Genomic DNA, 1,153,433 nt, shown 5'->3' on the forward strand with positions numbered 1-1,153,433 from the left:
ACTTTATTTTTTTCTTTTTCTTTTTTTTTTTTTTTAAGATTTTATTTATTTATTTGACAGAGAGAGACACAGCGAGAGAGGGAACACAAGCAGGGGGAGTGGGAGAGGGAGAAGCAGGCTCCCCGCAGAGCAGGGAACCCGATGCGGGGCCTCGATCCCAGGACCCTGGGATCATGACCTGAGCCGAAGGCAGACGCTTAATGACTGAGCCACCCAGGCGCCCCAGTTTGTTTCATACTTTAAATGTAACCAAACCTCAATTTCAACCCAACTAGGATGGCCACTCTGCTCCTGTTATTAATTACCCTTACAATTTGGTATCGTAACTCCTTTACTTGTTTATCTTCACATCTAGACTGTGAGCTACCATAAGGGAGGAGACAAAGCCAAGTCTCTTGGGTCATAAATACGTTTTTATATTCCCTTTACTTAGTGTGATCCTGGACATATGGCAGGATCATAAAATATTTGTTGAATAAGGGACAAAGGAGAATTCAAAATTATGCCCATAGGTCTACAAAATTACAAGAATTTCAGTCATTTAAGTAACTGTCAACAATCTATCTTCAATAATAACCATTTAAGAATTTCTTCATAAAATGACAATGTATCTTATTTAGTAAGCATGTAAAAAAAATGACAACAATATCAGCTGGAACTCCAAGCACAACCTCACCAAAGTATGGGGTTTAATAGTGTATTCATCATCATCCGCGAAATGTCATTGTTTCATACATATAATTAGAGCTCTTCCTACAAATGATTTTTTTTTTTCCTTTGAAGTGATGAAGACACAGAGCCTGAGTAGGATTAAGTTTAAAAACAATGGTGCTTAAGGTCTCTAGATGGGAAGGAGCATTAAGATGTAAAGAGGTATCTATGATTTTTGACTATATAGATGACATATAAATTTAATGCAAGTTGTATGCAAACCAGAGTCTATTATTTCCAGTAAACATCCTAAAAAGGTACTTTCTATAATAGAACTATTATAGCAAAATAACATTATTAATAATCTCTGTCAAAATTATAATCAATATGATACTTTTTCAGTGGGACTTGGGAAATGAGACATTCCCTAAAATGAAGTCCATCCAACAAATAACAGACAAAATGCATTGATTCTCCTGAGTGATGTGTGGGCTTGAGTGTGTGAACAGGGCAGGCAGTTCATGCCAGAGCTGAGGTGCCCTGGTACCGTTCACTTGGGGGCTATATGTGCAGGACAACAAGCCTCCTTACAATGGTGTATCAGTGTTTCCTTACCCGGGTACAGAGATGGAGCCCAGCGATGACTATCCTGTCCTTGGCCTCCTGCTGGGCCTGCCAACAATGGTGCCACTTGGTACCAGCTCTGAGGCCCTGTGGCGCTGAGAGAGGACCACCTCATTTCCCGTGGTTGAGAAAATAGTCTGCAGATGTCCACAGTCAAGTCATCATCAACCTAGGCTGGATTTTAACATAATCTAGAGATCCCCCAAATTAGCCTTTCAAATAGTACTTGCTCCTTAGATAAACAACCATCCTTCGAAGGACATGTTTGTTAGACAAGTCTGATATAAAGATCACCCGTTCGGTAATTTGACCTCATTGGACCATAAGGAAAAGCCAGGAGACACACAAAAAATTATTTTTGGCCCCCAGAAGAAAATATAATGCTCAGCACAAAGGATAATGTATCACACTAAAAATTTTTTTAAAAATTGGATTGTGCATTCTTTTAAACATCTCCATACAAAACTGGAAATGCAGACAAAACTTTATTATGTTGTGATTTGACAGAGAAAAAGAGGCTGTCTGTATACACAGGGCCACTGGATTAACAATCCTGAAAGAACTGATGTCAATTCTTTTAAGCAGCTAGGCAATTCAGCTAAACAATAAGTCATTTAAATAAATGCTTCGTCTGATTATCTTTTTTTCAATGAATTAAGTGGTTGCTTGATGAAAATGCTTAAAGGGGTCTGATATTTTAGCATTGGTAGACATAAGTGAGAATCTTTGTTAACAATTTTTTTTTTAAGATTTTATTTTTAAGTAATCTCTACACCCAACGTGGGCCTCGATCTCACAACCCGGAGATCAGGAGTCGCATACTCCACCAACTGAGGCGCTCTTTTGTTCATAGTTTTTTAAAAAGGATAAAGAGAAATCAAAACTGCCTAGCATATATTTTTAGGTGCCTCTGTAGGTGAAATACACCACCATAACGATCACTTCCCACAAAAAGATTTGAAAACTTCCCTACCTTTTCACCTCAGTTGTTCAATTCAACAGCATTACAGAGCAAAATGTCTGCTGTATGATCAACATCTAATTTTACTAAGTGATAAGAAAGGGGATTAAAATAAAATATATTGTAGGGCAAACCATTCTCTTCCACAACTCAAGTTCCTACCTTGGATCATACAGTAGGAGCTTCCATCCCTCTCATTGTCCCGCCCAAAGGAAGAGAAGTGACCCACACGAGTGTGAATGGGACACTTGGGAAGCGGGACCTGAGTGTCCAGGCACAGCCTCTGTCTTTCTGTCTCTTTCTCTCAGTCCCTGTGTCATGCTGAATCCCCTGACCTTGGGACAAACACAGTCTCAGCTCAAACATGCAGGAAGTGGAGGGGGCCTCATAGTCTGTGATGGAACAGGAACAGGATGGGTGAACTCAGTTTAGGGGCAAGGAATTAGGAAACCCACTTGGGCACAGAGCTATGCTGTGACCTCTAATTAGGTTTATTCTTGAGTCAATTGAGATACTGATCTTTATCTTTCCGTCAGTTCCAAACTCAGGAAGGGAATAAATGGATGTTATTTATTGCCCCTCCCAGAAAATCCAATACATTTAAACTCCAATTGCCTGTTATAGTTAATATTTTGATTCTCCACTCAACTTTCTGACACCAGATTAATGCTGAATACAAGAATGGGAAAGTGTATGAATACCTATCTATGAATATTGATGTGCTGGGAAACATTCAACAACAAGCTTTCCGGGGGAAAAAAGTCCTGGTTTGTAGGACTTGATCATTTCTGTGGTGTGAATATTGCTTCTGTGGCCCATGTCAGGCCACCAGTGTGAATGACATCACCGCTCACAATGGGCTCTCACAAACTGGTACTAACAAGCTATAACCTACCACCATCTACAAAGCATGCTAAGTTTCTGTTATATCCTGAAAATTAAATGCCAAAGATTATTATCTTACTTATATAAACAAACAGCCACTTTATCATCTATTGAAACTAATAAGGTGACTACAAATACTTATTATCCAGCTGTTTGTTAAAGAAGAATCACCCACTTCAACACCTGGTTCAAATAAAATGTTATTAGTTGAATCATCTTTCTCTTGTTCTCTGCTTGTTTGCTTGCTTGCTTGCTTTATTTATTTATTTATTTATTTATTTATTTATTGCCTTCTCTCTTCTTTCTTTTACAAATCAGACTGTTTGGCTGTCAGTATTAGCAGCAGAAACAACCCTATCAAAGACTATTCAGGGCAGTTTGAGAGATGTTAATGGCAACGTTCATGAATATTAAAAGCTAAGACACATTGAGAAGTATTAATACTTGTGAAGTCTCCCAGTAGGTCCTCCTGAAGTCTGAAGAGAGTATGGTGTATTGGGAAGAATGGACTTGCAAGTGACAGAGCTGGATTTGAAAGCTAGCTAGCTCTGATGTTCACGGATGTTGCCACCTGGCAAGGTGATTAGCAACAGGCCTGTGACGCACGCTCTCCCTTTACTGAGGAAATGACCCTGGCAAAGAAAGAAGGAAGATAACCTGGTCCAATTTTCTTGTAAGCATGTAGCCACAGACATCCAGGCAAACACACTAATACTGTTTATCTATGGAATGCTTCGGTCAGGATGAACCTGATCTGTCTAGGATTGGTTACTACGGTAATCAGATCTGAAATCTATGGATTTATATAATGTCCCTCCCTAAAAAATGTCATGTAATTTATTTAACTATTAGAGTATAAAATGGAGAGGTTTCATGAAAGAAACAGCTCTCTTGTGTAAGTGATGTGACTGTGCACATCATGTAGAGATCCTGTTTGGTAATTAGGACCGAAACTAGTCTCAGTGCAGCAAGAAGTGACCTGGGAACTATGTTCGTGGGTCTCAGACTTCTCCCTGCTTCATCGGTGACTTGAGGTTATTTGTATCCTTGAAACCATTAGTAAAGCTTGCTACTGTGTGAGATATGTGATCCTGTGAGTCTGATTTGATTATCTGATCCTTTGTGCTGTCTCACACCCTTAGCAAGTTACCTAACTTGCTTTTGATCCTCAGTTTTCTGAAAATCTGTAAAATGGGGATAATGATGTTTATCTTCCATAAATGTTGAAAAGAATAAACCAAATATGACGTGGAAAGCACCTAATGCATAGCAAAGTACAATAAATGTCCCTTAAATCCTCTAACTCTGACTCTACACTAATGAAATGATGTTCTTGGGTGTGGGTTTTAAATCTCCAGAACTCATTCTGTGATATTGTGATTTATCATAAAAAGTAAATATGGTTGGGATGCCTGGGTGGCTCAGTTGGTTAAGTGTCTGCCTTCAGCTCAGGTCATGATCCCAGGGTGCTGGGATTGAGTCCCATGTCAGGCTCCCTGCTCAGCGGGCAGTTTGCTTCTCCCTCTCCCTCTGCCACTCTCCCTGCTTGGGCACTCTCTCTCTCTCTGACAAATAAATAAATAAAATCTTTAAAAATAAATAAATAAATATGGATCTTCCTTGACTTATGATGGGGTTACATCCCAATAAAACCATTGTTAAGTTGAAAGTACCATTAAGTAAAAAAAAAGAAAGAAAGAAAGAAAAAAGAAAGTACCATTAAGTCTAAAATGCATTTAATATACCTAACCTGCCAAACATCCTAGCTTAGCTTAGCTCAGCCTATCCTAAATGTGCTCAGAACACTTACACTAGCCTACAGTTGGGCAACATCACCTAACATCACGTCTGTTTTATAATAAAGTGTTGAATATCTCATGTAATTTATTGTCGACTATACTGAAGTGAAAAACAGAATGGTTGTACGGGTACAGAGTGGTTGTTAGAGTATCGGGTGTTTACTTGTGATTATATGCTTGTGACTGGGAGCTCTGGCTTGCTGTCACTGCCCAGCATCATGAAAGGGAATCGTGCTGCATATTGCTAGCCCAGAGAAAGATCAGAGTTCAAAATTTTAAATAAGTTGGGGACTTGTATATTTTCGTATTCATCCATGATTCCTGGCTTACAGCTCCCAAAACCCTGGAATTTCCTAAGCAATAAGAGTGACGGGAACATCTTTTGTTATAACAGTTAGTCTTTCCGTCCTAAGTTCCCGGAATAGCTTCACAGGGATAAAGGTGAAATGGGTGTTTTTGTTATCCTTTTACAAGCCCCTTTCAACCACAACTTTTGGAAAGCCCCTAGGAGGGGGGCTGGTTGCTAGTGGAATCAACCATGTGATTAGAGGGCTGGAACTTTCAGCCCCACTTCCCTGACTTCTGACCTCCAGGGAGTGACGGGGACTTGAAATTGAGTTCAATCACCAATGGCCAATTATTTAATAAATCATGCTTGTGTATTGAAGCCTCCAGGAAAAAAAAAAAAGAATGGAGTTTGAAGAGCTTCTGGGTTGGTGAAGTAGAACACATCCCTGTGCTGGGAGGGTGGTGTACCTCAAACTCCATGGAGACAGAAGCTCCTGGTTGCAGGATCCGTACAGACCTTGTCTCTTCATCTGAGTGTTCATTGGTGTCCTTTAATATCCTTTGTAGTAAACCAGTAATCTAATAAGAAAACTGTTTTTCTGAGTTCTGTGAGCTGTGCTAGCAAAGTAATTGGACCTGAGGAAGGTATCAATTTATATTTGGTTGATCAGAACCACGGGTAATAACCTGGACTTCTAAAGTGGGAATGGGCAGTGGGGGTGAGGGGTGGAGGAAGCAATCTTGTGAGACAGTCCTTAACCTGTGGGATCTGATGATATTTCCAGACGGGAAGTGTCAGAACTGAGTTAATTTGCAGGACACCCAGCAACTTAAGAAAACCCCAGACACGTTTGGTGTCAGAAGTATTCAGAGTACTGTGTGCAATGTAAATGAAAACAATAGGGTTTTTCTTTACAATTAACTTTATTAATAAAGTATCCGATCAAAGAGAAAAAGTGTGTCAATTATGTGAACAGTGGAATATGTCAACTCTTTTCTTTATATTCCTTATTCTCCCAAATTACTCACAAACTCAGTGGAGTGTCAACTGTAAACATACTCTTTTTCTTCTCTAAGGAAGACACCCTGCTCTTTCCAGAGCCCGCTGCCTCGGCAAGAGGAGCCGCCTCCATGCGCAGGTATCAGCAACAGCTGTTCATGGGGAACTGCTCTCATTTTCCAGTCAAGAGGCACAAGCAGATGTATAGCACCAAACACAGCAATCTGAAGTCCCTCAACTCTTGCTATTAGCCGGTGGGATTCCCTGCAAGACTGTGGGCGAGGAGCCAGCAGCCCAGGGCAAAGGTGCCCCTGGTGGTCATGAAGGGAAGACCCAGCCAGGGAAAGCTGGCCACCTCCTACTTGGGGATCACTATCAACAAGAGCACCCAGGCCACCCTCAGCAGCATCTGCCACATGATCCACAAGAACAAGTACTACTCCCCATCTATGAATCACAGCCATCTGCAGAATGCGCATCATCTGTGCAACCAGTGATGTTGAAGTGGAAGCAGACCCCGTCTCCCCACCAAGAGCCCCTGAGACCACCCCTCCAACCTCCAAAGGAATAAAGATGTCAGCTGGCTTGTCAAGGAAGGAAAGGCAGGAAGGAAGGCAGGAAGGCAGGGAGGAAAGGAAAGGAAAGGAAAGGAAAGGAAAGGAAAGGAAAGGAAAGGAAAGGAAAGGAAAGGAAAGGAAAGGAAAGGAAAGGAAAAGGGAAAGGGAAAGGAAGGGAAGGAAGACCCTGAAACACCAATCAGTTTAAAAACTTCTAAAGTATGAAAGTTGAAGATTTCTGGATTAAAATTCTGTCTAGCATCATTAAAATTTTATAATAACATAGATGGTCCAGTAAAAGTAAAAAAAAAAAAAAAACATGTTTCCCTAAGCATTTACTCAATAAGAATTTATTAAGCACCTCCTACATGCCAGATACATGCAAAGACCTAGTAATAGAGAGGTGAGCAAAATAAACAAAAAAACAGTACCTGCTCTTTCATACAGAGTTTATAATCTGGTAGAGAAACCATCTTTAAACAAATACCACACAAGTAAATTTGTTATTACAAATCCTATTTAGTGCTGAGAAAAGAAAGTACAGACAGTATGAGAGAATAGACAGGAGGACTGTTTTTATATTGGGGCTCAGCAGGAACTTTAAGCCAAGACTCTAAGGACTAAATTAAGCCAAGATTCTAAGGACTAAAAGCATTAATCAGGAGGTAGCTGAGGTATAGGGAGGCAAGAGGAAGAGCCTCCCTGGTTAATTCTAATGTTCAGGCAGGATGAGAACAACTGCATGGATAATTTCCTCCTCCCTGATTTCCTCTTCTCTTGGACTCTAGGCGGCCATGCTCTCAGTTTTCCTTGTACTTCACTCTCCACTTCTTTTCATGATTTCTTTTGCAAGTTATACCTTCTCTACTGATCTCTACATGACAGAGCTCTACAGGATTTGCCCCTGTTCTCTCTATTCTCTCCATTTGTGGTTTCATCCACCATCGCCTTATATGCAATCTATTCAAATAAATGCAAATAAATTTTAAAGACCTTATTGGCTTTATTCAATGATTCATAAGTTTAGCACCATCCAATCTAGACGACAGAAAGGAACTCTGAGGGGGTGTACAAAATGAAAGACTTTTCATGGGCAGAAGAGAGAAGAAGCAAGGAAGTTATACTAGACAAAAAGCAGATTGTTGCAAGGTTACTTTCCTTTTGGGGATGGCAGGGGTCTATCAGGCAGCTTACCTAACTAGTGTCGTTCAGGCCATTCCTGATGGACTGGCTTAAGATTCCATTTCTGGGAGAGCTGAAACTATGATTAAGTTAAATCTCGGTTTGGTGATGTGGGGCTTAGCATAAGCATTTCCATTTTGAGCCTATTGTCTTGTTTTAAACAATGCTGACAACTCTGACTCCTTTCTGACCTCCAGATCCAAATATTCAACTACATGCTTCAATCTCTACTTGAGTATTGGCAAAAACATGCCTGACTTAACATGACAACACTGAACTCTCGATCCCCATCAGCCACTCTCTCCTATCTGCTCCCTCTCCAGAGTTCTGTATCCCAGTAAATGGTCCCACCAACCACCAATCACATATGCCAGAAACCTATGAATCATTTTTGATACCTGACTCTCCCCCCATCCAATCAATTACTGAATCCTGTTGAACCCATTCTCAAATGCTTCTACTTCTCTCCATCTCCAAGGCTGCAATCCTAGTTCAAGTCATCATAATCAAATTATGTTACTATCCTACCTAAAGCCCCTGAGTACTACCCATTGTGTTAATAACAAAGTTCTGCCCTAGACCAACTAAACCACAATCTCGGGATATTTTTCTCAGGGAAAATATCTGAGGCTTAGGTATTTTTTTAAAAAAATGCTCTCTGGGTGATTCTAAAATGCAGCATTGTTAAAAAGCAATGGTCTACGTTGTTGAAAGTTCCAGTAAAACTCCTCTCATTGGTGTAAGGCCCTTGGTGGCCCAAGCACCAGCACCTTCAGTGGCTGGTGGGGATAAAGCACAATGGAAGGGAATGAGGAGTGAATGAAAGTGAGGAAGGGTGACCAAGTATGGAGGTCATTCTTTCCAGAAACTTGGCTAAGAAGGAGATCAGAGATACTGAATGAGAACTAGAGGTGGGTTTGGTTTTTCAACTTTAGCATTTTTAAAATGTGTAGGATCCACAGTGATTCATACAGGAGATGAATTTTTAGTTAAATATAAAATACAGGCAAAGTCAAATTCCCAGCACAAGGTGGTGTGGGAAAGTGGGAGAGCCCTGGACTGGTGTTCAGAAGCTCTCTGATGACATCCTGGCTTTACCACTTTCTAATGATGTGCTCTTGGACAAATTAAGTTATCTGAACCTCAGGTTTTTTTTCTCTTTAAAATAGTGATCACAACATTAGCTCACAGAAGATTGTTGTGAGATTTAATGAAATAATATATGCAAAGAATATGTAGGACTTGGGATATTAGTTCCCAAGTTCTCCATAGTCCTCTAGTGCCCTCGAGTGGCTTCCTAGACAGTTTAGAACACAACTAGTGCATCCCACCATATGACCCTCATACAGCATCAGCATATGCAACTCAATATATTTTGGCACATCCTGAGCCTCTTCGCTACCACCAAACTTCATAATCTCTTAAATCCCTTTAGTCCACAATCTTAATCTAGCTGGACAGACATAAAGTACGTAAAGTGATGCCCCAAATGAGATACATCAGCATCCCAGATAACATAAGTGCACTGCAAATGGGATATTCCAAACCTTAATATAAGGGTTGCCTAACAAGCAAATTTCAAACACTGAGGCCAGAAAGAGCTGGTTATTAAACAGAGTGAACTATTTAGCATCCCCAAAATTGCACCATGAAGTAGTATCCTAAGCTCTTACTTTATCTCACATCACAGTTCCACCAGGGTTATTCTTTCTGTGACACATGGGATCACCCTTTAGCTCAAAATCATTTAAAGGTTCTTTTCCTTCTCCCATGCCAGTGCCCCCATCCATACCACTGTGGAGGGGAGTTGTTAGCACCAAAGAATATAATATATTCTCACACTTCTTCCCTTCCTATTTAGACATTACAGAAGGATTTTCTGCCTGAAAATCTATTGAGGCTCCAAAAGTAGAAAAAGATTTCTTCTTTTTCTCTTCCTCCTCTTCCTCCCCCTCCTCTCTTCTCTCCCTCTCCCTCCTCCTCCTCTTCCCCTTCTTTTTCTGCAGAGGGGGGAGGTTGAGGCAATTTTCCCCCTTCATGTTTTAATTGAAATTTTTACTGAGAAAATTGTAGATTCACATGCAGTTGTAAGTAATGGTTGAGAGAGAAATCCCTTGAACAGTTTCCACCAATAGTAAACATGTTATAAAACTATAGAATAATGTATATCCAACTGGTATACTGACATTGATACTATCCCCCTATCTTATTCAGATTAGATTTCCCCAGTTGTACTTGTACTTGTGTGTGTGTGTGTGTGTGTGTATTAAGTTCCACAGAATTTTGTCACCTATGTGGGTTGAAATATCCACCATCACAGTCAAGATAATGAAGAGTTCCAACACCACAAGGATCCCTCTTATTGTCCTTTACGATCATACCCACCTCCTTTTCCCCCAACCTCTACCCCTAAAACCCAGCAATTACTAATCTGTCCTCCATTTGTAAAATTTTGCCTCTCATAAATGTTACATAAATGAGTCATACAGCATATAGTAACCTTTGGGGATGGGCTTTTTTTTTTTTTTTTGACTCAGAATAATTCTCTGGAGATTCCTCCAAGTTATTGCAGAAATCAATAGCTCATTCCTTTTTATTTTTAGTAATATTCCATGGTATGTATTCACCATGGTTTAACTATCACCTGCTGAAAAACATCTGGGTTGATTCCAGTTTTTAGCTATTACAAATAAAACTGCTATGAATGTTTGTGTATAGGTTTTTGTATGAACATACGTTTTCATTTTTCTGGGGCAAATGCCCAAGAGTACAATTGCTGGGTTGAAAGGTAATTGCGTGTTTAGTTTCTTAAGAAACTGTTAAACTGCTTTCCAGAGTGATTGTATCATTTACATTTCACCAGCAATCTGTGAGTGATCCATGTTTTTACTTTCAGATTTTCAGTCCTTGTTTAGCCAAGATGAACTATCAGAAGGTGGGTGGCTCATTAATGGCCCTCACTCATGAAGTTTCTGGATCAAATTCTGAAAGCAGGAGGAAAAATAAAAGGAAACTGCTACTCTTTTGGATAATAACAGCTGGCATTTATTACATCCTTAACTATATGCCAGGCACTGTGCTAAAGGCTTCCTATATACAAATCCACTTCTGACTCACAACAACTCTGTAGAGAGGGTCGATCATCAGCCCCAATTTGGAGGCCGAGGCTTAGAAACAGAAACATCTTGTTCATGGCTACAGAGCTAGTAGATGGCAAAGCTAGGATTTGAACCTAGGGGGTTGTGCTCTCAACCATTACATTATACCGTCCCCTGAATAATAATGAAAGAAACATCATTATGTTTCCAGAAGCAGCTGTACAGGTCATGCTGCAGTTAGGACAATGTTTTCCTTTTTAAATATAAATGTAGATTTTACCCTTTCTGGGAATTAAAGTATATCCTTGTAGTGTGTGTGTGTGTGTGTGTGTGTGTGTGTGTGTGTGTGATTCACTAGGTTTGCATTGATTTTCCCTCAAAGGCTGCACACAGCCCCAGCTGATGTCTATTGCAATCCCCTGCGCACCTGGGCACACCTCGGGCAGCAGGAGAATGGTCCTCACCTGCAACTTGGAGGGGACAACAACATGCCCTAGATAGTATGGGAAGGAAATCAAGAAGAATTTACCCATAATATCTCGACCTAAGTAGGAGATCTTGGCAAATGCTTTTCCTGTTGAGCATGAGAGAGAGGAAAATAAATGATGTGATGATGATGCAAATATACTACAGCAAAATAATACCAATAAATATAACAATTAAAAAGGAGAACAGACAAGAACATGTAAGAGTAAAAGGTGAGGGACCCCGTCTGAAAGAAAATGTGACTCAAAAATTTAAATTTAAAAAATTTCACTGCCAGCGTTTTTGTACTATATAAAAACATAATAAAACTTCAAAGACAAAAATGGTAAAAACGCAGGGGCGCCTTGGTGGCTCAGTTGGTTAAGCGTCTGTCTTCCACTTGGGTCGTGATCCCAGCATCCTGGGATAGAGCCGCATTGGGCTCCCTGCTGGGCTGGGAGCCTGCTTCTCTTGCTCCCTCTGCCATTCCCCCTGCTTGTGCTCTCCGGCTCTCTCTCTCTCTGTCAAATAAATAAATAAAATCTTTAAAATAAAATGGTAAAACAGCAGAGGTAAAAAGGGATACAGCTAAGACTGCAACTTGAGGACCAAAACAACACCATAAGAGAACTAATACATGTGAAAGATAAAGATCAAATAGACTGAAAACAGAATTGCAGTGCTGACCGAGAGGAAGGCTTGGTGACATCACTGCACATTCAGAAAGAAAGAATAAAGGATTTTTTGACAATTAAAGAGGAAGTCACAGATGTGAAACCGAGCTAGTGATGATCCTTCTAGGCTCTGAAGTAGAGAACCAGACAAATGAAACAGAAAGCAGGTATTTTTAAAAGAAAATTTCACCCAAATTAATGAAGAAGTAATTTTGCATGTGAAATAGGCAGTCCATGTTCCAGGAAGAACTGCTACAGAATTATTAAAACAGATACATAGCCTGGTTGGGCTAAGTACCTTGGGGGATTAAAAGGAAGAGTTAGAGGAATCCAGGTAGGAAAAAAACAAGTCACCTACAAGAGAACAGAGTTAGGCTGGCTAGACTTCTCCAAGGTAATCAGTGAAGATAATAGAGCTCTGTCTACAAAATTCTGAAGGAAAGAAACTGTGACTTAGGAATAACGAGGTGGTTTTGTTGTTTGAGAATAAAGGTAATACGTACACATTCTCAAACATGAGAGGCCGTAGCAGATCCAGTCTTTCTTGGGAAAGACTAACAGAGATGAAATCAAACTACACAAGAAATGAGTGGATATGCCAGGGGAAAGACACTGGTATTCTATTCAGTATTAAAAGAAGGCAGTGTATGTAGTGGGTATGTCAGGAATTAGACCACCTGAGTTTAAATGTGGGCTCTGTCAATTCTTACTTTTGGCCTCTGACAAAGTATTTAACGATCTCGGTTTCCTTGCCAGTAAAATGAAGATGATAATGTTGTTGTGGGTGGCAAATGAAATAACCCATGTGAATTTCTTAGTATGGTGCCCAGCATTAGATACTATTACAAAAAAAATTAAAACACAATTATTAAAACATAACAGCTCCAAAATTGTATGGCTTCTAATAATCTTTTATAAATCTCTTACAATCATTTTGTCCTTAATTTTAGGAACTATAATATCTTTGTGGTAAAGGAATTTTTAAAATGCTGAACGCTGAAAAGGTGGACAACAAATTGGTAACATGGATACCTCTGGGGAAGAACACTGGTTAGATGGGAGATAGGAGGAGAGGGAGAATTTTCATGGCTTTTCACTAACGTGTAGCCTTTGAAATGTGTACCACATGAATATATTATCTATTTTTTTTAAAGCAACTAAAATCAATGAAACATTTAACCTAAGTTTCCATAATTCCTTCATTTTATCAGTTTCTTTTCTTTTTAAATTCAAGTAGAATTACATTTAATAATTTCTGTAAAATTAGCATGTACTATGGTTCCATTCTTGCAAAACTATTCCTTGCCAGACAGCTCTCCATCTATATATATGCAGAGGAAAGGATCTGAAGTGATATCTAATGTTGACAATGATTGTATCCTGGGAGATGAAATTTGGGGTATTTGTTTCTTACTCATATTTTTTAGAATTGCTTGTATTTTAAATTATGTATATATCATTTTTTAAAATTCCATTGTTCTAAATAAAGAAAGAAAAATTGTCACCAATTGTTACCTTGGTTGACAAGGAAGAACAAAGGGTTTGTCCCCACCTCATAAGAGACTGGGCTCTGAATGCCAAAGGCCAGCCTGGAGGGCCCTTAGTCCAGGCCTTAACTCTTGATTTAGTAAATGCGTTGGCAAGGAGTTATTATGTCCCACTGTGTGCCTTGCTGATTCTTCAAGTGGGAGACTGATGCCTTGAGCTACCTTCTTGCCAAACTGGACTGTGTATTGTTTCCCAATATGATTTTGCTCCTGGTGTTCCAGGCACCTGGAAGAGCCTCTGCCACCCTGCCCTTCGATTGCATTTGTCTTCCAAAGCCATGGCAGAAACTGCATCTTTCATATACCTTTTCCTAACCTGTCCACTCGATTTTCCTCTTTGAAGTCCCATAGCAAATTTTAACAACTATTTATTGCAATCCGTTCATTCAAAAAATGTTTACTAAACACAGCCATGTGCCTTATATTGGTTGGTATTCTATGTCTTACCCTTTGTCTTAGAATAATTACCAGAGGGCGGGAAGTATGTCACACTTATTTGGTACTTCTACAGCAGTCAGCATAATACCCTTTAAAGAATAAAAGTCAAAACATGTTTGTTGAATAATTAAATAAAGGAGCACTGTGAGATAATAGAAAATATATATGTTGATTTCTGCCCCCAGTTCCTAGCCCAGGGCTCCTAAAACCCTTATAAATTCCTAAGTGAAAGAGCACTAGGAACATCTTTTGTTCCAATCAGGTGACTCTGGGTAGGTCTTGGATGGCTCCTGGATGGGGGCTGGTCAGCAGAAAGACCCAGCCATGATTAGAAGCTTAGGATTTTCAGCCCTGCCCCATGTTCCAGAGAGAGGAGAGGAGCTGGAAATTGAGTTAATAATTGATCATGCCTACATGAGGAAACTTCCATAAACTCAAATAGGAGGTTTGGATAGCTTCCAGACTGGCAAACATATCCACACTAGGAGGGTGAAGCACCCTACTCCATGAGGACAGAGCTCCTGCACTTGGGACCCTTCCAGACTTTGACATTTGTTATCTCTTCATCTGGAAATAGTAAACAATTAGGTGTTTCCCTGAGTTCTGTGTGCCATGCTAGCAAATTAACTGAACCCGAGAGGAGGTTGTAGGAACCCCTGATTTGTGGCCATGTCAGACAGAAGTTATGAGTAACCTATGATTTGTGACTGGCATTGCAAGAGAATGGGAGTAGTCTTGTGGGACTGAGCCCTTACCCTGTGGAATCTGACACGCTCCGCAGGTAGACAGTGTTAGAATTGAGTTACACTGTAGAACACCCAGCTGGTGTCCCAGAGAACTGCTTGGTATGGGGAGAAGAACCAGTACATTTGGTGACCAGAAGAGTCAGAAAGAGGAGTTCTCTGTGAGTAGTAGAGAAAACTGAGTCTTTCCTAGCACAAGCACTCAGTATTTGTTGAATTGAACTGATTGCTTTGTCCTTATACTTTTTTTGAAGTTTGGAAGTATTTTAGCTTTAAAAACCAAGTGGTTTACGTTCCTTCAAAATTATTTTGAGCTTTTCTAAAGAGCAAATATGCTCTCTTTCTCTAAAAACACTGGCATGGATCAAAATCCTTGGAAAGAGATAAGGTCCAGATAGCTAAATAATAGATCAGTGATTTTTATTTCCATCTGTCTTGCCCTGAGATGGCCCAACAACAATCTGAGAACTGACCTACGGAAGACAACTTCTCCCTAGCCCGCCCCCCACCCCGGTCCCTAATGTCCAACATCTCCTCAGAGATAGCTTTCCAAAACAAGTTCACATTACTCAGGGTTTTCATTCCTTAACTGGCTCTTTATTACAAAAAGCTAATTACTCAAAACCTAAATAAAACTAATTTGGTACATATAATTGTGTGTCAATAATGAGGTAACGTGGATAGAATTTGAAATAAAGGCACAACAAATACATAATAATGCATAGAATTAAAGGAATACTTTTATGAGATAATAAAGATTATATATAGAAACTATCTGCCTTTGTTCTAGTCAGGACGGTCTTTCCAAAATAGGCTTTGTTGAAAAATGTATTTCCCCTTCCTCCCTCAGCGAACAAAAAATAATGTGCTGCCACCTACTGACACCTGAATGAAAGTGTAGCTCAGGACCAAAACTTTCAGAATAGGTGTTTGTATTATCTTATTTTAAACACAGTAATTAACACCTGCAAGACTCTTAACTCTAGGGGGGATAATCATCATGCAGATTGGTGAAACTGAAAAAGAAAATCAATGGATGTGTGTGAATGACCACACAAAGTTAAAGGTTGGAAAGCTTAGCTGCATACTTGAAGTAACAGTTGAATCATTCTGTTAACAAGAAAAAGGGACAAGGGAACATAAACATTTCTATACTAATATAAACTAGTGGTCCAGTCAGTCTAACATTATGTCATTGAGGAATTTTGTGCAGGAGGGATATGGTCATTTGTGAGGACAGGGTAGGCTATTACTCACAGGAAGAGTGATCTGTTCCTAAACAACTCTATTTCCCTCTTAATGACCCTTTACATATCTATGGAATGAACCTAAATCCTTTTTGGAAGCATGTTTCCAGTTGGCCCACTCTTCGGGTGAGCAAAGTTTCCCAAACAATACCCAGTGAATAATGGAAACAGAAGAGAGCAAGGACCTGAAATTTTATATTCACCAACATATTTCTGGCTCATGGTAGGTACTTTATCAATATTAGTTGAATGAATAAATAAGTAGAACCTCTTTCTATTTCTCTGAAATTTTCTGTGTTTGAGCTCCAAGGAGTGCATCAGAATCCAAATGATCCTGTTTAAATTTTGCTTTGGTTATTTGGATATTTCTGGTGACAAATTAGCTTGGGCCTGAATCACTAAGATAACTCCTCAATTTTCCACTTCAGTCAACATCATTTATCAATTAAGTGTTTAGTACATTGTAAACTGAAGTGTAAAACTTGGCTCAGTGCTGAAGGGTAACTTTCAATGTGTCACCCAGGAATGACAAAATCTAGGAAGAAAGTTGAAGAGAAGCCTATATCTAATTAGGAGGACTAGAAAGGGCTTTCAGAACAGTTTGCTTAGCCTTCATGATTAAAAGAAAATTATTGGGGCGCCTGGGTGGCTCAGTCGTTAAGCGTCTGCCTTCGGCTCAGGTCACGATCCCATGGGATCGAGCCCTGCGTCAGGGTCCCTGCTTGGTGGGAAGCCTGCTTCTCCCTCTCCCACTCCTCCTGCTTGTGTTCCTGCTCTCACTATCTCTCTCTCTCTCTGTCAAATAAATAAATAAAATCTTGAAAAAAAATAAAAGAAAATTATTTAGTTTAGGGAGGCACTATCTTTTTTTTTTTTATTTTATAGATTTTATTTATTTATTTGCCAGAGAGAGAGACAGAGTGAGTGAGCACACAAGCAGGGGGTAAGGTAGGCAGAGGGAGAAGCAGGGTCCCGGCCGAGCAGGAGCCCGATGTGGGACTCTATTCCAGGACCCTGGGATCATGACCCGAGCTGAAGGCAGTCACTTAACCGTCTGAGCCACCCAGGCATCCCTCTTTTTTTTTTAGTCCACTAAAACTGGACTCACGTAGCCAAAGCCCGGAAGGGGCCAAGCAATTTTACATTAAATTCATGCCCCTACAATCACGTTTTCACATTGGCCAGAAGCCCAACAGATTATGGTCTGGATGCGTACTCTAGGGGTCCTCAGTTCTAAAGTGTGCATTGGCTAAGAAGATACATAAAGACATGAGGCACGGAGGGTAACACCTGGAGCCATCGCGATTTTTCTGGGATCTCTGTATCCAACTGAGTGCATTTCACAATGTATAAGTTAGAAAAGAGCTCCTGCCTTAGAAGACGATGGGATTTAACCAGCAACAATAAAGTGAACAAATGATTTGGGTAGGGAAAAAAAATTCACAAACAACATTTAGGAGACACCAAATATGTCTGTGAACTGGATGTGTTCAGTTTGGCTACTATCAGCCTAGTCTTCACTGCCAAAAAGTGGCAACTAAGTTGGGACAGCAACACAATGTACAGGCTCTGGAATCAGATACCTGTATCAAGTCTTGGCCCCATCACTTGTTTGCTGTGTGACTTTAAGCAAGTTACTTAGCATACTTGGTCCTCAACTGCCTTTTCTGTAAAATGATGGAATAGAAGGCCCTACCTTGTAGAACTGTTTTCAATTTTAAATAAAGAATCTATGGGCCGCAATCAATGCCTAGAATATAGTGAATGTTCGATAAATATTACTTATTGTATTTGGCTAGTTTGTACTTGATTTACTGAGCACTGGATATCAAAGGTTTCTGAACAGAAGAGCTGTATGTCTGAAGCTGAAACTTTAGGATGATTAACTTATCAATGAGACTTAATATGTGGAATTTAAGAAAAAAACAGGATCATAGGGGGAGGGAGGGAAAAATAAAATAAGACAAAAGCAGAGGAGACAAACCATAAGAGACTCTTAACTATTGGAAACAAACTGAAGGTTGCTTGAGGGGAGGGAGGTGGGGAGATGGGGTAACTGGGTGATGGGCGTTAAGGAGGGCACGTGACGTGATGAGCACTGGGTGTTATATGCAACTGAAGAATCACTGAACTCTACCTCTGAAATTACTAATACACTACATGTTAATTGAATTTAAATTAAAAAGAATTTATCAATGAGACAAGATGAATTAAAGGAAGTTGAAGAAGCTACAATTAAGGATACCAGATGAAGAATTTTACAATTGTCCAGAGAAGGAGTGAGAATCAGAATTATAGGTAAGGTGGTAGAAGATAGAAGGAGGAGGAACAGAAAAGAAAGGACAATTTTGAAAAACTTTGAGAGAAATAATTCATTGGACTGAATGTGAAGTAGAAGGGACAGGGAGGAGGTGAGGCAACTCTAAGTCTTTGAATTTGGGTGCTAAAAAAGCATTAGTGAGGAAAAACAGATATGAGGAAAAAGAGGTTCAGAGGAAAGCCACCCAGGTGGAGATCCCAATAGATAGTCACCATTTCATTTATTTATTTGTTTGTTTTTAAAAGATTTATTTATTTATTTTAGAGAGAAAGAGTGTGGTGAGGGGGCAGAGGGAGAGGAAGAGAGAGAAAATCTTAAGCAGACTCCCCGCTGAGTGGAGAGGCTGACTCAGGGCTCAGATCTCACAACCCTGAGACCACAACCTGAGTGGAAACCAAGAGTGGACGCTTAACCGACTGAGCCACCCAGGTGCCCTGGGGCTTGTGTATATTTAAAAGTGAGGTTCAACTCCTGAATTTTCCATCTGTTAGCAACATGTCACTCTGGGAATCAGCTTCCTCATCTGGAAAATAAAACTTTCCTCACAGAGTCATTCTGAGCATGACGAGGTCCTAGTTTCCTTCTGCCAAGTTCGACATGATCATTCTCCAGTATGGGATGAAATTTCTCTTCCTAAAGGTTCCTAATGCCCTGGGCTTGTTCCTAAATACCTCTACACCCACAGTCTCTTTCTTTTCTTCACCAGTAAACACTTGAACTCATCTCTCCCAAATCTTCCAAACCCTGGTCAAATTCTGCGGGCTGCCATGCCAACCTCTCCTGACTAACTCCAAAGCCCCTGTCTGTGGACCTCCTCTGCCTCACTGCTTCTACTCCCACACAAATGCAGGTGCTTCCACCAAATACCAAACGACAAAAGATTATTCTTTTAACTTCTCATTCTCTCCTTTTCATCTTATTTTTTCTCTCCTTTTCCATTTCCTTTTTCCATTTCCCTTTCATTATAAAAATTCTCACCCATAGTCATATCTAATCTTAGCTTATGAGTCCTGCAAATAGAGTTGCCTGTCAGTTAACCTTCACCCCAGGACAAAGTGAGCATTCTCCACACACTTAAATGCACCACACACACACAGGTACACGTGACAAAGTTATCTTGTCCATAGAAAAAAGAGCTATTGACCTCAGAACAAATTTTCTCTACTCTTCAGCCATGGGAAGAAGATATCCAAAGATGCCAATATGAGTCAATTGGTCCGTGGTCCATTCTACCCTTCTCTCATCTTATACAACAAATTCTAAGCAAGTAGTTTTTTAATCTGCTTAATTTTATCTTGAGTGGGTCCCAGGATCTCCACAAATGATATTATTTCTACTTATAAGACAGCTTAAGAAGGTACCTTCAAATTTACTGTAAATTGCTGCAGACTTGGGGTGTCTTTCAGTTTCCAGGAAAGCCAGAATGCTCCTTTCTGTATTCTCTCAGTATGGTGACCTATAATTTCAGAATACTCTGCAGCCTGTATTTTGGTTTCCCTGCCCATTCATTAGTCTGACAAATGTCTGTTATCACCTGAAGCATTTACATTCCAAGCCTAAAATCAGTCTTCTGCTCAGTATCTCTTTGTTCTCTTGAAAGCATCTGGGTCCTTCCAATGGATTTATAAGAAAAAGCAGACATTATAGTATCTCTAGTACAGTGCAGCCCTCGACTCTCACTCCAGACGTCAACACCAGCATCAAGTGTAGCTTTGACATGTATCTTTTTTTTTAAAGATTTTATTTATTTATTTATTTATTTATTTATTAGACAGCAAGAGAGAGAGAAACAGCATGAGAGGGGAGGAGGTCAGAAGGAGAAGCAGGCTCCCCACTGAGCTGGGAGCCCAATGCGGGACTCGATCCCAGGACTCCGGGATCACGACCTGAGCCGAAGGCAGTCATTTAACCAACTGAGCCACCCAGGCGCCCCTAGCTTTGACATGTATCTTGTATCATATGATAATCAACAGCATGTGTAATATTAGGTGCCTGTCATGGGCTCTGCACTACTTTATGTGATGTGGGAGATTCAGAAGTAGAAATAATGCCTGCTTCTGTTTTGAATATGACTTTATATCCAGCCCCTTGTATAGGCCCTTGGCACATAAGAGATAATAAAAATATTAATTGAATGAGTAATAAGAGCTCTGAGAAAACTACCCATGAGAAGCTATAGAGAATGCAAGTTAATTCACAGCTAATGACTCCCTTACATGGTGGTGCAGTTATCAAGGATATAGAATTCAAAGAAGGGAGAGATTAATACAGACTGGAGTCTGGATGATGAAGCATGCACACATTTCAGGTTAAGTGCTATTGGCAGAAGCATTAGAAAGAGAGCCTGTATTTCGAGTGAAAAAGGATCATAAGTAAAGGCCAAAACATAAGGTATTGAGTCCGTGAAAAAACTGGCTAAATAGACCATGGAGATATGGAGTGACATCAAAGACAAGTTTGATCATAAATGGGACCAGGCTGTCAAAAGACAGGGGTTTTTTTGTTTGTTGGTTTTGTTTTTATAATCTCTATACCCAATGTGGGGTTTGAACTCACAGCCCTGAGATCAAGAGTCATGTACTCTACCAACTGAGGCAGCCAGGTGCCCCTACAAGGGCTCTTCAAGGTAGAAAAGGGGAGTTGCAGGGAGATGGGTAGGGAAGAGTGGTCAGAGACTTGCAGTGTTACTGGCTTTCAGGATGAAAGGAAGGGGAGTCAGACATGAGCCAAGGACTGTGGGTAGCCTGTACAAAATGGAAAAGGCAAGGAAATGGATTCTCTTAGAGCCTACAAAAAGGAATATAGCCCTGCTGACATCTTGATTTTAGCGTAGTAAGTCCCATGTCAGATTTCTAACCAACAGAACTGTAAAAATAATAAATTCATGTTGTTTTAAGCCATTAAGTCTATGGTAATATGTTACAGTAGCAATAGAGAATTAATACATCGTTTCTACCCTAAATCTCTGCCTCCATGTATTTTGTTTGTTTTGGAAAGAAGCACTTTGTCTGGTCATATTAATTTTTTTTCTCTCAGAAGATTTTAGAATGTCTATAAGTTCATAGGATATCAAAATAAACTATCTTTACATTGTTAAAATTTCAAGATAAGAATATGAACATACAATTCTTAAATTTAAAGGGGAGGGGCACAGACACTTGGCAATATTTCTTCAGAACATTCAAGGTCTAACACTTTCACATATTTTCTTTCTCTAATAAAATTTTATGCAAGCCTATTTGTTTTTCCTTAATTTAACAGTTATGAGAATGATAGCACTCTCTATATTAGCTAATAGATTTGTAACACAGAGTATAAACATTGTTTTTCCCTGTGTTTTGAGGTAGGCTGGATGAAATTGAGTTAATAATATGTTGCCTAAACTGCTGCTTACCCTAAATTCTATTTCTTAACTGATTCCTTATCATTTTTCAGGGTACCCTTCACTTTAAATTAACTATCTTCCTTAGAAAATAGTTTGTTTCCTTGCGTAAAAGGCATCTTCTTTGTTTTGGTGGTTACAACGTTGAGTGGCTACTCATTCTCTTCATCTCTACATTTGCATTTTTTACTTCTACCTACTAGTATTTTTGAGGAAAACAAAGAAATAGGATTGTGGTAAGATGGTAGACCAAGAAGATGTGGAGAATTTTTTCTACAGACATTTAGAAAACAAAAATAAATAAAAGTAAGTGTGTATCTGAGCTTCCAAAAAAAAAAAAAAAAAAGGAATAAATTCCAGGTGCAAAAATGAAGCAGGAACTGAAAACTAGAGCAGTAGTTACATAAGCAGATGCTGCAATACTCTGGGGAGTGTTTACTAGTCTCCATAATCCTCTTTGTTTTAATATCTCAAGGAGCAATAGAAGATGAATTTCTCAGGCCCACGTGAAGGGGGGTTGGAACTGAAATCTCTGCATTAAAAAAAAAACCAAGAATCTCAAAGGGCTACCCCTCAGTGAAACTGCATTCTAGAAGAACAGGGGGCAGGCAAGGAAGCCATTCTCTCTGGGTGAAAAAACATGTCCCTGAGAAATCAAACGCCTGGTTCTGTGCCTTGTGCAAGCCCAGGACTGAAATCACTCAACACTCATGGTCAAGGAACTCCCATGCCAAGGAACAGCATTAAAACTCCCATGCAAGCACTTCCCTGTTTGTGTAGCTCACATAGCTACTGTAGAGGGGCACTCCCTCAACACACATCACATGTGATTATCAAAAAACAAACAATAAAAAAATAACCAAGCATAAGAAACAACCTGCCACTAGTGAGTGCCAAAAGACACAAAAAATAAGACACACTCAAAGACTTGAGATGAAAAAAACAGCCAGAAAAAGAGTCTAAGACTATAAAACCAATAAGTTTAGAATTACTAGAATCATATATTATTAAAATATTAAGAAAATAAGATCCTAATATAAAATTTGAGATTTTTATAAAGCACTAAATAGAACTTTTAGAAAGAAAAAAATATATATAGTCCTTGAGAACTGGTAAAACATGGCACATTTAACACAGGCCTTTATTTCTACTCCTGAAACCCCACCAAAATGAAAATGAAGAAATTAAAAAGGCTTAGACATGTAAGGACAAGACAATAGGAGAAAAGATAACAAGTGCCAGCAAAAATTTCATAAACTGGAACTCAGATCTACAAATGGCAGCTGGGTTGGTTACTGGGTTGGAGACAACTTGTATCCAAGTCTCTGGTGTTGGTGGTAAGAGGAAGATTGGTGGGGAGGAGAAGCTACAAAGAAGCAAGGCAATTCATGCCACTGAACCCCAAAAAGTCTCAGAATTGAGGCACCAGGGGTACTAAAAGGCCTGAGGGAACAAGGACTGGTTGGAAGCCTTTAAAAGGTAGGATTCAATCCCCCAAATAATTCAATCCCCCAGATACTCTTCTAACACCCAAGTAGTCAAGCAACTACTTTTAAGTCATCAGGCAGAAGAGGGAAAATTAAACCAGATAAGCTCTGGACTAGGGGACACCAGGCCTATTTCATACTGAAAATAAAAGAATTACAAGAAAATTTACACAGGGGCCAGTGACATGACCCTTCCCTCTAGTATCTGCCCCCCCACCCCAGTTCTCAGAATGTTGGCAACCGAGTTTATACACACACCAAAAACAAAGAGAAAACCCTAAAAGTAAGAATAACCAAAAAATACAGAACAAGGAACAAAAATTAGGCACATATCAGATTTCCCAATAGCAACATTCAAGGTGGGATTATCAAACATTCCAGTTTGCCCAGGACTGAGGGGACTGCCAGGACTTAGGACTTTTTAGTTCTGAAACTGGAAAGTCCTAATAACTAGGACAACTAAGTCACTGTAATTCAAAGCCAGAAGACAACAAGAGTATCGTAAAAGTGCCAGAGGAAAATAGCTGAATTCTATATGGCTGAAGTATGTTTCATGAGTGATTGGGAAACTAAGACATCTTCAGACTACTACAACTAAAGGAGTTTACTGCTTGTGGAGTTTACTGCTTGTAGAGTCTTCCTAAAGATCTACTAAAGGATATATTTTTTAGAGGGCAGCAAGTTGAACCCAAAAGAATGGAGTGAAATGCAGAAGCAATTCTGAGCAAGTAAATTGTTAAACATTTAGTTAATCTAAATAACCGTAGACTGTATAGAATAGTAATAATAAGAATGACTAATTTAAGGGATATTAAAACATGATGATAATAAAGTATTAAAAGCCACAGGGGAGTATTGGGAGTCCTTGTATCTTTCCAGGAGTGGAGTAGAGATGTTGATTAAATCAGACAGTAAATCAACAATGCATGCTAAAATTTTAAGAGTGATGAGTAAAGACTAGACACAGAATATATAATTTCTAAATCAAGGGGAAAAAAGGTAAAAGGGGGTGGATATTTAAAAAAAAACCACCTCATTTCAGTAGAATGAAGAAAAGATGGGGGAAGGCAAAGAAAAAAGCATCATAAATAGTGAGTGAAATTGAAATGGCAGAAATTAAATCCTTGCATTTCACTAGTCAACATAAATACAAATGGACTAAACTTTTGAGTTAAAATATAGATTATAAGATTGGGTTATAAAAATATATAGCTATACAGTGCTTATAAGATACTCAAAACATAAGATATGGAAAGGCATACAGTAAATCTGGCTAACAGTAATCCAAAAAAGGTACTGCTATATTAAAACTAGAGAAAATGATTTTCAAAACAGTATGGTATTGGCATAAAAACAGAAATACAAATCAATGGAACAGACTAGAAAACCCAGAAATAAACCCACGCATATATATGGCCAATTAATTTATGATAAAGGAGTCAAGAATGTACATGAATACAAGAATGAATATATAAGAATATATGGTGAAAGGAGGCACCTGGGTGGCTCAGTTGGTTAGGTATCCAACTCCTGGTTTTGGCTCAGGTCATGATCTCATGGATTGTGAGATTAAGCCCTGTGTCTGGCTCTGCACTCAGTGGGGAGTATGCATGAAGATTCTCTCCCTCTGTCCCTCCCCCAACTTGCACATGCACACTCACTCTCTCTCTCTCTCTCAAATAAATAAATAAGTATTTAAAAAAAGAAGAATATATAGTGAAAGGACAATCTCAATAAATGGTGCTGGGAAAACTGGACAGCCACATGTATAAGAATTAAAGGGATTATACCATCCACACATACACAAAAAACTCAAAATGGATCAAAGTCTTGAATATAAGACTTGAAACCATAAAACACAGGCAGTAAGCTCCTTGACACTGGTCTTGGCAATGGTTTTTTGGATTTTACACAAAAAAACAAAGGCAACAAAAGCAAAAATAAACAAGTGGGCCTACATCAAACTAAAAAGTTTGTGCACAGCAAAGGAAACAATCAACAAAATGAAAAGGCAACCTATTAAATGGAAAAAATATTTGCAAATCATACAACTGATAATGGGTTAATATCCAAAATATATAGAGAACTCATACAACTCAATACCAAAACATCAAACAATCCAATTGAAGAATGGGCAGAGGATCTGAACAGACATTTTTCCAAAGAAGGAATCCAGATGGCCAACAGGCACAAGAGAAGGTGCTCAGCATTATCAGTCATCAAGGAAATGCAAATAAAAACCACAATGAGATATCACCTCACACCTGTTAAAGTGACTATTATAAAAAAGATAGGAAATAACAAGTGTTAGCAAGGATGAAGAGAAAAGGGAACCCTTTTGCACTGTTGGTGGGAATGCAAACTGGTGCAGCCACTATGGAAAACAGTACAGAGCCTCCTCAAAAAATTAAAAATAGAACTACCATATGATCCAGCAATTCTACTTCTAGGTATTTATCTGAAGAAAACAAAAACACTAAATTAAAAAGATATGTGCACCCCCATGTTCATTAAAGCATTATTTACAATAGCCAAGACATGAAAACAACTTAAATGTCCGTCAGTGGGTGAGTAGATAAAGAAAATGTGAGATATATATGTAAAGTGGAATGAGGGAATATTATTCAGTCAGTAAAAAGAGTGAAATCCTGTCCTTTGCGACAACATGGGTGGACCTTGCAGGCATTATGTTAAGTGGAATAAGTCAGACAAAAAAGATAAATACCATATGATCTCACTTATATATAAAATCTAACCCCTGTCCCCCACCCCCCCAAAAAAATGAGCTCATGGATATAAACAACCAGATTGGTGGTTGCCAGAGGCAGGGAGTCAGAGGTGGGCAAAATGGGTGAAGGAAGTTAAAAAGTACCAAGTTAAAAATTCCAATTATAAAATGCATAAATTGTCGGACTGTGATGTACAGCATGCTGATTATAGTTAATAATACTGTATTGCATATTTGAAAGCATCTGGGAAAGTGGATCTTGAAAGTTCTCATCACAAGAATATTGTAACTATGTATAGTGACAGATATTAACTAGACTTACTGTGGTGATCACTTTGCAATATATACAAGTATCAAATCATTATGTTGTACATCATGTTAAAAAAAGAATTCAACTGAGTAAATTTGAAGATCTAACTGGCTTTATCAACAATTCATGAATTGACCTAGCAAGTAGAAAGGAACTCCAAGGAGTTGTATAAAATGAAGGTACTTAGAGGAAGAGGAAGGATGGGACAAGGAAATTAAAAGAGTGGATTATTTCTGGTAACGTTACCTTCTTTTAGAATTAGGCAGGGTTCTCATCATGCAGATTACCTCACCAGTGCTAATCAGGAAATTTTAGATTGATTGGTTCAAAAATTCTGCTCCTGGGGGAGGGTGAAACTGCATTTAGGTTAGGTATTAAGTCTTGGTGGGTCTTAGCAAAAGTGACTCCATTTTGGCACTATTGTTTCTTTTTAATAATCTGAAACTAATCTAATGTTATGTCAATTATACCTTAAAAAATTTTTTTAAAAACCATAAAATGAAAAAAAATGAATTTTTTAAAAAACCGTAAAATGGTAACATCTATTATATCTCAGCAGTGGGTACACATGGTGCATTAAAAAAGGCCAAACCATCATTAGGGAAATCATCAATAAACATATAAGAAGTTCTTAACTTCATTAGTAATCAGGGAGATGCTAATTAAAACAATGATTAGATTCCATTTCACATCTTATAAGACTGGCAGAAATTGATGTCTGATAACAAGAGTTGGAGGGGATATAAAAAGTGGAAGCTCTTAGAACATACTGTTTGGCAGAAGTACACTGGGGCAACCATGTGGGAGGCAATTTGGCAATATCTAGTAAAGCTGAAGATATAAACTCTTCTAATCATATATGCTAGAGCAATTCTGTCCATTAGAAATAGAATGTGAACCACAATTATAATTTTAACTTCTCTAGTAACCACATTAAAAGAGTAAAAAGAGGGGCACCTGGGTGGCTCAGTCGTTAAGCGTCTGCCTTCGGCTCAGGTCATGATCCCAGGGTCCTGGGATCTAGCCCCACATCGGGCTCCCTGCCCAGCGGGAAGCCTGCTTCTCCCTCTCCCACTCCCCCTGCTTAGGTTCCCTCTCTCGCTGTGTCTCTCTCTTTCAAATAAATTAATAAAATCTTAAAAAAAAAAAAGAGTAAAAAGAAACAAGTGAAAGTAATTTTAATATTTTTATTTAACTTAGCATATTCAAAACATTATCATTTCAATATGTAATCAATATTAAAAAGTATTGAAGTATTTATGCCTTTTTGTACTAAATCTTCAAAATCTTGTATGTACTTTATAATTAGATCACGTTCAATTTGAATTTCCAGTGCCCAAGCCACATGCAGCTAATGGCTTCCATACTAGACAGAGTAGTCCTAGAGAAATTCTTGCACTTGTAGCCAAGGGGAAATACGTATAAGGAGTTTGCAGCAACATTTTTTAAATTAAAAAAAGTGTGTGTGTTTGTGTGTGTGTGAAATTGATAAATAAATGATAGTTTATCCATACAAAATAATTCTATTCAATAGTTAAAATAAATGAACCACAGCTACATGTACAAATATGTATACACCTCAAAAGCATAACAATTAGTAAAAAGAGAAAATTGCAAATAGACTTGAGCTGTAAGTCATCTTATACGTGCCAATTCAAACACATAAAACTCCAGTATATATTGTTTGTGGCTGGATAAAGTTATGTCATATCAATGCATGGGACTGAGACACAACAACTTCAGGAAAATGATTACCTTTGGGAAAGGAGTGATGTGATGGAGCCATAGGACTCTACAGATAGAGTTATCTGTAATGTTTTATTTCTTTAGGAGAAAGATACAAAGAAAATAAGGGGAAAATGGTAACATCTATTAAATCTCAGCAGTGGGTACACACGGTGGATTAAGAATGGCCATGAATTCTTTGACACTCTTCCCTTCAATAGATTGGGGTCTTTGTCCCTTCCTCTTGATTCTGGGTGGACTCAGTGATTGCCATAACAATAGAATACAGTGAACATAACTATGGATCTGTTTTTCAGCCAAAGCTGTAAAAAAAATGAGTTTCCACTTTTGTCTCTTGGAATGTTCCCTTTGGGGAAAAACCAGAAGTTTGACTACTCTAAGATCACCATACTGTGAGGAAGCCCCAGCTAGCCATGTGGAGATGATGTGCATAGAGTGAGAGAAAGAGATGCCCAGGTGTTCCCAACCATCCCAGCCCAGGTACCACCAAGCAAGTTTGTGAAGAAGCCGTCTTGGACCTAATAGGCCCAGCAGATGCAATGTAAGCGGAAGTGAGGAATCCAGATGAAAGATAAAATTGAGGCCCCATCTAACCTGTTCCTGCTTTCAAAAGCTAGTGGAGCCACCATCATAAAAGGGGCTTGAAGACCTTTCAAACAAGCCATCCTCTCTGTGCTTAGCCAGAATTCCTTCTGAGCCATCATATCATGAGCACAGTTATTATTTTAAGTCTCTCTCTTTGGGGATGGTTTGCTGTGTAGCAATAGATAACCAAACATCATATGAATTATGGTATTATTTTCTGTACTTCATATTTAAAATAACTCATACTTAAATTTCTTTAAAAAGTGTTTTAAAAGTAGAGAAATACACCAGATTTTCTAAAGACGAGTAAAAAGAAAATCAGAGGGCTAGATCTGATTTAGCCAAAACCACGGCAATTGGCTGTCTTGCCAAAATTAAATGAATTATTGAAGTCCCTAAACACTGGATTGCCTTTTTCTTTTTCTTTGCAAACAGAGCTTCATTTTTTTCCTCTTCTGTAGCTTCGGTTGTGTCATTAAATTACAAAAGTATTGGTTCTTTTTCAAGTTTTAGTAAGTCCACTAGGGAAGCAGCCAGAGCTCCAATCAACATTAATTTCTTTCACAAGTTTCTTTCAAAACTGCATTGCTACTCTTCCACCATCTATCCAGCCCAGACACTTAAAAACGATCTTAGATTCTTCTCTTTCCTTTATCCTTTAAATATAGTTGATTCTAATTATTTGCAGATTCTGTATTGCAAATGTGCCTACTTGCTAAAATTTATTTGTAACCCCCAATTTATCTGTGGTGCTTTTGTGGTCATTTGTGAACATGTGTTGAGCAGCAAAAAAATCTGAGTCACACCATGAGCACGTTCCCAGCTGAGGTCAAATAAGGTGACACTCTGCCTTCTTGCTTCAGCTTTCATACTATAAACGAGTGTCCTTTTTGCAATCTATTCAGTGCCATATTTTTCTCATACTTTTGCTTTTTGTTGGTGATATCACTGTTTAAAATGGTTCACAAGCCCAGTGCTGAAGTGCTGTCTCATGCTCCTAGCACAAGGCTAGGATGTGCCTTACAGAGAAAATATATGTGTTAGATAAGCTTTATTTAGGCATGAGCTATAGTGCTGTTGGCCATGAGTTCAATGTTGATGAATCAAGAATATATATTAAATAAGTTATCTTTAAAGAGAAACACACATAAAACAAGGTTAAGTATTTTTTAATTTAAATTTATTTTTTTTTAAGATTTTATTTATTTATTTGACAGAGAGAGACAGCAAGAGAGGGAACACAAGCAGGAGGAGGGGGAGAGGGAGAGGGAGAAGCAGGCTTCCCACCGAGCAGGGAGTCCGATGCGGGGCTTGATCCCAGAACGCTGGGATCATGACATGAGCCAAAGGCAGACGCTCAATGACTGAGCCACCCAGGTGCCCAACAAGGTTAAGTATTGATCAGTTGATGGAAATGTTGTGACCCGAGTCCTACAGAAACTTAACCCTGTATTTCCCCGAGGGGCAATGGTTCAGGATTTACTCATTGACTGTTCATGATGACTTTATAGAATATAATTTCTGTAAATAACAAGAATTGACTGTAATAACTATTATCAAGGTTCAGAGGACTATGGCAGGGTGATTGTAAAAGACTGAGCTTTCTGGGGATTTGGAGCAATTAATATTTACATATTGGAGTTAACAGGAATGCACTCATGAGAAAGGGGAGCTGGCATCACATTCTTGCCCACTGGACTATAAACATCATGAAGACAGGGAACAAGTCTGTCGCATTCACAGTCATGTCCCAGAATCTATCCTGGTATCTGACACACAGGAAATGCTCAATCAATGTCTGATTCAATCACTCATTTATTCATTTCAAATATTAATTGAGCCCCTACTATGTGCCAGACTTTATGCTAGACAATGTATACACAGAACAGTAATATAACAGGCAACTTTCTTGTCCTCAAGGAGCTTACATTCTGGTGGTTGAAAACAGACAATAAACAACACTGAGAAACATAATATGTCAGGAAATTAAGTGAAGAAACTTAGAAAAGCATCAACAGAAAGAAAGTATGGGGTTTGGGGAAGGTTGCTATTTTCTATAACTTGGTCAAAAGGCCTCTCTAGTAAGGAAATTTTTGAAAAGGAAACCTAAAGGAAGTGAGGGCGAGGTCCATGTAGATATCTGGGAGAAGTGCAAAGAGCTGGAGCCAGGACAGAAGCTGGCATGCTTGTGGAGCAGCAGGGAGGATGGAGTTCCAGAGTGCTGCTCGAAAGAAAGAAGGAAAAAAAGAAAGAAAGAAAGAAAAGAAGGAAAGAAAGAAGTGCCTCTCAAAAGAAGAGGGAAAAGTGTATGGCTGGTTCTGTAAAGATGCTGAATATTCCTACTTATGCTCCTTTGGTAAGAAAGTCAAACAGTAATATTAAATAAAAATAGTATTTATCATCAAGTAGAATTACTTGCCATTGCCATTTGAGATAGGGCATCCATTAAGGGACTGCAGAGAGAGAGAAACAGGATTTCACTGATATGGAAGGAAAATAGAAATAGTCTCCCCTTTCTCATATTGAAGCCTGCATAATACACAAAATACAATCCCTGGAGGATATTAACTGTTTGTAAAAGCCAAATATATGCTTTTAACCTATGACACTTGAGTTCTGAGCAAGAGGCTGCAACAGCTGTTTTTCCATTATTTTGTTTCCCAGGATAGTAAAAATAAAAAAGAAAGGATACAACGAAAAACAGAAAGCAATTATAAGCTAACCTTCTACAATGTTTGTTTTGTTAGATATACACATCTTTAAGAAAGAAGATAGAGGTATACTTCTAGAGTTTCCTATAGCTAATACAATGCATTGTCTTACTTACCATTTCTTATGTTAAGTGATCAACAAATATGCAACTGGAAAGCGGTCCACACTTGTTTCCCTGGGCCTTTATACATCTCAAAAGAGTAATCCACTAGAGACCTTCACTTCTGATACATAAGGGAAGGAAAACAGCAGTAAAGGGACACTGCATTTTTGGAGAGACTGCACCCAGCCGGTGGTGCATCCTGCAGAATACTCCATTAAAGCGCATTACTTCTCCGCATATAAATTGAGGGGTAGAATCACAAACACTGAATTACAGCTTCACAGAAATTGTGCATTCATATTAGTAAATGGAATTGAATTTCAAGCCTAGAGCTAGTAAGTAGTTAAAAGAATTCAGGTCCAGACACCATAAAAATCTACCTAGCAATTCCACCCAAAGTTTTAGGGTAGAACTACACACACCAGACTGATTACCCATCAGCCAATGGCCAAAGGAAATCCATTTTCACTCCAAAATATTGCCACTCTCACAACACTGTGTACTTGAAAGAGGTTCAAGAGACCTAAGTGGCTGAGACATGTGCCATTTTGTGAAAATAATAAGGAGCTAAGACAGACACAGATTCTGACCCTAAATGCCAATTTTACAGAAAAGGGAGTAAGGCCATTTGTATTTTGTTTTGGCTTCTTCCCCTCCAGCTCTGCCAGAATTTTCTCTCACTATGTTTGCCTTCAGGCTTCGTGGCAGCAACATCTCTGTGGTCTGCCCTGTGCACATGAGTAAAAGTCAGTTTGCCATTTGCTAAATTATTTATGAGCTCAGCTGCTGTTTGGATTTTTTATTGCATAATTTTTTAAGTAAATATTTTATAAGCAGCCAGAGGCTATTGGTAGTTGACACATTTCAGAAAATTAAAGAATAAAATTATATAAATTATATATAATTATATAAAATTATTATACAATTTTACATAAATAATTAAAAATTGTTTATTAAATATTAAAAATATTATATAAAATTATATAAACCAATCTAAAGAATATTGGTATTTGACACATTTCAGAAAATTAAAGAATAAAATTTAAATTGTGTAAAAAGACAAAAGGATCCCCATGTCTTTGTTGATGGAAGACTCATACTGCACCCACAGTGGATGGATTTAAGCACTGTTTAAATAGACTGATTATCAAACCATGCTTTTGAATGTAGATAAATTCTTTAACAGAGAAATAAAAAAACTGTAGCACTTCAGTTTCTTCTTTGATATTTAGTACAAAGTTAGATTTTGATGTTCTTTGGTGCTTTCAGAATTAGATGTAGGTTGGTGTTATTCTGCACCTCAAATTTGTTAGTTTTCATTGCTTTAAAACCATTGCTCTAGTAGCAAATGTTATCATTAATAAATTGCCTACTATTTTCCAAATCTCCTATATTTTGCCTAAAACTGGAAGTTTGGATTATCTTTAAAATATGAACCTAGTGCTTGCCAGCTATAGGGTGAACTAAAAAAGATGAAGACCCAGAAGTTAAGTGCCTTTAGAAGCTGACTGAATAAGGACAAGAGAGAAGTCAAATACAACACTGAGATCTCAAGTCAGTCTGTCTGGGAGAATGGTGCTGCAGAAGGAGAAACAGAAATATCAGGAGAGGATTTCACCTGTGGGAGAGATGATGAATTTACTATCAGGCATGTTGAAGACCGTACGAGGTGCTGACAGAATGCTCAGGTTGTGTCCAACAAGTACCTGATGATGTGGGGTCACAGCTTTGAATTGTGGACAAAACGAATGAATGAAACAGTCAGATCAAGCAAATATTCATATTATCAACAAATCATGCAGCAGTTAATACTGCTTTCTTTTGCTTCTGCTGCCCTGGATTGCTAGCATAGCATCTTTCACAATGTGACATATGTTTAGTTTGTGTGAAACTTTAAGCCAAATAGCTAGTATTTAACCTTTAAGCTGTTTGTCTACCAAAAGGCTATTTCTTCATGTAGACTGTAGTCATTGTTTTCATCAAAAGTGTTATGGCGTTTGTGTTTATACAAAATAGAGATACATAATGCTTTGCATTGACATGATCTTTTCTTTCTTTTCTTTTTTTTTTTAAGATTTTATTTATTGATTTGACACAGAGAGAGAGAGATCATAAGCGGTGGGGAGGAGGGCAGAGGGAGAGGGGAAGCAGGCTCCCAGCCAAGCAGGGAGCCCTATGTGGGGCTCGATCCCAGGATCCTGAGATCATGACCTGAGCTGAAGGTAGCCCCTTAATGACTGAGCCACCCAGGCACCCCAACATGATCTTTTCAATCAAGGGATGAAAATACGCTCTGTTTATTATTTCCCTGGCTACATTACATATTGAGAACTGAGCTCCAGGACTGCAGACCTATATAGAAATTTATCTTGTGCAGTTTTCCCTTGCAATTGCCTTGCTTCTCCAGGATCTGCCTGCCTTCCCCCTAAGACTCTCTTATCTTCCACAGCCCTAGCCTTAGCCTGTTCTTAGGCCCCAGCTCCACACAGGCCAGAGACAAATGTCAGGGTTCTTAGTTACAAACAACAGAGTCCCTTCTGACTTCTTTAGACAGAAAATTATTTTATTAGAGGATGAGTAGAAGGGTTGCAGAAATAGATTTGCGACTGTACCTCTAGGAACAATGCCCATAACCATCCCAAAGAATGGGTCCAGTGAAAAACCATCACTACTTATCACTGCTGCCACCGGGAGCTAAAAGCCAGGGACTCACCTTCACTTAAATCACTGCTGTAAGCCAGGGACTCACCTTCACTTAAATCACTGCTGTTGCTACTTTGGCAGCAAAACCTCACCCCTGCAATGGCTACTGCTACCACACCTGCAAAACAGAAGTGCCACATGACACTCACTCCTCGTTATTGCTCATTTCTTTTTTTTTGTTATTGCTCATTTCTAAGCTGAAGTCTCCTTGGGGTCATCTCTTTGGTGAAGAGTAAATCATACACCTGCATCGCGGGTGCATGGACAACTGTAATTTACATTCTGAATTCTGGTTCCTGTTTCCTGAGTCTCCTTTGTTGCTCATGAGGTCCAGAATTCAGGGTCCTAGTGGTGACCACTGAGCTTCCATGATAATCCCCTGCTGAGTCACAGCTTCCCCTGCTTCCAGGGCCCAAGTGCCCAGGACTGGGCTTCTGCTTTGGGACAGCTGTACTGACTGTTCCTGCTCATTTATTTCCCTAGAGATTGGAATCCTGGCCTTTCGATTAGCCCAGTGCTTGGAGTTCTGCTAACCCACCTTGCTCTGGCCAGTCTCTTTCATGTAGATCTCCAAACCCCAAGGCACATAGTAAGTATACAATAAATGTTGAATAAAGGAAACATTCTACCAATAAAGACTATCTTTCCAAATCCTTTCTACTGGGAATCCTGATACCTCTCATCTAGAACCACCAATCTTCTGTGTCGCTTGGACAAGGCACCTCCCCACCTGCTACCTTCCAGCAGTCATGTTTCTCGTCCCCTTAACCAATAGAGATCTGACTGTACCAATACCATGTGACATGACTTTAGACAAATCATTTAATCATCACAGACCTTGTGTTGTCTAAACTATATGCACAGTTCTTTGAACTAATTTTTTTTTTCTTTTAAAATAGGCCCCACGCCTAGCATGGAGCCCAACACAGGACTTGAACTCACACCTGAGTAAGACACCAAAAGTCAGACACTTAACCTGAGCCACCCAGGGGCCCCTGAACTAATTTTTTAATTGTATACAATATCTATATGGGATATTACTACAAAATAGGACATGTCTCTTTTCTTTTCCCCTCTGATATAGTGAAGATCTACAGTATTTAAATAATATCATATTTTTTAAAACAGGTATACAGATGTTCCTTAACTTACAATGGGGAAATGTCCTGATCAACCCATTATAAGTTGGAAATATAATTATAAGTTGAAAATGCATTTAATACACCTAACCTACCAAACATCATAGCTAGCCTAGCCTCCCTTAAAAATGCTCAGAACACTTAGATTACAGTTAGACAAAATCATTTAACACAAAGCCTATTTTATAATAAAGTGTTGAATATCTCATGTAACTTATTGAATACTGTGTTGAAAATGAAAACCAGAATGGTTGTAAGTATATCAGTTGTTTACCCTTGTGATTGTGTGGTTGACTGGGAGCTGTGGCTCTCTGCTGCTATCCAGCAATGAGAGAGAGAGAGAGAGAGAGAGAGAGAGAGAGAGAGATTATCGTTCTGCATATTGCTAACCTGTGAAAAGATCAAAATCCAAAAATCAAAGTATGGTTTCTACTGAATGCATATCATTTTTGCACCATCATAAAGTTGAAAAATTGTAAGTTGAACCATCGTAAATTGTGGACCATCTGTCCTGAATTTTCTCGGAAAAAGGGGTGAGGCCAACTACAAAGAACCCTGTAGTTGTAGCTAGAGCATCTTAGTACAAGTCCTAACTTCTCTACTTACTAGCCATGTGTCATGAGCAAGTTATTTAAAATTTCTGAGTTATCTTTTAATTCCTGTGAATAAGGATATTAAGACTGTGATGTTGTGATTTTTAATAAATACATTTTTGGGGGGGTTTTGTTCTCAGTTCCTGGTTCACAGCTTCCAAAACCCTTGGAGTTTCCTGAGCAGTAAGAGCAATGGAAACCTCTTTCGTCATAATATTTGGTCTTTTGTCCTCAGTTCCTGAAATTGCTTCAGAGCCATAAAGGTGAAATGGGTGTCTTGCTGTCCTAACAAGCCCCTTTCAACTACAATGGAGTTTATGTTAATGAGGTGACTTCCGGAAGACCCCTAAAGATGGGGGGGAGGGGGCTGGCTGCCAGAGGAACAAACCATGAGTTGAGGGTTAGAACTTTCTAACCTGATTTCTGGGGAGAGGAGAGGGACTGGAGTTTGAATCAGTTGCCAATGGCAAATGATTTGATCAATCATTACAATCATGTAATGAAGCCTCCATAAAAACCCCAAAGGAAGGGATTCAGAGAGCTTCCAGGTGGGTGAGCCAGAATACTACCACAAACCCCTGTGCTGGGCCCCAGAGTCCACAGGGATAGAAGCTCCTTTGTTTGGGATTCCTCCTCATGTATCTCTTTATCTGGCTGTTGATTTACAACCTTTAATGTCCTTTGTAATAAACCAGTAATCTGGTGAGTAAACTGGTTTCCTGAGTTCTGTGAGCTGCTCTAGCAAATTAATTGAACCCAAGGAGGGGGTTGTGGGAACCTCTGATTTACAGCCAGTCAGAAGCATTAGTAACAACCTGGACTTGCAATTGGCATCTGAGGTGGAGGGCAGTCTTGTGGGACCGAGCCCTTAACCTGTGGAGTTCGATGCTATCTCTGGATAATGTCAGAACTGAGTTGAGCTGTAGGACACCCAGCTTTTGGTGATGTGGAGGGGGGAAACCCACCACATTGGGATTTGGAGCAGAATTGTCCCCCGATCTCATACAGTTATTGTGAAGCTCAAATAAGACCATTTATGTGAAAATGCTCTACAAATATAAAAAGCATAAAACAAATGTAAGATGATATTATTAATGTTGATGTCAAGAGTTTATAAACATCCATATCTAAAACTGCCTCCAAAATAGGAAATGAAATAAGAATTGACTTCCAGAACAAAGTCTCTCCTTCTTTTCAGTTCATATGCACAATCTCTATAAAAGGAACCTGAAACATCTACCTTGTGAACCTCCTCATGGAAGCTGGGTTAGGAAATAGTCACAAAAGAGCATGCAGTGATTGCTATGTACCTATAGATATTCGTCAGGAGATGGAAGCAGAATAGTTAAGCTGGTAACAGAATTTTCATTGAATTCTCTTAATTAGCTCACACCAGGGGAGTGAAGATAATCCACTCTCCCCATTTCCAGAGACTTCCAATGTGTCAGGAATCTATCTATTTTTATTACATGGATTGCTTTACAAATAAGCACAGTGTGACGCATCAGTGCTTTATAAAAACTGCATTAATGCACCAACTTGTTCAGAAGCCAAGAAGAGAATAACAGCACAGCCTAGAGAGAATTTAATGGGCCCAGCTTGAACTTTTTTCCAGCCAACACCATTGAACACCTGTTAACAATCATGAAGAAGTTACAGGGAATATTGAGCGTCTAAGCACACTGTTCTAAATTCCATACCCCGGCAGTGTTGATTTATTTTCTCTTGAGGTTCCTATGGCTAAACTTCCTTGCCAAAGGTTTATCCTTGAAAAAAAAAAAAATCTCTCCTTACAAGACTTTCAGAGACATGTAGGATGGACTAAGACAGAAAACTAACCAGCTCAATAAATTGAGCTTTGTTATGAGTTGAGGAATTACATACTAACAAAAATCTCTTGCTTGGAAAGAGACACTACAAGCAAAGTTTAAAAAAAAATGACAAATGGAGAAAATCATTGCAACACATATCACACAGAAAAAGATTAATGGTCTTAACTATGTAAAGAACTTGTAAAAATAGGGAACAAAAGCTCCATTAACCCTAGAGAAAAACAGGCTAGACCTAAAAAAAAAAAAAAAAAAAAATACAAACCATTCTCAACCATAAGAAAAATGCAAATAAAAACTTTACTGAGATATAGTTTCTTAAATATCCAAAAGTATATCCAAAGTATACTTGTTATCCAAAGTATAACAAAGTAGCCTGTTGGAAAGGTCTAAGGAAATAATACTCATATATGGCAATATCTAGCAAAATTATATATGAACTTATCCTTTATTCAAAAATCCCACATCTAGAAATCTATCCCAAAGATAACACTAGCAACATTATGAACAGATATGTGTACAAGGGATTCATTACAAAGTTATTTGAAAAGAAAAATACTTAAAGCAAACCTATTGTGCATCAAGAAAGGAATGACTGAATAAACTATGGTCCAATGATTCTCAAACTTTAGGTGCATCAGAATCACCTGATGGTCTTTTTAACACACAAATTGCTGGGCCCCAACCCCAGAGTTTCTGATTCAGTAGGTCTGGAGTGGAGCCTAAAGATTTGCATTTTTACCAAGTTTCCAAGTGATGGTTGGTGATGCTGCTGGTCTAGGAGCCACAGTTTGAGAACCACTACTTAGTATGTCCACACAATGGGATATTTGCAGCTGTAAAAAGGAAGAGTATTTTTATATATATAAATATGGAGTCATCTTTGGGTTATAGTTTTTAGTGAAAATAGGCAAAATTTTAAAAAAGCTTGCTGCTATTAAAAAGATAGACCATAAAAGATTTTAAAGTGGTTATATCTATGGGAGAGAAAATGAAATGGTGTTAGACTTCTCAGTATAGATTTGCTTTATAAATTTAACTTTGGAAGAATGTAAATATTTTAGTTAATTATAAAGCAAAATAAGTTTTTGATAAAATCTCTAAAAATAAAAAAAATGATATGATATTAATGGACCTAAATGTGTTTCCAGTTGGTGGCAGAACTACACAACGAAATAATTCCAAATGAATTTAAAACATAGTTATTTGAATGTACAGCCCTAGTAGAATATGCCTGAAAAAAGATGTGTCAAAAATGAAATAAAATTTCAGGGGCATCTGGGTTGCTCAGTTGGTTGAGCATCGGACTCTTGGTTTTGGCTCAGGGCATGGTCTCAGGTTGTGAGATTGAGCCCCCTGTCAGGTTCCCCCGCTCACTGCAAAATGTGCTTGAGATTCTCTTTCTCTCTCTCTCTCCCTCTGTCTCTCTCCCCCACCCCCCACTCATGCACACACTCTCTGGGGCACCTGGGTGGCTCAGTTGGTTAAGTGACTGCCTTCAGCTCAGGTCATGATCCCAGAGTCCAAGGATCGAGTCCCACATCAGGCTCCCTGTTCAGTGGGGCATCTCCTTCTCCTTCTGACCCTCTCCCCTCTCATGCTCTCTCTCACACTCTCTCTCAAATAAATAAATAAAATCTTTTAAAAAAATGACATAAAATTTCAAACTCTTTTCAGTAATCATATTGTTGGCAATAATGTAGGTATTGTTATTCAGAGACTGTTATATGTAACAAAGAAAATTAGTAATTATGGGATTTTTTTAAAATTTTATTTTATTATGTTGTTAGTCACCATATAATACATCATTAGTTTTTGACGTAGTGATCCATGATTCATTGTTTTTGTATAACACCCAGTGCTCCATGCAGTACGCGCCCCCCTTAATACCCATCACTGGGCCAACCCATACCCCCACCCCCTCCCCCCTATAACCCTCAGTCTGTTTCTCAGAGTCCATAGTCTCCCATGGTTCATCTCTCCCTCCAATTCCCCCCCACCTTTATTTTTCCCTTCCTTCTCCTAATGTCCTCCATGCTATTCCTTATGTTCCACAAATAAGTGAAACCATATGATAATTGACTTTCTCTGCTTGACTTATTTCACTTAGCGTAATCTCCTCCAGTCCCATCCACGTTGATGTAAAAGTTGGGTATTCATCCTTTCTGATGGCAATTATGGGATATTTTAAGGTATTTTTAATTCTACCATTCTTGGTGTCCTTGAAAAGTAGGATCCTTGGCATGAGAGAAAGGAGACACAATATATCATAGAAGAGTTTAAATACAAACCTTATAATCTTGCATTTTAACTTGAAGTATCAGTATCAACTCATAGTTCACTTTATCTTTTAAGAAACAACACAAAATAAAACATCTTTTTAAAATAAAACATTTCTTAGCTCTCTTCTCTAAAAAGGCTGCCCAAATTGTGATCTTTAAATTTCCTACTAAAAGGAAACAGGGCTCCTTGGAAAAATGGTTGATTCCAGGTCAGAGTTAAGAAATGTAATAGATCTCAAGGAGACCATCAAACACATCTGGGATCATGTCAAGAGGACTCAAGCCAACTAGAGACTCCCACTAGCCAAAGACAAGATACCCTACCCTGAGTCTCAAAGAGAATAACTATAAGGGATTGAAGGGCATCAGCTATATTTAAATCCATAAGTTCACAGTAATACTCAAAAAGAAATTTAAAAACAGGAAAGAAAGAAAAAGAGGGCTGAATTGATCACCATTGGGACATACCAGTGAACCAACTTATTACTGGCTTCCACTGGTATCTCAAAGTAGAGCATTTCCTATGAAACTTTTGGTAACCTGAAATGGCATAAAGAGAACAATTACCGTTAATTTACATGGAAAATTTTCGAGCATTCCCAGACTCAAAAAAATAACCTCTCTCAGGCTTTCTGATACCTTAGGTCACATCTTGCTAGCTGATGCACAAAATAAATCGAGATAAAGCACAGATGTCCAGACACAGTTGAAAGCTACTGCCCCCTGATGCGGAGATGCTAAGTGTAGTTCCCGGGGAAGGCGCTTGGGGGCGCCACTCTCGCCGCTGTGGAGCGTGTTGCTGCTGTAACGGCTTGCTGCAAAACAAATGCCTTTCTTCGTAAAAGCAAAAATCCTCATCGGATTTCTTTGAGTTAGCAGAAACAGGTACTAATATAAGTCTTTCACAAAAGCAAAGTGGTATAACGTGAATGTTCAAAAGACAGTTTAAAAACTGTTCAATAAAGAAGAAGGATTCAAACACTTGTCCTGCCTTTTTAATACAAACTGTACTCCCGGCTTACCGAGAAAAAAACGAAGGGAAAAATCTCTTTATAGAAGTATTCTGCAATGAACTAGAATTAGAACAGCAGCATTTGAACTCACAATGAAATAACAGGTTTGGTAGTAATCATCAACAGCTGATAATGTCACCAAAGTAGAGATCACCACATATTATGTACTCCTAATGAAATAACATAGCACCATATGAAGCAGTCTGGCTAAAAAGCTGGACCGGAGTCTGATTAAAACTCTGGATCCAACAACCAATTTACAGGACATTCAAAGGACAAACAAACATGTACAACAACACTCTAGGAATACAACAGCAAAATCCACACTGCAGGGAATTACCTGAGAAACAAATTGGGTTCGTCAACAAACTGCAAAGCAAGAAAGAAAGAAGATGCAGATGGAATCTATATATCTTAAGATATATCTCTTAAGACATATCTACCGATTACAATCAGGGGACCTTATTTGACTCCTAATTCAAGCAAACAAACATTAAAAAAAGAGATAACCAAAAATTTGATCACTGATGGGCAATTTGATATTCAAGAATTACTATTAATTTTATATAGTATGGTTATGTTTATGGTTTATGGGTATGTTCAAAGAAGAAGAATCCTCTTCTTTGGGGACTGAAATATTCATAAATGAAGGAATATCATGTCTGGAATTTCTTTCAAAATAATATGGGAGGGAAAAGTGAGAAGGGTAGTGGTGTGCTGCTAAATTCTAACTTGGGGTGGGTTTTGAGGGGGCCGCATTTGTACCATTTGTATCATCTGATTGCCCTGATGTAAATGCTCACACCATGACGGATTTCAAGCTGTCAGGCTGTGAGACAGAACTTGGCGTTGCAAAAAGATGCTCACAATCCACCCTTGAAGAGGTATGAGCTGATTCCAGCACCACTGGAGAAGGTATACAGGTTAAAGAAGGCTGGCCAAGAGTTGGTAAGTTGTTCACCTCAGTCCTCAGTGGTGGGTACAAGCCACTTCATTACCTTATCCTATATGTTTGAAATTCTCCATCACAAAACATTTTAAAATGAAATGATTCACTTTCCTTCTCTCAGAAAATGTGCAAAATAGACCACGTTAGATACCAAAGGGAATAAGAAAACTCAGTAAGAGTTCTTTTGTTGTTAAGTGCTATGTTGGACTTAAGTTGGCTCTTGGTCATCATCTGAATTAAGTAAAAGATTCTTGCTTTTTCTTAAATCACAGGGATGAGAGTGAAATAATATTTTGAAAATATAAATGTATATATATGTACTTATGTATGTGTGTGTGTGTGTGTATCTTCAATCCTCCATGAAGTTTTGAAGTCCTTCCCTTAGAACATATACCTGATTTAGGCAATGATGATTAGAGATCACCTTCACAGGCATTTCGATGTAAACGATGAAGAAAATAAATACAAAGTTTCCCAGCTAAAAATAACTTGGAATATCTTTATGATATTTTCCCAAGTAAAATAATGCAGTAGAACTTATAAAAGTAGAGGTCCCTATTATATTTGGGACATACTAAATGACACTTTATTGGAAAGTAAATTGTTCCTTTGTTCATAAATTCCAAGAACACTTCTCAAAAAACTCTATGATGTTTTATATTTAATTTAGCAGCATGAAATCTAGACTTTAAATCACAAATATAATAATAATGACATTTATTTAACATTTACCATGTGCCAGAAAACTGTTGTGGGCATTTTACACAATCTAATTTAATCTTTTCAACAACAGTATGAAGCAGGTACTATTATGATCCCCATTTTACAGATTAGGAAACAGAGAAAGAGAGATTAAGGTTACACTACTAGGAAAGGGTAGAGCCAAGATTTGAACCTAAGTAGCGAAGCAGCTGGGCTCCCAAAATTAACCTGGAGACCCAGTCCTCCTCAAGGAGAGGGATTAGTCACAGCATTATGTCACCATCTACTCAGTGACCAGTTGTGGCAGAGTGGAAAACACTGAAGCAGAGGATGCACTCCATCTTAAAATGGCTATGTCACTCTGAGCAAGTTACTAAATCTCTTTGAGTTTCAATTTCCCATTTATAAAATGCAGATCTCTAAGGTTTTTTTTCCAGGTCAAAATTTATAATGTAATCAAATAGCAATTTTGATGAGTGATATTGATTACTGGGATACATTTAGTCTATTTTCAAGATTCAAGCATATTTCCCCAACTTTGTCTATAAGGAAATATGTCTAAAGTTATAGGACCAGATATCTCAGAGGGCTCTTCTGCAATCTAGACCCTGCATTTATTGGACTTTATTTTGCCACTATTTCCCCCCGAAATGTCCCAATGCTCAATTCCAATCCAGTATCTCTGATACTTAATTTTTTAAAATTGTGACCCAGACAAATAAATAAGAAAGCACAGTTGTAAACTGGGGCAGAATAACAAAAGGAATTCTAGACTGATGATGAGAGGTGGCCTGGAGAAAAGGTGCGTGTGTTGGTTACCCTGCCTGATGGACAGAAATGATCCTTGCCACCTGGTATTCATGCTCTGGGAAGTCTCTTCCAACATTGGATCAGACATGACCTAGGTGATCAATAAAATGATGCAGAAATAACAGGAAGAAAGAAAGGAAAGAAAGAAAGAAAGAAAGAAAGAAAGAAAGAAAGAAAGAAAGAAAGAAAGAAGAAAAGAAAGAAAGAAAGAAAGAAAGAAAGAAAGAAAGAAAGAAAGAAAGAAAGAAAGAAAGAAAGAAAGAAAGAAAGAAGGAAGGAAGGAAGGAAGGAAGGAAGGAAGGAAGGAAGGAAGGAAGGAAGGAAGGAAGGAAGGAAGGAAGGAAGGAAAGAATTGTCCTTTGGAAAGTTAAATCCAGTTTTATCAATTAACTTACGTAAAGCCTTTATTTACAAGTTATAATGCTATTGTCATTCACTTAATATTTTAACCTCTAGTTCCTAATTTCCCCCATTTTACAAAGTATATGGGCATCTACATATACATTGGACGCTTTTGGTTGAGAGGGTTAGGATGCAGAGAAACTGTCATCACGAATTTATTTCAAATTTCCTGCCTGCCATTATCCAATTGCTTCTTACGCAGATATTCTTAATAAACTCTGTGTATCAGAATACTTTATACCACATTATTTACATCGAATTTTTACAACCGAAAGGGCAGCTTTTCATTTTCTGCTGCAATTTTTAATTTCTATGTGTCTCTATTTCCATTGTTCTTTTTTTTTTATATTCAACCATTCTCCTGAAAAGGACCTAATGCAACATTTTATATGCTATTCCATCACCCACTCTATTAATCAAGATATTAAACATAGAAAGAGCAATCCCACTCAAACCCCACTTGGAGCTTCACATATTATTACCATGACCTCGTTATCTACAGACCCTCAGCCAGTTTTCATTGACTCATTCCATTTGTGATTGCTCATGTTTAAGTCTAATCTGAGTTATTTAAAATTGCATGAGGAATTGGCAAATGATTTGATAATGTTCAAATATAATTGCTGTCCCATAAGGGAATGATTTCATAATTTTATCAAAACTGCAATTGGTTTTGTCAGAAGCAATTTGTTTTAGAGAACCCATTGCTTACTCCAAATTACAGTTCCCTCAGCCTTTAGATATTTGCATTTTCTTTTAATGTTTCTGACATTATGTGATGGTGCTGGGCTTAGATTTAAAAGATTTATTTCTGTCCTTCGTATTTAAATATGATAGGACACCATGTATAAAAACAGCTAAAAAAAACCAAGGTGATCTGCAAGGCCTATCTGAGTGTTACACACAGAGGATATTTATCAAATATTCTCTTTGTGTGTTTGGTTTTGCTCTGAAGATTGCATGGAATTTGTGCTGGACTTGAGCCACCCAAATCTCCAATTATAGTATCTCAACCTAATCTGCCTGCTATTATCAATTCCTTATAATAATCTACCGGGCTCCATTACCCACAGTGGTCTTTTTCCTGGACCACCTGCTTTTAGGTGTTACATTTCTGGGGTATCTTGTGAATCACTACTGCTGTTCTTACCATTTCATTGTCATTACAATCACAGTCATCAGGCAACGTATCTTGAACTTCTATATTTGCTAGATTGGCACATATCACAGAGAAGTCTCATTCTCTGCTCTTGAAAGAAGATGAAATGGCAATATAGATTTTTCTTATCACTAACCTTGTTTCACTGATAATTACCATTTATTATTATGCGCCAGATACCATGTTAAGCAATTTATAAGCATTATTTTATTTAAACCTCGAGATAGGAACTTTTAGCAACATTTTACAGATGACAAATTGATATTTAGTGAGGGTAGGTAATTTGCTCAAAATAACAGAAATGCATTGATGGAGCCACCCTTTAATTCTTGGAGGATATATAGAGATGGAGAGACTTCTGACCACAAGAAGACAGAAGAAGGAAGCTGAAACCCACATCACATTTATAGAATGTGAAGTATGAGGCAGGTTGGAGGCTCAGGGAAAAGAGGGAAAGGAAAGTCTCCTAAGTGGATGGATGGAAAAAGAATAGGAGGGATACAGGAAAGAGTAACCTTGTTATAGAAGTCTTCATTTCATTACTATGAAATACCCTCCTTGGTTTTATTTAATACTTTTTGCCTTGAATTCAAATTCATCTTATTTTAGTGCAATGGCTATATTGAATGAGCTGAGCTTAATAGGATAATTATAAAGCAAATTTATTCTTTCCCACCACTCCTCCTCACTAAACTCGCTCCATCAAACAACCCATTCCTTGCCCTTGGATGAAATCTTGGACAGGTCCCACAGTTCTTTGGATTACTCTTAGATAATATATTAATTATCTTTTTGTTTTGACATCTAGGGGACCAATCCAGTGTGGTAATGAGAACTCCAAACTCCATTTTACGCAGTCTCTCCCTTACACAGGTTTGGATTTGCTCCAGTGTGGAAGTCTGCAACAGGGCAGAGGGATGTGGTCAACTCCTCTCTCCTTTGTTTCCCTCTTTCCACCAGGGCTGGGCCTGGAGGGAAGGGACAAGGTATTATCTGCTACTCTTGTGATCTGGATGTTTCAAGTTGACTCCTTCTCTTGGAAGCAGTTTTGTGGGTTTCTTAGAGATTCCCCCAGTGAAACATGCCACTGTTGATCCCTTGACACCAGCTGGCTGTTTTCCACTTCTTTCTCAGCCCCAGGGTTCCAATGGATTACCATTCAACTAGGTGCCATCATCCCTCCCAGGAGTCCCTTTGGGGAAAGAGTACTCTTCTAGACTTCAGGTCAGCTCCCTCATTCCCTCCCCAATCCATGGGTTCGTTTTTGGTCCACAGGAAATATGCACCTTGCCTCAGCTGTCATGCTGCCATTAACAACTGTGGCTTGCTCTCTAAGCAGCCTTGCTTTCTCTCCTCTGCTGCTTCAAGCCAATCTAGCCACAGCTTCTTACACATCCCGTATGCCCTCCTAACTCCAGGGACTCCAACCAAACTCTCCAAATGAAGCCCCTAACCCTTGGCATGAGGTGAGGGGGAATCACACCCCCACTATGCCCATGACAGTGGAAGAAGCACAGAGCATCCAACAACTCTCTCCAATATACACCTTTCACTCCTTTATTCTTTTGGAGGCTGAGCAAGCAGTCTTACCGTTTCTTTCTTTTTTTAAATTTTGTTTTATTTATTTATTTGAGAGAGAAAGAGGAGAGCAAGCAAAGGAGCAGGGAGGAGGGGCAGAGGGCAGAGGGAGAAGCAGACTCCATGCTGAGCAGGGAGCCCAACTCGGGGCTCGATCCCAGGACCCCAGGATCATGACCTGAGCTGAAGGCAGATGCTTAATGAACTGAGCCACTCAGGCGCCCCAGTCCTACCATTTCTTAGCACATCCTATTTGGATAGTTTTGATACCTCACTTTAGACTGTGGGGTCCCTGGTACCCACTGCATTGTTTTTAGCATTTGGGCCCTCAACCAAAACTGAGACATAGAAGTCACTTCAACATTCTCTTATATCTGTACTGCTACTCCTATCTTCTTTTTTGTTAGTATTTGCTCATACAGCTTTTTCCATCCTTTATTTTCAACTTCCCCATGTCATTTTGTTTTAGACACTTCTTATAAACACTTGATTTTTTTTTTTAAAGATTTTGTTCACCCATTTGACAGAGAGAGAAAGAGGGAGCACAAAGAGGGGGAGTGGCAGGCAGAGGGAGAGGGAGAAGCAGACTCCCTGCTGAGCAGGCAGCCCAACTTGGGGCTCAATCCCAGGACCCTGGGATCATGACCTGAGCTGAAGGCAGACGTTTAACCAACTAAGCCACCCAGGCACCCCTAAACAGTTGATTTTTTTAACCCAATATGTAAGTCTCTGAATTTTAATTAGGTACATTGAACTCATTCAAGGTGATATTAAATTTATTTCTGTCATCTTATCTTCTCTGTTTTCCATGCTTTCTGGTTGTTTCTTCTCGCTATTTCCTTTTCTTGGCTTTGGATGAACTGATTGAATTTTCTTTGGGTTTTTTTTCCCTCAAATGATTTGAAAATTGTACAGTTTATTTCTCTTTTAATGGTTTCTCTTATTTACATATTAATTTTTTTCTAACATCTAGCACTAATCAGAATCTATATCCCCTAAACAATATAAGAATCATATTGAGATTTTATTGCCCTCTACACCTGACCAACCCTCCCTCCCATCACCCATGTTGATTTAAATCTTGGATTTTAATTACAGGTTGTTATTTTTACAACCTATGCCAGTTTCTAGGCTTTCAGGCCAATTTTATAATGTCATTTTCCTAAATAGACTCTTGAGCAAATGATCATCATCTTCGTCTGGACTCCTCACACTTTCTCTTTGTTTTGAAGAATTTCTAAAGCAAACTGGGACAGTTATCATTGGGAGAGGCAGAGAGCAGAGTGGGAAAGCTTCTGTGGCTAAGTCTTAGCTCCTGCTTTGCTCTCCACTGCTCACTTGGAAGGAGCATTTTTAACCTTCCCTTGTTTCCTGACCTGCTCTCATCTGAACAAGATCCTGACCACCCTCTATCCATGTCCCTATACCTCTACCCAATCCTTATTCTTTATTTTACTTCCTAGCACTTGAAAGAAAATATCAAAAATGTATTCAATGATTTCAACTTAGGATCTGTGAAGGCAAGGAGTACGCTGGTCTCATTGCAGCCATGAGCAATTCTCACCCAAGCTCAATTTCATGAGACGCTAGCTTTGGTCACTGTCTCCAAAGTAGGAAGTCACTTGCTCTGTTGTACTTTAAGGGTCTGGATTCTTTGAAATCCTGCTTGTCTTGCTCCCCATGGTCATGCAGAGTGGTATCCTGATGGTCAGTTGTCTTTGCTTCTTAGCTGGCTTAATAATTCTCCAGGCTAGGAGGAGAATGCTTTGGGCTCACCAGTTTCAGGCTCTGGCGCCCTCTAGTGGCCATTGATAGGCTTGCAATGTCAGCGCCGAGTTCTAGACTTGCCTCTGAGCTGTTCTCCTCAAAGGCATCACCTTCCAGCTGTAGCCATCCAAGGCAGGAGCAACGATATGATGAAAAGGACAACTCAGCACACTCTCTTACCATCACCTCCAATAGTGTCCTTTTCCCCACTATAACTCCTGAATAAATTCCACAGACAGCTTGGAGACTCCAATCTTCCTCTTTTAGAAGTGGATTTTATCTCTTTTATCTATAATTTTCAGGCAAGGCATAGAGGGCTGTCCTCTGGGTCTCAAAAATTGAGTATCTGAAGTCAGCAGTGTCTCTCTTTGGTAGTGGACAGCGAAAAATTCTTCCTGGCTTCTCAGCAGCATTAACCTGGAGGGTTAGTGTCCATACCTAGTGATATGACCCCTGCCATTACCTGTGGCTTTGCCAGGAATCTGTCAGCAAACTTTACCCACAAGAGAGACACCTCATCTAAAAGCTGAAAGGGAAGAATGCAGTCATGAGATTTTAGATACTAGAAGGACTCCAATAGTCCTGAGTGAGAGAAAGGAATACATATAGCCAGTAGCTTGGGCCTGTCTTCCCTCCAGAGGCCCTCACCCTGAACCTTGCCCCATGCTCTAGCCACATGCAGTGGTATTCCACCTTTGTGTGGCAGTGTGGCTTCTGAGGGGCCTTCTTCTTAGCAGGAAGAGACTCAGAGACGTGACAGGAGGCTACACCACTACAGATGAACACTAACAGTGGGTAACATGGCGGGGAGAGCAAGTGCTGTTTTTGCTATCTTGTGGTCCTTGGCCTTGCTTGACTAAAAGCCCATGATCACTGAGCTTCTAGGACAGGGGTTGGGAAAGTATGGCTCATGGGTCAAATCCAGCCTGCTACCTATTTTTGTGTGGCCCACAAGCAAAGAATGCTTTTTACATTTTTAAATGGTTGAGAAAAAAAATCAAAAGAATAACATTTCATGACACATGAAAATTATGTGAAATTAAAATTTTCAGGGGCGCCTGGGGGGGCTCAGTTGGTTAAGCATCTGACTCGATTTTGGCTCAGGTCATGATCTCGGGGTCATGAGAGGGAGCCCTGTGTTCACTTCTGTGCTCAACAGAGAGTCTACTTGAGATTCTCTCCCTCTGCCCCTCCCCCCGCTCGTGTGCTCTCTCCCTCTCTCTCAAATAAATAAATAAATAAATCTTTAAAAACATCTTGCATTCCATAAATAATGTTTTATCGGGACATGGATATATTCATTTATACATTGCCTACAGCTGCTTTCATGTCACAACAGCAGATTGAATAGTTGTGACAGAGACCCTATGGCCCACAAAATGAAAAATATTTACTATTAGCCCTTTACAGAAAAGTTTGCTAACTTCTCTCCTAGAAGATCCATGTGTTCTAGTTCATCACAGACTGCAGGGACCTGATTGAATAGGGTAAGAATGTCTGTGGAGCCTTGCAGGGAATGAAGGTGAATATACATGGTGAAGGTCCTAACTGAAGATTTTAGATTTAATCCACTAGGCTATGAGGAGCCTTTAAAGTTGGTGCCAAGGGGCACCTCGGTGGCTCAGTCGGTTAAGCGTCTGCCTTCAGCTCAGGTCATGATTTCAGGTTCCTGGGATCCAGCCCTGCATCGGGCACCCTGCTCAGGGGGGAGTCAGCTTCTCCCTCTGCCACTTTCCCTGCTTGTGCTCTCTCTCTCTCGAATAAATAAATAAAATATTTTTTAAAAAATTTAAAGTTGGTGCCAGGATCAAAGCAAGTACATTCTGGAGACTCAACATGACATGAGTGGGTAAGAAGGACCGAATGAGGGGAGGTTGTGAGGTAGGGAGGCCAGTGGTAAGGAATTATAGTTGAGGGCCTACAATAAGGAATGTCCAGGAAGAGGAAGAAATGGTTACTGGTGGTGCGTTGGGGACAATTTCAGAGGGCAGCAGACAGGGTGTCACCAAAGAGGTGGAGACAAAGAGGCCAAGGCCATCAGTTGAATAGAGTCATGAAACACCAACAGCATGTATCCACAGGACATAGGAACATTTCTGAGGGTGATCTTGTTTTGCCAACTGGTATCATTCTTACCCAAATGATGATGCAGGTAGATTTACTTTTGCTTTCCACTAGCATTTTAAAATACAACTTAGCACCTGACAGATTATGGACATGGAAGAGAGAAATGGACACATGAGGTGAGCAGTTTGAGACTGATGGGTATCATTGTATAAATTCATGGGTCAAAATGGCTGGGGAATTCTCCAAGCTAATGTCTTTTCCTAATCCCCATAAAGTAATAACACTTCTGCCCAGATCCCTCTGGGCTCCTTGCTGTGTGTTTCCATTAGATTGAAATTAATTGGTATGATCAGAGTTATTAAGGAGAAGAAATCATCATAGTTTCCAAAGCAAAGAAGGCTATGTAATTATTCCTATAAAATTATATCAGAAAATAGGGCTGCCTGAGTGGCTCAGTCATTAAGTATCTGCCTTCAGCTCAGGTCATGATCCCAGCGTCGGGCTCCCTGCTCAGCGGGAAGCCTGCTTCTCCCTCTCCCACTCCCCCTGCTTGTGTTCCCTCTCTCACTGTGTCTCTCTCTGTCAAATAAATAAATAAAATCTTTCAAAAAAAATTAAAAAATAAAATTTTATCAGAAAATAAACTATTATTTCAGCCTTGAAAATCTCTATAAGCAAATCTGTTTACTCTAAGGGGAAAGCCACGAAGTTAGTATGTTTTAAAAGGAAGTGCATTGCAAAATGAAAAGAACTTTTTCACATTACATGAACTTGACATATAGTACTATCTACACCACTCAGAACTTATCTTTAGTTTGTGAATGTATTAGCAATTATAAGGTCAAAATTAAACTTTGAGTTTAAGACTTTGGTGAAGTGAAATGTAGTGGAAAGACGAGTTAATTTTCATCTTTTACATTTCCATTTCAGGGCAGAGAAATTTTTCTACAAGAACAGTTTAATGGCAGCTTAGGGTTTTGAAATATAGACAGGATTTTTTTTTAGATGGAAATTCATTGTTGTAAAATTGTTACATAGCACAAATTTGAGAGTAAGTCCCTAAAATTTTGTACGTTTCATTTTTCTCTTATCATCCTCGAATTTCTATGTTACTCTTAGTTCATCACTTCCTACTACACAACTTAACTCTTTCAAAATACTTTTAAAAATGATGATATATTTAAGAGTCTATTAGGTGGGAAGGCTGTCAGATTTTTAGCCACGAAAAGCCAGTGATGCCCATAGCATGCCCAATGCTATAATAGAAGCAGTGATTAGGATCAAATTAAGACTTCCAGAACACCTAATCTACACAAATGTGAAAGAGCCCAAATGACTTAAAGATCATTATTTCAGAAGCAAATCCTTTTTTTTTTTTTTTTAGGATTTTATTTATTTATTTGACAGAGAGAGAGAGACATCGAGAGAGAGGGAACACAAGCAGGGGGAGTGGGAGAGGGAGAAGCAGGCTTCCTGCTGAGCAAGGAGCCTGATGTGGGGCTGATCCCAGGACCCTGAGATCATGACCTGAGTGGAAGGCAGATGCTTAACGACTGAGCCACCCAGGTGCCCCTCAGAAGCAATTCTTAACAAAACATACACGCTTTAGATATGTATACAGAAATGACACACTAAAAGAGGGAAAGAAAGAGAGAAATTTCAAAAGAATAAAAAACAAAAACAGAGCGGTGACCTATTCTTGGTGTTCTTTCTCCCCTGGCTTCTCCCAGCACTGAATGATTCACATCCATTCTCCTTCTTCACAAAAGGCTGTCAAAACTTCTGTTTTCTGGCTCCTGTTGGCTATTGGTCTAGTATTGCTATTGCTTAAAACACAATATTTTATTTGGAGAAAAGCAGATAAGTAAATAATAAGTGCCAAGATAATCTATGGGGAACTTGAGAGTACTCAGAAGAGCATTTTACCCAGACTACTATTTTAGAATATAATCCACCTAAATAGAATTAAGTGTTCATACTTCGGGGTCAGAAGGTTTTATTCTGAATTCTGTCACTTCCTAGTTCATCTGAATGAGTTAATTTCTCTGAGTCCCAGACTCATAATCTACATAGGAAAATACTATGATGTATTATATATTTGTTTGGCACATGTAGATATATAACATACATTAATGCCCGCCTTTGTAAGATTATTTAGAGGAATAACTGAAGTAAAGCAATAATGCTTAGCATGGTGTTTTGCATATAATAAATACACAATAAATGAAATTTATTATTAACTTCACTTTTCTGACAACTTCATTTAGAGGGTAATGGTGACACAACTTGTTACTTTTACATGATAACAGGGTTTTGTCTCTAATTTTAATAATAGGCACTACAGGGGCACCTGGGTTGCTCAGATGGTTAAGCGTCTGCCTTCGGCTCAGTCATGATCTCCAGGTCCAGGATCTAGCCCCATGTCGGGCTCCCAGCTCTGTGGGGAGTCTGTTCTGCCTCTCCCCCTGCTTGTGCTCTCTCTGTCTCTGTCTCTCTCTCAAATGAATAAATAAAATCTTAAAAAAAAATAATAGGCACTACAATTTACAAAGTGTCTGCTATATGGCAGGTGCCTTATATACTGCATCTCATTTAATCGTCAAAGGATCTTGCTGAATACGTATTATCATTCTCAATTTATAAGTTGGGAGCACGAACTAGAGAAGTTAAGTAACTTTCCCAGAGTTTCACAGATATTATAACTGTCAAACCTGGAATTAAATTCAGATATATCTGATTTCATACCCCATATTCTCAGGCACAGATGGCAAGTAAGTTTTAATTCAAATTTTAAAATTAAGAATACAAAAAAGCTATCAAAGACTACTGGGTCATATCAAAAGAACTTAAGATCTCTTTTGGGAGCGCTCTTACTGGCCGAATATAAGACAACTTCAGCATCAGAAACAATAATGACTGCCTTAAGTTGAAACACACAAGATGTATTAAAAATTATGAGTTCATTTTAATCCTTTAATTTTAAAAAAAGTTCATTTGACATTTTTGGAGGCTGCTAGAGTACTAGCTCATTATTCTGGGGAAAAAAATGAACAAAGGGAAAGTATTAAGCATTTATCTTGCTTTCCCACCATAAACTATCTGGGTAAGATGTGACTATCTGATGAAAGCATTCCAGGTGAATGTAAAGGCCCTGAAAAAAGCACACGCCTGACATATTCAAGAAATATCAGAGAGGCCATGTGGATGGACACTAGTATGAGAGGACAAGAGTATTGTGAGATGAGGTCAGAAGGGAAATCAGGGTTGGAGTTGGTGTGTAAAGTTTTCTAGGTCATTGTAAAGGCTTTAGCTTTTACTTTGAGAAAAACAGGGAGCCACCTCAGGGTTTTGAACAAAGTGACATAATCTGACTTTTGGCTTAAGAGTCACTCTGCTGTGTTGAGAATACACTGAAGGGGGAATAAGAGTAAAATCAGGGAGACCAGGTAGGAGGTTATTATAATAATCTGATGTGAGGGGTGCCTGGGTGGCTCAGTTGGCTGGGTGTCTGTATCATGATCCCAGGGTCCTGGGATGGAGCCTCGCATTGGGCTCCCTGCTCAGCGGGAAGCTGCTTCTCCCTCTCCCTCTGCCACTCCCCCTGCTTGTGCTCTCTCTCTGTCAAATAAATAAAATCTTTAAAAAAATAATAATTCAATGTGAGACAATGGTGGCTTGAACCAAGATGGTAGCAGGGAAGAAGGTGAGGATAGTTGAACTCTAGATCTATATGTCAGATGCCTAGATCTGTCAGAAGTTGATGATAGATTGGATGTGGGAAATATGAGAAAGAGGAAAGACAAGGATGATTCCTGGGCTTTAGTTCTGAGTAAATGGAAGTATGGCGTGCCTTTACTGAGATGGAAAAAAACAAGGAGTGGGTTTGGGAAGAAGGTGGGGTGGGGAATAATAGGAGCTCAATTTGGATACATGAAGCTTATTATACATCCAAGCGAAATGACGATAGATATCTGGATTTATGTTCAGGAGAGATGTTTGGGCTAGAGATACAGTCAAGAAATTGTTTAAAAAAGAGAGCTGCTGATGGGTAAGAAAGATGAGGACTAAAAACTGACCACTGGATTAAGCAATATGAAAGCCACTGATGACCCTGGTAAGAGTAGCTTCATGGGCACGGCGAGGCAAAAGTCTGATTGGAAAGAGGTCAAAAGGAAATGAGAGGAAAGAAACTGGCAAGAGTCAAGGCATTCCTTTTGCAGAGTTTGCTGAAAAGAGAAGGAAAAAAATGGGACTGGAGGGGAAGTTGGGATCCAGAGGGGGTATGTTTGGTTGGTTGGTTTGGTTTAGTTTGGTTGTTTTTTTTAAGATTGGAGAAATAATAGCATGTATTATTGTACCCCCATGAAAAAGATATAGTAGAGAGGGGAAAATGATCAGTGCAGCAGAGGAAAAGAGGAAAATTGCTAAAGTGATGTCATGGGGCAGGTGCTCATGGGTAGGAAAGTTTGGCTTTGCCAGAAGCAGATAGTTTGACCATGATACTGGAGAGAAGGTAAGAAGGTAAGAGACTAGATGTGGTGATACCAATTTTAAAGGGGTCTGGATGCATGAAAGGATGAGGCTAAAGCTTATAGATGCCTTCTAGAATTTCAAGTAACTGGGGGAAGGGAAGATGGCGGAGGAGTAGGGGGCCCTATGTCAACTGGTCCCCGGAATTGAGCTGGATATCTACCAGACCACTCTGAGCACCCAAGAAACCAGCCTGAGGTGTAAGAAGATCTGGATCTCTACAAACAGAATATCGCAGGCAGTTGGTTTCGATGTACAAAGCGGGGAGCCGTGATTCCATGGGCAGATATCAGAGGATAAATGGCAGAGGGAGGGTGCCTGGCTGTGGGGATCCTACACCGCCAGTGACCGACAGCCTTGCGCGCTGTGGACGGGGCACAGACTTGCAGACCGGTAGGGGCAGGGAAAGGACTTTAGGGCAGCCCCCGGGGCGGAAACCCAGAGCGGCAGGGTCGCGCAGGTGAACTGGGAGTGGCTGGTGGTTTTAGAAGCACAAAGGACAGAGACGTGCCCCAACCTAGAGGTAGGACTGGGGGTACTGTGGAGGGGCGCACAATCCAGGACACTGCAGTTTATAGCAGCCCCAACAGAAACGGAGACAGTGTGGCCTGGAGAGCTCACTGAAGAACAGACTGTGGTCTCTCTGCTCTGAGGCAGAGGGTTGGAAACAGTCTCTTCTGCTCTGACTCGCGGAAGAGATGCGGAAAGCTGCCAGGGAAAGCTGCCAGAGAACAAAAGCCCCCAAAACTGATTCCCGCTGAGCCCATCCCCTGCCACAGGGGGGCAGGGCAACTCTGCCCAAACAGGGCTGCCTGAGCAACAGTGCGGCAGGCCCCTCCTGCAGAAGACAGGCTGGGAAAACAAGAGGCCAGCAACCCTAAGTTCCCAAGAAAACAGGTGCATCTTGCTTGGGTTCTGGTCAATAATTTGGACTCTATACATTCCCTCAAACACCCATCAACAGAATGACTAGGAGGAGGAACCCCCAAAATAGAAAAGACTCAGAGATTATGACTTATGCCACAGATTTACAAATGGATGCAGATATAACCAAGATGTCAGAGATGGAATTCAGGCTAGCAATTGTGAAGACAATGGCTAGAATGGAGAAATCAATTAATGGCAACATAGAGTCTCTAAGGGCAGAAATGAAAGCTGAATTGGCAGAACTTAAAAATGCTATCAGTGAGATCCAATCCAATCTAGATAATCTAACAGCTAGGGTAAATGAGGCAGAAGAACGAATAAGCAACCTGGAAGACAATATAATAGATAAAAAGGGAAAAGAGGAGGCCAGGGAAAAACAACTCAGAATCCATGAAAACAAAATCAGAGAAATAAGTGACACCATGAAGTGTTCCAATGTCAGAATAATTGGAATCCCGGAGGGAGTGGAGAGAGAGAGAGGACTAGAAGATGTATTTGAGCAAATCGTAGCTGAGAACTTCCCTAATCTGGGGAATGAAACAAACATTCGCATCCTAGAGGCAGAGAGGACCCCTCCCAAGATCAAGGAAAACAGGCCAACACCCCGACATGTAATAATAAAACTCGCAAATCTTAGAACCAAGGAAACCATCTTAAGGGCAGTTAGGGGGAAGAGATTCCTTACATACAGAGGGAGGAACATCAGAATAACGTCAAACCTATCCACAGAGACCTGGCAAGCCAGAAAGGCCTGGCAAGACATATTCAGGTACTAAATGAGAAGAACATGCAGCCAAGAATACTTTATCTGGCAAGGCTGTCACTTAGAATGGATGGAGAGATGCAGAGCTTCCACGACCGGCAGAAACTGAAAGAATATGTGACCACTAAGCCGGCCCTGCAAGAAATATTAAGGGGGGTTCTATAAAAGGAGAAAGACCCCAAGAGTGATCTACAACAGAAATTTACAGGGACAATCTATAAAAACAACATCTTCACAGGCAACATGATGACAATTAATTCATATCTTTCAATAATCACTCTCAACGTGAGTGAGAATAGCCTAAACGCTCCCATAAAATGGCACAGGGTTGCAGATTGGATAAAAAGACAGGACCCATCCATATGCTGCCTACAAGAGACTCATTTTGAACCTACAGATACATCCAGACTAAAAGTGAAGGGATGGAGATCCATCTTCCATGCCAACAGACCTCAAAAGAAAGCTGGGGTAGCAATTCTTATATCAGACAAATTAGATTTTAAACTAAAGTCTGTAACTAGAGACACAGAAGGACACTATATCATTCTTAAAGAGTCTATCCAACCAGAAGATCTAACAATTGTAAATATCTATGCCCCCAACATGGGAGCAGCCATTACATAAGCCAACTGTTAACCAAAATGAAGAGTCATATTGATAACAATACATTAATTGTAGGAGACCTCAATACTCCACTCTCAGCAATGGACAGATCATCTAAGCAGAAAATCAACAAGGAAACAAGAGCTTTGAATGATACATTGGACCAGATGGACCTCTTAGATATTTACAGAACATTCCACCCTAAAACAACAGAATACTCATTCTTCTCGAGCGCGCATGGAACTTTCTCCAGAATAGACCACATACTGGGTCACAAATCAGGTCTCAACCGATACCAAAAGATTGAGATTATTCCCTGCATATTCTCAGACGACAATGCTCTAAACCTGGAACTCAATCACAAGAAAAAATTTGGCAGAAATTCAAACACTTGGAAGCTAAAGACCACTCTGCTCAAGAATGTTTCGGTCAACCAGGAAATCAAAGAAGAACTTAAACAATTCATGGAAATCAATGAGAATGAAAACACATCAGTCCAAAACCTATGGGATACTGCAAAGGTGGTCCTAAGGGGGAAATACATAGCCATCCAAGCCTCACTCAAAAAAATAGAAAAATCCTGAATTCACCAACTAACTCTACACCTTAAAGAACTCGAGGAAAAGCAACAAACGATGCCTAAGCCACACATTAGAAGAGAAATAATTAAAATTAGAGCAGAAATCAATGAATTAGAAACCAGAAACACAGTAGATCAGATCAACGAAACTAGAAGTTGATTCTTTGTAAGAATTAAAAAGATCGATAAACCACTGGCCAGACTTATCCAAAAGAAAAGAGAAAGGACCCAAATTAATAAAATTATGAATGAAAGGGGAGAGATCATGACTAACACCAAGGAAATAGAAACAATTATTAGAAATTATTATCAACAACTATATGCCAATAAACTGAGCAATCTGGATGAAATGGAGGCCTTCCTGGAAACCTACAAGCTGCCAAGACTGAAACAGGAAGAAATTGACAACCTGAATAGGCCAATAACCAGTAACGAGATTGAAGCAGTGATCACAAACCTCCCAAAAAACAAGAGTCCAGGGACTGATGGATTCCCTGGGGAATTCTACCCAACATTCAAAGAAGAAATAATACCTATTCTACTGAAGCTGTTTCAAAAAATAGAAACAGAAGAAAAACTTCCAAACTCATTCTATGAGGCCAGCATTACCTTAATCCCCAAACCAGGCAAAGACCCCATCAAAAAGGAGAATTTCAGACTGATATCCCTGATGAATATGGATTCCAAAAGCCTCAACAAAATCCTAGCTAATAGGATCCAACAATACATTAAAAGGATCATCCACCACGACCAAGTGGGATTTATCCCCGGGATGCAAGGGTGGTTCAACATTCGCAGATCAATCAATGTGATAGAACACATTAATAAGAGGAGGGAGAAGAACCATATGGTCCTCTCAATTGATGCAGAAAAAGCGTTTGACAAAATACAACATCCTTTCCTGATTAAAACTCTTCAGAGTATAGGGATAGAGGGAACATTCCTCAAGTTCATAAAATCCATCTATGAAAAACCCACAGCGAATATCATCCTCAATGGGGAAAAGCTGAGAGCCTTTCCTTTAAGATCAGGAACACGTCAAGGATGCCCACTCTCGCCACTATTGTTCAATATAGTACTAGAAGTCCTAGCAACAGCAATCAGACAACAAAAAGAAATAAAACGTATTCAAACTGGCAAAGAAGAAGTCAAACTCTCTCTTTCTGCAGACGACATGATAACTTTATGTGGAAAACCCAAAAGACTCCACCCCCAAATTACTAGAACTCATACAGCAATTCAGTAATGTGGCAGGATACAAAATCAATGCACAGAAATCAGTTGCTTTCTTATACACTAACAATGCAACTGTAGAAAGAGAAATTAGAGAAACGATTCCATTTACAATAGCACCAAAAACCATAAGATACCTTGGAATAAACCTAACCAAAGAGGTAAAGGATCTATACTCTAGGAACTACAGAACACTCGTGAAAGAAATTGAAGAAGACACAAAAGATGGAAAAACATTCCATGCTCATGGAATGGAAGAATAAACATTGTTAAAATGTCTATGCTACCCAGAGCAATCTATACCTTCAATGCCATCCCGATCAAAATTCCAATGACATTGTTCAACGTGCTGGAACAAACAATCCTAAAATTTGTATGGAATCAGAAAAGACCCCGAATCGCCAAGGAAATGTTGAAAAAGAAAAACAAGGCTGGGGGCATCATGTTGCCCGATTTCAAGCTCTATTACAAAGCTGTGATCCCCAAGACAGCATGGTACTGGCACAAAAACAGACATATAGACCAATGGAACAGAATAGAGAGTCCAGATATGGATCCTCAACTCTATGGTCAAATAATCTTTGACAAAGTAGGAAAAAACATGCAATGGAAAAAAGACAGTCTCTTCAATAAATGGTGCTGGGAAAATTGGACAGCCACATGCAGAAGAATGAAACTCGACCATTCTCTAACACCATTCACAAAGATAAACTCAAAGTGGATGAAAGACCTCAATGTGAGACAGGAATCCAGCCAAACCCTAGAGAAGAACATAGGCAGTAACCTCTTTGACATCGGCCACAGCAACTTCTTTCAAGATACATCTCCAAAAGCTAGTCAAACAAAAGCAAAAATGAACTTTTGGGACTTCATCAAGATAAAAACTTCTGCACAGCAAAGGAAACAGTCAACAAAACAAAGAGGCAACCCTCAGAATGGGAGAAGATATTTGCAAATGACACTACAGATAAAGGGCTGGTATCCAAGATCTATAAAGAACTTCTCAAACTCAACACCCAAAAAACAAAGAATCAAGTCAAAAAGTGGACAGAAGATATGAAAAGACACTTCTCTGAAGAAGACATACAAATGACTAACAGACACATGAAAAAATGTTCATCATCATTAGCCATCAGGGAAATTTAAATCAAAACCACACTGAGATACCACCTTACACCAGTTAGAATGGCAAAAATGGACAGGGAAAGAAACAACAAATGTTGGAGAGGTTGTGGAAAGAGGGGAACCCTCTTACACTACTGGTGGGAATGCAAGTTGGTACAGCCACTTTGGAAAACAGTGTGGAGGTTCCTCAAAAATTTAAAAATAGAGCTACCGTATGACCCAGCAATTGCACTACTGGGTATTTACCCCAAAGACACAGATATAGTGAAAAGAAGGGCCATATGCACCCCAATGTTCATAGCAGCAATGTCCACAATAGCCAAACTGTGGAAATAGCCGAGGTGCCCTTCAACAGATGAATGGATAAAGAAGATGTGGTCCATATATACAGTGGAATATTACTCAGCCATCAGAAAGAATGAATACCCAACTTTTACATCAACATGGATGGGACTGGAGGAGATTGTGCTAAATGAAATAAGTCAAGCAGAGAAAGTCAATTATCATATGGTTCCACTATGGTGGAACATAAGGAACAGCATGGACATTAGGAGAAGGAAGGGAAAAATTAGGGGGGGTGGAATTGGAGGGAGAGATGAACCATGAGAGACTATGGACTCTGAGAAACAAACAGGGTTTTAGAGGGGAGGGAGGGGGGATTGGTTAGCCCAGTGATGGGTATTAAGGAGGGCATGTACTGCATGGAGAACTGGGTATTATATGAAAACAATGGATCATGGATCACCACATCAAAAACTAATGATGTATTGTATGCTGACTAACATAACATAATAAAATTAAAAAAAAAAAAGAATTTCAAGTAACTATAAATTTTGCAAAAGCAGTATCACTGTTCTAAAAGGCAGCACTGTCCTAGAACTAGAACGCTGCTGTCAGCTTTAGGCTCCTGCTGGACCTGGAGTCCACAAGTCAAGGATACATGGCTACCTGAAGTCTGTGTCCACTCACCCTCCCACCCCAGAACACCCTCCAAGTACATGAGACTAGAATTCTCCTCATCTAAACAAACATCTTCCAGAGTCTGTATATGCCTCTTCCTCTTGTCTGTCCTGCTGAGAGCAGAGGTGACTTTTTGAACCAATCCCCTCTTCCTCAGGGTGTGGACACTTAGGCATAAGAGATGGCCATTGGGTAAGTTCTGCGAAGTGGGGAGGAAAAGAGCTTAGACAAGTGAGCTAGAGGGTCCATACACACCCTTTAGTTACAGAGCAGGGCCACAGAGTCTCCACTGGTACACTTTGCACAGGGATGGGTCTGCTGAAAGGAATAGCTGCTTATTCTTAATCAGGAAGACAATAAAATCTAGTGGTCTCAGTCATCCATGAGAACAGAGGGTGCTATCCTGTAGAGACCCAATTTTACAACAAAGAATGACAGCGAAGCAGGAGAGACCATGTTATTTCTCATACCTAAGTCCAAGCCAGTTGACTTAAATTCCTCACTAAAATGAGGTACAATAAAGGAAGAAGATCCTAGGAGCCTTTGCTATAAGGCCCATCAATCTCTGGAAAGCCAGAAACTGAGGTTAAATGGACCCCCCAGGGATTTAGAGAGAAGGTACTGGTAAAAACAACCCTAGGAATAGGCTTGCCAGATAAAATATAGTATGAAATTATTCATTGTTTATCTAAAATTTAAATTTAAGCGGGCATCCTGTGACTTTAATTCACTACATCTAGCAATCTTATCTAGGAGAGGCAGCAGGTCTGCTCTGGCTCATGCCTTGGCATTTTGCCCTACTCTGCTCCCATCATCTCTCCTATATTATTCACAAACATGACTAACAGTCACAAAGGTGAAGAAAGGAGTGAAGGAGGGAGAGACAGAGAGAAGAGATGAAGAGAAGGAGGAAAGAAAGGAAGGAAAGCCAAGGGAAGAAAAAAGAGACAGAAGGAAAAAATACAGGGGGCACCTGGGTGACTCAGTCAGTAAAGCCTCTGACTCTTGATTTCAGCTCAGGTCATTGTCTCAGGGTTGTGGGATTGAGCCCTACCTCAGGCTCCCTGCTCTGCAGGAATTCTGCTTGGGATTCTTTCCCTCTCCCTCTGCCCCTCCCCCCACTCGTATGCACATGCTCTCTCTTTCTCCCCCTCCCCACCCAAAATAAATAAATAAATCTTAAAAAAAAAAAAGAAGAAGAAATAGAAGGAAAGACAGAAGGCATGTATCTAAAATACAAAAACAAAAGCAATTCCAGGGAAATATATTTTTTTTAAAGTTAAAGAAATAGCTTCAAAGAAACTACAAACATAACTTCACATTAAAAAGAGCTGAAAAAAGAGGTAAAATAATGCAAATAAGAGCTTCTGTGGCAATAGAAGGAGATAAAAATTAGTCAGCAAAGTTTAGGAAAGAAATGAGAGAAAAACTAAAATGTCACAGAAGTAAAAAGTCACATTAGAAAGAGAATAATTAACATTTATGTATGTATGAGAAAATTAAGCAGAACAAACTACAGGGATAGTTCTTGTGAACATGTTATGAATGGAAGATACAGCAGATACAAAATAGTTATCATTTGTATTTCTGAAGCTGAAAGACAAAGTGGAAAAAATTAAAAAATCTAATAACATTAATGATAATGATGATAATTATAATAGCTATTAATTATTTGAGCCCTTATGTGCCAGGCACTGTTCCAAAACTTCTGACAATTATCTCATTTAATCTTCATAACAAGCATACTAGCTACTATTATTCTCCCCATTTTATAGATGAAGTAATTGAAACAGAGAGAAGTTAAGTAACTTGTTTAAAACCACACAGTTAGTGGTAGAGCCAGGATTTAAAACTGCCTTATTTAATAATCTGTACTCTTAAACACTCAAAGTATTTCTAGAATAAGGAAGTCTTAAAACTGCAGATCTATAAACCAAGAAAAATTTAATTCTTGGTATAGTGACTAAAATTTCAGGATAAAGAATGATGGGAGCATTCAAGCAGAAAAAGCAGGTCCTAGAAAAGGGAAAAAATTGTATTTGCCTCAGACTTCACCATAATAAAAGTCAATGCTATATGATAGTGTTGCAATGCCTATAAGGATCGAATGACAGGAAGTGGAAGATGAAAGACATATAAGAAGCTGGGTTGTCTTGTAACTATAAAGGTAATGAGAAATGTTTTCACTATGTAAAATTTCAGGAAATTCAGTACCAGTTAGTTTGTATCATTCTTCAGCCTTAGACTATTCAAGACTGTGGGTTGAAGACCAAACTCTACGGTTAGCTTTTACAAATTCCTTTACAATCTCTCTTCTACCTGCCTTTTCAATCTCTTCTACAGCCACTCATTCCAGAGTTCTTGCTCTACTGAACATCATGTTCAGTACTAAACCTTCCTTCATTATTTTCAGTTTAAGAAATACCTACCAAACACCTCTGACGTTGCAGACCCTATGCTAGGCACTGGGATATGGCAGTGCTGTCCTTAGGCCACTTACAATCTAGTAGGGAAGTCTGACTCAGCAAGCAATTACAGGAAAGTGTAGTTCAACGTAGTGGCACAGGAAAACCCTGAACTCACCTCTGCCTATGGACACACCAAATCCACAGCTACACATAGCACAAGGATTTTTTGAAAAAGACCTGAAAACTAGCTTAACAGCTACTCCATAACAAAGGATGAAAAGACCACATTGGGACAGATAGGAGAGGCAGAGATGTGGTCTTGCCAAAGCCCCACCTCATCACAGTGACCCACAAGTGGGAGAAATCTCCCAAACACAGAGTGTATCCCTGAAGAGAGAAGGTTTTGAGTCCCACATCAGGCACCCTAATCCTTGGGACCTGCACCAGAGAAGTGAGCCCCCAGAACATGTGGCTTTGAAAATCACCATGGCTTATATCCAAGAGATCCACAGGGATGGAGCAAACTAAGACTCCACTCCTAAAGGGCCTGTGCACAGACTCACTCCCCCTGGACCCAGTGCAAAAGTAGCAACTTGAAAAAAACTTAGACCATATGTAAAGAAGATTCATTGGCTGATTGTAAAGTATCTGCTGGAGGGACAGAGGTCTTTCGAAACTCTGTCCAGGGACAGAGGCACTGATGAACACCATTTTTGCACTCTATCTCTACCTTGCTACTGCTGCTTGCTCTAGCCCAACACCACCACCCCTGATAGCCCTGCCCCACTAAACCTGGCAGCTGGGTCTGCCCTAGCCAGGTGCCTCAAGCAACCATGCCCTGCAGGTATAACCTGGTCTGGTACCCATGCCCCCAACTGTGGCCCTGCCACACCAAAGTCAGCAGGTAGGTTTGTCCCAACCCAGCACTCCTCCATAGCCCCTCCAAAGCCAGCAGGGGCATGCAGCCCAAACAGGGGTCACACCTTGAATGCCTGGCTCTGGTGCCAGGGGGCTTCCATTTCTGGGTCCCACAGGACTGAAACAATTAGAGTTATTGGCAGGCTACAACTCCCAGGGCATTGCACAGACAACAGACAGAAATGCATCCCCAGTCTTCCTATGACCACCCTTTAAAGACTGAGAGAGATAGCTGTTTTTCCTAAGATACAGAAACAAACACAGAGAATCAAGCAAAATGAGGGAACGGAGGAATATGTTCTAAATGAAAAAACAAGATAAAACCTCAGAAAAAAAAATTAATGAAACAGAGATAATTTACCTGATCAAAAATTCAAAGTAATGGTCATAATGATGTTCATCAATCTCAGGAGAAGAATGGATAAACACTTATATAAAATATAAGAAAGTACCAAACAGAAGTCACAGAGCTGAGGAACACAATAACCAAACTAAAAAAATATTCTAAAGGGGTTCAACAGTCGCTGGACAAAGCAGGAGAAAGGATCAGTGACATTGAAGGCAGGGTAATGGAACCCACACAAACAGAGCAGCAAAAAGAAAAATTAATTTTAAAAAGTAAAGATAGCTTAAGAGAGCTATGGGAAACCATCAATAGGAAAAATATCCACATTACAGGAGACCTAGAAAAACTTATTTGAAGAAATAATGGATGAAAACTTCCCCAACCTGGGAAAGGAAACAGACATCTAGATCCAGGAAGCCCAGAGAGTTCCAAATAGGATGAACCCAAAGATATCCACTTCAGGACACATAATAAGTAAAATGTTAAAAGTTAAAAATAAAGAGAATCTTAAAAGCCACAAGAGAAAAATAACTCTTTATATACAAGGGAAAACCCCATAAGACTACCAGCAGATTTTCAGCAGAAACTTTGTAGGCCAGAAGGGACACAATATATTGTGTGCCAGAAGTGGCACAATATATTCGTAGTGCTGAAGGCAAAAACTTCCAACCGAGAACACTCTACCCCTCAAGGTTACCTTACAGAATAGAAGGATCAATAAAGAGTTTTCTGGACAAGCAAAAACTAAAGGAGTTCACCACCACTAAACTGGCCTTACAAGAAATGTTAAAGGAATATCTTTAAGCTGAAAAGAAGGGACACTAATTAGTAACAAGAAAACATATGAAAGGAAAAATCTCACTAGTAAAGGTAAATATATAATAATGATAATGGATTAATTACTTATAAAGCTAGCATGAAGGTTAAAAGACAAAAATAGTAACAATAACTATAATGACAACAATTAGTAAGGATACACAAAATAAAAAGATGTAAAATTTGACATCAAAAACATAAAATGTGGTAGGGGTGAGAGTAAAAATATAGTCTTGGAATGTATTCAAATTTAACTTGCTATTGACTTAAAATAAACAGGTTTATATATAGCTGATAAATGTAAGCCATATAGTAGCCACAAATCAAAATCCTATAGTAGAAATACAAAAGATAATAAAAATGGAATCTCAATATAACACTAAAGAAAGGCATCAAATCAGAAGGTAGAGAGCAAGAGAAGAAAAAAGGTATACAGATGTACTATACAACAGCTAGAAAACAAGTAACAAAATGGCAATAAGTGCATACCTATCCATAATTACTTTATATGTAAATGGCTAAACACTCCAATCAAAAGACAGGGTAGCTGAGTAGATAAAAACCACAAAACCCATCTATATACTGCCTACAAGAAACTCACCTCAGATGGAAGGACAAACACACAGGCTGAAAGTGAAGGGATGGAAAAAGTATTTCATGCAAATGGAAACAGACAAACAAACAAAGCTGGAGTACCTATACAGACAAAACAGACTTCAAAATAAACCCTGTAATAAAAGACAAAGATAGGCATTATGTAATGATAAACAATTAATCCAGCAAGAAGATATAACATTTATAAATATTTATGCACCCGACATAGAAGCAGCAAAATATAAAAAGGGAAGAGTTTTGTGAGGTGGGAAAAATTGGAGAAGGAGGTCAAAATGTACAAACTTCCAGTCATAAAAAAAAAAAAAAGTCGGGCGCCTGGGTGGCTCAGTTGGTTAAGCGACTGCCTTCAGCTCAGGTCATGATCCTGGAGTCCCGGGATTGAGTCCCGCATCAGGCTCCCTGCTCAGCAGGGAGTCTGCTTCTCCCTCTGACCCTCCCCCCTCTCATACTCTCTCTCTCTCATTCTCTCTCTCAATTAAATAAATAAAATCTTAAAAAAAAAAAAAGTCATGAGGATGTAATGTATAGCATGGTGACTATAGTCCATAAGACTGTATTGCATATTATGTAAATGTAGTGGTAAGGGGTGGATCTAGACTTATTGTGGTGATCATTTCATAGTGTATACAAATATTGAATCATTACTCTCAACAAAGTAGGTATAAAGGAAATGTACCTCAATATAATAAAGGCCAGGGCGCCTGGGTGGCTCAGTTGGTTAAGTGACTGCCTTCGGCTCAGGTCATGATCCTGGAGTCCCGGGATCGAGTCCCGCATCGGGCTCCCTGCTCGGCAGGAAGTCTGCTTCTCCCTCTGACCCTCCCCCTTCTCATGTGTTCTCTCTCATTCTCTCTCTCTCAAATAAATAAATAAAATCTTTAAAATATATATATAATAAAGGCCATATATAACAAGACCACAGCTAAACATTACATTCAATGGTGACATGCTAAAAGCTTACCCTCTAGGATCAGGAACAAGAGAAGGATGACCATTCTCACAACTTTTACTCAACACAGAATTGGAAGTCCCAGCCAAAGCAATTAGGCAAGAAGAAGAAATAAAAGTTATCAACATTGGAAAGAAAAGTAAAATTGTCACTATTTGTGGACAACACATTTTTTTTTTATATCTAGAAAACCCCAAAGACTCCACCAAAAACTGTTAGAATGAATAAATGAATTCAACAAAGTTGCAGAAGATGAAATCAATATACAAAAACCTGTTGCATTTGTATGCACTAACAATGAATTATCAGAAAGAGAAATTAAGAAAACAATGCCACTTGCAATTGCAACAAAAAGAGTAAAATGCCTGTGAATAAATTTAACCAAGAAAGTGAAGAGTTGTACACTGAAAACAACAGGACATTGATGAAATAAACTAAAGAAGATACAAATAAATGAAAGATATTCCATGCTCATGGATTGAAAGAATTAATATTGTTTAAAATTCCATATTACAAAAAGCTATATATAGATTTGGTGCAATCCCTATAAAATATCAATGTCATTTTTCACAGAAATACAACAAACAATCCTAGGATTTGTATGAAACCACAGAAGATCCTTAATAGCTAAAGCAATCATGAGAAATAAAAACAAAGCTGGAAGCATCATGTTCCCTGATTCAAACTATATTACCAAGCTATAATAATCAAAACATTATGGAATTGGCATAAAAACAGACACATACATGAATGAAAGAGAATAGAAAGCCCAGAAAAAAACCCATACATATATGGTCAATTAATTTATGACAAAGCCAAAAATATACAATGGGGAGAGCACACTCTCTTCAATAAGTGGTGTTGGAAAAACTGGACAGTCACATGCAAAAGAATAAAACTGAGCCCCTTTTATTTCTTTTTGTTGTCTGATTGCTGTGGCTAGGACTTCTAGTACTATGTTGAACGGCAGTGGTGATAGTGGACATCCCTGCCATGTTCCTGACCTTAGGGGAAAAGCTCTCAGTTTTTTCCCACTGAGAATGATATAAGCTCTGGGCTTTTCATATAGACTTTTATGATATTGAGGTATGGTCCCTCTATCCCTATACTGTGAAGAGTTTTAATCAAGAAAGGATGCTGTACTTTATCAAATGCTTTTTCTGCATCTACGGAGAGGATCATATGGTTCTTGTCTTTTATTTATGTAGTGTATTACATTGATTGATTTGCAGATGTTGAACCACCCTTGCAGCCCAGGAATAAATCCCACTTGCACATGGTGAGTAATCCTTTTAATGTACTGTTGGATCCTATTGGCTAGTATTTTGGTGAGAATTTTTGCATCCATATTCACCAGGGATGTTGGTCCGTAATTCTCCTTTTTGGTGGGGTCTTTGTCTGGTTTTGGGATCAAGGTAATGCTGGCCTCATAAAATGAGTTTGGAAGTTTTCCTTCCATTTCTTTTTTTTAAAAAACAACTTCCAAAGAATAGGTATTAACTCTTCTTTAAATGTTTTCTAGAATTCCCCTAGGAAGCCAGCCAGCCCTAGATTCTTGTTTATTGGGAGATTTTTGATTACTGATTCAATTTCCCTGCTGGTTATAGGTCTGTTCAGGTTTTCTATTACTTCCTGGTTCAGTTTTGGTAGTTTATATGTTTCTAGGAATGCATCCATTTCTTCCAGGTTGCTTAATTTGTTGGCATATAGTTGCTCATAATATGTTTTTATAATTGTTTGTATTTCTTTGGTGTTGGTTGTGATCTCTCCTCTTTCATTCATGATTTTATTTGGGTCCTTTCTCTCTTCTTTTTGATAAGTCTGGAGAGGGGTTTATCAATCTCATTAATTCTTTCAAAGAACTAACTCCTAGTTTTGTTGTTCTGTTCTACTATTCTTTCAGTTTCTATTTCATTTATTTCTGCTCTAATATTTACCATTTCTCTTCTCCTGCTGGGTTTAGGCTTTATTTGCTGTTCTTTCTCCAGCTACTTTAGGTGTAAGTTAGGTTGTGTATTTGGGATCTTTCTTGTTTCTTGAGAAAGACTTGTATTGTTATACAGTTCCCTCTTAGGACTGCCTTTGCTGCATCCCAAAGGTTTTAAACAGTTGTATTTTCATTTTCATTTGGTTCCATGAATTTTTTAATTCTTCTTTAATTTCCTGGTTGACCCATTCATTCTTTAGTAGGATACTCTTTAGCCTCCATGTATTTGAATTCTTTCCAAATTTCCTCTTGTGATTGAGTTCCAGTTTTAAAGTATTGTGGCCCAAAAATATGCAGGGAATTAGCCCAATCTTTTGGTACTGGTTGAGACCTGATTTGTGACCCAGTCTGTGATCTATTCTGGAGAGGGTTCCATGTGCACTCGAGAAGAATGTGTATTCTGTTGCTTTAGGATGGAATAGTCTGAATATATCTGTGAAGTCTATCTGATCCAGTGTGTCATTCAAAGCCCTTGTTTCCTTATTGATCTTCTGCTTAGATAATCTGTCCATTGCAGTGAGTGGAGTGTTAAAGTCCCCTATTATTATTGTATTATTATTGATGTGTTTCTTTAATTTTGTTATTAATTGGCTTATATAAGTGGCTGCTCCCATGTTAGGAGCATAAATATTTACAATGGTTAGATCTTCTTGTTGAATAGACCCTTTAATTATGATATAGTGTCATTCCTCATCTCTTATTACAGCCTTTGGTTTAAAATCTAATTTGTCTGTTATAAGGTTGGGAGAAGATATTTGCAAATGACAGATAAAGGGCTAGTATTCAAAACCTCTAAAGAACTTATTAAACTCAACACCCAAAGAACAAATGATCCAATCAAGAAATGGGCAGAAGACATGAACAGACATTTCTCCAAAGAAGACATACAAATGGCCAACAGACACATGAAAAATTGCTCAACATCATTCGGCATCAGGGAAATACAAATCAAAGCTACAGTGAGATACCACCTCACACCAGTCAGAATGGCTAAAATTAATAAGTCAAGAAATGACAGATGTTGGCGGGGATGCGGAGAAAGGGGAACCCTCCTACACTGTTGGTGGGAATGCAAGCTGGTGCAGCCACTCTGGAAAACAGTATGGAGGTTCCTCAAAAAGTTGAAAATAGAGCTACCATATAATCCAGCAATTGCACTACTGGGTATTTACCCCAAAGATACAAAAGTAGGGATCCGAAAGGGTACGTGCACCCCGATGTTTATAGCAGCAACGTCCACAATAGCCAAACTGTGGAAAGAGCCAAGATGTCCATCAACAGATGAATGGATAAAGAAGATGTGGTATATATATATATACACACACACATACACACATACACACACACTCAATGGAATACTACTCAGCCATCCAAAAAGTGAAATCTTGCCATTTGCAATGATGTGGATGGAACTAGAGGGTATTAAGTGAAGGGAAATAAGTCAATCAGAGTAAGACAATTATCCTATGATCTCACTGATATGTGGAATTTAAGAAACAAAACAGATGATCATAGGGGAAGAGAGGAAAAGATGAAACAAGACAAAATCAGAGAGGGAGACAAACCATAAGAGACTCTTAATCACAGGAAACAAATTGATAGTTGCTGGAGGGGAGGGAGGTGGGGAGATGGTGTAACTGGGTGATAGACATTAAGGAGGGCACGTGATGTAGTGAGCACTGGGTATTATATAAGACTGATGAATCACTGACCTCTACCTCAGAAACCAATAATACATTATATGTTAATTAATTTAAATTTGTTTAAATTATATGTTAATAAATTAAAATTTTTTAAAAATGAAAAAAAAGAAATTAAAAAAAACTGAGCCACTATATTATGCCACACACAAGAATTAACTCAAAATGGATTAAAGATACGAATGTAAGACCAGAAACCATAGAACTCCTAGAAGAAAATATAGTTAATAAGCTCCTTGACATCATTTTTTTTTTTGGATATGACCCCAAAAGCAATGTCATCAAAAGCAAAAAATAAACAAATGAGACTATATCAAACTAAGAAGCTTCTGAAAAGTGATGGAAACCATCAACAAAATTAAAAGGCAGCCTACTAAATGGGAGAAAATACTTGCAAATCATATATCTAATAAGGGGTTAATAATATATACACACACACACACACACACACACACATATATTCAGATCCTCTGCACATTTTTAAATTAGATTGTCATTTTCTTGTTATTGAGTTGTATGAGTCCTTTATACAGATAGATACACAGATTATCTTTTCATGGGCACATGAAAAGATAAAGGACTCATACAACTGAATAACAAGAAAATGACAATCTAATTTAAAAATGTGCAGAGGATCTGAATAGACATTTTTCCAAACAAGATATACAGATAGCCCACGGGCACATGAAAAGATGCTCAACATCAGGGGAATGTAAATCAAAATCACAGTAAGATGTCACCTCACACCCTCAGAATGGCTATTATCAAAAAGACAGGAAACAACTAGTGCTGGCATGGATGTGGAAAAAAGGGAACTCTTGTGCAATACTGAAGAGAAGGTAAATTGATGCAGCCACTATGGAAAAACAGTTTGGAGGTTCCTCAAAAAAACTAAAAATAGAACTACCATATGATCTAGCAATTTCACTTCTAGGTATTTATCTGAAGAAAATGAAAACACTAATTCAAAAAGATATATGCACCCCCATGTTCATTACAGCACAATAGAAAAGATAAGGAAATAGAGTGTCCATCAATGGATGAATGACCATACACTTGGACCTTGAGGGCATTATGCTAAGTGAAATAAGTCAGAAAAAGACAACCACTGTATGATTTCATTAGTATGTGTAAGCTAAAAAAAAAAAAAAAAGAAATGAATAAATGAAACAAAATTCACAGATGCAGAGAACAGATTGGTGGTTGCCAGAGGGAAGAGTTTTATGAGGTGAGAAAAATGGGAGAAGGGGGTCAAGAGGTACAAACTTCTGGTCATTAAAAAAAGAGTAAGTCATGAGGATGTAATGTACACCATGGTGACTATAGTCAATAATATTGTATTGTGGTTTTGATTTATATTTCACAAGTCAGGAAACAACAGATGTTGGCGAGGATGTGGAGAAAAGGGAACCCTCCTACACTGTTGGTGGGGATGCAAGCTAGGGCAGCCACTCTGGAAAACAGTATGAAGGTTCCTCAAAAAGTTGAAAATAGAGCTACCCTATGACCCAGCAATTGCACTCCTGGGTATTTACCCCAAAGACACAGATGTAGTGAAAAGAAGGGCCATATGCACCCCAATGTTCATAGCAGCAATGTCCACAATAGCCAAACTATGGAAACAGCTCAGATGTCCATTGACAGATGAATGGATAAAGGAGATGTGGTATATATATACAATGGAATACTACTCAGCCATCAAAAGAATGAAATCTTGCCATTGGCAACAATGTGGATGGAACTAGAGAGTGTTATGATAAGTGAAATAAGTCAATCAGAGAAAGACAAGTATGTCTTGTCTTACGTGTTGTATTACTGAAACTATGTTACGTATCAATTATACTTCAGTTAAAAAACAAGCCATTATAAGTGGGATGCATGCCACAAATGGAGAAGTATAGTGTATTGTCTAGGATGCCAGGAGGACCTTCCTGAACATATGGCATTTCAAATGAAGGATGAAGTAGAATTAACTGGGCAAACAGGGTAAAAGTGGGTTTGGGACCTGGAAAGAACTGCGAGTAGAAGGAAAAGACACAAAGGTGAGCAAGGGTATTGTATCTATGAGGAACTAAAAAAAAAACAGTGTAGCTAGAGTGTAGCAATCAAGAAAAGAGTGGTATGAGATGTGGCTGCAGAGGAAGCAAAGGAAAGCAGACCAGCTGTATCTACAAGTCATATGAACATCTTTGTGTGGGTGTCTATGGTCACAACTTTTCCTGTTTGTGTTCAGTAGGCGTTATTAATGACGAAGTCTACTACAACTGTTGAAGGCAAGGTTCTAAGCCCAGAGCACCCTATCACTGCAGAGTCTCTTCTAACTCAGTGGGCATAGTCTCACTAGTACTACTAATGCCTAGGTCCACAAAGGAACAGCAGGAAGACCTCATCTACCTCCATCACCCATGAACGCATTCTTATATGATAAGTTCTATATATTCTTGAAAAATAAAGTTTTCATTTTAGAAGAGTTTTAGATTACAGAACAGTAGCAAAAATAGAACACGATTTTCCATATGCCTCCTATATCCTTTCCTCTTTTGTTTACATCTTACATTAGTATGGTACATTTGACACAACCAATAAACCACTATTGACATATCATTATTAACTAAAGTCCATATTTTATCCTGATTTTCTTCATATTTGCCTAATATCCTTTCCATGATCCCATCCAGGATATCATACTACATTTATTCATCAGGCTTCCTCAGGCTCCTCTACAGAGCGACAGTCTCTCAGACTTTCCTCATTTTAAATGACCTTCAGTTTTGAAATCTACTGGTCATTATTCTGTAGAGTGTCTCTCAATATTGGGGTTTGTCTGATGTTTTTCTCATGATTGGACTGGGGTTTAATGCATTTTGGAAAGATCACAGATGTAAAGTATCATTCTCATCACATCATATCAAGGGTACATACTATCAACATGACTTATCACTGTTGGTGTTGATCTTGACCATCTGACTAAGGTAGTATTTGCCAGGTGTCTCTACTGTGAAGTTGCTCTTTTTTTTCCTCCTTTTCATACTGTATTCTTTGGAAAGAAGTTACTAGATATACCTACCTTCATAACAGCAAAATATCTATATAAATAATTTAGAATGCTTCTGCATAGAAAATTTGTATATTCTCTCATATTTATTTATTTATTTAATCATTCCCTAATATGGACTCGTGGATGTTTATTTTATACTTTGGGTTGTAATCCAATACTACATTATTTATTTTGTTGCTAAAATTGTTCCAGCTTTGGCCATTGGGAACTCTTTCAATTGGCTTCTGTGTCCCTTTGACACACTCACATTATTGTAGTATTTATTTCTTTGAGAACTCCCTTACCTTTTGGAACTACAAAACACTACAGGAGCATCTTGTATATATGCCTTGCCCCAGCTCTACTATCAGCCATTTCTCCAAGGAGCCCTGGTTCCTATTGTTGAAGAATAGTATTAGAAACCAAGATCTGGGTGTTGGGTGTGCTCATTGTTACTAGGGTGTCATTGCTTCTTAGCCCTCTTAGAGGACAGAGAAAGGACAATGTGTGTGTACTGGCCCACATTACATACATACTTACAAATATCTCTTTATGTACCCATCTGTATTTATATGAAGCTAAACATGAGTTCATACTGATGTCATATGTCCATGAGAAACATCTTTACCAACTAGAGTACTGTGCTTATGTACAGTTTGTTTGTTTGTTTTGCCTTCACTCTTAGTTCCCACTGTTTACAAAGTTAGTGATGTGAGCACTTCCCCCTACCCCAATTTTCTTTTCTCAGAGTATGCATTCCATCCTGGGACTGCCCAACCTCCTAAATGATATTTTAAAATTTACTACATTGAGGTTTACTCTGTGCTGTAATTCTATGGGTTTTAACAAATATATAATGTCATATAATCACCATTACAGTTGCATACAGAATATTTTCCACCATAAAAAAATCCCTTGTACTTCACCTGTTCAACCCTCCCTCTTCCAAAAACCTTTGACAACAACTGATCTGTTTATCATCTCTATAGGTTTGCCTTTTCCAAAATGCCATATAAGTGGAATCATACAACATATAGCCTTTTCAGATACGTCTTTTTCTTAACAATATGCATTTATGATTCACCCATGTTTTGCATGGTGGATAGCACACTCCTTTTTATGTCTGAATAGTATTCCATTGTGTGGATGTACCATAGTTTGTTTATGCATTCACTTATTGAAGAATATATTGAATGTTCCTAGTTTTTGGCAATTACGAATAAACCTGCTTTAAACATTTGCATGCAGGCTTTTGTGTGGACATAATTTTTCAAATCAGTTTGGTAAATACTTAGGAGCATGATTTCTGAATCATACGATAAAACTATGTTTAGCTTTATAAACTCTAATCTTTATTATTTTCTTCTGCTTGTTTTGGGTTTAATTTACTCTTCTTATTCTAGTTCTTTAAGGTTAAAGGCTAGGTTGTTGATTTGAGATCTTCCATCTTTTTTAATATATTGTTTAGAATTACTGAACTCTACATCTGAAGCTAATGATGTTCTATATGTTGGCTAATTGAATTTAAATTAAAAAAATAATAATATAATTGTTTAAAACTAAAAATTTCTCTCTTAGCACTGCTTTTACTGAATTCCACAAATTTGGGTATGTTGATTTTTCTTCCCTCTCCCAGTTTTATTGAGATATAATTGATGTATAACATTGTGTAAGTTTAAGGTGCACAATGTGTTGATTTGAAACATTTATATACTGCAAAATTATTGTCACCATAGAGTTAGCTAACAGCTCCCTCATGTCACATAATTACCATTTCTTTTTTGTAATGAGAAAATTAAGGCTCTAACTCTTACCAACCTTCTAGCTTATAATACAATATTATTAAGTATAATCACCAAGCTGTACATTAGATCCCCAGAACTTATTCATCTTATAACTGGAAGTTTTACCTTTTGACCAACATTTCCCCACTTCCCCCACCCCCCAACCACTGGTAACTGCTGTGTTTTCATTTTAATTTGTTTCAGGATATTTTCTAATTTCCCTTTGTGATTTCTTCTTCTTTGGTTGTGTGTTGTTTAATTTCCACCTATTTGTGAATTATCCAGACTTCCTTCTGTTATTGATATCTATTTTCATTCCACTGTGATTGGAGAAGATACTTTGAATGATTTTTATAACTTTACATTTATTGAGACTTGTTTGGTGGCATAACATATATTCTATCCTGAAGAATGTCCTATGTGCACTTGATAAGACTGTGCATTCTTCCATTGTTTGGTATTCTGTACGTCTGTTAGGTCTAGCTATTTTATAGTGTTCAAGCACTCTATTTACTTCTTAATCTTCTAATTGTTTTATCCATTATTGAAAATGAGGCACTGAAGTCTCCAACTATTATTATTGAACTGTCTATTTCTCTCTTCAATTCTGTCTTACTTCATATACTTTGGTTGGGGCTCTGTTGTTAGGTACATATATAATTGTTACATGTCCTTGATGTATTCACCCTTTTATCAATGTATCACATCCTTCTTTGTATTTTGAAATAAATTTTTGGTTTAAAGTCTATTTGGTCTGATATTAACATAGCTACCCCAGCTCTCTTTCAGTTAGAATTTGTATAGCATAAACTTTTCCATCCTTTCAGTTTCAATGTATTTGTTTTTAGATCTAAAGTGGGTCTCCTACAGACAGCCTATAGTTGGATCATTCTTTAAATTAATTCTACTATCTCTATGTCTTAATTGAAGAGTTTAATCCACTAACATTTAATGCTATTATTGATAGCTATTCTTAATGGTTACCTGGTGATTACAATTAACAATTTCATTTATAAGAACTTAAAATCCAACTGACTTTCAGTAGTATACAAAAACTTAGCTTCTACATAGCCCCATCACCTTTATGATGTTATTTTCACAAATTACATCTTTATGCATTCTGTGCCTACTAATATATATTTACAATTATTGTTTCATACATGTCTTTTCAATCATGTAAAAAAAGAGGAGTTACAAGCCAAAAATATACTAATACTTACTTTACATTTATCTATATAATTACTTTACTCATGCTCTTTATTTCTTCATGTGGACTTGAAGTACTATTCAATGTCATTTCATTTCAGCAAGAAGGACTCCATTTAGAATTTCTTGTAGGGCAGGTCTATTAGCTCTCTCAGAGTTTATCTGTGAATGTCCTAATTTCTCCATCTTTGAAGGATAGTTTGATTGGATATAGAATTCTTGGTCATCTTAGACTGCTAGGGCTACCATAACAAGATACTACAGCCTGAATGGCTTAAGCAACAGAAATTTATTTTTCCCATAGTTCTGGAGGCTGGAAGCCCAAGATCAAAGTGTCAGGCAGGGTTGGTTTTTGTGAGGCCTCTGTCCTTGGCTTTGTTGATAAAACCTTCTCTCTGTGTCTTCACATGGCCTTTTCTCTGTGCATGCATGCCCTGAAAGAGATCTCTGGCATCTCTATCAGATTAGCCCCTCCCCATATGACCTTAATTATCCTCTCACTAAAAGTAAGCTTTTCTTTTTTATTAATGGTTGCTCTGCTTTGTTGCAAGCTTTTGTTTAGATTCCAGAATCCCCCCGAAAAGGTTTATTGTGACAGGTTTTTTGGGGTTTTTTTGCCACTTACTCATTGCTTTTATGGAGAGAGATGGACTTTTAGAGTTCCCTACTATGCCATTTCACTGATCTATCTCTCTTTCGCCTATTTTTAAATTGTTTCCTTATTATTGAGTTTTAAGAGTTCTTTGTATATTTTGGATACCAGTCCTCTATGTGATTTGCAAATCTTTTACCTGACAATGATTTGTGTATTCATTCTTCTAACAGGGTCTTCTGCATAGCAAAATTTTTGAATTTTAATAGAGTCCAATATCCATGTGTTCTTTCATGGATCACGTTTTTGGTGTTGTACATAAAACCACATCACTGGGACACCTGGATGTCTCAGTCAGTCCAACTCTTGATTTCAGCTCAGGTCATGATCCCAGGGTCGTGAGAGCAAACTCCATGTCAGACTCTGTGCTTGGCATGGGGCCTGCTTGAGATTCTCTCTCTCCCTCTGCCCCTCCCCCACCACTCACATTCTCTCTCTCCCTAAAAAAATAACAAATAAATAAATAAATAAATAAATAAATAAATAATAAAACAGTATCACCAAACTTAAAGTTGTGATTTTCTCATATGTTTTCTTCTATAACTTTACAGTTTTGCATTTCACATTTAGATCTATAATCTGCTTTGAATTAATTTTTGTGAAGGGTGTAAAGTCTGTGTCTACATTAATTCTTTTGCATATGGATATCCAGTTGTACAAGCAATATTTATTGAAAAGACTATTATTTCTCCATTGAATTGTTTTTGTACCTTTGTCAATAATCAGTTGACTATATTTGTGATATTCTGTTTCTGGGTTCTCTATTCTGTTTCAGTGAGTTATGTGTCTATTATTTTGCCAGTGCCATCCTGCTTGACTACTGTAGCTTTATAGTAAGTATTGAAATATGGTGGTGTGAGTTCTCCAATTTTATTCTTCTTTTTCAGTTTTGTGTTGGTTATTATATGTTCAGATCTGTATCTTTGGCCTTAATTATCTTTTTTAAACACACCATAACAGAACAGCTGCCAGGCATGGTGAACTTTAAAGTATGTAATATTAGGTAAATGTGTTTGAGAAAAAGGAATAGACATGTTCCAAGGATCCCTTGCTATACAATCATAAAAAAAAAAAAAAGAACAGTGTGTTGAAAAGACATAAGGAAGGGCGGAAAATTTATGAGGATTACTACTCTACACCACTGGAATATGTATAGTTATTAACACTATGATCCTAGATCCTCAAGTTGCATACACAATTATTGGTCAAAAGATTTATTAGTTTAATGTCTGAATTTGTGAATCTACTCACTATCATCAAAACCATTTATAACACCTTGATCTAATTTTACTAGAATTAACATATAAAATCTTCCAAATAAGCCTATCCTTTAAAAATAGAATAACTAAGAGTGTTAGGATTTTTATCTAAAAGTAATGTCTGCGACAAAAAGCACATAAGAGACAGTCTGTCATAGTCCATACTAATTTTTCCAGTGAAGAAATTCTAAAGTGAATTTGTTGCTAAGATGAACAAATGCCCTATACTTGTTCCTGATGTCTCTGGAAAACTTGAGTAAATCTGAGAAAAAGAGCCAACATGACAGAAGATTCTTCTAAAGGACTGTAAAAGGTTCTTAAGCTTAAGAGGCAATTCAAGGCTGCCATAGAATTAATGCTCCTAATTCCAAATTAGTCCAAGCACTCAGAAGGGTGGATTTTCAAACAAGCAAGAAAGCTCAGGAAATTTTATTTTTATCACCATTTAAAAAGAATCATAATGCTCATTTCTTTCCCTGAGTAATATAAATTTCTTTAGTACTGTTTCAGAATCTTCAGGAAATGTTAAATGTTAGAACTAAAACAATATGATATTAAAATAATCAGTGGGGATTCCACTTGAAATAGCTTGGTCTCTACTTAAGGAAAACCATCTATCCAATATCTTCCTCAGGAGACAATATGGCAAAATAGCATTATATGGTCAATTACCTAACATCTCATTTCATTTTTCCTCCAAAACACAGGAACACTTTGTTAGAGGTTCTATAATGAGATAACTATTTTCTGTTGGATGCTATTAAAATTTCCTTTGTGTTTTTTAATTTCAAAGGACCAGTGTTAATGTTAGTGGTCTCTAAATTAAGATTGCATTTATTTTAAAATGTATTTGCAAGTGGAAGGAGTAATTCTTCAATTTTGCTTTAAAAAGTTAGAATATATCTTTTCTTTAACACGTATTCATATAAAACTCATTTTGAAAATGGCATATTGTGACTTATAAATAATAAATATTGGCTTGCCTTACCCCTCTTGACACTATGTGTAAGCCAACATGAGTTTTACTTTATCCTCTTAGCAGTTGAGTGATGACATTTTAGCAGAAGTTCTTTTCTTTATTCACTTTATACATTCACTGATAATAACTTTAAGGCTATGAAAAAAACCTGCTGCTTCTCACTAATGGTAACAAGGGTAGAAAGGGCTTATGTGTCAAGATGTTGAATGGATATTAACATAATACAGCCAAATTTCACTTGGCACCACAAATTATGTCACAGTCTTATTAAGGCTCAAATTTTACTTCCTAGTTGCTTCCTACTGATGATAATAGCATCTCTGATTCCTTCCAAAGTACCCCTTAAATATTCCTATGATGTCTTGCTTGCCCTAAACTTCCACCATATTTGTTCTACTGGGCTACAACAACAACAACAAAACTCTCTTACAGTTCCATCTAGCAAAGCAATTCTTTACTGATGACTACTGCTGCTCTATTGAGAACTGGTGGGAACTTAACACCATCACATGCTATTCCTCTGCATATCATAGTCCTTCCTCCAGCCTTGCCAGGCACAGCAGTTCTCCAAAGGCAACCACACTTAGCTCTCAAGGTGCCCAAACTGCATTGTTGTCCATAGCAGGGGTGGGCAGATGGCTCCCTCAGATTTCTAACTTTGAGTGCAGTACCAAAGACATTTGGGACCCAGTGGGCTAAACATTTTAATGAAACAACCCTTTTGGTTTCTACTTAGAGCTATTCAGTTGTGTTTTTTTTTTTTTTGCCTGGGACTCAGAAACATGTTCAGGGGCCTAGACCCAAAACAGATTGAGTAATAATCACTGAACTGTACTCAGAATCCTTCTTCCACCAGCAGAAAATATGGCCAAAACTAAACCTGAGAATCTACTATGCTTAATTAGAGAGAGGTATTAACAAATTATTTTTTCTTACTAAATATACAGGGGAATAATATTTGAACCAAATATTGATGATATTTGAATTGAAATGTACAGAGAGATAATATTTGAATTTTAAATTACTTTATTTTTCATTCAACAATTCTTTGTTATTCCTTCAGCTTTTTCATCATTAAAATGACATCATGGTACTTCTAGTTTCTAGTCCAACATATAAGCAGCATAGAAGTCACCACTCAATCCTGACAAGTAAAAGTGGAACAAATTGAAAAACCAAAAACTCTTATGACTGTCAGAGAAGTGAGGTCATGAGGCAAATCACTGCTCCCCCAAACTGGAGAGACACACAGATGAATACAAAGAATTATAACTTACCAGAGCAGAAACCCACAAGCAGAAACCTCAGGGGGAGCCAGGGCCAAGGTAGGAAAGCCTAAACTGTCACTGATGAATTTCTGGAAGCTCAGTGTGGACAAGTCTGATACTTAAAAACTCCAGGAAGACCCACTCATAGAAGAGCTCCCATACTTTGGTGTTTAAACTCCTGGAGCTCTACCCAGTTCTCATAGTGAATATCAGAGAAAAATACATTCATGATTCCAGGAGGGAGAGAGGAAAATGAATCATTTTTAAATATGCCAGAGCATTCTGTTTTAGCAGAGCATCATCAGAGACTAATTGATCTGGAGGAAAGGAAATACCCAACTCCAGCCCACTGGTCCCACCTAAAGAGGAAGTGGGAGGACTGAGAAGCATTTGTGAAGCCCACAGTCCAGAGGTGCAATCTTCACTAAAAGATCAAGATGTAATTAGGGTGCCTGGCTGGCTCAGTCAGTAGAGCATATGGCTCTTGAGCTCAGAGTTGTAAGTTCCAGTCCCATGTTGGGTGTAGAGATTACTTAAAATAAATTAAAAAATACTAATAAAATCTAAAAAAAAAAAAAAGGATTGAGACCTAATCATAGGACTATAGAATATTTCCTACAACCCCCATAACTTACTATCATATTCCTAAAGACCTACTTAAAGCAGTTAATTTCACCTAGTATGTCTCAGTCCATTGAGTCTACAATATATTTTTTTTGTAGTAGCTTATAAACTGGATGGATTATGAACCACAAAAAAAGTATTTCTCAGAGTTCTGGAGGCTGGATAGTTCAAGATCAAGGCACCTTGTAGGTGCCTACTTCCTGGTTCATAGACAGCCATCTTCTAGATGTGTCTTCAAATGGCAGAAGAGGCAAGGGAGCTCTCTGAGGTCTCTTTTATAAGTGTTCTAGTCTCCTTTGTAAGGGTTCCACCCTCATGAACTAATCACCTTCCAAAAGCCCTACTGCTAAATATCATCCCATTGGGGATTAGGTTTCAACATTTTGGGGGGAATTTTGAATTTGGGGAGGATACAGATATTCAGTCTATAGCAGAGTACATCATGAATGGCTAACAGGGAAAAAATCACAAGGCATACTAAAAGGCAAAAAACACAGTTCAAAAAGAAAAAGAAAGCATCAGAACCAGACTCTGATGTGGCAAGGATAATGGAATAATCTGACAAGGAATTTAAAATAACTACAATTAGTATGCTAAGGGTTCTATGCATAAAGTAGACACATGAAAGAACAAATTGGCGATGTAAGCAAAGAGATGAAAGTTCTAAGAAAGAATCAAAAAAAATGCTAGCGGTAAAAAAACATTGTAATAGAAATAAAGACACAGCTGAGAAATGGATAGCCAAGCTTGAAGATATCACAATAGAAACTTCCAAAAATGAAAGGAAAAGAGAAAAACAATATCAAAAAAACCCAGAACAGTCTATCCAAGACCTGTGGGACAATTATTGTGACATAATAGAAAAGATATGTGTATTGGTCTCTGCCTTTAATTCCTGGTACAGAGATCCTAAAAAACCTTGTAATTTCCTAAGTGATAAGAATATTAGGAGCATCTTTTCTTCTAATATTTGGTCTTTGACCCCAGTCAATAACACAAAGCTCCTAAATTCCCTGGAATTCCTGGGTGACAGGAGTGTCTTTTGTTCTAATGAGGTGGCTCTTGGTGGGCTCTTGGATAGCTTTAGGATGAGAGCTGTTCAGCAGAAAGGAACAAGGAAATTCCAACCTGCCCCCCTTTCCTCCAGGAAGGAGTGAGGTACTGGAGACTGAGTTACTGACTGAGCATACCTATATGATGAAGGTTCCATAAAACCCTCCAAAGTACGGTCAGAGAGCTTCCAGGTTGGTGAATACATCCATGTGCCAGGAAGGTGGTGCACCCAACTCCACAGGGACAGAAGTTCCTGCACTCAGGATTCTTCAGGACCTCATTCAATGTATCTCTTCATGTGGCTATTCATCTGTACCCTTTTTTATATCCTTTATTATATAACAGACATATAAGTAACTGTTTCTGCGAGTTCAGTGAGCTGTCCTACCAAAGATTGAACCCAAGGCATGGGGCATAGAAACCTCCAATTTATAGCTGGTTGGTCAGAGGAAAAGATGACAAAGCTAGGACTTGCAAATGACACCTAAGGTGGGAAGGGCAGTCTTCTGAAACCAAGCCTTTAACCTGTGGGGTCTACACTAACTCCAGATGGTGTCAAAATTGAATTGAACTGTAGGAGAACCAGCTGGAGTTGTGTGTGTGTGTGTGTGTGTGTGTGTGTGTGTAGGCATGGGGGGATAGGGAGGAAGCCCACATATCTGTTTTTAGAAGTGAAGTGCGGTAGTAGTGTAAGAATAAAGAAAAACCAGGGATTGTTTTGTCCTAGACAACTACCAAAGGTGTAACATACATATAATGGGAATGTTGGAAGGAAGGAAGGAAGGAAGGAAGGAAGGGAGGGAGGGAGGGAGGGAGGGAGGGAGGGAGGGAGGAAGGAAGGAAGGAAGGAAGGAAGGAAGGAAGGAAGGAAGGAAGGAGAAAGAAAGAAAGAAAGAAAGAAAGAAAGAAAGAAAGAAAGAAAGAAAGAAAGAAAGAAAGGGAGAGAAAGAAAAAGAAAGAAAGAAGAGAGAGCAGGAGAAGAAAAAAAGGAAAAGGAAGGAAAAGAAAAAATATGTGAAGTAATAATGACAGAATTTTCCCCACATTAATACCAGACACCAAACTACAGATCCAGAAAGCTCAGAGAACATTAAGCAGGAAAAGTGCAAAAAAAACCCCACAAAAACAAACTATACCTAGGCATAGAAAAAAACTGTAGAAAATCAAAGATAAAGACAAAATCTTGAAAGAAATCAGAGTTAAAAAACACCTTACCTATAAAGGAGCAAAGATAAGAATAACACCCAAATTCTCAGAAACCATGCAAACAAGAATGCAGTGTGGAATGACATTAGCAAAATGGCCAAATAAGATATGGCTCACTTGTAAGCCCCCAACAACAATTTGGTCTCCATCAAATAGGAAAAAAAGTTCCTTTGTGGGAGCTGCAGGATCCATCACCATACACCAAAGGACCTGGGAGGAGTATCACCCACCCCATTTCTTCAGTAGCAGACATACTGACCTTAGTCTTGGCTATGGCCCCTCCGGTGGTCCATAAACCAGCTCCAGTCCCTCTTGGCTGTGGTCTGGAAGCCCGTCAAGAACACTGTCTTAGACAATCACCTGCAGAGCCTTTATGAAAGCCCAGGAATCTAGCACAGAAGTTCTAGCACACTGCTGGAACAAAAAATACAAGTTAGACACATGGGAGAGAGTAAGAAAAAGTGACTTTACTCATATCACTTCATCTGAGGTGGCACAGCTCAGTGTCAAGAGAGAACTAATTGGCATATGATTTCTCCTGCAGGGAAAGTGAATGTGTGTAACTGTGTGGGATGCGACCAGAGAGGTTCATATCTCTCTCACTCCACCCAAAGTAGTACTGAGTCATGAGCTGCACAACTGGCAGGTGGAAGGAGGATGGAAGGGCAGCAGATAGAACTCTCTGATGGCATTAAAGGGACATGTATCCTACTAACAGCATCATGAACTCCATCAAGAAGCCTGCCCACAAGCTACTGGGGACACTTTGCCTGCAAATCACTCCAACTGCACACAGGTATCCCCAGCACTCAACCTGCCTCACCCACATACCCCACTCTGTGGCTGGCTCCCTATGTGCACTCTCAGTGGCAGTGAGAGTAATCTAGTGAATATACACAGAAAGCCAGACTGAATCCATGAGTCAAAGAGAGACCACAAATTTGAGCTTTAGCATTGTCCTTAGAAAAGCAAAAGGTAGGCTATTGGCATAAAGGTATGTTGCAGAATTGAAAGAAAGCAAAGAAGCTTAAGAATTCTGCCACAAGATGAAGCAAGAAATGTTCAGCAGGCATATCCATAAAAGGTCTGAGAAAGCTTCAGAATCTATAGCAAGGCTGATGGTAGATATTTCTCTCCCAAAGTCACCCAGCAAAGACAGAAAGAAGTGTGTGAAGACAACCATGCAAGACATCAAAGAATATGAAAAATCAAGGAAACATGACACAATCAAATGATCACAAAAATCATTGTCACCAACCCCAAAGACATGGAAATCTGTGTTTACCCAACAAAGAATTCAAAATGGCTGTTTTAAGAAATCTCAATTAGCTACGAGAAAACAAAGAAAGAGAATGCAATGAAATTGGGAAAAGAATACATGAATAAAATGAGAAGGTTAGCAAAGAGATATAAATAAAAAGAACAAAACAGAAATTCTGGATCTGATTAATACAATGAATGAAATGAAAAATGCAATAGATTACATCAACAACATCAGAATGAATGAAACAGAAGAAAAAATCTGAATCAGAAGACAGGATCTTTATATTATCCAGTCAGAGGGGAATAAAGAAAAATATGAGAAAGAATAAAGAAATCCTATGTGATCGATGGGATAACATTGAAAGACACAATCTGTGAATTATTGGAGTCCGAGAAAGAGAGGAGGGCAGAAAACTTATTCAAAGAAATAATGGCTGAGAACTTTACAAATCAGGGGAGAGATTTGGGCATCCAAGTTCGTGAAGCTCGTGAACATGAGGAAGTTTATCACCACTAGAACTGCCTTACAAGAAATGCTGAAAGGAGTTTTTCAAGCTGAAATGAAAGAACACTAATTAGTACCATGAAAACATGTGAAAATATACAACACATGGGTAAAGGTAAAGATATAATCAAATTCAGAATACTTTAATACTCTATTATGGTGGTATGTTAACCATTTAACTCTAATGAGGCTTAAGCAACAAAAATATTAAAAATACATATAGTGGGGCACCTGGGTGGCTCAGTTGGTTAAGCGTCTGCCTTCGGCTGGGGTCATGGTCCTGGGGTCCTGGGATCAAGCCCCGCATTGGGCTCCCTGCTCAGCAGGGAGTCTGCTTCTCCCTCTGCCTCTGCTGCTCCCCCCTGCTTGTACTCTCTCACTCTCTCTCTGTCAAATAAATAAAATCTTTAAAAAAAAAAAAAAGAGGCAAAGTGAAGAACATTAAAAAAAATAAAAATAAAAATACATATAGCTACCATACATTGTTAATGAATACAGAATACAAAAGAGATATATTGTGATATCAGAAACATAAAGAGAGAAGGAGTGAAAGGGTTGAGTTTTTATGCAATCAAAATTAAGTTTCAGCCACTATGGAGAACAGTATGGAAGTTCCTCAAAAAATTAAAAATAGAACTATGATATGATTCATCAATTCCTCTCCTGGGTATATATCTGAAGGAAATGAATTCACCATTTTGGAGAGATATTTGCATCTCTATATTCATTGCAGCATTATTTACAATAGTCAAAACATATATTCATATTTGGAATATAATACCCAGAATGAATGCTCTGGCATTGTGTTTAAACAAACTGATACACATAGATCTCTCAGGAAAAAGGCTCATATCTCTGGAAAAGAGCTAAAACTTTATATGATCAAAAGAAAAAATAAACTAAATGTGTTATAAAGATCTCAACTGATGTTAGATTTAGTAAAATTTATTCCTTGAGCTCTTCAAGTGACAACATGATTAGATAGGCATCAGATAAGATAAACTTATAATTTGCAGCTAAGGATTCCACAAATGGCCATAAAATCATCTGACTTAAAAAAATCCAGTCCTATTATTCTTAGTTTCCTATTTTATCATGGAAATACTCTCAGTTGACTCTAATGACCCCACCACCCAAGGGAAAGAGATCAGTTACATAAAGCTTTAGAGTATTGTCATAAAAAGTGCTTCACCCGTTGTTTTAATGTAAAATTCTCTTCTGTGTTTTGCTCTGATTATTTATAATACTCTCAGGAAATTCTCTTTGCATGAGGAAGAGACTATACAATTTCCATCTGTAGTGATTCTAATCCTCTATAGAAAGAAACCCCATTCTTTTTTTTAAACTCAATTTATTTATTTATTTATTTATTTACTTACTTACTTACTTGTCAGAGAGAGAGAGAGCGCAGGAGCAGGAAGAGGGGCAGGGGGAGAAGCAGGTTCCACGCTGAGCAAAGAGCCCAATGTGGGATTCAATTCCAGGACCCTGGGATCATGACCTGAGCTGAAGGCAGATGCTTAACCAACTGAGCCACCCAGGTGTCCCGAAACCCCAGTCTTCTTTAACCTAGAAGGATTCTAGAATCAGTACTGAGATTGTTGTTTCTTCCTCTCTGCTAATCCAGACTAGGGCTGCGGTCTGAGCTCTCAAGAACTGGTGGGAAATGTTACTTCTATCTTCAAGACATTGTTAATGTTCTATATGGATAGTCAAAAATCTAGACTTCTGAAGTTATTGAAAATGTGTTAGATGTGTATATGTTAACCTAAAAATCTGTTCACAACACACTAAGAAAAGAAAGCTACATAGTAATAAGTACAGTTTGATTCCTTTTTCAAAAGGAAAAATCCTTTATATTTTAATATAACTGTGTGTGTGAGTCTAGAGATTGGTAAGAAGGGAGATAGACTATATTGTTAATAATAGATATTTCCAAGTGGGTGGGAGTTGACTAGTAAAGAAAGAAGGGAATAACTTTTCCTTTGCATATGTCCATATTCTTTTGCAGTTTGCAGAGGTCACTTGTGAGAATTTTTAAACATCTTTTCAAAAGAAAAAAATTGAATAGAGAATTAGATGGCTGAGTTAGCTCCTAAAACACTAACTCTTCTATAGATAACAGATAAACTTTGGACAAAATACAAAAATTACTTGAAGATTCTGGAAAGAAAGTAAAAAAACAACAGGCAGTTTTGGGAGGAAAATTGAAAAACTGGGAGAAGACAGTGATACAAGCCATTTCACATTTTTGGGTGGAAGATGGTTTAATCTGAGGTCAGGCCAAAGTTGTGGCACTATGCAGGGCTCCAATAATCTGTAGTCTTTCTGGCTTGAAGACCCAAAATACAGAGTTCAGGACAACCTGCATCATTATAAGGTGAGAGTGGAACCTTAGAAAAGAAAGAACCAAAGAGAGATCCCTAAATTCTGTTTCCAAAATATAATCAAGTTTCTACCTGACCCTTGAGCTATGAACACATTGCACATAGCTCAGATATAAAAGAACTAAACTGAAATTTGAGCTGTCACCAAAAAGAGTTTGCTGTAAATTGCATGCTCACACAAAAAGATCAGCACTTTTTGGAGGACTAAAACAGAAAATAAAATCTCCACAACATTAAATTCAAAATATTCAAGATACAATCCAAAATTATGTGACATATAAAGGATCAGGAAACTGTGATGTATCTTTCAAAGAAAAGATAATGAATGGAGACTAATCTAAAGATGACTCAGATATTGGTATTAGCAGAGTGATGCCAGCAGACAAGCACTTAATCAAGCTATTTTAACTATGCTTAATGAGGTAAAGAAAAATACACTGTAATAAATTAAAAATAGAAAGGCTCAGAAGAGAAAAATTATGAAAAGAACCAAATGAAAACTTCCACACACACAAAAAAATAACTGAAACAAAAAATTTACTGGATGGTCTTAACAGCAGAATGGTGATAACAAGGGAAAGAATCAGTAAACTTGAAAATAAATCAATAGAAATGCTCCAATCTGAAAAATAGAGAAAGAATGACAGAAGGAAAATAAACAGATATTCATGAACCTGTGTAACAATACCAAAGGTCCAAAATTTAAGAAACTGAAATTATAGAAGGAAAATGAGGATGAAGTAGAAAAAAAAAGTTTGAAAAAAAGTCTGAAAATGTACTCCATTTGTCAATATAGTAAAAAATACAGATACAAGAAACTCAGCAAATCCCAAGAATAATAAATATGAGGAAAATAATGACTAGGCATATCATAGTCGAACTGATGAAAACAAAAGATAAAGAGAAATCTTGAAAGCAATAAGAGCAAAATGATATGTAACATATAGATGATATGGTTAATGGCTGACTTTTTAAAAATTTGTTTTAGAGAGAGGGAGAGTGAGGGGATGAGCAGAATAAGAGGAAAAGAATCCCAAGCAGACTTCCTGCCAAGCATGGAGCCTGATGCAGGGCTCAATCTTATGACCCTGAGATCATAACCTGAGCCAAAATCAAGAGTTGGAAGCTTAATTGACTTCCCAGGTGCCTCAAATGGCTGACTTCTCATCAGAAACAATGGAAGCCAAAAGGTGTTGGAACAACACAATCAAAGTGCTAACAATAAAAAACTCACCAAACCTGAATTCTTTATCCACTGAAAATACCCTTCAAGAATGAAGGCAAGGGACACCTGGGTGGCTCAGTTGGTTAAGCGACTGCCTTCAGCTCAGGTCATGACTGCCTTCAGCTCAGGTCATGATCCTGGAGTCCTGGAATCGAGTCCCACATCGGGCTCTCTGCTCAGCAGGGAGGCTGCTTCTCCCACTGACCCTCCTCCCTCTCATGCTGTCTCATTCTCTCTCTCAAATAAATAAAATCTTTAAAAAAAAAAAAAAAAGAATGAAGGCAAAATGGGCCGCCTGGGTGGCTCAGTCATTAAGCGTCTGCCTTCCCCTCGGGTCATGTATCCCAGGGTCCTGGGATCGAGCCCCACATCGGGCTCTCTGCTCAGCAGGAAGCCTGCTTCTCCCTCTCCCACTCCCCCTGCTTGTGTTCCTGCTCTTGCTGTCTCTCTCTCTGTCAAATAAATAAATAAAATCTTAAAAAAAAAAAAAGAATGAAGGCAAAATAAAAACACAGATAAAAAATAACTTGGAAAATGTATCTCCATCAGATTTTCAATGTAAGAAATGCTGAAGGAAGTTTTTTACACTGAAGAAAAATGGCACCAGATAATCTTGGATCTTCAGGAAAGAATGAAGATCCTTAGAAATGCTAAAAATCTGGATGAACATAAAGGGCTATTTTTCTCTTAATTTCTTTAAAATACATAGGATAATTCAAAGCAAAAATTATAACATTTTATGAAATTTTTAAAAATATTTTTAAAACATTTTATTTATTCATTGAGACACAGAGATACAGAGAGAGAGAGAGAGAGCATGAGCAGGGGGAGAGGCAGAGGGAGAGGGAGAAGCAGGCTCCCCACTGAGCCAGGAGCCCAATGTGGGGTTCAAACCCAGGACCCTGGGATCATGACCTGAGCCGAAGGCAGATGCTTAACCATCTGAGCCACCTAGGTGCCCCTGAAATTTTTAATATAAGTAAATATAACACATGACAATTATGGCCAAAAGGACAGTAGGGAGCAGGAAAATGGACCATAAAATTGCAAGGTTTTTACATTTTATGTGAAGTGATACACTATTAGTTGAAGGTAGACTGTGAAAAACTAAAGGTATATATTGTAATCCCTAAAGCAACTACTAAAAAAAATGCAAAAAGGTAACTAAAAAAAGTAGATAAAATAAAGTCTAGATAAAATTTTTTAAAACACTAGATAAAATAAAATGAAATTTTAAAAAATAACTAAATAATCCAAAATAAGTCAAGATAAGGAGAAAGAGAGGAACCAAAAATGGGGAGGACAAATAGTAAACAAAATAATAAAATAGTAGACCTAACTCCAATCACAGCAATAATTGTATATGTTAATTGACTACACAATCCAATTAAAGACAAAGATTATCAGCATAGGTTTTTATAAAGGAAAACCCAACCATTCGGTCTCTATAAGACACTTTAAATATAAATATACAGATGAGTTGAAAGTAAATGAAAACAGGGCGCCTGGGTGGCTCAGTTGGTTAGGCGACTGCCTTTGGCTCAGGTCATGATCCTGGAGTCCCGGGATCGAGTCCGGCATCGGGCTCCCTGCTCGGCGGGGGGTCTGCTTCTCCCTCTGCCCTCTTCCCTCTCGTGCTCTCTGTCTCTCATTCTCTCTCTCTCAAATAAATAAATAAAATCTTTAAAAAAAAATTTTAAAAAAAGTAAATGAAAACAAAAAACCATGAAAATTGTAAGTATAAGAAAGATGAAAGGGCCAAATTAGTATGTTAAATAGCTTCAAACAGAGTATTTCCAGAGACACAGAGGGCATTTCATACTGATGAAAAAGGGCCAATTCACAGGAAGCCATAACAATCACATTTGCATACCCATTCAATAACCAAGCTTCAAATTCATGAAGCAAAATTGACAGAATTAAAGAAAGAGAAAGATAATATATAAATATATTTGGAGGTATTAATATCTCTCTTTTACCAATTTATGAATAAATAGGTAAAATATCAGTAAGAACATGGATGACCTGAACAACATGATCAACTATCTGACCTAATACAGAACACTACACCCAACAACTGCAGAATAGATATCTTTTCAAGTACACATGGTACTTCTTATCAAGACAAACAAATATACTTGGCTATAAAAAATGTCTCAATAAATGTATGATTGACATCACACAAATTATGCTCTTGGAAAATAGTGAAATTAAACTGGGAATCAATAATAGTAAGATATGTATGTTATTGAAGAAACTTTCAAGTATTTGGAAATTAAATAACACCCTTGTAAATACATGGGTCAAAGGGAAATGACAAAGGAAATCAGAAAATATTTAGAACTGAGTAAAAATCAAAACAATATATCAAAATTTGTGGGATGCAGCTAAAGCTGTGCTCAGAGTAAAGTTTTTGGCTTTAAAATGTTTATATTAGAAGAGAAGTTCAGGGGTGCCTCGGTAGCTCAGTCAGTTGAGCACCCAACTCTTGATTTCAGCTCAGGTCATGATCTCAGGGTTGTGAGATAGAGGCCTGAATCAGGCTCTGCACTTAGTGGGGAGTCTGCTTGAGATTTTCTCCCTCCCTCTCTCTCGGCCCCTCCCCCTGCTTGTGCACTTGCTCTCTCTCTCTCAATAAAGAAATAAAATCTTTAAAGAGAGAGATGTTAAAATCAATGACCTAAGGATTGCCCTTTAAAAGTTTTTTTTTTTTTTTAAAGATTTTATTTATTTGTCAGAGACAGAGAGAACACAAGCAGGGGGAGCAGCAGGGCAGAGGGAGGAGTAGGCTCCCCGCTGAGCAAGGAGCCCGATGTGGGACTCAATCCCAGTACCCTGGGATCATGACCTGAGCTGAAGGCGGACACTTAACTGAATGAGCCACCTAGGCGTCCCTCAAAGTTGTTGTTGTTGTTGTTGTTGTTTTTAATAGCAAATGAAACCTAAAGTAGAAAGAAGGAAGTAATAATTAAGCAGAAATCAGTGAAATAGAAAACAGAAAATTCATAGAGGCAAAAGCTGGTTCTTTGAAAAGATCAACTAAATCACTAAAGTCCCAGCTACCCTGATCAAGATAGAAAGGCAGCACAAATTATTAATATCAGGCATGAAAGAGGGGTCTTTACTACAAACTTTACAGATAACAGAAGGAAAATAAGAGAATATTTTTAATAATATTATGCTAACAGTTTCAACAACTTAGCCAAAATGGACAGATTCCTTAAGAAATCCAACTTACCAAATCTGACACCAGACAAAAGGAAATATCTATTATCTATTATCTTCATTCAAAGAAAATGCCAGGCTCATATGGATTCACTAGTGAATTTTATGAAATGCTTAAGGAAGAAACAGTACTAATATTATACAAACTTTCAAAAATTAGAGAATAAAGGAACACTTCTCAACTCATTTTATGATAGCATTACCAAAATAAAAAATCTGACTGAGACAGTATTAAACAAAATGAAGAAGCTTCATTTTTTGAAACAGCTGGAAGTGAATATTTCTATTAAAAAAAAATTCACTCCCAAATATTTGTAGACTCACACTTATGTACCTGTAGGCTCATACTCTTCTACCTAGGTTGACTTACTATAACAGCTGTTTGAAAGTATACTCTGGAATGAAACTTAAAGCTACTTAGTTAAGTAACATGGATTTTTAGCATATTTACTTATTAAACCCTTTATAAAGTTTTCTCCTTTTTTAAGATTTTATTTATTTTAGAGAGAGAGAGAGATCATGCAAGTTGGGGGAGGGGTAGAGGGAGAAGGAGAGAAAATCTCAAGCAGACTCCATGCTGAGTGCAGAGCCTGATGCGGGGCTCGATCTCATAACCCTGAGACCAAGACCTGAGCAGCAATCAAGAGCTGGACGCCCAACCCGACTGAGCCACCCAGGTGCCCCTACAAAGGTTTCTTTATTTCTATTTCAATTATCTATGTTTTGCTTTTATAAAGCCTCAAATCCTTTTTAAAGTATGTGTAATATAAACAACAAAGACATAATTGAAATCTTCTAGTAGCTGGAAAGAAAAGCAATAATTAAATTGGGAAACATCCTCATAGGAATATTGTCATAATTTAATTCCTGTCAATCAAATGGCAATAACACAAGTTTCAGGACATAATGATAACAGGAAAATAAAATTATGAACACTTGAATTGTAACTATGTGCTGTGTGTACTATATGAAGAAATATTGAAAGAAAACATGCATAAATGAAAAAAATATTGCATAGTGAGATGGTGATTGTTGATCATTCCTGTTCTGTATTCCACAGTTGCTTCACTGTTGTTGAATGTTCATCATAATTGTTAGAAGGAACATTCCAGTGAAGCAGGTTTTGAAGATGTTTCTTGGATGTTAAAGCTTAATCGAAGTGAAGACTGTATTTAAAAGTTTTTATTGTTGGGTACCTGGGTGGCTCAGTTGGTTAAGTGTCTGCCTTTGGCTCAGGTCATGATCTTAGGGTCCTGGAATTGAGCCCTTGCGTAGGGCTCCCTGCTCAGTGGGGAGTCTGCCCTTCCCCCAGCTTGTGCACTCTCTCTCAAATAAATAAATCTTTTAAAAAATAAAAGTTTTTATTTTTATAGGAAACATAAAGATTAAATTACTTTGAAACCAAATTCACCTAAGAAAAGGTTTATTTTGGAAAATAGCCAATTATTGCTTGTCTCCATATTAATAGATCCTTCTGAGAATAGCTTTATCTCGTGGATTTGTTATGTTATTTTAAAAATAAATCTATAAGAGAAAGCAAAAATCAGTGGAACTCATATAGTAAATTCAGAAGACATGCAGATTGTATCTATTGCATGTTAACGTTCTGTTGGCTTGAGAGGTGTGCAAATACCCTTGTTAAAAATAAGAATATAAGATATAAGATTCTGGTAAATAGTAAAATAATAATTTATGAAGCTGACAAAAGTATTGCTGTCAGCTGAAAATTAGTGTGTAAATAATTTTTATATGCCAAACAACATTTTAAGAAAGAATACAGTCATTTTTTAAAAATAATCTGTCTTCTATTGGCTCTAACTATTATAGGATAGCTCTACAGAAATGAGACTTAAGAGAAGTGGCTGGTTTATTAAACTGATAAAATTTTCTCATATGTTTTTCCCCCATGTTTTAATAAAGGAATTTCTCAAGGATGAGTATACATTTGTCTAATAAATCCCACTGTGTCTTTTGGATTATCAGTGTTTGAAAGAGTATTTTCTTTTTATTTCCTGAAAGAGCTTCTGGAAAATTGCCAGAATTTTTAAAGGGTGAAAATCTCACTTAACATTAAAAAAAATTTTTAAATTAAACAAAGTACCACTCTTTAGGATTGCTTTGAGAAGGACTGCCATCTTTTCTGTAGACTATTCCTAACTTTAATTAGTTGTATGACCATGGACAAGTCATTTTATAAATCTGACCATTGGTTTCTTAATTTTTAATGAATTATGGGTAGAGAAAAAAAGGTAAATGTTTGTATGATCTTGAAGCCAGAGGCAATGAATAGGAGAAGCTTTTCTAAGCATGACAAAATCTAGAAGCCATAAAAGAAAAGCCTGAAAGGTTTTATTTCCTAAAAAATAAAACCAAAATTTTCACTTAGTGAAACAAACAGGACTTCATCATAAACAATGATGATGACAAATAACAACCAGGGGAAAGTATTTGCAACAAATATGATCATGTACTAACATTCCCTGTATATAAAGAGCTTAAAAGAATTTACAAAATAATAAGAAAAAGACAAATATTCCATTAGGAAAAAAGAATAAAATCACAGGCAATTTCCAAAAGAAATCTTAGTCTCCAATTATTTTTTTTTAAATGGAATAATCCAGGGGCACCTAGGTGGCTCAGTTGGTTAAGCTTCAGGCTCTTGATTTCAGCATAGGTCATGATCTCAGCCTACGTCATGATCTCAGTTTTGTGAGATTGAGCCCCAGGTCAGGCTCCCCACTGGGCGTGGAGCCTGCTTAAGATTCTCTCTCTCCCTCTCCTTCTACCCCTCCACCACCACTGGACCACTAGCATGCACCCATGAGCACTCTCTCTTTAAAAAAAAAAAAAAAAGAAGAATCCGATGAATGCAAATTTTTACAAGTGTGTTATCCTTTGTTAATTGTCAGATTGGTTATGACAAAACAACATGGAATATCCAATGTGGTGGAATGAAAAAAATTATGTGACTGGTTTATTTTAGGAAAAGAGCTGTCTTTACTTACAAAAAGATCTTGATAACTTATTTTGGATTGGCAGGAGAAAGCAGAATTGGATAAGCCCCTTTACTTAAAAAATGAACAGGAATTTTGGACAAGGTGGAGAGAAGAAAAAAGAAAGAATGAAATAAAGCACCTGTGGAAAGCTAGAGCTTGTGTTAGGAGAAATGGTCACTGTTCCTTTCTATTTATTTTTATTTTATTATTTTTTAAAAAATATTTATTTAGTATTTTAGAGAGAGAGAGCATGCATGAGCAGCAAGAGGAAGAGGGAGAGGAAAGAATCTCAAGCAGACTCCCTGCTGAGTGTGGAGCCCAACGTGGGACTCTATCTACCGATCCTGAGATCATGATCTGAGCCACAACCAAGAGTAGGACACTCAACCTACTAAGCCACCCAGCCACCTCAGTCAAGTTTCTTTTTTTAAAAAGGAGAAGTCAAATATTTGATTTTAAATTATTTCCTGTATGGTTCTTTGATGCAATATCTAACATAACCTCCTAAATTAGTAGTTCAAGTCAAGTAACAGTAATGCCTTGCCTATATCAGGCAAGGCTACTAGTTGCTGTTTATAAAAGTGGACACTGGTTGAATTAATCATAAAGGTATCTAATAGAAGATATTGGGCAGCTCACACAAGGGACTAGGAGAGCTAGAGAACTAGGCTTGGGACTAAGCAGCTGGTAAAAACAACCAAATCATGTCCAAACCTGGTTCTGGCAGGGAAATACTTCACAGTGTGCAGAAAAAGAGAGAGAGCAAGAGTGAGAGAATTTAACCATACTATTAGTGTCATTAGATCCCAAATTAAAGTGTTTCTGACTGATCATATGCCTCTGCTGTGCACCAAGGGAGGTTGCAAAAGTGAATTGTTGTAATTCCTATAGTGAGAAATGGACTTTAACTCTTACCAAGACTCATAGAGTTCAGATTCTAGGTACCAGAATAAACAAGAAATGGTCACTACAATGATATTTGGAGAAAAATCAAGGAGAAGCAGCCATGCCCCATATTTGGGCTAATACCTGGACATTAATAAAGAATAAACTGCAGGGGCGCCTGGGTGGCTCAGATGGTTAAGCGTCTGCCTTCGGCTCAGGTCATGATCCCAGGGTCCTGGGATCGAGTCCCGCATCAGGCTCCCTGCTTCTTGGGAGCCTGCTTCTCTCTCTCTCTGTCTCTCATGAATAAATAAATAAAATCTTAAAAAAAAAAAAAAGAATAAACTGCAAAATACAGAGATGAATTAGTAAACTGAATCCAGCAACATATAAAAAGGATTGTACACCATGACCACATGGAAATTATCCCAGAAATGCAAGGTGGTTAACATCCAAAAAATCAATTCATATACCATATCACTAGAATAAAGGGAAAAATGGCATGATTGTCTCAAACAGATTCAGAAAGAGTATTTGACAAAATCCAACACATGATAAAACATTCAACAGACTAACTTCATAGACAGAAGGGAACTTCATCAATGTAAAGGACTTCTATGAAAACCCATAGTTAACAACATACTTAATGATGAAATACTGAATGCTTTCCCCCCTAAGATCAAGGACAAGACAAGGATGTCAGTTCTTACTGCTTTTATTCAACATTGTCCTGGAGATTCTAGCAAGGGCAATTAGGCAAGAAAAGGAAATAAAAGCTCATATTTGAAAGGAAGAAGTGAAACTATTTCTATTCACAGATGACATGATCTTGTATGCAGAAAATCCTAAGGAATCCACCAAAAATCTATTAGAACTAAAATGTTTTCAGCAAAATGTCAGGAAACATGATCAATACACAAAAATCAATTTTATTTCTATGCACCTGTAATGAACAAACTGAAAAATTAAAGAAAACAATTTCATCTGCAATAGCATCAAAAAGAATAAAATAGGTATAAATTTAACCAAAAAAAAAAAAAGAAAGAAAAGAAAGCAAAACCTATACTCTGTAAACTACAAAAACATTGTTGAAAAAAATTAAAGACCTAAATAAATGGAAAGGCATCTCATGTGCTGGACTGGAAAACTTAATACTGTTAAGATGGCAATAATCCCCAAACTGATCTATAGATTCAACCTGATCACTATCAAAATCCCAGCTGCCTTTTTTGCAGAAATTGACAAGCTGATCCTAAAATTCATAAGAAAATTCAAGAGACCCAGAATAACCAAAACAATCTTGAAAAAGAACAAAGTAGAAGGACCCATATTTTCCAATTTCAAAACTTACTACAAAGCTATTTATAATCAAGAAAAAAAAAAAAACTGGCATAGGGACGGACATAAAGATCAATGGAATAGAATTGGGGATTCCAGAAATAAACCTTCACATTTGTGGTCAGTTGGTTTTCAACAAGGATGCCATGACATTTTAATAAAGAAAGGAAGTCTTTTCAGCAAATGATGTTGGGACACCTGGATATCCACATGCAAAACACTGAAGTTGCATATCCACAAAATTTATGCATATACACATACAAAAATTAATGGATCAAAGGCCTAAATGTATGAGTTAAAACTACTAAATTCTTACAGGAAAATATAGGCATATATCTTGGTGATGTTGGAAGGGGCAACAGTTTATTAGATACAACACCAAATCACAAACAATAACAACAAAAATAGATAAATTGGACATAACCAAAATTTAAAAATTTGTTCTTCAAAGAACACCATCAAGAAAGTGAAGATAATTCATAGAGTGGGAAAAAAATTTACAAAGCAAATATATGATAAAGGACTTGTATCTACAATATATAAAAAATTTACAGCTCAAAAATAAAAAGAAAAATAGCCCAATTAAAAATGGGCAAATGAGGGGCGCCTGGGCAGCTCCGTCATTAAGCATCTGCCTTTGGCTCAGGTCATGATCCCAGGGTCCTGGGATTGAGCCCCGCATCGGGCTCCCTGCTCGGCAGGAAGCCTGCTTCTCCCTCTCCCACTCCCCCTGCTTGTGTTCCCTCTCTCGTTGTGTCTCTCTCTGTCAAATAAATAAATAAATCTTTTTAAAAAAATGGGCAAATGAGGAGTGCCTGGGTGGCTCAGTCAGTTAAGTGTCTCTTTTTTTTTATTATGTTATGTTAATCACCATACATTACATCATTAGTTTTTGATGTAGTGTTCCATGATTCGTTCTTTGCATATAACACCCAGTGCTCCATTCAGTATGTGCCCTCTTTAATACCCACCACCAGGCTAACCCATCCCCCCACCCCCTCCCCTCTAGAACCCTCAGTTTGTTTCTCAGAGTCCATAGTCTCTCATGGTTCGTCTCCCCCTCCGTTTCCCCTCCCTTCATCTTTTCCTTCCTGTTATCTTCTTCTTTTTTTTTTTTTTTAACATATAATGTATTATTTGTTTCAGAGGTACAGGTCTGTGATTCAACAGTCTTACACAATTCACAATGCTCACCATAGCACATACCCTCCCCAATGTCTATCACCCAGCCACCCCATCCCTCCCACCCCCCACCACTCCAGCAACCCTCAGTTTGTTTCCTGAGATTAAGAATTCCTCATATCAGTGAGGTCATATGACACATGTCTTTCTCTGATTGACTTATTTCGCTCAGCATAACACTCTCCAGTTCTACCCACGTCATTGCAAATGGCAAGATCTCATTCCTTTTGATGGCTTCATAATATTCCATTGTATATATATATATATACACATCTTCTTTATCCATTCATCTGTTGATGGACATCTTGGCTCTTTCCATAGTTTGGCTATTGTGGACATTGCTGCTATAAACATCGGGGTGCACATACCCCTTTGGATCCCTACATTTGTATCTTTGGGGTAAATACCTAGTAGTGCAATTGCTGGATTGTATGGTAGCTCTATTTTCAACTTTTTGAGGAACCTCCATACTGTTTTCCAGAGTGGTTGCACCAGCTTGCATTCCCACCAACAGTGTAGGAGGTTCCCCTTTCTCTGCATCCCTGCCAACATCTGTCATTTCCTGACTTGTTAATTTTAGCCATTCTGACTGGTGTGAGGTGGTATCTCACTCAGGTTTTGGTTTGTATTTCCCTGATGCCAAGCGATGTTGAGCACTTTTTCATGTGTCTGTTGCCCATTTGGATGTCTTCTTTGGAAAAATGTCTGTTCATGTCTTCTGCCCATTTCTTGATTGGATCATTTGTTCTTTGGGTGTTGAGTTTGATGAGTTCTTTACAGATTTTGGATACCAGCCCTTTATCTGATATGTCATTTGCAAATATCTTCTCCCATTCTGTCGGTTGTCTTTTGGTTTTATTGACTGTTTCTTTTGCTGTGCAAAACCTTTTTTATCTTGGTGAAGTCCCAATAGTTCATTTTTGCCCTTGCTTCCCTTGCCTTTGGTGATGTTTCTAGGAAGAAGTTGCTGTGGCTGAGGTCGAAGAGGTTGCTGCCTGTGTTCTCCTTTAGGATTTTGATGGACTCCTGTCTCACATTGAGGTCTTTCAACCATTTGGAGTCTATTTTTGTGTGTGGTGTAAGGAAATGGTCCAGTTTCATTCTTCTGCATGTGGCTATCCAATTTTCCCAACACCATTTGTTGAAGAGACTCTTTTTTCCATTGGACATTCTTTCCTGCTTTGTCGAAGATTAGTTGACCATAGAGTTGAGGGTCCGTTTCTGGGCTCTCTATTCTGTTCCATTGATCTATGTGTCTGTTTTTGTGCCAGTACCATACTGTCTTAATGATGACAGTTTTGTAATAGAGCTCGAAGTCTGGAATTGTGATGCCACGAGCTTTGCTTTTCTTTTTCAACATTCCTCTGGCTATTAGGGGTCTTTTCTGGTTCCATACAAATTTTAGGATTATTTGCTCCATTTCTTTGAAAAAAGTGGATGGTATTTTGATGGGGATTGCACTGAATGTGTAGATTGCTCTAGGTAGCATTGACATCTTCACAATATTTGTTCTTCAAATCCATGAGCATGGAATGTTTTTCCATTTCTTTGTGTCTTCCTCAACTTCTTTCATGAGTATTTTATAGTTTTCTGAGTACAGATTCTTTGCCTCTTTGGTTAGATTTATTCCTAGGTATCGTATGGTTTTGGGTGCAATTGTAAATGGGATTGACTCCTTAATTTCTCTTTCTTCTGTCTTGTTGTTGGTGTATAGGAATGCCACTGATTTCTGTGTATTGATTTTATATCCTGCCACTTTACTGAATTCCTGTATGAGGTCTAGCAGTTTTGGGGTGGAGTCTTTTGGGTTTTCCACATAAAGTATCATATCATCTGCAAAGAGTGAGAGTTTGACTTCTTCTTTGCTGATTTGGATGCCTTTTATTTCTTTTTGTTGTCTGATTGCTGTGGCTAGGACTTCTAGTATTATGTTGAATAGCCGTGGTGATAGTGGACATCACTGCTGTGTTCCTGACCTTAGGGGGAAAGCTCTCAGTTTTTCCCCATTGAGAATGATATTTGCTGTGAGTTTTTCATAGATGGCTTTTATGATATTGAGGTATGTACCCTCTATCCCTATACTCTGAAGAGTTTTAATCAAGAAAGGATGCTGTACTTTGCCAAATGCTTTTTCTGTATCTATTGAGAGGATCATATGGTTCTTGTTCTTTCTTTTATCAATGTATTGTATCACATAGATTGATTTGCAGATGTTAACCAACCTTGCAGCCCATGGATAAATCCCACTTGGTCGTGGTGAATAATCCTTTTAATGTACTGTTGGATCCTATTGGCTAGTATTCTGGTGAGAATTTTTGCATCCATGTTCATCAAGGATATTGGTCTGTAATTCTCCTTTTTGATGGGGTCTTTGTCTGGTTTTGGGATCAAGGTAATGGTGGCCTCATAAAATGAGTTTGGAAGTTTTCCTTCCATTCTATTTTTGGAACAGTTTCAGAAGAATAGGTAATAACAAAAGCAAAGAAACACATCGACAACAATACAATAATAGTGGGGGACTTTAACACCCTCCCTCACTGAAATGGACAGATCATCTAAGCAAAAGATCAACAAAGAAATAAAGACTTTAAATGACACCCTGGACCAAATGGACTTCACAGATATATTCAGAACATTCCATCCCAAAGCAACAGAATATACATTCTTCTCTAGTGCCCATGGAACATTGTCCAGAATAGATCACATCCTAGGCCACAAATCAAGTCTCAACTGGTACCAAAAGATTGGGATCATTCCCTGCATATTTTCAGACCATAATGCTTTGAAACTAGAACTCAATCACAGAAGGAAAGTCGAAAAGAACTCAAATACATGGAGGCTAAAGAGCATCCTACTAAAGAATGAATGGGTCAACCAGGAAATTAAAGAACAATTTAAAAAATTCATGGAAACAAATGAAAATGAAAACACAACTGTTCAAAATCTTTGGGATGCAGCAAAGGCAGTCCTAAGAGGAAAGTATATAGCAATACAAGTCTTTCTAAAGAAACAAGAAAGGTATCAAATACACAACCTAACCCTACACCTAAAGGAGCTGGAGAAAGAACAGCAAATAAAGCCTAAACCCAGCAGGAGAAGAGAAATAATAAAAAGATCAGAGCAGAAATCAATGAAATAGAAACCAAAAGAACAGTAGAACAGATCAACAAAACTAGGAGCTGGTTCTTTGAAAGAATTAATAAGATCCATAAACCCCTGGCCAGACTTATCAAAAAGAAAATAGAAATGACCCAAATAAATAAAATCATGAATGAAAGAGGAGAGATCACAACCAACACCAAAGAAATATAAACAATTATAAGAACATATTATGAGCAACTCTATGCCAGCAAATTAGATAATCTGGAAGAAATGGATGCATGCCTAGAGATGTATAAACTACCAAAACTGAACCAGGAAGAAATAGAAAACCTGGACAGACCTATAACCACTAAGGAAATTGAAGCAGTAATAAAAAATCTCCCAACAAACAAAAGCCCAGGGCCAGATGGCTTCCCAGGGGAATTCTACCAAACATCTAAAGTGTTTAACTCTTGATCTCAGCTGAGGTCTTGATCTCAGGATCCTGAGTCCAAGCCCTGCATTGGGCTCCATGCTGGGTATGGAACCTACTTAAAAAAAATGGGTAAGTGATTTTTTTATTTTTTTTATTTTTTTATTTTTTTATAATTTTTTTTTTAAAGATTTTATTTATTTATTTGACAGAGAGAGACACGGTGAGAGAGGGAACACAAGCAAGGGGGAGTGGGAGAGGGAGAAGCAGGCTTCCCGCAGAGGAGAGAGCCCGATATGGGACTCGATCCCAGGACCCTGGGACCATGACCTGAGCCGAAGGCAGTTGCTTAACAACTGAGCCACCCAGGCGCCCAATGGGTAAGTGATTTGAATGGACACTTCTCCAAAGGTATACAGACAAATTAACACACGAAAAGATGTCCAACATCACTAGCTATCAGGGAAAGGCAAATTAAAATCACAACAAGATACGAATTCATACTCAATAGAATGGCTGTAATCAAAAACACAGAAAGTTACACGTGTTATTGAGTGTGTGGAGAAATTGGAATCCTCATACATTACTGATGGGAATATAAAATGGTGCAGCTTCTTTGGAAAAGAGTTTGGCAGTTCTTCAAATGGTTGAACACAGTTACCATACGGACCTAGCAATTCCACGTATAAGTATATACCCAAGAGAAATAAAACCATATGTTCACACAAAAACTTATACATGAATATTCATAACAGCATCATTCATAATAGCCAAAAAGTGGATACAACCAAAATGCCTATCAGTTGATGAATAGATAAATAAAATGTGGTATATCCATATGACAGAATATTATTCAACAAATTAAACATGAATAAAAAAAGAAGTACTGTTACATGCTAGAACATGAATGAACCTTGAAAACATTATGCTAAGGGAAAGCCAGTCAGAAAAGCTCACATATTTTATGATTCCATTTATATAAACTATCCAGAATAGGCAATCCATAAAGACATAAAGTAGATTAGTAGTTGCCTAGCATTAGAGGATTGGGGCTGGGGGATAAGGAGTGACTGCTAGTGGGCATAGGATTTGGGGAAGGGGTGATGCAAACAATGCTCTTAAAACATTGATTCTGAGGGGAGGACCTGGGTGGCTCAATCGGTTGAGCGATCAACTCTTGATTTTGGCTTGGGTCATGATCTCAGGGTCCTGGGATTGAGCCCCATGTCGGGCTCCATGCTCAGCTTGGAGTCTGCTTGGGTTTCTCTCTCCCTCTCCCTCTACTCCTCCCCGCCCCCCCCCCACATCCCCCCACCTCCCTCCCTTGAGCACATGCTCTCTCTCTAAAATAAATAAAATCTTCAAAAGAAAAAAACATTGATTGCAAGGATGTTTGCACAACTCTGAATATACCAAGAACCATTCTAGTGTGCACTTTAAAAGGGTGAAGTGTATGGTGTGGGAAGTGTATCTCAAAATAGCTATTACTAAAAACAAAACAAAACAAAGCACAGAAGAGAAAGAGAAATTAGTTAAGTCAGAAATTAAAACCAGAAGTGACAAGGAATAAAGTAAATTCCTGGAACTTTCAGAATCATGAGGAAGACTCTAGATTTATCCTAGACATAAAATGAATTTTAAGAAAATTTTATCTAGCCTTTATGTGAAGAGCAATAGGATAGACATAAGGATTACATTCCTGTTGGTGAGTAGTGTATGAGGGAACTGGCACTCTCGTGCCCTGTTGGTGTATGGGTAAATTGGTGCAATGTGTCAAAATTTTAAACATCCATACCCTTTAATGTAACAAACCTACTCCAAAGGATGAATGCATATAGATGTTCATTAAATCATGCTTTGTAATATTGAAAATTGGAAATACTCTATGTCCATCTATAAGCAATTTTTCTCAATCCTAGCCAATTCAGTCCTTTTATAATAAATATTTTGTTAACACTTCCTTTACAGTCCTGAAATGGAAGTCACAGATGCCTAAAACAAAATATACCTAATTGTAATATTAAAGAGAAATAAAAGGAAAGCAATTTGTAACAAAATATTATGTATTTCAAAATGTAAATACTCTAGACACAAAACATACTCTAGAGGGCAGTACCATCCAGTTAAGAACTCATTATCTACAGCAAGCTGGTTAAATTATGATATATCCAAACAAAGGAATGATGCATATCTAGATTCACTATCGTATTATTGAACAAAAAAGCAGGTTGTAAAACAGCAATCATATAGGTAGTTTTACATGGGAAAAGGTCTAAAGAGATGCTCACTAGGATGTTGATGACAAGAACTGTCTCTAATGATGAGATTCATAAAGATTTTTGCTTTCTGCTTGTATATTTGAACTTTCTTGCCTCTATATAAATTTAAAAGCTTATGGCAAGTCCCAGTGGGACAATCACAACACAGATCCCTTGGGTTCTGGAGTGAAGTCATGTCATCTGCAGTGGAGTCTTAAATATCTTTTGTTGAATGGTTCCTGGCCTTTTCCATGCAGATACCAAAGATGGTGTTGGGGCTAGTCACAGTACATGGATAGCCAAGGCCATCTCCTGTGTTGTCAGGTGAGCATCATGGCTAAGTAGTACTGCCAGGCAGGAAGTTGGTGGTCATGCACTGTGAGGGCATCCACATTTCTGGCAATTTCTACTGAAACAAGTTGCAGTACCTGGTCTTCTTCCACAAATGCATGAACACCAACTCATCCTGTGGGCTCTACCACTTCCAGTCTCCTATTACTTCTGGGCCCCTAGCTACATCTTTTGGCAGAATGGTACAAGGCATTTTGCTGCTCAAGACCAAGTAAGACCCAGCCACCTTGACTGCCTCATGGTATTTGATGGGATCTCACTCCTGCTCCTGTCACCCCCACCTCATAAGAAGAAAAAGTAAATGGTGGTTTTTACTGCCCTCAAGGTTGTGCATCTGAAGCCCACTCAGAAGTTTGCATACCTGGGGCACCTGGCTGGCAAGGTTTCCTGGAAGTACAGGCCATGATGGCCACCCTAGAGGAAAAGAGAAAGGAGAAGCCCAGTTCCATTATAGGAAGAAGTAGTAGCTCATGAGGTAGCAGAAACAGGCCAAGAAGGATGTGGAGAAGACAACTGATAAATACAAAGAGGTCCTCAAGACCCATGGGCTCCTTGTTTGGGTCCAATAAAGACTTTATTTCTCATGGTTGGTCTTGCTTTCCCATCTTCCATTGGTACCCTAGGATGTGGGGGACCTAAATGTGGCAGTCCCACTGTCCAAGTGCCACAGGCAGCCACTTAAGAGTGGCCCTGAAAGTAAGGGGAATACCTCTAAGTGAGCAGAGATTTGACTTGTGCATCTGGTAGTATACTCTGAGTGGAAAGTTATGGGCACTGGCAAAAGGCTTGTTTGCTTGGTCAGAGTCTGGAGGGAGAGAGGAGATAAAGAAGTCTGGGAAAGAGGCATGTGGTTGAATCTATAAAAGTGGATATGAAGTTTGATCTTTGTTTCACATGTTAATGCCCAACAGAGAGCATCCATCACAGAAGAGGCACTAAACAACTACAAGAAACAGTAACTTGTCACCCAGATAACATCACCCAGTCTCTGCCATTGGTTACACCGGTGTTGCGCCAACAAGGACGTGATAAGAATCGGGGCAGGAATGGAGATTATACATAGGCCCAATAGCATGGACGCCCACTTACAAGGCTTATCTATCTACTGCCACTATAAATTTCCAACTTGCCGGCAACAGAGACCAATGCTTGGCCCACAATATGGCACCATCCTTTTAGAAGACCTACCAGTTACTTGGTGGCAAGTTGTCTACATTGGATTCATTCCACCCTGGAAGTAGTATCAGTCTACCTTGACTGGAATATCAACATATTCCAAGTTAGACCTCCTGCCTGAAGGTTCTTAACCAGTACCATTGAGGATTTAAAGTGTTTGGTCCAATGACCAGGTATTTAATACAGCAGTGAGCACATGACCATGGGATCCATTGATCTTTTCATAAACTACACCACCTAGACAAACTGCTAGACTGATAGAGCACTGGAATGACTTGTTGAAGATTCATTTGAGGTGCTAGCTTGCAAAGGATACCTTGTGAGGAGGGACATCATCTTCCAGGACTCAAGGTAAACTCATTACATGGTACAGGGCCCCCAATTCATTACATGGTACAGGGTCCCCAGTAGGGAGAATACATGGGGGTCCAGTAGCTGAAGGGTGGAAGTAGGAGTATTTCTGTATACCGATTATTAGGGATCCACTCTGGGAATTTTTAACCTTTTTTCCCCAGAGGTTAGAAGTTTTGGCTACCTCAGGAAGAGTCCCATTAAACCCCAGCTACTGCTGGCTAAAGTGCCAGGTCACTTCAAGGTCTTCGTTCCAAGAAACCAGCAGGAAAGTATAACTGACCCTAATCTTCAGTAGAACTGCAGTTATACAATACAGACAGGAAAGAATATGTTTAATACTCAAGTAATCCATTTGGGTGTCTTGGTTTCCACTTGACCAATTTAGATGGTACATGGACAAGTGCAACAGCCACAAATTGAGAAGGACCTAGTGATGAAGGGCTAAGTCCCCTCAGAGAAGAAGATCTAGGTCACTGCACTAAATAAACTACCTTGACAAGCAGAGGGTGAGGGGAATCTAGAATGGGTAGAAGAGGAAGGAGATGATCAGCTTCAATTATGGCCCCAAAAGTAGCTTCAAGGGCTGTAGTTAATCCTACGAACACTTTTCTTATAAATTTCTCCAGGAAGAGACCCAATGGAACTTTGGAAGAGCTGCTTCTAGAACTTATTATATGTAAAGGGGTGAATGGTCATAGAAAATGTGGTACACTGCAGAGATCTCCCCATCTAGGACCAAAGTCATTCCACCAGCTGCTAGAAATATTAGAGGCTGATAGCTTTCAACTGAATCCTACTCCAGAACTTACCTTTGGCTCAAGAGGGCCTCCTTACTTTTCTGGGTTTGGCCAAAATGATCGGTCATTGAGGTAGCATAAAGTCTTCAGAACTCTCTGTAGGAAAGACTGATGCCTTTGCTGGACTGCATCACAGTTTAACTTCTTCCTCTGTCCAATCTTACTTCCCTTACTCATTCCAGAGGTGGGTCCCAAGAGCAATCTCCAGTGAAATTTCTGCACCTGAATCTCTGTGTCAAAGTATATTTCCTGGGGAATTCAATGTGTGATAGATTCCCTTCCCTGTGTATCTTATCTGTTAAGACCTTTTGTAAGTTTTTTAAAAACTAAAAGTTGCTTAAATAAAAAAGGGGATTTCTTGGCTCACATAACTGAGCAGGTATCAGGATTGATTTGATTCAGTGGCTGAATAATGTTAAGGACTTGGTTTTGCTCCTTCTCTGCTCTGCCTTAGAATCAGCATTATCCTAAAGCTAGCTTTGTTCACAATGACAGTAGCTGCAGTAATTCCAGGGTTTATATTCTCAACCCTCACCATCCAAATGGAAAGATGGAAAGAGAGCAGGCTTTAGCAGCTTTATTTAAAGAATAAGGAAAAATCTTTCTCAGAGTCAAGAGCAATTCAAGGTTCACAGACACAAACTGGTCAAAGTCTGGGTTTCCTAAACCACTCACTGTGGCAAGAAGTATGGGATTACCTTGAGTGCTTTAAAATAATCAGAGTTCATTCCTGGAATTGTTGGTATGTTTTAATCTTTGCCTTCTACAACCACATGGATGCTTCACCAGGGGGAGCGATGGAAGGGATGTTGTGGAGACAAACTATATTCTTTTGCTAGGGCTGCCATAACAAGGGACCACAGACTGGGTGCTTAAACAAAAGAAATCTATTTCCTTACAGTTCTGGAGGCTAGAAGTCTGAGATTAAGAGGTTGGCAGGGTTATTTCTTCTGAAGCCTTTCTCCTAGGCTTGTAGATGGCCATCTTTTCCTGCCTCTGTGTGCACACATGTCTATGTTCTAATCTCCCCTTGTTATAAGGATACCAGTCATATTGGATTAGGGCCTATGCTAAAGACCTTATTTTAACTTAATCACCTCTTTAAAGACCTTGTCTTCAAATACAATTACATTCTGAGGTGCTGGGGATTAGGACTTAAACACGTGAACTTTTGGGGGGACACAATTCAGCCCATAACACAAACTCAACATCAGCATCAATTACATATTAAAATATGTTCATCTGGTTGACTGTTGCAATAAATTGTCAACTCTTTAAGGGCAAGAACAATATCTTATTTATACTACCAGTGCCCAGCACAAAGCCTGGTACACAGCAGGCAGTCAATACAAGACAATAACTGCTTGCTGAGGACTATAGAGTTCATTACACTTGGTCAGTATGAGGTCACTGGTGATTTTCTCCAGGAGCAGTTTCAGTGGAGTGGTGATGACATAAGCCTAATTGTTGTGGGTTTAAAGAGTGAATGGACAGGTTCGACAATATAAAAATTAAAACCTTCTTATGACAAAAGCCACCATGAGCAAAGTCAAAAGATGATTATGAAAAAAAATAGTATCTACATATATGGAACACCAAGAGTTAAGAGCTCTAACATAAAAAAGATCCTATAGGGGCACCTGGGTGGCTCAGTCGTTGAGCGTCTGCCTTCGGCACAGGTCATGGTCCCAGGGTCCTGGGATCGAGCCCTGCATCGGGCTCCCTGCTCGGCGGGAAGCCTGCTTCTCCCTCTGCCACTCCCCTTGCTTGTGTTCCCTCTCTCGCTGTGTCTCTCTCTGTCAAATAAATAAATAAAATCTTAAAAAAAAAAAAGATCCTATAAAAAGATCAGAAAAAGATGAAGACAAGCAACAATATAAAAACATAAAAAGATTATGCACAGCCTCAAAATATATGAAAACAATTTCAGCCCTATTAGTAGTCAGGGAAACACTAATTAAAATATTAGTGAGATAGTATTTAATGCACATTACACCAACAAAGATGTAAGATTCATGCTTCAGTCCTGGTAAGAGATAGAGAAATAGACATTCTTCTACCTTTTGATTGGAATGTGAACTGCAATAATTCTAGAGGTAATCTGGCAGTGTCTCACTCAAAACATCTTTGGTCACAAGTAACAGAAAACCCAACTCATCCCCCTACCCCTGCCAAGAGTTATTTATATAGTCACGTAACTGAAAATCTAGACATAGCTAGATGGAATCTACTAAAATGTTATCATTAGAATCTAGTTTCTTTCCAAGTCTTAGTTCTGTCTTCCTCTGAGTGGAAGTCATTTTCTGTAATGGTCTCTCTTTATGAAGAGAGCTTACATCCTTAGAGCAACAAGTCTAGCAGAGAAGAAAAGTCCTTGATCTAATTCTTACTGCCCTGAGTTGAGTCATGTGTCCATCCCTGAACTATAGAATATTATAACTCTGTGATATTGTACTCTCATTGATCAATTGTAGAAGCCAATGGAGGAGTCAATACCATTTGTAACTCCAAAGGTTAATAGAGGAGGACTAATTCTTCTAAAGAAAATGAGGTGCTGTTACCAGAAAAAGAGATGGATGCTGGATGTCAAAACAAACAAGAAAAAAAAAAAAAAATCCATATATATTCTCTCCAGGCAGTATCTATCAAAATGTGCACATATCTTTTGTCCCAATAATCTCACTTTAAGGATTTGCATCTATAGAAAGACACTGCACAATTTTAAAAAGATACATGTATAAGGACATTCATTCTAGCAATGTTTATAATGGCACAAAATCTGGACAAATCTTTATTATCTATCAATAAAGGAATGGCTTAAAAATTATGGTACATTAATAGTATATTGTGCAGCTAGTTAAAAGAATGAGCTAGATAAGAGTATCCATTATAAACCTCAATAAGAAAAAGTTCAGAAAAATATACATGGTGTAATTCATTATTTGTAAAAATCAAAATTTCTATTAATATGTGTTTCTATAACCATTGGAAAAAGTATGGAGGGAAACATTAACCTTTCAGCCTTGATTTTTTCTAGGATTGGGATAGGGAGAGGAAAACTATCTTTTTCTTTATTTGCTTCTGAAATATACTTTGTTATACTTCTGTGTTGTCTGAATTGTTAAAATGAATGTTTATTACCTTTTAAACAAGTGAGAAGAAAGTGAAATGAGGAAGTAGTCTTAGATATAAACTATTTTTAGATTTGGAGAGAAGAAAGATAAATTAATCCCCAGTAAAGCAGAGATTGAAAATATTGGAGACAGAGTAACCCATAGGTGGGCCCTGAGGGAATAGAGAGGATCCATTTCAGAGCAGAGTCCCGAAAGTACCAGGGCTGCGATGGCTTCACTGTTCCAGAGGGAAATGCAAATAAACAGCATAGTTCATAAAAATTTAGTTCTTTAATGTTGTAAGTGCATTTTTTTAAAAGGAATTGAGGGTTATAAGAGATGGGAAGACTTTAAAAATGTATACCATTATTTGTCAAGATTAAAAAGTTAGCAGCCCAGGCGCCTAGATGGCTCAGTCGTTAAGCGTCTGCCTTTGGCTCAGGTCATGATCCCAGGGTCTTGGGATCAAGTCCCACATCGGCCTCCCTGCTTAGCGGGGAGCCTGCTTCTCCCTCTCCCAATCCTCCTACTTGTGTTCCCTCTCTCGCTGTCTATCTCTCTCTCTCTCTCAAATAAATAAATAAAATCTTAAAAAAAAGAAAAAGTTAGCAGCCCTACCTATGTCAGTTCCTAAACTGTTAGAAATGCTAATGGTTTGTAAATCCCGAAGTCCGGAAAAAACAGATCTACAGCACAAGTAGAAAGAGCTAAGTAAGCATTAAGCAAGAGGTGTTTCCTCTGTGGTAGAGGACAACAAGTGTGTGTGGATATAGACAGTTATAGATAGACTGCAGGTATAGGGAAAGAAGGTAAGAAAGTTAAAGACTGTGGCGAGATCTTTTGCTGGGTCAGGGTTGAGGGGCTCTGCAGGAGTAATTGTGAGGTTGAGACTTGAGGGGAGTGGTAAAAAAAAAATGGTAAGAGGTGCTGTGGGGGATGGGAAACCAACCTTAGAGAAACTGGACTTTTAATATGGAATAATATCTGAATATATTTTGTTCAGATTTGTCCTTTTATGAAATTGTCCTTGGTCCTTTTTGTATTCTCTCCCTCATTTGACACCCCCTTTCCCAACCAGCACTTTTGCTTTTATTCCTTTTATGACACTTATATTCTTCCTTAGTTTGTTTTTGTACTTATCTGTACCCACTAAACTGTCTCTGAGACTCTGTTCATTCATCTATAACCATCTCACAGCACCTCCCAAATAGTAGACACCCAACTGATTGGTGCTGAAGTAAATTTAATTCCACATAGAAAATGATTGGGTAATAATCAGTATCATCTTGATTAAAATTCTGCACAGTTGTGAAAACAGAGAGAAACCAGCATTTTTTTTTTAAATTCCTGTAAACTAACTTTTCCCTATAGCATGTATTTTTCATTCCTTACCAAGATACTATATATTTGGTCATATTTTGCTTGTAAGAGTCTTAAACTGTACACCCGTGGAATTCATACACTCCTGTTATAAAAATGTCACAGAGATCATTAAAATACAATTTTCCACTGTAATGGATATGAAAACTGAGGACCAGAAAAATTAGGCAATTTGTTCAAAACTGCAAGGGTATCATCCATATGAGAGTCATATTTCCAACTCAATTGAGTGCCTTTACACAGTGATTCCACCTCTTAATTTCAATGTTATTTTGTATTCAACTTATAGTAGTTAAATTAATAATAGCAGTTATCTCTGGTAAAGCTTTCTCAAAATCAACATACTGTTTACCCTTCTTTTTTTTTTTTTTTTTAAAGATGCCAGTATGGGTTTCTGTTGCTGTGTGACATGTCTGATAGTTTAAGTGCTGGGTAAAGTACAATAAGCCAATTGGGCATTCAGTTGAAGGTTGCTTTATGATGCGTATCATTTGTGTTATTTATGGTTATAATCAAATCTTAAATGTTGACAGTGATGGTTGATATATCAATCTTTACTCCTGCATTTTATAGTTCATCATTTAAACCTCTGTATCTCTTTATTACATTGTAAATAAAAAATACTGAAACCACAGAAAGAGTAACAAATCCTCACATGCAAGCATTAACTAGGAGGATGCTGCAGGTACAGAAATACACAGTCTTTTCCCTGGGGAGGCAAGAGATGGCCTATTACAAACCACATGAAAGTAGAAACTACAAGTACATTAGCATCAAAAGCATTTTTCTCCTAAAATATTCTCACATAATACCTAGTGGAAAATTAATTATCTGCCAGAGAATAAATATATCCAAAAATTCTTATTGTTCAGTATAGGGGTTCCTCAAAAAATTAAAAATAGAATTACCCTATGATCCAGTAATCACACTACTGGGTATTCACCCAAAAAATATAAAAACACTAATTCAAAGGAATACATGCACCCTTATGTTTACTGCAGCATTATTTACAATAGCCAGACTATGGAAGCAACCCAAGTGTCCATCGACAGATGAATGGATAAAGAAAACGTGGTCCATATATACAATGGAATATTATCTAGCCATAAAAAGAATGAAATTTTGCCATTTGCAACATGAATAGAGCTAGAGAGTATAAAACTAAGTGAAATAAGTCAGAGAAAGACAAATAACATATGATCTCACTCATATGTGGCATTTAACAAAAGAGCAGAGAGAAAATAAAAGAGAGACAAACCAAGAAACAGACTCTTAATTATAGAGAACTGATTGTTACCAAAGGGGAGGTGGGTAGGGATTAAAGACTACATTTATCATGATGAAAACAAAATAAAATAAAATGATAAAGGGGAAATGGCCCCAGGGGAAAAAAAGGATTTATATCGTTTAGTTTTGCTGAAATGGTATACTGTTATTGCCTTTTTTTAAATTATAGTTTTCTATTGGCAGATATTGTCATTTGACCTTTAATTAAAATTTAAGAAGTCATACTTTCTTAAGAAATAAATAAAGATTATCATGTAAAATATCCACAGAAGAATGTTGCCCCATTAGTCTCCACCTGAAATTACATTCCCAGAGGTCGCGTTCTCTAGGGTGAAGATGTGCATGTATACATGAAAAAGCTACACCCTTATTCTGTTGGATGGCTCATCATCGTGCTTGTTGACCTGGTTATTTTACGGAATTCTGTTTGCTCTGATAGTGACAGGGAAAGGCCGTCCATAAAAATTTTTGTTCTTCCACTAGAAAAAAACCATTTTAACTCCTCTAGATCATCATTCCTTCAAACTTTCCAAACACAGAAAAGCCCATCTAAATCCCCAAACCTCGTATCAAAAACTATACGTTGTAAAACTCCAAAGACTTTGAGATCGGGACAAGGCTGCCATTCATATATTCCTCCAGCAATTATTGACCAAGTTCTCACTGAGTGACAGGCACTGTGCCAGGAGCTGTTGGGAGACACTGTCCCAGAGCTCACAGTGTGAGGCGGACACGGAGCGGACCAGACTGCACGCACAGGATGAGGGTGCCATAGAAGCGACCTCACAGTCCGGGGAGCAGGGGGCATGGCAACCAGCCCAGTCTGGGCGCGGGCGGCACAGAGGTGGCCTGCCGGCGGGGTCTCGAGGACGTGGGGAGGAGAGTCATTCTGGGCAAGTCGTGGTTAGGGGGGCGCAGCGTGCACAGAAGGGGGATGGGGCAGGCGGCAGGGAAAGGTGCGAGCCGCACGGCTGGCTGAGCCTGAGACCTGGGGTAAGCCGCGTCGGCGGGGCGGCCCGGGGCGGCCCGGGGCCTGAGCTTCCTCCCGCGGGGCTGTCAGCAGGACCCCGGGGTGCGCGGGGGGCTGAAAGGACCACCTGGAAGAAGAGGGGGAGGAGCAGTCAGGAGCGTGCCGAAATTGTCCGGAAGAGAAACTGTGAGGTCGAAGAGGCGGTGACTTTGAAAAAGCAGCCTGTGAAGGTGTTTCTCAAGTAAAACAAAAGATCTAACGACCCGACGGGGAATAAACAAGGCACAGAGGCTCCACGTCGCAGGTCCCGACAAATTATCGAAAAATCACGCCGCTGCCTGACCACAGAGTGGAAGTCCTCTAAGTTAATCATAATCAAGTTTAATTTTTTTGCTGTGGGAATTAAGACATGGGGAAATGCGTAGACTCGATGTACCACAGGGGAAACCTCTCCCCTAAGCATGTTTTAAATGCCGCCAGGACAAAAGAAAGCGGTGGGCTTTCAAGTTAAGGACACTTCAACCTGCCGGTAAGGTGTATTTCAGCTGGGCAACGGTGGGTGCCGGGTGAAAACTCAACCCACCGCCAAACAGCCTAAGAACGCTCTTCAATATCGGATTACCATAAAGATAGTGTAGCAAAGGCCACGCAGACCACCTCACGTCCAGGTCCCCAAAGGCCTCCTCCATTGTCCGCGGCAGCTAAGCGGCTCCTCGGCCAGCGTAGCGCCAACTCGAGCGCCTCACGCACGGCGCCTGCGCACAGTCCGCAGGGTGGGAGGGTGACAGCCCGCGGAAGACGTTTCCCAGAAGCCCGCTGCCGTTCTCCCTCCCGCTCACAGGCCGCGTGACGTCACTCCGCCCGCCACGTTCCTAGGTCGCTAAGGGTGGTTTGCCAGCGCCCCCCCGTGGTCCGGTTGAGCGTTGCAGCGGTGCGCGCAGGGCCCAGCAAGCGAGTAGGGAGAGTGCGGCGGATTCCGCCGCCCGCGCCGCCGTCGTCACCGTAGCGCGCCGACATGTGGCGGCGCGGCTGAGCGGAGCGGAGGGGGAGAGAGGGGAGGGCACGCGAGGGGAGGGAGGAGGCCAGACAAGGCGGGGGGAGGGGGAGGAGCGGTGGCGCAAGTCGCGCGGAGCAGCGCAGCCCGGGTCCGCTCTCTGCTGCGCCGCCACCTCCCGACTCGGCGGGTAGAGCCGGCGCCCTAGCGACCTCCGGAACAACTCAAAGCGGACTAAGGAGTCCATGTTGGGGAACTTGGCGTCGTGACGGGGACCTAGGGACCGGCAGTGGTGCCGCCGCCGCTGGAGCAAGCGCCTCGACCTCGGCCTGAGGTAAACACGGGCCGACCCCGGGGCGGATGGACTCCGGCAGCTGTCGGGGCGAAGTGGGGGCTGTTACGGGCTGGCGCGGAGCGGAGGAGCCGGCCGGGGGCGACGGGAGGGCGGACAAAGTTTCGGAATCGCGCGCGGCCCAGACGGCGTCCTGCGCTGGGAGGAAAGTTGGAGCTGCCTCTCCAGGCGGGGGACGCTGCGGCGGGGCGGGCCCCTCTTCCTTCTCGCCACCCCGCGAGGGAGGCCCCGCTCCGGCCGCCGCCGCCTCTCTGCCGACACCCCGTCCCATTTCCTCCTTGTGGCCTACCCGGCTCCCGCCGCTTCTGCCGGCGGAGCCTGTCGCCGCCTGGGCTCGGGGTCCGGGTGGGGGGGGCGGGTTGAGGCAAGAGGCTCCGCGACCGAGTCGGCACACATACACCCCCTCCCTGCGGTGGAAACGTGTCTTGCTGGGCTTCCGGGCGCTCGCCGACCCCCGAGTTCGCTTTACTTAGTAGACTTTGCTTTTGTCAATAGTGTCCAAGCCCGCTCGTGAAACCAAACTTTACTACGCCGTGACCTCTCGGTGCGCGAATAGGGAAGAGCCGGCGCTGCTAGGCATCAGCGTTTACCTCGTCCTGATTTCAAACTCTCTCCCACCCCCCGTTTTTAAACCCGTTTCCTGGGCTGACAACAAAAGGGCCGGATCTAAACTTAGCTTAATGAGTCGCGCCTCCTCACACCTAGGAATTTTGAACCATTACAGACATTTCTTAGAGATCGCTGGCCGTCTTGCTGTCCACACATGTTCTGGAAGAATTGTTTTAAAAGTAAATGCCCGGTTTAAGTAGTTGACTAAAATACTCACAGATTCAGATGTGGAATTGTAAAATACCCCCGACATGTTTCTGTAGGGGACTTCTTACAGCGTCTACGAGTTGAGCGATTATCATTAATTTTGGATTGCTTCTAACATCTTTATCATACTGCCAGTGACCTAAGATTTTTAAGCAGAACTGATCCCAAAGTTTTTAATGTTTGGCTATTGGACGCTGATCTTAAATTTTCCAGTTTCGGAATTTTGACCGAATTTCGGAAAAAGCATATTAATAGATGCATTTTTCATTTTAAAAATTAATTCGAGCATATGACTGCTTACTTCAGCAGAATATTGAAGGCAAAACGTTATTAAATAACTGGTAGTTTTTGTGTTTTATTGGTAACTGTATTAAAAATTTTGATAAGAATCAAATCTCTTTCTAGACCATTGCTTTCTCTTTCCTGTTTCTTTGGCTGTTGGCTTAATCGTCCCACTTTTTTTGCTGTTGGTTAAGAGCTACAGTAAAAAGTTTGTGGGATTTTTATTTTTGTTGCTTTAATTTATTGGGCAGATGAAAATTTGAAATTGTCTTTGGATTTATTTTGTTTTATACTCTTAAAGATAATCTAAATTTACTTTATGCAGTATGAGTTTTTAAAATTACTCTTACTGTAGCTGCACTTTTTCATTACATTTTTTGGTGCTTGCAAGTATATTAATAGTAATTCAGTTTTACATTCAGATGATGACCTTTTTGCCCGAGAATTTGAGTACATTAAAATAAAGATTTTGAGTACATTTTAAGATTTTGGTAGGGTAAGATTTGGATGTTTGCTTACTCCTGGTGTACTCACACTCTGAAAGCATTCTTCAGTAAGTCAAGGGGGAATAAAACTGGATAGGAAAATAGAAAATTGTTCATAAATATGCTGCCCTCCTGAAATGTGTAATGGAGAAAATTTTAAGAGTGATTTTTTTGGGTATGTCTTTAGGTGGTGGTAGTGGGGTCCATGAGTTAAGATTGAAACTCGTCAGGGATCACCCAGCTTCCTCATTATTTTTTGGGCACTAGCCTGGCTTAGGCAATTTTCCTGAAAAGCTGTGCTGTTAATTAGGGATAGGAGGAAACAGTGCAGTTGACTGATGTTGACTCGCCATCAGTAGCGTGTTCTAATAGTAGGAGAGTACAGTATTTACTACTCATCGACTTTATACTGAACTTTTTAGGTACGGCAGTGAGAAATGGTTGTAAAATCTAACCAAAGAGAGTGGCAGATGTAGAGGTAATAAAAAGAGTCAGCCTTAGAATAATTTTCATTGTAACTTCCCTTTAGCAAGCTCTGCCATCATCCACCTTTGCCTTTTAGTCACGTACATTGGATCTTGACTTACCTTACCCAGTGAAATAAAGAAGCTTAAAACCTAAATTCTTAGTTATACCTTTTGTCCAAAAGAATAAATTAGTAGCTTTGCACCTTATCTTGCATCTGAATTGTACTAACTGGTAGTAGCACTCAGTAGAGCTCAGAGTTAAAATACCTGGTATTCTCTTAGTATTCCCAGGACTCATCTTTGCATTGTCATTGTTGTCTTTTTTTTAAAGTTGTGGCTTTGTTAATTCTAGTACTTAGGCACATAAAGTTTTACTATAAAATGTAAAAACAGTACCATCATCTCTCACTTGCAAAATAGTTTCCTAAAAAGTCTCACTATGGCCTTTGCTTACCTATATGGTTTTTAACACTCAACTGCCAGAGTGATCCTGATGAAATTTGTCAAACCATGTCACTTCTCTTCTCAAATGGCTTCCGTTCTCAGTCAGTAAAATCCAAGTCTATCGTTTACCAGGCTCTGAGTGTTTTAAGTCTCTTCTTCCTCTCTGACTTGATTATCTTACTCTGTTCAACCAACTTCTACTCTGCTACTGAAGTTTTCTCTGACTACTCTGTATAAAATAGCAGACCTTCCTCCCACATTTCCTACCACTTTTTAAGCCACATTTTCTCCATAGCGTTTTATCTTTTTTTTTTTTTTTAAGATTTTTATTTATTTATTCACGAGAGAGAGAGAGGCAGAGAGAGAAGCCGGCTCCCAAGGAGCAGGGAGCCCGATGCGGGACTCGATCCCAGGACCCTGAGATCATGACCTGAGCCGAAGGCAGACGCTCAACCATCGGAGCCACCCAGGCGCCTGCGTTTTATCATTTTCTAACATATTGTATAAATTACTATCTTAAGTTAATAGTCTTTCTTCTTTAATGAATCTCTGTGAGAACAGGGTTTGTCAGTTTGCGTCATTTTTTTGTCCCCAAATACCTGAATAATGCCTGATACATGGTAGGTGCTTATATTTAATACTTAATAGATTAACCTGCTTTCAGCTAGAAACATTAAAACATTTAAAATATTAATTGTGGTTTGAAACTTTAAACTGTGCTAGTCTCAGTCTTTTGCATGAACTGCTAAGTTACTTATTATCCATGCTTTATATTCAGTTCAGGGGACATTTTCAAAGGAGAGTATGATAGAATGTGATCTTGAAACTGATGTATCAGGATATAGACAGAACTAAGAATACTTAGCTAAGGGTAAAGTGGTATAACTGTCTTACTGTTTAAAAGTAAGACAGTTGTCATTTAGAAGCCAAATTATACTTATTTTTGGTAGTTCCAGAAAGCAGAATTATGATTGTGGTAGTGGGTATTGAAAGGGAGAAGCAGCAAGAGTGGGTATAGGGAAATTAGTTAAGACTCTTGCAGTAGTAGTCCAGAAGAGATGAGGATAGCTTGAATTAGGATGAGCATTGTGGAGGTGGGCAAAAGTAAATGGGATTTGAGATCACCAGGCCTTTGTTGATGGATGGAAAGTGAGGGACATAGAAATTTCAACCATCAACTCAGGGAAACAGCTAGGTTGATGGTGATACCACAGAAGGACCAAGGTTCTTTTGATTCTGGCATATTGCATTTAAGATACCTTTGGAACTTTCAGATGGAAATTAGATAATAGGGTTCTAAATTTCAGAGGAGAGGTATGGGCTGGAAATAGAAAATTGGAGTCACTTACATAGATAGTCGAAACTAAGGTGGAATTGCCTAAGGGAGGGAATATAACTTGAAGGGAATCACAGTGGCCTCTAACATAAAAAAAAAAAGTTTGCTGGAGGAATGTAAGCTCCCAAAGAATACTGTGAAGGTCAGAGAAGTAGGAGTTGAGTGTGGTATTAGAGAAACCAAAGGAAGAGAGTATTTCAAGGGGAGAGTAATAAGTAGGGTCAAGTATTGATGAGAGTTGAGTAATGTAAAAGCTGTAAGATTTTTTTTTAAGTTTTATTTATTTGAGAGAGAGAGCAACAGCACAAGTGGGGAGGAGAGGGAGACGCAGGCTCCCCGCTGAGCAGGGAGCCCGACTTGGGACTCAGTGCCAGGACCTTAGGATCATGACCTGAGCCAAAGGCAGACGCTTAACTGACTGAGCCACCCAGGCATCCCAAGATTTTTCTTTTTTTTTTAGAGCTGGGGGGAGGAAGAGGGGGAGAGGGAGAGAGAGAATCTTAAGCAGGCTCCATGCCCAGCACAGAGCCCAACAAGGGGCTCAGTCTCACCGCCCTGAGATCACCACCTTAGCCGAAATCAAGAGTCGGGATGCTTAACCGATTGAGCCACCCAGATGCCCCAAGAGCTAAAAGATTTTTTCATTGAATTTAACAACAAGGAGCTCATTGGCCTTTTGAATAAGTAAGATAGTAAGCTTCTTATTTTCAAATTGATGCTCCTGTAATAGCTTAACTAGTTGTAAAAAAAACTGAGATCAAAGATTAAGAGGGGCGCCTGGGTGGCTCAGTTCTTAAGCGTCTGCCTTCAGCTCAGGTCATGATCCCAGGGTCCTGGGATTGAGCCCCGCATCGGGCTCCCTGCTCCTCAGGAAGCCTGCTTCTCCCTGTCCCACTCCCCCTGCTTGTGTTCCCTCTCTCACTGTCTCTCTGTCAAATAAATAAATAAAATCTTAAAAAAAAAAAAGATTAAGAAATTATCTGTCCACATTACAGAAGAGACCTAATGTTTGTCAAATATTTGCTATGTGCCAACCATTCTGTTTTAGACATTTTACATAAATTTTCATTTGACCTTTTCAGCAGCCTTGCAATATTGGGTATATTAATTCATTTTACAGAAAGGAGTCTGAGGCTCTAGAGAAGTTAAATTACTTGCTAAGTGTCAGAGCACTTTTTAAGAATATATACTCAAGTCCATCTGACTCTTGGGTCTTTATTCATTGTATCAGTTGGCCTTTCAAACTCTAAGTCAGTGCTATCAAGTAGTAGACTTTTCTGTGATGATTAAAATGTGTATCTGTGCTACCAATACAGTAGCTGATGTGGCTGTTGAGCATTTGAGATATGGCCAGTGCAACCGGGGAACAGAATAGTCGTTACAGTGCAGATGTAGATCAAAAGTCATTAAGAATCCCATAAATAATAAAGCAGAGTCTTTTCTTATAATAAAAAGAGATGGAAACACATACTCACTTGGAAGGAGTACTGCTTTACTCATATGCTAGTTTTAGGTGCTGTAAATGAATATTGTAGATAATCTTTTTCTTTTTTTAAAACAATTTTAAACTTTCAGAAAAGTTTCAAATACAATACAAAGGACTTTTTTCCCTGAAATATTTGAGAGTAAGTTGCAGGCACAGTCCTGCTTAAGTCCCAAGTACAAGTACAGGGAAGGTTTTACAAGCCCTGAGCCATTTGGGAGTAAGTTACAGATGCCTTCTCATCACCCCAAACAAAGATAAGGACTTTCTTTTACATAAATATATCAAAATCAGGAAATTAACATTGCTGTATTACTACAATTTAACTCTCAGACCTCTTTCAGGTTTTGCCAGTTTCCACAGTAATTTCGTTTGTTAACAAGAGTTCACATTTCTGTGTTGCATTTAATTATAATGTCTTTTTACACTCCTTCAACCTAGAATAATCAATCCCTCAGTCTTTTCTTGATTTGCATAACCTTGACATTTTAAAAGATTGCAGGTTAGTTTTGTTGTTAAATGTCTCTCAGTTTAGATTTGCCTGGTATTTCCTCATGGTTAGATTCAAATTGTGCATTTTTTTCACAGGAGTGTCTCAGTAATGATGCTGTGATCTCATTGCATCCTATTGGATGGCATACAATTTCTGTTTGTGCCCTAACTGATGATATACACTTTGATTAAGGTGAAGTCTCCCAAGCTTCTTCACTAAAGTTTTTTTTTTTTCCCTCTCTTGATAACTAATAGTATTTTGTGGGAAAGTATTTTGATAGTTTATAAATAGCCCATTCTTTATCAGATTTGCTATTTATTCTCAAATTGTCCCAGCTTTGACCAATGAAAGCCCCTTCAAGCTGGTTTCTGTGTTCTTTTGACTTGCTCTGAGCAAGTGTGACACAAGAAAATGTTCTAGGGTCACCTTGTACATACTTTCCCTGCTATGACCCTGGAATCAGCCGTTTCTCCAAGGAGGGATTTCTTTCAGTGAAGAAAGGTATTTAGAAAACCAAGATTGGGGTGCTATTTTTATTTCTGTATATACAAAAATCCATGAGCTGGTACTAATTTTTCCAGTTGTAATTTTTGTGTTCCAGCGTTTGTTTTCATTTTCTCCCTCTCCAGATTTATAACATCCTTCTCTTACAAGGGGAAGCCTGACTCCCAGTATCCTTAGTGTATTTACTTAATGATCAATCACCAGGATGTAGCCAAATTCCTTTTGTCACTATTGCTTCCTCCCCTGTGTTGCATAACATTTTCACTCTTCTTAAGGCTCTGATGATTTGTGCCAAGATGCATTCCTCACTCTAGGCCCCTCAGATACCTCATATTGAGGATCTCACCATTCTGCTTGAGCTCCAGTACCTCACTCTGGGCTCCCTCACCATCCTTCATATGGACACTGGCGTTAACTTGGGCTCCAGCACCTCCAGGCAGAATACCAACATATAGACATGTTTTCTTAAAGATTATACTCACTTGTTTTTATAAAAGATTATCACACCAAAACTTGTAGTGAAAATTATGATCAAATATGTTCTCAACTTTTAAAATTTAAATCCTCTTGAGATGCTGACATCTCTGTTAGTGATAACACTAATCTCCCTCCTTATTTTCCTTTTTACCCAGGAGTTCTCAGATGTACTTACAGGAGAGTCTTTTTAATATAATTTTGACAGTAAGGTAAAAATTGGTTCTTTGGAGTCCGTCAGACCTAGCTTTGCATTCTAGTTGTCCCAGATAGTGATTGTCACCTTTTATTGGTGACTTAATCAGTGTCCTCACCTATTTTAATTTTTAAGGAACACTTACCGAAGTCCAGTGGTAATAGCAGCTAATTCCAGTCTCTTTTGTTTCATACCTTAAGTTAACTCTGTTTAGTGATTTTCAAACCTTTTTAATGTAGTATTACTAGTGTTGAATATTGGTGGTGTTTTAATTTTTAAAATGTTATATAGTATGGGGTCTTGAGGATTAAATGTGCAAAGGCATGTCAGAGTTTATTGCCTGATATGAAGTAGGCATTTCCCCTACCCATAATCTTCTGCTATAGGTTTGTTGATATCTGTGTCTAGTAGGTCTGGGGATGAAATATGGTCTTTGCCCTTGAGGGGCTTAGTCCTAATCAGGCCTTCTTTATTGCTCCCCAGTGTTCTTCCATTTTTTCCTAATTAGTTTTCCATACTTTCCTCTCTTTCTCCACTTTCTGTTGCTGCATTATTTTCAAAACCCCCAGTTTAAACATGTCAAAATAGATAAATGGGATTGAGGTGGACTTTTTCTTAGCGATTTCCTACTTTTTACAAAACACAATTTAAGTCCTACCTTGGACTTAAACTTTTAAGTCCTTTTACATTCTGGCCCATAATTATGTCTTTACCCTTATTTCCTATTGCTGTTCTAAATGAATTCTTTCTGACTAAATTAGTCCTGAAAAATGCCTGTAGTTCACATTTGGCACTTAGCATATGCTGTCTTGTTCATCTTTTGTGTGCTACTTCTCCAACTCTAGTTTTTGCAGCAGGAAGGGTTATAGTATCTTAATCTAAGTCTTTGTATTCCAAGCCAGCCTCAATACCCTGGCCAAAGTAGTAGTTCAGCAGCTTAAAGTAAACGAAAACAGAAATATAAATATTAAAGAGAGCAGCCACAGCAACACTGCTTTGAAAATACTCTGGGCTCAGTGAAACAGCTTACAAATGATAAATGAGCTGTTAAGGTAAATATACTTGTAACACTATTTTGTATGCCCAGATGGCCTGTCAAGAAAATTGTTTCTTTAAATTATTGTTCTTATGGGGAATAAATATTAAAAACTTAAAAAATTTGTAAGGTATCATTCACCTGAAAACCTTACTGTAGACGAGCCTTCAGATAGGACAGCTTTAATGCATTAAGGCCATATTTCTTTAGGAACTGTTGTACGTGTTCAGTTACTTAGACATCAGCATGAGTAATATGAGGGAGATGCATGAAACGGAAAATAGCTTTATTCTTTCAAAACTGCTACAGAAGTAGATAAAACTAATAAAATGAAATGAAGGAGAAATCTAGTCAAGCCCTTAAGAGAAGTTAAAAATATATTTTATATTCATATAGCCACTCCAACTTTCTTTGACTACTATTTGCATGGCATATCTTTTTCTATACTTTCATTTTAACCTATGTTTTAATATTTAAAGTGAGTTTCTTAAAAAGCAGAACGAGACCTGTAAATACAGAGAACAAACTGATAGTTGCCAGAGGGAAGGGGAGGGTGGGAGGCTGAGCAAAATGGATAAAGGGGAGTGGGAAATACAGGCTTCCAGCTATGTAATGAATAAATCACAGGAATAAAAGGCACAACATAGAGATTATAATCTTAATATTTTAATAGCATTGTATGGTGACAGATGGTAGCTACACTTGTGGGGAGCATAGCATAACATGTAGAGAAGTTGAATCACTATGTTACACACCTGAAACTAATGTAACATTGTGTGTCAACTATACTCAAAAATTTTTTTTAAAAAAAGTTGAGTTTCTTGTAGACAGTATGTAACCCAGTGTTTTTGTAAACTCTAATCTGACAATCTCTCAATTAGTATGTTTAGGTTATTTATATGTAATTATTGATATGATATACTAATTTGTTTCCCATTTCCTGTCCTTTTTTTGATTATGTGCATATATTGAATATTTTACTTTAAATTTATCTGTTGACTTTTTGACTATATCTCTTTGGATTATGTCTTAGTGGTTGCTTTAGGTCAACTCTTAACAACTAGAAATGTGTCTAGTTTGATTTGAGATACACTATAAATGTAAGATACACAGCAGATTTCAAAGACTTACTACCACAAAAAGAATATAAAATGTCTCATTTAATAAGTTTTTTACTGGTTAATATTTGGACATATTGGGTTAATAAAATATACTAGATTGATTTTATTTTAACTTTTAAAATATGGCTACTAAAAATTCAAAATTGTATATGTGGCTCACATTATTTTTATTGGACAGTGCTGCTCTAGGAATTATATATATGTATATATATACTGAAACATTAACAATCTATTTAGAATTAATATTTAGTACTTGAAGTGACTGTAGAAGCCAAACAACTCCTCCAGTGACCTTTATGTTAAAGTTGTTGCATGTATTACATGTATATGGAATGAAAACCCCACTAGACAATAATGTAATTTTTGCTTACAGTAATCATATATTTTTTAAAGAATTTAAGAGGAGAAAAATAGTCTCTTATCTATATGTAGCTATTGACTATTTGTCTTCTTTGTTAATGGAATTTCAAGTTTCTCTCATATCATTTCTCCTCAGCTTGGAGAACTTCCTTTAGGGTATCTTTTATGCTTTATACCTTGCTGGTGATAAATTCTCTTTGTTTTTCTTAATTGAAAATGTGTTTTCCACTTTCATTTTTGATGGATTTCTTTACCAGTTACAAAATTCTGGGTTAACAGTTTTTTTCTTTAGCACTGAAGATGTCCTGCCTTCTTGGATCCCATTGTTTCTGATGAGAAGTTTTCAGTAATTTGAGTCATTAATTTGAATCATTAATTTAATCTGTATGTTGTGTTTATCTATTTTAGAGATTTTTTTCCTTCACCTTTGCTTTTTTGTGGTTAATTACGATTTGTCTGGGCATGTTTATCGTTCTTTTGAGTTAATCCTATTTGGTATCTCCCCAACCATTTGTGAATTTTTAAATTTGGGGAGGTTTTGGAAATTATTTCTTCACTTTTTTTTTTTTTTTTTTAATGTACCAGTCTTTTCCTCTTATTTTTCTGGAACTCAGATGACATAAATAGAACTTTGGATGTTGTCCACAGGACCCAGAGACTCTTCATTTTCTTTCAGTCTTTCACTTTTCTGTTGTTCAGATTAGATCATTTCTTTTGATGTATCCTCACATTTACTGACTCATTCCTTTTATTTCCAATCTGTTGTTGGGATCTTATTTCAGATACTGTATTTTTCCGTTTTAAAATTTCCATTTATTTCTCTGTTTTTTATAGCCACTATTTCTCTCCTGAGAACCCCTGCCTTTCCATTGATTTCCTTTAATATATAGTGACCCAGATTAATATTTGTTTTCTTTTCTGCCAGAGGGCTAGTTGAGTTCTGATCCTGATACTTAGAACTGGCTTTGTGACCTTAGACAATTTACTTAATTTCATTGTATACAGGATGGAGACGTTTTCACAAAATACTGTAAAAGTTAAATGAGATAATTTAGGAAATGTCAGAAAGTAGTATCTTGAAATAGTATGGAATGCGTACCCAAAAGTCCAGCTCTTGGGGCATTTGGAGCATTTATAATAAGATTACATTTAGGAAAGATTCCCAGTATCTGCCCATGCCTGATGTTAATGTAGAAGAGTGTTCTTTCTTTTTTACTTTTTAAGTAATTCATAGTAAGTGATAATATTTCCAGATTAGAATACTAATGTTTTACAGAAGTAGGATTGTGAAATGTCTCTTTAAGTTATGGTGAAATATTCATTTGAGAATACATTGATTATATACTTAGGTAACATAAAATTATATTTATCTAAGATAACTACCTAGGTGAGTTTAAGAAATTCAGATAATAGGCAGAACTGGAGTAGAGAGAGAGTAAATGTCCTGCTCACTGCACAAAACAATTGCTTTTTTCTTCTCAGTACTAGTTTCACTGTAGCAATTTGTACCAATTTACAAGGATTAGAGAATGACATTTCTTGAGGAACCAAAGAGTGACCTTTTGCATCTGTGCAGAAAAGAGACTAATTTCTGAAGTTGAAACTCTATAATAAAGGTTTTTAAAATCTTGTTTAAACAGAACAAAGCAGTATTTCAGAAGTAGTGTTTGGAACATTGTCCCTTTTTTCCCTGTTATAGGTGAAATCCATTTCCATTCCATTGTAACAAGCATTTGTATGTGGTCATTTACTGTCATTAATTCCTCTTCAATTCTTAGGATTTGTTTGTTTATTTGCAAGTGTTTCCTGTGCTATATGTGTTTTTGGGAGGTGGGTAGACAGGGATTGCCAATTCAGGTTGGGCGTCTTTCTAGGTTAAATTAAAGATATAATTGACAGTTTTTCTGTTTTGGATTAGAAAAAAAGATGAAAAGATAATCAGTTCCCCTACTTCTCATACTTCCAACCAGGATGACTTTTTTCTCTTGGCTGTTCTGCTTGCCAGATAAGAGGGTATGGTGCTTTTGACCCCAAGGGCTTCTATAGCTAGTCCTCCTGGAAAGTTTGGTTGTGAAATGAGTCTCTGCCACCTCACTGTTCTTTTGTTTTTTGTCTTTAATAGGCATAATGCTTAATCTTCTGAATGTAAATTCTGCTTTTCCACATTTATAACTCTTCCCTTCAAGGGACCTGTAATAGGCATTGAGGAATTGCTGATGGAAAGAAACCAAAAAAGTAAGAGCTTTAGCTTTGCCTTTACCATTTGAATTAGTTATGTCATCTTGTTTTAGTAAATAGGGATGAGAAAATGGAGATGAGAATCTTGAAGAGAAGTGCAGATGGCACAATCAGCTCCTCCTTTCTGTTCCCTCCACCATACCTTAAGCAGGGGTGGTGTGGTTATTAGAGAAGAATTGCATAAATATATGTTGAAATTATTGGAGGACATGTAACATGATACTGCTTTATAGTGTTTTTCATTTGGAGAAATAGTGGAAGCCTTTCATATGATTTCCTTATCAAACTGTTCATGATGAAGTAGCCAGGCATATAGAAGGCATTCGTGTTTCTTTTTTAAAAGAAAATATTGCATCATAGATATATTCTTCTCATAGAATGGACACCTGTCACATAAGAGTGTAACCCAGGGGCGCCTCGGTGGCTCAGTTGGTTGAGCGTCTGACTCTTGGTTTCGGCTTAAGTCATGATCTCAGAGTTGTGGAATGGAGCCCTGGTCAGGCTCCGTGCTCAGTGTGAAGTCTGCTTGAGATTGTTTTCCCTTTTCTCTCCCTCCCTCCCTGCTCCTCCCTCTGCTTGCTCCCATGCACACACTCTCTCAAATAAATAAATAAATAAATAATCTTTAAAAAAAGGGGGGGGGTTGTCACCCAGTTGGGAGTCAGCTGTAGTGCGTGTCTTCCCCCAAACAGTGAAAAATGGTTAGCTCCATACCATTACTAGGGTCTCAGAACTGATCTATTTCTACAGCATTGCCTTAGAATTTAGTGGGGTTGTGAAGTTGTGCCTGTTGCTTTTAATCTCTGTTTCTCCATGGGCTCTAGAATACATGACCTTTCAGTGTTATAGAAATACAAGAACCAGAAATAGAAAATTCAGATACCTCCTCTCAAGCTCATCAGTAGCGATGTAATATGGGTGACCTCTATGTGTTGGCGATAGTATAGAGCCATTGGAAAGATTGAGACCATGAAGTTGTCAGTGAAAAAGTACTTTTGTTGCAGGGCACCTAGGTGGCTCCGTTGTTAGGCATCTGCTTTCGGCTCAGGTCATGGTCCCAGGATTCTGGGATTGAGCCCCACCTCGGGCTCCCTGCTCAGCGAGGAGCCTGCTTCTCACTCTCCCTCTGCCTGCTGTTCCCCCTGCTTGTGCTCTCTCTCTCTCTGTCAAATAAATAAAATCTTAAAAAAAAAAAGTACCTTTGTTGAAAACATTAACAATTTATGTTCTAGCCCCAAATTACTTTCACATGTTAGTCTTTACTTATAAAACATTTTAAATTTGGGCGCCTGGGTGGCTCAGTTGGTTAAGCGACTGCCTTCGGCTCAGGTCATGATCCTGGAGTCCCTGGATCGAGTCCCGCATCGGGCTCCCTGCTCGGCAGTGAGTCTGTAAAAAAAAAAAAAAAAAAAAAAAACCACAAACATTTAAAATTTTACTAACATATGGTAAAATTGATCTTTTTTGGTTGTGTACTTCTGTGAATTATAATACATGTGTAGATTTGTATTACCATCACCAGAGTCAGGATTCAGAATGGTTTCCATTACCTCCAAAAAGCTCCCTCATGGTATCTTTGTAGTTCAACCCTACCCAAACCCAAGTGACAACTGATCAAAGAATTCTTTGTCATTACAGTTTTGACCTTTTGAAAATGTCATATAAATGCAGTTGTGTAGTATGTAACCTTTTGACACTGGCTTCTTTGAATATATATTGCCTTTAAGATTCATTCAAGTTGTTAAGTGACGCACTAGTCCATTCCTTTCTTTTTGGCTGAATAGTATTCCATTGTATGGCTGAATGTACCATAGTCTATTTTTTTAAAAGATTTTATTTATTCATGAGAGACAGAGAGAGAGAGAGAGGCAGAGGGAGAATCAGGCTTCCTGCTGAGCAGGGAGCCCGACGCGGGACTCGATCTCAGGACTCCGGTATCATGACCTGAGCTGAAGGCAGACGCTTAACCATATGAGCCATCCAGGCGCCCCCATAGTTTATTTTTATTAAATGTAGTATATCAGTTTGTTCTTTTCTTGTACTATCTTTGTCTGGTTTTGCTATCAGGATAATACTGAACTCATAAAATGAATTGGGAAGTATTTATCTTCCATTTTCTGGAGGAGAGTGTGTTGAACTGGTGTTATTTCTTTAAATGTTTAGTAAAATTCACCAGGGAGATTATCTGGGCCTGGAGATTTCTTTTTTTGGAAGACTACAGATTTAATATCTTTAAACAGTGCTAGGGCTATTCAGTGCTATTTGCTAGAAGTTTAAATTTTATTGATTTTTCTTTTCAAAGAACAGGCTTTTGTTTCATTGATTTTTCTGTTTCGATTTCATTAATTTCTGCTCTCTTTCTTTCCTTCTGCCTGCTTTGTATATCTTTTTCTTTTTTAGTTTTTTAACATAGAAGTTTAGATCATTGATTTGAGACCTTTTCTGATGGAGTCATGCTTTCCCTGCCTCTCACATATTATAACTATTGATATATTTGGATTTAGTTCTACTTTTTTTATTTTTTTATTTTTTAAAGAGAGAGTGCGTGCGCACGTGTGAGGGGGGTGGGGAGCAGAGGGAGAGGGAGAGAATCCTTAGCAGTCGCCATGCCCTTGGTGAGGGCCTCAGTCTCACGACCTGAGATCACGACCTGAGGTGAAGTCAGGATTTGGATGCTCAACCGACTGAGCCACCCAGGCACCCCTGTTTTATTTTTTTGGTTTCCTCTCTGTTCTTATGTAACCTCTTTCTTTGGGTTATTTGAACATTTTTTAGTATTCCATTTTAATTTATTGTGTTTTTGCCTATGTATCATTTTTTTAGTTATCAAAGAATTATAATACATATATTTTCACAGTTTCCTTAGAATCAATATTTTATCACTTTAAGTGAAATATAGAAACCTTATCACCATGTAGGTCCCTTTACCCTTTATGTTGTAGTTGTCTTATGTTACATCTACGTGTATTGGAAATCTTATTGGAAAGTGTTGTTATATTTGCTTTTCATTGCCAAACATATTTTAAAGAATTCAAGAGGAGGGTAGTTAATTATATTAATCCAGATATTTATCATTTCTGTTGTTCTTCCATCTTCACAAATCCAACTGTGATGTTTCTAGGCATGGATTTCATTATCCTGTTTGGGGTTTTTGAGCCTCTTGAATTTAGAGGTTTATATCTTCCACCAAATTTGGGAGTTTCTGGCCATTATTTCTCTTCATCTTTTTTCTCTGTATCGAACTCATTTTCTTCTACTTGGGCTCTTGACATGAATGTTAGGGATTTGGTGTTGTCCCACAGGTCCCTGAGGCACTAATATTTTTTTCAATATTTTTTCTATTGCTCTGAGATTGGGTAATTTCTGTTGATCTGTCTTTAAATTCACTGACTTTCCATTCTGCTGTTGAGTCTGTCCAGTGTATTTTTCTATTTCAGTTATTGCATTTTTCAGTTCTAAAATTTCCATTTGATGGTTCTTTATATCTTGTGGGTTTTTTGTTTTTGCTATGACTTTCTAGTTTTTTCTTTGTTTCAGGAGTATTTGCTCTTACTTGTAGAGCATGTTTTTACCTGCTTTAAAGTCTTTGTCAGATAATTCACCCATTGCTCTAATATCTGTGTTATCTTGGAGTTTTCTGTTGGTTCTCTTCCCACAGGAGTTTGAGATTTTTTTGTTCTCTGTGCCAAGTAATTTTGGGTTGTGTTTTGGAGATTTTGAACATTATGATATGAATCTTAGTGTCTTGCTTAAATGCAATGGAGAATGTTAATGTTTTTGTTTGGGCAGGTAGTTGATTCAGTTAGGTTTTAGGCCACAATTACAACCTCCTTTCTTCAGGTTGTAGTTTTAATCTCAGTTCTGTTTTCAAAACCTTTGTTTGTAGTACATTTGGATTTTTCCCATAATATGTATTACCCAGTAGCCAATCTGTGACTTGCATGGCGGTTTATCCTATATTTTAGTCTTCAGAGTCTATGGTATGCTGCTTAAGGTTAAACCTGTAGATTTACAGCTCAGGGGTGAGCTAGGAGTTCATAAACAACTTATAATTATTTAAATGCTTTCCCCTCTATTATGCGCATGGTGTTTTCTAGATCTCTGGGACAGACGCCCCCCCCCCCCCCCCCCAGTCCTCTGGCTTCATTTCATTCATTCCACTGTGGTGTGTATTTACTACAGTTTCATCTGGAGGCAAGTGACAGAAAGACAGGAGAAAAATTGAGATTAGTCCAGTTTCTTGAGTCAGTGAGGATGGTACCTTTCCCTCAGAGTTTTAGGCTCCTGCTAGTTCTGTTGCTGCCACTGTTGCAGCTGTCAGGATTGCTTGGGAATTGGGTCATGGGGAATGAGGAACAGAAAAAAGAAGAGATTTCCCTTACTCTTGCTAAGCAATTAGGAGGCCCCTTTCCACTCCTTGGACAGAGATAGAGGGCTTTTCCTAGAGCTTTCTTTCTCTCTGCTGTTCCCAACAGCCACTTTTTGGGTTTCAGGTGCCATTAAGTCCAGGCTGGGGGCAAAACTGGATGGAAAAATTAGAAGCTCACTACCAGCCTGATAATAATATCAGATTCTGGGCTCTTCCCCAATCCACCTGCTATTATTTACTTTCAAAATTTCAATTAGCTGCTCCATTTATTCTGTCTGGGTTTTATAGTTTCAGTCAGTGAGATTAACAAGGTGGAATGTGCTTACTCCATTTTACCCAGAACTAGAACTGCCCTGTTTACTTATTACCAATTTTAGAACGTAATGGCAACTTGAATCTCCTTATTTCATTTAAATTTGGTTTGTCAATTACATTTTTTTTTAACATATCGTGATCCTGTGTGTAACAGTGCAAGCCCTATTGAGGAGATGATGCTACATTAAATGTAAAAGGAAATAGGAAAATTAATTTCTCTTTTAGAGCATAGTCTTCATGAAATCTAATTTTCCATAATTATATTACATTTGAAAAACTTGTTTTCCTATTTTCAGTTTAATCTATGTGTTCTGCCTAAGGATTTCCAGTTCCCTTCACTTTGGAACTATTTTATTCTTTATTCATTCTAACCTTTTAAAAATGATTTGCTTCGGGGGTGCCTGGGTGTTCATTCGGTTCAGTATCTGCCTTTGGCACAGATCATGATCTCACGGTCCTGGGATTGAGCCCTGTGTTGGGCTCCCTGCTCATTGAGGAGTTTGCTTCTGTCTCCTCCTCTGCCCCCCCCCCCATGTTTGCACGCACTCTGTCAAATAAATGAAATCTTTAAAAAAAATAATTTGTTTCAGTAATTAGGTTATTGGTCATTGTAGAGTTTAGTATGAGGTGATATGCTTCATATTAGTGGACTCTTGGCTCTCACATGATGTTGCAGACACTGCACGAGAATTTTAGAGACGTTCTGAAGCATGTCTTCACTTCCTAGACTGATACGGGAAGCTGATTTTATTATAAGACTGATAAGTGTAGATGACTTCATCTTTTTTATTTTCAGTTTCCTTGGTAAACAACAAGATATAAGATTATTTGGTCATCAATGAATGGTGCTTGGGAAACAAGCTTTTTTTTGGTATAGGCCCACAATGAAGGAATTGAATAAGAAAGATTCCCAGAAAATCCTGTTGTTGATCAGTTGCTAAGAAGCAACCAGATCACTGAAGATCTTATCAAAAACTAAATTAGAAAGTATTTCCAGGGACTGATGTGCAATAGTAACTGAAAGAAGAGCATGTGTCTTATCTGTTCAGGCTGCTATAACAAAATATCACAAACCAGGTAGCTTAATAAGCAATGAAATTTATTTCTCAGAGTTCTGGTGGCAGGGTGGTTGGGTGAGGGCCCTCTTCCAGGTCACAGACTTTCCCTTGCATCCTCTTGTGGTGGAAGGGGCTTGGGATCTCTCTGTAGCCTCTTTTATAAGGCACTAATCCCATTCATGACGGTTCTACTTTTATGATTTAAGCACTTTCCAAAGGCCCCACTTACACTATCACATATTCAGCATTTTAGCATGTGAATTTTGGGGGATGCAAACATTCAGACCATAACAGCATGTGAATGAGTTCACTAAAGCTGAAATTGATTGAAAGTCTTATCCATTTCAGTTTTACTCTTGGTTGTAGTTATAAAGTTGGGGTGAAATTGAAACTCTTGGTAGAAATGAAAATTCTGTTGCTGTTTTTGTAAATACATACCATAATTTGCTGGCTCTTCGTTGTACTTTTTTTTTTTTTAAAGATTTTATTTATTTGATAGAGCACAGGTAGGTAGAGCGGCAGACAGAGGGGCAGGCAGAGGGAGAGGAGAAGCAGGCTCCTTGTTGAGCAGAGAGCCCCATGTGGGCTCGATCCCTGGACCGTGGATCATGACTTGAGCCGAAGGCAGACACTTAACAGACTGAGCCACCTAGGCACCCCTTCATTGTACTTTCTGATTAAGAATTTTATTTTTAACTGAAAAAATGTGATGTTGAAAAAATATATAATTGTGATCATGAATAAAGAGAAATTGATGTGTTAAAGGGACAAACATTTTGTTTACTATAAAAAGACCTATTAGTTATTTAAAAAAAATTTTTTTTAAGTAGGCTTCACCCAATGGGGCTTGAGCTCACCACCCTGAGATTAAGACCTGAGCTGAGATCAAGAGTTGGACACTTAACTGACTGAGCCACCCAGGTGCCCTGATTATTATTATTTTTTTTTCTAAAGATTTTATTTATTTGACAGAGAGAGTGCACAAGCAGGGGGAGTGGCAGAGGGAGAGGGTGAAGCAGGCTCCCCGCTGAGCAGGGAGCCCAATGCGGGGCTTGATCCCTGGACCCTGGGATCATGACCTGAGCAGAAGGCAGGTGCTTAACCGACTGAGCCCCCCAGGCACCCTGCCCCGATTATTTTTTTAAATGTATGGTGTTCAGTTGGACAATCAGTATACTCAGATAATTATGTGGAATGTACTATTTTATAAAACTTGTTGAAAGAGAAAAGATACTTCTCTTTTACCAGTGTGTATGTCCAGCCATTATCTGAAAACCTTTTTTGGAGGTTAAGCCTTTATGGTGTGGGGTCAGGCACAGTGTTATCTTTTATGTTTTTCCAGTGGTCATTTCCATATAGGAAGTCTAACATAGCAAGCACATGAACTTACCTATGTGCTCTGATTTGCATGTATCCTTCCTTTGTTTTGAAAATTAAAATTCTCACTATCATGTTTGAATTGGTAATTCCAGTTCTGTGTCCTTTAAAGATGGAAATGCTGCAGTGGTACAGAATGGTCAGGGGTTAGAAAAATACGTTTTTAATCCCTTTGGTCTCAGTTGGGAAGCCTTTTTTACAAATGTACATATGTTGCAAGGATTTGGTGCTTATTATATGCTCCTGTTACATCTTGTGCTTACCCCCATCATAGCACTTGCTATACTGTACTATATTGTAATTGTTGATTTTTGTTTTTGTTTTGTGTATCAGTGCATAAGGCCTAATGGTACCTAGAAAATAGGGGCACTGGCTAAATATTTATTAAATGAATAAATACAGGCTGTAGCAAGGTAGGGAATCTGGTATAGGGCCTATTTGAATAAAGAGAGAGAAAGAGAAAAGTGCCTATTGGTTAAGCATACTAAAGGTCTGGAGTTCAGGAAGTAATTTAAATTCTAGTAGTTGTTGAATTCCTGTATCTTTTTCTAAATTGTCTTCTTAGGTGATATGACCAGTCTATTTGTTGGGGTAGATTTTTTTCTAATTCTCTGTTACTTTGTTTTCAATTGGTTTTTTCCTATATGCTGAAATGTGACTTCTTGTGCTTCTCTCACTAAACAAAATGTTTTCGTTATTCTTTGCCTCCATTACCTGTGTGTATTTTCATAGTTGAAGGCATATATTTAACTGTGTCAAAATGTCTTACATTCTAAATAAATTGTATTCACTGTTTAAGGCCTTCTGGAATAAATCATTCTTTATATTTAACTGTTCTCTTTTATTCTGAACCCAAGATAAATAGGGTAGCAGCTGGGTGAAAGTGAAGTAAAATGGGACTAATTTTCATAATTCCCTCCCCAGAATAGTTTGATGGAAAACTGATTACGTGACTGTTCCACCTGAAGAATCTTAAAGGTAAGAGGGCTTGTGAATATTTGTATAGTTAGGAAAAACTTAAAAATGACACTCGTAGGTACTACCTTGGAAATTGTGGTTATAGCTTCACTTAACTATGACCTCTTCTTTTTTGCTGGAGTTGCCATATTAAAACCATTTAGTGTTTTATCTCTTACACATATATAAAGTAGGAAATAGGATGCAAAAATCCTAGGACTATTTTCTTTTGAGACCTAGATTTTGTCTTGCTTCAACATTTTTGTTTCCAGATAAATAGGAATCTTGATAAATACTGTCAGTGTAGAATAAAGAACATATTTATCCTTACATAAGATCTGTTTGAAAAGCTATTTGACAATTTAAATTCTGTGAACTCTTTCCTTCTCACATTCTTTATGTGGATATTCTTTGAAATACAGGAGTTTTTAAAATAATGAAAATCCCTTCTTAGTGAGAGTCATACAGATTTACAGTCTTGCATCCTATGATATACCGAAGATCCTTTTGGGGTGGGGTGGTGTTCATGTGTTTGTGCCTGTGTGTTAGCTGTTGGGTACTTCTTTTGTGCTAGTCTTGTGCTAAGCACTTAAAAAGGATTATGTGATTATGTAATTTAGTCTTCATAATGACTGAAGTGGTTGCTACATTTATCTCCATTTGATAGATGAGGAAACAGGCTTAAAGAGGTTAAGGTCACACAGTTAGTAAGTGGCAGATTAGTTGTGGTTTGAACCTGGACAGTTTTTTCTAAAACCTGTGCTTAAAGGGACATTCCTGTCTCTATACTGGTATTAAAGCTCCAGCAACAAACATGCAGGTGAGGGATATTTTAAACAAAAACATGTTAGAATAGCCCAGTTGAAGCAAAGAAGTCTACTTACAAACTCTAATAAAATTGTTGTACAGGTAGAAAAAAAAATTTGGGAGCATTTTGTAAGGGATTTAAAAATCAACAATGGTAGAGCGGGACTGAGTTGATTATGTAGCAGAGAGGCTGGAAAGGAAATAATTATTAAGGTGAAGGAGTTAATTGCCTTAACCTTACTCTGAAGTGAATTAATTGAAGGCACTAGAGCAAATACCCGTGATAGTTTAAGCCAGATTGATAAAATAAATGTAGATAAATCAACAAAATCACATAGCCTTCAGGGGTGTTTTAAAAGGAACTCAAGGACAACATTGTAGAACCATTGACTCAGATGTGTAATAAGTTAACTGTTGGGCCAGAGTACAGGTTGAATATAGATGTAGAGATGCCTATACTTTAGAAAGCTTGAAGAGCCCTCTGCAGTGAGAGACTAAGCCACATCTGCAAACTTTTTCTGGAAGGGGCCAGGTCGTAGATACTTTAGGCTTTGCAGAATATATGGTTTCTGTCACAGTTATTTTTTATTCGCCGTTGTTGTGCAAAAGAAGCCATAGGCAAAATCTAAAGGAATGAGCATGGCTGTGCTTCAGCAAAACTTTATTTACAGAAAAACTTGGCCAGTTTTTTGACCACTGGCCTATAATAGTGCATGCTATCCCTCCCTGGACATCAATAAAAAATAGCCTCACTATGGTTTCTTCAAGTGAAAATAACATTCTTAATGGGAGGATCAAATTTTTAATAGATAATTGGGAGGCAGTTAATGGCTTTATTTAAGACTGGGATTGAGATGAAAGATCCTGCATTTAATAGTAATGGTTATTGGGGCGCCTGGGTGGCTCAGTTGGTTAAGCGACTGCCTTCGGCTCAGGTCATGATCCTGGAGTCCCGGGATCGAGTCCCGCATCAGGCTCCCTGCTCGGCAGGGAGTCTGCTTCACCCTCTGACCCTCCTCCCTCTCATGCTGTCTGTCTCTCATTCTCTCTCTCTCAAATAAATAAATAAAATCTTAAAAAAAAATAGTAATGGTTATTAACATTTGAGTGTTTATTACTGCAAGACAATGTCATAAGCACAGGTTTGCCTGAAACCAGTGCCCAAGTCATTAATCACTGAAATATACCACTCAGAGTACCTTACTGAATGCCCCCCTTTTTTTAATTGAATTTTTTGGACAGGGGATTGAATTTGGGGACCTGTTTATCTTGGATAGAGGATTGGAAATAAAGGAGAAAGAAGAATAGATTATTTGAGAGTGGTTCTGGGAGTCACTGGCTTCTCTGAAGACCTTAGCCATGTGAATCAAAATAGTATTTAGCATCTTCAAGAAATATGCTTTGTCCTGGCATAAGTATGCCCAACATAGGGACAGCTCTTACTTTTTCCCAGTATCCCTTTTATTCAGCCTTGGCTCCCATTTATCATATCTGTGCCCTTCTATGATAGATTCTATAATGGCAGGATTGGGTTTGAGAGTGGGGTGGGAAATAGAGCTAAACTTCCTCATGGCCTTTCGTATGTCTTCTATTTTTGTACCCAAAGGATCTAACTACTCTTTTGACAGAATATTAGTAGACTTGATCAATTTACTTGTTACTCAGAAGTGTTGATTTGTGTTTTTTCAGTCCTATGTTTGCCTTTGTCTCACTTCTGTCTAGGGAAAACAAAGAAATTGGGCAGTCAACACTTTCATTACCCTTCCCTATTTTTCTGTTCTTACTAGCACGAGTAATAATAATAGGGGCACCTGGATGGCTCAGTTGCTTGAGCTATCGGCTCTTAATTTCGGCTCAGGTCATGATCTCAGGATCCCGGGACCAAGGCCCATGTCAGGTTCTGTGCTCAGCAGAGTCTGCTTGAGGATTTTCTCTCCCTCTCCAGCTGCACACCCCCCCTACCCCCCTCCTGTGCGTGCTTGGGCACTAGCTCTCTCAAAAAATAAATCTTTAGGAAAAAATAATAATGATAATAACAGCTACTTACTGCATGGCAGTGCAGCTGCGATTTGACTGTAGGTCTGAGTCTTAACTAGGATGTTTGTATCTTTAGATACCGTGGACTTGCTTGAAGGACAGTAGGAGGAAGCAAGGAGAGCGAGGTTTGAAGTGAACTGGATGTAGATGGAAGGAAACAGGCTTTGGAAGAGAAAAGGATGGAGAGAAGGGAAGGATAGGAATTTTAAATGGAGCTGGCCAAGGCTAAAATGTTTGGTTTCTGTTAGTGGGAACCTCTGGTCCCTTCTCTGATTCCTTGAAGCTTAAGGTGCTTCAGCAACTACTACAATAGGAAATACATTGCTAGTGTCTTAGGTGTAACTTGAAACAATTTTCTTTATATCCTGGAACTGTGCTGTCCAGCATAGTAACCAGTAACCACATTGGATTACTTAAATTTAAATTAATTAAAACCTAAATCGAAAAATTTTGTTCCTCAGTTGTACTAGCCACATTTCAGGTGCTTGATAGAACAGCTCCCTGTCGGGCAGTCCTGATTTAGAGAACTGAACTATTTTCTACACTATTGTTACTTGAATGCACTATAATGGCTGGCCTGGGATTCTCAATTCCATGTATTCCAGGGTTTGTGTGGGAGAATGAGTTCTGAATTCTGAAAACTGATTGATACTAGTGCTCTTTTTTTTTTTTATTCCACATCTAAAAGTTGATGCTTTTATGATAAATAAAATTTTTAAATTAGGTCATTCTTCCCAAACTTTTTTTTTTTTTTTTAAGATTTTATTTTTGACAGAGAGAGGAGACAGAGAGATCCCAGGACCCTGGGATCATGACCTGAGCTGAAAGCAGACGCTTAACCATCTGAGCTACCCAGGTGCCCCTGAAACTGTTTTTATGGACATATTTGGAATAGTATTTCTTTTTTTTTTTTTTTAAAGATTTTATTTATTTATTTGAGAGAGAGAGAATGAGAGACAGAGAGCATGAGAAGGAGGAGGGTCAGAGGGAGAAGCAGACTCTCCGCCGAGCAGGGAGCCCGATGCGGGACTCGATCCAGGGACTCCAGGATCATGACCTGAGCCGAAGGCAGTCGCTTAACCAACTGAGCCACCCAGGCGCCCCTGGAATAGTATTTCTAATATATAACGGAAGCAATATATAATGAAATAAAAAGGGCAGCTTGGAAGATATAAGTGCTTTAAGATCATTATGTTAGGGATAAAAGACTTAAAAGATGCTTTAGCTTGGAAAGGTGGAGTCTGGGAAGAGATATTAAAGACTGAAATTGGGAAATTAAAGTCCTTTGAAAAGTAAACAGAATTAACTTAAAATCAAGAGTGAACAACCATTCTTTGAGATTCATTTGAGGTAAACCAAAATTAAAAGAAAATTCTGTTTGATTTATAGATAATTAATATACAGAACTTGGTCAAACTATTAAGGAGTCTAGGTAGAATATGATATGATTAAGAGTCATTAATAGTTAATATAATGAAATCAAGTTATATCTAACTTCTTGGGTAACCACAAGGAGGGATAGTCCTGCCCTCCCACAGCTTCTCTCTTAAGTTTTTTTTATTGACCACAAATTATTGGCTTAGGACCATGCATCTGTATTGTATTCCTTTGCTTCTGTTACTGGAAATTTAAAGCAAAACTGGTATTAAAAACCATGAGTCCTTAGGTTAAAAATTGGCATCTAGGCAGATACAACAAATAAATATGAGCAAGTTCTGACTATAAGTTGTTGAACTGAAAGTTGTGACTTTTATCTAGTGAAATGCTAAAACCCTATCATTTTGAATGAATAAACTGGTAATGTAGCATAATTGGTTTAATTAGATGGCCGCAGTTAATACATGATGCATTCAAGAAGAAGCGCACAACTTCTAAGGATTTGGAGCACTTAGTTTTTTAAGCAGATTTCTCTAAATTGATTGAGGCTTCTTAGTTTCTCAGTGATAAACTATTGCTTATGTACTTCATTGCATGAGTTAAAATAGGGCAGTATTTACTGTAAATGTTAATTATAGATTATAGTTTATATGTTAATATAAAATATGAAAACAGCCTAGAATATCCAATAGGACATAAGTTATTTAGCTACATAAAGGAATAGGATATTGCATGTTTTGAGGACTTCCTAGATTTTTAAAATATTGTATTTTCAAATTGACATTTTATCACATTTAATTAACTCAAATATTTTTTACTCTTAGATACTTAGGATACTGGGGGAGTTGGTATGGTATGAATTTCACCACATAAAGATTACACTCAATTATAGATCATACCAGGAGCACAGTATGCCTTCAAAATCAACTTGGGAAGTTGCCTAGAGCAGTGTTTCTCAGGCTTTAACATAGGTATTAATCATGTCCAGATCTTGATAAAATGCAGATTATTCACTAGGTCTGGAGTGGTGGCTGAGGTATCCTGCATTTGTAACAAGTTCCCAAGTGATACTGATACTGTCCTTCTGAGTGAGTATCAAGTAATCTGTGATTGTCTGAATATTTTTAAAGTAATCTTCTGTATCAGTAATTCCATTATTGTAGTTGCTCAGATCAGAATACTTTGGAATTATTCTGGAGTCTTGCTCTCTAACACATACCTCACATTCAGTCTTTCTGCAAATCCTGATGGCTGTATTTTGAAAATAGCTGGAATTTGATTCCTTTTCATCACCATTGCTACTACTCAGGTACAAGCCGCTGTCATCTCCTTCCCTAGATGATCAGTCGACTTTCTTTTTCCTTTGCCTCCTCCTCTGCTTAAAATCTGCTACTGGCCCATGTCACTCAGAGAAGCAGCCAGTGTGTCTGTTTACCTTAGCCCTTAAGGTGTTGCAGGATCTCATTACCTCTCTGTCCTCATTTACTACTTTTCATCTCTTTCATTCTATTCTAACCACACTTGTCTCCTTGTTTTTCCTTGCACATATCAGACACACTCTCTTTTCTGCCTTTGGACTTTATATTTGCTGTTCTTTTCTGCCTCAAATGCAGGTCCTCTAGGTATTCACATAATTCTCTCCCTTGATTGTTTCTGATTGCCATTTCAAATTTCACTTTATCAGAAAGGCTTTCCCTAAATATTCTGTGTGAAATAACACCTTCTCCATAATTGTATGTTTATTTTATAATTGCATTGTTTTATTTTTCTCAACTTCTCAACATACTAGATGTTTTAGTGTGTTTATTGTATCTCCCCTGCTAGAATGTAGTCAGGAATTTCTGTCTTGTTCAATGCTATACTTAAAGCATTGCCTAATAGTATACCTATGGCACTCAGTGAATCTTTGAATTAAAAAAAAAAAGCAAGCCCAGGAGGAAGTCATTGGGCCTCTGCTTGAATACCTTCATCGATAGGTTTTTCTACACCTCCCTTCAGAACAGCCCATTCCATTTGAAGGTAACTGCTAACCTTCTCCTTAAGTTTTCTGTTCTTCCAGGCTAAACATTCTTACTACTTTACCTTTTTGCATATGAGATGGTTTCCAAGGCTGTCACCAGTTTAGTCATCTTCCCTGGACAGTCATCATTTTGTTGTTTGTCCCTGAATAAAATAGCACCAGAACTAAAACAAATGTTGCAAATGTAGGCTGAAGGGGAAGTTTTCCTTTGTTTTTGACAGTCTGCTTTTATTAAGGCAGACTGTGATTAAATTAACTTTTTAATTTTTTTTTTTTTAAGATTTTATTTATTTATTTGACAGAGACGCAGCGAGAGAGGGAACCCAAGCAGGGGGAGGGGAGAGGGAGAAGCAGGCTCTCCGCTGAGCAGGGAGCCCGATGTGGGGCTCAATCCCAGAACCCTGGGATCATGACCTGAGCCGAAGGCAGACGCTTAACACCTGGCCACCCAGGCGCCCCTAAATTAACTTTTTAAAGTAACTCTAATCCTTACCGATTTTGACTTTTTAAACCACTAAAACCTTTAAGTCTATGTGCTACTAAGTTTCTTCTGCTTTACAGTTGGTTTTTGAACCAAAGTGTGAGTCTTTGCATTGCTCCTTGTTTAGCCTAAAAGAATTTTCCTGGGCAATACATACCTTTAATGTAGAAACTAGTATGTTTAAATTATTGAAGAAACTAATAGAAAAATTACTTCATATAAATACGGGAGAATTATAACTGATGAAATTGGGGATTTCTTGTGCTGAGATACTCCAAAATGTTTTTGAACAGCTCATTGCAATCGTATGTCTTGCATCAGTTCAAGAAAGAATTAACTTAAAAAATAATTTTACCTCATAAACTTATTCCCCTTGACTAACAAATTCATTTCCTTTCCTACATTTCTTGTTTTGCCTCTTGTAATCATTTTCTTAGTCCTCAAGGCCAGAGTAATCTTTGACTCCTTCCCTGTATTTAGTCATCATATCTCAGAAATTCTTAATTTCTTGCTTTTTTATTCACTTCATAGCCAATTACTCTAGCTATGCAAATCTCTCTGCTTCTAATCTCTCCCTGCTATAATCCATTTCTGTGCTTTGCTGACAGATCATTCTTTTAAAAGATTCATTTATATTACTTTTATCATTTCAGTCTTCTTCAGAGGAATCTCTAAGATTGGGTCTAAACTTCTCAATCATTGGAGATCCATTTGTAATCTTTCCCTACTTGATTTACATTATTTTGCGTATTGCTTTCCTTACCCATTACTATAGTCTTCCAGATGAACTTCTTAGCATATATCCCTCCTCAGTACACATTCTCTCTCTCTCTCTCATACTTTTACTCTTCTTGTTGTTGTCAGATTGGCCTAGTTAAATGCTATTTTATTACTTTAGACTATGTTGCCCCTTAAATGCCTTAAGCTCAACACACATAACCTATCACCTTCAATGAAAACTTCAGTTCAAATTGATCTCTTTTCCCTAAGCTCCAATTATATTTATGCCTGTACCACAAAAGCTATCATTTAGTCTTTGTTGCTTAATACTTACACAAGGTTTTTCCTTTCAGTAAGACTGCTTGATGACAAGGAGTATAAAAGAGTACTGGATTATCCATAAAATTTACTGGCTTGGCTTGTACTATGTTCTTTTATGTGTAAAATAATTTCTTACAGTTCTGGGTTTTTGTTTTTCATTGATACTGGGAGAACGCAAACATAAAATTTCTCTATTGTAATTCATCCTATAGGAAACCCTTTTCAAGGAGAAATGAAGAAGAAAACTATATATACCCTAAATGTGGGAGATCAGGAGTATGAAGATATGGAAGGTAACTTTTTTATAAAGCTTGTGTGTTCTTAGTGTTTCTAAACTGTTCATTTGTGTACATTTCAAAATTCACAAAGAGTTTTTTGTTTTCACTTATTTTCATTGGTCTTAAATTCTGAAATAAGCTGCCTGAATATATGCTATATTTACACTGAAGAAGTGTATACATTTTTTCCCCTCCTCCCATGTCTTATTTTTGATTGATTGAGGTTTTTGGTTTGCTTGAATTCTTTCTTTTTAAATTTTTATTCCCTACTGGTTTATGAATATACTAATCTGTTTTTGTTGTTGTAATTTTCCGTTTTGGGTTTTTAAAATAGTTGGCATTGATCTTTTCTCTGCTTCTAAAGTTAATATTTTAATATTCACTGCTAACAGTAAAGAACCTTAGAACACTCTAACTCTGATCATCCTGCTCTTCATAGGTTATAGTCATCCATTATTATTATTTTTTTTTGAAACACCACAGATTAGTCGATATTTTAACATAGATAGTATTTGGGGGGATTTCTTCTCCATTTCTTTTTTTCTTAAAGATTTTATTATTTGAGAAAGGGAGAATGAGCATGGGATGGAGAGGGTCAGAGGGAGAAGCAGACTCCCTGCTGAGCAGAGAGCCTGATGCGGGACTCGATCCCAGGACTCCAGGATCATGACCTGAGCCGAAGGCAGTCGCTTTACCAACTGAGCCACCCAGGTGCCCCCCATTTCTTTTTTTCTTCCTGAAAAAAGCTTTAAGTTCTTTAGTGAAAGTCTATTAGGGGTAAATTCTTAAGTTTTTGTTTTTATTTTATCCTCTTCAAAACTATTCAAAGATAGATTTACAATTCTGGGTTGATAGGTTTTTGTTTTGTTTTGTTTTGTTTCTCTCTTAGCACTGTGGAGATATTATTTAACTATTTTTCTGGTTTTCTTTTTGCTGTCAAGAAATCTCTTTTCAGCCTAATTGTCAATCCCTTAGAGATGATCTGTCTTTTCCCTCATTTTTCTTTTTAGATCTTATTTTTATCTTTGATGTCTTTGACATTGTACAGATCTGCTGCATTGTTTCTGGCATGGATTATTTTCATTTCTCTTGGTTACCATACCTTGTATGTCCTTTATCTTTTGGATCTTTTTTGTTTGTTTTGTTTTCTCATTTCTCAGCCATTACTGCTTTAACTGTTGCATATTCTTTATTCTCTTCTTCTGGGCTTCAATTAGTATGTTAGACTTTGTTCTGATCTCATTTCCCACTCTGCTTTCTCAGGTTACATCTCCTTGTATGTCTCTTAAAGTCTAGATAGTTTTCTCAGATCTCTCTTCCAGTTCACAAATACTCTTTTCTTCTGGGTCTAATATGCTGTTTAATCATTCTATGTTGTATTTGCAAATTCTGATATTTGAAGCTGGTGGGCATCTAAATAAATTGAGAGTAAGTATAATATATAAAATGCAAAAAAATAAATCTAAATAAATTCTTGTTTCTGCTGATTCTTACTCAAGGTAACTTATTTTCTTAGGTTTGGCAATGTTTGATTATGAACTCATATTTGATCAATTTAATCTGTAGAATTCTGAGGGCCTACCTAAGGGATGTTTTCCTTCAGAGGATTTGTATTTGCTTTTTCCTGAACCCATGCTTTACTTTAGCCGTGTTGGGGGTCTTGACCTAATATGGAAGTCTCTTAGGATCAGTTATCCTACCTGGGTTGGTTGTAAGTCTCTAGATGTGAACCCTAATAAGAACGTTTGCTCCCAGGACAATCCCCACTTTTTCATTTGCTTGGTGTATATTGTTCGCGTTTCAGCTGACAATTTCTTTATTTTTGTTTCATTTTACGTTGAATTTTGGAGTTTCTTTTATTTACTTTTGAGCCCACAGTACATATTCTTGTATGGTGGTTATATTGCTGGTGGGCATTTAAATTAGTACAAACCCTAAGGGATAAAATTTGACAGTATCTATTCAAACTACAGCTGTACATACATGTTGATCTAGCAATTCCTGTTTTAGGAATTTATCCTATAGATAGCTATTAAAAATATGAAATGACAGTTTTTCATTGTAGCCTTGTTTGAAAGAGCCAAAGATTGAAAACAAGTGAATGTCCATCAATAAGTTAAAACAAAAAAATGCTGACTAGTGTGTATAGTGTTTTAGTATTTGTGTAAAGAAGGAGCTTTAAAAGGATGTGTTTTAAGAGTTGCTTCTGCACCAAAAATCTTTGGAAGAACACAGAAGAAACTTAATAGTTGTTACTTGTTGCATTCAGTGGGACTGGATGGATGGCAGTAGATTTGAGTGGGAGATTTGTCACTATAACCTTTTTTTTACTTTAAAATTTTTGAACCATCTGATTATTACTTAAAATTAATTCCATAAAAAAATTCTTTTTACTTCCCCATTAAAAATGTAAATTAGAAAAAAAATTAAAAAATGTAAATAAGTAAATGTTGGGATATTGTGCTCAAGATGTTTGTTACATTGTAAGATTTAATTACTTTGTAATAGGGGAGCCCTTTAGAATATCTAGTTCATGATACTGCCACAAACATGTCATTTGGTCTGGAAAACGTGAAAGCATATATGGCTGCTTTACTTTATAGGTGAAGAAAACAAAGATAATACTGCTACCACTGGTCTGTTGTACAGTGAAGCTGACAGATGTCCAATATGTCTTAATTGCCTGTTAGAGAAAGAAGTTGGTTTTCCAGAAAGCTGTAATCATGTCTTCTGCATGACCTGTATTCTTAAATGGGCAGAGGTGAGTCTGACAATAAATTAAATATTATTGTATTTTAATTGCCTAGCATGGTATCATGCCACCTATAGAGTTGATAATGCCTTTTATAAATAACATGTTTTCCCCTTACTGTGGACAAATCTCCCTGTATTATTCAAATTCTGTCAGTACACTTTCTTCTAGTTTTTTTTACACATCTTTTTTGTTCTTCTATAGTTAAAAAATTTTAAGTGCATATCTTAAAAAACAAAACAAAACCTGGGGCACCTGGGTGGCTCAGTCGGTTAAGCGTCTACCTTTGGCTCAGGTCATGATCTCAGGGTCCTGGGATCGAGCCCCATGTCAGGCTCCCTGCTCAGCGGGGAGTCTACTTCTCCCTCTTCCTCTGCCTGCGTTTACTCTCTCTCTCTCTGTGTGTGTCAAATAAATAAATAAAATCTTAAAAAAACCAAAACAAAACCTTACAGGAATAACAGATTTTGGGGGGGGTGGTAAAAATGCAGTAATTCATCTTTGGTATACTTAACCCTCTTGGGATAATATCTGCTTACTACTAATAACACCTTCTGTCTGTTTTGTGTTTTATATTTTTCAGAGAATTTTTACATAGATTATTTGATTTCTTCTTGTATCAGCCTTGTGGAATAACAAGAGCAGATGTAGTAGTGTTCTTCAATTTTACAGATGAGGAGCTTGGACTTTGTGTTCTAGAACTTGACAAGATTTCATAGCTTAAAGAGGCAGAAGTAAATTTAGAACTGCCATTTTCTAATTCTTATTTTTAATGTAGTATGATAATTTCACAGTCCAAGTTAATGATATTACTGAGTTTCTTTATAGGTTGTAAGTGATTAAGAAAAGGATATTTTGGACTTTTAATGTATTATGTTGACTTAGTTCAGGCCAAATAGATCATGGTACTGGTACATTGAATCACTGAATACGCATTATAAGCCCTATTGTTATGAATTGTGAAATAAAAAAATTCATTGTCATATGAATCATGCTGTATTTTTCTGAGTTAGTAGTCTTTGAGTGTGTAAAAATGAATAAAGGAGATAAATCACAAAAATATTTTTTCAACAGTAGCTGCATTCAAATTGATGTCTTTAAGCACATTGGAATTAATTGCTTCTTACAAAATTGGGGCTTTCAAAGTTCTGTGTTTTACTTATATTTTCATTAATAGTGTAGAAAGGAGAATATAACTGTATACTGATGATGCTGTGGCTGAGTTCTGGAAGGAGGAAAAAAGATTTGTTATACCAATCGAATTCATAGCAGTATACTTGGAAACAGTTCTAATTAGATTAAGGCCTAAACTGGTCTTGGCAAGAAGGGACTAAGGAGAGGTAAAAATGTATTTTGGGAAAAAATATGTTGAGTTTAATTTAATTATTTAATATAATTATAAATCTCCATGTGTTTGCAGGAGCATTGACTAATGAATGCATATTTTTCTCTGCCACCCATTTAAAGATTTCATCTGTGTTGAATTTAATGCACCTTGGTTTGCTTCATGATTAAATATTTTAAAAATAGAGATTTTGCTTCCAGTAGAGAAGCAACATTAGATGGGTAGAAGGTTCAATTCAGTGCTTTTATAAGATTGTATTTAGTGATCACATAATTGTAAGGTTCAGCAGCATAGTCTGAGTATGTGCTTTTCTCTGAAATTAGAATATATAAAATAGACATGATTCTCCATTGTTATGCTCTACATGCACCTTCAGCATAATCATACACTTTATCATGGTGTACATCCTCCAAGTTTCTCTAGGGTATATATCTAGAAGTAGAACTACTAGTAGGTTGTGGACTATGCACATTTTCTACTCAGTTCTAAACTTACCTGTTTTTAACTCGTTGAATATATTTTTTTTAAGATTTTATTTATTTGAGAGAGAGAGTGTGGGAGTGTGGGGGGAAAGGGCAGAGGGAGAGGGAGAATCCCAAGCAGACTCCCCACTGAGCGCAGAGCCTAATGGGGGGCTCAATCTCAGGAGCCTGAGATCATGACCTGAGCCAAAATCAAGAGTCTGACGCTTTACCGATGGAGCCACCCAGGTGCCCCTGAATATTTTTTTTTAAGTTGAAATACTTGATAACATATATAGTATTGCAGTCAACACCTTTCTTGCATGTAATATTTTCTCTTTTGTGTTACTCCTTTGGATATAAATCTTTATTGAAGCCAAACTGCTTTTAAAAGAAAGTAGGGGGACAAGGGGTATTGTGGTATTGTTTAAACAAAAGTGATTAACCTTGAAAGCAGAGAATAACCAGAGAGTATTCTGAATTATTTCATTGTCCCTAATCAGGATAGCAGCCATCATTAAATTGAGCAGTAACAAGAGCACAATCCAATAAATTGTTCATATAAATAATAAATGAATATTGGTTAACAAAATCACTTCGGCTTTGAATTAAATTTTCCGCTTGAATCTTTTATTGGTATGATAAAAATTGGATGTGTTTTGAAGCATATATGTGCTTTGACAAATAGAATCAGATTTCAGATTCACTGGTGGTTTTTCTTCATGGCCATTAGTTGTTAAACTCGGTCCTCTCATTTTCCTTAGCCGCCTTCTGTTTTCTAAAGAGGGGCATGCAGTTTACTTTGGATTTCATGGTTAGGATATACCTGTCTGTATTTAGAGGCTCCTAACCAGCCAGGCCTTATTCTAAGGCTTTTAAAAATATTCTTTCATTTAAATCACTGTTAGTGTTTATTTAATATTCAAGACAAGGATTCTGAACTCTAATTTGTTGCTAAATACTTAAAGGAAATAGCCTGAAATTAAAATAATTTTAAAAAATTGATCCATAGTTTAAAATTTTACCAGTGTTCACTTTTAGTAGGAAGGTAGAAATCAAAGTGAGATTTATAGTGGTTAGAAATCTACATAATAAGAAAACAGTATAAAATGTGTTGCGAATCATCTTCCTAGCTTATGTGTCTTTCAGAAATGCAGCTGAGCTATCTGAGATTTGTCCTCCAGGTTCATTGAAATAGGATTCAGAATGGATATCAAGAACCAAAAAGAAGTACTTATTTATTTACTTTCACCTTAATATTTTAGGCATTGAAGAAATTCTCCTCTGTAAGAAACAAGTAAACTTACAGTATAGAGTAGCATAGTGTATTTATATCAGACACCCTCCTGAAGTTTTTCATGCTCCTAAAATATCTATATCCAAAGTCAAAGTTAGTTTTAATCTTTTCAAGCTCTAAAATTTTGGTTCTCTGGTTATTTAAAACAAAAGCCATGTAAGGCCTTTCAAGTGATCAAGTAACTGAGCTTTAGTCTGTTGGTATTTTATACAATTTGCCTTCCCCAGGGCAGAAAGATTCAGGATAATGGAACCTATGGTGGCCTTCATGGCCCATAACCTAATTACCTTGGGGACACTAGAACAGATTAAGCATGTCTACTATGACTATGTTTATTTTTTTATTTTTTTATTTTTTAAAGATTTTATTTATTTATTTGAGAGAGAGAGAATGAGAGACAGAAAGCAGGAGAGGGAGGAGGGTCAGAGGGAGAAGCAGATTCCCCGCCGAGCAGGGAGCCCGATGCGGGACTCGATCCCGGGACTCCAGGATCATGACCTGAGCCGAAGGCAGTCGCTTAACCGACTGAGCCACCCAGGCGCCCCGACTATGACTATGTTTAATTTCAAGAAACTCTTGCATGGTAGGCCTGTTGGTTTGTGAAATAATAATGATGATGATGTAGAAATAGAATATTAAATTAAGCAGTAATTAACACTTAAGGAAAGTTGAAATTTTTATTAATTTAAAGCATTAATATTAGAGCTGAGAATCTAAAACTAAACAAAGAAGACCTTTGAATGGCTGAAATATGCACAGAGCAATACACTATAAAGTTTATCAGCCACTCAAAAAGTTATTTTACCAAATTTATCCACCTATATTTTTACCTATATTACCTATATATATTTTACCTATATTATACCTATACAGTCTAAACATATTGACAGTTTTTACTTTGCCTATAAGTTTAACCTTGATCCTCTGAGTTTGCACATTTTATTATTTTTAAATTTTATTTATTTATTTGAGACAGAGAGAGAGCACGAGCAGGGAGGAGGGGCAGAGGGAGAGGGAGAAGCAGGCTCCCTACCGAGCAGGGAGCTCGACAACTTGGGGCTGGATCCCAGGACCCTGAGATCATGACCTGAGCCGAAGGCAGCTGCTTAACCAGTTCAGCCAACCAGGTGCCCCCTGAGTTTGCACATTTTAAAGTAGATATTTAGAAAGGTGAAGGCTAGAGAAGCGTGACACACAGCTGTAGTAGTGACAGCTGATCCATAAATGTGATTCCCTATAGACAATAAGATACTACTTCCACACACAAACATGCAGGTTGAGAAAATAGGATTTATGATTTGGCAGATTGCCAAGAAGTGGTTAAAATTTTGGCCCTAAAAGGGTTAAAGTTTAAAGCCTTGGAAGCATTTTATGTTTGAAGTATTTAAGAGATTATTTTATTTAAAGGGACACACATGTGATCAGGAGGTTCTGATATCCCCTAGGATTTTCTGTCTTTAAGGTAATATAAAATATTTCCCATATCTTTTACATAACTTTTTAAATGTGATTAACTTTCCTGCTGTAAGCAAATTATTCTCCTTCAATTTATTTACCTCAGTCCTCCATTTCATATCAAATGCTGATAGCTTCAGTTTGAGAAAGTAAGGTTAAATCAGATTTGGACAGCTGGCGAAGGTATGTTTTCTCTTCTGAGACTAGAAATGAAGAGGGTCTTACTTACTATGATGAGTACAGTTCTTGAAGAAGTCAAACGACAGTGTTCAATGCAGACAGGTGAGGAATATATTTTTAATTGATACATACCAAAAAATCAGAATATGACTAGTTGACTTATATGTTGACTACTGATGTGTTTTATGTACAGATGTTCTTTTATGCAATGAATAGAAATTTACACATTCTGGTGATTAGAATACCTTTCAAAGCTGTATATTGTCTGGATTTCTTCAGTTTTTCCTGGAATTTTAATTTTTATTCCTGAACTAAACTAAACCTCTCTGTTATGTAGTTCTCTGTGAACAAGAATTTAAACATCTGTGGAGCAATACTGTTAGTTCTTATCTTTAAAACTTTGTAAAGCATTGTCAAATACATTATTTCATTTAATTATTACAACTTGTGCAAGAGGTGATTCAGGACTCTATCATCATCCTTAAAATAAGAGAGGTTGCTAGTTCTGGGTCCTTCAGAACTTGAATTTGTGACTATAATTATTCCAAATCCCCTGTTGTTTTCACCTCATGGATTAATCCTTTGGTAAAACCTTTGGTAGAACAAAGAGTATTTTTACATTTTTACATTGTGAACCACTCATTATTTAAAGTGAACACTCATTATCTAAAGCATAAATGTCATAGATTTTTATTTAATACTGTTTTTACCAGTTAGGTAAAGTAAGGCGTATTCCCATATAGCCTAGTTTTAAATGTCAGAATTTTTAAATGATTTGTGTAGGTAGTTAAGGAATTTACTGTTTTTATTTAATTAACTATTAAATGTAAAAAGAAACTAGAATTAAAAGTAATTCTTACCCAACTGTTGTTATCTTCAATAACAAGAAAGGGTTCCCTTTGAGTAGTTAGATAAAATGCTTTCTTAGTGTTAATTTTATCACTGACAGTCATTTGTTCTTTAGGAATATATTCTTGAAAGCTGTTAGAAAGAACCACAGTTTTACTAATGTGGATTGACAAGGACTGTCTTGAACTGGTTAAGTGTGATAGGGAACATGTAGTCTGTCTGACTACAGGTGAACACTTTCTTTGGAGGTGTCTAGGCTAGGTATCTTAGAACCATCAACAAGGAAAATAGGTTCTTGTGAATAGATTTTTAAAATAAGCCTCTAATGGTATGCATTCCTAAATCCTTTTTATTTACTTTTGAACTGTAGTTTTATATAATGTGCTCTATTTGTTAGCAGGAAAGATAAATGTTCTAGAGATTCCCATGAGCAGACAAACCTACTTGTAAATATAGGTACTGAGATTTAGTCTTTAAGCACTTACCTTTAACACTTGCTTCTCTCTCTCTAGGAGGGGCTATCAGTAGGCAGCCTTTGTGATTGAGGATAGAGCAGCAACAGGAAGCAAGAAATATTAGAAATCAAGAATCCTGAATTCCAAATAAGGAAGGTTTCCTGTTCTTACATTTAAATATGGGTTTGTCTGAGCTGGGAATTTACAACGCTTCAGAATACTAGGGTATGTTTTACTGAAATCATTAGGAAGATTTTTTTATTTCTATCAAAATTGCCTCCTTCGCTGATACAAACTTAGTACAGAGCTTTCACAATAAAATTATGCTCTGTTTTTTAATACACATTACATTGTAAAGCAGTGATCAGATTCTATTAATTTTGTAGCTCGATCAAGTTGAATGGTGATATTTAACTACCTTGATTATGAAACTAAATTAGATACTTCACAGATTATTGAAATGAAAGTCATTGGGTTAAATTGGTGATTAATTGAAGAGTATTTTTGATGTATATAAGGAATCAAAATGGTGAAATATCAAGGGGTATTTATTTTTGTTATATAAAAGGAAAACAAAATTTGTGATAATTTTCTTCAAAACTAAAATTCCATTTTTAAGCACAATAAGTATGTTAGTTCAAAATTTTCTACATTAGTTTTAAATGTGCATTTTTAAAACCACACAACTGAAAACTAAATCAGCTATATTAGTAACACAAACCATGAAAACTAAGATTAAAATATCTGACATTTTCTGAATGGATATCTGTTGGATATAAGGGTGAAGTTACCCTTGGGAATGCTTTAAAATTAGGCCAATGTAAACCATTTTTAAAACCCTATTTGTAAAACTTTCTAGTAAAGGCATTTGATCATCACGTTATGTGTAATTTTATGCATTAATACCTGTTAATGATGGTGTCTTTGAACTTTGCCATGTGTACTTTTCTTATAGTATACATTAACAAAAAATTAGTGATCTACTTAATTTTTTAAAAATCTGTTTTGATTTCTTTTGTATTCTTCTTTAGTCAATCTTAATTTATTGAAGTATGTTATGAAGACTTAACTCGGATAACCGAATTTCTTTTCTGTTTCCCCTTTGAAATGTTTTGTTAAACCGTTCTGAGGTCAGAATTGGATATCATCATTTCTAAGTAGCCATAGCAAAGATACTTTGTCTACTATAGGTAGCTTGTTTTCTGACCTATGCTTTCCTTAACTGGGGAGGATAACTTGGTTTCAGCATTTTTCTGATGGCTGAGCCTGAGCTAAAGAAAATCTATTAACTTATTTTCTAGTACTAACTAGATTTAGAAAATGTAAGTATATACAAATTGTTGATAACAGATAACAGTGGTTTTCCGACTATTTTTGTTGTTGTTGTTTTGTTTTTGTAAGAGCAGTGGAGCCTTTTCTTCAAATGAAACCTTAAATCTGTGGCAGTTTTGCTTAAGGAGAAGAGAACAAAACCAAAATCTTACTCAGAACCCTATTATTTGAAACCAATCAAAATGGAATGGCTCAGGTTCAGACTGTCAGTTTTCAAGACAGGAGTGCCATTTAGCTGGTGTTAAACGAGGAAATTTCATAAGGAAGAAAATACAGTTATGTAATTTCAGCGTTTTTGAAAGATTCGATGCACCTAATATAGAGTAAATTTCTTGAACACAGTGGCTTTCTTTCTTTGTTCCATCTTAGTGTTACAAATTGAAATAGATAAAATGAAATATTTTAGTTTCCATATATGTCATGAACTTTGCAAATTCCAACAAAAAATCATTAAGAACTCCTGTCTCTCATGTGCATGTATACATCATATGGTAGGTTGTCTTTTTGTTAATGAACTAAGCTTTTTTTGTTTTTGTTTGTGCAGTGAAGTTAGTTGATATTTAGAAGATTTTACACAATGCTTAGTATATGCCATACACTCTTCTAAGATTAATTCCATTAATTCCCATAAGAACCTTAGAGAGAGGTTCTATTATCTGCATATTCACAGATGAGGTAACTGAGACACACAAAGTCTATAACTTGCTCAGGGTTACTTATCAGGGCAAGATAGGAAAGTAGACAGTAAATTCAGAGCTTCCGTACATCTTTGTTAATCGTTTTTTAAAAAACATGGATAGAAACAAAGCTTTCATCTGCCCTTGTTTTACCTTTTTTTGAATGTTTATCTGAATTTACCTTTAAAATAGAAATAAGTATATTCTGAAACTTTAGTTATTTATAGGAACTTGAAAGTTTTTATTTTTTTTAAATAAAAAAATTTTTTTTTCTTAACTAGAGAGAGAGTCAGAGAGAGAGAGGGGCAGGAGGGAGAGAAAATCTTAAGCAGGCTCAACACCCAGCGTGAAGCCTGACACGGGGCTTGACCCCACAACCCTGAGGTCCTGACCTGAGTTGGGCGCTTAACCAACTGAGCCACCCGGGCGCCCTGAAAATTTTTACTTTTAAATATTATTTTGAATTATAAATATATTAATACAACTTCTAGTTTAAGAAATTTCATACAGTAAATGCTAATATGGTAAACAACAATCACATAGTTGAATTCCTTGAACTAGAATTACTATTTGCAGTGCATTACTAAAAAAGACGTGGACAGCTTTGTCACTACTTGTTGCAAAGCTTCTTAAGGTCAAGTTTTCTGTAAGGGAAGTAATAGCATCCTAAATCCATAGTACTTGGAAGTAAGCTGAGCTGGCTTCTACCAGTCTGAACTGATTGAATGCAGTAAGGTCACATTTCCTAATTCAGATGTGGGTAAAGCATTTTATCAAGACCTACTTAACAGGAAAAGAAAAACTACTTTTTAGAGTAGTAAAAAGTAACTCAATTTATATTTTGGCTGCTCCCAAAGTGATTCACAGGCTTTGTGAAAATGTATTCTATGATCAAAGGCTCATATAGTCTGATCTACTGTGCTTGTATAAGCATATCTTGATACGTTCCAAAGTCCAGAGAGGCAAAAATGACAACATTTTTCACTAGAGAATATTCATTTATCAAATTCCATTACTATCTTGTGGGACTGTTGCTATTCATTGTTAAAATCCTGTTTTACTTTTATAACCGTAAGTACTAATAATATCACCTTTTGGTATTTTTATATGGTACAGAATCTTCCCTCCTACTCTAATGGGCAACATACTCCATATTAAATTATTTAAATAATATAAACCTATTCCTATACAAATATTTAAATACTCTAATCACAGAAACTCCTATAGTTGATATGTATTTATTTTGAAAGTATAGGAAATAATTTTATCAAAGTAAAGTTCATTTAGAATCAGAGTGATCAAAGGACAGTTTTCCTTAATCTATAAAAACGCATACAATTCAATTTTAAAAAGGCCAGAAACCTAATAAAAAAGTTAGGCTAAGGGCATGAATAAAGAATTTTAAAAAAAGGAACTTTGAAAAGCTTTTAAAAATATGAAAATATGCCCAGTCTTACTTATATAAAAGGAAGTGTAAATTAAAACCCTTAAGCATACCATGCTATTAATTGAGAATGGGACCATTCAGAAATAATAATATAAACCAGTTTAAGATAGATAATTAAGAGAAAAAATTCAGTTCAGCATATGAATTAATATTACTTATATATTAAAAGATACACCATATATACGTATATGTGTTGGCTATCCCCTAAAGGATATATAGGAAACTACTTCTGGAGAAGTTATTGCTGGTATAACTGTTTATTCAAAAGAATTGATTTGGGGAGAAATATTAAGTCATAGAATATCAAAATCTGTATGGGACCTGTCCAAACCATTCTTTTGCAGCTGATCTACAGTTGCCCAAGTGCTTTAGGTCATAAGAGCTGTTGATTTCAGTGTAGTTCTCCTTTCAGGATACCAGTAGTTCTCAGCTGGGCAAGCAGGTCTAAATGGTATTATCTTGATATCTTGATAATGGAGATTATATCTCTCGTTGATTGTTGTAGTGCACTTATCTAGCATACAGTAGGTGCTTAATAAATGTCTGAATGAATTGAACAAATTTAAGACATTTATTACTCTGACATGGTACAGGTGGAAATTATTTTATCTTTGAAAGAAGAGAAATTATTTTTCTGTTTCCTTTTCCAGTGGAAAACTTATTATAAATGCATTTGTTATAGTTTAATTTTGATCTATTCTAAAGAAACATTTGTGAAGTTATAATTTGCTAATCATTTTTCAGATACTGGCTTCATGTCCTGTTGACCGAAAACCATTTCAGGCAGTGTTTAAATTGAGTGCATTGGAAGGTTGTGTTAAGGTAAGGCTTATGTTTTGCTTTGCATCATGAACTGTATAAACTGTATAAACTTGATTTTCCCTTAATAGATTGCCAGTTTGAGTATATTTATGAATTGTTCAACTTTAGGTTTAATATGTGATTATTATTCCTCTTCAGCATGGCAAGCCCAGACTCTTCTACAAGGCTACAAAAAGTCTGAACCTTTTTTTTTCTTTGCCCTCTTAAAGAAGACATATCCATGGTAGTCACCTTATGATTTTCCACAAAATTACTTCTGATGCTCTAAAAGAAGTTTCACATTTAGTCTTAAATTGCAGGAGGTGTACATTTTTAGAATGTTCTTAGTGTGAGGACTTTTATATGTCAGAAACATTTACTAATTAATTGGATAGTGCTTTGAATACATTTTTCCATTGAAAAGGGGTTTGAAATGGAATATTAGATTAAAAGACCAACCCCACAAAAGCTTAAGTTTGAAATACCCAAAAATTGTTTTTCATGAAAAGCATTATTATGTTTGGAAGATTAAGCCAATAAAACTAAATATAGGGCGCCTGGGTGGCTCAGTTGGTTAAGCGACTGCCTTCGGCTCAGGTCATGATCCCAGGATCCTGGGATCGAGTCCCACATCGGGCTCCCGGCTCGGCGGGGAGCCTGCTTCTCCCTCTGACCCTCTCCTCTCTCATGCTGTTTCTCTCTCGCTCGCTCTCTAATAAATAAATAAATAAAATCTTTAAAAAAAAAAAAAAAACTAAATATAAAATGGTATCTTTGTTTTGGGTCTCCTGGGTGGCTCACTTGTTAAGTGTCTGCCTTCGGCTCAGGTCATGATCCCATGGGCCTGGGATTGAGCCTCGCATCGGGCTCCCTGCTCAGCAGGAAGCCTGCTTCTCCCTCTCCCACTCCCCCTGCTTGTGTTCCCTCTCTTGCTCTCTCTGTCAAATAAATAAAATCTTAAAAAAAATTGGTATTGGGGCGCCTGGGTGGCTCAGTCGGTAAGCGTCTGCCTTCGGCTCAGGTCATGATCCCAGGGTCCTGGGATCGAGCTCCACATCGGGCTCCCTGCTCAGCGGGGAGACTTCTCCCTCCCCCACTCCCCCTGCTTGTGTCTCTTCTCTCGCTGTGTCTCTCTCTGTCAAATAAATAAATAAAATCTTAAAAAAAAAAAAAATTGGTATCTTTGTTTTTAAATGCTGGTATTTGAAGGAAAATGAGCAATTGGGGAAGGATACAGGGATTTGTAGAGATCTTGAGAGAGACTTCTCACAGTTTCAGGGTTGTCATGGGCAGATAACTTTATTTTTTTATTGATAGAGAATAGAGAGCCCAGTTATGGACCCTCAACTCCATGGTCAAATAATCTTCGACAAAGCAGGAAAAATATGCAATGGAAAAAAGACAGTCTCTTCAATAAATGGTCCTGGGAAAATTGGACAGCTATATACAGAAGAATGAAACTTGACCATTCTCTAGCACCATACACAAAGATAAACTCAAAATGGATGAAAGACCTCAACGTGAGACAGGAATCCATCCAAATCCTAGAGGAGAACATAGGCGGTAACCTCTTTGACATCGGCCACAGCAACTTCTTTCAAGATACATCTCCAAAGGCTAGTGAAACAAAAGCAAAAATGAACTTTTGGGACTTCATCAAGATAAAAAGCTTCTGTACAGCAAAGGAAGTAGTCAACAAAACAAAGAGGCAACCCACAGAATGGAAGAAGATATTTGCAAATGACACTACAGATAAAGGGCTGGTATCCAAGATCTATAAAGAACTTCTCAAACTCAACACCCAAAAAACAAATAAGTCAGAAAATGGGCAGAATACATGATGAGACACTTCTCAAAAGAAGACATGCAAATGGCTAACAGACACATGAAAAAATGTTCATCATCATTAGCCATTAGGGAAATTCACATCAGAACCACATTGAGACACCACCTTACACCAATTAGAATGGCAGAAATTGACAAGGCAAGAAACAACAAATGTTGGAGAGGTTGTGGAGAAAGGGGAACCCTCTTACACTGTTGGTGGGAATGCAAGTTGGTACAGCCACTTTGGAAAACAGTGTGGAGGTGCCTCAAAAATAAAAATAGAGATACCCTCTGACCCAGCAATTGCACTACTGGGTATTTACCCCAAAGACACAGATGTAGTGAAAAGAAGGGCCATATGCACCCCACTGTTCATAGCAGCAAGGTCCGCAATAGCCACACTGTGGAAAGAGCTGAGATGCCCTTCAACAGATGAATGGATAAAGAAGATGTGGTCCATCTATACAATGGAGTATTACTCAGCCATCAGAAAGGATGAATGCCCAACTTTTACATCAACATGGAGGAGATTATGCTAAGTGAAATAAGTCAAGCAGAGAAAGTCAATTATATGGTATCACTTCTTTGTGGAACATAAGGAGTAGCATGGAGGACATTAGGAGAAGGAAGGGAAAAATGAAGGAGGGAAATCGGAGGGAGAGACAAACCATGAGAGACTGTGGATTCTGAGAAACAAACTGAGGATTTTAGAGGGGAGGGGGGTGGGGGGATGGGTTAGCCCGGTGATGGGTATTAAAGAGGGCATGTACTACACGGAGCACTGGGTGTTACACGAAAATAATGAATCGTGGATCACTATATCAAAAACTAATGATGCCAAGATGTCCATCAAGAGATGAATGGATAAAAAAGATGTGGTATATATATACAATGTAATATTACGCAGCCATCAGAAGGAATGAAATCTTGCCATTTGCAGCGACGTGGATGGAACTGGAGGGTATTATGCTGAGTGAAATAAGTCAATCAGAGAAAGACTTGTATCATATGATCTTGCTGATACAAGGAATTCTTAATCTCAGGAAACAAACTGAGGGTTGCTGGAGGGGTGGGGGGTGGGAGGGATGGGGTGGCTGGGTGATAGACATTGGGGAGGGTATGTGCTATGGTGAGCGCTGTGAATTGTATAAGACTGTTGAATCATAGACCTGTACCTCTGAAACAATACATTATATGTTAAAAAAAAAATAGGAAGGGAAAAATGAAGGGGGGGAATCGGAGGGGGAGACGAACCATGAGAGTCTATGGACTCTGAGAAACAGACTGAGGGTTCTAGAGGGGAAGGGGGTAAGGGGATGGGTTAGCCTGGTGATGGGTATTAAAGAGGGCATGTACTGAATGGAGCACTGGGTGTTATATGCAAACAATCATGGAACACTACATCAGAAACTAAATGATGTAATGTATGGTGATTAACATAACATAATTTAAAAAAAGCGTTTGCCTTCCGCTCAGGTCATGATCCGAGGGTCTTGGGATCGAGCCCTGCATCGGGCTCCCTGTTCCGTGGGAAGCCTGCCTCTCCCTCTGCCACTCCTCCTGCTTGTGTTCCCTCTCTCGCTGTCTCTCTCTGTCAAATAAATAAATACAATCTTAAAAAAAAAATTCTTACTATATACATACCTGATGCCATTGATGGGGGGCAGAGGCGGGGGACTGTTCCCAAGTAGCATGATAAGTCCATTAACAGCTTGGTTACTGTCTTTGTGAGTAGGAAGGGGTATGGAAGCGACATACGACTATTTAAGCATAAGATGTCCTCAGTGTAGGTATCTAATTTGTTTTGATATATTTTTACCAAATGAGTCTCATTGACAAGGAACAAATGAGACTAAAATTCAAATAACATGACATATGTAAAAAATGATTTTGCCTGTTGTCATTGTGTACTTATACATCTATATAAATTAGTATGTCTTGGAGAAAAGATTTAATATAAATGTGTAATATTATGATAAAAATTAAAGCATGGCTTCTCTGAAAGACAGATTCTCTGTTTTTCCAGACTATATATATTATGTTGAAGATGTATTGGCATGAACTAGCTTCCAAAGATATTTTCCTCTAAAACTTTGTTTTGTTGCTTGGACTAACAATTTACGTTTTCTTTAATATGGTTTGTATTTTACTTAAAAGTCTGGTGCCAGGGGCACCTGGGTGGTGCAGTTAGTTGAGCATCCCACTCTTGGTTTCCTCTTGGGTTGTGATCTCGAGGTTGTGAGATTGGGCCCCAGGTCGGGTACCATGCTGAGCACAGAGTCTGTTCGGGGCCTTCTCTCTCTTCTCTCTCTCCTGCTGCCCCTCCCTCCTCCCTCAAATAAATAAATCTTTTTTAAAAAGTTTGGTGCAGTGTTAATCTAATTTAGTCAGACTTAACAATTATTTCTTACTATGTGATATTAACTACATGCTCTTAATATTTTCCTTTGACCTTTACTTCTGAATCTTCCCTTTATTATCTTTATCCCTTTCCAGCTAACCTTGAATGAGACATCTATACTTGGTTACTCCTTTTTCATAATTGCTTTTCAACTCACATTGAACATTTACCTCTGTAAACGTGTCCTCACTAAGGTTTAGAATAATTTTTTGTTTTCTGCATGTGGTGCTCTTAACTACCCTTTATTTTCTTTGGCTTATAGGATGTCCTTTTATGAATGTTTGTATCAATGTTCATTTGTTTTACTTTTCTGACCTTTCACAGTCTTTACTACCATGTCTCCGCCTTCCTTACCTTTTTAAAAATCATTTCTTAAATTTTAAATTCCTTTCAGTTTTCTGGGGATACTTTCTCTCTAAATCTTCTCAAGAACTCCAGTGGCTTTCAGCTCTTACCTATATTAGTATGGCTTCTAAAACTATCACTAGCCCGGATCTCTTTCCTCAGAACCAGATTTATGTTTTCATCTGCTTGTTGGACATCTCCATCCATGTAGCATACCGAGAAATGTAAACATTAACATGTCCAGAACTCATGTGGGAGTTTTCAATTTTTTCTTTCTCCCTCATCTTTGCCTAGTCCTTCTGAGCAATGTCATAAATTTGTTTTCGCTTCATTCCTCTTTTGTCACTTCTTTGTAGGCCTTCGTGCTGTCATCTAGACTGGTTCTGCCAATAGAAATACACTACAAGCCACTATAATTTAAATTTTTTACTTTTAGTAGTCACATTGAAAGAGTAAAAAGAAACCGTTAAAATAAATTTTTATAATATATTTAATTCAACATAATTAACGTATTATGTCAACATACAGTATTTTTAAAGAAATATTGAAACGTTTTACCTTGTTGTATATCTTTGAAATCCAGTGTATATTTTACACTTAGAGTACATCTCAATTGAGACAAGCCACATTTCAGTGCTCAGTAGCCACATATGGCTAGTGATTGTCTCCTGCAGTGTAGATCTACACAACTATAAGAGTTTTCTTCTGGTTTCCCAGCCTTTATAGTCTCTCCTTAACTGGTTCATTCTCCAAATCACTGACAAAGTTTATCCTGAAAAACAGATTTGGTCATTTCATTCACTTGCTTTAATACCTCCATTTATTCACTGGTTCCCATGGAATTATTTTCTTATTTGAAGCCCTTTACAATCTGGTCCTAATATATTACATCAACTTCATATCCTGCTAATATTTTCTTCCCTATCTGCATTGGCTTCTAATTGTCCTTTTAACTGTGTTCTTTCTTCCATTCAGAATATTTTTTTTCTTAGACAAATTCCTACTTTTTTTTTTTTTTTTAAGATTTTACTTATTTATTTGACAGAGACACAGTGAGAGAGGGAACACAAGCAGAGGGAGAGGGAGACGCAGGCTTCCCGTTGAGCAGGGAGCCCGATGCGGGGCTTGATCCCAGGACCCTGGGACTGAACCACCCAGGTGCCCCCAAATTCCTACTCTTTAAGACCAACTCATTAAAGTCTTCTCTGTTATCATCAAATAGAGTTAATTTCTCAGTCCTATATACATATGTATGTGTGTGTATACACACACACACACACAGATCTGTGCTCATGAGCACTTTCTGTTTACATGCCTCTCACTATTTTGTTTCCCTGGAGCTTAGCACACTTACCAGTCTTACGGTTTAGCATGCTTGAATGAATAAGCATATGTGTTTGGGCTACCCTTTCATTCAGAAAATTTTGTATCTTTAATTTTTTATCCTTTCAAAGGGGAATTGATAGGTTATCACTTGTGATGCTGGATTATCACTCTAAATAAGGGATTTTGCTTTTCTTCTAGGTTCAAGTAAAAAGACAGTTGAGAGAAACAAAAGACAAGAAAACTGAAAGCTCTTTAAAGAAGCAGCTCTCCTGTTGTGAAAATTCTAAAAGCTGTATGAGGTTAGTGATGAATTTTAGAAGTACAGTCCGAATGCTTAAAACCAGAAGATAGCTAATAAAAAAGAGTACTCTCTTTTTTTATTTAACGATGTGGGATTTAAATGTATTTAATTAACTTCTTTTAAGGCACATACTTGATAATTTAAGAAAGGATCAGATGAAATCTGAGAATAGAATTTGAACTCTCTTTGAGGAGTTTTTTTTGTTTTTTTCTGTAATCTGTTTAGATATTTTTGTAAAATGAAAATGTTATAGCAGTGTAAATTAAAGCTTACTCATTTCTGTATATGGCAAACCAATAATGAATAAGCACTGGTTCACTGACCACATTTTGAGTAGCATTGCTCTAGTATTTATGTACAAAAAGTAGAAAGTAAATAATGATATAGCACAACATTCTTCATGAGACAGTTCTAATTGAAACTGCTTATTATTATCTTTATAATTTTCTCTTTTTGTATTGTAGCAGGCACTTGGTACCTACCATAACAACCATCTATGTTTTAACATGTTTGGATTTGTTTCTTTAATTACTGTTGTTAAAATGTAATTGCCTAGAAATACAGTGCTTAGTACTTGAGTTTAATAGGTATTTAACATATTTTTTGAACTAAATTGAGTTAATAATGTACTGGAAATTAATTTATAACTAATACTTAAATTGTTCTAATACATTTAAAAGTTAAGCCCATTTTGATCTGACATATATTGAGAGCTGTCCAAAAATTGTATTCTTAAGACAATACATACTGTCAAATTCGTAATTAAACCTATGATTCATTAGTACATTTAATCAGAATACTAACTCCTTTTTTTTTTTTTTCTTTTAAAGATTCATTCATTTAGTAGGGGGAGCGGCAGAGGGAGAGAGAGAGAGTCTAAGCAGACTCTGTGCTGAGCATGTAGCCTCGCTTGGGGTTTGATCTCATGACCCTGAGATCACAACCCTAGCTGAAACCAAGAGTCGGACACTTAACAGACTATACCACCCAGGCACCCCAAGAATACTAATTTCTTAACAGAGTCGATTTATTTAGGTACTAAACCGTTGGCAGTAGTTCTTAAGGTTTATTAAATCATGCCACAGTTTATAACACTGCAGCTCTTTAGATCTTTTTGGAAGTTATGGACTTCTTTGAGGATCTGAAGAAGGCTATAGACACCTTCTACCGGAAAACAGGTCATAAAATATACTTACAGACAAAACTTTGTATGTGATTTTAAGGGATTCATGGAACACCCATTCAAAGAGCCCAGCCATAAACCCAGTTTGCATTAGAGCAACTTTTATTAACATCTTCTTTTAACTATGAGTCAGTTTTGATTCTTGCATTTATGTTTACATAGAAAATAGTAGCACGCTTTCCTAGCACACTGAAGAATTTCTGCTAGCTTCATTCTTGATCCATCTCCTATCACTAGCTATGACTGTGTCACGGATATACATTTTTATGCTTCCTCTGAATTACCACAATTCTCTGGCCCTTACTGAGAGTGCAGTGGTCATCACTGTATGTCCTATAACAGGGCCATATAGTGGGTCTAACAGCTGAGATAGTCCATATGCTTAACTGCTTTTTCTCAGGGATGTGTGGTAGCAGGATGGTACAGAGAAGTAGCAGATGCAAAATAATAATTTGCTTTTGCCTACCAAGTCAGCCCCTTCATGATTTCTCCCAAGGTGGAAAATCTGTCAGCTATTGAATATTTATAGTATATCTGTCAGCTGTTGAATATTTATAGTATATTCTTTTTTGGAGTCTTTGGATGTTTTTAGCATTCCTTTCATTCAATCTTAAATTCACTGCATATAACCTAGTCTCTACAGCACTTAGATATCCATTCATTGTTGCCTCTCCCTTCTAAAGTAGTACAAAAATCCTGACACCCCTTCCTTTCTGATGCTTTCTACCAGTTCCAGGGAAAGGGATTGTGGTATTTTTTTTTTCTTGGTAGTGAAACTCCCTTGTAAGTCATTGGAGTGGAGAGTAGCAACTGAGTGGGGAGTGGCAACTGGTCATGCTTTCTTTGCTAGAATTTAAAACTCAGTGCATAATCCATTTCATTTTGCTTGGCAGTGAATTGAAAAATAAATGAGCAGAACAACAATTTTATTTTAGTTATTTCACCTCTTTATTAATGTTTACAGGAAAAAAGTCCTAAAAGAAGATCTGTTAAATGCAAAACTTAATGACTTGAAGATGACACATAGTAAGTGACCTTTTTTACTTGTGTTTTCTACCTTTTTTTGTTTCTTTAGTGCTGTGTTAAAGTTCTTCTTGGTTACATTTTGGTTTGGAAAATAGTCATACACAGAACTCTACTGAGCTCTGTACATTGTGTTCAGTCTTCTATAAACCTTTCATAGAATCATTTATGTTGTCCCCCCCCCCCCCTTTTATGCTCAGCTTTGAGGGAGGGAAGAGATTTGAGTTTGAGTGCATGTGCCCACACATGGGTGTTTGTGTGTGTGTTAGAAAAGGAAAAGGAGAGAAGAGTGTTTTCTAATTACTTGGTGATTAGCAGCCTGCATATGGTCTTATTCCACTCATTAGTGCAAAAGTCCTTAGGGGAGATGAGGTAACATACTTTGTGGGCCAGAAACTGTAAGCAGTAGCCTTACAGTTACTGAGAGAGGTCTGTGGCAGTAGGAAGTTAATTCACAGTTCCCAGAAGAAGTTGTGGTTTGGCCTCTAGCCACACTTCTAACTTGAAACTTTTGTTTGGAAACGAAGATGAGCAGTTAAATATTCCTTTTGTTCTTGTCTAGTGCATGGTCCTCTAATGTAGGAAAGCTTTGCAAGGGCCTGAGAAAAATGGCACCACAGTGCTTTGTGACTCTTCCTCAGGGTTTAGGCTGTTTTTTCTGTTGCAAAGAAAAACTTACTATAAGTTGTTTGTAAGCAAGGGGGTGAACATTTATTTTCCAGGTTAGGTTACAATGAATTTCTATTTATAGATCCAAAGAATTAATGAATTCATTGTTCTTAAGAGTAAATGATAATCAACATTTTTTTTATAGATTATGAGATTTGGATGTTGTTACTTTTTCTGATTGGAATTAACATGATCTCTCAGGTTCATTGATCCCCAGATTTACTACCTTTGAATTTACTATTTATATAAAATTGCAGTATAAGGACTTCTGTGGTCACACAGCATTTTCTTTGCTAAAAACTTTAGATATCAAAACTTTTTCTGTCATTGCTATAGATTAGCATCCTTTTTTATGGATAGCCTTTGCTCAGTAACTCTAGGATCTGATATAAAATTTACTGCTGAGGAAGATTAAATGATGTTATTGACTTTCTTTAAATAATTTGGCATGCTCTCACTGTATTAATCTTAATTTTAAGACTACTGTAATTTCCTTTAGCATATATCTTCTGCATGGCCTTATTTTTAGGGAGAGAAAACTATTCCTGCCAGAAGGTTAATATGGTCCAAGCCCTGTAACCTAGTGCTGTGTCTACTTAAGATGCCTGAGTTATTTGTTTGGTTTAGGGTAGTCAGAGATACTCATTATGCTTTATGAGTGGATACTACAGAAGTACTAATAATACCTAGGTAATTATGAGCAAATGTATTTATACATCTGGATTAATTTGAGGGTACTTGGTGATTTTCCTTTTAGTTTTTTCTATGATACTGCTTTGTACTTGGGGAGTTTAATACATCCAAAATTGCCAGTTTTACTTCTTGCATTGAAGTAGATTCAATCATCATACCTGATGACATAGTTAGCTTGTATTTAGGTATTGTATTTAATGAAAATTACTCATATTTAAGTTCTAAATCCATACACAGCATGTACTCAGTATGAGATGTTCATACTAATAGAGCCAAAGAGAATTGAGATCAGCTCACCCCATTCAACAAACCATACTAAGCACAGTTCTAGACTCTTAGGAGTATAGTAGTGTATAAAAGAGACAAAAAGTGCTTGCTCACGGAGTACCTTCTGTGGACAATAAAAAGATAAATGTATAATATGACAGGTAGTGATAAGTGCTTTAAAGAATAGAACAGGGTAAAGTGATAAAGGGTGATGACATCATGGAGGTGATACCTCATTAAGGGGTCAAGGAAATCCTCTTGGATAAGTTTATATTTGAATAGCAACCTAAAAGAATTAAGGGATGAAGCCATAAAGATATCTCAGGGAGGAGTGTTCTAGGTGAGACAACAGCAAGTGCAAAAGCCCTGAGACAAGAACAACTTTGGTATGGTCAAGGAATAGCACGGAGGTCAATATGACTGGAATGATTGAGTTAGATAGGTAGAGGAGGAAGAATTAAGACATTGGTGGGCAGGGCCTTTAGGGCCTGTGTGAGATGAGAAGCATTTTCTGGGGTGACATGATCTGACATATGGTTAAAGGATAACTCTGCCTGTTAAGAAAGGAATAGATCATAAGAGGACTGAGAGACCAGTTAGGTGGCTATTTCCATGCCACAGATCATGGTAGATTGGGTCAAGAAGGTATTAGTGGAAGTAGTGAGAAGTGGTTCAATTCTGAATATATTGTAATATATTGTAAAGGTGAAATTAACAGGATTTGCTGATGGATTGGATGTTGGGTATAAGGTTGATTCTGAGATCTTGGCCTGATGAATTGTTAAAATGGAGTTGCTGATTACTGAAATGGTGAAGGCTGGTTGAATGATTAGAAGGGTATAATCAGGAATTCTCTGTTGAACTTATGTAAGATGCCTACTCTACAACCAAGTAGAGGTGCTCTGAAGAAATATGGATGTTTGCATGTCATATGCAAATAAGATCTATTTATCTTCGGGCCATCTTACAGATGGTCTGCAATTTACAATGCTTAGACTTAGGATTTCTGACTTTTAGTGGTGTGAAAGTGATACACATTCAGTAGAAAGTGCACTTTGAATTTTGATTTTTTTTCAAGGCTAGCAATATATAGCACAGTACTCTCTTGTGATACTAGGCAACTCCCAGTCAGCCATGCAATCACAAGGGTAAAAAAACTAATATATTTAAAACCACTCTGTACCTGTACAACCATTCCGTTTTTCACTTTCAGTACAGTATTCAGTAAATTACATGAGATAGTCAACACTTTATTATAAAATAGGTTTTGTGTTAGATGATTTTGCCCAACTATAGGCTAATGGAAATGTTCTGAGTGTGTTAAAGGTAGGCCTAGGCTAAGCTGTGATGTTCAGTAGGTTCGGTGTATTAAATGTGCCTTAAGGTATTTTCATTCAACTTATAGTGTGTTTATTGGGATATAACCCCATTGTAAGTCAAGGAAGGTGTGTAATTAGAAAAAGTTTGATTCTACATTTAAGGAAGTTTTACAAATACCTCAGCTATTTATTATACCTGTATATTAATTTTTATTTATGATTTTATTTAAAAACAGGAAAAAAAACAATGTCTAGATCTATATTAGTTTCCTAGGGCTGCTATAACAAATTAATCACAAACTTGCTGGCTTAAACAAACAGAAATTTGTTTTCTTACCATTCTGGAGGTTAAAATTCTGAAGTCAAGGTGTTGGCAGACCCATACTCCTTCTGAAGGTTCTAGGGAAGAATCCTTCCTTGCCTCTTCCTAACTTCTGGTGTCTCTTGGCAATCCTTGGCATTCTTGGGCTTGTAGCTGCATCACTGGAATCTCTGTCTCTGTCTTTATATGTTCTTCCTCTGTGTCTCCCTCTATATAATTTTCTGTCTCTGATAAGGACACTCTCATTGAATTTAGTTAGTGTCCACCTTAATCCAGTATGGTCTCATATCAGTCTTACCTTATTGCATCTGCCAAGATCCTATTTCTTTTTTTTTTTAAGATTTTATTTATTCATCTGAGACTAGAGAGTGCAAGCGGGGAGGAGTATCAGAGGGAGAAACAGAAGCAGACTTCCCGCTGAGCAGGGAGCCGCATGTGGGGCTTGGTCCTAGGATCCTGAGATGGTGACCTGAGTCGAAGACAGAGGCTTAACCAACTGAGCCACCCAGGTGCCCCAAGATCATATTTCTAAATGTCATAATATTCTGAGGTTCCAGGTGGACATGAATTTTGGGGGGATTCTTTCCAGTACAAGTTCACTAAAGAGCTGTTTTAGTATTTATAAAATAAAATTTCTAAGTGATATGAAAACAGTGTACCCCAACCCTGGTGCCTAGATTGTGTTCTCCAAATACCATTTTCCAATGAAAGTACCAGGGCACCTTGAAATAAATGACTGATTCCAGGTTTGAGGTAATAAATAAGATGTGCCTAGAACATTTTTCTAAAAGCAAGGAGTTTTTAAACACTACTTGCATCATAACAAATAGTCTTTGGAATCAACTTGATTGGGCTCCCTCTAGCCAAAAATGGGGCAATTTGAGCATCAAGAAGAGTAATAACTATAGTTATTGAGACCTTACAGATATGTTGAAGTCCAAGAGTTCATCTTGCTACCTTATAAGCAAACAGACTAACTAATTGGTTTGTTTAGGAGGATGCTAGGAGGTTAACTTACTTTGAAAACCGGTATATGAAGAAAAATATCAAAGCATCTCTCATGCCTTTCCTAGGTAAACTGTACATCAGGATAATTGAACAGTAATAAAGGAAAGTTAATTTTTTTTAGAAATATTTCAGCAAATAATTTTAGATGGAATTACAGATTTTGAATATCAGCATTTTGTAAACTCTGATGAATTAATGGATCCTAGGCAGTGATCAGCAATGGCTGTTAGCATCACAAAGGAGAGAGCAGCAAACATTAAACACCTCCTTACGGAAGTAAATAACAGATATACAGTAGTAAAAACAAAAAACCCTGTATCTGATTAAAAATCTGACTACTGATTTACAGGATGTATAGAAACACAGAAGCATATTAAGCAACTACAAGGGGATGCAATCAGCAAAATTTTAGACACAAATGACCTGGTTTCTGCAGTCCGAAAATTTCAAGGAGTTTAAAAGGGATGGAGAACCCATCAATTAAAGAGACAAACATTAAGCAATCACAATTTATGGATCTTATTTGGATCCTTATTCTAACATGTCATAAAAAGAAAGTAAGCAAATATAACTTGGGGCACCTGGGTGGCTCAGTTGGTTAAGTGTCCCCCTTCAGCTCAGGTCATGATCCCGGGGTCCTGGGATCAAGCCCCACATCAGACTCTGCTTAGCGGGAAGTCTGCTTCTCCCTCTCCCTCCTGTTCTGCCTGCTTGTGCGTGCATTATCTCTCTCTCTCTCTGTTAAATAAATAAAATTTTTAGAAAACAGAAACAAATACAACTATGGACAATTGGGGAAAATTGAACATTGGGTATTTGATATTAAGGAATTACTGGGGTTTTGTTTATTTGTGAGAATGGTATTAAGGATATTTTTTTCCCAAAGAGCACTTGTCTTTTTGGAATTATATACTGAAATATTTATGTATTAAATGATACAGTGTCCGGAATTGTTTCCAAATGATCCTGAGAAGGTTGTAGATAAATTAACACTGGATATGAATTAATAATTTTGGAGATTGGGATGTGGGTATATGGGGATTTCATTATGCTATTCTGTCTACTTTTGTATTGTTCGAAGTTTTCTGTAATTAAAGAAAAATGTACTGTGAGAATTTAATTGGCCGTTTCCCCCCTCCCCCCATATTGTTACATAAAGTTATTCAAGACCTTATAGTTAACTTCATCAAAATACGGTGTATTGTCTTGGGTGTATGAGTTTTTTCCTATATGATTCTAAGTTTCTTGTGGGTATTTTCTAAATGGCATTTTCCAGGGTATCATGCAAAGTGGTAGTGACTATAAACTACTTACTATTTGATCGTCCTTGGCTGCAACTACCCGATAACAAAAGATAATTGATCTATAGGTGTAACAGATAGAAAACTGAGATTCAGGAAGCTTAAGTAATAAAAATATGCATGAGAACAATACCAAATTCAGGGAAATAGTTTCCTTTAATGAAGGAAGGAGACAGATTAATGTTAAATAAAAATGGCTAAATGTTAACATTAGTCAGATCTGCTTTGTAGGTGTCATTTTTTGTACTTTACGGAATGTTCAGAATCATTCATAATTGTAAACTTTCAGACAGTTTTAAAAGGCTCGGTATCTTGGCCAAGATCACACAGCTAACAGTTGGAGCAGCCAGAATTTGATCAGTCTTCTGACGCCATATCCAGTGCCTCTTCCCACCACACAGTAATACTAAAGCATGATATTAGTAATGTTACCCATCTTAAGCCTTTCACTTTATGGTTGTCTGCAGCCTTTATAACTCAAATTATTATCTTATTTATTTTGATGGCTCTTGTTTGGATGTACTTTTGAGCTAAAAAATAATTAATATAAAATTAACTATCATTTTGATAGCATCATGTCTGTTCCCTACTTAATAGATCAGTTAACCTTATTTTGCCTTACCTTTCAGAAATGTGTTATCAGTCTTTTTTTTTTTTTTCCCAGACTAAAGTTCATAAACCACAGCTATAGGAATAGGACCTTTAAGAGTTTTTACCTTTACTTTTCCCTTTCCTCCCTCTTACACTGCTGGTGGGAATGCAAGCTGGTACAGCCACTCTGGAAAACAGTAAGGAGGTTCCTCAAAAAGTTAAAAATAGAGCTACCCTACTGATACAGGAAAGACATTATTAGGGTTCGAAGCCAATGGCCAAGAAAGAATTCTTGAGTCGTCTTTGGTGCAAAAAAGTGGTTTTATTAAAGCATGGGGACAGGACACGTGAGCAGAAAGAGCTGTACCAGGGTCATGAGGAGTGGCCCATTATATACTTCCAAGTTGGGAGGGGGTTAGGGATAGCGCAAGTCTCTAAGGAATTTTGGAAGCAAGATTTCCAGGACCTTGAGCGGGCTAGCTATTGTTGGGAAAAGGTCATTTATTACCATCTAATAAAACCTTAGTCATGAGACCCTTCAGATGTATATCGGTGGGCCATCTGCTTGGGGGGTGATTACCATCACATATCTTGGACGGTTTAGAGATAAAGGAAGTTTCCAAAGGAATTCTTATACATTAAAGTAGACTTACAGCTCAGGCTAGGATTGCCAGTTGAGTCCCTAGAGGAATGTCACTCTGCCTGTTTTCAAGGACTTGGCAGTGGGCTCTAGATAGTAAATTTAATTTTTCTTCTGCCTTTGTTTCCCACATCACCTACGACCCAGGGTATTTACCCCAGAGATACAAATGTAGTGATCCGAAGGGGCACCTGCACCCCAATGCATATAGCAGCAATGTCCACAGTAGCCAAACTTGTGGAAAGAACCCAGATGTCCATCGATGGATGAATGGATAAAGACGATATGGTATATATATACACACACACACACACATACATACATAAAATGGAATATTACTCAGCCATCAAAAAAATTAAATCTTGCCATTTGCAGCGATGTGGATGGAACTAGAGGGTATTATGCTTAGCGAAGTAAGTCATTCAGAGAAAGGTAGTTATATGATTTCACTCATATGTGGAATTTAAGAAATGGAACAGAGGAGCATAGGGGAAGGGAGGGAAAAATAAAACAAGATGAAATCAGAGAGGGGGACAAACCATAAGAGACTCTTAATCATAGGAAACAAACTGAGGGGTTACTGGAAGGGAGAGGGAAGCGGGGATGGGGGGTTGGGGTAACTGGGTGATGGGCATTAAGGTGGGCACGTGATGTAATGAGCACTGGGTGTTATATTACAACTGATGAATCACTGAACTTTACAGTAATACACTATATGTTAATTAATTGAATTTAAATTTAAAAAAAATGAGTCAGCAGCCCCTTCATTCAATGTAAGACAGTGACAGAGAGAGCTACTGCATCTAGTGGTGCTCCTGTCTGATCACTGCCCTTTGCTGGAAACATTTCTTTTGAAGTGTGTGTTCATTGGTTCTACTACATTAAAATTTTCTCCTTTTTAAAAAAATTTTTTTTCATGTTCCGCATGAGATTTCTTAGACACTTTTTATTAACAAACTGCCTCATTAGAAGACCCTAAGAGAACCTATAAATGTCACTTGTAATTGTCTCAAAGTTTAGGGCAGTAATGAACCTTTATACAAGAGAAAAGCAACCTTGGACCCTTAAATGTAGGCATTTGATGGCTGAGCACAGAACAAAGAGATTAAGGTGAAGGTAGAGTTAGTGGCAAGTTAAGCATATTAAATACATCTTTATTTACTTACCCAGTTACATTGAACAGGAGCCATTGTGTCCTAAAGATAATTTAAATTTCTTTTTATAATAAAACTTCTTGAGAAAACCTTGTTTCTTTACCTAGGACTGCTTAAGTAGATTTTAGAAGCAACTCGGTGTAGCTTCTTCCATTTCTTAAAGGTTTTTGAAGCAGGAGGGGACTGTTCTGTGAACATTTATGTGTGACTTTATGCCTGAAGTTATTTATCTTTATGTTATACACTACTGAAACTAATGAATAGAGCATATGAAACGTGAAATTCTTTTATCTGAATTAGAAATTATACATTAAAATTGTAGCAGGCCTAATAGATTTTATTGGGAGTTGGGCCGCTTGGGTTTTGTACTCGTTTTCCATTAAATCATCTATGACTGTAGTAAAATTATGTAAACTGTTCTGGTTTCTTCATTTGATAAAGATACTGGTGCCTCACTTGAAGATACTGGGAAAGGTTAGATAGCATACCTTTGGCAAATGTGTTAAGGAAATGTTACTTTCTTTACTCATGCTAGATAACTGAGTTGTCATACTTTTTTTTTTTTTTAAATTTTGAAGTCCTTTATGTACTTAGTTCTTAGAATGAACATTAATCTTTGGTTTGGGCTAATAGTTTATAATTGATGTAGTTTGTAAAAAGTATCCCCTTTTCAGACATTTCTTAATGGAGTGCTTCTTTAAGTACAGCTAGATCCATTTAATTATGGCTTTATTAACTTTGGAATCAATTAATCAAGCTGTAATTGGGTACCTGCCAAGTAATGGGCTCTAAGCTTAAGAGCCTTTTTCATACTTGTTTGTACTGTAGAAAAGATGTTTTCATGAAACATCTTTTGGGATTAGTATTTCATGAAACATGTTTAGGATGTGCTGAATTCAAACAAATAAGACAAGCTTCCAGCTAAGCGTAACAGATTGATAAGCATAGCACCTGTTTAATTCCCTAATCCTTCCCAGAACCCTGCTAAAATGACAACAAAAGAATGAAAAGAAAAATTTTAAGCTACAAGACCAGAGAACGAGGGAGAAGAGACAGCAGATAAGAGATGTCCACAAAACTTGCAAGTGATTGTGTGAGGTGAATGATAAATTGTCTTAGCAGATGGAGCGGCTGGCTGGCTCAGTTAGTAGAGTTTGTGACTCTTGATCTTGGGGTCATGAGTTCAAGCCCTATGTTGCAGGTGGAGTTTACTTAAAAAAAAAATTGTCTCAGCAGTAAGCTGAACTTTTCATGGGGAGCAGGGAGTTAAGAAATCGGTTTACATACCATAGAACCTTAGGCAGTCTTGGGTCTGAGGACCTCCATTATCTTTGAAAGCAGGGATATGGGTGGTGCCAAAAAACAGAATTGGTTAAAGTGTTTTAAAGGACTTTATCCTGCAGTCTTGGCTGAACAGGGTAGGGGAGGATTCCACCCAGGCAAAGACTGGAGCCTTACTCTGTAGAGTGAGTGGTTAAATCAGATTAAACTCTGGCACAAATGAGGGTAGGGGAGACAAAAGAGTAAAGAGAGGGAAATTAAGTCAAATTTTAAGGCCTCTAATTCTCTACCCATGGCACTTGCAGTGTTGCTTATTCCCAGATTGGGAAATAGGAGGCATCTTCTGAGATACTCCCTTACCTAAGAGAAAAGACTTGAGATTTTGATATTTGGGAATTTCCAAATGAAATAGATCTCTGCTTGATCACCCTACAGTGAAACCCATTAGTCGAAACGCTCTGACCACCCATCCTCACCATTTTCAATCAGTATTTTAGTGTCTCACAAATCAAGGATCACCAGATATTTGGGGGAAACCTCCAGTATAAGAGAGATCAAAACAGAGACAGAAGGAACTGGATAGAATAAACCAAGTGCTGGGAAACAGGAAACAATTTAAAAATTAATATTCTCAGAGATAAGGGATAGTTCATCATTGAAACAAGAAAGACTAAAAAAAGAAAACTCTTGGAAATCAAAAATGTTATAGTAGAATTCAACAGGGATAGAGGATAAACTGAGAAATCTGAGAACGTGAGACAAAAAGTTGACGAGACAATAGGGTATTAGTCTATGAGGTTCAGTACCAAATAATAACATTTCAGAAAGAAAAAAAGCTAAAAGGCAGAAAGTTATCAAGAAAAGGTACTACAAAGGAAAATTTCCCAGAGTAGCTGGGTGGGAGTATCTGGATGAAGAAATAACCTAATACCTGGTAAATGAGGAAAAAACTAATGTGCTTCATACAATTCTAGAACTCTGCAGATAATAAGATCCTAAGAGGTTCTAGAGAGAGAAAACAGGCTATGTATAAAAGAATGTTATCAACAACGGATGGAGCACTGGAGCGATGTCTTGAAAATTCTGGGGAAAATAATTACCCAGGACATTCTAAACCCTGTTAAACTGTTAATCAAAGTGTTAGGGTAGAATAGACATTGTCAAACATGTAAGAGCTCAAAAATTGATTCTTACACACCCTTCCTCAGAATTTTGCTGGAGGATGTGCATGCTTCACTAAATAAGTAAATGAACAATGTGAGATTCAAAAAATGAGTTCTGACTTAGGGAAAAGGTAAATGGGATTATCAGGTTGATGATAGAGGATAGTTCAGGATGACCATTAAACAACTTTTAGAGAGTTACCAGTTCAGACTGGAGCAGGACAAAGGAATAGCATTTCCATGAGAGTGGGAAACAGACGTTGTGGATGAGTTGATGGGCTTGAGTGTATTAAGAGGAGATTTATACTTTTGTTGTAGAGTTAGCTAAATTACTCATAGGTAATAAAGAGAAAAAAGGAAAAGAGAAAACAAAATACTTAATTAACCCTAGGAAAAGCAAGCAGTTGTACAAGAAAAATAATCTTAATTTAGTATATGGTTCAGCCGTGAATAATGTTTATACAGTTATATTAATGTAATATTGCTTATATCAAATGTTGATATGTAAAAAAGAACATTCGGTGGAAGCAGCTAAGGAAGTGGGTGGGGCAGTGGTCTAAGAGAAAAGTCTTTATCTTCTATAGTAAAAAAATTAGAAAATATCTGAAACCAAAAATATCAAGGTAGAGTAGTACAAGCATGTTATTTAGAAATAAAGAGGCCAATATTAGAAGAAACAGTTAAGGGGTTTGATGAGTGCTTTCAGGGAGTGGGAATTTCTGTAGTTTTTCTCTATAAGCCTAGAAGTGCTGTTTGACTTCTTAAAGTTTGTACATGCATTACTTTGATAAAAAATGAAATGTAAAGGCCTATCATTGCTGTCCCAAGGCAGATAGATTAGTAGGGGGTGGATATGTGAAATGGTCTGTCTCTAGGAGATCACAATTTAGATAGATCTACCAGTGTTGAATATTGTTATTGGAGCTGCTCAGTAATTACCTGAGAATTACCCAGAAATAGGTGAAATACCTTTTGAACTAAATTTTCACATTTAGCATTGGCCAGAAAACAAACAGTTCTTCCCATAGAGAGCGTTCTATCTAATGGTGGCTTCCTGAGATAGGTTTTCAAGTGAAGGAGTGTTATGTAAACTTTACAAACTCATAAGTATTAAGTGAATGAAACCTGAGTGAAAACAACTCAATACCCTTAGGGTATAAAAGACACTATTGCAACAACACAGCAATTCAAGCGGAGTTGAAGGAAATAGTTACTTTTTTTTTTTTTTTAAGATTTTATTTATTTATTTGACAGAGAGACACAGAGAGAGAGGGAACACAAGCAGGGGGAGTGGGAGAGGGAGAAGCAGGCTTCCCACAGAGCAGGGAGCCCAATGCGGGACTTGATCCCGGGATTCCGGGATCATGACCTGAGGCGAAGGCAGATGCTTAACAACTGAGCCACCCAGGTGCCCCAAAATAGTTACTTCTAGGAATGTGGCTGGATACCTATCACACATTTTTATTCCTGGTTTGATGCGCAATTTAAAAAATCAGTTTGGGGCACCTGGGTGGCTCAGTCGGTTAAGTGTCTGCCTTCAGCTCAGGTCATGATCTCGGGGTCCTGGGATTGAGCCTCATGTCAGGCTACGGGCTCAGTGGGGAGTCTCCTTTCCGTCTCCCTCTGCCCCTCCCCCTGCTCATCTCTCTCTCTCTCTCTCTCTCTCTCTCCAATAAATAAATAAAATCTTTTTTATAAATAAAATTAGTATCTTTTAAATGTACATTGAAGAGTAAGAAGTTCCTGGAACTCAGCTAGTACCCGTTTGCCCAGTGTTGAAATTACATTCGTTAGAACAGTTCTGTATGGGATGCGTGAAGGATGGATAATAGCAGGAAACCAAACAGCTGTCTAAATAAAAAGAAATTAGTATGCTCTTAAGTAGAAAGTAACCTATTATCAACTGGACTGACAGAAGAAACCCCAAATGCATATGGTCTTACAAATAGCGGGAAACAGGCCTCCTCGTTAGAGTGATTTATTTTGAACAAAGTCACTAGGCCCTTTGGGAGGCAAGCAAGGCAGAAGATTGAAAGGTCTGTTGTCGTTTGCATGGTGCACCTTTTATAGAGTTCTGAGGGGAGAGCAGTTAGCAGCAGCGGTTTATCGCAGACAACAAATGCATTGAGAGTAGAGAAGACTAAGAACATAGGCTCCGTGGTAAAGAAAGACTAAAAGCAGTAATCTGTAGAGATGTTAACACAATTTTTGTGGTTAGCAGAAACTGTCTTTTATCTTCCTTAATCTGGAAGTATGTATCCATAGAAATAAATTTCCTGATATGACAGGTAAGACCAAAAAACCCAAATCATAAGCAGTGCAGCCAAAAACATTGCTATAACAGAAAGCTATTTTAATCAACACTTCTGCTCTTCCTACTTTTAACGTTTGAGGAGGAACCAGGGTACTTGACATTGGTGCCAGTAGCTAAATGATAATTTATGGTTGACAAGGGCTGATGGCCCCAGTTGCTCGGGTCAGCTCCATTTGAGGTGGGTTAACAGTTACTGTTTTTTAAGTTATAGCAGGAAGGGACATAGTCATTGCATTACTGATACTAATTTCACATCTTGTATATACTTCTTGTAACAAGGTAGTTTAAGTTTATATTGGCTGCCAGAAAATGTTGACTAGAATTTTAATACTCATGCTCTGAGCACAGCACTTGTACATGTTTCACACCAATTTTCTGTGTTGTGGCTTTTTAAATTTTCTTTGTATCTGCAGCTTAACAAGATAAAATTAGCTTTAGGAAAAATTATACAATGCAGGTACTATTATTTTAATTGGAACTTTTCTACGTATTTTAACTTTCTGGTTTACAACCTTTTATTTTTTTATTTTATTTTATTTTTTACTATTTATTTAGAGAGAGAGAGAGGGGGTGGGAGGGCAGAGGGAAAGAGAATCTGAAGCAGGCTCCATATCTAGCACAGAGCCCAGCATGGGGCTCCATCTCATCACCCTTAGATCATGACCTTAGATCACCCCTTTCTGTTTTGTTTTTGGTTTCGTTTTGTTTTTACTGTTTTTGTTTGTTTTTTAAGAGAGAGCAGGGCGGGGGAGGGAGTAGTAGGGTACAACCTTTTAAAATAAAAATTAAGGGGCACCTGGGTGGCTCAGTCGGTAAGCGTCCGACTCTTGGTTTTGGTTCAGGTCATGATCTCAGGGTTGTGAGATGGAGCCCTGTGTAGGGCTCTGTGCTGGGCCTGGAGCCTGCTTGAGATTCTCTCCCTCTGCCTTTGCTCCTCCCCGCCCTCCCCCCTCCCCACCTCCCCACCTCCCCCACCCCCCACCCCCGCTTGAGTGCACTTTCTTGCTTTTGCTCTAAAATAAATAAATGAATATTAAAAAAATAAAAATTAAGACAAAGTAACTGAGTCTTTTTGTGTCTTTGTACAGGAAATTCTGCACACAGTGAAATGGAAGGAAAGAAAAATGCAACAATTAAAATAAATAAGGTTTGTTCATGTAAAATCTTTTAGATAAAAACACTCTGGTTGTTTAGTACATAACTCTATAACTCAGCTATATCAAAATATTTAAATATAGCTATTAGTTATGAGGATTTTTTGTTTGCTGTTTTACTAACTTGTTTTTACTTTTCTAGCCTCGAAGATCAAATCAGTGTACCAGTCAGTGCTTCAGAAATATTTTCTCCAATATGTTTTCTTCTGGTAGTCACACTGGAGAATCTTCTTTTACCTGTAGAACTTACTGGTTAGTATTTTCTACTTTATGTGTTTGTTCTTGATGTTTCATTATTATAATTAACTTTTGGTAAAAATTTAAGTTCTGGCTCAAACATGAAAGCCCACCTTGTTTTTTGTTTTTGTTTCTTTTGGAAAATAAACTAGTTCTGGCAAAGAGAAAACCTGCTATTTTGTGACCCTCTCTAGTATGCAGTGACTGCCTATGATCTAGTGGGTTTTGTTTTCATTAATAATAAATTGTTCTACACAGGCTTTTTATGTGATGGAGAAGTAAGCTACTTATTAAATTGTAATCAAGCAGAACCCTTTTAGGGTAGATCCAGTAATCTTTGAATCTGTAGTGACTGACTGGCATGTAGATTACTAAGTAAATATTTGTGGAATTTGAAGATTAAGTTGGGGTTTTAAAATCACCTAGCTTTAGTTGAATGAACAAGACAGATTAAGATTGTGTGATTTAATTTTAGTGCTTGGCTTAGGGTACCAAAGACAAAAATTACATCAGAGTAGCCTTTTGAAAAGCTGAACTATACCCAATTTTGGTTATAGGAACTATACCTTCCTTTATTTTTTCCTTTTGGCTTACACTTAGTTTCATATGGGAAACTATTGCAGATACAGTTTCTGCTGGGACTGCTTGCTGTAGCTTTGATCCATGGGGTAGAAAATAGTGTTGCTTTTTTCTCTCAGTAATAAGGATATTATTCTGAATTGACTTTTTAAAAATTCTGTCACTTCAAGATATCAATTCAAGCATTATTTCTGTGAATCAGATAAATAGAATTTTGATTTGTAATAAATTTTACATTAGAAATGAGTTCATATTGAAATGTTTAGAAAAAGGTTCTTATTCTTTTAAATGTGGTTTATAATGCTAGGTACAAAAATTTTTGCTATCATGATATAACCTAGGTGTTGCTGAACTTAAATATTTGGAATTCTGATGAAGGTCTGAAATTTATCTTTTAGTACAGAATTTATAGAGATCGATGAAATGAGTGCATTGATTAGACAGAAGAGACAGGAATTGGAATTGTCATGGTTTCCTCATACATCACCTGGAATTGGAAGGTAAAAAAAAATTTTTTTTATCAAAGTGTTATGTAGCTAACAATGAGCAGAAGATGTCATTAATACTTATACTTAAGTAACAGAGGTATCTTAATCAATAGTTGTGTTTCTAAGAAAGTTTTGTGCAAATTAAACTTGGTGTCTCAACTGCCTAAAGAAGATGGCTATTTAAAGACCCCCTTGAAAAGTATCTTTTTTATCTGTTTAATAAATGTAGATATTTGAGTCATTTAAAGGGAGACTCTTGAATCCTGGAAACAAACTGAGGGTTGAGGAAAGGGAGGTGGGTGGGGGGATGGGGTAACTGGGTGATGGGCATTAAGGAGGGCACGTGATGTGATGAGTACTGGGTATTAATATGCAACTAATGAATTGTTGAACATTATGTCAAAAACTAATGATGTACTATACATTGGATAATTGAATTTAAATTAAAAAGATAAAAATTAAAAAGAAATAAAAGGGAGAGCACCAAAATGATAAGATTCATTATTAATAATAGCATTCAGATCTGTCATCCTTCTGTTGTTTTGCCCATTCGAATTTTAACCTGTGTGCTGTTAGCTGACACACTACTTTGGTCATGACATTTCCCTTCCAAAAGATTCTTCTTAGTATTTATTTGACCGAGTCTTTATACTCTGCCCTGGCATTCATGATTTTCTATAATGTAGTTCTTTCTTTTCTTAGTTTAAGTCCTAAAGCTACTGTCACATTGCTAGGTGTATTCTATATATACTTAAATTAAGTTCCTACATAAAGATTGAAGTCCTTGCCACTCTCATTCCTCTAACATTATAACTTTATCTCATATAACACTGTAATATAGTTCTGCATAGGGCCTTCCCTCTAGGAATGACAGTGGAATATAAATAGAAGTGAAATTAGGAAGTCCGGATATGTATGAGATCTTACAGAGTTAAATATTTTTGTGTATGTGTAGTAAGTTGCACATTGTTTTTGAAGCTTTTCTCCTCCTCCTCCAGAATCTAACCTTATACTGGGATAAAGTAGTTGCTTTTTTTTTTTTTAATTAGGGGATCTGAACTGAACAAATATGAATCAGAAAAAAAGCTGAGAGTGGATTGGTTTTGGATGCAGAAACTTAATAGGGACACTGGGAGCTTTGAAGAGCCATCGTCCTTAGATTGAGGAACTTTACAATACTAAAGAACAACAGAAATCAGTTTTTTTTTTCCTTTTTAAAAAATGTATTTATTTTGATATTTTTGCTTTTGATACGTGCTATAAAACAAATGTAGCAAAAAATATAACCCATGTATGTATGATATGCTTCAAATTCAAGTGATAACAGTTCTGTTTCCAAGTTTTGTTATTTATTCATGGACTGATTTCTTTTTAATCTTGCTGATGTCTTTTAAACCTTGATTTGGTTAACTTGGCTAAATTTTCTCTTCGCCCAGAAAGGGAGACGGGTAGGTGCAAGGGGCATGAAGGCACTTTCTGGTTGGGGATGGTGGTGGCTACACAGATATATATATCAGTCAGAAGTCATCAAACTGTACACTTAAAATCTGTGTATTTTGTTTATCTATACATTTTATTATCCAAGTTGATTTTTTTTAGAATGGGGAAAAGCAGAAGCTAAAAAGAAAGTCTTCACAAAATATTACATTATTTAAAAGAGAATCATGTATTATATATGAAGTTGTCTTTGATCTCCTTTTGCTATTAATGCTTTTAAGGGTTTTGTCTGTGCAGCCAGTTGTTAGCCATCTTTGAACAGTGAGTAACCTTGAGTTTACATTTTTAGTTATTTTGGCAAAAACTGATTTAAGTACACTGTATTTTAAAGTTGCTAACCTGGGGCACCTGAGTGGCTCAGTCGTTAAGCGTCTGCCTTCGGCTCAGGTCATGATCCCAGGGTCCTGGGATCGAGCCCCGCATCGGGCTCCCTGCTCCGCGGGAAGCCTTCTTCTCCCTCTCCCACTCCCTCTGCTTGTGTTCCCTCTTTCGCTGTGTCTCTCTCTGTCAAATAAATAAAATCTTAAAAAAAAAAAATAAATAAAGTTGCTAACCTGATTTGGGAAATTAATAATTTTAAATTGTTGGTGTAATTTTTTAAATGTCTTTTTTTTGTTTTGAATTTTCAGAATTGGTTTTATACCCTGGAATATTGAAACACAAGTGCTTCCTCTCATCTCTTCTGTGTTGCCAAGAACTATTTTTCCAACAAGTACCATATCTTTAGAAAATTTTGGTAAAGTTTGTGTAATTTTTCTAGTTTTTAAAAAATTATTATTAGTTTCTTTCCGTATCCAGAAAGTGAGTGTTAATGACTTAGAAAAGCTATAAAATAAGGTAAAGATAGTAAGTCCTAGATATTTCTGTAAATATTTGGTCAGTGACTGGACTTTTAAATTGTTCCAAGTAGAAAATCTTTTTTACTTTTAAGAAATTACATCTTCAAATCTTTGAGGAACTGGTTAGAAGTCTTCCTTCTGTTTAGGGCTTCAGTGTCCAAAATGTAGATCTTTAGAAGTTACATCTCCTATTAATTATGAACAAATAGTTTCAGTCTTTATATGTTTGTGGGTAACTTGTTTTCTCTTGTTTTTTGCCTAGGTAATGCCTATTCATAAAGCAGTGGTAGTTATCAAACCAAACATATTTTCTTCTGGTTTTCTCCCCTATAGATTGCCCACAAGAATTCAAATCTTGTGATAATTCATTTCTGTAGCATTAAAAGAACCTGATAAATACCTGGTATTACTTAGATGTTAGTAGCTATGCATTTATTCATAACTTGATTCGTAAGTGTATTTTGTTTCACTCTGTTATAGACATTTATTTTATGCTAACATAACCTGAAGCCAAACAATTCTCATTTATTGAAACATATATTTACTTTTTACTTTTTAAAATATATATATTATTAGGTACCTCTTGCAAGGGATATGCATTAGCACATACTCAAGAAGGAGAAGAGAAGAAGCAAACTTCTGGTACATCAAACACCAGAGGAACAAGACGAAAACCTGCAGCAACAACTCCTACAAGGAGATCGACACGTAACACAAGAGCTGAAACAGTCAGTCAGTCTCAGAGATCCCCAGTATCAAATAATTCTGGGTGTGATGCCCCAGATAACAATCCATCTGTAAGTGTTTCCTCTTCAGCTGCGTCAGAAAAGCAGACAAGACAGGCTCCAAAACGGAAGTCTGTAAGAAGAGGAAGAAAACCACCTTTATTGAAAAAGAAACTTAGGAGCTCTATACCTCCCCCTGAAAAATCATCTTCCAGTGAGTCAGTAGATGAAGAAACAGCAGAATCTGACACACCACCTGTGTTAGAGAAAGAGCTCCAATCAGATGTAGAAAGTAGTAACAGTTGTACTGTGCAGGCAAGTGTAGAAAATGAGTCTGCTAATGACTTGAGAAGTTGCAATGAGCAGGTAGAAGAAAGTGAGGAACATACTGAGAACCATGATACAGAGGAAGCAGGGGAATCTTCATATTCTGAGTCTCATACCCAAGATCCTCCTGTACTAGTTGGAGAGGAAGAGGACATTCAAAAAGTTGAGAATACAAGTATAGAGGCTAATGTTTTACGTTTAGAAAGTGAGACTCCTGAAAAGATTTCTGGAAAAGGAGATGATCCATTAGAAGATCAAGACCAAACATCCGGACCTTCAGAATCAGAGGTAAAGGTGGATAAATGTACAAATCATCGTTCAAATGATTTTCTTACATGTTCAGGATCTGAAATTAAAGTAGACGAACCTGTACCAAGCTTAGGTGAGTTACCAGAGAATGCAGAGTCAGTGGTTAATGAAGCAAAAGTTATGCAGAGTCCTGTAGTAGAAATTATTGATCATAAAGATTCAACAGTAAAAACAGAACAGCTTGTAGACAGCCCTAAATTAGAATCTTCAGAGGGTAAAATTATGCAAACAGTGGACAAAAAATCCATAGAGTGCTCAGAGGTTCAATTGCCTGGGCATGTTGAAACTGAAGATGTAGAAGTAATTGCAGCATGTGATACTTCAGAGAATGAAAATTCCAATAGTATTCAAGACTCTGAAAATAATTTATTAAAAAATAATCTTAATACCAAATTAGACAAATGTTTAGGAGCAAAGACTGAATCTCCTGTTGAACATCCCACATCTACAGAATTGCCTAACACACACATTGAACAAATTCAGAAGCATTTTAGTGAGGACAATAATGAAATGATACCTATGGAATGTGATTCATTTTGCAGTGACCAGAATGAATCTGAAGTTGAACCTTCTGTAAATGCTGATACTAAACAATTGAATGAAAATTCTGTGGAGCACAGTTCTCAAAGTAATACGCCATCTTCTGATCCTGCCAGTGGAAAAGCTGAAACTGTATCTCAACCATCTGAAAGCCCAGTAGACGTGATAGAGAAAGCCAAAAAGCCTCGTACCCGAAGATCTAGATTTCACTCCCCCTCTACAACTTGGTCTCCCAACAAAGATACTGCACGAGAAAAGAAGCGGTCTCAGTCTCCATCTCCCAAAAGAGAAACTGGAAAAGAAAGCAGGAAGTCTCAATCACAGTCTCCCAAGAAAGAATCTGCAAGAGGACGTAGGAAATCTCGTTCTCAGTCCCCAAAACAGGATATCGCAAGAGAAAGGAGACGGTCTCAGTCTCGATCTCCAAAAAGAGATAGTACAAGGGAAGGCAAAAGATCTGTATCACTCTCCCCCAAAAGAGACACTTCTAGAGAAAACAGAAGATCTCAGTCAAGAGTGAAAGATTCCTCCCCAAGGGAAAAATCCAGGTCCCGGAGCAGAGAAAGAGAAAGTGATAGAGATGGGCCAAGGAGAGATCGAGATCGAGAAAGGAGAACCAGAAGATGGTCTAGATCCAGATCTCGTTCTAGGTCACCATCAAGATCTAGAACAAAAATTAAGAGTTCATCATTTGGTAGAAATGACAGAGACACTTACTCTCCTCGGTGGAAGGAAAGATGGGCAAATGATGGTTGGAGATGTCCACGAGGAAATGATCGGTACAGAAAGAATGACCCAGAGAAACAGAATGAAAATACAAGAAAGGAAAAAAATGACAGTTCCGATGCTGATGATCCAAATTCTGCTGACAAACACAGAAATGACTGTCCCAGTTGGGTAACAGAAAAAATAAATTCTGGGCCTGATCCAAGGACCAGGAATCCAGAAAAGTTAAAAGATTCTCACTGGGAAGAAAACAGAAATGAAAATTCAGGGAATTCTTGGAATAAAAACTTTGGTTCAGGTTGGATGTCTAACCGTGGTAGAGGTAACCGTGGCAGAGGCACTTACAGAGGTGGTTTTGCCTCTACAGATCAAAGTGAAAATCGGTGGCAAAACCGAAAACCCCTCTCAGGGAATTCGAATAGTTCAGGGAATGAGTCTTTCAAGTTTGTGGAACAACAACCCTATAAACGGAAAAATGAGCAAGAGTTTTCATTTGATACACCGGCAGATAGATCTGGGTGGACATCTGCATCTAGTTGGGCTGTGAGAAAGACTCTACCGGCAGATGTGCAAAACTATTATTCCCGACGAGGGAGGAATTCTTCAGGTCCACAGTCTGGATGGATGAGACAAGAAGAGGAAACAACTGAACAAGGTAATATATTCTGTTTATTAACACTGTTTTATGTGAAGAAAGAGATTATAAATTTAATCTCTTATTTATATGAATTGTAATGATCCGTGTTTATAGTTTTATAATGTTAAATTGAATCCCTAAGTCACTTTGCATTATATAGATATATATACACATCAGTATTTACTGCCTTTTTCACTGCCCCCCCCCGCCTGACCTTGCCAAAGACTTAAGTTCTGTAAGTACAGTTTGCTAGTTTGCTACAATAGAAGAATTTGGGACGTTCTTGTGCAGGATTTAACTTCTATTTCTTTTATCTCAGACCTGCGCACTTAGATTTTATTGATCATTGTTCTCATATAAATAAGTTATTTTTCTAATAACGATTTATTTCTCCTTGGCTTTTCTTGTTAAGAACATGGCAAGAAAAAAGCTGTTAAAGATTAAAAAAATGGTTAACCTTCTAATTCAGTAATCTAATTAAATTTTATAGGATTATTTCTTTAGCAGATTTCGTGAGGTACTGATTCTTTGCTAATGTCAGCAGATGTTGTTATGTGAACTTATTCTTAAAAATAATTTTGATTTTTTTTTTTTTTTAGTTAGAAAATCAGCCCACATTATTTAGAAATGACAAGATTAAACTAAATGATTGGAGATTCGTTTAGGTGTTCTGAGTCTGTTCATTGCTATTTAATCTTACTATAATCACTGGTTCTTTGCTTCTCTGGCTAAAGAAGTTTGCACATGATTTTTCTTCACAAGCCTTTTTTCTTTTGATAGATTCTAACCTAAAAGACCAAACAAACCAACATGGAGATGGTTCTCAGCTACCTATAAATATGATGCAGCCACAAATGAATGTAATGCAGCAACAGATGAATGCACAACAGCCTATGAATATCTTCCCATATCCAGTGGGTGTTCATGCTCCTTTGATGAACATCCAGCGCAATCCATTTAACATTCATCCTCAGCTACCCTTGCATCTGCACACAGGCGTGCCTCTCATGCAGGTAGCTGCTCCTACTAGTGTATCTCAGGGACTCCCACCGCCACCACCCCCTCCCCCACCATGCCAACAAGTCAGCTACATTGCTTCACAGCCAGATGGAAAGCAATTGCAGGTATGTTTTTAGCATCTAAAGTTTAATCAACATAGCCATTATAAGCATTTAACTGTTAGGGACAGATGTGCAAGAAAGGGCTTCCTGGTATCCACAAACATTTATTTATTTATTTGATTAGGTTTATGGTAAACCTTTATAGCCTCCCTTCACTGTCCTTCCTCAAACCTCCCACCCCTCAAATAAGAAAATGAATTGAATGCATATTATCAAATCTAAGCTACATATATACTGTTGTTGATGTGCAAACAGATTTGCTTTTTCAAGTTAAGATCAAATTATGAGCCAAATTAGAATCAACTGGTGGGTGCTTTAAAATAATTCTCTACTTTATTGGACTTTTAAGGGGGTAGGAACTTGTGATGAAGCTTATATTGTCTTGTTGGGACAAATGCCAGATAAAGCTGTTCATTATCCATTACCATCTGTGTTTCATTTTCACTGAGTTTACTATGCTAAAAAGAAAGAAGTGACTGAAGCATATAGAAAATTTGAATAATAGTTTGTAAACACTGTGTTCCTTATAGTTCTGTGCCTACATTTCACAAATCCTAGAAAGCAGTGTATAGTTGGAAGATAAGGGGAGTAGGATTCCAGAATTTGGGACCTCCTTTTTTTTTTTTTTTCCCCCTGTCAGCTCTCTGCAAGCCATTTGACTTCACTGTCTCCTTTTCTCCCATCTTTAAAGTGAGGGCTCATACTTTAGTTAATTTTCATAAAGAGCCTTTCAGGAAAGTTACTATTCTTTAAATGCTGTTCTTTTCCTTCTTGTTGTTTTTAGTGTTGTCAGAACATTACAATTCGCAAGTGTAATTTAAAAGTCACTTAACATATTTACATAGGTCTCTGTTTAAGAATGTTACTCATTTTTCTTCGGAGTCCCTTAGATATACATGACCTGAAATAAGAATTAAGTACTGAGGTTGACTCACTTTGAATTTTTTTGTTATTTCTAATGACTAAAAGACTTCTATTGAATACAAGTAATTAATTAACTGATGATAACTCTTTAAAACAGGGTATTCCTAGTGCTTCTCATGTAAGTAACAACATGAGTACACCAGTCTTGCCTGCTCCAACAGCAGCCCCAGGAAATTCGGGAATAGTTCAGGGACCAAGTTCTGGTAATACTTCGTCATCAAGTCACAGCAAATCCTCTAATGCTGCTGTAAAATTGACAGAAAGCAAAGTAAGTGTTACAGTGGAAGCCAGCGCAGATAGCTCGAAGACAGACAAGGCAAGTTCAAGGTTGAGAGCAACCTACATATTCTGTATATGATAAAGATGAAAAAATACCAGTTTTGTTTTGTATAATTGGGAAAGGGAATTTACTGTTGATAGTCTTAAATTCCAATGCTATTTGAAGGGTTCTATCTAGATATGTTGATGTCCAATGAGTTACTGGTAGTATTTCATGATTATTTTTAGAAATGTTTGATATGTGTGTTAATAAATAACTTTTGTATTTATGATACTAATATTTGAAGAATTTTTGCAATAATGTAAAAGTGTGTTTTCAATTTCATATTTTTAAAGAACTTTTTTGAAAGTATGTGATTGGGCAAATAATAATTATACTTTTTCCTCTTACCAGAAGTTACAAATCCAAGAAAAAGCAGCACAGGAGGTAAAATTGGCCATTAAGCCATTTTACCAAAATAAAGATATCACCAAGGAAGAATATAAAGAGATTGTACGGAAAGCAGTGGATAAAGTAAGTTCTATAGCTTTAGCATTGTTATGTATGTATTGTTTTGAATCATCTCTCTTTTAATAAAGGAATGCTTAAGTCTAATTAAAATAATAAGCACTAACTTCTAATTCTTGTCTGCTTTTTTACCTTTCAAATAAGTTCATATGAGATATGAAACATACAAAAATGTCTGATTATCTTTTAGGGGTTGTTTTTCAAAAAGCTTTCCATTTTGCTATAATCCTTTTAAGTATGAGAAAAATATTCCCCCTCCTTTTTTCATAGGTTTGTCATAGTAAGAGTGGAGAAGTAAATTCTACTAAAGTGGCAAATCTGGTTAAAGCCTATGTAGACAAATACAAATATTCACGGAAGGGAAGCCAAAAGAAAACTCTGGAAGAACCTGTGTCTACCGAAAAAAACATAGGTTGAAATGGGGAGCACTATAAAGGACACTGTCAAGATATCTGCAAAGTGCAATTTCAACATGTACCTTTAACTGAAAATCATACATAACTGTGATTGAAATTTGGTTTTGATAAAATTATTTTTTTTAATGTAGAATATAAAGTTTTGTTCTAAATAAATATAGTTCTGCACTGCAACTTCTTTATCCTTTCCTCCTCCCGAAAATAAAAGCAAATTCAAGGGAAAGTAAAGGGGTTAAAGGAGTGTGCATTTTTACTAGGACTGTGTTATAGTGTGGATACTGGAAGATGTACAGCTTTTTGATTTGAACAATGGAGTGCATAAATTAGAGTCTTCTAAGTGCACTGGTTTTGGAAAAGATATATATGATACATTTATTCTGTCAGGCTAAAAATAAAGTATGATCTTTATGATTTTTCCCTCTAATTATAGAAAGTTAAATAATGTATTACCATGAAAAATATTTCTAATAACAGAATATACCAATTGCAGGGTTCCTAATGTGTATTTTTAAAGCACACATCTGAATAAATTGCCTAGATAGAAACCAGATTATCACATGAGTAAAATTCAGTGTTCAAAACTTTGGAACACTGTTACTGTATCACCAAATAAAGGTTATGCTGCTTGTTTTTCTTTTGTGCCTTTTTTTCCCCCCAGTTGAGATGAAGCAGTTTGATTTGCTAGATTTACAACTATGGAAGTCTAAAACTCTGTTGAATTTAACAGATCAGTTTGGAAAAAGTGTTCGTATGTAAAAATTTGTAAAAATTATGTTCTTTCATGATACCTCCTACCTATCAGAGAAATGATAAATTATTTGTGCCAACTGGAGAGTTGCTGTTGAGTAGTGACCCTCCCTTCCTTGGGACGAAGGTAGAATTATGAAACTCACTTCAGTGGCTTTCAGTTGCTCATCTATCTAATCACTAATGAAATTCTTTTCACACTTGAGAAGTCTCCAAATGCTTTACAGTGAATAAAGTGTTAATTAGGTGACCATGTGGTAGCCATTAACCATGTTGCAAAATTCTCGACATTAAAACCTGTGTTTTGGAAAGAGAGAGGAATTAAATAATGGACTTGGTTAGGCTTTCAGGGACTAGGGATTTGACTGTCTTTTTTTAAATACTAGAATATGTTAATTTTTACAAAAGGTAAGTTCAGAGTGTTAGAGAGCCACTGTTTTAATTGGCATCTTAGAAGAAAAAATGAGTTATATCCATAATAAACTGTCTTTCATTCCATTAACAATTTTCAATAGATACCAAATAACTGGAAAGCTGTTCGGATAAGATGTTAATGCCTCTGATAGACGTATGCCTCAGTGAGACAGATTGACCCTTTTACTAGCTACACTAGAGAGCAGTACTCTGTAGGACTGTGCTTTTCTGAAGTAAAGATGATCTGGTTCTCAAGTTTATGTGCATAATACTTTCTTGGTGCTAGCTTTGATAAGGCAAATATTTTGAATTGTTGGCCCCAATAATGATTGTGCTAGTTCATAATCTTTATTAGATTATGAATGTAATCCCAAAAAGTGTTAGAAATATTTCCAAGCAGTTCTTGATCTTTATTCTGCATTTCTGGGCATTTGTAATATGGTATTCTACTGATTTATATATATATTTTTAATTAAAGTTTGTGTTTAGATACGAAGGGGAAAGAAGTTTGGAAGTATATTCTAATAAAATATTAGGACTTTTAAATATCAGCACACACCTCATTTGTTTGTTTTGAACTCTAGAAACAATTGTGTGAACTTTCAAACTATTTTCAGTTAAAGCAGGTTCACACTTTGAAAATTTTGTAGCAAATTGCCTAAGATAATCACACAGGGCATACTTTTCCTGCATTTTCTTTCAGTGATGTTTGGGAGTAGGGTTACATTTTAAAATTTGCTTTTACCATTTAGCTTTGCAAACATGCTTAAAAGTTTTGAAGAAAAAACTAGGTGGAGGTCCAGAGTTAAAGTCTCACATCTTTGGTAGCAGTGCCATGAATTATTTCTACCTTTCTTGAAAATAACAAGTGTGTATTCCATATCTGCTTTGGGGTACTTGGTTAGACTGCATTTAAAATGCTAATGAAGAATGTTACTGGATTAGAATTCAGACTTTTAAAACTTAGAAATATCTAAGAATGTATTAGAAAGTGCATGCTTTATGTTCAAAAAACAATGCTTTAACATTCCCCATTCTTGCTTTTTCCAGAAATTTAATTTTGCATGTGCACAAAAACATCTTGTGGGGTTACAGATTTCTCGTTATTTATTAAGATTCAGTATTAACTTGACCTTTGAATCCTTGGTCCCATTAACTTACTAGTCACACTGACCAATGTTTTAGGCTAGTGCCTAGAAATTGAGACTAAAAGTAATTATTACTTTAACATTCCAAAAGTTTTGTGATTTTTTTTTTTTCTGGTAATTACCACATTTTCTCCATTATCTTCCTTTAAATGGCCACAGTGTGTACTGTTTGAATGTTCCATCCAAAAGATGTAGCTTCAGAAGCACAGTGGTTGCCCCACGGTCCACGAGACGTTGTTTGTAGTACGAGGATGGAGTGCTGTCTACTGAAACAATACTCTTAAACAGATATGTAGTATGTAATATTTTCTAATAAATTCTTTTGATAAACAAAGAAGTGTCTTTAACATTTTATTATTAAGATTCTTGGGAAATGGTGACTTTTTTACCTCATTATAAGTCTTTCCAAACCCATGTTGAAGTATTTCTTGGATTTGTACCAAAGTAACTAGCACCATAGTTACATTAATTCCAAGTTGTAAAGCAAGCTTAGAGTCAGCTATAAGCATTTTTTCCTAATTACAAAATCATTGTAGGAAATTAGGAAAGCTTTATTTTAAAAAATTTGTAGAAGAGGGAAGAAACTGAAAAACAAAAGGAGAAAAATCACCTGTAATCCTGCCATTTAAAGGTAACAGTACTGCTCAGACTGCCCATAACTGTTGTAACTTATCCTTTTCACTTAATGATGTATTTAGAAGTTTTCATTTTAATAAAAACTCTACAGCATGATTTTTAATGACTATATAGTATTCTGTTATATATTGTACCATTACTTAAACCAACCCTCTGCTGTTGGATATTAAGTTGTTTTTACTAATATAAATAAATTAGTAAAATAAAAATTGTACTAACATTCATAAGACTGATGTGAACATCTTTGTATATAAATTGATATATCCCATTTCAAATTATTCTCTGGGGATTCCTAGAAGTAGACGGTCTTGGCCGATCAGTTTTTATTTCCCCACAAAAGAATTTTTAATGTGATTATATATATACACTCGATGTATAATTTTAAAAATTCAATCATATTTAATGTAAAACTCCATTATTTTCCTAAGCTGATTTTTCTATCCAGAGAAAACTGTCAGAAAGTTCTGCGTGTCTTTCCTAGATCTTCATGCATTTACAAAAATGCTTATTAAGTTTCCAGGAAAATAGGTTTCACAGATTGTTCCCCTAGCACATGAAGTATATTCTGTAAACTGTTCTGCATCTCTAGTCTCCTTAATAAATTGAAAATATATCTTAATGTCCATGTTCTGTTTTATAATGGCTATATCACGTTCCCATGGTGATGGACATTGAAGTTATGTTCAGGTTTTGGCTATTAGAAACAATGTTTTACTGAGCACCCTTTGTGATTTAGCTCTAGGAACCTCTATTTTGTGTATGTGCTTACACTGAATTTCAGATATGCACATTTTTAATTTGGATAGTGTTGCCAAATTGCTCTCAGAAAGGGGTGTACTAATTTATAGTCCCACCACAGTGCTGAACTTAGAGTGTAGTTCCACCTTTGATATTATGACTGAACAGGTAAAATTAAGATTGCCTTTGGTCATAAGGTCTTAATGAACACCTATTTCATCAAACAGTGCACACCTACTATGTGTCAGGGATTCTTGGATTCTTCACATATTATCAGAATTAATTATACCACAATCTTTCAAAAGAACAGTATAGTAATAGCGTATTTATTAAGCTTGTAATATGTGCCGGGTGCGCTCTCAGACATTATAAGTGTCGCCTCTTTTGGTTTATAAAACCAATTCTAATAGTCATCTTTGTTCTGATGAGGAAATTGAGATACATAAAACACCGAGTTACCTAGTTACACAGTTACTTAGTGATAGAGACAGGACTGAGATACGGGATTGATAGACGCTGAAGTCAGCACTTGACTTGGGGTGTGGGGTGTTACACTGAGCTCCCAGATGGAACGTTTATAACACGTGGGAGTTACAGCTGAACTTTAAAGTGTACTGGGAACACGGAAGACACAGCTGACTGGGGAAGAAGTGAGGCAGGGAGATTTATACTGTGTCTAACTACGTTGTTTCATTGCCTTTTTAACACTTCTGTATTTCCTGTCCTGGAGATACTAAGCTTTTAATGTTGAAGCCATCCTTCGTGCATTTTCCCTTTTCCTCCCATCTCCATTCTCTCAGTTGCTATTTCCTCTCTATCAAACTGGAATTCCTTTGCAGTAAAATCTAGCTCCCTTAGTTCCTAGCAGTGTTACCATCTGACCTCTTTTAATAGTCTAGACTATGATTTAGATTCTGTATGCATCAGTTCGTCTTAGACCCTGAAGACACAGCTTTGGTCATATTCTACATTTCAGCCTCATGTGTGTACACACTAGGGAAGAGTGAGCAAAACAATACTGTTTTCACTCTCGTAGAACTACATAATATTGTGGGGAAAGCAGCTATATATTGAATAACTGATGCAGGAATGACAGAGGACTCTGCATTACCCAAGAATCCGTGGTAGGGTAACAGGCCCTCATAGTGATTGGTGAGAGTCCCTGGAAGAAGTGGCACTCGAGCTAAAAGATGAATAGGTCCTAGGCAAGGAGAAAAGACAAGCTGGCAGAGGAAATCGGTGCAAAAGTTCTGGAGCCCGAAAGCATGGCAACCCCAAGCCTAAATTGGCTGGAGTGAAGACTGGTGGAGAGTTCTTAAAGGCAATCAGTTTTGCAAAGAAAAGCTTTTGAAATCTTTCAAGCAGGAGGTATTTGATATGAGCAGATTTGCATTTTGAAAGATTACTCTGCTAATCTTTCAATGGCTTAATAAAAGTGGTTTGTAAATATGAAAAGGTGTTCACAGTTAATGTTACACATTTTCTTTTATCAAACTGATCAATTTAATTCTGGCAAGAGGCCCATGAAGAACTAGTACTGGTGGCCATTTGTACAAGTTTTCTGAAAGGCAACTGAAAATAAGTATAAAGAACCTTAAAAGGGCCATATACTCTTTCCATAATAATAAAACATGCTGGTTCACATAGTCCTCCTTTCTAGTATTTAACAGTGGAAAATTGGAGGGGATGGTTAAACTGTGGTTCATTCATGTGAAGGCATTTGGCAGCTGTTGCAACTGTTTTCAGGGATAAAAAAATGAAATGGAGGAAAACAGGACACAAACTATAGTTGGCCCTTGGACAACGAGGGGCTAGGGGCACCAAACCCCTGTACAGTCAGAAATCCCCATAGAGGGGCGCCTGGGTGGCTCAGTCGTTAAGCATCTGCCTTCGGCTCAGGTCATGATCTCAGGGTCCTGGGATCGAGCCCCGCATCGGGCTCCCTGCTCCGCGGGAAGCCTGCTTCTCCCTCTCCCACTCCCGCTGCTTGTGTTCTCTCTCTCACTGTCTCTCTCGCTGTCAAATAAATAAAAAATCTAAAAAAAAAAAAAATCCCCGTAGAATCTGTGACTCCCAAATACTTAACTACTAATAGCCCTCTTTTGACTGGGAGTCTTAACTGACAACATAGTCAACATGTATTTTGTATGTTACATGTATTATCACACTGTATTCTTTAATATAAGCTGGAGAAAAGAAAATGTTAAAATTCTAAGGAAAATACATTTATTAGTACTATAGCATATTTATCAAAAAATCCATGTATAAGTGGACCCCTGCAGTCCAAACCTATGTTACTTAAGGAGTAACTGTATATGTAATATTCCAACTTAACTTTTTTTAAGGCAAAAAAAATACAAATTCTTAATAGGGGTTATTTCTGGGTAGCAGAGGATCTTCTTTTAATGCTCTTCTTTAGCTTTCAACTTCACTACAGTGAGTAAGAGTTGTATGATCAGAAAAACTTTTTAAGAAAACTGCAGTCCTCATTGCTTGGGACATGACAGTGGGGGAATGGGTAGGAGGCTTTGCTTTAGGCTAGGGAGTTACCAACTTCCCACTCTAGAACTGGCCTAAGGTCTCAGCTTGAGCACCTGTGATAGGTGTCTCATAGATGGCTCTCCATACACAGCTCCCCAGGGAGGAGCACAGCGCCTCCTATAGTAGCTGATGGGTGCTGGTCTGTAAGTAGTCAATACCCACTGGGTTTCTGGGCTGAGACATCCCTTAGTCATAAAGAAGTAGACTTCCCAAACCATAACTAGTTTGGGCATATTTCTCCCAATCCTGTGAGCACTAGAGAAGATAATCCACTTAAGGTAAGTAGGGGTCTTGGCTTTAAAGCTCACAAAAAACTGAGGCACACTTTGTGCCCCTGAGTATGTTACTTCTCTGAGCCAGAGTGGCCTATAAAAGGGACTGCTGCCTACCTACCTAGAGAATTAAGTGAGATAATAGATGTGAAAGTAATTTCCTGTATTTTTACTTGGAGAATCTGCCCTATAATCCAGACTGGTTTTCCCACCATGTTGATAATGATGGAAATACAACTTACTTGTCCAGTGGCTTGAAATCTAGCTGCACGTTTAGGGTCGCAGAGCTTTAAAACAAAAAACCAATATACAGAGACTTCCAGGAAGATTATAGGAGTAGGAAGATCCTGACATCCAATGGATACAATGAGGTAACACCCACATCAGTGTAAATAACCCAGAAGATGATCTGCGGACTGGCAGAACACATTGTGCACAACTAAATGCACAGAAGAGGCCACATCAAAGAGGGTAGGAAGGGCAGAGAAATAGTGGGGAGTTAAACTAAGGGCGGGTACCTTTGGGAGACTTTCCAAGAACAAAAGAGCTGGCTGGCGCCATCTCCCTCCCCCATGCCCTGCCCCCCCAGACACCTGTGGGAACCAGTGCAGCAGCAACACTCTCTACCTAACTTGCTAACAGTGCACCTGCCCCTGCATTCTCCTGTGGACACATCCCCTCCAGCCAGGCCTGTAGGGCTCCTCCCACAACAGATCTGTGCATACCTTACTGACACTGCATGGCCCACCCCCAGCTCTTCTATGGATCCACCCACCCCATCCAACACCACCAGCCCTGGTCCCTGGCAGCTCCAGGTCTTTCCTGCAGCAGACCTGCCAGACCTTTTACCACCACGTGTCCCACCCCTGTGTTCTGTGGACCTAACCCCTCCAATATGCCCTTGGCCAGAGCCCCTCCAGAGTGGTGCCACGAGCCTGGCAGTGTGCAAGCAGGCCCCACAGGGCCCAGCATCACTCCAAAGTGACTCCTCGGGGGAATGAGGAAGATAACCATACACACCAGTTCAACTGTGGCCCCAATAGTGGGCTAGGGGCAAAGCTTCTCAGTGGACAACACAGAAAGCATCCTGCAGTTTGGTGCTGCTGCATCTGGCAAACACCTGGTCTGACTCACTCAAGCCCAAGGCGGCCCCAGACTGGCTTACTAACAACACGGGGACCAAACCCTGCACACAACAGGCAAAGAGAGACATTGCAGATGGACTGGAGGGAAAAGTGGCTCAGCCACAACAGTAGGGAGCATGCAATACATGTAAGAGACACCCCTGAAGTGCCAGGTTCTGGGGAACAGAGGGCATTATACTGCAGGGCACTATAGGATCTCTTCTTCATAGGCCCACTACTTTCAAGAGCAGGAGATGTAGCTAAGTTTCCTAACAGAGAGATAGACAAAATGGGGAGACAGAGGACTATGTCCCAATTGAAAGAATAGGACAAAATTACAGCAACAGAGCTAAATGAGATAAATAATAGGTCTGTGAATTTAATGGTCATAAAGAGACTCACTGGACTTCAGAAAAGAGTGGAGGATCTCAGTGAGACCCTTAATAAAGAGATGGAAAACAAAAAAAGAACCAATCAGAGATAACTCAAAAAAAATTAAAACTACACTAGTGGGAATAAATAGTAGACTAGAGGAAGCAGCAGAATGGATCAGTGACCTGAAGGACAGAGTAATGGAAAGCAATCAAGCCAAACAGGAGAGAGAAAAAATAATAAAAAACAAAAATAGACTTAGGCAACTCAGCAACTCATCATGTATAATAACATTCCCATTATAGGGATCCCAGAGGGAGGAGAGAGAGAAAGGGGGCAGAAAAGGTAGTTCAAGAAATACTTGAAAGTTTCCCCTAAGCTGGGGAAAGAAATAGAAATCCAGATCCAGGAGGCACAGGAGATCCTCCCAACAAAATCAACCCAAGGAGGTCCCCGCCAAGACACATAGTAATTAAAATGGCAAAAAGTAGTGATAGAGAATTTTAAAAGCGGTGAGAGAAGAAAAACAGTTACATAAGAGGCAAATCCCATAAGGCTATCAGCTGGTTTTTTAACAGAAACTTTGCAGGCCAGGAGAGAGTGAAATGATATATTCAAAGTGCTGAAAGGAAAAAAACCTACAACCAAGAATACTCTACCCAGCAAGGCTATCACCCAGAATAGAGGGAGAGAGAGAGTTTCCTAGACAAACAAAAGTTAAAGGAACTTATCACCACTAAACTAGCCCTACAAGAAATGTTAAAGGGGACTTTTTGAGTAGAAAGGAAAGACCGTAAGTAGGAGTAAGGAAAGTAGGAAGCACAACAGCAGTAAAATGAAGCATATCTATAAAAATCGTCAAGGGATTCACAAAATAAAAGGATATAAAGTATGACACCATATACCTCAAACATGGCGGGGCGGGGGGAGGAGTAAAGAATAGGTTCGGACTTAAGCCACCACTGATTTAATATAAATTGCTATATGCATAAGATGTAATGGGGATTAAAAGTTAACTAATACTAATGAGGACTGAGTAATGTACAGAATTGTTGAATCACTGTATTGTACACCTGAAATGAGTATAACACTGTATGGTAACTATACTGGAATTAATTAGTTTAAAAGGCAATACATAGGGTCACCCCAGACCAATTTAATCAGTCTCTGTTTGGGATAGTTTAAATCTCCAGGTGGAGGCTAATGTGTAGCCAAGAAGCAAACCACTATGTAGCTTTTTTAGATCCCCTATAGATCACAGCTGTTCTGTTAGAACAACATAATTAATTAGATCACAGCTTGTCTTTAAAACCATTTAGATTCTATCCTCCCTCTCAAAGGCAGCAAAGGCACGTGACAGTTTATTCTCACTCTTTTTTAAACCTTGTTTTCAAATACCAGTTTATCTGGGGTTTAGATCCCACTAAGCAGAGAGATAAATCTTGAACATTTCCTGGGTGCTCACAGTTCCAGGGTGGAATAAGATTCTTGTAGGAATTCTTGTAGGAATCCAGCTGTTGCTAAGGTCAGCCTGTGTATGCTCAATTCAACAGGCTTTTATTTACACACTTGCCTAAAGGAATTCTAGACATTTCTAAAATGATCGCTGTAACATGGGTTTTTCTAAATCATTTCTGGAAGTCTTTCTTTTACACTTTAATAGCTGATAGCATGTCCCCCTTAGCTCTAGCAAGTGCAATTATGATTACCAGTCACAGCAGCAGGGACTAACACCAAGTGCTTCTTACTGGCTCTTCATAACAACCTTTAAAGTAGGTCCTATTATTAACCTCATTTGTCAAATGAGAATGAGGTTCAGTTACTTAGCCAGGATCACTCAGACCTCACAGAGGTGGCTGAGTCCAAAGTCTATGCCTGTAACTATGTTCCAGTGCTGCCTCTTGGCTCATCACAAGATCTACCCAACCATATGTGCTCCACACTTAACTCCTACTCACTCAACATACCCAGTCTGGGCACCAAAAATGGCTTGTTCATACTCACTACTTCTATTGTCCCTCTCCAGGGCACATGAAGTTCTTATAATCACTCACCTACTCAACTGTCTAACCAGCTGGTCCCTCTATCTAGTTAGTCTTCTCTTCCAGTTCATCCTTCAGACTTCTTTTAACCATTTAATTCCATTAATATTAAATACTTGGTCTGAGCAGTGTAATTCCCATATGCTGTATTGCCAACAAACTTTTTACAGAACACCTTCTAAACAAAATCTTGAACCATTATGAATGGGTCTGCCCAGGTTCAGGTGAAGGCAGCAAATCTGCTAAGCCATCCTCTTACCCATCCCCCAACCCAACTGACTTTGTGGCATCTTTGGATAGTTCCAGGATCTCTTACCACTGAACACAGACTATATCCATGATTTGCTAACTCTTGTAGGCTGCTCTGTGGTAGTATCTTAATAGATAATTAGATACAATTCCACAGCTAAGAAAATGGTCAACAGAAATGCATTCCCAAGTACACCAAGAGACAAGGATAAGGATGCTCATAGTATCGTTTGTAATAGCCCCAAGGTGGAAACAACTCAATGCCATCAATGTTGGAATACTATTTAGCAATGAAAATAAAGGAACTGTTGTTACTTGCAACCGTACAGATGAATCTTACAGCCAAGTTGAGTGAAAGATGATGGGAACAAAAGAATACAATTCAACACTGCATTTCTATATTAAGTTCAAAAATAGACAACTATATTATAGCATTTACAGATCTATACTTAGGTGATTAAAAAAAAAAAACTTTAAAGGAAGTGATTGTCCTTAAAATCAGGAGAGTGGTGTGGGGAAGGGAGGGATGGTGATTGGAACAAAAGCCCTTTGGGGAGGAGGGGAACTGCCAAGGTCTACTGCTTGGTCTGGGCAGTGGTTACAGAGCGATTTGCTTTACAGTAAAAAAAGCTCTACTCATTATTTTATGCACTTTGTTATATGCATTTGAGGTGGGGATTTCACAATAAAACTTTGTGTTAAAAAAAAAAAGGTCAACAATTAGCTCAGAGCCCTTGTTTAGATTTGTGGTATTCAATCTACCATTCTTTATCTTTTCCTTTCTTTCAAGCCAGTCCCGATGGGGAAAGAAAATCATATGGGGGGAAAATTGCCACTGAAAGAATTCTGCATCACATAAAATATCCTTCTGTTTGGAACCAGAAAAATAGAGCACCAAATGTGCCAGAGCCTACTCCGTGCAAGAGTGAAGTCATTGTGTGTATACACTTAAAATTGTGCTTTCTGTATTCGATTGTGGCAGCTTTTGTTCCTTTCAGTTATTATTTTAACAAACTATTGTCAATTTTCAAAGGTTGCACAACTCAGAAAGTTGCCTGTTCCCAGTCCAACAAGAGTGAATTTGTTTAAAGGGTCAACCCCAAAATTAGCCGTTATCTTTCACACAGTTTACCTGTAAACAGGGCATATCCCATCGTTAAAATCAGTAAATCCTCCCTAAAGCCAAGGCTAAACATTTCCCCATTAGTTTAGGGAAACCATAGAGTACAGTCCAGAGATTCTGGAAACCCTCCCCCACCCCCCACCGAATGTGTTTCAGTCTATTTGTTATGATTGATTTCCACACTACACTTCATGAAGCCCTTTAGGTTCTCTGCTTGGTGGCCAAAGCATTCCTCTGCTTTAGCAACATCTAACACTGCACCATTTAATCTATAACCTCTCTTCTTGAACAAGACCTCTCCAAACTCACTCTCTCATCACTGTTAGGTCTGTCAAATTTCTATCAGCCCTGAAAGTCTCCAAAAGACATTTTTCTTTCTCCACGCAGCCCATCCCACTTTGCCTTCCCTACTCGTCAATTAAATGAAGGCTACCGCATGACTGAACTCATGAAACACTTTATAATTCTCATAACAGCCCGTGTTTTACCTTTGTTACTGGGCAGCCTTGGGAAGCTTGTCTCAGCTTCAGAGCAGGACTGTCTCCTTCATCTTCCGAACGAAGAGCAGAGGTACTCCATCAATGCTTAAGCTAAATGAGATGTAAGGGAAGTATAAACAGAGGAAAAAATCCTATTAACATCCTAAAAAAGTTTAGAATAACTTTATCCAGAAGAATGAGCTAACAGTTGTTCAAATTATACACCAGAGTGGATAGTTGTTGGTTGGAAACTGTGGTTTCAGTTTACTATAAACTGTTGTCTTAGTAATGTTCCTTTGTTAAGGGAATTCCCAGAAAGTTTTTCTGGCTCTAAGAAGTTAAGTGATGCCAAATTAATAAATGGAATACTTGGGGAAAAAATCTGAGGAATTATAGAAAATCTTAAACAGTCAACATACTGCATAGGAAGAAAATATTTAATAGAAACAATGCAGCAAATAAAAAGATTTGTACCAAAACCAAGTGTCTCATGTCTGACTCCTCCTGGAAAGAATTCTAATTACTCTATAATTAGCTTCATGTGTGCTCATTAAATAGCTCCATTTACTTGCCATTTGACTTTGGTCAAGGTAGTCAGTCATCCCAACCCTCTCTACCCACCTTGTAACATTAGCTAACATTGGGTTTTTATAAAGACTGAGACAATACATGTAAAATGCTTAGTGTAGTGAATGACAGGAATTGTGTTAAGCAAATGTTAATGACCAGCATAATTAAAGTTTGGAAACAATTTAAATATCTGTCAATAAGGGGTCCAAATAATAAATCATGGTGTACCCATACAAAGGAGTACCATACAGCTGTAAAAAAGGACATGAGCGATCTTTATATGAATATGGAAAGGTCTTAAGATACTAAGCATTTTTTAAGTGCAGCAGTGTTTGTGGTATAAAATATTTTGCATAAAAATTACACACTCATATTTGCTCTTTTGTAAAATCAATACCAGAGGTGTACTTAAGAAACATGACCAGCGGTTATCTGGAAGTGGGGGTGGGAGCCAGGAGATGGGAAAGATGTGGGAGACTTTTCAGTGAATATCTTTTAACAACTGTTTGATTCTCGAATTGTACAGTAGAATTACCTTTCACAAAAGTTACTTTTTAAAAGCAGTTGATCTTTTGAATACATGTATCCAGTGGTGTCTCAGACTGAAATCCACAAGAACCAGGACTTGACTTACCATGATAGCTTTTTCTCTTAATACTCAAGTGTACTCAGTATCAGAAGAAATGGGTCTGCTTACCTAGGAATATGACAGTGTGCCTTAGCCTTTCTTAACTTGCACACAATGCAGTCCTGGACTTAATTGTTACCAAGAAGCATCTGTTCCTTTCCTTCATGAAAGGAGAATCTAGGAATCCGAGTAAAGAGTCACAAATACCAAGGGAGTGGAGAAAGTGAACATTGGTTGTAATGTAACTAGAAAGTAACACTGTCTTCGTTTTGCTGCCTCAGAAAAGGTAGTGAAAATTTTGAGTATTTCAGTGACTAAGTACTCTGAAGACAGTTAAAGTAAGATGAGCATGACAGCTCAAATTTCCCTAGGATAGACAGTGGATTTTTTTTCTCTTTCACCTTATTACTGTTTGGCCAAGATGATCCAACAGTCAAGTGTCAGGTGCCCCACGTGGTGAACCCGGTGACCATGCTCCTGCTTCTTTTCAGCTTCTGTTTCAGAGATGAAGAACGTCGTGTTTTTTGTTGGGTGTTTGATGTTTGAATCACTGTGATTAAGATCGGGACAGAACACTTACCCAAAACATTCTCATTTTAAAAATCATTTTTATTGTCATTTTCTGGTTAAAAAAAACATACATGGTATGACTATAAAGTAATGAGACGAGTTTTCATGTGTGGCTTATGCTACGGAGTCTCATTAGTATATAGTCACATCCTGTCTAGAGCTTGGAAGAAAAATATGCCTTGGCTATATGATTATCGATTTTGTTACTTAAAATTTATTGAGTGCCAACAGAGCACTAGGCACATATATAACACAGAATTGTACAGTCTCTATGTTGTAGACTATATTATTTACATAGATTTCTCAAAGTAACATTAAAGCATGTATTTACAGAACTTTAGACAAAATAACAATACTGGAAATCAGCAAGTTTCTGTCTAGCGAGGAGCACCTTTTCATGAATGAGAGGGTTATGCAGAACTTACTGTGCAAGAGCACTTTGATTCCATTACCCAGAAAGTCGTTATTTCATTATATAATAGTTCTATAAAGCTATACGAGAAAAACCTAAGTGGGAAGCCATAATTGATTTCATTAGGTCAAATACATTTAGAAAATTCTCTGCTGAGACCAATGCTCAAAGGGACTACAGACATATTTACATATCATAGCACAGAAGCTAGAACTACGGCATGCAATTCCAATGAGGTGGATGAATGGTGAGTGTGAAAACCATGTTTCTGAGCCCGGAGTTTCTTCTCTTTTCTAATTACCTTGCAGTTTCTTATTTTGCAAAGAAACATGTACCTTTAAAACATACATTGATGTTACACAAAATTACTTTAGAAAAATTTGAGATTTTTTAGAGAAGTACAATGAATACTCTCCAACTGGTATCAACAACTGGGAGCCTTTTAAGTTTGCGGGAGTTTAGGACCATTTTAGTGTTATCCACATGATCTCTGTGGCATCTACTGGGTAGCCCCAATCTTGGGAGGTGGGCCAAAAATAAACCCCACAACCCTTGGAAATGATGGTGGCTAACGCTGGCTGACAAAGTCTCTTTAGCGTTCATTACTACTCAGCAGAGTGTAGCTCCAGGGATCCCCCTACAGGGAGAAATTAGATTTTCTTTCAATACCAGTTGAATCAAACTATTAAAACATTTTTTTTATATCCAAACTGAGATCATCCTTTTACTCTAAGAATTTGCCCCTAAATTCAAGTCGAAGATTTGGTTGCGTTGTGGTTCTGAATGAACAATCAAAGAAACACAGTATCAAACAATAACCTGGCTCTGCTTTACATCATAACAAATGGAAAATACTCTCCATCTTCTGCTATCTCATGCAAATCTGTCATGTAAAGGACCTCTTTTATCTGTTCTCTATTTAACGTATCATAAATGGACATATAATTAAATAGGTGACTGCACCTTGTCTTCAGCTAAATTTGGGATTCTCTCTATATTTTTAAAGAATGTCTTCAGCATACTCAGAAATGAAGGACTCAAGAAAATGTTCAGTCTTTTATTTAAAAACTATAAACAGTCACCAAAGTAAATAAAGCCATTCTATAACATAAACTGTTAGGTCTATATTTTTTACTGCACATCCTAAGGACACAGCAGAAATGGTGGTTGGGAGGCCTTCCACATTTTTGGATGCTAATAGAACAGGCAATAGGCAGTTATAAATGGATACATTTCACGCTGGGGGGGGAAGAAGACAATTTAAGGAAGTGAGCAGTTTCTGAGCAGGAATGTGGTACAGTATTAAGAATGGAAGAATAATACGATAAAATTCCACACTATATTAAGATAGAAAAAGTAGTGAAGAAAATATCATACCTGCACATAATGCATATATAACACAGGAGAAAACCTGTATAAAATTCCATGTATTTAAACCAATTTACAAATACAAAAAATTCTGTCCAAGCTCTGAGCTTGCACATGACAAACGTTTACAGTGGATACATGTTAGGGAAAACCAAAAAATACCTTCAAATAGTTTTTCTTCTACAAAAATGACATGAGATATATTATTCCATACTCTTTCAGCCAGCAAAATGAGTTCTACAAGGTGTATAATACAAAACAAAACAAAACAAAAGAAACAAAAGAAAAAAAGGAAAAAAAAAAAAATCACAGTTCCACAAAACTGTTTTGACTTTACAGCATCAGTACCTTTGCAGAAGTATTTACACAAATTTAAAGAACATTCATCCACTGCATAGAATATATCACAATTACTTACAATTGACAGGAAAGTCTAGAAAACTTTAGAACCTACCAATAATGCTTCTAGGACACCACAGAATGTACTTCCAGTGGCTGCAGTGGCATGAAAGGTGTTCGTTCTATTCACAAATATTTACAGGATCTATTCAGACTGGTAAATTTTTATGATAATAAATAAGTGAAAATATATTGGCTCAAGTAAGAAAACCAAGCTACTGATTTCTAAACAAAACACACAATCCATAGTTAGATATTGGTGGCCCCCTCTGAGATCAGGGGTATAGGTGTGCTGAAATTTTTTTTTTTTTAATTATTCAAACCAGCTTAAACGGTTTTGTAAATATAAAAATGTGCTCCTTTTTGGATATAGATAAAAATATTTAATGCTTCTATTTCATCTGCTCATGTAGGTTTTACAATATTCCATGTATATTCCAATGTGGATGGTACTGAATTCTGATCATACCAGTCTCCATCAGGATTTATCAGATCTGAGAGACATCCTGCAGATAAGCTGGTTGACAATCCCACAGCAGTTTTTTTTTTTTTCTTTTTCTTTTTAGATTTTTTTAAACAGAGAACAAAGGGATTCGCTCAGAGATCAGAATACGAAGCTTCCTCTCAGCATCATGGGAGGAGATAAAATAATTCATTCTATGGTCTCTGTTCCATTAAGACTTGGTGCTTTCTTCAGTAACAGTATGTGAAATGTATGTGACTTTGAGTCCCCACTACAGAAGTGGAATTATTTTTCACTGCAGCATTTCTGAGTCTTTTTCTTGTTCTTTACTCTGAACTGTAAAATTAAGTTCATAAAGGCATTTGGCAAGGGTGGAGGAAGCTTCCATGTTACTAATGGCTAGCACTGATAAGTTGTTTTCATGTCTCTTTAACAATCTGGAAAAAAAAAAACAAAACAGAGGTTCCAAGGTCAGTGATGATTCTTATGGACTTTGCACATTTAAAAACTAACATTTTTTATTTCATTGAGATATTTATTTCATGTGTTCAGCACACTTTGGTGAATGGAATACACTATAAACTTACTTGGATAAAAGATGTTTCCAAGCGTGACAGAATTTCCTTGTATCCATGTAGCGATTTTTCAGTGAACAAATGTTTTTACCACATACCACATACTGCTGCTGTTAATACACTCGGAGAAGTTGCATGTATAAAAGATGGTTCAAAGAATGCTAGTAGCAATGTGGTCAGTTTTCAGACCAAAATGGAATTAAACCAGGAATTAATAATAGAAAGTTGACTGGAAAATCCCCAAGTCCATGACGTAAACAACACATGGGCAACACAAAGTTATACATGGGTCAAGAAGAAATCTCAAAAGAACTTTAAAAATATTTTGGATTAAATAAAATAAAAATACAACTTATTGAAATCTGTGGAATTCCGTGAAAGCAGTGCTTTGAGGGAAATCTATAGCATTAATTGGATGCATATTATCAGAAAAGAAGATCTAAAATCAATAATCAAAATTTCCACCTTAGGAAACTAGTAACAGAAAAGCAAATTAAATCCAAAGTAAGTAGAAGAAATAATTCAAGCCAAAATCAATGAAACTGAAAAGAGGAAATCAATGAAACCAAAAGTTGATTCTTTGAAAACATCAATAAAATCACGAAGTCTTTAAGACATGCTATCTAAGGAAAAAGAGTGTGTATATAAATTACTAATACCGGAAATGAAAGAGGGAAAGGTACCAAAGATCCCTACAGATCCCATGGGCATTAAAGGCAATTAAGAATTAGTATGAATAACACTATGCCCACAAATTTGAAACTCCAGATGAAACATACCACTTCCTTGAAAGAAACAGGCTTCCAAAAGTTACACAAAGTGAAACAGACTATCTGAAAAGGCCTATATCTATTAAAGAAATTGATAAAAAAAAAATAACCTCCTCCCCCCGCCCAAAAAATAAATAAATAACCTCCCAAAACAGAAAACACCAGGTTCAGGGGTTCTCTGGTAAATTCTGCCAAATATTTAAGGTTCCTCAAAAATTAAAAACAAAACAAAACACCATATAATCCAGTAATCCCACTACTATTTACCCAAAAGAAATAAAAAAGCTAATTTGAAAAAGATATGTGCACTTCTATGTCCACCGAAACATTATTTACAGTAGCCAAGGTATGGGAGCAACCCAAGTGTCCAGCCACAGACCAACAGGTAAAGATGTGGCATATAAACAGAGTATCACTCAACCGTGAAACAAAAGAATGAGCTCTTGCCATCTGCAACAACATGGATGGACCTAGAGGGTGTTAGGCTAACTGCAAAGTGTCAAAGAGAAAAAGACAAATACATGATTTCACTAATATATGGAATCTAAAAAACTGAGAACACAAAACTCTATTATATAAAGTTTTTAAAGACACAATACATACTTCCCCGCCCAGTAATGCAGGAAGAGGAGGAATCTGGGAAATGACTAATTTAACCTATTCAATTCACAGATGAGGAATTTGAGGCTATCTTGAGGCACACCACACGGAACTACTTTCTAGCTCAACAGCAGTAGCAGAATTAGGGAAGATCACCTATTGGACTTTTCTCCGTTGTACATTTCTAAATATGGGAAGACTGCCAGGCATAATTCTGTGACAAGCTTCATGCATGCTTCCAGAAAATTCAGATCATGTTTCTACAGAAGTCAAATTCATAGAATCAAAGAGTGAAATGGTATTTACCAGGGGCTGGGGGAGAAAGAAATGAGGATCAATGGTCATAAAGTTTCAGTTCAGCAAGATGAATAAGCTTGAGAGATGTACAGATGCACCGTACCTACACTCCACCCTAACGTATTATACACTTAACAATTTAAGAGGGTAGATCTCATGTTAAGTGTCCTTGCCACAATAAGGCAAAATTAAATAAAAATTCAGATCATGTTAGAAAACAGCTGGAGAGAAATAAGATGGTTGCTTTTTTTTTTTTTAATTAGAGAGAGAGAGACGGTGAGCACGTGTGTGTGGGGGGAGGGGCAGAGAGGGAATCTTCAAGCAGACCCCCTGCTGAGCATGGAGCCTGATGCAGGGCCCAATCCCACAACCCATGAGATCATGACTTGAGCTGAAACCAAGAGTCAGATGCTTAATCAACTGAGCCGCCCAGGTGCCCCTAAGATGGCTGCTTTTATATGAAAATAAAAATTATATTCTAGAGATGATTCAAGTTTCTTTCCCTTCATTAAGTGAAGCTTATCACCTGAATGAGACATTACTCATAAAAGCAGCTATTTCTTTTTAATTTGTAAACTTAAAAAAGAAATTTTCTACCCCTAAAATTACAATACTGATGTGGCTATGTATATAAAGAAGAGAAATTATAAAAGTGAGAACTGTCCAGCAAAAAACCAGAGTGATGCTGAGGGGTGAGGAGAAAAGGTAAAAATAAGCCCAAAATGGAAAGATGAAATAGTTATAAGAAAAGTATAGTAAAATGTCAATAAAAAAAGCTAGGTGATTGGTATATATAGGTGTTCACTGCAGAATTATGTCAAGTTTACCTTATGCATGAAAACTTTTACATTAAATATCAGAAAAATGTCAGGAAAAAAAAAAATCAACCAGCATGAGATTATCTAAGAACTGCAGTGCCTTAATTAAAATAACCCTGGGTAAAAGAAACTGAAGAAGAGGGAGGAGCTTGACTTCTACATTTTGAACGAACATTGTAGGGAAACAATTTATGGGAACAGACACAGAAATTCAAAGCCAAAATGAACGCGTGGGGATTGTACCATTTTTGCCATTCGAAAGCAAAGGAAGAAGTAAAACAACTGTAAAAAAAAAAAAAAAAAAAAAGGAAATTGGGGCCCTTGGGTGGCGTAGTTGACTAAGCATCCAACTCTTGGTTTTAGCTCGGGTCGTGATCTCAGGGTCATAAGATCGAGCCCTGCGTCTGGCCCCCCTGCTCAGTGTGAAGTCTCCTTCAGAGGCTCTCTCCCCCTCCTTTTGCCCCTCCTGCTCATGCTCTTTCTCTCAAATAATAAATCAATCTTTAAAAAAAAAAAAAAGATTAAAGACAAAGGAGTTGAGCATCTTTCATGTTTTCTGGTTATTCTGATATTTGCTTTTATATAGTTTCCATACTGTACATATACCCCCCCAATGGCTAAAACTAAAAATTAAAATTATACCAAATGTTGGCAAGTATGTGGAGCAACTGTGACTCTCATACATCGCTGGAGGGATTATAAATTGATAAAATCTCTTTGGAATTGTTTGGCATTATGTACTCAAGTTATAATATCCTATGAATCACCAATCCTTCTTAAAAGTCAATAGAAATATATATATATATATGACCAAAAACATGTATAGAATGTTCATAGAACACTATTTTTAATAGCTCCAAACTGAAAACCACCAATATGCCTACCAAAAGTAGAATGGAAAAAACAAAATTGAGTATATTCTTAGAACAGAATTCTATACTGCAACAATATGAACAACATACTGCTACATATAACATGAATGAATCTCACAAATAATGCTGAATAAAAAAGCTAGTACAAAAGAATGTACACCATACGATTCTACTTACATAGAGTTCAAAATCAGGCAAAATTCTATGGTGTATCATCAGGATCGTGGTCCCATTGAGGAAAATGGGATAAAGACAGGTGGAGAATCAAAGGGGCTCTGTGGTATTGGTGTTCCTCTATTTCTGAACTTGCATGGTTGGTTATGTGGGTGGTTCACTCTGTGATAATTCATTGAGCTTTATACTTCTGTTTTTTAATACTTTAGGTATGATCTACTTCAAAAATTTGTTAAACAAATTTTTAAATGAACTATGAAATTTCTACAATTTTTTCTGGAAAAGAAAAAATAGTCCTATAAAACTTGATTTAAAAATAACTTACATAATTTGAAAGATACATGCACCCCTATGTTTGTTGCAGCTTTATTTCCAATAGCCAAGACACAGAAGCAACTCAACTGCCTATCCACAGATGAATGGATTACAAAGATGTAATGTGAGTGCATGAGTGTGCACGCACACACACACATATACACAGTGGAATATTACTCAGCCATCAAAAGGACTGAAATCTTGCCATCTTCAAGAATATGGGTAGACCCAGAGGATATAATGCTAAGTAAAATAAGTCAGAGACAAATACTGTATGATTTCACTCATGTAGAATTTAAGAAACAAAACAAATGAACAAACAAAGAAAAAAAGAGACAAACAACCAGACTCTTAAAAACAGAGAACAAACTGGTGGTTGCCAGCAGGGAGGTGGGTGAGGAAATGGGTAAAATAGTTAAAGGGATTAAAAGTACACTTATATTAACGAGCACTGAGTAATGTATAAAATTGTTCAATCATTATATTGTACACCTGAAACCAACACTGTATGTGAACTAACATCAATAATAAAAACAATCACAAAGTGGGATCAAATTATTTTCCCTCTATAATTAATGAACATTTTGAAAAAGAAAAATCTTTCAGTATGAAAAATTTCACAAATTACAGTAATTTTTCCACATGTTAAAAAGTATTCTTTTGGGGACCTGGGTGGCTCAGATGGTTAAGCATCTGCCTTCGGCTCAGGTCATGATCCCAGGGTCCTGGGACTGAGTCCCGCATTGAGTTCCCTGCTTAGCAGGGAACCTGCTTCTTCCTCTGCCTCGCTCTCTCTCTCATGAAAAAATAAATAAAATCTTTAAAAAAAAAGTATTCTTTTATTTTTATGTCACATGGATAAAACTAGAAGACTAAATTTAAATCACCAGGATGATTTTAAAGTAACAATTTCTTTTTCTTTCTTTAAAAAAAAAAAGATTTTACTTTTTCTTTAGTAATCTCTATGCCCAACATGGGGCTCGAACCCACAACTCTGAGATCAAGAGTTGCATGTTCCACCAACTGGGCCATCCAGGCACCCCATAACAATTCCATTTTTGATATAAATTAGTATCTTCTACTTTTGGGCGTTTTAAAAAATAAGCACTCACTAGATAAAATATGCCTCTTTTGTTGTATAAAATGGTATTCTTTCAATTTCAAATTTCAAGGTTTTTTTGATATGTTTAACAAAGGATAAATATTGTGTCACTTTAATACACTTAATAGATAATGAAAAATAATTTGTAAGCATTAGTGAAAACAATTTAAGACACAAATTAGCAGTTTGAATGCAGGTTTTTCTCCTTTCCCTCCCAAAATAGTACCAAAATGAGTTAAAGAAAATTTTCTGAAGAAACTAAACCAGAAAGGCAAGGTGTAGGACAATCAGACAAAAAACAGGATTGGGTGAAAGTAACATACTTAACATGGTAAGGTCCTCCTGGTCCCCTCTCCCATTCTGTTTCCATAACACAGGATTTTACACTGACCCTCCTCCAAACTGCCTATGTCCAAAGGCAAGAAAATCAGAGATTTTTCTCTGGAGAAACAATCTCTCTCTAGAGACTGACATTTGAAGGACTTCTAATAAACAAATTGGTTCATTAGGGGTCACCCAAAATGGCAATCACCAGTGACAAGTGGAGATCATGCACTCAAAGCTTCTAATTGGCTTGCTGATATTTGATTCTTAATATAGAAAATGAAGCCCAAATGCTCATTTGAGGAATTTAGAGGAAACAGCAACTATACTTAAAGGGAGCAGAAGAGCAGGGTGTAATAAAATAGCAACAATTGGCACTCAGAAAGATCTTAGAAATGAAAGTAGGATAGCCTAAGTAAAAATTCAATAGATTTGATGATAAAGTCAAGGAAATTTCCAGGAAATACATTAAACAGACAAAAATGAAAACTAAGAGAGAAAGGAAAATTAGAGGATCAATCTAGGAGGATCTAGCATCCCAACAACAGAAATTCAAGAAATGGGGAATAGAGACCATGGTTGGCAGAGAATTATAAAAAGAAAAACATTCAAGAAAAATTCCCATTATGGAAGGACTTGAATCTCCTGATTGAAAGGATCCACTGAAATGAAATGCCCACTTGAGCGATCACAACAAAACACCTACACCAAGACACATCATCATAAAACGTCAGGGGGCGCCTGGGTGGCTCAGTCGTTAAGCGTCTGCCTTCGGCTCAGGTCATGATCCCAGGGTCCTGGGATCGAGTCCCACATCGGGCTCCCTGCTCGGCAGGAAGCCTGCTTCTCCCTCTCCCACTCCCCCTGCTTGTGTTCCTGCTCTTGCTGTGTTTCTCTCTGTCAAATAAATAAATAAAATCTTAAAAAATAAATAAATAAATAAATAAAACATCAGGATATCAGAAAGTAAGGTTAAAAAAAAAAAAAAAAAGATCCTAAATGTTTCTAGGGGAGAAAATAGATCACAAACACAGGAAAGGGAACCAGGACGTTATAGACTTCTTAAGAGCAAAGCTGCATGCTGGAACACATTAAGAGCAATGCCCTCACAGACTTAAAACAACAACAACAACAACAACTTTTCAGTCTAGAATTCTATATCTAGCCAAACTATCATGAGTAAAAATAAAGACATTTTCAGATATGTGGGGTTTTAAAATTTTTGGAGGATATGCTTTAGTATGATGAGGGAATTAATCAAGTAAAGGAAATAGTTCAGATTTAAGAAAAAGGGATTCGGGTGCCTGGGTGGCTCAGTTGGTTAAGCGACTGCCTTCGGCTCAGGCCATGATCCTGGAGTCCCTGGATCGAGTCCCGCATTGGGCTCCCTGCTCGGCAGGGAGCCTGCTTCTGCCTCTGACCCTCCCCCCTCTCATGTGCTCTCTCTCTCTCATTCTCTCTGTCTCAAATAAATAAATAAAATCTTGAAAAAAAAAAAAAGAAAGAAAAAGGGATTCAATATTGAAGGAATTCCCAAGACTGATATACTGTAAATGGAATTATTCTCTTTATCTCTTTATGTTCATTATCAGTGTATAGAAAAGTACCATTTGATTTTAAATAAGATCCATGTATTATTTTGATAAAAGGTATATAAATCAAAAGGAGGAGAAATATATTGCAATTCTCCAGAGCTCAAACTTAATCAGAATGGAGATAAACTGGATTTAAACATTTTACTTATTCAAACAATCAGATTCTAAATTCCAAATTTTAAATACGCTCACATTTCATATTGTTCAGTATACTATACTACAAGAATGAAGGTAAATTTCCATATATCTTCCTATCATCGTGCAATTTTCTTATTGCTAACAGAGTTGGCTTTAGTCTTAAAAAAAAAAAAAAAATACCCTGTTACTTATTCCATTCTCATCTCTGTTGAGAAAGAAATCTCAATGGGGAATTATCTTTTGCAGCTATGTGATTTCCTACACTCTCTTCTTCACACATATGTTTTGCCAGATTCTGTCAGTATTCTTGCTAAGCAAAACTCCACATCACTGGAGATGTCTGAATGAAGTTCTACAGTTCAGCCTTCACTGGGAGGATGAATGGTAAGAATTTAATGGATTGTTTTCATTCTTTTGATTCTGCTATTCTAAGATCATAGTAACTAAAGATACCAGAAGACATCTGGAAGGTTTAGAGTTAAATATAAAATAACAAAATCAACAACAAAACAAAAACAGTAAAATGAAAACTTCTGGCTCAATAATTACATTACATCTAGACAAAGTGGCTCTGCTATAAGCCTAAGAATGTGCAATTTGAATGTGAGGAAAAAGTGCTAAGAAAAAGTTATAAAATTACTTTTAGAATTCCAATTATCTATACAAATTCCAGATCAGAACTCTGGAAAAGAGTGAATTTGTGAGGCTTCTTTCCTTCCATCTATCAATCAAATACTTACTGAATTGCTAGTACATTCCAAACAAAATGCCAGGCACTGAGGACACAAAAATGAAAATCAATATTCAATCCCTGCTTTCAACTATCTCACCATCTAGGGTGGTAATATGGAATATGTGAGGTGGTAGGGAGTACCTATGGCACCCTAGGTCATAGGCAGGCTAGTGAGGAAGATGTCAGGAAAGGAAGAGGTAACCCCTGAGTTGAATCTTAAGGATGAATAGAAAGTAGAGATTATCTACTACATATTAAGTGCTGTGCTAGGTGTTCAGACTACAAAGATTACTCAGACAAAGTCTACACATAGGTCAGCAGGAGAAAACAGCCATATAAAAACTACTTTAAAGATTATTTATTTATTTGAGAGAGAGAGAGCAAGCAAGCAAGCCTGTGCATAGGTGGGAGGAGGGGCAGACGGAGAGAATCCCAAGCAGACTCACTGCTGAGTGCAGAGCCTGACGTGGGGCTTGATCCCACAATCCATGAGGTCATGACCTGAGCCAAAACCAAGAGTTGGACACCTAACTGACTGAGCCACCCAGGCACCCCTAAAAACTATTTACAAAATGGTAATTAATGTTATATCTCTTCAACAAATGGTGTTGGGAAAACTGGACAGCCACATGCAGAAGAATGAAACTGGACCACTTTCTTACACCATATACAAAAATAAATCCCCAAGTGGGTGAAAGACCTAAATATAAGACAGGGAACCATCAAAATCCTAGGGGAGAAAACAGGCAGCAAACCCTTTGACCTTGGCTGCAGCAAATTCTTACTAGATACGTCTCTGAAGGCAAGGGAAACAAAAGCAAAAATGAAATATTGGTGGGACCTTATCAAGATAAAAAGCTTCTGCAGAGTGAAGGAAACAAACAAAACTAAAAGGCAACCAACAGAATGGAGGAAGGTAGTTGCAAATGACATACTGGATAAAGGGCTAGTATCCAGAATCCATAAGGAACTCATCAAAATCAACCCCAAAAATAAATAATCCAGTTAAGAAATGGGCAGAGGACATGAACAGACACTTCTCCAACGAAGACATAAACATGGCTAACAGATACATGAAAACATGCTCAACATCACTCAGCATCAGAGAAATACAAATCAAAACCACAGTGAGACACTATCTCACACCTGTCCGAATGGCTAAAATTAGTAACTCAGAAAACAACAGATGTTGGTGAGGATGTGGAGAAAGGGGAACACTTTTGCACTTTTGGTGGGAATGCAAACTGGTGCAGCCACTTTGGAAAACAGTGTGGAGGTTCCTCAAAAAGTTAAAAATAGAGCTACCCTATGACCCAGCAATTGCACTATTACGTATTTATCCAAAGGATACAAAATGCTGATTCGAAGGGGCACATGCACCCCAATGTTTATAGCAGCGCTACCAACAGCAGCCAAATTATGGAAAGAGCCCAAATGTCCATTGACAGATGAATGGATAAAGAAGATGTGGTACATATATACTATGGAATACTACTCAGCCATCAAAGAATGAAATCTTGCCATTTGCCATGACGTGGATAGTACTAGACTGTACCACGCTAAGTGAAGTAAGTTAGAGAAAGACAAATACCACACGATTTCGCTCATATGTGGAATTCAAGAAACAAAACAGATGAACATAGGGGAAGGGAAGGGAAAAATAAGATAAAAACAGAGACGGAGGCAAGCCATAAAAGACTCCTAACTGTAGAGAACAAACTGAGGGTTGCTGGAAGGGAGGTGGGGGATGGGCTAAATGGGTGATGGGTCTTAAGGAGGGTAGTGCTTGTTGGGATGAGCACTGGGTGTTATAAATATAAGTGATGAATCACTAAATTCTACTCCTGAAACCAATACTACACTGTATGTTAACTAACTTGAATTTAAATTTAGAAAAATAATAAAATACTGAGAACTTCCAAAAAAAAATGTTACAAGACAGGTTACAAAAATACAGAAGAATGAACTCGATGGGGAAGAGGAACACAGCATAGGGGGCAGCACACAAAAGCTACGATGTGAGCTGAGTCACAAAGGGTTTCCAGATAGTCAGCAGGCCAGCACCCCAGGGCAAAGGGCATGCTAGGCAGGGAGAATAGTAGGAACATTGGAACCAAAGGTACAAAAGTGTGACCTGAAAGAGTCTAACTTGATTAGGAATCTGTATGTGGCTTATTTGGGCTGAAACTACAATGTAAACTATGAAGCACAAGGAAGGTGGAGAGGAAAATACAGTGAGAAAGGTAGTAAGAAACCATGTTATGAATGAAAAAGGAAGATGCTGGTGTTCTTGTATAGTGACTAAACCTTCACACTTCTTTCTTTCTGAAAAACGTTGCTTATTTTTCTATTTGAATGTTAAGAATTTTTCTTATTCACCTGTGAGAACACTGGATACACTAAATACAGTAACTTTTGCATTGCAAATACTGTTTTTTAAACTTCAGTTTTAAGTTTTATTCATCTTTAATCTACAGAAGTTTGGTATACTCAAAATCATTGCTTTTTTTTCTTTCTTTTGTTGGTCCACCGTTTTCATGGTGGGAAAATTCAGCTGGAAAGTTACTGCAAGAAACGTAAAAGAACTAATAAGGCAAGGTACAACTGGGAGTGGGGGAGGAGAAGTAAGGTAGATGGAGGATACATCTAGGAGACGGGACTATTAATATGTCCGAGGAGCGAAACACAGAGAGAAAGTCACTAGCCAGAAGGCAGGATGTCTCCAAGGACAACTTCTCGACAAAAGAGCCTAAAATGAGTCAGTTGAAGATGTAGAAGGAATACTAGAAAATTAGAGACAAGCTCCAAGGGAGACAAAGTTCAAAAGGCATCAACAGGACTTTCCACATTTGCTCTCTCAGGATTAGAGTTATAGTTTCTACTTTCTACAGATGTATAAAATCCTGAGTTTCTCTTGCTTGATTAAATCCATTAAAAAGTATGTTTGGTTGTTTTGGAGCCCAACGTGGGGCCTGAACTCCTGACTCTGAGATCAAGACCTGAGCTGAGATCAAGAGTTGGACACTTAACCAACTGAGCCACCCTGGAGCCCAGAAAGTCAGTTTTAAACTTGAGAGCATTATAGAGAATCTTAGCAATATCTATGACTTCGATGGCTTCATGAAAATGCCAATCACCAAACTAAATTCCATCCTAATTCCACACGATTCAAATGATACCCATTCATTTTCCAATTCATTCCTCCTCCCGTCCCCCAGAAACTTCTAAGGTTTCTCTTTAGTAGATCTACTTTTTGCTCTAAATTCTATGGTCAGCAAGAAAATTAACCTAATAAAACAAATTAAAAGATCACCTTTTGGTTGTTTTAACTTCTACTTTTTTGGCTTTTAAGAGATTATGATGGCCTGACCTTGGCATAAGCTTTTGGACATATTCACAAAATTGATGAGAAAAAACAGTGAATAAAAACACAGATATCTAATCTTATTGATTTACATGTAAAAGTAAGATAATCTAAATTCACTCTGGCTATGGAAAATAGATTACTCACCTGCGACCACATTCTGAATATTTACCAATATTTTTTAATATTAAGGCAGCTGTTAGTCGGATGTGTTTAGTTATTGGTCCCTCTTTTTCATCCTTAAAAAGAAAGGAAAAGAAAAGAATAAAGATCTAAATCATACAGTGCTCACACCTTTACAGATAAGGCTTTCAAGGCTTGCTTACTGTAAAATCTCGAAAGACAAGGTTTCTTGATCCTCTCCTAAGAGCCATCAGGGCAGCACTGGGATGATTCACAATGGCCTTCTGTGCTCTAGGAGTTGAGCTTGTGCCCCCTACAGCAGGCTGCCTAAATTGAGGAGAGAGTGAGAGAGATTGTTAACATGATGCTACAGAAAGACTGACAAGGATGACCAACCTGCCAGCCCCTAGGGTGGTTACTTTGCAATAAATAAAAGCTCCTATGACCCAGCATTAATGTTTACTTTGTGTCAGCCCAGCCAAAGGGGCTCTTAGTATCAGGGTGAAGTTTCAAGTCTTTTATTTTCCAATCTAACAATTTTAAAGCAAACAACAGCTGTTCTAGTGTACTCCATCTTTTAAAGTTACTGTGCCAGTAAACATACAATCAAAATCAATACAACATGGTATCAAAGCTGTGGAATTCACATCTTTGAATGTAATGTGAAGATTTTACCAAAGAAGAAAATAGTCTACAATTTCAGTTGCAAGTTAGTTTTGCTAAACAATATCTGAGAGTAAAATAGTATTACCTAAGAATGTGTTGATACAGGGATAGGTCATCCAGGAAAAGATAACCTAACATGATAGTAACAAGAAATTATGCTAACCGCTGTATTTCAAACTATTACTTTGTTACATCATCTTATTTTTCATCATTATTTGACAATATCAATCAATCCTTTCAGTATATTTCTACTGTCCTTTATGAAAGATACAGAATGGAGGGAGTGCAGAGACAGATTTTGTATAAAAGATTCAAATTATGCTAGATTTCCTTGGTCAAGGAGAAAAACTGCATCAATATCCATTGCATTCTCATGAGGCAATGGTGGGAAGAGCAATGACTCGCACATGAGGAAATGCAGTCTATTTCTGACACTCTAACTACCTGTGTGACTTCGAAAATTTCCACTTGCCCCTCTGTGCTCCAGGTTTCGCGTCTGTAACATGGGGCAATTTCTGGCACTTTTAAATATAAGTAAACTAATTCTGAATGTAAAGCAATCTTAAAATTGTAAACCACTTCACATCCATATCTAGATATACGTCTACAGATACGATTATCTATATATAGATACCGCTGTTACTGGATGTTAGGTATAAGTGACAAAGATTTTTTATTTGATTGCAATTGAGATCCCAAATATCTTTTCCTCCAAATTTAAGCAAAACCAAATACACTCCAACATATTCTTATACACTGCATAATATATACAAATTAAGTACAGTGAAAATTATAGAAAAATACATTTGGCAGGAAAATGACTTTCCCTGCCTTTAGGGTACAATCCAAACTCATGACTATGGCTAATGAGACTCTCGGCTAATCACTCCTCATTCTTGGAGTCTCAGTTTGGATGCACTTTCTATCAGAAAGCCTTCCCTGGTCTCCTACATTGGTTGGCATGGGCCCTCACAGTGTCTTGAGCATGTCCTCATTTTAGTAGTGATTATACTAGATGGTAAGAATTACTTACATCTCTCATTTGATCTCTAGACACTGAACAGCAAAACGTACCTTGGTCACAAATACCTCATACCATACTTTAGTGTCTAGCACATAGTAGATGCTCATTAAATAGTAATGGTATGAATGAAGTGTGTAAGCAGCTTGTGTTCCCATACTTCTAGTTCTTCTTCTAGAATTTCAGTTCTGTGAAGTTATAGACTAAATCTTGTTCTTAGACTTCTGTATCTCTGGCACAATGCCAAGTACACAATTCTATCTCAATAATGGTGACAAATTAATACCTCTTCACATTTTTTTTTTAATATCTCTTCACATTTTGAGAGTTAAGCATATTATTTAGGTTACAGAATCTACAACTAAAGGTCTCAGTTAGAAACAGAATAGGAGATAAAAACTGTGCAAATCTAATAAGGCTCTTACAGGAATCTACACCCAACTAGAACTTGACTATGCCTTACAAGTATGTGGCTCATGAAATAACAGGTAAATGAATAACCATACAGTAAATGTAATATGTATACAATTCTCACATGACACCCTGGCCTGTCCTCAGAGGAGTAGCTGTAGGAAGAAATCTCTTTGCCATTATCAAATACATACTCAATTACTCTCTCAAAGGACAAAGAACCATATACACATTTCCAGTTTACAAAGCATTTCTCAAATATCATCTGTCATTACTTCTAATGACTTGTCTACAAATTAGAATCAAAACATTACAGCTACAAAGTTCTAACAGACTATGTGTTCTAGCAAGAATGAAAAGTTATGCTTGGAGAATTTAAGCAGTTTGAACAGGGTCACATAGCTGGTTAATGGTAGAGCTCAACTGGAATCTAGGTCTTGGTCTCCCAATATGTTACACTGTCTTTCACTGGTACTATGTTTTGCCTAGTTTCCTGACTTTTCTTTTTGTATGTGCAACAGGAAGTAAACTCATGGTCCTTACTTGGTAGAAGATTTTTGACTTCCTGCTTGTCCTGGTTCATCTTGTTTTAATCCTGCAAGCAGGGCATCTTTTGAACAGTGCTTATCCTTTTTGAGAAAGAGGAAGTAAAAGAATATGCATCAAGATCTTTAATGCAACCAGGTGAGTTACTGACCAAATAGTATGAAGGAAGTGTATACCTGTAAGTGGGTAATAAAAGAAAACCTCTGTCGCTGAAAAGGCTCACAACCTTCCCAAAGACACTGCCCTGGATATACATCTTTGCCTCCGTGTTCAGTTGCTGCATGGTAGAAAACCTGTGAGGGTGTCTGAAACCATCTACAAAAAATAAAAGTAGTAGAAATTTTCTGGCAGATTTGCATATATTCTTTAAATCAGAACACTTGCTCTCCTAATACAAAAGCCCCAGATCAATATACAAAAATACTACGCATAACAGTGTAAGCAAATCTCACATTCATTTTATTTCCAGGAATATTTTGAAATTATTTTAAAAATTTGTTTGTATTTCTAAATCAAATCATTCAACTATACTGAAGACTTTTGGTAATTTCTTTTAAGTTTATTATGTTTCATTCTCAATTCCCTTCCTTCAGTGAAAGTCAGCTAAGAATCTCTTGAAAGTAAGTAATATGTCATTTTAAAACACAATAGAAAACTATTTTACAAACAAATACCATATTCTTATACTTTTAGAAGCTGCTTAAACATTTACTAGACCTCATATTACATATAATAAATTCTAGCATATTAGATCCAACAATCTAAATGTTACAAATTTTGGTTAAGTCTGGCTTTTTAGTTGAATTCACATTATTTGTCCATGTTTAAGAAGCCACAGCCCTTTCTCTAACCTCATACCCTACTCATTCACACACCTGGGGGCTTAACAATGTACAAATGTCTGAGTGGGTACGTGGCCAAGGACACAACCTAAAGAAAGTCAGATACTATTTTCCCTTCTTAATTAGAATATATGGCAATGAAAGAGAATACTGGATTCCAGACAGCAAAAAGTTTCAATTATTAATTAGCAACTCAAATATTTGCATAATCAATATCCTTAAAGTTTATGGCAGAGCTCTCTTAGGACTTGAGTTTTTATGGATGTCATAAAAGTATGTCTATATTTAAGCCAGTTGTTGATGTGCAGTATATATGATAGAAATTTTAAAATAAATTTTAATCAAGAGTAATTGAATATTGAATTATAAAAGACAATGTCAGAAATCATTATACCATTCATATTCACTTATACAAATACATACAAAAGATTTATTGTGAAGCTGTCATGGCTTAGAAAAATTCATATTGTTACAATGTCCAAACTTCCCAAAGCAATCTACAGATTCAATACACACCCTATCAAAATTCTAATGGCATTTTTTGCAGAGAAAGAACAATCTTAAAGTTTATATGGAAACGCAGAAGATTCAGAATAGCCAAAGAATCTTAAGAACAACAAACCTGGAGGCATCATTCTGCCTGATTTCAAATTATATTATAAAGCTCCAGTAATTAAAACTGTACGGTATTGGCATAAAGACAGATACATACAGATCAGTGGAACAGTATAGAGCCCAGACATAAACCCACACACATATGATTGATTAATTTATAACAGAGGAGCCAGGAATATATGATGGGGAAAAGGGAAAGGACAGTCTCTTCAATAAATAGTTTTGGGGAAACTGGACAGACACATGCAAAAGAATGAAACTGAACAACTATCTTACACCATACACAAAAATTAACTCAAAATAGAGGAAGGACTTGAATGTAGGACCTGAAACTGTAAAACTCCTAGGAGAAAACAGGTGGTAAGCTCTTCGCTTTCAATCTTAGCAATGATTTTTTTTAATTTGATTTGAAAGCAAAGGCAACAAAAAGCAAAAATAAACAAGTGAGACTATATCAAACTAAAAGCTTCCGCACAACAAAAGGAAAAAGCAACCTCTTGAATGGGAGAAAGTATTTGCAAATCATGTATCTAATATGGGATCAATATCTGAAATATATGAAGAACTCATGCAACTCAATAGCAAAAAATAAGCAACCCAATTAAAAAAGGGCAGAGAATCTGAATGTTTTTTCCAAAGAAGACATACAGATGGGCAACAGATTCATGAAAAGATGCTCAACACCACTCATCATCAGGGAAATGCAAATCAAAACCACAATAAGATATCATCTCACACCTGTCAGAATGGCTAGTATATTAAAAAAAAAAAAAAAAGACAAGAAACTGACAAGTGTTGGTGAAGATGCAGAGAAAAGGGAACATTCATGCACTGTTGGTGGGAATGCAAACTGGTATAGCCACTGTGGAGAAGAACAGTATGGAAGTTCCTCAGGAAATTAAAAATAGAACTACCATATGATCCAGTAATTATACCCAGTTTGGGTATTTATCTGAAGAAAATGAAAGCACTAATTAGAAAAGATAATATACCCCCTATATTAACTGCAGCCTTATTTACAAAAGCCAAGACATGGAAGCAACCTAATGTCCACTGATAGATGAATGGATAAAAAAGTTGTGTTCAATGGAATATTACTCAGCCATAAAAAAGAATAAAATCTTGCCATTTGCAACATCATGGATGGACCTAGAGGGTATTATGCCAAGTGAAATAAGTCAGAGAAAGACAAATACCATATAATCTCACTTATACATGAAATCTACAAAAAAACAAACTAAGCTCATAGATAGAAGAGACTGGTGGTTGTCAGGTGGGGGATGGTGGGTTGACAAAGGAGTAAAGGGGACAAAAGATATAAACTTCTAGTTATAAAATAAGTCATGGGGATGTAAGAAAAAGAAGAGCTTATTGTGTAATTAAAATTAGTTAAGTACATTTTTAGTTTTGGAATCTCTTAATTTTCAGTACAAATAATGCTATTTCATTAGTATGACATAAATATGACTGGAGCTCTAATAACTGTCACAAGGGGGCATTTCTTATTGTGTTTTTAATATCTTACCTAAATATTATAAATTATTAATTGAAAGGTAAAGCTGTTTGCACACGCACACACCAAAATCCAAATGTACTACTACTAGTCACTTGTCAAAATGATACCTGAATTCTAAAATATTCCACAGTATGTTAAATGAATCAAGTTTATTTACAACACACAAAATTGATGAATTTACCAGTCACAAGAAAAAGGGATGAAATTAGTGCTTCTTTAAATCAAATTACTAAAGGGCGCCTGGGTGGCTCAGTTGGTTAAGCCACTGCCTTCAGCTCAGGTCATGATCCTGGAGTCCCGGGATCAAGTCCCACATCGGGCTCCCTGCTCAGCGGGGAGCCTGCTTTGCCCTCTGACCCTCCCCCCTCTCATGCTCTCTCTCTCTCTATCTCATTCTCTCTCTCAAATAAATAAATAAATAAAATCTTTAAAAAAAAAATAAAAAAAATAAAAATAAATCAAATTACTAAATACATGAAACTGTATATATGCACAGTTTTAAGATCACAGGGATTTTTTTTTAGAATATATATATATTTTTAAAGATTTTATTTATTTATACGAGAGAGAGAGAAATGAGAGAAGAAACACAAGCAGGGGGAGTGGGAGAGGGAGAAGCAGGCTTTCTGCTGAGCAGGGAGCCTGCTATGGGGCTCAATCCCAGGACTCCAGGGACTCTGGGATCATGACCCCAGCCGAAGGCAGACGCTTAACGACTGAGCCAACCCAGCGCCCCGATCACAGGGATTTTTAAGTGTTCATCACTTTACCAGCCCAGCACAGAGTCTATTATTTCCCTCTTATCTACTACCTTTCCCCTCTGAGTCTGTTTACTATTTGTCTAACTACTCAAGTCATACAAACCATTCATTGACTGGTGATAGTACAAGGTCTAGTATAACTATGAATGGAGCTGGTTGTAATGATCAAATAAGAGTAGAAAATAGTTTCCAAATACCTTAAATGGAGTATCTGGATTTTTAAAGATTAAATGAATTCCAATGCAAAACAGATACTGAGTTTGCAGAATGTTATTGATTTTTCTGGAATGGGATAGGGGAAGAGAAGAGGTGGGATGCCACTACTGTATACTAGTATGTCTAGAACTATTTTCCTTATTACTACTACCTTTCCATCAATAACCTACCCCTGCCACCCAAAATAACAAACATGTTCATTTAAAGAAACCAGAAAAATTCAAGAGTATCTAAATGAAAATGAAAATTCCCTGTGACCCAGACTGTTAACATTTTCGTGTATTTCCTTTAAGCTGCGCGACCCCCCCCGCCTGTGTGTGTGTGTGTGTGTGTGTGTGTTTACACAAAACTGGGACTGTTACTCATAAAATTTGATATACTGCTGCCACAGTAAGGCTATATGGTGCAATTAAAAGAATGCCCTTCACTAAGATACTTTACTGTTATCTGCTGAAAAAACATTGTAATAAATATACAATCTCTGACATGTCCAATGTGAATGGCACACGCCTCCCCTCCAGCTGCTGATGTGCACAACCACAGGTGGAAGCACCGGACAAGTAACATTTCTGAAACTCATTTTACTTACTGGTAATCTACCTTTCAGGGTGATTGTGAGGCTTAAATTTAATGATACGTGTAAAGCCATTTGGCGAATATCAAGCCAACGATAACTGAGAGCTACTACCATGATCAGTAGTAGTAGTAGTAACAGCAGTCATAGCGGTGGCACTAGTAATCTCTGTCTTTTCACCTGGTCTGTCCTACTCATCACCTACCCGGAGACTTTTCCCACAACTATTCCAAACTTACCAAGCCTTGCTCAGCAGTCTACCTCCAAGTTAATGCTCCCGATTATCAAGGGAGTCTCATCATTACAACTTATTTTATTAATTTCTGCTCCTGAAAACATTCCCCACAAAACTGCTCCAAACTTTACAACCTTTTGTTAAACATTAAACTTCAATCTGATTGTTTCAGAGTTTGTCTTCCCCTATAGAGTGTGAGTTTGTAAATTTAGGGATACTGCCCTATTGTTATGCGTCTGAAAAAAAAAAAAAAGGCTTATTCCTGAAAAAATTTAAGTTTATTCTATTAGAGCTGCCCTAACTTCCTTTTTCTCTGTATTAAATTTTCTGTCATTATTCATAGTTCCCCCTTCTCTTGGATCTTGGCCAGAAGTAGTCACTATTTCCAGGGTGAATTCTTTCACTTATATTCTGGAATCTGTTACATACCTTCGTAAATTACCTCCTCCTTTGCATCTTCTATCTTTTCCTTTCTACTGAAGCCTATACTTAAGTATAGCAACATACATGCTACTCCAACTAAAAACAACAGAAACAACACTTTTCCTTTGATCTCATTACTGTCACAAAAGATAGGAACTAGATTTACAATATCTGGCAAAACAATGATAAATTTAACCAATATTTAATACATTTATTACAGTAACTGTATCTGACAATTTTTTCTCCATCATTGGCCATCTTTCAAAGGAACATATTATTTTCAATTATATCATCAATACAATTTATAATGGCTAGTCCCTGCTCTTTACATAAGTAGTTGCAGCTAAAGCTCAGGATTAGCTTTTATTCCTTTATTTAAATCCCCTTCACCAAATTCTTTTTTCTTTCAGCTGTTTGTTTCAACTGAACAAATTATGTGCATAAGGTTACTAGGTGCAAGTTTGTGGATTCTAGTTACCCTAACCATCTGCTTAAGGCTACAACACTTTCCCCTTGAAAATAAAGCCAATAAGCATTACTTTATTGGTGTTAATTATACAATGATTATTACTATCACTTTTCCTATGGTCAATCAATTTCTTTGGCATCATAAACACATAAATAAATGAAGTAAATAAAGCATTTTCCTACTACCTTAAAGATTTTATTATGTAAAAGCCTGCAATCTATGCAGGTTATATATATATTAATAATACATATTATGATATTTTAATAATTCACCATATTTAAAAGAACAATTTAGAAACAAACATCTGCGGCTATAAAGCTATGATTGTTTCCTTTGTTTTTAAAACATAAATAAAAGGGTTGAAGAAAATGGCACTTTAAGTTCAGATAGTTTCATTTAAAGTTTTCTTAGTTGTTTAAGTTCTTGGCAGGCTGTTTTTCTTTAATGACCAAAAAGGATTCCATGTCCCTCTTAATAGCCCTCCTGCTGCAAAAACATTTAATTTGACTTAAAACACATGGGATATGTATTTTTTAACAGGAAAATGCTAGTTTAAAAATAAGATGTGCATTTAAATGTTAATAAATGCACCTAAATGATAGTACTATATATCAAAAACCTGCAAAAACAGCTTTTAAAACAGTTATATTGTTAATTTAGAACAATTAACTTTTACTTCAACCCTTGACATTTAATTGCTTTACACAGATAACATTCTCTGGCCGAAGAAATCCCAGAGGTATGCATTATTTTATATTCAAATGAGATTTAGTAACAAGCTGATAAAATCTGGGGGGAAAAGCCCAAGCCAACACTGATGCTGGCAGACTTACCCAATTTTATTACATATCTAATTGTACAAGTCCAAAATGGAAAAACAAAACAAAAAGACAGTAACTTCATTATTAAAAGAAATTAATTTATTGCCTTTACACAGGACTAAAAATTACAAGTGCAAACTGGACAGCCCCAACCAGTACTGGTGCCCTTCCAAAACGACATACTGTGGCTGCTACAGCCCTGCCTGCCATCGTCAGTCCAGATTCAAAGCCACAAGCAAGAGCAACTGATTGACTGGCTCAGCTGCCGAAGGTAATTGGGGAGTAAGCAAGTATTTGGCCTTTTTCTTTTGTTTTGGCTTTTGTAGCGAGAGATATGTCCTGCCTTCTAGTAAGACTCAAATTATGGGAAATATCTCAAACATAGGAAGGGAGTTCGGAGGGAAGATAGACAAAACCAAATGTCTTTGGCTCTATTTCCTTTCCTTCTAATAATAATATTGATAATATTATAATATAAATAATATTAGTAGTAGTAATAATAGTTACTAGAGGAAAGGACTTCTGTTTTTGCTTTTGATCCTCTAGCCCCAGCTCCTACTAACCTACTGGTTGGTGAAGCAGTCACATATTTTACACAGCAAGGTAGGAAATATATTCTCGGGGACCTTGCTTAAATAAATATGTTTTCAAAATCTGTACCCTCCACCAAAATTTTAGTTGCATCTGAAAGCAGTAGAGAAGTACATATGCACAATTTAGGCATTTCAATAAATATGTTATACTTAATTAACTAAAATAAGCTTTGAGATAAAATAAAAATGAATGATGATGTGTGTATTTGTCTGTTTTTAGTGAGACAAATATAGCATACAAATGAATTTGAGACTGGATACTCACCCAGACTCCTTGAAAGATATGGCAGTATATCACTTCACACTGTTCCTGACAAAGCTACTCACAGCATAAAGTTTACCTCCCTACCTGAACTTCTGTTTGCTCATTACTTACTCTGTATTTGGTATATTTACAAACATCATCTTATTTGATTTCTATGATGGCTCTTTGTTAAAGGTAAAACTATCCCCACTTTACTGCTAAGGAAGACAAGCTTTCAAACAAGTAACTTTCCAGAGCATACAACTATGTGGTGGCAAGAGCTGGGGTTTGAAACCAGGTATGTCTAAAGACCTTTTTTCCTACTCTACTACAATAAATGATTGTTTACTTAGATAATATGCGTAAGTTTATGCCTAGGTAAAAACTGAAGTATACTTTTATACACAGTATCTATGATGCTATAAATTTTTCCTTATTTTTAATGCTGGCAAATTCTGAAAGCATAGTAGGTTTAAGAAGTTAGCATTGGTACATAATTTTCTTATTCTGTGCACAATTTCTAAGGAATAAATAAAGTTTATTAGTAAACTGCAGGCTAGATTTTCACCTTAGTAAATTCTATTCCCAAATATTTTAAATAACTCTAAAAAGGACTTCAACGTGATTTGGCAAATTTGTCTCATGGTATATAACCTTTTGGTTTTGGGTACCATCTTTAAAAACTCTTTGGTATCTGGTGTTTGGAAGAATGAAGTAAAAAGTTCTCCCATCAGCTGTGGAAGGAATTAGGGCTTTTCCTAATAATATATTTTTATGCATTATTAGTTAAAGCCCAAGGAATATACCTTAAGCTGATGCTACCAAAAAGTATTACATAATGTTAATCTCAGATTTATAAAGGCTTATTAGTTCAAACTTCAAGTATAATAATATTAACAAAATACCCACTGATTCTATAGCTTTTACATAAAATCTTTTATAAATGTAGAAACAGCAAGGTGATGGGCTGTTCACAATTGAAAAGATAAGATGCCAACAGGCTAGGTCAGCAAAGAACTGCTGACTATAGAATCAAGCCAATCTTCATTAATTTAACTCACTCAACAAATATTAATTAAAAGCCCTTTACGTGCCAGACATTGTACTAATATGAAAAAAACTCCAGGGTGCAAAGCATCAACCCTCTGAAGATATCTTCTGGTCTTATGACCCCAAAATTTAGACAAAAGATGCTATAAAATGAATTCCAGGTTGTCAAATAATCTAACTACTGAATTAATTTCAACCTAAACTGGCAATTTAACTAGAATTAAGCAGTCACTGATATATCATGAATTTTAGTTTCTACTCTGAATATCTTACCCTATAATATTTGATATAGGGTAATATTTGATATCAAGAAGGCAGTTTTATATATCACACTCAACTAATCTTTAGAAACTTCTTTACCTTAAAATAAATGTATAAAACTGCCATCAGTTTTTGTTAAATATTTTAATTTTTTTCTTAAATGAAAATTTAAGAAAAATTCCTTTAAAAATCCTTAACCTGACTACATTATTTCTGAAATTTCCACTACTAGAAGAAATTAAAGATTTACCATGGATTCTGGATGATACTTCTGGAAGAAGTAAAAGCACCTTTACAGAGAATACAAATTCTAGTTTTCATTCATTGGTCACCTATAGTGAGGTTGACGTTTCTTGTTGTTCTCTGTTATTTCCCATGAGACCAGTGATTATTCAAATCTCATCTTGATGCAAAAGTATCTTCAAGGATTATAGAGTAGGAATAACGAAACCTTGTGTTAGAATCTTTAGGAGGAACTACAACTCTACACCTGCAAAGGAACTGCAGTAGGAACCCAGGAGTTTGAGCCTCAACATCACTTGAGGAGATTCCTAGGTGGTCAGGGAATATATCAATTTTATTAGTGCAAATAAAAGTCCCTAAGTTTCTAGAGAGAACAGCTTCCACACTGGAAATGTTTACTGAGATCCTCTAAATTCTGTTTGACTCTTTAATGATACAACTCTAAATATAAACACAATATAGATTATATTCTCCCAAAGGAAAATAATTTTCATCTTTTCTATAATAGCTGTTGGCTAGATATCGATGAGAAACAATGTATTCTAAAAGTGGCTTTCAAATGTCTTTTATAGCTGCAGAAGCATCTTTTCAAACAAAATGTGACTTAGAGTCCTTATACATAAAGTAAAAAGCAGAGATCCTATGGTTAGAGGTAAGTTGGAGTCCTCTCTCAAACGTCCCCTTTATCCCAACACTGCTTATTCAAAGAACATGGTGGCCAAGAAACAGTACTAAAAACAATGAATGTAAATTCTTGGTTTACCAGAGGCATTGAGTCCTTTCCTCTAATTACACAGAATTAAAAGAGCAGTTCATGGATTTTTTTTAATTATAGAGAATTTGGGGGGTCCCATTTCTTTTTTTTTTTTAAAGATTTTATTTATTTATTTGACAGAGAGAGACACAGCGAGAGAGGAAATACAAGCAGGGGGAGTGGGAGAGGGAGAAGCAGACTCCCCGCTGAGCAGGGAGCCCGATGTGGGGCTTGATCCCAGGACCCTGGGATCATGACCTGAGCCGAAGGCAGACGCTTAATGACTGAGCCACCCAGGCGCCCCATGGGGGGTCCCATTTCTTTAGGATCAAACACAAAATATAATCACACATTACTTATATATTTCCGTTATAAACTAACAGTCCACATCATGCTGATGATATAAAAACAAGAATAAAGGACAAGGACCTTCCAAGTTTTTGTTCAGACATATAAAGAGTTTATAAGTTGTCACTCCCATCCTCAGAACAAGAAAAAAGCTGAACTGAAAATTAACAATTCTTAAATCCATCAGAGAACTGAGGTCACAAGGCAAACTGCCTCCCTGAAAATTGGAGACAGTGGAATATAGAGAATCACAAATAACTTCCAGAATCAATAACTGTTAGGAATACTTAAGCACAAACTGATGCATTGATGGAGGTCTAGTATGGATTACCCTGAAAGATAAAAACTCTGGCAGGGACTGGGGGTAGGGAGGTGGGGGGTACGGCTGCAGTCTCTGTAGAGAGCCCACACTTTTCTGAGTTTTACCTCCAGGAATTTTACCAGGGTTCTACAGTAAAGACTGGAGGAAAAATTCCCTAGGGCTTTCCAGCAGAGGGAGAGAGAAAGCAATCAATTTTAAATATGCCCAGTGTTCTTTTCTCCTTACCAAGGGCCTGCCCTCAAGGAAAATTACTTTTAACAAAGCCTTATCTGGCCTAAGGGAAGGAGCAATTAGGTAACTCCGAGCCCTCAGATTCCCTGGCTCACATCAGGGGAGAAAAATAAAGAAAATAAAAGAAACTCGTCTTAAAGTCACAGCCCTTAGACTCAAGCCCACTAAAAAAAGTTAGATTTAATCATGAGATTACAGAATGCTTCCCATCTGCAATACCTTATCACCACATCAACAAGGCTCCAGTATAGTAAGAGTGGATTACGACTGAGAGAGCTGTAAGATACAGACTCTATTTAAAAATGAGCTTTGGCTCCGGAGCATGCGTGGTTCAGTTGGTTGAACATCCAACTCTTGGTTTTGGCTGGGGTCATGATCTCATGGGTCTTGAGATCAAGCCCTGAATGGGGCTCTGCGCTCATCAGGGAGCCTGCTTGAGATTCTCTTCCTCTTCCCCTCACCCCATAGGCACTAAAATAAATAAACAAATCTTAAAAAAAATGAGCTTCTAGCAAATCCAAAGACAACAGGGGAGTGGGAAAAAAGGACACTAGAAGAAACTGAAGCCTCTGACACCTATAGCTACAGCAAACATTAAATACAGCACAATTCCTAAGTAGGTAAACATAAAACTTAACACTAAAGGTCTCTTTACCTCAGTTCCTATTAACCAATACAACATATCCCGCTTTCAACAAAAACTCACAAGGCATGGCAAATGTAAAGAAAAAAAAAAAAAACAAAACCCCAAAACCAACCAGAAACCAAACACCAAAACCCAACAATAAACCCAAAACGCAGTTTAAAGAAACAAAGCACGCATGAGAACCAGACTCAGATATGGCAGAGATTTTGGAATTATCATAATGCAGACTTAATATAGTTATGATTAATACGCTAAGACTCTAATGGAAAAAGTGGTAACACGGAAGAAGATATGGGTAAAGTAAGAGAAATGGAGATGCTAAGAATCAAAAAGAAATGCTAGAAATCAAAAATACTGTAACAGAAATAAAAAATGCCCTTGAGAAGTGGCTGGCTCAGTGAGTGGAGCATGCCACTTGATATCATGGTTGTGGGTTTGAGCCCCGTGTTGGGTGTAGATTACTTAAAAATTAAAATCTGGGGCGCCTGGGTGGCTCAGTCGTTAGGCGTCTGCCTTCGGCTCAGGTCATGATCCCAGGGTCCTGGGATCGAGCCCCGCATCGGGCTCCCTGCTCGGCGGGAAGCCTGCTTCTCCCTCTCCCACTCCCCCTGCCTGTGTTCCCTCTCTCGCTGTGTCTCTCTCTGTCAAATAAATAAATTAAAAAAAAAAAAAGAAAAAAAAATTAAAATCTTAAAAAAAAAAAAAAGAATGCCTTTGGATGGGATCATCAATAGACTGGATACAGCCAAGAAAAGAATCAGTGAGTTTAAACACGTATGAATAGAAACTTCTCAAACTGAAGAACAAAGAGAAAAAAAAAGTAAACAGTTAAGAACTGTGGGACAGTTACAAAAGGTGCAACATATGAGTAATGGGAATACCAGAAAGAGGAAAGAGATAAAATGAAGAAATATCTGAACTGAGCATTTTCCAAAATCAATGACACACACCAAACCACAGACCTAGGAAACTCAGAGAATACCAAATAGGATAAATGTAAAAAACAAAACAAAACAGAAAAACAAAAAAAAATCCACCTAGGCATATTATATTCAAATTGTTAAAAACCAAAGACAAAAGATCTTGAAAGTAGCTAGCAGGAAAAGAGCAAAAATAAAACACCTTACTGATAGCACAACAAAGGTAAACTTACACTGGATGTCTCTTGAGTAGAATGAAATATTTTGAAGTTAAAAGAAAAAATTTTACGTCCACAAAATTATTTTTCAAAAGCAAAGGAGAAATACTTTTTCAGACAAAAACTGAGGGCGTATCTGCACTAGAGCTGCTTCCTTATTAGCGAGCAAGGAGCCCGCTTCTCCCTTTGCCTGCCTCTCCCCCCACTTGTGCTCTCTCTCTCTCTCTGACAAGTAAAAAAAATAAAATCTTAAAAAAAAAAATATATATATATATATTTCAAACTCTAGAACAACCATAGAAAGTTTTTTAAAGAAGTATAATTGATATGCTAAGAAGAACAAATGGAATCATAAATTACTCAGCTAAAACCAAAGAAAGTAAAACATGTGAAGACAAAAGATACAAAACACAAGTGAAATGAATAGAAAACATTTATAAATATGATAAATATTAATACAACTGTATCAATAATCATTTTAAATGTGAAAGATCTAAACATATTAATTAATAAAGAGACTGGCAGAGCAGATAAACAAAACGAAACCCAACTATATGTGGTTAGATATAAAAACACAGATTAAAAGTAAAGTGATGGAGGTGGTTGGGGGATGAGCAAAATAGGTGAAGGGGATTAAAAGGTACAAACTTCCAGTTCTAAAATAAACAAGTCACGGGGATGAAAAGTACAGCACAGGGAGTATAGTCAATAATATTGTAATAACTTTGTATGATAACACATGGTAACTAAACTTAGCATAGTGAATGTTATATAATGTATATAACTGTCAAGTGGCTATGTTGTATGCCTGAAACAGTGTAATATTGTATGCCAACTACACTCCAATTAAAAAATTTTTTTAAAGGCAGTTAGCAAAAGGACTGACTTTTATGAGGAAAACCTAGGGAGAAGAAGAGAAAATCATATTCAAAGTTGAAAGCTGGGGACTAATAATATTAATTTGAACATTAAAATCCATTTTATACTCCCTCCACCCCAAAAATAAAAGGATGGTGAAAGATATACCACACTAACAGTAATGAAAAGAAAGCTGGAGTAACTATACTAATGTCAGACAAAGCAGACTTTAGAGTACGGTTACTATCAGAAATGAAGAGGGACATTACATAATGGTAAGGAGGTCAACTCTTCACAAAGACATACAATTCTTAAGGTCTGCACTCCTAACACAAAGCATCAAAATATGAGCAAAATCTGATAGAACTGCAAGAAGAAATAGAAAAATCCACTAATTATACTTGGAAACTTAGCACAACTCTATCAGTGATTGACAGATCTAGCAGGCAGAAAATCAGTAAGATGTATTTGAACTAAGCAGCACCATCAATCAATTGGATCTAACTGACATTTATATAACACTTCAACAACAGAAAAAAACATTCTTCTCACGCTCTTGCAGAACATTCACCGAGGTAGACTGCATTTTGGGACATAAAACACACCTTAACAAATTTAAAAGAACAGAAGTCACATAAAGTATGTTCTCAGACTACAATGTAATTAAACTAAAAATAACTAACAAAAAGATAGGTGGACTATCCCCAAATACTTGGAAATTAAACAACGCACTTCTAAAATATTTTGAACTAAGTGATAATGAAATTACAACTTACCAAATTTGAGGGATACAGCTAAGGCAGTACATATAGGGAAAGTTATAGCATGAAATGTATCGATTAGAAAAGATCTAAAAATCAATAATCTAAGCTTCCACCTTAGAAATCTAGAAAAGGAACAATATGAATTTAAAGCAAGCAGAAGAAAAAAAATAAAAATTAAAGTAGAAATCAATGAAATAACAACAGGAAATCAACAGAGAAAAATCAACGAAACCAAAACTAGTTGTTTGAGAAGATCAATAAAATAGATAAACCTCTAGCTAGCTTAACCAAGAAAAAGAATGAGAAATGACACAAATTACTAATATCAGAAATAAAAGCTTCTTTCATTGCTAATGAGCCCATGAACATTAAAAGGATAATAAATGTTATAAGTAACTCTATGCCACAAATTTGGTAATTTATCAAATGAATGGATTTCTCTAAAAGACACAATCTGCTAAAACTCACGCAAGAAGAATAATCTGAACAAGCTCATAACTATTGAAAAAAACTGAACCGGATTTATGGTTTCCCTGGTGAATTCCCCCAAACATTTAAGGAAGAAATGATACCAATTCTCTATAGTCCCTACCAGAAAATAGGAGAGTACATTTCCTGATTCATTACATAAGACCAGCATTACCCTAATACCAAAACCATACAAAGACAGAACAACTATAGACCAGTAGCTCTCGTGAACACAGATGTAAAAATCCTCAAAAGGGACGCCTGGGTGGCTTAGTTGGTTAAGTGTCTGCCTTCAGCTCAGGTCATGATCCCAGGGTCCTGGGATCGAGTCCCTTATCGGGCTCCTTGCTTCTCCCTCTGCCTGCTGCTTCTCCTGCTTGTGCTCTCTCTCTCTGACAAATAAATTAAAAAAAAGAATCTTAAAAAAAAAAAAAAAAGCAATTACAACGAAAATGCCAACATGCTTTTTTGGGATCTCTAGAAACATTCTAAAGTTCATTTGAAAGGATAAGTACCTGTACATGTACCAAGTCCAATTTATAAATCACTCTAATTTCAAAATCTAGTATAGTGCCTGTTATAAATGCTTGAAAAAAATTGAGAAACACCCTGAAAAAGAAAAATTAGGAGGGGGATCTTGCCATATCCAACATTAAAATTTAAAGTGATGGTATAGGGGCACCTGGGTGGCTCAGTCAGTTAAGCGGCTGCCTTTGACTCAGATCATGATCCTGGGGTCCTGGGATCGAGTCCTGCATCAGGCTCCCTGCTCAGCCAGGAGTCTGCTTCTTCCTCTCCCTTTTCCCCTCCCTGTCGCTTGTGCTCTCTCTCAAATAAATAAATAAAATATTTGAAAAAAAAAAAAAGTGATGGTATAATAAGGACAGAGACCAGTGGAGTAACAAGTAATTCAGAAATAGACAAAGCATACAGGAATTTAATATATAACAAGTGTGGAAATTCAAACACCCAAGGAAAGATAAACACCAATATGTTAGCCATTTGGAAAACAATAAAGCTAGATTCATACTTCACTTTATACATGAAACTAAATTACAGATGGATAAAAAAGTTAAAAAATTAAAGTAGTGGAGGGCAACAAAATGTGTATTATGTGATCTAACAGCGGAGAAGATCTTTCTAAGCATGAAATAAAAACCATTAGTTTTTCTAGTCTGTCCACTAAAACATCTAGAATAATAGCCAACTCAAAAGCAATGGATACTCCCTGGAACCTAGACTAAATACCATTTCCCATTAAAAGACCTCCTTGGACAAATTTGATTCCATGTATGTGGCAGGAACATTTTGTCTAACAGAGAACAAGGAAACTGTCAAAAACCTATTAAGATCACTTATATTAAGATCAACCAAAGGAGCTGGGAACCAGCATGAATAGGCCTTTACTGGCTAAAGACAGGACAATTTGAACATCAAGAAATAATAATTGCAATGGACTAAAATACCTCAAATATTTTTAAATTCGTAAGTTCATTTATAATGATACTAAAAACAAAAACAAACAATCCAAACTTCATGGGACACCTTTGAAGAATACAAGTAAATATTGCAATATTTTGAAAATTGGTAAATGAGAGCTATCATAAATAACCTATCTAGCCTTTTCTTTAGGAACTTACTATTTCTCAGAGAAATCAAAGAGTTGGTAAGAGGGGGGCGCCTGGGTGGCTCAGTTGGTTAAGCGACTGCCTTCAGCTCAGGTCATGATCCTGGAGTCCCGGGATCGAGTCCCGCATCGGGCTCCCTGCTCGGCGGGGAGTCTGCTTCTTCCTCTGACCCTCCCCGCTCTCATGCTCTCTCTCTCTATCTCATTCTCTCTCTCAAGTAAATAAATGAAATCTTAAAAAAAAAAAAAAGAGTTGGTAAGAGGGGAACATTTACATTTTACAACTCTTAATTGAATGATGGATTTAGGTGATGACCCTCAATGGTTGTTGACATCACAAAAAAAGAGACAAGATATTACATATCTCCTGATGGAAGTACACAATGCCACTTTTAAAATGCTCTTCATAAAACTGAAATAATTGCGAGAAGAGCAAAGGGAGAGAGAATCTGAAGCAGACTCTGCGCTGAGTGCGAGCCTGATGCACAACTCTGATCGAACGACCACGAGATCACAACCGAGTCCGCCGCTTAACAGACTGAGCCACCCAGGTGCTCCTGTACTGAAACTTTTCTAACCATCCCAGCACTGCATTAACTGTCCGCTATGCTGCCAACTCTCTTTTTATAGCACTTATTTATACCATAAATTTGTTTTTGGATGTGCTTCTTTAAAAGCTGAGAATGATCTTTTTTATTTTTTTTTAAATATATCTTTTTTAAGATTTTATTTATTTATTTGAGAGAGAGAATGAGATAGAGCGAGCATGAGAGGGGGGAGGGCCAGAGGGAGAAGCAGACTCCCTGCTGAGCAGGGAGCCCGATGCGGGACTCGATCCCAGGACTCCAGGATCATGACCTGAGCCGAAGGCAGTCGCTTAACCAACTGAGCCACCCAGGCACCCCTCTTTTTTATTTCTAACTCCAAGCACATACACCCTCCAGGAGGGTACTTGGTAAATATTTGCAGAATCAAACTGAATTAAAATTGTAGCATCTAAAAATGGCTTTAAAAAATGACAAGCTCTGGGAAGCCCTGCTGAGTCTTATTCAAAAAAGACTTCCAAAGAGGAGGCACAGATCAAATTTTGTAGCAAGACGGGAAATCGTGTTGTGCATTTAGGCTCATTAACTCTTCCAGCAACTTTTTTTCTTGAAATACTATAAGCGCTTCATCTAAAGCAGCTATTCTCAAACTTTCTAGTCAACAAACAGTATTAGCTGACTACCTACTCCATCAGCTTCCATTTACATGGAAAGACAAAAACAAAATCTGAAAAAAGTAAAGAATACAGTTGACGATGGTGAAAATAGTTTCAAATTAACTTACAACATAAACAAAACAAGATGGTCAAAATAAACAAATCAAAGAAATAATCGGAGACCACCGAAAGCACGGACTTGTAAACTACCTTTTGATAAACAGATTTTACACTATAATCTAGTACACACCTGCCTATATTATATACATATGAAACTGGAAACAATAGTTACCTTTACTACCATGATGGAATCTGATATATTTTGTTCATTTTTTTTTTTATTGGGAACAAAACAAAACCAGCAAAAACCCACAAGTAGAGATCTGACAAAATGATTTCATGACACCACTACTGGGTTGAGATTTAAAGTTTGATGAACACTGTCCAAAGAAATTGTGCATACTATTAATAATCCCTAAGCTACAGTGATAGCCACAATCCCACAACAAACCTGTATATGAAGTTTACCATAAAGTATGTAGTATATCATAAAAATTATGAATAGCAAATACAATTTTTAAAAGAATATGGTAATTTCTTCTATCAGTTAAAGTGAAATGGAAATTTGATATCCATAAAGTGAAGGGTATTATGTCTATTAAGACAAGTGCCTTAGTCCTATACCTCTAAAAAAGTGACAAAGCAAAGGGTCTTGGCTGAGCTCTGTTAAAAGAACTATTTTACTTAACCAACATTATTCGCAAGTATTTTGCAAGTGTAAGAAAGCCCTATTTTAGGAAGTTCAATTCTACTCATTGTTCATCTTAGTTATTAAATTGTAAGATGATATGGCTTTAAAAATAATTTTCATGGGGTGTCCAACCCAAACTCAAATTTAAGACTAATCAGTCTTCCTAAAAGATTATTATCTTTAAGTTGCTACAATACAGAAATTCAATAGCTGCCACCAACATCAAGTCACTTTAAAAAACCTATCTCTTTTCATAGTCAAATATGAAATCAAATGCTTAGCTGATTTTCTTTTGTTAAAAGCTAATACTGAAACACATTCCCCAATAACCTACCATTAGGCAATGAAGCTCTTTCTACCATTTATATAAATTTCTTAGCTTAGGTGCCACTGGACCTACATAAACATCCCTCTTAACAGGAAGTATTTTTGCTAAAAGACTTCAGTGGTTTCAAAAGAAAATTTTCACGAAAGTATAGATGACAGAAATGTAAATATAAAAGCATTCCAGAACAAAGAGCATTTATGTGTATCAAATAAAATTGCCATTTACTTTTTACAAGACTGCCACAGACACATGAAGTTGTGTCCAGGTTTTCTCACTGGATCCCCTTGCTGACTAGATGCACTGAATGGAGAAGGCTGGGAAGTGTTAGGCTGGCTCTGCACTTGCACAGCTGGTGAAGGCGTCAGAGGAGTGTTCTGTGAAAAAACACAACCACGTAGTTTGTGAGGTGACACTGAAAGACATTCGTATTTTATAGTATAGGCATAAAATGATTATAATGACGATTATATGATTACATTGATAGTTATGCACTTCCAACAGAAAATTTACATTTGTAGTTAATGATCATTTTTTAAAAATTCTTTAAAAAAGATAATTATTTTTATAAAGATAATTAGGAAGTCAGGTTCTTTTATTTCATCTGAACCACAAAGGTAAGATCACATTGTTACTGTTACAGGATATACATTATTTAGAATTAAGAATTTTTAGATTAATAAAATTAGGCAGAAACACAATTATAGATTAAAATGAGGAATAAATCTACTATAAATGCACCCATTTGATTTACTTACGTACATTCTGCACAAGAACAAATCAATTGCAAATTATTATTTCTTAGCATATTTTTCCTTTTAGATTTTTTAATGACTACAACATAAAACAATCATAGCAAAAAGCAAAGAAAATTTCTGATGTTAAAAATGAATTAACCGTAAGCAGAATGTTGTAAAAATTATTTCAGAGTAAGCCATTTTAACTTTAGTCTTTAAAGTTGTTCAGTTACAGCTTTTGATGGACAATACAAGTAAAAATCCTAATTGTACACATAAGTCTTTTAAATATAAGCTATGTTTTCTTCTTCTGTATTCCATCCCTTTCTCTCTGAAAAATACATAATTATAATAAAGCTTAAAAGAATTTGAGGCAAAATATTTTCTTTGAACCTTAACTCAGATTTTATTCATTAAAAAATGTATCACAAAGGGAAAAATAATATTGAATTTTTCATATAGAAATGGTAGCACACCATTTTCAAAGCACTGTTTAATGGCAATAAATTTAAACTCTGGAAAATATTAAATATACTTGTTCACTTATAAAGTAATATTGGTTGCTGCAAACATCAGATTAAAAGCCATAAAAAGTAGGAAAAAGACAAAACACAGTAAGGCTAGAGCATAAAAATGAAAAAAAGGAGAATAAAATGCTGAAAAAAAGTTTAGAAATGTGAAGTCATAAGAACTTTGGAGTTCCAAGCTCTAAGAAAAAAAAAAATCTACTTTTGGGATGTGATTGAAGTTGTTTCCATAACAGGGTCCCGCTCTTAAGATTTTTCAATATGGTCAGTGAGAAAACATATACATGCATATACATGCATGAAAAACAGGTGTCATGGATACGATGTGGACTTTCTAGCTTGACACATCAGTACTCAAACTTTCAATTTGCTCTTTAAACTAGTTATGTGACCCTGGGCAACCTGTTTAACCTCTGTGATCTTCAGTTTCCTCATCTATAAACTGTTAAGTAATGAAATCTAGGGTAAGGAATGGTGGGAAGAGACTAGAGAAACTATAGACGAAGAGCCTAGGTCTAGATTCTCAACAAATGGCAACAGTCACTATTATTATTATTATGCTAGAAGTCCAAACAGAGAAGGGAAACCATACTTTGGAGGAAAGATAATGAGTTTGCTTTGGGGACACTGACAGATCACCAACTACAAATGTCTATTAATAGAAGTTAATGCTGGAAACACGTATCTGACAATCGTTCACCTGGGAATTCTTAAAGCCATAAAAACTGATGCTGAGAAAGCACACAGAAAAAAAAAAAAGAGGATCAGAGACAAAGGAATGGAAGGTAACATTAGAATTAAGTCTATCAAAAGAATTACTTAAATTGCTTCCCTGAAATGAAAATATTCAATAAAAATCCAGGAAATGCTAATAAGAGGGAGTAACCAAGAGGATCCATTTCAGCCAAATACAAATATTAAGAGAGTAACAAGTTACAAATATCCCAGAATTTTAATTAAAGGGTAAATCTGCCAGAAGCATCAAATTCCCTCAGATTGAACCTTTTGGTTCCCTATACTATTACTGTTTAAATTAGGTATTTTATTGAATATCTTGTCATGTATTTGTACATTAAGCTTATTTTTATTTTCATAAGTGCTAACAAATCTTTATCCTATCTTTTTTTTCCATTGTGGAACTCTTATTTGGTGTCACACAGAAAATGTAACAAGGAATCACAAGGTATTTTGACCCCAAATGTGAATGAGGGATGTGGCAAGGATGACTGAAATTAACCTAAGCTATTAAATTAAGAATGAATAAAGACACATTAACCAAATGCAACATATAAAAAACTTGTGGATCTTAATTGAAACGAGTTGTTTAAAAAAAAACAAAACAAAAACCATGTTGTTTTTAAAAGACAACTAGAGGGGCGCCTGGGTGGCTCAGATGGTTGAATGTCTGCCTTCAGCTCAGGTCATGATCCCAGGGTCTTGGCATCGAGTCCCACATGGGGCTCCCTGCTGAGCGGGGAGCCTTCTTCTCCCTCTCCCTTTGCCTGCTGCTTCCCCTGTTTGTGCTCTCTCTGTGTCAAAAATAAATAAAATCTTAACAAAAAAAATAAACGACAACTAGAGAATAATGAACTGGGTGTCAGATAATATTAAACACATTACTATTTCTGTTGGATGTGATTTGGTATTGGAGAGAGAGATCTAAATAGTTAAAAGTACTCAACTATTAGAGAAACGGATTCTGAATTATTATTGGCAAAATGCAATAATGTTTGATATTTGTTTTAAAGTACTCCAAGAAAAAAAAAATGATAGTGGTGAAGAACAGATGAAACTAAAAAGGCAAAATGGTAATAATATTTTAAGCTAGGTGATAGATACATGAAGACTTATTAGCTCTACTTTTGTATATGTTGGGGAAATTTTTACAATAAAAAGTAAACAAATGACAAAAAGAATTAAATAGGTCTAAATATATCACTGAAACAAAAAGAATTAAAGTACTTTTTTTAAAAAAAGATTTTAAAGCAGGGAGCCCGCAATGGGGCTCGATCCCAGGACCCTGGGATCATGACCTGAGCCAAAAGCAGACACTTAACCAACTCAGCCACCCAGGTGCCCCAAGAATTAAAGTACTTAATAGAACATACCAAATGAGAAATTCCAAGAGTCATATATCCTTTGACCGCAGGGGTTAATATTTTTAGGTTTCCTCTTGTTATTAAAAAATTACATATTCCTGGGGCGCCTGTGTGGCTCAGTCAGTTAAGCATCCTATTCTTGATTTTGGCTCAAGTCATGATCTCAGGGTCGTGAGTTCCAGCTTCGCAATGGGCTCTGCACTCAGTTCGGAGTCTGCTCAAAAACCTCACTCTCCCTTTTCCCCTCTGCCCCTCCCCCCTCCCCTCTGCCCCTCCCCCCAATAAATAAATACATACATAAATAAAAATTAATTAATTAGTAAAAAGAATTAGGTCTTTACATGATAGTGCAAAATATATTTCTTTTAGGATGTGTAGGTTTACTTTTTCTTAACCTTATTATTGACTATGAATTGCTAGATCATTAGCCATAACCCTAACTCAAATGTAAATGTAAAAGGTTTCAAAGTCAAAGTTTTTGGAATGATCCCTCTTGAGGAATATTCTCATCCACTCTATTGAGGAAGAGCTATTTTTTTTATATTACAGGTTTGTTTTTTTTTTTCCAAATCAAAGCCACAAATCCAGCAGTGAGTGACCAGAAAAGTAAAATTACACAAAAGATGCAAAACAACTATGTGATCTATTCTGCAATTTAAATTAACTAAAAAAGTTAATGCAGCAGGGCGCCTGGGTGGCTCAGTTGGTTAAGCGACTGCCTTCGGCTCAGGTCATGATCCTGGAGTCCTGGGATCGAGTCCCGCATCAGGCTCCCTGTTCGGCAGGGAGCCTGCTTCTCCCTCTGACCCTCCCCCCCTCTCGTGTGCTCTCTGTCTCTCTCATTCTCTCTGTCTCAAATAAATAAATAAATAAAAAATCTTAAAAAAAAAAGTTAACGCAGTTTTATTAATGCTCTTTTTGTTAAAAAAAGAAATTTTAACTTTGCTTTCTTCTATCACCTTTTCAAGAGTATGCTTTCCTCTGTCATCTTTTCAAGAGTAAATTATGGCTAAAAATTCTAGATTACAGTGATAATATTTTTTTAAGATTTATTTATTTGAGAGAGAGAGAAACCACACAAGCAGAGGGAGGGGCAGAAGGGAAAGAATCCTCAAGCAGACTCCTCGCTGAGCACAGAGCCCCAAGATCATGACCTGAGCTGAAATCGAAGAGTCGGATGCTTAACCGAATGAGCCACCCAAGCGCCCCTAGAGTGATAATATTTTCTGATCTAAGACTTGGGATTTGAGGCTCTTAAACCCTTACGTTCTTAATACTAAACTTTAAAAACCTTAGAAAGATGAAAATTTAAACACTTCAATCTGCGTTAGAAGATACAAATTCATAGTCTAGTCTCAAAATTCTTTACTAGGTAGTAATGAAACACTGTGTTCAATTCTAGCTACATTTTGAAAGCCACTTATAAAATGGAACTCACTGAGATAAATAGGATGATGAATAAACCAGACACCCTGACATCTAAGATCTAACTGAAGAAACTGAGAAAGTATATTCTACAACATAGGCAACTAAGGAGAGATACTCTGAAGACGTCGTAGGGAACAAAAATTTGATTTACTCTAAAGGTGACGTAAAAGTGATCACACTTAGTCTAAATGTACAGATCTTTTAAGAACAGAATTAAGGCAATTACAGAAATCACTGGAAAAGAGATCTTTGTGAGTGTGGGAAAGTAACTTCAATTCTTAAAAATGAGGGTTTGGGACAAGATAATATCTAAGATTCTTTCTGCTCTAACATTCCCTCATGTTCTTAAACTAGCAAGTTTTTTACTCTTATGAAGTATAAACCTCGATAATCAATACATACCAAGACTGGCTTATAAGGACACATTGAAATGCAAACAAAAAATTATGTTTAGTGGTAATGCCTTTCTTAGTTTTTACAATGTGCTACTACTCTACAAATCTAAGCAGTAGTACTCTTAAGAAAATATTGAAATAATTCCTGTGGCTCTTGCTAAAATGATCTTGGCTATGACTAAATGCTGCCCCCTTGAGGCTACAGATCTGCTTTCTGATGGGTTGATTAACTTCAAGCTCTTTATCAAAGAAGGGACCAGGAAGGTACCAAAATTGAGTGTCACATAGAACCATATCAGCAATGATTCCTATGTGAAGGACACGGAACTGAGGAAAGGCACATATAAAACACCTTAAACAAATACATCCTTAAGAAAACTATTTTTATATACAAGAATTTAGCATGTCTTCAGATCATGGGATTAACAGCTATTGTTCTGTTCTGTTCAACATGTGTTTTACATGCTCCTGAAAAAGGCAAATCTTTAGGTAAATATTTATAATTATTTTTCTTTCTTTATTCATTTTTATTTTTTATGTGCCAATCTAGTTTTATGCCTCCAGAAGATACCAATTCATGAACAGATATCCTATAGCTTGCAAATACAACAGATTGAAAATAAGCAGCTACAAATAAAGAAGTTTGCCTTGAAATAGGTACAATTTATTTTGTATGTACTTATACGTACCACCCAGCTAAATACTACTTGAACACAAAAACTGTGGTTATATCATTTGCTTTCATAGATCTGTCTCCTTTTCTGTTAATTTTTTTTTTTCTGTAATGAAATTAATATAGCTGATTAATGGGAGTGAAAGGAAACAAAATTGAGAAAAGAAACATGAAATAACATGTTCAATGGTAGTAGGAAGGATTACCTGTTGGCCATTCTCAGCAGGGACATTTCCCTGCAGTCTTTCCAGCCCTGAACATTCTGCAAGTCTGAAAGTCCCTCCTTGGGGTCCAGGTGCCTCCTTAACATCCCTAGACCCCTTGAAATGGTAGAAATAATAAGGCTTGGCTGAAAAATCACATTTAAAATCCTCTATTTCATCTACCCCTTTAAAGCACCAATTCAAATAGTGAATAAAATGATGTTAAACCAAGGTCTATATAAAAGAAACCCGAAGAATCTGGGCAACAATGGAAATGGTTTTCTATTAGTAGGCTCTTAAGAAGGCCAACAGCTGACCCTTCAAAAGGAAATTTATGATCCCATCTTGAACAGTTGATCTTTTTTAGCCTTTATAAGTACTTTATTCCCATATATGAAGGTAAAATACTGCTGTACTATTACTGAGTGCCTAACTATGTAGCAGTCACCCTGCTAAGTGTTACACGTAAGAATCCCAGTTTTTAATTCTCTCTCTCATAGACACATGCATGCTATCTCTTTTTTCCTTGCAAAGTTTTAAATTTCTACATGCCAACCAAACACTAATTTTAAAAATAAAGAATGTAGCCATTTTTAATGGACTATATTCTTCGGGACAATATATATTAAAAAACACATTTTTCATATTAGGAATAAAATGTAGTAATTTTATGGCTTGAATGAGATACATATATGTCCAATGTGTAAAGAAAAAAGTTTTAGCATTCATGTCCTAAAATTATAATTTAATGCTACTCACATTTTGTAATATAATAGTTCAAATAATCAGTATGTTATATATAAAAGGGCTTTCTAGAACTTTTCAATGAAATCTTGTAAAATAGTGGAGAAATGGGTTAAGAGAATGAATCTTTGTTTCAGACACACACCCAAGTGGTTCAGTCCTGGAACCACTTCACATTAGTTGGTGACCTTGGGCGAGTTATTCTGTAGCTTGGAGCCTCATCTCTAAAACAGTAATAACAATTTTTACTTCACAGAGTTATTTTAAGGATTAAATGAGAAAATGCTTTAGTACCAAGTTCCTAACACATGTCCTAGTCTTAACAAGTATTCTTGGTTCTTAAGTATCATTATTGAATATAATCACACTGGAAAATTAAGGACGCACAAAAAAATGAGGGTTGATAATTCCACAGTAACGGAGTTTTTCTCTCATTTGGCTTAGTCTGTAACTATTTAGGATTATAAGAGAATCTGAGAGGAAAAAACAGTCAGGAACATAATCAAGATGAACTGAGAAATTATAAATATAGGAAAAAAAATACATAAAAATCAGCTTTACTGAACGCTTAACTATATGCCAGACACTGCACTACTTTAAAAAATTTTTACTGTGTTTAATAAATGAAAAATTCAACTTGTAGCAGTTTGTCTGAGTAAAATTGCCTTAAGTGTTCTTCGCTAAAACTCAGTCCTAATTATTGCCATGTACACATCAACTAAAGAATACTCAATGTATTTAGGTACCTTGCAATAAAAATAAATCCAAGCAATACAGTAATAATGTATGAATTAAAATCTCCTTATGCCCCCCGACAGCACTGTCCAGTTTTATCCACTCACATGAAAAAAGATGCACATCAGTGGATGAACTGCTCTGAAGCAAGGGATTCTTTGTTCTTTCATCTTTCATTTTGCTCCTCCCTCCACCCCCAGATTTGGTACTATTGCCAACAATGGCCATAGATCTGCTGTAAACCCCAAAAGCGCAGAGAAGAAGCCCAAGTCAGAAGAGTGCCAGCAGAGTTGGCAATAGTCACAGAAGGCTCTGGCTATGTAGTACTTAGGAAAGAGAATGAAGGAAAAGTCATCCAGGAAATTAGGTTAAAGACAACTGCTAAGCAAACCCCTAGTTTCAGTGGAAACAGCACACAAGATTGACCTGAAAATCTTTACAGGCAGAATGAACCCTCAATTCAGTAGCACTAGTCCTAGAAAACACTTTTATTTACTACAGGGTACAACAGAGATTGGAGAGACTATTAAAGAGGGGATAACAGAAACATGACAGTAGGGTAAAGGAGTAAGAAACACAAAAGCAAGAATATCAGAACAGCTGAAAGAAATTGAAATTATAATACTTTTTAAAGAATAAAGGCAACTAAGTCAATATAAAAATATAACAAGAAGACACCTGATAAAGTACTTATGGGAGTCATCTTTTTTACAAAAGAATGGTGAAAAGAGCCACAAAAACACAGTCGTGTCAAAATCAAATACAGAACCTCCGTTTTGAAGTGCTCTTAGTATATCCTGCACCACCCCCAGCCCCCCAAAGGAGGCCAAAGGAGACTAACTTACAATTAAAAAATTCCCCAAAAGATGTCAGATTAGCAAGTGCTCCTCTATCTTGGGTCTAAAAATTACTAATTTGGGTCTATAACAAAATTGAAAAGATTCTTTAAACCATGTGCTAAAGTTAACAATTGAGACGGTTGTTTAATATGACAAAAAACACCGAAAAATAGGAGCGTGGGAGTCCGAGTACACTGGTGAGCTGACACAATTAACTCTTCAAGATGAGGCAAAGACCCGACAGTGCACATTCCCCTAAATTCCTATTTCCAACGTTGACAGCAGAACGACTTACCTGGGGGACCACACTCTGTCCATATGGCGGCGGATGTTGCTGCTTTTGCTGAGCAGCACTTTCTATTGCTACTTTAGCTACCGTGCTGGGGTCGGCTCCTGCCGGCACGGCAACCATTGTTGCGCTGCAGCCAGCATTGTTGGGGTCACTGATTGTAACAATCCTAACTCCTACTTTATTTGGAATTCCTGTGACTGTTTCCCTATCGTTATCCTCTGCCGGCCTCTTGACAGTTTTGCATTCTGCTGTGCCATTTGTAGACCGAACGTCAGATGACAGGGCCTGAGAATGGGACACTCTTGATCCTGAGTGGGGAACTGCTATGATCTGATGCCCCTGTATAACAGAGGTTGTAGAATGTGGAGAGACAACTACACTTGGGCGTTGCTGAGGCACATCTGAATTCAGACTTGAAGCTAGAGGTCCGTTAGGCAAGTCAGCACCACTAAACTGCGGTGCTGCCGCATTTGGAGCCTCCTGCAAACTGCTCACAGATGGCGAACCACCCAAAGTTAATACAGGTCCATTCGAAATTCTTTCCAGTTGATCACCTTTGGCAGTATCTTGCTGAGTGGCATCTAAAGTCCCTTGCGGTTCCACTGGAGATATCTCACCATTTCCTACATGATTGGAAGTTTTGTGATTTGGAATGTTTTTGCTTAAATGAGAACCATCTCCCTTATCAAAATCACAGATTCCATTAACTAGAGGTTTTTTCAAATCACTTTTGATATCCGGCATATCCATTTGTTCTGAGTTCTGTTTTCCAGATGTTCCATTCTCACCTAATTCTAACGATGGCCCATTACTGATTAGTGAGCACTGATTAGCCTCACTTTGAATTTTCCCTGAGTTTGAAGGAGGTAGACTTGAGTCACTGTACTTTCTCCCATTTAAAAGACTTCCCACCTGCATTTCATTTTCCTTTGTATCCCCATTGCTGGTGCTCGTGGTTCCTCGTCGGCAGGACGGGTTCTCCATGACTTCAATTTTACGTTCATGCACATGTAAACCTGTTGCTTCTTTTGCTTCTTCCTCCTTTTGGCAAATGATCTTATCACCTTTGAATGGGGGAGTAGCAGTAGTACAGGATGGTTGTCCAGCTGGAGATGTCTGAGTGGCTGGAAGCGTTTGCACCTGAAGTCCAACTCCTGCCTGTGTTCCACTCATGGTAATTCCTGCTGGAGCAATGAGCTGAGTTGCATTTCCCTGACTCACAGTTGCAGTTGCAAAACTTGTATTTGGCACAACTGTTATGGTTACCTGGTTGCCAGAAGTCCCTTGGAAAATGGTGGCTGGGCTGTTCGAAATCAGCGGGCCTGGCAGTATTTGTAAGTTTGAGATGGGCACAGTTTGCACTCCCCCTGTGGGTGGCATTGCACTTTGGACCAACTGAACGTTTTGCTGCCCAACCAACAGCTGCTGAGCTGAAGATTGCCCCTGCACGCCAAAACCTGCTGCTTGGTTATTGGCCACCTGGTATACCACCTGAGGGCTAGGAGCTCGTGCATTATTAGGAGGAGGAATCTGTGGAGCCGGGAGAATTAGCTTACCACCCGGTGTCGAAGGACCACGCTTTGGAAGCAGCAGCTGTTTTATGAGACTTGACTCCCCAGAAGCAGGCTGACCAACGCCTGCGTTCGCCTGCTGTGGCGGGACCTGCATCTGTACTTGTTGGGGCTGCTGAACCTGTACTTGTACCTGCTGTGGCGAGGGTGCTGGTGAAAGCTGCTGCTGCTGCTGCCTTTTCACGGACAGCATCTGACTGACAGTAGGAGGTGGTCCCTGTGACTGAGCGGTGGAGGAAGATGACATGGCGGTAGGGACTTGGTTATTAGTAGCTGGGACAGGTGATGGCGAGGAACATGGAGTTAGGTTTGGCTGCCCCGTTAGCTGAACTGTCTGACCAGCTGGAAGAGCTGCTGGATTAGCAAGAACAATTTGGTGAATGGCTGGTGTGTAAGTCTGACCTTGTTGAGCTGGCTGGCTTACAATCACTACACTTTGTTGGGCTGGCTGCTGTGGTGGTTGAATGGGCTGCTGCTGTACCACCGTCGATGAAACCTGCTGCGAAGGGAGAGGTTTTGGTGCAATGTTCTGAAACCCTACCCTTGAGGGCTGTGGGCTTGGGACACCAGCAATGGTAACCATCTGTCCTGCAGCTACCTGAAAATTCTGTACTGAAGTTGCTGAGACAATATTGGATGCAGAAGTTGTCACATACTGTGAAGGTGCTATGATAACAGTGTCTTGCGGCTGGCTACCAGCTGATGTCTGTTGAGATGAAGTTTGCACAGGCTGGGGCGATGTGGTGATTAACTGCTGACCCTGTGAAACTGTAGAAGTACATGCTGGGATGTTCTGTACTCTGCCAAATATATGACTCTGTGGGACAGCTTGCTGAATTACCGTAACAGGAGCGCCCGAAGGTATCTGCCCTGGTACCACTGTGTGCAAGGGAGACTGCTGTGGAATTACAGACGGATGATGAAGCAGTGTCTGGGAATTTACCACTGTAACAGGCTGTGGCCCTGTGCTGTGGTTCTGAGCCACAGAACTCGGAGCAGCTCCTCCTCCCACAGCAATGCTAACAGGAACTGCTGTCTGGGAGAGAGAATTCTGGATTACTGTAGCCTTAACGACTTCACAAGGAATTGGAGCTTTGTTTTGAATGACAGTCACTGGAGCATTTTGCTGCTGGTGGGTATGAACTGCAGGATTTGGTGGAATTCTTGAAACAGTCTGTGCCACAGTATGAACACCTTGTACTGGAAAAGACATTTGTGTTGCAGTCAAATTTGAAGATTGGTTGGTAACAGAAGTCCTCTGAAAATGGTTTCCTACAGTTTGTGGTCCATGAGGGATTCCTGAAAATAGGAGGGAAAAGTCAAAATTCATAATGAAATGACTGAAAAGCTGCATGTAGGCATTGTATTAGTTAATACAAGAAAGAATCGTTTTAAGAAATTAACATCTAACAACTTTGCATCATACAAATATGATAAAAGTAACAGAATAAGCAAATAAGCTACTGGAAACACGAGGAAAAATTATACATTTTAAATTTATACAATATACAGTTTCATTTTGCTTTTTTGTTAAATTAGTAATACTTAAAACTCAAAAATTAATACCTGCAGGTGAAGGACTTGGGGATACATCAGGAACAGAATCAACACGAACAACAGGAGTAGAAACTGGTTGCTGCTGATAGTACATCTGAATGGGAAGTGGTAGAGCCCTCCGTTTTACTCCTACTACATGAATATGTGCCTGCCCGTTGCTACTAGAATCCTCCACTCTCTTCACTGTATGATTTGGAAAGACCGTTCTGTAAAGTACACACATACTTAGTTTTCTTAACTAGCACACGAGCAAAAAACAGACTTCTAACAATGTTTACATGAACAGCAGCAGTATATGTTATTACTACCAATGTACGAACCAGTATGATTCATACTGTTGTATTCTGCAAAGGTGGGAAGCAAAGAAAAAATATAAAAGATCAGTTCTCCAATTTTTAAAATCATTATTTATTAACACTGTGGGGTTTTAAATAATTCTATACTCTCTATAATTAACAAAAAAGCTGCATCCAGGTAGTGTCTATTTTATGAACTTTGCAAAATATCAAAAGCCTCGATATTTGAAGAATATTAGTTATAGACTGTTATTCAAGATTAAAAAGGGCAAAAGTCATGTCTTTAACATATTAAAGTAGTGTAGAAAAAAGTTTCTCCCTTCTCTTTCTTCGATAAGCCTCATAATGTTCAAACACAAACACCAGGTTTGATTTCCAAAATCCCCTTGTATTTAAATTTCTATCTTACTATAACCTAGCCAATATGAAATTTCAAGTAGTAGAAATATTTAAAACTAGATAGATGGTTCGTATTTTCTCTAAAGAGCAAGAGATGCTCTAGGTGATATAAATCAACTTTGTTTAAAGTCAACAACTATGCATCCTACCTAAGACATTTATAAAATCCAGTTGAAGTTAGGATTCCACCACGAGCTAATTTACTGCACGTTGAGAGGTACTCAGAATACATTTCTGCTCGAGAGACAGAACAATCTGGATTTACTTCAAAATGAGCATTTAGCCTAAAAAGGAGAGAAATAAATGGCATTATGCAATATATTATAGGAGAGTTTATATTTAAGTATAGTAAAACCACTTGAAGGCAATGTCTTATAAAATAATATTTATGCCTGTTAATCAAATTTCACTTTCTCATATTAGCAAAAAATGCATGCTAGGTTTTAGACTGATGAAACCAAATAAAAGGAGATTAACTATTTAATCATATTTATTTTAGTATTAAAAAAATCATTAACAACAAATATAAAAACTGTGTTCACACCCCAGTGAGAACAGGATTGGTCTGTTGGCAACAAATATTCTACAACAAATCAATATCTACTCAATTTCCTGTCTTGCAATAAATAAAATATAACAGAAACTCCCAATAATGAGCTATTTCCATTGGAGATGTGGAAAATGGAAGAAACACTGAACTAAAATTAAACTTCTGTTGTCTCTTGGAACAAATTCCTTAAGAAAAAACACTCACCTAACTTCTCCCATGCCTCACACGTCCATTCCCCCATTTCAGAAACTTCTATTCCTAATGCATTACAAATTAACTCAAACTTCAGTTTGTCTTTTTCATATCGTGACTTCCATTCATATATGTTAGGACTGGAGGCCGAATTACCTTCATAGGATTCTTTTCTAGGACTTACTATACATATAACAGGCCAATTTACAGCTGTTTATATAAACTGAATCAAATAATACTTATGATTAAATAATTTTAAAATGATTCTCTCCTCCTTCCTCACTAGAACTGGCAGAAATGTGCAAATGGGATTTAGAAGACCAAATCTATACCTAACACACAACATTTTACTGTGCATGTGGTACAAACTTTTTCAAACTTTCATAATTCTTTGAGTACTGACTTTTCAAAAGACTAGGTACAAAAAACCTCTTTTGGTTTTAGTGTAGAAGATAAACATTTCCAAGTATTACTGGAAGAGATTCATCAAGTATAAGGTGTAAAAATATAGAAGGGGAGGAAAAAGCAAATAATTAGAGATATTTAAAAATATAAACCCGATTTTAGGCAAAGTGGAAAAGTCTAGAGAAAACTGCCACAGGAACAAAGATATGAAAGCACCAAAAATATGGAACACAGAATGACAGGAACATGGAATGGGAGACAAATAATGTTAGAGAATGGGAGAAAAGGGATCAAAGAAAGAAAATTTTTAAAGTAATACATCATCAGAAAGTGATCTTTTCTATTCAAGCTGTTAATCTTCTAAAGAATTTAAGCTGGAATTCATAACTCTGTGGAAGCTACTATCCATGAGAAAATGAAATCTAAACAAGTCTACAATTTATTTTTTCAGGAAGTGGCTGATATATGACTAGTCAGTCTTCTCAATAAAATATTATTTTCAAGTTGCTTATTTCCATGTAAACCCACTAGCTATTGTATCATTTGACTCATTTTCCCTTACTACGCCGAAAAAGGAAAAATTAACTATCAATGAACAAGAAGTACTGCTTGTGATGAAAAAGAAGGGACATTTAACAACAAAATCTGGTTTTATTTTCTTAAAGACAGTCCAGTTCAGTTTTAATAAAACATTAATTTAAGAAATAAAAATCCTATAATCTGACAAATCTTATTTTCTACAAAGTCAAAGATAATGTTTTAACACAAATTTTACTCCACAAAGAAGTTAAGTGGTGTAATTTTAATTCTGAAGATTCTGATGAACGCTTCTCTTTCAAATTATTCTAAAATGCAGGTGAAATGGTTTTACATTGTCCATTCTTTGTATAAATGATATTCTACTCTGACTAAAAAGAAATACAGAATAAAACATTCCGGATGACTGTTGAAATACATTTCCTTTTCTCTTTTGCTTTATTCTTCCCAAGGATAAAGCCTTAATAGAAATAAACCACTTACCACTGACAAGCAAACTTCTCACTATCTATTTCCACTATTCCTGGAGGTGGAGCAACATGCTGTGCTACAACTGCTCTGGAAGCTAAAGAAAAAAATACATTAGCTACATCATTTGTACAAACTTAGTCACTATATGCCATGTTTAGCTCATGGATACTGAAACAGTTAATATTCACAATGAGTATCTTTTAAAAAGGGTATAAGCATAATGAAAATATACAAATTTGAGAAAGGAGCACATATTATACCAGGCACTGTCTTCGATGCTTTATATAAACTCTTTACAATCATTCAAATAATAACAATAATATGGATTATATAGCTAATATAAACTTTTTTTCCCATGGGTCAGACACTGAGTTAAATACTTTATATATGAATTCTTCTGTGAGATGGGTACACATAAGGAAACTGAGACTCAAAGGGATTAAAATAACTAGCCCAAGGTCACACAGCTCAACACATCAGTAAATAAGAATCAGTTTAGTTATAGAAACAGATAGTATCAGAAAGAATCACTTCACTTCTGAATTTAAAAGATTAATACTGGGGCACCCAGGTGGCTCAGTCGTTAACCGTCTGCCTTCGGCTCAGGTCATGATCCCAGGGTCTTGGGATCGAGCTCCGCATCGGGCTCCCTGCTCAGTGGGAAGCCTGCTTCTCCCTTTCCCACTCCCCCTGCTTGTGTTCCCTCTCTCGCTGTCTCTCTGTCAAATAAATAAAATCATAAAATAAAAATAAAAATAAAATAAAAGATTAATATTAAACTCTGAAAGTGGCATATATATAACATTTCTGGGAAAGGGTGAACAAAAAGTCTGAACTAATTTAAAGTCCTACATTCAAGAAAGGATTTTCATAAGATTATTCTTCTGGGGAAAAAAAAAATCTGTTGTAATAATAGTTTTCAAGTATACCTTTTGTCCTAAGAGAGGCAAGATGGTTGGGTAAAAATGTACTAGCTATTAATCTTAAAACACATACCAACTTCTGAGATTTTGCTTATGACATATTTTAAAACAATTCAAGTCCAATGTACAAATCATCTATTATTTTCTAACAAGTTGAACAGATCTGTAGGAAAATAAATGTTTTCTTTTCTGCTGTATATAAAGGAACTAATGAAAATATAAAAATATGATAATATAAACTGTCATATTATGATAATTTAAATATGAATCTTAGATATTTATAAAATTAAAAATTATACTGCTTCATCAGCATTATTTTATAGTTTTTAAACTTATAAAATGGACCATTTTTCAAATAACATTTTAGTGAAACTCAGAATCCTCAAACAGAACAAATGTATTTCTAAACTATTGTTCGTTTTAATCTTATTTATAGGTCTAAATTTAATTATTCCCATTTTGCTAATGAAGAAAATAAAGCTCAGAGATTAAGTTTATAAACGGAACACATGATGGAAATGGCAGAGCTGTGTATAGCTGGAAAGCCTTCTTTTAGGGGTATTGGATTTGAATCCAGGTCTGTCATATTTTAGACCCCATACTATGACATGCTATTTTTTTACAGAACAAAATAATTATAATCAAAACTATTTTCCTGGTGCAACCCCAGCTTATCTTTTCTTCTCCTAACTTGATGACACCATTAGAGAAAATATCTAAACAGGGCCTGAACCCACTTGGAAATCTTCCTCCTTTTCCTTCATCAATTGTACTATGAGAGAATATACCCTATTCAGACTGAAATCTCCTGAATCAATTGATGACCAATTGAGTGAAATATTAGAAATTATGTTGAAATTATAAAAATTTTATGAATAATGCATAAAGAAGAATAAAGCAGCCACAATTAAATTAAGAATATAAACTGGAAACATAGAATTACTATAAAAGTGGCTACAAACTGAGAAGCACTGCCTTCAGGAAAGATACCTAAAGACTCATTCTAAATGATTCAAAGGTACTTCTGCTTTAAAAGGAATCAACTTCCAGGGGCACCTGGGTGGCTCAGTCGGTTGAATGCCTGACTCTTGATTTCGGATCAGGTCATGATCTCAGGGTCGTGGGATCATGGGATTGAGCCTTGAGACGGGCTCAGAACTCAGCGGGGAGTTTGCTTGAGATTCTCTCTCTCCCTCTGCCTCTGTCCCTCCCTTACTTTCTCTCTCTCAAAATAAATAAATAAAAATCTTTAAAAGGAATCATATCCTAGATGCTCAACCTTTTATATATTCCTTCCTTTCTAAAACTGCTCTTCTCCCATTTTGGAACAGAAAGTTTTAACTCTCATCCATCCTTTATAGCAATGCAGGTATGATTAAATGCATGGCTCTCAAGCCAGAGTGGCTGGCACCAGAGTTCCAGCACTTACTAGCTTTGTAACCACGGGCAAGTTAATTAACCTCTCTGTCTATAAAGTGGGGAAAAGTAACAGTACACTAACCTCATAGGTCATTATGAGGATTAAAGGAGTTTATATATAAGCCACTTAAAACAAAGCCTGGCACACAGTTAGCACTATATAATTGTCAGCTATGATGATGATGATGATGATGATGATGATGATGATGAATGATGTACAAACCTCTAGGACACCAAAGGGAGAATTAGAATCATTAGAATCCACAAAGCTTCTTTTAACCAAGGTATTATGGTAGGGCTTCCTGTCTATATTTTGTGATGTTTTATGTATTATAGTTAAGGGCAACACTGGGCTTGAGGTATTGAGTATTCTGGCCCTTTGGTGTGTTCTGAATTCAGACACAGAGTGATGACAATTTTTGCTTAATGTTCTTTCCTCCTCTACCCTTTAACTACTGTTAAAAAGGGCATTACTTTTGAGGCAGAATCTTGTATAAGTAAAGCACAGAGAATTTTCTTAAAGAAATAATGAAGGTGGTGGCATCTTATTTCATTCAGATGACAATCTCATGGCTAGTTTAACTATCTCAGAATTTTGAAGTAAGGAAGGTGTCATGGGAACACCTATTAACCATACTTTCTTGGAATGAAAAATAAAGTTGAACTTTTTCTAAGTAATGGAAAGTGAGGCTGATTAAGAAAAATACTTTTGATAATAAAGACTAACTTTATCAGGTTATATGGGAGACATTTTCTATTGCTAAAGGGGAGAAATCTGCAGTTCTAAGGTTTTGACAAAAAAGTACTCAAAGCACATGATAAAAGCACCTTATCAAAAAACTGTACTGGTCTTGAACAATATTTCAATTTTCCTAACCCAGTGGTCCTCAAAGTATAGTCCCCTGACTTGAAGCATCAGCATCTCATGGGAACTTGTTTAGAAATTAAAATTCTTCGGTCCACCTGAATCAGAAATTCAGGGTATGGAGCCTAGAAATCAGTGTGTAAGCCCACCAGCCAATTCTGATGCACCCTGAAGTTTGAGAACTGCTATGCTAATATTTCTTGACTATATCAGCTTAAACAAGGTGCATCTAAGCAAGAGTCAGCTAGTACATTTTATAGTCATATCTTGTTAATATCTTTTTGACATATTGCCAATAAAACTTAAAAGTAAATGTAATGACTGGGCAACAAATTCTTTTATGAGTCACATGTTAATTCTCTGATTTCAACAAAATCAAAGAACTCAGTTGACAGATCGTTAAATATAATTTTAATAATTTTGGATAATTCTGAAGCTCAAAGAATTGTAAATTCTATCCTTAGCTATTCACTGATGTGAGCTAGATTTTCAAATTAAATCTATAAAAAGGAAAAATGGAGATACGATTGATGTTGAACCCAGTTTCACTCTAGCAGTTAAAAAATATTCATTTTGGGACACACTGGAGTAACACTTTCCAGAGAACCACCTCATTAAGAGATGAACTTCCAATAGCTACTTTGTCATGTACTGTTTCATGTAATTTATTTCAAAAACTTATAATGATAAAATTTTAAGCACTTAAAACTTTATAGAGTAACAGGAAATTGAAAAAGTTAAATTAGAATGTCTACATTTGGGCGCCTGGGTGGCTCAGTCGGTTGAGCGACTGCCTTCGGCTCAGGTCATGATCCCAGGGTCCCGGGATCAAGTCCCACATCGGGCTCCCTGCTCTGCGGGGAGCCTGCTTCTCCCTCTCCCACTCCCCCTGCTTGTGTTCCCTCTCTTGCTGTGTCTCTGTCAAATAAATAAATAAAATCTTTAAAAAAAAAATAAAATAAAATGTCTACATTTATAGCTGAGAAGTACTGATAGGGTGGAGGATATGAGTTAAAGGAGAAAGAGGGTACCATGAAATTTCTGATATTAAGAGTCTGTGTATTTTTTTAAAATGGATGATGGAAAATATCAAGATTCCACTCGATACAAAAAGTATTTTTTACTTTAAAATGTCAATTTAATATACACAAAAATTTTATTTACAACTTTAAATTATAATGAAGAAATTTAGATGTCAAACTGAAAGTGGGTGAAAGGTTACATAAGTTTTTATCGTGATGAGAAGTGAGCAAAACTTTTGAAGACGACCATTCCATAAGAAAATGGTATTAAACAAATGATGGGGGGTGGAGGGACAAACTATAAATGATAACTAATCAAACAAAAGTTGTCATTCATGATGAGCAAGTAATAAAATGCCCACCAGTTCAAAAGTTTTAGGTCCTTAGAGGTTTATTCCCACCTCTATCAATAAATTACTATTTATATGAACAAGTCACAAACTCTAAACATTTAATTTTGTCCATTTGCCAAATGAGGGTGAAATCTTAGTTGGGGGGGATGGGTTCATTTGTTGAGGTCACTGGTCAATGAGGAGGCAAAATCAGTATCTTTCATTAAAATTACCCTTAAATATCCATCAAATGGCCTATTTTATTTCACTGTATTACTGACAATTTATTAATTCCTCTCTTTGTTGAGCAGAGTTTCTCTCTGGCCCTCAGTTAATTTAATCCTCAATTTCTTCTTTGAGGATAGGAATATACCCCTACCACCCACTGAACTGGCAAAAAGAACTCTTTCATTTCTTTGTCAAGGCTGAGAAAACATTACTATTTGACCATTGATTCCCCAGTATGCTATTACCTGTGGATGAAAGCTACTGAGTAGTTTAGTAGTCAAAATTACCTATTTTTTTCATGCTTTGTTTGTCCAATTCTGTTAGTTGATACCAAGGAAGTTAAACGCGCACATGATACAACTCTACCATATACTTCAGAAGGACATAGTGGAAATCAACAAAATATGTGCTACATATTACATACTTCTCATGGGAATAGAGTATATAATTGTGATCCTATGAGTTAGAATAGAGGAGAGACTGGGGCCATGATTAAATGAGAGGAGAACAAGTAGCTGAGAGATATGATGGAAGTCTAAACTGAGGCATTGCACTGGCAACTGAAGAAGCCAGGGTATTTAGGAAGACTCAACAAGATTTGGTGATTAGATGGATGTGGTAGTTAAAGGTAAAAAATAATGAGATTTTTGAATTAAGGGTAGTGAGGGAGGTTGATGATCTAAATGTATTTCTAGGCTGAAAGGAAGAAGCAAGTAAAGAAAAAGAGGTTTGAGATATAGGAACGAGGAGACTGATACTCAGAGCACAGATTCAGAAGCTGACATCTCTAAAGACAAGTGGAAGTTGAAGGAAAATGAGTTCAGATGCTAATAAGTTTGTAAGTGAAGGGTTAAGAAGTTAAAGAAAATCATGCCACATAGCTTCCACATTAATTGCGAGTGAGAAGTAATAAGATCAACTGAGAAAAAGAGTATCCTCTATTAAAAAATACAAGGAAAGAGAAATGTCTTGGGAATGGTGGGAGGTGGAAAGAGCAGGTGAGGGGAAAGATGGATTGTTTTGTTAAGACAAATGAAGGTAGAGAAAGCACTCCCAGAAAGGCTGAGAGTGCTAAAGTATAAAAATGACTCATAACGAGCCAGGAGAAAGAAGTCCAAGGACTGAAGAGAATACTCATGATTAGACAGCTATGAATTCTAATTAAAGACATTTGAGTTAAACAGAATTGACCCAAGGGACCCTAAGAAGGGTGCACAGGTGCAGGTACACATGTCATGTGTGTACGTATGCATGTGTGTCTGATCCAAGACTCTGATTCTATGGTTTTTGGTTCAAGTATTAGGAGGTATTATACTTATGTACTTGGATGACCAGCTGGAATTATAAGGTCATGTATGATTAACTTATTCTTGGCATATCAATTTCCAATGACCAAAATCACAAATAAGTTCATCGGAACACTTCATATTGCTCTCACAATTGTAAATATCTAATCCCTCATATGCCTCTAAATGTTTTTTAAAAAATCTATTATACTATTCTTCCTCTGGGCTCACTTTGGTCCTACTGCTCCTGTTATGTATAATATCTAAGAAATTAAAGCTCATACTCAAGTTCTGCTTTAGCCTATTCCACCAAGGTATCAGTTCCCTGTACTGCACATTTACATTTATCTTTAGTATTAAATCTTACACACCAGTAACCATACTGAAAAACATTATGTAAAAACACTAACCTGGGGCAGATGCTACATGGGTCTGGGTTTGGACTTGTTCTACAGCTTGTGGCCTAATTTCAGATAAAACTTGATGACTGGAACTTGGATGTTCGACGAGTTTTACTGCAGCTAGTGCATCAGGGCCAAACATCTGAATATCCATAGAAACCAGACACACTAACATGTCTAAAATAAATTAAAAACCAATAGTTATTAGTAATATTATTAAACAGTGACATTGCTGAAAAACACATGCTATACAGAATAAGTACTTCTCAGATGGCAGTCCATGAATCATTGTACATCAGAATTATCTGTGGATCTTTAAAAAAGATTTTTAGGCTCAATCTCTGAAGTCTGACTTAGTAGCTCTGGGATGGGGATTAGGATCTTTATTTTTGAAAAGTTTCCCAACTGATTCTGATGTGTAGCCAGATTTAGGAACCACTGATATGGAAAGTGACATCTTAATTTCTCACTAATAATTTCAAGCCAAATCTCTATTAACTCTGGTTTTAGTATTTATACCAAAGATAGAAATCATTCTAGTCAATGAGTAAATGTTAACGTGACATACTTTCATAATTGTGCTTAAAACTGACAACCCACTAAAGAGGTGGTAAGTTGATTAATTTTAAGACTAATACCATTACCAGCAACTTCTAGGAACACAAGGAAACTTTTTCACTCAGCTTCAGTTGCTTAATAGTAGCAGCTGACCATTTGAAACAGAAAGACCTGCTCCTCAGAGTTATAGCAATTTTGTTGGTTGTTTGGTTGGATTTGATAAGTAGTAACAGAAATAAAGAAAGGAACAGGAGTTATTGATAACCACATACACCCTGGTCTCTATATGACAGAAGTTTCAGCAACAGGCAGAAAGAATAACACAAACATGTATGTCTGAAAGGGTAATGACTCCTCAAAATAAATAGTACACCCCAAATATCAATTGTGATTTAGTATAGCACCCCATCAAATATTTTTTCCTCAATAAAGAAAATAAATATTTCTTTCATTTAGTCTTACCTATGCTCTTTTCTACTTTTGCAATTTTTGTGCAAGCAACATCTCCCATTTCTGTGAGCATATATAGCACCTCGAGTGTTGAGATCACGAGCAGCACATCAGGTAAAGTGAGATGACAAATGATCTCTCTGTATGAGTCCTGATCGACATATTCACAAATCAAAACACCATTATCTTCTGCTTTGCAAAGATTTCCCAAAATTTCCATGCCTGAAAAGCATACACACACAAACATGTATTTATTTTTTAACAGATGATAAAAAGTCTGTGCATGTTATACAATGGGAAAATTAAGTAAGCACTTACCCCTCATCTTTAAAAATCTATCCCTTGACATTAGGCATTTTGTAACAGTATGAAACATCAGATGAGTAGTTTTGAAATCGACAGGGTCCAATAGAAGCTGGAAAAAAGAAAGGACACTATTGTTGATGTAGCCCTCTTCAGTGTTGTGTATTTCAAATTTAATAAAAATTAATAGAACAGTTTGCCCAAGTTTTAAAAAATGCTATTATTGTGGGAACAGCCATCACTAAATCTGGAGCATCATTTCAAATATTTTTTCCAAAAAAGTGTGTGATACCATACCATGTTAGGCAAAACTATATATAAGCCTTTCATATTCTGTAAGTATAGTAAATACAATAATGCTACATGCTAAAAATTTAAAGTAAATATCACTGCTATCAAAACTGTTTTAAGTTACTATCACATGCTTACCTCAGCTGCAATATTTCCTAATGTGTCAAGGCCTAATTGCCTTAGAGAAATAAAATGACTATGTGCAGAAAGTAATAGGAAACGAAGACAGGTACGATTAGCTGCCAAGAGCTTAACATTGCCCTCTTCAAAGGAAAGATTTCGCAAAATCACTGCAATCTGAAGTACCCGTTGTCCTTCAATATCATTAATGCCCAGCTTTCGAGGTGGATGAAATAAAGATTCCCAAATCCATTCTCCTGATGTACCTTCTATAATAGAAAATATACATTTTACTTAAATTGATATTTCATTTATTATTGATATTTCGAAGTTATTTAAAATGTTTCTTATTGCCTTACCATGAGACTTGTTTCTGTCAGAAATGAGGTCACGTACTTCATTATCATCAACAATGTCTTTCCAAAACTGTAATTAAGAAATTATTATACTTAATTCTGACATTTGAAAGAACTATTCTATTACTTTAAAAAGTCACACATACTATAAAACTATAAAATTTCTACTGTTTATTTATTTATAGAGCGGGAAAGAGAGAGGGTAGGGAGGGGAAGAGGGAGACAGAATCTTTTTTTTTAAAAGAGAGGTGGAGAGTGGAAGGGGGAGGGGCAGACAGAGAGGGAGAGAGAGAATCTTAAGCATGCTCCATGCCCAGCAAGAGCCTGATGCAGAGCTTGATCTCACAACCTTAAGATCATGACTTGAGCTGAAATCAAGGGTGGGACGCTTAACCAACTGAGCCACCCAGGTGCCCCTAAAACTTGTACTTTTAAAAACCCATGTAGACATCAGTATGTGCTATATGTTTAATTAGTTGACATAAATACTTAACTTTCTATAAGTTTAAGGTACTTATACAATAAGGTATTATTTCAGACTAGGGATTCTTAACCTGGGGTCCACAGACTCCTAAATGGTCTGTGAAAGAAATTAGGGCATCTGTGAAATTAAATGGAGGGAAAAGGTGATATCTTTATGTTCATTAACCTCTAACTAAAATTTAGTATTTCCTTAGCAATTTCTTCAACGCTGAATGTTAGACAAAAACCATAGTAATATTAGCAGTACCTGTGACAATGTCACCAATATGAATTACAGATATTTTCTGATTATTTTACAGCTATGGAAAATATCTAGAAATAGTGTTTATGATCATTAGTATTTGAAAATTATGATAATCATTAATCCTGTCATTAAACAGCACACAATCACAGTATTTCTGTTTACAGACATGCCTGAGACATTGCCGGCTAGCTACTGAGTAAACCTACATCTAGAATAAAGTCAAATAGTAAGTGGTGAAGTTGTGTTCCCAAGTTTTTAACCCAGATATTTAACTTGCTTTCCAGTATTCCATTATCTACAAACTGTTTTTGATTCAAATGTGAGAAGAGATGAGTCAAAATCCACGGGCAATGTTCTTTTTCACGCTAAGAATCAAGTGACTCTATACTATATAACTATACAAAATGAACTATAACTTCAACTTGTCTATGATATTTAATTGTATTATCTTGTTACTTTTGTACTAATAAAGAAACACATGGACTATTAGTTCACTTTTTTCCCCCTGAACATTCTGGTGTGGATATTTCAAAGTAACTGTATTTTATTTTTTGGAATTAAGATTCTTTTACATTTAAAGCCACTAGTCTGAGAAAAGGTCCATCAGCAAAAGGATCAATTGCTCAAAAAACTCATGAAAAAGAATGGTAACAATAAGCAAGAACTAGGCATACAAAGAAAAAAAGACAATGTTCAATAAATAAGAAAAAAGGGCCAAAGGAAATTCAAATAACAAAGATATCAGGAATGGAATTTTAGATGATCATGGATAATAAATTCAAAGAAATAAGAGATTGAAAAATTTGGCAAATAAATGAAAACTATAAGAATGAAATAGAAATTCTAGAACTGAAAAGAAAAACTCAATTTAATGACTGATTATATACAACTCAAGAAAGAATTAGTGAACTGTAAGTGCAGAAGAAAATACAATTTGGAAGCACAAAGAGACAAAAAGATGGGAAAAAAAAACACAAGACACAGAACATACAGTGAAAGGTAGTAACATAATAACTAACGACTTCCTGAGAAAGAAGAGAGAGAATGGGCACAAACAGTATTTGAAGAGACCGGGCAAAGAATTTTCTAAAACAATTCAAAGACATTAACCTACAATTTAAGAAGCACTCCAAACAATGAAAAAAGATAAATAAAGGTGTGTAGGAACATCAAAATAAAAGAATAAAATTCATGAAAAGCAAAGGCAAAAAAGAACCCCAACTCAAATGCAAAGACAGAAAAAAGAACAGATACTCTTAAAAAGGACAACAAACTAAACTGCAGAAGACTTTGTAAAAAAATAAAATAAAATAATGGAAGCCAGAAGACAATGGGACATTTTCTAAGTGATGGAAGAAAACGTCTGCCAAACTGAAATCTTTAAACAGTGAAACTGCCCTTCACTGGAAATGACAACTGGCAAATGAAAACTGAGAAAACTCATCATCTACAAACCAGCACTGAAGAAAAATACATGAAAAGAGAGATGTGGTTTAAATCAAAATAAATAATAAATGAATAAAATATTTAAAAAATGTTTTCTGAGGTAAAAATATGCATAAAATTAAAATCTAAGCCTGGAAAAAGCTTTTGCTCAGGCCACAATGGATTAACTAGTACTTTGGTAGTCATCTTCCTATCATAAACCAATATGTATAAAACAACTGTTTTCAGAGACTGGAAAACATAATCACTGAAATATGGAAAACAACGGAAGTGAGTCAATCACTGCCCCATCGTTTTACAGGACACTCTAGACTATAAATCCAGGGACAATAAATCCAAGAGATCATAGTGATTTCTAAGCTGAGGAAACTGATCAGAGTTCAGCAAGGCCATCAGAACTAGAATTTGAGAGCAAATTTGGAAGAAAGAGGAGCAATGAAGAGAAAGAACTCAATGAATCTGTACAGGAATGCCTTGAGCTGATTGCTGAGTACTAAAACTATGCATATGCAAGGCTGAACTCCAAAACCCCAAGCAAAAAAACAGAGAGAACTAATGAGGAGCTATAACTGAACAATTCGCAAAATAGAGAAAACTCATTAAATACCCTAATTCAGTAGAAATCCAAATAAAGCCATGCTTTAGGAGTAGCAATAAACTGGTGCTAAAGGCTAATCTATCTCAATCATAACAAAGCTTTAAAACAACATTCTAAAGGATTGATATGTCACAATCCATATGCCAATTAAAAGCATGCCAGTACAAAGTCCTACATTCTTGAAAGTCACCAAAATCCAAACACTCAATAATGCAACATTCTCAATATTCATATTTAATAAAAAATTACTGCATGTACAAAGAAAGTAGGAAACATGACCCCTAACTAAGACAAAAATAGTTTCAACAAAAACAGACCTAGAAGTAATAAAGATAATGGAATTAGCAAAGATTTTAAAATATTTTTGAATAAAATTTTCATTTTTTATTAAATATGGGTGAAGATTAAAAGGAAAGTATGAGAATTAGGAGAAAAATGGGATATGTAAAAGAGAATTAAATAGAATTTCCTGAGCTGAAAACAGTATCTGAAATTAAAAAGTATGATTAGATGGGCTTAACAGGATAAGAGAAAATGAAAACATTACAATAGAAACTATCCATGAAGTACACAGGAAAAAAAAAAAAGGTCTAAAAACAATGAAGAGAACTTCCGTAGGCTGTAAGACAGTAAATGGTCTAACATCTTTATAAACATAGTCTCAGAAAAATAACGGGAAAGAAAAAAATTTGAAGAAATAATTGCCAAAACTTTCCAATTTCATGAAAAATACCAAAACAGCCAAATAAATCCTAAGCAAGAAAAGTGAAGAAAACCTCAACAAAGCATATCCTAACCAAAATAAAAGTCAATGATTAAGAGAACACCTTAAAAGCAGTCAGAGAAAACACATCACACACAAGGCAATAAAATTAAAACTGATTTCTTTTCAGTAACAATGCAAATCAGATGGCAATGAAACATTACCTTAGAACTGCTCAGATAATACCCTGAAAACACAATTTTATATCCAGCAAAAATATCTTTCAAACACAAAGGCAAAATAAAATTTTCAGGAAAATAAAAGCTAAGAACCAAAATTCAACCACACCAGTAATTTCATAAAGTATAAATGGCTTGAATACATTGATGAAAAGGAAGAAACTGCACAAAAAGCAAGTTAAAGGAAATAAGATCCAAGTATAAGCTGTCTTTAAGAAACTGTATATAAAACCACAGATGAAAAGGGGCGCCTGGGTGGCACAGTGGGTTAGGTGTCTGACTCTTGGTTTCAGCTTAGATCGTGATCTCAGGGTTGTGAGATTGAGCCCTGCGTCAGGCTCCATGCTCAGCGTGGAGTCTGCTTGGGATTCTCTCTCCCTCTCCCTCTGTCCCTCCTGCTCATTCTCTCTCTCTCTCTCAAATAAATAAATCTTAAAAAAAAAAAAAAAAACCAGAGATGAAAAGCATAAGGATAGAAAAAGATATATCATGAAAACATTAATCATAAGAAAGCTGCTGTAGATAAATTACACCAATGAAGAGACTTCAGGAGATGGGATATTACTAGAGGTCAGAGGAATATTTTGTTATAATAAATAAAAGCTAAGTTATCAAGAAAATGTAATAATCCTAAATGCATATGCAACTAATAGCAGAGGTTCAAAATACACAAAGCAAAAACTGACTACTAAAAGGAGATACAAACATTCATACTGTTGATGATTTTAACACTCATGTCTCAGGAAATCATAGAATAATTATATAGAAAAGCATAATAATACAATAATCTTGAACACTGTCAAATACCTTGCCTTGTTATTAATAAACACTGCACCCAACAATAGAGCATACATTGTTTTCAAGTGTGCATGAAACATTCACTAAGACCATACACTAAAACAAGTCTTGGTAAGTTTAAAAGACCTTATATAGGGGTGCCTGGGTGGTTCAGGTGGTTAAGCAACCAATTCTTGATTTTAGTTCAGGTCATGATCTCAAGGTCGTGAGATAGAGCCCCACATCAGGCTCTGCAGTGGTGATGGAGCCTGCTTAAGATTCTCTTTCTCCCTCTGTCCCTCCCCTGCCCCCCTCAACCTGCTCGTGTGCATGCTCTCTCTCAAAAAATAAAAACTAAATAAAAGAACTTATATAAACTTACGTTCTCTGACAACAATGGAATGTGATTAAAATGAGTAATAATAATTATAACAATACTAATACTATTAATACTAAAAGCTACTTCAAAAAACCCCCCACAAATTAAACAGCATACTTCTATATAAGTCATAAATCAAAGAAGAAATCACAAGACATGAGAAAATACTTTGAACTAAATGATAATGAAAACTCAACATAAGAAAATTTGTAGGCTACAACTCAAGCAGTTTATAGAAGTCATTTATAGCTTTATATACTGGCATTAAACAAGAAGGAAAGTTTAAAACCAATGATCTAAGATTCTATTTTAAGAAGTCCGAAAAAGAGCAAAGTAACGAATAATGAGAGCAGTATATGTAAGTCAAATGTGAGTAAATGGAGATGAGAGTTGTTCTAGTGTCCCTGCATTATCTAAAAAGTGGTAAAAGTACTAATCTACTAAATTAGTAAAAATTAAAATTATAATCCCTGCTGTAATCACTAAGAGAATAGAAAAAGTATATAAATACCAAACTAATAGTAGGCAGACTACTGAATAATAAACAATACTCAGTTAAATCAATTTTTAAAAACAGGTAAGAAAGGAAGAAGGGAAAAAAACAAAACCAAATAGGAAGGACATATAGAAACCAATTCAAAACACTGCAAATTTAAACACAATTATATCAAAATTACATTTAATGTAAATTGAATAAATGCACTAATTTAAAGACAATTTTTCACACTGGGAGAAAAAAAGCCCAAGTATATGTTGTTTATAAAAAAAAAACAAACACAAAATCATCTAAAATACAAGGATAAGTAAGAAAGGTTCAAGGCAAAAATATGAGCCATATAAACCACAAACAAACGGAAGATGATATTATATTGATAGAAGACCAAAAAAAAATAGTAGACTTAAAAGTAAAAAGGATACTTTATATGTTCAACTGACCAGAGAGATATAACATCTGTAATGTGCACTATATATCAGTCTTGAAATATAAAAACACAGTATTACAGAACTATAAGGAAAGTCACACCCCCAATCATACTGGGTGTTCTTAACACACCTCTTTCCATAAATGAAGAAATGGACAAAACAGCTAGTACTGATAGTAAATACAAATATCATGATTAACCATGTTGGCCTAACATACATAGAAATTTATACCCAACAACTTCAAAATATATATCATCTTCAAAAACAAATAGTGTTTATAAAATCTCATCAGTGCTAGGCTATGAAATAAATAAAAGTGAAAATATTTCAGAAGTTTAAGGTTATACAAAGTATATTGTTTCTGCATAGTGAAATTCAGTTCGCTTTTTTTACATTGTTCTTTCTTTTTTTTTTTTTTTAAGTAATATATATAATGTATTGTTTGTTTCAAGGGTACAGGTCTGCGATTCATCAATCTTACACAACACCCAGAGCTCATCACAACACACACCCTCCCCAATGTCCATCACCCAACCCTCCCACCCCCCACTTCCCTCCCCTCCAGCAACCCTCAGTTTGTTTCCTAAGAAAAAGAGTCTCTTATGGTGTGTCTCCCTCTCTGGTTTCATCTTGTTTCATTTTTTCCTCTCTTCCCCTATGATCCTCTGCCTTGTTTCTTAAAGAAAAAGAAAACTGGAAAAACTGCATGTTTTTTGAATATTAAGCAACTTCCCTTCAAGAGAAGATATTTGCAAATGACATATCTGATAAAGGGTTAGTATCCAAAATATATAAAAATATTTATACAACTCAACACCCAAAAGCAAATAATCCAATTAAAAAATGGGCAGAAAACATGAATAAACATTTTTCCAAAGAAGACATACAGATGGCCAAAAGAGACATGAAAAAGATGCTCAACATCACTCATCATCAGGGAAATACAAATCAAAACTACAATGAGACATCACCTCACACTTGTCTGAATGGCTAAAATCAACAACACAAGAAACAACAGGTGTTGGTGAGGATGTGGAAAAAGGGGAACCCTCTTGCACTGTTCGTGGGTATTCAAACTGGTGCAGCCAGTCTGGAAAACAGTATGGAGGTTCCTCAAAACGCTAAAAATAGAACTACCCTAGGAGCCAGCAACTGCATCTAGTAGGTACTTACCCAAGGCATACAAAAATACTCATTTGAAGAAATACACGCACTCCGATATTTATTTATAGCAGCATTATCTACAATAGCCAAATTATGGAAATAGCCCAAGTGTCTATCAACTGATGAATGGATAAAGAAGAGTGGTGTATACATCCTTCTGTATCTATATCTATGTCTATATCTCTAAATATGTAGATTATATACATACAAAGGAATATTATTCAGCCAACAAATGAATGAAATCTTGCTGTTTGCAATGACATGGATAGAGCTAGAGGGTATAATGCTTAGCGAAGTAAGTCAGAGAAAGATGAATACCGTATGATTTCACTCATATGTGAATTTAAGAAACAACACAAACAAACAAAGAGGAAAAAAAAAAGAGAGGCAAACCAAGAAACAGACTCTTAACTACAGGGAACAAACGGATGGTTATCAGAGGGAAGGTGGGTGGGGGTATGAGTGAAATAGGTGATGGGGATTAAGGAGCACACTTGCTGTGATTAGCAAAGGTTGTTGTATGGAAGTGCTGAATCACCATACTGTATACCTGAAACTAACATTGCACTGTATGTTAACTAACTGGAATTTTCAAAAAACTTAAAAAAAAAAAAAGAGAGAGAGACTTCCCTTCAAAATAATCCATGTATCAAGAGGATGTCATAGTGGAAATTATAAGATACTGTAAGTTGAGTTATAATGAAAACATGAAATATCAGAACGGGGAGAATAAAGTTAAATATGTGCTTAGAAAGAATTTTATGGCTTTAAATATATGTATTAAAATGTATGTATTCGAAAAAACAAAAACAAAACTCAATGATCTAAGCACCAGCCCAAAAGATTATAAAAAGTGCAGTAAATTAAACCCAAAGAATATACTATATAAAAAGAAATATAAAGAGCAGAAATTAATGAAAACATGTAAGAGAGGTGATCATCTAATCATCTTCAACATATTTGTGTCTTCTAGATTTCAAGTGATTAGCAATTATACTGACATCCCCCACTTCCCATTGTGATTGCATAAGTAAATACACAATTTGTGCATCTTACACTTTAATCACCACTTTTCTGCAGTTAAGGAAATTATCTGCCTAACTACAACCAAGAGGCTTGGCTTTTAATGGATGGGGTGAGGACAGAATATAGGACTTTGGGTGAACCTGTGAAGTGGGGAATTAATATGCAACTCTGTATCATGGTGAGAAACCGGAAGGTCTAATACCCTCACATAAAGAGAGCTCAAATAAAAGGAGTTGACTGTCTCTACTTGAGTTTGAGTTAAAAACAATTTCCTAAATATTTCACAACTAGCCTGCTCCACAGCCCCCATGAGTTTGGTTTTATTACCAGAATCATCAGAAAATCTCCAATAACAAAATTAATATAAAGTCATTCTGACCAGTTATTTCTTTTCAGGTGACTGGCAAATGCCAACAAGAAGTGAAGAAATGAACTCTCCATCCAATCTATACAAAAATCCCACAGAAAAGTCTGCTAAAATTTCAAAACCAAGGTTATAAAACACAAAGGAATAACCCACCATGAGTCAGAGTGACTAGAATTAGAGTTGCAAGAGGCTTACATATCAGAATTGTCAGGTGTGTGTGTTTTTGTACACATAATTTTTGATTTATGTTTTATATATTTACATTTGTATATATTTAATATATACATAATTTGAATATTAAAGTAAATTATAAATATATATTATTTGAATTATTAAAAGTATAAAAGATCAAAAGGGCACAAATTTGAAAAAAATACAAAGAGAAGTTCTAGAAATTAAAACACACATTTTTAACACAGTTAACAAATGAGTCAAGTGAAATATTAGACACAACTAAAGACTGATTAAGTGAACTGGAAAAGAACCCTAAGGAAATTAGCAAAACTACTGCTCAGTATCTACGTATTCTCAGATTTATTGCTTTTGTTATAGATTTGTCATTTTCAGAAATCAATGTATAATAAAAACAGAATTTTATTTATTAGCCATTCTATTTTTTTACTAAATCACAACTTTTACATAGGTATCTTTATATATCACATTAAGATTAAAGTATAGGTGGTATGTATATAAAATAAGCAACCATGGATCCTTGGCCCTTGGTGACACGTAATTCAATGATTCAATATTTTATGTGAGTTACCTTAACAAAATCTCTATCAGTCTTCTCCTTCCATTCTTCACCAAATACAGTAGAAAAGGATCCTAAAGCTAAAAGAATAAATAGTATATTCAGTAAAATGGAATTATTCTTTCACTTAATTCCTTAATAGACAGATGTGGAAAAAAACAGTAAAAATACATTTAAGTATCTTCTTTACTAAAAACTATTTCATAGTAAATGATACAAAGTCATGATAATCTCTTTTGAAATACAAATTAATTACAGAATTTAAAGAAACTTGTCTTTCTATAAAATAAAAATACACAACTCATTTTTATAATATTTATACAAACAACAGAGAAAAGAAGAGTACTTTAACAGTTACTCTGCATTAAGTTTCATTTGTAGAGGAGAAAAATATCAAAAAGTCAAACTAATGCTATTGCTATCAGGTTGCCAGATTTTTAAAATTTTAAATCTTTATATTAATTTCAAAAATAACTGTGTAATTCATATTTCAAATAATATAGGGCAAGGCATTCTTTGGAAATAATTCCCACAAATGAAATCTCCCTTAAGAAACATACTCAGGCCTATAGGTTCTTTACATTTGATAAAGTCGTTTAGAAGAAAAATCAAATCATTCAATTCAAAACCTTAGTAACACCCTACCCCCCAGGCCCCCACAACAAAGTCATAAGTACATGTTGTATCATTTTTTTTCTCCTTTATGTTGCCAGCTCATATTGTCAGTTTATGGGACCAGACAGTTAAGCAGTATGATACAAATGTCTTAAGCTGTGACACAATAAGCATCTGCCTTTAAAAAATTAGGGAAGTGCTTTCATCAACCATGGTATTAATTCTGTAATGAAAGCTACTTCTTTTGGAATACAGAAAGAAAAGTATATCGTGGCAATTGTTAATAGAAAAACTAGTTTTAAACAAAATTCTTTAAAAAACAAAAACACATCCTTAATGGATATGTTGTGACCCATAACAAATGAATATATTTTCTGTTGTAAAAAGATGCACTGAATCTTTATAATCTTATTATGCCTTTAAGTACAGACCTAATATTTCCTTAATATTGAGTAAAATAAATACTTTATGAAGTATTTAGATTAGAACAAGAATTTTCATTGAAAAAATATTAAAAAGGATGAGGAGTAAATTTTAACATAAGTTTGTCAGTGATATTAATATTGATAATAGGGTCATGAGGAAATGATAAAAGAACAGATGTGAAAGTTTTTAATAAATAAAGTGACCTAAAGAATTTCATAAATATCAAACTTACATATAAGTAGCAGCTTAATTAGAAAAATGAAGCCCACATACCACTAAAGAGAAACAAGGTTTTGTTTGTCCTGAAAAAACCTTATAAAGAAAAACTTCACTGGGAAAAGAATACTGGATGGAAAATAAGATGAAAAAATTAAATTTTTTGTCAAATAGAATTTTTATTATACTTCTTCAAACACACAATATAAACATTCACACCTTATAAAGGAAGTATCATCTGCATTTATCTCATTAAAATTCCATGCCCTAAAAAATAAATCATAACCTCTAAAAAGCCTAACCACATCAAATATACTGACAATCCTCAAAGTCAAAGGATTTATTTTCCTAATGTAAATCACTGCTTTAAGTATAGATTCTTCATAAAGTCCCTATGTACTCTGGAACTCTGACTGTTGAAATGATCGTAATATTCCTTAAATAGCATTTGCTAGATTAATAGTTTTAGATTGCTACACTGCATAATGATTTAGGCTTTTAGATAAATAAAAGTGACTAAAAAATGCACAAAGATAAACTAGGTCTGAAGGATATCATGCCTCAGTATACCAAACTGGTAAGATAACTTTTATCATATATATATTTTATATATAAACACACACACATGTAATCCTTATCCAATGATTAAATGGTCAAGACTTAAATTATTCTGGTTTGAGAATATTTAATTTTTCTAAAAACTTCATTTTAAGGTTTCTAAATGTGAAAATTTTAAACTTTATTCTATATTAAATGCTGAAAAATGTCCTTAAAAGATCAAAACAAAATATTAGGAACCACAGAACATGAAAGTGAGACAGAAATCTACCAAATTTAGATCTCCAAAGTTACAGTACAAACTGAGAAGTACTTTGTTCCTCCCTCATGTAACCAATGAGACTTTCAGGCAGGGTAAGAAACTAATTTTCACTTTTGTTTAAACATTTCAAAACTGTCTTCATAAAACCTAAGTACCTGTCAAATTCTAAGGAATCCTACTTAGACAATCCCAAATAAAATTATGTTTAAAGAGTATACTACTTGACCCAAATCAAATTGCAGAAAAATGAACTCATTTGCAAACACGTTGCTATTTAAAGATAAAAACAATAACTGTCATGAATCTATAAAATATTAAAGAAATTCTCAAACTATCTCAACTGTGCTATACACATAATTTCTATATGATAAAATAATTTCAATATGTCAATACCTTACCCTTTTTTTTTTTTCCCCATATATCTGAATTGTTGAGAAGACATTATGGGCAGTTTAGTCTTGAACTGCTCTTTTCCCCAGGCAGTTTAGTCTTGAACTGCTCAATCTTAAATCCCTCTCTCCCTGTGACTATGTGCACCCAGAACCTCCTTTGGATTCATGCTATCTACCCTTTACTTTAACCTTTAATAGTATATACTTCTGGAAAAAAAGAAGTTACAATGGCATTGGAATAGAAGGAGGGTTGATTAGCAAGAAAAAATTTTATATCAATAGCATTCAGCCAACATATTTTAAAAAGAAAAACCATGAGCGGGAAAAAATTTCAAAACATATTTTCTAAATCCCTTTTAACTACAATTAGAGAAATGAGCAATTTAGTCTTAAGAGTAACCTAGACTTAATAAGAGATAGTCATAGAAAATAAAGAATTTGACTTATAAAAATCTACTAGCAAATCCTGTAAGTAAAAAGGATGTGAAATATTTGATAACTCTTATTTTATTTAGTCAGCAAATTTTTAAATACATTGACAAACTGTTTAACTAAAAATTGTAACGACACACTAGGAAAAAAACAATTTCTTCCAGGTCCTAGGTTTTTCTATCAAGATTTTGTATCAAACAATCTTCTAACATCAAGAAACCCTTATCACTACTCTAAGAAAAAACCCAAGATTTTTATTTCAAAAGTTTTACTGAGATCATTACTATTCAAATGTTTAAGGTTAAAAAAACCCCACACATTATCTTAAATAACACATTTAATATAATAAAAGCAAATAAAGAATGCTATTATACCAATAAAAAGTATTTTTCTCCTTAAAAACCTTTTTTAACAATTCTTAACACCTTTATAGAATGATCGTACAATAGGTTCAGCTTAAAACTTACTGTCATCAAACACCCCGGCATTAGCAAGTAATAAAGTGATGATTTTAGGGTCTTTTTCAAGTTGCATGACGTGCTTGCTTTCATTTGATAGAAGAGTGCATACATTAATTGCAAAGTCCACTTCATTTGGGAGTCCAGATAACAGTGAAAGCACCAATTTATTATAATCATTTGGCGAATTGAAGTCCATAGATAGCCCATAACTTTGACGCAGATAATCTAAGATAAAAACAAAAACACCTTAAGTATATCAAGGATTAAAAACCATTATCATTAATATTTTACAAATCCAGGACAGAGGCTTGTTTTCCTTTATAAAATTTAAATTGAGTAGAAGTTTAAAGAGTTCAACTCTAAACTTAAGTTAAAATTAGTCTTCAGAAAGTATTAAAATACAAAAAAATGTACTACTATTCCCTCTTGGATATCATTACCAAATTATTAATGTATCATTATTTAAATTTACATACTCTACACTTCCTACTTTTTTTTTTTAAGATTTTATTTATTCATTTGAGACACAGAGATACAGAGAGACAGAGAGAGAGAGAGAGAGAGAGAGCATGAGCGGGGGAGGGGCAGGAGAGGGCAGAGGGAGAGGGAGAAGCAGGCTCCCTGCTGAGCCAGGAGCCCGATGTGGGGCTTGATCCCAGGACCCTGGGATCATGACCTGAGCCGAAGGTAGATGCTGAACCATCTGAGCCACCCAGGCACCCCTACTCTTATACTTCAAGGGACTGTATCTGGTTTTTATATATTATAAGCCAGGGACACTGGTTCCTTTAAAATTTTTTAACAATATCATGATTTTAGAGACTTTGCCTACCTTCTTTACCAAACTGTATGAGAATTATTACTTTTTCGGTCAGATTTATCACAATATAATTAACGCAGTAAAATTCATGCTTTTTAGTCCTGAGTTTTGACAAATGAAATCTTTTATTTATTTATTTTTAAGATTTTATTTATTTATTTGATAGAGAGAGACACAGCGAGAGAGGGAACACAAGCAGGGGAAGTGGGAGAGGGAGAAGCAGGCTTCCCGCTGAGCAGGGAGCCTGATGTGGGGCTCGATCCCAGGACCCTGGGATCATAACCTGAGCCGAAGGCAGACGCTTAATGACTGAGCCACCCAGGTGCCCCGCAAATGAAATCTTTTAAAAAACCACAACCACAATGAAGATAAAGAATATTTCCATCACCCCAAAAAGTTTCTTTATGCTCTTCTGCAGTTAAACCCCTGTTCTATCCACATTGATCTACTTTCTGTTTCTACAACTTTATTTCAAAATGATAAATGGAATCATACAGTATGTAGCCTTTTATATCTGATTTCTTTCATTTAGCAAAATGCTTGAGATTAATATCTATGTTGATGCATGTATCAGTAGTTTGTTTACTTTTAATGCTATAGTAAGGGTATAATACAATTTGTTTATCCATTCGCTAGTTGAGGGACATTTGGACTGTTTTCATTTTGGGGGACTTATGAACACAGCTGCTATAAACATTCACATACAGAACTTCATGCAGAAATATTTTTTTATTTCTCTTGGACTGCTGGACCATATTTCTGGGTAAGAAATTCTCCAAAGTGGCTTACAGCATCTTCCATTTCCACTGACAATATACAGAGTTCCTGTTGCTCTTCATCCCTGCCAGCATTTTAATACTATCCATTTTATATATTCTGAATGTGAGTTATTTATCTAGTGTTTAATAAATATTTTCTCCCAAACAGTGGCTTATCTTTTTACTTTCTTAAAATTGTCTTTGAAGAGCACAAGTTTTAATTTTGATAGAAGTCTGACTTACAAATTTTTACCTTTATGGTTCATGCTTTCGTGTCCTAAGAAACCTTTGCATAAGCCAAGGTAACTAAGATTTTCTGTAGGACAATTAATTTAAAACATCTTCAAAACTTTAAAGGTAAGGACGATGGGCTTGCAGAACACTAATATATTAGAGTATTATAATATATAAGAAAAACGTCATATTTCTAGAAATACTGACTCTTAATTGGGGTAGTGTAGGCCTTGGTAGCTATGCCCTCAGACATAAACCCCAACTACACTTTTCCTTCTTTCTTTTTTTTTAAAGATTTTATTTATTTGACAGAGAGACAGCGAGAGAGGGAACACAAGCAGGAGGAGTGGGAGAGGGAGAAGCAGGCTTCCCGCCGAGCAGGGAACCCGATGCGGGGCTCGATCCCAGGACCCTGAGAGAATGACCCGAGCCGAAGGCAGATGCTTAACGACTGAGCCACCCAGGTGCCCCCAAGTACACTTTTCACATAAAGATATAACTAGTTTAATGCGAAGAGGCAAGAAAACAAGAGACAGAAAACTTCTAGAGGACACATTTCAGAAATATATGAATTTTTTAAAAGACTTTTTTTTTTTAAACCTTGCTAAATGGATTGCCAGTAGAAATCTATTGTCACAACATGCCACAAAAGAAAATCATATAGGTAAGAAATTTATTTCCCACTGGAGACAAACAACTGAGATGACCAACCTCTTCAATTCTAAAATATTCTAGGAATTTCTCCCTAATATAATGATAAATAAGTTCCACAACAGAGTAATAAATTACTATGACACAGATTCTTTACATCATTTAAAACTGAATAATATGTGTTCATTTTCTATAATCTTGATAAATAAAATTTCTAATAACAGAAGATAAACATAAAATCTGGAGAAACGGTAACAAAACTTCTGTGAATATAGGAACAGATTTTGATATTTCTATACTGTACACTGGAATTGATGATGAGACACCAAGTCTCAGCAATAGTTAAGTTTATAGCTTCCTTGAAAATTTCAGACAAATCTCTTTAATAGAAAAAAACTGGAACCCACATTCAACATCTGTCACAGTCTTGTTTATGTGGGTTCAACATGACCTTAGAATTGCTGTTGTTTGCTACTGAAGAATGCAAGATGCCATCAGATACTCAATTTAGTGCATCCTTATCTGAGTGACTTTGCCAAAGACATCTCTAATTAAAATAAAATAAATAAATATGATAATTATGAAAAGTCCTTTAATTATATCAGGCTTGGTAAAGATTTCTAACATAATGTAGGAGAAATTGCTTATAAGATTTTAAGATCTTCCCTTCCCTTCCCCAAGGAAATATGACTGAACAGCTACAATTTTATAATTGGTATGGGATTAGAAATTTATTTTCAACATTCTTGACTCAAAGTTTATACAAACAGATCACTACTGACAAACTTAATCTGAGGCAATCACTTCTCTTTGTTTTCAGTTTAGAGGAAAGGGAGAATTATTCCTGAAGTGCTGTTCACACTGTAGAGATTATACAATACACTCTTTCTATTATTGGCAGTGATTATTATAGTCTGTCTGTTAGAATATGGAGGATCTAAAGGAAAACCTTTGCCTAAATAAAACCGATAAAATTTTTTAAAAAACTTCCTGTATAAAACTTTTCCAAATTTAAGCACCAAAACTGAAAATGGACAGAGTGCTTTACCAAACAGATTAGACTGGTTTAATGATCACTAATACCCTCACTAGCTTGGAAATTCTACAATTTCAATGAGTTGTCATTTGTCAACTTTGCCTTTCACAATTTTTCTACCAAATATATTGCATATAAGTTTCTAATTTTTATTTTAACTTAAAAATTAATTTTTTATTTTAATTTTAAAATGTAAGAGAAGATGAACAAAAAATTCCTTAATAATCTCCCTATAATTCTGCAGAACTGACTGCATCCAAATCAATACCAACAACAACAACAAAACAGAGAAAGAAGGAAAGCAAAGAAAGGATTAGGTATTTATGGTAAGGAAAAATATGAAAAACTATGCAAATAAATGACAATACAGTCATATATTGATGCTAATAATAATATTAGTGTTTAATAATCCTAAAACTCCAGGCAAAATCTGCTCAATATTTTTTGCCACTTAAAGCCAGAGTAAGGGGCGCCTGGGTGGCTCAGTCGTTAAGCGGCTGCCTTCAGCTCAGGTCATGATCTCAGGGTCCTGGGATCGAGTCCCGCATCAGGATCCCCGCTCCGTGGAAGCCTGCTTCTCCCTCTCCCACTCCCCCTGCTCTCTCTCTCTCTGACAAATAAATAAATAAAATCTTTAAAAAATAAAAATAAATAAATAAATAAATAAATAAATAAATAAATAAATAAATAAATAAAGCCAGAGTAAGTATCTTTAAGGAAAATCTGGTCCCACAATATTATAACAAGTAAAATTGCACTCCATGCCAAATGTCCTAGAGCTACTGTCAATCGAAATATATTATTTCAAAATATTGTTTTAGAATAGTTTTTCTTAATATCAACTATATAAATGTCTCTAGATAAATACACTGATCCAAATACCTTTGTCCAAACCTACAAAGAAAGTAAGGCTGTATGATCAAAGATGAATCACAAATCTATAGGTTCTAATTAAAATTTCCTAAAGGCTCTTAATCTACCACTATGTAATTCTAATTTGGTGATTATTTGAAATGCACACACAAATTGACAGCTATGAAGCAAGCTTACTCTATTTACCTTAATGACAACTGAAAAGCATCTTAATAAAGGATTGGTTTTGTATACTGATAATCATATTATTTTTCAGAACACTGTCATAATGTTGCTATGCTTCCATCTAAAAAAAAGCACCTTCAAATTCATAAATGTTGCCCTACAATACTACCTCTTTTCAGTTTGAATCAGATGTATTATAGTCTGATGATCCCTAGCAATTCCTTCTTTCCTTCCTTTCATTAGCCCCCAATCCTGATTTTGTTAAACATGCTACATACTGCTTAACTGCTCAGATTCTCCTTTTAAAAAGACACATACATGACAGTATATCAAAAAGGAGTTATTCTAACACCAAGTTAAGCAATTCTGTCATTCCCTTAACTTGTATAATAACTCTATCAATGACTTTTATTAGGCTTCTGAAAGACCAGAATTATTTCACATCTTTTTTCTTGAGGTAATCAGTTTAATTAGGGGAGGAAAGGAAAGAAAAAAATATCCAGGAAAAATTTCATTTTAAACAAGATCAAAAGTAGAAGTGGGTCAACTTGGGGAGCTGTAATAGCAGACACCGAACTATATTAAGCTACAAGAATGAACAGTTCTGTTATTACTGTAATATAGGAAAAACACAGAGTCATAAAGTTGAAAATGGTCTTACAGGTCATTAGTATAATGTCTCATTCAATGCAGGAATACCCTGTATAATATCCTTGAATTCAATAATGGTCATTAGCCCTTTTTAGGAACAGAGAGTATATCACCTAACAAGTCATCCCATTTTATTTTATCAGCTTAAATTATTAGCAAGATTTTCTACTTGGTGACTTAAAATGTTCTCCTTTAATCTTGGTTCTTAAGGTAATAACTTCTCATTAAAAATAAAGTGAGGTTTGGTTTGTACTCATCACCACCAACTCCCACCCCCAGTATACAAAAATATCAGATGATGAAGCCTCTTCTAGTAATGATCAGATTCTAGGAGTTACTACAGATTGGGGAAGAAATATGGAGTCAAATTCAACATGAAAGAAACTTTGAAAATAGATAATGGAAAATAAAATTAGTGAAACTGACACAATGAGAAAGCTTAAATCTAATGACTGATTATCTATAAGAGACTGGGACTAGCACCAATGAAGAATAATAAATATCTAGAAAATTGTAAATTTTATCAAGAAAATACCTTTAAAAAAGAAGTACCTCCTCTTTTTTAGGCCAAATGTTGGTGAATGAAGAAAAGAGATGCTTGTCTTTTCAGAGCCCTCTTCCTAGTCATCACAGTCCCAACACTCAAAGCTACTAACTAAACAGAGGAACCCCTATTGACTCTGCCTCAACAACCTTCTTATTAATCTCTCAACCTAATTATTTTCAATTTGAGTCCTGCTCTTTTTAGCTGCAGACTCCTCTATAACTGTTATAGGAATGACTTAAATGAAAAAGAAAAATCTTATCCTTGGTACCATAGAAAAAAATACTCAAAATAGTCAAATATTTCTGAGGAATTCTGATGCTGGAAATTCCAGTAATTGTAGAAAATCCAGTAGATGCTGAGTATTCTTTGCCTCCCTAATCCTACACGACCTCCTCCTTCTCATTTTAGTGACTATTCAAATTAAACTGACCACTAGTTAAAAAATTAAGGAAAAAACTTCACTTGAAAGTATTGGTATTTGTAACTCTGAAAATTCCTGCAACTAAAAATCTTATACAGCCTATTACAGAAAGGGCCCTGACCAATTAGATGTTGATATTTGAAAGCTGCATGTGCAAAATAAAGGATTAATTCATTGGACGAGGTCTATCTTCCTAATTCAAAGCTGGACAATCTGCAATGATATTTACCTGACACACTGTGTTGCTGGTAATTGTAGGAAGATGGAATTGCACCAATAGGAAGCTGTGGCTTTGGATTGCCTGGTGGTACCTCATCATCATCCTCCCCAAAATGATGAACTTTCTCGTACTTTTCTAGGTAACTGAAATAGAAAAACAACATGAGAGTTTTACAAACAGATTTACATCTTATTTTTTAACTCCTACCACATGTATGTTTTCTTTCTCCAGAGGCCCTAAATAAAAAATAATAAAATACCACAAGCCTCTTATATTAGTGAAGTCACTTCAACAGTGATACTGCAGACAGACTCAATGCAACGCTTCTAAGTGTTTTATATTTTCAGAAAAGACCACATCACTACTCAAATAAACATACAAAAGTAGGTAATATCAAAGGACAAACACATGTACATGAATGGAGGATCATTTGATTGATTAAAAATTATACACAGTCCTTTTTTTTTTTTTAAAGATTTTACTTATTTATTTGACAGAAAGAGTCACAGCAAGAGAGGGAACACAAGCAGGGGGAGTGGGAGAGGGAGAAGCAGGCCCTCTGCCGAGCAGAGAGCCCGATGCAGGGCTCGATCCCAGGACCCTGGGATCATGACCTGAGCCTAAGGCAGACGCTTAACGACTGAGCCACCCAGGTGTCCCTATACACAGTCATTTAAAAGCCAAGCGAAAATGAGAAGATTCTCTAACCCTTGGTCCACCTTTAACCCCCAGTCTCACTCACCAGAGATAACCACTCACCAAGTTCACATGCATACTGGAATACATATATTTTCTGTGCCTAATTTAACAATATATTTTAGAGATCTAAGTATGTCAATTGGTTAGCACTGCCTGTTTTTTTTAACAGCTTTATAATATTTGATCCTATTCATGCATCATAAATTAACTAGATCTCTAGTATACATTTAACTACTTTAAGTTTTGCTTTCTGCTATTACAAATCATGCAGCAGCAATAAACTTAATCTGTGCACTTGTCTGAATATTTTCTCTGGACACTGGAAATGGTATGCTAATTCTAAATAAATTCCCATCCAAAAGTGATGGCCTAATACATTTTTTTTTTTTAAGATTTTATTCATTTATTTGACAGAGAGAGACACAGTGAGAGAGGGAACACAAGCAGGGGGAGTGGGAGAGGGAGAAGCAAAGCAGGGAGCCTGATGTGGGACTCGATCCCAGGACCCTGGGATCATGACCTGAGCCGAAGGCAGTCGCTTAACCGACTGAGCCACCCAGGCGCCCTTGGCCTAATACATTTTAACTAATTTACAAGATAGTTCCTGTATCCCCTACTGTATTAGCATTACTGGATATGATTAGTCCTCCTTTTTTAGTTTTTATTATTTTTAAAAAATTTTATTTCAGAGAGAGAGAGAGAAAGAGAGAGATGGCAAGAGAGTGTGCGCATGAATGGGGAGGGGAAGGAACAGAGGGAGAAGCAGACTCCCTGCTGAGCAGGAAGCCTGAGGTGGGCTTGATCCCATGACCTGAGCAGAAGGCAGAAGCTTAACTGACTGAGCCACCCAGGCACCCCTAATCTTCTTTTTTTTTTAAAGATTTATTTATTTATTTATTTGAGAGAGAGAGAGAGCGCGCGCAAGCAGGAGTACAGGGAGGGGCAGAGGGAGGGACAGAATCTACAAGCAGACTCTTCGCTGAGCGCAGAGCCCCTGGCTGGCTGGATCCCACCACCCATGAGGACATGACCTGAGCCCAAACCAAGAGTTAGACGCTCAAAATGACTGAGCCACCCAGATGTCCTTGATTAATCCTCTTGACATCAATTACAATTAAATTTCCAAATTCTCAATCTATCATCACCTACCAGTTTATAACAAGATTCCCAGGTAAACTTTTAAAATAGTGAAACAACGGGTCAAACCCCTGTCAAATACAACACTGTAGCTAACAAATTTGTTACTGTATGTCACAAATCAGAAGTTGAGCTGATTAATACAATGACTTATATTTACCATAGAAAAGTTCTAGATGTGATTATTTTACAGATCACCCCTTTTACCATTCCTGATTCAAGCAGGAACTAAGTCCATTAGTAGCTATTTTCAAAGTCCTACAGCTACCCACCCCTTTGGTTTTTACAGACAGCTGAGATGAGAAAGGGGGGTTATCAATGAAGAATTACGATGATTACAGAAGTATTATTTTGAGTACCAAACCTTAACTTTCAAGGTGGGATAAGTGGAAACTATAATTTTACAAATAAAAAACTAATGACATGGAAAGTCGTTACCATTCCTTATTTTCCCCTTTCAGTTTTACAAGGCACAATAATTCACATCTTTGAGGCTGGAAAGAAATTGAACCGTCCCTTTCCATTCCTTCTAAGTTCTCCATATAAACTCAATTTGAGCAAGGAACTCTTTCCTAGCTGGCAGTTTGATAGCTAATGAATCCAACACTTTTCTTTACTGTTGGAGATACAGCATACTAAAGCAGAGACATATGTGCAGATATAACCCTTGAGCACTGAGGAGAGTACACAGCTGCACACATTTCACCCTGATCCTGGGGATGTCCCCCAGCAGACAGATTTATAGTCTAAAAACAAAAAACAAAAGGATGACTAAAAAAAAGCCATCTCTCTCCAGGACAGACCCACAATGGACTTAAAAAAGGTAAAGAAATCAAGCCTGTTCTTTTTGGATTTCTAATGCAGATATCATAAAAAGAAGAGCATATATAACTTTAGACACAAACAGCTGCTCAAAAATTACGTGATATATTTTCTGCAATTGAAGGATTATCTACATCACTTAGGCAACAGTACTGACAGGTATTTAGAGAGTAGTCTTTCGGAATTGACTGAACTCACTGTGGAATGGTTAAAAAAAACTGAAGATAAATAATCTTTATTAAATAATTTTTATTGAAATATAGTCAAAACAACAATGAAGATAAGAATTTTATAATAAAAATCTTCATTTAGTAATATGTTTAAGATACTTTCTATAAATTTGTTAGTCATAATAAAGCACAGCAGATTTGAAATTTGTTTTTTATTACAGCTGGGAGAGAAAACAATATTACTAAAAGAAGGACCATAAATAACGATTTTTCCCTCCCAAATACCCAAAATGGAGTGCAAGCAATATGGAGTGCTTGACAACAACACAAGCACTATATACTCATAATAAACAGTGTATTATATACATGAAACCCTTTACAATTCAAATTTTCTTAAAATATTAAAAATGACCTCTGGTTCCTTGACACATTCTACCCTTATTCCTCTAAACACATTCTTTACTTAATTTCACTCCTCCAAAATCTGTGGTTTAGGCAAATTATTATGATTTTTGAAATTTTTATGTTCCTGGTTTGAGGACCAGTACTTGTTCTGTCATGATTAAATATTTCTAACCAAGACTCAACATTTCTTAGTTCAGCTAAGGTTTTGATATCGTATCTCTCTCAATAAACAAGCACAAAGTATTTGGCTTTTCAAGGAGTTATATACTTCTAAAAACTAAAAAGTAATAATAGATAAGAGAAAGCAGCTAAAATACAGAGTTACATTTCAGAGTCTAAGTTTTCTGATATAATTCTCTATCATGACCTTGAGCTTATACACTGAGAGAGAGCTGTGTTCACTCATTAAATTATAAATGCTAGACTGTACATTTCACTCTCTTGTCAAAGTCAATGACATCACTTTGAATAGTTAATGTATTAATCAAGCAAGCATTTACTGAGCTCTTACAGTAATCTGCCTAGTACATTACATATTTAACTCCAGACTGGCAAAATACCGGAATCCAGATAGGAACAGATTCAGGTGGGATGAATTTTATCTTCTTTTTCTTCAACTTGGCTTTAACTTGCTTTATGGTAGATTCTATGTCACAGGTTACAGACTTAGAGGAAGGCAAATATGAAAAGTTGGCATATAATACAGAAATTATTTTAAATGGTACGGTTTAATTAAATACCTTAATAAATGTGACCGATAAAAATATAATGCAGAAGGGTGGGTTGAGTCCATTTAAAATAGCATCAAGTAATATGGGTAGTATTATTATGAATATGGGAAAATTTAACGTCTTACAATATCTGGCAGATTAAGTACACAAAATAATTAGGTTGTAGAAAATTTGAGTATAATCACCAAGAAGATTGATTTATTAGACATACAATGATTTTCTTTTCAAAACTCCATGGAAATTATAAAACTGACCATATATCAGTTCACACAGAACACCATAATAAATTTAAGATTAAATATTATATAGGGCACATTCTCTAACCACAATGCAATTCAAAGAAAGTTTTTTCTAAGAAAGAAATTAAACTCTTGGAAAATTAAAAATAACTTTCATGATGCAAAATTCCAAACCCATATACAATTATCTTCATAATCCTCTCTTAGATTATTTTAAAGTAATTCCCAGATAGCATGCAATTTCAACTGTAAATATTCTGGTAGAATTCTTGGAAATTAAAAATGACATTAACAATAACATTTAAGAAAACTCTTGATTATTCTTGGATCAAGGAAAAAATCAAATGTGTATGATTGGAACACTTCTATATAACAACTTTTTGAAATGTTTTTAGTTAAAGATGATAGTTCAAGGACCCATCCATATTCCTCTCTTCCCTTAAATTTAATTGCAATGACATTTAAAGAATAAAAATAGAGAAATACAGCATTATTTGTAAGTTAAAAACTTTTAGAATTTCTGGTCCATTAAAAGAAACTTCAAGGATCCACAAGACTAAATTGCAAAACACTTCTTGAGAGAGTAATGTGATCTAGTGAAAAGTGGAGGAGATCCTAGGCCAGAAAACATATATAGGAAAGTCCAATTTGGATTTCCTTCAGCCACTAAGGGATGAATAGAAAGTGAGGGCGTGTCTGATAATGGGATCCAGAGAGTGTTATTTAAAAAAGAACTTACAGAAAGTTGAGTTGAGCTCAGTGGTTATGCAGGGAGGTAAAGTCCTTTATAAATTTCACCTTATAGGGCACATGCACCCCAATATTTAGAGCAGCAATGTCCACAATAGCCAAAATATGGAAAGAGCCCAGATGTCCATCGACAGATGAATGGATAAAGAAGATGTGGTGTATGTACATGCAATGGAATATTACTCAGCCATCAAAAAGAATGAAATCGTGCCATTTGCGACGACGTGGAGAGAACTAGAGGGTATTACGCTAAGCAAAATAAGTCAGTCAGAGAAAGACAAATACCATATGATTTCACTCATATGTGGAATTTAAGAAACACAACAGAGGACCATAGGGGAAGGGAGGGAAAAATAAGATTAAATCAGAGAGGGAGACAAACCATAAGAGACTCTTAATCATAGGAAACAAACAGAGGGTTGCTGGAGGGGAGGTGGGTGGAGGGATGGGGTAGCTGCGTGATGGGCATTAAGGAGGGCACTTGATATAATGAGTCCTGGGTGTTATATGCAACTGATAAATCACCAAATTTTATCTCCGAAACTAATAATACACTATATGTTAAATTGAATTTAAATAAAAAATTAAAAAAAAATAAATTTCACCTTACAGCTTCTTTGTCAAAATGAACTCAAAGACACTAGGGGTGTGGGGTACCTATGAAAAGCACCAGCATGGAAAGACTGTCATCAAGTGTTGTCAGGTAACTGGATCTCTACTGATACACTCTATGAACATAGCAGGTACAAAATCAAATGTGGTGGCTTGGAAACTATAAAGGTAATGAAATTTTTTTTTGCCCAGGATTATGCCCCCAAAAGGAGGACATGAAAAAATAGATAGGACAATGTAGAAAATAAACTGGGTAAGGAAGAAGGCAAGCTTGAGAAACTGTTCCACATGGAAAAGAAAAAAAAAGAACTAATGAAACTGATGGATAAAAATGAGATATATATTATAAACAGGAGATCAAACAGAAATCAAAAAACAAAAAACAAACAAACAAAAAACCACACCTGGTGGTCCTGAAGGAAAGACCAGAAAAAATGGAACGGAAGTGATAATCACTGACATAATAAAAGAATTATTTTAGCCAGAATGTGTAATGTGCACATCAAAGAGCTCTCTGGAGTTGGGGTGTCAGGGCACATGAGTCACCAGGGAAAAATTAATGAAAAGGGAAAAAACGATCAGATATATTCTGATAAAAGATTTAAGCTTCAAAGATAAAGATTCCTAAAAGTTTTCAGAACCACTGCCACTCCCCAAAAGTTACTAGAACAGTTGGACTAGACTTTGACTTCTCTTCAAAATTAATTGCTAGAAGATAATGAGCAAATATTAGAATTTTGAGGAGGAAAGTTATTTCACAAGAAATCCCTACCTAATCATGTTGCTCAACTAAGACAACAGAAATTCATTTTCAGATATGTAAAGACTCAGAATAAAGCAAGAAAGCCCTCTGGGGAAAAAATACCACTCAAGTAAGTACAACTGACCCGTGAACAACAAACACAGGGGTTAGGGGCACTGATTTCCACACAGTCAAAAATCTGCATATAACTTCTGAATTCCCCAAAACTTAATTACTAATGGCCTGTTGACTGGAAGCCTCACCAATAACAGTAGATTGACACATTTTGTATATATGTTATATACTGTATTCTCACAATAACATAAACTAGAGAAAATACTATTAAGAAAATCATAAGAGAAAACATATATACATATATGTGTACACATATGTGTACAAAAGATACACATATAAGTGGACCTGTGCAGCTCAAATCATGCTGTCCAAGGGTCAACTAGACTCTAATGGATAGATGAATCAAAATTAAGAAATGGTTAAACAGCAATACAGGTGACTGATAACATGTACAGAAACTATTTAAAACATTAGTCTCAATCATAACTATTACATTACCAAAGAGAATACAAATGCCACTGGTTATAAAAGGAGAACATAAAAAGTGTACAACTATTAAAATAATTTGAAAAACAGTACCCCTGATATGAAGTTCAAGAAATTTAAAAGAGAAAGAAGGAAAGAAAGAAGAGAAAGAACTTTAAGAGAGAAAGAAGTAGAAGGTAGGAAGAATTAAAACTTTGCTTATACTGAAAGACTGAACAAAATGGGTTAATTTTCACTGTTAAAATTAAGGAAAATATGTTCTTAGCTGTGTTTCTAATTTTTTCCAAGTGTTTAACAGCATAATTAAAATCAGATTAATTACTTTCCAAACCACTATAGGGAAATAAAAGTTTTAATGTATATAATATGCAGAGAAAAGGAGAAAAGAAAGATCACCCTGTAATGCAGCCAATTATATTCTTAGGCATATAGCCCAGTAAAAACTGGAAACAACCCAACTATCCATTAATGATAGTATAAATAAAAACACTGTGGCACATTCATGCAATGAAATATTATATAGCAGTGAAAATTAGTAAACTAACATGGATTGATTCAAATGGCCATCAACAACAAATTGTTAAAAAAAAAAAAATCATTTCCAAAGATTACATTATGATTCCACTTATATAAAAGTCATAAACAAGGAAAAAACTTCAAATATATTATTTAGCAATAAACAAGTGCTAAAACCACAAAGAAAAACCATATAACAATTATCACTTAGAAAATAAGTTAGGGTTTATCCTTTAAAAGAGAAATGCAATAAAGAAAGAAACACAAGCAGTTTCAAAGTTATTAGTAGTTTTGTTGTTGTTGTTTTAGTGTAGATAAACCTGCATATATTAAGCTTTTTTGTGTATTTCACAATTAAAAAAACTTTTTTTAAACATCAGAAAAAAAGTGTTATGACTTTCAAATAAAAGAAGTATTTCCATTGCTATATAAAGTGTTTCCAATTATAGAAAAAGATTAGAAGCTCCCTGAAAACCGTAATCTAGCAAAATCTGACAAACTTTATAAAAACTACAGGTAAAAAAAGACTACATATATAATGGAAAAAGCCATCTATTAATATACATTAAACACACACTCAAAACAAGATTTTGTTACAGAAATCCAGTAATAGTTTAGTATTAAAAATTTTATAACACTAAACTCACAGATAAAGAAAAAATGTATCTAAACAAAGGATGCCAAAGGTTATTTAATAAAATGAAGCATCCATACTTCATTGAAAAAAAATTAATTAATGAAGAATTCTAGAATACTGCTGCTTTTGGATTCTCATATGGCCCCTTTGGTTGTACCATACACAACAAAGAATTTCCAATCTACCTCCTTTATCAATACAGGCTTTCTCAGAATATTATACCTCATCTTGACCTAGGGTACTTGCTTCTGTAGAAGAATACCCTTCAGAATGGGGCACATAAATAAAATATTCCAACAGGGAAAGATATTTATTTAATTTATGGATCCACACTACCTCCTCCCTCCCTCACTCCATTAACAGTCCTTATGTTACTCATCTGATGTTAGCCAATGTGGAGGAGCTAAGAGTGGAATCCTCATTCATTCATTAGCCTTTGACATTAGGTGCTAATAATGTTTATGTATATCCAGGTTTAGGGAATTTAAATATTATCTAATTTTAATTAAACTATCTCTCACAAAAAAGATAAGATTAAATAGATTTCTTCAAAGAAGCCACAGTTTGAATAATGCAGCAAAATAAAACAAGAAAAAAGCAAAGCTGATACTTCCAATATGAACTCACTGTATTGTTAACAATACTATCAAGTAAAAACAATGGCAATTCAATCAGATATAAAAGAAGTAGGCCAAAAAATTTCTAAATTATCAAAACAATAAATACCTTAATGTGGATTAACATTGATGATGAACCTTGTCCTAGGTTAATGTTACACTTTTTATGTTACTGACGATTTCAAAGATGTTTAAAACTCCAGAATTTGAAGACAAGCCTCTACATTTTTCTCAGTAATATTTTTCAAGTCACTGAAACTTAAAACTTTTTAAAATTTAAAAATAAATATTATTTCAAGCAAGTGTACTGATAAATATTTACAAGCGTCTTTCAATGGCCAAAATCCGTATCACTGGGGAAACATATCTTCATTTTCTCATGATAAAAATGGCTAAATTAATACATGGAAAGTATGTCAACAAAAGAAATACTGTTGGGAAATGGTAAGAAAACACTACTGAGGAGTTGAAAAAACAAGGATTAGAGCAAATTATATTGCGGGGGAGGTTTTCTATATAGCTGAATTCAAGTACAGATGTTTCTAACATATCTGAGCTTATAAGTATTTCCTAGATTCTCTTTCAAAAAGGAAATTCACAAAGAACTACTTTTTGGTGAGTCATTAAAGGAAAGCTGTACCAGAGAGGATATATTCTCAAAAGCAAATGATTTTAGAAAAAAAGAATTTCAGGAAAACATGTTAATTCTACTTAAAGCCAAAATGAAGAAGCAGCTGCTTTAACTGGGAAAGGGAAGTAGAAGTAGGGGGGAGGGAACTGAGGAAGATGAAAGAGAAAGCAGGCAAAGGGAAGGGAAAAAGGGAAGATTATAAGACCTGTAAAAAGCATTTATTGCATCATTTACAGGCAGGATAATGCAGCAAAGAAGCTGAAGTCAGAAGTGTCAAAAAAGCTTCAGGATGATTTCAATGGGGTCAATTATATAAAAACAAGGTCTTTGAAATACAGAAAAATCTTCAAACATATTTCATGAGATGTGAAGTGATTAGGAAAAATATTTTGTACCAGAGAGGTTAAATGGATATCTCAGTGAAAAGTACTTAAGAGTGCTGCCAATCTTGAGAGTTATACACTTTACTTTTTAAAAAGTCCCAAATTTGCTGACTTTTCTCATGATAGCATTAGGTGATGAGCAGTTATCTTACCTAACAGATAATTTAGAAACAAAACAAAACAAAGACACCTAATCAACCCTTTAAAGTAAAAGAAAAATTTTAACAATGAATAGAAAGTAATTACTTTAAAAAAGAAACTGATGCTATGGAGAGAGCATTTTCTTAAAAAGGATACTTTTTATTTTATTTTATTTTTTTAAAAGATTTTACTTATTTGAGAGGGAGAGAGAGAGAGCATGCACTCGCATGTAGGGAGAAAGGCAGAGGGGGAGAATCTCAGACTCCTGGCTGAGCAAAGAGCCTGCCGTAGGGCTTGATCCCACAACCTCCAGATCATGACCTGAGCCGACACCAAGAGTTGGATGCTTAACTGACTGAGCCACCCAGGTGCTCCAAAGGGATGTTTTTTTAAAAACGATTTTCCTTCCATGATATGATCTTGTTGAAAATATTGTGCATGTGTCATACATTAAGACTTCCATATCTACACTGCAGTAGGAAAAAGAATTTTCCACAACTATTAAAAAAATCTCCACCAAACTCTGTGGGCTTTGAACCCTTAAAGACAACTTTTATATTGATATAATTCCATACTTAACAGTCATAAAAATACTACAGAACTCTTATGTCCTCAATCCAGATATACCAATTGTTTATATGCTGTTTATTTGCTTTATCATATTCTCATTTCTCAATCTCTCCTCCTCCCTCTGTCCACACATGCACACACCCACAGCACTGCAACCCTCCCACCAAGAGTTTTTTAAAATTAAGTTATTGCTCCTTATTTTTAACAAGCTTGACTTTTTTCAAGAGTACAGGGCAGTTACTTTGTAGAAAGTCCATCAATTTAGGTTTGTTTGAGGTTTCTTTATAATCAAATTAGATACAGAGAATGCATCTTTGGCAGGAATACCACAGAAATAAATACGTATCCTGGTGCATATTATAAGGAGGTATATCATGTCCCATTGATGGTGTTGTTAACTTCAATTACTTTGTAAACTTGGAATTACTAAGTTAAATCACTAGGAAGTTACTCTTTTCCTTTCGGAAATTAATAAGTAACTTAAGGGAGAACACTTTGAAGCTATGTAAATAACCTGTTCCTTATCAAACTTTCACCCACTAGTTTTAGCATCCATTGAGGATTCTTGCCTGAATCAGATTATTACTGTAATGGTGATTTTTAACTCCATTATTCCTTCCACATTTATTAGTTGGCATTCATTCTACTATAAGTGAACTCTTTCCATCCTCTCCCATTTATTCATTTATTTATAACATCATGGATTATTTCATAAACATTATATTCCTATCATTATTTATTCTAATGCTCAAAGTGTCCCAGCTTTGGCCAGTGGGAGCCCTTTCAGGTCAGCTCCTCTATCTTTTGATGTGTCCCTATCATTTTTTAAGCAGTTTCTTGCTTTATAGCTTAAGACATAACAGGCTTATCTTGTATTTTCCCTGCGTCTATACTAGCACCACCCTTTTCTCCAAGGAACACTGCTTCTTTTTAATGAGGAATGGTATTTAGAAACCAATATCTGGACACTAGGTATGCTCACTGTTTATAGAGGTATCTTTCTTCCAGGGCCTTTCAGTATATTTATTAGTATGTATATAAATCCATTTTTGTACCTCTATGAAAGGATGAGATCATACTTATACCTCTACTGCCAATTCAACACCACAGTTCTCCCCTTTCATATTTTTAACTTTCTTCTCTGATAGTGAGAAATCTAATGTTTTTCCCAATAAAATTGCACATTTCCTCAATCCTATAGCAAACAAAAGCTAGAATTCAAAATAATTTTTACAGTTCCTTTTGACTTTAGATCAATATCATTTGAAACACAGGTTCATTTGCTTCTGTTTGTATTCCATTTTAGGTTTATTCTTCCACATTCTTGATTTTATTAATTTTAAACAATTATTATTTACCCATTTTTATTAACTATCTATGAATGTATTTTCAGTATGAAAACTAAATTTATAAAAAAAAGAAAACTAAATTTGTGGGTTGTAGCTGAAGCAGTGAATAAAGGTAATTTATGTATGTGTTTTCTTTGTTCTTTTGTTTTTAAATTGCTTTTGGCATTTAGGAAGGTCTATGTTTTTGTTCCATTGGTTACCTTTGTACTTACACATTTACATGTCTTAATGTCATTTTCTTATTATCACCAATTTATCAACTTTCAATGGTATCTTCTCATTCCCAACTACTGCTTTTACAACAATCAATAAGCTTTTCCTACTTTCCTCTTTACCTCCTCCTTTAGAGTTGCATTATTTCTCCTTTGTAAGAATACATAGGATTTACATATTATTCTTTCACCTTTGTTGTCACCTATGTTTCAGTCTTAGATCTCTAATTATAATATACTTAATAATAACCATGGATTCTTCTGCAAATGTTTTCCTACTTAACTCTTAGTTGGATAAAGCCCATCCTATAGTGGATTCCTCAAGAAAGATTCATGTGTGTAGTATCCTGTTGAGTCATACATGTTTAAAGTATTTTTCTATTCTTGGTGTTTAAAAAACAGCTTGGCTTTTTTTGTTGTTGTTGTTTCCACAAAAATACATTTAATAAACTTGTCATATAAAATCAAACATTTAACATTTTCAACATTTTATCTATTCAAACTCACTGATAAGTAACTGGGACTTCTTATATTTTGGGAGATTATCTAAACTAAAAATACATTACATATTCACAACACTTCTAAATATAATTGAAGAGCTACCTCAATTAATGTTAAATTTCACAGAATTCTAAAGATTTATAGGCTAAAATTCCCATAAATTTGTCTGCAATCAAATGTACTGTGCTAATTATGAACGTCTTAATAACTATTAAAAAGAAAAAATATTTGGAAGGAAATGGTTGGTTTTAAAGTTCTGCGACAAACTCCTAGAAGATAAAAAATATGTAAAATCAATTCAATGACCATTATTTATTTATTTTTTTCTTCCGTTCCTTCTTTTTTTTTCTTTCATCAAGATTTCTTAATGAAGCCCTGATTGTCATTTTTGGCAGCTCAACCCGGTCTGTTGGGATGGCAGTGTGCTACATGCTGTTGGGAGCCCTCCATGGTTCATCAAAGCCATGCTACTAAATGTTCTAAGAGCCCCAGTCAAAAGTAAGGAAATGATAACAACTCTGAGTGCTGTACACACCTTTCCCATGTAAGAACAGCTTGGCTTTACATAAAATTTTTGGTTAACCCGTTTCCCTGTAGTTTCTTGAAAACACTGCTCCATTGGTACTCTGCTTTGTATGTTTCTATTAATAAGTGTGTGCCAGTTTAATTCTCTTGCCCTATCGGTTGTTTTGTTTACCTGGAGGTTCTCAAAGTTTATCTTTCAAGTCTACCACTTTTATAAAATATGACTCAAAATTGACTATGTACTATCAAGTTTCCCAGGTACTCTATGGTCCTTTCAATGTGTAGATGTAAGTCTTTTATTTCTGGAAAATTTTTTTTACATTACAGTTTTAAATATTATTTGTTCCCATTGTATATATATATATATATATATATATATATATATATATATATATATATATATATATATATGTATATGTCGAATCTCTTTTTGTCTCATTTCCATTACAACCACTTTCTCTTTTACCTGTTTTACTTCTTTAATTCATTTTCCTTTTCATGATTGTGTTTCTGACTTTCAATACCCTTTATTAAATTCCCAGTTGAGTTCATTCTCTTTTGGGCATCTTAGAATTTAGAATTCGTTTCTAAGATGATTTTTTTTTTTCTTTTTCTTCCATATCTTTCTTGGGTTCAACCAACTCTCCTCCCATTTCTTCCTAGGTTTCTTTGTGATTTTACAGGTTTGGGGCAGGGGATAATTTCTTTTCTGTCCCTTTGTTTTTAAATTTATGGTTCTAGTTGGTTTTTCATATCTGTAAATGTTTGTTCGAGGGTATTTCAGCCAGTCTGGAGAGCTGTGTTACAGTTTTCTTCCACTGTGTGGTTGTTTTCTTTCTTGGACACAAGGGTGTTCATCTACAGAGATATTTTGATTCTTATGTTTTCTTACAGTGGTGACTTTCCATAGATTTATGAGACTTTCACCTGTTGTGACTTTGAAGTGATTCACAAGATTCCTATTTCAAGAGCCTCTCTTTTGTTAGTGTACCAAAGTATGGTTTCTTTAATGGATGATTTTTTTTTTCCTAGTGGTGATGTTGAAGGGAAGGTATTTGTGCATCCTCTATTTTGGAGAAAGGGGTTTCTATTTTATCTTGCAGGACCTTATATTCCTCCTTTTTGCTTCTTTTTTCCTTCACTATCCAATATCCAAAGGGTGCTTTCCTCTTTAACTTTCTTTTCCCCCAGAAAAAATACTTTTCAAAGACTGCCACCTCAAATCACACACATTATATTAAGCCCAAAGACCTATAGTCAGTGCTCTGATACCAGGACTCTAGTACTTAAGATGTGGTTTCTCTTTCTGATGGTGATTTTAGAGCAATACTAGTTTCCTCCACAGTTTTTCAGAACTGCCTTTTTTCTCCACAAATGCTTGTGTCAGGGGAGAAAAATATCTCTGCTGAGATTTGGTATTTATTTTTCCACTTACAGGAAACTTGAAGTTTGTAGCATTCAGTCTTCTAGTTATGTTGAGAGTATGGATTTTGTACAGTTTTAGTTGTTCTTCTTGTTGATCTTTACTGATTTTGGAAGATTTATGGACAGAGTTGGATTTATCCTTACGTATCATTATCCTTACTTGCCCAGAAATTGATTTGAATCCTTATATAAAATGTGTAAAAATGTGACAGTATCCCAGAATTTGAAGAAAAGCTGATTTCAGGCAAGATGGAAAAATGTTAAATAAGTTTCAACAGAAAAATAATGCATAACTGACAGATGGAATTTTTTAAAAAGGAGGATCATAACTTATTGCTTTATTAAATGTACACAATGATGCATTTGTTCTATTTTCATCCATGTATACTTCTTCCACTATGGAAAAGTATCAAAATAAACTGAATATAAAAACAGACTTTTGAATCAATATATGACAAACTATTAAACTGACATTAAAAAAATTGGGGTTTACTGCTCTCATTAAAATAGTATTCAGTCATTCATTAAGCAAATATTTATTAAACATTTACTACATGCTAGGCACTGCTCTAGATGCCTGGAATACTAAGTAAACAAAGCAGACAAATATCCTCATCCAAATGAGACTAACATTCTCATGGGGGGAGACAAATAAACAATAAAATAAATACGCTTTTAAAACACCAAAGCTTTTTATATGTTAATAAATAAAAATTTAAATATATTTTTTCACTATTACCATCACATTAAAAATTTACTTTTTGAACATTTCTATTTAACTATACTCAGGTTATATATTGGGCAGTATGCCCCCAACTTACTATTTTTAGAAATATAATCATAGTCTGAAGAACAGATGTCTAGAGAACATCACCAAGAGATCCTGAACTTACGGCTAGAAGGAATAACTTGTGAAACATTGGGTTGTCTCTCCTTGGAGAGTGGATAATAAATACATTTACAGACACAAGAGAAATCATTCCAATTTATTAGGTGTTTATTGTTTGAATCAATTGTATGTGTGAGAAAAGGGACTGTATTTAGATATTAAGTAGCCAAAAATGAGGACTACAGGAAATGTTCGCTTGCTGATACCCAGCATTTAAGAACCCTACTAATGGGGAACTCCCCAAAGTGATAAGCAGAATATGACCTCACTAAACTTGCTAAAAAGGTGAAAAAAAGGTTCTTCTCTACTTCGTGTCACCTACGACATGGACATACAAATCAGTTTTGTCCAAACTGAACTTTGAATTTTTAGGGGATAACAAAAAATGGGTTATTTAAAGTAGTAGCAGTAGGAGTTGAGAGATTTGCTCTTCCTGACTTCCTACAAATTCCTTTTCTTCAGAAATTAGGCAGGGCTAATTTATATTGTTTGCAAATAATTACAGTTTACAACCCAATAATTCCACTTCCAGAAATTTATCCTACTCTCGATTCTAGAAATTGCATGCTGGCAGAGAATAGAATAAGGATGTACAATATTACTATAGTTTGTGACAACAAAAGACATTTTGAAACAACAGGAAACTATTGTTTTAAATTCTTAAAATGGGCTACTATGTAGCTGTGAAAATAAGTTATACACTGTAATAAAAAGGATTATCAGCTATATACTTGCATATGAATAAAGTATTCTGGAATAAAATAAAAGGACTATAATAGTGGTTACCTTCATAGTGGAAACTTTCTCAGCTTTTATGTTATTTGAATTTTCTTTTTTTAAAACAGTGCTCTTGATTACTTCTTCAATGAAAAGGATAATTACAAATAACAAATCTATTAAAAGGTATAATATTAAAAATGGAATGAAGAGATAAATTAATGTAATAGGAGATAACCATTGTCCGATATAAAGAGGTAGCATTTCAAATAACTGTGGGAAACAAATAGCATATTCAATAATTAATTCTGAGACAACCAATTCATTACTGGAAAACAATTAAAAATTTTGCCTCGGGGCGCCTGGGTGGCTCAGTCATTAGGCGTCTGCCTTCCGCTCAGGTCATGATCCCAGAGTCCTGGGATCCGGCCCCGCATTGGGCTCCCTGCTTGGCAGGAAGCCTGCTTCTCCCTCTCCCACTCCCCCTGCTTGTGTTCCCTCTCTCGCTGTGTCTCTCTCTGTCAAATAAATAAATAAAATCTTTAAAAAAAAAAATTTGCCTCATATTACACAGACCAAATTAATTTCCAGATGAGTTAGAGATTTAAATGTAAATTTAAAAATTAAAGAAAACACAGAAGAAAATATAAGTTAATATATTTATAATATTAGAGTGGGGAAGGCACTGCCCAGCATGAGAGGAAGCACCCACAAATTCAGAGTAATGTTTATCTCATAAAAATTTTAAAACTTCTAATAAGGCAAAAGGTAACACAACAATAAATGACAGACAATAATCTGGAAAAATATTTCTCACACATGCATATATGTACACACACACACGTTTGGATCTTAAAATATTTCAAGTCATTATGAATAGTACTGATATTATAATTTTTAAAAATGAGCAAATGACTTTTTAAAAAAGAAATATTTGACATGAGAATTGCAAATTGAAATGTAAAAGGAGTTTAAAAATTATAACACCCAATTTTGGCAAAGTTTTGGGTAAGCAGAAACTCATACACACAGTAGAAATACATAATGGTCCATCTTCAGCAATATTCATTAAAAGCATTAAACATATGAGTACCATTTGATCTCAGAAATCTTTCCTCTAGCAAATTACCTTAACTAAACATATTATTCAAAAATGTATTCAAAGATATATTCAAAGCTATCCATCACCATTTATAAGGATGAAAGACAATCTATCCAACTGGGCACTGGCACACTAAGTTTTAGGCATGAGAATTCCATGTAGTCCATAAAAATTGTGTTGCAAAAGAATACTTAACATAAGAATATTTGAGATGCTATAATAAAAAATTAGAAAATGCAGTGGACAATTTTATTTGTTTAAAATATATAGCTCATAAATATATGTAAAGTCTTAAAGCATATACAACAAAATGTTGAGAGTAATTAGTGTTAGAAGTAAAAATTTTTATTTAAAAACTGTGATTTATTTGTACTTACTATATTATCTATAGTAAATATGTTTTGCTTTTATTTTATGATGGAAAAAATAGAGTACAGGTATAGAAGCTATTCCTTCTAGGTCTAGAGTGAGGAGAAAACAAGTTAAGATATAGATCATTTTGAAGTGGAAGGAAAAGTAGTTTAAAAACAAATCATATATGCCAGTTTTCATTTTCTTAATATATTAGAAGGATATCTAAAAAGAGTATAGGGGCGCCTGGGTGGCTCAGTCGTTAAGCGTCTGCCTTCGGCTCAGGTCATGATCCCAGGGTCCTGGGATCAAGCCCCACATCGGGCTCCCTGCTTCTCCCTCTCCCACTCCCCCTGCTTGTGTTCCCTCTCTCTCTCTCTCTCTGTCAAATGAATAAATAAAATCTTTAAAAAAAATAAAAAAAATAAAAAGAGTATAGAAGGCAGCAGTGCAAATTGCAGAATTTAAGCTAAGTAATAAATTACTAAAATAGCTTTTTTAGAAAAAGAAAATGTGGCCATTTCTTTAGTTGGTACCCAAGGAGTAGCAGTGTTATATGAGAAAGAGAGGTTTTAGTTTAAACTGGAAGGAAGAAGATTTGGGAAGATAGGAAGTGGATTGGACAGAAAGAGGAACAGAAAGGATATGAATGGAAGAAGGAAAAAAAAGTCGAGGAAAACAAAGAGGAAATGGATGAGGAGAAGGGAAAAGGGAGGAGAAGAGAGAAAATGACTTAGGAAGTATGAAAGATGGGAGGGGGGTAAAGGAGTAGAAGGGAAGAAAAGGAAGACCAAGGAAGAAGAAAGCAGAACAGAGTGCTCTAAGAAAAAGCTGAGGATATCAGAGAGTTTATTACAAACGAAATGGGTCATCTAGAGACTGCAATGCAGTGTTGTAGTTAGCTAGAAAGCAGTGATTGCATGAGAATAGACTTGAGGTAGCTATACAGTGGGTAGAAATTATCCTTTACAGGATAAGGTTCTAGATGGAACTTTGATCCTGGTACATGAATGACACACAAGATGTAATATATCCCTAAACTAAAATACACGTACTTTATAAATATCTGGACTTATTCCTACATCATTACAGAAGATAATATTTACTTATGTTCTTAAAATAATCTAAGAACTCTTCCAGGTTTTAAAACCCAGTAGAATATAAATATTCCAAGGAAAAAAGGATAGAAGTAGAATATTCTAAGAAAGTAAGTTTTAGACTGAAATGGGAAAAAGACTGGGACTTGTGGTGAAAAGTCCCCTGGAAACTAAGAGAAGAGGGGGTAAATATTATCATGTTAAATTATTCAAGACCAAAATACTATCTAAGTAGGCAGAGTATTATGGAATTCGTTTTCAGAATCAGCTCTACCATATAATATTTAAATTAATCTCATTACTGAATAACTGCACTTTGTTTACTGACCTAAGACAGTGAAAACTGACCAAATGAAGAAGAAAAGTCTATTATCCTTAGGGGAACCTTGCATGTTTAACCAATTAAAGTACACAGGAAAAATGTACCCAACCATTAGGATAGAACCATCAGAACAAAGAGCATACCTGGAGCTCTCCCTGGTGCTGCATCTGGTCCTGGCGATCTGAGACTTGACTTAAAAACTAGGTTTTTTAATTACTGAATCCAAGTTTACTATTTGTATGCTGAGCTATCTGTATTCTCATTAGTCTTATTTCAGCAACTTATACACTCAACTGTGCCTCTGTAAGTCTATTATTCCAAACTTTATTAGGAAATGCATAAAACATAGACATAGAGCAAAGAGTTGTATTCTAGGTCATTTATGTAAGATGTTTTCTTCATATTTCCCAATAATTTTTTAAAAGTAATTAATAACCCAAAAAATAAAAGCATACTAGTACTAGTGGACCCATAAAAGTATCCTCGTGTGTGTGTGTGTGCACGTGTGTGTATGTGTCTGTGAGAGACAAAGTAAGTCACTAGATTAATCATAGGCTATATTTCTAGAGCTATAAGAGCTCTAGAAATTAATCTTTCTAGAAAAAAATTACTTTTGAGACCTTACTTCATTTTATTGGTCTACACACTCTCACAAAATCTGTAAATCTTTAGATGCTTTTCCCCCTTTCTGATCTATAATTAACTGACAGCGATTATTCCACTGTCTAAATAGTATACATTTTATTACACTTATTTCTTTTTTTTAAGATTTTGTTTATTTATTTGAGAGAGAGCATAAGCAGAGGGGAGGGAGAGGGAGAGGAAGAAGAAGACTCCCCGCTGAGCAGGGAGCCCGACTCGGGGCTTAATACCAGGACCGTGGGATCATGACCAAAACCAAAGGCAGACACTTAACAGACTGAGTCACCCAGGCGCCCCTATTACATTTATTTCTTAACAAAAAAAAACAAAAAGCCTCACATATTAGGAATCCCTCCAGAATTTAAGCACCTAACATGAATTCCTTTAATCACAATGTAGAAATCACCAAGATTAACTGTTTTGAATTTAGGAAATAGTTACCATTTCTTTTTTAGGGGAAAAAATAGATGGTAATTTTTTGTTGCACTTTGTGCAACAAAAGTACAACCCACAAAGAAGATACTATAATGTAAAACTTAGTCTACATGACTTGGGTATTCCAATAGACACCATGGTTTTAATAAAGTTTACAATGGAAACCTTACTGAATTAATAAACTAATAAAATTGTTAAGTTTACAATGGAAACAAATGTGAATAAATAGGTTTAGGAAGGACTGACTGACCTATGTATGATTCTCTTCAAAGAATTCTTTGAAGAAACAATTCTCCTCAAATTCATTGTTTTAGTTCATATGACCTATTAGATAATTTAACTTTCCTCTGAACAATTAATACTCTACATACTACCTACTAGTCTAGAAATTATATGGCAAAAAACGTTTGGACATTTTTGTCATAAGCCATGTTTCATTTTTTAAATCATCTATTCCTGTTAAGAGTGAAGAAAAAATGATATAACTTCTGACAGAAAGAGTTCTTGTCTGAAAGCACAGCTTGTAAACAAGTAAAAGGAAAATTACACCTGCTAGAGAATTCTGCCCACTTCTCCTATCCCAATACCATCTCCTTTGTGGCTTAAGGTACTTTTGCAGAACAGTCAGCAGCTCTCTTAAGCAATCTGAAAATTACTGGCTTAACAATAGAACATTTTAAGTTGATTATTGAAATATATTATTATATAATGAATCAGAACAAACAGCAACAAAGGTGAATAGGCATGTAGTGCTGAAAAGCAATAAACATATCCATATTCTTAACCTTTCTATATCTAAGAATTAAAATTCTGTGAGGCAGTAAAAAGCTACTGTAAGAAAGTGGCTGATCTAATTCAGTAATTCTCAATTCAGGGTGATACCATGCCAGAGAGAGTCTGGAAAAGTGTGGGACCATTTTTGTTTGTCATAATGACTATGTAAGCATTATTGGTAATTATGAGGCAGGAGCCAGGGATGCTATACGTACTACAAGGCACAAAGATTTGTAACATCCCAAATACTAATAGTGTTTCCACTGAGAAACACCTATCCAATTACACTATAAAAATAAACATTAAGAATTTCCAATAAATTGGGAAATTCCCAATGAACATTTGACTCATAAATATCCTTTCTTAACAAAAGAAATGGGGACTCAAGAGTCCAGAGGCCCTGCCTCCAATGGAAATAAAAACCTTAGCATAACCGAATCATACCATCTAGAAAATGACCATACATTCTTTTATGCAAAGTTTAACAAGATGCTGCTTCCTAGAAGTATCTCTTCCCCAATCCATCCAAAAAAAAGCAAAGCAAAGCAAGGCAAAGCAAAGCATGGTAGGAAGGGAGGGAGGGAGGGAAAGAAGGAAGGAGGGGAGGGGGAGGGGAGGGAAGAGGAGGGGAAGGAGGATAGGGGAGGGGAGGGGAGGGGGGGAGTGAGGAGGAAGGAAGGGAGGAAATAAAACACCCCATAAAGAATGAAGGGAGGAAGAGATGTGTATGCTAGCAACTGCAGGAAGAACTTAAAATACTTTTTCCATTAGGAAGAATGTTATTTGAAGCTGAAATTCTGCCACAAGTAATTAATAAGTAAGCATTGGAGGCCAGCCTAGGAATTATTATGACATTTCTATCAGAAGCTTCACACTTATTTCCAAGCAATTGATTACAAGTAAAGTTACCAAATAAAACTCATTTATAAACCGACTGCTTTTTTACAGTGAAAAAGAATAATTGTCTTTGACTTCAAAATGATGATTAGATTTTTATATGTATAATTCTTCAGTTTGAAGGACAAACGTATTTACCATATGCTATTCTAAACCTGTTTGTTATTCAAGTGAGTGTGTAATCTTTTAAAAACATTTTGAATATATAGAAAAATAGTATCAATTACTGATTATTTTGCCTCAAAGTAGGAAAAAAATAACTAAATCCAAATATATCCTTGTAAGTAGTTATGAACTATGAAAAAAACTTATTGGAGAACTGTTAAATCATTAGAAGACTGTACTCTGCTGAAAAACTGAGTACACATTGTCATACAGTCATATTAGTAAATCAATTCACAATTTCTCAAAATTATAGTGTTTGATAAAAGAAACCACTAAAATGAACATATGCAAAATTTTTTAAAAATTTATTTGAGAGAGGGAGATCAGAGCAAGTGAGAGAGAACATGAGTGGAGCGGGAAAGGGCTGAGGGAAAGGGAGAAGCAGACTCCCCCACTGATTGGGAGCCTGATGTGGGGCTCAATCCCAGGACCCTGGGATCATGACTTGAGCTGAAGGCAGGCGCTTAACCGATTGAGCCACCCAGGTGCCCCCATATGCAACTTTTTACTATTACTATTTTATACATTAGACTTCTTTCAAACAAGATAATGAAAGGATATATTAAACTGGAAATTACAGATTATTATTTAATCAGAAAATGTTACTTAACTGAAGTGTCAAAACACTTGAGGGTGGGATTTTTTTGTTTTTTTAAGAAATGCAAGATCTGAAATGGGTATTTTTACTTCCAGAAATGGTTAACACAGGCCATTTAAGACCCATGCTTCTACAGAGAACCAGAAAAGCTGAAAAATATGAATATTCATTTTTTATGTTGCCCAATGGCATCAGTGAATGAGAAAGCAGTAAAGACTTATTGGACCAAGATCCTAGATTTCTAACTCCTGTCATAAGCAACTACCAAAAATTTCTGGAGAAAAACAATATAATTTCAGGTCTCAAATTATGCCTATAATTGGTTTTCAAGTACAATCCAGTATACAATCAAGAGACAACAAGAAAAATCAGGAGGCAATAGACAAAAGAACCAATCAAAACAAAAGTCAGTAAAAACACAGTCAACTGAGCTTCATATATTGGGACTATTCAAACACAGACAGTATTTTAAAAAACCCATACTTGCTTATCACATGTAACAGTACTGAAAACCAAAGACAAAAGGAATTATTAAAGGCAGTCAGAAGAAAAATAAGACAGATTATACTCGAAGGAGCAAGATAAGAATTACATCCAAGTACCCACTAGAAGCAACGGAAAACAAAGGTAATGGAATTATATTTTCACTGTGCTCTAAGAAAATAAATACAAATTTAAAATTCACCATCCAGAGAATAAATCACTCAAAAATCAAAACATTAACTGATAACCTCTTTTCCAACGTCTGTCTTATTCATTGCTTCAAAACAAGTATGGTGGTTGGCACACGGTAGTGTATAAAGTTAACTCAGCTAAATTTAATTCTTCCAGTCAGTAACTTCTCCTCTCTGTATTATTTCCACCAAAGTTTATATCCTATTGATACTCTGTAGTAACAATGGGGAAGAGCAGTAACATTCTGAACACACAGTAGGTATTCAATAAATGTCTGCTGAGTACAGAAATCAGGTTTTATATTTATTTTCTAGATTTAAAAAAAATCTCAATTTCTCTAGTTTTTCCTCATATGGTCTATTATACAAACTTGGATTCTTTTAGACTCATTCCAAACTCCCCTTATAGCATTTTAGTTCTCCCCAAATGAGATACTATACCAACCCTGGGGTATCTAAATTTAACCTATCCACAAACAAGAGATAAAACTACCGAGAAATTCTGGTATTTTTATACTCCATTGAATATAAGTCCTATATAGAAAGCCATAATACTTCTATAGACAGAATATCTTCAGACAGTATAATCCGCTGCCTGAGAATAAATACACAATTAGAAACAAAGTATTGTATTTCTTTTGTTTTATACTTTATTTAAGGCTGACTAGGTAATAATGATCCATTTCTAATTAAATCAAACAGTGATTATTTGATATTATTACAATAGTTCACATTTTCTAGTATATTTTGAGCTTTGACTATTATTGTTATATTTATGCTTTTAAAATCAAGATACAAAATGATAAAGCAACAAAATATTAGCTATAGAAACATGATAACAATGTTCTTCTACAACCCAGTTACAGGCATAATTCTTTTTTCCTTCTTAAGATCACCCAGCTAGTGATTTACTGGCTAGTAAATGTGGCTAGTACAAATGACCAGCAGGAAAATAAAATATTCTCAATTTGATGTTAGCATTTCTTTGCCACCTCTCCAGCTCTAATCTCCCTTTCAACAAAGAGTAAATACCTAGGGAATGGGCTCACTGTTGCCTTTTCACTCTACTGATTTTTAAAGTGCTCTTGTTTTCCTGGTAGGTGTTACTATTTAATATGACAATGTATTATTTACATGTTAAATACAATTACTTAAGTAATAAGGGATCTAACTTAAAGAAAAATATTAAGGAAATAAGAGTAGAGGTGACAGAATAAAGCAGACACTAAATCTTCCACAATAACAAAATCCTCCAATTTTCACTGGTCACATGCCATCAGAATAAAGAATATACTTTCACAGTCTCCTCATTCTAGGTGTGGCCATGTGCCTAAATTCTGGACAATTTAAGATCTAAATAAAGTTACCTATGGCAGCTTCCAGGAACCTTCCTTAAACATAGCTGGCATTCACCCTCTCAGCCGTCCTTTTTTTCATTCCTTTCTCCTTCCTGCTGGCTAGAACACAGATGATAACTGAAACTAAAGAAGCTATCTAGGTTTGTAAGGTGACCTTGGCAATGTCGGCTATGCATGGAAGAGTAATGAGATAAAAGCAACTTGGATCCCTGAGTACTTCGTTTAACAGAGCTACCATACAGCCCTTTTGAACCTACTTTCAGACTTGTAGGTGATGGCAAAATAGACTTCTATATTGGTTAAGTCACTGTTGTTTGGCGGGGGGAGAGTGAGTCTCTGTTGTTTGAATCCAATTCTAACCCTAACTGTAAAATATGGAATATGAGAGATATTGTCAAAATGGTATGTAAATGATTCAAGTAGGAACAATGAACTAAGGCACTGGAATGGATCACTGTCAGTCCCTGGAATTTATCAAGTGATCCACTAGCTATTAGCAGTTTGTTAGGGATGGCAATTTTGTACATATATATCACAAATTTGAAATGTAAAATTATTATTTCCACAGAAATCCTATTACACTCTATGTTCTTAAATGTTGAACACATGTTACAGTGACAACATTTGGTTCATCTTGACTATATTCAGAGTTTAAATTTATTACTTTTGGTTAAATTTGTACCTTTTTCATTATACCTGTTGCATTTCATTATCCCCATATTATAAAATTAAATGGTCATCTGAAAAATCCTTCACTGAAGTATAAAAATATTGATGAAAACAGTACCAAACCCCACCACCGAGATTAAGAGAATGAATGTCATTAGGGAATGACTCTAATGATAGAGAATATGAATACTGTTGAGATAAACAAATCTTTAAGTATGATGATTTCACACACATCAGAAAAGAAAAACGTAAAACATAAGGTACAATAATTTTTAAACATTAGATCATATTTAACTGACTATCCATATGCCCCTAGAGCCCACTGTGTGGTCAGTAGTGACACTTTAACAAATAGTGAAATAAAGCCGCTGAAGCCTTAGTCATTTTCAAATCAAACAGTGACCTCTTTGTAAACTAAATTTCACCAGCACAACTCTCCACCCCCCAATCCTTTCCAGATGGAAACTGGCAGACTTTGTCTAAAAAACTGAGGAGAAACCAAGATTAAAGAGGCAGCCTTTGAAGTTATACTCCTCACCAGAGAAACAAGCATAATTTACTCAACTGCCAAGAAGTTTTTAAAACAAGCACATAATATTTGCCTCTTAACAAATACTGTGATTTAGAGAAAAACCAGAAGAAACTACTGGCAAAAATCTCCTTATCAAATGACACTATATAGTGGCATATAATATCAGTGACATAGGATTTGGAAGAGCAACTACTAACCCATATGCATATCTGTAGTTATATTAGAGTTTAACAAAACTATTGATACACAAAGTATGAATCAACTCAGCATACACAGAGAACTGTATATGAAAGAGAAATGCACAAATTTTAATTCTATTTGTTACTGAAAACCCAAGCTACAGAATAAAATTTCTTTATTTAGTAAGCTGAAAACAGTTTTAACGTAATACTATGTTCAAGTGTATCAAAGAGGTGTCACATGAATTCAATTCCAAAATCTGCTTTCTTTCATAGGATCAATTAGAAACTAACGATATGTCTTTAAAAATTATTAATAAGGTAAAATTCACATAACATAGATGTGAACACTTTTATGTATACAATTCAAGGGTATTTAGAACATTCTTAATGCTGTGCATTCACCTCTATCTAGTTCCAAAATATTTTCATTACCCCAAAAAGAAACCCCGTACCAGTTAAACAAGTCACTCGTATTTCTGTCTTACCCCTGCCCCAGGCAACCACTAATAGGCTTTCTATACCTATGGATGTGCCCATTCTCCATATTTCATATAAACAGAATCACATAATGGGTAACCTTTTGTGTCTAGCTTCTTTTACTTAGCATAATGTTTTCAAGGTTCATCCATGTTATCAATACATTCCTTTTTTATGCTCAAATAATATTCCATTATATGGTTATATTACATTTTGTTTATCTATTAGTCAGTTGATAGACATTGGGTTTTTCCCATCTTCTGCCTGTTCCAAATAGTGCTGCTATGAACATTCATGAGCAAATTGTTTGAATACTTGTTTTCAATTCTTTTCCCAACCTAGGAGAGGGATTGCTGGGTCCTAGGATAATTCTATGCTTAACCGTCAAAGGAACTGCCAAACGTTTTCTACAGTGATTGAACAATATGCTTCTTGAGCTCAAATCACTGTTGAAGAAAACAGTGAAAAGAGTCAATCTGATCAATTGTGACCACTCAGCATACATCATGTCAGTGCTGTTTTAATAAATGGCAATGAATAAAGACTTGGCTTTTCTACACTTAAATGTAATCTAGCTGTCAAGGGAAAATACATAATATTTTGAGATGGTTACAAATCATTTAAATTTCATAATATTCCTAACTGTAAAATCATTTCTATGGTTTTATACATTGTTCAAGTATCATACCTTGGGTGACAGATTTAATATTTTGAAATGTCTAGGGCTGATATACCATGATTTTTAATGCTAAGGTTAAGTTAAAGATGTCTTAAGAAGTCCCAATATTATGCAAGGAACTTTAAAAGATAGCTAAAGTTAGCGCCAGGTCTGTAGTAACCCAGCACAAATCTTTTTCCAAGAAAATGATTCAGTTTAGGCACCTGGGTTTTCTGAATAGTAAAATAATGATGATGAGGTCATAATCAAAGATAACCAAACACACATGAAAATAAACCACCATGAGTGCTACACAGCATAAACAATAACCAATTCATCAGACATAAAATATAAACATGTAGAGAAAATTTAAAGAAATAAAATGTGGTGTCAAAAAATTGAGCAAGCAACAAGAAACTATAATAATAGTGTCTAAAACATGCCACCAGAATCCTCAAAGGATAAAATAAATAATACAGCAAAAAGAGATTTGAAAAGATAATGGCTACAAATTTTCTAGAGCTGATGAAAGACCCAAATGATACAAGAAGAAAACACACACCCAGCAAAATAAATAAAAACAAATGCACACCAAGTACATTGTAATAAAACTCCACAAACCCAAAGAAAAAGAGAAAATGCGGATCACTGACAAGGGAATGGCATTAGATTGAAATAGACTCATCACCAATAACTTCAGGCAGAAGAAAGTGAAATGGTATCATCAAAGTTGTATTAGAAAATTATCAGTCATAGAAACACATGTCCTCAGCAAAACTACTTTTCAACATGGATTAAAAAAAGGATTTTCAGACAGACAAAAAGTTTATCACCAAAAGACCTACACTAAAGGAAATGCTAATGGATGTACCTCAAGAAGGAAAACAATGCTAGAAGAAACGTCTTAGAAGGCCAAATCATGGTGAATAAACTGGTAAACCAGCAAGCAAATAGAAAAACATTCAAATGCTCAAATATAAAATAAACAAGGACCTCTAGGTGAGGGTTATACTTGAAATATTATATAGACTTTAAATATTATATATTGAGCTGTATACTCATGCTTTGTGTACTGTTTGTGAAATGTTTATTGACAAACGTTTGCTCAAATAATTAAATATTTCCCCCAAATCCCCATTGTTCATATAAAATAATGAAAATATCTTTTTTTAAGAGTAGACCTGTGCAAGAATAACAGCATTAAGATCCAAAAAAAAAGGGAAGCCAGAATCAAAGATCTGAACAGAGATAATCAGAGTGAAAGCATGTTAAGATCCTTTTATTGTTCAAGAGCAGAGGAAGTTATAACTTAAGACTCTGCTAATACATATGGTAACATTTCCAGAGAAGCCTCTAAAAATAACAGAACTACTGTACAATTTCTACGCCAGCTATGTTTATAAATGGAATAAAAAACAAATGAAACATATATTATTTTTTAAGTCATATAGAAAAAGCAGGAAAAATAAACAATTTAAAGGTAGTTAAAAAATTCCAAATATACCAGTAATCACAAATAATAAAAATGATCATTAATGAATTCAAGAGTTTACAGCCAGATAATAAAACTGAATTAAAAATCAAAATAGAAAGATATTATTTATAAGATACCAAATTCTTAGGTATAGACAAAGGTTCAAAGGTTATACCAGTTATATTCTAATTATATAAACTGGGAGTTGCTATATCAGAAGAGACTAATAGGTTTAAAGCAAACAATATTACTTGGTTTATGGAGGGTCACTATATAATGATAAAAAGTTCAATTTACTAGAAAGATACGATAATCCTAAAACTAATACACACTAATAAAATAACCTCAAAATATATAAAGCAAAAGTTGTCAGAATTTACAAATTTACAAACACAGGAAAATTACAAATCTACCACTGCAGCTAGTGAGATTTCAACACATTTATTTATTGATAGCTCAGACAGACAAAAAAAAATAAAGATCTAGGGGGTAAAACCATTAGCAAGCTTAATCTAATATTAGAGAATATACATTCTTTCTCAAGCACGTGGGGAATATTTATAAAAACTGACCACATACTAAGCCCTAAAGTCTTAACACATATAAAAAACTAGGATCACACAGACCACCATCTTTGACAACAGTGCAATTATATTAGAACAACAAAAAATAATTACTGGCCCAGTGCCAGGGCTATAGTAGAGGAACCTGCCTGAAATCCCATGTCCTAACTTAAATATAATCTAAAATGCACCAGTCTTCCACTGGGCAAACAAAAAATTAACCTTACACCACCACTCCCAGGGGGTCAATCTGAGGAGGGAGGATGGTGTTCAATTTGGATTATAAAACAGTCATGTTGTCAACTAATATTTTACAGATGAGGAAAGTGAAACTTAAAATAGTGAGTTGTAGAGCCAGGGTTTGAATCCAGGTTATCTACTGAACCCATAAACTTATCCACTATTTTGAACTTTGTGGTAGGCATTTAATAAGTGTTTGTTGAATAAATGAATAACAAGGTTATCAGGCTTGTTTGAAAATCAGACCAGTAGAATTGATTGAGAGCAAATGAACATAGTAGTTAAATTTTTGATGGGTGTTACTTTGATTGAGTTTGTAAAATGGAAAATTCCTTTTGATATCATACATAGTCCGTTGTTGTTTATTTTTAACTTTTTAAATTTTTTTAAGATTTTATTTATTTATTTGTCAGAGAAAGAGAAAGCACAAGCAGGCAAGTGTCAGGCAGACAGAGAAATGATGCTGGACTCAATCCCAGGACCCTGGGATCATGACCTGAGCCGAAGGCAGACGCCCAACCGACTGAGCCACCCAGGCATCCCACATAGGCCTTTTTAAAAATGGAACTATTTCAGGGTGCCTGGGTGGCTCAGTCGTTAAGTGTCCGCCTTCGGCTCAGGTCATGATCCCAGGGTCCTGGGATCGAGCCCCGCATCGTGCTTCCCTGCTCAGTGGGAGGCCTGCTTCTCCCTCTCCCACTCCCCCTGTTTGTGTTCCTCCTGTCGCTCTCTCTCTGTCAAATAAATAAATAAAATCTTTTAAAAAAAAAAAAGGGAACTACTTCAAGATAGATGACTCTCCCATCCAAACTCTATCATGACTTAATCATCAGATGCTGGGAAACCTTCAGTTTAGAGAATACAAAAGAAAAGAAATTTCCTTGAAACCTTTCAGTATGTGAGTATTGTAAGCACTCATACTCTAAAGAAAAAGAATAAATGAAGAGAAGTTTCTAATAAAAAAATTAACGAGTTTCCTCTACATGTATTTTCTTGAAACTTTTTAGAGAAGTACTAAAGTTAGTTGATTGTTCCTGATAACACAGAAGAAGCCCTCTTTAAAAGAGAGGAGAAAAGAACTACATAAAGGCATGAATTCTGGTATTTGGCCAACAGCAGTATTGTGACAGGGAAATTTCAATAAGATGCGATGCATGGCATGAATCAGTACAATTGTCTTCTTTCCAGGTATTACTGGAAAGAAACTTCCAGGCATTAAGACCTCCATTAGAGATTTATCTGTAGTCAATGCTTGATTCTCAGGAGTGCTATTAATGATGCCATTCTAAACAATAAATATAGGTTTTGTACAATAACTCCAAAGTTATTCTTTCCTCTTTTTTACAAATATCAAGTAACTATTATGGAAACTATTTTTGATTTTCTAAGGAATATAAAATGTCTCTGAAGCTTGTCTCTCTCTCTCTCTCTCTCAAATAAATAAATTAATTAAATAAATGGGGTGCCTGGGTGGCTCAGTCAGTTAAGCACCAATTCTTGATTTTGCCTCAGGTCATGATCTCAGGGTCCTGAGATTGAGCCCTACATCAGGCTCTGCACTCAGCATGGAGTCTGAGTCTATTTGTCCCTCTCTCTCTGCTCCTCCCCCCCACTCACTCTCCCGTAAATAAATAAATAAATAAACAAATAAATAAATAAATAAAATCTTTAAAAAACAAATGTCTCTGAAGCTGATGAGACTCTTCTTCCAAAAGGAACCACAATGATACACTGTTCACATTCTTATGCATTAATAATCAAGCAAGCAAATGTTAGCTTTAAGAAAAGTTTAAACAAAGCCAAACATATTTAACCTCAAATGGCTGATCATAAAATAGCTTTATTAACTTATAAAACTGAATAAACTCAAGCATTAAAATACAGTATAAGGGGACTTGGTGCTCCATTTTATAGCTCTTAAAAGAAAAATTTTTACATGAAAAGATATATATAAGAATGTTCTAACTATTGTTCAACTCCTAAGGACAATAATCCTTTTTCTTAATCAATGATAGTTAATTTCCTAATCAAACTCTAGTTCATTTCCCTGGCACATATTTGTGTATGTGTGTGTCTATAGAAGTAATCATTACCAATTATTTGGAAGACTTATATTACCCAGAAAGATAATGCAGAGAGAAAAAACTTAGAAATTTTTATATAGCTTATCTCCTGAAAGATTCCATAAATTTCTCTATTAAATACAGACATATGGGGGCCATAAGAATACAATGCTTAACTATTAGCATGGGTTATGAAATCAAACCTAGATTTCAATACCAATGTGCCACTTAGTAGATATATGAAATGACATATATAATTTAACTTGTCTCATCCTCAGTTTCTTTATATGTAAAACAGATAGTATCTACCTAACAGTATTGTTGTAAAGGAGACTGCATACTGAGCTAAACACATGGTGCTATGCATATAATAGGTAGTAGCTGGTAATATTATGTTAATGTTCTCAATGGTATCTAATAAAGTAATGTCTTAGAACAGTAAAAAGATTATTCACCACAATAAGGTGATATTTATTCCCAGGATACAACAGTGGTTCAATATTCACAATTCAATCAATGTCATATACCACATCAACAAAACAAAGGATAAAAATCATTATAATCAGCTCAACAGATGCAGAAAAAGCATTTGACAAAATTTAACATTCATTCATGATAAAAACTAGCAACAAAATGGAATTTAGGGAACATACCTCAACATAATAAAGGCCATATACAAAAAACCCAGAGCTAACATCACCCTCAATGGTAAAAAATTGAGAGCTTTTCCTCTAAGGTCAAGAATAAGACAAAGATGTCCACTTTTGCCACTTTTATTCAACACAGTACTGGCAGTCCTAGCCATAGCAATCAGGTAAGAAAAAGAAATAAGGGGCATCCATATTAGCAAGAGTTAAACTGTCACTATTTGCAGATGACATGATACCATAGATAAAAAACCTTAAAGATTCTACCAGAAACTACTAGAACTGATAAATGAATTCAGTAAAATGGCAGGATACAAAATTAATACCCAGAAATCGGTAGTGTTTCTATAAACTAACAACAAAGTTGTAGAAAGAGAAATTACAAAAACACCACCATTTACAACTGCACCAAAAAGAATAAAATACCTAGGAATAAATTTAACCAAAGAGGTGAAAGACCTGTACTCTGAAAACTATAAAATATTGAAGTAAATTAAAGATGACACAAATGGAAAGATATTCCATGCTCATGGATTTGAAGAATTACTACTGTCAAAATGTCCATATTACCCAAAGCAATCTACAGAGTCAATGCGATCCCTATAAAAATACCCACAGCATTTTTTACAAAACTAGAACAAATAATACTAAAATCTGTATGGAACTACAGAAGACCCCGAATAGCCAAAGCAGTCCTAAGAAAGAACTAAAATTGGAGGAATCATAATTCTGAATTTCAAGATATACTACAAAGCTACAGTAAACAAGAGTATGGTACTAGCATAAAAATAGACACACAGATCAATGGGACACAACAGAAGCCCCAGAAGTAAACCTTCATTTATATGTCAATCTATGACAAAGGAAGCAAGAATACACAGTGGGGAAAAGACAATCTTTTCAAAAAATGATGCTGGGAAAACTGGACAGCTACATGTAAAAGAATGAAACTGGACTACTTTCTAATACCATACACAAAAATAAACTCAAACTGGGCTTGAGAACTAAAACCATAAAAATCCTAGAAGAGAACACAGGCAGTAATTTCTCTGACATCAACCATAACAACATTTTTCTAGGTATGTCTCCTAGGGCAAAAGCAAAAATAAAATATTGGGACTACATCAAAATAGAAGCTTTGCACAGCAAAGGAAACCATCAAGAAAACAAAAAGACAACTTACTCAATGGGAGAAGATATTTGCAAATGATATATCTGACAAAGGGTTAATATCCAAAATATATAAAGAACTTATACAACTCAACACCAAAAAAACAACAATCTGATCCAAAAAATGGGCAGAGGACCTGAACAGACATTTTTCCAAAGAAGTCGTATAGATGGCAATAGACCATGAAAAGGTGCCTAACATCAGTAACCATCAGAGAAATGCAAAATAAAACCACAATGAGATACACCTTACACCTGTCAGACTGGCTAAAATCAAGAAGACAAGAAACAAGTGTTAGCAAGGATGAAGAGAAAAGGGAACCTGTTGATAGAAATGTAATGAAATATCCAGAAATGTTAGTGTTGATAGAAATGTAATGAAATATCCAGAAATGTTAGTGTAGCCTCTATGGAAAAAACAGTCTGGAGGTTCCTCAAAAACTTAAAAAAAAGAAATACTAATAGGATCCAATAATTCCACTATTGGGTATTTACCCAGGGAAAAAGAAAACAGTAATTTGAAAAGATATATAGCAGCCCTATGTTTACTGCAGCATTACTTACAATAGCCAAGACATGGAAGCAACCCAAGTGTTCATCAATAGATGAATAAAGAAGACATGGTATGGAATACTATTCAGCCATAAAAAGGGATGAGACCATGCCATTTGAGAAAGCATGGGTGGACCTAGAGGGTATTAAGTGAAATAAGTCAGAAAGACAAATACAGTATGACTCCACTCATAAATGGAATCTTTAAAAAAAAGAATAAACAAACAAAAAGCAGAATCAGAACTATACATACAGAGAACAAACTGATAGTTGCCAGAGGGGAAGGGGGTGACAGGTTGGGCAAAATGGGTATAGAGGAGAGATACAGGCCTCCAGTTATGGGAAGTTTAAGTCATAGGAATTATAAGCACAGCATAAGGAACACAGTCGATGATATAACAGAGGTGTAATGGGACAGATGGTAGCCACACTTGTGGTGAACATAGCATAATGCATAAAAACTTGCATAATGGGGGCGCCTGGGTGGCTCAGTCGTTAAGCGTCTGCCTTCGGCTCAGGTCATGATCCCAGGGTCCTGGGATCGAGCCCCACATCGGGCTCCCCTGCTCCGCGGGAAGCCTGCTTCTCCCTCTCCCACTCCCCCTGCTTGTGTTCCCTCTCTCGCTGTATCTCTCTCTGTCAAATAAATAAAATCTTAAAAAAAAACAAAAAAACAACTTGCATAATGTAAATCACTAAGTTGTACAATTGAAACGAAAGTAACACTGTCAACTATATTCCAATCAATCAATCAATCACTTAGGGCAGAAAAAAATGTCATAGAAATCAAGCCACATATTCTCTCTAAAGTTTCAAGATTTTGTTTTTGTTTTTTAAAGATTTTATTTATTTATTTGACAGGGAGAGACAGTGAGAGAGGGAACACAAGCAGGGGGAGAGGGAGAAGCAGGCTTCCTACCGAGCAGGGAGCCCGATGTGGGGCTCGATCCCAGGACCCTGGGATCATGACCTGAGCCGAAGGCAGGCGCTTAACGACTGAGCTACCCAGGTGCCCCTAAAGTTTCAAGTTTACAAATGCTTGCTCAGATCAGAAAAGCAAGGTGCATAGAAATAAATTCTAATAGGCAGGGTAGAGAAACAAGAATAGAAAACTTTGGAGTAAGTTAAACCTTATTTCAAATTCTAGCTTTTTAATCCCTTAAAGTGATGTGACTTTGGGTACACAGGTTAAAGGGGGATAATAATCTATACCTATTCTATTCTATTCTATTCTATTCTATTCTATTCTATTCTATTCTATGATTATTCTGAAGCCTAATCAGGGTAATACATACTAAAAGCCAAGCTTTATATTACATCTATTCATTTAAAAATTTTCCAATCTAAAGAGGAAAAAAGTGAACTTCAGGCACCTTGAAAATTTTTAAAACTAATATTGGTAGAAGTATAATAGCAATGATATTATAATTACATTAATGTGAATACTATGTGGATCAGGAATCAAAGGTATACAAAGTTGACTCTTTTCTACAATTATAAGTTCTTAAACTTTGTACATCTTTAAAAAAATTAAGTTTAAACTGCTCAACAAGAAACAGTGCTAGGAGTACTCTGAGTATTTCAGAGCACTGTAAGGATTAAATGAGACAATATATTTTAAAAAACCATGTGTTAGGGGCGCCTGGGTGGCTCAGATGGTTAAGCGTCTGCCTTCAGCTCAGGTCATGATCCCAGGGTCCTGGGATCGAGCCCCGCATCGGGCTCCTGGCTCAGCGAGGAGCCTGCTTCTCCCTCTGCCTCTGCCTCTCTCCCTGCTCATGCTTTCTCTCTCTCTCTCTGTATCTCTGTGTCTCAAATGAATAAAAAAACAAAACAAAACAAAACAAAACAAAAAAAACAAAAAACCATGTGTTAAACTCTTAAGCACTATACAAATTAAAAGCATTACTATCTTCTTTTGGAAAGACTGAGAAGTACTATCACTTATACTCGACAGTAATTATATCTTCCATATTTTATAGGGCAATATTGATTTCAAACATTAAATCATGCTGTCATACTACATCAGACTATGTATTCCAAGATTTGGTTTAAAGAGTATGGTCACACTTACACAGATTAATCAACACCCTTTCCATTCTATGCAGCTTTCTGAAGGATTCTTTACTTCAGGCTAGATTCTTCTTATTTTAAGTAATCAAAAGGACAAATGAACTTGTGTATTATCTTTATTTTTCATTGGTGATGAACTAGAAATAGAAAAGGTATATTTTACAGAGCAAAAAATATGTATAGTACATATTTATAAATATGAATTATATAATAATATACAGTTATAAAGGGTTATAATTGTACATCCTTTATGGTGACTCAGAATTTGACAGTATTCCTCTACAGAGCTATGTGATATCAGGCATTCAATGTTTTTTGAAATAGTTTTTATTTTCACAGCCCTCTCTATATTATAATCATGTATGTTATATATTAACAACCATTATCTCAATGGATCTTCATATTAAGATGATATTTCTATTTTAATGATAATAAAATAGAAGCCCTAACTACTAGTAATCTGCCTAAGTAAGGTTTTTCCCACTAATCCAAGGCCCTTGAACTCAGGTCCTCTTGAATCACAGATTATCGCTGTTTGCTATCACATAAATTAGCAGGTATGATCATGTTCCCTATGAAACATGGAAAAGAGGCAAAGTTTCCTATGCCTCTGACAAAGAACTCAATTCTAACTGAGTCCTCTCACTTAGTACGAGTAATGATGATGATGATGACACTAGTTACCAATTATGAAACACTTGCTATGAGGTAGGTATTACTAAAACCATTTAGTAAGTTAGAAAACTAAGACAAAAGTTAAATAATTTGCCTGAGGTCAAAACTAGTTAAGTGATAGAATCAGGGCTTAAACTTGTTTTAGCTTTAGAGCAGTCTACTGCTCTTATTTCTAAAATTGACTGCCTTCATATCATCTTCCATTACCTCCATTCTGGGAGAAGAAATAAAGAACACCAGAAGGCAGGCCTAAAAGCCTGAGAGACTTACAGGAATTCTCTGGTTAGAACGTTTTCCCTTCTTATGTCCATTACAAATTTCAGCTGTTTACTCTTAATTAGGTAATCTACTGTAATGGAAAGATCTAGGCTTCAAGTACCAGCTTCTTAAATAACTAGTTGAATGGTACGAGGCAAGTCACAACCTTTTCAAGCCACAGTTTCCCCAGCTAAAAAAGGAATGAAATTATGGATAATGCTGACTTATGGGGATTAAGTAACATTTGTGTGTAAACTAGCTGTCTAAAGAACATTGAGTTTAAATAACTTTTCCTTCCTATGTAGTTCACTTTTGAAAGAATCAAGAATGTTACAATCACAAACAAAACCATTAAACACAAATATATACAAAAATAATATAAATACAGAATGGATAACATTTCATTTTCTTGCAAAATAGCAAAAAAGGTTAGTATTAGTAACTTTATCAATTCAGTATTTAAACTCATCAATATAATTTCTAATGCTAAGTTCTTTCTATATCACATAACAACTTATGTTCTTTATTAAAAAATTAATGTAGCATACACCAAACTCCTTTAATTTCATAATTTCAATTTATAGCTAGTCATCTTTTTAAAGCTACTCCTTTTTTTTTTTGGAAACTTACTAGCATCCTCCCTTCATCCTCATTTTTTTTCCGTTAATTCCCTACCTATGTTAATACTTTTTACATCTCTCCTCCACTGGTCATTTAGTAATAATGAGGAAGCAGGGTTTCATCTTATTATTAGAGTAGTACTTCCAAAACTGGTCCACAAAATATTTGGTCCTCAAGATCTTAATAGAAATTCTACCAAAAAGGATTCCATGGTAAACTAACTTTCAGATATCGGGTTAAATAGTTTTCTTCAGCTTAGAGCATTTAATATGCTAATAAGCATAGTGAATCTCTCAGTAGGGTACAATATGCAGCTTTTCTCAGATTCACAAATCCTTCTGGAAATCCCCACCCTCGAAAACCAAGCATATCTTGCAGGGCAATTTGTGAAATGCTGTGCTGGGAAATTCAAGGCCAGAAGGAGGTGAATCATTAAATCTGCAGAGATCACCTCCATTTTTAAATCCTGAAAACCAGAATTACGAATCCGAAGTATAAAGCACTTCTAAGAAAAATGAGCTTGTAACAGCTGAAGCAGAGGTATCTTATCTTGTCTGAAAATATACCCATTAATCTTCTGTACTTGCTACTTAAATGGAAGGCTAGCAAATACTGATTGCTGATAATGTAAACTTTTTCAAATTTTAATGAACATTTTATACTTTAAAGGTTTAGTTTTATTGGGCAAAATATTCAATTTTGATAAAATTTAAGACCTGAGAGCTATCCTTACTTAAAAAAAAAATTCCAGAGAAAATTCAAGGTAAAGCAAATTTCAACTATATGAATTTTATTATCTCATGTGTGTTCACCATGAAATCAAAGCCACCTCAAATAAAACATTCTCACCTAGGAGTGGAAGAATTTGTGTACTCAAGTTTAAAAGCTCCAAGAAAAGTCATGCAGACATTTAGGGGCTAAACATACTCACCCCTAAATTTTGCATCCCTTTATTTCAGTGTTATGCCAAGAAATATACCTTTTCTATATGCCTTCAGACAAGCACGAATTTATAAATACATGTCTTTCTTACATGCTTACAAGTATATCTGCCTTAAAAAAGTGCCTTTCCCATATACCAACAAGTTAAGTCCCTGCATAGTGGTACAAGTTACAATCAAGAAGACATTTCTTTTTAAGTTTTAATACGTTGAAAACATATAGAAAGTTAAAATGTAAAATACTGAAAATAATTTGGTAAATTTAAAGTTAAGGATTAAACATGAAAGCATGGGACAAAAATGTATGCCTAAATTGAAATTCTATTAATCACATTTTTGTTATATGCTATACTGACACTTTGTCTTCTCTGAAACTAGCATATTACATCTAACTTAACTTCAGAATTAATCCAGTAAGTGCATAATTACTTATAGATTGTGTGTGTATATATATACATTTGAAATGGGAGATTATATATATATATATTTAAATCTCCCATTTCAAAAGTAAAATTTATGAAATATGTAATCCAATATATAATGGCATTATCCTGGCAGATTAGTATCTTTTATTAGGTCTTCTTTCTATTACAATTTTGAAGGTGGTTTTTCATGTTTGATCAAGTGCAGTGGTATACTAATTAGTTCTTTGTAAGAATTTCAACACTTCTCTATAATATTGACTCTCCACTAGGACCGATTTTGCCCTATAAGGTACATCTGGCAATGTAGAGACATTTTTGGTTATCATAACAGAGTTGGGATGTTACTGGCATCTAGTAGATAGAGACCAGGGATGTTACTACACATCCAACAATGCACAGGACAGCCCCGCAAACAAACAATTATCCAGCCCAAAATGTTAACAGTGCCAAGATTGAGAAACCCTGCTCTGTATAGCAAAGTAGTGTGTCCATTCTTAAAAGGAACCATGGTTACATCATTATACAAAAAGTACTCTATTAAAGACCTATTACTCTTCTATTTAAGGCTGCTGTACTAAAGAATGTAACCAAATTATGAACATTTATAGCACAATACTTGAAATAACTTGAGCTAATGAAGGTGTCTTTGCATTAGGAATCTTCACAAGTTAGCCACCAATCCTCCTGTCCATACCGTGCTAGTGATTTTGCATGAAGCTTATGCTCTAGTAAAATTCTTCAGGTAGTGGATGGGAGCAACAATCCCTGAGTTTTCTACATATCAATAAAGATTTTTCACAGCTTTCACACTTCAAAGTAATTTTGCTAAAAATAAATCCACATATCACCCCTTGACTCACATTTTCTTTCCTTGAGTATCTTAAATATGTTACTCTATTTTCTTCTGGAATAAAGCATTACTGCTAAAAAGTCTGATGATAATACGCACTTTGATTTAGAGCAGCATTATCTACAATAGCCAAACTATGGAAACAGCCCAAATGTCCATCAATTGATGAATGGATAAAGATGTTGTATATATAAAGAATGGAATATTACTGAACCATAAGAATGAAGTCTTGCCATTTCCAACGACAGGGATGGAGCTAGGGAGAAATATGCTAAGCAAAATCAGTCTTAGAAAAACAAAGACCGTATGATTTCACTCATATGTGGAATTTAAGAAACCAAACAAGCATGGGGGAAAAAAGAGTGAAAGAGGCAAACCAAGAAAGAGATTCTTAATTGTAGAGCACAAACTGATGGTTACCAGAGGGGAGAGGGGTAGGAGGATGGGGGAAACAGGTAATGATTAAGGATTGCACGAGTTGTGATGAATACTGGGTGATGTATGAAAGTACTGAATCACTCAATTAAACACCTAAAACTAGGATTACACTGTATGTTAACTGGAATTTAAATAAAAACTTAAGATAAATTAGAAAAATAAGTAAGTTATGCTAACAGACAAAAAAGTCTGATGACAATCTTATTTTAAGTTATTTAGTCTTTATGCCTGGTGCCCATAGGTTTTTTTTTTCTTTAAAGTTCATTGATTTTACCAGCATTTATATCAGTTGTCATTGTTCTGGGTCAATATTCTTAGGTATACAGTGTATCCTTTCAATATGCAGTTTCAAAGAAAAACTTTTTTTTAATTCAGGACTTTTTTTGCATTATAGCTTTTAGTATTTCTTCAGTTTCCCTACTATTACAGGGACGTATGTTATTCATATATTGGATTGTCTTTGTTTTCAATATCTGTCCCTTTCTCTTAAATCTTTTATCAATGTTTTTTTTTCCTTTTCATCTTGTATCTCTTTACACATTACCAGTGATGTTTATTTACTCTTAAATTTCTTCTGGATTAGGGTTCATTTTTGAAATTTTATACTTTTATTCTGATTTTTCCTGAGTTCTATCACCTAATTTCTGAGTTTTTCTAATTCCAATTTATGCTTTCCTTTAATATATAATTTTTAAAATTTTATTCAGCTTGTTTTGAAATAGATTATAGTACTTATCTGTTGTGTGGATACATCTTCCTGATTGGCATTTATTGTCTTTTAAGAGGTCATTTTGCTCCTTATTCTTTCTCCTTTATAATAACTTTGTTCAGTATTTTTCTTCTTTAACTTGTTATTCATGTTTAAATGAAATTACTTTTCTTCAGCTTTTAAGGAGGCATCGTTCAACAGGGCTTTTCTAACATCTCCAAGCTCATTATGTTGTTTTTGTGTGGTGTTTTAAGTTAGCAGCAGCTTGCTCAGGGTGCCTGGGTGGCTCAATCAGTTAAGCTACTGACTCTTGGTTTTGGCTCAGGTCATGATCTCCAGATCAGGTCCAGAGAAGGACTCCGTACTCAGCACAGAGTCTGCTTGTCTCTCCCCCTCTACTCCTCCCTCTGTGCACTCCCTCTCTCTCTTAAAAAGACAGAAAGCAAGAAAGAAAGAAAGAAAGAAGAGCAGCAGCTTGCTCTCTCAGATCTCCCAAGAACCCTCCCTTGCTTTTATCTGAATCTTCTCCTTTAATCTCTATGGTCTCTGCACTGCAGTTTGGATTTTTTTCCAGCAATTTCCTCTCAGTGTGGGTTTGTCCTGGAAGCGAGCTTTGGCTGCCATTCTGCAAGTTCATAATGCCTAGATGATCCAACCACTTAAACCTTACCATGTATCATTTGCACCTTTTTTTTTTTTAAGATTTATTTATTTGAGTGAGAGAGAAAGAAAGAGAGAGAATCTCAAGCAGACTCTCTGCTGAGCAAGAAGCTGACACTGGGCTTGATCTCACAACCCATAGATCATGACCTGAACCGAAATCAAGAGCTGTCTGACACTCAACCAAGCCATCCAGGCACCATTCATTTGCACCTATTCTAGTTGCACTTAATTGTCTCAAATTGGTCTGTTGTGTTTTCTTGTAAATACTTAGAGAATATTTTGATTTGTAGTGTATTTTAGGGTTTTCCTATTTTTTAGTCTGTCAGATGATCCATTGTTTCTCTATAGACTCACAGACTGCTCAGTTCTTATAGTTGTGATTTGACCACAGCCTCTGGTATTTAGGGCTCATGAGAATATCTTATCACTTAGTTTTTCATAGATGCTGTCCATGGATGTTTTACTTTGCTCTCTGTGGTAGGCAGCTTCTAAAAAGGCTCCCAATGATTCCTGACTTGTGGCAGTTATTCATGTCCCTGTGTAATTCTCTCTAGTATGGACTAAACTTACTACTTTGCTACTAAGATCAGAATACAACAGAAGTGAGGGGATATCACTTTTGAGGTTAGGTTACATAAAGACTCTGGCTTCCATCTTGTTTACCTTGTTCTGTTCTCCCACTTGCTTGCTCTGATGGAAGCCAGTTACCCAACTTTAAGCTGCCCTATAGAAAAGCAAGAACTGAGGGAGGCATCCAGCCAACAAACAGTAAGGAACTGAGGCCCTCAGTTCAATGGCCCATGAGGAACTGAATATTGCCAACAACTAACCACTTAATTTGGAAGCAGACTGTCCTTGAGTCAAACCCTGAGATGACTGGAGCCCAGGCCAACACCTTGCCTGATGTCTTGATCGAAACAGACTGACTGTGAGACTCTTAGCCAGAGTATACATCCTAATTGCATCCAGATTCAGAACCCACAGAAACTTTAAGATAATAAATGTTTGTTGTTTTAAGTACTAGGTTTTGGGATAATTTGTTATGCAGCCATAGATAACTAGTACATTCTCTTGCAGCTCTCTATGGGATTTAAATATTCAAAACTATCTCGTAAGTCATTTTAAAGACAAATACTACTCTTAAAAATAAATATTACATTTCTCTCTCATTTTCAAGACCAATTTTATAACACTGTGCTATTAGCTAAGCAAAGAAAACTAATACTTTCTGTTTATATATTTCAAAATATACATGTACTCAGCTGTTCAGTTTTCAACAACGCAATTCCTTCTTCCTTTCTCAAAGAAATACTTACAGCAGCATTAATTCCAACATGCATTACCATAAAAATTAGATGCTTTAATTTCCAGCAACTTGAGTTTGCCAAGTAAAGGAAAGCACAGATACTAATCACATTATGTTGCAAATGAATAAAAATTAAACAGAAAACAAAACAAAATAGTACAAAGGTATTCCACCCTCAACAGACAGAAGTCATTCTTTGCCTATTTTAGTTATAGGGAGATTTATTCATATGAAGTCATTCATTCCAAGTTTCTAAAACTCTCATTTGTAGTTATTCTATGTTATAAGGTATTATCATCCCTCTTGCCCCTAATTACAATATAATTTTCATTTGGGATTTGTTCATTTGTTTCATGACTGTATCCTCAATGTCTGGAAAGTGTGAGGCATGCTGTAAGTGCTCAATAGATATCTGTTGAATAAATAAATCTATCAAAATCTGTCAAATAATAACTAGCATTTATTTGGCATTAACCAACTGCCAGGCACTCTGCTTTGTACTTTACACATACTATCTTTTATAATCCTTAAAAGAAATTCTTTTTAATCTTCATTTAATAAAGAAACTGAGACCTAGAGATTAGATAATCTATCCAATATAAACATAGTAAGCAAGAGCCATAATCTTTTTATTTTATTAAAGATTTTATTTATTTATTTGACAGAGAGAGAGATAGCGAGAGCAGGAACACACGCAGGGGGAGTGGGAGAGGGAAAAGCAGGCTTCCCACCGAGCATGGAGCCTGATGCAGGGCTTGATCCCAGGACCCTGGCATCATGACCTCAGCCAAAGGCAGACGCTTAATGACTGAGCTACCCAGGTGCCCCAAGAGCCATAATCTTAATAAGATACTAAAGAATCTAATTTCAAGGCAGTGCCCTTAAAGTCCTATGTTATTATTGCTATTCCTGAAAGTTGATAAACAGCAAGCACTTATTTTTTCAATGGTAGAAAAATATCTCCTCAGTATACATTTTCTCTTGCTTTTAGCTGCACTGTTTCAATAATAATAATAATAATAATAATAATAATAATAATAATAATAATAATAATATGGTTCCCAATGACCCTCAGACCATTACGATGACCTAATATTTCCAAATTTCCTACTGTTGACAGTTTTCTACTACATTACATTCTCGTTCAAATTGAGAAAGTCCAGGTATGGTTTTTCTAAAGTCCAATTAATCTACTGTAAACAATAACATAACAGTAACTTTAGTATTTGACGGTATTTAATAGAATAAGATATGATTTTTCATGAAGAAAATGGACTGATTTTTTTTTTTTTTAATTCTTTTCTGGCTACAAATTTTGACAGCGAGAGAAGGAACACAAGCAGCGAGAGTGGGAGAGGGAGAAGCAGGCTTCCCGTGGAGCAGGGAGCCCGATGCGGGGCTCGATCCCAGGACCCTGGGATCACGACCCGAGCTGAAGGCAGACGCTTAACGACTGAGCCACCCAGGCGCCCCTGGACTGATTTTTTAAACGCAGTAATACCTTGTGCTGACAAGGGTATTCTTTATTAGGTATCTTATATACTGTTGGTGAAAGTTAAATTGGATCAATGGTTTTGGATGGCAATTTGGCAATACACATTAAGAATCTTGAAAACATTTATATTCTCTCAGTAATTCCCAATGTAGGAATGTGGAAGGAAATAATCAGATACAGATAAAGACTGACAGATTTATACAGATAAAGATTTATGAACAGGAAAGTTCACTGCATGATTTTTATAATACTAAAGAAAAATGTTAAATGTTTGACAACACAGAAAACTTAAATTTTGATATAAAAATACTGTTATTAAAGTTAAAGACTTAAGGACATAAAAAATTTCTTGTAACTACATTAGATTAAAAATATAATAAAGGTTATTAATGATCTCAATTTTAAAAATTTATTTTTTAAAAGACTGGGAAGAAATATACCAAAACATTATATGTGATTACTTCTGAGTGGGAGAATCATCTTCTAAATAATTTTTCAAAATTTTCCATCTTTTCTATAATTAACCAGTGTTAACTTCAGGATGAAAAAAGAGTCCATTATTCTTTAAAGCATTAAATTTGGATGATTAAATAAGACTCTGAATTTTAATTTTGAACCACAACAAATTATTATGTACTAAATGAAGTCATTTCATTTAATAAAAAACTATTAAGTTCAAATACTTAATAAAGTACAAATCCTGAATGTTAGTCATTCTTACTGAGCTAAATACATTGAGCAATAAACTACATTTACTATATATAACTATATATAACAGAGCAAATACGGATCAATTCAGACCCTGTTGTCTTTTTATGATATCTCTCTCCCTCCCCTTTCCATCCTCCCCATCTCTACAGCTCTCTCTGCCTTCTCTATGTACATAACTAGTATCAAAACCAACTCGAAGTACTAACAGACATCCAACTTATGAACATTCTTTTTTATACTGATTGTAAATATCCTTGGCCTCTATCCAGATATGGAGGTTAGATGTCCCAAAGTAAAATGAAAACAGCAAATTAACAACATACAAGGTTACCCCACCCTGCCATCTATATCCTGAATCTATAATAACGTGTTCCCTAAAAAAAAAAAAAAAAAGAAAAAACAGGCTGTGTCTGGGATTTTTTTTTTTTTTTTTTGGTGCCCCTTTGTGTGGGATTTTAATCACTTATTAGCAAAATGACTGAAGAGTCCAATTTGTTAAAACCTTATCTGTGAATATAATATAAACTTTAGAGATAAGAGTCTCTAGATATAGGACCTAACAATTTAAGACCTCATGAAAAAGGCTGAAGTATGAGCTAAACTAACAGTTAAGATACGTATTAGTTCATCAACAAAGATAAATAAAACACAATACACATGGCACCTCTACTGAAAGAGAACTAGGGGATAAACTCAAGTTGGAGTTTAGTAGTACAATCTGCATATGAAAAAATATTAACTTACTGAGAGAAAATTAGGGTGGCTAGTTAAAATACCTCAATATTCATGCACTGCTTGTGCAATTAGAAGCCCGAAGATATGGAAGCTACAGATAGCACAGCTTTGTAAATTCAATGTTGTTATATCTCCTATATTTTATAGGTAACAGACTCTCATTTCAATGGTGATTCAGTCATTATGAATACATTAATTAGAGCATTAATACTAATTAAACTACAATTAAAATATAACTATCCTCAGATAGGCTAGCAGTGTTAGGTAGCCAAATCAGAATTTTTACCTCTTTTAAAATAACATCTCTACACTATATATATTTATTACACCATGACTTTTTACAATATAGTTTAAGACATTTTTTTCCTTATACAGTTACAGATTTCAGCATACCCCCTCTTTGATATCTATTATCATCACCCTAATTTCCATTTTAAAAGTTACTATGGGAGCATGTGTGGGTTTTTTAAAAATATATATTCCTTGATTTTATGTCTCAGAAGTCTGTTTAACTCAGCAGTCCCTGAGTACCAAACAATTATATTCCTACAATGCAGGATTTTGAATTAAATCTCTTGAGGGCTTTACTTTATGGTGATTTATACAAATATCTATCTTGATCGCTTGAAATAATATTTCTCAAATCTGCCCAAGAAGTCCTTCTTTAAATACTTTATATGTGCTCCTTGAGTTCGGTCAATAATTTGGACACCTTATCTTTCCACAAATAATACAGGTTTAAAATGTAATAAGAACAAAAAGAGAACAAGTGCATTGCATTTAAAATCAAGTGAACTAATTCAATAAGACACTCTGTAGAGCAGTTCCCAAACTTTACCAAGTATAAGAATCACCTGGAAGACTTGTTAAACAGATTCTGCAACCCCAACGTGAGTTTCTGATTCTTGTGGGTCTGAGATGGTCTGAGTGGGTCTGAAACTTGGCATTCTGACAAGCTCCTAGTTAATGGTGATGCTGCTGGTCTAGGGGTCTCATATACAGAACCATTGCCATTGAGTCTCATGAACTGTACTGTCTGAAATAAAAACTTTAACTTATGTGACAAGTTCTCTAATTAGAACTAAAATACAAATCTAATATTTGTAAGCAAATACTGTTGCCTAACTGTATTAATTAGTTACTGGAAGTAAATTCTTTCAGAGAAGGATGGTATCATTTGAATTTTCACCAATCACTACTATAATAACAGAGGTTAATAACATTCTTCAAAAAGTTAACAGTTTACCTGTTAGATATTACTGAGATAAACATCAGCAACGAAGTACTTGTTCAAGCAGAAGATACAAAAAGAGTCCTGAATAACTTACAAAATGAAATGATTAGTTCTTTAATATATTTAAACTATAGTTGCATCTATCTGATAGAATACAGTATGCTTTTTTACTTTTATTTTAAAGATTTTATTTATTTATTTGACAGAGAGAGAGGGAGAAAGAGAGGAGAGCGAGCGAGCGCATGCATAAGCAGGGGGAGGGGGAGAGAGAGAAGCAGGCTCCCCGCTGAGGAGGGAGCCAGATGTGTGGCTCAATCCCAGGGCCCTGAGATCATGACCTGAGCCAAAGGCAGATGCTTAACCGACTGAACCACCCAGGCGCCCCACAGTATGCTTTTACATCAGATATAGCTAAGGCTGAATCATGCCTTCACCAAACCATTTAGTTCATCAGACATTGACTAAGCTAATATGACTTAACATCACTCTCCTGCTTCACATGCAGACAGTTCCAATATGGCAGAGCTTTGTAACACTTCATAATGCCTTCCTTCCATGAAACTACTGATGTTTAAAGAATCAAATTATAAAAATAGGAATGAGAAAAATTTCCTAAGCAGTCAGAAGCCTCTGAGAGAGAAGAAACTGAAAACCTAAAATTATTTTGTCCCTTGGATTCAATGATTAAATTCCATTAAGTGGGGAAAAAATTCCATCAGGTGGAAGGAGGGTGCCCTGACCAAAACCAAAGACAAAAGACAGCAATGAGGTCCTGGATTGAATCAAGTCACTCTGAGGGCAGAAACAGATATTCTGGTAGACTGGGTCAGGTATGGAGAGTAGTGATCTAAAAACAGCTGTTCTAGGTTTTCCCTGAGATAGCACACACCTAAACCTTTCCAGAGCTAAACATTCTGGTGGCCAGCCTATACCCTGAGGAATACTGACCTGAAAATATCATAGTTGAACCAAATACTAGAAGAAAGTATTGTTTTTCCTCAGACCTTCAAGAGTCACTGCTCACAAGGATGAAGGCAAAAATCACCTTAGCCCAGGGATTCTCAGCCTCAACACTATTAACAATTTGGGCTAGATAATTTGTGGGAAGCTGTCATGTACACTGTAAGATGTTTAGCAGCATCCCCAGCCTCTACCCACTCGAGGCCAGTAGCACCCACTATGGCAATCAAAACTTCCAGACACTGTCAAATGTTCCCTGGGGGCCAAACTTGCCCCTTCTTGAGAACCACTGCCCTAGCTTAAGATCAAGAACAGCAGTAAATTCAGAATCTTTTCAAATAATCTAGGTTTTAGCTAGACAATTCTCTGACCATATGACACTTATATACTCACTCAGTAAATGTTAGCTGTTACTATTATTACTTTGCATAAATTGGTTGAATGTGCACTGGCAACAATTACAATCTGAACAACCAGCTTCCTATAAGAGTTAACAAAAAGGTTTATTGGCATGTGGAAGAGAAGGGGCTTCATACTAATCTAAAGAGTTTCAGCACTGCCATATACTGAAACACTAATAGAAAGCCATTGTTTATATTCCAACTGGTAAAAAAGTATGCCACAGTTCATATGTTTAAACACATACACTCCAAACATATGCACACATATGCATACATACACACGAAGAGAAAAAAGAGAATAGCTGACCTACTAACCTCAAAATTTTGTGAGACTCAGATGAGATAGATACAAATGATTTTTGGCAAATATGCTACATAAACTTAAATAAGGTCCCTTGGAAAAAAGTGTTAAGCTAGGATGTAAAGAAGAAAACACAAATGGAAATAAAAAAATCAGCAAAGTCAATCCTAGCTTATACTGTGCAACCTTACCCAAAATGATGCAAGGAACACATAAAGGAACTTTATTCTTTTTTTTTTTTTAAGATTTTATTTATGTACTTGACAGACAGAGACACAGCGAGAGAGGGAACACAAGCAGGCGGAGTGGGAGAGGGAGAAGCAGGCTTCTTGAGGAGCAAGGAGCCCGATGCGGGGCTCGATCCCAGGACCCTGGGATCATGACCTGAGCCCGAAGGCAGACGCTTAACGACTGAGCCACCCAGGCGCCCCAGGAACTTTATTCTTATAATAGATCCTAACATCAAAAGCTAGATCATTAAAAACCTGAAAACAGAAAATTTACTAATGCCGTCAGACTGATATTATAAAATCAGAACCAGTAAGTACAACTAATATTTGTTATTCTCTTGTAACGCAAAACCTCACTATTTGGAAATAAATTCAGATTCATTCATCAATGATTCTGCCTTCAAAGGGTTTGCCTCATTCAGGCCATACAATATTCTTTAAAAACCTGTATAAATTGAAGTCTTATAAACCAGATACAGCATAATGAATCCACGAGAAGTGGATATAAAAAGAAGTTTCTAATCAAAGTAGGGATGCATAATGCTCCCTCTAGTCACAAGAGAAACTAAGTATCTTACTATACTGCCCCTTGATGCTCTTGTCACCCTCTCCACTTCAAGTGTACAGGGTACACATACCCCCAACTAACTCTATTTTCCACAAGAACTTGTAAAGAACTAGTATTGATTTTTCTTTTAATGTTTAGTAGAACTCACTAGTGAAACCATCTGGGCCTGGGGTTTTCTTTGTAGGTAGTTTTTTGACTACTAATTTGATCTTTTTACTTGTCATAGATCTATTCAGATTATTTTTCTTGAGTCAATTTTGGTAGTTGGCATCTTCTTAGGAATTTGTCCATGTCATATAAATTATCTCATTTATTGGCATATAATTGTTATTCCTTTACAATCTTTTTTATTTCCTTAAGGACAGTAGTGATGTCCCATCTTTTCTCTCTCATTCTGGTAATGTGTCTTCTTTTTTTCTTAGTCAATGAGAAAAACCTTTCTAGCTAAAGGGTTTGCCAATTTTCTTGATAATTTCAAAGAACCAGCTTTTTGGTTTTACTGACTTTTTCTATGGTTTTACTATTCTTTATTTCATTTAATTTCTGCTAATTTTTATAATTTCCTTCCTCTTCCTGGTTTAATTTTCTCTTTTCCAGGGTCTTAAAGTAGATTAGGTTACTGACATCTTTCTTCTTTTTAAGTATACATTTAAAGTTATAAATATTCTCCTAAACACTGCATTAGCTGTAGTTATGTTTTTGTATGTTGTGTCATTTTCATTTCTTTTTTGACCCATTGGTTATTTAAGAGTATCTTGCTTAAGTTCTACACATTTGTCAGTTTCCCAGGTTTGTTTGATATCTAATGTCATTCCATTGTGGTTTGAAACTATGCTTTGTATTAATTCTATCTTTTTAAATGTATTGCAGTGTTTCCTGGAAAATGTTCCATGGGCACATTAGAAGAACACATACTCTCCTATTACTGGGTAGAGAGCCCTATAGATGTGTTAGGTATAGTTGGTTTATAATGCTGCTTAAGACAAATTTTTTCATAATCTTCTGCCTCATTGTTCTATCCAATAGTAAAAATGGAGGTGCTGCAATTATTGTCTGTTTCATTTCTGTCAGGTTCTGCTTCATCTATCAGGGCTTTGTTGTTAGATGCCTATATGTGTAATTATTATATGTTCCTAATGAAGTGACACTTTTATTGTTATCTCCAATGACATTTTTTTTAGATCATTTTAAAGTCTATTTTGTCTGATATTAGTATTAACCACTCCAGCTTTCTTATGGTTGCTGTTTGCATCATATTTTTTTTGCCTTCCTTTTACTTCTGATGTATTTGTATCTTGCATCTAAAGCATGTCTCCTACAGAGAGCATATGATTAGATTCTGTATCTATTTTTTATCCATACTGACAACCAATGCCTTTTGATTAGTTATTTAACCCATTTACATTTAATGTCATTATTAATATAGATATATGTCTGCCATCTTACTTTTTGTTTTCCATGTGTCTCATGTCTTTTTGTTGCCCTTTTCCTCTTTTACTGCTTTCTTTGGCATTAAGTGCATATTTTCTAATACAGTATTTTAATCTTTTTAGTGATTTTTTTTAAAGTTATTCCCTTCATGCTTGTTCTAGGGCTTTCCATACGTATTTTATCAGATTCAGCTTCCAATTTATACTAACTCCAGTAAGATATAAAAACATTATTCCTATATAGCTCTATTCCCCTTTTGTGCTATTGTTCTATTACATCTATAAATGTTACAAACTCAATAATAAAATGTTATCACTCAAACTGTGTTATAATTGTTGTAACTGTTATAATTATTACCTCATATAATTATGACCTTTAAAGAAAAGAAGAAGAGAGAGCAAGCATATGTTTATAGCTTTTATTAACCTCATATTTATCATTTCTGGTTCTCTTGATTTATTCCTATGGATTCAAGTTCCACGTGGAGTCCTTTCTTTAGCTTAACACAGCTTTGCTCCCATAAATCTCCTTTATGCTGTAATGGGCATATATACTACATTTCTATGTGTTACAGGTTTAAAATACATTATATACCTATTGTTTTACACAACTGCTTTTAAAATAAGAGAAGAAATATATCTTTTATTATTACATAATAGCCTTTACTGATGCTCTTTTGCATGTGTGTGTATTAGAATTACTGCATGGGGTCAACTGCTTTCAGCCTAAAGAACTTCCTTTAGTGTTTCTTGTAAAGCGGGTCTGAGCAACAAATCCTCTCAGTTTTGTTTGTCTAAAAATTTTTTTATTTAGTCTTCCTTTTTTGAAAGATAAGATTCTTGGTTGGCAATTTTTTTCTTTAAGCACTTCTGATTGTGTTATCCCACTGCATCATATCCTCTGTCTGATGAGAAAGTAACTATTAATTTTCTGGGGTTTCCTTGTAAGTGATGAATTGTTTTTCTCTTCCTGCTTTCAAGATTTTCTCCTTATCCTTGACTATCATCATTTTAATTTTGGTATGTCTGTGAATCTCTTAAAATTCATCCTACTTGGAGTTCATTGAGGTTCCACAATATGTAGATTAATGTTTTTCAACAAATTTGGGAAGTCTCACCCATTGTTTCTTAAAGTACTTTTCCTGCTCCTTTCTCTCTTTTCTTGGTACTTCCATTATGTGTATGCTGGGACATTTAATGGTGTCCTACATTTCTCTGAGACTGTTCATTATTCTTCGTTCTTTTTTTCTGTTCTTCAGAATTCATAATCTGTATCAATCTAACTACAAGTAGACTAATTCTTCTGCCAATTCAAGTCTATCACTGAGCCCCTCTAGTGAATTTTTCATTTCATACTTTTCAAACTCAGAATTTCCAGTTTTTTATAATTTCTCTTTATTAATATTCTCTGTTTGAAAGAAGTTGTCATTATACTTTCCCTTACTTCTTTAATCATGGTTCTTTAGTTCTCCAAACATATTTCTAACAGCTAATTTGAAATCTTTGTTAAATCTTATATCCAGTCAATTTCACTGGCAGTCTCGGTTGCTTTCCCTTTTTCTCTGGTGTATGGGTCATACTTTCCTGTTCCTTTCCAAGTCTTCTAATATTGTTGGAAATTTGATATTCTAGATATTATACTGTAGCAACTCTGGATACTGGCTGCCTCCCTCTGGGGTTTGTTATTGTTATTTGTTTACTGTATTTATTCACTGGCTAGATCATTTCACTGAAGTCTATTTCCTCATCCTCCCTCAGTGTGAAGCCCCTGACGTCCTTCATCAAGAGACACAGCCTTGGGTATTCCCAAAGTTACCATAAGATGACAGCAGTTTTGGCAGGGCTCCCTGTCTCTTTCCCTGACAAAACCCAGCTTTAAAGCATCACTACTTGTCAGCTCACTGCTCTATTGTTTTCAATGATGCTCTGAAGCATAAATTGCTCCACAGACTGATCCAAACAAATCTCTGCTCCTTTGAAGAGAGGTCAGTGTTTGAGATTTAGTCTGACCCCAGGAGGTCTCCTTCCAGCTCATTATTTCCCTGGTTCCCTCCAGCAAGCTAGCCAAACTGTAGTTTATTTATCTCTAATGCATCTACCACTCTCTTCCTCATTACCTTTCACAATCTCCACTGTTTTTGAGTACTCTTAAGCTTGGACTTTTCCACAAATTGTTGCAAATAAAGTTAGTTATTTTGGAAGGAGATGCAGAATTCTGTTTTATAATGCTCTGAGCGATGGGTCTGGGGGCGGGGACAGTGGTGCACTATAGAATGACAACCCAACTTTGAGACCAAAATGCCTGGTGGAGTGGAGGGAAAGGGAACTGTAGCCTCAGGTCTTCTCAACTTGTTTCTTACTCCCAGTGTGGAACTGCTACCTTAAGAGCTGAGGCACGATAATTCTCAAAGGCACTGCATACAAGTAGAGTCTCTGTGCCATGAGTGGGATAGCAGAAGTAAGCCCCTGCCTCTCAGCCCCACCTGCCCAGAACTTAGCCTCAGCAACAAGTAGCTGGGGGCAGAATGAGAAATCCTGACATCTTGCTCCTCTCAGGAAGATACCCTTCCAACTAGGCGGTGGGGAGAGAGGGAATCCTGTGTTCTTGGCTGCACCAGTCTGGAATGGAGTTTCCATCTTGCTGAGCTAGAAAAGGGGAGAGAGGAAGCAAGTCTTGGTTCAAATACCACAGACTTTGGCTGTTCTTACCAAGTTTTAGCAGACTTTCTTTCTTCATCTGTGATATACCCTTAGGACCATTTCCAGAGACTTTAAAGGACTGCTATAAAAAGAAATAATTTTAACCAGTTTCACTGGGAAGTGGGTCCACAAGGATTCTTATGCTGTCCTTCCAGAAGTGGGCTGTCCCAGCAAAATCCATTCCTCAACTGTCTCTTAATGATTTCTTAATGCATCTTCCTCACCATCCCCTTCCCCTAAAACAGGAGAGGACTACCAGCAACAGGGGTAAAGAAGTTTTTTCCACACACTGCCAATGAGAAAGATATATGAACTATATTTCCACAGATACATCCTATAGCACGTATCACCACCCTCCCCAGAACCCAGTTTGTTGGTGTTTTTAGTCATTTGTCATTCCTGCCCAATCATTAGAGATTTCCTCATTTACTGGATTATTCAAAAGCATGGAAAAATCTTATCTTACAGTAACTCTAGAAGAAACCATTTAAACAAAAATTAAAGTTATACTCCCCTAAACAGACCTCTTTTGTAAATAGAGGTTTTCATCCACCTCATTTCCCCAAAGAAGAAAATATCCATTTATTGAAGCCAGGCTTATAGGTTGTCTTTAAGTCATTTAAGATACAATCATTTGAATTTAATTACTAAGGGAGATCTTAAATATATAAAACTGCACTTTGTATAATAAACTAGTATCCAGAAAAAAAATAAACTAGTATTCATTTCCACTAGAAATTCCAATTTACCAAAAGGACCTAAATGATCAGCAAAAATATATTCAACAGGATTACTTTTCTGTATATAACAAAGGGAGAGGGGAGGGAAAATAGCAAGCATGTTATTTTGAAGCTGAAGTGACACATTAGTCTTATGTTAGAATATTAGAGTTAGCTGAACTTAGAGTTACTTACAAGATACTAAATAATTTCAGTATTGAAATATTAAAAGCAGCAGGTAAGTATATACATCAAGGAATAAATCTCATTCATTTACACTATCTTTAAAGGATGAAAACTATCTTTAGATGTGTGATGTAAAAATTCTTGGGGAAAAAAACCCTAAAAAGTATGCAGTTAGGGCATCTAAAAATATATTAATTGAAGCCCATCCATTAAATTGTACATCATAAATCCTCAAAGCAAAGAGTGGAAAAGCTGGGACTTCTAATTTCAACCAAGATAGAATATAGTGGTCAGAGTTTATGGAAATCTGGATCTACAACAAAAAATAAGAGAACTGTAAATGGTAACAATGTGAAAAAATACATGAGAGTTCTAAAAAAAAAAAAAAAAAATTAAGTCTCTTTAAATATTTAAATCTCTTTAAAAGATAACTTTTTAAAAATAACTATTATGAGTGCTTAGTTTACAACATAATAAAAGTAGAATATAAGAAAATAAAAGTACAAAGGCCAAAAGAAGAGAAATGGAAGTATACTACATGTGTAATACTATTAGATGGTAGATTACGGAAAGTTAAAGCAACCTCTAAAACAAAGCGTTATAGCCAGTACACAAACCCAGGAAATAAAACTGAACCATAAAAATACTCAATTCAAAAGATGGCAGAAGGGGGAAAAGAAAACAAAGAGTAGGTGAGACAAATAAATTCACAGCAAGATGGCAGATTTAAACCTAACTAGATCATTAGTCACATTAAATGTAAATGGTCTAACTCTCCCAAACTAAAAGGCAGAGATTATCAGAATAGGAAAAAAAAGGACAACCCAACTATACTGTGCCTTTGAGAAATGTACTTTAAACAAACAAACAGTTTAAAAGTAAAAGAATGGAAAAAATATAAATACCATGCTGACATTAGTCAAAAGAATGAGGAATGACTATGTTAATATCAAAGTAGATTTCAAATCAAAAACATTACCAAGGATAAAGATCATTTCTTGGTCATAAATGGGTCATTTTACCAAGAGGACATAAAATTAGAAACACCTATGTGCCTATTAAGAGAGCTTCAAATATACATCAAACCTACTAGGATAGCTAAAATTAAAGACTGATCATCAAATGTTGGCGATAATGTGGATCACCTAGAACTCTTCTTTTACACTGCTGATTTATGTAAAATGTTATAAAAACAGTTTGACATAAAAAGTTAAACATACTTATTACCTAGCCATTTACCTAGTCATATTACCTAGCCATTACCATATTATCTAGCCATTTCACTCCTAGAGAAAAGAAAGTATAAATCCATTAAAAAAAGATCTGTATACAAAAGTTAATAGTGGCTATACTTATAATAGCCCCAAAGCAGAAATAATCCAATCATGGCATATGGCATAGCCGTATAATAGAATGCTACTCAGCAATAAAACAAGAATGGACTTTGATACACACAACACAGATAGATCTCAAAATAATTTTGCTGAAAGAAAATAGACAAAAGAAAAGAAAAGAAAAAAGTACATAGTATATGATTTCATTTATATAAAATTCTAGAAAATGCAAACTAATTTGTAATTTTTAAAAACTTAGTGGTTGCCTGGGATGCGGGTGAGTTGGGGTGGGGAGGGAAGGATTACAAAAGGGCACAAAGAGACTTTTAAGAGTGATGGATATGTTCATTATCTTGATTGTGGTGATGATTTCACAGGTGTATACATATGCCAAGGCTTACCAAAATGGATACTTTATACATGTTCAGTTTACTGTATATCAGTTATTTCTCAATAACTTTTAAAGAACATACCGAAGACAAAATTAAAAAAACAAGCAACAATTTGTGAGAAAAAAATATGTGCAAATCATGTATCTAATAAAGAATTTATATCCAGAATATTTAAAGAACTCAAAAAATGCAGTAAGAAAACAACCCAATAAAGAAATGGGCAAAAGACTTAAACAGATACTTCACCAAAAAGGATATACAGATAGCAAAGAAACATGAAAAATGCTTAACATCACTAGTCATTTAAGGAAATGCAACTTAAAAGAACACTGAGAGACTATTACACATCTTTTAGGATGGCTAAAATTAAGAAACTAACTAACAATAGCAATCCCTAGCAAGGATGGGGGGCAACTGTAACTCTCATACATTGTTGATGAGAATATAAAAATGGTTCAGCCATTTTCAACAACAGTTTAGCAGCTTCTTGGTATTTACCCAAATGATGTGAAACTTCTATTCACACACAAGCTTATATAAAAATGTTTATAGTATTTCTAATCACCAAAAACTGGAAGAAAAAAAAAAATCTCCCTCAACTAGGAAATGATCAAAGATCTGCAGTATATCCATACAATGGAATATTACTTAGAAATAAAAAGGAATGAACTCTGGATACAGGCAATATATGTGAATCTCAGAAGCACTGTGTTAAGTAAAAGAAGGTGGCCTGAAAGGCTACATATGGTATAATTTTGTTAATACAATATTCTTAAAAAGAAAAAATTATAAGGTATAAACCAGATCGGTGCTTAGGACAGAAGATGGAATGCTAGGCTACCTACAAAGGACACAGAACAATTTTGAGGGTGATAGAAATGCTCTCTGTATCTTCATTCTGGTAGTGCTTATACAACTATTCTCATGTGTCAAAATTTACAGAGCATAAGAGTAACTTTTACTGTAAATTATATTTAATAAAAAAAAACAAAAAATGGTTGCACTGCTTTAAATAATGTCAAGCAAAAAAAACTCTAACTACATAATTCCAGTAATTTTCTAATCTGTATGTCTTTTCTTCTTCATTTAATACAATCATTGCTTTGGGTTCCACCATCAATTATAATCAGAAAGTACAGACTCTGAGGCAAAGGCTAGGATCTAAAGATTTATTACTAAAAATAAATTTAAATAGTTAAGCAGACTAGTCTTTCAGATAAAACTAGATGAGAAATAATGATCACTTAACCTGGTTTAGGAAGCTGGAATGATTTATTTTCTATTATCACATCTGAGTGCAAAACACACAAGCATGCAGTAAATAGCTGTTCAGTGATAATTTCTATTTGTAATATTCCACAAATATTAAATATTCTAAAAACAAAAACGTTCTGTGTAGTCATCCCAAATATACCCCCCCCCAAAAAACCTGAGAAAACTCATGAACTATATAAAAGTGACAAATTCTGACTCAGTTCTCTCATTAATAACAATCTCTAAGTTTCCTTCTTCAATTATTTCCCTACTATTCTGCAGGCAAAACATTTTATGACTTAAATGGAATTTATTGTTGTTAAACTACGTGAGTATAATTTTTGTCTTACAGGGTCAATAGTAATCCACAATTCTCAAAAACCTATTAAGTTAAAACTTCCCATTGGAGAAATTATCCTGGTCCTTCCCCCACAGTACATATATAAAACACTTAAGTGTACTACCCAGGACACAGTAAACACTCAATAAATGGTAGCTATTATAGACCACAGTATGTTAGAAATCAATTATTCTATTATAAATGGTATTCAAAGTGCGAAAGACCTATGCGATCTGAAAATGCACTGTAACCAGAACAGCACAAGTTTATGCTTGAGGAAAGAGACATAAATTGTTAAAGATACATTTATTTTCTTCTTATCTATTCATAAAAATACTCAAATACTCTAAGATGTTCTGAGAACTTGAAAGAAATTTAATAATTACGTACATGAAAAAGTAAGATAGGGCTTTTGGTTCCTGAAAAGGCAAAAGGCCAGCACCGTCTGCTGGTTGTTGGTGCCTTCCTATGAACTCGACTCGAGCTGACAGTAGATGCTAGCTTGCTGAATTTCAGAATATAGTTCAAAAACACTTGAGCACACAGATAATGGTAGGGCATGGTTAGGGAGTCACAGAGCATATGAAAGCCAGCATCCACTGATGGGGAGAATAAACTGGGGTTAAGAATTCTAGCTATGTGCCTTTTTATTAGGCTGGATTTTCTTAGGTAGATTATTGCCCATGCTACCATTACCTTAGTGTAGGAAAACAGCTGAAACAGCCAGACACCAAGGACTAAAACAAATGGAAGAGAGGGAGGCACCTACTGATATAAGTAGTGCCTGCAGAGAAGTATCCCTAAGAAACAGAAGCCATGTGTGGGTAAAATGCCAAGAATGGTGGAGCTCAGTGTATGTCCATCTCTCGCTCTAAATTCACCAGCATCTCAGGATTATAAAAAGAGTATCAAATAAGAGAAAAAATAAGGAATATTTGAGAATCATTAATAGAGGGAGGGAAGACACCCAAACCCACATCCACACCTAAATGCACAGAAAATAACCTTTGAAGCAGAACTAACCTAAAGAAGAATTTTAAACATTCGTAATATATAGACTTGGAGAGACATGAAAAAATATTAGAAGCATAAAGCAGGAATAAGCAGTTAAGAACAAAGAAAATACTGTCTATTAAAACATATGTAATCATCAAAATAAAGAATTTTAAAATGGTTTGGATAACAGAATGGAAAGAACTGAAGAACAATGTAGTAATCTTTAAAACTAAGTCCAGGAAACGTCCCCTAGAGCAGTAGAATGAGATAAAAAGATGAATACTAAAAGTTAAAGTCAATGTGATACAGAGAAAGTAGTATAAGTATCAATATCTACCTAACAAAATTCTATAAACAAAAGAATAAATGAAGAGGAAGAATTTGAAAAAATAACGGCCAAGAATTTCACAGAATTCAACATGAGATCTCAGACTGAAATGGCTTAGAGCGCTAAAAATATAAGAAAAAGAGGCACCTGGGTGGTTCAGATGGTTAAACATCTGCCTTCAGCTCAGGTCATGATCTCAGGATCCTGGGATCAAGCCCCACGGCGGCCTCCCTGCTCAGCCGGGAGTTTGCTTCTCTCTCCCCATTCCTGCTCGCTCACTCTCTCTCTCACTCTCAAATAAATATCTTTTATATATATATATATACACACAAGAAAAAGCCTATACCTAAACATGTTAGAGTGAAAGTTAAGCCTTTCTAAAACCAATCTATATATATATGACATATATCTCAATATATATATATTGAGAGAGAGAGAGAGAAAGAGAAAGAGAGAGGAGGGCCCTTCCAACAAGGGGGAGGGAAGAGGTCACATACAAAAGAACAAGATTAAATATCAGAATTTTTTTTTAAAGATTTTATTTATTTATTTGACAGAGAGAGACACAGCGAGAGAGGGAACACAAGCAGGGGGAGTGGGAGAGGGAGAAGCAGGCTTCCCGCGGATCAGGGAGCCCAATGCGGGGCTCGATCCCAGGACCCTGGGACCATGACCTGAGCCGAAGGCAGACGCTTAACAACTGAGCCACCCAGGCGCCCTTAAATATCAGATTTTTCAAGAGCAACAAACACCAGGCCAACAAGAGGACAATGAAATCTTACTCTCAAAATATTGAGAGGAAAAAACCCTATACTTAGAATTTTCTATCAAACTAAATTATCACTTAAATGTGAGTGATAAAGATATTCTAGGCATACAATCTCTCAAAGTTTACCACAAAAAGACCTTCTTTCAAAGCTTCTGAAGAATGTAATCTGGCAAGAAGAGAAATGAACCCAGACAAAAGCAACAAAATATGGGAAGTAAGGGAAAGTTTTAGAAGGTTTATCTTCTTAAAAAAAAGTATAATTCAGGGGTGCCTGGGTGGCTCAGTCAGTTAAGTGTCCGACTCTTGGTTTTGGCTCAGGTCAAGATCTCAGGGTTGTGAGATCAAGCCCCACGTGGAGCCCACTCCATGCTTAGTGTAGAGTCTGCCTGAGATTCTCTCTCTCTCTCAAATAAAATAAAATCTTTTTTAAAAGTGCAATTCATAAAAATAAGTAAAATTACCACATCACCCTATTCCAAACTAGGGGTGACAAGGGGAGAGTATGCTAAGGTTCTTGGTATTTATTGGGCAAGAGAGGAGAGGATACAGAGATTAAACTCAGATACGGAAAGGATACAATATAAAATGGCAGAGATAAACTTTAATATATCAATAATCACATTAAATATAAATGGGTTAAACTCAAAAGACACATTCTTAGATTAAATGTAAACCCAAGATTCAACAAAAATAAAAAATAAAGGGACAAAGAAAAGTATCTGAAAAATATGGACCAAAAGAAAGCGACGATTAATATCCAAAGAATTAAACTTCAGTGGGGGGGGGGGGAAGCCATGAGAGACAAGTAGATATATAGTGGTAAAAAGTAAAAATGAATATGAATATGAAGCCTCAATGTACATGAAGCAACAACTGAAAATTTTGGTGCATAAGTAACAGACCAACAATTTTAACTGGAGGCTTTTACATGCTTTGAAAAAGTATGAAGCAATAAAAAAAGATCAAAGATTTGAAAGATTTGAAAAATACCACCTTGAAAGACTGATGACATGACATAAATGATATTACAACATAGAATATATTATTTTTGAGCTTACACAGAACATTTATAAAAATCAATCACAGAATAAGCCACAAAAGATATCTTGATACATACCCCCCCATCAAAATACAGACTATGTTTGCAAAGTTTAAGGCATTAAAATTAAAATCAAAATAAAGATAACCAAAAGAGAACTTTAAACACCTTTTACCTAGAAATTAATCTGTGGATTAACTAAAGAAGAAATTCTAAATATAATACTTAGTAGAGGATGATAAACATATGTCAAAAAATGTAAAATTTGGCTAAGACTTAAACAGAAATGTAAAGATTTGAAAACATTTATCAGAAAATAGGAATTATTAAAAACAAGCTCCAGAATACTATCAAATAATATCATATACATGAAAAAAATGCTTATTTGGCTATAAACTTCCTAAACATGAAGTATTACTTTAAAATTACAGTTAAAATTGTTTCCTAATTTAATTGCTTTACTTGGAACTCAAAATAAAAAGTATTACACTAAAAGAAGTGTCATTCATGTTCATGTTTCTAAAAGGAACTGTCATCTATGCTCATGTTTTTATATACCAAATATTAGGGGGTCTATAAAAATTAATGTATTTATCTGAATAGATACATTTTCCTTTATTTAAATAAGATGTATATACCAATTATCTTCACAATTTCAAAACTATAGTAATTTAATTTTGAAATAAGACTTAAAATCTCCCAGATCATACTGCAACTGAAGTGACCTATTACACCAAATCATTTTTTCCTTTCATAGAAAAACAACTAAAATCAAAAGTACTCATTTTAATAAACCCCTACTTGACTTTACTTTTTTGATAGTCTATAAATCAAATATTTGCATATCAAATCATATTATATTCCCATACATGAATATGTAAATCACTGATTAAGTAATTCAATACATACTCAGACATCTTTGGGAACTGAATGTCTTCATTTAAATTAATACACCATAAATTCTTAAACCCATAGGTTACTTATTTACAGAGAATCAGAATACAATGTACTTCACTTGAAGTTCTGTGAAGTACAATCTATTCTTTTGGTGATAACTCAGAAGGCACTTCAGCATCTGGAAAACTACCTCAGAATAATGAATGACAGAGGCTGCTAACTGTCTATGCATACACTCACACATTCTATGTATACCACATACAATGTATATATGTATGTATAATCTATGTGTGTGTGTATCTGTGTGTGTTCTTTTCTTTTATCTCTATGCAACAGAAATTTCAGCAAGACATTAATCTGTCTGTGACTTTTGGGGAAATGTATGAAAGTGTCCCCAATGACTTGTTATATAATCAGTTTTATGAATGTTCTGTGAAAGCTCAAAGACTACATACATATTCCAGCCTTCCTTGTGTGACATAGTTCTGACCAATGGAATGTAAATGGAACAGGCATGTGCTCTTAAGACAAAGAGTTCCTCTTCTCTCTTTTTACTCTGTCCTGCTGGCTAGAATGAGGAGGATCTATCCACCTATATCTGGTACCATCTATATATGGAGCAGCCATCTATATATGGTACCATGAGACAGAAGCCATATGTACAGGATAGTAAAGAATGGGCTGAAGGCTTTGTTTAGAGCTACCTTATCCGTCCTGGAGTATTTATGTTTGTACTGTTTCATTTGAGAGAAATTTATGCCATGTGTAAGCCACTGTTATTTTAATGTGTATAAAGGAAATGAAACCAGTCTGGAACATCAGTTGTTTATATTGCAGTGTATTAGAAAGTCTAAGAAAATGGATGAATCTACCCCAACTTAATGAAATGTCCTCAAAGTTTGTTTTCCTTACTAATAATTCCTAATATATGCCCAATTATTTATCTTTTACATTTTCCTCAAGAAAGGAATATGTGCTATGTCAAGAGACAACGTAAGCGGTCTGCTTATACAGATTCCAGAAAAACCAAAAGTTGTGTTGTCTTCAGGGATCACACTTTGTCAATGAAAATACAGTTCTTCATAAGGAACTGATAAATGGAAATTCATTATTGTGATCTTTGCATATTCACTTAAAGGGCTATATTAGAAAAATATTGCACAGCAAACATCTTTTTCATTGGATGTCCTTGCTAATATTAACTGAAAGAACCACCAAGAATATAAGACAATTTAACAACTTAGAAGGTCTAATTGAAATGCTTTCTCACATTGTGTTTCAGAGGACAACAGGAAGAATCTGTAATGAAGTGTTAAAGTCTAATCCTAAACAACTCTCCATACTAAATATTTGCTAAATCACTTATCAAGCTTCATAACCTTCAGACTTTAAAAGACTCTTCTCTCAAGACACCCTATTCTGCCTTAGTCTAGTAACTGCATCTTAAATCAAAGCCATTAAAACTTAGCTTCTCTCTTTTTTCAACCAAGCTATCTATGATTAATCATGTTTCCCATGCATCCCAGAACTGGGAAGGCAATGGGCTTTCACATCTATCTTAGTAAGTTAAGCATTTTTCAAGACTATCCCAGCTGGGTCTATTTTATCTAGCAAGTTTTTTGCTGACAGCAGCATTTTCTAAACTTCACAGTAACCCTGTAAGCAGATATGCAAGCTGGGGGCTGGTAAGACCAGGAGTAGAAGGAATGGGACAATATGTGCTCAATGTGTTTGGAAAATTCCATAGACTGTCATAAGACACATTATAAGCACATTAGTTTTGAGAAGTGTTGCAGAAAAAAAACCATGTTTAACTCTTCTAACAAAGTTTCCAAACTGTATTTAAGTCAGAACACTTTTTCCCATAGCCCACCTAATTAAGAGTTTGAGAATACTGGCCTAAAGACCTTTGTGAAGACAACCAGTCCTCAGCCAATCATCCCAAATTGTGCAATGAAAGAGGACTTGATATTTATTTCTTCAGGAGTGTAAACTCCTTCTCATAATAATCATGCAGAGAAAGGACTGGACTGAGCTATTCTCCTTAACTCAGGCTGCGGTTTGGAAGGCTGACTCCTCCCTGCTGAGCAGACAGGGGAATATTCCTGAATTTTCTCTGAATATTACAGAGAAAGCTCCATATTTTGTCCATGTCACGACTTCCTCTGCTCTTACAAGCAAAAGTAAACCCATTCCTTGGATGTTACAGGTAAAGAAGCACGGAAAAAATCACCTTCATTCTAAATACTGGATTATCATCATTCGGGAATACCAGTCCTCTCTTTATTTGTAGTCAGAATGTTGTTCAGTTACATATTTCTTCACATATTAAAATGAGTTAGAGTGAAGGCAATTTTTACTAGTCCTAACCTCTGTAATCACTATTTGAAAATCACTTATAAATGAATACAGAAATGGCCAAATCAAATCAAATCAAATCAGTTTATCGTCAAAATAAGACTCCAAATAATGACAAAGCACTATCAGGAGAATTTTGATAAAGATATGATCCTATGCACATCCCACCAGACCATTCTCCTCACTCCTAAGCACCCTTTCCAAAATAATTTCTTTTTCTTAACCTCACATAATAGTCACACCCTAAATTAGGAAACACATTCTAAAGAACTCTAAATCTAACAAATATGTTCATCTATCTTCAGTTCAGCCTGTTTCTGTCATGAGTATATCTATTTATCCCCACTAGATCCTATCTCACATGGTTTTAGAAAAATAGAAAGGAAAATGTTCCAATTATTTGAGCAAATAAACAGAAGTGCTAAGTTCCAGAGCTTAGGGGAAAAAGTGAACTCAGAGAGGAAGTTGTAAAAAGTTCCTTCCAATATAGAGATAGAAGATAAACTGAATTTACATATAAAGTGAATCTACATATAATCTAAAATCTTACATGACTGTGAACTAATGATGGATCTACACTCAAATAAATAAAATGAAGTGCAGCAATAGTTTATCAAATGTGCCAGGAACTGGAATTCTCTATTAACCTGCTCTTCAGTAAGTTGACAGTTCAATGAAAAGTGGTATTTATAACAACTGTAAAGATACAAGATTCTGAAGTACTTTCTGAATATGACTTCCTTGTCTTATATTTTAAGAAGTATAAAGTTTCCCCCCCCAAAAAACAAACACACTAGTTTGAGAAGATAAATGAACCCCATGTTCAGTGCAGCATTATTTACAATAGCCAACACATGGAAACCACTTAAATGTCCATCAACGGATGAATGGGTAAAGCAAATGTGGTATATATGTACAACAGAATATTATCCAGCCATAAAAAAAATATGAAATCTTGCCATTTTGTGACAGCATGGATGGACCTTGAGGGCATTATGCTAAATGAAATGTCAGACAGAAAAAGATAAATACCATATGATCTCACTTACATGTGTAATCTAAAAAATCAAAAAACAAAAAACACCCTGAGCTCATGGATATACAGAACAGACTGGTGCCTGACTGAGGCAGCAGGGTGGGGCGGGAGACAAAATGAGTGAAGGAAGTCAAAGGTACAAATTTCCAGTTACAAAATGAGTAAGTCAAGGGGATGTAATATATGTGACTATAGTTAATTCCATACTGTATATGTGAGAGTAGCTAGGAGAGGAGATCTTGAAAGTTCTAATCAGAAGAAAAAAATAGCTATGTATGGTAGCAGATGACAACTGGACTTTATTGTGGTGATCATTTTACAATACAAATACTGAATCATTACATTAAAACTAATATAATGTTATGTCAGTTATATCTCAAATTTTAAAAAGGTGAAAATAAGAATAATTCACATTTATCTGAAAACACGATAAAAATAATATCCCATTCTCTGATCAAACCAGACAAGTGTGTTTGCCATTTCTGTCACTATTTGCCCCTATCTCACATCTATCCCAGACACCAATGTAAGATTAATGTTCCCCAAATATCATTTTCATCAAGAAACTGTTCTGTTAAAAAACAAGTAAACAATACAAATCTCATATCCTCACTATATACAGAACGATAAAGGTCAAACATCTTGATCTGATTTTCAAAATCCTCCATGATATACTATCAAACATTGGTCTCCATCTTACCTTACCCCAAACACATGCACAAACCCTCTGAGGAAGCAGGGTTCATGAATATAATTAACATACATTGTGCATATTCTCATTTCCTCTTTTCCTCATACCTAAAAATCCTCCATCTTCCTTTTTTTTCCCCCATCTGAATCCAACTGGTCTTTAGGTGCCAAGCTCGAGACCTCTTCCATAAACTCCTCCCTACCCTCAAATCAAAGTGATTTCCTTTTTTCCTTATTTCCAATGACCCTTTCTCCTCAGTGTTCATTAATTCCAGTAGCCACACATTAACTCCTATGCACTAATAATCACTGTGTTATGATGATGTGGCTACAAAGCTACATAAAACTAAGTCCCTATTTCCTTGAGCTCAAAGTGCAATATGGGAGACAGACCTGAAAGAAATATATTACAGTGGTGTCTATAACAGAGGTATTAATGGTAAGAAAAGTGGGATCATAAGGATCACTTCAAGCAGTTTGGGAAGATAAGAAAAGGCTTTTCAGAGAAGGTGAAATTTATGTTAAGTTTCAAAGATGGGTAGGAGTATGTCAGGCAAAAAAGAAGGGAAAGGAATTCCAGGCAGAGAAAACAGCACATGCAAAGGGAGAGAGGCGAGAAAAACTTGGCATGTTTAGACCACTATAAATAGATGAGCATGGCTGGAGTTCAGAGCACATTAACTCAGTCTACCAACACTTACTGGCTTCCCATTCACCAAGTTAAAACAAATGAAAAAGCGTGGTATCTCTTTAAAGAAAGTACAAGAATATGGCACCCAACTGGTTGGCACAATTAATCCAAACAAAACAAGCAGTATTGAACACTTATTATGAACTATGTACCTAAGACAGAGAATAAAGAGCATAGCTCTTGCTCTGAATGAGCTAACATTTTAGCAGGAGAGAGTCAGCTTTTGGTAGACAGATTTTAAGGTTTAATCCTTATGACAAAAGACTAGGAGAAAACGCACTACAATATTAATTGTGCTCACTATTTTCCCCTTCTTTGTATTTCCTAGATTGTGTACAACAAGCAAGTGTTACTCTACTTTGATAATTATGGAAAATAGTTTATAACTGAAATAGTACAAAAGTTGACACCTGATGGGTTCTCAGTAAGTTTCTGAGTAGGTATCTACTGATTAAAGTCTCAAAAATTTTAGATGTGCAACTTTAGATATCCAAAATATGGCTACTTATCACCACCTTAAGAGCTATGATCCTTGTTGGTACAAACGACCATCATTTCTCACCCAGATTATTTAATTAGCTCCCCAACATGTCTCCTTGCTTCTGGCCCTGACCGCCTCCCCTTCATCTATATATAACAAAGCACCTTGAGAGATCCAAACAATGGCACATCATCCTCAAAATCCTCCAATGGCTTCAGTATAAGGCAAAGACCTTACAAAGGCCCTACAAGATCAGCTACCAGCTCTCTATCTCTGGTTTAATCATCTCCAACTTCTCTTTACTAACTTTAGCCACAATGGCCTCTTCACTGTTTCCAGGCATGCTCCGTTGCTGTCTGTTCACTCTTATCCCAGATATCCACCTGGTCTTCTCCATCTCCTTTGAGTCTTTATTCAAATGTCACCCTCTATTATAAAGACTTTTCCTGCCCACTCTATCTAAAGATGTTACACTCTCTCCATCCAAAAACTACCTCCTTTATTTGCTTTATTTTTCTCCTTGAACTTTTCTGATACACTGTTTTTACTTATTTGTGTACTATCAGTCTCCTTTCCTGAGCTCCAAAGAGGAAGATTTTGCTGTTTTCATCACTGACTTATGTCCAGTGCATAGAACAGTGTCTGGCAAATGAAAGATGATCAATTGTTATTCACTGAACTGAATAAAAGACAGTATTTTGCCTAGTGGTTATAAATTTGGTCTCTAGGCGCAGAAGACCGCGATCAAATTCTAGCTCCACCACTTTGCAGTTGTGTGACCTTGTGAAAGTTACTTAACCTCTCTAAATCTTAGTCTCCTCATCTATAAAATGAAGATGATGGTTATCAATCTTATAGGATGGTTTTGAGGATCAGAATAATGCAGGTGAGCACAGTACCTTGCAAATAGTAAATGTTCCATAAACGTTAGCTATTACTATGATAATAATGAACATTCCTGACTCTCAAAATGTTTCCACTGAGTTATTACATCATTTCCAGTATCTATTTTTTTCAGAAATAGTAGTTACTTTGCAAAATCCTTGGATTTTCACCTGCTAGTCTGAAAAAAATCAATATTACTTTGGGTCAACTCTTACCTTACACAAGATTCTATTCTGTTGTAGTTTATAAAGAGAGATAGGGAAACATTAGAGTCTATTTTACCTAAAAAAAAATAATAAGTGCTATATAAAACAGCACAAAATGCCACATTTATCACAATGTTAATATATACTCTACAACTAGAACTGACTCTTGGTACCTGTTTCATAAAACCACACAAGAAAAGGTAAAGCTTAGGGGATCAATGGAATGCTATACTTCTAATTCTGTATTTTAAAATTGTTCAATTCTTTCAGAATTTCCAAATTAGATTTTCATTTGGCTGAGAGGCCCACCATACCCACCTGGGTTCACAAGGATCTCCCCAGTGGCAGACGATCTGATTTGGTTCAACTATAATGTATCAAATATCGAATTAGGGGCTTTAAGAGATATATAAAAGTAAAAAAAAAAAAAAAAAAAAAGTCCTTGACCCCAAGACTTTGGCAGTAAAATAAGAGCACGAATTATAATTCATAAAGCTAAACTCTAATCCTGATACCACTACTTATTATCAATAGTAAAGGCAATTTTCCTCATCTAAAAGACAGGATAATACCTAACTTGTAGAGTTGTAGAAATCTAGAAATCCAGTAAGATGAATATTTGTAGACATAAACTATACTATAAATTGTACTGCAGCACACAAGTTCTGTTGAAAAGAGACACATTAAAGGATTTTTTAAAAATAAAAGCCACAATCCCACACCTACCTCAACCATTTTCATACTTTGCTTATTCCCTTTAAGTCCTTGTCTTCATATACTTTTCTATAAAGTTGTAATCATGTGTACTTGGGGGAAGACAACATAGCACACCTTTTCTAGAGCCAAACGGCCCAGGTTCAAAGACTAGCTCCGGAACTTATTGTGCGACCTTGGGTAAGATTCTTAAACCTCTTTATCTTACACTCTTTTCTATAACATTGATAGAGTAACAGTGCCTATGACATAGGGAAGTGTGAAGAAAAAATGAGTTATAGTAAACCATTTAGCACAGTGCCTGGCATGTGACAAATTCAATAAACAGCTAAAAAGCAAAAGTCAAATATAAACTTAGTATTCTGCTTTATAAAAAACTTAAGATGATGTCATAAAACCAAAAGTACACTATTATCTAAAGTGCCATAAGAAAGATTCTTTTAAAAGGACTCTAGGATATTTTACATTGACTCTGTCTTAAGTAAATCTCCTTGCCATCCCTTTGTCTAGATATTTAATAATGTATAATGGAATCCATCTATTGCTTCATACTTCCAGTAGAGGTCTCCATCTAAAAAATAATGTACCAGACTGAAAACTTTAAATTAGTATTCCTGGTTATTAAAAAAAAAAAAAAATTATCAAATATGTAAGTTTAATTTTTTCCAAGCAAAACATTTAAAAATAAGGAATATCTCTCAAGTAAAAAGTGATTTTCCCAGTGATTGCTATATGTTTTGCTATGGGCTTTCCAATAATATTCACCTGTCTTGTAAACATAATCCTTTGAACAGGAAGGGGAAAGAGATGACTGCTGATACAAATGACAAATCAAGTACATAATTATCACTGCTACTGGCCAACAATTTAAAACCTATGCCTCATAGATGGTGTAAGTCAGTAGAATCATCTTAATGTAAAAATAAAGGTCACATTTTATAGTAGCAAAGAAATGTCTGAAAATCTTCTACATACATTCCTTTAAAGTCAGAAAAGAGTAGCTAGAGTAATAAAGGCAGCTCTGGCTTCTACTTTCCCCTTCCATCATTCAGTAACAGTGATCTTAGGCAAGTTAATTATCCTTATGCAGGCCTAACAGAAAAAAATATCTTTATTTTTAGCTTAACAAAAAACATAGGGTTAGACCACTTTCTTAAAATCTCTTCTAGTCCTAAGAATAGTGATGCTATGAATTGATAGATTAGGTAGCCATCTCCAATTCAAACTACATACTTCTTGTTCCTATCTTTAGGTCTCTAAAGCTATATTACTAGGCCTCTAAATGTTACATCTGCATATAGTATCTAATGTCTATCTCAGCTTAGCACCTTAAATGTGTAAGACTTGGTAATATCTATAAGATTTGGTATGTTCAAGAACTGACCAAGAAATTATCAAGCTGTTTGCTTAAAGCTAATACATAGTATTGCATGTATGTGTGTATGTGCGTATTTGTGCACATGCACACATACATCCATTTAAGTTAATCCCCCCAGTTTATAAAGAAGGGGATAAAGAAGGATGTTCTAAGCAACTCTCAAAACTAACAAGACTTTAATATCCAAATTATATCTAAACCTGAGGATCAGATATGCAATGTAAAAACATAACATTTAATTTAGTGGTAATGGATTTGAATGGATTCACTAAAATGGGCATATAAGATTTCTGATTATAACTAAAATATGAATTTGCTTTTCATCTCCACAGGGTGGATAACCTATAAAGAAGACTTCTGACAAAAACAATTACTTCTCATCTTGAGAATATAAAAATTAAGCAATGATCAAATCATGGTTTATACTAGTTTTAATAATATAAAATCAAGCAATGAATTAAATTATTGTCTTGTTTTTATACCGCAGGTGATGCAAGAGCTAGCAAAGAATGAAATAGTAAAAACTTTTTAATGGATACTTAGAAACAGGAAAGGTAACCTTCCTCTGAAGTTGTCATTTAGCATTGTAGCTGATGTTTATTTATATGTTAAATTCCTAGAACATGAGAAATATTCACATTCCAATATAAGCTGCGAAATGGGACTTAAAAATTGTAATATTCAGTATTAGCTCCCCTCCTGAATGCAGATAATAAAGAAATAATTTCAGATTTTAAAAAAATGAATTCTAGGAGATAAAACATATGAAGAATATCTCTAAATCTGACTTCTAAGTCTAACAATATTGTTCATTCAATAAATAGATACAGAAATACTATCTTAGTAGAACATATAGAGTTAAGACTGCATCAAGAACACATAGCAGGGGGCACCTGGGTGGCTCAGTCGGTTGAGCAACTGACTCTTGGTTTCAGCTCAGGTCATGATCTCAGGGTCGTGAGACTGAGCCCAAAGATGGGCTCTGTGAGCTCGGCAAGAGTCTGCTTGAGATTTTCTCCCTTTCCCTCTCCCTTCTCCTCTGCCCCTCTCCCTGATGAGGTGCGGGCTCTCTCTCTAAAACAAATAAATAAAATCTTAAAAAAAAAAGAACACATAGCAGGCAGTACCTTAGTCAATGAGGAAATGCTAGAAACATCAAATTAAGGTCATCACCAAGGCAAAGACATCTTCATCTTTCCAACTATTTAATAGTGGCCAATACAATTAGACAAAAGAAAATAATTAAAGGCATTAAATAATGAAAGGCATAAAATTTAGGAAAGAAGTAAAACCATCTCTATTTGCAGATGACATGCTAGTAGATCTAAAAATTCTTAAAAATCAATGATAAAATTAATACAAACAGTAAAACAACTGGGGCACCTGGGTCGGTTAAGGAGCAGACTCTTGATTTTAGCTCAGGTCATGATCTCAGGGTTGTGAGATCAAGCCCTGAGTGGGCATGGAGCCTGCTTAGAATTCTCTCTGTCCCCCTCCTTCTGCCCATTCCCAACCCCCCCAAAAACAAAACAAAAAAAGCCCCCCAAAATCAGTAAAACCATTGAGTAAGGCAGATTATAATATAAAAAAACCTTTCGTGTAAATAAATGATAACCAATTAAAAGATTAAAATGGAAGAAAAACCACATTTGCAGTAGGAACAGAAATGATAACACATCTAAGAATAAACTTTAAAAATGTCCAAAACCTATAAAAGGAAAATTTTAGACTCTTGCATAACACAAAAAGATTTGAATAGAAAGACTTCCGTTGTTCTTGGATAGTTCAACTCAATACCATCATCTCAGTTCTTCTGCAATAATTGATAAACTTAATGCAATCTACATTCAAAGAAAAAAAAAAAACCAAAAAGCTTTTTTCTAGAACTAGAACAAATTGACACTGAAGTTCATATGGAAAAACAAACATAAAATAGCCAAGAAAACTTCCTAAAAAAAACAAAAAACAAAAAACCCACAACACTCTGAGATGGGAATATAGGGCTCCTGGGTGGCTCACTAGGTTAAGTGACCGACTCTTGGCTTTAGCTCAGGTCATGATCTCATGATCATGAGACTGAGTCCCCAGAGTGGCTAGTGGGGAGTCTGCTTGTCCCTCTCCCCCCACTCCCCTATGCCCCCTTTCCTGCTCACACGTGCATGCACATGTGCGCTCATTTTCTCAAACAGATAAAATTTTAAAACATGCTATATATGCCCCAATAATTAAAATATAGTGAGATACCATTTTTTAACCCCTCACATTGGTAAAACTTAAAAAACTTGACGGCACATGGCAAGGCTGTGGGAAATAGGCACCTTCATATACTGTGGTGGGAATATTAAATATCTCTTCCCCACAAAGGGAATTTGGCAATATTTAACAAAACTACATATGCATTTATTCTTCGATTACTACATCAATACCCACTTTAGTAATTTACTCTGAAGATAAATCTCCAAAACTTTAAAAATAGGTTTGCATAAGGTTACTAGATTTGCAGATTACTCATATAGCATTATTTGTAATTCTAAATATTGGAACCAACCTAAGTGCCATTATGTGGGGGATAAACTAGGATATAGCCACACAATGGAATACTATGCAGCTGTTAAAAAAAAAAAAAGAATGGGAATTTATGAATTTATTAGAGTGATAGTCAAGATACATTAAGTGAAAAAAAGCAAAATGCATTCTTCATTTTAACAGAAATTAAGAATGCATATATATATAGAATGCATACATACATAAATATAGAATGCATATATATATATATATATATGTATACTTTTTGCAAAAAGGAACACAGGAAGGATAACCAGACACTAAGGAAATTGGTGACCAACAAAGCATGGCGGGGAAGGGAGTAGAAGAGAAAGGGAAGGGAAGAGGATAACCTCCAAGTATCTTTTTTTTTTTTTTTTAAAGATTTTATTTATTTATTTGACAGCGAGAGACACAGCGAGAGAGGGAACACAAGCAGGGGGAGTGGGAGAGGGAGAAGCAGGCTTCCTGCAGAGCAAGGAGCCCGATGTGGGGCTCGATCCCAGGACCCTGGGATCATGACCTGAGCCGAAGGCAGATGCTTAACAACTGAGCCACCCAGGCGCCCACCTCCAAGTATCTTAAATTTTGATTTTAGAATTTTATTAAGTGTTTTACATATTCACAAATAAATTAAAGAAACAAAGGTGGAGAAAATCACAAAATTGAATACAAACAGGGAAAATATGAATTTTACTATATTTTAAGTGAATAACAATAACGAGAAAAAAAGAATCCAACCACTGTGAATTTTTTAACAAAATACCAATACAGCTTCAGTCTGAACACAAAAACAACTGCAAAGAATTTGTAACTCTATTTAGCAGGTTTGTTGTTTGTACTGGTACAGGTATAACAATTCTGAAATTATACTGTATGTACTACAAACCTGACAACATGAGTAAATATACTGGTGTTGGGAAATAGGGTTCTCAATGCAGGAGAAGGAAGATACATGCATGGTATGGAAGAAGGGAAGAAACTTGTATGGATTTGTAGCCAGAGATATCAGTATATACAGCACTGTGATTTTTAACACATGTATATTTATATTTAAAATAAATAAACTTCCTAGCTCTACTCTGAAAGAGCCTGGAAGAAAGACAACCCAATAACAATTAGTACACCTACTAACCAGATCTTGGTTTCTGTATACCATTTCATGCTAAAAAAAACCCAGGACACTACTTGGAGAAATAGCTGATGCTAGAGATGGGTAAGCAAAACACAAGCTGACCCTGGAAAATCTTATTTTATCAGAAAGCACAGACGAGCTTAAAAATGGGAACATGTTAAAGACTCAGGAGCCAGCTTGAAAAGGCTCTTACTGGCCAAATTTAAGCAGCAAAATGCATAATAATAGATATTAATCCATTGTCTAAAATAAAAATAAATAATAAGAATGAAAAATTTTCCTTACAATAGATTGCTAACTAAGAAATGCAGAAGTAATGATAAAGTTAGAAAATAAGCACTGTACATCCATTATAATTAACTGATTCAGGGAAGAATCATCAGTGGATGTTAAAATTATTGGGTAAAAGTTTAATGGTGAGCCAGGTATTAATATGTCTCAAAGTATCCCCACAGGTTAATTATTAATTACAAAAGAGAAAATGGAAACTTTATAGTAGAGAAACCGGGAAGACATCACCTTAAACCAAAGTTAACATCAACAATAGGACAAAGTGACATTTGGCCTCCAGGCAAAAATGCGTAACCTAAATCTAATCCTGGAAAACCATCATACAAATCCAAATTTTATAATACAGTTGGCCTGTACTGCTCAAAAATGGTAATATCCTGAAAGGCTGAAGAACTGGATATATAAGTAAACCTAATACAAGATTATGGACTTGTGGGGGTGGTTACAATATGCTATAAAAGACATCTTTGGGACAAGTGGCAAAATCTGAATCAAGTCTATATATAATACAGATAATATGATTGTATCCATGTTAAGTTTTCTGAATTTAGTAACTGTACTGTTGCTATATTAAGAGAATGTTTTATTCTTTTTTTTTTTTTTAAAGATTTTATTTATTTATTCATGAGAGACAGAGAGAAACAGAGGGAGAAGCAGGCTCCCAAGGAGCAGGAAGCCCGACGCGGGACTCGATCCCAGGACCCTGGGAGCATGACCTGAGCCGAAGGCAGACGCTTAACCATCTGAGCCACCCAGGCGCCCGAGAATGTTTTATTCTTAATAGACACTCATATTTAGGACATTTTTATCTATAATTTCTATCAAATGATTACATAACAGTAATAGTACGTGTATATATACATACCATCACATATAAAGAGAAAAATATAAAGCAAATGTGGCAAAATAAAAACAATTAGTCAATAGCTAATGAAGTGTAAACAAGAGTTCACATTATAATCAAAAAAATTTGAACAGTTTTTAAAAAAGAAAACATAGCAAGGAAGGAAAATGATTCGGTTTACCATTTCTCAATCAGATTTTTTACTACTAGATTGAATTAATGAATTGCAATGTGGGTCTACCTGGAAAAACTACTCACAAATTCAGAGGTTTGACTTTTCAATGGTATAAACTAAAAAGATTATACCAAACCACTTAAGAACACGTCACCTATTACTTGGGAGTGCACTCAGAGGTACACAGCCTACTAAGGTAGGAGCTTGCTTCTGTTTATGAAGTATGAAGTGGTCTTATCTGAGTTCAGGTAGAGTGAATATTCACTTAATCTATGAACCATTATGAAAAGTATAATCAACCTGGGCATTATTACTGATGATTTTTATTTTATTTTTAAAGATTTTATTTATTTATTTGACAGAACACGGCTAGAGAGGGAACAAAAGGAGGGGGAGGGGGAGAGGGAGAGGGAGAAACAAGCTTCCTGCCAAGCAGGCGGCCAGATGCAGGGCTTGATCCCAGGACTCTGGGATCATGACCTGAGCCAAAAGCAGACACTTAACAACTAAGCCACCCAGGCGCCCCTTATTACTGATGATTTTAAATTTAGTCCCATCTCTAAAGTACTACAAGTTAGGTATTTTCTACATAGAGCCCCAACTTACGGTCTCTTCTTTGTCCTATTTTAACAGGTGAATGTTCCTACTCACCTCATGTATGTTTCTACTAACATTTTACTTACTTAAAATTAACCAATGGTCTAGGAGAGGAACAAAAAAAAAAGTTTCATCTGAAAACTTCACCATGAATGATATGTTATAATTACATAATAAAAATCATCTTTGTGCACAGAGCAACTGACCACTGAATGATATAAGTAAGAAATAACCAAGGACAGGGGCACCTGGGTGGCTCAGTTGGTTAAGCAACTGCCTTCAGCTCAGGTCATGATCCTGGAGTCCCTGGATCGATCTGGCATCGGGCTCCCTGCTCAGCAGGGAGTCTACTTCTCCCTCTGACCCTCCCCCCTCTCATGTGCTCTCTCTCTCTCTCAAATAAATAAATAAAATCTTAAAAAAAAAAAAAAAAACAAGGACAAAGGTAAGAACTCAGAAAGGCTAGAATCAGATACTTGCCATATTTCACAATAAGATGTATATGCAAACAATAGATTCTTATACAAATTTATTTAAATCTTGCTTCATAAAAAGCAACATTTTATTTTGGCCCCACCAAATGGTAATGAAAAAAATCATTTACTGATAGAAACAAAAGGTAAACATACCAAGAACATGGAATATACCTGAAGATATTTCACAACTGTGCATAATGATAGGTGATAAATAAGACAATGCTTTGTTAAAGCAAGTCTATCACTAGGGAAGGAAACAGAAAGGCAAAGGGGGGAAAGTGTGGTCTGAAAATATATTTTAAAAAAGCCACTTTTCTAACTGGCCATTATGGCTGACACTTTAGTTTGAGAGTTGGATATAACCTACAGCATTTTTTTTTTTTTTTTTAAGAAGTAGCCCATATGCTCCAAAAGAAAAGAGTTTGAGTGGTGTAAAGAATTTTTTTTCTAAGTGTTATTTTTTTCTAAGATTAAATAACAGCAATTACTTCTAAAATTTGAAATAAAAATCTCACATATAAAAATGGTTTGAAAAATGAAGACAGTGCATTAAAAAACAAGTTCTTGTTAATGTTGTTATTTGCATAGGAATTTATAAAATATAAGTTAACTCCCCTCAGCAGTACTGGGACAGACCAACAAAATCCTCACAAAGTAGAAAAGCATTCAATAAATTCAATAAAACAAATGGCATCTCATTTGGGATGAATATCATAAAGTCCTATATAGAAAAAAAAAAACCCAACTAGATATTAAGGAAAACTTATTTTTAATGACTTTTTAAAATCCAAATTACACAAATACAGTTAGGGTAAGTTTGAATTGGTAATTCATGTGCCCTTTTATTCCCCTCAACTGAAGTGGAGCCCTTGTTAGCTTCTCTGGAGCCCAGAGACAAAGTGTAGGGTGTGTCCAGGCTCTGCTGAGACATGACAGGTGCAGCTTTGAGCAGGTGACCCAGACCAGATGTTACCTAAAGGTTTTGTTCTGGATGTAGCCCTGGCCAATACATTGATGCCAAGTTAAACTAGTTATCTCAGGAAGCTGTTCTCAAACTTCAGCACACTTTAAGAATCACCTTTGGCACACTTTTTAAAACTCCAGACTATTATTACTTAAAATCACTCATCAATCTCAACACCACTAAAATGGGACAACATAAACATGATTATGTCTCATGATTGGATGAAAAGCACATCACTACACATCAAGTATGCCTAAAATACTGAACTTGAATGGTATCTAGCTTTAAACCATCAGTTTTCAGGGAATAAATACAGGGGATAGAGGAACAAGTTAACTGACACTTGAAGGAAGCAATCAACCAAATCCAGAATTTGGTACAGTCTAAAGAACAAATGACCTCACTCCTCCAACAAATCAATGGCATGATAGGAAAAGAAAAAGGAAACTGTTAAGAAACTAATGAGATAGAACAGCCAAAACAAAAGATTCAGCCCAACCACAAAATCTCCCGCAGTAAGGTGGGATGGACCCTGCAAACACTAACTTAGATACTAATGGAATTATGGCTCTATCATTCTGGGGCAACAATTCAGAATGTTGATAGCTACTCCTGGATATCACAAAGAGATTATAGTTCCAGCAACTATAATCATAAAGTCCTACATAGAAAAAAAACCCCAACTAGATATTAAGGAAAACTTATTTTTAATGACTTTTTAAAATCCAAATTACACAAATACAGTTAGGGTAAGTTTGAATTGGTAATTCATGTGCCCTTTTATTCCCCTCAACTGAAGTGGAGCCCTTGTTAGCTATGTTATTGCAACGTACTTAGTCAACAAGGTATATATCTTACAGAAATGAATTAACTTCCACTTACAATATAATGAATATGCAAAAAGTATCCAGGCACAAATGACACTTCTTTATATTTTGGAACAGAAAAGTATATATTAGACTCTGATATTAGTTAACACAATTCTTGGAAAGCTTAATGAAATTCATTGATAATCTGAACATTACTGAGAGTGACGTTTGCTCTAAACCATCTCTTTATTCTAGGTCCCCCAAAAGTTTTAATTCCAAGTGAAAGCATCAATAAATTTTATGGTAAGTAACCAATACCAGTATCAATCAGCATATATGCATCTTTGTGCACTTCTGAATAAACAGAATCAATCTGCCTATTTTCCTTGGTTCTACTATGAATAAACCGTACTAACCATGTCATTTAAATTTATTTCAAATTCACATTTGCTTTTCATAAAAATTATGCTTTTAACTTCAAGCCATAAAATATTTGAAGATAATCTTTAATGCTAACATCCCCATTTTTAACTCCAGTAAGCGTGGTCCTTAAACCAATATTTACTTCTAAACAGCTTTTCCTAACATCAAAATTCATGATAGGACTTCTCAGTTTTTAAAGTTACAGAACTAAAGTAAATACAAATTTTGAACAGAACTACCACCATATTTCAATAAAAGTATTACTATTCCATAAAACAATGTGACCAATAATTCTGCTATAATTCTTTATAGAGAGGCTTGTACAAATTTAAAAAACAAATTTAAATATAAATATCCTTTAAAAAAAAAAAAAAAAGCCTCTAGTTAGAATGACAGACAGCAAGGGAAATAAAGGGCAGTTACTTGCTTTTGGGGGGCTGCTGATTCAAACAAGAATTTTAAGTTAAAAGACGACTAAGTGGTCAAATAAAATCATAAATTCCTTTGTCATAAAGAATATCAAGTTAAGGGCCCCTGGGTGGCTCAGTCGTTAAGTGTCTGCCTTCGGCTCAGGTCATGATCCCAGAATCCTGGGATAGAGCCCCACATCGGGCTCCCTGCTTGGCGGGAAGCCTGCTTCTCCCTCTCCCACTTCCCCTGCTTGTGTTCCCTCTCTCGCTATGTCTCTATCTGTCAAATAAATAAATAAAATCTTAAAAAAAAAAAAAAATCAAGTTAATATATGAACCACTGCGTAAGACTTAAAAATCTTTATCATGGTCATTTTTTTTTTTTTTTGGTCTTTTGTCCTTCATCACATTATAGTTTAAATAGTAGAAAAAATATTGTTATGTATCTACAAGGACAGCTTTCTCCATTCCAGACCAACTAAGGTCACTGCTTATCTTGAAGGTTCAACTTTTCTTCTTCTATTTGGACTGCAGTATTTCTTTACCTTTCTTTTATTGGCAATGAACATGAGATAACTTTAACATCCCCCTATTTCAAACAAATATTTAACAAGTACTACCAATGTAATTTTGCACAGCCATTAACAAAGACATGCCAACAATAGCTCCTAAAAATTTACATTCATATTTATATATCTCTATATAAATATACATAATTACCTCTCATTTCTCATTTCCTCATTATTTTCCATATTTAAAATTTCTCTTCCTTAACCCTCATTTCTTCTAGATCAGAGTTTCCCCGAACTGTGCTCTAAAGAACTTAACAAATGTTCCTGAAAAATGGGGTTTCGCACCACACTCCTGAGATGTGTGGTAGTGTTTGGGAAACACCATTTACTATGGCTAGAGGGAAGGAAGTAATAAATCGTGTTTCTCCAATCTAGAGATCCACATGCACATTAACAAAATAAAGTCTCTAAGAAGTCCTGCAATAAAGTAACCCAAGTTTAGCTTTACTGCTCAAATTCATCTGGCCTTTTTTCAAGGAAACATACTGACATTTCAAGAGAACAGGTATTTCATAAAGCACAAATTGGGAATTTCTACTTTAATTGATCCTAAATACCAAGAGTATGGTGATGATGGTGGTGAAAGATCAAAGAAGGAGAGACAGAGAAAATCCCCCTCACTCTGCCCCATATGTCTTCTAATTCCCAATTTGGACAAGACGCATTTTTGTCAGTAAACTTCAGTAAGGTCTATACCATTCTGGAAAATGCTCATTAAGTAGACTTCTTCACCAAATATTAATAAAAGCTCTAAACACTTCACCTAAATATATGTATTAAATACTTGCTTGCAGACTAGTGCACCTAAATTGCAATGAATTAAAATGTTTGATCCTTCATTCCTTTTCCAACTTCCAATATCATTCAGTTTGGCAATAAAAAAGATTCACAGCAGTGATACGCTTTTCTATCAAAGTTACAGTGGATTTCACACACACCCAACTATGAAAATATTGAATCCACAACAGAGTACAGGTAAGATTATAAAAGAGTGCTCCTATTTAGAAATAGACGTTTTTAGTTAACTGCTAAGGCAGAAAATGTAAATGTAAAAAAGCACAAACATTTTTGGGAGTTATGATGAAGTTGCTAGTTAGTAGCCTCAGTAAAATACATATCTTCAGTGAACGAACTATCTTGGAGTGAGTTAGATTTATTTTTACTTTGGGGCAAATTTAAGCTATTTGAACATGACTTCTAAGACACAACATTAACCTAGCTGAGCCCTGATCAGTCTTTCAACCTTCTCTACTTTCTTTCAACATGTCTGCATGCCCTTTAAAATGTAACAGAATATCAGAAGATATCAAAATCAGGTTTGTTCAAAATGAAAGGACACAGTTTATAATACTAAATTTAAAATCCATATATGAATAATTTATTTAAATACAGTTGTCCTTCCAATCTCCACATTACTTTTATTTTTCTTCCTTGAATAAAGCGAACAATGTCCGCTTTAACAATTCTGTTTAGCCAGTTACAAAGTCAGTGTATTACTTTTTTATTACAATTGTGAAGCATTCATTCACTGAACATCAAGTGATTCATAAAACACTTCTCTTAAAAGAGGTAATCTACATGGTGTACACTAACTAGAGAACATGAGTGTATTCATTCTATTTAAATGATAAATGTAAACTCTTTAGACTGGTATAATTTAAGGGAGGATTTTATTCACCAAGGGGGGAAAAATAGAATAAATTCACAAAGCAACTGAAAATTCACTCTGGTGGATACAATGCTACAATAAAGTTGCTGGCTATTCTAAAGGTAGATACATGTAAAAAAAAAAAAAAAGAATCACTTAATATTATAAGAAAATCAGTAATACATAGTTTTGCACAATAAATTTTTAATGTCCAAGATATTTCACCTCCTTTCCAAAAAATCAAGTTTTATAACAGGAACATCAAGTTAACCTTGACTACTGTTGGCGTAAGCTACAACAAAATTCTTCAACTAAGTATTTGAAATATTTACCTAAATCTTCATACCAAGGTTTCAAATTTTTAATGGAAATAAGAGTAGTAAATTGTGCCCCAACCTTTGCACCAAAACAGAACAAAAAATAAAATTCAATGAGTAAATATGAGAACACACTGTGTATAGCTATACATTCATACTGGGCATACACTTAACTGTATGTAACTTCCAACCACATTTTAATTTCTTAAAATCACTTGTGACTAACTGAATTCATAATAGACTGATTAAATATTACAGAACATGTGTCAGGAATACAACTTTTTTGTCCAATTAACAAATGCCTCTAAAGCCATTTGGATATTTTTTGCACTTTAATTTCTCCAACTACAAAAATGTAGAAAACATTACCTTATCTTTTTATACTGATAGGGATATTCTAGAAATAAGCATCTGTGGAAGAAATGGAGATGTGCAGGCCAAGAAAGGAACTAAGTGAAAACAAAATATATGGACATGATAGAGGATTAATACCCAATTTTTAAATAGAGTACTTTTACACATTACTAGTAGGCACTAACATTTAAAACATTAAATGCCAGTGTTTTAAACAAATCATCAATCACATCAATTGTAGACTTTGAGAAATTTTTATATGCAATCTACAACTGAATAAATGTATGTTTGATACAATCAAGCAAACTTTTTGGCAGACCACTAAACTCAAGTCTCTACATTCAATGACTGTCTATGTTTGTATCAAAACAAACACAGAAATGTTAGAATATATACATGGCCAGCATACTAGTTTGCTCCTCTTTATTTAAATGTCTGTAATACCATAAGATGTATCATATCTTCATCCTGGCCATACTAGGCTAATAGCCATCCAATTAATACTGAAATTACAGAGGAATGTCAGCAAATATTAAACTTATAGAGTAAATGAAAACTGGTATGTGTAATAGCAGTCTTACAATAGGTCAAATGAAAAAGCAGTTATTTTAAAAAATTCTACCTGTGATTTATAAAACACAATGCATTATCTGCTCCAGAAACCATGATATTCAATTTGATATATCAAAGAGGAAACTCACAAAGTCACTCGATTACTACTTCTTACTGTAAAGACGCAGTCTTAGGGTTAAGTAACAGAATTACTGTGAAAGCTTGGCATCCTGTCTGCCAGTTAAGATTTTTCAGAGGAAGGTGTAAAACTCAGCGTAATACATGTCCTCTAATTGTGCAATATTTCACCACTATGGAAAAAAAAAAATCTTTCAAGGTAGTACCCAATTTTTGACCAGGATATTTCTCCTGTATTTCTTTACAAGCCATGCAAATCTTCACATGGCTTTATTTTCCAAAACAAATGCTTCAACTTTTTTCCTAGTAGCCTAGCTACAACCCTACAAAAACAAACCTGGAGAGTGACATATGGAGGAAAAACAAGTTTAGCTAAGGACATAGTTCAAAAAGCAGCTTCTAATAGGAGCATAAAGCTCAAATTGACCTGAGAACAATGTAAAGAGTTGCAAACAACCCTGAAGCTATATACTTAAAAATAGTACTTTTAAGTACAATCAGTGAATGATATGATCTCAGGATAGAAATTACAAGTGGAAAAACAGTATTTATGTTAACTTGCAAAAAAACTGGAATTCTAGACATTCAATTGATTATGCTAAAATCCTGTTTGTATGCGTGTTAAGTTCTTCAGAATAACATCCGTCTCATGAACCATAGATACCATTCAGTACCTTTTGATATTAAATTTCAATCAATCAACCCAATAAATATGAGGCATAACTTTAAAATGTGTCTTAAACAGCTTAAAATCCAAATAGTTCACACTGATTACCAGAAAACCAGGACCTATATTAATAACATTCCTCTCAATGTTATAAATGGAAATGAGCAAATGAATATCATCATAAATATAAAATACTTCTCACCACATTACTAAATCAACAGTTTGGGGGGTTAATTTCACTTTGTTTATTGCTTTAGACCTTTATTTAAAAATGTACCCTGACACACACTGCCATCACACACACACTAGAAAAAATAACAACTAGCCATACTTAATATTTTCTAGACTTCTGTATAACTCAATAACTACCCACAAAGTTCTGTGAACTCTTCAGCTTCAAGCCTGAAGTCAATCTAAGGTAGCCAATAGAAAGCACACCTGGGCAATTACTGCATTTCCTACTTCAGAAAGCTGAACTCAACACAGAATATCTACATTTGGATATTGCATTTGGAGCAATGATAAATGCCAAACTCAAACTACACAGAAACTACGTTAACTAAAAAAAAAAGGTATCCCTTTTTTATATCCCTTTAATTATATCATTATTAAAAAGCAATAAATATGAAGAGCATTATTTTAGTTTTAAATAAACCACCACCAACTAAAGACCCTCTATGAGAAAGTAAGCATTAAAAATAAAAAACCTCATAATACATTACAATTATCAGAAAAAGAAAAAATAAAGCTTAATCAGAAAATATATTATCTAAACTGCATCACATATCAACTGAATAAGAAATTTACTTTGTCATATACAGTCAAAAGAGGAGGGAGAGAAATGAAAGAAAATCCAAATCATAATATTCCATTTCATAGTATCCTTAATCTTCCTACATATATAATAATCCTTTTGAACGTTTTTAAGTCACTCAAAAATTCCAAAGAACTTATTCTAAAAACAATCCTGGTCACCTAAGGCACCAACATACTATGCTGTGTGGAAATATTCTACTGAAAAACCACTCCGTTACACGGTTCCACACAAGAGGTTTCATTTTTTTTTTAATCTTAAAGAATTTTAAAAAGGCAAAGGAGTTTCCAAAGCAAAGTAAAAATTTTCCCAAGGGATACAAAGTTTCATTAACTATCTTAACTCTTTTACTAAGCATCACCTCTCTGCCCCTCCGTGGATATCAAACAATCAATAACAATGTCACAAAAGAATGTTTACCAAGATGGGGGGTGGGGTGTCACCTGTAATGATCCTGTATGAAAAATGTAAACAATCCTAAAATAGGTGAGGAACACTTTCACCTTCCTATAACCTCACTCGATGGGTATTTGATGTTCCTCAGACTGAAAAAATGAATAGAAGTTTAGAAACTGGTGTGCAAGGTTTGTTTGGGGGTTCTTTTTTTTCCCTAAAAACAAATCTCCCCTTAAGTCCCTCAATTCCAAATACTGTGGAAGAGTCACTACTACTCACCGCAAGTAATACTGTTTTAAAGCAAAGGCAGCGTTAGAACAACTTCTGGGAAAGTTGAACTCTTCAACAATTTCTCCCCACTGATTCTTCTCAGAAACCTGTTAAAAACACAGCCACACTTGTCTGAGAGTGCACCATCCAAGAAAACTCTAACCTAACTATGAAATAAATACCCATTCTACAGAGCTCTGTAGATACCTCAGGCATCAGTGGGTGTTTCAGATCGATCCGTAAGAGTAACTAAGCAAGGGCTGCTTGAATCACTGTGTTTTCACCCGAGAGCCCAGTATTTAATAGCACTTGTTTTGTTTGGGGGGCGGGAGGGGGGGTGGTGGTGGGTTTGTTTTGTTTTTGAAGCCCGGACAATAACCAATCGCAAGTCCCTCTGTCGCCCCCTTTTAAATCTCAACGCGGTCCGTTTACACTAAAAAAAAAAAGTTCAAAAGGATCAATACTGTTCCGGACAGCGACGTCCGCAGGTTCTGGGGGGGCCGGGGCCGGGGCCGATTCCGATCCCTCTCCCAGATCTATCCATCTCCATAGGCCCTTCTTTGAGGCCTACAGCTTCTGCCTAGCCTTGAAGCCTAAGATGGCTATTTGGAGACAGGTCCTGGTTTCTTTTGTTAGCTGTATAAACCGAGGGCGACGGGGCCGAGGCTGTGCCCCCGGCTGCCGGGATCATTTCGCAGCCGATTATCGATGTTAAACCTGCCCGCGCTAATTTTGAGTTGCACGAAAACTGCTCTCAGAGTCTGTGTGTCTCTGTGTCTCCGCCTGTGCTAGAGCGGCAGCGGCGGCAGAGCTGACTCGCGAGCGAGCGGGCGGGCGGGCGCGGGCGCGGGGCTCGGGCGGGCGCCCCGCACGCCCGCACTCCCCGCCGCGGCGCTCAGACCCCGCCGGGCCGGCCGGGCACCGGGCAGGGCGCGAGCCGGCGCCGGGCCGCCCGCCCGCCCGAGCCCCGCGCCCGCCGCGCGCACGCGAGCCACCAGGCCAAAAACAGCCCCGCCGCCGTCCGCCTCCGTGCCACCGGCTGGGAGCGAAAAGAACGCCTTTTGCCCCCGCGGGCCACCCCCCCGGCCCCGAGCGCCCACTCCGGGGTCAAAGGAGACTTTTTGGAAGAGGCCAGCGAGAGGGAAATACAAATTAAAACTTCCACTCACCTTCGCGAATCCGCCTAAAGTAGTGACTCTGGTGTAGAGACCGTGAAGATCCAGCTCCTTCCCACCCACCGCAGGGATTTTTTTAAAAGGCGACCTGCGGGAAAGAGAAAGCCCCGCACTTGTCAGCCGGGACCCCGCGCCCGGCCCGGGCGGGAGAGCCCCGTTCGCCCCGGCTCGCCCCGGCGCTGCCCCCCCGGTTCTGCTCTCACCCTCTGCTGTGGTGGAACTGCCGCAGCTCGTCCAGGAAAGCGAGTCCCTTTCTCCGCTCGTCCGGAGGCGCCTTCCCCGTCGAGTTTGCCATTATTTTTTCAAAGGAGGTTTTTAAAAAACCCAGATCGGTGTTTTAAAAGCGCCCCCCGCTCCCTGCGCTTCCTACCAGAGCCCGGAGCCCATTCCTCGGCCGGCGGCGGCGGGGCTCAGTCATGGGCCGGCGGTGGCGGCGGCGGCGGCGGCGGCGGCGGCGGCGCAGGGAGGGAGGGAGGGAGGGGGAGGAGGAGGAGGAGGAGGGGAAGGAGGGAGCAGGAGGCCAGGGGGAGAGGAGGGAAGGAGGGAGGGGAATTTCTAAAAAAGTTTAAAGAAATCCGAGCGAAACTAGAGGGGCAGGCGACTGCCGGATCCGCGCGAAGCCGCGGGGCGAGCGCGGCCCCCACCCCTTCCTTCCCTCCCTCCCCGCGGCCCGGCTCTCGCCCGCCTCTCAGCGCCGCCGGCCCAGGCGGCTCGGCCTGGGGACGCGATTCAACATGGTGCTGCTGCCGGGGGCGCGCGAGCGGGCGAGGGGAAAGGCGAGCCGACGGTGAGGGGCCGGGGCGGCCGGAGGCCCGGGAGTTTCGGCGGCCGCGGCGGCTGGGCTGGGGCAGGCGGGGCTGGGGGTGGGGAGGGGGAGGTCTGTGTGGTGGTTTGTGGAAAGAGGGGTGACAGCGTGTATTCCGGCCGCAGCTCCGCGGGGCCCTCGCACACATTCACGCGCGGCCTCGGCCGCGGCGGCTGGGGCGTCCCCGGGCAGAAAGCACCGGCGGCAGCCGAGCCGCTGCGCGCCGCCCGCTTCCTTCCCCGCCAGCCTCCCTCTCTGCCGCCGCCAGCGCCGCCGCCACGGCCGCGCAGCCAGCGCCGCACAGCGACCCCCGAGGGCCGGCCGCGGCACTGCGCCTGGCTCCACACCGCCCCGGCAGCTCCTCGCGGGGAACAATAGACTCGGCTCGCCGGGCTTAGGGTTCATCTGCAATGTGCCGCACATTTCACACGCACACAAAGCCGGCGGAAAGGGGGGCGGCGCGGGGAAACGGCCACTACCGGTTGTTCCAGGGTTAGGGGTGGAGGCGATGTTCGCGTCCCCGGCCCGGCTGTTGGAAGGGCCGCCTCGGAGTCCCTGCCAGCCCGACAGAACCAGTCTGGCGCTCGGTAGGGAAGGGAAGCTCCGAGGGGCAGCTCCTCACGCTACGCATCATTCACAGATCGGAATAAAGTCAATTTGTTACCTTTTTTTTTTAAGGTCTAAAGGAATCGGCTTTTCTGAGCCTTGTGCTAGTATTTTGGAGCCTGATTAGCACATTTTCCATGAATTATCCACAAACTAACTTTAGCAAACTGTAAATTAAATACAATGTGAACTGTCCTATTTCTGGGGAAATACAGTAGTAATGCTCTTAATTCGTTTTGCCTTTGGTTGGTTTCACATATCAAACTAGATTATTTTATGCTGAGTTATACAAACAGTAATTAAATTGGTTGGGAACCAATCTTTTGAACTTTGACAATAATTAACGTTTATATTTTTACATTAAGATATCTTAAAGATAGACGCGCTTAAATATTGAGTAAAACCTTGTTTTTCCTTGCTTTCAAATGTCTCAAATGCCATCCCCGCTTAAAACAATTCGAAGGTTAATAAAAAAAGGCTGCTTAAACAGAGACTAATCATCTCAACAAATACTCCCACCTAAGTTTGCATTTACAAGGGGCGTTGGAGTCGACCCTTTACTACAAATGTTAATTAAGCTTCACAGTGTGTGAGGCGTATCATTATTCCCATTTTAGTGATGGCCACTATGGGCAAAGTCACCAAGTAACCCAAGGTCACAGGCTTATAAAGGTCTGGATGATTATCATTTCAGGTAGTGGTTCCAATGGGAACATTTATTTGGTGGTGAAAAAAATTATGTAATATAGCCCAGCATGCTTCCGGTGCTCACTCTAGGAAACGGATTTATTTCCCAAGTAAAGTTTGTCTCTTAAATAGGGTTGGAATAAGGCTGTGGCTAGGAAGTTCCTGACACCCAAGGGCCAGTGAGTGTCTCGGAAGCAAGTGAAAGGCGGAGACCCGGCTGGGGGAGTGGAGAAGCTGGGTCGGGGCCGACGGCAAGGGGGGGCGGGGTAGGAGGGAGACCAGGTCATCCGTTCCTTCCCCCACCGGTCCTCTTAGGGGTGGTGGAGATGTGGGCCGCAGAGCTGCGTGGCCGGGGCTGTGCGGATTCCCTAAACGCCGCACTTGCGCACAGCCCCTTACGTAACTGTCAGCGCCGGGGATTCCCTAGAGGGGGTCATTCTATTCAACCATTACACACACCCGGGGCTGCTGCCGCCGCGCCGCCGCCGCCTCACAAAATGGCGGCGCCCATAGAGGAGCTAGCGGCCGCCTCCTCGGCCCCATTTTGTGGGAGGCGAGAGATCTGTCAACATGGAATACCTCGGCTGAGGATGCGTCCGAGTTTGGAGATTCTGCTTAAGGGATGGAGCCGAGGGGACCTCATTCAACGGAAAACGGCAGTGACTTCTATTACCTCCACGCCTTTTTTTTTTTTTTTTTTTTTTTTTACTATTTTCGTTTTCTCGAAGGAAGCGCCAGAAGCTGCCGGGGTAATTTTAACTAAGGGGAGAAGGGAAAGCTTCGGCTGACTGCTCGGGGGACTTGCCGCGGCGTCTTGGTAGCTTTGGTTGCCCTTTCTCCTCCCGGCAGCTGACCGCGGTCTCGCAGAGAGTCGCCTGAGCAGCCCGGCCCGCTCCGAGGGGACGAGGACAGGGCGACGCGGAACGAAAGCGGCGGCCTCAGCCGCGCCACTTGCGCAAGCGAGACTTTTCGATAGTTTTTAAGTGTCAGAGTCCACAGCACCGTCGGTACCCTCATCAGGGTCGTGGGCTTGGGAATCTCGGACGCCCAGCTCCGGGAACTCGCGGTCGGCCGGGAGCCGGAGAGCGGGGAAGCCGGGTTGCGGGGAACCGGCGATACTAGGGGAGTCCGGCAGTCCTGGCCCGCCGGGTGGTCGCGATCCGGACCCGGGTCCGGGATGGTGCTGAGGGGGCAGGAGTGGCAACGAAGGCACGTACACTGGAATTTAGGTCGTCCGAGTCGGGATTTAGGGTTGTGTGTTGCCAGTGTCTCAGGTCAGACGTTAGAACATCTTTTCTAGTATGCTACTCTGCAGTGGGCAAATCTGTTTGTCTTACTTCATATGGAAGGGCGGAGTGGAGGGATGACATTTTTTATTTTTCAGGGGGAGGTTGCCACTTTTAAGCCACTGTTTGCTGTTAATGTGTATTTGTGTGTATACACACGTGCATATACAGGAGTGTGTTTTGCTTTTAAGTACAAATTTCGAAAGGTAAAGACCTGGAGTGTGATACGTTTTAATGATCTTAAAAAAAAATTAAGACGTGATATGTAACTGGAGAGTTGACTCTGAAAAAACAAAACAAAACCCTTTTCTGAAAAGAAGCTGTCATCTTCAAAATGGAGTCCTAAAGTATATCTGATGAATAGAATTTAAATTCATAACATTTTGTATATGCTCTAGGCAAAGAAAAAAAAACCATAAAATTTAATGTATAACAGATTACTACACGGTCCAACTTCTCCAAAACTAGAAAAATGTAAACCAAAAGCTATTAAGGGTATTTGCTTTTAAGAGGAATGCATAGGTTTAAGAGAAGAGGAGATACATCTGATGAAACTTAAATATGCATTTTGGGAATAATTTATTTCAAATGTTTTTTTACAATGGCAGCAATCATTTGTATTTCCACGAGGGATTTTTTTTTAAGTGTTTTATTTAGGTTGATTTTGACCCTCGTATTTCCTCTCTAGTGCAAAACTGCATTTTTCTGCAGGCTACGCCTCAATCACTAAGTTCCCTGCCTGGGTCCTCTGCCGCACCCGATTGCTACTCCTGATGGGTGGATTATCAAAATATAGCTTCTGGTACTGTCTGTTCCTACTGATGTTCTTTATATTTAATAAATTTAGTTACCACTAATCAGTCTGTACCTCTTGCAAGAATACCCTATCTTAGACCCCAAGTACCCAGGGAATTTTTTTTTATGGGATTGCACTAACAGTAACCTTAGCGTATAGTATTATATTTCTTTGTACCATATTGCATTTCCTATAGTGGGCAGCATAGAGCAGGTGGATCCTGGGAAAAAAATACTAGGAAAGTGCAACAGTTTTACAATATTCTGTAATTTGATGATATAAATAAAATGTAGTTCATAGTTTTTGAGCATTAATAGAAATTATTCCTATAAAAATTACCAATGACAATGGAAATTGTTGAAACTAAATTTGTATAGTTTACTGTTCTGATGAGAAATATTCACAAAACCTTTTCGATGTGAAAAAATGCAGAAGTGTGGTTTTTAATAGTAACTGCAAACCCGGAACATCATAATTAGAGGTTTCTGTTATTTTATATGCATCTCTGATTCTTATCATCAGTTTTAATATTATTTAATCAAGAAATAGTAATGTTTAAAATGCCCTCATTCAAGTAAACAAAAAAATAAATAAACCAAATTTCAAATCAAGCATGTCAGTTTATAAAATTACAGCAGCTGAACTAAATTGAGGAATTGGTACATTGATTAATTGGAGAAATTTTTAGATTTTAAGTTATGGTTTAAAAGAATTGGTTGAACAAGATATTGAACTTACATTTTTATTTCTTTAAAGATGATCTTAAGAAGAAAGCAACTGGTAAGATAAGAAAATGCTTTCACCACTTGTTGCTCTTGCCTGTGTCTACTGCTGTACTTTTTTATGTGGGCTAACTTACTTGAATCTTTGATTACAATATCAAATTATAGATAAAGTCTTTCTTCAGATGGTGACTCTTAAGGAGTACTGGTAACTAAACTTTTAAAAAGTGAGGAGATAGTTTGTTGTACTGCAGATTTAAATAATTGAAAAGTAGAAGTTCTGAATCTGCAATTGACTGAGATTTGAATGATTTGTCCCTAAAGGGTCTGATAAATCTTGGGGGATTTTTTTGTTGTAGTTTCTTTTCAATAGATATTAAAGGCTATGCTTTGTACATAAATCTAGTGCAGTTTGTTAAAAACAAAAGATAATTTCCAACTATTAAAGACCTTTTAATAAGACTTAATAATTAAAAAATCATATTTTAACCAATTACAGTTTTCTTTCGAGAGCCATCCGTAAGTGTGCTTTTGACAGGGAGTTCTCATTAATTGTTTAGGTCAGTTAACTAATCTTGAATTTTTAAAATTGTTATGGGTTTAGTGTGCTACATTTGTGCATTATTATTTATTTCATCTAATTTGATCACTGAAAAGAACAGTAGGCCCCAAACTGTTCTTTATAAAGTATCACAGTTTATAGTAGCTTAACACTTTGTTTATAGTATTTAATAACTTAACGAAAACTAGGAGAGCATAAATACTAAACCAAGGATATATTTATTTTTATCAATGCAGATTACTAAATCACTGAATAAATATTTATTGAATGCCTACCTTGGGTAAAAGATAGGAGGGCAAGAGAAAGTGACTTGGCTCTCAAGGAAATTATACTCCAGTACTAGATTTTTTCTTAACTGCTAGCTTTAAAAGATTATAATGAACTATTCAGACCATAGGGTTCTTAATTTTTAATACTTAAGTAGGATATGTAGCACAGAGTTAAATTCAAAATTCTATTTAAAATAGAGACATTTAAATATAATTATGTACAAAATAGCATTACATTACTGTTAGGATCAATGTAAGATTAATGTTATTCAAAGTGCTGTAAAAATATTAATAACAGCATTTAAATCACATCCTTTGAAAACTCAGATCCACAAAAAATATGATTCCAGTAATTAACTTTTTAATTATGGGAGAAGCAAGGGGGTGTAAAAAATATACTCCTGAGCAAACGAACAGGAATTGTTTTAATGAAATTTGATTTTCTGTTTCAATTTTTTGGTACATTGACTCTTCTGACATTGCACTTTGCTATTAATTTAAAAAAATTAAACTCCAAAGACACATTAATTCTGTATTTAATGCAGATTTAATTCTTGACTAGATGTAAAGCTTAAAGAATTGGCAGTCTTGTTGGTGAAACAATAAAATAGGAATTAAGCCAAGATGCAAAACTATGTAATAATTAGGTTTTATAAATATATATATACAGGTTTTCCTTTGTAGCTATATGAATCAGAGTAGTATTGACTTAATAATAATTTAGTTTTTGTTTTTCTCTGAAAACATACCACAAACTACATATCAAAATAGAAAGTCAACCAGGGCCGGTGTAAATTATTGAGGCTTATTGTTAAGGGAAATTCTAACCAACAGCTCAATGGCAACAATTTTTTAAAGGTGCCACGGTACTTTGATGTAATTCATAGGATATAGAACTCAAAAATATTCTAGAATCATCTTCATGTGATAATGTACATGAGAAATCCTTCTAATATGTTCTTTGGGGGTATAAAATAACTGATTTATTATTTTATAGGTAGCTACAATGCTTGCAGGTATTTTAAACATAGATGAAAATTTTAGGAGTGTTGTACTATATCTTATAACCTAATTTCCCTCTTATTAATAATACTGATATTAAACAGCCATTAGTCATTATTGATAGCCTAAATAAATATAAGTGTAGGTCCTGTTCTAATGTCTAGTAATTTTAACTGCATTGAAAGATAGACTGCCTCAAGGTTAATGGAGGGTTAAACAATGGTTCTCTTCTTTGGGAGACTGAAAAGAAGCTTCCCACTCTTTAGGAAATGCTGGAATTTGCTCTCTTCCCACTGAACTAGATCCATCCTTGACATCGCCATTTGCTAACCTCAGTTGTTTTTTCTGCTCCATTAAAGTTGGGGCCACCAAAAATAGTAATGGTATCAGACTACACCACCCTGGGTGGGTTTGTGCCCACCGCCGATACTCTCCTTCCTACCTTATCCTTGTTCTCAGTGTCAGTTTCTAAAGAGACTTTTGTAATATTACTTTTAGTATATTACTAAACTGGATAAGAGAAATAACTTGTCTATATATGGTGTTCAAAGAGTCCACTAACCTTGTGAAACAATGTGTTTATTCATTCTTCTAGGGAAAGGGTCTCAGCAGGCATGGTCATCTTAAAGGGCCCTGTAATACCCAAAAAGCTAAAGTTCTGTTTGCTAAAGGCTCAGGCACTGCTTTTTATTTTGTGTGGGAGCCTCAAGGGAAAGACATTTTGAAACTTTAGTTAAGGAATACCATTGTAGTTCATCAAATTACAAGAATTGCAGCAAACAAGGGGTGCCTGGGTGGCTCAGTCAGTTGAGTGTCTGACTCTTGATCTTGGCTCAGGTCTTGATCTCAGGGTCATGAGTTCCGGCCCCACATTGGGCTCCACGGTGGGCTTGGTGCCTACTTAAAAAAAAAAAAAAAAAGAATTACAGCAAACAAATATTTCTAAAGAAGAATTATAGATTTTTAAAGAAAGTGTAATTAAATGCATTTAACCATCTTTCAATTTGTCCTCTACTGAAAATTAAGTGGATAAGAAATTAAATTAATTCAAAATGGGTCCCAAATATAATTCTTCAACTAACTAAGTGGGAATGTCTGGGGATATATATGCATTTATTATAATTGCATACATAGTAGTGTGTGCTTTGTGTTCCTGGGTGACATTGATCAGAATGTTTCCAGTGATGTGACCAAGTCACACTGCAGTCTTCTTGTTCTCCTTTGTGCTTGTTGTTCTGCTCCTCTTTGCTGCAGTTTCTGAGGAATGTGCCTAGGAGTAGGCCCAGGCCTTGCTTTTGTAGAGATCTGTCAACAGGGCTACTTTATCTCATAGCAGGTTCTCGTAGCTTATCTGTGGGCCCAGTGTATGATAATTGGAACTTCAAGGATACTAGTCTGACTGCAGTTCATCACAACCTTTTTTAAAAATGCTAAACTATTTGAGTCCTAAACTCTGCATATTCTAAATTGTTCCGTGGATATTAGAAATACGTTATTTCTGTGCCCTTTTTTGTCTATAGATCCTTATATGCATAATTATTATTTAAAATCTATAATTCCATGCATTGTCTGTGAGGGTGGGGGAAGGGTAGCATCCCATCATGTTTTACATTAACAATAAGATTTTGGCCCACTCCCTACTGAACCAGCGAAAAAGGGCATGTTTGAGAGAAAATATGTGCTTTACTCAGACTCCAATAATTAGGCTGATGCACTTGATTTATGTTACACATTGAGCTCATTCTTAAAAGGTAAACATTTTACAGTATGCCTCCTGGCTCACAAATCAGTGCTTTTTCTACTAAACATTCCTTCTGTCTTGCTAATAAAATCCAGTTTCCAGAATCATAGTTAGTTGCTAAGCAAATATGCATAAAACCATAAATTTATCCAAATCATTTATTATTTAAAGAGTAGTATATAAATGTTTAAACAGAAGTCATTGATCAGTGAAAGCGACAGAAAATAAGCAAAATAAAAATAGAATTACGGTAGAATAAGCTAAAAGACCTTACTTTAGGGAATTGTTGGGAAAACTGACCTCAAATATGAGGTCTGGGGCTTCTTAGGCAATATTTTATCTTAAATTAGAATCTGTAGGAATCCCCTTATCACTTATTCTTTCTTTGCTAATGTGTACTACTTATTAACCAGGTAAGAACATTTGAAATGAATCTTTAAGGCTACAACTTATATAACATAAATATTACTGCTACATATGGACTAACAGTTTTAGCCTCATTGCAATACCTTGAACGGTTTTTGTAACTGCTAAATGCCCTATAAAAGGCTACCAACCCATGTAAATAGGTCTTAGCTCTTAGTCTGGTACAGCTTGGCAAATTCTTTTTGACATAGCTTGAATTGCCAGGAATGTAGGGTAATCATTCCTTGCCAATGAACATACATCCTTTGCTGTTGAAGGTGAAATCTGAGCCAAGTAATTCTGCAGGACCTAGTGCAATGGCCATCCGCTCAGCAGATTCAGAGAAGCAGTCTTATTGATCTCTTATTTTACTAATTTTTTATCTTTCTGAGATTGTGTATGACCTCACTTGGAATGTTATTTCCCTAAACCATTGTGCTTCACAGATGTAAATATTTCCCATTGGGAAATACTGGAAGATACAAAGCCAGGCCAAATGTATATGACCATGAGTGTGCATGAGCTTGACAAGTGAAATAGTTATCTTTGAAATCATCATACTCTTTTCCTTAAAGTCAATTTAAAGAGGTTTCGGGGCACCTGGATGGATTAGTTGGTTAAATGTCTGACTCGATTTTGGCTCGGGTCATGATCTCAGGGTCATGGGATCCAGCCCTGACCTATTGACAGGCAAGTTAGGTGCTGTCTTCTGGAGATTTTAGTTATTTCATGATGGATTCTCTTGGAACAAGTCTGGAAGGTTTTTCAGACATGTATGACATATGAGGTTGAATTCTCCTGACCAGAAGACCAGGGTTAGGATAGAAGGCCCACCAGCTATCTAGATAGACCCAGCACTACCAAGAGTTATCTGTAAGCTGCTTCTACTAGTCTGGTGCTTTAAGTGGGAAGTGTTCAAGAGTTCAAGAAACTCTCTTCTATACGTTGTGTCTATAAGAAACTAAAAATAATAGGAAATCTTTTGATGGGTGAGATAATCATTTTAAAACATCCAAGACAGGAGACTTTGAACCTGACAAATAGGAATATTTTAAAAGGTCCCCTTAGGTGAGGTTCAGGTTACATCTTCCACTAAGGAACTTAGATGGAGATAAGGTGGTAAATACTTGGAAATCTTATAGGCTGTTAATATTTTTTGAGTTTAAAAAACATCCAGTCTGGTTGCTGAAGATTTCTTAAAAATGGCCAATATGCTTGGGCACTTTGATTGTTTCTTTAGAATCCCATCTAGATGTTATACTGTCCCTATTGTTTCTAGGTGGGGGGACAACAGTTTTGAATTGTCAGTAGGACTTTATAAACTTCTTTATATCTTTATATCTTCTTTAAATCGATCAGAAAAAGGGTATTTCCTGATTATTACTAGACAAAATGATACTGTGAAGCTTTAGCAATAAAGACTTGCCAACAGTCATGTCACTCTTGCATATAAGTATGTTTCTACGTATCCTGCAAAGGTACACATAATCACTGAAACATACTCTTGTGAACAACACATACAATATTAACCTGAATATTTGCAGGGGACTTCTTAGGGGGATGATTTTATTTAGTTAGTTTGCAGCCTCATCTTGAAAAACAGTAACATCTGAATGAGTTAACAGAGGAAACCAGTTGGTTGATAAATGTAAGAGTAACGATGCCTGTGAACAAGAGGTCACGACAGCCTTAGTTTAGTAATAGCCACAGCTCAAGACCATAAGGACTCCTAGATATTTTAGTTCCTCCAGAAGTAAGGAACCTTTATTGTTATTACAGTTATCTAAAAGAACTACCCAAAAGCTTCAGGAGAATCAATCAGTTGTGATGTTTGAGAAGTAAAAGTATAATCTCAGGTAAGAACAGCACCTTCTGCCAACTAGGAAGAATATGGAGAAAGGAAAAGTTTTTACAACTTTGTGTTGAAAGCAGACTGCATATGCAGAGACCAATTTATGTTTTTCTCTGAGCCATCAGTTCCCTCTTCTACACTTAAGTGTCTGTTTTGGTCATAGCACCTATGTAAACAAGATAAGTTGGTGAAAACTCTTTAAATAAGATACACATAAACGGAGATGTGTGTGTGACCCTATATTTGCAAGGGATGTGCCAATGATTTTGTTCTCGAAATAAGTTTGCAAAAAAACTTTCAGAAATCAAAATGTTACTTTAAGTATTATTAACAAGGCCACAAATTACTAAGACAAACAGAATTATAATCAGAATTACAGCCTATATAAGTTATGCTATTTTCACAGGGTATAGCAACACTGAAGCCCAAGTGTCTAACAGGACTACTTTTTAAAAAATCATATTTGCAAAGGCAGTTTTATCATATAGAGTAGAATTTTATCTGCTTTTCTGCAGCTACGGGGAAGAGAGCACATGATTTCTTCATTTAAGCTTCCTAACTTTTTTTCAAGCCAGCAAATAGAAGTGCCTAAGTACTAAAATTCCATTAGTTATTATTAAGAGAGAAGAACAGGTACAAACTTAAAATTCAAAAAAGAGCAGAAAGATAGTGAATGTTAACAAATGGAATATGGAGCATGTAACATCTTGTCTCTACATGTAATAACATAAGTAAAGTTTATCGCAGGTTAAGATGTTTATTTGAGAGAGTCTAAACAGTGTATTTACATAAGGTAGACTTTAGTAAAAGGCTTATATATTTAAATCACCTGTTATTAAAACTTTATGAATATTTTTAGTCTTTATAAAACAGTTTACAGTTACAGATAGTTTTCCATGGTTTGGGAACGCTATTTGTTATTTTCTTCCTATCCCTTGACCCATCCATCAAATTATTTTTGTAATTACCAAGAATTTGCAAACAGAGGCTCTATTTTTCGGGTATTTTCTGAAACTGTGAAAAGTGTTAAAAAGTTTGTGTTTTCAGTGCTTTAGGAAATATTTAGGAATACATTTTTTAAATTGTATGCAAATCAGCATTTTTCAGAGTGTGCCATGATCTGCTTATAGGTTATTAGGAGAAAAAAAAAAGCAGTTACATAATTTTGGAAAGTACCAAGTTAAGCAAAGTTATAATTCTTTTTCCATAAGACTTCTCAGGGCCTTTCAGATCCTCCTATTTTATCCTGTGGGTGTTTCCTATTTTCCAAATAAACCTGGCCTTCTGATACAGTTGATAGTCTATCAAAAATACTGAAAAGTGGTCTAAACTTTGTTAAAAATTGAACACAAATGTCAAAAACAAGAGGTGCTGATTCTGTGTTTGAGTGTGAGCTTATTGAGGGCAAGGATCACTATTCTTTGTAACCCATATTGCATAAAACTAATGTAATATGCTAAGTATATATTATTAAATAAGTTAATACAGATCTAATAACTCTTGAAAGTCCCACTTTTAAAGTCTATCCTAATTAAGCTTCTGATTTGCTAAAGTTAATTATATAAAATAACATATATTTTCTTATGTGTTATTTTTTCTTCATACCTGAAAGAACTAGAATATTTTTAAATGGTCTATTTTATAGTTTTATATTTAGGATGGTGACCAGTTATTTTATCTCTGTTGAAGAGATGTAGACCTAACCACATAATAGATCTGTTCATAAACCATGAAGCACTTCAAAATTGCTAGGTACAGAAATCAGAAAATTTACTCACACCTACATTTCATTTCACCCTAACATTTATTCCTCTGGGAATCTGAAACTTTTCTCATATCCTTCTTTAGTCTTGCTCCTACCTCCCAAGAAAACAATTTGTCTATGTTTCCGTTCCTTTCTTGAGTCCAAATAATTTACCAGAATTCATGGAATCCCCTGCCATTTCCTATTGCCTCATTAAAGATCTTCTCCCAGTGTTTTCCCATTAGATTTACTTCCTCACTTACCAGAGGCTCCTTGGAGGTCTTGAGGATTTTTTGGATGTGCTAAAGAGTACTGAGTACACCTAATCCAAAATGAAGAGACTTCATTGCTATGCTAGTTGTAATAGGTCCTCACTCTAGAGGGAGGACATTTTGGAGCATCTCAGTTACAAAACATGGTGCATATTTATAGGGAATCTAGTGAACATTGTCACCTTTTTTATTAGAGAAAAGGGAAATTTGAGTGTTTCTTGGAGATTTAGGGGCCTTTAAGGTACTCAAAGAATTTTGTAGATTTCAGCTGGAGATGTAGTTGATACTAAAGACCATAGCCATAATATAGTGTCAGGAGCAAATAGGAAAAAGAAAAATATATGAACAAGTTCTTTGAATTAAAAAAAAAAAAAAATGGGAGGGGCACCTGGGTGGCTCAGTCGTTAAGCGTCTGCCTTTGGCTCAGGTCATGATCCCAGAGTCCTGAGATCGAGCCCCGCATCGGGCTCCCTGCTCAGTGGGGAGCCTGCTTCTCTCTCTCCCACTCCCCCTGCTTGTGTTTCCTCTCTTGCTATGTCTCTCTCTGTCAAATAAATAAATAAAATCTTAAAAAAAAAATGGGAAAGAATATTACTATCTGTCATTAAATTAGTTTCAAAATAGACACATTTGAATGTCAGGCAAAACATAGGTTTTCTTAATTGGATTATTCTTTTTAGAGGACACTTACTAGGTAGTGTGAAAGTTATATTTTAATGATTTAGGCATCCATTTTGCAGAATCTTGTAAGAATTTCCTGTGTAAGAAAGAACCTTTTAACAAGGGCTATTTGATAAAAAATGTTTCTAATGAAAATTACAAGATTTCCTGCCTTGATTGCCTTTTAAAATAAGAGCTTTTCCTGGAGTAGCTTAAATGAATCTGTCTTATCTTGTAAATAACAGGAGAGTTCCCTAATGCCCCTTAGAACCAGATGTTTCATTGCTGTTTTCTTCTATCTCCATTCAAACTACAGTTTATGGAAGGCTATCAGCCAGACAACATGCTAAGATGGGAAACTTTAAAGAAGGTACAGGGCCTGCCTTAAAGTTTTAGAGTTCATGAGTGATGGAAAGAGTGGACATAGAAATAGATTATAGTAGATCAAGGAGTACGATGGAGGTGTTGACTTTGCCTGGAGAAATCGGAGAGCTATATAGAATAAGGGATATTTGAGTGTATCTTATAAGAGTGTTCATAGTTGGTGGTGGAGAAGGGAAGGCTTGGGTATTGAAAGACTTAAAGGCATGAAAATATATGGCACATTTTGGGAATGGTGACTAGTCCACTGTGGGTGAGCCCATTTCTGGCTTACTTAGGCCAGTCTGGGAGAAGCATATATGATGTTATGGAATTTGGGCTTTTTTCCCTCAAGACTATCATTCTCAGCCATTTTCTTTTGCCACATAAATGATAGATGTACGTATATGCAAAGAGATGTGAATTCCTAGGCTCTCGCTTTTCCTGCAATCATTTCCATCCCATTCAAGCTATAGGAATACAAGAAAGGAAATTTTATTATTATAGAGAATTATAGAGATATACAGACTTGACTTTTTAAAATGTGTTTGACTTACAATTATTTGTGCACAACTGGTAAAAATGGTTATCTTGACTTAGGTTTAGAACAGAACAATATAATAGGAGACTGGAAATGAAGCTTGAGGATGGATTTGAGAAATCATGGGGAAGTACAGTTGTGAGGACAAGGGTAATTTCCAGGACTCATCCATACTCTGCATGGGTCAATTCTAGTAATACTGCTTTCATATTCCCCTTCTTCACACACTCTTTGTCTTGCTGTCTCACATACACACACTAACTACACATCTATTGCCTCCACATTTTTGTGGCCACTACCTCATCACTACCGTTCTCCCATAAATCAGGACATTTTTCAGTAGCTGTTTTGACATGGGGTCATGTCTCTTTGAAATGGCTGCTTAAAAATAACACATTTTAAAAAAAATTAATAGGTATGCAGCAGATATCCTTGGCCCTCATATTCCTTATCCTTGACCATCTCATCCTTATCCATCATTTAGATGATGAAGTACAATTTAGAGATGTGAGGCTAAGTAAGATTATCTGTTGTACATATTACTTGGTATACTTGGTTAAAAACAAAACAAAAACACCTTTTAGGCATCTTCACAATGTCCCTTGCATCAAAAGAAATACTTCAGAATGTTATGTACTACTTCAGTAACATCTTTTCCAAAAAGATGAGTACTGATACTTATTTTTCTCTTCCTCATTCAGAGGCCCATTTTTCCTCCAAATTCTCCGCTAATATCCCTTTTATGCACTCACTCCAGCTCTCTGTTATCTTTCAAGAGAACAACACCTGAAATTGCCTGTTGATCCTTTGTGTAGATACACCAGGCTTCGGTACAAAAGTAGAACGAAGCTTTCTGGTTCTTATATTCTTAATGCTAAACAGCTTGGCTGGTATTTAGATTTTAATATCTCAATGATTTGGTGGTTTCAGACAATGATTTATAATGACTGATAGTTCACAGTTCATCATAAAATATAGAGCTTAGAGATCAGCTAATCATACCTACACATTTTATAAATGAGAAAATGGAGATCAAGAGCACTTAAATATTTATTCCTGATAATACACAAGTTAGGCCTAGAATGTCTCTTGATTCTGTGCCAGTGTCTTATGTTTTCTTCCCTTTCCTTTTTCTTCCCTTTCCTTTTTCTCTAATTTTGAATTGCATAATATATCTATATTTTTCTTGTAAAAAGTTAAAATATTGGTAGCTTAAGGGTTTGCCCCCAGAATCACAGCCTTCTCCCTAGCAGTAACCACTGTTAACCACTTTGATGTAGGTTCTATTAGCACTTTTTTTTTACATTTGCTTATGTAAGTGTGTGTGTGTGTGTCTGTGTGTGCATATATGTTACCTAAGTGGTATTTTTTCTATTAGTGAATTTTTCAGTGTACCCAGTCATCATGTAAGCATAGTTGGATTACTTTTTACAAATGTGTACTTTGCACTGCACACAGGGACACAAATCTGCTGCTTATCTGTCCTTTTCCTTTAGCCTCATTCAATGTTTGTCCATTTATTCATTCAATTAATATTAAGTGCTCATTACATACTACCTTCCAGGATTTTATATTACACTTACAAAAGTAAAACATGTACAAAGATAACTAATATTAAATATCAAGTTCCATTAAAGATGTATAAGAGATCATTCTGTATATCTCATTACCTGGAAGATCTGAATAGCATAGGAAAAGAATTTTAAATATATTATAGAAATTCTTTGATGTCATTTGTTAAATTCAATGTTTGTTTAGCTTAAAAGTATTTTGACAAGACTCCACTTCAGCTGACCATAACTGGAGTATTAGAGCATCATAACTGAGACCTCAACTATTTTTGAATTTATGTAAGCCTAAGGCATAGCTTTAAATTGTCTGTCTTAACAGCTTTTTTTTTTTTTTAAACTTCAGAGCCAGGTAGAATTGCAGAAGCTAACTGCAACCAACAGTCATCCACAATAAAAACATTGTCAGTAAAAACATATACTTGTTTTAGAATTGGGTCAGACATGAGCAAGTGAGAAACAAAAACTTCTGGGTGTTGATTGATTTGAAAGTTTGCTCTCACTACTCCCTGATTCAGTTATGGCATCTGGATATCTGAGCAGAGGAAATCCTGGATCTTGTGACTTAAAGAACAGAATCTAAATTCAGATCTAACCATGTACACAGAGCGCCTACTTGTGCCAGGCACATTCACATATGAGGTTTCATTCAGTCACTCCTAGATGATTGAATCAGCTCTAAAAAGTTAAAATGATTTTACTTGAAATGAGATTAATGTTCCCTGAGACCCAGCACTATAAAATAATTATTTTTCCAGCATGGTCATTTATTACAGCTAAAAGGAAATGTTAATAAAACATTTGGATATTCCTCATATGCTCCTCATTTAAAGTGAACAAATTTATAGCTCTTTCAATATGATCAAACCCTACAGTTTAAATCCTTTCTTTTGTAATTATTATAATTTACAATAATTTTAAGAATAGTAAATATTTAAATATAGAAGAATTGTCCAAAACTAAAATAGGAATTCTGGATCTTACCAGCTCCAGAACTAGTTTATTTTGAAATATTGAGTGAACAATTGCAGATTTCTAACCTTATTTCTCTTTTAAATAGGGAAAAAACTTTCTACTGAATATGGTAGATTGAATTGCCTAAGAACCCTAGGTACAAGATACTGTATAAGTTTGAAGTGGGAACTGCTTAAAGTATACCCTGCAGGGAAGTGGTTTAGGTTGAAAGATGTAAAGTGGGCATAAAGAACATTCAACCTCATTGGACTTTAAAAAGGTATTCTCTTGCTGGGAGTGACAAGCCTTTAAGAACCATGTTCTTAAAAACAAATATTGCTCTTCATAATTCTTTTAGAGAAAAAAACATGGATGTTTGTATGTGATTCCCATGTATTGACTCTACAGTGGCAGACAAATCATCTCTTTATCATTTGGATCTGAAGTGTGTCAAGACATCAAATGTTAATTAGGGTCTTTGTGTTTCTATGTTTAAAAGCATGGAACATAGGGGTGCCCAGGTGGCTCAGTCGATTAAGTGTCCGACTCGATGTCAGCTTAGGTCATGATCTCAGGGTCATGAGCTCAAGCCCTGTGTTGGGCTCCGCACTCAACATGGAGTCTGCTTGAGATTCTCTACCTCTCCCTCCGCCCCCTCCCCCATTCATGCACATAAACACTCTCTCTAAAATAAATAAAATCTTAAAAAAAAAAAAAGCATGGAACATAGCTCAAAAAAAAATAGTCTGATTCTCAAGGTCTTGCACCAAAGCTAAAAAAAAAAAATAATAAACATTGGTAAATCAATTTGAATATAAAACATGTAAAATTCAGTTATAACCCTTTCTTACATATTTTGCTATTCTGTGACCTAAATTTAAAATCTTGTCTGTAACTGTAAAAATGTTAATATGCAGTGTTTAATATTATTTATACTAGGTTAGGAAAAGTACCATGGAAGAAAAAGTCAATATTTTAAATGAGATGAAGACTGCTTGGTATACATGGAAAGAGATTATTTTGTTTTTTTGAAGGAATGGAGAGGGAAAGACTGAGAAAAAGAAGAGTTTGCCAATAGACTTGAGAGAGGTAAAGGCAGGAGAGAAAATAGGTGATATTGAAGTTTTTAAGAAGAAAAAATAATTGATATGATACCTAAGAGAAACTTGTAGTTAGTAGTTTTTATATGCACAGAGGAGAAAGGAAAGCTGGAAGCCAGTGAGGAAATGGTACCAGTTGATAACAATATAACAGGTATGGGGAATTTAGGTAATAGGACATTGAGAAAGGAATAGATCTTTAAAGTGCTATGGAATTACTGTCAAAAATTACTCCAAGGTCCACTGTCTAGTACCAATGACCAAAGAGCCCAGCACTTCAAGATACAGTGACTGTAATGCTATCTCATGAATTTTGCCATTTCCTGACTTCTTCCTATCTTTTTCGGATAACTCTATCTAAAATATCTTATTATTTATCTCCTACTCCCATACTGCATTAGAATATAAACTCCATGAGGTTAAGAATTTCTCTGTCTCGGGGCACCTGTGTGGTTCAGTCATTAAGCGTCTGCCTTCAGCTCAGGTCATAATCCCAGGGTCCTGGGATGGAGCGCCCCGAGTCGGGTTCCCTGCTCAGCGGGGAGCCTGCTTCTCCCTCTCCCACTCCCTCTGCCTGTGTTCCTCTCTCGCTGTGTCTCTGTCAAATAAATAAATAAATAAAATCTTCAAAGAATTTCTCTGTCTCTTTTTACAACTGTATCCTCAGTGCCTAGGATAGTATATAAAAAAAAATGAATTCCAGATTGAACCATCAGTGTGTTGAAATGTAGCCTCTCATTTCAATATTTAGGATCAATAAATGAAAATCAAATAACTTAAATTTGGTAGGGACCTCAGAGGTCATACAGCCACTGTTTCTTCCACTATCTGTGGGGTCTTTTTTTTTTTTTTTAAGATTTTACTGACTTGACAGAAACAGCGAGAGAGGGAACACAAGCAGGGAGAGTGGGAGAGGGAGAAGCAGGCTTCCCGCCAAGCAGGGAGCCCGACGTGGGGCTCAATCCCAGAACCCCGGGATCATGACCCAAACCCAAGGCAGACACTTAACGACTGAGCCACCCAGGCTCCCCATCTGTGGGATCTTTGAGGGAGATTTTTACTAGTCTGAGTCGTGCCTTAGGTTTGAGAATGACAGTTGTGATTTAGTGCTTTTCTCCTCTTTTCCTTTCTCCATTTCTCTTTTTTGGGGCTCCAAAGTAGATAATTTAACTAGTTTTTCCATGTAACAACACTGATCTGGTTCAGATCCCCGAATTAATGCAGGAATTCCTTATATGGCATATAGTTCCATGGGGCCCTTCTAGGAGTAAAGATTACACTGTCAGGGTGTGTGCGTGTGTGTGTGTGCATGCACATATATGCACGTGTGTTTCATCCAAGAAATACTTACTGAACAGCTTTTATGTGCAAGACTAAGGATATAATGTGATGAAAGATACGTATTCCCTGCTCCCACAGAGCTTACAGTGTGGTGGAATTTTACAAACAACAAATGAAGTCTCTAAACTCTTTCCCTACCTTGTCTTTATTCTCAAAGTTGTTTAGAAAGAAAAGGCAGATTAATGAGAATAAATCAAGAACCATGGGAGTTAAACTTCCAATGAATGGTAGTAAGGGCAAATACCCATTTTTTAGTTTGCAGGGCCTTTAAATTCAATCCAGTTCATTCAATAAACACCTGCTGAGCATCTCTAGCCCTTGGCTAGATTCTGAAAAATGAAAGCAAAGTATGACACAGCCCCTATTCACAAGGGAGAAAAAAGGCAAATGTATACTCTTCAGTGTTTTAAGTGCCACATGTAACTGTCTTTTGAGTGATCCATTTCATTGGACAGTTTTACCTAATACAAAATCATTCAGACTAAATTAAAATCTGCCTCTATTTAATTTCTGTTTTCTGGTTCCAGTTTTGTTCTCTGCTCTTCATTCATTTATTCAACCCATAAACATTTTGGGGGGAACCACCATGTGCCATATGTCAACAGGTTTTCTTCATAAACAAATAGGACAGGTCCTTGTTTTCAAAAAGGTTAGGATATAATTTTGTGACTGAGGAAGTTGCTTAACCTATAAGCTCAGTTTCCTCCCCTGGGAATCAAAGATAGTAACAACTTCTTAGGATTGTTGTGAGGATTAAATGAATAATGCATGCAATGCACTTAATACAGAGCCTGGTACACAGCTTTCAGCAAATGTTAGCTATTATTATTGGTGCGTTTAAAGAAGGATCCCAATAGTAAATTTAGTGGTTGCATGGTTGATATGAATGCCCTAACAGAAGTAAACCCAAAATGCTACAGGAATAAACCAGAGAACACCTAACCTTGTCTGGAGAAGCTGGGGAAACACCCTGCAGGAGGAGACATCTGAACTGAGTATTGCAGGACTAAATAGTGGGGGTAGGAAGGGCACAGAGAAAAGTGAAAGAGCATAGTGCATTCTGGGTACTTCAGTTTAGACGCTACTTTGGGAAAGCTACAATATGAATGGCTTTGGATGCCATGCTAAATAAAAATGTGTCATGAAGATAATGGGGAACTATTGAAAGCATGCTGCACAATTAAACTTTCTAAATTAGGGCAATGATGTAGGAGAGTAGAAGACTGAAGAGAAAATTAGGACTTGATGACCAACTAAATGCAAACGTAGGGGGAAAGGAAGAGAAGGTGTCAAAGATAATTTCTAAATGACTGTGTTGAGTGAGTGAAAGGCAATGACATAGGGAGAATGGGGGCGCTGTAGATAAGTTCAATTGCAGACATGTTGAGTTTGAGGACCGCTAGGCACTTGAATATTCAGATCAGGAGTTTAGAACTGGTCTAGGGCTACAGATTTGGGATTTGTCAACAGGTGTCAGTTGAAGCCAACATGTATATACTAGGTAGAGGAAAGCCAACATTAAGGGGTGATCAAACAACTCAAAAATTGATTGAAAATTTCCAGGCGTGTTAGAGGAAAATCAAGAAATAGCACTATCCCAGAAACTGAGGAGAGAGTTGTAAAGAAGTTAACAGTCACCAGTACTGTGAGGATAAGAAAAAATTGTTCTTTGGATTAAGCAACTAGGAAGTCATTGGGCAAGAGCTATTTCAGTAGTGAAGGGACCAGAATGTAGATTGCCAGAGATTGTGGTGTGGATAGGAAGTGAGTGCAGAAGACATTGCCTGCAGGCCCCCTTTTCAAAAGCTGTGAAGAGCAGAGGAGAGATAGTGTAGAAACTAGAGGACAAAGAGCAAGTCTGGTTTATTTAAAGATCACGGAGACTTGACCTCCTTTCTGTGTCCACAGGAAAGAGCCAGGAGAAAGGGAGAGTTGAAGATACAGAATAGAGTATAAATAAATAATAAGGAATTCCTAAGAAGGCAGAAGAAGTGACATCCTGTGGATTAATGTGTCTTGAACAAGAGAAAGGATACCTCTTCCACTAACCAGAGCCATGTGAACACAGGTACATCTAAAGGGGGGAGCAGACTTGAATTGTTCTATGATGTCCTTGAGTCCAGGTCATCTTCTGAGAGTTGATAAGGGGAGTGGGGATGGGACTGAGCTACAAGAACTTGAAAATATCCCTTGAAAGGAGAAGAAACCTAGAAATAGTGGACAATGGTAGCATTGCCGTTTGGGGCCCCATGCTTTGTCAATGTCTCCCTTTAGTAACGGAGACACCCACAGTGAGCTGCACTAGATGGGATCTGACCAGCACAGTGTAAGGTAAGACTACTATCCCCCTTTAACTGTTAGTTCCCTGGTTTGGAATCTTGTACTTTTACTAATGTAGCTTCTGATTGGATGGGCTGTTTTTTAACAGGTCCTTCAAACTGAAAGGCCAAGAAAACCCATTTCTTCAGAAGCCAGGGTCAGAGAAAATTTTGAGTCAGTAAGAATTACTGTTCAAAGAACGAGCTACTTATGAAAGCCAAGAATTAACTCAAATTTCTGTTCAAATTTAATTAGAAACTCTCCTAAATATATTTTCAACATAGTGATAGATACAAGCAAGAATTAGTTGAAAAGTGAAGGCCTGGTTAATGTTTAAAATGTCCGTTGAATACTGAATGCAGACGGCATAGGCATCAAGTAATTGTGCTCTCCCGATATGTCATTATTCCCAACTGTCAGTCACTGAGTTGGAAGCTAGATTCAACTACAGATTGGTTTTGTTTCTCAAAATACTGTTTTAAAATGTTCTATTCACTAACCATTTCCTCCTTTCTGCCTGGCTACTTGACAGTCTTACGTTCATTCCCTTGCCACTGAGCCCATTTGAGTTTGTTACTCCTGCTCCATTGTGCTCTAAAATCTACCATCTCCCTAGATCAGCTCAAAGTTAAAACCAGTCATGTTACGTTAACCTCAAATATAGCTGCTTTTACTGAATTGCTAATTTGTGTGCAATCATCGGCTTGTACTGAGGGATGCAATAATAAAATATCTTCATAAAATACGTAGTTGTGATACTGTAAGTAGGGTACATTTTGATTTTGGGGGGACAGTCTCCATTTATAACCCGTTGTCCCAGCATAATGTCTAATAGTTCCCCTTCCACTGTCAAAAAATGCCACCGTTACATGATCAGGATATTGTTCTTTTCATTATACAATGTTCTATTTATGAGGTGCTTTGTGAGAAACTTTTGATCCTGTTCATAGAGATCAGTCATATCTGTGCTTCTGAACAATTGGGTTGTTTTGATTATATACACATGGTGACTCATAGCTACTCAGGTAGCCCTTCTTAAGTTGCCCTTAGAAAGCCAGATTTATCAGCTGTCTCATAACAAGCTCAATGGTAGACATTTTTATTTTAATCTTAGTTCTCTGTTTTTCCTTCTTGTTTCATTTCTCCTCACCTATTTCTAATTTGTATCTTGAATTTTATGCATTCTTGTCAGCTATCTTAAGTTCTTTCTGAGATAAGGCAGTGAATAAAGCATAAAACAAATATATTGCTTCTAGAACTTATCTGATATTCTTGAATGACTGAAAACAGCTTTTTTCAACTTGCCTGTTTAATGTTTCCCATTTTTGTCTCTTTCTTTGATCTGTGATAAGTTTTGAAGAGATTGTCAGATTTTGACTAAATTTTTGATACATTGTTAAGAGATGAAAGTTCCTTACTACAAAGTTGATCTCTGATCAATTTGCACCTTAAAACAAAATACAGCTGGTAACATTTTTCAAATGGTTTTATCTTCTGTGATTGCAGAGCTTGAATAGAGAGGCAGTCCAACTCAGTGGGGGGAAAAAGCACACAAAAGTTTGTTACCAGATAAACCTATCCCTGCCACTTACTGTGTGACTCTGGGAAAGTCTCTAAGTTATCTAAGTCTCTCATCTTTCACCTGTAGCTTATACATAATATTACCTAATTCTTAGAGAAATAAGACAACATGCATTCAGTACCTGGCAAATAGGTATACAGTAAATTTTACCTACCATTATTGTTGTTATCTTTCCAATTTACAAATCACTGACAGTAAGGGTTTTGCACTTGGTAAGAATTCTGACTTCTTCTTCTTCTTTTTTTTTTTTTAAGAAAAAAGGGTTTGAAACTTAAACTGTTTATGACTTACCCACTGGCAGCATAGCAATCCAGAATATTTTTGAAAAGACTCTCCCATAGCTAAACACTTAGGCACTGGATAAAGTACAATAAACAAACATTTTTAATTTATTGTGTAGCTTGCAAGAAGGTAAGTAAAATCCTCAAGATTCCCACCCTTCCCCAACAAAAATAAAGCACCAAGCTGAAATCAGAGGTGATTAAATGAGGAATCGTGGATACTTTGGGGTGACATGCCAAGATCGGGAACCTAGCATTTTGCGTATTATAAAGCATTTGGGTTCCAAAAAAGTAGGTCTCAATGCCCATACAAATAGAGGGAACTAATTCTGAGACACACCCCAACACTGAATGAAACTGAGACATGTGAAGAGGCTATAGCCTCAGTGAATGGATAACCTGAAGAAAATCCCCTGCAGTAACATAGGCAGATAAAAAACCGGTTTATCATTGTCATGACTTCAAGAGGAAAACAATAAAAATAATAGAATGTATAATCTATTATCATATGTGTCTGGGTTGAAATTTATACATTCCCCATGGCCAGAGCCAAGAAATTAAAATGATCCCAGGTTGGTAGCCCCTTTTGACACCCAGCAAAAATAATCAAATCTTTTCCACAGGAAAGCATTCTTTAATATAAACCCCTCAGAATTTCCTGAGAATAAATTCAGCCAAATATAAGTTCACTGTAAAAAAAATTAAACAGAGGCACAAGGAATAAAAAACAACAAATTTAGACTTATAAGGACTTCAGATATTAGCATTATGAGATGCAGAACAAAAATATAAATGTGAAATGTTTAAGTAAAAGAATTAAAAATATAACAAAAAAGGGACTATCAGTATGTGACCAGGCAGATTTTAAATGGAACCACATACAACTTCTAGGAAGAAAAATATAATCATTGCAATTTACAAAGCAATAGATAGGTTAAATGGTGGATTAGGCATAGTAGAAGAGAGAATTAATGAATTCAAAGATAAATCTGAAGATATTACCCAGAATGCGTCAGAATTTTAACATGGAAAATATGAAAGGGACATGAAGATAGAAGAATAGAGAAAATAGGGAAATCAAAAATATCTTTTTTATTGACGTAAAGTTGACATACAATGTTACATTAATTTCAGGTGTACAACAGAGTGATTTCACAACTCAACACATTATGCTATGCGTACCATAAGTGTAGCTACATCTGTCACCATACAACGTAAACAGTACCACTGAGTAAATTCCCTATGCTGTGCCTTTCATCCCTGTGACTTAATTCGTTCCATAACTGGAAGCCTATACCCTCCACTCCACTGTACCCATTTCCCTACCCCCTTCTCTCTGGCAACCATCAGTTTGTTCTCCGTATTTATGGGTCTGTTTCTGCTTTGTCTGTTTGTCCATTTGTTTTTTAGATTCCATATGTAAGTGCAATCATATTAGTCTGACTTAATTCACATAGCGTAATATCTTCTAGGTCCATCCATGTTGTTATAAATGACTAAATCTCATTCTTTTCTATGGCTGAGTAATATGGGAGAAGAAATACTACAATATTATACATATATATATATAAATCCAGACTTCAGGAAAACATTGTTTTTCAGGTTCAGGAGGCCCAGTCAATTACAAGCAGGATAAATATAAAAAATCACATTAAAAAAAAAGAAAGAAATTGCATTTAGACATATTGCAAGGAAATTGTATTTATTACCTCCCAAATAAATAGATACATTGATAGAAAGCCAGAGAAAAGAAGATCACCTTCAAGGGAGCAACAAGTAGATTAACAGCCCATTTCTCAACAGCAACAATAGGAATAGGAAGACAGTGAAAGCATATCTTCAAAGTACCAACAGAAGATGACTTTCAACTTCTAACAACCTACCCAGCAAAATTATGTCAAAATGAAAGTGGAATAAATATGGTTTCAGATAAAGAAGAACATTTTATGACCAAAAAACCTTACTAAAAAAGGATGCATTTCAGAAAGAAGCAAAGTCTGAGATGCAAGCAGGAAAGATTTCTAGAGAAGTTGGTGTGCATGTGCACAAATTTAAACATTGAATGTAAAAATAGCAAAATGAACCAGCTAAAAATAAGGGCCACAAATTACTTTGCTGTTTCCTTCTCTAAATTTTCTAATTTTGATGCTATAAAAGTTCTGTGGATAAACTATACAAAAAAATAAAAACAGGTATGCCGCTGCATGTCTCCTGGTGTATATGGTCAAGAAAATTAAAATTTATAAAATTAAACTGTCCTTTTGAAATAGCTGAGGTTTCAACATTAAGACTCTTTGTTTTAGGAAAGTTGTAACAATACCAGCTAGAAAGTTAGGAACTATTCTAGCTTCTAAAAACCATGGTGAGGGTGCCTGGGTGGCTCAGATGGTTGGGCGTCTGCCTTCGGCTCAGGTCATGATCCAGGGTCCTGGGATCGAGTCCCGCATCGGGCTCCCTGCTCGTGGGAAGCCTGCTTCTCCCTCTGCCTCTCCCTCTCTCTCTCTCTCTCATGAATAAATAAATAAATAAAATCTTTAAAAAAAAATAAATAAAAACCATGGTGAAATGGAAAAGAGGAAACTTTGTTTTGTGCAGCATACATGTTCCCTACAATTTTTCTAGCACATACCCCTTTTTTGAGCCTGTGGTGCTCTCTTTTAAATACCTCTGCATGTATATTAGATCAATAAAAATGTAGAACATTAATTTTGTAGAGCACTAAGCAAAATTATAACCCAGTTCCATAAGCGATCAGGAATGATGCACACCACAATAACTCAGGAAAATTATTTCAAATTTGTCCTAATAGATTTAAAGGATAGTTACAGTCAAGATTTCATTTGAAAAATGTGATAGATATGCCATTTGAGATAAGTAATGATTTTGGTATTAGCAAAACACTTAGCTACTTATTCATCTTTTCTTAATATATAATTCTTTGTGATAGCAGAAACTTCCTTATTCAGATGGAACTTAAGTTGGGCACTCGCTAGAATTTTCTAGTGAATACCATTTCTCTGCAAAATGTAAGGAACAATCCAAAAATGTGCCTTTGTTTTTATTATAGAAGTTATGTGCGTATCTCAGTGGGAAGGGGAAAAGACACAAAGATAACTTTGTATCTTTTATATAAAATTACACTTTCATTTGGATGTGATACCTGGAGATATCTTATGGTGACAGTGTGCTTACATAGTGCATCTGTTACATGAGGTAAACTTTCTGGCATTATCAATGAAGACTCTTAGGTTAAGCTTTCAATGATCTAGGAGCAACAGTAAGAGACTTGGGCATTTAATAAGCAGGATGTTGACAATAGAAGAAATAAAAGAAGAATATAGGGAAGCAATGTTCAAAAAATGAAATGGATACTCTTTCAAATTCCAGACCCTGACCCTTGCTTCAGCTATTATTTGAAACCCTAAAGAAGGTGACAGCAAAGTCAACTTCTTTGAGACTTTTGAATTTAAGATCTGTGATACTAAATTGTGAACAGCTTGAGGTGAAAGATGAGGTGGTTTTCAACCATGTTTGTACTCTCAATTTATATTTAAAATGTTTGCATCCATATTTATAAATTATATTTTTTCTAAAGTATTCTTATCCAAAACAAATACAAATAAAAAAATAAAGTATTATCCAGTTTTTCAATAAAACATGTATTAGTCCTATATGTAATCCTTTCTATATCTTAAGGATATATCATGATTCACTGTGAGATTTTCTACATTTTGTTGGTAAATTTTGCTAATAAATTTATTTATATAATAGTTATTGGTCATTTGAATAAATATGTTATAATAATTTTTCTGGGAATTATAATTAAATCTAAAGTTTTAAAATATTTTTACTGCAAATAATATTTATTCCTGTGTTATTTTACTTATTTTCTTTTTTGATCAATCTTTCCAGTGTTTTGTGTTTTTACCTAATCATATAAAAGCTTTAAGATTATGGACACTGTTGATAAACCTCATTCTTCTTAAATCACTGTCATACTGATTTCTGTGCTTATATTAATTAAATTTCTTTTTCCCCCAAAAAATAAATAAGTTTTGTGATACTATATATTGTTTTTACAATGAACAGTTGGGGGGGCGGATTTGGATGAAACTGGTCAAAAGGTATAAACTTCCAATTATAAGATAAATAGATTCTGGAGTTATAATCTACAACATGATGACTGAAGTTAACATTTCTGTATGATCTATTTGAAATTTGCTAAGAGAGTAGATTCTAAAGGTTCTTATCACAAGGAAAAAACTTTTTGAGGGGTAACTATGAGATGATGAATGTTAACTAAACTCATTGTGGTGATCATTTCATGCTGTATGTGGGTCACATCATTATGCTGTATACCTGAAATTTGTACAGTGCTGTATGTCAGTTACATCCCTTTAAACCTGGAAAAAATATTCCACTATGGAATATTATACAGCTTTTTTTAAAAAAAGGAAATCCTGCAACAACATAGATGAACCTGGAGGACCTTATGCTAACTGAAATAAGCCAGACACAGATATACAAATACTGCATTATCTCACTTATATATGGAATCCAAAATAGTCAAACTCATAGAAGTAGAGAGTAGAATGGTCAATACTTTGGGGATCAGGGAAGGGGCAAATGGGGAGATGTTGGTCAAGGAGTTCAAAATTTTAGTTATGCAAGATAATTAAGTTCTGGAGATAGAATGTACAACAATGTGACCATATATTATATTGCATACTTGAAATTTACTACATGGGTAGATCTTAAGTGTTCTCACCACAAACATTTTTAAAAAAATTTTTTAAGATTTTATTTATTTGTCAGAGAGAGAACCCAAGCAGGGGGAGCTGCAGGCAGAGAGAGAAGCAGGCTCCCTGCTGAGCAAGGAGCCTGATGTGGGACTTGATCCCAGGACCTTGGGATCATGGCCTGAGCCAAAGGCAGACGCTTAACAACTAAGCCACCCAGGCATCCCTCCACAAACATTTTTTTAAAAAGAAAATGTAGTGACACCACCAAGATGACACCAAGAATGACAACATATTTTTGACTTTACTCTCCCACACAAGAACAACTAATAATTATTCAAGAACAAGACAGCACTAGAAGATGGGGGTGAGGCTGAAGCATCCCTCTGTAGCTGAGAGACCAAGACAGACTACATTACAAGGGTAAGAGCAGCACTACATGTTGACTGCATTGCCCCTTCCCTAGACCAGCACAGGACCATGCAGAGAGGTCTGTCCTGAACCTCTGATTCCCCCAGAGGGAAAAGAGAACTCAGGGGGACAACCAGCCTCCCCAGCAAAGTGGGTCATTTTGTGGGAGCCTCTAATCTGATCTCATACCATAGGGAGTGCAGAAGAATGTGTAAGGCTCAGCCACTGGGAATCTGAATGTGACAGGAGAGGAATGGGCTTGCAACATCCAGTACGTGGATCTTGGCAGACTGAGTTCATACTGGCAGTGCCCAGGTAGTAATCCCAACCAGCAACTTTGCTTACCCACAGAACCAAGTTGGGGATGGACTCTCACCCAGGAACTTGGAAGGCTGCAGATGTGCCCGAATTGGATCCTCAAGCAAAGAGTTTTGCTGGCCCTAGAGCCCAGTTTGTATATGCCTAAGCAAGGTGCTGAGTCAGAGCCCTACATGCTGTGGAGAGTGGCTCCATCTGACAAGAGGTCTGGTGACCACTCCTGGAAGTTGTGCAGTCCAGTGGTGCTCTAGCTGAGAGGTAAGCAGGCAGAGCTGCTTGTCCCCAGAGCAAAGCCAGTACAGAGCATGGAGTGTTCCCTTATTGTGCACAGGCAGGGGGAGTAATTCACAGACAATGCTGAGAGTAGCTCCATCCCCTCCCAACCAGAGTGCCTGTTTGGGAAACTGAGGATAGCTTAGAGCATCTCCTCCCTCTCCTACCCAGGCAAAGGGACTGAGTCATAGCCTCACCTACTGTGGAGTGTCTTCTAGCCCCATCTGACCATAAGTGCGGGCAAAAACATCTGAAAGTTATGTGGCCCAGCAGTACTCAAGTTGAGAGACAGGCAGACAGAACTGATAGTTTGAAGAGCAAAACCAGTGGCTTTGTTTGGCCAGGGAACTTGGCATGTGGGTCAGCTTGAGTTAAGATAACAAAGAGCTTTACCAGCTTTAGAGCAGCCTCTCCCCACTGCCCAGGCGAGAAATCTAATTCATAGCCTCATTATTGAATACAGCCTTTAACCTATCCAACCAGGAACCTTAACCAGAGCACATGGGAAGCTGTGTAGCCCATTCAACTGTCCTCAGTACAATGAATCTTGAACAGAGAGCACAGTCTGTGGTTTCTCCATCTGCAGAGCAACACAGATGGCTTCACCTGACCAGGGAATTAAGTGCACACTGAAGCCTGATTTGGGCCCCCAAACAATGAGCTGTATAGCCCCTGGGCCCTGGCCTGCTGGCCTGCCAGGGCAGGGAAGCTAATTCCCAACCACATCTATGACTGAATGTAGTAGCCTCACTTGGGTAGGGAACAAAGCCAGCAGTCCTACCTAACTGTTCTCTAGTCAGTAACCCACCACCCCCAACCCATCCCCAACCTTAGAGCTCAAACCATTTACCTTGTCCCAAAGTAGACCATAATAGTAGACCCCACCTGCTGAAAAACATTACCAACAGACATATCCAGAAACTCAAACTGACCTGACAGGTAAAGAATTGTCTCTGTCAAGTAAATCTGTAAAGTCTGGAAAAGGAGCCTGATTACTCATGCACAGATACCAACATAAGGAATCAAAGATCACAAAAAATCAGATAAATATGACACCACCCAAAGAAACTAATAGAGCACCAGTAATTGACCCTAAAGAAATGGAGATCTATGAACTGTCAGATAAAGAGTCCAGAATAATCCTCTTAAGGAAGTTTAGTGAATTATAAGAAAACGCAGACAACTAAATGAAGTTAGAAAAAAGTGCAGGAACAAATGAGAAGTTTGATAAGGAAATAGCAACCATCAAAAAAAAAAAAAAAAGAAAAAAAATCCTAGACCTGAAAAATACAATAACTGAACTGAAGAATTCAACAGTTTAAAAGTAGACTCAACCATGCAGAAGAAAGGATCAGCACCCTGGAAGATAGGACATTGGAAATTACTTAGAGGAGTAAAATAATAATAATGAAGAAAGCCTATGGGATTTATAGGACACAATGAAAAGAAACAATATTCACATTGTGGTAATTCCAGAAGGAGAAGAGAAAGAGAAAGGGACAGAAGGTACGTTTAAAGCAATAATAGCTGAGAGCTTCCCAAACCTGGGAAGAGAAATGGGTAACCAAATCCTGAGGCCTAAGGGACCCTAAGTAATTGAACCTAAATAGGGTGAATAGTATTACACCAATACACAATATAATTAAATTGTTGAAAGTCAAAAGCTAAAGAAAGAATTTTAGGAACAGGAAGAGAAAAGAGAGAAGTTACATACTAGGGCACTCCCATAAGACTAGAAGCAGATTTCTCAATGGAAAATTTTCAAGCCAAGAGAGACAGGAATGACATATTCAAAATATCCAAAGAAAATAACTGTAAACCAAGACTTCTATACCTGGCAAAGCTGTGCTTCAGAAATGAAGGTTGGATAAAGACTTTTCCAAACAAAAGCTAAGGGAGTTCATTACCACCACATCTACCTTACAAGAAATAGTAAAAGGACTTCTTTGAGTGGAAGTAAAAGAACACTAATTAATATCATAAAGACACAAAAAGGTAGTGTAAATCTCAGTGGTAATGGTAAATATACAGTCATAGTGAGATTCTGCAATATGATGCACAAGCAACTCTAGTTTAAAAGTTAAAGAAAAAGTAGCAAAGGTAACCATAATTCAATAATTGATTACTAGTTACACAATATAAAAACCATGTAAAATGTAACAGCAACAATCTAAAATGTGAGAGGGAAAAGAAGTAAAAGTGTAAAGTATGAATTCTATTAAAGTTAAGTTATTATCAGTTTAAAATAGGGTGTTATGAGTTTAGGATATTTTGTGTAAGCCTCGTGGTAACCACAAGGGAAAAGCTTTAGTAATTACACTAAAAAACACAATAAAGGATTTAAAACATACTGATACCTAAAGACATCAAAACACAAAAAACGTAGCAGGATAAGAAACAAGGAACACTGGATCTATGAAACAACCAGGAAACAATGAAGAGAATGGCAATAGTAAGTACTTACCTATCAATAATTATTTTATTTAAAGATTTTATTTATTTGAGAGAGAGAGCACAAAAGGGGGAAGGGTCAGAGGGAGAGGCAGACTCCCTGCTGAACAGCAAACCTGATGTGGGGCTCGATTCCGGGACTCTGGAATCATGACCTGAGCCAAAGACAGAGCTTAACCAACTGAGCCACCCAGGTGCCCCTCAATAATTATTTTTAAAATAAACAAATTAATTCTCCAATCAAAAGACACAGAATGGCAGAATGGATAAAAAACAAGACCCAACAACATGCTGTCTACAAGAGATTCACTTTAGCCTTAAAGACACACTTACACTGAGAATAAAGGTAGCAAATGGTAGCAATAACAACAAAAAAAAGGATTAGCTATATTATATCAGATAAAATAGACTTTAAACTAGAAATGGTAAAAACTAGACAAAGAAGGTCATTGTATAATGAGAAAGGGGTCAATCAAGAAGTATAACAACTGTAGGGGCTCAGTAGGTCAAGCATCCGCCTTTTGGTTTCAGCTCAGGTCATGATTTCAGGGTCATGAGATCAAGCCCCAAGTTAGGGTCCATGCCCAGCACGGAGTCTGCTTGAGATTCTTTCCCTCTCCCTTTCCCTCCCCCTCTGCTCCTCCCCCATCTCTCTCTCTCTCTCTCTCTCTCTCTCTCTCTCTCTCTCATAAATAAATAAAATCTTAATGTGTAACAACTGTAAGTATTTATGCACCCAACATCAGAGCACCTAAATATATAAAGCAAAAATTAATAGAGCTAAAAGGAGAAATAAACAGTAATACAATAATAGTTGGGGACTTTAATACCTCACACTCAACAATGGATAGATCATCCAGGCAGAGAATCAATAAGGAAACAGTGGATTTGAACAACACTATAGACCAAATGGACCTAATAAAATATACAGAGCATTCTATCCAACAAGACACACATTTTTCTCAAGCACAGATAAAACATTTTCTAGGATAGAACAACATACATTAGGCCACAAAAAAATCTTAGATAATTCAAGAAGATTGAAATCATATCAAGTATCTTCTCTGACCACATCAGCATGAAACTATACTTTGTTGAACAACCAATGGATCAAAGAAGAAATTAAAGGGATATAAAGTTTCTTGAGACAAATGAAAATGGAAACACAACATGCCAGAACTTATTGGATGCAGCAAAAGCAGTTTTAAGATGGAAGTTTATAGCAGTAAATGTCTACATTTAGAAGCAAAAAATATCCCAGATAAACAACATAATTTTATGCCTAAGGACCTAGAAAAAGAAGAACAAACTGAGCCCAAAGTTAGCAGCAGAAGAGAAATAACTAAGATTAGAGCAGAAACAAATGAAATAAAGAAATGAAAAACAATAGAAAAGATAAACCAAACTAAGTTTTTTGAAAAGATAATAAAATTGAGAAACCCTTAGCTAGACCAGCCAAGGAAAAAATAGAAAGGACCCAAAACAACAAAATTATAAATGGAAAAGGAGCACTGGGTGTTATACGAAAACAATGAATCATGGATCACTACATCAAAAACTAATGATGTATTGTATGGTGACTAACATAACATAATAAAATTAAATTAAATTAAAAAAATAAATAAAATGGAAAAGGAGACATTACAATGGATACCACAGAAATTCAAAGGATCGTAAGAGGCTGCTATGAACAACTATATGCCAACAAACTGGGCAATCTAGAAGAGATGAAGAAATTCTTAGAAACCTATAACTTAACCAAGACTAACTCAAGAAGAAATAGAAAACCTGAACATACCAATTACTAGTAAGAAGATTAAATCATTAATAAAAAATCTCCCAATGAAATAAAACCCAGGACCAGAAGACTTCATTGGTGAATTTTACTAATTTATTTAAATTTACTTTTAAAGAAGAATTAACACCAATCTTCCTCAAATTCTTCCCAAAGACTGAAGAGGAGTAAACCCTCCCAAACTCCTTTTTTGAAGCCAGCATTGTCCTGATACCAAAACCAAAAAAGAACACTACTTGAAAAGAAAACTACAGACCACTATCCCTAATGAATATGGTTTCAAGAATTCCCAATAATATACTAGCAAACTAAATTCAGCAGCATATTAAAAGAATCATTCAGCATGATCAAGTGGGATTTATCCCTGGGACACTGGGATATATCACATTAATAGAATCATATGCTCATCTCAATAGATGCAGAAAAAGCATCTGACAAAATTCAACATCCATTCACAAAAAAAACTCTTAACAAATTAGACGTAGAAGGAATATATCTCAACATAATAAAGGTCAAATATGACAAGCCCATAGCTAACATCATACTCAATGGTGAAAGGATGAAAATTTCTCCTTGAAGATGAAGGATAAGACAAGGGTGCCCTCTCACCATTCCTATTCAACATAGTCCTGGAAGTCCTAGCTAGAGCAATCAGGCAAGAAAAGGAAATAAAAGTTATCAGAATTAAAAAGGAAGAAGTAAAATTTTCTTTATTTGCAGACAACATGATTTTATATAGGGAAAACCCTAAAGAATTAAAAAAAACCTGTTAGATCTAATCAATGAATTCAGTAAGGTTGCAGGATAAAGGATATACAGAAATCACCTGTGTTTCTATACACTAGCGATCAAATTTCTGAAAAAGAAATAAATTGTTCCCATTTGCAATAGCATCAAAAATAATAAAATACTTCGGAATAAATTTAACTGAAGAAGCAAAAAAAAAAAAGTCTCTTCACTGAAAACTCCAAGACGCTGATGAAAAATATTGAAGAAGACACGAATAAATGAAAGGGAATGCTGTGTTCTTGGATTGGAAGAATTAACATTGCTAAAATGTTGATACTACCAAAAGCCATCTACAGATTCAATGAAATCCCTATTAAGAATCCAATGGCAGGGTGCCTGGGTGGCTCTGTCTTCAGCTTGGGTCCTGGGATCGAGCCCACATGGCAGGGGGCGGTTCTCTGCTCAGCAGAGAGCCTGCTTTCTCCCTCTCCCTCTGCCTGCTGCTCCCCCTGCCTGTGCTCTCTGTCTGTGTCTTGTCAAAAATAAAATTAAATAAATAAATAAATAAATAAATAAATAAATAAATAAATAAATAAATAAAAGATTCCAATGACATTTTTTATAAAAGGAGAGAAAACACTTCTAAAATTTGTATGGAACCACAAAAGACCCCAAATAGCCAAAAAAAAAGAAGAAGAAGAAGAAAGAACAAAGCAGGAGTTATCACATTTCCTGATTTCAAGCTATGTAATAAAGCTATAGTCATCAAAACAATATGATAATGGCATAAAAACAGACACATAGAGCAAATGGAAAAGAATTGAAAGCCCAGAAATAAATCCAAGCATAATGGTGACTAGTATATGACAAAGTAGCCAAGACTACTCAATGGAGAAAAAGTTTCTTCCATAAATGGGGTAATTGGATATTCACATGTAAAAGAATGAAACTGGAACCCCATCTTAGACCATTCACAAAAATTAACTTGGAATGGATTAAGGATTTATTTTTTTTTTTAAGATTTTATTTATTTATTTGACAGAGACACAGTGAGAGAAGGAACACAAGCAGGGGGAATGGGAGAGGGAGAAGCAGGCTTCCCACGGAGCAGAGAGCCCGATGCGGGAATGATGCCAGGACTCTGGGAAGGCAGACGCCTAACGATGGAGCCACCCAGGCGCCCTGGATTAAGGATTTAAATGTAAGACCTGAAACATTGAATTCCTGGAAAAAAACATAGGAACAAAGCTCCTTGACATGATCTTGGTAATGATTTTTTGGATATGACACCTGAAGCACAAGGAACAAAGGCAAAAGTAAACAAGTTAGGACTACATCAAACCAAAAAGCTTCTGCACAGCAAATGAAACCATCAACAAAGTGAAAAAACAACCTGTAGAATGGGAAAAAATATTTGTGAACCATATATCTGATACCAAAATGTATAAAGAACACATACAACTCGGAGCGCCTGGGTGGCTCAGTTGGTTAAGCATCTGCCTTCGGCTCGGGTAATGATGTCAGGGTGCTGGCTCTGGTCATGATGTCAGGGTGCTGGGATCCAGCCCCATGTTGGGCTCCCTGCTCAGCGGGATCCTGCTTCTCCCTCTCCTCCCCACTTATGATCTCTCCTGCTATCTCTGTCACTATCTCTCTCAAATAAATAAAATAAATAAAATCTTAAAAAAAAAAGAACATATACAACTCAATGGCAAAAAACCCAAATAATCCAATTTAAAAATGGGCAAAGGACCTGAAGAGACATTTCTCCAAAAAGATATATGAAAGGCTGACAGTTACATTGAAAAGATGCTCAAAATCACTAGTGATTAAGGAAATGCAAATAAAAACCACAGTGAGATATCACCTCATACCTATTGGAATGGCCATCAAAAAGACAAGAGATAACAAATGCTGGCATGGATGTGGCAAAAAGGGAAGCTTTATGCACTGTTGGTAGGAACGTAAACTCGTACAGCCATTAAGGAAAACAGTATGGAGGATCCTTAAAAAATTAAAAATAGAACTATATGGTCTAGCAATTCTACTTCTGGGAATATACCCAAAGAAAATGAAAATGGTAACTTGAAAAGATATGTGTACCCCCATGTTCATAGCAGCATTATTTACAATATCCAAGACATGGAAACAACCTAAGTGTCCACTAATGGATGAATGGATAAATAAGTTGTATAAGAGAGATATATATAGTGGAACCTCATTCAGCCATAAAAAATGAGGAAATCCTGCCTTTTGTAACAACATGTATGGACCTTGAAGGCATTGCACTAAGTGAAATAAGTCAGACAGAGAAAGATAAATACTGTGTGCTCTCACTTATATGTGGAATATAAAAAGAAAAAATTTAAAACCCCAAACTCACAGAAAAATAGATTAAACTTATGACTGTCAGAGGTGGGAGTGGGAGAAGGAGAATTGGAGGAGGGTGGTCAAAAGGTACAAGTGATAAAGAAGTACTGAGATAAAGAAGTACTAGGGATGTAATACACAACATAATGAATACAGATTTCACTACTGTGTGATATGTAGGAAAGTTAAGGGACTAAATCCTAGAAGTTCTCGTCACAGATAGAAAAAATATTTTCCCTTATTCTTTTTTCTTTCTTTTCTTCTTATTGTATCTGTATTGAGAAAGTGGATGTTAACTCAACCTGTTATAATTATTTCATGATATATGTAAATCAAACCATCATGCTATACATCTTATAGAGTGATGTATGTCAATTATTTCTCAATAAAACTGGGGGGGGGAGAAAAGGGTAACTTTGCGAAGCTATGCTTGATTAATATGTTAATTAGCTAGATTACTTCACAATGTATATCAAAACATCAAGTTGTATATCTTATATATAATTATTTGTCAATTACATCTCAAAGCTGCAAATTTTTAAAAAATATATTGGCACTCAGTAAGTAGAAACTAACATATCACCTCATTTCATAGACATATTCTTTTCTTTTTTTTAAGATTTTATTCATTTATTTGACAGAGAGAGACACAGTGAGAGAGGGAACACAAGCAGGGGGAGTGGGAGAGGGAGAAGCAGGCTTCCCACTGAGCAGGGAGCCCGATGCGGGGCTCTATCCCAGGATTCTGGGATCATGACCTGAGCTGAAGGCAGACGCTTAATGACTGAGCCACCCAGGCGCCCCTCATAAACATATTCTTAATTTGAAACATAGACAGTCTAGTCTCTAAAGGCCTGGCTAACAAAGCGGGAAATATAAGTATAGTAACAAACACAATACTAAGAACAGAAGTGCTTGATAAATATTTGCCATTAATTATTACTCTGGACAAGTCATCACTAACTTTTTATGCCTCTGCTTTCCTCTCTAAATCATATAATAACTTCTATAATGTTCTAATTAGCTAAGCATCAAGAGCTAATGTGTTAGTAGTGTTTGAAAGTGCTTTTGTCCTAGCCTCCACAGAACAGAACTAAATGAAGAATTATGCTTGGATTTTTTTAAGAGAGAAACTAAAAGACCTGAGAAAAGACATACTTTATCAAGTTTGTGTTGTACCCTGAACAAAACAGGCTTTCTCTGAAGGATCAACAAAGATCAAATCAAAAGAAGCCACAGGATTGCAGAAACCTTAGAAGTCACACGCCTTGGAAGTAATAAAGTTAGTGATTTGAGGCAGAGGAAGAAAATCTAGTATCTCTGTTGGATGATGTCATCCACTCCCAAATTACTAATGTTTTTCCTACTATGTTGAAGCAGGTCCTGCAGGAATTTTTCAGCGACTGCAGTTTCCTTGAGCATGCCACCGAGTGCGACTATTGCCTGGTCTGAGGGCAGCTGGTTTCCACCTATCACGTGCATACCGTGTGAAAGTCTATTTTAAGAACCCCTTTTGAAAACTTTTTTTTTTTTAAAGATTTTATTTATTTATTTGACAGAGAGAGAGATCACAAGTAGGCAGACAGGCAAGCAGAGGGAGAGGGAGAAGCAGGCTCCCTGCTGAGCACAGAGCCCGATGTGGGGCTCCATCCCAGGACCCTGGGATCATGACCTGAGCTGAAGGCAGATGCTTAACCATCTGAGCCACCCAGGCGTCCCCCCTTTTGAAAACTTTAAAAGCAGTCGATATATTTGAAATGGTGAAAACCTTTTTGTCAAGCAAAACTTCAACTGTGCTTCTAACCTTTTCCATTATGTCCACGGCCCATGCTAAAAAGGGTAATTTTTATATGGTAAAATGGAACGAAATTAGGGGTTGCTTACAGAAGAGACTGTCCCCATCCATTTGCTCCAAGGATAGAGGGGATCGTTGTGTTGGAACACCTGTAACCCACTCAGGCACAGAGGCTAGGAAGCTCTACTCTAGAATATATGTGGTATTTGGTGAAGAAGGGAGCTCCATGCATCAATGAGTCTCATTTTTGATGCTCTGTCATCACAGCCTCAGTCAATAGTCCTGGAAGAAGTCTTACCTATTGCTAGGAAAGCCAGGGAGTCCCTTAAAATAATTTTGTCATGAAATGTGAATATATGACATTTTTCTCAACGACACAGAAATTGGCTGACTCTGCCCAAGAACAATCGTGAAGAATGTAATTGAATTTTAAATGTTTTAAAAACTTTTGTTATTATTTTTGGGAAGAAAACAAAGTCCATTCTAAGAAGAGTATGACAAGGAAAAGCCCATTCAAGTCTTCCTTGGTAAATTACTGGGGTGAATTTTTAAATGTTGCTAATGATTATGAGAGAAGAAGTTTAAGATAAACAGCTATGTAAACTATCTGATGATCGAGGAAGTGTTTCTGCAAATAAAGTGGGGGTGGGTGGGCAGGGGTAAACTTTATCAATTTTTCTGAAGGCAGTAATCCACAAAAACCAAGACACAATGTAAAGCTCTTTTGAAGGTTGCATCCTCTGATAATCTTAAAAATTGTTACAGATGTTACACATGACATGAATGTTGCTATGGGTAAAGACTACCCCTCAGTGTCAACTTTGCAATGATGTCAGACAAACAACCTTCTCAATGAAATTTTCTTTTGAGCAGAATTAAAGCTAACTTTGTTTTCTCCAGTTTACTTTTTAATTTTTTTTCCAGAATAAAGCTGTTATTCTTTGTGTGAAAAAACAAGAAGGACATAAATCTTAGTAAAGATTTTTTATGTTTGTTATATAAGGAAAATCAATGTTCAATGTAATAAAAATAATTGTATGTGAATATTTTGGTTTTATGTTTTATGAACATTTTTTTCCAGAGAGAGTATCTATAGTTTTCATTTGATTCACAGGAGGGTCTGGCTCCACTTCTTCTACCTCAAAGTTTATGAATTACTAACATAGAGTATCAGAATACTATTTAGATCATACAACCTTTCCTTTGAACTCCCAATAACTTAATTGTAATCAACACTCCCATGGTGTCTTTAATATCACTTTTAGTATTGCATATATTTTTTAGGTTTATCTCATCTTTATAACATGCATCCTAAGGGTAGAGGGATGCCTTTTCTCCCAGTTTAACAGGCTGTACATGGCAAATTTTTATTTGTTTGCTAGCTAATTTTTTAAAATTCTATTTTAGGACCAAATAATGTGGTGATACATTAGTGGACTGATGCATGTATTGTACTGATAAGAAAAGTGTGCTAATTTTGCACTTTTGAGAATTTGAATTACATTGGCCACAGATGAGATCCTAAGCACCTACTTCAATTGTGTATATCTAATGTAAGTTCTAAGTATTTTAACTTTATAGTATACCTTCCTATTCCAGTAAGGGCAAATTCCCCCTGATTTTTGCCCAGATTTTCCTCAGCACCTAGAATTTTGCTTTGCACATAGTAAGTTCTCAACAAGTATTTATTAAATGGGGCAATTGTAACAGTTCAATGACAGATTCAGTGACAGGTGGGTTGCCCAAAAAATGTAGGCCTTTCCTTTAATCATATAGGTACAAGGACAGGATGAAGAATGCATAGTACTGATTTTACTACTAACTTTGCTTTGCCTTACTTTTTCTCTCTTCCTGTTCAAGTTTTTGAAGGGATAAGCAGGACATAAAATAATAAAGGTTAAGGGGCACCCAGGTGGTACAGTTGGTTGAGTGTCCAACTCTTGCTTTCTCTCAGGTCCCGATCTCAGGGTCATGAGATCGAGCCCTGAGTTGGGCTCTGCATTCAGTGTGCAGACTGCTTGGAACTCTCTCTCCCTCTCTCTGCCTCTCTCTGCCCCTCCCCGCCCCACTCGCTTTCTTGTTCTCTCTCTCTCAAAATAAATAAATAAATTTTTTTTAAAGATTTTATTTATTTATTTGACAGAGAGAGACAAAGTGAAAGAGGGAACACAAGCAGAGAGAGTGGGAGAGGGAGAAGCAGGCTTCCCGCGGAGCAGGGAGCCCCATGTGGGGCTCGATCCCAGGACCCTGGGATCATGACCTGAGCCAAAGGCAGACGCCTAACGACTGAGCCACTCAGGTGCCCCAATAAATAAATATTTTAAAAAATAATATAGATTGAAAACTGTGACTAAAAGCTTTGTCACCATTGACCCTGGTAAGGATATTGGTATTTCTATACCAAACTCTATTTATACATCAAAGAGACTTTTTTACTTCTCCATCAAATCTAGTCATATATACAACAAATACAGTAACCAAAGCTAATTTTTTTTAAAGATTTTATTAATTTATTTGACAGAGAGCGACACAGCGAGAGAGGGAACACAAGCAGGGGGAGTGGGAGAGGGAGAAGCAGGCTTCCTGCCAAGCAGGGATCCTGATGCCGGGCTGGATACCAGGACCCTGGGACCATGACCTGAGCCGAAGGCAGACGCTTAACGACTAAGCCACCCAGGCGCCCCAAGAAGCCCATTTTTAAAATGTCTCTATTCTATTTAATTGCATCAGAAATGGAGCGCTGTGAACGTAACAGAGACCCCGAAGTCACACAGCCCCAGGTATGAATTCTGGCTCTGCGTGAGCTTGCGCAAATGATTAGCTACCCTCAGTCTCCATTTCCTCATTTATAAAATTGGGCAGCATGACAGTGCCACCTCTGGGGTGGGGGGGGGGGGGTGCGGGAAGGCCAGTGAGACAATCTCCCAAGAGGTGGCACTCATTATGTGGATATATTTATTGTAGACAGGGCCCAGCTCTCAGCCTGACGGTATAAAAAACTTCGTTTCATCAGCACACGGAGAAGAAGCCATTTCCAGATAGAGGCCCGCATGAACCAACTTAGAAAGGCAGATAGATAAACCAGAATGCCAACTTATCAATTTACCATAAGAAATTATTTGGAGTAGGGGCGCCTGGGTGGCTCAGTCGGTTGAGTGTCTGATTTCAGTTCAGGTCATGATCCCAGGGTCTTGGGATCAAGCCCCATGTCGGGCTCCCTGCTCAGTGGAGAGTCTGCTTGTCTCTCTGCTCCTCCCCCGCTGTGTTCTCTCTCTCTCTCTCTCTTTCTGTCTCTCAAATAAATAAATAAAATCTTTTAAAAAAGTATTTGGAGTAACTATTCAAATAACTAGCGCATTTCTCCCTGTATGCAGCTATATTTGGGAAGTAAAATCATAACTAGAGGATTGCTTGAGGTCATGCAAGAGGACTGGGGCTTCCCCTTGCGGGTGGCGATGGCCTGACCACTGGGAAACCCTTCAAGGACAGGGCCTTGGATGGCCACTGACAAGGCTTATCTCTGCCTCCTGGGATGAGCCTGTATATCTTCACTTTGTTCCACTGCATACTGATGTCTCTGAGGGCATCCTATTTCCCTCATTTGCAACGTCTTTGGGAAAGACTGAGCTCAGCCCCTGAAATATTAACAACAAAGAGAATAACACCTCCCTCTTCAGCGCAGCCTGCTGGGCAGCTGCGAGGGTCTCTCTGGCGCTCAAGATCTGGGTCAACGGCTTAACTCCCCCGAGTCCATAGGCTGTGAAAGTCTAAGCCAGTCCCAGATTCCAGCAAATCCCCGAGAGGTTTGTGTCCTTGTGGTATCCTCCTCCTCCTGTTTACTCACGACTACTGCTCAGCATTGTTTCAACCCAGACGGGAACCACAGCTTCTTTACCGATTTCCCCGGAAAAATTGCACTCACACAAAACATTCTTTCCCTCCGCTCCCCCACGCGCCCACTTCTCTCCCGCCCCTCCCTCTCCAGAGCCTCAGACAAGTTCCTCTCCTTGACTCACCCCTGGAGCTTCCACTCCCTCTCTGGAACCTCCTCCGCTTCTGAAGCCCAGCCCTAGAGATTTCACCTTCTAACTTCTAACGACTGAGCCACCCAGGCGCCCCGCCAAAGCTAATTTTTTATTGCATACTTATTATGTGCCAGGAATGATATTAAATACTTTAATCAGGGACGCCTGGGTGGCTCAGTCTGTTAAGCATCTGCCTTCGGCTCAGGTCATGATCCCAGGGTCCTGGGATCGAGCCCCGCATCGGGCTCCCTGCTCAGCGGGAAGCCTGCCTCTCCCTCTCCCACTCCCCCTGCTTGTGTTCCCTCTCTCGCTGTGTCTCTCTCTGTCAAATAAATAAATAAAATCTTTAAAAAAATAAACAAATACTTTAATCATCTCATTTAATACTTAAAACAATCATGTGAAGTAGATGCTCTGATTATCCCCATTTTATAGATGAAGAAATAGGACTTAGAGATGGCTAAGTATTCCAACTATTATCACTCCCATAAGGTGAAACTGGGATTTGCATCCTGGCACATCTGGATCCAGACCTAACACTATTGACTACTGCAGGTCCTTTCATTTTAAGTTGAGGCATGACAATGGCAAGGAGCTGTCTCTGTTTCTGTGTTTAACAAAGTCAATGTCATACTTTTCATTGGCTAGTGAGAACTTTGAGGGACAAGAAACTTTTCTTTCCTAAAGCCTTTTGTGTGTGTGTGTGTTTAATGTGGAAGATTAATTCCTTAGTACTGCTTCATATTTTAGTGTGTGTAGCTGTTAATAAAATGTGGAGCAGTATTTGAAATTGAAGAGTTGTGCAATGTCATTTTTATCCTTATTTTTTCATTTTAATAGATAAATTTCAGATATATTTCAGGATTACCGTAAATGTCCTTCTTCATGACTTTAAACGGTCAATGCCAAGTACGGTTTTTCCAAGATTAGGATTTTCAGCATAATATCAATTTCTTATTATTCCATTTGAGAATAATAAATTGAGAACCTCACAATAGTATGCTTTGATTTCTCCCCTCTAGTCATTTATACATTGTTGAGTATGTTTTTCTTGTATGCATATTAAACTTATACATGTACTATTTAGGTCTACATATATTATAAACCCCCAATACAGTGTTATTGTTTTAGTTTAAATGGAATATTTTTTAAAAGATTTTATTCATTTATTTGACAGAGAGAGAGAGAGACGGTGAGAGAGGGAACACAAGCAGGAAGAGGGGCAGAGGGAGAAGCAGGGAGCCCGACGCGGGGCTCGATCCCAGGACCCCGGGACCATGACCTGAGCTGAAGGCAGACGCCCAACGACTGAGCCACCCAGGCACCCCATAGTTTAAATGGAATTTTAATGCACAGAGATTTACATGGGAGGCTAAGTACTCAATAAATCTTAATATTCTTTTTAGAGTGTGTATTATATGTTTTGCCTCCCTGAATAGTTTAAAAGTAACAGTTTGTATAAAACACGACAAAATAAGCCCCTCAAAAAAGATACTCAAAAAGAGTCGAGTTCTGATACACACTATTTTAATAAAAATTAACTAAACATATATTAAAGAAGGTTTAAAAATATTAAGTTTCGGGGGGGTGCCTGGGTGACTCAGTCAGTTAAGTGTCCAACTCTTGATTTCAGCTCAGCTCATGATCTTAGGGTTTTAAGATTGAACCCTGAATCAGGCTCCACGTTTAGCAGGGAGTCTGCTTAGGATTCTCTCGCTCCCTCTCCTTCTGTCCCTCCCCGCACTCTCTCTTCCTCAAATAAATAAAATATTTTTAAAAATATTAAGTTTTGGCACACACACACACATAAACCTGGAATGTACTATAAGAAACTCTGCATTTTTATTATGATTTTTTAATTACATCTCTGTTCTTTCTTTACCATTGATTTGGCATTTGAAGTATTCCTTCAAAGTAGCTGTGACTTAATATTTTGCAGGAAAACAGTGTCCCCAAACATGCTACAATGGAGGAAATTCCCTCCTTTCTCCTCAGACTCAGGAAAAGCTGGGGGGAAATTCACTGAAAGTGGCCACTTAGTGGCCCAAAATCACACTAATAACACCAATAGCTAAATCTGCTCCTTCTCACCATCATCCTGATACTGTCAAGTTTGAAACAGGTCATCATATTGGATCTATGAGATCTGAAAAGGAATTGCACAATGACACACCAAAGGTATCTGATGAAAACACAATTCCTTTTCTTAATCTATGGAGACCTAAAAATACACACAAATACCGTATTTGGTTTGGTTTGTACATTGTATAGGCATGTGAAGACTATCTATTAGCAATTGATTTCAAAGTAAGAATTCGGCCTGCTAATCTGGCTTGCATAATTTCTGAGAAAGAGGTCTACAATGATATTATTCCTGACAAAAATAGCACTAATTCTAAGTAATTTAAAGACAGGGAACATATGGTATTCTTCTTCTTCTTCTTTTTTTTAAAGATTTTATTTTTATTTATTTGACAGAGACACAGCGAGAGAGGGAACACAAGCAGGGGGAGTGGGAGAGGGAGAAGCAGGCTTCCCACTGAGCAGGGAGCCCGATGCGGGGCTCAATCCCAGGACCCTGGGATCATGACCTGAGCCGAAGGCAGACGCTTAACGACTGAGCCACCCAGGCGCCCCCATATGGTATTATTCTTTATATTCTCCACAGCACCCCGGCACAATGCTCCATGTGGAATAGGTTCTTAATATTTGTTAAATACACAGATCAGCAGGTCTCTTGTACATGCTACTGCTATCTGGTCTGTTTCTTTTTATTTGCTTATTGATTGAATTTATTAGCTATATTTGGAAAAATTCTTTCAAAACATTAAACCTAAAACATTAAAGTCCTCTTTATGATTCTATAAGACATATGGATCTTAGATATTTCTGTATTTTGTACAGGGACATATATAGGGCAGGCCATTGTAAAGACCCAGCACTTACTTTCATCCTGATGCACCAAAATGGTTTTGGGCAAAGGTAAGATTTTGATAGGATTTAACCATTTAAGTGTTTTTGGTTTATTTTGACCTAATTCCACAGGTGAACTCAAGAATTTGATCATGCTAAATATTCAAATTAGAGTCAGGTGCATAGTTATAAACAGATGCTCAATAAATACTGCACTTGATAACAATGCTAAAAAATGGGTGATATAAGATTTACTCTGTTGAAGGTGACCTACCAACCATACAATTTTCGTCCTAGGTTTCCAGTGGATTCTTTTTCCTTAGTTGTTATAATTCTTTACTCTTGTAAAACCCTTTTAATATAAAACAGTGATTTCCAATTTGCATTTATCATATTCATGACTAAGGAATGACATTTCTCCCCCCCCCCCCCCCCAGTGAATAATCCAATTGAAAAATGGGCAGGAGACATGAATGGACATTTTTCCAAAGAAGATATACAGATGTCCAGCAGACACATGAAAAGATCACTCAACATCACTCAGCATCAGGGAAATACAAATCAAAACTACAATGAGATACCACCTCACACCTGTCAGAATGGCTAAAATCAACAACACAAGAAACAACAGGTGTTGGCAAGGATGTGGAGAAATGGGAACCCTCTTACACTGTTAGTGAGAATGCAAACTGGTGCAGCCACTCTGGAAAACAGTATGGAGGGTCCTCAAAACGTTAAAAATAGGACTATCCTACAATCTAGCAATTGCACTACTAGCTATCTACCCACAGAATACAAAAATACTAATTCAAAGGGATACATGCACCCCGATGTTTATAGCAGCGTTAAGTACAACAGCCAAATTATGGAAACAGCCCAAATGCCCATTGACTGATGAATGGATGAAGATGTGGTGTGTGTATGTATGTATGTATATATATATACACACACACACACAATAGAATATTACTCAGCCACAAAAAAGAATGAAATCTTGCCATTTGCAAGATTTCACTTATGCTAAGTGAAATAAGTCAGGCAAAGATAAATACCATATGATTTCACTTATTGTGAATTTAAGAAACAAAACAAACGAGCATGGGGGAAAAAAGAGAGAGAGAGAGAAACCAAGAAATAGACTCTTAACTATAGAGAACAAATTGCTGGTTACCAAGGGGGGAGGTAAGTGGGAGGATGGGTTAAATAGGGGATGGGGATTGAGGAGTGCACTTACAATGAGCACCAGGTATTGGATGTAAGTGTTGAATCACTAAATTGTACACCTGAAACTAATGTTACACTGTATGTTAACTAACTGGAATTTAAATAAAAAGTTAACAAAAAAAAAGAAAGAAAGACATGTTTCCATCTTCTTTCTTATTCTGGTTGCTGTAGAAATGAAGATGTTAATATATCTACAGAGCTGCCATGGATGGTTCCACAGGTTGAGCTGTGTATAACTCCAGGGGGTGTTACCCATATAGACTACAAGAATGAAGCTCTCCTCCCTTCCCCGTCATAATTTGGGTTCCCACAGAAATAGACAAGGATTTGAGAGTGAGAGTTTATTTGGAAAATAGGGAAAACAATAGGGCAGGAAAGTGGGGAAGTGTTACCAGGAAAGGAAAGTAGCTAATAAAGAGTGCATTAGAAAGTCAGCTAGTGACTGGCTGTAGCTTAATTCTACAGGGAAACTCCGGGAAATAGTTAAAAATATGTGCCTCAGAATGACCCCAACTGAGAGATGTGGAAGCTGCAGTATTTATACACTCCCGAGACACTGGATGAGAACTTTTAGGGTGGGTGTGGGAGTGTTGATTCCTTGGCACCTTGGCCTGCTGGATGCAAGGGCCGGGGCTTTCTATCTTCTGGGATGGTGGGAGGAGTGGAGGGAAGGAGACTTCAGGGGCAAAGACTCAGACTGGGAGTGGTCCAGGGCACTGCGAAGCGGGCTACTATCCCCTAGAGTTGGATAAGTACAGCTCCTTACAATAGCAGGTTGTGCCTTGTATATATCATTATTTAATCTGATATTTCAATTCCATGTCGTTAATCCAATTTTTCCTTTTTATTCTTTTGTGTCCTCTAGGCAAGTTATTAAATATTGTATTTATTTTGTATGGTTGCCAGGCACTGTTCAGTGTCCGACTATTGTTTGACAAATGTTGCATTATGCAATACTATCTGCTTGGAGTAAATGTGTTAAGAGCTGTCATCCTGAGTTGTGACATATATGGCCTTCATTTTAAAAGTTTCTCTTGATTACTTTTTTCCCCTCTGTAGAAATCTTAAATATGTCTTTTGAATTCAGCCCTGCTTAATTCTCTAGGGTATAACCGTGGTTTCATTACATTTCTTCAGCATTTCTCCTCGCATCCTCAAATACTTAGTAAAAATGTTATATATATGCTCATAATAAAGAAATAAAATCAAATCAGAGTGTAACCATTAGCCTCACTCCAATTCCCCATTACCATCACCCCTCAGAGGTGGATCTGCTTAATGCTCTGGCTCCAAAATTTAATATTTGTGTGACTCTGGACAAACTATGTTACCTGTCTGTGCCTCAGTTTCCTCAGCTGTAAAACAGGGATAATGAAGTTTCACACCTCATAGGCATGAATTTATGGAGAGAATTTATGGAGATAATTCAGGTGTAACTCTTAGGACAGAGGTTAGCACGTAATGTGTGTTTTATAAATGTTAGCTACTATTATGTCTCTTTCCCACATATGTAAATGCATGTCAGGGTTCTTTTTTTTTCACATAAATGGGGCTATACAATACAAGCAGTTTTGACATTAGCTTATCCATACATCTACCTTGTTCTTTTTAATAATTGCATAGTATTCCAGGCCTCTATTAATGAACCGTTTTCTAGTTTTACAATGTTTGTCACTATATGCAAGGTAATTACCTACATAAATTGAAAAATAGGATTTTTATATTGCTTTTTTCTCCTGATACTCAGAATTTAGCATACATTCAAGTTTTCTCACTTTGTTATAATTGTCTGCCTCTGGACTCTGATGGTTATTGCTTATGAATATTTGGACTACAAGATGATAGATAGAATCTATTGCATCAATTAGAATTAGGTTTGTTTGCAAGTAACAGAAATCCAAAAGAACAGTGGTCGAACAAGACAGAATATTTCTCTTTTAGGTGTAAGTCTAGATATTCTGTGTGAATGCTACCCTCAAAGTTGCACAAAGCCCAACTTATGAGGTCCAAGAAGACTGTTCGGGCTCCAGCCATCACATCTGCATTCCAGTCTGCAAGAAAGAAGAATGAACAAAGAAGAGAGGGCAAAAGGCACACCAACTACTTTTTTTTTTAATGTGTATGATAAAATACACACACATAAAATCGACCATTTAAACCATTTTTAAATATATGGTTAGGTTAGTGGCATTAAAGGGCATTCATATTGTTGTGCAATCATCACTAACATCCATCTCCAGAATTACTTTTCCATCTTCCCAAACAGAAACTCTGTACCCATTAAACAATAACTCCCCATTCTCTCCTCTCCTCAGCTCCTGGCAACCACCATTCTACTTTCTGTCTCTATAATTTGGCTACTCGAGGTATCTCATATTAGTAGAATTAGACGGTATTTGTCTTCTTGTGACTGTCTTATTTCACTTAGCATCACATTTTCTAGGGTCATCCATGTTGCAGAGCATGTCAGAATGTCCTTCCTTTTTAAAAAAGATTTATTTATTTGAGAGACAGAGAGAGCAGGGGGAGAGGCAAAGGGAGAGAGAGAGAATCTCCAGCAGACTCCCTGCTGAGCATGGAGCCCAATGCAGGGCTCTATCTCACGACCCTGAGATCATGACTTGAGCCAAAATCAAGAAATCAAGAGTCGGACACTTAACCGACTGAGACACCCAGGCACCCCTCCTTCCTTTTTAAGGCTGTTACATTTTGTTTATCTATGTACCCATCAATGGACAAGTGGGTTGCTTCTACCTTTTGGCTATTGTCAATAAGGCTGCTGTGAAACATGGGTGTCCAAATATCTGTTTGGGTCCTTACTTTCAATTCTTTTGGATATTAACCCACAAGTGGAACTGATAGATCATATGGTAGTTCTATTTTTAGCTTTTTGAGGAATAGCCATTCTGTTTTCCATAGTGTCTGTCTCACTTTACATTCCCACCAGCAATGCACAAGGGTTACAATTTCTCCACATCCTCACCAAAATTTGTTATTTTCCAATTTTTTGATAATAGCCATCCTAATGCACATGAGGTGGTATCTCATTATGGTTTTTTTTTTTTTTAAGATTTTATTTATTTATTTGACAGAGAGAGACACAGCGAGAGAGGGAACACAAGCAGGGGGAGTGGGAGAGGGAGAAGCAGGCCTCCCGCAGAGCAGGGAGCCCGATGCGGGGCTCGATCCCAGGACCCTGTGATCATGACCTGAGCCGAAGGCAGACGCTTAACGACTGAGCCACCCAGGCGCCCCATCATTATGGTTTTGATTTGCATTTCCCTAATGATTAGTGATATTGAATATCTTTGCAGGCCCTTACTGGCCATTTGTTTATCTTCTTTGGAAAAATGTCTATTTAACTCCTTTATCTATTTTTTAATTGGATTTTTTTGTTGCTGTTATTGAATTGTAAGAGTTCTTTATATATTCTGGGTATTAATTCATTATCAGATATATGATTTGCATGGGCTGCATTTTCACTCTGTTGATGGTGTCCTTTGATGCATGAAAGGTTTCAATTTTGATGTAATCCAATTTATCTATTTTTTCTTTTGTTGCTCGTGCTTTTGTTGTCATATTCCAGAAATCATTGCCAAATCCAATGTCATGAAGCTTTTTCCCTATATTATCTTCTAAGAGTTTTATAGTTTTAGCTCTTACGTTTAGGTCTTTGATACATATTGGGTTAATGTTTGTACATGTTAGGTAAGTGTCCAATTTCACTCTTTTGCACATGGATATCTAGTTTTCCCAGCAACATTTGTTTGAAAGACACCAACTACCTTTTATTAAAAGGGTTCTGTAAACTGCCACATAATACTTTTAATTACATCCCATTGGCCAGAACTTAGTCACAGGGTTCACTTAGCTGCAAGGAAGGTTGGCAATAAACGTAGAAAAAGCTATTTTAATTAAAAATAAAATTAAAAACTTTAATTTTTTCCTTTTCTTCTTTGATTATCTCAAAGATGCTACAAAATAGTGTTGTACAATGATGCACGTTCAGGTGTCTGCATTAATTCTGAGAGCACGATAGTTGCATTTTTTAAAAAAATATTTTTATTTATTTATTTGACTGAGAGAGACACAGCGAGAGAGGGAACACAAGTAGGGGGAGTGGGAGAGGGAGAAGCAGGCTTCCCGCCGAGCAGGGAGCCCGATGCGGGGCTCGATCCCAAGATCCTGGGATCATGACCTGAGCCAAAGGTAGATGCCTAACCGACTGAGCCACCCAGGCGCCCCAGGACAGTTGCATTTTATACACGTGATATATTCATAAATATCAGTATAATATCCCAATAGGAATTAATGTAAAATAAATGGTGGTGGGGGAGCTGGTAGGGCTGGAATGCTTTAACAGAGCCTATAAATCTATTACAGTGATATTGATCTTACTCCTGAGGCACCAGTATTATTATTTCCATTATTCTTGCCCAGATACTCGAGGATTTTTAAAGGTTAAAGATGTATCTGCTACATTTAAGTGTCTCGGCATCATTTCTAATATTTTACAGTGTGCTCTATTCTCAACAAACAATACTGGCTGTTGTAGAGTTTGGCCTTCTTCAGAGCAATTTGTCACATTTAACTTTTCCTACAAAGTTATTGATATGGGAGTGTTTTCAAGCACCAACATCAGCACTTGATGGCACTTTTTTTTTTTGGCTATTAAAAACAGTTTCACATTAAAATAATGGTGCATGTTAAGCAGCAAAGTGGTCACCAAAATTATTCCATTCCAAACCATATAACTGGGGTGTTGATGGACAGCTAGGCATTTCTGTTGAGTAGTCATAGTGACAAAAGCATGAAAAATATTTACTTGCCTACTAGCTCTGAAATTGTGCAATTTTTAATAATTACACAGTCCTTGAAAATTTTTAAAGCAATTTTAATTTAGCATCTAAAATGAGACTTTATTAATGTTTCTGATGTGCTATTTCAACTTTGCATAAAGTGGTGCTATATTGTGTCTTGGTGTATCTTGTGTTTTGGTCATGTGATTGATGAAAGAGAAATAGATACATGAAGTATATAAGTTTAAAAGCCCTATTTTTAAAGGAACCCAATTTGTTTTAAAATACAGGGGTTGGGGCGCCTGGGTGGCTCAGTTGGTTAAGCGACTGCCTTCGGCTCAGGTCATGATCCTGGAGTCCCTGGATCGAGTCCCGCATCAGGCTCCCTGCTCGGCGGGGAGTCTGCTTCTCCTTCTGACCCTCCCCCCTCTCATGTGCTCTCTCTCATCTCTCTCTCTCAAATAAATAAATAAAATCTTTAAAAAAAAATAACGGGGGTTGGAGCTGGGGGTGAGGGGGGGATGTAGATGAAACAAAATTGGCCATAGATTGTAATTATTGAAGTGATGAACACATGGGAGTTTATTATATTTTTCTCTTCATTTTTGTGTATGTTTGAAAATTTTCATGATAAAAAGTTAAAAATAAAGAAGGCTTGTTCTGTTAACATGAAGTTATACCTAATTGGATTGGTCTCCTCCATCTTCATTTTTCTATCAGAAAAATAGAAAAAGGTGGGGAGGGGCAGGGTAGCATACATACATTTGTCAGAGAGCTCTTTTGAAAGGGATGGGTATTGTTTGTTTGTTTTTTTAAAGATTTTATTTATTTATTTGACAGAGAGATAGAGAGAGAGCACAAGTAGGCAGAGAGGCAGGCAGAGGGAGAGGGAGAAGCAGACTCTCCACTGAGCAGGGAGCCCAACGTGGGGCTCGATCCCAGGACCCTGGGATCATGACCTGAGCCGAAGGCAGCTGCTTAACTGACTGAGCCACCCAGGCGCCCAGGGATGGGTATTGTTTATGAAACTGACCACTTGAGGGCAATGAAATTTTTACTCTAAATCTAAACTTGAATACTCTAAGACCCTATAGAGGTTTCCTGTGGAAGGAGGTAAACCCCATTGACAGTGTGTGGCATCCTGATACTAGATGAAGAACTTAGCTCAGGTGTCACAGCATCAGGTGGAGGCCTGTGAGTATTCCTGATAGACGGAAACCAAGGAAAGAAACTATATTTAATTCCTGGGATTCACCCTCACAGCTTTCCCTCTAGACTCAGAGAATTGTTTCTTCTCCCGTTCAAAGTTAACTCCCACACCTAAACTGTTGATCACCTTTATTCCATCTCCTGTGGGATTTTACTACGCCAATTGTTCTTATTCCCTCTCTCATATCTTCGGCTTTTCTATCGACTGGCCTCTTCCCCACAGCAGGAAAGTATGTTCAGATCTCCTGTAACTTCCTGTCCACATGTAGCCAAGACTGCCCGAACGGGGCACCTGGCTGGCTCAGTGGGTATCATGGGACTCTTGATCTCAGGGTCATTGAGTTCAAGCCCCATAGCATATGTTGGCCATAGCATTTACTAAAAAAAAAAAAAAAAAAAAAAAAAAAGACCCCAGCCCCCTTTCTCCTTCCATTCCTAAATAATTCCTCAAATAATTGTATGTACTTCTTTCCTTCTAGGTCTTAAACTTTATTTTACTGTAATTAGACCACAACCACCATATTCCTAAAACTGCAATGGTTAAGACCACTAATTACCTAATGAAGAAATCCAAAGACCATTTTTAATTCCTTGCCTTATTTAATCTAATTGCTTTAAAAAACAACTATAAGCCAGACACACCTTTATGTGCTTTATAAAATTTAGCTCATTTAATCCTATAACAACCCTATGAGGTAGTTACCATTATTATCTCCATTTTGTAGATACACAGAAAGATTGAGTAATTTGTCCAGGATCACCACCATCTACTCCTTTATTCTTTTAATGTTTGTGTTTGGTTGATTGGTTTCTGAGATGACAGCTGGGGTAGTCATAATAGTGTACCCCCCAGCACCCTATGACCTAATCCCTGGAACCCGTGAATATGTTAGGTTACATGGCAAAGGGGAATTCAGTTTTCAAATAGATTAAAATGACTAATCAGCTGATAGGGAGAAGAACCTGAATTATCCAGGTGAACCCAATATAATTACAAGGGTACTTAAAAGTGGAAGAGGTAGAGAGATAGGTAGAGAGGTAAAGAGGTAAAAGGAGAGCCTGGAAGAAGGTGGTATGATGGCAGAAGCAACAGTGATGTGACGCAATATGACGAGGACTGGACTTGCTGTTGCTGGCTTTGAAGACTGGAAAAAGCCAAGGAATGCCGATGACCTCTAGGAGCCAGAAGAGGCAAGGAAATTGATTCTCCTCTAGAGTCTCTAGAATGGAATGCTCCTCTGCTGACACCCTGGGTTTAGACCAGCAAGACAGAGGTTGGACTTCTAAAGCTACAGAACTGTAAGATAAGTTTGTGTTATTATAAGCTCCTAAAGTTGTGGTGATTTGTTACAGCATCAATAGGAAGCTCATACAATAGCCTATCTTGGCTGTCCTACTTTGTCCATTTCTTCTCAGGGTCCTTTCCTGTTTCGTCTTACTCTGATACTCTAATGGTTGTTGTTCCCCAGAGTTCTGTCTTTAGCACCTGTTCTTATCACATACATTTCCTCTGGGTAATATTACCCGTTCTCATGGTCTGGACCACTATTTATATTCTGATTTTCAAATCTCTAATTCTAACCCCCCAAAAATCCTGAACTTGAGACCTTTATATCTGGCAGATTCTAAGACCTTCTACCTCAAAATTTAACAGGCCACTCAAACTTATTTTATATCCTCCTTTTAAGAAGCATGAGTTCCTCCTATATTTTCTGTTTAGGATATATACCTCGATCTATAGATAGATTGATATTAACCCAGAAACTCAGAAGTCATTGTTATCTTTCGTCTTCCTCTTCCTTTAAAACCCACCAGTAGATAAGTCCTGTTAATTTCACCTGTTTGATATCCGTGCAACCCATTTCCTTCTCTTCATCCCACACCACTCTCCTCCATCATTACTTGCCTGGTTCTTATTACTTCCCTGGACAATAACTGCTGCCTTCTGACTTTCTGCCTAGCCTGGGCCCTGTTGCTCACCCCTCCCTAACTTGTTTCCATATAGCCACCACAGGTACTTTTCCAAACACAAATCTAATCATGTTACTTCATTGCTTAAAATTCTTTAGTGTTTACTCACTCCCTCAAATGCAAAACAAGGCAAAATAAGATCTGGCCCCAGCCCAGCTCTCCAGTCTCATGTGCTCCAGTCATACTGAAGTACTTAATGGTTTCCTGTCGAGCTGTGCTGTTTACTGCTTTGTGCTTTTGCAATACTATTCTTGCTGCTTGGAACACTGTCCTTGTCTTTTCTACCTACTGTTGGCTCAAGCATTACCTCATGTGTGAAGCCTTTCTTGTTCTTCTCAGGTAGAATTAAACACACTCTTTTGTTCTTCTGTACTTTTCTCTTAGAGTAACTTTTAGTCACTATTGTATTTCTTCTCCTGTCTACCTTCCCCATGAAACCGAAGCTCTTGATGAGTAAGGAGGTTTTATTCACCTTTCCATTCCTGCCATCTAGCATAACATCTAGTGTATGTATAAGACATGTATTAATTGTTGAACACATGAAAGACTTCTTGAGACTAGACTCAGAGGGAGGCAGAGAGGTGAGGGGCTCTTAGAAAACCTCTGTGGCTGCCAGAGGACATAAAATACTGCTGAAGCAGAGAATGTTGTGAACTTGAGTTTAATAAACCTTTGTGGTCCAGTCACTAATTTGGAAAACCAGTCCATACTCCCTATGCCTAGGTCAATATCTGGCAGAGAGTACAGACAGTACATAATTAAGAAATATGTACTAAATGAAGGATTGGATATGTAAAGGGGTGAAGGAGAGACCACGGTGGGGGGTGAGGGTAATTGGAAAGGAAGAGTAGAACTTAGATACTATTGCAAGGAGCAATGCCAAGAGCAAGGTATAAATATGGGAATGTAGCAAGTTAGAGAAAAAAGGAATAGAGCAGTTAGATAGTACAGTGTATATACAGGCACTGAAGGTTGTGGGGTGAAGACAGGGAGATGTGTAAATGAAGGAGAAAAACCTGGCAGACAAGGAGACCCAATGAAATGTCTCAGTGGTCCAAGTGTGAGGTATTGAGGGCCTAGACCAGGAGGTGGTATGGGATTAGAATGGAAAAGAGCTATGTGAAATGAAGGAAGGCTCATCAGGAGAACTTAATGAGTGACTCCATATAGAAAAGAAAGAAAGGAATGAAGAATGATTCCAAGATTTTGAATGTCAGAGACATGACCAAATTAAGCAAGCCAAGGAAAGGGAGCTGGCTTTGCAATAAAATGGAAGACTAGCTTTCCCAAAGTTTTAGAAGATTGTGATAGGAATAGGAGGCCTCATGGCCCTTTTAAAAACTTAATTAAGATAAACAGATTTTTCCATAAACTCTAATAGTTATCTTGTGTAATCTATAAATTAAGCATTACCATAGTTTTCTTTACTCTTTTCTCAAATTACAAAATAAATACATGACTAATAGAACTTGGAAAACACACACACAAAAAATTATCCATAATTCTATCATACAACTATAACAATCAAAGTAAAAATTTGGGGATACATCATTTGAATAATTTTCTGATGGATTAATGCCTCTCACACACTGTTTTTCCCTCAGAAATACCATTATTTCTTCAACATTCATATTCTTTGAATTATTTTTTTAAATTTTGTATATATTTCCCTGTTCTAAAAATACTGATAGTTCTGAATTACTCTTTACACAGGATTATATTTACATAAGATCTCTCTATTCTAATCCCCGTTCAACTCTACCAATCCCACTCTTCTAAAGGAACCACTGTTAACAGTTTGTGCACCAAAATAATTCTGAAATACAATCACATTAACACATACTTTGTATGGACAAATGTATTATCTATACAGATGTATAGACATAGATCTCTATGTGTACATATGAATCTCATTCATATACATGTATACATTATAATGGCTGCATAGTGTTCTATATTAGGAGTGTATCATAAATTACTCAATTGTTGAACATTTAGATTTTCATTTCTGTGCTTTAAAAAATGATGCACTAAAGAGTATACTTGTCTCGATTCTGACTTTATTGGCAATTCTTCTAGTGTTTCACTGTTAAATATGATATTAGTTTAAATAAATATTCTTTGTCATGGTAAAGTAGGCCTCCTTTATCCCAGTTTACTGAGATACTTTTTCTTTAATTATGAAAAGCTTCCACATTTTAGAAAATACCTTTTTTGGGTTTTACTGAAATAGTATTACTCCTTTGACTTATTAATGTGATGAATCATTAATACAGATGACCCCAGACTTAACGATGATTTGACCTAAGATTTTTTTGACTTTCCAGTGGTACAAAAGCAATACACATTGCGTAGAAGGCAGAAGCTGTGTTTTGAATTTTTTTTTTTTTTAAAGATTTTATTTATTTATTTGAGAGAGAGAATGAGAGACAGAGAGCACGAGAGGGAAGAGGATCAGAGGGAGAAGCAGACTCCCCGCTGAGCAGGGAGCCCGATGCGGGACTCGATCCCGGGACTCCAGGATCATGACCTGAGCCGAAGGCAGTCGCTCAACCAACTGAGCCACTCAGACGCCCCCCCCCTTTTTAAATTTTATTTTATTTATTTGAAAGAGAGAGAATGAGAGAGCATGAGAGGGGGAGGGTCCGAGGGAGAAGCAGATTCCCCGCTGAGCAGGGAGCCCGATGCGGGACTCGATCCCAGGACTCCAGGATCATGACCTGAGCCGAAGGCAGTCGCTTAACCGACTGAGCCACCCAGGCGCCCCTGTGTTTTGAATTTTGAGCTTTTCCCAGTCCTGCAACCTGCAGTGTAATAACCCTCGTGATGCTGGGCGACAGCAGCAGTGAGCCACTGCTCCCAGTCAGATATGTGACCACGAGGGTAACTTACAACTATTCCGGTTTTCACTTTCAGTACAGTATTCAATAAATTACATGAGCTCTTCAATACTTTATTATGAAACAGGCTTTGCATAAATGATTTTGCCCAACTGTAGGCGAATGTAAGTGTTCTGAGTCTGTTTCAGATAGGCGAGGCTAAGCTATGATGTCAGTAGGTTAGGTATATTAAAGACATTTTCAACTTACAGTATTTTCAACTTTATGATGGGTTTATTGGGACATAAGTCTATTGTAAGTCAGGGAAGCTCTGTACATCAATAATCCTTCCTTATTACTGGATCAACCCTTCCTGGTAAATGTTATTATTCTTTTAATGATAAACTGTTGAATTTCCTTTGCTAATATTTTATTTAGGATTTTGAATCTATATTCATTTGTTGATATTTTTAACTTGACCAGAAACTGGCTTCTAGACATTTAAAGGATGTGTCATTGCAAATATTAGAGGCTTGAAAATAGACACACACAACCAGTGGCCTAGGAATCTGGGATGTCTTTCACATAGCTCTTATAATAAGCAACTGCTTTAGTCTCTACTAATAATAGGGGAGAGAACTTCCAGCTCCTCCTGTCCTAAGTGATTCTACCTCTTCCCCAGACCTCTACTTCGGAGGGCTGAGCCACAGAGAGACAGTCTGATCAATGTGCTTGTGACTATATATAGTTTGACGGGGCGCCTGGGTGGCTCAGTCGTTAAGCGTCTGCCTTCGGCTCAGGTCATGATCCCAGGGTCCTGGGATCGAGCCCCGCATCGGGCTCCCCGCTCTGCGGGAAGGCTGCTTTTCCCGCTCCCACTGCCCCTGCTTGTGTTCCCTCTCTAGCTGTGTCTCTCTGTCAAATAAATAAATAAAATATTAAAAAAAAAAAAGTTGGCCAACTCAGAGCCAATCACGTCAACTTTTTGATAAGAAACATGATCTAAACAAATTTAAAACTAAATTAAAACAGCAATTCATTTGGATATCTTGAATCCTTATAGCTTTTATTTTTATTTATTTATTTATTTATTTATTTATTTATTTATTTATTTATTTTTAAAGATTTTATTTATTTATTTGAGAGAGAGAATGAGATAGAGCATGAGAGAGCATAGGGAGGGTCAGAGGGAGAAGCAGACTCCCTGCTGAGCAGGGAGCCTGATGCGGGACTCCATCCTGGGACTCCAGGATCATGACCTGAGCCGAAGGCAGTCGCTTAACCAACTGAGCCACCCAGGCGCCCCTTATAGCTTTTAATATAAAAAACTGAAGACGATTCTTAGTTTTTAAAACTGAATTAATATAGAGATATATTCATTTTTATAAATTATAATGGAAAAAAATAACAATTTAAAAATTTCACTTTTTTTAGAATAATTCTTCTTACCCATCCCCAGGACTGGCGGAGCTAGAGGGGAGTTAGTTCTAGCTGTTTGCCATCAGCTAGAAAAGGCCCACTTTGTGGATAAGATAAAAGATTCTTAAGAAGGATGTGGCTGTGATACAGTCAGGTTATGAGACTAGGTTTGAAGAATTCTGACACTCTCTCTGTTGGAATATGGGAGCATGGCCTTCTTTACTCTTTTCACCCCTACGTGTAACCGTGGCACTCCTTGTTACTAACTTCTCTGTCAATTGCAGCTTGTTGAGAAGATGAAGTGAATTAATATAGGTAAAATATTTGGATTGTTACCTGGCACATAGGAAGCCCTCAATAAACATTAGCCAGTGTTAATTATTATGGGGGTAAGCAGCTCTGACATGATTCCCACTGATTCTCACCTCCTGGTATTCATGCTCTTGTGTAATCTCCTCATCTTGAGTGTGACTAGACTTAGTGACTTGCTCCTAATGAGTAGAATATGGCGACAGTGATAAGCTATCTCTTCTGTGATTACGTTACAATAGATTGTGACTTCCACCTTGCTGGACTCCATTGTCTTCTCAGTTTGTACACTTCGCAAACTGCCATACTGGCACAGAATTAGTGTAGTTTCTGTCCCACTGCCTGCAAGAATCTGAATCTTATCAGTAACTATATGAGTGTGCTTAGAATTGGAATCTTCCCCAGTCAAGCCTTGAAATGATTACAGCTCCAGAGGACACCTTGATTGCATCTTCTGAAAGACCCTGAAACAGAGGCTCCAGCTCCATGGTCTTCAGATTCCTAACCCAGAGACACTGTTGCTATTTTAAGCCCCTAAATTTTGGAGTGATTTGTTACATAACAATGGATAATAATACAATTTCTATTAATATTGTGATTATTAGCAGTATAGCAAATTTAACACCATCGACTCTGGAGCCTGATTCTGAGGTTTGAATCCCAGTTCTGTCACTTATTAGCTGTTTGACCTCGTATAAACCACCTAATCTCTCTGCGCCTCAGTTTCCTTATTTGTAAGATGAAGATAACAAATAGTTGTGAAGAATAAATGAGAATACACCTAAAGACTCTGGCACATAGTAAGCGCTATGTACGTTGGATGTTATCATTTATATGAAGAAGAAACTAGTGCATAGACTTTCACTGCTCACATTAGCCATCAGCTCTGATTTTCTACTAAGGTCTATTGCAAACAAGAGTGCCTTCTTGTTTTAGTTTGTAAGTACATTCTGCCCAGTGCTGAAGTGAGAGTGAAACAGAAGGAATAATGTTTTCTACATTACTTCCTGAGGAGAAATTGGATTTCAAGTACGTCTTCTTAAAGATAAGAAATTGGTTTATTTCTCTGAAAAAGTGTAATTCCACCTTGTCTTCTACCCTCAAATACTGAATATTACTGGATGGGTGACAGTGGGTAGAGGAGTGTGCTCTTAGTCTACCCTCACAGTTCTTATGTGGCAGGTTCAGCATAGGCCTAAAATTAAATTGAGCCAAATGGAAGCCAGAGAAATAATGAAGTTCTAATAGTCCAAAAAAGAGCTGGGCAGAGGCAAGGTCTAAAGCAATAACTTTAATAGGTAAGAAATTCAATCTTGAACCAATGTAAGATCAGACAGAAACAAGCTTGAGAGAGGTCACTTCTTGAGTCAGGAATTAGGTGCCACAGACCTCTCGAGAGCAAAAACTATACGTTTGTTCAGCACTTGCAAGTTTACCGAATCTTTTCACACACTGTATTTCATACAATTATGTTTGAATCTGCACTAACCTGTTATCCTCACTTTGTGATGAGGCAATGGAAGCTCAGAGGGGTTGTGTTTATTTGAGTTCCCCCAGCCACTAAATGGGCTGAGATTCAAAGCTGCATTCTGATCTGTGTAATAGGACATTTGGTCTGCCATAGCTGTTGGGTTATTTTTATCCATTTCCGCGTCATTCGGGATAGAATTATTTAGGACTTAACATTCCTGACTGGGAATGTGCCCTACATGAGCTGCGCATGACAGACACCCCATATGTGAGCTGGGATTTGGAATTCTAAGTTTCAAGTAGGTTTATTTTATTCTGGTTAACAAACACTGCTTTTCTCCATACTATTCCTGCTCAGCAGCTATTCTGTGACGCCTATCCCAAAGATTTCTCCTGAAAGCTCTTGATGAATGGAAAATGTTCTATGGGCATCTGAAAATGATGATTGTCCATTTTTAAAACTGCCCTGTACCACCTATCTGTGCCATCTTTACAATATTCTATGGTATGACATTAGAGGTGATTGCAATACAAGCACCATTTGGTATAGTGAGAACGGCCCTGGATTATATTTTTAAAAACTGTACCCATGGTATAGTATTGTAATATGAGGGTTTTTATCTAACTTTATGTTCAAAGCAAACAGTGCATTAGCTTTATCTTTGTCAAATACTATGCATCAGTAATCTTTATGAACAATCCATTATTAAATATGAACAATGTACCTGGGACCCAGGGTCTTCCCTAGTAATGATGTCAAAAAGATGTAAAGTTGTCAGGTCCATGTTGAGAAGTTTTGCTCTCCTATCAATCAGTGCCCTCATAGTGTAACTGGCTGGGTTGTTTCTCACTGGTACATTCTATTCAGATGTGCCATTCTCTGGAACAGTCTCAGGATTCCAGATCTTTCTGCTATTCACCTGGTCCACTGAGTGCCGGACGCTCTGTTAGGTTCTCTGGGGGAATATGGTAAGACTATGCAAACACCTTTATTCATTAAACAACTGTTTACTGCCCTCATAGAGTTTACATTCTGATGAGGGAGACATCCAATGAACACGATAACAAGATAATGAAGTAAAATGTATGGTATAGAGTGAGAAGTGCTAAGGATTTAAAACAGAAAAGGTGTTTTGAAATTTTAGATAGGTGGGCTGAAAAGGTTTCACTGAGAAGGTGAATTCTGAGTAAAAGCTAAGGAGAAAAGGCATAGCAATACGATAAAAGCCGTGCTACAGTGGAAGTCTGTAAAAGGAATTTCAGAAACACGTGAGGACGGTGATGTAGCTGATGTAGCCAGCCCTCCCATAATACATGTCCTATTTCAGGCAGGGTTGGGAACCCTTTAAATAGATTAATTCATTGAATCTTCACGACAACCCCATTCTAAGAGAGCCATCACCTGTGAGAAAGCAACTGCAGGGAGGTGAGAATGGAAAGGAGATCAGGGAAGGTGCCCAGATGTGATGACATTCCCACCGTCCCCAAATGATGACTGTAGTGGGAAGGGGGAGCTCCTGGGTGCAGGAACGGGAGAAGACTGTAGTGGGAAGGGGGAGCTCCTGGGTGCAGGAACGGGAGAAGACTGTAGTGGGAAGGGGGAGCGCCTGGATGCAGGAACGGGAGAAGAGAAACAGATGAAGGGAGACATACATGCAAAGTGCAGAGACAGAAATATGTTTGGTATGACCAAGGAATGTATCTGGGAGTCAAAGTCATTTTTAAAAATAAATAGGTCTTGATATTTTTCTAAGAGGAAGAAAAATCTGTTTTATTGAAGATAATAGCATTAAGGGGTAGAGGAGGAAGACTTTATATTTATGAGGCACAAAGGATCTTTTTATGGTCTAGGACTTTATCAGAGTGGGGTTGAGAAAGACTTTCATCTCCCGCTGCTGACTTCTCTCAGGGAAGGCCAGGATTCAAGAAATGAAACAGTAGAAAAACTCTGTCTCATTCCCATCATCCCTTTTTCTAATCAGGCAGATATTATTTTAGTATATGTGCTACCGAAGCGAGCACTTATCAGGCAGATATAAATGACTCTCAAATCATTTAAGTAGCTACCACTTTGCCTTAAATCCTGGGCAACTTTGGAGGTGCCACATGGTATACACAGAATAGCTCTGCCTTCTGATTTGTGTACATGTCCTATTGATTTTCTTTTTTTTTTTTTTTTTAAGATTTTATTTATCTTAACAAACAACGAGAGAGACAACAAGAGAGGGAACACAAACAGGGGGTGTGGGAGAGGGAGAAATGGGCTTCCTGCTGAGCAGGGAGCCTGACGTGGGGCATGATCCCAGGACTCCAGGATCATGACCTGAGCCGAAGGCAGACAACGACTGAGCCACCCAGGCACCCGTGTCCTATTGATTTTCAGTGTCCAAGAGAATCTTTATTTTTTTTAAAGACTTATTTATTTGAGAGGGAGAGAGCACATGGTAGGGGGGTGGTGGTGAGCAGAGGTAGAGGGGAGAGAGTCTTAAGCAGACTCTGTGCTGAGCATGGAGCCCAATGAGGGATTCAGTCTCACAACTCTGAGATCATGACCTGAGCTGAAACTAAGTGTGGGAAGCTTAACCAGTTGTGCCATCCAGGTGCCCCTCTAAGAGAATTTTTAAGTGCCTCATGGATTTTCTTACATAATTTTTCTCCAAACTAACATCAAGGTATTTTGTGCCTCTTGCTAAAGAAATTCAATCTCCACACTTTAAAAATTCCTAGTACAAAAGATAATGATAATTTGAATATTTTAATGCCATTTCATTAGTTAGAAAATTACTTCATGACACTGCCACAATTTTTATTACAAATATGAGCAAATGGAAGGAAGTTTTTCCTCATGAGATTACGAAGCTGTTAAAGGACAGATTTTTCTCCTGAAGTTGTCTACAGAACTGCCCAAACCCTTGTAGTATTTTAGCAAGTACCTTTAACTATTTAAACAAATCTTTCTTCTGGATGTTCTTATTTTTTGAAGCATAAATGCCTCTGTAAATTAATTCAAATCACATGGGCATTAATCTATTGGCTGTACAACAAAACCCATCATCAATGACATAAGTAGGTGACTCTTTGGAATGAAAATAGGGAGTTTGACCTTTATGAATTTCTCTCAGGGAAGTTTGACCTTTATGAACTTCTCTCAGTTTATGAATTTGCTAATAACTATTAACTTGCTCTGTTTTGTGGATTTTTGTTCTAGCAGCTCTTTAAGAACTTTGAAATGGCAACTTGCCAGGTGACTTTCTCTCTCTCTCTCTCAAGCAGGGCACAGTTGTGATAATATTTGAGTAATAAAAACAATAGTGGACAAGAGGAAGAAGAGGCAAGGAGGAAATCATTCAAGGTTCGTCTGTGTCAACCTATCTTAATTAAACGAAAGGTACAAAATGACCATGATTTGTGCAATATGTTAGTTACATGAACAAATAATTAAAACATAAAAGGATTAAAGTATTAGCCTTGAGTTATTGTAAACAACGATAGTGTCACCATTGCATATAAGTTGCTAAAATTAAATTAAGGAATTCTCTAATTAGAGTGAAGAACTAAGTTATTAAAATTAAATCAGTGGGAGAAATCTACACCAAATAAGCCATAATTTGATATTGAAATGAATGCCCACAAGGGGGTCCCTTTCTCTTTCTCAGTCCCTTTCTCTTCTCCCTTCTCTGTTCCCTGGGCAATTCTCTACCCATATCTGTAACTATCATCCGTGAGCTAATCATTGCCAAATCTCATCCTGACCTCTGATTACTGCCATGAGTTACAGACTTCTCTTTTTAATTACTATATCATTCCAGGTTGGGGAACCTAAAAGGCAACATATCCCCAAACATTCTCCTCTTCTTTCCCCTCCCAGTTTTTGTCACTGTGGTTCACCCCAGTGCTCAAGTCAGAAACCTGTGAGTCATCCACGGGATTCCCTCTCCATTCATCTCTACATCCCACTGGTAACTCTCTCCTTTTGGCTATTCTATCTTTTTAATATCCCATTATTTATCCCTTCTCTTTCCCCTGCCACTTCCACATTCAATTCCTCATCACTTCTCACACGAATTCTAACTAGTGTCTACTCCTTGCCCTTCCAAATTATTAGCTATACTTTGGCTGGACTGATCTCTCTAAAATGCAGATCTGATCATGTTCTTCTCAGCCTTGTCATCCCAAGTCTTGTCGTCACTTACAAGACAAAGCTAAAATATTTGAGTGCAGCCTGGCCTTTGTCCTCGTTCCAGGCTCATCTGTTGCTACGCTGTTGCACTTTGTGTTTGCAGCCATGTTGAATGACTCATGATCCCTCAGATGATCCTTTCTTTATCTTTACAGATCATCTTCTGGATTGCTTTTCCTCTGTTCTTTATTCAGGAAATTTCTTGGCATACTTTAAGACCCCACTCAAGTACAGCTTCCTTCAAGGATCTACTTTGTACTACATGAGGAGTTAAGCACATTCTCCTCCATCCTAGTCACAGAGCTTGGTTTGTATTTCTAACATATGGTATATCTCACCTTGCTGTAATTATTAATTTATATATTTCTTTCCCTAAAATTGGACTTCTGAAAAGATGGAACAGTGGTCTACGCATTGTTTCATCTCCAGTGCCTAGGATATAGCCAACGAATTTATAGAACCACATTATATACCAAGCCCTATAGGAAGTGCTGGGCTACAAAGGTAAATAATACCGATAGCACAGGGCTTGGTATATTCCTATATCTACCCATATATCTACACACCGATCCTCCCATCCGTCCTCCCATCCGTCCTCCCAGCCATCCATCCAATAAATGTTGAGCGCCTACTAAATACCGATACTGAATTCTCTAACGATAAACAAAGGAATGTGATTTCTCTTCTTGTGAAGTGTATAATCTAAGAGAAATAGACATTAAGAGAAGAAATACACTATTCCAAATTATGAAAAGTCTATGAAGGGCAAGAACAGAATATTATAAGAGAAAGTGATATAGGGAATCTTCTTTAGATTGGGTCACGAGGCAAGGTTGCTCTGAAGAGTGGCAAGTCACTAGACAGTAGGCTATATGTGTTTGGTAAATAAATGAGTGACCTAAAACAAAGTTGTAAATGGTTGTTCAGGAGGAAGCCTATTATTTTGCTATGGCATGTAAGAGGCCAGTAGTTTCCAGGGGCCGAATGGTCATAGGTACTGAAGCTTCTGAAAGGTGGAGACTGTTTTCTGTCAGGGCCACGGCCCTCGTCCATGGAGTTGGTACACATACAGCTGTGGGTAAAAGAGAAGAGGAGGGTGGCTCCTTTCCCTAAGGTTTGGGTCCGTGAAGAGCACAACAGAACCGGAGAGGATCTCCCCACGAAGCCTTCTTCAACCAGACCACCTGACCAAGGACTGAGACCACTTGCTGGTTTAGAGTTGGATTTCTTTACTATGTGACTCTCTCCTTTCCCTTTTCTTCACTTGTCTTCGTACTCTAACTAGCTCAGTATCTTGACTCTATATAACAATTTCTTGCTGCCACAATACCTGCTCTTTGACTTTTTTTCTATTTCTTCTTCGGTTACCTTCTATCTATTTACTCTTTTGTCTCCTTGTTTTCTTCTTGCCTTACTTCACCATAGGTCCTCATTTCCAGAGTTTAGGGATTTTTAATTCTATTTTATATTCTTATGATATTTTATTTTCTGATTTTTTACTTGCACCTTTTTTTGCTTTTTATCACTTACTTTAATGTTTTAACTTTTAAACTATGGTCCAGTGCCAAAATAAAACCCATTTATTTTTAACCTATCATTTAAAATTCTTGACTTTCAGAATTTTAAAGTTTTTTGAATTATTTTAGTTTAACTCTCATTTTATCTTATATATAATTCTTAGTTTTTAAAATTAAACTTTCTGAATATAAAGAAATTTTTTTATTAACAAAATTTGTGAAACCTATGAAAGTACAAAGAAAGTAAAAATTACCTGTAATTCCACCATCCTGAGCTAGCCACTGTTAATATGTATATATACTACATATTATGGAGGAGTATATTATATGCACATATAAGCAAATATATGCATCTATGCATGTGTATTAAACATAAGATTAGTGATACATGGAATTTTATATTTAATTTTTACTTAAATTTATATTTAGGGCATGTTACTACATTATTAATATTCTTTAAACATTTCCTGGTGGATTCCAATATGAACTCTTGGGCAAGGAGAGCATTTTTGAACATTCTGAACTGGTCTGGACATTCTATTTCCCATTCCTTGAAAAGGATTTGACTTGCTCAGACACCTGAAGAAGATACAAATCATCCTAGTGGGCTGGATACTGAGGATTGGAGCTTACCAGATCCCCTTATCAGAAATAATCCTAGTTCTCCTCTCTTTCCTAGATGTCTTAGATCAGTGTTATAAGAATACACAGGGAAATGTGAACCCATCTGGTTTTTTGTAGCCTCTGTTCCAGCATGTGGGTTTGTTGAGCAAACAGTTGATGAACTCCAGTTTTGACACCGTATGGGAGTCTGTGCACTGTTTATGCTATGATACTTGTGCCTATCTTGAAGTCCAAGCCACTGTTTGGTAAACAGATCTTTAGTTTCCACTCTGGGAAACTTATGTCTGATCCCAATTCTTAAGTGTTCCCAATATTATTATGATAGGATGCAACAAGGAGCCGCTACAAACCACATTCACTGTCTTGGCCTTGGTGGAGTTTTGGCTCAGGTGTAACACCTCCCCTGGCCTCAATGCAAAGCTGCCTTGGTCAGCTAAAGGTGAGTGGATTTCCACAAAGCTTTCTGGGCAGAGGATATCATGGAGCAATCTAGGACCACCTGGAAGTTTTAGATGCCTGGTATGATGGTAATCTTGGATGATGGTAATCTTGACATGTTCCAAGAGGGGATATCAGTTGAGATATCATAAGAAATAGGTGCAGTAGCAGAAGTTTCTAGGACTGAGTTGTCCTGGGAGGCACTGAGCTGCAGGTATCTGTTTTGACCGTGTAGGACAAGTCTTTTGGGACAAGACAAGAATAAAGGTAAATAAGGTTTTTAGTTTTTTTAGTCCTTAGTTTCTCATGGCTGTTAAAACAAATCACCATAAACTTAGTGACTTAAAACAACACGAATTTATTCTTTTACAGTTCCGGAAGCCAGAAGTACAAAATCAGTTTCATCAGGCTAAAGTCAAGGTGTCAACCTTCTGGAGGCTCTAGGAGAGAACCCATTTCTTGCCTCTTGCATGTCTAGAGCCTGCTGGCATTCCTTGTGGTAGCATCATTTTAATCTCTCTCTGCTTCACTTGTCATGTTTCTATCTTATCTCCTGCCTCCCTCTTATAAGGAACCCTATGATATGTTAGGCCCACCTAGATAATCCAGGATAATTTTCCCAACTCAAAATCTTTAATTATATCTGCGAAGTCCCTTTTGCCATATAAGGTGACATTGTCAGGTTCTGGGGATTAGGATGTGGACATCATTGGGGGTCAATATTCATCCTATCAAAGCTTCTAAAATGTGACAACTTCTGAAAAATCCTAGAGGCACTCTATGTCTCTATGATTTTATTTGGGGCAGTCAGAATAAAAATAGGAAAAAATAATATGCAAATTGTAGGTCAAATTCCAGGAAATGAGAATCTTTGATTTTCTGGAGAGTAGGTAAAGAAACAATTTTTATTCCAAAATTCTTGATAATTTGTTTGTATCATGTAGGCCCTCTAGATAGGATAAAGCAGATAAATTCAAATAGGAGTCTCAAATACAGAAGTTCACAAGATGTTACGTCTAGATATTAAGAACCTAAGAAGTCACGTGGAAGGTGATGTGGCCATTTCATAGACCAAGCACCATTACGGTATACTCACATGGATTAAGCATGTTCTTTTTTTTTTTTTTTTTAAAGATTTTATTTATTTGACACAGAGAGACATAGCAAGAGAGGGAACACAAGCAGGGGGAGTGGGAGAGGGAGAAGCAGGCTTCCCGCGGAGCAGGGAGTCTGATGCAGGGCTCGATCCCAGGACCCTGGGATCATGACCTGAGCCGAAGGCAGACGCTTAACGACTGAGCCACCCAGGCGCCCCTGGATTAAGCATGTTCTGAAGGCCATCTTCCATTCGTCACTTTCCTGATTCAGAAAAGTTATAGGGCCTCTGGGGTATAGTTTGTTAAAGCTGGTGTCCCATCAAGTTGAGTACAGGAGGCTAACGAGTAGGTAATGTGGATAATAGTTACAGATTGTGACTGTTTAATGCCATGGTGGTCCCTGTGTAGAGCTCCCCATTCTTCTTCCTTATGAAGAACATGGGGAGTCCTACAGGGACAGTTAGAGGAACCCCTGCTTCAAGCTGGTGTGAAATACCTTAGCTCAGAGAAAGGAAAATGAGTTCTTGGGACCTAGGCTCGACATCAGCTGCAAGGTTGTCCCTCGCTCAGAGTTGGGGTGACAAACAACCAATTGTTTCTTTTTTAAAATTTTTTTTAAATTTTAATTTTTTAAAGATTTTATTTATTTGACAGAGAGAGAGCGAGAGAACACAAGCAAGGGGAGCGACAGGCAGAGGGAGAAGCAGGCTCCCCGCTGAGCAGGGAGCCCCGATGTGGGGCTTGATCTCAGGACCCTGGGATCATGACCTGAGCCGAAGGCAGACGCTTAACCGACTGAGCCACCCAGGCGTCCCACAACCAGTTGTTTCTTATGTCTGTGAAAACAACCAACCCAGGCAGAAACTTGGAACCATCTTTGACTTGTCTCTTTCCTGCTAATAAATCAAGTCCTATCAATTCTAATCTCAGTATACCATTTTAACCATCCACTTCTCTTTACTTCCACCATCTTTGGCTTGGCCTTGGTAAGATCTCACCTGGATTTCTGAAACAGCCTCCTAATTTCTCCTCTATATTCTATCTCACCACCCTTATTCTACTCTCTATAGTAAAATGAGACTTCATGTCTCTCTCTGGGTCAGTTCAAGTCCCCTGGGAAGCCAATGCCAAGACAGGCCTAGAAGTGCAAGAGATTTATTTGGGGGGGGGGGGGGTGGATGGTTGTGTGGATACTGTGAAAGATAAAGAAAAGAGGGAGGAGTCTGATGAGAAGCCTGAGAGTACAGATCTCCCATGAGATGAGTCCATGGCATGGCTCTAATACCTCCACTAAACGGTGCTCAGTCATGGGTTGGAAGCAGCCCGAGGGAAGTGTGACTGTCCTCAGGGTGAAGACTGGTGGATGCAGTGTGGCAGCCAGAAGCTATCAGTTAACCACATTCCTTGCAGCTGATTCTCTCCAAGATTTGAGTGGCAGATTCCTTGACTATCATGTTCTCCTTTGTAGAATACTTCCTTAGCGTCTCCTTTGAGCTCCTTATCATGGCTCACAAGCCCTGGCTCTTGTCTGTCTCTCCAAACTCATTTCAGTTTTCCCTTTCTACATTTCTCAGCCAATGAACTGCTTCTGTGCTGGGCCCTCTTTCCTCTTTCTTCTTATGTGAGTAACTCTTACTCTTTCCCCAGGTTTCTGCTTAAATATCCTTTCTTCCCAAAAGTCACGCACCTCTCTATTTACTTCCATTCATTTATCTGTCCTTCCATCCACTGACCCAATTCTGATTTTAAAGTAATACATGTACATGATAAAAACAAAAAACAGCAACAAAAACACTCTTCAAATGTAGCTCCTTTTAGCTATTTCTGATTTTAATCTAGTAGTTATCATCATAAACTCTAATTACACCTCTGCTTCTTGGTTTATAAAATTTGAGCAGTACCGATTGACTTTATGCTATGAGAGGTAAAGAATTTAGAGCACTTATATTCATCATCCCTCTTCTTTCCTTTTCTACCTCCAAGTTCAGGTTAGATATATTTTTACCTATGTAAGTGTTTACCTTTGTAAGTTTGGATATTTTATATTTGTATTTAATAATTCTTTGCTCTAAAAAGAAAATAACTCTTTGTTCTATAAGATGAGGAAATAAGCTCAGCTCTCTACTTCCCTTGCATATGCCTCTCCTGTCCCTTCTTTTTTTAATCTTATTCAATTTCTTGTATGTTAACAAGGCTTCTATTTTCTTTCCATTCTATAGAAAATACACTTGTTTTCCATGCTTCTCCTTCTCCTATAATTCTAAAAATGGAAAACCAACAAGGTATGTTTACAGTATCAAGTATGTAAATATCATACATTGGAGAAGGAACTTGTGTGATTGGACTCACATCGACAGAAATATTTGTGTGACCAACTCTGTCCCTTCAGAATGAGAATGTTCCAAGCATTCTCTTTTTTTTTCACTCCAAACTATGGCTCAAAATTGAGTTTCCAATTGCCTTTCTTTTTTCTTGTTGACGGGAAAAATACCTACCATCATTTTACTATCAAGGGCTTCTGTGTTTTAATCATACAATTTGTACAATAGAATCTCCTTTCTGATTTTCTATTTTGATTTCCTTGGCATCCTGCAGAGCTGTCATCCTGAAACCTCTTGATTCCTAGGTCACTGCCATTGTCTCCTGAATTTCTTTTTCATCTTACTGAAGTATATCCTCAAGTAATTTTTTTTTTTTGAAAGGCTACATGGGCCATGAATTTTCTGAGTGCCTGAACAACGGAGTGACACTATCGTGTCATAAGTAAGAGTGTGTACTCTGCAGCCAAAATCCATGGGTCCAAAGCCCAGCTCTGCCTCCTATGAGTAGCACAATCTTGGGCAATTTTCTCATCCTATCTATGCCTCTCTTTTCTCATTTGTGAAACCAGGGATAATAATAGTATCAAATTAATTCGATTGTTCTGAGGATTAAATAAGTTAATAAAATTCAAAGTACCTGGTTCATAGTAAGTAAAATAAATATTAGCCATTACAATAGGCCTGAACATGTCATTATTTTCCCTTACCCTTGACGAATAGTTAAATTAATCTGAGTACAGAATTCTAGATTCAAAGTCCTTTTAAGTTTCTACAGAAACTTAAGTGTTGCTAATTAGATGCTTAATTTTACTTCCTTTGTAGATGGCCTGGGGTTTTTTTGTGTTTATCTTTTAACCATTCTGGGGTATTTTCACCTTTTCTGTTTATGCTTGAAATTCTAAAATTTCGTGAGGATATATCTAGGTATGGTTTTTCTTTCATACTCATTACTACTTGAACTCCTTCATTCTGAGAATTCTAGTTTTTCTCCCAATGACCTTCTGTTCTATTAATATTATTTCTTTTTCTTCCTTGCATTATCTTTATTTAGTTATATTGACCATTTCTGCAACTTTATTTTTAAGACCATTAATTTAGTCTTTAACCTTGTTCATTCTGTTAATTCTATTACTTAGCTTTTCTGTTTTTTCTTTTAACAGTCATATTTTAAGGTCTCTTATTTTCTCATTGACCTTTTAAAATTAAAAATTTTAAAATGATTATTTATATTCTAGAGAGTTTGCATGTGTGAGTGCGTGGAGGGGTAGAGGGAGAGAATCTTCAAGCAGACAAGCAGACCCCCACTGAGCTCGGAGCCCGACTGGGGCTCCAACTCATGACCCATGAGATCATGACCTGAGCCAAAACCAAGAGTCATATACTCAACCGACTGAGTCATCCAGGCACCCCTTGTTGATCTTTTTTTATAGAAGCCTGTTTTCTATTCTTCAATATCCTCTTAAATCTCTTTTGGAATACTATTTTTAATATATGAAAGTTCTTTTCTGTTCCTTGCATCTTCTCTTTCTTCTTGATCAAATATTTGTTGCTCATTGATCTTTTCTACCATGCTTTAACTTTTTCTCAGATATTTGGCTGTCTGTTTATATTTAAGGATAAAGGACCATGTTGGTTAGTATAGGTAGGCAGCCTGGGCTTTTACGGATCTGAGACCAGTTGTATAGGTCTGATTATCCAAAAACCTTCTCCCTTAATGGAGGTCTGACTTTGGCTCAGGGTTGGTTCCTGTGGATTGGCATTCTTTACATTCATGGGCAAGGGATGGGCAGGCAGGCAATAAGTAAAGTAAGGAGGCCTTTACTCTTGGGACAGAGCTGGCTCTGAGTTCAGCCAATCAGTGTTCTAGGAGCCTCTAGACATCCCCCTCCCCCCCCCACACACACTTGTATGTTTTCCTCTCTATTTTTATTTTTGGGAGCCAGAGTTACTTTTGGCTCTTTTCTGCCTTTTCCCTCCAATCCCAACAGCCATATCCAAGTGGACATGAAATGCCGTGATCAGCTGCCCTCTATTCATATGAGAAGGGGATAGGGAACTTAGCTGCTTCTCAGAATTTCTGCCATTTCATCCAAATGACTTGATCTTTATACCTGCAGAATACTATAGACTGGGTAACTTATTAAGAACAGAAATTTATTTCTCACAGTTCTAGAGGCTGGAAAGTGCAAGGCACTGGTAGATTTGATGTCTGGTGAGGTCCAGCTTCTTGGTTCATAGATGGTGGTCTTGTTGCTGTGACCTCGCGTGGTGGAAGTGGCAAGGGAGCTCTCTGGGGTCTCTTTCATAGGGGCACTAATCTCCCAGAGATCCCACCTCCTAATACCATCACATTAGGGGGTAGGATTTCAACCTATAAATGTGTGTGTGTGCGGGGGGACACACAAATATTCAGTCCATTGCAATCACCTTGAGCTAGAACTTTCCCACTAATTTTTAAGAATGAAATTTAAAGCTTCTTTCATCTTTTGAAAGGTAATATATTCACATCATTTGAAATCACAAGACATAAAAAGTACTACCATACTTTTAGTAAAACCTCTCTGGCTTAAGTATGAGGCAGTTCCTTGAATTAAAAATGGCAAATTTATTTACCTATGAACAACAACAGAAAAAGGTCTTGATTTTCATAAAGGTTAGTTGTGAACCTGAACTTTCAATTTTTTTTTTTTTTGGATGGGGTCAGTTGTAATTAGGAAAATTCCTAAGCAGGATTAAGAGTGTTTCTTTTACCTTTGCCTCATCTGCCCAATCTCTCTCTATTCCTCCAAAAGTTTATTACTATGAGGAGTGTAAATACAGTTGACTCTTGAACAATGAGAGTTTAAGAATGCCATCCCCCACTCAACTGCACAGTCTAAAAATCTGTGTATAACTTTTGAGGAGCACTGGGGTAGCTCAGTTGGTTAAGTGTCTGACTCTTGATCTTAGCTCAGGTCTTGATCTCAGGGTCAGGGGTTAAGGCCCCGTGTTGGACTCCATGCTGGGCGTGGAACCTACTTAAAAAAAAAAAATCTGTTTATAACTTTTGACTCCTCCCAAACTTAACTACTAATAGCCCACTCTTGACTGGACACCTTACTGATAAGATAAACAGTTGGTTAACACATATTTTGTTTATTATATGTATTATATACTGTATTTTTACTATATTTTGAACTAGAGAAGAGAAAATGTTATTAAGAAAATCATATGGAAGAGAGAATACATTTACAGTACTGCACTGCATTTATAAAAAAATCCACATATAAGTGGACCTGTTCAGTTCTAACTCCTGTTGTTCATATCAACTTTATGTGTGTGTATATACATATATATATCTTTATTTAACCCCAACAGAACATATTCTACACACTGTTCTATATTTGCCTTTTTTTAATAATGTATCTTATAGATACTTTATTTTCTTTTTTGAATTTTATTTTATTTAAATTCAATTAACATACAGTGTATCATTAGTTTCAGAGGTAGAGTTCAGTTACTCATCAGTTGCATATAACACCCAGTGCTTATAACATCATGTGCCCTCCTTAATGCCCATCACCAGTTACCCCATCCCCTGACCCACCTCCCCTCCAGCAACACTCAGTTTGTTTCCTGTAGCTAAGAGTCTCTTATGGTTTGTCTTCCTCTCTGATTTTGTCTTATTTTTCTTTCCCTTCCCTTATGATCTTCTGTTTTCTTAAATTACACATATAAGTGGAATCATATGATAATTGTCTTTCTCTGATTGACTTACTTTGCTCAGCATAATATCCTCTAGTTCCATCCACTTGTTGTGAATGGTAAGATTTCATTTTTTGATGGCTGAGTAATATTCCATTGTATATATATACATATATGTATATTTTAAAATAGCTTCCTCATTTTTTATAGCCATATGGGATTCAGTTTTATGAATATGCTATAATTTAATCAGATTCTTACAACAATGCTTCAGTGAACAACACTGTACATGTGGTATTTTCCATGTGTGCAAGTATACTGTAGGATAAACTTAAAGAGGCACAACTTTTGGGACAATGGATACATGAATTATATATATATGTATTTTTTAACTTTTTTTTTTTTTTAAGATTTTATTTGTCAGAGAGAGACTGAGAAAGAGCACACAAGCAGGGGGGAGCAGCAGACAGAGGGAGAAGCAGGCTTCCTGCTGAACAAGGAGCCCAATGCAGACTTGATCCCAGGACCCCAGGATCATGACCTGAGCCAAAAGCAGATGCTTAACCAAATCAGCCAGCCAGGAGTCCCCCTTAGTACCTTTCTTCTAATCTTCTTTTCAGAGGAAAGCGCTTAACAGTTTGATGTATATTCTTTTAAACTTCTTCCTTAATGTTTATTCAAAGTATATATACAGTTTTATTTTTTATTTTATTTTTTAAAATATTTTATTTATTTGACAGAGAGAGACACAGCGAGAGAGGGAACACAAGCAGGGGGAGTGGGAGAGGGAGAAGCAGGCTTCCCATGGAGCAGGGAGCCTGATGCGGGGCTTGATCCCAGGACTCTGGGATCATGACCTGAGCCAAAGGCAGATGCTTAACGACTGAGCCACCCAGGTGCCTCATCAAACTATATATAGAGTTTTAAAGTGGAATCTTATAAAATGCCAACAACATTTTTCACAGAACTAGAATAAATAATCCTAAAGTTTGTATGAAACCACAAAAGACCCCGAACTGCCAAAGCAATCTTGAAAATGAAAAACAAAGCTGGAGAGATCACAATTTCAGATTTCAAGTTATACTAAAAAGCTGTAGTAAACAAAACAGTATGGTACTGTAACAGAATTTCTTTTCCTTTAGTGCCTGCTGTTCTTGGTCACGCCATGTTGAAGAATGAAGAGGTAGACCAGACAAAGAGTGGTGGGCAGCAAAGCAAAGTTTATTAAGCGATAGTAAAGTTTATAGAGTATAAAGCTCCCAAAGAGGGAGGGGACCCGAGAGAGTTGCCTGTGAATTTTATATTTTGCTAGCTATTGCAAATGGACTTCTATAGGTATTGTACCAATTAACAATCCCATTAGCAAGTTTTGAGAATTTTTTTCTCCCCAACACCCCCCAATACACAATACAGTGTATTATCAAACTTGGAGATGCTTTTACTGTGATGTGAAAAATAGTATCAGTATAGTTTTCATTTGTATTTTTCTTGTTATGAGTGAGGTTAAACATATCTTCAAGTAGTTAAGAGCCATTTTATTTCCTTTTTTGTAAATTGTCTTCACAAATCTTTTGCCATTTTTCTAATTGGTTTTAAAATTATTTTCTTAATTTTAGAAGCTTCTTATACGTTGTCTGTGATAGGAGTTGCCAGTTTTTTGGGCTTTGTTTTTATATGTTGCTTATGATATTGCTGTGGTCTGAGTGTTTGTGCTCCCCCAAAGTTCATATGTTGAAACCTAACCCCCATGGTGATGGCATTAGGAAGTGGAGTCTTGGGGAGGTGGTTAGGTCATGAGTGTGGAGCCCTCATGCATGGGATCATAACAGAGGCCTGAGAGAGCTCCCCTCTACTTTGTGAAGTTGCAGTGAAGAAACAACTGACTATGAGCTAGGAAGTTTGCCCTCATCAGACACTGAGTCTGCAGGTGCTTTGGTCTTGGACTTCTCTGCTTCCAGAACTGTGAGAACTAAATTTCTGTTGTTTATAAGCTACCTAGTGTATGGCATTTGTCATAGTAGTCTAAGAGGACTAAGACAGATCTGTTTTGCCATGCAGTTTTTTTTTTTCAATATGCTTAAATTCACTTTTTTTTTTTAATTTTTAAAGATTTTATTTATTTATTTGACAGAGAGAGACACAGCGAGAGAGGGAACACAAGCAGGGGGAGTGGGAGAGGGAGAAGCAGGCTCCCCTCAGAGCAGGGAGCCCGATGTGGGACTCAATCCCAGGACCCTGGGATCATGACCCGAGCTGAAGGCAGTTGCCCAACCAACTGAGCCACCCAGGCACCCTCACTTTTTTTTTTAATGGCTTCTGAGTTCTGTGTCATAGTCAAAGACAATCCCTACATGAAGTTATAAAAAATTTTTTTTTGTTCTAGTCCTTTCAGTTTTTCCTTTTTACATTTAAATGTTAAGCCATTGGGTTTGGCTTCACGTTAAGTGTGAGGTTTTAATACAACTTCATTTTTTTTTCAGATGGCCACCCATTTGTCCCAACCACATATGCACTCATTTGTAAATGTGACATCAGGATCCTTTCCCTCAACAACAGTCAGTCTTTTAACATTCCAGGTATAATCTGAGCAAAATGGTATAACTTCTTTTGATTAGAATGACTTGGGAGCCAGGAGCAAGGCCAGCAGAGGAAGACAGCCACTAGACTTTGAGCCAATGAATCTCAGCTCTGGGAGCCCCGAGAATCAGTTCACTGACCGTGTCCTTTTAGACCCAGTAAACTCCCTTCACATGACTTAACAGTAGAGTGAGTGCCTTCACAGTAGACTTTCCTAGAACATAGCTAGTTGCCCTTCTAAAGGTAAGGTTCCTTATCCATTGGGTTTTCTGTTGGTTTTTAATATCATATGCCCAAAATAGACCTGGATTTCAGAATATTCACCTTCCCATATTCTCATGTATCTTGAACTTTTATCTCTAGCTATCAGAGAAAAACCTTTGGTCAAGGGTAACAGTTAACTTTAGGGGGACATGGACAAATTCCCTGACTTACATGTTAGGAGGTTTTCTTTGATTCTGATTATTTTCTTGGCAAGGTGAATGTGATTTGCCTTCATACTTACATAGTTCCTGTCAAGGGACACGTTATCTAATTTGATATATGGCACATTTTTATGTTCTTTCAACTTTTACTTATTCTACATACTCTGTAAATGGTTAAGCTGCTTCTGGGGACTGCAGTGCTAGGACTAGAGGTATGTTCAATGGAACCTTACTAATATGGCATTGTTGGAGTATGAGAGGGCTCTTCCTAAAAGTATTTTTAAAAATACAGATACATTTTCTACCCCCAATTTTTCTCCTCATATTTAGTAACCTAATCTGTTGGAGTTAAAAGAAAGAACATGGGGTTGGGCGCCTGGGTGGCTCAGTTGGTTAAGCGACTGCCGTCGGCTCAGGTCATGATCCTGGAGTCCTGGGATCGAGTCCCGCATCGGGCTCCCTGCTCGGCAGGGAGCCTGCTTCTCCCTCTGACCCTCCCCCCTCTCATGTGCTCTCTCTCTCTCTCTCATTCTCTCTGTCTCAAATAAATAAATAAAATCTTTAAAAAAAAAAAAAAAGAAAGAAAGAACATGGGGTCAATCTGGGGGAATTTATCCATAATGTTTTTTAGAAACTAGTATCCTAGATTAGGGTGGTTATTGTTCCTGTATCCTAACCATGACTATTTTAAATTTCATGAAAAGTGATGATTTCCACCTCATTATTTTCGCCTCAGAGTCTGTCTGTATTTGTGATTAGACCAGGGGACATTAGAAGATAAAGAGTAGCATGAAATGAAGGGCTGCAAATGATGCAAATTACTTTCTGAAAACTTTTAAAACTTTAAAAAATCACTCTCAAGTGCTTTGAGGCGAGGTTTCTTATGCCATGTTCTATTATCAGGTGACTAATGACTTAAAACTGATTTAAACTGCACTATGGTCTAGCAAATTCTTCCTCCTACTGCCTGGTTTGCAAGAATGCTTAGCCTGCAGACAACTCCATAGTAAGGTAGCATATAAAAAAACATAGTGGGGAAACATATGAAAGGTAAATTAGAAGAGGTCACCCAGGATTTTATGAAATTTAAATCATATTATAAATTTTTTATTATCTGAAAAAAAATGTTCTCAGGTATCATAAATATGAAGGACCTAAATTTTACTTAACTGTCCAGTGGTTATGGCAGATTCAAGGGCAAAGCCATACAAGGTATGAATTTGATAAGTAAAGTCACAGAAGTATAGATTTCATTCATTTTCCGAGTGCCTCACTTTTCTAAGTTTATAAACCAAGGTTTAGTTCTCTAAGCTTTGTAGACTCCACACCAAGTTTCAGCTGGAGTGTTAATAATACACATCTAGATACTATAATCGTTTAAACAAAAATACCTGAAGATTTCCTACTTTCACCATGATTGATAAACAACTCTCAATGAAGAGTTTTGAGGCTTTACTATTCGTTTGCTTTTATTAAGGTTAGGAATATGCTTTTCTTACTTGAGTTTAGACTATGACTTTTCTGCTTTTGGGAGACAGAGAACCTTTTCCCCCTCTAAAATATTGACCTATGGGCTTCTAGATATTCCATTCAAAAATCCATACTAACTCCCTTGTTAAATTCTAAGTCTGGGCCTCATAGACCAAAATTGTACTTGACGTGCAGGTTGGCTTTAGGCTTTACCATCTCACTATAGATTCTTTTACATTTTATGAGAAGAAAATGTTAGTATTACCTATGATTATTTATGACGTATGACCTTTTATTTACATTACGTTGCACTGGTGTGAATAAGCTATGTGCTAAGATATATTATTAAGCTAGGAGCTTAATAAAGACTCTAGTGTGTTTATGCTTATGCACAACATGCAAATTTGCCAAACTCTGGGGCCAAATTTATATGCAACCTCGGAAAGGGTATAGAACTTAATGTCATACATTTTGTGTCCTAATCTCCTTGAGGGTTTCATCTTGTTTTTATGACACTTTCTTTCCTTCCCCTTTTCTTTACCTAATTATCTTCCTGTTGTATTTAAATCCCCATCTTCAATAAGTTTGCAAAGAGGTGATGTGTAAATATTTTAGTATTCTTCCAAAATAGGTCAGTTTTTGTTTGGGAATGGTTCTGAGAGGGTTAACATTTGATGTTAATAGGTACCTATACTCTGATTCTATAATTCTATCCTATGGAATTATAGTGGTGTCGTGCTCTGTACAAAACACAGTTCTTTGTGGCTGACTCTTATAAAATGGTGTGATCAGCATTTTTGTAGTCCATAAGCTGCAAGTAATGCAAGCTTGAAAATCAATTGTGTGCAATTTTCTGTAAGACTGATTTTATCTAGAAGACTTGTATTCCTTTTTTAGGTATTTGATATATAATTTCTTACTTAGGGGAGTTTATAGAATAGGCGTTATAAATAGAGCTGATCTTATTTTTAGGTTGGTATCCTGCTAAGACACAACTAAAGAACAATAATTCTCCTTTCACTAAAGTTGGCATACATTATAAAAAGAATTGTGGCACTTCTTCTTAATCCAGTTTTAGTACTCATATAATTATACTGCCAACATGTTTTTTGTTAAATTCCAATTCTTTTTTGGGGATGAGAGCACATGGTAAGCTTATTTATTTACCTATTTATTGAATAATTACTTACAGATGGTCTATTATGCCATTCCATGCTAAGTTCTAGTAATTCAGTGATGAATTAAGGTAAATTTCTTGGTCTGGAGGAATTTACCAGCTACAGTAAAATATTCAGACAACTAATTACAATGTAATTTCATAATTTCTATATGGATATACAGATAATCTTTAATGGGAGCATAAAAAGAACACTTCAGCCTGTCTGGAGGTAGCATTTTAGCTGAGGCTTGAAAAATGAGAAAAGTTTTCCAAATAAAAAAGCAACAGAAGGAATATCATGTGCAAAGAAAGGAAGTGTGAATGCTTGGTGTATTCTGGGGGAACAAAAGGAAAGTAGCTTTATTATAGATAAACCTGGATTAGATGATGAAGCTTAGATGTACAGTCATACTAGGCTTCTTAATACTTCCTTCTGAATTACATTCTTGTCCTAACCTGCAACACCCCTTCCTCAAAGAGACAGAGCCTGTCCCTAAAAAATTACCTTATAGGTGAGCAGCAAATGGGGTATGTCTGCAGATTGGCTGAGTCTGGAAAGTTAAGCCAGTGTATTCCCTGAAACTGACCAAAAAGATCAGTCAGGCTTCATGAGAAGATGTGAGTTGGGGGTGATAGGCAATTTAAAAGAGAACATGGGTTACTATGGCAGAAGTCTCCTAAGCATGAGACCAAGGTAAAGAATGGAGATGATATGCATTGAAACGTTTTGAACTGGGGTGTGTAGTTTCCATTTTCACTACAATGAGAGTATTCAGTATGAAGTATGAAGGAGTCAAAGAAGGAAAGACTGGAGGCAGAAATTTCTTAGGAGGCTATGGTAGCACTCTGGAGAGAGATGATCTGGGCTGGAACAAGTGTGGTAGAGATGGTTAAGAGTTAAAATTGGTGGGAACTGGAGTTTGATTGCCTCAGAAAAGCAAGGAACAAAAATCTAGAATGACTCTGAGATTTATGGCTAAGGAAGTTGATTGTAATTCATTAATCTAGGTAATATAAAGTGAAAGCAAAGGGACAAATTCAGTTTGGGGCATATTGAGTAGAATATGGTTGGAGGAAATCAGAGTATAAGTATTAGAAATTGGATAGATGGATATGGAGGTAAGGAAAGGGATGTGAACTAGGGATAGAGGGATGTGAATTAGGGATAGAGATTTGGGGTGATTAGCAATTTGGTTATAGTTAAAGCCAAAGGTATGATTAAGTGAGTTGGGGAAAGTTTGTAGAATAGGACAAGAAGGTGGTCCTACCTCTTCATTCCATGAGCCCGAATTAGTTGGGATGGATATGGGGTACTTACAGAGTCTACCTATCCTTTCCATCCTACATAGCACCATGTTCTCTCTCTCTCTTTCTTAGAATATAGTTGTATAATTTAAACTTGAACTCAATCTCAGGTTAACTAAGACTCTCCTCTTGTTTCATACAAGTCGATGTATTAACAGAGAATAAATTAGAGGCACAGTTTGAATTGTAAGCATTCAGACATAACTAATTCTGACAAAATTTTTAGCTATAATAAACTCAATTGATTAAAGCCCAAAATAATTATTTAGAGATTGAGTAGGATGTATAGATAACACTTACCAAGTCATTGTTCTCAGTTTAGTGTGTGATCTAAGAGCATAATTCTAAAGCATGCATTCTCAATGAAGGCAATAGGTGTCCCCTCCTGGGGAGGGGGCAAAAATTGGTTCTTCTGGGGCAAAAAACTTAGCTATAAGCATGCTGGTCCTCCATAGCTCAACCCTACCTGACAAAAATCTTACTTGTTAGTACTCAATTTTTCTGGTTATGGAGAATTTAAATTAAATTTTTTTCTCCTTAGAGGCTAATAATGAAAAAAGAAAGAAACTAGGAAACGCTATTCTCAAGACATTAAGAAAATAATTTGTAGAAGAAATTAATTTTAAGTATCTTCCCTATGGTGTCTGAGATGGACTGGCTTGTCTTTTTATTTTTTTCTAGAATTCATTCAGTGAAGAGTATGGAACACAATCACTTGACCTAACTGTAAAGTTTTTGCCACTATTTGGTATAGGGCTTCCAGGAGGTATGGGCATCTAACTATATAACTATATATATAACTATAACTATATATTTCTTGGTCCATCTGACCCTAAAAACACCTGATTGTTTTGGGTTTTAGCCGACATACTAAATAAATATGTATAAACTTATCACTGGCAATTTGAATATTAAATCTAGACCAACTCTTTGGGTTCAGGGATTGAATCTCTTATGTGATGGTGTGCATATTAATCAGGACTTTTACATTGTGAAAACAGAAATGTCCTCTGCATAGAAGTGCAAAAAGAATCCCGGGGAAGGGTGAGGAGCCAGCCTTGAGCAGGTTCCAAGCAAGATGAGGCACAGCCAAGATCCTGCCACAGGCTGCCTCTGTTTAGGAGACTGCCACGGGCACAGTGGCCACTGGACACTGCCACAGCTGCTCGTGGCACTGCCCTGCATGTGTGCCATCAAGAGACTCCGAGCCAAGCCTCTGCAGCTGCCACGATGCCTCTCTGACCCTGTGCCTTGGGTTGTCAGGGTCCAGGCAGGAGCCTCTGCTTGCGTCCGCCCTACCGGCCAAGAGGCAGGGAATATTTACCCTTACTCTGGGTGGGAGGGGAGGTGTGGGCCCTGCTCCCATCTTGACACAAGGCCAAGCATTCCTTACAAGATCAATAACTAAGATTTGAATAATGCTTTGCAGTTTGGAGAGTGCCTTGGAATGTTTTCCATTTGATTCTTAGTACAACCCAAAGTACTTCCAGTTTTTGAGATGAGAAAGCTAAAGTTCAAAGAGGTTAACTGACTAATCAAAAGTTTCAATGCCAAGGAAGAAATGAAAAATTTTGAGTGGCTGTCATATACTAAATGTAGTCCTCGATGCTTCCACACACAGTATCTTTTTAAAAATATGTATCTTTTAGGGGCACCTGGGTAGTTCAACCAGTTAAGTGTCTGCCTCCGGCTCAGGTCATGATCTCAGGGTCCTGGGATTGAGCCCCTTGTTCGGCTCCTTGCTCAGTGGGGAGCTTGCTTCTCCCTCTCCTTGTGCTCTGTCTCTCTGTCAAATAAATAAATAAGTAAAATATTAAAAAATATGTATACTTTATTTTATTTAACCTTATATGTTTAAATATTAGCTTTTGAATGTGTAATCAATATTAAATTGTCAATGAGATAGTTTATTCTTTTTCTCCTACTAATCTTGAAAAATCCAGTATATGTTTTCTACTTACAGCACCTCTCAATTAAGACACTAAATTTTTGTTGGATATACTTGGCTCTGTATTTATATTTCATAAAATGTACGGTTGAAAACAAAGATTTATATATTGAAGTTCAAAATTAATTTTTTGTATTGGCCTTATATTAATCTTTTATATATATAAAAACTGCATATATATATATATGCTATTGCTAGCTATAAGATCATGTCAACTGCAACTATATATATATATAGCTTGATGGGTTTGGAGATAAGTATACATCTGTTAAAAAAAATTACCACCATCTCTGCTATCAACCTATCACCTCCAATGATTTCTCCCTGACTCTTATTTTATAATTGTTATTATTTTATTTTTTTGTGAGAAGAATACTTAAAATCTACCCTCTTCGCATATTTTAAAGTATACAATACTGTTAACTATAGGCTCTATGCCATACAGTAGATCTCTAGGGCTTATTCATAATTGAGTAACTGAAACTTGATACCCTTTGACTACTACCTCTCTGTTTCCCTATCGTCCCAGTCTCTGGCAATCATCATTCCATTCTGTGCTTCTGAGTTTGACTACTTTAGATTCATCATATGAGTGGTATTGTGTATTTGTTCTTCTGTATCTGGTTTATTTCACTTACCATAATATTCTCCAGTTTTATTCATGTTGCAAATGGCAGGATTTTTTTTAAAGCCTGAATAATATTCCATTGTATGTATATACCACATTTTCTTTAACCATTCATCCACTGATGGACACTTAGTTTGTTTCCATGTCTTGACTGTTGTGAATAATGCAAGGGACATGGGAGTACAGACATCTCTTTAAGATCCTGATTTCAGTTCCATTGGATATGTACCCCAAACAGGATTGCCAGATCATATGACAATTATGTTTTTAGTTTTTTGAGGAACTTGTTTTCTATAGAAGCTGCACCAATTTACATTTCCACCAACCGTGTGTGAAGGTTCCCTTTTCTCCACATCCTCACTGATATTTGTTACTATTATTTTTGGATAATAGGTGATATCTCATTGTGGTTTTTGATTTGCATTCCCCTGGGGATTAGTGATTTTGAGCATTTTTTCATAAGCCTATTGGCCATTTATATGTCATCTTGGGAAAAATATCTATTCAGTTCCTTTGCCCATTTTTAAATTTGAATTTCTTATACATTTCAATATTAACCCTTTATCAGAAAGTGGTTAGCAAATATTTTCTCCCATTCTGTAAGTTGCCTTTTCATTTTGTTGATCATTTCCTTTGCTATGCAGAGGCTTTTTAGTTTGATGTAGTCCCACTTGTCTATTTTTCCTTTGGTTGCTTGTGCTTCTTATCCAGTAAATCATTGCCAAGGCCATTGTCAAGAAACTTTTGCCCTATGTTTTCTTCTAGGAATTTTATGGTCTAAGGGTTTAATCCATTTTGAGTTAATCTTTGTGTATGGTGTAAGATAAGGGTCCAATTTCATTCTTTTGCATGAGGATATCCAGTTTTCCCAACACTATTTATTAAAAAGAATATACTTTCCCATTGTGTATTCTTGGCACCCTTGTCAAAATCAGTTGACCATATATGCATGGCTTCATTTCTGGGCTCTATTTTGTTCCACTGGTTTATAATGTATTTCTGTTTATGCTAGTACCTTGCAGTTTTGATTACTGTAGCTTTGTAATATATTTTGAAATCAGAAAGTGTGATGATTCTATCATTGTTCTTTCTCAAGATTTCTTTGGCTATTTGGGTTATTTTGTGGTTCCATACAAATTTTATGATTGTTTGTTCTATTTCTGTGAAAAAATGCCACTGGGATTTTGATAGGAATTGTGTTGAGCAGTATGGACATTTTGAGTAGTATGGACATTTTAACAATTTGAGTAGTATGGACATTTTAACAATTTTAATTCTTCCAATCCATGAACATGGAATAACTTTTCATTTATTTGTGTCTGCTTTAATTTCTTTCACTAGCATTTTACAGTTTTTTTGTGTATAATTTTTTTCCTTCCTTTAAGTTTATTCCTAAATATTTTAATATTTTTGATGGTTTTGTAAATGGGATTGTCAATTTCCTTTTTGGATAATTTGCTGTTAGTATATAGAAGTGCAACTGGTTTGTGTTGATTTTTGAATCAATTTTTGCTGAGTCTTTAGGGTTTGCTAGCTATAAGATCATGTCAACTGCAAGCAGAGATCATTTTGCTTTTTCCTATTCTATTTAAATGCCTTTTATTTCTTTTTCTTGCCTAACTCCTTTGGCTAGGACTTCCAGTACTATGTTGAATAGAAATGACAAGGGTGAGTATCCTTGCCTTGCTCCAGATCTTAGTGTAAAGGCTTTGTCTTTCACCATTGAGTGTAATGCTAGCTGTGGGCGTTTCATACCTGGCCTTTATTGTGTTGAGGTTAAGTTCCTTCTATACCTAATTTGTTAAGAGTTTTTATTATGAAAGAGTATTGAATTTTGCACATGCTTTTTCTTCATCTATTAAGATAATCATGTGATTTTTACCCTTTATTCTGTTAATGTGGTATATCACATTATATTGAACCATTGTTTCATCCCAAATCACATTTGGTCATGCTATATTATCCTTTTAATGTGCTGTTAAATTTGGTTTGCTAATATTTTTTTTCTCACATTTTATTTATTATTATGTTATGTTAATCACCATATATTACATCATTAGTTTTTGATGTAGTGTTCCATGATTCATTGTTTGCGTATAACACCCAGTGCTCCATGCAGAACGTGCCCTCTTTAATACCCATCACCAGGCTAACCCATCCTCCCACCCCCCTCCCCTCTAGAACCCTCAGTTTGTTTTTCAGAGTCCATCATCTCTCATGGTTCGTCTCCCCCTCCGATTTCCCCCCTTCATTCTTCCCCTCCTGCTACCTTCTTCTTCTTCTTTTTTTTTTTAACATGTAATGTATTATTTGTTTCAGAGGTACAGATCTGTGATTCAACAGTCTTTCACAATTCACAGCGCTCACCATAGTACATACCCTCCCCAGTGCCTATCACCCAGCCACCCCATCCCTCCCACCCCCCACCACTCCAGCAACCCTCAGTTTGTTTCCTGAGATTAAGAATTCCTCGTATCAGTGAGGTCATATGATACATGTCTTTGCTAATATTTTGTTGAGGGTTTTTGCATTGGTGTTCATCAGGTATGATGATCATGATCTATAGTTTTCTTATGGTGACTTTGGCTTTGATATTAGGGTAATTTTGATCCTGTAAAAGGAGTTTGAAAGTGTTCTTTTCTATTTTTTTGAAAAAGCCTGAGGAGGATAGGTATTAATTCTTTAAATGTTTGGTAGAATTTGTCTGTGAAGTCATCTGATCCTGAGCTTTTCTTCGTTGAGAGATTATTTAATTAGTGATCTAATATCCTTATTTGTTACTGGTCAGTTCACGCTTTCTATTTTTTCTTGATTCAGTCTTACTGGATTGTATATTTCTAGAAATTTATCCATTTCTTCTAAGTTGTGCAACTTGTTGGCATATAATTGTTCACAATAATTTTTTATAATTTTTTTACTGTGGTGTTGGTTGTCTCCTCTTCCATTTTTCATTTTATTTGATTCTTCTTAGTCTGTTTGTTGATTTTGTGTATCTCTTTAAAGAATCAACTATTAGTTTTATTAATTTATCCTACTTTTTTATTCTTTATTTCATTTATATCTGCTCTAATCTTTATTATTTTCTTCCTTCTGCTAACTTTGGGCTTAGTTTGTTCTTTTTCTAGTTTTTTAAGGTGTAATGTGGGGTTGTTTATAGAAGGTCTTTCTTCTTTTTTTAAAGATTTTATTTATTTATTTGTCAGAGAGAGAAACTACAAGCAGGGGGAGCAGAGAGGGAGAAGCAGGCTCTCTGATGAGCAGGGAGCCTGATGTGGAGCTGGATCCCAGGACTCTTGGATCATGACCTGAGCTGAAGTCAGATGCCTAACTGACTGAGTCACCCAGTTGCCCCCCTCTTTTTAAAGATTTATTTATTTATTTGAGAGAGAGAGAGAGAACGGGAGCATGGAGGGGCAGAGGGAGGGGAAAGGGAGAGAGAAAGAAGCAGACTTCATGCTGGGCACGGAGCCCATCACAGGCTCAATCTCATGACCCTGAGATGGTGACCCGAGCCAAAATCAAGAGTCAGACGTTTAACCATCTGAGCCACCCAAGCACCCCTTTCTTCTTTTTTAATGTAGGCATTTATCACTGAAATTTCCCTCAATACTGCTTTTGATGCATCCCATAAATTTTGATATATTGTGGTTTTGTTTTCATTTGTCTTGTGATATTTTATAATTTCCCTTTTTGATTTCTTCTTTAACCTAATGGCTGTTTAAAAGTGTTTAATTTCCATGTATTTGTGATTTTTTTTTTCATTTTCTAATGTTATTGAGTTCTAGTTTCATTCCATTGTGGTTAGAAAAGTTCCTTGAAATGATTTTGATCTTAAATTTGTTGTTGTTTTATGACTTCGCATGTGATCTATCTTGGAGAATGTTCTGTGAGCACTTGAGGAATGTATGTTCTCTGTTAGGTGGAATTACTATGTATGTCTTTTAGATCCACTTGGTATATAATGTAATTAAGTCTGCTCTTTCTTTATTGGTTTTCTGTCTGGATAATCTGTTTTATTATTTTAAGCAGAGTACTGAAGTCTCCTATTATGTTATTGCTATCTATTTCTCCTATTTCAGGTCTGTCAATGTTTGCAAAGTCTATTTTGTCTGACATAAGTATAGCCACTCCTGCTCTCTTTTGGTTATCATTTGCATGGAATATCATTGTTCATTCTTCTTTTAGCCTACATGTGTCCTTCAATCTGAAGTGGGTCTCATGTAAATAGTACATAGTTGGATCTTATTTTTTTTTTTTTCCATTCTACCACTCCATCTCTTTTGGTGAGTTTAATCCATTTACATTTGAAGTATTGTTGATAGGTAAGGAGTTACTATTGTCATTTTGTTGATTGTTTACTGTCTGTGTTGTATTTTTTTGTTCTCTTCCTCTCTGATTTGGTGATTTTTTTTTTAATAGTGATACGCTTTGATTTTTTTCTCTTCATCTTTTTTGGTATCTGTGGTATGCTTTTTCTTGGTGGCTATCATGAGGCTTGCATAAAACTTATTGTTGCAAAGATCTTTTTAAAACTGAAAACAGCTGAACTTCATTTGCATAAAAAATTTGACACCTTTCTTCCCCTCCATACACACTTTGTTATTGATGTCAGAATTTGCCTTTTTTATATTCTATATTCATTAACCAATATTTTGTGGTTATAGTTCTTCTTAATACTTTTGTCTTTTAACTTTTATAGTATGGTTAAAAGTGATTAATGCACATTCATTCAGTATTATATTATTCTGTATTTGTCTATATATTTGATTTTACCTGTAAAATTTGTACTTTCATGTACTTTAATGTTGCTATTTAGCATCCTTTTTGTTCAACTTGAACTCACTTTAGCAGACCTTGTAGGTCAGGTCTAGTGGTGGCAAACTCCATCAGCTTTTCTTTGTTTCAGAAAGTCATTATTTTTCCTTAAATTTTCAAGAACAGTTTGGCCAGGTGTACTATTATTGGTTGGCAATTTTATTTTTCTTTCAGCCCTTTGAATATATCATCTCACTTTGTCCTAGCTTGTAAATTTTCTAAGAAATCTGCTTATGCTATAAAGGGATTATAGGGACTCAACTTGTATATGATGAGTCACTTTTCTTCTGCTTTCAAAATTCCCTTTGTTTTTGACTTTTGACAATTCATTTATAATAAGTCTCAGTGTAGATCTCTTTATAGGTTCACTGTATTTGGGATCTTTTGGGCTTCATGAATTTGGATGTCCATTTCCCTGCCCTAATTTGGGTAGTTTTCTGACATTATTTCTTTAAACAAGATTTCTGCCCTTTCTCTTTCTCTTCTTCTGGGACTTCCAACTGCATATTTTGATCTGCTTGATGATGTCCCATAAGTCCTGTAGGCTTTCTTCCACTACCTTTTTTTCTTTTTGTTCTCATGACTGGGTAATTTTAAATGACTTGTCTGAAAGTTTGTTTATTCTTTCTTCCACTGTTGAAGCTCTCTATTGAATTTTTCAGGTTAGTCATTGATTCTTCAGCTTCAGAATTTGTTTGGTTCTTTTTTTTAATTTTTATTTCGTTGTTGAACCTCCATTGTCTTCATCTATTGTTTACCTGATTTCATTTAGTTGTCTGCATTTCCTTGTAGCTCACTGGGCTTTTTAAAGATGATAGTCTTGAATTAATTGTCAGGCAGTTCTTAGATCTCTATTTCCTTAGGGCTAATTACTGGTGTTTTATTTTGTTCCTTTGGCGGTATCATGTTTCCCTGATCCTTTGTGGTCCTTGTAGCCTCATTGTGTTGGTGTCTGCATATTTGAAGAAGTCATCACCTTTTTCTATTCTTTAAGGATTAGCTTCTTCAGGGAAAACCCTTCACCGTTCAGCCTGGCCAGAGATTTTGGATAGATCAGTTGGTAGGGTCTGCAGGTATGGTGTGCCTGGTGCCTGAGTCCTTATGCAGGTGGATGTAGTGCCTAGGCTCATAAGGACCAGTTGGGGACCACTGGAGTGGGTCTGGAGTAGAGGTCTATGGGGAGCAGGCCTGGAGCCTGGTACACAGTGACAAGCCTGCCACTGGGGTCCACTGGGATGGGCCTGGAGCCTAGGTCTACAGGCACTGCCCTGCTGCTGGGTTTCACTAGAATGGACCTGGTGCCAGGTTCCATGGCAAAATCAGACACTCTTTTCACTCTTTTCCCCATGAGAGAACTCGGGCAAAGGGGATATCTCTCAGCACTGTAATGCATGGCCTTGGGGGAAAGGTGATGCAAGTAAAATGAAACTGTCCCTCTTAGCCTCTTCCATGCATCTTTTTCTCATTTCCATATTCCACCCAGGTGCTCTAATGTCTCACCTGGATTCTGGGGCTCTTGTGAAGGTACTTCTATCTCTTGGTGGTTTTCAAAGTGGAATTTTTGTGAGGCCATGAGGGCTGGAAACGTCTGTTCTGCCATCTTGCTGATGTCACTCCTACACACAGTGTCTTATTTGATTCTCACAAAATTTTATGTTGTAGTATAATTATCCTATTTTCCCCCAGATGGTACTAGCAAATGGCAGAACTGGGATTTGTTCCCAAATCTTCTGACTCCAAATCCTATTCTCATTCCATGGCCCAATGAGATTGTCTTATTGAATTCTTTCCCTCCCTCTTCTGATATCTTCCATGTCATTTTAGTACCAGCTAATATCATACTACTCTTGTATCTCAGAAATTTTTATTGAATAAATTCATCTGTAAAACTTTTCCCAAAGCATGGTCATGGAAGAATATTCTGTAGTTGTTTTTGGACAGTTTTTCTCTAGAAAGTTGGTCAATATAAAAATACAAAATGGAAATAGATTTGTGCCTAGGGAATATTTCTGTACTCTGGAGATCTTTCCATATCAAATATGTCACAAAAAATGTAAACATTACCAAATGCCAAAAATGTTAAAAAGTGAAGTTTATTTGTGTGGTATACATTATATGTAATCTGTTACTCACCATAATAGCTTCTATCCCTTCTCCACCCATGACCCCCAGAAGCCCTATTATGTCACTTAAAGTCCTTATGTTTTGAGGAGGACGTCTGGCAATTCCAGCCCTGCAATAGGATAATGGCTAACTGGCAGTCACCTCCTACTCTCTTTCTACTATGATAAACACCTGAGGGTCCAAGGATGCCAAATTCCAGCAGAGTCAACCTCATGCTTTGGCATAGAATTTAGCTTTATTTCCTGTTGTTATTCTTGCTGGCTCTCTGCATTTCCAGATTTTAGTGTAGAGTTAAGAGGACTCGATGGCTTACCTGTGCTTCCATGCCTTAGTTTATTTTTCCAGATTAAGTCCTTGACCCCCTACATCTCTAGGATTGGTCAGAATTCTTTGGCCATATTTCCTCACCTACATTGCCATTTTGATTTTCTCTTATAAGTACTCTAATTATTTCTGGGATTTTGAATTATAAGAGTCTGATCAATTGGATATCTACTCGAAACTGTGGAAAAGATTTGCTTGGGCAGGTTTGTTTGGCTACTTTTCCTTCTATTTCTCCAGCACTTGGGTTTTAACTTTATTTGGTATACCTAACCCCATTGTTCCTTCTTCAAGCCATTCAGATCAAGAACAGTTGAAGATATCCCAGAAAGTTTGTTAACCTCTAGATTATAAGAAGGTAACTTGACGAAAAGCCATTTGACCTGACCAGGGAAAAGGAGTATAGGGTTAGCTTAATGGATAAGTGTAAAGGTATTGTAAAGGCACTTGATGCCACTACTCTTTAAAAGTTTCCACTTTATTTTGTTTTTCTGAAAGAACAGATACACTAACTGGCTTTAGATCTGTGGTTTCATTGGTTTCCTGAGAGCAGATCCTGGGATTCAGAGAGGCTTCTCCCCACTGCTATCCTTTTCATTGCATAGTCCAGTGGATTCTATGCCTCTGGGATAAAGAAGCAGCTCACAGAGGAAGTAAGAACCTAAGCCCTATAGAACTGAGAGTTTTGTTATAAACACAACCAGAGGCACAAAAGATGAAGGCTGTCTAAATGCTGGTGGTTAAATTACAGCCCTAAAGAAAGATGGGAAGTGTGGTTTTAATCATTCATTTATTTGTTAAACATTTATTGATTTATTGTTGTGTCAGACTTAAGATAAATAAGATCAAGGACCTCTTCCTACAGTCTTGTTGACATAGATTCTCAAACTGGTAAGTCACAATGTAATATGGCAAGAAGTATAACAGGATATGTTAACTAATAGGGAGATGACATTCGAGAAGATCTTAAAAATATCAGACTTCACTTAGGTCTCTGTGATCAAGTTTTCCTTCAGAATTTTTCAGGCAGTTAGGCTGAGATAACACAATGGAATTTCAACCATTGTTGACACAATCAAAGCTTGGGGTATGAGTGTGGGTGGGAAGCTGGAGCTTGGAGAAGAGTCTAGGAGGAAGTCTGGATTAGAGTGATGTCTTGATCTCAAGGTCATGAGATGGAGCCCCGTCTGCTTGAGATTCTTTCTCTCTTCCTCTGCCCCTCCCCCACTTGTACACATATTCTCTGTAAAATAAAAACAAATAAAATCTTTAAAAATAAAGTGATGTCTTAATGGAAGAATGTGTATTTTTATATATAAGAAAATCTTGTAAATAGCTTTATTTTCTAAACATCAATATAAGGATTTAGAATTTGAAAATATAGGGCAATTGTATATATACATACACACATTCACACCACAAATATAAATATATATATATATAACATTTTTTCACAGAATTACTATTTCAACCCTGAAACTTCCTTTTCACAACATTACTAAATATGCAAATACTAATTGGCTTAGATTATTATTAGTAAGTGTGCTAATAAAAAAATAGTCTATATTTGAATCTTGATTTGTACATATTAAGAAAGGTTATAATTTAAAAGATTGTGAAGTTTTGTCCCATGAATTAGAACATAACCCAAAATAAAGTATGACTAATTTAAGATGTCTCCTGAAAAAGAATTTTCGTATATTCCAGAAATATTTTTTTTACAACTCAAAAAGAATATAAGATATCTACCATACCCTCGTCACTATAAGTTTGTAGTTTTAATTGTTGGGAAATATCTGTAGTTATATGAGTGCTGGAAAAATGTCTTAACTAGAATTCAGAATCAGAAATACATGGATACTTTAAAAATATACTTTCCTTGGTCCTTCCCAGACCCATCGAATCAGATCACCAGGAGCAGGTATGAGTATGTACATGTAGATTTTTCAGACAGACATCCCTGTGTAAAGTACCATTGCTGATAGATGTTAGATGTTATTGATTTTAAACTCCATGAGGACAGGAGCTCGGTCTTATTTATTTTGTCTCTAACAACTGACATATAATAGGTACTCAATTTGCAGAGTGGATGGATGGGTGGATAGATAAATAGATTGACTTGCTCTGTTTCAGATTCATTTAATGTTTTTTTTTTTCCTATTAAATTCAGACCCAGTATCAACAACAAATTCTTGTTCTAGCACTAGGAAAAGAGTGTTTGATCTAAGTCCTTTGAGCACATCTAGTCTCTGCTGAAAGATCTCATTCTGTGGGGGCTTTAGACCTTGGCCTTTGTCCCTGTGAGGCTCTTATTGTAATAGACTAATGAGCTGCAGCTGCTCCTGCATTTCCTCCTTTTCTACGCTTTTCCCTTGAGCTGTCTGTGCTCTTCTATCCCCTATGCCATGGCCAAGGATGTTTTCTAGCTGGGGCTGCAGGAACTTACATGTCTCAACTCTATCTCCTCAGACTCCTCCCCACAGCTACACAAAGCACTTTCTTCCTCTTCCTATGTGGCAGGAAGGTACCCTTTTGTCACATCCTGCATCTACCTACTCTGTGGCTTATGAGAAGACCTCTGTTCTAGTCCTCCAGACTTGGTCCACAGAGAGTTAAAAGATCAGCTTTGGGAGATTTCCTAAAACAAATGAACCGAATGGCACCTATCCTCCCTCAAGTGCCTAGCTCTTAAAATTTAAAAGCAGAATTTTCATGATTATTTCTTCAACTTTGAATTCTTTTAAGATTTATTTTGCAAACCAAAGCTAGAAAGTGATTTCTTTGTTTTAGACGATTGCTACTCAAAGCGTGATCCACTTTGAGCAGTAGCATCTCAGCCTACCCCAGAGTTTGTAAAAATATGGCATCTCAGCCCCCATCCTACCTGCAGAATCAGAATCTGCAGATTCAGCCTCCCCTGGTAATTTGTATGTACATTAACATTTGAAAGGCAACCATTCTTGGTGATTTCTGCTCTGTTTCTGAAGGATCATCTCAGCTACAATAAGGAGCTCTAGTGACAGCTTTACTAAGAATTAAAAATGCACCAGAAAATTATGTGTGTCGCTTCCCCAAAGCCAGAACCATACTTAATGAGAAAACACCTGCCAAAGTCAAGGATAAGACAAGAATGGCCAATATCATTGTTACTATTTAAAATCATTTTGAAATTGTCATCTAGTGCCAACAGAAACAGCCACATGAATTAGAAAGAGGTAAAATCATCTCTATTTACAGATTATGTATCTGGAAAATTGAAAAATCACTAAAAAAAACCCTAGCAAAACACTTAAGAGAATTTAGCAGGCTATAAAATCAATATGTAGAACTCAACAGCTTTCATATATAAAAATAACTGGTTGGAAGTTAAAGACCCCTTTTATGATTGCAACAAAAATAACAAAAGTCCCTGGCATCCCTCTATTAAGGGATGACTAAAACATATATGAAGAGTTTTTAAAATATACCAGACTGACATGAAAGTAGCCATAAAAAAATAGTAAGCCATGCCATGAATTTGGATAGGAAGACTCAATATTATAAAATCTTTTCGGATAATACACATTTTTTCCTTTAAGCTAAAGAACAAATTGATTTTTATATTTCATTTGTAAAAGCAACTAAACATAGACTGGAGAACCTTAAAAAAAAACAATGAAGGGGGGCTATATCTTAAACCAGATGTTAAAACATATTACAAAGTCTCTATAATTAGAAGAAAATTATATTGGCAAGTGAATAAACAGACAAGCTAATGGAACCAAATAGAAAATCCAGAAATAAACTTAATTGCACATGGAAATTTTGACCATGATAAAGGCAGCATCTGAAATCAGTGGAGAAAGACTTCTCAAAAAGCGATGTTGGGACAACTGGATACCTATATGAAAAAGATAAAAATGGATTCACCTGCATATTGTTTACTGGTGTAAATTTTAAATAGGTAAGAGATCTGAATGTAAAAGATGAAATTGTACAAATACTAGAATGTAAAAGATGAAATTGTACGAATTGTAAAAAACATGGGTGAATCCTTCATCACATATGAGTAAGTGAAAATTTCCCAAATTAAGGGAAAAGTTTGATAGCTATATTTTTAAAAATCCTGCATGTCAAAAAGCCATTCGAAGTAAAGTAAAAATACAAGTGGCATGGGGGGAAATATTTACAGCTTCTCTCACAGAAAGAGTTAATATCTCTAATATTTAAAAAAATTTCTACAAATTGAGAAGAAAACAAAGAACCTTGTAAAACTGGTCAAGAAATACATATGCAAGTTCACAGGAAAAGAAATGAAAACAGCACTTAAAGATACAAAAAGATGCTCAAACTTGCTCATAATAAAAGAGTTGAAAGTTAAAACTACATTAAAATACCATCTCTTGGGGCACTTGGGTAGCTCAGTCAGGTAAGTATCTGCCTTTAGCTCAGGTCATGATCTCAGGGTCCTGGGATCCAGCTCTGCATTGGGACTCCCTGCTCAGTGGGGAGCCTGCTTCTCCCTCTCCCTCTGCCTCTCCCCCTGCTGTGTTCTCTCTCTCTCTCTGTAAAATAATAAAAAAAAAATCTTTAAAAATAAAATACCATCTCTCTCATCTGTGAGATTGGCAAAAATTAAAGATTCTTTTTTTTTAAGATTTTATTTATTTATTTGAGAGAGAGAATGAGAGAGAGAGAGAGAGAGAGCACACATGCGGAGGGGAGGGTCAGAGGGAGAAGCAGACTCCCTGCTAAGCAGGGAGCCCGATGTGGGACTTGATCCCGGGACTCCAGGATCATGACCTGAGTCGAAGGTAGTTGCATAACCAACTGAGCCACCCAGGCGCCCAAAATTAAAGACTCTTAACAGTTGCACTCTGTTGGCAAGAGTGTAGAGAAATAGGTACTCTTCCTGTACTTTGCTGATGGGAGTACAGCCCTGGTGGAGGGAACTTGTCCATATCTAGCAATATTGCATAAGCATTTATGCTTGACCCAGCAATCCCACTTCAAGGAATCTTTCCTAAAGATTAACTGGGAAAAGTATGGAATGACATGTACAAAGCAATTCATTGTAGTACTAATTTGTAATAGCAAAATAGAAAGCAATTCATTTGTCCAACAATGAAGCTAGTTGAAATAAACTATGGTACATTCACACAATGGAGGACCAGGAAATAGTTTAAAGAAATGAAAATTATGTCCTTCTATGGATATTTTTAGGTGACAAAAATAAATGGCAGAACAGTGTCTGCAATACGCTACCTCTTATCCAAGGGGGGAATATAAATATATATTTGTATTTGCATATATTAATAAAACATTGGAAGGATAAACTACTAAAAATGGTTGTCTGATGACAGAGGTAACAGGATGATGGGGATAAAAGTGGATGCTAGACTTCTTTAAATATAGTTTGATAATTTGAACTTGGAACTATGAAAATGTTTTTACCTTGCCTTAAAACAAAATTAGATAAAATGCAAACAACAAAGAATGCAGATTCATAAAATTGAAAAAAAATGAAGCACAATAAACAAATGTATTTCAAATTTGTGGATTTGTGTCTTAGTAACATAGAGGATTATTTCATGTTCCTTTAGAATACATGTAATTTAAAAATACATTCTTAGTGAAATATATCCTAAGGACAAAAAGAACTGCAAAGAAATCTTAAATTGTATTTAGTAATTATATTGTTAGTATTAACATTGTCTTGAAAACATGTATGTTATAGGATAAATAATGATGTTATGTCATTAGGAACCAAGATTTTCAGGATAAAAGAGATACATATATAAAATTACAGAAGTTAAATTAAAACCTGTATTTTGGAAAGATATGTACTCATGATATATTTTTCTCTTAAAAACCAAAAACCAAAAACAATAAAACTGGTTTCCTAGCTCTGTACTTCAAAAGGCCTAGAAACAATCTCAGAAGCAACTAGTATCCCTGCCTCTCAGACTGTGGTCTCTAAATACTGTTTCCTGAGGCTCCTGGGAGAAGTTGCAGATTCCAAGTCTGATGCAGGACCTATACAAGATAAGCCTGGAATATTGTGTGGTGCCAGAAAGCAAGGAAACTAATATAGACTACCATGCTTTTAAAAAGACTCAGGAGCTAACTTGAAGGGATGCCTACTGGCCACAGATGGAACCATTTGAACATTAAAAAGAATACTAAATACAAATTGAAAAAAATCAACCATATTAACAACCCATGTTTTGGGGTTTTTTTTTTTTAAGATTTTTTATTTTTTATTTGACAGAGAGAGAGAGTACAAGCAGGGGGAGTGGCAGGCAGAGGCAGACGGAGAAGCAGGCTCCCTGCTGAGCAGGGAGCCCCATGTGGGGCTCAATCCCAGGACCCTGGGATCATGACCTGAGCCAAAGGCAGATGGTTAACTGTCCGAGCCACCCAGGTGCCCCAACAACCCATGTTTAAAACAAAACAAAATAATTGGTAATCTTTCAAAGTTGCTAGGCACTAACGTATTATTCTAATAACAAGGAAAGAATCAAGCATTTTTCCTGACTTCTTAGACAAACTATCTTAGAGTTACAAATACTTTTGATGAAAAAGTTGTCTCTATAGCAGAATACAAACTAGTGAGTTCTGAGAGAATGATAGAATTAGAAAATCACCATTTTGCATCCCATAATGAAATAATGGCTATAGGTCATCAATGATCATCAATGGCTACTAGAATTATTGGGTGAAAGGTTGATGGAGAATCTTATAATGGTTGGATCAGGCTGACAACATGTGAATGCACTCAATCTTAACATCAGAAAGAGAATGGCAATCATACATCAGTTCCTTCCTGATGTGATCCAATAAGAAGCACACAACATTACCTAGAAAGTATCACTGCCAAAAAACTGAACCTGAATCTAATCAAATCCTTACATCTAGCTACTAGACTACAGGAGATAGAAGAACATGTTAAATGACACCATAAGAATGCAATCAGGCAATCCAGAATGCAAACCAAACAACTTGGTCTCTTCAACAATAAAAGGTAAAAAAGCAGTAGGTGAGAGGGAATTGTTTTTCATTAATAGAGACTTTCAAGACCAGTCAATCAAATGCAATATGTTGTACTTAGCATAATGTCTTCAAGGTTTATCCATTTGTAGCATGTGTCAGAACTTCTTTCCCTTGTAAGGTTGAATAAACTATATTTTGTTTATCCATTTATCCATCTATGGATACTTTTATTGTTTCCACCCTTCCAGCATTGTTTCCATGCTGCTATGAAAATGAGTGTACAAATAATTGAGTTTCTGCTTTCAATTCTTTTGGGTATATACCCACAACTGAAATTAGTCAATCATATGGTAATTCTATTTTTAATTTTTAGAGGAATCACTATATTGTTTTCTGCAATGGCTGTACCATTTTACATTCTCACCAGCAATGCACAAGGGTTCCAACTTCTCCACATCCTCACCAACACCTCTTATTTCTGAGTTTTTGATAATGGCCATCCTAGTATCTCCTTGTGGTTTTGGTTTGCATTTCCCAGGGATTAGTGATGGTGGGCATCTTTGTGCTTATTGGTTATTTGTGTATCTTCTTTGGAAAAATTTCTTTTTTAACTCCTTTGTCCATTTTTTAATTGGATTGTTTTTGTTGTTGAGTTAAAGAAGTTCTTGATATATTCTGGATATTAGCTCCTTATCAGATATATGATTTGCAAATGTTTTCTCCCATTCTGTGTGGTGCCGTTTCACTCTTTTCACACTGTCTTTTGATATACAAAAGTTTTCAATTTTGATAACGTCCAATTGGTTTATTTTTCTTTTGTTGTCATATCCAAGAAATCATTGCCAAATTCAGTGTCAGAAAGCCTTTCCTTTATATTTTCTTCTAAGACTTTTGTAGTTTGAGCTCTTAAGTTCAGGTCTTTGATCTATTTTGAGTTAATTTTTGTGTATGGTATTAAGTCAGGTTCCAAACTCATTCTTTTGCATGTGGATACCCAACTTGCTAAAAAGACTATCCTTTCCCTATTGGATGGTCTTAGTATCCCTATTGAAAATCATTTGACCAATATGCAAGAGTTTTTTTCTGGGCTCTCTATTCCATTCCAGCAATTGGGAAAATTTGAATAATGACTAGATAGTTGATGCTATGAAGAAATTAATAGTAATTTTATTAGGTTTGAAAATGGTTTTATGGATGTGTTATAAAAGAAATGTTCATCTATTAGGTATATACCAAAGCATTTACATAAAATATAGATAAAATGCTATCATGTCTGGAAATTTCTCTGAAATACACCAACTGGGTGGAGTGAGGTGGTAGGCAGGGCAACTGTATATTGGGGAGAGAGATGAAACACGATTTGCCAAATATTGATAGTTGTTGAAGCTGGATGGTTGCTATATAGGAATCTACTATATTATTCTCTATTCTTTGGCATATATTTGTAATTTTTCAAAATAAAAAGTTAGAAATTATACAAGAAATCATCCTTAAAATATCATCTTACCAGAGATGCTTAATAGTCATCTCAAACTTTATATGTCCCTGCCCTTGCCCTCCAAACCTGCTCTTCAATAGACCTTCATCATCTTAGTCAATAGGCTTTCATCATATGGTTTTTCAGGCCAAAACCATGGAGGAATCTGTGATTTCCTTCATACTTCACAGTAAATCCATTTATCAAATATCTTGGCTCTACATCCAAAGCACTTAACATTTTTGCTGGTGCCTCCCTGGTCCAAACCACCATCATTTCTCACTTGGACAACTTCAGTAGTTCTTGCATTTCTCTTTTCTTCCATCTTCCCATACCCCAGGCCCTACAAGTCATTCTCCACATCACTGCTAGAGTAATCTTTTAAGAAATTAAATTGAATCAGATAAGCCAAATGCTTAAAACTTTTTAATGGATTTCCTTCACATAAATAAAATCCAGACTTCCACAAGGCTCCCTGTGAGCTGGGCCCTGCTTACTCCTCTCTCACTTTGTAGCTCTTCTTCCTGAAATATTTAGCTCTGAGAGGCAAGTCAGGTCTCAGCCAAGGGTAGTTTCTTCAGAGAAGTCTGTCTTCACTACTCTCTGGGAAGTCATCAGTTCTACTCCCAATGCATTATTCCCCAAATTTATTGTTTTTTCATAGCACTTCTTATTATCACTTGTTTATTGTCTCTTGCCACTAGAATGTCAGCTGTAGGAGAGTAGGAACATTGTCTTAATTACTTCTGGTTCACATTGACCTAGAATAGTGCCTGGTGCTTGGGCAGGTGCTCAATAAATTTGTATTAAATGAATGTACTTCCAGGAGTTTCTGGCATTGTGTGAAATGCATTTTGCTTGCCTCTGGGGAGGGGAACTAACCAGAAATTGGAAGACTACTACTATTACAGTAGTCTAGGTAGAAGGTTAGTAGTCTAGGTAGGACAGTAGGCTGAAAAGGTCCCAAATGGAGAGAAGATGGAAATACACAAAGGAAAATCAACAGAGCTGAGTAACTGATTGTATGAAGGGGGAAAGAGATAAAGAGGGGAAAAGAAATTTTGATCCAAAATGACATGGCTGGGGAATGATAGTAGTATCTTTAAAAGGAATGGACACTGGAGGATGAGGGGAATTAAGGATTCTGTTTTTTAATATATTAGGATGGGATGCTATGTTAGCAGGGAATTCAATATGAGGAATGTGACCCAGGAGAGAGGTCACCTTTAGAGATACCACTTTGGGAATCATCTACTTGAAAGTGCTAATTAAACCCGTGGGGCCGATTGGAAGCTGCCACAGAAGAGAGCCCAGAGAGAGAAAAGGGTGAGACAGACCCCAAGCTGCCAGAGGAGCAGCTTAGGGAGGAGGGATGGTCCAGTGTCAAATGTTGCAAGGCTGTGGAGGATGAAGGATAGAGGGCCAGTGAACGTTGGTTTTGGGTCGTATCATTCTCTGCTTTGTAAACCTCATTCTTTTCTACTATAAAATTTGTTTACCTTTTCTTTCTAGTCTATCAGCCTATAGAAACTTTCCCAAAAACCCAATACAACAAAAATTCAGCTTTTCTCTATCTTTACAGTCCATGTCACATTCTAACCATTGCCTCTCATTGGTTTTTCCCCTTTTCTCAGATTGAATATTACATTGCCTCATTCTCTGTTTGTCATGGATCTGTCCATAAGCAGCACGACAGTAATAAAATAAGCATATGCCATCCTTATGGGAAAGCCCATATTTTCTTTCTTTTGTTTATTTTTAATTATACAGTGATAAGTTCATCTTAGTAAAAATTTAAACATTCAGAACCATAAAGAGTAAAAAATTATATTGTCCTCAAAATCAACCAACTTCCCTCTCCAAAGTTTACTATTGTTTATCATTTGGTGTGTATGCTTCCAGATGTGTGTGTATGCATATATTTTAGAGAAAGAGAAAAATTATAAATTTCAGGACACAGACTCAAGTGTGTAGGAAATATAAGTTAACTTTTCTATAATTGAATTTCATTTGTATTTTAAGTCCCTTTATGCTAGGTGGTGGGGAAAGAAATCTCAAGTGAATTCAGAGTTGTCCTAGTCACACATACGCCCTTCCCCTACTGCCCTATCTTCACCCAGGATTGCATCTAAATTCTAGGAGCTTTGGTGTGTCAAGGTTGTGGGGGTGAGGGGAAAGGGCTTAGGTGGTCATGGGTCATCCCTTATCCACCCAGCTGGTCCTTGACTATCCATTTAGGCTGATAAGGCATCCCTCCCCATCTAGTCCATACAGGTCACTGTTGTGTCTTATGTTCAATTTCAAGGCTTCTTGGATCTGGTTCTTCAAGCTCCTCTTGGCCATGCAGAAAACATATAACATTCCTCCTGTGTCATGCAGAAAGCAGCCAACTGTTTCAGGTGGTCTCATGTTCTCTTAGCCTAGACTTACCACAAACCTGTTTCTATTACTGTTCTGCACCATATTGCCTTGCATTACCAAGGCATTTTATCACTTCTTTAGGTTTTATCTCACAGTGAAAGCATAAGTCCCCTTTGCTTTTGAATTTCCCAAATCTGTTTTAGGTTTCCATTATTCTTCCTTTGCAGAGACTCGTTCTCCAAGACCCAGATCAGCATCAAATTCTTTTGCTTCTCTTCTAATTCTTCCCCTATTTCAAGTCTGTGAACCATTTATGTAATCTGAGAGTAGGGTGACCAACTGTAATGATTTTCCTGAAATGAAGAGGGCTCCAGAGGTGTGGGATTTTCATTGCTAAAACTGGAAAAGTTTGGGCCAAACAGACACCTTATCTGGGAGTGGGAGTGGGGATGAGTGGTGAAGGAAAAAACTGGCTTTGATTGATCAAGAATTCTTCAAAATCTTTTCTTTTTGGCATAAACTTTACACTCTAAATCTTTTAGGAATTAGATATTTTTTGAGATGCACAGCAAAGAATAAACTATTTTCATAGTTTGTTTCTTTATCTCCTTCTGGATTTTTCCATGCTTGCCCTTGCTCCTTTGGACTGGCAGCTTCTTCAGAAACATTGTCCTATTTTGTGTTTTAATTTCGTTCTTGGATAGTGCCCTTTGTGTCACTTTCCTGGACCCTTTCCTCTGTAATTCGTGGACAAATCCCTCCTTCCTTGGAGCCCAGAAGAGGTTTCCCAGGACTCACACTGCAGCCTGAGCTGGGGACCGTCAGTCTCTGGTTCTCTAAAAGAGGTGCCATAGTGGCACACAAGATCATCAGGGTGGGCAGGGGTATGAGCATACTGGAAGAATGTACTTGAACTTGCGTTAAGATTTACATTTTATTCTAATGAAAATAATTTGTTATTAATCTCATTTTATGAACTGATACCAACACTCACACTCAGTGTGATACCAGACGGTCACAGAACATATATAATATGTGATATATCCTGAGGGAAGAGTGACAGCTCCACAATGTGGAGGGGGATGACAGTGGCACCTTCCTTTTTTGTTTATTTTCAGCTTATTGCAAAGTACTGCAACTTATGTATGCCTGGGTAAGTGGATTATGTTGATTATATTTCTACATTCAGTTAAAGCAAACATTATAAAATATTCAAGACTTGAAATATCAAAGGTTATACCAGGAATGTAAGCACAAGAGTAATAGGACCCACCACCCACCCCTACTCACTCTTCAACATTCACACTTGGTCTTGCTTTTCTTCAAACAGTCTGGCCACATCCCATCTCAGGGCCTTTGTCCTGGTTGGTCCTTTTGCCTGACATGCTCTTTCTCCAGTTATTGGCAGGACTCACTCCCCTACTTTCATCAAGTCTTTGTTCACATGTCACCTGACTATAATTTGCAATTGCAATGCCTACCCTTGCAATTCTCATTCCCTTCACCTGCATTATTATTTCCTTATGCTAGCACTTCTCATCTTCTAACATGTCTTAAAATTTACTTTTTTATTTTATCTATTATCTGCTCCAATATAAGCCTCATGAGGACAGGAATATTGCCAGTGCTTAGAATAGTGCCTACCACATGGCAGACCATACAGATATGTTGAATCAAGGTAAGAAAATTGCAGAACCAACACCCTTCCTACTCTTAGTACAAGTTCTTCAGTAGCCATTGTATCTGAAAACATGCAAAAATGTACCTCCATTTATTTCTAGAAATTTCCAACATGATGCCTCACAAGTGCTCACACCACACAGTCTATTTTGCCAGCTGTGCTCACACTTAGCTTCTGGCCCTAGTACTCACTCATGTGAAATCACTTGGAGAAGCCTCACTGTTAACATGGCCCTTGGAGAAGAACGATGTTCTGTCTATGCCAAGTACTTCCCAGGTTGTTTTCTTCCCCAGACTTTCTTTATAGGGGGAGCTTCATGGTGGCAGTCTGAGTGGAAGAGGGAGCTAGGAGAGTCTTGAGCTACATCTGCATAGCAAACATCCCACTTTTTACTGAGATGCTCTGTTTATTTGGAGTGGTTGGAAGCCTTGGGAGCTTTTGGGCACCAGTTGGTACTGAGGTCTTAATAGTGGGGGGCAGGGGGAAGAATGGCTATAGCTTTCTGCCATGCTTTGTTGCCTGCATTTATGGGCCATCTTTGTGTCCAGAATCTCACAGGTCACTCTTGAAGAGATCTGTCAGATTGTCTTTACCTCCCTCTCTCTATGGAGGGCACAAAATTTGTTTTAAAAGGATTCGATTTTTACATGCTTTTTTCTTCTCCATTTTTTGTTCTTTCCTCACCAAACAGTGCCTTTCTTCTTTCAAATGTAAAACATATCGTCCATGCTTATGAATATGTGTGAATGTCCATTTGTATGTGTCTGTGTTGGCGGAGGGGGAGGCAATGGTAACAGAGAAGAGAAGTTATATTAGCAAGAGCCAGCAAAAGATGACCCAGTATATTAATATTATTCATTTCTGAGTGAAATATGATCTTAAGCCCTGTAGATGTTACACCCCAAACGTATCACTACTTCCTGAACTTGTGTGTTCTGCCCTTCTCCACAAGATATACTCCTATATCCTCTCTCTCTCATGATCCAACTCAAATATCATCTCCTCTATGAAGCCTTTCCAGCTCTCCCAGGAAGGGAAAACTTAATTATTGACTTGAACGAGTAAAGTTGACTAAGTGAAAGCTTGATGGAGAAATCACCTTATTATGCTGGCTTCTCAACATGTGTATGAGTAATGCACAGAAATAAAGTGCTGTAAGAGGATCAAGTAGCTTTGAAACCACCAGAAAAACAACTGCTAATTGCAGAGGGCTAGTTTAAGTCCATTGGAAAGGATGCACCATTGATGAAAGTAGGAAATAGTTTACTCTCAAATTACCATAATGATGAATGATTTTACTCGTCTGTCCAGGAGAGGTGGCATGTTGTAGCGTGGGAAGAACCTCCAAACTCTTGGTCAACTAACCTCTACATCTCTGCTGGGACAAGAGACCCCTTTTTACTTCTGGGAGTTTTTTTGGTTTTTTTTTTTTCTTATCTTTAGTTTATCTTTTAATGTTATGGCCACTCGTAGTATCTACTGTGAATCAAGAGAAAGTCCTCTAAAACATATTTTGTTCATGACTTTTTTTTTGAAACTTGAACTTATTCAATCACTGGCCTGTCTAAAAAAAGTTTTGATAATAGTGGTGGGTGGAATTTATTGAGTGGCTGTTATGTATTTAGGGGTGTTCTAAGTGATCGACATGTATTAAATCATTTAATACTAGAGCAACTCCATGAGGTGGGTATTATTATTGTTGTTGTTGTTGTTATTTACAGATAAGGGACCTAAGATACAGAGAGGTTAATTAACTTGCCCAAGGCCACTCAGCTATGAGATATGAGCCCAGGTGGTTTGTTTGCTCTTCACCAGCATGGCAATCTACTGCCTCCCTTTAAGAAATGAACCCTTAACACGGCTATCCAAGTTTGCATTTTACATGATAAATACAGAAAAATGTATTTACTATGAAAACTATAAAAATGAATCTATCACACACACAATATTTGTACAGTTTATAATGATTAGGCTGGTTTTAGAGGGCAAGCTAGCATCAGGAAACACAAACCCTTCCCCTTCTTATTGTGGTTAATGGTTCCATACCTCCCCAAGCCTCTTAAACATGACATTATTTTGTTTTTACATTACATTTATTGGTTACCTTCATCCCCCTGTAATGTAAGTCTCATGAGGTCTGGAGTCCCATCTGTTTACTTCTGTCTCCGTGAAGGCTACAACATAGCCTGGAATATAGTGGGTGCCACATAAAGCAGATTCAGCCTTTCTTTATTATTTATTACATATTCATTATATTGTCACATATATTACACATTATATATTTATCTTTATGAGCTATTATAAAGATAGAAATTATATATTAAATATATGTTAAATAAATGCTTATATATTTAAGTATTATAAATATATTACATGTAGATAAAAATATAAAATTATCATAAACAAATTAATAAAAATCCTGACAGCCCACCAATATTTGTTGAATTGAATGCTTATTTTTTGGAATTGTTCTTTACTGCCTTTTGTCGGTGAACAATGTTACAGTTCTTATTTTGTGTGTAGCATTGCATTATTGGAGTTCTTTAGAAAAGAAGACATAGTCAACAACTTAAGTAACACTTAGTAGACTATGACAATTGTATCTTTATAAATACATCCAATGCAGCATTAATAAACACCCATCTTCACCTTGTGTTCCAGCCTCAGCAAGCACCAGCAGTCCCAGACCATCCCTGGTCACACGTCTCTTTCATCTTGTACTTGCTGAATTTTTGCTTTGTTTTTAGGACTTTGCTTCAGTGTTAGTCCCCACAAAGGCTCCCCCCGCCGCCCCCTCCCCCACACACTTCTCTATAAGAATACTTTACTTTTTCCCCCTGGGATCTCAGAGCACTCTGTAATTACTTACTTGTTTACATGTCTGCCTCTCTGACTACTTTTTGCTCCTTGGGGGAAGGATTATGCCCTATGCATTTTTGTATGCATTTTGTATCCGTGGTACTTGGCCCATAATAGCTACCCAGTAAATGCTGCATGAATGAGTCAACTTAATAAAATCAGAGGGGAAGTCAGACAGACGACCTAAACAGTAAGTAGGGTAATGAAGATAACATTTTTATTTTGCTAGCCTCTATTTGAAATACTGTGCATAGCATTACATTGTAAGCGGTAGGAGGCTGGACTCAAACTATCCTTAAAATATTCTAAAAGTTTGCGATCAGATGAGTTAGCCATTATTTGCAAGGATCTCACATTAAAGTTCTGAAGTTCAGTTGAAGTTCAACTGAAGCAAAAAAATGAAAATGTTGTATGTGTTGGGCCAGGAGAAGCCCTTCTCAGTGTTGACAGCACACGAAAGAATTTATTCTGGGCAATTAGTAGGACACATCAGCAATGAGTTACAAATTTTCCCTTGCAAAAGCAGCTCTTTCTCACTAATTTATATACAAGCAAAAGCCACATCCAGCACAGAAAACAAGATAAAAATAACTGCATGTATTTATAAGCAACTACAGTCACAAATCAGTACATTCCCCTTTTAAGAAAATAGTGTAAAATTCAAGCGTGGGTGGTATTTGATTATGGAGATCTGTCATCTGCTTTCAGATACATTTCAAGAAAAGCACTGGCTAATTAAGTTTATTACTCATCTTCTTCCTTCGAAGTAAAGCCTATGCAAATTACCTGGGGCAGATCAGATTCCTAAGGAAAAAGCACCATCCTCTGAGGTGGCCCCAACTCACAGCTCTTTCTAGTAATAAGAGGTACAGGTGAACTGGGGAGGAAAGTGTTTTGGTAGAATTTTCCATGGAAAGAAGACCTGTTCTTCAGTCTTCTTTCCCTTAGCAGAGTTAGGAATCTTCAATGCTTTCAAATGGAATAAAAGTCACAGCTTTTTAGCAGCAAAAAGAAACCCCAGTCTTCATCTCTGTAACATTGACTACTAACAAGAAAGTCACCAGCTCTTTTTCTGTGTATTTTCTTGGAGTTAAATAGTCATGCACATCTGGGTTGGAAATTGAGAATTCTTCCTCTCCTAGGTTAACGGCAAGAGTGAAATAAGAAAAGTAAATCAGCCATCTGCTGAAGAGCTCACTAACCAGGCTACAGGGGGTGGGCAACATTTACCACTCAAGGAATCTGGATTTCAAATTATTCACAGTAACCTGTTTGTCTTCCTGATGCCACTGCATCCTCTAGAGCCTGGCTAATGATCTACTAAACATATGGCTGGGTCTGCTCTCCTTTCCCATTTTCACTACGATTTAAACTTCTGGAGGGCAGGGCTATGCACCCTGTGTGTGTGTGTGTGTGTGTGTGTGTTTTGTTTTTGTTTTTGTGGCTACAGAACACCTGGAATACTTTTATGCTCAATTATGGGCAATATTTCCGATGATAGCTCCGGATTGGTTTTGGACAATTTCATTGAACAGTGCGAATTCCCTCCTGCACCAAAATTATTGTTTGATTGTGTCTTTTAAGAAGTGCTACTGATAATGCAAGCCATGGCTTTTTAAGGTTTTTAATACAAGAGATTTAAGTTTGTTTTTTTTTTTTAAGATTATTTATTTGAGAGAGCGAGAAAGTACATGAGAGGGGGTAGGGTCAGAGGGAGAAGCAGGCTCCTCGCTGAGCAGGGAGCCCGATGCGGGACTCGATCCCGGGACTCCGGGATCATGACCTGAGCCAAAGGCAGTCGCTTAACCAACTGAGCCACCCAGGCGCCCTTTAATACAAGAGATTTAATAGGAAAAGCCTCTTGGGCGGTTTCCTACGTTTTACGCATCAGGAAAAAACAAGCCCATCATCGGTTACTGGGGAAGGTACATGCATTTTGATAATAAAATATTTACAGAACTTCTTGGGATTCTGGGAGCATGTAATTAAAATCCTAAAACCTTGAATACTTTCAATACTAATCACAGAAGTGTGGACCTAACCTGCACATATTTGATCACTTAAAATGACCAGGGAAAAGATGAAATTGCTCAGATGTACCTTATGTTACTGTTTTTCACTTTGAATTTACTAGTTGCAATTGAGATTTGAGTTTTGCTAAATAAATTTCATATATTTGTAAGTATAATGGTCAATGCTAATGCTACTAAGAACTGTAATTTTTGCATCTGCCCTTTAGAAGAAGTTTATAAGGGACCTGTCTCCCAAAAAGAGAGCCTGGCCCAGCAGAAAGGCATTGAGCTATGGTTATGTTCCTTTCTAATTCCAGCTCCATGACTTTTGTCTGAGCTGAGACTTACTTAACCCTTCCAAACTATAGCTTCTTTATCTACAAAATACAGTCAATAATTCCCACTTAAGGGGTAATTGTGAGGGTTAGACCAGAAAATTTATGCAGAGTAACTGGCACTGAGTAAACACAACAAATGGTAACTATCAATGAAAAAAATAATAGAGGCATTAAAGATCTTTTTAGAGGAAAGCAACAATCAAGGTTTACAGTGTATATTTTGAAAAAGGTAAGTTTTATTTTTTAACTTTTTTATTATGTTAGTCACCATACATCATTATTTTTTGATGTAGTGTTCCACGATTCATTGTTTGCGTATAACACCCAGTGCTCCATTCAGTATGTGCCCTCTTTAATACCCATCACCAGGCTAACCCATCCTCCCAACCCCCTCCCCTCTAGAACCCTCAGTTTGTTTCTCAGAGTCCATAGTCTCTCATGGTTCGTCTCCCCCTCCGATGAAAAAGATAAGTTTTAAATCAGTGGGCAACATTCCTCAACTTTGCCTTTATTCAATTCTCCATTCTGAGAAATTCTCCATATATTCTTGAAGACAGCTTATATTAATTAACTCTCCCTAGTCCTAAAAATATCCTTAATTGTAATTCTGGTTTTCACTGTAACTTGCTCCAGATCATCCACTTGTTTCTTCCTTTCGTCCATTCTTCTCATCCAGCAACCCAAAAATAAATTTTGAGCTTATTCTTTGCACTGGGCACATTGAAACATAAATGCTCCCCACAGGAGAAGGCAAGTCAGAGCCAGGTGTGGCTCAGAGATGATCAAACCAGGGAGTGAGTGTTATCTTCTGAACTTGCCATCTTTGAGGCTCATGACACAGCCCTAAACTTTGCCTCATCAGGTTCTTCATCCATCAAATGAAAATACCTTCCCTCCATCTAACAGGATTGTTAGGATGTCCAAATGAGATAATTTGTGTAAAATCATTTTATAAATAATAAATCATGATCAAATACTTAGTATTGTTAATAATATCAGTTGGTTTTAGGTCTCAGGATTATTTTGAGAACTTCTTTCCTGAGAGTCCAGCATTTCTGCATTTGCTGTTTATAAATTTAATCAATAATTGTGGGTCTCTTCCATCCAGTTGGCCTTTCTCCTTTCAGCTACATTGGCAAGTCTCTTTGCCTTGCACTTACAAGAGCATACAGATGAGGCTGTGATTCTGATTAAGCCCATGTGGAGTTTAGAACTAATGCTCATATTCATTCTTGATACCACCTGAAATCACATTTTTGGTTAGGTGGTGAAGTTGTGGCAGGTATGTATGGGGTGGTGGAGTAGCTCTATACTTTATAAAGACCCTCTTACATTCTCCTTTGTGTAAGAATTAAGAAACAAAAAAGTACCAATTGCCTAGGACTTGCCTAAAGTGTGTGTTGTTTTTTTTTTAAATTTTATTATGTTATGTTAGTCACCATACAATACATCATTAGTTTTTGATGTGGTGATCCATGATCCATTGTTTTCGTATTGTGGTTTTTTGGGTTTTTTTTTTTTTTACAGAATTTCTAGTAGCATATGAATAATCTGCAACTTCTTTTTTTTTTTTTTTAAGATTTATTTATTCATTTGAGAGAGCGAGAATGAGAGAGAGTACATGAGAGGGGGGAGGGTCAGAGGGAGAAGCAGGCTCCTCGCCGAGCAGGGAGCCCGATGCGGGACTCGATCCTGGGACTCCAGGATCATGACCTGAGCCGAAGGCAGTTGCTTAACCAACTGAGCCACCCAGGCGCCCTAATCTGCAACTTCTAAATCTGCATATTTCTAAAATATTTCTGAGGAGGTATCTTAAATGTCCAAATAACTTTCTAAGCAGAGGCTGATAATTTGACCAATGCTTAATGCAATTTCCTGGGAACGAAGTATAGAACTTTCTAGCAGAAAATTTGGCATCCATTTATAGCACATTGTATGGATGGGAGCAGAAGTAATAACCTTCCCCAAGAGGGCACACCTATGCTCATGAGGATCTTGTAGGATATATGCAGGGTTGGCCATAAGCAAAGCAGAATGAGTGACTGCTTATGGGATGTGATACTGGTAGAGTTAGGTACTTGCTCTCAAATGTCACCCCATCAGGGGGTAAGAGATCGTGAAATGCCACCACTTGGAGAGAGAACACATGGTTCTTTGGGGGAAGATGTAGAGGCAGCTTTAGCTGTAAAAATAGTCCTTCATCAATTAAAAAGGTATACTACCTCTATCCCTAGCACACAGAGAAGCACTTAGTGCCTGGAATGAGCTTAAGGAATAGACAGTTTATAATGAACAGTAAATCAGACCGAGCCCCTTCTTCCTTCCCATGTAGTCCACATAATTTGGGGGACACTGATTCCTCGTCCAGCTCCAGGGTTCAGTCCTAAATCAACCATGGGAATTCCAGTCTCCTTGGTCCTAAGTGGTCCGGAGCAAAGTTGAAGCCAATCATCATGTGACATTCTGCTGCTAACTGTCGCTACTTGATCTAAGTTGCCTCTGATAGACTGAACTGACAGATTTTTACACCAGAGTTGGGGATAGTTTCCCCCCCCCTCTTTCTTTCTTGCTAGATATGACCAAGAAAGCATGTTGCCCATTGTTACTGGCTGTCCTAGCAGCTGCTGGAGGACAAGGACAACCCACTGAAGAGCACAGGGCCAAACGAATACCACAAAAACGAGCCAGAGACCCGTGCCTAGAGTTTGGACCTCCTAGTACAGAAATAATAATTTTCCTTATCGTTTAGAAAGTCAGTTGCCTGTATCTTTTATTCCAAAGCATTCTAACTAATCTAGCCCTCAGTACATACTTGTTAGATAATTTATCAAGTAAATGAGTAAGGGTAAAAGTGAAGGGGAAGACAGCCAGGGAGGCTGGGGTGGGCGGGGGTGTCGGTCAGTGATGAGCTCTGACACCTGTGCCCAGAATGGATTCCTGGACTGAAGCCTTGGCCACTGAGCTGCTTTGCGCTGGGGTCTGAGAGGAGCCCTGAGAGGACCACTGTGAGGGGCTGCCCGGGAGCTGTGCTGGCCCAGTGCCTGCCAGGAGTCCGCAGGAGTGGAGCTGAGCGCTGCCTGCGCCCCAGGCTCGCTCCAGGGTCGGGCTGCAGGAGCACGAAGTTCACTTCCACTTGTTTACTTATTTGCTAGAATTGCAAATCCTGTGAGGTCAAGTGCTTTGTCTACTTTGTTCACTGCTGCGTCCCCTCACCGCCTAGAAGAGGCGCTGCCATAGGTGGGACCGCAGTACACATTTTGTATTTTTTAAAAAAATAACAGCTTTATGGAGATATAATTCCCATGCCATAAAATTGACCCCTTCAATGTGTATAGTCCAGTGGTTTTTAGTCTAGTCACAGAGTTGGGCAACTGTCACCACTATCTAATATCAGAGTGTTTTCATCATAACCAAAGAGAAACTCGTTAGCAGTCACTCCCCATTGCCCCTACCACCAGCTCCTAGAAAGTACTAATCCACTTTTTTTTTTTTTTTTTTGAGGAAAGGAGCATCTTTATCTCTGAAGACAAAGGGACACTAAGAAGAATCCTAACAGTTCTTGCTCAGTTTGCCCCATCACCTCATACTCTTTGCCCTGTCATATTCCCCCATGACTGTCCACTCTCCATCAAACCAGGCAAAAAGCACACAGGTATGTTTCTTCCTTATGAAGGCTCCTGTGTCATGTACACTAAATAAATTCATGTGCATTTCTTCTGTTTATTTGTCTTTGTCCATTTGATTTTTAGACTCAGCCAGGGACCCTAAGAGGATCGAGGAAAACTTTTCCTCCCCAACAGTATCAAGACTGAATTTTTAAGAATTTGCAATGCAATTCACATACCATACAATTCACCCTTTCCGTGGTTTTCAGTATATTAACAAAGTTGTGCAACCATCCCATTGTCTAATTCTGGAATATTTTCATCACCTCAGAATGAAACGCCACACACCTGAACAGTCTCTCCCCATTCTCTTCTCCTCTCAGCCCCTGGCACCACTAATCTAATTTCTGTCTCTGTGGATTTGCCTATCCTTGACATTCCATATAAATGGAATCATATAAGTGGTGGTTTGTGACTGGGTCTTTCACTTAGCATGATGTTTTCAAGGTTCATTCATGTTGTAGCAATTAGCATGTATCAGTACTTCATTCCTTTTTGTGGCTGAATAATGTTTCATTGTATGGAGATACTGCATTTTGTTAATCCATTCATCAGCTGATACTTGGGTTATTTCCAGTGTAGGGCTATTATGAATAATGTTCTTATGAACATTTACCTACAGGTTTTTAGGTGGACATGTTTTTAATTCTCTTGGGTGTATATCTAGAAGTGGAATTGCTGGGTTAATGGTATGTCTACGTTTAACTTTTTGGGGAATTGCCAGAACGTTCTCCAAAGTAGCTGCAACATTTTACATTCTCTTCAGCAGTGTATGAGGATCCTAATTCCTGTACCTTCTAAGCAACTCTTGTTATTTGTCTTTTTAATCATAGCTCTTCTAGCGGATGTGGAGTGGTATTTAATTGTGGTTTTTTGAAACATTTTTGAAAGAACCAATAAATCTGGGTCAAAAACCTCATTTGACTTGTGTCATGAGGCTTTTTGCTGCCCCCTTCTGCTTACCTTGAGGAGGATATCTTCTTGAGAACTCCCAGAACCACTGGAAGGTCAGAGGTAATCCCGGAAATCTAGTGAACTGGTGGGCATGAATTCTGTCCACGTAAGTAATAATTCATTTTATGTTAATCAGAAACTCTGACCATTCAACATCCCTTTGATTATTAAAAATGGAAAACAAATAACATATTGCTTAATAACTACAGTTTGGTAAGAGATTTCTTTAGAAAATGAGCTTTGGAGAGTAACTGAGGCTAGAATGAGTGATCAAAAAAAGGTCTTGGCTAAGGCAGTATTTCGTGATGTGAAGAGTGAAGCATCTGGACACTGCCTGAGTTTGAATCAGCTCTCCCACTGCCTAACTGTACAATGTTGGGCAAGTTATTTAACCTCTCTGCTTCTCATACACCTATATCCATCTGCAAAATAAGGAAAATTTTTCTGCCTATTAGTGCCGTGAGGACTAACTTAGTCATTGAAGTGACTGACACAGCGCCACGTAGGTGCTGTTATGATGATCATTCCTGGCCAAACGGTTGTGGCACAGCTCTCGTTTTAGAAATGAAGACATAAAGGCCCAGAGCAATTCGAAGACTTGTTCAGATTAAAATCAAACTCCACTTCAACCACCAGAACATGCGTGTCTTGACCCTCACACACACACTCTACTCCACTGCCTCCTTATTTGAGTAAGAAGCCAGTAAAACACAAAGAAACACAGAAATTTCTGGACATAGCTTCTTTCTCCCGTGACTGTTTCTGCACCCAGCTCTATCAGAAGGAGGAAGGACTGTGGCAAAGGAAGATGTAGTCTTCATTAAGAAGTCAAGTACAATCAATCATCCTATTCCATTCAGCACGACCAAACTGAGACTGTCAGTGCTCTGGACATGCTTCAAGGTTGGGGATGGGTCAACAGCCTCTGCCTCACTGATTCTAGACGAAAGGAACTCGGTCAAAGAATGTGAGGTCCCTTTCCATTTGTAGCGAAGTTTTCCCCGTTATCACTGTGCTCCTATAATTGAAATCATAATGATGGCTAATGATTGGGATGGATTTCTACTGGGTTTTAATCAACTACTTGGCTGGGTAAACTTATGTTGCAAAGAAAGTACGTTTGGAAGTAAGCCTGCCTTCCAATAATCTTGACGGAAAGAGAACTTGACAATGCACTTCACATAATGGTTGGTTCTTTGGGAGAGGCTTGTTTTAAGACCGCAACAAATGCACAGATATCTTTTTCTCTGAAAACACAGTTACACCTCACTGGAAGCCAGAGGCTAGATCAGAGCAGGAACTTTCAACCTTTTATGCCTGTGACCCACAGCAAAAAATACATTTCTATCACAACGGTACACACACACAAACACACACACACGTACAGTGAATTTTTAGAAAACAATTTTTACCCTTACTAATTGGAATGCATTCTGATATTTTCTATTTTAGTCTATTTCATTTAAAAAATACTGGTTGTAATCCACTAAATTGATTTTAGGATCCACTTATCAATTGCGACCTGCAGTTTGCAAATGCCATATTAAATGGATCTTGGGGTATCCTCCTTAGTTCTATATAATATAATAATATAATATTACATATTATATTAACCTTTATTAGCATAATAAAGGTTATAATAATAATAACCTTTATTAGTAAGAATATTAAGAATACAACTTTGATAGTCTTTGCCCTCCATGCTTCATCTTAAAATGTTGAAGGGCCTTGTGTTTAAGGGTATTTTTATAGGGAAAGCATTTGCTCTTCACATATTCTTTACTTCCTTCTGGAGATTATTCCATCCCTCAACTTGAAAAAAGTATTTGTACAGCCTGAAGTGAATCTTGATATGTATACTGTGCTTATTAATGACTCAGAGTAATAAACTTTAAGTAATATTACGAGAGAGCTTAGTTCTAGTGTCTACTATATTATAATTTTCACTGTACACAGATTCATTCTTTAAAAAATATATTAAGAATTTTACGTGAAAAAGAAGTTGCACAACAGTCTTTATCTTATGTTATTGTTTGTATTTTATAAAACTCTAGGTATATGCTTATATTTACATAGAGTGTTTTTAGAAAATAAAATTTTTTTGTTCAGTTTTGGGGAAAAAATGCCATATTTACTTTAAGAGAATGTTAGTGCATGTAGTTAACACCTCCATAAAACAAATGAATTGGAAGAGAATGCTCTCCAAGATTCTTTTCATTCTAAAAGTCTAGGATTCTAAGCTCTGACTGTGTGTTCAGATAGGCATTCTATATCCAAAGGAAGTGGAACATAACCAGTCCCTGCTATTGAGGAATTTATATTCTCAAAAGGTGGGGCATTGGTGTATAGATGTCAAGGAGAACATGAAAAATATACTGTCATTTATAGAGACATTTGGCTATCTTTTGCAGATCAAGTTGTTCTAGACAGTTATTTTGAAAATAACTTTGCTATTTTAAGCAATAAAAATTAAAAAGTTATGTTAGATGGAAGCCCATCTAAAATGTATTATACTCTTCACTTCGCCAGGAAATGATATGAATACGATGGACACATCATTATGAACTGCACTTACTAACTGGACAGTGACATGGCTCAGTAGTGCCGTCAGAGTTAGCTGAGGGACATTGGGCTGTTTGTCCTGAGTTTAGTGATTTCACTCTGCAGTAATTTTTAGTAGTTTTGTTTTTCTGGATTCCTCTGTAGATTACACTGTTGATCTCTCTCAGAATGCTAACCTGGAGGAAGAAATTCTTTGTTCCACTTCAAATTCACTGGCCTAATATATTAGACTTAGAAAATAGCTAATAGCATTCTTTAGAACAATATGTCAAGTGTTAATGGGCCCTGAGTTTGGACCTCACCTCTGAATAGCATACATGCATTTTAATGGATGGACTTTGTAATATCTACTTTAGTTATTTAGAGCTCTTATTTTTAGTGGTTCCCGGTTCTTGTCTGTGTTCCTCATAGTGCAACTGTCTAGTAGCTTGGAGCGTGGCCTAGAAATACCTAAAAGGATGTGCAAGAAAGGCCAGATGTGGGGCGCCTGGGTGGCTCAGTCGTTAAGTGTCTGCCTTCGGCTCAGGTCATGGTCCCAGGGTCCTGGGATCGAGCCCCACCTCGGGCTCCCTACTCCCCAGGGGGCCTGCTTCTGCCTCTCCCACTCCCCCTGCTTGTGTTCCCTCTCTCGCTGTGTTTCTCTCTGTCAAATAAACAAAATCTTTAAAAAAAAAAAGGCCAGATGTGGAGGGAAGAACTCCATGGCAAATATTGAAAGTGAAAAGCCCAAATATGGTGAAGTTAAACAGTCATAGAAAATTTACATCTTAGGGATTCTGTCAAGAAAGCTGCAAATCACTTATTAAAGTATATATTGAAGAATAGTTATAATTTTATTCTTTTTCAAGAAAAGATTAAAGATAAGTAGAAAATGGAAAGAATAAAATTCTTAGCCACATGACATAAACTGCTGAAAGGGAAAAATAAAATTGGGACAAATAGCCATATTTTTTTCTCTTTAACAATGTTAAATTCATATTACACATTTATATCAATTATCTTATTTGTTCCTTATATAATCAGGGTTATCAACGTAACAGCTAAAGACTCAGAGTGCCTTAGGATTGCCTAGCCCCAGGGGCACCAACCACAGAACCCTGGAAATGGGACACATGACTGTTGAGCATCCATTCCTAAGCTTTCTTCCTCGAGGAAGTTGGCCAGCTTTGTGACAGTGTGGAGATAAAGCCAGAGAGCTTGAAGGCTTAAAGCAAACCCTGGGAGTAGAATTGGTAGAGAGAAGAATTAAGAATAGCCGTGGGTCGGGGGTGGGGATGGGGGTGGTGCCCCAGGTGGCTCAGTTGGTTAAGCGTCTGCCTTCGGCTCAGGTCATGATCCCAGGGTCCTGGGATCGAGCCCCGCATCAGGTTTCCTGCTCAGCGGGGAGCCTGCTTCTCGTGCTCTCTCTCCCTCTGTCCCTCCCCCCCATGCTCTCTCTCTCTCTCTCTCTCTCTCTCTCGCTCACTCTCTCTCAAATGGATAAAAATAAAAATCTTAAAAAAAGAGGAATAGCCACAGGGTTAAACCCCGCCCCAGCAACTGTGCAGGGGGCTTTCTGATCTGTCAATTGAAGGAGATGCTCCACGTTTGTGAGCTATTTCTGGCATACTTGTGAGCTCCCCAGATATGAATTTGACACAACCAAAATGAGTCACATCAAGTTATAATATCATCTGAGGGAGGGATGCCTAAAACCCTAACCCAAACAAACTCCAAACTAAACTAAATGGAACTGTAAAAAAAAACCCAAAAAAACCCAAAAAACCAAACCAACCCACACACCCAAACACCCAAACGCCCCATGAAGCAAGATCAGATTTTACAGAGGTTTATTTATCGAGGGGAGATGGGCCAGTGATGGGAACATTGTAGGACATTTGCATTATATTCAGACTTGAGCAAAACATTGGACTTGCCATGCTGTATGATTTTCCTGGATTGTTAGTTCCGGGCAGCCTTGGTAATACCACAGCCATGCGGGCTGGAGGGGCTTTAAGGCCACCTGCAAAAGGTAACAGGAACAGCACTGTGAGAAGTCCTGAGGGCTTGTCTCTTTGTGAGTCACTGTAGTTTGTATTTTTATGTAATCCATAATCCGGAAGAGGGAATGAACAGAATGTTAATGACAGTCGCTGAGATGACTAAATTGGGAGCTGTTACAAGCTTTGATAAATGGCCAGGATATGAACAGCAGTATGGTTCACAAAGACCAAGGCAAGTCAGAAATATGGATGGAAAAAAAAATGAAATTGCTCTCAGAAAGATGCAAACAAATATCTGGCACAAATCACATCAGAAGCATTCACGGGAGAAGAGAATCTTGAGAAGTGGGATTGCTAGAAGCAACCTGTGACAGAGAGACGTAGACAAGTTGAGAGTGAATAGGAAAAGAAGGACCGAGCAGAACTCTTTGAGGAACTGTTGTAGCACCAGGGAAGGAAGTTTGTAGTCTCTCAACAAGTATGGCTGAAAGTACTCTGAGTCAACTGTATTCAGTTTTGAGCACCTAAATAAACAAACAATGTTGACAGTCTTGGATGAAACCCAGAGATAAATAACAAACATAGTTAATGGAAGGGACACATTGATTTATGAAGGAAGATTTATGGAGTATATCGTGTGGCTAAGTGGTGGCCAGAAACAGCATGGTACAGTCTAGAAATGATACCAAGACTTAACTTCATATTTAGGCATTGAAATGTAAGGGAAAAAAAGAAAATGGAAGGATAAAATAGGATAGGATTAATTAACAAGAGGGGAACATAAGATTGAATTTTAAGTGCTGCTTGAACTAATGCTGAGGGGCCGTTACCTATTTTAATGGTGAAATGTTCAATTACGAATCAACTTTTAAAGGAGAATGCTGAATCCACCGTCAGTTATGACATCTCCAACCAGAAAGGTCACTGAAAGGAACAATTCCGTCCTGGTGGTAATATGGATAAAACAAATGGGTCTCGTTTACTTCTAATCTCTCTGTTTCTCTTCTGTGAACTATAAGCAAACAAGCTTGCTTTTAACAGAATTCTAAAAGTGCTGCCTTTGTCAGTTTAATAAGGGGAAATGGCAAGAAAAAAGAAGCCCTTTATTCTTACCTGAAGGAAAACTGTAGTATTATTTTCTATACTTGTGTTTTACTGAAGGACCTGCCCCTGCATCCAGAAATTATGTGTAAATGGAAAAGAAAGAACTCAAAGGCTTTATATATTTTTAAAAGACATCTGCCTTCAGTTTAGTGGACAGGATTTCTTTTACACCCTTATTGGGATTTTCTCTGTCATTGATTGAAAAGACAAATGTTTTTATAAACTACGTGAGTAGTCATCCTAACATGATCTTTTAAAACTGAGAAAACAAGATAACCCAATTTTGTTCCCATTTTCTCTTTACCATATTAGAGGCAGGTATTATTTGTTGAAGGAAAATAAGACATTCGGCATAGAATCAAATACAGAAAAAAATAAGTAACCCGTCCAAGGGCCTCCAGTCTGATATGAAATGCTTAAAGAAATGAAGCCCATTTCGGGATAATTGTAAGTGGCACTTAGCATATGAGTGCAAAGTTGAAGAATTAAGCCAGGATCTTAAGAGGATCTGGTTATGCTGTTAAATGTATATTAGAGTGAACCCTTGAGTCTTAAGGAGAATGAAGCTACTTAGTGAATGGCAAGATATATTTAAATGGTAAAATAAAAAATCATCAAGCATGAACTTGAACTTCAGCTCTGACTCTTTGTTGGCATATCTGTGTGGAAATCATGACAAATTATAGTGATCCTGTGTTTCATGATATCAGGCTACTGCAGTAGCTAGTGATTGCCTAGTACATAACTGGCACTCAATAGATGTTTGCTGAATGAATGGGGGGAGGACTGGCCCAACTATATTCAGTAGCTGACCCTAAAATGATCCATGTGTCAAATCTACCTATAACCAGCTCTCATTTCCTCAGGATACATCAAATGTGACTATATTTCGTCCTCCCCCTCCATGTTTCTCTCTCATTCTTTCAAGTCATGTTATTTTTTCCTTATCAGTCTCACCGGGCATTTGAGAGCACCTACTCAGTGCTGAGTACTGGGCTAGGTGCTGGGGCTGGGGTCACAAGATGAGTAAGACAATTTCTCTTCCCAAGGAGGTTATAGTCGGGGACGACAGCCAGCTAAATCTTATACATTTTTACATTAATATTAATATTTTACATTATATATGTAAAAATATCTATATAATAAGTAAATCATTATAGTTCGCTAGATCAGTGTCACGGTAGGGTTTTGTGTCAGGAGCCAGGGAAGCACAGAGAAGAGAGTATCTAAATCCTCAGTATAACAGAAATGTGATCAAAGTGCTGGGACTTCTTTCCCCTTCCAAGGATTCTCTCTACTTTCACTTTAACCCGAATCTATGTCTGTGTATGCATTTGGAAGATAGGATCATTAACTCCAGACCTCATACTTTTCTGTCCTCTACATTCTACAACACACAAGGACATCCCTTTTTACAGGGAAGTTTGGCCTTTAGTGTTCTTAAAATTACTTGCCTGTAAAGGCAAAAAGTTCTGCTTAAAATTCCTTTGTGATTTCTCTATGCAATGTTAACTTGTTTGTGTTGGTCTCTTTCCATTGCAACCTCAAGAAATTATTTAACATGAAATCAATTTGCAGGAATGCTTGATTTCATGTGTCAAATATAAAGAGCCACTAAAAATTGTTTATTCTCAGCAGGACTGTAACATGTGAAATTGCTGGTTTGCAAAAATTATTTTACTCTATTATTTTTATAAGCATATTTTGTTGTCAGTACATAGTAAAAGGTGCACTGGATAAAAGTACAATACAGGCTGTAGTCTGTAATATCTAAAAAAAAATGTCTACTTAGCAACATATTAGGTGTGCTTTATTCAGTCCACATAACACTAAGGTTTTTAATTTATGTTTCTGTTGACTGAATGTAAATAAATAAAAAGGAGGAAGTTCTTTGCATACCACTCTCTCAGGGGAAAGCGGTATAGAGAGAACCTGCACTTTGATCATTTTATTTTACAATCAGTATCTTAGATGGCAGATTTAAGACAGGTTCTGTAGATTGCTGTTCGGCTTTTATTACGAAGGCCTGATGTGAACAGGATATATACCACAATATAATATTACTATCCATCTTGTACTTCAACTGCATTTCAGTGCACAACAGTAAATCACCTGTAGCTAGATACTAGATAATATGTTGGGTAAATCCCCCTTCCTTGGTCTTTGTATGAGTTTAAATATAAGCATATTATCATGTTGAAGTACAGTTAGACTATCATAAGTTCCATTATCTACCGCCATTTTCAAAGTAGGAGTAGTAATATAGGAAATGAACATATGTATCCTTTTTCCTTTTGAAATCTGTCAATCATATTACACGGAAGCCGACAGAGTTGAAGCCTGCTGCCTGCCAAACTGCCCCAACACAGAAAGAAATCGGTAAAAGGATACTTCATGCAGTGTATATTCAGAGAAAAGCACCACCATGCCTAACGGAGAGGAAAGAGCACCGGATTTTCACACAGGTAGCACATGTCCTGGGAGATCTGGACTCATCATTTGGCTGCCCAGCTCTCAACCGAGGTCTGGTCTAGCTGGGGCATCTTAGTTATGGTTTTTGAAGCATTTTGCATATTAGGCACAATAACTTGTAATTCCCTTTATTAGCGACATTAGACAGAAATTAGACATTAGACATCTGATTAGAAATTAGACATTTCTTTAAGTAGGTTAATATATGTAAAGTGCATAAACAGCATCCAGAACTTAGTAATTAATTAGTAAAAGTTGGGGCTGGTGATGGGGATGATAGAAGAAACAGAGAGAGGCATCTTTACCAGGGCTGCAACTAGGCAGGAGGCAAGTGGCAGGCAGGGGCCGGAGATTGGGGGCCTCCTCAGATTCTGCACCCTCAGCTCCTTGTGTGTTTCACCCTCCTCCTGGCCTTGATGTTTTAATCAGAAAAAACCAATCCCATTTTAAAAACATCTCATAACATTGGGACACCTGGCTGGCTCAGCTGGGACAGCGTGCGACTCTTGATCTCTAGGTCATAGGTTTGAGCCCCACGTTCTGTGAAGAGATTAAATAAATAAATAAACAAACTTAAAAAAAAATCTCATAACAGGATAATTATAAATTATTCAGCCTTTACCTGTATGCTCTGCTGATAACCATTCCGTATTAGTTATGGACAGCTGTTAGATCTTCTATTTGGGACATTAACAAGAGAAAAAAATTTGTGAATATATGAGTATGTGCATTTAATAGACATTTACACAAAATTAGGCGTGTACATAAAATATGTATACATCATATTATTTACGTTCTCTGACATAATTTAGCATCTGTTTCTATAAACATGATCAACTTATCAACTTATGTACATCATGTGTATGTATAAAAACTCACAAAGGTACCTGTGTTGGACCCGTATGCAAGCCCCCTCTGCCTTCTGAGGACTCAGCAAATTCAAAGTTACCTATTTAAAGGGACTGACAGTGTTTTACATCATCTTCTCTGCCTCACCGATGCCTCAAAGTTAATCTGATTTGCCAGGACCACAAAGCAAGCCCAAGGAAAAGCTCCGTTTAGAACTTCGATCTTCAGCATCCCACGTATTGGAAGTGAAAACTGTCACCTAGGACGTTTTTATTGCTTCCCGCAGGCTGATGGCGTTGAGACTCCAGCTGACGAAAGACGGGAAGGTGCCGGCCCCGGAGCGGGGGCGGGGCGGGCGGGAGCAGGACGGGCGGCTGCGCGCGCCGGGGCCTCAGCCGCAGACCGGCTCCCCCCGGAGGCGGAGTGTTGGTGCGCGCGCTTTCCTAAGTAGGTAAATTTAGAACTTCGCGTAGGTGTGCTTGTATAAATATACCTCTGCCTCATTATTCAAGGCCCTGAAGAAGACCGTGGCAAGACTGGGATCTTCTGTGTGCTTAGGCTTTCTTTTTTCTATTCTTTTTTTTTTTTTAATTGATAACTGAATCCCTGTTTGGAGTCAGAAATCCCAGGGACCCAGTGGCAATTGGACAAGCAGGGAATCTGGCAGGGGCCATGTGATTACTTATTTTACTTTAAAAAGATGATCTAGGGCGCCTGGGTGGCTCAGTTGGTTAAGCGACTGCCTTCGGCTCAGGCCATGATCCTGGAGTCCCTGGATCGAGTCCCGCATCGGGCTCCCTGCTCAGCAGGGAGTCTGCTTCTCTCTCTGAACCTCCCTCCTCTCATGCTCTCTATCTCTTTCTCTCTCTCAAAAAAAAAAAAAAAAAAAAAAAGATGATCTAGATAGTATATGAATTCCTTCTCCATGTAAAAATCTGAGCATTACAAATAAGGCCAATATTCCTTTAAACCACTCCCCACTTCCCCATCCTGGTTTCCTTCCCAGTTTGATGTCTGCCAGTCTAAAACTTCCTCTACACATTTACATTATAAATAAATAAATAAATAAATAAATAAATAAATATACACACACACACACACTGTATTACATATACATATATACATTACATTATGTGTGTGTGTGTTGTGTGTGTGTGTATCCAAACAAAATATGCATTTTGTGCATGTGCGTATGCAATTTTATAGGAATGGTATCGCTCTGGATAACCTGTTCAGCAATTTCTTTCTCCCACTGAATTCCACATCTTTGGAGATTTTTCCATGATCAGACGTATAAATATATCTAGTTCTCTTTAGCCACAGCATCATATTCTACAGTGTGTTTATACAGGAGTTTATTTAATCAAGCCCCCCCCCCCCCCCGCCCCAGTACAAGGAATGAAACTTAGTATGTGCTTAATAGGTATTTGTTGAATACATGAATAAATAAATTTTCTTAGCTGGGCAACAGAAGGGAAAATGTCTTTAGAAATGGATGCATACTTGTGATGTATATAATCAAGGGATGACCATATCCTGTTCTGAGTCATAGAGTAATTTCCTCCTATGAGACCAGTAATAACAAACATTCCCTTGTCACAGACTATGTGTCAGACACCGTGGACACACTTCACATGCATTTCTTCATCTCTGGTGCACGTATTCTTATTATCCTCATTTTACTAATGGAGAAATTAAGGCTCAAAGAGGTTCTGTAACTTGCCCAAGGCTCAAGGGGTGGAACCTGTTTTCATACCCAAAGACCAAAGGCTCAGTGATTACCCACTCTGGCATTACCCTACTTTGACAATTTGAGAGAAGAGTGAGAGCGAGAGTGAGAGAAGGCAGGAGGGAGGAGGGCATGTTTTGTGTTCTCTGCTTCTGTTTTTATCTCTTGCCTTCTACATTAAAAAAAAAAAAGTTGAAGATGAAGAGTGTTATAGGATGGGATGGGAAGGAGTAGGAACAGAAAGGACAAGAAATAAAGGTTACACAGGCAAGAGGAAGTAGTAAAGATAGTGGGTAGAAAAAAGGACATAGAAATTCCCCAAATTTCAGGCTGGAGCACCCAAACAATATAAAATAAACCTGACAATTTTTGAACGAATATGACCAAAACGTTTAGACCATTGGAAACTTAAAGGCAAGTTAGTGGGGAAGGGCAGTAACTTTCAGGGACGGTGAGGGTTCAGAGAGATGTCCCAGAGGTCACATGGGCTGGGATGGGAAAGCGTCATAAAACAGCCTCGGGGATCTGATAGTCCAGAGAGAGAAATCCAGAAGGGTAAACCACAGAAGGATGATACGTCATGGGGACTTCCTCTTTAGGTAAGTGCCCTGGATGACTAGTTGATCAACACCCTAGCTTAGGGGCAGTGGGGCACAGCTGAAAGGAGGCAGCTGACTAGCTGTGGCAGGGGTTATGGAGAGGGATTTGGAGAGCAGAGCCTGAAGAAGAAACCAAGCCTGAAGAAACTAAGGGTCAGTGGATGAGGCTCAACCTTTGCCTGAACACAGGTGGTTCTCTCTACAGCACCCCTGCCACTCAGCCTCTGAATCAGTTTCACTGGTGACAGAGAGCTGATTTTTTTAAGAGCTGTTGATTGAAGCCTGGGTATTTTCAGAAATTCTTTATTTCACTTAGCTAAAATCACCTTTCCTACTTAAACCCACCTTTGGCCCATTTTCTTCCCTGGGATACAACATGGAACAGCTCTGTATGAACAGCTCTAGAGGACCCTTGTCCTCCCAGCCTACCTCCACCACCTTCAACCCTGGGCTAAATATATCTTGCCTTATTCATCATGTTCTCTTCACCATCCTGAATTATATTCTCTGGGTACACTCTGATTTGTCAACATTCTCCTTAAAATATAACTCCTAGAACTGATGATAAAAGACCAGACACCATGTGCCCAATGATGGTTACAATGGGGCTTTTACCGTCCTTGGCATGGACAGCCTTATTAATGCGACCGAAGATTGCTTACACGTGTAGCCCTGAAAGTTAATTGCAATTCCTGTCTGGGCTTTTCTAGCTGTTGCACTCCCCTATGCCAGTAAGATCTCTTTGTAAGATTTCCTTGAATGGCTTTTTCAAAGTTTAAGGAACCAGTGTTTTGAGTGGTGGATTTGGAGGTGCTTTCATTACATTATTAAAAATAACTAACAAAAAAAAATTTAAACAAATAAAATAAAACTAAATAAATGAGTTAACTAATTCCATTGGGCCATGCATGCGTCATGAACATGGATTGTGTTTGATCTGATTCTATGCACCTGAAAGAAAAATTAAAAGTTAATAAAGGTCTGCTGGATGTGGGGCAAGGGGGTCAGATGTGTGTTTATGTCATGCATTCCCTCCATCTTCCAGAACTCTGGTCTTCTCAAGTAGTGCTGGACCTGCAATGAACCTGAAAATTTCCTCATATCTAGCCCGTGGCCAGGTTATCCCACGAATTATTTGTTATATTTCTAGAACGCTCGCTCAGAGGCTTCTCTTCATCCATCTCTCTCTGGTTGTTATTGAAGAAAGTCCCTCAAAGTAGGAGTTGGGGATTTTCTTCAATAGTTGCCTTTTCCTCTCATTTCTGTCTACACTTGTCCGATATTCAGTTATGTAACTCATCACACCCCCTTTGGCTTCTGTGATACTGAGCTCTCCTGGTTTTCCCCTCACCTAACTGGACCCTCTGTTTGGTCTCCTTTGTGTCTCTTCCCCCTTGTGGTGTACGCTCCTTGGTCACCTCATTCATTCCCATGCTGGTGACTTCCATGTGTGTGTCTCTTCCTTCTGGACCTTACGTATCCAACAGCCTACTTGACATTGCAATTTAAATGGTAGTAAGTGTCAAAAACTTAACTTATTCCCAACCAAACTCTTGCTCTTCAAGTACCCCCCTAACTGCTCATCTTGCAGTTTTTGTTTTGTCATATGGTAAATAGTATTGTCATCTGCCTTGTTCTCAGTCCCTGATCTTGAGACATATATTGAGGCAGCGTAGATCATGACAAAGGGCTAGGCTGCCTGCATCACTGTAGCTCTAATCACTTACTAGCTGTGACTCAGGATACCTTGCTGAGCCTCAGTTTCCCCATCTGTGAAATGGAGAAGACAAAAATATCTCATAGGATTGTTGTGAGAATTAAAGTATGTTTAAAGGGTGCAAACCAGTGTCTGGCAACAGTAACTGCTCCATTAACATTAGCTCTTGGCTTTCCTAGAGCCAGCGGCAGATTGACTGTGAAGCAAATAAAGCTCAAGTTTGTCCAGGACTCTTTTAAGATCCTGTACCTAATTTCATATGTGTCTTTTTTGTATTTGCAATTTTTTTTAAAACAGCATTCATAAATAGTATAAATTCCAGGGCCACAAAATTTGAATCTGCTCCTGCCTGAGGTCCTGCAAAGAAACACCTCCAAATGCCATAGAAAATATATCCCGTGTTTTCCATCTCAATTAACACAAGCTTATCTAAGCCACTGATGGCTCTTGCCTGGACCATTAGACTAACTTCCTCTTTGCTTCTGATTTTTCTCTAATGCATTCTTGAACCAGAGTGATCTCCCTAAAAAGCAAATTCTCGCTTAACCCCTTTCAATGGAATACTACATAGAAATGTGGGGGGGAAATTAAATACTTATGTAGAATTCTCTCTGTGTCTGTTAACAAATTTTACTTGAAAAGCACACTTCATTAGTTCCTCATTGTCCTTGGACATAAAATTCACCCTCCTTAACTGTAAGGTAATGAGTGACGGACACTTCGTTGCCTGACATAATCTATCCACATACCCTGCTCCAGCTTTTGATCTTGCTGGAAGAGTCTTGATTTTGTTTAGTTCAGGATGGACCCTACTGAAAGGCTAGTGTAACTTAGAGACCCCTTTTCCCAGAATAACCTTATTTATTTATTTATTTTTAAAGATTTTATTTATTTATTTGACAGAGAGAGACACAGGAAGAGAGGGAACACAAGCAGAGGGAGTGGGGGAGGGAGAAGCAGGCTTCTGCTGAGCAGGGAGCCCGATGCGGGACTCGATCCCAGGACCCTGAGATCATGACCTGAGCTGAAGGCAGACGCTTAATGACTGAGCCACCCAGGCGCCCCAGAATAACCTTTTTTAATATATAAAATACATTGGGTTGCAAAGGAAAGAAATTATGTTGAAATACAGTTATCAAAAACAGATCTGTAGAATAGCAATACATGGATCCCTTTATTAATGCATCAGATAAGAAGGTTATAAATTTAAAATATAGGCATTAAAGGTAAGTTAAATTTTTAGCAGATCTATCAGCATGAAGTCTGTTGTTGCTTAGTGTGAATAAGAACAATGAACTGTGCGGTTGTCTTTGGCTTACTTCCTTCTATGTATTCATCAAAAATAGGTGACATAGGGAATGCAGGAAAGCAATGTAACCATAACTGTATTGTGATATGAAAATATCTGTGATTTCTGTTGGCGATAAGGTCACACTGCTATTACTACTGGGGGTTTATTTTGCCCAGCTTTATAATTGGAGTTGATAAGATTTCAGCGAGAAATGATTGGAAAATAAAGATGTAATGTTTTCCAACCCCAGTTTATAGATCTCCCTGAATTCTATCTTACCCAAGGTATTTGTAGGTGCACGTTAAGAACCTTTCATTTAGGTGTCACTGTTCCTGAAGCATGTAGTCAGGCCCCAGTGGGTTCTGGCAAAACAGTTGTGGTGATTGTATTCCTCTTGCCAGTGGTAGTTTTAGCATCGGCTACGCTACCAATCTGCCTAAGAAGACATAGTCACAAACCTGCTGGGAAGAGAAGGTTGGGAAGGGTTGGGGGTAATGCTTTTGGGAAGGGTTTATTTGCTTAAAAAATGGACTGCAGCAACCGTCTAAGCCCATAAGAGGACCCAGCCTAAGCAGAGAGAACTCCCAAGAATGGCAGGAGACGACGTGGAAAGAACTTTCATCCTTGATGAGGTGGTTGAGCAGCTGACGTATCCACTCCAGTGACCGTATGCGTTTGGGCCTCTTTTTATGTTAGATTTGAGCTCTTTTAAATTTGACTTTCTAGGATTAGCAGCAGAGAGCACCCAAACTTATACGAACTGCGTCATCTGGACCTCACCTGTCTTTCCAACTTTATTTCCCGTCATTCTTTGCCTAATATGCTGGCCTTTGGCTTCCTGCTCTTTGCTGTTTGCTGCCTACCCCTCTTTGTCTGACTAGCTCCTTCCTGGTCCCTCAGGTCTGACTTGAACGTCATTTCGTCAGTCCCTCATTCTCAATTATATAACCTCTCTCTTCCCCCTCATCCCCTGCCACTTTCTGTTTTTCTATTATTCCTTCACAGACCTCACCATAACTTGCACTTCATAAATGTTTTCTGGGGTTTGTTTATTTAATTTCTCTTTTTCTCCTCAGACTGAAAGTGCCATGAGGGAAGGGACCATGTCACTGTTGTGTTCCCAGCATTAGCACGGTGTCTGGAATAAATGCTCAGGAAATATTTGTTGAACGAATGACAGACAGCCTCACTTTGGCCTGGTTCTTTCCCAGCACTCAGAAGAAGAGATATATTTCCCTAGGGGACCTTATCTTAGCACTGTTGAGCCCAAAGTCACCCCAACAATCTCCCAGATGACTACTCTTATTAGTGCTTTGGCTTAAGGTAATCACCATAAATCACATAAATAATGGGGGCCATGAAGAATTGAGTGACTGGGATGGGATAGTTTAACTGAGTGGGAGAATAAATAACTCGTTGTAGTCTGGGTAGGTAAACAATATAATATTATGTAGGAAACCTACTGCCTTTTGTTAATTCTAGTTTTGTTAATTCTAGTTTTCCCAGTGCATTCTCATATCGTCTAACATTATAAGCTACAACGTGAGAATATTATTCGCTCTTCTGATTGTTATGTCTCATTTCTATTTCGTATCTTATTACATTGTCCAGAATTTACAGAGTAACTTTAAATAATGATAGCTTTATTAATCATCTTTGTTTCCTTCCTGCTTTTAATGGGAATATCTTTCTTGGCGTGTTGATGTTGGCTCTGTGTGTGATATTTAAAAAAAAAAAATCACATTAAGGAGGGTTTTTTTTCCTGAGAGATGTTTAAATAAGGAACCAGTTAGAAACATGTGAAAAACTATCTTTTTTTTCTTTCTTTCTTTTTTTTTTTTTACATTCTATGAGATTCTGGCTTATTTTCATGTATAAAATTACATTGATGGTAGAATTTGACTTTTTCATCTTGTCTCATTTTTCTAAGTAAATGTATTTATGAACATCGCATCTTCCTGCTCAGTGGTAGAGCTGAGGTTGCAGAGATCATATAATGGACTTGCTAAGTGACCCATGCAAGTATTGAGCATTATGGCTGAAGAAGTGACTGTTGTCTACTCTTACTTTCATTGTCCCTTCCTAACATGAACTCTGTATTTAATATGTACTTCAGGATATACTAGTTATTTATACTAGGATATTTACTAGTAACTAGTAACTAGTTACTATTTAATGAGTGCTTACTATGTGCCAGCCTATGCAAAGCACTTTATATGGTTGGTTTCATTTAATTCTCCCAAAATTCTATGAGGTAAATGCTATTACTATTATTCCCGTTTTAGAGATGACAAATTAAGGAGGGTCAGTTTATTTGCCTCTACACAGCTGCTAAGTGGTAAAGCAGGGATTTGAACCTTCACAGTCCACCTCCATGTCCTGTGTTATTACTGCCTCCTCTGTTACCAATAAACCGCTGTTATTTTTGAAATCTACTTAAAATTAGTTACCATAATTTCAAGGATTCACAGCAAGAAATCAGTAGATTGGAACCAATTTTGAAATGAAATGACAGTAAATATGCAAAGGTTTTCATAAAAATTTCTCCCTTATTTTAAGATTTATAACAGATACTTGCCCTAAAAATCCCTGTGTTGCTAAGAAGCTAATTATCATCAGAACTTTCTCAGTAATGAGCTTGTATGCTGTTTCAAGTGTACATCTACCCCGAAAAGATTATCTAGAATTTCTAACATAATATTCTTTTCCTGAGTTATAGTAATGAATCCACATTTGTTTATTATCATTTATACTCACTACTGGCACATTATCAAAATGAAGTCAGGGTGTTTACATTTTCATTAGAATGCTAAGGGTTTTTGTTGTTTTAAACAATTTTTTAAGACAGTGACAACTTACAAACAACTGGAAACAGAAAACACCACAGTCATTACCCAGATTTAGATTCTAAAGGGACAAAATGATCTCATAAAGAGTGCTACTTAAAACAATGATAAAATTCCAGTCAACATAATAAATGATGAAATCTTCGGAAATGCAATAATGTCATAAAACATTTCACCCTTCAGAACCAAAAAATCAGGGGCACCTGGGTGGCTCAGTTGGTTAAGCGACTGCCTTCGGCTCAGGTCATGATCCTGGAGTCCCGGGATCGAGTCCCGCATCGGGCTCCCTGCTCAGCAGGGAGTCTGCTTCTCCCTCTGACCCTCCTCCCTCTCATACTCTCTGTCTCTCGTTGTCTCTCTCGCAAATAAATAAATAAAATCTTAAAAAAAAAAGAACCAAAAAATCATGTTTGAATTAATATCTGGGATTATGGCCTTAATAAATTGATTGTAAGGCTTTTTTCCTAGTGCTTACTAAACCTCATGGTCTCATATGATATTCTTGTGGCATACACCTCACATTTAACTGAGATCATCTGTGCCTGCTCAGGTCAACTCTTTGCTGTTATAGACACATGGAACCGCATCACTTTTTATAATCTCAGCAAGGGTCGTCATCAAGCCTGTGAGGCTTCCAGGACCATCTGAATAGAGGAAGTGCTTGTGTCTTTATTGCAGGTATAACTTACTCTGATCAAATGAATTTTATGAAAATCAATATGATTACAAGAGATCAAGTGAAATGGATTTAATATTCTGTAGAAGGATTCTTCCTGCATCTTCAATAAATTTCCCTTCAAAACTCAGCTCCCTTAGTACCTTAAAAGCATGATTTGATTTACAAAAATTTTTAGAGATAAATCTGTTGCATAAAATACCGTGTCTATAATGGAAAACAAGTAGTAATTAAACTGCCTCCTATGTGTCTATGGTTGTGAATTCAATGCTATGCAACTTTCCTTAGTTATTCCTTACAACAACCACATGAGATAGCTATAATTCCTAATTCATAGATAAATATGTTAAGGCTTACACAAACTGAGTAGATGCCAAAGATTGACTCTCATGTACCTTTGTGGTCTGCATGCTCATGGAGGGCTTGAGGCATGGTGAGAGAAACTGTGGAACCAAGGCAGGAAACACATGATGGAAATGAATTTAAATCCAAGTTTTCTTACTCCAATTCCAGTGTTATTTCCACTATACCAACCTGCCTTTAATAGTATTTTCTGTGACAGTAGTAAATGACAAGTAAAGCCAACTGAAATGAAACTTAGGGACTCTTACCTGAAATAAGGTGGGTCAAAGTTAGGTATAAAGCAATTACACTGAAATCTGTGAACTTTCATAATATTGTTCTATCGCTGTAGTTGTCCACAAGGGAAAGGTCATCAGTTCAAAGATGAGCCTAATTGCTGATGTTTGGGTACAGAAATGACTAACATGATCCACCAATAAACAAAAGTCTTAGGGACTTCTGTTTCCAGTGATGGCAAGACTAGGTAATTCCAATCAACTTTCTGCAAAGGACAACCAGAAATTCTGGACAAAATATTTTTAAAAATCTGTTTGAAAATATCAGACATCTAACAAGATAGTAAAGAATTATAGCCTAGGATATGGAGGAAATAGAGGGACAAGGACACAAGCCCAGCATCCAGGGCCATTTTTCCTTTGGGAATATTTGCCAATTCTGGAGGAGCTATTGAGAGCCTGAGAGGCTGAGAAGAGGTTTTAAAAATGTTTGTTTATCTTTTCCAGTTTTATTGAGATATAATTCACATACAGCATGGTATAAGTTCAAGGTATACAGTATAATGCCCTGACTTATATATATTGTAAAATGTTTACCACAATAAGGTAACTTAATATCCATCAAATTAAGTAGTAAAAAATATTAATTTTTTTTCTTTAGGGGTGCCTGGGTCTTTCAGTTGGTTAAGCATCTGACTCTTAATTTCAGACCAGGTCATGATTTCAGTGTTGTGAGATTGGGCTCTGCACTGAATGTGGAGCCTGCTTAAGATTCTCTTTCTCCCTCTGCCCCTCCCCCCTTTCTCCATCTCTCTCTCTCTTTCCCGCCACTATAAGGATTTTTTTTTTCTTTGCAATGAGAACTTGAGCAAAGCTTTTGACAGCTTTATGGGGCTAGAGTAGAGATTAGAGTACAGGATTTGCCAAGTTGTTGGGGGTTCTTGTGGAACTGCCTCAATTAGGTTTTATTTTGAAGGTTTGTACCTTAAAGTAGAAACCCAAAGTAGACAGGAACTCTTAAAAAGCTCAGGTTAATTTTAAATCATCTCAATCCTTGAAATTGGATTTAAGTTCTCAAATTGTTCATGCCTCCAGCTACCTGATATAAACATACGTAAAACTTCTTTGGAAAAAGAAAACATCATTGTTGACTACAGATGAGTTCTACAAACAGTTCTGTAAATACAGTATGCCGAACAAAATAAAAAATAACCCAACACATGAGGTGATAAACTTTATGAACAAAATATAATAGAAACAGCAGACAATGGAAAAAGGCCCATAGGGGTTGCCAATATGGTAGTCCTCAGACACAGGCTCTAAAATAAATATGCTTACTATGTTCAAGGAGATAAGACAATGTTGCACATTTAAGAATAAAACTGGAAATTATAAGATACCATAAACAACACAAAAAAGACTTTTAAAAAGACTTTTTCTTAATTTTAATAAAAAGACATAGATAAAGAGAGAATTAGAGAATTAGAAGAAAGATCAGAAAAAATATCAAGAATGAACATGGAGGAAAAATAAGGTTGGCTAAAAAATATAGAGGATACAGTGATGGGAGTCCCAAAAGGACTGAGGAGAGGAGACACAGAATAGGTCAGAAATAATATTGGAAAAAATAATGGCTGAGAACTTTGCAAAACTAATGAAAGAAATCAAGCAACAGACTTAAGAAGGTCTAAGACCCATAAGCAGTATAATTGTAAAAAAAATTGTAATTTACACACAACAAAGAAAAACCAATGAAAACCAAAGAGAATACATTCTTAAGCATAAATCCTTTACATGCATTTACACCTATGTAAATATTTGTTACATTTTCAGTCATTGCTGTTATTTGTAAATCTTGTTTTCTTTTGTGATTTTGATATATCTTTGCACAGTCTTTGATTGTTTATAGGTAAATTTCTTTGTTTTTATTAAGGGATAGTAAATTTTTTCTTCTGGTAGGAATGACAGAGCAGATTCATGGAGTAACTAAATCAGCTGCTTGAGGATTCAGTAGTAATCCCAGCATCTCTAACTCTGTAGGGAATAAAATTCTCTCTGAGGTTAAGGGAAGGAAGGAGCTGATAATAGGGGTATTGTTTTACTAGTTGTATTGGGCTTCCCTGAGGAAAAGAACCAACCTAAATAAATTATTTATGATTTGTTTATGGGCTAGTTAAATAAAAAGATTGAAACACATGTAAAGTAAGACATTTAAAAGTAAAACACAACAAGAAAGAACACAAATAGTAGATAATTTCTGGGGCAGAGCTGATGGACCAGATAATAAATTTGGATTCAAGTATTCTGTCATAAAAACAAAGAGGGATAAACCTAAGTTTATTTACCTTTGACTTAATTTTTTCTGAAAACCAAAACATATAGATCCAGTTAAAAAGGCAATATTTGCCCTGGATATTTAGAAAAGGAGACACCAAAAGTAGTTTAAAAAGCATTGGATCCGAAGGTAAGACAATTGGGTTAAATTCTAACTTTGCTACTCAATAACTGCTCAATTAATCTCATTGAGTCTCAATGACGTCAAAAGAGAAGAGGATAAAAATAATTGACCCACCTAACTCTTGGGGTTATTATGAAAATACATTCAAGTTGGAAAAAATAGACAGAATAATATCAAAAAAGACTTGAGCTCTTAGAGAGACAAGAGAATGGAAAAAGGTATCTCTCTGCATTAAATAAATTCAGGGAAATAGATAAAATTGAATTTCATTTCAGTGGATTGACCAGAGATGAGAATCCAACCTTAATGTCAGTAATCTTAGAAAAAGAGAGGTATTAAGAATGAAGATAAGCCAATATTGTCTTAATATTTACAACGTGTATATGAGTGAGGGCAGGGAAGAATTGAATTTTAGGAACAAAAACCTAAACTGTATTGATTTTTGGCAAGACTTTGTAGTGAATTTTGAGATAGATTATTTGTTAGGTTAAGAAAGAAAATTGCAATTACCAGCAATCAATATGGGTCCACTAAGAACAACTTGTAATACCTATTCTTTTTGTTCGTGGTAGGTTGGAGAAATGCATCATGATTCCAGCAAAGCAGCTGACAAAGTTTCTGGGTGTCACTGAGGACAAGGTGAAGACAGGGATGTAGAAGACAAAAATAATTAGTCAGAGTCAAAACTGATTGAAGGCCTGTAGGATCTCCTGCTAATGACCTGATTATCAACTAGGTGGAAAATTTTAGTTGACTTGCCACATAGGGCAATTCAACTTGTGAAATTATCAGCTCAGATGAAAACAGAATACATGCTGTCTTCATTTTCAGATGCTGTAAAGAAGTTAGTGTGTTGAATCATTAAAATAAGATTTTAAAAGATCTTGATAGCCTGTAAAGAACAATAAATTAAAGAGAATAAATTTAATAGGGATAGATACATTCAAAGTAAACATTTCCTTTGCATTAAAAATCAACAGCACAGGACAGTGGAGATATGGCTTAAATGTGGTTTATGTAAAAAAAGGTCTCAGGGTTTTAGTTGACAACAAGGTCAACATGAGCAAGTCATGTGATTTGCCAAAAACAAAACAAACAAAAAAACCAACAACAACCAAAAACCCAAAAACAAAACCCATAACTAACCAACCAAATAAAACCCCCCAATCTTCTTAGGCGAGATCAAGAGAAATAGCCTTTCCAGACAAGGAAATAATAGTCATCTGTATTTAGAATTGCTTAACTCACATCTGGAAGATTGTGACCAGACAGGGGTGCCACAGTTTAAGGGGAGGGTGTTGATAAAATGGAGATGACCAGCGGAGGGCAATCAAAATGTTGGCAGGTCTAGAAACAGTCATATGAGAAACAGCTGTAAGAGCTTGGTTTGTTTTGCCTGGAAAAGGGGATGGTGTATATCTGTGTTTACAGAGGGAGATAACATCATAATGTCTATAAAGAATTTAGCACAAGGCTCTTTACATAGTAAACACCCAATAAATGCCAACTATAATTATAATTCCAACAGGAGAGGACTCAATTATTCTATGTAACCTCAAAGGGCAACACTAGGAACAATGTGTGGAAATTATGGGAACATTAGTTATTTTTCTCTCAGAACTATACAAAGATTTAACAGATTGTTTCATAACCTGGTCATCACCTGAGATATTATAGAAATTTCTGTGTTTTTATGATAGCCATAATAATCTAAAGAGGCAAAACTAGCTGGAATTATACATCATCTTGTGGCTTAGAAGCAGACCATCTTCTGTCAATTGGCCATTTCTGAATGACAAGTTTGTAGACTGAAATAAGACACCTCATAAGTACATATTAGTAATATGTTTGCTGTCTGAGTGGGAGACATTTTTGCACAAGGTATGACAGTCTTTTCTTTTTTAAGGAAGAAAATATTTTACAGGAGAATGTTAGGATCATTAGCATATAACAGCACCCAGTAAATATTTGTTTAATGAATTAGTTATCAAGACAGAAAATAATTCCAGTTGTAACCACTGGAAACTCCCATATAGAAATGGGTAATGAGAAAATACTCCTTTCCCTCCTAGCCATAGAGAAGAGCTCTTCCCCATTTGGGGGTACTTTATGCATGTGTGTGCACACATGCAGACATGTATATGAACTTAATCTACCCAGAGAATTGTTCCTGCCTGAACTGAAGGGTTCTTGCTCTGAGATGAGGCATACTTTGGTGCACAAGGCACTCCTCAGTAACTTACCATCACTTGTTCCCTCAAGGCTGGTGGTGAATTTAGAAGTAGAAGCAAAATGGAAATCTCTTTTCCTCTCTTCCTTTCTCCTCTTGATATGTGTTTTGGAAGTGGGGTAGACAGGCACACCTGCCCAGTTGCTGATTGAGAAACTTGAGAGCAACAGCTCCTACTACTGGTTGTTCTAGACCTGGCTAACAGCTTGTTTTCTTCAAGGGACACATTAATAGTCATCATTAATAATGGAGCGAATATCTTTCCACTGAGCTTTCATACTGTGATGAAGGCCACTGGTAAACTCAGCTCCATGCCCAGCACCTAAGCAACCACCTTGTTTTCTAGAGACCTAGTCCATTAAGGCATGAACATTTAAGGGGAGATGCAAGTTTGTTTTGATAGCTAGGACGTATATACCAATTCAAATCTATTCATACGAAGTGATATCATAAACACATCCTATTTCTCTGCCAGAAGAACTTTAGAGATCATGGAGTTTTACATCATTCCATTAAAATGAAGTTGAAAGAGACAGCCTGATACTCTGTTCAAGGGGTTCACCATCAGCCTTAACATATATGTTTCAGAAGTTTTATGAGGAATAGAAGAAGAGAAGAGAGAGAAGAAATATGGAAATAATTCTGGTTTTTAAAACTTGCATCCCACTTGCAAGAGGTGGTTTGGGCATGAATTTCTGAGGTTCAAGGGGAAGAAGATAGGTCTATGTCAGGGGAAATAAGTAGAGTCATGAGGAGATACTCAGACACTAATGAGATTTATTTTTAGTACTTGTCAATGGAATTGTGAGGGAAGTGCTTTAAATTATAGTCAGACTCTTTTTAAGTAAACAGTCATGAACAGCATTAAGGTTCGGACTTTAAAATTATGTTTTATTTAGAAATTATGACAATGATATGAGGTTGTCCATATTGTCTGTACTGATGACAACCTCCTTGTCTTTTCCTCTCAAATGTATTCCCTTGAATTTGGTAAGTTGACCAAAAAGGAAGTAATTGTATAGACTCAGAAAGCATCAAGTTATAAGGGCAAGAATCTAATTTATACTTTGTGCTTGAGACTAATGTTGAAAGTAATCATATATTCTAGTACACCCTCTAATGTGATTCTTTAACACATGCAGGAATTTATAATATCCTCCTCTCATTCATATGGCTTTATCTCCTGTGGAGCCATTTATCTTGTTTTTTGTTTGTTTGTTTGTTTTCTTTTGCAATTATTTATTCCTTCCAGGATTAGAGAGTTTTGATTATTTTTAAAGCTAACATACGACCTTAATTCCAAATTGTTATCATGCTTTAAGGTGAATTTTTAGGATATTCGGGAACTATTTTGGCACATTCTTCGTTTATACTCGATGTCTCACAAGATGGCTTATGTTTAGAGTGAAAACTCTGCCGAAGTTATTTTAGTCTCTGCTGCAAGCCGAGCAGCCTTACTGTTCGTGTTAACACTGGGATTAGGAGCCTCTAGGCAAGTGGAGATGTCTCTGACTTGATGTGAATGTTAAAATCTGGAAACAGGAAAACCAGTCGGAGGGCCCCCATTTTGAGATTAAATTATCTGAGTATCAAGGTATTTGTGGCTATCTTGTTTCTTTGCACCTAGTTCCATCACCTTCCAACCTAAACACAGCGACTTCATCATTAAGATAAGTAATTGGGAAAGAACAGTGATGGTTTCTAATAGAGCTAGCACAGTTGTGAGACTGGAATGCTTCTTAAGTGGTATGAAGTGGATTTGGGTATCCTTGAAGTTTCTTGTCTGTGATCTGAACAAACCCCTGTGAGTTATAACTGGAGGGTGTTCTTATGATGCCACATCCTACCCCTGGCATATAAAAGAAATCATCCTCTGGGGTGTATGAAATGTAGTGAGACCTTCTGTAATACCAGCATCGGGAGCCTGGATGAAGCCTAACATTGCACTTTAGGTGGGAAGCCTGGCCTGTGGGGTGTTCTTACCTCAGGATGGTGGCAGGGTACAGAGGTACGGGACAGCACAGGGTCGAGGACACAGAAACTGTCTGAAGTTGTGTTACTTCTTATCTTTGTGAAAGCCTATACTTATTTAAGACATTGTGCTGGGTGTACTGGATGAGGAGGAGAGAAAGGAATGCTTTGGAGGGCAAAAAGAGAATAGAAAGAGTACTTCTGAGGACAATCAGAGGAGAGAAAGAGTGTTCTCCAGAGTAGAGAGTACAGAAGAAAAACATGGCGGATCAAACATTTGCTTCCCCAAATGCCATCCAAGTGTCCGTAAAGGAATTTAAAAATGTGTAGGTCTGTAAGGACTAAGAGAACAGGAGTCAAGAGCAGATGAGAGATCTCAATAAAATCTTAGCAGATGGAAAGTAAATGGAAACGTAATTAATTTAGCAGAAGAGGGACAACTGAAAATGAAATTTTTATAGGGGGAGATAACCAAAAGAAACCACAGAAACAGGGCAAGTCTTAGAACCAGAGGCACCCTGGTTCTGTGCCATGGAAATGGAGGTGAAGTGTGGGGATGAACCAGGAGGATTAGTGAGTATCTACAGGAGAAGTAATTAGATTAAAGTTCCCTTCTACCTGGTACAGCCGTCCAGCTACCTCTTCCCTGCTCTGGCAGGTGACTGAAGGTTGATTCTCTCAAGAAATTGAACTAGAGCAAGTAGGAGGGAAATGCTGGAAGGACTATGGGCAGATGCAGTTCAAGTGGGAAGGCAGCAGGCAGGAACAAAGTGTCTGGATCTGTTGGAAGATTTACCAGCCGACTCCTGGAGCTGACAACTGAGCTGATGTGAGGAACCGCCATCAGAAACCCACAGAGCAGCTCAGAACTGGTAAAGATAGCCTGTTCTGGGCAAAACAGGCAGCAGCGGCCCTTGAAGAACCTGATAAGGGCTAAGAACCTTCAAGCTGAGTAGGAATAGAAAAAGAATTTCTAAGTGATTGTTGAAATAAGGGAGTGTTCTTGCATTTAACCTCTATGAGCATCACTGGGTTTGGAAAGAATGAATGTCCACGTGCAGACAATTCACAAAAGGGGAAATACACATGCTGGGTACACATATGTGAAAATGTTCAGACTCACACATAATCGAAGGAGATGCATATACAAAGAGCGCTCAGTTTTAACTGAAAGTTAGCAAAGAATGAGGAGAACAAGAATACCTAATGCAGAACAGGGGTGTTGAAATAGGTGCTGGCATACTCCTGGAAGGAATATAATGGATTATTATTTGAAGAAAGTGATTTGACAATGTGTATCAACAGTTCTGAATTTATTTGTTCCCTTTGGCCCATAAATTCTGGGACTCTCACCTAAGGAAATAACGAGAAATGCAAATAAATATAAATGATAAAAGATGTTTAACACTCATTAATTTTGATAATTAAAATTTAAAATGAACTAAATGTTCAACAACAACATCCAAGTAAGTTATGTTATATTGCCTTGCTGCAATGAAATATTATGCAGCCATTAAAATTTATGTTTGCCAAGAGTTTGTAAATTTGAAATATGGATGCAATCACTTTCAATAGCATAAACATTTGTTTATATTTATGTTCTCAACTATGTGAAAAAGAAACACTCGAAGGAAACATGCCAAAATATAACAGTTGCTATGAGTGTTCGGATTATAGATGTTTTCCTTATTTTTAAAACTTCTTTATTGAATTTTTAGGTATTCTAAATAAGTTTTTTAATTAAAAAGCATAAGAATGAGTGCCTTTGGAGAAGATCTGGAAGAATGGCTATATTTTCAATGGATTAACTTCAAACTCATCAGGGACCACAGGTATAATGAATTTGTAGAGGTGCAGTACTTTAAAATCTGAATTTATGTTGGAGAATAAGTAAACAAAGTGTGGCAGGAAAAATAATGCCCACCCCCCACCAAAGATGTCCACATCCTAACCCCCAGAACCTGTGGATATGTTAGGTTATGTGGCAGAAGAGAATTAAAGATGCAGATGGAATCAAGGTTCCTAACCAGCTGACCTTCCGATAGGGAGATTATCCCCGCGATTTTTCCGGCGGGTGTAATGAAATCACAAGGGTCCTTGTAAGTGGCGGAGGGAGGCAAAAGAGAGAATGAAAGAAATGGAAGGGTGAGAAGAACTTGAACTGACAGGACTGGTTTCAAGACAGAGAAACAGAGTCATGAGCCAAAGAATGTGGGTGATCTGTAGCAACTAAAAAAGACAAGGAAAGAGATTCTTCCCTAGAGCCTCCAGAAGGAACTAGCCTGCCAACACCTTGATTTTAGCCCATTGAGAACCACGTTGGACTTTTGATCTCCAGAATTATAAGGTAAATTTATATTGTTCTAAGCCACTAAGTTTGTAGTAATTTGTTACTATGGCAACAGTAAACCCATACACCAACCATGATGCCATCACTGTGAGAGAAGCCAAAGTCACTACTAAAAGGACAAGTATGTAGGCTAATATTTGTATAATAATTTTGCATATACAAAATGCTTTCAGCATGCATCAGTTCATTTGAAACTCACAGCCATCTTGTGAAGGAGAAAATACATTCCCCTTCTGATCTTTACAAGTAGGAAAACCGAGGCTTGGCTAGCAAATCAACTGGCTAGAGGTTGCACAGTGGCAGAACTAGGGTTCAGAGCCTGGCCTCCGACACCCAGCCCTACGCCGTGGTCTGTCTCCCACCATGTACCCAAACAAGGGTAAGCAAAAAGTAGCAGAACCCTTTGTAAACTGTGGGCCTCTAACTTGGCCAAGTACAGCAGAGAAAAAGAATGCTGTGAATAGCTGGTGTTAAGTTTATAGGATTTTTTTTTGAAGTTTTTTTTTTGTTTTTTTAAGTAATCTCTACACCCAACATGCAGTTTAAACTCCCAATCCTGAGACCAAGAGTCACATGCTCTACTGACTGAGCAGCCGGGCTCAGTTTATGGGATTTGTTTTCTGTTTATGGGATTTGTTTTCTACAAAATTTTTGAATGGAAAAAATAAAAACCCTAAAGTAATACATAAAATGTAATCATCTCAAGCCTGTGGTCTAATTATTTTCTCTTTCTCCTTCTAAGAAGGGAATCTATATTTCCACATGGCAAATGGGGGAAATGCTCAGTTTTGGGGGAAGATGATCTAACCTGTAGCTTGGCCTTCTCATTGATGTCATTTTGTCCTTCTCTTAATCATAGATGCCCCCATCTGATGATGGCAAAAAAAAAAAAAGGTGACATTCAAGCCCTTTGTGGTGGTTAATTTTATGTGTCAACTTGGCAGGGCCCAAGAGTACCCAGACATTTGATCAAACATTATACTGGGTGTGTCTGTGAGGGTGTTTCTGGATGAGATTAATATTTGAATTGAAGAATTCAGGAAAACAGATTGTTCTCCCTCGTGTGGGCTGTTCTCGTCCAATCAACTGAAGACCTGAATAGAACAGAAAGGCTGAGTAGGAGGGAACTTCACCTGTCTGCTTGTTGAGCTGAAACATTGGTCTTCTCCTGCCCTTGGACTAGAATCTATGGCTCTCCTGGCTCTCAGGCCTTTAGAATTAGATTTGCACACCACCACCAGCTTTTCTAGATCTCCAGTTTGCTGATTGCAGAGCTTGGGACTTCTCAGCCTCCATAATTATGTGAGCCAATTCCTTATAATAAGTTTCTCTCTCTCTCTCTCTCTTCCCTCTTCTCTGGTGATCCATCACTAATACAACTGGAAGTAACTAAATGTTAGTAGAAAGTCTAACTGAGGAAAATAGTTTCCAACCCTGAATAAGCTAATTTGAGCTTCATAATTTCCTTTTGATTATTCCAGAGGTGGCTGTCCTCCCAACCTTCAACAATTCAAAGATATGCACCAGGAATGGAACCGCTGATGCTCTTTTGGAAGCAAGAACAGACTATCAGTACTTAGGAGTTGCATCTATCAGGATTTAGCCAAAACCTCAACTGGAGATGTGGTTAGATCCCAAGAGTAGGGGCCTGGGCCTGAGGGAAGGGCTGGGCAGGGTGTCTGGATAGGGGTCTGCTCCACTGGGTAATGGGAAAATGAGCCTAGAGTCTCTGTTGACCAATGTTTTGACGCATGCTTCCTACTCTTTGTTCTAATGTCTTCTAGTGTAGTCTCAACAGCCATCACGGCCACAAATGAACTTTTAATAAAAAGTTTGCAGAAGATTCACTTGGAGAAAATATGCTCTGGAGGAGAGGCTGCTCCCTCTGCTCTGTATCCCCGCCTCTCCCTTGCCATTCTCCTTCCCGTCAGTCACTAGCTAGCTAGTAGTCTCTGCCCTCCCCACTCTGCAAGCCTAAGTAGGAGGTTTGAGGCTTGCCTTTCTTTCCCCTCTCTCACATTCAATATAACCTCCCTTCCCTCTTGTGTGGAACCCAGATGTGTGGGACCCTTCAGTGATGACCACTGGGTTTGGCCACTGTGCCCTCAGGGGCTCTAAGGAACATACAGCCTGCCTATGTTTCACTCTATAAACCCTAAAGTGCTCCTGATGCATCCCTTAGACCTTTGCCCGACTTCTTCTCCACCCTGCCCAAGGTTTAGAGAATTAAGCTTCTACTTAAGATCCAGGGCCCCAAGGCCCCAGCGCAGACCCAAGCCATCCCTGCAGCTAGCCTTGAACCCTCATCCTGGGGTGAGCCCTCCAGTGCCCTTGGACAGTCCTCCCAAATGGCAGGGACTTGTTGATCTGGCTGGTGGATTCCCAGTCTCTGCACATCATGCAGTTGTGGAGACTTTCATTAAGGCTGCCGTGCCAGTTATTTGACTACACCCAAACCTCCAGACCCCAAGTTTGTCAGTCTGATCGAACCTCTTGCATAAACCTGGCTTGTTCCCAGTACCATCCTGCCCTTGGACGTAGTCTGTGGGTCATACCTGAGTACTCCTGCTTGCCTATTTTGCTGCAGGCACAGAGGTGAGTTTGAAATAATTGCCTAAAGGTTCCTGGAACACTGTACAGTATTAGGAAAAAAGTATCTATCTCAGAGGGGAATTGGGCCGCAATTGTCTATCTCTTCCCGGCATGTTTCTGGAGGACTGAGAGTTTGTCATTCCTGGAAACAGGATTTAAAGGCTGCTGTGAAGGGCATGTGGGTGGAGCATCCGACTCTTAACTGCAGCCCAGGTCATGATCTCAGGGTCGTGAGATCGAGCCCCGAGTTGGGCTCCGTGCTCAGCTTGGAGGCTACTTGAGATTCTCTTTCTCCCTCTGCCTCTCTCCCCACTCTTACTCTCACTCCTTCTAAATCAATCAATCAATCAATCAATCAATCAATCTTTAACAGGCGGCTGTGAGCAGTACCGTAGCTGTAAGGTGAGGGCAAGGATTCAACATGCTCTGAGCGGCTGTGCTTGCTGAGAGCTGTCTTGCGATTTTTTAACATTTTCACAGGGCCCACACAAGGCAACGGATATTATTATTTTCTTTTACAGAGAATGAAAGTGAATCTCAGAGAGGTTGAGGGAGCCTGGGTGCTGTGGTGTCGGGACTCATATCTACATTATTCTTAATCCTGTGTTAGGTGTCATCCTGCAGTAGATGCTTAAAAAATACCCAGGGGCGCCTGGGTGGCTCAGTCATTAAGCGTCTGCCTTCGGCTCAGGTCATGATCCCAGGGTCCTGGGATGGAGCCCCGCATCGGGCTCGCTGCTTCGCGGTTAGCCTGCTTCTCCCTCTCCCACTCCCCCTGCTTGTGTTCCCTCTCTCACTGTGTTCTCTCTGTCAAATAAATAAATAAAATATTTTTTAAAAAATACCCCAGAACATGTTGCAGACATTCAAGGCCCTCTGTATCTAATAGTTGTTTATAGCCTTCTTCCTTTGAATTCTGTGTTTGGGGAAAGGCAGGCTCCTACTTCTCTGGCCACAGGAGGTGATATATTGAACTTCTTTTTCTGGTATGTGATAGAAGAGTGTTTTTCCTGATGCTTTGAGATGGGAAAAAAAAGCTCTGACCGGCCACGGTCTGGAAAGGTGTATTCCTAGATGCCCTGGAAGTTTTTAGTAGTAAAAAAAAAAAAGCTACCATTTCAATTTACACAGTGGAGGCATTTTTGTCTCAGCATTATTACAAGGTATGAGAAATAAAATCAACATACTATCTATACTTTCCTAACAGGGGGAAGGGAGCACCTCGTGTAAAGTTTAGATAGTCTTATCTTGTAAAATATTCAGCAAATAATCTTAAATCACAAAGGTGGTTTTGTTGTCTTCTAACTGTGCCCCGCTGCCCCCTGTCGGGGCTGTGGGTGATGTGTGGAGAGTGTTCTCCTAGGGGCGGCGCGGGGGTCTCATTTCCAGTGGTAGCAGGTGTAACTGCTACCGAGGCCGCCCTGCGCTGGCTGTATGTCATCTAAGGCTGTCTGCCTCTGAACTGATGAACCCTCAGTGAAGGCAGATGTGCAGGCTTTCTCAAGGCCTTTCCAAAGTGGAGAAACAAAGGCATCTATTGATGATGGTAAGGTCAAAATTTGTTTCACCTGGAGACAGTGGTTTCTATTGTCCTTGTAACGAACGTGATCCTATAAGCCCGTGGTGTTTTTAAAACTTTCTTGGATTCCATATTCCTTCGAAAAGCTGATGAAAGTGATAAGAGCTCTTACCCTAGGGGGAAAAATGTACATATGTACATCCAGACAAAATTTTGTGTGTTTTCAAGGGGTTCACGAAGCCCCAGGTGTATGACCTAAACTACGTCCTCCCTTGGGGGTATTTATTCTCGTTTTCTTTTATTTCTGAGAACATAGTGCCTTCCAGAGCTTGTGGTCAAACATATAGACCACTAGTTTTATTTTGGCATTCATAAAAATGAAAGCTATCTGGGAAAATTCTTATCAGTTTAGCATAAAAGTTCACTAATTAAAAATAATCATTGGTTATCTTAATCAACAACTGAGGCTTAGTTCTTTGGGTTCCCCCCAAACGCACTTTACTATTCGCATTAACAGCTCATTTCTACTCTTGGCTCCGTGGATTGGGACTTGGGGGAAGAAGGGGAAGGAGGAGTATGGAATAGAGTCACCCGGAGGTGACTCTATTTAAGTAGTGCTATCTCTTGTTCCTCCTCTCCAGACGGGACTGAAAGTTGTAGACCAACCGGCTGTCTTCATGATGCCTAGTGGAAATGTGGGGGCTCTCCAGCAGAAGGTACAAATTCGACTTCAGTCTGTGTTGCTTATTACAATTTTGTGTCCAAAGAGAGGGTGGATGCTTTAGAGAAATCACAGAATCAGAGAGTGTTGGAGTTGGGAGAAACAATGTAAACATTTGATGGTGATCCGTAGCAAGAAACACAATGTCCGTCTACCTTCTTCTTACTTTTTTTTTTAAAGGTGGTGCCCTTTTTACTCAACAGTCCCACTACAAAAATAACCAGAATGCGTATTGCGGCAGAATTAGGAAGGACCGTCCCCATCCCCACCCCCGCCCCCTGGCTTCTACGTGAACAGCTGGGGGCAGCCTCTTCCACATAGTGTCCTTGTGGCTCTACGCAGGAGGCCTGGCTGAAGAGTCAGGGTCTGGGCTTGGCCAGGACTGTCCACGCCGAGCGCCTCCCCCACCCCCACCCCCATTTTAAACAGGACTCCCGACATCAAACATCTTCCCTGCCCTGTTGTTGAGGTCTTCAACAGGACAAACTGTCCTAGAAACTTCCTTCCACCCACCCAGCCAGCCAGGAAGGTAGTGAATACCTATATACATACCATGGAAATGTGCAAAACAATACCATGGACTGCATTCTAATTTTTCTGTCCTACTCTATTCTAGTGCCATACTGGTTCCAAGCCACTGAATTAATGGGCTATAGCCGTAATTTGAAAAACAATCATGCAGACTAATAGCCTTCAAACTAAATTCTTGCAATTGTCTGATGAGGTGTCTCAGGGCTGTCTGTGGTGGGGGTGAGGGTGAGGAGGGGAAGGAAAAGGGTAAGCGGGAGAAATAGTAGGCTTAACTCCTGGTACCTCCCTCCCCCAATCAGAGGAGCTCCATCAGGATTTTTTTTTTTTTACAATGTATTGGGATTGTTTATAATATTTTATTTAAAAACCTTGAAAACCACTGACTTAGCCTATTTTACAGATGAGAAATTTAAATTCAATACTAGGTGATTTATTCAAGTGAGACCAGTAGTTAGTGACAGGGGACTACTCTGTTTTTCTTATTCCACCATTCTTTTGTTTTCAATGTTAATTAATGTTTATATGTATTTGGTAAAATGCCAGATGATTTAGCAGAAATTATGAAGAAAATCAAGCATCTCTCACCCATACTTGATCTCACTCCTCTGTCTGCTTCTGATTTTAGATTTTCCTAACTATCCCGTAACTCAGAATATCCTGTTTGTCTCTCTACTCCTTAATTTATCACTTAGACAACCCTGTTGACTCCCCACTATGCAGGATAGAGGCTTAGCTCACTTTTCCTATCACCTCCTCTTTCCCTCTTCCCCTGTGTTTTCTAGCTATGTTATTTTTAGTTCTATAATTGATTACATGTGTTATTTTAAGTTAAAATGTAGCCCTCTATTTCTGACTATACCCTCGTCTTCTCACCCCTATTCCATTGCTTTTTCTATTGCACCATTTCCAGCACCTCTAAAAACAACACCCATGCTGAGAAATTTTAGTTGACAGTAAGATGAATTAAAGTGTGAGATGGCTTCTTCCAGAAGCTAGAGAAACTTTACACTGTATTATTAGAGATATAAAGTCGATAAGTATAAGGTTTGAAATAGGTGGATCACAAGAGAATTTCCATAACACAAACACACACAATTACTGTCTGGTCCCTAGGAACAGAAGCCAAATATTCTATGTATTTCTACCTTCTGTTGCACCTAGGTCTGTATATTCTGTTCAGCTACAGAGGGTAGAACTCAAACTGGGGGATGAAAAATTGTGACATGCCAGATACAGGCTCAAAATAAAGAGATTTCTAATAAACAGCCCTCCAACTATGGAGGTGGTAAGGCAGTTAAGTTCCCTATCACTGAGCGTCCAAGCACAGGATAGGTTATCATTTGTTAGGGTTTTTGCAGAAGGGTCAGTGGCCCCTGAGTTATTTTCAATGGTGAGATTTTGTGACTTTGTGGAAGCAATAGCATGTCTCACAAGGTGAGCGTTCTCCATGGGGGTGCTATCACCCCCAATAGAACAAAAATCAGTTTTTGGGAATGTGTGGGAAAAAAAAAATCTCAGATATTGCAATGATTTGTGGCCCTCCAAAAAGCCACATCACAGAAACAGATACACAATATATCTGTGACCTTAAAAGTTTACGGCAGGCAGGAATTAGGAAGAAAAAGACAACAAAGGTTTTGGGACTGGGGTGGGGCAGTGGTTCAGAGCTGAAAAATACTGAAAACCAGGTTAAGAAACATTGTGCTAGACTCCACGTTACATTGGTAAGTCCCTGTGTTGGTTATATCACCTCCCTTGGGAGGTCTTCTCTGACTTTCTTGCTCTTTCTCCCTGGGTGGAATGAGTAGCTCTCCCCATCCCACAGCCCATTCATTCTCTGAGTTGTTATAAGAGAGGCAGTTTGGGGGGGAGTGGTTAATAGAACTGGATTTGCACCTGTTTCTAACATCGACCGGCTGTTTGACCACTGATGACTGATGTAATCTCACCAAGCCCCGAGTTTCCTCCTCTTAAATGGAGCTAAGGACAGTTCGTTCCTTCCACATCAGGTTGCTGGGATGTTTAAATTCGAAGCCCTCTAAGTGTGGTTCTAGAACCATTGGCATACGCTCACCTGGCAGCTTGTTAGAAAGGCAGCATCTCAGGCCCCGTCCCAGACTGACTGAATCAGAATCCGTATTTTCACAAAATTCCCAGACGATTTGTAGGTACGTTAAAAATCTGAGGACTACTGTACCTCTGAAACAAATAATGCAATATATGTTAAGAAAAAAAAAAAGAAGATAGCAGGAAGGGAAGAATGAAGAGGGGGAAATCGGAGGGGGAGACGAACCATGAGAGACTACGGACTCTGAAAAACAAACTGAGGGTTCTAGAGGGGAGGTGGGTAGGAGGATGGGTTAGCCTGGTGATGGGTATTAAAGAGGGCACGTTCTGCATGGAGCACTGGGTGTTATGCACAAACAATGAATCATGGAACACTACATCTAAAACTAATGATGTAATGTATGGTGATTAACATAACAATAAAATTTTTTTTTAAAAATTTAAAAAAGAACAAGAAAGAAATACAATGTTAAATGAAAAAAAATCTGAGGATTAGATTAAATGAAATAATGCTTGTAAAAGAGCTTATCACAGGACCTGATGTTGGGGATTATTACTATTCATCTCTTTCTCCCACTCTACACTGTCAGTTCCATGTCAGGACTTTGTCCTATTCATCCTTATGTCCCCAGCCCCCAAAGAAGTGCCTGGCAGATGGTAACCACTCACATTTATATATCGATTAAAAGTCTGCTAGATGAGAAGCCAAGAGGGGAGAGAAGACAATGCTTGCTTTCTGAATATAGCTAGAGATGGCTTTTCTGCTCAGTCCTATTATCTGACTCCCAGCTCCTTCCCCTCAATCTGTAAATGAAGACCTTCTCCCCTGGGGACTTGCTTGTTTTTTTGTTTTTGTTTCTTAATTAAGAAACTTTTATTGAGTGCCTTCTTTGTGTGCATCTTGTGTTGAGGAAAACAAATATGAGTAAGACAAATCCCACCCTCTGCCACTGTGGGTTTGTGTGTGTACTCTATCACAAATCTCTTGCAATATACTCATTTCAACCTTATCTTGGCTTAAAAGATAAGGAGCGAGCCGAAACATATGGGGTTTGTTGGCACACTGGGGCTGAGTTATGAATACTGTCACAGACGCAAGAACCAAAAGATTCAGGCAAGAAAAACAAGCTTTAATAAAAAGGTTCCAGAATTTAGACACCTTTTCCTGCCCCCGCCCCCACCTGCCCTCAATGAACCCCCTCCTCCGCCAAAATAAGCTTTCCTGCTGCAAATAGCCTTCAAGTTTTGGAAAACATATCCTCAAAATTACATTCTTTTTTTTTTCTTTTGTCAGTAAGGATGATCCAACACATTTGCTTCTTTTATATTTGCTTTTGCAGATAATTCTTTCTTAGAATAGGTAAGCCATCTGTTGACAAGTTATCCTTAGTCCTCTGTGCAAACTATTTACCTCCTTAGCCACAATGCCCTCTGGAGAGAGAGAAAACAGGCTTTCTTGCCCTCCCTCTCACTCCCTGTTTGAAGTCTGGCATTACTGGAAATCATCCAATTTTTTTTTTTTGTACAAAGAAATTTTTCTCTTGACTAAACTATTTGAAGTGACTTTTTTTTTTTTCCTCCTGAGGTATATAGTTATAGCAAATTTTTTGCTTTTTATTAATTATACTTGATTCCCTTTCCGAGGGCATTTGGATCTCACTGGGAGGTTAGGGAGGGGCTGGGTCAACTCTTGGGAAGGAACATGGGGACAGATACCAAGATGCCCTTGGTAAGGGCCATGATAATTCAGGACACTGGTGAGTCAGGGCACCAGCCTTCCCTCTGAGTCAGCAAGATTAACTGTAGTTCTGCAATGCTTTTCATCTGGGAAGCTAAGGACTTTCCACATACAAGGTCAATTAATGCTGCGAGGCAAATATTATGAATGTTTACTTTATTCTTTGTAGTTGAAGACCGCACAGAAGATGGTGTTACTGCCCAGGTGTGCATCGTAGCTTAGAGCTCCGGGGAGATCCTCTAACCTTGCCTCTTAGTCTGGTTTCTGCACGGTGGGGAGATGTGGATTTTGGAATCTGGTCCACCTTATGATTGGAATCTACACCTGGATGTTCCATAGCCCCCAGATTCAACAAGTGGCCCGAACACTCCTCTTTGTCCTCTGGATTCACTCTCTTGGTTGCTGGCATCGCCATATGCCCATCTGCTGATGTCCTCTGGATCTTCAGCATCTAGCACAGTACCTGGCATATGGGAAATGCTACTAAATGTTATAGAATACACAAACACCTTCTCACCTCCTCCATCTCCCTCAGCCCCCACAACCAAGCAAATGTGCATCAGTTTGCCCAACATATTTACTGAGCACTTATGTGTGAGGTACTGTACTAAACTCTGGGGGGGATATAGCCATTAACAAAAGCAGAACAAAATCCCTGTCCTTGTGGAGTTTATGTTCTAGCAAGAGGAGCCAGATAATAAGCCAAATAAATGATGTATTTTAATGGTGATAAGTTTTACTGGGAAAAATTAAGTAGGTAAAGGGAGAAGGATGTGTTGGGAGGCAGTGTCCAACTTTAAATAGGGAGGTTGGGAAAGGCTTCACTGAGAAAATAACGTTTGACTAAACATTTGACCTAGGAGAGGTCAGGAAGTAAGCCACCCAGATATGAGGTTGGTGGGGGCAGAGGGTGATGAACATGCTTGGCAGTGAGAAGAGCAAGTGCAAAAGACTCTGAGGGAGCATGCTTGTCAGGTTCAAGAAATGGAAAGGAGCTCAGGTGGTGGGAGTGGAGTCAGCAAGGGGAGGAGAAGGAGACGAGGTCAGAGAAGGAAAGGGTTGGGCAGATTGTTAGGACACAGAGGCAATTTTGTGTGAATGGAGATGGAAAATCATTGGAGGATTTTGAATGGAGTGACCTGATCTATGTGTAAAACAGGATCACCCTGTGGTCTTGAGAGTAAAGTGGGGGAGGGTATGTGTGTATGGGGGTGGGTGGGATTAGGGTGGGAGCAGAGAGACCAGTTGGGAAGCTTTTGAAAGAAATGGTGGTTGCTCAAGTGGAATGGTAGCAGTTGAGATGGTGAGATGTGGAGGTATTCTGGACTTATTTTGAAGTCACAGTCAAGAAGAGAGCCTGACAGATTGAATGTGGGTGGTGTGTGAGAGAAAGGAAGAGGAGTCAGGGATAACCCCAAAGTTTTTGATCTGAGCAGGTGGAAAGCTGGAGCTGCCATCAAGTCAAATGAGGAAGACTGCAGGAAGAGCGCTTTATTTACTTATTTATTTTTTTGGAAGAGCGCTTTATGATGGCAGATCAAGAATTCTGTTTTGAAAAAAAAAAAAAAAAAGAATTCTGTTTTGAACAAGTTAAGTGAATGATGCTTTAGACATCCCAGTGAAGAACATGAATGGGCTGCTGGATGGACACAGGTGGGCTTTAGGCCAGAGAGCTGGACGGGAAATTTAAATCCCAACAAAGCATAGAGTGTGTATGCAAAGCCATGAGACTAAATGAGCTCATCTGAGGAGTCATAAGAAAGTCCAGAGACCCAAAAGGCTGAGCCCCGGAGCCCCAGTGTTAAGTGCTGGGGCCATGGGGCAAAACCAGCAGAGGGGACTTCGAAGAGAAGCTAGTGAAATAGGAGAAAAACCAAGGCCATGTGACCTCCTGGAAGCCAAGTGAAGAAAACCTTTCAAGGAGGACAGAGTGTGTCAGATGATGCGGTTAGGCCAAGTAAGATGAGGTCTGACATTGTTCCCAAGAAATAGCAACACGGAGTTCACTAGTCATCCTACAAGAGCAGCTTCAGTGGTGTGATAGAGTGAGTTCAAGAGCAAATGGGAGGGGACAAGTTGCACCAGTGAGTATAGACCACTCCTCTACCCTTCCTCTGTTGGAGTCTTGCTCAGCTCTTACCCAACAAATTGCAAGAGGTCCTGCCTCAAGTCTTGATAAAACCTTTAGTGTGGCACTCAGGCCCTTCATAGTTTGACTTCAACAAACTTCCATAGCCTCAGCTCCTGATAATTCCTGTTCTTCACTCCATTCCCAAATCAAATCCTTTTCTCCTAGTGCCAAGAGTTCTCTCAAGGTTCTAGACTATCCTACATGCTGTTTCTCTGGCAAAAAATCCCAACTTCAGCCGCCTTCAGGACAGTGAACTCCTGGCCATCCTTCAAGATGCAGTCAAGTGTCATTTCCTTGGGTGAGTCTGCCCTGAGTGGTTGACCGAACAAGTTCCTGTCTTTCCCCCCTCCACCACCACTTTATGTGTGATTATACTTTTGCACATATCACACCCATTGTGCTTCAACTTGTTCACAATGTGGTCACTAAAATTCTAAGACTGATCAGGGAAGCTAGTATTTATTGAATGCTTACCATATGTGTTGTGGATGTGCTTTTTCTTCTTTAAAAAGCTCTATGAAGTAGTTACAACATGCATGAAAGACTGAGTCATAGAGAGGTCAAGCAACTTGACCATGGCCACACTAACGAGTTTGAAATTCAAGACTCAAACCTAGGTCTGCTTGATTTCAAAGACCATGCTAGAATTAACTTTTTAATTAAGAATTTCTTAAACTAATTAATTTTTTTCAAGAATTTTATTTGAAAAGGTATTAAAGATACTGAAGGAATCAATGATCCTAAATCTGTCAAAGATTTTCATTTTTTTCTTAAGGTAAAGTTTGGGGCCTATTCACAGTATCTTCCCTCTTCTTCCATTTATACCTTCATACAAAAATTTCTAGATGCTCATCCTTAATAAGATTCTATAAACATAGTAACTTAGATAACCCTACTTCATTGATAAGTGTGCATTTAAGCCTTACCAACATAATAACTACCACAAACCAACAACATAATTTTGAAATCTATAGAGATAGGGACAAAATATGAAACTTTAAAATTTCATTTTACAGAGTAAAACCAACATCCAAATGAAATAGTAAAATGCTGCCCCTGAGACAGTTACTAAAATTTCTGCGGCCTTTCTGTACTGTTGCTCAAAACTGAAGTATTTATGAGAGAAAGTCAGCATTCTAGACTGGCATTGCCCAATAGAACCTTCTGGTGTGATGAAGATGTCTTATAAATCCACATCGGTCAATATGGCAGCCACAGGCCATAGGTGGCTATCGAGTGCTTGAAATTTGGCTAGTATCACTAAGGAACTGGTTTTTATTTTAATCAATTTAAATTTAAACGACTACACATGGCTAATGCTACAATAATTGGCAGTGCATTTCTAGAAAACCAGGCAGCTCCAGATAACTTAGGTGAATACTATCAGTGCTGAGAAAGTTATGAGAGGTTTTTAATTCTCTTATTTTATCTGTAAGAATAATCATGACTAAAAATTCATATTTTGTGGAATGTAAGATACCACCAATTTTAAGATGCATTATTTGTGTACTACTAAGAAAAATAATGCTGACAGTTATAATTGTAGGGCACCATTGAATTGTTAGACACATTCCAATTTCAGAGATTTTAAAATGTTGGGGAAAATTAATCATAGAATCAATGAAAATAGTAACTTTGATATTTTGGTCATTTCCAGGAAATTTCCTGGATGATTTCCAAATGTCACATTTTTTCCCCCCTATTAACCTCTAGTATGATTTAGGTCACTATCTCTAGTGTAGTGTCATTTCCAGTTTAACTTCATTTTCTAGGTCAAGTATGTGGCAGTAAGAACCGAAATAACAACCAAAAATATTAACAGGTTGTTCCTAAGAGGATCTGGAAATGACACATGCATATTCATAGTATGGGCGGGGCTTGCTGTGTTGACACCTGTTCTTGTTTCAATTCTTCCTCCCCAACACGGTTCCATTCACTTTTGCTGTTTCTTTTGTTCAGACCATCACACTGCTTGTCTAAGTGCTAGAGTTCGTGGTCGGTTAATATCGAATGCAGCTAGCTCAGAACTAAGTGATTATGAGTTCTTTGCTCTGTGATGTGATATCGTCCTCTGTACAGTTTCCTAAGCCTTCATCTCTTCACTGAAGGCAGTTCCAGCGTAATTCTTACATTTGTCTAACCTTGTTCTATGACTGTTGTTAGTGTGGCCCTCTGGTTCCACCTTCAATTTTTGAAACCTCTTAAAAAACAAGGCACGAATCTGGCGTCTGTAACTAGAACCATCTCCAACTTTGAAGTGATTTAAACCCAAATGGCATGTCTTTTAATATTTAGAGCATTAAGTCCTAATCCATCCTCTTTAGTGCTTTCACTGTTATTTCTTAAGATGCAAAGAAAATGCCCTATCCTTTACCCAGCTGCAACAAATTAATAGGTAATTTCAATCAAATAAAATCATTTTGGTCCTGAAATTCACTCCACGTTCTCCATTTTTAACCTTAATAAAATTGGTAAAATGTGTGTGAGGTTAAAAATCTGAGCTTTTGAATTCAAGATGACCCACGACCTATTTGGTAGCTTTTTTTTAAACTCCTGGTCAACACAAAGACTCTTTCATCTAATAAAAAAAATTAAGTTTTTTTATTAATATTGTTAGGAAAAGAGTACTTAAATCTAAGACTAGGGTGCCTTGACAGAAAGGTGCCACCAATCAGGCAAAATTAGAAACACTCTGAATATGAGTCATGGCGCTTTTAAAAAGCTAATTTGAACAAGGGAAACAAGACAAAACAAAACAACAGAGAGAGCTTGGGATCCTTTATTACAAAGGCAAAGAGCCAGTGTTCAGGCACTCCTGCAGAAGGAGTGGGGGAAATGAAAACAAAGCCCAGAAGTCTCTAATACCTCTCCCCACACCCCACATTTATTTATAAAAAAGAAAAAAAAGTTAAGTGCTGTTAATAGTATCTGTTGTCATCAGTGCCTGCACCTGACTAGGAGTCTTGAAATCCTCGGTGGTGCTGGTTCCTGTAAACGACGTTAGCAATCCACAGGCAGCCTCTTTTACTCCCTCCGAGAGTGACTGCCTACCTGGCATCAGCCCGTAACCCCCTGTTTGCTTCCATAATTAGCAGAACCACGGTAAATATCATTTCTGAGTACCTTAGGAAGAGAGACAATTTTCAAGCTAGTTCCCCGCCCCCCGCTCCGGTACCCTACAGTTTTCTTCCAGGAAAGCAGTGCATTACATCTTGCCTTTTCTTTCTAGCATGGTAAGTGCGAATTATACCGCTTGGGTACACCTTGGCTGCTGTGTTAAACACATCTAGGGTTGTTTTCTTATTACCATGAAAAAAATATTTGACATGAAAGACTACCTGTGGAGGCTCGGAGGGACATCAGAATAAACCCCCATAATTTACGGGCGAAGCAATTCAAGGATGCAGAAAGATGGGGTTGCGCTGGGAAAGAGGTGCGGGAAAGTCCCTATTGTGTGAGTTTGTTTAAATGAGGAGATGAAATCAATATGATGTGAAGAAAAGTGCCCCTGGAAGAGAGAGAGAGAGAGAGAGAGTATGTGTATGAGGGGAGGTGGGGCCCCATGCTTCCCCCCCAATCCACACTTCCGCTCATATACCGCTTACCATATATTCCACTGTCTTACTACTTCTGAAGTGGGTAGGGTAGATTTTCAGTCTACTCACTCAGGTCTGTAGAAATAAGCTGTTCGTTGTTCTGTAACCCAACCAAAGTTTAATCGTAGAAACTCTGCCCCTTTTCTTGAGGGGCTTTTGGGTGTTGCTCTGGTGGCCGCGGAGGGTTACTTCATGTCAACACTGTCGGTCATCCCCTTGGGCATCCAGGCGGACATCCTTGTTCCCATCGAGCCTTGTAGTGGGTCCAAGCAGGTGACAGCTAGCAGCCCCCCGGGCCATGTCTGCATCTGCCCCTGCTCTGGAGCACCTGAGAAACATTCTTGCTTAGCCACTCGTGCAGACCTTTCTTTTGCTGCCCTATCAGGCTGGCATAGGGAAATTCTGGGCTCCACCTGAGAAAGGGGTGCATGGAGTCTCAGAGCCTATCTGAATGTCATTACCGTGTGCCCCGATACCCCCCACCCCAAATATCTGGGCTCAGGCAATTCGCAGAAGGTGGAGCATGGCTGGGCCCTAGGTTCAGGACCTCTTAGGAATAGAGCTGTTTGACTTTCCTACAACCGCCACCCCCCGCCTCTGTTGGTACCTCCAAACCCCACCTCACCCCCAGACTTACTTTTAGATCATTATGCATTCTCTAAAATCTTTTTTTTTTTTTTAAGATTTTATTTATTTATTTGACAGAGAGACACAGCGAAAGAGGGAACACAAGCAGGCGAGGGGGAGAGGGAGAAGCAGGCTCCCCACAGAGCAGGGAGCCCGATGCGGGGCTCGATCCCAGGACCCTGGGACCATGACCTGAGCCGAAGGCAGACGCTTAACGACTGAGCCACCCAGGTGCCCCTAAAATCTTTTTTCTTATGCCTGGAGTTTACTCAGGGCTTGGGTTTATGCAATTCAAAAAACAAAGTGTCTGAAACCCAAAGCCTTGGCTTTTAGCTGAATCTTCTCATCTCTGAGGAAATAAATACTATTCACCAAATGTGAGAAAAAGAGTGAGGAAACGAAATGGGTTGGTAATAGGAGGAACCACAGAAAAAATCCTGAAACATTGTCCCATCATCTTTTTCTTTTACAAATCCTATCCTTTTTCTCCATACGGAGTTGAATTCATTGAAGGAAAAACCCAGCATGCTGTAGCCCTGACGTATGTTTACTTCGGGAGAGGAAACGTTCTCTTTGACTTAGTTCTGGGCAGGCTAGAGTGCTTGCCTCTCTGGTCACAAACAGTAACTTCCCTTTTTTCAGAACATAATCACCAACCTCTTTGTCCAAATCTCTTCTCTGCATGCATCGTATTCTCCACGGAATCTTTCTGGACTAAATTCACCTGCTTTCACCCCCCCACCCCCCGAGCACTGGCTCCCTCAAACCGCTTGCCCTCCCCTCCTGGGAACAAGGTTAACGGTGTGCGTCCCTTTGTACTCAGGTGAAGAGCAGTTTCTCTTTGGGCAATGGGGAGTGTATTCCACTTTACAGTTTATATATAGGCTCTCGTACCTGGATATGCTCTCACGGGACAAGCGCCCATGAAGGGAGTATCACTATTTTAGATGTGATGCCGTGAGGGCTTTGAGGGGTTCACTGGGTCCTCGCACTCAAGTAGTCAGGCCCTGAGCCAATAGCTACACACCAAGCCTTCTCATATACAGTCCTGTGATTTTCCTCCTCCTTCGCTTTCAATCCACCAAGGCTGATACGAACTTAATGAGCTCATTCATTCAACAGACATCTACTGAATGTTTTGTGTTGGGCTTGTATGAAGCATGGGGTAATAAATGGTGATCAAAATAATTCCAGGCTTTGCCTTCTACTTTGCCCCTGGAGCTGATGATCAGAAAGGAAAAGAGATGTAAAAAAACCAAAATCACACATACATATAACTTAAACATGTATACAGGCCTAGAAGAAAAATCGTAGGGAGCTCTGGGAACATGTATAACAAGTGGGTCTGACCTAGTCGGGGGTGGGGTGCATGGGGGGAACACAACATTGTGGGACTGTTGGGGAGTGGGTGGGAAGGATATCCTGAGGAAGTGATGTTTGCAGTCAGCAGGCACTAAGTAGAAAGGAGATGGGGCTAGGACTTCAGCATTTATAAAGGCCCGGGTAGGGGGGATCCTGCCCTTGGAGGATGGGAGTGGGGCAGACAGGACAAGAGGGGATGGTCTGTGGTTAGGCAGGAGAGGAGGGTGGCTCATATCCCAGCAGGCTATAAGGTATTTGGATTTTATTCTGAGTGTCATGTGAAGTCAATGAAAAGGTTTTATTTTATTTTTTTTTAAAGATTTATTTATTTATTTATTCATGAGAGACAGAGAGAGAGAGAGAGACAGAGGCAGAGGGAGAAGCAGGCTCCCCGCGGAGCAGGGAGCCCAATGTGGGACTCGATCCCGGGACTCCAGGATCATGACCTGAGCCGAAGGCAGTCGCTTAACCAACTGAGCCACCCAGGCGCCCCCAATGAAAAGGTTTTAAAGTGGGGAGTGTCTTGATTCTGTTAGCATTTTGAAAAGACCTCTGGATGCTGTGTAGAGAGTGGGCGAGCTGAGCAGGGGCACAGGCGGATGGGAATGGTCATTTAGGGGGGGTCACTGCAGGAGTCCAGGTGTGTTTGGATTCAAAAGGTAAAAAAAAAAAGGGAGGGCGTTGGAAGCTGCAAAGAGCCACTTTTATCATTATATATGTATTTATCTGTCAAGGTCCTGGCAGGAAAGAGATCACATAATAAAATGGGGGCAATGTGGCCAGTGTTTAATAAAGGGACTACTTCTAAAAGTGCGTCAGGGGCTAGGGAAACAAATAAGGTACAGGACCCCAGAGTGCTGTTTCCTCCACTGGGGCTGAAGGGGCCGCGTGTGGAAACAAACGTTGCATCTCAGCGAGACCACCAGACAGGAGTGTGGCCTTCAGTGGAGGGATATGGCCAACCCACACAACCACCGGGGTGTGGGGGTGTGGTAAGAGGAATAAATACCCCAACCTTGTTGTCTGCCTGCTCTCCATTGGCGAACCCAACCAGTGGCCCTGGGCCCAGGAGGGGCCTGTTGATGCCACCAGGCAGAGCAGGCTCCCAGGAGGCATGGAGCCGGGCAGAGTGGATCTCAGGGGCACCCGAGTTTTGCAACACCACATGGATTATGCATGTTTTCTTGTAACCTCACACTCGGTCCCTTGCCACCACCAATGAATGATAGAGTCTTTGTAGGTGGAGATGATTTTCTCTTTCTTTCTTAAACACATTACTATGTCTGCTGGAATGTGATAGTGCTTACCATTTGGAACAATAAGAAGTCTTTCCTTTGATTTTTCTTTTTCCTTCGCAAGTATATTACTATTCGGAATTTTTTTTTTTTTAAGACTTAGTTTATTTAAAAAAAATTTTTTTTAAGATTATTTATTTATTTGAGAGAGAGAGTGCGCACACACAGAGGGAGAGGGAGAAGCAGACTCCCCACTGAGCAGAGAGCCCAATGTGGGGCTCAATCCCAGGACACCAAGATCATGACCTGAGCCAAAGGCAGATGCCTAACCAACTGAACCACCCAGGCACCCCAAGTATATTAATATTTGGTTTAAGAAAATCCTGTGAAAATATCTTTTTCACAAAAACTACAGAACAACTGGCAGGGGTGTAAAGAAGTTCCCATGAGTTGGGGACCCATTTCCTTCATTTCTCATATTTCTACTGGAGACTATTCCACTAGAGCAACACCCCTGGGGCTCTTGCTCATCTCTCCTTGTGTAGAATGGGTGAAATGCCTGATTGTTGGACAACAGCCTTAGGTCTATGGTTCCCAAGTGGGTAGAACTAATCTATATAAAGGCTGTGAGCATTACAGATTTGGTTTCTTCCTCCTGTTTGCCCTGGAGCAGTGTAGAGCTGCAACCCTGAATAAGTACATCTGCTCTTAGTCCCAACCTTCCCTCAAGCGTGAGTCCCAGTTGGGACATAGAGCTAAAGTGAGCCTATTTGATTACACATCTCAGTCTTGTCCTCTAATGCAGTCTTAGTGGTAGTGAAACTGACATTTCAATCTTGACTGATTCCCGAATCTATCTGCTAAATTGGTTCCAAACCTGAGTTTGGGAAACGAGGATTTTATTAATAACTTCTAAGACCTCAGTGTTTGGCATTGCTTGCGAGGAAGAGAAGGCAGCATTGTGACAAATCCAGATCTCTTGCAGATAACACAGAGAGAACCCTGGTGTCTCTCAGACTTCAGGCACCTAGACACTGGAGGCATTACCAGGAGCTGTAAAATGTCAGCCCCCAGAGTTTGGAAAAGTGTTGGGAACTTGGGCTTATGAGTCAGACTAGTGTTTGAGTTTGGGCTCTGACACGTTCTAGCTATAGGTCTTTTGCATTATTTAAGCTCTTTGGGACCTTAATTGTATCACCTGTAAAATGGAAATAATATTAGCTCTTAATATTTATTACTGTCACAATTTAAGTACTTTTCCTAAGACAGTCAAAAGTAACCTTTACAAAGGCCAAGAGGACCCAGGCATTTTTCTCTCACTCTGCCTAAAGTGCAGAGTAAGAGGAAGTACTCTGCCACAGGGAAAGAATATTCTGGAATACATTCCTAAGACTTCTAGTACTTTCACCTCTGGTAATGAGATCTCTGACCACAAGGACAAATAGTTGAAATACATCTCCTTTGTTAATAGAAAAGTTACTGAAGTTGATAGAGTCTCTATTGTGCTATTCAACTTCTGATATGTTATGCAAATAATAGCTTCTATAATTTCCATATGTATGTGTCTCACTTGGAACTTTGAACTGATCTTTTCAGCACTGCCTAATTTAGCTACTCTCTCAATTAAGTGTCTTGGTGTGCCTAGATCTGTGCCTAGATCTGAGTAACTGGGCATTGACTATACTGTAGAGTTTGATCTATGTATTTGGAAGCCTAAAACTTTTTATAAAGTTTTACAAAAGTTACTTTTACTAACCTTTGATAAGAAGCTATTAGCCTGTTGTGAGATCATTAGAAAGTAGCTCTCGGGCGCCTGGGTGGCTCAGTCGTTAAGCGTCTGCCTTCGGCTCAGGTCATGATCCCAGGGTCCTGGGATCGAGTCCCACATTGGGCTCTCTGCTCGGCAGGAAGCCTGCTTCTCCCTCTCCCACTCCCCCTGCTTGTGTTCCTGCTCTCGCTATCTCTCTCTCTCTGTCAAATAAATAAATAAAATCTAAAAAAAAAAAAAAGAAAAAAAAAGAAACAATTAATGTTTAAAAAAAAAGCTCTCAGGAACCAACAGGATAAAAGAGAGGGCAAAATCACTAGTTGGTTAATAAGTTATAAGCAAGATTTCTTCTAGTCAATAGACAATTGATTGCAATTTATAATCTATATGCTGATGGAGACAAGGAATTTTTTTTACATTTTTAAGATGAGTGTAATTGACACACAATATTACATTAGTTTCAGGTGTATAACATAGTGATTTGACAAGTCTAAATATTATGCCAAGCTCACCACAAGTGCAACTACCATCTGTCACCATACAATGCTGGTGTATTCCCATTGACTCTATTCCTATGCTGTACCTTCTATGCCCATGACTTATTCCAAAATGGGAAGCTGTATCTCCCATTCCCCTTCAGCCATTTTGCCCATCCTCCTTCCCCTCCCCTCTTGCAACCATCAGTTCTCTGTATTTATAGGTCTGATTCTGCCTTTTTGTTTGTTATTTAGATTCCACATATGAGTGAAATCATATGGTATTTGTCTTTACCTGTCTGACTTATTTCCCTAAGCATTATACCCTACCCTCTAGGTCCATACATGTTGTTGCGAATGGCAAGATCTCATCCTTTTTTATGGCTAATATTCCATTCCATATATGCCACATCTTTATCATTCATCTATTGATAGACACTTGGGTTGCATCCATATCTTGGCTATTGTAAATAATGCTGCAATAAGCATAGGGGTGCATATATCTTTCTGAATTAAGGTTTTCATTTTCTTTGTGGAAATACCCAGTAGTGGAATTATTGGATCATATGGTATTTCTATTTTTAATTTTTTGATGAACGTCCATTCTGTCTTCCACGGTGGCTGTATCAATTTACATTTCCACCAACAGTACACAAGGGTTCCTTTTTCTCTACATCCTCACCAACACTTGCTATTTCTTGTCTTTTTGATTCTAGCCATTCTTACAAGTGTAAGGTGATCTCTCATTGTGGTTTTGATTTGCATTTCCCTGATGATTAGTGATGTTGAGTATGTTTTCATGTGTCTGTTGGCCATCTGTATGTTATCTTTGGGAACATGTCTATTCTGGTCCTCTGCCCGTTTTTAATAGGATTATTTGTATTTTGTAGATGTTGAGTTGTAAAAGTTCTTTATGTATTTTGGATATTAGAGGTTAATGGAAATTTTAATGAAGACAAAATGGCAGATAACAGTAATGAGTGCCTGAGGAGTTAATGCTCCCCAAATTGTACTTACTGAGCTTCTGAAATTTTAAAACTGGAGGTTAGATAAAAATTATAAAACATAATTATGTCAAATGAAGGCCATTCACTATTTGACTCAAGTCCAGTGGATTTTTCTTAATAGAAAACCTTATAGAGCACAAAGTCAGGAACAAGATATATAGGAGAATAAGTGAATGAGTTGTGTTTGATGGGAAACATAACTGGGAACTGAACCATCCTTTTTATTGGTCCTATAAAGTTTTCTTTCTTTTATGAAGCTCCATACTTATCAAGACTAGCAAAGCGATTTGCATAGAGTAGCCATCATGTAAATAAATATTTGTTGATTTGATGGATCCAAAGCACAATGTTGGGGAAGCTGATCTTTCACTACTAGTGAAACAGGAATGGTGTTTTAAGATAAGTCAGACTTGACCTGCTCTTGTGCTTTTAGCCATAGTTTTACTTTTTATATCTTTAGTCAGTTAACACAGTGATTCAGTATATGCATTTGTATGTCTCACTTGTTCCCAAATCTTTTGGAGATACACAACATTCCAAAGAAACTTCAGAGCAATGCTGGAGAATTTGCTACAATGGCTACTTTTAGGGTCAGTCACTACCTAAAGATGGTTAGGAAGTCACTAAATGTGTTGCCTAATATATGCGTGGTTCAATTTTCCTATTTGTGGAAGCCTTTTGCTTTTATGAATCTGGTGAACTCCTGGTCAGTCTTCAAGATTTGGTGGAAATATCTCCTTTTTGAAAGTCTCCCAAACGCCCCTCAAGCAAAATTAATGATTCCTCCACCATGTCCGAACAACACTCTCCTGCTCCTGATATATATGGTGCCCTAATTATCTGCTTAGGTATTGTCATATTGTTCTGAAGTTATTTGTCCTCTGACTCAAGCTCCTTAACATTCACCTTGGTATTAGCAATTACTGGTCCTTGGTTCATGTGTGGTAGCCAATCAGGAACAATCAGGAACTCTGTAAGGATTAGTCAAATAAGTGAATAACAATATAGACTTGAACTCAATAATTGTTCATAAAGATGCAGTGTACTTGTAAAATACTCTACGACAGTATCTGAGAAATATTTTACTGGAGTAAAGGGATGCCTTCTGAGTCCAGTTTGGGAAAGCCCTATCTAAGTGACTTTTCCGGTTCTACAGGCTCAGGTATGTTAAGAAGAAGTGATTTCCTTAAGCTGTGCGTGGACTTGGAATGTAAGAGAGTTGGACTATAAGTGGAATGGAGCCTAGTAAACTTCCCACCCATCCCTCCCCACTCCTCAAATGGGCATTTGAATTCAGATAGCAAAACATTGGAACCTTACCATTTATATGCCTCTCGAGTTTGGAACTCCAGCCATCTCTTTTGGGTAGTTTAGGATTCTAATTAGAAAATGTATTTGCTCACTTTTTGCTCTGTATACACATCTCTCTATAAAAGCACTTCTACTGTAGTAAGTTATTTGCCCCTGTGTCTTGAGGCCTGATGAGACTGTGAAATGCCTGAGGGTGAGCCCCTGCCTTTATATTTCCATGGTCTGATACAGTGCTTGGTATGCAGCCTATAATCAACGAACAGTTTTTGATGGAAATAAATAAGGGCGAATAGATGTAGAATAGCTCTCTTTGTCCACTCACCTGATTTGTGTTTTCTGTCCTCACTCAGACTTTGCAGTTCTGGATCCGAGTTTCTCATCCAAAGTCAGGCTTTTAAAGCCAAACATTCAAAGTCACAGAAAAATCCATCTAGTCTTTTGATAATATTTATTGTGTGCTTAGTATGTGCCAGGTGCTTTGAATACAAATAAGAATGAGACATGGCCCTTGACCTCGATGAGCTCACCGTATCATTAAATAGCAGATAACAGTAGTTATTAGTTAATGGTCATTCAAGCTAATAGCTTTCCTTAGAATTCAGCTATCACCAAACTCTTGGGCCCTCTGAGAAATTACTAGGATGGAACATAGATTTGTATAAACCGTGACTTAAAGGGAATAAAGCACCGCAATCTTTCCCCCCATAATGGAATTGTTTTTCAGAAAAAGTAAAGACTTACAATTATGAATATTGATAATTTTACCAATACAAATACTTCAGTAGGCAGAAAAAAAATCAGAAATGTATAGTTTTAGTACTACCCAGTCTTAAATTAAATAGAAACGTTGTTCGTGGGGGGGTGGGAGATCAAATGTTGGGGTTGGCAGGTCCGTGGCAACAAATAAGGGCTTTTCAAGTATTTTTTTTAAAAAATAACAACACAGGGAGCCTGGGTGGCTCAGGTGGTTAAGTGACTGCCTTCGGCTCAGGTCATGATCCCAGAATCCTGGGATCGAGTCCCACATCGGGCTCCCGGCTCAGCGGGGAGCCTGCTTCTCCCTCTGACCCTCATAACAACACCTACGGGGAAAAGCTGGTATTTGATAATAGCTTTTTCAAACAAGAGGATTTTCTGGATTAGGGCTGGCCACCAGAAGAGTTTGTGCCTGACTCGGAAGGCAGAAGGAAGGCGGCAGTCCTGCCCTCGTGAGGGTGACTTAAGGCACTAAGTGCTGTAGCAGCTTGTTCGTGGTGTCACTTATATACGGCCTTACCTCGTGGGCTGTGGGGCTGCAGCTGGCCCGGTGGCTCCTTCAGCTTCTGCAGATCTCTTCCTCTGGCTTCTGCACATCCTGGACCAAGTGCCTGGGTGGCTCCGTGGTGAAAGGCACCAGTTCCTCCACAGGTCACCAGCCTCATCAAGTCTGGAGGTGGTGAAAGACAGATGTGGGTGCTTTTTTACCCTCTGGGTTCTAGTTCACCCTTGTGGGTTCCAATTTGTCCATGTCCGTCCCTTCCCCATACTAGTCTTGCTGACCCACAGTAACTTCAGGCCCACTACCAGGTGCCAAGGTGACAGCTTTCCATAAATTTTCTAACAATGTCCGTGGTTGTGGAAGGTCTAATCCTTATGTTCCTTACTCCATGTCATTCCTAGTGGTTCTGCTTATCTACCCAAGCCCTAGCTGAGGTAGGGCTCATCTTTTAATGAATCCAATGACAGGTTTTCTCTGTTTCCTACCATCCCATCTCTGACCCCCATGCCACTGGGCACCTGATGAAATAATAGTTAGCTTGAGTTTAAGAACCATGTTGTGCAAAACAAATTACATATCTTTCAACCCTCGATTCATGTTCAGTGCGGTAAGATGCACACATAGTGAAAGACACTTAAAAGCTAAAGGAAAACCCGATTCACGTTGCCCCTCTCAATCTTACTATGGAACATGGTTCATTGAGTGGGAATAGCTTGCAAAATGAGTCCTCCCTGTTTAAGTTATGGCTTCTCTCTCTTTTCCTGTATCTGTGTGGTTTCCTTGATCACATGTGGTTGACCTTTAGGAAGTTAAATGCATATATAATGCAACATCACTGTAAGCACACTGGCTTCTTCATCAGGCGTTTTCTTCATTTCTTTCTAGTTTTAGTATCGATGACTCTTTGCCCTCAAGTTATTTCACCCCTGGCCACCCTTGCTCTGTAGAAACCCGCTCCTTCCCCTCAGCTTCCTCAGCCCCCTTCAGCTTTAATCTTCCTTCCCAAACCTCTACAATTTGATACTCAAACGATTGCTACTTCAAAGTTGTAAACTGAGGAAATTACAGCTGTGGATTTTGTTACTGGAGTGAAATGAATGTGCCTAGGTCATTTGAAAACGTCCTGGGAAATACTCCCAATCCTAAAAGGATTATAGGGGGATCATGATTTATCCCATTGTTCAGTAAGAAGAGCAGTTTCTTGGTAAGCAGATGCTTGGAAACAGATGCTATTTCAGTATTGTCACTTCCGAATTGTGTAAATCTTATACTTGGCTGTGAGTTTTAATTAATGAACTGCTTACATGAAGGTTGGATTTCTTGATTTATTGAGATTTTGTTTCACCTACATTCCACTTAACTAAATCCACAAGTTTCAAGCTTGATTTACACGGTCTCATTTCAACTGAAAACACATTTCCCTTACAACATGTACAACTTTCTGAATAGGATAGTCATTGAAAAACAAACCTTTGCTCATTGTAATGATATTAGAATATTATAAAAATTCAAAATCTTCTTGTTTTCATTTCCTCACATCCTTATCGGAAAACCCACAGAGGCTGCCAATGGCCTAGAAGAGAATGTCTCAACCTTTTTTCATCCAACATATGTCCCAATGATTTCTACTTTGCAGACAAACTCCCACAAGCATCACAGTCCCAAGGAAGCATATACTCTGGATTATTGTTTGTAACCCATGTTCCTCTGGCCTCACTGCTGCAAATGAGCTCACAATTTAACCTAGTGTCTCCTGATTGATAGTCTCCACCTGCATGAGAGCTGGATGCCCTTCTCAGGTTCCTTCTAATTTCTTTCAGGGAGTTTCCAGGGGTGTTTCACATGGGCTCCCAGTTCTCTATATGTGCTTGGGTATTCATAGGTTCCAGCCTGTTGACCCTGTACTGGCCAAGGATTGATGCTGCCCCTGCCATGCTGACTTCAAGGTGAGTTACTCCTTTATTACTAAACAGACACTTACCCTTTCCTTAATTCTTCCCAACCCTACTGAGACCGGGCTTTGATGTTAACCAAAACTACTGAAAGCTCAGGAAAATAGAGGACATTACAGCAAAGAAACTTAAAACTGGTTATTAAATATGGAGGCTCTTGAAGCTGTGCATTGTAGCCTACCACCATTTGGGGATGTCTTACTTACTGATTCCCTTGATATAGGGTTTCGTCTCCAACTAGCTGCCAATCTACTCTCCTGCTGAGGATACCAGCTCCCCTTACTGCCACCCAAGCAGCCTGGATATTTTGAATTCTAAGCCTACAAGAGTAAATCCCAAAGAAGGAGTTCCATCTTCATCTTTAGTTTATTTATTTGTTTAAAAAAATTTTTTTTAAAGATTTTATTTATTTATTTATTTAAGAGAGAGAGAAACAGCATGAGAGGGGATAGGGTCAGAGGGAGAAGGGGATAGGGTCAGAGGGAGAAGCTCCCACTGAGCCGGGAGCCTGATGTGGGACTCGATCCCAGGACTCCGGGATCATGACCTGAGCTGAAGGCAGTCGCTTAACCACCTGAGCCACCCAGGCGCCCTGTTTTTAAAAATTTTATTTATTATTTGAGAGAGAGAATGAGAGAGAGAGCACGTGTGTGTGGGGGGGATGATCAGGGGTCAGAGGGAGAAGCAGACTCCCTGCTGAGCAGAGAGCCTGATGCAGGACTCGATCCCGAGACTCCAGGATCATGACCTGAGCCAAAGGCAGTCGCCTAACCAACTGAGCCACCCAGGCGCCTGCCCCTTCATCTCAAGTTTAATGTCTGCCTTCCCAGTTGTCACTCTCAGTCCTGGGATCTGCCTCTTTGCAGGGTGACTGTGAGTGGGAAAGTCCTCTGCCATTAGGAGAAATCTCATTTATGTCCACAGCTGGGACCTTGCCTTCAAAGAAACCATAGCAGAACCCAACTGTCCAACTTCATACAATGGATAAGCAAATGTAGGAATGTTACTTTTTTATATTTCTCTCTTCCAAATTACAAAAGAAAGGACAGCTCCTTTCTTTTTGATTTTTCAAAGTTTGGGTTAAGCAGCTTTAAATAACATCAGGTGAGTTGAATTTGGCCAAATCCAGTTCACTTTCTCTTTATGCTTTTTCCAAGATGAATTGAAAACAGTAACTGCACGTTCTTCCTGTGGTCTCAATTTCTAATGTCCCAGTAGCAACTACTCAGTCAGAAGTCCCCCGATCTCTATAAGACAAGCAGTTACTTCTTTAGATTAAAAGGTACAGTCTAGACCCACATTTAAAAGGAAACCCATCTCCTAAGGAAATAATTTACAAAATACAAGTCTGCTTAAACATATACAGTCTTTTACTTTAGACCCACAGCTTCTCAAGCTTTCCATGTCATTTGCATAATTAAATAGCTCACTGATGTTTCAGTCAGTACAGACTAGGTTATGCTGCAGCAACAAACAATCCTCAACTTCTTTAAAAAAGATTTTATTTATTTGAGAGAGATTAAAGTGATCATAGAGGCAGAGGGATCACAGAGCAGAGGGAGAAGCAGACTCCACACTGAGCAGGGAGCCTGATGTGGGACACAATCTCACGACCCTGAGATCATGACCTGAGCTGAAGGCAGACACTTAACCAACTGAGCCACCCAGGCGCCCACAATCCTCAACTTTTAAGTGTCTTAAAATAACAAAGATTTATTTCTCATTTATGCTATATTTCTGCTTAAGGTCAACATGAAGGCTCTGCTTATTGTAATTATTAAAGGACTCCGAATGGAATAGTGTTCTTCTCAAACATTGCTAGCCTTTCTGCCACAGGTCTAGAGACCTCCAGAGGTTCTTGCACTGCCCATTAAGTGCTTCCAACTCAGTGTTACATGTCTCTCACTCAAAAGCATGGGAGTAGGAAGTTCAATCCTATAATGACCCTACCCTTTTTTTGAGATTTGAAACAATACCTTTAGCTGTATACTGACTATCTCATAGTCACGTAATAATAGGTCAAATCTTTTGATGCTTACCAAGCCTAGGTATTGTACTAAGATACACCTTTATGTGTATAACTTCTCTAAATTTTAATAATAATCTTATGAGGTAGATACTATTATTATCCCCATTATACAGATGCAGAAACTGAGATACAGAGGGGGGATAAATAACTTTTTGTGGCCATACACTATTGCATGGTAGGGCTGGGACTTGAATCTTGGCAGCCTGCTTTCATCGGCCATACTCTTAACCACTGCACTGTACACATCCTGTTCAACTTTCCGATGCTGAATTTGTCATCTGCCTACCACCTCCCCAGTGCTACCCCTGTTCTTTCTGCCTTTTCCTAAGTTGGGCAAATGGCACACCACCAGCTACCTGGTTACACATATTGGACATCCAGGACTTGTCCTTGGTTCCTCTCTCTCTCAACTCCCACATCCAATCGAAGCCAGCTCTCAAGACTGAGCTCTGTCACCCTTTCTGTCTCCTTGATATTGTAGTCCCCTCCTCAATGATGTCTGAAATCGTGCCCCACTAGAATCCATTCTCCACAGTGCAGTCAGAGTGAGCTTCTAGAAATATGTATCTGAAGAATTTTATGTGTTACTTCCTCACTAAAAAACCTCTACAATCACTTCTCATTTCCTATGAAAAAGGGTCTGAAATTTTATTGTTCCTTCTGCTGGAACAGCCCCTACACACACATGCACACACACACACACGCACACACAATTTAGCTAATGACTGCAAATTTCAGCTTAACTGTCACTTCTTTACAGAGACTTCCAGACTGGGTTAGGTCCCCTTTTCAATTCTTCTGAACACCTGTTAATCACACTTACATTGACTTGTTCAATGTTTGTTTTCATCATTAGAAAATAAGTTTCATGATGGTAGGAAGAGTGTTTATTTTGTTTACTGCTGTATCTGTGGCATTAAGGGGGGCTGGTATGGGGCAAGGCATCCAGTACATATTTATTGAATGGATAAATGCATATTTACTAGCAACACATTACTTACAATCCATTTCACAGTGGGTTACAACACTGCAGTGGAGAATCTCTGGTTGGGAATTGCTGAACTTCTTAGCTGGTGAAGTAGTGAAATAGTGGGAGGAGTCTGGGCTCTGGGTTCACATGCCGCATAGCCATTGACATGGCTGACTATGGGCCAGGAAACTAAATGCTCTAATGTTAATCTCATCAGGGAACTGGGAAGAAAGAGGGTCTCATAGAATTGGTCTGGAAACTAAGTCACACAATGCTAGTTCCCTTCTTAGGCTATTGCCTGGGAGTCTTGTTGCAGCAATCTCACCTCCTGGACCTTTCCAACTTCATCTTTTGCTAAAGACCTCAAAATAAATAGCCTCTTTCTCTTCCAGAAATATCATCCCTATTTCCTCTTACCAATGTATGTCCATTTTCTGAAAATCCAGCTCAAATCTCACCTTTTAAAATAAAATTTCCAATATGCTTCATTCTGTTCCTTCAGCATTTCAGTAGAAAGTTCACTCTATATCAGTTTGTGCTTGATCGTACCTGGCTTTATGGATATTTCCCAGCTGGTTACCTGGAAAGATGACAACTCTGTGGAAGTGGTTCCTTTGCTTTTATGCTGCAGAGTGCCTTGTACAAAGTAGTCTTAATCATTTGTTGTTAATTAATTAATTTGCTCATCCTGTCTAGGAAGCTGAAGTTGTTCTAATCATATCTGTTTCACACCACAGTTGTAAGTTTTAGCCAGGACTATTTTAAACAGAAAAGAAAGTGCTCACATTGACAGGTTCTGATGCAGCTACTTTTAGTCTCTACTTTGTCTTATTTGACACATAGACTAACCCTGGGGTGGTGTTTTGTTTTTTGGGGGTTTTTTGTTTGTTTGTTTAAGCTTGAATTTCTGAAAGAAATTATTCCAGTGAGATAAAAGAATCAAATTTCCTCAGTCTATTAACAAAAACCAATGAAAAAACCTTAAAAAACTCAAACTACTAGCTAAAATATTAAAAAGAGAAAAATACAAACTAAAGAAACTAAAGAAAACTCAGTAGAGAAAAAAATAGTCCTATATCCATTAAATAAATTGGACCCATAGTTAACCTCTCCTCACCCCAAAGTCCCCCTGTAGGTCCAAATGGTATCACTGGTGAATCCTACCTAACATTTAAATTAAAAATATCATGCCAGTTTTACTCAAAAGTCTTCCAGAAAATCAAAGAGAAGGAAGAACCAACTCATTTGTGAGACCAGTATTATCTTGAGAGCTAGCCACTATTCCTCATGAACACAGATGCAAAAGGCCTTAAGAAAGTATTCACAGGGACACCTGGGTGGCTCAGTCGGTTAAGCGTCTGCCTTCGGCTCAGGTCATGATCCCAGGGTCCTGGGATCGAGTCCCGCATCGGGCTCCCTGCTCCGCAGGGAGCCTGCTTCTCCCTCTGTCTCTGTCTCTCTCTCTCTGTCTCTCATGAATAAATAAAAAAAAAATAAAATCTTTAAAAAAAAAAAAAGTAAAAAAAAAAAGAAAGTATTCACAAATTCAATCTAGTAATATATAAAAAGCTAATAAAACATGACCAAATGAGGTTTATCTCATAATACTAGGTTGGTTCAACATTTGAAAATCAATGTAATTCACTATGTAGATAGTCTAAAAGAGAAAAGCTGTATGATCATTTCAATAGATGCAAAAAAGACTGACAAAATTCAGGGTCCCTTCATCAAAAAACTCTTAGCAAACTAGGAATTGAAGGGAAAGCTCCCAATCTGATAGACTGCATCTAAAAAAAAAAAAATCTACAAAACAACTTAATGGTAGTTGACTTCTAGATGTTCTTACTAAGATCAGGAACAAGGAAAGCTTTCCATTGCACCAGAGGTCCTAGCAAGTATAAAAGACCAGAAAAGCAAATAAAAGACCTACATTTTGGAAAGAAAAAATTAAAACTGTTGTATTCTCAGATGACATGATGGTCTACATAGACGATCACAGAGAATCTACCAAAACACTGCTAAATCTTATAAGTAAGTTTAGCAAAGTTTCAGGATACAAGAGCAATACACACACAAAAATCAATTGTATTTCTATATATTATAAAGGCACAATTAGAAACCAATTTTTTTAAAGTACCATTTAAAATAGCATCCAAAAAATGGAATACTTGGGGATAAACCTAATAAAATATGCACAAAATTTGTATGCCAAAGATTAAAAAGCATTGATGACAGAAATAATAAAAGACCTAAATAAATGGAGTGCACTATGTCTTTATAGATCAGAAGACTCAATATTGTCAAGACATCAATTTCCCTCAAAGTGATATGTAACTTAAGTGTAACTTCAAGACCCCAGGAGGCTTTTTGTAGAAATTGACAAGTTGATTCTAAAAATTATATGGAAAAGCAAAGGCCAAAATAATTCTGAAAAAGAACAAAATTGGAGGACTAACCCCAGCTGGTCAAGACTTACTATAAAGCTACAGTAATCAAGACAGCCTGGTATTGGCAAAAAGATAGGCACATAGATCAATTGATCAACAGAGAAGAGAACAGAGAAATAGACCACACAAATGTTAACTGATTTTCAGCAGAAGTATCAATGCAACACAGTACAGAAAGGCTAGCCTTTTCAATGAATGGTACTAGAGTACCTGGACGTTCATTTGTAAAACGTGACATCCATACAGATAGGGCCTCACACTGTATTCAAAAGTGAACTAGAAATGGATCAAAGATGTAAATTTAAATTTAAAACTCTAAAATCTCTAGAATAAAACATAGGCAAAGAATCTTTGTGACCTTGGGTTAGGCAAAGATTTCTTAGAAAGGACATGAAAAGTATGATCCATAAAAGAAAAAAGTTGATAAATTAGATTTCATCAAACTTCTCGTTAAGTGTGGTTGCGAAGAGAATGTAGACAGTCCACAGACAGGGATTAAATACTTGCAGAACAGATAGAAGATAGAAATTGTCTATCAAATTTATAGGGACCTGTCCGACCTTAATACTTTTTAATTAACCTAGGTTGCTAATGAGTTAATGCCATATTCAGAAGGGATATTTGTCTTTTCCAAATCCCTGATAAAGGATTGGTAACTAGAAAATACAGAATTGTCAACATTCAGTAATAAGAAAGCCAACAGACTAGTCAAGTGGGCAAAAGATTTGAACATTTACTTCATCAAAGAAGAGATATACGTGGCCAATAAGTGTTATGAAAAGATGCTCAGTATCATTAGTCTGTAAAGAAATGTAAATTAAAAGCACAATATGATACCACTACACACCAGTTATAATGGCTCAAATAATAGCAGACTGACAATATGTAATGCAGGCGAGGCTCTTGAGTAATTCGACTTCTCAGACATTTCCTGGTAGGAATGTAAAGTGGTATAGTGACTTCGGGAAGAGTTTGACAGTTTCTTGTAAGTCCACATGATAACCCATGTATGAATGTTTATAGTATCTTTATTCATAATTATTCCAAACTAGAAACAACCAAATAGTGAATGGATAAATAAATTGTGGGACATCCATATAATCATAATAGAATACTATTCAGCAATAAAAAGAAATGAACACATACACAGCACTGCTGAATTTAAAAGCATTTGCAAAGTAAAAGAAGTCAGATTCAAAAGGCTGTATACTGTATGATTCCATTTATATAGCATTCTGGGAAAGGCAGAAATAGAAGTCAGATCTGTGGTTGCCAGGTTCTGTGGGCTGGGGCTGGGGTAGGAGAGTGACTACAAAAGGATACAAGGATATCTTTAAGGTGGTGAAAATATTCTCTACCTTCACTCTGGGAGGTGGGGGGTGGTTTACATGACAGGAGAAACCTCTCAAAATATATAGAACTGTACATTTTATTTTTTTTAGAACTGTACATTTTAAAAGACAAATTTGACTGCTTGTCAATTACAGTTCAATTAAAAAAGAACATTTTACAAGCAGCCTAAAGAAAGTGGATATGAATGAAATTATGAGAGAATGAAAACCGGCTCAGTGTCGCTGTTCCAATGTCTCTTGTGCTCCAGCTGCTTCTCCAAACGCTGTCCCACCTGCAGCTGGGCTTATGGGCACGAGCAGGTGGATTCAGGAGGGAAGGAGGAAATGCTACATTCCGAGCATTCGCTCAATACTCTTTGGCTGAGAATACCTTGTTTCATCCAGGAAGACAGCACCAAAACCAACCAAACAAGAAAACAACTCTGCTTGAAAAAAGTAATTAAAAAAGAAATTGTCTATCAAATTTATAGGGACCTGTCCAACCTTAATACTTTTTAATTAACCCAGCTTGCTAATGAGTTAATGCCATATTCAGAAGGGATGTTTGTCTTTTCCAATTTTCACATTTCATTAAACCCATAAATTCTCAGATACTTTCTTCCCCACATCTCCATGTGTTCATTTCAAAAGAAATAGTCTTTTTTTTTTTTTTAGATTTTTATTTATTTGACAGAGAGACACAGCGAGAGAGGAACACAAGCACGGGGAGTGGGAGAGGGAGAAGCAGGCTTCTCGCCGAGCAGGGAGCCCAATGTGGGGCTCGATCCCAGGACCCCGGGATCATGACCTGAGCCGAAGGCAGACGCTTAACAATTGAGCCACCCAGGCGCCCCTCAAAAGAAATAGTCTTATCCTTAAGGTATGAGGAAAATCTCTAGCATGTTTGGCAAAAAAACAAAAACAAAAATCAACTCCAAAAAACATTTATTTGGGTAGGGAGCAGTTGCACAACAATGAAACATTGTGAGGTAGCGTGAAGAGATTCCTGCAGCTCTCCAAACTAGCGTAACAGCTGTGAGGAGCTCTAAGGAAAAGAGTGCAGGTCCAATATTATCCTGAATATGACATTTGGGAAGATTTGCTTTTTTTTCCCCTCTGATGGTATTAATAGGAGGTCTCATCAAACATGTTGCATATCCATATTGCCAAACACTTCTGAAAATTCAAAGAACAGCACCAAGGTGTTTTATTTCCAATGTTGGGCCACACCGTTTCCCATGACAGTTTATTATTTTCCCTTCTGTGCTTGAGGCTTGACCTTTTCCAAAGGCATGAGTGGAGATTTGGGTGAGCTTCCCATGCCTCAGGACCTGGTCTAGAGATATATGGCAACTATACTGCTGATATTTTCTTGGACTTCCACAATTAAAAAACCTTTTTTCCCCAGCTGTCAAGCCTGTGTCCCACATTTTGATAAAGTTTAGAAGGCTATAGAAGATGGGCTTAATCAGATCTAACCCCAAAAGTTCCTTTCAGAGCTCAACAAATTATACCTTACCCACAACAGGCTCATTATTTTGTTACTTTTGTGAAATCAATATGAGAGTATTTAATGGCACGAAAATACTGGGGAGAATGTGGTTGTATGAAAAAGAAGTTTTGAAAATGTGTAATAATAATCGTGGGACAGGCTTAACTGATCAACTAAGGAACAGGATGTCTTCTCAAATCATTAGAAAAATTTTATTATCTTCTATTTGCCTCTATTTCTTTTAACTTATGTAATTTTTAATTAAAATGGACTGAATCGAATTATATTTGGGAGAACTTTCTGTATGTACGAATCAATATGCCAGAGTAGGATGATTCTTTATTTAAATTCAATTAGCCAACATATAGTACATCATTAGTTTCAGATGTAGAGTTCAATAATTGCGTTAAATCAGTTGCGTGTAAACCCAGTACTCATCACATCATGTGCCCTCCTTAATGCCCATCACCCAATTATCCCATCTCTCCACCCACAGAGTATGATGATGATTCTTACCAAGTGGAACTTATTACAACATGGAGCACAAAGAAAGCCCCCATATTGTAGGACTTCGATATTCTAACAAGAGAAGGACAATGATATTAATAATCTCTCAGTGTCTCTAGGATATTTAAACTCAAGATGGCCTAGACAGAACACTTGAACTTTACTCTCTAAAACCAACTTTTCCATCTTTTTAGGTGCCTATTTTTTTTTAATTTTTTTATTGTTATGTTATTCACCATACATTACCTCATTAGTTTTTGACGTAGTGTTCCATGATTCATTGTTTATGTATAACACCCAGGGCTCCATGCAGAACGTGCCCTCTTTAATACCCATCACCAGGCTAACCCATTCTCCCACACCCCTCCCCTCTAGAACCCTCAGTTTGTTTTTCAGAGTCCATTGTCTCTCATGGTTCCTCTCCCCCTCCGATTTCCCCCCCTTCATTCTTCCCCTTCTGCTATCTTCTTTTTTTTTTTCTTAACATATAATGTATTCTTTGTTTCAGAGGTACAGATCTGTGATTCAACAGTCTTACACAATTCACAGTGCTCACCATAGCACATACCCTCCCCAGTGTCTATCACCCAGCCATCCCATCCCTCCCACCCCACCCCCCACTCCAGCAACCCTCAGTTTGTTTCCTGAGATTAAGAATTCCTCATATCAGTGAGGTTATATGATACATGTCTTTCTCTGATTGACTTATTTTGCTCAGCATAACACCCTCCAGTTCCATCCACGATGTTGCAAATGGCAAGATTTCATTCCTTTTAATGGCTGCATAATATTCCATTGTATATATATACCACATCTTCTTTATCCATTCATCTGTCGATGGACATCTTGGCTCTTTCCACAGTTTGGCTATTGTGGACATTGCTGCTATAAACATCGGGGTGCATGTACCCCTTCGGATCCCTACATTTGTATCTTTGTGGTAAATACCCAGTAGTGCAATTGCTGGATCATATGGTAGCTCTATCTTCAACTTTTTGAGGAACCTCCATACTGTTTTCCAGAGTGGTTGCACCAGCTTGCATTCCCACCAACAGGGAACTGGTGTGAGGTGGTATCTCATTGAGGTTTTGATCTGGATTTCCCTGATGCTGAGTGATGTTGAGCACTTTTTCATGTGTCTGTTGGCCATTTGGAGGTCTTCTTTGGAAAAATGTCTGTTCATGTCTTCTGCCCATTTCTTAATTGGATTATTTGTTCTTTGGGTGTTGAGTTTGATAAGTTCTTTATAGATTTTGGATACTAGCCCTTTATCTGATATGTCATTTGCAAATATCTTCTCCCATTCTGTCGGTTGTCTTTTGGTGTTGTTGACTGTTTCTTTTGCTGTGCAAAAGCTTTTTATCTTGATGAAGTCCCAATAGTTCATTTTTGCCCTTGCTTCCCTTGCCTTTGGTGATGTTTCTAGGAAGAAGTTGCTGCGGCTGAGGTCGAAGAGCTTGCTGCCTGTGTTCTCCTTTAGGATTTTGATGGACTCCTGTCTCACATTTAGGTCTTTCAACCATTTTGAGTCTATTTTTGTGTGTGGTGTAAGGAAATGGTCCAGTTTCATTCTTCTGCATGTGGCTGTCCAATTTTCCCAACACCATTTGTTGAAGAGACTGTCTTTTTCCCAGTGGACATTCTTTCCTGCTTTGTCAAAGATTAGTTGACCATAGAGTTGAGGGTCCATTTCTGGGCTCTTTATTCTGTTCCATTGATCTATGTGTCTGTTTTTGTGCCAGTACCATACTGTTTTGATGACGACAGCTTTGTAATAGAGCTGGAAGTCCGGAATTGTGATGCTGCCAGCTTTGCTTCTCTTTTTCAACATTCCTCTGGCTATTCGGGGTCTTTTCTGGTTCCATACAAATTTAGGTGCCTATGTTTAAAAGTCACTGTTCATCTGTCTTTCCTTCTGCTCCTAAATTTAACCCATCAGCAAATCTCAAATATATTTCAAATCACTCCACTTTTCTACATCTCTGGGGAACTAGTCTAAGCCACCCTCTTTTCTCATCTACAGCAGGGGTTGGCAATCTTGCTTCATAAAGGGCCAGATAGTAAATACTATCCCTCTGTGGGCCAGGTAGACTCTGTGGCAACTGCTCAAGCCTGCCATTGTAGCACAAAAGCTGCTGTAGACGATACATAAACAAATGGGTGTAGCCAAGTTCCATTATAATTTTATTTATGAAAGCAGACACTTGGAAGTGGTTTGCTGACCCCTGAATTAGACTACTTCCATAAGCTTCCTACCCCCTGCATCCAGTCTTGCTCCTCTCCCATTCCTTCATCCTGCAACCAGAATTCTCTCTTTACAACTGAAATCTGATCACTTCACCTCTACCAATGACTTTCTATTGCTCTAAGGTCTAAATTTCTTATCATGGCCTAAAAGGCCCTGCATATTCTGATCTGACCACAGCTCCAACCTCATGAAGTATTATTTCTTCATCTGTCTCCGTATTTTACTCACAGGGACCATTCTTCCCTCCTGGAAATTCTCTCTCCAACTGCCACTACCCAGTTAATTCTTATTTATTTGAGTCTTGTTTTACATGTCACTTACTTTGAAAGGTCTTTTCTGACTACTGCCTTCACCAGACTAGTTTAGATACCTCAGGATTTACCCTTCATAGCAGTTGTAATTAGTTAATTTTGTAATTATTTGTTGAGTGTTTCTTTCATTAAATAGTAAGCTCCCTGAGGCTAAGGACTGCATCTTGTTCACTGCTATCCCTCTTAGGCCTAACACAATGCCAGATACCTAGTACATAGGTCAGTTAGTAATACATCAGGCTGCAAATGACAGAACCTGATTGCAATAGCTGAACAAAGTAAGGGTTTATTTTTATCACATAGTAAAAAAGTTGAAGATAGGCAGTCCAGAGCTGGTACAGTAGCTCCATAGTATCATCAAATGTGGTGGTCCATTTCTTTTTCTGTTCTCCTCATGGTTGCAAAATGGCTGCCACGGTTCCAGGAATTGCATCTGCATTTCAGACAGAAAAGTCAAAGATACTACCAAATGAGTTTCTCGCCTTAAAAAAACCCCCACACAACCCTTTCCTATACATCTTTTTTTTTTCTTCTTTTTTAAGAGAGGAAGAGAGAGCGGGGAGGGGGAGGGCGGAGGTGTGGAGGGAGAGGGAGAGAGAGAGAATCTTAAGCAGGCTCCATGCCCAGTGCAGAGTCCGACAGGGCTCCTGTCACAACCCTGAGATCATGCATGACCTGAGCTGAAGTCAAGAGTCAGATGCTTAACCAACTAAGCCACCCAGGCACCCCAACTGATACATCTTTTTGTCTAGACCTGGTCAGGTGGCAACCCCTAGCTACAAGTGTATCTGAGAAGTTACACAGTAATATCTTGAAAAAGATGGGATTATATTAGTAAGGAGTAAAAGGAGAATGACTATTGAATAGTACTGGTGTCTGTCCTACTAGGCAGGTTTAATAAATATTTTTTGAATAACCAAATGAAAATCTCAAAACTGATTTGAAGTTGAAATAATTCTACTACATAAAAAGAATGTAAATAACAATGGCACTTGGATCTATATTAATTTTCTTGTTATTTTTAACTAATTTCACTCTTATGTTTAATTTTATTGGTCATCATTTGCTGTAACTGTTTTGAAGGGTCAGAAAAAAAGGTGTTTAGGGGGGCAAATCCAAACTTACAAAAAAATTGTTTGATGTTTTTAGTTTTTGCTTCTGCAGAGATTTTTCAAACAATGCTATGCTGGAATGGCTTTAATAACATGAGCATTTTAGGCCAACATTGTTTTCTTCAGAAATACCTTATCACAAAATTATAATATATAAACAGTTTAGCAGTAATAATATGGGTAATAGTTCTTAATGGCCTGATCTGCCTATGGGCTTCTAATTCAGTGTATGGTATTTTTTTCAGACAACACTGTAAAAATCTGATTTTATGTTGCCCTGCTGTGAACATCTTCAAGTCAAATAGCAGAAGCAATGCTCTTCTCTTATTTAATTTTTTAATAGCTCCCTAACCTACATCCAGAAGAATCTATATATAAAATGTAACCAGAACATAGTCTTTTTTTTTTTTTAAAGATTTTATTTATTTATTTGAGACAGAGAGAATGAGAGAGACAGAGAGCACATGAGAGGGGGGAGGGTCAGAGGGAGAAGCAGGTTCCCTGCCGAGCAGGGAGCCCGATGCGGGACTTGATCCCGGGACTCCAGGATCATGACCTGAGCTGAAGGCAGTCGCTTAACCAACTGAGCCACCCAGGCGCCCTGTAACCAGAACATAGTCTTAATAGCAAAACCATCTAATCTTCTGATGTCCATTTTTTTAGTGTAAACTTTTTTTTCTGCAGTTCTGAAAAGTGAAAATTAGTTTTTTCTGATGTATTAAAAAATTGGAGCAAAGATGTATTTTTAAGATCAAGGTACAATATTAAGAATTTTACAGTTCTTAATAGCACTTGAGAACTTGTCAACTGGAAAACTTAACTCTTTTACAAATATCAGCCCCTTGGCCAATCTCCTGGACCTATTGTGTTGCTCAGCACCCTCACCTTTCTTCTTGGTAAGCACTCCCTGACTTCCTTTTGAGGAGTCACCTTTCCCACTGTGTGCAGACTTGGTGGAATTGCTAGGGCCCAAGGCAGCACTTGGACTCTTCTCCTGAATCTTGGTACCACTTCTTCTATGGTTGGATTCGTTTGTCAGACCATTGCCACCAAATGAGACCACTCAGAGGCTGCCCTAGTTCTCATCCTTCTATGAGCTGATCCTCCAATTTCCCTTTGATTCTGTAAACTGGTTTACATCCTTCCAACAAATTCCTGTTCTCCTGGCTCCAGGTGCTGCAACCATAGAGCCCTAGGGATATAATCTGCTAGCCAAGACTATGAGCTCCACGATGCAGGGGCTATGGCAGAGACTGCTAGAGAACTACACAGTGCCCTTTCTTCCTACAGCTTTCAGGTTTTATTTGGGGTGGAAATATGTCCAGCTAAATTTTATGCTTACTCTCACATTCTGATTTGCAGCTAGGGGTAGCCATGTCCTATAGCTCTGGTCAGTAACATGTTAGCAGAAGTCTGGAATCATATTTGCATTCCAAACAAGCAGAAGGAGAAAGAGGGAAGAAGGAAGGAGAAATGCCTGTGTTAGGGAAGTAAAGACTTCCCAGAAGTCCCCGGCAGACTTCTGGAATAGGTGTCTTGTGATTATGAAATTACAAGTATGAGTACAAAACCCAGCCCTTTAAGGAGTCTGAGCAGAAAGGTAGAGGGAAACTGGGTCCCTGATGGCATCACAGCATGCCCTACCAGGCTTGGCTGCCTCCCTCATGATTTCTTGTTAAGTGAAAATCATGATAACCTCTTCAGTAAAGCCACTGGGGTGGGAATTTCCTTTACTTTGAGGCATGTTGGTTTCTAACTGATATGTGTGGTTGGTCTATTTCATTACTTTAACTTCATGCCTGTCATGTAGTAGACATTAAATATATTTGTTGAATGAATGGATAGTAATCACTAGCAAGAGAATCCTCATTTCTGCATATAATTCCTTAATCATCACCATCTCACAGATGGGGAAAATGATACATGTGTTTAATGTATTTGTGGGTAGTAGCTGTATCACTTGATTTATCCATTCTGATATATGGACTTAATCCAGGTAAGTTGCAGAAGAGAAAATGAATCTCTGAAGAGAAGGAACATATGTGGAGAAGAGAACAAATCATTATTTAATAATAAATTCTGACCTAGGAAATATGGCAAACAGATATTTCAGAATGTCACCTAAGAGTCACCAAGACCTATGAAATTTTCAAAATCTAAAGCTGTCATCTCAGTATCCTCCTAGTTAGTGGCAAGGCTTTCAGTTTCTACTTTTGCCCCATGAAAATCCTGACCATCCCCTCGATCCCAGCTCTACTCCCATTCCCCTTCAGAGAACCTTCCCTAACCACACTAGCTAGCGCTCATCTCTCTCTTTTGTAAATTCATATGTCACAGGGTCAATTCACTTAATCCAATACAACACTGTTCTTGATCCTCGATGATAAGAGTCCTTAAGGAAGAGAGCAAGGACTAATCATTTGCATTTCCTGTTCGAGGTGGTACTTGGTACTACCCAACTAGGCAGCAGAAAGTAGGGGAAAGAGTGAAGAAGAGGAAATTGGAAGATCTGAATACATGTTTGAAGTCTAACCTCTGGTAGGTCATTCAGTTCACCAGCATTCATGGAGCACCCTCCTGCTGTGACCACTTTCTTGAGTCTCAGTTGCATTATCTGTGAAGTGGAGAAAGTAAATAACACCCATCTTACAGGTTACGTGGGGCTCCAATGAGATAGTAGATGTGAAACTGTTCTATAACTGTTAATTGCTGTGTCACAGTAAGTGCTCTAAATGTACCTGTTGAATTAAATTTTATATGGTCAATACTCTCAAGGCAATTTTACATGAAAAGACTTGAGTGTTTTCTCTTGGTCACTTGATCTCTTTAGAGTTTTATGACATTCTAATTTGGTTGTGTCACTCACAACAATCATTAAGGGCCTTAAGTATTCCAACAAATGCTGGCTATTACCCCCACATCATTGGACATGTAGCCAAATGCCCATGATATGGTGGCTACAAATTATCCATTAGCCTCTGGAACTTTGCCAGGACCTCATTCGGCCAAAGAGCTCAGGCTTGAATTAATCAGACATCCAAGTAGTTACACAGTAAATGTTCTTAAGCCTTGCATCAGAAAGAATGGAACAAGGGCCAATGATCACCTGGCTCTGCATGGATGAGAACTTTATTTTCTTATTAAGTTCAGGTATGAACTTTATTTTACAAAAGGTCCTGTCTAATAAGGCTCTCTCTTCCATTTAAGATGTTTTTATTCCACAACAAAAATCTGATGTTGCCTTGTGTTGGGAAGCAAACTATTTCTAGTTTATATTTCTGGAGATCACCTAGACTTAAGGAATGAAATGCTTTAATTTGGTTTCTCTTAAAAGCAGAGCCTGAGACAAGGATTTGGGTGCAGGTGGTTAATTTGGGAGGTGGTCCCAGGAAGAAGGAGTGAGGGAATCGGAGAGTAGGACAGGGGAGGACTAATCTGCTGGGAGCACTGTGAGGAGGGCAGTTCTGCTGAGATCACCTGAGTAGCTCACAGAATACTTCCTGGAATTGTCCTGAAAGACAGTGGCTCCTCCCCCCCATCAATTGAGGGTTTCTTCACAAGCTTTTCCTCCCCTGTACTTCCAGGCTCGCTTCTCATGCCGGGTGAGTAAACTCCAAGATGTGGTGCAGAATGCTGAGTGCAATATCCCATTTGAGTTGAGATATTGGTAGTATGAGGTGGGAGAGCTTGCACTTATCTGTCCACTGTAGCCATAGCTGATATTAGAGATGGGCAGAGAACATGTGACAAGGATACCAGAGGCACCTGCTACATGAAGTTCTGCTTTTATGGGTATAGATTATCCTGATTTTGAAATATTTACATGTAACTGTAGTTGATAGTTGTCTTCAACAACAACAACAACAACCATAATATCATCTAAACTTTATTGAGTATTCTCTATGCCAGGCTCTGTTTAAGCATTTGAAAAGAGATTTCCTCTAGATAACTATCATTATTATGATTATTCTTATGAAAATAACTACAGTTGCATGCAGTTAATTCCCAACTAATAATTTTGGCCATTTTTATTATCATTAATAGTAATAATGAATGCCTATTATGAACACAGTCAAAACAGCCTCAGCTTCTCAATTGAAGTGGACCCAGACTCCTGGGTCAGATTTTATTCTAAAATATCCAAATATTATCTCAATTATGGTGTTTTGTCAGTAGCAGTAGGGAAGACAGGGTGAAGTTATATCCAGCAGACCATATTCTGTGCAGAAACTCATAGCCTGTTATGACTGTTACAGATGGGACATGCATTGTGTTGGAGAAAAGTCAAGAATTTTTGCTCTAGGCTAAACCTACTTTTCTCCTTTCTAACTTTCTTTTTAACCTTAAACTTAAAAAAAATAAAGGCAAAAAATGTCCTTTTTAATGTCATGTATTTTTAATTTGCTACTCAGAAGGTGTTAGATCTGATTGTGTTGAACATTTTCCACTTGGCTCTTAACTACAAAATTCCCTCAGAAGAATAGTGTTGAAGGGTCGTCTTCCCTGGGAACATGCATTGAAGAAAGAGCCAATCAGATCAGGCCACTCCTATTCAGTGTTGGCACCAGGAAAATGGCAGACTGAAGTGCTGTCCCAGGAAACCCCGTGCTATGGGGTGAGCTCCTCTCCTGACTTCTCCAGGTATCTCCCTTTCAGAGAGCTTCCCATGTGAACACTGAAGGCATAGGGCAGCCAGAGGACTGATTGCTGTTAGAGCAGTACTCAGATGATTGTGGTTACATGTCTATATGTAGATTTCATCTTGCTGCCTCCCTGACTTGATGTGTAAGTCATGACCACAAGGGACATGAACAAGTATGACTGTGTTCTTGATTTGTGATGTTTTTGTGGCGGGCGCCCGGTGCTAAGAGGCAGGAGATCTGCATTTCCTGGCTCAGCTGGTCACTGACTGTCTGACTTTTAGCAAGTTACTTCTCTTTTTCTGGCCTCAGTTTTCCCCATAGTACATACTGGAGTCTGACTGGCTGAGTTGTAAATTCTCTTCTAACTTCGCATTCTGTGGCTTATTGTATACAGTTCAATAATACATTTCTTTACATTTTCTTGTTTGGGATAGAGTATGGAAGACAGCAATGGCAGAGAAATCCCCAAATCATAAATCATATTTCATAAATAGAAACATGATAGCAGATAAGTGTACACACTTAGATTATTGTTTCAAATATTCAGATTTATTTAAAAATTATATTTTAACTAAAATATATTCTATGCTCATTTTTTTCCCTACTCATCCTTAGACTTTCTACTACTCATTTCTTTGTCTTGAGATTCTAGTAAAATCCTGAAGTGGAATGATTATTGATTTATGTCCATCTCTTTCCAAAAGAGCTTGAAGCCAAGGCTTCTTGGAGGGTAGGTGGTTGTGGTATTAATAGAACTGGCATTGTTACCCTGTTGATCCTTCAGCTGGTTGCTGGTGCTTTCGGATTTTCTGATCCTTCCATCTGGTGGTTTTGCCTGTGCTCTCTTTACTGCTTATTTTTTAACTTCTGAACTCTTTCTAGCTGATGCTCTTTAGAAACTTAATTTCTAAACCCATCAATTGCAGTTCTTTTTTTTTTTTAAAGATTTTATTTATTTATTTGAGAGAGAGAATGAGATAGAGCGAGCATGAGAGGGGGGAGGGTCAGAGGGCGAAGCAGGCTCCCCACTGAGCAGGGAGCCCAATGCGGGTCTCGATCCCGGGACTCCAGGATCATGACCTGAGCCGAAGGCAGTCGCTTAACCAACTGAGCCACCCAGGCGCCCTTGCAGTTCTTTTTTAAAGGTAGCTTCAAGTCCTCTATTTAGTTCAGGTGTATCTCAACACAGCAACCCAGGAAAAGCCAATGGATCTTCTTTTCCTCTCCTTACCTGATTTTTTTTAATAAAGATTTTATTTATTTATTTGACAGAGAGAGACACAGTGAGAAAGGGAACACAAGCAGGGGGAGTGGGAGAGGGAGAAGCAGGCTTCCTGCCGAGCAGGGAACCTGATGCGGGGCTTGATCCCAGGACCGTGGGATCATGACCTGAGTTGAAGGCAGACGCTTAAGGACTGAGCCACCCAGATGACCCTCCTTATCTGATTTTTAAGCAAGTAATTTTAGATGCTATTAAGATTGAACAAACATACTCGAAAATGAGTGAGCTCTTCAACAAAGTACAAAATGTAATCTAACAAATGAGAGGGAGCATCATGGCATATTGTCTTCATAGCAAGAAACTGAGAACAATATAAATGTCCCCAAACAGGGATTTTATTAAACAACTGATAGTACATTTATACATTGGATTATTGGGTTATTGGATTATTCCTGTGCTATTAAAAATGCGTTGTAGAGAATTATCTCATGATGTGAAAAAATGTTCTAACTGAATTGTTAAATAACCGAACAGGTTACATAACAGAATTTACCATATAATCTTTAAAAAGTAATTTTTGGATTGTGTGCAATGCATAGAAAAAAAGGTTGAAAGGATATAGAAACATTCACAGGGCTGCACATTGGCAGGTGGGGGATTAAGAGTAATTTAGAATTTTTTTCTTGTTTATTATCTGAAGTTTCCTAAAATGTCTACAAGAACCAGGTATTATTTTGTGATAAGAAAAGAAGCAGTAATACACAAATTTCAGATGGATAAAACAGTAAATGTAAAAATAAAATAGTAAAAATCTTAGAAAAAAATTTAGGAGACTCTATTTAAAATGTGGGAACAGGGAGATCAAACAAAAACAAAGTGACCCAGAAACTATAAAAGTGTATTTGACCTTATAAAGCCTAAAAGGTTTTATCTGATAAAAGATATCATAAAAATAGGCCCCAAATCACGTTGTAATGTATATGAATGTTGAATAACTATGGTATATACCTGAAACTAATATAATACTGTATGTAGGCTACACTTCAATAAAAAATAGGACCAAAAAATATATAGGCTGAAAAATATTTGCAATGCATACAGCAGATAAGGGGTTAATAACTATCCTATACACACAACCTCTACAAACACATTAACAAAAGAAACCCAAACGACCCAACAGTAAAATGGACGGAGCACAACCGTAAGACAGATGACATATGAAAAGACTCCAGCAGTCAGGCAAACGCAGATGTCATAAAAATGAAATATCTGGCACGGGTCAGAATGGCAGAATTCGAAAACAGAGATAATACCTTGTCCTGGGTGAAACTAGAAGACGGTCTTCTCACCATTACCGGCGGATGTGTAAGATATTTTAATTTTACTTGAAAGCAATCTGGCCATAAAATTGGAAGTCGTTTGTTCCCACAGTCTGACAGGAGGGCACATTATTTCCCTCTTCCATCGTTTTTTTTGTTTTCTCCATGTGGAGGGAATTCCATTTGGGGAGCGATCCTGGCTCCCATCCATCCTCCAAACTCTCTTCAACAGCTGAGGAGCAAGGAATCATCTGATTGGGGAATCTGAGGATCAGGACGCGGGTGTGTGTAGCCACGCCCCTCTCCGTCTGGCTCTTGGATCTGCCCCCTGCAGAGAACATACGCTCTGAGATTTTCCTGGCCCTGCGGGAAGCCCAGTGGGTAAGGCTCTGCCCCAGTAAGGGGCCTATGGTTAATTAGCACTGCTTGGACTGGGTGGTGGTGGGCGAGTGTGGTGTTTGTGCAGATGAGCGCTTTAGATCTCCCTTCAAGATAACCTGCTGTGAGAAGGTTACAGCAGCTGCTACACCTGCAGATCTGCCGCAGCCCTCGTGCTGACGCCACATCCGCCCTGGGTTGGCCAGCTTTTATGGTGGGGCCCTCCGATGACCTGGATGAGACTTCTCTGAGCTACCCTGCAGCCTGAGGCTTTTTCTAGCCAATCCTCCCTTCCCTCTTTCCTTGCACCAGTGCCAGACCTGCATTATATTCTGTAATACGTGCATCCCAATCATGAGCGTTTCCTCCAGTAAATTATTTGCAAGTCTAATTCTGTCTTGGCAGCTCCCTGTCAGAGGACTTGGACACACCGTTGGTACTAGGAGCAGTCCAAGGAAGCAGTACGCTCTGCTTGGGCTGGCTCATTTGTGGCTGCCAAGGAAGACCTCTCCCCGATGTGTAACTGTTTTCTATTGCAGCTATAAAACATTACCACAGGCTTAGCTGCTTAAAACAACACAGGCTTATTCTCTCGAAGTCATGGAAGCCAGAAGTCCGAAATGGGCTTCCCGGGGCTAAAATCAAGGTGTAGGCAGGGCTGTGTTCCTTCTGAAGGCTCTAGGGGAGAGTCTGTCTCCTTGCCTTTGCCATCGTCCAGGGGGCTGCCAGTATTCTCTGGCTTATAGTCCCTTCCTCCATTTTCGAAGCTGGTAGCATAACATCTTCCAATCCCTCTTTGACTCTGACACTTCTATCTCCCTCTTTAAAAAAAAAATATATATTTATTTATTTATTTTAGAGAGTGCGAGTGGGGGGAGGGGCAGAGAGAGGGAGACAAGCAGACTCCCCACTGAGTGGGGCTCGATCCCAGGACTCTGAGATCATGTCCTGAGCCAAAACCAAGAGTCTGTCGCTCAACTGACTGAGCCACCCAGGTGCCCCTCCCTCTTGCATTTATAAGGACTTCTGTCATTACACGGGACCCACCAATATGCAATTCAAGATAATCTTACCAATCCAAGATCCTTAGCTTAATCACATCTACAAAATCCCTTTTATCATGTAAGAAAACATATTTACAGGTTCTGACTTTTTTTGTGGTGGGGGGTCAGGGTGGGGAGCATTACTCTTTTCTGCCTAACATCATGTAATATGTAGGGCACTGAGGGCATACGTTAGCAGCCCAACTGCTAAAAATTTCACTGTTGGTGACCTGGGTGGAAGGGAATATCCTTGATGAGTCAGATATTTGAAATGCAACGGGGCTGGGGGGAGAGAGGAACAAATGCATATAAGGGCAATGGTTTTGGTTGGTGTTTAGAGGTTGTATTAATGCCCTGCAGAGAGATAATGAAAAGCTGAGAGCTGTTAATACACCACTAGAGGCTAAATGTGGGAGCTGGTAGGACTCTCTGTGGGAGTTTACTACCTCGTCAGTGAAAGCTTGGATGTAGTTGAGGACTTAGTTTAAAGCTTCAGATACCTTTAATTTCTCAAGCCAGGTCTGTAGTGCTAAGGTCAGGGCCCTGTTTGGGAAGGCTTGGGACCTGGATAAAGGAGATGTGGGCATCAAGGTGGATGCCCACAAGCACTGTGGCTCTGTAAACTCCTCTGAACCCACAGGCTTTCAGCCCACCCCTCTGTATGAAGAGCGGGCACTTCTCTCATGTAGGAAGGCGCTGCAGAGGCTTGCCTCCCCAAGGCAGCAGGTGTCCTTCTAAGGAGTTGCCCCTGCTGCCTCTCTTGAATGCCAGTACCATAACTAGGGTTAACTCCCAGAAGAATCCAGCGGGGGGATGTGCTATGCTTGATAAGAGAGGAAAGAGATTCCACCGCAAAGGAACTGCAAAGACTGACTAGCACGTGCGTGCTGGCAGGAGCAGGGGCAGTATGCCTGGGAATAAATTTTGATGGGGGCTTAATCCAGGAGGCAGAACATAACACTGGATGAGCCAGAATTCACAGACTTTAGGGAACTTTCTCAGGACGTGAGATTTAACACTGGCTTTTTAAGACCCCAGGGGATGGGGCAAGTTTACTGCTTAGGGAGGCTCTTAGAAACCTGGGCTGTGGCCAGTGTCCCAACTGGCTGGTCAAGGGCCTGGAAGGAAAATAATGGGCACTATTCCTCAAGGAAACCCCCAGTGCCTTGGTGGCAACTCAACTACGTTAGGTCCCTTCCATCCTGGAAGGGCCAGCGTTTTGTCCTCACAAAGGACAGGGATAGATACCTGTTTCTCTGTATGGGTTTGCCTCTCTGATCTGCAAAGCTGCAGCCAGAACTCATTCAGGAGCTTACAGAATGCCTGATCCACAGGTGTGGAAGCTTATACAGACAGCAGAGCACGTGACCCCCTTTTGCAGGAGGCAAGTCCAAAGCAGTCAACTTGAGTATATTCTCGCAATGTATTGTGAAGTACAAAAAGTATATAGGTAGTGTGATCCCATTTTTGAAAAACAGACAATAACAACCCTACTTTATATATGTATTTATGTTTGTCTATGGTTCTAGCAGCATGGAAATGTTATGAAATAATAACATACCAGGTCATTAATACTGGTTACGTGGGAATTAGGATGGAGCAGAGGGATGTCTGGTGGAGGGGTAGGGGTGGGGGGAGGACAGAGGGTAGGAGGAAGTTTAAGAAAAAAACTGCGTTTTTAGAAACTATTCATGATGAAAAAGAATATTATGGTACTATCCCATTTGTACAAATTGCATGAAAGATGGCCACTAAAACATGAATAGTGGTTATCTTAAAGTGATGGAATTCCAGAACATGCCCACTTCTATTATCATCTGTTGCTTTTTGGCAATCACTCAGTCTTATATATGGAAACCTCTGTCCCTTAACCACTCTGGTTTTCCATGTTTTCATCTGTGAAACAAGAGAACTAAGCCAAGGGTTCTGTGATATGCAAAGGCAGTAATAGAGTTTCCATATTTCAGTTTAATTTAAACAGTTTAATTCAGTACAGAGGGAAAAAAAAGGATTGAATGTGTACTATGTACCAGGTAAGTTGCAGAGTGCGGGGGTATGAAGATGACTAAGACACAGTTTTATAGCACAGAGGGTATTCTTAGTGCACTCATGCTGTTATAACAAAAAAACCATAAATGGGGTGGCTTCTAAACAACATATGTTTATTTCTCACAGTTATGGAGGCTGTGAGGTCCAAGATCAAGGTGCTGGCAGATATAGTGTCTGGTACAGACCCACTTTCTGTTCATAGACAGCCATCTTTCCTTTAACTTCACATGGTGGAAATGGCAAGGGAGCTCTCTGGGGTCTCCATCTTAAGGGCACTAATCCCATTTATAAGGGCTCTACCCTCATGACCTAAGCGCCTCCCAAAAGCCCCACCTCCAAATATCATCACACTGGGGATTAGATTTCAACATAAGATTTTTGGGTAGACACAAACATTCAGTCCCAGTAGAGAATCACATGTAAAAACAGATGGACTTAGCATATGGGAAGTGCTATGATGCAGGTATTACAGGGTGGTACGGGGTTGCAGGCTGCGGTAAGGGGGCGGAGTTTGGAAAGGATAAATGATACTCAACACCCCCACCTAAAGAAATGTCCGTTTTGTGATCTCAACTATTTTAAGAAAAACAGTGCCCAAAATAAAGATGGAAAAGACGTATGTCAAAATCTTGACAGTTATTCCACTCCTTTACTCTTTATTGTTTTTTCCTGTTTCTTTTCAGTGAGTGTTTAATAAGAAAGTTTTATCTTATTTTGGTTGGATTATATCAACTCAGAATGGCAATACTCCCGTCTTACATGTATGAAATGCTCTCTAATGAGTCTAAATGAAGAATGTATTGATTGTTACTTGTATGGTCATCATGGTAACTCAAGTATTTAAAAGCAGGGAGCTCAGGATAGACAACTGGTAAAAGGTATCCTTAGTAGCAAAAAGTTTGGAAGCGACCAGGCAAGAACCCAAAGATACCTCCCGGCTCTGGGATGCTATGGAGAAAGCCCCTGGAGTTCCTCTATGGGCAGCTTTTTGACAGGACCTCTTCTCAGAAAAGGTGTGTGGTTGATCTGTTACCCATTGATCTTACTGCCAGGTTTTCACGCCCTCGCAGATGCTTCACAAATCATGGAAGCCCATACAGTAATTTTAATTCCTTCCCCAGAGCAACTGTAAGGGATTGGCATTTTATGTGTATAGAAATGGAAGCCCAGGGATCAAATGATTTGTCTGGAAAGTTTCAGAATTAGGACTAGATCTGAAAACTCTAAGTCTTCTTCAGCTATAAGCTGTGAAAATAGCTTTAGAGCTGTTGATGAGAATCCCTCTTTGCTGCTGCTAATGTTTCAAGTGCAGCGGGGGTCCAGTTCAGGCTCTTGTGCTATCCATCGCCTACCTGGCCCTAACCTCTCTTTCCAGCATGCTGCATGACACCAGCTTCCTTTGCCATAGTACTCACCGCATGTTCATGAGAATCACATAATATCTATCTTTCCCAGTAAGCTGTAAGATCTTTTTTTTTTTAAGATTTTTAAATTTATTTATTTGAGAGAGCGAGGACATGAGCTGGGGGGAGGAGCAGAGAGAGAGGAAGAAACAGACTCCCTGCTGATCAGGGAGCCTTACTCGGGGCTTGATCCCAGGAGCCGGAGATCATGACCTGAGCTGACTGAGCCACCCAGGTGCCCCAAACGATATATAAGATCTTTTTCATTACTTTCCCCCAATGCCTAAGACTGACACAGTGACAATTAAGTAATGTTTAAATTAATAAATAGATCTGTGACTGGGTCACAGAGTGGCTAACACATATTGAGTGCTTACAATGTGCCAAGCACTATTCTAAGTGTTTTACATGTATTAACTCATTTAATTCTCCCAATAAACCAAGTAGGGAGGGGCGCCTGGGTGGCTCGGTCCTTAAGTGTCTGCCTTTGGCTCAGGTCACGATCCTAGGGTCCTGGGATCGAGCCCCACTTCGGGCTCCCTGCTCAGTGGGTAGTCTGCTTCTCCCTCTCCCACTCCCCCTGCTGTGTTCCCTCTCTCACTGTGTCTCTGTCAAATAAATAAATAAAATCTTTAAAAAAAATAAAAAAAATAAACCAAGTGGGGAGGTACTACAATTACCCTTAGTATTATAGCAAAGACAGTGAGGGTAATTAGCTTGTGAGGTCACAGAACCAGTGAGGAGTAAATGTGAGACTTGAACCCAGTCATCTGATTCTGCAGTCTGTGCTCTTAACCACTGTTCCATGCTGCTTTTCAACTCATTTAACCTCTCTATATCTCAATTTTTCTAACAGAAAAGTGGATTGAAGTATCTACTCACTGGACTGTTGGAAGAATTAAAAAACAAAAGTACACATGAATCTATGTACACGTTAGGTATTATTTTTTATTGTTATCATTAATGTTAATATGTAATCACTAATTTTGTTAGCCATTAAATATCACTTTTATGCCAAGAAAAATCAAATATTGTGATTACAAAAACATATTGCTGGGTAATTGATAATAGTAGAGGGTTACACGCTATGGTTTCTTAATCTTAACTTTTTTTTAGACTTCCTGGAAAATAATTTCTTGTCACCTTGTTAGGTTTCATTTCCCCATCCCATAAGTGGTTTTTGCTGCCTGCCCAAATCTGTTCCCCAATTACTTGATACTAATCATGAAATGTTCATAGAGTATTGGGGTGGTGACTGAGCACAGAGCTTTACAAATCTTTCTCAGCTGAGAAAGGAGAGAGTCTCCCCCTAGTGTTCGTCTTTGTGCAGAAGGATCTGAACCCCACTTCCCACTCTTGGTTTAGTCTCATTCTCATAATCAGAGTGTGATTTTGGGGGCTAGCAGTTCAGAGTTCCAATCCTATAGCAGCAGAAATGGGGATTTATGTAGCATATTCAGTGTTTTATATAAAGTATGGATGAATGTAGCCACACACGGTCAAGTAGCTGTATATTCACAGATGGGCTGCCCATTTTTCTTTGAACCATTTTAAGATGCTTGACTGGTTGCCAGTTCAAGATGAATAGGGATTACTCCCTGATCCAGTCCAGGGTTGATGAGCCCCTCGGGAGTAAATAAAGAAACTAGTTTTCATTGGGTACATACTAAGTGACAAGTTCCTTAACAACCACCATCTTTTCAATTCACACAATAACTTTTAAGGCAGGTATTAGCCTACCCAGAGATAAGAAGACTAAGGCTCAGAGATCTTGCTCAATTATTACACATTGTATACATGGTAAGCGTAGTCTTCAAACCCAACTCCAAGACCCATGCTCTGTCCTTCCCACTTAGCTGCTCAGCCTGTGGCCCCTGGCTTCTCAGGGGGCTGATGAGGGTGTCTCAATCTTCCTGTTTCTCTGAATTCTTTCCTTGGTTACCTCACCTTTGCTCGTATCCATAGTTTGATGGTTAACCTGGTAAATTGTTAATGTTACTATTCATGGATAGTACTTGGTTCATGGATAATAATTATAGAGAGTATCTTGACCCAAGAGAGTGGTACTATAAATAGAATTGTAGGAAACTAGACCTAGGCATGGCATTATTTAAAAACATCCTTGTTTTAAATAACCTTACTATTTGGAGATCAAATCTTTCAAAACCTGGGTTTATGGTGGCAAAATAATAAAAGTGATGCTTCCTGGGTAAAAAAGAAGGGCTCTTGTTATGTCTTAAATCATGGCTTTTTCATTCTACATGTGGGGCCTGCCAGGCCAGTAATTTATGATGGGCCTATGTATTATCTTATATTCTCTTCACAATTTCATATTTAACTGGAAGTAGGGGAGTGAGGGGAAGGAGAGGAGGGGAGATGCTGTTTGGCAATTGGCCAGTTCTGTGAGCAAGTTTTGGTTTTTGTGGTTCTGTAGTTATTTTGGTGAATAAAGCATCCCATTCATATAGCCCAGACTAGTTATAAGCTAGTATTGAGTGATGGCCAATTACAAGTTATTCACATTTGGATCGATATCCCAGACATGAGCTCATTAACCCCAAATCCTATTATCTCACACATGTGAAGCAGATTGTTTTTAATGTGATGACATTTTCACTGTCTACAAACCTGAGTTCTGATGTAGTAAAAAAGCCTCAGCAGATATAAGCAGAAATGAGCAGCTGCGTTGATATCCACACAACCAGTGAAATGACATGTGTGAATTAATAAATGTCTGCTTGTGGGCACCTGGGTGGCTCAGTTGGTTAAGCGACTGCCTTCAGCTCAGGTCATGATCCTGGAGTCCTGGAATCGAGTCCCGCATCGGACTCCCTGCTCGGCAGGGAGTCTGCTTCTCCCTCTGACCCTCCTCCCTCTCATGCTCTCTGTCTCTCATTCTCTCTGCCTCAAATAAATAAATAAAATCTTTAAAATAAATAAATAAATAAATGTCTGCTTGTGCCATTTAGGGGTTCAGACTCAGAGCCGATGCCCTTGGTGAATTTTCTAGAGTTTTTCTTCTTGTTCCCCATCTCCTTGGGATTTCAGCTCTTCCTGGCAGCTAGAAACCTCCCCTCTTTTGATGTCTGTGGATTATGAGTCCCTGTCTTTAGGCAGTTTCTTTATTTTCCAAGACTTTGGTTTTTAGACCTGTTGTTGCTACAGCTTTTATCTATTTTAATCCTCTCCATTCTTTCCGTAACAATTTTAATTAATGGGCAGACTTTCTTTATAGATGGAATGCTCATACCTCTTAAAGATATATCATTGTAGCGATTAGAATCATTTATTCACATGCCATCCCCATTTTCCACCTTTGCAAGAGCAGACAAATTTTTCTTCAAACCGTTATCTCTACAGCTAAAGAACTGAACCCAAAATTAACTATGAATTATGTGGCTGCATCTTACACTTGTCTTTTGCTCAGGGGTCCTCTTTGAGGCTGGCTGCCTGAACATCCCTTCTGTGGTCTTCAAGTAAGGGGGAAAAGCTTTGACTTTGTACTAAAATATGCTAAAACAAGAAACAAACAAAAAACATTGACTATTTTTTTCTGGTCTGACTCATGATGTCATCTCAGTGGTTCAAAATTTAAATTTTGATTTCACATTTGGTATTATAGGATCATGTTTTCCCCATCTATAAAATGGAGAATATCTTCCCAGCATCTTCACACAACAATTGTAAATATTAAATGCATTTGCAAAGTGTAACATGCTATATAAAAAATATGTACATATATATTTATCAATGGTTCTCTTTTGCCCCCAGGCAACATTAGCAATGTCTGGAGGCATTTTGGGGTGTCAGACCTGGTGGGGGGAGATGCAATTGGCAATAGGTGGGTAGGGTCCAGTGATGCCGCTAAGTATAATGCACAGAACAGCCCCCACAACAAAGAATTGTCTGGCCCCAAATGTCCGTAATGCCAAGGTTGAGGAACCCTGAATAAAAAGGCTATGATATAAAAAGCAGAACCCGAGCCTTGTTCAATAATCATCCTTTCTCCTACTCCTCTCCCATGTCTGTTTTCCTAACTAATCTTTCTCTATCGTGGGCAAGCTGAACGAGGTAATGAAATGCTAATCGAAAGTGCCACTCTTTGTACAGGTCATTAGACAGAGGAAGCAAATTTGATAGATACTATTTTTAACCTTTCTTATTAATTAAAAAACATCATGTAGATAATTTTTAGTGTCTGGAAGGATCAGGGTGAGTAGTTATTCTATGCTTTTATTTCTATGCTCTACTTTATCTTTTAGTACAATACCTAGTCATTAAAGAATAGAATTCTAGAACCTAAGGTGGTTGCCAGAGACATGACTTAGGTCAGTGACTAACTTATCAAAGACAGATGGTGTCTAGATTCTTCCCCTGTGAATTGCCGTCCTAATAACAACGATAGGCAGCAACTATTGAGCATTTATATGGGTTCAGGCCCTTTGTATGCATTACCTTATTTTGTCTTCACAACAATCCTGAAAAATAGTTATGTCATGCTAGTCAAAACATTTTTTAGAACTTTTAAAAAAAGTTTAGAGGGATGCCTGGGTGGCTCAGTCAGTTAAGCGTCTGCCTTTGGCTTAGGTCATGATCCCAGGGTCCTGGGATCGAGTACCGCATCAGGCTCCTGGCTCAGCGGGGAACCTGCTTCTCCCTCTCCCTCTCCCTCTGCCTGCCGCTCCCCCTGCTTGTGAGTGCTCTCTCTCTCCCTGACAAATAAATAAATAAAATATTTTTTAAAAAATTTAGAAATAGAACTTTCTGCAGTTAAAGCTTGCTTCTGCCGCTTGTTCAGTTCTCCTAAAATGGTCAATCAGTCAGTATACACAGAAATTCCTATCTGCAGAGCTCTTTGGGAACTCAATGACATTTCCTTCAAAAAACATGAGCTTTAGCTTGAACAGTACAGCCCAAATCTTTGTGAACACTATAGTGTTCACCAGTAAGTGGTCTAATGTCTGCTAATACAATAATGGTTATATAAATCTTGGAATAAATCTTAGTATATTTACACAGATTATCTCAGTACATTGAGTTTTATGAGTAGGCTCTTAGTGGAACAGTGTGTATATTATAATAAAGTTGTGTTGAAAATATATGTACATGTTCTTAAATACACGAATTGCTATGTGGAAGGAGTTTTGCCAAATTGTGAATTATGCTTATCTTTGGGGATAAGATTATAGAGAAACATTTTCTTTCTCTACATAATGTAAATCTTTTATAATCATGTATCACTCTAAAGAGCAATAAAAATATTTCTATTTAAATATGCAATAATAAAAACTAGTAGCTCAAGATATCCATACAAAATATAATTTATAACAAAGTGGTGATAATAAACCAAATAATAGCTAATATTAATAGAATGCTTAGCCTGTATCTGGTATAGTTCTAAGCATGTTACATACATGAACTCATTCAATCATCACAACAGCTCCATGAGATTCATCCTGTTTTTATTCCTATTTTACAAATGAGGAAATGGAGGTGCAGAAAAGGTAAGTAAGTCACCCAAAGTCACTGAGCTAGTACTTGGTTGAGTCAGGACCTGAACTCAGGCAATCTGGTTCCAGAGCCCATAAGTTGAATCTTTATCTGGAAGTTCCAGATGAATGGCACCAGTGAGGATTCTAGAAAACTTCGGAGGGGAAAGGACTTGAGGTCACTCTGGGTTCTCTCTGCAGGTCATCACTAGGTTCCTACCAGACGATAAGCCCCTGCAGGGCAGACGCAGTGGGTAGGGTACCTTTATTTTGCCCTCAGTACCCAGAATAGCATCTCTCCCTTATAGACAATAGGTATTTGACCCATGCTTGTTGTATTTAAAGTTTGTAGATATCCTAAGATTAATCCGTTTTCTGGGTGTGATTAGAACCCATTTCCATGCCATTTCACAGACCAACTCTTCATTGTGCCTGGTCAGAGGTGAGAGGGCGTGCGGTTTGAGAAGGTGGGCATTTTGTCCATCATGCATCGTGCATTCCTGATCACCTGCCACATGCAGGCAGTGTTTCAGGGACATAAGACATACAACATCTGGCCTTTCACAGTGTTTACATCTTAGTGGTGAAAGCTGTCAGAAACAAACACTGCGAAGACACCAGGAACACAGCGACCAACCCTTAGGGATATCACAACGCCAGGGGTTTTGAAAGTTATATGAAATGTACATTCTGTAATAAATTAAAGTGTTATTCTAATACATAACTGGAAGAGAAAAGTTCTTATATCAGGCAAGTCACTGGTGCTGTATTATTAAAACAAGGAAATTAAACTTAATGGCACCAGAGGGAAAATGATAAAAACGATTTTCTGGTCACGTGTTATTAACCATAATCAAATAAATAGAGGAATGGTAACTGGGGAGAGGGCTGGGTTGTTCATCCCCTCAAGGCAAGGCACAGTTAGAGAAGAAAGCTGCTTCTCCTTTCCAGCTTAACTCTTTCCTGGGCTTTCCATAACACCCAAAAATGTGTTTGCGGCTTTGTATTCCTAGGGGCATGGAGTCCACCTTAACTGATTCTCATACAAGCTTCAGAGTTACTTTATGTTGTCCTTGGAGATAGAAAATAAGCTTTTACCTCTCGTCTGGATTCATTTTCAAAAATGATTCTTGGAAATGAGTTTTCCTTAGACACATTTATATATAATGACAGGCTAATATCTTACACACCATTACTGTATGTAATAACAGTGTGACAAAACTGACAAGAACTAGACTATAGATGTAAGGCAATTAGCTGTGGAGGGAGAGTTATCCAGCAGAAAGGACAAGCATCATCACACTGTGTGGTGACCTAATGGTTACTAAGTGATCAATGTGGCCATCTCCCGAGGCAAAACTTCAAATAAATGAAATTTGTCCTTACAGCCCCACTTTTCTTCCTTGGCAAATGCTTTCCTGCTGCCAAGTCCTTCCTACCATGGAGAAAAGTCCTGGCCCAGAGCTTAACACGTAGGAGGTGATCAATAACTCTTGTTGAATAGATGGATAGACACATTTACCAAAAGGTGTAAGGAGCTTTTCATATCACCCATTTAAGTCTCGACAGTGCTTGTGACAGGAATGAAGTGTTAATGATGGAATTTTAGGGATTAATGAGGAGATGGTTTTAGATAGAAAAGACTTCTTTCTGGTGCTCTTCAGCTCCTTGTGCAGTCCAGGGTGTGGGGAGGAGAGGAGAATGAGCAGATTCTGGAGCTGGACTGTCTCAGATTGCATCCCAGTCTGCCACTTTCTAGCTGTGTCGTCTTGAGCATTTTCCTCACCTGTGAAATGGGGCTAGTCACCCTATTTACCTCACAGGGTTGTTTAAGGATCATATGAGATAATTTAGATAGATAGAGTGCAGCATTTCCCATCTGTGACCAGGCACAGGGCTTATGCTGCTCCTTTTTTCCTCCTCACTCTCCCCTTCTTGTGAGAGCCCAGTTTCTCCCTGTTGGATAGGAGAAGAATCATCTCCTCTTGCTTGTCCTGTTGCTCACTCTGCTTGGGTCACACTGCCTCCTTGCTCCCATGGTCAGGCTTCTGTACTAGCTGTTTCCTCTGCCAGGAGTGCATCCCCAGATGTCTCCAGGGATGATTCTTTTACCTCCTTTAGGTTTTTGCACAGATGTCACCTTCTAATTGAGATTCACTATGACCATCTATCTGTAGGAGTTGCACCCCACCTTCCTACCCTCAGCATTCCTGCTACCTCTAACCCTGCTTTTTTCTTTTTTCCAGTAGCTCTCACCACCTTTTAATATACTCTATGCTTATTAATTATGATTATCATTTATGTATTTGTCCCTTAGCTGGGAGGTAAGGTCCTAGAGGACAGGAAGTTTTGTGTTTTGGGTTCATTGATATGTTTGGTGAATAAATGGATGGTGAAACAAAAGAATGTATTGCAAAGCAATTGTAAGTAGAAATGTAAAGAAAAACCACAATCCTTGCAATTGCCTAAGCTAGGAAATCTAGGATTCATCTTTGGATACTTTCTCTCCTTCCCTCTCCATATCCAACTGGTCATGGCCCTGAGGATTCTGCCTCTGAAATACCCTTCTTCTACTCCCTTTTTCTCCATTTCTGTAATTGCCGTATCATTAATTCTTACTGAATTCTCTAATGCCAATATTTTTTCTTCTCCTCCAGTTCCTTACTACATTCTGAGTCAAGGATTGTTTATGTAAAGTACAGATCTATTTAGGCCACTCCAGTATTGAAAAGCCGTTAATGTCTCCCTATCAACCCAGGATGAAATCCAGATTTACCCTAATCTAACAGCTCTGCCGTTAACAAACCCTGTGAGGTAGGCAGAATAGGTACCCCCTATGATCCCTGCCTTCAAGAGATGTCCATGTTATCATCCCAAGAAACCTTGACTATGTGAGGTTACATGGCAAAGGGGAATAAGGTTACAGATGGAATTAAGGTTAATAATTGACCTTAAAATAAGGAGACTATCCTGGGTTATCTGGGTGGGCCTAATATAATCACAAGGGTTCTTAAAAAGTAGAAGAGAGAGTCAGAGTCAGAAGGAAGCATGACTACAGAAGGAGGCCAGAGTGATAACATGTGAGAAGGACTTGACCAGCTGATTTTGAAGATAGAAGGAGGCCACAGGCCAACAGTATGGACAGCTTCTAGTAGCTGAAAGACAAGGAAATGGATTCACCCCTAGAGCCTCCAGCAAGGAACATTGCCCTACTGACTCCTTGATTTTAGCTGGGCGAGATCTGTGTCAGACTCCTGACCTCTAGAACTCTTAAGATAATTTGTGTTGTTTTAAGCTAATTTGGGGCAATTTGTTATAGCAGCAACAGAAAACTAATACACTATGTAACGTTTTTGCCCTTGGGCTGAGCTCTTTGAGGTTATGCTGTATAGTGGGGAGAAGTGATACTAATCTTCTAAGGCTACTGTGAGTGTTAAAGACAATATTTGCAAAATGCCCAGTCATGCTGCACACACAGTAGGTACTGAACAAATAACAGTTGTTAGCTCTTGTCATCATTTCCTTCTAAGCCACAGGTCATTTCCAAGGACAACCCATCACTCACTGTTTGATATGCCCACAGGGAAGAATACAATGCCTGCTTAGTAGATTTCTTCTTATCTTTTAAGGCCCAATCTGTAGACCCTCCCTAGACAAGCCTTCTTAAATGCCACTCTCATGCCAGGCAAATGTAATTACCCTTTCCCTGCTTCCTCAACTCTATGATTCATACAATAAAAGTAGGTATTATTATTCCCAGAGGCTGGGATGAGGGTGAGGCAAGCAAGATGCCTAGGGTACAAAATTTAGGGAGACACTTACTCTTAGGTTTATGCAAGTGTTTTAATGTACCTTATCCTAGTTCTAATCCTGATTTGTCCCATTTTATTGAAGAGAATCCAGGTTCGAGGAGATAAAGTATCTTGCTGGTAGGTGGCACAGGAAACAAAGCCTATATTCTTATTTTACTATCCATAAGCTCTTAGAGCAAAGCCTGGTACACAAGATTTTGTCAAATGAATGAACTGAGTTGGTAGGATGGGTAGCAAGTTGGCCTGATATCTGATGTAGTAGTGGTGGTGGTGATGATGATGGTGGTGGTGGTGGTAAATGTCCAACCTTTGCCATATGTATACTGTGTGCTAGACACCGTGTTAAGTGCTTTGCATATAATTCTCCTCACAGCAATTCTATGAGTTAAGCACTATTATTATCATTTTCATTCTAATATGAAGCAACTGAAACTCAGAGAAATTACCCACCTTGCCTGAGGTCATACAGCTAGTAAGTTTTCATTAAACCTAGTGTATGAACCTGAGCAGCCTGGCTCAGGAGCCCTTAAACTTGATTTTGTCAATCTCCTTTCAAAGTACTGATTAAATATTTTGTCTACCTTAGAATAATCAAAGGCTGGTTACCCATCTAAGGGTTAGCTCTGAACTTTCAAGAGTCTAACGGTGTTTCAAAACCTTTCTAAGGAAGACAGACCTATCCTATGTCAACAGGGCTGATGCAGGAATGAGATATTTAAGGAGACATTGAAGCTGAAGGAGACAAACTCAGGATAGCAGACATGCCAACCCTGTTCTTGTGAAGTGTGTTTACTCATCTGTTATGAGCTCACTCTAATGCAACTTTACTTTTGGTGTAATAAATTGTATTAACTTTATGCTTGAGTGAGTTATCTCTCAAAATAGAAAAATGTGTATTTCCAGGAGTCTTCTTTCATTTACACATGGAAGTCTATGGGAGTTTAAAAAATGGATTTTAAGAGCCTCAGTGATGGCTAAGAAATTGCTATTTCAGTCTTGAAAATTGCCTTTTCTCCCAGAAACACTGAGCAAGGAAATCAGGCTATCTGATCTTGCTGGATTGGAAAAAATTACTCAAGTGCTGAGGTGGCCTCTAAAATTTGATCCCTTCCCCCCTGCCCCTGACATTATGATAGAAATTAAACCTCAGGTTCCCTCATCAGAACACCTTATAAATAGGATAACACAGGAAGCCAAATTATTTCTTTTAATGAAAGATGTCACCCAAATGTTCTAAGCCTTTTTTTCTCTGTTGTGGTGAGATTCAGATAACTCTATTGAAGAGTCTATTAAAAATTGGGACCCTAAATAAACTCATGAGTTTAGTGTTAACTTTCTCTATACAAAGAGTGTGATCTCCCATCTTTGGACCATAGCTACTTTGCTTAGGTTTGATGACAAACAACTGTAATGATTTGGCTATATCCCTATAATTCAAGTAGCCCAAGTCCAATAGCAACACCCAGTCACTCTTTCCTTTAATAGCCATCTAAAATTAGTTGAACTTTCCTTTACACAAAATTGTGGAAAGTCAAAGATCCTCCCCAAATTCTCTCCAGTGTGAGAAGAAGTGCTTGGATTCTCCTGGTGATTGCCTTTCACCCTTGATTGCAAATGTTCTGCTGTCAACACAGTTTTTGATCTCTTCTTAGTCATCTGCCAGCTATTGTCCTCTCTTTCTACTGCTCCATTCCCAGCATGTTCCTTTTCCCTCCTTTGCAAAAGGCCCTCTAACAATATTATAGAATGTAATGGACCTTTACTCAAAGTTAGAGACTCAGTGGGAGATTATAGCATAGAACAGTAAGCAATCCAAAAGTAAATTTTAGAATTTCTGGTTTCCAAGTAGGATGAAGAAAGCTGGGAAGAATGTTTGTCTCACCCTACCAATAAGAAACAAATAATTGACAGTCATAAATTTTCTTAAATTTTTCAGAAAATTGAGTTCACAGAGCAAACAACTAGCCTGAAGTCTAAGGAAAGTAGAGGGTCTCCAAGGAGAGGAATTTGATAAGAAGAGTTTAGTTAAATATCTTAACAAAATGCTAAATGCTAGGGGTGGGCTGTGTGAGAATATAGAACACCTGGGTGTCACCCAAGCAAGGAAAATCCATATCTATCCATAGGCCCTTTACCAATGTTCACAGAGAGATTAGGGGCAGGGTGGGAGCCTGTGGAAAGCCTACTTCAGTGATAGAGGCTTAAAGAAGGGAAGCAGCTACTTCTGCCAAAAAGCCATGAAGCTTTGATTGGATCCTTTTCTCTTAGAAAAACGAAGGCCTTAAGACACCTGAAAGGTATGTGAGGACCCAGGTAGCTGAGGAGTGGGTAAGAGGGGAAACAAAAACCTCTCCATTTGAAGAGAAGGGGCAAGAAACCATCTGGCACCCAGGACATTAGAGGTCTCTTATGCTGTTTATACCTGGTGAGACGAATGATCATTAAAAGTCTTACCTCTGAGATCCTAAGACTGGGGCTTAGGACTAAGATAATAAACAATCCCCCGTTTCTTTCCCCCATTACCACTCCCATAGGCTGGAAAGCACCAAGTAACAAGCAGCAGTAGTCTTCTGGGGGAAAGCAAGTCCTTTCATAGGTGCACATAAGATGGAACAGGACGAAAATCATCCCATAAAGTCACCCTCTCCATAAGTACAAGGTAATGCTAGAGGAATTTGAAGCAAGTGGTGTATTGAAGATAACCAGAACAACAACAGAACCCAAACCCAGTTTAACTCCTGACTAGATTGACTACCCTCTCCAGCCCTCTATCACTCCTCTGCCCACCAGACACATACACAGACTAGCAGAAGAAAAGGTGTGTCCATTTCCACTTTCCAAGCATAAATACTATTTACCTCAGACTCTACTGGGTTCCATAAGCTGTCTGGCATTCAGTGAAAAATTACAGACATGCAAGAGAGAAAAGTCACTCTCAAGAGACAAAATAATAAACACAATCAGACTCTGAGGTGACTCAGAACTATTGGACAGGGAACTTAAACCAACTATGATTAATATGTTAAATGTTCTTTTGGAAAAAGTGTATAATATGCATGGTCAGAAGGTAGATATCAACAAAGACATGGAAACTATAAGAAATAGTCAAATGAAAGTACTAGTGGGAAAAACATGGTTCCTGAGATAAAGAATGCCTTTAGACTTAACACATCTGAGGAAAGAAATGGTGAACTTGAAGATAGGTCAATAGAAATTCCCTAAACTGGGGCGCCTAGGTGGCTCAGTCGGTTAAGCGGCTGCCTTCAGCCCAGGTCATGATTCCAGGGTCCTGGGATTGAGCCCCATGCCAGGATCCCTGCTCAGAGGGGAGCCTGCTTCTCCCTCTCCCTTTACCTGCTGCTCCCCCTGCTTGTACTCTCTCTCTCTAATAAAAAAATTTTTTAAAATCTTAAAAAAAAAATCAAAAAAAAAAAAAAGAAAGAAATTCCCTAAACTGAAATACAAAGAAACAGGGGGTTGGAGAGAAACAATAAGAACTGAGCATCTAAGAGCTGTGGGACAATATCAAACAACCTAACGTGATTTTTGGAATCTCAGAAGGAGAAGAGAGTAAGGATGAAAGAGAAGAAATATTTGAAGAGATAATGGTTGAAAATTTTTAAAAAATAATCACAAAAACGTCAAACCAAGAAGGTCAAAAAATGCCAAGAAGGTTGAAACCACATCTAGACCATAATATTCAAACCATCAAAAATCAATGATGCAGAGAAAAATCTCAAAGGTAGCCAGGTAAATAAAACACACCTACATACAGAAAAATAAAACTAAGAATTCATAGGTGTTTTAGTTTACTAGAGCTGCCATATCAAAATACCACAGACTGGGTGGATTGGAAACCAGAAATTTATTTTCTCACAGTTCTAGAGGCTAGAAGTCCAAGATCAAGGTGCTAGCAGAGTTTGTTTCCTCTGTAGTCTATCTACTTGGCTTGCAGATGGTTGCCACCTTGCTGTGTTCTCCTATGGTCTTTCCTCTGTGTGTGTGTGTGTGTGCGCGCGCATGTGTGCATCCCTGGTGTCTCTGTGTTTCCACATTTCCTGTTCTTAAAAGAATACCAGTCAGATTGAGTTAGGGCCTACCCTAATGGCTCATTTTACCTTCAACATCTTTTTAGAGGCTCTGTCTCCAAATACCGTCACATTCTGAAGTACTGGAGATTAGGGTTTAACATATGAATTTTGGAGGGATGCAATTCAGCCCATAACGGTAGACTTGTCATCAGAAACTATATAATCCAGAAGACAATGTAGTCTTTAAAGTGCTAGAAGACAAAAAAGTCAACCCAGAATTCAAAGAAAGTAGCTATCAAAAAATGAAAACAAAACAAAGAGTGAGAGAATTAATTACCAGCAAACCTACATTACAAGAAATGTGAAAGGAAGTTCTTCAGGTTGAAGGAAAATGATACCAGATAGAAGCCTGAATTTGCACAGAAAAATGAAGATCTTTGGAAAGGTTAAAATAAAAGTAAATGTCAAGGACTTTTTTTCTTTTTTAATTGCTCTAAAAGGTAAGTGACTGTAAAGAAGCAGGAATGAGGGTGCCTGGGCGGCTTAGTCGGTTGGGTGTCTGCCTTCAGCTCAGGTCATGATCCCAGGGACCCGGGATTGAGTCCCACATCAGGCTTCCTGCTCAGTAGGGAGCCTGCTTCTCCCTCTGTCCCTCTCCCCAGTCCTTCTCTTACTCTCTCATTCTCTCTCTCTCAAATAAAAAATAAATAAAATCTTAAAAAAAAAAAAAGCAGCAATGTAGTTTGGCTTAAAAAACGTGTAAAAGTAAGATATATGAAAATAGTAGCACAAAAGATGGGAGGAAGAAATTAGGAGTATACTACTGGAGGGTTAGAGTCTTATACATGTAGCAGTATTATTTGAATTTGTATATTATAACCCTAGGGTAAGCACTAACATTATTTAAAAAGAGATTTAAAGAGGGTGCCTGGCTGGCTCAGCTGGTAGAGCATGTGACTCTTGATTTCAGGGTCATGAGTTCAAGCCTCACATTGGGCATGGAGCCTAATTAAAAACTAAAAAAAAAAGTTTTTTAAAGAGATTTAAAAAATCTCAATTGTAGAGTTAGAAAGCAAAAAGAAAAAAAGCAGGCAAAAAAAGGAACAAAGAACAGATGGAACAAATAAAAAACAGCAAGATTATTGACTGTTGCCCAATCATATAATTAATTAGATTAAATGTAAATGGTCTGAATATACCAATTTATAAACAGATTGGTAGAATGTTTTTATTTATCTAAATTATTTAATAAATTTAAATTGAAGTGTAATTAACAGTATTAGTTTCAGGTGTACATTATAATAATTCAACAATTACATATATTACTCAGTGCTCATCACCGTAAGTGTATTCTTAGTCCCCTTTGTCTGTTTCACCCAACCCCCAACACAACTCCCCTCTGGCAATCACCAGTTTAAAATTCTCTGTATTCGGTCGCCTGGGTGGCTCAGTCGTTAAGCGTCTACCTTCGGCTCGGGTCATGATCCCAGGGTCCTGGGATCGAGCCCCGCATCGGGCTCCCTGCTCCAGGAGAAGCCTGCTTCTCCCTCTCCCACTCCCCCTGCTGTGTTCCCTCTCTCGCTGTCTATAAATAAATAAATAAATAAATAATCTTTAAAAATAAATAAATAAATAAAATCCTCTGTATTTTAGAGTCTGGGTTTCTCTCTTTTTTTTTTTAAGATTTTATTTATTTATTTGACAGAGACAGAGACAGCGAGAGCAGGAACACAAGCAGGGGGAGTGGGAGAGGGAGAAGCAGGCTTCCCACAGAGCAGGGAGCCTGATGTGGGACTCGATCCCAGGACCCTGGGATCATGACCTGAGCCGAAGGCAGTCGCCCAACCAACCGAGCCACCCAGGCACCCTGGGTTTCTCTTTTGTCTCTTTTTTTCTTTGTTGATTTGTTTTGTTTCTGATATTCCACACGTGAGTGAAATCGTATAGCACTTGCCTTTCTCTGCTTGATGTCTTTCACTTAACATTATATCCTCTGGTTCCATCCACGTTGTTGCAAATGGCAAGATCTCATTTTTTCTTATGGCTGAAAACATAGACCTCTTCTTTTTCTTTTTCTTTTTTTTTTTTTTTTAAGATTTTATTTATTTATTTGTCAGAGAGAGAGAGAGAGCACAAGGGGGGGGGGCGTGGACTGCAGGCAGAGCAGGCAGAGGGAGAAGCTCAGCAGGGAGCCTTATGTGGAACTTGATCCCAGGACCCCGGGATCATGACTGAGTTGAAGGCAGACGTTTAGCTCACTGAGCCACCCAGACGTCCCTATACCACTTCTTCTTTATCCATTCATCTACTGATGGATACTTAGGCTGCTTCCATATCTTGGCTTGTACATAATGCTGCAATAAACATAGGCGTGCATATATCTTTTGAATTAGTGTTTTCATTTTCTTTGGGTAAATACCCAATAGTGGAATTACTGGATCATGTGGTAATTATATTTTTAATATTTTGAGGAACGTCCATACTGTTTTCAACAGTGATTGCAGCAATTTGCATTCCCACCAACAGTGAATGAATGTTCCTTTTTCTCCACATCCTCACCAACACTTGTTATATCATGTCTTTTTGTTTGTAATCGTTCTGACAAGTGTAAGGTGATATCTCATGTGGTTTCAATTTGCATTTCCCTGATGATTAGTGATGTTGAGCATGTTTACATGTGTCTGTTGGTCATTTGTATGTCTTCGGAACAGTGTCTATTCAGGTCCTCTGCCCATTTTTAATAGGATTATCTGTAGTTTTTTTGGTATTGAGTTGTATAAGTTCTTTTTATATTTTGGATATTAACCTCTTATTGGATATATCATTTGAAAATATCTTCTCCCATTCAGTAGGTTGCCTTGTTGATTTGTTGATGGTTCCCTTTGCTGTACAAAAGCTTGTTAGTTTGGTGTAGTCCCAATAGTTTATTTTTGCTTTTGTTTCCATTTCCAGAGGAGACATGTCTAGAAAAATGTTTCTATGGCATATGTCAAAGAAACTACTGCATATCTTTTCTTTTAGGAGTTTTATGGTTTCAGGTATCACATTTAGATCTTTAATCCATTTTGAGTTTATTATTATGTATGGTGTAAGAAAGTGGTCCAGTTTTATTCTTTTACATGTAGCTGTTGAGTTTGCCCAGTACCATTTATTGAAGAGACTGTATATCCCTGTGTATATTTCTGCATCCTTTGTCACACATTAATTGACCATATGAGCATGGGTTTATTTCTGGGTCTCTATTCTCTTCCGTTGAGCTATGTGTCTATTTTTGTGCCAGTACCATACTGTTCTGATTACTACAGCTTAGCAGTAGACCTTGAAATCTGGGATTGTGATACCTCCAGCTTTGTTCTTTTTTTCAAGATTGCTTTGGCTAATTTGGGGTCTTTCGTGGTTTCATACAAATTTTAGGTTTATTTGTTCTAGTTCTGTGAAAAATGCTGTTGCTATTTTGATAGGGATTGCATTAAATCTGTAGTTGCTTTGAGTAGTATGAATATTTTAATAATATTGATTTTCCCAATCCATGAGCATGGAGTATCTTTCCATTTGTGTCTTCAGTTTCTTTCATCAATGTCAATGTTTTATACTTTTCAGAGTATAGGTCTTTTGTCTCTTTTGTTAAGTTTAGTCCTACTAGGTATTTTATTCTTTTGGGGGTAATTGTAAATGGGATTGTTTTCTTAATTTTTCTTTCTGTTGCTTCATTATTAGTGTACAGAAATACAACAGATTTCTGTATATTAATTTTGTATCCTGCAACCTTACTGAATTCAATGATCATTTCTAGTGTTTTTTGGTAGAGTCATTAGGATTTTTTAATATATATAGTATCATGTCATCTGCAAATAGTAACGGTTTTACGTCTTCCTTACCAACTTGGATGCCTTTTGTTTTGTTTTGTTTTTTCTTATTTGATTGCTGCAGCTAGGATTTCCAGTACTGTGTTGAATAAAAGTGGTGACGGTGGACATTCTTGTGTTATTCTTGACCTTAGAGCAAATGCCCTCAGTTTTTCCCTGTTGATTATGTTAGCTGCAGGTTTTTCATATGTGGCTTTATTACATTGAGGTATATTCCCTCTAAAGCTACTTTGTTGGAAGTTTTTATCATGAATGGATGTTGTAATTTGTCAAATGCCTGCTTTCATTGATCTTGTCTGTTGGGGGTTTTTATAAAGCCTTTATTTCATTTATTTCTTTCTGATTTTTATTATTCACTTCCTTCTATTGGCTTTGGGCTTTGTTCTTTTTCTAGCTCTTTTAAGCATAAGGTTAGTTTGTATATTTGGATTTTTCTTGTTTCCTGAGGTAAGACTGTAATGCTATAAACTTCCCTCTTAGAACAGCTTTAGCTGCATCCCAAAGATTTTGGATTGTTGTGTTTTCATTTTAATTTCTCTGCATGTATTTTTTTTTTCATTTCCTTTTTGATTTATTGGTTGATCTATTGTTTGTTTAGCAGCATGTTATATAGCCTCCATGTATTTGTGATCTTTCCAGGTATTTTTGTGATTGATTTCTAGTTTTATACTGTTGTAGTCAGAAAAGATGCATGATATGATTTCAATTTTTTTGAATTCATGGAGAATTGTTTTATGGCCTAATATGTGATCTATTCTGGAGAATGTTCCATGTGGACTTGAAAAGAATGTATATTCTGCTGTTTTGGCATGGAGTGTTCTGTGTATAACCGTTAGGTCCATCTGGTCTAATTTTTCATTTAAAATCATTGTTTCCTTTTTTAAAAAAATATTTTATTTATTTATTTGAGAGAGAAAGAGCACAAAGGGCAAAGTGAGAAGGAGAAGCAGACCCTCGCTGAGCAGAGTCTGATGTGGGGCTCAATCCCAGGACCCCAAGATCATGACCTGAGCTGAAGACAGACACTTAACATACTGAGCCACCCAGGTTCCGCTAAAGCCATTGTTTCTTAATTGATTTTCTGTCTGGATGATCTATCCATTGATGTAAGTGGGGTGTTAAAGTCCCCTACTATTATTGAATTACTGTCAATTTCTTCCTTTATGTCTGTTAATAGTTGCTTTATGTATTTAGGTGCTTCCATGTTTGGTGCATAGATATTTAAATTGTTATATCCTCTTGTTGGATTGTTCCCTTTATGATTATATAATGTCCTTCTTTTTCTCTTATTACAGTCTTTGTTTTAAAGTTTATTTTGGCCAATATAAGTGTTGCTACCCTGGCTTTCTTTTCACTTCCATTTGCATGGTAAATGTTTTCCTATTCACTTTCAGTCTGCATGAGTCTTTGGGTCTGAAATGAGTTTCCTGTAGACAGCAGATAGATTGGTCTTGTTTTTTTATCTACTCTGTCACCCTGTGTCTTTTGACTGGAGCATTTAGTCCATTTAGATTTAAAGTAATTATTGATAGGTATGTACTTATTGCCATTTTGTTAATTGTTTTACGGTTGTTTCTGTATGCTATTTTCTCTCTGCTCCTTTCTTTTTCTCTTGCTCTCTTCCCTTGTTGGTTGATGGCTTTTTTTAGGGCTTTGCTTGGATTCCTTTCTCTTTATTTTTTGTGTATCTATTTTTTTATTTTGGTTGCCATTAGGTTCATATATAACATCTTATGCATATAGCAGTCTACAATAAGTTGATGGTCACTTAAGTTTGAACCCATTCTAAAAACATTAAATTTTCACCTCCCTGCACTTTTTCTGTATATGATGTCATACTTGACTGACTTAATTGATTTTGCTGCTTTTGTGCCTTAGCCTCCATACTAGTTTTATTAGTAATTAATCTACTACTTTTATTATATGTTTGCATTTATCTGTGAAATTTTTTTCCTTTCATAATTTTTTGCTTCTTATTATGGCCTTTTCTTTTCATACAAAGAATTCCTTTTAACGTTTCTTATAAGGTTGCTTTAGTGGTAATGAACTCCTTTCATTTTTGTGTGGGAAACTCTTTATCTTTCCTTCTATTCTGAATGATGACCAAGTAGAGTATTCGTGATTGCAGGATTTTTCTTTCAGTACTTTGAATATATCATGCCCCTTTTTTCTTATCTGCAAAGTTTCTGCTGAAAAATCAGCTGATAGTCTTGTGATGTTTCCCTTGTATATAACTGTTTTCTCTTGCTGCTTTTAAAATTCTCTGTTTATCACTATTTTTTGCCATTTTAATTATTATGTGTCTTGGTGCAGGGGATCTATACCAGGGTTGATTTTGTTGGGGGCTCTCTGTGATCCCTGTTTTGGGTGTTTGATTTTTTCCCCAGATTAAGGAAGTTTTCAGCTATTATTTCTTCAAGTAAATTTTCTGACTCCTCTCTCTCTCTTCTCCTTCTGGGATCCCTATAATGCAAATGTTATTACACTTGATGGTGATGTTGATTTCCCTTAACCTATACTTATTTTTTATTCTTTTTTCTTTTTGCTGTTCAGCTTGGAAACTTTCCATTACTTGGTCTTCCAGATTGCTGGTCTGTCTTCTGCTTCCTCTAATGTGCTATTGATTTCCTCTATTTTTAAAAAAATTTCTGTCATTGGGCTCTTCATCTCTGACTGTTTTTTTTTTTTTAATTTTCTGTGTTTTTGTTGAAGTTCTCACCAAGGTCCTCCACTCTTTTATCAAGTCCACTGAGTATCTTTATGACCATTACTTAGAATTCTTTATCAGGCATTTGCTTATCTCTATTTCATTTAGCTCTTTTGCTGTCGTTTTGTCCTATTCTTTCATTTGGGACATATTCCTCTGCCTCCTTATTTTGTCTAAGTCTCTGGGTTTTTTTCTATATATTAGGAAGGTCAACTACATCTCCTGATCTTGAAAGTAGTGGCCTCTTGAAGAAGAGGTCCTATGGTGCCCTGTAGTGCAATGCCCCTTGTTTACCAGACCCAGACACTCCAGGGGTGTCTCCTATATGGGCTGCATGTGCCCTACTGTTGTGGCTGAGTCACATTTGCCATCAGTCCAGCTGGCTGCAGTGGCCCACTTTGCTTGTTGTGGGCACACCAGGCAGTGTTTGGTCCCTGTGCTGTTATGGGACCTGTCTGGGGCTGCTGTGGACTTTTAGTTGGGCAGTGTCAGTAGTCAGATCAGATACCTTTCCTTAGCCCATTTGCCAAGACTGCTGTCATATCAAACTTCAGGTTGTTCTCCTTGTATTGTCCTCTAAGAGGCTTTTGTTGGTCGGGGGCTGACAGTCAGACCAGATGCCTGCCCTCAGTCCATCTGCTGGGGCAGCAGTTACACTGATTAGCAGGGTGCTCTCTCTGCACTGCTGGAGATCATGGGCATGCTGGTGTGTGGGGTTATCTTTTCCTCTCTCCAGGGCAGCAGTCACTTTGGAATGGTGCTGGTCCCTGCTGGGGTTGCTTGCAGGGTATATTGGGCAGGAGTAAGTGCAGCAAGTTGGATGGGGTGGATCCAAAGGGGAATGGGGGGAGGGTTGGGGGCACAGGTCGCCAATAAGATAGGTGGAGAGTGTTTACACTAGTTCCCACAAACATCTGGTTATCTAGGCTGGAGGTGTGGGGAGAAATGGTGCCCACCAACACTTTCACGATGGAGAAGTTTTCCTAAAGATCCCTGCTCCTCCAGCATACATTTTGCTATTAGTGAATAAATCTCCAAATATACACTGGGCACTTCTCAAGCTGCTGCTTCTATGCTGTGTCTTGACTGGGTTATTTGTTATGCTGGCTCTTCAAGGGCAGGGATTCAGTTTCCTATGTCCATCCAGTTACTCTTGCTGCTTATAAAATACCTGGAGTTAAGCCCCGCTGATCGTAAAAATTCACAAAGTTAAGCCCCACTGGTTTGCAAAGCCAAATTTATGGAGACTTGTCTCTCTAGGATGGTTCCCTTATGCATGGGGTGGCTGGTGTGGGGTCTGCTACTCTCTCTTCTCTGTGGCCTCCTTTCCATTTGCACAGTTCCACTAGGGGTTTGGTTCACATCCATGTCTCAGCCCCTCCTACCCTTTGTAATGTGGCCTCAATTCTAAAATTAACTATGGAAAGTCTGTTCTGCCTGTCTGCAGGGCATTTTCAGAGTAGTTGCATAGATGTAGCTGTTATCTGGGTATGTGTGTGGGATGAGATGAGCTCAGGATCCCCATACTCCACCATCTTCCTAGAATTCTCTGGTAGAATGAATTTTAAAAATGACCCAACTGTCTACAAGAAATTCATCTGATAATGATGCCATAGGTTGAAAGCAAAGGAATGGAGAAAGATACATCCTGTAAACACTAATCAAAAGAAAGCTGGAATAGTAATATTAACATCAGATTTAATACAATTCAGAACAAGGATTATTACCAGTGATGTAGGGTATTACATAATGATAAGGTATCAGTTCACCAAGAAGACGTAACAATTCTAAATGTGGATGCACCTAACAACAGAGCTTCAAAAACGGGAGAGAACTGGAAAGAGAATTAGAAAAATCTACAATTATACTTGGAGGCTTTAGCACCCCTCTTTAAATAATTAATAGGACAAGGTGGCAGAAAAATCAATAAGGATATAAGAGACCCAAAGAACTCTATCGACTAATTTGACCTAATTGACATTTATAGTACACTAAACTCAACAAGAGCAGATACACATTCTTTTCAATTGCACATGGAACATTCATCAAGATAGACCATATTCTGGGCCATAAAACAAACTTCAACAATTTTAAGATAATTGAAATCATACAAAGTAAGTTAGTTCTCTGATCATAACAGAATTAAATGCGAAATCAACAATAAAAAACATCTGGAAAATCCCCCAAATACTTAGAAATGAACAAGCACACTTCTAAAGAATCCATGCCTGGGTCAAAGAGGAAATCATGGGAAAATTAGAAAATATTATCAATTGAATGAAAAAGAAAATAAAGCATATAAAAACCTGTGGAATGCAACTAAAGCAGGATGAAAAGGGAAATATATAGCATGTAATTATCAACAGACATATTTTCTTTATGTTTCTTTTATTATCATATTGGCCCTGACCTCCAATACTATATTCAACAGTATAAATAATAGTGGTATCTTTATGTTGTTCCTAATCTTAAAAGGTATGCATCTAAGCTCCTTTATTAAGTGTAGTATCAGCGGTTTTGTTATATAAATTTTACCAAGAATATTTTTTACTATTTCTAGTTTTTTTCCCCATTTTTAAAAATCTTAACACACTAACCCTTATTAGATGGTTTTCTGTGTCAATTCGGATCATTACATGATTTTTCTCCTTTAGTCTATTAATGTCACAAATGACAATAATACATATATTTTTAGAAATACTTTTGTATTGAGATATAATTGATATGTAACATTATACTAATGTCAGGTGTACAACATAAGGATTATTGCAAAATAATCATCACAATAAGTCTAGTTAACATCCATCACTACCCATAGTCACCAATGTTTCTTCTTGATGAGAACTTTTAAAAGTCTACTCCCTTAGCAACTTTCAAATATACAGTACAGTATTATTAACTACAGTTACCATGCTATACATTCCATGTTCAATGATGTATTTTCTGATATTGACTTTCTGATGATGTTCCCTGCATTACTGATTATGATAGATTATTTTAAATTTATTTTATTGTTTATTTTATGTTTATTTAATACACTTAACCAAATTAAATAGCAATTCATTTTATGTATTAAATATATTTAATGTTTAGAATTGGTTTACTAATATTTTACTTAGGATTTTTGAATCTACATGCATAGGTAAAGTAGGAGTATAATTTCCTTTTTGTATTCTCCTTACTGTCTCCCTTTTTAACTGTTACCATTTTCTTGTACCCACTTTCTCTCAACAAAGATATTTCCCCATCTTCCTGCTTCCTCAAGTCTAGAAGTCTCCCTTTTTGAAATTTTGGCACAAACAGAAAATTTTTGTTAGTTTTTATGGTGAGCAATTTAGTTTCTTGGGCCTCAATAGTCTCATTCCAGGATAAAGTCATTGTGTTGTCATTCATAGTCAAAATCCTATTAATGCGTTTCCCTGGGTTTCTTTTTTAAGCTCTACAAAGAACCAGCAGAAGCTTTGAAATAACAGCTCTTCTTTAATACTTCAAAATTCAAGATTACATTTTAGAAAGGGCTCAGGTCAGAGAACCTTGATTCTCAACCCAACCTATAGTCTCTGTAAATGGAAGGGAGCACCAGAGTTTCTGTCCATTTCCAGAGCAAGTCCTTGGAGGTACGCCCCCACCATTATATCACAGAGTAGTTAATCATTCAAGTGGAAAGGGGGTATCGATGAAAGCGCTCAAAGGGCTGAGTTGAAGGTTTCATGTTTCCATTTCTTTAAAAGAAAAAACAAAAATACTAGTTTTTCTATTCCATGAAACTGGGAGTGCATTAATCCATTTTTCCATTCAGGAAATATTTTGGGCCTACTGTGTGTCATGCACTTTTCTAAGGGCTGAGGATATAAGGCTAAAGAGCAATGAAAAAAATGATAAAGAAGCTGGCTTCATGGAGCTTATCTTGTAGTGAAAGAGACAGGCCCGAACACATAAACACATAATTTAATATCAGGTAAAGAAACAAAACAAAAAAAATGGCATGGGATGCTATTATGAATTAATCTAGAAAGAAAGGACTCTCTGAGGTTTCTTTTTCTGTGCTTGTTCTGCTCTTTATTCTACATCTTTCCTTCATCTCTGAGGGGCTGACATTTGAGCAGAGACCTGAATGCAGCAAGGTAGCCAGCCATGCAGACTTCTGATTGAAGAGTCTTGCAGGCAGAAGGAAGGACAAATACGCTGATGAAAGTATATGCTTGGCTTGTGTGAGGAACAGCAATGTGGCAAGCGTGGTGGAACAATGTGAGAGAGGAGAGAATGCGGGCTGATCGGGTCTGAAACACAGGCTGGGGCCAGATGGTGTAGGACCTTGCAGGCTGTGGTAAGAAGTTTCTGGAGTGCCTATTTCCCTGAAATGCCATCAGGGAATTATTCCTGGACACACACACACACACACACACACACACACGAATGCAGTCAAATGTAGCTTCCAGTAGAATTTTTGGGTGGGCATTGTTGTTTTTGTTATGTGTGTGTGTGTTTTATTGTGAAAAGGACTGCTTTGCACTGGTATAAGGGGAAATTACATGAGCTGGGGGGGTGCAGGAATCCATTGCTAGGCTAGCCCTGCAAATACCACAGGGAGGCTGATGAAGTCTGGGTCAGTGGAAGGCCTGCTTCAGGGGGATTTAGATGAATATCACATGCCTTAGTTCTGGGTGCAGTAGCAATAATGAAGTCACTCCAGCTTCAAAAAAAAAACATTTTTTTTTCCATCCAGATTACTACTGGCTTCCCTCTTCTAGCAAAAGAGACATCTGCTTCTATGTATAGAATAGACTTCGGGCCCTGAATTATAGTGTGGTAATTCATGCTTAACTGTTCGAATGGCTGCATAGCCCTCAGCCCTGCATCTCCTAATGCACAAGATACTAATTATTAGACTATAATTCACACTGTGCGAGTTCTTATTGCTTAGCTTTCTTGTAGGATACAGATAGCTAGGAACATATAGTGCCTGTGAATGACCAGTATGCTCACTCAAATAACATTAGGCAAGCAATTCTGCCTAACACTGAAGAAGGTAAGAGTGTAAAGAGAAATAACAAAAGGGCCTTTGAGAGACGGGGATTGTTTTTCACAAAGCACACTGAAGAATTACCAGTGGTAGCAAGGGCACGCAGCCCGCTCATCTGAAAACTTTCCATCAAACCTTTCGTCTCTCTTGTAAGACAAAGGTTCTATAAACGAAACACGCAGCCTTTTAAAGAGATTATAAGAAACGCTGACACTTGCCTGCGCATTCACCTATAGATCTGACGAACCCTTTGTGATGGATTTGGGAAACCTATTATTCTGTCATAGCTTAAGGAAAAAGCTGTGGTGTCATTTGATGGTTCAAGAACTAGAACTTGTGAAACCATGGGAAAAATATAAATTGGTCCAAAACAATAACATTCTCACAGCTGGACCATCTGGCGGGTTATTGAGACACAACTGTGTCTATCACTAAATGGCTGCCGTCAAACACCAGATGAAGATGAGAGCTGGTGTCTACTTCTAATTTCCCAAGACTTAAATTGCCTATAGTTCCTTAAGCTCTGGAAATGAGGACTTCATTTGCAATGGTCTCGGCATCTTCCAAAATGTGATCTTTTGAAACAAATTATGATGCTACTCGATGGTAGGACAAGAACGTTGTATTTTCATGGTCAGTTCTGGGCTAGCAAAGCGTGTCCCTCAAATAATTGTCATGGGCTCTACCAGTCCCTGTCTGGTGTAAAGAATATCTTTGGCTTATTTCACTTATTTTTAAAAGCTCTCCTTTCTTTAGCATAGCAGAGTGGGTAGAAGAACACCTTTGATGCCACATTGCAGGTGTGGGAATCCTGGTGCCACGGACTGGCCATGTATCGTGTTATGCATTTTGGGCCTCAGCTTCCTCATCTTAAAAGTGGGACAATAATAGCACTTAACCCATATGCTTGTTGAGAGGAATAGATGAGTGAAACGCTTAGAACACTGTCACATAATAAGCACGATACAAATGTTAGTCATCATTGCAACAGTAGTAATAATCATTGTTTTCATTGCTAAGCTGAATTGGATATAGTTTTACCCTCTGGCTCTTTCATTTTTTTAAAAGATTTTTATTTATTTATTGAGAGAGAGAATGAGAGAGAGCATGAGAGCGGGGAGGGTCAGAGGGAGAAGCAGACTCCCTGCTGAGAAGAGAGTCTGATGTGGACTCGATTCGGGGACTCCAGGATCATGACCTGAGCTGAAGGCAGTCACTTAACCAACTGAGCCACCCAGGTGCCCCTCTGGTTCTTTCTTAATGGCCTATAAAATGGTTTATACATAAAGAGGTCTCAATAATAAATAAAGCCACACCATAGTATATAAATATGAACAACAACTTAGCAAATACTTAATGAAACAGCTCATTTATTTTGCTATTATGTAGCAGGCACTGTTGTAGATGCTTTACATAGTCAAGAAATGTTGTGTCTCCAGTGACTAAGATATTGGTGATGCAGCAGTGAACCAAAGAGACATGGCTCTGATCCTATTAAGTAGGCATTATTAGCATTATTTTGTAGGTGAAAAAAAAAAGGAAGCTCTGTGGATTTAAATAGCTTGCTTACTGCCACACTGTTAGTAAGTGGCAACTTCCTGAAGAACCAGCTAACTTGAACGCCTGTGTTCTGCCCACTACATTTTGCTTTCTCCCTTGGTATAACACCTAGAGTCTTTGAGATTCAATAATACAAGCCAAATTTGGGACATTTTGAGTGCCATAAAGCATAATATTTGTAATGGGTTGCAACACATTGAATTAAAAAAAATCCATGAGTCATAAAGGGGGGTGGGATAGAAGAAAAAGAAACTCTTCTTTAAAGGAGAATGCCAACTAATACGTAGATGAAATTAGAAAATCACCATTTTGCAACTCCTAATTTAATAATTAATTAAAACAAGATCCTATAGATAGAAAGATCCTAATAGATCCTAAAACCACTGGGTAAAAGTTTATTGGGGATCTGGTTATTCACACACTCTCAAAGTACCACCCCACAGACTACTTACTAGTTAAAAAGAGAAAAGATACCTTTACAATGGTTCAAATTTAGCATCTCCAGTAATAAAATAAGCTTATCTTATGCAATGCAATGAAGAATATAGAGTATTAACAAAAAATGTAGAGCATTGTTGGTAATATTTTTGCAATATTCTGACTAATTGTGAGGAAACAACCAGAGAAATTCAGAATGTAGAATAGACAGCCTCCAAGATAACTAGCTTGGACTCTAAAAAAAAAACAATGTCATGAAAAACAAAAATAAGAAGGCAGGCTATTCTATGTTAAAACAAACTAAAGAGACAAAACAGCCAAATACGATGTTAAAACTTTGATTGGATTCTGGCCCAGAAATTAAAAAACAGTTTTAAAAGACATTTTCACATCGAATGGGAAAATTTGAATATGGACTGTGTATTAGATGATAACGAATTAAGTTTCTTTGTTGTGATAATTTTACCGTGGGGTTATAAAGAAGAATATTCTTAAGATAAATATGCTGAAGTATTTAGGGATAATGTCTCTTTGTTGTGATATCTATAATTTAATTTCAAATGTTTCAGCTTAAAATGTGTGTATAGGGCGCCTGGGTGGCTCAGTCGTTAAGCGTCTGCCTTCGGCTCAGGTCATGATCCCAGGGTCCTGGGATCGAGTCCCACATCGGGCTCCCTGCTCGGTGGGAAGCCTGCTTCTCCCTCTCCCACTCCCCCTGCTTGTGTCCCTGCTCTCGCTATCTCTCTCTCTGTCAAATAAATAAATAAAATCTTAAAAAAAAAATGTGTGTATACATACATGTATATATGCATACGTATAATATATAACATACATATATACATATACATCTATGTATGTATAGAGAGAGAAAGATTAAGCAAAGTGACAAAACAATAATATGGGGAAAGGGTATATAAGTGTTTGTTGTGTTATTTTTTTCAACTTTTTGTGTGTCTAAAATTTTTCATAATTAAAAGTTGAGAGAAAAAATACAAACAGTGAAGTTCTTTACAGTCTAAATAAAGCTCTTCACATAATGCCTCTAGGAGCAAAGCTAAGCAAAGATGGAACCCCTTCCTCTGGTTCTAGGAGGAAGGGGCCTACCCCATAGATTCCAAGTTTATATGTCTTTGCTTCTATTGATAAACAGAGTTTCATTAGTGTCTCTAAATTTAAATTTCTGAGAGTTAGAATCTAGTCTAACTTTGGTTCCAGTTCAAGCTAGTTCTGGATTAATCATGGGTAACCGAGGTGTTTGGAACTAACACAAATGTTTTGTGGAGCCTGTCCCTGTGAATGGAGGGGCAACTGAAGGTACCTGCTGGCCAGGGTCCTTGGAAAGGATCCTCTATGACAGAGGGTGGCTCCTGAGCTACACGACATAAAGGATGAATAGGAGTTTGCCAGGAAAAAAAAGTGTGGCGAGTAGCACACTCAGGTAGGACTAGACTCTGCGCAGGTATTATTCTCCAAGGCAGTAGTAGTCTGCATTAAAAAACAAACTCCCATATTTATGTATTAATAAATTTCACATTATTCTATTTCACTAATATTTTACATTATACATCCACATCCGCAAATATAGAAATTAACATATATGAGATAAAATTAAATATAAATAGAAGCTTATATATACATATTTTTCTCATTCTAATGTTTTATGCACTCCAATTTGCAATTTAATATTGGGTCTTGGGGCACTTGGGTGGCTCAGTCGGTTAAGCACCTGACTCTGGTTTCGGCTCAGGTCATGATCTCAGGGTCCTGAGATGAAGCCCGCATTGGGCTTCGTGCTCGGCGCAGAGTCTGCTTGTCTCTCTCCCTCTGCTCCCCCCTTATTTCTCTCTCTCTTGAATAAATAAATAAAACCTTAAAAAAAATAATATTGGGACTCATTATGGGCAGCCAGACATATATTTATTTACCAATACCTCAAGGTACTTTTAATTCAATTTTATAAACCAAAAAGAACAAAATAACTGAAATCTTAAATTCATGTACTTTAGAATAAATTATATATCATTTATATATTTTTATATAAATTATTATATAATGTTTATAATTACTATAAATAATGTTTATCTTCCTTTGTCAATATCTTAGGCTTATCAACATCTTTGTCTTTCCTCAAAATAAAATAAACACCTTAGTTTGTATTCCTTCCCATTAGTCTCCACTTCTATCTCCCACGTCCCCTCCATTTTGGTATACACTATAGTTTTCATTATGCACTTTTATGGATATACTATTCAGTCATTATTTAGACTCGTGATCTACAAACTTTTTTGATCATTTGCCCGTATTAGTAAAAAAAAAAAAATGAAGCATACATATACTTAATTTTAAATTATATGACATATACTATATTAATAGATATGCACATTATAAAAGTTTCACTATGATAAATTTTTTTAGAAAAGAGATTTAAAAATAAATATAAGTAGATGTTTTAATATCTTTCTGTAGCACATCACCTATATTAGTCAAGGTTTTCTAGAGAAACAGAGAGAGAAAAAGAGATTTTTACAGAATTAGTGTACATAATTGTGGAGGCTGGCAGATCCACAATCTGCAGGGAGGCTGATAGGCTGGAGACTCAGGGAAGAGTTCATTTTGCAGTGCAAGTCCAAAGGCAGTATTCTGGCACAATTTCTTCTTCCTCAGGGGAAGTCAGTCTTTTTCTTAAGGCCTTCAACTGATAGATGAGTCCACCCCCATTATGGAGGGTAGTCTGCTTTATTCTGTCTCCTTATGTAGATTTTAATATCACCTAAAAAAAATACGTTCACAGCAACATTCAGATACATTTGACTAAATATCTGGGTACTGTGGCCTGGCCAAGTTGACACGTAACCATCACACCACCACCACCTCTTACATTGACCTGGTTTCATTTGTCGCACTTTGGAGTCCACTGGTTTAACAAACAATAATATTTAAGTTATCAGTGCTATTTCTTGCCCTCTCTTGATGCTTGGTTTTGTTTTCTGGATTTATTTGTTTCTTACTGGATTATTTCTCCTAGGGGTGCTCTCAAAGGGGGTCTTCATATGGTAAACTTCTTGATTATACTTGAGAATATAATTATTGTGCTCTCCCATTCAAACAAAATTAGCTAGATAATCCTAGCTTCAATAAATGTTTTCCAACATAATTCCATTATCTTCTAATGTTGAGTGTTGTTTTTGAAAAGTCTGATACCAATCCGATTCTGTTTGTATGCAAATGATTTGCTCTTCTCACTGGGAGGCCTTTTGAATGTTCTCTTTGTCTTTGATCTTCTCAAATTTCACTGGAATGAATTTAGTTGTAAGTTTTTTCTTCAGTTTTCTATGAGTCCTATTCTTTGTGAGTCCTTTATATTGGGATCCTACATCTTCCATTCTTGGTCAATATTTTTTCCAGTATTTCCTGTCCTGCCCTCGTACCCCAATCTATTTTTATGCCCTTTTAGAGCTTCTATTATATAGATCTTGACATTTTTACTACTTTCCTCCATATCTTTTAAATTCATTTTTTATGCTTTCTCTCTTTAGTCCTTTCTGATATTTTCAACTTGGTTTTTCAGCTCACCAATTTGTTCTTTGGATCTGTTTATTCTGCCATTGGTTAATTGATTGTTTATTTTAACAGTATTTTTTATATGCGGTGTCGCCAATTGGCTTTCCTTCCAGTTGCTTTCTCTGCTTCATGTTTTCTAATGTTCTCCCTTATATCTCTAAGGATTTTTATTTTATATATTTTAAATTCTTGTTCAGTCTGACCAATTAATTCTGCTTTCTCTTACATAGGTTGTTTAATTTGTTGTTTTTCTTTTACAGTGCTTGTGCTCCTCAGGTGTCTTATTTTATCCTTCTGGGAGTTCATGTTCACTGTGGCCTACCAGATGGCTCAGCTGGTACTATGTACATAGGGGATGGACCCGCAGAAAGTACAGGCCTTAGGTTGTGTCCACCTAAATGAATGAGGGAAGGGTATGAATGAGGATGTAAACCTCTGGTATTGAAATCATTCCCTTTTATCTTCTCCTACACACACACACACACACACACACACACACACACACAAACACCTGGGGCCCTACCGCTCAGGGAACCTCCCAGTAAAATCCTGTCTATGCTCTGTCCCAAGGCTACCTCCCTGTGTTGTAATTACCTGATTTATATGGAGTGGGGAGAAAAACTGCTCATGGGCCAGTTAGCCCACTTACACCTATTAACATCTACTTCTCATCCCAAGCAAGGTTCTAATACTGTCCTGACCTTACTCCATCCTCTGGCTAGGTATTGCTGTTTGTCTCTCTCATAGTGGCCATAGGATGGGCCAAGGAAAATGTGGACCATATTAAAAAAGCACAAATAGAAAATGCTACTTCCGGGGCGCCTGGGTGGCTCAGATGGTTAAGCATCTGCCTTCAGCTCAGGTCATGATCCCAGGGTCCTGGGATCGAGCCCCGCATCGGGCTCCTGGCTCAGCGGGGAGCCTGCTTCTCCCTCTCCCTCTGCCTCTCCCCTGCTCATGCTCTCTCTCTGTATCTCTGTGTCTCAAATGAATAAATAAAATCTTTAAAAAAAAAAAAGAAAAGAAAATGCTACTTCCAAACTATTCCTATCCCTGCTGCTACCTGGCTCTATGTGCTAGGCTGTCATTTCCTCACCAAATTGGGATTCCACTATGTCTGTCTCCCCAAATATTCCTCACTGTCTGGAGACCCATTAACCAGTCTCTTGCTTTTGTGACATATCCAGAGTTGGGGGTCAGAGGGGGGAACAACTGCTTTTCTGCCATCTTGCTTCAGTGACAGTCAATTATAAACAATCTACATTTATAAGCATGGCTTAGGCCAGAAATACTATGGGCATGTCAATCTTGATGCCACCCAGATTCTTTTCCTTCTACTTTGCACTGGCTCTGCCTCATTTTCTTTCTCCTATGTTGTGCTGGCTGTTTGGCATTCCATGCTGGTCTACTCAAGGCTGATCACTTCCTTTCATAGTGACCATTATCAGTCTCTATAGCCACTGTTGCTCAAAATCTAGTCCTTAACTGGGAGCATTCATCAGCTGTATTCACATTTGTCTGGTTTAAGGGTTTCTTTTGTAAGATTTATTTATTTATTTGACACAGGAGTGCGGTGAGGGAGAGGGAGAAGGAGAGAAAGAACCTCAAGCAGACTCCCTGCTGAATGTGGAGCCCACCCTGGGGCTCTATCCCATGACCTCAAGATTAGGACCTGAACTGAAACCAAGAGTTGGCTGCTCAACCAACTGAGCCGCCCAGGAACCCCAGTTTAAGAATTTTTATACTGCTTTCTGGTTAGGCCGTGAATCTCCTAAAGTTGTAGGTAAAATTTATGACTACGTTGAGAGGATTTGTAGCTTTCATCAGATATTGAAAGGAATTTATATTTTGTGAAAAGATAATTAAGAGTTAATACTCCAATTATTTCCACTCTTATTGTGTAATTCACAAATGTATTAACTAAAACTCCTGGAGACATGTATTTTCTCTATAAAATATGGGGACAGATTAGCTCTGGGAGTAGGGAAAGGAGAGGAAGGCAATGAACAGAGGGGCAGATAACCTAGTGATGAAGAGCATGAACCTGGGTGCTAGCTTCTCTGGATTTTGAACCCTGACTTGGCCGTTAATTAACTGTATAATCTTTGACAAACTACTTAACCTCAGTTTTTGTAAAATGGGAATTATAATGGTAATCCTTTATACATCATAGGGTTGTCTTAAAAATTAAAGATACTTTTAAAATAAAAAGCATATAGAATGGTAGCTGGTAATAATTCTATAATTGTAGTTATTTTTATTATTATTAAATCTCCAAGGTTTCTAACATAGGGGGATGGGTAATAATGATGCCATGAATATTCACCTTTGAATCCTGTTTAGGCCTACCCCAGTGCCTTGCATATCAGAGAAATTTCGTAAAGATTTGTTGAGTGTGATATAATTGAATCTCCATGTTGAAGTTCTGAAAGTCTATTCCTAACCTCTGATTCAATTTGCCTACCCCCTTCTGGTTCACTCTCTCTACTTTAGGGCACTTCATTGGATCTGGAAAAAGCCAGAAAGTTTGGGTACCAAGCTGATGCATTCTAGGAGAGGAGGAGAAAAACTATGGAAGTCCATGTCTATTGGCATTGGCAAAACTGCTTTTTTAAAAAACACCTATGGGGTGGGAGGGGAGTAGAAGTATTTATATGCAACAGTTAAATCATGGAAGTCTTAAGTAGTCTAAGAGAAAATGTATTTATTTGTAATATTTACAAAACATAAGTCTATAAACAAGCATTGTGAATACTTCTTGTGTTCAGAAATTGCTATGGGAACAAAGGATTAAAGCAGAGAAATTCAGAATGTGGTTTCTGCCATATGAGGCAGGGTTTTCCAGAGAAACAGAACCAATAGGATCTGTTTATAATAGGACCAATATAGAGAGATTTATTTTAAGGAATTCACTCATGTGATTATAGAGGCTGGCAAGTCCAAAATCTGTGGGGCAGAGAAAGATCAATACTGTGGTTCAAGTCAAAAGGTCATCAGGCTGAATAGGGTCAGTGTTACAGGAAAGTATTTTATACAGGAAAGTGTTAAAGGAAAGAGTCAGTGTTACAGTTCAAGTTCAATTCCCCCTTAATCAGAGGAAGTCCATCTTTTATTCTATTCAGGCTTTCAGCTGATTGGATGCAGCCCACATTATGGAGGGCAATTGGCTTTACTCAGAGTTCACTGATTTAAATATTGATCTCATCTGAAAACACAGAAACATCCAGAATGATATTTGAAGTCCAGCGAAGTTACACATAAAATTAACCATCACACTATTTTAAAGTGTATGAAGAAGAAACGTGGGGACACACACTAAACAATAAAGAAGAGTGAACAAGGGCACGTTTTAGATTCAGAAGACTTGAGTTCAAATTCTGCCTCTATCCGTTGGTAACTGGGTGGGGGCCTTGGGGAAAATACCACAGATACTCAAATTAGGCAAACCTGGAAATAAGGTGAGGTTTTACTTTTACAGTCAGAGGACCTCAAAAATATGTTTTTGGTAACTTAGATATGTAAACAGAAGAAAAAAGATTCAGTTGTAAGATATAATTTGTAATATTTACACATTTAGTTACATGCACATATTTAAAATTCTATAATATATGGAATAACTTATTAGTTTACAAGTATTGCTTTTTTTCAGTCTTATACTTCATGAAATACTTAGATTTTTCGAACTCTTCCCAAGCCCCTTTGACATCAGTGTCTCTTGTTTTTCAGCAGCTTTCTGAGTTGCTGCACACAATTTTTTGGGTTATACCTTCACATCCATCCAAATTACACAAGAATCCAAACTTTCTGAATCTGTTTCTTGATGTCACTGGAAATTTTATCACACTCTACAAGTACACATTTGTATAACATTAGGAAAGTGGATTTTAAAATTCATTAGGTGAACAATCATTATGTTTACAACATATTCTTAGAGTGATTTAAAAAGACTTGAGTCAGGAGCTTCATTAGCTACCCCAGGGGGTAACCAATTCCACCAATTTACTTTCGAAACCAGCACAAATTATGATCAGGTAAATATGTCTTCACATTAATATGTCTTTCTTATACTACCCTGATGTTAAAAATTTAGTAACTAAAACAATGTCTTTTAATATGAGAGGAATTTTAATAGAATTGCACATGAAGGAACTTTGATGGATAATTTTGAGAGAAAATATAATGAACATATATAGTATTTATTTTTCCTTTAGGAAGATAATGGCAGTAATTACCTCATTGGGTTGTAATGAAGATTAAATGGGATAATTTAAGTAAATCCATTTGGTACAATGCCAGTACATTGTAAGGGCTTTAAAAGGTTAATAGCAATCAGATTATTATTATTGTTTTGTTGTTAGTATTATTATTAAGCAACGTGAGAGTATGTTGTAGATGTGTCCTTCTTACTCCATAGTAAGTGAGAAACAAGAGAAAATGGGCTTGGAATTTCTTTTCGCCTTTCTCCAGTTGTGGATTAGATGCCTGGCTTGTTTTGATATGCGACCTTTCTCAAAACTGTCAGAAGATTTCACTGGGGTCCATAATGCATCATGGATGTGACCACCAGTTGCATTCTTCTGCTTCTATCCCGTTAAGACACTATAAAAACTGGTTATGTCCTTCCTTATTTTGCCATATTCAGGCAGCTATATTTCCTAAGTAACAGCTGCTACTTGTAGACAATTTAGTCTTCTCACATAATCCAACATCAGGATCCTGTGTGTATGATTAGTTACCGTGAAATAGTCTTGCCTCCTTCTGAAAGGGTGTAGACTTCTTTCTTTCATTCAATTTAGCCCCTTAGGCAAAATTGAGCTAGATAACAACTTCAGAAGTCACTTTTGTTAAAACTTTTCAAAACACAGAGAGAAAAAAACAGCCCTCAAACCTCTTTGGTAATAACAATAGTAGCAGAGTCATTATTTTAGCGCCTCTGTGGTTTGCATTTCAGGGGAGGGGGAAGTATTTGTGTCACCCTATTGGTCTCCCTATTTTTATCCTGAGACTATGAAGAGACTGGCCAATTATAAGAATAACACCAAACTTGGAATTTTTCCCTTAACTGTTATCTTCTTTATCCTATAAATTTAAAGATCAATCTGAGAACAACTAGTGTTGCAGTGTGAATCAAGTAAGTGCATTTATCAGGGTGAATCAGGAGAACCTGACAATGTGATTTCTTGTCCCATTAGAAGTACTATCCTTATGGTTCATAGAATGAAGGGGTACTTTAAGGCAATTTGGCTCAAGTTCAGAGAATATTTCACTATGAGAATGGATTTTAGTTTGACATGGACAGCAGGCAGACAGATGTATATCAAATAGCATTTGCAGCATATGAAAATTAATTTTTCACGACCAGTAAGATATAAATATAGTAATGTTTCTCATTTTAAAATGTCATTTACATCAACCATAAATGTGATACATTAGGGAAAAAATTCACAGTCTATAAATAGTACTGCCTTGGAGTCCTCATCTGTGGGTAGATGGACAAGGGTGGTAGGGATTCCTTTCTTTGGATGTGAGCTTAAATCCAACTGTCCATGCAACATTTACATTTGGTTGTCTTAAAGGCACATTTTACTCATCACTCTCCTTCTCAAACTTGGTCCTCTTCCTGGATTTCCCCTCTTTGTACATGACGCCATCATCCATTTAATTGAAAAAAGCATAAACCCAGAAATCATCCTAGACACCTCCCTCTTCTTCACCCCCTTATGCAATCCATTTTGTCTCTTCTATAACTATCTGTTTTTCTTTCTCTCCACTGAGACCATCCTAGTCTAAACCACCATCAAAAGTCATGTGCCTTACCACCATGGCCTTGTGTTTTAAAATGTACCTAGGATTTGTTTTAATCAGGTATGGTAAGACCTGCAGACACAGAAATGACTATCATGAATGAAGAAGTTTATGGTCATAGATTTCAAGGAATAGGAGGCCTGGCATGCCACTGAAGGGCCCCACACAGGGAAGCCCTAGGATTGATCAGGAGACAGAGGGAGCAAGGGGACAATGGAGGCAAGAGCCTTTATTATGGTTTCCGTGGGAGGAAATGGGTGAAGCAGTGTAAGCAGACTTAGGATTGGCTAGTTGGAAAAATTTCTGTGGGCTTTGGGGCATACGGGCTGTCTTTATTGTCTGGTACCTGGTCATGGGGTGGTTATGTCAGATGGATGGTGACCTGGAGTATAAGAGCTCAATAAAGGAAGTGGTTGGTTGCTTGGCCTTTGGATGGGTTGGTTTGCATGTGACAGGAACATTTACAGGCAAGTCCTTTTTTATCTCTAAAAATTGGCTACTTCTGGGAGGGGCAGCCTCTCCAGAGTCAGCAAGGCTCCAAGTGTCAAAACATCAGAAACACATGGTTAATACACATATAACCGGTCTCTTTGAATCCACTCCCCACTACCAAAGTAGCACTTACCTTTAAAAAGACAAATATGAGATGTCCTCAGTCCAAATCCATCAATAGCTTCCCCTTGCTCCTCCTAGAAGGCTCTGAGTGATCTGGTCTTTACCTACTTATTGGGCCTGCCTCATTTTGCACCCTCTTCCCTTTATGAACCTCAGCCACATTAGCTTGCTTTTACCTTTTTAAATTGTCATGTCCCTCCTTAGACCTTTACTTGTATGGTTCTCTTGGAGTGGAACCTTCCTCCCCACTCCTTCCCTGTGTACCACTGCTTTGGAGCTATTAACATCAGCATCACTTCCTCAGGGAAAACTTCCCCCCTTTCCCTAGACCAGGTCATGTTCCACTTTAGACTCCCATAGCATTTCATGATCCTCTAGTGTACTTACCAGAATTTGTGATTATATGTTTATTTGTGTGATTAATTTCTGCTGCCTGGGATCCATAAAGCAGGACTGTGTCCCTTTGACTCACATTATGTTTTTAATTCTTAGCAGAGTGCCTCAATAAATATGGAGGCCTTTAATAACTGTGTTGAATAAGTGAATAAATGCCAGTCTTGGTTTAGAATAGAGACAATATTTTCAACTTAAAGACTGAGTTGGAAAAACAGAAATGGTTTTCCCAAGACTGCCTTTTAAAAAAATCTGTTGGAGCTGATGCATAATTGCTCTGAGTGATGTGTTATCAGAAGTGATGGGAGCCATACCAAACTGTCTCTACTGGGCATTGTGTGTCATGGCAATAAGACATCTGACATGATTTGAAACATGAAGGAAATAGATTGTGAAAAGTCATAAATATATGGAAGTTTTTTCCCTTCTCATGAGGATCATCTGAAAATTGCTCTTAGTGGCCAATGGCAGTTTTATGACTATCTTTTCAGAGATGAGAAAAGGTGGTCTTTAGGAAAATCTTTTTAGACTGTATATAGAAAGGGAAACTGATTTGTTTTTCTTTTAATCACTCTTTTAAAAAATGTAATTATAAAAACATGATACAATATTAAACATTCCCCAGATGTTTAATATGGGAAAAGAATCCTGAAAAACCAAGCATCTATTTGTTAAAATTAGACTTGAGCTCTGGGTACTCTGGAAAGAATGATCAGATTTCAAATTTTTGAAAAGATAGAGGATGTCAAATGAGTAACCTAACATAAGTAAAGTACCACAGAACAGAACAGACAATTCCCTGTCAAGAAGACTCTACTGTCCTAACAGGAAATGTCAAAGCTCTTTTCTTTATATAATTTATGAAGGTATAGTAGATTTTAAAAATCTTTTTTATAGTACAGCTCTCTACTTACCCACTTCTTCACTTCTTCTTCTTGAGGGCTTACCTTCTCTATACATAGAGGAAGCAATACAAAAATTTGATCAGTTGAAGCAGATAATTGATATAAAAAACTAGATCAGATGTTGCAACTGAATGGTCATGGTGACTATGGCATATATTTGATCAACAGAACACTTCTGTTTGTCTTGCAAAGGGATTAAAGTTTTATGAGTAGTTTGCAACACTTAAAATTAAAGGACTGTATATTAATAATCTTATCTTTAATTGAAAAATGGGACACCCTGGGAGTCCTGAGCCTATATACCTCCATGGCCCTATTGCTCTTGCTGAGCAGAGCCCTTAAACAGGGCACATGCTCTCCAGTGTACCAGCATCCCTACATGGCCCTTGTCACATTTTTATATTACCTGCCTGGCCACTGCAGACATTTGACTTTGATTCTTAAAATATAAGATACAAGCAATTACATTGATTTCTCTGTTTGCTCCAACTCTAAAGAGGGTATTTTCACAGTCCAGTCGACATAAAGAGCTCCTTTCTGGAATCCAGAAGTCTAGCACAATTTACAGTGAGCAGATTTCGACAACATATCTTGTGAATCACCTCTCTGTGAAGACTTAAATACATAATTCCCTTAGACCTTATTTTCTCAAGGATTTAAAGAACTTCCTACAAAATTATCAGGTGTTTCTCTTCATTTTTTTTGCCACAAGAAAAAAGGTTACTGGGCTATTTAATTCCTAAGATCTAAAAGATGGTATGTAATGGCTATTTATAAATGTCAATGGGCCATTACCCTTTTTTCTTTGAATACCCTAAATACCTTAGCTGAATACCCTAAGGTTGTCATAGGAAAAATCATAAATGGGCATGATGTTTACCTAGAAGCTGGTTTGTTACTGTTGGCTTTACCTTTCACTTCAAGATTTATGCTCAAATACTGGTATAAAATTAGAATAATTAGGCAACCTAGAACAACAAAGAAATGGAACCAAAGTATGGATTAGGAAAAAAAAATTATATAAATAAATCAAGAAACACCCCATATCTATAGCATGGATTCTATGGGACAAAACTTTTCTAATGTTATTGTGTTCCCTACTGTTCTTATTTATTTACATGGTGATGAAAAGTTGAATTCACAAAATTGGAAATTAGATTGTTTTCCATTGTATCTTTAGCATGGAATATAGAAACTAGCACATAACAGGTACTCAATAGAGTAGAAAAATAAATTAAAAATGACTTTTTAGACACACAAATGTACACAAGTGAATTATAGTCATTTTTTTGTGAAGAATAGATCAAGGTTATACATACTTTAACAATGAGGTAACTTAGAATACTTTAAAACAGGGCGCCTGGGTGGCTCAGTCAGTTGACCATTTGCTTTCAGCTTGGGTCATGATCCCGGGGTCCTGGGATTGAGTCCCACATCAGGCTCCTTGCTCAGTGAGGAGCCTGCTTCTCCCTCTGCCTCTGCCCCAGCTTGTGCTCTCTCTGTCTGTCTCTATCTTTCTCGCAAATCAATCAATCAATCAATCAATCTTAAAAAAAAGAATACTTAAAAACAAAACCTCTGAATGTAATGATAGTGTAAATTGGCTTGGTTTGTGTCCCAAACTCTTAGGCTCCCCAAATGTGCATTTCTCTGCCCTCATTCATGGACCCATGACTCTATGGAAAACCAAAATATCTTTACTTTTTACCTTAGAGCATTGCTCCACATTCAGTACTATCTTTTATCTCAGTACTTACTGACTGGCAAACTGTTCCCAGCCTATTCCTATAGTACTGTCACCAAAAACAAAACAAAACAAAGTTTGCATTGAAGGGCTACTGACTTGGTTGGGTTCTGCACAATGCAGCCACCAATGCCAGGAGAGCATTTGAAATCTAATATCTCAGTGTTTGCAGAGAGCCTTACCATCAGATCCATCCCAATTGACCAGCTTCCTCTACCTCCATTGTTATTTTTCTTGCACATTGACTAGCCTGGCTGCCTCAGTCTATTTCTATAACTTATTTGCTCAAGTCTCTACCATGGACTGAACTTTCTTCTGTGTTTCTTGGTCAAGAACAGAAAAAAGACTTCTGGTTTCTGGTTCCCCATATAAGGAGCTTGGAAGTCACCACTCTTTTCTAATAACAAGTACAAAGCTTAACAGACTGAAAAATCAACAACTCTTGTAGAGTCTGTAAAAAAGAGAGGACACAGGGAAAACTGCTGCTTCCAAGTTTGGAGATACAGACAGGTGAATGTCGGGAGATATGGCTTACTGGAGTAGAGACTCACAAGCAGAAACTGCCAGAGGAACCAGTGTTGGCGTAGGAAAATTTGAACTGTAATAGATAGATATTAACCTAACTATATCAATAATCACTTTGAACATCAGTGCTCTAAATGCATCAATTAAAAGACAGTGACTGTCAGAGTGCATAAAAAAAACTAACTATATGTTATCTATAAGAAACTACCTTTAACTATAAAGACACATAAAGATTAAAAGTAAATTAACAGACAGATATGCCATGATAACACTAATTAAAAGGAAGCAAGAGTAGCAATATTAATTTCAAACAGAGCAGACTTTAGAGCAAGGAATGTTATCAGGGATAAAGAAGTTAGTTCTCTAAGAAGACATAATAATCCTTAACATGTATGCACCTAGTAACAGGATATCAAACTACATGAAAAAAAAAACCTAATAGAACTGCAAGGAGAGATAGATGAATCCACTAGCATAGTAGGAGAATTTCAACACTTCTTTATTAGAAATGGATGGATACAGCAGACAGAAAATCAGTGAGGACATCGTTGAACTTAACTATACCATCAATCAACCGGATATTTATAGACTATTTCATCCAACAGCACATTATTCTACACACTATTCTCAACTCACATGGAACATTTCACCAAGATAGACCACATTCTGGGAGATAAAATGCACCTTAAAAATTTTTAAAAGAATAGGGGCGCCTGGGTGGCTCAGTCATTGAGCGTCTGCCTTCTGCTCGGGTCATGATCTGGGGGTCCTGGGATCAAGCCCCACGTTGGGCTCTCTGCTTGGCGGGAAGCCTGCTTCTCCCTCTCTCACTCCCCCTGCTTGTGTTCCCTCTCTCTCTGTCAAATAAATAAATAAAATCTTCAAAAAAATTTTTTTGAAAGAATAAAAATTATGCAATGTCTTCTCTCAGATTACAATGGAATTAACCTAGAAAGATAACTGGAGAACTCCAAAGAAGTGGAGATTAAACAACACACTTCTTTTTTTATTTTTTTTATTATGTTAATCACCATACATTACACCATTAGTTTTTGATGTGGTGTTCTATGATTCATTATTTGTGTATAATACCCAGTGCTCCATGCAGAACATGCCTTCTTTAATACCCATCACCAGACTAACCCATCCTCCCAAACCCCTCCCCTCTAGAGCCCTCAGTTTGTTTTTCAGAGTCCATCGTCTCTCATGGTTCATCTCCCCCTCCAATTTCCTCCCCTTCATTCTTTCCCTCCTGCTATCTTCTTTATCTTCTTTTTTTTTTTAACATATAATGTATTATTTGTTTCAGAGGTACAGATCTGTGATTCAACAGTCTTGCACAATTCACAGTGCTCACTATAGCGTATACCCTCCCCAATGTCTATCACCCAGCCGCCGTATCCTTCCCACCCCCCACCACTCCAGCAACACTCAGTTTGTTTCCTGAGATTCAGAATTCCTCATATCAGTGAGGTCATATGATACATGTCTTTCTCTGATTGACTTATTTTGCTCAGCATAACACCCTCCAGTTCCATCCACGATGTTGCAAATGGCAAGATTTTATTCCTTTTGATGGCTGCATAATATTCCATTATATATATACCACATCTTCTTTATCCATTCATCTGTCAATGGACATCTTGGCTCTTTCCACAGTTTGGCTATTGTGGACATTGCTGCTATAAACATCGGGTGCATGTACCCCTTCGGATCCCTACATTTGTATCTTTGTGGTAAATACCCAGTAGTGCAATTGCTGGATCATACGGTAGCTCTATTTTCAACTTTTTGAGGAACCTCCATACTGTTTTCCAGAGTGGCTGCACTAGCTTGCATTCCTACCAACAGTGTAGGAGGGTTCCCCTTTCTCCACATCCCTGCCAACTTCTGTCGTTTCCTGACTTGTTAATTTTAGCCATTCTGACTGGTGTGAGGTGGTATCTCACGGAGGTTTTGATTTGGATTTCCCTGATGCCAAGCGATATTGAACACTTTTTCATGTGTCTGTTGGCCATTTGGATGTCTTCTTTGGAAAAATGTCTGTTCATGTCTTCTGCCCATTTCTTGATTGGATCATTTGTTCTTTGGGTGTTGAGTTTAAGAAGTTCTTTATAGATTTTGGATACTAGCCCTTTATCTGATATGTCATTTGCAAATATCTTTTCCCATTCTGTTGGTTGTCTTTTGGTTTTGTTGACTGTTTCTTTTGCTGTGCAAAAGCTTTTTATCTTGATGAGGTCCCAATGGTTCATTTTTGCCCTTGCTTCCCTTGCCTTTGGTGATGTTTCTAGGAAGAAGTTGCTGCGGCTGAGGTCGAAGAGGTGGCTGCCTGTGTTCTCTTTTAGGATTTTGATGGACTCCTGTCTCACATTTAAATCTTTCAACCATTTGAATCTATTTTTGTGTGTGTGTAAGGAAATGGTCCAGTTTCATTCTTCTGCATGTGGCTGTCCAATTTTCCCAACACCATTTGTTGAAGAGACTGTCTTTTTCCCAGTGGACATTCTTTCCTGCTTTGTCAAAGATTATTTGACCATAGAGTTGAGGGTCCATTTCTGGGCTCTTTATTCTGTTCCATTGATCTATGTATCTGTTTTTGTGCCAGTACCATACTGTCTTGATGAAGACAGCTTTGTAATAGAGCTTGATGTCCAGAATTGTGATGCTGCCAGCTTTGCTTTTTTTTTTCAACATTCCTCTGGCTATTTGGGCTCTTTTCTGGTTCCATACAAAGTGCATACCTATTGATAATTTGAATGTAAATGGACTAAATGCTCCACTTAAAAGAGAGGGTGATGGAATGGGTACAAAATCAAGACCCATCTATATGCTGCCTACAAGAAACTCATTTCAGTCCTAAAGAGACATGCTGATTGAAAGTGAAGGGATGGAAAAGCATGTATCATGCAAATGGAAGTATAAAGAAAGCTGAGATAGCAATACTTATAATAGACAAAATAGACTTTAAAACAAAGACTGTAACAAGAGACAAGGACACTGCATAATGATAAAGGGAACAATCCAACAGGAAGATAGAACAATTATAAATATTTATGCACCCAATATGGGAGCACCCAAATACATAAAGCAGCTAATAACAAACATGAAGGAAATAATCAATAGTAATACAATCAGAGTAAGGGACTTTAACACCCCATTTACATAAATGGATAGTTCATTTAAACAGAATATCAAGAAGGAAACATGGCTTTGAATGACATATTAGACCAGATTGGTCTGACATATATTCAGAACATTCCATCCTAAAATAGTGGAATACACATTCTTTTCAAGTGCACATGGAACATTCTTCAGAATAGATCACATGTCAGGCTACAAAACAAGTCTCACCAAATTCAAAAAGATCGAAGTCATACCATGCAATTTGCCCAACCACAACACTATGAAACTATAAATCAAGCACAAGAAAAAATCTGAAAAGGACATGGAGGTTATATAACATGCTACTAAAGAATGAAAGGGTCAACCAAGAAATCAAAGGGGAAGTAAAAAAAGTACATGGAGACAAATGAAAATGATAACGCAACAGTCCAAAATCTTTGAGATATAGAAAAACTGTTCTAAGAGGGAGATTTATAGCAATACAGGCCTACCTTAAGAAACAAGAAAAATCTCAAACAACCTAACTTTACACCTAAAGATGCTAGAAAAAGAACAAACAAAATCCAAAACCAGAAGAAGGAAGGAAAAATAAGTATTAGAGTAGAAATAAATGAAATAAAAACTAAAAAAGAAATAGAACAGATCAGTGAAACCAGGAGCTGGTTTTTTGAAAAGATCAACAAAATTGATACATCATTAGCCAGATTTATCAAAAAAAAAAAGAAAGAAAGAAATAGAGAAGAAAGAGAACTCAAATAAATAAGTTCAGAAATCAAAGGGGAGAAAAAACAACCAACACTACAGAAATATGTAACATTATAACAAAATACTATAAAAAAATTGTATGCCAACAAATTGAACAATGTAGAAGAAATGAATAAATTCCTAGAAACATATAATCTCCCAAAACTGAATCAGGAAGAAATAGAAAATTGAACAGACCAATTATCAGCAATGAGATTGAAGCAGTAATAAAAATCTCCTAAAAAACAAGTCTAGGACTAGATGGCTTCACAGGTGAAGTCTACCAATCATTTAAAGAAGAGTTAAGATCTATTCTCAAACTATTCAAAAAACAGAAGAGGATGGAAAGCTTCCAAATTCATTCTGAGGCCAGCATTATTCTGATACCAAAACCAATGAAAGACACTACAAAAAAAGAGAACTACTGGCTAATATAGCTGATGAACATAGATGCAAAAATCCCCAACAAAGTCTTAGTAATCTGAAGTCAACAATACATTAAAAAAATCATTCACCACAATCAAATGGATTTTATTCCTGGGATGCAAGCGTGGTTCAAATTAGCAAATCAATCAACACAATACATCACATCAACAAGAGAAAGGCAAAAACCATATGATCATTCTAATAGATGCAGAAAAAACATTTGACAAAGTATTACATCCATTCATGATAAAAATCCTGAACAGGGTAAGTTTAGAGGGAACATATCTCAACATACTAAAGGCCAAATATGAAAAACCCACAGCTAACATCATACTCAATGGTGAAAAACTGAGAGCTTTTCCCCTAAGATCAGGAACAGGACAAGGATGTCCACTCTCACCACTTTTATTCAACATGGTACTGGAAGTCCTAAGTACAGCAATCAGACAAGAAAAAGAAAAAAAAAAAGCATCCAAATTGGTAAGGAAGAAGTAAAACTATTACTATTTGCAGATGACATGATAATATATATATATAAAGACTCCACCAAAAAACTACTAGCACTGGTAAATGAATTCAGTAAGATCACAGGCTACAAAATCAATATGCAGAAATCTGTTGCATTTCTATACACTAATGAAGAAGTAGCAGAAAGAGAAATTAAGAAAACAATCCCCTTTAAAATTGCACCCACAATAATAAAATACCTATGAATAAATTTAACCAAGGAGGTAAAAGACTTGTACTCTGAAAACCATAAAACACTGATAAAAGAAATAGAGGATGACACAAACAAATGGAAAGATACTCCATGCTCATGGATTGGGAGAACAAATATTTTATTTTTTTTAAAGATTTAATTTATTTATTTGAGGGGGGAGGTACTGAGGGGGGAGAGAGAGGGAGAGAGAATCTTGAGCAGACTCAGTGCTGAGCATGAAGCCCAATGCGCAGCTCACTCTCATGACCTGAGCTGAAATTAAGAGTTGGAAACTTAACTGACTGAGCCACTCACATGCCCCAGGAAAACAAATATTTTAAAATGCCAAACTACCTAATCTACAAATTCAATCCACTCTCTATCAAAATTCAGATTCAATGCATTATGTATCAAAAACTCAATAGCATTTTTCATAGAAGTAGAACAAATAATCCTAAAATTTGTATGGAAACACACACACAAAACCAAATAGGCAAAGCCATCTTTATAAAGAAGAACAAACCTGGAGGTATCACAATCACAGATTTTTTTTTCTTTTTTTTTTTAAGATAAACTACAAAGCTGTAGTAATCAAAACAATATGGTGCTGGCACAAAAATAGACACATAGATCAATAGAACAGAATAGACAATCCAGAAATAAACCCACAATTATATGGTCAATTAGTCTTTGACAAAGGAAGCAAGAATATGCAGTGGAAAAAAGACAGTGTCTTCAAACAATGGTGTTGGGAAAACTGGAAATCTACATGTGAAAGAATGAAACTGGAACATTTTCTTTTTTTTTTTAAAGATTTTATTTATTTATTTGAGAGAGAGAAAGAGAGAGAGAGAGCACATGAGAGGGGGGAGGGTCAGAGGGAGAGGCAGACTCCCTGCTGAGCAGGGAGCCCGATGTGGGACTCAATCCCGGGACTCCAGGATCATGACCTGAGCTGAAGGCAGTCACTCAACCAACTGAGCCACCCAGGCGCCCCGAAACTGGAACATTTTCTTGCATCATACACAAAAATAAACTCAAAATGGATTAAAGATCTATATGTGAGACCTGAAACCATAAAAATCCTAGAAGATAACACAGGAAGTAATTTATCTGACATAGACCATAGCAACATTTTTCTATATAGGTCTCCTAAGGCAAGGAAACAAAAGCAAAAACAAACTATTGGGACTACATCAAACTAAAAAGCTTCTGAACAGCAAAGGAAAAATCATCAAAACAAAAAGACAACTTACAGAATTGGAGAATATATTTGCAAATGACATATCTGATAAACGGTTAGTATCCAAAATATATAAAGAATGTGAGAAGCTAAGATGTTTGCATAATGAGAGTAGCAATATTTACATCAGACATAACAGACTTTAAAACAAAGACTGTAGCAAGAGACAAAGAAGGGCACTATATAATAATAAAGGGCAGAATGCAACAAGAGGATATAACAATTGTAAATATTTATACACACAACATGGGAGCACCCAAATACATAAAACATGTAATAACAAACATAAAATCATTGACAATATTACAACAATAGTAGGGGACTTCAATACCCCACTTACACTGATGGACAGATTATCCAAACAGAAAATAAAAAAGGAAATGGTGTCTTTTAATGATACACTGGCCAGACGGATTTAAAAGACATATTCGGAACATTCCATCTTAAAACAGCAGAATACACATTCTTTTCAAGTCCACATGGAACACTTTCCAGAGTAGATCATGTTAGGCCACAAAACAACTCTCAACAAATTCAAAAAGATCAAAATCATACCATGCATCTTTTTTGACCACAACATTATGAAACCAGAAATCAACCACAGGAAAATATCTGGAAAAAGACAAACACATGGAGGTTAAATAACATGCTATTAAACAATGAATGGGTCAACCAAGATATCAAAGAAGAAATAAAAAATTACATGAAAACAAATGAAAATGAAAACACAATGGTCCAAGATCTTTGGGATGCAGCAAAAGCTGCTCTAAGAGGGAAGTTTATAACAATACAGGCCTACCTCAAGAAGCAAGAAAAATCTCAAATAAACAACCTAACTTTATACCTAAAGGAGCAAGAAAAAGAAGAAAAAACAAAACCCAGAACCAGTAGAAGGAATGAAATAACAAAGATTAGAGTAGAAATAAGCAAAATAGAAACTAAAAAACCAATAGAAAAGATCAATGAAAACAGGAGCTGGTTCTTTGAAAAGATAAAAAATTGATAAACATTTAGCCAGACTCATAACAACAACAACAAAAAGACAGAGGACTCTAATAAACAAAATTAGAAATGAAAGAGGACAAATAACACCCAATTCCATAAAATACAAAGGATTAGAAGATAATATTATGAAAAGTTACATGCCAACAAATTGGACAACCTAGAAGAAATGGATAAATTCCTAGAAACATATAACCTCCCAAAACTGAATCATGAAGAAAAGAAAATTTGAACAGACTGATTACCAGCAATGGAATTGAATTAGTAATTTAAAAAACTCCCAACAAAAGTCCAGAACCAGATGGAGTCACAGATAAATTCTTTTTTTTTTTTTTTTAAGATTTCTTATTTATTTATTGAAGACACTAGAGAATTCCTTTCTGGAGAAATAAAAGAACTAAAATCTAATCAAGTCAAAAATCAAAAAGGTTATTAATGAGATGCCATAAAAATGGAGGCTCTAACTTCTAGGATAAATGAGAGAATTAGTGATATAGAAGACCAAATGATGGAGAATAAAGCTGAGAGAAAGAGAGATAAAGAACTACTCAATCATGAGGGGAGAATTCAAGAGGCAAGTGATACCATAAAGTGAAACAATATTAGAATAATTGCAATCCCAGAAGAAAGGAAAGGTGGGGCAGAAGGCATATTGGAGCAAATTATAGCAGAGAACTTTCTTAATCTGGGGAAGGAAACAGACATCCAGGTCCAGGAGGTACCAAGAACCCCCTCAAAATCAATAAAAAAAAGTCAACACCTCAACATATAATAGTGAAACTTGAAAATCTCAGAGATAAAGAGAAAATCCTGAAAGCAGTTCAGGACAAGAGGTCCATAACTTACAAGAGTAGAAACATTAGACTGGTAGCAGACCTATCCATAGAGACTTGGCAGATTAGAAAGGACTGGCATGATATATTCAGGGTGCTAAATGAGAAAAATATGCAGCCAAGAATACTTTATCCAGCAAGGCTGTCATTCAAAATAGGAGAGAGAAAAAGTTTCCAGGACAAACAGAAACAAAGAATTTGTGATCACTAAACCGACCCTGTAAGAAATATTAAAGGGGATCCTTTAAGCAAAGAGAGCCCAAAAGTAATATAGACCAGAAAGGAACAGAGACAATATACAGAAACAGTGTCTTTACAGGTAATACAATGGTACTAAATTCATATCTTTCAATAGTTACTCTGAATGTAAATGGGCTAAATGCCCTTATCAAAAGACACAGTGTATCAGATTGGATAAAAAAGCAAGACCCATCGATATGCTGTGTACAAGAGACTTATTTTAGACCCAAGTCACCTCCAGATTGAAAGGGAGGGGGTGGAAAACCATTTACCATGCTAATGGACATCAAAAGAAAGCTTGGGTGGAAATCCTTATATCAGACAAATTAGATTTTAAACCAAAGGCTGTATTAAAGGTGAGGAAGGACACTATATCATACTTAAAGGGTCTATCCAACAAGAAGACCTAACAGTTGTAAGTATTTATGCCCCTAACATTGGAGCAGCCAATTATATAAGTCAATTAATAATGAAATTAAAGAATCACATTGATAATAATACAGTAATAGTAGGGGACTTCAACACCCCACTCACTGCAATGGACAGATCATCTAAGCAGAAAATCAACAAGGAAACAATGGCTTTGAATGACACACTGTCCAGATGGACTTAACAGATACATTCAGAACATTTCATCCTAAAGCAACAGAATACACATTCTTCTTGAGTGCGCATGGAACAGTCTCCAGAATAGATCATATACTAGGTCACAAATCAGACCTTAACAACTACAAAATGATTGAGATCATACCATGCATATTTTCTGACCACAATGCTATGAAACTTGAAGTCAACCACACACACATACAAAAATTAGAAAGACCACAAATACATGGAGGTTAATCAACATGCTACTAAAGAATGAATGGGTCAACCAAGAAAGCAAAGAAGAAATTAAAAAAAAAAATACATGGAAACAAATGAAAATGAGAACAATGACAGTCCAAAACTTTTGGAAGGCAGCAAAAGGGGTCCTAAAGAAGTATATAGCTATATAGGCCTACCTCAAGAAGCAAGAAAAGTCTCAAACAACCTAGCCTTATACCTAAAGGAGCTAGAAAATGAACAACAATGAAGCCTAAAGCCAGAAGAAAGGAAATAATAAAGATTAGAGCAGAAATAAAGGATATAGAAACTAAAACACAACCCACCACCACCAACAACAATGACCAAAAAAACCCACTAGAACAGATCAACAAAAGTAGGAGCTGGTTTTTTGAAAGAATTAACAAAATTGATAAAACCCTAGCCAGACTTATCAAAAAGAAAAGAGAAAGGACCCAAATAAATAAAATCATGAATTAAAGAGGAGAGATTATAACGAACACTGCAGAAATACAAACAATTATAAGATAATATTATTAGCAAATATATGCCAACAAATTGGGCAATCTGGAAGAAATGGATAAATTCCTAGAAACACACAAACTACCAAAACTGAAACAGGAAGAAATAGAAAATTTGAACAGACCCATAACCAGCAAAGAAATTGAATCATTAATCAAAAATCTCCCAACAAACAAGAGTCCAGGACTGGATGGCTTCCCAGAGGAATTCTACCAAACATAAAAGAAGAATTAATACCCGTTCTTCTCAAACTGTTCCAAAAAATGGAAATGGAAAGAAAACTTCCAAACTCATTCTATGAGCATTACCTTGATTCCAAAAGCAGACAGAGACCCACTAAAAAGGAGAATTACAGACCAATATCCCTGATGAACATGGGTCCAAAATTTCTCAACAAGATACTAGCAAATCAAATCCAACAGTACATTAAGAGAATTATTCACCACAATCAAGTGGGATTTATTGTTGGGCTGCAGGGTTGGTTCAATAGCAAATCAATCAACATGATATGCCACATTAACAAAGTAGGGATAGAGGGAATGTACCTCAACATCATGAAGTCCAAATACGAAAAACCCACAGCTAATATCATCCTCAGTGGGGAAAAATGGAGAGCTTTCCTCTATGGTCAGGAACTAGGCAGGGATGTCCACTCTTATCACTTATTTAACAGTACTGGAAGTCCTAGCCTCAGCAATAAGACAACAAAAAGAAATAAAAAGCATACAAATCAGCAAGAAAGAAGTCAAACTTTCACTATTTGCAGATGACATGATACTCTATATGGAAAACCCAAAAGATTCCACCAAAAAATTCCTAGAACTGATAACCAAATTCAGTAAAGTCACAGGATACAAACTCAACATACAGAAATCGTTTGTATTTCTATATACCAATAATGAAGCAGCAGAAAGAGAAATTAAGGAATCAATCCCATTTATAATTGCACTAAAAACCCAAGAAGATACCTAGGAATAAACTTAACCAAAGAGGTAAAAGATCTATACTCTAAAAACTATAAAACACTGATGAAAGGAATTGAAGAGGACACAAAGAAATGGGAAAACCTTCCATACTCACCGATTAGAAGAACAAACATCGTTAAAATGTCTATACTACCCAAAGCAATCTCCACATTTAATGCAATCCCTATCAAAATACTACCAGCATTTTTCACAGAGCTAAAACAAACAATCCTAATATTTGTATGGAACCACAAAAGACCCCGAATAGCCAAAGCAACCTGAAAAAGAAAAGCAAAGCTGGAAGCATCACAATTTTGGACTTTAAGACTTCAAGTTATATTTCAAAGCTGTAGTGATCAAGACAGTTTGGTACTGGCACAAAAACAGACACATCAATCAAAGGAACAAAACAGAAAACCCAGAAATGAACCCACAACTATATGGTTGATTAATCTTTGAAAAAACAAGAAAGGATATCCAGTGGGAAAAAATGATAGTCTCTTTAACAAATGGTGTTGGGAAAACTGGACAGCTACATGCAAAAGAATGAAACTGGACCACGTTCTTACACCATATACAAAAATATACTCAAAATGGATGAAAGACCTAAGTATGAGATCGGAAACCATCAAAAGCCTGGAGGAGAACACAGGCAGCAACCTCTTTGACATTGGCTGCAGCAACTTCTTGCTAGACATGTCTCCAGAGGCAAGGGAAACAAAAGCAAAAATAAACTATAGGGACTTCATCAAAATAAAAACCTCTGCACAGAGAAGGAAACAATCAACAAAACTAAAAGGCAGCCTTTGGAATGGGGGAAGATATTTGCAAATGACATATCCAACAAAGGGTTGGTATCCAAAATATATAAGGAACTTATAAAACGGAACGCCCAAAAACCAAGTAATCCAGTTAAAAAAAAATGGGTAGAAGAGGTGCACCTGGGTGTCTCAGTTTGTTAAGCATCCGACTTCAGCTCAGGTCATGATCTCAGGGTCCTGGGATTGAGCTATGCTCAGCAGGCAGTCTGCTTGTCCCTCTCACTCTCCCTCTGCCCATTGCCTTCTCATGCTCTCTCTGTCTCTCTCAAATAAATAAATAAATAAATAAATAAATAAATAAATAAATAAATAAATAAATACAATATTTACAAACAAATGGGCAGAAGACACGAATCGACATTTTTCCAAAGAAGACACACAGTTGGCCAAAAGGCACATGAAAAGATGCTCAACATCACTCCTCATCAGGGAAATGCAAATCAAAATCCCAATGAGATATCACCTCACACCTCTCAGAATGGCTAAAATTAAAACCACAAGAAATGATAGGTGTTGGTGAGGATGTGGAGAAAAAGGAATCCTCATGCACTGTTGGTGAGAGTGCAAACTGGTGCAGCCACTATGGAAAACAGTATGCAGGTTTGTCAAAAAATTAAAAATAGTATCATATAAAATAATAATTCCACTACTGGATATTTACCCAAAGAATAAAAAACATTAATTCAAAAAGATATGTGCACCCCTACATTTATTGCAGCATTATTTACAATAGCCAAATTATGGAATCAACCCAAGTGTTCATCAATAGATGAATAGATAAAGAAGAGGTGGAACATACAATGGAATATTACTTAGCCATAAGAAAGAATGAAATCTTTTCATTTGGAACAAGATGGATGGATCTGGAGGGTATAATGCCAAGTGAAATAAGTTGTTCAGAGAAAGACAAATACCACATGATTTCACCCACGTGTAAAATTTAAGAACAAAACAAAGAAAAAAGAGACAAAAACCATACTCTTAACTATAGAGATGGTTACCAGAGGGGAGGTGGGTGGGGGATGGGTGAAATAGGTGAAGGGGATTAAGAGTATACTTATCATGATGAGACTTGTTGAATACTAATTTGTGCACTTGAATGTAATATACCACTGTATATTAATTTTACTGGAATTAAAATTAAAAAAGAAAAGTCCAGAAAAAACATCTAGACACAGACCTTATACCTTTCATAAAATGTAACTGAAAATGGATCATAGAAGATAATATAGAAGGAAACCTAGATGACCTTGAGAATAGCCCTGACTTTTTAAATGTAACACCAAAGGCATAATCTATGAAAGAAATAATTGATAAGCTCAGTTCCTTAAAAAAAAACTTCTGCTTTGTGAAAGACCACATCAAAATGAAAGAGAAAAGACAGACTGGTAAAAGTTATTTGCAAAAGACATCTGATAGAGGACTTTTATTAAAAAAATACAAAGAACTCTTAAAATTTAGCTGTAAGAAAACAACCTAATTAAAAATGGGCCAAAGACTTTGACACCAAAGAAGATACACAGATGGAAAATAATCATATGAAAAGATGCCCCACATTAGGGGAAGACAAATTAAACAATTAAACAATTAAAACAATCAGATACCACTAAACACCATTAGAATGACCAAAATTGGAACACTGACAATGCCAAATGCTGGAGAGGATATGGACCAACAAGAACTCTCATTCACTGCTGGTGGGAATGCAAAATCACACAGCCACTTTGGAAGTCATTTTGGCAGTTTCTTATAAAAATAAACATGCTCTTAGCATATGATCCATCAATCATGCTCCTTGCCATTTGCCCAAAGTATTTGAAAATTTATGTCCACACAAAAACCTGTAGAAGGATGTTTATAGTAGCTTTATTCATAATTGCCAAAACTTGGAAGCAACCAAGATGTTCTTCATTAGGTGAATGGATAAATAAACTGTGGTACATCCAGACAGTGGAATATTATTCAATGCTAAAAAAGAAAGAGCTATTAAGCCATGAAAAGCCATGGAGGAGCCTTATATGCATGTTACTGAAATAAGCCAATCTGAAGACTACACACTGTATGATTCCAACTATAAGACATATTGGAAAATGCAAAGCTGTGAAGACATTAAAAGAACAGTGTTTGCCAGGAGTCAGGATAGGGAGAAGTATGAATAGGCAGAACAGAGAGGATTTTTTAGGACAAGCAAAATACTCTATATGATATTATAATAGTTAATACATGCTTATCAAAACCCAAAGAATGTACAACACCAAGAACAAACCCTAAAGTAAACTATGGACTTTGAGTGATTATGATGTATCAATGTAGATTTATCAATTGCAACAAATATACCACTCTGGTGTGGGACATTGATAACGGGGAGGTTATGCACATGTGGGGGCAGAAGCTATGTGGAAAATCTCTGTACCTTCTTTTCAATTTTGCTGTGAAACTAAAATTGCTCTACAAAATAAAATATTTAAAACAACAATAAAACAGAACTAAGGGATTTACTCAGCTCAGATTTCTCTGTGAACCTCTCTTTCTTTAGGTCAAGTGTTCATTTCTTATTCAATGAATTGTGTTGGGAAGTCATGGAGCCCACTGCCCATTCAGCAGGAATTATGTGTAAAACAGGATATAATGATGTCTTAGTCTGTTTGGGCTATAATAAAATACCATAAACTTCATAGCTTATAAACAACAGAAATGTGCTTCTTACAGTTCTGGAGACTGGAAGTTCAAGATCAACATGGTTTTTGGGTGAGAGCCCTCTTCCTGGTCACAGATTTGTGTTCTATCCTCACACGGCAGAAGGTAGTAGGGAGCTCTGTGGGGTCTCTTTTATAAGAGCATTAATCCCATTTATGAAGGTTCTGTCTCATGATTGAATCACCTCCCAAAGGCCCCATCACCTACTCCCATCACCTTGGGAATTATGTTCTATATGAGTTTTGGGGGGACACAAACGTTTAGACCATAGAAGATGATATAGGTGGAAATTTGAGCAAGGTGATCCCTCTGAGTCTAGCTGCAGCTAAAGGACGTGTGTTCCTCCATTGATATAGTTGATGGAGAACTCCACTAATCTAGCCCTGTATGAGGCTTGTGGAACAATGGAAATTCGAGTATGTAACTATCAAGGTTTGGGTGAGGCTTCCATTCCAATAGTCAAGTGGCGTGATGAATAATGGCAGTGTCATGGCAAATTAGACCATTAACACCCAGAAGAGGCAAGAATCATTATGCATAGAGGAAAGGCTCCTCTGCTGTAGCAAAGTAAATGGTGACTGAGGGGATGGAAATTTGAAGCTCAGCAATTCCGATGCTATTGTGACTTAAAGCAGGTTACTCAAAATGTGATTTGTGAGCTTGATGGGAATGTACATTCTCAGACCTAAAGCTGTACTTAATGAATCAGAATCTCTGGTGGCAAGGTCCTAATTTTCCAGGTGATTTGGAGCATACTGAAGTTTGAGAAACACTGGCTTGAGAATCTTCCCTACCTGACTGAAGACTGCATAGAGGAGCGGGGAAAGAACAATCATGGGAAGGGTGTGAGTGGTTTAGTTCTGGGGTTGAAGAGTTAGAGATCTTTGGGGAAAAAGGCAGTTTAACAGTGGCATCCCAGGATTGATAAGGGGAAGACCATTTACTGGATGGGTGTTGATGTAAATAAGGAGCTGAACTTCTAGAAAATGAGAAACTTCTGGAAAAAGCACCTCTTGCCTTATACATCTGGAAAAGTGAATTGACTCATGAGGTCACAGATAATGATGTCCTCTAGTCATGCCCACCTATGTGTGGAATCAAGAACATGACTCAGGGTTCATGGATACCACATTTAGAATACCACATTAGAATCTAGATAATATTCTAGAGGGTCCCCAAGCAGAATTTGCCAGATGTAGCCAATCCTTGAATTTCCTTTCCAACATGATTCTTATGAAAGGTGTAGAAAGTAAGGCTACATTTTCTTTTATAGTGGATGATTATCATGAAGACCTTTCTGATTATCTCTGAAGGTCTGGGAATATGTGGGTAAATAATTGTTTCATGACCAGAGTAAATTTTTTTTATCTGCACTGGTTTATCAAGTAGAGTGTAATGATGTCTATGAACCAGGCTGGGCACCTTCCCATGAATCTAGGCTACTCGACAGTAAAAGCTGCAGGTTACTGCTATTCTCTACTTATATTTCCTGATCTATCTTACTTTTAAAATAGATACAAAGGACACCAGATAATGTCCAGTTACCCTTAATACCATGGAAATAGACAAGATGACCCAAAGGCTTCCTACGTTGTATAATTACATGAAGATTAAACTCATCAGAGCTTTCCCATTTATTTCTACCAGTTACAGTTATTATAAATATCTTCATCAGTTCTTCAATAACATTCTATCCTGGCCTGGCTAATAAAATTGATGGACTTTGACATGTAATATTCACAAATGCAAAAAAATCCTGTTACTATAGCCATAGTTATGATAAATTATTTTTGAAGACATATTTTGGGCAGATGCTTGATTGGACTGTACTATAAGTCCAGCTCCAGATCTGCCTGCAGCACGGTCTCAGAAAATATTGATTTTAAATTAAATATGACATTTCATCTTTTCTATCAAAACAGAAGGCCAAATGAAAACAAAAAAGAAGATAGAGATTGGACTTTTGAAAAGAAATGTAAAAAGATGTGACAATAGCTCCTAGATAAAACAGGCAATATTTAAAAGGTAACTCATTCATGAATTAGTGAATTTAGATGGCATATGTTTTAGAATATTAGCTTATAAATCTAACTTTTTAATTTTGTGAACAAATCTTAGTTGATGAGACAGGTTGTGGAGAAAATCAAATCACATTTATAATTTATCATTTGTATTTTATTGTTCTTAAATGATGTTGTATATGAAAGGACATAGAATTCTACTATTTTCTCTCCAACACTATTTTCTCTCCTGTGGGATATTAGGGTAGCCACAGACATGGCTGAAGGCTGCCAGTTGGTCACAGTTATCTCCTCAAATCTACTTGATAGAAACCTGAAACAATAAGTTATTTTACACAAATAAAATTATCAAGAACCATATTAAACTTTTTTTTAACCAAATAAAACTTTTTATTATTTCAGTCAGACAGATCGACCCAACTTGCCTTTGGAAATAATGACTACTTTTTCAAGTCCTAACACTTGGCTAGAAGTGACCTTCATGGGGCGCCTGGGTGGCTCAGTTGGTTAAGCGTCTGCCTTCGGCTCAGGTCATGATATCAGGGTCCTAGGATCGAGTCCCACATCGAGCTCCCTGCTCAGCATGGAGTCTGCTTCTCCCTCTGCCTGCCATTCTCTCTCTCTCTGACAAATGAACAATAAAATCTTTTAAAAAAATACTAGAAGTGACCTTCATTAATACTTTGATCTTTTAATGAAGTCATCTGCAACATATTTGAGCTGGCATGACGCTGGTGTATCATGTTTTAGGCTGGAATTTTTTGTATCAGACTGAGGGCATCAGGAGCTGACCATTTTCTCTTTCCAGATAAAGGACACATGAATATGAGTCAGTGAACCATGGTACCAATCTCTAATGATCAATTCATCAGCACTTGCCAAAAAATCTACCTGCTTTATTGCCATGTTGGTTATACTTACTTAATTAAATTTCACTAAAAAAATTACTGCAAGGCAATAATTAAGTATAAGGTGTTATAGAGGAATCAGTTGTGATAAAATATGTAATTCAATATGGTCTGATATATGATATGATATCATATAGACAAGTTATAGTTAGGCCTTCATTGTTTCTGGCACATTTATTATTTCATTTGACCTTCTCAGCAACACTTACCCCTTTTGGTTGAGGAAACTGAGGCCAGAGGGATGGAATGATTTGCAGTGCTCATGGATGACTGGTCTTTGGTGACACAACACAGACAAGAACTAACTTCCACACCTGATAGGAGTTCTCCCCATCATTCTTATCTCTGCCCAACTTGCAACACAGCCATTGATTTGTTGCCATCCACTCTTTATTGATGAACACCATGTGGTGGAAAACATCATTGTACACAGGATTTCCTGGTTGCTGAGCCACTCTTCACCCTGGATGTGAAAGATGCTGCCTGCCAAGTGAATCTGACTGAGAAGGCAAGAGGTTCGCAGCTTTAACAGGTGCACATCAAGTCGTCATCGATCTTTGTAACGGTGCTGCTCCCATTCTTTCTAACCTTTCTCTGAAGTGTGATGCCTTTGTTAAGACTCAGTTTTGGATGGAAGAAAAAGAGTATTTCTTTCCCAAAGAGCATGCTTACTTTATCAAATGCATTTTAGGACAAGACAAAACCTACTCTTACCTTGACTTTGTGTGAAATCCCCTCCCTAGAGCAGACTGGAGATTCTTACCCAGTTCCATCAAATGTCACCATTCGGCTTCTTAGTAACATTTAGCCCCAGACCTACGAGAACTCCATGGTACTCTCCTTTCTTTTCCTCCCTTATCTAATTCATCAGTAAATACTTATGACTCTATTTCCAAAATCTATTCCCTCTGTCCAAATTGTCTCCTCCTCTCCCCTGCTTCTCCCTGAATCCAAGCTACCAGTGCTCCTGCCTGCCTTCCTCTGGTAGGAGCTACAGCTCTAACAAGTCCATTTCCTTTCACTCTTGCCCCTGTTACTGCCCAGCCTCCACAAAGTGACCAGAGAAACACTTTTGTTTTTTTAAAGATTTTATTTATTTATTTAAGAGAGAGAGAGCAAAGGGAGGGGCAGAGGGACAGAGAGAATCTCAAGCAGACTCTGTGCTGAGCACAGAGCCCGACGTGGCGCTCAATCTTATGACCCTGAGATCATGACCCGAGCCGAAATCAAGAGACCAACGCTTAACAGACTGAGCCACCCAGGCACCCCAAGAAACGCTTTTAAAAAGGTAAGTCTTGTCACGCTCTGTTTAAAACCTTTCACTGGCTGCCCATTGACATTAAACTAAAACCTGAATCCCTTACCTGGGCCCACAGGCCCTGTCTACCTCACAATCTTCATGCTTCCCTTCCCCCCTTGGTGCCTGCTGCTTCAGCCGCACACACCGTTAGGACATGCCAAGCTCCTCCCACTGTGGTAGGCTGCACATTGCCCTCCCCCCCAACCTACAAAATATATCCATGTCCTGATCCCTGGAACCTGTGGATGTTACCTTATACGGCAAAAAAAGGGATATGATTGATCGATTGATTGATTGCCAATGTGATTAAATTAAATGACATGAGATGGGGAGATTGATTATCCTGGGAGATGGGCCCTAAATGCCATCACAGGTGTCCTTACAAAGAAGAGGCAGAGGGATATTAGACACTCACACAGGAGAAGCTTTGAGGATGCTGGCCTTGAAGATTGGAACGATTCTGACAAAAACCAAGAAATTCTGCAGCCACCAGAACCTGGGAGGGACAGGGAGTAGATTCTCTCCTAGCGGCCTCCAGAGGGAGCGTGGCCCTGTGAACACCTTGTTTTCAGACTTCTGGCCTCTAGAACTGTGAGAAAATAAGATTTCTGTTGTAAACCACCAAGTTTGTGGTGGTTTGTGACAGCATCCAGAGGAAATTAATAGATCCTGGTTCCTATATTTATGGTTCCTTCTGCTTATAGCTTATTTTTATGAAAACTTCTTATGTCTGCCTCTTTCTTGTTCCTTATGAATCTCTTGAAATAGTACCTCTTCGAGGGGACTTCCCTGACATAGGGAAGATAGCCAGCTCCACTCAGACACTCTTTATCACAACACCCATTTTATTTTCTTCATCATTTAAAAATATTATTTCTATTTATTTTTTCTTTGACTTGCCTATTTTCTTATTCCAGCACAAAAACAGTATCTGGCATGTAGTCAATGCTTACTAAAATATTTGCTGAAGAAAGGAAAGAAGGAAAGAGTATTATTAGTTGCCTAACAGTAAAGAAAAAGATTTAATACACATCTGGGCTTTTAAAAGATCTTTGGCTTCTATGGTGAATGTCTTCTACTATAGAGAGGGTTGCCTCTTCATAATCCTATAAATAAAATACAGGGCACCCAGTTAAATATGAATTTCAGGTAAACACAAAGAATTTTTAGTAGAAGTGTGTCCCACAGAATAAGTACATGCCATCAAATATGGCATAGGACATACTTATACTGAGTATAGTATTTGTGATTCAAATTCAAATTTAGCTGGGCATCTTGTTTTATTTTGTTTTTACTAAATCTGGCAACCCTAATTGTAGAACAGTAGAACTCTCTGTTATAAACAGATTATTATTCTGTCAGGAGATGAGGGGGTAAACTAAAAAACAAAAAACCAAACCAAACAAAAAACCTTCCTCTGAAAATCTTTTCTCATGGAATTAGTCTTCAAAATCATAAAAATATACACATATCAGTAAGTTTACCCTTCTGTCTGAGGGAAAACTAAAGGAGTACTTGTTTACTCACATCACCCAGGGAAAGAAAAGCACCTGCTCTGCTAAAGGCAAGTCCGGCTGGTATCATTTGTGAATCTGCGTGGATAATGCCAGAACTGGGCATATTCTATATAGTGGAACTATTTATATGTGTAAAGGCAATAGGAGTTTCTAGGATACGTTTTGATTCCCTGTGTCAAGTGCTTTTGGAGGGTTTGTGATGAGATTTTGTGCATGCATCCTTTTACTCACATCCCCGTGCCCCTTATTCCCTAGGATACTGGCTGATAAACAGACAAAGGATGGATTGACAGAGGGAATGAAATTATTTAATGAAATTACTAAGACTTTCTGGTCAGGGCCAGCCTGGAGATCGGGGTCTCTCACCACCCATCCCAATGGAAGACAGCAGACCTTTAGAGCACACCCCCACTCTTCATGCCAAGAGAGAATAGAGAGAGACCTGGTGACCTTGGCAGGGGCAGGCCCTGCTAGCTGTGCCCACAGACCAGATGAGCACTCTTGGGCCCTGAGAATGAGAGCACACGTGTCACGCATACACTGGCTTGTAGCAGGCCACTGAGTAGAGAGTATGGCCCGACAACTGTCCAGTCTGATCAGCCAGACCTCTTCCCACTGGGAAGAGAGTCTGGGGCAAGTAGAGGTGGATGCTGCCTCTCTAGCACTTCCTTTTCACAGAGAAAGTGTTTGCAGACATTCCCTTCTCTCTAGGTCAACTCGGGAATATGACAAGAGGAACATAATTACTTCTTCCTAAAATGCTGCTTCAGGGTATTTGCAGGACAAGATTGTTAGTACTATTGATAGATGTGACCAACCTTTAAGCCCGTTAACATGACAGATTCACTGTGAGAACCAAAAGGTTTCCACTGGGCAGCAGAACTGTTTGAAGACCCTGTAAAGCATACTCTAATAGTTGTGTTTACCTTGAAGTCCCTTGGAAATCTAAAAATATGAAGTGCTATGTTGAAAGGCTGCCCATAAGTACAGACAGAGATGGCATCATGCATCCAAATGCAGAGCCCCAAACCCATGCCTCAGTTTACCCACAGCCATACAACGGGAGGCTCAGTTCTGCTCATTTCTGCTCAATGAGCTTGCCTATCACAATATAGGAAACACTCTACAAGAAGAAATTCAAATAATGACTAAATATTTAAATCCATCTCCGGGGCAATATAGTTTTCGTTTTAATATACAAACAAAATTCCTCTCAATCATCTCAGGAGAAAGAGAAATAAAAGAAGTGTCTTAATGAGGACCTACCCCCATCTTTCAAAATTTCCCTGGAATTTTAAGACCAGAGACTATGAGAAAGATAGTCTCTTTTCTATTCAGTATTAATTTAAATTAAGTTTTGTGATTATTTTGTTTTCTAAAATGCATTAATTTCACATTTTAAAGAAGACACTGAGCCCTAGTGGTTACGAATAGAATAAGTGTATTTTTCTAAGACTCAAAATTTAAGAACTGAATCTGAGGTAAATTTACTCTTCTAGATTATTGTTTAATAATTTCCAGTAGGTAACTTGCCCTGTATTATTCTGATGCCTTAAAGAAATAAATATAAATATAATGGATGAGTCCATGCAACTGGGTTATTTTATGTTTTAAAATCCATAAGATGTGTATCAAGTTGTGTATAAGAAGATTCTCAAGTTTAGCCTCACAACATTTTTTACATGCTTCTCCTTCTATACATTTCTAGCAATATTTAAGTCTCCTTAAAATTTTATACATTTGAAAAATATCTATAATGTATAACCAACTAATTAAAAGAAGAATTAAATGTAAAAAGCAATCTTACACATTTTAATTTTTCATTATTTTTTCCTAATTAAAAATATGTATGTTCACTGTAAAAATCTTAAAGTGTGTAAAGTAAAAAACAGTAATTTCCCTTCCTTTCACTCCAATTCTCCACTCCAGAGGGGAACAGGGTTAATAGTTTGATATATATCATTTAAATTTTGTTTTCCTATGCACATAGAAATGTATATGTAAATATATTTTAATTTATTTTAATCTTTATTATGAAAAATTTAAATTAAAATTTAAATTAAAATTTAAAACTTGAAGAAATAGAGTATTATATTGAACCAATATTTGGTTCAATATTTGACCTGACACGAGGACATGGATTTTTAGATCTTTGCTCGCAACTGCCATTGTCAACATGCTGTAAATAGAAGTAGTAGCCACAGAGAGGAGAATAGAATGAGATAACTAAAGAACCAATTACAAAGTGGGAGTACTGAAAATTATTAAGAATTCTTCCAGATTATAAAGCAAAAGGGTAAAGTATGAGAGAAAAATAGAAAGACATGGAAAATAATTCCAGAAACTCCAACAGCATTATGGTAGATGGTGCAGAATAGCAGGAGTTGCAGAAGAGGAGAACACAAAGAATCAAGGAGAGGAAATAATCAAAAGAATAATGGAAGGAAATTCCTCAGATGTAAATCTTTGGATTTATAGTGCCCACCAGAAGCTAAATAAATGAAAAAAAGACCTACAGAGATGCATCATAGTAAAATTTTGCATATCAAAGATAAAGAGAAAAATCAAAAATATTTTCAGTGAACAGTGAAAACAAAACAAAACAAAATAACTGAGGCTATCTACAAAGGCATAAGAACTAGAATTTCATGCTAAGGAAAACCATACCTCTTCCAGAGAACTAATTTTCCCCCCTTTCAGTAAAAGAGTGATGGGTATTGAAGAGGGCACGTTCTGCATGGAGCACTGGGTGTTAAGCGCAAACAATGAATCATGGAACACTACATCAAAAACTAATGATGTAGTGTATGGTGATTAACATAACATAATAATAAAAAAAAAGAGTTATGAAAGCTATCACATTTCCCTTTTTGCTCCAAATAACAGGAAGCTATGATGATTAAGCACTGTAGCATGCTAACAAACATGATAGAGTATCTGAATTTTTGTTCTTTTATGCTCAGTTGTCAATTACTTTATTTTATTAACTTTCTATGTAACTTAAAATTTTTTAATTGTAGCAAATACATGTAAATAAAATTTACTACCGTAACCATTTTTAAGTATACAGTAATGTTAAATACATTCACATTTTTCTGCAGCCAATCTAAAGAACTTTTTTCATCTTAAAAAACCACAACTGTATACCCATAAAAAACAATTCCCCATTTCCTCTTCCCTCAGTCCCTGGTTACCCCATTCTATTTTCAGTCTCTATGACTTTGATTATTCTGGGTACATATAAATGGATTCATACGTATTTGTACTTTTCTGACTGGCTTATTTTTCTTATAATATCTTCAAGTTTCATGCATGTTGTACAAGGTGTAAGAATTTCCTCCCTTTTTAAGGCTGAATACTATTCCATTGTATGCATATACCATATTTTGTTTATCCATTTATCTACTGATGGAAACAGATTGCTTCAACCTTTGGCTATTGTGAATAATGCCTCTGTGAACGTGAGGGCACAAATATCTCTCCAAGACCCTGCTTTTAATTCATTTGGGTATATACTGAGAAGGTGGATCATATGGAAATCTCTTTTTAAATTTTTGAGGGATTGCCATGTTGTTTTCCAGAGTGCTAAGCCATTTTAGATTCCCACCAACAGTGTACAAGGGTTCCAAATATCTCTACATCCTTGCCAACACTATTTATTTTTTTGTTTGTCAGTAACCATCTAACGGGTGTGAGGTGGTATCTTGTTGTGGTTTTGATTGACATTTCTCTAACAATAAATGATGTTGAGCATGTTTTCATATTCTTGGCCATTTGGAAATCTTTGGAGAAATGTCTTTTGCCTGCTTGGTAAGTTTATTCTTAAGTATTTTATTCTTTTTAGCGCCGTCATAAATGGAATTGTTTTCTTAATTTCTTTTTAAATTGTTCATTGGTGCATAGAAATGCAACTGGTTTTTGCATGTTGATCTTGTTTAGTGTGACTTTGCTAAATTAGTTTATTAGTTCTATCAGGTTTTGTGTGTATGTGTTTGTGTGTGAGTGTGTGCAATTTTTAGGGTTTTCTGCATATAAAATTAGGTTGTCTGTGAACAGAGATAATTTCACTTCTTCCTTTCCAATTTGGATGTTTTTCATTTCTTTTTCTTGAATGACTGCTCTGGCTGAGATTTGCAGTACCATGTTGAATGGGAGGATGAAAATAAGTCCCTTGTCTAGTTCGTGATCTTAGAGGGAAAGCTCTCAGTCTTTCACCACTGATGTTAGCTGTGGGCTCTTTACATATGGCCTTTATTATGTTGAAGCCGTCACCTTCTATTCCTAGTTTGTTGAGTGTTTATATCATGAAAAGGTGTTAAATTTTGTCAAATGCTTTTTCTGCATCAATTGAGATGATCATGATTTTGGGGTCTTGGCTCTTTGTTTGTTTTTCGTCCCCTCATTCTGTTAATATGTTGTATTACATTGTTTGATATTTGAATGCTGAACCATCCTTGAATTCCAAGAATATATCCCACTTAATCATGATGTATAATCCTTTAAGGGTTGTTGAATTCTGTCTGCCAGTATTTTCTTGAGGATTTTAGCAGCAAGATTCACCAGGGATATTGGTCAGCAGTTTTCTTGTCTTGCAGTGTATTTGTTGGAATTTGGTAGTGGTGTAATGCTGGCACCATAAAATGAGTTTGGAAGTATTCCCTCCTCTTCGATTTTTTCGAAGAGTTTAAGGAGAATTGTTGTTAATTCTTCCTTAAATATTTGGTGGACTTCACAAGTGAAGTTTTCTGGTCCTCGGCTTTTCTTTATTGGAAGGTTTTTGGTTATTGATTCAATCTCCTAAAGTTTTATGTCTGTTCAGATTTTCTATTTCTTTATGATTTAGTCTTGGTACATTTCATGTTTCTAGGAATTTGTCCATTTCATGTCGGATTTTCTTGGTGTACAATTTTTCATAGTACTCTATTATAATACTTTTTATTTCTGTAAAATCTATTGTAATATCCCTCCTTCACTTACAATTTTAGTTATTTGAGCCTTCTCTTTTTTTCATAGTCAATCTAGCTAAAGGCTTGTCAAATTTGTTTACATTTTCAATGAACCAACTATTGGTTTCACTGATCTTTTTCTATAGGTTTTCTATTCTCTATTTTGTTTATCTCTCCTTGAATCTTTATTATTCTCTTCCTTCTGCTATCTTTGTGTTTGGTTTCTTCTTCTTTTTCAGTTCCTTAAGGTGTAAAGTTAAGTTGTTGATTTGAGATCTTTCTTCTTTTTTAAAATCAGCATTTACAACTATAAATTTACCACTTAGCACTCCTTTTGCTGAATCCCTAAGTTTGATATATTTTCATTTTCATTTGACTCAATTTTCTAAATTCTTTTGTGACTTCTACTATGACCCAATGGTTGTTTGAAAGTGTGTTGTTTGGGGGCACTAGAGTGGCTCAGTCAGTTAAGTGTCCAACTCTTCATTTCAGCTCAGGTCATGATCTCAGGGTCATGAGATCAAGCCCTTTGTTGGGCTCTGTGCTGAGGATGCAGCCTGCTTAAGATTCTCTCTCCCCCTAACCCTCTCCCATCCCTACTCATGCTCTCTCTCCCTCTCTCTCTCTAAAAAAAAATGTGTGTTTAATTTCAAAATATTCTTGCATTTTCCAGTTTTCCATCTGTTATTAATGTATATTTTCATTGCATTTTAATTGGAAATATCATTTATATAATCAACTTTTAAAATTTATTAAGACACTTTTGTGGTCTAATATATAGTCTAATCTGGAGAATGTTCCATGTGCACTTGAGAAAAATGTGTATCTTGCTGTTGGGTGAAGTGTTCTGTATATGCCTGTTAGGTCCAATTGGTCTATAATGTTGTTCAAGTTCTCTATTTCCTTACTGATCTTCTGTGTGGTTGTTCTTTTATTCATAATGTGTTATTGGTCTCCTATTATTATAGAGCTTTCTATTTCACACTTCAATTTTGTCAATGTGTGTTTCATATATTTAGGAGCTCTAATGTTTGGTGCATATATTTGTATAACTTATTCCTTTTGGGAAAAAGACACTTTTATCATTATATAATGTCCATCTTTGTGTCTTAGAACAGGTTTTAACTTAAAGTCTTTGTCTGATATTAGTACAGCCACTCTTGCCCAATTTTTGTTACCATTTATGTGGAATATCTTTTCAACCCTTTTACTTTCAACCTATGCATGTCCTAAATTTAAAGTGAATCTCTTGTAAACAGCATATAGTTGAATCCTATTTTTTTAATCCTTTTTCCTAATCTATGTCCTTTGATTTGGGGAGTTAAACCCATTTACATTTAGATTCTTACTGATCTGGAAAGACTATTGGCACTTTGTTATTTGTTTTCTGTATATGTCTTATCACTTTATGTCCCTCATTCCCTCCATAACTGCTTTCCTTTTTTTTCTAAGTGATATTATTTTATTATCATGATTATTTTTCTTTTTTTAATTGAAGCATACTTGACATACAATATTGCATTCATTTCAGGTGTACAACATAGTGATTTGACAAGTCTATATGTTATGCTATACTTGTATATACACAAGTCTATATACTTTATGCTATAGTTACCATCTGTCACAGTGCTATTAGAATACCGTTGGCTAATTCTCTATGCTGTGCCTTTTATCCCTGTGACTTATTCATTCCATAACTGGAAGCCTGTACCTCCCACTCCCCTTCATCCATTTGCCCATCTCTTACACACCTCCTCTTAGACAACCATCAGTTCTCTGTATATATGGGTCTGTTTTTGCTTTTTGTTTGTTTGTTCACTTGTTTTTATTTTTTAGATTCCACATATAAGAGAAATAATATAATATTTGTCTTTCTCTGTCTGACTTATGTTCCCTTTTATTTTGTTGGTTTTTTGTAGTGACACATTTTGATTCTGTTCTCTTTGTGTGTGTGTGTTCTATAGATATTTTTTCTGGTTGCCAAGGGATTACATAAGACATCCTAAAATTATAATAATTTATTTTAAACTCTCACTAACTCAAGTTCAATTGAATGCAAAAACTCTTTATATCTCTGCACTTGACTTTGTTTTTGACTGATGTCACCAATTACATCTTTATATATTGTGTGCCCATTAACATAGATTTATAATATATTTTATGCTTTTGCCTTTAAATCCTATAATAGAATAAAAGTGGAGCTGTGAATCAAAAATACAATATACATGATTTATATTTATCCACGTATTTTTAACATTTTTAAAAAGATTGTATTTATTTGAAAGAGAGAGGGGGAGAGAGAGAGAGAAAGAGCAGAGGGAGGGGCAGAGGGAGAGGAGAGAAAGAATCTCAGTCAGACTCCATGCTAAGCATGGAGCCTGATGTGGGGCTCAGTCTCAGGAAGCTGAAATCATGACCTGAGCCAAATCAAGAGTCAGATGCTCAACCAACTGAGCCCCCCAGGCACCTCATGTCCATGTATTTATTTATTTATTTTTTAAAAGATTTATTTATTTATTTATTTGACAGAGACAGAGAGAGCAGGAACACAAGCAGGAGGAGTGGGAGAGGGAGAAGCAGGCTTCCCGCAGAGCAGGGACTCTGATGCGGGGCTCGACCCCAGGACCCTGGGATCATGACCTGAGCTAGAGGCAGACACTTAACAACTGAGCCACCCAGGTGCCCCCATGTATTTATTTTTATCAAAAAACTTTATATTTTTGTATGGCTCTGAGTAATTGTCTAGTGTCCATTCATTTCAACCTGAAGGACTCCCTTTAGTATTTCTTGTAGGGCAGGTCTGGTGGTACTGAACTACTTCAGTTTTTGTTTATCTGGCAATGTCTTAATTTCTCCCTCATTTTCAAAGGACAGTATTCTCAATCAATAGTTTTTTCTCTTAGCAGTAAATATATCATCCTACTGCCTTCTGGCCTGCAAGGTTTCTGCTGAGATATCCACTGATAATGTTATTGAGGATCCTTTGTATATGATGAGTTGTTTTTCTTTTGATACTTTCAAAACTGACTTTCAACAGTTTGATTATAATGAGTCTTGGTGTGGTCTCTGGATTTTCCTATTTGGAGTTTGTTGAACTTTTTGTATTGGTGTGTCTATGTTATTCCTCAAATTTGGGGACTTCCTAATCATTATTTCTTTAGATAAGCTTTTTCTCTTGTTCTTCTGACCACTGTCTTAGTGTAGGTCCACCTGGCAGTGTCCATAAGCCCCTAGACTCTCTTTACTTTTCTCATTCTTTTTTCTTCTCAGACTTGATCATTTCAAATGACTTGTCTTCAAAGTTGCTTATTCTTTCCTCTGTCTTTTCAAGTCTTCTGTTGAAACTTTCTATTGAATTTTTCAATTCTGTTATGTGTTTCAGCTGTAGAATTTCTGTTTGGCTCTTTTCAATAATTTCTCTTTGTTGATATTCTCATTTTGTTCCTTTATAATTTTCCTGATGTTGTTCATCTGTCATGTTTTCCTTTAGCTCACTGGGCATTTTTTTTTTTTTTAAGATTTTATTTATTTGCGAGAGAGAGAATGAGAGACAGAGAGCATGAGAGGGAGGAGGGTCAGAGGGAGAAGCAGACTCCCTGCTGAGCAGGGAGCCCGATGCGGGACTCGATCCCGGGACTCCAGGATCATGACCTGAGCCGAAGGCAGTCGCTTAACCAACTGAGCCACCCAGGCGCCCGCTCACTGGGCATTTTTAAGACATTTATTTTAAAGTTTTTGTGGAGTAAGTCTGAGGCCTATGATAATTCTCAGTTTCTTTTCTTTTGAGTTGGCCATGTTTCCCTGTTTCTTTGTATGCCTTGTGATCTTTTGTTGAAAATTGAAAATTGGGCATTTGAAAAGAAGAGCCCCTAGATTTTTGTGGATTGGGTCTGTGCAGGGGTAAATCTTCATTAATTAGTTTAGTGTGAAGCTTCAAGATCCTCTCAAGCCTTTTCTGAAGATGTGTCATCCCTAGTCCTGTGTGTATGTGCTTTCCCCCCAATCTCCCTGTATACATGTTTGCTTTTAGATGTCTTAATTTCCTATGAGTCTCACCCCTGCTCTTCTTCTCAAGGACTTAGATTTCTGTTGTATTCCTCTGCCCATAATCTCTTGAAACAGGGGGCCACAGGTCTATAGCCTTCCTGCAGCTCTCATGTGTCACAGTGCCCACCACTGCTTCTGGAGGCTTCCAAACTGATATCCCAAACTATGCCACCATCCCATCTGTGTCCTAGAAAGGTGAGACAGAAATTAGTCCCCCAGACATCCCCCAGACAAGCCAGAATATCACAAGCAAGTTCCACTTGTTTCTTTCTGTTCCAAGGGAGGAACCAGCAAATGGGCATTTTCCAACCTCAGCACACTGGGGAGGAAATGGAGCAAGCATTGGCAGAAACACCCTGAAATTTCATACCCCTTTGAGTGTGACTTTCTTTGTTTAGTCATTCACTTGTTTGCTACAACTTTTTAACTGATTTCTAGAATTCTCACAAAGCTACTTTTGTCTGTAAGTTGTTGTATTTTTGGTGTTTCTGTGGGAGAGTAGGTGTAGACTTTACTAGTCTGCCATCTGGCTGAAGTCACTCTTCTGTAGAAGTCTTCTGATGTAAGTAACCTTATATCTTTTTGGAAATATGTCATAAAAAATTTGAGCAAAATGAATCCACATTATTTAAGAGAGAAAAAATTATAGAATATTAATATATTTGTGCTTCAGAGAATTGAGTAGAAGAGACTAAGATTTTTTTTGAGACATTAGTGCTCAGATTAAGTGCAAAGAAGTTAATGGAGCAGTGAATGGCAGTGGTTTAAATAGCTATAGACCTGGGGGACCAGAAGTTTAAAAAGGACCTCCAAACAACCTTTAGTTGAACAGAAAATAATAAGATAATATTTAGTGACTGAGTTCTAACATATGGAGATTAAAATACTTAATTGGTGCTTAAGAGTTTTTATTTTGCAAAATAGGTTTTTCATCAGTTAGGAGTATGTTCATTTGCAAGACAAAGATTATTGTCCATCTATGGTTTAATATATTTAGTTACTTTTTCTCATATAGGAAATCTAGAGGTAGAAAGATTCAGGCGGTGGTTCAGCAGCTCAGTAATGCCAGAATGTGTATGGGCATTCTCCTGGCCTTACCCTCATGGTTGCAAATTGGTTCCATCTGCCCCATATTCAAAGCAGAAAGAAGAGGAAAGTTGGTTCCAATTATCAGACTCTTTATCAGGAAAGCACTGGGAGACTTCAAGTTACAACTCACTGGCCATAATATGGTCACATGGCCTTCTTCGTTACAGAGGAGACCGAGAAATTGAGTTTTACATTTTTCAGCCTGTGTGTAGAAGGTGGCAAGAGAGAAGCAGGGTGGGAATGGCTGTTGAGTAAGCAGATCCAGCAGTGTTTCCCCAGGAGTATTCAATGAGGAAAATTCTACTTGGTTCTCAGATAAGTAAGCAAGAAATTCTATGCCTTTGTTTCATCATAGACTTCCATAGTCTCCAGAGTAGTATTCTGATAGAGTGGTGCATGCACAAAGTGTATTTCTCAGTTTCTGTTTTAAGATACGATTTTGTATTTTGGAACAAAATTGCTTTTTTTCCCCTGTTAACCATTTTAATATTTGTCCTTTTTATTAACTTATTCAGACAACATTTATTAGGCATCATCTATGTGATAGTAATTATAGTAGATATTGATAATTCAGAGATGAGTAAGATCCTTAGCCTCAAGCAGTTCATAGTCCAGAAGTTTAAACACTTTGTGGTAAACAATTATATATGTACAATTATAATTTAGTTATTAAAAAAAATTGATGTGCATATATGGTGATATGTACATCCAGCTCTGAGGATGTACATATTCTTAGTCTGCAATCTTTTGAGTTTACAGGTTTTGCTAGGAGATTCAGGGAAATCAGTTTAGAGATGACTTGCTGTTCATTAAGCAAATGCCACTGTAATGATACTACATTTCTTTAACCTTTATATTGTCCCTGAAGTCATTGAAGCCTATAAGTCTTTTACATGAGGCTAGTTTACCCAACCTGATAATACAGTGGTTTGAATTTAGGTACCAGTGTTATCCTTGAAAACTAAGAACGTCATTGACATTTAACTTTATGTCTAAAAAGAACTGGTGAGTGACTATGTATGGTTCACTTGATGTACCTGGGTCCTGAATAAGAATAAGAATATGAATCAGAGTTGTACCTGGCAGCCTGAGGCATTCCATTTTCGGGCCACTGAGATCTGCTGTTCCCAAGGAGACAACATGGAATGATTCCCCTTCACTTCTGCTTCAGGAGCTCACAACTGCTTGGAATCATGAGAAACTAATTCCTCTTCTTGGCTAGGGATCTTCTCCCCTTTTCCTCATTGGATTACATGAGACCAGGACATGGTATGAAAGCTTGCTTTTCTTTACCTCTACTTTGTGATTCCATGTGTAGACATGGAATCTACAATCTACAAACTCGGGCGCCTGGGTGGCTCAGTTGGTTAAGCGACTGCCTTCAGCTCAGGTCATGATCCTGGAGTCCCAGAATCGAGTCCCGCATCGGGCTCCCTGCTCAGCAGGGGGTCTGCTTCTCCCTCTGCCCTCTTCCCTCTCATGCTCTCTGTCTCTCATTCTCTCTCTCAAATAAATAAATAAATAAATAAATAAATAAATAAATAAATAAATAAGAAATCTACAAACTCCAGTCTATAGGCCAAATACTGTAGCTGTAAAATCTGTGAGCTAAGAATGGATTTTACATTTTTAATTGGTTGAAAAATCAAAAGGAGGACTTTTTTGTGACATGTGAAAATTACATGAAATTCAAAATTTGTGTCCACAAATACGCTTTTATTGAAACACAACGATGTTCATTTGTTTACACACTCTCTGTGGCTCCTTTTGAGTTACAATGCCCGAGTTAGATAGTTGCCACAAAGACTGGATCATCTACAAAGCCTAAAGTATTTACCGTCTGGCCCTTTACAGAAAAATTTTTGCCAACCTCAGATTTAGACGAAAAATGTCCACCTCTGGATATAGAAAAGAAATCCATAATCATATTAATATATTGCACTAACCAGATTGGGATTGTCAATCACCTGCCAATATACTGAGGCGTAGGGGCATTGGACCATGGCACAGCAGTGGTGCTCAGGCATTTTTAGCAGCAGAACTGTTTTTTTCAAGTAATTTTTATTAGTTTATTTGTTGAATGTGAATATATATACATAATATATATAATATATATTATATACATATAAATAAATATATATTACATATATATACAAAAGTAATATGTATACACATATTCTGGATTGGTCTCTGGATTCATCTCTAAAGTCCCTCCAGTGGTCTCTAAAGTTCTGTGGCTCTAGGTTTGCCTGAAGTCTCAGCATCTATGCTTTTAGTTAGAAGGACTCTGTCATTGCTAGGAGGAGCTCTACATGACCAGGGGTTTCACTGTTCCCACCTTTAGTAAATGGTGCTGATAATCTCTACAAACCAAAAATCTACATGTCAACTGTGACAACCTTTCCTCTCCTTTATCACCACATTCAATTTACCACTGAGCTCCATCAGTTCTAGCTCCTAAATATCTTGCCTGAGTATCCTTGTTTCACTTTCTACCACCACCTCCCTACCCAACGTTACTAGCACTTGGACTCCAGGAAGAGCCATCCAGTGATGTCATTATTCACTCTTGCTCCCCTGAAATTACTCTCCATAAAGCAGAGTAGGCTTTTAAAAACATAGATCCGGTGAGAGATACCTTAGTTTTGAACCCTTTAGTGTCTTCCCATGGATTGCCTCCTCAGGCCCATCTCTTACCTCTGTCTACCTAGAACCCAACCATACTGGTCTCCTTTCAGTTCCTTTACTGAGTAGTGGTCTGTCAACCTCAGAGCCTCCACACCTGCTATTCCTTACCCTCTTACTCCCTCTGCCCAACTATTCCTTTTTATTCTTTAGTTCTTGGTTTTTGTTTACAAAATGAAATGCTGAGTATTTATCATATTCCAGATACTATGTTAATTGCTCAGAATACAAATAATGAAAAGACATAATCCTGTCCAACAGACCTTATAATCTAAGAAGGGATACTGGCATTAAACAAATAATCCTCAAATAATTACTATTGTGATAAATGATAAGCTGAAATGCAGGAAGATTTCAGGGAGTAAAATGGGGGTATTGATTTCATCTTGGAAACACAGGGAAAATATTGTGGGAAGAATATTTAAGCTGACCCTCATAGGATGAACAATTATTCTTTAAGTAAGAGAGATAAGAAAATTCTAAGCTAAGGAAAAAAGCATGTACGAAGGTCCTGAGGCTAAAAGAATTGAAAGGGATCTAGTTCCAGAACATGAAGAGGAAGAGAGACATTGACTTAGAATAAGCTGAAAATAAAAGGATGGCTCAGATCATGTAGAGTCTTGTGGGCCCTGTTAAGCATTTTGGCCTTGAGGAATTTAGGTTTAAGTAGTTTTTCCTCCAGAAAGCCTTCCTTCATTCCCCAGACTGGGTGAGGCAACCAGCCTCCACTCCCTGCTCTGACATCATACACATATTGTTCCATAGTCTCTCTTCTTTGCTGACCTTCTTTATTGCCTTGTCTGTTTTCCCTGCTAGCCCAAGAGTTCCATGAGGGTAAGAACTTTGTCTTCTTCATCGCTGTTCCTCTGTGCCTAGCACAGTGCTTGGAATACAGTAAGAGTTCAATATATGTATGTTAAATAAATGAATGCCCCTCCTTTTCTGCCACTAGCTAATCATGGGCTCTTCTAGTGCTTCCCAGAAGTGTGGAGGTCACCAGATATTCTTACAATTGCCCTATTTATGGGTCATTCTCCTTGATCATTGGGATAGCCTCTCCCCTGCTCTCCTGACTTCTATTCTCTTGCTTCTCCACACCATCCTTCTCACTGCTGCCTCAAATACTATCCTAAAGTAAAATTTGGATCATGTCTCCAAAAAAATGTTTTTTTACCCTCACATATCCTCCATCACTTCTCAGTGCCCATGGAATAAACTTTAAGCTCCTTTGTTGCTCCTAGATCGTCCATGAATTGGCCCTGACCTATCTTCCTAGTCTTATCTTTCAGTTCATGTATTCTGACCTCCAATCATAGCCGACTTCCCCAGCATGTCAGATGCTCAGACATGCCCCACTCTGATTGTGGCACCTCTCTTTCTTCCCTGCCTGTCAATGTTCGGCTCATCCTTTGCTATCCAGAAGAATCCCAGCATTCTGTTCTTTTTACTCTGTTTTCCATAGCCCAGTGGTTCCCAAAGTATGGTCCCTGACCAGCAGCAAACTTGTTCGATAGGAAAATTATCAGGTCTTACAATAGACTTACTGAAAACCTGGAATGCTGGGGTGGTGGGGGAGGGGGGACAATCTGTGGTTGAACAAACCTTCTAGGTGATTGTCATGCACATTAATGTTTGCCCAGCACAGTGCTGTACTTCTAGTGTAGGATTTTAGAGTGCATTAAGTTCTGGCTAATTATTTACTTGTCAGTATCCCTTATTAGAATATAAGTAGCCTGAAGGCCAGATCATACCTATTTTATCTCCACCACAGTGGAGGAAATAAAATGGCAATGAAATACAGGGTAGTTACGGATAGTTGATGCTGCTCCTTTTATTCCTAACGCAATTTACAGTTTCCTCTGCAAATAAATTTATTTGGAAAGGAAGATAAATTATATTGTTATGTTGTACATGATATAACATTACACTAGACTATATTTCATTACACACACATACATATATATGTATGTCTATCTATCTATATCTCTCTATATCATTATAGTAATTTATTCACCTGCAACATTCTTAATGATGAATCCTGGACTTGAGTATTAGGAACCTGACTAGAAGAAAGTTTTCTAAGGGGAGACTGATTTGTCTTGCCTAGTTAGGATGTAGGATTTTTAGCCCTGCTTCTCAGACTTTAACATAAATATGAATCACCTCGGATCTTTTTAAACTGAAGTTTCCTGATTCAGTTCGTCTGTGGAGAGGCCCACGAGTCTGCCTTTCTCACAGGCTCCCAGGTGATGCTGCTGGTCTAAGTGGGCCCCAGAGGAAATTTTACAAACAACCTACCTTCTTGCAAACTAGCTACGTAGCTTTTTCTCGCACAGGGAGATTTGGCATGAGTACAACTTCTTTGAGTTATTTTTATTCATGTATGAGTCAAAGGCCCTAGCCAATGGTTCTCAACCCTGGCTACACTTTTGAATCACCTGGAGGTGCTTTTAAAAAATACCAGTGCCCAGGATCTACTCTCTGAGAGTCGAATTTAATGAACCACAGCCTTACACAATGAAGTAAAACAGGTGCAGAAATTGCTGTTATGTTCTACACAGCAGATCTATGACAAGTCTGCCCTTGAGAAGTTTGTCATCTAAATGATAAGATGGTACAATGCATATTAACAAGGACTTAACATTAAAATTATTAAAAGGAAAAACAAAAGGCAAACTTTGTTCATGATATAAAATATGACAGACCACCTACTTTGTAGGATGGAAACCAAACAGTAGGCCTGCTAATATGTGTATTTCTCTGGAAATACTCCTAAGGAAATTGTTATTTGGAAGAATAGGAATCTTACCTACTTGCTTGGATGATGAGGTCAGACCGTCATTATTTGTATATATGGCACATGTGAAGATATGATAGCTGAAGTATATTGGATTATGTTCCAGTTCTTTATCTCATACCTTGTTATAGAATTATGAGACATCTATGCTCTTGTTGTGTTGACTTTGCTCCCACAAGATTAGGAACAGCATATTTTCTTGTCTCACTGATGTTGGGCTGGACCAATGGAATGTCACAATACAAAGACTTTAAATATTCTTGAGTGATTTTGCTTGGCTTCTTGTACTGCTGGCATTCCACAATAAGACCACACCGAGGGGGTCGCCTGGCTGGCTCAGTTTGTTAAAAGTCTGCCTTGGGCTCAGGTCAATGTCTCAGAGTCCTGGGATCGAGTCCCAGGTTGGGCTCCCTGCTCAGCGGGGAAGTCTGCTTCTCCCTCGGCCTCTGCCCCTCCAGCAAGGAGTCTGCTTCTCCCTCTGCTCTCTCTGTTGCTCCCTCCCTCAAATGAATAAATAAAATCTTAAAAAAAAAAAAGACCACACCTAGGATAGCAGAGGTTCTGACTCACCTCCAGAAGCCTGGGGTGCAGCTCAGACATTTTTAAATATTAAACACAGGTAATTCGCTGACTTCTCCATTTAAGGGACTAGAAAGTTAAACAGATAATGTAGATGCATTTTGTCCAATACATTTAAGTTCTCTTAATCAATGACACATCTGGAATATACTTTATTGGATGATTTCTGTGATGGAATCATCACTGATTGTAAAATAAGCACACAATGGTTAGTGTTTTATAAAGTCAGAGTATTCTGTTTGGATACTTCTTTATTTTGAAGATGTGGTATTATCTCTTTTTTGTTTAAATTGTTTCTTTTTTGAATGACATGATAGTTGGTTAGCTATGTTTTTTTTCTTAGTTGGAAATTGAAAGTTAGAAATCTTATCTATGTTCCTAATTTTGGTGGAGTGCAGGAGGAAGTACAGAAGTTTCATGGCATATGAATCCAAAAGCTAGGAAACCACCTTTATAATCCATTAATTTCACCCAATGTAGATAGATCAAATTTAGAAGAAGATGAATATTAGCTGAGGATTAAATGAACCTGTAGTCAAAGGTCCTTCCCAGTGGCTACAGGACAAGTAAAACATGCCCTACAAGAAACCCATACTAATTAGGTGTTATACCAGAGCGCCGTTATTTTGCCATCAGTTTTTGTTTTGCTTGTTTGTTTTGTGAACTTATCTTAAATTGGTGAGGCTTCTCTGCAGAAATCAAGGATGGATAAAATAGATTTTAGCTAAGCAAATGCAGTGCTTACAACAAACCATACCTAATCATATAAAAATGTCAAAATCACTCTTCCTAATAGTGTTATGAGGTGTTCTAAAACGATAAGCTGTTAATATCTCTTTCTGGGATTTCTGGCTGACTGTCAAAATAATGGTAATATCACCTGATATAGTTTCAATATTAAAAAAAGATTGGCAATATCTTTATAAATATGCAGTACTGCAGAACTGAGACAAATTGTACAGGTTGGCTATGAATAGACTCCCCTGATTATTCTTTGGAGGGGCATTAACTCCTTCAAATCCATGAGGCAGCTGTGACGGGGCAGAAACACAGGAACAGGCAAGATGTGGCCACCTGCGTGACCTTGGACAAATCATTTAATCTCTCTGAACCTCGGTTTGTTTATCTACAAAAGGAAGGATTTAGATTAGGTGTCTTTTAAGGACTGTGCCAGATATGAAATTCTATAATATTATTTATATTAATATAATTACATTTCCAAATGAAGAGAAAAAAATGAGGTTAGTCCGGCCAAGTTATTCCTCAACACTTTTTTAGTAAGGCAGTGTTTTTGCAAATGAGGAAACAGAGCCACAGAAGGGTTAATTAACTTGCCCCAAATCACACAAAAACTTTATACTTGGTCTTTTGAATCCAATTTAAAATATATGTAGATCTATTTTTCCAAAAGAGCAGCTTCAAAAAATTCCTATTATCTACATTTTACTTTAGCAGATATTAAAATTATTTTTACCCTTTTAAAGTGGATTGTTAAATCCAGGGACATTTTCCGATTTACAATTAAAAATAAACTATTTCTAAATACTAAGTGCCCTGACTTTAAGGAATCTTCACATTTTCCCTTTAAAAGATAAACAAAACCCAGGGCACCTGTGTGGCTCAGTCGGTTAAGTGGCTGCCTTCGGCTCAGGTCATGATCTCGGGATCCTGGGATCAAGTCCCACAAGAGCTCCCTGCTCAGCGGGGAGCCTGTTTATCCCTCTCCCTCTGCCCCTCCCCCTGCTTGTGCGGGCGCTCTCTCTCTCTCTCTGTCAAAAAATAAGTAAATAAATAAATAATAACTTTTTGAAAAAATAAAAGATAAACAAAAACCAATTCAAGAAGCTAAATTCTACTTGTTTCTTCCAATTATTTTATGTGCTTGTCTGTGTCTATGTGCCTGTGTGTGTATATATATGTATGTCACAGGGAGGAAGAGGCTATGTAATTTTATTTTCTCCCATCACTTCTTCCTCCTGTTCATTATAATATAAGAATTATCTGATTATCTATAAAATGTTGCCCAGATGAAACCCAGCTATCCTCAGTTTTCATAAGGAGATTGAAGCACAGAGGCGTTAATTGACTTTCTCAAGGTCACACAGAACTTTGCAGTCAAGGTTGGGATTAGAATCTAAATTTCTTGTCCCAGGTGCTTTTCTCCCATTAGGCTGTTTTTTTTACAGAGGGCTTAGATTACCACCTCCTTTGCAGGCAGGATTTGGAGGACGCTTGTGAAATGCTTCATTAAAAATCACAGCATCATGGGACATGGCTACAGGTGACATCCCCAGGTAACAGATGATGGGTTTTGAGCAGGAAATCAGGGGATTTAGAGCATAAATTCACAGGAATAAACTCAGGTGTGAGGACAGGCTAGACTTGTATTAACAGTCAAGCTAAGGCTTTCACGCTGGGATTCCATTCCCCCCCCCCCCCAGCTCATCACCCCACCTCCACCAAGCATTTGCTTTTAATCTGGTGCTGTCCCCGGGACTAATATTCAATAGCCTAAGATCTTGTCTTTTTTTTTTTTAAGATTTTATTTATTTATTTATTTGAGAGAGAGAGAGAGAAACAGCATGAGAGGGGAGAGGGTCAGAGGGAAAAGCAGGCTCCCCGCCCAGCCGGGAGCCTGATGTGGGACTCGATCCCAGGATTCCGGGACCATGACCTGAGCCGAAGTCAGTCGCTTAACCAACTGAGCCACCCAGGCGCCCTAGATCTTGTCTTTTCTGTTTGGATTTTTTTTTTTTTTTTTTTTTGCCTACTAAAGCAGATTTCAGTGTATTTTATAAGAACTCCATTGATGGTACTGCATAAATAGTATTCAAACAAGTGTCCTCAACCCTAATTGGAATATTGTTTTATTACGCCGCACATTTCCTAAATCTCACCCTAATTAAACGTATATTGTCCTTCATTATTACCCACAAACAACTAGCCGTACTCGATTTATGGCTGTGTACGGTGGTGCTTGATGACTGTATCAGCATTTCAACTTCCAATGCGTTTCAGAGGTTTGGAGTTTATCAGGAAAATTAATTGCAGCTGAAAACCTGGCACGGTCTGTGCTTATACTGACCGGCCTGGGGCGCTCCTGCTCCCGGCTTCCTTTTCTGGAACAGCTGCCAGGGGAGTGGAGTGAGGAGTGGAAGAGGAGAGTGGATGGCGGGAGAGCAGGGTGCCACTCTTCTAGATCTTCCCACCAATCGCTGGAGTCTGTCTGGAGGGGAAATGAAAACTCTTCCCTGCTTAATGAACACAGTAAGTGGACACGGAAGCCTGAGTTCCAGCTCTCCATTAGCAAGCCAGCCAGCCAGGTGTTGGCCGTCGTCAACACTGGCAGCTTTTTCCCTTTGTTTATATACGCAAAGATTTCAGGGTTTTGTGGGTTTGTTTTGTTTTTGGTTTTGTTTTTTAGTTGATCTCAGCTATGGGGTTTCAAGATATGGATGTGTTTGTTGGCTTAGAAGCAGATATATGACCCCTGAAGGCAACTGGACTTTTCCCTGACAGCTTGTCACTCAACTTTTCCAAAGACAGGGTGGGGAACAATAAAAGACAGCTACTCTGGCTAGTGGCCTTGCAACCCACGTATTCAGCATTCTGCTTTGTGACTTTAATTGTACTCTGCCTAGCAGCATGAAAGAGCAGTTCTCCAAGGGAAAAAACAGGAGAATTTACTTTTTTTTTTTTTAACTAATGTAGCAGGAAGGTCCCGGTAATAAACTAGGAACTTTTAGTTTATCATGAGCGCTGAAAAGCAAAAACTCCCTGTTGAATTCAAAGGGCCTGTTGAATGCAAAGAACAGCAACCAGCCAACACCAGGTTAAGTAAATGGATTGTAAGAACTGGAAGTATAGCTGAATATTATGAGAGGTCGGAATTAATAAGCTGGGAAGTCTTCAGGAACCAAGATTGCCATTCTTTGTCATCTCTCTTGCCCATGCTTAGCTTCTCTTTCTTTCCAGAATATTTCATTTCTACTTCTTTTGAGACATCTGCTTTACCCTCTGCTTTTTACTGTGATCTGGTTCTCTGTGTGTGCTCATCCACACAGTTCCCAAACTCCCAGCCTTGCAGGTCTACATGACTCTCCAGTTCTAGTGACTACCACTACTTACTACAGTTCTGCTATCTCAGTTTAAATTAAGAGACAGGCTTTAATTGACTCCGCTTGGGTCAGCTGTCCAGCCCATGCCTCATCAGTTTTGATGGGTGTGATGGCACCATGACCACTAAATACATTACTTACTTTTGCAGAGTCTATGGAAGCAGCATTGCCAAGAAAGAGGGCATTGACTGGGAACCTAGTGACCCATCTTAATTGTGATAGAGTAGGATCGATATTATACACACACACACCCCGGAAATGGCTTAATGGTAAGCAAGTGGTATCATATGGGAAAAACAGCTCATGGAAAATAGTTTAATTCATTGGCTTCTACGCATTAGAGGGCAGACATACCCTTGGAGTGCCTATTAAAAATGCAGATGCCGCAGCTCCCTCCAGAGATGATTGTGTGGGGGTAGCAAGCAGGAATCAATACTTTTTTTTTTTAAGTTTTTTAAAGATTTTATTTATTTATTCATGAGAGACAGAGAGAGAGAGAGAGAGGCAGAGGGAGAAGCAGGCTCCCAAGGAGCAGGGAGCCCAATGCGGGACTCGATCCCAGGACCCTGAGATCATGACCTGAGCCAAAGGCAGATGCTTAACCATCTGAGCCACCCAGGCGCCCAGGAATCAATACTTTTTGATAAGCACTTCAGGTGAGTCCAATGAGAGTGGTCCACATACCTCATTTTGAGAAGCCCTGGTTTCTCAGCTGATTCTTAACAGAAGCCCTGGCTTCTCAGCGGATTCTTAACACATATTCAGGTGTAACTAGTGATTAGTGGTGAAGAATGTACAAAGACCCCTGACTTCCCCATAGTGACTGGACCAGGTTAGGGAGTGAGACTGAATTGTGTCCTGCATCTGAGCTCTGACTGTGATTTAGTGAGGGGGGTGTATAAACAGTTTGGGAGCCTATTCAGAGAAACTCCAAGGGCCTTCATTTTACGAGGTGTAGTTCCTGTCTGAAAAATAAAAGGTAATAAAATAAAAAAATAAATATAAAATATAATATAAATATATTATATAATATATATATATTATAAATATATTTATATTTTATATATATAATATATATATAAATATAATATAAATATAATATATATAATATATATATAATATATAAATATATTTATTTATATTATATATATTATATTATATTATATATATTATATTAAATATATATTAAATTATATATATATTTATATATAAATATATAAATATATATAAATATATAAAATATAATATAAATATAAATATAAATATATATAATATATAATATATAAATATATTATAATATAAATATTATAAATATTATAAATATAAATATAAATATATAAAAAAAATATAAAAAAATAAAAATAAAAATAAAATTATGAAATAACATGGTCGTATTAATAATGCCATAGCAGTCAGCAACACAGTGAAAGATGCCAGCTTGGATGACATTAGCTTGCCTGGGAGGATTGATGCTAAACCGTCAGGAGTGACCTAGAAGAACTTCTAGTGCCATTACTCCTACCCCACAGGAGTATCACCAGAGAGGATAATTTAATTTCTTTCATCCTCATTTCCAGGGTTTCATACCTGCCTGAAAACCCTCATTTAAAAGTGCACAGATTTGGGGCGCTTGGGTGGCTCAGTCGTTAAGCGTCTGCCTTCGGCTCAGGTCATGATCCTAGGGTCCTGGGATCAAGCCCCGCATCGGGCTCCCTGCTCCGCAGGAAGCCTGCTTCTCCCTCTCCCACTCCCCCTGCTTGTGTTCCTTCTCACTGTGTCTCTCTCTGTCAAATAAATAAATAAAATCTTTAAAAAAAATAAAAAAATAAAAAAAAAATAAAAGTGCACAGATTTAAAATGTTTCACACCTCCGCCAAGTTAAAAATGTACTGTACTGTTGCAGACTTGCTGTTTTGTGTGTATTTGAGAACGGTTTCAGGTTAGCTGGTGAGCCAAATATCTACCTTCCAACACCCAGGGCTCAGCCTGTTTTACTAGATGGGGGCGGGGGGGAAGCAGTGGAGGAAGAACAAAATTAAAAAGAAATTAAGATATGAGCTTTATACAGCCAAGAACATCATCTTCTTTCCACACAAAGCACAGAGGGTGGTTTTTCCAGGCGCACACCAGCGCGTGGCACCTGTGTTCATTTAACTGATTACACATTCAACAAAATTTGTGTGATGTGCAATCATTTGAATCACTCATTATATATTAAAATAAACGGACACAAATACAACTCGTTCTCTGCTGCTTTTGAGAAACTAAGTAAATTAAAGAACGAAACGAAGGTGATGCTAGGCTGAAGATTTGACATACAATAGAGGCAGAAAATTCAGAATTCATGGTTTTTGACTGTGATCCGATAACTTTCAGCGCTGGCGTGCGATTAGAAAAGCAAGAAGAGGAAGAACAGTGTCTGTTCCTTGTCTTGGACCACCACCCCTACGGCCCCCAGACCACTTCTCACTGGGCTTGGGACCCTAGCTCAGAGGACCACATAGCAAAAGGGAAACAGCAGGGAAAAACCGTTTGAAAAAAAAAAAAAAAAAAGCAAGTGAAAGAACGTAGGCCTCTAGCGAAGTACAGGTGTTTTGCCCGGCTTCCCCCATTATAATTGTTCGTCTCTTCCTTTTTATGGCTAATATGATTTTTTTTTAAAGATTTTATTTATTTATTTGACAGAGACACACAGAGAGGGGAAACACAAGCAGGGGGAGTGGGAGGGGAAGAAGGAGGCCTCCCACTGAGCAGGGAGCCCGAGGTGGGGCTCGATCCCAGGACCCTGGGACCATGACCTGAGCCGAAGGCAGTTGCTTAACGACTGAGCCACCCAGGCGCCCCTGGCTAATATGATTTTTACACCTAACTTGAATGGGGCTTCTGACATTATCAATCCACTGAAACTGTGTTTTCAAGGTTTATCACTTTGACAAAACCAAATTTCCTTTCTTACCTTTCTTTTTTTTTTTTTTTTAAAGATTTTATTTATTTTTTAGAGAGCGAGCAAGAGAGAGCATGAGAGGGGAGAGGGTCAGAGGGAGAAGCAGGCTCCCCGCTGAGCCGGGAGCCCGATGTGGGACTCGATCCCAGGACCCTGGGATCATGACCTGAGCCGAAGGCAGACGCTCAACTGACTGAGCCACCCAGGCATCCCCTTTCTTACCTTTCTTGACCTGTCGGCATTTGAAATGGATGACCCCCTGCCTCCTACCTGAAACATCTTCTCTTGCCTTCCCTAATAACACACAGTTGTAGTTTTCCCTTCTCATGATAGTTCCTTAGCCTTCTCCACCAACCCCTCCTCCTTCCCCTCCTTCATATTAAAATCTGAAACTTAAACGTGTTGAAAACAGAACTCTTGGGGCACCTGGGTTGCTCAGTCAGTTAAGTGGCTGCCTTCAGCTCAGGTCATGATCCTGGGCTCCTGGGATGGAGCCTCATGTCCGGCTCCCTGCTCAGCGGAGAGCCTGCTTCTCCCTCTCCCTCTGCCTGCCACTCTGCCTACTTGTGCTCTCTCTCTCTCTGTCAAATAAATAAAATCTTTAAAAAAAAAAAAAAAAAAGGAACTCTTAATTTTACACCTACCTCTCCTCAACAATATCATCTCTATCCACCTAGTTGCTCAGGCAAAAAATGAGTTTTTCTTAACTCCTGTCTTTCCCTCTCTTCATCACACGTTCAATTCATTAGCAAGTCCACTCAAGAAGACACCCAAATGTTTCCCAACCCATTGGGCTCCATTATCCTTCACCCTGATGACTATTATAGCTAACTGGTTTCTCTCCTTCTAGTAGTAGTGTTCTTTCCCTCCAATTTTATCCGTCTTTACTGATATCACCCTTGTCAATCACTATCATATTTTTCCTGGCTACTGTAATTACCTTTTAATTGACCTCCTAGCTGTACAGCCAAAGATGTCTTCTAAAAAGTACAAGTAAGTTTTGACATTTCCTATAATAGCTTCCTACTATATTTAGAATAAAATTTGGGCTCATGATAGCATACAAAGCCTTAAGTGATCTATTACTGAATTCCATGACTGTGTTTTTCTACAGTTCTTAATTTCACAGAATGTTCTTTTAAAAACTTAAATCAGATTTTGTCATTCCTCAGATTAAAAATCTTCAAAGTTTAGTAATCCTTACCACATTGTACAATGTTATATCTATTAAGAATGTTTTTGGCTCTAAGTAATGGAAAAACTAATTAATCGTGTCTTAAACAAAAAGGGATTAATTTTTCTCAAAGCTTAAGAAATCCTGAGTAGATGGTTGGTAGTATTGGTGCCGTTGTTTAATGACTTCATGAAGTAATCAGATTCTTTCTTTTTTTCTCTCCCATCTTTAGTATGTTGGTGTTTGATCTTACGCCTATCACCTCATGGTCCCAAGTTGGTTTTTAAAGTTCCAGACATCACATCTATATCATCCATGTTCAAGGTAAGAAAAAGGTAGAAGAGCTAGAAGCTGTAACAATAAGCTCACCCCTGCTCCAGGGCCTTTGCACGTATTTCTCCAGCTGGAAAGAGTTTTCCCCAGATTTTCATATGGTTTGCTCCTTGTAACTATTGAGGTCACAATACAAATACCCCAGAGAAGAGTTACTAATCCAAAGTAGCACCTCTTATTTTACTATAACTGTCTGTTTTTCTTATTGAAATCTACATTCACTTTCTACGGCTGCTATAACTAAGGATCAAAATCAGGTAGCTCAGTATCTTCCTTCAGGCTGCTGTAACAAAAATACCATAGACTGGATGGCATGCATTACTGAAATTTATTTCTCACAACTTTGGTGGCTGGAAAATCCAATATTAAAATGCCTACTGGTTTGATTCCTGGTGAGAACCCTCTTCCTGGCTTGCAGATAGACACCTTCTTGTTGTGTCCTCACATTGGAGGGAGAGAGAAAGGAAGCAAATTCTTTTGCATCTCTTCTAAGGGCACTAATATCACCATGGAGGCTTTACTCTTAGGACCTAATTATCTCCCAAAGACCCCATCTCCAAATGCTATCACATTAGGGACTAGAGTTTCAGTATACGAATTTGGGGGTGGGGTACCTATTCAGTCCACAGCACTCAAACAACAGAAATTTATTGTCTCATAGTTCTGAAAGCTAGAAGTCCAAGATCAAAGTGTCAGCAGGGTTGGTTACTTCCAAGGGCTATGAAAGAAAGAGCTGCTCCAGGCCTCTCTCCTTGGCTTGTAGATGGCCATTTTATCCCTGTGTCTTCACATTGTCTTCCCTTTGTGTCTGTATCTACATATCTTCTTCTTATAAGGACACCAGTCATATTAGATTAGGGGCCACCCTAATGACCTCATTTTAATTTGGTTACCATTGTAAAAAAATACCTATCTCAAAGGTCATGTTCTGAGGAATGGGGGTTAATAATTCAACACATGGATTTGGGGAGAGGACACAATTCAATCCATAACAAACTCAATAAATATGCACTAAACGCATGGATGGATTTGAATCCTAGCCACCATTTACTAAATGTTTACAGTGTGTCAAGTGCTACATGGAGTGCTTCATCCCATCTCCTTTAATTCTCACAGTAATCCAGTGAAGAAGGTTCTACATGTATTCTCTTTTAGAAATGGGAAAACCATAGCTGGAGATATAGTGAGTAAAAGGGCAATATAGGGGAGGCCAGGAAAAAAAATTAAGGCTGGGATGTCTGTAGCAAAATACTGAGGAAACTTCCTTTGAGACCTCTTCATTACCTTTGATGGGCCACACTGGATCATAACTAGGCAAGAAGACTGAAATGGTGAGTTTAGACAGAGGTCAGCAAACTGTTTTCTGTGACATACATATCTTAGGCTTCCAAGTCACATGGTTTCTGTCCTAACTTCTCTGTCATTATAGTATGAAGTGGCCATAGATAATACAAAACAAATGACTGTGGTTGTGTTCCAATAAAACTATTTATAAAAGCCAGTGGCCTATGACCCATAGTTTGCTAAAGCCTTAAAGAAATTTTTGCTTTGATTTTCTGTCCTTTGATTTTCCTAAAAGCAAATTAATTTTATGAATTTAGAAAAGCTATGCTGACCTGCATCTCTGAGATGCCCAGCATTTGCTTCCCTCTTTTAGAGAGAGTTGTACTACATCATTCAAACTGAGAGAATACTCAAAGTCCACAACTGTCCTCCAAAATGCTCTCTCCTCTGGAAAGTTTTTTGTCACGTCTTGTTACATTGTGAACTTATTTTCCCTCAGTGATGGCAGAAGAGAGCTGTGGGAACAGAGGAGAAGTCAAAGGGACAGAGATTCAAAAGCTAGCAATCCTGAGTTTCATTCCTGGCTGAGGGATGGACAAACAATTGGCTTCAGTGCCTATTACTTCAATTCTCCATGAGTTGTTTTCTTGTCTGAAGAGATCAGAAAACAAACATTTATCTAAGGATGTAGTCCATATGAAACTTTGGAGGTGACCTGGGAATATACTTGATAAATAGGCAAGATGAGAGTAATCTGATTAAGGGGTGCTAAAGAATTCTCCCCTGTTGCCTGAATATTTATGCATTTTCAACTTGTGAGTCCCTGTGCCCCTTGTCAGCCTTTGATGAGTATCTTGTATTTTCTCCTGATTATAAACGTTAAGGACTCAGCCTGTTTGTTTGTTTGTTTTGTTTGTTTTTTCTTCTCACAACTGCCCTACTTCATTGTGGTCTATGGAGGTCTTCTTTTTTCAAGTCTAGACACTGAGCAAGGTGGAGTGTCCATCTGCTCCACCATTCACCCCTCAGTAGCAGTGTCCTTGTGGGCCCATGTCCATTGCATTTTAAGCAGCTTGCTTCTAAAGCAACCTGGAAAACAAGACATAACAGAAGTGAATATGGGAGTTTATATGACAACATAAAGATCTTACAATAGTGAACCCTGATCTAAGACTTCTCCATGTCTTCATTTTCATTTAAGAAAAAAAACAAAACAAAACATTTTTCTTATTACAACAGTAACACATGGCAATATGTTAGACTAAATATCCTGAAAATCCCTCCAATACAAAATCCTAGGAATGCTAGATTAAATATAACAAACATCCTTTAAACACGTAGCTGAAATGATAAGAATATTAGAGAAATCTCCAGGGGCCAAGAACAAAGAGGGAGCTGGAAACCTGTGTGGTTCATCCTGAAGTTTTTCCTGAAGCATTGACTTCCCAGGGAGCATCTGTCAATTCTATAACCAACAGGCTTTCATTTTAATGGTTGAACAGTAGATACAAAATGAGGTTTTAGAGCATTCAGGATGGGGAATTGGAACTTCGAGATACCTCCACCGCAAGGACCTCAGAAATACATTCTGAAGGAAGGAAGGAAGGAACTAGAAAAAAAAAAAATCCACCTGCTGGCAAAAAGAAATGCAAATGACACTTGCTTATCAGGGCCTAAGCTCCAGACTGGGGGAAAAAAAAATGTAATCAAGGCCTTTCTATGTGTGGGTTTGGGATTTGAATTTCAGACTACCTGAATGTCTAGGAAACCCTAGTCTGAGGAATTGAAGTGGTTCTTGTTTGAGAAGACCCCAGGACACATGGCAAAAGCAAATGCACATTCCCTATGGAGGCTTGTCTCCTTATTCAGGCTCTGCAGGATTCTTATCGATTAAACCCCAAAGAAGACTTCACAAGTCAAAATTTCAAAACACATAGGAAATGAACCATTATGTATGACAATGTTAGCAGATACAATAAAAGCAAAATTAGATACTCAAGACCTTTTGATATTGAATTATCCCATACAGGATATAAGTAGATTTTAATATGTCTTTTTGCCAGTACAACACTAGTTACTGTACCTTTAAAATCAAGAAGTATGAAACCTCTAACTTTGTTCTTTTTCAAGGTTTTGGCTATTGTGGCCCCTTGGGATTCCATATGAATTTTAGGATGGATTTTCCTAAATCTGTAAAAAAAAAAAAAAAAGTCACTGGGATTTTGATAGAAATTACATGGATTGTTTTGAGTAGTATTGACATTTTACCAATATTAAGTCTTTGAATCCATGAGCACAGTAATATCTGATTTTCAGTGTACAAGTCTTCCACCCCTTAGATAAGCTGATTCCCAAGTATGGTATTTGTTTTGATGTTATTGCAAATGGAATTTTCTTAATTACCATTTCAGATTTTTCATTGTTAATGCATAAAAAAAGCAACTGATTTTTGTGTGTTGATTTTGTATCCTTTAACATTGCTAAATGCACATATTCTAATATTTTGTGTGTGGAATCTTTAGGGTTTTCTACAAAATCCTATTGTTTGTGAACAGACATAATTTTACTACTTTCTTTCTAATTTGGATGCTCTTAATTTCTATTTTTTGCCTAATTGCTCTGGCTAGGATTTCTAGTATTGAATGAAAGTAATGAAAATAGACACATTTGTCTAATTCCTAATCTTAAAGGGAAAGCATTCAGTCTTTCACCATTAAATGTGTTAGCTCAGTTAAGCTTTTCAGAATATGATCTTTATTGTATTGAGGTAGTTACCTACCTAATAGTGCTAGTTTGTTGAGTGTTTATATCATGAAAAGGTATTAAATTTCATCAAATGCCTTTTCTGTATCAATTGAGAAAATCATAGGCTCCTCTCTCCCCCATTCTATTAATGTGGTATATTACATTGATTAATATTTGTTTGTTGAACCATGCTTGCATTCCAGGAATAAATCTCACTGCGTCATGGTATATGATCCTTTTAATGTGCTGTTAAATTCTGTCTGCTAGTATTTTTCTTGAGGATTTTAGCAGCAATATTCATCATGGGTATTGGTCTGCACTTTTCTTGTAATAGTCTTTGTAGAGATTTGGTACTGGTGTAATGCATAGAATGAGTTTAGAAGTACTCCCTCCTTTTCAATTTTTTAGAGTTTGAAGAGAACTGTTAATTGTTTTGTGTGTTTCTAGGAATTTGTCTGCTTTATCTGAGATATCAAATTTGATGTACAATTGTTCATAGTATTCTTTTATAATCTGTTTTATTTCTGTAAAATCTGTAATAGCCCCTTTGTCATTTCTGATATAGGTTTTGAGGCTTTTCTATTTTTTAGTCACTCTAGCTAAAGTTTTTCAATTTTGTTGGTATTTTGGAACAACCAATTCTTTGTTTCATTGGTTTTTCTCCATTAGTTTTTTCACTCTATATTTTATTTATCTCTATTCTAATCTTTATTATTTCTTTCCTTCAGCTAGCTATTGGTTTGCTATCTTCTTCTTTTATTCCTTCCAGTATAATTAACATATTATATTAGTTTTAAGTGTATGATATAGCGATTCAACAATTCTAGACCTTACTCAGCGCTCATCATGATAAATATATTCTTGATCCTCTTCACCAATTTCACCCATCCCCTCACTTACCTCCCCTCTGATAACCACCAGCTTGTTCTCTATATTTAAGAGTCTGTTTTCTTTGTCTTCATCATTTTATTTCTTAAATTCCACATATGAGTGAAATCATATGGTACTTGTCTTACTTGTCTTTTTCTGACATATTTCACTTAGGATTATAAACCTCTAGATCCATCCATGTTGTTGTAAGTGGCAAGATTTCATTCTTTATTATGGCTGAGTAATATCCCATTGTGTGTGTGTGTGTGTGTGTACACATCTTCATTTTTTTAAATTTTATTATGTTAATCACCATACATTACATCATTATTTTTTGATGTAGTGATCCATGATTCATTGTTTGCATAAGACCCCCAGTGCTCCATTCAATAGTGCCCTCTTTAATACTCATCACCAGGCTAACCCATCCCACTCACCCCCTCCCCTCTAGAAGCCTCAGTTTGTTTCTCAGAGGCCATAGTCTCTCATGGTTCATCTCCCCTCCTATTTCTCCCGCTTCATTTTTCCCTTCTTGCTATCATCTTTTTTTTTTTTTTAACATCTAATGTATTATTTGTTTCAGAAGTACAGGTCTATAATTCAAGAGTCTTATACAATTCACAGCGCTCACCATAGCACATACCCTCCCCAGGGTCTATCACCCAGCCACCCCATCCCTCCCGCCCCCCCACCACTCCAGAAACCCTCAGTTTGTTTCCTGAGATTAAGAATTCCTCATATCAGTGAGGTCATATGATACATGTCTTTCTCTGATTGACTTATTTCGCTCAGCATAATACCCTTCAGTTCCATCCATGTCATTGCAAATGGCAAGATTTCATTCCTTTTGATGGCTGCATAATATTCCATTGTGTATATATACCACATCTTCTTTATCCATTCATCTGTTGATGGACATCTTGGCTCTTTCCACAGTTTAGCTATTGTAAACATTGCTGCTATAAACATTGGGGTGCATGTACCCCTTCGGATCCCTACATTTGTATCTTTGGGGTAAATACCCAGTAGTGCAATTGCTGGATCATATGGTAGCTCTATTTTCAACTTTTTGAGGAACCTCCATACTGTTTTCCAGAGTGGCTGCACTAGCTTGCATTCCCACCAACAGTGTAGGAGGATCCCCCTTTCTCTTCATCCCAACCAACATCTGTCATTTCCTGACTTGTTAATTTTAGCCATTCTGACAGGTGTGAGGTGGTATCTCATTGAGGTTTTGATTTGGATTTCGCTGATGCCGAGCGATGTTCAGCACTTTTTCATGTGTCTGTTGGCCATTTGGATGTCTTCTTTGGAAAAATGTCTGTTCATGTCTTCTGCCCAATTCTTGATTGGATTATTTGTTCTCTGGGTGTTGAGTTTAAGAAGTTCTTTATAGATTTTGGATACTAGCCCTTTATCTGATATGTCATTTGCCAGTATCTTTACCATTCTGTCGGCTGTCTTTTGGTTTTGTTGACTGTTTCTTTTGCTGTGCAAAAGCTTTTTATCTTGATGAAGTCCCAATAGTTCATTTTTGCCCTTGCTTTCCTTGCCTTTGGCGATGTTTCTGGGAAGAAGTTGCTGCAGCTCAGGTCGAAGAGGTGGCTGCCTGTGTTCTCTTTTAGGATTTTGATGGACTCCTGTCTCACATTGAGATCTTTCGACCATTTTGAGTCTATTTTTGTGTGTGGTGTAAGGAAATGGTCCAGTTTCATTCTTCTGCATGTGGCTGTCCAATTTTCCCAACACCATTTGTTGATGAGACTGTCTTTTTTCCATTGGACATTCTTTCCTGCTTTGTCGAATATTAGTTGACCATAGAGTTGAGGGTCCATTTCTGGGCTCTTTGTTCTGTTCCATTGATCTATGTGTCTGTTTTTGTGTCAGTACCATACTGTCTCGATGATTACAGCTTTGTAATAGAGCTTGAAGTCCGGAATTGTGATGCCACCAGCTTTGCTTTTCTTTTCCAACATTCCTCTGACTATTCAAGGTCTTTTCTGGTTCCATACAAATTTTAGGATTATTTGTTCCATTTCTTTGAAAAAAGTGGATGGTTTTTTGATAAGGATTGCATTAAATGTATAGATTGCTCTAGGTAGTATTGACCTCTTCACAATATTTGTTCTTCCAATCCATGAGCATGGAACTTTTTTCCATTTCTTTGTGTCTTCCTCAATTTCTCTCAGGAGTATTTTATGTTTTCTGAGTACAGATTCTTTGCCTCTTTGGTAAGATTTATTCCTAGGTATCTTATGGTTTTGGGTGCAATTGTAAATGGGATTGACTCCTTAATTTCTCTTTCTTCTGTCTTGTTGTCGGTGTATAGGAATGCCACTGATTTCTATGCATTGATTTTATATCCTGCCACTTTACTGAATTCCTGCGTGAGGTCTAGCAGTTTTGGGGTGGAGTCTTTTGGGTTTTCCACATAAAGTATCATATCATCTGCAAAGAGTGAGAGTTTGACTTCTTCTTTGCCGATTCAGATGCCTTTTATTTCTTTTTGTTGTCTGATTGTTGTGGCTAGGACTGCTAGTACTATGTTGAATAGCACTGGTGATAGTGGACATCCCTGCTCTGTTCCTGACCTTGGGAAAGCTCTCAGTTTTTCCTCATTGAGAATGATATTCGCTGTGGGTTTTTCATTGATGGCTTTTATGATATTGAGGTATGTCCCCTCTATCCCTACACTCTGAAGAGTTTTAATCAAGAAAGGATGCTGTACTTTGTCAAATGCTTTTTTTGCACCTATTGAGAGGATCATATGGTTCTTGTTCTTTCTTTTATTAATGTATTGTATCACATTGATTGATTTGCAGGTGTTGAACCAAGCTTGCAGCCCAGGAATAAATCCCACTTGGTCGTGGTGAATAATCCTTTTAATGTACCGTTGGATCCTATTGGCTAATATTTTGGTGAGAATTTTTGCATCCATGTTCATCAAGGATATTGGTCTGTAATTCTCCTTTTTGATGGGGTCTTTGTCTGGTTTTGGGATCAAGGTGATGGTGGCCTCATAAAACAAGTCTGGAAGTTTTCCTTCCATTTCTATTTTCTGGAACAGTTTCAGAAGAATAGGTATTAATTCTTTTTTAAATGTTTGGTAGAATTCCCCTGGGAAGCCATCTGGCCCTGCTTTTGTTTGTTGGGGGATTTTTGATGACTGCCTCAATTTCCTTAGTGGTTATAGGTCTGTTCAGGTTTTCTATTTCTTCCTGGTTCAGTTTTGGTAGTTGATACATCTCTAGGAATGCATCCATTTCTTCCAGATTATCTAATTTGCTGGCATAGAGTTGCTCATAATATGTTCTTATAATTGTTTGTATTTCTTTGGTGTTGGTTGTGATCTCTCCTCTTTCATTCATGATTTTGTTGATTTGGGTCCTTTCTCTTTTCTTTTTGGTAAGTCTGGCCAGGGGTTTATCAATCTTGTTAATGCTTTTAAAGAACCAGCTCCTAGTTTTGTTGATCTGTTCTACTGTTCTTTTGGTTTCTATTTCATTGATTTCTGCTCTGATGTTTATTATTTCTCTTCTCTTGCTGGATTTAGGCTTTATTTGCTGTTCTTTCTCCAGCTCCTTTAGGTGTAGGGTTAGGTTGGGTATTTGGACCTTTCTTGTTTCTTGAGAAAGGCTTGTATTGCTATATACTTTCCTCTTAAGACTGCCTTTGCTGCATCCCAAAGATTTTGAACAGTTGTGTTTTCATTTTCATTGGTTTCCACGAATTTTTTAATTCTTCCTTAATTTCCTGGTTGACCCATTCATTCTTTAGTAGGATGCTCTTTAACCTCCATGTATTTGAGTTCTTTCCGACTTTCCTCCTGTGATTGAGTTCTAGTTTCAAAACATTGTGGTCTGAAAATATGCAGGGAATGATCCCAATCTTTTGGTACTGGTTGAGACCTGATTTGTGACCTAGGATGTGATGTACTCTGGAGAATGTTCCATGGGCACTAGAGAAGAATGTGTATTCTGTTGCTTTAGGATGGAATATTCTGAATATATCAGAGAAGTCCATTTGGTCCAGTGTGTCATTTAAAGTTTTTATTTCCTTGTCAATCTTTTGCTTAGATGATCTGTCCATTTCCATGCGGGGGTGTTAAAATTCCCCACTATTATTGTATTGTTGTCAATGTGTTTCTTTGATTTTGTTATTAATTGGCTTATATAAGTGGCTGCTCCCATGTTAGGGGCATAGATACTTACAACTGTTAGATCTTCTTGTTGGATAGAACCTTTAGATGATATAGTGTCCTTCCTCCTCTCTTATTATAGTTTTTGGTTTAAAATCTAATTTGCCTCATATAAGAATTGCCACCCCAGCTTTCTTTTGGTATCCATTAGGATGGTAAATAGTTTTCCACCCCCTCACTTTCAATCTGGGGGTGTCTTTGGTTCTAAAATGAGTCTCTTGCAGACAGCATATCAATGGGTCTTGTTTTTTTATCCAATCTGATAGCCTGTGTCTTTTGGCTGGGGCATTCAGCCCATTTACATTCAGGGTAACTATTGAAAAATATGAATTTAGTGCCATTGTATTGCCTGTAAGGTGACTGTTATTGTATATTGTCTGTGTTCTTTTCTGTTCTATGTTACTTTTAGGCTCTCTCTTTGCTTAGAAGACCCCATTCAGTATTTCCTGTAGGGCTGGTTTCGTGTTTGCAAATTCCTTTAGTTTTTCTTTGTCCTGGAAGCTTTTTATCTCCTCCTATTTTCAGTGATAGCCTAGCTGGATATAGTATTCTTGGCTGCATAATTTTCTCATTTAGTGCTCTGAATATATCATGCCAGTCCTTTCTGGCCTGCCAGGTCTCTGTGGATAGGTCTGTTGCCAATCTAATGTTTCTACCATTGTAGGTTACACACCTCTTGTCCCAAGCTGCTTTCAGGATTTTCTCTTTGTCTCTGAGACTTGAAAGTTTTACTATTAGATGTCAGGGTGTTGACCTATTTTTATTGATTTTTGAGAGGGGTTCTCTGTGCCTCCTGGATTTTGATGCCTGTTTCCTTCCCCAAATTAGGGAAGTTCTCGGCTCTAATTTGCTCCATATACCTTCTGCCCCCCCTCTCTTTCTTCCTCTTCTTGGATCCCAATTATTCTAATATTGGTTTGTCTTATGGTATCACTCTTCTCTCGAATTCTGCCCTTGTGATCCAGTAGTTGTTTCTCTCTCTTTTTCTCAGCTTCTTTATTTTCCATCATTTGGTCTTCTATATCACTAGTTCTCTCTTCTGCCTCATTTATCCTAGCAGTTAGAGCCTCCATTTTTTATTGCACTCATTAATAGCCTTTTGGATTTCAACTTGGTTAGATTTTAGTTCTTTTATTTCTCCAGAAAGGGTTTTTTTTCAAGCCCAGCTAGTATATTTATAATCGTCATTCTGAACTCTAGTTCCAACATCTTACTAATGTCTGTATTGATTAGGTCCCTGGCAGTGGGTACTGCCTCTTGTTCTTTTTTTTTTTTTGAGGTGATTTTTTTCCATCCTGTCATTTTGTCCAGAGGAGAATAGATGAGTGAGAGAACAAAATGCTAACAGGGTAACAACGACCCCAGAAAAATATACACTAAACAAATCAGAAGAGACCTGAAACTGGGGGGAAAGAAAGAAAAAAGAAAAAGAAAAAGATAAAAAAAAAAGGAATATGATCAAATATGATCATGCTGGTGAATAGATCAGTGCCACACACTAGATTTTGGGTGTATTTTGGTCTGTTAGAAGAAACTGCCTCCCAACATTTTAAAGAAAGAAAAGCTTATATATGTACAAAAATAAGGGTAAATATGATGAAGGGATGGAATATGACTGTAAAGATGAAAATTATAAAAGATTTTATAAAAGGAATTGATAAGATAAATTGGTTGAAAAAAGAGAAATTTTAAAAAAAGGGAGAGAATGTGATCAGGCAGGAGACTAGAACAAAGCCATACACTAGAGATTTAGAGTATATTTTGGTCTGTTAGAAGAAACTGTATCCCAAAATTTTAGAACAACTTATATATATACCAAAAATAAGGTTAACTACTATGAAGGGATAGAATATGACTCTAAAAATGAAAAATAAAAAATATTTTTTGAAAAAGGGATTAATAAGATGTTGGTTGAAAAAGGGAAAAAGAAAAATTTAAAAAAAAAGTTAAAAAAAAATTAACTTTGAAAGACTAAAGAATCATGGGAAAAAAGCCATGGATTCTATGTGCGGTATTCCCCTAGCTCTGGAGTTCTGCCGTTCTCATTGATTGGTAAACTTGGTCTTGGCTGGCTGTTTTTGCTGATCTTCTGGGGGAGGGGCCTGTTGCCGTGGTTCCCAAATGTCTTTGCCTGAGATGGAATTGCCCCGCCCTTGCCGGTCCGGGCTAAGTAATCTGCTTGGGTTTGCTCTCGGGAGCTTTTGTTCCCTGCAAGCTTTCCATACAGCTTTGGGGGAACGAGAATGAAAATGGCGGCCTCCCAATTTCTGCCCCGGAGGAGCCGAGAACTCAGGGCCCCACTCCTCAGTGAGTCCCCAGAGAAACGCAGTCAATCACTCCCGTCTCTCCAGTCTCTGGCCGCACTCCGTGCTCACCCGGCCTGTGACCAAGCATTTCTATCTCTGGCACCTGACCCCGTGTCAGTAATAACTAATTTGATTACTGTAGCTTTGTAGTATATCTTGAAATCTGACTGTGATACCTCCAGTTTTGTTCTTTACAAAGATTGCTTTTGTTATTCAGCATCTTTTGTGGTTTGATGGGATTGTTTTCTTAATTTTCTGCTGTTTTATTAGTATACAGAAATGCAACAGATTTCTGTATAATAATTTTGTGTCCTTCAACTTTACTGAATTCATTGATACTGTTAATTTTCTTTTTTTTGGTGGAGTCTTTAGGGTTTTCTATATAGAGTATCACATCATCTGCAAATAGTGGAAGTTTTACTTCTTTTTTAACTGATTTGGATGCCTTTTTTTTAATTTTTGTTGTCTGTCATGGCTAGGATTACCAGTACTATGTTGAATAAAAAAGTGTTGAGAGTGGACATCCTTGTCTTCCTTCTGATCTTAGGGGAAAAGCCATTATTTTTTGTTTTTCTGTTTTATCTTTTAGTATGATGTTGGGTATAGGTTTTTCATACAAGGTCTTCATTAAGATATGTTCCCTCTAGATATACTTTGTGTAGAGTTTTTATCATGAATTGATGTACTTTGTCAAATGCTTTTTCTGCATCTATTGAAATGATCATGTGGTTTTTATTCTTTTATCGATGTGACCTATCATTTTACTTGTGAGTATTGAACTACCCTTATATCCCTGGAATAAATCCCATGTGATTGTGGGATTTGTTGGATTTGAGTTACTAATATTCTGTTGAGGATTTTTTTTCCCTCTATATTCATGAGAGAGATTGGCCTGCAGTTCTCATTTTTTGTGATGTCTTTATCTGGTTTTGAAATCAGTGTGATACTGGCCTCATAGAATGAATTTGGAATCTTTCCTTCCTCTTCTGCTTTTTGGAATAATTTGAGAGGAATGGGTATTAATTTTTCTTTAAATGTTTTGTAGAATTTTCCTGTGAAGCCATCGGATACTGGACTTTTGTTTTTTCAGAGTTTTTAAATTACTGATTCTATTTCATTACTAGTGATTGGTTCAAATTTCTATTTCCTCCTGGTTTAGTTTTTGCAGTTTATATGTTTCTGGGAATTTATCCATTTCTTCTAAGGTGTCCAGTTTTTTGGCATATAGTTTTTCATAGTTTTCTCTTATAATTGTATTTCTGTGGTGTTGATTGTTATTTCTCCTCTTTCATTAAGAATTTTATTTATTTAGGTCCCCTCTCTCTCTCTCTTTTTAATGAGTCTTGCTAGAGGTTTATCAATTTTGTTGATCTTTTAAAAAACCAGCTCCTGGTTTCATTGATCTGTTCTATTGGTTTTTTGTTTGTTTCATTTCTATATCATTTATTTCTGCTCTAATCTTTATATTTCCTTCTTTTTGCTGGGTTTGGGTTTTGTTTGTTGTTCTTTTTCTATCTCCCTTAGGTGTAAGATTAAGTTGTTTGAAATTTTTCTTGCTTCTTGAGGTAGGCCTGTATTGCTATAAAGTTTCCTTCTTAGAACTGCTTTTGTTGCATCCCAAAGATCTTGGACCATTGTGTTTTCATTTTCATTTGTTTTCATGTAATTTTTTATTTCTTCTTTGATATCTTGGTTGACCCATTCATTGTTTAATAGCATGTTGCTCAACCTCCATGTGTTTGTCTTCTTTCCAGATTTTTTCCTGTGGTTGATTTCTGGTTTCATAATGTTGTGGTCAAAAAAGATGCATGGCATGATTTTGATCTTTTGAATTTGTTGAGAGTTGTTTTGTGGCCTAACGTGATCTACTCTGGAAAATGTTCCATGTGGACTTGAAAAGAATGTGTATTCTGCTGTTTTAGGACGGAATGTTCCGAATATGTCTTTTAAATCCATCTGGTCCAGTGTTTCATTCAAAGCCACTGATTCCTTGTTGATTTTCTGTTTGGATGATCTGTCCATCAGTGTAAGTGGGGTGTTGAAGTCCCCTACTATTGTTGTAATACTGTCAATGATTTTATGTTTGTTATTACATGTTTTATGTATTTGGTTGCTCCCATGTTGGGTGTATAAATATTTACAATTGTTATATTCTCTTGTTGTATTATGCCCTTCATATAGTGTCCTTCTTTGTCTCTTACTAGTCTTTGTTTCAAAGTCTATTGTCTGATGTAAATATTGCTACTCTGGCTTTCTTTTGGCATATGCTTGCATGATAAATGTTTCTCCATCCCTTCTCTTTCAATCTGCAGATATCTTTAGGTCTAAAATGAGTCCCTTATAGGCAGCATATAGATGGGTCTTGTTTTTTATCCACTCTATCACTCTATGTCTTTTGACTGGAGCATTTAGTCCATTTACTTTCAGATTAATTACTCATGGATATGTATTTGTAGCCATTTTGTTATTTGTTTTGTGGTTGTTTCTGTAGATTTTTCTCTGATCCTTTCTTCTCTTCTCTTTCATGGTTTGTTGGCTTTCTTTAGTGATATACTTGGATTCCTTTCTTTTTACTCTTTGAATATTTATTGCTGGTTTTTGATTTGTGGTTACCATTAGGTTTGTATACAATATCTTCTGCATATAGCAGTTTATATAAAGTTGATGGTCACTTAAGTTCAAATCTGTTCTTTATTCCTTTTCCTCCTACATTTTAGATATATAGTGTCATATTTTACATCCTTTTATGTTATGAATACCTTGACTGATTTTTACGGAAATATTTATTTTTATTGCTTTTGTATTTTTTACTTTTCATACTCTCACTTATTCTCTTTTTTCACTCAAAGAGTTCTCTTTAATATTTCTGGTAGGACTGGTTTACTGCTCATGAACTCCTTTAGTTTTTGTTTATGTGAGAAACTATTTATCTCTCCTTCTATTCTGAATGATAGCCTTGCTGGATAGGGTATTCTTGGCTACAGATTTTTCTGTTTCAGCACTTTGACTATATCATCCCACTCTCTTCGGGTCTATAAGGTTTCTACTGAAAAATATGCTTATAGCCTTATGGCGTTTCCCTTGTATGTAACGGTCTTCTTTTCTCTTGCTACTTTAAAAGTTTTTCCTTCATCACCATTTTTTGCCATTTTAATTACTATGTGTCTTGTTGTGGAACTCCTTGAGTTGAATTTCGGGGGGGGGGGGGCTCTCTGTGCCTCCTGGATTTGGTTATCTGTTTTCTTCTCCAGATTACAGAAGTTTTCAGCTATTATTTCTTCAAATAAATTTTCTGTCCCCTTATCACTCTTTTCTTCTCAGATCTCTATAATGCAGATGTTACACTTGATGGAATCACTGAGTCCCCTAAAACTATTCTCAATTTGCCTAATTTTCTTTCCTCTCCTTTGCTCAGCTTGGTTACTTTCCATTACTCTGTCTTCTAGGTCATTAATTTGTCCCTCTGCTTCATCTAGCCTGCCATTTATTCTATCAAGTATATTTTTAATTTCATTTATTGTGTTCTTGATCTCTGATTGGTACTTTTTTTTTTTTAATCTCTGTTAAGGGTCTAGCTGAGTTCCTCCACTCTTTTCTTAAATCCAGTGAGTATCTTTATCCAGTGAGTATAATTATTTTACATTCTCTATCATGCAGATTACTTATATTCACTTTCCTTTGGTCTTTTGCTGTGGTTTGGTCCTTTTATTTCATTTGGGACATATTCCTCTGTCTCCCCATTTTGTCTGAATTTCTGTGTCTATTTCTGTGTGTTAGGAAAGTTAGCTATTTCTCTTGTTTTTAATGATAATAGCCTTATGAAGAAGAGGTCCTGTAGTGCCCTACAATGCAGTGTCCCCTGTTCCCATAGGCCTGGTGTTTCAGGCAGTATTTCTTATGTGTGTTGTGTATGCTCTGCTGTTGAGTCTTGGCCTCTTTTTCCTTCATTCCAATTGTGGTCAGCAAGGTGTGCAGTGGTCTGATGGTAAAACAAGACTTGCCCCTGCCACTGCTGCAACTGAGGTTCCTCAAAATGTGGGGGTCTTGGCAGGGTTTGCTCAGGTCTTTGGGGGAGGGGCCCACAGCACCAGGATTGAGGCAAGCATGACTGGGAAGCATGGGTGGAGGAAGGTGCAGGCAAGTTAGGTAAGGAGTGTTGGAGCTGTGCTGGTTCCCACAGGTGGCCATTGTTTATGCTGGGAGAATGGGGGAGGGAAATGGCGCCTGCTAGCTCCTTTGTTCCTGGAGGGGTTTCTCCATGATCCCTGTCTCTCTGAGCCATGCTCTGAGATGAGCAAATCACTTTCCCTCACATCTGCCCCCAGAGTTTTTTCAAACTGCTAGTTCTATGCTGTATCTGCACAGTTTGTCATGCTGTTTCTTTAAGTGTAGGGACTCTACTTCCTAATACCTCAGGGCTCTTCCAGAGCTGAGCCCACTGATTTTTTAAATTTCAGCCTTTAAGTTCCACTGGTTTTGAGAATTCATGAAATTTGGCCCCTCTCACTTTCAAAGGCAAATATTATGGGGATTCCTCCTCCTGTTCATGGTCTCCCCACTGTAAAAGTTTGTTTTCTGCCTTTCTCTGTGCCACAGGTTCCCTCCCCACTGCAGATGGACTGTGGCCATGTCTTTGCCCTTCCTACCTTCTTCAATGTGGCCTCTTCCCTTCCTTTAGTTGGGAAGGTTGTTCCATCAGTGTTCGGGTCATTTTCTGGGTTATTTATGCTGGAATGGATGTTATCTAGTTGTATTTGTGGGAAGATGTGAGCTTAGGCTCCTCCTACTCTGCTGTCTTCCCAGCTGACCTCTCGAAACATCTTTTTTTCCAGCTGTATTGAGATATAATTGACCTATAACATTTTGTAAGTTTAATGTATACAATATGGTGATTTGATATGCTAATATATTGCAAAACACTACCATAGCATTTGCTAACACCTCCAGCATGTTAACATAATTACCATTTCTTTTTTGTGGTGAGAGCATTTAAGATCTATTTTCTTAACAACTCTCAAGTATTTAACACAGTATTTTTAACTATAATCACCATGCTGTACATTAGATCTCTAGAATTTATTCATCTTGTGACAGGAAGTGTGTACTCTTTGACCAACATCTCCCCATATCCCCCATCCTCAGCCCCTAATAACTACCATTTTACTCTGTTTCTGAGTGTTTTTTTTAGGTTCCATAGATAAGTGATGTTATATAGTATTTGTCTTTCTCTGTCTGAATTACTTCACTTAACATAATGCCCTCAAGGTTCATCCAAGTTGTCACAAAAGACAGGATTTCTTTTCTCATGACTGAGTAATATTCCATTATATTTATATAGCACATTCTTTTTATCCATTCATCTGTAGACAAACAAAGGTTGTTTCCATATCTTGGCTATTGTGAATAATGCTGCAACGAACATGGCAATGCAGATAGCTCTTTGAGATCCTGTTTTAATATATTTTTTTGTATGTATATCCAGAAGTTGGGTCGCTGGACCATATTGTAGTTCTATTTTTAATTTTGGAGAAACTTCTATACTGTTTTCCACAGTGATTGCAAGAATTTACATTCACACCAATAGTGCACAGGGGCTCCCTTTTCTCCAGATCCTAATCAAGACTTGTTAGTTCTGGCCTTTTTGATAATAGCCCTTCTAACAGGTGTGAGTTGATATCTCCTTTGGTTTTAATTTGCATTTCTATGATGATTAGTGATGTTGAGCCCTATTCACATACCTATTGGACATTTGTATGTCTTCTTTGCAAAAATGTTTATTCAGATACTGTCAATTTTTAAATTGCATTGTTTTCTATTGAGTATTTTGGATATTAACACTTACCAGATATGATTTCAAATATTTCTTCCCATTCCATAGGTTGCCTTTTTATTTTGTTAATGGTTTCTTTTGCCTTGCAGAAACTTTGTAGTTTGATGTAGTCCCACTTACTAATTTTTTGCTTTTGTTGCTTGTGCTTTTGGTTTGGTATTCAAAAAATTGTCAAGACCAATCAAGGAGCTTCTTCCCACTTCTAGTTTTCCTGTTTCAGTTATGTTTATGTCTTTAATTCACTTGGAGTTATTTTTGTGACTGGTATAAAACAGGGGTCTAGTTTCATTCTTCAGAGCATGGTTATCCAGTTTTCCCAGCATCATTCATGAAGAAACTATTCTTTCCCCATTGAGTGTCTTGGTTCCCTTGTCAAATATTAGTTGACTATATATGCAAGGGTTTATTTCTGGGCTCTTAATTCTCTTCCATTGATCTATGTGTCTATTTTTATTCCAGGACCAAACTGTTTTGATTACTGTAGATTTGTATAGTTTGAAATTAGGAAGTGTGATGTCCCAAACTTTGTTCTTCTTTTTCAAGATTACTTTGGCTATTTAAGGTCTTTGGTAATTCCATACAAATTCAAGGATTGTTTTTTCTACTTCTGTGAACATGCCATTGAAATTTTGATAGGAATTTCCTTGAATCTATAGGTGGCTTTAGGTAGCTTTCTTTGGGTAGTGTTTCTTTCTTCTTTTCCTGCCTTTTTTTTGTTTTTGTTTTTAATTTTATTATTTAAATATAGTTGATATACCATGTTATATTAGTTTCAGATGTACAACATAGTGATTTGATAATTCTATATGTATGCAGTATTCACCACGATAAATGGAGTTACCATCTGTCATCATACAACATCAGTATTAATTGACTATATTCCCTATACTGTGCTTTTAATACCTGTGACTTATTTATTTTATAACTGTAAGCTTTTACCTCTTAATTCCCTTCACCTATTTCATCCATTCCCCCTACTCCCTTCCCCTCTAACAATTACATTTGTTCTCTGTATTTGAGTCTGTTTCTGTTTTTGTCTGTGTTTTTTGTTGTTGTTTTTTGTTTAGATTCCACATATACATGAAATCATATGGTATTTGTCTTTCTCTACCTGACTTCTTTCACTTAGCATGATACCCTCTAGGTTTATCCATGTTGTGGAAAATGGCAAGATCTCATTCTTTTTTATGGCTGAATAATATTCAATTGTATACATATATAGCACATCTTCTTTATTCATTAACCTATATACACTTAGGTTGCTCCCATATCTTGGCTATTGTAAATAATGCTGCAAAGAACGAAGAAAGGAGTGTGTGTATCTTTTTGCATTAGTGTTTGTGTTTTCTTTGGGTAAATACCTAGTACTGGTTGTAAGGAATCATATGGTAATTCTATTTTTAATTTTTGAGGACTCTCCATATCATTTTTCACAGTGGTTGCACCAATTTACATTCCCACCAACAGTGCACAATGGTTCTCTTTTGTCACATCCCTTTGCCAACACTTGCTATTTCTTGTCTTTTTGATTCTAGCCATTCTAACTAATGTGAGATGATCTCTCACTGTGGTTTTGATTTGCATTTCCCTGATGGTTAGTGATGTTGATCATCTTTTCATGTGTCTGTTGACCATCTGAATGTCGTCTTTGGAAAAATGTCTGTTCAGATCCTCTGCCCGTTTCTTAATGGGACTATTTGTTCTATGGTGTTCAATTGTATACATTCTTTATATATTTTGGGTATTAGCCCCTTATCAGACATATTATTTGCAAATATCGTCTCCCATTCAGTAGGTTGCCAGGTTGTTTTATTGATGGTTTCCTTAGCTGTGCAAGAGCTTTTTATTTTAGTGAAGTCCCAATAGTTTATCTAGAAAAATCTATTTCAAATAATGTTACTAAGCCTGATGTCTGTGATTACTGTGTGTATTTTCCTTTAGGAATTTTATGGCTCCAGGTCTGTCTCACATTAAGTTTTAAATCTATTTTGAATTTATTTTTGTGTATGGAGTAAGAAAGTGGTCTAGTTTCATTCTTTTGCATGTTGCTGTCCTGTTTTCCCAGCACCATTTGTTGAAGAGATTATCTTTTTCCCATTGTATATTCTTGCCTCCTTTGTCAAAGATTAATTGACCTTATAATCATGGGTTTATTTCTGGGCCTTGTATTCTGTTCCATTGACCTATGTGTCTATTTTTGTGCCAGTAATATGCTAATTTGATTACTGTAGCTTTGTAGTATATCTTGAAATCTGTGACTGTGATACCTCCAGTTTTATTCTTTACAAAGATTACTTTTGTTATTCGGGGTCTTTTGTGGTTTGATAACATTTAAAGTAATATTCTAGTTCTGTGAAAAATGCTATTGGCATTTTGGTAGGGATTGCATCAAATCTGTAGATTTCTTTGAGTAATATGGACATGTTAACAATATTTGTTGTCTCAATCCTTCAGCATGGAATATCTTTCCATTTGTGATGTCTTTAATTTCTTTCATCAGTGTTTTATAGTTTTCAGAGTACAGTCTTTCACCTGGTTGGTTAAACTTATGCCTAGGTATTTTATTATTTTTGTTGCAATTGTAAATGGGATTGTTTTCTTAACTTTCTGCTGCTGATTATTAGTGTATAGAAATGCAACAGATTTTTGGATATTGATTTTGTGTCCTGCAAATTTACTGAATTCATTGTTACCATTAATTTTTTTTTTTTTTTTTTTTTTTTTTTTTTTTTTTTTGGTGGAGTCCTTAGGGTTTTCCATGTATAGTATCATGTCATCTGCAAAAAGTGAAGTTTTACTTCTTCCTTACCAATTTGGATGCCTTTTCTTGTCTCATTGCTATGGCTAAGATTTGCAGTACTATCTTGAATAAAGATGGTGAGAGTAAACATCCTTGTGTTGGTCCTGATCTCAAAGGGAAAGCTGTTTTTCACCATTGAATATGATATTAGCTTTTTTTTTCTCTTTTTTTTCCATATACAGCCTTTATTATGTCGAGGTACATTTCCTCTAAACCCACTTTGTTGAGAGTTTTATCACGAATGGATATTGGATTTTGTCAAATGCTTTTCTGCATCTATTGAGAGCATCACATGAGTTCTGTCTTTCATTTTTTAGTGTGATGTATCACAATGATTGATTTGCAGATATTGAACCATCCTTTCATCCCCAGAATAAAATACACTTGATTGTGGTAAATGATCCTTTTAATGTATTATTGAATTTGGTTTGCTAATATTTTGTTGAGGATTTTTGCATTTGTGTTTATCAAGAATACTGGCTTGTAGTTTCTTTTTTCTTTTTTCTTTTTCCTTTTTTCTTTTTGGTTTTGGCATCAGGGTAATGCTGGCTTTATAGAATGAATTTGGAAGTTTTCCTTCCATTTTTGGGAATAATTTGAGAAGAATAAGTATTAACTCTTTAAAATATTTGGTAGAATTCACCTATGAAACCATCTGGTCCTAGACTTTTGTTCATTGGGATGTTTTTGATTATCAATTAAATTTTTTTTCCTAGTAATCTGTTCATATTTTCCATTTCTTCCTGATTCAGTTTTAGAAGATGGAATGTTTCTAGGAATTTTTCCATCTTTGTCTAGGTTGCTCAATTTCTTGGCATACAATTTTTTGCAGTAATCTCTTATAATTCTTTATATTTGTGTGGTTTTGGCTGTTACTTCTCTTTCATTTCTGATTTTATTTAGAGTCCTCTCTTTTTCTTGATGAGTCTGGCTAAAGGTTTATCAGTTTTGTTTATATTTTCAAAGAACCAGCTCTTGGTTTCATTGTTTTTTGTTTGTTTGTTTTAGTCCCCATTTATTTCCAATCTGACCTTTATAATTTTCTACTAATGTTGGGCTTTAGTTCTTCTTTTTCTGGTTCCTTTAAGCATCAGATTAGATTGTTATTATTTGGAATTTTTCTTGTTTCTTGAGTAAATAGTGGCTTTGAATGACACATTAGACCAGATGGACTTAACAGATATATAGAGGGCATTCCACCCAAAAACAGCAGAATGCACATTCTTTTTTAAGTGCACAGAGAACATTCTGCAGGATAGATCACATGTCAGGTCACAAAAAAGCTTCAGTAAATTTAAGAAGACTGAAATCATATCAAGCATGTTTTCTGACCACAAAAATATGAAACTAGAAATCAATTACAAGAAAAAAAATTGGGGAAAAAACACAAACAAGTGCAGGCTAAACAACATGCTACTGAACAACCAATGGGTTAACAGAGAAACCAAAGAGGAAATTAAAAAAAAAAACCTGGAGGCAAATGAAAATGGAATATGATCATCCAAACTCTTTGGGATGTAGCAAAGGGAGTTTTAAAAGGGAAGGTATAGTGATATATTGGGCCTCACTTATTCTTCTGCTTGGTCGAGTCTGTTGTTGAAGCTCTCAAATTGAATTCTTAAGTTATTCCACAGTTCCAATTTCTGTTTGGTTCTTTTTTATGTCTTTTTGTTGTTTTTTATTATCTCCATTAAACTTCTCATCTTGTTCTTGAATTATTTGATATTGTTAATTATTTATCTGTATTCTCCTGTAATTCTGTGAGGATCTTTAGGACAATTATTTAGTATTCTTTGTTGGGCAATTCCTGGATTCCCATTTATTTGGGGCCAGTTGCTGGAGGTTTACTGTATTCTTTAGGTTGTGTCACCTTTTTTTCCCCCTGATTCTTTGTAATTCCCATAGCTTTGCATAGGTGCCTACACATCTGAAGAAGCAGTCACCTCTTCCAGACTTTATGGACTGATTTGGGTAAGGGAAGACTTTCACTTGCATGTGAGGACACACTGGAGTGTGCTGTGATCCCAGGTTTAGTGGGGCAGGGTGTGAAATTCAGGGGTATGTGGTGGCACTGGGTCTAGGGAGGTTTGGTGTGTTTTTTGTCTCAAGCCATTGGAGTCCGTAGCTTTGACAACTGTTTGGTCCTTGGCAAGTACTGTTGGTGGTCTGCGGTGGCTGCAAGGGCTGTTGGAATCCTCAGTGAGGTGCCTTCATGTCCACGGCTAGACACCAGGGCAGGCAGCAGCTGTGGCTGAAGCCAGTGGTGTACACATACTCAGCTGTGGGGACCAGCTGCAGGTGTCCATAAAGTGTCAGGGGTCGGTTGCAGATACAAACATAGTGGTGGGGTCCAGACCAGGCAACAAGGGTCAGGGCCAAGTAGAGGCTCACTGGCAGCTGTGCTGCCCTGGCCATGTGTGCTCTCCCACGACTGCGTGCCCTCTCCCGGGGCATGTGCGTTGCAGTGGAGGCCAGTGATGTGTGTCAGGTCAGCAGCGTGCAAGAGTACAGCTGGAGGGGCTAGCCTCAGGCATGCTCTTGGTGGTGGGGGTCAGCCAAGGGGGTCTAGGCTGGTGTTTGGCATTCTGGTAGCCTGGGGTGGCTGCCGGTTCTGTTCTAGGGCAGGGAAAAGGAACAGGGAGGGACTCAGTTGACTGGCATCCATGGATCCAAGTACCTGTGGGGTAAAAACTGGTGAAATCTGCAGCAGGCCCACAGCAGAAATGCTAGCCATTTGTCCCTTCTTCTATGCTGAAAGCTTCTGGGTTTATCCATAAAGCAAGTCACTGTGAACTGTGATCACTCCCTTTGTGTTGCTGGTGTTGCTTTTCTTCCTTGCTCCTAGCTGTCCCTTTATAGCCCATTCTATACCCCATCTTTGTGGGGGTGAAACTGAAGTGGGACCTTCACGTGGTGCCTCAAAAGCACCTTCTGCCTTTCTTAGTGAGGGAAACTCTTTCTAGTTGTGAAATTCCCTCTTGGCATCGCGTAATGCTGGCTTGGGGATGGGATGATATAGACAAAATGACACTGTCTTCCTTCACTTTTTGTGCAGTTATTCTCAGGATTTCTGTTCCATTATGTTACTGAAGTTACTTGAGTGGATTCCAAAACTCTCCCAGTGCTGGTTTTGTCCATGGATAGCTGTCTAATTATTGATCTTTGTTGGGGGGGAAGGAGCCTGGGGTCTCCTACATCATCACCATTTTGGTGATGTCACTTCCCTGTTTCTTTGTGTGCAGTGGGATTTTTGTTGAAAATTGGGCATTTTAAAAAACAGCTACTTCTTCCAGTCTTTGCTGACTAGATCCATCTTATATCATATCCCCTAATCAGGCCAGAGAAACTTATGGTCTTAAATACCAGTATTTAAAAAATTAGTGAGCTAAGCGACACTACTGTCTCCAGTATGTAAAACAATGCCTGCCATACAACAGACACAACAATTTGTTGAGTGAATTGTCAAATGAATCGAACTTAAGAAATTAGAGAAAAATAAAGACTAAACCCAAAGAAAATCACAATAAAAATGATACATTGAATATAAAGACATAATAGTCAGCAAAGTCAACAGCTGGTCCTTTGAAAAGTCTAATTTCATGGACAAACCTATGTCAAATATAGCAGTAAAATCATACTTACTGTATGGTGCTTTTTCCAGTTGGGCTAAATGAAGATGAGAGCCAGCATTTGCCTTTGAGAGTTTATTTAAAAGCCCAAATTCAAATGCTCTCATGCCCAGAAAACTCTCCTTTACCATTTTCCTATGGATAGGGAATAACAGGGTGCTAATATCATGATAGCATTGCTCAAGCCGCTTTCTGGTTGGATCTGTCTCCAGTTGGAGGGACCAAGTGGGAATCAGTCATGAGAATCACACAGCAGTTGTTCAGAAGTTTGCTCAAGGCAGCATTTGTATATGGGGATTGATAGCTTCCCAGATCTACTTCACTGGCCTTTTACATTGGCCTCGGTACGGCCTGTAAAAATATCTTTGGTGTCACCTCACCTCGGAAGGCAGCTGTAGTTCTGTATTGGACTGACGCATTTCAGTGGTGGGCTGGTGGTTGGTGCCCAGCAGAGAGCTGGCAGGTGGCTGGAGAAATAGCAACATCTATAGTAACAATATTTTCGCTCAGTTCACAGTCAGGGCTTCTACCCACTCAGCCATTGTACGAAGCCACGATCCCTAGCTCTACCCATCTTGATTTAATAACTTGCACAGTCAACTGTCATTTCCACTTTCACCTTATTTTACTTTCCTGGATATGCTTTCTAAATCTCTTGGCTGGAAGAATCTGATCTCAGCGAAGGTTAACATATTCATTCACTTATTTATTCATTCAATCAACAACTGTTTATTGAACATCTACTCTCTGCCAGGTCTGCTACAGATACAGTAATGAATAAATACACTGTCTTCTTCATTTGAGGGAAATATCTTTAATGAGATTGCTTCCTGCATATGATGTACAGGTTCATTGTGCACCATGTTTTTACAGTGGGCCTCTAAACAGCATCAGGATTTGTAGCTCTGACTACTTTCTGCATGCTAGTTCATGCAATATTATTAAAGGTTATATTTCCTTCCTTGAGACTCCAGAATTTCTAAGTAAGACAGCCTGGAATCCAACATATATACACAAATATGTGCTCAATATGGCAGGATACACAAAAGAGACTGCAGCAGTCCCATCAAAGTGTGCAGCCCAGGACAGACAGCTGGGAAATAAAGATGAGGGCTTTGTCTGAGCAGAAGCACAGATGCAGCCCTTGTGCTGGATCCTGAGCTTCAGTGAAGGTCATCAACATCGACCAGAAGATGGATTTCACATGCACTGAGAATGGAAAGTTTGCATTGGTCTTTCTCCCCTCTCACACTTGGAGTCGTGCTGTCCAAGTTAAATGTGAATGCCGTGGTTGGCTCTTGTTCAAATTTTTACTGTTACAAGGCAGTGATTCTTATACTTTTTGGCCACCAAACCCCTTCATACTCTTAAAACAGTATTGAGAACACTAAAAAACTTTTGTTTGTGTGAATCATATCTAGTAATATTTAGTGTATTAGAAACTAAAACTGAGAAATTTAAAAATTTTTCTTAATTTTAAAATAGCAATGAACCCACTGCATGTTTTAATGAAAAATAACTGTATTTTTCAAAATAATGTGAGAAGAGTACATTGTTTTATATTTTTAATGTCTGACTTAATAGAAAGCAGCTGGATGCTCATAACTGCTTCTGTGTTCAATCTGTGGCCATATCGAATGTTGTGTAGCTTCTGGAAACCCCACTGCACACCGAAAGAATGAGAGTGAGAAGGCAGATAATGTCTTCATATTATTATGAAAGTAGTTTTGCCTTTGTAGACTTCTTGAAAAGGTCTCAAACTATCCTAAGGGAACCTAGACCACACTTTGAGAATCACTGTTCTAGAATCTCAAGGCTGATAAGGTGCTTTTAACATATGTCAACATTTCTGACTTTTCTACCTAAGTTCCAATGAAGAGAGAAAAGGAAAGGCATAACCCAGGGGTTGAGATGAAGCAGCTCAACATAAGTAAGCGATTCCTTTGAATTTTGTTATTTTACATTAAAAAATTCATTTACATTTTATATTTACTTCCAAAATATATCTGTTTGTTTTAAGATGCCTTGTATTCATTCATCCTGTGGTTTCTTATATTGCCTGGCACACTGAATTTAGTGTGAGACATTAAGAACTTCAAAGTGACACTGCCTGGTAGGAACAAATAGCCCCATTTAATGGATCAGGAAGCTAGAGGCTACAGAGGTTAAATAACTTAGTGAAAATAAAGATCAACCAAATGAAAGCAAGCAAAATCTGTTTATTCAGAGCCTGCTGTAGTAAAGGAGTCAGCCACTGTCCACTGCAATTTGGCTGAGACTCAATGGTAGAAATAGGAGTGAGGAAGCTTTATAGCGGAAAGATGGGAAGATTCCAGGTATGATCTAGTTGGACACTACTGGCATGGAGAAGCTGGAGGCAGGCTAACCAGAAGCGAGACATCCTATGTGATTGGTTAAGGTGCATGTTTGGCTTTCCCTGGTTGACCCTAAGTTGGACATAGGGGTAAAAATTAGAGAAGCTGTCCATTATTAATCAAGTCCCTGCCATGCGGGGCTGATTGTTTTAGGTGTTATTGTTTGGCTTCCTGGACTGTCACTAGAGATAAAACAGTCTAACTTCTTACAAGTCTGGCTGGCTTTCTGGTCTGATTATTGCAGATAAGGCGTTGGTTTCCTGGGCTGGTTGCTGCAGGTTGTGGGTCAGCGTTCTATTTCTGTATATGGTCTGGCCATTTTCCACTCTATGTTCAGTCTCCGAGTAACAAGGGGTAACAAGAGAGGACATGGCCTAAATGTCTTTGTGGAAGTTATCCTCTGAAGAGAAGAGCAGGAAAGAATTTGCACCTTCCCCACTTATGGCCTCTTGGCCACAGTATGTCAGAAAACTAGAGTACTTAAAAAGGAAATGGAATAAGCTAAATTTATAATTGCTCTTTTAGATATTTTAAAGCATTTCATTAAGTTTGCAAGTGAAAACAGACATTCAAAATTCCCTTAAAAGTGATAAAATTGGCTAAGTTTATGAAAAGAGTAGGATTTGGGTTGAACTTAAAAGTGTAAGGAAAGAAGTAGCTTTTTCTGATCTATAACTTCAATACACTAGATATAATTATTAAAACCAAAGTAAATCTCTGAAGTCTCTTTTGGGCAAAAAGATGACCCTGATGGCCTCAACTCACACTTTCTGGGACCTCTGGAGTGGGCTGGGCTGGGTGAGAGCAGGACTTCGTTTTTCCACACAGCCTCCGTGTATAGCTTCGGATATTTCAACATTTTGTGTTTCTTTTATAATCATATACTTCCTTTAGTATCATTTTTTAAAAGCTGCTTAAAATTTACCTGCAATAAAATAAATGTTGACAGTGAGATAATATGTAAATAAACACCTGGCACAATGCGTGGTAGCTATCTGACTCCCACCAATTACAGTTGACCCTTGAACAGTATAGGACTTAGGGGTGCCCAGCCCCTGCACAGTTGAAAATCCCTATAAAACTTTCGATTCACCAAAAAAATTAACTACTACTACCCTGCTATTGATCAGAAACCTTACCAAAAGCATAAAAACAATTAACACATTTTTTTAAAATGAAGTATGATTGGCACAATGTTATATTTGTTTCGGGTGCACTACATAGTGATTTGAGAAGCCTATACATTAAGCTATGCTCACCACAAGTAGCTACCATCTGTCAGCATACAACACTACCACAATATCATTGACTATATCTCCTGTGCTATGCCCTCTTTTCCTGTGACTTATTCATTCTGTAACTGGAAGCTTGTATCTCCTGCTCCCCTTACCCATTTTACCCATCCCCCACCCGTCTCCCTCTGGCAACCACCAGTTCTCGATTTTTGTGGGTCTGTTTCTGGTTTTTTGTGGGTTTTTTTGCTTTGTTTTTTATATTCCACATATACATGAAATCATATAGTATTTATCTTTCTCTGTCTGACTTATTTCACTTAACATAATACCCTCTAGGTCCATCCATGTTGCTGAAAATGCAAGATTTCATTCCTTTTTATGGCTAATATTCTATTGTATATACACCACATCTTCTTCATCCATTCATCTAATGATGGGTGCTAAGATTGCTTCCAAATATTGGCTATTAAAAATAATGCTGCAATAATAAACATAGGGGTATGTATATCTTTTTGAATTAGTGTTTTTATATACCTAGCAATGGAATTATTGGATCATATGGTATTTCTATTTTTCATTTTTTAAGGAACCTCCATACTGTTTTCTACAGTGCTTACACCAATTTACATTCCTACCAACAGTGTTCCCTTTGTCTACATCTTCACCAACACTTATTTCCTGTCTTTTTTAAAAATTTATTTTATTTTATTTTTTTAAAGATTTTATTTATTTGACAGAGAGAGACACAGTGAGAGAGGGAATACAAGCAGGGGGAATGGGAGAGGGAGAAGCAGGCTTCCCGCTGAGCAGAGAGCCCAATGTGGGGCTCGATCCCAGGACCCTGGGATCATGACCTGAGCCGAAGGCAGACGCTTAATGACTGAGCCACCCAGGTGCCCCTCCTGTCTTTTTTTTTTTTTTTAAGATTTATTTATTTGAGAGAGAGCACACATGCATTCATGGGGGAGGGGCAGAGGGAAAGAATCTTCAAGCAGACTCTCTGCTGAGCGTGGAGCACCATGTGGGGCTCAGTCCCACAACCCGTGAGATCATGACCTGAGCTGAAACTAAGAGTTGGATGCTCAACTGACTAAGCCACCCAGGTGCCCCTATTTCTTGTGTTTTTTATTCTAGCCACTCTGACAGGTAGAAGTTGCTATCTTATTGTGGTGTTGATTTGCATTTCCTTGATAATGAACATCTTTTCATGTGTCTGTTGGCCACCTGTATGTTTTCTTTCGAAAAATGTCTGTTCAGATCCTCTGCCCATTTCTTAGTGGGATTATTTGTTTTTTGGTGTTCAGTTATATACATTCTTTATATACTTTGGGTATTAGCGCCTTATCGGATATATTATTTGCAAATATCTTCTCTCATTTAGTAGGTTGCCATGTCATTTTGTTGATAGTTTCCTTAGCTATGCAAGAGCTTTTTATTTTGGTGAAGTCCCAATAGTTTAATTTTGCTTTTGTTTCCCTTGCCTTAAGAGACGTATCTAGAAAAATGTTGCTAAGGCTTATGTCCAAGATTACGGTGTATGTTTTCTTTTAGGAGTTTTATGGCTCCAGGTCTGTCTCACATTTAGGTTTTTAACCCATTTTGATTTTATTTTTGTGTATAGAATAAGAAATTGGTCCAGTTTCATTCTTTTGCATGTAGCTGTCCAGTTTTCTGAGCACCATTTGTTGAAGAGACTCTCTTCCCCATTGCACATTCTTGCCTCCTTTGTTGTAGATTAATTAACCATATAATCATAGGTTTATTTCTGAGCTCTCTATAGTGTACCATTAATCTAGTGTCTATTTTCATGCCAATACCATAACTTTTTTTTAACGATTTTATTTATTCATTTGACAGAGACACAGCGAGAGAGGGAACACAAGCAGGGGGCGTGGAAGAAGGAGAAGCAGGCTTCCCGCAGAGCAGGGAGCCCAATGCGGGGCTCGATCCCAGAACCCTGGGATCATGACCTGAGCTGAAGGCAGACACTTAATGACTGAGTATCCAGGGGCCCCCATAATGTTTTTATTACTATAACTTGGTAGTATGTCTTGAAATCTGGGATTGTAATACCTTCAGGTTTCGTTCTTTTTTCTCAAGATTGCTGTAGCTATTCAGAGTCTTTGTGGTTCCATACATATATTAGTATTATTTGTTGTAGTTCTGTGAAAAATGATATTGTTTTGATAGGAATTATATTAAATCTGTAGATTATTTTCATTAGTGTGGACATCTTAACGATATTAATTCTTCCAATACATGAGCATGGAATATCTTTCTGTTTGTTTGTGACATCTTCAATTTCTTCCATCATTGTTTTTTTAATTTTTTAATTTTAATTCTAGTATACTTAACATCTAGGGTTATATTGATTTCAGGTATATAATATAGTGATTTAAGAATTCTACATGTTACTCAGTGCTCATCATAAATGTCCTCTTAATCCCCATTACCTATTTCAACCATTCCTCCACCCACCTCCCCTCTGATAGCCATCAGTTTGTTCTCTATAGGCAAGAGTCTGTTTCTTGGTTTCTCTTTGCTTGTCCTTTGCTCATTGTTTTGTTTCTTAAATTCTACATATGAGTGAAACCATATGGTATCTGTCTTTCTCTGACTGACTTATTTCTCTTAACATTATACTCTCTAGCTCCATCCATGTTGTTGCAAGTGACAAGATTTCATTCCTTTTTATGGCTGAATACCATTTCATGGCTATATGTATACCACATCTTCTTTATCTGTTGATGAACACTTGGACTGCTTTTCATATTTTGGCTATTGTATATAATGCAATAAACCTAGGGAGGCATGTATTGCTTTGAATTACTGTTTTTGTACTTTTGGGGTAAATACCCAGTAGTGGGATTCCTGGATCATAGGGTAGTTCTATTTTTAACTTTTTGAGGAAACTCCATACTGTTTTCCACAATGGCTGCACCAATTTGTATTCCCACCAATGGTGCATGAGGTCTCACATTTGGTCTTTTTTTCCTCCACCTTCTTGCCAACACGTTTCTTATGTTGTTGATTTTAGCCATTTTGACAGGTGTGAGATCTCTCATAGTTTTGATTTGTATTTCCCTAATGATGAGTGATGTTGAGCATCTTTTCATGTGTCTGTTGGCCATCTATATATCTTCTTTGGAAAAATGTCTATTCATGTCTTCTGACCATTTTTTAATTAGGTTATTCATTTTTTGGGTGTTGAGTTTTAGAAGTTCTTTATATGCTTTGGATACTCTTTATCAGATGTGTCATTTGCAAATATCTTCTCCCATTCCATAGGTTGCCTTTTAGTTTCATTGATTCCTTCACTGTGCAGAAGCATTTTATTTTGATGTAATCCCAATAGTTTATTTTTGCTTTTGTTTCCATTGCCTCAGGAGACTTATCAGGAAAAAGTTGCTATGGACAATACCAGAGAAATTATTGCCTGCTTTCTTCAAGGACTTTTATAGTTTCAGGTCTCACATTTAGGTCTTTAATCCATTTTGAGTTTATTTTTATGTATGGTAAAATAAAGTGGTCCAGTTTCATTCTTTTGCATGTAGGTGTCCAGTTTTCCCAAAACCATTTGTTGAAGAGACTTTTTCCCATTAGATATTTATTCTTCCTTTGTTGAAGATTAGTTGACCATATAATTGTGGGTTTGTTTCTGGGTTTTGTGTTCTGTTCCATTGACCTATGTGTCTGTTTTTGTGCCAGTACCACACCATTTTGATTGCTACAACTTTGTAATATAACTTAAAGTTTGGAATTGTGATACCTCTAGTTTTGTTTTTTCTTAAAGATTTTTTATTTATTCATTCGAGACACAGAGATACGGGGGGAGAGAGAGAGAGAGAGAGAGAGAGAGAGAGAGAATGAGCAGGGGGAGAAGCAGGCTCCCCGCTGAGCAGGGAGCTCGATGCGGGGCTTGATCCCAGGACTCTGGGATCATGACCTGAGCCGAAGGCAGATGCTTAACCATCTGAGCCACTGAGGCGCCCCTAGTTTTGTTTTCTTTTTCAAGATTGCTTTGGCTATTTAAGCTCTTCTGTGGTTCCATACAAATTCCAGGATTGTTTATCTTTCATCAGTGTTTTGTAGTTTTTGGAGTATAGGCCTTTCACCTCCTTAAGTTTATTCTGGTGTATTTTATTCTTTTTGGTGCAATTGTAAATGGGATAGTTTTCTTAATTTCTCTTTCTGCTACTTTGTTATTAGTATATAGAAATGCAACAAATTTCTGTATATTGATTTTGTATCCTGCAACTTTACTGAATTCATTGGTTTACTGCTAATTGTTTTTTGGTGGATTCTTGAGGGTTTTCTATGTATATATGCCACCTGCAAATTGTGACAGTTCTACTTCTCCCTTACCAATTTAGATGCCTTTTATTTCCCTTTCTTGTCTGATTGCTGTGGTGTGGACTTCCAGTACTATTTTGAATAAAAGCAGTGAGAGTGGACATCCTTGTTTTGTTCCTAATCTTGGAGCAAAAACTGTTTTTCACCATTGAGTATGATGTTAGCTGTGGGTTTTTCATAGACAGCCTTAATTATGTTGAGGTATGTTTCCTCTAAACCCACTTTGTTGAGTTTTTATCATGAATGGATGTTAAACTTTGTCAAATGCTTTTTCTGTATTGAGATGATTATATGATTTTTATCCTTTATTTTGTTGATGTGGTGTATCACGTTGATTAATTGGTGAATATTGAACCATTCTTGCATCTCCAGAATAAATGCCACTTCATTATAATAGTCCTTTTAATGTATTGCTGAGTTCAGTTTGCTAAAATTTGTTGAGGATTTTTGTATCTGTGTTCATCAGGGATATTGGCTTTTAGTTTTCTTTTTTTGTAGTGTCATTTTCTGGTTTTGGTATCAGGGTAATGCTGGCCTTGTATTTAGAAACTTTCCTTCTGTTTCTATTTTTTGGAATAGTTTGAGAAGAATAGATATTAACTCTTCCTGAAAAGTTTGGTAGAATGCAATTCTGAATTCATCTGGTCCTGGACTTTTGTTTTTTAGAAATTTGATTACTGATTCAATTTTATAGTAAGCTGTTTGTTTAGATTTTCTGTTTCTTCTTGATTCACTTTTGGGAGATTATATATTTCCAGGAATTTATCCATTCTAGGTTGTCCAGTTTGTTGGCATATAATTTCTAATAGTAGCTTCTTATAATCCTTTGTATTTCTGTGGTGTCAATTGTTACTTCTCTTTCATTTCTGATTTTATTTATTTGGGTCCTCTGTCTTTTTTTGCTGCTGAGTATGGTTAAAAGTTCATAAATTTTATTATCTGTTTAAAGAAACTGCTCTAGGTTTCATTGATCTTTTAATTTTTTTCTTTCTCTCTCTCCCTCTTTTTCTTTTCTTTTTCTTTCTTTCTTTCTCTCTTTCTTCCTTCCTCCCTCCCTCCCTCCCTTCCTTCCTTCATTTCTACTCTAATCTTCATTATTTCCTTTCTTCTACTAACTTTGAGCTTTATTTTTACTTTTTTTCCTAGTTCCTTTAGTTGTAAGGCTAGATTGACTATTTGAAAATTTTCTTTGTGTGTGTGTTTTCTGTTTTTTGTTTTGCTTTGTTTAAGGTAGGCCTTAGTATATAGTATATAGTATAGTATCACTATAACCTTTCCTTTTGGAACTGCTTTTGCTCTGTCCCAAAGATTTTGGACCATTGTGTTTCATTTTCATTTGTCTCCATGTATTTTTTTATTTCCTCTTTGCTTTCTTCAATGACCAATTGGTTATTTAGTAGCATGTTGTTTAAACTTGATGTGGTGTGTTTTCTTTTCTTTTCTTTTCTTTTTGTAATTGATTTCTAGTTTCATACTGTTGTGGTAGGAAAAGATGCTTGATATGACTTTAATCTTCTTAAATTGAACCTTACTTTGTGGCCTAACATGTGATCTATCCTGGAGAATGTTCTATGTGTACTTGAAAAGAATGTTTATTCTGTTGTTTTGGGGTGGAATGTTTTGTATATAAGTGTTAAGTCCATTTAGTCTAAATGTATCATTCAAAAACACTCTTTCCTTATTGATTTTTTTTTGCCTGGGTGATCTAGCCATTGATGTACAAGGAGTATTAAAGTCTCCTACTTTTACTGTCAATTTCTCTCTTTGTATCTGTCAATAGTTGCTTTATGTATTTAGGTGCTCCTATGTGGGGTGCATAGATATTTATAATTGTTATATGTTTTGGTTAGATTGATCCCTTTATCATTATGTCATGCCCTTCTTTGTCTCTTGTTACAGTTTTTGTTTTAAAGTCTATTTTGTCTGATATAACTATTGCTACCCTGGCTTTTTTCTTCTACAATTTGCATGGAATATCATTTTCCATCCCTTGACTTTTAGTCTGTATGTGTCTTTAGGTCTGAAGTTAGTCTCTTGTAGGCAGCATAAAGATGAGTCTTTTTGTTGTTATTGTTTAATCCATTCTGTCACCCTATGTCTTTTGATGGAGCATTTAGACCATTTACATTTAAAATTTATAGGCATGTACTTACTGAAATCTTGTTAATTGTTTTCTGGTTGTTTTTGTAGTTCTCCTCTGTTCTGTTCTTACTCCTCTCCTTGTGATTGATGACTTAGTGTTATGGTTGCCTTTTTTCTCTTTATTTTTTTTGTATCTATTATAGACTTTTTGTTTGTAGTTACTGTGAGGTTCATATATAACATCCTAAGTATATAGCAGTCTCTATTAAGTTGATGGTGTCACTGAAGTTCAAACACATTCCAAAAGAATTTCATTTTTACTTTCCCCTCCATTTTCATGTATATGTTGACATATTTTACAACTTTTTATTTTGTTAGTCCCTTTACCTAATTTTTTTAGGTATAATTGATTGTACTACTTTTGTCTTTAACCTTTATATTAGCTTTATAAGTGTTTGCTCTACTACCTTTACTGTATGTTTGCTTTACTTATGACACTTTTTCTTTCATAACTTTTTACTTGTAATTATGGCTTTTTCTTTTCTACTTAAAGAAGTCCCTTAAACATTTCTCATAAGGCTGGTTTAGTGGTAATGAACTCCTTTAACTATTTTGGGGGTTTTTTAAAAATTTATTTGTTTTTTGTCTTAGAAAAACTTTCTCTCTCCTTTCATTCTTTCTTAATGATAACTTTGCCAGGTAGAGTATTCTTGGTTGTAACTTTTTTCCTTTCAGCACTTTGAATATATCATGCCACCCCCACGCCCAGCCTGCAAAGTTTCTACTGAAAAATTAACTGATAGCTTTATGAGGTTTCCCCTGTACATAGCTAATTGCTTCTCTCTTGCTGTTTTTTTTAAAATTCTGTCTTTGTCTTTAATCCTTGACATTTTAATTTTTATAGTTTGTGGTGTGGACTTCCTTGGGTTCATCTTGTTTGGAATTCGCTGTACTTCCTAAATGTGGATGTCTGTTTTCTTCACCAGGTTAAGGATGTTTTCAGCTGTTATATCTTCAAATAAATGTTCTGCCCCTTTCTCTCTCTCTTCTCCTTCTGGGACCCCTATCATGCAAACGTTTGTTCACTTGATGTTGTCCAAGAGATACCTTAGCCTATTTTTAAACCTTCTTTTTTCTTAAAAAAAAAATTCTTTTTTCTTCATGCTGTTCAGCTTGGACACTTTTCATTACCCTATCCTCCAGATTACTAATCTGTTTTTCTGCATCCACTAATCTGTTGATTCCCTCTGTGTATTTTTTATTTCAGTTACTATATTCTTCAATACTTATATTTTCTTCAAATATTTATATTTTCTCTTTGTTGAAGTTCTCACTGAGTTCATCCACTCTTCTCTCTAGTCCTGTGAGCATCTTTATGACCATTATTTCAAACTCATTATCAGGCACATTGCTTATCTCCATTTCATTTAGGTTTTGTCTTGTTCTTTCATTTGGAGCATATTCCTCTATCTCCCCCTTTTGCTTGACTTTCTGTATTTATTTCTATAGATTAGGGAGAATAGCTACTTCGCCTAAACTAGAAGGAATGATCTTGTACATGGTCATCCCTGTGTAGACGTGTGCCTGGTGACTTTGGTGGGTTGGCTGGCTGGAGCCAGGGATGAAGTGGGCATGAGCCAGGGCAGTCCTGGGGCTCTTGGCAGAGGGCAACCTGGCCAGACAGCTGAAGTGGATGCAAACTGGAGGGTCCAGGGGCTCTCTGTGAAGAGGGCACCCTGGCAAGACTACTGAAAATAGGTGCGAGCTGGGGTTTCCTGGGGCTCTGCACAGAGGGCGCCCCCACAGAACAGCTGAAGCTGAAGTTGGTGTAAGCCAGAGTGTTTTGGGATGCTGCATGGCAGGTGCCATGGCAGGGCAGCTAGAGCCAGGGTGGGCGTGGGTCGGGGTGTCCTGGGACACAGGGGCACTCCAGCAGTGTGGCTAAAGCATGGTTGTGGAGGGGAGGTCCCAGGGCACTCCACACAAAGAGAGCCTTGGTAAACTGTCTAGAGCCACAGTGAGAGCTGGGGGCACCCTGGCAAGTCATCTAGAGCCAAAGTGGTGTGAACTGGGAGTGTTCTGGGGTGCTTTGCACCTGTATCACCTTGGTGAGATGGCTGGAGCTATAGTGAGTGCTGAGCAGGGGTGTCCTGGTATGCTTCAAGCAGGGGGTCACCTTGGTGGGACAGCTGGGCTGGTGTGGGCTTGGGGCTCACTGACGTGGTAGGCTTGCTAGCGTGCCCAGACCCCGCTCCTGTCCACATTGTCAGGTGAAGGAGAAGGAATGTAACCCAGCTCCTCCAACCTGGAGAGAGTTTCAGCAGCTTTTCTGCCATTTGGCAGAATTCTAGGGCTGGATCCTTTATATTCTAGTTGCTTTAAGCTGTGGCTTTTTTTTTTTTTTCCTGTTCCCTGGGGCATTTGAGGCTGATGTGGGCTGGGGGTCCAGGCCTTGCTGAGGCTGGCTTTGACACTCTGACCCTGCTTTTGTCTGTGCTGTCCAGGTAGAGGGTGAATGCAAACTATGGGGCTCACCAGCCCCTCTGACCTGGAGAGTTCCAGCAGCTCCCCTCCCATTTGACAGGGTTCTGGGGCTGGTTCCTGTATATTCTGGTTGCCTTTGTATTGTAAACAGTGGCCTTTTCCTACGCTCAAGGGCAGATGCAATCTGCTTATGGTCCCTCTGAACTATCCCTCCTCACGGCAGTTTGCAATGGGGGTGGGGGTTTGTCTATGTCTCTTTGTGGTCTTTTGTTGTGCAGAAGCTGTTCAGTCAGTCCTTAGTTCTTCAGGAGGAATTGATCTATAACTAGGTGTTGGTTTGGTGTGTCTGTGGAAGACAGGAGTTCAGGGTCTTCCTACATTGCCATCTTGGACCAGAAGCCAAAGTCCAATTAACACATATTTTGTATATTATATACTCTATTCTTACAATAAAGTAAGCCAGAGAAAATGTTAAAATCATAAGGAAGTGAAAATACATTTATAGTACTGTATTTATTAAAATTTTATTATAAAAAAATCTGTGTAGAGGCACCTGGGTGGCTCAGTTGGTTTAGTGACCAGCTCTTGATCTCGGCTCTGGTCATGATCTCAGAGTCCTGAGATCAAGCCCCGTGTCAGGCTCTGTGCTCAGCGTGGTCCACTTGTGCTCTCTCTGCTCCTCCCCCTGCTAGCATGAGCTCTCTCAAATAAACAAAATCTTAAAAAAAAAAAAAAAATCTGTGTATAAGTGGACCTGTGATGTTCAAACAGGTGTTATTGTAGGGTCAGCTGTATTAGCTCATCATTCCCTGCAAATGAGAGGGGGTATTTAGCTTAAATGAAATTCTGATCAGTCCTTTGCTGGACTTAAAAGGCTTGAAAGTAAGAATAACATTAGTACTGGCCCCGAGGGTATCACATAAGGATCAGAAAAGGCTTCTTGCCGTTGGTCCAGTTATGGATTATATTCGATTTAGAGTTTTTTTAGAAGCCTAATGAGATTTAAGCTGGCAAAAAATAAAACAGAAAAAAAACCCCCACAAAAAACCCTCCCCGCAAATCCCCAAAACAAAACAAGAGTTAAAATCTGGATATGTTGTCCAGGATAAAAAGGTTGATTTTTTGAGATTTTGCTTTATCTTCTTCTCCATAATTTCCCTTTTCTGTACCCAGCACCACAGAAGGTTCAAACAGAGCCTTTCTGGGATTACAGACTTGCCCTCTCTGGGTGACTGTCCCCTGCAATCACGGTTTAGCATGCAGAAACCAACTTTATGCAGTTGTAAAGTGCCTCTCCCTCCTCACTGATGCAGCCTGGCTCCGGCTCAGCGGGTGTGGTGAGCAGAGGTGGGCTGGTTTTCAGCTCCCACCTGCTCTCCGGGCTTGGTGCCCTCGGCAGGGCTCAACCCAACAACTGGTTTTTAGCAGCCCTGGCTGAAACCCCACACTGAGTTTTTCTCGGAAAAATCATGTTTCAAAGTAAGTGTAGGCTGTGAAAAATATAATTTTAGAGATTATCTACACAAAAGCACACAATTTGTTATATGAATGATATATAATTGATAAATAGCATATATATATATGCTCTCCTTAAAAACATGAAGACAAATAGAGTAGACCAGTGTTGTTTTGAAAAATGAATTTATTAAAATGCTCATAATTATAAAAGAATATTAAAATGCACAAATTCACAAAACATTACAAACTTTACATCTTATGCCGCAGTGTATGAAAGCATCGTGAATATTTCCGTTCTAGTTTAGTTAAGCTGCTCAAACATTTTAACTTTTCAAACATCTTATAATATGCACAATGAGGAAATGGTACAAGAAGTGTTTCAATAGCAGAGCTCATTCTGCCCCCCATGGTGAACTAATGTTTTCTGAAATTCCAGATGCACGCACGGGTAATTAAAAGGCAAGGCCTTTGGTGACAGTTTACAAGATGGCCTTGTTTAGTTTTCAAACAAAAATGATAGCATTCCCTTTCTATCGACACACCTGAAATATGTGAGGGATAGTTAAAGAAAAATCTCCTGAGTATTTTGGTCTAATGCTTCAATCTGCTAAAATTCACAGGCATTACAAAAGGATAGAAAACTCAAAGTTCTCTAGTGGTTCACACCGGGCAGGCGGAGGGCCAGATTCTCCTCTCATGGGGGCACCGTCACACCCACCCTTTTTCCTGGGGTGCTGCTTCTGCACTCATATCCCGATCCGGCCCGTGCCCGCCTGCACACGCAGCCCCGCATTTTTCGTCGCCGCCGCCCAGTCAGCACTGGAGTTACGTGAACGCTGTCCGTGTCACAGGGGAGCCTGGCTCCCTACTCCTTCGCTGTTTGGGGAATACCGGCATGTCATGCATCGGATTTTCTGCCTTTATAAATGTAGAGCTTTCCCCCCTCCTGGCCACAAAAGCACACTGTAAACTATGAAGATGATTTGTGAAAGATGATTTATGAAGATGTAAATGCACAATTCTTTTAAAGTTGTATCGTATATACAAGGAGATAAGGCAAGAACGTTTCCTTTTCTGGGCTCCCATAAACAGTGAGTACTCGCCAAATCCAACACGAGGAGATAGTCCTTGGCTTCGGAGAAGAGCAGAGGTGAGAGGAGGGGGAGTGACACCCCACTGCTAGGAGCAGTGTCACAGTTGAGCAGGGGAAGGACCAGACGCACCCGGGCTGGGCTGTGCGGACTGAGCAGCTGCAGGAAACTCCTTCCTTACTCCCTGTGCAGTCAGAGCTCGTGTGGCTTGTTGGGAGCGCTCTGTTCCCATTGTTCATGTGACCAAGAAAGTGGTGAAATGTTGCCCCTGATCCACTGGGACAATTCAGAAGCCCAGAATACTGCTTTGATGGATCCTACGTAAATACTATTTTTGTTGTTCGTTTTTTAAACATTCACGGCATGCGTGCAGAACTGTGACCTTGAGTGAAGCTGCTCTCTTACAAGCAGCCTCTGAATCTGCTCATGAAACAGCTTTCCTTCCCCTTTGCTGCTGGGATTCTGAGTGGCTTGGCTTCCATGGCACCTGGGTGTTTAGCAGCACCGCAGTGGGTGGTGGCCCACCTAGCAAGAACCCAGGGCCAGACCCCTCTCCTGCACCCAGCGCTGCCCTGGTGCCAGTCAAGGGTGAGCGGTGCAGGCCCCGGCTCTTCTCCAGAGCCCACCAGAGGGCCTTGCACCCGCAAGGCAGTAAAGCGCAGTAAAGACTGCTGAGCTGAACACACTGAAGGCAAGATATGCGTGGCAAAGGCATTCAGCAGGAAGTCAGGGAGGCTGGAAGCGCAAATCAAAACCAGTCTCTTTTCTGAACTGGGAGTGATCTGGGTCTGCTCCTGTCTGCCTCCACTTCCCCCACCACTGCTCCCACCCAGCCCTTGGTGCGTGCAAGTTACAAAGTTGCTGGGCTGGGAACAGGGAATGGAGGATGTGGGGAACCACCCTGACCATGGCAGATGCCTTGGTATGTTGATCACTTGGATGGCAGGACCCCTGCCGGAAAGGCACGCCCCACACGGCCTCACAGAGCACTTGCTGTTCTCTTAAGCACGCACAGCACTGGCCTGCCACACTGGCTAGACAGTGAGCCGTTCCCAGTGGCGCTTGTGGGCTCTAATGCTCTCCCTCCTGGATCTGAGGAGTCACCGACAACTGGTGGGAAACGGATGGGCTTATCTTTCCAGACCATTACACTGATAAAAATGTAACTTTAGTCCCTTGATTTCAGTTTCTTCCCAAGAAACTATATATATTTAGAAGAGGTAAATTATCCTGATCAATAGGAGTTAAAATTCTATTTGAATCTGTAACTTTCCCCGCTTTTGTCATCTTACTCCCTTGAGATTTGCAAAGCAGTCAACATTGATTAGGCACAGAAGATTCTAGGAGTGCTCCTAGAAGATAAAAGGTGTCACTGTGGATTAGTACAAATACACTTCAGGACCTTGCTATCTTTATTCCAATCCATTAAGAGTATTTCTTTGAGATCGGAAAGACAGGCCAAAATGAAGACTGAAACCATTTCCTCTTATTAAGTGAGGTTTCATTTTCTGTAGGGATGTGCTAATACACCTAAATACTGTGAATTCTTGGGTCTATTTGCCACTGAATACACCATTCAAACCGAATTCTGAGTTAGCTATTTTTAATCACACAAAAGCTAGCATGTCTGTCTAGTCTTAGGGAAAGCTAACTCTGGGACAGATCTGGCGAAGTGAAGAAATGAAACATTGCCTAAAAGGGGAGCATGTGCTTGAGAACAGAAAGGAATGAAAATAAGCAAATGGAGGGACAAAAATCCATTCTGCTTTGGAAGGGGCAGTTTTTAAGCACACTACGAGACACTTTCTGTGTTACAGAAATTCCAATTTATCAAAAAAGAGTAATATTTCTGGTTTTCCAGGTGATTAGTTTTATGCACTTCTTGATCTAAGTTTTACATTTCCCAGGTCCTGCGTGGCTGGCTGAAACGGAAAAATCCTCTCTATGAAAATGGCTAATAGCGAAGACTCCTATTTGCCAAAGTGTTTTAACTTAAACATTCTCATTAGTGATTCATAATATATTTTGACAGAGTTAAATTCTGTAAAGTGCTTCTCAGAACATAAAGCTCTTATTCTAATTTTGGTCGTAAATTGTTATCTACCACTTCCCCCATCCTCTTAGCTATGACCCCCATATTTTTTGTCATATCTTTGAGGTGATTCTCACGAAGAAGCTTTTGGGTTAAGTATTTTTCTCTCCTGATCTTGCTCTTCGTGTTTTTTGATACATCTGGGATGGTATAGGATACAAAAAATTTCACAGAGTAGATGAGATGCTGTGGGAGAGAAGAAGAAAGATGTCAATCAAAAAGAAATGGAGGGGAACACAGAGTTGCTTTGTTTTTTTGTTTTTTCTTTTTGCTAGTCATCCTAGCAATAGATCTGGACAAGGCAGTGGGCATTCTACATATACAACCAGTCTCTCCTACACCATGTGGGTCTGCCAAGGAGCTACATTTTGTTACTTTGAAAATTTCAAGAATACTATTTGATATGTAGAAAAGAATGGATCTAATATCTATAACACTCACCCTGACAATGCTGTAGTATTTTTGTGTATGTGTTCCTTTCCTATCTCATTTCCAGGCCTCTTCCCCCAAAGGTTAGCACTATATCCTATCTGTGTGAGTCTATCTGTATCATTTTATTTTTAGAAATCAAGTTTAACAAGATATGTATATAGCCCCAAATAATATATTATTTAGTCTCGCTTGATTTGAGCTTTGTAAAAAAGTATGATACTGTATATGGTCTTTCGAAAATTACTTAAAAGAGATTTATTTATTTACTAGAGAGCGAGTGCAGGAGGGAGAGAAGGAGAGAGAATCTCAAGCAGACTCCACGCTGAGCACAGAGCCCAACATGGGCTCGATCCCATGACTGCAAGAGATCATGAGCTGAGTTGGATGCTCAACTGACTGTGCCACCCAGGTGACCCTGAAAATTACTTTTTTCATTCAAAACTAGTTTCTAATCCACCAATGTTACTGTGCATAACTGTAGTCCGTTCATTATCAATTCTGTATAATAGTCTGTCTGCACACACTGTAATTTATCCATTCCATTGTTTCTAGTGTTTGTATTAGAAACAATGATGTTGAGAGTGTTTTTGGACTTGGATTCTGGAGGACATCTGTGAGAGTTTCTCAAGGGGATGACCCAGAAGTGGAACTGCCAAGACTCTGTTAAATGAATATTCAAATTTCCAAGATGGTGCCAAAGTATTTCCCAAAGTAGTTAAACCAGCTTCCACGCGCACGAGCAGCGTGTGATGGTTTCAGAGGCTCTGCATTCTTGCCAGCACTTGTGGTCATCAATTCTTTTTTTTTCCACCAACATAGTGATTATGAAATGGATTTTCATTTTGGCCTTACATTTCTGATGACTAACGATGCTGAACACATTTTTATTTGTTCATTATTCAAAAGTCTCTGACCTACCGAGGAGATAGGTAATATACAATAAACATCATTAAAAACCAATAAATTGTACACAGTGTTCACATGATAAGAGCATGGAGAAAGCAGTAAAGCAGAGCAGGAGTTTGTGTTAGGTGGGAGGCCAATTTCAGGTAGATTTTGTACAGATTAGCCTGGCATGCCTCACTGAGCCAAGGCTTTATGCAGGTGAGGGAACTCGCCGTGCAGAAATCAGGAGGAAAGGCATGCGAGGCAGAAGGAAGAGCCACTACAGAGGCTCGGTGGTGGAAGCCTGCCGGCTGTACATCAGGAGCGACAGAGCTGGAGGGACATGAGTGAGGAGGAGAGCAGGGACGAGAGAGAGGTAACAGAGCATGGCTAGAGCGTGTCAGGCCTTGCCCGGCTCTGAATGAGATGTGAAGACAACTGGGAGCCCAGTCAGGAGCCTGTGGCCCTAATTCAGGCAAGAAATGATGGTGACTCCAACCCGGCTCTAGCAACAGAGCTCGTAAGAAGGGTCAGATCTGCAATGTACTGTCAAAGGAAAAGCCAACAGCACTGCATGTGGGGTAAGTGTGTGTGTGGGGGGGTCCTCCAAGAATTTTGCCCTTAACCAGTGGGGTAAATGCCAACTGCCATGACTGAGAGGGGGCAGACCCACCGTGGGTGCAGCATTTAGGGCAGCACAGAGAGGAGAACATTGCAAGTGGACTGAAGAAAATATGGGCATTTGGGGCAGTAGATTTATCTGTTAGCTCTCCAAGCAGAAAGGTCAAGTAGGCAGTTGGATTCATGGGTTGAGTTCAGGAGAGCGGTGTTCTGGAGGTAAATATGTTGTGAATCACTGGCATATAGATGGCATTTAAAGCCAACGGACTGCATGAGATCACCAAAGCTGTGAGGAGAGAGAGAAGAGAGAAAAGAGACTAGCAAAGAAATGAAGAAGGAACTGCCTAGTGACGTAAGAGAAAAGGGGGAAAAATTTTTTTTTTTCCTGGGAGCCAAGTGAGGAGGAACTCCTAGAAGGAGTGATGAGCTGTGTCAAATGCTTCTGATAAGTTAGGTAATGTGAGGTGGAGAATATTTGAGATGACAGAGAGAGTGGATCTGAATGATGGAAATTATAAAGAGGCAAAAGTTGATGTAGGAAAGAGAGGTTTGTTTTTCCCCATCTATATTTATAGATGTGGACTTTGTTATGCCACCCTTGCATTTTTGGGATAAACCAATGTGGTCTGATGTCATCTTTAAAAAATATATTGCTAGATTCAATCGGCACATTTTAGAAAGATCCTTGCATCAATGTAACGAAGGAGACTGGCTTATAATTTTCCTCTTTCTATTCCTGTGTGATTTTTAGGATCTAAAAAGGAGTTGGAGAGCGTTTCCTTTTTCTGATCTCTGGAGGTAACTAAAATGATCTGTTCTAGAAAGTATGGCATCACTCTCCTACAAAACCATATGGGCTGGCATTTTCTTTATGGAAAGATTTTTCAATTACTCAAAATTTTGCTATAATTCTAGGTTTAGAGTTCCCTTCTTTAGCATTTTGGAAGCTATTTGACTACTCTCTTCTGGCTTCCATGCTGCTGTTAAAGTCTACTCTCATTTCAATTTTAATTTTCTTTATCAGTCATCTGTCCTTTTTCTCTGGTTACTTTTAAGATCTTATCTTTGACGAGCTGCACTTTTGTCACAATCTGCGTAAGCATGGATTTCTTTATTCTGCCTGATGTTTGCTGTGCTTTCTGCTCTGTGAACAGAGCCCTTTCATTTCTTTGGGAAGAATTTTAGCCATTAACTCTTCAAATATTGCCTCTCTAGTATCCTTTTCCTTCTGTGAATTTTTTGAAAATTCCATAATTTTTTTCATATTTTCCACTTTCTTCTCTCCCTGTGACGTGCTGGGAGTAATTTTTTTCAGACCTATGTCCCAATTCATTCATTCTTGCTTCAGACTTCTGTTTAATCCATATGCTTTTTCATTTTAATGACTATGTATTTTTCAAAATTACCTTGTAATTTTTTAGTTTCTTATTGTTTGTTCATTTATGAATCACTCATTTTTTGTTTAAATTTTCATACAGATTGAATTTATATTCCTAACATGATAATGCATGCTCTTGAAGTTATTGAAGGTCCAAATTATTATTTTTTCCCCCTGAATCTCACCTGTGGTTTTTCTCATTTCCCCTTATTATTGTTGATCTTTGGAAGCTCATACCTGATTATTTCAATCTGAGAAAAAAATGTGGTCTAAACCGAGGACACCTTTTCTCCAGGGAATATATGCATTTCCTTCTGCTCTGAGACAATTTTAGCTCTTTTGGGGGCCCCTGGCTGAATCCAAGAGTCTCAAGCTCAGCTGGTCCACCTCACTGCTGACCTGCTGCTTGGTGCCCTTGAGCCTTTAGAGGGAGGTGCTGATGACCGCACTCGTCCTCAGAGTGCCCCTGCGCTTCAGGGGGGTGCTAACTGCTCTAGGTTAGCCATCACCTTTCTGCCCCCTCTTTGTAGGTTCTCCTCCCTTCCAGTGAGCTCAAAAATGAAATTATATTTTAAGCTGATTCTGAATGCTGTGTAGTGAAATGGCCCCTCAGGATCTGGTCCACCACGGTATCAGAAGCAGAAGTTGAAATACTTTGGCAACTACATATCTGAATATAAACCAGTGATTCTTGCTGACGGATCAGATACTCCAGGAATCCACTGATGATGGGGAGCTAATGACAACTTGTTTCTTCTTCTGTTAATGTTTGGTAGCTATTAAAAAAAAAAAAAATCCTAGGAAAATGCTCAAAGCCAGGCAGCCTATCCCACCTTTTTCTTGCTAACAGATCCTCATTTTGTTCAGAGCAAACCCAATTCCCTGCCTCTGGGCCTACTCTGTCGCTCAGAGGAGCCGTGTGCTCTGGTGCTACCCAAGGTGATGCAGGCGGCCGTCTGCCCTGGAGGATTCTGGCAAAACGTTTTCTCTCCTGACAAAAAGGAACGGATATGGCGAGCATCCCCTTCCTGTCTGGACCCGACATGTGCTCTATCTGGAGTTGTAGCGCTCCCATGGCAACCACACATGACACCCCGAGAGAGGGAGAGAAAGAGAACCTAGAGAATCGGAGATCCGGTCCTCATGTCAGCGAGCTGGTCTTGACTCGGGAGCAACCACCTACTTCTCGTGAGCAAAATCCATCTTTGTTTCTTTAAGCCCCTATCGATGGGTTTTGTGTTTTCTGCGGCGAAGTGCAATCCTAACTGACCACACCCATCGAGCAACTTCTGAGGCTTCGTGGTTTGGTAGCAGTTATTCCCTCCGTGTCACAAGTAAAGCTGGTTAGATCAGTTTCAAATTTATCACTGCCATAGGCATTTTTAAGAGCTTAAAAAACTATTCTAAGAGGTATATTATGAAAATGTAATAAAAATACTTAATAATAATACAAATAAAACTAGGACAGCAATAACAGTCTCTCGGGCAGAGATCACATCTTCGTGATCTTCGGTAAGCCCCTTCACAGTCTAGCATGCTGCCCGGCGCCCCAAATTTCTCAAAAAGGCACTCAATACCACAGTGAGAGGCACTGAATCGCCCCCAGCACACAACATGCTTTCACCTTTTCAAGCAGATAACCCATTTCATTAATGAGAGCATTATGGGTATGCCCATGTTAAATGTGATTAACAGGTAATTTACTAGCAAGAGAAAAGAATGTATTTTAAGTCAGAGCTGGCAACACTTATTGCTAATAAAAGGTCTGCAAATCTACTGCCTTATGAACTCTTTCACAGTATACTTCTCCTACCTCCATGACAATGATGAAAGCCAGCTTGGCTGCGATCACATGCCAGTAGTAGATGTTGTGTTTATACTGTTGTTCGTGTCCAGGTGGGTTCCGGAAATCACGGTACCTGGAAACAAACCAGAGGGCTATCAGGAGATTCTTTCTGATTAAGTACTGTAAGCAAGGGCCCCTTTCAAAAGATGTCATAATTAATGCAATGCTTTTTAAAACTGGACATCCTGTAAGTTTTCTCCAAGAGTTTAATTTGGCTACAAAATCCTGAAATAATGACTCCAGTAATACTTGACTGAACATAAAATAGGAAGATGATGGTAATGACACATTCCATACGTGTAAACACAAAAGTATTAAAAAAAAATTTTTTTGTCAGTTTTATTCCTGCTTTCTCAAAAGAGTATTAACACTAGAACAATGTAGCGTATTTTCAGGAACAGGCTTATAAATTTATTTATATAGTGGTATCCTCAGGCTTCACTCAAGTTATGGGTTATCTCTCCCTGTAGAGAGTAATGCCCATGTGCTCGTTATAATATAATCAATCTGATTTCCGTATGAGATATCATGTGCTACTGCTCTGAGTATATATCGCCCTCAGGTAGCCCATCTCAGCCTGTAACCTATCAGGCCTGGAAGAGTTTAACTACTCTTTAGAATTATGGCAAGTAAGAGTAAGAAGACTCAATGTGGAATTCCAAAGAGGCTCTAGAAACATTTATTTGGGGCTTATTTCTGGGTTCTTGGTTGTGTTGCTGAGAATCTGAACCACAGAAGGGTTTGAGGAGTTGAACTAAATGAGATTTAAATCCTCCTTTAGGGTTAAGACTCTGATTAGGTCATAGTTTTGTTGTTTTTTTTTTTTATAGTCAACACACTTCATCAAGTAGTGATTTACTTGATGTTTACTGTCCACAGTTGACCTTACCAGCCATTACAATCAATGCAGAGAGTCCTTAAGGAATGCTTTTGAGAATACTGCTAGGTGAGCCTGAGGTCTTTACATTTCTCATCTTTGTATTTTTGGAGAGAGAGTGCTACTTTGTTGTCACTCAGTACATCAGGTTGTGCTCGAATTAACAGATTAGTCATTACAACCGAATTAACTTGTTTTTTGGACCTCCTTGAGTTTCTTCGTTTCTAAGATACAAACAAGACTTTTCTCCTGGATCAGTCTCCCTGCAACCATTTGAACCCCCATCTTTAAATCATGCTTTATGGTTTGATTTGTAAATTCTGACCCCAGTCTGTATTAAGTTTGGCTAAAAAGAAACCTAGGGGAAGAAAAAATGTCTCCAGCAATTTTATTTAGAATTACATGACAATAAAAGTCCTTTAAAAGATGAAATGCATTTTCAAACATGTAAGCGGAACTTGCCTGCATGTGGTAGGGATGACAACCTTAGGGTCTGGATTTCCCTTGCTTTGATTTTTGAAGTCTGACACCTTGAAAATGGAGAGAGTACTGTTGATGTATCCTTCCATGGTGTAATGGGTGTGGTTCCCATAGGGAGGGACAGAGAAGGACCAGTAATACACCAGGCGGGGGATCATGTCTGACGTGAAAGCAATGATCATGGCCTATATGGGGAGGAAAACAGGAAGGGGGCATTAATTTAGAGCCTTTATAGCTATGGTTAACAAACACACCAGAATTGTGTGTTCATCAGTTGACTTTTCTTAATGAAAGATTCAGAAACTTTAATCCTTTCCTGTCAAATGGATATAGATAGTGAATGTCCTAAAGTCTTTGAGCAGCTGCTTTAAAGAACAGTTACTTCCTCTTGATCTTCAGTTCACCTAAGGGCTGTCCAGAAGTCCATCTGCAGTTGAAAAGCAAAGGCTTGCAAGTTGCCTATTATGTTTCTTAAGTACAGTAAGAATAATTGTAGACCAGGGTATCCTGGATTAACTCAAGTTGCTTGCATATATTGTTATATAAATTAGATTTTCAAAAATTAGAATATTATACAACTCAATCAATCTTGGAAATCTACTTGATATAATTTATTGATTGATTTGACAGAGAGAGCGAGAGCGGGAACACAAGCAGGGGGAGTGGGAGAGGGAGAAGCAGGCTTCCCGCCGAGCAGGGAGCCCGATGCGGGGCTCGATCCCAGGACCCCGGGATCATGACCTGAGCTGAAGGCAGACTTTTAATGACTGAGCCACCCAGGTGCCCTACTTGATATAATTTTAATCTTTCTTTTATGATTTAGAAGGCCCTTTTTCATAAGTAATATTAGGGTCAATATTATGAAAATAATTTGGCCTTTTTTAAATCCTTTGTAGAGTTTACAATAGATATAAAACTGATTTTGAAATATCTGCCTCTTAAAATAGAATATAAATTGCATAAAATAGATTTTCCTTAGTCTAATAGTGGCCTTCAAATTCATACTTTTTTCCCTAGAGTATCCTGACTTACTTATACATGTCAACCCATAGTCTGTCTGACTTTAAACTCTCAGTATATACTTGCATATGTTGCTTCATTAGAGAGCAAGAATTTATTAATTTTAAAATGTAGGTAGCAAGAAACTATATGGGGTTGCTGCATTCATACAGTCAAGTGTATGCCTGTTTTATTAGATCTAGTGTCTAAGCCTCTAAACTTCAGAAAGACTAACTGAACAAAGTTTAGTGTGATCCCAGATTAAAGGAATAAACTGAGATTAATTTTTAACCTGGGTCTGTGTCAGGCAGACCTCTATCAGGACATAAAGCTATTATGAATTACATGAATTTTCTCTAAAATTCTTTAATTTGGGCTTTAAACTCCCCAATATATGAAACTGGTTTGAAAGAGGGAGAAAGTAAGGAATATACTTTAACCCAAATTCTCTGCAAATAAACAAAGCTAAATGATTCATTTAAAACTGAAGCAGAAAGGCATGTTTTTGGCACATGATTTTTAAAAGTATTCATCTGAACATATGGTTTAGATGCAGTGTGACCATAAGCCAACAAACAAGATCTCAGGCAGAGCAAGAAAAACAACTAAGGGGGCTTTTCTATTGCAAAATTACTCCCCTTAGTAGAACCAGCTTTGTCATTTCCTCTGAAGTGAATGTGTGTGTGTGTGTGTGTGTTTGCCTGTCAGTGGTGGGGGGGTGGGTATAAGACAAGAATATTTTACTTTTCCCAGATTTCAGTAGTTTAACATTTCCTGTTATTTAACTATAGCTTTTTACAGAATCACCTGCAGATGTGCTCCAGGAAGCTATAAAAATTCCAACAAGGAAGAGAATTCTCTTGTCTTCTGACAAGATACTTATTCCTCCTGAATTGAGCTGTTTTGAGACGCACTGCAAGAGTGCAAGTAAATGCGGTGTGCTTTGCTTCCTGTGCTGTTCTGAACACAATTTTCCATTTATATCAAATTAAAATCGGTCTTCAATGGCAGATACTGTGGCCTGAGACAACCACGTCAACTCAGCTCATGTATTGCACCAGCAGCTTTAAGATGAATGATTTTATACCAAACTCTTGCTTGATGTCCATTTTCATCCCTGGTGGCTATTCTCTTCTTCCCATAGTTGAAAGTTCTCCTATTATGGAAAGTTAGCCCTTTTTGTGCCCAGTAGATGGTAGAGGCATACATTAGGTATGTGAGGGAATGATATACGTTTCATTCTTACAGACACGTACACAAACATGCACAGGACCTGCAGCTTGGAAGCTGTATTAAATCCTAATAATATGGAAAGAAAGATTGTCCGTAGTTCAATCAATGATCTAAAAAGTAGTTTTCCTAGGGTATAATAAAACGACGCCTAAGTTAGAAGAAAAAACTACTGGATAAGAACCAGTAGCACCAGTTAGCAGGCATGCATGTGCCCATGTACACACCCACACCCCCCAGAGTAGCCCTAGAGACACGGCCAATACCCCATCTGTGCCAATGGAGTGGACCCATGCAGGGGATAGTAGGAGAAGGTGCCTCCCACAATCAAACCAGAGTGCTGAGGAATGGGGAGTAGGAGTCCTCTGAATTTTCTGGTTAGCTGGTCAAACAAAAACGCTTTTAGTTTCAAACCTTGTTGCTCAAATGTTCCTAAAGCACAAAAGTCCATGTTCCTGCCTTGCTTGGGGTTATACAGCATATTGAATGTGACAGAGTCACTCTTTTATGATTGTAGAACTTGAAAGGCCTCACTGTCCTATTTCTGCACGTCTTCATTCCGTAGCACAGGGGATGTTGAAGGTGTGGGCTACTTGGGTGAATGGAAAATGATATAAGCTAGCAGTTGTCTTTTGTGTGCAATTTGCAACTTTCTCCAAGAAGTAGGGATAGCATACAATTCAGATAAATTAAGGGTTCTTGGTGTGACAGCTGGGTTCCAGATAATTGGCTTTATTGTGTAGAACTATAACCACGGCTCAGTGACACATTGTAAAATTCTTGTGCCTTTAGTTTAGATACCTGTCAAAGTCTACACAGAGTCACTGAGACTGATGATGGGTGATGAAGATAATAACACAGCAGCAGCTAACACTGCATGAGGACCAGGCTCTGTGCGTTCCATGCATTAACTCCCTGAAGTCCCTGGCTACCCTTTGTGGTATATAATATTCTTAAAATATGCGGTAAGGAACTACTCAATTTACAAATGATAAACTGAAGCTCTGAAGTGTTAAGGCCTGGCCCAAGGTCATGTAGCTTGGAAGCTGCAGCACTGAGAACTGGACCTTGGGTCTGACCGGTCTGCAGTGCCGACCTGGACCAGGAGCCTGACCCACAGGCACTGAATTCTCTTCTGTTTCCACAAGTGCTCATGGAAAAAGGCTGCGGATTAAGGGAAAGTGTGGCTTGACAAAGAAATTAAAACTGGGATGTCATGTTGGGGAATGTGACCTGAGTGTAAAATGGGCAATGAAATAAGGGAGGAAATAGCCCTAGTTGTAAGGATATTTCTAGGGAAGGTGGTCATTCCCCCATTGGGCTGGTATGGAACTTATTCTCCCTGAGAGCTCCTTGTTGGCCTGTGTTTATAAAGCGGGAGAGAGAGGGAGAGAGGGGGAAGGAGGAAGGGGGAGGTAACTGTTCAGATTGGTCCAAAGTCTATACAGGTTGTAAAGGACTATGTTCTGTTCCCTCAAGCTGGGACACATGCAGGGTATGAGGCTGCTTAGCTAATGACCAGCGAGTGGCTAGCAAAGGCCAAGGGGTGGGGTGGAGAAGAGAGATGGAACCCACCCTAAAGCCCCCCTCCTTGAAGAACCTCTGCCCTAGGAGACAAGGAAGGTAACACATGAATGGAACGCAAAGTGCTTATACATACTTCATCATCAAATAGTTAATATTTTAAGTTGATAGTTTGGAATATATGATAAAATATGGTAGAATGATAGTTCTTATTTTAGGGTCCTCCAACTATAAGTGGACAGATTTCTATCTCTGTTACAAAAGCACTACTGGATAACTCCTTTGATACTCCTGTGAGGATTAAGAGAGTTGGTACTTACTGTTATTACTATTACCATGTTTCTGTTGAATAAGAACTTTAGCAAATGAATAATAGTATAATGGTCACTGTTAGCAACTGCTCCCGTAAGAGGTCTTGACTTTGTAAGTCGCGAATAAGAATACAAACCGTTAAGAACATTAAAAAATAACAATCACAGTTATAACAACTGTTTTTATATGACAAATAGTATTGGCATCTCCCTCCCATTAAAAAAAAAAATAGCAAACATCTGATTCTTTAGGTAGCAAAACTAATGCATTTTTGGATTTTTCAATCTAAAATCCCTGTGAAACCTAGGTTTACTCACATTGGTCACCACAGCCAGAATTGCTATTCCTTGCATGATGGGCTGCCATGCTCCGATGTCTTGGGCTTTTTCAGGAACCATGCGTCTATACTGGGTAGTCATTTTCCATGCGTCCACTCTTATTTCCAATATATTGTTCACCAGAGCCAACAGAGGGGCCAGTGGAAAAGAGGCCACAAATAAGGTGACGAACCCAAACTGAATAACTGCCAATGGAATGGACACACATCATGGAGTGGCAGGTGGATGGAAGGACAACATATTTTCCTTTACTCTTATAAAGAAAAAGGCAAACAACAAACTAAATCCCAAAGAGAAAAGACACCCATGGTAATAACAATGTTCAACAGTGAAAGAACCCAAACAGAAGACAAATGTGAAGTCTCTGGAAAGAAGACTAGTTATAGCTGGTTTCTTTCATATGTATACACTTAGTAGGAATAATATATTTAAAATCTTTAATCAGTTATTTGCTGGCAGTAAAGTTGGGACACTTTGTATTATTCATTCTCTGTTGAAAGAATGTTGCAAGATGATTCGTGATTTAGGGCTAAAAAGAACAGGAATATTGTGGAAGCATCTAACAAGTTAAAAAGAAATAAGAAATGGACTTTTGGGAAGGCTATGTTTAGAGAATGTTAGAGGAAATATGCCGGAAACAGGGAAATGAACAAGCTCCCCTGAGTCTGCAAATGCAATGCAGTACATTCATGAAGAGAATTTGAATCACAGATATGTAGGTGATGAAAGTGGCCTAATAAGGCAAAATATACTTCTTTAGGAATTTTTATCTTGAAGTTGTTGCAGTCTATGTGGTCACAGTAAGTAAAATTTCAAGTGATGGCTTAGAAGTTCTTTTTTTCCTCGTCTGTAATTTATACGGTGTCACTACAGACAGGACATCAGAGATTTGGGGCAAGCTGTACCATAGAGGGGGTAAAGGTTAGAAATGAGATGGCCAGAGATCTAAAAGAAACCTTTCAAGTAAACTAGTACAGATATGGAACTAAGGCTGTGAATAAAAGGAAGCTTTACAGCCCCTTTACACCTATAGCTCAGAAAAGGGGCAGGGACCAATCTGGCCAGGAAGGGCAAGACTATGGAGGGGTATGTAGGTAGAAGGAACTGGCATGCGCCTCTGGTCTGAGAGACCAGGGTGTGTTGTAGAAGAAGAAGAGAGAGGGCTGGAAAGATCTGGCAGGTCCACAGGCCAGGCAGGAGCCATCATCTTCGGGGAAGACAGGCAAGGACCAGAGCGGGTGATGTCCTAGATATTGACACCAGAGCTTGGTGCTATGCTGCTGACTGTGTCTATGTACCACCTACCCCTACAGGAACTCCTCTGCCTGCAGCGCCCAGGCAAGAACAGAAACGTGTGGAGGGGGTGCAGTCAACTGTGGTATACTGGCAAGCGCGTAGCCTAATGAAAGGGACTACTCCCAGTTGCCACGTTGGAATGAGGGTCCAGTGTCGCCAGATCTCCTCGTTATTCAAGAGAAGCCAGAAATTAGGACTATCCTGGCAATTAACCGAGTTAAATATCTCAAACAGAAAAGATGCCATTTAAAATAACAATAGAAGCTCAGACTACTTAGGAAAAAATTAGTGAGAAATGTTAACACTGATATGATAACGGACTTAAAAAATAAAAACAAATAATGAAAAATGAATGGATGGTAGGATGTACCATACTCTTAATTGGGTTGACTCAAGCTGGGGGACTTACCAATTTTTTTCTCCAAAATAGAATTTTGAATTCTAAGGCAAATTTAGTTAATAATCCCCAATAGATTTTTTTTTTAAAGCTGAAAAGTGATGCTGAAGTTTTTCAAGAAATCTACACAACTAAACAAGTAAAATAACAAAGAGGGATGCTTGAACTGACAGTACGAGAGACATTCTGAAAAAGGCTAAGATGGGCCAGATCCAAGAGATGCTACTGTATGTTATTACGCAATGGCAACTCAAACAGTTTAGAGCTAGTGCATTCATTGTATGAATTAGAACAGATGCAGATATTCATGGGATTTTACTATATTATAAAAAGGGATACTTCAAATCAGTGGATTCAAGTATTAGAGCAATTAGCACATCACTGGAAAGACCTATGGAGTCCTCACTTCTAACACCAATATAAATTACAGATGGATTAATTTAAAAATAATGCACCAGAAAAACCAACATGGTATCTAATCTGTTTTGATGTTCAAGCGAGAAGAACCTTCTAAACTTCTGAAATGAAGAACAACAAAAAAGACCTATGGATTCCGCAAGGCAAGAAACACACTGTAGAAACACAAATAATCCTTGCCTAAAATGTTTTCATGACCCTGTATTACTCTCTAACACGCTCTGCTTTCTTCTTCACTTTGCAGTCAAGTTTTCGAAGAAGTAGCTAAACTGTTTCTCAACCACTCCTTCCTTTCTCCGAGCCCGACCTCCTGCCTCAGCCCTCACTACACTCACTTTGTGGTGACTGCCTATTCCTAAGCCAGCGTACATTTTCAGTCCTTATTTGCTGGATTACTAGGCTGCTTTTGATACGGCCAAATGTTTCCCTCTCAGTGGAATGCTTTTCCCCCTTGATTTTTTTTTCTTAAAGATTTTATTTGAGAGAGAGAATGAGATAGAGCATGAGAGGGGGGAGAGTCAGAGGGAGAAGCAGACTCCCCGCTGAGCAGGGAACCCGATGTGGGACTCGATCCAGGGACTCCAGGATCATGACCTGAGCCGAAGGCAGTCACCTAACCAACTGAGCCACCCAGGTGCCCCCTCCATCCATTTACCCTTTAAATGTCCCCTTTCCTCGGGGGCCTCATCAATTCTGTGCCTGGCATGCTGCATCACTCCCATGGCCTCACCTGCAGCTCCTCTGAGCTCCTGGTGGATCCAACTTTCTAATGGATATTTCTATGGATAGGTCTCACAGACCTCCTCACACTCAAAAATATCCAATGCCTAACCATTTTCTTGAAACCAGCTCTTCTCCTCATATTCAAGCTCCTGGAAATTATCTCAACAATTCTATTCCTCACCTGCTATACTAGTCCTCTCCTTAACACGTATCATATCTGTCTCCCTGATCTCTATTCCTATGCCTACTGCCTCTATTTAGGTGTGGGGATTACCCAATTGCGTAGGTTACCTGGTGTAACCTCCCAAAATATCCTTTTCCTTCCAAATATCTTCCATTCTGCAGCAGAATGATCTGATCTTTTTCAACATAAACATTATATAATTCTCTTGCTTACAAATGTTCCAGTGGGTAAGGATAAGTTCATTAAGGATAGGTTCTAGGGACTCCTGGGTGGCTCAGTCAGTTAAGCGTCTGCCTTCAGCTCAGGTCATGATCCCAGAGTCCTGGGAACAAGTCCTGCATCGGGCTCCGTGCTCAGCAGGGAGCCTGCTTCTCCCTCTCCCTCTGCCTGCCGTTCCCCCTGCTTATGTGTGTGCATGCTCTCTCTCTCTCTCTGACACATAAATAAAATCTTAAAAAAAATAAGTTCTAGTCCCCTGGCTAAGCACACAAGACCCATTATGACATGGCCCTTGCTTACCTGATATTCCCACCTTTGGATCCTTTGTTCTCACCATACTTTGTTTACTTGCCACTCTTTGAACTGGCCAAGCTGTTACAGGCCCTGATACTTTTAAATGGGTCTACCTCTCTGCATGAAATGTCTATTCCCTTTACCATACTTTAGGTAGACAGCTTCCACCCATCCTTCAAAATCCAGTTCAAATATCAGCTGCTCTAGGAAGTCTGATCTTCATTCACCTTCTTAACAATCTGCCAGGTATTACCACCCCTCCCTTGGCTCTGTGAGGGCAGGCACCCTGTCTTCCTTATGTTGGTATCACCACCAATCGATACAGTATTTGGCATTCCAGGTGCTCCAAAAATGTTTATTGGATGAATGAATGAATGAGTAAAGAGAGAGGAGGCCTGCAAAGATGAGTAAATATCAATGTAGGTGGTGGGCAGAAACAGTAGAGGTGAGGGAGTGGGGGAAGACAGGCCTGAGTCCTGCAGAGTGTAAGGGGTGCTTAGCTGGGGTTAGCACTGGAGAGACAGGAAAGGGGTGGGCATGAGAAGATGCTGAAGAAGTGTTGATATTAATTATAGTAAATTAAATGGAGAAAATAATAGATGAGGGTCATTGTTTTACTAGGTCTTTTTAAAACTTGGAGATGGAGGACAGTGAGGTCAAGTTAGGAAGGGTCGAAGAGGCAGGGACAGAGAAAAACAGGGCCCACTCCATCACTTTACTGCATTTAATTTGTGGCACCTGCCCCCTGGGAAGCCATCACTAAGTTCTCAAGAGACTGGTCATGCTGTGTCATGCTAGAAGCACAAAATGCTATCTTATGGCTTCCAGATTTTAGTCTGACAGGCTCTTTCTCTATAACCTGTGTCTGAATTCTCAGAAGTTAGGAACATTCTGAATTCTCAGAAGTTAGGAACATACACTTGGGGAGACAATTTTGGTTAACACACCAGGGTTACTTTAATAATCTCCAAGGATGGTGGATATAAATAAATAAAGTAGAAATTTCACTCAAAAATAAAACCCCAAAAACATGCCATAAAGAACTTCACTGGGATGGTGGGGGCAATGTTAATGTAAACTCAACTAACAGCGGTATGTGTGTGTTGAAACTCCAAGCTTAGGTCACTTAAATATTATGAGTATGAGGTCCAGACAGTGGTGCTCCAGCTGAGGGCTGAAAGATGCAAAGGTCCTGGTAGCCACCTTGGGGGGAATCAGTCTAGCCAGGAGGACAGGAATGCACACAGCCAGATGCCATCAAGGCAGGAATTAAGCGCTGTTAATGCCTAGAGAAAAGAGCAGCAAATCTGTGTGAAAAGTTGAGGGTTACTGCTGAGGCTTGACAGGTGTTCCTCAGGTAGAGAAGCAGGGAAGGGTGTTTCAGGCAGAGGGGAACAGAGCTGGTGGCTGGGTACGAGGCTCCAGGGTTATATGCCGGAAGATGGTTCCCTTCAGCAGGTAGGAGGCATAATTAAAACGGTAGATGGCGGTGTCATTCATGAATATGGGGGGAAAACCAGAAGGAGGGAGTTGTGGTGATGAGACCATCACTGGAGGCACTCTATATTTATTTTAGAGGAACAAAAATAATTCAAAAGGCACTTGGCAATTCTATCTCCCAAAAAGTAAAATAACAAAAAGTAGATTTCGCTCTGGTGTTGAATACAGATCAGAAACAGATTAATTTTTCTAATTCATTAGGTATTAGATAGTAGGAAAACAATGTAATAATCTAAAAAAATATCTGTAACAGTTGTTATTCCATCCTTTCTTGTAGGAGTTATTTTGTTGGTAATTATTTTAATGAGACTATGAAATTCTAAAAGTCATACCAACTTCTCCCCAAAGCACAACCTTTTCCTATAACTTCTTCTCGCAACACTATTTATTTGACTAGTCAACTACAGAAAAATAACTTTCTCCAAGGTATATTTTTGGTACTAAAATAACAAATGATATTCTGCCCCAGAATGTTGTTATTAATGCTGATAATAGTTCCAATAAGAAATATTTACAGTTATGACTCATTTTGGAATCAGAGGTAATTGTCTTGCAGTCCTTTTGAAAATAAACAGAATAAATAAATAAATATAGCTTCTACATTATGTACTAAAGCTATACCCTTAATCGAACCTGGTCATGAAACATAACAAAAGCAAAAATGAAATTCAAATCAAACTGCAGGCTGCAAAGTGTTGTTGACTGAAGAAGCTACAAGATGAACCTTTCACTCACTGAAGGAAGCAGATGTGTTTCCATGTATAATGTATATTTTTAAAAGCAATTATTTTATATACAGAACGTGGTTTAATGAAACCATCCTCTATCTGCAGACTTGTAAACAGGAACCACAAAGAGGTATCTTTGCAAACACAAAAACTCCTCTGCATAAAAGCAAGGCCTGTCAACCAAAATGTGTGTTTCCTATTCTCCTAAGCTTAAAAAAATTGTAACAGTGCCATGGTTAGCTGAAAGAGCACAGATACAAAACGAGTAAATAGTAAGCCTTCTATTAGATACAAGTGTGTCATGCATAATAGAAAAGACAGTGTTTCCTCTGGAAATGTTTTGAGAGGTGTCCATTTAAAGGCACCCAAGAGCTCAGAACCAAGTCCAACGGAAGAGAAACAGAGCCCAAGCAAATACTGCACAAACGGACAAAGGCATTCAAGAAAGAAGGGACCTGTCCTAAATCTTAATTCCAAACCAGCAAAATGTGAGTTCTAAATTCAAGCCAGTGATTAGCCATGAGGTCACTCAAGCAACCATGCAAAAATGATGGGCCAGGAGAAAGAGATACACTGTCAAAAGCAGGTGGGAGGTGTGAAAGGGGAAGCCTGTGACCTTTCCTGCCTCGAAACAGCATGCTCCTACAGGCTCTCGGTCCAGGCTGGATCAAATGACTCATTCAGAAGTGTATCTGCCAACAGCTGTGCCGGTGTGGATTCCAGCCCAAGCTGAATCACCTCTAATAATAGTTCTGAGTTCATTCTCAGACAGCCTGGGTAGAGTGCACTTAGAATGGTGAGGATGTGCCTCAGTGAATATTCCGTTTCACTGCTGAGTAATAAACCTTTAGCTCTGTACAACAACTGACAAAGATACACACAGTCACCTTATTTGAAAGCCTGATTGTGTCATTTTATCTAGTGGAGAAAAGCACATCTTTCTTCATTTCAATATGCCAGGTAATTATTTGGGATCTAAAACATGTTCCAATATAATTTATGTCACCTAAAACTTCACTAAGGACTTACTCATTTCAAGATATTCATAAAACAATCCCAGTTTGCCCATGAGCTGCAGGTGGTAGTCTTGTTCCCATCGCGGGGTTATTTTTTCTGTTCTGGAAACTGTGCGACATCGTCCAATTAGGTTCTTGACCCAGCTGCCAAAAAGATCAAACTATAAATTAGAACATTATCAAATTATTTTGCAGATATCTCAAACTAAACAATCTTCCCAAGAAATTAATTGCTTGTTTTCATGCTAAATTTCTCTTTATTTCTGCCTCCCTACCCAAATATTTTGAAAAACTATTATTACCAGGTTTTTATTACTTAATACCAGGTTTTGTTAAAATTGTAACTGCTACCGTTTTTTCGCCCAGCTCCTTTTCATATGGCAGTTAGTTTTTAGAAATAGTTTCTCTCATTTGATTAACTTTAGTCTCACCCCCTGCACCCCGCCCCATTGGGCTGCTATTATCCAAAATGGTCTTTCCAGTATGAAATCGCCAGAGAAAATGGAATACAGACAGACATGGTATGTGAGCTGGTGATCATGCCATGGAGAAGAATGAGGCAGAGCAAGGAATGGAGATTGTTTGTGTTTGTGGTAGGGGGAGAAGGGTGGTGGCAGGGAAGGGCTCAGGAGGAGTGACATTTGAATACAAATATGAAGGAGGCAGGAGCGAGAGAGACTACTGAGCCCCAGGGGCAGGAGCACCGCAGGGAGCCTGGTGTGGTCCCGGGCTAGAAGGAAACCACTCTGGTAGTTTTGAGCAGTGGGGAGCCTAAGAGAGACCACTGTGAGGATTTGGGCATTTTTTACTCTGGGGGAAGCAGCGAGCCATTAAAGGTTTCTGAGAGAATGGGGAAATGGGGATATATTTTCATTTTAGATGAAACAGGTCCAAGACCCTATTTTAAGCTGAATAAGTCAAGAACCCGAGTAGTGAAAATGCCCAGCGCTCTGCTCTATCGGACACTGGCCCCACAGAATCGTCTGTTGTCTCTTACATTATTTTCTTTCTCAATGCCTCCCCATAAATGTGCCCCCTCTCCCCCCCCCACAGCCTTTTATGGCAATTTTCCCTGAAAAGAAATTGAAGTTGGCAGTGAAACGAAGTGTGCACCTGTAGGCGAAAGAACCGTTGTCCCCTCAGGCAACAGCTAGCTTGTGGTTTCCTTGTGGAACTCCTCATAAGAGGCACAACAGCAGCAAACAACTTCAAATACAAACATCTGGGCTAAGCTTCGGACGATTCAAGAACATGCTTGTACAGATTTTCAAATTCGGATAATGAGAAGCTTCACCCTCCCGTAAAGACAACTCTCGAGGTTGCAGACGCACACGCTCAGGTGCCGCACACGCACCCCCGGCCGGAGAGATGACGAATTACAAATAGCCTGTCATGCTAAGTGTCCTGCTGGTCTCTGTGGTAACTTTACTGACCACTCCCCAAGGTGCACGACGGGGAGACTGCTCTACAACAGAACATGCCCCTGGCTTCACAATCTTGCCCACTTCTTTCTCTTCTGTGACATTAGGGACACAGCAGGAGGCTGTGGGAAGTGGAGGGGACACGGCCTCAGACACCCCCGAATCCGAATCCACACTTCATTGCTTACACTCTGACTTGCGTCAAATTCAAATAAAGTCAGGTGATAAAGCCTATACTGCCCAGGGTTTCTGTCAGGATTAAATGATTCAGAACAGATAAAGTATTTAGCACATTTTCCAACACATCAAAACCCCCTTCACAGGATTTTCTTTTGACCAATACAGACTAACTGGCTGAGGCTGATGGTGAACACGGCCTCCGTGACTTGGAATCTTGGCTTGGGGACACCCAATGCTGTCTTGATGGGTGGATCTCACTTCAGCACTTAGAATGATCCGGAATGCTTGTTGCTAGTGTTACTTCCTGTGCCCCAACCCAAAGCTCTGTAATCAGTCAAGTCTAAGGCAAGGCTGGAACTTGACGGGGGCCCTGTGACCCAGGGAGCATCATCCATCACCCTTCATGACAACCAAACATGAGACTTCCGGTTTCTACTGTTCTGTTTTGTTGCTCTGCCTCACACTTCCAGCCTCAGCCTCTGGACAGAATCCTCATGGCCCACAGAGGCATTCTTTTACTCTCAGGGCTCCAAATCCATTACAATTTGGACTGAGGATGAAACTTCTGTCCTGGCAACCACTTGCATGACCAGCTCATCTAGCGCTTCCTTCTGGTACTGTCCTGCCTTCCCTCGCCCGTAATAGGTCGTATTAGAAGTCTTTCTGACTAGCTTTCTTTTCTGAGCTACAGACTCTGAGCCTCTTGTTCAGTCTTCCTGAGCTGAACCACTTATCTGCAGTAGGAAATCTTGGGCTGTCATCCATTCATCACTGTCCTCGGTCTCTTGGGTTTTCTAGTGGGTTATGCATCTAGTGCAGAGATACCAATCTTGACTGCACATGAGAATCACCTAGAGAACTTTTTAAAAATTCAGATACCAGATACCCCTGGCCACGGTTGGAAGCTTCCTCCCTCTAGCAGGGGTTACAAAATAGGCTTTTTAGGAACTTACCATGCCTACTCGCAATAACAGAAGAGTACTGTAAAAAGTTACCTTTCCCTAAGTCCTTATTATGTGTAAAGCATGGTATAAAACACTTTATACCTCATTTTCTCTTTGTTTCTTCATTATCATATGTAATCCACATGCTACAGATAATCACCATTTCTATTTAAGGATATTCCACAGTATTCCCACTTGCTAATTTTGAATACAAGCATCCTTCACTATCTGAATCTATTTTACTGTTCCTGAAAGTAAAGGGTCAGTGTGGATAGTGAGGGATAGCTGTATTTAGGGTTCTCTTATTGTATGTCTTTGGTTCATCCTCTAGCTAAATCAGGTCTTGAGAAGGGACATTTTCTCTAATAGTTCGCTTTAAGTAGTGCATACCCATTGTGAAAAATACAGAAAACATATAATGGATTACAATTACAGCCATCCATTATCTAAATACCAAAGAACAATGCTATTGGTACTTTGGATATTCGACTATAATTATGTTCCTTAACATTTTATCATAAAAACCTCCAGAGTGATTGGCTCCATGCAGCAATTGTATTAGCCTTTTGTCAAGCACAGAATAAAATTCCTGGGAATGCCTCAAATATCAAAATACTAAGTGAGGCTGGGATGGACAAAGGGCTCTGAGCTTGTTCTCTGGGTCCAACAAACAATTGTGTTACTTTGCTGATGTTATGTATTTGAAGCCTATGGCTCACTCATTCACTCGACTGGTGCTGGGGAGTGTCTGCTAAATCCTAGGTACTGATTTAGGGGAGGAGGGAAGGAGGAGGGTACAGGAAGTCTGGAGCCCACAAAGAAGGGTGATAGGAAAAAAAAATCGTTATATATATTGGGAGGAAAGACTTTTAAAAGATGGGTTTTTTTTATTTCAAAATTAAAGTTGTTTGGGTTTCTGGCTCCCCCAAAGGGAACTGGGGTCACAGTGCGAGAGGTGCTTCTTCATTCGCTCCAGGAATCGACACTGAGGATCTCAAGTGGGGTGGGGGTGGAAGGCGGCAAGCTTATGGTGACATTCATTTCATTATGTTCCTTCTGACATATTTAAATGGTGTGAAAACAGCTACTGACTTACACGGCTTTTCTCTCCCCTCCTGTGTATTTTTGGGGTGGGGGCAGTTTTGGGAAGCAAGAGTAATTGCTCTTTCACTTTGTGTGGAAACAGTGAGAAGGAAAGTGGCACCTAGCACAATGAAGAGTGATGAGAAGAGCCCGAGTCACTCTCTAAAGTGGCTAAAATTTAGCATTCCCAGTTTTCAGACAAGGGGAAGACAATTCAAAATGTACTGCCCCTAAGTATTTTAGGCCAGGGGTAGAAACAGCTAAACAAAAAGCTTAGCTTACTAAAATTTTGCAACAATGGCCTCACTTGAAGTGCAAGTATAAACAGACCATGGATACTATATACATCCTTTATTTTTAAATATTTCATGTGAACAAGTTTCATTTCATACGAATTTCTCAGTACCAGTTTAAGAAATATACGTTCCCCCCCCACCAACAGCCACTATTTTTTTAAAATCAGAAAATAGCTTACTGACAACCAATTAGTCATCAAAATTTAGTTTAAATAACTAGCCTAGTAGTTAGTTTTTCTGAAGAAAGTAGGCTAGTTAGTTTAATAACTAGCCTAATCTGAGTTAAGCCTTTCCTCTATTTGATATATTTATTTTCATATCCAGTATTTGTGCATGACCTACTTCTACTCATTTGGAAAAATCTGAATATGAACTCAGTGAAGGTAAGGGTTGTTTACTGCCTAGTAAGGCCCCAAAACATTAATTTTACAGCTAAGATCAGAATCCATTTTTTTATGAGGTGGGGAGAGGGGAGGAGAGAGCTGGTGGGGGAGAGGAGTGTCTGTTTAGAGATAGACCCTGATAGTTTACATTGAAGGTGGAAGATAAAGCCTGGTGAAGAAACATGGAAGGGCACATGGAAACCCGGAGGTTTCTGCTCTATAAAGACAGGGGGGAAGAAAAAGAGGTTAAATAGTCCACAGAAAGAATGAACAGGAACCTGATAACAGGGAAGAGAGAGGAGAAGTTAGGGGAAGGAGGAGAAAGAAAGAGAGAGGGGAAGACAGGCAGCAGAGTCTGGACCCTACAAAGAAGGGTGATAGGAAAAAAAAAAAATCCAGTTATATATAGTGGGAGGAAAGACTTTTAAAAGATGGGGGTTTTTCATTTCAAAATTAAAGTTGTTTGGGTTTCGGGCTCCATGTCCCAAATGTCAGTAAAGGCTGCTTGTGTGAGTGGTTTTGGAGGACACTGAGGAGAGGGGCCACAACTGGCATTTGGGTTGGCATAAGCAGAAAGTATAGATGTGGGAGGCAAGACAGAAGAGACGTCAAAAGTTTTGTGAGAACAGAAACTCAGAACCAGAAATTATCTTGACAAGGTATGTGGGGTAGTCAGAAAAATGGTCCCCCAACAGATATCCACGTCCCACTCCCCAGAACATATGAATATGTTACGTTACATGGTAAGGCAGAATTAAGATTGCAAATCAGCTGACATTAAGATAGATTTTCCTGGATCATCCAGGTGGGCCCAATGTAGTCACCAGGATCAATCAAAGGGGGAGGGAGAAGAAGGGAGAGAGCTAGGGGGATGGGCCTACAGAAGTCAGACACACAGAGCCACACCGCTGGCTTTGAGATGAGAAAAGAAGCCATAAACCAAGGAATGTGGACAGCTCCTAGAAGCTAGAAAAGGCAAAGAAACAGATTCATCTTAGAGGCTTCTGAAAGGGATATGGCCCCTGCCAACACCTTGACTTTAGCCCACTGAAACCTGTGTCAGACTTGTGACTTCTAGAACTGTAAGATATTGAATCTGTGTTGTTTTGTGGTTTTTTTTTTTTTTCCATTGTCTTCCCATTACCATTAGGTTGGTGGTAATCTGTTCGGCAGCAATAAAAAAGGAATATAATAAGCCCCCTGAAAATGTGCAGAAATTGAGATAGCACTGGACTATTCACTTTGATATAGGATAGGGCTTAAGTGAAGATTTAAAAGGACAGTGTGACCTTGGCTAACATGTGATGCTCTCATTTCTTAGGGAAAGAACAGGAAGTCAAAACATTTGTCGTTATTATTTTAGATGATTATCTCTTAAAACATTATGTAATCTTGTGCCTTAGGACCACAAGAGAACTCCTGTTGAAAGCACATGGATTTGGAGTCCTGGGATCTTGGATTTGAATCCCACAGTAGCCTCTTATGGATAGTGAGAACATGGGTAAGTCATTTAACCACTTTAAGCCACAGAATCTTCATTTGTATAAGGGAGATAAAAATAAGGACTGTCTGAAAGATTAAATGAGAGAGATCTATCAAGCACTTAATACAGTGACTGGCACATACTAGGAACTCAACAAATTACTACTGTTGATTTTTAAAGCATACTATAAGGGAGGAGAAAGTCATGAGAAGTTGGAGAAATACTTAGTTCACAGCCCCAACAAAGGTCATCTCTCCAAGAACTAGAATCAGTTTGCTACCAACAATGGGCTAACAGGCATAAACTGTAGCAGATGGGGATTTAAGTTAAATATAAAATTTTTTTCTTTGTAACATAATTATTAAACACTGGATATATTTACACCTTTGGTTGGACCATCTTGTCTGGAGACCTTTAATGAATAGAGTTTACTCTATTTTAGAGGGGGGCATGCAGCTGTGTGAACACACAGGCAAATGATTTGGATGGGTGGGCTGTTCTCTCCCCAGTCATAGCCCCAAGATCACACAACTTCATACTCACGGAAGTAACACCTCTTGTATGTTATTCCAGATTGCTTTGCCTCCCATGATTATCGTCAGCTGTGTTGTCAGTTCAAGGAGACAGCCACCTGGGTCACACTGGAATATTACAAAGAAAATCCCATTTAAATTCTAGATGGGTCTAACATGAAATTGAGTCATTAATTTTACTTTTTGCTGATATTTATTCTGTTGAGGTGAAGAGAATCTCAAGAATATACAGTGAAGAAACTCTTCATTGGGCACCCGGGAGAAAACATGAAGCAGCTTAAATTGTCAAGAGAACCCAATTCTAAGTTCATACCTCTTCATTTCTGTATTTTCCCAGCCAATAGACTGGGTCTCCCGGATAACCTACAAATTTGCCCTTAAAGAATGCGATGTAGAAGCATGAAGAATAGTAGTTGACAAACTGGAATAAGAACATCTTCATGGTCAGGCTGTTCTCATAATCAGTCTGGGTCCTTGGGAGTTCTGTAGTTAAATAAAGGTAAGATTTTAAAATTGTGAACAGCTTTGAGACCCTAATCAAAGACACTGATACATGAGTTAACATGTTTTTAAAAAAATACAATTCACACTGTTGCCGTTTAAGCTGTTTTGAATTCCTTAATATAGCTACTGTGTTAATTCCAAGTTTACACATTGTTATGAGTCCTCCTTCCCCCTTCCGCCAAGAATACAATATCCCATATGGCAAAAATATTCAAGGATTCCTTAAAATTTACAAGCCCAGTGTTATCAAATGGACAAGGCTGTGCTCTCTCAGGTCTAAGTGGACAAAAAAATTATTTTTGAACAGCCTGCTAAATGATACTCTCTTGTCTTCCTGAATTGCAACAAGGTAGGACTGTTGAAACAAACAAAACAAGGGAGAACTAGTTATAAGCATTTGGAGAAGACAAAACAGGTCATCCTTCTAGTTTAGAATTTAAATCAGTCTGATCATTTTCAGAAGATGACCGCTGAGCAGACCATTCGGACAATGACCCAGGCATATGCAGCATGTGGGGAGTGCTTAACTCTGACCACTAAGCAGCTGCCTGGGATACAAGCCAGGGAGAGAGAAACATTTATTACAAAAGCGGGAGCTGATGAGAACAGAGCTATATTAATATGAACAGCATGGGGGGAAGCCACGCGACAGTGTGATTACTTGTCCTCTCAGCAAAAGAGGAGCATATTTGCCACTGGAACCATGACCCTATTCCACTTATTTGCAATAAAGAGACTATTTACTTTCAACAATAGGGTACGTGATCTAACGTAATTGAAAATATTATTCAGCGCTGATCTGTTTACACAGAGCTTGGACATTATAATGATTGTCTTTGCTTTGTCCCTTTTGCTAATGCAAAGCTGTAGATAATTCATGTCCCACACAGGTTCGATAAAATATGTTTACACTTGAAATTTTCTAAAATTTGTAACATACTGAAATTGAAATGCCTAAGAGACACAGACTCTCTTTTTCACCAGGTTCTAAAAATGTCTTACAAATGACCTAAGCTATAATAGGACCTTACCAAAATTTGTTATCATGATGGCTACTTTTTCATATATGATGTTCAGAATCATGATGATGACAAAGCTGATGAGGGAAGCTGTGATAGACGTGGCTGTCTGTGGAGTCAGGTACTTCTGGATTGAGTCTGTCCCATTTAAGGTCTCGGGAAGTTTGGTAGAAAACACAATGAACACTGAGAGCCTGTAGACAATGATCCCGATAACGGAAGCAATGATCAATAGGATCTGGAAGCACAATAAACACAGCAATATGAGCTTCACGAGTAGTATTTTTACATTTTAAAATGCACCCCTCTGTGTGAATGGACAAGGTGCATGTGTGAAGTGACAGGACTCACACAACTGCCATGAGACAGGTGGAAATTGGTCATGTTAAATTTCAAAAAGGGAAAGGAATGATGGAGGTCAGAAGAGAGTGTATCCACTGAGGGAAAATGTTAGCAATGGGAGAAACTGCATAGGGAGGGAAGAGTACATGGGAAGCCTGTACTTTCTGTGCAGTTTGGCTGCAAACCCTAACCTGCTCTAAAAAAGATTAAAAAAAAAAAAAAAAGAATGTATCTTCAGATGAGGAAAAAGCAGAATAGCAGAACTCGTGAAAACATCTTTCCTACAATTACGGCATTCTGTAGGGTATGCATTAAAGTTTTTGCTTAGTTATCATCCATTAAGGGGACATATTTCCTTCCAACAGAGAACCTAGCACTGGTTCAAGGGTCAGTAGAACCAGTAAGTGCTAGCTTCTATCTTAGTCACCTGCACAAGGTGAGATTCTGAACAGGACCAGGGAGGCTGCAGACGTGCCCGGAGGGAATTTGGAGAGGACAGCAGTTATCGGCTGATGAAAGCTTCACACACTTCTCACCCTTAGATCTTAAGATCACCCTTAGATCTTAAGATCTGAAACGGGCAGTGATTCATACCTGCATGTGCACAAGATTCATTTCACTAATCTGTTGTATTTTTGCCGGCACAGACCCCATGTCAGTAGGGGAGGGTGGCGGAGGGCGGGGGGGGCGCATCTGAAGCCCAGTTTGTACGTAGGTGGTAGGATGTCACTTCCTCGTTAGGCAGGTTTTCTCCCGCCCCTGAGTAATGCACACCGAAGGGTACCCTTTTTAAACTGTTTTCCCTACATCTACTTTCTTGGACTTACTCCAAAGCATGCAGTCAATATGCCCGACTGCTTGTGATGACTGCTACCAGAGAGAAAAGCTACCGAGAATGTGTATTTCAGGGCCAAGCAAATCATGTCGTGTTGTTTACAGCAACAGAGGGAGGCTGGTTTCCACCTGTGGGGAGATTTCAGGTGGGGCCCCGGAGCCAGGTTCCTGCATTGGAAGCCCAGCTCTGCCTCAAGCTGTAGGACCTTGTGCAAATTATTTAACCTTTGGGGCTTCAATTTCTTTGCCCATATAGCGAGGGATCCTATTGGGAAATAACTTACAGGCTTGTTGGGAGGATTTAATGAGTTACTCCAGGTAAAAACACTTAGAACATTAAGCCCAGGCACATGAAAAGTACTATATAAATGGTAGCTGTGAATATGGTGACTGAAGTGTTAACAAGATGCTTTTCTTACTTTTAAAAAGCCATCAGTGTGTAGAGAAGGCATGATATTTCCTCTTCTAATTTCCCTCATTATCTCCTTCCCTTCACAGTTAGGGCTTAATACTTGTGAAAGGAATGACATGTTTGTGTGCGTGAGTACATGTGAAAATTAGCCCAGGCAGAGAAAAATGTATTCAAGAAGGTATGTCCAGCCTTCCTCTCTGAGCACAACAAACATAGGCCATTTAAATCATACATATTTTTTTAAAAATCTCCATAATAATTTTTTAAATTACTAAGTAATTATAATAGTTGAGATTCTTTAAATGCTTACTCTTCACCTCAGCACACACATATTTTTAAAATCCTCAACCTCAGCCCTATGAGATAGGTAGTATAGTATCTTTTACAGCAGAAAAAAGAGCCACAGAGATTAAGACTCGGACCCAAATTAAGCAACTAGTAACTGAAAGAACTGAGGTACGTGGAGACTTCAGAGTCTACATGGCACTGTCTCCTCCATGGGTCAGGAAATGATTTCTAACTCATTTCAGAGCTTTTTTACAAACTTAATATGTTTCCATACTTCTTCAGGGCACTTGATAGGGTCAGTATTTCTTCCCGGGAAGAAGATTTTCATTCTCAACTTCCTTATGAATCTTTTCTGATTATAACTTTAACATATGATCATAGAACATTTGAAATTACTCCATAGTGGACACTGGTTACTTTTGCTGCCTTGGATCTGTTCCCAGTCTTAGAAGAAGACCCAGATTTTGCTTTGGGGGAATAACCTCTCCTTCATTTTCAGTCCTATGGTTTGAGCTGGACTGTCCCCCTGTTCCCCCAGCTTTACAGGTATATCCTGATTGGTTTGAGACAAACAGGTATCTCATCCTCTCGGCCTCAGCAACTGATTCAAGGACTGACAAATAATTTACTAAGAGCCAGTGGGATGTGAGGAGAGATCTGCTAGTATCTATGGGAAAGAGAAGCTTGCTCTGTCAATAGAGGAAGCTGCTAACAGAAACCTCTCTTGGCTTGCATGTGATGTGAGATCTGGAATCCTGCAGCCATTTTGAGACAAGGTAGTGCCTACAACGACCAAGCCAGGAGACCACTGGACACAGAATGAAGGCAGAACAAAACACACAGACCATGGTGTCATCTGGGCTGCAGTTATCTATCCTTCATGGAAGCCATACCTCAGACCTGGGATTTTTAGTTACAGGAACCAATAAATGCTACCCACCCTCACTTTGTTGTTGTTGTTTAAACCAACTGGAGATTTTCCAGCACCTACAACTAAACGACTCCTAACTAATAAAAATAAAGAATAAAAAATAAAGAGAAAAATCTATGTACTATCTATATGTAGGCATAATTCCTTCAGAATTATGCACTGTTTGCATATTAAAGATGATGTTACATATTTTATCCTTTCCTTAAGCCTATCATAACCATAACATTTTTACATGTCATAAAATATTTTCATGAACATACTTTCTTATTGCTATACCATATTCTACTGTATGAAGGATTAGAAGTAGGATATTTTGGCTGAGATATTTTTATATATAATAATGCATACAAATAAATAACAGAAATAAATGTATATATTTGTAATAAATATATGACTAAATCTTTACTGACTTTTCTTACCATTTTGAAATACTTCCTTATTAAAGGTTTTTAAAAGCTGAATTAGTAGATTAAAGCACATGAATATTTGTGACTCATGAAACTTACTACCAAACTGCTTTCTAAGAAGTCCAGGGCAGCTTAAAATTCTCAAAGCCTAGGTAGGAGAGTAGCTGATCACTGCACTTCATCCTCACAAACACTAAGCCTTCTCACTTGAGAGGTGAAACATTGTATCTCATTTAAATGGGCGCTGATTTAATTAGTATTGAGCTCTGACATTTACCAGGGTATTTTTTCTTTTGTGAAAGGGTGTTCCTGTTCTCTGCCTCCTTAGCTCTTGAGATCTTCGGTGTTACCTTACAAGTGATCTGGACTTCTTATGTATTGAAGGTATTAACCCTTTGCCCTTGTTGTTAACAAAAATATCTTGTTTTGTTTAAGCTTAGAATGCTACTGATGTGTAGAAATCTTTAAAGATTTTCCTCTGAAACTTCTTCCACTGCTGTTATGTTTAGAAAGTTTTTTTTTTAATCTAGAGATTGCATATTCATCAATATTTATTTCTGGTTTGTGGTGTTACCTTTTGAATATTTCTGGAATTATAATATGTATTCAAAGTATGGTTTTAATTTTTATTTTTTTCCCAAAGAGCTAACAAGTGTTCCACTGCCATTTATTAAATAATCCCACTGAGTTATAATGCCTCCCTTCTCATATATTAAATTATTATTGATATGAGGGCCCATATCTGGGCTTTACATCCTCTTTTCTAATTTGGCTATTCTTGAGCCAATAAAACTCTCAATATATTACTAATTATTATATTACTAACATGACTTTATTAATAATAAAACCCAAAATTAATTTTATAAGTCCTATTTTAGAAATATTATCTTTTTATCTACAATCATTTCAGTCTTCTTTTATATCTTTCAGTAGTTTTTATGTTTTCTTTGATAGTTCCTATTATTTTTTAAGGCTATTCCTAGACATTGTATTTTAGTTGCCTCCCATTTGGTTTCTTCACCAGAAACTGTAAAATCCAGACCCACTCATCTAATTTAAACAGATGAGGTGAAAGGAACTGGAAGAGCCACCGCGAGTGGATAGATACTGAGAGCCGCTCCATGTGGTGGTCGAGAGGTTCTCTGGAAACAATTCTATGAGACACAGAGTTTCCAGCTTGCCTTGAGTTTCCTGGATACTTACAATTAGATATTAAAAAGTCTGTGACAGACTTACCCAGAATAAGACAGCACTTGCACAGAGGGTTATACGGACACATTTTCCCCAGGTAGTGAAGGGTACACGCTCTTGTTCCTTTAAAAAAAAAAAAAAAAAAGTTTGGTCAATCAAAGGAGTACTCTGGTGAAATGATTTTTTTTCTCCTGATTGGTCTCTAAATCCTAGGCTTAATTTTTTTAAAAATTAGTTTTCAAACATAGCCCCCTTCCTCATAACTGAATTTTTTTTTTTTTTTTTTGGTTAATTTCAAACATACGCACAACAAGGCATCTGCAGTGCTCATTTTAACGTCTTCTGAAAATGCAAGCATGAATAATGAACTGTTTATCTGCCATGACCTTAGCTCAGGAGCCTGGGTATCTGACAATGCTAAGCTGTAGAGCCACATTCCTGAGCTTGTCTGAGATGTTAGACATGGCAGCAAGGACGGCGTAGAGCCCATAGAGGACAGGAAGTTCCACGGGTGTCTGCAAATACTAGGTATCCACTATGTGTTTCTTGGTTGAGCTTTATATATTAATTTGGTATAGCTATGAATTTTTAGAGTTTCCATGGCCTATAAGAATATAAGTTTTGGGGCGCCTGGGTGGCTCAGTTGTTAAGCATCTGCCTTCGGCTCAGGTCATGATCCCAGGGTCTCGGGATCGAGCCCCGCATCGGGCTCTCTGCTCCGCGGGAAACCTGCTTCTCCCTCTCCCACTCCCTGCTTGTGTTCCCTCTCTCGCTGTGTCTCTCTCTGTCAAAATAAATAAATAAAATCTTTAAATTAAAAAAAAAGAATATATTTAAGTTTTAAGAGAAGAGATCAATACTTCTCAAGATTTACCTGGATTATACAAGCAACTATAGCATAGTAATAGTTATAAACACTTACACATTTATTCTATGCCAGGTACTATTCTAAGCAGGTTCTACACATTAACTCAATTAACCCTTTACACAACCGTGTGAGGAAGCAACTCTATTATTCCCATTTTTATAGTTGAGGAAACGATGGCATACTGAAGTTAAATCATTTGTCGAAGATTATTCAGCTATTAAGTTGCTGTGTTTGGATTTGCAGGCAGTCTCATTCCCACACTTCATTACCACACTCGAGGCTCTCTAAACCAATGGAGGATGCATTAGCAACAAAAGGAAAATGACCCTTCATCTTCAATTTTTTAACAAGCAGTGTTTCAAAGGAAATTTAACTTATTGGCAATTTTAAGTTACTAAATTGTCTTTTCTTCAGTACTTTTTCTATGTTGCCAATATTATAAGCTTTTTTTTTCAGTATTTAAAAGTTGTTTTCAACATCTAATTTTATCTAAGTTTCTGCTTTCATTTCTGGATGTATAGTCTTTCAACAATACATGGTTTGACTTCATCATCTCCCATAGTAAACAGTGAGAGCGATTCATAATGGGAATTATTTGAAGCTTGTCACATTGTAAAAGACAAATGTCACCTCCTGTTGATAACTGAACCTCATTTTTTTCCATTTATAAAATGAGGAGGCTGAACTGCTCCCCCCAGTTCCTTTTAGTGTTGGCATTCTATAAATCTGTGATTCAATTTATACAATCTATACTTTGGGACATTTTTCCGATGCTCTGGGTAAAAGCATTTTCTTTCCAAGAATTATTCGTATTCAGAATTGACTGTCCTTATGCTGATGACTGCAAGTACAATCAGCTCTAGATTTTCTGTGTTGATGGAAAAGAGCAATAATGCAGATGATTCAAAAATTATCTTTCACTGGCTTTGGAATATATATACATAAGAGAGAGAGAGAGAAATAGTTTTATTTTTTTATTTTTGTAGCAGCAGTAGCAGAAGCAAATTTACCTTTCCAATTATATAAAATGCCTCGCACAGCCCTAAACATAGTTGAATTTCAACGAATGTTTCCCTTCTTCCTCTATCCTTTCTCCAACTTTTGGATAACAGCTGCACAATCTTGTGTGCATCCCAACCAGAAGGTGGGGCAGTCACCGAGGCTTAAAGCAACACAAAGGGCAGCTCCTCTAGGATGAAAAAGGGGTTGTAATAATGTGAAGCATGTGAAAATTTGAGGATCAACTATAAAATCCAATGTGTCCTTCTTATACAACTATGTCATAGAGTCTAATTTTTCTATTTTGCATTTTTTATCAATACGAAAGAAAGGACACAGACCAATGCATCTTTTCTTCTACATTTTATGTTGGAGTCTAATTTTTTTCCCGATTTTACTTTATTATGAAAGAAGGTGTCACATTTATCTCCTATGTCCACCGTTCTAAGCAATACTTCTTCACCTTGGCTGCATATTAGAATCACCAGAGAAGCTTTACAAAATCCCTGTGCCCAGGATATACGCCAGGCCACGAAGTACCACCAGAGTATATAGTGATGGGACCCGGGCATCAAGACTTCCCAAGGTCCCCAGGTGATTACAATGTGCCACCAGGGTTGAGAACCACTGTATAAACAGACTAAATTGCATCTACATAACATTCGCTTTACCTGAGTAATCTCATTGATCACCACGTGGGTACACTGTGCCTCATATTCTGGCCGGGGTTGCTCTTCCTGCTGTAACTCAACAGTGTCCCATTCGTACTCAAGTTCTGCCTGGCGCCGCTTCCAAAACTCCAAAAACAAGGTGACTAACAGAGAACAGAAGCATGTAGCTCATCAGTGATGACTGATGTTTCAGAAATCTGTACCAAGTTATTAATTGTTCTAATTACCCAAAACACTTTTATACAGTCAGTAAAGTCTAACATACAGGATGATACTAATGTTTAAAAGAGAGAATTTAACTTTTTTTTAAAGATTTTATTTATTTATTTTGACAGAGAGATAGAAAGAGAGCACAAGTAGGCAGAGAGGCAGGCAGAGGGAGAGGGAGAAGCAGGCTCCCCGCGGAGCAGGGAGCCCGACGTGGGGCTCTCTCCCAAGACCCTGGGATCATGGCCTGAGCTGAAGGCAGACGCTCAACCGACTGAGCCACCCAGGTGCCCTGAGAGAAGTTAATTTTTTTAAAGATGACGTTGATAATTTATTCAACTTGTGAAAACAGACTACAGCCATGGGAAAGGTAATAACATGATGGGCAGAAGGCATGTGTGTGTGTCTAATGCTAAGGCGTCTTTATTGACCAGTAGTCACGCATATAATAATCGTCGGAACCAGGATTTGACCTTGATTCCAGCATCCAGCTTATTTCTACTCTGACTCATCACTCCTGGAAAATTAGTAAATGCAAACTAAGAAAGACAGATAACTACCACAATTCAAAAACAGTTTATGGTCCATCCATCTTTCAGCCTTTATTCCAACTTCCCAACTAAAAGACTAGGTTGAAAAAAAAAAAAAAAACATTTTTTTTTTTCAGACTCTCTTGCAGCTCGGGTTCCCGGTGTGATTTTATAAAATGCCCATCGGGTGCATGTGTGTGTCACTTAAATCAGAAACTGAGTGGAGTGGGGGCAGAGGTGGTTGCAGGAGCTGCATTATTTTGCTGATGTGGATACAGCAGGAGCAGTATAGTTCTGGAACTAATTGGCAACAGCTGTTTCCTGATCTCCAAGTGTAGTTGGTTAGGGTACTGCATTCCTGATTCCCCAGCTCCCCATAAACCAAGTGTCTGGTGTTTTTCTGGAAACCACTAGGCCCAGCCCAGAACTCAAAGGTGAAAATTAAAAATGCAGCCGAGAGCCTGGAGCCAGGGAGAATCCAGTAAGTAGGTACAAAGTAACAAAGCAGTAAGGAGAAGTGGATGTCAAGAACTGGCACTTTAGCCTTGGGCTGGTGTTTAGGACTTGAGTCAGTATGAATGTGTTGGCTGGCTGGGCCTAAAAGGGTGGACATTATTCAGATAAGTTCATGATTTGTACTACATTTATTACAAAAGGTTTTCGACCCTCAACTTTTATAATTCCTAGGGAGCAGAAACATAGTAAAAATACTCTGATCGATCTGAGCACACAGGAGATGCTACAGGAATATGAATGAATAGTGGTGACATAAAAGACTTCACATGGTCCTCCTGCCTCTTTGGTTCTGCAATTTCTGATTTTCTGTAACAAGGTTCAGAGCAGTCGTTCTCATAGGCAGATGTAGCAGGAAAGGCAATATAAGACACTTAAAGACTTCGTCATACGTACATATCCTTAAGGATACACACATGATGTCACAGGCAATGTTGAAATGTTTTCTGCATTCTAAAATCTGATGACATAAAATCAGCTCAATATGCTTAAGTCAGTTCTATAAACATGGTATAGTTAATGATCACAGAAAGCAAGGTTAGCTAGGAAATGGGAGGTTTGTCTTTCCAGTGCTAAAGTTAATTTATATTTTTGTTTTATTTAAAATGTATTTCGGGGCGCCTGGGTGGTGTCTGACTCTTGATTTCAGCTCAGGTCATGACCTCAGGGTCATGGGATTGAGCCCTGCATCGGGTTCCCCGCACACTGCAGAATCTGCTTCTCCTTCTCCCTCTGCTCCTCCCCCTGCTCATGCTCTTTCTCTATCTCTAAAGTGAATAAATAAAATCTTAAAAAAAATATATTTCTAAATTAGGCCTGTCAACATCCATTAGTATATGGAGTTCAACAGATGTGTTAGAATTTTTTACATTACAAATCAGGGCTGAGACAAAGGTTAGGATAGTAAGTAAAAGTGAGCACCACCCATGTGTTCAGTACCTGGGCTCTTACTGGCGGAGGTGGGGGGGGATGACATAGTTTACAACAGAGGAGTACAGAGGATTTTAATCCACAAATTTGATCTTTATTTTTCTATGTGTCAAATATTAGCTAGTTTTGGTCTCTAGCCAGAACATAGCTAAATGTCTGAAGGACAGTAACTCTGTAGATAAGTTTGGCCATCTTAAAGTTCGCTTTATCCAGGAGTGGCAACTAATCTCTAAAAAGTGTCCAGAACAGTTGGATCATCTGTTCTGTGATCTATCTGGTGACTTCTAATAGGCACAACCAGTGCAGAAGAGAAACATCTCAAGGACATGTAAAAAGCACTGTGAGCTGCATGAGTTCATGTGCTGTCTTCTCAAGAATGAGAGACTTGAGTCACTTTCTTCCCCCAACTATCTATAACCTGAGCTCTATTTCCCCCTTAACTTACACAGTAAAATTGGAAAGGATTTTTTTTTTTTTTGAAAATGGAATTTTTTTCTTCTATGGTAGAACACTTACATTAATTGAACATTTAAATATCTGCATTTAGAGGAAATAGTTGCCTCATTACAATGATGGTATTCAAAGTAAACAATGTAACTATAGTGTTAAAGCATCTACGTAAGAATTATATTCTTTAGGACTATATCTATTCTACTTATTAAACAGAATTTATTATTATTTACTATTATAAGAGTAACACATACTTAATAAATACTCACTCATATAAAAGAATATAAAGAAGAAAGCTCACCTGTAATTCCTGTGTTGCTTCCCCTGAACCCCAACCCCACGTAAGTCAGGGTGGATCACAGCTGTGGGGACTGTTACAATAATGGCTCCCAATGAACCATGCCTCCCTGTATCCAAGCACCTGGGTAATCCTCCCACCTCCTCACACTGTTGTTGGCTTGGCCATGACCTGTTTTGGCTGATGGGACATTCACAAACTTGAGGCAAATGCAGACTCAAAAAATGTGCATTGGGGCTTGCCCTCTCTTGCTTCTCTTTGGAAGTCTAAAGCCACCATGTGAAGAATCCTGGACTAGCTCACTGGAGGATGGGACATCATGTAGAGCAATACAAGCCAGCACAGTGAGCCCCATAGACCAAACCAGCCTGGCAACTGCCAGACCATCTACCCCAGTAGAACTGCTTGCTCACTGCACACATCAGCTGAGCCAGTACATGACTGGAGAAGGACCTCCCAGATGATGCAGAGAACAAGACAAATACTAAATGTGTGTTTTAAGCAACCACATTTTGAAGTAGTTTTTTTATGCGGTAACTCGTACAATGGCCTTAAGGATTGTAAATGGAGTTCTAGGGGAGCTGAAGTTTAGGCAATCCAAGGTCCTAAAAGTGGGTTACTTTGATAGCTCGTATCAAATTGTGAAATGGTATTAAATTAGCTGCTTGTATGTTCTCAGGGTTTTTGTTTTTGTTTTTTTTTAATGTTAAGACGTAAAAGTAAACAAAAAAATAAAGGAAAGTAACTTACCCCATATTCCCATAAATACTGCAAACACTAGGGTTCCAAAACTATCAAAGATGCACAGTTTCTGGAAAATACAATAATGACATATAACTGAATCATGTTTTCTACTCACTAGCATTCAGCAAATATGCAATGCTTTGTGTATTCTACAGTCTGAATTTCTTTTAAACCTGATACCTAGTTTAACAATCACCATATCTACTACATACTTGCAGATGGGATTTCTTGTTGTTTTGAAAGCAAAGAGCCTTTGCTGTATTTACCACAGTGCATTTTCCATATTGTGATAAAGAAATTGGCATAGCTATTAAGATTCCATTCAGTTTAAAGTATCAGACTTTTGAATGATGGCCTCTTCTTACAAGCTGTCTTAGTGAACTTGAAGTGTATAGCTCTACAAATACAAGGAACTCTAAGCAACTTCTGGATTTACAATTTGCATCTTATCATCACCTCATCCTGGTCAGATGATAAGTTACTGAGTTCTTGCTTTTCTTGCTAAGAAGAGCACAAGGCTGCGGTTTATTCTGAGATGGCTCTGCCCAAGGAGAGGTGTTTCCCCAAACCCAATGATGGCTTTTCTACCATCAATGACGGAGGCTTCCATGAGATTAAGGAGGCACAGGGACTGTTGCTGACATTACAATGGGTGCAACCATGAATGAATAGATGATATACCTGTACAAAGAAGGCTTTATTCACTAGTTCTGCTAAATTTCTTTTTTTTTTTTTTTTTTTTTTGCTAGTATATAAATAACCTATCTCCCTTTCGGGATTCCTGGAAAATCTTTCAATTAGTTACTAATTTTTCACTAGTGAGCATTTTTACATATCCTAAAAAATCTATGAAGTTTGAAGGTACTGGAAAAAGTAGGCAAACATGTAGAATATCAACTTTATGAAAGATCATACAGATCATATGAAGAATAAAGAAGACAGCATACAAAAAGTAGCTATAGGATTTAAAAAAAAAAAAAAAAACAACCCAAACTTTTCAATTGCTAAAGAAAATTCAAAGTCGCTTCTAAGGAAAACTCTTTAAGTAACTTTTTTGGTTGCCCTTTATAAACTGATATAAAGTTGGTAAACTTTCATCTATGTGAAAATGTTATTTTCATAAAAGAATATCCACTTAACCATCGTCTTGTACGTGTGTTTTCCAAAGCATACAGATGTCCCTCAATCCTCTATCTGAACCTGATCAGAAAGCACAATCCCAAACTGTTACCCAACTATTCCTCTCAAAAATCACTTAAGGAAGACAGAATTAAGAAGTGAGTGGCCACTCTGGGGAACACTGCACCCACCTATTCCTCTACTCTTGGCATTCCATGGACTAATATTTCAAATCTTTCAGCTTTGACTCTTATGGAACCAAAGCTCTCATTTAATGTTATGCCTTATCCCTCAGTGAAAATTACTGTAAGTAAAGTCTTATGCAGAACAGTAAATAAATGTTCCATGCATTATAATGGTATTACTGAAGATTCTGTCCAATGCTACTCCTAGGAATCACTGTAAGCCTCTAGCTGATACCTCCCTACTTGCCCTGATACCTCTGAGTACCTACTCCAGAAAGAAAAAACCCTACCCATGAATTCTTTGCCCTACCATGTTGAGAAAAAGCCAGTGGATGCTTATGTCAATGTGAAAGAAAAAAAAAAAATAGGAGTAGCAAGAAAAAGCAGGTTTACCACTAATGCCAAGATCAACCCTGTTGCCTGGCTCAAGATAAGGGATGTGCTTTGCACTCCTACGAGATGGAGTTAGGTGGCCTGGATGAAGTTACCATTTTTGCCACATTTGTGAGGATCGAGGACTCAGCAGAAAGAACAAGATGGCTGGCTTCTCTATATATCCCATAAGCAGGAATCAGGGGAGAAGGTAAGCAAGGGGCTTTCTTGGTAAAAAGCTCAGCTTAGTTTGCTTGCCAGGAGGGCAGACAGGGAAACACAGTTGTGTTAAGAACAGCCCCAGTCAGCATCCTGCTTTAATCACATAGAACAGGAAAGAAAAAAGATGGCTGCATATGCAGGGCATGATGTTTTAAAGCAGAGGAACCACTGAAAATCTAGAAAAGTGACCATTTGTTGTGTTTCTTCCTGCAAAGGAACAAAATCAAAATTTTATAACAATGTATTTCTGAGAACAAAATATTTTAAGTTACCACATTTCCCTTTTATCTTGCCAGCCAAAAAGCTAAGAACCTTATTTAATGCTCAATCACAAAAACAACATTAATCCTGATTATCTCTATAACTGTTCCCTCACTTCCTTGATCACAATTTTCTATTTCTAATTTATTAACCCTTTTAGCACTCATGTCCATTATTGAATACTCTCTTTCCAAAAGAAAGAGGCAGAAACGAATATATAAATGTATGAATAAAGAAATGATTGAATTAACCAACAGAAAGACATGGAAAGCTGCTTTCTTTTTCTCCTCTTTAAAATTTTTAAAATGTAATTCTTTTACAAAGGGAAGGAGGCATATGAAAGAATAAATCACCCTAACAAGATTCAAAGGATTCTTTAGGAAATTAGGATAGAATAAAAGATTCATTTTTTCCAAAACAATGAAAAAAAAATATACACAGGGACATATTTGAAAGTCACGTGTTTAGGGATGGGTCGGTGGAAAAGAACTGAGAGAAGAGATGGGGGCGTGGTGTTTTGAAAGAGAATTTCTTAAAGAAAATGAAATTTCCAATTGTACTTTGTGGAGTATAGTTTGCCTCTGGCATTATCACTGGCATTTGCCTTAGACCCAGTGTCCAGGGATATGTGCTAACTAGTGACCTTTATGAGTCAACATCGCTGGAAGGCAGCATCCCTCCTGCGAGCTTCAAGTCTTTTACTTTATGTGATTTATGACAGATTTTTAAAGTCTAGAATTTGTGTTCATTTCTGGGGGACAGGCAAAGAAATCTACTTTAATTCATAAATTAAGAGTAAAACTCCATGTGTCGACAATACCCTGCAATCATCTTAATTAAGTAGCGGAACGTTTTTCAAACACAGTGCTCAATTTGTGAGTGAAGTGGCTGCTACTATTGTCAGCTGGTGAGGAACACAGTAATGGCAAGAAAGGCAGATGTGCTCCCAATTTCTGGCTTTGTCAGTTACTAGGTGGGTGACCTTGAGGTAATTATTTAATCTCTCAGACCCTCAGTGTTTTAATCTGTAAAATGGAGGTAGTACCTGTTCTGCCTACCTCACAGGGTTGTTGTGTCAAAAGGTCAAGAATCTTTCAAAATATAAATTTTAAGTGACATTGTAATAGGAATGTATTTGGTTTAAGTAAGACTCTGATGGAGTAGGCTGGAATATTCTGAAGTCATTTAAGATTCCTAAGTTTTCACGGTGGAACAAGGGGATAGAGAAAAGATCACAACATGGGAGAACAGTAGGTCAAAGTTGTCAGGAAAATTCTCCAAAGCAAGATGACCATCTTTCTCTCTAGCTAGAGTTTGTGGAATGCCTTTCAGTAAGCTACCTCTAGTCTCAATACTTGTCCTGAAGGTCCTGGATTTTAACAAGTCATATAGCTCAAGATCTTCAGCATGTTTAAGGGAACCAGGTGTGTTTTGTGGGAATGTTTTGGGACAAAGTGAGTATCTGTTATCATTTATATACAAAGACTTTCTTATGCATAGTCATAGACAGAGCCTAAATCTGATGATCAGGGTTTTTAAAAAAACGTAGCATAGTTTCAGCACACCTTGGAAGTGGAAAAATACAAGTACAAATATCAGGTTTCTACTCACTTGAATTAAGGAAAATAAGTAAACCTATTAAACAGTATTCATGAGATAAGCTGGTTTTGAAATTTCTGCTTTGATTACTTCAAATAATACAATAGTTCAATTCTGCAGTTCCTCACTGACCCACCTGAAGATTTTAGATAAGGCTTTTCATCTCAATTTCCTGTTTGTAAAAGAGGAATAAACACATACATTCCATGTCTATCTTTCAGAATATCTGGAGGCTTATTTGAAAATTACCTTTTCTGAATTTCACAGAAAAAAAAATAATTCCAGGCTGTGCTAAAATTATTAGAAGAAAAAAAAATCTTCCATTATTTGCAAATATTTAGAGTAACAAAAATTACCTTTGAGGACTCGCAAGTAATATTAAGATTCCAGAATGAACAATGTTGATCACACTGAGGACACATGATGATCTTGCCACCAATATCAGGATGACAAACTTCTTTGCTATAGGAAATAGAAAAATAAAATTTTAAAAATTTTAATGATTAGGACTTCCTTTCTAGCAGCATGATAAAAATCAAACATCCATTTGTGATAAGAAAATAAAACTAAATTCTTATAAAACTAGGAAAGGAATTGAACTTCATTAACCTAACAAAGGCTTGCTACATAAAACCTATAAAAAAAAACAAACAAACATTATACTTAATGGTAAAATGCTGAACTATTTCCTTTAGATCAGGGTAAAGCATCCTGTTATCACTACTTCTTTTCAGTTAGAGGGCCTTGCCGGCACAGTAAGTCAAGAAAAACAAATATAGGATGCTGGACACAGAATCCGTATATAAAATATACATAGCGTTCAGAAAAAGGAATTACACCCCTATAGATCTGCAACTTGCTGGCACAGTAAGTCAAGAAAAACAAGTATAGGATGCTGGACACAGAATCCATATACAAAATATACACAGGGTTCAGAAAAAGGAATTACACCCCTATAGATCTGCAACAATTAAAAACTAATTTTTTTTAATACCATTTTTCCATAGCTTAAGAAATATAAAGAGCCTAGGAATAAATCAAATTCCAGATGTATAAGATTTAGAGAGGAAATGATAAAACTGTTCTGAAAGAGTTAAGAAGATCTATGTAAATGGATACATTATCATGTTCATAATTTGGAAGAATCAACATCTGAAGGTGTTATTTCTCCTTCATTTGAGCCATAAATTCAATAGAAGAGCAAAAGGCTCAGACCATTCAAGACATTCCTAAAGAACAAGGTGTTATTGCCATAGGTTAAGAAGAACTGAGCAAGAAAAAACAGAGTTTATGAAGAGACCTCTGCATAGACAGAAACTGACTTAGGACAGGGCTGGTCCAGCAAACCAGTAAAGTGAGAAGTGACATTTGCTGCAATCGAATATCCAATATAGAAAAATGTGAAACTGAACTCCTTAAAGCCTATCACATACAAATCAACTCCAGGTAGAAAATGGGAATGCAGCAGTAGGAACTTGTTAGAAAAAAAAAAAAAGGAGGATATCTAGAAAACATTGGGGGTAAGGAAAAACTCCACTAATGAGAAAACAAAAAATATAAATCATAAAGGAAAATATTGATAAATTCAAAAATCTTATAAAAGTGAGAACTTCATTAAAAGACCATAAAGGGGGGAGAAGAAAAAATAGCCACAAACAGGTAAAAGTTTTGCAACACATGAAAATGACAAAGGACTATTCACTAGAGTATTTAAAGACCTTCTACAAGTTAATAAATTAATAAGAAAAAAGCAAACTTACAAGAGGGTGCAGACTGCTCCCTCTGGGGGAAGCTTCTCAGATGGACTCCTTATGTGAATGGCACTGGAGTTGTAGAATTCGTTAGCCTTGCAAATAACTCAGTTAAAAACAAACTGGCAGGGAAAACACTTCTAGAATAGCTGAGTAAAGATCTTGGAAAATCTGCTCCTCCATAAAAGCAATGAGAACACTGGCAAAATTTGTAAAAAGTAACCTCTGCAGAACTCTAGAAATGAAACAAGGGCTTACAGTAGTCTGAGAAGTAAAAATAGCTAAATCTCCATAAAGATAGTGAGCTTTGTGACATTTTACTTTGACCTATCCCCATCCCCATATCCTTAGCCTAATGGTGGGGTTAAAAGACAACAGCCCCACAACCATGGTAGCCTAGCAGCCACTGAAGGAGGCAGAAGTGATTTGAAGCTACCAAAAAACCCATCCCCAGAGAACTGTCACTATTTGACTAGTCTGGAAGCTCCCTGGAAAAGCTCCATTAACAGGATTTGTTATTTTTCACCCGTATCAGAGCTCATACATACTGTGCAAACAATACTATCCCCAGAGTGTCTGTTGAAAGTATTAGTATTACATTACAACTGCCCGAGGTGGCAATACCAGGAGGGGCTAACAAGATGCTGATCAAAAAACTTAAAAGGAAACATTGGGGAATGAGATACCTATAGGAGGCTTTAAAAAGCTCCAATTAATTCCTAGGATTGTAGAAGGCCATGTGCATGTGTAAGACAGTGCACGTGGCCAGTAAGGGCCTGAGGAAACTTTAATCCCCCATCTCTGGCTGGCTTTGAGGTTCTGCATAAGTGGGGAGTAAAGGCGCAAGAAGATCTGCAAACTGCCTGCTAAAGTGCTGAAGGCATTCCCCATAGACACACACAGAGCAACTTGGCAAAGGCTCCAAGAATGACTGGTTCCCAGCATTTAAAGAAATCACTGTCCATTCATTAGCTGACAACTAAGCTTATTGAACACAGGCTTCATGGTCACATGCAACAAAAAATAAAGACTTTACAGAATTTGTTCAGGAAAGTAACTGAATGAACAGCAGCAGTGATGACAACAGAAGCCACATCTCTGAAGAGGGGAAATAGGATTTCTAGATCTGCCACATTTTAATATTTAAAATGCCCAGTTCTCAACAGAAAATTACAAGATACACAAAGAAACAGAAAATTTTGGTCATAACACAGGCGCAAAAAAGCAGTCAATAGAAACTGGTCCTTGAGGAAACCCAGATATTGGACTGACTAGACAAAAACTTAAATAAGCAATTAAACATAGGTTGAGGACCTGATAGGAACTCTGCCTAAAGAATTAAACTATGTGAACATCTCACCATGCAGAGAATATCAATATAAAAAATTGTTAAAAGAACTAAGTAGAAATTCTAGAGATACAAAAGTATAATTAAAATGAAAAGTTCACTGAGAGGTTCCTCTGCAGATGACCAGCAGGGGGAAAAAAATCCGCTAATTTAAAACTAGGTCTACTGAGATTATTCAGTCTGAGGAGCAGAAAGAAAAAGTAATGAAGAAAAATGAACACAGCCTCAGAGGGAGGTGGGACACCATCAACAATACCAATATGCACATAATAGGAGTCCCAGGAGGAAGGGGAAAAAAAAGAAGTGGGCAGAAAGAATATCTGAAGAAATAACAACTGAAAAGTTCCCAAATTTGATGAAAACATTAATTTGTACACCCAGGAAGCTCAACAAACTCCAAGCAGGATAAACTCAAAGATATCCAAACATAGGCACTTCAGACTTGAAGTGTCCAAAGACAAGAACAAAGAGAATTTTGACAGCAGAAAGAGAAAAGTGACTCAGCATGTACAAAGACTCCTCAGTAAGATAACCAGTTGACTTATCAGAAACCATAGAGACCAGAAGGCAATGGGATGGTATACTCCAAGTGCTGAAAGAAAAAGATGGTCAATCAAGTATTCTATATCCAGCAAAACTATTCTTCAAAAAAAAAATGAAGGAGAAATTAAGACATTCCTAGATAAACAAAACCTGAAAGAACATGTTGCTAGCTGACCTACTCCACAAGAACTACTAAGGAAAGTCCTCCAGGCTTAAATGAAAGGACACTAGACAGTAACTCAAACTCACCTGAAGAAATGAAGAGCACTTGGTAGAGGTAACTACACAGGTAAATAACACATTACAAATATATATTTGCATTTACTTATTTTCTTCTATCTGATGTAAAAGATAACTGCATAAAACAATAATTATAAAACGGTGTTGATGGGCTTATAATGCATAAAGATGTAATTTGTATGAGAATAATAGCACAAAAGGAAAAGACTTATACTGAAGTAAACTTTCTGCATACCACTGAAATTAAGTTGGCATTAAAACTGAATGAAATTGCTTTACAACAAGATATTAATTACAATCTCCAGGGCAACCACTTAAGAAAATAACAACAACAACAAAAGAGTAAGAAACAACAAACTGGAATTAAAATGGTATAGAAAACATCTATTTTACACAAAAAAAGTAATAGAGGAATGGGGGGAAAAAGACATAAAACAGATAGAAAATAAAAATGACATTAAATGTAAATGAATTAAACATTCAAATGAAAGGCAAAAGGCAAAAATAAATGAAATAGAGAATAGACAAACAGAAAAATCAGCCAAAACAAAAGTTAGTTCTTTGAAAAGATCAACAAAATAGACAAATCTTTAGCTAGACTAATTGGGAAAAAGAAAAAAGTTTCAAATTATTAAATTCAGAAATGATAGGAGGGACGTTGCTATTAACGTTAAAAAAATAAAAAGGATTATAAGGGAATACTATGAATAATTATATGCTAACAAATTAAGTAATCTAGATGAAATAAATTCCTAGAAAGAAGTAAATAACTGAAGCCGACTCAAGAAGAAATAGAAAATCTGAATGGACCAATAGCAAGGAAAGAGACTGAATTAGTAATTTAAAAAAAAAAATTTTTTTTTTTTAATTCCCATGAAGAAATGCCTAGGCCCAGATGGCTTCACTGGTTAATTCTATCAACCATTTAAAGAACTGACACAAATGCTTCACAAACCCTTCTAAAAATAAAGAAGTGGGAACACTTCCCAATTCATTCTATGATACCAATGTTACACTGATACCAAAATCATACCAAGACGTCACAGAAAAACTATAGACCATTATTTCTTATGAATACAAATGTAAAAATCCTCAACAAAATACTAGCAAATCAAATCCAGTAACATATAGAAAGAATCATGATCCAGTGGGATGTATCCAGGAATGCAAGGATAGTTCAACATACAAAAATCAATTCATGTAATATGCCATTTTAACAGAATAACAAATAAAAACTGAGAATAGAAGAGAACTTCTTAACTTGATAGAGAACAATTATGAAAAACCCACAGCAAATGTTATCCCTACTGGTGAAGGACTAAATGTTTCCCTCTTAAGATTAATATTGTACTGGAGAGTCTAATCATGGGAACCACACAAGGAAAATAAATTAAAAGCCTCCAGACTGGAAAGGAGTTAAGTAAAACTTTTTTTATTCGAGATGACATGACACTGCATATTAAAATTCTAAGAAATGTACCAAAGAACTATTAGAATTAATAAGCCGGCCCCTCAAGGTTATAAGACACAAAATCAATACACAAAAAGCAATTATATTTCTATACACTAGCAATGAATAATCCAAAAATGAAATGAAGGAAGCAATTTCATTTATAATAGCATCAAAAAGAATAAAATACTTAGAATAAATTTGAGAAAAGTGTGAAACTTAAATACAAAATAGTAAGAACTACAAAATAGTTTATTAATAGAAATTAAAGACAACCTACATAAATGGAAAGACATTCTATGTTCATAGATCAGAAGTCTTAATATTGACCTGAGATTTAATGCAATTCTGGCTTTTTTTCAGAAATGGACAAACTAATCCTAAAATTAACATGGAATGTAAGGGACCCAAAATGGCCAAAACAATTTTGAAAAAGTTTTGAAGTTTTCAATTTCAAAACTTATTAACAAAGCTACAGTAATCAATATAGTATGTATTTGCAAAAAGGGCAGACATAGAGATCAATGGAAAACAATTGAGAGTCCATAAACAAACTGTTACGCCTCTAGCCAATTGGTTTTTGACAATGGTGCTAAGACAATCAAATGGGGAAAGAACAGTCTTTTCAAAAATGGTGCTGGGGGTGGGGTGGCACCTGGGTGGCTCAGTCATTAAGCATCTGCCTTCGACTCAGGTCATGATCCCAGGGTCCTGGGATCGAGCCCCACATCGGGCACCCTGCTCAGCGGGAAGCCTGCCTCTCCTTCTCCCACTCCCCCTGCTTGTGTTCCCTCTCTCACTGTGTCTCTCTCTGTCAAATAAATAAATAAAATCTTAAAAAAAAAAAAAAAATGGTGCTGGGGCCCCTGGATATATACCTGGTAAAAAAATGAATCACAGACCTAAATCTATAAAACTTTTAGATGATAAACACTGATAAAATCTTTATGACTCTGGATAAAAATGCTTTCTAAGATACAATACCAAAAGCACAAACAAACAAAAGAAAAAAATTAGGTAAACTAGACTTCATTAAAATTAAAAACTGTTGTGCTTCAAAGGATACCATCAAGTAAGTGAAAAGGCAATCCATAGAATGGGAGAAAATATTTGCAATATATTTGATAAAGGATTTTATCCAGGATAAAGAACAGTTTAAAAAAGACAATAAAAAGACAACACAATTAAGAGAGGCAAAGGATTTGAACAGATGTTCTCCAAAGAAGATATACAAATGGCAAATAAGCACATGAAAAGATGCTCAATATCAGTAGGCATTAGGGAAATACAAACAAATCCACACTGACATCCACTTCATACCCACCAGGATGACTAATACATAGGTATTCGTAAAACCCAGCAATATCAAGTGTTGATGAGGATGTGGAGAAATTGGAATCCTCATAAATTGCTACTATGGAAGTACAATAGTGAGGTCACTCTGAAAAATACTCTGGCAGCTCCTCAAAATGTTAAACATAGAGTTAACATGTATTCCAGCAATTCCATTTTGTGAAGGATATATTCTCAAGTGAACTGAAAACATATGTTCACACAAAAACTTGTACATGAATGTCCATAGCAGAATAAGTAATAATAGCCAAAAAGTAGAAACAACCTAAATTGACATGGATGAATGGATAAACAATGTGGTATATCCATACAATGTCATTTTATTTGACCACAAAGGGGAATGATGTACTGATATATGCTACAACATGAATAAACCTTGAAAAGATTATGCTAAGTCAAAGAAGAGTCACAAAAGGCCACAGATTGTACGGTTCCACTTATATGAAATGTCCAGAATAAGCAAATCCACAGAGACAGACAGTAGATTCATAGTTGCAAGGGCTAAGAGAAGGGGGGTTAGGAAGTGACTGCTAATGGGGATGAAGTTTCTTTTTGGGGTGATGAAAATGTTTTAAAATTAGACAGTGGTGATGGCTGCACAACTCTGAATTGACTTAAAACCACTGAACTGTATACTTTGAAAGGGTGCACTTTATGATATGTGAATCATATCTCAATAAAGCTGTTATGTTTAAAGGGGGACATAAGCTTTAAACATAAGCTTTTATAGAAGCGGAAATACCTATAGTATCCTCCACTTACATATGCATATTTTCAAAAGCACACAAAATGAAATATATTTTGTAGGGATACAAATATATCTGATAAAGAATATATAGTATATATAAAGGAATGATAAAAAAAAATCAAAATTTGGTGTAGTTCTATTTCCAAAGTGGAAAGTGAGGGAATGCAACTGAGGGAAGCATTTCCCAGGTAACAGTAATGTTCTTTCTTAAACTGGTGAGGGATCATCCATTATTCCTTATACCTTAAATACATTTTCTATTCCTGTGAATCTACTCAGCATGTAATAAACTTAACTGAAAACATTTAAATGCATGTATTTAAATAGTAATTAAAGCCCCAATAGTTCTGAGCACAGGGAGTATATCCCCAAGACCCTCCCCCAGATTTCTGTAAACTAATCTTTGTGAAATAGTAGAAACATGTGCTGTGACTGTTGGGGTGTTTGTATAAAATGACCTGTAATGAGAACAGTCACAATGCAAGAACCTTATAAAAATGCTACTTTTGTACTTTGAAAGTGTATATTTGAGATGTTGGTTTTTTTGGTTTTTGTTTTTTTGGTTTTGTTTTTTTGTTTTGTTTTTGGTTGGAACAGTATACAAAACAATGGAGAAGCCAGAGACAAATTTTGGCAAAATGTATCAACATTCAGCCTTTGGCCCTGAACTCTTTATTTTCAGTGAAGAGAGGAGAATACTTCAAAGACCATCTGCAGCTTTCTAGCTAAGAAGCCATAATGGGTACAAAACGCTCAGAATTCTCCATTAAATAGAATGGATAATTATGCCTATACATCAGAGCTGCCATGTAAGCTTCCTGCCTCGGGAGCCAGGCTGATATGCTTGGGGCTAGAAAAATCTGGTCATCAGCTAGCTCATTGCTGGTGCCCAGAAATTTTGATCTGGCTGTCACAGCTGGAGAGAGGCCAGGTGAACACAAGAAAATGCCTGCTTCAGTGTTGCATCCCTTCTAAAGGTTGAGACTACCAAAAGCAGAGGAATAATAACACAATTCAGAACAGTGATGGTGAAATTCAGTGTGTTCTGGCATCTATGCTTTTTCCCTTTAGACAGTGCAGCTGGTATTTTAATTCTAACATCAAGCACAAACGATTGTTTATCACTTATTTTTTTTTCCCATAACACTGTAAGGCCTAATTTTTTAAAAAGTAAAACAAAAACAAAAGTGTTGTTTACTTGGATTTTTAAACATGTTTCCTAATATATATTAAAAAGTCATTTCTAAAAGCATAAAGACACCAATTTTATCAAGTTTTGCCTTGAAACCTTGAAGAAATCAGAGCTGCTCTTGGCTCAAATCTGTAGGGCTGAGTGAAGCATTCCTCTGGGGAGCAGAAGTTCAAGGAAAATCCTCCCTCCACACCGCCTTTCTTTTTCAAAGTATTGTCTTTAAAAATTGGAGTGTTTCCTAAGGGTAATATTCTTGTCAGAAACTGGGCCGCATTATCTAAAAAAATTTTTTTTCCACTTAGTTATTATACTCAGGACAAAAGGGATATATCATCCAAAGCAGTAAGTGTTCTGTGATGAGTCTTCCTTTACTAAAACAGTCTAAGACCCTGAAAATAATTTTATGTCTAATCAACTTTTCATCACAGTAACAAGGAATAAACAGAACTTACCTCCATGTACAGTTATTCTGATTAAAATATCCATAGAGAAAGCAAGCCACTCCGACTACCGCAGCCAGCAAGAGCATCTGAGTATAGTAGCCCAGCCAAGCAAAGTAGATTCCAATCTTTTCTCCATAATATTTCCTGAACAAAGACAGAAATTGGTTATCGGAGGCGCGATTATTGCTAATTGAACCACTTTGCAGCTTCATCCTAACCTTAATTTCTGATTTTAAATACCGGAGGCTTTAAGCTTAAACCTCTTACCCAATTCATACTTAAAACATGTTCATTTTCATAAAGACCCCAAATTCCACTATGAAACAAGTATTTTATGTATCATAGAAGTACCGATCACTGGTGAGCCTGATGAAGCAAAGTCAACTAGAACAGGGCGAAGGAAAGAAAAATGCTACATAGTAAGCAAATAGAGAACATCATCATCCTTCTTTGTAAATACGAACACATCTGATACATTCTCCAAAAGATTGTTTGTAACATGCATGAGACAAATGAACATGAACAATCTGCTCCCAGTTAACCTGCTTTTGCTTATCCAGGGAACTTCCTTGGAGCAAATGTAATGTCAATCACAAATACAAGAAAAGGACTGATAAGAAGTCACTGATAATGACTGAGGAATCCACTGTCCTGTATTCCTTATATCTAGCACTTCTATTTTTTCTAAGTTTTGAAAACTCATCAATGGAAGAGTCCAGGGAGGCACAGTTGGAAGAAAGGGGGCAGGGCAGGAAGCAGCTCCAGACTATTCCTGAAAGGGAGACAGACACAGTTGGGCACTAAGAGTTGAGAGGTGAGGAGAGCACATTGAGATGATGACTGTTGGCTGTTGTTGATCTTTCCTAGACTGCCTCCTTCCTGGCTCAGTACTGGTCCACAGAAACTGTAGATTTACTTAGCTCTTCGCTTCCTCAGAGGCCTCTATGAGACTTCCAGCTCAGTATGGAGCTGGGCTGAGGTCCTTGGGCTTAGCTTGGTGGAGACTAAGCTCTGAGGAAGACCTGAAGTCCCAGGAGACTTCCTTCAGACAGGAACATCTCTGGGCTGAACCAGTGGTCAGCTTCACAGGTCATAGGCCTGGGTGTAGGCCACATCCCCGGGGATAAGGAAGGGCTGAGACAGACCTGGAATCAGGGGTCAGGAGGAACCAAGTGTTGCATTTTTAAGTGATTGGGGCTGTGTTGTCTGGCTCCTAGACTGCAGGCCAATGACAGGCTCAGGGTAGTGCCTGAGAAAGAAAAGCCAGGCAATGGGTTTGCAATGTCTTGGCTGTTAGATTTTCTGTGGTATGTTTTTATCAACCATCCACACTGGAAATGCTACATTTAAAACTGGAAAGAATGTTAGAGGTTACTGGTCCAACTCCCCAATAGTAAAAATATTCTGCCTCATTTAGAGCTAGTCAGGTAGTCCCTGCTTGGATACTGACCATGACAGGGAGTTCATTATTTCCAAAGATATCTACATTATATTGGAGGCAAGAAGATCAGAAAGAATTTTTTTTTTTAGATTTTATTTATTTATTTGACAGAGAGAGACACAGCGAGAGAGGGAGCACAAGCAGGGGGAGTGGGAGGGAGAAGCAGGCTTCCCGCTGAGCAGGAAGCCCGATGCGGGGCTCGATCCCAGAACCCTGGGATCATGACCTGAGCCGAAGGCAGACACTTAATGACTGAGCCACCCAGGCGCCCCTCAGAAAGAATTTTTGAATCTCAGAAACCTGCCTCCAAGATCTTGCTGAAAGGCTGGGAATAATATAATAATAATTCCTTCAAATATGATATTCTGATCATTCTCTTTCTGCCAAAAAATCCCAATTCTTAACACCAATTTCTAAAAATTCAGCTTTTTGATCAAAGTTGTAAGTATATACTCAGTAAGGGGTCAGATAGTTCTAGTAATTGTCACAGTGGTTCACTGCTTAGTTTTCTGTGTGCTTACCAACAATTTAACCCCAGACTTTTACCTAACATGTAATTTTCTCAGTACTTTCAAACACATGAGGTAGTTTCTTGATTTCATCTCCTTGAATAAATCCCATCAGATCTTCTCCACCCTGATTAATGATTCTCTAGCCCTGCCAGAGTCGTCACCTGGGATCTCGCCATTCCTCTGTCATGTTGGGAATCCCTGTTTACTGAAGTCATGTTTTTCTCTTCCTTCATGGAGCACCTCCTCCATTACCTTGCACATTTAAATTGTGAAAATTCCTCACACTTATTTTAACAGCTTGACCATTTATGGAATTGGAAAGTGAGAAATCACCTCCCTTGGAAACTTGAAATTATTGCTCTCTTTTCTTCTACCTACAGTGCTGTCATTGAGGAGTTCAATGTTATTCTGAGTCTTGCTCCTTCAAATGAAGCCTATTTCTCTTTCTGGAGGTTCTCAGGATCTTCTTTCTGTCTTCAGTGTCCTGAGGTGTCATGTTGTCGTGACTAGATGTCATGCTGAGGTGACTGGCTGGCTCTATTTTCATCCTCTGAGCTGAGCACTCAGTAAGCTCCTTCTATCTGGAGACCCAGCACACTCAGTTCTTGTCCCAAGCGTGCTACAAAGGTGCATACGCACAAGTTGTGTCTTTCCACAATGTCAGCTTTATTCACTCATAAAGCAAAATTCGCACAATTGTAACAGGTTCGGGACTCCAAACTCAATGACACCTCACTGCACATTTGATTTGGCTTCATACATGCCACACAGGACAAGATACAATACAAAGTCAAACAACAGACAAGATGCAATGAAGGTGAGAAATTAATGAACCAAATGCAGTTAGTCCATGAGCAGGCAGGTTCATAATTTTTGGAGCTGGGAGACAGATATAGGCAGTTTTGTGGTACTGTTCTCTCTCCTTTTGTGTATGTTTGAAATTTCCCATAATAAAATATAAAACAAAGTAAACCAAAACTCTTCAGTGTTTTTTTTTTTTACAATGTTATTTATTTATTTGAGAGAGAGAATGAGATAGAGAGAGAGAGCATGAGAGGGGGGAGGGTCAGAGGGAGAAGCAGACTCCCCCACTGAGCAGGGAGCCTGATGCGGGATTGGACCCTGGAACTCCAGGATCATGACCTGAGCCGAAGGCAGTCACCCAACCAACTGAGCCACCTAGGCACCCAAAACTCTTCAGTGTTTTAAAACTCTCACTTCCAAGGTCAAGCGGTTTTCCCATGTCAGTGGGCACAGAAGTATGGTAGAAAGAACAGGCACTTGGCTCCAGGCCAACCTGGGGTAAAACTGACTCTCCCCTCCTCACCCTCCACATCCCACCCATAAGCAAGTCCTGTTGACTCCCCTCCTAACCCCCATTCCAACTATGCAGCGGGTTCTCCTCTGGCCACTCTGACGGCCTCCTACCTGCTCTCCCTGCTTCCTGGGGCCCCTGTCGTCCATTCCCCAAATTATCTTTGCAAAATGTGAATGAGATAAAATTATCTGATTACTTAAAAGTATCACAACTGCTTTTCACTGCACTTACAGTCTAAACTCTTTTCCATGTTCCCACTACCCCACTTCTAACCTGTGTCTCATCATTCTCTTCTCTCATTAGCACGGGTCTTTGGTATTTCTTCACACTTGCCAATGTCCCTGAGCCTTGGGCCATTGTGCAAACTGCCCCTATTCCTAAAATGACTTCTTCCAAATCCACAAAATCCTGGTTCCTTTTCACTATCCAGGTCTTAGTTCATATGTTTCCAACTCAAACGTAACTTTCTTCACTTCTTTCCCCCACCCCATCTCATCACTGTTTCTTCATTTCAATCAGAAATTTTGCTTACTTCTTTGCTTAATTTTATTTGTTTGTTGGTTATTTTTGGTCTGTCTCTCTCTAGCAGCCTTGCCCAAACAATAAAAGTCTCTGGAGAGGAAGAAGGGTGGAGCAAGATGGCAGAGGAGTAGGAGACCTGGATTTCGTCTGGTCCCAGGAATTCAGGTAGATAGGGATCAAACCATTCTGAACACTACGAACTCAACAGGAGATCGAAGAAAAGAATAGCAGCAACTCTGAACAGAAAAGTGACCACTTTCTGGAAGGTAGGACGGGTGGAGAAGTGAATCCAAGGCAATATTCGGGAAGATAGATGGCAGGGGAGGGGGCCTCCGTCGGCCGCTTCTGGCAAGTAATAGAGCAGCGGAGCACAAAATCGGAACTTTTAGAAGTCGGCTCCACTGAGTGACGTTGCTCCAGTGGCTAAGCAGGGGATGGAGCCCTCTCTGGGACAGTGTGGTCTCAGGACCCTCGGGGTCACAGAAAGACCGGGAGTGCCTGAGTGAGGCAGAGCTCCCAGGTATCGGAGCGGGGAAGCTGGCTGCAGAGACGGAGCCGAGGAGCGGGCTCTCAGCTCGGGGTTGCCATAAACCGTGATCCGCAGCAGTCAGGCCACTGCTCTTCCAGCAGGGACCCAACAAGCAGCAGATTCGGGGAGACTCTCCTTCCTCCCCCCAGAAGGAGCAGCGTGGGAGTGCACCGCAGGGATCTGCTGGGTTGGGAGACTCCACATGGGGTCGTGAGCCAGAGATAGAAACACTGGGTCACATGCTGGGTGAGCACAGAGTACGGCGGGAGACCGGGGAGACGGGAATGATTGACTGCTTTTCTCTGGGGACTCACTGAGGAGTGGGGCCCAAGTTCTTGGCTCCTCTGGGTCAGAGACTGGGAGGCCGCCATTTTCAAACTCGTCCTCCAAAGCTGTAGGGAAAGCTTGCAGGGAACAAAAGCTCCCCAAACCCAGGCAGATTACTTATCCCCACCCGGCAAGGGCAGGGCAATTCCGCCTCCGGCAAAGACATTTGGGAACCACAGCAACAGGCCCCCCCCTCCCAGAAGATCAGCAAGAACAGCCAGCCAAGGCCAAGTTTACCCATCAATGAGAACGGCAGAACTCCAGTGCTAGGGGAATACTGCACCTAGAATCCATGGCTTTTTCCCCATGATTCTTTGGTCTTTCGAAGTTTATTTTTTTTTACCTGTCTTTTTTTTTTTTTTTTTAATTTTTCTTTTTCCCTTTTTCAAAAAATATTTTTTATTTTTCATTTTTAGAGTCTTATTCTATCCCTTCATAGTAGTTACGCTTATTTTTGGTATATATATATAAGTTGTTCTCTCTTTAAAATTTTGAGATACAGTTTCTTCTAACAGATCAAAATATACCCTAAATCTCTAGTGTATGGCTTTGTTCTAGTCTCCCGCCTGATCACATTCTCTCCCCTTTTTTTTAATCCTCTTTTTTTCAACCAACTTCTTATCTTCTCAATTCCTTTTGTAAAATCTTTTATAATTTTCATCTTTACAGACATAATCCATCCCTTCATCGTATTAACCCTTATTTTTGTACATATGTAAGTTTTTCTTTCTTTAAAATTTTGGGAGGCACTTTCTTCTAACAGACCAAAACGCCCAAAATCTAGTGTGTGGCACTGATCTATGCACCAGCCTGATCATATTTGATCATACTGGGTTTTTTTGTTTTGTTTTTGTTTGTTTTTATCTTTTTTTTCTTTTTTCTTTCTTTCCCTTTCTTTTCCCCTGGTTGCAGGTCTTTTCTGATTTGTTTAGTGTATATTTTCTGGGGACGTTGCTACCCTGTCAGCAGTTTGTTCTCTCATTCATCTATTCTCCTCTGGACAAAACAACAAGACGGAAAAAATCACCTCAACAAAAAGAACAAGAGGCAGTACCAACTGCCAGGGACCTAATCAAGATGGACATTAGTAAGATATCAGAACTACAGTTCAGAATGATGATTTTAAAGATACTAGCTGGGCTTGAAAAAAGCATGGAAGTTATTAGAGAAACCCTTTCTGGAGAAATAAAAGAACTAAAATCTAACGAAGTCGAAATCAAAAAGGCTATTAATGAGGTGCAATAAAAAATGGAAGCTCTAACTGCTAGGATAAATGAGGCAGAAAAGAGAATTACTGATATAGAAAACCAAATGATGGAAAATAAAGAAGCTGAGAAAAAGAGAGATAAACAACTACTGGATCACGAGGGCAGAATTCGAGAGATAAGCGATACCATAAGATGAAACAACATTAGAATAACTGGGATCCCAGAAAAAGAAGAAAGAGAGAGAGGGGCAGAAGGTATATTAGAGCAAATTATAGCAGAGAACTTCCCTAATTTGGGGAAGGAAACAGGCATCAAATCCAGAAGGCACAGAGAACCCCTCTCAAAATCAATAAATATAGGTCAACACCCCGACATCTAATAGTAAAACTTATGAGTCTCAGAGACAAAGAGAAAATCCTGAGAGCAGCTCGGGAGAAGAGACCTGTAAACTACAATGATAGAAACATCAGATTGGCAACAGACCTATCCACAGAGATCTGGCAGGCCAGAAAGGACTGGCACAATATATTCAGAGCACTAAATGAGAAAAATATGCAGCCAAGAATACTATATCCAGCTAGGCTGTCATTGAAAAGAGAAGGAGAGATAAAAAGCTTCCAGGACAAACAAAAACTAAAGGAATTTGCAAACACAAAAGCAGCCCTACAAGAAATATCGAATAGGGTCCTCTAAGCAAAGAGAGAGCCTAAAAGCAACACAGACCAGAAAGGAACACAGACAATATACAGTAAAAGTCACCTTACAGGCAATACAATGGCACTAAATTCATATCTTTCAATAATTACCCTGAATGCAAATGGGCTAAATGCCCCAATCAGAAGACACAGGCTATCAGATTGGATTTAAAAACAAGACCCATCGATATGCTGTCTGCAAGAGACTCATTTTAGACCCAAAGACACCCCCAGATTGAAAGTGAAGGCGTGGAAAACGATTTACCATGCTAATGGACACTAAAAGAAAGCTGGGGTGGCAATCCTTATATCAGACAAATTAGATTTTAAACCAAAGACTGTAATAAGAGATGAGGAAGGACACTATATCATACTTAAAGGGTCTATCCAATGAGAAGATCTAACAACTGTAAATATCTATGCCCCTAACATGGGAGCAGCCAATTATATAAGCCAATTAATAACAAAAGCAAAGAAACACATTGACAACAATACAATAATAGTGGGGGACTTTAAAACCCCCCTCACAGAAATGGACAGATCATCTAAGCAAAAGATCAACAAGGAAATAAAGACCTTAAATGACACACTGGACCAAATGGACTTCACAGACATATTCAGAACATTCCATCCCAAAGCAACAGAATACACATTCTTCTCTAGTGCCCATGGAACATTCTCCAGAGTACATCACATCCTAGGTCCCAAATCAGGTCTTAACCAGTACCAAAAGATTGGGATCATTCCCTGCCTATTTTCAGACCACAATGCTTTGAAACTAGAACTCAATCACAGGAGGAAAGTCAGAAAGAACTCAAATACATGGAGGCTAAAGAGCATCCTACTGAAGAATGAATGGGTCAACCAGGAAATTAAAGAAGAATTAAAAAAAATCATGGAAACCAATGAAAATGAAAACACAACTGTTCAAAATCTTTGGGATACAGCAAAGGCAGTCGTAAGAGGAAAGTATATAGCAATACAAGCCTTTCTCAAGAAACAAGAAAGGTCTCAAATACACAACCTAACCCTCCACCTAAAGGAGCTGGAGAAAGAACAGCAAATAAAGCCTAAACCCAGCAGGAGAAGAGAAATAATAAAGATCAAAGCAGAAATCAATGAAATAGAAACTAAAAGTACAGTAGAACAGATCAACGAAATTAGGAGCTGGTTCTTTGAAAGAATTAACAAGATTGATAAACCCCTGGCCAGACTTATCAAAAAGAAAAGAGAAAGGACCCAAATCAACAAAATCATGAATGAAAGAGGAGAGATCACAACCAACACCAAAGAAATACAAATAATTATAAGAACATATTATGAGCAACTCTATGCCAGCAAATTAGATAATCTGGAAGAAATGGATGCATTCCCAGACATGTATCAACTACCAAAACTGAACCAGGAAGAAATAGAAAGCCTGAACAGACCTACAACCACTAAGGAAACTGAAGCAGTCATCAAAAATCTCCCAAAAAACAAAAGCCCAGGGCCAGATGGTTTCCCAGGGGAATTCTACCAAACATTTAAAGAAGAATTAATACCTATTCTTTTGAAACTGTTCCAAAAAATAGAAATGGAAGGAAAACTTCCAAACTCATTTTATGAGGCCACCATTACCTTGATTCCCCAAACCAGACAAAGACCCCATCAAAAAGGAGAATTACATTGATGAACATGGATGCAAAAATTCTCACCAAAATACTAGCCAAGAGGATCCAACAGTACATTTAAAGAATTAGTCACCACGACCAAGTGGGATTTATCTCTGGGCTGCAAGTTTGGTTCAACATCCGCAAATCAATCAATGTGATACAATACATTAATAAAAGAAAGAACAGGAACCATATGATCCTCTCAATAGATGCAGAAAAAGCATTTGACAAAGTACAGCATCCTTTCTTGATCAAAACTCTTCAGAGTATAGGGATAGAGGGTACATACCTCAATATCATAAAAGCCATCAATGAAAAACCCACAGCAAATATCATTCTCAATGAGGAAAAACTGAGAGCTTTCCCCCTAAGGTCAGGAACGCGGCAGGGATGTCCACTATCACCAGTGCTATTCAACATAGTACTAGAAGTCCTAGCCACAGCAATCAGACAACAAAAAGAAATAAAAGGCATCCGAATAGGCAAAGAAGAAGTCAAACTCTCACTGTTTGCCGATATGATACTTCATGTGGAAAACCCAAAAGACTCCACCCCAAAACTGCTAGACCTCATACAGGAATTCAGTAAAGTGGCAGGATATAAAATCAATGCACAGAAATCAGTGGCATTCCTATACACCAACAACAAGACAGAAGAAAGAGAAATTAAGGAGTCAATCCCATTTACAATTGCACCCAAAACCATAAGATACCTAGGAATAAATCTTACCAAAGAGGCAAAGGATCTGTACTTACAAAACTATAAAATACTCATGAAAGAAATTGAGGAAGACACAAAGAAATGGAAAAAAGTTCCATGCTCATGGATTGGAAGAACAAATATTGTGAAGAGGTCAATGCTACCTAGAGCAATCTACACATTCAATGCAATCCCCATCAAAATACCATCCACTTTTTTCAAAGAAATGGAACAAATAATCCTAAAATTTGTATGGAACCAGAAAAGACCCCAAATAGCCAGAGGAATGTTGAAAAAGAAAAGCAAAGCTGGCCGCATAACAATTCCGGACTTCAAGCTCTATTACAAAGCTGTCATCATCAAGACAGTATGGGACTGGCACAAAAACAGATACATAGATCAATGGAACAGAATAGAGAGCCCAGAAATGGAACCTCAACTCTATGGTCAACTAATCTTCAACAAAGCAGGAAAGAACGTCCAATGGAAAAAAGACAGTCTCTTCAACAAATGGTGTTGGGAAAATTGGACAGCCACATGCAGAAGAATGAAACAACCATTTCCTTACACCACACACAAAAATAGATTCAAAATGGTTGAAAGACCTCAATGTGAGACAGGGGTCCAACAAAATCCTAAAGGAGAACACAGGCAGCAACCTCTTGGACCTCAGCCACAGCAACTTCTTCCTAGAAACATCGCCAAAGGCAAGGGAAGCAAGGGCAAAAATGAACTATTGGGACCTCATCAAGATAAAAAGCTTTTGCACAGCAAAAGAAACAGTCAACAAAACCAAAAGCCAACTGACAGAATGGGAGAAGATATTTGCAAATGACATATCAGATAAAGGGCTAGTATCCAAAATCTATAAGGAACTTTTTAAACTCAACACCCAAAGAACAAATAATCCAATCAAGAAATGGGCAGAAGACATGAACAGACATTTTTCCAAAGAAGACGTCCAAATGGCCAACAGACACATGAAAAAGTGCTGAGCATCACTCGGCATCAGCGAAATCCAGATCAAAACCTCAATGAGATATCACCTCACACCAGTCAGAATGGCTAAAATTAACAAGTCAGGAAACGACGGATGTTGGCGGGGATGCGGAGAAAGGGGAACCCTCCTACACTGTTGGTGGGAATGCAAGCTAGTGCAGCCACTCTGGAAAACAGTATGGAGGTTCTTCAAAAAGTTGAAAATAGAGCTACCGTACGATCCAGGAATTGCACTACTGGGTATTTACCACAAAGATACAAATGTAGGGATCCGAAGGGGTATGTGCACCCCAATGTTTATAGCAGCCATATCCACAATAGCCAAACTGTGGAAAGAGCCAAGATGTCCATCGACAGAAGAATGGATAAAGAAGATGTGGTATATATATACAATGGAATATTATGCAGCCATCAAAAGGAATGAAATCTTGCCATTTGCAACGACATGGATAGAACTGGAGAGTGTTATGCTGAGCGAAATAAGTCAATCAGAGAAGGACATGTATCATATGACCTCACTGATATTAGGAATTTTTAATCTCAAGAAACAAACTGAGGGCTGCTGGAGTGGTGGGGGGTGGGAGGGATGGGGTGGCTGGGTGATAGACTTTGGGGAGGGTATGTGCTATGGTGAGTGCTGTGAATTGTGTAAGACTGTTGAATCACAGACCTGTACCTCTGAAACAAATAATACATTATATGTTAAAAAAAAAAAAAAAAGGGCGCCTGGGTGGCTCAGTCGTTAAGCGTCTGCCTTCGGCTCAGGTCATGATCCCAGGGTCCTGGGATCGAGTCCCACATCGGGCTTCCTGCTCTGCGGGAAGCCTGCTTCTCCCTCTCCCACTCCCCCTGCTTGTGTTCCTGCTCTCGCTATGTCTCTCTCTGTTAAATAAATAAAATCTTTAAAAAAAAAAGAAGATAGCAGGAGGGGAAGAATGAAGGGGGGAAATCGGAGGGGGAGATGAACCATGAGAGATGATGGACTCTGAAAAACAAACTGAGGGTTCTAGAGGGGAGGTGGGTGGGAGGATGGGTTAGCCTGGTGATGGGTATTAAAGAGGGCACGTTCTGCATGGGGCACTGTGTGTTATATGCAAACAATGAATCATGGAACACTACATCAAAAACTAATGATGTAATATATGGTGATTAACATAATAATAAATAAATAAAAAGTCTCTGGAGAGCAGCTGACCTTGATGCTTTCAGAAAACAAATGTTGAGCTAGTCATCACATCTTGTTAGATATAGTAAAACAGTATCTAATAGCAGATACAGGCAAGCAGTGAAAACTTGTTTTCTTACCATACAATTTAAGCTAAATCTAACATTTACTCCTGGCAATGAAGAATATGGTAGGTCTTTATTCCCAATTCTTGGGAGCTAACCTCTCAACTCTTGAAATTTCCCAAGATAAGGGTAACTTTGTTACTCAAAGAACCCCTGGGGCCCCACCTAAGAGTATATGCCAATGACGTGACTCACGGAGGGCCCCTAGTTTGTGCTAATGGGATGATTCAGGATGGGGACTGGCCATGCCAGGAAGACCAACCATGTGACTAGAGGATTAGGGCTTTGAGCCACAGGATATTGGGAAAGGAAGGGTGGGAGACTGAGCCACATGGGCAATGTTGATTCAGTGAGTCAGGCCTACATAATGAAGCCTCAATAAAAAGCTCTAGACAATGAAGCTCAGTGGCCTGGGTGAGCTTCCCTGGTTGGCAATACTCTTTAAATATTGTCACTTCGATGCCACGAGAGCAACTCTGAGTCCTCCCATTGGCATGCTCTCTACAACACCTCACCTGATAAGATCCAAGGGCTGCTTTTTGTATATACTTCGCGGATGAGCCCACTCCCTGTACAGAAGATACCGTTCGCTTGGGCAGCTGAGATCCTCTGACTTATGGCTGAAGTTGCACTGCGAAGCAGAAGCAAACAAGTGAGTATATGATCTCTAGGTGTTCACAAATCTGTTTATTCAATATGGTACTCATACTTCACAGGAATAAGGGGCCCTCATTTGCTGGAAGGGATGGATGATCTAATTTTTAGTGATTCTCAAACAGGTATTATTAATCGCTTGTGGCCACTTAAAAATGTGGGTGGGGAGGAACGCTTGGTTGTTACAATCCTAGAGAACACCTCAGGTACCTGGTGGGAGCCCCAGAGGTGCTTTACATCCTACAAGTGTGCAAAGTCCTAAACAGTTAAAAATTGGGCTGTTCAAGTACCAAAACTGCCACAACGCAGGGACACCTGATAGTCCAGCGCCCTCCTGGGACACCTCTGGGAACCAGGGCCTTAAGGTTGGGTTAGTATCAAGGTCACTTCTAAAACCCAGGCATCTTTGTCCCCCAATTCAGCAGTTCCTCTGTGACAACACATAGAATATAAACAACAAAGAAGTTTGACATATTATACACTTCGCTTACTCAAAACACAAAGCTTCCTGCCTCTACTTCAATTCAGTCACTCTTCCCATCTGACTCATTTTCCTTCCTCCTGTACTAGAACCAGATTATCACCAGGTAAGCCTTAACATGGGTCCTGACCTCCATTCACTTCCCTTCCAAATGCCACAGGAGATCACTCCTTAGCCTCGATGTGGGACACTGCAAGTAAAAGAGGCTTTAGTGGGAAAGAACTGGGCATGGTCAGATGCCAACTGAATATTATTGAACTTTGGCGTCCCAGATTAATATTCATGACAGCTATTTGCAAGTGTCCCCAAAGTCTGTGTCATGCTATAATCACTAATTTTGCTGGGCACAAATATAAAACACATAGACTGTCAGGCCAGGCTGCCATATTGGGTCTCTTCACCAGGAAGTTCAGAACCTGCTTCTCCACCCAGCTCTCTGCTATTCACACATGTGCATCAAGTAGCTCTTTTGTGTCCTAGTTTATTAACATATACAGTACGTTTCAATAATGTCGTCATCCATAAGTACGTGTAATACCCAGTAGCAAAGATCAATCTCAGTCTTGGCTTTCTTGGTCTTAGAGATTCAGATAAATTGAGAGTGAATGTAACAAAGCTACAGCATTCTCTAATATAGTATTTAATTTATTTCAATGACAGAATTTATTTAAAGAGCTTAGATATAACATCCCTGCATTTATGGCATCATTAAGGGTCTGAAGCAGTCACATTTTAAAATTTTCATTTCATGAGGGATGTTACCGGCTAGAGAAGTGTTCTTGAATTTGAGGAGCTCCTGTCATCTCAGAACGGAGTCCTTAAAAAACGTCAACACTCTGCAGTATTGCCATCGTGACAAGAACCCTGACAGATGCCTTTTTAAAAGCCTTGTGATATTCCAGGACACACTAAGAAAATGATATTTCAGGGGGAAAGAGCCTGTGTTCCAGAAAATGGTAAGTGAGAAGATCCAACACATATTTTGCTTAAAAAGAACCAATACTTTTCTGGTTGATAATAACATCTGCCAGTAATTATGAGGATAGCTAACACTTACATTCTACTTCCTATATGCCAGGCATGGTTGTAACATTTGGCAGGGATTAATTAAATTAATCCTCGTAACTCTACAGTATAACTCCATGAGGTAAGTATGAGTATTATCCCCATTTTATTGATGAGGAAACTGAGGAACAGAGAGGCTAAATGACTTTTACAAGGTCATCCAGGTAGAAAGTGGGAGAGCGAGCCCCAGAGCCCACGCTTAACTGCGAATCTGCACTGCTTTACACATGCACTACAGGGCGGCTACTGTTTCAATCATCCATTCATTGACCCATTCAAACTCATGGCCTTCTCTATGCCTGAGAGTCAACAGTGAACAAAACAACCTGGTTCCTGCCCTAAATGAGCTTGTAATCCTTGCAGTAGACCATCTTCATTTTATGAAAGAAGAAACTCAAGGTTAAGATTAGCCCTTCTCTATTCACACTAGAGTATACCTTGGGTATTTTATTTCATTTTTGCCATTTGACTTACATCATGGAGAGGGAAAGCTGCTTTGTAGATCCCAGAGCTGAGAAGTTTGTTAATCCCAAACTTTTTAACATTGTCTCTTACTTGATACATGATCCGAGAGAGGATGAAGTAAACCTAAAAAAAAAAAAAATTCCAAAATAAAATGTGTGCACTAGACTGTGTAACTAACCAACTATTGTTTACTATTGTAACAGGAACCTGTTTTCTTTTCGGGGCAGGGGTTGGGGGCGCAGCTTTTAAAAATGAAACTAAACCAACCAAACCAGACCACTAATTATTCAAACAGCAGGTTCCAAATTACTCTAAGACAGCAACTAAATTTGGTTTAGACTTACAATGCGGCTTCTGGTGGCTGGATTGAAGAAAGTATCTCTATCCTGAATATAAAAATCATTCAACCGGTTCTTCTCAAATGGGGCAGTGAAAAACTCTTGCTCTGGCTTGATGATACTTTCATCCACTTGGAGGACTTTGGTAAACCAGCTGAAATTATCAAAGGCTGAGGACCGGGTTTTCAGATCATTGGGTTTCAGAGGCAATTTGATGTGCATTAGCTCAGCATATGTACATAACACCTCCCATGGGGCATGTACTTTTACAAATACAAGCTTATCATCCAAAATCTACAAAGGAAGAATAAAAACACAAACCAGGACACTAAACCAATTGTTTTCATAATTTTAAAACACATACAGATTGTTCTCATGTTGCTGGTAGTTAAAACACAGGACACTGGTAAAAATGAAGATAAAATAAAAACAGACTTGCACTCCATCAGACATTTTTGCCTTAAAGATAATTTCTTGGTTCAAATTATTGAGCAAGTAATTAAACTCCTTTTCATATTCCTTTCATAAAATTACTATTATTTTAAACGAAGAAAAGCAAACTTGTTAATTTGCCCATCACTCCATCCAAATTGGTGACTAAAAATAAAAACACTAGAATATTCACTGCAGTGTTATTTTAATGATAATTTTAACATTTCTAACCCAGAACAGGACCCTTTATTGTATTATATATCTGTTAAATGTCATGTTATGTGTCCATTAGAAAAAGATGTCAATATAAAAATGCATCTAATACATATTAACGGAAAGAAAAGCGAATTATAAAACTGTGAAATAATAATCCCCCTTTTTGAAAGGGAAAAATGCATATATTTTGAGGAATAAAAAAGTTTAGAAGGACCACAAGGTTATTTACACATAATGAGAACACAGAGGATTTTTATTTTTGTTATTCTTATATCCTCTAATTTTTTGCAAGCTATTGTCTATAAAATAAGAAATCTTTTTAAAAAGCTCTTAAAAGAAGAAAACAATCATTTATACACGCATTCAGTATTACATTCTTTGGCTATTAAAAAAGTTAGGCTGACTTGGATCAGAAACAAACATACATCCTATAATGCAGATTTTGATGGACTCCCCTCCCAGCCTAAGGCAGCACTAGAGTTGCACGTTTCAAATGCCACTCCAGCATTCCAAATGACATGCCACTTCCCAAGAGCACCAGTCAGCCCAGGACTGGGAAGGATCCAACACTTACCGATCTTGTTGCTTCTAAATGCAGGCCATCACAGATGAGGTTAGATTCATATGCTCGTCTTTTTCTCTGTCAAAAGAAATTGGAAAATATGTTAGACCCTGTAGTTTTGCCAAGGACAGAAAAAGTCTTTTAAGAAAAACCAAACCAAACCAAACCAGTTTGAATCTGATGAAAAGAGAGATCTGCTCAAAATGGCACATAAGCAACGAAGGTGCTCCAGCTGTTGGTGATTTGTTCACTTAGCACTCTCGAAGGCCTTGGTTGTCCCCATGGGTTTCTGGCCGTTCAGGATGCATAAAAGTCTCTAACTTTGGCACAATTCCAAAACCTTTTTTTTTTTAAACTCATAAGCGGTTTGGCACACAAATGGAGTTTTTTGAGTCCCATTCACTGATGTCATTTGCCAGAGTTAAAGCCCAGATCTGGCATTCTAGACATATCAGACATACAGATGGTTCAATTTTGGATATGTATATTTCATCTCTACATGCCTTGAACAAATTCAATAAACAACATAAACAATTTTGCAAAATTCAAAAGAATGTTTCTCTCTGCAAGATTAAAATGTCCATGAAGGTATAAACATCTAAAAATCTACAAAAATAGGGAACTAATTAATTGATAATAGATATGTGTCACATGGCCATCTGAAAAGATGCGGAATGTACTGTATTTATTGATATTAAATTCTATCTGGCTAGGCTTTTGTCAAGCTGTGTCCTAAGTTGTAAGGAAAGCATGTAAAAGTAGAGACTTACTTAACCTTTTAGAAGAACACTTTTGGTGTTCTTGAAGAAACAGCTATACTGCTTCATGAAAGCAGAAAAATGAGTAAAGACAGGGGTTAAACATACAAACTCTAAAACCAGACTGCCTGTGTTCAAATTCTGGTGCCATCACTTACCAGCTCTTTGACCCTTGGCAGGAAACAAACTCTCTGTGCCTCATTTTCCTCCTCTATAGAATGGAGAAAGCCTCACGAACTTCCTTTTGAGGTTCTCAAGAGGATTGTATGATTTAAACCACATAAAACACATAAACCAGAATTTCCATTTCTAGTCATCACAGAAGATTAACTGGACCAATTCTCCCACCAAAGACAACTGAAAAAGCTGGACCAAAAAAACCCAAAAACTTGTTTTAACTTGAGCAGTTAACAAGATAAAGGAATTAGTGGATCATGGCTTAGGTAATCCAGGGGATCCGGCAGTCAAGACCACTTTGCCCAGGGAGTGCCATTCACGATTTGCCAACTGCCAAGGGGCAGAGGAGAGGCTGAGCTACTATCAAAGTGCCTAGAACATGGAAAGCAGCTAATAAATAGAAAGCAGATGGCGGTTGTATGAAAAAGGCCCTGAGGCCAAAAGGTGAAAAAATACACCTAGTATTTGGCTAAATTTGAGTCCAAGTGGAATCCCTAACATATTTTGTGGAATTATCAGAAACAGAATATTGCTTTAATTTTTACTTAATAAATGATGTGATACAGTACTTACAACATGCCAGAGCTTTACAAATGTAATACCTTTAATTGCTTGTTACAATTTGAGCATGCAATAGTCACTTAGAGAAAAATCAGCAAGTGCTACAACTACCCTAAACATGAACAAGCAACCAGACCTGCCATATCCCCAACCTCAGCTTGGGAAGCTGCTTCAGACTCATCCTGCTTCTATACAGGTAGTATTTCTTCATTCTAGATCTTAACCTGCATTTTGATTCTTGCATGGTAGTCCAGTTCTCGTGCCTGATTGCTTCTTTCTTCACTACTGCTTAAAATAAGCATTTTTGAGGGGCACTGGGTGACTCAGTAGGTTAAACGTCTGGCTCAGGTCATGATCTCTGGGCTCCATACAGGGCATGGAGCCTGCTTAAGATTCTCTCTCTCCCTCTCCCTCTACCTCCTCGTATAAATAAGTAAATAAATAATAAAAAACAAAATAAAAGCATTTATGATCCTGCAAATAATATTCAACATGGTGCTTGGCACAGAGTAGATGCCCAATACATGCTTGTTGAAAGACTATACTCAACAAATGCTTATTAATCTCTTCTACAAACATTCCCGAGAGCATCCTTCAGGTACTGAAAATTCAAAGAATTTAGAATAGTTTGCTATGGCGGGAACTACAGAGAAACTCAGTGTCTAGTGATCTAAGACCTTCTTCTGATACAGAAGGACTGAAACTTTTATGCATGTGTTTCATGACAGTGTTAACAGGCATTTGCTGTTCTTTATGGCCACCCAATATTTCAACTCTCCCCAGAGCCCATGACCACTATAGCAGAGAAAAACACAATCATTCTCCTTCCTGGTCTCCTGTGAAGTTCAGCTATTTGCACATGAGCTGGGCCTTGTCAATCAGACCAACCACTCCAGACTCTCACTCAGAAGCTAGTGACACAAAGAAGCTGGGCCAAGCAGAACTCATTCGAGGGTGGTTGGGAAAGTGAATGCCAGTTCCCGAGGTAGCAGAAGTAGAGGTCATGGCAGATTTGGGGCACCACTGCTGGTCAGTGGTACCAGCAGTGCTCTGGGCAGCAACCATGCTTTCTTTCCCAGAATGGCTCTGCGGTGGGATTTGGGGCACTGCTCCTAGCTGCCTGGTTTCCAGGTTTATTCATCCAAGCCTTCAGAAGAACCTATGAGCTCCCTAACATTCTTCTGATAAATTCCTTGTCTGCTTAAGTTAGAGCTCATTTCTGTTACTTGCCAGCAAGAATCCTGACTGGTTCAGTAACCACGAACTAGGGAAAAGTTGTTAGCCTCAAACCTACATCCCTGTACAGTGGAGGGAGTGGGTGCTCTGAGTACACCAGACACTCTGCCTTCCTCTCCTTCAGGGAAGATGACTCATCCTGAGTCTGTACAAGGGCAACCCAGACTGTCTCATTAGCAGGATCCATGACTGTGTCTTCTGTATCCTTTCAAAGTCAGTCAGGAATAATTTCAGTTAGAGTGTGAAGGCTCACTCTTGTAGACAAATGTCTTTCTAGTTAGAAGAGCAGGAGAATCAGTCAAAAGAGGAACTTCTTCAGTGGCTGAACAGCTATTTTAATAATTAAGTGCTGGCAGAAAGAAATCATATAACTGCGTTAACTGGCCTTATTACAAATTCATGGTTACTACTACAGTTAGGTCCACTATGATACAAAGCCGTCTCCTTTCTGGCCCCTACTCATCCACCAGGGAGCTGTTCCAAACTTTCAAGGAGCTCCTCACACTCCACACCCAACTCCAGACCAGCACACTCTGCAAGTGACCTTGCTTCCTTCCTTGAAGGGAAAATGGCAGCCACTCATGTGAACTCCTGCAGGTGTCTTTCTATCTACAGCTAGATACCATCTATCTTCTTGGGGTCAGAAGACTGCATCCTTTTCATATCTCTTCTTGAGTTTGCTTCAGCAATATCTTCTTTTTCTTTATTCTTTCCTCTTCATTGCTCTTACTCCCAGCCAACAAACACTTAAAATGTTTCCCACCCGGGCGCCTGGGTGGCTCAGTTGGTTGAGCGACTGCCTTCGGCTCAGGTCATGATCCCAGGGTCCTGGGATTGAGTCCCGCATCGGGCTCCCTGCTCTGCGGGGAGCCTGCTTCTCCCTCTCCCACTCCCCCTGCTTGTGTTCCCTCTCTCTCTGTCAAATAAATAAATAAAATCTTTAAAAAAAAATGTTTCCCACCCTTAACAATATTAAATCCTTCCATTGCCCTACCTACTCTTCAATTACCATCCTTGCCTCTAGAGATGTCTTTTAATCTTGATATCCTCAGCACTTAGACCTATAATAGAATAAACATGCAATAAATGTCTGATGAATGAATGAATGGAGTGGATAGTGGATCGATGGTTGCCTGTTATGTAGGAATGGATTGAGGAATACAAATTACTGAGTGTAGCAACTAAGCTTCCCTTTCCTGAGCCCCCCAAAATGTTCCATGAACTTTTACTTATGAGTATTACAGGATATGACAGAGATATGGTTTAATTCTGGAACGTACTAGCACCAGATAGCTCAGGGCATCTAGTGCATGAAGTGATTTCCAGACACCCTGGAGTCTGAATTACTAGAGGACAAAGGGGGAGGGTTTAGAGAGTTGGAAATGAACCAACCCCATAGGAGGGCAGTTCTGTTATCTAACATACAAAACACAAACTACTCCTGTCTTCGTTGTATCAACTGCATCACCATGACTGCAACATGCTGAACAGTAGAAGATGTGCCTCCTCCTCTATAGAATACTAAATTGAGGCTACAACTCTTTACTGCCTTCGTGGGACTCTCTCCTTTCAGATTTTAGTCTACCAAATAGCCCCTTTAGCCCTTCCAGTTTTGGTTTTCCTTTTGGAAAATAATGGCATAACAATTAGGTTCAGAATCAAAATTCAAATCCAGATTCTGTGACACTGGGCAAAAGAACTTAAATCATACAAACATCAGTGGCTTCATTTCAAAAACAGGACAAAAAATAACTTCACCTTGAGGTTTTCTTAGGGATTAAATGTGATCATGGGTATAAAAGTCCACAGTATCATGTTTTACACATAATAAGCCATACAGACATGTAAGCCATTACCATACCCTTTTTCTGCAAACATGCTCAACTACCCTTATTCCTGAAAAACAAATCAAAACAAAATAACAACAACACAAAAACACACACACAAAACCCTCTCTCCTCTACAGGCCTTAGAGGCTCACCTCTTCTTTTTTAATGCCAAATATCTGAAAAAGAAAGGCAACCCAATCCACTTGGCCTCCATACCTTCCACCCAGGGACCCCCTAATCCTTCAGTGGGACACCAATGAAATTGTTTTACTGGAACTCCAAGAAATGGATCTTAATGCTGAGTTACTCAGCTCTCCCACTTCTTCACTCTTCTATACCACTTGGTCATCCTGGTCCTTCTTTGATATCTGATATATGTGTATATCTGTGTGAGACAGAATGTGTGTGTGTGTCCCCTCTTCACTCTGAAAGTTGTGAACACAGCTTTATATCTCCTCACTTTTCCCTCATTTCTGTGTATAATAAGGGAGGTGACTGACAAGAGTGTATAGCACATGTGAGTATCAAAGATGCAGAAAACCTTAGAAATACTTTTCTTCCATCTCATTTTAATGGCTTGGTAATAGTCTCTCAGAGAGATGTACTATAATTTATTTAACAAATCTCAAATTGTTGGATATTTAGGTTGCTCCTAATTTTCACTATCATAAAAATCCTTGTAGAACAGTCTTTGTGCATCCATTATTATTTCCTCAGGATAAAGTCCCAGAAGAATTGTTAAATCAAAGAGCGTATGCAATTTTAAGTTCTTTAATATGTACTGCCATACTGCCCTCCAGAAAGGTTGAACTAATTTATCCTATTTTAGTTCTTATCTAGTTCTTTATAAAGAACTCCTGAGATATTTACCTGATTTCTCTCAAGATAATTGGCAGACCTTGCAGTTGGTTTATAATGTCCTCTATTTTACCACTCACTATAAATACTTAAACAGTTGAATCAAGGATAGGACATTTTTATTTGCTTAAACATGTTAATCTATCACCTTGGAGTTACTTTAATAAGACAGTTCTTATTATTTTCCTTTGGCAAGGCAATTCACAAAGAACTAGTGGAATATTTTAAAAATTGATCAAACCAGTTTTCTTGGTTTGTCAGGTAGCTAAAGTAAATTAGCATATGTGCTGTATTTGTCAAACAAGCACATATCAGGAAAAGACTGATTACTTAGGAAAAGATTGCTTCAATCTGTTTAATATGAAATCATCATCTTCACTTCCTTGTAGAATTTATACTTAGATAAGTAACAATGTTCTTGACATTTAAAAAAATTAGGGTAGAGCTGTCTTCCATGTTAAAAATGAAACAAAATTAATATTGCATATTGACTGACAGCCATTGTTCAATAAATATTTGTTGAAAAAACATGAGGTCACACATTTTTTTAACTAAAAATTATCTATGTGCCTTATTGAAAAACTTTACATTTATGAACCTAAACTATGTTCTATAGTCTATGGTCTGTATTTAGCAGCACAAAATAACCAATTGAGGCTCTTTGGCTCTGAAAAACACCCAGTCATACTTTAGACTGTGCTGTAAATTCTTCTGTCTCTAGGGGAACAAATTTATTGGCATTGCAACCTGGATTTTTTTTTTTTAAAACCTAAGTCTAGTAAATCCAAAATGACTGTAATCACTGAGGACCTGTGCACATCACGAAAAAGATGGATGTGATTCTATTACTGCTGGTGGAGAATGGTGCTGGGGGTTCAAAGTAAAAAAGGATAAGAGTACCTATCTCAGCCTAGAAACTGGAATTTTATTCATATCTCTTGTGAGAGGTTAATACAGCTGTCAGAGAAATAAAGAATAAGAGCAATCAAAATCACAAAGGACAGACTGGCATAATTAAGGAAGCTTTCTGCCCCTAAGCACCTTAGATTACACATCTCATTTAGCTTAATAAAGTCATTGTGTAGAGGACTGGCTTGTGAATTATACAGCAATAAAATGATTGTAAACACCAATCTACCATTTTTTTTTTATGTCACCCAGCTTTTGCAGGATAAAAAAACAAGGATTGTAATGCCTATGAAGTAAAATTACTGGACACACTGTAATGATAATAAAGTACAAATCAGTTGGGATTAATGAAATATAGGCATAGATTAATTTCAAGTGTTTGTTAGGCACTTTGTTAGGCAAAGTACTGGTGGTACAGTGTATTTTTCAACTTGCCAATCTTTGTTAAGCCTACAAAGACGAGTAAGGAATAAGTTAAAGGTACTTAATCTGTACAAAAAATTACTAAGTACTATTTATTAGTTATACATCATGTGCTCAAAAAGGTGCGGTAAGCGGAATAAATAATTGGGACTTAATTTAAATTCACATGTTGGTGATAAAACATTTAATGTTAGTGGACCAATCTGATGAGGAATTTACTCAAGTAGGTTAATATGTATTCTCTAGGGGACAGAAAAAAGATGAGCATTCTAAATAATAAGCATGGAATGGAAGTGAGTATTATTTGAACGTCACTTCTGAATTTCGTTTTTAAATTAACATTTTAGGTGTAATTACAAAAGAAATGCTTTCCGTGGGTAAAGTAGAAAACAGAAATTTTCTGAGAAGGGGAGAAAAAGCAACTTATAAAAAGTCACTACTGAGATAACTACTATAAACATTTTAGTGCAACGCTTTCCAAACGTACTTACTTACACAAACAACTTGGAGCACTTGCTTAAAGTAGTTTTTCTGGCCCCACTCCTGGAGATTCTGACTCAGTAGGTATAGGATGCTGCCTGAACAATCTACTTTCAATGAGTAAAGCAGATGCCTCTTATCAAAGTTAAGAAATACCATTAAGACACACCTTCTCTATGCACACGGCAGCTACTCTTTTGTGATTATTTATCCCTTCCAAGCCTATTCCTTATGAAAATTTAATATAGTTGATTTTTCCTAATCTTGTGCCTTTTAAAAAGTGAGATACAGGTGACTGTTTGGGATCCCCAGGGCAAATGACAGCCTCTTCATTCAAACCTAAGGCCAGATCTCAGAAGGACCAATCAGAGAGAAAGGAAAGGATTTTCTGTTCTCCACATCTTTGTGAGATGAAATGGAATAATCAGGTTTTACTTTTTAGGATTTCACTGATCTTTTTGTCTGTTTTAAGGACTGGGCCCAAGGACACTTTCCACTTGAGGAATAGGAAGCAAGATTTGGATTCATTGCTCTTGTGCTGAGTACTCAAAAATAAACCCAAACACGCTTATACCAGCCATACATTTTGTAGCTGTAATTTGAAACTGCTGATTCTAATTTACTTTATTCCTTTTAACCTACAATCTTAGTATAAGCAAGTAGGGTGTAAAGAAAGGAGATAAAAATATAAAGAAGAGAGGGGCGCCTGAGTGGCTCAGTCGTTAAGCATCTGCCTTCAGCTCAGGTCATGATCCTAGGGTCCTGGGATCGAGCCCCGCATTGGGCTCCCTGCTCCACGGGAAGCCTGCTTCTCTCTCTCCCACTTCCTCTGCTTGTGTTCCCTCTCTCGCTGTGTCTCTCTGTCAAATAAATAAAATACTAAAAAATATATATATATATAAAGAAGAGCTCTCTGCCTTAGTCTAAAATGCTAGAGAACTGAAGTTAGACTGGATTTTGCTCCCTAAAACAGAAGAGAGGACACGTACCAAAAGTTATCTGGGAAGGTAAAACCAGCCAACACTGGTTGCCATCATTTCTTCTTAACCTATCTTAATATAAGCCTTAAGTTTCCAATTCATGGACTATCTGTGGCAAACATGTCATTTCCAGGAAATATTTTATTCTGTTCTGATGCTTCCTAATCCCCTTCTGCCATCCTTTTATTTCTTCAACTTGGAGGAGATATGCCAATGTTAAGTCTATTCAATCATGTCTTCTCCTTTAGGAGGCTCCATGGAATACATTTCTTTCTGGGAGATCCTCAGAACATTACATTTCTTTTGGACAGTTTTGTTTTTATTGTGTTAAAACTTCAGAACATATTGTTATTAATACATAACATGTCCCATTTTCTTTGGCTACTAGGAAACTCAGAAGCAAATTTACAGCTGAACTCTAACTTCTGAATAGGACCTATGGTTAATAAAAAAATCATTTTGTTTATTACTCTGACACATGGCTTCATTGTATTTTCCTGGACTTTACATTTGTCACTCTGTGTTTCTCCTTTAACTACTTTTATTCTTGATGTTATTTCTGTGACTTCAAACACTTTTTAATGAATTATAAATAAATGAACTATGTTATTGTAGTATTAGCATATGTAGGGAGCTAATGACTAGGAAAATTATACATTGCAAGCTGGAGTCAATAATAAATGATTTTTGAGTTATCCATACTGTTAATTATCGTCTATTAGCCACAGTAATCATATATTTAATACACATAAAACTTAATGAGAAGTCAAGCCATGTGATCCCTCAACAGATTTAAAAAAAAAAAAAGCATTTATGAAATTTAAAACTCAGTTATCATAAAAACTCTTAGCAGTCCAGGACTAGAAGGGGACTCCTTAAGCTTTTTTAAAGAAAACTACCAAAATCTTATAGCAGGTGTGATATTTTGGGGAAATTTTAGAAACATTCCCAATAAAATCAGGAACACTATAATGGTGACTACTATGCATCACTGGTTTTATTCAAGAGGTCTTAGCCGTTTCAATTCAACAAGAAAAGGAAAGAAGTATAAAAATGGCAAAGGTAGAGCAAAACTCTCACCATTCACAGATAATTGGTCTTTTTCTGAGAAAACTTAAAAGATGCATTGGAAACTATTAGAATTAAAAAGAGTTTGTCAAGGTTTCTAGGTGGAACTTACAAAAATCAATGAAATTTTTTAAAACACAATAAATCACAAACCACAGTTTAAAATGCTTCTTAAAATATCAATAAAATTTTAAAATAAGAATATTTAATAAAAATGTACAAGATCAGAAAAAGACAAATACCATATGATTTCACTCATCTGTGGAGTTTAAGAAACAAAGCAATGATCATAGGGGAAAAAAAGAGAGAGACAAACCAAGAAACAGACTCTCAACCATAGAGAACAAATTGATGATTACCAAAGGGGAGGTGGGTGGAAGGATGGGTTAATGGGTGATGGGGATTAAGGAGTGCACTTGTGATGAGCACTGGGTATTGTAAGTCTTGAGTCTTACTAAACTGTACACCTAAAACTAAAAAAAAAAAAAGTACAAGATCTTCATGGACACTGTTATAAAAGTTTACTAAAAAATGTAAGACCTCAGTAAATGGAGTGATGTAATATATTCACTGTACTAGAACTTTTTTTTTTTTTTAAGATTTTATTTATTTATTCATGAGAGACAGAGAGAGAGAGAGAGAGAGACAGAGGCAGAGGGAGAAGCAGGCTCCCCGCGGAGCAGGGAGCCCGATGCGGGACTCGATCCCAGGACCCTGGGATCATGACCTGAGCCGAAGGCAGACGCTTAACTGACTGAGCCACCCAGGCGTCCCATGTACTAGAACTTTTTGATGAACTTTGAAACATGTCCAAAGAGATCTCATCCAGCTTCTAGGCAAACATTTCCAGCCTCATGATAATGCATCTAAAACAATGGGACAACAGTTTTAAAAGCTCACAGGATCTGTAGCCAATCAGTTAGTTGTCTCACATTATTTGAAGTTAAAGGATATAATTTAATTTGATTGCTCATTTCTTAAAAACCTCTTATGCTATGATCTCCACTGGCCAGATCCTTCTGCTACCTACTAAAGAATTCTTAAAGTCAGATATGAAATACAAATTTACATCTCCATATATGAAATTTACATCAGCTTCAAGGAAATAAGTTTTCCATTAACTTTTAGGAACGGACTCTGCAGACAGAAAGTTAAATAAACTTAACTCAGGATTGCTTATACTGTCTTTGTGCTACCTTGACCCCTCCACCCTCTTTACTGTCACCTGAATTATACCTTTACTTGGTCATAAACTCATCTGTTTGAAGGGACACCAAGTGTCATACAAAACAAAATTCTAAATAGATCGATTCTGCCACTTGTTTGCAGGTCTAGGAAAAGGAATTGGAAGAAACATTACTGACAAAACTGAGCAGAAACAGTTGGAGAAAAATATAGACATGTGTTTCATTTAGAACATCTTTGCTCTTCCCAATGTACATTGAACATATTTAGATACAATTAATCATGTGCTGTGCCAGACATGGCTGGCTACCTAGTAAACAGTCATTTCTCCCTTCTCTACTACTAAGAAAAGCCTGATGCTTTCGCAGGTATTGGGTGATCAGGCAATTTAAGAGATGAAAGACTCATCTTCATTTGTCTATGCTAATGATGCTAAGTAATTCCATTCATCTTGCCAACAGTCATTTTTGGAACAGACCCGTGATAGACAATTAACTGTGAAGGGAAATCTGCTTAGGGCCCTTCTAGGGGGAGCTTTCCTCCCCCTTAAAAAAGGGCATTACCTATTCCCACCTTCAGGTGCCTTGAAGTACAATGGCTATCTTGTAACAAGGTAAAGTCAGTTTAAGAACAGCAACATTTTGAGGATGGCAGGGCAGACGGATGTGATGAATTCCTGATGACCTCTTTAAACCAGTGAATTACCTAACCCAGAAATGATTTTCTCTAGGCTACTTCTTAAGTGAGAAAATTATTTCCTTTAGCACTTAAGCCATTTTCCTGTTTCTTGTAGTAAAAAATATTCAAAGTGATTCAGTGCCAAGGACAGCAGGCTAAATGGGCACATATTATTGAAACAACTTAGTCATTCCCCATGCCTAATCTAAATGTAAACGATTTATACTTTTTAAAGGAAGGTGTGAAGTTCCTGAAGTAGTTTCACTAATATAGGAGGACAAGGTGACATGCTATTTGGAGATCTGACTAGAAAAAATATTTTCTCTTTTGCTCATGGAAAGATGCAGCCTTTTACTCCTCTATGTTTACTCCTCTATGTTTTGTGGCCCTCTCACTTCTCTCTTTCTCCATCTCTAGAAAGTACTTAACAATACTCTTTAGATCAGACACTGACAAAGTCTACCTTGGTGTTAACTTTAGGAAATCAATATGATTTAGACATAATTTTTTTTTTTCTCCCAAAGAAAACAGGATTTTGAAACTGCCTTTCTTTGGTGGAGTCCTAAATCCTGAATAAGGCCTGACAGAAGGCATGATGGAACTCACAAATATTTTTCTGATTAATAAATATGTGATTCCAAAGCTGAGCTTTAAATTCTGGTGGAATCTAAGTAATATGCACAAAAACAGACTCAAAGCACTTCAAGCACGGCTTATAAAAACCAACATCATGGTACATCTATCCGTTGAGTTCAGAGATTGACAAATTAATGATGATTTTTTTTTTCTCCTGATTTATGAGAGTTACCCTGGCACCTATGTTTCTGTGTAAAACTAATGCAGCACTTGTTAATAATGTAAGCAGCTCTGGGGCCCCTTCACCATGGCAGTGAAGCTCTTGTCTAAAACCAGAACTGTCTCCTTTACACTTTAATGGATTAGATTTGTTTAACTTACTTTATATAGCGCTCAATGCAGTTCCACCAGCATATGGATGCTTAATGAGTATTTGACGGTGACTATGACTGCACATAATATATCTTGGTGTCCACAGGAAAATGATAAAACATTCTAAGCTATATTACTCTAGTAAATTTATATATATGTATATATCCATACATATATACAAATTATATAGTAACAAAAGAGGAGTCATGCCTTTTTGTATTAGTACACTGTTTTAAGAAAACTGGAAATAAAAGGTAGAGGAATTAATATCTACTATCTAATATGTGCTAACAATTTATATAATATTTCTATATAATATTTTACTTAATCCTAGCCACAATCCTATGGATTGGGTATTGGATCTCACTTCCTAAATCTAAGATGTCATCACTGTGTGATGAACAAATATTTTACATATCAATAGGAAAAATTCAGCCAAGGAAATTATGATATGTCATTTGTAAGACATACCCTGATTTTAAAGAAGCCAAAATGTAAAAATAACATGCATCTCAAGAATAATAATAAAACAGGATACCAATCAGAAAATTCACTCAAGTCATATAACCAGTTAACAGCTGTGGTCAAGAAGCCAGCTGTCCGCCAAAGATTCATGTTCTCTTTCCACAGTGTGGCATTCCGGTGGAGAAATGGCTGTCCAGTCAGAAATGACATTTTCCACTTTCCTGAGTCCTGACCAACAGAATGTGGCATACTTGATGTTGTCACTTCCAGGCCAAAGTGGTAAAGAAGCACAAGTACTTTCTCCATCCTTTCTCTTAAACTATTATTTATATTAATGCCCAGGATGATCTTAGAAACTGCCTGTTGAATATGGCAAAGCTTCTGTGTCAGCCCGAGTCCCTGAGTGACTGCAAAGGACAGAGGCCCCTCCCCCCAACCCATCTTGCCAAACAGGGATGCCACATCTGACTTGACATGAGCAATAAGTAAACTTTTATTGTGTTAAGCCACTAGAGTTCAGTTTGTTATTGATTTCCTAAAGTTAATAAATCCTAAATCATAACCTAAAGTTAGTAAGTCCTAAATCATATTGATTTCCTAAAGTTAACACGAATAATTGGAGTGGCAGAATTAGAATTTGAATGTCAAGTTCCAATGCCTGGGTTTACTCTGTGATACCATGCAAATACAGACCTCTAAACTTATCCCTTCCAAAATGAACAAAACAAAACAGGCACGATTGCTTCATTTTAAGCAAATTTCATCAGCTGGTTTGAAAGAATGGGCAGAAATCAATAGATTTAGGAATGATGTATTTCAGAGAAAAAGTCCAGAGAGGGACAATTAAAGTTGTGTGTATATAATAGCATAGAGGTGAGAACAAACAAACAAACAAAACAAAGAATGAGGGAGTCATTTTCAAAGTGGGAAAGAGTGACACATGTATGCTCTCTCCCTTTTGTCCTGTTTCAGCTTAATACAGTTTCGGTTCAGGTACAGAAGGTCCAGGCATTTGTTATAACCCTAGCCTACTAAATGGTTTACTATCGCAAGATAAAAATAGTCTTGTCATTTAGAAGAGCTTGAAGAAAAGGAAAGGGATGAAGGAGCAGCTTAACTGGTAATGGATAAAAAGGAAGGGAAGTGACAGAAAATGGGAGAGGTGACTAGAGTGGGTTCTCGATTCAAGACAAGAATCGTGAACCATGGCTTCACTATTTCTCATCCTAGAGTCGGTGACCTTGGGCAATCATTTAACCTCAGGGTCACTTCTGTCATCTACAACGGTACGATAATAGAATGCACCTCATAGGTTATTATGAAAAGAAAGTGAGACAATGCATGCACGAGGCTCATACCATCCGTGAGAGCACCCTGAATGCTAGTTGTTACTATACTTGCTGTCATTATTAATCATTAGCTTCCTCTCCCACCCTGTAGCAAATAGCCAAGTATGCTTTTAATGTAAATCTCTTCTACAGATAGAAAGTACAATTCCTTAGAAGAAAGTCTGCCTTCAGCTGTGAAACCCACTGAGGTTAAGCACCTGAGGAAGTTTCTGCTTCATATTTAAAAAAAAAAAAAAAAAAAAATTTGTTAAGATGCCTTGAGGGAATGATGAGCAGAGAAAATATGAAGGCATGTTTGGTACATGAAATCTCAAACACCAGTTTCACTTTATTGCTTACATAAAAACAGCACTTTTTTTTTCACTTCACAGTATAATAAATGAAATGAAAAATGAAATGAAAAGGAGAATAGCACACACAAAATCTTACCCTTTGTTTTTCATTTGAACCCTTTTTATTGGTTTCTTTTCTACTTTCATCTTCATATACTAGAACAAAGTCGATTCTTCGCTGACCATCATTAAAAAAGAGGGAGTCGGGTTTTCCATTAAATTCTTCCTGTGTGGGAAAACAAATGTTAATGTAATTTTTAAGTGTCCATTTATAATTGTTTATTTTCTAGTTTTAATAGGTACATCGGTGTGTTTATAGAGAAAAAAAAACCCACTGCTAGTTACTTAACTAAGAGGTCACAGTCACCATGATCTTTGCAAGCATAACATGTTCTTGGTGAAAGAAGTCCTTGAATTGAGCAGTTTAGGATTATTCTACAAACACATGGGAATATATCAGTATTTTGTATGTAAACACAATCATCTCAGAATTATTCCCTCCTTGAACAGCAAAGAAGTATCACTTTGTAAATAAACACAGTAACCAGAGGTACCTATCTGAAGGAGTGAAGTTTAGTTTCTTCTTCATTTAGGAAGAAGAAAAATCGAAGACGAAGCACTGTTTATGAAAATCTCATCCTTCCTAAGTCATATTTTCTAACCTTTTCATCATTTTTCAAGACCTCTCTGGACCTCACCACTTTACAGAAGGCACCACTTTAGAACATTAAACATACACCAGATGATGCTTCGATAAACACAAAAGCTACAACAGTTGTTGGTATCTGTTCCCAAATCCACAAAAGACAGCCCTTCACTTCTAGCAAATAAAACAATAAACAAATGACCCCAGCAACAACAATAAATGAGGCTTTAGTTTAGAGCTTAAAAGCCTTATGGCTTAAAAATAAAGAAATAATGTCACATCACAGACCTAACAGAGTTTAAACAATCTTTATTACCATGTGGATTTGGAAAGAATTGTTTTAATTTGCTCTAAGCAAAGACTTGGGTTTGTGTTTCTCGCACAGCTTGTGGGGATGCTGATGTGAATTTTGTTGCTGTTTAAGAATCAGACTACTTTTTAACTGATAAGTAGTATTTTTAAATTTTTAACTTCTTTTTTCATTAAAAACTCATGGGGATATTGCATTCTGTAGTCATTTGGTAGAACCACTTAATCACTAAATGGGATTAATTCTTCTCTGTACTTTAGCATCAATTCATACAAAAATCACCTAATTTTACCACCACCCCTTCTTCCTTTTCTTCACACTTTTGAAAAGATCAATCTTTTGGTGAATGTATACAACCTGGTAATTGTCATTCCTTTCTTTTCCACCAGGGAACCGGTGAAGGTTTCTTGCTAGCAGTCAAGCCGCCTCCCATTTAGCAGGTTACTTCACCTGTGGAGTGCAGGCTGCCGGTGTAACCTAACTCAACACACCCTCAATGCCAGTTGCACTTAACCAGGGATTCTAACCACAGACTGTGACTTCCCTAGCCGGAGCACCGAGGGGCCAGGACAACAGACACATCCGTGCCTTAGGCTGGTGCACTACGCAGTTCTTTTATTTACAATTTCAGCTACTGAACATCCATCAGCTTTAAAAAGTGTTTAGAGCTATACAAAATTTCAGCCACAAAGGACTTTGGGCTCCTTCCATTTCTCTTCCTTTCAATGAAGATGTTACTATTGGTGACAGCAAGGGCGGCTGCTAGAGGAAAATTTTGTGTAGAGTGGAAAAAAAAAAAAAAGAATAATTTCTTCAGAATGGCAAAGGGGAGGTGGGGTGGGGTGGAACAGAGTCACAAAAATCTGGTCATCATTACAGATGTCTGAAAAGCTTTGAACAAAAGCCACTTGTTCTCTGTAGCCCATGTTCTGTTGCCCTTGGTGGCATCCAGCCGGACTCAGTGAAGTGAAGGTCTGGAGAATGAGGCCTGGAACGAGCACCACATCTGCACATGGCTCCAGGCACTCTCCCGCACACGGCCCTTGCTCGGCCACACAGGCTGGCAGGCAGCTGCCACGTAATCTGGTCTGCACACACGTCTTTCATGTGTGACAGAAGACCATGGCCTCACTGGAGGAAAGCCTCAATGACTTGGCATCAGCTGTCTGTATGAAATAACTAGGTCAAACTCTGATATGGTATTACTGGAATGCAATGCCAGGGAATAGAAGGCCAGTTTTCCGCTGTTATGAAATCCAGGTTTCCCATCTCTTGGTAGAAGACTTCCTACTAGGCAATTGGGAAGAAGGGGGAAACTCAATGCAGGAAAGAATAAGTAGTGCTCACTTCGGCAGCACATATACTAAAATTGGAAAGAATAAGAATTCCTCTCCTAAAGTTTTGCTCTAATGAAGTAAAATTTTAATAATCTCTCAGGATAAATACTGTTGAACCTCTTTAAAAATGACTTGATTGTTCAGTGATGAATTATTCAAGTCCTGACCTCTCTGCCTTTCTTGGTCCCTACTCAAAACCTGATCTTTACTCTTTTTGACACCAAGATGAGACACAAAAACCCTGAAAGAAGACATTTTTCCAAAGAGGACATCCAGATGGCCAACAGACACATGAAAAGATGCTCGACATCATTCATCATCAGGGAAATACAAATCAAAACCACAGTAAGATACCACCTCACACCAGTCAGAATGGCTAAAATTAACAAGTCAGTAAACGACAGATGTTGGTGGGGATGCGGAGAAAGGGGAACCCTCCTACACTGTTGGTGGGAATGCAAGCTGGTGCAGCCACTCTGGAAAACAGTATGGAGGTTCCTCAAAAAGTTAAAAATAGAACTACCCTAGGATCCGGCAACTGCACTACTAGGTATTTACCCAAAGGATACAAAAATACCCAATGCCCTCACCGGTCCAAAGGATACTAGATTCCACCAATCCAACATTCATTTATGCATTGGTGGCCACCTGACCTAATGTGGTACTTTAAGTTAAAGGCTGCAGGGGTTAAAAAAACCAACCCATGTTCATTCGTCATTATATCAAAACCCATGCTGCCAACCACTATGGAATAGTGACCTGACCACCTCTATCTTTGGCTGCTACCTCTGACATTTCACACTTGGAATACAGAGGAGACATGCTGGTCTGAGCAGTAAGAGCTTGGCTGAGGAGAACAGGACAGGGAATAAGAAAGAAGGTCAGGTGTGAATCATGCAAATGATGTTATCCAGGCCTCCCTCCTCTCAGCTGGCTTCTTTTCCTCTTTTATTTGTGGGGCGGCTCCTTCAACAAAAAGCCCCAGAGGGCAGGATTCGCCTCAACCAAATCAGGATAAAAAATGCAGCAGCAAAATACTGTGCCCAGTGCTTTTAAGCTAGAGTTGTGAATTTAAGAACTTGAAAATTTTTTGCTATTGGCTAAGACGTACGGGTGGGTACCAGTCCCATCCCTGGGTCTGGCTGAGACCTCTGTACTTACTATAGGACAAGAGACTGAGAAAGAACGTCCTAGTGGGCAGAAAGACAAGCCCCAAGATGAGCATTTTCCAATAATTACTTGGTACGAAAATTTCTCATAAGCAATCTCTGACTGAAATAAGGCCTTAGACTTTTTTTTTTTTTTTAAGATTTTATTTATTTATTTGACAGAGAGAGAAACAGCGAGAGAGGGAACACATGCAGGGGGAGTGGGAGAGGGAGAAGCAGGCTTCCCGCTGAGCAGGGAGTCCGATGTGGGACTCGATCCCAGGACCCTGGGATCATGAACTGAGCTGAAGGCAGACGCTTAACGACTAAGCCACCCAGGCTCCCCTAAGGACTTACACTTCTTGACTAGGATGCTTCAGGTATATGAAGGGTCATATGAGGTGTGTCTTCTAGGTGGAGAAAGAGGGGCTGGGGTAAGAGAGGACCTGGGAAACCACTGTGTGAGTGGCCCATCTTACTAAGCAGCCTCCTGGAATCCCCGATATCAGCACTGGGCAAGACCATGAAATGACTTGCTGCTGAACATTTGTCCAATCTCATTCTTCTCAAGCGTCCACAAATCGGGTCCTCAAATAACCTGGCAAAAACAAGATTGGAAGTCCCATTCCACAACAGAGGCATCTATTCCTAGAGCTTAAAATGCTGCATTTATTTGTCCAAGATCTTCATTAAAAAACAGTCCAACTGGGATTTTTGCTCAAACTTTTATGTGTAAGGGTGTTTGAAACTTGCCCTGGACAGCAAGTGACATCTGATTATATCTCCAGAACTTTCAAATAGTCTATTCCTAATATGGCTGTCATTTACTATGATATTGGAGAGTTGTCCGAGCTTATTTGGGTAATGGTCTCGTCCTTTATACGAGGCAGGATGCAAGAAAGGTGTAATGCCTAACAATAATAGTTGAGGAATTACATTATGAAAAATAAACAGTATCAAAATACGCACACAATTAAAGAGCAACTGATATGTGAATGTGGAAAAAATGTGACTCTCTGCAGTCTTTCAGACCAGTAAAACAAAGCTAATTAATTCCAAGGACACAATAGGAAAAAAGCAAACTTTAATCATAGCAGAGAACTAAAGTGAAAATATTGGATCTTCTATTTTTCAGTAAACCCTGAATCCATGCACAGAGCAAGTTCTAGGGAAACCAAAGTTTAGAAGCAAAAGCCTTTATGTAAATATTTAGATCTCACAAAATACGGAGCACAATGAAATTTTATTTACATGCCATACAGTTATGAGATATATTCTCAAGTGTTTTCCCTAACTGTAGGAGAATTCAGGGAGATTCAAAGCATAAGTAATAGTGGAATTTCTTTGCTTTACACAATTGTGTAGAGAGAAAAATGACCAGGACGAATTCTTTCCTTTTATTAGGTCCCCTCCTCAGCTGGTAAAAACAAGTAATAGTGAGAAAATGCAAAGTAGAAAGAAAAATGCCAGGCACTGCCAGTATGGAAGGCTTGATGCTGAAGGTGGAAAGACTGGTATTGTGGAAAGCAGGGTAGAAGAAGAGGGAGTAACCTGTTAGTTAACAGGGATAAGGAGAAATGTGTGGACACACAAGGGAGCCAAACAAGAAGTCAGCTCAGTAACTGGTGTCTTGGAGGGAATGAGCATGTTTTTGACTGGACTCAGGCATTCAGGAATGTTGATGGGAAGGAAGTCGGTGGAAAGAAGGCCCGTTCCAGGAGGAAGGTGTATCCAGAACTAGGACTCTGGTTTGTTTTAGAGTCAAGCATGTCAGGATATTCCACAAAGATCCCTTGATGGTGATGCTATAATGATCAAGGTGTACTCAAGAGTGATCCAGAATATTTGTACAAATCAGTCTCCTTTCCCACTCTGTTAACCACACTATTAACTTCTGAAGGCCAGTGGCCATGTCTTGGTCACTCTGAGCTCTCTGCTGAGCCTTGCATGTAGCATGAGCTCTGTTTACTTTTTTCTTAGAAAAAAAAAAATCACCTTTTTCCCCCTGATGATAAAAGTAATATATACTCAATATAAAAAAATTCTGAAGATACGGAAAAGTAAAAAGGAATAAATAAAAGTCATATGTAATCCCACATCCCAGAGCTCAGCTGAACTTAGTATTTTGGAGTATTTCCTTTCAGGTTTTCACACTAACCAAAATGGTACCATACCCTACATACTGTTTTATAAACATCTATCATAGACATTTTTCTAGCTTTATATAAAGCTCTGTGTCATGTTTAATCACCACAATATAAACATTTCCTCTGCTGATGAACATATAAATTGTTTCCAATTTGCTGCTTTTATAAACACTGATGCAATGAGCATCCTTGTACATACGTATCTGTGCACATGTTCAATTACTATTTCCTTAGGCTAAATTCTAGAAGCAGATCTTAAGTGGCATGGCCTTTTCAGGAGCTTTTGACATGTAAGTTGCTAAACTGTCATCTGTAATATTTATAATAAATGAATACTTGCACCAGCAGAGTATGAAAATGCCTTTTCCCACCCTCACTAGATTTCAGTTATTTTCACTTTGCCCATGATAATCAAAATATCTTTTTTTTTCATTTGCACTTTTTAATTAGAGAGTGCCAGCATTTTTATGGGTACTGCCCAACTGAATTATGGCTTTTGTAAAATGCCAATTATTATTCTTGACCTAACTGAACTATATTATTATTTAATCCCCATTCAGTGGATTCTCTTGGGTTTTACTGATAAGATCCTAAAGACCATGTAGGCAAATGGGGCAAGTGGGAAAATGGCAATACAGAAGGCGCCCATAAAATTACCAGCTAAGTCCCAAAAAGAAAAGGAAGAAATATTTTAGGGTACCGTCCATCAGTCCTGGGTTCAACAATGTTGACATGTTTTCTGAAATTCAGACATTGAACTGGAATGTGCGATACGAATTTTAGAGATCCTTGCCCCAAGCTGACATACTTTCCGTTATAGTTTATATGCCACCTGTGCATATAACTACCAAATATCATTTATATATTTTGACTCAAAAATTTCCAAAAAAAATTTAGAACTTAATACTTACCTAGTTCATAAGTGATTTTGGGTTGCAGGTTAAAAATTGATGTACAAATTCCTAAAAAACAATCTTGCTATTTTATGTTGGTAAATGGCTATAACTAGTTCTCGCAAATAGCTGAACTGATGGGTTTTAGCCATTTCTCAACAGGGATAGATATAGTTGACTTATAAATGATCAGTAGATTAAAATGCTGCTCCTGCTTCTGTCTTTTTGGTTTATACACACGGGAACGAACATTCACATGCCAACAGCTTGCTGACTGGGTCTCCGCATTTTGCCTTTGTTTCCTTTTGCTTGTGTTAAAATAAACTCTGGGGTTCTATTATTAGAACATCACATTTCAGATGCTGGGTGAGTATAAAGGCATACTGCCTTAAGCATAATTACTGTTAAATATTCTCCTCCAGCCCATGCCAAGGAAACAGTAGTTTTATCAAATGAAGTTCTCACATGACTTTATATAGTCTTCAGATTTCTGAACCAAGCTTGAGGAAATATGAAAATAGAACTTTGAATGACCTTCTTAAAGTAAAACTTCCTTACAAGGAGTTCCGTCACTAGGGTAGATAACAGGCTTTCAGAAAAATTACAGGGGGACGCTCAGTTGGGAGGCTCCTCCTAGGGCAGGGTCTCTGGTTGAACCATTTCCTTAACCCTGTGGGGAGAGCTAGGATTGGGACTTTCATTTTTTTTTTTTTCCCCTCTCTCTCCTGTTTTTCCATAGACTTTCCAGCCATTTTAAAACCTATGGTTAGCATTCCTTAAAGGTGATCTGCAGAAAAGAAGAGGAACAAGAAAAGTCACAAAGAAAAAGAAAAAGAGTGTGAAAACGCCTATAGCGATTTTTTCATGCTTTTCTAGAAGCAGCCATCACTGGTTTGCACAGTTCACATCCAGTAATGGTAACACTGGTGAAATGTGGGTGAGATTAAGCTGTAAATATTCCCAATAAAGTCTGAGGAAAGATAAAGTGATAGATGTGATAAAACAAGTCAAGTGGTATAAGACAATATTTCTGAGAGGGAACGATTATCCTCCTGGAGGCTAGCCTCTTAAGGTTTCAATATCCCCAAAGTGTCCTGCTTTTGCTTTCATATCACATTATGGAATTAACATTCTTAAACATGTTTTGAATCTATTAGCAAAATTTCAGTTTGTACTACCTCTTGAGAAAAATGTTCTATAGGTTTCTCACCTAGCAAGATGGTTGTCTTAATTACACTTTTTGGACCTTTAAGAAATAACTCCCAATCTTATATTCTGGAATCCATTAGAACCAAAATAATATTGCTACAACCAGATCCTTGATGATTTAATGGACTGTCACAATATTCTATCCACAACTGTAAGATCATCAGTCTTAAGGAACAACAGTTTTCACGTGACTTCATAACCACAGGGTGCCCCTCTACCTACCCTCCTATTCCTCACAGTCAACCATATTTCAAGTGGCTTTCGCATATCCAGTTTCAGTTCTTAGAAAACTAACTGGTTACAACTCAAAAATATTTACTGGTAGTTCTCATTCACCAAATCCATCGATGTGAACTATTCCCTTTTTTCAGTCACCTGAGTCACATGTGACCCAGATCACCAGTCCCTGATATTTTATGCTTCTGAAAGAAAAGCCTACCTCACAGAAGGTGATTATAATCTGAGAAAGAACAGAAAACGGAGTTTCAAACTCGTTATTCAGACTGTCAAGCTGAAGACACTATGGAAGGTAGCACTGGGGGTGTAACCAAGGCAACAAGTCAAGCTCTTTCCTAGGCTCCTGTCCAATTCCTCTTCAGCAGGCTCCCTTAAAGTTACAATCCGTCACTCCCAGAGGCTCTTCATCTCTCACAGGATGTTGACATTTCTCATCTAAGAACTGCCCTGGGTTATTTTTTCGCTTTCAGCTGCTCAGAGTTTGTAGCACAAGAGTCCTGTCATCAACAGTCACTCCCTCATGGACTGTTATGTCCCATGTATCCATTGGCCATAATCTTCTCAGACTACTTCTCTGAGAATTGGTGTTTACAAGCTCATTCAAAGCAAGACGAAGAAAAGAAAATCAGAGCATCTAGTGCTCAGCAAAGTAAAGCAATGTGACAACACCTATCAGTTGGTTAATGTTGTATATAAATATTACCTTCTTTCCTTTAATTCACTAACAGTTTACAGGAATGGCTGTTCTTTGTGGTACGAAAATGCGAATGCACAGATGTTTGCAAAACAAAATTAAAAAAAAAAAAGCCCATAGGACTAATTTAAAACAATGGCACAAAAATGTTTGAAACGGACTGTAAATAATAAATAACACTTTACAAAATCCTCTTCCCATCAATTGTTGGGAATTTTCAAGAAGTAAAGTGCTCTGAGGAAATGTATTTTTTTTTTTTTTTTTTAAAGATTTTACTTATTTGAGACAGAGAGAATGAGAGATACAGAGAGCACATGAGAGGGGGGAGGGTCAGAGGGAGAAGCAGGTTCCCCGCCAAGCAGGGAGCCCGATGCGGGACTCGATCCAGGGACTCCAGGATCATGACCTGAGCCGAAGGCAGTCGCTTAACCAAGAGCCACCCAGGCGCCCAGGAAATGTATTTTTAGATAAACCTATACCAATTAATAAGGGTTACTTTAACTTTCTTATGCTCTAGATTTTCTCAAATACAGTACATAGTATTTTTTGATATCTTTTAAAGGGATATTGAACATAACTTAACTGCTATTATTATTATTAAGAAGGTCAAAATGAAGGAAGTCCCAAATAAGAATAAAGAACATGGGCTTTGTTATCCAGCTGAGCCAATCTTAAAACACAACTCTGCCACATACAAAGCAGTGTGCCTTTATGTGTATATTTTATTTCTTTAGAACTATTTATTCATCTGTGAAAAGGGGGAAATCACAGAAAGAAATGCATGGTTATTGTGAAGATTAAGTATAATGATACATGAATAGCAAAAGCACAGAGCCTGGAACATGGTAAAAGCTCAAGAACTGTGAGTTGTTGGTTTTCTCTAACACGTAACAGTTCTTTATTAATTACTAGCTGTGTTGGGTGCATTCACATAATCCATAATCACTAGGAATTTGCACCTCCATCTTTCTCTGCCATTACTCAGATTATGAAGAGTCATCTCTTTTGGTATCACTTTACCTATTTTTAATAGGTATTTCACTACCCTCTTATTTGCTGCTTCTCATCTGCTTTGAATTGGACAACCAGATTAACTGAATTTATCAGATTTCTTTGACATTTAACCTTGGTGCGTTGGTTCTGTACGTCAGAGTTTTTAGCATTCTTCAAGTTCTGAGTAAAATGTGACTGATGTAGAGTGCCCTATACTATGAGTGAACAAAATATGTGAAGGGTTAATATACTATCATGACTTTACTCTCCCTGTGATATAATGACTTATAAGAAATACATATTTTGTTATTCAGATGACTAAAATTCTCAGATGTATTTGGTCTTCATCCACGTGTCCTGAAAATGCTTCAGAGACATAAAGGTGAAATGGTTGTCTTCTTATTAATGATGACTTTTGGACCCCACCCAAGGGTGTGGGACCGGCTCCAGGAGCACCAACCATGTGATCAGAGGGTTGGAACTTTCTGTTCCCTCCATCACCTCTAGGGAGGGGAAAGGGGTTGGAGTTTGAATCAGCCAATGACTTAGCCAATCATGGCTATGCAGTGAAGCCTCCATAAAAACCAAAAGGACTAGGTTTGGAGAGCTTCCAGGTGGATGAACACGTGGGGACGCAGGGAGAGTGGCAGACCTGGAGAAGACATGGAAGCCCCAAGCTCTTTCCCCATACCTTGCCCTATGTATCTCTTTATCTGGCTGTTGATTCATATCCTTTAATAAACTGGTAAATATAAGTAAACGTTACCCTGAGTTCTGTGAGCTGCTCCAGCAAATTGATTGAACCTAGAAAGGAGGTTGTTGGAACCTCCAAATCTGTAGGCAGTTCATCAGAAGCTCTGGTAACAGCCTGGGGCTTGCCACTGTAGTCTCAAATGGGAGTGGAAGGGAATTTTGTAGGACTGAGTCCTTAACCTTTGGACTCTGATGCTATCTCCTGGTAGATAGTGTCAGAATTGACTTGAATTCTCTGATATCCAACTGGTGTCTGAGAATTGCTTAGTGTGTGTGGGGGTGAGGAACACACCCCCTTCGAATTGGAACTGGTACCAGGAATCCTAAAAGACTCTCCCACCACCGATCTCTTTCAAAAGAGGTCTTATGACATCTGGCATCAAACAGAGTGAAAATAATAAGATTAATGAATTGTAAATAGAGATAGAGACTCAGGGCCAGAGAAAATAGAAGGAAGAAAATGTACTAACCACTGGGACAATTGTAACTGTTGTGATTTCAACATGACATTTGGCACAAAGCCTCCTGGCAGCAGGGCGAAAAGGAAATGTGTTCAATGATCCAGTTCTTGTTACCAGAAAAAAAAAAAGGAAGCATTCTGATTCTGGGGAGAGGAAAAAGTCTTATGTTAGACCTTATATAGAAACACACAGTTTTTGTCCAATTCCCTAACAATGTCCTTGGCAAGAAATTGGGGTTATAAAATATAATATGCTGGTAACCTTTGACTTTTTCTTCTTTAGTTCTCATACTGCTTCTATCTCTGAAGCAATTAGTCTACATTTCACCCTGTTCCATCTATTGCCATCTCTCCAGCCTGCATTCTTGACCCTTACAAACTAGATTACAATTAATATTCCAATCAGGCTCCTTGCATCCAGTTGTCCTGTTTATCAAATTCACCTTATACACTTCTACCAAAAGGATGGTCCTAAACCAACATGTCCAAGTCACAGGATTCAAAAACCTTCCGTTACTCCCAATGACCCCTGGAAAAAGTGTAAACATTTCCAGTGGGTATTCAAGATCCCTCATAATCTCATCACATCCCGTATTTTATTATCACTCCCCATTCCTAACCCTCCAACTCAACCGTCCTTTGTCATCAGTGTTTTGGTTACGTCATGCTGCTTCCTGCCTCTACTCCTTTACTCACATGACTCCCCCTCCTAAAATCCCTTTCCCTTCTCCTTCCCACCTATCCAAATCTTAGTTCTGCTTCAAGTTCTAACTCAGTTCTTCTCAACAATAAGTTCCCATTTCTCTCTCCCTCACTATGCCAATGGATGTGTGTATTCCGAGGACCCCTGGGAATTTCTGAGACCCTTTCAGGGGGCCCACAGGGTCACAATCATTTTTATAATACTAAGATGTTATCTGTCTTCCTCACTGCGTTAACATCTGCAGTGATGGTGCAGAAGCAATGGGGGGTAGTCTTAGCACTACTCAGGAGCAGCACCAAACTGTACTAGTTGTCGTTACATTCTTCACCACCACTTACAGTAAAGAGTCACTTCCCTTAAACATGTTCTTGAGGAAGCTGTAACAATGACTAACTTTATTAAATCCTGACCCTGGAGTACATGGCTTTTCACTATTCTGTGTGAAGAAATGGAAGTACCCATAAAGCACTTCTGATGCACACTAAAGTATGATGGTTGTCTGGATGAAAAGTGCTTGTATAATTTTTGAGTTGCCAATTTTTTCCACAGATTTTTTTTTGACAGATGACTGACACAAAATGCAGTTACCTAGACTTGGGTATTTGGCAGATATTTTTCCGAAAATGAACAAAGTGAAACTGTCATTTCAGGAAAAACAACTGACAATATTTATTGCTAATGATAAAATTCCAAGCAAGTATTAGAATTTAGGACAACTTGCATTCACCACTGTGAACTTGACAGCTTCCCAATATTCATTAGTGTTTCTGATGAGACTGGATGTGTGTTAACAAATGTCATTTTTTCATATTGTATAATGAAATGGGTCAACATTTGTGAGAGCTACTTAACTCAGTGAACCAATATTTTCATCTGCTCTATGCATAGTAATAAAAATTATGCTTGGGTAAAGATTCATTCGAAATGCAAGACAGGTTTTCAATATATAACAAATTTGTTGATATGGTTTCACATTCCATATTACAACCAACCTTTAAGATGCTTACTACCTGTCGAGTTATAATGTAGTATCAAAGAAGAATATCCACAATTACCTGAAAAGACTTTTAAAAACTCCTCTCTTTTCTGACTACCTATCTGTGTAAGGCTGGATCTACTTCATATACTTCAACCAAATCAACATACTGCACCTTTTAACTGCAGAAGCAGATATAAAAATCAAGCTGCCTTCTCTTAAAGAGATCTGTAAAATATATAAAATAATGCTACCCTTCTCACTAACGGTTTGTTTTAAGAAAATAGTTATTTTTCATTAAAATATTTTATGTTAATGTATGTTGAGTTTATCATTGGTTATGTTTAAGTAAATTAATACATTTCAATTTTTTTCAGTTTTAAGTTCTACTATAGGAAGTACCAATATACCCACATAAAAAAAGCTCTTTGGGGTCCATATTTTATTAAGAGTGTAAAGTGTAGGAAATAAAACCTTTAGAATCACTGTTTTATACTATTCATTCTGGCTCTTAATTTTGCATTATATAAATTATAATAATAGTATGATAAAATACCTATATGTCAAACTATTTCTATGTATACATACTATCATTTTTATTGGATTATAACAATGAAGAAAACGATTTTTTGTTTTAAACTATAACCCCTAAGAAAAGTAAGCCATCAGATACTTGCTGAATTGACTTGAGATTATATTCAAGTCAAAAGTGTTTAACAGAACCATCTTACTCAAGTTTTATAAAGGTTCAGTCTTGTTGCTTTCCAAAAGCTGCTCCAGATGGCTTAGGAAATTTAAGACCACATTCTGTCCCAATGCAGTTGTCAGGTTCTGTATTCCATTAATGTTTTTAATGGTTACATTGTATTCCACTGAAGTAAAGTATTTCCCTTCTCTCTTGGCACATGCAGCCCCCACAACCTAGAATCCCTCCCTTTCCCTAGCTAACTCCTCCTTACTAAACCCTTCCCTGTCGGTCCCAGCTAGCTTAGGTCTCCTCCTTTTATACCCTCAGAGCACCTTATATTTCTCCTTAAATGTCACCTCTCACAATTTTAATTGTGTAGTTATTCATGTAATTATTTGATTAATGTCTGTTTCTCTCACTAGAATATATGCCCCAAGGGACAGTTCAGTGATATTTCCCAAAAGTACCTGCTTAATAGGGTTACAGAAATATTAAACGGATAAATATTATTAAATAAATCAACTGAAATTAACTAACCCTTTATCCTGTGATATTTTGTAATATTACAGATAAAGCAACAGTGGTGGGGGGACTCCATTCCACATGGCAGAAGAAAGGAAATGATCTGATTTCTGCTTTTCAAGGAAGTGCTTAGAGAACAGACAGTGGGTGGCAGAGTGGTAATGGGAGGCTGTGAGGGTCCAGGGAAGAAAGGTAGTAAGCGACCTAGTCTGAGGGGGTAGCAACAGAAATGAAGACGAAGGGACAGACAAGCCGTGACTTTACACTAAGACACAGCACGTCAGAAGGACTCGGCGGTATCTGGCTTGAGCCACTGAGGGGATGGTGAGTATATTTACCAAAGCGCACAAAACGGGAAGAGCAGCACAGCTGGGAGGGGAAGACACCTAAGAATCGTGAGATTTCCGAGCGGAGATATCAAGGTCTGAGGTTGAGGGGGGAGAAGCTCAGACTGTAAGGAGGGTAACACAGGGCTCTGCGTAACTGCAGCTAAGGGAGGGAGCGTGAGGAGAGCCAGCGAGAAAAAGATGAGCTGGGGAAATCTGACCGACAGGAAGGGCTTAGGTGGCCGAGGAGGGGAAAGTAAGATTATCTTTGGTTCCCTTGCCCTTCACCTCCCAGCTGTCTTCCCTTCGTTTCCTCTTCCCGCGCTGCCCGGCCGCCTGGCACTGTCAGAGTGGTCCGCTGACTGGGCCGCTTGCTTGCCTCCGCTCCTTCCGATGCCTCCCACACGCTCCCGCCAGACTGCCGTCCTAGCCACGCTCTGTAAGCTGCCCTGTCCAACACCGGAACTACGAGCCCGCCGAGCGCCTGAATTTACGTCAATTAAAATTAAACAAAAATGCGGTTCCCCTGTGTCCCTAGTCACCTGGTACGGGAGGTCATCGAGAGGACGTGACCGCTGGTTGACCCTGGAGCTGGACCCCAGCAATCGGAGGCTCCTCACCCCCTCCTCTGCCCTTGGAATGTGCATTATTCCACTCACCTTCCCTGCTTCGAGAAGCTGCCCCAAGGACATAGCCTTGAGATAGTGATGTGGAATTCAGACCATCTGGCCGCTCTGTATGACTGAACACAGTTAAGGCCTCTATATAAACTTTTAAGATTCTGGCAGCGGGGGGTTAAGATTCTGCCTTGGGGCTGCCCAAGATAAGCCTTCTAAGTTCCCTTGCTTATTAAACCTACCACCTCCGGATCTGGAGTGGCCTCTTTCTTCAGTCTCTCCTTCCCTTCATGCATGGGGTCAGTTTCAGATTTTACCCAGGAAGGTCCCGAGGAGGTTTCTGAACCAGCACCACACTTGAAGCGTCTCCACAGCCAGATGTGGCTAAAGGGCTAGGGTGTCGGACATCACAGAGACAGCACATTTCCGTCACCACAGAAAATTCTGTTGGGCATTGCCGCTCTAGCATTGCTTTGTCTTTTCAGCTCGGAAGTCCAAACCCTTAGTCCAACAGTGCTACGTTGGGCCTTAAACTGTCTAACTTCATCTCCTCCCCTACCCTAGATCAACTCTACACTCAGTACAAACTGGACACACCTTACTCATTTCCACTGCCACTCACTGGTTCATGCAGTTTAGGATACCCTCCTGTACTGCAGCCACTGGGATGGTTAGGTTTGTGCGTCGGCTTGGCTAGGCTCAGTGCTCAGGTATGCAGTCGAACACCAGTCTAGGTGTTGCTGTCAAGGTATTTTGTAGATGTGGTTAACACGTACGGTCAGTTGACTTAAAAGGAAAGGTTATAATAATGACATATTTCTATTAGAAAATGTATGATACAGAGCACCTGGGTGGCTCAGTCGTTAAGCGGCTGCCTTCAGCTCAGGTCATGATCCCGGGGTCCTGGGATCGAGCCCCGCATCGGGCTCCCTGCTCTGCGGGGAGCCTGCTTCTCCCTCTGCCTCTGGCCTCTCCCCACTGCTTGTGCTCTCTCTGTGTCACGCTCTCTCTCTCAAATAAATAAATAAAATCTTTAAAAACAATAGAAATAAAAAAATGTATGATACAAGCCATTTAAAAAAACACTCTTAATGACTTAAATGATCTTAAATATTTACATCACAAACTGGTAACTAAAGTAGCAGCTGCACTATAAAATATTCAGAGTCTGCCCGACTGTTCAGGTGGGACATTGGTCTTCTCCTGCCCTGAGACTGGGACTTACACCACCTGCCCTATGGTTTTCCAGCCTTGAGATTTGGTCCAGAACTCACACCATTGGTTCTCCTGGTTCTCAGGACTTTGGACTGAGATTGACACTATGTCACTGGCTTTTCCTGGGTTTCCAGCTTGCAGACAGCAGATCATGGGACTTCTCAGCATCCACAGTCATGCAAGCTGATTTGTATAATAAATCTTTCTCTCTCTTGCTTTCTCTTTCTCTGTATGTATATATGTATACATACAGGTATCTCTCTCTGTACGTGTGTGTGGAACAAAAAGTTTGGCAACTTTCTCACTAAATGCTCCTACAAAGATCGTTATTTTTACTCAAGATTAAAATATTTCCAATCATCGAACACTACATCAGAAACTAACGATGTACTACTATATGTTGACTAAGTAAATTTAAATTTAAAAAATAAAATTAAAATATTTCCTACAACAACAACAACAACAACAAAAGGAAAGGTTGTTATCCTCAGTGATCTGGGTGAGATTCACCTAATCAGTTGACTGGTCTTGGAAAAAAAAAAAAAAAATCCTCAAGCTTCTCTGAGAAAAAGAAGTTCTCCCTTACGGACTGCAGGAGCCACCCCTACCCCAGAGCTCCCAGCCTGCTCTTCCGGCCAGCATGCTCTATGAAATAGACTCCACACTGCATAAACCAATTCCTTCAGCTAGGTCTGTTTATTTTCTATTTATTTATTTATTTTTTAAGATTTTATTTATTTATTTGACAGAGAGAGACACAGCGAAAGAGGGAACACAAGCAGGGAGAGTGGGAGAGGGAGAAGCAGGCTTCCAGCTGAGCAGGGAGCCCAATGCGGGGCTCCATCCCAGGACCCCAGGATCATGACCTGAGCCGAAGGCAGACGCTTAACGACTGAGCCACCCAGGCGCCCCTAGGTCTGTTTAATAAATTTGTGTGTGTGTATATATAGATACATACATACACATATGTACACACACAGTTGAATGTGCATGTACGTGTGTGTACATATGTATATATCCTACTGTTTTCTGGATTAGAGCACCTTTCAGTATGGATTTCAGGACCTAGTGAAATGTACCCTTCAGGGCTGAGCCATATACCACCACAGCCTTCAAAATTACAAACGTGAATTCTCAAAGATAATGGTTCTTAAACGTGGCTGCACATGAGAGTCACCTTCGTAAACTTGATATAAACATATTCAGGTTCTAACCAACAGCACGATTAGCACATGAAGGTCAGCTTGGACCTTCACTTTTTAAAAGAGCTCTCTAGGGGGGCGCCTGGGTGGCTCAGTCGGTTAAGCGACTGCCTTCGGCTCAGGTCATGATCCTGGAGTCCCGGGATCGAGTCCCGCATCAGGCTCCCTGCTCAGCAAGGAACCTGCTTCTCCCTCTGGCCCTCCCCCCTCTCATGTGCTCTCTCTCTCTCTCTCAAATAAATAAATAAAATCTTAAAAAAAAAATAACCATGAGAGACGATGGACTCTGAAAAACAAACAGGGTTCTAGAGGGGAGGGGGGTGGGAGGATGGGTTAGCCTGGTGGTGGGTATTGAGGAGGGCACATTCTGCATGGAGCACTGGGTGTTATGCACAAACAAGGAATCATGGAACACTTCATCTGAAACTAATGATGTAATGTATGGGGATTAACATAACATTTAAAAAAGGTAAAAAAAAGGATATATATATATACCTAATAAAATATTGAGGTGTAAAAGCAAAAAAAAAAAAAAGAAGAAGAAGAAGAAGAAGATAGTAGGAAGGGAAAAATGAAGGGGGGGGGAATCGGAGGGGGAGACGAACCATGAGAGACTATGGACTCTGAGAAACAAACTGAGGGTTCTAGAGGGGAGGTGGGTGAGGAGATGGGTTAGCCTGGTGATGGGTATTAAAGAGGACACGTACTGCATGGAGCACTGGGTGTTATACGCAAACAATGACCCATGGAACACTACATCAAAAACTAATGATGTAACGTATGGTGATTAACATAACATAATAAAAAAATAATAAAAAATATGTAAGGAAAAAACAAAACAAAAATGCCCCTCTGTGCTCTTCTAAGGAGAACAGAGCCGATTCCTGATGCCAACACAGTCTGAGTTCATTCGAAGGGGAAGGGTTGGGGTACGGCTGGGCTGAGCAATGTTGGGCTGTGGTCACTTTGAGGCTGGCTATCCCCGTACCTGCAATCTGTGTTGCCAACTACAAACATCCATAAATGTTAGATAAGACTTCTTAACCATATTATTATTTTATGAATAGGCTTTTAAGATAGCTAAAATGCTTTTCAATCACCATGCAGTCACGGAACAACACCCCAGTGAGGAAATCGGCTGATTTTTCTGCTTTTTTTACATGAGGAGATGGGGTCCTAAAAGAAAAAGCGACTTGCTCACAGGGGACCAAGAGCAGAACTGCACAGGGACAGAAGGCTTCTAATTCCCTGGAATTCCATCTTGTACTCAGCTTCCTGGGGGCACTTTTAGAATGACTTTCTTTTACAAAAAAGAAAAAAAAATTTTTTTTAAGTAAAAACACTTTTCAAAGTCTCAAAAGTGCCTCCTCTCATTCACCTCTCTCTCCTTCAACCTTCTTCTTATTTCACAAGACAGTATGTTTGCTTTTTAAAAACACGACTACTGAAAAACCATGAAATGCTGGTGATACCATTAGTATCCCTGAATGGTCTGTCAGCATTTTCATTATGTGTTTTTATCTTAGGGGATTTGGACTGAGCAGTCAAATTTTACTCCAGCCACAAGTATGGTCTCAACTTGATCTATTCGAATTCATACTAACATTGTAAAGATCTGTATTATTGGTTTGCTCATTATAATTAATGAAGATGCTCTTTGGTAGTTATTACAATCTGTCAGGTCACATTAACCTACATTTCAAAAAGTGACTTGGGAGAAGGAACTGTAAATGCATTTTCCTTTTGAAGGAGCCATTAGAGTTTTCTGAGTAAAACCATATCTTATAGTCTCTTTTCGTTTTGTTTTGTTTTTTTTTTTAACCTAAACGGACTTAAGGAATACATTTGAGGCTTATAGTAAAGATGCACTTTTTATTATTATTTGTCAAAATAAGGAAAGCTAGGGTTAACTAGTAGGACTTCAGAAATAAAGGGATTTTAAATCATCTTTCCAAAGCCCTTAAGCCTTCCAAATTAATTACAAATTCAAAATATGGGGGGGTGGCAGCTACAGTTGAAATCCCACAGGTCTCTCCTCCTCAATTTTCCAGGAATCCTGTGAATTCATTCTGCGTATTCATTTCTGCCAAGTTCTGTGTTTCTCTTTAAATTTTTATTACAACTTCTTCCATTAATGCTGTTTTTTAGGTCATGGCACAGTCAGGTTATTTACCAGCAGACTCTCAACTTTAACTCAATTCTTTTGCTTCTGTGGGCTTTTCTGGCCATTACTGTGGCATGCTTCTAGATGACTTATAATCAAATGAGTTCCATTGTAAATACTGATATCACATCTTTGTTCAGAATGCCCAGGGCTCCCTGCTTTCCTCATGCCTGCTTTTGTCAAATTAATTTTGACATTTCCCCCAGATAATGGATAGCTCACTGAATTTCAAATGGGATACTCTGTGGGGCAAGAATTCACAAGGCATTTCAGTCAAGACTTTCCGAAAATAGGGGAATAAAAGCAGCAGAATGAACACTGTTACAAGGAGGAAATTTGGCTGATAACGATAGGTTAAAGGAGGGGGAAAAAAAATAAGACAAAAGCAACTCAGATACATCAGTGAGCCACATATAACTTACTAGGGTGGTATATTCCCAGAAACATCCTGTCTTTCTCTCATTCCCTGCTTGCCTTCCGCTACCAAGTCCTGCTACACATAAAACATGCATGCCCTTCCTTCCCATCCCCACTGACGTGTCCTGGTTCAAGCATACATCATCTGCCTAGGTTGTTACCCAGTCTGTCTACATTCGAACTCCTCCAAGGAATTAAGGTACTTCAATTATGAGAAGGTCTTTCTACTGAAATGAACTGTCTGCCTATATATACCTTCTATTCATGGGTCTTAATACTGTATTTTGCAACTCCATCCACCAATTACTATCACCAAATATTTAAATTTGATGTCATACTCTTGCCTAAGTGTCAGGATCCACTCCTATGTTGATTTTCTTGAATCAACATGCCCCCTCCCCTTAAAATGGAGCACCCAGAATGGCGGGTGGCTTTACTGATACTGAACAGGAGAAGCCTAGTACTTTGTTCTGGACACATAGGTATGAATGCAACCTAGACTTGCATGAACTTTTTGACAATATTATTACAAGCTTGATTCATACTAAGTTTAATTAGGCAAATACCTAGCCTTTTTACATGATCAGTCATTTAGCCTCAGATCTTACAATCTGTACTTAGGCAGCAGATATTTGTGAATTAGGGAGCAGGCGCTTACTTTAATTCATATTGATTTCTGTCTCCTCTAGGAATTGATTTCTAGCCATTGTTCCACAGTCTTGGTAAAATCAATTGCCCAGATAAGTATACTCTCACTAGGTCCACATTTCTTCATTCTGTATTTAAACGTAATCTTTTTCACACCATTTGCTAAAATCAAAACATGCAAAATGTGTCAGCTATACTTCAATTAAAAAAAACACAAAATGTCCGTGGTTTTCTCCTGTTCTACCATTATAATCACCCCCATTAAAAAAAAAGAAGGTAACGTACTCAGTTTGACAGGACTTATTTTTATTGAACTCACGTTGGCGCCTGATGACCTTTCCTTTTTTAACGTTCACAAACCATCTGCTTAAAAATCTCATTCTGTAATATTCCTGGAGATTAATACTCCAGGGTCAATGTCTCCATTTATCAGAATTCAGTCTATGTCCAACTTCTACTCTAACCCCACCCCTTCTGGAAAACTGTTATATTTGTCCCTCTATGATTCTTGTACTTGTCCTGGCCCCCATATCACCTCCAGATTCCCAATTGTGGTTCCATGAGCAAATCCATGTTGTTGTTTTTTTTTTTTTTAATGTATTAGAGAGAGAGAGCACAAGCAGGGGGAGCAGCAGGGAGAGGGAGAGGGAGAAGCAGGCTCCCCTCTGAGCAAGGAGCCTGATGCGGGTTCCATCCCAGGACCCTGGGATCATGACCTGAGCTGAAGGCAGACACTTAACTGACTGAGCCGCCCAGGCGCCCCCAACATATTCTTTTAATACCATGGTTGATATGTAATCCTTCTAGCTAAAAAATTTAAACTCATTTGGAATAACAATATTCCTTTCTACAACAGTCTCATGCAGCATGGGCTTCTACAGCTCTCTCCCAGGGCTTGAACCTGTCCAAACTAAAAAAAAAAAAAAAGTTCACTTTCATTAGCAGAAAAGACAAAAGGAATATAGAAGCTGATAAGCTCTTTTCCCTTTAAATTGTCTTCAAGTTTTAGATCACTGCTTCAAAATCTAACATAACTCAAAAATCAATCCTACTTTCATTCACTCACCATACTAAGCAATTTTTCCACAAGCTTCCACTCAACACACTCACTCTGGACTTTACATTTATTCTAAAATTTTAGTAATAATAGAAAAAATAAGATTGGAGTGTTCCAGAGGATTATTAGTACAGAATGATAATTTTGTTAACTCTCTGAGTTAAACTGGCCTTAGCTGGTCTGGCCTGGCTGGGCCTAGAAGCCCAATCACCATTTATGACTGTTTCTGGGAAAATACATTCTGCATTCCAAAGTGATTATTCAGAAAGAAATTTCTGACTGAGACTTTGCATGCTGGCCTATTTTTGCTCATACCCTCCAATCCTAACAAGTCCACAAATGTAGCTTCTGAATCAGCCACATAGAGCAAATGAGTAGGTCCCCTTCCCTCCATATTCAGGCAAAGTACACATTCCCTCACCTTTTGCTCTTGAATGCAAGAAATGCTCTCAAAGTTGAAATGCCATGTGAATTCCTACCATAGCAAATGGGCCAATTCAGCCGTTCTTACTAGCTTATCTTTGGTCTCATGTCTTCTTTTGAGAGTTCTTTTGCCAAATCCATGTTCCTTTGCTTGGTTTCCTTTTTTTGGTGAGTTCCTTTTCTCTTTTAGTTTGGTGAATTTAGTGCAAAAGCCACAAAGCAAAGCCGTTCCTATTTCTTTGTAGAAGACCCAAGTACAAATCCAAGAAATGCTTGAGAACAAGGGTCCTGCCTTATTCCCAGTCTTCCAGGTCCTGAAGATCCTGGGATCTTGAGGCAGACCTTGGGACTTCGATTGAGTTTCTGAGATTAGCCAGAAAGACTCTGGACTGCCCATAAAATAAACCATAATCTCCTTCAATAGCCCCAGTGCCAATTCATTTGCCTCAGGGCCAGTTAAGCCAGAAATCACCAAAATGAAGTCTGGATTTCTGGGCGAGGGGGAGATGGAGATTAAAATAGATCCTGGATGCCACTCTGAAATAAAACTTGACTGATGACTTTGAAACAAAGCCTGGAAACAAAACTATGCAGACCTACGGGCAGCTGGTTCTGATTATTCTTTCATACCTTTCACAGTCGGGGCAAGGAAGTAAGGCTGACATTCACCTTATTCTAGAGGTCACGGCCAGACCGTTGGTCCCCAGTGTTGTTGGCCCCTTCGGTCCATGCAAGCAGCTTAAGCCCCTGAGCTTCCCAGAGCCGATCGTCTCCTACCTGGCAGCTACTACTGCCCCTGTCCATGGAAAATCCGGCCCCTGACTCACACTGCCCTCCCCATTCCAAGTTCTCCCTCATCCAGAACGATGTCTGCACCCACAGACATGACTGGGCCACCTTGGCCCCTTAGTAACTTGACACTAGTGATGTCCTCCCTTGCACGCACTAACTTCCACGGTCCCACCCTGGACCTTGTCATCGCTTGAAAAATTCTCTTTCCAAACCCACTTCCTCAGGGATCCCCCTTTCTGACCACAACTAACATCTCATTTCCCAGTGACCCCAGAGGCCCCATGACTTTTTCTAACCAATCTGCAGATTCGCGTTTCCTTGCCTCCCTTCCTTCTGTAAGGTCACATTTCCCAAGCTCATCATTTCACCCGCACGCTTGCCAATATTCTGCACTTTCCGTCATGACCATCTAGCAAAGCCCCAACTGGAGGCCGAAGCCTGCGACCTGCTTTCTTGGTGTCTGAGCGATGCCGGAGAAACCACTGGTATTGTTTGTAATTCAGGCTCACCGACCCCACGCAGGCCCTCACCACTGCCCAGACATCCTAGTACTTTTCCTCGGTTTTCCAAGCCAGATTGGTCTTCCGTTCCTCCCACTCTCCACAACTGCTTCAAAGCACCAACTCCCTCCCCACTCCTCCGTCACCCCAGCGCTCTGTTCTCTTCACTCTCAGCAGCTGAACATGGAAGCGGCTGGATAAGAACTCCCTCTGCTTCTCTCCAACAAAGCCACAAACCAGTAACACCCACCTGCTGCTCCTGTATCTTTGGAGACACTGCTCCTCCCATAGAACGTGGTCTCCTCCACATCTACAAACCATTCCACAGCCCATTTCAAAGCCACTCTTCCCTCTAAGTCAGTTGTTCCCCTCACACAGATCCTTCTCATCAATATTTAAAGCTGTTCAGGGCTCCATCTGATGGAAGGAGAGCATCTCTGGTTCTCAGTCTCCTGCACTTACTGCTCTCTCATCCTCCAGCCCTTCAAAGTCAAGCTCCTGGAAAGAGAGGTCAGGATTTCCTATTTTTTTCTCCTGCTTATTCCATAATCCACTCTAAACTGGATTAGAGTGGCATCCCCAGCACTCCCTAGAAACAGCTCTACATAAGGACGCCAGTGACCCTAATGCTTTTTCAGTATTCATTTAACTCACTGGTTATTAAATGAGGGCAATTTTGTCCCCAGGGAACATTTAACAATGTCTGGGCATATGTGGTTGTCACTGCTGTGGAGAGGGACCTTTGCATCCCATGGATAGGGGCCAGTGATGAAGCTAAACATCCCACAATGCACAGGGCAGCTCCCACAACAAAGAGAAATCCAGCCCAAAATGTTAGTGGTGCTGAGGCTGAGAAATCCTGCTATAACTGGATCCCTAAACAACACCCAGAACTACTCACCATGTCATCTGCTTCCTAGCTTCTATCCTGCCATTCTTCAGATTTCTCTCCTACCTCTCTGGTCATCTCCTTTGGCAGCCATCTACTGATCCCTGAGTCACTACCCCTCATTTCTTAGAGAGATTTAAGCCCTGCCTCACTGTCAACCTCTCCAAGACATTTCTTCTGACATAATTCTTGGGGATTTCCATCTCCACACCTTCCAACACCCTGTCCTTACAACTCTACCCTGCCCCAGACCCTCATTCCAATGCGCATATCCCAGACCTTGTCTGTACTGGTTACTGTGATTCCTCCCTTAGTTAGAAAGATCCTGACTCTCCAACTACCTCTTCCTATTTTTCCAGTTCACTCTCTCCAATACCCCAACTGCAAAAATTATCAAACCCCACTAAGGTCTAACTCTCCTGATCCTATTGCCTCATCCTGCTCATGTCCCTGGTCCTTCACTCTCTGGCAAACACCCTAAAACTCTCTTAGCCTTGTCTTGCTTCACTGAACTGACTTAAAGAAACCCCAAATTGGCTAAATCAAATTCATTGCCTATTGTACACCTGTTCCAAAGCTGTAATTGAATGGGGAAAGCACATACCCATCATGACCGTGAACCTCAAGTGGGCTTTTAGTGCTGCCAGGAAATCATACTGCACTTCCCAGAGCTTTCACTCTCAGATACCTTCTCCTCTCCCTTTAGGTCTCTTCATCTCTTCTTCCTTCCTCAATCTTCGCTAATGTTTTGCTTCTCATTTCATTGGTAAATAAGAAGCAATCAAGAAAAAACTTCAACAAGCTCCTATTAGCATAAAGCCATAAACCAGTAACACCCACTGAACACGAGTAACTGAACTAATTCCACCTGGGTGCCAATACACTGGTTTTCCTCCTACTTCTAAGAATGAACTATCTCTACAGCCATGGCAGGTGTCCAACCTCTCCACATATGGACCAGATTCCATCCCTTTCTTGCCTTCTCAAGGATGTTATTCCAGAAAGCCTTCCTTCTCACTCCCGCATCATCAGATTTTCTCTTCCTATTGGATTAATTTCCATAACCTTACAAACAGAAATTCCTGCCATCTTTTTTTTTTTTTTCTGTACCTAGCTGGTATAGGCTTGGGGGCTGACCACCATATTGAGAGAGAGACAGACGGTCTGCCCAGCAGGGCACGCCAGGCAGCATCCCAGGGCCTGTAACACTTGCTTGGTGGACACGCCGGTGGGGCAGGGGGTCTTGTCCTGCACTTGTCATGCCCAGGCGTCCCCGAGGCTCCCTGGCCCGAGGTCCTGGGCAGCATAGGCAGCAGCAGCGGGCTCAACTCACATCCCTCAGGGCCTGGGCAGCGCACTCAGACAGGACGGGGCCTGCTGGTGCACATCAGAGTTGTAGCAGTTCAGCTGCATCTTTTCCACCTGCTTCCATGTCAGCTGCTGCACGAGCTTCTGGAAGTTGGTGCTCGGATTTTTGCTGCATAGCATGAAGCCCATCAGGTCACTGGGGTAGGTGGGGATGGTGCAGTAAGCGGAAGTCGCCAGAGGGAAGAGCGACTTGCAAAACTGCCTCATCTCTTGATGAGGTCCAGGTGCAGCCACTGACACTCGCCCTGGCAGACGACACTCCTCATTCTTGAGGGCCACCTTCACGAGCTGGTAATAGGATTCCTTGAAGAGAGTCTTGGCAGAGTCCACGGGGTCTGAGGAGTCAGTGATGATAACATCGAAGGCGTCCTGGTTCTGTTTCGTGAACTCAAAACCATCACCCACATGTAGGGTCAGCTTGGGGCTGCAGCCGCCCACAGCCATGCCTGGCAGGAATTTCTCAGAGACCTGAACGACATCCTTGTCAATCTCACACTGGACCACAGGCAGACTCCACAGAGGAACGCTTCACCACCTCCTGCAGGACACCCTAGTCCCCAGCCCCGATGACCAGCACCTTGCATGGGTTGGGGTGGCTACAGAGGGGCAGGTTGGCTGTCATCTCCCGGTAGGAGAACTCGTCCCTCTCTGCGCACTGGATGACGCCAGCCAACACTAGCACGTTGCCATAGCTCTTACTGCAGGAGACAAGGATAATCCAGGCCAGGCTGCAAAGCAGAAGGGTGGCGCAGGGCCCAGGACTGAAGGCGGTACACAGCTGCAACAGGAAGGGACCAGCTCTGCCCACCACCTGTGCTACAGCCTAACCTGGCCGCGGGTGGGAGCAACTCCTGCCATCTTCACACTAACTAAATAAAAAAAAAAAACACCTCCCTTCATCCTAACACATAATAACCCCTTGTTCTGCATTCATGTTCAGAAAAAAAAAATTGAAAGTGTTATCTAAATGTTGTGTATCTGTCAACAAAACCAAAAGACAACCGACAGAATGGGAGAAGATGTTTGCAAATGACATATCAGATAAAGGGCTAGTATCCAAAATCTATAAAGAACTTATCAAACTCAACACCCAAAGAACAAATAATCCAATCAAGAAATGGGCAGAAGACATGAACAGACATTTTTCCAAAGAAGACATCCAAATGGCCAACAGACACATGAAAAAGTACTCAACATCACTTGGCATCAGGGAAAGACCAATCAAAACCACAATGAGATACCACCTCACACCAGTCAGAGTGGCTGAAATTAACAAGTCAGGAAATGACAGATGTTGGCGGGGATGCGGAGAAAGGGGAACCCTCCTACACTGTTGGTGGGAATGCAAGCTGGTGCAGCCACTCTGGAAAAAGCTGAAAATAGAGCTACCCAATGACCCAGCAATTGCACTACCAGGTATTTATCCAGATACAAATGTAGTGATCCGAAAGGGCACATGCACCCCAATGTTTATAGCAGCAATGTCCACAACAGCCAAACTATGGAAAGAGCCCAGAAGTCCATCGACAGATGAATGGATAAAGAAGACACACACACACACACACACACACACACAATGGAATATTACTTAGCCACCAAAAAAAAATGAAATCTTGCCATTTGCAAGATGTGGATTGAACTAGAGGGTATTAGGCTAAGCGAAATAAGTCAATCAGAGAAAGACAAGTATCATATGATCTCACTGATATGAGGAATTTGAGAAACAAGACAGAGGATCACAGGGGAAGGGAGGGAAGAATGAAACAAGATGAAACGAGAGAGGGAGACAAACCATAAGAGACTCGTAATCTCAGGAAACAAACTGAGGGTTGCTGGAGTAGAGGGGGGTGGGAGAGATAGGGTGGCTGGGTGATGGACATTGGGGAGGTTATGTGCTATGGTGAGCGTTGTGAATTGTGTAAGACTGATGAATCACAGACCTGTACCCCTGAAACAAATAATACATTATATGTTAATTTAAAAAAAGAGAGATAAATAAACAAATGAATAAAAGCTGTGTATCTGATTCCTCTTCTCCCATACTGTATTCAATCCTCTCTGGTTTTGTATCCCAAGGTTCAGCTGAGATTTCTCTCGTCAAGGTCTCTTCCACACTGCTAAATTCAATTTCCCATCCTCCTCAGCAGATTTGGTAGTTACCTCCGACTTTATACCTTCTTCATGTGGCTCCCAGGACTCTCCTCATTTTCCTCCAACCGCACTCCTCCTTCCCTCTGCAGATTCTTCCTCAGGCCCCTGACTTGTGAACACTGGAGTCCCCAGGGCTCAGTCCAGGGTCTCTTTATCTCGCCCCTTGCTGGTCTCAGTCAGTGCCACAGATTCAAATACCACCTGTGTGCTGACAACCCCCACATCTCTAGCTGGACCCCTCTCTTTAACTCCAGACCCGTATATTTTACTGCATACTGACATCTCCACTTGGATGTCTCAAATTTCACATGCTGAAAACAGAATTTTTATTTTCCTCTGCATATCCTCCCCTCAAACTGCTCCTTCCACAGCCCCCCAGGTCAAAAACCTTGCAGTCATCTTTGACTGCTCTTTCTCGCACATCTCATGTCTGATCAGTCAACAAATCCTATTGGTTCTACCTTCAAAACATACTGAGAATTTGAGTATGTCTTGCTAACACCATAATTAACACTCAGGACCAAGCCACCACCACCTCTCACTTGGGTTCCTGAAAAGTCCAAGAGGTCTCCTGCTTCTGCTTATAGTCCTCTGTAATCTATTCTCAACACAGCCAAAGTGATCCTGTTAAAACACAGGGCAGGGCAGTCAAGTCATTTCTCTGCTCAAAACCCCCCAGTTTATCCTCCAAAGGCTTACCCTTAATTGCTTTCCCAATTCATTCAGAGTAAAACCAAAGTGTTTACAATGGCCTATGAAGCCCCCACTATCTACTATATTCACATTTCATTCTGCTCGTCACATTGGCCTCCTTCTATTTCCTCAAACGTATCTCAAACTTCTACCTAAAGACCTTTGTCTGTTATTCCTTCTGCCCGGAATGCCCTTCATCTAGATTTCCAAATAGTTTGCTGTAGTACCCCGGCTTTCGGGTCTTTTCACTTGTCACCTTCTGCACACCCTATTCCTGAGATATTCCCTGAACCACTCTATTTAAAACCATAGCCATCCCCCACACCCCCAACACATACGTATAATCCTTCCTTCACTCTTCTCTAAAGGACTTACCACGTCGTGCCATATTATGTATCTTATTTATTTTGTCTTTTATGTCTCCCCTACCAAAATGTCCACAAGTACAGGGATATTTTTTCTATTGTTCACTATAGTGCCTCAAATAGTTTATTTTAACTCTTGGGGATCACAATATATTATCATCTAGTTAAATACAATCAAACCTGAATTTCAGAAAATCAACGGTATTTTCTGTAAAGTAGTATCTCCCCTCAGAAAGGGAGCCAGTTACAACAAAATCCCAAACAGGATAATGACTATTCAGACCTCCTTCTTTTTGCATAAGCACGAGTGTGGAACAAAGGGGACACATTTTTGCTCCACTTTGATCCTCATCTTCCTGAGTCTATACCTCGGCTTAGTCTTTCTAAATCCTGTAGTTTCTCATCATCTTCCCTGGCTTATCCTATTATAATCCTAATACTCTTTTGCGAGCCTAAACTCTTATTATTTACTGCAAATTTGGCAGAAGCGAAACCAAGGAAAACATCAATCGGCGTGAAAACAAGAGGTGGTTAGGATCTTCCTGCCTCTAAAAGCCAGGAGAGTTAGACATAAACCTCAAGTTCTAGAAAGGATGGAAAGGGGGATATAATTAGCAAGACTTGGATCATAAAATGTAATTCCTTAGCCTTTCCTTTCCTTCCATGTGTTTTTGTGTTGACCACAGCCTGGTTTCCATCCAGCTAGCTACAAGCAGATTCATTCCACTGGAGTTCCTCCCCACACCCCATTCCTCACCCCTGGTGCACCCAGGTTCCTGGGTCAGTACCAAAAGGGTCAGGGTTTCTAGAAAGAGCCCTGACCATTACTCAGCCTTTCCTCTACTTCTTCCCCACTCCTTGGGGCTTGGAATGAACCTGGGGTCCTCTGGGCCCGCCATGACTGATGAGCCCCTGGACTAACCCCTCAGATCACCTTTGCTCTTAAGCAGACCTGAGAGTGAGAGCCCCAGGGGAAGCCTAGGCTGCCCAGCACCTGCATGCTACCACACTGCAGAAAAACCTTTATCTGCTCCATTACCATGTTGATAGCTCCCCATCCTAGGTTCTAGCCAGACTGCCTCATTCTGCAGCCTCTGCTTCAAAGTCTGAACTCTAAAAAGGTTATCTGGGTCTCAGATACTCAGTCCCCAGCCTCCCTTTGGCCAAATCGCTTCTCCAGAGTCTGGCACTTGTCCTCATGAACCTAGCCTATTTTCAGAGCCCATGTCCCTACATGACAGCCAGCAATCACAGGGTTCCAGAGCATCTGGCATGTCACCGTTTCCTTGACTAGATCCCCCTTGAACTAATTGCTGTGAAAAATTACAGTGTGATTAATTATAGTTCATCAACACAAGGGAACAGAAGTGAGAGACGATAACAATAATGTCAGAGAAAAAAAATAGCAAGGGGCTGTACACCTTAAGCCTACAGAGTGCTGCATGTCAATCATATCTCCATACACCTGGAAAAACAACAGTGTGGGACAGTATTCAGGATGAAATATTAAGTTAATAAAGCATATCACAAACAGATTTTCACTGTGCTCAAACAAAAAACCGAACCAGGATCGAGCTGGTTTCCTACCGCAACGAGATGACCCAGTTACTGTCCGTAAAGCCAGCATTCCGCCAGGCCCCTTTCACCGTGAGCCCCATCCACACATCCACCCCACCTCCAAGTGGGGCTGTGTCCAACACGTCCCCAGCTCCTTGCAAGCAAGAACACAGGCACCTTATGTCCGTCTCGGTTCGCCCCCCCCTTAACGTTTCAGATAGCTGAGCAGCACAGCGTGCCCCCCCCACCCCGCCAAGAACAAGCCGCACCCAGGCTTCGCAACAGCATTTGTGTATCCGTGACGTACGCAGGCTCTACAGCAGCCCCGGCTCTGCCTGACTAGTCACATCACAGACACCTGAGCTGTGCAGGAAAACTTTAATGTGTTTATCATGCTGGTAACCAAGGCTACTCAATTGGCACTGCTCGCTTGAGCCCTGTTTCAAACGACAGAAAAACAGAAATCCTGAAGGAAACAAACTAATAACGATCAGCATTTTGTTCTCCCTGTTTGCCAAACTATGTAAATACACTCCGTTGTATGAAAACACGAGGCTCTTGATCCTTCTAAAACCTGAACTATTTGAGAATAAGGCCTGAGTAAACCTGGTCTGCGCCTTGCTTTATTTCAGTTCACCTCAGCAAACGGCAGCTGCACCTTCCAAATGCCAGATGGAGAAAAACAGAGCGCTGATATTTCGGCTCCTTTTATTCTTCTCCATCTTCTTTCTGTTTTTGCTTTTGCTTTGTGCCAGGCTCCCTCTGCTCCTAGGTTCGTACTGGTGGCCCTGTTTCGGATTTGAATTTTTGGGTTGGGTGCACATACCTGGTGTTGTCCTGGCATCTGCCCAATCCACCTGCCTACACAGCGGAGCCACCCGTTTTCACGGATGCTGTCACTGTCTGCCTACAAAAAAAGGCTTCCCTTACATGTCATGCCTGATTCCCTCGAGGACTCTGTTCTCAAGGCACCTTATACGCCTCCTGTTTGTTTACCAGGGAGGCAGCAGTTTGGGAAATATCTGCGTACAAGTGAACTGCTGGGGGCCACAGTGACGTGGGGAAAAAACACAAGCAGCTACGGACGCGGTTCCTGCCGACGGGATGTGCAACAACATCAGAGGTGCGAACATCTAAAAAGCACAAGAACATCACAGACTCCTTCCTAAACATGGTATGAACACACAATTAGAGAAAGAGAACAGCCAGACACAGAAATCTTGTATCAATCACACATATAAGGAAACCATGCGTCACAACTTCAACTCCACTCATGTGGTCTCAAGAAATTCTCTAGATATTCTTGAGGCATGATAGTGAAAAAGAAAAATATGGGGATTTAGCCTAAAAATCTCCTTTCAGCTTAGGTGTTCTCAGACCCATTGCTAAGAGAAATCTCTCAAAACAGAAGTGCATTCTGTGATCCTCAAGTTCTACTCCTCGTCATTCTAACTTAGACTCGCCAGTCTTCACCCCTCGAAAAGGAAAATGAGGTAGTCAAGAAGTTAACACTGAAAGTAGAATAACATTACCAGTGTAGACTATCTGCTACAAAGACCTCGCTGGGGCATGCCAATCTCAAACCTAATACACTGAAATCTGTTCTTGAGAAAAATACTTGTATTTTCACACAGGGAATCAGTGCGAACTATATAGGTGTTTGCCAAGCACATTAGCGCTTTATTGCACACGGCTCTTTTTGGGTTAGAAATAGTGCTTAGAGAGTATCAACGAGCAGCAGTTAGAAAATACAACAAAAGGGGCGCCTGGGTGGCTCAGTTGGTTAAGCGACTGCCTTCGGCTCAGGTCATGATCCTGGAGTCCCGGGATCGAGTCCCACATCAGGCTCCCTGCTCTGCAGGGAGTCTGCTCCTCCCTCTGACCCTCCCCCCTCTCATGTGCTCTCTCTCATTCTCTCTGTCTCAAATAAATAAATAAAATCTTTAAAAAAAAAAAAAGAAAAGAAAAGAAAATACAACAAAAAAGGGCCAGCTCCATGAGTCTGTATCAATTTCATATTCAAATGGGAAATATCTGTGTCAATTCTGCTTTGGGGCTCTAACAGTAGAAGTTAGAAAAAACCACAAAACTGCTCTGCTACTTTAGGTAAGATACAGGATACACTGGTGGGCATTCACAATTTTCCTTCACTGAAAAATCTCATTGAATGTAACAGGGAAGTCACCGAATACGAGGTCTTTCTATTATATCCAAGTGATTTTCACAGTAGGCAATCTGCTAGTATGCCACAGGGGTCCCACACTGTGAAATAAAATGGCACTGTGGATATAGTTTCATGTGCGATCCCTTTCGGTCCAGAGCACTGCCTAGTTTCCTTACTCTTGGCTGAACTGAGTAAGTAATCCATAAAGAATGAGTGAGAAGAGGAAAAGCACATAATGAGTTTTGTTTTTGTCTTTTGTTTTGTCTCTATTAATAATACAATTGTGCTCTGCCAATTACTGGTGTGGCAACTGTATATCACACTTTGAAGATAAGCCAAAAAAAGACGTTTGCCTTGCTAAAGTGGTAGACAAGCCATTTGCAGCAAGAGGCAAAAATAAGTAAATCAAGGTGGATCCTGGCATGCTTTTCCTTCACATCTGGTGCAGTAATATGGTACATGAGTTAGAGAAACACTTCTTCCCATCCCCCTCTTCAAATGAGCCTAATATAAAATCTATTTAATAAGGACATTCTGCACATGGCATCCTATGTGCTTAATTTTCTTTAAACAAGGCATTAATAAAATCACAGTAGCATCTAATAAGATTTTTAATTCCTTGAGGGTGAGAACCATGGCTAATCTTTAATGAGTCTAATTTAGTGAGAGCATTTAGTTCCCCTCTTGGTAGGAACAACCAACAAAATAGTCCTAGCCCTACAAGATACATCGATATAGGTCATATGCCTAAAGGCTCCAGAGTGAAATGTACCTGTATGTGCTCAGTGAAGACTGGTTTCCAGAGTCACTAACAGCAGAAACTGATAGCAAGGCTACCCATGAATGAAGGAGGAGTTTTCAAAGTAATGAAGCTACTTTACTGCAGAGAGAGTTCCCATTTGCTGGTACAAAGCAGTATGAAGAATAAGCCTCAAAAACATGACGCCAAGACACTGTAGTTTAGTAACCTGTTCCCCAGAGAACCCGAGCTTTAAATACACAGCCCTGGGCGCCTGGGTGGCTCAGTCGTTAAGCGTCTGCCTTCGGCTCAGGTCATGATCCCGGGGTCCTGGGATCGAGTCCCACATCGGGCTCCTTGCTCAGCATAGAGCCTGCCTCTCCCTCTGCCTGCCTGCCACTCCCCCTGCTTATGCTCTCTCTCTCTCTCTCTCTCTCTCTCTCACTCACTCTCTCTGTGTCAAATAAATAAATAAAATCTTTAAAAAAAATAAAATAAAAAATAAAATAAATAAATACACAGCCCTGCCACTGAGACCCATGCCACATCTAGGGGCACTGAGGGCAAGATTCCATAAAAAACCTTCTCCCTTTTGTGAGAATTGAAGATGGAGTAGTAGTACTTACAAACTCTGGGGTTCGGAAATCAGGCTGACTTTCCAGTACTCCAAAACTGGAGACGGCTGTCTGTTCGAGGTTGTCCAACCCTAGAAATAAACAAATAAATAAAGCATGACTTTCATTGGCTCATATACTTTTTTGCTTTTAAATCACCAGCACTGGTTTACGACTGTATTTAGCATCCGTGGCACACCTCCAGGTTTACGTTATTTAACACTCCAGCTATCAGAGACACTCAAAATCTTTAGTAGCTATCCCATCTATTGGACAATGCTATGCTTATAGGATATTCGGTCTTGAAATGCTCAAGACTAGATCAACTATGGAAAATCATTTAGCTTCTACGTGGAAGGACACTGCAATTAAATGTTGTAAAACTCCAGCTAAGGAACATTTTAGCCTATTAATGTTCTCTCTTCAACTACATCTCAGAGAACTGATGTGGAGTCATTTTGGGGTAGTAATTTTCTGTTTTAAGATCTGTTGAATAGCACTATCTGCTAGAAATATACTGGGAGCCAAATAAAATTTTCTAGTAGGTACATTTCAAAAATGAAACAGGTAAAGTTAATTTTAGTAATATGATTTATTTAACTTGATACACCCAGATTATCATTTGAACATGTATTCAATGTAAAAAAAATTAGTGAAATAGTTTACATTTTTTTTATACTAAGTCTTAGAAAGCCAATGTGTACGTTATACTCAAAACACATCTCAATTTGGAATAGTCACATTTCAACAGCTTAATAACCACATGTGACTAGTGGTCACTGTGCTAGACAGCACAGTGTGGGAGGGAAAAAGGAACCAAATCCAGAAGTTGGGTTGTTCTGCAAGACACCAGTCTCACCGTGTCCACAAGTTCCTGATATGAATAAAAGGAATTGTTCCAGGGGCACCTGGGTGGCTCAGCTGAAGAGGAACAAAGGCAAGGTATGCAAGAAGAGGCACAGGACTTTGATGCCCTCTCTTCACGAAGGCACCACTCTCCCCACACTGGCATGCGTTCACAGTAGCTAAAGCTCTCCAACCCTGCCCTCTGGGTTTTTACTTACGCTTCATTACGCTTCATTACTCAGCCATGATTGATTGATCACTGGCCATTGGCAATTGATTCAATCTTCCTTCTCCCACCGCCTTGGAAGCCTTGGAAGTCGGAGGGTAGGACTGAAAGGTTCAACCCTCTAATCTCCTGATGGGTTCCCCTTACAACCAGTCCCCACCCTGGGGTTACCTAGGGGGCTTTCCAAAAGTTGCCTCATCAGCATAACAAAAGGCACCTTTATCTATCTCCTCACTTAGGAAGTTCCCAGAGTTGTAGGAGCTCCTGCCAGGAACTGAGGAAGGCCAAACATATATTTCTTACTATAAAATCACAGTATCACAACAACCATTAGCAGTATATGGTACTCATCTGCATCCTAACTTGGACCAACCCGCCATAAAGGACGTATTTATCAAAAATAGGAAGACTGAGTATGGAATAAGCGTTAAATTGTGTTAAGAAATTACTTTTAATTTTACAAAGTGTTATGTTATCTTGGCTTTGTCGTGCCTTTTTAAAATGCATACTAATTTTAAAAAAATCTTAGAGGCTTTTGTGAAGGAAAAGGCTGAGTCCCCATCAATCCAGAAAAAATTCACTTCAGTGGCCCGAAAGAAAGCTTATTGGGGAGACTGATTAAAAGATCTCTAAGTGGCTGTTCAACAAAACCAAAATGTCAGCCAACAATTCAACTATACCAAATACTTAGATTTGGCACATCACTAAGAAACATCCCAATATCTAGATTAGATTTCAGATTTACCCAGAATCCTGTCCACCAAATTCAGATCACTGGTTACACCTATGAACTGAAAGGAAATGCCAGCAGCAATGACAACACAAACAAGTGATTCTCACTCTCGAACAACTGAGTTCATCACAAAGACCCCTAAATGGGAAACAAAGCAGAAACAAGAAACAGATGAGGTGGGCCAAAGCCTACAGAACTGCAACCAAAGCCAAAATTACAGGGCTTGCCTCTGAGAACCCTAGAGGACTGTGGCAATTACTGTGCAGCTTGTTACACTTAGGGAATTGTAACATAATAAACTGGTTTATTCCAACATCAGAACAACGGTTGTCCAAGATAATTACATTCTTGAAGGCCGCTTCTGGAACTTGCTAAAATGTGTTTACGCTGGTGGCTATGACATTGGGTTTTAAATTGGTGTTCTGCAGCTTGGTTTACATTAGGAAGACATAACCTTTTTATAATATTTAGATATTAAAAATTATGTATTTATGTGGTATTTATGATACATTGGGTTTTTTTTGGCAGAACCAGCAAGTCACTGAAACGCAATACTGCAGATATTTTTAAAAATGAGTCCTGTAAATATGATGGAGCGATCTGACTTTTGCATCTTATCTGGATTACCTTACAATTAGATGCCCAATTTAACTATTAGGAATCTGAGGTCAAAAGACAGGACAGAGCTGCTATCGAGTTTTGTTTTGTTTTGTTTTTTAAGGAAAGGCTTAAGAAAGTACATATTTGCCGAAAGAAAGAGAAGAAACAAAATGTATAACCCAGATGTTTTATCAAATTAAAGGCATCTATGCAGCTTGAGAGGACTTGTGAGAGAACATAATAGAACAATTTATAGTTTTAGTTATTCCGCTGGTAACGGAAACTAATAGATTCACTGCTTAATGTCAACACAAAAGAGAAACTGTAAATTCGAGTGAATAAAAACAGAAATGGCTTTACTGAAACATCATCTCGGTAGAACAATGCTGCAGCTGTCGCTCTCATGACCTACTATAGTACTTGGAAGCAATGATTTATGATGCTAATATGATAATTATACCTCCACTACTGAAGGGCTCCCGTTACTGTTTGATAGTCTTATTTCTGGTAATCTAACACAGCTGAAAAAGTTCATTTCTCAGCAAAAATAGTCAAAATCAAGGTGACACTTTGAGGGCTTTTTATGAAAAACAGGGCAGAATCGTGGGGGAAGGGGGAAACATTCTTATAAGGCAAAAATGTTAATTTTTTCCCTTATATAAATCATTTTTCATGTACCATTTTGAAATATATTTTTAGTATTGTCAACATGCCTCGCTTTATACAACAGAAGTACCACCTTGAATGGCTTCATGATTAGTTCATTTAATGTCAGCATTTGGAATATAAAAGTATATTTTTGTGACCTCTGTGTTATCTCTTCATCAAAAGGCTGCCCAGAGACCTGAAAACTAGTTATTCTAATATGATGAAAAAACTCTGGCCTTGACCTACCAGTGGAATTCTGTATGGATGTACAATGAAAGCACAGGAGAAAGTCAGGTTCAATGCACATTCCCTGCCTGGCTTGTATTTTACGCAGTCATTGTGTCGTTAGGCCCTGGGGATACCCAGAAGAACCTGGCAAGCAAGTATCCCTCTTCTTGAGAAAAAGAAATTGAGACATGGTGAATGTTAATTTTAAGCTCATCAGCGAGTGCCAGGCTACACAGACTTATGGACTACTGAAGGAATACCCTGGAAAACACTGTACACACATCTATCAATTGGTTTCTGTAGGTAAAAGTCAAACAATTGAGGGACTGGGCCAAGAGAAACCCACTAAAATTCTACTTTTCCAAAATGTAATAATTAATCATACAACAACTAGTTAAAAGTGAAAGAACAGCATATTTTAAAAACTATCCATGTAGGTAAGTATAGTAAGATTAAAGCAATCTAGCCATTGGTGGTCTTAGTTCTGACTTATTTGGCAGAACAAAATGAAGGGCCCAATAGCCAGAGGTCTCATCACTTTAATGGGTTCATAATAACACAGTGGAAACCTCACCAGACAGTTGCAATTCATACGATTACTCGTCTATCAATTAGAAGAAATGGAGTAACTAACACTTAACCATCCCACTGTGAAAAAGATCACCTCTAGAGCAAAGCAAATTTGAGACTTATTTAAGTGGGTGATAAAAGGAGCCATTATCTATAATTTTATAACTTAGACAATCTATTATCCATCAGAAAACACAAAAAGACCTTTCAGGAAATTCACGAGTCAAAAACAAAGTGCCTGGTAAGTAGTGCCCTTGCAATAAAAGTAATCAGAATTAGGCATTCAAACTTTATCTAACAGCACCAGCCTGGAAGTGGGTGGGTCCAACTGACGTATTTATTACGGTGTTCACTGAAATAATCAGACTCATAGTGAATATATGAGAGACAGCAGGTTAAAAATAGATGAACCTGGTGCAAAGGGCACTGGGCATGGATTAAAGGGATGGATTGAGTTCAAGTCCTGATTCTGCAACTTTAGCTGCACGATCCTAGGCAATAACTTAGTCTGCATTTATTTATCTGAAGCTGTTAGTAAAATTACTTTCCCTTGTTATCTCACAGGGCTGTGCAAAGGACACAAATGACAATTCAAAAGCATGTTGTAAAAAAAATGCAGCATTATATAAATTAAGTTCATGTACACAGACCCAGAGATATGAAAAAATGTAAACAGAAATTTCCTGAGTGTGTTATTTTATGCTTGGCACTTTTAAATTTCTGATCTTATTTAATCCTATTTTTGTCTTTGTTTTCACAGATGATGAAAATTTGAGGTTATTAGTTGCCTGAAGTCAACCACCAAAAGTGACACAATGAGAATCTGACTCTGTCCAATTCCAGAATTGGACATATATTTAAATATACTGATTTGTCTCCTCAGCTGTGAATAATTCCAAGGGGCTCCCCATTGCTAATATAAGCTGATAAGGAATCAAGATAGCGGGGTGCCTGGGTGGTTCGGTTGTTGAGCGTCTGCCTTTGGCTCAGGTCATGATCCCAGGGTCCTGGGATTGAGCCCTTGCATCGGGCTCCCTGCTCCACAGGAAGCCTGCTTCTCTCTCTCCCACTCCCCCTGCTTGTGTTCCCTCTCTCACTTGTGTCTCTCTCTGTCAAATAAATAAAATCTTAAAAAAAAAAAAAAGGAATCAAGATAGTATTGTGTATATATATAAGTCGAATAAATATTAACCAACAACCTATCTTGAAAAACAAATGATAGAATAGTATAGTGAAATTTATTAATATAGCCGGGACAATTGGAAGAACTAATGGAACACCTCCACAAAATAAGTAAACAGATACAACATTCTGGCAAGTGGCTAAAGACATGCATGTGCCAAGGATGGAACTAGGTGATGTGAGTACAAACATCAAGATGAAAAAAAGTACAGAAACTGTCTTCAGGAATGTCATGATCTAGTGAATGTACAAGTAAAGAAATATCAGAGGAATGGTCCATTCACACTGGAAATGAGGATGTATTCACATATCCAGATTGGGCAGGATGCCTAATGATTTGCCAGGCAGTCCTGCACCTGAAACTCTTCTCCCATTTGACCAGAAGTCTCTGAAAACTGGTCTCAGCATACATCTGATATTTGACCTGAATGCTAGTACCCACCCATCACAATTCTTAAAGTAACTACACACTTGGGCCACCATTTCCTATCACTTCATAATTTCCAGATACTATGTGGGTCCACTTAGTCTCACTATACCCACATCACTTACAACTGAGCTTCCCCAACAGGTCCCGCGTCATCCTGTCGTAGGCATATCTGATCCTCAGGTTCCAGTATCTCTTTCTCTGGCCTCAGTTTAACAGGATCTATTGTATTTTGCTGACAATTAAGTAGGGGAAAATCTATTTCCCATATTATCCATAGGTTGTAAGCCGGCAGATTACAGATCCTGTCATATTAAATGAGATTCTAAAATGAGGCCAAAGAGTCATCATAAATGAAAAGAAAGTTAATAATGAAACATAAAACACAAAGACAGGAGAGTTTCTTTCAAGGCTGAGATGGCTGTAGTTTACCACCCAGGGCAGTGGACTTGAATTGTAAGACCTCTAACACAGTATAACTCTGTGGCTTCAGGTACACCATTTAACCCTAAATCTGTCTCCTCATCAATAAAGTGCAGATTATAATACCTACATCAGAAGGTCATTGTGGAGAATGAATTAAGTGACACACAGATAAAAGTGACTTGAAAAGTGTTAAGTACTATATAAATATTGGCTATTACTATTTTTTTACTTCAATCTTTACATTCTTAACCTTGTTAGGCACCAAGTTTTCCTCCTGACTTTTCACCTTGACTCTTCTTTTTCATAAAATAAATTCAAGCGTAAAAAAAAATAACATTAACTCAGCAAATATTTTTGAATGACCTCAATGTCCTAGGCACCACTGGCTACTACTCGCAATGAAAAGAGACGTGACTCAGGAAATGTCTCCTCATTTTTCTGAATCTGGATGGACAATTTTTTTTACCCCAGCTTGTTACTGGCACTTCAACTCAATGACGGTAATATTTAAATTTTAAAAAAAAATGGACATTATCCTCTAATCATTTCTGGAATGCAATTTCAAATTCAAGTTGATGGTTTCTATTAGAATTCTGTTTTTCCCATCTTAAGACAAAAGTACACTCTCTCACTCTCTTGTATGTGCTCTTTCTCTCTCTCAGATAATTCTGGAAATGGAAGAAATAGCTGAAGGGGAAAGAAAAAGGGATGAAGGGGAAAATGTCATTCATGAAGATGTCAAGTTTGTTAAGGTAAGGAAATTTTTGACTCACGTGTGAAACTCAGTACTATCCATCAGGCAATTTAGAAAATTACTAAACATTCTCCCTATATTATGGTAAAAACTGCCTTGTTTCAAAGTCTCTCCCTGCTGTTCTTGCCATTTTTGATGAATAGACTGTAATCACATTGATTCAACTACCTAAGCCAGAGCTGGGGTCATCCTTCACTTTTCCCTTTCCTTACTTGACGTTTGGTCAGTCACCAAGTTTTATCCTTTTTATTTTTTTAAGACTTTATTTATTTGAGAGAGAGAGAAATCACGCGTGAGTGGTGGGGTGCAGAGAGGGAGAAGCAGACTCCCCGCTCAGCGGGGAGCCCGATGAGGGACTCCACCCCAGGACCCCAGGATCATGACCTGAGCCGAAGGCAGACACTTAAACCAACTGAGCCACCCAGGCTCCCCTATCCTTTTTATTTTTAAACTCCTCCTAAGTACATTCTATCTGGAATGCACATCCCTTCATCGCCCCCCCACACACATACACATTTTACCCTTTCTTTAAAATTTTTATTCCAACGTCAACATTTATGTGCCAAGTTACCTGCCTCAACTTCATGCTCCTATAGCACTTTGCATTGTTTAGTAAAACCTGTCAGATCACTATAGGTGCCCAAAAACTCAACTTGCATTATTAGTTATTAAAATACAGTATTTTTCAGTTGGTCTTCTAGAGAGTGGAAGAGAAAGATGAATGATTATTATACACAAATTTGCAGCTTTATACTGAACAGAGGCCCAAATAATCACATGGTAGTTGCTCTCTCACAACTGGCCACCACCACAGAAGATATAATCTGGGGAAACTACAGGTTTCCGTCCCCATTATCGCACTGTATGGTCCTGATTCATTCTTCTTCTCCACTGGTCCATGAGCTCTTGGGGGAAAAGCCATTGTCTTATTCTACTTTGTTTCCTCAGAATTTGAAACAATACCTAATATAACACAGAGTCTCCATAAGTGAGTGAACCAAAGATGGGATGAATTATAAACTCCGTCATTCTAGAAAAGTTCCTAGCGCTCTTCAGTTCCTCAGAATGTAGTCTGATTACTTACATAACGATAACAGAGTTTTTATATTTCCAGAAACATACTGCCTTGGGCCACAGTGAGGTATGTTCACACTCAGGGCAGGCTAACAATACAGTGTTCCTCCAAGATAATGTTCTTCAAATATTTTGACAGTATTTATGAAGGGGAGGCTCTCTGCCTTTCCTCCGCACTGCCCAGTGTTCTAGCAATGTATCCAACAGGAACACGTTCCTTCCCACAGCACGAGGGACTCCACAGGGGAACAAAAGAGGGACAGTTCAGTGAGTCGCTTGGGCATCTCACCTGTCCAGCCCTACCCTAGTGGCAACTCCAAGGACTTCTCCCCCTTCCCCCAAATAACAATATTATCCCTGAGAAGAGCTCTGATAAACACAATTTTCTTCATCTTGTTATAGTTCTGTGATGTTTAGAGTTGTTTTAGCTCCTCTTACGTATTGCCTCTCCCTCTTCCCACAACCCTCCCCCAATAATTCAGCTCCAAAAATACACCTGGAAGTTAAACACGCCTCCTTTTGAAGAGCTGGGAACAATGATCACATTATTCATTCTCACATCCCAACCAGGTTAGCTAATGCTTTTACAGAAAAGCCGAATGTATATTACAAACTTCTCAGATTCCAACTGAATTCATGAGTTCCTTTTACCATCTTAAAAATTTTTTATTGTACTAACATACGTAAAACATAAAAATTTCCATTTTAACAATTTTTAAGTGTGCAATTTGGTGACATTGGTTCTGTTCACGATATTGTGCAACCATCACCACTATTTCCAAAACTTTTTATTAATCACATCAGAGACTCTGTAACCACTAAGCAGTAACTTCCAATTTCCCCCTCTCCACAGGCCATAATAACGTCTAATCTACTTTGTCTCTATGAATTTGCTTATTCTAGAAATATTTCATGTGAGTGGAATCATACAATAGTTGACCTTTTGTTTCTGGCTTATTTCTCTCAGCAGAATGATGTCAAGGTTCATCCATGTTGCAACATGTGTCAGAACTTTATCCCTTTCTATGACTGAATATTCTGTGTGTGTGTGCGTGCGCGCGTGTATGTGTGTGTGTGTAATAAACCACATTTTATTTTTCATTCATCCTGATGGACACTTGGGTTGCTTCTACCTTTTCGCTGCTGTGAATAATACTGCAAATGAACAACGGCATACAAGTATCTGTTTGAGTCTGTTTTCAGTTCCTCGGTGTGTATACCTGGTTGTGGAATTGCTGAGTCATTTAGTAATTTTATGTTTAGCTTTTTGAGGAACCACCAAACTGTTTTCCACAGTGGCTGCACCATTTCACATTCCCATCGGCAAAGTATCTACTCTATTGTGGTTGCTGTGCATGCTTTTGTTGTCATATCTAAGAATCCATTGCTAAATCCAAGGCCAAAGATTCACGCATTTTCTTCTAAGAGTTCTATGGCTTTAACTCTTATATTTAAGTTGTTGATCCATTTTGAGTTAATTTTCTGTATATGATGCAAGGTTCAGTCCAACTTCATTCTTTTTGCATGTGGAAATCCAGTTGTCACAACATCATTTGTTAAAAAGGCTCTTCTTTCTTCACTGAGCATACTGGCACCCTTCTCAAAAATCCATTGGCCATAAATGTACAGATTTATTTCTGGACTCTAGATTCTAACCTATTGGTCTATGTTTATCTGTATATTAGTACCACACTGTTTTGATTACTACAGCAGCTTTGTAGTAAGTTTTGAAATCAGGAAATGTGAGTTCTCCGACTTTGTTCTTTTTCAAAGCTGTTTTGGCTCTTTAGGGCTCCTTACAATTCCACATGAATTTGAGTCAGCTTTTCCATTTCTGCAACCTTTACCATTTTAATAAATACATTTCTAAAAATTTAGATTTAATAGCATTAATAATAATCGATCATATAACTGAAGAGTGATTTTATTTAATTTTACCAATTTGGTGTTGTTTTTAAAAGCTTGGTTAAGACTGTCTATGTTCTATAAAGGACAAGTGGTATTAATTATAGAAATAGGTTGCAACAATATATTGGAAAGCTATTACTATCACTTCACAGCTTAACTGGTCCAGGCCTCCCAGGACCCTCAGGGTCCCGAGTTTGTAGCTGGCTATAGCTCAGCTGAAACCTGGTTCTAGTCACTGACCAGTCAGTCCCCAGATTATAATGATTATACAGTGTCCTGGGGATGAAAGAAGACACCACACTTAAATTTCTATGGTCTTTAAACTCAAAGCACATTGAGTTGTAACTCCATGCTCCCCCTACCAGAGTAGGCCTGATTTCAAAAGAGTTTCTGAAGCCTACCGAGGACGAGAACATAGAAATGCAAGAAAAAAAGTATAGGTCCATAGTCCCTTACCTGAAATCTTTGATGCCAAAACCTTTGTGTTTCAGAATTTAAAAAGAAAATAACTCTTATATGTATATAGTATAAGTTACCATGCACCCTCAGTGGGGTCTGGGACAGCACCCGTTAATCAAACAAAGTCAGTTTTGCAGCCAAAAATATGAACAGTCGCTCTAAGTGGGATAAATAAGATATATAAAATAGCCTCACGTGGCTGAGGTCAGGTTTCTCCACCAAATGAGTTCAGATCTGTCAGGTGTTTTTGGTTTGTTTTTGTCTTTGAGTATAGTTGACATATAGTGTTATGATCTGTCAGGATTCATAACCAAATGAATTGCCAAAAAAATTCTTTTTCGCACTTTTAAGATTTTTGAATTCTAAGTAAGAAAGTGTGAAAGTTTAACTACTAAGAATGTATTCAGCACACAAAACAGAAGATCTCAAAACCCAATTACACAGCTTGTCATATAAACACAGAGCAAAAGGTTCACAATTGCCTTCAAATTTAAGACTAGGAAGGACCTCATAGATTGTCATCATTGCTCATCATCTCACATGTTGAGTGTTTACCAAATCAATAGTTTCCCCCGTAATCAGCTACAAATAAACCCAGAAAGTGAACCCTAAATTTGCATAAAAGGAAAACCAGAATTAACATACCATTTTTAATTATCAAACTGACAGAAAATAATTACTCATACCTAATATTAGCAGAGCAGAGAACACATGCAGATTTTGTTAGTGTCGGGTTGTATGAGTTTCTGGTTGGCAATTTGGCAACCATAGCAAAAGCTTTAAATCAGTCATATTCTTCGATCTTTTAATTCTTTTTCTAGGAAGCAATTCTTGCTTAAGTCACTGAGGACATGGCTATTGAATTATTTAAAATAATTTTGTAGAAGAATGTTCATCACAGAAAATTTTAACAATGTACTTCAAAGTGAAAAAGTAGATTATAAAACTGCATATAGTATATGCCCCAAAGAACTGAGAGCAGGAACTCAAATATTTGTATACCCCTGTTCAAAGCAGCATTATTCACAACAGCCAACAGGTGGGAGCAAACCAAGTACCCAACTGCAGATGAACTGATACACAAGATATACAATGCAATATTATTTAGCCTTTAAAAAAGCAAATTCTGACACATGCTCCAACATGGATGAATCCTAAGGACAGTATGCTAAGTGAAATAAAGCCAGTCATAAAGGATAACTACTATATGATTCCACTTATCTGAGATCCCTAGAGTAGTCAAATTCAGAGACAGAAGGTACAATAGTGGTTGTCAGAGGCTGGGAGGAGGGAAGAATGGGGAATTACTGTTCAGTGGGTGTAGTTTGTTTTGTAAGATGAACTTCCGGAGGTGGATGGTGGGGACAGTTGCACAACAATGTAAATGTACTTAATGCCACTGAGCTGTACATTTAAAAAAGGGTTACAACGGTAAGTTTTAGGTGATGTGTATTCTACTGCAGTGAAAACAAAGTGTCGTTCTGCTAACGATTGTGGACGAAGCCGCACCAGGTAGCAGGCACTGGCGGTCCTCAAACAGATGAGCATAAACAAGATCTACCATATGCATTACCTTCTGTAGCTGGAGACCCCTCTAAGGCTTGAGTCCATAACCACTCTCTGTGGTGGCAGGTGTAGAGAGCTTTCACGATGCTAGGGCTCTTATCACCTGCCTAGCCTTTAACTCTCCCCTTTGTCATGAGCCATTTTCCAATAAACTGAAGAGTATATAAAACTAGCAAACAAACAAAACCTATATATACTATACGATCTAAATTTGTATGGGGTAAAAATAAATTTAACCCAAAGATAACGGGTGATGGAATGTCAAGTGTTTTTATTTTCTTCTTAGTATTTATGTTTCCCAATTTTCTACAGTGAACATGTACAAAACATGAACATGTTAAGAAGTGTCTCAATCTTGATTTCCACCCTCCACTATGTCTTCTCCCCGCCAAAAAAGACTTGCTATATGCCCCCCTCCCACCTTCCCCCACCATCTCAGTAAATGGCCCCCAAATCCACCACATTAATCAGACCAAAATTACTGGAGTCATCCCTGGCTCCTTTCCCTCATACCCCTGCGTTTAACTCCTCAATAAATCCTATCAGCTGAATTTTCAAAGTCTACCCAGATTTTGATTTAAGCTACCAGTTAAATGACAGACCCAGAAAGTAGCTACTTCTCACCATTTCCATAGTGCCTAGAGAACACCAGCTAATACTTAAAGAGTTCTTATATTCCAATGCCTGTTTTATAGCTAAGTTCTTTTTATATGAGCCCATTTCATCCCCACAACAGCCCTATAGGGTAAAAATAAGTATTATAGTTACCTTTACATCACTGATGAAAAGGCACAGAGAAGTCAAGTATTTTGTCCAAGACCACACAGCTCATAATGAGCAGGAGAATCACAATTTGAACTTAGGAGCCCATAGGCTAGGCTTGTCGCCACGATATTACACTGCCCCTTGGCCTTAGGTAGCTTGCTCTCTCCCATTATTCAAGTCTCTGTTCAAAATGGATGCCTCAGAGAGGCTGTCCCTGAAATTCTAACTTTAACAGCCCGAGAGTAGAGTCACTATTCTCTGACACCTTGCCCTGCTGTACTTTCCTTTAGTACTTAATAATAGCTTCATTATTATATATTAAGTGAGTTTGTTTGTTGCTGAATCCCAAGCACCCAGAACAGTTATGGGACGAGTTAGGAACTCCATAATTATCTCTATATGACTTACCAAATAGATGCATAACTTCTATAAGGCTGGCTGGGGGAGTCACACAGACCTGAATTCAAATCCCAGACCTACCACTTCCTCACTATGTGAATTTGGGCAGTTTATTCAACCTTTCTATGCCTCGAAGTCTACACCTGAAAAATGGGAATGATAGTACTTTCTCATGCGGTTGTTTTAAAGATGAAAGAAGTTGTGGCATATACAATGTTTTGCATGGTAGCCGCACACAGTAAACACTAGATGAGTATTAACTACAAGTATTATATAAGGAGAGGGAGAAAATGATGTTTGAACCTTCACGAAGTTCTTTTCATTTTTACGCATTCTCTACTGTATTATCTAAGTATGTCTAAATCATGCTCATTACTTAAATTTTCAATGTATACATATATTTTTTAAGCTACCAGTTAAATAACAGACCCAGAAGACAAAAATTCCTAATCCATATGGATTAGTTTAAATTCGTATGTGGCCGCTGCCCCTCGTGCTGTCAGGGCTCAGCAGAAACACAACAGAGTCAAGTGCAACCCTAGCGGCAAAAACCTCATCCTCTTCCTGTTCACCCTCTACAGCCTAGGGGGCTTGGGGCAAGTGGGGCGCCCAGACCCCGCCGCAGTCATTCCCTTCTGGTGAAGCGATGGCCAGAGCCGTGGCCACCCTAACTGCTGAGGCTGCAGGGAGTGTGCTATGAATGGGTAGTTGTTTGAGGGAAACTCAGACCCTGGGTGGGGAGACAGGAGTGGAGGCAAGAAGCATCCCTCAGGACAGACAAGGGCCTCTCCCGGCGGTCCCGGGTATTGAACCCAGGCCCTCTGCTCCACAGAAAAAGTAACCAAGTCTGGGGTTTCTTTCCTTCCTTACCCTTTGATTCTATAACTTGAGATCCTAGCTCAGTTGCCCCTGGTAAGGACCTCCCACTACTCTCCTCAGGAGATGAGGCGGGGCATGGTGATGGGGGTGGGGAGGCAGGCGGACCCACACAGGAACATTCCAATCCTAATTTGGGAGCTTTTTATGCAATGCATTGGAAGGCCATTTCTTTTAGAATCCCATGAGGGACTTCAGTCATGTGATTATCCTCTAGCTGGCCAGATGCAGCTAAAGAGGCTCAAGTATTTCTACTCCAGAAAATACCACAAAGTAGTTATTTGAGATTTTTTAAAAAATAAACAGATTGTCTGAATATAGCTAAATCACCCCAGAGATGCAAGGTATTTAAATTTTCTCAAAATATGCATTTAACCTGATTACAGAAATACTAATACAAAGGACACTTAAAGCAGATTGCCTTTCCCTAGGGAGTAACAATCCTGACGCTTGTTCCAGGATCAAATGTCTTAAATTATTGGTCCTTTGTGAGTTCATCTCATGCCTGCTTTTGTCCTTGTCCTCCCTTTCTGGGTACCAAATTATATAAGCATCAGGCTTTCACACAAAATAATATAATCATTTAGGTAGCATGCAACATGAGCCAAGCACTACAGGTCTTAGAGATGTAAAAATGTCCATTAAGATATTTATATATGAAGGTTTTAGGTAAGGAAAACAAAACAAAAAACAAAAAAAAACATACAAGTGACCATCCAGGAAGGAGAGATGCTACACAGGGCTGGGAGGTGAAAGCATTCCTGAGCCGACCTGGCTGGGGGCTGGAGGAGGTGGTCCCTAAAACAAGTTCTGAGTGATATACAAGAGGAGATAGGAGACCATCTAAGAGGCTGCTCTGATAAGAAAATCCTGGCTGGGGAACTAATAGAACGATGGTGGTAGTGAGGATGAACAGAAATTAGATGGAGTCCAGGGATATCAGGGCCTTAGAATCAACAGGCCCTGTGGGTGACTGGAGGGAAAGTTGGAAACGCCCTGTCTCAGAGTCCTGCCCGCCCTGGGCAACTGTGTTCACGAAGCAAGAAGGGCCTTCAGATCTCCAACTTCTCCTTTGCCAGTTTCAGTAAGAAATCTCAACCTTCTAGTTTGTAGAGGAAGTGGAAAAACTAGATGCTTTGAGAGAGAAACATCATGAAGCTCCATGGCCGAACCAACTGAACTACATTTGTTTATTCATTCAGGCAATGAGTATTTGTTGGGGGCCTGCCATGTGGCGGCATTGGTCAAGGCTCTGGGGCTGCAGCAGTGACTGAGGACCCTGCTCCCCCATTCCCTCGTCCTCCTCGGCCTAAAGTTCCCAGTCCCACTGGCTTCTTACTATAGGACACTGAGCACTTTCTCCTGTGACTTCGACCTACTCTTCATTTGCCCCTCGTTGACATTTTTCATGCTCAAATTTCTTCTGTCTTAAAAAAAAAGAAAAAGCCCCTCGCCTTGGGCACTGTCGCACTATCTAAATGTCAAATGCACATGCCCTTTGACCCCACAACTCCATTTTAGGAACTTGTTCCACAGAAATCCCAGTACACATACATATGTAAGGATGCACAAGTAAATATATACAAGTGTGTTTGGTGTAGCACTGTGTGAGAAAGCAAAAATGTCTAAATTAAACTCAAATATCCAGAGAATCTACTACAACACAACAGAAGACTATATACATCTGCTCCATGGGATGAGGTCTCTGAAATACACAGGTAAAAATACAAGCTTTAGCAGGCTCTACGGCAGTAAATCCAATTTTTGTAAAGTAAATGTGTATCAATGTGTATATGTGGTAGCAAACACACAGAAGAATCTGGAAGGTTATACCTTAAACTATTAATGGTGGTCATATATGAGGGAATGCAATTATAGACGTTATTCTCATATTTTTTAAAGTTTAAAACTTTTACAATGAGTACATACTGCTCTGATAACCAAAATAAAACATAAAAGAGGCTATCATAAGAAGGAAACGAAACAACTTTATCAGCCTTTTCCAATGCATCCACTACATTGCAACATAGTCCAAAATCCTCAATACTACTGCCACGGCTGTAGGTGGGTGGGTACCCCTCTTACAGGGACCCAGCCTCTAGCTACCTGCCATTCGACTCTGGCTAAGGTCATCTATGACTCGCACACTGCTAAACCTAACATCCGTTTTACATTTTTGCCTTATTTGACACCTCAACAATCTTTGACACAGCTGACCATGATCTTCTGAAGCCTCTCTTAGAAGTTCTTCCAACCGGCTGTGGGTGCCTCCTCCCTGATTGGAGCTTTACTTGTGAAAATATTCAGGCCTCCACCTATGGCTTGCTCCACTGTAATCTGTCCGTGGCATCTGTTAACAGCTTTAGACGAAAGGCTCCAAATGCATCGTTCTATTTCAGGTGGTCTCTCTCTATTCAGATTCATACAACCAACTGCTTATGCGACAACTCCACTTGGAAACCTCCCAGGCATCTCAGACTCACAGAATGTTCATACAGGATCTATGTTTATACACACACACACACACACAGCCCTTTCTCCATGATTTCTTGTCTCAGGAAACGGCACGACCAGCAAAGCAGCTGGTCAAGCCAGAAACCTGGGTATCATCCTGGACTCCCCTCTCTTTTTCATCCTCATAGTCAAACATTCACCATCCTTGGGTGCTGAATATATCTTGAGTCTGTCTTCCTCCTTCCATCTTACAATGCCATCAACCCTGATCTGGGCTAGAGCGGAAATTTCCTGACCAATCACCTGCCAGCAATTTCCACTCCCTCCCAATCATCTCTCCCTTCAGCAGCCTAAGTGACTTTTGAAAATGAAATTCTGACCCAGTACTCTTCTGCATTTAAATCTTTTAGTGGCTTTCCATTAGGAAGCTACTTCCAAATTTATGACCATGAGCATGTGTTATTTCTGTAATGGGGGAAAGTAAGAACAATAATTTTTAAAGGAGTCTGGCTACAAAGAGACTATAAGCATCATGAGAGCAGGGGTTAGGTCTGTGTGGTCTGACGCTGAAGCTCAGTGCCCAGCCAGGTCTCTGCACACAGCTGACTAATAAATGAGGACCGGCTGGCTGAATGATTGAATGAAAAGAGACTCAGGAGAACCTAGGCTGGCCACAGAGTTGAGGAAGGCAGAGTTTTGTTTGCTGTGCCTTGTTTTGTAAGATGAAATACAATACTCATATATATTACATACTCATACACACACACAAATGGTGATGGAAAAGAGTGAAAGAAAAACACACAGGAGGGGTCACTGATGGAGAGAGGCATAGGCAGAGGGGTTAACCTTCATCAGGAAAGCAAAGTGAAGTGTAAACATAAGTGTATATGTGCATTACACATACACACAATTTTTTTTGAGGGAGGAAAAGAAGTTGAGGCATTGTCCCCGGAAGGTTTCCACTCCCTCTGTGATTTATGAAGCAAGATGACCTACGAAGAATGAGGGAAAAGGGTGTGAAATAGGGACATGAGGAAAGCAGTGGGAGTTTGAAATCCTTTCCAGGACAGATTCGAGGTGTCCTCTGGCTAAGTGTGCAGGGTTCCGTTTCTGTTCTGTGGTTTTCTTCCTGAGCTCTGCAAATGCTCAAGAGTCTGATTTTCTTTTTGGCCTCCTGTCCTTAAGGCAATAGGTCCCCGGAGTCAGTATAAGAATCAAATGTATCCCAATAACCTGGGGGAACTCTGACAAAAGGATTCCCTATGCCGCGCCCCGTGAGGATTCTGCATTAGTAACTGGGGGTGAGGGTAGCTCTGGTGTGCCACTCAGTCTGGGAAGGCTTGCCCTGAAGAACCCCGCCTTGGTCTCCTGCCCACCAGGTCGCCGGCCTCACAGATCACATTTTCTCCCCAGTCACTGTACTGACCACTGCTGGGCACACTGCACTGGTGATCAAACCAGCCAGTCAAAACCACAGTGACATGCAATGTCCACTCGGTCTTTCCATCTAACAAGAAACCACAACACGGAAGAGAGAGAAAATACAGCTGTGGCTTTTATCTACTCACACACGGCTCCGACGGAAGGACACACTTCCTGGTAGGGCGCTACCAAGAATGGCCATCCCTGCCAGAGGGTAAAAAGGAAACAAGCCAGACCTCTTTCTCTTTTATCTTCCCTGTTTCTCTGGCTCAACACTAACACTTTATCTCCCTATCGAGAACATGAATCCAAGTAGGCTTTGCAGCTGAACTACTATCAGCTGAAAATAGCCTGAAGGAAAAAAATTCAGAATTTTTAACCATTTAACAGTTTCTTGTTCAGGAAACATGGGCTGCAATTTTACTTGAGACTTTAAAGATACCAGAGTTACAGAGACTGACTGACAAACACAAGGAAAAGCTTCACTTCTGCAATTTCTTCAGTTGGCTGCTACAACTCTGTTTCCTAATCTGGTATTCAGCCACACATGATTATCTCAACTGCTTAGAAATAAAATCAAACTTTGGGTACAAAGAGATATTAAAATCACCTACTTCAATCCCTTGGACTTACAGATGAGAAAATAATGGCGAGAGAGAATGCCCAGGATTAAGTATTAAATCTGGGAAGAGGGCCCAAGCTTCCTAACTCCTGGTCCAGGGAACTTTCCACTGTACTCGACCCCAACTGTTCCTAAGAGAAGATCTAAAGTCGGTGAAAATGGAGATTCACGATTTACACAGAAGTCCCATTTTACAAGTGTGATCAAATGCCTCATAAACAACAAAGAAAAACATGTCCAGTGAGGCTTTCATTTAAAGGTGGAGTACTAGGGGGCGCCTGGATGGGTCAGTCGGTTGAGCGTCTGCCTTCGGCCCAGGTCATGATACGGGGTCCTGGGATGGAGCCCCACGTTGGGCTCCCTGCTTCTCCCTCTGCCACTGCCCCCGCCCCCTGCTCATGTGCACTCTCTCCCCATCCCTCTCAAATAAATAAATAAAATCTTTAAAAAATAAATAAATAAAGATGGAGTACTAAACCCCTGAACTGAGTCCTGCTCCCTCCTCAAACACCACTGGGACATAAACTAATATAAAGAGCACAGGAGAAAGTAACACAATTTTGGAAGATGGAAAGCAAACAGACAAGTGGCAACTGGCTGAGCAGGCTGGAGAAAGCTCAATCCAAAACTAGGACTTACCTAGAAGCAAGGTCATTTAAATGATAAACCCTCAAGAGGCTGAGGGACTGGCAGCGCCAGGTTCCTCTGGAAGTGGGGGTGCAGGTGGGGCAGAGAATTGGCTGAAAGTCTAAGTAGAGAGACCCGCAGATTCTCTCCCTCACTCCTTGAAGAAAATAACGCCTCCAAATCCTGAGGCCTCACCTGGGAGAAGATGGAGAATGTATTTCCTAGTGGGATCTTTGGACTAGAGGATTCCAGGCATAGTTGAGGAGTGGGATTTCATACTATAGAGAGATTACACAAATTACTACTGAATGCTGAGACACCCGATCCTTGTCCTTGGCTTTCTCACTGGTCATCTTTTCTCCGGAGAATCTGGTCAGCTCAAAAAACAAAAAACCTAAAAATACATCAGGATTTCCTAAACAAAACAAAAACAAACAGCCCAGCCTAGAATGAAGCTAAACCCAATCTGCTATCAAAGAACCTCCAGGCATCTTTTTAGATAGCTAATCTAAAACAGGAGGGAATAACAAGACTTCTGGATAAGGAAAGCATTTAACAGAGAAACAGCAAAGCAACTTAGAGGAGAAAGAAAAATCACAGGAAGAAATTTAAAAAAAACCAAAAATCAAAACTCTAGCATCTTCAGCTACTGAGAAAAACACATTCATGAAATAAGGACAAGATACTATCAAAGAGAGAGAAATAAAAATATTAACTCTTAAAAAATTAAAATGGTGGCAGATTGAAAATTCAATAGAAGGCCTTAAAGATACAATTGAGGAAATATCCAAGAAAGTTGAACAAAAAGACAGAGATGGAAAACAGGAAAGATGGAAAGTTTGGGGGCCAATTCAAGAGAGCCAATATCCTGATAATAGAGTGTTCATCATCAAAGAAAATGCAGGGGCAGTGATTATAAAGAGAAGAAATTTTCCAGAACTAAAGGGCATTTTTTTCCGGAATTGAGGGACATCCTTCCCCCTAAACTGAAGGACACTATTTTCCCTTTAAAGAAAAGTGGGGAGAGGGAGGGCGATGGGGTTTCCATAGTGAAGAGGCTGAGTTTCTAGCATATTAAATGCAAATAGTCCTACACCAAGGTACATCATTATGGAATTTCCAGAAAGAGTTTTCAGACAAAGGGTTTTAAGTCCAAATGGCAGGAACTTCTGAAAAGCAACACTGGAAGGCAGAGGCTTAAAAATTCTGAGAAGAGATCATTTCTACTCAAGAATTATAGTTAGTCGAGCCATCAGGAAAAAGCCAGGGAGAGCAAAGGCACTGTCAGACCTGCAAGTCTCAAAAAATTCTCTCCTCTTACACCCTTTCTCCGTAAGGAACTGGACACCGTGTGCCACCAAAATGAAGTAGTAAACCAAGAAAGAGTAAGTCATTCCGTCCCAGAGATCAGGGGCTCCAACACAAGAGTGGCAAAAAGAGTTCTCACGAGGGTGGTGAAGGGGAAGCCTTCGTTGTTTTGGGGCCAAGGAAGCAACCTAGGCAGAGACAAGATCAGAAGGGTCTGAGAGGAATTTTCCCAAAACGATGAATTTGGTACATTCTTGATGTGGTTGACCGAGAGGAGATTTACAACTGGGGTAGAGCCTGAGGTTGAATATTCATAAGTACATCAAAAATGAAGAGATTTTTAAAAAGTCGGTACCGGCTATGTAGGCTTGAGAGGAAAAGTAATCAAACTGTATTACAGGGCTCGTCTGTGGAAAGCATTAGTTATAATAAAGTAAACACTGCATATTGATTTTACCAAAATTACAATACAATTACAACTGGGAAGATGGGGGTTGGGAAATTTGTGTGAGAGGGGAGAGGAGCAGGGGTGGACGAACCTGAGCTAAATACTCACTTTTTCAACAACAGATAATCCTTAAAACTAAAAAAACAGATGAGTAACAATATGATTACATTAATTAAAGATACAGAAGTAATTACTAAAATAAGCAGCTGAAGTTGAAAATACTTGCCTCTGGGGAACATAAAATGGAAGGGGAGATGCTGCTCTTCATAACAAATCTTGTATTACTTAATTTTCTACTTATGTAAATATCATAAAATAATTACACAACACTTTGGCAAAAGCAAAAAAATTATTTTTCCCCTTTAAAAAAAAATGGAAGTGAGGACTCATGTCAAACATCTCATGACATGACACGTATAAACACTAAGAACCTCTATTCTGGAACCTATTCTGTGCCAGGCACTGTGCTCGATGCAGAAGATATAACAGATAACACCACAGAAAAAGTCCCTTTTCAGGGAACTTATGTTCCGTGATGAAACTAAACGCAAGATCTAATAAGACAGGATAGGAATGTATCTATTAGAAGCAGCAACACATAGAGCTTGAATGACCCTGAGAAATTTCACAAGAGTGATGGGAAAGGACAGCAGATTGTAGCAGAGGAAAGAAGAAATGGGTAGTGAAGAACTGTAGTACATCTAGACAACATTTTAGAAATTCCACCTTAAAGGACCAAGAAATGGGGTGAGAGGTGGAGAGGGGTATTAGGGTTTAGGAAGGTGTTTGGTTCTTTAATTTTTAATATAAGGGTACCTGAGCATTAATTCACTTATTCCTTCAGTCGTTCAAAAAACGCTTATTGAGCACCAGAACGGTGTTCTTATGCAGCTTAGGACCTACTGGGGGACAGAGGCAATAAACAAACACAGACTTAATTTCAGGTAGCGATAAATGCTTTGAAGTCAGCTAAAGCAGGTGAAGGTAACTGAGACTGACAGTGATATTCTGGATAGGTGAGTCAGGGAGGCCAACCAGCTCCAAAGGGTGGCGTCTGAGGGAGAAGTGAATGAAATGCAAGACAAGAATCCTAGACAGAAAGGGGTTGGGAGGGGAGAGCAGATGGAGAGGGGGATGAGAGCAGCATTCCAGGCTGGAGGGTGACACGTCAAGGGACAGTGAGGGGCCGGTGTGGCTGGAGCACCTTGAGAGACGGGCAGAGCAAGAGACGGGGACAGGGAGGTGTCAGGGGCCTTATGGTACATGGCTAAGAGTCAGGACTTTATATTGTTTGTAGAGAAGCCACTGCAAGTAGCATAAAAGTATAAAAGAGAAGAATTTCCATGGCTGTTGTGTGAACTCAGATCACAAGGTAAGGAGAAGAGGCAGGAAGAGGTCTGAGGAAGTGATTCCAAAGTCCCAGCAAGATGTGGTGGTGGTGGTGGTGGCCTGGACTCGGACTCTGGTATGGGGTGGGAGATGAGGAGTGCTTGGATTTGGGACAGATGCTAATGGGTCCAATATGAGGGGCAAAAGAAAGGCAGGCATCCAAAGACTTCGGGGTTGGGGGCCTGAGCAACTGGATTGAGTCACTGCCGAGATGAGGAACAATGGAAGAAATGGAGGTTTAGAAAACAAATGAGAAGTTGGTTTTGCACATGCCATGTTTGCAATGTCTAGTAGACAACCAAGGGAGGCAGTAAAGCAGGCAGCTGAAAAGCCAGGGAGAGATAGGGCCTGGGGCCATGTATATGGAAGTCATCACCATATAGATGGTATTTAAGGCTCTGGAAATGAGTCTCACCTAAGTAGTGAGCTGAGATACGAAGCAGTCAGAGAATAAAGCCATCGGCACTCCAATGTTAGAGGCCAGGACTAGGAAGAGAAGGATCCGGCAGGGGAGACAGGAAAAACCAGTGAGTTGCAAGCGGAATCAAAATGGAGCAGCGTCATAGAAACCAAGTAAAGAAAGAATTTCAGGAAGGAGGGAGTGGTCAGCTGTGCCCAGTGCTGCTAAGATAAGCAAGAGCTCCATGATAAAGGGTCAGGGCCCCCATGACTCAGGATGAATGAACAATGTTCTGAGATAACATTCTCTACCCATAAATGCACTCAGATGACTGAGTAATCTGGAAGAGTAAGCCTCAGTTCATCTAGAACACCAACACTCTGTTTCCATAAATGCCTCCTCACATAGCTGGCCCGCCCTCCTTTGGGATTCTCCCAGGAAGCGACCCAGGAGATCCCCGTGCCTGGGAAATAAAGGCAGCTCTCATGGGTTGGCTTAAAAGAAATGGGGCAGCAGACCAGTGCTCATGGCAGAGAATCAGATACGCTTGGGCAGGACAGAACTATTCCACAGGTTCCTCCATTTTTCTAACTCACAGCCTGGGAGAGGAAAATTAATGAAATCATTCCACCCATCTTAGAGAGCCATTGAAAGTGCAGAATATCTGCAGTTTCTGCTACTTCTGATTACTGTTCCTAACCCCCTTTTCTCTCCCTATTTGCTATGTTGTGGCACCAGACTTTTTTTTTTTTTAATCAGGTTTACGGAGGTTTAATTTATATACAGTAAAAATTTCCCCCAAGTCTGGTGCATTTTGACTGATGTATACAGTCATGTAGCTTCCTCTCGCCCCTTCACAGTCAAATTCCTTCGCTCGCTTTTGGTCCTTGGCAAGCAATGAGCCGATTTCTCTCTACAGTTTTGCCTTTTCAGAATGTCATGTACATGGAATCAAATCGCATGGAGCCTTTTATATCTGGCTTCTTTCACTCGGCATAATGCTTCTGAAATTCATCCATGTTGATGTCTGTATCAGTAATCGGTTCCTTTTTACTACTCAACACTGTTCCATTGTGTGGGTGTACCACAGTTTACCCATTTGCCAGTTGATGGACATTTGGGTTGTTTCTAGGTTTTAGTTATTATGAATAAAACGTCCATAAACTTTTGCTAGAAGGTCTTTTGTGGACACAGGTTTTCATTTCTCAAGGGTTTTCATCTCTCCTAGGAGTGGAATTGCTGGGTCACGTAGCATCTAGTTTTCATCCACTAAGAATAGCTAAACATGTACCGAGCACTTACTTTGTATCACACAATATTCCAAGCTCTTTATATGCCTTATATTAATTTTTAAAACAGCAAGTTTAATCAAGTATGAATGCCCCTGCCTTACTGATGAGGAAACTAAGGCACAAAGGGGTTAGGTGACATTCCCGAGATCACACAGCTAGCAGGCAACAGGGCCCGGCTTCTCAAACCCAGGAATCACATCGCAAAGCGCACATCATCCACCATTTTGTTTTGCTGCCTCCCCTAAGTCAAATGTGTGATGGCTGAGAGACAGATTACCAAATTCTACCCGATGCTGTGTTTGGACCAAAAATGGCCATCACTGACTATTCCTTTCCCCTCTTTCAATCATGACAATGAACACGCTGGAAGTCTCGGAGTATCACTGCAACAATGACATGCCATTTTAAAGTCAGAACTTTATAGGACTTTATGAAGAAATGCTTTTAACTGTGTCACAGAAGCCTATAAATATTAACTTACGAATGTTAAATAGCAACTGTAAGGAAAGCTGAAGTCAGCTGGCTTCTACCAGGATGGTAAAACTCTCTTCTGGCGACTTCTCCACTCTAATGACTTAAGAGGCCATGATGGTTAGAAAATTATAAGGACTCTGGAATCAGACAGACCTGGATTTAAATTTTGACTCTGCTCCCTGGCGGATAGGTGCATACACATACTTCCTCACACGTGAACACTGGTGTGAATAAGTCCGAATTTGCAGGGTGGTCGTGACGATTTTGATGGCACAACGTGGCTGAAACACTGAACACTGTGTCTTACGTATTTAATAAACTCTCCTCTCCCACAATGTACTGCTGAGCCTCTGAAATTGGTATGATAGAGGCTGGTTACTTAGCAAAAAGTTTTATCTATCTGTTCATTTTTCACCCAAATAGCAGCAAAGGAGAGACTGGACACAGGTGCTTCTTTAAAATTTCATATTTCATCTTAAAAAGGAAATCAGGCAAACACTGCACTTTATGTTCCACAGTATAATCAAAATTATTTTAATATTAAAATGTTTTACATTTACCTCCAGCTATTCACTTTCTCCTGAAATTTCTCAGACTATTTAAGGAAGATTCCCCCCGAATATACGGCGGCCTCATTTACACACCACCACACTGCCCCTTTCCTGATGATAAAGCAGGAAACTATGACGTTTAAGACCACAGCATGAGTCCACACACTCTGGTCATTCTTCTCTCCTGGCTGCCACATCTCAACATCATCTTCACATTCACCCTACAGCTCTCAGCCCAGTTTACAGTCTTGGCTCCAAAAGCTTCGAATTCTCCCCACAAGAAAACAGCTACTTTCTGTGACCCCTGTGTCATCTTGTAGCTTAAGAGATGCCTGGCCATGGCAGCTTAAGAGATGCCGGGTGCAACCTGCTTTCTAAGACAAATCTCTGGTACAGCCCTAAGAGTCAACACAAACCCCTGTGTCATCTTGTAGCTTAAGAGATGACTGGCCATGGCAGCTTAAGAGATGCCGGGTGCAACCTGCTTCCTAAAACAAATCTCTGGTACAGCCCTAAGAGTCACCACAAATACTGCAAACCTGGAAGTATTTTTCAAATAAAAATAAGGTACTGACCAAGAATGAACTTTAAGTCAAACAGGATGACAGAAGACTGACAGTTGTGGGGTTTTTGTTTTTTGTTTGAAGATTTTATTTATTTGACAAAGAGAGACATAGCGAGAGAGGGAACACAAGCAGGGGGAGTGGGAGAAGGAGAAGCAGGCTTCCCGCGGAGCACGGAGCCCGATCCATCCCAAGACCCTGAGATCATGACCTGAGCCGAAGGCAGACGCTTAACGACTGAGCCACCCAGGCGCCCCGTGGGTTTGTTTTTTTTTAATCAATTGAATTGAGTTGAATCAATCAATATGAATTGAAGAGAATTTAACACATGAATCCAGAGAGGCCAAAGGATTTAATTCAGCTCTGGTAACAGAATGTGGCTTCTCGGAGTTATGTATATGCAGTAGAGAGAATTTAGTCCTTAGAACATACTTCCATGAAATAGCATTATTTTCTTGATAAAACTTTCTCTCTTTAGGTAAAGGCCACATGCTCCCCTCCACTTCCACCGTACATACCTGTAAGGATTCAAAAGTCCCTGGATGCTCTAAGTACCTTGAGCAACTTGGGAGGTCACTGAAATTTTGTTTTCATTTACATCAGAAACCCCCTGTAATTTCTTCCCCCCCACCCCCTGAAAACCTCTGTTCTGGAAGATAGGGGTGGAAAGTCTCAGTGTATGAGATCTTACCCACAATACAGGGGACCTAGAAACATAAATAACTTCTGCTTTCAGAAGCTATTTTCGGAAGCTAACATATGGAAATAAATGCATTATTTTTAGCAATCCATGTGGACTAATGGAGGAATAAAAAAATCAGGGTACTTCAACTCAACAAACGATCCGGAACCCTACAAGATGCCAGCAAGTTGCAGAAACGACAAGGAGGGTAAGGGTCCTGTGCTCCTGGAAATGACAGTCCGAGAGGAAAGTTAGGGGTGCTATTCACATAGAGAGGAAGGGCATCTTACCCAGCCTGGATGGGTGAGGAGTCAGAAAAGGCCTCTTGGAGGCAGCAACATCACCTGAAGAATGAGGAAGCATCAATAAATACAACAGACAAATATAAAGGGGCAGCATCACGCAGCAGCGAGACCAGTCGGAAGGTCAGACCGGAGTCCCAGACCTGCTCCTGCAACAACTGGGATCTGACCTTGAGCAAGCCACTTGCCCTTCTGAGTTTTCATTTTTTCTCATCTGTGATATGGGATGGTTAGATTATGTCAGTTTACCCTAACCCTTGCTGTGCATCAGGATCCTCTGGGAGCGTTCTAAAAATACTGGCTCCCTCCTCCAGAAATGTAGTTTCAACTGGTGGGACACCTGTGTTTCTTTCAACAGCTTTCCAGGTGATGCAGGTGTGCAGTCAGGGTGGGGAACCAATGGATGAGAGGTCTCTCAGGTCTGTGGTTCAAAACCCCTAGTGCTCAATAACACCCTCTGGGGAGCTTATAAAAATCCCAAGGCAGGCTGCATTCGCAACAATGAAACCAGAATCTCTGGGGGTAGGACCCAGGCATCCCTATCTTTCAAAGTTCCCAGGCTGATTCCAAGGTGCAGCCAATGTTGAGAACCACTGTTCTAGGCCCTCTTAATACTTCCATTTCCTACGACAGCCACTGAAGGGTGGCAAAGGGAAAGGAAGAGAAGCTTTTAAGTTCCTCCCTCTCTTTTGTGTTCAATTAAAAGGAGAACTGCATGTCAAAGCCAGTGATGGATTTTAAATGGGGTTGTAGCACACAGTAGGGTTGATTTTGGACACGTGCATAATTCATGCTGATGCAGGACAGGTAGAAAGATGCCTATTCCAAAATGCTCTCTGTTCTAAATTTAAAATTCAATGGAATACATATAAAATGACTCCATGGTGTGTTCTCTGCAATACTTAGTTAGGATTTGATTTGCATGGCTGACTATAATATGAACATTACATTCCCTACCCCCAAGGTTACTTAAATCCACTTATTAAGGCAATGGTGAGCTAAACAAACAGTAATTAGAAACACTCCAGACTACCTTTTAAATCTGTTGCTAAATTATATTTTTCCTGCACCAAAGCCCATACACACAGCATGTCCACAAGCATCACAAAACCCAAACCTCGGAAATATTTACATTAATAAGAGCATAAGTTCCTCTGGGTCTTCACACTGGGTTCTGCAGGAAAGGAAGGGCTGCTTTGGAAAAGGGCTGTTCATTACTGTTCTTTCTCACATCTGGGTAAATAAAGCACTGCCCACATGTGGCTAGAAATCCCAGGAGAAAATGAATTCTCCGTGGGTCTGAAAATGAAGAACACCTCTGATAGACTGCCTCATTTCCTGAAATGAGTCAGAAATGAAAGTAATTCCTTAGCAAAGAACATCTGCTCCGCGGCACAGCTTATAAAATAATGCCAGATGATACCTGTGGCTAGGAGGCTGGGCCTGAGGAAGGAGGGCGGGTCTGGAGAACAGGACTGGGGCCTCGGCACTGCACTTAATTTCAGAGCTGCTGCCACCGCTAGCTTAAAGGGTCTGCAAATCCACCAGCGGCCGACTATCCTGGCCTCAGCTGTAAATCTTGATTAGCAGTAAGACTGCTTACATTCCATTAGGAACCTGGCCCCTCTCCAAAGGGTGGAAGCAGCCAGAAAGGATTCATGGGCCGTTGTGGGCACAGAAACAGCAATTCTTACAAGAAAAACTGTTTTACTTCACTAAAAATAGTTTCTGCCTGTTCATGATTCAGCTAGACCTTTCTTCCTGAGGAGAAAGGACAGCTGTGCAAGGGGACCTGAGGATGCGGAGGGAAGCCGCTCCTTCCACATTATGCGGGGAGGAGGTACTGGCATATGGTCGGGGGCTGGAGGGTATGAAAGACTGAAATGCCTTTCACAGCAACTAGTGAGGACCAATCAACAGGAAAGTGAAAAACAAAGGCTGTCTTCACCAAAATCCAAGGCCAGTTGTTTTTATTCGGTGGCTCATTACTGTTCCTTCCATAATGCATATTTAAAAGGAATCCCACTCCATTGTTGGTAATGGAGGTGGAGAGGGTACCTGGAAACAACCTAAATGCCCATGAATAGGTCACCAGTTCCATCTAGAACAGAGACAACAGAATACCATGTAGTCATTTAAAAGGCCAACACAGAGGGTGTGCAGATACAGAGATCTGTATGTTGTAGGATACATTAAGACCCGAAAATAATGTACCTGGACTCTGCATAGCAAACATTTGTGCAAACGTATCTAAAGAGGTTGCCTGAGTGTGGAAGGAAGGGGCTAGGAGAGTGTTAATTTTCCTTTTACAACCTTGAATACAGTTTTGAATGATCTTTTCATGTACTTACCCTCCCTCTTTAACAATAGGCATGAACTAGATGGAAGGCTATTTTTGGTTTCCTCTTTATACTAGTCTCTCTCTATAAAACAAATGAAGGTTATTTTAAATAGATGTAATGTGCTCAACTGTGTCTCCTCAAAATTCACGCGTTGAAGCCTTAACTCCCAGTACACAGAACGTGACCCTATGAACCTTGATGCGGTGATGAGGTTGAAATGCAGCAGTGAGAGTGGGCCCTAATCCAATCTGACTGGTGTCCTTCTGAGAGGAAAGATGGGCAGAGACCCCCACACACACACAGAGGTGTGCACAACAGAGGAAGGACCAGATTCCTGTCCTTGGAAGGACCAGAGAAGAAACCAAATGTGCCAACACCTCGACCTCAGACTTCCAGCCTCCAGAACCGTGAGAACATAAATTTCTGTTGTTTAGCCACCCGGCCTATTGACTTATAAATAAACAGATGGATGCAGTTCTACTAACACAATAGGGGGAGAGGCACCCGTAAAAGTATTTGATGGGTTAAAAACCCACCATGTCTGCTACGACGCATCATTTGGCAGGCAAAGAAACTGGAGCTCACTGTGCTTCTGACTACAAGAGAGTCACCCCCTTCAGTGACTTGAGCCAGGAGTAGACCGGGTCTCCTACCTCCTTAGTCAAGACTCAGTCTGCTCATGCTACTTACCTTTTATGGTATTTTTAACAAGTCCCATAACTTGAAGGATTAGCAACTGAGATGTTTTATTAGTGTCTTTTAAAGGCCTGGCTGATGTTCAAAAGGCTTTCTTCCTGTGCTGATATCTAATGAACAGGAAGGTGTCACAGTAAAATTATTAATTAAAAAAAAAAAAAAAACTTGGTGCCAGGGTTTTAAAGAAATCCAGAAAAACAAACGACATGCCATATTTGTGTGCCAACCTAATTTTTTATACTTTAAAACATGGGGTCTCAGACCACATTGCAATATATTAAAAATATGATAGTCCAACACTAAATTTTTTTAAAGATTTATTTATTTTAGAGAAAGAGAGAGAGCGGGGGGGGGGGGGGGCAGAGGAAGAATCTCTAGCAGAATCCCCGCTGAGCACAGAGCCTTGATCTCATGACCCTGAGATCATGACCTGAGCCAAAACCAAGAGTCAGACGACCCCCAGCCAATGCTAAAATCTCTTCATGACATTTTATATATTTTTACAAATTAATCCTTCCTTTAAAAATAGAGTTTAGAAATCAAAGATATATTAAAGTCACAGACTTTGCCTATAAGAGTCTATAACCTAGAAGTGGGTTAAGGCCCAGGCACATGAAAATACAATCAAAACTTGAAGATAAGTTATTTGGTACAGTCAGTTCAGGCCGCATTCAGAGTCAGGTGGAACCAACTTTTGCCTTGAATGGTTAGGAAAATGTTCACCAAGGGCAAAAGCTCTAAACCAATCTGGAATTAGATACATAAAAGTTAAGGAGAAGTGATTTATGTCCACATCTATCTTGCTACTAGCCTAAAGTTTTAAAGGCAAGAGTTGTAGCTAAGATCCTCACACCGTGCCTGGATGAGGCAGGAGAAACAGGTGGGGAAGCACACAGTACGTTCACCCTCATGTAGGCTTATAGTGCAGGTTCTTGTAAGGAGGTTGTGGGGTAGAAGGTTAAAGAAGTCGGGATCAACCCATAGATGTGCTGAAGTCTGGGCTTTCGCCCTATGCATAATAGACTCTTAGAAGGTGTTTCTGAAGGAGAATGTTATAAAGAACACAGACGGGACCAGCAGTGATGTACAGAATGCAAAGAGGTGGCAGGGAAATGACAGGAATCAATCAAGCGGTGTCAGAGGTTAATCAGGTGATCTGCTGGGGAGTCTCAGCTTCCCAATGTGTAAAATGGGCATCATACTGCCTATCTTCATAGGACTGTTATGAATGCAAAAGAGAAAACAGAATTGCCATTATTCTAATTATTTTTCCACCCTGAAAGATACAGAAGAAAATGAGAGAACAAGGGTGGGGTATAGAGCCACAGTATGTCACCTTAGGCTCTCCTCAAGTGCCTTAAACAGAGAGTGATAATGGCCATCCTCTTTTTTGGAAGCTAAATATGCTGTATTTATTCCCTAGTCCTCCAGAACTCGATACGTCGATCCAGTAGACCAGGGGGAACAGATGTCTGAAATAGTCTTTAAAATCAAGACACTCCAAAATCGATTTTTAAGTCGTTTTTGTATAAAAGTAACTAACAGGCTAATGCCAATCAGCTTTAAAACACTAAATTAATGGACTCAGCTATAAATCCAGGAAAACCATTTTCATAGTGAAAATGCCAATGCCTTTTTAATTAAGGATGGAATTGCCAACATAAAAGTCTTAAGATAAATGAGGAATCGTTCCTTTCTCTCATAAATGAAAAACCCTGATAACTGTGAATTATTCTGAGATACTGATTACCAGAAATTGTTTAGAATCTAAGCTACAGGATTTTCCACCTGCATAATAATCACTTCATACTGGGGCTGACAGCCTCAGACCAAATTTGAAGCCTTTGCTTTTTAAGTTCCTTTTTCTAATTATTATCAGGGGGCTGATGGCCCTGTATTTAGAGTCATTATGTAGCTATGAAGCTCTACTGAAGATAATGGCACTTTGTCGAACACAAAGCAATGCTAACTTTTTTGTAAATTTGACCTGAGAAGATTTGCTATACAGAAAAAAGTATATGCACATTTATATAAATATAGAGATGTGTGTTCGTGGTAAAGCTTTACCAACTAATCATTAGCTATCAATCATCATAAAATAAATACATCAGAGATCTGTGCTAATATTCCTATTCTCAACATTAATGATGTGTCTAAAAACTGTTTACTCTTTGGCCCCAGACCAGGTTTCCACATTTCCTACATCACTGGAGGCTATATGACTTCTTAACATTAATAAAAAACCCAAACCCAACAAAATCACCCAAAAGGACTGACCCAAAGGGAGCGAAATAAAACATAACTGGTCACTGTTGCCAGAGTCAACAGAGACTTTCCAATAAACAATGAGGCCAAGATGAAGACAGCAGTCAGCAGTCAAACAAGTTAGTAGGCTAAGACCGACACAGAATAAAGAAGGCACACATACCAGCATAACATGATGACTGTGGAGAGACATTAGCCAGCACATATATGTCTCCAACACTGAAAATGAATAGCATCTTAGAAGGATGCACCAGAAAACAAAATCAAGAGGAGGCAGAAGAAAAGAATTCCCACAAGGACAAGAACAAAGGCTAAGACAACATGGGGCAGGTTAGAGTAACCACAAGATAAATTAAGAGAAATGAGTTTTAATCCCTCTTCTTTATCTCCCCAACTGGTTTCCTTCAGAATGTTCCTTAACTTTCTAAACCTCAGCATCTTCATCCGTAGTCTGAACAGGGAAGATTACATGATATCCCAAAGTCTCTTCCAGCTCTGATAATAGACCAGAAGTTTCTGTTTAGCGGATACACAGATACTTTGTCCTTTATAGGCTTCTCTTACTTCATAATGAGCTTCAAGTTTGCAAGCCTGGAATTTCACAGAAGGGAGCCAAACTCTGTCAGCATGCACACGGAGCACAGCCCTAAAGCCGGAGTCCAACCAAGGCCTCTCTGACAGAAGTCCAACCAGCTGGCCAGTTCAAATGTTACCTGGGACATCAAGTCAACCTCAACCACGGTCCCTTTGCCCCTGCCCTCCCGAGCTCTTCCCAGCTGGGAAGATCATTTCTACACTCATTTCTCAGCCTCAACTCTTCACACAATCCTACAAGTTACATAGACACTTATTTAAAAAGGTTAGGAGAGCTCACAAGATGTAACAGGCACTGGAAATGTTTCCAGCGCTCTAAAAGAACATCTCTCACTGCCCTGTTGCAACGAGTACTTTAATAATTCCACTTTTCAAAATCTTCATAAAATAATCTGAATGCAAACAAATATTTATACCCATAAATACCTCACAATATTATTTATAATAGCAAAGAAATCTGCCACATGCTCAAACTACAATAATCAAGGGAAGATTATGTAAATTATACAGCATGTTAGGCTCTCTTCCTATTTGCACCCCTAGCCCCTGTGCTTACCCTCTGCAGGACCCCAATGGCCCACTTACAGCCACTTCCTTCACCAGACTTAAGGCCCGAGAGGCAAAAACCACATTTTGTTCACTACCTTAGCCATAAGGTCCACCTCATAGTGAGCACAAAATAAGTATCTGTTGAATGTTTGCTAGTAAATGCTCTCAAGTAAATTCTATATGATTGGATATTATGCAGCTATTAAGTATGGTTTGTGAAGCATGTTTAAGTAGAGAGAACTTAAACACACTTTTAAGGATGAAAAAAGTTCTGGAGATGCACAGCAGTGACAGTTATACAATGGTGTGACCGTACATAACGCCCCTGAACTGTACATTTGAAAATGGATAAAATGGCCAATTTTACGTTATGTGTATTTTACCACAACGAAGAAATAAAATAAGTATTAGGGAATACTTATGAGGCAAGATAAGCGAAAAGGCAGCATACCACATGTCTAAACTCTATGAAATTACAACTGCATCTCTGAAAGGCTAGAAAGCAGCATGCTAAGGTATTCATGTTTGGTTTATCTTAGGGTGGTCGCACTAGGGGTGATTTGTTTTATTTATAATTTTCTCTATTTTTCCAAAATATCTACAATTGCCCACGTATAATGCACACCATGAGAAGAAGACGTGGCCCAGCAAGCGTCAGGGATAGGAAGGTTTGGTGACCAGCAGATTTCATTTAGATGGGGATCATCCACCTGGCTACGATCCTTGATGTACTTATATACCACACACCATCTGACCTGTGCAAGGTGCCTTCACGGTGGAGACAATCCAAAGGCATGCCACTGGAGTTCAATTTTTATATCTATTATATTGAAATGTATTGTTCGACTTTTTCCTATTACTATGCCAGAAAGCATATGTTACAGATTTGCTGCTCCATAAGTACACTTCGCCCAGGCTGAGAAGAAGCGGGATAGATGGTGTTCTGGACGTATAAATGCCAAACTGGAACGAACGCACAGTTGTTCTGAGGGGAAGGTTTTCAGGACCTGGGACAGGCCAGTCTGGAACTCCTCACAGAGAATGAGGCATCCAGACAGCCTCAGTAAACACTAGATTCGTTGCATTTCACAGATGAATTAGAAGCAAGGCCTTTGGAGTCACACAGACTCAGGACTGAAATAACATATAACATAGTCCTCCGATTGCCACCCACAACTGTCATCTTGAGTGCTCCTGGCCTCAGTTTCCCCACAAATAAATGGAGATGATAATAGCTACCTCTCAGGTATTAAACAGTACGACGTTTGTAAATCAGAGATGCAGGAAAACCCAGGGCCTGCTGTCAGGAGATGCTCAGTCAGTACCCCTAGTTTCTTTTGCTTTCCTTCTTTAGAGTGAGTGTCTAATCTGGGGAAGCAACAGTGTAAACGACTTAATGTGTAAAATGACCAACTGTCTACAACTAATAAAGTTAACATGATAGGGATATAAGAAGATATTTTCAATAATCTTCTAATGCACCCCATCAATTCAGAAGCCCTCATGATACAGTTCAAACCAGTTTTCCTGTTCTTTGTTCCTCAGTAGTTGGAAAATATTAATCACTATTCTCTGTGTACTTCCTATACCTGAGACCATGAAGACACCCTTCAGTTTCTTCTTTAACATTCTAATTTTTAAATCTTCCATTCCTTTAAATGTATCTGTGACTCCCCTGAGCCCCATGCAAGCTTCCCCCACATTCTGTTAGCTGAGGAGCCTCTGAATCCCTCTGAACACAGGGCATCCCTGTGAGCATCATGCAAGGCAGGAGCCTGCTTCATGAATCCCAGTGCTGAGCTTTGAGAAATACAACTGCATGATCATTATGCTTCTGAAGGTTAATTGACTTTGGGCAACAGACGAAGGTGTGTGGGTACTCCTGACAGAGATCCAGGTGTGGCCAACAGTGCCCTCTACGCCTGCTCCAGTGACCTTTGTCCTTTGCCTTGCCTGTGGTTACCAAAACTGTTCGGCAAGCTGATAGCATCTGATACTGCATCAGATTCAACACTGCACCAAACCCCCCCTTCAAAAGTGCAGCCCCTGTCTTTGCAAAAGATCTGTTCCTTTCCTTGATTAGCTCTTTTACTTGAGTGCCTCCTTAGGCAAAGGATAATGGAAATCTTCAGCTGGTTGGGGGGTTTTTTGTGTGTGCAGGCTAAACCGTGAACTCCACTACCTTCAGGCTCGAAAGCTCAAGTTCATTCTTCCAATAAACATGTACTGAGCCCAGCATTTAGCCCATTCAAAAATAAGCTAGTCATGCCTCATGAAAGAAAAGAGTATCAACAATTACACCACAGTGCAATATGTTCTAGAACAAAGGTATAGAGAGGGTATTATTACAGCTGCACACAGGGCAGAGGAGGATGACGCTGGCTCTGCCTAGGCAGGATTCTAAGTGTTGGATAATTCACACATCTCTTTACCAGCCGGCGCTGAGGAATGAATGAGCTGACCTACAGCGTCTCTGGGGGGTTAATGCCACTGCAGTCTTTTAATGCAGTCTATTTAATACCATTGCCACCAAACTGCTTTGGTTACTGTATTTGCTTTCTTGTTCTGCTCACATATTCACCTCCTTACTTTATTTTCAGAATAAAACATATGGTGCTTCCATTCTCTCCCCAGTCTTTCAACCCCATAATGTTTCCTGCCCTGGAGAGTTGCTTTGACTCTCAGGGAAAGAAAACTGTAATGGCTTAGCAGGAGCAAACAGAGAGACAGGAAGGAGCCTGCTTGGTGAAAGGAGCTAGAAAAGAGTTTATGGAACCCTTACCAGAAGCGCCACTGTGACCAGGCCTTCCATGGCTCCAGCAGGTAAGTGCCCTGGAGATGCCAGGGGCACGGCCATCTGCCGCCACTGGGGACAGCTTATCTGCAAATCATTTTCCAGCCTCCGCTCCTCACCTCACCTACTTCTAGTGGTATGATATTTGTCAAGAGTGTTTTTAAACCTTTCAGAGGCCATGCAACTCTGGGAAATCTGGTGAAATTCCAGGATCCTCTCCCCAGAAAAATTTCCAGAAGCACATAAACATAAAATATTGTAAACAACTTCTGGGGACTCCTGAATCACATGGATACTAGGAGGGGGCATACTGTTCAGTTTGAGTATTTTTGAGCTTCTACCCTGTGCCAACCACCATGAAGACCCCCCTCAAACTCAAGTTGTCACCATTCTCCCACACACCCTGCCTAGAACAGTTGTCCCCATGTTATCTGCCCAGGAAACACCTACTCAGCTGCTTAAGCATCACCTCTTGAAAGAAAACATGCATGAACCCTTTGCCCTAATTCACTGTCCCCCCTCTCAAGAGGGACTAACTGCACCCTTCTTTCTGCCCTACTGAATCCTGCAGGTCCTTGTATCAGAGATCCTACAATAGTTACCACCTTCATGTGTTTTCATGCCTTTCCCCTTCTGCTAATTATAAGCAACCTGAGGGCATGGGCTATAACTTAGTCATCTTTTATTTCTAGCTTCTAGTAAAGTCCTCATTCAGGAGGAAAACATTCTACCGAGGAAAACAGACACAAGAGCAAATACTTTAAACACAGTGTTCCTAATGCTCAATCTGATGTGTGAGTTTAAGCTAAATCTTAAAGGAGAAGCTACAGTGAATAAGACAAAGGACTGGACGTTATAGGCAGAGGCGAGGGCAAGGCAGGCAGGAAACCATGAGTAGAGGGAATAAGGTAATTCAGGATTCATGGTGACTACAAAGGTAGGCAGGAAGAAGTCGTTAATCGAGGAGAGAAGTAAAGCGGAACGGAGGTTACGGAGGGCACTGAATGAAGTGTAAGGGAGTTTGGATTTATTGTGTAAAGGCGGGGGAGGGGAAGTCACTGAAAGATTTCTATTTAAAAAGTAACAAATGATAGTTATAGAAAATGGAGAAAAGGCACAAACAAGAAAAATCTGTAACCCCACCATACTGAGACAACCACTATACTATTCTTTCATCTTCATATATTATGTAAACATGTATATATCTGTATGTGGCTATGGTTTTCATGCTCTCTTGATTCTGCTAATATTTATTAAGCATTTACTAGGGACCAGACATTGTGCTAAATAACACTCCATGCTTTCTGTCACCACATCATTTAAAACTCACAAAAATTCTTAGAGGTAGTTCCTATTGCCATGCCATTTTAAAGAGGAAGACATAGTGAAGGTCGGGGGAAACGGCACAAGGCCACACAGCTAATCTGTACCAGAGCTGAGATTCAATGCCAAGTTTTCTTACCGCAAAGGTGATAATCTTACACTATAATTTTTCTTATGTATTCTCACGTATTTATTTTATAAGACAAGTGACTCACTTAATCCAACTGTCTCAGAAAACTCCCTGTGGGTTCTTGATTAGCACTGTGGAAAACTGAAAAAGCAAGCCTACGAAGCATCAACACTTTTCTACTGTCGCCTCGTGCAGAGAGCACAGAAAGCCCCTGGCCTTTATTTCAATCTTTTTGTAGTCTTGGTAAAGTTCGCAGTTTTCTTCAGATTAATCTGGCAACGGTGTGAAGAAGGATGAATTTGAGGGGACAAGATGGGAAAGCTGGAATACCAACACAGAGACAGAGGTGAGAGGTCCAGATGAGAGACAGGAACGCCAAGGCTCGGGGTAGTGTTATTTGTGACTGAAGGGGTGGAGTGGACTCAGAAACACAGAAGACATCCATCCGGGACTGGATGTGCAGAAAAAGCAGCAAGAGGGCGGTGTGAGGAGAGAGAGGACAGAGGGGAAATTGGAGGGTGGATGCCACTGACTGAGAAAGAGAACACAGGAAAAGATGTGTTTTCTGCTGTGTGGGTGTTGGACACAGAAGCATCAGGAGTTCAACTGTGAACATGAAACCACTGAGCACATCCTCAGTGCCTACTTCATGCCAGTGCCTTGCTGAGAGCTGCGGAGTCAGCAGTCAAGCCACTGAGTAGGACACAGGACAAGTGGATTGGGGGTAACAGAGTGGAGAAGGAAGGAAGCACAGAGGCGGGGGGCACCCAGCTGGAAATGTCCTGCCGGGGGCGGGGGGCTGGATCTAGAGTCTGAGAACAGGCCAGCACTTGTAAACTGCCAAGTGTGAATGAGCAAGCCTTGAGAAAACATGGGCAAGAATGGAAGTGGACTGAGATGGGTACTTGAAGTAACACCAGTGTTTTAAGCGGAGCAGAGGAAGCAGGAGACCAACAAGGGACAGTCCGATGTAGGAGGCGGGCCAGGAGAGCCCAGACCACAGAAGCCAAGAGGCAAGGGGAAGGAATAATAACCCACCTTGAGACTATACTGCTCTTGGACTTCTCAGGAGGAATGACTTTTTTTTTTTTTTTTTAATTCAAAGGTCACTCAGCCGATTTTAAACAAAATCACATAAAAAGTCCATGATGAGGGTAAGAATTTACATCTCCTGGCTGGTGCCTCTCAGAGTTTTATCCACCAGCCATATGGAGTTGATGATTAATATTCAGTAGGAAGTAAATTTATAATCATGTGTGCCTGCCATTCAAATGTGAAAAGAAATGTTTTCTGCTCAGTACACCCAAAAATACATTAATATATCTCCAGTTTAAAATACATTTATGAATAATTTTATACATTTTATAAATTTCCTGGCAAGAATGATAATAGAACAATCTATTTTCACTGCTACATGAAACAATAGAGAGGAATGAAAGGTGCAGTTAATCAAGAAATTTAATATGTTTTATAATAAATATCAAACAGTCATTACTTGGGCTATACAAAGGGTGGCTGAGGTCAAAAGATGATTATAATAGCAAGAGTTTGTGCCCATATTTATTCTCTGTCAGTTGCTTATATTTGCATAAGAAGTTTCCTCTATTCATGAATTTTTTTAACCACATTAAAATACTAGACATCAAATTTGCTTTTCCTGATTTATATATGGGCAGTAATAACAAGATTTTGTAATGATTAACAGTAGTAACAAATAAATGGAAAACACCAGCCCTTCCAAACTACCGTACAACGACAAACAGATATGAAAATAAATTACCTTCACGGCCTCAGGTAAATGCGGTTTAGGAAGCCAGGAAAGCACCAGAATCTGAAATGATTACTGTGGCAGAGTCTGATGAAGCCAGGAAAGGCAAAATACTGTGAGTTCTTCCTTTTCTGTCATCTCTGTCAACACTATGATGCATGTGCACGTTTGTACACACCCACACAGACACTCAAATTGATGGCATCCTAATCGGAAGAGGAGATGCAATAACTTCAGATTATAGTGAAGACACTGGGGCCAGAAGGAGATGCAAGATCTATCCATCTAGGAGGAAGTAATGGAGTCATAATTTCACTTCTTAACAATCACCCAGAACTGGGAGTCTCCACTAGTAGAGACTTTAATAAAATGGAAATGACTTGGGGTGATTCTTTCTAAATTGAGGAGAATCCTATGGTTTCATAAGTAATGTCCAACAAGTAATGTTCATTACAACCTTCTCCAGCAACATTCCTGCTTTTATTGGAGGAGAGAATTCCAAGTAAGAGAGAGGCTGATAGTGATAACTCATGTCTACGTTTTCAAAGATGGCCAAGATGAAGGGCTTCCAATACATCAAACACTCAAATGCCAGAATAATAAAATCAGGAGGGGAAGGAGAGAGGAAAGGGATAAATTAATAAATGATAGAAAACAGATTCTATAAAATTAAGAACACTGTAGTAAACAGAAATAAAGTTTTATTGAGTTTGGTAATCTAGACATGCAAAAACTATGGTAACTTAAGTTTTTAGTGTTTACAATGTAAGAGATATTACAAGGCATGTTTAAGTAAAAAACTAGCTTATTCTCAATTCTAAAATATGTAAGGGAGTTAAAAATTTGATGTCTTAAATCTTAATCAGGATCACTTTAAAATGTGATTATTTTATGGCATGGCTTTCAGATAAATATATATAATTAAATAACAGAACCAGGAAACTGTTTTATGCATTTGAATATTCTGAGTTTATTTGTTTGTAGAAAAACTTGGCCATAATGCATATTTCTACTTCACTTTCAACTGATAACTAGGTTCCAAGCTTTTGTTTTTATGATTTTGGAAAATTTCCACAATTCATTTAATCATAAGTATATCTGGTGAAAAAAGTTAAATATCACCATTTTATGTTCACTCCAAAGTGTGATATATACCTAACTAGCCAAATTAAAAACAAAACAACAAATTATCCAGACTAAACTGTACTTATTTTCCAAAAATGAACTTGAAATACAATGATAAAGAGCTGGTTCTGTAAGTACAAGCAGTTGTTAGTACCTATGATGCCCTCAACAAATTTGCCTAGTCCTATGTAGCCCTGCCTTCTAGGACAGAGTACTACATAGGGGTCAGGGACATGGATTCTTGAGACAGATGGCCTCGGTTCAATTCCCAGGTCAGCCACTTGCTAATCATACGACCTTGGAAGTTACTTGGTCTTTCTGTGCCTCAGTTTCTTCACCTGTAAAAATGGGACCATAATAGTACCTACCAATCCAGATTGTTGTGAGGAGCATATGAATCAATGTGAAGCACTCAGGAGAGCCCTTGGCACACACTACATGTTCAATAAGGATTGACTTGTTATTATCTGCTTATTATAATTATCATCATCATCATCATTATAGCTCTCATCTATTTTGTGGGCTTTCCATTAAACAAAAATCAATTCAGGTCTGTGTGCTCAAGTCTAATAATCAGTTACTCGTATAATACCTTATTTCAGCATACCATAATTAAAATTTAAGAACTGTGCATACTTTTGGTGGACTATAAAAGACAATTACAAAAAAAAAAAAAAAAAAGACAATTACCAGCCCAAGGCCAGTGAGGGGTAGACACAGGACTGGACCAGGAAATGCTCACGCAGGAGTCTTCTGACACATGTTGATGCCCCTACTCATGGTGGCCCTTAAACTTAGCAGGTTTTCAGTAAACTATAGCAACAGGTACAAAAATAAGCCAATAAATAAATAACCCACCAACGTAAATATTTCCCCATAGATCACAGTCAAAACAAAGAAGATATATTCAAAACATGCAATTATGCAGTGCTGTGGCCTAGATTCTTTGGCCACACATGACAGCGGTATGAAAACATGGCAGGAAAAATAATCCTCACCGGGCCAAAGCCATGATCTAGCAGGTTCTGCTTCCCCAGGCAATAATCACCAGCAACATCCCCATCCTCCTCTCCCCCTTACTGACCCACCCTCAGGAGGTGCAGACAGCTGTGTTAACAATTTGGGTTTCCAGAATCCTGGAGTAACCTTTCCCTGGCTCTCCAAACTATAACTCACAAGTCTTTCCCTACTGCCTTCTCCTTTCTGTACCATGCAGGATCCATCAACCTCCTCATTCATAAGATTGATGAAATTTCTGGAATTATTACATGGAGAGTTCTGAAGAGCTTTTGCAAATTTAAAGTGTAAATCAAACATTACTAGCTTCACTGTAAGGGTTATTAATATACAATTACAGAATGAGTAAGCTGGGAGGACTCTCAGATATAATCTAGTCCAAACCTTTCATTCTATAGATAAGAGAACTATGATATTGATGATCACCTATAACTAAAATAACTGACTCGAAGTAATCTACTGCATTCATATGGCTTGAAAAGAACACCTTAATTATACATTTTCATGTACTAATATAGCAAAAGGTTAACCATCAAGGTTGTTAATGATATTATATATCTTCTAACTTATAATCATGGGCAGATTTAGGGATAATATTCAAGCTTTTAAAATCATGTGCTTCTTCCATGGACCTCGATTGCACATTTCATTGTTATTAATGGCATCAATATGCCTTTCATAAATTAGCTCAATGAATAATTTCATATATTTAGAGATTTCTGAATTCTATTTTTTTCTTCCCTGCAACTAGATCAGTGGCAGGGGGCTTGGAAGGAGATGAGAAGCAAGCTCTGGACTCCTACTGACTTCAAATGGGAAAGCCCAGTAGGAATGAGCAGGAAGAAGATAATCTGCAAGACTAAACTTCTTTTCCTAAAATGTGCTCTGTTTTTAAAAGGATGTACATGTCCTTTTACTAAATGGCAATCTTCCATTATTATATGTTTAACAAGAGAAGTCAAAAGGAAATTCACAAATAAGCACATAATCTTATTTTTCAATTCTATGGACTCAACTTCTATTTCTCATATACAGATTGAGTTGGTGGAATCAGCCTGTGAAGCCTATAAACACTTTATGGGGGTTGGGGAGTCATGGTAATAAAGCTGATTGTTTAAAATACATATAGCATGTTGATCAATGGGAAAACACCCAGAGAGATAAAACCCAAGACCAACTTTAACCAGACAGTATGTGTTATGTAAGGCCAGAGTTCATTCTGATTAGTTGGTGCCCGTATCATATTGGCTGTTAAATATTTTTTATTTCACTCTCGATATAAACCAAAATGTTAACAGACGTTATTAGGTGCTATAATTTTCTTTTTTCCTATATATATTCTCATTTTCTTCCAGTGACAATGTAATACTTATACAATTAAATAAATGTGATATTAAACACGCCAAATTATAGAATGTTCACTACTCCCTGTAAGGATTTTGACTTAGGTTATGCTGGTCTACAGAATACCTCACTATCAATAAAGCAAAGAAATATTTTTTTTACAGAACAAGGAAAAGTTACCATTTTAAAAAGTAGACAATATAAGCCTTTAATAAAACAGTATTAATCATGTCAGCACCTGCAGAGAGTATGCAAGAACAATATAGTGGTAACTTTTTTCCCCAGAGGAAACCTCAAAAGAAAGACATAGATAGCTGAATGAGTCAAGAATCATAGTTCCCTGTTGTGTGAAGATTTTCACAAGTCTCCAAAGTTAATTTAGAGGAAAAGATTAAAAGATCATATCCTTACTACTGTATCTTACCCCTCAGAGCCGAAATTTATATTTACATTGAAGTGTGTCGATGACCAAACCATTATATTTAAAACATAATGAAAGAATACAACATTTTAAAAATATCAAATAAAATAAATGCTGATTTCCCCCACCACCTCCTTATAAGTTAACTTTGAGCCATAGACAACTGTGAGAATTGTTTTGACTTAATAGAAGAGTAAATTACCTACTGTGAAGGCTGTTCCAACCTGTGTCCAAGTATACCACTCCTATGTAACTATGTTCCAGCAACTCTAAGCTTGATGGGACTGAGTAAAAAAACTCCTTCACAGCAGTGAAATGAGTATTTAATGAGAACACCAATTGTCAGCCAAATTTCAGCATGTGCCCCTAAGAAACAATGGAGAGATGTCATTTTTTTTTTATAAACTGCAGCTATTAAAAACAGTAGTTTAAAAAATTCCCTAGACTTCTGGGCGCCTGGGTGGCTCAGATGGTTAAGCGTCTGCCTTCAGCTCAGGTCATGATCCCAGGGTCCTGGGATTGAGTCCCGCATCGGGCTCCTGGCTCAGCGGGGAGCCTGCTTCTCCCTCTGACCCTCTCTCCTCTCATGCTGTTTCTCTCTCGCTTGCTCTCTAAAAAATAAAATCTTTAAAAAAATAAATAAATAAATAAAAAATAAAAAAAAAATTCCCTAGACTTCTAAAAAATTAGATAAAGCATCTTTGGAGATATGTTTATGTTTAGAACTTTCTGACCACTTTCCTGTAATATTTGCTTAGTAATTTCTTTAAATCCTTTACAACACCACCTGTTATAGTCAAGATAAATACAGGTCTCCAGGAGAGATTAATTCGAAGTATTTCACTTAACTTCAAAATTATGTAAAGAGGATACATCGCATCAGGTAGTCTGGTTGTTTAATCATAAATTATGGTTTTCCAACTACTAAAATTATTTATTTTGTGATTGTCTGTGTGCTCTGCTAGGTGAAGCTAGCATTATTACCTTATTACCTATTCCTTATTTCAAGAAACCACTTATCAGAAATGAAAAGATTGGGAAATGTCCTGTGCACTTTACCCCAAGTCAGACCCATGGAAAATGCTCTTGACAAACTCAGGTAGCCAGTATTTCCTACTGTGCAAGAAGGTAGGGAGCTTCCCCCCAAAAGTAAAAATATAATTATCATATGATTCAGTAATTGCACTACTGAGTGTTTACCCAAAGAATACAAAAACAATAATTCCAAAGGACAGATGCACCCCTATGTTTACTGCAGCATTATTTACAGTAGCCAAACTATGGAAGCAGCCCAAGCGTCCACTGATAGACAAATAAAGATGTGGTGTGTGTGTGTGTGTATATATATATATATATACACACAATGGAATATTATTCAGCCATAAAAATGAATGAAATCTTTCCATTTGCAACAACATGGGTGGAGCTAGAGGGTTTTGTACTAAGTGAAACAAGTCAGTCAGAGAAAGACAAATACCATATGATTTCATTCATATGTGGAATTCAAGAAACAAAACAAAGGGTGGTGAAGACAAACCAAAAAACAGACTCTTAACTATAGAGAACAGATGGTTACCAGAGGGTATGTGGGTGGGGGGATGGGGAAGACAGGGGATGGGAATTAAGAGTACACTTACCTTGAGGAGCACTGAGTAATATATAGAATTGTTGAATCACTATACTGTATACATGAAACTAATATATAACATTGTATGTTAACTATACTTGAATTAAAATTAAATAAAAAAAGAAAATGCTGTCAAACTCTACTTTTCAAGATGTCAGTATTCTTTAATTAAATAACAATTTTTAAAAAAGCTTAAGTGGTGGCTGAGAGACCCTGAGCAGTAGGCTGAACAAATAAAATGCAAGTTTAAATATTAAATAATCAACAACAACTATAGGAGAATGGGCAAGAAAGGAGGAATGGAAGAAAGGGTATTAATTTTAGTCATCAGCATGCAAGGGCATGACTTTTACATCTTAAGGGTGAGAGGGCTAAATTTAAAACAGCAAACTTTACCACAGTAGAACAAACTTTACCATACATGGTGAATGGGACTACAACAATTTTAAACTCTGGCCATTAATTCTTGGCAATGCCTCTCATTAGGTGGTGGGGGCTCATATCCCCTCCCCTTGAGTCTGGGCAGGCCTATGACTGCTTCCTTCAATAGAGTAGGATGGAAATGGTGCTTGTGACACCAAAGGCTAAGCCATTAGGAGGCCATGCAGCTTCTGTCTTGCCTGCGGGATCCCTACTCTCTGCACCCTGAGTTGCCACGAAATAAATCCCACTACCCTGAGGCCGCCAGGCTGAAGAGGCTGTGTGTAGGTACTCCAATGACCAGCCCCAGCAAGCTCAGCCTTCCAGACACCCCGGCCAAGGTCAGAGAAACAGGGATGAAGCTTTTTTGGACCGGACCATCTGCTGGCTGAATGCTACTCAGCCAAGCCCTGGCTGAATCTCTGTGCAAAATCATTGAGTATTGCTTTAAGTCACTAAGCTTTAAGATAGTTTGCCATGCAGCACAGAGAATCACAGAATTTGAAAGGGACTTTAAAGATCTGCTGGTGAAACTCTGCTTGCTTTGAGGAAACAGAGATCCAAGCTGGTTTAACATCCAAAGTCACTAGTTAGCAACCATGATAAAACTAGAAACCAGGTCTCCAGGCTCCCAGCTCTGTTCTTTCAAAGAGCCCATCTTGATTTCATCACAAACCACCTCCACCTTTTTATTCTGTTATGTGTGAACTCAAAAGTACTTGGGCATGTTCTTAGAAGTTATTTCTTCTACCTATTTTTAAAAGTTAAGAAAAATTCTGACATATTTTCTTTCTTATGCCTTTATCTTAAACACTTTCCTTGGGTGAAATTGGGGAAGAATTACTATTTGGAGAGTATGGAATAAAAGTTCTGACCAACATTTGCTGCAGTAATGTGGACAACAGTGTTAACTTCAAACAGTATGCATAAGATTTCACCTCTTTATTCCCATTTCACATGAAATATCTTCAGGTAAACCTTGGTGTTACTTTCTCCATTACTTACACAATCAATGTTTTATTCCAACTTCTTAAGACAACCTATGACCTCTTATTAGATCCAGTTACACAATTCTTGAGTTTAATTTCCTTAGTTAGCTGAAATATATACTAAAAGGCAACACTGAGCTTCCCAAGATCATCCTTTTGTGTGAACTGTTTATGGGAAATGTTGCAGTTGTTTGTTAGGCTTCATATGAACCTGAAATTGCAGATTAATGATCTGCGCAGTAAGGAGCTCTCTCATTAAGTACCTTAGTCTTTTGGATACCATCTTCATTAAACTGTTAGTTAATAAAGAAGAGGATCCAAAAGATCAAGAAACAAATTCTAGCAGCCATTTAAAAAGAAAAGTGGATAGAATAGAATATGGACATTCAGGCAATTGGCACACTGGAAGTATCTAAAGGTCAGATGACCACAAATGGCTGAATCATCAGTGTCCAGAAGCAGCTTTACTCTAAACTTACATGAAATACTATCAAGATTTTTGAAAACCAAGTTTATCACCTGATGGATATTCTCTTCGTCCTTCAACAAACCTGTATCTTCCATATCCTATCCTCCACACAAAAAAGAGATCCCTGAAATGCCTTACAATTGTAATGTTTTGCCTTGCCAATGAATTTGTCTTCATGGAAAAAAATTTTTTTTTCAAATGCATGACTGCACTCCTGAGAATGAGAAGAATTCTATTACGTTAAAAAGAATTTTCTGAATTTGTAAACCTTTATACACTTGCAGAATATTTAATAAATCAAATTCAAAATGGCAGATTGTAATCCAAAGGAATAAACAGCTCAGAAGAACTACCCAAGATGAAATGCCAATCACAACTTAAAAAAACAGTATTTGTGAATATCTCATGAACAGGATGCAAATTAGGCAAATTTCCTGTATAATGTACTCTTTCCTACTATCAGATAATAGTTTTTTAATCATGCATTTTCGTGTTTCTGCTTCTCTGATATGGAAATTGCAGCTTCAGAAACGAAGAAGTTATTGTATTTACAAGGCATTGCAGGACCAGGACATCACAGCATCTGGGACGATGCTCTCTGTCAGCCTGCAATTCAAAATCTTTGAAAACCGTTTGACATCTAGTCTATCATTTCATTCTCACAAAAGTCCCATGTGGTACCACTGATAGATATTATTATGATTTTAAGACAACTTTTAGACCAGAAAGGTTAAGCTACATCACTGGACGACAATTCTGACTCAGGGTAACAGCTTCCATTTCCGCAGCAGACTTATCCGCAAAAAAAGGAGGTATTATAAATGGCAGGTCTTATTTTTGGCTAAGGCTGGCTAAATGGGCCCAGACCAGATAGCCTTGAATTGGAATAGTATCTAAGACTCAGTGCGGCCCTATTAGTGGCACAATCTTTTGTTTAAATGACTTTTGCCAGGGTCTTCCTCCATATTCCTTTGGGTCAACTCACTCTCAAATTCCTGGTTTTGTTTTTTCTAAAAAGTTTCATAATCATGAAATACATTTTCTTTACTACCTCATGTATTTTTCCTGAAGCCACAAAAGAAAATTCAGCCTTACTACTTGGTGGAAGGTTTGTTTTTTTTATTTTTTTTAAAGATTTTATTTATTTATTTGAGAGAGAGAATGAGATAGAGAGCATGAGAGGGGGGAGGGTCAGAGAGAGAGGCAGACTCCCTGCTGAGCAGGGAGCCCGACGTGGGACTCGATCCCGGGACTCCAGGATCATGACCTGAGCCGAAGGCAGCCGCTTAACCAACTGAGCCATCCAGGCGCCCAGGTTTGTTTTTTTTAAAGATGTATTTATTTGAGAGAGAGAGAGAAAGGGGGTGGAGGGGCAGAGGGAGAGAATCTTCAAGCAGACTCCCTGCTGAGCATGGAGTCTGATGGATCGCCGTAGTTATCAAACTTTTTCCTTCCATTAATGCTAAGGACTACTGTCATATCTAGATCAGCTTTCCACCGAGGGAGGATTTTCGAGTGGATGAAACAAAATTAATGGCAATGAGATTCTACAGATTATGAAGTAAGATTCATAATCCCCCAGTACATTAATCAAATATTTACACTCTTCTTCACTGTTCTTACTTTTCATGTTTGTATCCATAACTATACCATCTAGGAATCAGCTTAATGTTTGAGCCAAAGTTTCAATCCTGCCTTCACCGTTCATTTGCTGTGTGGCTACGGCGAATTACTTAACTTTCCTGACCCTCGATTTTATCATCCATATAGTGGTTATTATAATAATAGCACCTACTTAATTGCATCATTATAACTATTAAATGGGTTAATACATATGAAATATTTATAATTATACCTGCCACTTAATACAGGTTACTGTTTTTTAGGCACCTTCTTAGTTTTTGACACTAATAGGCACAGAGCAGACTTTAAATCCTAGGTTAATGGATTTCATTAGAAAGTAGGATAGAACTGACCCATGTGAAGTCATCTGCTCTACCCGTTTGAAGCATTGCTATGTCAAAGTCAGACCAATCACTGTCTTGTCTATTTTTAAACATTCTTAGGAAAAAGTCTGTATTTGGACCTCATTAAGTGTTTAACAATCTACACCATTAGGTTAATTATAAGAATGAATTCCCTAAATCCACTAAGATTCTCTCTCTACCCATTTCCACAGCTGGGCTCTGCATTATTAGAGTCTACTAGTCAGCTTTCTCTTTCAAAGCCCAGCAACCTGGGTCCCATTACTTTTTCCTCACAGCAATGTTTATTTTGACTTGTGTAGAAATATTTCAGACACTATACTGACCCAGGTTAAAAAAATCCTGAAGAACTCAGAAAGGATTACACTGGAAAGTGCGAGAAAACCAAAAACCACAAAGTAAACTTTCAATAGGTTTCAGTCTTGGCTCTAAAGAATGTCACTGATTCAACAATTCTGATCGGAACTATTTATTATAAAAGGTAAATGACTATATTCATTTTTATTCATTCATATTATAAAATTATGAAAATTGAGCCCCCAGAATAAACTGAATAAAGTCACCTGAGGAATAAAATCAATTAAAGACGTACTGTGTACTTACACTCAGACTTGGAAATTCAGTGTTTAAGCTAATTTCCCTCTTGATATTTTCAGACCTAATTCAGTAACACAAGTAATGCTTATTAGTAATATTAATGCAGCTATCTCTGTCAACTTAATAATATTCTTGGTTTTCTTGACTAAAATGTCAATCTAACTTGTGGAATCCTACCCAAGAGAATCTATGCAAAACAGAATGAACAGATTCATTCCATAGGCATAGTAATTAGCCATGGGCCCATTCATGAATGCCTGTAACTAAGTTCTTGTACATATTATAATAATTTTATTTGAAATCATGAGATTTGCATAATTTGGCTAATATAGCTACTAGTCCCAGGCACTGTATTAAGTCCTTTAAGTACATTATCTCATTTTATCTTTATAATAAGAAAAAATGGCTGAGAGATTCAACAACTTACTGAAGGTTACACAAACAGTAAGTAGCAAAGATTTTAATTTAGTCCCGCTAACATCAGAAACCCTTCCCAACCAGCCTTTTCTATTGCTTTATACCAGAGAAATACTTGAAAAACATTTGTGTTTAAAAAAAAAACAAAAAAACAGGGGCGCCTGGGTGGCTTAGTCGTTGGGCGTCTGCCTTCGGCTCAGGTCATGATCCCAGGGTCCTGGGATCGAGTCCCACATCGGGCTCCCTGCTCTGCGGGGAGCCTGCTTCTCCCTCTCCCACCCCCTCTGCTTGTGTTCCCTCTCTCACTGTGTCTCTCTCTGTCAAATAAATAAATAAAATCTTAAAAAAAAAAAAAAACAGAATGAAAGCAGATTTAGCCATAACTTTTCTAGAAAGAGCCACTAACACCACCAACCTAATGAGGGCCCCCCCAAAAATCAGGGGTTTTTTGGTTAAGACAGAGCAATAGAACATATCTGATGTCTCCAATCTTTATATTAAGAAAAGCAAACATAAAACTATTAGATTATATGAATATTAAACACGACACTTCAGTACACTGAACTGACAGATAAATTTCACTGCCACTTTGGTTTTAGACGGTAATAATGTAAGTTCAACGAAAGTGTGCATAGTCCCCGTTGTCATTTATGCGGCTAAAGTAACTTCCACTATCCCTGCAATTTAGGTCCATGATGGCAATTTTAGGGATCGGTTTATAATCCCATGAGAGCTATCTGCTGAGATTTCTAGGGAGTAGAAATCACCAGAGCCCCTTCTTCCTCTGGAAGGCATGGTGAAAAGGGATTAAACGGTGCGAAAACACCACTGCCACTTAGCGACAAGGAGAGCTTGTGGGAGTCCCTTCCCTGAAACCCAAGGGCAAGGTTGGCTCCTGCAGCTCAGACGACCTCTGCACCTTTCAGTTATTACGCTAATTCCCTTTTTATTAAGCCCGTTTGATTTGGGTTTCTGTCTCCAATGACCAAAGATTCCCAATTAAAACAGGAAGTCACACGTCAAGAAATATAAAAAAAATCACAACATTTTCTATCCCTTTTTCTGGTCTTCCCCCCCCCCCCCCCCCACCAACACCACTACCGAAGGAAATCCATTGTAGTGCACACTGCAAAGCAGGTGGACCTTAGGAATTATCAGTGTGGTTGCTGATGAGGCCAGCACAGGAAAAGAGAGGTTTTTAATTTTCAAAGGCAGCAGTGTGGGTTAACAATTTTATACCACCGTGCAGTTGACAAACCTTAACTCGTGAGATCTGTATTGTAACTGCCTCAGTTTTTATGGAACTGGCAATTCAGTCCTTTTGGATCAAGGAGCCCCTTAAGAATGTGATGAAAGTTATGGACTTTCTTCACCAGAGACCTGTAAATATGCAACTGAACACAGTTCCCATACAGTCTAGGGATTCAGAAACTCTCCTGCTCCCAAGGCCACGCATGAAGACCTACAGACCCCAAGTTAAGAACCCATGCAGTACTAGTGCTTGGACGATCCAGAAAACAGCTGTGGAACGACCAGCATATTTCTGGTCAGTTTCTCAAAAAGGTCATCCTCTGTGCCTAAGGCACCCACAAGTCTCCTCAAAGATGCCTCCCAGATCTTCTCCTTTAAAAAGTCTTTCATCTATTCACCTCCTAATGGTTATAATAAAAATAAGGCAGGAATCATGAAGAACATGAACAGAAACCTTTACTATTTTGTCATCAAAAATCAAATATGATTTTATATTACTACCATATTTCCCTGTCCCATCAATGCTTAAGTTCCCAGGAAAGCTTTGTAAAGCATTTCTATTATACTATATAAAGTACTTGTAATTATTTCTATAAAACAAAGGACAAGGGGTCCCTAGTATAATCTCCCTTTATACATAACTCCTATGAGAAAATGAGCTTTGATGTAAGTTATTTTCCCTATACTGCACATTTTCAGGAGGTAACTTGCTACAAATGAGAAGGCAATTGTACTACGTCTGAATCTCTCCCATTTAACCGGCAGTAATTAATTACACTAAAGACTTATCTACAAACATCTCAATAAGGCCAAAAAGCAGGTAAATTTAATCACTGCTTTATATATCAGGAGAGAGATGCATAAAAAAATTAAATGCTGCGACACCTGGGTGGCTCAGTTGGGTAAGCGTCTGCCTTGGGCTCAGGTCATGGTCCCAGGGTCCTGGGATGGAGCCCCACATCGGGCTCCCTGCTCAGCGGGGAGTCTGCTTCTCCCTCTGCCTCTGCTCCTCCCTCTGCTTGTGCTCTCTCTCTCCCCGCCCCCTCTCCCTCTCTCTGACAAATAAATCAATAAAATCTTTAAAAAAAAATTAAATGCTTTATTCCAAGTAGTCATGGCTGGGCGACACTAAGAAAGTGGTTTTAAAAGTTCAGAATGCAAGGCCAAGGTGACTCCTATGTAGGCTATGTTTAAAGCGTAAGTACAAAAGCACATAGGCTTTAAAATGTTACAAAGCAATTGATCACAAATAATTTATTATTTAAATTATTTCTCACTCCTAGTGGACAAATAAATTAACATGGTATACAGAAGTCACAGGTGATGGATTTTCTACATACATATGTAAAATATTGATTCATATATACTTTTCTACACGAGCTGCAGATTAAAAGTCAGAAGTCACAATAGAGTTTTTTTGAAAGGCATGTGCAACACTGTAACCCTGCTTATTTTATAAAGTAAAAAATTCAGAGGGAACCTTTCTCAATCCATTTTGAAGAGCTCTTAAAGTTTAATAAAGCAAATGGCAGTGGCACATACTAGCTCTAGTTGGACAAGAAGCCCTGCAGTTTACCTATTCACAGCATTTATAACTTTTTTTTTTTTTTTTAATTTAAACCGATGTCTAAGATTAGGACTGTTTTGGCTGTGCGTTCACCTAGAATTAATTTCCCTCTCTGAAGGCAGATGAGATCTCTCTTCCCTTCATACACAGCCTTTCATTTCCAAAGACAGGCTGACCTGGTAAGAGCCAGAACAGGACCTTCAGTAAAGATCTTCAGTTTGGAGCCTGCCTGCCTGCCTGGGCGGAATGAAGTCGGCCTCAAGGGCAGACCAAGTGCTGGGGAATAAACCCAGGACAGGGAGGAAGGCCACCTGAGAGAGGATGTGGTAACCAAGAAAGGTGGAGAGAGACAGGCAGGCTAGTTCAGGAACACCCTCAGCAGCAGCTAGAGAAGGGAAAAGGCAAGAGGGGTGGTTCTCAACTCGGGAGATTCCCAGCACATTTTCAAATACTGGAAATTTTGACTAACGGAGTTTTTTAAGTATATGCACAAGATTAAGAAAATATCCATTTTCCACACTGAAGATCGGGGGGACTGGCTTACAGCTCCAGCCATCAGCACTCCTTGCTGAGTGCAAGCTTTGCTCAGACACCCTGCTGCTCAACTAGGCCACTCCCCAACGTCGGGGAACTGCTTTTGAATAGAACTGTTTCATGTGACAACGCACTGATTTCTACTGCTCAGGAGGTGGTTTCCCCACATTCTAGTAAACACTTGATCTTTCTTAGGTGTCAGGTTGAAGTGAAGTCTCCTATCTCTTCCTGCAGGAAACTATCCTGCTCTTACGCACAGTCCCACTTACAGCAGGCAGTGCGCCATGACTAAGCGGCCTGAAACTAAATACGGCACTTTGATCACAATTCAGGGTCCAAGACTGAAGATGCCACTGGTATAACAGCTAAAGAAGAAACCAGAAGTAGAGCTCGTGTTACTAAATCTGGGGCCATAGGCAGGCCATTATCAGGGTCGGCCACAAGTAGGGGCGGGGAGCACCACCGATGGGGGGGCGCACCACCGGTATGGGGGGCGCATCACCGGTATGGGGGGCGCATCACCGGTATGGGGGGAGCATCACCGGTATGGGGGGAGCATCACCGGTATGGGGGGAGCATCACCGGTGGGGGGGGGTGGGGGAGGACTTCACACCCAGGGCAAGAAGGCAATTAGAAGACCGGACCTGAAGAATAAAGAGACTGGGGTCCTAAGCACGTTTCTGAGAAAGGAGTTTGGGCAACTGGGGGCAAAAGGAAAAGGGCAGGCCAAATGATCAAAACTGAAACACAAACACAAGGTTAATGCTAGACTGCTACTAAATGCTGAAGTTTACAATTCTTCTGGCTCACCGCTGTGTGGCTGAGCCAGGAGATAGGAATCAAGGGAGGGTCGGGGGTGGAGGCTGGGGAGTGGGGCCTGTGAAGCCTGGAATCCAGGCAGAGTGAAAGCCTGCTTTAACCCAAGCCGTTAAGATGACTAACAGTGGAAACCAGACTCAAGAAATCATGAGTCATCCTTAAGGGAAATAACGTCAGCGTCAGTAACTTCTCTGAGAACTTGGAACACATGTGCTTGAACAAATATTTTGGAACTTAATATCTTGCACTGAATCACTCCTTCATTTTGGATAGGTTCCCCCTTACTTTTCTGTTCTCAGAGGTCTTCAGTTACCAAATGAGGCTAATAATATCTCTTTAGAATATTTTTACTAGTAAAAAACACCAATAAGAGCTGACCTTTTGAAAAAATAAATGATTACGCTTGAACTGCTTGCACGGAAGGAAAGCATCTACAAATAGTCCACTTCGGGCAGGTATCATGCTCATCAGTAAAATCGTCAGTGGGCTAACGCTCAGAATGAACGGGCAGTCATGTTGCACAATCACAGCATGGCAATTAAAATCTGAATTTCTATAAAATGAGATAGGAGTTACTCTTCCTCACACATTCCCTTCCATCTTAAGAAAACATTTGCTGATTTCCTATTACAGGCAAGGCATTGTGTGAACTGCTAAAGGGGTTATAAAAATAACTGAGACCAAAAAAAAAATCTGACATTAAAGTAAAGATAAAATTAAAAGGTTAAGTATTACTAGGCTGCTACCTATGAGAGATGTACTATTTCATGATTGAATTCAAAATTTTTTCCAGATATTCTTATATATAAAATATACTGGATTACGACTGATACCCAAAACAACATGGATGAATCTCCAAAACTATGATGCTAAGAAGCCAGGCACACAAAAGAATACATTCTACAGGATTCCATTTACAGGCAGCTCAAGAACAGGCAAACCAATTTATCGTGGAAGTCATTCACTGTTCACCTGGACTGGGGGAGGAAGGCATGACTTGAAAGAGCAATGCAAGTGTCCTCTATATATCTTGTTTTGGGTGATGATCATAAAATTTGTCAAAAGTTAACTGAACAGCTAACTTTGCATTTTACTGTATGTAAAACATGCCTTTTCAATGTTAAAAAACACCGGAGAACTAAATAAACATTACTAAGAATAGAGGGTTCAGGTAAAAGCATGGCAAAGGGTTAATAGTAGTATCTCTTATACTTGATCTCAAAGGTATTCATAAAGAAAATATTCCCAATTTGGAAGGAATGAGATGCAATGACTAAAACAATAAGTTTAATATTACAAACACACTGCTTGCTCGATTTCAGTCATGTATGAAAGATCCCAACACAGAAAGGAAACAGGATTTTTTTAATAGTAAATGAAAACAGAATTTCTATCCATTTCTTTCTGCCCTAGTAACTGAAAACAAAACAAGTTTTAATTTGCATCTTCACTATTACTCTATTACCAGGGTATTTTGGCTATTAAGGACTTCTAGAGTGTGACTCTCTAGTATTGGGATTTCTCAAGAGGAAAGTCCCTGGGGGGGGCACACCAGGGTGCCTGTGGTGTCACTCACTTCCAATGAGTCACATGCCTTAGCAAAACAGGGCAGGAAGAGTGGAGAACCAGTTCCTGGCTGAAAACCCAAGGTGCCCTTTGCTAGCTCCCTGCCCCATTCAAGTCAGGAGAGGAAAATGTGGACCAGGGGGACAAGATGCACCTGCTCCTTCTCTCTTTCCTCCTCCTCTGTCAACAGGGGGTAAATTGCACAGAATTTCCACAGCCCAACCTCTCAGCCCCATCATTAACTGAAGAAAGGGAGAATATTATGCTACACTGGGCTACAAAGGAAGAATTCAGGGAGCTGGGGGTGACCTACCGGGTTCTGTGGCTTTCCAACTCAGTGCTAATAGTTTGACCAACCGCCCAAGGAATACAGGGGCACAGCACTGTACAGACTGAGCTACTTGCTCACTTCGCAAGTGCATGAACAGCTGCGGAAATCCAAATAAACAAAGCTTCCTCACAGAGGGCTGGCCCCGCACAGCATAACGAGTTGCGAGCCTGAAAACATTTGTGGCACTTTACACATGAATCTAACGTACGTCTTGAGCCTTCTCACAGACCTACTTTTTAAAGATGACACTTTAAGGCCGTGTTATTTTTAGAATTACGAAAATAACAGCTGCACTTGTCAGCCATCCTCCAGTGAGGGCCACCCCCTTGAACTGGCTGTGGAAACACCCAAGTTCTGTTCTCAGCTCTACCCTCCTGGCTCAGTCTCTCTTTTTTCCACAGTCTTTACATGTAATTTGCTGGCGATCTGTCAGCATGTTTGTCTTGCCTGCCGGGGAGCCTCCTCGCTGAGGGCAGAGGCCACTTCTGCCTTGTGTATTGCTGAATTCCTCGCACAGAGCACAATGCCTGGCACGCAGAAGGTGCTGAATAGACATTAGGTAAATGAATGGATTTCTGCATGCGTTTTTGGTTTTTACTTTATTGCTTACTAGAAAACAAGCTGCACTAAAGCTGGAATTCTCTTTCTCTGGTTCTCTTATCCTCAGACCTTAAATAGTACATGACCCAAAAGGGGTCTTCAGTAAAGACCGTGAAAAGACAGTATTAATCCAGTGCTCTGAGCTCACTGAAATCTCTAGGCATGTTTTTTTTTTCTTTTCTTTTTTTTTTTTGAGAGAGAGAGCTTGAGCAAGCACAGGAACAGGCCCGGGGGCTGGGGGGGTGGGGGGGGGAGGGGGACAAAGGAAGAGGCAGAGAGAGAAGCCCAAGCAGACTCCACCCTCAGTGTGGAGCCTGACGCAGGGCTCCATCTCACCATCCTGAGATTGTTACCTGAGCTGAAATCAAGAGTCAGATGCTTAACCAACTAAGCCACCCAGGCGTCCCTATGCACATCTTTTTAAAAAGCAACAGTCCTGATTTATGAAGGTCACTAGTAGCAAATTCCACAATCAGCTTTCAAAGGGATTTTTGTGTGTGTGCCAAATAACTTAGTCAAGACTGTGGCTGAACTCTTCAAAATAAGTATCTTGGAGTATGAAACAAGCCACTAGCCACAGTTTAGGCAGCTGTAATTCTCAGGAAAACCATGATTACCCCATTGCTAAAAGCCATTTACTGTGTTGCTCACCCTTAGAGCAGATGACAAGGCCTGTTAGAAATGTTCACATCTCCTCTATGATTTGTAAGCTGCAATGTGCTTGTTATAGAAGCATGCACCCCATATGTACTAAACGCTATTTAAATGGAGGAGGGAAATATGAGACAGTCTGGCAATTTGGAATATAGGTTGAAATCCATGCACAACAAGAACTGCAGTAACCAAAAGATGAAATTTTCACTTTATTGTAGAATCACTTCTTTGAACACTTAACTATAAACCAAATAATTTTAACTCTAGTTAGGGATAAAAACAGCCTTCCTCCTTTCATTTTGCCTTCATCTACCCAAATGGAATGGGACATCTAACTTTTCTGAGGGCTGATGCTGCTGGAGGGGGCCCGGCAGTGTTTAAGTTCTAACACTTGGGTGTAGGCAAATCATTCCCAAACCTCAAACACACAAAATGAAAAATGTCATTTCATATACCTATTTTTGCAAATTAGGTAGAGATTAATTTATTTATATCACTAAACTCAAAACAATTCAAACCATAAAGGTAACGATTTCTTTGTGTGCTCCTGTCTTCAGCTTTATCATTTCGCTCTATTCATCATATTCATGTCTTTTAACAGGTTAGAAAAATCTAACTTAAGTTACACCAGTCATTTATACTGTATTTCTCTATTTTTGCTTGTTTTATAAATGACTCCATTATTTGTTGGCCTATTACGTGCCAGGAACTGCCCCTTGTCCTTTTATATATTAACATTACTAAACCTTATAACAATTCTATAAAGTAAGTATCATTACCCTTTCTATATTACCTCTACGACATTTTTCTGATACGGAAATTAAGGCTCCAAAGTTATAAAAACCTACCCAAGGGTTGGTCTATACACAAAGGCCTATCTTCCCAATCTACCACAGTCCTTCAGTAATCAAAATCTTTCGTCCATTACTCATTCAATAAGAATGTACTGGTCTCCTACCATGTGCCAAGCACTATGCTGCTCAGTGAGGTGACGGTTCTTCTCAAGATACTCACAGATTAATGAAAAAGACAAAGACTAACAATGAGCTATATACATGGAAGGGAGAAAGGTAAAACCTCTAGTGAAAAACAGAAGAGGGGCGCCTGGGTGGCTCAGTCGTTAAGCGTCTGCCTTCGGCTCAGGTCATGATCCCAGGGTCCTGGGATCGAGCCCCGCATCGGGCTCCCTGCTCCGCGGGAAGCCTGCTTCTCCCTCTCCCACTCCCCCTGCTTGCGTTCCCTCTCTCGCTGTGTCTCTCTCTGTCAAATAAATAAATAAAAAATCTTTAAAAAAAAAAAAAAAAGAAAAACAGAAGAGGTAAATCTGGGCTGAGATATAGGTAAAAATTGCTACCCAGAATATTAACATTAGCTTCTAATTATGGAAGGCTTTCACTGTATCAGGTACCACAACCCTGCAAAGCAAGATTTTTTTTTTTTTAATTACATCACTTTGATACAGTCATCCTTGAAGTAGGTTCTAACATCAGCTTCATTTAGAGAGGAGGGGAAAGTTCTGTTAATCACTCAAGGTCACACAGCTTGAATGTGTGGGCTAGAATTTGAATCACATCTGTCTAAAACTGAAGTGTAAACAGTGGTAGTCTCTACCTCCGGCAATTGTCTGAGGAGAACACCGGGACAGAGGTCAGATAAAGAACTCTGAGGAGAATGATGGGCAACGGGGATGGAGGAGGAGCCAATGGGGGATAAATAAAAAGGACCACAGGCCAACAGAGAGGCCCATTTCTTCCTGACACAGTACAGGATGCCCGTCCACATCCCTGGCCAAGGTAAGGTGAGGTTAGCTATAACAGATGGTGGAAATAATCTTTCAACACAGGGAAAAGTCATCCTTTTCTTTAAATCTCTGGTATAAGTATCTCTCATCAAACTCAGGTTTTCCCCTGCAGATTCAAACCTCAAGAAAAGAGCACTTTTCACCTGATCCCTAAGACCTACACTCATCCCGGACTTTGAGGGGAGAGAGTGGATGTCTCAGACAGAGGAGCTAAGGCCCGGGTGTCTCCTCCTTCCCTTCAGACCCACATGGATGTGGATGCAAGAATGGAGTTTGGATGTGCTCAAATAACAAGGTGGCCCAGGAGGGCCTGTCTCAGAGACACAAGGTCATTTAGAGAATGAGGGGCCAAAACTGCCTGCCTGTACACACAATGGTCAAGAACTGGAATGGGGGTGATGGGAAGGATGTAAAGTCAAACAGGTTTTTAATGTCAGGTAAACGATCACGGCCCCCACGTGCCACCTGACTGCCCTCCCTCTACTGAATAGCAAACATCTCTGAACAATCATCCACGTTTCCAATTTCAGTAGTAATAGCGGAAGCATGGAGCACCCCGACCACTGAGAATCTCAATATTGATCTTCCTCTCCTCTGTTCTATGATATTCAATTGGTAATAAAAGCTATTTACTTCTTACTTAAATATCTCCTTCCCCACGTCTTGTACATACAATTATCTGATGACACATGGGAGCACACACACTTTGGCAAGAACTGCCTGACAACAATTGAGAGAATGGGATAAGCTACAGGTAGTACTGATGGAAAAACAATCTCTACATTTATGAGCCACTGATTGGGAGCCCCACTAAGTGTCAGCTCTTAGGATCTTTTGCTAAGACTCCCTGAAAGAGTTTCCTCCTGTAATAGGTTTCCTGGAATCTGGAAAACATTGTCAGTCTGTCTGAAGATCTGTTTTGTTGTTTTTTTTTTGGGGGGGGGGGGGAACACACAATACTTATCTCTTTGCAGAAACCACATGCTATTCTTCAGCTCCTTTATCTTTAGACACACGTGTCTGCAGCATAGCCCCTGTCACGGTCATCCTTAACCTGACATTTAGTGGGCAGCTCCTACACACATGATGTGACAAGAGCAACACAAAACACAGCAGTGTTGAAGGGGAGAGGACTTAGAGATAGTGGAGTGTAAGAAGAGCAGCCACTTCTTACACTGGAATTAAAATAAAATAAAATGAGGTGTGAAAAAAGTAGCATTTAAACACATGAATTCATTAGGATGGTGACACTGTAACTGCCACTTGCAGAGTGGGAGGGAAAGGTCCCACACCCGGCACTGTACGGATACCTGGCATCCTCTTAGCAACCCCACCGGGCTGAAGAAACAGGCTCAGAGAAGCCAAGCAACTTGCCCCAGGTAACAGATTCTAGATGTCAAAGCCAACCGCAAACTCAGGTCTTCCTACGGCCGGCCATTCCTCTCCCTTGGCCCTGCTCTGCATCAACAATGCCTTCCCCTAGTCTTTCCTCCCCAGCGCCCTCATCAGGGGATTCACTTCCCACCCTCTCTTTGAATCTCCTAGTTTTCCCAGGTAGCATCTATGATCAATGAATTTATACTATTACTTGTCTCACTTAGAAACAATGGTGGGTTTTCCTTGTTCGTTTTTCTTTTCCTTTTTTTTTTTTAGAAAAGGGATCTTATCTTTTACACAAACTAAGCATCCAAAGTTTGTTTATTTAATAAGTAACAGCAGGGTGCCTGGGTGGCTCAGTTGGTTAAGCGACTGCCTTCGGCTCAGGTCATGATCCTGGAGTCCCGGGATCGAGTCCCGCATCGGGCTCCCTGCTCGGCAGGGAGTCTGCTTCTCCCTCTGACCCTCCTCCCCCTCATGCTCTCTGTCTCTCATTCTCTCTCTCAAAATAAATAAATAAATAAAATCTTAAAAAAAAAAAAATAAGTAACAGCAGAAAGAAATAAAATGATACAAAAATGAATGCAATGGTTTCAAATCATTATATAAACAAACTTTTAAAATAATGTTAAAGGTCTGAGTTTTATATGTGAGAAGGGTGTATAATGTTTGCTTACAGTTTAGTGGGGAATCATTTTTCTGAAAAACTAAGCACAAATCAGAAAAAAAAATGCTCAAGGCTGTGTCTATGTGATGCCACAAGAAAAATTTAGCCATCATTTTGTCTGTGACAAGCCAAAGATTATCTTCCAAATATCTAGATAGAATGTCTGGAGAAGTCATAAAAAATTCAATTATGTCAACACAATCTTAGTTTACATAAAACAAGCTTTACAAACAAGCCTGTAATTTGCATAATTGTACTTTGTGAAAGAACATCTATTTGCATGACTGACCTATGGCTAAAGTTCTGCCAAAGTTAAAATTAAAATCATAAAAAAGATCATTTTAAAGATCAATATCCTTTTCCCCTCAATTTCAAGTATGTGTATTTTTAAATAATGTGGGAAGTAGTAGAGTTTCAATGTCCTAGATTAAAAGCATTAAATATAAAAGCAACATTTGGACTTCACAAAAGAATATATTTTCTTTCATTCATATTTTTAGCTCCTGAATTAACTTACTGCAGCAAGTTCTTTCAGTGAGTATTCAGACATGTAGCCAGGGCAGTAATAAATACCACAACGGAGAAAGTTGCCTATTAACCCTTCAACTTGTCTTCCATGCAAATGTTCCATCTGATGTTCTGGCTGAGGAATATTTGAATTGCTTTTTGGTACATATCCACACTATTCCATTGTTGACATTTTCATCTTGTATTTTTAAACTGGCTGCTTCTTGGGATGGATTCTAATTAATTTTAGTTGCAGTATTATAGAGCAAGGCAAAACTAAAGGAAAAGCAATAATAACAATGATGATAATGACCTAAGACAATCAGTTGATTGCATCAAATTCTCACAATCTCTATCTTTACATAGGAGTTATCAGTCAAGAAGTACATTTCCTTGGTTGAAGGTAATTGGAAATGATGTTTTTCTATTCTAAATTGGTGACTTTCACACAGACCCAGACCTGACGACCTCGTATCAAAAGCAGATCAAGCTTTAATCTTATGGCATATACAAAGCTTCCATTAAAATATAAAAAACTGTCCCTGAGCAAATGTTTGCTGAGTATCTACTATGTGAAAAGCATTTTGATATGCAGGCTGTGCAGTACAAAGGTGAGGATGATAGCACTTCTTCCTCAAAGACTATATAAACTTTGCCTTAAGATGTATTGTATCAGGCGCCTGGGTGGCTCAGATGGTTGAGCGTCTGCCTTCGACTCAGGTCATGATCTCAGGGTCCTGGGATCGAGCCCCGCATCGGGCTCCCTGCTCCTTGGGAGCCTGTTTCTCCCTCTGCCTTTCTCTCTCGCTCTGTCTCTCATGAATAAAAAAAAAAAAAAAAAAAAAAACCTTTAAAAAGATGTATTGTATCAGCTAGAATACAAAACACAAACTGTTAACAGACGAAAACCTGAAGTATTAGCTAGAGTGGAAACTCTTATTAAAACGTAATCATTTTAATCTAACCTGCTACAAATACCACTTGAAAGTTTAAGACCATCTTTCAACTGAAAGCTAGATCATGGGATTCTTAATAATGTATTATAACCTCCCTTCAAGAATGTCAGAATTTAAATAGTATCTCTGACAGAAACCTTCACAGCTTTTGGTCTAAATTTACTGGTTTCCAAAAGGAAAAAAAAAAAAATGTACTGCAATCAATATATGTGAATATTGCAACCACTTGAGAAAAAAAGAAAGGGGTGTGTGTGGAACTCTTTTAGAGTTGTGTCTGTGTCAGATTTAAAGAACAATGGGAATGATAAGAGGAGATGAGAAACACTTTAGAAAGCAATTCTTTGACTTGAAAGTTAAAACACCGAAGATAAATTGTGACTGAGCATTTGAAACTGAAAGTAACAGGTTTATATATATATATAAAAGGGGGGGCAAAACTATACTCAAAGAGAAAGGCTTTAAGGATAGTTCACTTTGTTTTGTTTTTTAACTGTCATTCTCCTGGTAGAGACTATCTCCCCCTTGCCACAGCAAATAAAGACAGCATCAAAGTTTATTTCTTGAGAAATCACATTTAGGAATACTCAAGACACATCGTTGTCCTAACCCCACCCACTTATCTATTTCCGATCCCTTCCAGGGCTGTTCAAGCACTACATCTGAACAGTCCCCTTGGCAAGATTACGTGCCTTCTCCTTGATACCATGGACCCTGGCACACATCTTGATTACAGCATTAATCACAGACTACCTCAATTACCTATTCATGTATCTGCCTCCTTCCTAGGAGGAAGGTCTGGGAGGTCAAGGACCCTGGAACCTAGCAGAGTACCTGATAAACTATGTACAATCAACAGATAACAGGGAATCTCAAAGTGCCATAGAAGAGAATTCTAGTAGGGACATAAAACCACCTAAGCATAACGTTAATCAAACTATTTAAAAAGAGCAATTCACTTATTGAGTCTTTCAACAATGATCTGCTGGGCTTCTACTGAAGAGCAAGCACCATTCCAGGCATGAGGGGCATAGCTTGGAACACAAAGCATGCAAGACACCTGCCTTCAGGGAACCTATATGTTAGAGGGTGAGGAAGAGAACATTTTTTTAATTATAGCAGTGAATGTCTACAATGTATGGGATATTTTGCATGATCTCTAGAAGACCCAAATGACCTAGTCCCGGTGCCCAAAAAATTTACACTCTAGTTGTGGGGATAAAGATAATCAACAACAAAGACAAAATACAAAGTGAATCCTAATTGTGTAGAACAGAAAAATAAGGGGTGTGACAATTTATTGGTGGGCACTTTGGGCAATGAGGATCAGTAATAGCTTTCTAGGTTTGTGACAGGCTTGGAAGGAGAGTGAGCCACTGAAAAACAGAGAAGCTAAGTCTGGTATGAGCAAGGATGGGAAATGGTCTGAGCCAAAGCAGAGGAGAAAAGTGTTAACACTCGTTGGAACAATAGAAAAGTCTCCCTTCCTGCACACCTGCCACCACTTTCCACCTAAGTGGAAAGTCCAAGAGTGCTGCCGTTTGCTGGAAGCAATGGGTCTCTGAGGCCTGGGAGATGTCACCTCTTTCCTAAACTTTCAGACCACTCCTCTCTATTCCCATGGCCACTGCAGGCATTTCCAAACCTGACTCCTAGAAAGGCTTACCTCTACCACCTCCCCTCTCCACCCCATTTTCCAACGTGCTGCCAGGGAGATCTATCCTAATGCCAATTGGGTCCTATCACTCCTTTCCTTAGAATCTTTCAGGTGCTCCAAATCCCAAATCCTTAAAACATGCAGAGTCTTCTTCCCCGGTGCGGCCCCTGCCTGCCTCCCTAGCCCTGGGGCTGCTCCCTTCCACCACAGGCAATTCCATGGGACTTCTGACTTTCCCTCCACCCTCCCTGCCACCGCACCTGCCTGGTCCTCCAGCGTCCAGCCCAGCCATCTCTGCTGGGAAGCTGCCTCCCGCACCTCCTCCCATGGCTGTGTAGGTACCTCAAGAATGGCACTTACTGCAAAGGGCTGGTTCCACAGAACCCATTTCCCCATGGCCAAGAGGTGCATTTCACTCATTTTTAGGCTCCCAACACCCAGCCCCACACCTAACCCTGCACCGAGCACAGAAGGTTTGCTCAGTTAATATTGATAAAACTGGGGCTAGGTTCAGATCTGCAGCAGGTGATTAAACAAAGTTTGTAGGGAGAAAACTTGTGCAGGAAGTCTGTGTAAAAATGTGACATCAAAAAAGGAGCCAATAAAGGCACCTGAAAGATACAGCTGGACCATCACAGCTCCGAGGTAATGGGCCTCTAGCCCACACTGCACCCCCCACCCCCCAACCAATGACATGACCATCAGCTGTGGGGATCAGAGAGTAAATTCTACCATAAATAGTTGGGAGCCCAAAGCAACCAAACAAGCATCTAAACAAAACCTTTTTGCCTGAACCATCTGACTTGTTCCTGATAATTCCCTTTATTGAGAATACTTTTCCTCTCTCAGCAAAGTTTGAACCACAGAAATGCAAAATAAATAATAAATCAGCACACTAAATATACTACCTACATCTTAGCTATAAAAGATGTTTCTATCATTTTCTACATGAATAGGAAGAAATGGTGGATTTTATTCACTGGTTAATGGGGGGGGGGGGGGGAGGGTAGTCCTGGAGGCAGAGCAGCCAAGAACGCTTTTTTGCACACCTGACCCACAGAACCTGCCTGGACATGTGATCTCCACCAGCACCAGTGCAGTGCATAAGGGCTAGAAGCCACCTATTTCCACTACTGCGTACGTGTCACCTCTGCATTTGGTTGCTGGAGATGATTTAGAAAATAAGGGGTGTTTTGCAAAAATGCTCTCATGCCAACAGGTTGCCTCATTCACAAACGTTTGGGCACAATTTCTGGTGGCCCTGAGTAAAGCAAATATGGAGAAGATGCTCACAGTAAGATTTACCAACTTTGATTCTCTAGTTGAGAATTTATTGACAATTCTCTTTACTTGTAAGGATTTATTGACAATATTGTCAATTGATTTATTGTATTTATTGTATTTATTGTATTGATTTATTGACAATTCTCTTTACTTGTAAGGACAAGTAAAGGACAATTCTCTTTACTTGTAAGGATTGCCTCCTTACAAGTAAAGCACCAAACTGCTTCAAAAGTAAGCAGAAACCCACTGGTAGAAAAAAAAAGAAGGGCCCTAAATCCCAGTCTACTACAGGGCACCCTTCCATACATGTACATAAAACATTTATATCATATAACCGGGGACCACATCTAGTTTAAAAAGTTTTTCTTTTTGTCTTTTGCAAATTAGCTGATGATAGATGTTTTACCCAGGAACTACGTCAAAAATGACTCTACTGTTCTCAAATACAAAGTTAATATTTACAGAGGAATTACACAGACATCTTCAGTACCTGAGTGGATTTTAAATTACACAACTATTAGTAATGACAATCCAGTACTAGGGGGAATACGTTAGCCAAGAGCTTTAACATAACTCTGCATTATAAAACCAGAGGCACAGGTTAAAAGTATCATCTTCATTTCACCAGAACCTCCTCTCCCATAGGTGGAAATTATAATTATTTTGTTAAAGGCTATATACCATCCGCCTATTTCTGTTAACCTTTAAAAAGACTTACTACTTTACAATGACATAAACTTTCTATTGGCATGCTAAACATTTGCGCTTGTTATAAAATCAGTGCAACCCGAACTGAATTTGTATAACCAAAAACTGCTGAGATACTAGTTGCCTGACATAAAATGTTGAATTGACCCCTATACACAGTAAAGTATCAATATCAGTGGCCTATGGAGGGAAGGGTGAAGGAGGAGTAGAGATATTTAACTTTTTATTAAACAGAGTTACCGTTTGACTTGATAGAACCAGCATAAATTACATCTGTAATTAAAAATAAGAACCTATTGCCACATAAGATAAATTTTATGATGCCTCATCTGGTAAACACAGACTAGACCAAATTAGTTTTCTTTCTAAACTGAGGTCTACTGATGGCACAGTGGAACAAACAAAGCGCAGTCTCTCGCTCACTTTGATTTCCATTTGGATTTTTATCCTACTTACAATACTCAATACAAACAGTAACACCTCACCATAACAGACAAGAGTATATTCCTATGAGGGGCACCTGGGTGGCTCAGTCGCTTAAGCATCTGCCTTTGGCTCAGGTCATGATCCAGGGTCCTGGGATTGAGCCCCACATCAGGCTCCCTGCTCAGCGGGGAGTCTCCTTCTCCCTCTGCCCCTCTCCCTGCTCCTTCTCTTTCCCTCACTCTCTCTCTCAAATAAATAAATAAAATATTTTTTAAGTATATTCCTATGAAACAGACTGTGCTACTTTATTATAACTTTTTAAAGTCTGCTATGACTTACACTTTTATGTAATCATGATTTACCAGTAAAGCCTGCTAAATAGTAGCATTACTATTGACATTACTAATGACAGCTGAGTGACCAGGTGGAAAGTGGACTAATGCACACGGGTCTTGCAAGTCAGAAAGCCTGGGTTCGAATCTTAACTAGCTATACAAAAAGCTTGGCAGATCAACCTGTGAGCTTCAGTTTTCTCTCTAACAACAACAACAAAAAGAATACTATTGGCTCCCTCCATCTAATAAATTGTTCTCAAATGAATGAAAGGTAAAGCTAAATCATGAAGTATAAGCCCCTCTATTCAATTTGTTCCTGGTCAACAAGGAAGTTATCAAGTGCTTTGGATGTAAGTGAGCAGTGCCTATAATAGCCAAGATAGGAAAACAACTTAATTGTCCAAGTATAGATGAATAAAGATGTGGTGGGTATGTGTGTGTGCATATATATAACCATCACCATCAGCATCATCACCACCACCACACGCACCCCTGACCACGCTCCTCACCCTTGCATGTGGGCAAGGGAGTATTATTCAGCCATGAGAAAGAAGGAAATCCTGCCATTTGGGACAACATGGATGGAACCTGGAGGGGCATTATGCCAAGTGAAATAAGTCTGACAAAGACAATTACTGTATATCACTTATAGGTGAAATCTACTAAAGCTGAACTCACAGAAATAGTAGAATGGGGGGAGGGGATGTTGGTCAAAAGGCACAAACTTCCATTGTAAGACAAGTTCTGGGGATCTAAGGTACAGCATAGTGATTAGAAGTACAAGTATCCTGTACTTGAAAGTTGCCAAAAGAGTGTACTTCAGATGTTCTCACCACAAAAAGGAAACGGTAATTATGTGAGGTGATGGAGGTGTTGGTTAAAGCTATAGTGGTAATCATTTTGCAACACAGAAGTATCAACTCAGTACTTTGTACATCTTAAACTTACACAACGTTATATGTAAACTGTATCTCAATACAGCTGGGGAAAAAATGATAAAAAAAAAACCACACCTAGCTCCTAAAATTAAGTTACTTCTAAAGTTATTAGAGAAAAACAGGACTTTAGGACATGAGCAGGAACTGCTATGTTTTAAACTGATTTGGCATGCAGGAAACAGACTCAGAGTCTCTGAACAGACCACCACGGTAATTTAATTGCCAGTCTTCTGGAGGGACCCAGTATGTCATCATTCCCTGACAGTGATAGTCTCCCTTCTCCAATTGTTTTCCCCTTCCCCACCTCCTCCCATCCCTTTTGATTGCTGTGGTTGTTTTACTCTTAAACAGCTCTCCCTCCTTTCTGTCTACAACTTGTAAACATTTTAAACTCTAACTAGAAATGATAACACCCAGGCTTGGCTCCCACCCCCCGCCCCCCACCCCCGGCCCGCCAAGCTCCAGGGGCCCTCTGGACTCGTAGAAATGTCCCGAGGGCCGCCCGGACTACGTCTTACTCCAATCACTGCCCCCGCGGGCTCCGCGGCTGAAAAAAAAGGATCCCTGGCCGCCACCCGCGGCCACAAATCGTTCCCGGGGCGCCCCACCCAGCCCTCACCCTCCCTCCCAGAGCCGATCCTTCCTTCCTTTCGCTTTGCAGCGGATGCGGGTGGGTCACACCCCTGCTCTCCGAACCGGGGTGGGCTCCCCGCCTCGCCGCCCTCCGGAATCCCCAGCGCAGGTTCGAGGGGGAGGAAATGACCCAAAAGTTGCTGCTTGAGTCCAGACTTCGGCGCGCGGAGCCCTCCCTGTACCTAGCATGACTGCTCAGAGGCTGCGGCCGCGGCCCGCCCAGACACTGTTCTCGGCAGCCCGTGCGCGCCCCGCGCCTCCCCGGCCTTCACGCGGGCGCCGGCCCGCCGGCAGCGGAGCCGCGAGGCGGCCGCATTGCGGCCTCGGGACCCGGCGCGGGCTCCCTCCTCCCCGTCCGCCGGCGCCCGCGCCCCTCGGAGCGGCCGAGGGTCCCCGCAAGCCGCCCCCCGAGGAGGGCGCGGCGCCCACGCGCACGCCCCAACTCCCCGGCGCCAGCCCACGCCGGGGAACCCCTCGCTCACCGATATCCCCGTCGTCGTCGTCCTCCTCCTCCTGGTCCATTTCTAGCAGGACGTCCCTGGTCATCATTTGCATGGCTCCCCCAGAGGGCGGCTCCGAACTTGGCGCAAAGTTGGGGGCCCCCGGGCTCCGGAACAACGCGGCTCTGGCGAGGCCCTGCGTCCGGGCGGGGGCGGCGGGGCGCGTCTGGCCCCGGGCTCAGGGGCTGCAGTGGCCAGCCCGCACTCCTGGAAGCCGAGCCCAAGCGGCCGCCGACCCGAGCCCTGCGCTCAAGACAGCCACTCACCTCCCGAGCGCGGCCGGCCACTGAGCATGCCCAGTGAGAGAGCCAGGCTCGCTGCGGAATGATTAAAACTTCCCCCAGGTTTATTAGGCTCCCAGAAGGAAGTCGGGACGCGAGCGGGAGTAGCCGGCGTTCGCGTTCTGCACGCGAGTGACCTCGGGGAAGGGGGAGGCGGGAGCACGCGGGAGTGGGAGTGGACAGGGTTCCCCAAACGTTGCCTCCAAACGAGGCAGTTCTCTGTTCTAAGGTCATATATGGACACACACTGAGGCTTGCTTTCTTCGACATGTGTTACTGCAGAGGGGAAAAGCGCCACTACAGCCCAGGTGGGGAACCCTGAGGGCGAGCACGTTTGAATCGTATCTAAAGGCTACGCGGAGCCCATCGAGGATCTCCAAGCATCAATTACTCCGACCCCAAAGTGAGGGAACGTGTATTCTGTGGGGGAAAAGGGAGAGGGAGGTTACAGAGAAAAAGAGGCAAAACTCGTAGATAATAAGCAATAGAAGAAAAAAGACAAAGAAGAGAGAGATCTAAAGAAACGTGTTCAAAAAAGGCCGGAGGATTTCCGCAGAAAGAGGTTAGAGGGCAAGAGAAGCGCCCCCTACCCCTGCCCGCCTGAGCACACACAGGGAGTGGTCGCAAGATGATCACGAGTCCTTTTGGACCCTGAAAGCTTAGTCCTCCGTATCAAAAATGCAAAAGAAGCCAAAGAACTCCACTATGGTTAGAGGTAAACTCTACTATAATGAAGTGTGAGAAACTATAATAACCAGAAACAAAAAGAAAGTACTAAAATAAAATCGAGGCAGAGAGTAAAAGAATGCGTTCCCCGGGGACCAAAGGGAGCAATAGGACAAATACAAAGGGACTTCTACTTCTAAGACTCATGAGGGTAGTTTGAACTGCAGGTTTCTAGGAGTATCTGCAGAACTGTTTTCAAAGAAGCTGGTGCTGGGTTCATTTTGATTCCTCGAAAGGGCTTAGAAGGTATATTTGAAATCCTGGTTACATTCATTATCCTACGCTTCCTATCGAAACTTTTTATATTTTTTCCACTGACGTACCAGAATTATCATGATAATTATGATGACACTAAGTCTCCTGTGCACTTTTTTCTCCCATATACTTATTTTGTGAGTTTCCATATGAAAGGAAGAAAACATTGAGACCAATCATAAGTGGGAAAACAGCCACAAATATGCATCATAAGACATCTGGAAATTACTTTTAAGAAACTATCCAATATCTTAAACAATAAAATTGTTTTTTATTTTTTTTTAAGTAGGGTCCACACCCAGCGTGGAACCCAACACAGGGCTTGAACTCATGAGCTGAGATCAAGAGTGGGATGCTTAACTGACTGAGCCACCCAGATGCCCAGAGAGAATAGTTTTTAATATAAAGAGAAAACAATACATTACTCTGTGCAGGGGGTGGGGTTGGGGGGTGGGGGATAGGAGAATAAAGAAGGAAAAAAAAGAGGAGGAAAAAAAGATTGTTTTCTCTCAGTGAATTCTCTCCCCAAAGCTTATGGGACCTACTAAATTAGAAATTCCAGAGGCATTTTAGTGACATGATCAGTTATCACAGTTTTCATTTAACAAATGTGTACATAGTGCTTTTTATGTGCTAGGCACTGTTCTAAATGTTTTACATTCAGTCACATAATCCTCATAACAACCCTAGCAACTATTACCACTTGACACAGGATGATTAAATAACTAATCCAAAATCACGCATGGGAAGTAAGTGGCAGAGCTGGGGTTCAAACCCAAGCCTCTAGAATCTGGGCTGTTGGCTTTTTGATAAACCACCTCTAGAGACATTTCTGAATCCATTAAAAAAAATCACTTTTCCCCCCCACCAATTCTGAGCTCTCAAAATCTCATCAACTTTCTGCCACAGTTCTCTCACCAAATGGCCTGGTTTTTATGACCTAAGATTTTGTTCAAAGTTAATTAGTAGTAGAAAACTCTTGTGGTTGATTTTGTAACAGGGTTCCATGAGACATTTGAAATTCTTTGTAGATTTTAGAGTTCACATTTTTGTTGCTTGATAAATGTTGCAGAGAGACATTGTTGGCCTTATATGTAAAGGTAACTGTTGCTGGAAGGGAAATGAATTATTGTTATCTGTGAGTAAATTCCATTCTTTTCATTCAATCTATTTTATTCTCTGTAGCTCCTCTCATGCAATATTTTTTTTTTCCAACTGAGTCATAAATGCTTCAAACATAATCAAGGTAATAGGCCTATGTAAGAACCACATCATCCTTGACCCTGAAAAATTATCATCTATATCATGAACAGTGAAATAAAATGTGCCTAATACTATGTGGCCAGGCTATTGGATTTGCAAAGCTTTTCCAAGTCAGGGTGGTAGACCAAGTATTTTCTCTTTCATTGGTCTTTTGATTAATTACAACACCCACCTGGCCACAGGATGCCCTTTCTCTGCCCGTCCCTCAAATATTGGTGTGTCTCTGACTTTGATCCTGTCCTTTTTTCTTCTCATCTTTCCCTATTGAAATCATTCAGTCTTGTAACTTTACTGTCTATTCCAAAGAGGGCCAGTTTCATGAGCACATGAACGTTGATTTACAGAGGGCCCTGCACTCAGAAGGACTTAATGCTTGGGGTCTTAATGCTCTGTGGTTGCAGGTTTAAAATTCTTAATAACATTATCTTTGAAATTTTGTTTTATATGTGGAGTTCAACGAGACAATGAAATGTGCTTGGTTCTCATACAGTCCTGCCTCCCACCGCCTCTCTGCCTCCCTGGGACTGTTTCTCAGCCTTGCCCACCCTCCTTTTTGCCCTACCCCAAACCAGGACCACTAGGACCAAGAAGACCTAGGCACAGGCACAGGGAAGGTCAGGGTCATGTGCATGCACTCCTGATGCTGCAGGGTAGTTGATGACAGCTGTCCCTGCCCCAGACTAGCAGTGCCACAGTGCTGTCACCCAGTGGGTGACTCCGTGGGAATGGGCCTCTTGCCCATCCCCTATGTAAGGGCATCCTGGCATGGAAGTTGCAATCTCTTGGAGGCTGTCTCTTTAATGTGGCTTAGAGCCTAGTCCATGGGGAAGGGGAGACACCTGGCTCCACTTCTCTACCATCAGCCAGGGCATGGTCTGTCAGTCCTACAAATTGGTGGGAGGGAGATCTGGCAGCTGGTGGACCTCATGTGCTCTTTGAACAAGGAACCCTGCAATTTTTCATTTGCACTGGGCACTGCAAAGTGTATAGCTGGTTCTTATTCCAAGGTCTTTATTTCCAGATCTCTCTTCTGTGTTGCAAATGGTATATATGCTTGCATGCTGGACATCTCCACTTGGCTATTTCTTAGACATTTCAAATTTAGCAGGTCCAACACTAAATTTGTAATCTCTGCCCCAAACCTGTTTCCCTAATTCAGGAATGTGTAGTTACACAAGTCAATAATTTGAGAAGCATTTTGATTCCTTCCTCTCTCTGCTAACCCCCACGTCCAATCAGTTGCTAAATCTTGTTATATCTATCTCCTGGATATCTCAAACACATCCTGTATCCATTGCTGCATTGGTGCATAATTGCATAGCATGACATTTTAGCAGAAGCAGAAGGGAATGGAGTTTTAGGCAGAAGGGAACGCAAATGCAAAATTCCCAAGGAATACCAGCAAAGAGATCATGGTGGCTGTGGCATAATACATTGCCCAAATTCAGCAGCTCATGGCAACAATAAACAGGTATCCTTTCACACAGTTTCCGTGGATCAGGAATTTGGGAGCAGGTTAGTCAAGCGGTTCTGGCCTAGGTTCTAATTTGTAGTCACAATGTTGGTCAAAGCTGTAGTCACCTAAAAGCTTGACCAGGGTTCAAAATCTGCACCTTAGATAGTTCAACCTCACATGGTGCTGCTTGTCAGGAGGCACCTCACTTCCTTCCTCCACTAACCTGTCTGTACATCCCTTGAACATTCTCATGACACAATGCTGTGTTCCCTGACAATGACTAATCCAAGAGGCTGGGTGAGGTACAAGCCACAACATCTTTTATGACCTAACCTTGGAAGTCACGCATTGTCATTTCTGCTACTGGTTACACAGATCAGTCAGCTCTACTCCCTGTGGGAGGAGCTTATCCAAGAGCGTAAATAGCAGAGGCAGGGATCATTGGGAGCAATCTTGGAGGCCACCACATATCTCCACTATCACTGTTGTGATACATACCCACTGTCATTCTTCATTCTTAGTTACTGAGAACTAACTATACGCTGGCCACTTCCCCGGATGTTGGGGATTCAATAGTAAAAACAAAAAACAAAGACAAGACAACATCTCTGCCGTCAGTTCTTTCCATTGCAGTGGATAGAGACAAATAAGTAAGTACCTGTCAGGAAATGATGGGCACTGCTGAGAAATATGCAGCAGGGCAAGAGGCAGAGAGAATGATGGTTGGGAGACGGACTTTATAATGAGTGGTTAGGGGAAGACTGATGAAGTGACATTTTAGCAGAGGTCTGAAGGAAGTGAGAGAACAGAGTATGTAAGTCCCTGAGGAAGCAGAGTTTCAAGAAGGAAATGCAAATGCATAAGCCTTGAGGAGAAGCATGCCTAATGTCTTCAAGAACAGCAGAGGCCATGGCAACTGTAGCATAGTGATAGAGGAGGGAAGTGGTAGGAGGTCAGGGATGGCGGAGGAGGGGGAGTGCTGCAAATCACTTTTAGCCATCAGAGGGACTTGGGTTTTGACTCTGAATAATATGGAAAGCCTTTGGAAAGTTTTGACTAAACAGGTGGCAGACTTATATTTTAAAAGGATCTTTCTTACAGCTTTTTGGAAAATAGACTAGACTGTAGAAGAGCAAATATAAAATCAAGGAGGCCAGTTAAGAGACTAGTTCTTTAATTCAGCCAAGGGATAATGGTCTTGAACCAGAATGGTACTGATAGATGTGGATTAAGGTATGTTTTGAAGTAAATCTGAAGAGTATCTGAGGTACTGGATATGAGTCTGAGGAAAAAAAAGGGAGTCAAGGAGAACTCCGATATTTTGACCTGAGAAATCTGGAAAATGGAGTTGCTATTTTTGAAGTGTGTAAGACTCCAGGAGAGGAAGGGGGTGGTGGGGTTTGGTTTTGGACCCAAAATTTCAAATTTGAGATTAGACATCCATGTGGAGATGTCCAGCAGCAAAATCTCCAGAGGTACCCCATATGATTGTACAAGATGTTTACAGAGGTGTTTGCGCACAGGGAGTAAAATGAGGCCTGATATCTAACTCAGGCTCTGCCTGCCAAGCCTCATGGTTTGGTGCAAGGTTCGTTCTGTCTGTACAAGCTTCCATATAGGTTGTCAGCAACTCTGGACACCTTTATACATATACTCCGCTTCCTTCTTACTTTGCTTTATTTTCTCCTTATTACCTAACTCCCTCTTACATACTACATCATTTGTTTACTTACTCTCTGTATGATCTGTCTTCATCAACCAAAGGATAAGCTCCACAAAAGCAGCGCTTTTGTCTTTTGTTCATTACCATATCCCCAGCATATAGTAGGTACTCAATATTTATTGAATTGAATTGAGGGTAGTGTAAAGGGTAGTGGATAAATGCACTAGTAGATAGAAGGGTATGTGGAGCCAACAGAGGGTATGTGGGAGAGAGAGGGAAAACTGCTGTTGAAATGTCCTTGGGTAGGTGAAAGTGATGAGCTCCTATAAACTGAAGATAATGGCTATAAAAAGCAGGATAAAAATCTATCATGAAAACCATAGTGAAAATAAAATATTTGGATTCAGATGCAGGTGTATAGGTAAATGTATTGGTAGGAGCTGTGGAAGCTGTCTTTTTTTCCCCAAAAACGTTTATTTTGAAAACTTTTAAACAAACAGAAAAGTTGAAAGAATAATGTAACAGACACCTATACATCCATCCAAGCTTCAACAGTTGTGAACATTTTGCTATGTTTGATTTATCTGTCTCTCTGTGTATATTTCATTGAACCCTGTTAATGTTGCAGACCTCATGACATGTCATCCCTACATAAATAACATATTCACATAGACGAGATTTAACCCTATTTCCCTCCTATCAACCCATTCCATATTCAAGTCTAAGAGTCTTTAATGGTTGGGTTTTTCATGCAAGCATGCAATCACATTTCACATACTGTGATTGGTTATATTACCTGACTTTTTTCCCTATTACTTTGACTGACTTTTTCTTTTCTTCTTTTTTTTTTAAGAGATTTTATTTATTTATTTGAGACAGAGAGAGAGAGCACAAGCAGTGGGGAAGGGCAGAGGGAGAGACAGAGAAGCAGACTCCCAGCTGAGCAAGGAGCCCAATGTGGGGCTCGATCCCAGGACCCTGAGATCATGACCTGAGCCAAAGGCAGACACTTAACCAACTGACACCCCTGACTTTGACTTTTTCAAGAGAACAGAGGAGCTGTGGATGATTTTTTCTCCCTAATACTATTTTTCAAAGTCTAGTACTTCCTGCTAACTGGATATAAGTCAGAGGTTTAATTAGTTTCGAGTTAAACATTTTTGGCAACAATCTGTCATAGAAGATGCTATGTTCTTCATGTGGCATTATAGTAAGAGGTATCCACTGACAGACTGTCCTACCATTATTGGTGTTAAATTTGATCACTAATCTACATGGCAAACACCAGATCTTTCCATTGGGTCAGGGTTCAAACCTGGACAGTTTGACTCCAGAGTCTGTGTCTCTAAACACTTTGCTATTGTGTGTGTGTGTTTTTTTTAAGGATTTTATTTATTTATTTGTCAGAGAGAGAGAGAGCACAAGCAGGGGGAGAAGCAGCAGAGGGAGAAGTAGACTCCCTGCTGAGCAAGGAGTCTGATGCAGGACTGGATCCCAGGACCCCGGGATCATGACCTGAGCCAAAGGCAGACACTTAACTGACTGAGCCACCCAGGTGTCCCAACACTTCGCTGTTGTTGAGATAAATTTCTAAAATGAAGCCATCCATCCCTGCCTGGGCTGCCAAACTTCTGGCAGCAAACCAAACTTCTGGCTCTCCTTGACCAGAAACACAGTATAGTTGACCCTTGAACAACAAGGGGGTGAAGGGTGCCAATTCTCCCTCCCTGCACTGTTGAAAATCCATGTATAACTTTTGGCTCCTCAATAACTTAGCTACTAATAGCTTACTATTGACTGGAAGCCTTACCAATAACATAAACAATTGATTAACACATATTTTATATGTTATATGTATTACATACTATGGTCTTACAATAAAGTAAGCTAGATAAAAGAAAATCATAAGAAAGAGAAAATACATTTTACAGTACTGTACTGTGTTTATCCAAATAATCCACATGTAAATGGACACACATAGTTTAAACCTGTGTCTTTCAAGGGTCAACTGTATGTCTACTCAGCCAATCCCCAAAGGCCAAGCAAACTTTGGGCTCTATATTTATTTTCTTGTTCCTTCATCTTTCTGAATAAGGTCAGATATGCAACTTAAGCCATTCATAATCTGTTTATGCATTATCACTTCTAATGTTCTGTAAAACTCACTCTTGCCCAAAATCCTTTGGGAAGAGTGTTTGTAAGGCACTGTACTCTCCCAATCCATGAATTGTTTTCCCTTGAATAAAGGACATCAAACGCTACTAAATTGTTGGTTGTGTCATTTGATGTTATTCCTCTTCAGGTAAGAGCGCAAGTCTCAAGAACAAAGAGCACATACACAAGCAAGACTAGGATTCAAATGTAGGTCCCCGAAAGCTGTTTGCTCCCCCCCACTCCATGAAAATGCCTTATCAATTTGGAATCTTAAAAAAGTGCCCTTGGTATTACGTAATGATACAGGGGGTCAATCCAACAAGAGGATATAACAATTATAAATAACTATGTACCCAATATGGGAGCATCTAAATACATAAAGTAAATATTAACAGACATTAAGCAAAAAATTGACAGTAATACAATAATAGTAGGGGAATTTAACATCACACTTACATCAATCAATAGATCATCCAGGCAGAAATTCAATAAGAAAACAGTGGCTTTGAACACCACATAAGACCCGATAACAGATGTATACAGAAACATTCCATTTAAAAACAGCAGGATACACATTCTTTTCAAGGGCACATTGAACATCCTCCAGGATAGATCACATGTTAAGTCACAAAACAAGTCTCAGTAAATTTAAGCAGATTGAAATAATATCACACATCTTTTCTGACCACAATGGTATGAAACTAGAAATCAATCACAAGAAAGTTGGAAAAGAACACAAACACATGAAGGCAAACATGCTACTAAACAGCCAATTGATCAACGAGGAAATAAAAAAGTACATGAAGACAAATGAAAATGAAACACAATGGTCCAAAACCTTTGGGATGTAGCAAAAGCAGTTTTAAGAGGGAAATTTTTAGTGATACAGACCTCAAGAAACAAGAAAAACTTCAAATAATTAATCTAACCTGACACCTAAGGAAACTAGAAAAAGAAAAAAGCCCAAGATTAGCTGAAGGAAGGAAAATAATAAAGATCAGAGCAGAAATAAATGAAATAGAAATTTAAAAAAAACAAGAAAAGATCAATGAAACCAAGAGCTTATTCTTTGAAAAAGATCAACAAAACTGATAAACCTTCACCAAACTCATCAAAAAAGAAAGAGAAAGGACACAAATAAATAAAATCAGAAAGGAAAGAGAAGTAACTACCAATACCACAGAAATACAAAGAATTATAAGAAAATACTATGGAAAATTATATGTCAACAAATTGGACAACCTAGAAGAAATGGATACACTCCTAGCAAGATACAATATTCTGAAAGTGAATCAGAAAGAAATAGAAAATCTGAAGAGCGCAATTACTAACTAGTAACAAAATTGAATTGGTGATCCAAAAACTCCTAAAACACAAAAATCCAGGACCAGAATGGATTCACAGTTGCATTCTACCAAACATTTTTTTATTTAAAGATTTATTTATTTTAGAGATGGGGGAGGGTCAGAGGGAGAAAATCTCACGCAGACTCCCCACTTAGTAGGGAACCTGATCTGGGGCTCAATCTCACGACCCTGAGATAAGACCTGAGCTGAAATCAAGAGTCAGATGTTTAACTGACTGAGCCACCCAGGCGTCCCTCCACCAAACATTTAAAGAAGATTTAATATATACCCTCCAAAATCTATTCCAAAAAATAAGAGGAAGGGAACGTTCCAAATTCATTCTACAAGGTCAGCATGACTCTCATAACAAGACCAGACAAAAACGCTACAAAAAAAGAAAACTATATCCCTGATGAACATAGATGCAAAATCCTCAACAAAATATTAGCAAACCAGGGCACCTGGGTGGCTCAGTTGGTTAAGCAACTGAATGAAGGCATTCAGCTTGGGTCATGATCCCAGGGTCCTGGGATCGAGTCCCTCATCAGGCTCCCCCTGCTCTGCAGGGAGTCTGCATCTCCCTCTGCCTCTACCTGCCACTCCCCCTGCTTGTGGGCTCTCTCTCTCTCTCTCTGTCAAATAAATAAATAAAATCTTTAAAAAAAATATATTAGCAAACCAAATTCAACAGTACATTAAAAGGATCATTCACCATGATCAAGTGGGATTTATTCCAGGATGCAAGGATGATTCAATAGTTGCAAATCAATCAACATGATAACCCCATCAACAAAATGAAGGATAAAATCATATGATCATCTCAATAGATGCAGAAAAAGCATTTGATATAATTCAATAGCCATTCATGATAAAAACTCTCAACAAAGTGGGTTTAGAGGGAACGTACCTGAACATAATAAAGGCCATACATGAAAAACCCATAACTAACATCATATTCAGAGGTGAAAAACTGAGAGCTTTTCCTCTAAGATCAGGAACAACACAAGGATGTCCACTCTTGCCACTTTTATTCAAGACAGTAATGGAAGTCCTAGCCACAGCAATCAGATAAGAAAAAGAAATAAAAGGTATCCAGATTGGTAAGGGAGAGACAAAACTGTCACTATTTGCAGATGACATGATAGTATACATAGAAAACCCTAAAGACTCCACAAAAAAACCTATGAGAAGTAATAAATGAATTCAGTAAACTTGCAGGATACAATATTAATATACAGAAATCTGTTGCACTAATAATGAAGAGAAATCAAGAAAACAGTTCCATCTACAATTGTGCCAAAAATAACAAAATACCTAGGAACAAACTTAACGAAGTAGGTGAAAGACCTGTACTCTGAAAAGTGTAAAACACTGATGAAAGAAATAGAAGACAACATAAACACATAGAAAGATATTCTATGCTCATGGATTGGAAGAATTAATATTGTTAAAATGTCCAGAGTAGCCAAAGCAATCTACAGATTCAATGCAATTCCTATCAAAATACCAACATTATTATTCAAAGAACTACAACAAATCATGCTAAAATTTGTATGGAATCAGGAAAGATCCTGAATCACTAAAGCAATCTTGAAAAAGAACAAAGCCGGAAGTATCACAATCCCAGATTTCAAGGTATACTACAAAGCTATAATAATCAAAATTATAGGGTACTGGCACAAAAATAGACATGTAGATTAATAGAACAGAAGAGAAAACCCAGAAATAAACCCATGCTTATATGGTCAATTAACCTATGACAAAGGAGGCAAGAGTATACAATAGGGAAAAGACACTCTCTTCAATAAATGTGGCTGGGAAAACTGGACAGGTATATGTAAAAGAATGAAACTGGATCACTTTCTTTTATCATAAACAAAAGTAAACTCAAAGTGGATTAAAGACCTAAATGTGAGACTTGAAATCATAAAACTCCTAGAAGAAAACACAGGCAGTAATTTCTTTGACATCAGCCTTCACAACATTTTTGTAGATACGTTTCCTCAGGCAAGGGAAATAAAAGTAAAAATGAACTATTGGGACTACATTAAAATAACAGGGTTTTGTACAGTGAAGGAAACCATCAACAAAACGGAAAGGCAACCTACTGAATGAGAGAAGATATTTACAAATGATATATATGATAAGGGGTTAACATCGAAAATATATAAAGAACTATACAACTCAACACCAAAAAACCCAAATAGTCTGATCAAAAAATGGGCAGGAGCACCTGAGTGGCTCAGTCAGTTAAATGTCTGCCTTTGGCTCAGGTCATGATCCTGGGGTCCTGGGATGGAGCCCCACATTGGGCTTCCGGCTCGGCGGGGAGCCTGCTTCTCTCTCTTCCTCTGTCCCTTGCCCCCTCCCCCTGTTCATGCTCTCTTTCTCAAGCAAATAAATAAAATCTTTCAAAAAAAAAAAAATGGGCAGAGGATCTGAATAGACATTTTCCCAAAGACATAGAGATGGCAAAGAGACACATGAAAAGATGTTCATCACTAATCATCAGGGAAATGCAAATTAAAACCTTACACCTGTAAGAATGGCTAGTATCAAAAAGACAAGAAATAACAAGTATTGGAGAGGATGTAGAGAAATAGGAACCCTCATGCACTGTTGGTGGGAATGTAAATTGGTATGGCCACTGTGGAAAACAGTATGGAGGTTCCTCAAAAATTAAGAATAGAAATACCATGTGGCCCAGAAATTCCACTATTGGATATTTACCCAAAAAAACAAAAACACCCATTCAAAAAGATATATACAGCCCTGTATTTATTGTAGCATTATTTACAAGAGCCAAGATACGGAAGCAACTCAAGTACTCATCAATAGATGAATGGATAAAGAAGATGTATATATTATAAATATAATGGAATGTTACTCAGCCATAAAAAGGATGGGATCTTGCCATTTCTGACAACATGGATGGAACTAGGGGGTATTATGCTAAGTGAAATACATTAAAGAAAGACAAATACCCTATGATTTTACTTTTATGTGGAATCTAAAAACAAACATAAAAATCAGAAACAGACCCACACATACAGAGAACAAACTAACTGATGGTTGCCAGAGGGGAGGGGTGGAGGGAAAGACAAAATGGGTGAAGGGAAGAGGGAGATATGAGCTTCCAGTTATACGGAATGATAAGTCATGGGGATAAAAGGTACAGCATAGGGAATGTAGTCAATGGCATTGTTATAATGTTGTATGGTGAGAGATGGTCGCTACACTTGTGGTGAACGTCGTATAACACAGAGTTGTTGCATGACTGTGTTGTATACCTGAAACTAATGTAACATTAGGTGTTAACTCTAGTTTAATAAACATTTAAAAACAAACAAACAAAAAGGAATGGGAAAGTGAGGAAAAAAGAGATTTTCCTACTTGGTTTGTTGGTTGGTTTATGAAATTAAGTGGAGGCGTCAGTTTTGTCAATAGCTCGACTTTAATTGCTCTACATGATGGAAAATATCAAATACCCCAGAATGTCCATATGCCCAGTTCAATACTAATCTAAGTCATTGCTGTGGGAGGTAAGGGTGAGGGACAGGAGCAGAATGGATTTCTTTTTTTTTAAAGATTTTATTTATTTATTTGACAGAGAGAGACATAGCGAGAGAGGGAACACAAGCAGGGGGAGTAGGAGAGGGAGAAGCAGGCTTCCCCACGGAGCAGGGAGCCCGATGTGGGGCTCGATCCCAGGGTCCTGGGATCACAACCTAAGCCGAAGGCAGACGCTTAATGACTGAGCCACCTAGGCGCCCCGCAGAATGGATTTCTATAACACAATCTCAAAGTTATTTAGAGTTTAATTGCATTTTTAAGATATATAATACTTCACAAGGCAAGATGAATTATGAAGAGAAAACAATCCAATGGTCTCCCACTTAAGAAAGAGATTAGCAATAACTTTCTGTAACAACTAGGGAGTAGTTTAGGGAACTGGACAAATCACCCAGCAAGGAATGATTGCCAATGACACGTGATTTGTAGTCCTTCAATTTCACTAGTATTTAATTCACAAATAATCTGTGTGAGAAAGTGAAATAAAATCACTTTTCTAGAACATTGCTAGATATTTTTATAATCAACAGGAACATGTTTTTATGACTATAATCAAGTCACGAATTATCTCAGCCTTTTTGTCACCATCTGTTTCATTTACTGAGATTGTATGGCCTGTCCACAAATCTGAAAATATTTACTATTTGACACTTTACAGAAAAAGTTTACCAACACCTGGGTTATACTGTCCCTTCTTTAGATGTAACTTTTTTTTTTAAAGATTTTATTTATTTATTTGACAGAGCGAGAGAGAACACAAGCAGGGGGGAGTGGCAGGCAAAGGGAGAGGGAGAAGCAGGCTCCCTGCTGAGCAGGAAGCCCGACATAGGGCTTCATCCCAGGTTCCAGGGATCATGACCTGAGCCGTTTAATCAACTGAGTCACCCAGGCACCCCTGCATGTAACTTTTGAAAGGTATATTATATTTCTGAGATGGAGCTGTTTCAGCAGGCAAACAACCTGCATAAATGGGTATTTATAAAGAACCACTTATTTAGGTGTTGATTTTTATTCATATTTTCAGCAATTACACTCGTTTTCCCCTATAGATGAGCATGGAGAAATCACAAATGACTTTATAGAATTAGCAGGCAACCTAAAGTGAGTGTTCTATAGTGATGTTTTTGACAAGTGTTAAATGTCCTTTTGGTTGAGTCAGGACAGGGAAGTAAATGGTGCCCAAGAATGGAGCTGCGAGTCCTGCTCAACATTAAATTTTTCTCCCAAACACTTTGTGGTGTTGGGTCCTACCTCGTCAGTTTCCATCCAGCCTGGGCAGTATGCATGTCACCTTTCCTCTGCTCACTTAGTCTCCTGGCATAGATTCTGGGTAGTGATGCCGATCTTCATCGTTCCATATGCCAAAGTGGGCCAGTCCTCCTCTGGGGGCATTTCACTCTGTATCTTCCACAAACTTTTTCAGGAATCCCATCAGCTTCTTCCCAGCGAGGGTCTCACTTGGCAACTTCTGCTGCAGTTCTGGGCAGCAGTCTTTAAGAGCTCTGAGACTCTTTAAGCTAGACATGTTTACCTTTCTGCCTCGGGGTTTTATTAGGAGAGTAACTGCGCAGATATCCCTGGTTTGTTTCCACTGACACTTCTGCTTGGGGTGGGGGACCATCTGGCCAGGTGGGGAGGCAGTAGCAGGGGCAGGAGACCTGGGGTGGGCACAGTGCTCCTAGCTGAGAGTGAACCAGGTTGTAGACTGAAAGCTGTATTTTTGCTGTTGTTTTAATTGTGCTAAAAAATGCATAACATAAAATTTACCATCTTAACCATTTCTAAGTGTACAGTCAGTAGTGTACATATACTCGCATTGTTGTGCAATAGCTTTCTAAAACTTTTTCATCTTGCAAAACTGAAACTCTATATTCATCGAACAACTTCCATTTTTCCCTCCCCCAGCCTCTGGCAACCACCATTCAATCTATTTTTTGTTTCTATAGGTTTGACTACTTTGGATATCTCATATACATGGAATCACACAGTATTGTCTTTTTTGTGAGTAGCTTATTTCATTTAATATAATGTCCTCAAGATCTGGAAACTGTCTTTTGATCATTTCGATCTTCTCAGTGAAATAGAAAACAAAGGTCATTGGCAGGAAATGAGAATGTAGAAGGACTTTAAGCAAAGAGGTTTGGAATAGTTATCAAAGACAGCTGGAAAGGAAATGGACTAGGGAAAGAGCACAGGATCACACCCACACGAGGTCATGGATTTAAAGTGAAACCTATTAGCACGCTCATATGTTTTTTCCAGACATATTCTGCTACTCAGGTCCTCGTATCAAATCGGTAGACAGCTGGATATAACTTGGATTGGGTTTTGCAAGGTAAGCTGGACAAGGGGAAGGAGGAGGGAGCTGATGGTGTATGTAAGGGAATGCTTTTAACAATTACAGGACCCAAGAGGTGAAACAGTGAGGACATAACTGATCAAGAGTGGTAAGATCAGAAAGTTGAATACTTTGGTGGTGCGAAGTATCAGAGTTGCTAGGGCTATTTCTCACCTGGAGTACTGCTGAAGCCTCTTTACTAGTTTTCTTATTCTTTCCGATTCATTCTCCCTCTTGTGGTTAGAAATGATCCTCCGGAAGTGAAAACTGATGGAATCCTTTGTTTCAAATTCCCCCACAGACTTCCCATTGATAGTGGCGGACTTCATGATTTCATGATTTCACTTTTTCAGCATCTTTAGTACCTCCAGCACCTTCAGTTATTTGAAGGTTTTATTTGCTGTTATACTTCCAAGACTTTGCACATGCTCTTCTCCCTACTTGGACCATTTCTCCCTGTCTTGAACTGGCTTTCGCTTATCCATCAGGTCTGCACTTAAATTTTACCTCCTCCTGGAAGACTTCCTTGATTCTCCCCAGTCTATATTGAATGCCTCTTATTCCTACTTGCAGAGTATCCAGTATTTTCCCATACAAGCATTTAATACACTTCACTGTTAATGCTTAATTATTTAGCTATATTTTAATTCTCCATATGTTCTTTTGAAGAGAGGGACTCTATATGAATAGCTCACTCTATATATGAAGCATTAAAGGCTTCTTTTTCTAATATTTAAATCCTACATAGAAGGTGCTTCTTAAAAGGTGATTCCATTCCTTCCTTCTTGAAACTCTTCTCGGAGCTTCTCAGGACATCTCACTCATCTGACCCTTCCACATTCACCAGCCACTCCTCTCTACCAGCCCTCTAACGCTCTATTCTAACTCCCTCCTTTTCTGTGGTTATTTCATTCGGTGTCATGACTTAAAAATATCATCTAAATCTCTCTCTCTCTAAACTGAGATCCGTTGGGTGTTTCCAGATGCTTCTGTCCACCTGTCTATTCTACATTCCTGCTTGGGGAAAACAGACTTATTAATACTACCAAAACACCACTACCCAAGCTGTCTCCATTTATTGAATCGTACCTATGGCAGATTGTATTTAATAAAGATAGGGGCACCAAAATACTTATCCCATTTCCCATGCTCTTCTTACAATATGACTGACACTGCTCATTGAAGGTGGGTTCTGTGATCTCTCTCCTTGGATCTGGGCAGGTTTTGTGACTTCCCTGATCAGTGGAGGACAGAGGAAGTGATGCTGTGTGACTTCTGAGACCGGGTCATAGAAAGGGTAGAGTTTCTTCCGCTTTGCTCTTTATCTCTCTCGAAATGCTCACTTTTTGAAGCTAAACACCATGCTGGGAAACAGCTCAGACCACACAGAGAGGTCATGTGTACATACTCCAGCTGATAGGCCCACGTAAGGCCTAAGCTGCTAGCCATCATTAACCATTAGACAAGTAAGTTGAACAGACCTTTAGATGGTTTCAGCCTCTAGCCTTTGAGCCTTCCAGCTGAGGTCCCATACATGGAACAGAAACAAGCCATCTCTGCTGGGACTTGTCTGGATTCCCAACTCACAGAAACTGCAAGAGACAATAAATGATTACGTTTGGAAGTACCTTGGTACATAGCACTAGATCATACAGTGTAACAGCTTGCTCAGGCCAAAAACTTAGGAGTCATTCTTCATTCCTCTTTTTTTTCTCATATCTGTATGCAATCTATTCAATAAGTCTGGTTCACTCTCTCTCCAAAATACATCAAGCATCTGACCCCTTCTTCTTATCTTCCACGATATGCCTCGATCCAAGTAACCATTACCTATGGCTAAAGCAATCAGAAAATTTCTAATTGATCTTCTCTACAGCCCACTCTCCTTTCCGTGGCCAAAGGGATCCTTTGAAAATCTCTATCTGAATATGTTCCTTCCCTGCTTAAAACTCTCCACAACTGAGAAATTCGAACACTCTCAAGATGTTTGATACTATTAAGAAACAATTGTGAATTTTTAAAGTGTGATAATAGTATTGTAATTTTTTTGATGTGCATATAGAAATCTTTATAGATGAAATGATATAATTTCTGGGATTATTTCAAAATAACAACATATAGAGAGGGTGAGTAGGTAGGGGTATTGACCAAACAAGGCTGGTCAGGAGCTGAGAATTATCTATGCTAGGGATAAATGCTAGGGAGGGGTCAGTATACTATTCTAATTTTCTGCATGTTTTAAAGGTTATTTTTTTAAAGGGTAAAAAGCCTTTTACTGTCTTTCTTTCCATTCCTCTTCTGTTCCCTTCTTTTCCTTTATTTTTTCTTTAAGAAAAGTCATTAGTTTTCTTCTTTTTCCTTCCTTTGAGGTAACTATGGATGGCAGGGCCTGAAGAGCTGGGACCAAGGAAACAGTCAGAGCTGAGGAAGTGGCTGTGGGCATATTGGGGAGGTAGCATTCCAAGGTTGAGAAAGCAGTGGTGGGGTTAAAAGACTGGTTACATAAAAGAGGAATGGGCAAGTAAGTAAATACGGTACAAATATGGAAAGGGGGAAGGCTAGAATAAGTCCTGTGTTTTGGAACGGAATTGGAGACATTAGAGAAGTCATAGTATCTATCTATCTATCTATCTATCTATCTATCTATCTATCTATCTATCCATCCATCCATCCATCTATCCCTAATCAGTGGAGGACAGAGGAAGTGATGCTGTGTGACTTCTGAGACCGCATCATAGAAAGGGTAGAGCTTCTTCTGTTTGGCTCTTTGTCTCTCCCAAAATGCTTGGCAACCATCACAATAATGAGTTCAGATAGATAGGAAGCATCGATAAACACTAAAGCCAGGTGTGAGAGTTTATTGAAAAATGGGATATTTACATAGTCTCCAAGCTTTTTCCCCCACAAAATAATTTATTTTAAAGGTTAAAAAGTAATCACCTTATTGGAGAGATCTGATAGACACCATCTTAATCAAAATTAACACCACTCAAAATCAGAGAAATTAATATTATGTGCCTTCTGATATGTCAGACTGAGAAGAATACAGAATAATTTCTGTAAAATTCCTACCCAAAAGTATAACCTGAATAATCATGAGGAAACATCAGAGAAACCCTTCTAGTCCTTTGACATGACCTAGTTAAAAGAAAAAATTTTAAAAAGAAGAAGGAGGAAGAGGAGGAGGAAATAGAGTTTGGTTACCAAATACACTGGGGAAATGCTCCACACCCTCTTTGGGATTCACAAAGCCTCTCAGAAGCCCTCCTGAAACAAATCCTGCTTATCTTTAATGAAGCTTGTCTTAACTGTATTTGAGCATGAGATCCCCTTTTACTTATTTTTTGATGTGAGAATACAGAACACTGTGCTAGGACCTCTCATAGCACTTGCTCCAGCAACAGAGGCAAAAACAAAATAAAACCAAGCCACTCTGGTATATAGATGTGGGAGAAAAAAAAAAAAAATCTCCGAACATACCAGAAAGTGCCTCTCGTTTGACCTGAGAGTGAGGCCATGGATGCCACGCCGTTTACTGCAAAGTGGGGCCGGCTCATTCTTGAAAGCAGACGTCCCATGTCCCTCCTTCGTCTAGCCACTTTCCCCAGTGAGGCTGTCCCGGGCTGCCGTGCCAGAGGGGCAGGACAGCCGCATGCGGGTTGTAGATCTGCTGGTGACACCAGAGGAAGAACTCTATAGGCAAGAAGGGGTTATTCTGTATTTCTTGGATTCCAGAAATGAGAGGTCTGCTAAGCAACATAATTTTATAGTGGATTTTTTTTTAAACCAGTAATAAGTTTTTCGTCTAGTAATTTCTGTAAGATATAGTGTTCTTAAACAATCATAAATTTATTATGTTATACTTTTGAATGGCTTTCCAGACTACTCCTTACCTTTCTATGTGGATTAGTAAACCTACTGTGCCACCCAGGCACCCCGTGTCCTCGATTTCTGACTGAGAACAAAGCATCCATGTACAGATGAAATCATGGCCCTAGGAACACATCTGGATTGAAGACATTTTCTACTACTGTCCTCTGTGGCTACGGGCTTCTCACAAAGCGTGTCCACAAAGTTTAGACCCTGGATGACAAAACCTTAAGAGCATCTTTTGGGTTGCCTGGGTGGCTCAGTCGGTTAAGTGTCACCTTTGGCTCAGGTCATGATCTCAGGTTCCTGGGATCAAGCCCTGAGTCAGGCTCCCTGCTCAGCAGGAGGTCTGCTTTTCCCTCTCCCTCTGCCTCTCCCTGCTACTTGTGTTCACAATCTCTCTCTCAAGTAAATAAATAAAATCTTAAAAAAAAAAAAAAGAGCATCTTCTTCCTCACATCTCAGGGCAGAATTGGAAAGGAACTGACATGGTTTTCAAATGCTCACCCTGAACAATATCCACCTTTAGGATTCAGGTTAGAGAAAAAAAAGGAATAAGTAGGAAGAGAAGGAAGGGGTTAAAATCAAAGAATGAAGACAGAGAGAAAAAAAAGTATTAATTAAAACTATTAAGTAATATCATCATAGATATCTGAGGCCAAATCCAATATTTGCAGATAATACTTGTAAAAACTTTCTAAACCTGGGAACACACACCTGCATACCCACACATTCACACACACAATATTTAATGCAAATAAATATTAATTTATTTTACTCTGAGTGAGTGGGTCCTGAGAAGAAATACGGACAGATGACTAATTCTAAGTTTCTGTTTTGCAAGTCAGCCAGTAGTCCAGGGATACCATGGAGGAAGCATTTCTGAATCTAAACAGAGAACAAGGGCTATCACAGGGCCCCTTTTTTTTCAGGAATTTTTCTTCCTCACCTGATTTTTTAATATACCAACATCTCTGCAAAAGCATCCAACTAAAACCTAGTCGGCCAATACCTTTCTTATCAGATAGTTGTCAAAAACAATATGCCTCTAATTCGTCATTCATAATAATAATCAATCAACTCCTCTGTACAGGAAAACTAGTTGTGCTTGTCCCCTTGCTGAAGAGCGGTGACTTATCTTGCTGAGGATCAGGGACTCGTGTTGGTAGGATAGTTATAATGAAACCGTGAAGGGCACTGCAAACCAGTTAGAGTTAGAACACGTTAGCCCGGTGGGTGGCTTTTCTCTTTATCTCCTCTCTAGGGTAAATACCACCAGGGCTAAAGGCCAAAGATCTGTCAGTCTGGCCATTTAACAAAGGGTCTTTAAAGAAATTTATTCAAACCATTTTCTCCCACAGGGATCCAAAAGTTCTAGCTACACCCTACAGCGTAGGCTGTTGAAATAAAATGGGAAGGGCGCTTTAGATCAGTGTATACCCTCTGTGAAGCAAGAAGGGGGAAGGATTACCACAGCTGTTGGGTTGTGCAGAACCTAGCGAAATTTTAAAATATAAAAAAATTCCCTCTAACTTCCCCTATTTCCCTCAGATTGTTTTGCTCCCTCCCTTGGTGCACAAATATCTTACTTGCCTCCAAGTCTGCTCTCAAGAGTATCTGTCTAGGTTCAGGGTGAAAAGTCCTCAAAACTTGGGTCCAGTAAGGCCTGGATTTGGTTCAAATCTCGAGTCTGCTACTTACAAACTGAGTGTCAACTCAGACAAGTTGCTTCTCTCTGTATGTCAGCTTCTTCTTCCCTTGGGTGGGGTCACAGGGAGGGAAGGAAGTGATGGAGATAAAAAGAGCTAACTCACATTTGATATCAATGTTCTCCTCACTTGACAAATATTTAGTCTTACTATGTGTGTGCACTTGGGATACAGTGGGAAACGAGGCTCAGAACCAGCCCTCAAGAAACTTAGAATCTGATGGAAACGTGTGACTGCCTTTTATAACAGACAGCCCCCGACTTAGGATGGTTTGACTTACGATTTTTTGACTTTATGATGCTGCAAGAGTGATACATACTCAGCAGAAACCATACCTCAAATTTTGAATTTTGATCTTTTCCCAGGCTAGCGATATGTGGTACTCTCTCTCGTGATGCTGGGCAGGGACAGCGAGCCGCGGCTCCCGCTTGGCCACGGGATCCGGGGAGTGCACAAGCCTGCTTACCCATAGGACCATTCTGTCTTTCACTTTCAGTATAGTATTCCATAAGTTACATGAGATATGCAACACTTTATTATAAAATAAGTTTTGCGTTAGATGATTTTACTATTGTAAGTGTTCTGAGCGCACTGAAGGTAGGCTAGGCTAAGCTATGGTGTTTGGTAGGTGGGGTGTATTACATGCATTTTTGGCTTAGACATTTCCAACTTATGGTGGGGTTCTCGGTGTCTCCTATACAGTGCAAATCATATTATTCAGCTACTTGGCACTCAGTCTCTTTATTTTCTATATTCTTTTTTTTTAAAGATTTTATTTATTTATTTGAGAGAGAGAGACAGAGATAGTGACAGAGATAGCAAGAGAGAGCATGAGCGGGGAGGAGAGTGAGAAGCAGGCTCCCCACTGAGCAGGGAGCCCGTCTCTGGGCTTGATCCCAGTACCCTGGGATTACGACCTGAGCAGAAGGCAGACACTTAACGGACTGAGCCACTGAGGTGCCCCTATTTTCTATATTCATTGGAAAGGTATATGAAGCCCATGTTCCTCCATGATCGAAGGGAATACCCCAAATATTTATCATATACCAGTCATCTGTCAGGCTCTGGGCGCCCCCCCCCTTCCCCCACGCCCTGGTCACCTTGCATTTTCTCATGTAATCTTCACAACAGATGTGACGTAGGCATTATCCCCAGTTTATAGAAGAAGAAACTGAGATCTGGAGAGGATAAACACCAAGGACTCTTAACAAATGAATTTTTGAGGTTATAGTCTGAGCTTCTGTAATAAAGAGACCAGAAAGTATAATGGCTTAGTTAATTAAGTTAATGTTTATTTCTTAAGCCCCAGTGTGAGCCTTCCAGACTGTCAGAGCAGCAATACTCATACTCATGAGATCATTTTGAGACCCAGGTTCCCTTATACAACTATGACCCTCTCCCGCATGGTGAAAACTCAGTCACCACCTTATACCTGTGTTCCAGCATACAGGAAGGAGAAAGGATATTTCGGGCAACTAGCTTTGTCCTGAAGGAGATGACCCAGAACTTGAGAAAATCCTTCTTGCTCACACTCCACTGACCTGAACTTAGACGCACGGCCATCCCTCGCTGCAGGGGAGGCTAAGAAATGTAGTCTACGGCTGGGCAGCCATGTGTCCTGCTAAAACTGAGGATAATCTCTCACTAAACAGAAGCTGACAATGAGCACTTGGAGCAGTTAATAGCCTCTGGCACAGTAAGTGATGAGGCAGAAATTCAGACTTAGATTTGCTTGAATCCAGTTCCTACCTCTTCTCAGATACATGGTGTGGTTTTGTTTGTTTGTTTGTTTTTAACTTTTCTTCCTATAGATGCTAATATTTCCCCCGTACTGTTTTCTTGGAAATATCTCAAGCTTCTAGTAACCTGGCCTTGTGATTCATGTGAACTAGTTGTTAAATGGGTTACAAAAGAGAGGGAAAAAATTCAGCCACCTCAAAAAAACCCTGTCATCTCCTTGCCAAATTTGTAAGAGGTGCTATTTTTAAGGTAGTAAAGGGCAGCCTGCTATTGGTTTTGTTAAAGTTAGCTAATGTCGGAGGAATTGAACAGGAAGACTGAGGGAAATGCCTTTTTCCCCCCGTTTCTTTTCCCCCATCGCCCCTATAAATGGAGGTCCTTAAAAGTACATCTTAGGATGAGAAAGGAAGAAATCAAACTTTCATATTCTTGCTAAAGAAAGAAAGAGCGATTGATTTCTTTTTTAAAAGGGGGGAAACTGTCTTTTTAGTTCAGAGCAGAACAAAAGCCGCATCCACTTGAAACTACTCTTTCTTGGACATGGTAAGCTTTGTTTTTATTTTTTTCATTTTTATAAGTAAATGCAGCTCTTACCTGGAGTGATACAAAGGACTAGCGTGCAACTCAACACCCTAGGTCTCCTCTTAAGCTTCTTGCTGTAAAATGTGCACTCTTGCGTTCCCCCCCTGCACCCGATGCATGATCACTAACTAGAAGGCAGTTGTCTGGACCAGTTGCCACAAACCCTTTCCCTTCTTTTACTTTTTCTGAGTCCCTGACATCCTGTCTCCGTGATCTTTGATCCAATCATTCCAAAATGCTTTTTTTGAAAACTTGCTAATGATCTCCTCATTGCTAAAGCCAATGTTTATACCATCGTAATGTTCTCTGTAGCCTTTGATACTACGGACTGCCCCCTTCTGTTTGAAGCTCTCATTTATTTCAGATCTGGGTTTTAAAACAATTTTGCCCTTGACCCCTCTGCTCTTTGGCTCCAGGAGTCCAGTCCCATGAGGGCTTTTCTCTGCTATGGCATCAGCCGGCATCTCTATGTGTATTCAGATGGGTCCGCCTCTCTGGCTTCACTCCTCACGAGGTCCAGCCTTGTATTTCCCAAGCGTTTTCAGCTGAGCATTCTCTAGGGATGACCCTACCAAAAGCAACAGGTGTGACAGTGACCACCTGACCTATTCCCCCAAGGCCAGCTCCTTCTCCAAACCTTCCCAGTTCTGTCGCTGGTACTGGCCATCTCCATTGCCCCGGCTTGGAAGCTGGATGATGATTAATCTTGATTGATGCACACATCACTGACTTTTTCCAGTCCCCACAGCAAGCAGTCCCCGAGGACCACTGGCTCTGCCTTCACAACGTGTCTCTCCCCTATCGCTTCTCGTCCTTTCCACTTTATCTGCTATCACTATGGTTTAGGGTTTGCCATCTAATCCTTGGACCATGGGAAGAATGAACTCGTTAACTTGTCTCCTGTCTCAGGTTTCTTCCTCTCTCCTGCACTCTGCTTCTACCTGAATCCATTTTGCACTCTGCTTCCCCATAATCATTTTTAAACACTGCTTTCATTCTACCAATTCCTCACTCAAGAAATCCTCAATAGTTCCTGATGACGAACATCCTGATACCTTACTCTTCTCTTTATTTCAACATATGGCAGACAGACATGCTTCTCTAACTACTGGGCAAACATACCTTTTTCACCTCACCCCCAAATCCATGTACTTCTCTCCACATCCACAGCTCGACCATAGTTCAGGGAACCCCACCCTCTTATCGGGACATTACCTCCTAACTGGCCTCTCTGCTTCCATTCTTGTCTTACTACAATGCATTCTCCATAGCTAGAATGGTCTTTTATTTATTTACTTTTTAAAGATTTATTCATTTATTTGAGAGAGAGGGAGAGAGAGAGAGGAAGGGAGGGACAGAGGGAGAGAGGGAGAAGCAGACGCCCCGCTGCATCCGATGAGGTGCTCGATCCCAGAAACCTGAGATCATGACCTGAGCTGAAACCAAGAGTCAGATACTTAACCCACTGAGCCACCCAAGTGCCCCCAGATTTACTTTTTAAAAGTAAATGGTTTATGTGGCAGCTGGCCTTCAATGAACCCTGTCCCCCAGTTTTCACACCCTCACGGAATGTGAGTGCCCTGTCACTCACTTCAGCCAACAGAATGCAGCACACGTGACAATGGGCCAACTCTGGGCTGAAGCTTTAAGAAGTCTTGGCAGCTTTGGCTTTAGTACTTGCAGAAGCCCTGAGCTGCCATATAAGTGATCTACAGATCTTGTTGGTGAGATCTCATGGAAGAGACCCTGAAACCACATGGAGAGAGACAGAGAGAGAGGCCCAGCCATGCCAGTGTCCAGCTGAGTCCAGGCAGTGTAGTCATCTCTGCCAAGCCACTGGACACATGAATGAGTCACCTTGACTGGCCCAGGCTCGTCTAGCTCTGCAGCCGACATCAGGTGAAGTAAAACAACTGCCCAGCTGAGTCCAGTCAATGCCCAGAATTGTGAGATCATCAATGGTTATTGTTTTAAAACACTAAGTTTTGAAGTGCTTGGTATCTAGTAATAGATAACTGAAACACAATTAAATCCCACTCCTCCTTAGAGGAGTCTACAAGGTTCTACATGACCAGGCTCCTGCCTACCTCTGAGACCTCACACTCTATTCCACTCACTATGTCCTGCCCTCCTAGCTTGTATCTGTTCCTCAGACACGCTGCCTTAGTGTGTCCCCTAGACCGACCATCGGCCTGGGTGCTGTCGACCTTCCCAGAGAGCCCATCAGAAGCTGTTGTCTCCTCATTCTTCCTTCCCCAACCCCTACTCTTTATCAAGACATTTTATTTCCTTCAAGGTAAATATCACTCTCTGGAAAAAAAAAAAAATCACTCCCCTTTGTTTTCTTGCTTATTGTCTTTCATCCCTGCTTCCTCTAGATCATAAGCTTCAAGGGAGAGGATACCTTATCTCTCTCATCAGCCAGATGGAGATTTACCATGAGGCTCATGAGGCTTATGCTCAAGGACCCTCACTTGCAAGTACCCCTTCAAAACCCAAATGTAATTTTGTATTTGTAATTTGGTATTCTTTTTCTTAAAGAAGACTCCTCAAATTGTTTGAACTTTGGGCCGCACAAAACCCTAGAGCCACCTCTGTTAATGGCTGTATTCCTGGGGCCTGGAATGGTGCCTAGCACCACATAATGAACACTCAATAAATGTCTGCTAATGAATGAATGAAGCCTGGAGTTTTGTAGGAATTCCTGATGTGTCTTCCCATTCCAGGGAGGGAATTTCCATTCCTCTCGCATCTGTTCTGCACTTTGCTCCCACATGAATCTTCTTAAAATATCACCTTCCTCCTGTCACTTCCCTTTTCCAGAAATCTTCAACTCCAACATGAGTGGAGGATAAAGTTCAAATCTCTGAGTCTGCCATTCACTCAAGGCCTGCCACGAGCTCCTTCTTCAATCTTGTCTCCTACTTCTTGCCTTCATAAACACCATATCAGAGGTGACAGAGGTATTTACTGCTCCATGAGCAGCCCTACCCCCTTCCATCCTGCTAGCCTTCCCATCGGATAGTCACATCATTTGCAGATCAGCTTTCCTTCAGTCTTGGCCACATGAGAATATCTCAACTCCAGCAGATCTAGTGTTCTCTCCTTCTTCTGAACTCTGGCCAGGCATGTCATTCTATTACTTAGAAACGCCTTCTTTTTTTTTTAATTTCTTTTTTTTATTCTTATGTTAATCCCCATACATTACATCATTAGTTTTAGATGAAGTGTCTTAGAAATGCCTTCTATTACTAGTTATCTTCTCTTGTCTCTGGCTGTGTCGGCCCATCTGGATTATACCAGCACTTTACCCAGGGACCATATCCTCACTGGAACCATTCCCAGTTTAGAGGCCCCAGTGGAGATTGAAGAGGTCCTAGGGAGGCCCATTGAGTTCTATACTTGGAGCCAAATGGGAAGAAATAACAGAATTTCACAGCCTCCCTGGAACCAAATAAAATCACCAGAAATGTGAACAGAAAAGAAATAAAGTCATGAAAAAATGGCAATATAATACTTTAATGTAAGTTCTTAAATCATAAATGCTTCAAGGGCAGCTCTGTAACAGTACCTGAAAAGTACCTGGTTTGGGGGAATTTACGGCCACGTTGCACCCCTAAAGATATTAAATTAGAGCTATTAGTAACGTGGTGATCATGGTGGTATGATGGCAATGTAAAGAAAGGTCGAGTCTGTTAAGGTGAATGAGACATCAGTATTGTTTGATGGGGTCCTGCATGAGCAGAATATACTCCATTACTGCTTTCTGTGTTAACAATGCCAAAGGACGCAAAGTTTTTCCAAAGGAAAGTATAATTTATACTTCATTTTTCAAAATGGCTACATTTTCCCCAAGGCATAATGGAAGAGTCTTCTTCTCCAAACAATATAGTTCTACAAAAGAAAGTACTTTTAGGAAATGGAGAAGAGCTTTTGTTTCCTGCTAGCATCAGGCTTCTTTGTCTTCTTTTGTGTGCATTTCAGTGATAGGCGAAACGACAGTCCTTTAGTAGAAGTTAAAATTATAGCCCTAAAAAAATCTACTCAAATACAGTATTTTATTTCAGTTTAGACTCATTTCCAATTGTGCTTAATCTTTTCCAGGCTTGTTATTGCTTTCTCTTACAGTTTCCACTATGAAATGACATCTTTAGTCTCTTTTGCCCTCTATTGAATTGCCCTGGTAATAACAGTAACTAGCAAAATGCTGGTCCTCTAGCATGTAGGGGAAGACATAAATATTTGATCTCAGATCAGTGGTGTGTGTAATTGTTGCTATAGAGAAAATCTTTGATTGCTGCCCAAATCTCGAGGCCTATTAAAATTTAATTCCTGGGTCTTCTCCATATATATAAAACTCAGAACATTTCATAGCATGTAAGTTAACCCTTCCCTGTTCCTGTGACAAACTATTCTCTATCTCCAAGGGGATGGAGCAGGAGGAAATGCAACTCACTCACAGGAATAGGATTTAGATATTAGAGAGTAATTCCTTCAATGGACACTGAAAAACTCTGGAAATATCAAGGGAAACTGTGGTTGTCTTCTCCAGATGCCATTAAACATAGGATAGACTCTCATTTGTCTGTATACCCTTCTGCTATTAATATTCCTAATTTCTGAAAAATCATAGAAAAGCAAAATAGTAGGACAAAATAAATATCAAAGTAATTGATGCATTAGCTTGCCTTCATAAACATGTCAAGAGCTGGGTCAACGCTAAGAAATTGAAATACTATGGTTTCAGAGCATGTAAATGCTATTCATAAGTTACATTTACAGAATTCCACCTATAAAAAGAAAACATAAAGCAAATATTCTTAGGGCAACAATGGCAGAAGTATAATATATGAAGCTTTTCCTCCTAATACTTACATCACAATTGTAAGTGGGATTTGGCTACTGGCTGACTCATCTCATTATATCCAGATGAATGAAGTACTAAAGGAGTAGATAATCCCGAAGCTTAATTTTATACATTAGTTTCAAAGTCTCTCAGCTGTACCCAAAGCTGTTATGGTAACACAATTAACTGTTCTATCTTCTACCTCTTTGTCTCCCTCCTTCCCTTCTGATAGGGTGTGACATAAATCCCAAAGGGATAAAGAGTTTGCAGAACATAAAGGTAGGTAAACCTAGAGGGCTAGCTATCCACATTTGTCCCCCAAATAAGTCAAAATTGACCAGAAGGTAAAGTAAAAAGAAGTCTAATGAGATTTTTAGAAATCTGAGATTCTCTTTCTCTGCTTGACTTATTTCATTTAGCAAAATCCCCTCCAGTTCCATATGTGGGGAACATAAGGAATTGTGCGGAGGACCATAGGGAAGGGAGGGAAAACTGAAGGGAAAGAAATCAGAGGGGATCATGAGACAATATCTGTAAAATACTAGGAAGAGACTTGGTCAGAAGAGACTTTTGATTAATATTAGTCATTATTAGCATCATCACAATGACTGTAATTCTCAACATAGACAAACCATGAGAGATTCAAAACTCCAGGAAACAAACTGAGGGTTTCAGAAGGGAGGGGGATAGGGGGATGGGGTAACTGGGTGATGGGTATTAAGGAGGCCACATGGTGGGATGAGCACTGGGTATTACATGCAACTACTGAATCGCTGAACACTACATCAAAAACTAATGATGCTAACGGAACATAAAGAAAAAAAATCTGAGATTCTCTTGTTGGCATGTATCATGCAACTAATTTCCCTACTGGGATTTAAGATAGGAGAGGGCAAAAGTACTAGTTGAGAAATGAGCAGTCAAACATGGGGCACCTGGGTGGCTCAGTCGGTTAAGCGGCTGCCTTCAGCTCAGGTCATGATCCTGGGATCCTGGGATCGAGCCCCCAATCAGGCTCCCTGCTCAGCGGGGAGTCTGCTTCTCCCTCTGCCCCTCCCCCCATGCTTGCGTTCTCTCTCTGAAATAAATAAAATCTTTTAAAAAATTAATTAATTAAGTAAAAAGTGCTCTAGGGCACCTGGGTGGCTCAGTCGGTTAAGCTTCTACCTTCAGCTCAGGTCATGATCCCGGGGTCCTGGGATCGAGTCCCACATCGGGCTCCCCGCTCAGCGGGGAACCTGCTTCTCCCTCTCCCTCTGCAGCTCCCCCTGCTCATGCTGTCTCTCTCATACACTCTCTCTCTCAAAAAAATAAATAAAATCTTAAAAAAAAACGAGGAGTCAAACAATTCAGAAGTCCAGTACTGGTTATGCCACTTAATTGCTGTGTGATTGCTTAATCTTAAGCAAGTTTTGTTTTGTTTTAATCTCCTAGGCCTCAATTTCCTCATCTGTATTATGAAAAAGATAAAACTTCATAGAGTTGTTCTGAAGATGAAATGAGACAATATCTGTAAAATACTAGGAAGAGACTTGGCCAAAAGAGACTTTTGATTAATATTAGTCATTATCAGCATCATCACAATGACTGTAATTCTCAACATTATCTTTATTATTTTGAGCGTGAATAATGAAGATAATAGTAATAGCCTTAACAGGGAAAATTTCCCTCAACATTGGCTGAGAAAGAAGGCTAAGAGAGGAAGTCTGAATTCTGTGCATGCTCCCTCCCAGCTCAATGTTGTGTTTGAGGCTGTGACCCAGGACAGGAAAAGGCTCACAGCACTCCTTGGCATCACCCACGGGACACTATCTGGTCCTATGCTTCCTGTATGCTTTCTAAGCAGGATTCAGAGCTTTGCAGGTAACTCAGGTAATTGATCAGCCATGGACGCCGTGAGCTGTCAGCTCAGTAGCTCTTCGTTTGACATATGCAGAGGTCTGATTTGGGCCAAGAATTAGAATGAGGGAATTATTATTTGACTTTTTAATATAGAAAACTGTTTCACAACCCTGGGCCCCAAAATGTCAGAAAGGATGAAATTTGTATTGTCAATACATATGCATAATTCTGAAGTAACAGGTAGCAGTAGGTTTCAAATATAGGAATTTACAAATTGGATATAAGATTTTTTTTCTTTTGTCTTTGTTTTGCTGGGAGGTGGGTGGGTACTGACATGGAATTGCCATTACCTTTTGGGGGTGGGGAGGGGAGATGTGTTGAAATATATTTTCTACTCAAAGAAACATTCACTCTTCTTTCAGATACACTATGTAGATGGTACATAAAGATGAAGAAGGGGAACCTGATTTTGGAGGAGACTATCTCAAAGAACAAAGGGACTGTCTACTAATCTGTGTCTGGGGAGATTTGGGAAGTTCGAGCAAGCTGACCATTGAGTCCCAGAGAGGTAGGGCTGGAAAAGTTTACTTGGAAAAGTTGACATTTTACCAATTATAACGTAATCTCTCCGCGGAAAGACTGAAATTATAAAGAGAACGAAAAAGGCTGAAAAAAAGGAGGCTGAAAGAATTCAATTCTGTTTTTTTTCCTCAAGAGAAAACAATGGAATCTGAAGAACTAGTATGAACTAGTATTAACTAGTGTATCACACCTATGTTGCCTGAGGAGTGGGATGGAACACTAAGCTTTGGATTTGGATGACATTTTACTTGAAACTATAGCCTTTCCTCAGTCTTACTCCCTTTGTCTCTCTCTCTCTCTCTCTCTCTCTGTCCCTCTGTCCCTCTCTTTCTCTCTGTCCTTTAGATTTAGTTAATATGTACTGAATGGCAGCTATTCGAGAAATACCGTGTAAGGCACCTTGGTCACAGTGGGGAGCAAAATGGCACACCATCCCTGGCCAGCTCAGATATTACAGTAACAGGAAAGAGTACGTATTTTTCACTGCAACCTAATTAATTGGGATTCTGATTTATGCATCGACCAGAGACGACTCGGTTAATGCGGGTCTCCAAGAGGCTGATTATCCAGATACATGGACTGAACTGAGTTTTTACTCAGCTGAGAGCCAAGCCATGTTCCCTGGAGACCCACTGAAGACACTGTCACCCTGGGCATTGCCTCTGGGTGCTCAACGAGCATCTCTCTCTGAGAACTCTGGCCCATTATTATTACTTTCAGCATGAGGGTGCGGTTCTTATACCAAGTCATAAATACCACCCTTGTTGAGAAATATAAAAAGTAAATGCCAACTTTTGGTTTTGTTGTTAATGGCGATGTCTGTTGACCTGCCCGTGGTATACTGATGGTATGCATGTGCAACTCTGGAAAGGTAAAACAGCAGGGAAAGAGTGCTAGAAACAGAGATGAATGTGAAGGGGATTTTTTAAAATCACAAAAACTGGCATTAAAAGGCCGTGGATATAATCCAACAGCTAAAGAAAGTGTAATTAAAACAATGATTTCCTAACATCAATCATGCTCTTTTTATCCCAAATTTCAAGAATTCATCCTATAATATTTTTATTATTTTATATTCTGAAATTACCCAAAGCACTGATCTAAATGTAACCATGTGATTATAAATTTCCTGAAAAGTCATGAAGTACTTCACAAATTATTCATTTACTCAAGATTAAGTGTTATACCAGCTATTATATTCTCTAATAAATCCTATTATCGATTATTTGGACAAATGATTTACACATTTAACTACATTTTTAGCTTGCTGCTTATTAAGTCTTAAACCCTCAAAAGATGAGATTAAAAAATTGCCTGGGATAATATATTTTACATGAATTAAATGATTCAAATCCAACCACAAAAGAAGCAAATCCAATTGCATCTTCTTAGAATTGCTAAATGAGTCTCATTTATGTGGTTTAAAATTATCCTCTATTTTTATTTTGTAACTTTTCCCCAGTACTTTGGAACTATTTGTTTTCTTCATTTGCTCTGACCTTACAGTGGGAATGGGACTAAGATAGCGCACGAATGTGAAAAGCTCACATTGGACTTTGTGAACACATGCAAAACATGTCCCCAGGGCTCCATTTCTCTGCTTCTTCTCCCCGCCCCCCCCCCCCCCCCCCCCCGCCATGGCACAACTCTGGAAGTGATCAACAGATTTTCTCTTTTTGAAGGCCATGACTCTAGTTGAAAAAGACTTCAAGCAGGAATAGATATTTATTTTCTCTCTGCCTAAGGAATACATGCTCATTAAATAGACCAAAAAAATATTTTTAATTTTAGCATTGTGATTCATTATGATGATAATAGTAATAATACCACTGCGAAAAAAAATTAGTTATGTCCATGAACTAATCAGCATATATATATAAAATAGTTCTGCTAAACAACTGACCATGTGAACCAACTAATCAGCATGTGTAAATGCATATATTAAATCTTGACCAGGTTATAATACCACCCTGTTAGGGAGCACAGTAAGTCATTACTTAGATGAGGCTCATTAAGGCCACACACACACACACACACACACACACACACACACACACACACACACACACAATATTTGCAAAGGCAACAGGCAAGTGCATTTTCAAAATCGCTAAAATGTAAGTGCTCACCATGTGTCAGGCACTCTGTCAAAAGCTTTATGTGTTAACTCATTTCATCTTCATGACAATTTTGGAAAAGGAATACTACGACTTGCCCCATTTTAGAGATGAAGAAGATGGGGTCGCAGAGAGGTGCAGGGCTGCGCCCAGCCGCACCAGCCCCAGCAGCGCCGCGCTCCCGCTCGGGTGCCGGAACTCCCGACCAGTAAGCGATGGTACGGCTTGGTAATTCCACAGAATCACAAAGCCAACTCAGAGGAGAAATCAGGGATTTAGTCAAGTTCTTTTTAAGATACAGAACCAGTTTTCCCAGGCCCGTGGATAAAACCGATGGACCGTGTGGGTGCCCCACCAAGAAGGGAAAGGCAGCTTTAGCTACCGGACCCCCCGAGACCGCGTCTGTGGGAGACAGGTGCACCCTCCCCATGAACTTTTCAACAGTCGTCACCCAGCAACTTTCTGATTCTGGCTTGGTTTTTCAGGTCAGTCTGCCCAAGGGGGCAGAATGCTCTGATCAGAGAGAGAGGAGTCTTCTGATCCCGGGGGCGCTAATGTCTTCAGACAAATGAGCAGAACGCTATCTAGCTGCATATGCCCTGCCCTGCCCGAAGAATTGACCTCACGTCTCCCACATTAGGTGCAGGAGGAAGCTAGCGAGCTGAGTAAGCAACACAGCGCTGTCTGTACTCCAAGTCCCTTCCTTCCCCGACACTCTCCCGCACTTGGACGAAGCCGCTGTGCTTTAGAATGGAGAGTCCCCAGGAGGCTGGGGCTTCCCTCGCACAAACCGACCCTTGGTGGCCTACCCTTGTGTTCCCAACCCATGTCCCCGCTCACATCAGGCCTTCCAAGTGGGTCACAGCCTTAACCAAATTCTAAAAACAAAAGAGCTGTATCAAAATCGTGGCGTGTGGCTGCTATACTTTGGAAACTGACGCTTGGGGAGTTTACAGGACAATTGTGGAGACGGCCCGCGCCACCGCCGAACAGAACCAAACCCAAGGCTCCTGATTCCCGGTTCCATGCTGCCTCCTAGTGGTCTCCTGTTAACAGCCCTGCTTCCAAAGGCACCAGGTTGAAAATGCTCTTTTCCTTTTCTCAGAAGAGGAAATAGAAGAACAGATCAACTAGCTGATTCACAGAAAAATTCAGGAGTTTAATCAGAAAGAAATCTTCTTTTTAGACCAGTTTTCAGACTAGTTCTTCCAAATATTTTGAGGAACGATGACCTTATCAGAACTTCTTCTAATTTAACTAAAATGTCATGATTCTATTACAAATAAATTTAAAAGGCCCATTTGAGGATTATTTGGTACTTTAAAAGGTGAGAAAAGTAAGTGTAGAATAAGTATAGCAGTTTTTGAAACACTGAAACATGGTAGTATGTGCCACCAGCAAATTATTTTCAACGGCCACCTTAGAATCTTAGAATGCTGCCTTTCTAGACTACATTGTTTGTAAATTTTATTGACCTTCAAGTATGTGAGGACTCAAATATTAGCAGTCTAACACTGCCATATAAAACATTATTTCTCCTTAAAGTATTTCAAAAGAATGGACTGCGCTTGGTATATGTTCTTTTCATTCTCTGACATGTTCCTAATATTATGTGTGTATGCAGATATCATGTGACAGTATGTCAAGTGGAACTGTTACTTTCAGTCTGAAGCTTGAGAAGTCAAAGTCCAAAATTTCATATATATGATGTATTCGTATATGTGTATATACACACACTCAAACATGCAAGTATATATATACTTATAGATTAATCACCATATTCTACAAAACATTACAAAGATATGTGAAGAGAAAGACATTCTGCTCAAAAGCATACCCACATATTGTGATTCATGTTAAAAACTTAACTATAACCCTAGAAGCCATCTTTCCAAGTTCATGAGCCAAGAACAAGGGTCGGTGCCCTAGCGCTCCCGTGTACTCTAAGAGATGGAAGGTTCTGGTTGCTTTGCAAAATGTAAGTTTAAATCAAGTTTCACAAAGCACTAGCTGCTGCAGTGAATTTGAACCCAAGAGGAAACAGCAATTCTGTAAATGCCAACTCTTGGTTGCAATCCACAATATGGTCCCTTGACCAACTGTTTTGCATAACAGGTGCAACAGATGGTGTTGCTCTCCAGCGCTCCCCCCATCGCTTGTATTCTGCCCTTTCACCAGTGGGCTAAACAAGCCACCACTGACTCTCGTGAGTTGTGTTCATTTTCTCCAAAGGCAGAGGGCTTTGGTTTGGGCTTCTTTTCCAATGGCCTGGTTGTCCATAGTGGAGAGACCAGAAAGTTCTCAGGTTATGCCGGGGTCTTTAGGCTAATGAGAAAAAACAGATCAAGCCTCTGTAGGGCCAATTTGGGATTTGTTGAGTTGTGCCAACTTTTGTGGTTTTCTTTTCATAAATTCACTGAAAGATGATTTTCTCTCTTTGGAAATAATGACATCTTATGGGAGAAGAGACAATCTACCTGTTAAGTCCTGGTGATGTCTACAGAATGCTCTGAACGATATCTGTGAATGGACTCCAATTTAGCATAAGAAAATCCAGTCACTTGTTTGTATAGTCAAAAATCATCTAGGAAAAAGAAAAAATGATTGGAAGCTTAGAAACAGGATCTACTTTAAAAAAGTGAGACTTCAGAATCACTGCTTTTAAGTCTAAATGGTAGCTCAGATTATTTCAAATACGTTTTGATCATGTCAGAGACGTAGGTAATCTCCATTACTTGTAAATTAGAGCAAGAAGCCTTCAAGATGTAAACTACACAAACAAAGAAAATCCTTCTTACCATAAGCAGTAACTATACTTCAGTGGTTTACTGAAGGAACAGGCAGTGCAGGGACATAGCATAAAATTTTAACATAGTCAAAACCTCCAGTGAATTCACAGGAATAATCCTTTATACACCTTGCCCTGTGGATGTCAAATAGCTTTTCCCTAAGTGCTTTCAGCTGTAAGAAAATCACCATCTCAAAGGGCAAGTCATTCTGTTTCCAAATAACTTAAATCATTAGACAGTTCTTTCTCATTTTAAGGTGAAATCTATCCTCTTGTAACTTCCATCCCTTGGTCCACTCTCTCGAGCTATAAAAATAAGACCTATTCCCCTTCCATAAAACAGCCCACTAGATATTCAAAGTTCACGATTATATTCTGCCTCAGCCTCTCCCCTTTCCTGGATAAATATCCGGTTTCCTCCAAGCTCTCCTAACATCATCCATTGTCTTTCCTTCCTCATTCATCCTCCCCTGATTGTGCTCAGGTTTGATCTTTATAAATCTCTAACACATCCCTGTATCTTGAGAATCTCTTTTCCTCTTTTAGTTCTGAGCGTTCCTCCTCTTAAGAACAGACGATCAAGCAAGAAACACACACACGCACTCCATTACCGCCCAGTTCTTACTTGATTTCTCTTTTCTTCTTCAAAGTCTAAGTTCTTGAAAAAGTGTTCTGCACCCCGCTTTTCCACTTCCTCCCTTCCACAGCTGCCGCAGTCTGGCTTGTGACTTCAGACTCGCTGAAATCGTTTCTAGTGATATCACTGTTGACCCTTGAAGGAGAGTTGGCAAAGTACCTAACCTCTCTCAGTCTTATTTTCCTCACTGATAAAATAGATTGTTGTGAGGAGCTAATAAGATGATGTAAGAAAGGTGTTAACGAGGCTGACCCACAGTTGGGGGTCAGGGTCTGTGGGAGTCATTATTATTATTGTTATTATTGCTCTCACCAGTGGCTGTCAGCCTTCAGTGGGCGTCAGAATCACCTGATGGGGACGCCTGGGTGGCTCAGTCAGTTAAGCATCTGCCTTCGGCTCAGGTCATGATCCCAGGGTCCTGGAATCAAGTCCCAAGCAAGGAGCCTGCTTCCCCCTCTGCCTGCCTCTGTCTCTCTCTCTCTCTGATAAATAAATAAAATCTTAAAAAAAAAAAAAAAAAAAGAATAACCTGATGGGTGAACACAATCACCTGATGGATAAAACAGACTGCCGCCCACCTCTGCCCCCTGCCCCGCCCCACCTCCCTGCCCTCTGATTCAGTAGGTCTGGGGTGCAGACAAGAATGTGCATTTCTGACAGGTTTCTGGTGATGCTGATGTTGCTGATTCAAGAACTGTCTTTGAGAACCACTCTGGCCTCAACCTTTGCCTCTCCAAGTATACCAGTAGCATCAACATCATCCTCACCTGAGAACTTTTTAGAACTTCCACACCCAGACCTCCTGAATCATATTGTGCATGTTATTGAGACGCTGAATGATTCTTATGCACACCAAGTTGGAGAAACAGGAGACATTTCTTGGTCCTTGTATTCGTTCAGTAATATCTAATGTTTTATTTCTCCCTTCTTTTAGATATTTTTTAGCTTTCCAGTTATAAATTCCTCCTGGTTTTCCTTGTATCACTTTGACTATTCCTTCTCAATCTGACTTTCCTTCCTCCATGGCTAACATCCTCACTTGGGTTCTGTTTTCCTCCTCTGTTTTCACTCCATATGCTTCTATCGGTTCAGATTAGATTCCACGGCAAGTAATAGTTAACCTCCCTCCCCAAACAATGGTTTAGACCAGATAAAAGACCGTTTCTTTCTCACGTCAAAGTCCAGATGTGGGTAACCCAGTGCTGGTGTGATGATGACTCTGTTCTACACAGCTTTTAACCAGCCATGTTCCTTTCGTTCTGCTTCTTCATCCTTCACGGCTTTCACTCCCAATGTCATTCATGGTTTAAATACCACCATCACATCTGCATTCTAGCCACCAGGGAGGAAGAAGAGATACAGAAAAAGAAAAATGACAGCTGTCAGCTATTTTTAAGGAAGGTGCTGGAAGCTGCCACAAGATACATCTGATCACAGCTCATTGGCCAGAGCTTTAAGATCTGGCCACACTTAACTGCCCTGGAGGGTGGGAAATGTAATTGGTTCAGCTAAAAAGTGGGGATATTTATACTACAGAAGTTGTAGTCTGCCGCAGGGGCCACAATTCATACATATAGTAACCATCTTACTACAATAGAATCCACTCGACTCCTCCCCAAGGGAGATGTATTAGTTTGCGAGGGCTGCTGTAACAACATACCACAAGCTGGGAGGCTTAAACCACAGACACTTACTGTGTCGCAGTCCAGGAGGCCGGAAGGCCAATAGTAAGGTATCGGTAGGGTTAGGGAAGGAGCTGTTCCAGGCCTCTCTCCTTGGTCTGTAGATGATTATCTTCATATTCACGTGGTGTCCTCCTTGTGTGCATATCTATGTCCAAATCCCCCCCTTTTGTGAGGACACACCAGTCATATTGGATTAGGGACCACGCTATTCCAGAAAGACTTCATCTTCACTAATTACATCATCAAAGACCCTCTTTCCACACTCTGAGGTATTAGGGGTTAGGACTTCAACATATGAAATTTGGAGGGGGACACAATGCAACCCGTAACAGGAAAGAATCCCTATTTTCTATCAAGTTACTGAAACCAATTCCAAGTCTAGGAACCTTAGGTCAAGTGCCCAAACCTGGTGGCTGACATGCTGGAAAAAGAGGGGAGAACATGTTACTGTCATGACCGCCTACATCTGCCAGATGGCCAGTAATTTGTTCAAGGTGGTTTCCCTTGGAAGGGGCTGTGGTGGGGCCCATCTATACCATAGATGTGATTGCTATGTCTACTGACCATGCCACCTTCCCAGCAGGCCCTTCCTCGAGCACACACATATTTATGACACTTGCTGTTATGCTTTGTACATCTCTTTAGACATTCAACTGGCTCAGTCGATTCTGTTCAAATATCACCTTCACAGGGAAGGCTTCCCAGACCACCCTGTCTAAATAGCCCTTTCCCTTTTCCACCACCTTCTAGACCCTTGCCATAATTTGTTTTTCTTTCATAACATTTATTTATTAATACCTGAAATTGTACTAAATATGCCTGTGTTTATTCTCTGTATTCCTCACTAGAATGTAAACTCTATGTGGACAAGGACTTTGTATATTTTTTTCACCCCTGCAGCTCCAACACCTAAAGCACAGTGTCCAATAAATCGTTGATGGAAAGAATAAATCTGTCAATATTTTTGTTTACCTTATACAGATCTTGTAATATATAGATAAAAAAAAATATATTGAGAGTGGGAGAGTCTTAAATTTTGCCTCTGGGTTAATACTTTTAGGAATTCATTAAATCTGTGACGTATAAGTTAAGTAAGCTGAGACTTCACCTGGTTTGAGGATTTCACTCAACTTTCTCACTTTCTCTGATAAACATGCACCAAGCCAGAGGTTCTCATTAGAGCAATGTTTTCAAACTATGGGTCATGACTCATTAGGAGTCATGAAATTGCTTTAATGAATCACAACCATTATTACTAAAAAGAAAAAAATGAACTAGATGTCAGAACTTGCCCCATGTTTTAAAAATAAATATTGTTTTTGTGAAATCTCTGTTTTGGTTTTATATATCTATGTACATGTGTACTGTGTTACAAAGGAAAATGTGTTTGTTACTTTGGGTCATGGTCAAAAACAGTCATTGCTTTTGTCCTCAGGGAATCGAAACACAAGGAGCTTATCTTAATGCAATTTTTTAGCTATTGAATTTTAACTCATTTCTTCAATTCACTTCTTTGAGGAGAGAACAATCAATTTGGTTAACACATTATTTTTCAAAACAATCTTTGCCCTTGAAAAGCTCATATTGTAGCAGAAAAAGTAGAAATACCATATAGGATGGGAGATTCAACCAGAAGCACAGTCTTATAGGAGTTCAGGGCAGGGAGGAATTAATTTTGCCAGGACAGTTTCCTAAGAAATGTATTTACAGTTAGATTTGAGAGATGCACGTATCTAGTGCTCATGAGAAAAACTGAAAACAAGTTTTGCCTCTTTCACACTTTTGATTAGCTCCAGCCTGGGTGGAGGAATGGTCTTGGACTCTTAGCTACTAGAGCCCTTTTGCTTAGGGCTTGAGAGCATTTCAACTAATTTTAATATCAAATATACACATACACATACATACACACTCATATATATTCTCTCTTCACAGTTCTTTCTATGAAATTCTCCACAGGAACAATAGGATAACATATATTTGTTCTGACACCCTTAGGAGTATAATAACAATATTAACATAGATTTTAGGCACGGTAGTTAAACCCATTTTTTCAATTCAGAATTGTTTTCCTTTATTGAGAAGTAGTCCAAATCTGTGTCTTTCCATATGATGTCTATTGCTTTCAGTACCCCAGATTATGGCACCTCTACTTCCTGGATATTTGAAGGTACTCCCAATATCATATAATTTTATTCCTTTTTAAAAGAGATGATATGGGGGCGCCTGGGTGGCTCAGTCGGTTAAGCGACTGCCTTCGGCTCAGGTCATGATCCTGGAGTCCCGGGATCGAGTCCCGCATCGGGCTCCCTGCTCGGCAGGGAGTCTGCTTCTCCCTCTGACCCTCCTCCCTCTCATGTGCTCTCTCTCTCTCTCTCACTCTCTCAAATAAATGAATAAATAGGGCGCCTGGGTGGCTCAGTCGGTTAAGCGACTGCCTTCGGCTCAGGTCATGATCCTGGAGTCCCTGGATCGAGTCCCGCATCGGGCTCCCTGCTCAGCAGGGAGTCTCCTTCTCCCTCTGACCCTCCTCCCTCTCATGCTCTCTGTCTCTCATTCTCTCTGTCTCAAATAAATAAATAAAAATCTTAAAAAAAAAAAGAGATGATATGTTACTTATTTGACAAAGTATCAGTGGGGATTTATACATTTGTAAGACTTTGCTTTAGAAAAATCACACAAGCGAGAGATCCTTTTTCAGACCAAGAATCTCGATTTTGGGGTCTCTAAAATATGGTTAGTGGAGTCCACAGTACTGGTCATCACTTACTGAATTGTTACTAGTGGTCAGTGTATATTCGGCAGAATTCTGGGTTGCAAGTGAAAGAAAGCAGGACTCTGGCTGGTTTTAGAGGTGACTTGACGGCCACTAGGTTGGTCTTTCTTTTTTCTCTCTGCTCCTCTCTGCTTTTATTCTCTCATCCTGGCTTTTGCTACACAGTAGGAAACAGACACCCACAGCTTTGCCCCTCATTCCTCCCCAATTGCACCACCGAGGGACCCAAATTCTCTCCCGTTAATAAACAACAAACCAACCAACAAATGTAGCCCGAGGGAAAGTTTAAATTACCTCAACAGAAGTCAGGTGCAGGTGTCCCCCACTCTCTGAAAGCAGAGCGTTCCTATGAAACCTAAAATGGTGTAAATTGAAGAAGCAATCAACATCAATTGACGTGATTAATGAAATCAGGTACTAATGTAGGTCTTTTTCTAAAAGCGAAGTGGCATAAGGAGAACTTTAGAAAAGCGAAGGATACCTGTACCCTATCCCAGGCCAATAAACTGTGTCCAGGATGTGGGATACTCTGATTAATCCAGTTTCTGTTGGGTAAGTATCCCTGGGTCAATGGTGGTGACTAGCTGGGATTTGTAGGAAAATGGCAATTTTTCCTTTAATCCTATGGCTATGTAGGGACAGTAACACAACAGAGGAACAGGTGTTATTTGGGGTGGATGAGACCATAAACCTTGTCTACATGGGTGTAATGTTAAGTACCTTACACATATCACTTAAGAGAATCCAGCCAGAGCATGCGAACAACCCTTAAGATTCAGCTTAGTTTACTATCAAATTGTTTTGTCCCCAGGTAGAGAAACACAGGTGCTTTGGGGCCCATCTATGTGGGACATTCTGGAAGAGAAGCCTGATAAAATATGGCCTTCCTGGTCTTGCTTGCTAATGGTTTATAGTGATGGAAGAACAGATTTTAGACACTATAGAAGGGCCTATCAAACAACTCTGCAAGAAGGTTTACCTTGAGTTTTCCTGTGTAAAAATGCTGATTTGACCTATTTTTCCCATATGGGCTGACCCTCATTCTCTGCTGCTCCTCACAGCTGCTCTGAAGGTTACAGAGTCTGTTGCTTACACAGCTGCTTTAGCAGAGAGTGGCCCAGGCAGTCCCAGCCTTCCAACTGTGTGTTAACCCCTTCACAGCTATTTCTGAAGCCTGAGGAAGGATGTTATTTTATACACAGGAGCTTATGTTCCAATTCAGTTTCAAGCACCTGGGACTCCTGATACACAAAGTCTTTTTTCCTTCCTTCTCTTCCCTTCCTCCTTCCCTCCCTCCCTTCTTCCTCTCACTCTTCCTCTCTTCTTTCCCTTCCCCCCTCCCTCTCTCTCTTTTTCTTCTCTTGCCAATTACAATTTCTTGCACATGTGGGATAACAGGTTTTTTTGTGTGTTTTGTTTTGTTTTAAATCCCCACTGTTACCTCGTTTGCCCCTTCCTCCATTACAATTCTGGACTCAAGATATTTTCCTTTCACCCTTCTCCCTTGGCAACATTTTAATTTAAAATTTTCCTTAACATTAAAAAAGAAGTTCTGTTATAATTTCTTTTACAACTTTTGTTTACAAATGGGGTAACGTAATTCAATTGGTTAAATGATATTGCTAGCAATAAAACAAGGAAAAGACAGATTGTTAGCTATCATTTTGGACTGGTGACATACCTGGATGTATTGTAGTGACAAGAATATGAGAAATAGACTGGATCCTAGAAAGACAAGAAAATTGTCTGCTCAGTTGAAACAACCCGCACTTGAAGGACTCTAACATATGGTAGTTTTATTGACATCATTTGATATAAGATAAACAGTGTGTAAATACTATTTTAGTCGGCTCTAATCAAGGAAATATGAGTGATCAAACTCTTTATTCAAGCTAGTCAAGATGGTACAGAGGTAAATAAGACCAACATCATCCTTGATATGACAGAGCTCACTATTTTGTAAGAGACATTAACTATTTTCCCAAGCCAATAAATCACAATTCTCTTGGGTGCAATGAAAAAAATGCACAGAGTGAGGAGGAAATATGTAATAGGGGGATGATTCCCAGTCTGGTATTTGGTGAGGAGGTTTTTCCATGGCAGGGACATGGATGGATAGATTGAATGTGAGTCGGAGTTGGCTCGACTGAGAGGACAGAGAAATAGCACCCAGGCCAAGAGCACAACGTATGTGGCTACTCCATGCTGGGAAAGGCCTTTGGTATATTCGAAGAACTGAGAGGGTGGTCAGGGTACAGTGTGGGGAGGAAGAAGAGGGAGCATGGTATAGGCTGAGGCTGAAGAAACCCATCATGGGCCTTTTAGGTCATCTTAAGTCTTTTTAAGATGATTTTACATGAAGCTGTACCAGTTAGCGATTGCTGTGTGACAAACGATAACTGCCTCTGAGTGGCATAAGACAGTAAGCGTTTATTTTTTGCTTACACAAGTCAACTGGGTTGGCTTGGCTTTAGGCCACAGATCTGAGGGTCAGTGAAAGAGGCTCTGCTCCATGCGTATCACTCTGTGATGTAGACCCAATGGCTAGTAGCTGCCAAAGGAAGCTCTTTTCATGGTCACAGCAAAAGCACAAAAGAAGAAGACTGAGAGCAAACAACGGGCACAGCTTCTGCTCTCGTCACATGGACTACCATCCCACTGGCCTAAGTAAGTCGCACGGCCATGCCCAACATCACTGGGGCCCGGAAGGAGGCAAGTGGGGGAGAGAGCATTTTTTTCTATAATAACCTAATCTACCACAGAAGACACGGAGGGATTATAACCCAGGAGCCAGGAAGATAGGCTTGGTTTTAAAATGGACATATTCGGAGATGTGGAAAATGGATTAGAGGATTGGAGAATAATTGTAGGGAAACAAGTAAGGTGATTATTGTGCTATTATCGAGTGAGAGAGATGATGGAGGCTGGAACGAGGTGGTGCTCCTGGGGATGCACTGGATGGGTTCAAATCTATATGTTGTAGATGCAAATAACAAAACACGTTGAGGTTAAAGGAAATGCCACCTTGGTCTTTGCCGTGAACTCCTGGGTGGATGGACAATCTACTCATTGTGATAGAGAGAAAAAGAGAAATTTTATGGCAGGAGATCATGAGTTTAGTTTTGTATCTGCTCAATCTTGGTAGAGCAGTTAGGTATCTAAGTGGAACATCATCTGCGTCATCATTGTGAATCATATCTCACACACCCAGTGCTTATTTTCATTATTTCTCCATAATAGTACATGTTGTCATACTTACCTTGGCTAGTAACTAGAAGAGATTGCAAGTAGGTGTTTCAACAAAAACAAATAACTTTAATAAATAACCAGTAAATTTATGGAGTTTTGAGATCATTTAGGCTAATCCCTTCATTTGACAAATAAATCAAAAAGGACCCAGAGAAGTATCTTATTCCTTCCTGTATAGAGGGGTATTTTAAAAAGCATAGCCTACATGGATCAATCATGGAACAAAAACTGAACATTTATGGTATGTTCCATACTTTAATAATTGATTTGTGGTATGAAAAATAATAACAATTATGATAGTAGCAATATAAAATATTTAAGTGCCAGGCATTTACAAAGTGTTTTTTATGCATTATAGCATTTATTTCTTATAAAAGACTGAGTTTATTAAGAAATAGAATTCTAATGGTTAGTAAATTGTCCACTATCAATGTTCTTAACTATTACGCTGTATTATTTTCATCCCTGATTTAGAGCAACCAAGAATATGTTGAGAGGGGCAAGTTTTACATACACACTTAGAAAACTGTACAAGAAGACATTTTAAATACTAGTTTGGGGATAACAGACTAGAAACTGCTCTAAAATTTTATAGATTGGGGAGTTCAAATCAGAGGGACAATATTGTAGACTTTATGTGAAGTTTGCTCATCTTTGGGTTAAGATGATCATCTTTTTTGTTGGACATCTGATAGGCATTGAATAGGATAGAATTTTGTCCTTTGTGTGTATCTTGCTTGTTTTGGGTACACAAACCTCATGAACTTTCTCAGAGGCTCTTGACAATTTCCTTGTTGTTCTTGTTCAGCTCTCCACCTACACTGGGGTCCCCTCCATTTTGGACTTAGATGAAACCCCTCACTCTAGAGCAAGGACTCTATTTTTTTTTTTTTAAGATTTTATTTATTTATTTGACAGAGAGAGAGACACACAGCGAGAGAGGGAACACAAGCAGGGGAAGTGGGAGAGGGAGAAGCAGGCTTCCTGCTGAGCAGGGAGCCCCATGAGGGTCTCGATCCCAGGACCCTGGGACCATGACCTGAGCTGAAGGCAGACGCTTAACAACTGAGCCACTCAGGCGCCCCATAGAGCAAGGACTCTATTGTGAGCAGTTGCCCAGAGAATGGAGTGTGGGGGAATTGGATGCTCTTGAAATAAACCTGGAAAATAGGAGGCAGATTCATTCTCCCTGTTTACTCTGTCCCATGGACTACTCTAAGGCATGGTTTCTCAGAGTTTGCATGTACTGAGTGAATCAATCCAAGATGCCTCCCTTAAGATCATCTTGATGCTGAGATAAGCAAACTGCTCTGAAAACAATGCTTTGCACTTTGCCTTACTTCCCTTTCCCCATCACCTTGATTGCTCATGGTTTGTTCTTCTCCTGTTCTAAAATGTTGGCATCTTAATCCTTGCTGTAGGCTTTTTCTAGGAGACAAGGGTGAAGAAAACATTTAAAGTTCGAACTCTTTGAGAATGACATCAAGATTTCATTATATGTAATAATTTCTAATTTTTTTAAGGCAAGAAGTCAAGTTACATTTTCTTATCAAAGTGGGTGGGTAGGATCAAGCCACTTACCTAGTGAGTGAACCCTGATAAGTGCCAAAATGCTATATGATGGTGGAGCTTGATTAGTCTGTACTCATTCCTTATCATGCTTTTTTGGCATAAATCACATACTCTAGTGTTCTCAAAAAGTATCACGATATCAGTGATGCCTATGATAATGCAAATGTGTATATAACTTGGGGCCTCCCCAGAACTCCCACCTCTGTAGGCTCGCTGAGGTCATTTCAATAATCTTGGAATAATGTGATTCTGTATTTTATATGATAGAAATTCGTGGATCCCACTTACAGCACTCTGACTGGGTTTAAGTGTATTTCATTCTATTGTTATGTACTGAAATAAAGGGACATATTATGCAGCGGATGCAAAAATGTACGTGGATTTTAGAAGATAAAATACAAGACTCCAAAGAAATAATATGCTTGCCATAGGGCTGCTTTGAGATAATATGTTCAGCTCCTCATGGAATTCCCACTTGTTAGGAGTAATTAGTTTGGAAAATTTGAGAACCACTGTGTGGGTGTGTGTATAATCCCCCCCCCCCATTAAACATATTTGTACATCTATAAAGCAAATAAAAAAATGTTACTTAAAAAACTGCTTCCTGTCTGCATTCTAGGGAGATGTTGCAGAATTGTCTTTCAAAGGAAGATGGCGTTTTAGTGTGGAAGAAAACATCGTAACAGGCCTTTTGGTTTTCTAAATTAAGTAAATCCCAGCAGCTAGTCTGGAAGGGAAAGGTTGAAACACAGAGGAGTGTAATAGCTATCATCAGTCTGCATAGGTTGGCGACTCTTGCAGATAATTATGGGACTGCCTGGTTTAGCCTCTCTGGCTGGGGTTAAGGGAAAAGGAATGTTTGGGCTCTACACACAGGGAAGGAGGCTGAGCAAGAACCAGACTCATTTGAACTGACATTGGTGCCAACAACAGAGCAGCTGGCTGAGGGCTACAGAGGAAACTACTAACCAACCCGGGACCTCCACTTAACGGTGAGAGCTGATACGTTTGGTTCTGTTTTTCTTCTCTGAAATTCCCCTCCGTTCTCGAGTCTTCAATTGTGCTTTGGGGGTTGAAGGGAGCTCTGTGTTTGGGGGCAATGTACACCTGCAGACTGTTGGGACGGCATATAAAAGTGATGACGAGACCACTAGAAATGATTAGGGAGCCACAGATTGGAACAAGAGAGCAAACCACACCAGAGGAATGCGAACGTTGTCTGGGTAGTCTCGGAATCGTGCAGGGCTTTGCATTTCCTGAGGCAGAGGAGTTTGAATTTGCTTGTTTGGATATTAAGTGCATTGAGTCATCACAGAGGAGAGAAGAATCTTGAGGTATAATTACATGTCCATGGTATTGCACATCAAGATATGGTATGTTTGTGATTGGAAGGGTACATGGAATAAAAAAACGTGGATGAAGGAACAAAGTCTCTGAGAAGAGACAACGATGCTGCCTTCTCTGAGGGGAAAGGTTGGGCTCACAGCAGGGAGATGGGATTTTGACAAAGATGTCTTATAAATTGAACACTACAGAGCAAGCATAAAGGGGACTAATGAGTGTCGAGCAATAGGAAGATTATAAGAATCAAGGCATCCCTCTTTCATATCAGCTACAAGCACTTCTCTTTATCCCTAGAAGAATCTATTAAAAATACAAATCTGATCACATCACCCAGGAACTTGAAACACGTCAATGGTTTCCCATTGCCTTAGGATAAAGTGCATAATCCTTAACTAGCTTGGTAAGATTGTCTGACCTGCTGTTTATATCAAATTTTTCAATCCCATCTCTTGTCACTCTGCTCTATGCTTGTTCCATGTCAGCCATTCTGGGTATGTCTGTCTACCTGTATGTACAAATAAAATTTCAGTTCCTTTACCCCTGGGCCTCTGAACCAAGTTTTTCTTCCGCTCGTGTCCCTCTTGCCTCTCCTCTTCAACTCTTCATTTAAGTGTCAGAGGAAATACCATTTCTTTAGGCAGACCACCTTCAGCTTCCCAGGCCGGCTGAAGTCCCCCTGGTGTACGCTCTTGTAGGCTCTGTGCTTCCTCCTTCGTACTATTCATCCAGCAAATACTTACTGAGCCTGGCATCGTTACCTGCTCAAGGGATAAGGCGGTGAAGGCAGCCGACACAATCTCTGTCCTCCTCACACTGGAGTTATTTATTTCCACCTTGTGTTCTCTGTTAGGCACAGCTCCACGAGGGCAGAGAACTTATCTGTCTTGTTTACCCTTTTATGTCCCTGCACATAGTACTGAGCCTGGAACACTGTGGTGCTTAACGAATATTTGTCAAAGGAATGAATGTTATAGAAGTTGGAGATTCACCGGGGTTAGTCATATCTGGAACCGGGAGGTCTTAAAATACTGTGGTGGATAGTTTTAGCCTAGATCAATGGCACACAATGATTTATTAAACTTGGAAAATTACAAAACTTCCTAGGAATTATGATTGATATAAAAAGATAGCTTGACCTATTAGGTGGCTACATTTCAGGCTTTCAAGGGCAGATATTGATTTGAAATGTTTTAAGGGGATTTGAGGTTGAAGGGAGCAGCTGGGTGAATAGAGAACAAAAGCGCCCTGGCCTCCAGCAGCTCGTCAGAAGCTGTGGCCCGCCTCGTAAGTGCTTATTGCGGCAAGTATTTTAAAACCAATCTCATGTTTGTTTGGGGGCAAGCTATCGTTGCAGAAAGTCTAGAATTTTTATTTCTTTTATCTCTGTTGGCATGAGAGAACAGAACTAAGTGGGAAGGCTAATTTTGCTTTAAAAAAATGTATTCCTTTGCAAATTAGTTTTTAGCTACAAATAGATACTGGTTCTGAATGAGAAGTTTGAAAGAATAAATAAACTTAATTTTAGACAATAAATTCCTTGAGGATAGGGTCTGTACCACATTCATCTTTGAGCCCTCAGTACTGAGCACCGATCCTGACAATAATAAATTACCTAGAAGTATTATTTTTTCTTTTCATGAATGAAGAAACACAGTCTCTTGAGTGGGAAAGTAAAATCAGTCAAATTGCTTGTTTTCATTAGCATAGAGACCAGTAATTTCAATTGGCTAAAGTTTTCATATTCATATTTCATGGATTATTTTGATGTAGATGTAGTCAGGGAAAATAGTCAACCAAATCAAAATAAGATGTTGTAATTAGATTGCATTATAATATTTATTTATAGCTTACCTAGTTCTTTAAGAAAAGCACAAATACAATAAATAGAACACATAAAACAAAAACCACAGAAAGAAAACTAGAATAGAAAATTTACGTTAAGAAAACATCTTTGAGAAAAGTCATAGCAATTTAGCATGACACTTAGCTCTAAGTTTCCTGTCAGCCCACACCAAGAGGAAAACACAAAGGGGTACCTACTTCTCATTGTTCAGTAGAAGGAAGCATCCAAGCTCATCCAGAGAGAACACTTTCCCCATCCCGAGATCTGAGGTAATTTATCCTATAGTTTTGTAAAGAAGACACTGAGAAAAATAGGAACAAGAAACTTAATGTCAATTTTACAAATAGAGATGAAAAAACAAATACACATGAAGCTTTTTTTTTTTTTTCCAGCCGTGGGTGAGAGATGAGGACAGAACGTTAAATCGTGGTTCCATGGAAGTTATTCCTGAGGCTGAGATGAGGAGTTCTGTGTTTCTCTGGAGGGATGTGGTATAAAACTTAGGGAGGATTAAGAACGGGATATTTTGCATCACTCTTGGTTCTGAGTGTCTCAGAGTCCAGGGCCAATCGAGTGCCACAGAAGCCAAGGCTGAGGCCGGTGAAGGCTGCCGCCATGAGGGCATGGCGGCCAGGATGCATGCAAGCGCTCTGAGCCTTCACCCCTACTCTGGCCTCCACTGCAACCAGCGACGTTCCTTAATTCCAGGTTTTAAATTTTGGAGCTCCTTTCCCACTTTTGCTTTCGTTTGAAAGAAAAGTTCTCCTGGGGGATAGGCACATTTGTAGCATTATATGCTTCTATGAAGAAGCCTTCACTGACCATGGTGTTTAGAAAGCACCCACCTGCCCTGAGACAGCAGCTTTATCCCCTTGCCCTGCTTTGTGTTTCTCAACAGCACTTACCAATATCTAAGTTATTATATAACTTATTTCCTTATTTTGTGTATTAGTCAGGATTATAACAGGACACATTATCCTTGAACCGGGTGATTGGAGCCCAGTATAATCAAAGAAATATTGACAAAGATGTGGGCACAGTTTAGGGAAACCAGCAAGGACTCATGTAGGGCTGTGGGGCTGGCAACAGTGGCAGTAGGGATGGGGGCCGTGGACACCTCCGGGCCTATAGGGGAAAAGTGAAAGAGCAATTACTAGACGTGAGAGAAAAATCTGGAAAGGATAGCAGCTTGGGAAGACACCATTGAGAGAAGGATATGCCATCCCATGATGAACAAAGTCCACAACTTTTTTCTCCTCTTGACCCAACCAGTCCCTTCCATTGGCCAAATCCCACTGGAGATGAGAGGGCAAGTGAGCTTGTTGATGTGGTCTGTGGAGATGCACAGCTCAGGGTGGAGAAGGCTGGAGGGTAGGTCAGGAAGAGCATACAGAGGATCACCACTATATTTCATTTCCTGTCTTTCTCCTTCAAGTGGAACCTAAGTTCCATGAGGACTGGGATTTTTGCCTGCTTTATTCTGTGTCCTCTGTGCCTAGAACAGTGCCTGGATCATGGTTGGTGCTCAGTGAATATTTTTTAGATGAAGAAATATCAGTTGTTTTAACATGAGTTTAAAAACTCAACTACAATGGTATAGCGGTTATAGGCCATTTATAAAATATTACCATGGGAGATACTTCTTACATTGGTTCTCTTTGTCTCCCTGATTTATATGAGTAATAAATGCTTGATACTTAATTAATTATATGAATTATATATATTTAGCTTCCTGGATCAAATTTCCATGTGTATGTGCATATGTATGCTGGGGAGGGCTTCCTACATAATACCAAGCAATTCTCAAACACTAGTAGGGTGTCCTACAGTTCAACTCAATTTTGACACTATCTACCTGGAGATAGCATCAGATTTCCCAAGTTAAGGATTCAGTCCTATAAGACTGCACCCTGCCTACCCCATGCCAGTTCTAAGTCCAGGTTGTCATCTGTGCTTCTAAACGACTAGTTACAAATCAGTGGTTCCCAGGACCTCCTTCTCAAGTTCAATTACTTTGCTAGAGCAGCTCACAGAACTCAAACATTTTAATTAGATCACTGGTTTATTATCAAAGGATACAACTCAGGAACTGCCAGAGGGAAGAGATGCATAGGGCAAGGTGTGTGGGAAGGGCTCAAGGCCTCCATGCTCTCTCAGACTGTGTCATTCTTCCCAAATTTCCATGTGTGCATCAACCTGGAACCTCTCCAAACCCTATCCTTTTGGATTTTTGTGAAAGTTTCATTACATAGGCATGACTGATTAAATCATTGGCCATTGTTGACTGTTCAACCTCCAGCCCCTCTTTCTTCTCTGGAGGTCCAGGGTGGGACTGAAAGTTCCAAAGCTCTGAACAAGTAGTTGGCTCCATTGGCACCCAGCCCCCACCCTCACATGCATTCCACAAGCCAACTCATTAGCATCATAGAAGGCACCTTTATCACTTTCAACACTTAGGAAATTCCAAGATTTTTGAGATCTGTGAGCCAGAAATGGGGATGAAGACTATATATATTTCTTATAATAAATCACAATATCATATGTATATATGATAAGTGAAGGGTTATATATATATAATTTGTGTGTGTGTCCAGCTCCAATATGGTGTATTTAAAATTATATTATTAACACTTTTGAAATGATTTTCAACTGGATTTTGAATAACTATATTTAGAAGAAGAACTTCCTGCACTGGCATTTTCTGTATATTAATAAAATTCAAATCATCAAATCATCTTTATTTCATATGTACCTCATGTTGCTGAGGACAGCATTATCTTATTAAGTCCCATACATTTCAATAAAGCAATAATCATAGCATAAAACATCAAGCACAACAACATTTATATTACTAAACTGGCCAAGATTTATTGCAGAGACAACTGTTTTCAACACCCTTCTGCTACGGCAGAAAAAGGAAGGTCAGTGATTTATGTGAATGGACAGATGGGTCATAATGTATTCCTTCAAAGTGATCTAATTTGGTCTCTGACAGGCTGTAAAAAGAAGTGACTCAGGGTAGAGTGTCCTTCACTGCATGCAGCCTCTGGTGGAGGAGCCTCACTACATACCTTGCCCCAAGGGCTGGGCAAGGGTTGAGGTCCACCTCTTAAGGTATTGGGATCACAGAGCCTAGGAATTACAAAGACCAGGAGCAACACCTTGACTCACCTCAGGGAGTCACTAGGACACCAGCGCCATCTGTCAGTGTGGGACGAGCTCAACTCAATATGGCAGGCACGGGGAGAAAATGAGCAGGTCTCTGCTGCTCTGGCAGAATCTTGTCAAATCTTGAGACTTGAGGTCCACAGGCGGTGCTCCTTCTAAGACAATTTGGTGATGTTGTGACAGGTCTCCAAAGTGAGAGCGGTAGATCGTAGTCATGCTCAAATGGTTGTTGCCACTCCATGGGCCGCTGCTCCCTGAAGGAGGATTTCACATTCCCTCTCTGTTGCTATCAGGAGTGGCCATATATATGACTTGCTTTGTGGATGAAGTAGGGAAAGGAGATTTAAGAATGAGCTTGAGTTTTGTCATGCTTCATTTGCCTCTGCCACAGTCTTAATGTTCCCCAGAGACATTTGCTCCTTAGCCTCATCCTGGAGTGAAGCTGGTGTGGTACAGAGCTACGGCCAAGCTACAATGGACACATAACATGAATGAGAAATAGACCTTTGTTGCTGTATGCCACAGAGACTTTGGGGTCATTTGTTACCACAGCATAACCTAGCACATCTGACTGATACAAGGAAATCGTATCTCTCACTGTTCCTATTCACCCAGCCTCTGGGAGGAAGAGCTGTTATCATGGCCACACAGTAGGCTTGTGGAGTAGGCTTGCAGGGCTCACCAACCACATAGGGCTGTAACACAATGGAGGCTGATGGAAGTCAAGCAGAGAATGCTGGTTAATGGGGAATTAGCCACATGCAATGCTTGCTTGCTGAGAAACAATTTTAACTTGAAACTGGCCCAAGCAAGAGGCTGGGACTGGCTCAGGCTAGTCGTTTTGGGCTTCCTGGAGGATGCATGGGAAGGTGGCCAACCAGTAACCTACTGTTACAGTAGGACTATGCCCAAGACATGGAAACCACTGGCCTGTTAGGGCTGTGAGTACTGTCACGATGTAACAATGACATCTGGAATTGGCACCCCCAAAGAACAGGCAGTGAAAGCAGCAGGAGATGGAAGCATTAATAACTGTCAAGAGCAGGGCAGACAGGCTAACTTAATGGGTGAGCTCAGTCCACTCGGGGCCTGATAAGTCCTGTCACTCTCCCTTTCTACAGTCACTCCTCCTGGGAGACAAATAAATCATATCCGATGACCTAATAAAATAATAAGGTTTGTCTGCGTTTTGACAACAGAAAATAATAGAGGACCTCAAATTCAAAAGGAGAGAAATAGGAGGCATTTTAAAATAGCTTTGTCACCAGAATACGAGAAGGCTAGAGCTGAACACAAAGTTATGCTCTGTCCACAAGTTGTCAGTTTCCCGAAAATACCCACAAATCTATGACACTTTATAGAGCTATACAAGAGTCGGGTTAAATGGCATTGTTTTTCTGTGGGACGTTGTCTCTGTTAGGTACTTCAACAGTATCTTTCTAGCATGAAATTAATTTACTGGCGGTTGATCTTTAAAATTAATTAATTTTAATTACGTGGAGTGGGCTTTCAAGTGAGGCAGATCGGAGTTTGAATCTCAGCCCTGCTCTCTAGACCTCTGGCCTTGGCAAAGTACTTAATTTCTCTGAGTCACTTTCTTTCCCTGTGTTGTTGTGGGAAATTAAATGAAACTACAATGTCTTTAGGTATTTGGCACAGAGCCTGACACTTAAGAGCTCAGTCCTTGTTAGTTGGGAGAGGATTTATGCTGCGGGTGCAGGTTAGTCCTGGTATGACTAACAAGGTGCATTTGGTAATCATTATAATTAAAAGAATAGGGGACTTCTGAGTTTACCATTTACTTTTTTTTTTTTTAAGATTTTATTTATTTATTCATGAGAGACAGAGAGAGAGAGAGAGAAGCAGAGGGAGAAGCAGGCTCCCAAGGAGCAGGGAGCCCGATGCGGGACTCGATCCCAGGACCCTGGGATCATGACCTGAGCCGAAGGCAGACGCTTAGCCATCTGAGCCACCCAGGTGCCCTACCATTTACTCTTTACGTCAACCACACAGTCAACCCAGCCCAGTGCTTTGCTCTAAATATCTATATTAAATCTCCACATGGCTGATTGCTGGGTATAATGTTTCAGTGACACCTTTTCTTATTCATTAAGAGCTGGTAGTTTGTGTCACTAGTTAATACCTGTTGAATTCAGTAAGTATTTGAGTCACTGTTGCACACAAAGCACTGTGATAATTTATCTAAGGCTATCCTTGTTCCCTGCTTTCCTGTCTTCTCTCCATTTAACAAAAAGTATTGCTATTTCTGTTCTGTGTTCTCAATTCTGTCTTTTCCAGACCCTCAGGAAACTGTCAATTATTTCTCCCCTCGCTTATTGTCAATCTCCTCCTTTTGCTGTTTCCTTCTCTGCTGGGACAGAAAAGACAAGAATAAAAACCATAGGAACAGCTCACACAGGTAAGGATCCTTCCCCAGGAAGCTCAGACGCTCCAGCTCAGGGCCAACTGATAGAAAGAGCATGAAGGGGGAGGGTGTTTGGGGTAAGGACCAGGATAATTAATTCTATCTGATGGATCTGGACGCCTTTTCTCTCCCCACACTGAGCGGCTGGTAGCAACCTAGCTGATTAAACTTGTGACAACCTTTCTTCAATAGAGTGTATGAAATTCTTGGTGCTAGTCTAGCATGAGCTGTGGGTCTGGAGAAAGACTCAGGAGTCATCTGGAACTCTATAACGAGTAGGCGCAGGAAAGAGGAAAGGGAAACAGAGATTTCAGCATGTTCTTCTAGCATAAATCCTAACAGAGATGTTGTGCCATGGGTGACGCTCAGTCAGATGCTAAGAAGCACAGAGACCTCTCAATTCCAGTGGACCAGCCACCCGTATACCCTGCCATACTGGAAATTGGACCCCTCTTCCAATCAGAGGATGCAGAGAGTTCCAAAATTCTGATGTGATTTTTTATTTTATTTTATTATTTTTTTAAACATTTTATTTTTAAGTAATTTCTACACCCAACTTGGGACTCAAGCTTACAACCCTGAGATCAAGAGTTGCATGTTCTTCTGACTGAGCCAGCCAGGTGCCCCTGGATATGATTTTTTTTTTTTTTAAACAGACCCAGTATTGTCAATCTGTTTTTGAACGACGGAAGAAAATGATCAAGTAACGGGAAAGGGTCAAATGCTCTACCATTGTACTATTTGCTTTGTCTTATTAAAAATTCTGACAGCTTATGTTCCATGCATCTCAGTCCTAAAATGACAGATTCAGGCTATTCAAGCTAATATGTACACCACACAAGCCATTCAAAATAATAAAAAATAGTTTTTAAAATTCATAAAATAAATCCCAACCTTTATTAAGATAGTTTTGACTCCTCTAGATCCTTTGATTTCCATATACATCTTCAAATCAGCCTGTCAATGACTCTGCTTACTCTTTAATAAAACACTTTTGACCCACCCATCCATTTTGTTGACTTGAGCTATAACATAAAAGGCGAAATGCAAATATACCAAATGCAAACAACATTCAAATAATGCAAATATGTGAACAGTGTGAAAAAAATGCTAATTTTCCACAAGTAAAACAAAGGCAGAAGTTGTCACAACTTTAATCTGGAGGCAAATGAGCTTGTTACCAGCTACTCAGTATAGAGGAGAGAAAAGAGGTCTAACTTGTCCAGCAACTTTGGATCTAGTCCTTTAATTAATGGAAATGTGCAAATATGCAAATCATGTGAAAATAAGTTAAAGGGAGAAGAACTTCATGCTCTTAACTTAGTATTCCTGAGATGAAATAACATGCCCTTTCAGTTCATGGATAATTTTTAAAAACACAAGCGTTACTGGATTGTGATGGGATTCCTATGAAGATCATTACTAATCTAATATTTCAAGTTGCGGAAATGTATGTGAGCAAGATGATTTCCTCATCTTTTTCTTTAAAATTACCAAACTACTGGCAGACCATTTGTTGGCCCCCCGGAGACCACCAGTTATCAATACAGCACGCCGGAAGAGACGCCAAAAACCGTGGAATTCCAGACAAGGTGGAATTTAAGGTTGAGAAATGCTGTATGCAAGAACAAAGATGCATAATTTTCACCTCACTAGAGGGAATAAAATGGAATAAAGAAAACACTATTATTTCATAAGCATTTTCTCATGTTGTAAAAATTTCTTCAGAACCTCCCCTTTAATTGGCTGTTTAATATTCTATTGTAGGGTTGGACCAGCAAATTGAATTCAACAGTCTAGTAAAAGAGTTCTCCACCATGACAATGCAGCAGTGATTTACTACTAGGATTTTTAATAAGACTATAAATCAAATCAATAGGCTCAGGAAAAAAATACCACCAGTGGAGAGTGGAAAGTCACTTGATAAACTTCGTCACAATTTCATGTTTTGCTCTGCTCTTTAATAGTTTCTATAGCACAGGGGCACCTGGGTGGCTCAGTTGTTAAGCATCTGCCTTCGGCTCAGGTCATGATCCCAGGGTCCTGGGATCGAGCCCCACCTCGGGCTCCCTGCACGGCGGGAAGCCTGCTTCTCCCTCTCCCACTCCCCCTGCTTGTGTTCCCTCTCTCGCTGTCTCTCTCTCTCTCTGTGTCAAAATAAATAAATAAAATCATTAAAAAAAATAGTTTCTATAGCACAGAGGTTTGTATTTCCCTGATAGTTTGAAACAGTGAAAAAAATCCTTTTTATTTTTTAAATAATGATTTAATAAGCTTCCATTTCTAGGTTACTGATGATTATTGATCTATTCTGATTTTGTTGACCTTCTTAAGTCCATTTTATTAAATTTATATTTTCACAGAAAATTGTCTATTTTCCAAGGCTAAATATTATAGACAGGGAATTATAAATAGTTCTCTACTATCATTCATTATTCTCCTTTCTATCTGTTATAATAGCTTTTTTGTCCCTATTTTTGTTAGGGACTTTCCACTTTTCTTGACTAGATTTACCAAAGGTTTATCTATTGTATTTTTTTCATCAAGAAGTTTTTCATTTAATATAAAACCTACTTTTCAAAATTCATTTTGGCTTATCTTTATTACTTTTCTCTCTGCTTTACTTAGGTATTTTATTTATTAGATGATTGGTGTTTATCTCTTTCAACTTGAGTTGGATTATTTATTTTTCATTTTTAGCTTTAATAATAAAAATTAAGATGATTCATTTTGCCTTTAGTGGAATTATCAATTCATTTCATAATTTTATTAAATGTCTACTGTGGCAATATTTCAACAACTGGGGATGCCACAGTGAACAAAATAAACACAAATCCCTGACTTCATGGAGCTTACACTGGTAGAGGAAGGTGGAAAAGATGCTAAATTATGTAGTATACGAGAAAGTGATAAATTTTAGGGAAAAAAATAAAGGAGAAAGAGCTGATAAGAAATCCTAAGGGGGGGATGCCTGGGTGGCTTAGTTGGTTAAGCATCTGCCTTCAGCTGGGGTCATGATCTCGGGGTCCTGGGATCGAGTCCCAGAGCAGGGAGCCTGCTTCTCCCTCTGCCCCCCTACCCCTGTTCGTGCTCTCTCTTTCTCTCTCTCTCTCTCACTCTGTTTGTGCTCTCTCTCTGACAAATAAATAAATCTTAAAAAGTGCTCTCTCTCTGACAAATAAATAAATAAATCTTAAAAAAAAAAAGAAATCCTAAGGAGGTGTGTGTAGAATTTGTAATTATTATATCTTGAGAATTCTTAATTTAATACCTTATTTTTGTCCAACAAGTATATATTTTGCATTCTTATTTCCTTCCTGCCAGTACTTACTGAGAAGAACACCTTAAATTTTATGACTAAAACTCTTACCACTTATTTCCAGTTTTGTTGAATTGTAGTTGGAGGACATGGCCTAGACAAGCTCTGTGTTGGTGTATTTATTGATGTGTTTTTTGACCGTGTAAGTTAGGCAGGCAGTACCAGAGGAACTGGTAAGGGGCTTGCGTGAGGAAGGGGCCGGTTCTTGTCCTGGAACAGTCCACAGTAAGAAGTCCAGGACTGCCATGAAGGAACAGGGTTGTTTCCCTTTTCCTGCTCTGCTGATATGCAGAGATGGGGCTGCATCTCAGGCATTCGGTGTATGTTGTGGGCAGGAAGAAGGAGGAAGGTAAGAGCCAGTACGAGCTGGTCCTTGCTGATGTGTCTTTGGTCAGAACTAAAGCCCATGGGCAGCCCCAGCCACAGGAGAGCCTACAGATAGAGACTGGAAAACTGAAAAGGTACCTATTTTTTAGAGAATCAAGTTTAGAATGATACTGGGTAGGCCAACATAGTGAATCTCTTAAAGTATCACTTTTTATAAATACACCCAAGACACAAGGAATTATGTATTTTTTATAGGGTTCTTTTTTCCCTAAATTTCAAATTCCTTATGTCATTGTTATTTTTTGTATACTTGATCTGTCAAAGGCTAAAAATGGTCTATAAATTCTTTTAGAATATACATGTTTTTGTTTCTGCTTTGATTTTTAACAATCATACATTCCACATTTTAAAGCTATTGTATTTAGTGCTTAAAGCTCATTGATATGTTTTTATTACGGACTAATGACTTTTATACTGTCTTTTTAAAAAGATTTTATTTATTTATTTTTGAGAGAGAGAGAAATAGCAAGCATGAGTGGGGGGAGGGGCAGAGGGAGAAGCAGACTCCCTGCTGAGCAGGGAGCCCGATGCAAGACTCGATCCCAGGACCCCAGGATCATGACCTGAGCAGAAGGCAGATGCTTACTGACTCAGCCACCCAGGCGCCCCCATACTGTTTCTTTTGGATTTGGATTCTTTTTTTTTTTTTTTTTTAAGATTTTATTTATTTGACAGAGAGAGATACAGCGAGAGAGGGAACACAAGCAGGGGGAGTGGGAGAGGGAGAAGCAGGCTTCCCGTGGAGCAGGGAGCCTGATGTGGGGCTCGATCCCAGGACCCTGGGATCATGACCTGAGCTGAAGGCAGATGCTTAACAACTGAGCCACCCAGGCGCCCGACTTGGATTCTATTTTATACAACTTATCTTGCTTCCTCTACTTTATTTTAATTTACACTTGACTGGAAAACCTTGGCCCATTCTTTTTTTTTTTTTTTAACCTTTGCCATTTTGTTTTAGTGCATCTCTTCTGTGTATCATATACTTCCTTATTTATCCACTTATTCATCACAAATATTTGCTGACGTCCTATGGTGTGCCAGGCAGTCCATGATGCTGGAGATTGACAGGAGACAAAACAAAGGGTATAATTGTGAGACCATTACATATATTGAACAAGTATGACCCATGGGATGTAATCATTGGGCAACTTTATTTTAATTTACTGGTACTCCTTCAAATGTATTCATGGGGTTAGTTCTTTCTCTTGCTGATTTACTTTTCTCTTTCTCTAGGTTCCAACATAATTGAGTCTAAAAACTAGCTTAGAAGTTGGGTAGGAATGATAAAAGTGCCAGGAAAGAGAGAAGCCAACAAACAATACTTTTCTCACAGAGAGTTCGTTTGTAAAAGGCCTGAGTTGGGAAAGGGGATAATCTTTGAATAGAGTTTAAATTTTGATTATTATTTGACATACTAATTACTACCAGAAGGTAATGAGAAGTCATGGAACTGGCCTGAAATTTCATCTCCAGGGAAAGAAGAACCGTCCCATATGCATAGGTTTCTCTCTCCTTTCTGCATCCAGGTAGCTAGTTACCAATTTGTTGCTATAATCTGGGGTCCAGATTATGTTTATTAAATTATAATCTTTCAGATTTTCTCTTTCGAATTGCTTTTACTATACCCATTTGATTTTGTAACTCTATTTCCAATGATTATTTACAATAAATTCTGCTTAATTTTCATATTTTCAGCCACTTTTTTATATCCCATATTTCCCATTCTAAGTTGTGATTACTTTATCTTCAGGGTGGAATATATTTTAAGTTCTTATCTGTAGCTTAAGTAAATGGCCAACAATTCATCAGGTTATTACATTCTTAAGTCTCACAATTTCCCCTTTATAATTTATGATTTTTGCTTCATGGTTTTCTGGCATTAGTGTGACACAAGAAAAGTTTGAGGTGAGGCTTATTTTCCTTCTTTGTAGGACACAAATTTTTTTGCCTGAAAGGTCATAGAAATTTTTCATTATCCTTAAAGTTCAGGAAATTTTCCAGAATAGTTCATGGTTTAGTTTTGTCTGGATTGTGGTATGCCTTTTTAATCTGCATACTCATAACTTCCTATAAAATTTTCCTTAATGTTGATACCTCAGCTCCCTAGTTTTGTTCTTATAGACTGGCAAGTAAATTACAAAAGAGTCTCTATCAAATTTAAATCTAAACATATGGTATATAATTCTTCCCATGTTCATTTATTTTAATACAGAAATATTTGGGTAATGAGAGTGATTCAATAATTATTGAAGTCTACCTTTTGTCTATAAACCTAGATTTTTAAAATATGTCTAACAACCCTTAATAAATGTAAAAGTCTAGATGGTAATATCATTACACTTCAGAATAAAGGTAGGGTAGGAAAGGAGATCAAAGGAAAGAGAGGATGTAAAGTACTTGTCTTATTCAGGGAAAAATAGAACATTCATATGGTTGAGAAATTTATAGAAAAATAAATATAAGGATGAATACTCAAAGAAGAAAAACAGAATGTGTAACTTTCACATCAGACAAAATTTCATCTACCAAGTGAAGGATAGTAAATCAGAATAAAATACAGTAGGTAGAAAACATAAAATAAGAGCATAAGTGTGTTCTAACAAGCACAAATCAAAATAAATATAAATGGGTTGAACTGATAAAAATTCAGATCCTCTTTGATCAAATTACAACCAACAACAACAACAATGACAACAACCAAGATCTGACAACATTCACTCCATATTTTATTGGAAACTTATGCCAGACTAATTGTGTAAAAGGAAACAGGGACAGTGGTAGATTCCCCCAGACTGTAAAGGTAAGCTAAAAATGGGCTGTGACACCTGCCAGAGTTTCATAACTTACATAAAGTAGTCTATGTGGGATGTAAGGGAAGATGAAACAGTGGAGCAATTAGAATGTGAGCCAAGCTGCCTTCATGGGGACTCAATTTGTGATGTCTCTCAAATCATGTCAGGACAGAAGGAGAATTGTGGTGTGGTGGACTCTGTGAGGAACTACCTAGATGCCCCTTCAAAGAAGGACTTGACTTGTTTGCCCCAATTTCTTGGAGTTTTGCTGGCAGCACAAAATATAATTTTATCCTCAGCTAAACTATTATTTAAAATTGAGTTTAAAATATAGACATTATTCAGATACACAAAAATAGTTTTCTGTCCGGAGGCCCTTGATTAAAGAGCTTTTTACAAAGATTTACTCTAACAACAAAAAATTCTGTAGGGAGGAAGTATGATGCCTAATTGGTGAACACATTTGTAAATTAATTAAGTGATGCCTATAAATTAGAAAGAAAAGCTCAGTGTGTAAAGAATTATAATTTAATTATGAGGAAAGAGATACTGAAACTTTTACATTTTTATTAAAATAACTTTATCAAATCAACTAAAGGAAAGAAACAGTGGGGGTAAGCAAAGAAAAAGCATGGTAAACATAAAACACACAGTATGACATGAATAATTCTAAATGTTTCAATAATCAAAATAAGTATAAATGGATTAAACTTAACTATTAAAATACCAATAAAAGATTTCATAAAAATCAAGCTATTTATGGCTTATAGACAAACCCATAAAATAAAACCACAAAGTAAAATACTCTAGGATTATAATGAAAACAAAACCTGCTGTGGCAATGTTAAAGTCAAACAGAAGAAAACGTAAGTCAAATGCCTTAATAGGATTGAAGCAGACCTACACAATGATGAAAGAACAATCCACAAGAAGACCTAATAATCATGAGCATGTATAAACTTGACAACATAGTCTCAAACTACAAAACACAAAATGTTTTGGATGGAATAGAAAAGCCTACAATCATGGTTGAATAATTTTAAAAACCTTGATCAAAACAGAGAGATAAAATAGACAAAATAAAGTTAGTAAGGATAAAAAATATTTGGTCTGCTAAATTAAGAGTTTATTGTACATAAACGTGCACACACAAAACCTTTTACCGAATATATAAAGCATATACATTCTTTTTAAGCACAGATAGAACATTTATACAAATTCAACATGTTTTGGGTAACAGAATGTTCCAACAGATTCCACACAGGAACGTGGTGTCACATAAACCATGTTCTTTAATGTAGTTAAGTTAGAAAGTAATAATAAAATGATAGTTTTAAAAAACCCTGAAACTCCCAAACAGTTCATTAAAGAGTTAATGAAACCACACAAGGTTAAAGAGGAAATCACACAGGAAATGATAAAATATTTAAGGCTGAACAACAGCAAAAAAAAAAACCCCACTACATTTCAAAATTTATATTATGCAGCTATAATATTTAGGAGGAAATTTCTACTTTAATGTACTTATTTATAAACAATAAAAATTATTTTCAACAAATGATTTAACAATTTAAGATACTGTAAACATAAAACAGTAAACTTACAAAACAATGTAAGAAGTTAATCATAATGAGAGCAGAAATGAATAGAGAAAACAAAGAAAAATCACCAATAGTAATAATTAACAAACTCAAAACTGATTTTGTGAAAAGGCCGATAAAAATATGTATATATCCCTAAGAAAACTTATCAAAAAATAAAAAATAAAAAGCATTAATAATGAACTGCAATAGGAACATAGGGCCATAACCACAAATACTGTAAATATATATATAAACTCATAGAGACTAACCATTGAAAAATATAAATAAAATGGACAGTTTCCTAGGAAAATATAAAAATTAAAACAAACTCAGAAGAAACAGAAAAGCCAAATAAGTGAATTATTGCTAAATCGGACCAGTTTTCTCAGATCTATTCTTCCAAAGAATATATTTTAGGTAACAAAAGATGAGTTGCATGAAATTTCAAGAAATAGATAAACATTTCAGAGAAGAGGAAAAAAAGGGCAAGATTATCGACTTGTCCATGCCTAGCATAACCTGTATGCTAAAACTAAGCAATAAGCTTATTGACAAATGTCACTTATGGATACAGATGCAAAATTATGAAATAAATTATTAGCAAATTAAATCCAGGTAGCAATATTTTAAAACTGTAATTATGACCAACATTGACTTTAACTCACAAATCAAGCATAGTTTAATACTGGAAAATCTACCCAAGTAATTTAATACATTAATTGAAAAAGTAAAATTATATACACATCTTAGCAGATAATCATAATAAAAATATTTGGTAAAGTTTAAGATTCATTTGTTATTAAAAAAAAATCCTGTCAGATTATAAATATAAGGAATCTTCTTAAATCTGATGAAGGGTGTATACCAAAAACCCACTAGTAATGTCAAAAAGCTTGAAACAATCCAAATGCTCATTAGTAGGGGAATTTATAAATAATAGGGTTTATTCAGACAGTGGGGACACTATGAAGCAGTTATCAGTAAAGATAGATTTGAAAAGATGAGTGAAAAAAAGCAATATATTGTTTATGTGTACACTGTTGAGGGATAGAGGGAGTTAAATTGGAGAGCGAAGGATACAGGCTTTACATTTATCTGTCACGTTTTATTTCTTTGAAAAAGGACTTACAAATACAGCAAAATGTTAATGTTTGTTACATTTGGATGGCAAGGACAGTTATTTTTATAATATCTTTAAAATCTTTCATTTAATTTTTTAAAAAGAGAATTTTTTAAAAGTCACTAACATCATCAAGAGTAGGCATTCTCTTAGGAAAAAGCGAAAATCCCAATTTTTAGTAGCTCCTCATGGCCTAAATAACACAGCCTAATCTTCTTAGTACAACGTATGAGATTCTCACGGACATACTCGCTGCTTTCCCAGCCTTACATCCCATGTGTGGCTTTTTTATTCTCTCTGGTGGAGGCTTCCTTGCTTTCTTTGATCATATAACTCTTTAATCAAAATAATTTGGGGCTTGCATCTCTTTTATGCTCATATTTATTTACATAAAATTTATCTACATGCATTACTGCAGTAATACATTATGTAAACGTATAACATACAAAAAATAGAAAAGGATAAAATAAAAATAAATATTAATAGAAGTTCTACTATCCCCCTGAAGCATACTGGGAGGGACAGGCACTATCTGGGCTAGAGGTACCAAGAACTCCAGGGTTCTCCTTATCTTGAATGTGCTCTTCCCTTGTCCCTTTAGAGAACTTCGAGTCTACTTGAACCCCCGATTCTCTGTAAATTTCCCTTTATAATTTAGACAAACTCTGACTCAGTAATCTTTCATTCCTTTTGTCAATCAACAAATATTTATTAAGCTGTGCTAGATACTGGACATACCAAGAAGACAAGATAGATGATTATATATAATATAATTATATATATAAGATATATATATACACACATATACACTTATATAATTATACATAAAATAATATACACACATATAAACATATATAACTATATATAATATATACACACATATATACATATATAATATATATATACACACATATGTATATATGTATATACATGCACACACAATGGAAAATAGGCATGAGAAAGAAGGAAACCCTGCCATATGCAGCAATATGGGTGGACCTTGAGGACATTATGCTAAGTGAGATAAGTCAGAGAAAAACAAATAACGTATACTATCACTTATATATAGAATCTAAAAAAGCCAAATTCACAGAAACAGAGAGTAGAACGATGGAAACAGGGTTGGGGAGTTCAGGGGGAAATGGGGAGATGCTGGTCAAAGGGCACAGACTTCCAGTTACAAGATGAATACATTCTGGAAACTAATGTAGAGGGTGGTGATTTTAGTTAATAGTACTGTACTATACACTTGGAAGTTGCTAGGAGAATAGATTTGAGGTGTTCTAACCACAAAAAAGAAATGATAATTATATCAGGTGATGGAAATGCTTACTAACCTTACCTTGGTAATCATTCCATAACATATATCAAATAAACACACTGTATGCTTTAAACTTACACAATGTAACATGTCATTTATGTCTCAATAAAGCAGGAAGAAAACAAATAATCAAGTAGGTACATAACTATCTAAGTAATTATTAATTATTAGGGATGTTGGGGAACAAAGCAGGATGCTGCACTCAGAAACTACGTAGGTGCTTAGGTAAAGGCTCCCTGAGCAGGTGATATTTAAGTTGAGACTTAGAGCATCAGAAGGTAGTCATGTGAAGGTCTAGGATGGAAGTTCTGGGCAGATAGAAGAGCAGTAGAAATGTCTTCACTTTTTAGGAGCCTGTTAGAGGGCCAGAATGGTGGGAAGATTGTCTCCCAGATGAGAAAGGAGGGTAGCAGAGGCAGATCCTGTAGGGCCTAGGAGACCACAGCAAAAAGTTTGGATGTTATTCCAGGAGAAGTGGGAAGCCATGGAGGTTGTAAGCAGAGGAATGACAACTGATGTATGTTTTTTAAAGATCACTTGTTTTAGTTAGTTTGGACTGCTATAACAAAGTATCATAGACATAACCAACAGGAATTTATTTGTCACAGTTCTGGAAGCTGGAAAGTCCAAGATCAAAGTGCAGGCAGATCTGGAGTCTGGTGAGGATCCACTTCCTGGTGTTTAGACGGTCAGCTTCTCATCCTGTCTTCACATGGCAGAGAACAGAGTGAGGAGGCTCTGGGTCCCTTTTATAAGGGCACTAACCCCATTCATGAGGGCTCCACCTGCATGACCTAATTACTTCCCAGTGGCCCCACCTCATAATAACATCACCTTGGGGGTTAGAATTTCAATATATCAATGCGGGGAGGAGTGGACACAAATATCCAATACATAAAACCATCTGTCTCTTCTCAATATATTTCATGGAGGGTTGGGTGGGCCCTCCGATAACTTTAGCTGTAAGTGGGGATTTGCCCCATGTGGGGCAGGCCGGCTATTTTCTAGCATCAATGGACTATGTGGACAATTCCCTCTAATGAGGGATTTCAGTATGAGAAAGCCCATTTTCCCATGTACCATGCTGTAGTTTCAGCAGTGCCATCAGTGAGAAAGCAGATGAGAAATCAGGCTTTTGGCAGGCGGGCAGATGCCACGAGGGAAAGGATGAGCAAAGGGCTAGCTTCTCTTTGTCCTGTGTCTCATTCCAAACTCACCAACCCTATACACTCCTCCACCTCTGTGGGGAGTGAAGTGAGAAGGCAAAAAAAGGCCAGGAGTGTCACTTTAGAAAAAGTCCCTCCACAGGGAAAGAAATGCTGGGAGTGAGAAATGCTTTTCCTTGTATCAGTCTTTTTTTTTTTTTAAGATTTTATTTATTTGTCAGAGAGAGAGAAAGAGAGAGAGAGAGCATACAAGCAGGGGGAACGGCAGGCAGAGGGAGAAGGAGAAGCAGACCTCCCCACTGAGCAAGGAGCCCGATGTGGGACTCGATCCCAGGACGCTGGGATCATAAACTGAGCCGAAGGCGGATGCTTAACCGACTGAGCCACCCAGGTGTCCCTGCATCATTCTCTGTTTTAAGGCTGCTTCCCACACTTTTCCTCCCTCTCTAACCTTCTCGCTTGCTCTTATAGCTTGTCTTCCACCTGAGGGAGATTAACCAGGTTCTTCTGCTTTTCCTGTCATTCCCAGATGGCTTTCATCTCATACCCAGTTGAGTCTCTACAGCACCTATAATTTGTAATCTTGTGTATTTGTCTGGATCTGCTGTGGACTTGAGGACTTGAGGGGCGAGCACAAGGGAAGGCGGAGGAGAGTGTTTGCAAATGATGGCCACAAGTAAACTCTTCAAAAATCACTTCATTATACTGTCTATTCCTTACAAGCCGACTTGTGAAGTTATTAGCACCTCTGTTTTATAGAGGCATAAACTGAATTTTTGAAAAGCTAAATGACTGTCCTTAGTCCTGTAATTCGAAAGTGGGAGAACCAGAATTCTAAGCTAAGTTTTCTTACCTTTCGGTCCTGTGCTCTTCCGCTTTAACACAGTGGCTCATTTAAAAATCTCCTTTTTCAATGTTTCTTGATTCACTAGCCTCTTTCTCTTTAGCCTGCAGGTGAAAGAAGAGAATGCAAGAGAAGCTCTAGAGAACAGACATAATAATGGCTTTTTATATATGTTTGAGAGAATTTGTATAAAAGTACTTCAATAGTTAAGTGCATACACGTTCCTTGCTTAACAGGTGCTAATATCTTCCCAACATACAGTTCCTGATAATCCACATTCGACTGATTACCTCTTTAACTCCCACTTGTCACATTTGGACAAGTGGGTTGAAGCAAGAAGCAGCATTCCATTTCCTAAACATTCTTTTTTAACTGGGAAATCTCCCCGGGAAGAGAGACATCATTTCCATCATGCCCTGCGTAGAATAAATCAGTGACTAGTGCTTTTCCCAGCTGGAGGTCTCCCTTCTAACTTCTGCTCCATTTTCTCATTCTCTACGCCCTCACCTGGATCTACCTCCTTTAACTCCAGGCTCAGTCTTGCCCATTCCCAGAATTATCTTTTCAAACTATCAACTAATTTTTAAGAAAAAGGTATTATAGAAAACATTTTGGGGCACCTGGGTGGCTCAGTCGTTAGGCGTCTGCCTTCGGCTTAGGTCATGATCCCAGGGTCCTGGGATCCAGGCCCATATCGGGCTCCCTACTCCACCGGAAGCCTGCTTCTCCCTCTCCCACTGCCCCCGCTTGTGTTCCCTCTCTCGCTGTGTCTCTCTCTGTCAAATAAATAAATAAATAAAATCTTTAAAAAAAAAACATTTCAAACATCCACAAAATAGAATAGCACAATAAATCCCAATGTACCCATCATCCAGAATCAACAATTAGCAAAATTACACAGCACAGCAATATGTATTATTCCTTCTTTGCTGAAATACGTTGAGGTCTACCCCCAGCTTCATATCACTTCACCCCTACACATTTCAATATGGATTGAGGGCAAGCTGTTAAATGTCATTAACGCTCTTCCAAGAAGTATGGACTTGAGTCTCTAGGTTTGTTACTTACCAAATTATTTCATAGACATCCCACACATTTGGTGTTCAAATTTCTAGCTCAAATATATAAAATATAAACTAAGTAAATCAATGGATTGTGTTTACCCCAAACATCTGGAAGAAAAATGTCTACATAATTTCAAAAGTGGATCCAAGAGTCAATGGATCCATTCAGTAATGGATCAACTGGATGGAGAGGCAGGGAAATCCAGCTGGGATGGCTGCTTCTCTAACTGTCTGTTGCAGAGAAGGAGGTTCTGACCTCTCTCTTCCCCAGCCAGCCACTGGAAAGAGTGCCCATGGGAGCCCTGCTCCCTCCTGCACTGTTTCCACCCAGCTGGGTAGCAACAGGCTGTGTGCCACAATGAAGCCATTCTTTAAGACCAGCTAGAGTCCCACCTGCTCCGGGAAGGCTTTCCTAATTATGGCTTCCAGTTGGCTTTCTTCAGAACACAATTCAGCAATCACGGTTTCACACATCTATCTTGTCTTCTCTGGTAGACTGCAAGGACATCAAGGGTAAGAAGTGTGTTTAGCCTTCTACTGTGTAACTTATGGTGCCAAATAATGATGGCACAGCCGGTGCTCAATAAATATTTATAATGCAGCTTTTATTTGGGCTGACGTCATTAGTGTCACTTTTTCTGCTCAGAATCAAGTCATAAGGGAAAGAAAAAAAAAAAAAAACCCAGCAGAGGCATTTCTGTCTCAGAATGTAGATAAAAGACAGGTTGGGTTGGCTTTCAACCATCCACTAGTTCAACCTGCCCTACAAGTCCTCTTAAATCCTGCCCTTACTGTCTTTGCTTGAACAACCTACAATGCTTTTTTCTTTATCGTCCCTTGTGCAAATGACTAGGGCAATTGTCTGTGGTTGGCACGTATTGTGGTATGACCACATGTTTGAGAATCATGAAACTCTACATTAAGAAGTCGGTCCCTAACTGAACCTTTACCCAAAGCCACAGGCTCAGTCTTGCAGCAGCGCTATGGTGCCACCAAGTGGACAGTTTTTTGAACACTCCAACTCCTAAACCGGCAAATCCTTCTGGAACTGGAGCACCTGTGGCCAGTTCGTTTATGGAATTGCACATCTCACACTCTGCATTCTTCTACCTAGGATGTTTGATGAATTCTAACAATTGCTTCCCTTATGCTTCTTGAAATATTGTTCTCTTTAACTCCTACTTGTGATTTAAGAAAATTCCCAAGGAAAGCATTTATGAAGTACAGTAACATGGTGTTTACTTTTCATCTTCCTACCTTTTGAGAGAAAACAAGTTTCTCATTACCTCTGGGCGAATTTAAAATAGTAATTCTATTTCCTAGAGCAGTCTACTTAAAGAGGAAGAAAGCTTGCCTCTGCAATATGATATACATGTCACCTATGTTTAGTTTTGATGTATAGTTTCTCCAGAGTCAACCTCCTACCTTATTAAGTCAGAACACCAAACAAATGGTGCTGGAACAATTGGACAACCAGATACAAAAACAAACAAACAAACAAAACAACGAACCTCAACTCTTAGCTGGCAGCATATACAAACATTAACTGGAAATGGATGCAATTATCACAAATCCCCCAAGTCTCAGCTGAATGCCCAGTTTAAGGACCTCCCTGGGGAAACCAGATGACTCTAGGACACCTTACTCTCTCCTACTCCCCTGAGGCTAAAGGTACCTCACCTGCATTTTCCTCAGCAGAGGCCACATAAGATGAATTTTCTTTCTTTAAAAAAAAGTACTTACTCAATTTAATATTTAACTTTTCTAAAAGTCTGTCTTGGCTCTATATAACAGGTCAGTGCATACTTGTGTTCTATATGAAAGAATTGAAAAATTTTTTTAATTTACAGGTCATAAAAAACTCATAAGATGTAGACAAGTGCACTGGACTACCAGCCAGGAGATGCAAGGTCTAATCCAAGGTCTGTTACAAACAACCAGTGTGGCCCTGTACAAGACACGATTCAATGTCTCTTAGTTTGCACGTTTGTCAGGTGGTTAGTGTCTCTCCCTTTCAAATTGTATGTATTTCTAAATTTTCTTTAACCAGCCTGTTTATACTATTAATAAGAACTTTGGGTAGGATCTCTTAGATTCCTTCCCTGTGTCTTGTTTGATATTTTTAGCGATCATGTGTACTTACAAATTAGTTTCTTTGAAATATGAGCTCTTCACTTAGAAGCTATTACTCTTAAGACCTCAGATTAATTTTGATGAATACTTCTGGAAAATATCTCAGAGCTATAGGTTTCTTTCAAATTTGCTACATGTATATTACAAGTGTAGTTCTCATTTTTGCCAAATTTTAAGTTTCTTTAAGTAAGAGTTTAAGCACCATATGCCCTAAATATGCCATGTAAAACCCCTCTACCTTTTTCCATAAAAGAAAAGGCAGATTAACCTTAGTGTTCTGTGCCTTGGGCCATCATGCCAGGGGGCTGCACAGGATCCTTACAATAAAATTACTGTAAGGAGGCATCAAAATACAGTGGGGAAGTTTTGGATTTCAGCCTGAGTCTATCACCATCTAAGCACCTGATTGTGGGGAATGTCACTTAATGTGTCCGAGCCTATGTTTCCTTATCTGCAAAATGATGATAACCTATTCTACTGAATACATTTGGTTGAAGGTTCAAGTGAAATAAGATTCAAAGTAACACGCTAAAAACTTGGAAAGGCAACTCTGATGGGAACACATCATTTAGCAGGAAGAACCTAAAGAGCTTAGAAAGGTAGGGGATATAGTAGAAGAATCAAGGATGATTTAGAACCAGAAGCAAAACCTGATGGTACATTCTGGTGGGGCTGTCATAACCATCAGCTCCTCCTGGTCCCTTTCTCCCCGCTTGTGGAAATGATGGGAACAGATATGGTTTTCTGTCCACGATCCTGTTCTCCCAGACAACAGGAAGGGAGAGTAAGTTGGATGTCACAGTCCAAGGATCAGTAGAAAAGCGAAGGGGGAGAAATGGGGCGGGAAAGGACCATGGAATTAACACTACATTATCACTCTTGGCAAGTCAGACACCGTGTGTACACGATCTTTTTATAGGTCGGGATGGCTTCTGGATTCCCAGTGGCAGGAAGAGAACCTTCAATGGATGAATATAAAATAATAATCATTTAAAAAGTGAAACAACTGAAGAATGAGAAATATTCTATTTTTCTTTAAGAGGAGGACTATATTTTAAAATTGCCAACATCATAGAAGACAAAGAAAGGTTATGGAAATGTTCCAGATTAAAGGAAGCTAAAGAGACATGCAATCCCTGATCTATGCTGAATTTCCTACTAGAGGAGACAAAACGTTGCCATAAACATTATTGGTCAATAGACAGAGTTGGAATATGGATGGCAAATGAGGGAAGAGTACTATGTAAATGCTAAATTTACTAAAGTTGAAAACTGTACTATGGTTATGTAAGCAAATACCCCTATTCTTAGGAAACACTAAAATATTTAGGAGTGGTGGGCCATGATACATGTAAGTTATCTCTAAATGGTTCAGGAAAAAATATATTGAGAGAGAGCAGGTGGGGTAAAATGTTATAAGTGGATAATCTGGATGAAAGGTATATAAGTATTCTCTGTGCTATTCTTTTTTTTTTGGATTTGATTTTTAGGTAATCTCTACACCCAATGTGGGACTTGAATTTACAACCCTGAGATCAAGAGTCACACGCCCCTCCAACTGAGCCAGCCAGATGCCTTTGTGCTATTCTTATTTGTGCAACTTTTCCATAAGTTGGAATTTATTTCCAAATAACAAAATGTTTAAGAAATGAAACAAATATTTTAATGAGGTCCTCTATTCATTAAACATTCTTGTCATTATTTTTAGTTATTAAATAAATAACACTTAATACCTGCACGACTCTGGGGCGCCTGGGTGGCTCAGTTGTTAAGTGTCTGCCTTCGGCTCAGGTCATGATCCCAGAGTCCTGGGATCGAGCCCCACATCGGGCTCCCTGCTCTGCGGGGAGCCTGCTTCTCCCTCACCCTCTGCTTGCCTCTCTGCCTACTTGTGCTCTCCCTCTCTCTCTCTCTTTGTCAAATAAATAAAGAAAATCTTAAAAAAAAAAATACCTGCATGGCTCCTAACCATATACAAAGTACTTCAACATATTTTATTTCATTTAATCCTCATTAATAAGCCCCATTTCATAGATAAGAAAACTGAAACTCAGAGAATTCTCATAGGACTTTGGCTAAATTATCTTTGTATTTTCACTGCCTCGCCCAGTGAATGAAGGAAGGAAAGAAGGCAGGGATGATGAACTGACCTACCCCCAAACCACAAACCTAGAGGTGCACAGGTCAGACTGAGACTCCAGAGCTCAGTACCTTTTACTCCTCTGCAGCTACCAAATACCATAAAACACACTTAAATCTTAGAACAGGATTAACCATTATTTAATTACTGTTTGCTGATCACAAGTAACAACCTTACAACGCTCTAGGCTAACTTTTATGTATGCCATTTATCATCCTGTAGCTAAGGGAAACAGTAGTAAAAAAAAAATGGTAATCAAATGCTGGCAGAGTGAGACTGCCCTGTAGCAAACTCCAATATATTGCTTTTACCAGTGACACTATGTAACCTAATAAGACAAAATTATTTTATATAGACATTTTTCTTAAACATAAGAATGAAAAAGATGTTACCAAGATATCTATGCTGCTTATTTTAGTGGTTAACATTACCCTTGGAAAAAAAAAACAAAAAACAAAAAACATTACCCTTGGTTTGAAATTTTGTGTATTATTATTTTGAACACCTCAATTCTGTTTTTTATTTTCAGCATTTTCCCCCAGCTTCCTTTTCAGCATTTAAAGTGAAAATCCTAGGGGCGCCTGGGTGGCTCAGTCGTTAAGCGTCTGCCTTCAGCTCAGGTCATGATCCCAGGGTCCTGGGATCGAGCCCCGTATCAGACTCCCTGCTCCACGGGAAGCCTGCTTCTCCCTCTCCCACTCCCTCTGCTTGTGTTCCCTCTCTCACTGTGTGTCTCTCTCTCTGTCAAAGAAATAAATAAAAAATCTTAAAAAAAAAATAAAATAAATAAAGTGAAAATCCTAGATAGCTAGAGGAATTTGCTCTCACAAGTGAAGAGGAGACATGTTACCAGCAGCAGAAATGGTTTTATCAAACTGGCTAGTAATCTTCAGTGCCAAGTAATTTTTGACATTTGCTGAACTTGGTTTCCTTTTAAAGTTCAAGAAGTTATACTAATTGCAAGCAATAGTAGCACATAAATGAAAAAAAAAAAAAAAAACAACCCAGAAACGCTAAGAACGAGAATGGAATCCTAGACTGCAGTGCTGGGAAGGATTATGTGGCCTAAGGGCACCTATCTGGGTGATGAAGAAAATCTGGTATCGGGGGCAGCCATGGGAATACATTCTGACCAGGCTGACTTTCATGAGTGGGTCTTCAGCCAGCCTGTAATGCTCTGTCTCTTATTCTGTGAATAATGAATCTAATTCTGGATACTCATGTGTAGGCATGTGTTACAGTTGGGAGATGACAAAGCTTTCATCTGGGGAAGACAGCTGGCCATCTGACAAAGTGTGAAGGTGATTAGACTGATGGTTGCTTGTTAGTCAACCTTCAATGAGCAGCCCTTTGGGACAAACAGACGTGGCTTATGACTCCTCAATCTGTATTGAGCTCTCCATTCCTTTTCTCGTGTGATATATTGCCTTGTTCATCAGTAAATTAAAAATCAGATGCAAGTTGATTCTTAATGCTAGCCAAATGAAAATGTTTTGAACAGTTATTCTCAGATAGATTCTCAGGTGCATAATTTATAGCAAGAGAATCTTCTGTGAGTTATCCACCCTCCACGAGTTCTCAGTTTGGTAGATTAGAACCTCATATTAATGTGAGCAAACAAACTCATAAGTTTCATTTTAGGGAGAGCGGATTTACTCCTCAGTTCTTCAGAATATTTTTACTGAGCACCTACTGTATGTCGTGGATTGAAGATTCAAAGGTGAGTAAGGCTGACTGCTTTTATAATTGGGGATGTGTGTCATGGATTGAAGATTCAAAAGTGAATAAGGCTGACTGCTTTTATAATTGGGGAAGTAAGTAATTAAACAGACGATCACAAAAAAATGATAGGCACTTTTCGAATGGAGTGAACACAAGGTGTTTTGGGACAATTTTTTCTTAAAGATTTTATTTATTTAGGGGTGCCTGGGTGGCTCAGTCTTAAAGTTAAGTGGCTGACTTCAGCTCAGGTCATGATCCCAGGTCCTGGGATCGAGCCCCACATCGGGCTCCTTCCCCGGTGGGGAGACTGCTTCTCCCTCTGCCTGCCGCTTCCCCTGCTTGTGCTCTCCCTCTCTCTCCCTCTGTTAAATAAATAAATAAAACATCTTTAAAAAGAAAGATTATTTATTTATTTATTTGAGAGAGAGCACAAGCAGGGGGAGCGGCAGGCAGAGGCAGAGGGAGAAGCAGGCTCCCCGCAGAGCAGGGAGCCCGATGCGGCGCTCCATCCCAGGACCCAGGATCATGACCTGAGCCGAAGGCAGATGCTTAACCCACTGAGCCACCCGGGCGCCCCTCTATGGGACAATTTTTGATAGGCACCTAACCTACTCTATGACAGTCACTTGACCTCTTTGCTCACCAGGGAAGGTTCTGGGGAAGAAGAGCACTAAGCTGAGCACTGAAGGACACATAAAGTTTAGCCAGAGTAAGGGAACAGAGGGAAGATAGTAATTCTAGGGGCTAAAATAGAAAAGGTCAGGAGGAAAAGGAGAGCCAGCTATATTTTAGGGACAGCAACAAGTTGATATAGCTGCACTAAGGAAGGGCCAGATCATGAAGTTTCTCAAACGCCATTCCAAGAAGCTTGCATTTTATACTGATGGTTTTAAGACAACATTGAAGGGTTTTAAGCAGACATAAAATGATTGAGTGTATAGAGAATGGATTGGCACGCAGTGAGTCTGGAGGCAAAGATGCGGGGCCACAGCTCAAATCACCAATATCTTACAGCTGCGTGCTGTGGATAGAAGGGTTGCTAGGAAAGAAGAAGTGGGAGTGGAAACATTTGGAACCCATCTGTGCTCTCTGCCCTTTTGAGGAGTGTTAAATATGTCATCTTTATTCTTAAAGAATTACACACTCATAATAGTGTAGTCTAAATAATGTCATTTGGTAGAAGGAAAAAGCGACATTACACAGAAACGCTGTTACCGACATGTACCTAAGAAGTGGATGAAACAAGGTAGGGAAATTATCAGCTGCCAGATGTCACCAATAATTGCTATTTTATCCTTTCATGTTATTTTGTGAAATCTACATGGAGTATCTGCAAATAAAAATATTCATAGTTTAGACCTAAAAGATTATTCCTTTATTAATTCTTAGTTTTAGAATTGAGAAGACTGTATCCTGGTTCATTTTGGCACACTTGCTACCTGAGACAGGGACTGCCATACAGTCAGTGCTAAATAGGCGGTTGAAAGTCAAGAATTAAAAACACATGGACTGGGGCGCCTGGGTGGCTCAGTCATTAAGCGTCTGCCTTCGGCTCAGGTCATGATCCTGGGGTCCTGGGATCGAGCCCCGCATCGGGCTCCCCGCTCGGCGGGAAGCCTGCTTCTCCCTCTCTCACTCCCCCTGCTTGTGTTCGCTCTCTAGCTGTCTCTCTCTCTCTGTCAAATAAATAAAATAAAATCTTAAAAAAAAACCACATAGACTAAAATAGATTTTCTAGGACCTCTGATGATTTTCATGAAAATTCTAAGAAATTTCCTTAACACCAAACAAATATAAATTGGAAGTCAAATAAACAAATATCATATTCACTGGGGATAAATGTAGCTTCAGATGTGTTTAATACAATTTGCAAAAAAAAGCAATAGGAATCGTGTGGGGGAAACTGAATAAGGAATTTGGTCTTTTGTAATTTCGAGCTATTTAAAATGAGAAGGGTTGAGTAGCTTAAAAATGGATGGGAGGAGCTGGGGCTTAATGGCAACCCACAATTTTCTTCTCACGGTTGTTACTACAGAAAGAACATTTTCTGATTTCCCACAATGCTCACAAAGATGTTTCCAGATCAAGGACCGTGAGACCCTTTGAATGTAGGAGTTGGAAAAGCCTTATATGGATATATACGCCTTGCTTTCAATTGTGTCCAAATTTTAATACACAAGTTTATAATATAAATTAATATAAATAAAATAAAGTAATAATTATAAGTTAATGATTATATCCTATAATAAAATATTATAATTGATGTGAATAAGTTACTAATTGTAACATAATTATATGAACCTTTTGGCTTTAAGAAAAATCATTTTATATACTTTTTAAATGTTAGTATTCCACTTTTTCTGGTCCCTTAAATAATGCCCGTGTAATATGAAACCTTTATTTTTGCAATAAAAGCCTAGGTTTGCAGCAAGGGGAGTGCAAATTACACATACAAAAAGTACAGTCATGAAAATACCTTATGCCAACCACATTCTTTACTAAATGCATGGTAGTATTTTCTTTGGCTTTTATTCTTCATATTTTAGTCATGTCGACAAGGAAGAATATTTTCATGAAGAGTATTTTCATGGAGACTCCTTATTGAGTGTTGAATAGAGATCTATCACCACCAAGAATGTCCCTACCGCACCCCGTACCAGAACATTTGCCTTTGATTCTATCATTCTGCAATGCCTTTTGTTGTCCTTGTTGCTATTACCGGATGTGATTTTCAGTTTTAAATTTAAGTTTCACGCAACTAAGGAGCTCTTTTCCATTTCTTCCCTGTTGCCCACACCTGCCTACCTCTCTTTAAGGAGAGTTCTAAGTAGGGAACCTGGAGCACTGTTGTTTCAGTGGAGATGCATGGACTCCTGGTGGTGACAGGACCGCTTTGCTTTCTGTGGCCAGGCCTGAAAATGAAAGTGTTCACTACCCAACTGCACACTTCGGGGGACCTTTGAGTACAGAATGATTGGAATCAATTAGATGAACAAACATGAAACCGTCACATATGTCCAGTAAAGCAACCTCATTTTAAGAAAACCAAATATATTAAACTCACAAAAAAAATTGATTTGGGATGGTATATTTACATTACGAAAAACCTGCAAAATCCTTCAAATAGTGAGCTTTCCTATGGAATAAAAACTTTGAAATCAGCGTTTACAATTTTTACTGAGGCACGCCAGAGTAAAGCACCCTGATTTCCACACAAGAATAGGATTTTTGCATTTGGTAGGTTTTTGCGGTTCACAGAACCCATTGCCATGTCTCCTCTGATATGCATCTTCCACCAGCTGTGTGCAAGACCCCCAGCAGAGCCAGCAGAGCCTGGTAGAGAGCTCGTGACCTCTAACCCAGCCCCGCTCCACCGACTCCATTCCTACATAGGTGTTTTGTTTTGTTTGCTGTGTGTGGTTTTTCTTTTTCTTTTTCTTTCTTTCTTTCTTTCTTTCTTTCTTTCTTTCTTTCTTTCTTTCTTTTTCTTTCTTTCTTTCTTTCTTTCTTTTCTTTCTTTTCTTTCTTTCTTTCCTTTCTTTCCTTTCTTTTTCTTTCTTTCTTTTTCTTTCTTTTCTTTCTTTCCTTTCTTTTTCTTTTCTTTCTTTCTTTCTTTCTTTCTTTTCTTTTCTTTCTTTTCTTTCTTTCCTTTCTTTTTCTTTCTTCTTTTTCTTTCTTTCTTTTTCTTTCTTTTCTTTCTTTCCTTTCTTTTTCTTTTCTTTTCTTTCTTTCTTTCTTTCTTTCTTTCTTTCTTTCTTTTCTTTCTTTCTTTCTTTCTTTTTCTTTTTAGTGGAGGTATATGTCTATTACAGATAATATATATTTGTTTGGACATGGCCGGTATTAAAATACTGCTGGCGTTCAGTGGACAGTATTGAGACACACCTTTTAAACTCTTAAATGATGGGCATTTTTATTACATTTTAAAATTACCTCCCTTCTATTTGAGAATCTTTTAAGCAGACCTATGATACCCACATGGCAAATTTAGGATAGACACCAATCTTCTTAATAAGTTAATGAATATTTTTTAAAGTTCTTATTTAATTTCAGTTAACATTCAGTGTACTCTTAGTACAATATAGAGATTCAACACTTCCATACATGATCTGCTCATCACAACTCATCACAAGTGGACTCAAATCTCCATCACTTATTTCACCCATTCCCCCCCTCCCCACCTCCCCTCTGGTAATCATCAGTTTTTTCTATACGTGAGAGTCTGTTTCTTGGTTTCTCTCTCTCTTTTTTCAAGTTAACGAATATTTGACTGATACTTCATCCTACATTCTGGAGTAATTATTTGATATTACTTCCGTCTGTACTGAAAATTATTTGCTCATCAATTTATGCTGTACACATTGATTTCTTCTGAGGAAATATTATAAACATGACTTTGACCCAATAATTTAAAGAAATATGCATCACGCATCAGCAGAATGAGTAGAAAATTTATGCTCGACATCACCACTTTGATTTCGTGTGAGGGGCAGAATCTAATTTTATTCTGCCAAGACCAAAAACGAGGTGAAGACCTGCAAAATTACTGAGCACTCGGGTGATGTGTAGCCCACATCAGTCTGTTACCCTGAGGAATTTTTTTAAAACTCGATTTAGCCAGCACTTAGCACATAGCTGGTGCTCAATAGTACTGATCGGTCAGTTAACTGACTTTGGTTAAGTTCTTGATTTGCCTGGTTTAGTCCTTGCCGGTTTTCCTATTTGCTGCCTGATGGGTCCATCTGTTAACAACTAGTTTCCAGCTGCAGGCTAGGCTCTTCCCTTGAAACTGACCTTCTTGCTGTTGTTTTATTTTCTAAAATGTTTTGAAAAGGGCTTTATTTTTGAACAGCATAGATGGCAAACTGTGGCCGACTTCCCGTGAAGAAATGTGGTTGCTCTGGGAATAGGTGACTATATCAGTCCTGGGAGCGGAGGAGGGCAGAGCAGACCAAGGCCAGCCATCCCTTTCGTAGAGAGAATTTGCTTCATTTGTCACCTGGTGGCGGGGCAGAACGGATTAGCTCCAAGGAAGGTTTGAAGCAACTGATGTGGGCCCCTTGCCTCTTGCTCGGCCCCACCACCCAGCCCCCGGGCCCCTTAGCACCCTTTGCTGGTCTGTCTGTCCATCTATTCTGGCTTCTTCTAGCCTCCAGCATTCTATCCAACCCTGGCTGCTCTGAGGTGGTGTCTCATTTTCCAAATCCATCCCCCTCTCCATGCCCCACCACCCTAGAGCAAACTTTCATCAATAGAGATTCTGCTAGCTGGTTGTTGAAAGAGTAGCAATTAAGCCAGTTTATACCAATATATGCAATAATCTGTATAGGAATATTTACATTTTAGAAGAATACATGTTTAAACCAAAAAAGCGAAGTGATGATGATCGATTTTGTATCAGCAAGGATGCATTTGAGCCAAGAATCTTCCAGGTACTGACTGAGTGGCAGTTTATTCTCATCCTTATTCCCTCTTGGTCTCTTGAAAAATGAGAAACCATGAGTTGGGCTAAAAGCTAACGATTTGCTTATCACCCAGTGCCATGCTTGGTCAAGTTCTGCTCGCCTCTGACAGCTTTGTAGCTAGTTAAGCTGCTATGTCGTTTAGTTAGGAGAATCTCAGAAATTTAGTTTATCACTTTCCTTCTCTGATGGGAATGAAGGAGGTGATTAATGTGGGATTTGTGCCAGCGAGAAAGGCAAGGCGGTTTCTGTCTCTTGCCAGCTGCGTGGCTGGGGGCCAGGAATACGACCTTTGTAGGCCACAGCTCTCCCGACGCGTGCGATTGCTGGATAGGGAAAATCATTAATGTTCCCAAATACAGACATTTGAAGCAATTTGGGTCAGGGTCCCACTGTTGTTATGATTGCTGGTTTTAACTGGTCAAAATAATTCTAAAGTTCACGCAGGGAAGAAAAAGTGTCCCAGTGTGGTCAAGAAAGTTTTGAGAGAAAACAAACAATGAAGAAGGGGAGCTCGCCATATTGGATATTAAACCTTCTTGCGTGGCCGCCACAGTCAAAATCATATGACTATTAGCTCAGGGACGAACAAATTGATCCATGAAATGGAACAGAGAGCACAGAAATTGAGTCAAGTTTTCTTTAAAATACGAACTTGGTCTATGGTGATGCTTACATTTCAATTTAGTGAGGAAAGGAGCAGTTACCTTATGTAGAGCATTAAAGGAATGAAATACTCACCTGAAAGAAAGAAAGAGATTTGTAACTTGGGTAAATACAGAGAGAATATTAGGATATAATGAAGATTATGAATCTTGGGGGTGGGGGAGGGGCATTCATAGGTTAGACAGAAAAATCCACAAATCGGGGGCGACTGGGTGGCTCAGTCAGTTAAGCGTCTGCCTTCGGCTCAGGTCATGATCCCAGGGTCCTGGGATTGAGCCCCACGTCAGGCTCCCTGCTCGGCGGGGAGTCTGTTTCTCCCTCCCCCACTGGTGCTCTCTCTCTCTCTCTCTTTCTCTCACAAAATCTTTAAAAAAGAAAAATCCACAAATCATTAAAAAAATGGATCGACTTGACTACATAAAAACCTAAAATTTCTGAATGTCAAAGGCACCATTAAAAAGTTGAGGGACAAGTGATACCCTGGGAAAAAACATTTGCAACAAATATGACAAGACGTTAATTTCCTTTATAGATAATGATCTGGTGAATGAACAAAAGACAAGAAATATAACAGAAAAATGGGGACACGAGATGATCTAGCAATTACCTAATAAGGGATACAAATAGCCAGTAAACATTTAAAAAGATGCTGTACTGCAGTGGTGGTCAGGGATATGTATATTAAAGAAATAAAGAGAGATTTTCATGTATCAGAGAGACAGGAATTTAAAAAAGTGGATCAAAGCTACTTTGGCAAAAGTGTGGAGAAAACATACCTCTTAGGCACTATTGGTGAACGTGTAAATTGCTAACACATTTTTGAAAGTCACCTCGTAATATGAAATTTAAATGTGCATATCTTTGACCTAGAAATGCCACTTCTAGGAATCTAACTTACAAAGTACTGGTTTTAAGGAAAAAGCTGTGTGAAACTGCATATTGCTGCATTAAGGAATGAACTGCCCCAAACTCTGGAAGTATCCTGAGCACCAATAAGACCGATTATTATTTACGTATACTATAGAATATTATTCAAATATTTGCATAGGTCTACACTCATTGATTTAGAAAAATATCCATGATATATTGTGAAGTGAAAAAAGCAAGGGCTAAATAATAGGGGTAATACATTTGATACATTTGTCTAAATATAGGACTATGTAATATCTGGGGTGTGTGGGGGGTCATAGAAAGACTTATGGAAGGATACATTCCAAAATGTTGGAAGCAGAAGAATGGGACTAGATTGGGGGAGGAGAGAATTAATTTTTTATATCTCTTTATTGCTTGAATTAGTGCATGAAGCCTTCATTACTCTTCCAAGTTGAATTATGTCTCCCTCAAATTCATATGTTGAAGTCCTAACCCCCCAGTACCTCAGAATGTGATCTTACTTGAAATTAGTTGCAGGTGTAATTAGCTAAGCTAAAATGAGATCATACTGGAGTAGGTGTCCTTATGACTGGTGTCCTTATAAAAAGGGGAAATATATATATATACACACACACACACACACACACACAAGATTTTTATTTATTTATTTGAGAGAGAGAGAGGGAAGGAGTGGGGGGAGGAGCAGAGGGAGAGGGAGAAGTAGACTTCCCGCTGAGCAGGGAACCTCATCCGGGGCTCCATCCCAGGGTCATGACCTGAGCCAAAGGCAGAGACTTAACGGACTGAGCCACCCAGGCACCCCTAAAAAGGGGAAATTTAGACACAGAATCAAAGAAGCATAGAGGGAAGACCATGGGAAGACACAAGAAGATGGCCATCTACAGCCGAGGAGAGAGGCCTGGAGCAGCCCCTGCCTTCCCTCACAGCCCTTGGAAGGAGCCCACCTTGTTATCAACACCTTGCTCTTAGACTTCCAGCCTCCAGAACTGTGAGACAACAAATTTCTGTTGTTTAAGCCTCCCGATCTGCAGTCCTTTGTGTTGGCAGCCCTAACCAATAAAGTATTTTTGAACAAGGTAAAGAATAAAAAGAACCGCATTTTTTAAGTTTATTCATTCGAGAAACATTTACTAAGTATCTATAATGTGCCAGGTATTCTATCTTAATTATTTTACTTAATTTTCCAGAAATGCCAGAGGATAAGAATTAGTGTCCGCATTTTACAGAAGTTCTGTAGCTTTTCCATTGTCACACAGTGAAGAAATTTTGGGGTAGGAGTCACCACCTGCTTTTCTGTGCTGAATCCCCCAGCTGAGTGCTTGATCTCCTCATTGTCCATTTCCAATCTTTAGTGAGCATTCAGGAAAAAGTTGCCCTGTCTCCATTTCTAGAATGTTAATGTGAGGCACAGAATAATGATGCCAGAACGACACTGCCCAGAAAGTATGATACCAAAGTGGAATGATTTTATGGAATCTCCTTTTATTGTGTTTATTGAAGGGAAAGACAGTGAACAATGGTTATAGCCTTTTCTTGGTTGTTCTCAACATTTCATGTTCATTTTTATCTTGCCAGTTGTCTAAGCTAGAGAGCTAAAACATAGGAAGATGGAAGATGGAAGAAAGAAATATTTCAGAATATGACTTAATCATAGATAGGTGGTTTGGCTCAGTGACATATTTCGGAGATTCATCAGGGAGAAGTCAAATCGAAAATACCCATGACCTTGTGATATAGATGTTATATTTTCCAAATCTTTTAGGGTAGAGCAGAAGGTTTCTTTGTGGCTCTACTTGCGAAGGGCACTTTGATGACTCTTCTATTAATTTTCGCCATGGCAATTATGCATGTTGGATGCTTATTATTTTATGCTACCATTTATGGATAAATGCTTATTCATCCAGCTCAATGAGCACTTTCTATTATCTTCTCTCAGGTCAATTTGTTGCACATTCCTCTTTGCAGCAGGAAGACATTTTTACATACAGAATATATAATGTATTCTTAACAACATGTGTTCTCTTATATTATTTGTGAGAATCTTTTTCTAAATTGTCAGTTGGTTAGGGTTTGAGACCACTCAATCTCCATGTTCATTAAGACCTCAAAACCAGGCATATAAGTGACCAAAAGAGTAGAGAGGATTAGAAATACAGGGTGGGTTAGCAATGGGGTGGCAGAAAAGCACCTTCCCCACCTAGACCGGAGACTATCTCATCATTCATCTTTCCCACAGGTACTATGCCTCCAGTTGGCATGATCACAACTCTGTGGTTTGCAGACCATTCCCTTTTCCAAATACCTGCTCCTGTTCACATCCTTCTTCTATCTCCTCTCTCCTTGGTAGAATACAGTAAGCAGTAATAGTACCATTACCGTTACTGGTACTGGGAATAGTTAACACTTACATAGCATTTATTGTGACAGGCACTGTTATAAGTCTTTGTATACACTAAATCTCTTAGATAGGTACTGTTATTAGTCCCATTAAATAGATGATAAAATTAAAGTGCAAAGAGATTAATTTGCTCAAAATCAGATAGCTCATAAGTGGTTGAGCCATAATCCAACCCAGGCAGTCTGGTTCCAGAGTCTAGGCTCTAAACCACTATGTCTTCTTAACCAAGGAAATCACACCTGTAATGGATATTGTGGTAGAGCAAGGGAATTGATAAAAGACTATGTATCTATATTTCTTCAACTGTTTAAAATTAAAATACAAATGTCCCACTTAGTGGTCTTCAGTGTAGAGCCAAGGCTTTATCTTTGAGAATGAGTCTGCTAATCGAAGTTTCTTAAAGTTGATCTTGTGTTATCTTTGTCCTTTTTGTGTGGTTCTATAATTTCTAGTTTTAATTTCATTAAAGAGAGAAATTTAGATGTACTTGCAAAGTAAAGAGTGCAAAATCCATCTAGATGTCTACAGTTGTCTTTCAGTTTTTTTAGGTGTCTGGCCTACACAATGCAACAACTTCAATTTTTTTTTACAGTGATTAATTTATGGAGCATTTCCAAAGCATTTATTTTTATAGACCAACAATTCTCTTTCTTTTCATGCCGAAACAGAATTGGTTTACGTAACATTTAGTTTGAGTGATTATAATAATTAATACAACTGGAATAAACCCTGGGGAATCAACACCTCTGACTTGATAAGCACATAAGTCATGAGTGAGAGGGAAAGTCTGGGGCACTGCGGGGGGGCAGGTGCTCCAGTCAGGAACCAGGAGCCACGGTTTCCAGGCAGTAGGTGTATAGAGGGGACCGGAGTGTTGGTCAATTTGGTGTTTGGTGAAAGTGATTAAGCAAGTGCTAATGTATTCTGGGTCCTCGGAGGCCTCAGCTATCCCCTCCACCGCAAGCCTTCCCTGGTCATGTCTCCACCCAACACAAGGTAATTGCTTCAGTGACTCTACAGTATATTTCTATTACATACTTATCATTTTTATTTTTTCATCTTTTTTTAAGATTTTATTTACTTATTTGACAGAGAGAGAGCCCATGAGCAGGCAGAGCAGTAGGGAGAGTGGGAGAGGAAGAAGCAGGCTCCCTGCTGAGCAGGACTCTGGGACCATGACCTGAGCTGAAGGCAGACGCTTAACTGACTGAGCCACCCAGGCGCCCCATACTTATAATTTTTAAATATAGTTTTCAAAAACTTTTTATTGTGATAAAATACACATAGCATAAATTTACCATTTTTGTGTGTACAGTTCAATGGCATTAATTACATTCACACTGTTTGCAACCATCACCGTCATCCATCTCCAGAACGCTTTTCATCTTGCAAAGCTGAAACTCTGTACCCATTAAACCATAACTCTCCATTTCCCCTTCTCCCAGTCCCTGGCAATCACTGTTTTACTTCTGTTCCTATGATTTTAAATATAATAGGTGCCTCATATAAGTGGAATCACACAATGTTAGTGTGTGTGTGTGTGTGTGTGTGTGTGTGTGTGTGTGTGTGATTGCCTTATTTCACTTAGCATAATGTCCTCAAGGGTCATCCATGGTGTAGCATGTTGCCAGGATTTCCTTACTTTTTGAGGCTGAATGATATTCCATTGTCTGTATAGATCACATTTTGTTCATCCATCCATCTCTCCAGGGACATCTGGGTTGCTTCCAAGTTTTAGCTATTGTGGGTAATGCTGCAATGAACACAGGTGTACAGCGATCTCTTCAAGACCCTGCTTTCAATTCTTTGGGGTATTAAATGGTATGTGTGTGTGTTTTAGTAGGTAGTTCACATTCCTCATTCCTGGAATGTGATCTAGATTTCACATTTTTAGTGGATAGCACACTTCCTGGCACATAGTAATTTAATAAAGGCTTGTTAATAAAACATACTCCTCAACAGATAACTGGAGGTTTTATCTAAGGAAGGACTAGAGCCATGATTACTAACCATAGGCAATTTGTACCTGGAGAATTACTCACACCTGGAGTAAAGTTAATTTGAGGACGTGACATAATTCTTGTCCTGAAACACTGTGAATCTATAACTAAGATCTCTTTTCCTCCTTTCTCCCTTTCCCCCCGGGTAATTGTATACAGAATTGTACAACACGTCTTCTCCCTAAAACTGTAAGATCTACCTCATTTTTCTAACTGTAGACTCCTATATATAAATTCTAGGTGGCAGAATTTCCCAAGGAAAGTGCAAATCACTGTTCATTCTTGATGTCTATTTATAAAAGAGTCTAAGTCGTTAGAATGAAACATGATATCTCCTATTTTCACTTAGCGTTTGATGCAGACGTTTTGGATAGCTCCTGAACGTTTACATCAGCGAACTGATAATCATTACTGCCACGAAAAGATTCAATTTCCAACAGCTTTGAAGACTGTATGAAGCTTCTGTAGGGAGAGCATACATTTTAAAGTTTAAAATAAAAAAAAGAAAAGAGGAATGCTTTGAAGCCATTGACACAAGCACACCAGAAACAATTTCATGAAGAAACGTTTCAAAAGAAAAAAGGAACCAGACTCTGATGAGGTTGCTTGCTGTCAGGGACTGTTTCAGCTAAACTGCTGACCTAGTGAAATCTATGTTATTAGTGAAGTGTTATTAATAACCCTTTTAATGGGATGAGTTCTACATTTTTTTCCTTCACTGCTGTTATAAAGAAACTATATATTTTTGGCTTCAGTCATGATATATTAGCTTTATTTTTACAATGATTTCCTTTATGTACTTTTTACTGGTATAATCTATGAGTGATGGTTTGAGAGAGGGACTAAGAGAATGGAAAAGGAAAAGACCAAAAAAGAAAAAAAAAGAAAGAAAGAAAGAAAAGAAAAGGAAAGAAAAAGCTCAGGAAATACAGTACCCTTCTATTTATGAGAATATTTATTTTGGGGGGGTGCCTGCCTGGGTGGCTCAGTTGGTTAAGCATCTGCCTTCAGCTCAGGTCATGCTCTCAGGGTCCTGGGATCGAGCCCCACATCGGGCTCACTGCCCAGACGGGAGCCTGCTTCTCCCTCTGCCCCTCCCCCTGTTCGTGTTCTCTCTCTTTCTCTCTCTCTCACTCACTCTCTCTCAAATAAATAAAATCTTTTTAAAAAAGAGTATTTTTTGTTTGCATTTAGATCGCAGTCGTCTTGCCAATTGCTCTTCTGCTGAATTTTATTGGGCTAGGACAATATCCTTATCTTTCTCATTTTACATTTCAGTACTTAGTAAATGATAAGATCATGTAAACGTATTTGTAAGGGGGAGGGTCTGATTTTGGTAATGTGTTTATGATCTCATTCAAGGACACAAGCTCAGGGGACTACAGAGGGTGAGAAAGGACTTCAGAGGACACCCACAAGTCCTCAATGTCCGCAAGTCGCCTTCATTTCTCCACTCCCAACCTAAAATTCTATCAGAAGATTCCCTTAGTTTTAATCGAAAACACAGAAATCTGGGAAACAGTAGTATTTTATGGTATTTGTCAGAAGTATCCCTGAGCACTAATGAATTGGGTAATTGTCCTGCATCCCTTGTGTTACCTTCTTTCTAACTGATGCTCCTGTTCCCACTGTCCTGAACATACACACACACTGCCTAGCAGTGACCTAAAGCAGAAAGAGGGAGGGAGTGCTCTTAATGTGCACATAAATACACAGTGCTTACATTTGAGTTGTGGACATCATACACAATAAAAAATTAGTACATAGCAGATGTCAGGTAGGAATAAGTTACTCTGAAGAAAATGAAATCCGGAAGAGGGGCTAGAGAACTATAAGGGCACGTGTGTGTATATGTGGGCATTTATGTGTGCATGCATGTGTATGTGTGTTAGGAGCATCTAATAAGGTGGAGTTTGAAGCAAAGCCTGCAAGAATCATAGGCATGAGCTTTGCAATACCACCCTGGGACTCAGGCAAGAGGGCAGCTCCCCCAGGCTCTGCTCATTAGAGTGACGCACATATCACAAACACACACAAACACATTTATCAAAGAACACATGAGTGCTTCTGTTTCTCAGGGTCTGGCACTCGGTACTGGCACAACAAGTGACCCTAAATGTCCCTTCTCGTGAATAAAACGGCTCAGGCCCCAGGGAAACTCTCGTCAAAAATCTCTTGTGCCGTGACCTCAAAACCAAAGGCCACAGTGTCCTAATACTGCTAAGGGTGGCTGGGCTGTGCTCCTGTTCATGCGGGAGAGGGCAAGAGTAACAGCAGTGCAAGGGAAAAGACATGTTAATTGAACTGTCAGATTCTTCTCAGGAAAGAAGGGATGCTTGCATAATGACAAATTATTTCCCATTAGTGCTAAATGTCCACTTCCTTCCTTCTCCTCACGGTCTGATTTGTAGTTTTGGAGACAGAAATTAATTCGACCTTTTACACTGAAATTAGAAGGACACGGCACACTAGAATTGTGGATCATTTTATATGTATAAAAATATTCACCACAATCTACGTACCTTTTCCAAAAAGAAATGCAAGTTCAGCTTTACTTAACCAGTTTAATTAAAATTTTGATAGTTGTTATAAAAATTATTAAATTTAGTAATCTTTGGTATTTTGTCTACTATATCATAGAATAACCACAGCTTTACACTGAAGAAAAACTGTCACCATGAAAGTCTATTTGTCAAGGCAAGGGAATATAATATATTTTACTTGGCTGTTTGTTGTCTTATCACTGTAAACACAAGAGGCAGAATCTCTATTTTCACTTTTGCCCCGGGCCCTTGCAATGGGAGGGGCGGATCTAGAACCCTGCCAAGATCTGACGAAAGGAAGTTCTGGGCTGAGGGAAGAGCAGATGCAAAGGCTTTAATGTGAAAGTAAGAATGGCACCTGTAAGGATCAACACACAGGCCAGTTATAGCAAGAGGGAGGTAAGCCAAGGGTGGATCAGTAGGAAACAAATGAGAGGTAAGCAGGGGCCAAACAATCTAGGTGTGCCATTTTATGAAGTTTGGATTTTAGTCTAAGTGTTGTAGGAAGTCTTTTGAAAACTGAGAGCAGGCAACTGACCGATATTAAAAAAAAAAAATCTCTCAGGCTGCTGTGGAGGAACAATTCTGGAATTAGGAGAAGAGCCAGTAATGTATCACAATAGTTCAGACAGAAGATGATGGGCATGAGCTAGAGGGATAGCAGGGGAGGTCACTGAAGTTGGGATTTATTTTGAAATTAGTCAACAGGACTTGCTGACGAATCGACTGTGGAATGAGAGAGAAAGAGGGAAGTCATGGGTGACTCCAAGATTTCAGATGATGATGCAACAGGGTTGTTGAGGTGGGAAGACTGGAGAGAAATTGAGTTTGGAGAAGAAAATTGAGACTATTGTCTTAAATTAAATTTGAGACACTTTTTTTTTTTTTAAAGATTTTATTTATTTGACAGAAAGAGACACAGCGAGAGAGGGAACACAAGCAGGGGGAGTGGGAGAGGGAGAAGCAGGCTTCCCGCCGAGCAGGGAGCCCGATGCGGGGCTCGATCCCGGGACTCCAGGATCATGACCTGAGCCGAAGGCAGTCGCTTAACCAACTGAGCCACCCAGGCGCCCCAAATTTGAGACACTTCTTAGACAACCAAATGTAGATGTCTAGTAGGCAGTTAGATATCTGAGTGTAGAGTTTAGGAGAGAAGTTAGGAATGCTGGAATGGGTGCTGGGACCCAGAAGCTGAAGTTATTGTTTGGTCTTAAAGTGGATGCTATCATCTCGGGACTGGATGTAGATAGAGAACAGGATGGAGTCCTTTAATATTTAAAAATTGGGAAGAGAAGGAGTCATCTCAGCTTAAATGTCCCCCTCTGCAGGAAGCCTTCCCTGACCCTTCAAGGTAAGTTTTGCCCCTAGTTGATCCCAGAGTACCCTGTAGCTTTTACATCTATCAGTAACACTTATGACACAATGATGCAATCTCTTATTTCTCATTCCCCTCCAAACTGTGAGCTTGTAGAGGAGAAAAACCTTGTCTTGTTTGCTTTTGTATTCTCAGCACCTTCTGTAGGGTTTGGCTTCTATTAGATATTCAATAAATATTTCTTGAATAAATGAATTGTTTAGCATTTTTAAGAAAATTTGGGGATATTTAATTTTTATAATTAAAGTCATCAAAAGTGTTCTTTTTAAAACAACAGACTTTATTATTGTTTTTAAATAATGTATCAGTAATTTTCCCAATTAAAGCATCTCTTATCTATTTATATGCAAAATATTTTAAAAATCTACCACCTTAGGTATCCATGTTCATGAATAAGAAGACTTAATATTGTCAAGATGTTAGTTCTTCCCAACTTGATCTATAGATTCAATGTAATAGCAATCAAAATCCCAGCAAGTTATTTGGAGAATATTGACAAACTGATTTTAACTTTATACAGAGGCAAAAGACCCAGAATAGAAACACAATATTGAAGGAGAAGAACAAAGTTGGAGGACTGACGCTACCTGACTTGAAGATTTACTATTAACCACAATAATCAAGAGAGTGTTGTATTGACAAAATAATGGACAAAAGATCAATGGACCAGAATAAAGAACTCAGAAACAGATTCATATATAGTCAACTGATATTTAACAAAAACAATACAATGGAGAGAAAGTCTTTTCAACAAATGATGCTAAAATAATTAGACATCCGCTCACACACAAAATGAATCTAGACACAGACCTTGCACACTTCACAAAAATTAAATCAAAATTAATCATAGAATTAAATGCAAAGCACAAAACAATGAAACTCCTAGAAGATAACATAGAAAATCTAGGTAACCTTGGGCAAATTAATGGCTTTTTAGATACAACACCAAAGGCACGATCCATGAAACAAACCCTTGATACGCTGGACTTCATTATAATTAAAATCTTCTGTTCAGTGAAAAACACTGTCAAGAGAATGAGAAGTCAATCCACAAACTGGGAGAAAATGTGTGCAAAAGGCATATCAGATAAAGGATCGTTATCCAAAATATAAAAGAAACTCTTAAAACTCAACAATAAGAAAACAACCCAATTTAAAAAATGGACAAAAGATCTGAATAGACACTTCACCAAAGAAGATAAAAAGATGGCAAATAACCACATGAAAAGATGCTCAACGTCATATGTCATTAGGGAAAATACAAATTAAAATAATGATAAGGTAATGCTACATATCTATTAGAATGGTTAAAATCTAAAACACTGACAACAATAAATGCTGGAGAGGGTGTGGAGCAACAATAGGAGCTCTCATTCATTGCTGGCAGGATGCAAAATAATACAGCCACTTTGGAAGACAGTTTGGCAGCTCCTTACAAAACTAAAAATACTCTTACCATCTGATCCAGAAATTGCGTTCCTTGTTATTTACCCAAAGGAGCTGAAAGCTTATGTCCACACAAAAATGTGCACATGGATGTTTATAGCAGCTTTATTCATAATTGCCAAAACTTGGAAGCAACCAAGATGTCCTTCTGTAGGTGAATGGATAAATAAAATGTAGTACAGTCAGACAATAGAATATCATTAAATGCTAAAAGGGAATGAACATCAAGCTATGAAAAGACACAGAGGAATCTCAAATGTACATTACTAAGTGAAATAAGCCAATCTGAAAAGGCTACATACTGTATGATTCTAACTATATGACATTCTGGAAAATGCAAACTGTAGAGACAGTAAAAAGATCAGTGGTTTCCAGGGATTAACAGGGAGGGAGGGACGAATAGGCAGAACATAGTAGATTTTAAGGGTAGTGAAACTATTTTGTATGATACTATAATAGTCGATATATGTCATTATACACTTGTTAAAACCTATAGAATGTACACCAAGAGTGAACCCTAATGTAAACCATGGACTTTGGGAGATGAGGATGTAGCAATGTAGGTTCATCAATTGTAACGAGTGTATGACTCTGGTGTGGGATGTTGATACTTGGAAAGCCTGTGTGTCAGGGGGCAGAAGAGAACATACGAGAGCTGTCTGTACTTTCTGCTTAGTTTTGACGTAAATCTAAAGTTACTCTTAAAAAATAGTCTATTTAAAAAAAATCATCATTTGGGTATCACTGTCCTTTACTTCCTAATGTTCACTGTCTTGAAAATAATTGTTTCCAATTTATGGATATACATGTATGGTGGAAGGGTGAATCTTGTTTGACTCTGTCTCCCCGGAAGCAGAAGTACCTCTTTCCTAACATCTGTGTTGGACTCATTGATAAAATTAGATCAGAAGAAATGAATTCTACACTAATTTTTAGTGTAAAAAAATTACACCTTTGTATGTTTAAATTCCTTTAAGTACTGCTAATCTTAAGGAAACCTTTAGAAACAGTTCACTAAGAGACATAACTAGGCTTCATGCCCACTTTTGAAGGTAGTCTTCAGTATCACCCCACTCTCTCAGGTGGGGCCTTCTTGATACCCATGTCCAGTGCCTTGGGACCTCCTGAGTCTCCAGAATTTCCCTCACATCCTATTTTACTCAAGTCTTTAATCTCTTTTGGTTCAGACAATCTGCTCTGGACTATAGCCTGCCCTTGGCTAATACAAATCACAGAGAGAATGGTATTATTGGGTAAGTGCCCTGTGTCTGCATTTTAATGGACCGTCTGTAAATGATGTTCTAATACACAGTAAAAACTCCAATGACAGAAATTCTAGGTGTTCTGGCAGGTTGGTGGAAGTGATGTTTTGAGGTAGGCCAGAATTTTGATCTTCCTGTATCACACACATTCAGCTGGCTCCTAGTCTCCCTTTTTTAGGGTCAACCTCAACAACAGGTAAATGCTTTTGGCTTTTTCTTTATTAATAAAAATTAATTGGTTTCCACTGTTGAATTTCTCTTTATTTCCTTTAAAAAGAGCAACAAGTAAAAGTAAAATGGTCATGTCATTCTTTCCATCCCTATTAGTCCTAAGAGAACAGTCAAAGAGAAATGACAACAATTAATCATGGAACTTAAAGAATCCAGAAGCATTTTTTTGTTTGTTTCTAAATGTCCTTGCTTTAGGTACTGAAACACTGAAACTAGTTTTTCTGAAACCTGTGAGGTTTTTCATGTCTTTGAACCTGGTCTCATTTTACAAATATGAAAGTGGCTTTCTGGTAACCTCTGACAATTGGTGGATGGGGCAGACTCCTGGAAATCAAGTTATTAATGCAAAATGAAATGGAGATTTAGCAGATAGTAAGCTGTTGAAAGCTCATGACAGCATATGTTAGCTAACTAATTTGACCGTATTCTGCCTGAATTTCCTGAACAAATGCAATTTTCCCCTTTTGTGATAATCAAGTCATGGAAACAAAGAGGCAATGGTTAAGTAATGACTAACATTTCTTTTATATATATGCATGAGGTGTGGAGTGTGTAGACAATGCTGTAGCTTTGTCTTTGGTGTTGGGAATAGAAACATAAAACAGCAGAAGTAGAAACACAGTCCTTGTCCTCAAATAATTTACAACCTACTTGAGTTGATTCCAAAGAAAAGTATTTAGCTCGGCAGGAAATAAAAACCCGAAGGTGAACAAGCACACAAAACCCTCAGATCTTCCCATTCTTACCCATGTGAGAGAGTGATGATGTGTTCATCATCAAACAAAACCAGAGAGAGCAGTCCTCTCAGATCCTAAGTCTGCGGCTAATGTTGCATCATCCGAACTGAAGTTCACTGCAACAACAGACCAGGCTTATTGGGACGAGCCAACAAGTACACAGACGAAGGAGTCTGGTGAAAGAGTCCTGTATTTATACACGTGGTTCTGCTTCATGACATCATACTTGGTGTGGTTATGTTTTACTCATTTCAAAGCAAGGGACATCTGTCCTATGCTAAAGAAACCAGACCACTGGAGGAGAAAAATCTATTTCATTTAGAAAAAATGTACATGTAAGTATATGAACTGTATCATCAACATAGAGGGCAGTGCATTTCTGTTACATGAATAATAGATGCTGAGAGTATCCTGATTATTTCTACAGACGAGAGATTTTTAATATCTAAAAATAACTATAGGTAGTCACTGCCGTGGCATAACTTTCTAATCTATTATTCGAAAAGCAAATTTGTCTATTGGAACCTAAAGAAGTGTGTTACAGGGTTATTTCATACATGGCAGATTTTCAAAGTCCTGCAATGATGACATTGATACAGTGTCACTACTCTGTTATAACCTTTGTATATTATTTAAGTCTAACAAATACTTCATTCGTTGCTTGCCCTAAACTTTGCATTTGGTGACATTCTTGCTGCTGTGTTAATATCAGGTCTATTAACCTGGACCTCATGGTCCATTGCCCTTTCTTTAGATTTGACCCCATGAAGTTTAGGGGTCTTGAGTACAGTGTGAAAAAGCAAAGGGTTTCACTCTCACCCAAGGAGCTCATTAGGACTTTATAGAAACACAATAAATACTCACACAGTACTAACATTTGCACTGAGGGATGCTCACCAGACACACAGCCTGGTGTCAGAAGGTGTCCATTGTTCCCTTTATCTAGGCCTGCACACTGATTTAGCCCGCTAACTCGAGAGAGTGCTCATTTGTAATCTGGCCTCTTTTTCTTTGTAGGAAAGATTCACTTACTGGTATTATGGCTTACCGGGATTTTTTTTTTCTCCCTTTCTATGTCTTGACCCATTTCTTAAAGCTTCCACCTAAAATTTGGGTTGTATAATTTAAATCAACTTCCACAGTTCATGAAACAATTCCAAAGGGAAGGGGGGATAGCAATATCTGGCCAGCAGGCCCTTATTGTCTCATAAACTACACTATAATGTACTAATCCCATTTGCCTTATTAAATACAGTTTTATAACACAGGTAAATATTATTAGATTGGCTTAGGGGCACCTGCCACCAACACTGCAGCTTTAGCTTTATTTTAAAGTCTAGTGTGCATTAATTCTTTGATCTACCTTCTCATGTTTAAAATTTTATAGTGAAGAGTTATGTCATTACAGAGACCAAAATTTGACTGTATCATATTGCTATGCCCAACCACCAAAAGCAGGTTTCCCTTTTTAAAACAGATTTTAGTCTGAGAGTGTCACAAAACATTTTCTTCCAGGGGCTTGTAGGCAGCATGAAATGGGATAATGGGATTTCTATCCAGAAGTAGAAACAGTTTGTTACTATGAAGTCCTTTTCCCTAGGGATGGCTTTTATGAGGTACGGTTGGAGATTCCAACCCCACTATTCAAATTAATCAGGTTTTCTTGGGCAGAATGCCTCTGGAACCCCCTACAAAGACTCTTTTCCTCTTCGTACTCTGCAAATTACTTAATGAAAACACAAAAGGGTTTTTTGGCTTATGTCAATCAAGCATTGATGGTTTTATTTTTGTTTCTAAAACAAGAAAATGAAGGGACAATTTTGTTTTACCAAGTCTGGATGAATCACCTCACTGCATAATTTTCAAAAAAAAATTTATTGGAGGCTTGGGAAAATACTGGCAACTCAATAATTTCCAACTTGAGACCATGTGATAAGACTCAAATATAAGCTAAATTTACCATCTTTTTTTTAAAACTAACCAGCTACTCTTTAAAGAGAAAGTGATTTAGGGGCGCCTGGGTGGCTCAGTTGTTAAGCGTCTGCCTTTGGCTCAGGTCATGGTCCCAGGGTCCTGGGATCAAGCCCCACCACATCAGGCTCCCTGCTCAGCAGGAAGCCTGCTTCTCCCTCTCCCACTCCCTCTGCTTGTGTTCCCTCTCTCGCTGTGTCTCTGTCAAAAAAATAAATAAAATCTTTTTAAAAAAAGAGAGAAAGTGATTTAGAATATAGGGCATGCTTTGCTTTGGCAAATGCCAAGAACATTCACTCATCTTTTACTATGTTAGGAACTCTGCTATTCATATTACAGATACAAAATTGGATAAGACTATGCTAGGAGTAAACAGCTCTACTAACCACCATACAACATAGCAACAAGTACCATTAATAGGGGCTGGGAGAGGAGCGGAGTGTAAGGGGACAGAAAAAGAGGGGGGAAAATAAACTTTGAAGGAAGAGAATTTTCCTAGTAGTTAGTGGAGGGAAGGCATTCTATGCAGATTGCACAGCATGAGGAAAGACACACAGGTGTGAAAATTCCTGGTGTATTTAGGGAGTAGCTCTAACTGTATACCTGAGGCAGGAAGCCAGGAGTTGGGGAAGTGAGGAGAAATGTGCTTGGGAAGGTCAAGAAGTGCTAGTTAGCATGTGAAGAGCTCTGGATAAGAAGGAATTTGATATTTCTCTTGGTGACACTGAAGGATTTCAAGGATCCATTGAAGGAAATGAAAGAAACCACTAATATAGTCAGATCATTGCTCTAGGAAGATAACTGATGACAAGGTGGAGGATAATCAGGAGAGGGAGTAATTTGTTTGCAGAGAATGATAGAGGCTATTACAAGAATCCGTGAAGGCAATCCGTAAAGGCCTAAACCAGGGAAGTGCAAAAGGATAAGAAATAATATAGTTAGGAGACATTTATGAAGTAGAATTGATATAGCTTAATGACCAACTGCATATGCAGATGAGCAGTGAGAGAGAAGAGAAAGAGATCAGCCGAAAGTCTCTAGACTGGGTGACTGTAAATCGTAATTCCTAAGAGCAGGTTCATGGAGAACATGGTGACTTTGCTTTTGGACAAGCTGAGTCTGAGACACTAACTGGGGAAGCACTTTAGGTTACTGGAAATAGAAATCTAGAACTCAGAGAACATGGCAGGTAGAGTTTGGGAATCATCTTACCAGAAGTGAAAGGAGAAGCCATAGGAGTTGATGAAATCATTCAGGGAGAGAGGTTTGGGGGAAGCAGAAAGATTTCCTGTTGCATATCACCTCCAAATGACAGCAAGCTTTCTGAGATGCCCTGTTGAGAAAGACTTTAAGGCCCCTTTCAGGCATAGCAGGAAAGAGCACCATGAATGATGATTCGTATCCACCCCTGGCTCCAGGGAGGCAAGCGGTTGCATCTGTGTCAGATGTTAGCCATTCCCAGTAAGAGAAGGAAGGGATTCAAGGACAAACCCCTGGAGAACACCAGTCCTTAAGGGATGGTGGGAAAGTCTGTGCAGGTAACAGAGAACAAGAACAGAGGAAGAAAACGAGCCAAGGTATAGTATTGTAGTACTTAGTTCGGTATCTCAGACATCATAGACAAAAGCATTTGTTGAAGGGATGGATAAGTTAATAAAATCAAATGTTGACAACTATACTGTAATTGGAGCGATATGAAAGGTCGGCAGCAAGATTCATCACAACGATAACAACAATATCCCCAGGTGCTTTGGGTTAAGGACATTAACACTTTGGTTATTTTCTCCAACAGAGAGTGCTATTTTCCGACTTTTCACATAAATATGGCAATTAGTCTAGTGTATGATCATTTGGAGTATTTGGGTTAGTACTACAGAAAAAAATTCTTAAAATAGTAACAGGATAAAGATTTGTATGACTTGGTGTAGGAAGTTAAGTTGAGAAATTAAGTGTAGAAAAATAATGGTTAAAGGGAAAAAAATGAAAATGAAGGAAGGGTACTCTTGGGGACATATCCAGAGAGAAGAGAGCTAAATTCTCCATTTTACACCCTAAAAGACAAATTCTTTTAAGAACAAAAGGAGAGAAGAGATGCCCCATCTATCCAGATAAGGTAAAGAATCAAATACTTCCACCCGCAGTGAGCATGTAAACACCACTACCCTGTTATTCAGGCATTTTGTATCTGAAGAGACTTCTTTGCCTCTGCAATTGGAGTCTAAAAAACGTAACTATTCATCCATTAACTACTTTCTTCTGAACATCAAACCTGTGTATGACACTGCTCAGCCTGTCATGGGTGTGTGGCAGAATCAATGAAAGGATGGGCAGGATTTAGAAACAAGTGGAATGTAGTTGCTACCACTAAGAGACAAAGTTTTGGGACTGTATTATATCTGTCCTTTGGCAGTAGGGCAAGGGGAACAGGTGCCAACACAAAAACACAAATATAGATAAGTAGAATATTCAGTATTATCATACATATGGGGAGATAAAATCCAAAGAAGGAAGATGTGATTTCTTCTTTGGAAGGAAGGAATGTGAATCAACAAAACCTCTTTGGAAGGCTTTCTAAAACCTTCCAAAGAAGAACAAAAGAAGATTGGCAGAGCCTCCTTGAAGAAGGTAGGGTTTGCATTGAACCCTAAGGGAAAAACACATAAAATTCTCATCAGTGGGCAGTAGGAGGCAAGGTAAGGCAGGTAATTTGAGCAAGAGCAAAGGAAGAAAAGTCTGGCAAATTCTGGAAGAGGGAATGAACCAACTTGAGCCATAGAAGATATTTGAGGACTCTGGAGTCTCTGATTCCACTCTTCAGCACCTCATCTTACTTCCCATCACCACTTTTGTGTCTCCTTTGGCTTTGAGTTGGGCACTGGTCCATTGGGCTCCTGCCAAAGGAAGAAGTGTGAAGGTGCCCCCATGTCACTTCTATCTCTTAGGCTTCATAATGTTCTGAGATGGTGCCAACACAAGGTTTTGCAAGCCAGCTTCCCCCAGCTGTTGGAAGAAGAATTTACTGATGTAAGTCTGAAAACCTCAGAGGACCTAAAACAAAAGAACATTCTCTAAAAATGGGAAGGCAGGAATCGGTCCTCTCACATGGGCTGTGAGGAGGTACTGGAAGAGGGGCTCCATATTTCTGAACTTTTGTAGCTTTAAGGGTTAGAAAATATGACCTATCTTTGGATAAGGGTCTTGCCTTTTTTCTGGGAAGCAGTTTTTTTTTTTGGTAAGCTTTTTAATCATGCAGATGTGATGTGCCCTGCTTATTGTTCTAGGGGCAGCCCTGAATTGGTCATCTAAACTCAGCTGTTTCTAACAGAGGCAGAGTAGCCTTGCTGTGATTACATGACGGACTTCTGACATTCATTTCCCAGAATTTGGTATAAGCTTTTTGATGACAAAATCTATATTTTATACTTCTTTATATCTGCCCCATTTTATTTTATTTTGCTTAAAACATTATTTTGTCTTGATTGAATATTGCCTGGCCCTCTACTTTACTCAGTTATTTAAACATGTAACACTGAGAGAGAGGGGGCTCTGAGAAAGATTTTCATTATCCCTTGGCACTTTTAATAGTTTAACTCAAACTTATTTTTTTTAAGCATAAAATTAATACATACCTCACAATAGCCAAATGGTGGAAAGAACCCAAATGTCCATCAAGAGATAAATGGATAAACAAGATGTGGTATATACACACAATAGAGTATTATCCAGCCGCAAAGGCAAATAGCATTCTGATACATGCTACAACATGGATGGACCTTAAAAATGTCAACTGAAAGATGCCAGACACAAAAGGCCACATCCTGTACGATTCCATTTACATGAAATATCCAGAATGGGCAAATCTATGGAGACCAAAAGCAGATTAGTGATTGTCAGGCACTGAGGGAGAGTAGGAAATGAGGAGTGAATGCCTAATATGTATAGAGTTCTCCCTCTGAGGTGATGAAGAAGTTCCAGGACTAGATGGTAGTGATGGTTGCAGAGCGTTATGAATGGATTTAATACTACTGCCTGGTACACTTTAATATGGTTAAAATGGTAAATTGTATGTTAGATGTATTTTGCTGCAATAAAAAAATAAATTTAAAAAATTTAATAATGCTCATGGGGTACTTGGGTGGCTCAGTCATTAAGCTTCTGCCTTTGGCTCAGGTCATGATCCAAAGGTCCTCGCATTGGGCTCCCTGCTTGGCTGGAAGCCTGTTTCTCCCTCTCCCACTCCCCCTGCTTCTGTTCCTGCTCTCGCTATCTCTCTCTGTCAAATAAATAAATAAAATCTTAAAAAAAACTTAATCATGCTCATTGTAGAAAGTTTATCCCCCCAGTAAATTAAATTCCTTGACAGGAATAGAATACTACACATATACTAAAAAATTATTCAGTGTTTATCTGAAATTCTAATTTAACTAGATGCCTATATTTTTATGCTACATCTGGCAGCGCTACTGAGAGTGGAAATTTTGTTTTTGTCATTGTTTATCCTAAGCACATAGGATAGTGTCTAGAACATGGTAGATATATCCTCAATAAATATGTTACACGAACATAAATTCAAAAAGACATATAAAAATAGAAACTAAACTATAGAAAGAAGAAACTAAAATCATTCATAGATCCACCAACCAAGAAAAATAACACAGAATTTTTGGCTACTTCTACCTAGACCTATGTATTTCGTTTCTTGGTTGTTATTACTATAGGCCAACTGCATATCCTACTTTTTTCAATGATGACATTAACAGAAGTATCTGTCATGCTACCACCCTCTCCTAATAAATATAAATTGTAAAAGCTGAATGATGATGTATTCTGTAGCTATATCATAGTTTATTTACCTATTTTCATATCACAAAATAATCTATTAACATTTTTTAATGCTTTATACAGTGTGTCAGTAAACATATTGTTCTCTAAATCTTTGTTTTTGATTTTCCTAAGGTAAATTAATAGAAGAAGAGTGACTAAATTGAAGGAAATATACCTCTCACAGTTGTTGATAGGTATGGAAATATTGATTTCCAAAGGAGCAGGTTAATATATGCTTCTACCTGTGATGAATTCAACTGCTCATTTCACTGCTCTGGCCAGTACCTTTATGACAGCCTAAAATCTTTGCTAATTTGATAGAGGAAAGAGAATATCTTGTTTTAACTCATGACTTTCTAAAAAAATGAAAATTGAACATTTTCCCACACATTTGCTAATCAGTCATTTCCTTTATGACCAGCCTCTGCTGATTTACTTAGTGGCAAGTCTTAATGTTCTCATTAATTTGTACATAATTATTCTAGATCAGAGATATAAATCCTTTGCCTGCCATTCTTTTTTTTATTATGTTATGTTAATCACCATACATTACATCATTAGCTTTTGATGTAGCGTTCCATGATTCATTGTTTGCATATAACACCCAGTGCTCCATGCAGAACATGCCCTCTTTAATACCCATCAACTGACTAACCCATCCTCCCAACCCCCTCCCCTCTAGAACCCTCAGTTTGTTTTTCAGAGTCCATCGTCTCTCATGGTTCGTCTCCCCCTCCGATTTCCCCCCCTTCATTCTTCCCCTCCTGCTATCTTCTTCTTCTTCTTCTTCTTTTTTTTTTTTTTTAACATATAATGTATTATTTGCTTCAGAGGTGCAGATCTGTGATTCAACAGTCTTGCACACTTCACAGAGCTCACCACAGCACATACCCTCCCCAGTGTCTATCACCCAGCCACCCCATCCCTCCCACTCCCCACCACTCCAGCAACCCTGTTTGTTTCCTGAGATTAAGAATCCCTCATATCAGTGAGGTCATATGATACATGTCTTTCTCTGATTGACTTATTTCGCTCAGCATGATACCCTCCAGTTCCGTCCACGTCATTGCAAATGGCAAGATTTTATTATTTTTGATGGCTGCATAATATTCCATTATATATATATATACACATATATATACCACATCCTCTTTATCCATTCATCTATCGATGGACATCTTTGCCTGCCATTCTTTTAATAAGTATTATTTTTGGTCTGCTGTTAAATTTTAGTCATTCCTTTTGTGGTAAGGGCTTTATTAAAAGATAGGATTCCTTTTGATGGCTGCATAATATTCCACTGTATAAATATACCACATCTTCTTTATCCATTCTTCTGTCGATGGACATCTTGGCTCTTTCCATAGTTTGGCTATTGTGGATTTGCTGCTATAAACATCAGGGTGCATGTACCCCTTCAGATCCCTACATTTGTATCTTTGGGGTAAATACCCAGTAGTGCAATTGCTGGGTCATATGGTAGCTCTAATAAAATAAAAAAAAAAAGATAGGATTGATGGTTTATTTGTTACCAACTCCCTCATGATTTCCTTTTGGTCTGAAATGCTGTCAGGGTCAGCATCACCTCAGGGTCTCAGTGTCTGAGAGTGGACAAAAGGAAAGAATGTAAAGAAAAAGCAAGAACATTTGGTCATTGGAGAGCATCATTATTAAACTGGTTTCCCTTCTTCTCTTGTAGGGTCCTGTTTGTTTGGTCAGCCACAGTCTGAACCACTCTGCCTCCTTCTGTGTGTATAGCCTTACTGTCAAAGCCCAGCCATACCCCCATGTCTAACCTTTTCCAAATTTTTTTTTTTTCAGAAAATTTACTTTGCTGGTAAGATGACGGTCACTTCTATACCCATTCAGTGTTTTTTGGTACTGTCAACAAATATTCACGGCATTTACACAGTGAAAATTTTAGCCTTGGAGAATTCATTTTAAGGTGAACATGAACCAAGAACACCTTGTACCTAAAGTTCACAACTATCCGTTAGGACATGAAAAATAACATACTAACAACAACTCAACTCAGAGGGACTGACTGTCCTGTGACAATAGAACAGCAAACAACACGATTGTTGGGGTGGAGAAAGAAAATATTAGAACTTCTGCTTATATTTATTGCAGATCACCTTATAAAGTTTTTATTATTTATTCACTTTATAATGTATATATTTTAGTAAATAAACATAAATTGGAGGAATGTACTGATTTTTTTGGGGACAGGAGTGCACAAAAATGCCTTGGAAATGACTGTAAGAGATAACTAGAAAGTATAACCATCAGTGAAAAGGACACCAAAGAAAAGACTAAAAATGAAGAGACACACACTGAGTAAAGTTTCATTCATATGTATTAATTCCCCATCACAGAGCTGAATGGCATCCAAAAGTTATTTTTTATAAGATGGGTTTTCACTTCTTTTGAGAGTATTTGAATGAAATCTGATTGCACTAAGGAAATTTACTCAGGCAGGAGGTCCAAACTCTGCCAATGGTAAACTAGCAGTAATTTTAGAGTAAAAAACAACAACAACAACAACAATAACAACACAAAAAACTTTATGAGCCCAAATGGAATGATGTTATTTTAAATCAGTTAAACTAAGTTTTATTTCTAAGAGATGTCCTGCTTAGCAATTAAGGAAGACCAATAAAGGCACTGTTAGGGTTCGTGGGATAGGAGTTTCTGTTATATGCTATAGTACATTTCATTTTTTGAGTTACATTTTTTCTTAGTATGGTTTACTACTACTCTAAATTTGCTTTGTCATAATTTTTTTTTTAAAGATTTTATTTATTTATTCATGAGAGATAGAGAGAGAGAGGCAAAGGCAGAGGGAGAAGCAGGCTCCCCACGGAACAAGGAGCCTGATGCGGGACTCGATCCCAGGACCCTGGGATCATGACCTGAGCTGAAGGCAGACGCTTAACCGACTGAGCCACCCAGGCGTCCCTGCTTTGTCATAATTTTAACATCAGCATATAACCAAGTTTTCTAGCATTTCCACTATTTCCTCTTCCAAGTGTGCCTTAGTCAGGCAAAAACTAGGGAAATGGTAGATGTGACTGCTTGCAGTCGACAGCTTTTGTAGTATTTGCCCAGCTTGCAATGACACCTTTTCTTCCCTCCCATCCTACTGAGAAGGGGCCTCTGGCAGCCATTTTGAGAAATAGAACGCTACCCTTCAAGGACAACTTTTATTATATTTATGGTACTGACCACAATGTGGTGGGTCAAATCTCCATGAAGATTTGGGGGAGAGGAAACTGATGGCAGAAGAGAGAAAGGGATGAAAAACAGAGAACGTGAGCGGAGAGGCAGCATTATGAATTTTCTGGAGATTCCTATTTTCAGTACCCATCAAGCGTCTTCTTTCCTTGAAGTTGAGAATTCCCTTGAATCGCTCTGCATTCCCTTGAATCATTATGTCCTTGTGATACAGTCCTCTTTTTGTTTTTTAAAAGCTATCTACAGTTGGTTTCAGATACTGGGAACCAGAGTGCTAACGCACACATTACGTGTTGGCCTTCACAACTTCAGTGTGTGGAACGATACGCTGGCAGATAGAAAGCTGTTCACTCTCCTATCAGAAGGCATCTGACGGCCCAAGCGCAGCTCTGTTCTGCTTAATTCAACAGGCATAGTTTCCCCACAGGTTCCTTCACATATGTTAATAGTTTGCGTGACTGACCAACTGCAGTTGTTCAAGTGGCCAAGGTCGTTGGCTTTATCCTCCTGACAGTTACTTTTTCAATATGTTGCATGGCCAGAAACCTATTCTCGGCAATTAATCAGTTGTGTTACTTTAAATGTGTCTGTGGTTCTGTGGGAGTATTTTTCCAGTGAAGCCATGGACTCCTGGGAGCTTTTGTCTATAGAAGTAGAGGAATATGAGGAGGCCAGGCTTGAAGACTAAAGGCGTGTCTTCTTTAACAGCCTCAGCCTCAGAGGAGGCAGTAAGAGTACCCTTCTGAGGAGCAACAAAGTTCCCTATGGGCAAATAAGTGCTCAACTTAGGTGTCATTTGAATAAATAGAAAATTACTTTGTAGTCAAAATGGTGAGGTCTGAACATACTAGCTACGTTTCCTAAAATAAGAGATTCTGCTTAACTCATCAGCAGACAGCTGCTCACATAATTTGATTAGAAGGATACTGCAAGGTTTCTCTTTCCAAAAAATAATTCCCTCACAGAGTACATCACCCACTCCTACAGGAAATTCCAACCTTCTTTGATCAGACAACTTAGAGCCAGGAATTGCCCCCAGAAGTTTAAACTGCAGATGTTATCTAGGAGCAAAGGAGAATCCTGGGGGTTCTACTGATCTCCTCTTATTGTACAATGGCAAGCATTGGTTTATTATTAGACCAACAAACTGTTCCCTAGGAAACCAGAAAAGTGGTGGGGGTGAGAGGTAAGTGCAGGTGAGAGGTAAAATTAGAGAATGTTATCAAATAACCTGGGGTAGACATGGATCCTCAGAGCTGAACATGGAAGGTTGGCATAAGAAGGGCCAACACAATGACCCCATTGTGGTTGGGATACTAGAGAGATTATAAAAGAGACCAAAGGCAGTGTGAAGAAATGTCCTGGATGATGATACAAAACCAGAATGCCTCAGGGACCTCAAAGGTTTACCTTGCTATCTTGTTGATCAGAACAACTAGCTATTTGAAGAATATTTATTAATACCTGGAACTATTCTCCTGAGTTCCTCAATATGCACTATATTTGTGAGAAAGTAAGGATCAGTTATAAATGACTATATTTGTTCTTCTGCCCTTTTTTAAAAAAAAGTATTACCTTCCCCTTACATGAAGAGGATTCAGGGTGGCTATGTACACATCACTACAGCAGAATTGGATATGAACAGATGTACACTCACACTAATTCCCTGGTTGCCCTGAAGTTAACCCTGATAGTGGTGAAACTGGCATGTCTTTGGACTAAGGTTGCCAGAGTTAGCAAATAAAAATATGGGGCATTCAGAGGAATTTGAATTTCAAAGTCAAATTCAAATTTAATTCTGTGTTCTGTATTTTGTCTGGCAACTCTACTTTGGAACTAATGGGCAGTCATAGACATACTTGTCATATTTATATAGAAAGCAAAAACTAAAACTGGTAACTGAATATTCAATTTGACTCATGAAACAATTACTGGGCAGGCACTTCCGTTTTGTGAACTATTGTGCCAGGCTGTGGGGAAATCAAACATGATTAAAATATCATCACTGTTTCTTCCATGCTTATAATCTAAAGGGAAAAGCATTTGTGTAAATAACCATCAATTATACAAGGCAGAAGGAAATGTGCCAAACAGATTGAGTATTAAGACTACAGAGGAAGGAGTGGTTAAGTTTGATGGAAAGAATCTAGATAGAACATTGAAGAATATGCAGCATCTCTGTCAACAGAGAAGGAAGAAAGGGTGTTCCAGGCTCAGGGAATTGTAAACATGAGCAAAAGCTTGGAGGGATGAATACTCATGGTCCATGTTTGAGAAGTGGTGAGTAGACTAGTACGAGGAGCACAGAACGTGCAGAGAAATGAAGTGGAGTTGATGTGGAAAATGTTAGGTTAGGGCTGGATGGAGGTTGGTCTCCGATGTTATGCTAACTGTTAAGACTTACTTTCATGAGCAAAGGTATGGAGGTGGAGGAAGAGCCTAAAGGTTTTTTGTTTGTTTGTTTGTTTGTTTGTTTTCAGCCTAAAGTGTTCTGAGATGGGAAGAGCATAAATCCATCCTACGTCTGTAGGAACGTAATGATGGATGGGTGAGGCAAGAGTTCAGGGGCAGGGAGCTCTAGCTTAGCAGGATCATTGCAATTATGGGCAAATGAGGAATTATACTTACGATTTTAGGAAAAATTAATAACCACTTTCCCTTTAATGTACTGAAAAGCCTACTTTCTGGTTTTGAAGTGGAGTAGGAGCCCCTTGAATGCCCCTTCTGCTGTTGACCTTGGCCTCTGATGTCGTATTTGGACCACTGCCTTTCCCTCCTGGCAGTTCTGTATCCCCCTACATACCCAAGTGGTACATAGGACAGTTCTTGGGATAACAAATATCCCTAAGCCTCTCTGGGCTGAAAACTTGGACTCACCATGCTGTTCCTAATGTAAAGCAAAGTGCTTATGCTGGTTACAGGGATTGGGAGAAGCATGAATAAATGATTTACCAAGAATTTCCCTCCTTAGGTTTGTAATTTCATGTTCTTTATGGAAAGGATAATTTTATGTTTACTATTAAGCATGTCTTTTCATTTACATGCTTAATGCTCTTAGTTTGAGTTTCTTTATATATATATTTATATCTGTAATAAGAAATAAAATACCAATACCCATAAGGGTAACTAAAAGTCATTAACTATTATTAAACACTTCAGATTTTCCAGTCGCTGTATTAATATATATGAATTATCTCATTTAATCTTCCCACTACCATATGAAAGGATCAAAGATGTTATTAAGAGATAATTCATATAGGAAGAACAATGAAAAAATCATGAGAATTATTAAAATTAAAATTCTAAAAGGTATCTCAAAGACATGCAAATTATTTTTAAAAGATGCCCTTTTTTACTTATCAATTTAGTACACATTAAGAAGAAATAACTCCAATGCTGGTTTCAATATAGTTTCATGTACTACTGGTAGGATGAAACTTGGTAAGACTTTTCTGGAAAGCTATTTTTCAATAAGTGAAATTTTCATGCCCCATGACCTAGAAACTATATGTGAGGAAATCTGTGCCAGATAAATAATTAGAAAGGTATAAAAGATTATGGTATAAGGATGTTCATTACAATATAATGATTAGAAAATGAAAAAGACCTAAATACTTAAGAATAAGAGATTTGTGAATTGTGTTTTAATTGCTGCTACAGGATATTTGGTTAGGAGGATGGAAGATGACTTTTTGTTCATTCTTTAAATAAATTTCTTTGAGAAAGATATTAAAGCAGTTTAAAAGTGCTCTCCATGTTACTAAGACACTATAGATAATAATACAAATAGTATTTTAAAAGAAATTATTTAAACTTCCTTCCTTATTTTTCTTTATACTCTACTATCCATACAGTGGAAGAATAAACATGGCTTAAAAGTTTACAGTTAATTTTTGTGTCTTTTTAATTAACAATCAATATTCTTCAAACCATAAATTTTAGGAATTATTATACAATAATTGATACTTATATAATTTAGCCCATCAGATCAGTCTTGTCATACTGTTAATGATTTTTCTCTTTGAGTCTTTTCCCATAGACTGGATTCAGGCTGTAGTGAGCCAGTTTTGTTTTGTTTCGTTTTTCTTTAAAATTTGTTTTATTCCTGAGTGAGAAAAAAGAAGCGATGTGAGCACCTAGCCAACCCATCGAATTCCTTTTTTCTCTGTTTAAATGAAATATTAAAAAAGAAAAAAATTATCTTGAGCTCTATGGCTGCTTTAATTTGCTGCCGCTAATTCTTTAGATGTAATTTCTCCCTCAACATACAAGCTTGGTTTCATTTTGAGTCTAGTGGGCTCTCTGTCTAAATTTTCTATCCACCTGACAGTCAAAAGAACTCCTGGTTTCTGTAAGGGTTAAGTCAGGAAGCAGTTTTTAACTACAACAAATTGAAACGTTTGCACAAGGAAGTGTTGCTTTTATAAGTGATGGGAAACTTCAAATTTGATTACAAGCAACCTTTGGCTTCCTATCTGTTCAACAATAGGCCATGTTGTTAAGGGCAATTTCCATGCACAGCATGTGGGTCCCATTTTTTCATCCTTAGACATGGTTGTTTACTGTTCAGCACTGTTTATGCATTTTAATCAGGCTTTTTCAGTCTCCCTTAATAAATCACTACAAAGCAAATGTACCAAAACAAGAACTATTATGCAGTATTGGTTGCCCTTACACAGTATTTGCTGCCCTCGAGTTTCACTCAGTACCCAAATTTAAAAAATAATGACAACAAGAACAAAATCCATAGCCAAGAGTATTATATTTAGAATTGTAACATTTCTGGCTAAATACCCTCTTTGAGCTCCATTCTTTAACAGTAGGAGCCTGACTTTAAAATTCAGTTCAAGCAAGAATGACTTAACAATTGGAACCTGCCATCAGTCTTTGAGACTGAAAGTCTTTTTGATGGGATGAAGCTGACAGCCTAGTTCCTGCCTGGCAGGCATTCACATGGAATGAGTCTGTATTAGTACAGATAAATGTTTAGACATTCAGGTATCTTGCTGTCTGAGGAGAGTATTACTGGTTAAGGCAATGGTAAGCAGAAGAAAAAGGAGTTCTCAGGCATTCATGCCTGAGTGAGGAAAGACAATGGCTTGTTAGCATCATCTGGCAAGTAGACAAAAGACAGTCTGACCTATCTCTCTTCCCTCCTTAAAGCTTCATTTGCTTTTAAATAAACCAAGGAAAAAAGTACATTCTTTTTCCTCCAAGAATTTGTTGTTGTTGTTGTTGAATTAAATGGATTTTCTTAACTTTGGTTTCTAGTATCAAAGGCAGATTATTATAAGCTGTAATATTTTTTAAAGCACAGGCCAGAGGTAAGAATGCCCTGAAAGAAAAAGAAGGCAAGGGACATTGTACGCTAAAGATTTGCATTTGAAAACACGGCAACACTTAGAATTTAGATCCATCAATCAACAGTGACATATTTTAGAAGAGTCATTGGAAAATTAACAGCATAAATACGTATGCCAATTTGAGGCTCAGGAGGAGAGTTTACTAAATACAAGAATCATTGGAAAATATTTTAAGTGAGTAGGTAGTCTCCAAACCAAGTAATTATTTGGAAATGTTTATGTTAACCTACTTTGCACAACATCTTGACATCACTGTATAAAATCCTCCGGAGTCCCCTGGGATTCAGCAGAGGCAGGAGCCGTGCATAACTGCTCACAAACCTCGCCAGCCAAAGTGCTATTTTGCACGTGGCCTGGAGAAAATATTTCATGAATGAGAAATCAAATTGTCATGTGTTTAATTAAGAGGTTGATACAGGTATTTGAGGATCTTTTCTGAAAGCATTCATCATGAAAGCGACAGGCATACCTTTAAAAGTGTTCTGGTTTTCATTCCTGCACATCCAACAGTACAGGACAAAAATATCCCAACTGAAAAATATGAGCTTGGCATTTAATTTACAACTTTTCTAAACTGTATCAAGCTGCCCAGAAAGTCACTCTTTACCTATTTTTGCGTATAGATTTTTATCCTTTTTTTTTTTCCAAATATTTTTTTTTCACAAGCCTTGATTTCTTTCCTCCTGATGCCTTCCTTGGTATTGGCTGCATTAAGGATAAATAACCTGGAAAATATTATATTTTCACAACTTAATTTAGTCTTTCTCATAAATTTACTACAGTTCTCTTTATTTCTTAGTCCACAGTCCTTTGAGGCACAGGCTATCTGTGAACTCCTAACATTGATTCACCTCTTTCTCTTTCATGAGTGAACACACATTTTGCATAGGTAATGGACTACATTTCTCAGCCTTGGCTAGGTGTGCTGATGTGACTGTGGTCTAGCCAATAAAACGTAAACAAAAGTATTGTGTGGATCCTCCAGGAAATCTGCCTGGAATATAGATGTGATGCTGGAGCTCTAGCAGCTATATGGACTTCGAGGATTGGAATCACATCCTATAGATAGCTGAGCTATGAACTGGAAGGATCCTGAGTCTTTGGTAACTTTATGGAGCTGTCATTCTAGTCCTGAGCCATGTTAGATGTCTCTGTTATACACAACTGAAATAATTGTAATGGATACAACCTGACTCAATTATGGGGAAAAGTTAAGGGAAAAAAAAAAAAAGATAGTTTGACATGATTAGCAGAAACTTAAACTATTTAAAAAAATCACAAGAAAAAAAAGACTTAACCCAGCCAGAATTTTTATACTCAGCAATTTTCTTTTTAGATATGTGTTTCTGATAGCTAAGTATCTATTTTAATCTGTAAATGTTTATGATTTGGATAAATTCTCCCTATGGCCTATGGTAAACTCACTGATTGGAAAAATATATGGGATTATTAGCATTAAAACTTTAAACCACATGCTGCCAGATATTAGGGAAGCATGTTAGGGATTGGTGTTTATATCTGGTTTGGTTAGTACAAAGCATTTCTTTAAAGTTCTGTTTGCCTTAATAGTTTGGTTATGAACTGTTCACAGCTAAGAAGACAAATATTTCTCAAATATCATAATAATCAGAATGGTATTATTATTATCATTTATTATTGTTGCCAACACTTACTGAGCACTTATGACATGTGAGCACTTTGCTAAATACTTTACTTATATTAGTTTCATTTAATTCTTTCACCTGTAAGGTAGAAATGTTACTATTATTATTATTATTATTTTTTAAGATTTTATTTATTTATTTGACAGAGACAGAGACAGCAAGAGCAGGAACACAAGCAGGGGGAGTGAGAGAGGGGAAACAGGCTTCCTGCTGAGCCAGGAGCCCGATGTGGGACTCGATCCCAGGACCCTGGGATCATGACCTGAGCCGAAGGCAGTCGCTTAACCAACTGAGCCACCCAGGCGCGCCCAGGGTAGAAATGTTATTATTATCCTCACTTTCCAGTTGAGAAGATCAAAGCCTAGAGAGTATATCAATGACTTTAGAAAATGGAAGATAAGGCAATTTAGACTTATCACAGGCAACTAGAAAAATCAGAGGGAAACTCCAAAAAAGTTTGCTTGAAGGCACCAGAATGCTGATGAGGTAGTGAATAACTGCAGCCCTCAAACCAAAAGATTACAAAAATACAGAAATGTGAGCTTAGTATTTGAGGAGAGGGGACACAGGAAGAGGAGAATGTTTTCTCTGTTGGAACTTGAAAGTTTGCAAAAGATGGCTGAGCAGAGCACTAGGTTTATAGAGTGAGGGCAACAAAAGTTGGAGTCCAGGACCTTTTGGCATTGGGGGCTCAGGTAAACACTTCGGCTTGGGATTTTACTAAATTTTACTAATAAAGGTGAACTACACATAATTTAGCCCACATAACAATGTACCCTAGAAAATCTCAGTTTTTTAAATTAAATAAAGGTATTCTGAATTACTAATATCCCCAGGTGCCTGACAAAAGCAAATGAAAAATCCTCTCTAGAGAAAGACAACATTATCCTAGGTCTCAAATGATTTCACAAATTTCTATATAAAATATGTGGTCAGTCAATAATAAAATGGCATATAAGGAGATTAGTTAGCATAAAGACAATCAGTAGAAACAATAAACAATAAACACAGAACCCTAGGACCATTAGATATTAAATTAATAAAATGCTGGTTTTAAAATAGCTTGGATGCCAAGTTCAAGGAGATAAAAAATAAAATAAATTCAGTTGAGAGCTAGAAACTACAAAAAATGACACAGCACATTTGACTCCTCCATAAAAACCCTTATTAGAATAGAAATTTTACAATTTCAATAAAAATTAAGAAATTAGTGGGAGGATTAACAGTAAATTAGATACAAATGAAGAAAGAGTTAGTGAATTGAGAGAGCTTGGAAGAAAATATCTAAACTTCAGATGGAGATATAAGACAAAATGTGAAGAGAAAGAGAAAGATGAAAAACACAGAGGAAAGAATATGAGTCTAACCTACATTTAATTGGAATGCCAGGAAGACCTAATAGAGAAATGGGAAGAATCAGTATTCAAAGAGATAAAGGATGACTTTTTAAAAAAATTGCTGAAGACAACATATCATAAGTTTAAGAAACCATATAAATAGATTCAGGATAAATATGATATCCACATCTGAATACATCATAGTAAAACTGAAGAACAACAATTAAAAAGAGGGAAAACACCCAGGAAAAAAAAGAGATTACATTAAAGAAATAGGTCTGAGAGCTGCTCTGTCAATAGAAACAATGAAAGCCAAAGGTAATAGTATGAAGTATCTGATGCACCAATCTAGAATTCTCTACCTAATCAAAATATCCTTCCAGAGTAAACAAAAATGGAGAGTATTTATTTCCAGAAGATCCATAGTAAATGAAACCTGAAACATATTTTTCAAGAAGAAGGAAAATGATACCAAATAGAAATTCAGAGAGTAAGAATGGGAAGATGAATAATTGAAATGGTAAAAATTTGGGTAAATGTAAATCAATACTGATTGTGTAAACAATAATTATTATGACTTATGTAGGTTTTTTTTAAAGGATTTATTTATTTTAGAGAGAGGGAGTGTGTGTGCACATGAGCAGGGGGAGGGGCAGAGGAAGAGGTAGAGAGAGAACCCCAACCCAACTCCCTGCTGAGTGCACAGCCTGATGTTGGAACCAATCCTATGACCCTAAGATCTGACCTGAGTGGAAATCAAGAGTCAGAGTCCCAACCAACTGAGCCACCCTGGCATCCTGACTTACATAGTTTAAAAAATATAGAGAACTTGAAATATATGACAATAATAGCATATAAGTTGGGAAGAGAGTTAATAGTGTTAAAGTATTCCAAGGTCCTTTCATTGCCTCAGAAGAGAGATAAATCTAGTATGCATATTAAAACCTCTGGATAATCACTAAAGAATAATAAAAGAGCATATAACTAATTTCCAACCTAAGGAAAAATATGAAATAGAAAAACAATTGATCTAAAAGAAGGGAAGAAAGGAGAGGAAAAAGGAACATAAAAGACAAGGGACAAATAAAACACTGAGTAAAATGATGTCTTTTAATTCAAGTAAATCAACATTTACATTACATATTAATAGATTAAATATTCCAATTAAAAAGCAGAGTATCAGACTGGATTAAAATACCTAACTTTATATTTTTATAAGAGATACGTCCAGAGCATGTATGCTATATATTCAGAAAAGCTAAAGGTAAAAGGATGGAAAAGGCTCATTTTTGCAGGTAGATAAAATAATTATAAAAGTGTATAAACTTAATAATGTTACTTAAGAAAGAAACTGACAGAACTACAAGGAAAAAATACAAAGCCACAATTATACTGAGTAACTGTTATGAAAAAGCAAACCAAACATAAAACAAAACAAAGATACAGAAGATTTAAATAACACAACTTAACAATTTAGACATAATGGAAATAGATGTAACACTCTCCCCAGAGCTGCAAAACATGCAGTATTTTCAATCATGTATAAAATATTTACAAAGATTGACTATGTACTTTGTCATAAAGCAAATCTCAACAAATGTCAAAAGATGTTTTTGAACCAAAATCCAATAAGCTAAAAGAAATGATTAAAAGATGACTTGACACATATTACATGGAGCACTGGGTGTTATATGCAAACAATGAATCATGGAACACTACATCAAAAACTAACAATGTAATGTATGGTGACTAACATAACACAATAAAATAAAATTAAAAAAAAAGATGATTGGAAATCCCTACACATTAGGTAATTAAAAATATATTTGTAAATAATCCATAGGTCAAAACAGAAATTACACTGGAAATCAGAAAATATTCTGAACTAATTGATAATAAAAATAATACAAATTTAAAAATTTACAGTAAAAGCAATGCTTAGAAAATATGCAGCCTTAAATGCAAATACTTGGGAAAAAATCTGAAATCTGAAATCATAGTTCACAAGTTGGCTGCCACAGAGAGACAGAACAATATTGGCTAAAAAAGAATTGCATTGCCTCCCATTCTCTATTTAAAAGGAAAGAAAACCTGTTCTAGAGTATCTCTGGCAGACTTTCTTCACACCCTGTTGGACAGGATCGGATCACAGGCCAATACTTAACTTCAAGGGAAGCCAGGAGAGTAGTTGGTATTCTAGGCTTTTGTAGGGGTGTGAAGGCTCTGTCAACAAGAAAAAGGCAGAGGAGAAGAGGTAGAGAATGTTTTTGTACAAGGAACAATAGTGTCTGCCATAGACAACTTAAGTAACTCACTCAAGGTCACATTTCTTGTAAGTGGTAAAGCTGGGATTTGAACCCAGGCAGCCTCACTCCAGAGACCACACTCTAAATGCCCATGCTTTCTGGAACTTGCGTACGACTGTAAAAGCAATGAATTTTAACTATAACTTAATTCTACCCCCCAGAACCCATAATAAACTGGGTACGCTGACTCTTAGTGCCACCCTCAAAATCTTTGTTATACTCTATTACAGTATTCACAGCAATTAATTGACAAGCATTGAGAACCTTAAATAAGCTAAAATTCATCTGTTTTCCACAGGAAAGTTTTAATTTCACATTGAATTCTTTTAGAAATAATTATTTATAACATTTGGGAATTTAAAAATCAATCTATTATGTGTGTTTGAAAGAATGTGAGAACAGATCATCAACTTTGAAAAGCAGTAATATGCATACAAATTACATAAAAGGTTTATAATAAGAAGATTAAGTATCACTAAGCAGAAAAAGAAACATGAAATTCAAGGGCACATTTAAAAATAAAATGGGTACATCTTAAAATAAACCTTTTCAGCAAAGTTGAAACAGTAAAATATGCTTATATAGGGAAAAAGTTGTAAAACTGTGAAATCATATTTTCACTTCACAGTACATTTAATATTATATGCACACTATTACATTATAACAGAATAATTATACCTATTTAACACCTATTGTAATAAAAGGAGACATAATTGATTTAAAGTGTCCTTAAGTAGTTTTAATTATATAAACAAAAATTAGCTTTTATAAGCATATATGTATTTATGTGTATGTGTTTAGAATTGGTAAACAAAGTAACTTTGTGAAATTAACTTGCCTTTGGCTCTAATCATTACTATGAGACCAGAGTCTTTTGACTTCCATGTTTTGCAGTTGTATTTATATGCATATTATATATATATTATATATAGTATATATTTATATAATATATATATAAAAGAGAACACGTAATGCTAGTTTTTTCCTGTTTCCAGCCCAACTTGGGCAATATTTTATTTTCACTTCTTATGTGGGTACATTCATTGTTCACAAGTCAAAAATGACTATTCACAGTCCTATGCTGTCTATCCCCAAAAGGCACTGGCCAGGCTTGTCTGGGATGAGGGAAACTGAGGTCAAGACGGCAGGACCACCTGTATTTGGATCTTTTATGGGTAATCTACAACCATCATGGGGACAGTGCTGGAGTCTGGAGGCCTCAGAGTGAATAAAGGGGAGAATTCAATTACATTTCTATTGCCCTCTGACAACAGCTCTAGGTACTCTGGAAAATATGAGCCACCCCCTATTTGCAGTTCAGGAGCTCATAATCTATTGGGGAGAAATAATTATACATAAATGAATAGATAACTGGCAGATTATGTTAGACAATTATAGAAGTATATGTGGAGTGATGAATCCTGACTGGGTAAGAATATGGGGAAGTTTCAGGGCACCTGGATGGCTCAGTCCATTAAGCATCTGCCTTCAGCTCAGGTCATGATCCCAGGGTCCTGGGATGGAGCCCCACGTCAGGCTCCCTGCCCATCTTCCTGGTTTGCAGCCATTCTCTCGTCGTACATGGCTGAGTGAAAAACCATGTCTCGAGTCTCTTCTGAGTACACTTACGCCATTCATGAAGGCTCTGCTCTTAAGACCTAATTACCTCCCAAAGGCCCCATCACCTTATACCATCCCACATGAATTTGGAGGGGACACGTTCAGTCCATAACACCCCCAGTAGCAAGCATGCAACTTTCTATAGAGTACCACCTCTTATATTTTAACTCAGTCCCTCAAACACTCTGAATTTAACAATTCTTTGATCCCATGGGGGTTCTTAATTCATTGATCTATAATTGGAGGCCTCTATCTCCCTCTCCCCCTCATCCATTTTGCCCAACCTCCCATACCCTCCCTTCTGGCAGCCAACAGTTTATTCTCTGTACTTACAGTTCTGATTCTGCTTTTTGTTCATTTTTTTTTTTTTTAGAGTCTATTTGTAAGTGGAATCATATGGTATTTGTCTTTCTCATTCTGACCTATCTCCCTTAGCATAATACCCTCTGGGTCCATCCATATTCTCTCTAATGGCACAATCCCACCCTTTCAGATGGCTGTGTACTATTCCATTGTGTATACATATATATGTACCACATTTTCCTTATCTGTTCATGTGCTGATGGACACTTAGGCTGCTTCCATATCTTGGCTACTGTAAGTAATGCTGCAATAAACATAGGGGAGCATGGATCTTTTAAAATCAGTGTTTTCATTTTTTTTTGGGGGGGGGGTAAATACCCAGTAGTGGAATTATTGGATCATATGGTATTTCTATTTTTAATTTTTCTGAGGAACCTCCATACTGTTTTCCATAGTGGCTGTTTTAATTTATATTCCCACCAACAGCGCACATGGGGTCCTTTTTCTCCACATCCTTGCCAACACTGGTTTCTTATCAATTTGACTGTAGCCAGTCCAAATGGTATATGGTGATATCTCATTATGGTTTTGATTTGCATTTCCCTGATGATTAGCACTGCTGAGCATCTTTACATGTGTCTATTGGCCATCTGTATGTCTTCTTTGGAAAAATGTCTATTCAGGTCCTCTGCTCATTTTTAAATTGGATTATTTGGGGGGTTTTTTTGTGTGTTGAATTGTGTAAGTTCTTTACAGATTTTGGATTCTAACCCCTTATTATATATGTCATTTCCAAATATCTTCCCCCATTCAGTCAGTTGTCTTTTTGCAAAAGCTTTTCATTCTGATGTAGGTTTGAGAGTTTTTGTTTTTGTTTGCCTTGCCTTAGGAAACACATCTAGAAAAATGTTGCTATGGCCAATGTCATAAAAATTACGGCCTATGCTCTCTTCTAGGATTTGTATTGTTCCAGGTCTCACATTTAGGTCTTTAATCTATTTGAGTTTATTTTGGTGTATGGTGTAAGAAAGTGGTCCAGTTTCATTCTTTTACATGTAGCTGTCCAGTTTTCCCAACACCATTGGTTGAAAAGACTTTTTCCCCATTGTATATTTTTGCTTCTTTTGTCATAGATTAATTGACCATGTAATCATAGGTTTATTTCTGTGGTCTCCATTCTGTTTTATTGATCTATGTGTCCATTTTTGTGCCAATACCATACTGTTTTGATTACTAAAGCTTTGTAGTATATCTTGAAATCTGGTATTGTGATATCTCCAGCTTTGTTCTTTTTTCTCAAAATTGCTTTGGCTATTCAGGGTCTTCTATGGTTCGATATAAATTTTAGTATTATTTAGGGGCACCTGGGTGGCTCAGTCGTTAAGTGTCTGCCTTCGGCTCAGGTCATGATCCCAGGGTCCTGGGATCGAGCCCCACATCGGGCTCCCTGCTCCGCGGAAGGCCTGCTTCTCCCTCTCCCACTCACCCTGCTTGTGTTCCCTCTCTCGCTGTGTCTCTGTCAAATAAATAAATAAAATCTTAAAAAAACCCAAAACAATCCTGTGCCTAATTGAACAAATTATTAAAAAAAAAAAATTCAGTATTATTTGTTCTAGTTTTGTGAAAGATGCTGTTTGTGTTTTGATAAGAATTGCAGTGACTCTGTAGATTGTTTTGTTTAATAAGGACATTTTGACAATAATAATTTTTATAATCCATGAGCATGAAATATATCTCCATTTGTTTATATCATCTTCAATTTCTCTCATCAGTGCTTTATAGTTTTTGGAATACAGGTCTTTTATCTCTTTGATTAAGTTTACTCCTAGGTATTTTATCCTTTTTGGCACAATTGTAAATGGAGTTTTCTTTTTGTTACTTTGCTTTTAGCATATAGAAACACTACTAATTTTTGGGTATCAATTTTGTATCCTGCCACTTAATTTATTATTTCTAGTAGTTTTCTGGTGAAGTTTCAGGATTTTTCTATGTATGGTATCATGAGATCTGTAAATAGTAGCAGTTTAGCTTTTTATCAGTATGGATACATGTTACTTCTTTTTCTTGTCTACTGCTGTGGCTAGGACTTCCAGTATTTTGTTGAATAAAAGTGGTGAGAGTGGACATAATTGTCTTGTTCCTGACCTTAGAGGAAAAGCTCTGTTTTTCATCACTGAGTCTGATGTTAGCTGTGGATTTTTCATATATGGCCTTTATTTTGTCAAAGTATATTCCCTCTAACCCCACTTTGTTGAGAGTTTTTATTATGACAGGATGTCATCAAATGCTTTTTCTCCATCTATCATAATGATCATATGATTCTTATTCTTTGTTTTGTTGATGTGGTATATGACATTGATTTGTGAATATTGAACCATCCTTGCATCCCTGGAATAAATCCCATCTGATTGTGGTGAATGATCTTTTTAATATACTGTTGTATGTGGTTTCCTATGAGGATTTTTGCATCTATGTTCATGAGAGATATTGGCCTGTAGTTCTTTTTGTTGTGTCTTTGCAGAAGGAGCCACTTTAGGTAACTATCCTTTGACCCCACCACAATGTTCCTCACTCTATGAAAGCTGTGGATTAAGGTCCAGACTGTGGAGAATAGCTGCAGAGTGGCATGAATTGTCATCCACCCAATCCCCCATCAGTGAGTTACCCTGAATAAAACTCTATAAATAGTATGGGGTGGCTTTCTTCACTTTTTGGTCTTAAAGTGCCCTTTCAGTCTGGAGGATACTTTACTCATCCACCTAACACTTTCCCACTGACAAATCTACTAACAAATTTATGTCTGTACTCATAGTCTCTGCCATTCTACCTTTTAAAAAGATTAATTGTCCATTTCCCTATATAAAGCCAACTAACTTGGTTGTACATGGACCCAAGTAGCCCAATTGTACAGACGAAGATTTTCTCATCTACTCTTAGCTCCTACAATTATCCCTTATTTCTCCTGAAATATCACGTTTTCCTTTACATTGGGTTATTTTTCAGTCTATGAGCATGCTATAATAGCTTCCTTAGAAAACAAAAAACCCTCACATATGCATATGTATATGTTCAGATACTATTCTATTACTCTGCTCCCCTTTATAGTAAAACTCCTCAAGAGATTTCCTTAAATGCACTACTGCTCTCTCTTCATCTTCTATATTCTTTTGAACCATTCCAATAAGGCTTTCATTTTCATGACTAAACTAAAATAATAATTGCTAAGATACCCATAAGTCTCAATTTTGCCCAATCTAATAATCCATTTTATTTAAAAAATGTATTTCCTATTTAAAAATTAAAGAAAGGGGTACCTGGGTGGCTCAGTCATTAAGCGTCTGCCTTCGGCTGGTCATGATCCCAGGGTCCTGGGATCGAGACCCAAATCAGGATCCCTGCTCAGTGGGAAGCCTGCTTCTCCCTCTCTCACTCCCCCTGCTTGTGTTCCCTCTCTCACTGTGTCTCTCTCTATCAAATAAATAAAAAATCTTTAAGAAAAATTAAAAAATTAGGCAGGAGAGTTTGGTGTGGAAGAGTAGTATGGTACTGGCACAAAAACAGACACATAGATCAAAGGAACAGAACAGAGAACCCAGAAATGGACCCTCAACTCTATGGTCAACTAATCTTTGACAAAGCGGGAAAGACTATCCAATGGAAAAAAGACAGTCTCTTCAACAAATGGTGTTGAGAAAATTGGACAGCCACATGCAGAAGAATGAAACTGGACCATTTCCTTACAACATACACCAAAACAGACACAAAATGGATGAAAGACATAAACGTGAGACAAGAATCCATCAAAATCCTAGCGCACACAGGCAGCAACTTCTTCGATCTCGGCTGCAGCAATGTCTCTAAAGGCAAGGAAAACAAAGGCAAAAATGAACTATTGGGACTTCATCAAGATAAAAAGCTTTTGCACAGCAAAAGAAACAGTCAACAAAACCAAAAGACAGCTGACAGAATAGGAAAAGATATTTGCAAATGACATATCAGATAAAGGGCTAGTATACAAAATCTATAAAGAACTGATCAAACTCAACACTCAAAGAACAAATAATCCAATCAAGAAATGGACAGAAGACATGAACAGACATTTCAGCAAAGAAGACATACAAATGGCCAACAGACACATGGAAAAATGCTCAACCTCACTCGGCATCAGGGAAATACAAATCAAAACCACAATGAGATATCACCTCAAGCCAGTGAGAATGGCTAAAATTAACAAGTCAGGGAAAGACAGATGTTGGTGAGGATGTGGAGAAAGGGAAACCTGTTACATTGTTGGTGGGAATGCAAGCTGGTGCAGCCACTCTAGAAAACAGTATAGGGGTTCCTCAAAAAGTTGAAAATAGAGCTACCCTGTGGCCCAACAATTGCATTACTGGGTATTTACCCCCAAAATACAAATGTAGTGACCCAAAGGGGCACCTGCACCTCAATGTTTACAGCAGCAATGTCCACAATAGCCAAACTATGGAAAGAGCTCAGATGTTCATTGACAGATGAATGGATAAAGAAGATGTGGTGTGTGTATACACACACACACACACACACAATGGATTACTACTCAGTCATCAAAAAAAAAAAAATGCAATCTTGCCATTTGCAACAACGTGGATGGAACTAGAGGGCATTATGCTAAGCAAAATAAGTCAATCAGAAAAAGACAACTATCATATGATCTCACTTATATGTGGAATTTAAGAAACAAAACAGAGGATCATAGGGAAAGAGAGGAAAAAATAAAACAAGATGAAATCAGAGAGGGAGACAAACCGTAAGAGACTCCTAATCATAGGAAACAAACTGAGGGTTGCTGGAGGGGAGGTGGGTGAGGGGATGGGGTAACTGGGTGATAGACATTAAGGAGGGCACGTGACATAATGAGCACTGGGTATTATATAAGACTGATGAATCACTGACCTCTACCTCAGAAACAAATAATATATGTGAATTAATTGAATTTAAATTAAAAAATGAAAAAATAAAGATTTATATGAAAAAAATAGAAGAGCCTTGATACTCAATGTGATCCATGAACCAGCAGCATCTGCATCACAGGGAATCATATTTAAAATATAGACTCTCAGGCCCATTCCTGACCTTGGGAAATCTCTCTGAGCCTCAGTTCCCTCATCTCTAAAACAGGTAATAGTCAATTCTTGATCCTCATCTTAATCAACCTTATTGTACCAGCTGACTAGTTGATTCTCCTTCCTTCTTGAATCACTTTCTTTTCTTGGCTCTGGAATGCCACCTGCTACAGGTTTTTCCACCAGCAAGTTTTTCTCAGTCTCTTGCTAAATCCTGTCCTACTTTGTGATCTCTAAAAATGTTTGAGTGACCATGGCATGCTTTTTGATTATCGTTCTAACCAGTGTGAACACACAGGTTATAAATGTTTCCAAGATGTGATCCCTGGAGGTTCTTAGTCATCACCTCTAGCTTCAGGCAGCTTTGTCTGTTTCCCTCTTCGAGTGTACAGATAGTATAATTTTTTATGTGGGCAATGACATGAAAAAAGGTTGGAAAACACTGTCCTGGAACATCTCACTTAATTGTATGCTTTTCAATACCACTTATATGTTGATAATTTCCAAATTTATATATTGAGCTTTAACTCTCCCCTGAACTCCAAACTCCTGTATTGAATGCCTTAAGCAATATCTTTACCTGAATGTCTAATAGGCATCCCCAAACTAATAATATCTCAAAGTGATTTCATAGCATCTCAGAGTATCTCATGGCACTTAGATAAAATTAAAAGGAGTAATCCTTGACTCCTAGTCCATCAGTGGATGTAGAAGCTAAATTCCACACTAAGTATGTAGCTAAATATGACCACTTCTTATTGTCATTATTATCTCAACCCTAGTCCATGCCACTGTTATCCCTCATTAGGACCACTTCAGTTCTCTTCCAACTCACTTACAGGCTGGAATGATTATTCCATTATATAAACCAAATCAGGTAATTTCCCTGTTTTGACCTTCCATTGGCTGCATATCACATTTAGAATAAAACTGAAAGTCCTCTTGATGACCTATTAAACTATAAATGACCAGGTTCTAGGCTATCTCCCCAACATCATTTCCAATATCTCCCAGCTCTTCATGTTCCATCCACACTGGCCTCCTTACTATTCTTTTTTTTTTTTTATTAAAGATTTTATTTATTTATTTGAGAGAGAGAATGAGAGACAGAGAGCATGAGAGGGAGGAGGGTCAGAGGGAGAAGCAGACTCCCTGCCGAGCAGAGAGCCTGATGCGGGACTCGATCCCGGGACTCCAGGATCATGACCTGAGCCGAAGGCAGTGGCTTAACCAACTGAGCCACCCAGGCGCCCCTCCTCCTTACTATTCTTAAAAGCCAAGTGTGCACTCACCTCTGGCCTTAAACTTGCTGATCCTCAGCTTCTAATCCTTTTTTGTAGGTATTTTCATGCCTCATGCCCTCACTTCATTTAAATTTTTGCCCAAATATCACTACCTTCTTAGAAAGGTCTTTTTGAAAATCCCACCCAAAATAAAACTACTTTACACTCTGTTCTCTCACTCTCCTTTATTATCTTCATAGCAGTTTATCTAACTGCCAACACAATTTATATTTATTGTTCATTTGTTTTCTCTTTACCCTGGGGAAAGTAAATTCTACGAGAACAGGGCAGCACTTGTTTTGTTTACTTCTGAGTCCTAAAACCTAGAGCAATACCAGGCATACAGATGCTCAGTAAATACTCATTTAATTAATTTTGAATAAAGGAATGCTGGAAAGGTATATGATATGTTGGAAAGGTATATGATATATTGGCATGGTGGTGTGGTTGAAGAAAACAGATAAGAAGTAAGAAATGTGGCTGGGATGCTCTCACAATAATTCAGGTCAGAGATATAAATCAGTGCTAAAAATTGCCTTGGGAATACTTCTTATAAGAAAGCTATATATATATATATATTTGCTGGAAAATCCAAGAAGAGTCATTTTGATGTCCTCTTGTAAGATATATCTTAAAAAAGTTTAAAGTTCCATGAATCTCCTACATCACTAATTTGTTCTTCTGCCTCATATACCCTGGCTGTTAAGAGTATCCAGGATAGACTGCATCTCATTCATAGCATTTTTAAGTTCGGCCTGATTAGATCTCATTTCTGCCCTTAGAGATTCTATATTGTCACTAATGTTTTTCTCAAGCCTAGCTATTGACTTCATAATTGCTACCCTGAAGTCTATCTCTGACATCCTGCTTATATCCATATCCAAGCACTGGGTGTTATATGCAACTAATGAATCATTTAAAAATCACTGAACACTACATCAAAAACTAATGATGTACTACATGTTGGCTAACTGAACATAATAAAAAAATAAAGTCAATAGTTTACATTAAAAAATAAAGTTCAATGAATCTTTATTAAATGACATTCAGGTTGTTAACTGATCATTTTATTCAGCATATATTTATTGCCACCTATAATGTGGCACGTGCAGAGGCAGAGTGATGTAAGTTCCTTCTTTGAGAAAGAAAAAATATAAAAGCAGAAATATTCATCTTCCTTTAAGAACCAAAGCAACTTTAAGACAATGAGAAAAAAAAAGTAAGACAATGAAAATGATTACTTGAACCAAACAGTACTTGTTTAATTCAGATGCCTTTTTATAAAATGTCTCTGTATTAAGGAGGCTAAATTTGGTTAGCTAAAGAAATTTGACTGGTCTGTGCTTTCTTTAAGCAACACACTTTTTTAAAAGTGGCAGTTTCCTGCCACTGAAAATAAAGAAAAGGGGACTTATTTTATTAGATAGTATTATCATTATAACAGCTTGTCTTTGATGAAATGTGTTTCTTATTTCTTTATGGATATCAAGATTTGAGAAACATGAACAGTAATAAAAAATAGTAACAATATAGTAATAGTTTGTTATGTTTATGACTTATTACTTCAGAAACAATGAACTTTTAATATAAATTACTTAAAAAATTTAAACACTTATTTTCCTGTCTACAATTAAGCTCTTTATTTTCCACATTCTAAAAGTTTTGCAATTCAATATATTTGGGACATCAATTTGATTTCCTGATACAGCTCTTTGTAGAAAGTTTATATTAAATAAAAAATGTGGATATCTGTTTCAAAACAAAACACAATGCTAAGTTCATTTTCTTCTGCAACATAGGCAATGTACTAACTGCCAGGAATGAACAGAACTGACTGACCCAATCTCATGTACACAAAGCTTACTCAGGTGGAGAGGACAGACATTAAATTAAAAAGAAATGATTTAATTATACTTAAAGAAAATCCTCAGAGTACTCTGAAAGTAAGTAATATGGGAATATAACCTTGACTAGCTATGGGACTGGGGAGTTCAGAGAAGGTTTTCTGAGGAAGAGACATTCAAGCTGAGACCAAAAAGACAAATGAACATTTTCCAAGTGAAACTGAGACAGAGAATAGGCTTTCCGGCAGAAGGAATAATATGTGCAAAGGCTCAGAGTTGGGAAGGAACATAATACTCCTGAGGAACTGACAAAGAGCAGTAACTCAGGGAAACTGAGTTAAGACTGGCAAAATTGTCATGGGTCAGATCAACTGGGGCCTTGAAGAACATGTTAATGATCTTAGATCCTATTCTATTCTTAGAAAAGAAAAAAGAAAACCACTGAAGAGTTTTAAGCTGGGGAGTTCTAGGACTAGATTTATATTTTATGAAAAGATTAATTTGACTCTTGGTAGAAGATAAAGTATTTCCATTTTTGGTAAAATGGGAAAACTAAATACAGGCTTACCTCACTTTGTTGTGCTTCACTTTACTTAATACTTAATAGATATTCCTTTTTTTTTTCCCCCCGAAAGTTCAAGACTTCAGTGGAAGAATAACTGCAGAGGTGGTGGAAATAGCAAGGGTGCTGGAATTAGAAGTGGAGCCTGAAGATGTCACCGAAATTTCTGCAATCATGACAAAACTTTAGTGGATGAGTAATTGCTTCTTATGGATGAGCAAAGAAGTGGTTTCTTGAGATGAAATCTATTCCCGGTGACTCTGCTCCTGACGATTGTTGAGATTACAACAAAAAATTTAAAATATTACTTAAACTTAGTTAATAAAGCAACAGCACAGTTTGAGAGGATGGATTCCAAATCTGAAAGAACTTTCACTGTGGGTAAAATGCTATTAAACAGCATCACATGCTACAGAGATACTGTTCATGAAAGGAAGAGTCAACTGACGCAGCAAACTTTAAGGTCGTCTTATTTTAAGAAATTGTCACAGTCACCCCAACCTTCAGCAACCACCACCTTGATTAGTCACCAACCATCGACACTGAGGTAAGACCCTTCACCAGAAAAAGGATGATTCACTGAAAGCTCAGATGATGGTTAGCATTTTTAGCAATAAAGTATTTTTAAATTAAGGTATGTACATTTTTGACATATAATGCTATTGAACACAAAATAGACACAGTATAGTGTAAACATAACTTTCATATGCACTGGGAAACCAAAAATTGATTTGAGTCACTTTATTGTAACACTCACTATTTTGTGTGATCTGGAACTGAAACCACAATAGCTCTGAGATATGCCTGTAAATTAAAAACAAAACCTACTGATATAAAACAATTAAAAATTACAGCATAAAATATGGCATTATTCTTTTAAAATATATACTTGGGTTTCAGTTTCAATTCTTCAATATGCACCTTCCCAAGACCTCATCTTGGCAGGGCTGAAAAAATTGGCAGAAGTAGCCACAAAGTATCTCTAGAGTGATACACATGAAAGTCAGATAACAGTGGATTTCAATAAGACACAACTCCATTAAAAATGACTTCATGGTGTGCTTGGGTGGCTCAGGTGGTTAAGCATCCAACTCTAGATTTTGGTTCAAGCCATGATCTCAGGGTCATGAGATCGAGCCCCACATTGGTTAAGATGCTCTCTCTCCCTCTCCTTCTGCTCCCCCCTCCATGCTTGCATGCTCTCTCTCTCTGTCTCTAAAAAAAAAATGACCTCACAATCCAAAATTGCAATACATAAGAAACCAATATAACAGAAGCAAATTTAATATGACAAACAAAACAAGAGGCATAGGCCTTTAGGATCTTCAGATAACAAATTATTGATAGAACTAACAATATATGCTTAAATTGCTTAAAAACATTAAAAAGAATTAAATAATTAAAATGAGAAAAGATCAATATATTATTAAAAATGGTCAGAAAAATTTGAAAAGAGAACATCTAAAATTAAAACTGAAAGTATAATAATTTAAATTAAAAATTCATTAGTTAATATTCACCATTAGTGGAACAGAAATAGAGTACATTTAGTCTTTTGGCCTAGTAGGCAAGGAAAAGGGGTACTGAAAAAGGATATACTAGTTAATATTAAATAACAAATTCAACAGCTGAAGGGAGAGATAGTTTCTGGAATATAGAGATAAATTATTTACCTAGGGAACTGAAGTGATGAAAAGATAAAAAATTACATAAGAGAACTGGAAAATAGGGCAAAAAATTGGTAGAACTGGTCTAATAGGATTTTAGGAGAGCCCACAGAATGGTTGAAAAAGAAGTAATATTTTAAAAGATAATAGCTGACAATTTTCTAGGATTGATCAAGTATAGGAACCACCATATTCAGAAAGCTATAAATTCAGAGGAGGATTTTTTAAAAAAGAAAAAATAATCACTAGATTTATCTTAATGAAACTGAGAGACCTGAAAAGCAGCCAAGAAAGAAAAGACAGATTACCTACAAAGGAATGGCAGACTGACAGCAGACTTTCTACCACCAACAACAGAATCCAAATAACAATGAAATAACATCTCCAAAAGTCTATAGAAAACCATTGTAAATCTAAAATCTATACATAGCTAAACCATCATTCAAGAATGACAGAAAACTGAAGACATTTTCAGTAAGAATTCCCACTCACTGAAAAAAGGAGGTACTTCATAAAAATGGACTATATACATAGGAAAAATACCAATGATGCTTTAAAGATGAAACATTATTAGATGCTTTAAAGATGAAACATTATTAGAAGGAAGATATAAATTACATATAAATATATGAAATACAAAGAGAAATAATTAACTACATAGTGGGAGATTTTAATAATTTCAGTCATTGAAAATCCAAACAGATAAACAATTTCTTATGAGGCTGAGATTTATATAACAGCTTAATGTAATGAACACATATAGAACACTGCAAATAAAAATAGAGATTACACACACAAACACACACACACACATACTTTCTTTTGGCCAGCCAGGGAGGAATATGTCCCTGGCTAACACTTCATACTGCACTGAATTAACCTTTTTGGAAGGTAAAACAATCTATATCTTAGCTAAAATAAAAGGCAGCCTGGTGGATTGCTCGGAAGATGGTGGAGTAGGAGGACCCTAAGCTCACCTTGTCCTAAGGATACAACTAGATAACATTCAAGTCAATGTAAATAACACAGAAAATGACCTAAAGACTGGCAGAATAAACTTTACAATTAAAGAAAAGACCTCATCAAAGATGGTAGGAATGGCAGAAACATGTGGGGGCTAAATGGACCATGGGGCTGTCAGTGGGAGGGAGGGACTTTTGGGTGTGAAGAAGGGAGAGAAACAGACTATCATACTGGGAAGCCCACAAAGGGAAGACAAATCCCCATAACATTTGGCTTTGAAAACCAGAGGGGCCAAATTCCATGAGTTCCTACAACAGTGGGATTTAAGGTCCATAATTTTAAAAATCAGCATGGTTAGCTCTGGGCAGGAGGGCAAGAGGAAACTGAGTCCCCACCATTAAAAAGATAGCACAAATAATAGCCCCTGGAGATATAGCACAGAAGCAGCAGTTTGGAAAAAGACCTGGAGACACAGGGAGGGAGAGTTATTTACTAATCTCAGAGTGTGTCCTGGAGGAACAGACATCCTGAGACAAAGGAGCTAGTAGGTGCCATTTCCCTCCCCCATCCCTCAGTCTAAACACATGGCCACCTGTGGGAATTAGCATAGCGCATATATTCACTACCTAACTTGCTTACCCCCTGCTCTATCTGGCTTTGGCAGATCTGTCTCCTTCAGCCAAGCCTGCTCAGTCTTGGTGCTGTGTGTCCCCTCCCCACAGAAGACTAACACAAACTGTGCCAACAGTGTCTCCCGACCAGCGCACTTGGTGGAACCTTGGTCCTGGCATTGGCAGTGGTAGGTTCCCTCTCATGGAGGACCAGCATGCAAACCTTGCTAAAACTATGCACCCTACCCTTGTGTGCTTTGCAGTTTTGCACCCTCCAATACAGTCTTGGCCAGAGCCCATTCAAACCAGGTCTACAAGCCTGGCAGTATGCAAGCATCACTCCAAAGTGACTCCTGTCCTAAGGAGAGGGAAAGACAACCACATAAACCAGTCAGAATGTGGCCCCAGGAGTGCACTGCGGGCAGACAGCTGGTCTGATTATAGGCCCTGCCCACCAATGAAAGCTTTTCAGGGGACAACACAGGGAAAGCACCTTGCAGTTTGGTGCTACCACATCTCTGGCAAATGCCTGGTCTGATTCAACTTAAGCCCAAGGTGGCCCCAGACTGGTCTACTAACACTACAGGAACCAAACAATGCCCAGAACAGCCAAAGAAAGCCTGACTGGACTGAAGGAAAAAGTGGATCAGCCACAACAACACACCTAGGAGATAACCCCTGAAGTGTGAGCTTCTGGTAAACAGAAGACACCCATTGCAGGACCACTACAAGACCTCTTCTTCACAAGGCCACTACTTTCAAGAGCAGAAGTGGCTGACCTCCATAACACACACCAAGAGACACAGAGAGTTTCATTTGGGACTTTGTCCCAAATGAAAGAATAGGACAAAACCACAGCAAGAAACAAAGATAAGTAATATGCCTGATAGAGAATTTAAAGTAATGATCATAAATACACTCACTGGACTTGAGAAAAGAGTGGAAAACATCAGTGAGACCCTTAACAAACAGATAAAAAAGAAACTGTCAGAGATGAAGAACATAATAAATGAAATTAAAAATATACCAGATGGAATAAATAGCAGACTAGAGGCAGCAGAAGAATGGATCAGCAAACTGGACGACAAAGTAATGGAAAGTGATCAAGCTGAGAAGGTGAGAGGAAAAAAATATGCAAAATGAGAATAGACTTAGGGAACTCAGCAATTCCATCAAGTAAAATAACATTTGCATTACAGGGTTCCTAGAAGGAGAAGAGAGGGAAAGGGGACAGAAAAATTTATTGGAAAAAATAATAGCTGAAAACTCCCCAAATCTGGGGAAGGACACAGAAATTCAGATCCAGGAGGCTGAGAGAGTCCCCAGCAAAATCAACCCAAGGAGGTCCACACCAAGACACATAGTAATTAATTGGCAAAATGTACTGATAAAGATTCAATTTTAAAAGCAGCAGGAGAAAAGGAAACAGTTATATAAGGGAGAACCCCCGTAAGATACCTAGGAATAAACCTAATCAATGAAGTAAAAGATCTGTACTCTGAAAACTAGAGAACACTTATGAAAGAAACTGAAGAGGAGACAAAGAAATGGAAAAACATTCCATGCTCGTGGATTGGAAGAACAAATACTGTTAAAATGTCTATACTACTCAAAGCAATCTACACATTTAATGCAATCCCTATCAAAATACCACCAACATTTTCAGAGCTAGAACAAATAATCCTGAAATTTGTGTGGATCACAAAGACCCCAAGTAGCCAAAGAAATCTTGAAAAAGAAAAACAAAGCTGGAGACATAACAATTCCAGACTTAAAGCTATAGTACAAAGCTGTAATTAACAAGAAAGTATGGTACTGGCATAAAAACAGACACATGGATGAATGGAACAGAACAGAAAACCCAGAAATGTACCCACAGCTCTATGGACAACTAATCTTTGAGAAAGCAGGAAAGAATATCCAATGGAAAAAAGACAGTGTCTTCAACAACTGGTATTGGGAAAATGGGAGAGCAACATACAGAAGAATGAAACTGGACCACTTTCTTACACCATACACAAAATAAATTCAAAATGGATGAAAGACCTAAATATGAGACAGGAACCCACCAAAATTCTAGAGAAGAAAACAGGCAGCAACCTCTTTCACCTGTAGCAACTTCTTACTACACATCACCAAAGGCAAAGGAAACAAAAGCAAAAAATGAACTATTGGGACTTAAGATAAAAAGCTTCTGCACACCAAAGGAAACAATCAAGAAAACTAAAAGGCAGCCTACAGAATGGGAGAAGATATTTGCAAATGACATATCTGATAAAGGGTTAGTATCCAAAATCTATAAAGAACTTATCAAATTGAACAGCCAAAGAATAAATAATCCAGTGAAGAAATGAATAGATATTTTTCCAAAGAAGACAGCCCGATGGCCAACAGACACATGAAAAGATGCTCAGCATCACTCATTATCAGGGAAATACAAATCAAAACCATGATGAGATACCACCTCAAACCTGTCAGAATGGCTAAAATTAAAAACACAGATAGCAAAAGATGTTGGCGGGGATGTGGAGAAAGGGAAATCCTCTTACACTGTTGGTGGGAATACAAGCAAGTGTAGCCACTCTGAAAAACAATATGGAGGTTCCTCAAAAAGTTGAAAACAGCGCTACCCCATGACCCAGCAATTGCACTACTAGGTATTTACTCAAAGGACACAAAAATACTGATTCAAAGGGACACAGTCACCCCAGTGTTTACAGCAGCATGATCAACAATAGTCAAATTATGGAAAGAGCCCAAATGTCCATCAACTGATGAATGGATAAAGGTGGAATATTACACAGCCATCAAAAGAATGAAATTTTGCCATTTGCAATGATGTGGAGGGAGCTAGAATGTATTATGCTAAGCGAAATAAGTCAGAGAAATACAAAAACTGTCTGATTTCACTCATATGTGGAATTTAAGAAACAAAACAGATGAACGTAGGGGAAGGGAAAAAAAGAGAGGGAAACAAACCATAAGAGACTCTTAACTACACAGAACAAACTGAGGGTTGATGGAGCAGAGGTGAGCAGGGGATGGGCTAAGTGAGTGATGGGCATTAAGGAGGGCCCTTGTTTGTTGAGCACTGGGTGTTGTATGTAAGTGACGCATCACTAAATTCTACTCCTGAAACCAATATTATACTATATGTTAACTAACTAGAATTTAAATAAAAATTTGAAACACAAAAAACCCCGTAAAGACAACAAGAGACTCATTTCAGATCTAAGACTCCTGCAGATTGAAAGTGAGGGGATGGAGAAATATCTGTCTTGCAAATGGATGTGAAAATAAAGCTGGGTGGCAATACTTGTATCTGACAAAATAGACCTTATAAAAAAGACTGTAACAAGAGACAAAGAAGGACACTATATAATCACAAAGGGGGACAATCAACATGAAGATATAACAATTGTAAATGTTTATGCACCCAACATGGGATCATCTAAATGCATAAAACAGTTAATAACAAAAATAAAAGGAACAAATTGATCGTACAATAATGGTAGGGGACATTAACACCCCACTTACATCAATGGACAGATCATTCAAACAGAAAATCAATAAGGAAACAGTGGCTTTGAATGACACATTGGACCAGAAGGATCTAACAGATATATTCAGATCATTCCATCCTTAAATAGAATACATTCTTTTCTAGTGCACATCGAACATTCTCCAGAACAGATAATGTATTAAGTCACAAAACAAGTCTCAACAAATTAAAAAAGACTGAAGCCACACCATGCATCTTTTCTGAATTCCACACTATGAAACTAGAAGTCAACCATAAGAAAAAAATCTAGAAAGAGCACAACAAATACATGGAGGTAAAATAGCTACTAAATAATGTACGCGTCTACCAAGAAATCAAAGAGGAAAGCAAAAAATACATGGAGACAAAGGAAAATGAAAGCACGCCAGTCCAAGATCTTTGGGATGCAGCAAAAGTGGTTCTAAGAGGGACATTTACAGCAATATAGACCTACCTCAAGAAGCAAGAAAAATCTCAAACAACCTAAACTTACACCTAAAGGAGTTAGAAAAAGACCAACAAACAAAATACAAAACCAGTAGATGGAAGGAAATAATAAGGATTGGAGCAGAAATAAATGATATAGAAACTAAAAAAAACACAACAGAACAGGTCAATGAAACCAGGAGCTTGTTCTTTGAAAAGATCAACAAAACTGATAAAACTTTAGCCAGACTCGTCAAAAAAGAGAGAGACAGAACTCAAGCAAAGACACTAATAAAAAGAGAAGAAATAACAACCAACACCACAGAAATACAAAGGATAATGAGAGAATATTATGAAAAATTATATCCAGCAAATTAGTTAACTTAGAAGAAATGGATAAATTCCTAGGAACATATAACTTCCCAGAACTGAAGCAGGAAGAAACAGAAAATCGAACAGACCAATTACCAGCAAGGAAAGTGAATTAGTAATTTAAAAAAACCCTCCCAACAAACAAAAGTTCAGGACCAGATGCCTTAACAGGTGAATTCTATCAAACATTTAAAGAAGAGTTAATACCTATTCTTCTCAAACTATCCCAAAAAATAGAAGGAGGGAAAATTTCCCAATTCATTCTATGAGGCCAGCATTACCCTGATACCAAAACCAGGTAAAGACCCCAAAAAAGAGAACTACAGGCCAATATCTCTATTGAACATAGGTGCAGAAACCCTCAAGAAAATATTAGCAAACTACACACAACAATATATTTGAAAGATTATTCACCATGATCAAGTGGGATTTATTCCTAGGACATAAGGGTGGTTCAATATTCACAAATCAATCAACACGATACGTCACATAAATAGTAGAAAAGATAAGAACCATATGATCATTTCAATAGATGCAGAAAAAGCATTTGACAAAGTACAACATCCATTCATGATAAAAACCCTCAACAAAATAGATTTAGAGGGAGCATATCTCAACGTAATAAAGGACATATGTGAAAAACCCACAGCTAACATCATCCTTAATGGGAAAAAAACTGAGAGTTTTTCCCTTAAGGTCGGGAACAGGACAAGGATGTCCACTCTCACCACTTTCATTCAACGTAGTACTGGAAGTCCTAGCCACCACAGACAACAAAAAGAAATAGAAGGCATCCAAATCAGTAAAGAAGTAAAACTTTCACTATTTGCAGATGACATGTTACTCTATATAGAAAAGCCCAAAGACCACCAAAAAATTGCTAGAACTCATAAATGAATTCAGTAAAGTTGCAGGATACAAAATCAAAGTACAGAAATCTGTTGCCTTTATATGCACCAATAATGAAGCAGGAGAAATTAAGAAAACAATCCCATATACAATTGCACCAAAAATAAGATACCTAGGAATAAACCTAACCAAAGAGGTGAAAGACCTGTACTCTGAAAACTATAAAACACTATTGAAAGAAATTAAAGATGATATAAATAATAGACATTCCACGCCCATAGATTGAAAGAACAAATATTGTCAAAATGTCGGGCGCCTGGGTGGCTCAGTTGGTTAAGCGACTGCCTTCGGCTCAGGTCATGATCCTGGAGTCCCGGGATCGAGTCCCACATCGGGCTCCCTGCTCAGCGGGGGGTCTGCTTCTCCCTCTGACCCTCTCCCCTCTCATGTGCTCTCTAATAAATAAATAAAATCTTTAAAAAAAAAATATTGTCAAAATGTCTATACTACCCAAATCCATCTACACATTTAATGCAATCCCTATCAAAATACCAAGAGCATTTTTCACAGAACTAGAACAAAGTATCCTAAAATCTGTGTGGAACCACAGAAGACCCTGAATAGCCAAAGCAATCCTGAAAAAGAAAAACAAAGCTGGAGGCATCACAATTTCAAACTTCAAGCTATATTACAAAGCTGTAGTCTTCAAGACAGTATGGTAGTGGCACAAAAATGGAAACATAGATCAATGGAACAGGACAGAAAACCTAGAAATAAACCCACACTATATGGTCAATTAATCTTTGGTCACATAGGGAAGAATATCCAATGGGAAAAGAACTGTCTCTGCAACAAATGATGTTGGAAAAACTGGACAGCAACATGCAAAAGAAACTGGACCACTTTCTTACCTCATACACAAAAATAAATTCAAAATGTTTTAAAGATCTAAATGTGAGACCTGAATCCATACAGATCCTAAATGAGAATACAGGAAATAACTTCTTCAACATTAGCCATAGCAACTTTTTTCTAGATATGTCTCCTGAGGCAAGGGAAACAAAAACAAAAATAAAGTATTGGGACCACATCAAAATACAAAGGTTCTGCATAGCAAAGGAAATAGTCAACAGCACTAAAAGACAACCTAGTGAATGGGAGAAGATATTTGCAAATGATAGAGTCAATAAAGAGGGTTAAGTATCTAAAACAAAGGAAGAACTTTCTTTCCAAAAACTTTTTTTCCAAAAAAAAAAAAATCCAATTTAAAAATGGGCAGAAGACATGATCAGACATTTTTCCAAAGAAGACATACAGATGGCCAATAGACACATGAAAATATGCTGAACATCACTCATCATGAGGGAAATAAAAAACCAGAACTACAAAGATATATCACCTCACACCTGTCAGAATGGCTAAAATCAACACCACCAGAAACAACAGGTTTTGGTGAGGATGTGGAGAAAAAGGAACACTTGTGCACTTTTGGTAGGAATGCAAACTGGGGCAGTCATTATGGAAAACAGTATGAAGGTTCTTCAAAAAGTTAAAAATAGAGCTATGAGTCACACTACTGGGTACTTACCCAAAGAATACAAAAACATTAATTCAAAGGGATACATAAACTCCTTTGTTTATTGCAGTATTTACAATAGCCAAATTATGGAAGCAGCTCAAGTGTCCATCAGTAGATGAGTGGATAAAGAAGATGTGCCCCCCCATCACACACACACACACACACACACACACTAGAATATTATTCAGCCATAAAAAAGAATGAAACCTTGCCATATGCAACATGTTTGGATCTAGAGAAAATGCTAAGTGAAATAGATCAGTTAGAAAAAGACAAATACCATATGATTTCACTCGTATATGGAATTTAAGAAACAAAACAAAGGGAAAAAAAAGAAAATCTAAAAAACAGACTCTTAACTATAGAGAACAAACTGATGGTTACCAGAGGGGAGGTAGGTGGGGGGATGGGAGAAGTAGGTGGAGGGATTAAGAATACACTTATCATGATGACACCTGAGTGATGTATAGAACTGCTGCATCACTATATTGTATACCTGAAACTAATAACACTATATGTCAACTATACTGAAATTAAAATTTTAAAAAAAGGCAGCCTGGTTATTTAAGTTGGTCACAGAAAATTGTTTGAAACTGAGGGTTGTTGGAGTGGTGGGGGGTGGGAGGGATGGGGTGGCTGGGTGATAGACACTGGGGAGGGTATGTGCTATGGTGAGCGCTGTGAATTGTGTAAGACTGATGAATCGCAGACCTGTACCCCTGAAACAAGTAATACAATATATGTTAAAAAAAGAAGAAGAAGAAGAAGATAGCAGGAGGGGAAGAATGAAGGGGGGGAAATCGGAGGGGGAGATGAACCATGAGAGATGATGGACTCTGAAAAACAAACTGAGGGTTCTAGAGGGGAGGGGGTTGGGAGGATGTCTTAGCCTGGTGATGGGTATTAAAGAGGGCACGTTCTGCATGGAGCACTGGGTGTTATGCACAAACAATGAATCATGGAACACTACATCAAAAACTAATGATGTAATGTATGGTGATTAACATAACAATAAAAAATTAAAAAAAATATTGTTTGGAATTGTTTACCTAATCAGGCCTAGTTCTAGAGAATCTTCGGATAACTTCTTAAATACTTCTATTTATATTTACCTGTCTCACAGGTGTCTGATGTCTGTTGTCCAGAGTCTTAAATACTTTTGCATAATCACTGTCTTGACAGATGATCTAAATGATTCCAGATAAACACAGGATAATATCACACCAACTAATGCTCCATCTAAAAATCAGATCTCTACAAACCATATTTATAAAGAGAATCAACACCTGTGATAAGATCTGGAAAATCCTTGATTATCACTTCTAGAGCCCTGGATGAATGAGAAAAAAAAAGGGAGAACTGAGAATTTAAAAAGTTTCCATAAGCTTTTTCTAAAGTGATTATTTTGCAACCATGGTAACAAGTAGCCACCTGAATCAATTTTAATCCTGTTCAATAGATAAACAATAACTCCCCTTAGTGGATGCACTTTTGCATGTCAACTAAATATTATCAGCAACCTACATCTGAAAGTCAGCTAGTCAGGGACAGATTCACTCCAAAAGTATAACATACCTGAAATATCAAGAAATCAACCATTGTCTTACCTCAGTAATGATGCTACCACAGCTACAGACAATGTGAACCCACTTACGACTTCGAAAGTCCACCAATCCATGAAATCCTGTTTCCCACCAATACAATCATTTGGACACCATCTTTGTGTCCTCCATTAGCCTGGAGGTCATTATAGCACATATAGAAGCCCTTAGCAAATTCACCAAGCAAACCTTAAATGATAGCCAACAAAGCCTGTCCTTAACTGAGCACTGATGTCTTTAATGAGAAAAGCTGTCTTCCAAAATAGAATGGCCTTGGACATGATTGATGCCTTGCAATTAGGAAAGATAAGATTCTTTGTTTGTGCCATTGTCCAAACAAAGTGCTGTGTGTTCATACCTGATGAGTCTGCTGATGTGTCATCTTTATTAAATCATATGAGGACACAAGTGAACTCCCTGAGTGATCCAACCCATAGCCTAGGGGATTTAGCAATCAATGGTTTGGATCATGGGACTCTTGGTGGGGAAAAAAAAAAACAACAACAACAACCTATTACTTAATTTTGGAGTCTTTATCATGATCTGTGTTTTCTCTTGTATGTGCCTCTATTGATGTTGTGGTATCTGCCTCCAGTGCAGCCAGATAGCCACCAAAAAAGTCACCTCCATGTTGGTGAAACCTGATGACTGCTCAGGGCACATCATGGAAGAGGAGGGTGTGTAAGAATATATGAGCCAGTCATGAGTTGGTGGAGTCTGGGGGGAGGTAATTGAGAGATCATGACTGCCAGTTGACCCCAGAACTAGACACTGGGTGTGGGCAATCAGAGGCTCCTCACCCCTCCCCTGTGCTTGGAATGTACACTCTCCCCACTGTTCCCATATTGGGAGGTTTTTCAAGGACATAGCCTTCAGAGAGCAATGTGTTGTTGAGACCATCTGGATGGTATAACATGATGGTACTCAGTTAAGGCCTTTATATAAACTTTTAAGATTTGGTGGGTGGATGTGGAGATCTACTGGTCTTGTGGCCACCCAAGAGAAGTCTCATATGTAAGTTCCCTTGCATAGCCAACCTACCACTGTCCAATCTGAAGTGGCCTGCTTCTTTCTTTGGTCTCTCCTTGCCCTCTGGGTACTAGGGGCCACTTGGGAAGCTCCTAGGGTTGTGAACCAACTGGTGCTTAGGCTAAAAGAAGAAAGGATAGCTGGACCAGAGGTGTTGGATTGGGGCTAGGGGAGATGTGTAGATGGAATGATGGGGAGTGTGAAAATGTATGCATGACCCTGAAAAAAAGAGAGCATATGTTTGAGTGATATAAAGAGGGTCACTTGAGAATTACACCACCCAATTTAAATGGTCAAGCAATGCTTACTTCAGAAGCTCTGTAATATTACTCTAGTTCCCAAATAAATCAAAGCAGTGAAAGTCAATAGAGAACTAGGAGACTAGGAAAGAAACAAATACTCTAGGGCTTAATTTTTGTTTATTTGCCTAAAGTGCTTATTACATTTCACACGTGACAAATTCTTGCCAGAGAAATGACACTTTAAAGCAAGGAGATTGACACATCTAAATTTGGTTCAGAGAGCCTGAGTTCATAGTCTTAGAGCAGTTTCACAAGGGATTAACTTCTCTGTGTGTACTTCATACTTTTGGCAGTAAATGCAAAAAAAAATGTTCATCTGAAGGGACAATTCTGGTGTAAACACTGGGGAATAGGACAAAACTCACAATGCGACGTGCATCCTCCCTTTTGTCCAAAGCGGTAATTCAGAGCAAACCCAAAAACTCTGTGGGATTTCAATATGAATGAGAGGCACCTGTGACTGTGAGGCCACTGAGACGATGAGAAACAGTTGAAAAGACCTGCTGCTCAGCAGCATCCAGAGTAATTTCCTCAAAATCATTCAGTAGTCTCACATTCCACTTTGGGCCAAGCAGGACAAGTGGAAAAGTGGTTAGAAATGATCAATGAGCGAGGAATGCCAAGAAACTGAATAGCCTGGAAAGAAACCGGGAAGTCTCCCAGTTACAGAAGAAAGTCCGTAAAATAGAGCTTGAAGGTAGAATGCAGGGCACGGAGATGAACAATGCCCGAGGCATGGCAAAATAATACACAAAAAGCCAACAGAGCCAGCCAGAAAAGACATGTGCAGGAAAAGGAGGACAATATGAGCATGAGTCCTGCCAGATCAAAACTGAAAACATATTTATAAACGTCTTTCCGAGGTGAGGCAGATTTTTAGAATTTATTTTGAAGACCCAAGAGTATTTGGGGATGGACTGGGGTGGACGGAATGGGAGATATTTAAGAAAGTCTATTACTGTACAGAATTTAACTGAGTAACGACTGTTGAAGTGGTTGAATGTACCTCTTAACATATTCCTGTACTTTTTTTAAAAAATATTTTTTCTCTAATTTAGGGATTAAGATGTAATCTGCCTAAGGTTCTGAGTCGTGAGTGGGTGTTGGGCAGTGGAGAGAATCTACACAGTTAGCAGTTCTGGGAAATACTTGTTTCTCCCTAAGTAAACCTGCACCAGCCAGACTCCCAGTGGTTACTAAAAAGGCTACAATGAGACTCCTGAATTTTCACCTTTCAGTTGAGAACAGAACTAATTCCTCACAATCACATTTTCTTTTCAAAGATGTCTGGTTGTTGGAGTAGGTGCTCAGAGGCTGCCGGTGAGGTCAGCAATCCAGAGTGCATATCACCTGGGCTACGAGAAGCTTCTCTCTTCACCGAGCACAGAGACTCTCCTGCCCAAAAGGAGATTTCAGCTGATCATGGAGGAATTAGGGACGCTTCTTTAGATTCCACTACAGAATTCTAATGTGTGTTTAAAATAAAAAAAAAAGATTTACTTGTTTGTTGTATTTGCTTATTACTTATAGGGTTGGAGGATGTGCACTAAATGGATACACATATAACAGAGCCAGCAAATAAACATAAAAGATCTAAAGTGCACTGAGGCTGGAGAGGAGAGAAATACGGGCTAAGAGAGTTACTTCAATTAAACTCTAAAATGAGCTCAACTTGTTGGCATTCAAAACATATCGGGGAAACACAGTGGGCTATATAGTTCCCACAGTCTGATAAAACCAAGTACCTTGGTTCCTTAGGAGAGAAAAGACTTCCTCAGACTCTAAATTCACAGATATCTTCTAGATAGCTCTCAGATTCCCCTGCTTCTCCCCATGTTTACTGCCACAAACCCAGCCCAAAGTTCCAGGATCTCTTCTCTGGATTACTTGAATGGTGTCCAGTCAGCAACTCTCCAGATCCTAGCACAGTCTCCATACCATAGGAGTGATCCTTTAAAATGCAGATATGAAATCACATCTCATTGCTTTTTTAAAATTGAGATATAACTGACATAACACTGTAGCTTTAGGTGTACAACATAATGATGTGATATGTATAGCAAAATGATTACCACAATAAGTTTCAGTTAATATCCATCACTACATACGGTTACAATTTCTTTTTTTCTGGTGCACATCTGATTGCTTTAAGGACAGCTTTGTGCAGTGGCAGTATCGTAGCCAATGAGGTTTATCCGAGGAGCGATTATTGCTAATTGATTGCTTTAAGGACAAAGTCCAAAATCCTGAGTACTGCATACAAAGCACACTCTGGCCCAAGACTACTTCTCCAGACTAGTTACAAACAGGTCTAAGCATAGGCTTTGCTTGGCAGCCTCTGACCACCCCCAACACAACACTATTTAGTAACTGTCTCACTCTCTATTATTTTATACATGGCTAACCCATAGGTGTCAGCCATCTGACCCTGAAGGCATTTGATTTTGCAATGATGCTCTTTTTTTTGGATCAGATCTCAGCACAGACCAAAGTGGTTCTTTAAGGGACGAAAATGGCCTGAGCCTATTGAGCTTTCTCAATGATTAGGTTCACTTTCATATATACAAGAAGTCTCAAACAGCTAATTAAGCAAATTAAGAGATTTAGAGCCATCTCCATAGCCCCACAGCCAGGTGTGAAGGCAAATGTCAGACTGAATTCTATGACACATTTAAACATTTATGTGCGAGCATATACAGAAACAGTCCTGTAACACGTTTATAAGCTCAATGATGTCCATCTCTCAGGCCTCTCAAGTTCATATCCTGTATGAAAGATTCACTTGAGGAAATGTGGCAGTTTTCTGGTCTCAGGATGCTGCTAAGATTATAGCTGGATTTAGGCAATGAGTTCCCTAAGTCAGTGACTGAACACAGGGCTGGGTCAGAATTAAGCCTTGGGCTCCATTCTGGAAGGTAAAGGCTTTTAAGTAAAGGTGGGAATGCTTTCCTCTGAATCTTATATACCACTTCTTTATCAGGTGAAAAATAACTTATAATGTCTATGGTGCTATCTAAAACACCCTCTAATATTAACTGAAGATAAAGATAACTGTTGGGAAAGGCAGTCTTCTGCATGTGGTCTTTCATGCTCACTTGGCTGCATAAGAATAGGCCTTGGACCTGGAACACTTCCTTACCAAAAGGTAAAAAGCCCGTACAGCCTGTGCTGGGCTCATCATGGCTCTTTCAAACACACTTTTACCTCCAGCCCCTTTTCTCTCACCTTATAAATATTTCCTCTTTTTTTTTGACCCTATAACTCCCTTTACCTTTCCCCTATGGTTCTTCAACTTCTACTTCCCTTTCTTACCTTCTATGCATCTTCAATCATACACAAACCGGTGTCTACTTCCTTTGCTCCCAACAGAAGCCTCATTGTAGCCGACGGAAACGTACTTGCCCAAGTCACTATGGATCAAATTAATTTTTTTTAAATCTGAGGCATTTGCAGAGTCAGTATATTAATTAAGGTAGGTGAGGATATGCTGTTGGAACTCCTAAATCTTAATGGCATTACCCAATAAATGTTTATTTTTTGCTTATGTCATGATCTACTTATGTAAATACTCATTTTTGTGTGTCTTCCATGTGGTGATTCAGGAACATAGGCTGCTTTAATCTTATGGTTCCACCATGCCCTGAGGACTTCTTCATCCCCTGGACCTCTGCATCTGGCAGCTGATGAACAAAGGACTGTGTGGATTGTTAGGGGACAGAACTGGAGGAGAAACAGATCACTTCTCCTCTTACTGCACTGGCCATGCATAGCCTGAAGGGCAGGCTGGGAAATGCATGGTAGCTGTCCCATTGGAAAAAGAAACTGCTGAGGGTACAGCAGTTCTTTACCAAAGTCTGCCATTCCTCCTTTTTGAACTTTCTTCCCTTTGACGTCCATGGCTCCATTCTCTCTTCTGGTTTCAGTCTTCAAATCTTGACAGCTTGTTTTCAGTCTTCTTCAAGGCTCCTCTTTCTTCTATTCATTCCCTTAATACTGGTATTCCCCCGCATTTGTCTTTAGGCTCATTTCTCTTCTCACTACAGTATTCTCCCTGGAAGTTTCTGCAAACAACCAGAACATTTGTCTCCATCTTTCTGGTCATACCTCCATGTAAAACCAGCTCTTCATCCTATAAGTTCCCATCCTGATTAAGTGGGCATCTACTCAGTCATTAGACCAGAAAACTGGAAGTGATCCTACATTCTCTCTTATCCTCTATAACCAAGGTTTCTCAAACACCACACTATTGACATTTCAGGCTGGGTAATTCTTTGTTGGGGAAGCTGTCCTGTTCATTATAGGATGTTGAGCAGCATCCTTGGCTTCTAGCTACTAGATGACAGTGGCTAACTGCCCCATCCTTTCGTCAAGTCATGGCAACCAACAATATCTCCAGCCATTGCCAAATGACGCTTGAGTAGGGAGGGGCTCACCCCCAGTTGAGAATTGCATCATCCAGTCCTATAGATTCAACCCACTGTAATACTTATCCCCTCCATTCCATTTTCTTGCCATTAATTTTGTTAAATTCCACATCACTTTGTGTCTGGATTTCTCTAATTGCCTCTTATTTGGCTGTGGCAACTTGACTGACTCAACAGTTATTCTTGACTCAAGTCTTCATTGACACCTTCGACTACAGAACAGCAGAATACTTGTTTCTTAGCCTCCCTTGCATGGCCAGATGACACCATTTAGCATGGCAAGTAGATTTGTGAAGAGAGTGACAGTTGAACTTAAAAGTTCTAAGGCTTTGGAATCATCCAGCTTAGATTGTATCTTAGCCTCACCACTTTGGTAGTGGTGTAGTTTTAGGAAAGTTACTTAAGTTTTCTGTGCCCCATCAGTAACACTGGGCCAATAATAGTACCAACCTTATAATATTATTATGAAGTTAAACAAGCTAACATGTACAAATTATTTAGTCTATACTTGGCCAAATGTAAACACTGAATAAATGGTGGCTATGATATAGAACTGGCAGGGATAATGTAATCTCTCTTTTCCTTGCTAATCTCAAAGGTTACTACTTCACATCCCATCCCTGACCAGTGTTCACCTTTTAAGACTCAGTTTAGGGGAATCTTACTCTGGAGGTTTTCTCACGCTTTTCCTTCCAAATTACAGTCCCTTTATCAGATATTACTTGATTTTCTCCCTCACTAAGCTTTGAACTTCTACAAAGCAAGGGCCAGACCTTTCTTTTCTCTTTCTATATAGTCCCAGGACCACCACAAATGCTCAATAAATATGAAATGCTCAGTAAAGATTTGTTGACTAAATCGGAAGTGAATGAATATTAGTAACATACAACGGCCTTGCAAATAATTCCCTTCCATTTAGCAGCAGATAGAGCGAGTGGATTTCTCGAAAGCTTTTGACATACCTGGTGTAAATGAAACACAAATCAACCAGGTGAATTTTTAAAGGAAATTTATCTCACTAGCCTGGCAACCCTGGCCAGCTTTTAAGAAAATTGAAGCTAGGAACCATATTATTATTAGGATAAAGAGGAAAACTATACATGCAACCCTGAACCTTTCAGACATCCTTTAAAAAATTTATTTTAAATAAATTCATCTAAATTTGCACAGGAGAGTAGCATTGGGAATTGTTAATTGACGGAGAAGTCACAGTTTTAAAACTCCATTGATAGTTTCTAAAAACGAGGAACTTTAAATTGCCTTGTGGTTAAAGGAACTTTTAACCACACACACACACTTTTTGCCTGTCCAGTCTTTAACAGTCTGTTAATAAATTGGAAACTGCCCAGATTTCTACGGGGGAAAAAAAGAGCAACTGTAAGCCTAAGTAATTCAGTGCTCTCATCCTGGTCTCTGTGGAGGAAGACCCAGCCAGGTTTGGTTCGGAAAATTTGGTGGTGGCTTTTCTTCCTGGGTTTCGGACCCAACCATTTAACCAACTCCAACTAAGATCCCTTTCTCTAGATCAAAATTTATTAGAACATCTCTTCTGGAGTCATTCCTAAATCAAATCTTATTAAAAAGTGACTAGTAACAAATTACTAGAAACTACGAAATTTCTTAAAAGGTCTTCAAGAAAAAAACTCATTTCCTTTGCCTTAACAAGGCGGGGGTGGGGACGCATCTCATATGCAACCCACTCTTTAAAACTTTTCATCTGTAGGACCACGATGTCTCAGTAACACTTGTGACTTTCTCTGATGACTAGAGCCCTTCAAGACACTAGTGACTACTATTCTTTTCCCTTGGATGCCCCTTCGTTCCTGAAGAAGTGACATCCACACTGGAGAGCCAGGGGTCGACAACAGGTGGCACATCGATCGCTCTCTGGAAGCGAGTGCCGCCCGCCCTCTGAGCACGCCTCATTCGTGGTCGCGCGCTCTCGCGCCCCGGGGGCTGCATGGGCTCCAGAGCGAGGGCCCCGCCGCTGGGAGGGGGCGAACGCGCCCGGTTCACGTCGCCTCCACGCCCACCTCCTCCCGCTCCGCGTCCACTCCCTTTGCCAAAGCTCAGACTCTCGGGCCGCTCTTATTGTTGGCCGCGTCTATCACTTTGGGGGCCGGGTGACATGAATGGATGGGCTAGACACACCTTCCAGCCTTCTAGAAGAAAAACAAAAAAAAAAGCCCGGATCTGCACAGGGAGCGGGAGGGACTCCTCCGGCGCCCCCAGAGCCTACGCCGCGGGCGAGAGACACGCACAGCTTCCCCCTCCCACACTCACTCCTCCCATCCTTTAAAAAAACGCCCAACCCAAATAAATAATATCGTTCCAAGCCTGGCGGCGTCTTCGCTGCCCTCTCCTCCTTCCCGGGCTCAGCGCGCCCCAGTTCTGCGGGAGGCTGCGACCGGAGGCGGCGGCGCGGTCCCGGCGCGGGGCGCTGAGCTAGAGGCGGGCGCGCAGGCGGCCCGCGGGCGCCGCACTATGCTCCCCAGTGCCGTGGCGGCCCACGCCGGCGCGTACTGGGACGTGGTAGCGTCCTCCGCGCTCCTCAACTTCCCCACAGCGCCGGGCTTTGGCAACTTGGGCAGGAGTTTCCTGATCGAGAACTTGCTGCGGGCTGGGGGCGCCCCGCCGCACGGGCTGCAGCCACCCGCGCACCACGGCTCGGCGTCGGCTCTAGTCGCCGCCGCCGCCACGGCCGCCGGCGCGCAGGTCCGGCCCCTGCCCGCCAGCCCCGTTCCCCTCAAGCTGTGCCCTGCGGCGGAACAAGTCAGCCCCGGCGGCGCGCCATACGGCGCGCGTTGGGCTTTTCAAGCGCTCAGCCCCTCGGCGGCCGGCGCCAGGCTGCCCGGCCGGGCTCCGGCGGATCGGGGCTGTACCTTCCAGCCTTCAGCCCCAGGTGAGCGAGCTCTTCCCTCCCCAGCCGCGCCCGGCGCCTCCTGCCTCGCGGGGCCGGAATCCGGGCGCTCGGCGGTGCGCCCTGCGCCAGGGGAGCGCCGGCCCCAGCGCGCAGGCATCAGCTCTGGCTTGGCACCTTCCTGGAGCGTCTCGAGCTTTCGGGGTAGATGCCACTTCGGGGGCAAAGAGGTACCACCACTAACTGTGACACCTCCCCTCCCCCACCCCATACCGCCAGCTTCCTCTCGGTCTCCTTTCGACAAGTGGTAGGGCTACCTTGATTTTCAGGCCTTTCCGGAGAAACCCTGAATGAACCTCATTGGGTTAGCGGGAAAGGGCAGCCCCGGTCGGTCCCAAGATCTCTGGGCTCGCTGGAGCAGTTTCACGGGGTTTCCCAAGTTGAGCGTTTCTGCCCGCCGGCTCCTGTCCTGGAGGCCGCGCGACACCAGCTCCCTGGGAGGTTCTTGGCCAGCAGAAGTTCGCGAGGCCCGCTTTGGGGGCTTTTCCTTCTCAAACTGTTGCGATGGCCGGGGCAGTTCAAGAACGCTGGCAAAGATCTTTGGAAGGAGAGTTGCGCAAACTTTTGGCTTTCTCCGCTCTTTATATTTTGGATCACTAAGGCGCAAGGAAATCAAGACCGACTTTCTCTTTGTGCTGAGCCGAAACAGCTGAACTGGCACCTGAAATAGGAAATTCACCAATAAATGGGAATTTACTTACCCAAAGAAAGGCAGTTTGGGTTTGTTTTCATTTTCGGGTAAAACCTAAGTGGTGTGATTGGGAAGAGGATGCGGACGGTTTAGTCAGATATTAGCTAAAGCATATGGAGAGGCAGCCGAAATGGGCAGTAAAAAAAAGAAGAGTCTCTTAAAACACTCAGAAGCTGAGATCCAGTTGGATTAATTTTTTTTTTTTTTTTTTTTTGCTGCGTCCTTAGACGATCTTAACTCATTCTTCTAATCCCGGTGGGTTTGTTCAGAATGACTAATAGACGTTTTTTCAGCAGATTCCATTGTCCCAGCAAACTGCCGGATCAAATTTATTGCTAATGGCTTTATAGAATTTAACATGTTTAGAACCTGTCCTGGTCTTTCAGTTTCAAGTGGTTACTAACAAAATGGAACAAATATAATTATATGAGCACCGGTCTCATTCTCATGGTGTAAAACCTAAACTCTAGGAAGCCTTGGGAAAGGAACAAACACAGATAAAGGCAGGGTTTATGTTCCTTGGAAATTTGGGCCACTCTGTTATTTCTGAAGTATGTGGAAAATTAGAAACGTATAAAGCAGGTTCACCTAGATAAGAGTTAGTAAATAATGTGTCATGAAAAATAACATTTTCGAAAAGAGTGGTGATTTGCCTAGCTTTTAGTGGTTTGGCATTGTGTTCATAGAAGTTATTTTTAAGGATTTTTAAATTGCTCCTGATCATGATTGGTTACTCAACCACTGAAAGTTACTTAATTTTCACCTTTGTAGATTTTACAGATTAAACTTAAGTAAACCAAATACAAATCAAATGCAGATAATTCAATAACTGAAAAAGAATTTTGTGTCTCTGTTCCATTAAAAATATTGCAATTATTGGGTAAAGGTACTCCTAAGTACATTTTAAAAAATTTTCAAGGATATATTCATTCTTGTACACTTATTAAAGTGTCAAAATGCAAAAATGATTTTTTGGAATAAGAGTACAAGAATTTATATTTCTCTTTTAAGCATACTAATATAGTGTAAGCATATATTTTCCCAGTATTTTATTCCGTCCTCACTGAAGATATATTCTTCTCGGTTAATTTTCATTTGAACAAATAACCTTTTATTTAAAAAAATAAAAGTGCATTTAATTTTTGGATCGAGAGAAGTAGCTTAAGAAGTTAAAACTATATTTGTTTCTACACATATGCTGCTTAGAACCAGCATTTACATTCATTTATCTTTGTAATTTGACACAGAATGTAGTTTTCTGAACATTGCCCTAGTTTTATTTAAGTAACAGATTTTTGTCCTACCAAATGTTGTGGGAATTCTTTTCTACTGTGTAGAATTATGAAGTTATAATGAGTACTGACAAGGTTACTATCACCTGAAAATTAGCTGACTGATGACATAGTGACTGATGTTCTGTAGAGAATATAGAGGAGATAGAAGAGCTACTGTTTTTGGAAAGATAACAGTATTTCTTTATATTTCTGAAATGTGAGCAAACAACCGCTTCTGATCCTTCAGACACTTACTTTGGAGTGGATCACAAAATGTGATTTTTAGTCATTTCAGCATATTGACTACTTGCTTTTTTTTTTTCAACCTTAACTCATTGAGTGTACCAATCCAAATGTCGAATGAAAAAACCCCAGAGTTCTTTTTATTGGTGCCTTGGTGAAATACAGAACCATTGAACTAGGGGGCTTACGCCACTGCATGTAATTTCAGCTTCATTATCTTTGTTACCCATTTTTAATTATACCACATATTTCATTCGTTCAGCAAATGCTTACCAACTATCTCCCATGTGTCAGGCTCTGTCCAAGGCCAGTGAGATAGTCAGTGCACAAAACAGATGACTGTCTCTGCCCCTGTGGAGCTTATATTCCATGTTCATACTGCTCTATGGCTTACCAAGCATTTTCATAATTGTTAGCTGCTTTAATCTTTTTTTTTTTTTTTTAAGATTTTATTTATTTTTTTGACAGAGAGAGACAGCGAGAGAGGGAACACAAGCAGGGGGAGTGGGAGAGGTAGAAGCAGGTTTCCCACTGAGCAAGGAGCCCAATGCGTGCACGATGCGGGGCTCCATCCCAGGACCCTGGGATCATGACCTGAGCTGAAGGCAGATGCTTAACGACTGAGCCACCCAGACGCCCCTGCTTTAATCTTTCTAGTAGGCCAGTTTTTTCCTACAGTGATTTACTTCACTTGCTAATTTTTTTTTTTTTTTTGTCAGAAGTAACAGTGAAAACTTCTGTGGATTTGTGAAAGAGAAAAAATCGCCCCATATTTTCGTATTCCTTATATTAGTCTTTTGTTGAATATCAGAAACTAGTAATAACCAATTCCATGTATCACAATAATAAATCAATTGTGATTTTATATCTGAGCCCAGAAGGAAAGAGATTGGCCTTCCCGTTCATCTTCCTGTGGGTCTCTGCAAGGTGGTGACAGTTAAGCAATGAGATGGATTTACAGGTAATAAATGAGAGGATAGCTCTCAGTGCTTCATCCTTGAAAAGTGGCAAGTCTTTGGGTATTTGAAGTAGAAAAAAACACTCTGTAGCTATATGTCGTCAAGTGGTTTATGCAGAGTAGTGTAAAAACTTTAAAAATCAAAGGGCATTCCTCAAGGCTCAAGACAGGCACATTTAGTGCAATAGAAGGTAGTAAATAGTTCACCTCCAGGGTTGAATCTTTGGATCTGTTTTAGTTTATTAGGGGAAACCAGGAAGTTTTGCAAGTAAATTAGAATCATCAGAGATCCTTCCCCAAAAGTTTATTAATGTCATTATTTGGTGAATATTATGCTAGGTTAAAATATTCATGTTTTGTATATAAAAGGGAGCCCTGAAGTGTAAAAAGCTGAAAAATTTAAATTTCTCTCGGTTATGTCACCAGTTTTATTAAAAAATAAGTGGAAATAGCCTTGCTTTTTAATGACATTTGTCATTTTAAACATTTTTTTAAAATGTTTGACGTAAAGATAATTTCCTGAATGTAATTTATTTATTATTAGATCTACTCCTTAAGAGGATTAGAAAGCAAATGTTTCTTCTGGTAGGTGAGTCCTTTTTTTTTTTAAATCTTTTTAAAAATGATTTTATCAAATAAGTTGTACTGTATACTATAGGAAAGGAACCAGATCCATGTCATTTTTCTGGCCCCTTGTTAAGATTGCTTCTTACCATTAATACTTGATGTGCATTCTAGTTTTCTTGTCCACCTCCCAATTCCAGTTACTATTTACCTGTTAATCCATGACTCTGTCTTAAATTAATTGCACTTAGTTTTGTCTAGGTCAGCTTGAAGACTTTGGGATTTTTTATTAAGCCAAAGTTTGTCACTTATTTTTGCTACCATTGTGCTTTAGATTTGTTCTGGCAAATTAAAATCACAGCATCTTGAACGTTGGTGATGCTGACCCAGAACCAGGACGGAGAATGGAGAATCCAGAGAAGGATAAGGATGGACCCCATTCCAGTAGTTCCTTCCTCAGGCCATTACCTCAACCATCCTTTGGTGGAATTTTTAGATAATACTGAACCATATTCTTACTGCATGTGCATATTTTTTGTATCTTCTTAACATGTCTTTGGATTTATATTAACATATTAATAACTTTACACAGTTCGTGAGAATCAGCTCTGAACAAACTGTTCTATGTTCCCCAAGTTAATGAACTCCTTCAGATTCATGGAGAAATGACTAATAGACAGTCCCTTCCCTTCTAATAGTGATTCAGTAAGCCACCCTCTTTACAGAATAACACCTGAGTTGGAGCTACACCTGAGTTGGGGTAGCAATTTATGTGCATTTAATTTGCCTCTGACTTTAGCACCTATCCCACTCCCAACCCCTACATATGCTTCTCTACCTTCTCTACTTCACTTTAACAAGGAATCTCAATCTGTTAACATGTATTGAAGCTATTGAGGTTTAATAATAAAACAGGTGTAAATCCAGCAGGCAAGTAGGAACATTTTAGAACTTTCTCCTGAACTCCTATTGACTTAAGAGATTTGAGGGATATTTTAGGAGGCACAATGGTTTGAATGCCCAGAAAATTGCATACACATTTATGCATAAGTAAACATAGGATTCAGAGAGTTTAGGGTTACATGCAGGAAGCCAAAGGATGCCATATGTTGTGGGCAATTTAAGAGGATTGTTGACAGTGATTTTATCCACATTTATTTGCCACAAAGGGGCCTCAGATATTGGAACTGAAGCTGTGAATTAGACTCCATGGTATCGCTCCTTGAGTGTGCCTCCTCCCTCCTGTTCTTGTGTCTACCGGAAAAAAAAAAGTCTCCTTTGCTGTGGGAAATAACTTTATGCTTAGTTGTGCTGCTGAATAATGATAGAAATGGGAGCAACATGAAAGGAAGGGAAGCCACACAGGTAATAGATGTGTTCATAAAATACTTCGAGATGCTTTGCTATGAAAGTTTGTACAGAAGTGAAAGTTCTTATCTTTAACATATTTAAACAAATGTGTCCTTAGGTGTGTGTGTGGGGGGGGGTGAAATATTTCATTTACACCTCACTCAATCTGTTTTCCACCACCCTATTTCTGTTGTTGATATTGTTTATAACTTTAAAATATATCTTATATCTTTTTTTAAAAGATTTTATTTATTTGACAGAGAGAGAGAGAGCACGTGCAGAAGCAGGGGGAGCGGGAGAGGGAGAAGCAGGCTCCCCCGCTGAGCAGGTTGCTGGATGCGGGACTCTATCTCCGGATCCTGGGATCGTGATCTGAGCCAAAGGCAAACACTCAACCGACTCAGGCGCCCCTTATTATATCTTTCAAGGGGACTTGATTTGTAGCTCTTAATACAGCGTTTGTTTACTTAATCTTGGATTAACAGAGGCTCTAAATAAAGTTTTTTCCTAATTACAGTGATTTTTTTTTTTTTAATAGTGAAGGTACACAGTTTTTAAGCCAGTTAAGTAAGTATAAGTTTTCATTCAAATACACCTGGAGTCGGTCAGGAATAAAAAGGCAAATTGGAAAAAGAAACAATATGATTTTTATCTAGGAATGCTTGTTAGAATCCTTATTTAAGACTTCATTAGATCATGCTTTTCTATTTTATACTCTCTTAGTAAGAAATTGGATTTTTGCCTTAATGTATAATATGCTTACCAGACCCTTGTATATTTTATTCCAAAATATTTTATTTTACTTTCAGTAATGTTTCCACTTCTAATGAAATCTTTCCCTTTTATTCTTTTTAGCCTCCAGTCAGTACTTGATTTGGCAATGCTGAGTGATTCATCACTTTATATAAAGTTACCATAACTGATCCCACTTTTAATAGCATTATTCATTTTGTCAACCAGCTATTAGTTGGGAATATTTCAGGGGCACATTTTTGTGAGTTATGTGAACAGTAAACTGAAGGCACTAAAATTCTCTCTGAAGTCAAAGATCAAAAAGCCTCTAAAGTTTTTAGACTTTTGTTTCAGAATCAAAGCATCTGGGAAAAGGAAAGAAAAAAAATTCACGTCTTTTTCTATATTACTGAATACTTGATTGATTCCCTTCTTATTTATCATTATTCTGAAGATGAGCTAGGTTTTTCACTTTTCTTTCACGTTTAGGCACTTTGCCATAACAACCTTACTTTTATTAATTCAAAGTGGCCGTCAGAAATAGAATATACGGGGGCGCCTGGGTGGCTCAGTCGTTAAGCGTCTGCCTTCGGCTCAGGTCATGATCCCAGGGTCCTGGGATCGAGCCCCGCATCGGGCTCCCTGCTCCACAGGAAGCCTGATTCTCCCTCTCCTACTCCCCCTGCTTGTGTTCCTTCTCTCTCTGTGTCTCTCTCCGTCAAATAAATAAATAAAATCTTTAAAAAAAAAAAAAAAGAAATAGAATATACGATATATACATTTTTACCAGTCCTCTTGAGAGGACTCAAAATTTCTTGTTCTTTAAAATGTTAAATCTGATAACTTTTAAAATTAAAGTATGTGGGGGCGCTTGGGTGGCTCCATCGGTTAAGTGTCTGACTCTTGATTTTGGTTCAGGTCATGATCTCAGGGATGTGAGATAAAGCCTTGCATCAGGCTCCACGCTGGGTGTGGAGCCTGCTTAGGATTCTCTCTCTCTCTCTCTCCCTCTGCCCGTCTCACCTCGCTCTTACATGCACATGCGTGCTCTCTCTATTTTCAAAAAGAAAAAAATTAAAATGTGTGAAGGAGTTAGGTTATTCTTTGGGAAGATTTTTGTACATTAGAAGAGAATAAAAACCATAACTGCTAGCATATTTCTTAAAGAGACTATCCTAGGGCTGGTTTGAATTTAGGTATATTGTACAAATTCTATAGTTATATTGGATCTGAAACCAAAAGATAGTCCTATTTAAGGCAGGAAAAGAGGCACTCCTGTTTGTTTACATATTTTCTATAGGTGCTTTTGCATTACAAGTTGAATAGTTGCAACAGAGACCTATGGCCTGCAAAGCCTGAAGTATTTTCTATAGTAAAAATTTGCCAACAATTCCTCCAAAGCAAAAATGGCAAATTGGGTAAATTTAAAAATACAGTTTTCTGAGCTGGTTTTAGTGGCATTTCTATAATTTTAAAGCCTAGATTCAAGTCTAAAGTCTTTATATTATTGATTATATAATCATAATTCCTAGAAGCTCCTTAAGCCTCCGTTTCTTTATTTCAAAATAAGAACAGAGATTAGAGTCAGCATTTGACTTTCAAACACAAACTGCAAAAGCCCACTGATAACATACAGGGAAATATGTGAAAGACTCCTTCCCATCATTCAACCATAAGCAAAATATTGGTAAAAAGGGTATTGCTGTATAAAAAGCCATCTCAAAGCTTAGAAGCTTAAAGGAACAATTTATTATTTTCTCTCACAGTCCCATGGGTTGACAGGGCTCTGCTGGGTGGTTCTCACTTGAAATCTCATTACAGTTTGATGGCAGCCGGAGCTGTGCTCTTCTGAAGGCCCAGCTGGGCTGGATGTCCAAAATGGCAACCCACATGGCTGACTGTTGATTGGGTGCTCAACTAGAGCTGTTCCAGCAATCCACACTTGGACTTTCCAGGTGTCTTGGGCTTCTCATAGCATGATGCTTGGGTTATGAAAGGGAAGGTTCTAAGAGCAAACACTCCAAGAACCCCAGACAATGGCTGCAAGGCTTCTTGTGGCCTAGGTATGGAAATTCCAGAATGTCACTTCTTCCATATCCTTTGGTCAAACAAGGCAGCAAGACCATCCCAAATACAAGGCAAGGGGAAGTCGAGACCCTACCTCTCAATGGAAGGAGTGCCAAATAATTTGCAGCCATTTAAAATCTGCCACAGGGTGAAATCAGGGTAACCATTATCAGAGACAATTCTTGCCAAGGCTGTGTCCTGCTAGAGTAGCCCAGTGCAAGAATTAGTCACACAGAGTTGTATAGCTCAGAGCTCAAGGAGTCTTCATTAAGGCTTTTAGAATTTGAGAGCTACAAATGCTATTCTGCTATATTATAGTCTCCTGTGACATCGACTTGATAGTAAAAAGAGCAGTGGGTCTCCTCAAATTTAGCTCAGTTTTTCAGAGCTGCTATGGAGATGCCTTGAAGGGAGAAGTAGCAGAGGTAGTGATCGTATTTGCTGATTGCAATGAACTGGGGCCCCACAGCTTGAGAAGAGGCCAGCCCCTACTCACCTGCTGGTGAGGTGAAGCTAGAGAAGATGCTAGCGGCAGTGTCCAAACAGGGTTGTCATCACCTATTCTTATGTTATAACTGCAGGGGGATCCTCCCATGTAGCCCCACCTTGCTCCACCACATCGAACCCAGTACTGCCAGGTGAATTTTCCTAAAATAGAGCTTCGTCATATTACCAAGCTACTCGGGGAAACCTTATTTATCCCCACTTGACGATCAAATCAGATAAAAACACTCTGTTCTTCAACACCTTCATTCCATCAGCAGCATTTAGCTCTTCCAACTACATTCCTTAACGTTCAGTCTTTGGGCCTTGTGCCAGCAGTCGGGCTGGTTTTCTTAACCTGCCCTACGTGTCTCTCCTCGCCCCCCTTCCTTTCGTTCATGCCACCTTTCCTTGTTGGAATGCCTTCTTTCTCATCCTTTGCTGTTCTAAATACCTTCCAAATTAAGGTGTGGATTAAGATGTTGTTCCTGATTAAAGCCTTCTTTGACAAAGCCTTCTTAACAATAATCTTTTCTTTTTACTTCTCTATTTCAGTGGAAGTCTTGACCATGCTGCTGCTTTTTATGCGTTGTCTCGCAGCTGATCTCAAATTACATAATAATGGCAGGAGTAAAGGCTAACATTTATTGAGTGCCTGCTGTGTCAGACATTGTTTTGTGTTCTTTTCAGTGTTTCCCTCCTGGCGATGCATTGTAATGACCTGTGCAGCTTTTGAAACAATGCTGTGCTAAGGAGCCCACCCTTAGCCAATGATTTAGCCCCATTGGTGTGTGGCCTGGGCATCCGTATCTTTGAAAAGCACTCCAGGTAATTCTAGTGTGTATTCAGGGTTGAGAACCAATGGTTAGGAAAATGCACCATATGAATTTTTTCAAATCTCATCTCTTTCTTGGGGAATGCCTCAGATTTTACAGAACAAAACTAACTTTGGAGAACAGAAAAATTCGCATTTCATTTCTTTGACCAGCAGATGTAAATCTGTAAGTTAAGAAGCACTAAGTAGAAATTCTTCTAGGGAAGGAAACGGTCCTTTTTCATCTTTGTAATTCCAATACACAGTACACTGTGTGGCACTTGATAGAGATGCAGTAAATATTATTTGCACAGAATTAAAAGGATAGAATCAAACAAGTAGACACTACACTTGATTTATCTTCTCGTGAGCTGTACCAGAACATTAAGACCTTTGTTTTTCTGTGTCTGAAATACTCATTGAGGAAAAAAAATGTGGACTTCTGTTGTTTTCTGATGAGCAGGAAGATAAAGGATGAATTTAGTTTACTTGCATTCCCTTGTGACTGAAGGCAAATTTGCATGTGGATCACATAAATGAATTCCTTCCAGGTTGTGTGATAAAATAAATCACACCTCATTAGGTAAGTGATATTTCTTAGGTCTTAGTAGGCAGGGCATCTGGTTGCCATTCTTTTGGAGTCTCGTTTTTGGGTCCACTCTATTCCAATTATGTATTATTTTAGATTTAGAAGTTTAGATTTCTTTATTCCCGGTGCCCACGTACCAGGCACTTGTAGAAGGTCATTTAAAACCATTTTTAAAAAATTATTTAATTCCCTGTTATTTCCTGGAGGTATGTTTTGACCCTTTGATTGCCTTAGTAAGACATCTTGGAACTTTTTCTCATTTCTCCTCATCCTTGAAAGATGCTGCCAATTGGCATAACATTGCGGTGGACTCCTGAAATTTATTTGAAGGTTTTATTAGTGGTCTTTGGTATTCTTTCTTTGAAATGTCAACTCAAGTCAGTTAGTACCACAGTTTTGCACTGACAATAAAAAGAATGTGGTTTCACCCCTTTTAAATACCTATTGTTCTGCTCCATCAGTGAAAGAGTGAAAATAACAACAGAAAAGCAATTTAAAAATTATTGCTTGCTTTCTAAACAACAGAATTTTGAAAATGATTTATCTGTAGGTAGGCTTGTAACCATCCTTGGCTATGAGAGGCTGGTATCACAGAACCATCTAGTTAAGTTTAAAAAGAAATCAGGTCAGTTCACCATTAAGTTGGCTTGAAGTTCCCACCTTAATTAAATATTCAAAATAGTTAATAGATATTTTGATTCTGTGGCTTCAGTTAAGTCAGAACATCTGATTAAGAAGTGAAAAGTTCATGAGGTTTTCTGTGAATAAGTGATTTTAGTCATTTGGATTCAGACAGTTCAGTTCCAAGAATTTTAAGTGATTTGTTTGTGACTTGTAGCAGATTCCCACAGAAACTGGAAACTAGATTTGTCAGTGGGATACAAAATTCGGAGAATCCTGAAACGTGCGCTAACAGAACCTGACATCATGCTGTAGCACCTGACAGCATGCCTCCCCCCCGCCCCCCCAGCCACCATAGGAAAGGCCATTTGTTTTTCTCTTATGGAAAACTTGGCAGACAGTCCCTTTTCTGGGTTCCAGCTCTGGCAGTCTCTGCATGAAATCCTTATCTTTCCTGGCTAATAACTATTATGCTAACATATTTATGTTTCTCTTGTCCTTTTTAAAAAAATTTGCTGAGAAGAGTACTCATCACATTCCAGTTGCATACCCATTTGGGGCTGAATGCTAATGAATGAATGAGAAAGCATGTGCTAAATTCATAGCTAGTCCAGTGCCCGGTGTATAGCAGACACTCCTTAAATACTATTGTCATAAATATCGTTCAGTAAGCCCATGACAGATTGTTCCCAGTAGGATCAGTGATAAAGTGACTGCATTTAGATTGCATTGATGGGCTTTGAAATGCATATCATCCAGGGTGAAATTGCCTTGTTTTCCGCCTTTTTCAGAGCGTCTTCTGAGTAGTTCTTAATGGCTTACAAAAGTTTTATTTATTTATTTTTGTTTTTTTTATTATGTTAATCACCATACCTTATTACATCGTTAGTTTTTGATGTAGTGTTCCATGATTCGTTGTTTGCGTATAACACCCAGTGCTCCATGCAGAACGTGCCCTCTTTAATACCCATCACCAGGCTAAAGTTTTAACAGGTCTGTCAACTTGTTACTTTATTTTTATCACAATTGAGTTTCCTTTTTTGCTCACTGTTTTAAAGAGCATGTCATTTACAAAAATTTAGAAGTGTAAGATGTATTTTTAAATGCATTTCATTGTTTATTTTATTTTATTCATTTTTTTGCATTTCATTGTTTTAAATGGTTATTTCCACGTACCATTTGACACCCCTGCAATCACATGCTCAGCTGGATTAGCATTTGACTTATGTCAAAGTAGGCACATGTTAAGAAAAAGAAATGGAGCACTTAATTGGAATTTCACAGCAATTTTCACATAAGCCAGCTTAAACAAGGTGTATTTATGCATGGAAATCAGGAATCAACTAATCTGTGTAAATATATGTATGTCAAAGAGATGATTTTTAAAATGGTGAAGAAATTCTATGCAGTAGAACCTGAAGCCTGGTCATGTAACATGTAGTTCCTTAGCCACATGAGTTTATTACTGTAGATAACATGTTATTTTGATTGCAGTTTTACTTTATTAAGATAAGATAATATATAGTAATATAACAAAGTAGTCAGTAAAAACTTTTTATGGTTAAACAACACTAAGATCATATATCTCAAAACTTCATTTATCACAAATGAATTTAATTGATCACTAGTCTCAAATGAACCATTCATTTTTTTAGATCTTTTATCTTTCTATTTTTAGGGCCATAGGGTTAGACTGAGAAACATCTTGGCTAGAATAGTAAAATTTGTAATTTGCACGTATTTTGCATGGTTAGGGTAACAGTATCACTAGTGTACTTATTTTCTACACTTTATATTAAGTAAAAATATTTCTTTTATGTGTGTTTTTCCAGCTATCATGATAAATGTTTCATTGTATGTATGTAAATGCAGCATTGCATTTTGTGCTAAACAGCACAATAGCCGTAACTTAATTATTTATGGAGTGTTTATTTTGGAGCTGAAATGAGTTAACAGAAATGCTTGAGAATAAACATAATATGACAGCTTTTATACATAAAAATAGATTTTCATTTTTCAAAGTACTTCATATAGTCCGAGAATAATGGAAAATGTAACTGCCTAAATAATGCCATTTTATTGTAACATAAGATGTTAAATTAAAATGAATGATTTATCATTTCTTTGATGGTTTTATAGTTAATATTAGAATAACTTATGATAACAGTGAAATTAAAAACAAGTTTTATAGGTGCCTGGGTGTCTCATTTGGTGGAGCGTGCAACTGTCTATGTCAGGTCATGAGTTCAAACCCCACATTGGGCGTGGAGCCTACTTAAAAAAAATTTTTTTTTTCAAGTTTTATAGTACTTTTGAACACCAAAATGGATTTCCTTTTCATACTTTGCTTAGTTGCTGTATTTTCAAAATACCATTTTTTAAAAGATTTTATTTTATTTTATTTTATTTTATTTTTTTAAAGATTTTATTTATTTATTTGAGACAGAGAGAATGAGAGAGACAGAGAGCACACGAAAGGCGGGAGGGTCAGAGGGAGAAGCAGGCTCCCTGCCGAGCAGGGAGCCCGATGGGGGACTCGATCCGGGGACTCCAGGATCATGACCTGAGCCGAAGGCAGTCGCTTAACCAACTGAGCCACCCAGGCGCCCTAAAAGATTTTATTTTTAAGTAATCTCTATACCCAGTGTGGGGCTCAAACTTACAGCCCCGAGATTAGGAGCCACACACTCCACTGACTGAGCCAGCTGTGTATGCCTCAAGATATCATTAAGACAAACATTTTATTATTTGAAAAATTGGATATTGAAAAGCTGAGAACATGAATATTGGCAACTTTCCATTATATTATGATTTGTGATTAATTTGCAATTTGAAGGCATTGAGAACCGAAATTCTTATTGGGCAGTGCACTTATTTTTATATAGCCTGCAAAAATATTGGCGAAAATAAACACATGCTTATCAATTGGTTAAAATACAAGTCTGAAATTATTGTGTTCTTGAAAAATGTATATTTTCATATCAAAATAATATTCACTAAATAATGATTAAGATAAGAAAAAGTTGCCATTGAATATGTAGGGAGAGTAATAAAAATATTTATTTTCAAGTGGACAGTGGAGATAAAGGACATTCCATCACCACAGATCATTCTCTTGGACAGTGTTGCTCTGGGATATTTTAAATAAAGGAATACTTGCTACATATAATTATGACCACACAGAAAATTAAGTTTGGTTTTGATCCATTGAGTCTTTCCAACATATCTTCCAAATCTTGATTAAACTATTTGGCGATCTCTTTGGCAGATAAAGGCTACTTTAGAATGACTTTAATTTCAGTAAAAGTTATAACTAGTTAAGTAAAGTCTCAGAAAATGAAGTGTTTTACTCAGTGACTTTCGGGAAAATGGAATTTTGAATATTGTCTGAAAGAAATGACTCATCATTGAGATCAATGCTTTCTCCACAGCATCTTCCAAACCTTTTTTCCTGACTGCCCCGCCATTCTACTCGGCATGCTGTGGTGGGTCCTGTCGGCGCCCTGCATCCCCCACTGCTTTTGCAAGTAAGTTTTTATGCTTCATCAGCAATGCCTCAGTTATTCTGTAAACCAAAGCAGCAGGATTTAATGTGCTCTGGAAAACTAATTGGTAATGCAATGGCAAGGAGCTAAATCCTCACTAAAAATCACAGCAATCCTATTCAGGAGGTTTCCAGAGATTTATCAGACCTCAGCACACTGAGCAATTGTGAGCAGTTTCTAATGGCATTGAAACCCAGAGCTGACACACCAAGGAAAGCAACTTGTTTTCCATTTGATATAAAAGATCTCAGAGGGACCAGTTTGGCTCTTTCTGAAATGTGTAGCAATACTCACTTAGAGAAGAAAAAAAGAAAGGAAGGAAGGCTAAGAAATAGTGCTTGTAAAATTTCCATTCAGCTTAAAATGTGACACAGAAAGTCACTGGGTGTCCATAGAAAATAATTGAAATTGTCCAGGTTGTAAAAGGAGATAAATACCTCTTCTTTATGATCTTGAAGAAAACCAACCGGAGTTGTAGGAAATATTTTCAAGAGAACTTCTTGAACATTACAAAATTTAAACAGTGTCCAGGGCTGAAGTGAGAACGACAACTTGGAAAAACTTTCAGAGGGTGCACGCACACACACACACTCACATACCCAAAGAAAACAATGTCAAACTAAAAAGAAATTAAGTTCACCTTGATCTTGAGATTTCTAGGTCAAATAAGAATCTGTAGGCAGAGAATCTGAGTTTATGAAAAAGAAGTCCAGTAAAGGGGCACATTTATTTCAGCTGCCCAAGAGAAAACATTTATTCAGGTTAACCCCTCTGTCAGGCGAAAAGTGAAATCCGAGTTGAGTTAGGCTGAAGTACAGAGCTCTATCACGGTTGAATTCAGGTCCCTGCTGCCTCTCTGTTCATGTGTTTTATGAATGTTTCAGGAGAGCAGTTGCTCAACAGAATGATTCCTGACAAGTGAGGCAGCAAATGCTGGCCGTTTAATGAGCTGCAGGCTTCTGAGCATCTCTTTAGGGGGCCGATACTTTCCCACAGAGCACTTTACATGGCAGGGGCCCAGCCACAATGGGTGACAGACCCGTGACCAATCGTCACTTTCACTTGACTCATCCACACGCGACCTCACCACGATTTTTCACTGTGCAGATGAACTTTAGGAGCCATTTCACATGGAAAAGCCTCAGGCAAGGGTCAGTTGCCCTTTTGTATGGTCATAAAGCAAGGCTCTGTGTGTCCATCTTTTCTCCTGTCTCACATTCCGAGTGAATTTCTGGACACCATTTAAAGCACTTGACTGAAAAATAAAGCAGTGAATGAAACTGACTTTTATAGACTCATTCTAGCTCATCTTCCCATATAACCCTGTCCACCTGAAAAGGGATTTAGTGGATGAGCTGAGTGTATACAGGACTTGCTGAATACATAGAGCCCATTATCAACTCTGGGGATTGTTTATTAACCAGGACTGATACACCACTATTTTGGAAGTGACCTATTAATTGTCCATTTAACTAGAATGTATTGATTCAAATAGAAAAATAGAAAACCATGACTAAACCTTTTACTCGCTCCTTCAAGGTGGTCTCCTATGCGGGCAAGTGAAAAGTGTTGTGCAAATTAAGGATACATTTGTCACCATGGATTAGAGTATCAGGAAAAGGCTGCTAGAGTGGAGCGTCAGTCCCAGATTAGCTGATACCATGGCATAGTGGCATCTCTGGAATTAAATGTTTGGTGTTGCATCTCCAGGGTAGAGACTGAAAGAGATCCCACACCTAGTTTCAGTCACTCCACCTTGATAGAATACCAGACTTCCATTTAGAGAACCTCTGGCAGTGTAGGTCAGGTAAGTGGAAATGGATAAATTTCCACCTGTGTAACAGGTGGACATTCATGTATGTATGCATGTATATGTTTATTCATTTTTAGCAATGTTTTTGTAAGAGTCTCTAAACCCAAAAAGTGCACTAATGCCTGGGCCAGTTTGATCAATAGAGCACATAAGTAATTCTAAAGACATTTCTAGAGAACTTCATCTTTTCAGTTGCTTGAAAAAATTACTTCAAGCAAGACTCATTTTCCTCCATCCGCCTCTTGGTTCTTCGCACTTCATGCCTTTGGCATAACATTGGTGAATTGTGGTGTCTCTCCCTGGAGGCTTATAAAGTCCTATGTTTATCTTTTTTTATTTAACAAAACATGGGGTAAATCAGCACAGCTCAGATCAAGCATAGAAAACACTGTACTTGGTTTGTTTCCATTTCTGAAGTTGGCATTTTAAAACTCTTGAGAGATGCCACAAGTGTTTTTAATAAACTTTGGTGTCTCATTAGTTATAAATCTGAAATGAATTTTTTATTTTTTTGTTTATAATGTTCATCGTATTAGCAGCAAATAATAATGAAATGGTGGATTTATGCTGTCATTAAAGAATTTTGCATAAATAACCATGATACTAAGGAGCGCTAATAAGGCTTATATCTGCACAGTACTCTTTATTATTTAAGGCATTTACTAGATTTTCTTTTTTTCTTCTTTCTTTAATAATAAGAACAATTTTTATGCCCAAGCATTAAATTTTTTTTCCATCACACAGAAGGAAAATGAACTGTTCAAGTAATCTCATACTAAATTTCAGCCAAAATGTGCTGACATGGGTGGACAGTCAAAATCAAGGTTTATACTAAACGTTTTAATAAGCAATGAAATCTGTGGTCCTCATCATTGTTTCACAATATTGAGTTCACGCTTTCCAAAGCATAGGATCAGATCAACAGGTTCATAACTAGCAAGTAAAATATCATTTTGACTCTTTTAACATGATTCACTTGTATAAAATTGATTTCATTTTTCTTGTTAACCTTTTAGATTTATGATTACCTTGTTGCAGTGTGGAAACAATCATTCCTCCAGTGCCCTTCTCACATATAATAAATGGTTTAATAGGCTCTTTAAGCACAACCCTGACAGTGGGGAAAAATTAAAAGGCAGTGGTAAAAGTTCTCCTCTCCCCCAAAGTAGTGGAAGGAAAATCTTTGATATTACATCCATAAGGTTCTTTTCAAAATCACATTTCTCAGCTAAGATGAAATGGAAAGTCGTGGAGATTATGAGGAGAATGACCTTAAAAAAAACAACAACAGTGACCTGAAAAGGTACAGGAGTCTTAATTATGTAGAATAGCTAATTGAATTAATCAGATAATTATTTCATTTTGTCTTTGAGTAGCCAACTTGAATGCGATCTTTCAAAAATTTTATGCATTAAAAGACAAAGTTTAAATTTGAAGTGACGTTTTGAAAATCTGAACAGGGAAATATTCTTCTGGGACACACTGCTCTGCCTTTTCCTTGGGAGATGTTCTTATATTCTTTTTTTTTTTTTTTTTAAGATTTTATTTATTTGACAGAGAGCCAGAGAGCACAAGCAGAGGGAATGACAGAGGGAGAGGAAGGAGCAGCAGGGAAGGGCTCTCAATCCCAGGACCTTGGAATCATGACCTGAATCAAAGACAAATGCTTAACCGTCTGAGCCACCCAGGTGCCCCTTATATTCTACATCTTAAGATCATGTTACTCTTTTCTCCTCCTGGCTAAACCTTAGGAGAACATAATAATACTCTCCAAATTTGCATTTAGGATTTTGTTGAAGGCAGCAGGGAAGGGCTATTCCTTTTATTGTTGAGAATGTAGGTTGTTCCGGTGAGTGTCACTGTCAAAGATGGGCGATGCTCTTATTAGTATTCTTGCCATCTGACCTGACCGTGTTCTCTTTCACTGTTATCAGCTGGAGTGCTGGGTGCCCCGAGAAAACTGACAAGACCTGCGGCAGTCCTTCTGTAAGGATTTATCGTTAGCACTCTAACATCTTCAGAGGGGTGGAGCATTTTGTGCTAATAGAGAAAGAAGCATGATTATTTTGTTGAAAACATAATCAGGCTTGTGCAGTAAGTTGAATATAGGTTTTGACTTCTCAGTAGTGAAGGGAGGGGTGTTCCAGAGATAAATGACACTCGGTCAACCAGGAAGAATGTTTCAAGGAGTCAGAGACTCGAAGACAAGAGATTTTCCAAGTTGATGGCTCTATTCAACAGTTCTGCAGAGGCAGTGAACGTATTTGAGTAACTTTCCAGGAATGGAGTTCCCTTTCTCCCCAAATGTGCTCATAAGTAGTGGAGGCTGGGGGATGGGAAACAGAGCTACTTAGTGATAGAGGGTGCTCGTTCCTGATCTTGTCTACAGCCCTCGCCTGAACATACCGTAACATCTAATGGGCAGCTGATAAAGTCCTGATTTGAGATTCCCCACAACCAGTGCACAAGTACAAAATAGAGGAGGGAGAGAATTGGCTGAACATAACAAAGACGGAAAGGGTTGTACTCTTAGCTCACTATGTGTCTACAGAATGATATGGGGATGTTGGATTATGCTTTTAGAAATACAATACCCAGAACAAGGGAGATAATAGTTGTACTAGCCTCTGTAATGGTCAGACAACCTACACCTGTCCAGTTCTGGAGCCCCACTTTAAAAGGCACAGTGAGCACATTTGCATATAAAACCATGTCCGGAAGTAGCAACTAAAATGGTGAAGGGTCTCTATGCCTGGTCATGAATTCTCTAAAGTGATTATGTTTGGCCTGGAGAAGAGAAATAATAGGGAGAACCTGAGCGTTATCTTCAAATTAGATATACTGCATTCAGTACAGGTGTGAAGGATTGAATTGGGGTTTAATGGAAATTGAATTTGGCTTAATATTAGGGAAAGGTTTTTAGCAAATCAATATGGTTATATGATAATGAAGTATTACAGCATTCCCAAATACTAGATTATATAGAGAATGGAAAGTAGACTTCTAGTTTCAGTGGGGCAAGTTAGGGAGGTTCTATATCTCCTCTCTCCACACTTCAGATCCACAGGAATTATATAAAATACACGTACACCCTACATCCTCACACATGAAAGTATGAAGGGTTCCATTAGTTTATCTTATGCTCTGTTTCTCTGTCGTTCCCCACCTCGTCCCCACCCTCCCCCGTGTCATTTGTATGACAGTGTCATTTACACAGAGCATACCTCCAATTGGAATGCCCTTCCCCAGCCCCATTACACACAGGGGTTCCCTGTAGGATGGTGCATAGGGCCATCTCAGGACCCAGGGAATCATGCCTTTGAAACTTTTCTACCCACTTTGATATGACTCTTTCCACCTCCCGATCTCTGTCTGCCCACTTATAACTTTGACACTCTTTGGTATAATTATAAAGAGCATCAATTGACCTCACTCTTCTTTGATATGTGACCTCCAGGGCACAACTTAACTTTTTGGAGCCTTAGTTTTTTCCTATGGAAAATGGAGGTGATAGTACCCCCCTCTGGGGATTGTTGTAAAGATGACATGACATGCTACATGTAGGGGCCACATACGGTAGCCACTGCTGAGCCCCATATATATGGAAGCCACGGTACAAAATCATCATCATCATCATCGTCATCATCATCATAATACTCCCAAATTGGTAGAGCCTGTAGCACCTTGAATTGGTGGCCCTGGCTTTTATTTATTTTTATTTATTTATTTTTATTTTTTTTGAAGATTTTATTTATTTGACAGAGAGAGACACAGCAAGAGAGGGAACACAAGCAGGAGGTGTGGGAGAGGGAGAAGCAGGCTTCCCATAGAGCAGGGAGCCCGATGTAGGGCTTGATCCCAGCACCCTGGGATCATGAACTGAGCTGAAGGCAGATGCTTAATGACTGAGCCACCCAGGCACCCCGGCCCTGGCTTTTAAAGCCTCTTTTCTACATGCCTTAAATTCTGTATCTGTTTATTTTTATTTTTTATATTACTCATTTGTTTATGCCATGGTCTGCAGTTATTTATCTCGCTGTGTTGTGGCTGGCTGTATACCTCTCGGACCTCTCCTAATCAACTGTGAGCACCTGAGAGATGGATTGGCTTCATCTTCAGTCATCACTCAGCAACATCCCCATCACTCCACCAGATTATTCCCAGGGGTGCCTGAGTGGCTCAGTTGGTTAAGCGTCTGCTTTCAGCTCAGTTCATGATCCTAGGACTCTGGGATTGAGCCCCACATCGGCCTCCTTGCTCAGTGGGGAGCCTGCTTCTCCTTCTCCCTCTGCCTGCAGATCTGCTTACTTGTGCTTTCTCTCTCTCTGTCAAATAAATAAATAAAATCTTTAAAAAAAGAGGATTATTCCCAAAAAGGTTGCTACAATGTTTGCTTTGTTTTCCTTAGAAAGTAGAACCAGACTTAAAATGCAGACTAGAGATGAATTATTTGTCCATAACTCTATAGTAGCCTATTTTATGTTTATTTTTGCCTTTTCAGCCTCTTCTCTGCATTTTTACTTAGTTATAAACATAGTATGTGTCTTATTTATCATATGCAGTATAGTGTATTTTCTTTGCTGCTGCCTGCTTGTCGCAGTTCTTATCTTTAATGGGTCTTTAAAATTTCACCAAGTAGTTATAGCATCATGTCCTTACACATTTCTTTACCTTTGGATATTTATGTTTCTTTCCCCAATTTTTAATACATATGGCTATAATAATGATAGATTATATACATTTACAAATTAAAAATACCAGAGTCAAAATATCAAGTGATAGGGTGTGGTAGAATTTGAGGACACAATTATCAGGCTGTACAGGAGATGCCCTGTAGTCCACACTCACAAACTGGTCCAGGACAGGGTGCAGAAGCCTGTAGTCACAGACAGGAGGTCTGTGTTTACACGTGTTTCTTCCCTTCTGTTTTGACATGTGATATCTGAGTAAAGAAACAGCATAGCACAGAGGAGGGAGCCAAACATTTGGATTCAGAAGGTCCTGCTACCAGCTGAGCTTTGTGCTCTTGGTGTGGCTTTGGACCTTAACAGCCCTGACTACGTCTTCATCTGTACGGAGGATGTCTGTGACATATGGTTCTTATAAGAATCTAATGAAAACCAACAAGCAAAAGTAGATAGATTCGTGGAATCCTTACTGTGGGCCAGGCACTGAAATTTTCTTGTGTTAGGTCACCGAATCCTTAGAGCAACTTTGTAAGATAAGCTGAAAAAGGCTGAGTAACTTGCTTTAAGTCATACAGTTAAGTGCCATGATCCAAACCCAGTTCTTCCATATTACACATTCCAAACTCCTTTGTCCTGTCCATCCCATCAAAAGGGGACACCTGCTGTTCACTCTGGTAGCTCTTTGCTTTCTGGGAAGATGAGCCTAGTGTGGTTACCTTTGAAGAGATGTCAGAAACCTGGTCTTCACATGAAATCTCCTAATTATTAAATGTGAAGAACTACATCAGAATTCTAAGACCAAACAAAGCCCATCTGCGGGCTGGATATGGTTGCCATCTTGCCCCCTCTGCTTCATGCCCTTCCCAGCCTTGCAGACTGCTTAGTTTTCCTGCAATAAATTTTATTCCTTCATGCCTTAATGCTTTTTAAAAAAATGTTGAATATTATTGACACACAAGGTTACATTAGTTTCAGGTGTGTCATATAGTGATTCAACAAGTCTGTACATTATGCTGTGGTCACCACAAGCACAGCTGCCGTCTGTCCTGATACATCACTCTTACATATCATTGACTACATTCTTTATGCTGTCTTCTATTCCTGTAATTTATTCATTCCATAAATGGAAGCCTGTATCTCACACTCCCCTCCACTCATTTTGTGCCCCATCGTTCACCCCCCTCACCTTTGGCAACCATCAGTTTGTTCTATGTATTTATAGCACTACCTTAGTGCTTCTAGACGTGCTAGTCACTCTGCCTAGCTTGACCTTGGTTCTTTCTCTCTTGAACTGGATTGGTCTTTTAGACTTGGCTCAGCCTGTTTTCTCTGAATTCATTACTTCCTCCTTTGTGATGCCAGAGCACTTCATAAGATCATTCATTCTATTGTAGTGCTTAAGACATTAATTTGTTTTTTATTTAGAAATAATTATTAAGCACCAAAATGCGTACCAGCTACAGCCATAAACTGGCATCCCTGTTCCCCTGGTGCCTATATTCCACCGTGATCTTCATGTCAGTCCTCCAATGAGAATGTGAGCTCATTGAGGGCAAGGACCATGTGCTGTTGGTCTGGTTTCCTCAAATAAGCTCAGTTATCCAGATACCAGGTATGAGTGTCCTCTTGCTGCTGTAACAAATTTCCACAAACCTTCTGTCTTAATACAAGCTTATTATCTTACAGTAATGGGGGTCAGAAGCCTGAAATGGGTCTCACTGGACTAAAATCAAGGTGTCAGCAGGGCCGAGTTCCTTCTGGAAGCTCTAGGGAGGAATTTGTTTCTTGCCTTTTCCAGTTTCTAGTGGCTGCCTGCGTTTCTTGGCTTGTGGCCCCTTCCTCCAGCCTCAAAGCAAGAAGTGTGGTATCAAAGTCAATCTCCCTATGACTTCCTTTTTTCCCCTCTCTTTTCCACTCATAAGGACCCTTGTGATTACATTGCCCACCTGGTTACGCCAGGATACTCTTCTAATCTCAAGGTTATCTGGTTAACAGCTGTAATTCCATTTGCAACCTAAATTCCCCCTTGTCATGTCATGTAATGTACTTCTAAGTTCTGGGGAACATATTCACATAGGCATCTTTGGGAAGGCCATTATTCTTCCAACCATAACTGGGAAGCTAAATGAATGAATGAATGAATGAATGAATGATGAATGAAACTCTTAGAGGGTGGGAACCAGTTGTGCTAGCCACAGAAGGCAGAAAAAGTAGTAAATACCTCTAACCTGAAGGAGTTGATGGTCAGCTGGATTGGGGAGTGGTAGTGCTTGGGGATCTTCCAAACCTCCCTTCTCAGATTGAACATCTCTGACTCCTGCTGGCTTTCCCTGAAATCCCAGATTAAGATCAGATCCTTGTTTTGTGCGCTCAAGGCAGCCTCCTTTGGAATATATCCTCACACCTGTGATGCTAGTTCAATAAATGCCTTCCACTAAATCTTATGGGTAATGCGTACAATAAAATGTATTCGTCTTGTGTCTCAATGTGTAACACTGAGCAGAGTGCCTGGCATATGGTAAGTGTTCAAAACTTTGTTGAGAGAAAAAAACAAATGAATAAATAAATGAAGAATTAGAGAAAAATGGAGTGTTTAACTCATCTACTATTCATTCTGCCTTTGAGCTTTGTAACGCGGGACCATAGACTTTCTAACATGGCACCAAAATTGGGAGGGTGAGCATATATACTTTTTTCTCATTGGGGAGCCAAGAGTATATATCGGACTTCTCAATGGAGTCCATGACCAAAACCATGGAAGAAGCACTGCTCTGAGTGTGCAGAGTTGGAGAGGAGATGATTTGGCCGTGGTACAGAGAAGGAAGATACTGTCCTGGGAAAGGCGGACGGGCTTCTCCTCACTAACGCTAACTGGGTTTTTGTACCTGTCTTCCCCCTCCAGGAGAAGAGTGTGTGCTGCCTCTCTTGACGCAGGACTCTAACTCCAAAGCTCGGAGGGGTATTTTAAGAAGAGCTGTTTTTTCTGAGGATCAGAGAAAGGCTCTGGAGAAAATGTTTCAGAAGCAGAAATATATCAGCAAAACAGACCGAAAGAAACTTGCCCTCAGCTTGGGACTAAAGGAATCACAGGTACTAATGAGCAGGAAGATGTCCACTGCTCCTGATTTCCAAAGGAATACAATGAAATCCATGCATTTGGCAATGCCTGTTGTACTAGGTAGGGTGCTGGACCCTAAAGCGTTACTGAAATGATTTTCACAATTGTTGAGTGGGTGGAAATATATGTCACAATTGCTATTTGAAAATAGGTCCACTTGCTGAGAGGTCTAGGTTTTTGCATGATTAATTCTCCCCAAATGAAGAGAACCACTAAGGATGTGGCATTTACATCATTAGTTGTTTGGTTTCAGAGAAGTAGACCACATAATCTACAAAAGCAGGAACCAATTTTCCTGTCTTTTTCTTCATTTCCAATCCAAAATCCAGTCATAAATGTGTGACTCATAAATACCTTCAAATAAGATTTCATTACTCTGCACTCTGAGCTTATGTCAAGTACAGTAAAGTAGTTTCATATTTGCAACACCTACAAACCTTTCTTACACATTAAGATACTAGTATTTTATGACTAATCATTTTATAATCACTGTATAAAATAAGCACCATAATCGTCCTCATTTTCTAGATGAGAAAGTGTAGGGAAGTAAACATGGGTCTGATGTCATGTAGTGAAGCTGCTTTGGAGCTGGGCTCTCACCCTAGGCAACTTGACTCTGGAGTTTGTGTTCTATTTAACCTGGAGCTATCATCTATCGTTGTGTAGGATATGCACTGCACAAGGGCACAAGGGTGAAGAGGCATGGCAGCAACTGAAATGTAGCAGGTGCTCCGCCTGCCAAACTGGCTTTCCTGGTGCAAGGCTACATCCACCTGGATTTTTTTTTTTATGTTATGTTAGTCACCATACATCATTAGTTTTTGATGTAGTGTTTCATGATTCATTGTTTGTGCATAACACCCAGTGCTCCATGCAGTACGTGCCCTCCTTAATAGCCATCACCAGGCTAACCAATCCCTCCTCCCCTCTAAAACCCTGTTTGTTTCTCAGAGTCCATAGTCTCTCATGGTTCGTCTCCCCCTCCGATTTCTCCCCCTTCATTTTTCCCTTCCTACTATCTTTTTTTTTTTTTTTTTTTTTTTTTTTGAGTTAGCATAAAGGCATTGAAGGGCTAGCAGAGGCCCTGTGTAACTACCATGCTCTACTGTTCTTCGCTCAGTACAAATGACCTGGTTTCTAACTTTGGACTTTATTAAACCAGTTATTTTTGGATGAAACTCTCCTTAACCTTGCTTCCTTTCCCTAGGGAAGTGATCTGTTCCCCCCCCCCCAACTTTTTCTAGTTGTAGGAAGCAGTACATACTGTGGTAGAGGGTAATTGGCCTACATCAGCCCATCTGTGCTTTCCTCATTGTGTGGTACTACAGATCCCTAACCTCAGTTTCTCACGTAAAAAACAGGGACAAATATAGGAATTCTATCCATGTCGCAGAGCAATTTTGCATATATGATAGATAAATCAGTAGCCATATCTTGATGGTCTGTGTGTGCAAGACGCTGTACTAATAAGTAGGCAGTAAGAGGGAGTGTTGATTAAGCACTGATTAAGATACACTCTGTGCATTTATATGAGCAACTGGGAAAACAAAGCAGAAGCTCACGAACGGTTAGATAATAATATATGATAACATAGGAGACATCACCTGGTAGGTTAGATATACTGCCAAATAAAGCAGTTAGATCAGTGGTCCTCAAAGTTATGTATCTCTCTGGAGATATATGTTAATCCCCATGACTGATTCTTACACCCCTGGGGAGTCTAGTGAGGGAAGCGTCTCATCCTTAGAGGAATCGTTGGGCCTGACTTAGGACGCACAGAAGCTCAGTAGGGCTGGTCTGCATCCCACTGGTACGGATTAAAAAAAGCCAAAAAACAAAACTCCAGAGTTGGTGTGGAGAAAATGTGCAGGTTTGGGAGGTTGCAGGGGACTCCTGGTTGAGTCAGAACTTGAAGTAGGTGTTAAAAGAGAAAAGATGGCTAGGTTTGATCTGACAGTGCTGAGATAGTGTGAACGTCTTTGATAGTACATATCATTTTCTTAAAAATAGATTATTGGAACGAGAAGGCAGCATGCATATTAGAGAACATTTTTATGAGGGGATGACCATAATCTGTCCATTCCAAGAAAACAAACTATTTTCCTATTTTGTATGTTACCTTCCTGTTCGTACTCACAGGTGCATAGTTTCACAAAGTTGATTGTATTGTTTTTAAAATTCAAGTGCCTTGAGGAATGAATACTTTTTATGTTATCAAATTTGGTAAACATCTCAGAAGTAATTTCATATTTTCTTATTTGCATATACATCTAATTACACAACACATGGTATTTATTATGGTAAATTCAAACAAAGGGGAAATTGGTAAAATTAAAAATGAAAATTCATCTCCTCCCCTTCCAACCCAACTCCTTAGTTATTACTGTCATTTATAAGTGGCTCTTGTTTGAATTTATTTGAGGTACCACATATTATCTTTAATGTAAATGTATATGTGTGTTGTATATGCACAAACACAGAGTAACACGAGCACTTGCACGATGCCTACCGTGTGTCCTTACATTTGATGTCATTTATCCTCACAATGACGCTATGAGGTAGCTAGCTACTTTGATTATTCCTATTTTATAAATAAGGACCTAGAATTGAGACCCAGAATTGTGTATGTACGTTTTTAAATAAAAACAGGATCATATTCTACATATATCTTGACTTTTTAAAGGAGAGTACAAATCACCTGTATAACCAACACACAGATCAAGCAGAAGAACCTTATCACTAGGCCAGTAGCCCCCTGCATATTCCCTCCTGGTTACCGCCTCCTCCTTCCAAGACTACCCACTATCCTGACTTCTAACAGCATAGATTAGTTTTGCCTATTTTTGTAGTTTATATAAATAGAATCATAAAGTACAAATTCTTTGGTATATATGACTTCTTTTCCTTAACATTATGTCTGTGAAATGCATTCATGAGGTTGCATGCAGCAGTCACTCTTTTGAGCTCATTGCTCATTGTAGTATTCCATTACACTGTATACAACGGTTTATCCATTCTAGTGGTGGGTGTTTGGATTGCTCTCAGTTTTTGGCTATTATTCATATTATTTGTAGCAATTATTTCAGCTGTCATCAAAATATTTGGAATATTATGTTTAGTAACATTTTCCTGTTACAACCATTGCAAACTCTTCAGGTTTGAGTTTTTTTTTTTTTTTTACTATGGTAAAATAGATGTGACATAAAATTTACCATTTAAACCTTTTTTTTAAAAAAGATTTATTTATTTATTTTGAGAGAGCGAGAATGAGAGAGAGAGAGAGTACATGAGTGGGGGAGGGTCAGAGGGAGAAGCAGGCTCCTCGCTGAGCAGGGAGCCAGATGCAGGACTCGATCCCGGGACTCTGGGATCATGACCTGAGCTGAAGGCAGTCGCTTAACCAACTGAGCCACCCAGGCGCCCCCATTTAAACCTTTTTTAAGGGTACAATTTAGAGGCGGTAAGTACATTCACATTGTTGAGCAACCATGGCTACCATCCATCTCCAGAACTTTTTTATCTTGTAAAACTGAAACTCTGTATCCATTAAACAGTGACTCCCCATTCCCTACTCCCCCCAGCCCCTGGCAACCACCACCTTCTGTCTCTATGATTTGACTGTTCTAGGTACCTCAAATGAGTGGAATCACTTGTATTGGCCTTCTGTGATTGGTTTATTTCACTTAGCATAGTATCTTCAAGGTTCATCCATATTGTATCATGTGTCAGAATTTCCTTCCTTTTTAATGCTGAATAATAGTCCATTGTATGTATATACCGTATTTGTTTATGCATTCACCCATCAATGGGCACTTTGGTTGCTTCTACCTTTTGTGAGTAATGCTATGAACATGGATATACAAATATCTCTTCAAGTCTCTGCTTTTAATTCTTTTAGGTAGTTTGTGGCTTTTTCATATGTTTGTGGTGTCTTTACACAGAAATTTCTCGTTTTTATGTTGGCAGCTCTGTTTTTTCTTTTGTGGTTTTAGTGTTTTATGTCAATGCTTTAAAAAAAATCTAAGACTGTAATGACAATCTCTCATAGTTTTTTTCTAGAACTTTTATAGTTTTGTTTTTGTGTTTAGCTGTTTCCATTTGGAATTTGTTTTTGTATTTGTTGAAAGGTAGAACTTTTAATTTACAGTTTTCCCCAAATATGTACATTTGTTTCAATACTGTTGATTGTGAAGAAACTTTCTTCATGATTTTTTTTTTCATTGAGATATCACTCAAAAAATTCAAGGTCTACAGAAAAACTAAGGAAAGAAGAAAATAATGAATGTGATGAGAAGGGCAAGAATCACCAATGGGCACAAATAAAATGTCTTAGTGAAAACCCACTAGAAATACTTGGCAGGCTTTCTAGGAGTAAATGCCCACTGCAAATAATAAATGAGTTCATGACTAGAACCAAATGCTCTGGTGTGTACACATTAGTGCTGTTTTCTTATGAAAAGCCTTAACCACAGAATTATAACTGAGATGGCAGTCTTTTGGATTCACTTGCCTGGGGTCAGGTTCTTTGCAGCCATTTTGAAATTGCCAGTCAGGTTGAAAGAATGAAGGAATTGTTTTGCCATTCTGGAAAGATCATCTCAGATAGAAATTTTTCCTTCATTGGGAGAAACATTGGTTGGTAACACTTTAATAATTATTTTTTAAGGTAAAAACTTCCTAGTTTTTTGTTTTAAAAATAGAAACCCACTAAATTGTTCAAGCAAAGATGCAGTATAATGCTCAGGAAAACAATGTGATTGACTTTTAAAATATCAGGAAACCAGGTGTGAAGTTTTCTGATCAGGCACGGTTGACTATGCAGTAGATAAAGGGGGGAGTTAATAGTAAAGACAGACTCTGGTGGGGTGGGGCAGAAGTATGGCTCAAATTAGAAACCACCATCATAAGCACTTTGGGGTTAATAATGATTGATTGTTATTGAGCCTAATTATTCAAGTTTGGTAAATCCTAGGAGTAATTAAACTTGGAAACTGAAGCCTGGAATTTATCAAAGCATTATAAAATGCATTCCTAATTTAGTTTTCCAGAAGTTCCTAATGAAATCTGAATGTTACAAGAGCCTGCGCCCTGGAGTGGGACAGTCATGGGTTCTGTTCTAAGTGCTTCCATTTTACTAGCTGAGTGACCTTGAACTGGTTTTTCACTCTGAACCTCAATTTTCATACATGTGAAATGAGGACTTGTTGCTGTCATTGTGAGGATCAAGTTATGTAATCCAACAGCCTGCACGGCCTGACACCTCGCACAAAGTAAACACTATTACTAGCTGATAGCCTTTCCTTTGTGTGAATAATTTAGCATGGACTAAGTGATGTTTTAAACTGTTGAGTGTTAAATCAGTTTTGAAAGATGTCAGACTTGCAGGCTGTAACCCGCTTATCGCAGTCATTTTGTTTCATCAGTGCGGAGATATTATACTAAAGCAGTTGTTCAGATATTTTTGAAGGAGCCCAGTGGAAAGCCATAAGGACTTTGCTAGGCTGGCTCTCACAATAAGGTATTTCGTAGAAGGCATTACAGTTTACAATGCTGAAGTGAAGTAACATGGAGTAAGTGATCATTTTGTCCAATTATTTTGTCAATAGGTGAAAATTTGGTTTCAGAACAGAAGAATGAAGTGGCGGAATTCCAAAGAGAAGGAAGTGCTTTCCAACAGGTGTGTCCAGGAAGTAGGCCTTCAAGAGGATCCCCTCTCAAGGTCTGCTCTGGGGCTCCCTTCTCCGTGTCCCTCACTCTGGGAAGTCTCCCAGCAGCACTCGAGTCCAAGATGGAGGGAGAATTCGCCAGAACCTTCAGAAAGACTCATCCAACAGAGTTCAGGGGCAGCGGTCCCAGAAGCAAAGTCACAGCAGGGTGCCTTGTATTTGTGTTCGGAAGATGCTGGAGACAAGGGTGTACTTACTGGGGCTGTCTGAATGGAAGCCTTCCTCTACGTTAATTTAAAGGATGCTTAACTAATAACATTTGGACTCTAAAACCAGCTAGCTTGTGCCTCATCAGTGCCTAAAAAGTAATACCTTTGGAGTGATGCATGAACTAATGCTTTAGGAAACCCTCTCAATTGCTCTCTTGTTTGGCTCCCAGACTCAGGCTTAATTTGTAAGTGGAGTAGAATCTCCCAGAAAGTACGAAGGAACTGAAAAGAATGAGAGTTATAGTTGGCTCAGTCCCTGCTCTGAGTATGTGTGTATATATGTGTGTGTCTCTACGTGTGTATATATATATAAATACTCATTGAAATACATTAGTAGGAATTAGTTCCTCTTTAAATATTGCACCAAGCAAATTCATTTCCTTTTATATTAGGAAAAACCAACTATTGACCGAATGTTATTAATTTTCTGAAAATAATGTAAAATTTGGATTTTGGTCCAACGTGTTTTTAAAAAATTCCTATTTTCTGATTTCTTTCAGTCTCCAGCTATAAATGAACTTAACAACTCAGCTCAGCTACCCTAATCGAATGAGCCACTGTTAGATACATACCCTGAAAGTCTATATTTAAAAGTAATCCAACAAGAAAACTAGAAGAATTTCTGAATGAAACTATTAGGACCCTTAATTTTCCAAGTGTCTGGACTTCATCAGGACATCATTGAGGGAGGTACCCGTTTAACTAATGATTATCTTTTGATCTCTTCTCTGTAAGGATGGGCCTTAATCAAGGTTTGCAAAATGAAATGCCTTTAAGGGCCTGTCAGTAAATAACGGGCATGGCCCACCTAAAAATATTTGAGTTTAATAATTTTAAAAGTATTGTGTTGGGCAAATGAAACATCTCTGCCAAGCAGTTTATGACCTCCGGCCAAGACTTAAAGAAGTGTCACAGTTCCTAAAATGTTCCCAACTGGACTTCAAAACACAATACTGATGGAACTGGTAGTGGATTTCTGTTTGCACTTCTAGTTATAGACTCAATTTTCCACTTAGGTGGTATACACTATATATGTTAGGTTATTTTTATGTATTAACAAGCACCACACAGATGTTTTGTGTGTTTTGTTGTTCCTGAAATAGTAGTGATATAAAATTGCATTTCTGGTAACGATTTGCTTAATCTAGAAATTTTTATTCCGGGTCCAAGAAAAAATTATGTTTCACTTTGAAGGAAATGAGGCAGAAAAAGGAAATAATGTGGTTTTGAACTAGGTTATTATTAATCTGTGGACAAGAAACATTATTAGAAGTTCATGGTGTGGAATTTTGTTAGACAGCTGCGTAAAGAGAGTGGCTTCTAATTTGCTTACATTCCTAGTTATAGCCTTTGAGGCTTTAGCGTTTAAAGAAGGTAATATCTCAGAAGACAACAGTTTTAGTCAGCATCAGGTAATGATTTTGTCTGAACATGATTTGAATTGGGGTATGCTAGCCTGTGTCTTGATCACGAGATGTTTTACTTAAAAGTCCTCTCGGAAAAAGCTTGTCTCAGTGTCTGTGGGAAAGAGGAGCAGGGATCTGCTGACAACAATTTAAAATTTAAAACCTATCTTAAAATGATTTATAGTATTGGGTTTTTTTTTCTTGGTAGAATGTTAACCTCACCTACATTTATTGGGTCTTTTCTATGCACCAGAGACTGTGCTAAGCCTTTAGGGTGAGTTAATTCATGGCAGTCCTCATGACAGTAGCCCTAGGAGGTAGGCACTGTTACTGTCAGGATTCTGTTACTCAGACGAGGGCGAAAGGCCCTTGTTAGGGTGGTGGCCTAAGGTCATGAGGTTAATAAATGGGATTTGGACCCTGGCCATCAAGTTTCAAATCTTGAAATCATACCAACCATATGGGGGTGCATACCGCTGTAGAATGTATTCACCAGCTATGGGATGCATTGTAAGACATACGTTTTGGGGATTGCGGTAAGATTTATTAAAGAAATTCAGAAGCATATTGTACTTTATGATCTCTTACTTGGGGAATGGTTTTCTTTCTAGTGTTCTCTTCTCTATTAACTTTGAAGTTTAGGGAAAGTAAAGAATTGCAAAATCCTTCAACTATGAAGCCTCTATAGAAAATAGTCCCATAGGAGTGTTTAAGTGAAATGAAACTATTTTTTTTTATCACTCACTGCCAAAAATTTTGAAGTGCTTATCTATGGTTAATGTTTCTTGAGAATAACCTGAAGATCAAACAAGAGCAACCTGCTTCATGGCCACCTGATAAGCCAGGTTTTAGATGTGGGCTAATTGGTGCTTAAATGATCTAACCCCAGACTTTCACACCAAGCTCTGAGACTCAGCAGAGGCTTTTCTCTCTGTAAGGTTGGCCTGATAGTCAAATATACAAATAAATATTTTAATTGGTTTCACTCTGGAATGCCTTAAGGCTTAGGAAAAGTATACTTTAGATGAATATATTAGGGATACATAGGAAACACACACAAATGCATACACTTGGTGCACATACATAAGCCTGTTGTGCCTTCCCTTTGCCTTCTTTGCTTGAATTACTTGAGAGAACTGCTGAGCTTGATATTCTAATTGACAAGGGTCTCCCTTCTGTCTTAATTTGTACTCTGCCAACTCTCTCTCTGCCTCCCTTCACCTAAAATACATACACATGTATTTTCCTCTGTTCTCTAGATGCAGATTCCTTTTCTCCATGTAGTCACATATTAGTGTATTTCTTGTCTGCTTTCCAGGCAAATTGAGCTCTAGTAAGCACCGGAACCAGAGAAGCCTGGAGGCGAAGGTATTTTTAAAATTTTTAGAAGATATTGTCATGTGGATTTTTAGGCAGATGAGAAGAAAAAATGGTTAGTGCCATCCTCTAGCTTTTACAAAGATAAATATTTTATAAAGCTAAATATAAAGGGTTGGAAGTGTATAGCAGGGTAGGCCTGATCACTGGGTCAGGAGACAGTGAAAGCCATGATCACTGATGTTGAAAAGGCAGTTCTATTTTCTTAGTGATGCCGTGGGTTGAATGGGGAACCCAGTTGCTTAGTCCAGTGGTTCTCAGACTTTAAAAATCCATACATACGAACCTGCCATACCTTCCAACCAGTTTTGGGTATGTGCTCAGATTTGTGCATATACTTTATACATTCTCTTCAGCCACACCTCCCACTCCACCCTCTGAGAATCATTACACATGTTTTTCTCTTTTCAAATATAAAGTCATAATTAAATCTGCTCATTCAAGCCACCCATGTCCTTTCTGGCCCCTTTCATTCTGCATTCTGATGCATTTTTTTTTTAAAGCTACACACTCGCCAACGTGTTCCGTGACCTACCCCCTGATGCCCAGTGATTTCTTCAAGCTCTGCTGGCCTTTAGTACGGAAGGCTCATTCCACTGTGTTGATAAGCCTGTTAGACCCTGCCTCTGCAGTCATCTGAAATCTACAAAAGTACTTTTTCTTTCTGGATTTCAACACTTATTGGGTACTCAGTGTGAGGCACTGTCCTAGGCTCTGTGTAAACAAATGTGAGGGAGAACGTGGTCCTTGCCCTCAAGAAACTTAGAATTAGTCTTTTTGCCAAACAACTTTTGATATATTCTATGCTGTCGGTAACCTGACCCAGTAAATTTGAAGCAAAAAATAATCTTCTAACATCCTCCAGAACCCCCATCTCTCCATGTGAGGTTGGGGGGAGTGATACGAAGTTGATTAAGTGCTCCACTATTCAGAAAAATACAAGCTACCTGGCATCGTTGGTTTTCTCTCTCTCCTCCAGTCAGGCCACGTTGGTCCCAAGAGGAGTCAGAGCCCGAGGGAAGAATTCATTATTCTTTTGTTCATAGTGCATCCGACCCTCTACTTTGGTCTTTCTACTTTCTCAGCCTCAGATCAACCTGTACCCATGGTGGGTGGGAACAGTGAAGGAAAAGCAAATAACACAAGTGAGGTGGGAAATCAGGATAAGTATTCTCGAATATATAAGGAAGTTTTGCAGAATTAATTTATATCCTTTATCAACCATCTCTGAAATAAGCAACTACCTTAAGAATGTTGGACTAGCCCCACAAAGATGGTTCTTATCTTCCAGCTATTATTTTGGTTCTGTTACATTGTTATTTTTGGTTGTAAAAGTTATACATACTCATTATGAAGAAACACATTTGAAAATATAGCTAACAAAAATACGTGTGTAATTCCATTATTTGGAGACAGCCAACTTAGCTCTTTTGTGAAAAATTTTCACTTTGAATGTATGTATATATAAAGGTGTGTATGACTAAACAAATTTGGATCATAGTATGTATCCAGTTTATCCTGCTTTTTTTAACTCAACTTTTTACAGAGTACATTTCCCCATGCCATTAAATAAATGCTGAAACTATTTATGATGGCTATATAATTTTCCATTGCTAACTCTTTCACTTCTTGAGGTGGACCAGGGAATGGGGCTGGGGGATGGCAGGTCATGGAAAGAATAATCATGGAGCTCCTGTACTAAATGGAGAACTTCTTCCAAAAAGCCACCATGAAGTTTATCAAAACATATCCATCCAGTCAAGGTCCAAGGGAGTATACACACTTGGATTTCAATACCTTGCCAGCAGCAAACATACTAATATAGGGCAGAATTTTTAACTGTGCTTTACAGTCACACTGATACCTCATTTTAGCTATGTTTTATCGCCCACGATGTGGGTAGAAGTCAAGCAAACTATTGGGTGTCCGGCGTCTGTCACCATTTGAAGGCTGAGATGAGATGATAAGGCTGTTCTCCCTAGTTAGTCCAGAATTCCCCAGTTCCCACAACTCTATGGACATTCTCTCAAAGTTGCATGAGTAACAGAAATTATGAGGAAAACCTTTTGGGATCAGAACATTCTGAGGTTAAAAGGTAGCCTTCAGTGTTATTTAAACCCAAAGCAGAATCATCAAGTGTTTGATGTTAACCAAAATTAAAAAAAATCAGGTACATCAATTTGAATAAAATAAAGTGATATAATTAAGTCATAATGTATAGTTAATTCTATTATGATGAATTTCCATTGTAGTTTCCTAGAGCAGCCATAATAGACTACCACAAACCGTATGGCTTAAGACAACAGAAATCTATTCTCTCACAGTTGTGGAGGCCAAAAATCCATAATCAAGATGCTGGCAGGGCCATGGTCCCTCAGAAGATTTTAGGAAGCTGCCCTTTCCAGCTTCTAGTGGCTCTAGGGAGGTCTTTAGGTTGGGCTGTGTGACTCCAACCTCTACCTCTGGCTCATATGGTCTTCTCTCCTGTGTCTGTGTCACAAATTTTTCTCTGCCTTTCTCTTATAATGACCCCTCTAATTGGTTTTAGAGCTGACTCCAAGTCCAGGATAATCATATCTTAAGATCCTTAACTTCATTGCATCTGTAAAGACCCCTTTTCAAATAAGGTCACATTCACAGGTTCTAGGAGTTAGGACATAGACATACCTTTTTGCGAACCACTATTCAACCCACCACGACTGTATTCTACAATATTACAGAAAAAGATCTAGAAAAACAAAAAGACTTATACTCCCTTGGCATTCCCTGTAATGGAATTTGACTTATATTGCTTTGACTTAAGGTTTTGTACCAATTAAGTGATACACTACTTACAAGAGTATTTGGGGCAGGAAAATTTTTGCGAAAGTTGCCTCCATTTTGGATTTCTTTCTACACTACAATTTAAGAAAATGCAGCCCTAATTTTTTAAAGCCCTTGCATGGATTCCATATGTTGACCATTTAATCCGAGGTGTTTCCTTCCTTATTATACAAATGTGGTGCACATCAAAAAATTGGCATTGTTTAATTTATGACTCACACGTGAACCATTGTTTTTTGTGATGTCGTTATTTTAAGTGATTCATAAACTAAACAATGCCAATATTTTGGACACATACCATATTTGTATAATGAGGAAACACCTTCTTGTATTAAATGGTCAACATCTGGGATCCATGTGGGAATTTCTTTGAAATTTTAAATAAAGACAAATTAGCATGGCATACATTTTCTCAGAGATGCAGCTAGCTGTAATCAAAAGACAGAATGACTTGGTACTATATTGTGGTTAAGAAAACAGGAATGTTGTTGACAGAAACATCCAATAATGTTTTTACAGCACTATTTTGATGATGGGGTAAATGGAGTTGTGGAGTGAAACACAATATGGGCAGTGTTGAGTCAGGGATCAAAAATCAACTCAAGTGTACTCTCTTAGTAGGATTGTAAGTTATTAAAAACTTTCTGGAGGGCAATTTGGTAACACAAACAAGTTGTTAAATGAGCATACCCTTTGACTAGACAATGCCACTTACTAGAATTTATCTTAATGAAATAGAAATGTGCAAACAATTTTATATAGAAAGGTACTCATCAAAATATATTTGACTTTTTTCTTTTAAAGCAGTTTCAGGCTCACAGAAAAATTGAGCAGAAGGTACAGAGATTTCCCATATGTCCCCCCTCTTCACAGCCTCCCCACTATCAACATTTCACACCAGAGTGGTACATTTGTACAACTGAAGGACTTACATTGACACATCATTATCGCCTGACGTCCATAGCTTACATTAGAATTCACTCTTGGTATTACACATTCTAGGGGTTTTGACAAATATATAATGACATGTATCTACCATTATAGTATCACATAAAGTAGTTTCACTGTCCGAAAAGCCCCATCATAATATATTTTTATATTTTAATAGGGAATTGGTTAAATCAATTTTAGCAAATTTATATAATGAAATCCTATGCAGCCATTGAAATTGATATTATAGAAAAAAAAGATGATTTATAAAAATGGCCAGGATTCATTGTTAAGGGAAAAGCAGACTACCAAACAGTATGTTAATAGCCTAATTGTGTGTGTGTATGTGTGTGTGTCTGTGTGTATGTGTGTGCACATACAGGTTTAGAGACAAGGCTATACAAACATATGAACTGTAGCTGTCTCTGGGTAGTGGGGTTAAAGATGATGTTGATTTTTTTTTCCTTGTTCTTCTTTTTCCAAATAATTGACTCTAAATCATATCACTTTTAAAATCAGAAAATGCATATCTTGATATGGCTGTCTCACAGATACCTCAAATTCAAATGAGCTCTTCTTTCACCCCTAGTCTCTACCAGCATTTCCTTCTTTCAAAAAATGGCAAAGTAGGACAGTGAATTCAGCAATGTGGGAGTCAGCTTTCCTCTTTTCTCCCCACTCCCATCATACAGAACCAATTGCCAAGGCTGGTCTATGCATTCCCCTAACATGTCTTTAATCTGGCCCTTCTGTCCAGCCCCACAGCCATGCACATCCCAGATCTCTTTGCATTCCTTCTAGCTTCCTTCCAACTCTTACTCCAGGCTATAGGTGACTGATTCTTTTAACATTTGAATCTTTTTTTTTAAAGTTAATTTTTTTTATTATGTTAATCACCATACATTACATCATTAGTTTTTGATGTAGTGTTCCATGATTCATTGTTTGCATATAACACCCAGTGCTCCATTCAGTACGTGCCCTCTTTAATACCCATCACCAGGCTAGCCCATCCCCCCACCCCCTTCCCCTCTAGAACCCTCAGTTTGTTTCTCAGAGTCCATAATCTCTCATGGTTCATCTCCCCCTCCGATTTCCCCCCCTTCATTTTTCCCTTCCTACTGGCACAGAAACAGACACATAGATCAATGGAACAGAATAGAGAGCCCAGAAATGGACCCTCAACTCTATGGTCAACTAATCTTCGACAAAGCAGGAGAGAATGTCCAATGGAAAAAAGACAGTCTCTTCAACAAATGGTGTTGGGAAAATTGGACAGCCACATGCAGAAGAATGAAACTGGACCACTTCCTTACACCACACACAAAAATAGACTCAAAATGGTTGAAAGACCTAAATGTGAGACAGGATTCCATCAAAATCCTAGAGGAGAACACAGGCAGCAACCTCTTTGACCTCAGCCACAGCAACTTCTTCCTAGAAACATCGCCAAAGGCAAGGGAAGCAAGGGCAAAAATCAACTATTGGGACTTCATCAAGATAAAAACTTGTGCACAGCAAAGGAAACAGTCAACAAAACCAAAAGACAATCGACAGAATGGGAGAAGATATTTGCAAATGACATATCAGATAAAGGGCTAGTATCCAAAATCTGTAAAGAACTTATCAAACTTAACATTTAAATCTAATCATGCCATCCTTCCCATTAAAATCTTTCTGTGGTTCTTCCCCAAGCTAAGACCAAGACCAACCTCCCTCACCTAGTTTACGGTGTCCTCTGAGATCTGTTTCCTGCTCCTCTCTTTGGTCTCATCTCTCTTCACTTCCATTCTTGTTCTCTACATTCTAGACGTGTTGGATTTTCTCCATTTCCTTAAATTTTGTACACTCTTGTAACTCTCACAAGCATTTGCACAAGCTAATCCCAGACTGTTGTCCTTCTCTGCTCCCCACGGACAAACGTTTCTCCTCGCCTACTCTTACCCAGCCTTCAGGTCTCCCCTGGACTCCCAGGTGAAATTTCTACTGGGTGCACCCTCTTCCCAACACCCTCACCACCGTTGTAATTACCTATTCATCTTTTGTTTTTCCGATCTCATGAATCTAGATAGACTTTAAGCTCTCTAAGTTTAGAAAATCTGTCTGTATTTTCCCCTCTCCATCAATAGCTAGCAGGGAGCCTGGAATTCAATAATTCCACAATAAATATATTTGTTTGATTTGAAATTAAATGATATGTGAGTTTCCTTCCAGTTTTCCCACATATTTGTCTTTTTGAGAGCTCTCTTGTTAAATGAAGTAATGGGTGAGTGAGGGAAGCCAGGGAAGTGTGGTTGTGGCATGCAGAGCTGGCCTCAGTCAGCCTAGGCTTGGCATGGCCATTTCCAAAGTTTGGCAGGTGCAGTGTGAAATGCGATAGTTCTCTACAATCCAGTCTTTTTCTTCTTATGTGGTATAACATTGAGCACAAACTTCAGTTGTGGAGGAAAATGTAAACAATTGGTGACATGATGATGCAAGATGGCGTTTTGATAAGGGCAAGGTAGAAAGCATATTTGTATTACTTAAGTTATGCTGTCATAACAGAATACCATAGATTCGGTGGCTTAAACAGCAGAAATTTATTTTCTCAAAGTTCTGGAGGCCGGAAGTCCAAGATCAAGGGACCAGCAGGGTTGGTTTTGATGAGACCTCACTTCCTGGCCTGCAGATGACCTTCCCACTATGTGTTCACATGGCCTTTCTTCTGTGCTTGTGTGGAGAGAGAGAAGCCTCTGGTGTCTCTTCTTGTAAGGTCATCATTCTATCAGATTAGTGCCCCACCTTGATGACTTCATTTAACCTTAATGACCTCCTTAAAGGCTCTATGTCCAAATATAGCACACTGGGGGGTTAGGCCTTCAACATATGAATTCTGGAACGATACAATCCAGTTTATAACAGTATTATCTGTATTTCATTCTATTCTATATTGGTACAATTGAAACTGTATTTTAACATTATAAACATTTAAGAGATACTTTTGTATTAATTTCCTGTGGCTGCTATAATAACAGATTACTGAAAACGTGGTGGCTTTAAAATAACAGAAATGTGTTCTCTCACAGTTCCAGGAGCAGGAAGTCCAAGATCAACATTACAGGGCTGAAATCCCGGTGTTGGCAAGACTGGCATCTTCTGGAGGTTCTAGGGGAGACTCTGTTCCTTGCCTCTTCCAGCTTTTGCTGGCTCCTGGCATTCCTTGGCTTGTGCCCTATTGCTTCAGTCTCTCTCCATAGTCACATGGCCTCCTCTTCCGTGTGTCTATTCCTGTCTGTATCACACCTCCCTCTGTCTCCCTTTTGTAAGATTACATGTGATTACATGTAGGGCTCACTCAGACAATTTAGGGTAGTCTCTCTATCTCAAGACTCTTAATCACATCTGCAAAAATGCTTTTTCCAGATAAGGTAAAATTTAAAGATGCCAGGGATTAGGACCTGCTATCTTGGGGTGGGAGTATGAGGTGTGGTGTTTTTCAGCCTACCACAACCCTTAATTTAAGATGTCCTAGTCTTTTACAATTAAGCCTTGATCTTAAAGTACAATTTCTCTTGGTCAGAAGTATGTTTTTATATCGTGGTCCTGTAAACATATAGTAATCTTCTTTATGATGAAGACCTTCAAGTCATTAAGGTCGGAAATAAAATCAGAAGCCCTAATGCCACTGTTTTAAGTGGGATACTATTATCTTTTCTCCATGTATCATAAAACTTCTAAACTACTTTTATGCAAACTATACAAATTAGTCCTTTCACTGATCACCTGTGCTAAAAGAGATTGCATGTTTGGGGTGCCTGGGTGGCTCAGTCAGTTAAACAACTGCCTTCCACTCAGGTCATGATCTCAGGGTCCTGGGATCAAGCCCTGTGTCAGGCTCCCTGCTCAGTGGGGAGTCTGCTTCTCTCTCTCCCTCTGTTCCTCCCTGCCCTGCTCTTACTCCCTCTCTAATAAATAAATAAAATCTTTTTTTAAAAAAAGAAATTACACATTCAGTTTAAAGATTTTCTATTCTTTTTATTGTCTTTACCTATTTTAAGTTCAGTTCACATTTTATTGTGTGATCTATTATTTTCCCTGGGTATTTTTAATCACTGAATTTTTGAAGTTTTATTCCTTTTTACCTTATATCATGTTATTCCTTCACTTTTGTGAAATATCTACTGTAACTATAACTGCATGCTATTTATTCATGCCATATTGTTTTCACCTTTATAAGATTTGTCTTGATTTATCTCTGAGAATTTATATCTTGGGTTTACTTTAGCAATGGAATTTGTTAGGCTCATCTTGTGAGTTCCACAACCATTTTTTAACTTCATGTTTTATTCAGGACTGATTGCATCTTCCTCTGCAAGTGAGCTAAACTTCCTATATTTTCAGACTCTGTGAAAACACTACTTGTATCTAGATATCTAAACCAGAAGACTGCAGGTAATCCTGGATATCTTTGTCTGTTTATCTGACTCTCTTGTCCCCCCGTATAGTTAATCACAAAATACAGTCAGCTCTAAACATTTCTCTTATATCCATACATCTTAAGCATGTGTTTACTTCTCTTTATAGCGCATGCTTTATTCCATTCCAGGATATCCTCCCTTTCTTGGAATGACCTCTTAAGTGTTCTTCCTATTGCCAATGGAGGAAGAGATTAATTAGCAGTAGTCTATTCTTTAAACTTTGTCTTGAGCTCTCTAAAACAGGATTTCTTAACCTTCGCACTATGGGGATTTGGGGTAAAATAGTTCTTTGTCATGCAGGGCTGTCTTGTGCCTTGTGCCTAAAATCTCAAAGTTCTGGAGGCCGGAAGTCCAAGATCAAGGGACCAGCAGGGTTGGTTTTGATGAGACCTCACTTCCTGGCCTGCAGATGACCTTCCCACTATGTGTTCACATGGCCTTTCTTCTGTGCTTGTGCCTTGTGGAATGCTTATCAGCAGCCTAGCCTCTACCCATTAGCAAATCCTCCTTCACCTCTGTCATGGCAATAAAGAACATCTCGAGACCTGCCAAATATCCCGGGGTGGGAGGAAGGGGATTGCCCCCAGGTAAGAACCACAGCCCTAAAACATGGATTTGATCATGTCACTCTCCTCTTACTATTTTATTGATTCCTTATTTAATTCATTCAACAATTATGTGTTGGTGTGAGGCTCTGTGCTAGAGTATAGGAATATGATGGTGAGCAAGTTAGATGTAGCCATTGCCCACACAGCTTATATTCAAATTCAGTAAACAGTCTAAGTCAATAAAAAAGTATAAATTATAAAGAAAGAAAGAAGGGAAGAAAAAGGCTACTCTGTAGACTAGATGAGAAATAGGGCAATGACAGTGGACAAAGCTGATGGTTTTTTTGAATAGAAAGAAATGGACATATTTGAGACAAGTTTTGAAGCTAGAATCAGTGAGGCTTTCTGATGGATTAAATGTGATAGATGAGGAAAATGAAGGGATTGCAAAGATTCTGAGGCTTGTGGGTTGAGCAAGGAAATGAGCGATGAAGGCATTTCTAAGATGGTGAAGGTATGGGGAATAGGTTTGGATTGGAAATTCAGTTTTGGACTCATTAAGCTAGTGAGTCAGAAAACTGGGCATTGGTTTAAGCTGGTTATGGTCATTTAGGGTTGAGAGGAGATACCATTCCCAGAGATATCAATTTGGGAGTCATCAAAATCTAGGTGGTACTTAAAACTATTGTATGGGACCATACAAAAAATGTGGAGAGAAAAGAGCAGAAGAGGACCCTGGAATGCTGCTGAGAGGTAAGATAAGGAGAGATAAGTTCTTTGAATTTGACAATAGAGAGGATGATAGTGATGTTGACAAAAATAGCCATAACTGGAATGGTTAGGAAGTGGTAGGAAGTGAAAGCCAGGCTGGAGGGGGTTGAAGAGAGAATGAAAAGACAGCAGACAGGGTTGAGTATACAACAGTTTGAAGCAGTTTTGCTGTGTAGGGGAGTGGAGAGAGTACATGGAAGCTGGAGGGGTTTATGCAATGAAGTGAGGTCTTTTTTCATTTAAGTTGGAGTTACTAGGGAATATTAAGATAACAATGGAATGACTGAATTGAAAGGGGATGATGACAATGTAGGAAAGGGAGAGAGGAGCCAATTTTGATGACAGCAAAAGGTATTGGATGAAGGGCTGGGTTTAAGAGGTGCCTTCCTTTAGGAGGAGAGAGCACTTTCTCCACTGGACTCCTAGGGAAGAGCAGCGCAGAGGCAGGTCTGCTTGTAGGTGGAGGGAGAGAAGAGTCTTCTCATTTATGACTTCTTACTGAAGCATGAGGCAGTCATCTGCTGAGAATGAAGGTGAAGGCTGAGGAAGGGTGATGGGAGGTTAGAGGAAAAAGGAAATTAAATGAAAGAGGAGTTAAGGAAGAAAATCTATCAGAGAAACAGAGAAGGATTTCTGGGTCTTTTTGAGTACCTATTTGCGGTCTATAGTATGAATTTCAAGTGAAACAAGTAAGTTTACATGTGTGGTTTTTCTCTACCAATTTTCAAATGCCAGTGCATATATGAGGAAAGCAGATTAAGAGTCAGAGTTTTGCCGGGAGAGTAGTATGAAAGGATAAAGACCCTGGAGAGAGCACAGTCTTTGGAAAGAGCATGATTATGATGGTGGACCATAGAAGCTAGGCTAGATGAGGGAAGGAAAGAAGCAGCAGGGCTGATTATCAGGGAGAAAGTCATGGGATCAATGTATTGGGGGTCTTGGTGAAAGTGAAGGTTTTTAGATCATGTAAACAAGTGATCTGGTGGTTGGAAAGTGTAATATTTGAAATTAAGATTTTAGAAGTGAAAACAGTTTCTAGTGCTGATGAGGTCTAGGATGGAACCATGAGGATGGGTGGCTGATAGGATGGAAAGAAAGGTCATTGGTGAAGAGATGAAGGAACTGGAAGTCCCCTTGCTTTTAGGGTAAAGTTTACATTTTTTAATAGGCCACATGGATCTTTGTGAAGTGGTCTCTACTTAATTTTCAATCTGACCTCATCATTCATCACCATCTCCTCACTCCAGGCTTTTTTCAGTGCATCTTGCTCTTTATACTGTCATTACTGCCTTGGGATCTTTGCTCATGTTCTTTCATTCTGCCTAGAACACTCTATCCTCATTGCACTCCAGTTTCCAAGCTATACATATCTTCACTGCTATACATATATTTAAAATTTCATAGGTATTATTTCTTCCATTAATATGTACCTGAGCATAGAATTCTGAGTGAGGCATTCCTCTTTTTGCTTTCAGAGAGACTCTATACTTCCTCTTTTATAGTTGCAAGTGTGTTTCCACGCTAGTCTATGTATGGTAATGATTTTAAATAAATGTTTAGATTCATTTATAGAATAGTACTTGCTCAAATTTTGTAATTATTCCACTTGTTTTGACAAGAATATTGGATGCAAAGTTCTATGCATTTATTCATTTGTTCATTTGTTCAGTTATTCATTCTTTCATTTAACAAATACCTCCTAAGCATGTACAATGTGCCAGGAGGTGCCTGGGATACATCAGTGAATGAAATAGACAGAAATCTTCGCATTTAAGAGCTTATATTCTAGTAGAGGAAGACAGATAATAAATAATGAATGTAGTGTATAAGTAAATTAGAAGTATGTAAAAATCTGATAAAGGGGGGAAAAGTAATACAGGAGGGCCAGGGGTGTGTTTTGCAGTTGTAAATAAAGGCATCAGGGAAGGCTTCGCCAAAGATGATATTTGAGCAAAGACCTGAAAAAGGTGAGGACATTAGTCATGTGGGTATCTAGGGAAGAGCATTTTTAGGCAGCAGGAATGAGAGTGCAAAGGATCTAAGTGGGAAGACAGATTACATGGATAGAGATGTTGGTCAGTAGGAGCCTGTATGGTATGTTCAAAGGACAGCAAGGAGTTAGTGTGACTGGAGGGGAACAAGCAACAGAGGATAGTGAAAGATGAGGTCAGATAATAAGACCTTCCTTATAAGGTCTTTGGCTGTTACTCTGAGTGAGGGAGATCGGGGAAGTGGCATGATATGATTTATATTTTTAGGGGTCACTGTGGCTACTGGGTTGAGAAGAGACTACAAGGAGAAGGATGGAAGCAGGAAATTCAGGAGGTTAGTGTAACAGTTGGAGGAGATAATGGTGGCTTGGACCCAAGGTAGTAACATGGTAGTAGAGAGAAGTGGTTGAATTCTGGATTTATTTTAAAGATAGAGCCAGTGGATTTCCAGACAGAATAAAGGTGGTATGAGACAGAGGGGATAAGGATGACTCCATGGTTTGCCTGGGCTTATGGAGGGATGGAATCATCATTCATTGAGATAGGGAAGTCTCTGGGTGAGCTAGGGTTTTCTTTGGGGGGTGGATTATAAGTTAGGTTTTAAACATGTTAAGTTTGTGATGTCAATGAGCTCTTTAGGTGGAGATGTTCAGTATGTAATTAGATATACAAACTTAGATTTCAGGACAGAAGCCTGGGCTAGAGATAATATATTTTGGAGTCATTTGCATATAGACAACATTTAAATTTTTAAAAATTGTTAATTTTTATATGTTTTTATTTGAGTATAGTTGATATATGTTATGTTAGTTTCAGGTGTACAACATAGTGATTCAGCTTTTCTATGCATAATGCTGTGCTCAGCACAAGTGTAGCTACCCTTTATGGAGAGCATTTAACACAGAGACTGGATGAGGGTGCCAAGGGAGTGAGTATGGGAAGAGAGGAGGGAGCCCCGAGGCTCTCCAATGGTAAGAGGTTTGAGAGGAAATGAGGAACCAGCAAAAGAGACTGAGAAGCACCAAGCTTTGAGGGGGAAGGGGGAGGAATGCCAACAGGGTGAGTGTCCTAGAAGCTAATGAAAAAAGAGAGAGTGATCAACAGGGTCAATGCTGATAATAGTACAGTAAGATGGGAACTCAGAAGAGACCTTTGGATTTAGCAATGGAGACATCAGCAAGAGCAGTTTCATGGAGACATGAATGAGAAAGCCAGGCTAGAGTATGAAGTATTGAGAGTATAACAGGAGAGGTGTTGGGAGGCAGAAGGTAGTTACTAGCAGAGGGGAGCAGAGACAGGGGTAGTATTCACAGGGCAGATGGGGTCATGCTAATGGGAATGCTAATAGGAGTGATCCCACAGAATGAAAGAGAGAGAAAGGACTTGAGGAAGAAAGCCGGAGGGGCTGGGCTCCAGGGTACAAGAGCAGGGACTAGCTCTACAGAGAAGCACAGACAGCTCATCTGTAGTAAATGTGGGAAGGCAGAGTATGGATGGGTGCAGATGCTAGTGAGTGGGTAGATGTGATAGAGGGAGTCTGGAAAAATTTTTACTGCTTAGAATTTCTCAGTGAAGTAGCAAGGAAATCAGCCAAGAGAGGATAGAAATGAGAAAGTGAAGGCTTACATAGAGAAACTGGTGTGAAATATTTAATTGAAGAGTGGATTGAATGGACAAGATTTGAAATATATATGTGTATTAGATCAAGCTTGCTAGTAGTTGCCAAATCTTTATATACTTATTAAATTAGGGTTTGTTTGCTCCAATTACTGAGAATGTTACGAAAAAATATCACTGTAATAGAGGATTTGTCAAGTTGCTTGTACAGTTCTGTCAAATTTTGCTTCACATATTTTGAAGTTATTTTATTAGTACATATAACATTAGATTTGTATTCCCAGTGAATCGGACCCTCTGTCATGTAGCAAACCTCTTTAACTTTGGTGATGCTGTTGTACTTGCTACATCAGCTTTCTTTTGAGGGGTATTTCACACTTGTACTTTTAATCTTTTTATGTCTTTATGTTTTAGGTTATCTCTTGAAACACTATGTAGCTCAATTTTGTTTAACCCAATCTGTGTAGGGTAGGCAAGAAAGGGGTTTGTGTTTGTGTGTGTGTGTGTGTTTGTGTGTGTGTGTGTACCGCACTAGAGATAACTGTATTCTACTTCAGAATTAGATTTGGAAAAGAGCACCAAGGGCAATGGGGAGGGGTTGTGGTTTTAAAGAGAAAAGGAAAGCAAATAATAAAATCCATGGACCTGTTGGCAAAAGGAAAGCAAAGCATGAGAACTATCCTACACCCCACGAGGGTTCCAATGGAGATGATAAGGAGACTTGGGATGCTACATGCCTTGAGGGATACCGGTGACCTGCATACAGGCCAAACCTACATGGAGAAAAGAGAGAATCTATTGCCAATGAGTCCAAGTTAATGGTATAGAGTAACTCCAGAACTGCCTCGTACTATGGATCTTTTAATTAAGAATAAGCTCTCATAGGGACAGCAAGTTGGCTCAGTTGGTGGAGCATGTGACTCTTGATTTTGGGGTTGTTTGAGCCCCACATTGGGTGTGGAGATTGCTTAAAAATAAAATGTTTAAAAAAAAAAAGAATAAGCTCTCGTAGATGCTGTGGGTTTCACAATTCAGTTATTCAATCATTAGCCAAATATGTACTGACTACATGAGTCAAGCACTGGGTTGTATGATGGGGAATCAAAACAAGATAAACAAACTAAGGGTTTATGCCTCCCCTTCTTTAAAATTAATCCTTAGACTTTCTGAAGCCATTTGGCAATTGGGAGATCTTAGTCAAAGATTTTTGAAATAACAGATCTTTAGATGATTGTACTTAACAGGGGGAAGGGTGGTGATGGTGTCTCATCACTTTGTTAGCCAGGAGAGTGGGACAACATGACAGCAATGGGTTTCATTTCGAGGGGAATTCCAAAGGCCAGACCAGCATGGGCCCTAATCAATGGGGAGGTAAGTAGGACCCCTGTTCTACAGAATAAAGCCGTGGCTCTTAACCTGTTTGGGAATCTGATGAAAGCAGTGGACCCTCTCTCCTTATCACTTGTTCTCCAGGGACATTGGTAACATCTGGAGGCATTTTTTGATAGTGATGATGGGGGCTGTGCTAGTGGCATTTTGTGGGTAGAGGCCAGGGGTAATGCTAAACATCCTAAATGCATAGGACGGTCCCACAACAAAAAATTATCTGGCCCCAGATGTCAGAATGCCAAGATCAAGAAGTTCTGCTCTAAAGACATGCTTGCATATACACAAAAAATTTTGAACACCATTTCAGAGGTATGAGAGTCTTCCTAAACCCTACCCTGAGTCAACTGATCTCAAGTCAAAACTCTCTGCTGGAAGGGGCGCACAACCCAGGGCGCTGCAGTTTATAGCAGCACGGACAGAAACGGAGACAGTGTGGCCTGGAGAGCTCACTGAAGAACAGACTGCGGTCTCTGCCCTGAGGCAGAGGGTTAGAAGTGGTCTCTTCTGCTCTGACTCGCAGAAGAGACTCAGAATGCTGCCAGGGAAAGCCGCCAGAGAACAAAAGCCCCCAAAACTGATTCCCGCTGAGCCCATCCCCTGCCACAGGGGGGCAGGGCAACTCCGCCCAAACTGGGTTGCCTGAGTAACAGCGTGGCAGGCCCCTCCCGCAGAAGACAGGCTGGGAAAACAAGAGGCCAGCAACCCTAAGGTCCCAAGAAAACAGGTGCATCTTGCTTGGGTTCTGGTCAATAATTTGGACTCTATACACTCCCTCAAACACCCATCAACAGAATGACTAGGAGAAGGAACCCCCAAAATAGAAAAGACTCAGAGATCATGACTTATGCTGCAGATTTACAAATGGATGCAGATATAACCAAGATGTCGGAGATGGAATTCAGGCTAGCAATTGTGAAGACAATGGCTAGAATGGAGAAATCAATTAATGGCAACATAGAGTCTCTAAGGGCAGAAATGAAAGCTGAATTGGCAGAACTTAAAAATGCTATCAATGAGATCCAAACCAATCTAGATAATCTAACAGCTAGGGTGACTGAGACAGAGGAACGAATAAGCGACCTGGAAGACAATATAATAGATAAAAAGGGAAAAAAGGAGGCCAGGGAAAAACAATTCAGAATCCATGAAAATAGAATCAGAGAAATAAGTGACACCATGAAGCGTTCCAATGTCAGAATAATTGGAATACCGGAGGGGGTGGAGAGAGAGAGAGAGGACTAGAAGATGTATTTGAGCAAATCATAGCTGAGAACATCCCTAATCTGGGGAATGAAACAAACATTCACATCCTAGAGGCAGAGAGGACCCCTCCCAAGATCAAGGAAAACAGGCCAACACCCCGGCATGTAATAGTAAAACTTGCAAATCTTAGAACCAACGAAACCATCTTAAGGGCAGTTAGGGGGAAGAGATTCCTTACGTACAGAGGGAGGAACATCAGAATAACGTCAGACCTATCCACAGAGACCTGGCAAGCCAGAAAGGCCTGGCAAGACATATTCAGGGTACTAAATGAGAAGAACATGCAGCCAAGAATACTTTATCCGGCAAGGCTGTCATTTAGAATGGATGGAGAGATGCAGAGCTTCCACGACTGGCAGAAACTGAAAGAATATGTGACCACTAAGCCAGCCCTGCAAGAAATATTAAGGGGGTTTCTATAAAAGGAGAAAGACCCCAAGAGTGATCTACAACAGAAATTTACAGGGACAATCTATAAAAACAATGTCTTCACAGGCAACATGGTGACAATTCATATCTTTCAATAATCACGTTCAACCTGAATGGCCTAAATGCTCCTGTAAAACTGCACAGGGTTGCAGATTGGATAAAAAGACAGGACCCATCCATATGCTGCCTACAAGACTCATTTTGAACCTAAAGATACATCCAGACTGAAAGTGAAGGGATGGAGATCCATCTTCCATGCCAGCAGACCTCAAAAGAAAGCTGGGGTAACAATTCTTGTATCAGACAAATTAGACTTTAAACTAAAGTCTGTAATTAGAGACACAGAAGGACACTGTATCATTCTTAAAGGGTCTATCCAACAAGAAGATCTAACAATTGTAAATATCTATGCCCCCAACATGGGAGCAGCCATCTACATAAGCCAACTGTTAACCAAAATAAAGAGTCATATTGATAACAATATGTTAATTGTAGGAGACCTCAATACTCCACTCTCAGCAATGGACAGATCATCTAAGCAGAAAATCAACAAGGAAACAAGAGCTTTGAATGATACACTGGGCCAGATGGACCTCATAGTTATTTACAGAACATTCCACCCTAAAACAGAATACTCATTCTTCTCGAGCACACATGGAACTTTCTCCAGAATGGACCACATACTGGGTCACAAATCAGGTCTCAACTGATATCAAAAGATTGAGATTATTCCCTGCATATTATCAGACCACAGTGCTTTAAAACTGGAACTCAATCACAAGAAAAAATTTGGCAGAAATTCAAACACTTGGAAGCTAAAGACCACTCTGCTCAAGAATGTTTGAGTCAACCAGGAAATCAAAGAAGAACTTAAACAATTCATGGAAATCAATGAGAACGAAAACACATCGGTCCAAAACCTATGGGATACTGCAAAGGCCGTCCTAAGGGGGAAATACGTAATCATCCAAGCCTCACTCAAAAAAATAGAAAAATCCCGAATTCACCAACTAACTCTACACCTTAAAGAACTAGAGAAAAAGCAACACATGATGCCTAAGCCACGCATTAGAAGAGAAATAATTAAAATTAGAGCAGAAATCAATGAATTAGAAACCAGAAACACAGTAGATCAGATCAATGAAACTAGAAGGTGGTTCTTTGAAAGAATTAATAAGATCGATAAACCACTGGCCAGACTTATCCAAAAGAAAAGAGAAAGGACCCAAATTAATAAAATTATGAATGAAAGGGGAGAGATCACGACTAACACCAAGGAAATAGAAAGAATTACTAGAAATTATTATCAGCAACTATATGCCAATAAACTGAGCAATCTGGATAAAATGGAGGCCTTCTTGGAAACCTATAAGCTGCCAAGACTGAAACAGGAAGAAATTGACAACCTGAATAGGCCAATAACCACTAACGAGATTGAATCAGTGATCAAAAACCTCCCAAAAAACAAGAGTCCAGGGACTGATGGATTCCCTGGGGAATTCTACCCAACATTCAAAGAAGAAATAATACCTATTCTACTGAAGCTGTTTCAAAAAATAGAAACAGAAGGAAAACTTCCAAACTCATTCTATGAGACCAGCATTACCTTAATCCCCAAACCAGGCAAAGACCCCATCAAAAAGGAGAATTTCAGACCAATATCCCTGATGAATATGGATTCCAAAATCCTCAACAAAATCCTAGCTAATAGGATCCAATAATACATTAAAAGGATCATCCACCACGACCAAGTGGGATTTATCCCCGGATGCAAGGGTGGTTCAACATTCGCAAATCAATCAATGTAATAGAACACATTAATAGGAGGGAGAAGAACCATATGGTCCTCTCAGTTGATGCAGAAAAAGCATTTGACAAAATACAGCATCCTTTCCTGATTAAAACTCTCCAGAGTATAGGGATAGAGGGAACATTCCTCAAGCTCATAAGATCCATCTATGAAAAACCCATAGGGAACATCATCCTCAATGGGGAAAAGCTGAGAGCCTTTCCCTTAAGATCAGGAACACGTCAAGGGTGCCTACTCTCACCACTGTTGTTCAACATAGTACTAGAAGTCCTAGCAACAGCAATCAGACAACAAAAAGAAATAAAAGGTATTCAAATTGGCAAAGAAGAAGTCAAACTCTCTTTTCGCAGATGACATGATACTTCATGTGGAAAACCCAAAAGACTCCACCCCCAAATTACTAGAACTCATCCAGCAATTCAGTAATGTGGCAGGATACAAAATCAATGCACAGAAATCAGTTGCTTTCTTATACACTAACAACGCAACTGTAGAAAGAGAAAGAAACGATTCCATTTACAATAGCACCAAAAACCATAAGATACCTCGGAATAAACCTAACCAAAGAGGTAAAGGATCTATACTCTAGGAACTACAAAACACTCATGAAAGAAATTGAAGAAGACACAGAAAGATGGAAAAATATTCCCATGCTCACGGATTGGAAGAATAAACATTGTTAAAATGTCTATGCTACCCAGAGCAATCTATACCTTCAATGCCATCTGATCAAAATTCCAATGACATTTTTCAAAGTGCTGGAACAAACAATCCTAAAATTTGTATGGAATCAGAAAAGACCCCGAATCGCCAAGGAAATGTTGAAAAAGAAAAACAAAGCTGGGGGCATCACGTTGCCCGATTTCAAGCTATATTACAAAGCTGTGATCACCAAGACAGCATGGTACTGGCACAAAGACAGACATATAGACCAATGGAACAGAACAGAGAACCCAGATGTGGACCCTCAACTCTATGGTCAAATAATCTTTGACAAAGCAGGAAAAAACATGCAATGGAAAAAAGACAGTCTCTTCAATAAATGGTGCTGGGAAAATTGGACAGCCACATGCAGAAGAATGAAACTCGGCCATTCTCTAACACCATTCACAAAGAAAACTCAAAGTGGATGAAAGACCTCAATGTGAGACAGGAATCCATCCAAATCCTAGAGGAGAACATAGGCAGTAACCTCTTTGACTTCACCCACAGCAACTTCTTTCAAGATACACCTCCAAAAGCTAGTGAAACAAAAGCAAAAATGAACTTTTGGGACTTCATCAAGATAAAAAGCTTCTGCACAGCAAAGGAAACCGTCAACAAAACAAAGAGGCAACCCACAGAATGGGAGAAGATATTTGCAAATGACACTAAAGATAAAGGGCTGGTATCCAAGATCTACAAAGAACTTCTCAAACTCAACACCCAAAAAACAAGTCAAAAAGTGGGCAGAAGATATGAAAAGACGCTTCTCTGAAGAAGACATACAAATGGCTAACGGACACATGAAAAAATGTTCATCATCATTAGCCATCAGGGAAATTCAAATCAAAACCACATTGAGATACCACCTTACACCAGTTAGAATGGCCAAAATGGACAGGGAAAGAAACAACAAATGTTGGAGAGGTTGTGGAGAAAGGGGCACCCTCTTACACTGTTGGTGGGAATGCAAGTTGGTACAACCACTTTGGAAAACAGTGTGGAGGTTCCTCAAAAATTTAAAAATAGAGCTACCCTCTGACCCAGCAATTGCACTCCTGGGTATTTACCCCAAAGACACAGATGTAGTGAAAAGAAGGGCCATATGCACCCCAATGTTCATAGCAGCAATGTCCGCAATAGCCAAACTGTAGAAAGAGCCTAGATGCCCTTCAACAGATGAATGGATAAAGAAGATGTGGTCCCTATATACAATGGAATATTACTCAGCCATCAGAAAGGATGAATACCCAACTTTTACATCAACATGGATGGGACTGGAGGAGATAATGCTAAGTGAAATAAGTCAAGCAGAGAAAGTCAATTATCATATGATTTCACTTATTTTTTTTTTTTAAGATTTTATTTATTTATTTGACAGAGAGAGACATGGCGAGAGAGGGAACACAAGCAGGGGGAGTGGGAGGGGGAGAAGCAGGCTCTCCGCCGAGAAGGGAGCCCGATGCAGGGTTCAATCCCAGGACGCCGGGATCATTACCTGAGCCGAAGGCAGACGCTTAACGACTGAGCCACCCATGCGCCCCATATGGTTTCACTTATTTGTGGAACATAAGGAATAGCATGGAGGATATTAGGAGGAGGAAGGGAAAAATGGGGGGGGGGGATTGGAGGGAGTGATGAACCATGAGAGAATATGGACTCTGAGAGACAAACAGGGTTTTAGAGGGGAGGGGGAGGGGGGATTGGTTAGCCTGGTGATGGGTATTAAGGAGGGCACGTACTGCATGGAGTACTGGGTGTTACACAAAAACAATGAATTGTGGATCACCACGTCAAAAACTAATGATGTATTATTTGGTGACTAACATAACATAATAAAATTAAAAATAAATAAATTAAAAGAAACAACAACAACAAAAAAACTCTCTGCTGAAAGTTTCTATGTAGTCACATATCAAGAAGATAGATTTCTCTGATCTTTATTTCAAATAATTGACTTAAATTTTAGAATAGAATAAAAAATGTGTTTAATGGTTTATAACCTTTGAAATAAAGTACACAATTTAAGAAAAAGTTTTCAGTTTACTTTCAAATCAATGTATATTTTAAGCCAAACTTGATCCAGATGTTTCTGATTCATATACTAATACATCAAGATGTTGTTTCGTATGGATCTTTAATGTTAGCAAAGTTGGGGGTGAACCGTCTTTCTTGTAGGTCTCCAAAGGGTCATTTAATTTTTAAAGGTAGGAGGTCATATTTTTCCAATAGGAAATCCACTTATGTGGATTCAGATCATGTTCAAATACAGAGTCCCATTAGGATTTGGAGAAAACAAGTCATCTCTTCCTTATTTCATCATGCTTCTCTAAATATACAAGTGTTGAGAATGACTTAAGTCATGGCCAAATGGATTTTTGTTTTATTATATCCCCAGTAAAGTTTAGGCTTTAAGCCTCTTTGTAACTGTTGGCTCATTAAAACAGTTAAAAATCCCAGAAAATGGTGTAAGGTTCTTTGGTGAATAAGTGTGCTAATAACTTTCATAAACAAAATCTCACTATTTGGGATTTATAAAACTTTCTGCTACAGTCTTGGGATTCATTAAAAAGCTGATTATATCAGCCCTGCATATATGTTAAAAGGCACATTTCATTGATCATTCAGTAATGTGCTCTGACTTTAGAAATGTTTTATTAAATACTACTATTTACTATTCATTGTCTAAGATTGAAAAGCAGACAGGTTTAAAGAAAAAAGCATTCCAGGGGCACCTGGGTGACTCAGTCGATTAAGTGTCCGTCTCTTGATTTTGGCTCCTGTCGTGATCTCAGGGTACTGGGATTGAGCTTTGAGCCGGGCTCTGCACTCAGTATGGAGTCCACTTGAGGATTCTCACCCTCTCCCTTTGCCCCTTCCCCCCACCTCATGCTCTCTTTGTCTCTCTGTCTCTAAAACAAATAAATAATCTTTAAAAAAAAGCACTCCAAATCACTGAACAATCTTTACATTTTTAATGCCATTGAACAACATAAATGCCACTCCTTATGCTTTTAACTTTAGTTTGTATGTGTGTTTGATTGAACATGAAGGCATATTATGTGTAGCACTTTTTTCCCTCTGATTATGGACCTTAAAATGCTAGGAATGATAGTTATGATTGCAGTTGAAAATGTTTGCCGACTATATTAGGGTGTGAGAAATGAAAATGGAGTACTGAGGCAATTGTTTGGGTTGTCTTCAATTCTGTCATTCATTCAACAAATATTTATTTGTTCCAGGTTTTATGTTACTTGAGGTAACATAAAACTAAATTGAAAGGGATCATCTCCTCAAGGAGTTAACTATTGGAGGTGGGAGATAAGGTAGGCCATTCATTTATTCATTCAACAAATGCCTATTGAGCACTTACTATGATACGGGAACAGTTCTAAGCCTCAGGACACATGCCCCATGCCTAATTAGAACACTCAGACCCCTGGCCATAGAGTTGCCCCTGGTATTGTCTGCCAGAACTGTTGGCGAAATTGTTTTCTGCCTGTGAGGGTTTGCAAAGATAGCCTGATGTGGGTCTTGTGGGCTGCAGATATTTATTGAGCCTAGAAGAGCTGTCCGAGATAGGAAGAGTGAGAGCTATATATGGGTACCTGGATCCTGCTATGCTTGATGCTAGATACCTATGAACTTTCATTTATGTAAGCTAATGAAATCTCTATTTTATTCGACTTAGTTTGAGATTGGATTTTATCACCAGGACTTGCAAGAGTCCTGACTAATAGAATGACATAACGTTGATTTCTATCATTCACTATCAAACACTAAGCTGGTAAGCTCCAAACTTACTGAATTCAAACCATTAAGAATACATAGACAAAAATGTAAAATACTTATAGCTTGGACACGTGTCTTAATTAACTACTTACTTCATATTTCAAGGAAAGATATCACATCTCAAAATTCCCTAGTGATGCAGGACATGGTAGTAAGAGTTTTGCTTTTATTTTATTTTTTATGTATTTATTTATTTACTTTTATTTTATTATGTTATGTGGGCACGTACTGCATGGAGCACTGGGTGTTATATGAAAACAATGAATCGTGGATCACTACATCAAAAACTAATGATGTATTGTATGGTGAGTTTTGCTTTTAAATAGAATGTTGGCACTTGAGTTTTTGAGGGTACTGTAATACAGTTTTCCAAGGGAAATCCAGAAGTTCAGATGTATTTGAAGGCTGATAGAAACAGTACTGACTATGGCCCTGCCTGAGAAGGGAAGCAAACTCCCAACCCTGCACACTGAGATTTTAAGACATAGATTAAAAAAAATTGAAGACACAAATAAATACAAAGATAGTCCATGTTCATGGATCTCTGTAACATCATAATAGTAAGTGACACAAATTCTATCATTGAAGATGTTTTAATGGTTCAGCAGTACCAAAGTAAGAAGGCAAAGTAAGAAGGTGGTGGGGTGAGTAATATATATAAAAGTATATACATGAAAAGCCATCAGAAAAAAGGCTAATATTTCAAAGGTAGAAAAATTGTCTTTAATATACTCAGAGGAAGGATATAGGCATTAATACTCTGGCTGTGATTTTATGTTGAAAAAAGATAAATTGCTTCTTTTATCCACTTGACATCTCTGTTTTAGTGTTTTGAGTATATGTATATAATTCTTTTGTCTGTGCATTTTTGTATATAAAAGTTCCAACATTTGAAAGTTGGTTGTTAGGACTTTTTCTGTTCAACCCCTTAAGAAATGTTGGTTGTAGGCCAAGAAAACCTCATAGATGCCCCACCCTTAAAACCATTCAGTTCTTTTTGCAGAAGAGTGTCAGGCATTTTTGAGATAATTTAATATTCCTTGTGCTAATGGGCAGAAGCTTCCTTGTGCTGAGTTAAAAGACTAAAATGAATGTGGCCTTTCTGAATTTCTTGCTTCTTTGAGGCTATAGTAAGAGGACCTGGGCCACATTCTTGGGATGTTCTTTCATCCATGGGGCTGAAGAGTTGGTGTAAGCTTGAGGAGCTGCCCCTCTCTAGCCTACTTTCTTTGGCTAACCTCTGACACCTCTGACTCCTTGTCTCCCATGAGCAGCTCAGATGGGCTAGATGGGGTAGGTAGGCTAAGGCTTCACTTCTTAAAGATGTTTTCTTGCACCTCAAGATTAGACTAATGGCCTCATCTATGCACCTTCAGACTGTATGCATACTTTTATCACAAACATGCCATATTTTATTGAAATTGTTTTCCCCATGCTTCTCTTATCCATGGAACTATAAGCTTTTTGAGCATAGGAGTTATGTGTTATTTATCGTTATATTCCCAGCACACAGCATATTGTCTGGCACATAAAAAATCCTTAATCAGTGATTATTGGTCTGAATGATCATCAAAATGGATGATTTTATAAAGTATATTATTATATAATTTTCATATTACCTATTTTATTTAACCTTCACAGCAAATATGAAATCTAGATCCTGTTATTATTTCCAGTTTACAGATAGAAGAAAACTCGTAAAATTAGCAATAGACTAAGCAAGGAAAATATCTAATCATAGGATCAGTATTTTTGTTAAAATATGCAAAAGTACTTTATATCATGCTTTTGCTTTGTATCACTATACATATTCTTTCTGTTTCTATTTGTTTGGATATATCGTCACTCTCCTTTCATTGGTCGAGTATAAAGAGTTCTCTCTTACCACTGCAATGCCCATTAGGAACTGGGCAGGGAATCCCTACTGAGCGAGGGGTAGTGGATTTTCAATTCAGTGAGATGAAAATTTGAATTTTACATAGAGATTAAATAACTACATTTTTTAAATGAGGCTTTGGATGACAGCAGTGAACTAAACCCAATATGGACCAGCTGGCTTCTCCCTAAGCCTCTTCTGAGGAAAGCTGCTTTTTTGACAATAGTGGCTGTGGCCAACCCTTTAGATAGAATGCCTTACTTTGTTTCAGGTGACCCTGACACTTGGACTTCAGTGATAAGGCCAAGGGTCAAAGTTTAACCTGGAGCCAAACATCAGCAGGCTTACCATGGAGGGTAGTGTGCCCATATAGCTACTGATTGGTCAGTGGGCACTTAATCAGATTTTCATTCTTAGGGAATTTGAATGGAAGTATGAAGCATTATATCCCAACATAGCCATTGTTTGCTTTCTCGCCCTCTTCTCTGCTGTCTTGAAGGTGCCTAACTCCACACCAGAAGCAGAAACAAAGATTTAAAAATCTGCTCACCAAGTTTGAAGCCAAAGTTTCCATGCTTGCACAAAGAATCATTTTTCACTGCTCTGAAAAAAATAAGTCTTAAGAAGTGGAGAAGTGAGGGTACCGGAGGGTGACAGGAACATGTAGGAAAGTGGATTTCTCCAACTGAGAAGGAGAAGGAGGGCCACAAGGAACAGATAATAAAGTAGAAGAGATTCCAGGCAAGCTGTCCCTGAGGGCAGACCCCACACTGGCCTGTGGCTTGAAGTCAAATTGAGGTTCAAGAATCTTGCTTGTTAGGCCTCCAGAACTGAGGAGCTTGTACTTCTTGTGGGTGGGTGGGGGGCACACTGTGATGGACCTGACCAAGCAGTTTGAAATATCCCTAAATAGGACAATGGTAGACCCACTGTGCTTGCTACAAAAACCTTATAAATTTATTTTTATTTTATTTTATTTATTTATTTGAGAGAGAGAAAGATCACAAGCAGGAGGGGAGGGGTAGAGGGGAGAAGCAGACTCCCCGCTGAGCAGGAAACCCGATGCGGGACTCTATCCCAGGACCCTGGGATCATGATCTTATAGCCAAAGGCAGCCACTTAACTGACTGAGCCACCCAGGCCCTCAAAAGCCTTAAAAATTGATAGTTTTTGCAGGGACTGTAGAAGAAGAGGGATGGAGGGTAACTGAGTCCCTGTGATGTGAGAACACTTGACTATCAATCAGCAGATGACCCTGCCAAGAGGACCATAGGAAACCAGGCACTGCTTTGTATCCTGTATCCATAAGGCTTGGTCTGGGGCAGCCAGGACTGTTTTCTCTAACTCCTTACTTTCTTCTGTATACACTATTATAATAAATACCCATCAGCCAAGTAAGCAGAGTTTATTTCTCTATTCTTGGAAACTTCAAGAACCTAACAGTCATCTTTAATAAAATACGGGAGGTGTACTATTCAGGATAAGCCTGGTTAGCCTGTGGTGTCTAATAAACAGCCAAACCTTAGTGGCTTAAAATTACTCTAAGGTTTATTTCTTGTGGCATTTCCATCATGGGTAATTTGAGGGTTCTACTCTGCAGTGTCCTCTTTTCAGAACTCAGTTTGATGAAGCTGCTCTAGCTGGAGGTTGCTGGTCACGTGGCAAAAGGAAAGAGAGCCATGCACTCTTTATTATTAAGCACTAGCTCTGGAAATATCTGCCTGGCACTTATGCTCATATTTCATTTGCCAAAGCAAGTCACATGGTCAGTGTGACTTCACGTAGGCCCAGAACAACATCCTATCAGGGGCCCAAATGTTTTGTGGACAGCAGCAATGATGACTAGAGAAGGAAGAGGACAACTAGATGAAACCGAATTTCTGTGATTTTGAAGAATAGGATATTACCATCTTGAATAGTCATTCCAAAAAAAAAAAAAAATGGACCATTTGTCCCATGGCTTAGTGATCTTTTTGTCATATAGAAATATTTTTCTTGAAACAGTGTGTGTATTAGGATAGAATTTTATAAGGAAATTCATGATTAAGATTTCTTGGATAATGTGCCATTCATTCATAAGGGACTGAGGAACCTTTGCTGTGATAAATGGGAAAAACTGTGACCCTGTGGTCAGGGGCCTCTTTTCCTAGTTCAGTGAGCTGTGTGTGTTAGATTTTAAGTTAATGCTTGATGATGTTTAGGTTTTGAAACCCCAGCATAGTGTGGCGATGACTATGAGATACGGTCTAAAAGCAACACATGGGTTGCCTGGGTGGCTCAGTTGGTTAAGCATCTACCTTTGGCTTGGGTCATGGTCCCAGGGTCCTGGGATTGAGCCCCACATTGGGCTCCCTGATCAGCGGGGAGCCTACTTCTCCCTCTCCCACTACCCCCTGCTTGTGTTCCCTCTCTTGCTCTCTCTCTCTCTCTCAAATAAATAAATAAATCTTAAAAAAAAAAAAAGCAACACAAATTGAGAGGGCATGTGATTAAATAATCTTTTTTTCCTCCCTAAAAAGATCTAGCATTTGTTTAGCACTTTATAAATTACATTTTGAAGGACTGTCAAGTCACTCTAGATTTAAGCAGTTACTTCACAGAAATGTCATTCATTTAAACATCTTGGAAAATGTTTCTATCATGTGAAGCTCTATAGAAAGTATTATAAGATCAAATATAGTAACAGAGAAAAGCTAGCTTTCAGACATATTTTGAAGTCACACAATAAAGTAGAAATTCAGTAAGGATTTTGAGAATTCGAGTGTGAAGAAAAAATAGGTTTTGTGTTCTTTCCACCGTTCATAGCATTTAAGGAATAAAAATCTGAAACTGTGTTTTCCCATCTCCAAACTGAGTTCATCATTAAAAGAAATCATGATTTAACTCTTAAATGTGTCTTATATCTTTAGCAGGCCCTTCACTAATTGCAGTCCTCTTTACTGGGTGTGCCAGATGTTGCCTGGATGTGTGAGCCACCCTGGCATCATAATGTTTTATAGTAAAAAATTCTTGGCACCACCTCAGTCCTTTTCTCATGCAGAAGAGCTGTAGGGAGAAAATAACAGAAATGAATTTCTGAAGACTGTAATTCTTGAAGATTTTCTGCTTAATGATTTTTATACATATTACCCCCTCACTCCACTGTTGCCGAGATTACTAAAAAAAAAAAAAATTTTTTTTTAACTTTAATCCTTGTAAAAAGCCACAGGAATATTATGGTTAAGCCTTTCAAAGCTCTCCCATTATTACAGGAAACTGTTAGAGGGCTTTGAACATTCACTGTTTAGTTTCCTAATTATTTCAGTTTGAAATTTTAGCCAAGGTTTGCTTCTGCTTTGAAAGTTCACACAAATGTTAAAGGACACAATTTACCTCGAGATTTAAGAGAGCCAGTGATAGTATTGGGTATTTCCATACCATTTACAAGAACTTTCCAGTGGGTGATAATTTAGCAAATAGATATTTGAATGTTTGTCTGTATTTTAAAAGTTACTCATAGAGATCTGTAAATGCTCCCCACTCTTCTAGCATGAGGACATGTTTTCTCTAACGTTTTGCTCTGAAATATTTCAAAGTTAAAAAAATGAACCCCTGCTGAATGTCACTGAGGTGCACCAATTGTTAACATTGCTACTTTTAAAAAATTCCTCTTTCACATCATATACACACAGGTGATTGTTTTGCGGAATCATTCAAAAATAAGTTGCAATGGGGCGACTGGGTGGCTCAGTCGGTTAAGTGTCTGACTCTCGGTTTCCGCTCAGGTCATGAGGTCTAGCTCCACATTGGGCTCTGCTCTCTGCTCGGAGTCTGCTTAAGTTTCTCTCTCTCCCTCTCCCTGCGTTTCTCCCCCTGACTTGTGCTTGCTCTCTCCCCCTCTGTCTCTCAAATAAATAAATAATCTTTTAAAAAATTAAAAATGAAAAATAAGTTGTAAGCACCATGCCACTGCATTCCTAAGTATTTCAGCATTCTCTCTTCAGAACCAAGTCGTTTCCCCACATACTGCAATGCCATTGTCACACCCACAGTTTTAATATTGATACAATAAGCATATAGTCAGTACTCAGATTTCCTCAACTGATACCAGTAAGTCCCTTACGGCCCCCTTAAAAAAAATCCAGGACCCAATCAAGGGTCACATACATCATTTAGTTGTCTGTGTCTCTTGAAGTTTTTAACTCTAGTGTCCAGCCTTTGTTTTATCTTTCATACTATTGACATTTTAAAGAGTCGAGATCACCTGTCTTTGGGAATGTCCCTTATTCTGGTAAAATGATGATTTTTTCACCCCAAATAATACCAATTAATTAGGTGTCTTTTCTGGAAAAGCAAACAAGCGTTTGTATTAAGCCTTTATACTACCTGTGCATTTCTGATGTTGCACGTCTTCTACAACAGATTTGGATTAGAATTTGATTAGGGTTATTTTTTTGGAGACTTTTGAGAACCTAGCTTAGTGGATGAAGGTAGGGAATCACTGGGCATATCCTCAGTATGTCCTCTTTGGCTCCTTTCAAACTCCTTAATCCAATAGGCTGCTGTCATAGGAATTTTCTGCTAATTACCCTCTTTATCCAGGCTCTCCTCCACCTAAGGATGGTAGGTATAGAGCATGATGTGGAAATATTCTGAGCCACACTGCCGTAGGTTTATATCCTATGCCTGCCTTGTACAACTGCAGCAAGTACTAACTTTATTAACCTTGGTATTAACCTTGGGCAGGTTTCTTAATCTCTTTAAACTTGTTTCTTCATCTGCAAATATCACGAGTTATTGTGATGGTTAAATGAAATAGTGTCTATTAAGAGGCATTGTAAACAATCATAAATACTAATTCACTAATAATATGATAAATCATAAGTAATTATAAATCATTATACTGGCTTCTTATCAACTCTGATCTGAAATCCCTACTCTTAGGCCAACCTTGGGAGATCTCCATGGAGCCATATGGCTTCTGCCATTGTGGTCTATCTTTGTCTTCCACTATTTTGGTCAGTCTTTCTTTCTTCACTGCACCTGACACATAGCCGGAACTCAGTGCACATTGAATCAAGGAGTGAATGTTACTAATTTCCATCTTCATTTCTTTGTTCTTGTTATCTAACATGGCCTTTCTCCTTTTTGTCTCCTAATAAATCATCAACAGGTTCTGACTGAATGTCCAGTAGTCTGTTATAGATACTACACTATATGCTTTAGGGAATCACAAGATTTATCAGATGGAAGTTTTCCCCTTTGTGTTCTGAACAAGTTTACAATCTGGTTGAGATGATAGGATATACTCTCAAATCATAATACTCCAGCTAAATTTAGCTGGAGCAGAGTTCATGAAAGGGAGCAGTGGAGCATGCAGATGGAAGAGCAAACTGAAGATTGCCTTGCTTGGCCCTACCTTGTGGCTTTAGCACTCAACTACCCAGAAAGGGAAGGAAGGAGGGAGGGAAGGAGGGGTGAAAGGAAGAAAGGAGGACTAACTCATTTTTAAATTGGACCAAGTGAGTATCTTTGCTTTTTCTTTCAAACCAGATCTATGTCATGATGTTTGCATGCATTCTTCTATACTAGGTTTACATTGTAGCTCTTGAAAGTACCTCGTGTGCTTAATGGGACAAATATAAGCAAAATTTCACAAACCATTGAATTACATTATTATTATTATTTTTGCTTTGCATTCTTCATAGAATGGTTAGTTGTAAACACAGACATAAAGGCAATATACATGGGTATTCCTTTTTTCCTGGCTCTTTTAGAAAATACAACTTCCCTCCCTGGTATCGGTTCCTATTGTAAGGTAGATAAATTTGCCTGAAGCGTGAAACATTAATCCATCATAAATTCAGTGGTTGCTGTTTTCAAAGAGCTCAACTCTAGTGTGGGAAATAATAAATTTAAGAATACAAGGTGAATACAATAGCTTCAAGGCATAATATGGATAAAATGTTGAAGAAATACACACAAGAGAGATCACTTTGGGTTAAGTCTAACAATTGCAGATGTAAGCTAATTCTCAAACAAATCAAATCTTCTCAATGTCCAGTCATGTCACAGAGGTACTGTAGGGATATTATATAGCTACCAACTATTGATTGCCTCCATTGTGCCTAGAATTTTATGTATATTTTCCAATCTTTACAGCAACTCTTTAATGAAACCAATGATGTCCCCATTTTTCAGATGAGGAAACAAAGGTCAGTAAGAATAACTTGCCCAAAGTCATAGGACTAGTAAGTAACTAAGCAGAGATTTGAGGTCAGTTCTGCCTGACTCCCAGGCCTATATGCGCTTCTGTGTGTTGCATTACGCTTTAGAGGACCCATGTTCCCAGGGCTCCCTACCTCGAGGCTCCTGGTGTCTCAAGCACTCCAGGTTGCAGAGATTTCAACCCATCGCTTCTCTTCCACACTCCGATTTCCATGCTTTGTTCCTTTTGTGGTGGAATTGTCGACCTGAGCCCAGAAGGTTTTTATTTTTAGCTTCAGATGGTTTACCATCTGTTCGGTGATCTGGTGAGACAATCCAGATAGCAATTTATTTTCACAGAGGCTGAGAAGCTTTTTGGAAATATTTGAGCTATGCGTCCGCTTGCGAGGGTTGAGGTGCATCCGAGAAAGAAGTCCATTTCTCTTGTGGGAAAAGAATTCCTAAGGGAGAGAGGCAGTCGTAAGGTGTTCTATCTCAGATGAGAGAAACTCTCTGAAAATAGCCCAGCTACTGTTCCTTAAATCACTGTTGCTATGAAACATTACGTTTATTGCTCATTGACTCAGCCACTGAACCTTTCTGGCTCTCTGTACTCATTATGCTAGAGAACAAACAACTTTTCTTCTTGGCTCATACGTGAACACTGCCAGGCATATAGAAACTGAGTTCAGAGAACCTCACCACTCGCCTCGGCCTTACTAAAAAACTGTTTTGAAACCAATCAAACAAAGCATGACAAATAATTGCATTGAATGCCTCACATTATTTTTAATTAAAAAAAAAGGCATTTTGTTTTCTTACAGGTGAGGAAGTTTTTGCAGAGAATTCTAAGGAAATATTTTTTAATATTTTCAAAACAACCTATTTTTTTCTTTTCTTTTAATTTCAACTAAAAATAAAAGAATATACGTTTGTGATAAAATCATTTAATGTAAAGCAGAAGGAAAGAAATAAAAATTATGATGTAGAGATAACTGATGTTAACTTTTTGGTGAATTTTTACCATCTAGTCTTTTTTGTTACCATCCTTTACCATCTAGTCTTTTTGCCATCAATTTTTACTATATGTGCTTAATATGCTGTATATGTATGTACACAAATGTGAATAAAACAGTTTTGATATAGTTGTATATGCACACACACATATGTATATAGTTTTTATACATAGTTATTATAGAGACAAATAAAAATATAAAATAAACTGAGTTTTCTCTGTTGAAAATAAGAGAAGAGAATTCTCCTTTTACTTGGAACATTTACTTTAGAAAACTTGTAAGTACTTCCTCCTTTCTTTGAAATGTATATAAAATCTTCTGAAGACGAGAAAGGCCTTTTGTCAGCTTTAGGACCCAGGAACTTCTTTCTTCTGGACCCGGAAACCATCTCTTTGAATGTAGGCCTCAAGAGAGGTAAGACCCTTCTCTTCAGTCCCTGTGGGAAGGTAGGAGCCTATGTCTGGTGGGTGCTTTGCTCCACATTTTAAAACTACCTCCTGCCATAAAGCTATGAGAAGTTTGTTTCTCTTCTGGGTATAGCCAGTTATTTAACCCAGATGGCCACCCCAATTACCAAATTACTAAATTGAGGAGTGTGATGTGTGACAAATGGTGTTGTAAAGTACTCTTACTTGAAGACTAGGTATTGTTTATCTTGTGGACGTGTTTGTAAGGAGTTGAATCAGCTTGGCTATATAAGGAGATGAGATTCCTTTCTCTGCAATTTTTTAGTGCATTGCCTATGGTGGACATCACATTCTGCTTTAATGCTTATTCAATATTAAAAGTTTGGGTTTTTTTTTTACTACCTTTGTGAGAGTTCGGGGTTGGGAGAAGATTTTGTTTTTATAGTTTCCCAGTGTTATATATGTGTATGTGTGTGTGTCTTAGATGAAAAATAATATGAAGAGGAGCTTGGTGAGATATTATCTTTCTTAACTTATTAATATATCCTAATTTTAAAATACTCAGATTATCCAATCTGGGGTTTTTTTTGTTTAATAGTTAATATTTTATCTTATTTGGAAAAGATCTGGCCATTTAAATTGCTATTATTTAATTTAACTTAGCAAATCTCCAAAGCTTTAAGTTACCAGAAAGAATACATAAAATAATCATTCTTATTCCCTGACATCAAAAATGATAATTATGTTATATGCATATTTCTAACTTTGCAAAAGGGCTACCTTTTACCTTTTGATATAACTGACAATAATGCTTTTGAGAAATGGAAGATAATCTGAAACAATTTGAACATCAATTAATTTTTTCATTAGAAATAAAGAAAATTAGGAGATTTATTTTACTAGATTAAAAAAGTTTGTCCTAACCCTTTTTTGTCATAACGTATGAATATAAAGAGCATTAAAATTATTTATGGGAATAACAAATATATAAAAGGTTATCTATGAAATAATAAGGCAGAGACAATATCTAATTGAATGTAGCTGCCATTAGCACTCAGGTATCTATTTTCTTTTTCTTTACATGGATTATTGTATTCCAGGTCATTGTCGTACTCATGATGTTCTGGACTCAATGTTATTTAATTTTGGTGGCATTGTTACATTTTTCTAATTATTCCTTTAATAGTGTGAAGAGTGACCAATGTCAGTGACTTTTCCTTTTCTTAAATAAGACGGATGATTTCTATTTGACTTCAGTGCTAATAACGTTTTCCTGTTTTTTTTTTCCTCTGGAAGGCTGTTGAGTTTAACTGACTTCCTTCCATCATGATTTTGCTTAGGAGTTTAGAGTACCCCAGGAAACACCTAAGTTCAGAGAGTGTGACTTTAGAATACTTGTACAGGTCACTCTAATGGGCCAGGAGGTTGATGAGTAGGAGACTGCCTTGCATCATGCTTGAATCTCAAGCCCAATTTCCAATGTGGTCCCTTCATCTTTCTTCAGTATTTTCATTATTTATTATTTTGGTGAGGGAAGGATATTTCATGCGCTGCTACCAGAAGTAGCATTAAAAGTCAGAAGTCTAGGGGTGCCTGGGTGGCTCATTTGGTTGAATGTCTGACTCTTGATTTGGCTCAGGTCCTGATCTCAGGGTTATGAGATGGAGCCTGCTTGAGTTCTCTCTCTCCCCCTGACTTTCTCTCTCTCTCGATTTCTCTCTCTCTCTCTCCCTCTCTAAAAAAAAAAATCAGAAGTCTGGTAATTTTTCTTTCAACTATGAAAGTGAGAAATCTACATTTTAGTAAATTTGGATCAGGCAAAGAAGTGAAAGGGGGAAATAGGAAATAGTTACCCATTTTCCCACGATCTAGATAAACACTAACATTTCGTCTTTTAAAACAAATCTTTTTCATTGCCAATGAATAGAATTAAACTCTGCATTAAAGGTATTTAGAACAATTTATGCTTAGATCTTAGGAAACTTGTCACTTGAAAATTTGTAATGATGTACTTTAAAGTTGTGGGTATAATTAATATAATTCAGTTATTTTGGGCAAGTTCATTGCTTGACCTAAAAGTAAATCGGTTTTACAGGTGTTGGTATTTCAAGCCACATGGTAATTTAAAAGCAATCACTCAATATCAGCCATGGAGTTTAGTTATTTTACTTCTTTGAACTTGTAATAGTAATAATATTGACTGGGTGCTATGGACAGAATATTTGCGTTATCCCCGCTCCTGCAAATTCGTATGTCAAAGCCCTCATTTCCAATGGCATTTGGTATTTGGAGGTAGGGCCTTTGGGAGGTTTAGGTTTAGATGGGTCATGTAAGTAAAGTCCCCATGATGAGATTAGTTTTCTTATAAAAAGAGGAAGAGACATGAGGTCTCTTTCTGTGCTCACATACCAAGGAAAGGCCATGTGAAGGTGGCCTTCACCGAGAACTTGACCATGGATCTTGCATTTTCAGCCTCCAGAATCATGAGAGTAGATGTTTGTTGTTTAAGCTACCCAGTCTATGGTAGTTTGTTATAGCAACCTGAGCTAAGACACCGGGTTTGAGAAAAGAGGCAAGTAGAATGAAAAGATCAGGATAGATACATAATGTGGACTATTAGTTCCCAAACTCCTTTCTTCCTTTCAGTCTCCCTCCTATCTCTTTCCCTCTCTTCTTCTTTTTTTTAAAGTTAATTATTTGAGAGAGTGAGAGCGAGAGAGCATGCACATGAGGGGTGGGGGGCAGAGGGAGAGAGAGAGAGTCTTAAGCAGACTCCCTGCTGAGTGTGGAGTCTGATGCAGGGCTTGATCTCACGACCCTGAGATCATGACCAGAGCTGAAATCAACCAACTGAGCCACCCAGGCACCTCCCTTTTCTTCTGCCTCGTCCTGCTATCTCTGCTGGTGGGTATGAGTGCCACATATTGTCTTGCTCGAAGGAAGACTGTGCCATCATTTAGTTTCTTTTCTTTTTTCCTGAGATGGAGTGTGTCTTAGGAATAATCATTGTGAAATTCAGCACCTGGGTTTGTACAATGGCCATTTCTGAGTTGTTTGGAACTTTAGGCCAGTGGGTTGGCAATGATGAGGTGAACCTCAGCTGGCTTAGAGATGAGCACAATGATTCAGCAGGGGTCCGAGGAGCACACATGGGCCTTGGAGTTTGACTAATCTGTATACAAATCATTCTCTGTTGTTCTTTACCTGCTTGACCTTGGACAAGGTCCTGGACCACTCCATGGCTTATTTTACCTGTTTGTATAATGAGGAGACACTTACATACCTAGTTAGGAAGCCCTTGCAGACTGTTGACCTTTCACTCTTGATGCTGCAGGTTCCTCCTCCACAGCGCAGTCGGCCACACACTCCAAGGGCTCTCCATGACTCAACCCCCAATACTGTGCTCTCCAAAGGCCAGGAAATCCACCACTATGACCAATGCCCTTTTATTCTTATGTTGATCTGGCCGATATCCAGCAGGAGACTAAAAGGTGATACCTTAGCTCTGGATCTCCAATTGGATAAATAAACAGTACATCACTTGATTAAATGTCTCTAAGATGGTACATAATTAATTTCCTACTTGAGACTTTTGTACAGCAGCCAGACCCAGGAGTATGGCTTTGGCATAGGTATCATGATGTCTTTATTTTGTTACCCTTGTTTATAGTTTATCAGTGGAAGAATGCTATGAACAAGGCACATAGGTTAAGTTCTCCATTCAAAAAATATCAACTCCAACCTGTCAGTTGCTAACATGCAAAGGACATCATTGAGATATATTTATTAGGCATTAAAATCCCAGCACCACCATTTTCTAGCTTGGGACCTTGGGCAAGTATTTTAACTTTCTGAGGCTTAGTTTCCTTCTGAATGAGGTGTAAGGAGTAAGTATATCCTCAGCTCTCCCCTAATCATTTCCCCCATTCTATTAAGGAAAATTCCTCTGTTAAAATGCTGATGCCCTGGGTCTGCAGAATCCAATAATCTAACTAGGCATTAAGCCTTAGGCCAGTGAGTTTATCAGAGCCATGCATTGGGAGGCAATGTAGCCCAGTAGGTAAGAGTGGCAGGCTTTATAACTTTAATTCATTATTTTTTTTCCATTTTATGGCCATTCTCAGTCTTACTGCTATAATAATTTCCCAGCTGGTTTCTTTTTACTTTTTCCTGACTATCTCCAATATCTTGTCCTAATAGGAGCCAGAGCAATTAAAAATCTTTTAAATGACAATCTGATCATGTCTCCCTTTCTTTAATTCTTTTCATATTTTTTTTTATCAACCAGTTTCCCCCCAGTATTTCTCTTTTTGCCTTCACTTTAATTCAAGTAGATGGTGGTTAGTTTTATATTCTTTGCCTCAGGCAAAGGATGTGGCATGGAGAAAAGCAGAAAAATTGCTCCTAAGTTTTGAATTCCAAAAGTTCATCCTTATTAAGGAGATTATTCTAGATGTCTCCAACAAGAAAGAGAATGAAGAAATATAAAATGCAGAGAGGGGTACATTCCTCCCATTAGAAATTATTACCTGGGTTAAGAAGGGTGGAAACCAAGAAGACACACTAAAATCAGAGTTTTGAGTAGATGAGTCCTATGCTTCGAGTTTAACGAGGCAGAATTCCAAGGGGGTATCAAGACCTCAAAGAAAGAAGGGTGTCTATATATCTAGGCAGATACGCCTATGTGTGCCATAGCATGGTACAAAACGAGCAAAAATATTTTCTATGTCCTTATACATGACATTAAATTAGCAGAGTCCCTACACTGATAGAGCCAACATAGGATTAAGGGACAGTGTCATAGCAGTAATTTCTCTTAGAACCCTGGGGAAGGGAAAATGAAAGATGTTGATGAATGAAAAATCAGATTCATTGAAATAAATTTTCCAGCACCCTAAAGAAATGATAACTTCAAACAGGAATTGAGTTTTTTTTTTTTTTTAAGATTTATTTATTTATTTATTTATTTATTTATTTGACACAGAGAGAGAGAGACAGCTAGAGCGGGAACACAAGCAGGGGGAGTGGGAGAGGGAGAAGCAGGCTCCTGGCTGAGCAGGGAGCCTGATGTGGGGCTCGATCCCAGGACCCTGGGATCATGACCTGAGCCGAAGACAGACGCTTAACGACTGAGCCATCCAGGCGCCCCAGGAATTGAGTTTTGGGGGCACTTTGGTGGCTCAGTCGGTTAAGCATCCTACTCTTTATTTCAGCTCAGGTCATGATCTTCAGGTTGTGAGATTGAGCCCCACACCAGGCTCCATGCTGGGAGTGGAGCCTGCTTAAGGCTCTCTCCCTCTGCCCCTCCTCACCCTGCTCTGGTGCTCTCTCTCTCTCAAAAAAAAATAATAATAATAATAATAAACAAACAAATAAATAAGAATTGAATTTTGTTTTTATTCAAGTATCACATGCATATAGTTTGAAGGGCAACAGTATTAAAAGTCTTATATTAAAAAAGTCTCTCTTTTTCTGTTTCTCACATTCCAAAACCCCCAGTCAACTACTTACGTTCTTTTATCCATTTTCCCCCACCCCCATTCATATAGTTTTTATTGTGGTAAAATAAACCTAAAATTCGCCATCTTAATCATTTTTTAAAATTCTTTATTTAAATTCAATTAGTTAACGTATACTGTATTATTAGTTTCAGGGGCAGAATTTAGTGATTCATCACTTGCGTATAACCCCCCGTGCTTATTACATCAAGTACTCTCCTTAATGTCCATCACCCAGTTACCCCATCCCCCCACGCACCTCCCCTCCAGCAATCCTGTTTGTTTCCTAGAGTTCAGTGTCTCTTATGGTTTGTCTCCCTATTTTCATCTTATTTTATTTTTCCTTCCCTTCCCCTATGTTCATCTGTTTTGTTTCTTAAATTTCACTTATGAGTGAAATCATATGGTATTTGTCTTTCTCTGACTGACTTATTTCTCTTAGCAAAATATCCTCTAGTTCCATGTTGTTGCAAATGGCAAGATTTCATTCTTTTTGATGGCTGGGTAATATTCCATTGTATATGTATATCACACCTTCCTAATCCATTCATCTGTCAATGGACATCTGGGCTCTTCCCATAGTTTGGCTATTGTGGGACATTGTTGCTATAAACATTGGGGTGCATGTGCCCCTTCGAATCACTATGTTGGTATTCTTTGCATAAATACCTAGTAATGCAATTGCTGGGTTGTAGGGTAGTTCTGTTTTTAACTTTTTGAGGAACCTCCATACTGTTTTCCAGAGTGGCTGCACCAGTTTGCATTCCCACCAACAGTGTAAGAGGGTTCCCCTTTCTCCACATCCTCAACAACATCTGTTGTTTCCTGAGTTGTTAATTGTAGCCATTCTGACCTGTGTGAGGTGGTATCTCATTGTGGTTTTGATTTGGATTTCCCTGATGTCAAGTGATGTTGAACATTTTTTTCATGTGTCTGTTGGCCATTTGTATGTCTTCTTTAGATAATTGTCCGTTCATGTCTTCTGCCCATTTCTTGACTGGATTTTTTTGCCCCAAGCCCATTCATATAGTTTTTCCATTATTTTTATTGTGGTAAAATAAACATAAAATTCACCATCTTAATCATTTTTAAGTGTACAGTTTAGTGGTATTAAATAATTCATAATGTTGGGCTACCATCACCACCATCCATCTCCAGAACTCTTTTCATTTTATAAAACTAAACTCTGCACCCATTAAAGAATAACTACTATCCCTCCCTTCCCCCCAGCCCCTGGAAACCACCATTCTACTTTCTGTCTCTGATTTTGACTACTCTAAATACTTCATGTAAGTGGAATCATATAGTATTTGTCTTTTTGTGACTTGCTTATTTCACTTAGCATGATGTCCTCAAGGTTCATCCATGTTGTGGCACGTGTCTTCCTTGGGGTGCCTAGCTGGCTCAGTTGGAAAAGCATGTGACTTTTGATCTTGGGGTTATGAGTTTGAGCCCCACATTGGTTATAGAGATTACTTACGTGAATAAATAAATAAAAACTTAACAGAATTGTCTTCCTTTTTAAGGCTGAGTAATATTGATTGTATGCAGATACCACATTTTGCTTATCCATTCATCCATTGATGGATGGTTGAGTTGCCTCCACTTTTTAGCTATTGTGAATAATGCTGCTATGAGCATGAGTGTACAAATATCTCTTCAAGACCCTGCTTTCAGTTCTTTTAGGTACATATCCAGGATGGAATTGCTGTATCATACAGTATTTCTATTTTTAATTTTTTTGGGAACTACCATACTGTTTTCCACAGTAGCTGAACCATATTATGTTCCCACCAACACTGCAACAGTGTTGTTCACTGCAACAGTGAACAAGTTGCAATTTCTCCACATTCTCACCAATACTTGTTACTTCCTATTTTTGTTTTGTTTTGTTTTCAGTAGCCATCCTAATAGATGTGAAGTGGTATCTCATAGTTTTGATTTGCATTTCTCTAATGATTAGTGATGAGCATCTTTCCATGTGCTTATTGGCCATTTACGTATCTTCTTTGGAGAGATCTCTATTCAAGTCCAAGTCCTTTGCTCACTTTTGTTGTTGTTGTTGTTTTTTAAAGGTTTATTTGTTTATTTTGGAGGGGAGAGGGGCAGAGGGGGATAGAAACTTAAGCAGTCTCCATCCAGAGTGTGGAACCCAATGTGGGGCTTAGTCTCATGACCCTGAGATCATGATCTGAGCCAAAACCAAGAGTGGGATGCTTAACTGACTGCGCCACCAAGGCACCCCCTTTTTGCTCACTTTTGAGTTGTTGGGTTTATTTTATTGTTGAGTTTTCGGAGTTCTCTATTTATTCTTGATATTAATCCCTCATCAGATATATGATTTGTAAGTATTGTCTTCCAGTCTGTGGGCTGTCCTTTTACTCTGTTGACAGCATCTTGTGATGCATGATTTAAAAATTTTTATGAAGTTCAGTTTGTCTATTTTTGTTGCTGTTGTTGTCTGTGTCTTTCTTGCCATATACAAAAATCATTGGCAAATCCAATGTCACAAAGCTTTTCCTTTATGTTTTCTTCAAAGAGTTTTATAGTTTTCAGGTCTTTGATCCATTTGAGTTCATTTTTGTAAGTGGTGTTAGGTAAGGGTACAACTTCATTCTTTTGCATGTGGATATCCAATTTTCCCAGCACTATTTGTTAATTAGATTGTCCTCTCCCCATTGAACAGTTTTGACCCCCTTGTCAAAATCATTTGACCACATATGTGAGGATTTTGTCCTGGGCTCTCTATTCTATTACTTTGGTCTATGTATCTGTCTTTATGCTGGTATCACACTGTTTTGATTACTATAGCTTTGAAATTAAGAAGTGTGATTCCTCTAACTTCATTTTTTTTTTTTTCAAGATTGTTTGGCTGTTCAGCATTTTTTGAGATTCCATATGAATTTTAGGATGATTTTTCTATTTCTGCAGAAATCATCATGGAGATTTTGATAGGGATTGCATTGAATCTATAGATCACATTGGGTAGTATTGATATTTTAACAACATTAGATCTTCTAATGCATGAATATGGAATGTGTTTTCCATTTATTTTTCTCAATTTCTTTCAACAGTGTTTTGTATTTTTCGTTTTACAAGGCTTTCAGCTCCTTGGTTAAGTTAATTCCTAAGAATTTTATTCTTTTTGATGCTATTGTAAATGGAGTTGTTTTTGCAATTTCCTTTTTGAATTGTTTATTGTCAGTGTACAGAAATGCCAATGATTTTTATGTATTCACTTTTTATCCTACTGGATTCATTTATAAGTTCTAACAATGTTTTTGTGGAAACTTTAGGGGTTTTATAGATAAGATCATATCATCTGCAGAAATAATTTTATTTCTCTCTTTCCAATTTGGATGTCTTTTATTTCTTTTCCTTGTCTAAGTGTATGGTTAGGATTTCCAATACCATGTTGAATAGAATGGCAAAAATGGGTATCCTTACCTTGTTCCTGATTTTATAGGAAAAGCTTTTAATTTTTTACCATTAAGTCTGATGTTTTTCATATATGGATTTTATTATGTTGAGATCATTTGTTTCTATTCCTAGTTTGTGAGTGTTTTTATAAATTCATTTTGCTGAATTTTGTTATTATTTCAATGAGAATTTCATAAGGGATATTGATCTGTGGTTTTCTTTTCTTATAGTGTCTTTTTCTAGCTCTGGTATCAGAGTATTGCCAACCTCAAAGAATGAATTAGGAAGTGTTCCCTCCTCTTCAATTTTTCAAAAAGTTTGGGAAAGATTGGTGTTCCTTTTTTTTTTTTTTTAAAGATTTTATCTATTCATCTGACAGAGAGAGACACAGTGAGAGAGGGAACACAAGCAGGGGGAGAGGGAGAAGCAGGCCTCCCGCCGAGCAGGGAGCCCGACGCGGGGCTCGATCCCAGGACCCCGGGATCATGACCTGAGCCGAAGGCAGACGCTTAACTGCTGAGCCACCCAGGCGCCCCTGGTGTTCCTTTTTTTAATAAATGTTTGTTAGAACTCACTGGTGATGCCATCCTGACCAGGACTTTCCTTTGTTGTGAGATTTTTGATTACTGATCAATCTCCTTGCTATTTATAAGTCTATTCAGATTTTCTTTTTCTTGGTGAGTTTGTATTTGCAGATATTTGTCCATTTCACCTGGATTATTCAATTTGTTTGATTATAATTGTTCATATTACTCTCTCACAATCCCTTTTATTTCTGTAGAATCAGTTGTAGTGTCCCCACTTTCATTTCTAATTTTAGTGATTTGAGTCTTCTTTTTTCCTAAGTCTATCTAACTATAAATATTTGTCAATGTTGATCATTTCAAGGAACCAACTTTTGGTTTCATTGATTTTCTCTACTGTTTTTCTGTTCTCTATTTTATTTATCTTTGCTCTAATCTTTATTTTTTCTTCCTGCTAGCTTGGGTTTAGTTTGTTCTTTTTCTGGTTAAGTTTAAAAAATAATTTTACTGAGGTATAATTTTAAGTGTACAGTTTGATAAGTTTTGACAAATGTATACGCCTGGGGAACTGTCACCACAATCAAAATATATTAGATATCCATCACTACAAAATATTCCTTTGTGCACTTTCCAAGTTAACTCCCTTCCCCCACTCTTGGGCATGGGCAACCACTTCTCTGTTTTCCATCAGTGTAAATTACATTACACTGATACCTTATGTAGTCTTGGTGCCTGGCTTCTTTTGCTCAACTGCATGGTATTTTTGAGATTCACCCATGTTGTTCAATGTATCAATAGTTTATTTCCTTTTATTGCAGAACAGTACCATTGCGTAGATGTATCACAATGAAAAAAAATCTATTCTGTTAGTGAACATTTAGCTTGTTTCTAGTTTTGGCTATTATGAATGAGGCTGCTATGAACATTTATGTACAAACCTTCCTGTGGACAAATATTTTAATTTCCCTTGGGTATATCCTAGAGGTGGGCTTGCTGGATCATATGGGAAGTGTACATTTAACTTTTTAAGAAACTGCCAAACTGTTTTCCAAATGTGTCATTTTATATTCCTTCTAGCAATGTATAAGAATTCTAGTTGTTCCACATTCCCATGGAGACTTTGAACAAGTTATTGAATCCTGTAAGCCTCCATTTATTTTTCTGTAAAGTGGGCATAATCATAACAGTTCTATCTGGCATACATATATATATGTATATGCATGTAAGTAATGGGATGTTAAGTTGAAAAATTTGAGAGAGTAAGATAATACTGATACTACATATTAAAGTGAGGTGGCACATTAAAATTCAGATTTTGAAAGCATGTGACCAAAAACCAGTTTTATGATTCTTGGGCCTTTCTTTTAGAAATAGGTCACACTTTGCTAAGGCGTGGGGGTTTGCTGAGATGCAGGACTTTCCATGCTAAAACTGGGACAGTTCCAGGCAAACTAGGAAAGGTTGATCACTGTGTTGACATTAAAGATAGAGAGTGAAAAAGGAGAGTATTTGAGAAAAGATTTTTTAGAAGGGAAATTCTGTCACATTGTTTTTCAATACTTTCCTTTCAAGGAGGCAGGGTGGAGATTTGTACCTCCTTTTTCTCAAGCCTAGAGTGAAGGGAGCCTCAGTGAGACTACTCCAAGAGCTTCACATTTATGTCCTGGATTTTGAGACACCCAGAGCCTGAAATCTTATTGCCATCCAGGAGATCTTCAGGATGGGAGAGACCTAGCTGTGAGTCGTGTGAGGAGTGAGCACAAGTTGCTGTGCCTGGGAAGCAAATGATTCCCTTCTAGAGGAGGTGGAATTCTCCTTGTAACCTAGATATTGTCCACATAGCAAAGACAGCTGTCTAGAGCCATTGGAAGTCCTGTCCAAGAGCCTTTCCTGGAAGAGATGCTATGTGGAGGATAAAACCAAAAACCAGGGGCTGAGGGAAAAGGGGTCAGGGGAAGGAGAGATACTGTCCCCTCACTGAAGTTACAGCTAGAGGAGCCCAGCACGGGAGCTTCTGCTAAAGCTTCTAAAGCACCCTAAAGTAAAAGAGTCATCTGGAAACATTTGATTGGTCCAGAGAATTGAAGCCGTCTTGTAAGAGTCATCACATCCCTTTTTCCCCCTGTGTGGGAAAGTGTAGGATTGAGCTGAGCTGGAGGCAGGTGGGACTATAAAGAGGATCTCATGAGAGGAGTACCAAGGACCAGGATGGGGGAGTATTGGGAGGTAGAAAAAGGAAACTAGTACCCACACATAGAAGAAAGTCACTGCGAGGGAGGGTACAAAGACAGCTGAGCAAACTTGACCTACTCCCTCATTTGCCCTCTTATTTATTTAATTACTTATTTATTCAAGACTTATTGAGAGTCTACTCACAGTGATATGGATTGTGTTGGGTGCTGAGAACACAGCACTGAACAAGGTACTCAGGGAGCTCACAGTTCTATTTAAAGGAAAGACATATATACATATAATTATAACCCAGTATGATACATTCACAGACCAGATAGAATATCCAATTTCTTTTATTCTTGTACTGGGAAAATCAAAGCTTCATTACAAACCAATAATTCCCTAAGTACAGAACTTTCAGGTGAATCTGGAATGAGGGAATGTGGTTTTAGGCCTGAGACTAGAATGGATCTTTCCATTCTAGGTTTCTCATAGTGAAATGCCAACATGACTCATCTCCTAGACCCAAGTGGAAAAGCCTGACATATCAAATCTTGGGCCCAAAGCCCCAGCTTGGGGAGTGTATTGTATGAAATCTGGTAGAGCTAGTCTATTTATTTACATCTTAATTAAGGCTTTTGCAGATCAATCAGATTTCAATTCATTATGGGTACATAGTTAAGGTCCTACATATTTACATTTTGGTTAAAGTCTATGATGACATTTTTTTTGTACACTTAATCTGCATGAGGGATAAATAAAAGATTTGGCACTTTGATATCAACATAAAAGAGGTGGTGATCTATGCTTGAAATGTGTGTGACCAAGCATTAAAAGAAAGGTGGGTGGCCAGACCTGGGCCAACAAAGGCAGATGATAAAGTGAAGGGAGAGGGACCCAGAAGATGAAGCTGAGCACAAGTTATAACAGAAGAACTTACTTCTCTAGAGTTTTAAAATAATATAATAAGGGATACTTATCAATATTTTTATTGCTGTTATAACCAATGACCACATAATCAGTGGCTTAAAACAACATACATTTGTTACCTAACTGTTCTGGAAATCTGAAGTCACAAGGGTCTCACTGGGCTGACACAAGGAGGTCAGCAGGGCTGTGTTCCCTCTGAAGTCTCCGGGACAGAAACCATTTCCTTATGTTTTCGAGATTCTGAGAGGCACCTGCATTTCTCAGCTTGTAACTCCCTTCTTCTATCTTCAAAGCCAGCTCCCTGGCGTTCTAACAGCCACCAGGAAGTTTCTCTCCTTTAAGGATGCCTGTGATTGGATTGGGATCCCTGGATAATCCAGGATAATCCCTCCCGTCTCAAGGTCCTTAACCTTAATCACATCTGCAGAGTCCCCTTTGGCACATAAAATAACATAATCACAGAGCCTGGGAATTAGAACACGGTCATCTTTGGAGGGCCACTATTCTGCCCACCCCTGAAAAGTAACCTTTGTCACCTCAAGCGTCTGTTAAAATGAAATGAAATAAGTTTATGAAAGTGCCTAACAAAATGTACCTGGCACAGCTTTTTCGCAATGGGTTTGCTGCCAGAACACAGGTGTAGTGAAAACCACCGCTCAACCTAAACCAAAATGGGAAAGGAAAAGACCCACATCAACATCACACAGCTCACATTGCTTGCAAGTTTGCCGAGCTGAAGGAGAAGATAGATCGTCGTTCTGGAAAAAAGCTGGAAGATGGTCCCAAGTTCTAGAAATCCGGTAATGCTGCCATCATCGATATGGTTCCTGGCAAGCCTATGTGTGTTGAGAGCTTCTCTGACTATCCTCCTCTGGGCCGTTTCGCTGTTCGTGACATGAGACAGACGGTTGCCGTGGGTGTCATCAAAGCAGTGGACGAGAAAGCAGCTGGAGCTGGCAAGGTCACCAAGTCTGCTCAGAAAGCTCAGAAGGCTAAATGAATATTATCCCCAGTACCTGCCACCCCAGTCTTAATCAGTGGTCGAAGAACAGTCTCAGAACTGTTCGTGTCAATTGGCCATTTAAGTTTAACAGTAAAAGACTGGTTAATGGTAACAATGCATCGTAAAACCCTCAGAAGGAAAGGAGAATGTTTTGTGGACCAGTTGCTTTTTTTGTGTGTGTGTGGCAGTTTTAAGTTACTAGTTTTTAAAATCAGTACTTTTTTTTTTTTTAAAGATTTTTATTTTTATTTATTCATGAGAGACAGAGAGAGAGGCAGAGGGAGAAGCAGGCTCCCAAGGAGCAGGGAGCCCGATGTGGGACTCGATCCCAGGACCCTGGGATCATGACCTGAGCCGAAGGCAGACGCTTAACCATCTGAGCCACCCAGGCGCCCTAAAATCAGTACTTTTTAATGGAAACAACTTGACCAAAAATCTGTCACAGAATTTTGAGACCCATTAAAACAAAAGTTTAATGAGAAAAAAAAATGTACCTGGCACAAAGAAGAAACTGAGTAAATGTAGTTAATAATGAAGACAACAGTCCACTAACCAGGTAAATTGTAAAGGTGTAGCCCAAAGGTAGCAGCAACAAGGAGACCTAGAAATGAAAGCAATGACAACTTTCAAAAGATGCCTCCTATATATATTTTCTGCTTCAGAAGCCACGTGGGCATGGTAATCCAGAGCTGTCACATCTGGGAGAAGATGAGGAAATTTGGCTGGAGTGGGAAGTCAGGTTAAAGAGAAGCACAGACTCTGGCATTCAGGAGACTTTAGGAATTCATTCATATATACACTGGTATGCATATTGTTACATTTTACAACTGAGAAAACTGAGGTTCAAAGAACTTCAGTAACTGGCTCAAGGTCACCTGGCTGGCAAAGGGTGAGCAGGAACTCAAACTCAAGGCTATCTGCTTTCAAGTCTGAATTCTTAGCTTCTGGAGGCTTGTATTCCATATTTTGGAATTGACATTAAAAACACAGCCTTTTACACAGGTGCTTTTTTTCCCCTCAGTAATTTTCAGAATCAATATCTTTTGAAGAACTAGTGATTTTAGTCACTCTCATTTTATTTTTAATTTTAATTTTTTTTGAGGGGGAAGAGAGAGAGTCTCAAGCAGGCTCCACACCCAGGGCAAAGCTGGACGCAGGGCTTGATCTTACAACCCTGAGATCATGACCTGAGCCAAAATGAAGAGTCAGATGCTTAACCGACTGAGCCACCCAGGTGCCCCAAGTCACTCTATTCATAAAACCTATTCCTCAGTGTCAGCATGAGGCTATCCTCTCCAACTAGCTATCTGAAAACAGTGATGGCACTTTATTTAAAGTTGCAATAAGTCCATTGCCTCACTTTAGAAGCCTGGAATGTTTAAAAGATGATTCTATTGTATTTTAGAAAAATCTGTCTATTGTATTCACTGGATGCATGACACTAATTCTTCAAGAACTAGCAAGAATATAGACTGTGTGAAAGATTAATGGTACCTGGCAGTTTTCCTTTGCATAATTAAAGTTTTACTAATCCTTTGTCTGCTAAAATAAAACCCCAATATATATGTTGCAGAAAGTTGTTAAAACTAAGACCACTAAGACGTAGAAAAATGGAGACATTGAGTTATTAAACTTTAGAACTTTCATAAAAGGAAATGTGCTGTATTAGGTTTCTTTTCTTTTTTTTTTTTAATTTTATTATGTTATGTTAGTCACCATACAATACATCATTGGTTTTTGATGTGGTGATCCACGATCCATTGTTTTCGTATAACACCCAGTGCTCCATGCAGTACGTGCCCTCCTTAATAGCCATCACCGGCTAACCAATCCCCCCGCCCCTCTAACATCCTGTTTGTTTCTCAGAGTCCATAGTCTCTCATGGTTCATCTCTCCCTCCGATTTCCCACCCCCTTCATTTTTCCCTTCCTTCTCCTAATGTCCTCCATGCTATTCCTTATGTTCCACAAAGAAGTGAAACCATATGATAATTGACTTTCTCTGCTTGACTTATTTCACTGAGCATAATCTCCTCCAGTCCCATCCATGTTGATGTAAAAGTTGGGTATTCATCCTTTCTGATGGCTGAGTAATATTCCATTGTATATATGGGCCACATCTTCTTTTTTTTTTTTTAAAGATTTTTTTTTTTTTTTTTTTTTTTGAGAGAGAGAATGAGATAGAGAGCATGAGGGGAGGGAGGTTCAGAGAGAGAAGCAGACTCCCTGCCGAGCAGGGAGCCTGATGTGGGACTCGATCCTGGGACTCCAGGATCATGACCTGAGCCGAAGGCAGTTGCTGAACCAACTGAGCCACCCAGGCACCCTGGGCCACATCTTCTTTATCCATTCATCTGTTGAAGGGCATCTCAGCTCTTTCCACAGTTTGGCTGTTGCGGACATTGCTGCTATGAACATTGGGGTGCATATGGCCCTTCTTTTCACTACATCTGTGTCTTTGGGGTAAATACCCAGGAGTGCAATTGCTGGGTCAGAGGGTAGCTCTATTTTTAAATTTTTGAGGAACCTCCACACTGTTTTCCAAAGTGGTTGTACCAACTTGCATTCCCACCAACAGTGTAAGAGGGTGCCCCTTTCTCCACAACCTCTCCAACATTTGTTGTTTCTTTCCCTGTCCATTTTGGCCATTCTAACTGGTGTAAGGTGGTATCTCAATGTGGTTTTGATTTGGATTTCCCTGATGGCTAATGATGATGAACATTTTTTCATGTGTCTGTTAGCCATTTGTATGTCTTCTTCAGAGGAGTGTCTTTTCATATCTTCTGCCCACTTTTTGACTTGATTATTTGTTTTTTGGGTGTTGAGTTTGAGAAGTTCTTTGTAGATCTTGGATACCAGCCCTTTATCTTTAGTGTCATTTGCAAATATCTTCTCCCATTCTGTGGGTTGCCTCTTTGTTTTGTTGACGGTTTCCTTTGCTGTGCAGAAGCTTTTTATCTTGATGAAGTCCCAAAAGTTCATTTTTGCTTTTGTTTCACTAGCTTTTGGAGATGTATCTTGAAAGAAGTTGCTGTGGGCGATGTCAAAGAGGTTACTGCCTATGTTCTCCTCTAGGATTTGGATGGATTCCTGTCTCACATTGAGGTCTTTCATCCACTTTGAGTTTATCTTTGAATGGTGTTAGAGAATGGTCAAGTTTCATTCTTCTGCATGTGGCTGTCCAATTTTCCCAGCACCATTTATTGAAGAGACTGTCTTTTTTCCATTGCATGTTTTTTCCTGCTTTGTCAAAGATTATTTGACCATAGAGTTGAGGGTCCACATCTGGGTTCTCTGTTCTGTTCCATTGGTCTATATGTCTGTCTTTGTGCCAGTACCATGCTGTCTTGGTGATCACAGCTTTGTAATATAGCTTGAAATCGGGTTTCTCCAGAGAAAGAGAACCAATAGAATAGATGGATAGATAGATGATAGATAGATAGATAGATAGATAGATAGATAGATAGATGTAAGAGGACATTTATTATAGGAATTGGCTCATGCAGTTATGGTGGCTGAGAAGTCTTACTATCTGCTGTGTGCAAGCTGGAGAACCAGGATGCCAGTGGGATAATTCAGTGAAGTCCCTAGGCTCAAGAACCAGGAGCACTGATGGCCAAGGGCTAGAGAAGATGGATGTCGCAGCTCAAGCAGAGAGAGTGAATTCACCTTTTTTCCATCTTTTCATTCTATTCAGTCCCTCAAAGGATGGAGTGATGCCCACTGGCATTGGTGAGAGCCATCTACTTGACTCAGTTCTGACTCAAATGCTAATCTCTTCTGGAGACACCCTTCCAAACACACCTAGGAATAATGTCTTACCAGCTATCTGAGCATCCCTTAGCCCAGTCCAGCTGACACACAAAATTAACTATCACATATGCAAAACACAATTTAACTTTATTATGAACAATTCCCATATCCGTCACTCATCCCCCCTTTTTATAGAGTGCACTCTGGTATCTGAACGCTGCTCACCACCCTGCCAGTGCTGTTCTCACCTAAACCGCCTTCATCTCTGTCCAGATCCCTGTAATAATTTCTGACTTGCCTCCCAGCCTTCTGCCTCTGCCCTCCACAGTCTATTCTGCACACGGCTGAAATGCGAGTCAGGTCACAGCACTCTTCTCCTTAAAGCTCTCCAGTGGTTTCCTCAAGCCAGTGTCTTAAGCCCTGATTGTGAGCTGCCTCTCTGAGCTCATCATCTATCACTCTCCACCTCACCCGGAGCTCCAGCTGTCACCCTTTCTCAAGCATGCCATGCAAACTTCAGCCCTGGCGACTTCCACTCGCCATTTCTTCTGCCTGGATCACTCCTCCCCGCCAATACCTGGGAAATTCACTCTTGCACTTGCTGCCTGTCTCACCCTCCCTCCAGGTGGACTCATCAGTAATGTCTTCCTACGCTCCCCCATTTCCTATATTTCCCTATCCCCTTAACCCACTTTTCTCCACTCCTTAGCAAATATTCTATTTATTTACACACTGATTTGTTAATTGTCTCTCTGCCTCGCCCCCGCCCCCCCACCCCACTGCTTGAAGAACATATTCTCTAAGAGAGCAAAGGCTGAGTGTTGTTTCCTGCTGTACACCCAGCCTAGAGCAATGCCTGGCACAGGTGCTCAGCCTACTATAGGGACTCAATAAATACTTGTTTAATAAAGAAATGATATTATTTCTGAAAATAAAATTAATACTCATTACAGAAAATAGAAAAATGCAGAAATGTAGAAAGAACATCCAACCCCAAAGAGGTATCTAGCTGTTAGCATTTTGTTAGATTTCTTCTGTTTTTTTCTAAGAATATGTATTTTTTCTTTTTGTGAGATCAGGATCATTCCTTATATAAAGTTTATATCCAGCTTTTTAACAAAGTATATTATGAGCACTTTCACTTTATGCATGGTTTTTGGTTTGTTATTTTCCCTGCTCAATTATAAAATTTGGGGTTCTGTTATGTTTCCCAATTATTCATATAACTTAACAATATAATAATTGTATGTGCTTGTTTATATCTAAAAGGTATGCAATGATAGATACCATTTAAAGATATTTAGCATTAAAATAGAAATTCTATTCATATGATAAAGACATTCTTTAAAAAGTTCATTCTTTAAAAAGTTCATGTGGCATTCTTTAAAAAGTTCATGTGGTCCATATAATTTCCTAAAGGAATAATTCTCTAGATGAAGCTTACTGTGTTGACATATCAATATTTCAGGGTCCAGGACTACCGAGTTTGTGTTAGGACCTTTAAAATTGCTTTATATTCAGTCCGTGGGTTGTTGAAATAGCAACTTGCTTTGGTTACCTAGAAAAATGTATGTCATTAAAATACTCTTTATATGCCACCCTGGGAACATGTCCCATGCATAATATATTCATAAAGAGTTCATTTTATTTACAGCTTGTCACATAATATGGTATAAGGAAACACAGTTCTGATGCACTTCAACTGAATTATGCTTCTCTTTTTGACAGAGTGGGGAAATATATTTGTAAGAGTGAATAAACACACCTTGAACTGCCTATTTTTTGAGAAGGAGGCAGAGAGAAGCACATTAACATTATTCTCTTATTAGAACATCTATAGCAATAGACATTTTGGACATTTAATAGCTGTTTGTTTTCTAAATTGGGTGCCTGAAATTACTTTATGTCAAAACTTGATGACAAGGACTCTAGAAAGCAGTAAACTCCTAAAAAAAAAAAAAAAATTTTTTTTTTTCAGAGTTGCAGTTTTGTAATGTGGAAATGGAAAAAAAAAATCTGTTGTTGCCTTTTCTGGCATCTAAACCTTTGATGTTTAATTCAAAATAATTCAAAAGATTAGGTTGTAATTGACTAGTGTAGCAGATTCTCTGTCACGTATGGATAGAGACAGTGCTTGTTTTTGTAGGACAGAATGCACCAGTACAGAATTTGAACATTTTTTTTCATAGCAATATTGACAAACATCCAGTCAAATACATGAATTTTTCCTCCTCAATGAATTCATTAATTTACAAATCATTAAGAACATACAGGGTAGCATGCTAAACTGAGACCATAGAGGAAATAAGAGGTACCCTATAGTACTTTAAGATGAATGTCAGTGTCCATCTATTATGTCACATTGGGGTCTAACAAGTTCTAAAATCCAGTGTAACATCTGGGTGGACTATTTATTATTACCCCTTGCAATTCTTAGACCACTAATTAATTCCTGCACCATTCACTTTCCACCTTACTATCCTGGAAATATATGCTCCTGGTCACTAGGGGTTCCAGGGGAGAAAAACAGATATATCTGTGGAAATCCACCATTATTACAGGAATTAAAAAAAAAAAAAAAAAGAAGAAGAAGAAAGAAAAATCCCAAGTGCAAAACTCCAAGCACATGTTCTGCCATAAAGAGATTAGACAAAAGCCACTGTATTAGTTAATAAGTAATATGTAGTTATTGTGCATTAACTGCATTCTTCATTAGAGGATGAATAGTCATTTCTGTGTAGTTTCTGGGTTTTTCCTTAATAGAAATATTAACTAACAGAAACTAACTAATGCAACCAATTGATCCTATTTCTATAGCTACATCTATGAAGAATCCAGTGTCTTCAGGCAATAACGCTAGCTCTCATCTCTTATTTAAAAAATGCAGCCTTAACTATCAGGTCTTTTGAGAGTTGTCAGGGAGAAAGGAATAATCTGAGACAGGTAGGATATTTGTGGGATGAGAGCTGGGGAAATTGACTCTAAAGAGGTCTTAAGCTTAAAATCTAAGCTAGGGGTGGAACAGTTTAAATCCAGGCTGAAGTAAGTGTCCAAGGGGCTAATGCAAAAACAGATGGGACAGGGAAGCCTTCGCGGTGGCAGAATGAGATGAGATTAGAATCATCCGTGCCTGATGTTGAGATGTTTAACAGGTGGAGCCTAAGGGTATGGGTCAATACCAGGCAAGGAGACGGGCAGGTGTTAGGTAGGTAGGTTGGCCCCTCCCACTACCTTTCCTCCCACTCTGCCGATTCTGTCCACCATCACTCAGCATGAGGCTTCTGGCCCCTTGGAGAACCAAAAATACCGGACATGCTAATTAAAGTTCCATTTTGACCTATCAGCTCTACCAGGTGGGGGGTTATATAGATAGGCTACCTTCTGATTTTCATGAGAACAATTAAAAATCTGTATCCAAAGGACAAAAGACAGCAGTTTTAGGAGCTGTAGACTTTCCTGTGCATCTCACATTTTACCAGGTTCGGCTCTTATTAGTATGGAGTCTTGGTAGGTGTTGACGGAGATGCCAGATTTTATTAAAGGTAGCTAGGGACAGCACAGAATGATACTGCCCGCAGTCTCAGAGATTCCAATTGTAGTAGGTTAAATAAAAATGACAAAATAAGTACAGCTTCCTTTCCTCGACTATGTCCTATTTTTGAAGCACTGTGTATACCAAACACTTCACATTACATTTCCTAGGTAAGAAAACTGAAGATTACAGAGACTAAATATATTACACACTTACGATATCATGCTAGTAAATGGGGAAGCTGGAATGGGAAGGCATATCTGTCTGATCCCAAAGCCTGTATATATTCTATTCTTTCTTAATTCTGACATATAACTTTTCTCCTTCAGGGTAACATCTTTGGACATGGGTGAAAAAGCCATAAATGTCTAGGTAGGAAGGTCTTTCTCTACTAAGCTGTCCTGGCATCAGTGACCCAGAAGCATCTTTATCCAGCTCCAAATACCCAAGGCCCGCCCCCACATTCATTGGCTCTATTTTGTTATTTTTTAAATTTAATTTAATTTTATTATGTTATGTTAGTCACCATACAATACATCATTAGTTTTTGATGTGGTGATCCACGATTCATTGTTTTTGTATAACACCCAGTGCTCCATGTAGTACGGGCCCTCCTTAATACCCATCACCGGGCTAACAAATCCCCCCTCCCCTCTAACACCCTGTTTGTTTCTTGGAGTCCATAGTCTCTCACGGTTCGTCTCCCCCTCCGATTTCCCACCCCCTTCATTTTTCCCTTCCTTCTCCTAATGTCCTCCATGCTATTCCTTATGTTCCACAAAGAAGTGAAACCATGTGATAATTGACTTTCTCTGCTTGACTTATTTCACTTAGCATAATCTCCTCCAGTCCCATCCATGTTGATGTAAAAGTTGGGTATTCATCCTTTCTGATGGCTGAGTAATATTCCATTGTATATATGGACCACATCTTCCTTATCCATTCATCTGTTGAAGGGCATCTCGGCTCTTTCCACAGTTTGGCTATTGTGGACATTGCTGCCATGAACATTGGGGTGCATATGGCCCTTCTTTTCACTACATCTGTGTCTTTGGGGTAAATTTCATTTTTTTAAAAAATATTTTATTTTACTTATTTGACAGAGAGAGAGAGCTCACAAGCAAGGGGAGCAGCAGGGAGCGGGAGAAGCAGGCTCCTTTCTGAGCAGGGAGCCCGATGCAGGGCTTGATCCCAGCAGCCCGGGATCATGACCTGAGCTGAAGGCAGCCGCTTAGCTGACTGAGCCATTAGCCTCAGGGTCCAGTTCTGGTTGGTGTTTGGAATGTAAGCTTCATCACACAGCCAGGCCATTTCCTTCCACCGCCCCTAGAGGGCGACCTGCAGTAATGATCCCCCGGAACCCTCTAGCGGTCAGAGGAAGCTCCAGCCTTCGCTGGGGGATCAATGTTCCCAGGAACTTTCTCAAAGTCCGGCAGATGTTGCCCAGGGAAGCAAGGCTGTGTGACACACCTAGAGTCACCCTCATAGCTTCCCTTTAGTGTTTCTGGGACATGGTCACTAGCTCTGCCCCAACTCAAGATGACTTCTCAAACCTGCCAAGTGTGCACTCTCGGATGCTACAGGGTAGATTCTGTCACTAAATTTCAGGAAGAATCAAATACAGGTACCTAGAGGATGTGGCAGCGCATCCAAAATTTATTTTTGTATGTCCCCCAAAATGCACAGGGTGATTTATTTAAATTGATTCCCAGAAGCAGCTCTGGATATCTTATACTTCCCCAAGGTAAATAGCTGTAATAATGAGGTTACATAGGGTAATATAATTATGATTTTCTAGGAAGTTTGTAGTTATATTCATAGAGTATATTTAAATAACATTGGCAAACTATATCGTCTAATGCTGGGATGCTATCAGTTTTTTTCATGATTTTAATATAATCATGATGACATCATGGTAGTTATTTCCTTGTTATTTAAAATAACTCTAGGTTATTATTATTTTGGAATATAAATATATGAATATGTATTTAAATTACATATACTTTAATATGTGTATTTTGGTCATCAGATATAGATAGCAAGCGTATATCAATCTATTGCACTGCCTTTGCTGGAGTTTACTGATTTTTTTATTACTGTGTGTAAAATAGATTTGTTTATTTAGAAAAAAATAGCTGCTGCTTTTAAATAATTGCAATAGAAAAGACTTTGCCAGTATGTCTTCATGGAAAAAGATATGGATTCTTAATAAAATAGGAAATGACATTTTCATTAGGCATATTCTGTTAAAAACTACCCTGTTATTCACTTAACTCTTATAAACAAATCAAAGCAAATTTGATTTGCTGAGAAAATATTTACAGGGTGACGCAGTACAGTGTTAAGTGTGGTAAAGATGCAAATAGGAATATGACATGATTCCTATCTTCAAAGTTCGGGGCCGGGGGGAAGTAAAGCCATGTATCTAAATAACTTTTTTAAAAGGACATAACAGTGGAAGTCCACGACCTTAGCAAAACAAACTAACAATCCTAGAAATCAAAGAGAGAAAAATGGCAATTTAGATAGTGCTGGCAATGCCGCCCATCCGTCCTCTCAGTGATTGCCTGGAGTGAGCATGACAGGAAGCATGTGAGTCTGTGGTTCCCTCAGTTTGTCTCTGTTCTGGGTGCCTCTCAAGTGCGAGCATATCACTGAGCTGAGTGTGATTCTAATTTTTAAAGATATGCATATATGCATTTTTCATATAAAATGGACCCTAAAAGCAAGCCAACTACTTCATCTGGTGCTCAACCAAAGAAACAGGAATCTGTTCCAATGCTGGAGGAAAAACGGGCTGTGCTGAACCAACTCGTGGTCTCCAGTGGAGTGCCTGTCGAAGGACTTTTCCAGGGTAATTTTGATTATTCATGATTTTCTTGTTTCTGATTTTAGAATCTAAGAGGTGTGAATCTGTTGTAAGATAAGTATCATCAGAGACATACACACAGCCTGGAAGGGTCTTGGGTGCCAGGTTAGGAGGTTTGACTTTCTTTAGCCATACAGTTGGAGTCTGTTAAAGGTTTCCGAATAAAGAAGGTTCTGACACCAGGTTTAAGAAGATCAGTTTGAAAATAATATTCTAGATGGACTGGAAGGTGGAGAAACTGAGGCAGAGAGGCAATTAAGAAGGTTTTATGATCATAGAAGTAGATAAGAACTATTGATTGTCAGACCTAGAGTGAGGGAGAATAAATTAAAATTTTTAAATGACTAGGGTGGATTAGAAATAGAGATTTTAAGTTTGGGTAACCATGAGGTTGGTGGCTTCTTTAACAGAGTTAGGGAAATCAGAAGAATTAGTTTTGGTTAGGGAGATGAATGGGATTTTGGATAGAATGTGAGGTAACTGTGGGAGACCCAGGTGGACATGTTCAGCAATGAGCTGGAACTGCAGGAAAGAAGTCTTAAAACATTTGATTTGGGCTACATTCTGTTTTGAAATAACAGTTGAAATCACAATAGTAGACAACACGGCTAATAAAGATCAGCCTTGTAGAAAGCAGGGAGAAGTCCAAATATAAGTTCTTGGGGATTACCTGTCTTTGGAGGAAGAAAAGAAGCAATTAAGAAAACCAAAGAAGGAACATTCAGAAAAAAAATATTCTGGGAAAGAGAATTTTAAAAGAATTTTAAAGAAGTTAAAAAGAAGTTAAAATTACATGTTACTAAAAGTTCTGGAATTATGTAGAATATAATGCACTAATTTTGAAGGTAGAAGGAAGAAAAAATAATAGGTGAATAAGAGAAGAGATATTAAAAACATAGGACAGGGGTGAGATAATTTCAGGAAAAAGACAGCAAATGATTTTAAGTGCTGCTGAAATTTCAAGGGGAGTTGGGTTCTGAATTGGAGAGATGGAAGTCTAAACCTCAACTTAGGATAGGTGGTCTATCCAAGGTTGTTTTTTTTTCTGATTTATAATTTTGTGTGAGACTAACAAATGTATAACCATCAGCTCATTTGTTTTTGCTCAGAATAGTACAAGTATAGGAAACTGGGATTTTCTCAGAAATGCCTACCAGTGTAATCCCTGGTGACCTTCTAAGAGGATATAGGCCAAAGATTGCAAGCCAAGGAGTGAATTGGGGTTGAAGAAATATCAAATTTGCTTTTGAGAAATTTGGTGACAAGAGCAAGGAGAGAGAAGAAGAGTATGTATGGTTAAAAGGTAGGAAAGATCTGGAACGCAGCTCACACCAGCCTGGTGGTCTCATTGCCCCTTTTGGATTATTGTTCAGTTAACCTTTAGTGTATTCTTTCAGCCTTTTTCTGTGCAGATGCTATTTTTAAATCACTTAATGTGCCACAAATTTTGTCTATGTACGGTCCTCAAACAAATCAGAAAATATCATAGAGCATTTGCTGTCACGTGAAACTGGAAATACACAGAAACTACATTTAGTACACAATCTGAGTGGAGAATTCATGCAAGAGTTTAGTCAAAGAAGATGGTTGCCATGACTCTAATAACTTCTAAAGCATCTTTAATGTTTTCTTCTATCTGTGAAATAGTATGATTCTCCAAACCTTAGCCCCAGAAGCCTTTGAAATAGTGGAGTGGGGGATGCAGATGCTTCTCTGGCAGAGCTAAGTCTCGCTGCAGATGCATGAAAGTAGGCTGATTGTGCCTTACTAATCCTTCCCGGAGTGCTCAGGCTCTTTTGTGGGATATGACTGTCTCAGCTGAGCAATATTTCCCATTGAGCCCATTCAGGCACTTACAACACTTACTGATCATAGACAATTAGCTATAGCTTTTAGAACATATTAGGTTTAATGAGATCAGAAACATGATTGCTATCCTTAAGGGACCAAGTCAGACAAAATGTGAGGAAAATGTGTTGGAAACCTTTGTCTCAAATAAAGCAGATCATTTGAGCAAAGCTCCCATCTCACATTCTGAGAGGAGGAGCTGAATATAGTAGTAGTAACCACCACATGGCAGTTTTATGATTTAAAATTCCTAACAGCCACATCACACAGGACCTGGAGATAGAGCAGGTATTATCTTTTTATTGCCTCCTCCACAAATACCTCATCCTTCCTTCTCTCCCAGAATCCCCAGCTCAAGGAGGACCAGGATGTAGGATTGCCAGTACTAAAACTGGGAGAGTTCCGGGCAAACTGGGACGAGTTGGTAACGCTGTTCGGAGCAAGCCTGTCTGACTCTATGCATCCTCTCATCCTGCAGCAATCGCCCACTCTTCTAATCAATCTTTCTCAGTTGGTGAAGACTGTAAGACCCAGCTCACATTCTTCTTTCCCTCACCACCCCTGATTCATGTGGAAACTCCATCCAGTTTTAGTTCCTTGACCTTTTTCTCTTACAATTTTTTCTCATCCTTCCTTCATACTTCAGCTTCCAATTCTTCTGGTCAAACCTTAGATTTTGTCCTTATGAATAACTATACCACACTCAAAATCTCAATTCTGACATCCCATTCAGCTCACTGCCTCCATGGTAATTCTTCAATCACACCAGGACTTCCAATCCATTGGTGACACCATTTTTAATTAATTAATTAATTAATTAATTAATTAATTAATTAGTTTTTAAAGTAAGCTCTACTGCCGATGTGGAGCTCACACTCACGACTCCGAGATCAAGAGTCCCATGCTCTGCTTGACAGAGCCAGCCAGGCACCCCCGATGATGCCATTTTTAATGTCCACCGCTCTAGTTCCTGTTTGCACTTCCTCCCTGCCCAGATTGGGTTCCATTGTCTAATTACTTGCAAACACCCTCAGGTCCCTTGCCTCCTCTCTGCCTTACTCAAGTGGCAGAAAACCAACACTGGTTAATCCCAACTATTTGCAAAAAGGTGGTATAGTTTAGCGGTTAATGGTCTGAGCTCTGGACCTACACTCTTTGAATCCTGGGATAGCATTTACTCTCTCTGTGACCTTGGATAAGTTTCCTAATGCCTCTGTGCCTCTGGTTCCTCATCTGTGCCCATCTCATGGGATTGTTGTGGGCTCAAAGGTATTAATAAAAGTAAAATGCTTCGAACAGTGCTTGGCACATAATAAACAGTCAATAAATGTTTCCCAAGTTTATAGTTGATCACCAGGGAAAAACACCTAACTATTCGAATTGATCTCTTTTAAATTTCATGACTGTCTGTGTCAAGTGGGCCTTTGTGCAGCGTTTGCAATTCTTAGTCGACCACAGTTCCCATTTCCCTACTGATGTATTTTCTCTCTCTCAGGGATCAGTATTTCACCCCCTCGTCTTTCATCTCAAATTTCCAGCTCCTCCTCTCTGCTCCTCGCTCTTAGTGGATATTTTCCTTCTTATTTCACTGAGAATACAATCAGAAGATAATGTTATTTTTCCACCAAACAGCCTGCCCACATCTATAGCCTTCTGCTACAGTGCAAGTGTCTGTTTCCCCATTTGGGGACAACCCTTAACTTGTGCACTAGACTCCATCTCTTTTCACTTTCTCAAGAATTGTAGTGCCATAATTATCTCTTTTTTTTTTTTTTGAAGATTTTATTTATTTATTTATTTGAGAGAGAGACTGAGAGTGCAAGAGAGAGAGCAAGCACGAGTGCGGGGAAGGGCAGAGGGAGAGGGAGGAACAGTTTCCCCGCAGAGCAGGGAGCCCAATGCAGGACTTGATCCTAGGGTCTTGCGATCATGACCTGGGCTGAAGGCAGACGCTTAACCGGCTGAGCCACCCAGGTGCCCCATAATTATCTCTCTTTTGTCTTGCATCATTACATGTCTCCTTTCTTCTCTGCCATCAGTGCTATAATATTAATCAACAATCTTAAACAAAAGGAGAAAAGAAATCTCCCTTCCATCTATGTCTGTGGTAGTTACCAACTTATTTACTATCCTGTATAGCAAACCTCAGTGTCTCTATGGTCTCAGCTCCCATTTTTTTTTTTTTTTGCGGAGGAATTATTAGTTTAATTGCTGGATATAAAGTAATGACTAAAAATGAATGGCATTTAAATCAGAAATCTTTTTTTTTCAGCTCCCATTTTTATAACAATTCGAATCAAGCTTTATTTCACCAAAACCACACCTGTATGAGCCAACAGCAACCTCCATCTGTCAAGTCTGATGATCTGTAATCTGTCCTGATCTTCCTTTGCTCATCACCAGTGTTTAACATAATTGATCACTTCCAGTTCTTGAAAGTTTTTTTCACTTGGCTTCAGGACACCATACTATTTTGAGTTATTGTCTGTCTTTCTCCTCAGTCTCCTTGCCTGGATTCTCCTTTGTACCTTTAAATGTTTTTGAAAATAATGGAGTGCTCCAGAGCTCAGTCTTAGGCTCTGCTGGGCTTGCAGAAGTGATCGGAGTGACCAAAACCAGGAGAAACTGACTTCATGGGTTTCATATGGGGCAATGAGAACTGTGTTGAGAAGGGAATAAGCATAGTTTGTAGGAAAGAGAAAAGCCATTATAATGATTTTAAGCTGAATTTTACTTAATATGAGATTGTTTAGTGGAAGCAATTTTACTGTGATAAATTCAGTTCCATAATATTTTCTGAACACTGGCAGTGGAAAGGGGAAGGGAGAATCAAAGATGGAGCAGAAGCGTTCTTGCCAACACAGTCCTGAAGACAGTCTGGTTATTGTCCTAACTTAATTAATGGAAAATTAAGAGCTAAATCAATACTAGAACTCTAACCAGAATTCTTGGTGGTTCCCGGTCTTTGATTAAGTTGATGAAGTTATTTGCCTCCCAGATTGAAATACAATAAAGAATAAAGTGTGCCTAAATTACAGGTTTAAAGGGCATTCAAGTGGAAAATTACTGGAAAGGGTAATAAAATAACAACCACAAAAATACAACTTTCCTTGGCATTTTCAACTTAGCTACCTCAGAGCTACTAAAGGACCCATTCATGTCTTTTTCAACAAGATCTCAGATTTTTTCAGTCAACCACTCCTAGGATTTTGTATTGGCATGATTGGATTTTCTCCTTGGAAACTGATTTTTTTAATGAAGAAAAAACTAGAATATAGATGGATGATGCAATTTTATTATTAAAATCCCATGGCTGACACTGAAAAAAACCTCGCATTTAAGAAATTTGTAATAGTAAAGGTGCTTAGCCACCTCTGAGGTTTTCTGTATAATACCAACAAGATTCAAGCACAGTTTGTCTACTTAGATTTGGGTTTCGGTGACTATTGTAAAGGTTAGAAGTTTGAGTATGCACTTTGAAAAGTATGTTGGAGTATAGCCGCCTGGGTAGCTCAGTCGTTGAGCGTCTGCCTTCGGCTCAGGTCATGATCCCAGGGTCCTGGGATCGAGCCCCACCTCGGGCTCCCTGCTCCGCGGGGGGCCTGCTTCTCCCTCTCCCACTCCCCCTGCTTGTGTTCCCTCTCTCGCTGTGTCTCTCTCTGTCAAATAAATAAATAAAATCTTTAAAAAAAAAAAAGTTTGAGTATGCAGTTTATGCCAAACCACTCAAAAAAATAATAATAACAACGCTAACAATAATAGCTACTTTCTACTGGGCAACTACTTACAATTAGCTATTTACAGGTTATATATTTTATCCCTTCCAATGACTGGATGAGCTGGTGTAACTATCCTTCACAGACAGAAACTGAGATTCAGAGAGGTTTTATCATTTTCCTAAGGAAAGAAGAGACATGCTCCCAGTCCTCTTACCTCCAAAGGCAAGGGGAAGGGGAAGGAAACCGTTAAGTACCAGCCACTATGCCTGGACCTTTTGTGTAACTATCTAGTTTAATCAAAAGTCAGAGTTAAGAAATAGATTGTAATATGAGATTTGTGCTTAGCACTTTGTATTATAAGAGTACAAGTCTGGATGGCATTTTAAATGAGACAGATTTGCAGTATCATATTTAAAATGCAATGCTTACATCCTTGACCCTGTAGAGAGCTAAAAGAATTGTTATTTCACATCAAGATTTTTCCTCCCATTTAATGACTACTGAAGCATTTCTTCTTTGCAAACCAGCTTATAAAACTCTGGGCCCTCACCTAAAAATAGAGTTGCTGAGAATTAGGTACTTGATGCGCATATATACGGGACAACCATACGGGTAGCCTTGTCTGTTTTAGCACCCGGATACACCGCCGGTGTAGGACATGTTCAACTTCTTGTCTAACAGTGGTTTCTTTAGAGATCTTTATGTCCAGTGGTTATAAGGTACTGATGTATGTTTCTTTTGGCTGTCAAGCACTTTGAGGTGAATAGCTTGAGGTGAGTGCCTAAAATGTGGCCAAATAAAAGAGAAATAAAAGGTACTCTAGTAAGATAGGAATTGGGTTCCCAAATGCTCTTTGTTAATGATTTGTAAGATATTCTCCTTCTGGGCTGCTGCTAACTCTTCTGTAATTAGGTGTTAATATTTTAGATAAAAAATAAAGTTCAGGCAGGGGTTGGGGTGAGTGGGAGCTAAGAATTGAGGGTGGGCAGGGGTGAGGCAGAGGGAAGCAAGAGCAAAAGCACCGCACTGGGAGATTGAAGTCATCTTGGATAATGTTAATTTTCTTGCTTTATTCTCATTAGTTCTATGTCAGGTAAATACCTCTTTAGATTTTTATTCCCTTAAAGAAAGGATATTTAGAAAATTTTAGGAAAAAAATCTTACTTAAGTGTCTCCCCCCGCCCCAGATTAAAAGCACAGATATAGAGACACATTTTCTTTTATCCACTGCCATTGTTTGTTCAGGAGATGGGAGTTTTGAAGGCTCCCAAACAAGAGTTTGGTAGTTGACAACCTTAGAAAGAAATGGGTATCCTTACTTATAGTACTAGTCTGGGTGTCTTAAGGAATACCTGCATTATTCTTACTCAGGAGCTTATCACTGTGGTCAAACGAATACTCTTGTAAAATATAACTGGTCCAGTTCAAGAACTGAGTGCCCCATACGCACTGTGGTTGGTGTTAAGTGGTTAAGTGATTGGTGTTAAGTGAGTGAGACAGCCTTGATTTTAAAAATGTTTGCAGTCTTAGGGGAAGCAGGCAGGTAAATAATTACTAATAATTATTCATAAGGAGTAAAGTTCCATATTAAGTTATGAGCAAATTGTTATGGGAGCACAGAAGAAGGAGAGGATGTTTAATTCTATAAAAGAGAAATTCTGTACTCTATGCTTTTGTTTGGTTTGCATGGGAAACACAGTAGTCTGAAAAGCACTTTGAAAAGTATGTTGGAGTATAGGATTCACGCAGGGTTCACTATTTGGTTCTACCCACTGATTTGGGGTGTTCTACCCCTCAAAGTTCTGTTCAGTGTCCTGCAGATAGGATGACCTCCCAGACTGGCCTTCCTGAGCACTTCCTTACCTTGAAATGATCTGTGTACTGTACTAGTCATTAAGTGTCATCAGGAGGGACTATGTGTATTATTCATCTTTTTACTCCCTGTGCTTAGCAAGTGCTTGGCACACTATAGGCTCTCAGTAAATTTTGATTGATTGAATTAAGAAGAAAGAAAGAGATGTGTGCCGCTCTGACTTCACCCAACCAACCTTATTTCCCTTCCCACCTCCTTGACTTTTTTGCTTTATGATTATGGATGTTAAAGGAAATCCTTCCTTAATAAGTTTTTCAGAAACTGCATGGCAGTCATGTTAAGGGTTTCCTTATTCCTTTGAATAAGAATTTGAATTTGGGGGCGCCTGGGTGGCTCAGTTGGTTAAGCGACTGCCTTCGGTTCAGGGCATGATCCTGGAGTCCTGGGATCGAGTCCCGCATCGGGCTCCCTGCTCAGCGGGAGGTCTGCTTCTCCCTCTGACCCTCTTCCTCTCGTGCTCTCTGTCTCTCATTCTCTCTCTCTCTCAAATAAATAAATAAAATCTTTAAAAAAAAAAGAATTTGAATTTGAAAAGAGGATGGAACAACCAAGACCTTCAGCTTTATTCATATCCCATCCCTCACCCTCTTTAAAGGGTTCTTCTTTATTAGGACAACCTCTAATAAAGATACTAACTTTGTATTTTCTTTATCCATAAAATAGACATAGTTCATCTGGTTTCTGTATTATATATGTTAGTCCCTTAATAGCATCATTTGCTGTTTGACAGACACTCCAGATTGAAGGTTTTATTTTTATTTTTATTTATTTTTTATTTATTTATTTTTTAAAGATTTTATTTATTTATTTGACAGAGAGAGACACAGCGAAAGAGGGAATACAAGCAGGGGGAATGGGAGAGGGAGAAGCAGGCTTCCCGCGGAGCAGGGAGCCCGATGCGGGGCTCAATCCCAGGACCCTGGGATCATGACCTGAGCCGAAGGCAGACGCTCAACGACTGAGCCACCCAGGCGCCCCCAGATTGAAGGTTTTAAAATAATATATCATTAAAAGAAATTAGAGTTGGTGGCCAAGAATTCAATCACATTTCTTCTCTGATAGAATCAAAGCATTCACTAATTGGACACTTTCTTCCACAAGATGGAGCTGTAGTTCTTCCAATTATTTGGAGTCTAGCTGCTCAGGGTTTTTCTCTTCTGAAATCTCTCTCCTACCCCTTATTTCTTTACATATAAAAGTGACATATAAAAAGGAATGTAAAATTGTCACTTGATAAGTCAGATTTGCTATCTGATTTTAGAGAGGTCCATAGGAATAGCCATGGGAATAGCCAATTAGGACACAATGAATAATTACCATCAATGAGATAAAATAGACTTTTTTTGCATTGATTTTCTTTAAACAGTTGCTTATTAAGAAGAAGAAAAATCATTAAACACAGTCTAGCTCAACTATGAATTATGAACTATTTTTTAAAGCATTATGAATCAAATTTTAATATTCTTCAGTACTACTTGTAGTTTGGGTGTTTGAAATGAGTGAGTTGCTTAATTAATGGGTATTTTGTTATTGTTTCTCCTCAAGTGGAAAAACATCTTAGATATAGGACTGATTTTTTTTAACTAAATATTTTGGTGTTTAATCACCTTTGGTTTGTTGTAAATATTTTTTAGTTTTGTTTTGAAGTTAAGACTTCCCAAAGTTTGCAAATAAATTTGCAGTTGAATCAGTTTATAATAATGATTCTGAGCCCCTTTCATGTGCAAAACACAGTTTCAATCAGATCTATCCAGGAAAAAATTTCAGCATTACTTTCTACTGACCCACTAACTCTGAAAAGTAAAAAAACAAAAAGATTATTGCTAATAATAATATGTTCAGAAGACTTAGATTTAAAACATTTGGGGAATGAATTATTTTTGAGATTCTTATTGAACCTACTGGGTCTCTTTAATGAAAATTACATACTGAACCAAAATACTACAGATTTTAATTAATGCTCTAACATAGTCTCCTTGTTAGAATCATAAATTCATTAAATAAAAAGTCCAACATGAAGAGAAATAAATTATGGTGTGCAATCCTTAATTATGTCTAATTACAATGAGTTTGTAATGCATTTACCTTTGTAAAATCACTTATCAATGTCTGAGGCAACGGTTTGTGTTTATGACTTGCACATTTGTAAGGAGTAACTCAGTTAATGTGCTAATTAGAAAACGTACCGAAGAGAAGACAGGTTGTTCACTTTTATCCCGTTACTCCTATTTGGATCGTGTAGTGGTGAGTAGATGGGAAAGCCATGGTTAAGTTTAAAATTGCTGAATACATATTAGATATGTCCACGCTTTAGTTGGTGCTTGAAGCATTTTAGCCATTTATACTCTCATTACTACTGCTGCTCATTACTGTTCTTGAAGGTCCAGTATGTGTCAGGCATAGCAAGCATTTATGGAATTCACACGAGAACAGTGTGGAACAGATACTTCTATTGCGCTTTCACAGATGAAAACATTGAGGCTTAGAGATACGAGATAATGTTCCAAGGGTCAGGCAGCTGGCAAGTGTGGCCAGGATCTGAGTGCAAGTTTCTGTGACGCCAGAGCCTGTTAACCATTTTAGTAACTCACACTGTGTATATAACTTTTAACCATCAACATATTGTGTATGTAACAGCCATATTACGTAGCCTTTGGTGAAGGCTACCACTTTAATATGAAATATTATGTACTTGATGTATAAGGAATAATTCAGGATTTGCTTTCTTTCTTTCTTTTTTTTTTTTTTAATTTTTTGAGAGAAAGAGAGAGGGGAGGCATTAGGGCAGAGGGAGGGAGAAAATTCCAGGCAGGCTCCATGCCCAGTGCAGAACCCAGCTCGGGGCTAGATCTCACAACCCCGAGATCATGACCTGAGCCGAAATCAAGAGTTGGATGCCTAACTGACCCAGCCGCCCAGGTGCCCCTCAGAACTTTTCTTTTCTTTTTTTTTCCTTTCTTTTCTTTTTTCTTTTCTCTTCTCTCCTCTTCTCTTCTCTCTTCTCTTTTTAAGATTTTATTGGTTTGAGAGAGTGAGAGCAAGCATGAGCAGGGGGAGGGGTAGAGGCAGAGGGAGAAGCAGGCTTCCCGCTGAGCAGGGAGCCCAATGCGGGGCTCCATCCCCTGGGATCATGACCTGAGTCGAAGGCAGACGCTTAACAACTGAGCCACCCAGGCGACCGTGAAGGGCTCTTGGTGTCATTTATTAGGAGAGATTTTCCACATCGGGGTGAGATAAGTTTGGTAAAGTGACGTCCTCAGAGAGAAATCAAATTCTTTTTTTTTTTTTTAAAGATTTTATTTATTTGAGAGAGAGAGAATGAGAGACAGAGAGCATGAGAGGGAGGAGGGTCAGAGGGAGAAGCAGACTCCCTGCCGAGCAGGGAGCCCGATGCGGGACTCGATCCCAGGCCTCCAGGATCATGACCTGAGCTGAAGGCAGTCGCTTAACCAACTGAGCCACCCAGGCACCCCGAGAAATCAAATTCTTAAGGCTTATTCTAAGTTACCCCTAACGCTAAAGATTCTTTGATCCCCTGAATGATGCCATTTCTCAGCTGAGCTGTAGCTAGCATGGCGCGAAGCACCGTGCGAAACCCACTGAATCATTCTTTCCTTCAGTCATTCATTCATCCATCTGTCCAGCTGGCCCTTGATGGTTACTTAGTATTTGTACCAGACTCAATTCATTATTTACTGACCCCTCTGTTACAGGCACTATGTGAGGTAATGCGAGCCTTAACTTACACACCACACTAAAGAATCCATTCAGTGCGTTGGTCTCAGTATGTGATAATATCTTTTTTTTAAAAAAGATTTTATCTATTTATTTGACAGAGACACAGCAAGAGAGCGAACACAAGCAGGGGGAGTGGGAGAGGGAGAAGCAGGCTTCCCGCCGTGCAGGGAGCCTGATGTGGGGCTCGATCCCAGGACCCTGGGATCATGACCTGAGCTGAAGGCAGACGCTTAATGACTGAGCCACCCAGGCGCCCCTGTGATAGTATGTTTTTTTTTTTTAATTTAAGCTTTTTTTTTTTTTTAAGATTTTATTTATTTATTCATGAGAGAGAGAGAGGCAGAGGGAAAAGCAGGCTCCCAAGGAGCAGGGAGCCCAATGCGGGACTCGATCCCAGGACCCTGAGATCATGACCTGAGCTGAAGGCAGACGCTTAACCATCTGAGCCACCCAGGCACCCGATAATATCTTTTTGGCAGTGATGATTCAACCCTTTTGGGCTGCAGTCCTTGTTATTGTCAACTTGTTTGAGCAAGTGATAGTCTTGTCAGTTGATAAAGAGTCGATAGAATTTATGTATTTGAGCGACTGAATTGACCTAATTGTTTGGTATTTAAAGCATTTGGTATGTGTTTTAGAGACGGTCATTCCCATATTTAGGAAACAAAGGGCTATGTCACATCCACAGAGGGGTCCAGTGGAAGTGGTAGTGGTAATTGTAGTAATAATGTTTATAATTATAGTAGTAAATTTGACTTCATTGCTGGGAAGCAAACTTCAGTGCTATAAATATTCCATTGAGGATCTGACTTAGCAACTTCTTTTCTAGAAATGCAGTAAAAACATGTTATTTTGGGCAAGATGCTATTATCTCTGTCCCTTCCTTCCTATGCAGGACAAAGAAGCTTCACTAGATGATTTCTACATTCAAGTTCAATACTAAAGTTTTATAACTTTAGGATTTGAGTTTCCTCCAGATCTGAGGAATTTGATGAATTCTATTTTTAAATTTTCCTGTTAGGTAATGCCTAGCAGGTTATCTCACATAGAGTAGACAATAAATGTAGTTGAGTGAACAAAAGGTATGTAAAGTATTAGAGCAACATCAATTTTACATTCATTTAATACCTATTAACTGGGCATCACGTATGTGCTCGATACTGATCTATGTGCCTGGGAACTAAGTGGTAAATTAGGATTAAAGTCCCTTTCCTCATGTAGTTTACAATCTAGGGGGAAAGATGGATAATAAACTTGTAAAATAGCAATGATTTGAGATAGTAACAAATGCTCTGCAGGGTAATGGGAGAGACCTGAGGTAATATATAACGTGTATATAGGCAGGATGGTCAGGGCAGGCCATACTATGTGACAATCAAAGGTAAGAATATTCCAGGCATTAGAAAAAGCTAAAGGAAAGGTCTCTAAGTCAAATGTAAGTTGTCACTTTCAAGGGACATATGGTGGGCAGGTAGTAAGTGAGGAAGTGGTCTGAGATGAGGCTGGAGTTAGGCAGTGTCGAGATGGTGGTGGGTCTTTTGGGACCCAGGCATTTGGATTTTATTTAATTTGCAATGAGAACACGAGGAAGTCTTAAATATATGCTGAACTCTCCTGTTACGTAAATAAATATCCTAAGATTGTGGATGTTGAGTCATAGTTAGCCAAAGAATGTCTCTCCCTCCCTTATGTCCATAGTGATACCCTATTACTGTCTGTGAAACTCATTTCTAAAATTACTTCATAAAGGCAGGAATGAATGTCTCTCCCTGCTCATGAACTGAAGATTGTAATATTTCCAGAGGTCGCTTAGAGGAACAACAAGCAAATAGGGTAAACTCTAAGAGGAGATGAAAAATATATTTGTCATCTATTTTTAGAAAATTTAGCATTTACAAACCCTTTTTATTCAGTGAGATTTCTGAAACAGTGAGAGTCAAATCCCTATTTTTGTGATAGGGAGTTACAGATAATGTGGTTTCCCTTTAAGAGTCCCCTGCATATTATGAATTGAGGAGGAGTACAATAAACTCATCATAGAAATGCAGATTTTATTTTATAATGTGGTGAAGGGACATTCTAAATATGACCTCATACTGCAACATAGAGAGGAGAGCTTAAAGCTCATTGATATTTTTTCGTAAGAGTTTTATTATACAATATAGGATGTCCGTAACCTTTGAAAGAAAATTGGGAAGTTGATTTATGTCTACTATTAAAGCTTACTTATAGTGGGGTAAAACTTGTGGGTAATGATAGATGTGTCTAGCTTGGTACAGTTTTTCTCTCCCAAATATGAAAAGATGAATTGTTACATATAAATGGTGGTATACTGGCTGGAACCAAAGAAAACTCAAATAAATTATATATTTTGCTATATTCATGTGTTTTTAGGGAAGTCAGTTAATGCTCTTGAGCCTCTGTTTCCTCACCTATGAAAATAAAATTGAACCAGGTAACTTCTAAAGAGGGTTATAGTTCCAAAATTCTTATGATTCTGTGTGATCAACACTGATAAGTTAATTATGTAAATAGTAAGTAGAGTAGAGGAAAGCGTGTTTTATGTTTTACGTTATAACTGTGATCAGTTGTTGAATCAAGAATGAAGGAAGAGAACAGAATAAATAAATTTTAGGATGCAAGACTCTTCAAAGCTGGGTTAGTTTGAAATAAACTTTTATAAGTAATAAGAAGGCATCTTGGGCGCCTGGGTGGCTCAGTTGGTTAAGCGACTGCCTTCGGCTCAGGTCATGATCCTGGAGTCCCTGGATCGAGTCCCCCATCGGGCTCCCTGCTCGGCAGGGAGTCTGCTTTGCCCTCTGACCCTATCCCCTCTCATGTGTTCTCTCTCATTCTCTCTCTCTCAAAATAAATAAATAAAATCTTAAAAAAAAAAAAAGAAGGCATCTTAAAATTTGCAATTTTCCTGTGAATTAACTGTAAATAAACATTCCCTAATATTGCCTTTGTCAAAGCAGTTTCTGGAAAGAAAACCATACATCTTATTGCCTCCTACAGGTGTTTTGACACTCCTGTGACCCAAAGTTAGTTTTGTTAACTAGTCATAGTATTAAGCCAAGCTGATATCTTGTGGGGAATATTTATCCAAAACTTACTTGGAGTTGGCAAATGTATATAATAAATGCCAAGTGGTTTAATTCCTATATGTTTATCATTGGTCGATACATCTGACGCAAACTCAGTTTTATAACCCCCCTTAAATGACATTTAGGATCTCAGTGTTTAGAATAAAATTCAAAAGATTCAATGTTGTTCAGTATGTTTTTTTTAATTGTTTTAAAACAAATTAGACAATAGAAAGGTCATGTTGAAGCAAATAAAAAAAACTCTCTAGATGGCAAAGAAATTAAGGACTTTAGTTTTTCAAGACATAATCTAAGACCTTTTCCCTTCTCTCTAAATACTTTCACTAAGGACATCTCTAGGCCTGTGATTTCCTTAGACTGATGTCGCTGGCCCAGGCCTCTCTGCCAAGATCCAGATTCATCTGTGACTACTCAGCATCTGCATCGGGGTGTGTCACTAGAAACTCAACTCAGCATGGTCACAACGAAACTCTTTTACTCATCCCCCTGCCACCTGATTCTCTTCCAGTTCCTTAGCAGAAAAAATGATACACCATTCACCCAACAGCATGACCAGAAACCTTGTCCTCGTCCTTCACTACTTTGCATCTAATCCACCACAATCTTCTGTTTTTGTTCTTTTTAACCACTGTACGACTTTTGAATCTGTCTATATCTTCAGAGCTAGTTTCCTCTCTGGGCTCCCCTATCTGTCATCTAGAATGCTCTAATAGCCCCTAATTCATCCTCCATGTCCATTCTTGTCTGCTTCCGATATGTAGCCAGTAGCGAAAGAGAAATTTTTAAAAGACAAATATGCTTATTCACTCTCCTTCTGAAAACCCTGAAAAAGTTCCCCATTGTCTACTAGGCTAAGGCCAAAATATTCGACCTGGCTTCAATATCCTGGCCTCAGTGATCTGGCCACTGCCTGCTTCATCAAACTCAACTTGATGTAGCCTTCCTTTCACACTTGGGGCCCCAGCCATCTTGTGCTATGAGTTTCTAAAATGTGCTATATTGTTTCCTGCCTTAAGGCCTTCAAAAGTGCTATTTCCTTTGCTTGAAACACTCTTTTCTATCTGTTCTTCAAATTACTCTTGTTAGTCCTCAGTGAGCTGTTAATTCCTATTTATTATTCTGCTCAAATATCATTTCCACAGGAAAGCTTGTTTTGACCTTTTAGAAAAGGTCACATCTCCTTAATAAACACTCTCTTATGCTGTATCTTTTAAAATTCATTCATTCATTCATTCTTCATTCATTCATTCAACAATTATTGGGTGTTCACAATATCACATACTCTTCTAAAAGCTGAGGATGGAATGAAGGGAGACTAGTAACAATCATAGGACAAACACAATAATTTCATACAGTGATGAAGATTATAAAGAAAATTAAACTGTTGTGTTAAAGGATGACTTGAGAGAGGTACTTTGGGTAGGATGTTTGCAATCGAATCTCATGAGTGAGAGTATGTTTTGTCTGTTTAATGTTCATCTTCTTTGCAAGAACCTATGTGCCCAGGAACTGGGACTTTGTTGCACTTGCTCACACCGTGTCCCCAGCACTGGGTGCACTGCTTAGCACACAGCAGATTTGTGAAGTATTCCTGAATGAATGAACTGACGTACTGTATTAGTTTTGTAGGGCTGCCATTACCAAGTACCACAAACCAAGTGGCTTAAAGCAAAGAAATTTATTCTTTTTATCAGTTCTAGAGGCTATGAGTCTGAAATGAACATGGTGTTAGCAGGGCCATGCTCCCTCTAAAGTCTCTGGGGAATAATCCTTCCCCTGCCTCTTCCTAGTTTCTGGCATTTCCTGCAATCCTTGGCATTCCCTTGCTTGCAGTTAGCTACATCTCTCCAGTCTCTGCTTTCATCATTACGTGGCCTTCTATTCTGTGTCTATTCTCTTTGTCCAGATTTTCCTCTTTTTATAACAATACCAGTCATTTGATCAGGGTCCACTCTAATCCAGTATGACCTCATAACTTGATTACATCTGCAAAGATCCTATTTCCAAATAAGGTCACATTTACAGGTATGGGGATGGGGGTTAGGACTGCAGCATATCTTTTGGGGGGACACAATTCAATCCACAATACCTGCTTCTTTAAGTTAAAAGAAAATGAGGAAAGCTAATATATTTTTAAATTTTTTATTGTTATGTTGATCACCATACATTACATCATTAGTTTTTGATGTAGTGTTCCATGATTCATTGTTTGTGAGGAAAGCTAATATTTTAAGAGTTTATGTAGTGTAGTTTTTTTTCTGGTTCTATTAAGAAATAATTGACTTAGATCATTGTTTTAAGTTTAAGGTGTACAGCATGATGGTTTAATCACTGTAGTTCAGTTTTTAAGACTTATTTTTAAGTCAGTTGTAAATGATGTACAAACATTTGAAAAGGCATTATATTGTACTTTGTGTACACATGATAAATTACTTTTTATTTATTCTAGACTATCTGGTTGAGTCCTAACCACACCAATATCCATGGCATTCTAAAAAAAAACAACAACACAGGTCCATGATATGAACCAAATTCGTCTCGTGTTCTCTATTCCCCTAGCAGACAAGAACTTACTTCTTCATATATTAAAAATAAATGAATGTGGAAGGATATTCATGACACTTGCATCATAAAAATTCATACTGACATTTTTGTGAAGACTGTATGTGAAATGTTGACATATTTTTGTTATAAAATGACAGTTTTAGTGCAAGTTGTTCTCACTGTGACCAAGGAGAAAGAGCAAACAAAAGGAAGAGTGAGTTGCAGTACTACCCACATGTGAAGTGAAGCCACCAAGCAGCAGAATGGCAGTAACACTTTCTGAAAAGGTGGAAAGTTCTTTTGTGTCTGATGCAGGAGAGTGGGGTCACGAATATTGTCTGCTTTATGCTACCTATCGTAGAAAAGCCATTCCTGATTTTTCCATCACATGCCCTCTTGCCCTTCCTGGAGCTCCCATTTTCACTTTTTAAAATAGTTTTCTCAAATGACGCTTATCTCATACTTACTGCTTACACTGTTCAGAGGGCTTTATATATATTCACCCAATTCGGCTTCCTAACAAGCCACGCTCATTACACAGTTGAGGAACTGAAACCCAGAGAGGTTACATGACTTGTCAGTTGGAGCCAGTATTCAAGCCAGATTTAAAATTGAAGATTAAAGATCTTGGGTCCACGTTCTCATCCACCATGCTGTATACCGTCTGTATGGTTAGTGAATTTTAAACTTATTTTATACCCCTTCCAGATTATAAGCTTCTGATAACTCGGCCACTCTGTCTTTTTATATTTGTGTCTCCCATAAAGTCTAGCTCAGTATCTTGTGCATAATAGATACTCAAGAAATGTTTGCACATAAATTTAAATTAGACCACATCTATTCAGTGTCTGACTTCTATATCATGGTTTCCATGAGAAGAGGTTCATTTGGAAAAACAGAATCCTGAATAGATAGAAGTAAAATAAGGAAACTATGCTGGTTGCGGTACTTCCAGCCTCCATCTTAGGTGCTTCTTTCCTCTACTTCCTCCCCAAACCCCACCCACCAGCTATAAAAATGTGCACTTAGGTGGGATCTCAAATGTTTCCACTGAGAATAGCTTAAAGTGTTACTCTCTTTAAGAGTATTTATATTTTGGGGCGCCTGGGTGGCTCAGTTGGTTAAGCGTCTGCCTTTGGCTCAGGTCATGATCCCAGGGTCCTGGGATTGAGTCCCGCATCAGGCTCCCTGCTCAGTGGAGAGCCTGCTTCTCCCTCCCACTCTGCCTGTCCCCCTGTTTGTGCTCTCTCTCTCTCTCACTCTTGCTTTCTATCTCAAATAAATAATAAAATGAAATTTTTTAAGAGTATATTTTTACAAGAATTAATCATTTTAATAATTTCTGCCATCAGTCAATAGATGAGGGAGGTGTTTATTTGAGCAGAACTACCCCTAAGCTGCAGAAACTGTACCCATTTTTATTCAAAATATCATTTTCTAGGTCTGTTGGTAACTTTGGCACTTGTTTGTGCTCTCTCCATGTACAAATATAAGATTAATTAAAAGCAAATAAAAGCTGTAATCTTCAATTTTAAATCTGGCAGTTCTGAAATAATTTAGCCATGTTGGTATTCATTTGCTTGTAGGAAATTCTGCTACATAAGAATTTAAATTTAATTTTGCCTTCTTATTATGTGATATGTGCATCACAAGCCTGTGGGCAATAGATGAGCTTTAGTAAAGCTAAAAATAAATAAAATGGAAATGTTAATAAACCTTGTAGCTCATTAAACATTTGGAGTCACTATGTATATATATATTAATTTTAGATGAGACTACATTAGGAAACCTTTGTTACATGAAGGCTGTAATTAAGTGAATAATACATTCAAATTCAATACAAAACATCTTCTTCCACATCTTTTTACTGACAATTCTTTAGTAAGAAATTTCAAGGAACTGAAAGACTTAAAAAGTAATGATTAACTATGCAAAAAAACAATTCACAGTTCTTTGTAAAGAATTAAAATTTAAAAGATATGTCCAAATGGATTCCCTTCTCACATCTCATGATTACCTTCTTAATCTATGCTAGCATTTGTAATTTCATTTTATTAAGAAAATGCACTTGTCTCTTAGCCCTCCTTATTGTTCTGTTCTATTTGTATATTTGAAAATTCTCCCTTAGATTCTATTAAAAATACATGCCCTCCAACTTCTTTCTTTTTTTTTTCCCTCTGTGGAATATTACTCTTTTAAGAAGCTCTTCAGTTTCTGACCTAAGGTTAATCCATATGTAAACACTTCATGTTGAGAAAAATTTTTTTGGTACCACCATCAATTATCTATGTAAATAAACATCAGCTTATGAATGTGTAACTATAAAAAAAGAACACTCTTTTCTGTGTTGTTGTTTTTTTTTTAATCTTTTCTGTGTTTTTGTTGTTGCTGTTGTTTGGTTTTCTTTGGAATTTGGGTTTACTTTTAACATTGAATCATGTATTCCTTTGCGAGGGCTACTATAACAAAGGACCACAGACTGAATGTCTTAACAGAAATTCATTGTCTAGCAATTCTGAAGCCTAGAAGTCCAAAATCAAGGTGTTGGCAGAGTTGGTTTCTTCTGAGGGCTGTTTCTAGCCACTCTCATAGCTTCTGATGGTTTGCTGGCCATCTTTGGTATTCCCTAAGTTGTAGATGCATCATCCTCATTTCTACCTTTACGTTCACGTGGTGTGTTTTCCTGTGTGTGTGTGTGTGTGTGTGTGTGTGTGTGTGTTGTGTTCAGATTTCCCCTTTTAATAAGGATACAGTTGTATTGGATTAGGGCAAATGACCTTGTGTGATACTATGATTTACAATAAGAAATACCTATTTTGTTTTTGTTCCTGTTTCGGCACAGAGCTTCTAAAACCTCTGAATTTCCAAAGTGATGAGAACAGTAATTCTTTTGTTATATTAATGAGGTGACTTTTGGAAGGCACCTAAGGATGGGGGCTGGTTACCAGTGGAGCCAACCATGTGGTTAAAGGATTGGAACTTTCTCAACTTCTGGAGAGGTGAGAGGGGCTGGAGGTTGAATCAGTCGCCGTGGCCACTGAGTTCATCAATCATGCCTATGGAATGAAGTCTCTGTAAGACCCAAGAAGGTAAGGGGTTCGGAGAACTTATGGGTTGGTGAACATGTGGAGGTTCTGGGAGAGTGGCATACCCAGAGAGGGCCTGGAAGCTCCACACCCTCCCTCCATACCATGCCCTATGCATCTCTTTTATCTGGCTGTGCCTGCGTTATATTCTTTTATAGTAAACCAGTGGTCTAGTAAGTAAAATGTTACTCTGAGTTCTGTGAGCCCCTCTAGCCAATTAGTTGAACCTGAGGATGGGGTTGTAGGAACCTCCATTTATAGCCAGTCTGTCAGAAGCACAGGTGACAATCTGGACTTGTGACTGGTGTCTGAAGTGAGTGGAGTCCGGGGGGTGGGAGGATGACACAGGACAGTCTTATAGGACTGAGCCCTTAACCTGTGAAATCTGATGCTCTCTGGGTAGATAGTGTCAAAATGGCGTTGAATTGTAGGACATTCAGCTGGTGTCTGGAGAATTGCTTGCTGGTGTGGGGGACCCCACCACCACACACATTGAAACTTGTACCAGAACTTATTTACTTCATCTTAACTTGATCATCTGCACAGACTATGTAGCCTTATTTCCTTTTTGTATTGCTGGAAAAACTGAGACTTAGGCTAAAAAATTGTTAGAGATAGGCAAATGTAGTATACAGCCATACCCTGAATGCGCCCAATCTCATCTGATCTCGGAAGCTAAGCAGGGTGGGGCCTGGTAAGTCCTTGGATGGGAGATAGGCAAATGTGTCATTTAGTGTGTTTGCTACCGCAAGTAACTGAATACTCAGAAAGTGGCCTACACAAAGCATTTATTTTCTCATATTCAAAGAGATCAGTAGGATAGTGGAGGTCTGGTTAATTCATTGGCTGAGCAATGTCATCAAGATTACAAGCCCTTTCTGTCTTTTCGTTTTGTCATTCTGAGCATCTGTCTTTGTCAGTTCCCTTTAGGGTTTAATGCTCATGTCCTCAATAAGGAAGGTGATGAAAAACTACGTATATGGTCTTTAACAGCTTTGACATTGGGAATCAATGAATGGCTGTTTGGTGGTATGTGTGATAGGTGGGGTGCTGTTAATCTCCTCTGCATGCCCCTTTACAACAACAATTAATAGAAAGACTCCTTTTGGAAATTAAAGATAGATAATCATATCATCTGACATAAAATCATTAGTGATCAAGGGTGAAAGAATGAGGCTTCATGATGTGTTTGGATATGAACACATATCCAGAGAAACACTTTTAAATGTACTTTGCCTGTGCAAATCTGAAGAGTTCTGAGGTTCTTCTGATTGTGGAGAATCTACACACCCACATGTGTGCACACATGCGCATGTGAGTGGGCCAAATTACCATGAGGTGAGTGAGGTCATTATTCAGTGCAAGTGATTGTACAAACTAATGGATTCATATAAAGTGCAATAGAAATGTTTATGAGTCTGAAATTCTGAAAAAACTACTTTGCAAGCTTTGGAGTTAGTACAAACATCAAATTTCATGGGTCACTTTCCAGATGGCAAAAGAGAGGCTTGTTAGTAAAACAATTTGATAATAAGAGCACCCTTGTCTCTTTACTCTCAATGTGAGACTGACACAACAGAGAGATCTGTACCTTAAGATATAAAACAGGGCATAATCAAATTTAATTGTAAATACTGTGTTTCTCATTAAATTTCTGACTACCACCGACCAAGATTTCGCATCCTTTGATGCCTTCTGCCTGAATAAATTTTTGCTATGATGGTTGCATCCACTTTTGCAAGCCACACTTTAAAGGAAAGTTTGCTGAAGTGGAGATGTTTTAGGGAGATTGACCAAGACCATGAACAGACTTGAAACATTCAAATGGAAATCGTTATAGTCTCTAGTGCTGCAAACCAAGCCACCACAAACGTGGTCGCCCCAAACAACACACTATTAATTATCTCAAAGTTCCTGTGGCTCAGAAGTCTGGACACAGCTTCGTGGGTCCTCTGCCCAGGTTCTCACAGAGGCATTTTCGTTTAGAGACTTGACTGAGAGAGGATCTGCTTCTGGGTTCACTAAGGCTGTTGGCAGAATTCATTTCCTTGAAATTCAATGGTGGAGAGCTCTGATTTTTCACTGCCTGTTGGCTGGAGGTTCCAAAGGCCACCTGCAGTTCCTTGCCATGTGAGCTACTATAACGTGACCTTACTTTATCAACCCAGGAAGTCTCTGCTGCTTGGAGTCTCTGACTTCAGAGAGGGTCCAGTCATTCTTTTAAGGACTTTCACTGGATGAAGTCGGGCCCACCCAGGATAATCCTCCCTTGGATAAACTTAATTTGGGAACTTAATTTTACCTACAAAATCCTTTCATCTTTGCCATATTCTGTTGGTTAGAAGCAAGTCACAGGTCCCACATACACTCAAGGGGAGAGCAAACCCGATGTGAACACTCAAGGGGAGAGGAAGTGGGAATCATGGGGCCACCATAGGGTCTTTCTGCCACATTTACCTAGAGAAGGCTCAGATGGACATGATAGCATTGTATGCCCAAGTGGAATATATTATCTCCCTCAGCTCCCCATTAGTGATTATATCCTCTTTCTACAGATGGGGAAACTGCGACTCAGAATAGTTAGACAATTTGGCTGAGGTCATTCACTTAGGAAGGTCACTTAGGATCAGCTCTGTTTGAATTAGAATCTTGTACTCTTTCCATGTTATAATGTTACCGTATTCTACTGTATAATTATCAAGGAATCAAATCAAGACTAATAAATAGAAGTTTTAGGAAGATGGGTCATCTGACATTTTCTAATAGTAACTCTACCATGGTGTGGAGTGAACTTAGTTTTATGCAATGTTTCTAATCCTGGCTTGCATATTAAAATCGCTTTGGGAACGTTGAAGATTTATTTATTTATTTATTTTAGGTGGTGGGAAGGGCTGAGGGAGAGGGAGAGAGAATCTTAAGCAGACTCACGCTGAGCACGGGGCTTAATCTCACAACCCTGGAATCAGGGCCTGAGCCGAAACCAAGAGTTGGTTGCTTAACCGACTATGCCACCCAGGCACCCCTCACTTGGGGAATTTTGAAAATATACTGATTATCAGGAGTCCCCCAGTCATCTGTATAAAATGAGAGTCTCTATAAGGTAGGTTCCAGTCACTTAGATGTTATGTTTTCTTATCAGTAAATGTCCCAGGTGAACTATTTAGTTTGAGGGACATAGAATGGAATAAATAATAGGCTGAAGTGATGTTTGAAGGTAAAAGGAGACATTTTGGAAGATGGTGGTTTCTCCATCAATCAACATGTTTCAGTAAGCATAGTTTAGCTGCTTGGCAGGAATATCACAGAAGGACTTTGAGAATGGATGCTTGGCTGGACTAGAAGACCTTTAAAATCTCTTCTGACCTTGAGAGTCTATGATTCTATGATGCTGGTATTCAATAAGTGTTAAATATGATTTATAATGGGTCATCCTGAAAGGTCTCAAATTTTGTCATTTTCTTGACTTCCATACTCCATACAAATATCTTACAGGAAAATCAGTGTGTTGTGGTGAGGAAGGTAGATTTGTGGTTATGATACTAGATACAACAAGGAGCACTAGAGAGATGTAATAGAGAAGAGGGTTCTAGAGATTTTATTGGGAAGGAGTCTGAGAAAAATTTATTTGATGTTATTCTCCACAATATTTTAGAATTCTCTTGCTTCATTTACCCCCCCATTAAAATAATTTCCATTTTTAAAAATGTGGGTCTAGTATGATGGTTGATTAATACTAATTTCTTTTTAGCTTAGTTAGAGCCTGAACTCATTTCATTTACTTGATTTTCTGTTTTACCTACTATTCGGTTGTTTCATATTTTCAGCTTTTTTGCCTTTATACTTTTGCTTTTCTTCATTTGATTTCCCTTGTCTATTTCCTTTATGAAATTTTAATTTCTTTCTCAGCTTCATCTTCATAACTTTAAACCTGCAGTTATTTGCAGTTTTCATATAGTTAAGATTGGCCCGTTGATTGCCTATCATCTGCTGAGTCAGCATCCTCTAATTCATACTACTTGTTAAATTATGTAGGCTTTTCCAATACTTAAACTTTGATTTAAACATACTTGAAATATATAATGCAGATTTTAGAAATTTAAATATAGTAGGTGATGAAATACTGCATTTTAGAAAGTGGTGGTTGTGAATATGCATTAAAGGTGTTTGAAAAAGCTTTTAGATTGCTCTGCAGCTAGGCATCCTCCAGCCCAACCGTGTCTGCATCTTGTTGAGACAAATTGCAGGGATTGATGAGGGATGTCATTTAAGAAGTACAATGGGCCAACAACTTCATACATACAATTAACACAAATTACCAAGCAGTGGTGGTGGTGATTTTATAATACTTTCCCCACTTTTCACATCTGTTTCCACAAAATGCAGACAGCAGAGTCTTTCAGGCGACCGCTCTGCATTCTAATAGCTGATTCTCAGTAAAGTGTTGTCTGACCTTGGGCTCTGCATTTATATTTTGAAGAAGCTTCAGACTAAGTTTCAAATTATTGGAGAGAGAATTGTAATCGCCATTACTTCCAAATAGATTACATTCAATTCCCCCAAGTCCTTCCAGTCACCAGTACAATTAAATGGTCACAGAGGAGGAAGGTTAGAATGGGAATTCTTGAGGAACACATTACATGTGTTGCATTTACTTATTAGTGTTCCGTGGTTGTTGTTTAAAATAAGGTGGTAAACGGAAAGATGAGAAGGCATCCATATCCTTCATTTACTGAAAAAATAAGATAACCTTGAATATGAAATAAAGCAAATGCAGTTAGAGAGCAATTAAAAGGCAAACCATGAGAGACTATAGTTAAGAGAATAAACTGAGGGTTGCTGGAGGGGATGTGGGTGGGGGGATGGGCTAAATGGGGGATGGGAATTAAGGAGGGCACTTGTTGGGATGAGCACTGGGTGTTATATGTAAGTGATGAATCACTAAATTCTACTCCTGAAAGCAATACTATATTATATGTTAACTAACTTGAATTTAAATTTAAAAAAAAGGAAAAAAAATGTTGACTCAGACTCTTGCAATTAGTTGCATGTTTTATATCTTTTGAATCACCTTCAGTTTTGTAAATTTTACCAATTTGAAATTTGCAAAAAGTGCATTATTTTTATCATTATGCTTTTCTAGCAAAGACTGTGAAAATGCTTTTCTTGAAAGTCTTTTTCTTTTCTTTTCTTTTCTTTCTTTCTTTCTTTCTTTCCTTTTTTTTTCTTTACCAAATCTCTCCTGTCTTTATTTTTAATGACATCATCACTGATGACTCCTAAAGTTATAGCTTCAGCTCAGGCCTCTCTCCAGATTTCAGGAGTCTACTTCCAAAAGCCTACATGATATCTCCACTTTATTTAACAGCCACCAAGTATTTATTGAGCAGCTACTGTGTGCACTAAGCACTATTCTGGCCTCTAAGAATATGTTAAGGAACAAAACAAAGGAAAATCCTGTCCTCAGGAAGCTTTCATTATATTGAGGAGAGACAATGAGATAAATGAGGAAAATATACGGAATGTTAGATGGTATTATGTGCTATTTAGAGTAAATTCTGGGAAGTCTGATAGGAATATATGCATAGGGTGGCTTGCAATTTTAAAAGAGGTGATCAGGGAAAACTTTATTGGTAAGGTGACATTTGAGCATAGCAGTGAAAGAAGTGTGGGAGTAAGGTGCCTGGATGTCTGTAGAAAGAGCATTCCAAGTGGGAAGAACAAAGGCCTGATTGGTTTGTTCTAGAAACAGGAAGAAGGGCAGGGAGACTGAAATGGAACAGGGGAGGAAGAGTAAGATCAGAGGGCTAACATGGACTGGGTTATGGAAGGATTGGCCAGGACTTTAGCTTTTATTTCATAAGCATGATGGGAAATGTCTGAGTTTGGGGATGACTGGAAGTGAGATGATCCGTCTGACTTATACTATAGTGGGATCACTCCTTTGGATGCTGTTTTGAGCATAAATTGAAGGGAAGAACAGTAGCAGGGAGACCAGTTTGGATGGTGGCTTGGACCGGAGTGGGTGTGGGTGGTAAGTGGTCAGATTCTGGACATATTTTGAAGAGGAGCAGAGAGGATATACTGGACGATTGGATGCAGGACGTGAGAAAAATGACTGCAAGATTTTTGACCTGAGCAGTCTGAATGATCCATCCAACATTTACTAAAATGAGGAATATGTTTTTATTCAGTCTGAAGAAAAAAAAATCTTTAGGCTTTGTTATTATGAAATATCTGTGAGAAGGCTTCCCAGGTTTAATCCTTGAAATTTGAGTTCAACTCTTTCTTGCAATTTTAATTTTGAGGTAACTTTGAACACCATTTTTTTTTTATTCTATAGGGCAGGAACAGTGACCTGAATTCTCAAGCAGCTATGATTTCAATGTGAATCACATCATTTTCTTTATAATAATATGTTAATGTTCATGATTTTTTTAGCATATTAAGATTTTTGGAATTTCTTTGGTAGAGTCACAGCTTTTTCTAATTTGAAACATAATGCTTCATCCTACCTTGACCTCTCAATTATCTCTGGCTACTAGATTGGGAAGGAGAAAAGTTACCATTTTGTATTCATCTTTGTTTCTAACACTAGTTTAAAAGCTACCTTTTAAAATAACATTTTTTTCCTGAATACAAAAATAATACATACTGATTTTGAATAATTTGAAAAATAGGAAAAAGTATAAAGAAGAAACTAGCAATTGACTTTATTCCTTCATCCTCCTGTTTCATTTTTGTATCCGGACTTTTCCAACCAGTGTGTGGAGAAAATACTGAGAGCTAGGAGACCATGGTGCACTACCTAGGGTAAAGATGGATATTTCAGGCAAGTTTCCCACTTAAAGGAAGAGCCCAAATGGTCTGTGTTTACCTCATTTTCACCAATCTCTAAACAGGCTACTGATTTATTACAAAAATTTCCCAGAGTAAATGTGCAATAAAATACTTTGGGAAAGGAAAGAAAAATACTCCCTCTGACCCTAGTGTATTGGTTTTATTTATTTAACAAACCTCATTGTGCTTACCTTATGCCAACCACTGTTCTAAGCTCTTTATAAATAGTAATTTATTCAATTTACCTAATCATCAGAACAACCTCTGAGTTAGGTACTGTTACAATTCCCATTTTACAGAGGGGAAAAGTGCAGCACAGATTGGTTAAGCAGTTGCCCAAGATCACACAGCTAGTAAGTGGAATAGCTAGGGTTTAAACCCAGGCAATTTGGCTCCCGAGTCTCCATCTCTAACTACTAGTACACCATGATGAATGTGAATCCTTTACAATAAGAATCCAAGTTCATTTTTATTTTGTTCAGATTAACCCAGTATGCATCTAATATTATTTTTATTCATATGACCATAATCTGAATTTATAAGGCTCATGTACTTTTATGCACTATTAGGCTTAGCATGTAGAAGATAAATAAATAAATGTTTATTGGGTGGAGGAATATATATATGATGTCATGTGGTGGGAAACCAATTTATATTGCAGTGATTTCCCCATTGCCCCAGCAGCAGTTTTAAGAGTACATTCCCACAGAACATTAGTTCTCTAATACGCTTCTTATAAAAGGGGATTCTGTGATCAAATTAGTTTATAAAACTGCATAAGCTATTTTCCTTTTGAGATTCACAATGTGTATTAGTATATTAAGAAGTGCGGAGAAGTCGTAAAGAAATCCTTTAAATTTTGTTTAACCTTATCAGAGGTGCCATGGTTCATGTAATGTCCATCAACATCCCATGAACTAATATTCTATGGAACACACTTCGGCAAATAACTACTTAACAGGATGAGATCTAAAGTCTTAAAAACAAATGACTTACAAGGCAACATTTCTAATTTCATTTTACAAGTTTATCATCCATTGTTTCTCTTCATAAATCACACTTTTCTCTTCACGGTTGACTAAAATGTCCTGTGCATTTTCATTCCTCTAGATTTGGCTGATGCTTTCCCCTCTGCATGAGCTTCTTCCTTCCCAATTCCACCCTCTCCCAGCACACACACCCATACAGATCTCTTTTAATCTGAACTCCAACTCAGTCCTCAAGGCCTAGTTCAAATATCACCCATGAGCCTCCTCTTACTGTCTCAAGAAGATTTACTCACCCCTTCCTGTTGGTCCCCTAGCATTTTATGTACAGATATATATTGTCCATGCATATTTTGCTTACATGCATGTCTTTCCCTCCAGTTTATGGGTGACCTGAAGGCAGGGATGTATCTTTTAGTCATATTTGTTCCCCCAGCAACTAATCACATAGTTAAATATCCTGTCATGACAGACAGGCATCTTGTCTAGCTTTCATTTACTTTTAATTTGATACATTCACCCAAGCCAGGTCACCCATCAGAGCTCTGTAGTTTCCTTTTTTTTGGTGGGGGAAGACAATGATTAAACAGATACATCTACCTTTCTATGGTGTTCCATCTATTTCTCTTTGTAAAAGATTAGAATTTGTGAATATAATTTAAAATCTAACTGAAATATTTAGTGTTTAACTGCTGCTGAATCACAATGCCATCATATAGCTACATGATCACCCCTAAAAATATGTTATTTCTTTTTTTTAGATTTTATTTATTTATTTATTTATTTGAGAGAGAGAGAAAGAAAATGCTCTTGCACACTCATGTGTAGGGGTGGGGCAGGGGGGCAGGGAGAGGTAGAGGGTGAGAGAATCTCCAGTGGATTCCGTGCACCTGCCGAGGGGCTTGATCTCACAACCCTGAGATCATAACTTGAGCCAAAAGCAAGAGTTGGACACTGAACCAACTGAGCCGCCCAGGCTCCCCTAGAAATATATATTTCTTAATAATCTCCTTAAGATTGAATGAATATAATCAATGTTCAGAATGATTGGAACAATTTTCTGAAACCTGCAGATTTCCCTGTTGACTTACAGCACTTAGGATACTCAGGGAAGAAATAATCTTATCTTAAATGGTTCAATCGTTTCCTTTCTTATTCCTCCTGCCCCCACATTTGAAAAATAGTACTTTATTTTTAAAGATAGCTGCTTATTTACTTTTTAAACTTACTTAATAGAACATTATATTGATTTCATAATTTCTCTGTTCTTATGTGTTCTGTGTAGAGGTATTTTTTATGGTCAAATACTTTTAAAGTAAATCTGAGTAAAGTCTGTCAGCTGATTCTTTCAGAGCAAATAGAGATACGTTTGTTGTATGGGTTCTTTTTTGAATGACTCTTCCTAAAGAATGGAAAGGCACGATCCAGCCTTAAATATGTCAGGATGATTTACCCACTACTTAATAAATTCCCTTTTATTCTTGATTGTTGAAATAACTTTCAATTATATGTCATTCTTTTTTGTGTGGTCATTAATATTCTGTAAAAGGCAAAAGCAGGTTCCCATTTCTTATGATGAATAACTGTCTTCAGTATCACAAAGTTCATCAATTCATTTACTTTAGACTCCTTGTTGAATGTAACCTTATTTGTTGAATATTTCGGCTCCTGGCTCACTTTCACATCTTCAAACACTGCTCCAGCCATGATTCTTTAATAAGAATGATCCTTCTACTACTCTGGACAGTTGGTTCCTTGACATCATTTCTTTCAGTGATCTTGCCCTCCATCCTTCTTCAGACACATCCCTATGTTCATTCAAGACTATCTCATAACTAATAACTGCCATAATCTTGCTTGTAAGCATCCTTCTCTTGCTATACACTCTTATCTCCACTTTACTTTCTAATACCCTGATTCAATAATTCTTTGACCCCTACTTTCCTGCTATTCCTCATTTCCTTCATATTTTCCTGTCATTTAAACCTAACTTAAATTTCATGATTAATCACTGTAAATACTCTATTCCTTGGCCATCATGACTGGTTAAATTCAACTCTTCTTCTGTTCCTAATCTATTCTGCATAACTTTCCAGGCTTATTGGTCTCACTTCAAATTCCTGATCACCAAATTTGAGTAGATTTATAATGCTGCCTGGCAATCATATTTTCCCATGCCACTCACACTTTCATGCCTCTAGATGCTTCATTTCATACCTTGCCCTCTTTCCCCAAACCTCTAACCTCCCTACCACATCCCAACTTTAAACAGATAACTACTTCCCTTTCTATTCACTGACAAAATAGAAGCATCCTGAAGAGAACATCCTTAAGCTTGCACCACTGCATTTAACCACCTCTGCCTTTGTGTACCTAAGCTCTGTTTCTCTCTTGTTAGTATGAATATAGAAGTACCCACATTCCCAGCACATGCCAGTCCTCTACTTGTATATTAGATTCTGTTTCTCAAATGTACTTAAGAACATCCCACAGTGATTTTCCCTCTTCTAATCACTAGTTTTTTCCTCTCTAATGGTTCTTACCCACCATCTTACAAACATACTGTTATATTTCCCATCTGTAAAATGAAAACAAAGACAACTTCCTTAGATCCTACTCTCCCTCCTCTCCTGCTACCACTGCATTTCTCTCCTTCTCTTTATAGCAAAATTGTTTCAAAAATTGTCTATCTTCACTCTCTCAAATTTCACTGTTCTCATTTTTTCTTGAAACATTCCAAACAGGCTTCTGCCTACATCATTCAACTGAAATAGCTCTAGTCAAGGTTACTAATGACCTCCATGTTGCTTACTCCAAAGATCAAACATCAGTTCTCATTTTACTTGACCTACGAGCAGCACTTGACACTCCATGGCCCTACCCTCTGTTGGTTTTGGTCTGAATTCACTGGCCTATTGTTCTCAGTCCTTTGCTATATCTTTCTCTTCTTTTAGAACTCTTAATGTTGGAGTGCCCCAGAACTTTTATTATTCCCTTCCAGTCTCTTCTCATAGTTTTTGTGATATCATTTAATCTTATGACTGGACATATCATCTATGTGCCGATGACTTCCGGATTTATATTTCCCATGTGTGCCTTTCCCCTGAATCCCCATCATATAACTCCTGCTGCCAGCTTAGTGTCTCCATTTGGATGTCTAATAGTCTTCTTAAGTTTAGTGTATCCCAGACTTACCTTATGATTCCTGCTTCTCTTCCTCAAACCAGTTCTTTCAGTTTTTCCATTTTAGCAAGTGCCAATTTTATCCTTCTACTTGTTCAGGTAAAAAATCTTAAAGTCCTCCTTGATTCCTCTCTTTCTCTAGTACTCTGTATCCAGTCCGTCAGTAAATCCTATCTGCTCTCAATACTGTATCTATTCAGAATCTTGCCATTTCTCACCTTTCTCTACCCATTGTAACCCTGGTTTGAACCATCATGTCTCACCTGGATTATTGCAATCATCTAACTACTTTCTCCTGTCATTGCCAGCATGCAGCAGCCAGAATTTAAAGTTTTAAATATAAGTCATTTAATACCATTCCTTTGTTCAAAATTCTTCAGTGACTTTCCATTTCACTAAAAGAAAAAGGGAAAGTTCTGGGGCGCCTGGGTGGCTCAGTTAGTTAAGCTTCTGCCTTCGGCTTAGGTCATGATCCCGGGGTCCTGGGATCGAGCCCCGCATCGGGCTCCCTGCTCAGCGGGGAGTCTGCTTCTCCCTCTCCCTCTGCCCCTCCCCTGGCTCATGCGTGCACTCTCTCTCTCTCTCAAATAAATAAATAAAATCTTAAAGGAAAAGAAAAGAAAAACACAAAGTTCTTACAGTGACTCACGAGGCTCACGGGATTTTGCGCCCTGTGAGGTCTTTCTTTGACCTCATCTCTTGCTCTCCCGCAGCCCCAGTCATACTGCTGTTGGTCCATGCACGCTGTCCTCTTTCTGTTCCTCAAGTATGCCAAGAACATTCCCACCTGAAGGCAGTTGCTGTTTCTTCTGCTGGAAACCCTCTTTCCTAAGATACCATCCCAGTCACCTCCGTGCCTCCTTCAGATCTTGACTCTAATGCCCATTTTGTAAGGCCTTTACTAAACACCCTATTTAAAATTTTTATTTTATTATTTCCGTAATGCTTGTTACTTTCTACATACTGGGTAGTTAATTAATTGTAGTTAATTTGGTTTGTTATTTGTCTCCATCTCTTCCCCACCAAAATAAGCCTCTGAGAGAGTAGCAATTTTTGTCTTTTGTCCTTTGACATAGCACCAATATCTGGTGCATAGTAGACCTTCATTAAACCTCTGTTAAATGAATATATGTATGATGATCACCCCAAAGGTATATCTATTTGTTAGAATTCATACCCAAGGCACCCTCTGGGGCTATGAAAGCAAGTCAGATAATTTATGATCCATTTGCAGAGTGTGGGATAATCTGATGATGATGATATGAGCCCCAAAAGGATATAAAATAATTCAGTTTATCTTAAAAAGTGCTTTGGGAAAAGACGTTAAGGATTCTGTAAGTGCTCAGATGAGCAGATATTAAAGGAGTAATTTATATTAATTGATTTCTTACCCATTTTATGATCCATGTGTTTTCCTTGGTCAGTCCGGTCTTATTGGATACTCATTTTTTTTTCCTGTACCACTGAAAGAAAGCATTTCTCACAGAAGAAACATTTGGAAATTAGAGTCATCACAGATAACATTTATACAGTCATGAGAACTTATGCTTAGAACAATACGAGGTATTAGAAAGGAAAACTTTAAAAGTATAAAAAATACCATATAAAATAGAAAAATATCCAAAAAAGAAAAAGTACATTAAGAATAGATAATGAGAAAATGCAGACTCACAAATACAACTATGTTAGAGGAAGTAAGAAAGAATATAAAAATATTCTTATATTCTGGGAAAAATATAATAATAAACTTATGTGAAAGTACAAGCAAAAAATCTACATCATCAGAACTTTTACAAATAAGATTTTTTTTTTAACCTCATAAAGATGGAGAACATTTTGTCCAGCATTTAGTGTCCATGGTTCTCTTGTCACCTCCTGAAATAGTGTCCATGGTTCTCTTGTCACCTCTTGAAATGGATGATGCCTCCTGAAGAATCACCATGGAATAACCAAATTCCCGGTAAAGGATCTGGCTGTCTCATTTCAAAATGTAATGACTAGTGATTCTACTCTTTCCCCTTGAATCATTTCTTTCCAACTTTACTTTTTGTATACTGTAAATTTGATTATATTTGAAGCATATTTTTGTGTATTTATAGCTCTAAAAGCACTCTGACATACTTTGAGGAGGATTAGACTATATGTTATATAACTCTGCTGATTTTTAAATATAAGTAAAGTTTTGGGAGTCTGTATTAGTAAGGATGTGCTAACTAATATAACAAACAATCCCAAATCTCAGTAGCTTTTATTTCAAACTCATGTCATAATCCAGTGAGGGTTATCAGGAAGTAGGAGGAAGACCCCTCCTCCACACAGTCTTTCTGAGATCTAATCTCCTTCATTCATGTGGCTTTTGTTGTGCTTTGTGTTTTAAATCTTCAACAGCCTCACAGCATTCTACTGGATATTTTTGCATCTGGCCAGCATGCAAGGAAAGAGAGAACATGGAAGTTTCAGGAGCCAGACCTGGGAGTGTTGAATATCATTTCTACCCATACTGGTCATAACTCAGTCCAGAGCTCTTCCTAAACAAGGGGGCTTGGGAAATGTATCTTGCATCTTTAGAATAAAATAAAATTTGTTGAAGAGATAGTGTTATTTTTATTCCAGTGTCTGATCCAGCTTTTTCCTATTTTCCCCATATTTGAGATTTGTAACACAGTGAGATAAAGTACGGTTGTTCTAACAATAGCATTTAGTCTTTTAATTTGCTGTCTTTATGAGCTAGTGATCCAAAAGAGTCCTAGACATTTGATAGATTTGTTTTGAGTGCTCCTGACCATACTTATTCATTTGCCTAGATTTTGAAGATGCGAAGTTTTAACATTGGAACACACTCCTCTTTCCCGCATCTTATTTTGTAAGTGTGAACCTTCCTTGTTTTTCTGTTGTATTCAAGGATGTTATGATCAGTTTTTACATTGTGTTCTGGAATCTGGCAATCCTGACAGATATTCAGTCAGCCTCAGTAGGTGATTATTACTCACAGTCATCTTGTCAAATTTAAGAGGATTCACAGCTTCTTTTTAACATTTTGATTTCACCAGCACTGTATAGATGGGCCTTTTTATGAAAGCATGTCAATGATATTTTTAATGTTTATTTGCACAAAAGAACAAAGGACATTTTAATGTTCTCTGATTCAGTCATTCTTGTGCTTAAAAACCTTCAGCAGTTTCCTGTTGTCTTCAAAATAAAGTCCAGAATCACTATGGCTTTCAAAGCTATGAGTCTCACTTACCTGTTCATCCTTACTTCTTACTTGTCCACCTTATCCATCTAAACTAGATTTTCACTCACTAGACAGGGAGGAAACATTTGCTTCTGATGTACCATCTATCTGAAATATCCCTCTTTCTCCTTTCTACCCTTTTAAAACTAAATTATTTTAAAGCCCAGGACACTCTGTCCTCCAAGAAAATTCCACGGGTATCCCCGTTAACAGTGCCTTTGTCCTGATTTCTCTAGTACTTTGAGTAATTTCTCTCCAGTAGAACCAATTACATTTTGCTTTGCCCAGTCATTTTCACTGTGCGTACACATATATCTCTGCAACTAGATTACACCTTCCTTAAGGGCACATGCCCTTGGAAATCTACATCATTGTAGCTTTTACCACTCCTGTGTATACCTTGATCATAGAATTCCTTTGAGAAATGTTAGTTAATTTTGATTAAAATTTTAAATTACATTAATTTCTGTCATTTATTAACATAGGGCACTTAACTAAGAGATGAAGATGTTGAAAATCTCCTGTCAGCTTATTTAAGGAAGCCTTTAGAGCTAACCTCAGCTGGATATCTTGAACTAAAATGTACATTTTCTTCTTTTTTTAAACTCTGCTGTGTATTTCATATTAGCTTACACTAGCATATATATTTAGCAAGCATCAAGAATTGCTTAGTTGGATGATTTTTGTGAAGTGGCACAACTTTTAGCCTTTAAAAAACAACATTTTTTTTTGCTTTCTGATTCAGACAAACCAAAACCTGCCCCGATAGCCCCTCTACATATCTTACTGAATAGTAATTACTCTTTAAACTACTTCGACCTAAATGGAAATCCCACTCTTTTGCTTTTTCTTTCTTCATAACACACTACCTGCTTTATTCTCTCTAGCTTAAATAATCAGACTATAGCACTTTATAAAACCAAATATAACAAAATATTTTCTATTTATAGATGTACATATTTTATTAATTGCTGAATTCAGTGTTTACCAGTGTAGTTATGTTAGATGATAACGTAACCCAGATGTTTACTCCATCTCTGTTTTGATGACATAATGCCACCAAAGAAAGATTGAATGATTCCTTTAAGGCTGTGACTCTTAAGGTGGAAGGGTACTGGTATTGGTATCAAATTAAAAACAGGGGCTGATATATGATTTCATATTTTAAATTATAGAAAATAGCTCTCTAGAATATTTTATAAAAAGGGTCTTGTCCTCTTCTACCAACCCTCTTCACAGTCTCTGAGTTATAAAAACATAACAAAAATAGCAAATAGTTTCACTAGTTAAATGAAAATTCAGTATGCAATACACTAGTTTCTACTTCTATATTATGTTACCATGCTATTTTAGAAACCAGAATATAATTGAGGTTTAAGTTTTTTTAAATTTGAACTTTTTGTATAAAGATGAACTTAGATGAACATTTATTTTATTTATATGCACTAAATGATTTTAAATGAATAAGATTTATAAATTATAATATATTAGTTACCATCAGATTTCCAATTAAAAAAATGACACACTCAGCTGAATACCGCAGATTTCAAATTTTGAAGTTTTATAGAAATGGCAGTAATGCAAATATTGATGCTAGTAAATCAGGTTAAGTAAATATATTCTATTAGGCTATTATTAATCAGTGTCATAAATTCAAGGCAAAATGTCAGCAAAGTGAAATTAACAATGTCAGAAATTGGTACTTTCCCTATTACTTTAGGTAGGGCAGAATTTATCTCTTTGCTACAGAAAAGTAGAAATAAAAAATAATCCATAAATGTGAAAAATCATTTAGCTGTCTGGTTAGCTTTAGAAGATGGCTTAAATTAGAAAGGTCTTATATATTTTTGTTGTTATTAAAACTGATTAAAGACAAAACTCTAAGTTTGAACGCTGAGAGATATGAAAAGAAATTTTAAGTCACAGGATGTTTTATCATCCCAAAGCATTGCATTGGGAATCCACCTCAGGAAGACTGATACGGTATGAACCCATTCTTTTACTGATGGGCCCAAAGGACCCATATGATAAACATGCAGGGTCTGGTGGTTTAGATGTCCTTCTCCTCTGCCCTTATTCTATTGTGTATATATCTCTGTTCTTGCTCTTATCATTCTTTTATATTCTTCTCTATTCTTGCTCACTAACTCAGTTTTCTAACTCCATATTCCCAGAACCTAGCACAACTCTTTCCATAGATTCTCAAAATATTATTATTGAAAAAAATGCAAAAGCACAAAAGTACTCAAGTAAAGACCAAAAGTAAAATTTCGTAGATTATTAAAGAGTGTTTTGTGATAACTTAATGATGTTTTGTACCTTTTTTTTCTTATCTATCCTTTCTCCCATGTATCTGCCCTCATTTACTTCACCTTTGAGTTCCTTTTACTGCCATATGGCCTAAGTTCCATCCCCTGCTCCCCACTCAATCTTTTTTTTTTCCTTCCCCATTCTCCTCTTCCCATCCCTCACTTCCACCCTCTGACTTCTTATGGGCAGGAAAATAGACATCAACCGTATCCATTCATTATGTAAGCAAACATGTTGAAATCTTTACTGGGTCAGGCAGTAAACTAAGTGTTGGAAGGTCAAAGGTGAACAGGAATTCCTATCCTCAAGGAAGACACATTCTAAGTAGAGAGAAGATAGACAAATAAACAACTTTGTAAAAATGACATGATCTGTATTGCAACAGAGATGAATACTGAGTGCTTTGAGTTTGAAGAATATTTACAATAGAGACCCAGCCCTGATTGTGTGTGTGTGTGTGTGTGTGTGTAAGGGAGGTGATAATCATGTGAGTCTTGAAAGACGAATGGAAGTTCATCAGGCTGGGCATGGGTGAGAGTGGGAGTGCAAAGTGAGAGATGAAAGGCCATTCTAGACAAAGAGAAGGTCATAATACAGGCACTTTAGCCACTTTTATACTGTTGTCCCAACTTGGCATCTTTCTTCACTTGTTTCTGCCCTCCTTCCCCTCCTCACCACCCCCCTTCCCCTTTATTCCTTTTCTTTTTCTGCTTCCAGAAGGCTCAGGGGCTAAATAGTTCCTAGAAGGAGGCATTTGTACTACCAAAGTGAAGGGTCATTTTTCACTTTGCTACTCATCGAGTCTGAAAATGTTATTTTATATTTTTTCCTAAAGATATGACACATTTTTGTGGCTGTACTCTACTCAGTAACTGCTGTAAAAAAAATTCTGTTCAGTGAATATTTATTGAACACCTTCAATGTTCCTGGCATTTGGGATTTTATGATAAGAGAAGGTAGACATGGTCTCTGTCCCTCTGGTGGTTACCATTCTAGAAGAGAACACAGGTATTAAACAGCTATACAGATGACATGTTATTGTAGGAGAAGTATAGAGTGTAAAGTGGGAGAGAACATGGTGTGTTTATATATGACCAAAGTATAGAGAGTGAGGGGGAGAGTGGCATGGGATGAGACTGGAGATCTGAATGAGAGCTGGATTTGTGGGGTTTTGTAAATCAAGGTTACTCAAAGTGTAGTGCTAGTTTTAAACTGTTTATAATAGGTCTACATGAGGTAAATAAAGAGCAACTGTCTAGCAATGCTTATTGAACTTTGATTCTTACCACAACATCTAAGCATGTGATCAGGATGCTAGTGTGGTTTACAGCTTAAGTTTCATGTGGAAGTATCCTCTAATGGGGCAACTGCAATAATAGAAAAGTATTCTGGAATAAATACCCAGATTGAGAAGCTTGTAATTTAACACACTACTTCCTTCGTTGAAAAAGTCTTGTTATGAGAAAACTGTCAGCTGAACTAGACAGCATGCTTAGTGCCATAGTAAACATTACAAGTTATGTTAAGGTGAATGTCTTAAATTCTACTATAGTATTCTCTTTATTATAGAGAGAATATAAAAACTGATGTTTATGATCAGTATGAAAACTGATCATAAGGAACTGTTTTTGCATGTTGACTTATGTTGATTATAGAGGGAAAAAGTTCTTTTGAGAATGTTTGAACCACAAAATAAACTCTTAGTCTTTCCTCAAGATAAGAAAGCAGTTTAATCCTAACATTTTAAAATTGTGAATTGAACAGCATAAATTTGTTTGTACATCTGACATCTTTGGTATTTTCAATGACCTAAATATATCCATGCAAGGAAGGAATGCAAAATATATTTCAATAATAGATAAAACTGAAGGGTAAAATTGAGAGGTAGAAGCTTAGAGGAATAGTTTCTATAGATTGTCATGACATATTACATAATTCAACAGAAAATATCAATGGGATAATTGATGATCTTGGCTTGCACATCTGTGGTAACATTTGGTAAAATGTTTGGAATTTTACTTTGTATCAAAAGAAGATGCAGCCATGAAAAAATAGTGGATTCCTTTTAATTTTTGAAAGGTGTTATAAATTTAACCATGACTTTACATGATAAATTGTTTTAACTGTTTAATGATAAAGGATTAGAGATGGATTTTGAAAATACAGCATTACATGCCTTACTTTTGATAAAAATTAAAAACTTACTGTAATTCATTTTCTTCCATTCTTGTTGGCTTACCTTTGTGAAACTGATTTCTTTATTATAACTGTTAATAAAACAAAACATAGATGTATATTATCCCCTAAAAGTAGCATTGTCATCAATCCAACCTGGATAAGTTAACAAGCAGAAAATAGGCTCAACTATTGATATACACAGTGCTCATTCAAAGTGTGAGTAAAGCAATTTAATACAGAGGATTGCTATTTCCTTTATAATTTTTGTTTTTTTATGATTGTGAATGACAAAAGTTATGAGTATAATCAACAATTCTCCATTTTAATCTCCTACATACACACTTTCTATAAACAATGTGTATGTTTCCTGTAATTTTTTCCTGTTATGTTTGTTCTGACTAGATTTATTGAAATGTAACTTTAGGTCTGTTGAGTTTGTATGTCTTTTAAAATGTATTTTTCTAGAAGTTCATTTCATTATACTTTACAAACATAAAATTTAAAATCTTTAACCTGTTGATTCACAATGGGTTAGAGATTAAAAATTAGTCTGCTACCTCAGTAAAACTGGAAAAAAATAATCTGTCACCACAGTTTGAGAAACACGTCTGTGGTCAGATTTAGGATTATGGATGTGGTCCTAAAGACAGGAAGAAACATTTGAAAGTTCAACGATAGCTGTTAGTCTCATTTAGGATGCTATGTAGACATTGACATTTAGGAGGCTTGGGGGACCCCAGCTGTCAGACTTGCTTAGTTGTTTGGAACAGGAGCACAGCTGATCTCAGATCCTGTATCCAGCTTGGTTTATGAGAGTATAAGTGCCTCCTCTGTAATCACTCTCTGTGTGCTACCTCTACCCCTCTGAGTAGTAAAGACGTACCAATCAGATCCCAGGAACACTTGATTTAACTGTGTTAAAATAAGGATAATAATTGTCATTTAAGAGAAGGCTCACCTTCCATGCTAAATTATTATTAGCAAGATCATGGTTATATGATTACATACATTACTGAATATGTAAAGGGTTAATTTGACTACATTTTATTTAGAATAATAGACTTTTGGAGCTGTGAAAGACTTGATGTATTTAACTTAATCTCTGATCAAGAAAACTCATGAGAAAATTGAGGCTCAGAGAGGTTTGATAGACATAACTGATGAAGAGTTTGGGTCTTGGAATAAGATTGTTAAGATTCAAAAGTCAGTTGTGCCCCTGACCTAATTTTGACCTTAGGTAAGTTACTAAATTTCTCTATGCTTTGGTTTCTTCATCTGTAATAGTGATGATAATAATTATGGTATTTACCTTATAGGGCTCTTGTAACGATTGAATGAAATAATCCATGAAAGCTGGTAGGCACTTTGTATGTGTAAGATATTTTTAGGACTATGATGATGATGACATGGTGGTGATGGAGGTCCTTTGACTTGTCCACTTGGTGAATGGCAGAATTGGCAGTAGAAACCTGGAGTGTTGTCTGTCAGTCTGGTGATGTTTTTCTCTCCCTTCTAGTTATCCCACCAAACTGTTCACTCATGGACTCACCTTCACATACTGATTCCTTTTTTCAAATGCTCACATCTTCAAAAAAAATTAAATCCTACTCCCGAGCACACCCATATTCTCACAGCTGAGTATCAACCTCACAAGTTTACTGGATGCCTCACCCTGTGTAGTACAATTTCTGGGGCTAGAAAGGAAACTGAAGCATCATGAACATGCTATTGGAATAGGCTTATTCCATTTCTGAGACATATTTGAAAATAAGCCTTCAGTCTTTAAATTATAGTGCACCTTGCCAATATATTCAATAAATATATCTATATATTTAATAAAATATATTATTCCAACGTTCTCTCAAGGCAGGGGTATGGAACCACAATATAAGAAATTGAATAAGAAGAGAGAGAGGAAATCCTGTTTCAGCTTGTTCAAAGAAATATGCACTGAGATTCAAACCACTGCCTGGCATTATGCATGGCTCTGAGTACATAGTCATGAATAAGATAGACACAAGCCTTGCTCTTACAGAGCTTTTAGTCTAGTGGGAAAGGTGGAAAAACTTTTACTATACAGAATCCTGGCCACAGGAAGAAAAAAAATTGTCATGGAAATAATAAATATTTATGTATTTATTTATGGAAATAAGAAATAACCACTTAAAAATTCAGAATTAACAAAATTCAACAATTAATAAGAATTAATAAAATAAAACAACAATAACAATAATAATTATATAAAAGACTTTGGCTCTTAAGGGGCATGATCCTGATGAACCTGAGCTCCATCAGTGGCAGTGGCTGAGCTAAGAGCAGAGGGCCCATTACCAGAACGTCCTGCAGGAAGACTGCATATTGTATATGGATCACGTTTTCTAGCAAGTTCTTCTTTTTTTTTTTTAAGTAGGCTCTGGGGCGCCTGGGTGGCTTAGTCGGTTGAGTGTCTGACTCTTGATTTTGGCTCAGGTCATGATCTCAGGGTTGTGACATCGAGCCCCACGTCAGGCTCCGGGCTCAGCATGGAGTCTCCTTGAGATTCTTCCTTGCCCTCGCCCTCGCCCTCTGCCCCTCTCCCTGGTCTCTCTCTCTAAAATAAATAAAATAAAAAATCTTTAAAAAAAAAAAAAAAGGAGACTTCACACCCAGCGTGGCGCCCAACATGGAGCCTAACACAAGCCTAACTCCTGACCCTGAAATCAAGACCTGAGCTGAGATCAAGTATCAGATGCTTAACTGACTGAGCCACCCATGCACTCCGTTTTCTGGCAACTTTTAAAAGAAATAACTATAGTGGGGTGGTTGAGACAATCAACTCTGGAGTCACACCACCTGTGTTTGAATCCCAGCTCTTTCAATATCAGCTGTATGACCCTAGTGAAGATATTTAAGTTCTCTGTGTCTCACCTTCCTCTCCTGTAATATGGGTACTTCATAGGACTAATACGAGAATTAGTGAGTTGATTCTCTTACAACAATGTGTGACATGTAGTAAGCACTCAATAACAATGGTTATTACTTTTTTGCCAGGGAAAAATGAGGTCTTAAATTGAATAGAAGTACAGAAAATAAAATTACCATTTTGAACACCCGAGTTTTGTCAATTAAAATAACACATCATCTTCAGAATGAAACAGGATGCAACAGTAGTCAAGTGAAGAAAAATAATCTGGTATGTGGATAAAAAGAATAGAAAGGCAAAAAGTTGAAAAATATACCTGAAATGTTGGCAAAACAGTTGTCAGTCACGGTGATACAATTTGCTGTGCAAGAGGGAGGAAACTAAAGACAATGAAAAAAAATGAAATGAAAAAAGAATGTCTGTGCTTTATCCTAAGTTGGAGGTATTTTGAGGCATATTCTTGTGTACAGTCAATACCCACCTGAAGTACTGAGATAAATAACAAGTGAAAAAAAGTTGTCAATTTCTTTTTGTTGCTAAAAAAATTATGTTAGAAAACTACTGCAAATTTTACACAGGAGGTTTTGCTCAGAAACTTACGTCTCCATAAAAAATCATTTGTTGAACCCATTTTGAATGTATAGTAGTGAGAAAAGAAGCTGGCTTTTGTCTTATCTCAGCAACTAGGTAGAATGTTCTGTAGAAGTTAATGAGGAGATTTTGCATGCCCTAGAGGATTATGTCCTCTTGATCAATAGTTTGCATACTTTCACTGTAGCAAATTCTAATAGTAGCTACTGTTTATCGAATGCTTACTATATGCCAGACACATACTAGGTGCATTTTTATCCATTATTCTCATCTTCAACAAATATTTCTTGACACCTACAATGTGCCAAGCACTGTTGTGGATATTAAGAATAAAGCAGTGAATAAACTCGTGAAAATGGAGCTTATATCCTGGAGTGGGGGGACATTGACAATAAACAAGTAAATATATCATAAATATACATTAAGGAAGGGAGATAGGATGTGCTGGGTATGTATTTTGGGGGGGGTTGTTGCAATTGACCTTCCTTTGGGAAGGCCTCACTGAGAGGATGATGTTGGAAAGAAGTAAAGCAGCTGTGTGGGAGAAGTGTATTCCAGGCAGAGAAAACTGAATATATGACGTTCCTGAGGCAGGAACATGCTCTATTGGTTCCAGGAGCACCCAAGAGGTGGTTGGAGAGAGTGAGTGGGGAGAGATAGAGATTTTGTCAGAGAGGTATAGGTTGGGCCTGGGTAACATTTCAGGTAGTTGTTTGTGAAAGTCCAAGGGGATGGTGCACCAGTCTTAGAAGATCTAGAGGTGGTAGTTATATTTTTATTTTTTTAAATTTTATTTATTTATTTAATTAATTTATTTTTTTAAGTAGGCTCCATGCCCAACATGGGGCTTGAACTCACAACCCTGAGATCAAGAGTCGCATGCTGTGCTGACTAACCCCCCCAGGCACCCCAGCAGTTATATTTTTAGCTTAGTCTGTGGCGGTTCATAAGGGCTTTTTTGCCCAAGTGTGCCTGAACCCCGGCTGAGATTTGCTGATCTGAGGCACAGAGCATGCTGCTCATCCCATACCGTAGGTGGATCTTTACAAAGACCTGTGGAGTAAATGAATAAATTAAGAGAATGAGTCTTATGAGCTAGCTTTGAAATTAATGAGTTGTGTGATTTTGAACAAATCACTTGACTTGTCTTTACCTTAGTGTGCAACATGAGAACTTTTCAAGCTTTCTTCTTCTGTGATTGGAAGTGACGGCCAGTCTTCCTAGTCTTCCCCCTTCCTTAGTGCTGTGAACGCTGAGTCAGCCTGCCTGGGGACAGGCAAAGGATGGCCCCAGCACCCCCGCACCACTCACACATTTATTTTCCTGCTCACTCAGCAGCTCTGTCTTTCAGTTTGCATTCTCAGCTCCAGCCTTTGGCCAAGATAGTAAAAGCTGGAAATGGAGGCTGGCCCTGGCCCGGTGACAGAACTCTTAAGGCATTTCTTCCTGTCAGAGGATTTGATGCTATGTGTGCATAGACATTTTGGCTGAGCTCACACTGCTTCTGGGTCCCTGCCAGACTCTGGAGATACTCACATAAACTTATCTTTGTTCTCAAGCCATGTGTTTGGGAAACTAGGTCTGGACTTTCCATCTAGCAACTACATGTTCATCGAGAAGAAGATTCTAATTTCAGTAGCTAAGAACTAGCAAGAATTATGTGATGAGTCAGGAAAGATTTTGAATTATTGTTTCTTGAGGCCTGAATTTAATAAGTTCTTTAAGGTGTGGGCTATGTGGTATGGGCCTTTGAAAAAAAAAAAAAAGAATGATTTTTGATGATAGCAGTGGCAGAATCAAATAAAAATCTTCCTTTGAAAATGGAATTTTTAATGACTTCTATATTTACCAGTTCTGGATGTGGGTGAAGGGAGAAATCTGATATGAATAAAACTGGTGTCATTAAGAATATGCTGGCCTTTAGCCCTTCTAGGGAGGGTTACTTTGTCTCTTAATGCTCAAGAAAGCCCTGTCTTTTAATAGAAAACCGCAAGTAAGGCCAGAAGCCAGCAGACTGGCTGGGTCCACATGGATGCTTCATTCTCTTTAGATGAACAGTAAGTATTGCAGAGTTTTGGCAAAGGCAGCCAGTGCTCACTCTGCTTGTCTATTGGCATTTAAAAATAAGGGCTGTGTGGTGGGATAAGTTTTTAAGCCAGTGACTCATAACTCTTGGAGACTGAGAGCATCTGATAAGCCAGTAAGTCAGTGCTGGGCTCAGAACACTATATACATATTTTAGCCAAAAAGGCTCACAGGCTAACAGTGCTATTTAGTTAACCATATTCACATTGCCAGTTCTCCTTTCCCTGCTTATTCCTGTGGACTAATTTGAATTAGCATTATTTTGAATATGGTAACTGAATAACTAAAGGTAATGACAGAAACCGGCCAAACCTGAGGTGGCATAATTTCATATGACAACAGGACAAACTAGCATTTATTTACTACGTAGCAATTTTTGAAGTGGACTTGACCCTCCTCAGTGCTGGGCTAGATAGGCATTAGTTATGCCATCATGATAACTAGGGCAGGAAGGTTGTGTTTGGCTCAGGAAAGAGGCGGGACAGGGCCTTGACCCAGAGCTCCTGAGCAAGTTCCAAGCTTGTATCTTTCACCATGCTGTCTCTAGAACTGTTTGAAACACTTGTCTTATTTTTCTTAGAGAATTTCAGTTGAGGTGTGAGTAGTTCAAAGTGTGTAGAGAATATAAAGAATGTTGACTGAAAGCTAGTCTCCTCTTATGTCCCCAGTGGGCATCTCTCACCTTCCACTGTCACAAGTGAGTTAAGAGTGTGCTTTGGAAGAAAAGGCACCTTGGTTATATAAATTCTCTTTTCCCACTTACATTTGTTTTTTCATACCATTCTCCTTTTGAGATACTGCTTCTTTATTCTAATCTTTTTGCTTTTATACTTTTTCTTTTTGCTGTTTATTATTATCAATCTCCTCTTTTGTCTTTGTACCCCGCTTAGTCCAGTTCTACTTTCAGAATCATTTTATTATTTTCTGTGGTCCTCTTGTTTCAACAGAACCTCACAAATAAGGTCTCGAAGGGCTAGGCCCTTTCAAGCCACATGTGAGGTAAGGGATATGTCTGAGTATGTGGTTGGTTAAATAAATCTGAGCCACTATGCCTTGAACCCTGGAATAGAAACCAAGATACTCTGATGATTGTTAATATAAAACGAAGGGAACATGAAATGGGTCCAGAATCACTCTATCATCATCCCAGGCTTTGTGACAGTCAACATGTGAAAGGAGCATATTGTCGCATTATTAGTAGTTCATTGTGCTTCATTGCTAACTAGTGTCCCGTTGCAGGAATTTATCACAATTTATGTACCCATTTACCAGTCGGTAGACATTTGGGCTGTTTCTACATTTGGTTAAAATGAATAAAGCTACTATAAACATTCAGAAATGGGTCTTTTTGAAGGAAATCTGTTTTTATTTCTCCAGAACAAATACCTAGGAGTAAATATTTCACTTTATAAGAAGCTTCTGAACAGTTTTCCAAAGGTTCCAACAGTTTTCTGAACCATTTTGATCGCCCCCAGTAAAGAATGGGCGCTCATGTCACTTTGCATCCCACTGGCAGGTGCAACTGTCAGCCTTTCGAATTTTAGCCAATCTGATAAGTTTATATCTCACCGTGTTTTATAAAAATTTCTTTTAGAGAGAGAAAGAGAGAGAGAACATGAGCAGGGGGAGGGCAGAGGAAGAGGGAGAGGGAAATGGAGAGAATTCCAAGCAGATCCTGTGCAGAGCACAGAACCCATGGTGGGGTTTCATTCCACGACCTGGAGATCGTGGCCAGAGCTGAAACCAAGAGTCAGACACAACCCACAGAGCCACCCAGTCGCCCCTCCCACTGTGGTTTTAATTTGGATTTTCCTAATGAGTACTGATATTGGGGCATTTTTTGTGTACTTTTTTTGCCATCTATGTATCTCTTTTTGGTAGTCTATTTAAATATTTTGCTTGTTTTCCTTTTTAACTGATTTTTTTTTGTTTCACCGAAGTATACGGGTTCTTTATATAATCTCAATAGAACTCCTTTATTGCAAATATTTTCTCCTTTATTTTTTTAAATTTTCTTGTCTTCCAAAAATTTAGTTTTTAATTTTAAAGTGTCAATTATCATTTTTTTCTATTAATTTGTGTGCTTTTTTGTGCCCTTCTTAAGAAACTTTTGCCTAACCCAAGTCACAAAGATTTTCAGCTATGTTTTCTTCTAAAACTATAAAACCCTTAGCTTATGATCCATTTCAGGTTAATTATTATATATGGTGCAAGATAAGGGTTTTTTTTTTTTTTTCAAGATAAGGGTTATGAATAAGGATTCTCTCTCTCCCTCTCCTCCCTCCCTTACTTTCTCCCTTTTTTCCCTCCCTCATCTTCCTTCCTTCCTTCCTTTTTTCCTTCCTTTCTTCTTTCCTTTCTTCCTTCCTTCCTTCCTATATGGATGTCCAGTTGTTCAACTATTATTGTTAAAGAATGATCATTTATTGGGGTCCCTGGCTGACTCAGTCAGAAGAACATGCAACTCTTGATCTTGGGATTGTGAGTTTGAGCCCCATGTTGGATATAGAGATTACTTAAATAAGTAAAACTTAAAAATTATAATTTACCTAGATGAATAGATAAAGAAGATGTGGAATATATATACAGTGGAATATTACTCAGACATAAAAGAAAATGAAGTCTTGCCATTTGCAACAACAGGGATGGATTTAGGGCTTATAATGCTAAGTGAAATAAGTCAGTCAGAGAAAGACAAATGCCATACGACTTCACTCATATGTAGAATTTAAGAAACAAAAAAAATGAACAAAGAAAAAAAGAGACAACCCAAAAAACAGACTCTTAACTATAGAGAACAAACTGATGGTTACCAGAGGGGAAGTGGGTGGGGTAATGAGTGAAATAGGTGATGGGGATTAAAAGTACACTTATGATGAGCACTGAGTAATGTATAGAGAATTGTTGAATCACTGTACTGTACATTCAAAACTAATATGGGGGCAAAGTTAAGATGCCAGAGTAGTAGGGAGACCCTGAGCTTGCCTTTTCCCTCAAACACAGCTAGATCAACATCAAATCACTTTGAACAACTAGGAAATCAATCTGAGGATTAAGAAAATAATCTGCACAATTGGAGGGAGAGAAAGTGGCAGATACAAGGTTGGGAGATGTGATTTGGGGGAGAGAAAAGCCGTGATGCCATGAAGGGGAGCGAGCACTTTTTGTGGAGGAAAGTCAGGGAGAGAGGGAAAGAGAGGGAGAGAGAGCAGGGCATAGGGTTTACACAATGTGCCCCAGTGTGGGGATCCCCTGGGATGCACTGGGAGAGAACATTCCCCTTCCTGGAGTACATTTGGAAGATGGTATATTTCCTCTCCAAGGACAAAAGACCTGCCGAGTTCCACTGAGCAGCCATTCAACAGCAGGGGACACAGGCACACAAGGAGGGCAGATAACCTGGTCTCAGCTTTTCGCTGTATGTCACAATAGACTCCAGCCACCATGCAACTGTTTTTCTGGGACAGAACGGTGCTGGGTGCACCTCGAGGCTCTCCTCTGTGAGAGGGGAGTGGGTCCACACTTTGCCAGGCCCTTTAAGATTTGGAGCTATGAATCTAGCTGCCGGCCAGAGATAAAGCACAGTGAGATCTGTGGCATCAGCGTGCTATTGGCCCAGACACAGATAGGTTGAGAGCAGGAATCTGATGAGGGCCTGGGGCACAGGAGATTGTTTGCTTTACTCTGAGGGCCTTTTCAACGGCCCCGGCAGGAAGTTCCCGTACCCAGGGATGAGAGGGCAGGTTGATGCCATCTTCATCTCCCCTGCCCATCAGCATGGTCAGACTTGGGAGAGAAACATAGTGCCTCCAGTGGAGGCTGGAGTCACTTGCAACAAACCCTGCCCCCCTGCGGCGGGCAGGGGCATTTTTACAAGGGCAGGTCTGACTGAGCTAAGGCAGAGGACCTCTCCCTCAGAAGACTAACACAGGCACCCTGCATGTACCAAGTCTGCTTATCACAGAGTGCTCCAGAGTGTCAGCTTCAGTTCTGGTGGAAATAGGGCCAGGCTCTCTTTTCTTTTCTTAAAATCTTTTTAAATTTTTAACTTTTTAATTATATATATATTCTATTCTATTCTATTCTATTTCTTTTTTCCTTTTTCTCTGATACCAGACTTACAATTTTTTTTTCATTTGTTAGTTTGTTTGTTTCCTTTTCTCATTTTTTGGATCACACTTTTTTTTTTTTTTTTTTTAACTTTTCCTTTTTCCGTCTTTGGAATCAGGCTTATAGTTTTTGTTTGCCTTTTTGTTTCTTTTCCTTTTTATTCTTGGATCAGGCTTTTTTTTTTTTTTTAATCAGGCTTATCTTAAACAGATCAAAGCACACCTACTTTAAGGTCCAAACACTCCCCACTGCAAGCAAGGAGGAACTCTGCAGAGGACCAAACTAAGGGAAAGAGCAGCCAAAATGCAACAGCAGAGTGCACACAGCATATACCAGAAACAGGCCTGACGCAACAGGCCCTAGACAGTGTATGACCCCTTCTTAACATAGTATTACTCTCAGGAGCAGGAAACATAACAAGCCTTCATAATATGCAAAAGACAGAAACCTAGACATAATGACAAGATGGAGGAATTCTCCCCAAAAGAAAGATTAAGAAGAAATCACAGCCAGGGATATGCTCAGAGCAGATATAAGCAATATATCTGAACAAGAATTTAGAACAATAGTCATAAGAATACTGGCTGGGCTTGTAAGAAGGATAGTAGACACCAGAGAAACCCTGGATGCAGAGTTAAAAGACCTAAAAACTAGTCAGGATGAAATAAAAGATGCTATAACTGAGATGCAAAACCAACTGGATGTAATCACAAGGAGGATGGAAGAAGCAGAGAGAATAGGTGATATAGAAGATAAAATTATGGAAAATAAGGTGGAAAGAAGAGGGAATGAAAACTACTAGATCATGAATATAGACTTAGGGAACCCAGCAATTCCACAAAGAGCAATAATATCCATATTATAGGAATCCTAGAAGAAGAAAAGGAAAAAGGGACAGAAGGTTTATTTAGACAAATTATAGCTGTGAACTTACCTAATTGGGGGAAGGAAACAGGCATACAAGTCCAGGAGGCACAGAGAGCCCCCCTCAAAATCAACAAAAACAGGTCAACACCTAGACATATCATAGTGAAACTTGCAAAATACAAAGATAAAGAGAGAATTCTGAAAGCAGCTAGGGACAAAGGTCCTTGACCTATAAGGGTAGACACAGAAGCTTATCAGCAGACCCGTCCATAGAAACTTGGTAGGCCAGTAAGGAGTAGCATGATATATTCAATGTGCTAAATGGGAAATATATGCATGCAAGAATACTTTATCCAGAAAAGCTGTCATTCAGAATAGAAGTAGAGATAGAGTTTCCAAGACAAGCAAAAACTAAAGGAGTTTGTGAACACTAAACCACCTCTGCAAGATATATTAAAGGGGACCCTTTGAGCGGGAGAGACCAAAAGCAACAAAAACTAGAAAGGATCAAAGACAATCTACAGGAACAGCAACTTTACAGGTAATACAATGGCACTAAATTCATATCTATCAATAATTACTCTGAATATAAATGGACTCAGTGCTCCACTCAAAAGACATAGGATATCAGAATGGATAAAAAAATAGGACCCATTCATATACTGCTTACAAGAGACTCATTTTAACCCAAAGACACCTCCAGATTGAAAGTAAGTGGGTGGAGAACCATCTATCATGCTAATGGACATCAAAAGAAAGCTGGAGTAGCCATACTTAGACAAACCAGAGTTTAAACCAAAGACTGTAAAAAGAGGTGAAGAAGGGTACTATATTAAAATAAAGGGGTCTAACCAACAAGAAGATCTAACAATTGTAAATATTTATGCCCCCAGCTTTAGAGCAGCCAAATATATAAATCAATTAATAACAAACTTAAAAAAACTCATTGATAATAATATAATAATAGTAGGGGACTTTAACACCCCATTCACAGCAAAGGACAGATGATCTAAGCAGATCAACAAGGAAACAAGGGCTTTGATGACACACTGGACCAGATGGACTTAACAGATATATTCAGAGCATTTCATCCTAAAGCAGCAGAATACACATTCTTTTTGAGTGCACATGGAACATTCTCCAGAATAGATCACATACTGGGTCACAAATCAGGCCTCAACAAGTGCAAAAAGATTGAGATCATACCATGCATATTTTCAGGCCACAACACTATGAGACTTGAAGTCAACCACAAGAAAAAATTTGGAAAGACCACAAATACACAGAGGTTAAAGAACATCCTACTAAGGAATGAATGGGTTGAGATGCCTGGGTGGCTCAGTCCATTAAGCATCTGCCTTTGACTCAAGTCATGATCCCAGAGTCCTGGGATGGAGTCCTGCATGGGCTCCTTGCTTAGCAGGAAGCCTGGCTTCTCCCTCTGCCTGCCACTCCCCCTGCTTGTGCCCTCTCTCTCTCTGACAAATAAATAAATAAAATCTTTTAAAAAATAATGGATGGTTTAACGAGGAAATTAAAGAAGATACAAAAAATACATGGAAGCAAATGAAAATGAAACACAATGGTCCAAAACCTTTGGGATGCAGCAGAGGTGGTCATAAGAGGTAAGTATATAGCAATATAGGCCTTCCTCAAGAAGCAAGAAAAGTCTCAAATACACAACCTAATCTTACACCTAAAGGAACTGGAAAAAGAACAGCAAATAAAACCTAAAGCCAGCAGAAGGAGGGAAATAATAAAGATTAGAGCAGAAATCAATGATATAGAAATAAAAAAAACAACAACAACAACAGTAGAACAGATCAACAAAACTAGGAACTGGTTCTTTGAAAGAATTAATAAGATTGATAAACCCTTGGCCAGACTTATCAAAAAGAAAAGAGAAAGGACCCAAATAATTAAAACCATGAATGAAAGAGGAGAAATCACAGCCACAGAAATACAAACAATTATAAGAGAATATTATGAACAATTGTATGCCGACAAATTAGGCAATCTGGAAGAAATGGATAAATTCCTAGAAACATATAAACTACCAAAACTGAAATAAGAAGAAATAGAAAATCTGAACAGACCCATAACCAGCAAAGAAATTGAATCGGTAATCAAAAATCTCCCAACAAACAAGACTTCAGGGCCCGATGGCTTCCCATGGGAATTCTATCAAACATTTAAAGAAGAATTAATACCTATTCTTCTGAAACTGTTCCAAAAAATAGAAAGGGAAGGAAAACTTCCAAACCCATTCCATGAGGCCAGCATTACCTTGATCCCAAAACCAGATAAAGACTCCACTAAAAAGGAGAATTACAGACCAATATCCCTAATGAACATGGATGCAAAATTCCTCAACAAGATATTAGCTAATTGGATCCAATGATACATTAAAAGGATTATTCACCACGGCCAAGTGGGATTTGTTCCTGGACTGCAAGTTTGGTTCAACATATGTAATCAATCAGTGTGATATACCATATTGATAAAAGAAAGGATAAGAATCATATGATCCTCTCAATAGTTGTAGAAAAAGCATTTGACAAAATATAGCATGCTTTCTTGATAAAAACCCTCAAGAAAATAAGGATAGAAGGAATATACCTCAACATCATAAAGGCCATATGTGAAAGACCCACAGCTAATATCCTCAATGGGGAAAAAGTGAGAGCTTTTCCCCTAAGGTCAGGAACACGGCAGGGATGTCCACTCCCACCACTGTTGCTCAACAACATAATACTGTAAGTCCTAGCCTTAGCAATCAGACAAAAAAAAAAAAAAAAAAAAAAAGTAAAAAGCATCCAAATTGACAAGGAAGAAGTCAAGCTTTCACTCTTCACAGACAACAATATAGTCTATGTAGAAAACCTTGAGAGACTCTACCAAAAAATTGTTAGAACTGATAAATGATTACAGCAAAGTTGCAGGATATAAAATCAACAAACAGAAATCTGTTGCATTTCTATATGAATAATGAAGCAGCAGAAAGAGAAATCAAGGAATCGACCCCATTTACAATTGCACAAAACTATTAGATACCCAGGAATAAACCTAACCAAGAGAGGAAAAAGCCTGTACTTCTGAAAACTATAGAACACTTATGAAAAAAATTGAGGAAGACACAAAGAAATGGAAAAACATTCCATGCTCATGGATTGGGAGAACAAATATTGTTAAAATGTCTATGCTACCCAGAGCAATCTACACATTCAATGCAAGCCCGTTCAAAATAACACCAGCATTTTTCACATAACTAGCACAACCAATCCTAAAATTCATATGGAACCACAAAAGACCCCAAATAGCCAAAGCAATTTTGAAAAAGACAAGCAAAGTGGGAGGCATCATAATTCCAGACTTCAAGCTCTATTACAAAGCTGTAATCATCAAGACAGTAGGAACTGGCACAAAAACAGACACATAGATCAATGGAACAGAATAGAGAACCCAGAAATGGACCCACAACTATATGGTCAACTAATCTTCGACAAAGCAGGAAAGAATATCCAGTGGGGGAAAAAAAAAAAACTGGACAGTGACTTACAGAATGAAACTGGACCACTTTCTTAAACTATACACAAAAATAAATTCAAAATGGATGAAAGACCTAAATGTGAGACAGGAACCCACCAAAATCCTAGAGGAGAAAATAAGCAGCAACCTCTCTGAGCTAGGCTACAGCAACTTCTTATTAGATGCATCTCTGGGAGCAAGGGAAACAAAAGCAAAAATGAACTATTGGGACTTCATCAAGATAAAAAGCTTCTGCATAGCAAAGGAAACAATCAATAAAACTGAAAGGCAGCCTACATGAATGGGAGAAGATATTTGCAAATGACATATATGATAAAGGGCTAGTGTCCAGAATCTATAAAGAACTCCTCAAAATCAATACCCAAAGTAAATAATCCAGTTAAGAAATGGGAAGACATGAACAGACTTTTCTCCAAAGAAGACATACAAATGGCTAACAGACACATGAAAAAATGCTCAACATCACTCATCATCAGGGAAGTATATATCAAAATCACAATGAAATACTGCCTCACACCTATCAGAATGGCTAAAATGAACAACTCAGAAAACAACAGATGTTGGTGAGGTTGTAGAGAAAGGGGAACCCTTTTGCACTATTAGTGGGAATACAAACTGGAGTAGCCACTCTGGAAAAAGTATAGAGGTTCCTGAAAAAGTTAAAAATAGAGCTACCCTTTGACCCAGGTATTGCACTATTAGGTATTTATCCAGTGGATACAAAAGTGCTGATTTGAAGGGGGCACAGGCACCCCAATATTTATAGCAGCACTATCAACAATAGCCAAATTATGGAAAGAGTCCAAATGTCCATTGACTGATGAATGGATAAAGAAGATGTGTCTATAGAAGGAAATATTACTCAGCCATCAAAAAGAATGAAATCTAGACATTTGGAACAAAGTGGATGGAACTAGAGTGTATTATGCTAAGTGAAATAAGTCAAAGAAAGACGTGATTTCACTCATATGTGGAATTTCAGAAACAAAACAGATGAACATAGGGGAAGAGAAGGAGAAATAAAATAAGATAAAAAACAGAGAGGGAGGCAAACCATAAAAGAGTCTTAACTACAGAGAACAAACTGAGGGTTGCTAGAGGGGAGGAAGGAGGGAAAGATGCTCTAAATGGGTGATGGGCATTAAGGAGAGCACTTGTTGGGATGAGCACTGAGTATTATATGTAAGTGATGAATCACTAAATTCTACTCCTGAAACCAATACTACACTATATTGTTAACTAATTTGAATTTAAATTAAAAAAGAAATTAATTATAACATTGTATGTTAGTTATACTGGAATTAGAATCTAAAAAAATGATCAATTATTCATTGAAATATCTGTGCCTTCATAAAAAATCAAGTATATATATGAGTCTATCCCTATATTCTTTATAGTTTATTCATTTATTCCATTAATTTATATATCTTTCCTCATCCTAATATCATAGTCTTGATCTATAGCTTTTAGGATAGTCTTAAAGCCAGGTGGCGTGAATCCTCTAGTTTTTCTCTTTTCAATTATTTTTGGCTTTTCTATTTTCTTTGCCTTTCCATATAAATTTTAGAATCAGCTTATCAATTGCTACCAAGTGGACTACTGGGATTTTGACTGGGATTGTCTTAAATCTTTAGATCAATATGAGTATAATTGATACTGTAACATTAAATCTTCTTATCAATGAGCATGATAAATCTTTTCATCCATTTAGGTCTTTATTTTCACTGAGCAATGTTCCATAATTCTCAGTGTTAAATCTTGTCTCTAGTTAGATTTCTCTATATGCATTTTGTTTTTTAATGCTATTATAAATGGTATTGTTTTTTATTTATATTTTCAATGATTCCTTGCAACTGTATTGCATATAATTAATTACTATATGTTGACCTTGTATTCTATAACATTGCTAAACTCACCTACTAGTTTTATGGGTTTTTCAAAGATGCTTTGGGAATTTTTAAATGTAGATGACCAAATTGTCTAGGAAAAAAATTATCTCTTCATTTCCAACCTGAGTGGTTTTTACTTCTTTTTCTTGGCTCATTTCATTGATTGGAAACTCCTGTAGTGTTTCCTTGTTAATGCAGTCTTTTTAAGTGTCCGTTATTAAATTGAGCAAGTTACCTTCTATTTTTACTTCACAGTGAGTTATTTATTTTATCATCAATAGTTGAATTTTATCTAATGCCTTTCTTGTATCAATTAATATGATCATGTAATTTATCTTTTTTAGATTGTAAAGTGGTAGATTACATTGATTTTTTTTTAAAGATTTTATTTATTTGACAGAGAGAGACACAGCGAGAGAGGGAACACAAGCAGGGGGAGTGGGAGAGGGAGAAGCAGGCTTCCCGCCGAGCAGGGAGCCCAATGTGGGGCTCGATTCCAGAACGCTGGGATCATGACCTGAGCCGAAGGCAGCCGCTTAATGACTGAGCCACCCAGGCACCCACATTGATTGATTTTTAAAATGTTGAATCAACTGTACATTCCTGGGATGGACCCTACTTTGTCATTGTTTGTTATTCTTTTTATATATTGTTGGATTTAATTTACTAATATTTTTTTGAGGATTTTGCATGTATGTTCAAAAGACACATGTTGTGTCTATGTTCTAGTTTTCTTTTTTGTTTGTTTTTCATTGTCTTTTGTCTGGTTTTGATATGAGTAATGATAGTCTTACAAAAAGAAACGGGAGTTGTTCCCTCCTCTTCTGTTTTCTGGAAGATTTGTGTATACTTGATGTTATTTTTTCTTTAAATGTTTGGTGGAATTTGGTATTGAAATTATCTGGGACTAGAGATTTCCACTGATTATGAGAGAGCAATGTAAGAAGTTTCTAAATATAACTGTGGATTTGTCAGTTGCTTCCTTCAGTTCTGTCACCATTTCTCTAAGGCAAATGCTTCATGTATTTTGAAGCTTTGCAATTATGTGCAGACACACAGGATTGTTATGTCTTCTTTGTGAATTGATCCTTTTAATATTATGTAATGTACCTCTTTTTCCCTGGTAATTTTCTTTGCTCTAAAGTTTACTTTTTTTGATATTAATATAACCATTCTAACTTTCTTTTGATTCATGTTTGCATAGTATATTTTTTCCTAATTATTTTACCTTAAGTTTACCACATTATATTTGAAGTGAGCTTTTTAACAGCATATAGTTAGGTTATATTTTTTGAGTCCATTCTGACAATATTGGTCTTTTCATTATTGTGTTTAGACCACTTTCACTTAATGCCATTGATATGTTTGGATTTTGGTTTACCATTTTATTATTTCTTTTGTCTCTATTCCTTCTATTTCTCTCTTAACCCTTTCCTTCCTCTTTCAAGTTATTTGAATATTTTTTAGTATTCTATTTTATCTATTGTATCTTTAACTATATCTTTGTATAGCTTTTAAAATTGGTGCTCTAGAGAATAAAATACACATACTTAACTGTTCACTGTCTACTTAGAGTTCATATGTTACCACTTCAATTAGAATATAGAAAATTTATTACCATATTGGTTTGTTTATCCTCATCTCTTTATGTTGTGGTTGTTTTATGTGTTAATATATATGCTTTTAAACCCATTTAGACAATTTAAAATATTTCTTTCAGTCCCTATGATAGCCAGAAGAATGGCTCTTCAAGATGTTCACACCCTAAACCCCAGAATCTGTGAATATGTTCCCTTACATGACAAAAGAACTTTGTACAAGTAATTAAGGTTAAGGGCCTTTGTGGAGGTCCTAGATTATCCTAGATTATCCAGATGACCTCAGTGTCATCATGTAAGTGCTTAAAAGCTTTCCAAACTGTAGTCAGAGAAACAGAGAATGCACTGTCAGAAGGACTTAGAGTGCTGTTGTTGGCTTTGAAGATAGAAGGGGGCAATGAGCCAGGGAATGCAGACCCTCTCTAGAAGTTGAAAAAGGGTTTTCCCAGAGCCTTCAGAAAGGAATATAACCTTATTGACACTTTGAGCTTAGCCTGATGAGATCATGTCTGATTTATGACCTACAGAACTGTAAGATCATACATTTGTGTTATTTTAAGCTGCTAAGTTTGTGGTAATTTGTTATACCAACAATAAAAAACTAATACAAGCATCAAACATATTTTACAGGACTCAAGAGAAGAATAGTCTATTATGTTTATCCAGATATTTACCATCTCTGCTGCTATTTCTTCATTCCTGATATGCTAGTTGTCTTTCTTCTTTTGTTTGAAGAACTCCTGTAGCAGTTCTTTCAAAGTAGGTCTGCTGATAACCAGTTCTTTTAGATTTTCTTCATAAGAATATTTTTCCTTCATCTTTATTTCTGAAGGATATTTTCACCAGATACAGAATTCCAGAATGACAGTATTCTTTGAGCACTTTTAAAAATGTTGTTTAAAAATGTTGTTCCCCTCCATCTGGCCTTTGTGGTTTCTGATAAGTCTGGATTCATTCAAATTGTTGCTTCCCTATAAATAAAGTGTCATTTTTCTCTGGTTGCTTTCAATATTTTTTTCTTTGTGATAACTTTCTTTTTTATTGTTTTCAGCAGTTTGATTATGATATGGCTGGTCATGGATTCCTTTGAATTTATCCTCTTTGGGATTTACTGAACTCCTTGAAACCATAAGTTTATGTCTTTTGACAAATTCAAGAAGTCTTAAGGCATTCTTTTTTTTTGAATTTTTGCTTAAAGTTTTAGTTAACATACAGTGCAATATTGGTTTCAGGAGTAGAATTCAGTGATTCATCACTTATATACAATACCCAGTGTTCAAGTGCCCTCTTTAATATCTATTACCCATCTAACCCATCCCCACCCACCTCCCTCCATCAACCCTCAGTTTGTTCCCTATCATTAAGAGTCCCTTATGGCTTGTTTCCCTCTCTCCTTTTTTAATTTTCACCCTTCCCATATGTTCATCTGTTTTCTTCTTAAATTCCACATATGAGTGAAATCGTAAGGTATTTCTCTTTCTCTGATTGACTTATTTCACTTAGCATAATACATTCTAGCTCCATCCACATCATTGCAAATGGGAAGATTTAATTATTTTGGGGGGCTGAGTGATATTCCATTCCATTATATATATACATATAATGCCACATCTTCTTTATCTATTCATCAGTTGATGGACATTTGAGTTCCCTCCATAGTTTGGCTATTGTTGAAAATGCTGTTAAACCTTTATTTCTTGAAATACTTTTTTGGGGGGCTGAACTCTTTTCTCTTGGGATTCTGAAGACATAGGTTCTTTTGGTTTTGTTTCACAGATTTCTGTCACTATATTAATTAAAAAAATTTTTCCCTCTGTTGTTCAGATTGGGTAATTTCAGTTGATCTATCAAA

At 38.2% G+C, this 1,153,433-nt stretch overlaps 4 protein-coding genes, 4 long non-coding RNA genes and 3 pseudogenes across 21 annotated transcripts in view; 6 read left to right on the forward strand and 5 right to left on the reverse strand.

Annotated features, from left to right (window-relative positions):
• LOC123843820 (uncharacterized) overlaps positions 1–115,233 on the reverse strand; it is a 188,516-nt gene extending 73,283 nt beyond the window's left edge. Inside the window, exons 1-2 of the long non-coding RNA XR_008505986.2 lie at positions 114,882–115,233; positions 84,313–84,464 (exon numbers count right to left, since the gene is read on the reverse strand). This is a non-coding gene — a long non-coding RNA (uncharacterized LOC123843820). The remainder of the gene's footprint in view (positions 1–84,312; positions 84,465–114,881) is intronic.
• LOC123839647 (large ribosomal subunit protein uL13-like) lies at positions 105,123–105,751 on the forward strand (annotated as a pseudogene).
• Positions 115,234–115,275: 42 nt separating the features above from the next.
• SCAF11 (SR-related CTD associated factor 11) lies at positions 115,276–219,793 on the forward strand. Of its 8 annotated transcripts, none has more exons than XM_064591361.1 (17): positions 115,344–115,587; positions 135,384–135,437; positions 140,655–140,725; positions 143,392–143,472; positions 146,061–146,218; positions 156,452–156,529; positions 162,606–162,706; positions 164,856–164,917; positions 178,725–178,783; positions 178,933–179,042; positions 180,005–180,106; positions 182,221–182,327; positions 183,007–185,712; positions 186,475–186,818; positions 187,837–188,055; positions 188,413–188,532; positions 219,657–219,793. In XM_064591361.1, the coding sequence occupies exons 4-17, from the start codon at positions 143,412–143,414 to the stop codon at positions 219,726–219,728; spliced, it is 4,299 nt and encodes a 1,432-aa protein (XP_064447431.1). In that variant the 5' UTR covers positions 115,344–115,587; positions 135,384–135,437; positions 140,655–140,725; positions 143,392–143,411; the 3' UTR covers positions 219,729–219,793. The 8 variants fall into 8 exon arrangements, with proteins under 8 accessions (XP_045729535.1, XP_054363061.1, XP_064447431.1 ...); XM_064591362.1 differs by having other exon boundaries at positions 187,837–188,007; XM_045873580.3 differs by lacking the exon at positions 219,657–219,793 and adding an exon at positions 188,797–191,984 and having other exon boundaries at positions 187,837–188,007.
• Positions 204,050–366,804, reverse strand: ARID2 (AT-rich interaction domain 2). Of its 2 annotated transcripts, XM_045873582.3 has the most exons (21): positions 365,835–366,793; positions 365,626–365,719; positions 364,466–364,563; positions 280,030–280,163; positions 273,651–273,869; positions 270,295–270,362; positions 261,185–261,251; positions 260,844–261,094; positions 260,430–260,526; positions 260,124–260,333; positions 259,113–259,280; positions 252,640–252,721; positions 250,622–250,756; positions 249,787–249,983; positions 246,653–249,519; positions 238,206–238,354; positions 219,858–219,996; positions 219,679–219,764; positions 217,241–217,364; positions 217,062–217,153; positions 204,050–205,674 (listed from the first exon to the last, which is right to left on the reverse strand). In XM_045873582.3, exons 1-21 carry the CDS (start codon positions 365,924–365,926, stop codon positions 205,530–205,532), a joined length of 5,514 nt encoding a protein of 1,837 aa, XP_045729538.2. In that variant the 5' UTR covers positions 365,927–366,793; the 3' UTR covers positions 204,050–205,529. The 2 variants fall into 2 exon arrangements, with proteins under 2 accessions (XP_045729538.2, XP_064447429.1); XM_064591359.1 differs by lacking the exons at positions 219,679–219,764; positions 219,858–219,996 and having other exon boundaries at positions 365,835–366,804.
• A 1,239-nt stretch (positions 366,805–368,043) lies between these two features.
• On the forward strand, positions 368,044–706,290 carry LOC129045795 (uncharacterized). 4 transcript variants are annotated; one of them, XR_010411544.1, is made up of 4 exons: positions 368,044–387,235; positions 641,862–641,953; positions 683,497–683,635; positions 706,201–706,268. It is a non-coding gene; the product is annotated as an uncharacterized LOC129045795 (long non-coding RNA). The 4 variants fall into 4 exon arrangements; XR_008505989.2 differs by lacking the exon at positions 706,201–706,268 and having other exon boundaries at positions 368,044–386,972; positions 387,179–387,235; positions 683,497–683,735; XR_010411545.1 differs by lacking the exon at positions 683,497–683,635 and having other exon boundaries at positions 706,201–706,290.
• Positions 641,947–668,923, reverse strand: LOC135364439 (uncharacterized). Its single transcript, XR_010411548.1, has 3 exons — positions 668,765–668,923; positions 645,330–645,436; positions 641,947–644,335 (listed from the first exon to the last, which is right to left on the reverse strand). It is a non-coding gene; the product is annotated as an uncharacterized LOC135364439 (long non-coding RNA).
• ANO6 (anoctamin 6) lies at positions 679,778–863,630 on the reverse strand. 2 transcript variants are annotated; one of them, XM_045873584.3, is made up of 21 exons: positions 863,222–863,630; positions 821,248–821,301; positions 795,051–795,130; positions 761,519–761,647; positions 747,198–747,263; positions 745,982–746,269; positions 745,647–745,760; positions 743,488–743,603; positions 731,787–731,921; positions 723,066–723,171; positions 718,958–719,018; positions 715,280–715,422; positions 712,787–712,864; positions 708,349–708,574; positions 707,127–707,296; positions 706,824–706,921; positions 700,504–700,634; positions 693,696–693,901; positions 689,296–689,498; positions 687,924–688,029; positions 679,778–682,980 (listed from the first exon to the last, which is right to left on the reverse strand). In XM_045873584.3, the coding sequence occupies exons 1-21, from the start codon at positions 863,292–863,294 to the stop codon at positions 682,774–682,776; spliced, it is 2,790 nt and encodes a 929-aa protein (XP_045729540.1). In that variant the 5' UTR covers positions 863,295–863,630; the 3' UTR covers positions 679,778–682,773. The 2 variants fall into 2 exon arrangements, with proteins under 2 accessions (XP_045729540.1, XP_045729541.1); XM_045873585.3 differs by lacking the exon at positions 821,248–821,301 and having other exon boundaries at positions 863,222–863,629.
• LOC135364438 (uncharacterized) lies at positions 743,487–775,875 on the forward strand. Of its 2 annotated transcripts, none has more exons than XR_010411547.1 (3): positions 743,487–743,624; positions 744,861–745,063; positions 775,759–775,875. It is a non-coding gene; the product is annotated as an uncharacterized LOC135364438 (long non-coding RNA). The 2 variants fall into 2 exon arrangements; XR_010411546.1 differs by lacking the exon at positions 775,759–775,875 and adding an exon at positions 768,642–768,766.
• Positions 779,033–791,006, reverse strand: LOC123844960 (spermidine synthase-like; annotated as a pseudogene).
• A 138,549-nt stretch (positions 863,631–1,002,179) lies between the features above and the next one.
• LOC123845035 (U4 spliceosomal RNA) lies at positions 1,002,180–1,002,245 on the forward strand (annotated as a pseudogene).
• A 4,687-nt stretch (positions 1,002,246–1,006,932) lies between these two features.
• On the forward strand, positions 1,006,933–1,038,957 carry DBX2 (developing brain homeobox 2). Its single transcript, XM_045868520.2, has 4 exons — positions 1,006,933–1,007,350; positions 1,021,186–1,021,281; positions 1,030,703–1,030,890; positions 1,036,525–1,038,957. The coding sequence occupies exons 1-4, from the start codon at positions 1,006,933–1,006,935 to the stop codon at positions 1,036,852–1,036,854; spliced, it is 1,032 nt and encodes a 343-aa protein (XP_045724476.1). The 3' UTR covers positions 1,036,855–1,038,957.
• The last annotated feature ends 114,476 nt before the right edge of the window (positions 1,038,958–1,153,433 follow it).

This window comes from Mirounga angustirostris, unplaced genomic scaffold (assembly GCF_029215605.1).
Source record: "Mirounga angustirostris isolate CCGP_5_RB_7025 unplaced genomic scaffold, mMirAng1.0.hap1 SCAF_5, whole genome shotgun sequence".
NCBI classification, from domain to species: Eukaryota; Metazoa; Chordata; class Mammalia; order Carnivora; family Phocidae; genus Mirounga; species Mirounga angustirostris.

What these genes read in the sequence shown, in the direction of transcription:
- SCAF11 (XM_045873579.2), top strand. Translation starts at nt 143,412, where the DNA reads ATGAAGAAGAAAACTATATATACCCTAAATGTGGGAGATCAGGAGTAT. An exon ending in CATATCTTTAGAAAATTTTG is followed by an intron (nt 182,328 to 183,006) that starts GTAAAGTTTGTG and finishes ATATATTATTAG; the next exon opens with GTACCTCTTGCAAGGGATAT. An exon ending in TACGGAAAGCAGTGGATAAA is followed by an intron (nt 188,533 to 188,796) that starts GTAAGTTCTATA and finishes CTTTTTTCATAG; the next exon opens with GTTTGTCATAGTAAGAGTGG.
- ARID2 (XM_045873582.3), bottom strand. Translation starts at nt 365,926, where the DNA reads ATGGCAAACTCGACGGGGAAGGCGCCTCCGGACGAGCGGAGAAAGGGA. An exon ending in CTTTAGGCGGATTCGCGAAG is followed by an intron (nt 364,564 to 365,625) that starts GTGAGTGGAAGT and finishes TGTTTTTAACAG; the next exon opens with GTTTCTGAGAAGAATCAGTG. An exon ending in TATTCAGAATGTGGTCGCAG is followed by an intron (nt 205,675 to 217,061) that starts GTGAGTAATCTA and finishes TTTTTTTTCCAG; the next exon opens with ATTGTTAAAGAGACATGAAA.
- ANO6 (XM_045873584.3), bottom strand. Translation starts at nt 863,294, where the DNA reads ATGCAAATGATGACCAGGGACGTCCTGCTAGAAATGGACCAGGAGGAG. An exon ending in CAGCCACCAGAAGCCGCATT is followed by an intron (nt 745,761 to 745,981) that starts GTAAGTCTAAAC and finishes TTTTTTTTTTAG; the next exon opens with GTTTACTTCATCCTCTCTCG. An exon ending in CTTTCATCATTGTCATGGAG is followed by an intron (nt 682,981 to 687,923) that starts GTAGGAGAAGTA and finishes TCTCTCCCACAG; the next exon opens with CATCTCATCTACTCTGTGAA.
- DBX2 (XM_045868520.2), top strand. Translation starts at nt 1,006,933, where the DNA reads ATGCTCCCCAGTGCCGTGGCGGCCCACGCCGGCGCGTACTGGGACGTG. An exon ending in ATCCCCCACTGCTTTTGCAA is followed by an intron (nt 1,021,282 to 1,030,702) that starts GTAAGTTTTTAT and finishes TTCCCCCTCCAG; the next exon opens with GAGAAGAGTGTGTGCTGCCT. An exon ending in TGGGACTAAAGGAATCACAG is followed by an intron (nt 1,030,891 to 1,036,524) that starts GTACTAATGAGC and finishes TTTTGTCAATAG; the next exon opens with GTGAAAATTTGGTTTCAGAA.